Here is a 1150236-nt window from a genome sequence, read left to right on the forward strand (position 1 = left end):
TAATAATGAATAGAGATCAGCTTAGTATGTTAAAGCCCATAGCTGTGAAGCAGAAAGTGAACATTGAGAGATTTAGCTAAGGAGGTTCACCAAAGACAGCAGTCTGATGATTTCCCAGCTTCTATAATACAAACTGATGGGAGATGGTGGCTCTTTTTGTGAGACCAGCTCTTTGTTTTATTTATAGCATATTGATGAAATGTTTTTTCTTGTTGATCATTCTTTTCTTTTTCTAGACCGACAGTTTACAAATGCAAACATGACAAAAATGTTTTAAACAATGTCGACCAATTATTTCCCCCTCCAACAATTAAGGTTTACATGTACCGTTGCCTATAAAGTGTATACATTGCTTTGGACATTTTGTGCCGTGTGGTTTTTGTCAAGTCCAACAATAAATGGGGATGCAAACGTGGCATTTTTTATTATATTCAATCAAAATTCATTTATCAAAAACTGGCATGAAAGTCAGCAATGGCAGCATTTTGTCATCCTCTGTACTGAACAATGGGGTGTTGAAATGCTCTTCGTTCGAACTGCCATTCACCATGCTAACATTGCTAAGAGAGAAGAAAAGTACATTAAGAGTTCAACCAGATGCTCGTCTGTATATCACTGTGATTACAGGGGTCTGCATGTCTGAACAAGGGGAATGGAGGAGTTGACCATGCTTGTCTCCATTTAGAAATACTAGTTTCTTTTAGTTTTTGACAAATGCATTTTTCTAGCTTTTCATTGCAGATTCATATTTGTGAAGACATTGCTTAGATCTGTATAACTGCACATTTGGTAAAGAAAGGTTTCCCATCTTTGCTTAAGACCCCAGTGATCCTACACAAACACACCTGAGGATGATCATGCCAGACTTAAGGGATGCAGTAACAGCTTCTCATGGTCACACTGGTCCCACGGTGGTACACGGCCCACAACTCCTGACCCCCTCTCCCCTGAATGATCTGTCGTCCTGGGGGGGGGGGTCCTCAAAGGGGGGTGGAGAGACACCTGTAGAGCCGCCCACCTCCTGACTAGGTGCCTCATCTGGGGGACATTTTACATACTGGACCCTGGGTGGTGAACGTTGCTCATGATCATACAGTCAAGTGCAGAGGCGTGATGTCATGTTCTTGCCTGGGGGAGGACACAGAGACACGGTTAGGTCACTTCCTGATCAGGACAGAAGCACCACCTGTGGATCCCTAAGGGAGGCCTAAGCAGGCCCTGTGGGAATGAATGGTCTTTTCAGCATATCCTCTTAAGTTATGGAATGACCCAAGACCCCTCTATGTTCCTTTTTTTTTTTTACTTTCGGCCGTAAGCAGCCATATTACACTGGAATTAAGGGCAGCCAATCGCCACGCTCTGCATAACCCCAATCAGAAACTATTAGCCACACAAATCACAATGAGTCTGTGTGTGGCTGCATAACGGCCACAGGAGGGAGGGAGGGGCTCAGGGTACTCCCTGCCTCATTGCTTTGGGCAGGGAAAGGAGAAGGGCAGAACCAGCTATTTGTGTCTGTGTGTGTGTGTGTGTGTGTGTGCGTGCACGGGGCATGCGTCTTCAAGTTGTGGTATTACCTTTGGATTGCACACCAGTGCTGGTCACAAGCAACTTTGGAACTTGTTTTGAAAGCAATGCTGTTTGCTGTTTGCATCTGCATCTGTTTGCCTCTGAGCCCAGGATTAGCTCTCTGGGTCCAGCCAGACCGGGCAGCTTCCATCCGCTGGTCGCAGTTCCCGCACGGACGTCCCCTCTGGATGGGTGGGGCCGCAGAGTGGGAGCGGCATCGTCCGCCTGGAAAAGCAAGAACCAGCTGTCAGAACTGCTACTGCACGGGCCCCACAAATCTCACACGTCATATCAAAGGGTCTTAATACGGGTGCACGGCAACTTAGGTTTTATTTTACTGCTTTAAATCTTTTTTTTATTTAAAAAAAAAATCATTTTAATCATCATCCACATGTGTAATATTGCATGAGGGCTTACTTGGGGTGTTCTGCGGGCCTTCCTGCTGCATGGCGGTCTGGGTCTTGTGTGTTGCGGTTACTCTCCGCCGGGGCACGCAATGCCACGGGGCGCCCGCAATGCCACGGGGCGCCCGCCGCAGAGGCGGGGCCCTATACTGTGATTGATTGGGGGGGGTGCAGGCTTGGGGTGGGGGAGAGGGAGGAGGTGGGGGATAAAATGGGGTTAAAGCAGACTGCGACATATCCATGTGTTGGTGCCAAACCGAAAGTTGAACAGCAAAAGAGATTTTTTGAGCTGTTCAGTTTCAGTTTGGCACCAACACATGGATATGTCGCAGTCTGCCCCAACGTTATTTTATCAACCCCGTGGGGAGATTTGGCCCATGGTCCTGGAGGGCAACGGCGAGGCCTGGTTGCCCATCGCATTGGTCATATCCTGGGATTCTGCAGCAAAAAAAAAAGGTTAGTGGCAAACTACAGGATGTCACTCCATTATAAACATGATCCATCTGCTCCCCATGTATCTAAACATCACACTGAACTGAAACACCAGCGTGCTTATTTCTTGAGTCACGAGTCATGCTTTTCCTATGTTGTGCATAGTAGCTTAGTGTAGGGTGTTGCTGCTGTAACTGTAATCATTAATTGTAATCAGTATATCTAGGCAGGAATGCACAATTGGTCCAATCGGGACCCAGTGATGTTAAAACTAACGCTACTACCCAGCAGAGGTAACAATGTCTGAGGGAAACTCACGGTCTGGCCCCATGCCCTCTGTAGCCCAGCTCGCGATGCTTCTGTGGTTGGCAGGCTGGGAGGCAGCGGGATTCTGGGCCTGAGGAAGACCGCAAAAACAGCCTGGTTCACACAGAGTGGTGCCCTGACCACACTTTGAATGCACAGACCCTTTTTGCTTTGTCTCCTGCCTATTTTCTGCTATTCTGTACAGCGTCTTTGTGACAGTTTTCTGTAAATAGCGCTGTACAAATAAAATTGATTTGAAGTCACACCTGTGCAGTGACAGCTGTGGCATGGCCAGAGGGGTGAGAACAGGCCCTGCTGGGCCTGGCCGGGACACTCCTCGTCCTCTCTCTGCTCCAGTTGCGGAGGCGGCCATTCGGCTCCTCTTCTCAAACGGCCGTGGTCTGGAGGTGCACGATCACCAGGCACAGGGAGGCCACGTTCTTTCAGGCCCTCTCCTTCACTGCCTTGGCTTTCTCCTCCACCACAGCGTAGCATAAGAGGCTGAAGCTGTTGCTGCAGCCTCCTTCCGTCTTCATCTGGGGGAACACATGCCTAATTAGACCCGACAGCACTGCAGCTGCCCTACTATCTCCTTACAGGCTGCTCTAATACAAGCAACACTAAACGGAGGGCCACAGGTCATTTAGGGTTCAGGGCATAGCAGTGGTGTATTTCTCACTTCGTGAAACCTGTGAGATTACACAGGTCAACAGTCTAGCCTGGATTTCCATGTGCTTTAGCTGTACATCTGTACCAGTGGAGCCCAATACCTTCTCATGGGAAAAGTTACTGTGAACCTAACCTTTTCGAGGTCGCTTTGCAGGCTTGGCACTGCTGCAGGGGAGCAGAATATCTCCCAGCACCACTGCCTGCTGTTCACATGCCATCTTCCTCTTCCGCATTCCTGGGGCTGAAAGAGATCAAATACGAGGGGGATGCTGTTTGAAACATCCAGTGTTTCAAACAAGAGTCAGTCACAACTATAGTCACCCAGCGCAATGAGGGATATCTTCCACAGGGTCAACTGTGTACTAGTTTCTAACTCCATTTGATAGAAAATGCTACTAACCGTTTTTGGGGCACTTTGCTGGAATGGGAGAGTTGGAGCAGCCCAGTATCTCCGTGGGCATGCTCTTCTCCTCTCCATCTTCCTGGCACTCTCTCTTCATGACTGCAGGAATGAGAGAGTTGCAGAGGTCCAGCTTGGACTCCTGCATGCTCTTCTCCTCTCCATCTTCCTGGCACTCTCTCTCACTTGCCATGATGACACGTGGACTGAGAGAGATGGAGGAGCCCAGTTTCTCCTCTTGCAGGTCCTTCAGCTCTTCATCTTCCTGGCAGTCCCTCTCCTCCTCCTCCACGATTCCCACTGAAAGAGATTATCAGTGTCAGGTCACATGGTGCTGTAAAAAGCTTGGCTGCCCATGAGCTTTAGCAGTATGGCTGCTGCACTGGACTGCATAGAAAAGAATGGCTCTTTATGCAGATCTTTTTGGTCAATATCATAGGCAGGAAAAAAAGACAAAGATTCCGCAGTGGGTGAGTCAAAACACCCCCTTAGCTTAGAATCTAATGTGAGTTTTGAGATCCCTTCTGATGTCCAAAGAGGTTACCTTCATCTGTACCAGTGGAGCCCAATTCCTTCTCATGGGAAAAGTTACTGTGAACCTAACCTTTTCGAGGTCGCTTTGCAGGCTTGGCACTGCTGCAGGGGAGCAGAATATCTCCCAGCACCACTGCCTGCTGTTCACATGCCATCTTCCTCTTCCACATTCCTGGGGCTGAAAGAGATCAAACATGAGGGGGATGCTGTTTGAAACATCCAGTGTTTCAAACAAGAGTCAGTCACAACTATAGTCACCCAGCGCAATGAGGGATATCTTCCACAGGGTCAACTGTGTACTAGTTTCTAACTCCATTTGATAGAGAATGATACTAACTGTTTTTGGGGCACTTTGCTGGAATGGGAGAGTTGGAGCAGCCCAGTATCTCCATGTGCATGCTCTTCTCCTCTCCATCTTCCTGGCACTCTCTCTTCATGACTGCAGGAATGAGAGAGTTGCAGAGGTCCAGCTTCGACTCCTGCATGCTCTTCTCCTCTCCATCTTCCTGGCACTCTCTCTCACTTTTCATGATGACACGTGGACTGAGAGAGATGGAGGAGCCCAGTTTCTCCTCTTGCAGGTCCTTCAGCTCTTCATCTTCCTGGCAGTCCCTCTCCTCCTCCTCCACGATTCCCACTGAAAGAGATTATCAGTGTCAGGTCACATGGTGCTGTAAAAAGCTTGGCTGCCCATGAGCTTTAGCAGTATGGCTGCTGCACTAGACTGCACAGAAAAGAATGGCTCTTTATGCAGATCTTTTTGGTCAATATCATAGGCAGGAAAAAAAGACAAAGATCCCGCAGTGGGTGAGTCAAAACACCCCCTTAGCTTAGAATCTAAGGTGAGTTTTGAGATCCCTTCTGATGTCCAAAGAGGTTACCTTCATCTGTACCAGTGGAGCCCAATTCCTTCTCATGGGAAAAGTTACTGTGAACCTAACCTTTTCGAGGTCGCTTTGCAGGCTTGGCACTGCTGCAGGGGAGCAGAATATCTCCCAGCACCACTGCCTGCTGTTCACATGCCATCTTCCTCTTCCACATTCCTGGGGCTGAAAGAGATCAAACATGAGGGGGATGCTGTTTGAAACATCCAGTGTTTCAAACAAGAGTCAGTCACAACTATAGTCACCCAGCGCAATGAGGGATATCTTCCACAGGGTCAACTGTGTACTAGTTTCTAACTCCATTTGATAGAGAATGCTACTAACCGTTTTTGGGGCACTTTGCTGGAATGGGAGAGTTGGAGCAGCCCAGTATCTCCGTGTGCATGCTCTTCTCCTCTCCATCTTCCTGGCACTCTCTCTTCATGACTGCAGGAATGAGAGAGTTGCAGAGGTCCAGCTTGGACTCATGCATGCTCTTCTCCTCTCCATCTTCCTGGCACTCTCTCTCACTTTCCATGATGACACGTGGACTGAAAGAGATGGAGGAGCCCAGTTTCTCCTCTTGCAGGTCCTTCAGCTCTTCATCTTCCTGGCAGTCCCTCTCCTCCTCCTCCACGATTCCCACTGAAAGAGATTATCAGTGTCAGGTCACATGGTGCTGTAAAAAGCTTGGCTGCCCATGAGCTTTAGCAGTATGGCTGCTGCACTGGACTGCATAGAAAAGAATGGCTCTTTATGCAGATCTTTTTGGTCAATATCATAGGCTGGAAAAAAAAGACAAAGATTCCGTAGTGGGTGAGTCAAAACACTCCCTTAGCTTAGAATCTAAGGTGAGTTTTGAGATGTCCAAAGAGCTTACCTTGTTCTGGGCAGATGGGACTGAGCCAATCGTGTTCTTGGAGCTCTCCTAATGTGGCTCGGTCCTCCACCTTGGGTTCCAAGCACCAGCTGATGAAGTCCATGACCTCTGTGGATGGCAAAAAGCATGTAAGTGATTGAACCGAGGAGATAAAAGGAGTGTAAAATGTGGGAAATCACACAAGACAGCCCTGCGGACTCCTCACCAGGGGACAGCCCTTCGGGGAAATGGAGCACGCTCATGCTCCGCTCGTCGTAGCAGTTAAACGGCAAGTAGCCACAGACGAGACAGTAGAGCGTCACCCCTAAGGACCACACCGTGGCAGGGCCAGCCTGGTACAGCCCCTTCATAAACCATTCGGGAGGTGCAAATTCCTTGGTGCCTGAAAGACAGGCAGACAAAGACACAAGAGTACATACGGGCACCCTAGAGCCTGTACAACTGTTAGACACAAGTTAGACATAAGAGTAAATATACACACCCTATGCCATAGGGCCTATGGTATGGCAGTCACAATGACTCATGTAAATATGAATATTTCACACTACGGCAATAAGAAATATACCATAGAGCCTGTATAATTTGGAGCATATTGTTTGATGTGCATGCAGAATTTCACATTTATTTAACCTCACTGTTCTACAGATGTTTGTACACAGGATGTAAGTTTCTGTGTCCCATCAAAACATCGGTGTTTACTCCCATAGATCTGAACACTGATTAAAGATGCACAAACTGGTTATCTCACTGACCTGCGAAGGTGGTGTACGGTGTATCCTGCCAGAGATCCCCGCACCCAAAATCTATTAGGATGACGCGCTGGGTTTCCGTGTCGATCAGGACGTTTCCTGGTTTCAAGTCGCGATGGAAAACGCCACACTGCTGGCAGTGCAGCAGGGCCTGGAGCAGTTGGTCAGTCACAGCCCTCGCCCGCCGTTCATCCAGGAAACCGTTTTGGGACGCGCAGAGGTCGAGGAGGTCCATGCAGTTCTCAGGCCGCTCCAGCACCATGACGTAATGGTCCGCCTTGTCAAACCACTCATAGAAGTGTAAGACGTTGGGATGGCCATTCCCCTGGTCCACAAGGGTCATGAGCACCACTTCACCGGGAGTTCCGTCTTCCATTCCAGGCTGCAGAGAGAGGAAGTAAATCAATGTGGTGAGAGCGGGCATCGGCTGGCTGTGGTTGTGACAAGGTTCTATGTGGCACAACTGAATCCATTCAAAGCCATGAGAAAAAAATTCTGATCATCTCTTCAGAAAATATCTGAGAAAATTACAGGACAAGTTTATACACAGATAAATGAAGGAATGGACCATAAATACCAATATAAATAAATGTTTCATTTCATTTCTTGAATGGAATGGTGGACAGCCAACAGGTCAAAGATGTCAAAGATCAACAAATGTAATCTTTGATGTGGTACTCACCATAAGCAGTTCATCCCCTTCCCATCTCTTCACGTATTTTAGGGCAACCTGAGGAGATCGTGATTAGTTGCTCCAATACAATCTTTACACACTTAGTAAAATTTTTGTTAATGGCATAGCAGAGAAATTGGCATATTACCCGCTGTCCATCATCGATGCGGAACCCAGCTAACACTGAGCCGCATCCTCCCTCTCCAATTTGGGATCCGATCATGTAGGCGTCCTCTACATGTTCCTCCACATGTTCTACAACAGAAAGCAGACAAGACACTGGTTGCTATAGCAAATATTCCCACATTGTTTTTGTTCATGGTTGCCGTTAAAGTGAGTTCTGAGATCCAAAGTGGCTACCTTGTTCTGGGCAGATGGGACTGAGCCAATGGTGGACTTGGAGCTCTCCTAGAGTGGCTCGGGCCTCCACCTTGGGTTCCAAGCACCAGCTGATGAAGTCCATGACCTCTGTGGATGGCAAAAAGCATGTAAGTGATTGAACCGAGGAGATAAAAGGAGTGTAAAATGTGGGAAATCACACAAGACAGCCCTGCGGACTCCTCACCAGGGGACAGCCCTTCGGGGAAATGGAGCGCGCTCATGCTTCGCTCGTCGTAGCCTTTGAACGGCAGGTAGCCACAGACGAGACAGTACAGCGTCACCCCTAAGGACCACACCGTGGCAGGGCCAGCCTGGTAAAGCCCCTTCACAAACCACTCGGGAGGTGTAACTTCCTTGGTGCCTGAAAGACAGGCAGACAAAGACACAAGAGTACATACGGGCACCCTAGAGCCTGTACAACTGGGAGAGTATCATGCCGAATTTCACTTTTATCTAACCTCACTGTTCTACTAAGTTTCTGTGTCTACTGAATGTCTGTATTTACTTCCCCAAGTTCTGAACACTTAGAGCTGGTCATCTCACTGACCTGCGAAGGTGGTGTACGGTGTATCCAGCCAAAGATCCCCGCACCCAAAATCTATTAGGATAACACGCAAGGTTTCGGTGTTGATCAGGACGTTGGGCGGTTTCACGTCGCGATGGAAAACGCCGCACCGCTGGCAGTGAAGCAGGGCCTGGAGCAGTTGCTCAGTCACTGCCCTCGCCCGCTGTTCATCCAGCAAGCCATTTTGGGACTCGCAGAACTCGAGGAGGTCCACACAGGGGTCCGGACGCTCCAGCACCATAATATAGTGGTCTGGGGTGTCGAACCATTCATGCAGCCGCAAGATGTTGGGATGCCTCTCGTTCTGGTTCACTAGTTTCATGAGACCCACTTCCATGGGAATTCCAACTTCCTCACCAGGCTGTAGAGAGAGGGAAGTGAAAAGTAGTGTGGTGAGTGAGCATCAGCTGGGAGTGGTTACAATGAGGTTATAATGGTATAAAAATGAATAAATACCATAATCAGGCACCAGATTCTGCAGATTATCAATCAGAACACACATTTGAGATTATAGGATGATTTCTACAAGGAAAACTTAAAATGACTGATCCATGAATATCAACAAATATGTGGAAATATGTCATTAATTGTGGACAGCCAACAAGTCAAAAGTTCAGCAAATATAACTTGGGAGACATTTAGTACTCACCAGAAGCAGTTCATCCCCTTTCGCTTTCTGCACGTATTTTAGGGCAACCTGAGGAGATAACGTGTTGAAATACAATCTTTGCACATGTACGCTTTTACTACATAAAATCATATCAAACAACTTCAGATACCTAATAACTTACCATTTGGTAACAGCTTTGCTAATGTTAAGTGTTATGTTGGTATGTACAGTTGAATAAGAGTAGTTATGAAAACATTGGGACTAATAATACTTTCATGAATAATAATAATAATTAATAAGTATACAACAATAAATGATGAAAATATTACAAACTACAAAACCAAAGTTGGCAGTAACTTTTGGGCATATGCAAATGAGAATAAAAGACCAATATAATAAAATTTTAATGTCAGATGATACAGTCCTATCTGTTTTTGTTAAGGCAGGAAGCAGGATGTGTCAAGACTTTGTTTGTGGCAACATGGCGTAGTGTGGAAGTTGGCATCTTACCGGCAGCCCATCGGAGATGCGGATCCCAGCGTACACTGAGCCGCATCCTCCTTTTCCGAGTAGTGATCTGATTATATAGTAGTTCTCCACAGGTTCTGTAACACAAAAGCAGGCAGACATTAGTTGTTATATAATATTCCCATTTCATTTTGGTTTATTTTGTATCATCTACAACTCGCATATTTCCCAGTTCAACGTAACCTTTTTTTTTTTAAGTAATAATAAAATTTTTGCAGCACAAAATGCACTGCAAGCTCCACTTTCAGTTATGAATAACATGGCTTATGGCATGGTGACTGCTAATTCAGTAAATCTATGAGGCTTTCGTCAGTTTTGCAGTACGTAGCTACTAGGCTTCTGTAATAAGTGTTTTTAATTGGCACAGTAAGTTTTTTGTTTGCAATGGCAATGGAATGAAATTTTAAATATTTACAGAAGTTTCTCAAAAACAAAAAATTACCCTAACGGCGAAGCAGTTTTAATGGCAATACGTACATGAGTTTTACCTGTACGTTCAAATTATTGTTAAAAATAACATCTTATTACTTTCCGTAGGAACAACCTCCTATGGACGTAGGCTACTTCTTTTAGACCACCAGTCCCGATCTCATATGATTTGACCCATTTATTCTAGCGCAAGATTGGCTCGCTGAAAGTTGCAAGTTTTGCTGCCTGTCTTCAGTGGCTTCATTTTTGACACCTGGATTTGTTTAGCTAGTTAGCCACGCTTCGCGAGCTGAAAATATTCGCCACGGATATACCGCGCTGAGGCTAATGTTTGCCTGAATTACTTAAATAATCCATATATGCTCTTATCCCATATACTAGCTATCTAGCTAATATTTGGTAGAATTTAGGCATTAGCCAACTCGAGCCCTCAGCTTTGAGGAAACAGGGCTTGTACCAATACTTCCGCTTCTGTATAGGCTTAATTGACTTTTTGTAAATTAGTTTTTTTGTAACGTAGTTCCACCACAGGCAAGATTCAGGTTCATACATAGCAATGGTTCACAAGCTAAACAGAGCTAAAGTGAACGAATATTTTCCCCTAACCTTTCTCCCTACGTCTCCAGGTGTTATTGGAGGTAGGGATCCCTGTTTCGAACAGATAGTTGAATATTAGTTGCTCGTCCATTGAAGACACAATTAATGATTCCAGTCAATATTTTTTGGTTATTTATACAGTTTATGGGTGTGATGTGTGACGTAACAGAACAGATATATTCTGTAATGGCGACGTCACAAAACTGAAATTCTAAATTAGGCCAAAATCCATAGCTCCTTTTATTTCACATAAGACTATATTTGTGTACCAGTCCCTAGTGTGGTATTAATAATGCTTATGAATATATTAAATACGTCAGGTTTATTATTTATGTGGTGTTATAGTATAGTAGCTTGTACATAGTATTACTATGACCTGTTTGGGTCGCTGGGGAAGGAGAAACTTTCCCGGCCTTGAAGCAGCATATGGCTGCACAATAGGCATTTCGAGTGGGAGTCTATTCTTTCTCGGTCGTAGAAATGATTCCGTGTGAGGCGTGATCTTTGCTGTATGTTGCTTGCCTGTTTTGGCGTATAAAATATGATGATCAGCATTACAGTCATGATTAGTCTATTCCTTATCAACAATTTTACGAAGAAGGGGTAGCACATGCATTTTGGTCAGAGAAAATATTTATAACTCTTTTTTTAAGATAAGGACCGTTTGCTTGTTTGATTGCAAACCAATGCCCCCATGTGCTATGTCGTAATGCAGTCGCGACCTTGCGTCCAGTTCACCTGACGTGGCCAATCAGCGTTGGTTTGCATCGTCCTACGAAAGTTGAAAAATAAAAATTACATCTGAAATTCAGAAATAAGTAGTCCTCTGAATAATAGGCTTTATTCGGTACCAGAACCAGAGGGAAATGAAAGTCAAATTATTACAAATAAACAAATTAGACATATCTGGCCCCGTCATTTAAGAGGTTATTTGCGGTTACTGGTGGTAGGGGGCGCTGGACAAGATACTGAGTGGCACATCTTGTCATCTTGGGTTCAAGTTATTGCGGTGCATTAACTTAAGTTATTTATCGTTGTCATTAAAATAAATACATAAATAAATATACCTGTCAAGAGGCTGAGAATAGTCGACAGGATTTGCGGCTGTATTATGGTATATAGCCTAATTCCAATGCACATTGATAGCCTATTTACATGTTCAAAAACGTTTTGGTAGACTTCACCTGTGTCATACTACAACAGCACATCAAAATAACTTGGGTATGCAAAGTATATCTTTTTGTGCACCTGTAAAAAGGTTTTATTCTAACTGTGAACGTCTGCCACTAATGGTAGTGAAGAATTTAAGGTGTGAATGCACTGAGCTGCTTCGCAACATGTAAACCAATTATGTTCTCCAGTCCGTCTGAGGAGCTTGAAGGAATTTATGCGGAACAATAAACCTCCAAGACTACATTCCTACCCAGCTTTTGGTTTCTGTATTATATCTTCTGTATATTATATACAGTATACTGTATGCATTATTCCCTTGAAACTGAGGAGTACTAGTAGGCTACTGAATTCCATCTAAATGCTAGATAATGAAGCAAATCAACGGACAAAGAGTCTTTAATGAGCTTGTAGGTAAAATATACCGTTTCGTTTTTAGGTGTGATATAATGTAGGACACGCCCTAAAACTCCGATTTGCCGAATATCGTGTCAACAGGTCCACCCAGTACGACCCCTCCTCCCTCCTTGACAAAGGTGATGTGCGCAAATGTGTTCGATTCTTTGATGAACACAATCGATTTTTTCAAGCTTGCCGAGTGTGAATTGTACAAACATCGAAGGATTCAGCAGTGATGAGCAGCACGGGACGGTCATCCCCTAATACCGAAGACATCCACGAGCAAACATGTGGGGAGAGCTGGAGAACAAGACCGATCTGTGGCGCGACGGAAACGCCTCTCTAGTAAGGTGCAGGGGTGGATTTTAATGCTCGTGACGGTCGATACTTTATATTTAAGTCAACCGTTTCAAATCTTGTGTGTTTTTGTGACTTTTGCCAAATGTATGTTGCAAATTTGTCCGTTTTACCCATACTGACAATAGGCTACTCTGCACACACAGGCACCCATTTGTTCGGGTAATTCTTTAAGTAGCCTAGTCTGAAGGACGTAAACTAAAACTGCCCTTATAATCTACCTTACAATGTTTGATTTTAGTAAGAAAAGTTCAGTTTCCACTAGTGTTTTAAGGTAGGCTTTTTTCTTCCAAGGCCACACAATTTGAATGAGCGGGTTTTGCATTTTTACGCATGATCTGAGAAAATTGGCTTTTGGATATTTTACTTCTGGAGTGTAATAACTGTATCTCTCGGAGATGTTATGTCGACGATACAGTTGTTGATTATTTTCGTTCTTTTGATTTTTATCATGACATTCAGCAAATAAACAAATAATCATTCCTTGTTGATGTGTAGTGTGTAACGCTACATTTAATAGCACCGATGAGAAAGCCAAAATGTAATGGAGCCAACGCGACTCCGTGATCCTGTTCGTGTACACGTGCGCGCGTGCATGTTTTGTCTTGGGGTGGGCGCTGCAGAGGTGAGGGAATGGAATGTTTATTTGACTTTGGGCTTAAATAAGTTCGTGGGAACCTTATGAAGGTACAAAGGATCCCGTATGCTGCAATGCATGGTATAATGTGCATTTTGTATTTGGAACTGTCGTTGTATTTAATGAAATTATCAGTATTAGTATCATTAGGTAATCGAAGGGAAAACACGCCAAAATCCTTTTTAATGGCTGGTGTTCCCTGTCTTCAAGATAACGCAGTTGCACTCTCAGGTTTTGTGTATCTTGTTTGCCTTTGTTCAATATGCCTGATTTCAGGAATATTTTATAAATTTCATATTTTTTTCCAAGATGAAACACTTCAATAAAACTAAGTTGTATATCTCTCTGTTGATCTCTCTTGCACTAGGTTGTTTTTTGTTTGTTTTTTTTTTGTATCCTTGGAATTTTGCCTCCTGTTTATGTGGAAGATATTCACAACATGCTCAAACAAGCTGTTCCTCTTCCACACTGTCTGTCCCCTTCTAGGTTCACTGCACAGGAGATCTGATTTATCATGTTTGTATAGAAAATCTGAGGAAAGCTGCGCTGAGGGAAAAGCTCAGAAATTGCATTTGTTGGGAGGGCGGTCCCCCTTTGTGCCAGGGAGTGATACCTGTGCCTGTCCGCACGGATCTGTGCTTCTGTCTTTCAGAAGGTCATTTCTGAGCAGCTGTGGGTCTCTGTCACTGACACGCTGAGCAATGGTGAGTGCTTTCCTCTCTTTGAACTGCCTGCTCTCTCTCTCTCTCTCTCTCTCTCTCTCAAGCACACTCTTTAACATCCCTGTTTTTCGCAACTACATTGCAACTAGATCTTCTGAAATGATTAAATGTGTGGAAGGAACCTGAAATGCCTGTCCGTAAGTCCCTCAGCTTTATTGAGAAAGTGCTCACTTAGTGCAGTAACAGTGGTATTACCATAAGGCTGCATTGACCTGATGACCCCAGCCTTGTGCCAGTGAGATAATGTTGTGCTCTTTGAACCTTTTCACATTTCCCTCAAATTCTGTGTTGCAGCCTTCAGCAACCCCCCTCAGTCAGCTCTTTTCAACTGTTAACCAGTGAAATGAGTAAACGGACTGATTTACGGCTATGAACATGCCCCAGTCTGCTTCTGTCTCAACACTGGCGTACAAGAGGTAGATGTTGACAACAATATAAGAGCGATGCCAATTTAGGCGGTGAAAATGGGGAAGTTATCTCCAGTATCCTTTCATTGTTCCATTATGTTTTTTAAGTCATGTGTTAAGCTTACATTGGCTGCCAAAACCCGATAAGGATCAGCTTGCTCTGACACGCATCGCATTTGGCAGAGCTGCAGGCGGTGGGACACGACGGGCCTTGTGACACGCAGCAGTGAGCGAACGGAAAATGATCTCACTTCCCGTTTCGTCTCTTCACAGGCTCTACACCCAGGCCTCAAGCCCCTGGCACCGACGTTCCATCGGAAAGAGAGAGCGGAATCGTTCCAGGTGAGAGCAGGACTGAGAACGCTGAGGTTTGCCGGCCGAGCAGCCCAGCTGTGGTGCTGGATGCCAGCACAGGCAAACCGCAGGCCCGCAGGTGTCTGATTGGCCAGGGGAGTCAGTAGTGTCTAATGCAGTGGGGACTTTCCTGCTGATGGAGGGGGGGGGGTGAGGGTGCTTTGGATCTTGGGTAGCTCCTTTTGGCCTCCACACTTTGCTCTTGCCATCACTCTGATACAAGTGAGTCTTGGTCTCATTTGGCGACATAGCTCAGGAGGTAAGAGTGATTGTCTGGCAGTTGGAAGGTTGCCGGTTCGATCCCCGCCCTGGGCGTGTCGAATTGTCCTTGAGCAAGACACCTAACCCCTAACTGCTCTGGTGAATGAGAGGCATCAATTGTAAAGTGCTTTGGATAAAAGCGCTATATAAATGCAGTCCATTTACCATCTGTCCACAAGACCTTTTTCCAGAACACTGCAGGCTCTTTTAGGATTCTTCGGTACAATCAACTGTAGAGGTCTTCCTTATCCTACCAGGCCCTTTGCGATTTCTGAGCTTATCAGTGCTCTCTTTCTTCTTAATGATGTTCCAAACAATTAATTTTCGTATGCTTAAGTTTGGGGTTGGGCGGGGGGGGGACTATGTATAAAAAGTGCTATAAATTCAACATGGCAAAATAAAAATAATACAACCTGCAAATTTGCACTTTAACCACGTGTGAATTGTTCGATTGCACATATACAATTATGGAGTACAGAGCCAAATCAATAAATGTCTCTGTCCCAGATGTTGTGGAGCTCAGTGTGTATAGAAGCAGAGGTGAGATAAAGAGCTGAGCTGTGCAGATTGAGCCACTGCACACTGCCCTCTGGGCCTGGCATCCAGTCTGTCCCAGCTGTCTTTGCACTTTGTTTTCACGCTTATTTTTCTGCCCTGTCTGCTGTAGGTCAGAGGACATGGAAAGTTTCCAAATTCCAAAGTTTCCAAATTTCTTGGAGGCGCTGGCAGGACTCCTTTCTAGATAAAGCCAGACAGGGTCTTGTGGACATAGCGCAAACCGTCCAAACTGCTGTTCGACTCTTTCTGGTGCCTACTGTTGTTTTTGACACAGTTTTCCCTTCTCAGTCTTTTCACTGCTTTTAGTTTTGGTGACTTGTTAAAATGCGATTGCTCTGTTGAAAAATTGCAGTTTTGAGCCCGTCATAAGTTTAATAGATTCATGAGGCCTGAACATGGCTTGTGGATGGATCGTAGCATTCGGTCCCCTCTCGGAATGTTATGCATTCGGGAGTACTTGTGCAGACAAGTAGATGGAGAGTGACTGATGCACGTTGCTAATGTGTGTGTGTGTGTGTGTGTGTGTGTGTGTCTGCAGGTATCATAGCAGCAGCAGTGTTTATCAGCTTCCTGTTGGCCCTGTATGCTGTTCTGTGGAAATGCATGGTGGCTGCGCCTAAGAGGTAAGATTTGGAAGGCCCAAAGCCAAAATATGGAAGGTGTGTGTTTGATATCCAGTGTCGATACAATTCTCATGTGATGAGCTGTCATGTTTGCGCTCTCTGTTTAATGCAAGGGGAAGGACTCCTTTTGTTGTATGTGCTGTACATGATGTTATGCGAACCAGGCAGAAGTGAATGAACAGGTTTCCCTGGTAAAGTTTCAGGCAGGAGGAGAAGAAGAAGAGGAGAGAGAGAGCTCGTGCACAGAGGGGTCATGTGTGCTGAAGGTCAGGACCACATCAGAAGGGGCACAGTTTGGGATTTTGGGATGAGGTCACGGCGAGAGCCTGGCTGCTGGTTCGCCGTGGTGCTGGAGCTCGCCGGTTTGATGGACAGAGGCCCGGGGTGGGCGGAGCTTTGAATCCTCCTGCTCTGAAGTCTGTATGGCAGCTTAAGGCTGCTGCCTTCTGGGACAGCCTGTCCTCCAGGACACACATCCAATGAGGAGGGGGACCCTGTCCAACTGTTCACAAACTACTGGAACTTGCACAAGAGCATTTTAGCAATGTGGATTAAACGTGACATTTCCTGCAAATTTATCAAATACCATAGATGGAACAAAGGTTTGCCCACGTGCATGGCACTCATGGGAATTTGTATGTATATATGTACCTCTTTGTTGCTGAAACTTACATCTGTATTGTTGCAGGGATTTGGAAAAAAAAAACTTTTTATATAATTCCACATATGGAACAAAGATTTGCAAATGTGAATGCGTTCGTTGAAATTTTTGACTGTGGCTCAGGGATTCTGAGGAGCATGTAAAATTTTTTAAGATGCTAAGAGTGTACCTCTGTTCTAGGATGAAGGAGTTGCCAACTTTTGTATCAGAGTTTTCCCACAGGGAAGATAGGAGCAATACAAATTAGGATGTTCAAGGATAGCCAGGATATTAATATCCAGAGAATGATCTCATATGGGTTTTGTGGGGTACTCATGTTGAAAGGTTGGTTTGTTATAATGCACCTGCATTCATCCTAGAAGTTTATTTTATCATATCGTGTGGTGTGCATGCTGTTTCAGTATGAACGTGTAAATGAAACTACCAAACTTTAAGTGTAATCAGACTGCAGATTTGACTTCATGACATGCCTGATGCCAAATAAAATTGACTACTGTTTTTTTGTGTCAGTGGAGTAGCAGAAGGTTTCACCTTTTGTCTTTGGGTTCGCAAATGGTGCACATCTCCTCTCTGGAGGTTTGGAGGGTATGTGTGTTTCACAGTGACTGACCCTAACTATAAAACAGTGTCTGTGTTGCATGGATTCCAGTATCAAATTTTCTAGAGCCTGTGTTCATATAAATGCTGATGAAGTGTTAGCTGCTATCACTGTGGTTCCCTACCATTTTATAAATAACTGTACTAAATGTCTTATTCTCAGACCTGAAACTGGACTAAAAGCTACTTAAGTTTGCAAGCTCTGTAAAAAATAAATAGAAGTTTATTTTTGTTCTAGCAAATTTACAGTACAAAATCAGCCCTACAATATGTTTCAACAATACTGAAATTATAAAAAGGATCTACTGGTATACCACAAAAGAAATTACTTTTCATGTAACCTATACTTATTATTTAATTGGAGTGTTACATAATGCTTTACTGTATATCTTTGTCCCCACTTGGCATTTTAGCCAGCAGTGAAGCTTCATCAAGTAGGAGCATGCAGCATTCAGGTAGAAAATGAAATTATATACATATACACTTACACTAACCATTCATGCCGAAAAACGAGTAATTATATAATGTCCCTGCTCTTGTATTCCTAATTAAATATCGATTTTTAGAAACACCTGCACCCGCTAAATGTATTGCTGTATAAAACATCTCACCTGTCTATTGCCAACAGAACAGAAAGTAGCAGGAGTAAAGACAAGGAGGGGGAGGGTGAGCTAAAATGCAGTCATTTTGGACAGCCATTAGTCTTCTGTTGCAGCCATGTTGCATAAACCCCTCATTTCAATGATCAGCATATCCCTGTTCTTTGTTCTTGATCTTTGGCTGACACTGCGTTGAATTTTGCGCCATGGTGTGTTGTGGTTAGAGTCCCTTGAGTACTGAAGGCGTGGTCCAGGGACATGAAGTATCTCTAAAGTTACGGAGGTATGTGCTTTTGGACCAGTGCTCTTCTGTAAAGGTAGTGTGTAGGAAGTAAACTTGCGCACGTCGCAGCAGGATCCATTCCGCAAGCGACTGCTCACTTTTTTCTTTCCGGCAATGCAACGTACGTGTTGGGTTCATTGATCTCAAATCCCTCGTTTTCATATATGACTGTTTCCCCCTGAACGTCCTTCTGCTGTCTGAGCAGAACGGCCTTGTTCACATCTGGCCCTGCGAGTGAAAGAGAGGAAAAGGGGTCACGTGAATTCACGACGTCGGTTTGTAAAACAGGAAAACAGGCCGTGTGTTTTAATGCAGGCATGTTGCCTGAGCTGGATTTTTTACTTTGGAATGAAACTGATTTCATAAGGTGAAACATCCACGCCCCAAAATATGCTGAGGTATCATTTCTGCTACAAATCTGAGTCTCATATTTTCCCCTGAGGGGCGTATAATAAGATAAAAATAGAGTTGCGGAGTGAAGATCATTGCACAACACAACACGGTTCAGTAATACGCCAATTAGTGTAAAAAAATAAATAAATCATTGCGCAAATACAACCCAGTATAGTCACATTAAAATTTGTAGCATATCAAGGCTTGCCGATATCGGAATTTGCTTGCGTAATAAGAAGTTGGGAAATGGAAGAAATTGGGAAATGGCCTCTGGGATGCTACGAGCAGGAGCGTCACTCTCCAGGATCTTCAGACACTTGTGCGTACTTGTTGACATTACCCTGTGTGGTATGCGTGAGTGTGAGTGAATGTGAGCAAGTATGTATGTACGTGTGTGTGTGTGTGTGCGTGCGTGCGTGCGTGCGTGTGAATGCACATGTCTGTGTGTGCGTGCGTGTGTGTGTGTGTGGCTGTACTCACCAAAGAAGCTGAGGAGCACGGGCAGGAATACCAGGCCGTGCACCATGCCCAGCAGTGTGATGACCAGGTTCAGTCTGAAGAAGAAGATCTGGATGAGCTGTGCCTTGGCAAACGCCAGCACCACGATCCCCGGCAGATTTGTCATGGCGACTCCTGCAAACACCTTGTGGAGGTACGGTACAAAAGTGCATCTGATTACCACAGAGTCACAGCAGAAACAGAAACAGAAACACAGACATAACACAGTCCTACCCGTGCATGCTCACAGATTGTTTTCGTTTTTCAAAACCACCCTGGGTTGGAAATTCAGAAATGCAAACTAAATTCCTGACAATGCTCAACTAATGAGTCACTGTTAATCTCATCTAGTGACAAGCTGAGAATCGAGTGTTGCCATTGGTTGTGAGCTATCCTATCAGTTGTGTACTTACTGAACTGCCCATATTAGCAGTCGCCTCTTTGGCTCTCTCCACACGGGTGGGCAAGGTGCTGAGGGCGAAGGACCGCGTCAGATGGGACACAAACTCCACAGAGATTCCCACAGCCTGGGCAAAAGAAGGTACATAGCACATTGTTCCTTTTCATTGTGAATTCTGCTTGACAAAGTCCTCAATGTGCTCTTGATTAAGTCTGTGCTTGAATGCTAACTGCTAACCCTGGCCTGAGTGGCTACAAATAATAAGATGGGAAAGGTACAGTGGGTGAAGTGGCAGTTAAGCAGATATAGTATCATTTAAGCAGTAGAACCTCTTGTCTTTCCTCCATCTGCACAGAATGAACAATATCACAATGACACAGGGCTGAAATAATAGTTGGTGCGTAGAAACAGATCCCATACTTTTTAATGTTATTGTATAACAGGTTCACCATTTTCAAATCTGGCAACACTGAGTCGAGACATATAAAAATGGCAGCCGAAGTCTACACTGACCGTCACCAGGTTGATGAGGGACACGGCGTTGTAGTCGATTCCCCACAGGGTCATGACCCCCACGGTGTCCACGGTGATCATGATGATGGTGAGCAGGTTCAGCAGGCCTGAGCGCAGGTCCAGGCCCAGCAGAATGCAGCACACCACGAAGGTGGGCAGCAGGCACAGGGAGATGTTGAAGAGGCCCTCCGACACGATGGTCAGGTACTGCTCGTAAAATACGTACGGCACGCTGGGCGTGAGAGAGAGGAGAGCGGGTAATTAATGGGCGTGTACATAAAAGTACCCATGACAGCTTGCTTAGTTTGATGTGAACAGACATTGAGAGAAAGTTCGACAAAAAATCTGTTACATTATTAACTGCAGCATATAACATTTTACATTCACATTATTTCCTCCCCAGTTTCTCGTGTGGCTTATCTAGAATTGCACTTCCTGAAACACAGCCCTATCCTACATGTCTTAAAAAAAGGTCTGTGTGTGTTATTGACTGGCATTTAATGCTAGACTAATGTCTCTTTGCGGCACTGCCCTCCCTCAGGGCAGCTAGCCAATCACAAGGGTGGTTCCTCCCAGTAAAACCCCAGACGTGAGGGAGGACTAAGGGAAGAGGGGGGCTTGCGTACGTGTACGGGAAGACCTCGAAGTCGGGGGCAGTGCCGGGGATCTGCCGCATGCCGAGGGTGATGTTGGCGGCCAGCTCTCGCGCTTTCTTGAGCGCCGCGGTGAACTCCTGGGAGTTGGTGAGCGGCGTGTGGTACGCCATGAAGCGCGTTGCTGCAGCGGGGGAGGAGGGAGATGAGGGGGGGGGGAGGAATCAGGTCAACATGATGTCATGGCTAAGGGCACTTTATCTTCCTTTTGTGCTTTTCATTGAACTATTTCTAGTGAACTAGTGAAATGCACTGAAAAAAACACTGAGATGACTGATAAAGGTTTGCATTTGCATTTTTGCATTACATATACCGAGAAAAATAAGGATGCCCAGCTGAAAATATGCAACACGCTATTTCATACAGGGTATCATAGTACACCAGTGACAAATATTTACTCGCTTTCCACACATTAACCCAGGGTTGCCGGTTGAAATTCCGGAGCCGGGACAAAACTTTCTCTGTGCGTGTCATTCAATAATATTTACCACAAGTTCACAGACCACTGCACCCCCCAAGACCCCCCCCTGTATCCAGAGCCTGGGACAATGTACCCAGTTATCCCCCCCTCCCCCGATGGCAGCCCAACATTAACCAGCACAAAAGTTCCGCAAAAGTGCAAGTGTTGCTGCTGTCAGCCTGGAATGCAGTATCTTGAGTGGAGTCATTCAGATTGCCTGCTTATTTAGTTTATTAGCTTATTTCCCTCATCAAAATGACAATAACAGTCCTCACTTTATGTGATAGTTTTCTCTTACCTATTATCTCTCCGTTCGAATCTATCTTCACTGATGTGTCATAGGCTCCCAGACCACTGTCAATTTAAACAAAAGGAGAAATCATCATCTCTGTTGTACTGGGAATTAGGGGTTTTGCACAGTAAGCACAATGATATATAAAAATTATTTGTGCACTCATTAAGAGACACTCTCTCTTATTCTAGCCACAGGTGCCACAGGTGTTTCTGTGCGCGAAAGAACTATATTCATTTGCAGGTGCATGAATAACAATCAGTTTGAAAGTGTTGGTAAGAACAAAGTACACCATGTACTGCACCTCTTCATACAGCGAGGTTTGATTGACATTTAAATTAAAATCTTATGTGGATTTGGTAAATGCCATCATGCACCTGCTATCTGTGTGTAGATCCTTTGAGAAATGTGATTGTTCGTGCTAATAAGTTGGACTGACCAGCCTGCTCGGACTGGTTTAGATATGCGTGTGATCTGTGGTCTGTGACTCTGTCTGAAAGAAAATACTGGTGTAGGTTTTCCCCCCAAACCTTCGAAGTGCTTACATACCCCTTGGGGCACTGCAGGTCAGGCCTGTTACCCAGGAAGTCAGGCAGGAACCTGTTGAACTGCTGCACAGTTGGTCTTAGGACCCCAGTTAGAGGAGCAACCATACACCTCCTGTTACACGCAGTCACAGCTGCAATCACAAAAGGGGAACATACTGTTGGCAGCAGGCTTGCATGCTCAAAAACAAGGAAATAAAACGTGCCTTGTGAAACCGGTCGAATGGAATAACACAGGGAAACCCATGGTTGTTTCCAGTTTTTGTATATAATGCACTTTGGACTGTTTGTTTATAGGCTTTCACTTCTTCTGTGGCACTTGCTATAAATGCTGTGATACATTGCATTGGATATTGTTTGTCAATAAGCTGTTTAAATGTATCTATCCCTAGGACGGAGTGTGGCACAGTGGGTAAGGAACTGCGCTTGTAACCAAAAGGTCGCAGGTTCGAATCCCGGGTAAGGACACTGCCGTTGTACCCTTGAGCAAGGTACTTAACCTGTATTGCTTCAGTATATATCTATATATCCAGCTGTATAAATGGATACAATGTAAAGTGCTAAGTAAAAGTTGTGTAAGTCGCTCTGGATAAGAGCGTCTGCTAAATGCCTGTAATGTAATGTAATATCAAATAAACATTAAATAAATAAATAAATAAATAAATAAATAAATAAATAAATAAATAAATGGTACCCACTCTGATCCGCAGGACAGAAATCGCCTGTATTGGGTCCCTCTGTGTAAATCCGGCAACACTTTGACGCAGGGTTGAGCCAGTCAATGAAGTCATCAACCCAAGATGACGCTGGGATAGCCAGGTAGGATCTTAGGACGGAGATAAGGAAAGGTCAAACAGGTGGAAACATGGCCCTCGTAAGCATACTTTTATTCTGTTGTTTGAACAAAAACAGGCCTCTCTTATTTTCTCTTTTGTCTCTAAACATGCACCCATTCTGCTGAGTAATGCAAAGGAAATCAAAGCCAACTATTTGCGAGTAATGGCTTAGTAATTACCCAATGAACCTCCCGAACCTACTCTAGATAGCTGATTACGCAACCAAATTATTTAGTAACCTGTGGAAACTGTAATAAAAAAAATGGTGAGTAGCCATATTTGTAAAACAGACCTTTGTCAGTTAGTCAGAACATACGTGCAGCATTTAGATTAGTAATATATAAATCCATGCAAGAAACTATGGCAAAGATCAAGGGCAATTCACTAAGGCTGGCACACGATAAGCAATGGTGTTTCTTTGCGTACATACAGCCACTTTTCACTTCCATTTGAAATCCATTTAGAATTACTTTTAAATGATACCTTTACTTAATATATATTCTTTTCAGAGTGTGACTGTAAGTAAGACTGAAAAGTGCAGTCTGCTGTTAACTGAGGTTCATAAATTTGTGACAGGTTTTCCAACAGAAACCCCTTATTTCATCATGTTTTGTCATCCTGTCACCCCTGTGTATTGCATTTTGGTGAATAACCAACCACAAAAAAAACTCCATATTGAAGCATTGTAGTATATTTCACTTTCTGGAAGCCGTGATAATTTGTGTATATTCAGCTATATATTGTGAGGTTTTGCAGTGTCTTGATAACACATTTTATTTGAATATATTTCCATTTTCCCTCAGGTGAAGGCGAGGCACTCACAGCTCTGGGTGCTCTGTGGCGTACTGTATCTTCTGTGTGAGGGAGAAAGGATCGCAGCCCACACTGGAGCACGTGGCGTTCATGCCCTGCACCGTGGCGAAGTTAAAGCCTTTCGTGGTGATGAAGTACGTGGGCACGCCCACCTCAAAGTACTTGAACAGGTACTTGAAATACTCAAGCATGTAGGAGTCCTGTCTCGTGGAAAAGATGGGCGGGATAAGAGAGGCAGAGGATTAAAATGTAAGTTCAAAGTCTTAGAGATGTGGAAGAATGTGAGGGTGCCTGCATGGAAAGCAGTGGGGGTGGTATGTATGAATGAAGGACGCACCTGTGGCAGGGCCAGCTCCTGGTCCAGACCCACGGTCACATGGAACATCAGAAAGATGGATGCACAGAACATGAAGAGGAACAACACCATCTGGAGGGGAGAAAAATGAGTGGGAGGGGGCAGGGGCGTCACAGTGGAGGGGAACTGACTACCCAGGAGGGGGGGGGGGGGCTCAAAAGGCCTGGACTGAAAAGATTTCTTTGGTCTACAATGTTAAGGGGGCCCACAGAGACTGCACAGGGCACAAAATGTCATGCTACGCCCCTGATGATTACAGGAATTTCCCATTTTTGGTTAGTCACTGGTTACATCATTGGTTCCTTGTATATAAATAAGACCTCCTATGTACTGAAGAATACCTGCCACTTTTGCATTCATTCAGCTCACCTAAGCTTGCCCTTTACCTACAATCTAAACTGCATTACATTCATCAAGCAGATGATGTTCTCAGTGACTTACAACATGAGAGAAGATAAGCGCCTCCACCAGAGTTACATGAGCAACATTTTCAGACCTGACCACCCCAGACCAGGAAGTACATGGCCTAGCCTAATTTAGAGCGTGTAGTCCTCTAAGACCCAGAGCCGATGGCGGGCGAACGTGACAGGCGGAGCGGGAGCGTACCACCACGAGCCTGGTGGCGGGGTGCAGCAGGGCGGGGGCGTAGTAGCGCTTCATGGCGGGTTTGAGGAAGCCCTGGCTGGCGGCGCCGGGCCGCGGGCTGGACACGGTCACGCAGCAGGCCAGCTCGCAGCGGTTGGCGTCCTGCCGGCGGGCGTCCAGGGAGAGCAGGGCCACGAAGGCCGTCATCTGCAGCAGGAAGTCCATCAGCACGGCCAGAGCGGCGTACAGGGCGAAGGACTTCACGGCCGGCATGGTGCTCAGCGCCCCTGAGACAATGCAAGGGGGACGCGCGCGTTTTAGTGACCAACACAACTCTGTACTTCACACGTGACCCACATTTCTGCACATGCAGCTGTCCTTCAGCCACCTGGGTCCAATAATTATATTAAATACTATAATCTTCAAGAGTAGAGAATTAGAATAGACTGAAGTTTAAAGGGTTCAAGGCTTTGATGTACTCATATGGATTTCTGACAATTCAAAAATATACATATTCAGGACAAAACTATTCTATTGTATGTTTGTTTATTTTTGTTAGCAGCATGTCCTGTTAACAATTCTCAGGGATCTGCAGCAAGTAATTTTGCCAGCTTCCATAGCAGTGGTTCCCAACCCTGTTCCTGGAGATCTACCATCCTGTTGGTTTTCATTTCAACCCTAATTTGGCAAACCTGGCTCTACTAATTAGCAGCTCGATGAGATGTTTAGCTGTTGAATGAAGTTTGCTTTGTTAGGGCCGGAGTGAAAACCTACGGGATAGTAGATCTCCAGGAACAGGGATTGTGAATGATTGTTCTATAGTATTTTAAATGTATACTCGACTCAGGCCAGCTCTCTTCTTGTCCTGGGTGTTGTAGCTCATCCCAGTGTCACTGTGATATGCAGCAGGTGCTCACCCAGAAAGAAGCAGATGGATTCAGACATGCTGCAGAGGAGCATGCTGGGAGCGACACTGCCCAGGACTCGGCCGATCTGTTCCTCCCGCCTCTCCCCCGGCCTCCGCTCGTCCCTCTGTGTGGGTATCGTCACGTTAGCCATGTGACAAATGTCACGAGGTTCGGAGGGTAGTAGCGCTACAATGATTCATGCCCTGCTAAAAGCAAATGTACTCGCCCTCATGTGAGGAACTAAATGAGACATTGTTTTCATTGGAATACATTGCTTCCTTTTAGGCGAATGATGGGAATATGTAAATCAGGGGTGACAAATTAAATCCTTGAGGGCCACAATGCTTGCAGGTATTTAATTAGTAGCCATTTAAGGTCTTGAGTGCAAATTGTGTGGATTCTAAAACACAACTTTTGAAATATCGGAAAATGCAGCTGACCCAAAAAAATGATGGCAAAAAAATATCCCATAAGCAGTAAATCTGGTGTATAGATGAGTAAAGCGGAACAATGTCCGGACCTGATACTCCAGGACGAGGATGAATATGTTGTCAGCTCCAACAGCCAAGACCAGGAAGGGCACCACCTGCAGGATGACCAGTGAGGAGGGTATTCCCACCCAGGCGTAGAAGCCCATGGAAGCCAAGACAGAGCAAGCAACCACCAGGATCCCACCCAGGCCCACCAGGAACTTAGAGTCCACCTGCAACAGAACACCTGCAACCGTCAACCTTTGCCTATTCCATCCCACAATCCCACAAGCATAAATGGCATTACTCCCTATGGTAGAACCCAAATGGTCATGTACTGGCCTCGGCACTACGATAGAAAAAATAATAATAATTCTGTTGAATCCTGGTGCATCAGACCTTCTGGTCAGAATCCAATGCATGGCAAGGTCTACAGAGTAATGGCCACAGAATGACATCAGAATGCCATTGTCAGTAGGACCTTGCTGTTTACTTTCTGCACAACCTAAACCATGTTTGCTCTATATGACAGCCCAGATCCATTCAAGACTGCCTGGCTTTCCAGTGCTACTGTGTTTCAATCAATGACTCAGTCAAACCTGGTAGAGAAAACATTACAGGCAATTTACTGAACCAGGTGGTTACGTTCATGACAAGGAGCATGAAGCCATGGACAACAGGGTCTGAATGTTCTATAAAATGTCCGTTCGTTAATTGAATTTCAGTTCATTTGCTGAAATGACTGAACTGAAATGAAATTGGCCCCAACCCTGAATGACACAATGCCCATTTAATGTTAGCATGTTTGGCTATTGGGTTTTGTGTGCAGGTCTTCAAGGTAGAGAAGTGCTTACCAGTATCCGTTTAAAGGAAGAGTACTCCCCCAGTGCGACAGCTATATACACAAAGATTACAGCGTAGCTAATCATGAAGATGGGGATGTCCTCAGCGGTTGTCCGATTGATCTCATCTTCCAGTGATCTCTGCATGGAGAGAGGCAGAAATGGTAAGGAATGCTGATGTTTGTTTCTGCAGTACTCTGACAGACAAGCAACCTCATGGGACAACCCTGAGAGTGTTCTTACATTTTACACATGATCACTTTATAATTTGATTATTGAGTGATTAAAAGCAGCCACACCTCCGCCATGTAGGCAAAAGTGAAGTTGGTGGTGGGATCTAGTTGGTACTGTCGCATGATGGCCAGGAACATCTTCTCCCATTTCTCCACCAGGGTGAACTTGGTAGTGCCTCGCGGGTAGTTGTTCAGGGAGAAAGTCATGATCAGGGCCTCAGCGGTGGTGTACTCTTCATCTGAAATGGACGTAAATAAACAGGGTAGGGGGGTTACGACGTCACCAAGAAAATACGCCAAGGAGGTGTAAACACACAAATCACCAAGCCACGAGCCAACTTAAATGTATACATTTTTGCTTGGTTGTATTTCAAGTGCAGCTAGTTCCAGCTAGTTCTTTAGTGTAACTGTTTTGAGGTGGGTGAGGTTCTGAGTATTGGAGTAATAGGGGATGCATAACGGCGTGGTGCAGTCTTGGTGGGGAGAGAAAGGTATCGGCGTCTTACTCTCATATCCGCCCACAGCCAGGAAAGGGAAGACGGGACCGCCGAAATCTGCCATGCAGCTCAGATGCAGGTCTGTGATGTCTTTGAAAGACAGCGGGGAGCTGCAAGCAAAGAGGTGATGTTCATTTCACAAGGAAATGGCCGTGACGTACCTGAGAAAAAAACTGAAGAGCGTTGCACTTCCTTTTCCTGATGTGGCTCTAGTTATGCTCAGTGAGATCACACACACAGGTGTGTGTGTGTGTGTGTGTGTGTGTGCTTGTGTGACTGTGTGTGTGTGTGTGCATGTTTCAACTGTTTTAAATCAAAACAAATATGTCTCCATATGTAATTTCTTTTAGATCTCATTACATTTTCTGTCGAAAACACTCCTATGTGGAACATGAGCACTGTTATGTCACTACTATTTACTTTTACAGGAAAGATACCTTCACAGTAAATTTGATTTAAAGCAGACATACTTAACACAGTAGATAAGGTGGTCCCTCCAGTCCACCTCCTGGGTTACACCTAAGCTGGTCATGTTGACCTTGGCGTTCAGGTTTTTGAGACTGTTCTGGAAGTACTGTGGCAGGCTGATAACAGCACAGTCCGTCAGCGATGGGTTGTTGGGGTTCAGGGGTGCATAGCAGACGTCCTTAAGGCTGACGGTGCGGTTCAGCTCATCTGACCAGAATTCTATCGCCTGTATCCGTGACTGCAGTTCCAGCGCCTGAATGATTAGATCTTTGGAGAGGATGCCACTGAAGTTCTGCTGACCAAAAAGCAGAGAGTTGTAGGAGTGGCTCGGACGACCAGGAGCGGTCAGGATGAGCTGGTTAGTCCGGAGGAATGGATTAAAGTACTTGTCGTGGAAGTCCTTCTCTCTGCGGGCGCGGCTGTTGGGGGCAGACCAGAGCTCCACGGGGTCAGTGGTCAGCTCAATGTTGATCAGGCCTGTGGCAAACACTACCACTACTAGCAGAGAGATCAGCAGCACCTTTAAGGGGTGCCTGGCCATCAAGGTTCCCCATCTCTCAAACAGGGAGCCCAGAAAGTCCTGCGTGGCCAGGCTGGCCTTGTCTGAAAAGCTCACCTTCTTGGGGTCGATGGCCTGACACACATCGTTGCCGTTCTTGTCCTTCACCTTGTCTTTACCCTCCTCCTTGTTGCGGCCTCGCAGGAGCACCCCCAGCAGGACGTAGCCCAGGAAAGTGAGGCAGATGAGGCAGAAGATGATCAGGCATATCACCAGCACCCCGTCCGTCCCCCCGATCATGAAGGGCTTTCCTGGGAGAGGAGGGGGAGGGATGACGGGGCAAGACTGCGCGCAGTCCTGACAAGAGCACGGCTTTCCCCCAGCTTCGCTGCTCTCGTTGCAGCCCAGCACCCGTCCGGCATAGGGGACAATGCCCGGGGGCACTGGGGCGCCCTCCGGAATGAGCCGAAAGTCAATGTCCAGAGGGGCCAGGCCATTGCTGGAGTCGCCCTGGAAGTCGTACCAGCGTTGCGGAGTGCACAGCGTAGCACCATAGCGGCCGCACATGGTGGCAATGGCAAAGCCGCCGGTGGTAGGGATGCGCACGCTCCGGCAGGAGTTGAACGAGCCATCGGCGAACCTGGTGCTCACGTAGGCCTGGTAGGCCAGCACGGCCTCTTTGGTCTGGTTCTGGACGTCGACGCTGGTGGTGCGGGTGATGTTGACCGTCTGGCTCTGGTCGGGGCTGCAGGTGTTGATGCAGTGCAGGTGGGCAAAGTTCTCGGCGCAGGACGGGCATCGGATCAGCAAGGCCTTGGACATGGTCAGGCTGTTCGCAAGGGACTTGAGCTGGTTCAGCGAGCAGCAGGCGTAGGTGTTGTTCGCCCCGTTGTCCAGCATGGGGCACACCTTCTTCAGCCTCATGTAGTGCAGGCCCTCCAGTTTCCTGGCCTTGTTGTTGTCCACACAGGGAATGATTGAGGGGACCAAGCTGCCATTCACCAGTGGGTTTTTCCCACACTCTTCGTAAAATTTACAGATGCCTGGCTCAAGCTGAGCTTCAGAAACAGCCTGTGAGGACAAGACAGTGCTTATGATCGGACTCAGGAGGGCAGAGAAGCTCTTTCCTCTCACTGCTCAACAGAATCAGCACTTACAGTATAATATATGCTTTCCCGTTTGTTTTTTAAAGTTTTATTTTATTTCCATTGTGTTTACACATTTAACAAAAAGAAAAAAAACAGAAATTCAATTCTCGAGTATTTTAAATCCATAAAAAAGAAAACTGAGTGGTTCAAAAATTTGTTTTTCCATAATGTGACTGCACTTTCATAGAATTTATTGCCAATTATTCAGGTAACATCTGCTAATTGTCTGTACTGTACACGCTAGCTACAAAGAGAATAACTGTTTAAGCAGTGGAAGTCTTTACTGGGGTTTGATGCAATCCATCACATTAACTGCTAAAATTTCATTTTAAACATTTAAAAATTAATTTGAGAATTCTGAAAAGGGAAAAAGCAGTGACATGCATTTGTTATTTTAAAAATTGTTTCAAAGGCCAAATCAGATTTTCAGACCACCAGCTATATGGCACATACTCTACATTGGAGGAATACACGTCATGGACATTTTCTAGTAAATTTACATTGAAATATTATCATTAATACAGGTAAATATGCATTGATATGTGGACATAATCACTATCCCTGTGAATCATATGATTTTTACATTCTTACTAACCATTAAATTACTCATTGAGATGAGTCAGGTAAAACAATAGGCAATAGGAGGATTATTAATGGTTGTTCATTAGATAGCCTCTAGAGGAGGCTGAATTTGATTCTTGCCTCCAGAGAACTTACCTGCAAGCTATACAGTAACACCTAATCACTTGAAAATGCAGGGTTGTAATAGGAGTATATTGGAACAAATCTTTGGAACATTTGTCATACAATGAAACCACACATTATATATATATATATATATATATATACTGGCAGTCATTTATCTGATATATTTCCCCTTTGTTGAGATATTGTGTTGACAATAAAAAAGTAAGATAGCATTACTGTGTTTAGTGCTTGTTAATCTGTTTATGGGTTTTGCTTTCTTGAAGCTTAACTATTCACCACCCACTGCAAGTTTTATACGAATCAATGGCACCTCTCACAGGAGAATTCATTTCAGCAGTTATTTCATGACCCGTTCATTTCAACCTGCTGCCCATCTTTGGATGGATGATTGTTGGATATCGTGAAGGCCTTTATCGAGGCTTTTTATGTATCTTGAAGCAGAATACATGGAAAAGGTGTCTATGTGACTAATGGTGTGTCAGTTCCCCTCAACTACATCATTAACTCACCATTTGAGCCTTGAATTTTTCCATTACCAACTGCCTCAGGATTGTTCTATTATAAATCAGTATGATATGCAAAAGCGTAGTTGGCTTGTGAATTAACTGCACCATTAAGAGTGAGGATTCATGATTTAAGACAATCCAGGAGTGAAAAGACAACTTACCCAGCAGGCGAAGAGAGACAGGAAGACAAGGGCGACGGTACGCGTCATCGTGAGAGTCTCCGAGCAGCCGGTTTTGGCAGTTTACTCCAGAGGAGGGGGTCGAGGGGTAACCGGCTTGTGGGAGTGCGGACTCCAGGTGACCAGCCGGGACTTTGGGAAAGAGACCTGCCCTGTGTGTCAGGAAGTCCCGAGTGAGAGGGGCGGGGGAGGAGGGGCATAAGGCGCAGCTTCTGCTGGGCACTGCCAATGTCATTGATGGATCTGATCTCTCTTATCTGGCCTGATGTGCGGGGCGCCAATCCTGATCCACAGTAGCTGGTGACGGGTGACTGATGATTAACCTGGCGGGGGGGTGTTGACGCTGTGCTTTCGAGGCGATGGGACGTGAGGACAGAAACGATACTCCCGAGAGCGGGTTAGCCAGTGCGCCACCCACAGCGCGTCGTCATGGTTTCACCTCAGTCAGCCCCAACAAACCTCCCCTGATCAATAGAACAGTTTCCTGGTTAGTTGAATGTGTTTGCTGTATGACTGCGTGTGTTATGAATTACTTTATTGCCTTGTTATTTGACTTTCATGTTTTTTTGTTCCTTGTACAAATGTCTCAGAACCACTTTACAGATTTTCACTCCATTGTAAATTATGCCACAATTATAGTCATTTTCATTTTATATAGTCATTCATTTTCTTCTGTTTGAAAAAAATACACCTATTGATTAAGAAGAAAATGGCTGTCCTGGGTAGTACTTATTTGGAATGAATTCTAAATAATGATCTAAATGATAGTGAAAAGTGAATGTTCTTGCTGACTTGGATGCTATATTCTTGCAAAGACCTGAGCTGTATTGGGGTTAACCCAGTCTGTTTATGTCAAAACATCTAGATTCCAGCTTTTACTCACGGGGATACCAACAGTATCCCAAGGGTGACAGTATAGCCTCTAGTCCAGTGGTAACCAACCCTGTTCCTGGAGATCTACCGTCCTGTTGGATTTGACTCCAGCACTAACAAAGCACACCTCATTCAACAGTTATAGATTGCGTTGAGCTACTAATAAGCAGAATCAGGTGTGCCAAATTAGGGCTGGAGTGAAAACCTACAAAATGGTAGATCTCCAGGAAGAGGGTTACCACTGCTCTAGTCTGTCGTGCTGTGCAGCCCCTAGAGTTCTGCTCAGTGTATATACAACACAGAACATGATGCAATAAGGGAGTGTGACTGTATAATTTAGTATGGATCTTACTGTGATATAAGGATGGCTCATATTTAAGGATGGCTCATATAAGGAGTGCACTTTGCACCTTTCTGTGGCTTTCTGGCACCTGCCTGCTACCCTGTTCACAGGTGAGATTGCTGAATAAACAGCCACTGTATATCTCATACCTTTTAATCCAGTATACTAACAGTTATGGGCTTACCATACATGTGACAACTGACCTTGGAAAAATTACCTTCAGATATTATGCCCTTACACTGGAATAAAATACAGAGCACTTTAAATATGAAATCATTGCTGCCACTTCACCAGGTCAAAATTCTGATCTCTGAGCTTTTTAAGTCTAATGTGTAGTTGTTTTTCATTTCTGTTGTCAGTTTAAATATTAATGATTTCTTTTTCTAATTTTTAATTTCTGTTCCATTTACTAACCCCCCATTCTTTTTACACTAAATGTTGTTTTTTTTTTGTTGTTTTTCAAAGTCAAATTTTTCACACCTTAAGTATTTGATTTACTGTTTTAATGTCTGTAACTCAACACCATTATACACTATATGACCAAAAGTATCTGGACACCCCGTGGTCTGGTGCTGTTTTTCATGGTTTGGGCTAGACCCCTTAGTTCCAGTGAAGGCAATTCTTTGTGGCAACTTTGTGGTAACAGTTTGGGGAAGGCCCTTTTCTATTTCAGCATGACAATGCCCCTGGGCACAAAGCAAGGTCCATATAGAAATGGTTCTGTTGAGAACAATGTGAAAGAATTTGACTGGCCTGCACAGAGCCCTCCATACAACAGCTTTGCAATTAATTGGAAAGCCAACTGAGTCAGGCTTAATTGCCAAATTAGTGCCTGAATGGAAGCAACTATTAATGCCCACAATTTTGGATGAGATGTTGGATGCCAGGTGTCCACATATTTTGGCCATGTAGTGTATACGAGGATTCCTCAATGGTTTTGAGATGAAATAATAATGACCGATTGATTGATTGATTGATTGACCTCACTTGGCATACAAGAATTAAGCACTGCATTGCTGCTTGATACTGCAACATGCAGGCAGTTTGCCAATCCATTTCACTTGCCAGTTTCAATGAGTTAGCCAATAGTTCTATAGAAATGCCACCTGTAGCAAGCTTCGAATAGCAATGTTTAGAGTCGGGGGCAGATGAAGACAAAGACAACTGCCACCACTGTAGGAGTCGAAATGTAATGACAGTCTATGTAGATTTCCATTAGTCCAATTTCAACTTATAACTGCCTGTTTGTCAATGAAATGGTAATCGCTGCCGCCTGGGCATGTTTATCGTAATCTGAACCATAATTGTGTTGGTTCCGTGTAGCTATCATTATATCTCAAGGGCAAGATTGAGATACAGAAATATGATAGAGACATGGCATTGTTCATGTATTTTATTTTCTAGACAAACATCCTTATTCAGAGTACAGTTTGCAGAGTTCTATTAGGTGTTTGTATACAGCACTGAAACATTTCAGGTTCAGTACCTTGCCTGAGGATACAATGGCAGAGCTTCCCCTAGAATTTGAAACTGTGAAGGTTCCCATGAGCTTTTCTATTAACGGTGTATTTATGATTGTAAATACAATCCTAATACCTAGTTAGTGGGGAATTCCCAAAGATACTTCTGTTTTTTTAACTGAGTGAATCAGTAAAAAAAAAAGAAACATATGGAAGGCATTGTGGAGCACACCTTACCTGATTGGCATTAAAATGCAATGCTATGTGTTTTGCATAACAAATCGAGCTCCGTTGTGCTGTGGCCATTTTGGGGAGCCTGCAGAACATCTTAAATTAGCTTAAGAGAAAATCGATTTTCCCTCAGGACAAGTCCCAATCAAGCTGGTGATTTACTTGTGAAAATAAGTGGAAGGCTGTCTGTATGTCAGAGGTCAGTGAGTGTCCCTCCTGTGTCCATGGAGGATGTTACACATATGGGACAGCCCAGAAATCCAAATTAGGGAGGAAAATGAAAGAGCAAACACTTGGAGCTTTTTTCCCCCCTTTTTTTCCCTTTTGTACACATGGGCACAGCTCCATGTTTTTTAAGTATTCGATCTGGAACTGCGGACTGAATGATGCCATCCCTGTTTCAGGATCTCATTTTAATGCATTATCTCTGATTTCAAATGCACCGATGTGATTGTAACAAAATAGAACATTTTATACATAACATGTATTAGCATGTCAGTTATCTAAGAGATCCTATTGATTGACCATCAATACAAATTACACATATTCAATTGAACTAAAAAAAAATGTAAACATATATAATATAAATTAATTCTCCAAAACTCCAACCCCACCCCTCCCCCTTCTCTAACACACACACACTGAGTGGCCTTGGTAGTCTCCAAGAATTCATTGCTTTATTGAGGCATTATCTGAGAGGCTGGTTGTTGTGACCTGGCTCTCTTACAGAATATTCTGACTTGGCAAAGAACAAAAAAAAGCCACCATACAAATCACACCTGACACTCATGATGGGACATTCAATGAAGCTCATTTTGTGAGGCTGATTATCGATGCCATAAATCAAGTTATTTAATTTCTGCTGATTTTCATATACTGTATACATCCATAATTATTGCTCAGTACTTTCACCGGCACAAGGTCGTTGCTATGTGAATAGTTGCTTAGCAATAATACATAGAATGGTATACTTACTAATTATTGAAACAGTGAAGCATACACTGTCAGAAAGAAATGTGCAAAAATTGTACCTGTAGGGGTACAGTGGCTTGTCAGTGGGGTGGTACCCTTAAAGGTATAACCTTCATGCCATTTACTCTTTTAAATTAATATTCTAATGCACAAATTTGACCCTGTGAGGGGTGCTATAGAGAAGAAAATTGGGCCCCTACAGTACCCTTTTCTGACTGTGTGTGTACATCTGCACACACATTCACACAGGCACGTTCACATACACACAAGCAACAACATGCAGATCACAGAGATGAGTCTGGACCTGCACTGTTCAGTTGTTCATGGCAGCCAAATTTGTACCACTGAAAGATAAAACAGACCCCCATTCCTAAAATTCCTTCTTATAGTACTGAGCTTTCAGTGTTCAGTACTATTCACTGAGCTGTCGGTGTCCAGTACTGTTCTCTGAGCTTTCAGTGTTCAGTACTACAACAGCTGAAGTTTCTCTGCTGTGCTGTCCTGACTGTGAACACAGGCTCCCCTACTGATGGTTTTAAACTGATTTACCCAAAGAAGGAAAGTATTTTTCATGGTCTTCATTGTCTCACTGGTATCTGCGAGTTAATGCTCCAGATTTCTGCACTAGTGTACAGTTTTAGGTGCATTCTGAGCTTGAGAAGTAGGAGCATTAAACACACACTCCAAATATAACTTACATTTCATACTTACTTATATATAACCTAGTCTTATTTGTGGGCTTGCATTTTTACCAGTTATCCATTTATCCAGCTGGATATTTATTAATGCAATTCCAGTCACTTGGGCCCAAGCTACCCCCGCACCCAAAGATAAAAACTTTCACTTTGAGGCCTGTACCCTAACCACTGCAAGTCAATCAATTGACCTTAAAAAAACATTCTCAGGTCAGGTCATTAACATGCAGTTTACAGTTGGTGTTCTCTTCTCACACTGAAAAAAAAAAGTATATTATGGGAGTACAGTCCTTACACAGAACAGGAGTGACATCACTATTCACTGTGACAATGACCCCAGAAGAATGATAGAAACTGTGAAATTGGAAATAGAATAAAGGCCAACTGACAAAAACAGACTGGCCACCTGTCGGACCCTTTCCATTGGTGCAGTACCACAAGGATTTTGAACACTGGATAGAACTGATAGTGCCTGAAAATATGATTAGCCCACCAGATTATTGAGCCTAGTTAGTTTAATCTGCAACAAGTTTCACATGTAACAACTCTTGTACAGTAAGAATTCGAAGTAACTGATTGGACGTCAACACCTGATTGGTAGTCAGGTTTGAATTATTGTCCTATTCATCCACGGGAACTTTAAAACAGTATGGGCATGTTGCCACCATCAGCATTTTATAACAAGCACCTTACGGGCATGCACAAGGTGTGCGACCGCAGGTCCAGGTCAAACATCAATGAAGGTGTGCCATCATCATTATCAGTCTGATGGCTATCAGCTGACAAGACACTCCCTGTAATAATCACCGTATGCTAATGCACAGCTCCTCTTTCATTATCTAAGTTTTCTTGAGAAGTTGTGACGTTCAGCCTTCAAATTGTGGTTATTGTTGTCGCTATGTTATTCTCAAGACAGCTGGGAAGAGAGACTCATCTGATCCCATTGTATGAATTCCCCCAAAATTCCCCAGGAGGTCAAGATCTTTCAGCTCCACTGGATATTACGTGCAGTTCCATATGCTCAATAGGTGGTTAAAAGTGTGAACACTGCCAAAGAAAACCACACTCAAGGCCAATGTCAAGGTCCTTGTACAGTAAGTGAGACAAAGGGCAAGATTACCTAGGAACTAATATGAGGAAATAAAACCTGTGCCTGTTTGCTTAAAGACCAGTCTTGAATTTAAAAGTATGCAACATTTCAAACCAAGTGCTTTTCAAAATTATTAGTCTGCGTAAAATAAATGATCTTCCTAGGAAATTTGAAGTGAATTTCCAACATGAATATGTTCAATGCCCTTTACAGTATTCTGTTAAGTCCAATTCCAACTCCAGCACAACATAACATAATTTTGTATATAGTACATTGTACGGGTAGTCCAGCTGAAAGTCATGTCTTACCTTTATCAGGATATCTTAAACCTCCTTATCGTTAGAAGAATAAAATATGCATATAATTTTTCCATTTCTTTCCACGGCTGGGATAAAGCCAAGGTGGGGGTGTCCAATCTTATCTGAAAATGGACAGAGACCTGATTCTGCTTATCAAGGTCCTGATTGGAGACTGTAACAAATTAGCTGAAGCAGGGGTCGTGGGGCTCGGCCAAAACAAAAAACCTGCACCCACTCCGGCCGTCACTCTCTGCTATACAATTGGGGCATATGCCCTCAAACGGAATTTTGGGTGAAACAGGAGGTGGAATAGGGCAGGTTATAGTACTCTTACTATTTAGAATTAGTGCATAATATTGACACTAGAGGGAGCATCAGGAGCGTAGACCATAGAAGTGAACTAAAAAAAAGCAAGCAACTTTTTTTTTTTCCTCTCTGAATTGTATGTTTCATTTAATGTATGTATGTATGTACCATTTATTGTAAAACATCTTTGAGACCATGAAAAGTGCTATATAAAATAAATGTATTATTCTTATTATTATTAACTGAGCTGAGCGCTAAGCATCCAATTCCGATATGGTATGAAATGCAAAAAGGCAAGCAGGCAAGTAGTTCTGGGTTTTTGTCAGCGCAGTTATAGAACACATTAATCCTACGTTGTGAAACAGGGCCCTGGAAAGCTGCAAGTTAAACATGCAGACACTGTAACCCGCCAGAACTAGTTTGTCATACATACATAAAATTTTTATTTTTGCTATTTGTGGAAATGTTCTTTGATTTGATTTTTCGTTGGATTCTCAAAGCAAATGTCTAGCTTGCATGATGGGACCCTTGAGAAAAGTGGCTGACATGTGAAACTTCACGTTTTGAGTCCCAAATGAGTTACAGCGAGTACAGTGGAACATAAAGATAAACCAGCTGATTTTACAGCAGATACCTCTTTCATTAATATTACGCAGAACAGTGTCAGGTAATGTGTTCATGTGTTCTCTTTGGTGGAAAAACTAGCATTTATTATCGTAAATATAATAGTAAACATCTGCTTGTTTTCTTTATGTTATTTATGGTTTAATTAATGCTTGTCCAGTAAATAGCTTTCCACAACATCGTGGAAAAACGTTTTTATCTTTATTTAAAGAGATCTTTATGCTAACCGCTTCCTGAATGGTACTGCCACGGTGAGATCAGAGCATTCTGTGTTACTCAGAGCTGCCCTCTAGTGTTCTAATAAAAAAATTGACTAATGGCAGTGATGTCATGGTTAGAAAAACACCCATGTAGTTCACCTATATTAAGACAGTATTTCCTTTTCCTTTCTCTGTCTTGTATGCCTACATCACCTATACATCTGGTGTGGTATCTTTCAGCAGGTTATTTACTCTTGATTGTAGTAGTATGAGGCCCAATATACATGAAATATACAATGTTACACACAGTATGTTCTAAATAATCATTTTTGCTGCCATGAGAACAATTTTATGTTACAGAGCTCATATCTTATGGTCAGTCTCCATGTGTATGTTGTTATGATGTATGTTGTTCATTCTGATGATTTGAAGACCTACTCCTATATAAAATAAAACAGTAATTGATTTCTATTGTTTATTGTCTTTCTATTGTTTGCATTCAGCATCTTTTACGCTTATTGTGTTTCGGCTGGCATATCACAATGTCTTTGTTATTCTTCTTTACGTTAATGTATCCTTTACACGACTGCCTGGACACAAGAGGCTACAAGAATGGATGACTGAATGAATGAATAGATAAATAATGCAATGAATCAGGAGAATAACAAGAGCCAAAGTTGGGGCGACATAGCTCAGAAGGTAAGAGCAGTTGTCTGACAGTCGGAGGGTTGCCGGTTTGATCCCCGCGCTGGGCGTGTCGAGGTGTCCCTGAGCAAAACACCTAACCCCTAACCCCTAACTGCACTGGTGAATGAGAGGCATCAATTGTAAAGCGCTTTGGATAAAAGCGCTATATAAATGCAGTCCATTTACCAAAGTTCTAAATCATTGTAGATAAATAGGAGCGATTCTGTCAATCCTACATTCCAAATTTAATGATGTCACAGTTGAGCTTCTACAGTCATACCAGCGGAGAGCAGTCACAGTTATAGGCCTTTATGACCTCATGGAATTCTGTGCTTTTTTCACCCTTCTGCGATGCTTCTTGGTCAGCAGTCATGATTTTGCGCACCCTTGTGTGCCTGCTGTCTCTGGTCCTTGCTCTTCCTCTGACCAGCGCTTGTCTGCAGTGTGACCGACAGGTACGGCACTTGCACGAAGACTACTTGCTCGCTTCTTCGTACGCAAATGTGGAGGATCAGATTGAGCTGAAGAAGATCATTGACCACACCTACTTCTTGTACCAAGAGACAAGCAACCGCTTCCATGGCGTCATCGGTGTGTACTCATCCACAACAGCCATCTGCGCAAAAGCTGTTTTTGTATTTCAGTGTATCATGTTTTGAATGGTGACAAAATTGTGATACTCCAATGTCCTGCCAGAATTTATAGCAATTTGGGCTAACAGAATGACAATGTGGTACACTTAGTGCAGGCCACCATGGGTCAGATTTTATTGTTGCTGTGAGTGAAAAGCTCTTGTTCTATCTGCCCTAGATCCCACCACTCTGTACAGGGCCCGAACTGAGTACCAGAGTGAGTTCCACAAGTTCCTGAAGAGACCAAACGCAGGTGAGCTGGAGAATCTGGGTCCAGCAAGTATCCAAGATCATGACTACAATGTTTTAACCGTGATCACTGCGTGTTCCTTTGTGATCTTTGTTTCTCAGTATTAACCAAAAAAAATGTTAGTATTAACTCTTTAGGTGCCGTTTCTAAACGAAATGAACAAAAATGACTTTTGTTTTCGACATTTGTGAATATATGTTTCTTCTCAAATTGTCAGTTGTCTGAGGGACAGTTATGTACCTGGATCAGATGTGACCCGTGTTGATGCTTCTCTGTTGGTCCAGACGACATACTGTTTGAGACCATCCTGATAATGGATAAAGGCAGACAAATCCTGCAGAAACATCTGGAGGTCTTCGCCCAGACAGGTGAGGGGTGTAGCCTAATGGCCAGTTCAGACCGAAGATTCGCGACACGACCAGCTGCAACTGGCGACGCTTTGCGACATTCTAAAACTGGCCGACTGTGATCAGACAACTTCAGTCGGCTGCAGTGGCGAGCACGGGCATCAGATGTTCTGAGACGAGGGGTTCACACCGCTGCAGCTCCTCTCAGCAGCACTCAAAACGGTTTTGTTGTGTCGTGGCGAATCTTTGGTCTGAAGTAGGCTTAACAGAACCAGATAACTACAGCATAACTGTCAGTACACACAATATGCCTTAACGGTTGAGAGTTTGTATCAATATTAGTTTAACTGACTGGAGGGAACGATGTGCATGCAATGTGCCAAATAGATTCTTTGTTTCTTGTCACGCAGGTCTTTGCCCAAACAAGTGCGGTAAGAACTTTTTTTTTATTGCCCTTCCTCCTCCGGCTTTCTCTTTGCTTTCCCATCGCCCGTATGAATACCGCAGTCAGTGCTGGCGACAGTGACACGCGCTTCTCTTAAGTTATGTCATCGCGCATGTGACATCGTGCCTGAGCGTTCTCACAGCGTGACTGATTGTTTCCTGTATTATCCTGTGTGTGTGTGTGTTTGTGTGTTTGTGTGTGTGTGGGCACTGCCATTGCGTGTATAGCTCTGGTCTTGACTGCTTTGCTTTCATATGTACAAAATGGTGATAGTCTTGACTTCGTACCAAGGTTGAGGTCAATTGTCAATTCAGGAAATGAACCAAAATTGAATTTGTGAATTGACAAAAGCCCCCGGGCGGTTCCATGCGGGATGTCTCTATTCCCCGAACTGAATTTGCCGCGAGGTCGTTTCCCGAGCGGACGGAACTGAAATGAAACTGACCTCCAGCTCCGATTGGTGCCCCGCAGGGCTGTTGCATCAGCAAGTGATGGATTGCAGCACCTGTCGCTATGAGATGCGCACATGTCCATCTCCCGCCGGCCAGCGTGACTGCGGGGGTGAGGCTTTGCGTGTCACCGCCGTACACGACTGCGCGTCCGTGGCCTTTGTCTCTCTCTCTCTCTCTCTCTCTCTCTCTCTCTCTCTCCCTCTCTGTCTCTCTCCCCCTCTCTCTCTGTCTCCCTCTCTCTCTCTCCCCCTCCCCCTCTCTTTGTCTTCCTCTCTCTCTCTCTCTCCCCCCTCTCTCTCTCTCTCTCTTTGCTCCACCTGTATTTTCTCTTGTTTATCACGAGTCCGCCGCACCGAGTAATCAAGAATACAGCATCCTCTAATCTGAGACCGTAATCAGACATGAAAAAAGCAAAGCCCTTCTCTTGCCTCCTTCTCTCTCCCTGACTATCTCTTTTTCTTTCTTTTTCTCTCTCCCTCCCCTGTCCCTCTATCTTTCTCAGAATACCACTTGGGGGCGGAGGAGGGGGATCAAGTGGTGCTAAACTGTTTCCTGCCCTGGCATATTTTGGTTATGGGGCACAAAGACTACAAGTACTCCCGTGAACCAGGGCTGGTGAGACTTGAACCGTCATGTAAAAATAAAAAACACACACACACACACACACACACACACACAGTAAAAACATATGCACACACACACACACACACACACGAACATAGAGTAAAAACATATGTACACACGCAGTATACTCTCCATACAAAAGTATTGATTATACTGTGCGCTACCCTTAGACTTCGTGTCAGAGCAGTGACACTGGGGTGTTGGTGGTGACCCCTGACTCGAGGATCGTGTTGAACCAGCTGCGTCACGATGAGCAGGGTGTGTACCGCTGCCTCCTCCTGGACAATGACGGTACTGTCTTGTCCTGCATGCACTACGTCCTGACAGGTGAGATGTTACAGCAGGAAGCACAGTACCGGCCCACCATTCAGCATTCACTGCTCAGATCAGCCCTTCATCACTACTTTCCCTCACTTCTGCATCTCCTCTCTTTCTTCCTCTTGCTCGCTCTCTTTTCTCAGTCACTCCTTTGCCCCAGACCACTCCCCGACACGTCCCCACCCTCCCTACTCTTCCTCCTGGCGAGGACCACACTCCTCCTCCACAGGGGTCTCAGAGCAGTGCCCTCGTTGGAATCGTCGCCGCGGTGACAGCTCTGGGTCTAATGGCCAGCCTGGCCGTTGTAGTGGTCTTTGGGTGAGTAAGGGGAGGACCGTGGGAATAGACGAGGGAAAGAGCCAGTCAGCGTGGCTGTGAGACGGCTGATGACGGGCTACAGCACACAGGGGAAATAGACTCCTAAGCAAACCTCCTACGTGGGAGACTTCTCCCAGGGACGAGACAAGCTGAGCTGACAAAAAAGGCGGAAGCATTAACTCATCAAGAGCGCATGAAAATTTACTAAACAAACAGGGACAAGTGTCAAGGCTGATGTCACAACAGAGATGATGTTTATAGTGGAAAGTTGGTTGGAACTCTGGGTGGGGTGCCTTTTTTTTTTTTTTAAAGCTTGAGTGAGGTACCATGCCTCAGTTATAGCAAATAAGAGGTAGTTTACATAGTTTGTAAAATGAAAGCAATTTAATTTGCTCTGGATACCTGTCTGCCAAGCACATCAAAAAATGTGTGTTAAGAGCAGGGGCATCATAATGGTTACAGGAATTAGACGGATGGAGCGATGAAACAAAGAGTGATGTCATGATGCAGTAAGGAATTAATCATTCCATCATGCGCCGCGATTACTGTATCTCACACATTCTTTCACTCCGCTCACTCACATTCCCGGAAAAGGACCAAAACGATCGCCAGCGTGTTTTTCATGAAACCTACTCGGCCCGGGGCTTTTACAAAAGATGACATCATACGTAAGGAACACATCCGAAGTGAAGTGTTGATGATGGTGATGGTTGTTGATTTTTCGTTTGGTTGGGAGTATTGTGGACACAATTTTCTTCAAAATAAATAATTGTGTGTAACAGCAATTCAGGATGTGACATTTTCGTTTGTTCTGATTCAAATCCTTAAATTATCGTACATAGGCGAGGTGTGAGGGTGATGCTTCCTCATGAAAGAGTGCTGGTTCAGTCATTGCCTCATGATCTAGCGGAGGTGATCCACACAGTGCGTAATGCAGAGGGGGTGAGCCACGTTCTATATCAGGACGCGTATTCACCATCATCACCGTGGTTATTGTGTCCCCCCCCCTCCCCCACAGCGTGACTCTGAAACGGAGGGGGGAGGAGGCTCGAGGTCGGAGGCGGGGGCAGGAAGTGGAGATGACACGGGTGTCGACGTCGAGCGATTGAATGACAGACGCAAAGAAGAGATGGGGGGATGAATTAGAGTGAAGAAAGGTCAAATAAAGGCAAAATATAGGCAATAAAGTCTCTAAGCACCTTGTATTTATTCCTTCGCTGTGCTGTACGCATCATGATCTTGAATGGTACTTGGTACTTGTAAACCAGCACGGAAGAAATTACGTCTATCTGGACAGTCCAAAAGACATAGAACAGCTAGATTTACGATTTAAGAGAACAAAGTGTGACCCTTTTTTAGAAAGAGGAACTGAAAGGGCAGGCAGGTGGATGGGTGGACTTGGGGAGTTTGTATCCAGATTGCTGTTGATTTACCAGCAGAGGTTCTCTCTGAAATGATTACTAAATGACAAAAAAAAATGGCATGACATCTTTTTTTCCTTTAACTCATTGACTAAGACTCTTTTTTTTTGAATGGATGGATGTAGGCACAGACATGTGGGACGGGATGAAAGCGGTGAAATGGGTGGATTATGGTGTTTTTTTTCTTCTGGGATTAATATTCCCTGCTGTCCCTCTAATCCAAGATAATCCTCGCTGAGTGGGGACGGGGGGGACGGGGGGGACGGGGGGTGGAGAGAGGAAGGGCCAGATAAGCACCTGGAGGGAGAGAGAGGCGAAGGAAGAGAGCGAGATTAGAAGAGAACACAGATTAATCATTATGTTTTTCTTTTCAAAAAAGAGAGGGAGGATGCACAGCAGTGATGAAAATTTTTATGCTGTTTAATATATAAATTCCACTGACATTTACACCAGTTTCAGTTAAAAACAGCAGTTAAGCACTGTACTAGACACACACAATGTATATGCAGTTATTTTACAAATGCTAAATTTAATATTTGAACATGCTATGTATGAGTGGCTCTCTGGCAAAATGCATTTGCCTTACTAAATGAGTCTTGAGTTTGAGAACCATTTTCTTAAAGGATTTATCCAGTCTTAGGTGATTTTTGGCAGTAAAATTTTTTTTTTTTTTTTAACGTTGTCAATTGTCAAGTGAATGTGGTTTCCATCTGCAAAGAATTTGCATGATGTGAGAATGTTTCACAAAAGCAAGTGGTTTGTCAGCATCCTGTATCAGTGAATCAGTCTCAGGCCCAGAAAAAAAAAAATCTATGCTTCCTTCGTCATTAACACTTAACATTAACTTAACATTAGCATTTAAACATCTGCTGGTCTGGTGACAATGTGTAACAATGAACAATGAGAGCCAAACATTTCAAGAGCTTTATAGCTGAAGTTCTGTAGGAATGTATGATTTAAAACCCCCTGCTTGACCACATAAGTGACGAATGCCCTTGAAGTATTTATTTAGTGGCTACTGACAGACATAGCATTAGCCATTTTGTCTTGCTATGCAGTTTTCCATTTAAAAATAGCCATGGATTTCCTGTTTTTGTTATGTGGCCTGAAGGAGGGCAATGGATTTTTTTTTCTGCTTCTGAGGCAGCAATGTTTTTGAAATTGAAAACAAAGATTTTATCATTCCAATTGATTTTATGAACTGGTTTTTCTGGTCTTCTCTGTCGTTTCAAGGGACGTTTTTGTTTATACATTTTAAGAGACATTTCCATGTCTCTACTGTAAACAAAGGTGTTTCAGTAAATACTATGAGTAATTCCATACATCAGAGAGAGTTAGTAATGTTTGCCTCCATCAGAGATGATGACTGAATGTAAAGATTCCAATCAAACAGTTTACTAAATACTTTAGTGACGTGAGACTCCACAAGTGCCCAAAGCCTCACACTACCTGTTTTTTACATTTTCCGTGAGCTGTCACATGACTAGCACCATGCTTTGCTTTACTGTTTGCCGTTGTTCTACAAAATCAGTTAGCTGCAGCCTGTGGGTGTGTCTGTGTGTGTGTGAAAGAGGTAGTGAGCATGTCAGCCTTGTGCATGAGAGGTTCCGGTGTGCACCTGTCAGTTTACGCGCGTTTCCTCTTTCATTAGCCCCATGCCAGCTTCAAAGACCGAAAAACAGCTACATCCTGTCACCCAACCCTCAGCCTACGTTCACCCCCTACACACACACAGGCACAGCTAATGAAATTGCTGCAAAGACTACTTAGTCTTTCCCAAATGAAACGTTAATTCACCAGTGGAACTGACTGAAACTGCTGTCCACATAAGTAATGTTTAGGTTAGCCAGGACTTTAAAAAAACAGTGATAGGTAGGAATCTGGGAAGGAGGGAACCAGTGTGGTTCTGAAAGTTACTGAGTGAGTCAGTTCAGACTAAGGAATGAGGTTTGGAAGGGCAAGAAGCCAGTCAGGGATTTTTTATATATATATATTTTTTTTTTCATATTCTTTGATGAGCTCAGGTTCCAGAAGTGGAGGAGTGTGAGGGGGACTGACAAGAGTGGGAGAGGAGAGCGTAATGTTGAGGGAGAGGCAGTTCTGGGGAAAGGAAGTTGTGAGGGGGAGGCTGGTGACATTTTGCTGAGATGAGCTGAAATTAATTAAAGGAAGTAAGGGGGCAGAGAGAAAGGAGGGAGTGGGCATAGGTAAGAGAGCGGTGTTTTGAACTCTGGACTGAATTTTGGGGTAGAGTATACAAATGTTGTGCTGAAAAATATTAGTGTGTTACAGGTAGGAGTGCGATTTCTCACAGTAACAATGGTTTCATTGGCAGAAATAGTAAAGAATGTTATTTCCACTTGCTGAAGTCCAGCCAAAGAGCTGAAATTATCCTTTTCTGCCACAGATTATGGAAAATAGTTTCTGAATTCATGGTTCCATCCATAATGCATACAAATGTTTCCCAAGGTATTTCAATGGTAATTCCAAAAATGCTGAAAACGTGTTCAGTCTAGTTGCCTGAAAAGTCATTTGTTTTTTTCATACGTTTGTGCTTTCAGATTCTCTGCAACACATGAATGGAACAAGTTGCAAAAGGATATTCAGCTCTCCATGCTGGTTTCTCTGGGGCAATTTAGAACCCTTATCAAAGAAGTTTGATCCTTCTCTTGTACATGATTTAATTGAATAGCTTGTGTTCTGATAAACGGTTTTATAGTGTATTTATGGAATCGTTTTATTGTGTATTGATGGAATTGTTTATTATTTTAACGGATCTTCTTGATGCTATAATCGGGGCTCCCTTGTGAAAGAGACCCTGGTCTCAATGGGATTTTCCTGTATAAATAAAGGTTATTAGTCGATCAATCAATCAATCAATCAACCAAAACTTGACAGCCAACATCACATTTTCATATGAATAAGCATTTTTAAGACAGGGATGAAGAGGCCAGCCTAGTTATGCTCACGGTCAGTCAGATAAACCCAATAATGGTAATGACACCCAAACATCCAGAGCCTGGCACCAGGTGAAAACTGTTTTAAGATCCGTTTTATTTTGATTGTGTCACGGAACAGCTTTGCGTCAGTCTCTAACAGGCATCCGTGTGGGTCCCTTAATAGTTACTGCCTGAGTTTTTCAACCTCGCCCACGCCCACGCACTGTTGCATTCCAGTAGACTGTTTTTTCTTTTCTTCTGCAATATGAAATACTAATTTGCTGCCATCGTGCTAAATAAATGGAACATTAGCACTGATTATAAAATGTTCCTATTTGGCACAGCCATTTCAAGGTAAGATTCACTGAGCTCTGATTAATGAAATGAGAGGGAGAGACTGAGAGAGAGAGAGAGAGAGAGAGAGAGAGAAAGAGAGAGCGAGAGAGAGAGAGAGAGAACAAAAACTGGGACGAAATAGATTTTCTTTATTTGTGATTATGGTCTCAGATTAAAGGACGTTTTTCAGGATTATAATAAATAATACACCTTCATGCACTGGTATTGATATTTTGTTATGATTTATAGAAGTTTTTATAATGTAGGCTCTGGTTATACACCCCATACTTCAACCGTGAATGTTGTTTTCTAAAAGACAGGACAGTCGTGCTTTCAGCATGTATACCAAGATTCAATTTTTAATTTACACAAACTTTTAGACTACACTCTGATCAGGAAATGACTTCACTGGGGTTCCGGAGATGGAATCACATGATTCAATTATATCATACCCCTTAGTCACACATTCACTCACTGTACAGTGAAAGGATTCGGACCCTGTTGTCTCACTGAAGTTGATCGTTGACAAGGTCCTCTGAACTATCAATTTCTTTGTGTAAGTTTGGCAATGACATTTAAATACTTCAGGGGAAAGTATTTTTAAAGAGAGGACAAAGAGGAAGAGATGTGGGAGGAAGACGGGAAAAAGAGTAGTGATTACAGTAATGTAAATTATGCAAACCCAAGGAGCAATGTTCAAAAGTAATGTAAACACAGAGAGTATCACAGGGGCCAAAACATACAGGAATGAATCGGTTGTGATTCACTGGCAGCCCCGTTTGAAAGAAAAAAAGTTTTCAGGGATAAACCCACACTCAGATAACTTCAGCGTAATTGAGGTCGGGTTTTTTACGTGAAAAAACATTGCCAATTTACCCGCGGATAACGTCATAACAATACAAACACGGGGTAACCCCCGAGTACCACGTGCGAGTGGGAAAATTGGTGCGCTAGCGTCACAAGCCATATTAGGCACACCCGGCGTAGGCAGACCTCTATACATGGTAGTTCCGTCAGTGACGTTTATTCCTTTTGCGGAAAACCAGGCGGGGGCTCCTGTAAGTCATCGGCAGTAGAAAAGCCCGTGCTCCGCCCATCTTCATCACTCTACAGCTGTTAACAATAACTGAGAACTCAAAACAGACATTGACAAGGCAAGCAGTTTCAAAATATCAGAAAATAACTTTGAATAGCTTTTCAAAACTATAATGTACAATAGTCAATGACGAGAGACATTACGTTTTTCTAAATCTTTTTTATCAAGTTACTTTCAAACAAAAATATGCTCAAGGCTGCATTCAGAAACTAAAAAAAAAAAAAAACAGGGATTCACATTTAAGTATTAAGTTTGTTCGTTGTTGTCATAGTTTCAGTATGGGGATGAGTGACTTGTTCGAGATTGCCGGTGGTGAGTTGGCTCAGATTCTGCGGACTCTGCCGGAGCACTTCGCAGCTGGTGGCTCTCTCGTTTTGGACTGCAGGCCGTTCCTTGCGTATTCTCGATCACACATCTGTGGCTCCCGAAATGTGAACTGGAACTCCATGATTCGCCGTCGGTCGAAAACCTCGGTGGTTAGTTTGGAGTGGCTGGTGCCGGACAAGACACTTCTGGGTCGTCTGCGCAGCGGCGAGTTCTCGCCGGTAATTGTGCTAGATGAGGACAGTCGCTCTGTTGCTGACCTGAAAAGCGAGAGTCTTGCCAGCATGCTGCTTACTGCCCTACATGCCGAAGTTGAGCCGGGAACCACGCAGATCTGCTTCTTACAAGGTACCCTTTTTATGTGTGTTTTGAGAAAGACATGTGTAGGCTATTGAAACAAGAAAATTAAAATGATAAAAATCTATATTCTGCTGGGTCTATATATAGAATAATAAATAAAAGAGAGGAAAGTGAATTTTAAAAAAATGGTTAACTTAATTTTACACACACATTTTATAGCTACACGGCCACAATAACTACATATTTCAAGCCCCTGTATAGCAAAGTATTCGGCTTCAAAGCATTTAGGCCTATATTTTCACTCTTCCAAAAATATTTTTACAATTTGTATAATTCTTTCCACAATTAACATAATATTTTGGCGGTTATATGCCTAATTGATGTTTATTACAACACAAAATAATCAGTAATCGTTTTACGAATGTTTTTATGGCATCATCCAATGAATTAAAGACCAAACAGGGCTGATATAGAAGTCCTTATTAGAAACCGTGATGATACATGATTTCAGAAATGTTTATAGGCCTTGGTATTTGTACAAGTACTGCAATGTATGCATTATCCTGCAAACCATGTTATTTGCCGAAATAATATCTGCCAAATTGTGTTGAAGGGTTTCAGAGATTTAATATAGGATAAATCTATTGAGATCTTACTGAAATTGTTGAGCCTTGGTGTTGCCTTTCGAAAGTATAACGTATTTTATTTAACTTTTAGGTGGATTCGACGGCTTCTTCGCTTTGTATCCAGATCTGTGCGTCAACGCCCCGCCAGTGAATGGAAATCAAAGCGCCTTCCGGGACTCTGAACCGGGCATGTCAGGGAGAAATACTCCCCTCTATGATCAGGTGAGTTAAGACTTGGAAAATTGATGTAAAAATATGATAATAAATAAGAAAGTGCAAATAAAAATATCTATATTTAAATCTTGCTTTATGCTATACCGAGGTCTATTTAAAAAAATAAAATAAAATTACAATTAATTTACAATAGCCTACCCTAAACGTGAAATGGGACATAGTGTGCGAATTATTCTGCACATGAGAAGAATACTTTAAACATCAAACAGCACACGCAGAAGTAATCGACGATGGATATTATTGACCAATTAAAACTCTCAAAGTGTTTTGATGATATGGGTATTTTCACTTGTGTCTTAACGTGTCATTGTTTTGATTATCAGGGCGGTCCGGTAGAAATCCTACCCTTCCTGTTTCTGGGCAGCGCTCATCACTCGTCCAGGCGGGAGACTCTCGCAAATTGCGGCATCACCGCTGTGCTCAACGTGTCTTCGTCCTGTCCCAACCTTTTTGAGGACGAGTTTAACTACAAGACCCTACGTGTGGAAGACAGCCTCGCGACAGACCTCCGCGCACGATTCCCCGAGGCAATCGACTTTATTGGTAAGCTTACTCTGCCACTGTGTTCTTCAAAGCTCTTGGAACTTGTCATGATAGCATGATAAATGCTTGATCGCACCAGAGCAAAACAAATATAATCTATAACGATTCAGTAGTCGAGTCAAACATGTCAGGGTCTGCATACTTTATTGTCGAGGTAATTGGTAAATACAAGCTAACCCTTGCTTCCTTCTCTTCATACAGACTCAGTGAAGGGGTGCGGTGGGCGTGTACTGGTGCATTGCCAGGCTGGCATCTCGCGCTCTGCCACGATCTGCCTGGCATACCTGATCCACTCGCGCCGCGTGCGCCTGGACGAGGCCTTCGACTTTGTGAAGCAGCGACGCCGTGTCATTTCGCCAAATCTGGCCTTCATGGGCCAACTGCTGCAGTTTGAGACCGACGTGCTGTGTCACTGAAGCTGCGTTTCCAAACAATCCGCACGGAGTAGAACGAGTTTCACTAGTTCACACGAAACACAATAAGGGTCGAGAAACTTCCAAACCGAGAAATTGGAATATTTAGCCTGAAAAGCAAACGTGGAGACGCTGTACGCCACGATTGTGCATTGCAAACTCCAGGACCATTTTATTTTTATTCCTGGCTCAACGCTGCCACAGTTGACACTAACTATGTGAGCAAATTATGGAGCACCGTTTAGTACGTCATTTGTACGGCACGTTACCGGTGTGACCCAGATGAAAGCGTGAATGACTGTCTGAAACCATTTCTGATTAATTCACACTCCTTTATAAACCATTGCTATTTGCCTTTGGGATGGTTTCACAAACCAGTGTAGGTTATGATCAGTATCATGCAGAGCCATATCTTATGCAATGGCTTAGAACTGAAAGCTCCTCTTATGCCTCTTAGGTATTAGTTATATTTTGCACTAGTGATGGGAAAAAGGCCTATCCCAATTTTTTGTTTGTTTGTTTGTAGATTTTTTTAAACTGTTTTAAACATATAAATATATATTGTTTAATGACTGTGAATATGTTGAAATTGTATTCAGCACTGCACTTTTCTATTTTGAAATGTAAAAAGTTAATTGATTTGTATTACTTTCATACAGATTAAATTATTTCTAATTTATGGAAACACGTATGTCTATTTGTTTTCAGTTTCTACTTTGATAATAATCTCTCTGGAAAAGATTCTTTAATTCTTTTAAGGATTAAACAATCAACCAAAAGACCAATTCTCAAACATTTTTCTTACTTTGATTAAGGGAGTACTTTCCCATTTTTTGATAACGTACAAGGGTAAACTAATGAAAAAATGTAATTAGATTTATGTTTGCATTACATTACACTAAGAAGGGAAAAGAATGCTCGTTTTTTAATTTAATGTTTTTTTTTTGGATGGTATATCATATGACCTTCATTTCAAAATTAAAACATTTGCTTCTTCTGTCGTATCACTGGTGACAGGTATACTTTCCAGTTAAATTTGATTTTCTCTTTTACGACCGTAACAATTTTAAGACTGGGAAAATCTCAAAGGCTACAACCAGATAAGAATCTAATAACATTTAATGGACAGTTTAACAAACAAGCTTTTAATTAATGGGCTTTATTGAGCAGTTAATTAAATACTGAACTGAATTTTTCATTCACAGTTAATTATCTGTTACATGGCCTCTATAGAAGGTAATACATTATTGGAAGTGTGTTTAGCAAAGAAAGCTACAGCTAGAGGCAGTGCTTCTCTGTAGGTTGCTGATTTTGGGCCTGGAAGAATCCAGCATTAACAGCTAATTAATTGCATTTAAGACAACTCTCCGTGTTTAACATCACTCTACATGTTTGAACATCACTCATCACTGTGAAGTGCTATGAGTCCCCAGCTGGTGAGGAAAGTGCTATACAAATGTAAATAATTGAGTTATTGTGTGTCTTAAGGTTTTAAATATTTCAAACAATGATTTGATCCATTTTTGATATGCAGTGAATTCCCAGGATCAGAACTGAGGGACACTGGGCTGATGGTTACTTTTATACACTACAATATACGCTATATGACCAAATGTATCCAACCGCCCCGTAGAGTAAGGGCTGTTTTTCATGATTTGGGCTAGGCCCCTTAGTTCTAGTGAAGACTAATCTTAATGCTACAACATACAATCACATTGTAGATGATTCTGTGCTTCCCCAATAGTTTGGGGAAGCCTCTTTCCTGTTTCAGCATGACAATGCCCCCGGGAACACAGCAAGGTCCATATAAAAATGGTTTTGTTGAGAATGGTGTGGAAGAATTTGATTTAACAGAGCCCTGACCTCAATCCCATCCAACACCTTTGGGATTAATTGGAAAGCCAACTGCAAACCGGGCATAATCGCCCAATCAGTGCCCAGCCTCACAAATGCTCTTCTGGTTGAATGGAAGTAAATCCCTGCAGCAATGTTCCAATTTCTAGTATAAAGCCTTCTTATAAGAGTGCAAGTTGTTATAGCAGCAAAGAATGGACCAACTTCTTATTAATGCCCATAATTTTTGATGAGATGTTGGATGTTCTACATTTGTCAGGGAAGCCCTACTCTTATAGTCATATAGTTCTACCTTATCCCAAATTGCAGTCCATCTACAATTTTACAGGAAACACTGCAGATTCACTGTTGTCTTTATCATCTGGATGTGCCAATAGTTGACAAAACTCATTCATATCACATTGGTATAAATATTTCAGATTTGGGCACAATCTGTTCTAATATGATACTCATGAGCAGAGATGACTGTTATAAGTCAACATAGCTTGGCCTCAAGGTCTTATTTTATTACTGTCATTAAAGGGCACAGAACAGATTATGCATATTTTCATGTCTGAATAATATGCTTGTGCACAAAGAATGTACTTTGTCCTCCTCACTTACAATATGAACCAGCACATCACCATGATTTAATGTAGATGATAGCTATCTTCCCACTTGTCTGTATTTATGAAGTGTTTAACATCTGAAAGTGTGGGTTAACTACCTGTATTTTCCACAGGGTTGCCATGCATCTTGAAGGTACAGAGCCTCCCAGAGAGATTACAATAATTTCAGAACAGAATCTAATGCAGGTCATTTGTGCCAGAGATTTATGACATCAAGTATTGTGTGTATATATATAAGAGCATGATCAAAAGGAAACACAGGCACAATTTCACTTTGATATACATCTAGTATATCCTCGTCCAGATCACAGAGCCACTGTCATTACTATGGGTGGCGTATACTTTAAATTGGTCCTGTCCATCAGCTAAATGTGACTCGACAGGAAAAAAAGCTTTCTTCATTCATTTTTTTTTTAAAACTACATAAGTAAAACGGATGCTACTTTCATTGTATTTAATATCTCTCTCTCCATGATTAAGACAAACATTTAAAAGTAACCAACCAAACAAGCAAGTTGCCCTTTTGAACCCTGCAAGTAATGGATTAACGTTGCAAAGTGGGCTCAAAAAAATAAATGAATCATTAAAGGATACTTTTCCCCCAAAATGCAGGGCAAGTATATTTTACAGAGCAATGCTGATACAAACCTTTAACCATAAGTGAATATGACTATATGATATTAAATCTGACTTCAAATATATTTTTATTTGATTTGATCATCAGGCATTTCAGATGTGGTTTTATTCAAATGTTTTTCTTTACATGTATCTCAAATGTCCACAAGATGGCAGCGTTTGAATATTATTAATCTGAGGTAGTTGACATTCGTTTGATAGTTGAGGGCTCTTCGGATTGAGCAAGGCCATGTTCATTGTACCTCCTACCACCTCCCATTCTAACACATTTACTTTCCCTTAAACTCAGGGGCTCCCAACCCCTCACCCGTTATGTGACCTCACTGCTCACTCTTTTTTGTGTCAAACCAACGTTGACCGTGCTCGATTGGGGCCCTACTGATAGATATGCCGTCTGCAGGATGAGAAATTCCCAGTACTGAGTTACTGCGGTGATTAAATGTCCTGTGGCACGGGGAATCGGGGCTTTCCCCTCGTCCTGGCTGAATTCCCACAATGCCTCTTCCATCTAATCACGCCAAAGCTAATAGGCTAAATGCATCCCTCCCCCTTTACCTCATCTGATGTGATCATCCTGGCACTAATCGCTGCCATACAAGCCCCCTGTGGGTGATGAAAACGGTGGCTGGTACGATGTATGATTCTCAGAGAAGACGAAAGGCACTAGGCTGCATTAGTGCAGACCATTTAGACTCGCCTGAAATACACGAAGCGGTAAGAGACACAAAGTAGCGAATCCCCTGACGCTCACAGTTTATGACCAGGACTGTTAACCCTAGTTGGACATCGGTATCATTATGCCATTTCTCTGTCTGCCGTTTTGATTTATCGAGGTGTGCTCAGCAAAAACTTTCGCCGCAAATCAAACGCCTTCAGGGACGCTGTTGTCGAGCAGCCGCGTGCCAAGATGGGCTGTGGAGAAACGCCGGTAATGAGAGGAGCAGCCGCGTCATGAAAAGCTGAGCCCTTTCGGCTCCCGGCTTTTAACGTCCTGCCATTTGTTATCATCTCGCCCACTGGCAAGAGACACTTGGGTGTGTCAGCAAGACCTCGCCATTCCGCTGTGAGGTGTGTTAGCGCACTCTGAGGGACGCTAGTTGTCTTGGAGGTAGTGTTTTCGTAAACACGGCAGCAGCAGCGTCCACACGCAGGCACGTGCATATTACAGCCCGAAGGAGTAGTTGGGGGTATTGTGTTTCTTGTTAGATACTTCACTTGAGAGATCCTGACAAGTGTCAGTGAATGATTAATTGCTATGTTTTGAATCCACCGAACCCCCAGTGAGGATAGTCTTTATGAAGACAGACGGTGTTATTAATATAGAGGATTAATCTCCTCTCTGTCACGTTCAAAAGAGCACCAGTATATATAGAGTTCCTTATCAGTATTTATTACCTTTGGGTTCCTACAAGTCCCCCTGGGGTGGATTGTACAGAAGCACTTGCTATCCATTAACAAACAGCCAGCGTGTGCACCTGTTCTGTTGTTCTCCCTCTTCTTATCTGTAGAGGAGATAAAAAATTTTTTTTTTTTTTTTTTCTACATATCATGTGTCTCACTCTTACCCCTTATTTGTTCTTTTCCTTGGCGGTTTTAAGTGGCTTTTTACATTGTAGTCCCTGGAGGGTTGCTGCCAAGGTTGCAGAATAGAGGTGTTTCTTTGTGTTTGTAAAAGTAATTTTGAGTATACTCAAGAGTGAATGTGAGATGTGGCTATCTCATGGACTGTGAATAGATTAGGAAATAATTAGAATTAGTCTATACCCATGGACAATGATCGCCACTGATTTGAAATAATGCATAGCAATACATCATATTTGTTCATCAAGGTTGACATAGCATTGGTAATGACACCTGCAAAAATGCCAATGATTGAAATTGGCACAAGATTTTTTTTAAGACCCCGATTTAGCTTTGTACCACAAAAGTATCACATTAGAATGAAATCTGCATTGCATGAAAACAAAATTCCAATTGAACAAACCATTTTGGTTACAAAACAAAGAAGAGAGGAGATATCGAACTGAGATTAAATTGTTTACAGAGAGATCCATAGTCTGGGGACCCCACAGGATTATGAGACTGGCGCAGCTAGTCAGGCTCATCTGTAACGCTGGCTGCACGCTAAAGAGGGGAGCGATCGGAACTAAAGATTGCGGGCAGGAACAGATGGATGAAGCAGTCTTTGCCAGTGAACACTGATCTCAGGTGGTGTGAGAGAAGAAAGAAGGAGGAGAAGACAAACCGATTTTTTGCGGGAGCAGTGCGATCATGTGGTAAGTCTCAGGGTTGGGGTGTGTGTATGTGTGTGTGTGTGTGGGGTGGGGGGAGGCGGGGTAGGGGGTGGTGTTATCAGGTTTAGTGGTGGCAAAACAGGGCAAAAAGTAATGGACAGGGAAATAAAAACACAAATGAATCACTTATAATGTATGTCAACCGCAAAGGAAAACAAAGACGAAACATGTAACTTGTGTTGCCTATGACACCCATATTTAATTGTTAATGCAAGACCATGTGTTGTGCACCATTGGTACATGACATACCTAACATATACCACAGTGTTCTCAGGGGCATTGATGTGTTCATATAAGGTGTTCAGACTGCTGTATACTCCGTCAGTACCTGGAATCACCAGATAAGCCATGCACACAGTAGGCAGCTACACACAGTTCTGCATGTGCTGTAGTTATAGTTACTATACTTATGGAGCACTTGTGTGCTCACCTTTGTGTCTTGTACTGTAAAGAAATAATGTGCTTGTAATTTATCAAAAGCTGTTTGGAAAGCTATACCACGGGAGCGGTTCTAAGGGTTTGATTGAAGAAACTTACTTGGTTTATTTACCATAAAAAACATAAATGAGTATGTTTTTTTCACATATTGCAATAAACAATTTAGAATAAATGTAGAATGTTGACTGACTTTTAAACTGTACAAATAGAATAATATAAATTTTTATTTTGAACCCACCCCCGCCAAAAATAAAGAAATAAAAAATAAAAATAACAGTAATAATTCTATAGCTACTGTTTAAACAAAGGTTCTAAATGACCTTTCATAATATAATTTAATACTGGTGGCTTGATTTACTGTTAAGAACATGTAGGAAATTGTTAGTAAAGCAGATATTTTTAGGGAACACTTAGTTCACAATAGAATGAAATTCACATTTTAAATCCTGCATTTAATCCTGAAATCTAGATGTACTGTACCTGCATCAGGTGAGAGAAGAGATAGGGGTATGTAGAAGAATACATTTTTTCTCTTTCTTTCTCTCTCTCTCTCTTGCTCTCTCTTTCACAGACATGCACGCATGTGTCCACACACACACACACACACACAGTCAAGTCTTAATGTGATAAAAATGCAAATGCAGGACAATCTACAGAAGCTAGTGGAATAGTGTTGACATTGTGACATTGCTTTATTCACACCCACTGAAGAACAAAGTGTCCATTTTAATTTTACATGAAAGTGATTGGGCGTAAGAAACTCACAGGTTTTCGTGACTTGAGAAAAACTGCTGAAAATAACCAGCGGGTTCACGGAATAATTTGAATAATTCATAATTATGTTATAATGCTATCACATTTCTTGTCTGTTATATAGGAATAAATTCTTTGCAATTCAGCAAGTTGGTTAAACAAGACCAGGTCAAAACCTAGTATATGGCTGGACCTCTCCGGCCGACCCGTGGTGTAACTTCATCACTCAGTCACGCGGTCACTCAGTCATAGACATTCGCGTTTGTAGGGCTGGCTCCGCTGTTGCGGTCCAGGCAAAAAAAAAGGCAGATTGTGTCTTTATATTTGTCATAATGCATTATACAACATCTGGTATGGTGCATATGGTGTTATTTTACCAAAAATAAAACTGTCCACAAGGTGGCAGGATTTTTGTGCAGCGATGCGTTCTCTACCGCTTTTCTGAGAAGATGACTGTGCAGTGTGTGTGCATTGTACAGCATCTGTGTTAAAAGAATTAGAAATTTAAAAAAATGTGTCACATGATTACTTATGAATTAGCATAATTTTCATTTGGCGGCAGTGGTTCTCAAGACTTGCAGGTTACTGAAAATACTGAAATGACATAAACACTGTTTATATAAACCTTATGTGCTGTAAATGAAAGTTTATACAGCTGCGCCTGCAGTAAAAGTGTTGCGGCCTTTTAGCAATTTTGGATGAGCATCATAAACAGTGCTAGGCGAGAACTGTTTATCTATATGGATATTTGCATGTAGTTTGCATGTCTATGCACCTGCCTTGGCCAAACATACACAGGAAGTGGTGCTCCTGATCTTCAACCATTTGCCTGCTCAGGTCCTATCTGAGAGATGGCATAGACGATATGACAGAACTGCAGCATGGCAGAATACCTGTAAATCCAAAAGGAAAGGTTTGAAGCCCACAGGCACCGCTTCCAGCACATGTTTGACTAAGGGAGGTGTGCAGACAAGCAAACTACACGCAAATATCCATCTAGATAAATGCTTCACACGATTGTCTTCAAAGCCGAATGACCTTTTTTTAAATGGAAGTTATCAATGGGCCATTGTATGACGTCCACATGGTGTGGCCTTTAACATAGGTCAGCCTGAACCTCACACCATCCCATACTTTCTCTTCTCGTCTCTATTCACTTCCCCCTTCTCTTTTCCCCGTTCTCCTCTCTCTTTTCTCTTGTCTTCTCACTTCTTCTCTTCTCTCTTTTCTCTTCTTTTTTCTTCTCTCCGATTTTTTAAATTATTATTAATGATTATTATTTTAAACTTATTTATTTGTTTTCTTTTTCTTCAGCCACTATTAGTAAAAAGTTTCACTTAACAAATGCCATGTTGAGATTTTCCCGCATTGTGACGCTCATTGCTGGCAAGTGTCCATGTAAACATGATAAATGATGAAGTGGATTCACTTTGTTCATCATGGTTGAATTCAATAAAAAATAATTTTGAAAGAGTATTGTAAGTTTATTCATGTGTGGGGTAGCACTGCGTATGGACAACATAGTCATTGCAGAATACCAGCCTCATTTCGGGTGTAACTCAACAATACAACAAACGGTTTCTGAGCGCATAACGTACAAACACCGGGATTCACCCAGGTACCCAATATGAATCTAGCCGCGAATTTATGCACTATTGTGCCGTAATATCGGGTTAAAAAGCCAGGGGTGTGGCCCTGTGCATATGCAGCCTCTGTTGGGCCCCCTTAAAACTGTACACCAAAGCTTGGGGCCCTGGATAGTCAGTTCCACTGTTTCCCCCCACTGTGACACCCCTGAGCGAAGCTATGCAGAAATGGTGATGTGCTTCTTTTATTTGGACCATTTCGGATAATGACTACTTCTTACTATGCATCCTCTCGGGACACCTCTTCTGAGCTCAGAGGGAGCTGGAAACAGTTGGCCTACATAAAAGCCATAATCCAAGCCCACATGATTTTAGAACATTTTCTTCATGAAGCCTGATTTACGTGTGCATCTGTAGCAGGCCTATATCATGAATCGTGTAGTCCTCTGATTCTGCTTTTTTCCGTTACGCACTTACGCTACATGTATGCCAATTGTTCGCGCTACAACCGACACATCATTACAGTCCCCGAGCTATTATTAAAACAGGCCTGAATATTTTGAACTTGAGCTTAGTTTTTACTGACGTGCCATCATTCTCTTCACCCTTCACCTTGACTAACACATAAACTCTTAGTGGCGCGTGAGTAACGGATAACGCCAAACCTTTGCCTTCCATTATAAATAATGCATTCTCCCTGCGTGCTGTTTATGCCAACCTACGTTTAATTACTGTGGGGTAGATGTACATTTATTTGAGTGAGCACTGGGCACTTTAAAATGTTTTCCCCTCAGGTAGGCTGATATGAAGACAAATATAATTGATTGGTTGAACCGTAAAGGGTAAATGGCGAATTAAACGAAAGTAAATGACAAAGTATTCGCTGATCGTAATAGGCTACTGATTCTGACATCTTTTACGTTATTGACCTTCTTAAAAAATATTTGTGAACATACTGGTGTGCATATGGACATTAACTAGCCTATTTATTTAGGCTACAATCTAGGCTACTAGGGCGTGTTCATGACAGTTGATTAATGTAGCCTACATATTTATATTTGTTTGGCAGGCACTCATGTTGGATACAAACAGAATGTTGAAACACTTAATTTTATGAGTAGTTAGTCGGCCTACTTGTTTGTGAGCTGTGAGGAGTAAAATAATTCGCATCACAGTATCTGGTGAGACTAACGTGTGTCAGTTAATTAATCAGCTCATCGTGTTATCTGTAAATTAAACCTGATTGGGTATACCGTAAAGTAAATAAATCACATGCTTCGCCGAATCAATACTGTCGGCTATACGACCTTCCCTGCAAGCGTTTGCATTTCATGTGATTCGGAGATGTGTCGTACAGACTGGCGTAGAGAGAGTAGGAGGAGAGGCAGTTCGTTCTGTGACGCCCGTCCTGACATCACTCCAGCTGTTGAAGCGAGGAGGGGAAACGCGCAGATATTTAGCTGGGCTAGGTCCCGAACGCAGTAACTGTGCGAGCGACTGGTCCGAATGAGCGGGGAAGCGCGCAAGAGCCACTGAAAAACACTGAGTGCAATGATCCACAGGGCGAACTGGGGAAACGGTAAATCGAGCTGGAGTACGCGTCGGAGATAACGGTACTTGGAGATACCCAAACAGTTTGATTAAGCAGCAGTTAACAAAAATCTCAGTCTTTTTTAAGCTTCCAAGACAACCGGTAAATACTCTGGAAAATGACATCGCATTATAACGGAAATGCAGAATTATCGTATTTTCTAATCAGGAGCGGACTGGTTATTCAAATTTGATTTTTTTTTTTTTACAAAACAGCCGAAGACCCTTTTCTTCAATCAATGACACGTTTATTATTTTCCAAGATAACCGTTTAATTATTAAGCTTTAAGAAATGGAAAAGTTATTTCTTATCTAGCGGCTCTGGCAGATGAAGTGAGGGATTAAGACTGGCACTTTGCTTCGATTTAAAAGGGCGGACGAATCCTTCGAGGAATGCTATTCAGAACTAGCTAGGAACTATACTGTCAGCGAATATTTTCCCATCCATTATAATCCTTTACTCAGCCTCGATAAACGCAATTTTTTTGCAATGTAAACAGAATTTAATGAACTCCTTGCCCCTGTCTGCCCTCGTTGGAGAGTCGCGGTGCGTCCTCCGGAGAGTATCGGTGCTTGAGAACGGAGAAATAGACGCGAACTGGGAATGTGAAATCTGAGCTTGGTTTAGTCGGGAACGTGAACTATAATACAAAATATATGCTTTGTAATAGAATATAACTTTCAGCTTTGCTGAAAATACATCTTAATAATGTCAAGATGTTATACAGAAAATCGTGAATTTGTTACTTAGGTAGCCTATATACACTGATTTTGATTAACAGTTAAAAAAATGTAAATTATTTAATGTGCTGCATATATAGCAAAAAATCAACTATTTTATTAGCAGAATATCACCGGAACAACAAATATTTGCTCTTAATTAAGTAGAGGCAGGGAGTTAATCAACCGCAATTTATCCTAACTGCTTGTCAATATTACAGCATGTTTTGAAAAGACTTAAAACAGCACGAAAAAGAAAGATAACGGACTCGACTGCGACGATGTTAGTGCCGATACACTGGAAATTGACCAAATTCCAAGAAGAAAGTAGCGAGAAGAGTGCTATTTATAATCTTGTCAGTGAGAGGGTGAGTGACCGTCGGCGTGTTTTCACTTAGTTTTTCTTTTCTTTTTTTTTTTTTTTGCATTATTATTATTTTGCCGACAGCAAGCATCTCAAGGGATGCGATTTTATTTTTGAAATACATTTGATCTATTCGTGCGCGTTTTCGGTTCGAGCGCTCCGCATTCGAACATAAATCAGCTCTGTAACTGCCTCCTGCAGGGTTTCATTATGTCCGTGGCTGTCGAAAGTGCTTGCCTGGCAGGTTCTGGGCTCGGCGGCAGGAACAGCAGCACCGGTGGGGGAACGAGTGGCGCATCTCCCACGTGCAACCAGAGCGTGAAGCCCTACTCCCCGGAGGCCACCGTTGCCTTTGCCACTGCCATCACCTTGATGGTGCTCTTCACCATCGTGGGGAATATCCTGGTCATCATCGCTGTGCTGACTAGCCGCTCGCTCAGGGGCCCGCAGAACCTCTTCCTGGTCTCCCTGGCGGCCGCGGACATCTTGGTGGCCACCCTCATCATCCCCTTCTCGCTGGCCAACGAGCTGATGGGCTACTGGTACTTCCGCTCCGTGTGGTGCGAGATCTACCTGGCGCTGGACGTGCTGTTCTGCACCTCTTCCATCGTGCACCTGTGCGCCATCAGCCTGGACCGCTACCTGTCCATATCGCGGGCCGTGACCTACGGCGCCCAGCGCACGGCCAAGCGGATCAAGACCGCCATCCTCGTGGTCTGGCTCATCTCAGCCGTCATCTCCTTCCCACCGCTGCTGTCCATGAACAAGAGCCAGAGCGGCGGGGGCGGGGCGGGACTGCCGCAGTGCCAGCTCAACGACGAGCGCTGGTACATCCTGTACTCCACCATCGGCTCCTTCTTCGCCCCCTGCCTCATCATGATCCTGGTCTACATACGAATTTACCAGATCGCCAAGCAACGCAGTCGCTGCCCCCCGGGGGAGCCCAGGAAAGACGGCGGGGCCGCCAGCCCCCTCCCGCGGAAGGGCCACGGTCAGACCCAGCTGAACGGGGGCGCGGACAGCACCCCGGCCGTCCTGAAGAGAAGCGGCGCCCCGAGACCCCCCACCCTTGCCGTGCCCCCGTCTCCGTGCGCCCAGCAGGCGAAGCGGTCCGCCAACCTGCTGCAGCCCCCCTCCCCTTCGCCCGCCCCTACCCCCACTACTCCGTCCTCGCCGCCCTCCCCCTCTCTGACGCCATCCCCCTCCTCCGCTCATCACCCCAAGGTGACCCCCAAAACCAAGGAGAGCAAGAAAACGAAGCGGTTCGGAAAGAGGACGGACAACAACAACGAGGACAGCACCAGCTCCGGGTCGGACGTGGAGATGGGGGGGCCGGGCGGCCACAGGGCCTCCAGCACCGCCGGGTCTCCGGGTTTCCCGGCCTCGCCGACCTCGGTGCAGAAGTACAGGGACATGATCATCACCGCGAAGGGGGCCTCGCTGGCCGGGCGGAAGGCCAAGCCGGAGGGCACGCCCAACACGGCTCGGCGCAAGGCCATGGTGAACCGCGAGAAACGGCTGACCTTCGTGCTGGCGGTGGTGATCGGGGTTTTCGTGGTCTGCTGGTTCCCCTTCTTCTTCTCCTACAGCCTGCAGGCCATCTGCCCGGTGGCCTGTGCCCTCCCGGACCCGCTCTTCAAGTTCTTCTTCTGGATCGGCTACTGCAACAGCTGCCTGAACCCCGTCATCTACACCATCTTCAACAAGGACTTCCGCAGGGCCTTCAAGAAAATCCTCTGTAAGAACACCAAGGGCACTTTCTTTTGAAAGGGCTGGAATTTGCCACTGGACATGCCGACCTGGAATCCAGGCTCATTGCAAGGACAGGACGTGCACAGCCTGCCCAAGGAACAGCTTCAAGACTTTGTTTTCCCTCAAATTGATAACGAAGGACCTGGAGAATGTATGTGGGGAAGACAATTTGCTCAAAAACAAGCTGTACCCTGCTTTTGAAAATATACCAAGGAAACCTGCAGGAGCCTTCCTGCAAACCTCCTGGAAGACTGTGAGCAGTGGAAATGCATGGGACCAGGTCCTTCTTATCTCTTGAATTTCTTTTTTAAAATTCTGGCCTCAGGGATGTTTGGAGCATGGGACCCTACAGAGAATTGAGACACAGTGCTTTGCTTTGATGCTTTCCTCACACAAAACAGCACAAACACCCAGCTGAATCAGGTTCCTGTTGCTGATTTTTGTGAAACGGCATCGTCAAAGCCTTTGTCTGTTCGCCTTGAGCACTAAATTTTAGTAGGGCAATGTAGAAATGTAAAAAGAAATCTAAAAAAAAAAAACAAGATTTACAGATCCAAAACAACACAACAGCACAACACAAAGGTTGTTTCCTTTTTTCCTTTAGTGTCTTTTGTTCTGGATGTGCATGGGACTGCCAACCTTTACAACAAAGGAATATTCCCACATATAACGCCGGATCTGAAAGTCTGGAATCTCGCAGTGCCTCCCTGACTGACTGGATGCTGAATCTGACAATATTACCTGAATTACATTCATTGCAATGTTATTTATCCAGCCATAGCAGGACAGGCTGCCAATGAGCACAATCTTACCCTACGAGAGGAACACAGCCTTCCCAGCTCTGAAGCTACCGGGCTGTCTATAAAAACACAATCATGTAACATAATTGTGTGTGTGTGTGTGTGTGTGCACGTGTGTGAGTATATGTGTGTGTTTGTGTGTCTGTGTGTGTGTGTGTGTCTGTGTGTGTAGGTGGGCTTGCGTGCAGAATGGAGGTATTTCCTTATTTCTACACTTGCTTTGTTTTGCTTGTGTTTTGTTGGAGGTGGGAGATCATTCTGCCCTTAACACAAAGGACAGCTTTTTTTGGCACTCTCCTTAACTACAATAAGGTACGGCTGTATTTTGAATTGCTCACGTACAGACATTACTGTGAAATTAGTCAGGTGGACTTATTATGCTCTGTATCACCAGGTCATTGTTGAATTTTGCTGGCTGTTCTTTTCTCGTGCAAGGCAGTGGAGCCTAGTGAGTCGTGAATGTTTGAGCGACTGTCTTAAATTTATTCTTCCAGACCTGGCAGAACCCACAATAAGCGTGCTATTAATTAAACTGACTGGCATACCCCAAGACATTGCCAATTTCTCTGCAGTGTGCGTATGTGTGTGCGTGCGTGTTTGTGTATGTGTGTGTGTGTGTGGCTGCCATGTAGACCTCTGAGTTGGAACTAGTGGGAAGGGAAAATAGTGGGAAAGTGTGAGTCGTTATGGAATCCCTCACGCTCTAGTGAAGAAATGCTTCGTGCAGGACTGAACTGTGCAGAAGACGAAGCTCGATTCCTCCTGAGCAGCGGGATGCACTGACGTTAAAATGTTTTAATCGAGGGCTAAGGTGAACAACCTTAGCCTTTTCAGGTTTCACACTTGTTGTACCTCCCAATTTTCTCACAAAAATCTAAGCAAAGCAAAAATCAAAGGAGAGCAAACACTGGGTGATATCAAAACAAATTTGCGGAGGGAAGGGATGATTGTTAAAGAGGCGAATGTAATAGGTGAGCGTCAGCTTTTTGCTGTTTTCTGGGGGTTTTCTTGCCTTTGGTGAAGTGTTTGTGCTTACGGGGGGGGGGGGGGGTTGCAGAGTGAAAAGAGGTTCCACATTCTGACATATGCACTGCATCATCATTGCTGTTCATTTACCGTTTCCTTTCATTTGAGTGTGTAAAGCTGCTGGTTTGTTTCCACTGCTCGCAAATAAAGCAATTAATTAAACTGAACGCGGCGCGTAATCTGTAATTATTTAACATGAGCAGGAGGGGGCGTGGGAGGTGGAAGATAAAGTGAACAAAATGTGAAGATATGAATTTGTATACACTTATAGGTCTGGGAATAATCAGGAGAACAGATGGGAAAACCGCACTGGTGAAAAGAGGATGGGAGAATCTTACAGACCATATGGAATTCTACATGTAGAATTTTCATATTTCAGTGCAGCCTCTTCCAGATTTTCCACACATTTCCTGCACCAAAATGGTTTCCAATACAGTACAGTCCGATCCCTCTGCTTTAAATTGTATGCCTTGTGATTTACGCAACAGGTTTGGACTTTTGTCACATATGCTGTCATTTTCTACCTGCATTTTATTTATTCATTTCCATATTCATTCACCAGTTCTGCATATTGTATGTGTCTGGACATTGTTTTATGAGTGAAGCAAGGTGCCTGACTGACAGGAAATGACAAGTCAGAATGAGGACAGGATGTATAATTTACGGCCTGTGTTAATAGATGCGGCTCCCTGTTGCCTTGTACCAGAAAAAAATAAAACAGCACAAGGAATTTTTGCAGATGGGGGACGTCTGGCATTGCAGTCTATAAACCTCCTTTTGAAAGGGTGTATATTCCAACTGGATAAGAATCAGGTTCTATTACCCATGTCAATTTCAGGTTTGTTTTTGTGCTTTTTGTGTGTATATATTTTCACTACAATGGTTTTATTTTCTGATTCAATCGGTATCTTATTGTTTTTAAAATTACATTTTAAAAATGCTTTTACAATTTTCTGACTTTGGCAGACATTCAAAGGCAGGGATCTCAAACTAAAATCCCAGAGGGCCACACTGGCTGATGGTTTTTGGTGTCTTTCGGAACTCAGATGCAAAATTTGAGTCATTAATTGGCTGAAGATTCCATGCACCTTGTTGCCAAGCCCTAAATTGACTGCTGACTGTAAAGGAATCTCAAAAACCCGTGGACGCTGTGGCAGCGTTTGAGACTCTTTGCTATAAGGCAGAGAAAATCTGGGCAAATGAAATGCAAATGTGACCTGGCCCTGAAAATTTTTTATTTTATTCAAAATATTTGTGTGCGTGTTTGTGTGTGGGCCTGAGGCTAATCATATAAGCATTATGTAAACATTTTTGTCACCCTGCACACAAGAAAAAAAAAACAGAGACAAAAAGACACACAGATAAGTTTAGGATATTCTCATTGATATACTTCATATAAAACTTTCTTCTGGGCTGCTGCATCGTGCCAGACAAGCAGGATTATGGTGTATCATAATTGCATTTCTGAGTGATAACATGATAACACAAGGAACAAGGAACAGAAAACCCATAATTGCTATACATGTACTGCAATATTAGGTGTTTGATTGCTATACATGTACTGCAATATTAGAAATTAGATTGCTATACATGTAGCTACTGCAATATTAGATTGAAAAGATAAACACAATTTGTAAGAAAAAAAACCCTTTGCAATCTAAGCCTCCAAATTCATCATCGAAACAGGTAGAATCGAAATGCAAGTCAAAATTGGATTTAAGATTAAGTAGGATTCTTAAATAGGTTACACACAAGCCTTTGTGGTGAGAAATATATAAAGAATCACAACAAAGGAAATGCCACAAAATGAACAGGAAGAAAAGCAGTACCCCCAGTAAACACTACCTACAGCAGTCATATAAAGATACTGACCCTGATTGGATAATATTAAACCAGATCACAAGGGGAATCAGTTTCATTTAGGGCAAAAATGGGATTGGCTGAGGTCAGGCACAGTTTTTTAAATTTTCTGTTTAAGTAGACTCTTTGTTGTCAGCAGCAGTGCTAAGCAGCATGACATTACCATCAAAATTTTGATTGTGTGGGGCTCTTTTGAAAGAGAACAAGCATGAATATGTTATGGCATTGTTCAGCTTAGAAACTGAATAGCTCTTAAACAAAAATGAGAAATTTCCTCCTCTTTCCCACATGAGAAGCAAGTGATGCTTCTGAAGAATTATTCATTTGACCCTGCAGTGTCCCGCACCCCACCCCCACCCCCCCCCACCCCCACCCTCTTTAATGCGAACAGCATTGCTTCTGCATGCTCAGGCCAACCGTGACATGTGGACCTTCGCTTTCATGTAGCTCAGCCAAACTGGGAAGCCACTGCAGCCATTATTCTCGTGGGAACTAATATAAACGACTTTTCAATTGAAAGTCGTGGAGCTCTCTTTTTCTTAAATCTTATTGTCAGTTCCAGGAATATTAAAGAATTAGGGAATTCTCAGCATGTAGCAGGCCTTGAGGTGGTGTGGCCACAAACAGAAGGAGCTTAAGTTAACACAGGCACCCTCATATCCTATGAGACTTCAGTGTTCCGTTATTTTGTCAGAGAGTTAAGACACTTCTATGTGATACCGGAAACCAGGGTAGTTCTCATTTGTTGACAAAATTCATATTTTATTTTTATATTTTAAAACTACGTCTGACAGAAGCAATGACACTAGTTACATTTTATACTCTGAAACAACGTTTCATACGGGCTGAGCAATGACAGGGCGGCAAAGGTAAATAACGCAACAATGTGCAATTGGCCTACTGGATGGTAAGTCAGCAGAAATCACTTATTCATTAAAGCAAGTGAATGTATAGCAGCCCAGCTCCAGAGTTTTTTTGGTATGCCTTTACACCCACACAGATGAAGGGCACAAGTTGTCCTGGTTCACTGGCATTACTGGCTGTACCTTTAATTCGTTATCTGTGACTGACTGTGAAATTGGGTTATCGAAATTAATTTATAAATATGCAGGCATTATAATGGACGTGTTGTTCCTTTCTTTCCAGCTGGAAGTCTCGTTGTTTGTTTATTCATGTTTCCCCATTGTTCCTCTGGGTAGGATTCCAGCTCTGCGTGTTTGGCCTGTTTTCTCTAGACCTTAATACAAAATTCCTTTAAAAATACAGTGATTCTAAAGTTCTGGACCTACATATTTTCTGTTCCTATGATAATCTTATATCTTTGTAAAGCTCCAGCCTGGTGAATTGCTGACTTCATTGATTGCTTTCTACAGTTAAAGCTTATCTCTGGAGTTGCACGGTACATTATGGCCTTGTTTAATTTGTTATGGCTCTGTTTTGCTTGTTATGCTGTGTTTAAGCACCTGCCAAACAGCTACCCTGTCGTTTTCTCCCTGTCTTCTGTGGAGCTGATAAAGAAGGTGTTAGACTGGTGCCTCAGTTTATGGCAAATTATGCAAACTGTGGTGTGCCACTTGACATTGAACACATCTGGTGGGTTCTGGAAATAACAGAGAGAGTGAGGCCTGCCCTGGCTGCTTAACATTAAAGCTGATGAAATCAGCAGGAACCTCGACCCGAAGGGAAGAAGGGTCACCTCCACATTAGGACTCCTTATTCACACTGCATGCTAATCCACAACAAATAAGAAATTGTTTTCAACGCTATAGCTTGCTGCAGACGCCTGAGAATCACATTTCTATCCAAAAGGTGCAATCATACGCGAGAAGAATTTTGATCTGAATATTGATGAAGACAGATGTTCCTTTTAAAAGCCTCAATCTGGTTTTAAAAAGGGTTAAAACAAAATTGACCCGGGTCTGGTCCACAAAATAAACAATAACTCCAGTTTTTCGAGAAGGAACGATGAATTACTGCCGCTCTGTTCCGCCAAAAGATCTTTATGATGCACTCGTGTGCATCATAAAGATTCAGAACAGTTGAGTACGTGGATCAGCCCTATGCTTACAACAGCCAGCGGGGAGAGATTAACCGCAGTCCTTCAATGCCCTTCCTCGTCCCCCGAGTTCTATTTGACTGGCTGCTGGGCCTCTGCCAAAATGAGGCCTAGTGAAACTAGTGGTCCACCGCGGTAATTCACTCGATGGATCCAGTATTTTTTATGTCCTGTTCTCAGAACACAGCGCTGAGACTTGTGCACGACTGCAATGGCGCCCATGACCCAGGCCATTATCTGCAGAGTACTTACAGTTTACCCAGGGGTGGCAGTGTAGCATAATGGATAAGGAGCTGGTCTTGCAATCTGAAGGTTGCGGGTTCGATTCCCAGGTAGGACACTACCGGTGTACCCTTGAGCAAGGTGCTTAACCTGCATTGCTTCAGTATATATCCAGCTGTATAAATGGGTGCAATGTAAATGCTGTGTAAAAAGTTGTGTAAGTTGCTCTGAATAAGAGCGTCTACTGAATGCCTGTAATGTAACATTAAATGTGCCCTGGAAAGAGTAATGTTACTTAACATTCTTTTATACTTGCTGATGCTTTCAGAATGGCTGTTGATTCCACTGTAGAAATTCTCTGAATCCAAGAATCCATCCAAAAACAAAATTCCAAGATAGCTTCCAACCAAAGCTGCATTTGTTCCCATAATTGAATGGTTGTGTCTGATGGAGTTTTGGCAAAAATATGGGAACAGGATGTACTAAACATGCTTCTTGCAAGGCCAGCACATACTTCACATTTTGTTTACTTATAGACGGAAATGCATCCTCATACATGATTGATCCCAATCTCCAGGAGAGGGCGAGGGGGTGATATTGTAAACCACTTTTTCTTTTTTTTCCCAATCCAAGAGGCATCTTATTTCGTGTGACCGATCCCAAGCTCCCATTGTTACGTCAATGTCATTTTGGACTGTACAGTGGGAAAAACAAATTGTCTGATGTTGTTCAAGCCTGGAAATTTATATTTGAAAAGCTATTGCTTTTTTAAATAACATTGTTGTGGAGTGAATGATATGGAACTTTATGAGCTATAATTTAAGACTCTGCATATGGCGGACCAGTATGATTTTATGGAATATTATAGCTGCCAGTTGGCTTTTAAGTGTTTGAAAATCATTTGATTCACCTATGTGATAATGAACACACTTTTACTGCTGTCAGCTTTCTCTGTACTGTAAATATGATTGCAATAATCATGGTTTCATTGACAGCAAACACATAAAAAACATAATCACAGCTAAATAGTTTAATATTCCGTCATTGCTTATGGATTGCCCTTAAGCGTAAGATACAATATGTTAAACGAAAAGCGTCCATTGATTCCTTACTAATTGTATCAAGCTTCTCTCTGTAGCATTTCAGTTTCAACACTGGAAATAAAATGGAAGAAATAAATATTGAACATGCAGTATTTCACAAAACGTGATTCATAACCAAAAAAGAAAAAAAAAGAAAGAGAAAAAATCCATGAAAAGCCTATGCTGAGTACTATACTCAAGGATCTCAAATTAGCATCAGAATAGCACACACAAACTCAAATAAATTGTACCTTTGCTGTGAAGTAGTGCTTTAAAAATTGCTGATCAAGATGTTATCCATATGCATATTTCTGAAGCATCGTTTCACCTTATTTTAATGAAAATTTGAATATGTATAAAAGCAACAGCAGCTGAAATGTAAAATACAGATGTGTTTGGTCACGCGTTTTAGCAGTGTCGCGCAGGCAACCAGAGAGAGCGGCCTTATACAGTCCCTAAGGCTAAAGACGTGGCAGAAGCACAGATTGCGGTGATTATCTTTTACTATGGCTATTTTCCGCTTCAACAAAACATTTGGTGTGCAATAAAGCAACACAGCCAATGAATATACATTTATGTGCTCACTGTTATTGAACTCCATTAAGTTGTGTGATTAATGGAAGTGTTGACGGGCTTCGAGTCCAATGGGACTCGAAGTTTTGAAGGGTGGGAATATGAGTGTCACGAGTTACCAAATGCTAATTTCCTCGTATCATTAACGGTATTTAACTCTAAATGATTGACAGTATGCATAATGAATGTGCGGAACATGCGCAGTGCGTTGTCATTCAGTATAGCTGTGCGCGGAATGCCTGCAATAGCCGCAATGCCCTTATAATATGTGGGAAATCTAAAATGAATCCACATCCAGGAGGCAATTGAGATTCATCTTCTTATTTTATTTTATTTTATTTTTTTCTTCCAGGTTTATAAACACATTGAAAGCCAGTGAAAAGATGCTCAGTGACACATTTTCCTGTTCCACTGTTTTGCTTAAACAACCAACATTGATACACACAAATACATAGATTTTATATAATATATCATATAGAAAATTACGATGCGTTCTTTCCAGGGTTCAGAATACAAGGGAATCTATTAAAAATAATCTATTAAATTATTATTTAAATTAATATACTGTCTCTAGATAGTGGAGTTCAGTCTGAAATTAACGACAAAATGCAAACCCTTTTTTCCTCAACAGGGCAATTTCTGTTACTCGATATAAAGCTGAAAATACAAACTGAGAATCCGTTATTTTTGTGGCTTTAACTACCCAACCCTGGTCTGGGGACAATTCCTGTCTACGGTGGCTTTACTTTTTACTTTAATTTCAATATATGAAACATAAGGAGCTGTAAATTGTATTTAATCGGACACATATTTAATGTCCAATGAGAAACATTTACCCTCTTAATGCAACATAGCAGAAACAGATAACGACGTCGTCGATGATATTTCATATTCAACTGGAGGTCATTTAATCAGTCAGATCTCTTCTCGGACGAATCCTTTTGTTTTCTGTAATATGCTGTGGAAAATGTTCCATTTCATGGAGGTCACAGTTTGTATTGTGATTAATCAACTGGGCTACGGCCAAGTGAATTCACGTGGCACCTTATCATTGAAGCTAAGCTGCTTGGGGAATTTTTCAATTAATGAACTGAATTTCACTTCATTTCTTGAACGGACTGAATTGCAACGGATATGGCTGATGGATGATGGACACTTATTCCGTGCACTCAGAGTATAGTAACATAATTAGGAGAGACAGAAGAACGCATGAACTGTTTTTTTGTAATAGGAAATGCGCAATCATCAAAGAGTGATGATGTACGTAGCGCCTCTGAAAACAAACTGATAACCCGCTTCTCACTTATGAAATAACAGCAACTGTGCTGAAAAAAATGACTATGTTTTTGCAAAAACAGCTGAAGCGATATTTAGCTGCCGATAACAGCGTTACTGCTGATAAAAAGTGATAATGTGTGGGGAGATGGAGGTTTAATTTAGTCATTGGGCCTAATGAACAGGCAGTAAACTGCTTTCTCATGGGTGGGTGAAAAGTGAGCTAACTACCCAGACTGCACGTGTTTGGTTTGTTTACTGTCATCATTATGCTGTGACACTGTGCCAAGTGCTTTGTTCAAAGTTAGAACCTTCTTATACTGGTAAGGGGGTCTTCTCCAACGGATTGAAATGTCACATCGGTCACTGGGGAGTCTGAGAAAAACAGCATGAACAAGTATCAGGGGAGAACTTTTGAGGACCAGCAAGGAACAAGTAAAGACTTAGAGATTAATTTGATTTACAAAAGGCATCAGCCCTTTTCGCATAAGCACTGTGGGTAAAACAATGTTCCTTTCCTCTGAATATGGCATGTGGCACGTATTCTTCATCACACGCATAGCTATTTCTGGCTGAATGTGGCCTTAAGGGGGTAAATCCTTAAAAAGATGTTAAAAGAACCTGAGATTAATTAAGAGCTTGTTAGAATCCAGATGTCGCAATCAGGATTGGAAATTAAAAGCAGAATACATTGTGTTTCGCCTGGGCCACATTTGAAAAAAGCTCTTGCTTTAGAAATATGAATCTTTAGACAGGAATATCATTTTGCTTGTTTATTTCTTTCAGGTCGTGCCAGTATGAAAAGAGGGCTTTCGGTGGCCAAATGATGCGCAGGTAATTATTTAAATTATGCTTAATTAGTATGATTGTCGAGATCTGTGATTCATCCTGTCCAAATATATCAACCAGGACTAAAAAGTGTTCAATGTTTGGTCTTGGAACTTTCCACAAATTTTCCACAAATGGTTTGGTGAGTGTCTAGGTGTCCACACACTCAGCAGGCAGGACCCCCCAGGGTGAGATGGGAGATGTAGTCTGTAGGATGGCTGGCTCTTGAGTCATACACAAGCCTCCTGTGTAGGAAGGGGTTTGATCCCCTGCCATGCCATCCATACAGCTGTGTTCCCTTCTTTATCAGTTTTCTACCTGTCTGCGGGGGGGGGGGGTGTTGTTGGATTCTATTGAGAGAGGGGTGCTGTTGGATTCTGTCAAGCGAGGGGGTGGGGTCGCTTGGTAAAATCATTCTTACATTACATTGGTATGAAATGTTCTGTTGCCATTCCGTTTAAAATTTATACCGCTAGTTCCGCGATAGGGGATGAATAACGTAATTACAAAAATAACGTTATTTACCTTAGATAAACATTGGATTGTGTGCCCCCCCCCCCCCCCCCTGGCGCTTGTGGCCCTAAACAATCGCATAGAGCGTTTATGCCACGGCCCTGCCTGTCTGAATAGAAAACTAAAACAAAAGGTGGACAGTCTACACTCTTAAAAAAAGTAACCTCTTCGTATGCCACATAGCACATTAAAGAAAACTGCAAGAAAAAGTAAAATTCATTGACTTAAAAGTGCTGGGATGTGAATACTGTGACATTTCCATTTGTACCTTACACCCAGAATGTTTTCAGAGTGTGTCTGTTTATTCTCTCAGGACAATTCGCTATTTCTTACATAAATGTGGCTTAAATCATTCCTTAATAGTTCCACCACTGCAGCTGCTGGGTCACAGTAAAATAATGACACCCCAGACTTAGATCAACTACAGTTACATAATACAAACTGCACTCTGAACAAGAGAGTTAGCTGAGCCTGCTTGTAATTTTACAGTCAAATTTCTGAGCCTCTCAAGTGGCATTATATTATGTCACTTGGAAATTTAAGATTGGACCAGGCATCACCCAAGGAGGCATTTTTTGGAACATATTGAAAAAGACCCTCTTATTCAGTTTCAAGTTTTAATATTTTCCATGTACAAAAATACACTTAATTTATTTTTAGTAAGGCACGTAAATATTTTAACCAAAATTTGTAGAACCAACTGTAGAACCATAATAACCTAAGGTGGAACCAAAATAAATTCACTCAATATGATGTACCATTTTCAAGGATGCCCTGACGTCAATTTTGAAGACACTTCAGATCAAGATCGATCTTCACTCGTTACTGAATTCAACCGTTTAATGAACACAGAGGTGTCCTGGAGGAATTCGCTTGTCAAATACAGGTATTTTTTATTTTTACAATCTCCTGTATGTAACTTGGCTCGTTAGTTAACGTAACCATTCATAAATGTGGCTGGCTTGATCCAGCGCCATTTGGCTGTAGCTAGCCAGTTTAGCATTCAGTGCATCATGCTGCGTTACACGTCTGAGTGTTGGCTGTTGCTTTGTCGTTAAACACTTTGACGGCAGTTCGAGCTATGGAGTGTAATTATGCAGCTTGATAATGCATGTTATTGTAATGAATATGGGATATAGAAACATCTTCATCTCACAAATAGTTTTGCTGGCGTTTGCTACCAAGAGAAAGTCATTAGCTAACTTTGCCTAGCTAAACTAGGTAGGTGAGTTGCGTGTGGTCAGTGTCAGTTAAGGGCGAATGTCCGAACTACGTCTGCCTTGTTTTTCTGGGTTTTAATTAGCTAACACACTTCAAAGTATCAATTTAGATTGATGAATGGATTGATTTGACTGTTTGTAAAAAAACCAAAAAAAAAAAAAACTTTTACCTAAACATTTATATTGCAACAAGGCAATTGCTCTAGCCAGCTAATTCAGCGACCTCTTCCCCCCAATACATATTAGTAACACGTGCTGAAAAACTCAGTGGATGGGAGCTATTCTAGCTGCTACAACGTGAAAAGTTACAACTGCAACAAGTTGGAGCGCTGGAAATGACTAAACTAGCGCAATCAGATGTAGAACACGGGGAACCTTCTAAAACAGGTAAAAGAAAACGTAAACAATACGCATCAAAATATTTTAGCTGCTGTATGTTTTGGGAAAGCACAATAACAACTGTAAAACCCTTAACATCTGCAAGCTCATTTATCACCGTAGACACGGCCTACTTGGTACACATTCTTCAAAATGTAGTTTCAATCACTTGGCTTTTATTTGCAGAACCTCATATAAACATGCAACTGTTTTATTCAGCAAAAATAAGTAAAATAATAATAATAATGAAAATAAATTCATGACAATTGAGGTTGGTACGACTGAGTGCATTGTAGGTGCCTTCATGCAGTGGCAGCACTTGCAAAGCCTAGAATTTGCACACCCTTGGAGAATGACTTCAAAACCGTTTCATAATTAAGGGCCATATCTACTCCACTCCTCCAGTGGCAGTTCCTGTGCATCCCTGATTTGTGAATCTTTTAAGTCATTTGGACTTTCTGCGCTGTGGGTGCTAATGAACTGAATGTGTGATGCGTGGAAGTTCAAAGATAAAAAGTGTACTCCTCATTGTATTCCCCTTATTGTGCCATAGCCTAAACGTTTTAAAGGACACCTACCTACAGTATACAGAGACAATCCGGTTGAATATAAAATAATTACACATTGAACTTTTTTGTCCTTTTATAGTTGTATTAATTATGCTGATTTCCCCTCATTGAAAGTTAAAAATGGAACAATGAAAGAAGAAATGTTTATGGAGGTAGGAAATTATGTTTTAAGTTTATGTCTACAGTTGCATTGTCCCACCAGTGAGTCTTGTGTCACTCGCTTAGTTTTCTGCTGACAGTGTTTTTGACATTTATGAGGAGAATCGTAGTTTTGTGCCCTCTGTGAGCATTTCTGAAAGTATTTCTGTTTATGCAGCAGTTTGCGAACTTACCGACTGCTTTTAGGCTATGAGTTCCTTACAACAGGAAATACTGTTTTTGGGGTACTTAAAGTCAAGGAGTGGTCAAAAGTTCAACGGAATTGGGGTGTCTTGTCATGACTTTCTTCTGCTGAAGATGCATTATAAACATTGACACTGGGCACTTTGAGGGTGAGTGTTCAGATTCACTCCTTCGGTGGCGTTGCCGCGGAACCTAAATTGGGAAAATGGCTATTGTTATTTAATATCACAAGAACAACAACACAAAAATACTTGTTAATGATGGTGAGGAAAATTAGTTTTCCCTTCAAAGTCTATGAAGTCCCCATGGTCATTCAGTGCGACTGCAAGTGCGCGGCAACAGTGGTGTACTGTGGCTAATTTTGCCTTGGCAGTCTCAGACCCCAGTGATTAAACTGTTAGGATTTGTAATGTAGAATGGGAGCAAATCAATGAGGGGAAGAATGGGGGGGTGGTACGTTGGGTATGAAGCAGCTCCCATTGCAAATGAATGGGCTTTAAATCCATATTAATGCAAACAGTCCCATTGGTATGTTTCCTGAGCTTTAGGGGGTGGGTGATTGACAGGTAGGTGCAACGTGAGGGCTTGAGGTGACATGATTAGGGGGTAAGGGAGACTGGGGATGAGGGGAGATTGGGGGCCACCAGGCTCAGTTGGTATAATAGCTCACACTCAATTACAGACACTGCAGTGTGCGTGCCAAGATGTAGGCCTAAGTGTCGTCAGATGGGTAGAGGTATGACTGGAACATTATCTCAGACCGCTGCATTCTGTTTTTCGTCCATCCAGAGGCAAGCCCTTATGTTTAATACATTGTTTTTGTGGGAATCTTGATTCACAATCACGGTCTTGAGTGTAAAGCATTCAGTGTACTCCTTGTTTGCAAATGTATGGTAAATGGGATGGAAAATGGTGGCAGTGATGAGAGATGGTGCAGATTGACCAATTAGAATTGAGTTTAATAGTAGTCCATTGACATGTGATCTTCCTTGGTTCTTGTGGCAGCACTGCTAGATGATGAGAGAAAAAAAAGTCTGTATCAATTCTATTATTTTGGTTTGAGTGCTAATTTTGCAACTCAAGTTATCATTTGGTTTGCAATTATTTTGGATACGGTCTGAATGCATTTAAATTAGTTTTGTATATTTACCTGAGCTGTCAGTAGCACCAATATTGTTGCATATAAATGTCCAAAATAAATGTAATTACTATTAATTTACATTCACCAACAGACCTAAAATCAAATTACCTCAAATTCTGTGATTGTGAAGCACCTTTTATTTCGATAACGGGACAATATTTGCCCTTCTTACTTTAGCTATTTCATCAACAGTGTATGAAAGAACTCTTTTCCCAGTGCATAGCAACAGTCATGGGTGTTCCTTTCCATCATAGCATTTACATTTTTTAAAAAGTGGCTTAAAATTATTTTATTTACACTGCGAATGACTTTGGCCCAAATTGTGCAACTAAAAATGTTTGCATTTTGGTGTATATATTGACAATTTATGCACACCAAAGCAGTGTGTTTATGCTATATCTGTAGGGATCTGTGTATTTTTGTGTCTTTTATACTGTTTCATTCCGATATATGGCATTATCCTTGCATCTTTGTTTTTATTGTATTTTTCAATGCAGGGCATTGTACACATTACTGGATATATTGGCCTGCATTATTTATGAATGCGCTAATCAAGTTTTAATGTTTTTTTCCATCTTTAGAACATAGTTCACGTACTGAACAGATGTCAACATATTGCTTGTGTCACTGACTCGTGAATTGTGATGTGATGCCGTCTAGTTCCATCCTCATAAAAGGTTTTTTATGTGATATTGGCCTGTTTGAGCTTCCCTTGCTGGACGATTAATGTGTTGGTGTCTGTATCGGGTTAATGCTGGTTGTAAGTAAAGAAATGCATCATCAAGAAAAAGAAGGGAGTCTTTAAAGCTTCAATGAAATGCAGCCGGTTCCTGTCGCAATTTGCCGGCTTCCTGGATGAAGCGGAACAATATTAAATTGAACTGTATCGCAACCTTTCCTGGCGTCGCGTCCAGTCTTATCAGAAATAAATCTGGGTAGATTTGTGCTGCCGTAGTTTGTATATCTCGTTGTCGCTGTTCTGGAAGTCCTGGCTGGCTTCACGCGTCTTTTCCAGTACCTCTGAAGTGACTCAAACGGCTGTCTGTGGGTAGGCTATATCAGATAAACATTAAATTGGTCCTCTTCATTATTGAGTCCGAGTGACACTGGCGGGAAATGAAAACGCGCCGACCTTAACGACGTTGCGGTACCGAGCTCCACGGCGGCAGGGAGTGTAGCAGATATTTGCCTTTGTAATCGTCCGTGGAAACGGAGGACTGTGCGTGTGTGAGCGGGCACGTTTCAGCACGAGCGCACATATGGCCTTGCGCTTAAATACTCCAGGGCCATATGTCCTTACCAGGAGGTGTGAGGTGCAAATTAGATTTCAGCTCATATTTTTCACGTTCACTTGCTTTGTATATGTAGGTTTCCAAAGGGACACTGATGGCCAGTGAGTAAAATAGATTTTAGAGGAGAAGGTAGATTTATTACTGTTACAAAATTATTATTGTTATCATTAAGGAAAGAGAAACCATATCTCTCTACATTAATATTTGTAAATGTATTATTTGCCCAGAATAATAGGAATATCTTGGATAATGCAAGTTGGACACCTATACAGTGGCTCTATATTTATGGTAATATACTAGCTATTGTTAGGAAACCAATTAAAATGTTGCTTAGCTCCAAAAATCCTTACTTTTTTTTTTAGATAGAAGTATTGAACTACAGTCTGTACTGTAAGCTCGACAAGTTAGATAATGCTATTATCTGTACAGGCCTTCCTTGCAAATGGCTGGTGGAATTGCTCTTGCGGTAACAGACACCCTAGCAACATGCTGCCTTGCCATGTAGGATGTACATTCAAGTTGACAGTAATTCTTGGTGAGAAATTTGTGACCCAGCCGACTGCTCATTTACTCTGAGAGCCGCCAATCATGCATTATGAAGAGTGCAGAGCAGGGCAGAGTGAGAAAGTGAAGCTCATTAAAATAGCTTTTTGTTTTTAACTGAAACTAGAACTGAGTTTGTGATGTCTTTTTGTTGACAAAGCGAATAGCTGTTTAATTTCTTCTAATGTTCTGAACAAAACTGCTGATTAATAATTTTTTTAGCACAGTGCAATGCTCAGCAAATAAGGGATGTATTAAGTTTATTGCTTCGTTTTTTGTAGACATGGTTCAGATCTTCACATGTATATTCCGGGATACCGGTGTATTCCTGGGCTAGGCCACCTGATTTGGCTCCTTGGTATCCCAGAGGACTAGCACATGGATTTATGATGTGTCCCCTTCTGATGTAACATGTGACTTCTGAAAATTATGATGGATATGTCCTCTATCAAGGGGTTTGCCGTGTTTCTTAAAATTTCTCACTAAACCCCCCCCCACCCCCACAAAGTATTCTTTTTGATGACACCATAACAGAACCTCAGGAGGGTTCCTTCTAATGTTTTTTTTTCCTGGGAATATTGCAGGTTCCACGAGCCTGTGGGTGAATGCATTTATAAACGGCGTGCCAGCGTCCCGTACGGGCGGAGAGTTCCTCCTGCCACTGCCAAGCGCGCCGTTCATTTGTCTTCATTTGCATGCGTTTGCCGGCCAGGCGGGCTGATAATGGACCTGATTCCCAGCCTGATCCAATATCAAGGCTAACGGTGCTACTCACAATCGCTTACGGCCCGTTCTTCCGAGCCAGCGTACTCAAAACGTTGCCGCTGCGGCCGGCTGCATCGCTCACCGGCGGCCATATGGACCTGTAATGGCGGTCTCGCGGCGTCGGCTCCCGCTCCGTAAGTTCTCATTCGGAGCTTGTAAAAAAAAAAAAAGAAAGCTCGTATCTTTGCCGCTCTGTAGTAGTCTGTCCACAGGGGTGGAGTTGCAGGATGGGGATGATTGACAGGCCGCCGCGAGCTGGGTCTTTGTGTGCAGTCTTGAAGCGGACCAGAGGACCTGGGAGAGCTGCCTGAAGGATTCTGGGTGTTTACGTTGGGTTGAGGATGGGGTGGGGTGTGGGGGGGGAACCGACAGCGTGGGGAGAGTGGTGTGCGGAGGGGAAGGGGGAGATGTGTGAGCGAGTGATTGGAGAGGATTCAGATGAGATAACGGGGGGTGGAATAGCACGAAAAGGAAGAAAAGTGAGAGAGAAAAAGCAATAAGAGAAGAGAGAATGACTTGGGTGAATACAGGCAGAACACTGGGGAACATTAGTTACTGGGGAGAAGTGTCTGGAAGGCAAATAGCCCTTCGTGCCACATTGCAGTTAGCAGGAGCAAATCTATTAACTCTCCCTGTGGTTAGTCATCCACTGTGCAGTCACACCACGCAGTACGGATTCAGTGAAGCAGGAATTGCTTGGAATGGAAGCACACATTCCGAATGTTTTAGAACGCGAGTGTTTTTTCGGTTGGTTTTGCTGGCCAGCCAGGCCTGTGAGGCGCATTTGACCTCCTGAGGGGGTCTGAGAGGGTTGGGAGCTGCGGGCCTGGCTGAGAGCATTGCTTACCTGCTCTGGGTGAAGGCGGGCTGGAGACAGGGGCTCAGGCCTGTTTTTCGGGCTCTCTCTGTCTGCCTCAGAGGCCCGGCGGGGGGACCTGGCGGCGCTGCAGACAAACGCCGGGAAAGAGGTGCAGTTCAGCCTCCCCCCCCCCACCCCCCGGCCAATCGAACGCCACCGCAAACGTGCCTCTTACTCAGGGCAATTAAATGCCCGTCGAGGAACCACCAGCGCAATTTACTGTCAATTATCGCCTTGCCAGGGAAATCGGAGGCATATTTTGCTCGAGTTCAGTCGTCTCCATCCAAAATGAATCCTGCGACAGCTCTTCCACCCGATAACGCTGATGTATTTTAAAACTCAGATTATCATTTCTGCACGTTGGTCACTCTTGTGTTTCCCACATCCAGTGTTTTGGACAGGATTGAGAAGATGAACTTCTGATGAACTGTTGGGGTTGGTATGATATTTATTTAAATGTGTGTTTTGGCCGCTGTTCAGTTAATGTGCAGATGAAATGGTTAAATCACAGCAAACCACCGCCCCCCCCCCCCACCCCCCCATCTGCACTAAGTGGTGAATTATTTACAGGGAGAGTGGAGAAATGTCATCTTGATACCATTCAGTTTGCACTGGTGCTCAGAACTCTATATGTGCTGTCAGGCTTGGTTGCTACGGTATAATTTTATACTTTTTATTCCGTGTATCGTTCTGGATGCGGTCCTGCAGTTTCTGTGCACAGCCCTCTGCGCGTGATTGTGCTGTGCCGTGCAGTAAGGTTTACGTATCGCCGGCAGTTTGTTTTTACTCTGTGTTTATAAGCTGCCGTTCGCGAAGCGCTTTACTGTACAGTATGCCTCTCGTATCAGGAACGGTTTACTGCTCGAGCGGGGAGAGAGGGGGGTGCGCTGTCTCGGCCCGGCTGATCGATTTGGAACAGCCCAATTTTTTTTTTTTTTTTGTCAGCGTCGGTTTTTGAGCGAGAGAAGAATGCACATCCGCGCTTCCTGTGAGCATTCATCTGATGAGGTTCATTTTTGGAGAATGGGTTTTTGTTTTTTAAATTAAAAAGCAAAAAACATTTATTTTTTCCAACCATTGTTTCGGGATGATTTACAGGCCCGATGGCGCTGCTGTTGCTGGAGTCTTCCATTGTAATTCCCGATCCCCCGCCCCCCCCCTCCTCACCCCCCCCCCCGGCCAGCAATAGGCGGTAGTTAGCGGCCTTCATGGAAGCGGAGATGAGAGGCATCTGAGGTGGCAATCAGACTGAAAGGGCTTTGGAATGGACATGCGGGGCCTGACCGCTCAGGGTAAGCTGCAGCATAAAGTCAAGAGGGTACTGCTGCACTTGAGCTTCCAGCAGAGAGAAGGGGGAGACGGCCTGCTGGAAGGAACGCTTCACGCAGTCAGGAGGGAAGATGGATGGACTGTCCACTTCGCTGTCGTTGTTATTATTCGCACAGGGACACACACGGACATGCACACACACACACATGGACGCTCTGACACGCGCACACACACAGATTGCACATGCATTCTTGCACACGCCCATGAACTCTCAAACCCTCCCTCCTTTGGCCCTTGATGGTGACCGTGATGCTTTTCTCTGTTATATCCCGACTGTCTCTCTTTATACTCCAGCCGCAAATTGTTGACTTGTGCCACCCCCATGCAATACGCAGTTTTGAGACAGACCTGTTGTTCCGGTACTCCAGATGGGGAAAAAGTTGATGGAGCCCAAAGTGGGTCAAAGTGAGAGCGGGAGACCGCACGCTAATCTCATTCTGTGCTACGCGCACGCCGTTCCCCGAATTCCGCTGGGGACACCGCTTATCGGGGATTTAAACGCGTGCGGAAAGAGTACGTGGGAGGGGGGGAAAGGAAAGTTTGAGGGATGAAGAGTGGATGTTTTATTAAGCTTAATGAAATATGTAAACATACTTAATAAGCTTTGAGGCGTATTTTTGGTTTATTTATATTTTTTTTGCCCCAGCGGGCTTGGCTTCAGACGTAACCACGTTCTGTCTTTTGTTCTCCCGCCAAAAGGTTGTTGGGGATTTCTGCTCTTCATGTGAAATTCAGATCCCCCCCCCCCCTGTACACGGGCCCCACTGTCCCTGGCCTGAGCAGGGGCCTGACTAAGCCAGCGGGAGGGTGAGAAAAACAGACAGGCTCCTGCCCCACACGTGCCACCGAGGTGCAGCGTTATCTGTCCTCCTCTCTCTCTTTCACGAGCACAGCTGGGGACCGGCATCCTGATCCTTAACCCATAAAGTGTGTGACATCACAAACGTGTGGTTAGAATGTCCTCTTAAATGAACATTCTGATGCTGATGTCACAATAGCTGCTGGTAATTGAAAGCTGTGGCGTTCTAGAACACTGAAACGCATTCCAAAAAACCTGCTCTTCAAAGGGTTAAGCTGGCACCTGCGCCATGCATAAATGTAGCTTAAAGCACCTGCTTTAAGCAGGCACCTCCATTATGTATAAATGCTCTTGATACGGTTTCCTTATGGGGTTATTGGATGTTTTATGGAAACACACACACACACACACACGTGCGCCATCAGTTTCTTCTGATTAGCATTTTTCAGCGCAGAGCATAGCGGAGCTTTGCTTTGTTCCCGTCTTTGGGGCACCTCTGCTGTCATATTGTCCGTGTGATTTGCATTGGTCCTGACGGCCTCCTTTAAGGCTTCTGTCTCTCCTGCCAGGACCGGTCCTTATGCGTGATAATGGTGCAGATTATCTCTTTTTTAGATGCGGAATGAAGAAGATGATTCCGCGCAGGGGGCGGTGGGTGGTGGAGGAGGGAAATTGGGTATGATGTGCTAGTTAAGATGATTGTGAAGGACGTGCAAATTTCATTCGAATTCAGCGCTCAGTATTTATGATGCGTGCCGTTGCTATGGTGCTCGGAGCCATAGCAACCCCAGCCGGATGCCGCTGCTGTGGGTGCGTGAGTCTATCCTTTTGAATGAATGCAGGGGTCTGAAAAACAGGTCATTTAGGTGAATGAGGCTCTAGGTACAGAGCAGCTCATGGACTGGCAGTTTGGCCTGGCGGTGGGCTCCTGGTGAATGAGGGTATTAGGCTAGAGGATTCCTATCCGCTCCTTCACAGCGGAGAATACATTGGGTTATGTGGGTTTAATGCCCACACAAAGGGTCCTGTGCTATTACACGCATATACACACACGCACACACATATGCGCACGCACACTTGCATGTGCATGCAAGTGTGCTCACAAACACACAAAGACACGCACTAACACGCAAGCAGGCATGTGCATGCCAGCTGACAGAAGCACACACAGGCGCAAACTAATGCACTCGTGCATGTACATATGCATGCGAGCTTGCATACACATGCGCACACAAATGTACATTACATGCCTGATAACACACACACACACACACACACACTTTTGGATCAGAGAGCCAGGTCATAAGATGCTCCCACCCCAGCTCCCTGAAAGCACACACACACACACACACACACACGCACGCACACAGATCTCTGGAGAGCCTGGGGTCAGGGAGTGGCAAGTTTTTCCAGCGGCAGATGAAGCAGCACAGAACCTCTGTGTGGGGCAGTGAGTCTGAACGATCCCTTTCTTCATCCCAGAGGTGCTGAACCCGAGACGTTGGGCCGCAGGGGTAACCTACTTTTATTTATAACGGCTGAATGGCCCGTTGTGTTTTTCCAGGTCCTCATAAATTTAGGCAACGGGAGACACGAGGCTAGGCCTGGAGCGGAGGGAGCGACATCGTCGTGTCCGTCCCCCCCCCCCGTCCCCCCATCCCGGGACAGAGAGAAGGGTGTCTGTCCTCCCTCCCTCTCCTGGGACACCGTGTCTGTTCCCCCCCTCCCTCTCCTGGGACACTGTGTCTGTCCCCCCCTCCCTCTCCTGGGACACTGTGTCTGTCCCCCCTGCCTCTCCTGGGACAGAGCTGAGAATGGGTAAATCTGAACGTGCCCTGCCTCTCCCGCCCCCGTCCCGCCCCGCTCTGCCTGTGAAACGGCTGCTTACGGGGCCTTTTCGTTCCTCCATTGTTCGTCTGCTCGAAACATCTGAGGTTGCGCTCATAGGCGCGTCTCATCACTGTGACGGTCCCCGTTGATTTGGGAGCCACCACTCTTTTTCCTGTCCCGCTGCGAATGAGCCTATGGATGTGGCCGGGACGGGGGGCCCGTGAGCGCTCTGTCGTTCAGCAGAGCGGAACCCTGCCCAGCAGATCCCTCCCTCCTGGAGGGCACGGTCGCCCGGCAACCCCTCGAGGCCCCCTGCTGCCGTTGGTGCAGTTGGGGTTCGATTTGGGACTGCGGCATGCGTCCGTGCTGCAGACGCGAGTGGGTTAGGTAGTCAGTGCTCTGGTGCAGCGTGTGTGTGCTTGTGTGTGTGTTGGGCTGGGTTTCGACTGCAGAACCGATGAGTCATTCCACATCGCTTCAGATGAGTCGTTCCAGTCTCGGTCAGGGACTTGATGATGCAAGGAAGTGGAGCTTGACTGAATCTCTGAATCGCACTTCTCGGTCCCGTTCCGCACTGAATCAATAGCATCATCGGTTCTGTAGCATCTCTCTGTGCGTTTTATGTGAGTGCTTCTGGGTTTAGCCTCTGTACTGTAACTGGCTTGGTTTTTAGAAGTGACTCTGTCTTGGCAAACTAAACTTATTTGAATTATTAAAAAACAGTTAGCTCTGCTACGCTCTTAAATCTTGCACCACCATGGAGATCTGAGTCAATACCCGACCTCTCTCTCTCTCTTTCTCTCTCTCTCTCCCTCCCTCCCTCTCGCTCTCTCTCTCCTTCCCTCCCTCCCTCTCTCTCTTAATCGCTTGTATAATGCCCACCGCAGTGTTTTGTGGGCGGGAGGCCTTCCTTGAGGCCTGTTCGACTCCGTTCCCGATGTGTTCTCACATTGAGCTCTGAGCGTTAGCACTCTTCAAATGCCTTTTTTGCTTTCGCTTTCTGCCCGCAAACACACCCGTGCTCCTTCCTCTTGAGTTTGAGTCTGGCCCCTTTGTGAATCCGAGCACATTCCGGTCTCCCGCAGACACCCAATCAAAGGGAAGCGAGGCTCTTCAGTCATGCAGGGATTGCGCATAGGTTGAAACTAGACAAAAGTACATTTCTAAATTTATGCCTCGGTGCATTCGATATCCTGCGAAGTAGCTTTAAGCTTCGCATTGTGAATTAATTACATTATTGGATAATTCAACAGTGTTGATTTTTATTATTTTTTTTAAAGGTGTGTTGACAATGGACTTTTCTTTTTTGACTTTGCTGTGGTTGGCTCCACTGGGGACCCGAGTACCCATCAGGCCTTGCGTGGTGTGGAATATGCTGAGTCTGAGGGCCTGTGATTTAGAGCCTCCTGATCATTACAGGCGTTTTTCTGCAAGCGCTTCTCTGCTGTTCTGGTGGAACTTCGAGAGTCTTGAGCGAGCGTTTAGGCACGCGGACAAAACGCTGCTGGCCTGGTGAAAATCTGTGCGTTTCTGTAAGTGCCCGTGCTTTAAGGGTGTGCACTTGGACGGGGATAATTTGGGTTGTCCTGTGGAGTCGCAAAGCGCATGCCCTGCGTGCGACTGCTTCCACTTTTAAGCCTCTGTCTTTGTCCATCTCATCACTCTGAGGTAACGTTCTGAAAATGAAAGTGTGTCTGAAATGTAAAGTATTTTTGTCTTTCAGATTGGATGGACGTTGACCACATCCTTTTGCGTTTGATTAGAATCGAGTCTTCAGTCGTGATTTTGGTTCTTGTTGACGTCTTGTCAGGTGTAAGAAAAAGGGCCTAATGTTTTGCGTGGTTTCTTTCTTTCCTGTTTATCTACTTCTGCTAACTGAGCTTTTTCACAGTGGTACAGACAGAAGACCAATCAATATGATGATTTAAAAAAAAAAAAATCTAGTAGCAGTTCATTATAAATGCAATTGTTCTTCAGTTTTAATTTTTGCTGGACCTTCAGAAGCCTGAAAGATCAACACCTTCTCTACGTCTCTGGAATATTGAGGAGGTGGAAACCCGGCTGGGTCTCTGTGAAGTCTCTCTAGTGAAAAGGCTTAGTCTGGCTTTAAAGGATGCCTGCTCATAAAAATAAATTATTAATATTTTAAATCCGATCCTCAGACGCAATAATGAAACAACGGGGCACGCTTAAAACACATCGCCTTCAGCTAATTCTATTTATCTCTGTCTGTTTTACCTTTCTAATAAAGCCAATAAAAGACCTGAAATCCCTGGGAACCCCGATGAAGCCGACTGACGCTAATGACAAATCTAATAGGATTGTCTTATTGAGTTTTAATATTCATACCCTCAATCTCTGTTGAGCAGTTTAATATTTAATGGAGGAAAGCGTTGGCTCGGCTATGGCGGCGCCGTGCTGTAAGGTAAGCACAACAGTGTTCACACCGCCCCCAGTGCGCGCTAGGGCGGGAAGAGAGCGGTGTTTGGGGTGGGGAGTGAGCTCTCAAAATCCAACGTTTAACATGCTAGTACCTGCAACCTCTTATATTAACACAGGGTACGACTTGTGAAGAAAACATGGGGACCGGGCAGGTTGTTGGAACGACCAAGGGGGGTGGGGGTGTGCAGGGGGGGTAACGCTACGGAAACAATCGCAGACCGGCGAACCAATTGCTGCAGGCATGAATAACAGATGTTTTAGTGTTTCATTTTTTTTCTGATATAGCAAAAATGAGGAAATGTGTAAGGTCAAAGGTGACGTACGTAGCACCTGACTTATGAACATGGAACAACGGCCTGGATGAAACCCCCTATCCATAACTATCTATAACCATCCCTAAGTAATATATATAATAAGGAAATTAGAACCACGATGGGTTCTGCCTGGTCCTTCTGGAGTAATTTCTTAGCAGCCGTTAAGCCAGCCAATGAAAGATATCTGTTTGTGTAAACCGCATACGGTCTGCTCCTCCCACAGTAACCGGGAAGGCACTTCCTCTCCAAAAGCCCTGACAGAGATGACTGGGCATTCCCAGAACGCGCAAGAGAAACGGGGAATTCATTATGGATGTGGCTACCTTTATGATGACCTTTTATGAGTGCTAAAACAAGCCATTTGCCACGTTATCCGATAACCTGCAAACGGCTTATTTTAGAAAGGTAAATTGTCTGATTTGACCGTAAAATCCAGAAACTGCATCGGGTAGGACCTGAATAAAGCGGTTAAAGCAGGAAGTCATACTGTTTGAGGAATTGGGCTCATTCCGCTCATTTTCAGCATTCTTGGTTACTGTGCTGTTTACTTCTGAGTGGAGGTGGGCACGGCTTTGCTCGGGAGTGCTGCTATGACATCATCAGCTAATGGCGACAGTGAGAAATCTGGACTCTTTTGCACAAATCATTGCTTTGTGTCTGATGTCTCATTTTCTCGTTCTTCCGTCATAAGATTTCGACTGTTGTGCTAAGAGACCTTTCCTGGTACGTTTGCCTTTCGAGCTACCAGGGTATTTACTGGCAGAAGTTCAGTTTGATGAACAGGAGAATGTATAGCATCTCAAGCACGCACACTCATTAGTCGCTGTGAATGAGTGCAGCTGCTAGGCTATGTGTCTGAATGTAATGGTACGCCGTGTTCCTGGCTATTACGAGCGATTCTCTATTACCTGCCTCGGTGGATCACAGAAGTTAATGAAAGCATCAACCACAAAGAAACATTAACAATTAATGAAATCATTCATTTCATTTTAATGAAAACATTAGCGGTTGGCCTAATCCGGGGTGCCGATCCCTTCAGTATCAGTTTCTTTAATGAGCCCAGCGTACTACAATAAGGAGATGGAACGATTTGAAAACACAGAACATTTATTTACCATTGTTTTCACTGAAAGTGTGTAATTACACAGAAAAATTATTTCTGGAATGTAAGAAGGTATTAATTGAAGGAGGTGTTATCTGTATCGGTTAAACAAAGGCTGTTTTGTGCTGTCAGTTCAGAAGTGATATGGGCCATTATGCTTTATCTGGATGGTTTTGGAGGACAGTCTTGAGTCTCCGTTTGGCTGGTTGTTTTTGGGGGCCTCTCGGCACCATGCGGAACGGCTGGACGCTGTGTTTCGGCTGTGCCGATTCTGAGGGAGGTCTGATGAAGGGTCAGACCCTAGTCTTCCTCCGAGTCTTCAACCTGGAGGTTTTGGGAAAAGGGATAACTGGATTAGCCTTATTTCAAAGGCAGAGGACCACAGCCTTCTAAACTTCATTTGCCAGCAGTTGTAGTTCATTTGCTGAAGTGCGTAGGCCTTGCTTTCAGTGCCTGCGCTCAGAAAGGAACAGTAAGAGCACGACAAGCAAGACAGACGAAAGATTTCGATTGGAAGTTTGCTCAATAATGCACTTTGCAGATTTTTTTATTTTTTAGTTGGAACAGGAAGTCCACTCCAAGTTCAAAGGTGTCAGTCAATTGTGATGTCACACATGATTGATAGCTGTATTCTTCCTCAGTGAAACAGTAGAGGGGCTCTGCCAGGCTGTGGCTGTCATTCATCCACCCTCCTCTTCTACTGGGGGGAGGGGGGGGGGGCACACTACTTTAACATTATGCAGCAAACAATTGACTTGTTGAGGCTCCCGTAGCTGCAGGATGTTTTGGTTCGAGACGAGGCGTCCGCTGGCTTTGTTTACCTCGGGAAGTCGTTAATCTCTGTCCCTTCGTCCCGTGGCTGCTGCCGTATGACGGAAGTCTGTACTGTATAACGTAATCGCTGATGCCTTGGGCTGAGTAGAAACGCATTTAACCTCAACCCCACTTCCGTTTTGCATTTCCCAGTACAACAATTGTACAATATAAAAAAACGTGCAGACGTTATTGGAGTTGTAAGCGATAGTGTTTTGAAGTGTGGACGTGGGGCCGCAACTGCCTCCCCTGCTGTCGAATTTCCTGTGTTCTACTCGAACGGAGCGTTTTTCTTTTTTTTTTTTTTTTTAAATGAGGGAGATAATAGAGAGACGAGTCTCGGGTGATGCCTCAGAAAGATGTCAGGCTTCAGCAGGAAGGAAGCCATTACGGCTCTCCGCCTCGTTACCCGCATCACACGCCGCAGTTCACGTGAAAGTGCGTCTCCTTCACCAGCGTCATTAAAACCATCCATCTCTCTTTTTTTTTTTTTAAGTAAACGAGACCTTGATCATCTTTGGCACTTCTCTCCCGTGGTGCTTTCTCCCTGTGAAAGGCCGACGTCTCGTCTGTGGTAACGGGGGGGGGGGGGGGGGTGTATAATGGGGGTGGGGGGTGGGGTGGGGACAGCATGCCATTCTGTCTCGTGCAGTGGAGATACATGGCCACGATGAATGTGCCGCTGTGCTTCACGAGGAAACTGTCCTATAGCTTGCAAATAGCAGGCAAAATAACCACAGTCGGGTTTAGCCTTAGGGCGTCAGTGGGCAAGAAGGCAAATGTCAAACGTCGCGTGTGCACATGCTCACAAAAACAAAACAAAGCAACGACAAAATAAAGCCAAACAAAACACAGTGAGTAAGGTGAGCGACCAAGCTGCCTTTCTGAAATGGGGCTGCCCCTTCGTGCGTGTGCATGTGCGTGTGCATGTGCATGTGTATGTGTATGTGTATGTGTGTGTGATCTCGACGCACAGACAGATGTAACGCATAACAGAAAAGCACAACCCAGAAAGAACATGCAGATAACATTCCTCGACTCCACCCCCCATTAACCAACACATTATTTTCCGCCACTTCATGTTAAAATGCAACATTCATTTGCATAATGTTGAGAGGGTTTTTGAGTGTTTGTTCATGCGCGTGACTTTGTAAAAAGGCTCTTAGGTAGCGCATGGGCAGCTCCGTCTTTGCAACAAATTAACGTTTTAATGGATGTTTTTGTAATCTCCCTTCCTGTCTCCCCCGATCTCTCCCCCTCCCTCCCCATCTCCCTCTCCCCCGTCTCCCACTGCGGCTCTTCACGGCCTGGTTGTGGATGGTTTGGAGAGGAGTGTTGATGAGTTAGTTCACGCATAGTAACTTGTACTACTCCCTGCAATCACAGCCGTGTACTACTGGGAATCGGAACTCTCGCAGTGAATGTGTGTGCAGATCATTGCTTGTCTAGTTGAGCAGAATTGGGATTTGTTTATATTTATTTTTGAAATTCGGTGCCTGAGGAAATGAGTTTTCCGTTATTTATTTTTTGAAATAATTAAGAGTCGTCCCCTCGGAGTGTGGTCTGTCTCGATACTTTTTTGAGCCAAGTTTCGGAAACATTTGCAACACTATTAAATCTAGCTGTTTCAGGGCCCTTGAACAAAATTCTAAGTTATGGAAAGGGTTTTTGAAAATTACAGAATCTTCTGTTTTCTGTTGAGATCATTGTTGGCTAAATGAGCTAGGCGACCACCCCTGACGTTTGCGCATCTGTTCTGTTTTTCTGCGTAAATGTAGCATTTATGAAACGGAATTAAAAATCATTTGCTGAACATAGGTGGGCGTGATGTGAAATCCGTGTTAATTGTATAATAACGAGGACGGCTGATTACAGTCATTAATTTTTATTAATACGCTTTGCAGGGCTGGTGCTCGTGCAGCTGTTCCGTATTCCACTTAAGAGTTGAATATTGTTGCTGCGGTAGATTGTGCGGTAGGGCGGGCAATACAAATGCATTCCAGGTCCCGGCTAATGTGCAATCTGCTGTTGAGGCACGGTCTGCCTGCCGAGCTCGCCTCCCCGTTGGGGCATGCCCTCGTACACGCCGCGTGCTGCGAGCTCTCGATATGTGGCAAGCGCAATAACAGCGGCATGCAAAATTATGTAGCGTGCCGCTAAAGATCCGTCGAAAATTTCCACAAAAACGTGCGTCAAAAGATGGATGATCGACAGGCCGCGCGTGGAAGACGGGGAAGGGAAAACATTAATTTAGCGCCACCAAAATTAATCTGCCGGCAGGGCTGTCATCAGAGAGTTCTGCCATCGGTACGCTGAGCAGCAGACACACAGCATTCAGACACTGGGGGCTTTTGTTTGTCAATGTGTAAAACGCCTCCCAAATTCACTTGCAACCGAATTTTCTAACTTGGATGTATCTGCTGCATAGGACACACACACCCACACACACGTTCACACACAGACGATATGATGAAAACTGCTGTCTGGTTAGCATTTAGGGTTAGCCTATTACGTACAGGCAGCATATTGATTGATTTTAAACTTTTGGCTACATTATGAAATTATTATGATATCTAGAAAGGACCACTAATGTTGCTGGCCTGACAGTTCGATATATACTTATATAAGCTGTGTTAGTTTCTACTAAGCTGTATTAAACTAAAAGTTTTATTGTGTACTTTTAAAAAATTACAGTATTTAATGTTTACAATTTGTATTGCAAGAAATGTGAACACACTAATAAGATTGGGGCCCGATTGTGAATAGTTCTTTATTATTACCATGGAATGGATGTTGAGTACCTTGAAATTGGAGTTGAACAATTAAATCCAAAAATGTATGAAATATGTATGAAATATATTTGCTAACGTAGCCCCTTGAATTTTCATGCAATGTCAGGGGTCAGTGACCTCAAAATGCCAAGAGATTGCCCTCAGAAAATAAATTACTGGGGCAGAAATATTAATGCTTTTTCCACCCTCCGAAAAAAAGTGAACTGTTTAAGTTTGCCTTGGGGTCAGGCTCAGGTTTTGGAGTCAGAGTAGGCAGTCTGTGACGGTATAGCCTTGGTACAGGCAGGACATGATTACCACTTATGCTTGGGGCTTTTGTGGCATTGTGCACTTAACCAGGGTATGCTTATAACTGCAGCAAGCGAAGTCAGTAAGAAGCGACTGGCCGCAAGCGATCCTGTAAAGAGGAGGGTGAAATCTGATTTGCACCTATAGGGAGTTGACTATAAATCACCGATGTCAGCAACTTTGTGGGCAAGTTCATTTCAGAAGTCTTAGGAAAAAAATAAGGCTTCCAGCACACTAATCTGGTACGGTAATACATTAAAAATAATAATGTAAACAAATAATTAACTAGTAAGGTTTCTTCCTGAGTTCATGCCATCAGTTCCCATGGTGAGACTGTCAACTTAAAATATATTATTGTGATGGCAAGGTCTTGCACTATACGCTGATACTGATTTTAGAATTGCATAAATTGACATAGCCTGGGGAATGTAAAACGAAACTCCCATCTACTCTCTGAGTCATATAGCCTATATCACAGGAAGTACTTCTGTTTTTACAGAGCCATTCTCATGGAAAATCATTGCTACTTTACCTTACAGTTATTGTTAAGATGCTGTTTGTAGCTCAAAACCGTTTGTAAATCTTGTGGGAAGAGTACAAGTAATTGAAAAAAAGAGCTTAAGGAATCGGGTTGGAATTGTTTGATATATACCGAGCACACAGCAAATCAATGTTCCTTTCAAGCCTTAAAAAGCCTAAAGTGCTGTATAAATGCATTGCAGGGCATTCCAAGGTATTTCCAGGTCGTTTCTCATAGAGCTGTCCTTCTGTTGATGCTTGTGGAGAGCGGTAAATTTTGTTGAAGGTGAAATATGCAATGTTTTTGCCCTTAAACATTTTTAGCAGGGTTTCATTACGCTCTGATTAAAGGTGCAGTAGGCAACTTTCTCAACGGTCGAAATGTTGTGAAAGCAGTTTGAAAATCATACCTGTTGGCCCTGCCCACAGAGAAAGAGACACTCCTCCCCCTGCTTCTCCACACACCTTGTTGTTACATTACATTACATTACAGACATTTAGCAGACGCTCTTATCCAGAGCAACTTACACAACTTTTACATAGCATTTACATTGCATCCATTTATACAGCTGGATGTGTACTGAAGTAATGCAGGTTAAGTAACTTGCTCAAGGGTACAACGGCAGTGTCCTTCCCAGGAATTGAACCTACGACCTTTCGGTTACAAGCCCAGTTCCTTACCAGTTGACGCACGTTGTGAACGTGCATCAGTATTTCTAGCTAAGACTCCTTGGCAAATAGGAATACAGGATTACAGACTGGCGCGGCTACACCAAAAATGTGAGCTCCAAGAGGTAGCGTGCCGCACCTAGGATGATAGACGGCGCCACATCGGAGATGCTTTCATAAATATGTCAACAGGAGCAGATCAAATGGATGCCGGCGTAACGCTGTTCAGAAGCGCTAGCTTTTACCAAGGCGGTTGCACTTTGCTGCTCAGGTCCTAACTTGAGATGAGATGAGATGAGAAAAATGAGATGCTGTGTGTTGTGGGCTTTTATTGTAAAAAAAAAATCTTTCAGTACCAAAAATGGAACATCATTTCAAAACTGCCTTTTTTTGCTGGGTGAATATTACTTGTCACGTCACACCTCATGATTCACCGTAAGTTGAGTCATACAGGTTTATTTCAGGCATAAATAAGGAGAAATGGGAATGAAAGATTTCTAATCATCAGGGTTAAAGTATTGCCCTTATTTGACTTAAGTTCCCAATTGACTTCCATTAAATTTTTTTTTAAATTGCTGCTACCATTCATTTCTACATGTGTCATCGCTAATGCTAACACCTGATTAGTCTCTGCTAAAACTGGTCTCTGGTGGCACTGGGTTTATGTGACGTTAGACTGAACCAGGAATAAGCTGGCTACAGCAGGATGCTAGCTGGTTCTGGCTAATGTGATCCATCTGACAGGTAACGTTAGCTTAGCTAGCTAATTTAGGTAAACTGCCTAACCTGACCTACCACACAGATAACGTTAGCAAACATTTCGTCCGTCCAAGAACTAGGCACAGCATGAAGTTATCAATGATAGTCAGTTGGGCGGCAGTGTAGTATGATGGTCAGGGAACATGTAATCTACCGGTCGCAGGTTTGGTTCCCGGGTGCCGTTGTACCCTTGAGCAAGGTACTTGACCTGTATCGCTTCAGTGTATATCCAGCTGTATAAATGTATGCTATGTAAATGCTATGTTAAAAGAAGTTGTGTAAGTTGCTCTGGATAAGAGCATCTGCTAAATGCCTATAGTGTAAGGTAGTTACCTTGCCACTGGTGGCTAAAATCATTGAATGTACAATTGGCTACCAAGCAGGAAGTCCAGGTAAATTAGTGTTGAAATTTAGACCTACCTGTCCAGCAGAAACTATGCAGGCTCTGCATCATTCCTCATCTCACCTGCTCCTGAAGGTCTTGAAGGTCAACTTTTGAATTGTTCTCCGAAGTTTATTGTAGGTTTTGTTGCAATTTTCTTTTTTTCTGTTTGGCATTAGATAGCGCTGGCAATGCAGGAGCAGGTTGTTTGTCCTCCACTGGCAAAACACTTTCTTTTGCAATGCATATCGCTACAGGTACAACATAAACCAATCTTTTTGATTGGTTCACATCGTAAAAACCACTGCGTTTTGGAAACAAGGTTTTGGATCGCAGAATTCGAGGTATGTAGCACTTGATTTCTCTCACAGCGGTTCTATGATTGATTTATGATTGCTACCAATTAAACATGACCATTCCCCAATATCTTTACTTTAAAAAAAGTTACCTACTGCAGCTTTAATGTTTGACATGTGGCCATACAGTGTCCGAACCATACTGTGGTGGGTCAAACCAGAGCATGTGTTCCCATAGGTTTATTTTTATAGCAGCCAACTTTCACGTCAGCTGTATTTCGCTCCCAAGAGCTTGCAGTTCCATGGCAGTCCTGGGCGAAGCCTGCCATGTCATCACTGTGCCGGTCACAGGGAGAGAGTGGTGGATCAGAACCGGGAAAAAACTGTTAACACGTTAAGACGATTCCAGTAGTTCTAGAATCTGCATCTCCAGTATCACTCTGCACTTAAATAGTTATTATTATTACTATTATTATTATTGTTGTTATTATTAATATATAATATTAATATATAAATAATAGGCTTCTGGTGTTATGAAGATGTCCTTACTGCTTTTACCCCCCAACACCCCCCCCCCAAGATCTTCTTTTCTCCTAAACAAATCCAAATAGCAGCCACCTCCAGATTTCTGGTTAAATGTGTAAATTTAAACAACGATGGGGGGAAAGAAAAGCTTCAGACATCATGCCAAGTGAAATTTTTGGCATTAGTTTGTGGAGCGCAGTCTCGTAATCTTAGTAAGGCTAACAAGGGAAGTTTACCCTGTGTGTCAGTGACTGCCTCCATGGCTGTTGAGTCCCCCGTTCACTCTGGCCCGTCTGTTTATACACGGGGGGGGGGCGTGGTGACGCTCTGCCAAGTTCGTGTTTGATGTGATGTTTTACGGATTTTTGTGTATGTTCCTGCTGCTCAACTCCCAGGGCATTATTCTTGTCGCCGCCCCAGGGGTCCTGATGTTCCAGTGCTGTTCCAGGCGCCCTTCTCCATTGCTCATTTATTCAGGAACACTTAGTCTGCCTCGTTCCGCTGGAAACCCATAACCGCCCGACACTCTGAAATGTGTCTCGGACATGATAGCGGTGGCGGCTAACTCCCGCTAATTAGCTAAAGCGGGCATCTGGGCTTTGTTATTTGTCCGATTAGCTTTCGATAGTGACGCTCTCGCCCTGTGGGGTTCCCGGCATTTGTTAATGTTTTTGACCCGGACAAACACCGCTTCTTATGAGACTCCTTCTCCCTGGTCTGGAAAAATGATTATGGTTAAATGCAAATGGGGAACTGAGAATGAACTCAGAGAGAGAGACTGCAGTCCCTGACTGAAATACTTAAATACAATGAGCTTTATTTGAAGGATGACATCCGCCTGAACCCCCCTCCCCCCGTTCACCTCACCATGTATTGCACTTATACTTGCAAAAAAAGATGTCATCGAAGTGTGGCTATACTGTTGTTTTGCCTCAGTACTGTTAACCATTGGCCCAAATACTTGAATATATCTGAGCTGAAGCTTTGATGTGAACTGGAGTGAAAAGGGTGGGAGAACACTTTTGACTATAATTTAGGCCTAATAACTTTGCTCTGATCTCAGCCATCTCGTGGCACGAAGTCCTGAGCACGCCGTTGAGTCTCTGTTCTGATTTCACCCCCGCGTTCTACTCCGCACTTAATAGCTCTCAAGATTAATCGACCACACACGGGCTTCTGCTTGGGAAAAAAAAGACCGGAAAATATAAGCTCTATTGATTGAAATTCAAATGTGCTTTTTTCGCCCCTGCTTCAAAGACCAATCAAAGGGATTTTAGTCCTTTTTTTAATCCTCTGATGCATAAAAGTTGAAAAAGCGCCCGGAACGGAAATCGCATAAGAGTATTATGGACTGTCCGTGAAAAAACACAAGGCCACACCTGTGGGGATTATTCCTGTGGGAGAAAGTTTCTCCGGCAAGGACGCAGCCTGTTTTCTCCAGGTGCGATGCACGGGTGGAAGGTGAGGAGAGAAAGGGAAGATCTTTTGAAATGCATCTTCAGTTTGTCTCCCCTTGTCGGCAGCCTTTTCATCCTGCGTACATATCAATATAAACATATGCTTGGTCCTCCAGAAGATATTGAATCTTTTTGAAGTTTTCCGGATATGTGGTTACGTCCATCTGAAAGAGGCAGGCAGATGAGGTGCCGGATTTGGATATTTCATTCTTCAAAGGCTCGAGCGGAAATGTGCATGGATCTATCATGGACCGTATTATCATTTGTCTATGAAAACTTATTTTGCTAGTTTACGTCATTTTTTTTTTTTTTTTCCAAATTGAAATGGATTGCTTTGAGCGGCGGGAAGGGGGGGCGGGGGAAGCAGATAACGCAGCTCCGGGATAATACAGAACAGATATCCGAGAGAGAGAGAGAGAGAGAGAGAGAGAGAGACGCCTGTTTAGGACGGGACGGTTGAGAAGCATAAAAGGATTGAGAGCGTGGGAGTGGATTTTAGAAAAGTGAAAGAGAAAGATGGATGGAGAGAGAGAGGGAGGGAGAGAGGAATGGAATAATCCTACACAAGGGCTGATGAGATTGAATGTGAGAGAGAAATGGTTTGAAGGAAAGTTCTATGGAAGAGCAGAGAGATTGACTTGAGAGATATGGGGGAGGGATGATTGATAGACAGATTTAGTGGGTCAGAGAGCTTTTGGGGGAGGAAACGGATTGAGGTAGAGTCATGCAGTGAGAGAGAGAAAATCCAAATAAAAGGGAAAGATGGATTAGGAGTAAGGCTCAACATCCTACTTCCATTTTAGCTCCTGGAAGCGAGATGGTCACCCGTCAGGTGAAGCTGTTTAGCTGTCCCGTTTAGGCCATGTCACTGGCGGAGTTCCACCCCACAGGACAGTTGGGTTGGTCCCATGTGGGAACCTTTCCCTCTCGGGAGGAGTCCACAGTATAAAAAGCTCACACATCCTGATTCTGACCACCAAATGGGGCGATTGTGAGGACAATGAGGTCAAAAGCAAAACGGTGACTGGCTGGGCAGTCAATACACAGCATGAAATGTTTTCAGGATGGAAGATGGGGAATAGTTATCAGGTGACATGCCAGCTGTGTTATCAAACAGCACGTTGAGTAGTGATAAACGTGGCCCTTGCAGTTGTAAAGACAACAGTGGAGTGCATCAGTTTGTCCTTACTCATCCATTTCAGTAATGAAAGTCAGAGACCGGCTTGGATAATTAGTGTAATTACACAAAGGCTGATAATTACGCGAAGTGAGCCGTGTGAGGCATGACCTTTTTGAGAAGAGGATACTTGAGTAAACAGTCAGTGCTTCTGCATGAGCTGGTATATTTCTATTGGTTGCTTACCTTAGACAAGGTGCTCGTGACTCAACCAACATCTCAGCATCACTGATGGAAACAGACGCTGCGGTTGTGAGGTACTTTCGATGACTCAGACGCACGGTGTAGGGCGCTGGCGTCAGACTCCAGTCCTGGAGGGCCGCAGAGCCTGCCAGTTTTTCCGTGCGTTTCCGAACAGGTCGTTCATTTCGGTCATTGATTGGCTGAAGAATCGACGCACCTTGTTCTCAAAGGCCTCAATTGACTGCTGGTTTACAGGAAACCACCGATACCTGCAGACGCTGAAGCTCTCCAGGACTTGACGCCCCTGATATAGAGAGAGTTCCTGGCAGTCTGCCAGGCTTGCGGCAATGGCAGTGGCAGTGGCAGTGTAGAGAGAAGACCGCTGTGGAAATTCAGGACAGGGAGCTCTCTGAAGGAGGGAGATGCTGTCGGGAGGATTTAGGGCTCAGGGGGGCTTTGGGCCTTCTGCAAATCAGATTCCTCTCGCAGATGAGCCCGTTTTTACCAGGCTGGGGTTTGGGGACAGAAAAGCACCGGAATCCTTTGGGGGCAGCCTTAGGGGCCGTTCATGACCTAATTGCGTTTTTTTCCTGTTCATTTCATCTCATTACGAGTTACAGCAGAAGTGTGCTGTGTGTGTGGTGGGGGGGGGGGGTGAGCGTGGTCAACACACAGATTTTACACATTTCAATTTTTTGCGTGTGTAAATGTTGGTGTGCGTTAGCAGTGTAGGACATGGGAAAGTAGCTTTTCATTGCTGTGTCAAGTGAAACCGTCCGGTTTCCCACATATAAGTGAGAAAGAGAGAGAGAGAGAGAGACTTAGACTTTTGATGTTCTTTAATGAAACATTAGTTACAATAACAATTGATAATCAGGGCAAAGTGAGGACTGAGTCCCATTACCCTCTGTCTCTAACACTTGGGCCACACACACCGCCCACCGCCTACAACAGCCAAGACAGCCAGTGCAAAAAATACATAACTGATGACAACACAAGTAAGAGAGAGAGAGAGAAATGAGAAATGTGGGTTCAGAAAGGCAGATGCATCTCCTGATAAAGCAGATAAAATTGTGAGTAGATCTATCTGCAGTGGAGCAGCTGGCAGATATGGCAATGATGGCAGAGAGAAATCGAGAGAGAGAGAGAGCGAGTGAGAGTGGAAGGAAACAGTAGCATCTGCTTCTGGGCCCCATTTGACTGTAAGTTTGAGTCCTAGGTGAGCCACTGCTGTCGTACCCTTGAGCAAGGTTCGCAAAAACCTGCATTTCTAGTAAATATCCAGCTTTATAAGGGGCTTGCGGTTAAGTGGTAAGAAGTGTTAGTCCCTCTGGATAAGAGCGTCTCTGAGATGCCTAACACGCACATGGCTGCTCCCCTTCTCTAATGCGGAGTGTGATCTTTCCCATTCTTCATTAAGTGGCCTTAGTGAAGTTTTTTCAGAATGGGGGAGTCCAATCAGCATCGACTTTGATTAGGAACTCCCAGCACTGTGATTAAAGTGTCTGTCTTTGAAATACCAAATGAGGAGTTGACGCATTACATAGTCAGGTGGAGTGAGCAAAAGCAGTGCACAGGGCAATACAGAGATTGCTGTTACACAGTCAGAATAACAGGGATGACTTACTGACTGAACGAATGGCAGTTCATTATTTAATTAAGTTAAATACATTTTCAAAGCGTAAAAGTTCTCCATGCATGTGATTTTATTAAACAACTACTGAGTGATAATATTGAATAGCCGCCATATTTTCTTTTAATAAAAAAAGTTCTTGGGGGAAAAAAGTTCTCTCGGGCAAAGTTTTTCCAGGTGGCATTAGTGCAGAAGCAGTTCCTCATTCGCTGCATAATATGGAGCTGCTACAGTCTAAATCCCTGAACCAGACACATTTTCACCGATAGCGGTTCCCTTCCAAACCACTGATGTAGATCTGAAAATCCCCCGAAGATCTCTGTGATGTCTAGCTTGTGTCTCACAACGTTTCAGCAGTTCCAGGGCCCCCTGTGAGATCTGACGCAGAAAGAACAAAAAAATAAAATGATCAGCCCTGTTTTTAAAATAACTTTTTTGGTCACTGTCACTTAAGAAATTGTATTTAGCGACATTTTTACTGCAAGTAGACACATTCTGTGTAGTTACAGTTTGTAGAACAAGACTCTGCTTCTCTGTACTAATTGCCCGTTATGGTGTTAAAATGCAAATCTAGCCTATACTTTTCTAAGGCATAAAAATATCTTGTAGACTTTATGACATGATTGTTAATATACAGTGAGCTCGGTAATTTCTGGAGCAAAGGCATGTTTTTTTTCTGGATTTGGCTCTGTACTCCACGGTTTTAGGTTGCCTAATGAAGAGCAGTGCAACCTAGGATTTGTGCTGTTTACCGCAAATCGCCCTGAGCCCCACAGAAATGCTCGTCTCTAATTAGCATTTAGCAGGTTGTGTGAAGCGCTCGCATTCGCATCAGAGCCGTGTGCTGCGGTGCTGAGCGGAGAGGAGAGCCGTGGAGGTTAGCGCCGCAGCTGCTGCCTGCGCGTTATCCTGGCGCACAGAGCCCTGCAGGTCTGTACTCCGCCCAACTCCGTTGCATCCCCCAGTGTCCTCAGATGGAAGGAGCAGAAGCATTCTCTATGTGTGTGTGTGTATCTTAAGCCATTATTATCATCCATCCTTCGCCTATCCCAGCGTGCATTGGGTGAGAGGCAGGAATAAACCCTTGACAGGCTGCCAATCTATCACAGGGCTTATATTATAATTATTATGATTATTATTGTTATTACTATTAAGATGAAAATATACCATCCGGCTCTGATACTGAGATACAGTATTCCTTTTTTTTGGGCTTTTATACTGAAGAAACCAAAATGATTCAAAAAAACATATTTCCATATTTACTAAAGTGGCGCACCAGAGCTTTGTGCTGGTAAAAAAAAAAAAAAGAATGCGCCATCCCTAATATATAATGCATATGTATTTTAGATCCTTCTGATATTCAAGGAGAGAGAGGAAATTTATGCATAGGACCTGCTACAGCTGATTTATCATGGCCTGGTTTTACGGTCGGGCGAAAGCGGGCGCTGCCGTCTTTCCAGCACAAGTTCATCATGGCCATTCTTAAGCGGAGACATCGTCAGCATGCTAGGGTAGAGGAGAGTTGCCGTGAGTGCAACAGTTTTCAGATTTTTCGCATTTCTGACAGTAATTTGTGACATGCTTGGTAAATGTGGCCCTCAGTTCTGAATCCCACCTTGTTCAGACGTGCACAGTCTGAACACAGCTTTGAAAGGCCACATAATAAATGGATTTCCTGCTGCTGATCCTCTGCCTCTTCGTCTTCCTAGTCAACCATGTCTCCTTCCCGCACACATTCCTCCATGACAACAGTAAATAGGCCAGGTGTGATATGATGCACATTCCCCTGGAAATCTGTTTATTGGACCTGGGATGGCAGTTGGCTCAACCTGGCCACCAGTGAGCCAATTGTAGCAGAGTGAAGGTGTGAATTTGCATACTGTCACTGAGCTGGCTACATTATGCCCATTGAGTGCTGCTCAGCAGTCTGATTGGGTAGCTGCGGTTTCCGGATAATGCTAGCTAACAGATAGCTGATTTGGTTTTCTAATTTCTCACGCAATGTAAAATGGCGATCCACTCTTTTTCTCGTTAATAGGGGCCGTTCACCTTACTGCAGTGGTGTGTTCGAGAGGCAGAGCACCAAAAAACTGTTTAAAAAGTGGCCTTTTTCAAGGAGTGGAACAGCCTGTGATTCAGTGAACTCCTTAAAAAAATTGGAAAGAATTATAAAAGAAGAATGAAGGATAAAGGATAAAAGAAAGAATGCTCCTCTAGAGGGTTTGCCAGTATGCCCATGTTAAAAAACAAACACAAAAAACGCCAAAAAAAAAAAAACCCAAACATGTTGGTACAACATGGTTGCTGAATTCTTGTCATTGAAGCATATAATCTGGATTAACACCCCTAAAAGGATTTCATACTGGCCAGTGTAGGTGTTTTGTATTGGTAGGGAATCCGTAAACCCTGGGAATGCGGTGGGTTCTCGGGTGTCCAGACTATTGTAGCGCAATATGTGCACAAATCCACAGTGAACCAGGACTATCTGCCTCCCTGTCACATTCACACAATCTTATATCCTGATGTGGGCAGACACCGCTAAACACTTTCTTTACCATGGTAACCAGTATTGTAGTTTTCAGAGCCCTATGGCTGTACTGAGTACATCTTGGAGCGTGAAGAGATCTGCTGATTTCTCACTGAGAGAGGGGTGCAGGTGCTCCGAGTCGAGTCACTCACGTAGAACACTCATTTCTGTTTTGTTTAATTGGTGCAGCATAGGGTGAAGATTTAATTATAAAGGGATTTTTTGGGATTTTTTGGTTTACTGGTTTTTTTTCTCGAAATTCTGTCATGTTGCAAACTTTTAATTTGCTATTAGCTGGCAGTCGAAGATAAGAGTAATGCTGCAGTTGGTGATTATGTCTCTAATCTTGTGCTCCTATGGAGATTTTTAAAAAAATATTAAAATTTTTTGCATTGATATTGCTTTGGCACCCTTGACATTCTGGCACCTTCCATTAAAATGTAAGAGCCGTCTAAAAAAGGAACGCACGCACACCCTCTCTAAAGCACAATCCATTAACCTGTTAGCGATTGCCCATCGTCAAGCCTACTGTGGTTCAACACAAGGTTAATGGCAGCTTACATTATAAACAACAAAAACAGTATTGGTTCATGTGTCGAACATTAAATCTATCACTTAATGAGGTCTCGTAAAAAAAACTGCTTGTGTATGTAAAAACCATGCATACACCGTGGTGGGCTCTACATAGACGTAGGCCTATATGGTTGCCATCCACTGTTAAGGGTATCAAGCTCAGTAATGCATTACTGTTATAATTTTGGTAGTTCTGTTAAGCTTTGTGCTTTTCACTGCTGTTATATTTCATTAATATTGAAAGCATATCCTTTAGGTCAGATGGTATGATAGGAAGTGATTCCACAGTGATTCCACAGTACCATATATTGCTGTAAGGCCTTACAGGGCTTAAAAGGCTGCTTAGCAACTGGTCTCCTGATAGTTAACTTAATTAGACAGTAGTTTCAAGTAAGTGATCACCATTAAACATTTTATATGGTAATTGTGTGTACCAAGAGAAACCGTAGAGCTATTACTAAAAAGCACAGGAGGCTTAGGGAAACACTTAACATAGAGCAAGGCCATGATAAAATAATTACTCAAAAAGTTTTTTTTTTTTTTAAATATGGAAATGTATTTTTTCTTTTAAATGCTGAAGTGAGAAAAAAAAAGCAGTAAGCGCAGAAATGTTAAATTGGATGAAATGCGTTCTAAGGGATTACATTTGTGCCAAGAATTCGGCCTTTAGTGTTAATAAAAAGCTCCTTAACACCGAATATGAATGCGAAACTCTGAGGCTGCTGAGAGTAAAGTGGATATGACACAGCTGAAATGAATGCTCTGGGTTTAATTGGTACGAACTGAAACAAATTAGAATCACTTGAGGCAGAATAAAAGCATTAGGCCTAGATGATTTGTTTTTTTGTTCGGTGCATCCCTGCTGCAGGAACTGTACAGTGGGCTACATGTTTTCAGGACTTTTTGATCTTATCTAGGATTGGTTTAGAAACTTTCTTGTCCCCCGACGCCTGGCTCACCCGAGTCTGTGTTTCACTGAGTGAATTTATCAGCCACTGCAGAGAGTACACACTGCGGGGAATTCCTGGTAAAAATCAATTGTGCCAGAGACGGAATCGTATAGTGTTTACTGCTTCTTAAGTAGACATGGGATGTTCTACAGCGCATTGTATCAAACCCCACTTTTTTTTTTTTGTCAAATACTTACTGACTGTACTAACTGAATTAGTAGTATCAACGCTACGTGGCATTTATTCTGGTTGGCTTAAGGGATGTTGGGGTTTTGAGGTCACTGGCCCTGGCCAGATTTCAGTGGGTTCCTCAATCTGCCATGGATTCCCCACCCCCACCGTGTATTTCTCGAAAGTCCCTGCATGGGCCTCAGCGACACCGCGGCAGGCGTGATGTGTCGGGCCCGCGGCCTCAGCGACCGCGGCGGGCGCTGCTGCTGGCGGGGCGGCGCTTTCACGCGCGAGCGCCAACGCGCCCTTCATCCCGCGCTGGCGAGCAGGCGAGCGCTTTCACACGCGGAGGGGCCGCACAAACGCGCCCCTTCATCCCGCGCTGCCTCGTGGGGCTTCCGCGCGTTGGGCCACCGCGGACTCCCGGATTTTGAACACGCGCTTTGTGATGAAGGCTCCCGCCTTTCCTTAACACGCCCGGGGCCAAAGCGACGGGCCAAACTCCCATCTGGGACACGGTTTATCTGCGTTTAATGTGCCGACTGTGTGTGTGTGTGTGTGTTTGTGTGTGTGTGTGTGTGTGTGTGTGTGTGTGTGTCTTTTTAAAGCAACGTGATGCGTGTTAAGTAGACTGCGTGAACTGGACTGTGTTCTTGGCTATGAATAACTGTACGAAATGAGTACTGTACCTTATCGAACCTGGGTTTTGTACTTGTTCCAATGACCATGGTAGGCGCTTTCGTACGTCGCTTCAGATAAAAACGTCTGCTAAATAAATGTAATGTAATCTAATGCATGTCTGTTTGTGGGTGTGATATTAAATATGGCGTGTTATGTGTTAAACCAGCTGAAAAGGCTGATATTGTGCCCCCGTAGTGCTGCACACTGCATAGGATGAGCCAGCCAGCTGTTTCCAGACCTCGCTGCGTTTGGCAGCCTCTGTGCTCTTAGTGAAGGAGCTTCCTCACTTCCTCCAGGTCCTGCTTCACGCTGTTGGGTTGGAGATGAAAGGCAGGAACAAATGAGCCTCTTGGTTTTTCGTGAGTGACCTAATGGAGCAAGATGGAGGGGGAGCAGCATGGTGTGTGTGTGTGTGTATTTGTGTCACTCAAGTGAAGAACATCAGACAGCAACTGAAATACATTTGGGCCCTTATGATGTATTTTATAAGTGTGGACCTAAATAAAGAATCAAAATGTGTGTGAGAGTGTGTGTCTGTGTGTGAGAGTGTGTTTGTGTGTGTGTGTGAGTGTAGGAGTTTGTGTGTGTGTGTGTCAGTGTTTCAGTGCGACAGTGTGTGTGTGTGTGTGTGTGTGTGTGTGTGTTTTTGTTTGCATCAGTCTGTGATAATCTCTTTGTTTTTATGTGCGTGGTTTGAGGTTGGGGCTCACAGCTTAGGTAATTGTTATGCGTACAGTGTGTGTGTATTTGAGTTGGACCAGTAGAAAGTAATATGGAGCCTCTAATGGTTCAGAGTCTGGACTTGGGCTGAACTGGTTTGTGGATTTAATTAGCAATTTCTGCTCCTCTGAGAGCGTAAGCAAGGAGGCGTGTTGGAAGCCTGGGAAACGGTCAGCGCTTATCTCTGTTTGTGCCGTGTGGGCCAGCTCTGCGTGCGTCTGTGAAAAAGGGGTGACGGTCCGTTCAGCCGAACACGCCCTCGGCCCGTGTCTTTTAACGCGGAGGGGAGGCTGCGGGACGCCATTCGCTGAGCCTTCTGTGTGAGCCCGGGGCCCGGGGTCAAGCTAGCCCGCTGGGCCCCGAGTAAACACTGCAGCCATGGGAACCAGTCAGCAGCCGTACCGCGGCTGAGAATTTTGGTTGCGTGCGTGTGTGTGTTTGTTTGTGTGTACGCGTATGTGTGTGCGTGTTTGTGTGTGTGTGTCTGTGTGTACGCGTGTGTGTTTGTGTGGTGTCGGTGTGTGTGTTTGGTGTGTGTGTGTGTGTCTGTGTGTACGGTGTGTGTGTGTTGTGTGTGGGGTGTGTGCGTGTTTGTGTGCTGTGTGTACGTGTGTGTGTGTGTGTGTGTGTGTGTGTGTGTGTGTGTGTGTGTCTGTGTCTGGTTTGTCTGTGTGTACGCGTGTTTGTGTGTGTGTGTGTGTGTGTGTGTGTGTGTGTGTGTGTGTGTGTGTGTGTGTGTGTGTGTGTGTGTGTCTGTGTGTACGCGTGTGTGTGTTTGTGTGTGTGTGTACGCGTGTGTGTGTGTTTGTGTGTGTGTGTGTGTGTCTGTGTGTACGCGTGTGTGTGTTTGTGTGTGTGGTGTGTGTGTGTGTGCTGTTTGTGTGTGTGTGTCTGTGTGTACGCGTGTGTGTGTGTGTGTGTGTGTGTGTGCGTGTTGTGTGTGTGTGTGTGTGTGTGTCGTGTGTTGTGTGTGTGTGTGTGTGTGTGTGTTGTGTGTGTGTGTGTACGGTGTTGTGTGTGTGTGTGGTGTGTTGTGTGTGTGTACGTGTGTGTGTGTGTGTGTGTGGTCTGTGTGTGTGTGTTTGTGTGTGTGTGTGTGTGTTTGTGTTTGTGTGTGTGTGTGTGTGTGTGTGGTGTGTGTGTGTGTGTGTGTGTGCGTGTTTGTGTGTGTGTGTGTTTGTGTGAGAGAGCGTTTGTAGTTCATGCTTAAGTGCAGGATCGGAGCGCCAGGGACTGCTGTTGTTTACAGTTACCCCGCCCTCTTACCCCTCACACTGCCTTTCCGCCATCCCTTCTTCTCTCTCTCTCTCTCTTTCTCTGTCGCTTTCTCTCTACGCTATCAGTGCCATATCGGGACTATCTGCCAGCTGCTCCACTGCAGATAGATCTACTCACAATTTCATCTGCTTTAACAGGAGAGGCATTTGTCTTTCCGTGCCCACATTTCTCATCTCTCTCTCTCTCTCTTTCTGTCCCCCTCTCTTTCTGTCTCTCTCGTGCTCCTTTTTATTTCAGCCACATTCTGCCCATTTCTCTTCTCTCTCCATCCCGCTCAGAAGCCTTATTTTCCACTCATTCTCTGCCTAATCGATTTATCTCTCTCTCTCTCACTCTGTCTGCCCCTCTTGCTTAAAATTGCCATCTGTAAGGTTGTTTGAAGATCGTTTTTCTTTTTTGGAAAACTACCGGTGTCCGAGTCGGGAAGGGTTCGGAACACTCTTGCGTGACAGCGCACTGCGCTCCCGGTTTAGCCCACCCGCTCAACCCCATAATCTGGTCGAGGGGATATATTATGTGCTTCAGAGCTCTGCTCCGTTTTGTTCCTTTCAAAGGGCAATACAGAACCCATAAACAAAACGAGGCATTTGAGCCGGTCGTATCTCGGACAGCAGAGATCATTATCCTTCGAGTTGACGGACAGGCGTAGAAGATTCTGGAAACTTTATAAAGCGTTTCTGTCTGTCGGCTCCTCAGGCTCCACTGTTTCCCCTGCCTGCCCACCTCCTCAACACATTCTTCCCCAAAGAGTTTATGAGCCCTAGGTAGTGTCAGGAGTACTTTGAGCAGATCTGCAGCGGGTACAGGAGCTGCCGGCTCGCTGTGGACTGAACGTGTTCTCTTTTATTGAGCCGGTGGAAGCTGCTGAGCTGTCTGGAGAGTGAGGGGTTTTGGAGGGAAAAACCAGGCTGGATGCGAGGCGGCTAACTGGTCTGGGACAGGAAGTGGAGACGTCCGGGCTGAGGCCTCGGTGGAGGGGGGGTCCCATCCCAGCAGACACACCTCCCCCCTCGCCAAATCCACCCCGACGCTGAGAGTCAGACTCAGACGTCACTCGGAGCTTGGAGCTCGCACGGCGAGTCGATCGACGGGCGGGGGACAAACAGAGACGATTCGCTTAAATCCTCAGCGTCTCACTCCAGCGGCCGGGGCTGGTCCGGCGCCGCGTGGCTAATTCGCACACACGGCGAGGTCTTTCAGAGCGCCAGTGCGAATGGAAGCATTGTTTATTTAAAAAAAAAAAAAAAAAAAAGTATGCGTATTTAAAACAGATTATGGCTTTGTCGTCGTGACTTCCATTTCCGTTCCTCCTCCTCCTCCTCCTCCTCGTCCCCGGGCCTTTTTGCTCGGCGGTTTGAAAAGGCCTCTTATCGCTCCCTCCTCGAGCGTTTGTTCCTGCCTGTTGTCGTTTGCTCTGCACCCTCTGAATCGTGCGTTCTGTTAAAAAGCCCCCCGTTCTTCCTCTTTGATCTCTGCCGCATTCCGCGTTCATTGTGCTTCATTGAGAGACTTTCGAACCCCTGCCCCCGCTCACGGCGCTCGATGCCGCTTTTGCGTCGCTTTCGTCCTATAAATAGCCGCGGAAACATCCGGAACAGCCCCGCGGTGCGCTGACCTGCATGGGTGGGGGGGGGGAGGGGAGGGGAGAGGAGGGGGGGGAGAGGAGGATTACCGCACCTTCCCTGAGAAGAGCATCCCGGGAGTTCTCATCCCGTTATGCAGATGTGCTCGTTCCGACTTCTCGCGGTGAGGCGGTAATCAAGCCTGCCATTAGCCTGCTCTCACCTGCCAATTAGCCACGCTGCTCGGCTGATTTCTCTGCTGCCGTGAGATGGCACTGGTTTTTCACTGTGGGGGGGGAGCGAATGAGAAGGGCGGGGCGCTGCTACGGTTCACGGCCCGCCGAATTCGATAGCGGAAAACGGAGGCCTCTCCGCCTCTCGCTTACGAGCGCGCGGCTGAGAGGAATCGCTCCAGGCTACCGCCGGGGATCCGTGGGAGAAGCGTTTCCACGGGGACGCGCTCGCACCATCCAGCGGAGCGAAACTCCGATCACGGAATGTCAAGAGCCGGGACGCGGAGCGTCGATCTTCCGCGCGAGCGTCAGGCATTCCCGGCTGTTTCGCGCCTCTCAGGGCCTCTCGCCTCTACGCGGATTGCGGCCGGACAACTCGAACCCAAGGCGGGAAAACGCGCTGTTTCATTTATGCAGTCCCTGCCGTTTATTAAATCAACCCACACACCCAGGACTACTTACATGGCATACATCAGCGCATAATGTACTGTACACCCACTGTGATTGCGTTAAGCTAAGTTAGGCCTCACAGCCAGAGCGCACACTGACATCTCATATATGTGTAAATCTGTTTTCCGGGGGGACCGGATTTGCTGCCTGGGAAAAGGGGGTGGGGTTGAGGAGGATAATGCTCATCTTGACGGGAAGTGGTTCTGACAGCACTGCCTTGCAGGTGTGTGTTGGCGGTATTGAACGGGTCCTGCATGAGGGATATGAGGGTGACTGCAGGTATATTATTTTCAGTTTCTTTATGAGGCAGGGCACAAAGATAAGCATAATGCTTCACATTCCACTCCTGAGTCTTCATGACCTTAGCAAGTTTGTAAACCTGTATGATTCGATTTGCTTCCAGGTGACATATCAGAGATGTTTTTGTGGAGACCGGTACCGATGTAGAATGAGAATTATCCTGCCAAGGTGAAAACTGTATTTTATGTCAACTTTCCTTGGTCGACAACAGTGGGGAACCACACAGTGGACATTCTTGACCTTTTGAATTTCATGTTGGCTTCATAAAGGACGTACATCGTCATTGTTAAAACTGATTTGCTGTGGGCCCTTTTTCTCTCGTCAGAATTGATTCATTTGCTCTTATGAAGCGTTCCTCGTAGTTACTTGCCGTGGCTTAAGGCTAGCCACGTAACCCCGACCACCATGCTCTCTTTTCCAACTTTCAAAACCTACTCTTTGTTTATTGGTTTCATTTGGGTCCAGTCCCTTTGTTTGTCTGAAGATAATGGCCGACGTGCCCGTGTGTAGACCTGCTGCGTTTCCTGAGCTCTGATTGGCTCGTCGCTGTTTGTCGAGTCCCCGGCCCTGGTCGGTTTGATTACTGCAGAGTGGCGGTGAGTGAGCGGAGCAGGGTGTTGGGTTGAGTAGCACGGCTCCTCCAGAGTAATTACACCGCACCTCAGAGCCACGGGGGATCGACGGGCCGCTGAAGATGTGGCGGAGCGTAAAGTTCGCGCGGTAATTATTCCGCCCGCTACGCCCCCCAGCTTTCCTCCGTCAGCACGAAGCGCCGAGCCCCGTTCTCCGCTAAGCGGCTTTCGGGCCTCCTTCCGTTCTTCTTCTTCTTCTTCCTTGCGCGCTCCGGTTTCCCCCCGTCCGGCGGCCTTGACGTTTGCCCGTTCCGCAGACCGGGGAGCGTCTCTTTAGAAAGGCAGGAAACTGAAAAGGCGCGCGTTGGCGCGGTCGCGTGGGCCGACCCCCTCCCGCTCCGCCGGACCCGAATTTGGCGGCGGCGGCGGCGCGCTTCCCCCTCCCGTCGGCCGTCTGCGGCGCGGCGGCGGGCGCCCATTGTTCCCGCCGCCCACGGTCGGGTTTTTTTTTCCCGCCGAAAGAAAGGCGGCCGTGCCGTTGCCGGCGTTACGTCATTTCCACTCGGTCACCTCAGGAGCTCGTCTGTTCTGTTCACACACGCGCCAGGCGGCAAAATATTCTACATCCACTAATTAGCTGTTGAATTGACAAAGAGAGTTGTTTTTAGTCCAACTGAAGTGTATGTTTTTCTTTTTTCTTTTTCCCCCTCCATTGTTTGTTAGTCATGGAACACCTGGATTAATTTTTAAAAACTGACTGAAATGCTCTGGGACTTAATAATTCGACTGTCTTTCACTTATTGGGGTGCTGAAGCTGTAAACAGAGGGGGGAAAATCCAGGTGTTCTTACCGAAAATTGTGCACCTCACTCCTTAAAGTTTTTTAAGGAGCTCGTGTGCGGCTAATTTTAAACACTTAGGAACAATTTGAAACAATTAGTGGATTCAATTATTTTTTCTGGTTATCACACATCAATTTTCAGGAGCAAACGCTCCTAAAATGGGAGCACTGTACAAAACCCGGCCCACTGCGTAGGCATGAAAATACCTCTCTTTTTTTTTTCAAAAGAGAGCAGAACAGTCTGCCCTCCTTCCATTTTTAATTTTTTGCTGTATTCCGACAGGGAAAAAAAGAAGTCAGGGAGGGTAACAGATGAGATTTGCATATGACCGAGTCGCCTGTCCTGCAGTCTGCGCCACACACTTCGCCAAAATCACACATTTATTAGATTAATTTTTTAATTAGAGCCTGCTTCACTTTAGCCCTGACGCCAGTTGGCTGACCTTCCTCAAGCAGGCAGCTTTAATTACTCTGAAGATCCACGGAAGTTGTAAAAGCGTTTGTGAAATCAGCGGGCCGCTCGTGGCTTCAGCCGAAGGTGGTTTGTGGTCGGATGGGACAGTACAGTGTGAAGCGGAACGTTGACCCTCGCAACGGAACGTTTACCGTCGCGACGGAGCTTTGAGCGTCGTGACGGAGCTCTGACCCTCGTGACAGAGCATTGAGCGTCGTGACAGAGCGCTGACCCTCGCGACGGTGCGTCGACCCTCACGAAAGCGCCCCAGACCTCATGACGGAGCACTGGTTCCTGCGGCGGAGTGCGGTCCAGCGCCCCTCTTTCCTGAGCGCAGCGACATTTGGGGCGGAGCCGTGGTACGGGTCCCAGTCATGCTTTAGAACGCTGAGATCACTCGGTGCTGACGCAGAGCTGTGGCCCGGGGTCAGAGGTCAGGGGCCAGGAGCCACAGCTCTGACTCTCAGACTCCCAGACACAAACAACCAGAGATCATTACCAGAGCAGAGAGAGTGCGTGTGTGTGTGTGCGCGTGTGTGTGTGTGTGTGTGTGTGTGCTTGTGTGAGTGTGTGCGCGCGTGTGTGTTGCACTATGCTAATGAGGTACTGAATGTGGCCTTAACCCTTGTACAAATATGCATATGTAGTTGCGCACACACACACACACACACACACAGACACACACACACACAGACACACACACACACAGACACACACACACACACACAGACACACACACACACAGACACACACGCACGCACGCACGCGCACACACACACACACACACACACATAGACTCAAACAAGTTTCCTCCCTAACAGGCATTGTCTTTGAGCCCCCCCCCAAAAAGAACAGCAGATGTAAGGAGGACGTTTTGGGCACTGTCCTTGCTGCATCCGTGGAGCTGACGTGTCTGTCACTGTGTGCAAAACATATGGGAAGCTGTCTTCACTGTTCATCACGCCTGCTTAGTCAGTCGGCAGTGCTCGCATTAACGCAGGGTTCAGGATTTTTACACAAACAGAAGAGCCAAAATGCAGGGAAAAAATACACTGCATTCTGGGGACTCAGATACTCCAAGGTCTTTTGTTTACAGATCACAATGGGCGATAACCCTCACATGAACCACAACAAAATTACTCCAGTTTGTTTCAGTCAACTGTCTTTCGGTGTCCGACATTTGTGTTATTTTGTCGATCATAATATTTACACAACCATTAGGTAGCATTGTGAGATTCAAAGAGAAAGTGGTCAATTTGAATGAAAAGTGAAAAAAAAAATCGCCATGTCAGTCTTCATCTAGCTTACTCAACGCAACTAAATTAAAACAGAATTTACTCCTAGGGTTTTTTCAATATTATTAGCCTGTGTGGTAAAAATTTGCTTTGATCTGAACACCAAAACATTATTTGTAGCTTCTTTTATCCCACTAATCTCACTGTTTCATCCCACTTGTGTTACAAGTGTCATAATAAAATTATGGACGACACACATTTATTGTGTTGTTATTGTGAGTTGGCATGTTATGGTAAAAACATTCATTTATTATCAGAGCAGAAGTGAATTTGGGAAAAACGCAAATTTTTTAAATGTCCTGCGTTCCAAAGATGCGGCGTACCGCGGGCTTGCGCGACCGCTGGTGAGCGGCACGTTTTTCACAGATTGCCCTTCTCTGTGTTGTTCCCCGTTCGGTCCTGCTTATGCACATCGTGCGCCATCTGTTTCCCGTCTTCCCTTGCTCCATACCTCCATTGCGGTTCCTGACCCCCTCCGACGCAGTTCCATCGCTTTTCACATTTCCCGAAGGACACGGTCCTGTGTCAATCAATCGTCAACCCCCTCCCTGCCCGCCCCCACCGACCCCCCCGCTTAACTCTGCCACCTCGACTCCGAGGAGCCGAGATTACCTGTCCGCGCACGCAGATGACGGATTCCTGCCTGAAGCGTATTTTTACAGTACCGTTAAAATGGATTATACTGTTTGGTTCAGTGTCGCGCGTGGCGTTTTATTGGTAATAACGCATAACGTTTTCAAATAAATGTTCCGAATCAGCCTTTTATGGTTTTCTGGGGCTCAGCGCCACTTTGAATTAATTAAATGTGGCACAGAAGATTTTACAGGTGACTGCTTTGGAAAGCATTTGCGTCTGGGTTATCGCACGCTAATTTCTCCAGAATTTACTATTCCCTGCGTAAAAAAAGAAATCCAGCATATGGTGCTGTCATCACTCCAGGGCCCTGTTGATTGGCTCCTTAAATCACACCAGTCATAATGTGCAATAATGACACTGCTGTAAAAATGTTATTTCAGCTTCTCTTACGAAAACCTAATTCACAGTTAATAGCAGCACGAAGGTGTTGAAGCCCTTCGGAACAATACAAGTGATGTAAAGGTCATGTGACCAGGACTGATGCTTGCAGGGTGTTTTTTAATTTTTTTTGTTAGCTTCCTCTAAAGGTGACTCCCATAATTCCCTGTTTACCTATCACCAGCACCTCCATTAACAGTGTGGGCTTTGGATTAAGAGGTTGTTTTGCAAATTATTAGCAACGCTCTCTTCGCTCCCCCCCCCCTCCCCCCCTCCCCCCAACCCCCCCTTCCGCCACCCCCCCAAACACACTAATGCGAGCTGAGTCATACAGACTGTAACGAAGGGGGGAGGGTATGTGAGGTTTTTAACCGCTCTACATCGTTAACCCGCACACAAGCGCGCACGCCCCCCGTGGTGAGGCCGCGATCTGAACCGCCGCTCCCGCGCGGGCCCGTCAGAGTTGGACCCCGGTGCTCCGCCGGGTCGCCGCAGAGCGGACCGCGGCGGCGCGGCGCATGGTTCGGGGTGACCGCGGGCGCTGACGGGGTCGGCGCGGAGCGGAGCGGAGAGGACCGCGGCGGCGCGGCGCATGGGTCGGGGTGAGCGCGGGCGCTAGCGGGGTCGGGCGGAGGGTAATGACGCCGTGCGCGCTCGGCGCTTGTTCTCGACCGCCGCGTCGGCGAAAAGAAAACAAACAAAACACTTTTTTTTTGTTTTGTGGATGAGTGATGAACGCCGGACGAGCGTCGCTGTGGGTTCGAGTGCCCCGACGCCTCTCTCAGCTGTGAAAATTGGAGAATCCACAGCGCGGCTGAACCTGCTCATAGAAAAGCAATATGGCGGTGCGGTCTCTTCGATCAGATTTGTTTCCTGCTCTCTTGCCGTGTCGTGCTGAAGTGAAAACAGAGGAGAGGAATGACTCACTTCTCCTACCACGGTGGCAGTATAGAGTATTCATGCCTGTATTGCTTTGCACATAGTTTTTCTTTACACAGACACCTTTTTATTTCGCGGCTTTGTGAGTCCTGGGTAGAGGTTTATCAGAGCTAGCAGACTGAAGTAAGAAATTGCGTACACAAGCGTGTACTCCATTTTAAATTCTCCTTTTTGAAAGTAATTTCAGCACAAAGGATTGAGGATAGGGTTGGTTGGATGAACGTTTTCAGGGAGGTTGGTATTTGCTTGTGTCCGTTTGTGTGTGTGTGTGTGTGTGTGTGTGTGTGTGTATGAATAAATGCCCAAACCGTATCCGGGAGCGCAGACCGGCCTGTTTGTTCTGACCGGGCTCATTTCTGTGGAGGCAGACCGGCTGGGGCTGATTAACTCTGGTCAGATTGGTTACTGGGACAGGTTCCCAGAGTGTGCGGAGCCCTGATAAAGAGCCACCTCCCCTCCACACGGCCCGTGCCCAGCGACGGAATGCAAACTGTCCCAGCACGGTCGAAATGCCACGAGCCTCACACACACACACACACAGACTCACACACACGCAGACAGGTACACGCGCACACCCAGACAGACTCACGCACACACCCAGACAGACTTGCACACACACACACACACACAGCCCCTGCCAAACAAAGCTGCGTGCGGTACAGGCTGCTGCCGGGTGCCTCCATGCTGGTGTAACACACCCTGCCGAAGGCTCCCTCTGCCTGGGAACACAGGCCCCCGGCCCCCAGAGTCACTCTCATTTCCATATTTTCCAATTAGCAGACTGGGTCTTCTGAGTCGCTTTGTGTGACTCCTGGCAGCGTTAAACACGATTCTGACATTATGGTGGGCTGGACGTTGTCACCCAGATTGTTGGGCAGCAAAATGCCAGCAGCTGATATGAATTCAGATTATTAAAAAAAAATAAAATGTAAAAAGATTTTACCCACTTTTTCTCCCCAGTTTGGAATACCCAACCTTTGTTTTTGTTAGCTGTCCTCCATAGCACGTGATGTCAGCCGTTGGTGAGCCGAGCTTGCACAGACATGAATTGGAGGAAGACGCTAAATGTGCGACTTATCAGACTGACGCTGTGGCCAATCAAGGATTGCCCTGCGGGACTGCTGGCCACAGTCGGCACTGGAACGGTCCACATTTGATACAGATTGTGATGCCCGTCCGTGTCCTGGACCAGTGCCTTATAGCTGCAGGACCGGACGCAGAAGTACTGTGCGGCCATGAGTTGGCAGGCTCTGATTGGCGAGGGGCCGCTGGTCTGCTTTAGGGCCTCAATGGCCCAGCGAATCGGATGCGGAGGAGAACTAGGCTGGTGGAAAGGGGGACGGCATATCCTGACCTACTGACATACATAATGCTCATTCCGTGACTGAGAGCTTTCACACACAGTCTGCTTGGGAATAGTTTGCGGAGAGCGTAACGCTGTTTCTTTTCTCCCCTTCTTATTGGGTTCTTATCCTAATTAGGTGGAACACAGTTGCTTATTAGCGGCTTTGCGAGCTGTATTGACAGTGGGGAGCTGGAGGGAACTCAGCTCGTGCAGGTTTTTAGGAAGCAGTCGGGTTTGATTTGGCCGGGCCCGACGGCTCCGTGTTTGTTTCTCAGACTGCTCCCCGTCGGCCGCCCGCCCCGCGGAATTGTAAACGCAGGTTTTCCGCTAACGCGCAGGCGGATAACGAGCCGTCTGCCGCCGCACAGCACCGCGCCGCCGCGCCAGCTGTACCGCGCGCGGTGGGCGGCTACGCAGCCGAGCGTTTTTTTTTTTTGGCGCAATTCGGCTTTTTCCCCGCAAGGTGTGCTTCCCCAAGGGCGCTACGCACGATACGTGCGCTTTGTGAGGAATCGGCTGCTGTGAGTTACACTGAAAACGGGGGGAGAGAAAGTGAAATGAAATGCAGAGAGGTGCTCATGGGGAAGTCACTGCAGATTGGGCACGGCTTGCGAGCCATTCGGGACGGACTCCATTTTGGCTCTCGAGGTTCACGGCGTTCCCTGAATTGCGGGTGGAGCGGAGGATCTCTCAGACTTGACAGACAGACATTAGGCCAGGGCTTGCAGAGCGGTAATGCGGCTCGGTCTGGGACGAGCAGGGAGGCGGTGCTGCCGCGCCCGGGGCTGACTGCTCTAGCGTGGAATCGTGTGGAAGAGCAGAGCGCACAGAGCTGAAGACGGCTCTTATCTGCGGAGGTAGCTTTCCGTTTTGATGTGCCGGGATTGATCCACTCCACTCCGTCAGTAATTCAGGGAGAGAGGCTCAGCCAGCGTAGAGATTGCTCTGCACTCCACACACACACACACTGGTACATCACGGGAATCACGGGTGTGATGTCTTTGAAACGCGTTTTTCTCTTCTCATCTTGGTCAGTTCTTGGGATTTTCATGGAGCAGATTAAGTTCTAGTGACTTCCTGTTATTTAACCCCCCATCCCCCCCAACCCCATCCCCAACAAAATTCCGTACGAATTCTGACTTTTCTGTTTACGAAGGATATACGAAGGACTCTGTGGCTGTGGCTTTTCCTTATATTTAAAGGAGATTATTAGACGTGTTGTTCTTGAGTGCACTCGTGCTTGTGAAGTAGTGGTTTGAGGACACGCCGGTGAAAATTAAATAATCCTTAAATCAGCGCTGTGATCACACCCGCGCTGGAAACGGCTGAGAGGAGGAAACGGTTATCGATCTGCGGTGAACATCCGTAGCCGTCGTTCGCTTTCGTCTCACCTCCCCGATAAGCGGCTGATGTTCTCGTGTTCGCGTTCTCGTCAAGTGGCCGTAATGGGACGTCCTGGGGCGTCCGTCTGTCCATCCGTCCGTCCCTCTTCCCTTTTGAACGCCGTCCTTTTAGACATTTGCGGCGGTTTGAAGGATTCTTCTCAGAGCCGGCCATCTTATGTTATTTCTGGGGGGGAGAAATAAATGGGTAGTTTGACACCTCAGCAAGAGAAAGGGCAACAGAAAGGTGTGATTTTACACCTGTGCGCTCACTTCTCTCACACCTGTGGAGAACACGCTTCATCCCGCGGCAGCCTGCTGTGCGCTGGGTCCGGTCTGCGGTCTGTTCTCTTCATTGGGTCAGTTTAGCCAGGGTTTTTCAACCTTTTTTGATCCAGGGACCCCCCCACCCTGGCTCAGAGGCATCCATCATAAGCAAAACTGGCTATATTTTATAGAAAGTTCTTATATTTTGAAATATTTTCCCAAATCTATGTGTAGGCATTGCTTTTCAAATCTGACCAGGGGACCCCCTACAGTACCTTCGAGGACCCCCAGGGGTCTGCGGACCTTCTGTTAGAAAACCCAGGAAATGAGTGTCTGTCTTTCGATCAGAAAACCTACTCGCGAACGAGAAGGAAATGAGGTCACCCAAACCGGGAAGTCCTCAGCTGCTTCATCATATCCCATCACATCGGAGGCTCTGTGTCATAATAAAAGTCCCGGTTGAATCCACACATAGCATTAAAGACTCAGAATGGGGTTCTGCCTGACTTGTCACTGGTTGTATTTCCCCCATATGAAATGACCCCCCCCCCCACAAAAAAAATGCCTTGGGCAGAACATCAGAGAGTCCGGAAAGGTGTGTCGCCATTGATTGACTTGTCGTCCGCAGACAAGTCTTCAAAAGTTCCCTGCACATAAACCCTGAGGCTTTGGCTTCAAAAGCTTATAGAACGAGCCTCTTTCATTCCATTAGGGAAGATCTGCTTTTGGCTATGAGGTGGACGTAGCAAAAAAAATAATTAAGTAAATGATGAATCAGTTAAATTGCAATCAAATTAAACGTTGAATCCAATTAATTGCAATCAATTTAAATGTTGGATCAAATAAAATGCAATTAAATTAGATACTGAAGTGTTAAAACATCATCAAATTAAATAATCCCTCAGTGATATAACTTACAAATCATTTTATCGTATTTGATCGCTATCACATTTACTTAATGTCATTTATTGAGAAAACGTGGATGCATTTTTTCCCCATATGGTCTCAGTCAGTCAGCACCCTGTTATCTTTGAGGGTTTATGTTAAGAAAGTTTCCCAAGTCCAGGGGGGCCACTTGTCTTAAAGGATCGCTGGAGTCCCAGCGGTTTGTGTGCAAGCGGTGCAGCTCGGCCACGCTAATACAGGACCGCCACAGCACTTCCATTCCTGCGCAGCTTCCATCAGCACTTTCGAAAGCGGGACTGGGAACCCCTGGGTCCCCGGTGGCAAACAGCTCTGGAAGGAGAGCGGGCCTCGATCAGCGGGGCTGCAGCGGGGGGCTCTTATTAACTTCCAGGAGGATAACCCGAAACGCACAGCGGGGGGGCAGCCTGAGCGGCGCAGAGGCAGGTTCAGGCAAAGGGCCTGTTTGTTCCCCTCCTGGGGGGGGCGGGGGGGCGGCCGTATAAAGGATGGCTGGCGGCCAAAGCAATCAGTGCTCGTACGGGCGTGAGGGCCGGCGAGGTCGCGGTTTCATTTGCATTGATGTTCTGCAGCGCTCTGCTCAGAACGCGCCGCGGCAACCGCTTTCTGTAGCGCGGCGCGTTAAGCAGAGCCTGACTGACTGAGCGCCGGTGTTCGGTCGGCTTCTGCCAGGAGGGTGCGTGCGGTGATCCGGCCTGCCGGCACGCAACTCACCGACCACTGAAGACCCGGGTCCGAACAGCGTGGGGGGGGGGGGGAGCGGCAGGAGGGGCTGGGATTGAGGAAGTGAGTGGCGGCGAAGCTTCAGGGAGGGGGGAGAGAGACGGGCTGCGGGGTGAAGACAGGCCCCGCCCCCGGCTCCGCCTCCCTGATGCCTTCTGCGGGTGAAGGGCTCTCAGACCCCACATCTCCAGCCCTGACGGGGTCATGGACATGATCGCACAGTATGTGCAGGTCCCCGTTGGCCACCACGCTCATATGAGCACGCAGCCGCGCGGCCGGCAGACGGGACGGTGTCGTCTCCCGGCTCATTGTCCCCCCGGGGACTGAAATGAGCCTTTAGCTTCCCTCACCCATCTCCTGGCCTGGGGAAATGGAGCCGGGGCCATTTCGCAGCGACTCAGGCCTGCCTTTTCTTTACAGATGATGGGGGAGTAATTGGCCAGTTTCTTCCCTAATTGGCCTCAATTAGGTGTCCTGATTACCTCTCAAATGTCTGTTGCGATGCACTCAGAGGCAGCCTGTTTGCGAGTGCAGCCCTCTATGGAAAAGTGAAGGATTGATTGGTATTGTTCTGGGGGTAGCTGCATTGCTGCTGCGCCCCCTACCTTTGAGCCTGCTGCCCCTGCCTTGTGGTGGGGCGGGGCTTGGTTCAGGTTTGTCCTCTACTCGTCCTCTCTTACCTCATACCTGGGCCCCACGTGCTCCAACATGGAGGGGGCACAGGGGGCGACTGAAAAGCCATTGTTTAATTATATTATGAGGGGGTGGGGCAGTGGCAGGTTCAGGCAAGCGTCCTCCTGGTGACCTCATGGTAAAGAGGTCAAAAAAAGTGCTGCGGCAGTCAGTTGTTATGTAGCAAAAGGTCACTTGAGGTCACTGCCCTTGCTGTGACTAGCCTGTGTTGTATCAACATCGACAAACAGGACTGAGGAATTGCTTGGACGAACGGTAGATGCCCGGATAGAAGAGCAGTGGTCTAGACAGACGTCTCCAGCCCTCTGGCTACTGTAGCCGGAGACGAATCAAAAACACTGTCATTTTCACTCTGACGCTTGGTCTCGGGCCGCTGGCTGGAATTGCATTTTTTTTTCGGAGCGGGGACATTTCTCTCCGTGCTGCAATCTGTTCTTCCGGCCTCTCGGTGTCGGTGTGCACCGTAGCAAGACCGCGACGCAATACAGTAGTACAAAATATGTTCTCGGAAATTCGCATTATCATTTTTTAAAAATATTTCGATGTTGAATAATTTGAGGCGTGCACTGCGTTTTCGCTTGCCTTGAGGTGGGGGTTGACCGGCGCGTTCGTGCCCAAACCACGCCTCCAGTCCTGGCGCTTAGAATTTAGCTTTTTGGCCGCTCCTCAGAAAGGGGTAATTGCTGCTCGATTGCTGAGTTAATTGATCCAATTAATCAGTGGTTTGGCTCCCCCATCGTGGTGATTAATAGGAATTGCACTGGGCGAGAAAAAAGTCTTTCCCTTTCATTCCTGTGGAGAGAGAGAGGCCTGATGACAGTGTGGTCTCCAAGGCATTGCCTGGGGGTTGGACAGTCTGACTGGCGCACAGGAGCATTGGTGAATGCTGTGTGTGTGTGTGTGTGTGTGTCTGTGTGTGCGTGTGTGTGTGTGTGTGTGTGTGTGTGTGTGTGTGTGTGTGTGTGTGTGTGTGTGTGTGTGTGCGCCTGCTTGCTTATATGCTTGTGTGTGCTCGTTTGTCAGAGAGGCAAAGGCATGTGTTAATCACAGGTGTGTCTCAGCTCATTAGTGCCTGGTTGGAATTCTCTCGCACACACAGGCACAAGTGCACACTCACGTATATATAAACATCCGCGAGGCTGTGCACGTTGAATTGAACGTATAGCTTGACTCCGTAGCGCCGGCTGGTTCCTTCTTTAATGATTCCAGAGGCGTTTCCCAGGCTCTCAGGAGGGCCCGAGGTCGCGGAGCAGGTACAGAGCAATTAGCATTGTTAGCCGGTCGAAACCGTGAGTGGCAGGTACGGGCTGCGGAGACAGCTGCCCATAATCACTGCGCGGTTTTCCCTGGCACAGAGCGCATTACAATGCAGCTAGTCATTAGCCGCTAACATTCGCCCGGATGAACAAAAGCAAGAAATGGCCGTTAAGAAGTCAAATAGCCCTTATCGGGGGGGGGGGGGGGGGAACGTGGGCAGGCCCTTCGCGAGCACGTTCGGGTTCTCTACTTTCATTACCGTCTGACTGTTTTGACTAACGGTGCTTATTTAAATGATATTTGGCCTGGGTTCAAGTTGTTTTTTTTTTTCTTCTCCCTGTTGTGGAAGGGGAGTTGTTCTCTGGCTAGCTGCCCATTTTTCTGTTGGTATGTGGTTCGGCAGAAGGATGCCGTAGAATTAGTTTTGAGTCGGAAAAAATGCACTTACATCATACAGGGGTAAAATTGAACATCGTCTAAAACATCACCGCTTGAAAGTTGAAATGTGGCGTGGCCGAGATGGATGATTTTAATCGCACTCAAATAAAAAAAAAAGAATCTTCGCCCAGCCCTACTGAGGAATAAAGGTAGCACTTTTTGTGAATGGTCCTTAATTAGAGCTATATAACTCCTATATAAGCAGCGCATAAGACCTCTATAAGCACTACATACATAAGCTTTTATGAATGTTTAAGGAACTGCAGGTTGGCATGTGGTGTTATGTCACCAAGTGACATCACCATGACATGCCGTACACCTATTTGCAATTATTCACATAAGCATTTGTGAATGTCTATATAGTAGTTATTAATGTGCTATGTAGTGCTTATGATGGAGTTCTTGTATGAATATCTTGTATGAATGTCCAAAGAAAAGTTGATCTTGTGCCTTTTGCTTCCTAATGTTGGCTATGACTTTTCAGTAATATTACAGTTGAATGAATCCTCTTATAACTGATTAATTTGATACCCTTTCAGTCCACATGACACTCCTATATCAAATATTCAAAGAGCTGAGGTGAGAGCAGGTTGTGTGAATTTATGACCCCCCCTCCATCGATCCTTACCAAGATTTAGCGTTCCCACCACGTCTCTGTACTTTCTCTTGTTCCAAGTCCGTTCATTCATTGGAATCCTTTACTCAGGACCGGCCAACAAACAGCCAAAACAAACGACTAATCCGCTGAGCCTAACGAATGGCCAGACGTTGCTTTCACAACCTTCCGAACCCCCGCCCGGAATTAATTTATTTGGCACGCCATTGATCAGTTCACTGGGCTAGTTAACCGTGCTTTATTTCCTGGCGTGCTCTGTGGAATGCTCGGCCCGATATCTCAGATCCGCCATATTGTTTACCGTTAAGCTACACACCGCGGTCCTGTCGAGGCGTTGTTATAAATATTCCATCTCCGTCTCACCCGCCGCTCTCTGTTTCTAGAGCCGTCTGCTCTCTTCGATTTCTCCTCCTTTCAGCTCTCTTCTCCTCCGGTGCGTCTGTCCTTCAGTACCTTTGCCCGTCAGGGGAAATGGAAGGAGAGGAAGGAGGGATTTCACAGGCGAGGCCTGAAGAGGAATGTGCTGCCCGGCACCGCCACGGTGTAATTTTACATCATGTCTCTTTTTTTAAAAGTCAATAAAACAAATGTGTTTTTTTTTTTTCATTCTCAGTTCGGCGTGCCCGATTGTTGTCCGTAAGACGTGTTCCATCACAGCCGCGTACTCTGTAAACCTCAGATGACCTTACGGTACAACCAGCGCACGTCACACTGGCGCAGCGTTCGACGCCAGGCCGTAGTGGGTCTCTAAGAACCAGTGCCTTGCCAGCACTAGGCATTTGACAGCCCCACTCAATCTAAAATTGAACACATCACATGCTTAACTTTGCAGTTTACCGTAAGCATGTTGAAAACCTAGGAACTAGTTTCTTTTGGATGAATTTCCCTCAATGAAATGAGAGAGAAAATGCTCCCCGCTACCAGGAATTTGGATTCTTTTGTCCTGAAATATTGACCATCTATTATTAGCATTTTATTTGAGGCTGAGAGAGCACTGATTCACATTTGCACTACCCAGAATGCACTGGGATGCTTGTCTGCCCCCTCTCCCTGGTAGTGTATGTCTAGCAGCACACTTCTAAAATGGGGATATTCATGCAGGAACACACTAACCTCATAAGTGTAGATAGGATGGATTCTGTCTTAGTCAGTTGAAGTTTTACATTACATTAATTTAGCATACAATCTTATCCTGAGGTCTTGCAAGAGAGAGCTCTTCTTTATATGAGCAACACTTTCTGATCTGCCCAGCAACCAAGTTTATATGCAACATCACTTAAGCAGTAGTGCAAGTAAATCTACTGTACTACACTATAGTAAATATTGGTATGGTTCACTGTAGTAATGTTAGATATAAATATTTGATTTTCAATTTATATTGAAGATAGCCTTTAAGATATCTTGAAAAAGAGTTTGATTTGTGAATAAAACTTTTTTTTCCCAGCTTAAGGCAAAAGTAATAAAACAACGGGCCAGAAATAAAGGAAGAGTGCGTGTAAAAAAGAGTGTACTCTCTCAAAATGGAATTCAGTTCCCTGTCTGTTATAAACCGATATATCTCTATCAGGAGTGGGTGCTACAGCAAAGTAACATAGCTTCACCCTTCAAGGGAACCAGTCTTTTAAACTGACTGTTCCGGGAGGGGGAAAAAAACACACGCAATTTAACATTTTAAAGTAAAGCCTTTGAACTCGCAGTGACGGCGGTGTGAAGTACTGCGTTAAGCTGAGCAGTGAGCACGGGACTGAACGTCGCAGCCTCCCGTGCGTGTCGGGGGAGCGGCGCTCCCGGATCTGCAGCAGAGCGCTCCGGAGTGCTCCTGGAGATATTCCGAGAGGCCCGGCCCTCGCGAAAGCTGATGATAGAAATAAAAAGAGTTTTGGCTTAAGCGTAGCTCTGCGGCGCGGCGTGACTCACGCTAAAGTTTCTCCCCGAGTGCGTCATGCGCTTCCGCTTCGCGACGCGGCTCGCCATCGATCAGAGTTTGCCGTTTTATTATTTCTTATTATTTTATTATTTATTATTTCCCTCTGCTCGTGCAGGCTGGCCGGCAGCCGAACGGCTTCTCGCGGGAAACCGGAGCGGGCTAGGCTCGCTTAACCGCCTCTCCCGCCCGCTAATCTTTCTCCCGCCACGCGCCGAGCCGCATCACTTCCTCTCCCGCTGAGATCAGTGGCCTCGCCATGACGACGCGGCCGGGCCCGCGGCCGTTTTTTTTGAAGGGCCGCCGGGAGCAGGAAGCCGGGAGAGACGGGGGCCCTTTGAGGGGATAATGAGGCCGGATGGGTCAGCGCCGGTCGGAGGAGAGGTCCCGCGTCATCGGGAGACCCCGCGTTTCCGCCGTGACTTACTGCCCCGGCGAGGGGGGGGGGGCGACGGGAGGGCGACCAGAAATAAAGGAATAAAACGGGGCTGCTCATACCCCCCCGGTAACGAAAACTCCGCTGAATTTAACGGATTCAGTCTGCGCGCGCGGGGTCTGGGACGCTTGTCAGGTCGCGGTCGCTGGCGGTCGCTGGAGTTTTATGGTATCGATCTCTGCTTTTCTGTGCGCCGTCCAGAGAGAGCCGGAGCTGAAGGATAGCCTTGGAGCTCAAGGGGGGACCAAATGAAGTGGGGAGAGGAGGGCTCTCAGCGACAGCTCCCCGTCGGCCCCCTCCTCCCAAACCCAACCCCCTCTGCCCCCCCCGCACTCCACAGTCGAATCCCTGGGCCCGCCAACCGGCTCTCCGTAGCCATTATGCCGATAACCGCGTGGGACACGGGCCCACCCCCGCCCAGTGCCACAGCGCTCCTCCACTTCCTGCGCTGGCTGGATGCGGAGTGCTCATCCACACCGTCCTCCTGGGGGGGGCCGAGCGGTGACAGGCCGTTAGAGGCGAGCGCTGTCCCCCCCGCTGGAGTTCAGCCAGAACAGCTTCCCGCTCCGCACAGGTGCGGAATTTGCCGGACTAATGAGACCCCCGGGGAGCCGGGATAGAGGGAAAGAGGCAAATTGAATTCCGTGTGTCTATGGGGAGGAGGAGCGGGAGGCGTGGGATAGCGTGCGCTGTATCCTAAGCCCTGGGATCATTTCTGACAGGGGAGGAAACGCTGAGGTGCCCCCGATCGGCCGTCAGGGCTGGTGACGGACGGCGGGCGGGCGAGTGGCACACGCAGCGGGCGTGTTGGCGGATGTCGTCAGCGCCCGCCGTTCTCGTGTGAATGAAGCCGCGGGTTGGCGAGTGGCACCTGCAGCGGGACGGGAGGCCGTGGCGTCGCTGACCGATTACGCCCGGCCCGGCCCGGCCCGCACACAAAGTGTCACGGTCACGCCGGGCGGAGCAACGAGCCCTTACCCGCCCCGCGAAAAGCGTGCTGGCCTGGGGGAGGCGGGACAGGCTAGAACCCAACATGGGGCTTAACTGCTGAGCTGCTCTGGAATTGGGTATCTGAAGTGAAAGAGTGTTTGGGTGTGTGTGTGTGTGTGTGTGTGTGTGTGCATAAAAGTAAGAACTGGGAAGGGAGCACTGTGTTAAATCACATGAACCAACCGTAATGTGAAAAAGCGATGAAGTACTGAAGCATCATGAGATCAGTTCAGATTGAGGAAAATTATTTTCTTTTTTCGTTTGATGTTGCTTATGCGTTACAGCCGATGTTTTTCCTGCGCCTTCTGCTTCCATCAGCACTGAGCGTTACCGCGTTACTGAAAGCCCGGTGTGTATTCCCTTTCGCTCTGTAAGGATCGCTAATGAAAATTTTGGCCTTTTCCGTTAAAGCGCACCATTGATTTTCGGACATTAGTGGGAATATTGCCCGATTGCGCATTCCACTGTCACTCACCGCCTTACTCACGACGCCTCATTTTGTCCGCTAAAATAATTCAGGAAAAAAATGAAAGTGTTTTTTTGCGCATGGCGGCTTCATTACGCACAAACCCAAGCAGCATATGCTATTAGCCATTTGGCTCATTTGAAAAAAAACCTCCTGTTTTTTTTTTTTTTTTGAGTGCAAAATTTTCAAATGTATTTCATGGGGGAAAAAATCTGATTCAATCTTATAACCGGCCGATAAGCCTGGATAATTGCATTTTCCTTCTTTATTACCATCATCAGCGCGATCGTCACTGTTATTATTATCCAGTTATTCCATATTACGAGTCCCGGGAAGAGGCCCTGCTAATGCGAAAGAGATGAGGAAATAAATCAGAGCGGCGGCGTCCTGGAGGTGGGCTAACCGCAGAAAGAAATAAATGGCCTGTTTTGGAGAACTGTGCTTCCCCTCTTCTCAGGTACTGAAAGAGCACAGGTGTAATGAAAAGGGGGGAGAAAGAGTGTGTGAGAGAGAGAGAGAGAGGAGTGGGGGTGGTGTGGGGGGAGGGGGGGGGGGGAGGGGGGGGTGAAAATGAGCCAGCTCGTGAGCCCTGAGATGGAGAGCAGGGGAGAGGATGGATGCTTTTAGCTGCGTTTGAAGTTCGGGAGACCAAAGGCCCGCTCGCGTCACTCAGCTCATTACGCCCCCGCCCCCGATACGGCCCTCAGTCTGCGCTCGGAGAGAAGCCCTCCTGTTCAGCGGCAAAAAAAAAAAAACGCCATTGATTTCACTGGGTTGAGGTTTCAGGTGAGAGCCCGAATGGATGACATGTCATGAAACGTGTGCGTACACACTGTATGTTATTTTTATTTGTTACATTTTATTTTTTTGATGCCAGCATCATCAGACACTGTTGGTCTTGTTATGGTCAGTTTTGTAGCCAGGCAGCCCTGTTGAGCTGGAGCAGTAGCATGTCACGGTTGCTGTGTGTGCCATTGGGAGTAGACCGCTGTGTAATGCCATTCCGCTGTATGAACGCTCAGTTCAGCTCAACCGCTCCAACTGCCAGCTGGTACTCGGCTGTGCCTCTGTAAGGTGCGCCTTGATTCGTCGCTTTTCACTACTGCCTGTTCTCTTAAGCCAATCAGCGGGAGGTCCTCGAAAGGTTAACTGGGCCCCATTAGCCGCTAATGGACTCCCGGCTGACTTTATGCAGGAGTGAAGTGGAAATGGTTAACTTTGATCCTGATTTATGCTGGCAGTGAGAGGAACGCAGACCAGGGCTGCTTTGGTCTCACGTGCAGGGACACACAAACACGCCCGCTTGTGTGTTAGCTCATCAATTTTGAGCTATTTTTCATTTTGCCAGTTTGAATTGTATTCGCCAGTTTCAAGGTTTGACACAGCTGGCAGGTGGAACTGCAAGCTCCAATCCATCTGTTTGTTCCCGAACTGAAAGCAGACCTCTTCCTCATTTTTAGTTTGTAATATATTTGACCTTATATCTAGCAACAGAAATAAGTGAGTTCCGATTCCTCAAAGTTCAGGACAAATGGATGAGTCAGAGGCCACCCTTTTGTCAGCCACTGATGTAGAATCTGAACAGCAAACAAAAATGTCGGTCGGTTGCTTCTGTCTTTCACAAGTACTAACCCGGGGGAGTGCCGAGTGAACTTTTAGTTCACAAGTAGCATCAAATACGGCCGATTCGAGTTTCTCAAGTGATCAAACAAATTCCTTTGAAATTTAGAGACGCGGCACCTTAATGACGTTGATTAGAAGTTGTTTATGTTTGGTGAAGTGCCTTGACGTCTGTGATTTTGTTCTTCTGAAAGGCGGATGAAAGGAGAGGGAACAAGACGTCAGATTAAAGAAGATGTTCATATTTCAGATTGGGCACTTGAGCTCCACTTCATACTAGTTAAACGGTCCCCTGTATATATACGTTTCGGAGCCGAACCATAGGGGTTTACCGTCGCCTTGCCCTGCAATTACCTCCTTTCTGCTCGGGCATCTGGCAGCTTATATTACAGGCATTTACATTGCAGCCCCATTTTATCCGTAAAACGTTTTCATATTTACTGCAGCTGGCGTCCTCGGGAGAGAGACCACCACGTCGCCCCCTCTTCTCGACGAAAGACGGAGAAGCGAGATCACGGGACGGGGCTGTCGGCCACATCCGTCTCTCCCGCCCGGCGCTTTGGAGCGGCGGCCCTGACAGGGCGGTTAATTAGAAGAGAGGCGAAGGACGGAGCGGCGGGGAAGGAGGAATAGAGGGAGAGGGGGAGAGAACGCGAGCTTAGTTACATCTGCCGCGCGTTGTCTGAAGCGCTCGAGTACGTTCGGCTGCGTCTCGAGGCGACGGCGCAGTTTTTCCGCGCGCCGCGTCTTTTCCTGCTAGCCTCGGGGTCTCCGGACGGCGCTGGATAATATCAAAAAACGCAGAAGCCGGTTTGTTTATCTCATTTCGTTTGTCGGAGTGCCAGGACGCGCCGTGTTTCAGATCGTTCCTAAGTGAGGGGACTGGCTGGTGTCACGGCGGTATGAATATGAATATTGCATGGCGGGCCGCGACCGACGGCTCGGGAATGATGTGTACTGTACTCCGGTTTGATGAGTAATGGCCGGTCTCACGGGCGCGCAGATCTCGCTAATTCTCGAATTAATCATTTAAGGCGGTTTCAGTTTTTTATGTGGCGCCCTCAACGTCTGAACTAATGTCTTGTTTTGATTGAGGGGCCTAATAGCTCTGTAATGGAAGGGCAGCTTCGCGACGGTGTTCTGGGGGCAGCACATTCGACGCAGATGCTGACATTTAGTGATTGATTTAAGTTACAGAAAGTTCCTTTAACTTCCTGGCACCATGAATAAAGACCAAAAGAGTTTGTTCTGCTGACCTTATTCTGAAAGACCTGCAGTATAAGTACCTAGTAAAAACTTGGCTGTCATCTTACTATGTTTATAAATTACTTTCAGTGACCTTTTTTAACCTGAATGTTTCAGCAGTGCGAGGGCAGTGTCTTTGTGCACGTTGGCTGTAATCAGGTCCTCTGGTGACTTGGAATACCCCACCCTACCCTCCAGTTCGCCTGACTTCAAAAAAACAAAACTTGGTGAAAAACTTGGTGAAAAACCCATAAAAGTTGGCTGTAGTTGGCCAAAAAACTTGACATACTCCCCCCTTACCCTCCTCCATACCTACTCATTTTCCAAAGTGGAATCCTCATTCTCTAGCCACTGAAAATCTTTCATTTTGACTGGTAATTACTTTTAACTTGCATTGTGCAGATTATTGCTGAGCCCCCCCACCCCCACCACCACCTTGTGGTACTCTGCAATGACACAGCCGCATTTAAAGGTTTTTCATGTAATTAATTTTCCTGCACATGCGAAATAGCGGCTGTAGGAAGGCTAATTGATTTTTTTGCTTCAGGAGATCCCAAAAATGCAAGCTAGGCAACAACGGCTTCATTTGAGCGCTGCTGTTGCCAGCGACCCAAAGGCGGAGTGAGTTCAAAACTGAGAGAAGAGTGGAAAAAATGCTGATTCTTCTGAGAGTACGTGCAGTTTTGCCTACAGTGCAGTTTTAATTGTAGTATTAAACAGGCTAATTGTCCCGGGCTGGGACTGCTCGGTGGCCCATTCGGGTAAGGCGCTACACTGTGGTGCGCGCGTCAAATCTGGACCTTTCCAGTGCTCCTCAGGGCCATGAGCAATTGGCGATTGGGTCACCCTAGGTGGGCTATGGGAGGGTTCCGTCAGTTAGGGGTCCACGTTTCATCACTCTCTAGCGACCCCTGGTGGTCAGTTGTGCATCAGTGAACTGCCAGTCAAAGCCACATATGAAAGCTCTTCCTCTAGTTTCTTAGCTGTGGGCTGAAGTTTGAAAAGAAGCCGACTGGCGAGGAGAACCAAGGATGTCTTCACTCTCCCAAATCGGCAGTGGGGTTCACTCATGAACGCGGCTGTGCTTGCAGACAGATGGACATTAAATTAGGGTGCGAATGTGATATGCACAGCTGCACGTTGGGTGCCAATCTACTTTAAGAAATATGTTTAAAAAGTTAATAGAACACTAGAAATCAATTGTATTATCTGCCCAACATATTTTTTTTGGTATGATAAATTATTCAATTTTACGCCTTATTAATAGTAGCTGCACAGCAAAATGTCCAGAGTTAATTCAACTCTTAACAGTGGGTTTGAGTCCGATAGGGACCACACAGACTCTGTGAGAGTTAATTTAACACTGAACATTTTCCCGTGTAAGTACAATCCTCAGCCTTTTTAGAGCACGCGGCCGATTAGCCTTTGCCATGTACACTTTCACACATCAGCAAATAGGCTATGTTATCTGTCCAGTTAATGGCGCAGAAGTTGTTTTCATATTCCAGTCACCCCCCTCTTCTCCCCCCCACCCCCCCCACTCAGCTGACGTACTCCGCCCCCCCCCCCCCCTCGGCGTTTTCCCTCCGTGCCGCGGGGCTCCCGCGCGCTTGGCACCGCCGACACGCGCCATTATTCCGCCGTCCCTCAAAAAAAGCCGCGCGCCCCGCCGCTCCGGTGACAGCCCATAATTCCGCCGGAGATTAGCTCTGGCGGTGACTCAGGCGCCCTTCCTCGGCAACGGTTGCCGCGGCGGCGGCGCCTCCTTCGGTGAGGTAAACGCTCGAGCGCCGGCCGTGAGTCAGCTGAGCTCGGCCACCTGGACTTTTAAAAAAAAAATAAATAAATAACACTTTTGATCCCGATGTAAAAAAAAAAAAAAAAAAAATCTCCTAAATTTAAATAAATCATATGGCGCATGTTGAAAAAACGGAGGAAAACATTTCTTGGGAGATTATTAGCAGTCATGCAGGCATGAGTTATATGGGGGCTTTCACAGCTGGAAAGGCATATTGAAAGAACATTTGCAGTTGTAAAACTTTATTGAAGTGGTTTGCTCAGTATTTATCGGTTTGTCTGTAGGGCTGGACGCAAGTCCCTGAGCTGTCGAGCGCTCAAAATAGAACAAACGGCTTAAAAAAATTTTTAAAAAACGCCTCTGTTGTCGGACGCATCGCGGCAAATAAGCAGATAAATCTCCAGAAATGAACAGTTTTATTTACTGTGGCTGTGCACTCGCACAGTCTGTTACTGTGTCTTGCCAGGATGGACAATGCTGCCCTTTCATAAGACGGAACATTTCCAGCCCTCTTTCATGGATGAAAGTCTGCGCCTGGGTAAGACTGAGAATTCGTCTCAGAGGTTTTTTTCTTGCCCGGGGTGTCCGTCGATACGTCTAAACGCCCCCCATGTGACGGTCAGTCCCAGCAGGCGAAGTAGGCCAGTTTCAGGCTGTTTCGTTAAGGTGCGCTTAGCACGCAGTTCAGCAAGCCCGTCGGAAAATGAGGGTCCGAACGAACGCAAAGCAGGGGGCGTGGACACGTGTACAAAGCGCACGGAGGTGGGCGTGGTCATCTTACCGCCACCAGTGGGTTTTAACGTATTGTGGATCTTCCAGAAGCTGTGTCATAATGTCCCCTGGGAACAGGGCGTCGGGCACTGGCTATGTTACCCTGACAAACATCTTGGATTGTCCACGGGGGGGGGAAGGCCTTGGCGTTTTGGGCCGTGGGGGAAAACGTGTCACCTCGGCATGAGGCTTGATGTCATCAGGCACAGATGTCAGGGTGTTCAGCTCACATTTTTCCCACGGCGCGCAGGAACTGCCACCGTGGGCTACGCGTGGCAAATTGTGGTCGGTCGGTCACCACTCACTCAGACGAAGAGCCTGAATGGCTGCGTGTTGCGTGGTGGACGTCCTGCGCAAGGTGGTGTCAGCTGAAAATGTGTTCGTGCGCGCGTGGTTGCGCCATGGGTCGTGAGACAGTTCGTGTGTGTGCGTGAAGAGTGCTGGCTTTGTATGTAACCGCAGTGAAGTTATGCACTGTGTGTGTGTGTGTGTGTGCACGTGCATGCCTGTGTGAGTGTGTGTGTGTGTGTATGCCTGCGATTTTGCGTGTCTGTATTGCGGGACTCTTTCCGTGGTCAAATCCAAAGTAAAAATCCCCCCTTCGCCGAGAACGAAACGCAACTTTAATGAGTGGTAATGCCCCGAATGCATACTGCGCCCGTAATGAAGAATTAATGCTGAGCAGATGAGATTAAGAGCTTTGTGAGAATACCGAGTTAATCAAGCTAACCGCTGCTGCTGATTGGCTGTTCGCCGGGTTCCCTGGGCGAACGTTCGCAGCGCTGTAGCTTTCCTTCGCCGCGTCTCTCCTCGTTTCACCTGCGTGAGCTCGGCCTTCTAATGCTCACTTGGCTGTTTTTCAAAGGGGAAAATGAAGCTTATTGTATATTTAGCCTGTTTAGTGATCAGCTCCCGTCTTTATTGTAACTTCAGCAATATTCAGAATATGCTGATGAAATAGTTTTTTTTTTTTGGTCTTCTCCCCTTAAAGGGAGAGTTCACTTGATTTGAAGTTTTAGTGCCTGTTTTTGATTGGCCTGGATGGTATGAGTGCGACGTCAAGGATATTTCAGATACTTACTGAGGGTTCTTATGACCTGAAGTAGCTGTTATAGGGGCATTCCAGGATTTTTTTGTGGTTTAAAGCAAATAAATAAAAATAGAGCACACTACAAGTGACTCACGAGCAGCTTGTACAAGGACATGACACGTCCACAGCCATTCGAAAATAAAACATTGCATTTATTCACAATTATAAACCTAAATATCAATTTTTGTATTGTGCTGGTGCTTCTTTCTTTGTGTAAAGTGGTCTCATTTGCTTGTACCATAGGAAATGGTTTCAACTGAAAATAAGTTTAAGCTTAATTTTTCTTCTTTACCTAGCTAGATTATAAACAAACATCAATTGCTGATGGCATAACATGAGTTACATGAGTTGTGTTTTATTCTTTAAACCCCAAACCTGCACCAGCTATTAGGCTATTTCAAGCCAGCAGGTAATCAAAATTGTCTGTAAGTATCTAAAATTTCCTTCATTGCATACAAAAAACTGTGTGGACAAATATAAAAACATAATTAAACTGAAATAATACGAAGAAACTCCAAAAAGTGAACTACCCCTTTAGTGCATTTTCAGCCCGTGTTATTTCTGAAAGTGCAACAGAACAAAGGGTTTGACAGAACAGAAGTAGGGGCTCCAATAAAGAGGAGGAAAAGAAGTGTAGAGCTGCAGTGCCCTATGGCTGATCAGGAGGGAAAAGAATGAGCGGTCAAAAAGAGCAAAGGCAAGACACCTTTCCACTTTCGTTTCTAACTTTTTTTACCCTGAAAAACTTTAGTCCCTACGTTCTTGAAAAGCCTCGAAGGTTTGTTCCCAAGCCTGAGAGGAAGGAGACTGGGGAGATAACTTGAGGTGAACGGGGGAAGAGATTGGAGGTGAGGAGGAGGAAAGAATGAGGATAAACAAAAAGAGAGAGAGAGAGATGAGCAGGTCTCTGAGGATATGAACTGAAGAGGAGGAGGAGGAGGAGGAGGATGGAGAGACGAGTGCTTCAGATGCGGGAGATGAGCAAAATAGCTGTTAGCGGTCTGGTGTGAAGTGTTAACATCGAGTGTTTACCAGTTGAGTAGAAACATTTTTTTATCCAGTAAAGTTATTCATCATTGTTTTTTATGCCATAAAAAAGTTCTCACTGGAATTGTTTTCACACAAATAGCTACAGGTTTTCATTCCTTTTACGTACGGTCCATCTATACAGCTGGATATTTACTGAAACGACTTGGGTGAAATACCTTACTCAGGCATACCATGAGGCATACTATGATGTCCCCGCCTGTGAATTGTGCCTACAGCCTCACAGTTGCAAGCCCAGTTCACTGCTATGCAGTGTCTATTTATACAGTGCTGCAAAGTCACCTTTAATGCGTTATCACCTGCCATTTTGGATCTGGTGCTGAGGATAAGCGGAAGACAGGAAGGCATTGCTGATCTGCATGTGGAAACAGAGCTTTAGTCTTACGTGGCCCGTTCTTCCTGGGGACGGACATTAGTACTGCTGAACTAATCACTGATTTGACTTTAACTGGGGGAAATCCAAGATACTGGCTGAAATACTGACTGAATACTGGAATAATGGATGAAACCCCTAGTTCTTCACCATCGCCACTGGCCTACAGTATTTGTGCTTACACGTCTTCTTGCAAGCAGTTTTCTCTTTGTTTACGGGTCCAACCGTAGTATTTATTTGTTTACAGCAATCTTTTAGCCACACCGTGAACCAGTAGGAATTCTGCTTTGAGTAAAGTCAGTAAGTTTTTAGGCCTTATGTCTTCGCCATTTAGCCGCAGTACATCATGAAATATATCGCTTACCAATCGCCCGAAAATAAGCACCAACTCATTCCAATGAATACCTGCGATAAACTGCGAGTGTACTGTAGCACAGATTGTTGCTTATTTTCCCAAAAATACCTCGGAGCAGGATATCAGCAAATCGCTTGTGTAAATGTGATTCTGGCTTTGTCTCAGAAAGATTAGACGTTGCCGGTCGTTTGGAGGAATTGTCCTGTGTACAGAAATAGCCGGGTTCTCGTCTCGAATCGATCACGCCAGCGCTTGCTTGCTTGCACTTTCTTTTCTGTTCTCCTGACTTTCTGTGTGTCTTAACTTCCCCAGCCCCCCCCCCCCACCCCCCCAGTCCAGTCTCCCTCCTGCTCTCCTCCTTCTTTTATTTTCACTTTAACCATCTTCTTTTGTGTGCGTGTCCCTTTTTTAGCGGTGTTTTAGCGCTCTTAGCGAGCTGGGTGTTTAGCGAGGCTCTTCGGCTTTGATGGCGGCCGCTCCGCCGGGGCGCTAACGACCTTCCCCCGCCCCCTCGCCGCTGAAGACTTCATCTCTTACATCATTGGGCGGCTCAGCTGCACGTTACAGCGGCGATCATAAGACGGCGATAAATAATCTTTCGGCTCTCTCTCTCTCTTTTTTTTTTTTTTTTTTTCCAGGAAGGCGGCAAGACTCTGCGCTTGCCATCTCTCCCCCGCCGGCTCCATTTTGTGTTCATGTGTTGCGGCACCTCGGGGGGAGTCTTGTTGTTCGTTGTTTTTCGGTTCCCCCCCCCGCCCCGCTGCAGCACTTACCTCCCCGATGGACAGACCGAGGGAAGCCTGGCCCCTCGCCAGGGCTGTTGCTCTAGCTGTAGCCCAAGATTTTTTTTTATTTTAAATGTGTCAAAACGGACTGACTGGAACTAGGCTAGGTCCAGCGAAAACAAAGGCTGTTTAGTGCGTGGACTTTTAAAAGTGCGAAGGAGATGCATGTGCTCTCGAATGATACGCATGGACTGGGCCGTGCCATAGCACAGTGACAGAACCCTGTGAACCCTGGCTAAAGCAACCGATTAGTTTCGCTGCACCGAGAGTTTGCCAACTGGTCTCCCTTAGTGATGGGTGGGAGAGGGAGTTTTCGTAATGGGTGAACTTATGAACCACTGACACGTTTAAACCGAAAAGAAACACAGCAGAACACAATGATTGGTCCAAGTTAGCGTATGGAAACTCCCATTTTGTGTTTCTTGAGGCCTCACCCTCCCACCTCTGGCTTTTTTTTTTTATTTTAATTTTTTTTTTTAAGCATGCATTGACTTTTCCCAGAAAGCATAATCTTACATGAGATTGATTTGTATCACTTTTAATTTTCAGCATCTGATAAGGAGGACATTTTACTACCCAAACTACCCATAATCCTGACATTTTCCTTTGACTTCAGGCATAGTCGGGAATGTTCTGGAACAATATTGCAGTGTCAGTTTCTAGAACTAGTTTACCATTTTGACTCGTAGGCAAAGAAATCTAACTTAATTCCAAGTCATTTTTTAATCATCGTGTCAGACTTGTTAGACAGTTTTCCTTGATTAAATTTTTTGTGTTGTGAAACATGGGATTACATTTAATCAGGTCCACTAACATCCTGTTTGGCCAAGTGGTGTTTTTCATTCTCAAAACAAATGCTTGAAGCTTTGTGAGTAGTAAATGTAATTATAGCACTGCAGTCTTCATCTGTTGACTTCCGGCTGAAATTGAAATTGTACCTTTCCAATATGTCCCATGTGAAAAAACAGTAGGCTGGCGTATTCTTGAAGTTTTCTATGCTACACTGCACCTTGAAATCTTGAAGTATAATTAAAGTTTAACTGTATTAAAAGTTTGCTGAAGTGTATGTAGGCTATATTTATTTCACATCTGATGCGTCATTGGTCCCGCACATGCCCGTCATACAGCCGATTGGGTCACAGACGCTTGAAGAATGTTCTAGAATGGTGGCACAGACGGTCAGTTGTGCTCAGCAGCTTTTTTTTGGATGGCAGACATGCTGCAGGAACTAAAACTGAAAAACAGTGTTGCATTAATGAAATTATGGAAAAACCGTTTTAAGACTAAATCGAAACTGAATGTTGGCATACAGGAGAAATAACTAATCAACAGGATCCAGTAGCTGAAGGACATTTGAAAGCATCTTGTATATTAGAAAAATGCTGTGGTTCTGTTTAACTTTTATACTCTTTAGAGATTCACTGTCAAACCTCTCCTCCGTTTGTCCTTTGTTGGCCTCCGGAAGGCTGCTCATGTTTGGGCGTCTGTGCCCTCTAATGAGCAGTGTATTGCTCTTCCTCCGTCCGGTGAACTGAAGTTCTGTTGTAATGTCTGACCGCGAGCGGACGTGCTTATCGGCGTGCCGAAATGAGAATTTTACTGTTCTCCTTATTACATTACATTACATTACAGGCATTTAGCAGACGCTCTTATCCAGAGCGACGTACAACAAGTGCATAGGTTTCAAGATGTAGAGGCGCAAAAGAAACACTAGAGTGAAGTAAGGTCCCTTATCTGCGAGCCGGGTTTCTCCGGTCAACGTGACCCCATTCCATGCATCGGCGGTCCTGCGAACGCTTCTCTCCGCGCTCTCTCTCAGGAAAGTCTTGACGAGGCAGACGCCGTTTGTCGCGGACGGACCTTCATCCCCCTCTGATACCCACTATCTGTAAGCGCACCTTGGCTGTGAGCCGCGGCCGCTATCTGAATAAGGCGGAGTACTGAAGGGAGGGGGAGGGCGCCAGGATTGTGTGTACAGATAGTCATCCGCGGAAAATACACCAGGAGCCACAAGCTATGGCTTTCTCATCCTCCAAGCCTCGCTTTTGTTTCCGTGCTACTGCCCCCTTCTGCTCCGAAATTCCCTCAAAAGGCCGTGCGTTCCCAGGCTAAGGAGACGCCGGAGGGGCCTGCCCCTGACCTGAAGCGGCTCTCCAGAGCTGAGGAGACTTGTACAGGGCTGTGAATCAGCGCTTCCCTGCAGATTCTGCGCGTATCAGAGCTCTGCAGTGGAATGTAAAACACGTAGACAGTCACATGTCGTCCCCCGCGTCTGCATTTGTTTGTTTTACCCAACTTTTCTTGCTGTTTGTACAGCCCAATCGTATCCGTGCCCCAGGTTTGTACTCGCTGGCCCGTCTCGTCTCTGCAGCGCCCTCTGTTGGGCGAGTTTGGATAAGCGCACGCTCTCTTCCGAAGCCGCTACTGGCTGAGCTGCACAGTCGTTGCGTCGCAGAGGGGTCTGCGCAGGTGCATGACGCTGCTGGGAGGCCGCCCCTTCCTGGGCGGGGCTTCGACCTGTTGCTGCGTCAGTCTGGGAGGCTGCTGCCGACACCCGCCAAGATTCAGTAACTGACCGTGTGCAGCCCTGTGCTGAAACGAATGGGCCGTGGCTGCCAGGGCAGGACTATGTCTATTCTGGCGGGAGTATGTCTGTCCCAGCGGGTGTATGTCTGTCCTAGCGGGAGTATGTCTGTCCCTGGTGTGTGTACGTCTGTCCTGGCAAGAGTATTTCCCTCCTGGCGGAAGAGATTCTGTTGCTGTGATGATGGGGCTGCTGCTCTCCCCTCAGCACTGTGTGGATGACCCTCAGGTCCTCGGTGCTCTGTGGCCTGTGTGCCCTGTGCACTTGTCCCTGTGTAAGACGAGCTTGCTGCGCCTTGTGCACAGTTAATTCAGGCTGGCAGTTAATGGCGTGGGCGAAAACCAAATTACCTGGTAAATGATGAACTGCAGTCTCGGGAAGAATCATTGAATCTCATCAGACTGTCTTCCTGTTGCATAAGGCTTCTTTATAAGAAAAAAGAAATCATGCTCATATTCACACACACACAAACACGCATGTACACACAAACACACACAAACAGATACACAAAAACTCTCACTCAACGTACACATACACACAGTGCAATTTTGCCAGCAACATGCGAATTACGGGTACCCATAGTAAAGGTCGTGCTCAAGCATTATTATAAAAATGTACATCCGGTGGGGGGGGGGGGAGCTAAACGGGTTAACATAAATGAAGTGGTTGCTTGTCTTTGTTCATGAAAAATGGATGTATGGAACAGGGGGAATTGAAAACATAACCACTAATTGTTTGTATCAGAATTAGGCTATATGAAAGATGTGGATGCAGATATAGAGGGGTATTCATTAGCACTGATTGGTTGAGGGCGATCTGGAAACGGTTACCCGGTCTGTGAAGCTCTCTTCTTTGGGATTTGCGATTGCACAGAATCCAAAAGGAAACGCACATCGCTAATAATACACGCTGCTCTTGTTACACAAGAAGCTAAGGGTTCAGCCACTCCACGCATCCAGTCGGAAACATTCGCGAAACATGAAAAGGTGAGACAACAAGGGTGGGTGTTCGGCTGCATTGCATAACTGCTTGGGTCACTTCAGAGCTTCTCTGGGGAAAAGTACCTTACGAAAGCTATTTTTATTACCGGTAGGCCTGTTCAAAGTGTAGCTGTAGCCGTGGATGTTTCACAGTTCAGTATGGACATACTTTCTGAGTAAGAGGGTTATGAAAGAATAGTTTGAATGAAGCATCCTTTGCAACATTGGATGCTCTATAGCATCCTTACCCAGGTGTTTTTGAGTGTTGCCTGACCAAGCAACGGAATTGCAAATTGCAGACTGCTCCACCCATTTCAGTAGGATAAAACTCACATGCAATTAGTGCAAACGCTACATTACACTTACCGCATTTCCACAGATGTACACCACGCCCCCCTTCCCCGATCTTTGTTCTGCCGTAATGTAAAGTTACACTGTGATTAGTCTGGATTGCTTGTAATTTCAAACAGTAAGCATTTATGCGGTATTTGCCCATTTAAAAAGGCGCCTCTGGGATGTGCTGATAACTGTGCTGTAGGGTGTTTGAATCCGGGGTACGCCTTATCTTTTCTTAACATACGCTGTAAAAATTGAGCCGAGATGATTATTCGGTAAGCTGAAAGGCGAACTTCGCTGTACGTTGATGGGATTTATTTATTTATTTTCAATATTTGTTGTCGGCTTGTACCGTGACACACCCTATGACGCTTAAGTAGTTCAGACCGAGTTTAGCTGTGGTGAGCGGTCATGTGAGGTGACGGCAGTATTGGGGGTAGCGTCACCAGTGTATCGGAAGCGCGCCCCAGTCAGCTGGGGTTCCCCCAACCCCGTGGCTTTTTGGGCCTCCTCCTCCTCTGGTTGATATGGTGAGGGAACCTGGCTTTGGAACCATAGGTTGAAGGTTTGATTCCCAGGTGGGAGCACTGCTATTGTACTGTACAGTGTTGGACCCTTAAGGTAAGCACTCGGCTTAAATCGTTGCTAGTAATTAGTAGAATCAGGTGTGCCAAATTATGGTTGAAATGAAAACCTACAGGATGGTGGATCTCCAGGAACAGGATTGGTTACCACTGATATAATGAATCGATATTGCCTATATGTATAGACTATAGCTGTAGGCTATATATGCATGTTCTGTATGTGAGAAAGCAAGCAATGTAATCTGCTCTAAGCACCCTTTAAGTGTCTTAGAAAATTCTTGTAAAAATTAAGGTTGGAAATTTTCTAATCAACACACAATTTGCCTTTAATAAAAGAACGGAGATTTTGTAACACTTATGTTTTGTATAGGCCAAGGCCAAGGGATTATTTTCAGACCTGACATTTAGGGGGGGGGGGGGAGACCTTTCTGGTGTGCTCGTTTAGAAGAAAATGTCCATAAATGAGAAGTTAACGGAGTTGCAAGCATTTCCAAGCCTGTTTTTACAGTTGATTTTTTTTCCCGTTTCTTTTTTTTTTTTTTTTTTAACTGCATTTAAAGTCCAAGCACTCAAGGGGAGTGGCAGTAATTTTACAAAGTCTGAAATGTCCCTTTGTGCTCGGCCCTCGCTGATACCACTCAAATTAATAAGAGCGAAACGCTTTCATGAAAACCCGCTATGGAAAAAAAAAATACATTTGAGTCAGGGTGAACCTTATTTGTGCAACTCAGCAGGTCTGGAGTATGAAAAATTGAAATGGAATAACAGCGGTGGTGCTTCTTCCTGAGGCCGCCTTTTGCTCCAGAAACCATGAATCGGCAGAAGTAATGATCGCACTGCCTGACCGCTTTCAAGAAGCGACCAATTCCATTATCTGCGTGACAGTGTAAACAGGGTCATCTGGAAGTATGGCTCATTTACTGCCAAATTAAGAGGAAATAACTTCAGTATTAACATAAAATGTCTCTTCATAAATAAAATGCTGTACTTTATATTGCTTTGTGTAGCTGAACACGTGTAGCATTAACCGAATCAACAGTCGCAACAGTACCGGTGTATGTGAGTGCTGCTGATGGTTATTTATCACTAATTAACTAAATTGAGCTCCGGTCAGTTTCACACTGACCTTTCGTGCTTTCGTTCTGTCAAAAAAAAATTAGCTCCAGTTTTTTTTTTTAAATGTAAAATGCTCTGTATAAAATGTAATTGCATGATGTTGGTTAATGTCGTAACGTTTTATATTGTCTGACAGCTCGCAAAGGCATATGGTGATGCAGCGTTGTAGAAATTAGCCTACAGGTGTTTAGCTGAAGGAATTTTGTTTTGTATCAACCAGGACTGAAGGTTCAGTCGGGATGTAATGATATCGCTTCAAACAACTATCCGATCCAATCAATACAACGTGCAAAATCACTCCGTATGGCTATGAATCAGAGAAAAAAAAGCTTATTTAAATATTCATAATCTTATGGCCGTTTGCTCTCTAGCAACACTGGTTCCAGCTGGTTCAGTCGCTTGATTCCCATCTCACTAGTCCACATGTTCGCTAGGCTCGTCATTTTTTCGTACGGACTAGGCCTACCAGAAGTAACACCTTGCCGGAAACTCCTCCTGATGAAGGAGGATGTTAAAAACGCTGATAAGGAAACAAATTCCGGGAAAATGTAAGTAAACTGCAATCCGGCTGTAATACAGTTTATCACATTTCTCTGACAGAGAATTATGACGTTAATGATTGCATTTGTGCGCTCGTGACACGTTTGTGCACGGTTCAGCAGAACTATGCCTGCGCCACAAGCGAACTCACAAACGATTTATCAAAGCTCTGTTGTAGATACATTAGCATTACTTCCTTCTGGGGACGTTTCTTGATATAGAGGTAGCTGTTGATATTATTTTCTCCCTGACAGTTTAACAGGAAGATCTGTGGATCAAGCGAGTGTTCTGACTTCAGTCCCCACTGGTTAGCTTTGCACAGGTCTAAATACCAATGAAGAATTCGCAGTTAGGACCAAGGTAAACATAAACATGGATTCCCTTGTCGGTTGGCCAAACCCTGTTTCTTAAACCAGAGCTTGTTCTCCAGACGTGTGGTTGTGTCCTGTGCCTCTGATTAGGACATCACAAATGTAATTCGGATTAATTTAAGATCTTGAGAAAGTCACGAAGAGAACAGCTGGTTTTTTTAATTTTATTTTTTATTTCTCCTTCATTCAGCCAACATAAACACATTGAGATTGACATCTCTTTTTGTAAGTGAGCCCTGGCCAAGAAAGCAGCTTTGCAAAAAGTTTCAAATATAAGACATCATACAGAGACAAAAATAACTGCATGTACATTCTGCAATGACCTGATGCTCTAAATTTATAACATGCACACTGTTGAGTTCAATTCAATCTTTAAAACAGTCAGTTTCTATAAAAGGGCAAAGTTTTAAATCTTTGCAAAAAAAAAAAAAAAAAATCCAGGAGGATGGAGATGTATGCTTAAAATAATGCTTCCCAAATTATTTTCTTGTGTAGCGAATGTGATATAAAATATGGTTTTATGATCAGAGCTCATTATGACCATTTTGTGATTGAACAAGTGAATTGTTCTAGTAGGTTGACAGTTGACCCGCAATGGCTTTATAAACGAACAAGTAGGCTACCAGTGGAGCTGTCTTATTGAGGACAATGAAGACAGTCCCATCAGTTTGTATTGTACCCAGTAATGCGTTAGGCATGTACTATTAGGTTTGTATTGTCAGGGATTCTGAGTGCTGTACCCAGACAATCTCATTCCCTTAATTGATCCAGCATCCAGTGTTTTTCCTTTATAGCGAAACAAGGGGGGAAACGGTATTTTCCTGCCTAAGGTGTTGCCCTTTCAATCTGCATTTAGGTGGAAGAGGTTTAATTAGATGAATCATTCAAGCAATCTCGCGGTGTTAAAAGAGGCGTCCGCCTTTATCAGAAGCTTATGCAATTCACGGGTGTCATAATAGCAGCGTGACAATGGGCCTTATTCCTCTTGATGGCTCTCAGATAATGAGACAGAAATACCGTTTATTTTATCAGATTGGACACTTCAGCTAAGCCGCAGTTGGGCGATGCAGATTGCCACGATTTGCTCTATGAATAACGCGGTGAAAGTTTCCGAGCGTGCTGGCTCTTGCGAAAGGCCAAACAAACTTTTCCGTTAAAATCCCAGTGGTAGAAACGGCAGAATAACACGTACGGCACGCTGCTTGTTTTCTTAGGACTGATGCGTATGTGCAGCTATTAGCCGACTTATTTTGGAAGTCTGCGTGACACATGATGATTAACGCCTGCTCGTTAGCCACCGGGCAGCGTTCCTGCCGTCAGTTGATCTTCTGTAATTTACGACTTGGAATTGTGTCCGTTTTAGAAGCGCCGAGGAGGCGTGCGGGTGCGGATACGGGGGTGGGGGGTGGTCACGGGTCACGCAAAGCGCACGTACGCTACACGGCTTACGCACGCGTCTCAGTTTGACGTGTTCCTCTAGCCGTTGCGCTCTTCAGCCCTGGTGCCGTATAAGCCTCTGGCTGCTTTATTGACACGTTAACAGAGCTCGTTAAGAGCTGAGATGCTTCCATCGGGGATGTGTCCTAGTTTAGCTGTCTTACCAGGGGCTTCCGTTCCCACATTCATTAGACCCCCCCCCCCCCCCGGGAGGACTCCCCCATCGATCTGCGGCTCCCATGGCAATGACCCGGCTCCGGGGAGACGGGGGAAGATTAAAGGAATGACGGAATGATTGGGTAGAGGGGTGTTAACTTTGGATTAGGGATCAGGGGATGATGCTGACATTGTTTTAATGGTGCTGTTGGAGTGTTGCTGGCTGTCTTATGAAAACAGGCTCAACGCTGGCACCAGCAACTCCCGCCGTCAATCTCCACAGCCCCTGACCATTTAGTTTAGTTTAGTTTATTTGACAAAATTAAAACACATGTATCAAAAGACTTGCATGTGAAGAAATTGTCAAGGATAACACAAAAAAGTCCTGGACTTATTTCCATCGTGGTCCTTGATATTCCATCAGCCATAGCAAGATAATATCAGGCTTCAAAAGAACAACACGACAGGACCATTCAGTCCTCCCCATCATCTGTCTGCAAAGATGACCAAACGCAGCGTTTTAGGAGTTTTTTTAATGCGACTTGGGGCCAGGGTTATGTGCTCCTGCCTTTTCGTGTTCTCTCTCTCTCCCCTCTCACAGGTGTACATGGGGAAGGGGGACACAGCAATGTGGGTGGAGCTTGCCATTTAAAAGAGGGCAAAGGTGGCAGAGTTCATCTGTCTCTCTTCCTGCAGATGCGCCCGTGCAAGCTGGTTGGGTTTTCTTATCTGTTCAGCCTTCAGATTTCCCGCTGCTTTGGAATGCTGCTCAGGATTTGGCCGCATCGCTCCCTTTTTAGCGCCAAATGGAAAAATTATTTAGGAGCACATTTACAAATTGGGCTGCATCATTGCGCTCCAGAATTTTTAAACTGAGGAGCTCATGTGGAAAAAAAAAACTGTCAGCCTAGAGCCCCGCTCGTCTGGCCATTGGGCAAAATGAGACGTGGCTGAAAATTTGGCAGGATATTGCGGGAGAGGCGTCCATACCCGGGAGGCTGGGCCGGCTGATGCGGGGCTGGCCTGTGGCAGGTCTGGCTCGCTGGAGTGGTTCTCGCCGCGGTAAACAGACGCTTTGTGTTGTTGCTTAGCGTGGGCGAACGGGGGCCGGAAAAGGGTGGCGCGCTATTTTTACCGTCTGCAATTGGATCCCCTCCAACCGCTCAGCCGCCCACTCCCCTGCCCCTGCCGGGCTGCCCCGGGGTCTGCGGGCCGGTCCTCGCGCCGACACGCGATGCGCGGTCGTGCCTGTCCGACGCGGTGCTCTGCGGGCGCGCGGTCGAGCCTGTCCGCTCCGGCTCGCCCCCTGCGCGCGTGCGCGTTCTCTCGACTCTGCTAAATGCCGCAGGCGAGCATCGAAACGGCCCCACTCTGTCCCATCTGCCGCGCGCTTGACCTCTGACCCCTTAACGTGTCGCAGTCCAGGCTAAGCGTGTCTCCTGTGCGCACGCCCGCCTTCGATTCGCTTACATGTGCACTCGTGGAGCCTAATTAACTCTGAACGGAGCAGGAAATGTGCTGAAGTAGCTGATAAAGATCGCTGGAGCGAGAAACCCAAGATCACTTACGTTCTGCCTGCTGCGTGTGCACATGCATAGCATACATGTTCACTGGAGTGTGTGCACACACGTACACACGCACGCAACACATGTACGCACGAGCACACAAATATATACAAGCACACTCCGAGACACACTTTCTCATGAGCACACGCGCATACTAGCAGGCACACCCACACGCATTTGCTTGCACACGCAGACACACACACACACACACACATTCTCAGACAGATACAGACGTGTGGCATGCAATGTATGCACAGAGGTGCCCATTCTAACACTTTCGAGCATACGCGCAACCACACATGCAGTACAAACACAGACGTGTATGCATGCGCACGCGCTCAAACACGCACGCACACACACACACGGGCGACTAGTGCTGTACGCAGCAGCAACTGTTTTGCTCCAGAGTGCTTCTGTCTCTCTGCTTTCCCTAACTGATCTGTATTCATGCTCTCCACTCTTCTCCTCTCCTGCTTGAGCCCCCTCTCTTTCACTCTCACCTCTCTCCTCCACCTGTCTTTCCTGTGCCTTTCTTTCTGTTTTTCATTATTTCATGAAGCCAGTCGCTCGTGACCAATTAGCATGTTGGCCCAGGATGAACTCTGGGCCCTTTCTTTATAAAGTGGCAGCGTTCTTGAACCAGGGGAAATGCTTTATGACATTAATCTCCGGATTTCATTAGGATACGGTGGCGTGACGTGTTTTCTGATGCCGCCGTCTCCCCGTTTCAGAATGGCGTGACACGCCGCCCGTCCAATATTTTGAGCGGTGCAACTTTTTGAGTGAATTCCCGTTGCTGTCACACTCCATAAATAGTTCTTGCTTGTTTTTCTGCAGTGGAAATCCAAATTTGATTCCCCAGAGGCCGAATGGATAATGTAATCGATGTCCTCAAATTTTTGCATCGCGTGCGCAATATCGCGAGTCTGCCACCTGGACGTTCCGGGTCAAAGGAGAGCCGTTTTTTTCGGATTTAAATCATATACAGCGTTAATAATGGGCCTGATTTGTCAAACTTGATGAGTGAGAAATAACGTGCTTCATCCGCTGGCACATCAGCTCACCGTGTTTGTCAAAGAAGGGAATGGATGAAAGGACATTTTCAGGCGTATTTGTACTGCAGCAGACCGATAGTAATCGTATATATAAATAAAGGCATTTACCGTACATAAAATGTGTGTAGAAAAAAATGTCATGGAAAAGGCACGATAAGGAGGAAGTAACTCGGAACCGTGTAGGATTATCGGCCGCTCGCTGATAAAATCGCGCTGTATATGTATTTTAATAGGATTTATTTTAGGTGCCATCTGAGTTAATCAGAAGTGAATTCCTTTAGAAAAATCTGTGGATTTGTACGAACATTTACTGTTACGGAGATGTGGATGGATTATGGAGATATATCTAGCTAGTAAGTTATACGCACACGGTTTTCCAAATGCCAACACGTCATGTATGGCTTATCTTGAATCCGGGTAAAGGCAGGTACTGTGTGTCACGGTTTTGCTAGGGATGCAGAGCGCTGCTGTATGTAGTTTCTGAATTAGTACCGAGTCTCCATCGGGGTTTTACCCTGCTACCGTTCTGCGTGTTTGCACAAAAGCACTTAGCACGTTCTGTCTGCGGGGAGAAGGTCCGATTTGATGTTTTATTTACCGCGATACGAGGCACCTGATCAATCCCACCTTCATTAAAATGGCTAAACCAAACTACAAGATGAAAAGAAAGGAAAAGAAAAGAAAGGCAAATGGTGGGGGGGAGGGGGTTCGGTGTTTGGATGACGGGCATTGTCCTCACCTGGCTGTGCAGGTGAGACTGGGTCAGATTCAGCTGCTCAGGCAGACCCACGCTTTTCATTGGCCTGCATGTTCCTCCGCTTATGTTACTGATGGCTCAAGTGCTGTCATTCTATAGCTGTAACCATGGAATAATGTCCTGTGTGTTATTCCTACACTATGGGATAATGTGTTGTGTGTTATTCCTGTGCTATGGGATAATGTGTTGTGTGTTATTCCAAAACTATGGGATAATGTGTTGTGTGTTATCTCTCCCTCATTGCTTTTGAATGGTAAATGGGTGAGAAGTGGCAAGCGGGCAGAGAAACGTGGTCGGTGTATAGATGTGCATTAGCCTGGGCAAAACCACCCCCTCAGTCACTTAATTCCCCCCCCCCCCCCGTTCGCTCACGCTTCCGAGTTCTGCGCACTCCGTTTGCATCACGATGGTACAGGCAGCGTGTCGTTTGTCAACGCAACAGAGTACTGCGCATTAACCTTCACCAGGGAAATGTCACAAATATTATTCCTCTTCACCTTCGTGTTTTATTCACAGTTCACTCTGCATCAAACGCCGTTTAATTTGTATTATGTGGTAAAAATGTTTTGTGGCAAATGGCAGGAGTAACAAGATATAATATGACCGTAACGGTGTTTGACCATGTGCGGCTGGCGTTCATTAGCGTGTACGTGCAGGTTAACAAGTGCGTGTGTGCGGGTATGTCCATGCACGAGTGTGTGCATGTGTGTACGTGCCTCCATGCACACGTGAACGTATGTGTGAGCGTGCGTTTCCATTTATGCATGTGTGCACGGCTGTGTGTGCGTGTGTGTGCGAGTGTGTGTGTGTGGGCGAGAGAGTGTGTGTGTGTGTGTGTGTGTGTTTATGTGCATGTGGGCGAGAGTGTGTGTGTGTTTGTATGTTTGTGTGTGTGTGGGCGAGAGAGAGTGTGTGTGTGTGTGGGCGAGAGTGTGTGTGTTTGTATGTTTGTGTTTTTGTGTGTGGGGGCGAGAGAGTGTGTGTGTGTGTGTGTGTGTGTGTGTATGCACGTATACATCCAGCATTGGGCCAGAGACTTGATTCCTTTCCCGCCTCTCCACCCCCATGGGGATGGCTCTGGCTCGCATAAACAGCTACGCCGAGCAACAAAGCTAATGGAGACACCACTGTAGCACTGAGCACCCCCTTCCCATGATGCAACTGCAGTAACTACACTCACTTGCTGTTTACATCTTCGCATCCATTCTGATTTTTGGGGGTGGAGGGGGTGGTGTGGGGGGGGGGGGTGTTTTTCCTGTTAAAACAGTTCCTCCTTCCCTGCAAGAGAAAACGAGTGAATAAGAGGGAAAGAGAGACATTGGTGACAGAGGGGGAAGAAGAGAGAACAAATATGGACGAGGGAGAGGGTGGAGAGAGATTTGCTATAATACCACACAGGATAATTGCTCGCTCCCTTTTATTCCACAGGCTGCATCATCCACAGACTGCATCTGGTCCTTTTATAATCCCGCAGACTTTAATTATCCCTGTTCTGTGCACACTCTACTTAAGTGCACAGCACAACAGTCCTGAGCCGTGCAGCTATCGGGCGCTAACTGCACATTAGCATGTATAAGGGAACAGCCAATCAGCAGGGATTACAAGCGGGAAAATGGGACTGCCTCTTTGTCACACGCGGCCCACCCCCCCCCACCCCCCGGTGAGACGGCTCTACTTGAAGGGACCGGCTCAAATTGTCGTCCCGTCGCCTGCGATGACATTCTGAGGCAATTTGCCGGCTAGAGCGCACCCTCGCACGGCCATTTTGGGAGGGAGAAGGGGGGGAGATATCGGCATCGCGATCCGCTGAAGCCATTACCGAGAGGCGGGGAGCGCGCGGGTCACGCCGTAATTACAGATAAAAGAGACGGAGGGAAACCGAACGAGATAGAAAAGCAATACGAATTAAATAATTCATATTGAATTGTGAGGAATTAGAGGGTGATAAATGATTTGGCACTTCTGCTTTCTCTGGCTAATTTCTGCGACCCCCCCCCTCCCCCCCCCCTTTTCCTGATGTCATTTGGCTAATGTGAGAATTACGAGGTTGGAGGGCAGGTTTGCGAGCGGGTCGATAGACAGTAACCGTAGCTACGGGCTCTGGCTGATTGATGACTCAGAGGAGGAAGATTGTGGCAACAGTCCCCGGGTACTCATTGCAGAATAATGGAGTCTTTTTGGGGATTTTTTTTTCCCTTCCAGATGGGGCGGGGGGGGGGGGGGGTTTGAAGCGGATGGGGTTCTTAGGTTTTTTGAGAACCAAGCCAAGGCTGAGACTCAGCTATTTATCTCCCTGTCTTTAATAAGGATGGCGTTTCCGCTCAGATTTACCGGCAGATTTCCCCGCTAAGCGCTTTACCGCTCTTTACCCAGGTGTGCTGCCATAAGTTCAGCGACTGTCAGACTTTATTCTGTTTATCGAGTGCACGATGGCTCATCAGTTTTTTGTGTTTTTTGTTTTCGCTTTGACAGCAATGTAGTTGAAACCAGCTGATGTCACTGTACTCTGCTGCAGTCAAGTTGGGTTGGTTCCACTGTACTGAGCTGAAAATGTGCTTGATGCTCTTTGCAGTACTGTACCTGGATCTCAAATTCAGTATGTGCGACAGGTGTGTTTTTAGATACTGTGTGCGTCTGCATGCATGCCACGTGTGTGCTTGTGTGTGCATAACGTGCGCATGTGGGCATGCATGTGCACGTGTGTGTGCGTGTGCACGTGCATGTGTATGTGTGTTTGTGTGCATGTACGCGTGTGCACACTGGTGTGTGAGCGTGTATGTGTGTTTGTGTGTTTGTGTGCAATGCATGTGTGTGCATGTGTATGTATGTGTGTGTGTGTCTTTGTGCAGGTGTGTTCATACGTTTGTGAGTTCCAGTGTAATCCTCTCTCTCCCCAGCATTGGAGGAGTACGATGTTTATTTGCTCCTCTGCCCTCCCTCAGACGCTGTGATCAGATTCGCGTCTCTGTGAAACCGCGCGGTCCGGCATGCCGACCAACAGGACCACGGACATGCTGCGCGAGAGGGGTGACCTCGCGCCCGAGACCGCCGCCCCCGCGCGGCCCCGCCGCCCGGCGGTAAGGCCGCCGCGCCTCGTTCTCTTTTCGCTCCGTGTGCCTCCCCGCTGAGTTACACCTCTCCCTCTGAATCCCTCTCTCTCTCTGTGTGAGCGTTTCTGTGAAATGTATGAAACGGCCTCTGTGGAGTGGCCTTGTCCCCCCCCCCTCCCCCCCCCACCGGCGTGTGCTGTAAGAGCACAGCGATCCAGGAGGAACACGCTGCCAATGCCGTCTGCATCGGAGCGTCTGGACGAGACGCTCTGACCTCACTGCGACTCCGGCAGAACAAATATCTCAAATGTACGCGTGCGCGTCCGATATGGCCCCCTCTCCTCAGTGTCCCGTTTGCAGTTCAGACTGGCGTGTGCTGACCAAGTCAAGCATGTATCTGTTTTTAATCTTTTTGAGTCTCAAAAAAGATACAAAATGGTGGCGTTACCATGGATACTATGAGGCGTCCTCCCCTGTGTGAGATAGGTCGTTAGTTAAATTTACGGTTAATATGCCCCAAAGTACGTCTCACGTAGAATCCCTGTCTGGAGTGACACCTCACAGCCTCACCGCTGAGTTTCAGTCACAAACTTTTCTCTTTTTGTGCGTTTCCTCACCTCCAGTAATGCGGGGGAAGGTTTAGGCGGATTTTTCGATGCGCCTTTGAAGCCCGGGCCGGGAGCTCTTCCGAGCCGCGTGGCGGTAAGCAGCGCCGGGGGCTCGGCGGGGCGCGAGCGAACGCCGTCCTGGCGGGGTTTTCGGGAGCGGGCCGCCCCGCTCATTAGCATGCGGACGCACGCGCGCCGGCTGCACTAATTACCTGCGCTTCGATGACACCGAGCGTACGGAAAAATAGCCCGACGAAAAAAAACAAACGGCAGATGTTAACTGATTACAATCCACAAGTGGAATGGATGGGAAGGCGGAACTTCTTTCTTTCTTCTTCTTCTTCTTCTTGGTCATGTTTTCATTAAAACTTTTTTAATTACTTGGGCTTTTGTGAGCTCGAGCGGCGCTCAGATTAGCCAGGGAGTGACTTGATTAGAGGTAGAGGTGATTAGAGGTATTTCTTGAATACGTTTCTGAAGCCTTTCTGCTTTTTTTTCTTCTTCCCCCCCCCCCCACGGGCGCGCTCTGTCGCTCTCTTTTTACGGCCGTCTCAGCCTCCGACTTATCGATCAGCCGCTCGGAGCCCCGCTGGAAGTCTGAGCGCCGCTTCCGAGCGCTCGCCGTAATTGACCGCACGTGGGAGTGCCGTCTTTCAGCGGAGCGAAATGGCTTCAAATGTGTTTATTCAGGGAGAGCCGCGCGGAGCGGCGGCACTCAAATGGCATCACGCTCTTTCTGTAATTGAGGCTGGAGCGGTAGCCGCCGATGTAAACACGGTTGCCTGGCCTTAAAGGAAGCCCACATAAATGAACGCATCGACGTGCGCAGAGAGGACGAGGCTGCCCGTAACGCCAGCGCTTAACTCTGTCAGTTCAAAGCGTACAGCGACTCGTTATAACGCGGTTTCTGCTTTTATAATTACGTGCTGAAACCAATAAAAATCTAAACAAGAGCTCGTTCTGTCAGCTGCTCGGCACGGTTACTCAGCAGCCCGGCGAGTCGCGGCCTTGCTGTCAGTTTCTGCGGGAGAGCCAGTGTGTTGTTGTGGAGTCGGAGGAGGGAGCACGTCTGTTTAGAGCCGCTTCTCAGCGTGTAGGAACACTGCGTGCTCAGCTGCCATCTCTCTCTCTCTCTCGCTCTCTCTCTCTCTCCATCTCCACAGCTCTCTCTCTCTCTCTTTCTCTCTCTCTCTCTCCACAGCTCTCCTGGGCGATCAAGATCAAGAAGAGGCTGAAGCCCGTGACTCCGTTTCTGGGGAAATTTCGGCCCGTGGTGGGGCAGTGCTGCCACCAGTGCACCCCCAAGAGCCTGGTGAGAGAGGGAGGCGCCCAGCTTGGGTGGGAGGTGGACAGGGTGGACGGGCAGGGGTGGCAGTGCTTTAGTGAGGAGGAGGAGGCTGTCTGGCTTTGGCTCTGATGGATCCGGTCTCTCAGCGGTGCGTCTCTGTGCCTCACAGGGCTGGAAGCTGCTGAAGACCTCTCCCTCTCTGGGCTTCCAGAACCTTCTGGCCGTCAACGAGACGCACACCAGGTACGGTCACACAAAGAGTGCCGAAAATGAAGATGAAAGTCCCCGTAAAGCAGGGGTACTCAAATCTGGCCCCCGAGGTCAGTAGCACTGCTGGTTTTCATTCTTCCACTCCAATCAGGGCTGGTTTAAACCTGGGGCACCAGGTGAGTTAAATCTCTGGCAAATCAGAGGCATTAATCGGTCAATTAACTATCAGTTAGAAACGAAAACCAGCCGCGCTCCTGGCCTCGACGGGCAGATTTGAGTGTCCCTGCCATGAAGCCTTTTCACTGTAGCCCACCGCCTACCCCTCCCACCCCCACCCCCACCCCATCCTTGCCCCTCCATCCCGCTCTCGTCAGGTACCGGGGGTGGCTGGTCCGGAGAGTGTGCTGCGTGCTGTTCGTGGGGGGGTGCCGGGTGTACCCCAGCCCCGCTCCCGGCCGAGCGGACCGAGTCTGGGCCAGCAGGAGGTGAGCGAGCGAAAGAGAGGGAGAAAGAAAGAGTGGGAGGAGAGGGAGCGAGAGAGAGAGAGAGAGAGCGAGAGAGAGGAAGAATGAGGAGAGGAGAGGTGTAGCGAGAAAATTATTTCGATTATGCTTCTGCCGCTGAAGAGCTTTTTTCCCCGCAACGTTCAATTAATTAGCGGGGCGAGGAAGGCCGTCTCGGCTGAATTGGGTTCTGTGAGTGGGCGGCGGACGGGGAAATTTGCGGGAATGCAGATGGCTTTGAGATGGAGCGCTCCTCTCTGTCGGCCTCCGTCTCCCTCCCTCTCTTCTTCCCCCGGCCGTGTGTTTCTATTTCTGCTTTCCTCCCCCCAGCTCCCCCCCCCCCCGCCCCAGCCCCCCCGCCACCCATTCCATGCCTCGCCCCCTCCGGCCGTATACTTTTAGCGCCATGTGGGCCTAACCTTTGAATAACCTGTTTGTTGTACACCACAGTAAGAGTGTTATGCCAGGAAGGGAGGACAGGCCTGTTTTTGTTAGCGTTTGTGTACGTCCCTTGTTAGCGCACAATGGCGCCTTTGTTCTCTGAAGTGTTTTTTGTTTTCGTCCTGTGACTGTTATTTTTCCCCGCGCGGCAGGGTGCGGAACGCGCTAACCCTTTCGGACGGCGCGTCTGAGCAGAACGGCCGGCAGCTCCCCAGGCTGACCACCAGGGGGCAGGCTGCGCACATCCTCCCCGTCGTCGACACCTGCATCTCACCGCTGCTCCTCCGGTCCGTGTCTTTCCGTGTGTGACATGAGGCTTCTCTTGCATTTCTGCTTACCTAATTCCTCTTTTACCCAATAGCAATCTCATCACAGCCAGCAGGCTCCTTTAGCTCTTGGTACATTGTTTAATGCCATAGCTCAGTGGTCAGAAAGGGCCGGTGTGGGTGCAGGCTTTTGTTCCAACCAAGCAGTTACACACCTGATTCGACTAATCAACCTTTGGAGTCTTTACTAAGGACCTTGATTAGTAGAATCAGGTGTGTAACTGCTTGGTTGGAACAAAAGCCTGCACCCACACCGGCCCTTTCTGGCCCGAGTTGAGAACCACTGACATAGCTCTCAGTCTTTCTCTCAGATTCAGATCCAGATATGCTTTATTAGCACAACAATACATTGTATCGCATTGCCAAAGACAATTTGTTAAAATACAAGATAAAATCTCTCTCTTCTCTCTCTGCCTCTCTCTCTTTCTCTCATTCTCACGCTCTCTCTCTCTTACCCCTCTCCCTCCTCCCCTCCCCTGCCCACCCCATCTCCCTTTCTGCAGGGTGACCAGTTGGTTGTTGCTGAAGCTTCTCAGTTCTGTGTTCTGCAGTGTGCAGGTCAATCTCTCCCAGCTGACCGCCCTTCACAAAGCCTCAGAGATGGTAGAGTGTCCTCCACCCTTCCTCTCTCTCTCTCTCTCTCTCTCGCTCCCTCCTTCCTTCCCTTTCCCTCTCTCTTTCTCTCTCTCTCTCTACCACACCCGTGCACACGCCCAGCCCTAACCCCATCCAGTCCAGCAGACAGCAGCCCATTCAGCCGGTGTGGCTGCCCCAGAGGGCCAAGGAGAAGGTCACGGGCGAAGGGGACATTTTGTGCACGTTAAATTATTTCCAGTCCCCCTTTTCACTCGAGAGTCTGTTTGTCTTTCATTCGCCTTCTCCGCTAGCGTGCGCCTCGGCATCGATTTAAGTTTTGGGAACGCTGAGCTCCAAACGGTTAAGTTCTTGCGAACGCTGCGAATGAGTGAACGAACGCAGGGCGGGGCCCCGTCTGGTGCCTTCCATCACCGGAATGGTCCCAGGAGGAGCGCCTTAAAATTCCCTCTCCCAGCCAGCGTCTTAGCTGCTGCTCCTTGGGCCGCAACGCCGTTCAATAAACAATCACAGTGTCTCGGAGTCATTTGCATTATGAATGAAATATTAGCTTTTGCCTCAACTTCTGGCTCTCGCTCAGTTTGCGCACAGTCTGTCTTTCTATTTAATCCCACGGTGGCGATTACTGTTAGATCTGCATTCCGAAAGTGTGTGTTTGTGCGTTTGTGTGTGTGTGCGTGTGGGTGTGTTTGTGTGTGTGTGTGTGTGTGTGTGTGTGTTTGTGTGTGCGTGTGTGTGTGCGTGCGTGTGTGTGCGTGCGTGTGTATGTGGGTGTGTGCGTGTGTGTGTGTGTGTGTTGTGTGTGTTGGGTGTGCGCGTGTGTGTGTGTGTGTGTGCGTGTGGTTGGTGGCGCGCGTGTGTGTGTGGTTGTTGTGTGTGTGCGTGCTTGCAGGAGGCCCCCCTGGTGTTTGTGTCCGTGCCGCAGTGTGGTCTGGACTACGCGCTGGTCCCTCTGGCGCTCCTGTGTCACAACCTGAGGGTCCCCTACACAGTCTGCCCCCTGTGGATGGGCAACACCTGGCTGAGGTAAAAATATCACCCCTTACCCCTCTCCCCTCTCCCTTCTCCTCCCTTCTCTCTCCCCTCTCCCTCTCCCTTCTCCTCTCTCCTCTCTCCCCTCTCCCCTCTCCTCTCTCCTCCCTCCTCTCCCCTCTCCCTTCTCCTCTCTCCTCTCTCCCCTCACCCTTCTCCCCTCTCTTCGCTCCCCTCTCCCCTCTCCTCTCTCCCCTCGCCCCTCTCAGATCCATCCTCGCGTTCATGCCCTGCTTTAGCGGGGTCCTGTCTGAGTCATGCGTCCTGTGGGCCTTTACCCGAAACAGGTGCTCATGCTGAAAGCGCTCACCTGCGTCTCTCCGGGGGTCTGGCGCCTCGTTCCCGATGCTGTAGCACTTCCTGTTTGTCCTCACGCAGGTCTGTCCTTCGGAGACTCAGTGTGATACTACTCCCCGCTCCTTCAGCTGCAGAGCAGGACGCTGAGAGGGACAGCCTCTACGGACCCGTCATGACCTCTGTGAGTGCTTCCGCTCGCCTCATCGAGAGACTCTTTTTTTCTTTGTAGCTCTCAAGTTATATGGTGCAGACTTGAGGACAAAGGTTTTAAAAGTATTTTCTCCAGTGTTCCCTGCTACGATATCTGCACCCATAGAGAGGATAGTGCTGCTGAGTGTGGCGCACTCGCAGTGCACTGTGGTGATCTGTCACCCTGCTGGCCACACATTGCCAGCAGCCGTACCACGATATACCCTGCCCCTGCCAAATGGCTGAAGCTAAGCCGGTGTGGGCTTTGCTAGCACTTGGATGGGAGGCCTCCTGGGAAGGCTAAGGTGCTGCTGGAAGTGGTGTTGGTGGGCCTGTTGGGGGCTCTCTTCTCTCTGGTAAAATATGCCTCAGTGCACTGATGGGGACACTGTGCTGTAGGAGATGCCGTCCTTCAGATGAGATGTTAAACTGAGGTCCTGACTCACTGTGGTCATTAAAGATTCATTGATGCTTATCACTAAGAATGGGGGGTCCCCCTGTGTCCTGGCTAAATTTCCAGCCTGGCTCTCTCAACCATCTAATTATCCCCCAGTTTAATTGGCTGAAGTTTTTTCTCTCCCTCTCCATCTCAGCTGGTGTGTGGGGAGCCTTTCTGGCACAAAATGGCTGCCATGCATCACCCAAGTGGTTGGTACAAATTGGTGGTGTTTGAGGAGAGTTTCCCCCTCATCACTGTAAAGCGCTTTGAGTGTGAGAAAAGCGCAATATAAATACAAGGCATTATTAGTATTTTCAGAAATGTTCCAAAGGAAGAAACTGTCGATGAGCAGCGTCTGAATTCCCGCACTCCTCAAGTCCCTGTGTGATCTTAAAAACACCGCACGATTAGTGTGAAGGACTGAGCGTGCCCGGCTCCCCTGTCCTGGAGGTCGTAACCGTGATGTCACCGGCCGAGCGTTCGTTACCTCACAGGTGGGAGGGTTTTGACTCTCGGCGTGCGGCGGGGACGGCCGGCGGCGGCTGAGAGATCGGAGCTGAGCGCGCTCCCCGAGACAGACAGACAGCCAGACAAGTCTGCGGCCCGCTCTCACGCACCGTATGAAAGCGGCGTCTGCTTTTTCAAAGCCGGCTCTCTCTCCGCCCCTGCCGTCTGAGCTCGTCCTGAAATGAGCCAAAGCAGAAGTTGCGGAGCGGGGCGGGGTGAAAGAGAAATAGATTTGATCGTTTTATAGTAGGGAGACAGTTTATGTCTGGGTTTTTTTTATTTTTTTTATTTATTTTTTTATCTAGATACAGTTTATTCCCTGTTTGGTTTCACAGCATTGCGTAAATCTCCTGTTTATTATTTTTCCCCCCATTCATTTCTCCTTTTCTTTTGATATTTGCCAGCCTCCCTTGTCATGGCCATTGTTTCGCTGTCATTTTCTCCTTTATGTAGTTCAGTGCCCGTCCCCTGTTATATAAGCCCCCCAGAAACAGGCTCAGACTCAGTTGCATCGGTTAATTGCTCTACTCCTAAACAGTGGGTCCCCGGCACGTATCCAGATATGTATACTGACATGTACGCTTTCCCTGCTTGTCATCATTAATAGGATTCTTTGGAATCTAAGAAACGAGTCTGCAGTTGAATTAGATCTCACAGGTGGTTAGTAAGTAAACCATCTGTGAGATGTGATTCAGTCGCGTAGACAAATTTATTAGATTTGGCAAATAAAGGTTAATATCCCTGAAACCCTGTCCCGTCCTCTTATTTTCATTTTCTTTCTCTCCCATTGACAACCCTCCCCATATTTCTTTCTCTCCCTCCTTGTCTCTGTCATCTCTCTCTCTCTCTCCCTCCCTCCCATCATTCTCTCACCGCTTTCTCTCTCTTTCTCTCCCTCTCTCCCTGCTCTTCTCTCTCCTCCCTCCTCCTCTTTTCTCTGCTCTCTCTCTCCCTCCTCCCATCACTTCCCCTCTCTCTCTCCTCTTTCCTGCTCTCTCTCCCTCTTTCCCCCCCTCTCTCTCTCTCTCTCTGTAGTTGGTGGGCGAGCTCTTGCGGGACGGGCAGAGCGTGAGCGTTACTCTCTCTCCCGGAAGCGGGCGCGGCGGGCAGTGGCTGGCGCGCGTTTGGGAGGCGGTGCGGGACGGCGCCGTGCCGGACGTCAGCCTGGTCCCCGTGAGCGTCGCGTACGACCGCGCCCCCGACCCCGGCGCCCCCGGACAGGTCCGTCCCGCCGCAGTGTGGCCTACTGTCCGTTACGGGCGGCAGTGACATCATCGCGGCGCTGTTGCCACGGCGCCGTGAGTGACACTCATCAGGTGCTGTGTAAAGCGGTGTCTGCCCTGTGTTTGAGCGCTGTCGCTATGGTGATTCTCCCAGGGGAGTGTCCTGTCCTTGCTGAGGTACGTGGTGTCGATGCTGAGGGGCGGGCAGAGAGGAAGCATAAGGATCCATTTTGCGCAGGCCTTCTCTCTAAAGGTACATGCGACCCCCTGCCCTGGCCCCCTCCCTGTGTGTGACCGTTTGCCTGAGAGTGCCTCCCTCTGGGACTGCCGTTTACTGTCCGGTTATATCCACGTATGGTGTGCATTTGCGTGTACTGTACCTGCTTTGTTTCTGCTGTCTGACTCACCTGTCTCACCCACCTGTCTCATTCACCTGTCTCACCTACGTCCCACCCACCTGTCTGTCTGTCATTCTTCCCTCCCCCTTGCTGCTGCCTCAGGAGATGTTTGAGACAGGGAGGTGTCGTGTGGACGGAGGGCGCCCCCTGCAGGAACTGCTGCTCCCTGCAATATTCAAAAACAGGTTTGAAGTCTGCAGTGTGTCCAGCTCTAGTTACGTGGAGTGGGTGTTTCTCAGTTGTCTCTTTGCTTGCGGTGTGCAGTTATGCTGTTTCATAGCCTTATCTCTGGCTGTTTGTATCAGGGTTTATGTTACACACGCAGAAAGAGCGCTCTCTCTACCTCTCCCCCAGGTCCGCTGCCGTATTTGGGCAGAAGTCTGTGTCCTGGGTCCTGCCCCCCTCCTGCTGCCCCGACCTGCCCCTAGCAGAGAGGCAGTTCTGCATCGCCCTCATTGAGCACCTGCTGCACTGTGAGTGTGTGTGTGTGTGCGCACGCTGTGTGTGTCTGTGTGTGTGCTGCTCTGGTGGGAGTGACTGTACTGTGGTAAATCTTGCTGTGCTGTGGGAGTGACTGTGCTGTGTGGTAAATCTCTGTTCTGCTATGGTGGGAATGTCTGTGCTGTGTGGCAAATCTCTGTGCTGTGGTAAATCTCTGTGCTGCTTGGTGGGAGTGACTGTGCTGTGTGGTAAATATCTGTGCTGCTTGGTGGGAGTGACTGTGCTGTGTGGTAAATCTCTGTGCTGCTCTGGTGGGGTGACTGTGCTGTGGTAAATCTCTGTGCTGCTCTGATGGAAACGACTGTCCTGTGTGGTAAATCTCAGTGCTACTTGGTGGGAATGACTATGGTAAATCTCTGTGCTGTTGTAAATCTCTGTGCTGCTTGGTGGGAGTGACTGTGCTGTGGTAAATCTCTGTGCTGCTCTGATGGAAATGACTGTCCTGTGTGGTAAATCTCAGTGCTACTTGGTGGGAATGACTGTGTGGTAAATCTCTGTGCTGTGCTCTGTGCTTTCAGCCGCTGCTTCCTGCACAGCCGTGATGTCCACCGGCCTGGTTTCCGGCCTCCTGCTGCACAAGCATCGCAGGGTAACCGCCGCCACACCCCCAGCGCCTGCTCTCTCTCTCTCTCTCTCCCGCTCTCTCTGTCCCGTGCCTCGCTGACATCGTGCCCGGCGCCTCGCCTGCCCACGGTCACGTCCGGCCTCTGGCCTCGCTGCGGGCACGCGTGCGCCAGTCCGGCGCGTCTGGGACCCGGCGTTGAGGGGGGAGCGAGCGGAGGGGCGGAGGTGGGACGAGGGACGGGGGAGGGGGGGAGGGTGGGGAGGAACCAGGCAGGGAGAGGGAAGAGAGGAGAGAGGGAGAGAGAGGAGAGAGAGAGAGAGAGAGAGGAGGCAGCTGAACCTCGCAGCATGACTCGTTAATCCATTTGAACGCACAGTGGGCACTGATCGTAAAATGTAAGAGGGAATCGATATGTATGTTGAGTAGGGCTTGATTTTGGGAGCGCTGCCAAGCCCCTCTGTCTCTCCTGCCCTGGTTGTTGAGTGTAATTGGAAAGCACTTCACTGTGGTCAACAGGCTATGCTGTCTGCTGTCTACCCTGCTCTCTTTCGTCCTCCCTGTCTCTCTGATCTCTCCCTCTCCCTTCCTCCCTCCTTCTGCTCCTCTGTCTCCACCTCCCTCCCTCCTCTCTCTCCTCCTCTCTCTCTCTATCTCTCTCTCTCCAACTCTGTCTCCTCCCTCCTCCTCCCTCCCTCCCTCCCCGTCTCCCCCTCTCTCCCTCTCCCTCCCTCTCTCTCTCTCTCTCTCTCAGGGGGTGCGCCTGTCGCAGCTCTGCCGGGACGCCTCTTGGCTCCTGGAGGAGGTCCTGTTCCGGAACCGGGACGTGGGTTTCGGGGGGTCCCTGTGGGCGGTGGTGTACCACGCCCTGTCCCTGCTGCGGCCCAGCCTGGCCATGGCGCGGCTGCCCCCCGGGGGGGACCCCGTCCTGGCCCCCCGCCTCTCTCCCGCGGCCGTGCTCCGCTTGGCCCGCCACTGCGACGTCCTCACCCACGTCTTCATCCTGGAGGCCGTCGGAGGTGTGTGTCTCCCCCTTACCCTCCCAGGTGCTGTAGCTGTGACCTGCGCTCCTGCACTGCTACCTGCGCTCCTGTACTGTTACCTATGCACTTGCACTATTATCTGTGCACCTGTGCTGTTATCTGTACACATGCACTGTTATCTGTGCACCTGTGCTGTTACAGTGTTCACCTGTGCTGTTACTATGTGTGTACCTGTTCACCTGCCTCGTCTATTACCTGTTCACCTGTGCTGTTATCTGTTCACCTGTGCTGTTAACTGTGCACCTATGCGGTTAGTTGTTCACCGATGCTATTACCTGTTCCCTTTTGCTGTTACCTGCTCACCTGTGGTGTTTCCTGTTCATCTGCTTATCTTATAACCTTATATTGAGTGTAGCTTATGGCTAATTTCTTGTGTGTATGGATCGATGACCGAGTGCATGGTGTGTCAGTGGTCGCGGTAACGCATGATTCTGCAGTTGTGTTTTTTTTGCAGAAGAAAGCCCAAATGTAGGGAAAAAATAATCTGTGTTCTATTAGCACAGATATTCCATGGTCTTTCTTTACAATGATTACAAAGGGCCATGACCCAGACTTGAATCACAAAATAGTTACTCCTGTTTCTCTGAGCCAATTTTTTTTTTCGTGTCTGACATTTGTGCTGCTTATTGATCATAATATTTACACAGAAATCGCTTCTAGGATTTTCTAAGATTATTAGCCTGTGTGGCAAAAATTTGTTTTGATCAGAACGGCAAAATGTTATTTGCATCTTATTCCTTCCCGATAATCCCTCCATTTCATCCCGCTTCTGTTACAAGTGTCATAATAAAATAATCAGTGGCGTACTTTGTCGTGTTATTGTGAGTTGGTGTATTTTGGCAAGAATAATTATTTTGTCAGACTGCAAGTGGATTAGGGTAAAAAGAAGATTTTGATATGTCGTGCATTCCAAAGACACAGCATTCCATGGGCTAGGGCGACCAACGTGAGTGTACTGGTGTATGAGTCAGTGTGTGTACCCAGCGTCTGTGGCGTGTGTGACTGTGTGTGTGCATGCACGTGTGTGAGTGCATGGGTGTGTGTATCCTGTACCTGTTGAAGTGCGTGTCTTGGTCAGTATGGTGTAGAAGTGGAGGCATTAGTCTGCATGTGTATCAGCATGTGCCGTGTCAGCCATGCTGAGTGAGGTGGCCCGCTGTGGAGGAGGAGGAGGGGGAGCAGGAGCAGGAGGAGGTGGAGGAGGAGGAGGTGGGGGAGAGATGGAGTTTGATGTGGCTCTGGGCCAGGAGGAGCTGACTGAGAAAGCTCTGCAGCTCTGCTACTTACTCCCCTTAGGACACCGTGCTGTGAGTAACACACACACACTCACTCACACATACACACACACACACACACACACACTCACTCGCACATACACACACACACACACACACACACACTCACACACACACAACACACACACACACTCCACACACACTCTACGCACAACACTACACTCAGACCACACACACTCACTCGCACACACACACACACACACACACTCTCGCACACACTCTTACGCACACACACTTACACTCAGACTCACACACACTCACTCACACACACACACACACACACACACATTCACTCGCAAATACACACACACTCACTCGCACTCACACACACACACACACACACTCACTCGCACATACACACACTCACACACACACTCACTAACTTGCACTCACACACACACACACACACACACACGCGCTGACCTCTCTGCGGGGCCTTGCTCACTGACAGCTGAGCACTGTTCTCATGCTCTGTAAGTGCGTGGGGTATTCTTCACCTGAAGACTGCGCGTGTTGTCCCTCTGCTAAAGTAAAAGCAGCTTAGCCAAATAGATGGCTGCGCTGGCCCATTAAACTTCCATTGAATAAGATGCGGCAGCCAGCCCGAGTCAGTCAGTGTGCGTAAATCTACCTCAGTCAGGCACGCTGTATATCCCACCGTCTTCATAGTCTTTTAATCAAAGCCATAAATACTCACTCACCAACCCCCCGTCTCTCTCTCTCTCTCTCTCTCTCTCTCTCCCCCCCCCTTTTTCTCTCATCTGCTCTGTCTATCCCTCTCTCTTCCCCTCTCGCTCTCTCCCACCAGTCCCTTTCGCTCTCTCTTTTCCTCCCTATTGCTCTCCCTCGCTTCCCCCGGCCTCCCCCGTGCTTCATTGCCTTCCCTTCATCTTTGTCTTATTTCCATTCCCTACATGCCCGGTCTCGGGTCCCTGTCTATTTACGGGATGGAAACACATCAAGACCCGTCGGCCTGCGTCTGCCAGGAAGATAGATGTTTACTTTCTGTATCTCGCTCTTCGTTATTTACTCTGTGATTGCTCTCTCTCTCTCTCTCTCTCTCTCCCCCTCCCCCTCCTTCTCTGCTATCTCTCTGTGAGCGTGGCTGGACTGTGCGGAGTGTGTGTGGAGTTTTTATTTAATGCATTTAATTTAATTTTATTTGATAAAGTATTTTCAAGTATTTTACAATCACTCTCTCTCTCTCCCTCCCTCCTTCTTTCTTTCTGGATCTGTCTTTGGCTCTGTCTTTCTCTCTCTCTCTGTTCCACTCTCTCCTTCTCAATTCAGTTCAAATTAAATTCAAATGGAGCTTTATTGGCATGACAAATGAAATAGTGTTTGCAAAGCATAGAAAACATTTTACAAACATTAATAAAAAAACAATAAGTCACAATAATTATAACTGAAAGTTGATTCAAACAATCTATATTTTTCATCTGTATACACATATATACCTAGATGCCAATATACAATTATATACGCATACATATTCATCTACATGCACATGCACACATTCACACACCATGCACATATATGCATAAACAAACATACATGCATGTATACTGCAGTGTGCATGCACGTATATATGCACATACATACATACATACTGTACATACTAGAACACATACCATACGCAGTATGATATACATAGACAAGCACATAGGCACACATGCATTTATATGCATACTGTATATACATACATATACATGCTCACACACATTGTGTATACATACAAATACATCTACTCATATATACTACATACTGTAGGTGCACTGGTCAAACTTAATAAATCTCTCTCTCTCTCTCTCTCTCTCAGCCATGTCAGTCTCCTCTCAGCTTTGCTTTGGATGCGGTGGACAGTCTGGTGCGCTGTGGTATTCTGGTTATGGAAGAGGTGAGACAGACGGACGCTCTTCACACAGAAAAAGAGTACAGTGTGTGTCAGACAGCGTGAGTCGGACCGGCAGATAGGAAAAAACAAACATGACTGAGCATCACGACAGAGGAACGCACCCCTCACACTTTAAGCCCCAGCGTCTTAACCGCAGCCGAAACGCGATTTGTCGACGGCGCTGTCAGTCGAGGGGGGGGTGGGCGGGGCTTCGGCCGCATTGACAGGAAAGACGGGGGAGTGATTGACGCCTCGTGCGGCGGCGCACGCGGAGGGGAGGAAACGTTCTGCGCGGCGGCAGCCGAGGCGGCGAGGGCTCTTTGATCCCGCCCCCTCTGCCGATCAGGACCGCGCCTCCTCGGCGCTCCGGCGCCGCGGCTCGCCGCCGGTGGCCCGGTGTAATTATGCAGATTGTCCATCTGCTGGGCGCGGCGGCTCTGTGGAGATAGACGCCGCAGCGCTGCGGAGCCTCTCCCCACAGCCTGCAGCCTGGCAGCCAGGACCGGGCCCAGCGCGAGCCCCTTCTCAGCGGCACTGACCCCAGAGACGCAAGCTGCCCGTCTGGCACAGTCACTCAGAGATAATGTGTACTGTTTCTGTGTGTGCGTGTGTGTGTGCGCGTGTGTGTGTGTGTGTGTGTGTGTGTGTGCGCGCGTATGTGTGTGTGTGTGGTGTGTGTGTGTGTGTGTCTGTCTGTGTGTATGATTGTGTGTGTGTGTGTGTGTATGTGTGTGTGTGTCTCTGTGTGCGTGCGTGTGTGTGTGTGTGCATGTGTGTGCATGTGTGTGTGCGTGTGCGTCTCTGCGTGTGCGCGTGCGCGTGCGTGTGCATGTGTGTCTCTGTGTGTGTGTGTGCATGTGTGCGTGCGTGTGTGTGGGTGTGTGCGTGTATGGTGTGTGCGTGCGTGTGTGTGTTGTGTCTGTGTGTGTGTGCGTGCGTGCGTGCGTGCGTGCGTGCGTGTGTATGCGTGTGTGTATGTGTGCGTGTGCGTGTGTGTCTAGCTGCCCAGGGACCGCCCTGTGTGTGACTTTCTGAGGAAACAAGGCACTCTCACGTGGAGCACGATGGATGACCAGGACCACAGCGACTCCGACTGCGAGGACCAGGAAACGCGCTGCTACAAGGTAGCCCAGCTGGGGGTCGTACTGCTGCACCCCCCCCCCCCCAAATTCAGCTGAATTTATCAGCGATGCTCAGCCCCCCCTCCCTCTCTCTTTCTCTTAGCTACACACTCTGTATTCACTCTGTATGCCATTTCCTGCAGTCATGGGAAAATTGCCATCACAGCTTTTTTTATTATTAAAAACAACAATACTGTTTATTAGATTAAACTTTATTGATCACTGCAGTTCTTTAAAAGTTGACAAACTGCTGTGCTCAGAAACAACTGACCAGTACAGACAAACGGGGAATGAGGGTGGACAGACCTTGAATCGGGGACAAAAATTGGGTGGCGTGGCATGGCAGTGGAGTCAGGAGGCGCCGTGAGCGAGGTTTGACTGGGCGTAGTTCCGCGTGACGGGACCTCCGCTGCTCTGGTTTGTACAAAGGGATCTGATCGGGCAGAGAGTCTGACGCTGCAGCTGGGTTGTATGGGGGAAGCGAGAGTTCGCGGTCTGAGTCACTGTGGGGGTGATGCGGCACTGCTTTGATGCGGCACGCTACGCAGGAGTCTCATGACACAGGCTGACGCAGCGGATTGCTGTTAGCTGAGCGGCTGAGCGGGCTCGCATGCGGACGCAGGGCTCTCCTTATGCCTTGGCCCACATTTATTTTGCCTTTTTCTTTGAAAAGCAGGAAGATTTATATCTGGCAATTGCTTACTGTAAATTTCTTGTTACTGATTTAAATGGTTACAGGGATGCACATAGTGATATGTGTGGAATGTAAAAAAAAAAAGAAAAAAAAAAGAAAGCACTGCCAGACTTGCTTCGGTTTAGCTATCGTAAACACTAATAAATTGGCGCAAGACCCACAGCCAGGACAGTCCTATACAAACCGAATCATTCCAGAAAGAACTGGACCACACAGTTTAGAATATTTAACGAAGAGAAACGGTCAAGGCGAGTTTTTGAGGTCAGTGGCATCGTCCTCAGAGTCACACAAGGGTGTCGGCATTGACGTCAATACGTCGGTCTTGTCTCGCGCCGTTTTTCGTTCAATTTTGTTAAATTGCTCAAATAATTCTGTGCGCCCAGCTCTCAGTCTTTGGGTTCAAGATAAGGACTCCTTTTATGTCGGCTGTGTTGCTGTGTTGGACTCTCAGGCTGCCAGAACTGATTTTGTGTTCACGGAATGACTCCGCTATGCAAATGAGGAAAGTTTCTTACACCCTCGCCCCTGGGAGTGAGTTTCCTAATCTGGGCTTTGTTTGGTAATGCCGTCTGATGTTAGCTTTAATAGTGACAAGCTAGCGGCGAGCGTGCAGGGGTGCCTGCTGGGATACGATCCGCACGGACTCCCGCCTCTGTTCTTCCCTTCTCAGCTCAGCCAGCCCAGCCAGTGCCCGGACCTGCTCTTCTTCCTGTGCAGTCTGCTCAGCGTCCAGCTGAGGGCGCTGTCCTGGGCCATCGACGCTCTGCCGAGCATCCACACCCCTCTTCCAGGTCAGGGGTCAAAAGCGGCCGCACTTCACCAACCCCGCCCAGTCTCTCTCTCTCTCGCAGTTCCCCAGCTTCCATTGGCTTTTATCCTGGGGCTAAACGCAGAACAGGCAAACTAAAACGAGGCTGTCTCAGACTTCCATCAGGCCCACAAGTACTTGCCTCCGTTTTTATCTCCCCAACATTGACGTCAGGAGGTAACCGTAGGGATGAACGCAGTTGCGTTCCGCTCTCCGGTCGGCTGTTAGCCGCAGCGGCCGCTAGCCGGCGGCTCAGCGGAGCGACCGTCGCCACTCGAGCTGCGCTCGTCATCGCTCGCGAGCGTGCGCCCTCTTCGATCCTCCAATCAGTCGCCCTCCTGATCAGTGCCGGGCCTGTGCAGGACTGCATCGAGCGCAGAAGCAGGGAAAGACAGCCATTGATTGGGCTCCGGGCGGGGGTGTGGGGCATGGGGGGGGGGGGGGTGTCTAAGCCCGTATTCCTCATTCCGGAGAGTTCCGCGGAGCAGCGAGCTCTGCTGTCTGAACACGCTGTGATCGCCCGCGGATTTCTCTCAGGCGCTGACAGGAGAGGGAGACGGGCTGCCGGACCGGCCCGGTCTGGCCCCGCCCGCCCCCGCGGCTGCAGGTGGCATCGAGCGGCCGCACCGGGGGGGCGGGGGAGCGATTTTGGGTTGTGAGGGGAAGCAGCTGCACCCCTGTCCTGTGAACTGCAGTGTCTTTCTCTCCCCCCCCCCCCCTTTTTGCAGAGCCTGAGTGTGTGGCAGAGCTGCACGCCCACCTGTGTGACAGAGCCAGACAGGACGGACGACGTTTCGGTAAGAACCCCACCCCACCCCACCCCACCCGCCTCCCGTCCCTCAGACCCAACACACGCAACACAACCCAGCCCACCCCCGCCGCGGATCACACTGAATACTAACTCACTCACTTCAAACGATCAGCACAAAGAAAGAAGAATCAAACGCGTCTCCTCAGGAGCACCCAGAGGTCCTCAGAGCCCCGACTCCTGTCAGGCTGTGGCGGGCTTGGCGCGAAGGTGACGGTGCTTTCTGAGGAGGCTTTGGGCCTGTAAACACCGGGGTGCTACGTTTTGTTTTCGCATGGATTGCAACGCATGACAAATTCCAGTGTTACACCAGAAGCATGATCAATGGTGTCGTTGTAATAATAGTGCTGCTGCTCCAACCTCCAGAGAGGTTTCACCTCTTTCTGAAATTCCAATTGGTCCTCAAAGTGGGTTTTATTGCTGTTCTTGCATCTCGCAGTTGTGGATTAAGAACCGGTGGTTCGATAAATGTCAAAGCGAAATATTTATCCAGTTTAATGTCACAAATAAAACTCAGCCAAAGCTGTAACCTGTCCTTTTTGCGCTCTGTCTGAGAAATAATTTTGTGCAGATTGGCGAAGAGTGTTCCTTCTTTCTCAAAGAGAGTTGTTATCTGGCAAAGTTATTCATAGGAAAACTGACTCTTAAAGGTCTGTTTTAATACTACAATCATGTTCAGCACCTGACAAAAAGAAAAGTTGTGGCAAAATTAACTTGTTTTCGGTACACGAGGAACCAAAATAAAAAAATTAATGAAAACAAAATTAGCCTTAGGCCCCTTCTAAGGCAGTGATGCCTTTCTGAAAATGGAATCGACAAAAGATCGGTATGGAGTTAGGACTGTGTCAGTGGGGAGTAGTTAAAGATTGTGGAGCGAGGACAGTTAAAGGTAGAAGTTTCACTTTTTATGCATTTGAACAACAAGTCTACACACATACAAACCAAATCTGCAACATTGCTGCTCATGTTTATGCATTTACATTTCAGTCCTTTAGCAGACCTCTTATCCCGTGTGACTTACACAGCTTCCAGTGTTTTTTTTTACATAGTAACCCAGCCGTGGTTTCTGAATGCACAGCCGCATATTTACTGAAGTAATTGTGGTTAAGAGCCTTGCTGAAGGCACTGACCCTGAACCGGAGGCTTGCTGCCCCGTGGACACCAGCCCCGTTCCCTAACCAGCATGCCGCACTGCCTCTAACCAGCGTGTGAACGCACTCCAACACCGCGTGTTCCTTTACCCCACTTCCGTTTTAATTGATTTTGCGCTGATTGATTTTGCCGAGACGATGTGGAGAAAATGAAGATGTCAGTTGAGACTCCCCGCACCCCCCCCCCCCCGGCTCCCGGTGATGTTTTTCGAAAACAGTACGGTTGCGCATGGGGCCTAGCTAGCGTGCGGCTAAAGGCTTGCCAACATGAAGACTAATCCTAAACACAATATGTTGTATTGGGGGGGAGGAATGTGTTCCGCCAACACGTTCACGTAAATACACGCTGTTATGGCTGAGATTCTTAGGAGATTATGTCTATATGCGTAAGCCGGTATCGTGAAGTATTTACAATGAGATCTTGCTGTACCAGACAGATGTGCTGGACCCACGCTAAGCTACAAACGAGAGTTAGGAGTATGGAAGGAGTATTTAGTTATACCCTGAGTCACAGTTCACTGCAGTTTGCAAAGGTTAGACCAGGAAACGTTTCCTAGTCAATATCATGCAATTCCACGTATATTCAGTACAGCACCCGACAGAAAAGAAACAAACTTAGGGCTGCCACATGGACCTAATCAAATCATATTGAAAATCTGATAGAGGGAGAGGGGTGTGTGCACGCATGTGAATGCGTGTGTGTGCGCATGTGAATGCGTGTGCGTGTTTGTGTTCCCTTGCATGTGGCCATGTTGCATATTTCTCATGTAATGGATTGCTGAAATTATTAAGGTGATTGGTTCGTGACAGTTTTGTTAAACTGCCGGTACACTTAGTCACGCTTTGGAAGACACACCTGTGGGCTGTGGAGATAAAATCTAAATGAATGCAAATAAAATAAAATGTAAGAGGTGAAGTGTTCCTGGACAGTCTTTCATTTTTATGCATTCCGGGGTATTGATTGACTCCATCGACTCTTTCATTTGTCACAGAAGCTAGTGTGTAACAGTGACATTAAGGCTGGTGTTGAGCTACAGGAGGAAGAGCGTGCTGCTTAGTAGCAACACGCTGAATGCTAAACATTTATTTCAAAGGGCGTCACAGACCCCGTCCTGAACAAGCGTTCCCTTTGTCAACGAGAATGGGGGAAAAAAACGTGCGCACAGACACTCGATTCTGGCTCATCTGGTTCACCTGTCACCCCCGGGGTGGTACAGCTCAGACCACGTTTTATAAGCGTGAGGGAAGGTTCTGTTCACAGCATGCATGATCTGTCGCGACACACGTGCGTGCAAACCGACCGTGGCTGCTTTCATAACCGCCGTGGCCGTTGCGAGTCACCGGAGGCGTGTGTTAATGATGACTGATAGGAGTCAGGATGCACTGTGCCGGTTACTGATGGGCGATGGTTTTAGCATGAGAGTGGCGCGTCAAGCGTTTAATGAGTCGGTTGCCAAATCAATCGTGCGTCCCCCCCCCCCCCCCCCTTTCCTGCGAGGCCCTCCTCGCGCTTTCAAGTGGACCTCAAAGCCAGGCTGGCCTTTCGCGCGGAGAGACGGGTTAAAGGAAGTGAAAGAGAAAACAAGGGAAGGGAGAAGTGAAGGGAGAGCGAAAAGGCAGAGAAGCGATGAAACGCAGAACTTGAAAGGGTGAAGCGGAGAGCCGTTTCCTCAGATACCTAACCGAAACGCGGACAAGAAGTTCTCCCCCCCCCCCCCCCCCTTTTTTCCCCCACTGACACATTTACATAAATACAAGCTGTTACGCCGTTTCTCAGGACATTATGTCTATGTTCATATTCCATTATCATGAAGCATTTGCAGTGAGATCTCGCTGTACCAGACAGATGTGCTGGTCCCACGCTAGCCTACAAACAGTAGGAGTATGGAAGGAGTATGTAGTTATAGCCTGAGTCACAATTCACTGCAGTTCGCGGCTAGGAACCGTTTCCTGGACAGTATCATGTGCCATGCCGTGTATATTCAGTACAGCACCCCACAGAAAAGAAACCATCTTAGGGCTGCCACATGAACCTAATCAAATTCTTACTGAAAATCTGAGGGAGAGGGGTGTGTGTGTGCAGGTGTGTGCGTGTGTCAATGCGCACGTGTGTGAATGCGCACGTATGTGTGTTCCCGTGCACACCGGTGTGTTGCATATTTGGCATGTTAATCGATTGCTGAAATGATTAATGTGATTGTTTCGTGATCGTTTCGTTAAACTGACAGTAAACTTTGGAAGACACACCTTGTAGTGATAAAATCAAAATGCAATCAGAATGCAAATAAAAGAATTTAAGGGGAAAAGAGTCTTTTAATTTTTATGCATTTTGGGGCGTTGATCGTTTCCTCATGTTTGAATTAAATTTTTTATTTTTATGCATCCTGGGGTGTTGATGGACTCTTGTGTTTTTTTGTTATTAGTTTTATGCGTTGCAGGGTATTGATTGTCTCTTGATGTTTTAATCGTTTTCGTGCAGAGAGCTCGTGGGCAGCCGTGGCGAGGGAGGCCGTCCGCACGCTGACCGATCTGGGGGTGAGTGTCGCCGCGGTGACCGTCAGGGGAACGAGCCGTCGGGGCTGCAGAGACGAGCTCGCGCGTCCGCTCGATGGGACGACGCTCACGCGGCTCTCAGTGCCGAGAGGAACGCAACCTCAGAGGTCGTCCGAAATAACCTTCATCACCGAAGGACGCTCTGGAGAACGGGCCCTTCGGTGTTGGGGCTCTTTGTTTGGGCGGCGTTGAGTAAGCGATGGTGCCTTCGCAGCGGAAGTGTAGCGTAGAGCGCGTGTGTTGCTGGTGCTTCCCATTGGTCCATCTGTGTCTGCACGCGTTTGATTGGGGGAGGTGGGAATTACTGTAGCTCTGATGGGGGTCTTGGCTGGGAGGCAGTGATCTCTGTCTGTCTGTCTCTGTTGGTCTGTCTGCATGTCTGTCTGTCCCTCTTTCTCTCCCCAGCTCATGTCAGACTTCCCTCAGAATGGATATCTGCTGGGAGGCAGTAATCTCTCCCTCTGTCTGTCTGTCTGTCTGTCTGTCTGTAGCTCATGTCAGACTTCTCTCAGAATGGATATCTGCTGGGAGGCAGTAATCTCTCCCTCTGTCTGTCTGTCTGTCTGTCTGTAGCTCATGTCAGACTTCTCTCAGAATGGATATCTGCTGGGAGGCAGTGATCTTTCCCTCTGTCTGTCTGTCTGTCTGTCTGTAGCTCATGTCAGCCTTCCCTCAGAATGGGTTTGTGCAGTGAATTTCTCACAGCTCTGTAGGTCACAGGCGAGACTTGTGGAAGAAGCGAGATGAGAGAGGGAGGGAGGGAGGGAGAGGGAGGGAGAGCGAGAGAGAGAAGACAGGGGGAGGACAGGAGGTTGATAAGGTTGGCTGGAGTCGGCCTTTATGAAAGGGCTGCATGTGGATGTGGGAGCAGAGGGGGAGACGGGCCTTCTGCACTGGCTGGGGCTGCTGCTGGAGCCACTCCTGTCATACAAATAAAGTCAAGAAAATTGGATTAGAATTGAGCTGACAGGAAATAAGCGAGTAGGCAGCGGTGCCGAAGTGATGATGAGAAACAGATGAGAAAAGTCAGAGAGAGGGAGAAAGAGAGAGAGGAATGGAAGAGGGAGGAGGCCGGCGGGATGGAAGACGTGGACTGTGCGCGCATGTTCGTTTTCGCAAGGTGTTTGCAGTGCTGTTTGTGCGCGTGTCTTCAGCGCATGTGTTGTGTTTTCAGGCGCTGGAGGAGGTGGTGGAGATTGACGGCGTATACCTTGGGATCGGTCCCCTCTTCCAGCAGGCCGAGAACAGGGAAAAGCTGCACAAGTTCATCTGCCAGTTCCTCTGCACTTAGCCTGTCGCCAACACCATCTAGCTTCCCCGTGTAATTAGGCTAATCCGCTGCGTAAAAAGGACATGTTCCCGAGCTTAAAATACCCAAGCGCTGCCGCTCTTCTGTTTTAACTTGCGCAGCTCGCGTTTAATAATAGCGTGGTGACTCAGTGCCCAGTCTTTCCCCAGGAGCTGGGGCCAGTTTGCGCGTTGTGGGGTGCCAGCTGTGTTGGGGTACGAAGTGTTAAGCAGCTTCCGACGTTGCGGTACATGAGTTTTTTTTTTTTCTCTCCGCGCTCACAGTTAGCAGTGATGCGTCGTTAATCGCACACGCACGCTGTGCGTAGTTCCTCTGGGCCGCCTCGCGCCTTTCTGTTAATTGGATGGTTCTGTGCTGTTTTAAGCCTGCTTTTGATTTGCCGCGCTTTAAAGTGGCACGTTTCCTAATCAAAGGTTACTTTCTTGTAAATTAGTTTTGCGTGGGTTCCGTTTGAAAAGTGTTATCGCCAGACCGAAGAATGAAAGAAACTATATAAAGGAGTCTCTTTTGCGTTGTACTATTTTTTGTTTCAGTTAATGGAGGTTTTTTTGTGTGTGATTGTATAGCCCTCTTGTGTTTTCTCAATAAATACGACATTGCCTCACTGGAAGCCAGAGATCCATGGTGCTCAGTTTTTCAAGTGCATCGTGAATGATCTCTTATTTCCACACGTGTATTCTGAAATTGCCTATAAATAATGTGGTCGGGGTCAGTTTGTCAAGTGCACATGTAAACGTTCGCCTGCGCACGGGCTGGGGTTATAGCTGGAGCGAGCCAATCAGAGCTCCATACGCTCAGCGCATCTCTGATGAGAACGTGCGTTCCCCCCTGTAAGAACACAATCACCGAGCACGAACTGCGAAGGGAGAAAGGGTGATTATTCTGCAAAGGGGGCTAGTGAACTGGATCCCATGTGACAAAAACACAGCCTGGGAAGATGACCCCTGGTAAGATGGTGAGATGAAATCAATATGTGCTACAGGAGTGAAGAGGGTGGACTGACGTGCAGGAGTGCGATGTGTTCCTGAGCGGGGGAAATGAAAGAATTCAACTGGCTTGGCTGCTCTACATTTTCTTCCCATCCCCTGCTACGAAGTGTTATTTTTAGCGAAATATTCTCCTGACTTAGTTACTGACCTTCAGGAAAGCTGGTTGTATCCAGGGTAGTTTATCAAGTCGATGGATTACAAGTAGATGCATTTTTATTTGAGCCGGTGTTGCTTTCTTTAATTGCATGCTCATAGTTTGATAGTGTCTAAATGAATAAGGCCCAATTAGGTTAACAGATGTACACCATCACGCTTACCTTAACCCTCGGGCAAGTTCTAACATTTTTGTTTCCTTTTTTGGACATGCAGAAGTACAACTAGAAGTAGTTGAACAGCATGAACATGCCATTATACGATTGAGTAAATACATTTTTGGAGAAACGTGAAGTTCCCTTGGTGTACATTTATTCAATTTTAGGAGCAACTGCAATTACTCCAGAGAGATTAATTAAATTTAAATTGTGTCCTCAACGTCCCTGCATGTCTGCAATAACAGACAGTGGATCCTTTAGAGAATATAGTTTTCTGTTCCATGATTTATCCCCTTCGAAGCATCTGCAGTTTTACATTTTGGTCTGGATTTTAAGTGAAATTGATCTTTTAGTCACACTTGATTCTTTTATTGAAGCATTATTCTAAAGATTTCACAGTATGTTTTAACTTCTATAGGCAACAGGTACAATGCCTCTCAGGACTGGAATGAATAAAGGTACACATCACCAATGGCAGGTTTTGATCATTTATGCACTATATTTCACACAAAGAACTGTGTTCTTCTATGCATCATTTCTGCATCTGTTGTGTACCTTTGGCATGTCACTGTCTCACTGTGTATTAGTGTAGCATTAATCTACCTGCCTCTAAAACTTCTACCTTTATTTTTTTATCTGTTTATTTTAAACCACTGTGTCATGCCACTGTGGATGTTTCATGGGGGTATTTATATTCATGTGGGATAATTCTGTTAATACTCAATCAGGAAAACTCTATGCTCTTTAGTAAACTTTAAACTGAACGCGGCAAATTTAATCATCAGTACAAATTCAGGGGCATATTCCTTGTCTGCTTCAGGCACATTCCAGACACAAACCATTCTCTCCAAAGGCCTCAGCCTTTCTTTAATACAAGAATCTTTGAGATCTCAGACCTAAGAGCTGTCTTTTGGAGCAGAAGTTGGGAAACTTCAGGACTCGATCGAATCGATTTATGTATGTGGAGATGCTCGCCCAGCAGTATGTGATAATTTTTATTTATTTATTTTTTTGGAGTACCATTGGACAAAGACAAAGTAAAGTCCTCAAAGCAACAGCAAAAGTAGGATGAGAAAAATCAGATGGACGGAATCTATCGAGTGCAAACTCATTTTGAATTTTTTTAATTATTTTTTTTTAAAGAAGTAATTATGTTTCAGAAGCTCTGTTTCCAGGAATCAGTTTGAAACGTGGACTCGCGGTGCCAGCAAAACACAACCTTTATCACTCTGAGGCTGGAAATTATTTCATTGCTTGCCTGCAGTTTTGCTCCTTGTCTTCAGGCCAAAATTACGTTATTAATTATGAACTGAACATTTGGAGTTTTGGTTTTGGTTATGGGGGGGGGGGCAACCACTCTACTAAAAAAAAAAAAATATTACTGCCTCATTTCTAATGAAACAGAAAAAAGTACTAGAATAAACTGGGATTTTAATCATGCACGTAAAGTGTGGATTTATATTTTTAACCACACCTCATTTTGGCCACTGCTACCGGCTCTGGTGATAAGTCTTGATTTATTATGGTAGCTTTGCCTCTCATAATTGTGTCTAATTCAGCAGGTGCCACTATTGATGTACGTCTACGTTGCACAATCTGATGTGCTGAATGAGAGCATGTGCACAGTACATTAAGTACAGGCTGTCTGTTGGAACCTCCTAGAAAGTCCCTCCAGGCCTGACCAATGAGTCATTTTCACTCGCCCTCCGCTTCGCCCCGAGGCAAAGACGGTGCATATGCATGTGCGCTCACGTTCCGCTGATATATCCCAGGGTTCCTATTGTAATTGGCTGCTCGCCAAGTGGTGGCAAGGCACAGAGCGCATAGATTAGCCGGCTGTGACAAGAGCGAGTCCGTCCATGTCTTTTCCCCGTTGGGTCTGGTTGTGTAACGGGCAAGGGGCTAGCCGAAGGGGCTGAAACGTGACGCATTTTTGTTCTATACGCTCTCACGCACTCACAACCCACACGTGCAAGCGAAGAATTCGCTCCGTGTTCTACTTAGCTATCACTTTGCTAAAACTTACTGAATTAATTTTCTGTGTTTTGTGTGGGAGTAAAGCAGAGTTTGAAACTTTTGTGCCAACTCTATTCATTTTTCCCAGGGGTTTTAGACGTTATGGTTGTGTAAGTGTAACTAAACATAGATCGTCATAATAAATAATCATTATTGATTTTTTCCTTCCTAGCGTCTATGACTACATATGTTCAGGAAAATAAAGTTGCAATATATAGCACCTGTACACAGCAAATATAAAAATCTCTTTTCTGATTTGGCTTTCTCCTACAGACACAATTACTACAAAGCTAATACCAAATGGTAATAGAACTACATCCATACTACATCCTAATAGAAGGAAGGGTTAAAGATATTTTACTAGTAAGTATAACAGCATTATGCTTCTACAAAAAATATATTCCGAGTACACTAGTTATTATTTTCAAGTTTAGATGCATACTTTAACAGTTTCAGAACTGCTCAGGAATGTGTTGTGTACTGTATCACAGCCTGGATTATTAACTGGGGATCATGTATAAACTTAAATGAAACCGCTGAAAGTTGTCATATCGATAAAGCACAAGCTAGAGGATGAAATGTAACCGTTGTGGTATAAACATAAATGTAAAATCACCAGTGTTTGTGGAATATGCTAGTAATATGCCCCTCAGATAATTTCAGTATTTAATAGGACTCCATGGCCATGAATATCTTTAGGATAGATAAATTACAATTTTTTTTGCACCCCCAACATTCCCCACAGGTCTGCAGATTCCAACCATTCTGATTTAACTGTAGGCTATATTACAGGATAAATGGAATGAGTTGCTTCCGGGATGCCATACCCAACGAACATTTAAAAGCCACTTTAATTGCCTTTAAATTACACTGTTTTTATATGCACGCTGTACTGTTTTATATTACGATTCATTTTTGGCTCGCCTAACTGCATTTCAAACATAATTATGTCATTTGGGCCACAGAACTGTATAAAGGCTGCTGTGGGCATAATTAAATAGATAAATGAATAGTATGATTACTCTTAAATACAGCACCACTTTTAGAAGCCCTATACCAGAATGAGTATTATCTTACTGCTATTGTCCACACTTGTGTACAAAGTTTAGTTCTGTGGTTGAAAGCTGCACTTCCTTTATGGGTCACAGGGTCATATTTTAGTTCACTAATGGGAGTACTGTAGAGAGTGTACATTGGGAAAACAGTCCAAACCAAGAACTCCTAAATTCTAGTATGCAGGAAACCTTCCATCGATTATCATTTCAGATTTTGTCACAAAACTGGACATTCAAAGCTCTGGACAACCCAGCCCTCTTTATTCATTTTATTGGCACATTTCAAAGTACTTCTGCCACCTAGTGGTACAATGTGTAAAAGGCGCGCACACACAAAAAAAAAACTCAAAAGGTAACATTCCTTAGCAAGCTTACATTTCTTTAACCAAGGCAGCTGTGCCCTGTTAACTGACTTGCTACTTCAAAGTATTCTTCAACTGCCCCCAGCTCTTTCTGGAAGATACTCTGCATTTAAATGGGTTTTATTTCATAGAATCTCCAAGCTGCTATGAACAGTCTTTTTATTTTTTATTTTTCTGCTTTATTTTCAAATAAAAGAAATAAAACCTTATTGTTAGTGTGAGTTAGTCTTGGATTACTTATAAGAGAGTCATTTCAGAGCCGTTAATGTTCAAGGGCAAAATATAGACAAAGACTTGCACCATTATGTTAATTTTGTGTTCAACATCTTATGTCATCTTTAAATCTATAATGATTGCATTAGGAAATGCATTAAGGCAGCTTCCACTGTAAAAAGCATGAACTAAAATGCAGAGAAATTTGGTTCCTGATTGAAAACTGATTACATATCACTCTAGGATAAGCGGCCCCTGAAAAGGGGAGATTTCAAAGCCAAACAGACTGAAGCCTTTTTAAATGCATCTAACACAAAAGCAAGTCATTTCAAAATGATAACCACATTTGAGACGTTGTTAATGCACCATTCTCAACATTTTTGTTTGTTCCGTCTCCAGGGATCCTTTTAAAAAGGCGTGATAAAATAACCAAGAGATTTAAACCTGACAAAATTTAAAATCTGGGGGTGTCTCGTGGCGTAGCCTGTGCAGCACTGTCCGCATGCTCGTTACGAGCCGCGACGTCGGCGGTTCGAATCCTGACCGCGCGACCCTTTGTCGCACGTCTCTCCCTCTCTCTTCCCTGTTCTTCCTGTCTCTCTACACTGTTCTATCCAATAAAGCTGAAAAGTTCAAAAACATGTTAAAACAAAAAAACTGAAGAATAGTGGGGGAAAGCCAGGTCACTGGTGGAAACACGGTCAAGTTAATTCAAGGTATCAATTAAGTCGAAGAAATAGAAGCATCGGGGAGCTGGAGAAATGCATAGGTGTCACTGAAAGAGACGTGCAGTTAGGAAGCGCTGACAAGTAATGAAGGGTTGCTGTGTGCTGTCCTGTTCATCGCTAATGGGCATTAGAAGCTAATGGCAGGATAGAGGTGTCAGCTGCGTCAGAGTGGCTGATGGGTGAGCATTATAATTATAATTGCTGGAGCATGTCTGCTCGCTTTATGACTAAAAACATGCCACTCCACCAGGAATCAGCCATTTTAAAAAATTACTGTAGATTTGAACAAGTTGGAAATTAGAGTGACTGCGGCAGGCGATGCATTTGAAACACATGGTGCTGTGTTCAGGGGACAGCTGTCTGCTGTCTGTAGCCCTCCGTGAATGGCGCGGCTGTAATCCTCCCCTGTGAATCATTAACCCGTGGCTGCACTCTGCACTCAAGCGTCTTGGCGCACTACACCGCCTCTCATGTGGTCCTTCAGGTTGAGGTGGCTGTCAACCCCACACAACTTGATAAGTGAGCGAATGTGCTGACGATGCAGTCGAGGGAGAAGGTTTGGAAAAATAATCCCTGCCGCAGCGTGAAAGAAATAAAAACAATTACCCCAGCCGCTCAATGAGACAGTTGGATTTACATACAAATTCACCCGAGACATTTAGAATTCAGTACAAACTCTTGTGGGCTGGTTTTGTTGCAGCAGAAGAAGCTTGCCTCTGCACTGCCGAAATTTATATTAAATGCATTTTAAGTGGTATGACCGTGTTATAAAATAAACAAAACCTAGCAACAAAAAAAAACCCCTCACCATAATGACCCCAGTTTTGCAGGAAATGTTGAAAGGACAGAGAGGGAACAGTTGTGTTTCTGCCAGTCAGATTACTGTGTTACGAATGAGTCCAATCTCATCGATTTCGCACTCCACCACATCACCTCTCTGAAAAAAAGCACAAAATTCTTTGTTTAGGGAGAGAAAAAATACATTTTATCATCTTCAAACCCCCAACAAAACACAGAAAATGATAAATGTGTCATGTCGTTTATTTCGAAATTGCTTACTTTTTTGTTGCTTATTTTTTTACAAACACAGTAAGGCAAGTGTGCTGTGGGCTTGTTGGCTCTCCGGCTCAAAAGTTTTTGTTTGAAAGGGCATTGACACTTCACTGCATCCAATGGTGTGGTTTTCAAGGTTGCTGGTTTGCGCTGGTGGTTTGCGCTGGTGTATTCACCCGAAATGCCTCGGTTTAAATCAAAACAACGACTAAAAACCCAGATTCCTGGATAGCAAGAACAGTCAACTGCCCGTTCAAAAAAAGGAGCTTGCAGTCGGAAAGCGCATTGCTCAGTTGTGTTTATAAACAAAGGCCCCCGCATTTGAAATCTTTTTTTTTTTTAAGTCACTTTGAAACAAGAACCAAATGAGAATTTTATTTTATTCATGATCTGCATTTTTAGCTCATTTTTCCGGCTGAGGATCTCTTTAAAGACACACTATAAGCTCAACGAAATGCATTTAGTGAATTACCGTAGAATTAATTGGCTCCATTTTAAGTAGCATTGACATTTTCCATATATAGATTATCCATTTGGTAAGCTGAAGCCTTTATCCTGCGGGAGACTGAGTATACATACATCTGTACACATCCCAAAGATGGATATACATTAATGAGAAGTAATTACACGAGTCATTTGCCTAATCGCAGATTTAATTTGGCGACGAGCTCTCCGTGGTGTGAGGCTTAGAGTGCAAATACGCAGCAGCGCTCACTGACGTTGCTGGCAGCAAGCGGGCGTGCGAGAGGCTTTTTCTCTGAGAGAGGGAGCCGGGGTGTGTGTGCCGCGCTCGTGATCACCTTGAGGAAGACCGGAGGGTTCCGGAACACGCCCACCCCGGGAGGAGTCCCCGTCAGGAAGACGTCGCCCGGACACAGCGTCACGAACCTGCAGCACCACACAGGAAAAAGTGCAGTGTCAAAAACCCCATGGTAACCTCCGATATGCAGACGCACAGCCCCAGTCAAGTAGCCACACCAGTATGTAATGTAACACAGTGTTTCTTTGCAAAACGTCACAGATCAGCGTAGCACCAACCTGTAGACTGTGGCTGACAGAACCTACCATTTTTATCATCAGGTGGACAAAGTCTGAGAAACGCGTGACACAACAGGGACGCTCTGGCGCATCTGGCACTCACTGTGAGACCCAAGCCACAAGCTGCTCTGTCTTGAAGATCATCTGATTAGTGTTGCTGTCCTGGACTGTGTCTCCATTGACACGGCAACGGATCGCCAGGTTGTGCGGATCTGGAAATGAATGGGAAACGATGCCCACGCTCAGATTCCCTGTGCCTGCACCTTAGACTCTCCTGTTTGCTGCACTAATGCCCCCCCTCTCCCCTCGCCCTCTCCTGTCCCTGTACACAGGAACATCTGGAGGTGGGGCCCAACTGTAGCTCAAGCCCCTGCCACTTTGCCCTGTCAGTCCAAAAGTGCCCTTTTGAGTGGAATTTGAAAATGTTACCCCCCTAGTCTGCAATCACAGTCACAATCGCTATCACCCGCCCCCACCTCTTACCCTTAAGAGCAGCAGTAGTGACTAGGGCGGGGCCTAATGGGCAGAAGCTGTCAAATGTTTTTCCCAGCAGCCACTGCTTCCCATTACGATGCATCTGCCAGTCGCGTGCGCTGACGTCATTGGCTACTGTGAATCCTGCCACATAGGAGAGAGCCTCTTTCTCCTGGGATGAGCGTACCAAGAGACATGGCTTAGGACTGTTGGTAGCTCAGAAAGATTATGACAAGCACTCCACATCAGTACAGAATCAGCAGTACTAAGCCTGGCGTGCACTCACCTTGATGTGCTTTCCTTTCTGGCCGATCACGAACGCCAGCTCCACCTCCCAGTCAACCTCCTTTAATCAGAAGGACAGAAACGACCGTCATTCCTTTCCCATTTTTGCATTGTCTTTGTAGAACAGGGTGCATGCACAAATGTAGGGGAAAGGGTAGGGGACTTTAAAGCACTTGCTAATTGTGTACCAGTTTACAGGCCTCAACAGCATACATTTGGTTAATAGAACAAAGGGTGTAAATTATTATAGTTTGTAGTTGATATAAAAGTGACACTGAACAGTGTGTAAAAAATAGTAAACTATGCAGACTGTGAGGCCTTCAGCAAAACTGGACCTATCCCAGATCACCTTGCTCTCCTCAGGCAGCGTAATGTCATCATACGGACCGGTGATGGCGCTGGGGAACTTGCTGAAGATGATTGGCTCTTTGGGGATGGGGGCGTTCTGCTCGAGGCAGTGGTCGCGGTAGTTCATGCCCACGCACACCACCTTTTCCGGGGCTGTCACCGGCGGCAGCAGCCTCAACTCAGACAGGGAGACCACACATTGACCACTGGACAGTGCTCTGAGAAAGGACAATCACACGTTGAACATCTACGTGGGGGAAACTGCTTTTCTCCATTTATCACGGTGTTCCTGTGTCAACTCATATTGCCTAACTGGTAACAGTTAAACATAGCATTGAAAAAATCTTTTTTTTGGAGAGTAGGCTATTTCTTTGGCTTTATCAGCTCCTGTGTGTGGAAGTGAATCTAGCCAAGTCTGAGTTAATGAATGTCAGCGTGTGTCAATCTGACAATCTTAACGGCATTTCAGAGTCAGTGTGCCATCTATGTGAAGACAGATGAAATACCTGCGTGCCTGTTCCATGCCCCTATCCCCCGTCTGAAGGAATTCCCTCATGGTGTTGGGCAGCGAGGAGTCAAAGCCTCTTAGGTCAACAACACCCTGTCCCGCATCGAGCTGTACTCCAACTCTTACCGTCCCTTCTTCGCTATGACGACAGAACTGGACTAACCGCATGGTTCCGCCACTCAGGCCCCGTCTCACAATATCTGCAGGCGAGCTTTTACCAAGTCTCCAGGAGCTCACCAAGGAGCGGATTGGTAGTCTCATCTACTGAATAAGAGATTGGAGAGATTATGCAAAAAATGCATCGACGAGTAAAGCACAGACCACATGAATCTAGTAGGCGACAAATGGATGAACATTTACAGAGCCCAAATAAAACTTTTAAACAACCAGCTTCCAATTCAAGTCAAAAACTAGCATTTTAAGACATCCTTCCACAGATCATAAACATAAAATTAATTACTTTTTATTCAGTGTGCGTACACAATGAATACGAACATTAATAGTAATAAAATAGGCAACAGGATCCTAATAAAGCAGAATAAGAGTTGGCTGATAACGAGAGATAAAATAATCGCGAGCCGATAACTGGACTTTCACGCTGGCATCTTATCTAAGGGGCAGATGCTCGTGCGTAGTAAAACCACCACGTTGTTTCAACCCCGTAAATCAAGCTCAGCCAAGCTACAGTTATCAGACATCTCTACTGTATCACGACAACGAGACATAAGACTCCTAGCTAAATTATTGAATAAACTGGATAGTTACTTGTGTCATTTTAAGACAAGCGCAGTTATATCCTACCTGTTTGTGTAGCTTCGCATAATACAAGCGATCTTAAAAGAACGTTAGCTGGCCATGAAATGTACTTGTACCATTCCTCAGAATATTCATTAGCAATTATTACAAATGCTAAATTAGCTGGTGTAGAAATTAAGTAGTTCCGCTATATAGCATTTCATAGTCATGCAAAATAGTATGCTCAGCGAAATCTCCGGTTTGAGTGTACCTTGAACTAACGATTATGACACCCGATCACCTTGCAAGAAGTCGTACTTCCTGGTTTGACATTTGTAGTCCTTCTGATGTCCTCGTAGATTAATTTTTTTTTTGTGATTATCTTCATCGGTGCAATGTGTTGAGTAACGGAGTATCATTTATACATTTTTTAAAATGAAAACAAAATCGTTTGCCGAGCCATTTGAGCCTTGGTTAAAACATAATAGGCAATATCTCATTATTCTTCTAAGAAGTAAACTTCAATTCCCCAGAAGCATCGCAGCCGGGTCATGTGAACAAACGCTCGGAGCCAGGGTTATAATAGGCTGTCAGCTGACTTACTACTTGCAGAAAAGCGGCGACTCTTGGAAGAGTGCTTGGAAGACGGGTAGAGATGGAACTAGTAAGGTAAGAAGTCGACAACCAATTGGCATTGTTATGCTATAAATGGGCACATGTAAACCATTATCAATGGGTTTCTTGACTCATCCAACGACTTGAGATTAATTTTATTTAGAAGGGAATTCTTCCTAGCATGCCAGCTAACTGGATGCTGAAAAATGTCATAAACTAGTTTATTCATTTCCTGATGATGCATACAATTCAAAACGTAAATTAAACGAATTAGGGGCGACTTGCATTCAAAGAAAATCCAGTGACCTCTTTATATTCATTTATGTTTTATAATATTTACTTTTTCTATGTTTTCGTCTCTATTCACAACCTATATAATTGCACAAACAAGTACAGATTGTGGTTGGCTAATGTGAGTTTTTTCGTCGTTTTTTTGGAACGGAAAATGGGTACGTGGAAGCGAAACTAAAAAAGCAAAAACAAAAAAACACTTCGTTCCAAGTCACGACGACCCATCCTAATAATACCACCAGCGATTACATAATACATAGAAATTAGGTGGTAAATCAACTCTCGGTACATACGGGTCTTAGTACATATGGTTCCTATTGGACACCTGTACTGTGTTAGAGATGCATTAACAATGAACATTTTACTGTGTACGAGCGAAAATACTTAGAACTTGTTCGTTTATAGTTTTGTGTAATACTATCGTTAATACATGTGTTTTGTTTTTATACAGAATTTGTTTCCACACCCTGCCATAAGGCAGTAGTCGGCGTGGGGAGAGCACTACTTAAAAGCAAGACAATTTTACCATGGGTCCTATGAATTATCTCATCAATGAGCAATTTATAGAAAATGTTCACCAGTTTCAGGCGTTAGGTTTACAGTGTTGTGGAGAAACCGCAGACATTTCTCAATCCCAGAGGGACTGAGAGAAGGATAGATTCACATTTGACCATTGACTTTTATGGGTGACTTATTTCCCCAGCGTGCTTGTAAAATTGACCAGAATAACGGTAATGTTGCCTGCTTCAGTTTTATAGTTAATTCAGGGCTGCCCAAGGTTTTCCTTTCAACCCTAATTTGGCACACCTGATTCTACAAATTGGCAGCTTGACAAGATCTCTAGCTGTAGAATGAGGTGTGCTTTCTTCACGTTGGTGTGAAAACCTACAGGATGGTTTATCTCCAGGAACAGGATTGGGCACCCCTGAGTTAATGACAGAACATGTCGGAGATCTGCGAAATGATTCCATCAGTGCTGGAGGGCATGATATCCCTTAGGTCAATGTTCTCAGTGTACAGCTAATGATAAAATGAGCTGAATTTCCACGTTTTTTGTACATGCCCAGGAGGGTAGACCAATCTGAGTTATCTCACAGGAAAATGTACAAGTGGAATTAGATTAACGTGTTCATACCTGCTGTAGGTACCCATTTCCGAACAGGTTTAAAACATGCTATCATGTCCAATCCACTGATCGAGGAATTAAGATCTAGTGTTGAAAATTATGAATCTCATGTTTCAGATGGGAGATAATGTTGCACAAATGTAATATGTATGTCTACTTGATTTATTGGTTAAGAAAGACTATTAAATAACTTTTTACCAGAAAGAGCAATGCATACGTATGCATGTTAAGCAGTTAAATTTTGTAATGGGAAGTTCTGCAGGACTGAACACAGCATCGGAGAATGTGGTCCTGGATTTTAATCTGCAGTGGATGGTCTGCCATTTCTGTGTGAATTGTCTAAATGTGTAAAACCATGTTCAGTTCAGTGTGCCGGTTTAAAAACCCTGTCATGACTCCCTTCCCCTCTCCGCAGTGTCCAGCCGATTGTGCACACCACCAGCTGCAACGATGATAAGTGAGTATTTGGGGACTGGATTTTAATGTCTTTCCAGAATTTTGTCTGTTTGAACTGGTGTGGACAGTCCGTCCTGCTTTCTTTTGCTTTTCCGTCCTACTCAACACTCCGCTGAGTAACAGTCTGTGTGATTCTCTCAGCTTCGATGGCATAGTTCTGGTGGCCCCGGGTTTTGACAAGCTGCCCAGTGAGCTGGAATGTCTTCAGGCACCACTGCAGGACTACAGCTCTGTGAGTAATACTCGCTCACATGCGCATATACATTACAAATGGCATTATCAAGGTCATTGGAAGAACTACAAAACACATGTTCAATAAGGTACAATACTCATTTCGTACAGTTATTCATAGCCAAGAACACAGTCCAGTTCATGCAGTGAGCATTATTCTGACCTAGCCTTTGCTAAGTCAAACTAGGTGGGAAATACAAGCTACAACATTAGGACGAAATACTGTGTATATGTGTGAGTTCACATGCTTGTCCTGTGTTAAGTTTGTCTTTTTCTGCCCACCCTTCAACCTGTTCTTCTCTGTGACAGGTGGACAGTGCTTTCAATGAGGAGGTGGTGCTGGTGAAGGCGCCAGGCCTCCCGGGAAACCGATTGGTCTACGCCTCCACCGGGCCTGTCAATCGGGACTATGATGATGTCAGGAGGTTCAGCGACGCTGCTGGCAACGGGATCAGAAGGTCTGTCGTGTCGCACTGTGTTCTTTCTGCCTGTGTAGTTCTGCCTATGCGGTTCAGTTTTACATGTAAAAATTCTCTTTCTAGGGCATTGAAAGCTGGTATGCAGCGCCCTCTGCTGGTGTGTCCCCCTCACCGCAGCTATGAAAACGGACCCCTGGTGGCTGCTCTCGGTGCTCTGCATGCACTGTACATGGTGAGAGGACCAGGCTCCTCCTGTTCTCTTATGGCCTTTTTCCGTTGCACTGAAAGGTTCTGGAACCATCTGTTCTCGGAAATAACGGGAACCTCAGTGGTTCCTGAAATTAATTAATGTCTTGACCAAACTTCGAGACCTGGGACAAAAACAATTTGGGAGGTCATGACAAAAAAGAAAGCGCTTGTTTTAGATAGAAAGGAGAAGAGTTTTGTAGAATTTTCTTCTTTCCATTTCAGCCTCTTGAGGTTCGCGAAGCTGCGCTGAAGCCATCCCCGCACAAGGTGGCAGTGTTGGGCCTGTGGGCGAAGAAGGATGAAGAGGGGGAGAAGCTTGTCCATCTGGCCAATGCGCTTGAGGCTGGCAGGTGAGTGCGTCCGCCGAGCCCGTCCCTCCTGACGGCGACGCCGTGCGAACGTCTCCTGATCGGGGCGTCTCTCCCCGCCCTCCCTCTCCGCAGGCTGGTGTGCCGGGACATCGGCGGGTCTGACCCCGAGCGCATGGCCGCGCCCCGCGTGGCCGAATACGTGCAGGCCGTCTTCGAGGGGAGCCCCGTGCAGGTACGAACCGGAGCCGACGCCCCCGCGTGGTCTTCCCGCCTGGGTTAACGGTGACCTTGACGACGGCGCCTCTCACGCTCGCCTCCCTCTCTCAGGTCAGCGTGGTGAGTGACCTCAAGACCCTGGAGAAGGAGTACCCCTGTCTGGCCGCCGTCAACCGCTGTGCCAACGGTATGCGGGCGGGGTCCGCGTTCCTCCCCCTCGGGGCTGCCCACGCCTGCTCTGGCAGGTCTACATTCCCCTGCGTTTTCGCCTCAACCCTAACGAAGCACACATCATTCCAACCCTAAAAAAATGTGCACGTCATTCAACAGTTAGCGATGCCATTGAGCTGTTAGAGATGTCGTTGAGCTGCCATCTGGTATCATCAGGTGTGCTAAATTAGGGTTGCAATGAAAACCAACAGGAATGTAGATTTCCAGGAAGAGGGCTGGGCACCCCTGTTCTTCACGGAATGGTCAACGAAGCACACGTCGTTCAACTATGAACACGTCGACCTAACAAACGCATTCAACCGTACGAGCGTCATTCCAACCCTAACAAAGCACGCATCATTCAACAGCTAGAGATACCACTGAGCGGCTAGTTGGTAGAATCAGGTGTGCCACATTAGGGTGGCAATGAAAACCTACAGGAATGTAGATCTCCAGAAAAAGTTGGCACCCCTGGACAGGCCTATTGATTCATACATCGGTGTACAAACCTGCTGATATTGCAGAGAGTTAAAGGTTTAGGATTCAAATGGTGGTTATATTCCCTAGAAGTGACGATTGTCTTAATATTTGTTTAATTTTTTGAACCATATGATAACCATTAAATTGTAATAAACACTTTAGGATTATTGTGACCCTTTCAGCAGGCAAGGACAGGGTGGGTGTGTATCTTGCGCTCGTTAACATTCATATCTGTAAGACGATATGTAAAATATTCCTCATCGCTAGTTACGTTAGAGCTGGTTAGACCACATTATCCAATGCATTAACCTGACACAACCTGACAAAATAAAAGCACCATAAACTAGGCTTTACCATCGTATAGTCAAACCTGAGGATCATTCAATGCGTAAAAACGTGGTAACTCTGAGCTACTGTACGCTAACATTAGACTCTAGCGGTGTCAAACTCCAGACATTACACCTGAATGAAGAAAGTCTTTGATTCCACATGTCCAAGCCTGAAAGCTATTTAATCGGCGCTAGCTGACGGTAGACCTACTTACCGATCCGCCACGTTCTGCGACAAGTTTGGGCGAAAATGAGCACTGCAAATTCTAATTGTACAGATCATTGAAATATTGCAGTGCCCGTGGGCTCCAGAAATAAAACCCGTTTCTTGTAAGTCTCTTCATTTTTTTTAGGAGAAGGACGTAGGATTTAAGGTTTTTGTTACGTAACACCCAGTTAACCCCACCCACTGAACCTGCCGTTTAGCCAAGGGGGAAAGCAAGCCAATTTTGACACGGATGTTTGTTTGTTTTTTTTTTTTGTTTTTTTGTTGTTGCAAGAATCTTTTAATGATATTTCTTAACCATTTGCGAATGCAAAAAGAAGTATTAAAACAACACATCAGGGCAGGGGGGCAGGAGTTGGTGGGGTTGAGAGAGAGATGGGGTCACCAGGTATGAACATTTTCTTTTTCTTTTCTTTTTTTTGTCTTCCAGTTGTGCCTCGTCACCAGGGTAGGGTGATCAATCTGGTGTACTCTGGGGAGGGACCCATTAAGCGCACGCTGATGCTGGTGGGCAAGGTAAGCGAGATGGATGACAGACAGGCTTGGAGGCTGTCATGCCGGGTAATTCCCAAAACCGAAGAAGCCGAGGCTGCCAGCCAAATTGATTTGTCACCGATTTCACACTGATTTATGGGATTGAGCCGCCAATGCTGGCTCTCGTCCTAAAATCACGGCGACTTAATAAAAGCAAACACTTTGGCCGAAAGTGGCGAGATTGACTCTCTCCCAAGTAGAAGTAGCCATGTTTGTGTTTCCTTGGTGACTAGTTTGTCGCATGGAGCCAGTTGGCTGTGTTCTATAATGGCTTTTTACGGAGTAAATATCATCTGGGGCATTTCCTTTTATTTTGGCTGCGGTTTTGCCTTTGGCTGACAGATGATGTCAGTTTGGCTGTGGATGTCTAAGCGGCCCTGGCAACCCGTGCCTCATGCCAGCCCCGCTCCCTCCGTTCTCAGGGCATCACCTACGACACGGGTGGAGCCGACATCAAGGCCGGGGGCGTCATGGCCGGCATGCACAGGGACAAGTGCGGCGCCGCGGCCGTGGCGGGCTTCTTCCAGGTACCCGCCAACTCTTCCTCGCTCCTCTTCCTCTTTCTTTTACTAGCAGTGTTTCATGCAAGCCATACTGTATCGTGTTGACTGTGCGCAGCTACGGTGTGTACCTCATACTCAGACTTTGTGCACCAGGACGGTGTTTAAGATTCTCCCATTGGGTCTACTGCACTGTTTGGTGTAAAGGGGCATTGCTCTACCTGTAGAGTACATTTACATGTACATTTCTGTGTCAGTTGGTAAGTGACATTCAAATGGCTACATTTTCATTACAGCATTTTAAAATCTGCGGTGTTAAAGTTCATACACACGCACGTGAACGCACGCACACACACGCACACACTTTGTTAGATTAAAATATGCTCTTTATGCAACGTGCCTTTGCTGCTGATGTACAGGTCCTGGCTGAACTGCAGCCCAAGCACCTCAAGGTCATAGGTACCATGGCGATGGTGCGGAACAGCGTTGGGTCAGGTCAGTGGCATTGCTAATGCATTCTGTTGCGTCCTTTCAGAAGAACATAATGCATCATAAAATAATACAGAAACGTCAATCTGCACATCTAGCCTTGTCATTTACCAAGAGACTAGTGTCCAGCACTGCGTCAACCCTAGACCTGAACACCCCAAGAGTCACTGGCTCTGCTATATGGTCTTGCATGCAGTTCCACACATTGATATCTCACCTTAACAAAAGCACTTCCTGACATTTCCCCCGTGTATGAGGGTTGCATTGTGGGTTAAAGCGCTCTGTGTAATCTCTCTCTCTCTCTCTCTCAGACTGCTACGTGGCGGACGAGCTGGTGGTGTCACGGGCCGGGCGCCGGGTGCGAGTGGGGAACACGGACGCGGAGGGGCGTATGGTGATGACCGACCTGCTGTGCGAGATGAAGGAGAAGGTGTGCGCCAGCTCTCTCTCTCTCTCTCTCTCTCTCTCTCACCCACACTTACCCTTACGCTCCGTCTGTCACCGAATCGGCTGGAGTGCAATGAATGGGACGTTAGACCGCGATGCTTTTTGGTGGGCGCTCTCATCGAGAGAATACAAAGAGGCTGGAAGAGCAGTGCTAGACCTAGAATATCGACTGGGTCACAGACAAAACCCGAGTCAATTGCAGAGGCAAGTGCGAGAACAAGTGGTGAAAACCATCCATTTTTTGGTTTTTAAAAAATGTTATTAATATATTTATATCTAGAGCCAGCGCTTACTGGATGACACTATTCAGCAGCACCATGGGTGCTCTTTATTCCCAATTGTAATGTATTCAGTTCAGTTAGTGACTTTCAATTTCATGGCATTTTTTTCGCTCCTTTTCTGCTCGTCTGTTCCTTTTCTCAACTATCCTTCCCTCCTGGGCTCTGCGGCACTCACTCCATCCTCTGCTCCAGATAGAGGAGTGAAGCCAAATGATGTTTGTGGGGTGTTTGGTGTACAGAGACACACTGCTGGTGCTGACGTGTGTGTGTGTGTGTGTTTCAGGCAGAGAATGAGGTGTCTCCGCACCTGTTCACCATCGCCACGCTGACTGGACATGCCGTCCGAGCCATGGGCCCCAGCTACTCCGTGAGCGCAACAACACGCATACGAACAGACAAGCAAACACTCCTGAGAAACAATCATCAATAATGCCATGTTGATATGGAACCCTAATTCATACAATATGCAGTAACTAGTATTTATAGTAGTGATTCTGAAAGGTTTACAGTGGCAGTGAACAGCATTGATATTTAGTTTAGTTTAGTTTATTAGGATCCCCATTATCTGTTACAAATGGTAATAGCTACTCTTCCTGGGGTCCACATAGAACAATATACAAACAAACAAACACACACAAAGCAAAATACATGGATATGATATATGATAATAGTAGGCCCGATCTTCCTCTCACACTCCCCCGTCTCTCTCAGATCATCCTGGATAATGGACCTGCTCATCATGAGGACAACGCCCTCCAGTGGCAGAAGGGTGAGAGACGTGGAGACGTCCTGGGCAGAATCCCAAACCCTGCGTCTGTCCTGTGAAAGTGGCGCTCTCCAGTGGGGGGGTTCCTCTGCAGGGATATTGGTTTATCTGTTGGGCTTGGGACACGAATGCGCCTCTTTATGTTTTTAGCAGCGTGAATACTAACTCTGCATGGTACTGTGAAAAGAATTAAGTATTTGTGCAAAATTATGACTCAAAGTGTGTGTTAATGGCACGAACCCCACTAAGATAATTCTTCGCTTTTTTTATTCAGCTGGGGAGGAGCTGGGTGATGTGTTCGAGGTGTCCACGATTCGTCGGGAGGACTACGATTTCCACCGCGGCAAATCCGAGTACGAGGAGATCCTGCAGTGCAACAACCTGCCGTCCAGCGCGACTCCGCGCGGACACCAGACCCCCGCTGCCTTCCTCATCATGTCTTCTGGGCTGGACAAGGTACCCCAACACCGACACAGCGAATCTCCGCGTTATTTCAGCACCAACACGGCAAAACGGTGTTGTTCGAGAACCGACACGACAAAACCCTGCGTCGCTCCAGAAAGTGTACAATGCCATAATTAAGCCTGAACAAAGTTATCCAGCCCTATCGCACTGCGCAATGCATTAAACACATTATATTCCTGGACCCGACCGTATAATACAGCACAATGTGGTACTTCTCATGAAACTCCTTTTTTTTGGATGTTTTTAATCATCGCACATGCAGCGAGCGTAGCTCCGCTGGTTCGCTAGTGAAGCACGGTGACGGTGCGGTAAAGCAAAAGGTCTCATAGCAGGTTACCGTGACAACACTTTCTGGCGACGCAACCCTCAAATTAAAAAAATAACAATGTTGCCCTTGGCTAGAGGAAATTGTGGCTTTAGCTGACTGGTAACACTGACACGGTTTGTCGAAGAAAACCTTTGGACAAGTAATTCCACCTCGGACTCCGACAGATCTGTAACTCGTTCGTTACACACATTTGTGTCCTCCTGTGTACATTATACTTTCTTATCCCTCTCTCTCATTCAGCATGGTGTGGACTCTGAGGAGCCCCTGCCCTACTCCCACATTGACATCGCTGGTTCCTCCGGCCCCTTCCCTGGTGTGCCCACTGGCGCCCCCATCCTCGCCATGGTGTCCCGCTACATCCTGCCAGGCCCATGAAGGCTTCCTGCTTTCATCCACCCTCTAACAAAGTGTTTTTTTGTCAAGACAAAAAACATAAAAATAAAATGTAATCCATCCTTTTACTAATCTGTTAGTTTCTGGGTACTCCTTTCAGCTTAAACAGAACTGTGGTAAAGGGTCATGCTTTGCATGTAATGCCTCTGTATGAAAGCTTTTTTTTCTAAATGAGAACATAAAATTGATTTCCAGCATTTGCCATCAGTGTTGCTTTTTCTTTGTCAACTATGGACATAGGGCTGTGCACATCTTGTCTGAGAGAACAAATACCCTCGTCCTTACATTTTCCGGTATGTGCAATACAATACCAAGCTGTCACGTGGCTACGATTCTTGGATCTATATAAACGGCATCACTTACATCGTTCTGTTCATGACGGGTTTACTACACCGTTCACCTGCTGTAACCGATAATGCCTGATACGTGTAAAGCCAAATGTGGTACCAGTAGTATTATTATTCCATTATGCTCAATCAAAGCGGGCCAGAAATGCAGCATACACCTTGTGATACCAAAAAAGGTCTGCAAACCAAAAGGTTGCATGTTCTAATTGTGTCGAGTACTATTATTTCACAAAAAAACTGTGAAATAACCTAAATGACAGCTACATTTGCCGAATGTATATAATTTAACTCCAGTTCGGAGAATCGAGCACGTTATTATTCAGCCTCGGTGTTCCAAAACAGAACAGAACTAACGAAACATTTTTACAGGGGCTCCACAATTTTATAATTATAATAATGCAGCTAGGCTAATTAGAAAATCGATTGCTTAAGACCAAGAACTTAAACCGCTGCATACATTTCGGCGCTATTTCTAACTCCCAATCTGCTCATCCTTTTCTGTGAGTGGTGGGCAGTCCTGGAATCGTTATTAAATAAAGACCATTCTGGCTCAAAACGAACATCAGATGGATATATATGCTATGTACTGTATATATACGCTCAGTCGTGGTCAGACACATGGTCAGATGCAAGTCTTGGATCCAAAATGGCATTATGGGAGGAGTTCATGGGCTGAACGGAAATGACGGAAGATGAACGCCGGCTGATTAAAATAACTCCACAGCGCGCGCGAACAGTTTGATTTTATTCTTTCTCGGGTAGTGGAAGGGACTGCGTCAGAGTTGTTCGCTCCTTGTTCAAAAACGTTTCGCAGTAAAATCTGTCATTTTCACCATCACAGTACATTGGTGAAGACGAAATACTTGTGCCTTATAGTTTTACTACACTTGTAAAAGACCCTTCGTGCAATCATGTTCGAGGCAAGACTGGTCCAGGGTTCCATTCTTAAGAAGGTTCTTGAGGCGCTGAAGGACCTGATCACGGAGGCTTGTTGGGACGTTAGTTCTTCAGGCATTTCGCTGCAGAGCATGGATTCGTCTCACGTCTCCCTGGTACAACTCACCCTCCGCAGCGATGGATTCGATTCATACCGCTGTGACCGTAACCTCGCTCTGGGTGTCAGTTTGAATAGGTAAGAGGGTAGACTGGTGATTTAATTTTTTTGTTTGCTGACAAGTTGTGCATTTGTCATGCAATCTTTTTTCTTTTTTTTTCTTTTCTTCCAGTACTTGGCTTGAAAGTGTAATTTAGCTGATGTTAGTTTGCTTGCTACGGTAATTTTGATTGATAATATAAATGCCCGCAACCCCGCGAAAGTGTATGATATGCTTTTTCTTGATAATCTAGCTATATGACATTAGATATAATACTAATCGAATGAAATTTGATGATAATGCATGCCGCTGTTCCTACCGATTGCCCGGCCATTCATACAAAGTACGCCCTCTTTGAGACTGCGAAAACGCGCCATTAGAATTGAGCCTCTGACGTAATTTCGGCGCCAATCATACATGTACACTTGTTGGCGGGAGTTCATGTGACGTTTGGCTGTAAACTATTGCTGCTTTTTTTAAAACTCCAACTGATATGTAGCTAGATGTGATTTAGAGTTCGTTAATATGGAAAACGTAATGGGAAAAGTGTGATCCCATGGGTCCTGTGTTGAACAGGTTGAACAGTTTATTTTACTGTAGCCGTACGTGTGTATTTCACGTAATGATGGTTAATGAAAACTAACGTTATAATCAACTTTTGTGACATCGCTCGTATATCTAATCCGTGTGGAAACACTCAAATAAAATAGTTTACTAGGGAGGATTAATTTGGTTGCTGTTCCCTGTAACTAAGTGATCTGTCTGCCCACAGCATGTCAAAGATGTTGAAGTGTGCAGGTAATGAAGACATCATTACCTTGCGTGCGGAGGACAATGCAGACACACTGGCTCTTGTGTTCGAGACCCAGAGTGAGTCTTTCCTTCTCCCTCTCTCTCTCTGCCACTATTTACAGAGTATAACTAATTGTGATTAGGGTTGATCTATATATGTGAATCAGGGCTCGGGTGAAGCGAGCAGCAGCACATAAGTGCTTTGTCTTGTCTACCTTTCATAAGGACTTGGTGTCCTTTCCCATTTGCTTACGATGCTGTTTGATAAGTGTTGATCCCCCCCCCCCCCCAGACCAGGAGAAAGTGTCCGACTATGAGATGAAGCTGATGGACCTGGACGTGGAGCAGCTGGGAATCCCGGTAAGTGGCGCCGCCCACCCCTGAGCCCGTCGCCTTACCCCGCCCTGCGTTTCGGCAGCGCCCCCCGTGACCACTTTCTACCCCCCCCCCCCCCCACAGGAGCAGGAGTACAGCTGCGTGGTGAAGATGCCCTCGGGGGAGTTTGCGCGGATCTGCCGGGACCTCTCCCAGATCGGCGACGCCGTCATGATCTCCTGCGCCAAGGACGGGGTCATGTTCTCCGCCAGCGGGGAGCTGGGCACCGGCAACGTCAAGCTGTCCCAGACCAGCAACGTGGACGAAGAGGACGACGCAGTGAGTCCCGCCTGATTTCGAGTGCCGTTGGGGTGGGGGACGAGCGGTGGGTAGTGTGTACATTTAGTGGGCATCCGGTATGCTTTGATCAGTTGATACTTGCTTTTCCGTTGATTACGTTTTGTTGACTACAGTGGATTTTGAGCTTGTGGGGTTAATAACCATGTGACTCAAGTAAGGGTATTTATTTGGATTATACGTGAAGCGTGTTCAGTGAGGCATGAAAATGGCAGCTTGGTCTCAATTTAGACCAAAACTATTTCTGCTTGTGATTTTGAGTCGAGGGCAATTTCCGGGTTCTTCCTGTTCCAGGTGACCATTGAGATGAACGAGCCTGTGCAGCTCATCTTCGCTCTCAACTACCTCAATTTCTTCACCAAGGCCACGCCCCTCTCCAAGACGGTCACCCTCAGCATGTCTGCAGACATCCCCCTGGGTAAGCAGCACCGCACTGTGCTGTGCTGTGTTAGCCCCAGAGTGAACACGGTGTTGGCCAGGCCATCAGTTCCTCTAAGCTTTGATGCTGGCTTTAATAGTCCAGTGAATTTACAAGAGAAATTGGCTTTTATTGGCTTCTTTTAATGCAGTAAATTAAGTGCGAACAGATGGGTTCTAATTATATTATTTTTATTTGATTCTTTGAATGTCTTGCCTGTTCAGTTTAAGCCAAATGAGGACAATCTCTTACTTGTACCTGTAGCACTCACAAATGCACTAAGTTGAAATGTACCTGGAGGAAAAAGTTACATTCATTTAGTTTTGACAGATTTAGGCTGTGGTGACTGATTGCTGTTGAATGAGAGGACTGTACTATGCCTCCATTCAAATGCACTTTCTTTCTGTTTTCTTCACAGTGGTGGCATACAAGATAGCCGATATGGGCCACGTCAAATACTACCTGGCACCCAAGATCGATGAAGAAGCCTCATAATCGTGGGGTGGTGTGGAGAATGAGAAGAAAAGATGGAGAGATTAGGAGTGTGGTGTGGCACTTCCTTGGGAAAGGGGGGGCGGTGTTTGAAATTTGAGCTTGACTGTTTGAAGGGTTGGCTGTTAAGAATGCCACCTCTTTCTGGATTCTTCTTTTTTTTTAAATATAAAAACATTTCTTGCCTTTAACTGCCATTTTGTTCCATTTAATTGGACATAAATTGTGTGGTCTTTGGAAAGTGCTGGTGGCTGCAGTGACTGCGTTCAGCTGTTCCATATTGGCGGAGGCAGTGGTGTAGAATGAAATGTCTTTAGTGCACCCTGCAGTCAAGGGCTTGAACGTGGCTTACTGCTAAAATGGCTGGCCGCTTAAGATACTTTGGTATGGTTGGTGGGTTGAGGAGTTCAGGGGAGCATGGTTATGACTGAATAGTCGCCACATCTGGGAAATGGGTAGTGCTTGTCCAAAATTAACTTCTATTCCACCATCTTTTTTTCCTCACTTCTCACCTCCACCCTTCTGTTCAGTGGGTTAAACCACTTACCCGGGATTTGTAGATATATTAACTGTAAATATTTTGCCACCCAGTTTTGTATTCTCGAAATGCAAAGTAATAAACCATTTGAAAGTGACTTGTGACTTGTCTTAAATTCACGGAACATTGACTCTTTGAAGATTTTCAAATTGTACACACTATTCGCCAGGGCTATTGGCGTCATTTCGTGCCACAATTCAAATGACCACGTATAATTTAGAAAACTACACGCCTGAATTGGACATTTGCCATTTCACTTTGGGGTCTGGTTGGTGCCTCACACATTCCAACCCAAGAGTCCACCTCACCCATCCGGTCCATGAACGTCTAATCGTGTTGACTTGATGGAATTTTTAAAAATCCATCAAGTAGGTGGCTTCACGACGTACCGTATGGTCATTGGTCCCTGCAATACAGAATACGTTTAATAAGCGTTAAGCTATCTACAGCTATCAGCCATCTGGTTAGCAATCAGCTGTAATTTCTGTAGTGAGAGCTAACGTTAGCTAACCAGCTAGAGGTTACTAATGAAAGGCCGTTTATTGCAACTGCACGTGAGTTATCAGAATTACATGCCTTATTGCCGTTAGGTGCAGTTAAGGAAACTTTCGGAAGACAAACTTGCAAATGTGGATTGCGTCGTGATGGGAAAAGTGCAAGAAAAGTATCCCAAACTGCACGTGATTAGAATGTGGATTTCGTGGGCGAAATGGATGGGAGTGGAATCATTGATTGGCAGGTGCTACGCTTTTGAATCACCAGAAGAACTCCAAAGTGAAAAGGCAAGTGTCTAACTGAATGAAAGCATTAGTATCAACAGGAAAACCGGGTAGCAATCGCATGACAAAAAGTAGAGATTATTATTACAGATCCAAATTACTGCTAGTTGTAAATTTTAATATAGACTTAATTCGTGTGAAAGATCAGCGCTCTGGTCCTCAAGGTTATGGACGTGTAGCTAGGTGCTTCACTTGCGCTCTGTTAACGTCATAAAGTGTGTGTGCTGTGCGGAGTCAGATATAGACGTTACATCACATTTTAGCAGTTCCGCCTCGACAGGGAAAGTCTGATAAAATTTAAATCAATCTAAATGAACCTAGTTTAGGAGTAAGGTAACTAAATCAATAAACGCGACATATCTAACGAGAGAGGTAATTAAAAGTAAGCATCAGTTAAATATATAAATTATCCTCTGATGAATTAAGCACTCGTTTGGGTGAAAGGAGCCATAATATGGGAGTGAGTTTGAAACTTGCAGTAATGAATTTCTTAAACCTGACCGACCAAATTACCTTCTGTGATTTCTTGTTGCGCTGGCTTTTAACCACTAGATGGTGCTCACGTTCTTTAATATGATCTTTTTGTAATCGATGCAGGATTGCAATAGGCCTACTGAAGAACAATTGAACTATACACACGAGCCACCGTGTGTAAAAATCTGACACGTAATCCCCGCTAAGGAGAAAAATGTTGACATTTTAAAACCCTTAATTGGTATTGTAAAAGCTAGATCACAGATTGCTTTTTTAAATTTTTCATGCCAGCAGGAAGGGTTTTGACTACGTAGGCCTTCGCACTGTGTTGCTTTGCCATTGATATCAAATATAATGGTCCCAGTGGTGCTGATGGTGAAAGTATTTGCACAGCGATGAGCGGAAGTCATTCCACAAGGGTATAATCTCATTTTCGTATCTGGCAGCCGCCTCCCTCGGCCCCACCCATTTTAACTGTACACTGGGCCTTGGTATAGCACAGGCAATATCCAAAAAGGCAGACGGGGGAGGAAAAAATCCAGATTAAATAATAAATTAAATGTATGTTGATTTATTCTAATCTCAGTGCCTGCTGTCTCTTTCTCTCACTGCCCTGCAGTAGTCCAGGTCATTACACCAATGTGGCCAGATGTATTATATCTGTTCATTTTTTCCTGTGATTTCCCCCCCCCCCAGTTTATTTCTGGGAATGCACTCGGAATGTGCCACCATTATCCGCCGGTCAATTAAAAAAAAAAAAAACGACTATAAATATCGCCCTTCGATTGGAAGGGAATTACTCAGAAGTGCTGTAAACTTTGACCAGCACGGGTTGAAAACCGAGAAGCGTGATTCTCCACTAATTAAAGACTGTGAATTTAATCCTCATATAATCAAGCCACCTGAGTCAAACGAACGTGCGGAGTTGGACGAGGACCTGAGAAGCGATGTGAACTGTAATTAAGCTGTCAGCAAGCGGAATGGCTGATGGAGAATGTGACAGTTTGTCCCTCAGTGCCTGTTAGCAGACGGCTTCAATATTTAATTAGCCACTTACGGATTAAAGTGGAATTAACTGGAAATCATTTGCAAAGAGAGTTACCTGCTGGTGTAGGTATGAGTTGTTATTGCTATGATGGTCACAGATAGAGAAAGATGTGTGTGTGTGTGCGTGTGTATGGTTGTGTGTGCGTGTGTTTTTGTGTGTGTGCACGTGTGCGCTCATATGTGTGCATGCGCGTGCCTGATTTTTCTCCTCTCTCTCCTCACTTTTTGTATTACCCACGTTTGCTAGTAATGTACAGAGTCTGAGTCTTTCAGTCTGTCTTCCTCTTCATCCATCTCTCATCCCCCTTTCAGCCCTCTTTTTCCTCCTTCTGTGTGACCCTTTAATTAAATTCTGTTATAGAGGGATTGGAGGGAGACTGAGAGATAAGGGACCCGTGCAAGTTGTCCTCGCTGAAGGTGATTTGTAAAGTCCATTGCGTGTGTTTTTTTTTTTCTTAAAGGGAGATGCACACATCATAACTGATTCCCACGTTAGTGTAAATATTCTCTCTTGCCTGGTCCTGCTGCTCAGATTTGAGCAGATCCTTGCCCCAGCGCTTGGACAGAATAGGCCAGAGTGGGCCAGGCAGTGAAAAGCTCTGGTCATGGGCATGATTAGCTTTGAGGATGGGGGTGGGGGGGCGTCTATCACTGGTTTGCTGACAGTGTTCTCTAACCTTGCACACGGGTGGCCACTCTGTGTGTGTATATTAAACCTCATGTGTGCCCTGATGTCTGCACTGTCAGGTTACCAGTAGGTGTGCCTTATTCCTTTAAGGGCATTGGAATCGATGGGGTAAGCAAACAGTATATAGGGGATGGAGAGATTACGGGAGAGATGAGATAATATGGGGTGGGGCTGCTGGGTAGCTCATTCGGTAAACGCGCCGCTTGAGGTGCACGACTGAGCACCATGCTCTCGGATCTAATCCGGCCCATGCCTGGGCCTGTGCCAACTGGATGGTAGCCCCGCAGGGGTGGCGTACAGTTGGCCTTGCGTCGCCCAGTGATATGGGAGGGATACTTTCGGTGCGAGTAGCTGTGCTCATTGCTTGAGCGACTCCCGCTGGCCATCAAGGGAGCCCATGGCCCACTCTGCACATGTGTATGATTGGGTCTCCTTTGCCCCCGGTCCGTGCGTACGCGGCTTGCGGCTGCAGTGTGAAATGAAGCAGCCGGCTAGTTTGTGTTTCGGAGGAGAACTGCGAGTTGTCTTCACTCACCAGGGGCTGTATATGAGGGTGCTTGTTCTGAGTCTGCGAATAGGACATTCCAAAGTCAGAATGGGACAGGAGATGCCAAATGTTAAAAAAAAGAAAAGAACAATGTAGGGAGAGAAAACATAAGGGAAAGGGAGAGATAACGGTAGATGAATGACAAAGCAGGTTTCTGACATCACTGTGATTGATGGTACCCGCTGTATCTTAAGTGCCCTTGGAGAGATCACACTCCACGCGCAGGTGTGACCTAAAATGGCTCGGCGCTCCCCGAACTGCAGCCGGGTGCATCTGAACGAGCCGGGGCGGCGAATTCGAGTTTGCCGGTTGGAGAACGGAGGACGAGGGCGTTCGAAAAAGGAGAGACAGAGAGAAAGAGAGAGGAGAGCACACACACCAGACCAGGCAGATGAAAAGTGGGAAGGAAGGATTCAGGAGGGCAGATGGGAGGAGAATGGGAGTGGGTGGGAGGGAGAGAGAGAGCACAGTGTTCCCTTGGGGGACTGCAGCCGTGTCACTTATGTAAGTCCCTCTTGAGGAGCCCCAGGAATAATTGATATGAACTGTGAGGAACCTCTCACGTGCCTCAGAAAAAAACGGTCACGTGTGTTTTCCGTGACGCCGACGCGTACGTTTCTAAAACATGCCCTCCATGATCCAACACCCCACAGCTAGACACCCATTTTATTTCAGTTTTATCTACAGTAGGACATGGCATCTTACAAATGTCGTTATTGTTACAGCCCAGTGCTGTGGCAGAGTCGCTGAAGAAACTGAGCGTGCTGTCATAGCCAATACTTCAAACAGTGGCCTTTGCCGATCTGGTTTTCTTTTTTTAGTTTGTGCGTGCTCCATACATTTCTGCGTTTTGAAAGATCTATTTGTTTTCCATTATTTAAAAATATTTTGCCAATCACACTGCAGATCCAAGCCATGAAGGAGGAAAGATTAAAGTGGATGATGAGGAGGGGGGGTGGGGAGGAAGAGGATGACAGGGAGGTTGAGTGAGACAGACAGGGGAGGAATGTGAAAGAAAAAACTGAACAAAGATGACAGCTAAGAGGAGGAGTAACGAGCATTGAGAGGAATGTTTGCATATGCGTGCGTGCATGTGTGCGTGTGCATGTGTGAAAGCACCAGAATCTCTATCACACGTTCACACGCCGGCATGCACACACAGACACACACACACACACGTACATACCACACACATAGCACACACATGCAGAGAGAGACCCTCAATTAAGCCTTGCAGTGTTTCATTCCCTCGGGGGTTTTAGATGGCTGCTCGTGCCGAAGTGAGGTGGGATAAAAATAGCCGCGCAGGCTGCCGCGCGCGGGCGAGATAGACCGGCAGACAGAGATGCGCACGAGCACAAACCAACGGCCTCGCTCCCTCCGCAGTGTGGCCTGCCAGTCAAACGGCGCCGAAGCCAAGCCGGTGTTATGTGGGGAAATCCACCGCATTCCGCTTAATCGGTTACGGGCTTTAACCTGGTTTTTATCCGCACTTAACGCATTTATTTTTCTTGATGGTGGACGTTACATTTTGTGTCGTTCTGTCAATTTGTTTAGAGGCCTCAATTTCGGGAACGTTGATAATGGATATTTGAATCAAAGGATGTCTCATTAAGAGATGGCAAACGTGTTCGTGCTTATTAGTGCAAGGACTGTGTGAACAGATGAAACTATACAACGACAGTGTGTACTGCCTGCAGGTAAACAGACCTTAGCCTCCAGCCTTCTTTGAAGTCACAGTATGCATTATTGATCATGTTGACAAAGTCACTTCAAAAACTTTCACGTCAGTAAAGAAGCGAGGAATTTGAATGAATGCAGTGACACGTCAGCTCTGTCTTGCTCGCCCTCTGCCTCTCTCTCCCTCTCTATTTTCCACTCTGTTTTATCTAGGAGCCCAAATGCTAAACTAGAGTCTTTGATTTATACTTTTCTTTCAGTAGTCATTCTCCATACACACAAGCACACACACACACACACACGTTTCTTCTCACGTGACTAATAATTGTTCTGTCCCTCTCATGTTCCCTCCACTTATCCCTTTTGCCTCTTTACCTTTCTCCCCAACTCTCCCTTTCCCCCTTACTTTTCCACTGCTTAGACTCTTTCCTCTTCTTGCTCTGTCTCCATCCCTCTCTTTCCAAGCATCTGTCACTGCTACTTGGCAACGGTTTCCACGGCTACAAAGCCTCGTTCTCTTTCTCCTTCATCTCCCTCTCTCTCTCTCTCCCCCCCTCTCTCTCTCTCTTTCTAAGATAAGCTTCTGAGACAGTCTCTCCGTTATGTCCGATTCCTAATGCATAGTTTCACGTGGAGAGTTTTCCGTCTAGAGCTTGGTGTTAGTGTGGTTTAGCCAGCTAATGAAGCCCAGCTCAGCAGCACAGGTGCAGGTGGTGAAGGCCTCTGGATTTACATCCCATTATCCTGAACATTTTATATAATGTATACATTACTTTCAATGGTTGTAATATGACTCTGACACACAATCAACATTTGGTCAAGGCTAGATTTCAGGGCAGTAATTCCAGTTCAAATGAGATTGCCCATTCTTCCTGTACTGTATGTACTGCACAATATTAAATATCCAGAGTGGTCTAAGAAGCAGGAACCCTCAACTACTCAAAAACAAAATGCCACCGGAACAGCTTTAATCCTTTGAACAGAGGTTTCCGTTTTCTCTAAAAACAGAGGTTTTTAAACTGCTGTTAAGAATTGAATGTTAATGGTTGCGCAGGTCAGGGAGTAAATCAATAAATCAACAAATCAATGTATTTCAATATAGCTCCTTAGGCTGTGCAACACAAAGAAGGGATTTTAATGGGTGCAGAAGCTATAAAAGGGGCCTAGAGTTATTGGTTTTTAAAAATGTAAAAATCACACAAAGATAAACTAATAGAAATGAAAGAAAAGCGGAAGTCATGCATGTAAAACAGTGAGCGTCTGTAAAATAAAGCAGTTCGCTCAGTAAGTCCCAAAGCCCTTTGGGGGAAAATAAAAAGTCTTCAGTGTGGGTTTGGGAGAATGGTTGGGAAAGCTGCTTTCAGAGAATAAAAACAGAAGAAGTCTCAAGGGTGAGCAGGCGCAGTCCTCCCTCACACTGATAGCTAATACACAGTCTTGATCCCCCCCCCCCCCAGATGCTCCAGATCTGATCAAGGCCTAGAAGGAGGGCAAACAATGTCATCTAAGACACTCCCTTTAACCACTGTGGTTTTATCAGAGCATTCCCAGGTGGCAAAGTTGTATAAACTGCACATACAGACAAAATAATGAGCCTTACCAGAGCTTATATGCTTTAAAAGCTGAGTTCGGATGTTGCTAACATAGTCAAACTAAAGCTGGGCCTTTTTGAATGCGAAGTGAACGGTGGAAAAGAACGACTGTTTGATTTTTATGCTTCCGTATGAATTGCAACGGAAAAGCAAAAATAAACATTCAGAAGAAGAGAACTGCCTGTACTTCGCCGATCCCTTGCGGGGCAATTCAGCTTAGAACCAGCAGCAAACAGAAAGCCAATTAAAACGGATACATAAGCGAAGACTATTCTGAGGGTAGAGCACCCTAACTGGATTGCATGGATGACTGTATGTGCTTCACTCCACCACCTAACCAACTACTGGACCCGAGGGAACATTAAATGAATTTCCATTAATATAGGGTTCTGAATGTATTTCTTCGTTTTACTTAACGCTCATTAAATCCACCGGAATTTCTCATCGGAGGTAGATTTGAATCCCTAGTTATCTCCCAGTTTCATTTGCGCCATTAATTAAACATTTCCATGAGATCGGTTAGCCAGCAGAACTTCAAGCTCTGGCGGAGAGAGAAAGGGCTTCTGATGAACGTCTGCATACATAACCGAAAAAATCTCTGACTGGTTTTCCGTGTTTGTTTACGAAGGAGTCAGCAAATGGGTCCCCAGTGCGCTATGTGATGGAGAGACTCAGTCATATTCGTTCATGCGCTGAGGTAAAATACAGACCGCGCTGGTCTAAGCTCTGGCTCAACTGGGTGGAAAGACGGACAGATTAGCCTTCCCCCGCTTGCTATCTCACCCAGCTGCACCCAGTATCCACATCTGTCACGACATGAGTTCTGCGCTGTGTCCACACCTGTCCTTGGACCCAATTACCATTAAGTTCACAGCTCCCATTTCCTCGATGTTAGGAGATTGAATCAGACACCATGAGCATGAGAGTTTGATTAAAGAGCAAGTACTTGCTGGTCTTTGTGGAACTGATTCTGCATTGTAAAAGATAATGCTGATTAAACACATAATAAAATTATGTCCCAAATTAACTTTAGACAATAATAATAATACAGTGGCCCATATAATCAATCCTTCACATTTAATCAGACATGGTTTAGCAAGGACAAATTGCTATTGTGAATTTGCCGTCATTTCATTGAAATTCTGATCTCAGTCTGCACTAAAAGTATACAGTACCGTGTTGGAGGGTTATAACCTTCTTTCAGGCATACAAGGAGACAATACAGGTCACTGGACTTCAACGTATGTTCAGAAAAACATTCCACCATTCTGTTCAAACACACTGAGAATCGATACAAATACTTTACAGAAAGAGTTTGAGAGTTGAGAAATGTCTCCTGTTTCTATGGAGAACAATCTGGCTAATTTTAGAAGCAGAAAAAATAGACCACCCTTTGACTCAATGCTCTGTGCTGTTTTTGTTCCGAAGTTGTTCTTTATTTTTATATTTAGCTTCAATCTGTAGTGAGCTGTTAATCTAGACAGCAATTCATTTCCATCTTGAATAATCATTTTTCAGGCTATGTGTGGTGAACTTAGAATTTTATGTTGCAGATTGGCTGTTATTTTCACACCTGTTTGAGCAAGCACTGAGCCCACTGATTATCAACTGTGGTCTACTAATAAGAATTAAAGCTGGTAAGCATCTTCATTTAAACATAACAGTATGTGCAGTGGTTAGAGAGGGCGATAATGTTGACATTCTCTACCTCTCTTTCAGCTCATGATCATATCTGGACTAGTCATCGGCAATAAAATAATGGGTGAACTGCATCAAATTCTAGACACAGGGTAATGGCTTAATTCCAAACTGCAAGGCTCAGACTAAAATGCCCATTATTGCCCATATTCCTGTAAGACCTCTCAAACAAGATATCTTTAAGAGGTTCAATCCCTTCCCTCCCATTTCTGTACCACAAGGGTCAGTCTTTGGCCCCTTGCTTATCTTCATAGTACCTGTACCACAAGGGTCAGTCTTTGGCCCCTTGCTTATCTTCATAGTAGGTCATTAACTTATCATGCTGTTCTGCAGGCCACCATTAAACAGATCATACTCTGATTGCTTTTCGTGTCTGTTGCTGGCATGCAGATTCCTCACATGTTTTGAAATGGTTTGAGGAGACTGTGATTGTGATCTGTCAGTTCATGCTCAAATACTTCTGAAAAAAAACATGTGCTGAAGTTCTTTTCTCCCAGTTTGTAATGTCCAACAGAGCTCATGCTGCAGCGTTCATCTCAATCTCCATTGTTGTTGATTTGTGCGCAGTCAAGAAGGTGCTTGCCTCCAAAGCTCAAGATGTCTTCACCGTTTCTTTGCACACTGCGGTCAATGCGTTGGGCTCACACTGGTTTGAGTCTTTGAGGCAGACGGTTTGAGTGCTGCACAACCAGCAAGGGTCACTGGTGCGTGGTGAGACATTGTCATCCCGGCCAGGTGAAATCCTCCCCTCCTTACCAATCATGCATTTCTCTGTCATGGCTGGCTACCCTGACTAAGATGGCTGACCACTCTTTGTAAGATAGAGTTTTACTGGACTGGTCCACTCGACGTTACCTTCAAGTAGCTCTTCATCTGCTGATCTGCAGGCTAGACATTGCATCAGTTTCATTCTCTTGGTTTAACGTAATGATGCCGTTTTTGTGAATGATGCATTCTATTTCCACCACTTATGAACAGTACAAAGAAGAAAGAACGTGTTTTTCTCTCACTGTTACCAATAAATATATTATGTATTTGTATTCTGTGCAGTTTCTCAACCTTTTCTACCTTTATCCGCTTGAATTTGTACTGAATGTAACCAACCCTCAGATGGTTACGTTCGGTCAAACCTGCTGCTGGGGGGGGGGGGGTTAGGGTTAGGGTTGGGGGGGGGAGAGAGAGAAGAGCCCTGTATTTAACATACGCTTTACTGATGCAGAAAAAAATGTCTTTGTCCTGGACCACTGAAGTTGGCATCTCGAGGGTGTGCCGTTCACCAGTCGTGGTGCCACACTGGCCGACGAACGCAAGCTTAATGATAGTGCTCACCACTTTAACTGTGGGGTTAAAATGTACAGTTAACGCACAGCGTGTTGTTCACGGTCCTGCGATCGTAAGTGGCACAGTAATGGTTCTATAGATGCAGTTTGGTAGGCGTGCTCTTGCGCTTCTGGCCCTTTTGCTCATATAGTCACTCTTGGGCTATTTGCGATGCTAAACCATTTATTATGCAACTGGTTCTGAATGAACATGGGAGCATTTCCTCGATTATTATTCCGCCGTGCTCTCCCCTCTTCGTCTCCCTCTCTCACCCTGTGACTCCCCGCTATCACCCAAGGTCGCCCAAATTGATTCGAGTCCGCAGTGCGCTGAGGAATTTCCAGCAGGTTTTTTTAATTACATCGGTAGCATTATTTCGTAGGTCTTTCCCCACAGGCTTTCATTCCTCATTTTGGCGGACTTTAATGGCTTGCTCCAAAGTAAATGGTTTTCCGTAAAATAGAGAACAAATACCAGAATTGGCTGCTATATGTGTAAAATACTCAAATGTATATACATGTCTAACATTGTGACTTTATAAAAATAAATTTCGTGAGCGTTACATTTCAGTTTTATCGTAATCGATGCGTATAAAATTGGCAACAGCTGATTTCACGGAGAATGTAGCCAATGAACCTGTGAAGCCTTGTGAGTCGCATTCGAACAGACTCCTAATTCATTGTCGCTCATACAAGGCGAAAGCGATGCAATGATGATGATCAAGGAACACGAGAAACTCTCTCTCTCTCTCTCTCTCTCTCTCTCTCTCTCTCTCTCTCTCTCTCTCTCTCTCTCTCTCTCTCTCTCTCTCTCTCTCTCTCTCTCTCTCGCGCGCGCGCTAGTACTTGCGAGGTGAAGAAAAAGCAGGGGCATTTCATCAGGTCTCAGCTGTCGACAGAAGAGTAGCATCTACAAGGCGAAGAAATCCGAAAAAGACGTAGCCTATACATCCATCAAAGCAGCATCATTTTGGACATCATGCAGGTAATTTGAGTTCGAATCGGTTGTTGGCGCTTGGAATTTCCTTTTAGTGTACTGGTGCGCGTAAAATTCAAGTTTTATTAAACAAGATCGGCGCTGTCCACAATGTTAAACAACTCAGTTGATGTAAGAAAGTTAATATAACAAAGGGTTTAATTGGTAAACATCACTGGTAGCGCCGTCTAGCAGCCTTATTCTGTTAAGGGTGCATGCATTTCTCTCATAAAATATTCCCGGGTCAGAGATGTGATGAGCTGAGTTATATAATGGTACAGTAGCGGCACTGTCGCCTGAAACAGGAGCGCACGCTTTCCTGCTGCATGTGCAGGTCACCCGCGAGCTATGTTTGTGCATACGTGATTATATCTTATACTATCAGTCTAATCTGTTGCCTTGATGTGATTAAAGTTTTGATTCTCTTAGTGTCCATCCGAACATAACATTTCCCCCAACATAACATGGAACTGCACTCCACATGTTAATTTATTTATTTTGTAAATATAAGCAACATTAATAAGTGTAATTATTTTATTCTTAACGCAACAATGCTTGTGTTTAGTCAGGTAGGCTCTTCCAGAGACTGTAGCCAGGGTCAGGTCACCCTAGGTCGCGTGTTGTGTGATGGAAAGTGTAGCCCTACCTTGCAGACCAGTCAGTTGTCGATTTGCTTCGATTCAAGTCAAGGGGACCCTGTCATAATGTTCTGGTTTAAAACTTGGTAAATTCGAAGGGACACTTGTAGCCTATTCGATTCTGTATTTTTCTGAGATGATACATTCAAGTTAAAATAACCAGTATAGTCTATGTAATGGTTGTCAAAATTTATTCAGAAAAATCCAAAATAGGTGCAGACTCGCTCATTAGTTATGAAAAGGCTTACGTGTCAGCGTTCTCGTCCTAAACAGTTTGGGGAATTGTTTTAAAAAAATTAATAAAAAATATTATCGGAGAGGCAATTTGGTGAACAATCCAGAATCCGTTAATTTAATGTAAGTAAAAACATTTACGTGACAGTCTACACTCTTCGCATCGGCAGGCTGCACTTTAGCTGTGGTTTGATAACCAAATTATCACTTTCAAGGAAGTAGTGTGGAAGAAAATGTATTAGTGCGGTGAAACGTAGATGTGCTTGGTCATCGATACAATAACAGCAAATTGAATTTAAACCCACCAGTGATTTGGTAAAACAAGACATAAGTGCGGATATGGACATTCAATAAGATGCTACAGCGGAGCCTACTTCCGGATACTTCGCAGAAAGTTGCCTGAAGACACGGGCATCTGCGTAAACATGGCCAGCGGTCTTACTTGTGAACCTAAAAGCGCGAACATTCTCGTATTCAGTTTCCACAAATTTGAAACAGGCCGTACTGTACATTATCTGCTTAATAGTATTTTGTCATTTCAGATTACTTCATCTAAGTTGGCTCTGTGATACTCCACACCTACAACTGTTTGTGCCAGTAACTGAAGTTTTAAACATATTTGGAGACACTTTCCCATAAGCTTCATTCCATCACACAATTCAGTCTGTTACATTGGATAAAAGGTACGTTTTCTGTGTAAACTGTAGAAAACTACAGAAAGTTGAATTTACCCTGATAATTTTGCTACAGAGACTTTTTACTAATGCCCATTTTCTGGTGCATTTCACATTAGTTTCCTGTGAATCCAACAAGTTTTCCATGCAAGTGAGAATTTATGCATTGTTTGGATGTAATCATATTATTGCATTTCATCCATTTACCGGGCAATCTCAACCTGAGTGACGCGCGGAACAAATATTAATTTGGTCCGGCGAATACAAACATGTTTAAACAAGTTATTCTGAGAAAGAAGCCCAAGAAAACTGGCCTCTGACACACAATAGATGCTTTATGCCAAGACAGCAGAAAACTCTGAAAGTGCATTGTTAAATTTAACAGGAATGCACTTTAAATAGGCTTGCAGAAGATATGGAGTGGAAGAATGCAGATGTTCTAGGTTTATTAAGAAAGTTTAATATGAAGATGCTCTCGCTCACGCACTTGCTAATTCTCTCTCTCTCTCGCTAGCTATATTTTCACTCAGCATACATTTGGTGCGGCACAAGACATGACACAATGTCGTCGATGCATTAAAATACAGCACATGACAATGAACTCGTGTTCCCTCACATTTTCAGTCACTCTGATCCACTGTAATGTAATGTCATGCAAAATAAATCCCCTCTTTGCCATTTTTGAGTTAAAGGTGGACCTTTGGAAAATAAGTTATGCAGTATTATTAATCTTATATAGAAGATCCATACGGCTGCTTGGGTTGCACACACAAACTCGGCTTGGGCCAGCAGACATTACATGGAAAACAACCATAGACTATGTGCCACTCATTCATACAAACGGCCATCGGGTCAGTAATAGGTCTTGGGGGAGACAGACGGCCACTCATGAATAATTTGGCGTGTCCAGGGCTATGTGTAACCTCATCTACTGGGTGATAAGGGAAGAAACATCGAATGGAGTCTGATCTAATCATCACACATCAGACGTGAAGGAAATCACTAAGAGCTTTCCCTTGCCTCTGCTGCCATAATGCTGTTGTTATATTTAAATAAAGTTTTTATTGCTTGTTCTAGCACTTAAGATGCTGGGCTCTAAGGTGCTGGACAAGGCTTCTATAGGCACAAGCAAGATACCTTACCTAAAATCAGTAACATTTCAGCCGAATAAATGTGTAATGTTGGTAAGTTGTGTCTGCAAAAATACGTAAACTGTGCCTTGGCTCTGAACATCTAAATCAATTAATGAATTTGTTGAACAAGGTTTGAGACATTCCGCACGGTAAAATGCCCGGTGTTAATTCAACTCCAACAGTCCATATGAGTCCAGTAGGGTCTCAGAGTCCAGCGTCCATAGATACTCTGTAAGATTTGATTTGGCACTGAACATTTCACTGTACAATAACATATTATTAGTGTCCTTCGGAGGCAGGTACTTGCTGTTCCTCTCTATTGCATGATCAGTACGGAGAGCGCGGGTCAAGGATGGCCCGAGTTTCTCTGCTAACCATGTCCATGACTGTAAACTCTCCCACTGGACCCATTAAGTCTGTGCAGTGTCCTGACTGCTGGGAGAAGAGCGGACCGCATAATTGAAACTCGGCTTTTTAAAATTTATTTATTACGACGCTCGAGTGAGTGTCTCCCCGGAGTGTTACATTCCCACCCCAAGGGGGACGTGTTCATCAATATAAACACTGGCAGATGCGAAGTTATCCACATGCTAGCGCACGTTCATCAGCACGCGTGTGCAGGAATACATTACTCACAGGGCGAGCTTTGCATCTCAGTAGTCCTTGCCGCACCTCCGCCGTATGCACGGAAGTGTGTTTACACAAAGATGCCAACGCAGAACGCGCACACGCACGCGGGCGTGTACATACACACGGACCAGTTTCCTGCCCACACGCGGATGCGCCGAGAGGAACGCGGGTCTCCTCGCGGAGATGAGGGACAGCAGGAGCAGGAGTCGTGCACACAAACACGGGGCGGCACTAGGCACTAATCACTGAATCGCTCCTGGTTGTTAGCGTGGCCGTTCTGATGTATGCAGTAGAGTGCAGTTTTTTTAATGTCTTGGTCTTGCTTTCTCAGTTATCTTTCAATTAGGGGTTTTGCATGGATTGAAATGCAGTGTCTTCAATAGTAAATAATTATGCAAATATAATTCACTCAATAATTATGAAAACAACGAACAGCTATAGTAATCGCACGTCACATAGCTATGATGCTGATAATAATAGATATTTAGATTATTTCAGTATTATATAATTATTATTATTTAATAGCAGCGAAATAATAGCCCTTCGATGGATTGGCGACCTTTCCAGGATGTATTCCTGCCTCTCACGCAATGCATGCTGGGACAGGCTCCAGCCCACCCACCACCCCCTTATGACCCCAACCCCAAATCAGGAATAAGCAAGTTATATAATGAATGTATGGATGAATATAATAATAATAATAATAATAATAATAATGATAATAATATATTTAATTGACTGTTTTTTAATGCTGGCATAACTCATGGTAGTAACAGAAATATCAGATTCTTTCTTGGCCTCCCTCTTTCTGTCAAACTAATTTCAAGATGGAATGTTGAAATGAGCATGGGAATAATGAAATGTACATTAATATTTAAAACGATCACCACCAACAAGGCTTAATATTGAAGTGGTGATGTTTCATTAGTAAGTTGAGGATGTATTACTTATTTATGCACATGTTTTTATTTATTTATTCATGTTCTTAAATTATTTGATGCTTTGATGTTAGATGGAGGCTGTGTAGGCCAGCCTCTCTCTCCCACCAGGCAGTCAGCGGTGCAGTCTCTCCCCCTTGCTGTATGAGTTATCATTGCACTCCTTTCTTTGTTTTAGGGGAATTGGAGAGGTAATATTGCGATAGGTTATTTTGTAGTTTTGACGATTTGTTTGATTGAAGAAGAAGGCTGGTCTCTGTTTCCGCCTGTGTCTTGGGTCTCCCGCGTAGCGTCCATGTCACTCTGTGTTTCTTTTGTATTTCTGGTAGTTTAGACATGCCGGTTTTTTACTGCGCCGGTGGTCCAGATAAGAGGTTTTGAGTTTGTTCTATTATTTATGGGAACGTGATTTAGGCATGCTTCCACACAATATTTTGTTCATCTGGTAGATTTAAGTACAGTATAGTGTACCTGAGAGAGATAGAGGGAGGGCATTTGGTACATGTCAATCAAAGCTGGGAGTTCAGGGATTTTGGGAGATGTATGGATTCATGGGTAACTGGTTTTGGTTTTAAAGGAGAACTTTGAGATCTTTAAAGTACATAACTGAAGTTATATTTAATTAACATCCTTTAAGCTTGTAACCATACCATCAGAAAAATAATGAGGCAACCTGGACCTACTTCTGGGGAAAAAAACTTGTTTTTTTGCAAGTATCCTGAAATGCACCAGCTTGTACAGTAATTATAGTAATCTGATCTTTGTCGTAATCTCCAGATTAGTTACAGTTTCCCAGCTTTCATCTTTAACTGCCAGATTTAAGCCTGTGGGATCCTTCTGGTGTTGGTTCGTTTGTTTAATACAATATTAATGATACTTCACCTGAACTATTTGCTTTTATAATTTTTCTTTTGAAATGTGGGACCGAACTGTACTGATATTATTATTTTCATTATAATTAGTTACTTGCTGGACAACATATGTAGGATGCATACAAAGTATCAATTCATAAAACTGCTTATTGAAGGAATAGAATAGTGCAGGAATGGTTAAATTTTGAAACTTTTGTTGTGGCCTTGTGAAAGATTCAAGATCCTCTCAGAAGCATCCCTGAAGGCTTTAAACCGCAATAAATAATACCTTATTATTGAATGTTTATAGCACACTGGGATGTGTCTTGGACAGTCCAATTATTTGGAGAAACACATTGATTTTGTTTTGGTGCAGGGGGAGAGAGGGTGGGATGGCCTCTGTTGTCTGTCAGTTGATATATTAATAAAAGACGCCACTTTGTCAGGTGGAATAGTCAACTGTACTTTCTCATTAGTAATAACTCAGATTCTGGTACAGTGATAACGGTGCAAAAATAAGTAGGGGAGGCTTACTGGGGGAGGGAATACTCCAGGGGAGACCAGGTTGGTTACTGCCCTTATTTGATGTGCTATAATGTAATTGGCCAGGGCAAGTGCAAATGAACCATATTTGGTGGTACAAACAGTCTAATAAAGTATGTGCAAGGATATGTGTATGTGATTTGCTTGTTAATTGAGTCATAATACTAACTGGCATACACATATAGGGTGTGTGTGTGTGTGTGTGTGTGGTGTTCATGTGTGTGCGTGTCTGTCTGTCTGTGTTTGTGTGCAATTGTTGTGTCTATATTGCCTGTGTGTGTGTGTGTGTTTGAGTGCACATGTATGTGTGTGTAGCATGCATGTGTGTCTTCAGTGCACATATGTGTGTGCTTGTCTGTGTGTGGTGTGTGTGTGTATACGCACACAGGTGCTGATCCCTCTGCTCTTCTCCCGCATTTTCTTTCCTCTCCCTCCGGTTCTGGCTGTCTTTGGTACACTTAAATATGTCAGATGCGCTTTATTTGAAACCGTAGTCCGTGATGTTCCTTAGAGGTGCGAACGCCTGGCTCCAAGCCAAGACGAGCGTGGTGCCTGAATATAATTACAGCGCGCGCTGTTGTCCTGCGAACAAAGCACTGAATCTCACTGCTGCTCAATTAGACTCCATTCATTTCACTGCAGCAGGGATGTTGCCAAAGCACAATTACACTGTCAACAGACCTGATTTTAAATTAAAGCTAAAAAACAACTAGGAGGGGATGATCAAGTAAAACAGTTGTGCCGGTAAAACGTTTTCAGCAGCTTGTTTAATAAATCCCCAAAGTGAAGTTTGTTAGCTTGTTTGTGCGTTCCACTCACTGCATATTTTTCGCTGCCAGTACCGCAGACCTTGTTTTTTTTTTTGTCCGTCTCTGAGCTCCGTCTGTCATTCTGTGCATTTTTCCACACCTTTTCTTTCTCCGACTTTTAAGCTTTGTGCGAAATCAGGCTCGACGCATCCTCCTGATTGGACGCACCTGCAGACTGTTTGTCATTGGTCTTTTGATTTGGACATCTTGTCAGTTGGGAGGCTGGAAAGCAGGTCGCACCGTGCCTTCTCTGAGAGCGCCTGTCTCTTGATGAAAGAGCCGCCGCTTTAAGATTTGATGCGTTTTGAACTGAGCGATTGTTTCCCACCCGTCCCAATTCTTGCTGTCGGGGATGACTGATACAGAGAACTAAAGATTGCTACGTAAGGATAGGAGCTCCTCAGTGGCCCTTGTATTCATCTGAGTCTGTATCAAACAGGCATTCATGTTGCATTAGGCTGTGGACCTGTGGACCTGTGGGGGTGGGGGGGGGGGGATGATGTGACAGATTGGCAGAGATCTCCAGCGGGAGGGAGAGGTGGAGAGGACCTGGGAGTAAGAGGACTGACAGAAGGGTGGAGCAGGAAAAAGCTGGGGGGGGGGAAATGGATGGATATAAATGGAGGGTCGCAAAAGAACAGGTGCAAGTGGGAGGAAAGACGGAAAGGGAAGCAAAAACAAGAAAAGAAAGTGAGACACAAAAGAGGCAAGGAAGGAAGTGGGATGTGCGCCTTTTGTTTTGTTGTTGTCGCTCGGTTTCCTCCTGTAGCCTCTTTTGCGGCGCGCGCTTTGGGGCCGAGCGTCTGCCTGGTGCCTCGGCTTAAGCCTGTCAGAGCTAAGCAGTGCGTGGGGGCGGAGTCAGGTGGGGAGGGAATGGGGAGGGCGAGTGGCGGAGCGCGAGGTTTGGGCAGATGCATCCTGCGCCGATATGGTGGGGATTTCTGTTTTTTGTGTTTTCCTTTTTTTTTTGCAGACAGACAGACTGGAAACTGTCCAAAACGCGAGCTCGGATTAGCGAGAGAGAGAGAGAGCGAGAGTGGGACGGAGAGCGGGGGGGGGGGGGGCACAGGGCTAAAAATATCGCCCGCGTTGCTCCGTAGCGCGGCGAGGCGGGGGCTCTACGTACGATGGAGGGCCCGCTCCCGGTGAGGGATCTTAATCACGCGTGATTAATTAATGGAGGCGCCCGTCTGTGACGCGAGAGGCCCGGTTTCCATCTTCCTGCCTTTTTTTAGTGAGCGCTTTATCAATATCCAATATCTCTGGCTCAAACCGGCCCTCCTTCCACAGAGGAAAAAAAAACAACCGATTAGGGTAAATAACGATAGACAAAGTGGATATAAACTGTCCTCTTCTCTCATGGAGAAGGGAAATAATGAGGGCATCTGACGTTCATGTGTGTCGGAGGCTGGAGGAAGGCACTATAAATACATGCGTAATGAGCAATGTTGAATAATTGATTATTCAGCATACAGCTACATACCCCTGTAGCACTAAGCCCTTTTTTTTAAAAAAATTCCCTTGTGGTTGAGTCTGTTGTCAAAACAGGCTTCTGAGGAGCTGCTCGGGGCGACGTAGCAGCCGCACAGAGGAACAGAAGCGCGGGGTTAACCCGTTGTTAGGGGGGCTTTTCGGAGCCCCTTCAGGAAGAGAGCTGGCGTGCCGGCTCCCAGGCTGAGGTCAGAGAATCAGGCAAAGACACCGCCGCAGGCCGCAGGCTGTCGGGCCGCATGCTGGAGACAACTCTGACATGCACGCGTACCCACAGACACACACATACACGCACACACACACACACACACACATACATGCACATACACATACGTATATACTCACACACATACATACATGCACATACACATACGTATATACTCACATGCATATACATACACACACACACACACACACATACATACATGCACATACACATACGTATATACTCACACACATACATACACACACATACACATCTACATACACGCACATATACATACGGCACACTCACATGCATATACATACACACATACACACATGCATACACACAAGCACACGCATACACGCACAGATACATACATACAAAAACACACACACACACACAGATGTGCATATGGTCATGCATTTTCTTAGATGTGTGCAGGTACACGCAAACACACATGAAAAAATACACACGCACAGACACAAACACACACACAAGCAAGGAAAGAGGCACACACAGACAAACCACTGAGGCTCAGATTTCCAAAATTTTTGGCAGTTCACGAGAGAGTCCATACAACATAAAAGAAATCTCTGTTGATAGCGATATGCTCTGGAGCCCCTGTTCAATGTGTCCTTTGGTGTTTAAAAATGTATTGGCCTGTTCTGCCTCTTTTGTTAAACAGAGCAACCCGCTTATACTGCAAGATAAGTCACCGTTTACTGCTCTCTGGTCTGACTTGTGTGTGTGTGGTTTATTTTTCCGCTGAACACAGTCTGTTCATTAATCTGATTCACCTCACACCAGGACCAGACGGCTCAGAAAACGCAGACCCGTGAGAGAGTCGCACGCCCGTAAGAGAACAAAGCTGTCTGATGCTTTCTAAGTGTGCTCTGGGACCCCCCTGACCAGAGACCACCGGCGAGATTTACCATCGCTTTACACTCCGCCGGGCTCGAAGGCATGAGCAGAGAATTTGCAGTGAGGAAGTTGTGCTTTGTCTCGGGTAAACAAGTCATACCTGCTCAAATGGATCTGGGAGACTCAGATATGGCCAGCGAGCAGCCAATCATCTGTCAGACGCGAGCCTGGTGCCCTGGATATATTCTGACAACTCTGACGACTCCATTAGCTGCACACCTGTCTGTCTGTGCGTATCTGTGAGTGTGTGCGTGTGTGTGTGTGTTTGCGTGCGCGTGCATGTGTGTACGTTTGCGTTTGTGTGTGCGAGTGTGTTGGCGTGCTTGTGTGCGTTTGTGTGTGTATGTGTGCAGGTGTACATGAATGTTTCTGTGTGTTTGTGTATGAGTGTGTGGTTGTTTGTGCATGTGTGTTTGTGTATGTGTGTGCATTTGTATGTATGGGTGTGTGTTTGTGTGTGTGTGTGTGTCTGTTTAAGTCATGCATGTTGGATGAGGATTAATTGGAGTCCACACCACATCCTAGATTTTACTTACCAGTTACTTTGCGCCTTGGCTGCACCGGCCCCTATTAATAATGTAGCACAGTCAGGGGTCTAATCCAATCACGTTGGAGACGCTAGGCACAGGCGATGTGGCTGAAGCGACAGATCGAGGCGAGGAGGAGAGCGGGCACAGGGGCAATAAATTATGGCATGACAATCAGCAATTTGAATAACATTTGCATATGGAAAGAATTTAGGATATCATCCGAATCGCTCCCTGTGGTGTACTGTGCTCCATAATGTACGAACCGCCCGCAATATGAAAGCCATCGTTTATAATCCACTCCCTCTATTCTTCTCCGACACAAAAGGTTGAGCCTTCTTTGGCCTTTTTTTTCAAAGAAATATTTTCAGTTTTCATCGCTCCCTTTATTTGATTTCTCTAATCTGGTTTTAAAAAAAAATGATCTTTTGATTAAAGGACTTGTAGATTTATACCCAGCTTTCTCATGTGCTCATTATGTAAGGTTCTGTCTCTCTCTCTCTCTCTCTCTCTCTCTCTCACACACACACACACATCCTGTAGAATGTACAGAAATAGTTATGCAAATTTCTGCTGGGTAAAGTGGTTTTATATAATCTTCATATCTCCCGCTCCCTCTTCTTCCCCTCCGCTCCCCTCCGCTCTGTCCCTTTGCTCTGTCAAATCAACTTTCCTGGATTCATTATGATAACAGCCTCCCGTTTCGCTAAGAACCAACCCCTTCCTTTTCCTTCTAAAAAAAAAAAAGAAAGGTTTCCTTTCTATTTATAAACCGGAGGGCTGGCGTGTGCGGTCAGAGTTCCAAGGGGGTGTAGAAATTCATTTTCCATTTCACCCCATGCACTGTACCCCACTACCCCCTCCACACATCCCCTGCCCCCCCCCCCTCCCTGCCCAGCCCCCACCTTCCTCTCTCTTGTGTGATTCACAAACACAGCTACCCCATTCCGTCCATTACACCGAAACGACGAGCTGAAATGAAACCCCCCATGAATACGGCGTCCTGTCAGGATGCAGGCCGTGCGATTAGCGATGGCGGTGAAATTGGGGTCACCCGCACGTCTCCCTCCCTCATCCCTTTTCTCCATTCAAACGGCCGCTTGGAACACCCGAGTTCCGTAACACCACCTTCGGATTAAAGGGGGGGTACATTTAACACCCCCCCCGCCCTCCCCCGGGCCATTTTTCCGACTGTCCGTTGCCGGTGGTCTCCCGTGGCCCGGTTTACGCTGAAGTCCGTTGGCGGTGAAACCGAGCCCGCGCCCCTTTGTGTCTGAACGGTGCGGCTAATTGTCTCACACCTGTATTGGGTAACTGCTCCGATGCGCACCTTTTCTGTTCGGAGTGAGGATGGGGCTCGGCTGTCCACTGTTCTTGTGCCGAGCCTTCAGACATTCAACAATGGTGATGGACAGGACCCCCACTCTCCTGCCGTCTCCTTTACATCTCTTTTTGGGGTCCTTCCGTGTGGGACTGCAGGCGGGGGGGGTCTGGTAACATATGGGATTATGTGCATTGAACCCCTGGTAAGGGATATGTCTCGTGCATTCCTCTGTGAAACCCTTATACTACACAGTCGGGGGAACGATTACACATAATTGGAGTTTCTCGTTGCTATTACTCAGAGTCTCCTGTTAATAATTCAACATCATTCGGGGGAGGTTCAATTTTTTTCCTAAAGTAGTTTATTTTAGGCTGTGCAAAAGCTGGAGCGTAGAAACAGGATTCCTGCCTGTGATGTCATGGGGCCTCTCTTCTGATGCTGCCCATCCTCCACCCAGTTTGATTCTTTATTCATGCTTTTTTTTATAGGGGTTGCATTATTGAGTCCCTGTATGAAAGGTCCATATGCACATGCACACGCATTCAGGTATGCACACACACAACATGTATGTGCACACCCCAACATCACACACATATGCACACACACCATGCACACGCACATCACACATACCACACATTCATGCATGCACTCATGCAGGCACACACGCACAAGCACACATGCACACACCCATGCATGCACGCACACATGCACACATACCAACACATGTCTGTACGCATGCACTCTTACACACTCATCCATGCACACGCACACACACATTTGAGCACATGGGCACGCACACACACACATGCACACACACACATGCACATGTACACACACACCACACACACACGCACGCACACACACACACACACACACACGTTCAACAAATGGTCTGTAGTCCACAGTAGCCCTGTCTGATATGGCAGCACAGACGCTGATGTTCCAACACTGCTCTCCAGGGACCTACACTGTAAACACACCGAGGCTTCAGTGCTTGTCCAGGCTGCTTGGCTTTGCTAGTTAATGAATGAATCGCTGCACTGCTTGGACATCCAGCTCTATTATCCTTTCGCGCTTGCAGTAGTATTAACTGTGTCCTGCTGCACTCCTGCCCAGCCTGAGCTCATGCAAGGAGCCAGCCTTCTGGATGGCGTCCAGACCAGGGTTACTGGGCAGATTTCAATATCCCTAGCCAGCATGATGTAACCTGCTAAATAAGGCAAGACACCACAGAGTTACATGGTAATGACAGGAACAAGGAAAGGTAGAACACGGGCGTGTCCAGTGAAAGGAAAGAGCGGACGGGGTGAAAAGACAACAGAACCACAGGAACAAATGTGTAGCCACACCCCATTTGAATACTGATTGACGTATGAAATATTTCAAAGGCCCTCAGTGTTTTTAGAAGAACTGACTGTTTATAATACACTAATTAGTGGTATGATAGGAAGAGCCATTGCTACTTTAAGTAAAAATGTATGTTTTTGTTAAGGTGAATTAGCATGGTTTCTCTCTCTGGTCTGGAGTACGATTCCTCTCCTCAGTCTCTAGTATGGTTTATCCAATCGTGAGTATGGTTTCTCTCTGTGCTCCTGAGTATGGTGTCTCTCACTGCTCTGAAATATGGCCTCTCTGTTCTGGAGTTGTGCTGATCTCTGTAGTGTCCTGAGCTCGTCTGAAGATGTGTTTCTTCCCGGCAGTGCCGTGAACCAGACCCAGGACTGACTCCCCACCCTGTGCTCGTTGCAGTCTTTAGTAACCTCCTGCTCCCTTTGGCCAGCAGGGACCATCTCCCTCTCCCTCTCATCCATCTGTCCATTTGGCACATTTACCGCCCTTTCTCTCTGGTCTGTAGTAACTCCCCCCGCCATGTCCAGTGTGCAGTGAGCTCTTTTTACCCTTCCCACTCTTTCTATCTCTTTTCCTTTCTTTTTCTCTGGCTGTCTTTCAAATTCAAATCTAAAGCAATGGTTTACTGGCAGGATGTTTTTGAACTACTGTATTACCGAAATGTTCAGCAGTAATTCAAAATGTATGAACAAATATTAAATCATTTATCTCCCTCTCCCCCCTCCCTCCTTTCCCCTCTCTCCCCCTCCTTCTCTCTCCCTCTCTCTCTCTCCCTCATTCTATCCCTCTTTCTTTCTACATCTCTCTCTCCCTCTCTCCCCCCTCGCTCCCTCTCTCTCTCGCTCTCCCTCTTCTCTCTCTCTCTCTCCCTCTCCTCCTCTCTCTCTCTCCCTTCCTCTCTCTCCTCTCTCTCTCCCTCCTCTCTCCCCCTCCTCCCTCCTCTCTCTCTCCTCCTCTCTTCTCTCCTCCTCTCCTCCTCTCTCTCCTCCTCTCTCTCCTCTCTCTCTCTTCCGCTCTCTCTCTCCCCCTCCCTCCTCCCCTCCCTCCCTCCCCTCCCCCCCCCCCTCAGGAGGACGGGAAGGCGGTGGACGGCGATGCCAATGGGGTGGAGCCGAGCCCGCGGGGGCAGAAGGAGAGCCGGAAGTGGCAGAAGCCCAGGTTCACCCGCAAGGCGCTGATGAAGTGCTGCCTGGTCAAATGGATCATCGCCAGCACGGCGCCACAGGGGCCAGGTAGGGGGCGGGGCCTAAACCGCACGACACAAACACTCACGAACGCACTGTCCCAGGCCGGTTAGCTGTCAGTTAAGGGCCGTGGTACATGCTGTAAGCTTAAATTGGGATTGTGGAAATGTAGGCTTTTTTTGGGAACATCTGCTCAGAGTCTTTATTCCAGACTGACAGGCCAGTGGGCGTTGGGCCTGGATGGAGGAGGGCGGGGGGGGGGGTGGGGTGTGGCGGCTGTGGAGCAGAGAGAACGGCTCCAGGTCCTCGCCTCGCCTCGTTTGAATTATTGACCGCGCTCCTGATGCGCACGCGAGCCGTGTCTCACGCGTGTGCTCTCGGCTGCGGCACATGGCACACGCTTCCCCCCTCCCCCTCGCTGCGCCCCCCCCCCCCCCCCCCGACTTCATCTGAATTGTTAATGACAGCGTTCGCTCTGCAGCGGCCTGCGCCGCGACCTTTAGCCTGTTTTTCTGCTGACTCCCGTACCTCTCTGTTTACGCTGATCACTCCGACTTTGAGGAATCGAAACCCAATTTAACCCGCTGCCCGGGCCCTGTCTCTGCAGTGGCACACGCGTGTGTTTGACGACAGACATGTTCTGTGACACGTGGGGTCAGGGGCACGGCTTTTTCAAGGTTCTTTGAGCCGTCATTGGAGGGATGCACAGGAGCGCAGGCAGGTGGAGCTAGACGAGAACACACATTTTTAAATGAGAGACACCTCCATTCGCAGCCATCTCGTAAATAGGCAATGTACGGTTGTTCGAAGGCCAGTATGAAGATGCTTTTAATGTGCATCGAGGGAGATAAGTTTATCCATTTCACACATGAATGAACAAAAGAGGCTATTAATTCTGTCTTTATTTTCAAGGTCTTGCTCTCTGATGGCTTATGGGAGAGTGAAACTTAATTAGACTGCTTGGTTCTAATTATAAGGACAGGAGCATTGGTGGTCAGAGATATTGATTGCATTGATCGATCCTATTCAAGCCATAAGTATGCCCTCGAGCACACAATGTATGTACGATAACAAAGATAATGAGCTGTATGTAAGAATTATATGTTGAAATCAAACTGCTCAGTCTGTGAGCAGAGCAATAATGGCGTATTGGATTGTTGGCCATTCAGTGCCCTCTAGTGTTTTGAAAAGGAACTTTAAGGAAATTGAACCTAATTTCTTATTTATTTCTGTACGCTTATAAGGATTGCCTAATGCATGCTTGGAGTACATTACAATAGCTTTCATGTTTTGTTGTCTAAGCACTTTGTTATCTTAAGATATGGTGATTTAGTTGGTTACTCAAGAGATTTCTTAAAGTTTGAGGTGAATTGGAGAAAACAATTTGGCATTGTGCGTGTGTGCATACGTGTGTACGCGCTTGTGTGTATGTGTGTTTATGTGTGTGTGTGTGCACACACGCTTGTTCATGTGTATGTGCGTTTTTGCATGTGTTTGTGTATGGTGGGGGGTATTCAGTGGGGAAAAAATCATGTTTATCTTCAGTGGCAAACCACAGTTATGAAGAACCTGAGGAGAGAGGAGAAGCCAAATCCTAAAGCTGGACATCGATGTCCTCTCTCTCTCTCTCTCTCTCTCTCTCTCTCTGGAACTAAACCTGTAAGGGGCCGAGAGCTCCTCTCAGCCCATCCCCGCAGTGCGTATGGTCGGCCCTGTCCCGTGTCCAGCAGGTGCATTAGAGGGACCAGCAGGGACCCCGCGAGGGAAGATGGGGGCGGAGCCAAACGTGTGTATTCTGCTTTGTGGGCACACGAGCGTTCACCTGGTTATTACTCAGCAGCTATAAATAAAACCCATCTGCAGAAGGAGCGCGGTCATCATTGCATTAAGGGGAAATGAGATACAGAGATAGAGGGAGGAAGAGAGACGGAGGGATGAGTGGCAGTTACTGGGAGATGGGGCGGGGGTGGGGGGTGGGGGGGTGGTTAGAGAGTGAGCTGTGTGTGTAATAGGGGTGCAGGACAGGACTCCCCCCCCCCCCCCTTTTCAAAACCAATGAACTGCACGCCTGGCTGCTTCCTAGTTCTTTAGTAAATAACACTGTAATATATAGGCCTATGCCTATCGAACATATCAGCCTGTACAGCAAGGGGTCGTTCGGTGACTGTGGGAAGGGGGAGGGGCAGTTGGGGGTAGCTGGGAACACGTTTATTGCAGTGTGATGCACTGTAAATGCAACACGACCGGAATTTGTTTCTCTTGACGGGGCCAAAAAACACGTAAAGCTCTGCTTTTTTTTTTCAAAAGAGGCGCTGGGTTAACTTCGCAAAGCGCTGACTGTGATGTCCGGGCCACAGTGTGCGTGCACAGAGATTTGGTCCCCGGCGGTCAGGATGTAGAGCGGTTTCCTGCGCCGACAAAGGGAGATTCTTGCACTGTTTGGCGGTAATCTACTTAAAGTGATTATGCTAACTTATTTTTTGAACTTGAATTGACTAGAAGCACAAAAACCTCAGGAGTGGAATGGGAGCGTCGGGCGCATGTCAATGTAATTAGAATCGCATTTCCTGGTGTGGTCATTAGGCTCAATTTGCAGCTGATGAAGCAGAGAATGATGCTGGGGGTGGGGTGGGGGGGGTGGGGGTGGGGGGTATCCATGACAGCATGATTCCAGCGTCGTTTGCTGGTCCCAAAGCATCATCACTCCACTCAGATCCTGACGGCCTTTATAAATGAACAGATTTTTAAAAAAATATTAGAAACAGAAATAAAGACAGGATCTAGGGGCAGGGGGAGGGCAAGCACGAAGAGACAGGTAGATAATCCTTTTGAGGGAGAGCTTGAAAGGACTGAGTGAATTAGGGAAGACAATGAACTGAAGGAGAGAGAGAGAGAGAGAGAGAGGCTCAGTGAGAGAGAGAGAGAGATGAAAAGAAGGGAAAAGAAGTGAGGGACTTCAGGATCAGAAGGCAGGGCAGAGAGAAAGGTAGTCGAAGGAAGACTCCGGAAGAGTGGGAAGAGGACCACGGCGAAAGGCAGAAGTACTTATCTTTGCCACTGAAGAATTTCCATCAGCGCAGTCCTGTGAGTGCGTGTCAGCGGCTAGGCTCTGTGCGCACCAGAGTGTGAAGAGCAAGTGACCGGAACGAGCCTGCAGCCCGGAGGAGGAGGAGGAGGAGGAGGTGGGGAGGTGGGGAGGTGGGGAGGTGTGATTTTCCCCCTCAGCACAGGTGCAGTGAACTGCCCACCTTGCAGATATGCCCAGAGAAATAAATGCCTCATTTTGTTGTTACTCGGGCAGAACTCTGTGGCGCTGAGGTCTTGTGTGAGAGCGCTGCCCCGCCGTCTCCGTTGCGGTGCTGGCAAGGCCGCCGGCTGAAACTCTGCTAACTCTGCTCTCCAGCGCGCGCCGTAGGACCTCCCCCTGCTGGCACCCGCCGGCCGTTCCGTTTGACTGACACTGTGGAAGTGCGGGACCCGGGAAGAGGGGGGCAGAGAGGGAAAGAGCAGGGAGAGGGTAGATGTCCCGGGCTCTGGGCTGGGACTGAAGACGCTCAAGAGGTACCTGGGGCAGACACCCCCTTGCTTTTGGGATCCGGGCACTGTTCATTAGTGACCAGACCGAGCTGTCCTGGTCCTGGAAAACTCTGAGTTTAGTTCTGGTTGTGGTTCTTGCATCGGGAGTGGGGCCGTCCTCGTTGGGCTCCCAGAACCGCGGACCGGAGTGACCGGTGCAGGAGCTGGAGACCCCTCGGTCCGGCCGGGCGCAGGTGCACGCGAGACGCGGGTTCGGCGGGTACGGGCGCGGGCGAGCGGAGCAGAATGAGCCTCTGCAGGTCCGAGCTGCGGCGGGAACTGGGCAAAGCGCTGCGCTGCCTCTTCGGGTTCATCACGGGCACCCTGGTGCAAGGTACCGCGACCCCCCCCCACCCCCCCGACCCTGCGCGCGTATCCCCCCCTCCCCCCCCTCCGAAACAGCCCTCAGGGCTGCTCTCTTTCAATGTCACATTCTCCTCTGTGTTTCTTTTACCCTCCTCTGTCTGCTGTTCCATTCTCTTATCATAACAGTGATTGTAAGCGTTGTGTTTTACCATGTTTTTTAAAAAGGCAGTTTTAGTAGCTTTAGTTTCAGTCTCATTCTTTGTACCTCTTACTTTTGCACAGATAATATATCAAAGTGTAAACGTGTCCTGCAGCATATTACAGGGCCGTGGGGAAAATGGTAATATTCTCATACGTACTTCTGCTTTCCTGTAGCTGTCCTCTAGATTTTGTCAGATGGAGGTGTAAAAAGTTTATTGCGGTTTTGATCTTGTGGATGACACGTACATTTCTGACAACTGAAATTCTTGGAAAATACTTTTAAGAACACGTCCGTATAAATGTAAAGATAAAATGGGATTCGGGTTATGTAATTTACTTCACTTATTCAAAAGTCTGAGCTGAAAACTTTTGCTGAAGGAGTCTCAGTAGCTGTGTGCCTGCTCAGGATTTCAGCTGTCTCAGAGTGTGTGTTTATCCTGTTTGTGGTTCTGTCTGTCCCTGCATGTGTTGTTAATGAGCTATAATTATCTGAGGATCTGTGCTTTACCGTGTGATTCAGTAAGTACAGCATCTTTTTTTCTGTGTTTCTTTGTGTTCTGGCAAAGCTGATCCTCAAGTAGCCCCCCACTGTTTCTCCTTCTATATCCATCTCTCTGCATCCTGATTCGCTCTCCTCCTTTCCCCCATTCTGTCTTTAAATCTCCATCCCTTTACTATCATTTTTCTTTGTGTGTGTGTGTGTGTGTGTGTGTGCGTACATGAGTATGTGTGCGTGTGTGTGTCTGTGTGTGTGCATGCCTAGGTGTGTGTTTGTGTGTGTGTGTGTATATGTGTGTTTGTTACAAAACACACCTGAGTGTTTGTCAGTTGTCCTGAATTATTGGAAGTTGTGCAGCATGCACAAAGAGACCGTTTCCATGGAGACAGTTTTGTCCCGGGCTCACCTCTTATGACCAGTGCAGCAGGGGTCGGGACGGAACATGTCCCCGTCCAATGGCTCCATGGCAACTGTAACTAAGATATGCGTTGCGACTGTATGAGACAAACGGGTCCCTAGGAATGTGATTGGCTGGATGTACTGCGCATAAAAAAATCTGTATATTTTTGATTTGTCCTTGGAATGATCAATGAACTTTTTATTGTAGAAACTTACAGAAGACCTTGTCAGCAGGCTTCTGATAAATTTCATTTTAACCTTTTGATTTCTTAAAGATTTCCATTTTATGTTTTGAATAATACATAGCCATACTGGAATTCTGCTTTTTAATGTAATGACCATTTACGGTTGTTATGCTCAATATCCTAACATGCCTATTAGTCTGCTATATAGAATGAACGCCATAATGTTTGGGACAAAGATTTTTTTTTCTTGATTGGGCTCTGTACTCCAAAATTTTAGATTTGTAATCAAACAGTCCACATGTGGTTAAAGTGATCGTTCACTGTTTTTATTTAAGGGTATTTGCGTACACTTTGGATTCACCTCGTAGAAATTACAGCACTTTTTATCCATGACTCCCCTCGCACATCTTGGGCAGTTCCTTTCTTTCTCCACACTTTGCTCTTGCCATCACTCTGATACAAGTGAATCTTGGTCTTATCTGTCTGTAAGACTTTTTTCCAGGAGGATGTTTTAGGTGCTTCTTAGCAAACTGTCACCTGGTAATTAAGAGTCCATTTAAAGTGTATGGATAGCAATTTCAAGATGTGAATCATTGTCTGCTTGTGCCTAAGTTACTTTTAGTCCATCTCATTTTAGTGTTGACTCAAAATATAATTCTGAAAAAACGTATTTCCGAAGTATGATTAAATATGTGATTAATCACATTTAACTATGAAAATTATTAGTTCAGCTTGGTTTTGGGTACAATCACTGTAAATTGAAGTTTGAAGAGAGAAATGGCTTGCTACTGTTTACTGTACCGTTTAATTAGTAAAAACTAAAACACCAAACACAAAATTAACCAAAATGGCGGTTTACCAAATATAGGTGAGTTACTCCTCCAGACACTGGAAGAATAGGTTTAATCCTGTGAGATGTTTCGGAGACACAAACTCTCCCTGTGACCGGGTTCATTTATGATCACCCTCAGCTGTGCGTGGCCGCAGGTGAGGCTGTCCCTGTCCGTGGTCCTGAAAGCTTCCCAGTGCCCTGGTCATCTGGTGCTCCTGACTTCATGCCGTTCTTATGAAGTGATGTTGTACATGTAACCCTTGAGCTGAGATGAGTTCCCTGGAATGCGAAAATGTCCAGAAAAGACCAATTTAATACCTACGATTTCATATCGGATTAAACTGCAGTGAGCCGGGTTGCCTTTGCTGGTTATTAATGAACTCTCGCATGGCGAGTTAGACTGGATTACGCCAGAATTGAACTTTCCTGCTTCTTTTGCTTTGCTTGATCCCCTGGGAGTTTGGTAATGCAGTGCTCACTGTAATCCCCCCAAAAGACACGGTGGAGAGGTAGCACCATAATACCCAACAGATCCATTGCCCCAAACCTAATTCTGCCTTAAAATAACCTCCGCTCTGAGGACCCCTTTTACACTTACAGATTCTAAAAATTCTTTTTATTACATTTGTGAGCAGCTCACAATAGATCAGAGATAAGGGGGAGGAAGTCTAGCAGTAATGTTTTTTAATTGCACAGTTGTAGATTTATGGATTGCATTTACTGAATGAATGAGTTATTAGCATATTTATGAGCATGTGTAGTTGGGTTTGGTGGAGAGAGCTTTTTTGTGTGGAAGATGGATGAGGGGGAAAGGGTTGTGCCCCAGGGTTAAGCCAGGTTTAAAGCAAGCCCTGGATTGGGAGATTAATGGGGATCATCTGACTGTTAACTGCCACAAGGTTAAGAAACCCATGAAGTTTCAGTGAATCTGGGATCTTGAATATTTTCCCCCTCCAATTACTGGTATTCTGCCCTGTCTTATTTCAGTTCACTTTCAGACGTATTCACTCAACACAGATAGAACTGCTTTCGAATAATTCAAGGACATTATTACTGTACCTATCTGTGTGATAATTCAATGAGTAATATTAGAGGACGTTTGCTAACTGTTTCCATAGGAATTAATAATTGCTTTATATATTCTAACTTAATTTATTTGTTAATATGAGGGAACATGGAACATTAGAGTGCAAGTCAAATGACCAATGAATATGATTTTATGGAAAACAGCATTGTAGGCCATCACTGTATGTACCGTATATTTATCTTTATACCGTCAGAAGTGCCTGATAAATCCACTCAAATTTCATATCCTGTGTGCACTTCCTCATCTACTTGATTGCGATGTAATTGAGAGTACTACAGCTCAGTGACTATTTGATATAGAACTAGTGCCACCCTGTGGATAGTTGCTATCATTGGAGAGCAGTTTTGGTTTTCTTGCCGTCCCTTAAGTTTTTGCAAAATATTTTGTGGTTTCAACAACATGGGGAATTCCAAATATTTTCCTCAAGGTAGAACACAAATTGTGTCCTTGTGTCAAATAAAACAAATGTTTTCCACAAATGAAAAGCTTCCACAAACAAAACCTTCAATTCCCCAAGTACAATTCATTGAAATATATTATTTGTGTGCTGTTAAAGTAATACATATATGATTGATGATAATGTTTAATCAAACTGTGTGTATTATAGTTTCTCTTTAATAATATACTGTGAATGTGGTGTGCCATATAAACATTTTGTTGAACACAGCAGTTATATAGTCAGCTTTTATATAGTATATAGGCCAATTCATTACTTCATATCCTGTATGTGGTCAGCAGCAACCCATGCATATAATTTATACAATATTTATGTTTACATAAGTAGGTTATGGTTGGTGTTTTGCTGTAGCTCAAGGATGCAAAAGCAATGCCCTCTTCCAGATTTCAACCTGCAGTCTTAGGTCCTGCTGCTCCCTGTTGCATTGAAATCTGGGCATAAATCACATTTTCTGCATGCTGACATATGACTATGGTACAGTGACACAATGACTCTTTCCTGCTTCTCCTTTTATTTATGTTAATGCCACCATCGACTCTGTGTACATATTCCATCTTTTAGATGTGTAGAAGTCTCAGTTCTTACAACTGGGATCAATTGGTGAACGTCTTTCATGTGCTTGGATATTCACATTAACTGTATACAAAGCCTAGGGACCTACAATACATCAAGTGGCTGCAAAGTGTGAGGGGTGGGGGGAGAGGCTGGCTGTGCAGTTTCTCTGTTTGAAATCTCTGTGCTGAGTTTCCCTGGTCATGATTCAATTACCAATGGAAAAACTCAAACTGCATGACATTTGCGATGATTGTGTGCATGCAATTGCAAGTACTGTCACTAGGGGGCAGCCAAGACTGGGAGAAGATGACCGGAGGGTCCCGAGGGACAGTCAAAGCCTTTGGAGCTCTGAATGAAGCAATGGAGTGTTTGTTTGTATTACTGTACTTGGATTAAAATAAGGTTTCAGGAATATTAAGGCTACAGGCAGCCATGGCTTAAAGTGTTTGAACCCTGTGTTAGGAATTTCAAGACAGAAAGGAATAGCCTATGATATAATGAATGAAATAAAAAAACAACAGGTGGCAGGTTGTCATGGGTAACACTAGAGGAGAGTTGAAAGTTCTGGGTAAAGAGTAGGTGGGGATTGAAGAGGGGATGGATGTGGGGAGCAGAAGAAAAGGAGGCAGAAAGAAAAGAGGAGGGCTGTGATGTGCGCTGTGTTTTTGGAAAGGTCGTGTTATTTGGCGAGTGGCTTTGATGTCTTTCTCTCTAGTTCTGTCTCTGCTCTTTGGCTCAGACCCAACCCACATGCTCCAAAGAGACTGGGAAATGTGGTGTTGCACACACACACACACACACACACACACACGTATACGCACACACGCACACACACACGCACTCATACACAGACATATGCAAGTTAGGGGTCAGTAACTCTCTCTTTTGAGAAGTGATGTCTGATTCAGTAGTTGAGATCATGGTTTTGAGGGCGTTCCTATTGCTGCAGTATTATATGAATCACTATTTAACTGATTCAATTGTGCTTATTTATTATTTTATAGGGTTCATGTAATTTACACATTCCCTTGCTTGATTTTCTATGCTGCAATCTTACATAGAGTTTTTTGTTTTGTGTAAGTTTTGCATAATCTCTCTAGAGTATGATGTTTTTGGGTTAAATCTCTGAGAAACTAATTGAAAGATTAGTTTATTGTTTTTAATCATAATTTGGGGTGCTGAGATTAGAAATGGGGGGAATGATAGCCACTTTGTCTCTGGAGTCACGCCGGCGATTCTCCCGTAGAAGCTTCCTGTCTGACTGCGGACACAGCACTGCCCGCTACCACCGCTCAGGTACTGCCTGTCTGGCTGTCTGTCTGTCTCACTGTCCGCTACCACCGCTCAGGTACTGTCTGTCTGTCTGTCTGTCTGTCTCACTGCCCGCTACCACCGCTTAGGTACTGTCTGTCTGTCTGTCTGTCTGTCTGTCTGCCTGTTTGTCTCACTGCCCGCTACCATCGCTCAGGTACTGTCTGTCTGTCTGTCTGTCTGTCTCACTGCCCACTACCACTGCTCAGGTTGTGCCGTCTGCCTGTCTGTCTGTCTGTCTGTCTGTCTGTCTCACTGCCCAGTACTGTCGCTCAGGTACTGTCTGTCTGTCTGGGCCTGTCTGTCCCTGCATGATACTTACTGTCTCACCTTATGGCTGTCATTCTGTCTGTCTAGTCCATCTGTCTCACTGCCTGTAAAAAAAACACTCAGTCATGTTTGTTCGTCTTTGTCTATCTGTTGGTACATGTCGTGTCTGTCTCACTGCCCAGTACTGTCGCTCAGGTACTGTGTCTGTCTGTCTGTCTGTCTGTGTGCCTGTCTCCCTGCATTGAACAACTTACTGTTCTGACTTTATTGGCTGTCATTCTGTCTGTCTATCCATCAGTCTCCACTGGATTTAAAAAAAAAAAAAAAACTCCTGTCAATGCACGTAGTCTCGCTGATGATTAGCATAGCACTGAACAACCTAGAATAGATTATTCTTTATTGCCCACTAGAAAGAAGCGCCACCTCTATAAATATCCATTTCTCTCCATCAGATATCTTTGATCTTTCTCCTCGTCGGAGGACGCGCCTGTTTTCGGTGTAAAGGGATGGACCGGGAAATGGACTGCATATTTGTCTCTGCGTTGGCTCACCCACCATCCCTATCAGAACTGTTCTGTTCTGAGCAAACAAAAGAACATCCCCTGCTGGAGTATACTGTATCATGCCAATGTAATTTCAGACCTTTATTGGTGGTAAGATATTGCAGTTGTAAGGGTGGGAATATTTGTGGACGGGGATATTGGCTACATCTCTAGGCGGGGATTTGTGCTTTTGCTGGCGCGCGGCCATCATGTTTGTGATAACATGCAGTATTGTATTTCTAAAGTAGGAAATACTGTATTTTGTTGATGGGCATATTGCATTTAGGGGCAGGAAGGATTGTTTGTAAGTTGAGATTGCTGGATTTGTTGACGGTGGTTTTGGTTACAGGATAGTGTAGCATATTCCAAAATAAACAAGTAGGCTGAGTAGCATTTGTTTCTTTCTGTGTTCTTTTTTATGGCTTTTTTTTTTTTTTTTTTTTTTTTTTGAACAGTTGTCAGACGCAAAATAAGATCAATGAGTCCAAATGTTCCAGTTCTCACCCTCTGCTAGTATGGAGAAGGACAATGCAGCAAACAAAAATCAATTTTTCATTCATTGCAGAGCTCTGGTTCTACGTATTTGTGTGCATCGTTGGTGTGTTTGTGTGCAAGTGTGTGGGGAGACATTTATTTTCAGTAAATCATGCATTTTCACTGGAGTTGCATTGATGTACATACACAAATGTGTCTGTACATGGTAGTGATTGGGTATTCTATACTTATGATATGCGCTGGAATCTATTTGTTTTGAAGTTTGCACATTGCCCCCAAATGTTGCCCCTGACCAATCATCTCTCTCTTGTGTGCTTGAGCACCCAAGACCGAGGCAGGAATCCGCTCTTAGGATTTTTTTTTTGTTGTTGTGGTAGATGTTTCTGTTGATATGTTTATTAAAGTTGAATAAGGAAGAGCTCGAGCGCTAATGGTCTGGCTTCCCCGAGGGAACTTCTCTCTGCCGTGCTCTTTGGCTGACTTGGGGCTGCCGGTTCGTTGTGCTGAGTCAGAAGACCTCAGGGCGGCAGCGTTTATGAAACCTAAAAGGCTTCCGCGGGCGTACGAGCTTTATGATAACTGGGAAATGCGTCTGGCCTCGGGCAGGAGCTATCTGCTCATGTGGGAGACAGGAAGGCCGGAGAGAGAGAGAGAGAGAGAGAGAGAGAGGGAGGAGAGGAAAGGACAGGGAGTCCTCGCGCAGCGTGAGGAAGAAGGGAGCAGGAGACCGGGCGGAGGGATGGAGTGATTAATGCGTCCGTTGACAGAGACGGATGGAAAATGATTATGAGGAAGGAAACAGAATGTTGCTTTAATTTAGCTTGAAGTATCTTCAAATTTGTATTAATGTATCTTCTTGCTCTTGGGAGCAGAGCAGACAACTGCCTTTCACACATTTAGCCGTATGTTCATGAATAATAATTTTATGAATAATAATAATAATAAACTCAAACTGCAGTGACATTTAACAAATCAACTGTCAATAATTGCAACGAGGGAAAAGGTCAGTCAGTATCCATAGTGCTTCAGTGGAAATTCATTTGAAAATTATAATTAGATTGTGTTGATACAATACCTGTCAGGAAGACTCAAGAGCCTGATAGAGGATGTGGGCAAAATGACTCCATTCACAAACAAGGCCAGGCAGCCTTGGCAATCATGGGATAATAAGCTGACATTCTACTGAAGCAACATGGGAAGTGTAGTCTTTTATCCGAGTGCATGGCTCACTTCACTGCTGTAATTGCTTGAACGCTTTGAAAACAATGAATGGGATTATTGTCCATGTCTTCCTAGCCACCGTGGTCTCTGGTGGTAAGCATAAAGCCTTTGAGAACAGTCACAAGGACTGAACTGTCACATGTTTGTGGTGCTTGAAACACCAAAGATGATCACAGTATATGCTGTACTGTCTCAACAGAACACACACATAGAGTGTGAGTCTCAAGAGAATAGATAAGACCCTGTAAAACAACACAGAATGGGCAACATCTCGACATTTGGTTTTTGGTTCAGTTCACAATGTGTGATCACGCAGTTAGCAGCACTGAATAGAAAACATCATGTAGCTACATAACAAAACTTCAGTTTATTTCAGTAACCTAAAGGACAGCGATGGATGGGCCGGAACTCCACGGCCGAGACTCATTACCGTGTGCCGGGCTGTGCGTTGTGCATCATAATCTGCATCGTCAGACGGTAAAGATCTTGAGATCCCGGCTCCTCGAGGAAGAATGTTGTGTCAGCACAGGGTCCATCTCTTAAAAAAGCTGTAAGTGTTTTAATGTTTGTCTCAGAGGATTCGGGCTCGAGTCATTCCGCCAGCCTAAAAGCTCGAGTTAATTTCCCATATCCCGTTTTTCTCCGATGCCAGATTTTTAAATACCGTCTGTCGGAGAGAAACGTCTCCTTGTTGCGGAAATGCGTCTCCTCACATGCATGAATCTGCACTATATCAGAAAAGTTATGTCCTCAGTACTTGACAGAAGTTGTATTGACATTTTGGCAGTTAAGATATTATGTATACAGCATAATATAGAGTACAGAACCATTCAGGAAAGGCGAAAGGCAGTGAATCATACAAATTCGAGTATGAGACTTTATTGCCGACAAAGTGGAAATTTGCCGTTGTCTCCGCCATAAAAAGACAAAAAGGCAAAAGTACGAAAACCTCTAAGTATTTTAAAAGACGATTCAAACTTACTTTTTACTGTTACTGCCTGGGCTGCAGCAAAAACGCAGAGGTGTCACAACCGGTCTCTCGTTCCATTCAGGGCCCTAATAGCATCATGGGAAAATGCAACAGGAAGTGGTGCTTTTTAGTGGGTTTGCATTCTCTATTTGCTTCACCCACCCTACTCTGTCCCCAGTATGGAATGGTGGATTGTATACAGCTATTCGGTGGAGGGCAGATAAATGTTCTCTGCCCGAAAAGTGTGTGATGTCAGCCACTGCTGACGTCATCACACCCCAGTTCACTGATTGGGGCTCACAGACGTGAGTTGGAGGATGGCAGGTGCATCTCAACAGGTGGAGTTGCAGGTGCGGAGGCACTGTAGGCCCAGCCAGCTGAAACCCTCACTTCCCTGGCCGACGTTAGCGGCAGTTGTGCTTTGCCCTCTGGGGCTGCTGACCGCAGCGGGCCCTGGCTTGGTTGGGATGCGTAACCAGACCGTGGGACTAACCTGTGCACTAAAAGAGTACATGTTAGGATCAGTCATCCAGTGGCTTGGTTTGCTTATTCAACTAAAAAACTGACTGTACGTCTGTCTCTCTTACTCGTTCTCTGACTCTCTCTCTCCATCTTTTTCTTTTTGCACAGTCCATGCTGCTAATTGCCTCTCTGGCCACAACCCAGTGCCATCATGGCAGGTAGAAAAGGTGAAAGAGGGAGAGAGAGACAAAGAGAGAAAGAGAGAGAGAGAGAAAGAGAGAGGGTGTAGGAGAAAGAGTGAATGTGAGAGTTAGGAAGAGGAAGAATCACAGGGAGAAAGTGAGAGAAATGATGGAGAGAAAGGGAGAAATTTTGATTGAGAGGGTGAACGAGGAAAAAAGGAGGGAGAGAGGTGGAAAGAGGCAGAGAGGGGGAACAGAGAGAGAAAAATAGAGAGGGAGAAGAAGAGGGGAAAAGAGGTAAAGAGAAAGGGAGGGAGAGGGGAGGGGGAGAGCGAGAGGCCTTATCGATTTGTCTTGCTCTACCCCTCTCCTTTTCCTCCTCTTACCTTCTCTCCATCTCCCATCATCTCTAACACAGTGCATTAGTAAGTGCAAACTCAGCTTTCAGCTATTCTTCTCTCCACTTCCTCTTCTACTCTGGAAAACACTTATATACACTCAAACACACACTCACACACACCACACACACACACACACACACACACACACGCACACACGCAGATAATACCAGACTCACTGATCAGCTCTGACACACCTTGACAGCACCACCGTGTGTTTTGACAGTGACATTCATTGATGAGGAGTAGCTCTGGTATACGTGATCCTGCTGTATGGACAGACAGTGTACGGTGAGCCTCGCGTGTATCATGTCACCGTTTGCTCCGAGCTCCCGCGTCTGTGGCTGCTGGATCTCCCAGGATGCCCTCTGTTTTCTGCTTGTCTCATGCTTCTTCGATGACGCGTGAAACGATGAGGTCATCGCTCCCACGAACCCCAGACAGCGACAGGCAGGCCTTATCCGTGACTTCAGTTCAGAGGTCACAGGTCAGAGTGCACTAAAATGCAAGTCTTGGACCATGAAAGGTTCATCAAAGAATAGTAATAAAACTAGCTCATATTCTTAGAGATTTTGGTGGCTCCTAAAAACCCAGTGAGGTATATGTGTGCTGAAACTAGCTGGTTATGAAGATAGAGGAGAGAGGGTGTCTTCCTCTCTCTCTCTCAGTGGTGTTTTCAAGCCTGGCCTCACCTGTCTTTTCTTGGAGGTGGAGCCGTGAAGCAGCCATTGATTCACCTCTCCTCAGGTGTCCTGACAGGTGCCTAATTGCACCAAACCTACTCTAGTTCTCCGTGCGTCCCTGCAAGCACAGTGTGTAATTCTTCTGCTTTGAGGCAGTCCGCAATGACAAGCAGACACGGTCGCACCTTGCGTACATTACGCAGTGCACAAGTTGTGTGTGTGTGTGTGTGTGTGTGTTCTCTCTGGAGATGAAGCTAGCGGAATATTTGGAGCCGTGAGCTGTCTCTCTGCGCACAGGCGGTACAGGGACGGGAAACTGTGGATGCGCGACCTGTCACCACAACGCCTCCATTTTGGCTCAAGGAAATCAGCTCCGCGCACTCTGCTCTGGCGCTCTCTGGGTTATCCGAGGAGGAGAGGGAGAATCGAAGCAGGGGACGGGTGGGAGGAGATGGTGGGGGTGTCCCTGGAATTTGATCCCCTCCTTATCTCTCTCTCTCACTCCCCGGCCCAGTTGGGAAAGAATAAGAGACTTTTTCTCCCGGCATCGGGGCTGTTATCTGTCTGAGGCGGAGTGGGGCTGCGGTCGGCCAGAAGCGATAGCACGCCCGGGGTGGAAGGAAAAGAGGAGGAGAAGTGGTTTGTGGCTGGAGAGAGCGAGGGCATGAAAGCAGGAGGTGAGTGCGAAGAGAGAGAGAGAGAGAGAGAGCGAGGGGGTGGGATGGGATGGGTAGGGGAAGAAGGAGAGGAGGATAAATGGACTGAGAGGTGAGGTGGGGAGAGAGAGAGAGTGCCTAGTTCAAGCATCTTTAGCCTCTGACAGGACACTGAGGGAGAGAGAGAGGGAGGGAGGGAAGAGTATAAACTGAAAGAAGAGATGGAGAGAGAGAGAGAGCGCTGCCCTTGACGCAGACGTACGGAGAACGAAAGCGCTGGAGACGGAAGATAACTGTCGTTAAAAGGGCACGGAGCGAAGGAGAGACGGGGGGGAAAGAGAGAGGTTCTGGTCCACCAATGGGAGCGCCTCTCTGAGGAGAGGGGGCGACAGCACGGGGGAAGGCGAACACAAACTTCTTCATTTTAAGAGAGGCTGCGTTTCCATCCCCGCGAGTGCACCAGCTTGGACCGGACGCCATGAGGACCAACGACGGACGTGAAGGCACGCGCTGCAGGAGGGACGCCCGTCACTGAAGGCTGCGAAGAGGAGGGAAGGAGGAAGGACGCAGAACCGAAGCCCTCGTCGGGAAACTCCCCCGGGAGGCGAAGTGTTTGGAGGAACGCACCGGCCTCGCACGAAGGTCGAACCGAAGGGGAAGCAGAAGAAATCCTTTCTTTCGCAGTAACAAACAGTTTGCGTCTCAGATCAGGGGCTTTTTTTTACCGTCTTCTCATTGCGTTCAGAACTTGGTTGATTTCACAGGTTGCAGCTTGAGTGCAGCGTGGACTCTGGACTCTTCGTGAAGTTTGCCAGAGATTATATTCCCCATGGAGAGAGCGTGCGCGTTGCCGTATTACCCTGTGTATGTTATCGTATGGCCTTGGCCATATGGGTCAGACGCTGTGTTCTAGTTACTCTGCGCCTAATTCAGTGCGTCAGCCAATCAGGCAGAGTGTTCATGAGTCAGTACCCCGGCCAGGTGGTTAGTGTGTCACGCTGCTCCGTTTCTCTGACCCCCGCGTAGTTCTCGCTGATCATTTTGGGGAAAACGCTGCGAGGAACGCGACCCGGACGCGCTGGATTTCATGCGTTCGTGCCTTCGAAACCCACCCGTCGCCACGATTCGTCGTGGATTTTTTTTCTCCCGCTCCCGAAGCCGGGATTGTGTGATGTGATTTTTGGGGAAGGCGCAGCCCTCGGCCACGTTTGGAAGAGAGTCGCTTCCTCGTTCCCGCTGGCGCTCTGAAAACGGAGTCTCTCGCGGGCAGGCCTCGCGGCGTTATGGGAGGAGCCACGGGGCGGGCCTAAATGGCGGTTTGTGCGCGAGGCCCCACCGTTCCGCGTGCCATGTAGCGGAACCCGCTTCGCTCGCCACGTTTCCATGCCGGCCCAGAATGCTCTCCCCGCCGCTGTGACTGCCCGCCTTCTCCGATAGGCAAGGCTAGCGCACACCGCCCTCCCCAGCGCGCCCCCCCCCCCTCCCCCCTCCCCCCCCCACCCCGGCAGCCAGCCATGGGGATCCAGGGCATGGAGCTGTTCGCCATCGGCGTGGTCATCATTCTCTTCGTGGCGGTGCTCAAGCAGTTCGGCATCCTGGAGCCCATGTCCTTCGACGGTAAGGGCCGGGGAGGGGGAGGCCCCGCGTAGCCGCCGCGGTAACAGGCGGGCCGGGGAACCGGCTGAGCGTAGCGCACGCGTGCTAGGCGGGAGGAATTCCCTTGCCAGCGGAAACAAACGTGAAAGGAATGGGGAGGAAAATTGGAGAAAAAAACCAGTGCATCTGGTAAGTGTTAGCAAGTTTGAGGCTGCGAGTTTGAGACATGGCCATCGTAATGTGAGAAGCGTCCTGGAGAAAATTTGGCAAGCCACAAAAAGGAAAATTTCGATTTTTATAAGTGTTTGATTATTCCACAGTTTTTTTGTCACCTTGGACAGTCTGTCTTCTGCAGGTTGGTAACAGAGTTTGAATTATCGTTTCTTGTCAGGTTATGTTATGAGGATACAGTAATATCACGAAAAATGGTCATTGCTGAAGTCAGGTTGAAGTGACCACATGAACTATTGACCACGTGATTATTACAGTTAGTGCATTCTTAACCCTTTGAAGAGCAGATTTTTTGGAATGTTTTTTTTTTTTAATTCTATGTCAGTGTTCTAGAACTACACTACACTAATGAGAATAGTCTCATCCAATCATTTCACTGGATTGTGCCTGTCAGCTCCTGTCAGGAGAGGAGAGCCGAGTGGTTAAGTGTCCTCTGACGTCACAATCATTTTCAAAATATTCGAAAACGTGCGACAGTTCAGATGTTCCGTTTTTATGTCCTAGAAAAAGGAGTGTCATTGGAAGGTTTTCCAGGTGCTGGGGGGTTCTGTTATTCCATGACGGGCAGTTGGGTTCCAGCTTAGAAATATGGCTATACAAAATAAAGTGATATTATAACATTATGAGGAAAAGGTTATGATTAGCTATCTGGAGAGTCATAAGAACTGGCGTAACAGATTAGCACTAGCCTTTGATTTGCAATGCTCTTTCATTTTGTAATATCACGTTTTTGTTATGACCGATGTCTGATGCGGAATCGTCATTGTGTCTGTTGAAAGCCGCAGGGTGTAATGAGGGTTTATATCACATGCTGGAACACGATGGTCACAAAACATGTTTGAACACAATCTGTTGATCAGAAAACCATTTAACTTATCCAACCAGCTTGCTTTAAGAGATGTAATAATGATATGCTACTTCACTTTGCACAAGTTTTTAATGGTAAGAAATTCCCTTACTGAACTGAATTGGTATTCAGTGCCACATATAATGGGGATATTGGTAATATTATATTGAAAAAGTTGTACAGTAATCTTGTCACATTGGCAGTTATTTTGGGTGAGACTGGCGCAGTTCCGCAGAGCAGCTGATTCTCAAACCTGTATATGCCCCCCCTCCCCTTCTGGCACGGGGTTCGATTCTCGCCATGCCCCTTTCTGTGCTGTGGTCCCATCTCTATGTCTGTAACTCTCTGCCCCCCCCCCCCCCCCCAATAGATGAGAAATAAAAATACAATGGGAGGGTAGGCTGTCCACTCCCTTTTTTTAAAATGGCTGTGATTTATCATGAGTAATACTCATTAGTTTCTAGTAATTTAAGTAATTTTGTTTAGAAATTGCATCATTCAGTATGACAATGCAAAGACCTGCAGCAGTACCTGTAGCTGTACCGTTGGTTGGCTATTGCAGGTTTTCTGACACCACTGGATGAAGGCCATAGTGCTGTCCTCACTGACCCTTATAAAGCTGATTATATATTTATGTGTGCTTTGTTCGTCCTGGAAAACAAAATAACAAGTACGTCCAAAATTCAGTTCAATTCAGTTCAGTTCAATTTAAACATATTTCTGGAAATATTTCTGGGTTTCAGATGAGTTGTCAGTCTGATGAAGAGCCACGGTTGCATTTCAGCGCTCATAAATAAATAAAAAATAAAGTGAACACAGTGTGCAGATGATCCTTTTTATCCTACTTGGTTCAATTTAATTGTCTCCCAGAATTGTGATTTTATGCAGTGAGTAAGAGAATAATGCATGTAAAACCAGTGCAGGACAGAAATGAGAGATTTATGTTGTCCACTAGTTTACATATTTGAAGAGAGCAGTGAGATATTGAACTTTTCCCTATTGTGTAGAACATTGACCTGGTTGAAGTTAATCCCGTGCACAGATTGAGTCCATCTCTTGTGGCGGAGAGTGTTGATCTTGTGTCTAGAGCGGCCATTGTTAATCTCGGATTTTACCACGCTTGTTTGCACCCTCACCCGCTCCCTGCATCTCCTCAGTCCCTCCTAACCCCTGGCCTAACAATGGCCCCACCTCTCCACTCCCCCCCTCTATTTCTTTCTTTCTTTCTCTCTCTCTCTCTCTCTCTCTCTCCCAATCCATCTTCCTCAGTTCATGTATTGAGGGAGTCAGCGCCTGCACCCCAGTCTAGCATTACTTGCCATTAATTATACATGCAGTATTGAGCTGTCTTTCTTTACTGCTGGCTAAATATGGAAGCTGCAGTCTCTCGTAGAGAGTGCTGAAGGGCACTGGTCATCCCTCTGTCTCCCCCCAGGTGCTCCCCCCTTTTCTTCCTCTCTTGTTTTTTGCACCTTTATCAGCGCTACACACTCTCTATCACTCCATCTCCCTGCATCAGTTTACCAGCAACCATTGTTTTTTTTCTCCGAGCCCTCCCCTCATTCTTTATCCTCTCCTTTTTCCCGTCTTCCTCTAAACTTCTCCCTTTTTTCTGATAAAAAGATCTTTCTAGATTTCTAAATTTCTGCTTTTTAATCTCCAAGCCATTATGAATTCTATATCCACAGTCGTTCTGTGTGTTCTTGTCTCGTGTGACTGATTCTATATTCATATGCACACGCAAAGACAGGTCTACTCCCAACCAACTAATGAACACGGTAGATGATTTGGAGAAGATCTTTCTAATGAAGGCTATGTTTAATTAGTCCTAATCCATGGTCACTGACACACTGACACAAGGTCACTGACGTATTTTAGCACTTTAATTATTCATAGCCTAGCCCCTAGCTACAGGTCATTCACGGTCTACTGCATTGTAGTTCTCACTCACCTGTGTGTGTGTGTGTCCGTGTGTGTGTGTGCATGTGTATAATGAAAACATTTCATTTATGCAAGGAAATCATAAGCCTCAACACTTTTCTTATATAAGCAAATATTTTTAATGATCTTTTTAAAATGATTTGTTATTGTTTTTCGGCTAGGGGTAGCGGTGGATAGCACTGTCACCTCACAGCAAGAAGGTCCTGGGTTCGAATGCTGGGACCTTTCTGTGTGGAGTTTGCATGTTCTCCCCGTGTCCGCATGGGTTCCCTGCAGGTACTCCAGTTTCGTCCCACAGTCCACCGGCATGCTAGTTAGGCTAATTGCGGGGTCTAAATTGCCTGTAGGTGAATGGTGTGGGTGCCCTGTGATGGATTGGCGACCTGTCCAGAGTGAATTCCTGCCTCTCGCCCACTGCATGCTGGGATAGGCTCTAATGGATGGATGCATTGATGGATGGGTGTTTTCTGCTTAGTTTCAGTTGACCAGAGTTGGCAGTGTTACACAGGACATGAGTCAACAGTAGATCCCAGCCACAGTATGTGCCAGAAAGCTGTAGGGTGACAAAAAAAAGGCTGATTTGGAGACTCAAAAAGATGATTTGGAGATGTCGGGTTGAGGTATGGTGCTTATTAAGGTAATTGGGTGCAAAGAACCATGTCAAATGAAATTGGACTGAAATTAGGAGCTTGCTTGGAAAAAGACAGTTTAGTTTTATAGACTTACCTGGTATCTGATCTTCTAAAAAGTGATTAAAATAAAAAATAGTTTTTCTTGAATTCAGACTGTATATAACCTGCTAAATGATCAATATCTCAACATCATAACCCCTGTAGGGTTTACGAAGGAAATGCATAAAATGTTTAAACTAGAATATCTGTGATGTCCTTGTATCATCCGAGCCAAGTGCATCACGCATAGACGGTGACGTGAGTAAAAGTGTGACACGTAGGTTTTGTCTGAGAGTGCAGTGCGGCTGGATTTGACCGTTTGAAGGCATAATCACCATTGAGACCATCCTGTGTGTGTGTTGTGATGTCGGGCTGCGTCAAATGTTTCGAATGGGCATGGCGGCTGCTATTTCTAAATATTTTCCATGTTGGGGGACTGTGTTTATTTTTGGAGATTGGGAAGCTAAATAAAACGAATGTATGCTGCGTCAATGTAATCAGAGCTAGTGGGGCCTAATGGTTTGGGGGGGGTGGGGGGGGGGGGGGAGCGCGCGTCTGAGGGCGATCAATAAGGCCAGATTTAGTTCACTTAAACATGAAAGAGCGGGGAACTCACTTTTCCCTCCCCCAGACCCACCCTCTCCCCACCAGAAACAAGCATATACCGCCTCTTCTCTCTGCAGCACATACATCCCCCCCTCCCAATTCTTGCTTTCAAAAAAAAAAACCTTTCACACAAGAACATTGCAGTCGGCTTAGAGGACATAAAACCAAAGGCATTACTTGTTTCTCCTCTAGAGGGCAGTAGCGTCAAAGCGACCACCACTCACATTTTGCAAGTCTGATTTCGGCAATTAACGGAAATGAAGGGCAGACTCAATTTAGAGCGACAGGAAATGTACTCGTTGTTTTTCCTCTCGTCTCTACGCATCCCCTCACAGAGTTTGCCTAAATAAGCTTTGTTGGCACAATGCTGGTGAAACCACAAAATAAGCGGAGTCAGTACATTAGCGCTAAACAGCTCGACGGTCACCGACTGAGAGAGACGGGGACAGAGATGGATGAATCAGCCGGGATTTGGCCAAGTATCACAGGTCTCTGGAGAGCGGCAGTGCAGGTCCTTTTTTTGATGATGACAGGAATAAAGCCTCTAATGATTGTCGTGTTAATGAACTCAAGAGGGGGAGGGGGGAGGGGGAGGGGGGGGTGGTGGTGAACAATTATAAAGTAACTGGTACAGAAGGCGGGGGAAATGGGAATTGGGACATTTTTTTAAGCTTTCAGATCGGCATCAAATAACACTGATAATCAGAAACTGTTTTACTACTGTGCACTTCCCTACAGTTTATTTGCTACATACCAATATAATTTTACCATATCATGTATCCTTCATTGACAGCATACAATACCACAGTGTTGTATTTGTCTGATTACCATAGTAATACAAAATATTTTCTTCTTCATGTAAAAATTAGTTTTTTTTTGGATCTTGACCTGCATTTTGTTGTGAAGGTTCTGCAATCTATTATAATGTGTTGAAAATAATTAGGCCAGGATCAGGATCTTTTTTTTTTCTCTCTCTCTCTCTCTCTCTCTCCTAGACATGTTTGAACAATAGGGGCCAGAGGGAGGGAGTTAAAATCCCTGAGCAATTTCAGAAAAGTAGGAAAGTGTAAAAGGTTAAAGAGAGAGAGAGAGGTAAAAAGAGATGGAAAGAATGACAGATGAGAAGAGGGGATCCGGAGAAATTAAGTCAGTAGAAGAAAGTGGAGATAACATGAGGAAGAACAACTGGAAGAGTTTTAGAAAAATTGTATTTTAATTATGCAGTTTGATCATCCACTGGATTAAATTTCTTGTTTTTATTTTGAAGAGTGTATTGAAAGTATCGAGCAAGAACTGGTGATGGAAAGGATTCATTAGAATTTGTCCCTCTCAGAGCTAAAAGACTTTCTTTTTCTGTTTGCTTTGGGGATAAATGTTTTTACCTGGATTTACTACGAAACTTTTAAAAGGGCTTTCAACAGTTTCACATCACAGATTTGCCAAACATCCTTATTTTGCAGAATTTAAATGGTTATTTTTTCTACTTTACATCACCAGCTGTGAGTATGTTCCAGTCACTGTTACGAAATTAGGGTAGACCCATATGTTAGGGTTAGCTCATCTTTATCAATTCAGGACAAGTCTGGCAGTGACAAAAACTAGGTGGCAGAAGTGGAAGAACTTAGCGCGAGCTGGATGCGCCGTTAGTATAAGAGGATTCCGGCAGAAAAATCGGACGGTTATTACACGGAGGGAGAGGAGGGAAGACCTGGGAGAGAGAGAAGGTAAAGGCTGAACGACGGAGAGGAAGAGCGGGAGCACTGAGGATGAGTGTGAGGTGGGAAACGGAGGGTTTGCAGACGGTGGGGATTGTCTGCCTCGTTTTCATGTTCCTCAAACTGATGCACCTGCTGGGGCTCATCGATATCACCGAGACAGGTGAGAGAGAGAGTGAGAGAGAGAGAGGAAGAGAGAGAGAGGGAGAGGGGGGAGAGAGAGAGATAGGAGAGAGAAGGAGAAGGAGAAGGGGGAAAGAGAGAGGAAGAGGGGGGAGAGAGAAAGGTGAAATGGGACGATTAGTATGTTCAAAATTCATGTTCTCTGCTTCTGTGAGTCTTACCTTTTTGTAGCCCTTTTTTCCAATCATGTTCCAATGTATTAAATGGCATTTGCAGTCACTCGGGTAAATATTCCATGATTAATTCTACATGGAGCTCACTATGCGTAAAAGTACACAAATTTGGAGAGCACATCGTAAGCCTGTTAACTGTGTTATTACTGCGTGCGTGGTCACATGACATAGAACTGCATAAACCAGATTGTACCGCACTGGCACTAAATGTAAACTCTGTCTCATCTCTTATTGCCTGTCTTAACATTTTACTCCTTTCTGTATCTGTGGTCCAGTGATGCACTTGAAACTGTGGTGTTTTGAATATAACAAATATTTTTCTCTGTTTATTCTGTCACTCTTTCTATCTCTTTCTTTCCTCCTGTACCTATCCTTCCCTGTGTGTGTGTGTGTGCATGTGTGTTTGTGTGTGTGTGTGTGTGTGTGTGTGTGTGTCCTACAGATGGTAAGTAGGCATGGCATATCCCTGAACTTTCTCTTCTCCATTACTTTGCTCTCCTGCCTGCCTTGTCTTTTTCTTTCTTTTCTACTTTTCTTTCTGAATTTTCCTCTACTGTTCTTCCTTTCTCTTTTCGCCAGTTTTTTCTCAATCGCTTTCCTCCTCCTCCTCCCCCTCCTTGAAACCCCGCACCTTACCCTTGATTTTGTTGTCCCTCTCCCCATCCCTCCCCCCCTCCCTTCCCACTCACTCACCCTCTCCTCCACCCCTCCCTCTCTCCCCCTCTCTCTCCCTCTCTCTCACACAGAGAGCAGTGACAGTGACCTGGAGCTCTCCACAGTTCGGCACCAGCCTGAGGGCCTGGAGCAGCTACAGGCCCAGACCAAGTTCACCAGGAAGGAGCTGCAGTCTCTCTACAGGGGATTCAAGAATGTAAGACCTCAACACAGACCCTCCTCACCCTCACCCTCTCCCTCTCTCTCTCTCTCTCTCTCTCAGTCTCTCCCTCTCTCAGGTATGTCCACAGGTGCCACCAGGGGTCTTGGGGCCCATAAAAAGAACTCACATTGAGCCCAACCACCCCAGAAAATGCTATGTTTGAATATTTTTGGATGGCCCCTGTCAGTTAGGGCCCATGGAATCATCCTAATCCACCCCCCCCCCTTTCCATGCCCCTGTGTGTATGTACGGTATGTGTCCAGTACAAGGTCGCGCACACTTTTCCATGTGTGAATTCATACTCACGTGTACACGCATGTGTATTTGTATGTGTGAGCTTGTATGTGTCTGTGCATCTGAGTGTAGCAACAATATGTATATTTCTAGATTCTGGTTTTGGGACAGAATACCCTAAATGCTGCTGCCTTATTTTGTCAGTGAAAGTGTAAGTTTTGCATGTTCTCAGTTATAAATCAAATCAAATCAAGTTTATTTATAAAGCACATTTAAAACAACCAAGGTTGACCAATGTGCTGTACAATAAAATAACATACAAAAATAAAATAACATAACAGGTAACAGCAAAACAGCAGTAGAGATAACATAACAATATGCATACATAGTTAAATAAGTAATGGAACAGCAATCTTCATGGAGGTGCAGTTAAATGACTGTAAATTCTTAATCAACACTAAAGTTCATTCAGCAGATTTCATACAACCCACATTGTCAGTGTAGCCTCAAGCTCGTCATGTAACTGCAGTTTTGTTCTGTGCCAGTTCCCACTCGCTCCTGACCCCAGTAATGCATTTACAGTGGGGCAGGAAGGAGCAGGAAGCTAACACATGTGGCTTACATGTGGATTTTGAAGCCCTGTGGAGACGACGTCTAATATAGGAAACATTAACCAAGAAGTTCCTCGTGCACACAAACGAAACGCATACGCATCACACACACTTGCTTATCACTTCCATTCTACTTTGTAACCTGTAATGTTTATTTGTCCATATAGTTGTGAATAGCCTGCTTGTGGAGTGACAGAGATACTTCCCATGAACTGTACTCTCCTTCCAAACACTGTTCCATTAAGCAGACCGCACACTAATTTTTACTTCCTCTCCTCCTATCCCACCCCGCATCCGCCCCCCCCCCCCCACCCCCACCCCCCTTAGGAGTGTCCCAGTGGACTGGTGGATGAAGAAACATTCAAGACCATCTATTCTCAGTTCTTTCCCCAAGGAGGTGAGATGATCTTCTCGAAGTCACTGCTCTGCACTTTGCAGTCCTGTTTTCTGACAGTTAAACTGAGATTTGAGTCAAGGTTTTGACAGCACCTCACAGTTCCCAATAAGGGAACCAGAGGAAACACATGCCATTCGTTATCATTACACATGCTTGGCGTAGTAGGCACCATACCATTAACAATTTAAATATATCACTCTGTTATATCTAACAGGAGATATAGTGAAATAGTAAGTTTTTCTCTCTCCCCCTTCTCCTTCTCTCTCTCTCTCTCTCAGATGCCACTACTTATGCTCACTTCCTGTTTAATGCGTTTGACATGGACCGAAACGGCTCCATTCGCTTTGAGGTAAGACGGACAGTCGGGTATCCTTCCATTTTATACATGCCGCATGTATCTCACTGGAAGACGAGAATGCTCATTCGCATGTGCAGGCTTGTGCCATCACTGCGCTGCCAGTCCACACACTGAGCTGCGTACTCATGGCATTGGAGCACACTGTACCTGCAGCTGCCTCGGGCAGATAGTGGCAGTCCATTTTGAGGCGTGCTCGTCCCTGCACGGTGTCTTTGGCCATGCGTTGGCTCTGACTTTGGTTTTTTTTGGTTGCGGTGGTTCTTGGCAGGACTTTGTGATTGGCCTGTCTGTGCTGCTGAGGGGCTCGGTGACAGAGAAACTGAACTGGGCTTTCAACCTCTATGACATCAACAAGGATGGGTACATCACTAAAGAGGTAAGGCGTGTGCACGTGGCCTGCGCATATGGCGTGTGTGTGTGTGTGTGTGTGTGTGTGCATGAGCGTGTGCGTGTGTGTGTGTGTGTTGGTGGACTGTGGTTTTGCTAACTGACTGTGCTGAAGTGAACTGCGTGTGCATTCTGTCACAGGAGATGCTGGCGATCATGAAGTCCATCTATGACATGATGGGCAGGTACACTTACCCCTGCGTGCGGGACGACGCCCCCTTCGAACACGTGGAGAAGTTCTTCCAGGTACCCAGCACGCTCCTTCAGCTCATTTACACTTCAACTAAATAAATGACCAAATTTTCATCGTCATTATTAAATACGCAGCTGGCATTATTTCAGCAGTTTCTCGTCTTGAAATGGGATGTATTTTCAGAACTCTTGAACAACCTCGAATTAACCCTAAAATGGGAAGCTGGGTTTAACTGTTCCCTGTCTCCCTGCAGAAAATGGATCGGAACCGGGATGGAGTGGTGACCATCGATGAGTTTATTGAGACCTGTCAGAAGGTGTGGCTCTGACACGCGTGTAAACACACAGTGTGAAACGGAGAGGTGCAGCTGCAATGCAACACAAGGACACACACACGCGCTCGCACGCGCGCTCACACACACACACACACACACACACAAACATACACACGTGTTCACATACACAAACACACACACACATGCGCTCACGTGCGCGCACACACACACGCACAAACAAGTGCACATACGCACACACACAGACTCACTCACTGTGAGACACACTCTTAACACACACACACAGTACACTGTTACTCAGCAGTGGCACACATCCCCTCTAACACACATACCCAGTAACACAACACAGAAACACGTATACAGTAGAACACAATCCATCAACTCACTTACACGGAAACACAATTAGGAACATCCAAACACTGCAACACAATTCAGAAATTGTGTGATCTAGCACGACAGCCTGAACTAATCCATTTCTTGGTCTACACAATATAGTGTGACACAGATATGTACATGCTTTGCATCAAGGAGAGCACGATGGCATGTTCCACACACATGTGTGCCTTACTTTTATCATCACGAAAAAGCTGACCTCTAACTCTGAATCTCTCCCCTTTCTGTCTGTCTGCACGTTTAGGATGAGAACATCATGAGCTCCATGCAACTCTTTGAAAATGTTATCTAGAGCAAACAGAAACCCAAACCAGACGATGCCACCCTCCGCCCCAAACCCAAGACAATAATCTCCCCCCATCTTCCAGCACGAAAACACGCACCCTTCTCTAATACTTCCTTAAAGGGAAATGGAGGAAACACAAAGGACAATAGACTTTTTTATATATGTAGTCTTTAGGAGAGGTACCTGTACACGTGACCTTCCGTTGCTCAGGAGGAAAAGAGCGCTGCACTTTGACCCACTTCTTACTGTACATAGGAATGGAAACCAAAACCTTTGCCTCAAAGCTACAAGTGGAACAACGAACATTGTGATTCAATTAACCGTTACACACCTCCCTGTCTCCTGCCCTCTGGTGGACATACAGGACAATAGAAAACAAAGATATTTTTTCTTAAGTTGGATCCATAGAGAATGAAATGGGATAAGAAGGAAGTATACTGGCTGTTTTGTTTTGTTTTTTGTTTTCAGCAACAGTCCACGAGGCCTACAGCTTAACCACAGCATCCTAATTTCCTGTCCCCATTAAGGCACAAAACAGACTGGAGTATTATTTCTGAAGATTAGTGCTTCTTGGAGAGCGTGAATGCAAGAAACTTTTTGTGGCATGCCGGTGGTGATTCAGTCAGTTGTCGAAAAAGCACACACCAAAAACAGAACAAAAAAAAAAAAAGAGATTGAATGACTTTTGAAGAAACTGAAATAACTTTTGCATGTTTTTTTTGTAATTTGTGGTTTGTTGGGACTGAGATGTGAAAAACCTTGATGTTTGACCCTGAGAAGATGAGAAGACATCGACCGCACACGTTGTGGTATGAAACAGAGTAAATGTGAGCCTTTGGACATTGGATTTTGCATCCCAGTTGATAGGCTATTGTTTCATTCCTTTGGTAAGACAACATTGATGGGTTACAGAATGGCTGTAAAAATAAGCATGATCTGCTTAATATAGTTATGCAGCAAACACCCTGGAGTTGTGTATTATATAATGGTTGCTTATGGTTTGAAGAGTTTTCAATTTAATTAATGTCCTAGTTCTTCCTAAAGGCTATGTCCTATTCTGATATCATCATCGTCCTTGAAACCATGCATCTATACTTAATGTACTTAAATGACAGTAGAGCTGTCATGATGCTGGTCCTCTGTGTCTGTAGCATGTGGAAACTGCAGACTGTCCTGAAGAGCTGTTATGGTTTCAAAACATTCAAATGCACACGCCCGCCAATAAATGGGTATACAAAAGATCCCCAGGCTTCGATGACATCATTCATTCATTAAAACCCTCTTGGCGTGCCTTCACCTAGCGCTGGGTTTATTGCTGGGGGTGGTGGGCTGGATTAGCTGGATTAGGTAGTAATCTGGAGTTGGCCAGCTCTTAGCTTTAGGTAAACCCCTGAGCCAGAAGGTATGTGTGTGCTCTGTGATCACCCTAATCCCGCGGCCCTGAAGCCTGTCTGCCATGCCGCCGCCCACGTGCCATCACTACACAGAGACGCTATTAATAGACAGACACCAGTGCTCAGCTCAAAAGGCATCTTTCTTCTGATTCCTACAGTTCCAGGGCAGGACATGTAAACTGCCCCTTCCACAGCAACACGTCAGAAGATCATTACAGCATGGGTTCAGCTTTCCTTCCCTGCGTTTCCCAGTTCTCTTTCAGGTACTGCTAGCCGAGCTATTTGGCTGGAGTACCCAGTGCGGGACATTGCCTCCTGATTAAGCGACATGTTATTCCAGCAGAGCTACGACAGATCAGCCGCCGTGTTGCTAGCCATGTGGTTATCCAATGATCCAGGAGAGGGCAGCGCTAACAGCTGACATCAATACAGCTCTCAAAACACTACCTGGCCACCTACAGTATTATAAACATCCAGCACACCATTACCATTCACTGCACTCCGTGGACACTTTCGTAGGATTTATTCTCAGCGATGAAACTCATGTAAAGCTACTCCTGATTATCTGAAACGTGTAACACACATTCTGTGACTGTTAACCAAGTCTGTCACTGTTAACTTCTGCAGGTAGCACAGGCACTAAGACTACCCATATGGAAGAGTAATATGTTTTAATATATGATGGGAAATTCAAAATGTATTCAAATAAATTGTGTAATACATTTATGAAATCCATAAATGAACATGTATTCAAAGGCATACTCTGCAGGATTTTGCAGTGAAAATATTGTAAAATAACCATACTAAGGATTATCTAGGATGCATAGGTAATCTCTGTATTTGCACATTTTTGCCGAATTTGTGCACCTTTACCTGTATTTGTTATTCAATAATGTCTTCTGGACATTTTTGGGTGTGGCACTCTGTTTGCTTAATCTGGACTTCACATGTCAATGACTTGATGTCCTCTGTGAGATCTAAGGATTGTTTGTTCTGGGATTTCTATGTTCAGCCAGCAATCACAGCGCCATGTCAGCTAGCATCATCGTGTCATTGACTTCCTCTTACCCTGGGTCTGTTGGTGATGTCAAGGCTGACCTTACCTTTAGCTTCATTTACAACTCTCTACAGGTGTGGCACTCTGTAAAGAGTCAGCGGGGTTGAAGACGGAGGAGGAGAAGACTTCTTTGATTGTAAACACAGGACCGCAGTAAGACAAAAAATTTTGCATAGTGTACCTTTAAATATATATATTATATACAAGCACATACATGCATGTTTTAAATATATATAAATGCCATAAATATGCAAAAGCAGCCCATTTTGAACAGTTAAATATTTGCACAATATATTTGAAATGTATATAAATTTATGATGTAAAAATATGTGTAATAAATACACAAAAAATATAAGCACATATATTAAAATACATTTAATTCCCCTATTTTTCCTTTACCATTTTTCCATAGTAAGCAGAGTAAGTTCCTAGTTCTGTGCTTAAGTTCCGCTCTACTGCCTTACAGTTTACATTACATTACACTGAAAATAACTTTCTGTAAGCAGAAATGTACATTTGATATGCTTTATATAATGTGTAAGTATTAATGTTACACAATGTTTAAGTAGTCATGTTACATGCATGCTTATGAAATTCAAAATCACGCCGAGTCTCATTAGATAGCCAGGGCTTTTCGGTTCAGTGACTAGAGAAATGTAACTCCCATTCTGAAAAAGCTAGACTCCAAGAATAATTTCTGAAAAACCCCTTGAGAGAGCATCATTGTGGGATTGGTAGATGGTGATTATTTTAAGAAGGCATAACTTGGGGGATAACTTGCTTAGAGAGTAAATCTTTTTCTTTACTCAATTTATAAACAGTCAAACATTTAGCTCATTTAGAAACGTCATGCACTGCAAAGTCTGCTCACACTAAACCTTGCCAACACATTTGATGTGAACTGTCCTAAATGCTCTTAAGAACACGCAGTTTTATTTTTAACCAATAGGTGCCACTCAAGAGCAACTGACTGACAATTTTGTGAGCGGACAAGGAGGGCAGCAGAAATTGATCTGAATGAGACAATGAAGTATTTATAAATCCACAAAGTAAAAGTCCATTACAAATGATGCAACTCACCCATTTTTTATTTACTGTATGTAATATGTGAACTTGTATTATACAAAGAAAGTATCTAAAACTTTGTCTCTTTTGTTAGTTGTTAATAGCAACACTTCAGTGTAGTCCGTAGTAGGGCTGGGACGATAAGAAATTTGGAGGAATTAAGAAAAGTGGGACAAAATTGGGACAAAACTATATGCAGTGTGTGTGTGTGTGTGTTTGTGTGTTTAATTGAATGTGAGGGATAGAAAAGAAAGAAACGGCTGTGGTTGGGCTCCCTGCTGAATTTTTAACAACAGAAGGCCAATAAATGACAAATCCAGCTGATGGTATAAATACTAATATTTAATAACGTTAAATTTACACAGTAATATAATATTTTAAACGTACATATCATTCACGGGTGCTTAAGCAGTTTAGGTATCCACACCAACCAACGCATAATTGCGGGTCTAATTTCGGGTGTGACATCCGAGTTGGGAAAGGAAAAGAACGAAAATGTAGGTCAATTAAGTAATGATGCAATGATGGGAACAAAACGCTAGAGGGTAACGTGGAGCAGTACAAATTCAGACAGATGCGAAATATGTGAAGACGCCATCTTTAGTTTTAAAAAACGACAGGAGAAATGAAAGCACCGAGAGAAAGAGTGAGACCGGGGGAGGAGAAGAGAGCTTACAGAACAAGCATGTCCCATGCAGGGAATGAGAAGCTGATGACAAGTTTTCATCACGATAGCCGAAGCCGCTGATTGGACATAGTTTTCTTAGAGAGGCGTGGTTGGGAGGATCTTTCTGTCGGAGTTTGCGCAGTGCCGTTCACTGCGCTCACCCTATGTCAATGCGCTTTCTGTATTTGAGGGTGAATCGTAGAAGATACAGACTACATATACGGTTCAGAAGCTTTTGACCGAGCAGAAGCAGAACATTTTGCCGAAATAGTTTTGCGTATATTACTGAAATACCAGACTAAAACCACAGAAAAAGCCACGGGAAATACTGCCACGGCCAAATTTAGGCTACCTGCATACACTGACAGGTGAGCATATCCTTGATATTACCAGCAAGCTAGCTTACGAGTTAAATAGCACTGTTTTCTAATACAATGCGGTTATCCATTTGAATAGAATAAAGCTTCCTGTTCAGCTTGCCACCTACCTTTACTATCACCTTAACGGTCCAAAGTAAAATGCGGAACTGTACAGTCAGTCATGACCAGCGTGCGCAGCTGTAGCCTACCACCGCGCCAACAATGAATGGTCTGCATTTGTGTACGATTATTGACTAGTTTTTTATGGTTCAGTTATTTTAAGAGTTGTCCCGCTTATATATGTTGGTATGTCGCCTCCCCGCTTACAGTTCCGTTACACACAGGACAGGATACAGTAAAGACTTGGTATTCTTGGTAATGACCGCGTTTTCAGAGTGTTCGCCGCTGTGTCAGTTAATCACAGTGCGTGAACTTTGCGGTCTCACTGGAGAACGCGATCAAAATCCGACTGAAGAAGCGCGTGTAGCTAGCGGTTTCGCAACAAGCCCGTTTCCGCTTTTTTTACTGTAGTAATTCATTTTAATAACGTTTGTGACGTCAGCTGCCTTCGACTATATCACAAACGGAACCACAGCGAGCCCAAATGTACTCAGTAGGTCGCCTACCATATAGCCAGCTTGCAAACATAGACGATCGAACTATGCTTTCCTGACAGGTGCCCACATAGGCCATTATCAAAATCGCTATAGCACAAACTTAGCGATAATGTGTAGCCTATAGAATTCGCCAGCTGGAGTGTCGAGCAATCTGCTTTAATTTAGTGGGAGATTGTATTGTGGCGTAGGGGTAGCCTATATTTTTGTATGCATGGCCTATTGTAGGCTAATGTAAACGGAACCTATATGAAATATAAACCTCTCGTCACTCGTACTGTAGCTTATATTTTCATAAATGCGACGTCCAGAATCAAAGATGTCACAGCTTGCTAAAACACCTTACGTTTACTGTAAAACATGTGCAGACCTAATACACACAAATCATGTGCGTTAAGCTGTTATCGCATTGTTTAGGCTCGGAAATTGACCGTCAATGGTGTGGAAATCATTCCCAAAAAGCCATGTTGGATAGGCTATTTGCCATTGATCTGTATTTAACACCACTTAAAGCACTAGCTCTGTTCTTTGGCGTTATGGAGTCGTAAACTCATTAAAGACGAGTGAATTATATCAATCATTATATCAGGGCTTGGTGTTTAATTAGAACATTTGTATATTAGTGAGATACAGTAGTGAGAAACAGTCGTTATGCTTCATTATTTGTTATTTGTAGTCTACTTACAAATTCAACACAGTGGCGATATTGGACTGGTGCTTAGCCGTGAAAGTGTAGAACGCTCAACCTCTTGAAATTATTCATTACAACAATAACCATCTCAACGCGGTGAGAAATGCTATCAACGATTCCGATTAAAAATGTGGTTGAGCATGTTTTATTAACACAATACAACGTGGTGTAGTATTTCTCGCCGAATTGCACTTGACTCGCGAGGGACGGTTGGAGGCGACGGTTATTATGTTACATCGACCTGACAAGTTCATCACATACGAGTCAAACCTTGGGTCATCTATAAATTTATATTCCGTGCGTCTTGCGCAGTAATAGGCTGTCATGTCCCTAGTGTGCTTTTGCGAGCTTGTGTGGCAGGGATGGCAACCCACTGGAGGACTGCAGTTCATCATACAGTAGGCTATGGGTTATATAATGCAATCGGATAAAATAGCAAAGAAGGCTTAAGTTTCTGTGGGTCTGGTTAAATGTCCGTTATTGTTTCATACTGCACATGCATACCAGCGAGTCTTAGACTCGCAAAATGTTTGCTTAATCTGGACTTCACATGTCAATGACTTGATGTCCTCTGTGAGATCTAAGAATTGTTTGTTCTGGGATTTCTATGTTCAGCCAGCAATCACATCGCCATGTCAGCTAGCATCATCGTGTCATTGACTTCCTCTTACCCTGGGTCTGTTGGTGATGTCAAGGCTGATCTTACCTTTAGCTTCATTTACAACCTCTCATTTAGTATATTCAATAATATTTAGAATATTAATATGATTTTGTAATGCCTCTACTGTGTTCCCTCTCTCCTTTTCTCTGTCTTTTACTCCTCTCTCTATTTTTTCTCTCTCACACATGCATGCTTTGCCTCTCATTTTCTCTCCTACACACTCTCACAGCCTTGGTTTGAAACGCACTCTCCCACGGCCTTGCATATAGATGCACATTTTACAGGGGAGCACCACCTGGGATTTTTATATTGGACTCTACCACCCCATGAAATCCTGTGTTCTAATATTTTTTGAAGAACCCCTGTCAGTCAGGGCCTTTGGAATCATTCTAACCCCTTCCACCTCCGCCCCTTCCTTACAGTACCCCTGAGCGTACACATTTGTCATTTGTCATCTGTGTCACTTTTTCTGTGTACAGTGACTGTTAGGCAGTTCCATCTCTGTTTAATTTTCGAATCTCCCGAGTTTTGTAATATGTACATAGACTGTCGGGTGTCCCACCTTTGGAGCAATGACCTGTCAGTGACTGGCCCTCGCTGTAATTGATTTCGCGGCCACGTGTTTTGTCACTTTGCCTTTTCCATTACCAAGTGCTACGTGAGGAGTGGAGGGGGACATCGCGGCCCGTGTCTGTAAGCTGTGGTTAATCATCCAGGAAAAAGTCCGGTTCAGACAACCTGCTGCGCAAAGCTGACTCCATTAGTGAGTCCTCTTCAGCAGCGGTAGGCTAGTTTGAACACGGAAGCTCCCTTTTCTCCAGACAGATACTTGTCTTTCTCAATCTGTTTTATCTGTCTCTGCGGTCTAATCTTTTATTTTCCTTCTCCTTTTTTTTTTCTCTCTTCTTCCAGTACATCCCTCTCTCGCACAAACTCTAGTCACCCCGGCGCATTGTTGTGATGTTGATGCGTCTGATTTTGTTGTTGTGTAACTGCTCTCATACCAAAAGCTGGACGAGGAGCACGGGAGCTATGTAGTGTGCTTGCCAACTTCCAGAAATGGCTGCATCCTTACAGTAGTCATATTCTTTTGTACCTCCCCTTTGCGAAATATTTTTTTAACACTTTACCTTCAATGGAAATTGCAAGCCTAAAAGTGTGCCTCATGAAAAAAATTGCCAATATGAAGCCCCTTTACATCCTTGTTGAAACTGTATTCCCCCTGTAGCGCTGCAATGGGAACTTGGCACCAAATGCTCTTCTGTAATTCGACAAGAGTCTTTGTGTTTCATTGTGTTTAAACTGTACTAACTTAATTGAGGGTTGCAACGGTTTCGTTCTGGTCTGAGAGACTTAAGAATTGTTGTGAACAGGTAAATTGTTCTTGAGACTTACATGGAGTAAAAATGGCGCTCTACATTTAAAAAAAATCAAAAAGTACAGTGCCTCCACCATCATAGTGCTGTGCATACGGTTTTATCTTAGGAAAATCTGGCATAACCTGTGCCTTTAAAAGTGTCTATGTTCATTAGAATCCCAGCACTATACCTGGAGCTAATCAAACAGAATATGAAAAAAAGCCCTTGCCTTAGGTTTAACTGCAACCCAATTAAACCGAATGGCTGTCGACCCAGAAAGGGTTAATTCCACACTGGCTCTCGGTATGAAGGATCCGTTCTCCCCGGCGGGTCGTTTCGCATCTGTACACGGATGCGCCGCTGGTACACTTTGTAAAGATGGCTCCCCCGGGGCTCGTTGCGTTAAATCCTGTGTCCAGCAACATGGTGCCATTAGAGCGCCGTGGTCTGTACCGACGTATGTAGCCTGTGAGCTCACGGAGATAAGAGCCCCTCTCGTGTCTTTGACGGCTATTGGCTAGTGAGCTGAACTGAGCTGGGCAGGACTCTGAAGTGTGCTGAAGAGTGTAGTATAATGGGTAAGGAGCTGGCCCTGTAACCTAAAGGTCACAGGTTCGGTTCCCGGGTATTGTACCATTGTACCCTTGAGCAAGGTACTTAACCTGCATTGCTTCTGTATATATACAGCTGTATAAATGGATGCAATGTAAATGCTGTGTAAAAAGTTGTGTAAGTCGCTCTGGATTAGAGCGTCTGCTAAATGCCTGTAATGTAATGTAAGAGTGTGTGGGGCAGGAGTGTGTGCACGTGCCTTTTTCCAGCGAGGTTACGAGGCGACCGTCCGTTAGTCTCGTGTCACGCGGAGGGAGAGCGAAGAAGAGAATAAATATTTGCTTGAATCAGACGTGAGGAAGAGCACGGAGGTGGTGCCGGGGTGGGCGGGGGCTGGTTTCCAGGTGACGGGAATCGCACCGTTACCTGCTCGGGGAGAACCGCGTTCGTCAAACGGTAAGCCGACTGGGCGAACAGGCCGGACTGACGGTGGGTTATCCGTTTGGGAAAGGGTAACCACCGCTCGCAGGTATGCACAGTGTCATGGTTTCTCTTGTGCTGTTGGAGATGAAAGCTCGTCTGACTGTCAGGACTGATGGACAGCATTCAGAATGACGAGGGGGGGCTGGGACAAAGATCAGATCGATAGATATACAAAAGCTTTATTGATTCCCAGGGGGGAATATTTTTACTCTATAGCACGACAGTACACAGTAACAGAATCAAGAGCGTGGAAAATATAAAAGGAGGTAGAAATAGAACATTAAACGCTCTTGAGTAAGTGTAAAAATCTATACTGTGGTGGTCTGGTCAGCAGGTACCTTGTTGCATGGTGATACATAGTGTCACATTCACCAAAGTGAAGGACTGAGATGCAACTATCCCGTGGTGCCTACAGACTGGAGCAGACACTAGCGTGAATTAGCATGACGGCCTTGTTTGGGTGGAATACTCAGAGAAGGAATACGACGATACGGGCACAGTGCTGGTCGGCCTTGAAAGGCCTTCACTGAACGCTGGGCAGGGTCATCCTTATCCCCAACCTCTGTGCTGCCATTACATAAAACAAACGACATACGAGCAGTCTTTTGTCTAGTAAATCAGGTTTCCTCATTAAGGCGGTTTGAAATGCATTTAGTTATTTCTAAGCTGCCCTTTTCTTTACTAAGTGCAAGGGCTGGGTTGTGAAGTGACAGCACATTGGCTTCATCATAGGTGATGTTCCCTTCCCCTCTGAGTTGCTTGGCACATGCGTTGGCCAAATTGACATCATTGATACATTTCTGTCGGGAACGAATGACGCATTTGTCCGAAGTTGTTTTTCCCCACAGTCGCGCGTAACCGGTGCACTGGGAAGAGGACGTACGGTAATGTGCGCTGTGGGTGTGAAGCCGGGGGACTCTGTGAAGCTGACAGAGTGTGAAGCATGCCAGTGTGAAGCATGCCACAGCCACTCTGTTTACTGGGCTTGTGCAGATGCTGTGCCCGTGGCAGGATGCCAGTCTGTTTACTGGGCTTGTGCAGATGCTGTGACCGTGGCAGGATGCCACTCTGTTTACTGGGCTTGTGCAGATGCTGTGCCCGTGGCAGGATGCCACTGTTTACTGGGCTTGTGCAGATGCTGTGCCCGTGGCATGTTGCCTCATCTGGTGTCCTGGGGTACAGACGGCTGCCTTTGGGGCCCCCTCTGCTGCGTGTCTTTCGTCTGCCCTACCCCCTGGCCAATGCGCCCCCGAGCTGTGGGGGAGGCTCTCGTCCCGTTCGCCAGCACACACCCTCTTAACCCTGACCTTTGACCTCTCGCTCTTTGACCCTTTCCGATCGCCGTTGATCCCGCACTTTTTCTCTGTTCGTGGCGAGATTGCCGGTCAGGACCGACGGTGGCTTTGATCGAAAGCTTTAGCGGAAAGGAAGCTTCAGCGTTGATGCTTTTAGAAAAACTCAAACGTGAGAGTGACTGTTCTAAATTAAAACTTCATTAGATAAACAAAACAGTTTAAACTCCATTGCACAGTGTTTTACCGATGCTTAAAATGTCAGTCAAGTGGTTTTGAGTAAGTGTGCTAAACCTGATGTAGAAGATAATTCTGTTATAATACAATTACCCATTTTAGGTTATTACCACAGTCTTATTTGATGCAGCTCTGTTGACTCTCAGGTGATAGATTTCTCCAGTTTTTTTTATAGCTGTGGTTTTTCTATTTTTCCTGAAATGCTTGTGCTGAGATTTAATCACAGGACCACAGTTCAGCCTAAGTACGGCATTGCTTTGACAGGCACACAAAGCTTCATTCACATCTTCTGCCTTTGGAGCTACGTGCTAATTGGGTTTCGTCCCCAGAATAGCAGTCGCTGAATAGGACACAGTGTGCCGTCTGTAAGGGAAACCCGTTTATTGAATTAAAACATATGTGTACCCCCCCCCCCCCCCGTATCAGTTCTTTGCCTTTATGTTTTATGTAAATGCTAATTGACACTAGGAAGCCCTCATTTCGTTCAGGGGCATGATGGGTAACATGAGCTACGGCTCCTATCTGGGGCAGGGAAGGAGATGTGACGAGGACGGGCGGAACAGATCGAGGACCGAACGGATATTGAACTGGAGCCTTGAGCCGCCAGCCTCCGTCTGTCTGATACTGTCTGATTATTACACGCGCGATAACAGGAGGTGCTTTGTTAACGATCGTCTTCGGGCAAGTGAGGTTGCCATTGTGTGCCGATTATAGTCAACTGTAGGGGATGGAGGCTTGGTTGGCGCAGGGATGGGAGGCCTTGGAGAACTGTGTTGCCTCTGGAGGTTGTTGATCAGCCAATAGGGGGCGCTCTTCCTTCTGGACCAAGCAGAAAATCAAGGCTTCGGTGTTGTCAGACTGCTGTTGGAGACTGTGCCTTATCAATATTCTTTCGTTAAAACTATTGATGAGGCTGTTTTCAACACAATGTTTAACGGGGGAAAAAAACACCAAAGGGAGGCAGGGGAGTAATGGGACAAGTATACAGTTAAAGTTCCTTTTATGACATCATTACAGATGCATTGGCCTATACTTGCAGTTATAGCTTTCAGCCATTGAAAGAAAGCACTGCACATTAATAATAAATAGAAAATATGGCCGTGTAAATGTGTCGTCTGTCACGTAGATACCTTTACAAAAGGCAGAAAACTGCCCCGAGCTCTATGTTTCACAGGAAGTAATGAACGTATTGACAGACTTGGACTGAAGCCAAACTTTCATTGTTCACGGCTTGGGCGTGGCTGCCTTAAAATGACCAAGATACTATATTTTGGCTTTCGCTTGCAGGCAAGTCGTCTCGCGGATGACATCACCGGAGTGGTTTGTGTCTAGACCTGTGGTGACCATCCCTGTTCCTGGAGACCCGCAGTAACATCCTGTACGTTCCCATTTCAACCGTAATATGGCACACCTGACTACTAATTAGCCGCTCAGTGAAATCTCTAGCTGCTGAATGAGGTGTGCGTTGTTCGGGTTGGAATGCAAACCTGCAGGACGGTAGATCTCCAGGAACAGGGTTGGTTACCACTGTTCTAACGGCAGCTCAACTGCCATGCTGACAGCAAACTGGAGTCTGATCCAGCACAGAAGTGTCAGCGTGGGCCTTGGTGTTATCATTGCATTGCACCAGGATTGCAGCAATGGCCATACGAAGCAAGAAATTAATTGCCATATTAATTGTCATAAATTGGCCATCAGTCATATCTTGGCTAGCATAATTAACTGATGGCGTAATTAGCATAATTAACCGATGGCTTGCAGCGGTGCGTCGCACTTCCCCTTAAAACGGTCCTATTGTCTGCAACTGCAGTGATTTGTTTACTGCATTGGATGTGCATACATCATATCTCTCATAGCCTGTCCTTATTTTAAAGCTTTCATTGCTGTATTCCTTCATTGACATTAGCTGGCATGCTCACTAATGTAATTACAGGTAAATTAGCTAGGTAAGATTGCTAGCAATCTGCCTTTAGCACGTTTCATACTTTTGTACCTGCTGACCAGACCACCACAGTATAGATTTTTACTTACTCAAGAGCGTTTAATGTACAATTTTTGATCATTTAACGTAGTACAGAGTATGCTTGCTGAGCCCTTTTCAAACTAATACTGTCCAGTCCTTAATGAAACCACGCCTTTACTAGCTGCGGTGACTGTATTATGAACACAAAAAAGGGAAAATGGCATCCTTCATCTTATAATAAGCCTTTGAACCTGGCTGAACCTTCGTTGTGCTTTGCCTAGCATGTAGCAAATGCAGGCTGTGGACCACTATCAAAGATAAAGCAAGCTCAATAGCCAGATAAAGGTTGCTGCTGTTAAACCGTGCTCAGTGTAATCCAGTTGTCTGTGCCTTTACTTTCTCAAATTGCCACTGCATCTGATGCCTTTGAAAGAAAGCAGTTGGCATTCTGAAAGGCAGGGCCTTTTACTTAAGCATACATACAGTACTTCAGGCCTGAACATCTACAGTAGTTGTCTTGTGCCAAGCTGGAAAACTACCACAGGGAAATGTAGTGTGATAGCTTGTGGTCTGGTGGCTGAAATTTGTTAACCCTCATTTAAACGAGATAATAATTATATCCATTATAGTAATTATTGTAATTGTACAATATGCACAGGCTGTAGATTTTCCGGTCTTAACCAGCTTTAAAGCTTTCTGTATAACCAGGCATATAAGCATAACAGTTAATCCTCTGGCACGCTAGCAGGTGAACTTTCCCCCTCTTCAAATTTCACGTGGGTCAACGACAAATCTGTGAACACTGACGTTGGAACACAATAAAGATAGTGGGGCTTAACACACTGGTTAAAAGTGGCAGTAACTGTCTTCACATTTTACACGCTGGAATTTGAACATCATGGATGGACGTCATCCTTTGACAGAAACTACGCTTTTGTCATGGTGGCATCTGCACCTGAGACCTATGGGAGTTGCTGTACTAGCAGGGGAATGTTCACGAGATTGTGAAGTCAGGTTTCAGTGACGTCTTCACCGAAATGGCACATAAACACGCGCTAAGTCATTCGCACCGGAAGGCTCCGGGCTTCTGTGTCCAGGTAACGGGGTCTGGCGTGCCATCCCTGCTTTCAGCCCTAATCTCCCTCTCTCACGCCCCATTGAGAAATCACACAACAGAAAAAAACCTTTCACAGATTACTTTACATCTCCTGATGACGGACGACGTGAATTCCCTGGTGCAGGTCACTCATTTTCTTCTCTCTGCTCGACTGCGAGATTGTGTTTGAGTTGACCAGCCTACGTGACGTCAGCCTGGAGAGTTAATCGTCGAGAGTTTATTGAAATCTTTTAGCAGCGCTGCGTCCGATGTAAATGTAGCTGCGTGAGATGCGGCGCGTGTGTGTGTGTGTGTGTGTGTGTGTGTGTGACTTCAGCCAAGGCTGTGGAATAAAAGGGCTGACTGAGGTAAAAGGTGAAATGTAATTGTTTTCTGTCAGTAGAAAGGTAAACGTACAGTACTGCTGCACGTTTTGTAGGTAAACCGCCGAAAGCTCACGTGACGGTTACTGATTAACCGTCCTTAACGAGGCCTGGAGCACACTCTTCCCCGCCCCCGCCTCGGTGAAGGGAAGAGCACGGCTAGCTTCCGTTCGCCCACGGAGTGAAAAGCCTCGCGTGTCACCAGCCGGGCCTCACCCACCTGGCTGCCAGCCCGCATCCGCTGCGTAGTGAAATCACTGCTCACCTGGGTGACATGCAAAGCTGTGATTTGTGTGTAACCTTGACAACAAGCCAAATGAGGGTATCGCTCCAAATCGGGGAGGGAGGGGGACGGCAGGGAACATGTTATTGAACATGTTACTGAAAGAACTGCACTGAACTTCGCTAAATTCCATTTGCAGTGTCACTACATTATACACGGTACATTTCACATGCCAAAATGCGTGTGCTTTTACATTATCTGTGTGCTTCGCTACTGCTGAATGTTTATGTTGCTTGATACTTTAATACCAATTTTGTACGTTTAATTTATTCATGTCGAACTGAAATTGAATATCGCAAAACATACAAGCATCCCAGTCACTAAGAAAATGCAAAGACTGTATTTACACCCATTTTACACACCTTATTGACCGTGTTTATATGAACACCAGATCAGCTCAGGGCCGAGTCCATATGAGTGACCCTCGTTTCTGTTCATGGGTTGATACTTCAACATGCAAATGCGTGGGCGCATTTGAGTAGGAAAGCTTGTTTCGGATGTCGGTGAGGAGGCCAGGGCCCCATTGTAGGCTGACACCACTGTCAAAGTTTCTTCTCTAAGTTTAGCGCGTGGAGACAGACTGGTTAAACATATCCGCTCTGCTAGTCCGTATGCAAGTTGAATGGATGGAAATGGACTGTTTTTGTATAGCTCCCAAATGGAGGCCATTCTTCAAAGGTTGATGAAATGGGACAGAGAATGCTGTTTTTCAACATTTATATAACATTTTGCTTTTTTCTGTGGTGTTTTGTATTGGCATAAAGATTGTCCTCTGAGATGACTTTATGACTTAAAGAAATCTTCAAAATAGATTCCGCAGTATTTTTTTTGAATGGGTCTGGTCACATGGGAGTTGTCCTGAGCCAAATAAACCTGGTTCCAGTTTCAGGAACTGGAAAAAAAGTCAAGATTTCTTGTCATTTCTGCATGAAACTCTCAATATCCTTGAGAATTCGTAGACGTAGAGCTAATCAAGAGCTAATTACATGGTTTCAAACGGGTTGTATCTTTTACCTGTTCTTTCCTGTGAAAGAAAAATTTGGTGGACAACAGGCCTGGGGTTTGAAATTGAATTAATCAGTGTGTTTTTTTGGCTGAGTATAAACCTTCAGACACATTACAGCTCAGGCCTCTGATGCATAATGGTTGAATTTTGGATGCTAAATTAACACGTTTCGCTCCCCCTTTTTCACCCCTTCCCTGTTCCTTCCTCCTCTCATCCAACCTTAATCTATTTCCCTCTCCCCCTCTCTTTTTCTCCTTCTCCCTCTCTCTCCCTCTTCTCCCTTGTCTCCCTCCCTCCCTCTCTCTCTCTCTCTCTCTCTCTTCTCTCTCTCCTTCCTCTCTCTCCCTGTTCTCCCTTGTCTCCCTATTTCTCTTCTCTTCTCCCCCCTCTCTCTCCCTCCCTCTCTTTCTCTCTCCCTCTCTCCTTCCCTCCCTCCCTCTCTTTCTCCCTCCCTCCCTCCCTCTCTGCCCCCCCCCCATCTCCTCTCCTAGTTTACCCAGTCCAAACAGATGCACCGGGGCGCACCGCTTGGCCGGAGCGATGTGTGAACTAGGTACTTCCCGCCACTGTCCCACTTGCTCCTTTAGCCGGCCGCGGCCGCGGATACGCACGGACCGCACATCCCAGCACACACTGCTTCCATCTGCACTGCGTCAGGACGGAGACGGGGAGATTACACGGGGAGAAAATGGAGGGAAAGCGGAAAAGAACAGAGGAGATAAATCAAGAGCGGACAGGCAGATTATTAGGAGGAGGGGTTGGGGGGGCAGTGACGTGGGAGGGAGAGAGAGAGAGAGAGAGAGAGAGAGACAGACCTCAGAGCCACATGTCAAGTAAACTGGAGCTGACGTGACACCAGGAAAAACGCAGACCTCTTGAGAGAGATGAACCGACAGTCGTGCCCCCTCCTCCCCCCCCGGGCCCTTTTCTCCTCTCTTTCTTTTCCCCCTTTCCTCTCCTCTCCGCTCAACCTTCACTCCTCCCTTTGTGTCGTCTCCTGACACCTTTCGTCCTGTTCTCTCCTCTTCCCTTTCCCTACCTCCTTTACCCCCCTCCTTCTCATGATCCCTACCCTTTCTTCTGTTTCTCCGATAACTGCCCAGCAGTAACGACACTCTCCTCTCTCAAGTTCCCCAGCCTCCCCACTGCCCCGCGGTCTGGAGAGAGCTCTCGCGCTGTATCGCTATACTGTTTCGCTGTAAAGCCGTTTGTTTCACTCACCGCGTAGCAGGGCACAGCTGTCCAGACCCGGGATGTGCCAGTCCCGATCACACCCCCAAAAAATGCCAGCTGCCAGCAGGGGAGAGCCACGGGCCCGGGCGAAGGATTGACGAAAGGAGCAATCCTCTCTCCCTCTCTCTCTCTCTCTCTCTCTCTCGCTGCAGACGACCCCGCCGACCAGCGTCTGGAGCATGAGTCCGAGCTGAACGAGAGACCCGAACTTTTAGGACCGCAGACAGAGGGCGCCGCGGGGCGGGAGGGCCGGAGGGAGGCGGAGGGAGGAATGGGCGTGGGGAAGAACAGCACCTCCAAGTCCATGGATTCCGGAGGAGAGCCGGGGAGGTACGAGGAGGAGGGAAAACGTGGAGCGGACTTCTACCCCATTCCCGTAAGTGATGCACGCCGCAGTCTGCCTGTTCTACTCCAAATGTGTCTGTTCTGCCCTATTCTGTGTGTTCCACCCCATTCCTGTAAGGGCTACATGCCCCAATCTGTCTGTTCTACCCCATTCCTGTAAGGGCTACATGCCCCAATCTGTCTGTTCTACCCAAGTCTATCTGTTTTACCCCATACCTGTGATTATTTTTTGTCTTAACCTGTACCCAGGTGCCTTGTGTATTGCCATTCTCCATGTGTCTTTCTGGTCATTTAAGCTTTAAAGACATATCAATGAAAAGCATTGTTAATGATCAATCATTTATCGGATCAAGGCATATTATTTAAGGCCTTCGTCTCTTGGCCGGGGGTTCAGATCGGTGCTCTTGGAGTTGAAATTCTGCCACCAGGGAGAAGTGCAGTATCCTACAGTAACCCATCCCACAGAGACCCAGTGATCATGTCCAGCTGCTGTAACCGTGGGTGTCTGAGCGTGCGGTCGAGCCCCCCCGGAGTGATTGTAAATGCGGGGTACGGTTTTAGGACGGGGGAGAGCGGTGATCGCATCGCTCTGGGTGCCACGGCAACCGGAGAGTGCCGGCACGTTCCGTTAACCTGCTGCCGCCCACTCTCTCTCTCTCTCTCTCCCCCTCCCGGTCTCTCGTCCTCTCCTCTCCCTCGCTCTCCCGTCTTCGGCATCTCTCCGCCTCTCCGCCTCCGTCTCGTCGCCTTTGCGGCCTCCCTGTCCATCACTCCGTTCCCCTCTCTTCCCACTTCATGCCTTTCCCATCCCTCGTGGTCTGAAAGATAAAAAAAATTTTCAGCCGTCCAATCAGAATTGTTCTTTTTCCTATGACATGTGACATAATTCTATTGTTGAGTTTCAGGCCTGTCACGCATCATTTCGTGTGTCTTAGTTGGCCACAGGCGCTCAACATACCCTGTGCTCCAGGGAGGAGTCAGGTGGGGTTCATGGAGATTCCTCTGGGTTCTTTCATTCCTTTCAACAATGCACCCGGCAACCACCTTTATTTTTTCAGTGGGAGTTGTGCCACTCCTCGGCTGTGATTGGCCGTTGCTATCCTGCGTTACCGTATAGCGCGCTCATGGGCAAGCCCATTGGAGGAACGCGTACGCCCACCCGCGGCGCTCCTTGCTCAAGGTGCAGATAGCACGGGGAGAGACGTCATTCATGTATCAGAATCAGGAGGGAAAAAGCTGATTAAAAAGACTTAAAAGAATGAGGACACACATCCTTTTCAGTAATTCAGGTTTATTTCACCAACAGGTTTATTAATACTCTTCTTTCTCTCTCTTCCTTTCAACCTCCCTTTCTTCAGAACATTTTGAAGCTAAGTGAGAAACTGGCACAAAACATTATTAACTCAGTATTCTACTGGACATTTTTAACAGTCCTGCTTCTTTCATAATGTTTCCACTTATACAAATGTCCTTTTCATGCAAGGACCGCACAGTTAATTATATAAAGGGCCCCAAAGTTCTTAACAACAGGGATCTCTTTTACACCCTGTAACTGCTCAATGCCAGTGCCCTGTATTTTTCTCACAGATTATGGAATCGATTAATGGGCCAGTTTATACGAGCTCCACAAAGCAGTTATTCAGTGTCTTCTGTTTCAGAGGTTGCCCAAGATGGCTGATGCAAATTAGTTGATTTGCTCTACTTTCTGGTGTGGCCTCTAAAATGACATGCTCTCATAACTACTCTGTGTACACGGTTCAAACTCCCAATGGTAAAAGCTAACATATGGCACTTGCATCCTAGCTGATCTGCTAGGATGCAAGTTCCAAATGGTTAGCCAAAGCTTGGTTAGCCAAAGCTTGATATGTCAAAAATATGAGTGAAAACACAGCCTACTTCCGTTATGAATACTTTCCCGATGTTTTTCATCGAGAGCTGAACGCATGAAGGTTTGAGGTTACAGTCGCCGTGCCAAAGTCTTGCATGCATTACATTTGCCGTCAGATTAAGAGTGCAGTGCGCAACCCTTTATACGCAGGGTACTGACTGACACACGTGCACCCTCTGAATGGCACACAGGTGGTGGTAAACGGGGTGAGTCAGGCCGCTGCCGACCAGGACGCCGAAGACACCGAGCTCATGGCCATTTACACCAAGGAGAAGGATGGCGGAGAGAAGGTGAGAGAACCGCGCGCTGTACTGCTGCAGAAAGCCCGTGCCATCTCCACCATCTACAGTGGCTTTCCTCCTGTACATTACACTGATTACGCTGGGTTACATTACACTGGATTTGTACCCTTGGGTTACATGAAGTCACTGGTGAATGCAGCAGTCACCTTAGCAGGGAGGTCCTCCGTTTTTCCGTGTGTGGATTTCACCATTAATCCACCTTGTTTCCCCACGTATCGTATGAATGCACCGACTCAAATTTCATACACCGACACTTGCGAACCCCACAGCGCACTTCTGCCTGCTATTCAAGCAACTGCCTGTGTGTTTCTGGAACATTACTGAAGAATAAATTACATGAAAGTTCACCAATGTATTAGAATGGAGACATGTAGAACCTGTGCACTTAATACAATGCAGTCAGTTCATGTTTAAATTAAAGAACACAAGTGCGACTGCACAGGTTGTTATGGCTTTGTGACTTCTTAGGTATGTAGTGTGAAAATTCAATGTAAAAACACATTTTTGTTTTTAGAACCAGCACCCCTATAAGCTCAATGCCAAAAAAACCTAGATGATACAACACAGAACAGAATTCCTCGGTTGGACACCCAAATATAATTAAAATACAATGAATCGGAAAAAACCCAACTCAAACAAAACTGAAATGGAATTCGGCTTTAATGAACGAATGTAGTGCGTTTTGTTGTGATGGTACAGAAGGAGCAACAGTAAGGAGGATTATGTGGTCACATCTTTGAACAAACGCTACGTAAGAGGAAGGGTTGTGTTCCGTGAGGATTTTGTCTTCCTTCACAGGCATAGGTTTCTCTTCTCTTTTTTCCCTCTGTTTGATTTTTCTCTTATCTAATGCTTGTCTCCAGTTTCAAGTGGCCAAGTGTGGCCCAGAACACCTGTTTCTTTTTCTCTCTGTCTCCCTCTATCTCTCTCTCTCTCTCTTCTTTCATTCTCGCCATCCTGCTCTCCTTTTCTCTCTCCCTCGCTCTTTGTTTTCTCTTTGTCACTTTGACTCAGCACTTTCCTCCTTTCTGTTGTGAAATGCCTGCAGGGCGGCTCAGCTATTCCGCGCTCACGTTAGAGGGCTTCATACAGGCCCACACAATCGCCGGATATTGCTGTGTGATAATCTGATCTGGTGAAACGCAGAAGTGAAAGCGCTTGCTCAGTCAGCCGTGCCATAAATTGTCATGTGAGCGTCATGTTTCCTTCACCGCATTATAACACAGCTGGACAACTTTGGTCTTGGCGACCCACAGGGTGGACGTGTATCCTGCGCTCATAAACACTCATGTCCATAAGAAACGTCGTATGTAAAATGTTCCTCTTCGCTAGCTAGGTTAGACCCGGTTAGACCAGATCATCCCATGCAGTAACCTTACACTACTGGACAAAACAAAAGAAAGCAACATAAACTAGGCTTTACCATGATATAATTAATCCTTGATTCCGCATGGCTATGCTTGATAGCTATTTAATTGTCCCTAACACTAACTGTACGGGTTATTGTAATATTTCAGTGCCTGTAGGTCTCTTCATTTTTGTGAAAAGAATTAAGCGTATTGCTTTCTCCGCATCCAGAGAAGGGGCAATGTTTGGACATTTCCAACTTACCCACACAAAAGTGGCAAGTGCGTCATTTAGATAATACTTGTAGGAAACATGTCACTGGTTTTAGTTTTTTAACTAACACCCTGTTAACCCCACCCACTGAAAACCTGGCGCCTGGCCAAGGGGGAAAGCAAGCAAATTTCGGCACAGGCTTTTATACAGGTTTTTTTTCCTTTTTTTCCAAGAATCATTTAAAAATATTCCTCGAACATTTGTGAATGCAAAAAAGTATTAGAACAACACATCGGCAAAGAATTTGCAGATTTCAGGTTGCTGGACTATTATTGTGCTGTAGGGGGCATTTTATTGTCGTCTACATATCATTTGTGAATATGCGGTGTATGTATATTACTGTAATTTATTATTCTGTGCCCAAATCAAAGTGACTTGCTGTAGCCCAGTTTGTGAGGGGATCATGATCAGATTTTCAGTAGAATGTTTGTGCAGGTGTACTGGGCTCCATTTTAGAAATCTGTGATAGGCTCACACCTTGTCTCTCAGTTCTGACCAAATACACCAACTAGACTTTAGACATAGACACAGCTGCACTAGCTCTGGATTTCGTATTAACAGAGTGCGTGTAGAAGTGACTGCTTTAGCATTTTGTGCACTGAAGTGCTACTGCAGGAAATTTTGCATTGTCATGGTAGTGTGTGTGTGTGCGCACTTGTGCTCATGCTCGTGTGTGTGTGCAGAGTTCTCTGTCGGACACGGTGGACAGCGCTGACAGTGTAGACGTCAGGCGTATGGACATGATCTACACCATCGAGGACACCCCTCCCTGGTACCTGTGTATCTTCCTGGGCCTGCAGGTAACCTTACAGTACACACACGTACACACATTCACAAATATGAATATTATACATTACATTAAACATAAAACAAGTCTAAATTCTGAAACTGTACAATATTATCTAAAATAATTATATGTTTCTTTGTTATGATTGGCTAGACTCTTTGTTTGCCCTACCTGACCTGCTGTGTCTTGGTTCTGATTGGCTAGACTCTTTGTTTGCCCTACCTGACCTGCTGTGTTTTGGTTCTGATTGGCTAGACTCTTTGTTTTCCCTAGCTGACCTGCTGTGTCTTGGTTCTGATTAGCTAGACTCTTTCTTTGCCCTACCTGACCTGCTGTGTCTTGGTCCTGATTGGCTCGTCTCTGTGTGTACAGCACTACCTGACCTGCTTCAGCGGGACCATCGCCGTGCCCTTCCTGTTGGTGGAGGCCATGTGCGTGGGATTCGACCAGTGGGCCACCAGTCAGCTCATTGGCACCATCTTCTTCTGCGTAGGCATCACCACCCTGCTCCAGACTACATTCGGCTGCCGGTGCGTAGAAGGGCAGGGCACCATGCACCATGACACCGTGCGAAACATCCATAACTATGACGGACAGGTTTTCTTTAACTAACACTTATCTGCTATGTTGGGTGTATTGGACCTATGCTACTGAGTGAGGAGCTGATTTGCAGACACATAGATGAGTGTATAGCTGTCAGCAGCTCACTCTACATCCCTATTAAAATAAAATAAGAAAACTTATGGAAACATTTAATGATCCTTCAAAATGACAACTACCCATTCATGTTTTCCATTCCGTGTGATGAATCTGGGAGGTGCTTTTCTCTGGGATATAGTCTCCCAGTGTAAAGTGCTTCGTAGAAATGTGCCTCTGGGATTCAGAATTCCGGAAATTTCTAAAGCAGATGTCTCTGTGACAGAGGTAGGGGTGTGGCAGCATTATTTTCGTTGTTTCTAACAGGAATGTAATTAAGCAGACTTGGTTCAGGTGGATTAGTGGAAAAAGTGCATGCGCTTTGCGGCTGGGAAATGCCTCTAAGAATGCCTTAATTAGCATTCATTTAATTAGCATTTCCTCTGGGACGACGAGACCCTTGTGCCTTTCCCCGTGACGCACACACAGCTCTTCACGCGGTTTTGCGTAACTGGCGTGAATACATTTAAACTGGACAGGGACTTTATTCAGAGTGACTTTTAAAAATGAATTAAAAACCATTTGCAGGGAGAAATTTTATAACCTTTTCCTGTGTGTTTCATGCCAGTGGGGTGTTTTTTCAGAGTGACTGCTTTATTACTTTAATGACTCAACTTGTTGTGGATTAGCTGTGACTCTTGAAAGAGTTTCTCAACCAGCCACATGAGAACCTGTCATGACATCGCTGTTCTTGATGAGTCAGAGCTATTGTGCTGTCCACTTTGTCTTTGATCACGTGTCACACTTAACGTTATTAATGTTAACCTCCTCAACGGTGTACTTGCCACACTGGTAGAGTCATACAGTGGCAGCCTTTTCCGTTTTTCTTTGTTCTTTTCAGTTTTTATGAGGTTTCTATTTAATATATAAATTTTATTACACGGTGTAATTTTATTACAGTTTACCCCCATATATAATTAAGTGTGTCTGAGAGTAGTTCTGGTCAGTTTCAGTTGCACGATCACATTTCGTAGGATGATGGGAAAAATGGAAAGTATGAATTGAATATCAGTCTGAGCACAGACAGCAAGGCACCCCTGACTGTGTCGTCTTTAATCGGCAGTTCACTGAAAAGGTTTGGCTCGTACACCGGAAATATCCCTGGGATTTGGATGGCCTGAATAGGCGCGAGCACAAGTTCAAATAGTTGTACATCCAAAAAATGAACTCGCCACCCAAAGAAGAAAAAAAAAACACAAAATGCTTGCGAACATTTGACCTGTTGAGCAAAAGCTTGGAGCACATGGGCTAGGATATGACCAGAGTTCATAGCCAGGCAGGCTGCAACATGGATTTAAGCAAAGTGGGTCAATTTTAATTTGGCCGGTGTCGATTTGCATGTTGTGCGGCATTGAGCCACAGGCCAAGGCGAGACAGTGCACCCACAGTGTCGACTGCGCGCAGCTCCTAGTCTTAATTTTTTGGGATCGGTAATGTCTGCGCTACAGGACTGACTGGCTTTGAGGGCCTCGGGCCGTTAGATATGCCTTAAAATGGCACAGGGGCCATTTAATTTCAATCCCTTCCTGATACTGACGTCGTTCGGAAGCCGTTTTGGGGCCTGGACAGATCGTATCTTCATTCTTGTGCACGCGTCATTGTGACTCCTTTTTTCCCGCACGTATTGATAAATCGTAAGACCGTATCCAGGGTAACGTGCGGGGCAGGGGGGGGGGGGGCTGTGGATGCAGAGGCTTGTTTTATCTGGTGACTCACTGTGCCAGATGAGGTCGAGAATAGACTCCGCACACTTTTCCCTCTCTATCTCTCCCACTCTCCTGATTTCAGTTCCATTAGGGAAGACGCTTGTTTGTGCGCGCACACCTGCAAGGCAATAAACTAAAAATACAATAAATTTGTCCTCTGTAGAGATAAATATTTAGCTGATGTATGTACTGCCTCTCCGCTATATTGATTTGCCTTTATGATCCCAGTCTATGTTTAACTGCTTCATTGCTCTGTTTTGCTTATTATCGTACCTTTATCTCAGTTGCATTTGTCAATGATCCTTTGATACATTATACCCAGAAAACTCTGCTTTCATCATCTAATTCCATGTGAAGACCTCTGAGTGATAATTTTACTTTCAATTAAAAAAAGAAGACATCTGCGTGTTTGGGTTGGCAGTGGCCAGCACCTCTGCTCTAATCAGATATGTTCTCCGGTCCTCAGTCTTTGGCCATGTTCCGCTTGAGTAGCCTGTGGGGACACCTTGTGGTCAGGTGGTGGTATTGCACCATGTGAGAGCTTGGCTTGTCGGGGGTGCTGATGGGGGTCCGTCTCTCTGTTCTCCCTCCAGCCTCCCCCTCTTCCAGGCCAGTGCTTTCGCCTTTCTGGCTCCCGCCCGTGCCATCCTCTCCCTGGACAAGTGGAAGTGCAATGATACAGGTACACCCCCCATCTCTCTCCCTCTCTCTCTCACTCACTCACATGCACACAGGCACTGCACACGCACACACACACTGCACATACACACACACACACAAAAACTCACAGATCTAGCATGCATCCCACATATGCCTCCCACACACCTTTTTTTAAACACATTTTCTGGTATGACCTGCACACACTCCAGATTTGATTCGAACCAGGAGAGGTTCTCCTGAATTTCATCTGTCATGTTAAGCTGCATTTGGGCAAAAATATAGTAATAATTTTTTTTGTTTAGTTTTATATATGACAAAAGTAGACTTGCACATTGGAGAACCTGATTCAGAGTGATCACTTCAGTTCATTGTCTCCCTCCCTTTTGTCTCTTAGCCGTTCCAGTACTGAACAGTACAGAGCTGATGCACACAGAGCACATATGGCACCCTCGGATACGGGAGGTGAGAGAGAGAGTGGGTGAGAGAGTGAGAGTGTGAGATGAAGAGAGAGTGAGAGTGGGAGAGAGGGGTGGGAGGGAGAGAGTGGGAGAGGGAGGGAGGGAGAGAGAGTGGGAGACAGGAAGAGAGAGAGTGAGAGAGCGAGTGAGAGTGGGAGTGGGAGAGAGAAAGAGAGAGTGGGAGTGAGGGAGAGAAAGAGAGTAGGAGAGAGACAGAGGGAAAGAGAGAGAGAGAATGGGAGTGGGAGTGGGAGAGAGGAAGAGGGAGAGTGGGAGAGAGAGAGGGAGATGGAGAGTGGGAAAGAGATGTATTGTTGCTTTACTCTGTAATAGTTTTTCCGTTTGTTCCTCTGTGTCAGTGTGACCCCACTGATTTCATTTAAATGCCTCCTCAGCCGCTGCAGTGGATTTGTCTCAAGGTGTGTCAATAATGTTTATTGGGCATTGACCTTTCGCTGCTCATCGCTCAGCTGTTTGGGTACCGCTGCTCGTGCTAAACGCTAGCCTTCTCCAATCGAATTTGAGCTGCTTTGAAATGTAATTTGGTGACAGAGTGATGGAGAAGAACCGGGCAGCTGTGAGGTTTAGTGTCAGTTCCGGGAAGGCCATCGATCCGTAACTCCGCCCCCCTCCTCTCAGATCCAGGGGGCCATCATCGTGTCGTCGCTGATCGAGGTGTGCATCGGGGCCCTGGGGCTCCCCGGGGTCCTGCTCAAGTACATCGGGCCCCTCACCATCACCCCCACCGTGGCCCTCATCGGCCTGTCGGGCTTCCAGGCGGCCGGGGAGAGGGCAGGGAAGCACTGGGGCATCGCCATGCTGTGAGTGGGGCTGTGGGCATCTGACTATACTTTCGGGCTCCCTGTGGGTATTAGCAGGAAGTAGTATCCACCAATCATCATCATCGTTGTTCAGCTGATTGTTTCTAATGGACTTCGTAATTGGTGGAGCTCTTCTGTGTTTTTTTACTGGTAGGGTGATGTCACAGTTTTCATACCTATTATTTCATCCCTGGCTGTGAGTGTGTCAGTGATTGAGATGGGGAATGGCATTAGAGCAACACACTGAGTCAGACATCAGAATCATGGTGTAACAGACACGGACGCGTGACTGGTGTGGAACTGACGCAGGTTCTCTCTCGTTCTAGAACCATCTTCCTGGTGCTGCTGTTCTCGCAGTACGCCCGCAACGTGCAGCTGCCCCTGCCCATCTACAGGGCCAAAAAGGGCTGGACCTCGTACCGCCTGCAGCTCTTTAAGATGTTCCCGGTGCGCTCTTCCACTCTCCTTACGTTTACTTAGAGATGTTTACTGGGTTATCTGTCAGTACACTTGCATATAGAAGCCTATGGAGATGGGCGACAGAGAGAGATATTCTGACTGCATATTCTCAAGAGTATGTTGGGTTTTTGACCAAAATGCACTCTTTTTTGTGACAAAGTTTTTGTATCACTCTCACTCCCTTTATTTATTTCTCCCTCTCCCTTTATTCCTCTCTCTCTCCCTCTCCCTTTATTCCTCTCTCCTTCTCCCTCTCCCACTTCCTCTCTATCTCTCTCTCCCTCTCCCTCCCTCTCTCTCATGCACAGATCATCATGGCGATCCTGGTGTCATGGCTGCTGTGTTTCATCTTCACGGTGACGGACGTCTTCCCGCCGGAGAAGGAGAAGTACGGGTTCTACGCCCGCACGGATGCCCGGCAGGGCGTCCTGGCGGCGGCCCCCTGGTTCAAGGTGCCCTACCCCTGTGAGTTGGCCCCATGGGGACCGGGGTCTGCGGCGGCCCTGTGCTGCCCGGGGTGTGTGCGGCGCTGGGGCTGAGTGTGTCCTGTGTGGGGTGATTGACAGTAGTAATGCGCACCAGCAGTATGCAGTGCATGAGTGACAGCAACTGTGTGTTTGCCTGTGGGTGTGTGTGTGTTAATAATAGGGAACAACTGTGCCTGTGTGTGTGCGTGTGTGTGTGCGCACGCTTGTGCTTGTGTGTGTGTGTGTGTGCCTGTGTGCATGTGTGCGCGTGCGTGTGTGCTTGTGTGAATAATAGAGAGTAATGGTGTGCGTGTGTGGGCATGCCTGTGTGTGTGTCCGTGTGTGTGTGTGTGCCTGTGTGTGTGTGCTTGTGCATGTGTGTGTGTGTGTGTGTGTGTGTGTGTGTGTGGATAATGGACAGTAACGGTTAGCCTGTGTGTGTGTGCGCTTGTGTGTGTGTGTGTGTGTGTGTGTGTGTGAATAATGGACAGTAACGGTTAGCCTGTGTGTGTGTGTGTGTGTGTGTGAATAATGGACAATAACGGTTAGCCTGTGTGTGTGTGCGCTTGTGTGTGTGTGTGTGTGTGTGTGTGTGTGTGTTTGTGTGTTTGTGTATGTGTGTGTGTGTGTGTGTGTGTGTGAATAATGGACAGTAACGGTTAGCCTGTGTGTGTGTGCGCTTGTGTGTGTGTGTGTGTGTGTGTGTGTGTGTGTGTTTGTGTGTTTGTGTGTGTATATGTGTGTGTGTGTGTGTGTGTGTGTGTGTGTGAATAATGGACGTACGGTTAGCCTGTGTGTGTGTGCGCTTGTGTGTGTGTGTGTGTGTGTGTGTTTGTGTGTGTGAATAATGGACAGTAACGGTTAGCCTGTGTGTGCTCACAGTTCAGTGGGGTGTGCCCACTGTGACTGCAGCTGGGGTGATTGGCATGCTAAGCGCAGTGGTGGCCAGCATCATAGAGTCCATCGGGGATTACTACGCCTGCGCCCGCCTGTCCTGTGCCCCCCCGCCCCCCATCCACGCTATCAACAGGTACGCCAGAGACAGGGTAACTACAGTCTCACAGGTACTGCACACTGTGTGTGTCAGAGACAGGTTACCTACACACTCAACAGGTACTCCACACTTTGTCAGAGACAGGGTACCTACACACTCAACAGGTACTGCACACAGTGCCAGAGACAGGGTACCTACACACTCAACAGGTACTCCACACAGTGCCAGAGACAGGGTACCTACACACTCAACAGGTACTCCACACAGTGCCAGAGACAGGGTACCTACTCACTCAACAGGTACTCCACACAGTGCCAGAGACAGGGTACCTACACACTCAACAGGTGCTCCACACTGTGTGCGTCAGGATTGATACTGCATACATTACTCCTTTTACCTGCAATGAAGAGTGGTCAGAACTGTAATGATTGAAGTGGTGGAATTTGACCCCCTTAAAGTGGCAGTTATAACCCGCATTGGTCTGTAACTTTCTGTGTATCCACTTGCCTGTTTAAGTCACTCTCATTTTCTCTCTCACCTTCTGTCTTTCCTTCAGGGGCATCTTCATCGAGGGACTGTCCTGTGTGCTGGACGGGCTTTTTGGGACGGGGAACGGCTCCACCTCCTCCAGCCCCAACATCGGGGTGTTGGGGATCACCAAGGTGTGCCCTACCGTGATGGCCTGGAAGTCTGATTATCCCAGAGAGTGTTGGTCATGCTCATTCATCCACCTCAGTCTGTTAGAGACAGAACATCGTCATCTCCATAGAAACAGCAGTAGTCTCACATACACCAGGAGCCGGCTTGATTAGTCAGTGTCCTTGTAGTCTTTGTTACAGACCTGAGTCTTTATGACTCGATGTCTGGAAGAAATATGACTTTTCCTGGCATGGCATACTGTAGTCTGATTGGACATGCCCAATTCATTCACTGATGGACATGGCAACAAAGAAACCTTCACAGACAGTAAACCACAATGGAGGTTGTGTTCGGTTTTTTTGAAGTGGGAAATGTGTTACTGCCAAGGGTAGGCTGATGGGACTAGCTGCCTGGGGCTACTAGCTCATCAAAAGGAATCAAGCTATAGATGTTTGTTGAGTCTTTTCTTTTGGAGGGATGCAAAATTAAAAACCCTTTAAGATGTAATATCATAAATATGTGATTAGAATTTTCTAAAACATCCAAAAATATTTGTTTGGAGAAGGCAGGCACCCTGGCTTGTCAGTTGACAGGCTGCAGTAAAAGTTTTGTATCTCACTAGTTAGTTAATCTTTTTCCAATTTGACGCGCGCGCTTACCCTGCGAGACCCACTCTTCAGGCAATCCTGTGACTCATTAATCCAGCTGTCAGCTATTTCCTGGATCAGCAGTTTGCCTGTGCAGATACGGCTGGTTCAGGTTAGGCCTGTGGGCGGCTGGGTCCTCCGGTCCCCCCCGGCTGAGGGTGTGTGGTTTGGGCCCCTCCCCCAGGTGGGCAGCAGGCGGGTGATCCAGTACGGGGCGGCCCTCATGCTGGTGCTGGGCCTGGTGGGGAAGTTCAGCGCCCTCTTCGCCTCGCTCCCGGACCCCGTCCTGGGGGCGCTCTTCTGCACCCTGTTCGGCATGATCACCGCCGTGGGCCTCTCCAACCTGCAGTTCGTCGACCTCAACTCCTCGCGCAACCTCTTCGTCCTGGGCTTCTCCATCTTCTTCGGCCTGGTGCTGCCCAGCTACCTCAAGGAGAACCCCCTGGTGACGGGTAGGGAGGCCTCCTGTTCTCCTGTTACACTGCAGGCTTATCGGTGTCGCTCCAGTTTTACCTTTCAGCCGGTAAATGCATACCATTAATGGCCAAACTGGCTGTTTTCCCCAAAAATATTTGTAAAGTAACCCCGACGGGTATTTTGTTTGCACTGTTCTTTATTTGATAATGATACATCATAAAATTATTATGTTACCTACACTAATGGTATACATGTCAGAAGATCCATTCATGCACATAGTAGCTCCGGCATTCTCCTTCTTTGAAACACTCCTTTTACGTAGGATTTGATTCTTTTTTTTACGTGAACTGGGTAAAAGAATGAAAAAGTTTCTTTAAAGGAACTAGCGAAGTCACCCTCTCCTCTGCTCTGTCTCTTTCTCAGGTATTGTGGAGATTGACCAAGTGCTCAATGTTCTTCTCACGACGGCCATGTTTGTAGGGGGCTCGGTGGCATTTGTGCTGGATAACACTATTCCTGGTGGGTGTCTGTTTTTTCGTGGCATTGATCTAATCTCTTAGAATGTTTGCATGTTCACTGTCACATTTCACATAGTAAACAGAGTTTCTCTAGTACCTCCTGTACCTTATCTCCATGGACTTTCTACCTTTTACTCACTGCGGTCATTCGAAGTGCAAAGCAAACCAGACAGGCAACTGCAGATCAGTTGACCGCAAGTTGCAACCAAATTGCTAATTGCAACCCAACACCTCATTGAAAGCCAGCACCCAAGTGATCTTGCATTGCTTTTCCCACTGGCTTGTTCACTACCCGTGCCTAGTCATACGAAATATTGCCATTGCTTTTCCTTCAACCCAAACTCCAGCCCCCGCCCTAGCCATTACATTTACATTACATTACAGGCATTTAGCAGAATATCTTATCCTGAGCAACTTACACAACTTTTTACACAGCATTTACATTACATATATCCATTTATACAGCTGAATATATACTGAAGTAATGCAGGTTAAGTGCCTTGCTCAAGGGTACAACAACAGTGTCCTACCAGGGAATCGAACCCGTGACCTTTATGTTACAACTCCAGCTTCTTACCCGTTATACTACACGTTCTCCCCTGCAGGGACTCTGGAGGAGAGGGGGATCCGGAAGCTGAAGAGGGGCTCGGGCCCCAGCGCCTCGGAGCTGGAGGGGATGCGCTCCTACGACCTCCCGTTCGGCATGGACTTCCTGCGCCGCCACCGCATCTTCCAGTACCTGCCCATCAGCCCCACCTTCGCCGGGTACAACTGCGGCGCCGTCCGGACGGGCTGCCGGAGGCGGGGGGGCGGAGGGGACGGAGGGGGCGGGACAGCCGGGGGAGGGGAGAGCGGGGTATAGCAGAGATGGTGGAGGGGGGGGAAGGGAGGGGGTGGGGGGGTTGTGGACGTACGGTTGTGGGGGAAGGTTGCAGGAGAGAGATTTTTTTTCCGCGCGATGCAACATTCCGATTTTATTTTCTTAGTGTTTTTGGAATTTCTCTGTAGGGCATCTCTTAAGAACTCTGTGGTTTCGTGGTAGTAATCAGGGTTCCGCTCCGGAATTTCGGGCACGCCACTGCCACTTTGACCTCATCAGTCTGCTGTCTACAATATTACACTCAATATCACAACCGAACTGTGCTGCATTGTATCAATGGCCTCTCAATAGAATCATTCCCCTTGCCTTTTTGGGCAACTAAATGGTGGACAGTATAAATATATTATATATATATATATATATATATATATATATATATATATATATATATATACATACTGTATATTTAAAATGCTCTTTCAATGTACTTGGACTTTCACTGGATCTTACTTCATGTCGATCAATCGGAGAAAATACAGAGTAAACTGCAGATCTTTATTTTCAGCTGTGAAGCCCAAATGTTAACACCACGTTACTTAATGTAACAGACGGCTGAAAGACTGTTGACCTTTTTCACAGCTTTAAAAACAAACAGGAAATAGAAACACGAGGGGGGGAAAAAACTGGAACTATCCCTGCAGCCTTCGAGCCGTGAGATGGAGGTGCAGTACTGTCTGCCGCTCTTGCTTTTCAGAGACGGACGACAGATGGGCACCCAGGATTAGACGGAAACGTTTTTGATAGATTCTAGGGAGAATTTTCAAAGCAGAATTAAACGGCAAACGGTCAGATGTCCTTTATTTGCCAGCAAACCTGCGCCGATTGTCTTTAGGGGGTGGTGGGTAGGGGGGAAGGGGAGGGGTGGGAAGCATCGGAGAGCACGAATACGTAAACTACAAAACGAGCCTTCGCCCACTGATGCGCACGCGCACACGCGTAGGCGGTGGCACACACTAGATGCATGTAAACGGGCGAGGTCGCGCTAATGCAAGTAGCTTGTTTATTTTTGTGTAGTAACGCAAGGCGATCGCGATATTTGTTTTGCACTACTGCTGGCACTAATGGATGCAGAGAATGTCGAGCTTTACTACGTGTCGGGACACGTGCAGCAATTCCCCACCGCTTTTAAGTGTAAATGACAGCTCGGGGGCGGAGCAAACCTCGTTGGCTTAAAGATCGGTGGACGGTCAGTGCCCAGTGTTGACGCTGATGCGCTGGACAGGTCAAACCCCAGGCCTTAAAACTGAGCGTTAATTGGAACATCAATAGCTAAAGCCTCTTTCATTTACGCTAACCTACCTGACTGATTATACTGGAATGACAGTGTCAGCTGTGCCAGTAAGAAGCGGTGGGCTTTTCATTGGCGCTGGATGCACTTGGTCAGTAATTTGCGATGGCAGCATGATTCAGCCGAAATCACAGTTTATACAATTTTAGCATCCTCGTGATTTCTCAGTGTGTATAATTTGTAATTGGTGATCATTTTCTTGAAAGTACGCATTAAAGGTTACGCGAGGAACATTAGCGGATCGATACTGATGGCGGAATTATGAACGACAATCAGGAAGATAGGCTGCACGTCAGTGCGCAGTTTGCTAAAGATGGAGTACAAATGCAGTGTATTTGAAGAAATAACTCTATTGTAGACTTTATAATACTTTGAAAACTTTTGCACTCAGGCAGTTAGAGAGGAAACAAATTGATCTGTCTTTACAGTGCCCTACACGACGGTTTCTCCTTTATATAGGTGCCCGTTTTACACTGCTTTTCACTGAAGATGCGAATTTTTGTACTACCAAGACACAACAACACAAAATGCTTTATTGGGGGGCGGGAATGGGGGGCATTCTGCCTATACAGGTTAGAAGAAAAGGGGTTTTTATTTCTACTTGACTGTCAGACTTTATAATTCCACCTAGTGTACTGTATCTGTTGAATACTATTACAGTCATTTCCGTTGTTCATGTAATTGTTAATGACCTCATACTCGGGTTCTCCATTGATTGTAACCCTTCCCACAAAGTCTGTTTACTTCTCTATGCTCGATTCTGAAGACTCTCCAAAACTGTCCTCTAGATTTGTAATCGGTAGATAATGTTTTCGATACAGTTGCATTCACATAGCAATCACAGTTAAAACACAAGCAATGATATGCTGGTTGGCCCTGTTATTGTAAAAACTGGTGTTAATGATGACAGATGGCCAATGTTAACATCAGGCTTAACATGTAGATAGAGCACACGTTAGGTATAGGTTGAGGCCACTCCCATATCATGTTTCCATGGCTGCTGTGGTCTCAGTCCCAGAGGAGACGTTGGGGAGGAGACGTCGTTTGAGTCTCAGACACGCACCTTGCATTTTCCCTTCTGTTCAGATCTATACTGGATTCACGGTTGGGTTTCGAGCTGCCAGACTTAACTGTGAGACGATTGAGGCGGTTTCATGCCGTAGACCCTCACTGGTCCTGGTCCTGAGCCTGGCCTCTGAAGTCAGTGACAAGGGAGCCTCTGTCTGTACAGTGCCGCAGGCTATACCACTGTATGTAGGCTGGTGCTGTTTACACGCTCCCCCTGATTACATACTCTTACACTTCAATTTGGACTCAGTCTTGTAAACAGTGAACTGTAAAGGAGCCCTTGTTTGACTGTTAAACCTCAAAAATAAAGAAGAAACAAAATCCCAAATTGAAAGTTATGGGACTTGAGCTGTGGTAGAAGTCACTAGTTGAACAGACCGAAAGATGACTGCTGAATTCGATAAAAAGTATATGGTTAACATCTCTGATATGATTATTACCCTTGTTTATTTATTTATAGATTGCAAGAGTTGTGTACAGACTAATGAATCTTACTGGTGTCTTATGGAACCTCTTCAGAAACATTTATTTTAATAATATTTATAGAAGCATTTGTTTGGCCAGTTGCTGCCGAAATGTAGAAGTAGTCACTTTAAAGCTTATTAGTAGTTGTGAATACTAAATTAGCTTGAGCAGGGAAAAAGCCATTCATAAAAATAAAAGCGCCAATTGCTGCTTTTTGGTGATTCCATATATTTTGTCATAGCTGTTCATTCATCCATCTATTCATAGCTATTTAGCTATTTTGCCCTTTTGAATTTCAGAATTCAAGGCATGTGAATGTTTTATTGCCTATAAAGTGACTGGGCCAAAGGAGACATACGGAGATGTAATGAGAAATTTTAATACGATATCATTGTAATTAACCATTGTTGTATTTGTTGGTAGAATGGGATTTAAGGGGTAGGAGAGTCGAGGTCTAAAGTCTCCAGAACAGTAGTGTGTTTGGACTTACTCGGCCATGCTTGACCAGTGAAGGAGAGGACTTAACCAAATGTTTGGATGGAAAATGGTTCCTGCTGATGTGTTGTTTACATGGGGAGAAGAATGTAATATGTTTGCTTGTTTCTAAGGCATTGTCTGTCTTGTCACCCCAAGGGTAGGAACTGGAAATGCAACGGTACAAAGATATCTAAGGGTGCTTACAGTTCGAGGTGGGGAGAGCTGTGAAATGCCTTTAGATTAAACACACACACACACACACACACACACATGCACCTGCAAAATATTTGATGCAAAATTATGATCCAGTATTAATATACATATTTTGTCCAACTCCCCTACTTTCCAAATGCGTTCATGCATTGCAGACAATGTCTATGTTTCATGCACCTTTTTTCCTTTCTTCAAATCAGGACGTTAATATTGTTGTATGCAAGACAAACATTGGGTGCTTCATTAAACGCCCTACCACAGTTTCTCATGACTAAGACTGATAGGGACCCTGTCACTTACAGAGTCAGGCACTTTAAGTGGTTTAAGATGTCGTAGTATTCCAAAGTGCTTGGTGGCTTGTTGCTTTATTGTTAATGCAGTACTTATGACATTATATTGAACTCAACGCCAAACTATGGACCTAAAGTTGCTTAAAGAGGCACGAAGGACTGTTCAGCAAACATTGATCATCGGTTTTCAATGTGATTACTCAGAATGCATTTACAATTGGCACTTGAAATTGATTGTAATTTTTTCAGGAATAAAGTACTTGAAAATAAACCACAGTGGAAGTGTTTAACTGGATGTGCCAAGTGAACACTAAATTTGTGGCCCTCACAAAGCCAATTTAGAAAGTGCTTCGTCCTTCCAAACACTATGCACACTTTGCATTAAGTACATATTTTCATAGAGCAACCCTAGGTATTCAAGCTACTGTTCGAAGATTGCTGGTAGAACTGGTAACTGGTAGAATTCCAAACATATTTGGAGTAGGGAAAACACTGGGATAGTTTCCTGTATCTGGAATCTATGGAGGCTGGGATTCAATCAACATTTGTCTTTAACTTTAACAATTAAGAGAGAAAAAAATTACTATTGTCAGTTTGGCAAACTCAGCAGTCATTAAAACTCTTTAGAAAAACTGAATCAGTGAAGAAAAAGTCTAAGTGTTCGCATTTAATTATAAATCAAAGTTAAGGACAAATATTGATTGAATACAGGCCTGGGTCTATGTTCATATGGTAGCCATATTGTAGGTGTAGTTCTGTATTTTGGGCTCTGATCGGGACAGTGCCTAAGAGTGTGGCTGCAGGGAGTGTGACAAACAAATCCCTTTCAGTTATTTTGAAGGGGCAGATATTTGAAGAATATAATTTCTCTTTCATATCACAAGTTTTTGATTTATTTCATGTTTCTTGTTTTTTTTGTACCATTCTTATGTTTTTAGACAAAGAAATGTTTGTAAAAAAAAGAAATCGTTCATTTATTCTTTGTCATCATGCTGCAAAGCGCACCATTTTGTTACATTTTTATTTAAGAGGAAAGAAAATACTTTTTTTTTTTCTTTTTGAAATCCGTAGTTTGGTGGAATACCTTTGTTAGCTAGAATTTTTCATATTGTATTTTTCTAACATGGCTTCCTATTTCATGTTAATAATAGTACAAACTAAAAAAGATACTTTAAAACAAATGGAAATGTATCTATATGATAAATAAAACATATATGTATGTACTGTATGTATGTATTTAAACATATGTACATAGGCGTACATAAATGTGTATAACTGAGTACAGTGTGCTATAAATTCCTGGACCAGACATTGTGTATACTAATGGTAGCAACAAATGTTTTATTCCTTGTTCTTAAAACTATTTAATAAAATATGTTATAGCGTGAACAGTGTAGCCTCTTTTTTAAAATACAGCCATTACAATCTGCTGTTAATTATGGCTGTGATCTTTAATGTTTTTGCCAGATCCATTCCTCCTCTTCCTCCTTTGCAGTTCTTTGTTGCAGTTTTATTTTTCTCTCACTCCTCAATTACATAAGAGCTATATTTCTCTTTCTCTTACATAAGAGAGAATTATTGCTGCTGCCTGTTATCACAGTTCTGTTTCACTACTGGATTATTTTTGAAGGTATGGTACCATAACAACCCCCCCCCCCCAAACACACACACACACATGCACCCACACACACTCACGGACACACACACACACACACACACACACTCTTCATACAGTGTGTGACTGCATGTTGAAGGGATTATTCCGCTTACCGTTGTGTCTAGCCACACTCTCTACCAGCCACAATTAAATGACATAAGCATAAATCCCCTGACCCAGGAGAGAGAAAGGGAACTGCAGAGAACAGATGTGGCTGGGGAAAATAATTGGATTACAGAGTGTGGTGAAGGAAAATAATGTATGGCCTAATATACACTTCCAGTAAAGAATTGGACACAAGCAAAAGACAGTCACATAAAAAAGAGGGACAGAGAAGGTGCATTACTTTCATTTCAAATTCAACGTAACCACAATGCTGTGTTGGAATATCACAGGCTACAGTTCCACAGACTCACTTTTATAGCACTGAACTACTAATAGATACTGTAGGCATACAATATAACACAAAGAAGAAACTTGATTAACTAATAAATATATTAATAATCTAATAATATAACTAGTCATATTCTTCTGCAATAATTAAATCATTTTCTTAATTTTTTAAGGTAGGCGGAGAGGACTGTGTAATTTCACCTTCCTTAAAGGAAACAACAGCAACGCAAGCTACGTTGTACATTGTTGTGCTTTCATTGTTCATTGTTGCATTGTTTGCGGGGTTCCCCCCTTCTGTTCCGCATGCTGCCGTTGGAAGGCGGCACGAACAAAAGGGTGCCATCCGAAATGCTGATTGGCTGCTGTGGTGCCGAGGATCCCGCTACAGCAGATGGGGGACCCCTCGTTTACACGCCCCCGACGCTTTGACCGCTTCCGAAACCCGGCGAGGGCAAATCCGAGCCGAACCGAATCCAACTCAACTAGACCATTATAGCTCCGAATACTGAAACACGGAGAACAATTCTAGTTTGAAAGCGCGTCCCAACTTGTGGTTGCCTTGTGCAATTCGCTAAGGATCGCGAAGGTAAAAGAAGAGAAAAAAGTAAGTGTTGTCCTTTTAAAATATTACGAGTTAGCTAGCCTGGCTACTGATATAGCATGCTAAAACAAAACTAACGCTTGAGAGTCCTTCCTTTCCTGTCCTCAGTATACACGTGACTGTGTGTCCATCAATTGCTCCAGCTTCTGATAGCTGATTCGTTTTTCATCTAAAAGTGGATTTATTATTTAATTAATTACAAATGATACAATTATGTAGGGATACTTTATAAATGTACATCTAGGCTAGATTTCTGTGTGGTATATGCCAGCAGCACATTCAGAGGCTAGCTAACTGGAGTTGTATCCATTGGTTTATCAGGTTATATTGTTCAGCTGTGTTGCTAGAGATAAATAACTTTTCATTGGGCTTTGTACACGGAGGGGGTTAAGTAATAAAGTGCTGCAATGTCTAGCCTAACGTTCATTGCACTGTCTGGCCGTCTTACTTAACGTTTCCATTCGATATGTCTTCGAGTTCGGTTTTCCCTTAACGAAAATACAGCCACGACATGCTTGTGTGTATGACAGTATTGGATACGGAGTGGTAGGAAACTGGTTTACGAAACCCGATCTAACCAAGCCTGGACAAAAACAACCGAACAAAAAGCAAACAACAAAACCTAATGACATTCCTCTGTACAAAAAAAAAAAAGTAGTGAATAGTTAAGAACTACATTCTTCTCCGCATGTAAACAACCTCACGGCTAAGGATGACTTCTGTGAAATTATCCTCCTGTACGTGCTTTTAAAGTCTAGTGTGTGTTTGATAGATGGCTAATTTGTGGAAGAATGACTGATGTGGTCTCTGGTTGTATTGTGTAGCCTTCATGTAAGAGTTACACTGGACAGCAAAACAATAGCGAACGCATGCCATTGATAATTTTTGCATTTTATTTAGAGATGACTCATCACTCTCTTGAAATATATTCCATTAGTGAATTGAAACAGGGGTACATGGGGGTGGTGGTTGTCAGAGTTATACTCTTTTTTTTGGCACTGTGTGACTGAGTTGGCTCCCAGTCACTAAGTGCTTTGAGGGTATCCATGACAATAGCAACAATAGCCAGGCCAGTCTGTTTGTTAAAAGTGAGCAGTAGAAGGGGACGTAGGGGGAGTAACAGAATGCTATTTAGCTTTAAGGTAACGGGGTGGAAAGATGGAGAGAAAGAGGGAGCTACTAACAGGGCAGGAGAGAGAGAAACAGAGAGAGAGAGAGAGATTGCTGGTGTTTGTGCATGTGTGAGGGAGAGAGAGAAAGAGATTTTGTGTGCTTAAAAGAGGGAGAAAGGGAGAAGGAAGAGGGGTCAGAGCCAGGCTAGAGTCAGAGGGAGTCGTGGTCAGGATTCAAATGAAGGAGAGATGGTTTGAGCCAGCGTTTGAGTGACGGAAAGAAAATCAGGGAGAAACTGGACAAGCTAGTAAAAAGACGGTCTAAGAGTGGTGTGGATGGAGGTGGAAGACATGGTGAGGTCCAGAGAGTAAAAATAAACAGCAAGATGGAGGGTGGGGGTGAAGGAGAGGGTTGGCGAATCCTGGGTGAGCTCAGAGGCTGCGCGGAGTGCAGTCCCATAACCCTCTCTGATGTGGCTGTCGTAAATGAGGGAGAATGGGACTCCAGAGACAGCGGCTGGGTCTATTTCTGGGGCAGTTTCCCGTTAGCTGCCTTGCGTCTGTAATTTCAGTTGGAATGCTACAGCTTATTTATGCAAGGCTGCAAGTCTGCGGGTATGCAGCCAGCTACGTGCATATGCATGAGCTTTTTTTCCAAAAGCCCAAAACATATTGATAATACAGATGTGTGTGTGTGTGTGTGTGTGTTAAATAGTTTAACTGGGAGGCTTAGCTTGTGTGATATTGAGTCAGGAATATGCCACTGCACTGCGTGTGTGTGTGAGTGTGTTACAGTTTACCTGGGAATGCTTGACATGAATTTAAAATAGATTGGGGAATATGGGGCTACACTCTATGTTTTGTAAGTCTTTTATAACATAGCAGTTCTTTTGATTTTAATCTTGTTTACATACTGTTCTCTTCATAAATGCCTTTTGTGTGACCTTACTGTTTAAAAAATGAGCAGTTGCAAAATCCTCTTCTCCAGCTCCTAAAATCAAAATAATAAAGCTGAGGGAAGACTTTATCTCTTACTACCCTCCCCCCCCCCCCAAAATTTCTACTGGCATGGATGGCAAGCCATCCCGAACAGAAACAAATTCAGCCATTTCCACAGGCAGTAATAGTTCTAAAGTCACACATGTCAGATTGCTTGTCCCGTTGCAAATCTGCGGTCTTAAAAGTAGAGCTTGAACTGTTCATAACCAACGAGGCCATTTCAGAATCATGACACATGAAGGGCAGGGGGCAGTGAGGATTCAGAACCACAAGCCCGTCATTAAAGGGTTAATCATTTGAGCGTGTAGCTCAGCAGGGTTTGCGCATAACGGGACCTAATTCCAGTTGTGAAATATTCATTGTGCAGTATGGTGCAGTGGGCTGATTGGTTTTTAATATTTCATCATGTTGTGGGTCCTGTTTCTGGGTGTACTGAGTCGTGGGTGTAAACAGGGGATCGCTCTGACATTAGGACTGCTGTTGCCTTCAACAGAACCACTCACAAACCCCCTGTCCACTCACCCAACTGTGAGTTAGAGGTGGTTCATCAAAGTAGAGCAGTCAGGTAGTGTGACAGTGTTCTGTCTAAATATGTAGTCCACTCTCAGTGCACCACATATTAGAATGTGTGTGTGTGTGAACGGTACTCTTAAAGATGGGCAGGGTTGATGATTCCTCTGCCTGTGTGTGTGTGTGTGGGTGTGGGTGGGTGTGGTGGTCTTTAAAATTGGGGCAATATCAGTGTGGTGGATCTGTGTGGGTGGCGAGATGTTTCCTGTGCGCATGTGATTGTGTGTGTGTGTGTGTGTGTGTGTTTGCGCGTGCTTTCTCTGTATCTGTTGAGACTGCAGTTGAGCAGAGGAAGTCTACATGAATGTGAGAGAGCGGCGGCGTTTCCGGTGTGAGCTGTCGAAAGAGGAAGAGCGCTTCTGAGGGTAGCAGTTTAGCGTCCTCGCCGCTCCCTGCCCTGAACTCTGACAAACGGATCCTTCTTCTGGAGGGTCGGGCCTCGGACCGCATCTACTGAGCGCGCTCCTCGTTCGTAGTATCGCCCTTATTCCCCCGGCTGAGTCTGTGCCGCCGGTGCCGTGCCTCGTGGTGGTGGTGGTAGTCTGCATTTGCTGTGGCAGTCGGTCTGCAGCTGAGTATCGCTGTTTGAGTGGTAAGTGAAGTGGCAGAGCAGTTTCCTTATTCTCCTTCAGGGTCATGAGGCCCTTTTGGTAGTTTCTATCAGTGGTGTTTGAAACCGAACCGCCTGGCCTTTTCAGTACGATGTCTTAGCATTGGCTGGTGTGTATAGTTCAGTGGGGCTCTGTTAAGTAAGCTGTGTTAACAGGGGGGGCTGTGTGCAGTCAGAATGCCCTACACCTGTCTCTCTGTCTGCGGAGGCTTCCGGAAAGCTCCTCTCTGCGGGGTGGGGAGACAGCTGGCAGGGGCCCAGGTCAACTGCAGAATGGAACATCTGCGTGTGCGTGTGTGTATGTGAGCTTTAGCGTGTGTGTGTGTGTATGTGAGCTTTAGCATGCGTGTGTGTGTGTGTGTGTGTGCTATAGTGGCGCTGGTTAAACTGACCGTGTGTGCTTCCTGTGCGCTGTGTGTGCATGACTCGGCTGTTTGATGGCCCTTGCGCTTGGCCGAGTCCCTCTCCTCCCCCCGACGGTGATTTTTAGAAACTTTTCAGCGGACGCTCGCTGCCTTTTCAGCGGTCGGGGCCTCGAGGCCGCCTGCGGTTTTCTGGCCGCGGTCCGAGCGCATTTGCGCATTCAGGGAGTCATGAGGCATCATGGGACGCAGCTGTGAAATCAAGAGGGTATCTGTCTCCCTCGCCCGTGGCGAGGCGGCGTTGTTTAAGCCTGCGCCGGCTAATGAGCGTGTGTCTGTCAATCACCCTCCCTAGCCCCGCCCATGTTGTTCCGGCTGACCGAGGATGGATAACGGACAGGACTGTGTTCAGATCGGCGAGAACAAGTTCATCAGCAAGTAAGCCGTGACCAGAGGGCCCGCCCACTCACTGGATCAGCGGACCGGGTTAAGACCGGCGAAGTGTCACTCAGCCTCCCTTAGCTGCTGTAGACGGCTGAGTCTATCGATTTGATTAAAAGTGATGTCACAGCGCTTGCCGATAGCATGCTGTGCCTCTGTATTGTGCTGTGTTTCCGGTTGGGTGGATTATGGATAATTTATGATGAGTTCATGGGGCATTTCATGGGTTCTAAATTTGGACAAATCCAGCTCTGTTTCCCGTGGTCAGGAATGTCTGCTATGCTTTGAAAAAATGCATAAACAAATAAAACAAAGTAATTCAAACATGAATGTATTTTTTCATGATTAGTTAATTATTAATTCATTAATCTGTTTCATTTCGGCAGGCTTCATTCAGTGTACTGCTGATCTGATATACTGTATAAGCACATGCTATCACTTTATATTGAATTACCATGGAAATAGAGAACTGAAAAATAATCTGTGATTACACAATGAGAACAGCTTTGGGAATATGTGGGATATTGGTGGTTTCTCTTTGTGTGTGCAGGACTACCCTGCTGATGCACCTCAAGACTTACAATTTGTACTACGAGGGACAAAACCTTCAGCTCAGACACAGAGAGGTGAGCCAAAGCGCGCCCTTTGTTCCTAATTACAGTCATTAATTTATCTGAGCACATCCTGCCCTTTCCGTCTGCCCTCTCAGCTCTTTCTCCTTCTCTCCCTCCTTCCCTCCCTCTCCCCCTGTCATCCCCCTCGCTCTCTAATGTTCCTATTCTAATGTCATTAGAACAGTGCTGGCGGGATCAGGTGCTCTTTAATTTACCCCTAACTGTCTCTGTTCAATAATTCACCATCCCCCCCGGGGGGTAATAACTGTGTCTGCGTGCACGGGGTTTGGGTGCACGGAAGCGTGCCTGTGTGGGTGTGACCTCTGCAGTTTGACAAATGTGACACTCTGTGTGTGTGTGTTTGCCTTTTTTTGTGTTTCTGTGTTGAACTATTGTACTGGCCCACCTTATCCTTATGTCTTGAGTGAATAGTTAATAATAGTAGCTCCTAAATTATTTTGTAGCTGTGTGACGGTGGCGTCTTTCAAGGGGCGTTTTTTGTCTTGTTAATACAGGAGGAAGAGGAGTTGATTGTTGAAGGGTTGCTCAACATCTCCTGGGGTTTGAAGCGGCCAATCCGCTTGCAGATGCAGGATGACAATGAGCGAATCAAACCCCCGCCTTCTTCCACATCTTGGCATTCAGGCTGCAACTTGGGCACCCAAAGGTCAGAAGTCGCGCTATACACAGGATTTAGTTACACAGAGACATAGGTTAGCCTCATAAAGCCACAGAAGAAATTTGAGACTTCAGACATGTTCAGAATGATCTAGTTACCAAAGTGCTCATTTGTGGTGTAGTATCTTCTGTAGGATGAGTTGATTTGTGTAGGGCCATCAGGAAAGGCAAAAGCAAAACCTATGATGGAAAAGCCCGCTGTTTCTGGAAAAATCTTAGTGAATGTCATCAATAGTGACGTACATAACTTCTTGCTCATTAGGAAATGCACCATGAGTGGTTTTGCAACTTGGCCATGTCCTCTGGGACTGTGACACAAAGTCTTATGAAATAGTGCGATGTCGTTGAGAGCTTACTGCATAATGTACTTGTTATGCCAAACAGATGCAAGGACTGATGGAATGGAAGTATCACTGTTAGTATCACTGAAGGAATATATTGTTAGTAAACTTATGACAACAATCAGTCAGTTTTCATGGTAATAAATAACACAGTAGTAGTAACCACACTATTGTAAGTGCTATTTCTGAAATAATTAGCAATGGTGTAAAAAGACGACAGTGACCCATAGTGTACATACACTTTGTTCAATTAACAAAAATGAACTCCCTAAATATACAAAATCACACACTATAGAAGTGATGGTTCATGAGCTAGAAATAGAACAGGCTGATCTATTGCTAGCTCATGAGCCAAATCTTACCTTTAAGACGAATCTCCAAGCTCCCCTCCCCCCTTGATAAACAAGTGGACCAATTATCTGAATCGGTTGTGCTCACTGGCAGGTAATTACCTTTCTCTTAATTGTGTCTGATATTATAGGATTCCATTCCTCTTCTCCCAGTCACGTTAGATCAGTTCAATGATAAATTGATGGGACTAAAATGTTCAATTTTGTCTAAATCAATGTAACTATCTCAAGGACAAGACTATACATTTGAAGGGGTAGCCATTGCGTATTGCGCAAGCTTTGAGTTTGAAATACAACAAAGGTTAGAGAAAAGTCTCCGTTTGGAAAATCCGAGTCTTTAAATTGCAGGGTGTGTAAATCAGAGTGGATCAGTATGCTCTGGTTATGAGCTTGAAGAACAAAAGAGTAAATCTTTCCACAAGAACACGTTTTCTGGGTGTGGGCAACGCAGTGCAGTTGGGTGAGGTAAAGGAAAAGACTATCACCACAAGAAGGAGGGGAATGTGGTGCTTTCTAGTGCAGCTTATTCAAATAATTCATCATCGTCAATCACACAAAACAGCCTAAAGCAGACGAGTAATGGTCAGTTTAAATACTACATTTCTACCTTTTTTCAGCTGATAAACTAGTTGTGTTCTAACACGTTTTACTGTGAATATAGCAGATTTGCACAAACAGAGAAAGACATGCTGGAGTATATTCCTACTTGTTTTATGTTTTAACAAATAACCTGTGTATTGCTTAAAATGCAGTGTGTACACTACTCAGAGAAAAACTGGTAATTTATTTCAATTTTTTTCTTCAAATATAGGATTATGGTGGAATTCCTGGTAGCTTAGTGTTGGTAAATGTATTATTAAGGCCATTTATTTTGAGTGACCAGGTTTTGCCGTCTGTAATTGAGATTAAATCTTCTTTGTGTCTCTGTGGCTTCCCTAGTTGAAACCAAAACAGGGTAATTGGCTGTGATTAAATGGTGATGTATTTGATAAAGAGGGGCCAATCATCAGTCGCTGCTCTCCGACAAAATGACCACCTTTAACTGGCATGATTAGACTACAGAACTCAGAAAAGGGAAGAAAAAAACATTTTCTGGAACACATATGGGCAGGATTTACTGTGAGTGTATTCATGATTCATTTTTCACAAGCTGCAAGTCCTCTTCACATAATGTTAGTCTGTGGCTGAAGTGTGTTAAGCAAAGGAATAATGTGCTGTGCTTTTTTAACTGCCTGGGACATTCCTTGGGAACCTTTGTTTGTCTTTTCTCTTAATACCATGTACATTTTTGAGGATGTTCCAATCCAGTGAGAAATATTAAATATATGGCAGGAAAGCATTGATGTTATTATGAAGTGTATAAATCAGCTGTATTTTCCACTCCAGTTTCCATTTGTTTCTTCATGGGCTTATGTTTAAAATTACTTCACCAGTTTATTAATATTTTAGATTTATTAATTCCGTCAGTGCCAGTGGAAATTTTTGATTAAATATTATGATTCATTCATTATATTTATGTTATTTCATAGTGTGTCTGTTAATATTTATTTAAATGCCACAAATCACTAGCTGACAAAACATAATCCACTGCTGGTAATCACTGATTTCAGTCTTTTGAATGCAAAGTAAAGCTGATAAATGAGTGTCCAAAGTCATGGGCACTGCTCACACCATGAATCATAAAACAGTGTTATTAGTATTCAAGTGCGTAATTGGGATGATTTACTTACCACAAGGGGATGGCTGTCATTACTGCATAACAAGTACCCCCTTGAGTGATATTTTATATAGGCTGGTTGCTGAAGAAATGAGGCCAAAATTATGATGTCTTTACCTGAGGAGTATATTAGTTTTTTTCCCCTGTGTTAACAATGCACTCTTAATATAAATGTTCAAAAGCTGTGAACAAATAAAATAGCTTTAAAATGAAAGATTCCTTCTTCTTTTCTCCAGTATGGAGACTCAGCCAGTCCCGAGCACTCAGCCAGTCCCGCCTACCATTGAAGTGACAGAGTCCGAGGACCTACCAGAACAATGCTCTGAGAAGGAAGCGGAAATGGGTGAGAGATGAAGTTGAAAGCCTTTTAAATAGCATTGGTTGGTTCTCCCGTTTGTTACTTTTTTTTATCTGGAATCTTCTTTTACACAACTTGACATTTATATTTTTAGGCAAGTAGCATACTCTGGATTTAACACAGCTCACATCCTTAACATGCAGTGCATTTATACTGCTGGATATTTACTGAAGCAGCTCAGGTTATGCATCTTATGTTATCTCTCTGTCACTCTCTCCCCCCTCCCCACCTCCTTCTTTTTCTCTCTCTCTCTCTGTCTCTCAGGAGAGGAGTATGAGGGCTCTTCTCAGATCCTGAGGACCAAGAGCGACGCTGGCGTTTTGAGAAGAGGCGCCCGGCGGTCGGCGAGCGATCAGCGCAAAATCAGGCGTCACAGATTCTCCATCAACGGCCACTTCTACAACCACAAGGTGTGCCGTAGCCACGCCCACCCACCCACTGCCTTACATTTCAAAAACACTCTTTATGTGAAAGTATGTTGTCAATGTAAGTTGTGGAGAATAGATTTTTTTGCATATAACTAAAATTATTACATTTTTGTCATTGCTTATTTACTAATGTGTCACATTTCTGTCATTGCCTACTAGTATATTACCGAGGTTAAATATTTGGCATTGCTTTCTAGAGTAATGTAGGGGATATAATGAGTAAATTGACTAATCCAACCAAATGACTGAGTAACATGTAATTATTAGTGATATAATAGCTGGCATATTTAGCTTGAGTAAAAGACCTTGAGAAAGTGACGTTGGATCTTGTAGTTTTTAACCCTGCGCGTGTGTCCCTCACAGACGGCAGTCTTCACCCCGGCGTACGGCTCCGTCACTAACGTTCGCATCAACAGCTGCATGACCACGCCTCAGGTCCTGCGCGTGCTGCTCAACAAGTTCAAGATCGAGAACAGCCCGGATGACTTCGCGCTCTACCTGGTGCACACCAGTGGGGGTGAGTGTGCCCGCTGCTGCGTGTAGTCATAGCTCTGTGCTCATTGCGTGTGTGTGTAACAGTATCATGTGTATCAGTATCAGTATGTAACAATATATTGCAATTCATGTCTGAATGACAGTAATTATGCACATTTAGTGCCATTTGCTGTGTACAACAGAATCTGTGTATGTTTGTATGTTTATTATATGGTATGTGTATGGTGTGTGTGTGTGTGTCTATGGTATGTGTATGGTGCGTGTGTGTTTGTGTGTCTGTGTGTGTGGATGGTATGTGTATGGTGTGCGTGTGTGTGTGTATGGTATGTGTATGGTGCATGTGCACGTGTGTGTATGGTATGTGTATGGTGCGTGTGTGTGTATGTGTGGGCGTGTGTGTGTGTGTGTGTGTGTGTGTGTGTGTGTGTGTGCGTGGGCGTGTGTGTGTGTGTGTGTGTGTGTGTGTATGTGTGTGTGTGTGTGTGGTGTGTGTGCGTGGGTGTGTGTGTGTGTGTGTGTGTGTGTGTGTGTGCGCGCGCGTGTGTGTGTGTGTGTGTATGTATGTGTGTGTGTGTGTATGTGTGGGTGTGTGTGTGTTTTACAGAGCGTGTCCAGCTGAAGCGATCTGATCACCCCCTGGTGCTGCGGGTGCTGCAGGGTCCGTGTGAGCAGGTCAGCAGGATCTTCCTCATGGAGCAGGATCTGGCGGAGGAGGTCACCTACGATGTAAGTCCCGCCTCTTTTCCCGCCTCCTTGACAAAGTCATTCACCAATCACCACACGAAAAAGCATTGCACCAGTCTTCCAGGAAACTGAGTCACCACTGCCATGGCATTGTGAGTCATAGCCCTCATTCATCTTAGCTCCGTATATCAAGGAGATCTTTGGCCCTCCTTTCTTCCTGCTTCCTTCATGGGCTGGGTACAGGCATGCAGATCAAAATCAGCCAAGTGGTTGTGCGTGTGTGGTTTCCCAGTGTGGGTTTTCTAAAGAAACATAACATGAACAGAGCGACTGGGCAGTGTTCCAGAGTGTAATGATCCTGACTGCTTTCCACATTTCCTGTAAATGAGCCGTTTCAATTTGACAATTCTGATTCCCTCCACCAGGTGGCACAGTATATAAAGTTTGAGATGCCCGTGCTTCAGAGTTTCATCACAAAACTCAAGGAAGAGGAGGACAGGGAGGTCCAAAAACTCAGGACCAGGTACAGCCAACCAACATTATAATCATTTATCCTATGCTATTTGGATATGTGTATAAATGTGCTCCTGACAGGTAATACCTTGTTTCAGACATTATGTAACAAATTTCATGCCACATCCTGAGCTTCAATAATACAGACTGGGGGACCTTTTTGGATAAGGTCCGGTGTGGGTGCAGGTTTTTGTTTTAAATTAGCCAATCATGGTCTTCAATCAACAAGTAGAATCAGGCACCTTTGTGCTGGGCTAAAACAACCTGCATCCATATCGGACATCTTTTTCGGATAAGATTGGACACCCCTGGTCTAGACTCTCATTGCAGTTATAGCAAAGACAGTGTGTTTCTGCAGTCCCATCTCTTAGCCAATAGTTCAGCCTTCTCACAAAAACATGGTGACACAGCCTCCTTTACCATTAAATTGATTTAGGAATAATAAAATAATATCTCGTTTCAGGGCCCCTGAGGGCCCTAATGAGTTACTAGTCTACTAAAGAAGCTGTAGTACCATTGGTCTCAAGCAGACATAAATTTGGGTATCAGTTGGGCAGCTGGGCACCTTTTTTGCATTGTCCTGCTTTATGTGTAATTTCTCAGTGAGGTTGAGTGAGGTTGTTCTGAAATAAATCATATTCTCTGGTCCCCTCTCCCCCTTCTTTTCTCTCAGGTACACCTCTCTCCGTTGTTTGATTCAGAGGAAGCTACAGCGTCTTCCAGAGGGGCCTACTTGTATGTGACTCCACCCTCAGACCCCCAACGGACGCCCAGACCCCCTCTGCACTTCTTCCTACATCACTTCCTGCCATCACAATAACCTTCCCCTTCTCCGTCCAGTAGAAGACTGGTAATACCATTCCTTCCCCCTCCACCCCCCTGACCCTTCCTAACATTTCGTGAGAGGACCTACTGTAGCATTTCCTCAAAGAGCAATAATAATGATAGAGAGATCATTTGCAGACCTAACGGTTGCAAACGTATCTCTTATGGCACTTTTCCTGTGGACATACATGGTAACATGAGTCAAACCAGCCAAAACAAACTCATATGCAAATAAAACAAAGCACATTCCACAAAATGAACTTTCCAATCTAGTTTTGACTAATTGGTTGGTTTAAGAATTATAAGTGAAGAATTATATTTTTGACCCAACTCTTGACCCTTATCTTGGAAAACAGACCACTAGATTTTTTTTTCTGCTGCCATTCTGCCAATCCTGACAAGCCCCGCCCTTCTAAGAACTGCTTTGGAAACAGAAATAAGAACTGAAATCTGTCCCTGGGAATGTGGGAGATTGTGATGTCACAAATGAGAACATCCAGCATTCTCATCCCCTACTCTGAACATTGTAACGCTTGTCTTTTGAGGGGAAGCAGTGTGTTCCTGTCTAATTCTTGGTTTTAAGAACTGCCTGCTGTTTCTGAGTCCCATGTCATGTTCCTCTGGCTGAAGGTGTCAGGACGTCAAAAAGTGGAATCTGTCCATTTATGGCCCTTCCTAATTTGTAAATTGAATTTTTTTGGGAATTAGCAGTGGTGATTTATCTCTTCTGTGCCCCACAGCTAACTGCCACCACCAGTTATAAATGAAAAATAAAAAAAACATTAAGTTCTTTTCTTTTTTATTAGAAATGCCCTTTTTGCTTTTCACGTGACACAGTCCCCTAGATTCTACAAACACTTGGCTAACTAGCTATCTGTTAAATCTAATGTTGCTTTAACTACAGTGCAGTGCATTTAGTTGAAAATTGGGTGCAGAGTTATAGACGTGTAGGTAACTGCTGGATTGTTTACTGGAATTTAGGACATGCTCTTATCAATGATTTACAATGCAAACACCAGTGTTTTGACATTCTTGACATTGGTCAGTTAACCAACAAATGTAAATAATATTGGTAACGATAAATGTACACAGGATGGATTGGCGGCCTGTCCAGGGTGTATTCACAGGGCCTCTCGCCCAATGCACGCTGGGATAGGCTCCAGCGCCCCCTGTGACCCTGTCCAGGATAAGCGGGTATAGATAATGGATGGATGGAAATGTACATAGGTACACTGACACTCTTGGCAGAGCTAAGAAGTGAAATAACTAGGTATCAGACTTCTTCCCACAAACAACTCAGTAAACTATTTGGTCAGTTGAGAGATTAAAGTATGAATGAGAATTTCAATTATTTTGGAAGGGAATGGTTTCATTTTTTTTACTGTAGTTTCTTTTAATATTGAATTTATCAAGAGAATGTTTTTGATTTTTTTTTTTAAATACTTGATTAATTGAATCTTTATGTGAATAGGTTGTATTAAAACTTCCACCACTGGTACACAGAAATGGATGACTTTGACAGGGAAGCCTAAATGTTATCTGTGCTGAATTCTGCGAACTTTTTATGTTTGTGTTTCTGCTGAATTTGAAGCCTGATTTATTGGAATTTCACGAAGCTCTACCTTGTGAAGCACAGCAGCAGCAGCTGCGGGTTTTTGAAAAATCTGTAGGACAAATAAAGATTCTCTTTAAAGGAGGGATATTGCAGAGGATTGTGAAGAGAGTTGGCTACAACACATTGTTTTGTTCTTTTTTAAGGTTGCATGAGAGTGTACAGTCAGACATGTATCTGCTTGTCTTTGTGTATACCTGGCAATGTCAGAGAATGTGTGCGTGTGTGTCTGTGTGTGTGTTCATGCTATCTGACTGCAAATGTCAAGTTTATAAGTTTTGTTTTATGACAGAGAATATGTATCACGGACCATCTGTACATCTATATGTACTTCTGGTGAAGCAACACGATTTCCAGATGTGCGTGTGTGTGCGCGTGCACGCGTGTGTATGTGTGTGTGTGTGTCTGATTGTATTTTTGCTATTTGTATTACAATAGGTTGCTTTACATTGTGACTGGTTTAATGTTTCCTGTGAGAGGACCCCTTGCATTTGCTGTAGGAAAGGGCACATGTGACAGCTCTCGTAAAAGGGAAATGTTCTTGACTTTTTATGATGATTATCATTATTCAATAAAGACTTTTGTTTAAAATGTAGCTGGCAGACAATATCTATCGGTGGGAGAGTTTTATTAAGGGTGCCATTTTCTCATGAAGTAATTTTCACTCCTTGGTTTTCACTGTAGTTTGGAACATTCAGACCTTTTGCAGAAATCCTATGCAGTAACAGTGAAGCAGCATCCCATGTACCAGTGTTTACAGTGTCTAGCCAATGGGGAGGCGTGGGTGTTCAGTTTGGGGTATTATGGATCACTGAGGCTAAAACAGGACTCAAAGCATCTCAAGCTCTCACCTGATTAGGGCTCAGACCGTCCACAACCTCAGAGAGAAAACGCTTTTCAGCTCAAACGGACGGAAGACAGGTCCATCTCCCCACCACTCTCCTCCTGACACCCGTGCATCTCTGACAAAGAACAGGTAAATTCACCTCCTTCACTCATAACCGAAAAATGAAAATAATTCATCTGTCATGACTTTTCTATTCTTGACTATTCGGTCATTTTGCATGTTACATCTGGTTATTTCACTGTTATCGGTAGACACTGTAAGTACCAACTGAGATTAGCTTGTCAGACATAATTTTGCACCATCACCTATCCTTGTGGTTATTTTGACATTTAATGCTATAGTAATAATTGCTGGTCTACTCAGGAAATCTTTATAGATATTATACATTTTATGAACCTTTATCCCTGTGGCAGGAGGGTGCATAAAGCACTGAACAGAGAAATGTTTCTGAGAAATAAAATAATTGTTTTTAAAACTTCTCAGAAATTTTATTAAATAATACAGTTTTTCCATGTTTTTGAGCATAACTAATTACCTGTGTTGTTTGTTTTAATAAGATATTTTTCTATCTGTATTAAGGGTGTCAACAATCAGGGAGGTGACTGTACATACATACATTTTGGGTTAATTTCACTTTTTTTACAGTGTGTACTTGCTTTTGGTTGTCTGATGACCTGTATTAATCACATGACTCATTTGGCATGTGACATTACAGTGTGACTCAGTTACAAGAAGATGTGGTGCAAATAAGAGGGCTATTTAGTCCAACAAGCAATTAACACTGACTGCCGTTCACTGGACCACAGTCCTTTGCAGGTGTGCTGGTCTACCAGTGGTTCCAGTCTCTGTGACTTCCCTGTCACAGGTCTGTGAATGGGTGTAGGGGCAGCAAAGGGGATCCACGAGTCTCAGGATTAGTCCAGTAATAGCAGACAGGAAAGTTAATCCTCGGCTGGGTCAGAAGGCTTTGTGTGTGAGCCATGTAGAATACACCATGTACTGACATTGCTTACGTGCTCATTTACTTGTCACAGTGTTTACTGTTCCTTGGCTCTGTTCCAAGGACCATGATGTTTCGGCCACACAAGGGACATCTCTTACATTTAGTTAGAGCTCATATTCGGGGTAACTACACTTGATGTGAAACTCGGAACCTAAATCGCTTCGGATGTATCTTCATAATATATTAGTCAATATTGTATTTACGTTTCATAGTAAGTTAAACTCAGGATATGAGAAAAGTAATTGTTGTCACTCAGAGTTAAAGACAAACTTCTTTTCAATAATTTCATTACACTTAAAAACTCTTAGCTCCAGCGTTGCAAGAGGCTGTGTAAATTCATTTTTTAGTCACGGAGAGAGAATTGGTTATCAAGCTCCTGTCCGGTTTGGAGGTTGTTCCAATATCAAGGAGCACAGTACTCAACGATGACATCATAATCTGTCATGATAATTAATGAGTACACCTACTTTGCTTATGGAGATATAAACCTCCACAGTGGGAGCGACACAAAGCTGGGAGTGACTTACATAAAGCTACGTACAGGATTACGGGAACCCTTTTGGATGACTTTACTGACCTTAAGTGAATGCTGTAAGACTATTAATGAAGCAAGAGAGATCTGTGGCAGCTGCCAGTGATTAAAATACCTCCCTCAATGGGAACTCAATATGCCATGAATTACTTGGGCAGAACATATAGTTCTGAACGAGCTTTACAGGAGAGCCTGTTTCACTAGTGGGTGTGTCTCTTTGCAGGGCGCCTCTGTCATGATTGGCCAGCGTGGACTCCCCGCCCTGTGGGCGTGCCTGTTGCTGGCGGCGACGTTGTGCCCCAGCGCCGTGGTGGGGCGGGGCCGGGGCTTCGGGGGAAGGATGGGGGGCATGAGGATGGGGGCCAGAGCCCCACCCATACAGACCCACCGCTCCTCCAACACCGGGATGAAGATGGCGGGGGCGGCGGCGGCGGGGGCCCTGGGCGGGGCGGTGGTCGGGCACGGGCTGAGCTCGATGGGGCGTCCGGGATATGGCTACGGAGGTTACGGCGGCTACGGCCACGGCGGGTACGGCGGGTACCCCAGGTACGGCGGCGGATATGCCTCCGGAGGCCGCAGGTACGAAAACGGCGGCGAGTTCCGGAATGAGACTGACGGGGAGTACTACTACGATTCCAGCCCCAGCCATGACACCAGTGCTTTTGTCATCCTGGGATCCATGATATCCTTCATGATGGGTCACTGGATGGGAATTTAATCCTGTGGACTGGATCATCCTCATTTAGAATGTACAGGGCTGTGAATGAAAATTCAAGCAGCTCACAATGAGTAAGAGTGATTGCGCTGCCAACTATCTTTGCTTTAAAAGGATTCTTTGAATAAGGCTTTCTTTCCTAAGAAGATTCTAGGCAGTAATTTGTTTGGGCTATATGGATGGGGTTGCACTAAGAGTACATCATTATAGCCATGTGAGCATAAATTTTTATTTTCATGACTAACAATAGTCTTCAAAGTTATGGATGATGAAAGAAAGGGTTTGTTACCGTATTTGGTGTTCATTTGAAATTATGGTAAAAGTATATATATATATATTTATTTATTTTTTGAAAAGAGTGCTTAAGTTCAGCTCAGATCACACAGATTGCAGTAGGAGCAAATAAAGTATCTTTGTGAAGCTGATAAACTAAAATTTACCACACATTCCAGGTGGAAAATTCCGCCAGATTTTTCATCCCTTTCTACCTCTATTATAGGTTAGTCAGTTAGAATGCTGTAATACTGCCAACAATTGCCCATCCTTCGATTAAACAAAAGTAATGAACAGTCACTTCTCTATTCACATTCCACTATTTGTAAGTACTATTGATTTCAAGAATATTTTTGTAACATTGCGTTTATTTTTGTAACAATGCATTTATCATACAAGTATTGCCATGAGCAGGATTATGTAGTTTTTAAATTAATATATGCTGGTGTTTCTGTGAGAATAAAATAACTTTTCAGAGCAGTAATGCAGACTTTGATGCAGGCAGGCTAATTGTATAATGTGTTTTGATCAAGTGCACGGCTGTTGTATTTGAATAAAGGTATGAAAACCCGTTTGTGTAGATATTTTAAGTTTGTGGCTCTACACGTTCACTGTACTTTTCTCACAAGCATAATTCTGACTCAATGTAAGCTGCTTATGTGTTCACATACTCCTATACGTTCTCCTATAATACAGCTGAGTACTACGTAGGTTACATAACTGACGTCTGTGATTACAAGTGCAACTCTTCGATGTAGAACCAGCAGAATCCACTAGGGGGAGACAACATTGTAGCAGACTAAGGCATGGGTAGGCAGTTCTCCCGGATCTATTTAGAGGCAATACACAGCCTTCACTCACCACATAAGACTGGTATACCAGCTGTTGCCCGTGAAACAGGTGATGTTGTCTACTCTAAACCTGCGCACAATTTGTCTTGCAATCTGTTAAAGGATCAAATAATAAATCGCGAGTGATAGAATCAAACTCCTTTTTAAGCGAGCGGTGTTAAATGTGATTATTTATTTTACATAATCGTACATTTAAAATGTATTTGTTGGTTCGTTTAAACTTTTGATTGGTTAGTATTAGTAGTTACTTAGCATACTACTTCGTGGATTTTTAAATGAACGTTACAGGTCAGAGCCAGAGGTCAGAGCCGAACATAACGGGTCAGAAGGGAGTCAAAGTGCTGTTACCAAAATAAAATCTCCGTGGAGGGGACTCAGACCGCCAATGAGTCCTCCAAAATGAGCACTTAGGCGAGATCTGTGAATTGTGACCCTTCTCGATATTTCAGAGGACGTTTTCGTTTTCATTTCTGTCTTTTAATGAACAATGAAGACAATTGACACCCCCCACCAGCATTCATTATAGTGGAATCCTGTTAATATTGTGATCATTTTCCAGAAATCAGGCAACAAATCACGGTCTCACTGCGAAATTTGGAGAGCTTCTCTTCAGCGTGTTGCCAGTTCAAACCATTTAATATTGTCGTAGAGGAAACAAGCCAATGTTACTGACAAGTTTGAGTTTATGTCGAAAAAGAGAAACGAGAATGAAGTAAAATAAGAATAGCCAACTCGAGAGTTAGCCCTTAGCATAATAGCAGTTGGCATGACGCACCAGTCATTGCCCTGCCTGGCCGGAAGGTAGGCCCGGCTCCTTTGCTGCGGTTTATCTTGGCAACAATATGACCGTCGGCGACCACTGCCACAGTGCGAGCAGCCTGCCTGACGAACCCTTGGAATCCAACCCTTGGTTGTTCACAAAGGATGTTAATTTTGGGTGCAACGTTTGCTGTGTCAAGAACCCTCCTCTCTGCGCTCCGAAAAAGGTGTGCCTTTGTCAGATGAGTGGATATCAACTGAACTGTAAGTAGCTTATTGCTGTCGCAAAGCATTTGGCCCTGTTTAAGAAAATATCGCAAACACAGAGATAGCATTGTACACAAGCCACTGAAGTCGTTCAAATAAAGGAAAAGGAAATGCTGAAAAAATAAAGGACGTAAACTCTTGTCACCGTCAAGTCAAGAAAACCACTTCTTTTAAAACAGAAAACTTGCGATTAAAAGAGTAGCTAGCAACTCGCTTGCCCAATGCTTTGGACAGGTTTGGATGTGTAGGGAACTTGACCCTAGTGGAGGTGACAGCCCACGGACCTGTAGTACAAGGTGTCACTGCAGAACCTGTTGCCCTCTACAATAACGGTTGCCTTCCGCTTCTGGTCAGTTCTGGTCCCCTTATTGGATAAAACGCTATCACATGATTTAAACTTCAGTATATTTTGTGCATGGGCACGTACAAGTTACGGGTACTTTCGTACATAATCAGCCCTAACATTTACGCCTCTGACATTTTAGCTACATTTCTTGACAAGTGCGTGCAAGACCGCCGAAGACTGAAACGTTTTGCTGTGATACAATCTCAAAGTGAACCAGCGTTGGCCTGTAGACTACAGCCAATTGGCAAACACTAAAACATGCATACACGCTGGCCTTCCAGAACCGGAATTTCCCACCCCTGATGTAGTATCTGAGATTGTTATTGTCATGTTTTTAGGGAGGTGAAAAAAATATTATGTCACACACTTAATCACGTGTGCTTTCTTTTATATTGAACTGGTCGCATGATAAGCGCGCTTCATAGAGTATTGGTCTAGCATGCGCTCTGCATGCAAAGCATGTGATATTTTACTGAATAGCTCACGAAGGGTAAAAAGCGCGGAGCATTGGTTTCACCGCGCGGCTAGCATGCTAGATGGTAAAATGTTTCATTGGCAAATGAAATGCTTTAGAAAATACCTGGCTGTTTGATAACCATGAGTGGACTGTGTATAGGGAGTCTGGTGAGAGTTAACCTCAGCCTTTGAGTAAGGGAGTGGGCGGGCATAGAATCTTCTGGTAACGTTTAGCCGGCCGTGCTCAGCTGACGGGTTGCTGTGTTTGCGGTTCTGGTGCAAAACCTCCACAATGTAACATATGCAAAAAGGAAATGTAAACGGGAATCATCACTTCCGCATACATCCCACAAAGCAGAACAGCATGTAGAAAACTGCTGGACAGTGAACAATGGAAAAAAAATTCCACTGGCGTTGGTTTATTATAGAATATAAATGCAGAGGAGAGTGGTGATCAAATTTGTGATGGTTTATTTTATACCTAATTGTATATTCAGGCACATCTTTTCACAAACTGCACACTGATTAGCTGGGAGTAGTACAATGCAACAATATTGTAGAAAGCAAAGGAAGAAAACAGTGTTGGCATACGATGTGCATACATATACACAGTGTAGACCTACCTATTAATAACAATTTTCAAGCACTTCAATATCGTACAAGCATGCTACCTTTATCAAAAACTTTGACATCATGAAATTCCACCTGATCATATGTAAACAATGTTTTGTAAATAATCTGGAGGTTGTAAGTGTTTTATGTAGGTCAGTTTTATGGTTTATATATGCTTTTCATGAACTTTTATGAATGCAGATGGAGAGCTCTGTCTCGTCCAAGCCTGCTTTTTATTCAGGAGGAACCTACTCCACTATTCTCTGTTGCTTAGTGACACCCATTCTCCTTTCTCCCCCACCTCCCTTGGAAGAGTAACCTGTTACCTAGCAACAGCATTATTCTCAGGCCTCAGCTGGCTGAGACTCTCCACAGGCTCGATGGAAAATCTCAAGCAGTAAAGAAGAAAGGCCTCATTTAAAAGTCACTTGATAGAGACTGAAATAATGCTGGATCCCCTTTTTTTGCTTCACACTTCGCAAGCAACAACTGTTTATAAAATAATGGTAGAGGGGCCAATTCAGCTAAGCATACCCCACTGGGATCGTAAATTTGCCTATTCAGGCTTAAGAATACACTGAGTTGTTGTGGGACACATTCTAAGCCCTGCTGAACAGTCAAGTGTAGTTAGGTGATGTAAGAACTTGGCTTGTAAAAATGCTAATTTCACACTGTCGTTGTAACTGTTCTGCTGATGGATCTTATTGGCATTTTCCAGTAAAAAAGCATTGAGTGTAAATCACGACACAGTGACTTCTGCACCATAAAACATTTATTACTGACAAAATGTACTGCACTCCTATGTGGAGCGTCAAACTTCAAAAAGGTACTGTTTAATAAAAATACATAGACATCGTTCCCAAATCAACCACTAAAAGTATGTTAGATAATACAGGGAACAAAAAATGTATTACTGTTGGGTGTGGGAATTCTAGTATTGTTCAATCAAAGCTGAGATACACTAATGCATTCACTTGCTATGACTCACAGTAAAGAGGGAAATTGTATTTGTGTTTAGCTGGTGCCTGACCATACTGCTGTAGATAGCCACGGTAATTGGTAAGAGTACATTTGCCTGAAAGGGAAAATGCAGACCCAAACTAGCTCAAATTTGACCTAACCTCTCCTCTGTTTGTCTGTACTAATGTATGACCGTTAAGATTTGATCAAACCGTACCAACGCATTTCTGTAGAACACTGTTTTCCCTGAGGGAAAACGAAGCGGAACCCAGTGGGAATCCCGGTTGGATTTGATCCGCAGGGAGGAGACAGACGCGAGAGAGACAGGGTTATTGCTCTAAAATCCATAACATATTTATTTGTGTTCACAGACAGGAGAGCAGTTTACAGAGTCACAGACTGAGCAGTCGGGGTAAATTGCAAACACACACTCAGGGCCTACGGTGTGTAGAATACACGTTCAGTATGTACATATACACATTCTACTTGAATGAAAATTAAGGTGCAAGTGAAAGAACATACAATTTATCGTACATCGTTAATTTTCATAAAGATGATCGCGTTTACATTTCAACAACACGGTTAGCAGTTCAGCCACGGTTTTCTGGCTTTCAGTTAGACAAATACACGGGTAAAGTGTGATGCCACATCCCCTAGCAACTCCAGTGTTAGGCCAAAATAAGCTATAGTTAAGTTCACCGCCTGTAGGGCTACCAAAATGCAACTACTCTTGATGCACTAAGAAGCAAGACAGTTAGTCTTAGTTCACTGGAATACAACTTCAGTAGTTAATTTTTTTAAGTTGCTTTGGGTGTACAGAAGACTACATTTCAGTTCAACTTCAACTTACATGAGTTCTGCACTCATGACATACATATTTAACATTTCTGCTTTCAAAGTCATCTGTACATAATCACAAATATTATCAAATTTCTAAATTAGATTCCACTACGTTATTCAAAACCTTAACCTTACCTCAACTTTAAATTACTGTATATTTTTCATGACAAAATTAAGCCTTTTCTGGAACAATCATTTGAACTGCATTAGTTCCCCGTTAGGCTACAAAATGCAGCAGGCATTAACATCCAGTAGTGCAATATTAACCACACATTCGTGGCTTTCATTTATCGGTGAACTGCGCTGATCGCAATGACAATAAATTAGAGGTGCCGTCGACAAACTCGTTCCCAGCGCAAAATATGCTGCTGGGAACGCCTGACAGACACTTTACCACATAAGCACTATTTTGAGTACATGCGAATAATCAGCTGTTAAAGCAATTTAGACAAGCTGATGATACAATGGCCTGTATCATGTTACTCTACATTTTTATCAATACACAAGCAGAGGTTGGAAGACCCCCCTCCCCCCCTTTTGTATAAAAAGGAGTTGGAAATGCTAGTCAAATAATTTATGAGCGTCTCCTTGCCTGCCTTGTATCAGTGACTGACATTTTCTGCAAAAAACACTGCAAATACACACTTTATATACACTTAGCTACGGTATATAACTCGTAAGCCCAATGTAGGAAAAAAGGCCTTGGGCATCACAATACCCATTTATCAATAAACATGAACCAGAGGAAAGTCTCAAAAAGTAAGAGCACTTGCAATCTACTTGCAATCTACACCCTGGAATAGAGAGAGCGAGGCAAGAGAGGAAAATAACGTTGAAAGGGTTTAAGAAATAATATCATTATCCTGTTTCCTGTGGGTGCGTGCATCAGCACATGCAACTTCAAGAGTGTTAATGCAGTCTACAGTGTACATTGGAATCCATTAAGTGGTGAGTAAATAACAAAATGGAAATCCGTTAAAATGATGAAATTATAACCAAATGCACTACGAAACAACACTTTAGAAATTGAAAATATTCCTGCGGTTTCTTCTAATATGAAAGCTTTTGCAACTGTAACCGGTTCATTAAAAAAGTGTAAACTGTTGTACTGATCGTGAGCCACCACATTTAGGTTCAGACTTGCCGTGAAATGCCCTGTCCTCTTAACGTGACGGCACTAACTCACGGGCGGTGGAGGAATGTGGAACGCTGATATGGTGGAGGACTATTCTAAGTGCCTCCGATAACCTACCTTGGTGTGCTGTAACCATGGAGATGATGGAACTTTCACTCAACATCTGAACATTTGCAAATTTGGAATTGTGAGATTGCTAATCGATAACTTCAACAAAAATTAATAAAAATCCAGTTTTTGTCATCAACATTAAAGAATATAAAATTCCTTCAGAAAATAACAGCCCAGTAGCTGCTATAATCCAAAAACTATGAATGAATGGCAGTCTCACTGCAGTCAGTCTTATGCACACAAAGTAATGGAGTTTTAGACAAAGCTGGTAAAAAAAAAAAAAGTGTGGTCAGAATATTTGGATACTAGATTGCGGCTTACAAATTTACCTGGAGTGCATCTTCTCCACTTTCATTCCCAAGAATAAATGTTACACACAGAGGAGACTTCATTTTGTTTCTCCAGGATAATAATTTCCAGATTCAAAGGTAGCCAGCTGGCCTTAAGTTTAGCTTCTTGAAAGAGGGTTGATAAGGTCTTACTTAGACTAATGAAAATAAAAAGGCATAAAATATATGCAGTGCGATTCAGGCATTAATGTATTTTTTTCCATTTGCAGTGATGTAAAAACTTGCATAATGAGTATTTGTACGCATGTATACAGTGCCACTATATATTCCAGTATATTTCTCTATACATACAGGTTTAAGCATAATATATAGGTTATAGCGGTTAGCTAGGGATTGCTCTTTCATCCATTTGTCCACTAAATGTTTTTTTTCTGTACAGTATGATCAGCATCTCAGTGTAACAATGTGGTTTTGTTGTGTGCCAACAGACAGAACATTTAACCTCAGCTACACAACCTCAGTCACATTATCAACATGCAATGCAGATATTCCCACCTGTCCATATCAGTAGTACAATAAAGCTTCGTCTTTCAGTAAAAACGACACAACACAAAATATTTTCTTCCCTTACTGACAGCTCATACGACATACAGTATACACAGCACACGCATACCATAGCAGATCCAAGGTAAGGTTGCAGCTCAGGAAAAAAATACCTTCCCTCCATGGATCTATTATTAACCGTCAGAAATAAGCTGCTGAAGTGGCATTTAATCTCTAAGTCCTATGATGAGAGTATGGCATGGATATCTAAGACCAATGATATCTCAGACTCTCCACTTCCACAAACAGGAACTGGCAGTGGATTCTAGAAAATTCACTCAGTTGTAATTCACTTCAAATTAAAAGCAACGTCTATTCTGTCTAATGACGACAACTTATGCTGCTTCTACTTGCCATTGGCATCAAGGTCTTGTACATAAATTTGTTGCTGTAGAGATTTTTCAGTCACATTGGGCATGGTGCATTCTCCATTTAAAAAAAAACAACAATGTTAGTTTATTTTGCTTGATCTTGCACACGCACAACTTTCAAACACTGCAAAGAGTTCTAAAACCGGATTCCCTTTGTATACATCACACCAAACATCAGGTGAACCTGTTTTTTTTTTTTCGGTTTGATATAATTACTCCTGATCTGGTGATTATGTCATTTTAGAACTTGGCAAAGAGGTTGAAATTGTTACCTACTTCAGATATGTGGCACAAAACGTGTCGGGTCATGTGATAGCCATATTGCCCACTGCTAATATTCGCGAACGTGGTGACAATCCATTTCTCCCTGCGTGTTGGTCATAGAAGCTCCAAATTTGGCAAACGTGTTGAACTTTGTGACAGCTTTAAATCTCTGAGTTAAAGTGCTTTCTCCACTGTATTGAGCATTTCTGAGGTGCATGGGTCTTAAGTTGCCTGCAAATTAATAAATTGAGTGAGATGTGCATTTCCAATTTTTATTATTGAAAAGTGTGACCTACTTTTGTATGATGCTCACTTTTTATGTGAATCACAAGTTGTTTTCTGTAGTTGCATGAGCTTTGAAAAACTTGCCAACAAATGAAAAAGAGAAAATCTTCCAAATATCATTAGTCAACTCCAGGAAGAAAAAGATCTATACAAATTAATTTCAGAATCAGGTCTGGCCTGTACTTCCTGAAATAATAAGTACAGCATAATAGTCATGCACATGCATGAAAGTAACGTGCCTTACCGAGTGCTGTTAGGTTCAGTGCTTTGGATGAGCTGGTCACAGAGTGCTACGGTGAATCAGTAGCAGACAAGTTAATATTGTTAAAACATGACACTTCTGGGTGGGACAGCTAGACACTAAAAAAAAAAAAAAAAAACCTGAATAAAAATAAAACGTAGTGTCCTGAGCCACGTGACTTTCGTAGGGTTGAGGGAGTCCCTTACCTAGGTGTCCGTACAAGTGCCTGCACAGCTGCGTCCCATTCGCACTCACCCCTGCAGTACCCACGCCCGTATCTTACTGCAGCAAGAGCGTGCTGCTCAGGACCATGAGGGTGGTGGTGAGGAGCAGTACCAGGCCCTGACAGAGGGGGCGCTGGATCTCCCCGCTCCCAGTGGCACGGGTGCGCTCGCTGGTCTGTTTTTCCAGGTAGGCCTCAGAGTAGACCATGTAGAGTTCCACACAGCGTCGGGCCTTGAGCTGCTCGATCAGCTCCGGGTACCCGATCTCCATGATGCCTACCGTGTCGTCATCGTTTCCACCGTCAGTGCCACCGTCGCTGCCGTCCTTCTTCTCGCCGGTAGCTGTGAGCACGGGCGGCGCCGTGGTAGGGCTGAGCTGGCTGCCCACCGTGACGCTGTCGCTAGCCGTGCTGTTAGCTGTGCCATTAGCCGTACCGTTAGCCGCCGCAAGCTCTGGGGTGGTGAGGCTGCCAACGCCCTCGCCCGCATTCAGATCATCACCCTGGGGGCCATCTGTCTCCGCCGCTATCCCTTCGTCCCCCTGTATGTTTGAATGGGCCAGTGCTCCCCCTTCATCCCCCTGTATGTTTGAATGGGCCGGTGCTTTCTCTTCGTCCCCCTGTATGTTTGAATGGGCCAGTGCTCTTCCTTCGTCCCCCTGTATGTTTGAATGGGCCGGCGCGCTCTGGCTTCCCAGCAGGTCGGTCCTCTTCATGCAGGTGTCCATGTACTTGTCGTAGGACTGCGGAGGCTGCTTGAATTGGTAGTCGCGGCCGTAGTCGTTTTTGTCGGTGGAGCGCGTGCCGTAGCGGCGGTACATGTACTGGTTGTAGTATTGCTCCTCCTGGGGGTTGTGGAAGTTGAAGTGTGGGCGGGGGAAGCGGCCGAGGCCATAGCCCACCGCCATGCCTGCCACCGCCCCTATGCCCGCCGCCATGGCCGCCTGCTTTCCGAAGCCCTTGGACTTCACAGAGGGGCCGTAGCCCATGCCCTGCACGGAACGTGAGAAGGGAGAACCTCCCCTGCCGTACCCTCCGCCCCCATACCCGTACCCTCCCCCGTAACGTGGGCTCAGGATGTTGTTGTTAGGGTTCCAGTTAGGGTATCCTCCTCCCCCTCCGGGATAGCCCCCCTGCTGTCCCCATCCTGCCCCGCCTCTGTTTGGGTAACCCCCAGGATATGCTCCACCCCCATGCTGATTTGGGTAGTTACCTCCTCTGACTGGGTAGCCACCTGCCGCTGGGTAACCTGCAGCCGGATTACGTCCACCAGCTGGGTAACCTCCACCAGCTGGGTAACCTCCACCCGCTGGTTGACCTCCTGCGGCCGGATAACGTCCACCCGCTGGGTAACTTCCGCCCGCTGGGTAACCTCCACCCGCTGGGTAACCCCCTGCAGCTGGTTGACCTCCTGCGGCCGGATAACGTCCACCCGCTGGGTAACTTCCGCCCGCTGGGTAACCTCCACCAGCTGGGTAACCCCCTGCAGCTGGTTGACCTCCTGCGGCCGGATAACGTCCACCCGCTGGGTAACTTCCGCCCGCTGGGTAACCTCCACCCGCTGGGTAACCCCCTGCAGCTGGTTGACCTCCTGCAGCCGGATAACGTCCACCCGCTGGGTAACTTCCACCCGCTGGGTAACCTCCACCAGCTGGGTAGCCTCCTGCAGGGTTTTGGTTAGGATATCCCCCCGGCTTTACACCCCCTTGACCTGGATATTGGTTGGGGTATCCCCCGGCGGGCGGGTACCCTCCCCCTGCCGGGTATCCCCCCGCAGGGTTTCGATTGGGATTCTGTGGTTGCCGGGGGTAGTTACCTGCCTGGGAGTGCGTGCCCTGCCCTGGTTTACGTGACGACGATCCTCCCGAGCTTGGCCTGCTGGATGAAGAGGGCTTCTTCCCAAAGCCGAGGCTGGACTTGAACCCCCCTCCTCCTCCACGCTTGGCCAGGCCCAGGTGACCCTGCAGCAGCAGGAGGGCCAGCCACAGCAGGGCCAGGTGTGATGAGAGTCCCCTCATCGCTGCACTGCGGACAGGTAGAGAGAACCAGCGTCAAGGAAGTGCCTCCTCAGCATCACTTCCGGTCAGCTGCTACACAGCGCATGTAAATCAATCACAGGGCAGCATGAACATGAGTCGTGACCTGCTGTGCATCAAGACCCATTTGCAGTTGACCTAAAATTATTTCTACATGTATGAAAATACCACATTGTCAATCCTTGGATAAGCTATAGCCTAAATTTATTTTATTGAGAAGGTGTTGCAGCCAATTAGATTGTTTCGATGAGTTATTTGTTTAAGATTTAAGATGGTGGTGCGTTCTGTCAACTCAAACCCCTTCAGCAGGCAACACGATTTTCAGAGATGCACCTGAATGCTGTAGATCAGGGGTAACCAGCCCTGTTCCTGAAGATCTACCATCCTGTAGGCTTTTATTTTAACCATAATTTGCCATACCTAATTAACAGCTCAACAAGATCTCTAGCTGTTGAATTCGGTGCGCTTTGTAAGGGTTGAAATGAAAACCTACAGGACGGTAGATCTCCGGGAACAGGGTTGGTTACCCCTGCTGTAGATTCTCTGACACACACTTTATCTCCACGGCTACAGTAAAGTACAGCTTAGTCTTCTCTCTGGTTTAATTAAACCACTAATGGTCTGTATTTGCCCGTCTTATAAAAGTAAGTGTAGTGGTTTGTATGCAGTGTTCTCCAGAACTGCCCACGTTTTTTGATAAATCAATCAACGAGCAAAATGAAAATATGGTGATCCCTTCAGAAAGTTTAGCAGATAATGGATATTACCCAATGACACCCTCGAGCGCTCACCAAATACATGGTAATAAAGGAAGGGTAAGGGGCTGGTGGAAAATCCCCAGCGTGTGCATGTCTATTAGGGCCTAAATAATTCAAAGGCTGTGCACCTCCTTACCTTTCTCTACTTGTGTTAAGTAACTACAACCGAGTGTTGACAGGACATTGACAAATTTACACAAAACAGAAAATGCCGCATCACAACACAGTATCTCCCATAACATTAAAAAAAAGTGTTGTATTTTCAAAACTGGCAGTTCAACCGACACTTTACTCAAGACTCAATTTTCCGAACCGTCTCCACCAGCAATGCATAGCATGACATCATTGGGCATGGCAGGCTTTAGATTACAAAAGGACAGCTACATGCGTAGGCTACATCAAGACAGTCGGCGTTACAAAGGGCGTTACGTTTTCGCTGAGGAAGAATATTTGAGGCCTGATGGATTAATGGAATGTTACACTTGATTTAATATAGAAAACGAATAGAATTTAGAAAAGGTGTTGTGACAAATGTGTTTCTACGTTGTTGCAATAGCCTGCTACAGTTTTCTAGGCTAGACTTCAATTAATATTAGTAGCCTACGTCGTTTCCATTAAGCAGGCTCATACACAGTCTGTATTTACGAAACATTTAGTTCCCTTCTTCAGACAGCGCAGGTATAAACCGCTATGGAAAATACCCATCGACTCCAATCATGTCATTTTATCCATTTATGAAATCCCGAAATGATTATACGATTTTAAACGTTGCATAACGAAGCAATGGGCCAATATAATATTACTTGTGTAAACATCATTTTAAACTACAGCCTAAACAATCGAGATTAACAAGAAAATAATGAACCAACATTTTTGAATATACCAGCTCCGTTAGATCTGGGACCGCGGAATGCCCTGGTAGCCCATCGGTTTACTGATTACCTTGTTGTCAAGGTCTGTGTCTGACAGTCAAATTGTCATTTTGTACCAACATTGAATTAGATATAGCAATGCAGCATGTACGTGGAATCAATCGACCAAAGCAGCTGCGTTTTCAAAGCAGTAATCCCAAAGGCTGCAGCACATTATCCTCTTATTCCAAGCTCCCCGAAGCGAGGTCAAAAATAACACCCATCTCTGGGCTAGTTTTAAAATGGCGTTCCGTGACGGCAACCAGCAAGTTCCATATTGTTTTGAAATGAACTAAGCGTGTAATTACATATCCCTTACAAAATATCTGGTATTATGTCCTATTTTGTTGTAAAGCAAACCTATACGCTCCACCTTTGATGGTGTGTTTTCAGCTAGCATAATTTATACGTCAGTTCACCATTTGTAACGTTTACCGCCGTAGCATGTGCCACAAGAATTTTAGCTATTGGTATGAAATTGTTTCGCTATTTAGGTCGAACCATAAACACTGTTTCAAAGGATTTTCAATGAAACGGAAATCCTTTTCGGAAAAGCCGAAAAGGACTGAACTGCGATAGTAAAAAAAATCCTAGTCTATCGTTATAATTTAGATTGTAGGCAACTTGCAATGGAACAAGGTGTCAAAATCCTAAGAGAAATCCGCTTCCGATGTAGTTATAGGCGATCCATAGTAAGATAAGAAATTTAATTATATTTCAAAACCTACCTTGACTGTTTTACTGAATGCGACGCCTTCTCCGTTCGATTCGTTTGAAGTAACTCCAAGACCCTAGTCCTTCTACTGACAGAGCGAGAGCGGCTCGTAGCTATTTAAATGTTCGGGTGCGCACTGAACAGTGAACACTGAGGGAGGGGTTTTCATTGACACAATTTCCCACAATCATTGGAATTGACACCGTCCCTGATAAAAAAAAAATGTTTCCTGTTGTGATTAGACCGAGGTTTTCCCTTTTGACCGATCACCAATAAAGCTGTGAAGTAGGCTACGTGTCCAATAAGCAACATATAAAAAAGTAGTAGCCTATTATCAAACGGTTTGCTTTTTCGCATAATGAGGGTATCTTTCCAAATAGCCAAACGGAACGCCAACCTAAATTGGAGCTTTTATTTCTCGAGAGAGTAGTTTGTCCCTTAGTAGATCCCCTCCGTATCAGTGAACTGTCAAGTATATAACACAATTGCTCTGCGGTCCATGATAACAATATCACAGTCCTTCTGTCCGTGTTTGGGTTGTCATATTTTATCCAAAATACCCAAATGACTATTTTGTGCATAAAAACCAAGAAAAACAAACGCAAAAATGAGCAGATTGAATACGTAATATAAAGCTACATGCATAAAAAAATTGTGCATATAAATTATTTTGCCTTGTGCTGATGTGAGAAGATTGGGGAGAATGGCTTGGGAACGGGCATGTACGGTCTGTGTCGTCCGCCTCCGGCAATTCCGTGGAAGTGATTGCGTGAGAACCATAGTGGTACCACGCCCGTTCTCGACATCTACGCACTGTGATCTGAGACAGACAGACAAACAGACAGACAAATAGAGAGATGATGTGCCACGCGAGGTCGCGAGGCATGATAGACAGGCTGCTGTGGACGGAAAAAAGCAGGTGAAACAAGCCCAGGGGCGGGATGGAACGCTTCGCGGAGCCTATGAGATTCCACGGAGAGGGGAACGGGTTTGGTGCCATTTTGAGCACGGTTAGAATGTGCCCTCGCTGAACGCTTGCGCAATCTCCGAAGATGAATCAAATGGATTTCATGCATCTGAGGCGACTGTGTGTTGTTAGTGAGTGTTGAATGAAGTGTTCCGTGTTTTCTTTTTTTTTGTTCCCTTTATTTTCACTTTCACTTAGTTGTAGGAAAGATTGAATAAGTAGCCAACGTGGAATACACGTAGGCCTACCCCCATTATTTTATAATTGGGCAAGAAAAACTTAGATTTTCTATCAAACATTATAAGATGTTACTTATCAGTGAGTATGCAAACATTACTTTTATATCTTAAGTTTTAAAGAGGGGAGGGCAAGGATTGGGATAAATTCTGTTTATTACTTTGTGTGTTGTTCATATTACGAGAGAATTAAACAATTACGCTGCTTCTATTTTTTGGGATATTTTCTCCCTTTCATCAAGTCATTGTACACATGATATAATTGCATAATGGAATGTCTCGGTTCTCTCAGTAAGTCCTCTGTTTGGGGAAAAGAGCTGGGTTACTGGCCGCATGTTCTGCAGGCCACAAAAACATCTTGGGACTCTGTTCTCTCCATTAACAATGGCATCCTTTAGCCAAGGCCGGATAACATGACTGTGGACATTTGATGTTCTCATCACTTTAAAATGCCCTTTATTAATGAATCAAAAGGCGTCCACCAAACAAGTGTAAGATTGTGGTACCATTCAAATGGGAAGGAATTTAAGCACACAAAGACACGGCTTTATTGACAAATCATGTTGGCTGTTGAAGTGCTATCCTAGGGTTGGAGAGAAGTTCTTTTTATAAGAGCACGCCGAAGGGTAACACCGTCCCCTGTATGTCTACCAGCAGAAGAATAAAACACCTGTTTGTTTAAATGATATTTCTCAGAAATGGGGAACGCTGATGATTTGTCCGAGGCACAGTCTCTTCCCCCTTTCTCCTGACATGAAGCGTTCAGGTGCTGCAGGACCATGGACAGCAACCACTGCACCTGTTCTGCAGTCACGTGTGACAAGTTTTGAGTTCTAACAAAACCCTTATTATACTATACATACAGCCAGGCTCATATCGGCAACGCTCAGGTTAGCCCCCAAGGCACAAAAAAATTAAAAAAGTCTAATCAAAATCAAAGTAATACACTGCAAATTGTTACACAATCAACACATGACCATTCGCCATGTCATCAGCTTAATATGCTGGCAAATACTAGTTCTCCTCCCTCTAGACTACACACAGCCTCCCCATGGTACCAATTAATCTTAAAACACCCCATAGGTCCAGCATTCTACTGTAGTATTCAGTCTACGGAAACTCTTGAGCTCACAAAGCATTTATACATTTCTGTGATATTGACTGTTACCCCAATATCTACCACCTTTTTTTCTTGCTAAGGTACACAGCCATTTTAGCCTGTCCCAACAAGAAATTTAAAATACAGCCCACTTTTTAGAAACTACAGTGAATGCTAAAGACTGTGAAGACTTCCCCCAAGAGCAGGCACCTGCAAGATAACCATGTTTAAAAGAGGACCAAGCTTCAGACGGCCTTTAGAACAATGTAATATGGTCTCTCTGACACCACAAACTGGGCAGCCCCTGTCTACAGTAGGAGACAAAAGCATATAATGGCTAAATTGATAAGCTAGCCAGTGTCTTTGAACAATAGTAAACATGAATGTGGGGGGGAAAAACAAGTCATTTGTTACATTTCCAAATAATCAGATTTTTTTAAATGCCAAAAAACCCACAATTCGTGACTTCCCATTTTTATAGGCAATTCAAAAAAACAGCTCAAAATCATGTATTATAAGTGCAATTCTGGTGATACCCTGCTTAATTAGGCCGGCAGTAACTGTAAAACAGGTTTTCTCGTGTTTTAGTTCTGTTTACTTTTGTATTTCTTGGCTTTGTGCGTCATCTTGCTTTGTAAGTTTTTTCACGTGTGCTCCATTGTGTTCTTTTCCCCTTGTATTTCACATCAAAAGTCTAGTTTGTTCTATCTGCACTTCGTTTGTGTATATGTGCATTTGGAGCTGTACCCACCTGTCCCCGTATCACAACTTGATCTGACATTGCCAGCGCTGGCCCAGATTCTGTGGACTTTGCCAGAGTACTTCATCAAGAGAGAGGGACAAAGAAAGGGAGAGAGATTGAACCGAGTGAGAAACAAGGGGCCTAATAATGCCCTTGAATATGTGCTTGAAACAGTGACGGGCTTCATATCTCAGTGGGAAATGTGTGGTGGTGTTAAGGAGCTGATGTTATGGGGACTCCTCCTTGCTTCCTCAGACTTCTACGTGAGGCAGGGCAGGTGTCCTGAGGCACACCCATAAGGTGAGACAGCACATGACCTTCACGAACAGCATCTTGAGCAGCCATCAGCTCCAGGGCTAACGATTTTCTGAACAGAAACATGCGCTCAGCACGTTAGACCCATCGATATGTGATCTGCTTTCAATCAGGAACGTGAAGTCTGTGGAGGTAACTTTGTTCCCGGTCAGCAATGTTAAAGTCTTAGCATGCCTTTAACACTAATCTGCATGTCAGTCGTTTTTCTGCAGCCCTTACTATACCATTACTTTATTTATTTTAATTTTTTTTTATCTATGCACTTTTACTATCTTAATTGATCTTTTTTAAAAAATTTTCTTTAATGTATTCTCTTGTCATGTACCTTAAATGCCTCTATCTATGCATTTATTACCATCTTAATTTATCTATGTTTTTAAATTCGATCTGCTACAATGTGAAGCACTTTGGGCTGCATTTCATGCATGAAAATTGCTATACAAATAAAGTTTATTATTATTATTATTATTATTATTATTACTATACACAGCTGTTTAACACACAAAGCTACAAGCAGTTGGACATCTCTGCCTTATCTCAGACACACTATACATACATTTGGACCCTATATTTTGTTTAGCTGACTTGGCTAAGTTCCTCAACTCATTGCATGTCTGACATTGGCAGCATTTTGTAATGCATCGGGGCACTTAAAATTCTGGAACACTGCCAGCACATTGGTGGTGCCCTCCTATTTAACTAAGGAAGGAAAGCTAATAGAGGTCTGTTTATTTCAAGTGGAGACATTGATCAAAGACAAACTCACAGAATTGTAAGCTGGGGCTGCCCGGACCTGTTCCTGGAGATCTATCATCCTGTAGGCTTTCACTCCAGCCCACACAAAGCCACACCTCGTTCTACAGCTAGAAATCTTGTTGTGCTGCTAATCAGATGTGCAAAATTAGGGTTGCAATGAAAACATACAAGACAGTAGGTCTACAGGAACAGGGTACAATAACAATACAAACAAAACAAAAATGAACAAGGAAGTGTTTATTTATGAAATTGGATATCACTGTATTGCATTTCCTCTGGATGACTAAGCTGGAAAGAAATTATATATGGACATTATATGTGGAGAGCTGACGATGGAGGGCTTGAAAGGTATGAATTGCCAAATTAACAAAACAAAAATGAAATAGTTAATCACATTCAAATGCATCCAGTCTCAGAGCACATGGGCAACTTGTGTTGACATCTATTGTCGATATGTAGTAATGCATCTTTGTTGCTTTAAAGGTTCATTTTCTGGAGTTTTTTGATAGTATTTCAGTTCAGTGTATGCTTTAGACTGGCCGAGATAGTATTTGTCTGGAAATCCTTTGTTTTTTGGGGGGGGCGTGGGGGTCTTTTCCTAGAGATCTGCCATACTGATGGTTTTCATTTCCACCCCAGTTTGGCACACCTGATTCTACTAATTAGCAGCTCATTTAGTTCTCTAGCTGTAGAATGGGGTGTGCTTTATTAGGGTTGAAGAGAAAACCTACAGAATGGTAGATCTGCAGGAACAGGGCTGGGCAGCCCTGGTAATAATGCCACTCATGTCCAGCTGTGGCTCCCCCTGCTGGCCTCAGTCAGCTAGTTCAGTCCATGGCCTGGCAAAACAGCTCTGTGAATGACATCCTGGTACCCAATGGAACATTTCAGAAAGAGGGATTAAGGACCTAGATGCCAATTTTAGGAAATGTATAGAATAGTATGAAATCATGATGTTTCTTTCCTCCTTAACTTTTTAAACCTCTAAATCTCACTTCATGAAATACACCCCAGGTGCGGTATAAACAAAAATGGTTAAATGAGCCAGATGGATTCCCAGGGCCTTGAGGTACATGGCTAGGATCTATGGAAATTGTGTTCAAATGTATAAAATTGATTCAGATGGAATACTTTTTGGAGTATGTGTTTCATGCATAGTGTACAGCAATTCTCACATTATTTTGCTAAAGAATTAAGAGACAATGAGGCAGACAGTGCAAGTTTTAAGATTTGATTATTTTAATGCTGTCAATATTGAACTCTCCAGTAAGCTTTTCTGTGTACAGTGAAAAGGCAGATCATTTGAATGCATGTAAATACAACATTTCTTTCATGTGTGTAAGGTACGGTGGAATATATAAGCATGGGGTTTCATTGACCTCATCTATATCTAAAGCACCAGGCTTGACTTGCCCATCCGTACAATGCTATGGAACATCCCAGTGACTTCATCACAGGAACTGTGTTTTTCCCCCTGCGGTCACATGATGACACAGTGAAGTCAGGCCGAACGCCATTTTGTGGTGTTAAAAAGCTCAAGCACCATGCTCTGCTTAGAGCAAACCCAGCCCACAATATGAAGACTCACAATACGAACTTTCAGAGAAGTGAAGGGTTTGGGAAGGAAACGACCCTGTTCTTCTACAGCATGGAGAGTTACATAGGCCAAATGTAAATCAAAACACAATTTCCATAAAAACATAGGGCCATTCAAGAAGCTACTTTTGATGCTCCTTTGTCAAGGCTATGCCACCCTACTTATGAAAAATTACAATACCTTAAACGTTACATACAACTAAACACCTGTGGATAAAATGTCAGAGTAGAGTTACATTTTCCACATTTCCAGGTTAGTGTATGTCTAATCCCAGAATAGCAATTGTTTAACCAGGAAGGTGCCACCAAACTTCGTAAATTGCTTGGCAATTCAATTTAAAATCTCACCACAAAATATACACACCAAAAATTAAGTCTATCAGCTCTAGTCTTTGTGAGCAGAAACCTGTCTATGCTCTTGTCTAAGAGATTCGTTTCAGAATCAAAGCCAAGAGACTGCTGATTGACATTCCTGGACGAGAAAAACGTTCCACCGAACAACCATTCAACCATTTGGGGAAAACCCCAGTGCCCGGCTAACCAATATTGCACCATGTGCTCTGGGTTGAACCCTACCTTTGAAATGCCAGTGCAGCATTGCCCTCTAATCACGTGGCTCTTGTTCTCCTAGTCCTTCATCGTGTTGTCAGAAGGTCACCAGAAACGTGGAGCAGGGAAAAGGCTAGCGTGCTGACGCACGAAAGAGGCAAGTTAAGCTACTTAACTCTGACGGTAAACTGAGGGAGGGGAGGGGACATTGCGGATTGGCGTAAATTTAAAATGAACACACACATCCTGTCAATCACCCAATTTCCAGTGGTTTTCTCCCCCATCACTAAGGCAACACAAGCAAACACAGAACTACGTACATACGTACCGGGTACATCGACTTAACCCTGTGGTATTCCATCTCAGTGGCTTATTTTTGTGGGAAGATTGTATAAATGAATACAAAATCTCATTGGTGCAAAATATTGTCTTTTGTATCCATTTTTTCCTCAGTTTTGTACGCGATTTTTTTTTTAAAAACATACGATACGAGGAAAATTGCCCAATTTTGCTTTTGTGGCAAAAATATTTTCAGTGTAATTTTAGCAGAAAATCCTTCCCTAATACAATTTCAGATTTACATTTCAAAGCTAACTGGGGGGGTTTGACAATACCATTGTAACAATATATACACTGTATATTTAAATTTGTATTTATATTTAAATTATACAGACTGCGGCCCTGACAAAGACAGGGAATGGAGAGCTGCTTCAAAAGTGTAAATTTGCAATTTACAGCCGCTATTTAAAACTAAAATTACACTTCAACCTCATATTCAAATATTCTCACATATAATGCAAATAAAAATCAGGGAGCCAGAGTTCATATGACTGTACAGAGCAGCTGTAGGTAAAATCTGCCTGACACTGATAGCCATTTACAGCGCATTTACAAATATACAAATCGTGGTTCAGCTACCAGGAGCAAAACTGACAAAACAAAATAATTTGAATTTTTATTGTTTAGTAAACCTTTTTTTTCTTTTTTTTTCTTTTTTTTTAGTTTTGCTCATATACGAGAAGTCCGTTTCTGCGCTAATTTGCCTTCGGATGTGTCAATACTTGAATTGCGAACCCGAACCCGAACGGAGTGTGTGCATTTAAAAATAAACATGCGTATCTCGAGTCTCGCTCTCCCCTTCGGGCGCAGACTCGGGCCCTGGACGTTTGGAAATGGGAAAGCGGCATCTGCCCGGCAAGTCCAGCTCAAACCTTGCCGTTTCCATGGAGACGCGCTCGTCGCGGGAGGCGGGCTGGACAGCGCTGTGGCCTAACGGGGGTCCGAGGGGGAGGGGGGTGGGGTGTCACGCCCCTGGTTTTTAGCAGCACGTCCCCTCCTCTCTTAGAGAACGGGGCTCAGCTCCTTCACGTGGTCCTCAGATCCCATTGGCGCTCATCTTGCTCTTCTGGGACACCTCGGTACCTTTGGCCTGGCGAGGGAAATGTGCGCACAGTAAGGCAGCCGTCTTGCTCACAGCACATTCATACCAGGTGCTGAGGTGAGAAGTAGGATCTCTGATAATCCAAGGAGGCCGCACGCTAACCCGGCCAGACGCCATTTTGTCCCTGGGCGTTTCACCGATGTGAAGACGGCGAGCATGAAGAGCATACGCCGGCTGCTTGGATTGTTCTAGAACAGCCACGCGTCACTGCGGCGGCGTGCGGGGGCTTCAGCTAGAACTGCAGGACGTTCTATGGTGAAGTCAGGTGGACTCCACAGTCTTATTTTTATCAGCGTTTTAGACTTAAAATCATGTTTGTTTATGGCGTAAAAAAGAAAAAAGTCATAAGCAGCATACCATGTTTTAGTCAGTACATAACAGTGAAATGTGTCCTTCTACTGAAAGGCCACTATTCATGTGACTCCAGTTTACACTTACTTGTATTACTTGTCCTGCTGTTGGTTGCGTGTCTGGAACAGGCTTACCAGTTTTATCCTCCATCTCTTCCTCCTAGAAAATAGACAGAAGATCCATTACACACTGGAGATGCAAGAAAAAAAATCAGCTGCTATAAATCTCCATAGTGAAAGCTCATGGCACCAAATATAAACATCCAGAACCTCTGGAAATTATTTTCCATTACTCTTCCAGAGCTGGAAATCACAGGTCTTCAGATTACGTGACTTATCCTGGATTTCCATAACACACAGTTATGGATAAAACAGTATCCGCCGGGTTTCCCAACGTCTGAGGGACCGTTACCAGATGGTCACATGCGCACCAGCGGATTCTTAAAACGTTTAGGAAAAAAAGTGATTGGAAAAAGCAACTATCAAAAATAATAAAAACAACCCTACTCCCAGCCTGCAATCTCACCTAGGGCGATGGTTCAAAACAAGCCTTTATCTTATCAGTGTTGTCATATAGGCTAGCCTACGCTGGGAAAAAATGCTCTGTGACATCTTTACGTGCTTCTGCTGCTATAAAATGGGCTTTAGGCACAAGACTACTCAAGTAAACACAAGGACAAATCAGCTTGTTATCTGTTAGAGAAAATTGTCAACAAAAAAAAGGGCCCCGCCCCCTACTCTGAACACCAATAAGAAAGTGTCGGCTCGCCTTTCTGTCCTTTATGACGGGGGCAGAATCCACCAGCTTATCCAGAGAGGCTGACGCGGGTTTTCCTTCGGTCTCCGTGCTTTCGGCTGGAGCAGTAACTTTCTGCAACATGGAAGGACACCAACCTCACATGAGCCTGGAAGCCATTGCATAATCTCAGATAATTTATTTATTGCCCTCTGGCACACTCATCATCTTTGTGGGTCAGCATGTCTGCATATTTTTATGGTGCATGCCAGCCATTAATATGACAAAGGTCATGGTGCATGTGTATTGCAAATAACATGATTCTGTGATAGGCCTTGTGTATTGTTACTAATGACATTATATGACCGGTTTTTCCAGGTTCACCTGGGTGAATTGCAGTATCAGCAGTTTTTATGTCCATCAAAACAGCTATTTGTTTTTGGAGAACTTGAGAACACTGTCCGCACAGTCCTCAGGTTTAGAGTTTGCTACTAAGCCATGCATCTCAGAAACAGTGCCAGTAACGGGTCCCACTGTAACAAACGGCGTATGAGAGGGGACGGACAGGGACAGGTTTACGCCACGGGACCGCTGGAGCAGGCGTACCTCCAGTTTGGGCACGGGGGGGATGACGGGGGCCTTGGGTGTCACGTCAGTGAGGTACATGGCCCGGGACAGCAGCAAGAGGGACGGGGGCACGTTCTCCTTCAGATGTAGATCCAGCCACTATAACAGGAGAGGTCAAAGGTCAGCACAGCTCAAAGCACTGCACACATGCTCATACCTTTAAACACACTAAACGTAACATAAATCTTTTGGATCGTTTGATTTAACTTTATATGTCACCCTTCAACACTTGACAATCTGTCACCCTTCAACACTTAACAATCTTTACAATTAGATCGGATTTAATGGCGTAACCAAACATGCAGTGGGGTGCAGTGGGGTACAGCAGACATGCAGTGGGGTGCAGTGAGGTACAGCAGGTACCTGTTGTAACTGCTGTCGCAGCTGGTCAGTCGTCAGCCCCAGAGACCTCATACCCCGGCTCCTGCAGGCGGCCTGCAGCTCAGACACACTCATAGCAGCCACACCCTCAGTAGCTATCACCTGTACACATGCACACACACACACACACACACATACACACACACAGATACCCAGACACACAGACACGCACAGGTTATGCAACAGCAAATATCTCCACATGCACACTGCACAAGAACAATGAGAAAAGAAATCTCCCCGGCCTCTTAGATCTGCAGTTTTAGGAGTTTCCGTGCAGGTTCTACAAAAAAGGCCTCTGATGTTCTAACACTGAGGAAATCTTTTAACATATTATAAGCACTTCCCTTGCTTATAATATGTGGCAAAACAAAAATGTGGTAAATGCATTGTTTAGCAAGATCAAAAGTTGTTTTAAAATTACACACATTTAGATGTATTTATGCTTAATCGAAGACTTCTAAATGATTATATATGAATTTTTTGATAAACAAGGGTATTCATCAATTTCACAAAACAATAGGTAGATATGAAAGCTTTGCAGGCTCCGCCCCTTTCTCTGACCTCATCGTCAGACTTGATGGTCCGCAGTTGCATCATCAGCTGGAATCTGAGCAAGTTGTTGGTGCCGATGGGCTGCAGCTCCAGCAGCTTACACAGGGCCACCAGCTGGGGGCGCTCCAGGTGCTCCAGCGTCAGCTCGTCCTCAAACAGCTTGGAGAACTTGACAATGTCCTTGGTGGTGGGCTGCTCCCCCGAGTGACGTACCTGGGGGGGGGGACGGGGGGACACGTGCACGTCTGAACCCAACTCCAAACCCAAATGAGGTCATCTGCTCAGAAACCACACACTGTGCTTTCAGATGTGCCTCTTATCTGTGCTTCAGTGGAATGTAGCTACAGTCTTCTTTCTTCTGTTTCCCAATACAGAGTATGGGGGGGGGGGGTCACATGACTCTACTATGTAAACTTCCTTTGCCTTATCATTGCAGGCCGTGACCCTTGACCTTCTCAGCGAGCTTTTTCAACACATCCATTTCAGCCCCGACTCTGCAAGTTAATGACTGCCGCAGCTGGTAGATAACCCGACACCGTCCCGTCTACGCGCAAAGATACGCCGCGCGAACATAACACCGTCCATGTGTGCACGTCGCGTTCACACGGCCTCATTCAAAACAAACTGGGCGGGACGAGGGAAACGGAAAAGAGCGGGCGCAACTCAGAGAGCCTCCAGAGAATCTGCACTAGAAAAAGGGAAGCGGTGACACACTAAATGTGATGTATCATGGCAAAACAGCTAGATCTGTTTTGACTTCAACGGGGAGGGCAGAACATTTATGATTCAGCCTGGAGTGCATTTTGAGATAAATGTGGTGTGGTCTAATAGTGTGGCTGCGGGTGTCATGGCAGCAGGAGAGTGTCTGGTGAAAAGCGGCCATCGAGCACTCTGTACCTGCTGCACGTAGGTGGAGAACTTCTGCGTCTCGTTGTCGGTCTGGGCCTTGTTCCTCCGGGCCATCTCGGCGATGGTCTCCTGCAGGAACTTGGCCAGCTCCAGCTTGGCCGCCAGACCTTTCTTCTGCTTCTCCTCCTGCAGAGAGAGAGAGAGGGGGCAGGGAGGCGCGTGAGCGGCCCGATCTCGCCGCAGGAGCAGCGCCTGCACGCGTTCTCCAGCAGGGTGCGCCGCTAATGAACAAAGCTCTTAGAGCATGGGAACGTTTCAAACCACAGGCCAGTCAGACTCACTGGGCAGTGAGAGTACTGACGGAGCTTTGACTTAACATCGACCGTGCACTCACAATGTTCCGAGGGGCCCTGTCAACTAAAAGACTTGCCCTGCAGGCGACCACGAGGAAATATCGCGAAACCATTCGCCCGTCAAAAATCCGGCTCGCTGTACCGGCATGGGACATCTGAGTTTACATTTCATAATCCTTCCCACACTGGGAGAATTTTCTCCTTAAGTGGTCATTTCTGAATGCCTTCTTTGCCCAAAGGAATTTAGTTTGGGCTCATCAGTAGGAAGAGTTAGACGCAATGTCAAAGTATATCACCAGTTCCCATATTTACAATAACACACTGATCGAAGTAAATAGGCATGTTTCCACCATAATGTTGAAGTAGGGGATCTATGTTTGTATGGGGTGTTTCGCTGCAGGCTAACTGATCACTGTATCAGGATAAATTACCATGGTGAAGGCAACAAAGAGTCTAGGGTATTGATGAGAGTATGATGTTTCACAAACCCTAGAATGAGAGGAGCTTTCATTGACTTATGGCTTTGACACAAACAAGCATTTTGCAAAGGTGAGAACAGTCTTTGTATTGGTTCAAATAAGCCATTGTTGTTAGCTTAGCCTACTCTGGGGTTCACTGGGAGTCTCATTCTCCCGTTACCAGTGCAGGGTTGCTTAACTACGGTCAACACCCAGCTCGCTACCCACGCCCATTATAAAATGCTTGCATGCAAAACCTGTATATTCCAACCAAATGCACCGTTCAGCAAATGTAACTGAGACTTGCCTTCTTGCTCTCTGTTTCGAAGGTGGACGGGAGCATTTCGGGAAAGAGCTTGAGGAAAACGGGCAGCAGGAACTCCATGAATGGGACGATGATGAAGACCACGAAGGGAAGGAGCCGGAACAGGTCGGCGCAGGTCCGCATGAGCTAAAGAGGGCACAGTGTGATTAGCGTCATGCACACACGTACACCCCCCGAGGGGTGATTAGTGAACGCAGTGTTCAGGGGGCACAACATGCATTCTCCATTACAGAAACTATAATAATACAAGAGAAATGCAAGGGATGTTTCTGGGCCTTTTCACATAGTCGGCTCCCTTGCTAAAATGTTACAGATGTCACTGATAGCCTACATGAAATTGATTTTTTTCATAAGAAACAAATTTGGCTGAAATGTAACTATTAATTATGCAGAATTAGGTATGTATTAGCTTGAACAGAGAAAGCCTGAGCCAATGTAAACCAGAGGTTTTAAAATAGGGCTGACAGACTGCACAGACAGACACCTATTGTTGCCAAACTGGAAGATAGTAGCACTATGTAGGCTAAAAATATATCAGTCTGTCTTCACACTATTAAAATACCCCTGAACTAACCACCGGCCTGTGATGGAGGATGGATTTTTGCTGCCATTCCTATTGGGTATATTTATCAATTCTAAGAAATGCAGCAACCTCACAAATAAGGAGCAAGACACAGATTACAAGAGACAGACCTGACTAAAGGAGGCAGAAGCCCAAAGTCTGTTATCAAGCGACACGTGTGAACTAGTTTGCTTTCCGTCATGGCATTATATGAACACAGAACATTATGGGAACACTGCTCAATTAAAAGTTACAACAACATGCCATTGGCACACCCTTTCTCTAGAACATACCAGGGACTCAATCTTGCATCCTCTACAACCACATGGTGCACTCCAATACACTGCCAACGTTAAAAGTAGTGCTTTTACTTTATTACGGTCACCTGCCATGCCCAGTTATGGGAATGAGAACAAAGAAGGACAGATGTAAAAGACATTGAGAGAAATTAATGAAACAAACAGCTAGCTACCAAGAGTCAACACAAGAGGACCAGTTGGACTTTCAAGGATTCAAGTCAGAGTTTGGAGGAAACTAGTTAGTTTTAACCAGAGATTTGTTTTTCCACATATTTGTACATACGAACTTATATCGAGTTTAGAATTAAAGAAAGGGCACTAAAATGTGATTTAAGAGATGTTGCTGCTTCTGCATTTAGGCCATCAACGCAGATGTTTGACAGATGCAATAACTATAAATACAACTAAAGGTAAATGCACATACTGTTTTTGCTTCAATGATGTTTTTGGCTTCAATGATTCATCCTGCTTTAATTCATTTAGTATGAAGATCAGATAGCTGAAATCTATAGGCAATTGATCATTTTCCCTCAGAACTCTCATCGATAGACCATTCAGCCGCTAACCGAAAAAAATAGTTTCCATCCGAAGCCTCCTCCCCCTCTCAGTACCAAGCTGCTTGAATCTCAGCTACTGAATTTCAACACAGGGTTCAAACGCAAGTTTACATTTCTGTTTGGAACTGACGTTTCAAAAGCACTGCATCCATAACAACCTGCAATTATGCCATAAACCGGGCTGAGCAGGACTCTTCAAAGTGAACCACAGTCTGCTCCGAAGCAGACAACACAATTTGTGATGCATTCATTTGTTTGAACCACTGTCAAGAAGGTAGGAGACCACACACTCAGCCCAGGATTGGATTTGTATCCCAGTATGGGGATCACTGTATGATGTTCCAACAATGTTTAAAAAGAAGCTTGGAAAACAAAAAAGTTTAAGCATTCCTATAGCAGTGAGTATTTCAAATGCATTAAATATTCCACATCCAGTATCCTTGGTATTCTGTGCCATGGTCTTCTGAACGCTGACAGATCGCTGTCCCGGCAAAGTAAGCTAGCAGTTTCAGAGTGGTTTCAGCTTTAATCATATGTTAAATGACAGGGTTAATAATACACTTACTTTTGTCACTTACAGAAAACACTTTGAAATGAACACAAAGCAATTAAGGTTCATATTTTAAACTGAGTGAAAACCTGCAATTCAGAAACAAATTCTATACCTCTGGAATTGCCCTAAACGATGAGAGCCGGAAAAAAGTCATATGGGCACAAAATCTGAGAGAAACTGTACTCCATTCAGATTCTTGCTTGCTCTTTCACTAAGGTTCACAAATTCTCCTGAGTGTTGTATATCCAAAAATACCAGTATCCATCAAACAACACTAGCTTTTGGCAACCACAACTTTTCCAAAGAAAAAAAAAAAAAAAAACATCTAAAAAAATGGACACAGAGGCCCAGTCAATGAATGTGGGTCAGAGCCATATTTATAGGTAAGCCTACTAATCTGGGATCAGCCATCCCCTGTCCCTACCCTAACATTACCCATTAAGAGATAAAAGGCCAAACTGATCCTAGATCAATACTCCTGATATAGCATGCCCAGAGAACAATAAATAACTGTTTGAGATCTGATCACCACACAAGGCTGTGCACTGCACAAACGGTCAGTAAAGGTGCCCCACCCTTCTCCTCTCCCTCCTGGAGAGCAGCTGACCGTGCAGGAGACGCCACACCATCCGGCCAGCGATCTTGGTGTCGATCCCCAGAAGGCGAAATCCATTGTAGTAGTGTTTCAGCTCCTCTACCACCTTCTGTCCCAGCGACTTCCTGGCAACCAGTTTATCTGGTACCTTGGGAGTGGGTGCGGGGGCAGGTGGGGAAGGAGGGGATGTGGACACGACAGAGTCCCTCTTTGCGGTGTCATCTTCCACAGACTTCTCCTTTGCGTCCTGGAGCCATCTACAGGAAGCGTGCAAAGATCGCGCGGGTACGCAGCTGGACCTGACTTCTCCGATGTGCGTTAGGGCACAGTGCCTCGCGGACAGAGCAGAACGGCTAGCGATCTCTGGGTGGTAGCGGGTATACGCCGAAGACGGGAGAGAGCAGCAGCACTGTCTTTTTGAGAGCAAGTAGGATCCCCTGAAATCACAAATCAACCATACATTTCTGCAAAGCTGTCCTATAACATGAAGCATTTGGTTATCCGAAGCTTTCTATATTTAATGGGTAATCGTACAGTAAACGGTTCAAAGGTTATGCAGAATGTGACCAGTAATAAATGTGTTATAACAATAAGCTGTGTTACAAATAATTATTTTAAGTGCCTGAAGTTACACTAATTGTTTGCTCATCAATGTTCTGTATAACACTTACTTCGTGCCGTTTCGTTTCATTGTACAAACGACAAAGATAAAACTTTCATTGTAAGTGCTTGAACTAATTTACTTCATTGAAAGATTCCTAAGTTTTTCCATTTCCAACAATGAGAAGGACATTTTACCTTGATCTTGTCACTGCAAATAGCACCTGAGAACTGAAGACGGCCATGTTCATCTTCTGAAATAAGACCACCAAATAATGGAATATTAAAACACTGCAAATAGAACATGAATATATTTGCAAATAGCCAAGAGATAATTAACACTTATATTTTTGTTCGCATGCGTTTGTTTATGCGTATGTTGCCACATACTGCCTTCATTTAATCCATTTATACTGTAGCTACACAAATATCCAGTAGTTACAACTGCAATGAAAAAAAAATGCACATTGAACTAAATAACATGTCAAAATGGCCACGCATATCGCTGGACCAAATAACCTGACCACAGTGTTGTGATGAAAAACGTTTGAGGGTTGTCAGGATGCATTTATATAGTTAACCAGGTCAGTAAGCAAACTAGACTAGTTATTCAACTAGGAACCGCTAAGTATATTTAGCGCTAGCTAGCGAGTGTAAAGAGGCTCAAATCGAACGGATGATCTCAGTTACTGCATAGCCTACATTTACACAAATCCATTTGCTGCAAAGACAGCCTAGACAACTAGCTGGCTAGCTATGTCAAGTAACGCTTGCGAAGTTACCTAACATGCATGTCAGCTACCTACCATAAATAAACGAATGTAGTAAACATAACCACTACATACAGGAAGACAATGAATAAACTACCTAATTTGCAAACAACCCAGTTGACCACGATCGGTTTTGACCAACGATAGCAACATCACTGCTATTCCAGCATAGCTAATGGTAGCTAGCCAACCAAACTGCAAGTTAAGACAGCTTGTCAGTTTAATTCCCTATGTATCCACTTACAGTCGCCCACTAGCTGGCGTGAGTTAGACTACAAACTAAACTAACCACAGGGGAAAGTTATTTCGATAGTTTCTATTACTACATTAGCCACCCAAGGTAGCCAAGTAGTTAGCTAATGCCGTGCCCAGGGATCTAAACTGGGGTAGCTTCCACCTCCAATATCATCCGAATAAGACGAGTGGTAACTTTGCTTATCAAATAATGTACGTTACCTGGCGACAATTCGTTATGCTGAAAAAGCGTGTACTAATTGGCAACCTGCATTTGATTTGACGAACAGATGGGATGTCTGTTTAAAAAATAAGCTTCGTTGGATGAACAGTCTTCTCCAGTTTCCAAAGGTCCTATTTCAGCGATGCTGGGCCGTTTCTGTAGAAAAGACGATAATCCATTAAAAATGGACAGATTATCGGTTTGACTGAACCAGGGGAGCAGAAATAACGACTGTTGTGCTAATAAACCCATTTACGAAAGGTTTATTAGCTAGTTATTCATCTTCCTTTACAAGCCGACAGCCCTTGGTGGTACAGTTGGGCCCACTACTGTAATAGGGAGGTTATTGTTGGTCGAACAAGCATGACTGCGCCTGACGCGCTGATCAGGCGAGTGTGGGAACGCCTTGACTGACGAGGCTAAGCACCAATAGACACACTGACTGTGTTTACGCAATAACTGCGCTGACCAATCATATCTAAGGACATGATCTCTGGATACATGCTGCCGGTGAAGTTAGTACTACAAACATTACTCTTGCCACTAGGCCCTGTTACTTTGCATCTGTTTCATTGTCACATTTCGTCAATCGTTATGTTTTATTTTTATGCAACACACTTTCCACTAAGGTGTCCCAGCCCGCTGGTCATCTCTATTTATATTTACAGGCGGGCAACTTTGGTAGATCTAATGCATATATTGCTGTACGAATTACAATTCTAGCTGATTAAGACAATTTCTGAATACACGTGTAGTCTATATAATTGATGTTTTAGGAACTACTTATTAAATGAATACACATAATACTGCACACGATGTTTATGTGTTTCACTGAATTATCCTTTAAAAAAGAAAATATAAGAAATGAATGTGTTCATGTCATCATATGTTAGGCCCGTTATTCAGTTCATGTTTCAAATCTGCACCAACAGAGGGCATCATTTACCTGAATTTTCCATTCAGGACTTTCCCGTTTAAAGTTTCGTAGCAGTCCATTTTTCTGCACGTTACATGCATGATAACAGATACCACCCACCAGAGTCGGTTCACAAACTTTTCCTCACAACAGGAAAGACGGCCTTGTTTTAATCATAAAATGTATCCTTAATGTTTTTTTTTCCTAACGAAACGGTATTTTCCACATTCTTGTCATGCCAATACAACTTGGAGTCTCCTGTTGCTGTCTCTCAACATGATTAACAAATAAGTGTCAATGCCAGTAAAGCAGGTCATCATGAGACTGAAAAATCTGAATCAAGCAATCAGAGACAAAGCTAAAACATTGGGCGTGTCAAAATCAACCATATACATTGATAGGAAGAATGCACTGCTAAGCTCAGCAACGGTAAACAACCTGGTAGACGACACAAGACCACTGTTGTGGATGACTGAAATTGTGAAGAAAAAGCCCTTTTCAGCTCTCACAGATCAAGAACACTGTCTGGGATGTAGGCATAGATGTGTCAATAATAATAATAATAAGTTAAGTGTTTCAAATGCAAAAATGTGAGGGAACGCATAAACGCAAGACAGAGGTAAATGACGATAAAAACCAAACTAGTTAACATAATTTTCAATTGGCCTATCCAGAAATAAACGACGAGATCGCGAGCAGGTAAATATTATCTCACTTCTCCAGCTAAATCAGCATAATCGTCCTTTTCTGACGTATAACAAAATTAAACTACACATCCCGGTATGCCCTTTGAAGTCGCACCCTGGCCAATCGGGAGGTGGTGGTTTTGGCGCTGAGCAGAGAGACAGGGCCTGAAGCAGGGAGCTTTTGTTACAGCTAGAGGGAGAGAGGGAGACAGTAATATTAAAATACATAGGGAGCGAGATTTATCCAAATTCCCCTCCAACATCCCGCAAAATCCAAGGCCCTCTCTCAAATCTGCAGCTACTAAACGAGACATGGGAACCGAGAAGTGACCGTGAATCCCCCCAGTTTTCTGTAAATACATTGAGTTAGCAAGCGAAGGGGCCTGCACTTACATTTCTCCAAGCTTTTGTTGTTTCTGTTTTTTTATATATTGCACCAGGAAGCTCAAATATTGGGTGTATGTGTTTAGAATGGAACACGCTGAAGGTATTGGCATTTTTTATTTTATTCCGTTTCTCATCTCTTCTCTGTCATATCTCTCTTGCTCTGTCTGTGAAACTGCATTATTGTCTCGCTGTATTCAAGGTTGCCTGTTTTAATTGATGGGTTGATTTTTTTTTCTTTGGTGTAACGAGTGATGGAGGTGTGATCTGGCCAATTTGATTTAAAGGGGCAAAGGCAGCCATGTTGTAACTAGCTAGCTGTGTTGCTGTATTTTTTGTATTCCGCATTTTTCGTATCACTGTAAAGCTTTAAATAATGTTGCTACGCTGTCTTGCTACGCGCGTAAAAATGTTGCAGCATTTGTGGTTATCAAACAGCGCTACAGTAGCCACATACCCCTTTCAGATGATATACACTACCTTGCAGGCTAGTTAGCTATATATCGTAGCTAGCTTAGCTACTATACAACGCACATGAAGTCTGACATTATGTACAGCTTGCTACTCGTGTCAGTGTATTTCACTTCGTTGTACCCATTTATTAATATTGCATGCTTTTTTGTATTTCAGTTCAATTTTTAGCAAATTTCAGTTTCATTGGAATTGTTCGTACCGTTTATAGCTATTTTTAACTGAATTGAATTGCGATTGATGTTTTCTGTTAAAAGCCAGCCTGCTAAATGTTCAATAAGCTTTGTCTAACTTCTTTCAGTGTGCATTAACTAATAAATTGCATGATGCTTAATTGATTCCTGTGAAGTTTATTTCCTTTCTTGGGGATCGCGTGTTGTTTTTTGTGCTTCAGCGAGCCTACTGTTGACACTCCGTATGACATAACATTTACTATAACCATTTCACTATTCGACTGCTTCATTATTAATTAAATTTACCAGCAGACTTTCAGTTTTACTGTTAAACGCAAACTCTTTATTTTTTTGGAAACTGCAGGTCGAGGCCCTTTACACGATAATTGCATAGCCTGTGTTTGTGGAGCTACCCAAAGTTTGAATTGAATGACAAATTATCAAAAGGTTTATTTGCTTTAACACTTATGATGAAAATGCTGACATTGTGCTTTTTGCTGCTGTAATCACTTACAAACATTATGTTAACACCGCAAGCATTCTTATCACACATGTTTACAATGTGTATTGTTTAGGAAAATGTAGATTGTGCAGTTGCTTTTCATAGTAGCACTCTATTGAACCATTACACTGCCTCCAATAGTAGATAAGAAAACCAATGTTGTGTTTTGCAAGTGACATACTCCATGAAGTGCTGGTTTGAATAGAATGAGAACAAAAGTATTGAAGAGTCTTCTCTTCAGGTATCAATCATCATTTAACTTACTACTTTTTTACAGTTTATAACTGTCTAAATCAAGGGTTAGGGTCAACTGGAAAGGGCATAGTCTGTGCCTAGCTGTCCTAGCAGTGTACATCAGATCTTTGGCACTAATGTAACTGGCTGTTATTTATTTATTTTATTTTTTTTTGCCACCAATGACATCTGAGTTAGAAGCTGATGGCTCGCGTGGTTGGCAGTGACCTCTTGTGAGACAGTGCCTCTTTAGAACCCACGGTGGCTGTGAGCTGGCAGAGGGGTCGTCCAGCATCCTAACTACCTACGCTCCAACAAAGCACTGACAGTCCAGTTCAAGCCTTCATTCATTTCTGCCGGAAGCACTTTGCTCATTTGAAGCATCCAGCGTAGCTTCCATCCAGACCTTGTGTTGTTGCAGCCTTCTTCTTTTTTTATTTTCTTGTAAGAAGAATGCCCCCAATTTCAGAGCGGTTTGTCAACACGTTGAGACGTGGGCAAAGAGACAGGTGCCTCCCCTTAATTAGAACCTGGATCAGGGGAAGTGTCAGTGCCTAAGATTGGCCCTCGTTAAAAACGAAAGCTGCTCTTTGTCGGAAGGTGGCATGCGGGAAGGCTGTTCCCGAAGTGTGAAATGCATTTGAGTCATTTGTCTGTGCGTGCTGAATGATCGTTATTTTCATTAGGTTAACACGAACAAAAGACCCATGCTCCCATTGTGAGAGGCTTTTTTTGTGACACAGCAAAGTGGGTTTAAAAAAAAAAAAGCAGCCAGGGAAAAGAAAACACAAAATGTTCTCACAATGCTGCTGCCATGTAGTGGCAATGTTATAGCATTGACAAGACATTCCAGCAAAGTTGAGAGAACATTTTGCGTTAGCTGAAGCTTGTCGTGGGTCATTTTGGATTCCTTACATTAATCAGTCACTCCTTTCAATTTTATGTGAAACAAGGATGAATGGAACCACTATACACAAAACATCACAACTGTATGTTGTAATTGCGCAATAAATTGTACCAGCATTTCCTTGGGTATGCAGGGCAGGAAAACGGAAACATGTTTTTCGAATTCTGGACTGTCTGTTGTGAAGATGGTGTTGCCTCTTTGTTTCTGCAGACATTTAAACGGCAGTCATTTAAATTTTAGAGTCCGTGCAGAGGTTTGGCTTATCATAACTTATCAGCATGGATTGTGAAATATACTTGGGATTAGTTCTGATCGGATCAAGATATTAGGATATGTCGTCTTAAAATAAGACTGCTTTGATCCACCCCAATTCCTAGATATTTAGAGTGTAGGAGACGCTGTTGGCTAAGTCTCTAAATATGGAAATGAACAGTGATGTATTCATGAAATGGGTACTTGGAGAATTAGTGTTCAGTGGTTGGCAATGATTCTCAGTACTTGACAGTCAAAAGTGGAATCTCTTGAAAGATTTTTTTGCAGCTTTTGTTTTTTATTTTGAGCATGTTGTATATCAACACATTTCTTTGTTAGAGAAATGATTTAGCCAAAAAAATGTTTACACAGGTGCTATTTAAAAAAAAATCTGAGCAAAAACATCTTGCTAAGCTGGTATTAGAGATGCATTGGAGGGCGATTTTGAAAATAGCATTTTCTTTGCAGGGCATTGGAATTTCACAAATTTCTTACAAACCAAATCAATTAACGCACATTCTTGTGTACAAAATGAGAATTTTGTATCTCTTATACAAGAAAATGTTGCCTTACATGAGGAAAAGTATTTAATCATGAAGGACATTATACTTCCAGTTGGACTTTCCTTTCCTCTCTCAAATAGGATTCGATGTAACTGTCATTGCAAATGTAGGAACTGAAGAAGCGAACATTCTCTGTTAAGAATGGAATCCTTCCGGTGACAATCTTTATTTCTGTTTCTCCCTTTGTAGGCCCTGTAAGAGAAAGGGAAAGTTAAGGATGCTGGAGCAGAACAATGGATTTCTCCTTCTCTTTCATGCAAGGGATCATGGGAAACACAATTCAACAACCACCTCAGCTTATTGACTCGGCCAATATCCGGCAGGAGGACGTGTACGATGCAGGCAGCGATGCAGGGGACGACGGGGGTCCCTCAGCCTACGAGTCGGCCTTGGAGTCGGGCTTCTCCTACCCCCCCTCGGGCTCTGAAGACCTGCCTGGCATCACCAACGGCTACCCCTCTGTGGGGCTGTACGAGCCCCAGGCCAAATACGCCATGTACTCGCAGTTCTCCAACGGCTCGGCCAACGGCTACGGCGCCATCCGCGGCTACGGGGACCACTGCCTGTTGCCGGGGGAGGGCACGGTGCTGAGGGCCCCCGTGGTCCAGGAGAAACCCCCCTCCCCTGCTCCCCACCTCCACCACCCCCACCTCCATCACCACCACCACCACCACCACCACCCCGCTCACCCGCTCCATCCCCACAGCCCCCCGCCCCTGCACGTTCAGCACCACCCGGCCCCGCCCCACCTCATGGCCCACATGCAGCCCCCTCCCCCGCCCTTACTCCTGCCCTCCTCCCCTCCCGCCCCCTCGCCGATGGACAGCGCCCCGCCTCACCCCCCTACGCTGCCGCCCAACGCGACCGCCGCCGCCCCCAAAAAGACCAGCTCCCCCGAAATCAAGCTGAAGATCATCAAGACGTACCAGAACGGGCGGGAGCTCTTCGAGTCCTCGCTGTGCGGGGACCTGCTCCACGACTTCCAGGCCGGCGAGGCCTCCCGCCGCAGGCACGAGCGCAAGAAGGAGAAGAGGAAACTGAGCGGGGGCCGCCACGGCCCACACCACCAGCAGGATGCGCCGCTGGAGCATCCTCAGGGGGGCGCTGCTGAGCCGGGCGGAGTCGCGGGCCCTCAGGAGCCGCAGTGCGACCGTTTGGAGGATCCGCAGAGGCCCAGGCAGGAACACGGGGGCCACAAGAGCCCCAAAGCAGAGGCCAAGGAGCAAAAAGTGAGTGGGTCGGGGCCTCTATACTGTCAGAGAAAGACAGAGCACTTTGATTTAGCCTATTGACTGTTACACTAGAATGTTACAGTACTAGTACAAGAAGTAGCCTCTATCCCTGGAACTACATAGTGCTAAAACACAAATCAAAACATCCACCCTCCAATCACAAGCTGATTACACTCATTGTGTGATGCATGACCTTCTGTGTCATTCTCTGGAAATAATTGTTTCCCACTCATCTTACGAATGTGTATCATGGACCAAATAGCAGTTATGAAGGTGCTGCACAGCATTGATTTCTCTAGTGTGGATAAATGATGTTGATGCTCTGGTCTCTGGAGAGACTGTGTGATTAATCCTTTTATTGCGGCTTGTTCAGGTTCAGAAGCACTTACCCACAGTAATCACAGGCACCGGGTGCTGTAAGGCCCACGAGGTGGGGGACTTGGTGTGGGCCAAGGTGGGCACGTACCCCTGGTGGCCCTGCATGGTTTCCGGTGACCCCCAGCTGAGCGTCCACACTCGGATAAACACTCGAGGTAAGCCTGCTCCGCTCAAGGGTCTGCATGGGTCCTCCACAGCCTCCAACGTTCTTGATTTTCGGTGTGGGCATTTCAAGCCTTTGATTTAGCACTTTGTGTTTGCCGGCTCTTGATTTTGTTGGTCAGTGCGTTTGTTGGAACATCTTCCATTGGTTCCCATTACTGTTTCTATTGTAGGCTGTTCAGTGAAAATTCAAAATGTTTAGAAAATTAGAGGACTGCATTCTGTTCAATCAAAGCACACAATCTCCCGTAAAGTAAACCACCTGATTTTAGTATGTAGTTTTAGTATTTAGTAAGGGAGGATTTTCGTTTATAAAAAAAAAAAAAAAAAAAAAAAAAAGGTCCTTGAGAACTCATGAGAGTGGTCCTTGAAGGCAGTTAGAAAGGTCCTTGGGGCTCTGTGGGAACTGTGCAGAGGGCAGTCTCCCTCCGTCCTGTGGCTCACGCGCTCCCTGGCGGCCTGCTTCCTCAGGGCACAGGGAGTACCACGTGCAGTTCTTCGGGAGCGTGCCCGAGAGGGCGTGGATCCACGAGAAGAGGGTGGTGGTGTACCAGGGCGAGCACCAGTTCGACCAGCTCCAAGCCGAGACTCTGCGCAAGACCTCCAACCCAGCGGAGAGGCACAAGGTACCTGCCCACGTCTCTCTCTCTCTCTCTCGTGGTCGCTCTCCCACTCTCCCCGTCCTCCTCCTCTCTCTCTCTGGATGACTGGGATTGGTGGGGTGTGGATGGTGCAGATTCGGGGTCTGTTTGTTTTGGAAGAACTGCTGTTAAAGGTTATGTCTGTGCTGTACACAGCTGTCTGATCTGGGCAGTCAGACAAATGCCTGAATAGGATGTACAGTGTCCTGGACTGTATTCTATTCTATTGCACCCTTATGCCATCTGTTGTCCTTGTGTGTGTCTTTTATTCTGTTACGAGGAAAAGAGGAACTTCCATTTTAGGAAGTGTTTTAATGGAAACTAAATGAAAGATGTTTTTCCGTGCTGTGATCTGCAGCTGCTGAAGCCCATCCCGCAGCGGGAGCGCGCTCAGTGGGAGGTGGGCGTCGGCCACGCGGAGGACGCCTTCCTGATGACGCGGGAGGAGCGCATCGAGACCTACACCTTCATCTACGTGGACAAGGAGCCGGAGGCCCTCGCGCCCGGGGCCGGCAGGCTGGAGAGGAGGGGGGCGCGGAGGTCCCGAGGCAGCGCCGGAGGGGGGGGCCCGGCCTCCCCAGAGGGGGAGCAGCCCGCCCGCCGGCTGCAGCCCCGCCGGCAGTGCAGCCTGACGGGCGCGGAGGAGACCCCCGACCGGGCGGAGCCATGCGCCGACCGCAGCCCCTCGGCCGGGCCCCAGGGCCCCGGGGGCCCCCCCGAGCCCCAGCAGCAGGCCCCCCCGGTGAAGACCCCCTGGAAGACGGCCGCCGCCCGCAAGCTTCTGCCCCTGTCCATCACCATGAAGAAGCTCAACGTGGAGATCACCAAGTGCGACTGGCCCCTCCCCCGAGACAAGGCCCCCTCCCCCAGGAGGACAGAGGGGGAGGCCAGGCAGGCGGATCCCGGCTCCTATTCACCCAGGGTGAGCGCCTCTGGCTCCACCCTCTCTGCATACAGTCTACGCTGCTTTCCATTTTTACTGATAGCTTCTTACTGTTGAAGGTCATGAGAAATGGCTCACATTGTCTTGTGTGTGTGATTGTAATGGGAGTGGCTGCATATGCAGGGTAAATGGTAATTTCACTCAGAGTTCTCCGGTGCTTTGGTCCACAGGGCTGCGGCAGTAAGGCGGAGGCCGTCTCTAAGGAGCAGGAGAAGGCGGGTTCTGCCACAGGTCGGCGGAGTGAGCCGGGAGCAGTGCAGCATGGGTCGGCGGAGGCCCTGTCAGGTATGTCAGGCCCTAACAGTGCACAGCACACAGCACACACACTGAGGCCTAACAGTGCACAGCACACAGCACACACACTGAGGCCTACATGCGCACCGACGAGGCCTACAGGAGCACGACCACACACACTGAGACCTAACAGTGCACAGCCACACACTGAGACCTAACAGTGCACAGCACACAGCACACACACTGAGGCCTAACAGCACACAGCACACACACTGAGGCCTAACAGTGCACAGCACACAGCACACACACTGAGGCCTAACAGTGCACAGCACACACACTGAGGCCTAACAGTGCACAGCACACAGCACACACACTGAGGCCTAACAGTGCACAGCACGCAGCACACACACTGAGGCCTAACAGTGCACAGCACACACACTGAGGCCTAACAGTGCACAGCACACAGCACACACACTGAGGCCTAACAGTGCACAGCACACAGCACACACACTGAGGCCTAACAGTGCACAGCACACAGCACACACACTGAGGCCTGTGTATAAGGGCGTGGGCATGTGTGGGTGCGTGCGTGTGTGGTTTGTGTGTGTGTGTGTGTGTGTGTGTGTGTGTGGGCATGTTAAATGCGTGTTCCGCATTCCCGCAGGGTCCCTGGAGCGCAAGCAGCAGCGCAGGTCGGTGAGGAGCCGCTCCGAGTCGGACAAGTGCACCGAGACCGTCCCCAAGAAGAAGATGAAAAAGGAGCAGGTGAGAGGGTTTACTCCCCCCGCCAGCGTTTCGGGAACTTCAGAGGCCTCCGGCGCCCAGCGTCCTGCCTGTAATCGAATGGGTGTTTTGACACGGCCCTACAAGGAAAAACGCAAAGCCGGGTGGGGTGGATATCTGGGCACTTCTCTCACAGCTCTGAGCGAATGGCGGGCGGGGCGGCACGCTAGGTTAGCGGTAGCCTGGGACGGTGTCTCTGAGGGACGTTAACGGGCCCCGCGTTCAGTTCAGCGTGCTGTAGTCACGTGCTCAGGAGCGCTGCAGAGGTGTGCCACTCGTCTTCTTTCTCCCTCCGCTCTCTGCAGGCTGAGGCTGTGCCACTGACAGATCTGAAGACGGGATCGCAGAAAGGTATTTCACTGTTTATTACCCCCCCCCCCCCCCCATCCCCATCCCCATCCCCATCCCCATCATCAACCTGCTCTTCCCCGATAAGAGCAGAAGTAGAGGGAGGGGCATTACTGTGCACTGGTATCAGCGCAGCATATCACAGCATACCGTTACTGCATGATCTTATCATCGTTGGTGGTTCTTTTTTATGTGCAGTTTTTTTGCACAAGAGAAACTGGTATTGAAGTGATCCAACGTGTGCATTTTTTGGGCTGAGTTTTTAGCTTTTAGGTCTGTTTTTGGTTTTAATCCAGGAGGCTTGTCCATTTTTATCACAGAAACGGTATCAGAATGAGAATGAATGTTACGGCTATTTCAGGAATGCAGCTAAGAAAACCAAACTTTTTTTTTTTTTTTTTGCGTTCTTCTCTCTGAAGCCAGGTTATCACATTACACCCAATCTCGCAGATAGTGTCGTGTTTTTCTGTACGGGGGAGGTTGTATTGGTGCAGCTTTCAGAGGTGCAGTGATAAATGATATCTCCATGCTGTTGCCCATCCTTGTTTTGGAAACAGAGCAGACGTTTTCACCTAGTTGGCTACGGAAAGAACGTTCTGATTTGATTATCTTGAAAAAAGACTCAATGCCTAGGGAGAAAAAGTGTTTTGATGCTTTCGTTAGCTTAAGGAAATAAAAAGATGCATTATGATCAGGCGGAGGCAACTGGGACGTTCTCAGCTGAAGAACGACCATTTTGTTTCTCTGCACTGACGCCTGTGCCGATCTGTACGTGCTCAGACTGGCAGTGACTCTCCCTCTCCTCAGGAGCCAGCGAGATCTCCGACTCCTGCAAGCCGCTCAAGAAGCGCAGTCGCGCCTCCACTGACGTGGAGATGGCCAGCTCCCAGTACCGCGACACCTCCGACTCCGACTCCAGGGGCCACAGTGACCCGCAGGTGGGCCCCTCCATCTGGGCTTCAGTGCAGCTGTCCACTTGAGTTTGGGTTTTTTTAGCCCTTTTGTCACATAATGGCTCTGCCTGATTGAACTCCTTGCCCTAATTACTAGGCCTTTCAGCTTTGGTCAGTGCTGGGCTGAAGTGCCTTTGGACATCATGATTCCAGCCTGAGACGGAAGTGATGTTAAAACCAGGCTTTCTAGCGTGTCTGGTTTGTGCCCACGGGCCGGGGCACTGCCACTGCCCCCCCTGCCCGTCTCACTGCTGCTCTCCCCTGCACAGGTGGTCTTCGGGAAGTGCGCAGACAGCCCTGCAGCCGCAGACGCAGACGCCTCCGACGCGCAGTCGGTGGACTCCAGCCTGTCCAGGCAGGGAAGCAGCACGTCTAAGAAGGACACTGTCTGTCAGGTGGGTCACTCCTCAGGTAATGCACCTGTGCTGACCTGGGATCAGTTTTTACATTTTGCCTTATAATGAATATGGTTAGGAGATGGACAGGGGAAGCCTGTTCCTACATCAGTCATCTTTATGAATATGGCCTCTGTTTAGCAGGAAGTCCACAGCTTTGACTTCTTTAAAGTTCTGGGTATACAGTCTCCAAAATGAGCAAAACATGTAGTGTAGGAATTTAAAAATGCACATAGCAAAACGAGTATGTGGAGTTATTGAGGTAATATTTTACTTTTTTTTTTTTTTTTCATTTAAAAAATCATATTTTAAAAATCATTTAAAAATAAAACCTGGACTGGATTTTTATAAAAACTGGACTGGATTTTTTTTTAAAAACCAGGACTGGATTTTTATAAAAACTGGACTGGATTTAAAAAAAAACCTGGACTGGATTTTTATAAAAACTGGACTGGATTTAAAAAAAAAACCTGGACTGGATTTTTATAAAAACTGGACTGGATTTTTTCAAAACCTGGACTGGATTTTTATAAAAACTGGACTGGATTTTAAAAAAAAAACCTGGACTGGATTTTTATAAAAACTGGACTGGATTTTTTTTCAAAACCTGGACTGGATTTTTATAAAAACTGGACTGGATTTTTTTTCAAAACCTGGACTGGATTTTTATAAAAACTGGACTGGATTTTTTTAAAAAACCTGGACTGGATTTTTATAAAAACTGGACTGGATTTTTTTCAAAACCTGGACTGGATTTTTATAAAAACTGGACTGGATTTTAAAAGAAAACCTGTACTGGATTTTTATAAAAACTGGACTGGATTTTAAAAGAAAACCTGGACTGGATTTTTATAAAAACTGGACTGGATTTTTTTGGTGATCCCAGTGTCACGGGTTAGACCCTTATACTCACACTCCACAGGCCTTTCATTCTGAAGCAGGACTGAACATAAGAGTTCTGCATTAGTATGCGTGTAATTGTGTGTAATGTGTGTGTTTGCTTGTATGTGTGTTTGTATACGCGCATGTCCGTGTGTGCATTCTTGTGTTTGCAGGTATAGTAGGGATAAGGCAGGGCAGGGCGGGGCTTGCAGACACAGGGGGGCGGGGCAGAAACAGGGGGGAGGGCAGGGCACACAGGGAGGGGCGGGGCAGAAACAGGAAGGGGTGGGGCAGACGCGGCTACCTTTCAGGGACAGCAGAGTCCTCTCCAGCGAGCTGAGGGCGGCGGCCTCGTCCCGGGCACAGACCTCCCACAGGAAGGAGTCGGTGTGGTGGTTCCACAGCGAGCAGGCAAAGCTGTAGATCCCCGCCGCCAACTGCAGAGACACACACACACACACACACACACACACACAACCGCGCTCGTCAGTACATTCCCTCCCTTTAAACCCAAACCTCTCCGCCGCGCCTCTCACGGAAGAGACGCCATTTTGTTAAGACTTCCTGCGTTAGTGAAGGACCAGCGAATGAGCCCAGCCAGTGTCCGGTTAGCCTAGCGCTCACCCTTCACCAGCCAGACGCCTTTGCCTACCTCAGCAACGAGGAGGACAAACAAGGGCGACTTCCAGCCCGCCGGAACACACGGACATATTACACGGACACCGCGTACGGAGCCGAGAGACCTCCACCGTTACTCAGGGGAATGAAATTAAAGACGGAAAACTTCAGGGTCCACACCAAAGTCCCGGAACACCGCGTTCTTAACCTTAATCCAAGTAAAAACTGAACGAATGTGCTTTCAGTGCAACGGATAACTGAATAAGGCACGACGTTTGCTGTGCTTTGATTTTAGCTCGCAGGTGTGGACATGAGGTCCTAGGTTGGTCTTCAGGTAATGCTTCAAATGTCCCCACCCTTCTGCTCATCACAGTCGGATGTTTATCCGTGTTTTCCCAGATCTGCGAGTCCTTCGGAGATTCCCTGGTGAGCTGTGAAGGGGACTGCTGCAGGCTGTTCCATTTGGAGTGTTTGGGACTTTCGACCTTACCAGAGGGAAAGTTCACCTGCGTGGAATGTAGAAATGGTGAGCTTTGTTGTATTTACTTCTCCATTGTTTCATGCCTTTCAAAAAAATTTGGCATCTCCAATCCCAACCGTTTGGAATCTTCAGTTTGTGAACTGCGGCCACTGCTGCTGACTCCGGGGAGTAAAGACAACCTGTGAAACACACGGTGGCGGCCAGCTGCTTCTTTTCGCCCTGCAGCCACAAGCCACACAGGCACTGAGCGGGGGTGGAGGAGACCCAGTCATACTCATACAAGCCAAGGGCCCCCACTCGGGCAATGAATACTGCTGTCTCCGTCCACTGTATTCCTCCTTCCGTATATCCCTTGGGCAACACAAAGTCATATATAAGCCATATGTCATCACCTTGGGTGCCTAGCGCCTGCAGGGCTGCCAAGCATAGTTGGCACCGGCACCATCGCGATGACTGGCATGGGTCGATCCGAGACCATGGAGCTCACTCGTGCTGCAAGCATCTCTTTGAGCGAATGAGCTGCCCAGCAGCCCGACTATGCCCAGTTTTTAATGTGTTTTCCAGTACAGAACTGGAACTGGGGGCCTAGCCCTTTGGAACAGCAGGTTCGTCCTGTAGAGCGCATGCTGTTGCTCTTGTTTTTTTTTTTTTTAAATGTATTTTTATATTTTTTGCCTGTCTGCAGTACAGCAGCTGAGCTGCAGTGCTTATGACTGCTTCAGGCCTAGCTTAGCTGGTTTCCACAGATCACAGACACCTGCAGAAAAAAGAGATAAAAAGAGGAGGCAGAGGAAATCCTGGGTCATGCTATGCTAACTGTGCTTAGACTGTGCAGATCTCCCATTGCTCTGTGCTCTGGCATAGTTAAGACCCCTTTCTGTGGAGTGCATCAGTGCCACCACTGCGCTCAGAGCTAGCGCCTTAGCTGGATATGCTAACTGGGAGAAAAGTCATCCTTCTGTCAAGAGCAGCTGTGTTATTTTTAAGATATTATAATTAATTCTGGGGGGGAAAAACATTCCCTCAGATGGCTTGTTCTCCTTGTCTTTGATTTGTTTCAGGATGCAAAGTCTTAGATGTTTTATTTGCCCCAAAGAGGGAATGTGAAAGGGCAGTACTTGAAATACAGAGCTGGTGTACCCCCATCTTTTCTGGCAGTATGGACAGTGCTTTAAACTCGCCCCGCTCCGAATTTCAAAACCCTCTTCTAATCTCAAAGAGTCCTGTGAAATGTGATATTTGTCCTGGGTTTGATGGGTGGGGGGTGTGGGTGTTGGCGCTGCAGATTTGACATTTACAGTATAATTGCATGAATCTGTGCATTCTCAAAAGCCCAGCAACACACACTGACCCGACACGCCAAGTGTCATTAAGTGCTGATTGTCACTGGCTGACACGTCTGACACATGAAATGAAAGGTCACCCATTGATGGTGCATTTGAAGCCATGTAGCTGGAAAATCTGCTTTCGATTCATCTTGGAATAAAAGAGTATTGGTTTGCATTGAGGTTGAGGTGAATCTTAGTAAAAACCGAGGACCTACACTAGCTATGTACATGCCAGATCATATGCTATTGTTTGATTTTGCTTTGATATTGGTGACGATATACTTCACACCTTGATATTAAATTCACAATTTCTGAAACTGTCAGTGAAACTAAACTGCACTGTTGTTTCCAGACACACCTGATGCTGAATGTGTTATATGCTGTGTGATGAGTAATTACATTTACGTTTATATTATGGCTTTTGGCGTGTAACGAATGCTTTAATCTGCGATGTGGTATTTTAATGTGTGAGTCAGTCAGAGGTATAAGCTCAGTGCGATGCTGACTTTACGCTGTGTTAGCGTTTGCTAATGTTGGGAGTACCCAGCATGCTCTGCGTGGGAAGGTGTGGTAATTTTCACCCCGCCGCGTCTCCCCCTCTCCCCAGGCTCCCACTCCTGCTTCTCCTGCAAGACTCCGGGCGGGGAGGTGAAGCGCTGCTCCGTTGGCGGCTGCGGCCGCTTCTACCACGACTCCTGCGTCCGCAAGCTCCCCGGGGCCTCCACCGACTCCAAGGGCCTGCGCTGCCCCCAGCACAGCTGCGCCACCTGCTGTCTGGAGAGGGACCTGCACAAGGCCGCCAAAGGTATCGGCGTCACCGCGGCGACGTGGCCGCTTGCACCGGCTTCACCGCTAGGAGTCTTTTTAGGTCGCGCTATCGTGATGTCGGCGCGACGCCCATTTGAGGTCGCGCTCTCGCGATGTCTGCGCGGTGCTAACGCGCTCTCGCTCGTCTCCCTCGCAGGTCGCATGATGCGCTGCCTGCGCTGCCCCGTGGCCTACCACACGGGGGACGGCTGCGTGGCGGCGGGCAGCCTGGCCATCACGCCCCACGTCATTGTGTGCAGCAACCATTCCGGCTCTAAAAAGAACGGCCACGTTACCTCGCCAGTGAACGTGGGCTGGTGCTTCATCTGCGCCCGAGGTAAGCTCCGCTCCCCCAAAATCCCTCCATTTTGTTCCGAGGAGTTACCGTAGCGAAAGCTTAGCGTCCTCCCTACGTTGGTTAAATCTCATAAATGTGCGCTCTCACTTTCTTCTGTTTAACCTCACAAGTTCACAGATGCTTTGCAGGAAGAATGAAAAAGCTGACCCTGTTTTTAAATACGCAGTGCTTCCATATGAGAGCAGATTTAAAGTGACATGTGGTCTACGCCGCTGCCAGTTTGAGAGGGGAGGTGGTGTCCAGATTGAGACGCGCATCCTCGATTTCACATTCTGTTAGTGTTTGGGTACATTTTCTCTTTAATTAGTATTGAGCAAGGGCCAGGTCTCCATAGGCTGTGGGGTGAATTAGACTGAAACTAAACTAAAACTCAGGTTTCTTTTCTGTGTCTCTTAAACGTGGTCTCTGCGGTGAATGTCTCCGGACCTCTCTGACCCCAAAGCCCTTTACTTTTTTGCTCTGATAGAGATGCAGGTGCTGTCTTGGATTACTGCCCGTCTGAATTCAGGAAGTTAGCGCCACACAATTAACTCATTAGTTAAAGTCAAAGGGAATTGGCTGCAAGTAGAATCTTTGTTTTAGATATATCTTGCTGTCCCGTAAGACATCTTACATTTGCTTATGGTAATGTATTGAGTTTTAAATATGACTTGAGCTCATTGGATTCCCCCCATGTTTCAAGGTTATGGTTTAGATGACTTGAATATACGACTTGTGTTCCTGGCCACCTTTCCATTTCATTATTGATTAACTTGCCTGGCACATTTGATACTCCATCATTGACCCTGAATACAAAATCCAATCAATAAAATTGTCCCCGATTCATTTACACATTTTTAATGTGGTCATATTTTTTGTGATGCCAGTCAGGTGCAGTAACACTTCCCAAAAAAAAATACTTTCCTTGTTTTTAATATTTGTCTTTGCATGTTACCATTCATGTGAGAGTAAACTCAGGCTGATTTAAGAAATCAGGATATGAAATTGAATTGTGAGTGGTTGTCTATAGAATATTGTCTGTTCTTATTCTTTGTTTTTCTCACATTTAATAGTTTTAGTCTTTTGGTCGTTTTCTTTTTTTCTTTTGTCTTTTGGAATCATGGGTAGTTTCATTGCAGCTCATGACTTTTCCTGTCTGTTTCATGTATCGGGTTGTTAGTGCAGGACCATACTGACAGCATATTTTATTCATATCCCCATAAATTCCACTTCGTTCTGACTGAGTTATATCGTGCTGAGTTGATGAAATTACCTATGATTCCTTCTTCTTCGTCAGCTACCAAAAAGAATATTGGGAAAGGTAACGGTACCGAATTTTCTTTCGTGTGTCTTCGTGTTTGTGTTCGTGCTTGTGTGTTTATGTGCTTGTCCCTCTTGCTTTTATTTTTTCACTGCTTTGTGGCAAGTAAATGTCGCACCTAATGTGGGGAAAATGTCAAGAGGAAAATAATGCTGCTATTAATGCAAATAACAGGGCTTAAAATAACATTTCCGTAAGTACAGAAGAGTCCTTATGAGTCGGTGTAATTGCTTTCTGCAGGTTCAGAAAGCAACGAAACAACGCAGACTGTGCGCTTGAGCAAGTATATGATAGAATGAAGGTCTCATTTTACGTATCCATAAATTGTGGTCTAAAATTTGAACGCCAACATCATGCAGTTCACAAACAGTCAGCTGTGTAGTCTTGACAGGCACACCTAGACGTGTGCGCGTGCTCACGAGCAAGCGGAAAATATTAACATGAGCTTCACTGGTGGAAAGAGCCACTGTGTCCGTGAGCCAAAGACGCGGAAACGCGTTACTTTTCAGTCCAGACTTCAGACTCGTTCAGCCTCCTCACATGTCTGGATTAGACACATTCGTGGCTCTTTCAGAGGGAAAACAGGAACACAGAGAAGGGAAGCGCAGGGCGCGAACTGCACGCGAGAGAGGACACAGGCCGTGTCGCAGTTATTTTGAGCCCTGGACACGCTTGGCTTTCGGCAGAGCTTCGCAGCTGCAAGCGAAAACTGCTGCCCATTACGCTTGCGCCTCTTCCGCTCACCTTGATCTGAAATGACACTGTTTCGCTGTGTAATCGCTCACGGGTTAAATAGCAAAAATCGTCCTTTTACGCCCTTCTGATTTTTCTGCTCGTGCTGTTTATTTGACTGTGTTGTGGTGGCCACGGTCTTGCTCCGAGATCGTTGCGCAGACACAACTGGAAAAATGAACGAAATGTTACAGAATGTCTTGATTGATGGTTCATGGGAGGCGCAAAAAATTGGAAGAAACTCAATGTGAGAGAACAGCCAAAAAATGTTTAATTGTTATAAAAGCAGAACCAATGGCATTGATATATTTTATGTTCTAAGTATTGTTGCCAAAGGGCATGCTTGTGATGCGATTCCAAGGAAATCCTTGTTTGAAGATGCAATTTTCCTTTTTGGCCCATTGCATTTTATTCATGAGGAGATTTGCTGATACATTTAACGTTTTAATGCTTGAGCAAATTTCTTTTTGAAACTCCACCCATGGCTGTCTAAATCCCTTGTAATGGCATGTCACGGAGAGGTGGGAGAGATGCCATTTATTTAAGATCAATGCTGCATGCCTGCCTCTGTCACGACGCTGCCTACACTCTGCGTGTATATGCACTTCGGTCTGCCGAACGGTCGTGAACGTGGAGCCCAATGTGTCTGCATGAGACCCAGCATGTGGGAATGGAAGGGCTGTTTTCTCCAAACCTTCCCAAAAGCATTCCGTCCAAACCGGCCTCAGTACCATGGCATGGTTTGTGTGTGACCACTGATCTGGGCCAAAGTAGGCTCTGTTCAGCCAATTATGAATTAGTCAACGTTTTACAGAGGGAATGCTCAAAATAAATGCTTTCCCTCTTGTGAACCTGATATTTATTTAACATCTCTGGTAATTCTAACAGTTTTTAAAAACTTGTCCAGCATTTGCTCATCACATAAGAACTAATCCTTGTTCTAGTACGGCACACTAAACAGTCACATATGGTGGGCTTTTGGGTAAGGTTTATAGAATGGCACTTCCTGGTGTGTGAGAGTGGAAGTGCGGGTTGCGACGCTCTCCTGCTCTGTGTGTGTGTGTGTGTGAAAGGAGGAAGACTGCTCTGCTGCGAGTCGTGCCCCGCCTCCTTCCACCCCGAGTGCTTGGACATGGAGATGCCCGAGGGGAGCTGGTGCTGCAGCGAGTGCCGGCAGGGGAAGAAGCCTCATTACAAGCAGATCGTCTGGGTCAAGCTGGGCAGCTACAGGTACCCCCCTGCTGGCCTAGCAGCGTACGGCTGGAGAGATGCACTCGTTTTGTGCCGATTCGAAAACTCATCCACAGAAAGCAACTTTGACCCTGTATTTCTTTTCAAAGCTATATCTGGGGTACATTGAAGACGAGAAACAGTTTTACCTACTTGTGTATATACCACTTTTTCTGTTTTATCTATTTCAGCCATAATGGTGGTTTTCTTTTTGTTAGTTTTGATTAAGGTCATTTGATAAATGCCTAAATTGGAGCTAAAACTGCATCATAAATGTGCTGCATTTAAGGAGTTAATGTAGTAGCCCTGTTAGAATGAAATGTGCATTTGAATACAACAGAATAACATGGGAATGGATAAAAAGACATTTTGTTTCGGTACTGTTGTGTGTGATTTGAGAGTGCCTCTCCCTGTCTCACGCTAACCCCGGTCGCTTGTCCCCCTGTTTAGGTGGTGGCCTGCCGAAATCTGTAACCCCCGCCTCGTGCCCTCCAACATCCAGACCCTGAAGCACGACATCGGCGACTTCCCCGTCTTCTTCTTCGGCTCCCACGACTACTACTGGATCAACCAGGGCCGAGTCTTCCCCTACGTGGAGAGCGACAAGAACTTCGCCGAGGGCCAGATGAGTATAAACAAGACTTTCAAAAAAGGTGAGGGAGGCGACCGGGGAGGAATGGCATCAGTAAACAGGGCTGTGAGAATGTGGAGGGGGTGGGGAGGTGGGGCTTCCAAGAACTGTTCATGTGACTGTACACCACACATAGTGTTTTTATTGGAGCCTACCCTGTGGCCCTTACACTAACAGACAATCATCACATTGTCCTACTGAAGGGACGGGGTCAGGACAGTCAATTTTCTTACTCAGGAGGGTTGTCTGTCGCATTCCAGCATCAACCCAATGTTATTCTGCCTGCAGATTTTACTTATTCGTTATTCATGTTCTTGATTTTGCAGCCTTGTTCTTGTTTACTGTGCTCTTGTAATGGGCAAAATTGGAAAATTCTGATCGTGGTTACAGTATTGCTTTAATATAAGTGTTTGAGCTGAGCGATGAGCCTGCCTGTTAATGTCAGCGACCACTGCCCACCCAGTTTATGTTTTGGTTTTGAGTGACCCCCCAATTCCCCCCCCCCCCCTAGCTCTGGAAGAGGCTGCAAAGAGGTTCCAGGAGCTCAAGGCACAGAGGGAGAGCAGGGAGGCCCTGGAACAGGAGCGCAACTCTCGCAAACCCCCGCCTTACAAGTTCATCAAAGTGAGTCATCCTCACCGCCTTTGCTTAAACAACGGGGGATCAGAGAAAGGCCTGCAGCAATGTCCCTTTCATCTTTCCTCCCTAAAATAACAGGTTCATTATTTCAGATCCATTTGTTGCTGGTTTTTAATAGGCTTGTGTGGTTTCTGTAGACAAAATATTTCAGGAACACTCAGTGAGGCTTTTTAACACCCCTCTGATAAGTGTGATATTTTATAATTTTTTGTCCTTTTATTTTATGAAAATGTCCTCCAAAAATTGCAGGCATTTATTATCTATTGCCTTTTGAATATGCACATATAAATATCAGTGTTTCATATTGTTGTGTCTTAAAAACCATCTCCAAATCCAAATGCTAAGCTTGCTAATCTGCTGTTTACTGTCAGTGTTTCATGTCCCTGTGATTAATAGTTTATTCCACAAAGCATGCAACTGAAATTTAAGAAAAGTCTAATGTAGTGAAAAATTAAACAGGTTTTCTCAGTTCCTGATAAATATTTTGTACAGTGCTGACAGTATTGAGTGAGATTGTACTGAAGGCTCAGCAGAATTTAGTTCTGTCACTGTGAAGTCCTCAGTCAGTCACAGTCAGTTTTTCTGACGTGTTGTTTAGTCTCTCTGACGTGTTTATTTTCTCTGACGCGTTGTTTAGTTTCTCTGATGTGTTTAGTTTCTCTGACGCGTTTCGTTTTTCTGACACCTTGTGTTGTTTCTCTGACGCGTTGTTTAGTCTCTCTGACGCGCTGTTTTGTCTCTCCGACGCATTGCCTTGTCTCTCAGTCCAACAAGCCGGTGGGGAAGGTGCAGGTGCACGTGGCGGACCTGTCGGAGATCCCGCGCTGCGGCTGCAAGCCGGCGGACGAGAGCCCGTGCGGCCTGGACTCGCAGTGCCTGAACCGCATGCTGCAGTACGAGTGCCACCCGCAGGCGTGCCCGGCGGGCGAGCGCTGCCAGAACCAGCGCTTCTCCCGCCGCCTCTACCCCGACTCCGAGGTCTTCAAGACCCAGGGCCGCGGCTGGGGCCTCAAGACCAAGCAGGACCTGAAGAAGGTGAGGCCCCCGCCGCCGCCGTCGAACGTGGCTTAAAAGCATGAGGCCCGTCCAGTCACAACACAGACCTCTTTCACTGTCCATTTACTTACTATTCAGGGTTGAAAAGGGTTAAATAGGCTACTGTTCTGTGTTGATAATGTGTGACCGTTCATCTTTGCTTCATCACTCTCTCTGAATGTAAGCATACAGTATGTGTGTGTATGTATTTATATGTGTTCAGAAAACAGAGGGTGAGCAGCAGAGGCGTTAAGCTACAGTGCAGTTTTTCTTCATTTTGTTGTGTATGTGCTTGAATTGCTGGCTCAGACAGCGCTGCATTTGCTTAAAGCAGAGGTGTGAAACTCCAGTCCTGGAGGGCGGCGCTGTCCGGAGGTATTTGTGGTTTCTTTTTGATCTGCGGCCAGTTGAGCCCTTGAGAATGCGGTGCGTGGACTCTTTAGCCAATCAATGACTTAAATTAACCACTTGAAACAAGCTGAACACCAGCGGACACTGCGGCCCTCTAGGACCGGAGTTTGACACCCATGGCGTAAAGAAGGTTTGACGTGAATGCGTGGCTTGTTTTTGATCGTCTCCAAGGGTGATTTTGTGACCGAGTACGTCGGGGAGCTGATCGACTCAGAAGAATGCAGGCAGCGAATCAAACATGCCCACGAGAACCATGTGACCAACTTCTACATGCTGACCCTCACCAAGGTGCCATATACTGCCTGTTTTTATGTTAAAAATTTGACTTTGTAAAGGACTACTCCTGAAAGTACAATAATTGCTTGTTATTGAGATTTATTTTAATTCAGAAGACATTTATCAAATTCAGTTTTCTGGAGCTGCAATTTTCATGTGAAGTAATTTTCAATTTCATTAAAACTGTGCTAAGTTTGAAAAATGTTAACGGTGTTTAAAATGGAAAATATTAGACAATGAAACTGGTCTGCTGGAGCTACTTCCAATTACACAAATATCCTACCTCTGCATCCAGAACCAGACACTCTGAACTGAAATAAAGCTTTGTCATGCTGGTACGTTCTAGGTTAGTGTGTTATAGAGGGAACTGAATTACTGCACTGCTGTACTTCTTTTTTGGCTGCGGTTACGGTTCTCCGCGTTCTCCAGGACCGCGTAATCGACGCCGGGCCCAAGGGCAACTTCTCCCGCTTCATGAACCACAGCTGCAGCCCCAACTGCGAGACGCAGAAGTGGACGGTGAACGGGGACGTGCGGATAGGGCTCTTCACCCTGTGCGACATCGAAGCCGGTGAGAGTGACGTTCGGGCACACCTCCCGTTTCATTTCAGGGGCACTCAGTATGTTAGAGCTGTTTTCTGAAAGATTGACCGTGATTATTACGTTAAAGGAAACAGAACTGTGAACTTGTTCAGTGGTCTTTAATATGAACTGTATTCAGTCATTCTGATATTTACATCTGAAGCCGTCACTTTGAAGGTGATGATGTCAACATGCTATTCACTGCAGAGACTGAATTGACTTTCAATTACAACCTGGACTGCCTGGGGAACGGGAGGACGTCCTGCCACTGTGGAGCGGAGAACTGCAGCGGGTTCCTGGGGGTGCGGCCGAAGGTAAGACCCTGCCCAAATCCGTCCCAGGTTGTGTTACTCAGAGTTTCTTCTGCAAGTGTCTCATGGCCCCCTGCTCAACCCCCCTCCCACCCCAGAGCGCGGTGGTGATGGAGAAGGAGGAGAAGGCGCGGAATGCCAAGCTGAAGCCCAAGAAGCGCAAGCTGAAGCCCGAGAGCAAGCAGGCGCACGAGTACGTCTGCTTCTGCTGCGGCCAGGCCGGGGAGCTGGTGGTGTGCGACAGGAAGGACTGCCCCAAGGCCTACCACCTCGTGTGTCTCGACCTCAGCAAGCCGCCCTATGGTACGGCCCTGTCCCGCTGCACGCTCACACTACCTGTTTGGCTGCACGCTCACACTACCTGTTTGGCTAGAAGGAGTATACAATCAGATCCTTTTATATTTACATTTAGTTGCTTATTCTTATTGATTAGTTCGTATTATTTGTTCCGCAGACACCCTTGTCCTACACTACTTATATGCCGACTTTAGACTTGCTGTGCCCCACCTGGGATTTGACCCTGTAACCTCTATAGTCCAAGGACAAGTTCTTAACCATTACCCCGTGATGTCATAATGTCGAATCATCTAATTGTCGGGCACTATTTAGACACAGCTGGGAGAACTCTGGTCATTGTTTCTTTTTCCGGTATTTTAGCTGTAGGGTGTGAATTGAAATTGAGGAAGCTTTGGGTTTCTGCTCACTGCTGACCGTCCTGCTCTCGTGTGGTTTTTAGGGAAGTGGGAGTGCCCTTGGCACCAGTGCAGCGTGTGCCAGAGCTCCGCCTCCTCCTTCTGCGACTTCTGCCCCAGCTCCTTCTGCCGGGAGCACGAGGAGGGCTCGCTGGCGCCCTCTGCCTTGGACGACCGCCCCTGCTGCTCCAACCACGACCCCGACAGCCCCCTGGACGCGCGGCTGGACCTCGCCGAAGCTCCGGAGAAGATGGAGCCGGCCGAGCCCGTCTCGGTGGCGGGAGAGTGAGGGCGCCCCCTGCTGGCGGCAGCGAGCGCAGCCGCAGGGGGGAGAAAGGCCCCGGAAACGAGGTGTCTCGCGGTTGAAAGATTTAGACGTGTGACGTAAGTAGAGAGACCGGCCTTCTCGATGGCTGACGCACTGAGGAGAAAGCTGAGGTTCATCCACATGTGTGGAGACCTACGTCAACCTTGCAGTCAATTCCAGTTTAACAGCAGGCATGATTTAAAACAAACAACAGCAAACAACAAAAAAACACGTACGGTTACACAGCCTCTCTGCAGAGGGTTTGGAGTGCGCATTTCAGAATGTTTTTATTTGATTTTATTTTTTTACTGAGGAGAACCAGGTGTTGCAGTATTGGTTAGTGGCACTTTTAAGAACTCTTTATTCGGTTGAGGCGAGCTCTGCTCAACCCTGCTGCTTGTACTTCTTCCATTTACGCGCTGTGGACAGTGGTTGCCTGGAGCGTGAGCCAATCGGTGCGCAGCGCAGAACAGGAAACACCTTGCTGGACCGTAGAAGCAAGCTCCGCCTCCCATCCCCCCTCTAAACACACTTACATCACTCCAAAACCTTTTTGTTTACGTACCTTTTTGTTTAAGAAAATCTAATTTAAAAATGTGTGTGCAATTTTAACAGGATTACAGCACATGTCCAAACCACAAAATCATTTCACATCTTTTTCACCTTTTTCTCATCTTTTTTTTTTAAATGAGACTACAGTTCAGTTTAGATGTTAAAACCATTCCCTATTGCCCTTTCCCTGGGGAAGGATATTGTTTTCCATGTGCTTATACATGTATTTATCGTCATGTTTACAGCTTTGTCCTCCCGTTTGGTCCTGTTTAGTGGTGTCTCCTTGACTAATACTTTCTGTTTATTTTTAATCTCAGTTCAGCAGCGCCCTTGTAAATCCTGACTTGTCTTTCTATTGAGGTAAATCATACTTGTGGGATGTGTTTCAGCATGGCACCATAGCATCAGTATTATTGATGTTATTTTTCTGCCAATTTTAAATCAAATGCAGAGGCTCACTTCTGGGGAAAAAAAACTTAAATATCTTGAAGTTTTGAAAGCAAAGTGACAATTACAATAAGAATACTTCCCCCCCCCATTTTCTCCCCTCTAGCAAACTCAGCTAGTCACCTGTAATTGAATAAATGAGAAATAAATCTAGTCTTAATTCAGTTCACGTAATTTGCTAATGTGAGTGAATTGTGGGATATGTGCCTCAGTTTCAAAGTGAACAGAACTACAAATATTTGAGAAGAAATGAGTGATCTGATGCAAAATTGAATCTATAAAAAGGGCAATGAAAAATGAGTGGTCTGTTTCACAGTTAAATTGTATATTTGAAAAAGCATTAGCCCACCATTTTTCTTTGTAGATCTGTTTTTGGTTTCATAGTTTGCAGGTGAAGGAGGCAGACTTGTCTTGCGTATTTGCAGTTTGTAATATTTTTGCAGTTACACCAATAGTTATACATACCGCTGACATGAATAACTTCCCATCTAAGACTGATGTAGGACAGTTGCAATGGTTTTTTTTTTCAGACCAACATAGCAAGTTATTTGTAGTTTCGTTTTGATTTCCTGTTTGCTGAGAACCATCAGTTGACTAGCTGACTAAATTTTCTGTTGAAGGGCAGCTTGTAAGTATTATTACTGCCCTAATACAACATCTCAACAGTGGTCATAAAGGTAGGGTACCTAACTGATATTTCACAGGTTCAGTATTAGTCATGCAATCAGTCTCTGTGGAGATTCATAAAAAATATTTATATATTGAAAAACAAAATTTAATTTCCCGAGGTGTTGAATAAAATGTTGCAGAATATGTACATATAAGCACATTTTAGGGCTTAGTATTTTTGTTTACTTTATATTATGTTAAAAGCACTTTTAAGGCATATCTGTTTTATCTCTAGAAGATTCATAAGGGAAAGATATGTCATCATCTGAATGCAGTTTTTATTTCTTGCAGTTTGAAAAATATGTTATAGAACATATTTTATTGTATTGATTTGTAATGTTTTAAAATAAGAATCTTAATTTTAACGATAGAAGAAAGATGTTAATAGTGTTCTTTAACCTCTGATCAAAAATAAAATGTCTTAGTCCACATTTCTTTGTGATCTAGCTTGCATACTGTAGGCAACTACAAAACTGGTACTCTTCCAGTTTTATCTTCCAAAAAGCTAAAGCACTGCCTATAACTCATCCTGGTATCATCGACTACTGTGACCCAGCCATACTGTTGTTTACCCTAGTAGAAAGACAAAACACTAGATTCAGAAACGTCTTGATTCTTATAATTGACATTTTTTTCAATGTCACATATTCAATGCTGGGAATATGTTGTAACTGTGGCTTGTCTGTTACATTTTTGTTTTCATTGTTTTGAATTATATTCAATGCCTTCATGCTTTTTTAAAAAATCAAGCCTGTATCCCAAGAAGTTGTATATTCCTTTGTGTGGAAACACGCAAACATACAGCAGCCTTCCATGTACCATGTACAGTGTTTAATTGCACATTTGCAACATAGACTGCATCATAACTGTTGCATTTTGTTTTGTATTTGTTGTTTTAATGAAGATGTTTTCTTCCTCAACACTAATGGAAAAGTACATTTTTCTCCAAAGTAACCCGGTAAAGCACATATGTTAAAGAACAATGTGAAACTTAAGACTTGAGAGACTCTACAATTACAGCAAGCTGCAGTACCTGTTCCAACTTCCTACATTATGTGAAGGCTACACGTGGAATCACTGGCTTCAGAAACTAGCCTTTCCTGTATTGTAAAATACCGTAACGAGTCCTAACTTTGAACAGCAAGTGTCAGTTGTGGTGTGAAGTAACTTGGGCGTATTCATTGCCCTTAATAGACGTGCGCTCGCCTAATCATGTCTGAAATGGGTGCACTCACCGTAATTGTGTTTGACCTTGTGGTTTCTCATTTCCGGTACGTTATTGTGCAGTTGTGTGCATCATTTTATGAAATCGTGCATGTCAAGGGTAAATTTGCACCTGAAACTACGCACCATTTGGTAAATGCTGTAATGGTATTTAGCAGAGACTAATCAAGCCGATCTAATAGATGAAACGTCAGCGGAAACATTAGAGACATCCACATTGGTACTTTAGCCTTTATAACTTTAATGTTTACTTGAATGTTTATTTTTGCATCAATTTTTATTTTATTTTATAAAGGTTCTTTTGTACTACAGCATAATAAGTGATGTGTCCAGTTTATTTCACATTTATACCTTAATCTTATTATTTTATTATTTTTTCCCAAAAAAGAGAGAATTCTGACATAAATGTGAGGGGGAGGGAATCGCCACATCAAGGATTTAGGTATTCTGGCGTCCTTCCTCTGTCCTACACAAGGCTGTACGGTGAACAGAAGGGGGCATCAAACAGCAGAGAAAATGGTTAGGTCCCCTCCCCAAAGCTTTTGTGATCTTTTTACCTCCTCCGATAGACAACGTTACTGAGATAATTGGGCCTATCTTAAGGGATAGGCATCTGCGGGAGCTCATGTTTTGGGTATTTCTGTATTGCTGCTTTCTGTGAATTTTTTAAAGGTTCAACCCCCTGCTGCTTATTACTTTGCATATAATTTTGTATTCACATGTAATGGGTTTTTCCTCCCCCTTGTATTGAAATTGCACAAAGGTTACCTTCGCCAAAACGAATAGCCATTTTTGTGTATGTGTCTCGAGGTACACGTGTTTGTTTGAAAACAGGAGTACTTCCGTGTTCATCATTGACTTCATAGACTTTCCATTCACCACTCCCATTTTCCCTAGCTCCAGTGCAACTGTTATTATAGAAATTCTCAGTGTATTACATGGTGCATTGTGTTTTAATGCTCATGATTGGTCAGTATTCTGTAAACCTCAAATGTATATACTTTCAAGATTATGGCATTAAATATGTTTATACATGTAACCTGTATTGATCATGCCTTGTGGAGAGTATTGCATATTTATTTTTAATGGTATTGATAACAGAAGGGTTAACATCTGTACTATTTGACATTTTAAAAAAAGATGTGATTTTTAAAAGAAATAGATACACAGTTTTAAAAAGATCCTGCTCAGAACCTTGCTGATTGGCCTGTCATTTCCATGTGATCTTAACCTTTTCAGATTTGTCAGTTTTGTGTAATGTTGATCGTAATTGTTGACTGTCCATTATGAACATTGAATTTGAAGTATACACAGAATACAAATCAGATATAAATGGCTTGGCTGGAACTAATATCTTCAAGACACTTATGTAGTGAAATCTCTGTAGGAATTCTGCTGGGGTTGTATCTGTATTGATGTTGCTGTTTCTGTTTTAAAAAAGAAGAAAAAAACAAACATTAACTTTTGTTTTGTTGCTCAGCCTATATTATTGCATAGTGTAAAGAATGATGCTTGTCCAAACTTGTACATAGATGGCACAGAACTCAGTTGTTATGTAGCTGTAGTGTGTTTAGATTGCCTGTAATATTTAGCTCCTGAATGTGTGTGACCGTAGGACTGTATCATTTTTTGTACATTATAGACTGAGATGTCTTTTTTGGAAATAATTTTGGGATTCAAACGTTTTGCTTCTGCCAGAATTCATTCTGAAGGGTTTTTAAAATGACATTCCACAGATTTGATCGGTTTCAGACTTGCTTGAGGTTTGACTTCAATAAAACTGTACTGAATGTTCCCATCTCCCCGTGTCTGCCTTCTTCCTTCTTCTGTGGTTTTGGGGTTAATATTTCATATACATGGACTTTGCATTGTGTGAGCAGTCCTGTCTGGGTATTAGGATGTACAATACAATTTGGCTTACTTCACCTTTAGGTGAACTCAACATTTTGTAAGCATCTGTCATTTATGGAACCGGTTTTTATATCCTTTACCCTAATCTGAACACCACTTGGATAAAGGGCCATGACGTCTGTACTAAAAAGGAAGATATTGAGTTATGTTCTAAAGGCCTAGGATAAGGCCTGAATGTCAGGGTGTCTTTCCTTTGACCTTTGGAGTCTGCATGTTTAGACTGTGAGCTGTCAGAAGTCATAGCTGCTCTGTAAGAATGCTACACTATTTAATAACTCACTTCTGTTTTAATCTGTAAGAAAATGGTTTTGACCAGTTTTGCATCCCTACTGGGACACTGATGGACACAGTTCATCTTTACACTTCAAGAGTCATGGGTTTAAGTCCCATTTTTGAATAGTTTTGAGAACCACTACTGGAAATATCTATCATTTGTATCATTACTGTATTACTATTCAGCATGTGCATGTTTTAGGCTGCTGATTGTGATATTTAAGATAAAAAGAAACATAAAAAACAAAAAAAAAAAACGAAAAATACATCTTTTGCTAGTTGTTCGCCTTACATTATGCTCCAATTTAAGCGCTGCTGTATTTTCTGCGACCTGTAGATGTCGCACAGATAATATGACGTGGTGCACTTTTTTTTCTTACCCAGAAGCTTTCTCTCTCGCACATCCTGATCGCTGCAGGTCTCGGGAAGATCAGGTTGACGTGTAACTAAAGTGTTTATCAAGTACTACGTTTGAAACATTTGTAGTGCGCGCAGGACTGCGGACGCGGAGGACGCTGGCTGAAGTGAAAGACGTTTATGGTTTGTAGCTGGCCAGTTTGCAATCGTACAACAAAGGTGGTGAAATTGGATGCTAAATAGGGAGGCTACAGTCATGCAAAAATTAGAGGCGCGCACAGATTTTGGTGGTCTGATGTTAAAGGAAAAGGTCGCTTGTTTTAGTGAGCAGTCGTGCCACATAGACAATGGAGCAGCACGCGCCGTTTGACGAGGCGATCGGAGTAAACGACATAGGAATCATGGTTCATCTTACCTAAGTAGCTTTTGAAATATTGACCCTAAGTCATTACACATCATCAGGGCTAGCGAGCTAGCTGCGAATTCTCTGCGTCGGGCAATACGGATGGCTACAGTGGCTTTTTCGTAGTGACGTTTTCTAATTTACAGGTCTTAAAGGATACTTTGTTGCCACTGCCGTGGATTATGTGTATTTTTTGTCCGTAAAACAAATTTTAGTCTGTCCAAAAGCACATGCTTTGTGGACAGGAAGCCAGCTTTGTTCAGAGCTTTATCTGTAATGAGTGAATGACAGGTAACCATTCAAGGAACTTTTTTAGTTAGCAATTGGAGCGTACGATCTGTGCGTCCTCCATTGGCTATAAAAGCAAAGTCTCTAGCTAACTATTTCAGGTAAAATAAGTAATATTCTGCACATCTTGTTTCCTGATAAACACAGACTTCGACCACTGTCAATTAATAGCCGGTCTTCGTTTTTGGTGTAACGTTTGTAGGCCAATTTTATTGGCTACGTTTTTTAAGTGACACCTCATTTTTGCAATATAGCCTTAAACTTAAAATTGGAGCTGGTTTTGTACACAATTACGATTGTTTTCTTGATCAAATACTGTGTATTAGCATCGTCATGTATTGACGTTATGGACATCTTCCCTTTCCCGTAGTGCTGCCCAGGACTCAAATGGATCTTAATCAAATAAATATTTGATGACCAAACCGGGGTAAAAGATGAAGAAGAGTTTAGTAAATGGCTTCATCTTTGAGGCGTCAATCCGACTGCTGCTTTTGATCGTGTTCCTGTAAGTAATATGCATGGCGTGCTAACCCGTTGTCTTCCAATATCCAGGTAATGAATGATTAGCTACTGTTTATGGGGGTCATATATTTACTGAAGCTCTAGGCGTTAGTAAACATTTGGAATTGTAAGGTTAGACCTCAGTATTGCTCTTATAACCACTTCCCTCGCATTTCTCTTTCTTGTAAACTGGTGTCTCTAGCTAACATTTCTAATTTCCGGATTCAGCTACACACATAGACACGTTTGTTTCCTGCAGAGATGTTTTGTGTGCACGGATATAAATCGCGTATATCTGCATGTGTGTTTTCTGTCACCCGCAGTGTAACAGAAGAGCTCGCTCCATTTAACCGCGAGATTCAACCGGAGGAGATGTGGTTGTACAAGTATCACCACGTACAGAACGACCATGTTCCCACTTTTCTCATGTTTGTGAGTAGGCTACTTGCAGTAATATTCTGCTATGGAAATGAGCTTCACACCAAAGTCGTTTGTCCATTGTTACACCAGGTTTCATGTTGCGCAATTGCTTTACTATTTTGCCCTAAAGGACTATGTTAATTCGATTCAGTTTCGGGTGCCCCTGGTCTAATTCTTTCTCTTTAAACGGCAGAGCATCGCCTGTTTCACACCGCTGGTGGTCATCATGCTCTTTTCCTTCCTGAAGAAGGCAGAGAAGGGAGACGTGCGTGAGGCCTCTTTAGGTAGGCACATTCCTGGCACGAGGCCCTTCTGTACATGACCCCAGAGCCGCCAGACTGCATACCATTAAACTTGGCTTCTCCTTCTTTCACGTTGTTCATAATAGCTTGCTGCAGCCGGATGGACTTTCCGGTTTGGTATTCTGCCTCTGTGAAAATTGGATGAGCTCATTCTCTATTATGCTGTTTTGTGGGATGTAGTCAATAATAAGAGAGCAGGATGTAGACAGTGTAGTAAGCAGGACAATAAGCTGATTTCTGGGAGCCCCTACACCACAGATTTAAATTAAATTAAATGCCCAGTGCTGAGGTATAAAACACTTTAAAAAGTGTTACATTTGGCTAGTAATACTGAATTAATAAATATAGATAAGGATCAGTAGTATAGTCAGTGGAGCCACAGACAAGTAGAAGCCTCACTGTCTGTTTTTTCTCCCAGATAGTGCCATATAAGATGTTCATGCAGCTTATTTATTGTCTATCTGTTAAGAGGATGTCACTGTGCTTCCCAAGCCAACATTTCAATTAAAAAATTTAGTTTCTGTAGAAGTTTCCTCACTTCATTCATTCATTCATTGCTCTGTCCAGTGTGTGTAGTATCCAGTGTGTGTGGGAGTCAATGTTGCCAAAAGGCTTTATGCTTTATGCCTCAATGCTTGTTCCGTATTCCACCGAGGTCAGGGTAGGGTTCTTGGAGAAAGCAGAGAGATGCTTGAATTCCAGCCTGCCTTTGACCCTGCCTACACTTTTGTGTGATTTACTGACAAATCCAATACATGGCGCTTTTGATGATTGATATCAGACAAGGAATGGATTTCTCCAAATGCACTTTGAATTTAATCTGGAGGTAGTCTTAATTGGATTCCTCTAGTATCCTTATATTTGATTTGAATGTAAATTGTCCAGCATGTACCTTTTTTCACCAACAATCTACTGACATAAAGCATCCCATGGGTCTGTTGGGACGGTGAGCAAAATAACTACGATAAAAGCCATCCGCAGTCAGATATGCTACACGAACACGTGACCACGTGTATAAGATATACAGAAACGTCAGCAGTTTGTCAGCTGTTCTGGATATGAATGTAAATGGGACCCTTTTGTTCCCTACAGCGGTGACTCTGACCTTGGTTCTAAATGGGGTCTTCACCAACACAGTCAAGCTGATTGTCGGCAGGTAAGCACGGAGCCCAATCTCTCGATTGTTTACCTTTCCCTGAACTTCATTCCCACACGTGCTTTGAAAATGGGCTGTGTCTTTTTATTATTGGCCTTATCTGCAGGCACATGTCTGCATGGGGAAAAATACCACAGGAAAACTGACGTTTATGTTTATAACAAGGCTCCAGATTTTCAGTGTTTCTTGATAAGTTTCTTTTCTCTAGTATATATATTTTTAAAATATATGCAACAAATAATTATGGAGCAGATGTCTCCTCTTAAATGTTAAACCTCGTGCACATACATAATTTTAATTACAGCTTGTTCTTTTGTTATAAGTGTTAGACCCACATGCACCCTTTAAAACATAGTAACCATGTGTGTTCGCCTGTCTCAGACCTAGGCCGGATTTTTTCTACCGCTGCTTCCCGGATGGACAGATGAACCTGGAGATGCGCTGCAGTGGTGATCCTGATGTGGTGATGGAGGGAAGAAAGAGTTTCCCCAGCGGCCATTCATCCTGTAAGGGTTGCCTCTATCTCTATCGATGCTCCTGTATTGAGCTCATTGTGAGGTTAAACCTTTCACGGTGTGAGGTCACAAATATGTGATTAGAATGTTCTTAACTGAACATTCTATTGCTGATGTAACAATCACTGCTGGTATTCGATAGCAATGGAGTTCCAGAACACTGACGTAGAATTTTGGGGAAAGAAAAGCATTCCACAAAACCAACTCTTCAAAGGATTAAGACTGACACGCCCTGTCTCTTGTCTGCTTTCCCCCAGTTGCCTTTGCTGGGCTGGGCTTCACAGCGTTCTACCTGGGAGGCAAGCTCCACTGCTTCAGCCAAGCCGGACAGGGGAAGGCCTGGAGATTGTGTGCCTTCCTTGCTCCCCTCCTCTTCGCCATCATGATTGCGCTGTCCAGGACCTGCGACTACAAACACCACTGGCAAGGTGAATACTCAAGTCAGCCAAAATATGCCAAAACATGTTTCAATTTGCTTCAGAGTGTGCCAGTTGTTGATGGATTCAGCATATAGAGCCAGAATTTTTAATCCATCAATACTTATGAGACAATGATTCTTTTAAGTATATTATGTAAATTAAATCACAGTTGCGTGGGTATTGCTCAGCTTGGTTGAGATTTGAAATGACAGTTGAGCATTTGGGACTAATTGACCCTGAACTGCCCATTTCTTAAGGACCATTAGTGCATAATTATGATCTATATTCATGTCGACCTTCTTTTAAAATGGCAGTGCAGAAAATGTTCACTAGCTTTGAGGGACGAAGCGTTCGAAGTACAGTTTTTAGTATTTCAGAATGGAAGGTACCGTGGCCTCGATGCGCTCAGATTTCTGCCACTGTCAGTATCTCATGTTACTGCTGAATCTAAAGCCTCAGCATTTTCCCAGCAAGCACATTAACATTGATTAAGGGTTTGGTTGTCACCTCTGGGCTGCTGCATTAGTGTTTTCTCCCCCTTCTCCCACCCTCTTCCCCCCATCGTCCTCTAGATGTGCTGGTGGGATCTCTGCTGGGCCTGGTCTTCTCCTACCTGTGCTACCGGCAGCACTACCCGGCGCTGAGCGACCCAGACAGCCACAGACCCCTGCGTGACAGAGAACCCATTCCCGCCGCCCAGGAGCGCAAGCAGGCTAGCTCCGGCTACATCCTGCCCTTATAGGCACCCCGGTTCACTGTCGCAGGCCTACTTCTGGAAAGCCTTTCGGGACAGGGGTGCGGGTAGTGGTGGGGTGGGGGTAAAGGCATACCTTCCGTCCCCACCAGGTAATGGGTCCCTGCTCTCTGACGCAGGGTTTTCTGTATATCTTCTTGCTGTGAGCTGGCAGCCATGGTAAGTGTGCGCAGACCACATTAGAACATCCTTTTCTTGCGTGTTCAAGATTCGGATGGTTCCAGGGCGCGTAGCAGGGACTTCTGTTTGACTTTTACCTTTGAACGCATCAGTCTATCAGAATGCCTCTGTGACCCCCCCTTTGCTAATGTTCTGTGCTCCCATAGTTAACTAATGTATACATCATGGTTGTTCAATAGCATCTAAGAGTCACAGCTGGGAATGGCCTTGAGTTTCTCCTTGATAAACTGTGACCAGGATAGAGTACACGATCATCATTCTACACAATATTGTGAATTGTACCATTTAATTTATTGCTGGACCTCACAGCCTGCTTTTTGGCAGGGCTTTTTTGTAATGTATTGAACTATGGAGCATGGATAAGCCACTGAATTGCTTTTCAAATGTATTATGGTCAGTTTACAGAAGAGCTCTGAATATCATGTTATTGACAGGTTATTCTAGCAAAGAAGCATTGATGTGGTGCCTTTGCAATAGTTTATTTTTTTTTTACATTCCACATTACATGCAGGTAGGTAGAAATGGTATGAGACCTTGAATATACTGTACATGTGCTATACTATTGAAATAGAATAATACATGCTGTATGCTAACATGGATATTTCACAACATTGGGTAGTACAATGTACAGTAAGAATACCTCACTATCATGTCTGTTTAGTTTTTTCTCTGGCTTGGTCAAAAACATTTTTAATTAAATATTGTAATTATTGACATTTTATACAATTTAAGTCGAATGTTTTTTATGTGGTGGTTGTGGGTGTACAGGGTACACTTTGATAGCAAATTAAGAAAATAAACACATCAAGTCAATATCAATAATTATATGGGGACACAAAGATAAGTGGACCAGTATTTGGTGCATTGTTTCAGGACATCTGTTAGATAATCATGGCTTATTATGACTTGAGGTCTCTGTTGCTCCGTGTATTCTCAGTTTTGAAAAATGAAAGTTTCTCTTATGAGCCAGATTTCTTGAAGTTTATATTGTCTAAATGAAATCACTATGTTTGGTGGGTGTTGCTTGGTTTGGTTGAGATTTGAAACAACAGTTGAGTATTTGGGTCTAATTGACTTTGAACAGCCCATTTCTTGAAGACCACTTGTGCATAATTATGATCTATATTGATGTAGAATTTATTTTAAAATGATAGTACAGGAAATGCTCTCTAGCTTTCAGGGATAAAGAATTTAAACTGCAGTTCTCTAATATTTCAGTATGCAAAAACATGCAAACATGAAATGGCGTACTTTTTAAAAACAAATTTGACACTCAACACAAGTCTGTGTGCATATTCTGTTTCCATCCCAATTCAGAATGGCCAATCATCTGCAACTGCAGGGTGCAGACATAGCGTGACTTCCATCTCAGGTCTTCCTGTCTTCATATAATGTTTCGGCCTCTGTTGTTTTCAGTAGTGAGGCCTCAAACAACTTTTAAAGTATATCTTTGTTCCAGCTGTGATAAAATGGCCATTTTACAGAACAATAAATAAACTCATTAGTGACGCATTAAGAATTTTGACCGATTAATCTCAGCCAGCTCAGACATCACCCTCAGCACCAGCTGGTGATGAGTTCCGTGTATCATCAGGAAATTTGAACCATAATTGCAGAGCCTTGTGGCAAGACTTCAGTGGCCCTTCCTTCTGTGTGTTATGCAGCAGGATCCGAAAAGGATTCTTTTTGGAACTGCAGATTCTTTTTTTTTTTTTTTTTTTTTTTTGATTGTCTCTTTATTGTCACAACTAGGTATATTTTAATCTGGTTAGACTGGACTAACTTACATTTACCAACTGTCTAACTTGCATACCATTTCCTGGTTACACCTGTGATGGTGAGCTGGCAAAATTTGTGGTCTTTATTATGCAATTTGGATTAGAACTGTATGTTCCCAAGTAACTGAGGTAGAATGAAGATTGTTGTAACTGCACTGTCTTGTTTGTCATGTGGTGTACTGGAACTCAAATCTTTGATTTGCTTTTCTGTCAAATGGGAACAAATGCTGTGTAGTGGGGGACCAAAACGTCTTCTGACAAGTGCCAGTGTTTGAGGATGGGTGCACTTGCTTTCACTCCAACTGTGAGATTTGTGTGCTTTTTACTTCGGGTTTTCCCACAAATTGACATTATATTTACATTGAACCGAAGCCTATAATTCCACTTGGGCTTGAGATAAATTTTTGAGGAAAGCTAGGAGTTGTTTGGTTGGATATAGAGAACATGTTCCAGGTGGACTTTTAGGGTGAAATTGCCTTGTTGGCCACTTGCTCTTTGGAGTCAGAGGTTTCTTTCCGCCCCTTAACCAAGAAGCTGATTTTAAATGATTTTGGTGTAGGTCAACACTTGAAATGTAGATGTCCGCATTTGATCTCGGTGAAACTAACAATGTAATGTTTTTTTTTTCTTCCTCTGAAGGCAACTGGAAAATATGTTTCTAGCTATGGCATACATGAGGTGTTACATAATTGTTGGTTTATTTAATTTTGTTAATTTGGTGCATGCGGAACTCTGTATTTATTATGATTCATTGTATACCTCTTTGGACTGAAATGGTTAAGAGCTTGTTTTTAAGAGTTGCAATCTGTATATTCCATGTTTGTTAAAGAACATTCAGTTAAACTAGTGATATGATAAATACATTGTTTATAAAATACTGTTTCTGTTTGTCTGTTTTTATATTGATTGCAATGCATATTATTTTGCTTGTATTTTCTTCAAGACCTTGATGTTAACAAAGACCTTGCAAGAGACAATGTTATATTTACTGAAGGGTACTACGTCTGCACTTTCAACTAATAACATTCAGGCGCACGATACACTTGAATACGCTGATATTATTCAGTGGGATGTGTTGGTATAACACGTCTTGACATCGCAATTGTATTTTGAATTCAGTGCTCAGTTTTTTCCCCCCTTTGTTTAGTGTTAGGCAATGTCATCTATGCTTAGCCAGATGTTAAATATAACTTAACAGGTAGGCTACAATCAAGCAGAAATATAATTGCTCACACGAATTGCGAAACATGGTTCCCAGAAAAAAGTTACCTATGTATTGGGTTACTGATGCAATTGTATAGTGTTCACTTTTTTCACAATAGAATTGTTTCTCCAGTAAACATCTACTTAATTATTTCACAACAGATCATGAATATGTGTTAATCCGACCGGTGAATATCATCTGACAGAAATGATCTCATTGCATGTCTCAATGGTTGGAGATTGTCCTTTAAACTCCTGACTGATGACGTTAGCATGTGATGCCCAGCGAATGAGACGCGCAGTCGTACAGCCCTGTGACCATTGCTGCTACTCCCAGTAGCACAATATGTAGCCAGCCAACATGTTGGCTAACGAGCGAGTTTTGTCCCTGTGACAGCGATGCGCCCTGGATATAACCGAATAGATATCTGCGATTCAGTTCCTGATACAACCTTGCAGCAAGGACGGCAAATGAGACCTTACTCCATTTGGTCCTTCGTCAGGTTAGTTGAATGTTGTTGATGTCAACGTCTGTGTGCAATGTAACATTATGTCATAGACCGTTGGCTAGACCATCTAATTAAAGCACTTGGCTAACCTGTTCTAGCTATGTTCCAGGGTTTTTGTGTGGTAATGTAGCTAGCTCGGTAGCTGCTTCTACTATGCAGGATATTTTGAGCTAGTTGGCATAAATGAAAACGTTTGGAAACTGATCAACAATAAACTCGTTGAAGGTATCTCGTTAGCTAACTGGGTTACCGGATGACTAGCTGGCTACCTTGCTAATAATACGAAACTGAAAGGCCTGGAGACAGCTCCAGCATGAGCAATGTGTCAGCTCTGTACTGTTAACACCGCGCCCCCTCCGACTCACTTAATGAGCTAACAGAATGCTTAATGAAGGGTTCAGCTATTTAGCGATCTAAGTTAGCTAACGTTATATTTGCGAATGGACATTTGCTAATGTTATGTTTTGAAAATGATTAGGTGAACGTATTGGGCAATCCTAGTCCTTTGGTCAGCCAACGCACAGCAGTAAGTAAGAGAATAAGTGCGTGAGGTGTACGTTGCTTAGTGTAACTACTTATCTTAGCTAGTAACCACTGTAAAATCTGTTTCAGAAACATGGAGCAACTTCAGGGGCTCCAGTTGCTATCAGCTATTTATCTTACACTTTGCAACACAACCTGTAAAAGCGTTTGAATTAACGTTTAATCCGAGGTAGTGATTCACACAGGAATTCATGTATTTTAACCAGCGCTGTGTTTCATTATTGAAAGAATATTGCTCTTGCATGCAGTCCTGTATATTAAAGCAATACTCAGTCTTGGATCAAATGGAGGTGTGTTTTATTTAGACTGTGTACTGCCATTCAGCCCTGCTTAGGTGACGTGTTGTACAGCGCATCAGTCTTCAGGAGCCGGAGAGCTAAATTGTCCCGGGCACCTGGAGATAAAGCCCGCGTCGGATCTGAAAGCACGTCAATCTGATTACATAATGTCCCAGAGCGCAGAAGCTTCCGATGGGCCGCCCGAGCGCGCTCCCGCTCCGAAGATCACGGTGGAGGATCTCTCTAATCCGCCGGGACCGTCTCCTCCAAGCCCTCAGCCTCACACCTCTGCCTGCGCAGCCTCTGAGCAGGTGAGCTGACATCTGACCTCTGACCTCTGCACGCTTGCTTCTCTCTCTCTGTAGATATCTCTCATAGTGCAGGCAGAGACCATTGGGATGTTAAAGTTTAGGCTTGAGGCAATGCTGGATGACCTGTGTCCCAGTAGACATGTTTCCCAGAGAGGGAGCAATCGCTAAGCTTCCAGCCTACTCATTCTTCTTGTAATGAATTAGTGTCTCACATCTATGCCATAGGCCAAACACAGATAGGTAGGTTCTTTGTATGTTTCGTACCGTCTCTTCCATATTACTGTGCATATGAAATGACTGTTTGCTACAGTGTAAATAGGTATTCTGTAAAATTGGCTATATCAGGATTTCAGTTGCTGCTGGTCTGGACTTCCACAGGGCAACTGTTGAATTTTACCAAGTTGTGGTAACACAGTGATATGGTATGCTCTGTATTGCATGCGACTGTGGGGAAGTGTCAAGTATGTTTGATAAATCCTCTCGAAATGTTTGCCTTTAATTTTGTCCTGTCAAAATGATAAAGTACATTTTTTAACGTCTCACTATTTCCTTACACAGCATACAGTTTTGTTTAGGTGGCATCTAGTGTTGACAGTATCTGGGAAGTGCGCAAAAATAACATTGCTCTCTGCTTCTTTAAATGGTTCCCTTGGTGCAGTGGGACGCACAGGAAACTCACAGAAGATTAGCTAACTGTGGTGGTATTCCAGACCCTGTTGCTGAATCTGGTGGGATGAGAGGATAATGAGGAACACTTGGGCAAATCAAATAATGATGTACGCCCCAGGCTCAAACATTTCCATGTCCTGGGAAGTCTCAGCACAGCCAAATTGTCATGGGAGTTGTGCAAGCTGGAGGAGTGTTTGTAAAACACTGTGCTGTGGCTGCACATTGTATGTGATAAGGAAGTTAGCTTCTATGCTAGCAGCTCCAAAGTACATTGTAAATCTGACTCCTTAAAGAAAAGGCCAGTGTAGTTGCCCTAGCAGTTGGGTTTGGTGTTGAGCATCCAGAGGCCGTGCCACTGCAATAGGGGCAGTCATTGTACAGGGCATTAGCAAAAGAAACCTCATTGTTTGGGACAGAATAAGGCCTTGCTTTGTCAGGCTTTGGGGGGGCGGTGGGTTGTGTTTCTGTCCATCTTCTGGCTGTTGCGTCCTCAAGATCTCTCTGTGCTGCTGCTCTCCGCGACTCAGGTTGGTTTAATTATTAAAGTCGCTCGCTGACATTGACATTCTAGAATGCGCTGATTGTTCGACGGCTGCTTGACTATGTGCTGAGATGGAGGTAGGCCGTGTCTTATACTAATCCCTGCTTGTTTGCCTTTAGTCACTGGTTGATGGAGCAGGATTCTGTTCTCTTTAATTCACTAAGAAGTTTGTGGCAAGTGTATGGCTGAGTTGCTTGACTGAGCTTTGGATACTCTGCAAAGGTGAAAGAGTTTTATATCTGCTGGTCCTGTTGCTTGTGCTCGTTTTCTGTACTGTAGCCATCAGAATTCTGGAACATGTCTTAATGTGTTGTCTGAAAGTGCCAAATGACTGCGGTTCATTTGTAATGGATGACCACATGCAAGACATTGCACAGAACATAGGTTAAGTGTTAGTTGATGCTGAGCTGCAGCACAGAATGTTCATTCAACAGTTACAAGAAGTTTTAACTGCTGTAATAGTGTATTTAGTCCCTATGTAATTTTCAGGCTGATAAAAATGTATAAAAACAACTTTTTTGGGTAATAATGTCTGAGAAAAGTCAATCATTGAGATTGCACCAGTCGGTGTTACTGTAACAAGAGGCTTGTGTCTTGATAACGTGGCTAGTTTTGTTGAGATCTGTGACATTAAAAAAGCCTGTTTGGCTTTTTGTTTTCAACAGATGCTTTGCATTATAGATTATATAACAATTTGGGAAATGAAGTGCTTTGCAGCACAGGCATTTCCTTTAGTTTATTGGCCTGGAGTTGTGTTTTCGCTCTGGAAAGCTGGTGCACTCCCTTCCCAAGTGCTCAGTGTTTATGTCAACACCAAGCTCCTCCCTTTCCTGCTCTGCCTGTACAGCCAGGCAGGAAGCCCCTTTCCTCTGAACGGAGGCCCTCCAGGCCGCCTGGAGCTTCTCTCTCCAGTGGCCCTTTACGTGTGGCTTTGGGGATGGTTGGCACGACGACCGCAATTTGATTTGTCTCGCCGATGTGATTGCAGGTTGCCTCCGTGGTGGATGAAACCTCGCCGTCCTCGACCAGCTCCTTCGAGATCATCGACATGGACGCGGTCCTTCCCGCGTACGAGCCGGTCCAGCCCCACTGGTTCTACTGGCGGCGGGCGGACGGCAAGGACTCCTGGCTCCCCTTCAGCAGGGAGGACTCCCAGAAGCTGGAGGAGGCCTTCACAGCCGGTGAGTAGCTTGCGTTAGCCGCAGCGCTAAAGACTGTGTGTTACAGTTCTCCACACTTCTGGCTCCCTGTTCCCAAGCGAGGCCCGCAGTCTTGTAAGTATGCAAGACGCCGGGGCAATAAATGACCCACCTGCCATAAGATACCATAAAACCATGTTATACTCGCCGCTATAAAAGAAGTGCTAATAGGCTGGCCAACAACCTCTGACAGGGAAATGAGAATTTGCTACAGCTGCTGTGTGGTGTGATTGGTGGGTTTGTTCTGCCCAGGCTGAACTTCGACACAAATTTATTTGGGGAACTGTGGCGTTTGTCAAACTGTCAGGCACTATGACTGAGCAGGGCTTTGTCACGGTCTTCGATGCCTCATATGTGTGTTGCCTTACATAGCAGAGTGATGTTTACTTGATACTTAGCTGACACACAGCATTGACATAATCGCTGTGGGAGGGAGGAGTCTTTTTCATTATATGGGACTGATGGCTTGCAGCCAATTAGGGCAGCTGACTGCCTCTAGAATTCAGGCCAGAGAATATTACACCTATGACACACATTCGTACTCAGTTGTCTTTCTCCATTTATACATTCAAGCCTTCTGAGACTTGGATTAAAGTGTGACCTTCATACAAAGAAAGCACAAAGTAGAACTGAGTGGTGGATTTAGTATTTTGCAATTACAAATAACATTGCGAAAGAGTGAGCTAAAAACCTCTGATGAAACATGTCTGGCATTTGAAGCTCATGCACTAGCTGGCAAGATCAACATTTTTATTCTCTCATAGTGGAAAATTGGGTTAGATGCTGATGAATTGCGATTGGTTTTTGTCCAATAATAAGAAAGGGGTGCGACTGAGATGAGTAGAGTGAAGTGATTGGTTACTGAAATGAGGGCGGGATCGACGCACGGGTGCTGATTCGTCATTGGCTTGGCTGCGGTGCAGGTGGGAAGGAGGAGGTGGTTGTGGCCACGGAGGGCGAGCGGTACGACGTGAAGCTGACGGAGAGGAAGCGCTACGCTGTCTACTGGGAGCAGGCCCCCTCCGAGGTGCGCCGCTGCACCTGGTTCTTCAAGGGGGACAAGGACAGCCGCTACATGCCCTACCCTGAGGACTTCAGCGAGGCCCTGGAGGTGAGTCTGGCTGCAGGACGGGCTCTGTGAAGTTCACTCAGTTCACTTCTCCCTAAAGCACCTCAGAGCTGGGCTGCTGGTATTGGGTCCATCCACATCCTGACCTAAAGTTGATGAAATAAGATGCCGCTCAGACCCAATCACTCGTGATAAAAGTGAACTTTGTTCATGATGACTTTCGCACGCGAAGCAGGAGGTGGTTCTTGCGAGTTATTCATCGTCGCACCTTCTGCCAACGCTTGCTCGTGTCTGCGGAAGTTCACCCAAATATTTAGTGAGTCAAAATGGAATCAGAGCAAAGATTCCGGAGTGGTCTGATTCCTGGAAAAGGTGGGGTTGAAGCACTCATGAAGACAAAGACAGAGAACGACCTTTTTCTTACTCTCTGGCTCTAACCCACGGAGGAACAGGAAACTGTCTTCATCAGAGGAACTCTTTTCTTTAAAGAGCGCTCCTACTCCACCTTTTCCAGGAATCAGTCCGCTTTGGGAGTCTTTCTTGGATTCCTTCTTGTGTCTGTATTTTTCCATGGTTGTTGAGTACCCCTCATTCTCTTATTGTTTACAGTAGTATGCAGGCATATCTATTTCCTTGTCCAAATATTTACTGTTCCTCTTAATGGCATTTAACTGACAGGAGACACTGATAAACCCAGACAGGAGAAACCTTTACAGTATATAATGGAAGACATTAATGAGACAAAATGACTATTGTTATCGTATGCAACCAATAAACGCTGCCCTAAAAAGCAGCCCTTTTGTCCCTGAAAGTGGGTTAAAGCATTAATATACTAACTGGAGACCAAAAGATCTGGTGCGTAGTGGCACTGGATGTTAGGTGGTTTCATATAGGCCTATTTAAATTTGAAATGTGTCGAGCCAAAAAAGTTGGTTATTCACTAGGAGGTATTCTAGTTGAGGAGATGCTACCTGCTGTATTATAGAGGCATAAACGTGTAATTGATCTGAATCAATTTTTGTCTTTCCCCTTGGCTTATTTTTCTTTAGCACTATTTTTGTGTCCCTTGTTGGGATCTGGGACCTGTAATACTGTATCTCTGTGTTCACCTCCTGTGTTCATAGGACGCCTACATGATTGCTGTGACTCTGGATGAATGGAAGAGGAAACTAGAGTTTCCCTCCGGAGAAACCGTCATCTTGCACAACCCCAAGGTGAGACTCCCCACCACCCAAACGGGTCGACAGCCTCCGTCATCTTTCATATGAGCAAACCTCTACACCTACAACTCCACACCTCGCAGATACTAGATACACTGCTAGAACCACATTATAATCAACAAATGCTGTGTCCATTCTTGGAGGTAGAAGTACTGGGATCTTGTCCTTTGCCTTGAACTGAGGTGATTGCCCTAGATAGCTTGCTTGCAGTCCTCTGCACTGGACTACAGAGTTGTTATTGGACTTGGACGTAGAAGGTTTCTGAGTCAAATCATAGGCTTTATGGCTTTTGTCTGAAACCAACGTGATTGCCCAATAAAGTCCCCTCACAGACTGAGCCGATGAAAGGGATTTGTAGCACAGCAGCAGTTTAAATGATTGCTGCAGCACCAACAAATGGTCTTCCCCCTCTTCCCAGCTGATCATGCAGTACCAGCCAATCACCTTGCAGGACGAATGGGTGTCAGCGCCTTCAGAGCAGACCCGCCCTCGAACCGTCAAGAGGGGCATCGAGAACATCGCTGTGGAGATCCCTGACGGTGAGCACCCTCAGCTCTTTCGCCCCTTCCCAAAATGCATCAGTTTTCACAGCTGCAGTGGAGTCTTGTTGTAGAACTGTTTATGCCTCTGGGTTGGAGTACTGTGATTCAGATAACTAATGAAATCCACCCCCCCCCTCCATATTCACAATGACTTTTTAATTATTTCAGCGTTCCTCTGAATAATTTTAGATTTAAAGTGACTGATGTGTCCCCGAGAATTAAATACAGTATCTATTGAGGCAGCAGATGGAAAAGTACAGCGATGTAATGCAATATGATGAAGGCTTATCTGTAGTAACTTGCTGTTACGCTGACTGTGACTTGAATATCCAGTGGAGCATATGTATTCAATAATGCTCAGATGGAGGCAGTTCTTTTGGGTGTGAGGGTGGGGCTCCGTGCAGCTTTGAGGGTGGGGCTCTGCAGATTTGAGGGTGAGGCTCTGTGCAGTTTTGAGCACACGGACGCTCAGTGCTCTGTGTCGTGTTGTGCGTCGTCGGTCTCCAGGGGAACCGGAGACGGTGGACCACCTGGTGTTCATGGTGCACGGCATCGGGCCGGCCTGCGACCTGCGGTTCCGCAGCATCATCCAGTGTGGTGCGTACCTCTCCCCTCGCGTTTGACCTCTGAACTGCTCTTCATCTTCTGCCTCCCCTTTCAGCAGCCTGGGAGCCAGATCTCTGTTGTGCATGGCTAAGTACCTACTGGAGCTGCTAATGCCTTTTCTGAATCCTATTCAAAGCCGTTGTGAATGCCAATGATTTTTTTCACCTGGTGGATGGATTTTTCCCTGGATCTCTCACTAACAAGAAATACTAACAATTTCAAGCCCCCCCCCCATCATTATGAAAATGTGCAGTCCAATCAGCATTTAGATGTGAGCCTTTCATTGACACATACCTCAAAGCTGAAATGACCACTTAGTGCTTTAGCTATTTTGCTAGTGAAACAGCTGTAAAGGTCTGACTTTCCGGCTGTCACTGTGAATAAATAAAGAAATAAATTTTGTATATATAGCAACTTTTATGCAAAGAGCACGAATTGCTTTCCAGAACAGATAAAAGAATAAGGTACAATACTACAACACACGGGAACAATAAAAGCCGCATGAAAGAGAAGAACCTACAGCAAATAAAATAGCAATAAAGGAAAAGGCAATACTGAAACACAGAGAATAAGACAAGGCGAAGAAATAAGCACAGTAAGAGTAAGAGACAACGAGAAACAATGAAAGGAAATGATGGAACGGTAGCATTAAGTACCCAAGTACCTAACAGTACCTGTAAGTCTGTGTTTGCTTACAGTCTGTACTAGTCTGTCCTAGAGCTAGTCTGGTTTCCATGCACATGCTACAGTAAATGTCAGAATTATACTGGGGTACAAACACTGCTGTGTTGTAACAGCTGTGTCCGTTTCACGTTTACACGTGTTTGGTGTGTTGCCATAAGGTATCCTGAAAGCTGCATCTCTGGCCAGACTGGCGTGATACACTGTCCGTCCGCTCTCTCTGCAGTGAATGACTTCAGGAGTGCCTCTCTCAATCTGTTGAACACGCACTTCAAAAAGGCCCAGGATGAGCAGAGGATTGGGCGGGTGGAGTTCCTCCCAGTCAACTGGCACAGCGCCCTGCATGGCGACGCCACTGGGGTGGACGAGTAAGGACACTGCCTCCAGACTGCCTTCATACTGTGTGTACAGTTATCCACACTGTTTGTACAGTTATCCTCACTGCTTCTATAGTCATCCTTACTGCCTCTTCAGCTGTCCTCAATGCTTCTGCAGTTATCCTCACTGCTTCTACGGTTATCAACACCGTTTATACAGCTATCCTCACTGCTTCACTTATCCTTACTGCTTATGCGGTTATCCTCACTGGCTGTACTGCTGTTTTTACTGTCTCTAAAGTTATCCACATAGCATGTGTAGTTACTAACACTGCCTTGTACCACATTTTGCAGTCTGTTTGCCTACAGTAGCCATTCTGTTGAATTGTACTAGGAATACCAGCTTACAGCACATATGTGTAAACAGAGACATTGCTGGTGGTCCTGTTAAATTAGGAATTAGGAGGCCTGGGGGATATAGGAGAGGGGCTATAGCTGATTTAGGTCTGTACTTAATAAAGGCACTGTAAACTGAGCCTAACAAAATGGAGAGGGTGTAACAGTAGCTGTGCAATGTCTCTCCCTCCTTCTTTCTCCCTCTCTCTCCCTTTCTCTCCCTCCCCCTCTCCCCTCCCTTTCCCTCTCTCTCTCCCTCCCCCTCCCCCCCTCTCTCTCTCTCTTCCCCCTCCCTCCCTCTCTTTCCCTCTCCCTGTCCCTCCTCCCTCTCTCTCTCTCCTGCACCCTCTTGCTCTCTCCCTCCCTGTCCCTCCTCCCTCTCTCCCCCTCCCCCCCCTCTCTCTCCTTCTCCCCCCATCTCTCCCTCTCTCTCTCCCACCCTCTCTCTCAGGGACATCCAGAGGATCACCCTGCCCAGCATCAGTCGGCTGCGCCACTTCACCAACGACACCCTGCTGGACCTCTTCTTCTACAACAGCCCCACGTACTGCCAGACCATCGTGGACACGGTGGCCTCCGAGGTCAACCGGCTGCACCAGCTCTTCCTGCAGAGGCACCCGCGCTTCGCCGGGGCCGTGTCCGTGGCCGGCCACAGCCTCGGTCAGCCTCCCACAATGCCCTTCCCCGTACCGCTCTCTGATTGGGCCTTCTGTAGATACAGTCTGGCATGCATGCTTAAGCATCCGAGAATGAACCGACAACAGAACAGAAATTTAATCCCTTGCATAGGCTTGATCATTTTAAATATTATTTACCATTGTAAGCTAAAGCCCGAACTGAAATATTTTATGAGTACATCTTGTCTACTCGCAGGCTCTCTTATCCTGTTTGACCTCTTGACGAACCAGAAGACGAGTCCGGGTGATGCTAGCGGTCAGCAGGTAGATGTCGCATGTCTCAGGTCCTGCGTTGTGAACTGATTTTGTGAACCACATTACATTTGTAATTCCTTTTTTGATTAGGACAGTTGGGGACCTTCCTTTAACTATTAATTGTTAAATAGTATCAGTCTTTAAGTGATGTTGTACAGCAGGCAGAATTCAGTTGATGTAATGGTGCAGGCTCAGTACTGCCATCTAATGTTAGCACAGTAGCATGACAGTTTAGCTGAATAATCAGGAACTGCATTGCAATGCTTATCAGTGAAGGGCATGACTTGATTCAAATAGAATTTCAGAGGTTTGTGCAGAATTTTCAATACACAAATACACACACACTAGCACACATACACACACACTCACATGCACACTTGCACTCACTCACACTTAAACACACACACACACACACACAGAATTGCTCACACTTAGTTTGCCATTACAGCAGCATGAACCCTGAGTCAGACTAAAACAGCCTGTGACCAATCTTCCTCCGTAAACCTTGTGCTTCCTTCTCTATTAGGGCACAGTCAACGGGGCCCCAGGGCCTCCGGACTTTAAGAGTCTGGAGGAGGCTCTGCAGACGATGGGCTTGGAGGAGTACCTGGCTGTGCTGAAGGAGGAGCAGATGGACCTGGACTCTCTGGTAGGTATTTGACGTGCTCCCTCAACACCACAGGTGGGATGTCATTCTACCGAACGCCCAGAGAAGTTCGACCCCTAACTCCGAACCCCCCCCCCCTCTCCTCGCGGGACAGGCTCTGTGCTCGGAGAGCGACTTGAAGGAGCTGGGAATCCCGCTGGGGCCGCGGAAGAAGATGCTGAGTTTCACCCGGAGGAGAAGGATGCTGGAGGTCAGGAACCGTTTGTTTTTCCCCCAAACAAAAATGGCGCCCAGTCAGTCCTATTGCAGAAGCCCGCCCACGGCTTCCGAAAGCCTTGGGACAGGCTGGGTTAAAACAGGGAGATGTGCTCGCTGATACTGCCTGGTTTCCTGCCCCTGCCCCCTCCACCCACGTCCAGACAATAGGGCCTGGGGCTGGAATGTGGAAGCGGGTGGGGTCGGACGGGGCGGGGGGGTGATAAATCTCTATTGTTCTGGCTGTTATCTTAGCGCTGTCGTTTCCCCCCTAGCAGGAGTGCAGGGGGGGCGTGCCTGTCCTGGCCCCCGGCCTGCAGGCGGGCAGGGAGGAGGCGGGGCCTTCCGGATGGGCCCCCCCGTCCGTCGCCGCCGGCCACCACACCGACCTCCGCCACCTCTCCATTACCAGCGCCGTGGACTACGAGTACTTTGACGTGGGAATCGGACAGGTAAAGCCAGGCGGCTCTGCAAGGCTAGGGCGTGGCTCTCTGTCTTCTTCCAGCACAGTGCTGCTGAGTTAGTCAAGTTTGTGTGCACCGACACAGTTTAGCCTTAGAGAGGCTTGAATCTACATTTTCTTCAGAGCAGCGAACCCTATTAACGCTAATGCTTTATCTGCTTCTGCATGAGCGTCATGGTGGACCCTGCATGGCTGTCGAAGTGCCCAGAGGCCTGAAACCTGTGCTGCTGGTGCATTATGGGGATTGGTGTTTTTTCCCTTCAGAGTAGATACTCTTTATCCTCTGGGGAGTCAGTGACATGCCATTGAATTACAGATTCATTTCAGGGTCCATTTAGATGCCCAATGAAAGTACTTCTTCTTGCACACCGTCACTCTCGTTTTGTCAGCTGAAATCATTCCTTTTTATTAAATTAAGGGCTTTACATTAGTGGTTTTCATTGAAAGCTGCCACTTTATTTTTGCTTCCTGGCTTTGATTTGTGAGAGCATGTCATGGTTATCTCTTGAAGAGCAGCGTTGCTTGCATTAAATGATATTATTAGATTTTATTTTGGTGATGGAGCAGCGAGATTGGTCACTGTGTTGCTTGTGAAGCTTCACAGTGTGGCCAGGGGCTCAGGTCCCTAATGCAGACTTCCTGTTCTTGCCCCCGCCCCCACCCTTTCCCACCCCCTACCCCCCCCCCCCCCCCCCCCGCGCTTCCTGGACAGCCGACCCGGGGCATTGCCATGGGGCAGGTTGGTGCTGCTGAGTTGGGGAGGGGGGGAGACTGCTTTCTGCCCCCCTCTCTCTCACCCTCCACTCATCCCCCCCTTTTTTTGGAGTGCCACCGCTGCCCGTCGTGTTTCGCTGTGTCCTACTCCCGCTTTGCATGCTGGGTCACTGCCCCCCCCATCCCGTCTCCGCCCCTGCCCTGCTCCCACCCTGCCTCGTCTGTGCTCTCTTTGGGGTCTGTGTTCTACAGCCTGGGTTTTCAACAGGGGGGGTCCACAAATTGACTGTGAGGGGTCGGCGAAGATCAAACCCCCGGTCCATAATCTTTATAAAGCCTTTCTAACTTGTGATGGGGGGTCCCTGGGTTGCCTCTGAGCCCGGGTTGGGGGGTGGGGGGGTCCCTGGATCAAAACCAGTTGAAAACCCCTGTTTCTGCATCCATCCTCTCATTCAGACCTGCACTTCCTACAGTCTGTCACAGGCTCTCTGTCGTTCACACACCCTGGACTGTACGCTCCTCACTCCGAACATGGGCCTGTTTCTCTCTGTCTGCTCCTGAACCATCTCCCTGTGGTTTGTGTGTGTGTGTGTGTGTGTGTGTTTGGGGTGTACACAGTTGTGACCTGTGTCTGTGTGCGTGTGGTTTCAGTATATTTTTTAAATATCATTTCATGATGTTACATGGCCTTGATATGACTAAAGAGTCTGAATGGTCCGTTATCTGGGATGAATTCAGCTCAAATTATGGCTGTGTGCTTGCAGCATCTTCAAAGCTTTTTAAATAAACATGTTGTGCTATCCTCATTGAAAATTACAGAAGGTATGAGCTGGTGATGATGCCTTTGTAATTGTATTAGTGTTGATGGGATTGTAAGTGAATTCATTAGAGGACGTGACCTTCCCTGGTGAAAGGGGTTCATTTTATGCAGGTCAGGTTGTGTGTTGTTGCTACTCTTTGCGAATGCTGCCTGGTTTTCTGTACACAACACTAGTTGTGTTTTTAGGGAAGTCTGACTCTCGCTAATTTTGATTGGCTGAGGTGCAGACGTCCCTTCTCTGTAGTTGGACAGATTTACAGTCCTGCTGCCAGCAGCTGTTTAATAAACAGACACCAGTATGTACAGTGCATCTGACCGAGCCTCAACATTTTGAGGATAATTCCATAATAAATATTCTGTAATGGTGCATAGCATAAAAGCTGTATAAAATGTTGACTGTGGGAAACTGCTACTTTTTTAATGCACGGTCAGTATGCAATTATTCCATCCAATTATATATTAGCATACCGACAAAATTCAGTCATCTGGTGTCCATCCATTCAGTGCAGCTGACAGCTCAGTAAAGAGGTCCTTCTGTTTCAGGCGACCCACGGCTGCTGTTTCAGCTGTGGAACCTGCTTTATCAGAGGCCTTGTCCTGTCATGTGACCCCCAGGTGTCAATCAACTACCCCCAGCTGGCCTTCCAGCCGCAGACCTTCTTTGCGTTCGGGTCGCCCATCGGCATGTTCCTCACCGTCCGCGGTCTGAAGCGCATAGACCCCAACTACAGCTTCCCCACCTGCAAGAGCTTCTACAACATCTACCACCCGGTGAGGCTCCGCCCATCGCCGGCCCCCAAGGGGGCGGTCCCACAGCCCGTCAACCCCCTCCTCACGGTCCCCCCTGTCGCTCTCTCTCTCTCTCCCTCCTGCAGTTCGACCCGGTGGCCTACAGGATCGAGCCCATGATCGTGTCCGATGTGGAGATCGAGCCCATGCTGATCCCCCACCACAAGGGCAGGAAGAGGATGCACCTGGGTGAGGCCACGCCCACCCGAGCACTCTGTCTCCGCCTCCAGTTTCAGTGCTCTGTACTGTGTAGCTGTACCTGTAGTTTGTGCAACATGTGGGGCTTGAGAAAGTCACATGACGTCACTTTTCCCTTACAAAAGGCAATTGGATTATGAAGCCAGTTTTGAGTGTGGGTGTTTTGAAGGAAAGCCTCTCTCTCTCTGACTCCTCCTGTGTGTGTCCCCAGAGCTGAAGGACAGCCTGTCTTTCTGACTCCTCCTGTGTGTGTGTGTGTGTGTGTGTCTCCTCAGAACTGAAGAACAGCCTCTCTCTCTGACTCATCCTGTGTGTGTGTGTGTGTCTCCTCGGAACTGAAGAACAGCCTCTCTCTCTGACTCATCCTGTGTGTGCGTGTGTGTGTGTGTTCCCAGAGCTGAAGAACAGCCTCTCTCTCTGACTCATCCTGTGTGTGTGTTTGTGTATCCTCAGAGCTGAAGAACAGCCTCTCTCTCTGACTCCTCCTGTGTGTGTGTGTGTGTTTGTGTATCCTCAGAGCTGAAGAACAGCCTCTCTCTCTGACTCCTCCTGTGTGTGTGTATTGTGTGTGTGTTCCCAGAGCTGAAGAACAGCCTCTCTCTCTGACTCATCCTGTGTGTGTGTATTGTGTGTGTGTTCCCAGAGCTGAAGAACAGCCTCTCTCTCTGACTCATCCTGTGTGTGTGTGTGTGTGCCTCCTCAGAACTGAAGAACAGCCTCTCTCTCTCTGACTCATCCTGTGTGTATGTGTGTGTTTGTGTATCCTCAGAGCTGAAGAACAGCCTCTCTCTCTGACTCCTCCTGTGTGTGTGTGTGTGTTTGTGTATCCTCTGAGCTGAAGAACAGCCTCTCTCTCTGACTCCTCCTGTGTGTGTGTATTGTGTGTGTGTTCCCAGAGCTGAAGAACAGCCTCTCTCTCTGACTCATCCTGTGTGTGTGTATTGTGTGTGTGTTCCCAGAGCTGAAGAACAGCCTCTCTCTCTGACTCATCCTGTGTGTGTGTGTGTGTGTGTGTATCCTCAGAGCTGAAGGACAGCCTCTCTCTCTGACTCATCCTGTGTGTGTGTGTGTGTTTGTGTATCCTCTGAGCTGAAGAACAGCCTCTCTCTCTGACTCCTCCTGTGTGTGTGTATTGTGTGTGTGTTCCCAGAGCTGAAGAACAGCCTCTCTCTCTGACTCATCCTGTGTGTGTGTATTGTGTGTGTGTTCCCAGAGCTGAAGAACAGCCTCTCTCTCTGACTCATCCTGTGTGTGTGTGTGTGTGTGTGTATCCTCAGAGCTGAAGGACAGCCTCTCTCTCTGACTCATCCTGTGTGTGTGTGTGTGTGTGTTTATCCTCAGAGCTGAAGAACAGCCTCTCTCTCTGACTCTTCCTGTGTGTGTGTGTGTGTGTATCCTCAGAGCTGAAGGACAGCCTCTCTCTCTGACTCTTCCTGTGTGTGTGTGTGTGTTTATCCTCAGAGCTGAAGGACAGCCTGACCCGGATGAGCACCGACCTGAAGAACAATGTCCTGGGCTCCCTGCGCACGGCGTGGCTGTCCTTCTCCCGGCTGCCCATCACTGCGCTGCCCCCTGTGGGCGAGGCTGAGTGCTCAACGCCAGCAGAACCGCCTCCAGAGAACGCCGAAGGTGCGGAGCGGGAATTTCCTGCATTTCCTGTCTGGGCAGGGAACCGGCTGGGCCAGTGTCACTGGCAGCTTTTATCTGTGATATTTTCCAGCTCTGGAAAAAATTGAGAGACCACATCAAATTTTCAGTTTTACAGTTTGTGGGTATGTGTCTGTATAAAATCGAACTTTTGATGCGGGGTGGTCTCTTAATTTTGTCCAGACCTGTTCATACAAAATTAAAACTGGGTTTCGTTGATCTAACATGGATTGATCTTGATCTAGGCCTAAATTATACATTTCGTCATTAGCAAAGTTTTTCAGTTCTAGGTTATGGTTAATTGGGCTCAGTGAATGACATGAAGTTTGCAAGTAGTTTAGTTAAATCATCAGAATGATTATCTGTAACTGACAGGATCAGTAAGTTCAGAGGGATTAAAAATTTTTTTTTCCACTGTTTAAGCAGCTGCAGCCTCTGTTTGATAATGCTGAAAGGGATTGTGGGTGCTTTGGGCGGCTTGTCTCTAACCTTATCTCCTCCCCTCCTGTAATCTTTGCATGTGGTCCTCTTGTTGCTGCATTGGGGGTCCGATGGGGGCGGCTTTCTGCTCTTGCACAGCCGGGAAAGAAACAGTTAAAAGGAAAGCGTGTAAGCCCGATTTTTGGAAAAATATTCTGGAGTGGCCCAGAGTAATTAATTTGAATTACTTCCAAGGTAAGCCAGGTAACCCGTCGGACAACGTTACGTTAGCGTAAGTCACGCTTTTCCATGGGTGGCATTTTCTCCTCTGCGCACTGAAAATGCTTTATTTAAATAAAAAAAAAGTCTGCTCTTGGCAATAGAGAATGTGAACCTGCTGGCAATAAAACATGTTTTTGCCTTTTGAGTGCGGAAATGGGCTTAAGCCTCGGAAATTTCATCAGGGATTTGCCTCTGCTCTGAGCAATGTTCATTTTACCAGAAATCTGCACACGGTGTGAATTCATTGTGTTCAAATACACTAAATGAATATATTCTCACTACGATGAGCTCTCTGGGAGCTGTGAACAGTACAGAAAAATTTATTAGGAGCGCGTAGCTCATCAAATTCTTCTTGGTTACATTCAAACTGCTCGCTCAGTTGAACGAGTTCAATTTAATATGTGTGATATTGAAATGGTTTGGAAGTAAATTCTCAGGCTGAGTCTGTCAGCCATTTTGTTGCCTTAATTAAAGTGTAGTTCCATTACTCTTCGAGCGGCCATTTGATGTCAGACTGTAGCATCATTTTCTTACGGCTTGCACTTCATTACACCATTGTGTTTAATTTTCTTGTTCAGCCCCGGTTGGGGGAAGCATTTCCATTGTGTCAAACGCATTGTACATATCACAGACTGCGTACAAGGCGCTCTTGTCCTTTCCCCTTGTGTGCGGACTGTTTCTGAGTCGGCTCTTCAGTGAAAGGGAGAGCTCGGACAGAAATGTGTCCTGGTAGTAGCTGGTTGCTCTGACATCACTGGCGCCGATGCTGATTCAGGCTTTTTGCAGGTTCTTCTGGCTGCTGGCTGCTTCCTGCATGCTGTGCTTCTGGGTGAAATCGTTCGCACTGCTGTGCTGCTTATGAAGTACATACATTCAGTTAGGCTAACCTTTCTGTGATGTGGCAGGTTCTGTGTGTGGTGCTGTTCTGTGCCCGTTGTCAGTTTGTGAAACTGGCAGAGCACATTCAGTGGGCAGAGATGGCGGGGAAACCAAACAGAAACTGGCGTCCGGCTGGCTTTAAACCGGTTGTTGGCTCAACTCATGTCTGTGGTAACTTCCAGAGGTCATTTTGTACAAAGTGCGATAAACTTCGTCCTCAAAGTGCAGTTAAAATGGTGGCAAACACATTTTCACAGATGAGGTAAGGTTTGCTGAATGTATGTGGTCAGTCGTTGGCCCCGCCCCACATCCTCCTCTCCCACGTGATTGGTCTGACTGGGCCGCCCCCTCCTGGTGTCTGCAGGCGTAAAGGCGGAGGAGGCGGAGTCTCTGCAGGAGACGCAGAGGGAGGAGCAGAACATCCGGATCGGGATGCTGAACGGCGGGCGACGCATCGACTACGTGCTGCAGGAGAAGCCCATCGAGAGCTTCAATGAGTACCTGTTCGCTATCCAGAGCCATCTCTGCTACTGGTGAGGAGGGGGTGGGGGAAGGGATTCACACTCACAGCTCTGTACTGGGGCGGGGTTTAATTTAACCAATCAGCATGCAGACTGAGTACAGAGAGGTACACCCTCATGGAAAATACAGAAAATCAATTGAAATTCATATATATTTATCAAGATATTGCAACACTTCACAATATATGGGCAGATATGAAAAGTATTGTCATTTTCAAATATTGCAATATGCGGTTTATATAGATTTTAAAAATACACTGCTGTGAAAGATATTTATTGTTTTGTTTTTTATATTGCTGTATATTCCATTAGGGATTTCGTAAGGGCCGTATTGCTTTGTTCCTTACTGCTGGTTTCCTGCGTGTTGTTTTGCAGGGAATCGGAGGACACTGCTCTGCTGCTCCTGAAGGAAATTTATGAAAAACTGGGCGTGGTTTTCGAACAGTCTCAGCCGTAGGACAGAGTGAAAAGAGGCTGAACTGACCGGATGAAGGACCATAGATAGGACTGATTTCTCACTTGCGGATCACCCTGTGTCATTCAGCGTGACTGTCACTCAGTCCTCCGGCCCCCTCTGGCTGGTCAGCATCTCAGAATGGAAGCTTAACTGTCCTCACCATGGCAACACTGGGGCAGAATGGGTTCTATAGGGACTGAATGAACTTCTGAAGAGCCCAGGTCCTGAGACATTAATCACTACCACTGCAGAACACGCAATAAGACAACTTCTGGAGTTTTACATTATAGACTCTTCAGTTTTCTGGAGGGTTGCTTTAGAAAACACTCTGAGTCTTTGGGCTGTCAAACTTTTCATCTAACTATTTTGTCTCTTCTGCGACATTCTGTGACATATCCCATCGAACAAATTCTGATGCTGATCAAGTCTCTGCCATTACCTTTTTGTACAGAGCAGTAGCGCAGTTTTTGTCTCCATTTTCTTGCAATGCCGAACCCTTGTACATTTGTACTTCTGTGCTTAGCGTATACAGGCTGAGGGGAGCCTCTTTAGGTTTGTTTAGCATGAAACGCATTCTCTCAGGCACTTCCTGGAGCATGCCGGATGCAGTCGGCACTTTCCTCCCGCTTCTCTGCTGCGAAGCTTATGCATGCATGTGAGCACTTTCTCAGAAACTACATTAACCATAATACCCTGTACTTCTGGCTCTTCTTTACCGCACTCCCAGACTACACGGTATTCCATGTTCTTACCTCCTAGTCGTTTTTTGAATTTATTTCAGGGTGTAAGTGGTTCAAAAAGAAATACTAATGTTGTTTAATGAAGGAATTATTATGAGAATAGTGGATCAAAATGTCTGACGTGACTTGTGAGTCACCTCGGGGACTTGCTGTGCTAGTGTTTTCTTAGCTTTCTCGTGCCCCTCCCCTGTGGTGGGAGTCCGTATGCATCCTGTGTGGGAAAGCTGCAGTGAGACCAGTGGCCTTTCCCAGGCCCATGCAGTGGGATTCAGTTGCTGCTGCTGTGCCGATTGAAGCCCCTCCCCCACTCATTCCTTGGTGGGAACTGTGACATCGTCCTGTGTGATTTCAGGTGCTGCTTTCTTATTGCGCGTTTCTGAATTGGCCAAACGGACGCACTTTTAAAACCACAGCCAGCCTCAAGCATTTTGAGGCCTACCTTTATTCTCAGTGGTTAGATTAAATGCAGCATCGGTTGGCAAAGTTATCTTTAATGGTCACTAAATCATGACACAGCAGACAGCAGGTCAGTCCATTCCACCCTGAAGCACAACCTCAATGTGCATCTATTCTATACAGTATCTTACTGTTATGTGTACTTTCCTCTCACTTAGGATGGTGATAATGATGATGATGATGATGATGATGGTTGTGATGATGATGATGGTAAAGGTTGAGTTCCCCTACTGGCCCCAAGGGCACGACTGAGCAAGACTGTGTTTTTCAGACGAGGTCTCTCAACCCTGTAGTATATTTCACTTATAGGAAATCAGCTCTGGAACTCCTGCTGGAGCTTAGATGTTGCATCTCCACACTGACCAGACGATGCTCTGTAAGTGCTATTGTGAATGCTTTCTTTCCCTTGCTCAAAATGCGCAAGAGGTAGACCATCTTGTACTCTACATCCTTCCTGCAGTAGCAGGGATGTTTTCCCCTCGATTTGCACTTTATTTTGTGTGTTCAAACCAAAAAAAACTTTATCATGTATCATACAGTATGTTTACATATTGTGTATGCCATAATAAACCTTAACTGTACATGTCATTTTGTGCTTTTTGAATTGCTAATCATTTCAGTGAGCCTGATATTTTTCACTGCACCACAATCGCCACTATATTTGGAAAGTCAATGTTTGGAAACATTTGTAGTTCTGTGCACTTCGTCATTAAAGCATCAAATCACTTAGTATTTTCAAAGTCATAAAGGAAGCGGCTCAGCCATTCTGCCACGCCCATCTGCAGGATGAATTTAAGCCATATAATGGCATAATTATAACTAAGTAATAGGGAAGGACCCATTTAAAAGTAGAAGTTGGTATTATCCCCACAGTGAGATTACACTGTGATTAAATCATGTATCTGAAAATAAATTCTGTTCTCGTAGTACAGAGTTTACCAAATTTCACTAAGGGCACTGATAGTGAGCCAGAGGGATACAGCATGTACTTCACAGGTGCACCGATCAACACGGCCTTCTTTTAAATGGTTCTGCAGCCCTCACCGTACCTGGACACTTCGATGGCTAATAACTTGAGGGGTAGGGTTTCCTGGTTCTGAAAAAAAAGTATTAATAGCCATCGAGTACTCATTTGGAAGAACAGAATTTTTTAAAGCCTTTATTGCTGCTGATGAAAAAAGTGTAAACCTGTGGAATATTGCAGATGCGATATACACTTTCCAAAGAGTTCAGTCCTTTTAAAGGAAAACAAAAAGAGGTTTCTTTCGTTTGTGTCTAAGATACGGAAAATATTACAGAATTTTCGCTTGTTTTCAATATTATTGACTAAACCGACCGCGCTCGCCCTCCCTCTTCCTCCGCGATAATTCCGAGCTTACGTAAGGAAACGCGCTTGGGGAAGAGGGTCCGTGCCGTTCTATGAAATAGCAGGTTCCGAAGCGGTGGAAAGTTTTGGTGAACCTAAGCCACAGATTTCATTGAGTAGCTGGGTTTCGTCGCGAAAAATTAAACTAAAAAGGGTCTTATTAGTTTCTGATTAGTTTGCGGATTTCTTAGGCGACACAGGTGAAGAGAACGTTTTGGAAGTGCAGAGGTAAGGTTTGAAACACATTACACACTTGCTCAGTGGGCTAACGTATTGCATGTTTCATTATGCTGTGTGCATTGTTTTAAACGCATGTTTTGCCATTACGTTGTAGATGTGTTTGTTGGCCTGGAGCCTACAATACAGCGCCTATTCTCAAGTTTTACCGTAACGTGCCACGAGACGACCTTAGGAAGTAGTACAGCAAGGAAATCAAAAAGCATTGCAAAAGTTAGACCAATACTAAATATTGCATTAGTCTTTATTATTGAAACGTGTGAATGCATGTAATGAAAGGAGTCTGTGCATTCGATTAAATTTCCGAAACGGTTTTCTCTTTCATGTCAAGGACGTGCATCAAGTGTATTGGAGTGATCAAAGTTATTTCTGTGTGCATCACTTTAACGGCATGGAATTTGAAGTCCCGTTATAGATAGTTCACTAAACACTGTCGGGTGTGTAATGTCAGTGTGCCGGAATAGGTGTAACAACTTTAAAAATCCATTCATTGTTATGTAGAGCTCCCCAAAATAAAGTAGGTTAATTACTTTGTACTTTAGGGTTCTCCTAGAACCGTCCCGGGTATGACTTGAAGAAATTTAGAATGTCCCTTGTGGGCACCGAAGTAAACCATAAATAAATTTCTCAAGGAGATGGGGCAGTGGAGTGGTGACCCCCTGTACTCTCAAGGGGTCCAATACCATACTCAAAATCATTTTCCTGTTTAATTTTATTGAAGTGTTGAATCATTCAATTGCGAAGACTCAATGCAAACCTGAAGTGCTTCCAGCGTTTACTCTAGAAACTTAATTTAGCTGTAAACATGGTTCCAGTGTCCTTTTTTTATGTACATCTTTCCGTCAGTTAAATTTTGTTGGCAGTCTTACAAGTTCTAGCAGAGGCACTGGGATTCCTGGGGGGGTATTTCACAAAGCAGAATTACTGAGTTAGCTGGATAACTGCCCTGAGTAAAACCTGGAACAGCTCTTTTTACTTAAGTCCACTTTCCAGATTTGGGAGGGTTCCGGGTTCTGCAGTTATCCAGCTAATCCAGTTATCCTGCTTCGTGAAACAGGGCCCTGGGCTAACTTTTTAATGGTTGCTTTTTCTTTTATTAGGAAAGGGAATGTTCTGTGGCTATTTTGCAGAATACAGATTTTCAATATTTCTAAAAAGTAGTGTGGTGCTGTATATTCCATCAGGGCCTTTGACTGCTTGCAGATTAGTATGGACTAGTGTGTGCAGCCTTGTCTTTCTATGGAAAGGACAACATGTGGAAATGAATGCATTAACTTTCCTAATGACCTTACGTTGGCACAGTCATCATACAGTGTGTTTGAACAGACAGGGTTTTCTTCAGTAATGGAAACATTCAGGAGAGCGCGTTTCTCATTGGTTTGTTGGAGGAACGGCGTGTTACGGGCAGACAGATTTTTTTGGGCTCTGTGAGAGAAGCTTTGAGAGAAGGACTGAACACCATGGCGCCGCTGGACTGTGTTCAGCTGTTCAGCTCTCACATCTGGCCGGCTTCACCCCGGCCCACGGCGGAATTCTTTCCCCGTACGGAATGCCAAAACTATAATGCCGTCCTGTGGCGAATGTATAGGGGCTCGAGTCAGACGAGTACAAGGTCAGCGAACCGAAAGAATTCAAAGCAATTATGAATATCAAGCTCCAGAAATTTGTTAGCAATAATGCCTCAGGGATTTCTGTTGAGGTAATTTCCTTCATGTTTACATTGCTGAGATTGCAATGGCTGCTTAAACTGCAGATGTGGTACTGCTGATAATGTCGGGTAAGTGATCCCTTGATGGCTTGCGACCAGCCTAATCCTTACACATCTTGAACATCCTTGACAAGTTCATATTCTGTGCAAGCACAAAAGCAAAAATTCATTTGAAGAAATATCACAGTTGATTGGAGCCCTATTGATGCTCCAATTTCCCGTTTTATTGATCCTGATGTGGAAAGAGCTTATTGACAGTTTTATATAACTTGATAAATACAGAAAATTAGGCCTACAATAATGTACCCTTCACTCAAGAATAATTTCTGATAACATTTTTCTAATTAAGCAAACTGTTCGTGCTTTCAGTTGTGTATGAAAGCAAAATTGTGATAATCCATTGTGATATTAAGGGTGAAAAGTTCTTCTACTTTCGCATCCATTAAATTCCATTCCATTAAATCCAAGTCAGCTGAGACAGAGGGGACGACTTTGAAGCTCAAGGATTTTTATTTGGCCTGGATGTTAGGAAGATTGGAGGATTAGCCGTGAAAAATGTCACCAGAACCTGGTGGAATGTGTTTTTTCAGCCTGGGCTCCATTGCGGGAGTGCAAGTGCGAGAAGATTGTTGCTGGGAGGAATTTCACATTGCGTCTGTGCATTATCGTCAGCGGAACCTAATCGAATGTGACTTCTAACTAAAAACACCAGGTCTTAGCTTGGAGCTGAGCCTGAGGCTCTCACACGAGGACCATAGTGAGGAGTAGATCCTGTTATATTATTGACTTTAGTCATAGACTGCCTCTTGTGTGGGAGTGAAGCCCATGGACCTCCACGTCACATGGTCATGACCTCAGCCCTCTTTAGGGGCGTTCATAGAGGGCATGAAACACTGACCGCATCGCTAATAAATGTACCCATAAAAATGAATAACTGGAATAGCCTCACTGTCCTATGTGATATTTCAGTTTCGACTGGTATTTGGTGCAGGCTGGGTCGCCCGCTTACCTAAAACTGAAGGGGGGGTGGGGGAATGTCTGCCATGGGAGCTGTTCAGGCTGCAAGGAGTTGCGTCAAACGTGTCGGGGTCGAGTGTTAATCTGTCCGAAGGCCGTTAACGTAACAAAGACTCGTTCTACCGTTCTCTGGTGGGCAGCCGTAGTGCTGAGCTGCAGCAGTTTCCCATCCATATTTGTCATGGTCTTGTGCTTCACAAAGAGAAGTAGAAACATGGCATTAGGCAGGGAAGCCCTGCTGTTTTTAATGTGAAGTTTGAAAGGTCTGCCAGGTTTTTTTTCTCTGGTCAATGTTCTCCCAACTAATAGGAGGTTCACTACGATCTAGAACATTAGCAACACATATTTGAAGGAAAAAGTATTATTTTATTGACCTTCATTTAGGCTGGTATGGTGATGGTGAACTATATTATAATATGCAGTGAATTCCTCTTTTTGTAACACTTGCATGGCCTTGTTTTGAACTCATTCTTTTCAATAATGTTGCATGAGGTGATTTTTAGTTGAATTTTCTTTATCAGAGGGAAATGTAAGTGTTGTCAAGGTTTTAGTGACTCATATTCCTAATTCTTTGTGCAGTGAATGGATTTAATAAAAATTAAATGTGAGTTTAATTTTGAGTTTTAAGGTTGACAGAAGGAACGTGTTTCAACTGTGTGTGGAGGCAGTTGTGGATTCTGTCAAGTCTGTCTGAACTTTCACATCTTAACAAAAGCCTTTGTGGATTGAAAAGCTGCTGTGTATTGCTGCACATTAAATTATATACAAGGGAAGTCAAGAGTAGTGTATGCATGGATATGTATTTTATATAAATCTCATTATGGTTATAGGAATGTGAAGGGATATGGCATTTTTAATAAAACAATACCTGTGTTTATAAATAATTCACCATATGCAGCCAGCCATTATTAATGGTGATTAAATATTTGATTGAATGATTAAATAATAGACTGAGGTCTTCCCGAGTGCAGTGTTGAATTTTTATCAGCCTTTAAATGAATAAAGGAATTGCTCTGCATTAGTGCCCCCTAGTGGAGCAAGGCTGCCGTCTGGAAAGTCCATCTCTGTCCTCTCTTGCTCGCCTGATGTTTATCTCCCCTGAAAGACTTGAGTACCATCCATCCATTATCTATGCCTGCTTATCCTGGGCATGGTCGCGGGGTGGTGCTGGAGCCTATCCCAGCGTGCATTGGGTGAGAGGCAGGAATACACCCTGGACACACACACACCATTCACTCACGTACTCATACCTATGGGCTGTTTAGAGTCTCAAGTTAGCCTACCTGCATGTCTTTGGACTGTGGGAGGAAACTGGAGTGCCCGGAGGAAACCCATGTTGACACGGGGAGAGCATGCAAACTTATTCGGATTCGAATTCAGGACCTTCTTGCTGTGAGGCAACCATGTTATCCACCTGACTTGAGTATCAGTTTATTGCTTTTTTTTTTTTTTAAATGTGATTGCCACAGGACTCAACTATAAAAGCTCTTTGTGAAATTACTGACAACCACCACCTTTCCTGGGGGGAAGAAATTCAAAAGGGGTGCAAATATTCGCCATTCAGTATAGTAGAAGAAGGAAAGAATAGGTTTTAAACCGTGAAAAAGCAAATAAAGGATTAAAAACATCTGTTAATTTCCCAGGTTTACCAGCAGATGTCAGTGCAGACCAGGCACAGGAGGGTTCCTCTTTTCTGGCCGTGTGAGAGAATGAATTAGACACGGTCTCTCTTCTGTGACCAGAGGCTGAACTGCTGTCTGCTGACTGTAAGCATCTGTGTGGAAATTTTGACGAGCCGTGACGTGGTTTTGCTATGCCACTGAGTACTGCGCAGGGAGGGCACGAGTTTCATGCCTGTCACTCTGCGGTCCTGTGCACAAGCTAGGTCACGGAGCTGACAGAGAAACGCTGCTTCAGTCTACCTGAGTCTTTTGTGGTGAGCGTTCTGGCACAAAATGGCTGCCGTGCATCGCCCAGGTGGGTGCTACACATTGGTGGTGGGCGAGTTCCCACTCATCACTGTGAAGCACTTTGAGCGTTCGGAAAAGTGCTATATAAATGCAATTATTCATTCGTTCATTCATTCAATTGTCCGACAGTCACAGCAGAACAGGGGGCCGGCCTGTGGATATGCAGAGCTCACCTTATGTGAATCCCCATAATAAACATCAGTTTTCTTTTTTTTAAATTAAAATGCCTCAAACGTCTTTTCTCAAAGTGAGATAAGTCTTAAATCATAAAAGAGAAGCATGGATCCCACCACTCTAAACTAAGCGCTGGTTTTTCAGCCAGTTTGCCCTTTATGCTGGACACAAAGAGGTGAAGGTTGACCGTGCTTTAATGTCCCTGTGGGGTTTTTTGCCTCATGTTTTGCCTTCAGCATTCTGCCAGTCAAATTTCGCCTGGATGTTTTGCCTGGACCAGTGTGAGTTCCCTGGTCAGAATTTGAATACTAATGGCGTGATATCTGCCCGAGGAACAGAATATTTGAAAGGAGTCGTTTTGCGTGTGTGTGTTGGTTTCATTTTTCAGTTTGATGTGAACACAGTGGAGACTGAGTGGTTGAGCTGCCCTGTAGGTCACAGTGTGTCATGATGTGGTTAGTGCACCTCAGTGGACTGGCCTAGAAAGGAAGACTTGGTTGATCAGATAGTGCTGAATTTGCCTGTGTGTTGGCACAGTTTGTTTAAAGGGCAGGGTGGAAAACCTAGCTGTGGTACCGTGAGTCATATCAGAAAAAAAGGACCGATGCCATATTTCTTGGGGCTGTCATTCTTAATGGAATAAAATATAGCGGTCGTGTCACAAACGTGGTTATTCCATCCATTTTGTGCTTTATGAATTATGGCTCTGTCTCAGCTCTGAATGCACTGAACAGTGCAGTCTTTATCCCTCCCTGCTAGCGTATGACTGTCGTGTTGAACCAGTGGTGTTGGTAAGGACATCAGTCCATTTGTTTTGCTTTCAGCAGCCACTTTTTCCCTTTTCCCCTGATTTGGAATGCGCTGCTGTGATCACGGGCCCTCCCCTCGCTGCAGTGTCTTGTATTATTTATGATCTTGTCCTTATTTTTGGAGAGTGCAAACTTGAGTGAGCGCCAGATGAAAAATGACAAATGGCAACCGTGGAGCCGAAATATGAAGTTTCAATCCAACGCCTTAAAAAGCTTGACTGCTCTCGCATATGGTATACGTTGATATGATTTTCTTGATGTTTTTTAAATTTTTTTTATTTTAATCAAAGATATTTTAAAAAGGGACATTGAAACAAGCACTATAAAACAAACATCAGAATGTCTGTTATAAAAAAGTGTGTGTGCGCTCGTGTGTGTGTGTGTGTATGTGTGTGTGTGGTGACATTGTGCTGTTGTCTCACAGGGGTTGTCAGCTTACTGTAGCTTGCTGTCCCATTTTCAGTCTCGTTGCTGTTACAAAGTGCCTCCTATCTGACACACCTTACACCCGAGTCATTTTCCCAGATATTTACAACAGAGGACTGAAGAAGGCCTCATAACTTATTTAAAACAATATTTTTACTGTTTTTTATTACTTTGTTTCCTCATGCATTTTGCATTTCCCGGCATCCATGTAAATGACCTCCATCGAGTTTGAGAGTCTGAGATGTGTGCCCATGAAAGAGAAATGAAATGTGGGGAATGTTGGGCTGGTACAATGCAGCTGATTATGTGTGAGGTTCCCGTTCTATAAAGGCTCTTTTCTCCTCTCTTATTCTCCAACCTTTGTGGAATGGCCCGGGCTCTTCTGAGCAGTCCGGTTCAGCCTGGTCCCGCCCCTCCTTGTCCCCGCTCTTCAGGGAGAGGGGCGGGGAGTCACTGCGCTTTGACTTGTGTGCCCCAGCGGGGAGGTGCGGTGGGGAGGGGCTGCGGGTGCGAGTGGGGGTGGGGGGGCTGGACTCTGAACGGCGCCATGCCCCTGTGGAGGAACACAATGCCCCCCCCCCCCCCCTGCCGTGCGTTGATGCTTTTATCATGCTAATGCGCTCAGTCCTCGCTTGCACAGGGACGGTCCACGCAGCCCTCTGTGCAGTGACAGGTAGGGCAGCTTCTAGGCCAGGTGAGGTATGCGTGGGGTGGGGGGGTGACTTTCCCTGGGCTGACATCTTCCATCGTAATCCCTCCCAGGGGGCCGAAGTGACACTGAGGGCTCCAGAGAGTCGCTCTCGTTCCCCCCTCCCCTCCCGTCCCCTCCCCTTCTGAGCCTGTTGTAGAACGTTCCGGAGCACTGTCATTCCTTACGAGCGACCGCAGTCAGTGCAGAACGTGCACGTTCAGTCGCGCGACTGTGCAGGAGAAAGGAGAGGGCAGAGACGCGCACACACACACACACACACACACACACACACACAGGCAGGCGGGCACAGGGAGGGAGGGAGCGAGGGAGGGGGGCAGTGCCTCACCGAGGAGCTGGCAGGAGATCAGGAGATCAGCGTCGGTGCAGCGGACGCGGCGGCTGAGATCTCGGCGAGCGTAGGGCACGGAGACGGCATGACACGGCGCTCCGCGGCGGGACGCGGCCGGTGACACGGCCTCTGGAGACGCACTCGCTCGCTCACCTCCGCCACCTCCCCGCCATGGGGGGCTCCCTCAGCCAGCAGAGGAAGGCTAACGCTAACCGGAGCGCCAGCCCATCCAGGGACAAGACGAGCAGCGCGTAAGTGCAGAAAGTTCTCTCTGTCCACTCTCCACTCTGTTCTGACAGCTCTGATGTAGACCAGCTTCTTTCTGATCTTTAAATCTCTGACCTGGAACAGTCCACCCCCCCCAGGCAGTGGCAGCTGAGAAAAAAAGTTTTCTAACCTCGTGTCGGAGTCGAGCTGTAGTCGAGCCCGTCTCTGTGAAGCGGGTCGCTCCGGCTTGTCGGCCGCTGTTTGGGAAGCGTCTGACGGAGTTCGCGCTCGTTGGCGCGCTCATCGCTGAGCGTCTTGCTGTGATTGGCGTATCTTCTCGCACGGTGACTTTGAAGGCAGCTTAGGGCTTGACACTTTAAAAACAAGGCTCCCTCTGCAAATTGCCTGGCTGCCCAGTGATTTCAGTCCCAGCACATCTCAGCTGACTTCACTGAGAAACACTATTTCATCTTATTAAGTGTGAAGATTGTTCAGGCTCCTGTTTTTCCCCGTTGCTTTGGTTCCTGGTTTGTTCTGAATGGCGGTTCACTTTTATGCGATGCAGCGATAAAGGCATAACGTAAGCTTTATTGTGTGCTCTGCAGTGTAAACGCGTTAATAAGTGTGCTCAGTACACACCCAAAAAAAAGCAAACACGCTGACAGATAAAGCTCCACACGGCTGTGCACTGCGCATATCCTGGTTTTAAAAAGGCAGTAAATGTACAGCATGCTACCGCCTGCACGTCGATCTGCGCTTTCTGCAGGGCAAGGGAATGAGCTGGCGTTGTGAGAGTATGGGACAAGCAGGATTCACGTTGCGGGCTTCAGTGTCAGGAGACGAGGGGAGGGGAGGGGGGAGGCAGTTTGAGTTACTGCCTTTTATGTGGATGCGGGCGTGTCCCAGAATGCTCGGGGGCACCTTGGGGCCCGAGCATCGTCTGGCGCCGGCGCTGCAAACCCATCCATCGCCCGAGCCGTTACGCCACGTTGAGACGGCTCCGCAGCCTCCGCGGGTCCGTCCGTCAGCAGGACCCGCCGTCCGATTCGCTCCTCTGAAACAGAGAGGTGTTGGCCGCTGCCGAACTGCAGGTCCCTGATCGGCAGGGGGCGGGGCCTTGTGACAGACACCGCTGATTGGTTTCGTTTGCGGTGGGAGCACAGAGCACACAGCAGGTTGCTGGAACTTTCTGATGTGAATTGCTGTACAGTTCCTCCGCCTTGTGTGTGGCAGGTGCTCCAGGGTTTGCTGTTTTATTTTGTATTTAGCTGGGGAAATGTGGAGTGTAGCTTCTTTCTGGGGTGAGGGTTGGGGAAGGGGTATGGAGTGGAACTGCTTTGAAAAGAGGAACTTATTGTCATGGGTTTTTATATTGTTCTGCTGAAGGTAAGCTGTAGAAATAATGAGTGGCAGTTACACAGGGCACTTATTTGTTACTGATTTGAAAATGCCACAGCCAATAAAATGCAAACTAAAAGAAAATCTCTGGCATCAACGGGGACTGTGCACAGTTTGAATGGATTGTAAGAGACAGGTAATGACCACTGGAGGCCTGTGTATCAAAGAAAGCAGCTTTATGCATCTGCATTAAAATGGCTTTTTGTCTGTGGAAAATGATTTCTGGAGTTATTTGCATTATGGGCTGTATTGCGGTTAACCTTAAGATGGAGTGGAATGCAAACATGGTCCTCTCAGATGTGTGCTATTTTCTGAAGACAGCAGCATCTGTGTCCCTGTTCCTTCTCGGGAAGTTTTCAAGGGCAGTGTTAAAAGGGTTGTCTGATTGGGGGCGGGGGGCGGGGGTGGAGGGGGGGATGGATTTTGGTTTTCTAATGATGTCGACGTCCCTTTGGGGTGCATGTCACCGAGGATCAAAGTCTCACTAAGACCCTGACACACTCCTGTGTTCCTAGTCCCCCCCTCCCCGGCCCCCAACAGTCAATTGTAAAGAGAAGAGCCTTCTCCCCCAATCCTGCTTTTTTACCCCATAATCCCTGGCAACTGAATCTATACCCATCTCTTTTTCTACAAGATGGCAGCTTTCAATGGGCACCCGTTCTGCACAAATAAGCTCATAAGCTCCTTACTGAGCATCTATCCCCTTTCATCAAGCAGTGTGTACAGTATAGAATCAGTGATCAGGAGGCATGTTTTTCAAAATGGAGGCTGCCATTTATGCAGGAGTCATGTTCGGGTTTTTAAGAAGATGCGTTTAGAAATCAACATGGCAATCAGATGCACAGCTAGTATGAAGGTTGATTCTGATTGTGTCTTTCCAACATTAATTTCTTATTTGCTTATTTTTTTCAGGCTGATGACATCTTTCCTGAAGTTAGCATGTTACAGCATATTTGAAACTCCCGAAAATAATTGTATCTACTGAACTGTAGGCAACTCCAGAAGTCAGAACATTTGTTATTCCCCTTAAAATTGTGTGAGTGACATTTAACTTTGAGTAGGTTTTTTGGAATTTTTTTTCAGAAGTCTATGTCAGTGTTCTTGTTACATCAGCATTAGAACGTTCTAATCACACATTTGTGATCTCACTTAAACCAGGGTTAAACCGCAGTGCTGTTTTGTCTCTCAATGGTAAAATAATATTGATTGGTTTCTGAATGACACAGTCATTTTACACATACTTGTTGGTTAAAGTGGGTACATTCAGGACAGAGTGTATTGCGGCTCAGCTGAGTTTAGTGCTTGGCCTCAGACACAAAAAAAGTTTTTGTCTCTCCAGCTATTAGTTTAACAGGCGCTTTCCAGGACAGAACGACTGTGTAAATATGCCATTATAGAGGCCCTACCCTTGTTTTTGTTTCTTCTTTTGTGGGATCTATTCCCGTGTATTTTAATGGATAGTTATTGGATATCTTTCATGGTTCGGTGGGATTCAGCACAGCAGGGTAAGAAATGGGGCAGATACTTTCCTATTCTCTCCAAAAGCATCTCAAGTCTATTTTTAGCAGACAGCTTTCAGTTTTAAATGGATTCATCAGAGGAATTGGACCCGCTCTGCAAGAGTTGCATCTCCATTCAGCATAGCCTGTGTGTGAGGGAACTTCAGCTGTGCAGTGCTTTCTCCATAAACAAACTCACAGAGCAGTAGGTCTGGCCCAGTTCTCACATCCCCAGCTAGTCTACAAGCCAAAGCAGTTAAGTGTAGGAACCCCCTTGTGTAAGTCAGGCCCTCCTTACACTTAAGAGCCCTGCCCTGGCGGACACTGCCTGCTGTGATTCTGCCTGCTCTTAATTCTAAATGCCATTGCCTAGCAACTGTATGCATTATGTTTTTCAAGGTCCTTCGTTCTGATTGGCTAGGAGATGAGCATGTATTGTCACACTCTGTGGGAGATTGACTTAGGTTGGTTTTACACATGACCCCAGTAGCGTGAAGTGAAGGAGTATCTCTCTCGACTCTAGACCTTGTTCCCAGTCTCTCGTGAGAGTCTTGGCTGAAGCAGTTTAATCTCTTATTAAATAACCTGAGAAGCAGCTGTAGCTCGGCAGGGTATAAGTGTGTTTTTATCCGTTGCTTCAGATGAGAATGAGTAGGTGAACTTGCATGATAGATTCGTGAAGTCGTCTTTATGGGAACCTGTATCCTAAGGATGGCAATTAAAGCCTTTCTCTCAATTGCACCATTCCTGTGTTATCCCTCCTGAATACAAACCGTATACAGACAGCTGTCTGTCTTCTGTATGGGGCGGGGTCACATGCTCAAGTGAAAAGTGGGCGGAGACCAGCATTGATTGGTCACAGAAGTTATCATCCACTTGCAGTATGACCATCGTGCAGTCGGTTCTGCAGGAACTGTGACAGAGGCGTGGTGAGATGCTCCAGTTCCGCGTGGCCGCTATGCTAACTGAAGATCCGACGCAGCTGCTGTCCTCCTAGTCACCAGGAAAGCAACGCTATTTGCTTTCCTTTCTTTCCTTCGAACTGCACTGGAACGACACTGACCTCAATGCAAACCGAGAACACTTTGCATTGTGAGGGAAGTTCTAAAGATTCAGTTCTGTGGAATCGGTGTTCTGTGTGTTTTGTGTTTAAAGCCTTTTTTTTAAAAAGAGACACTCATGAGAAAATCTACAGTACCCATCACTGACCATAAACCGCGCTTGTTTACTTTTGAAAGAGTAAAGCTGACATAATCCTTTGTATTCACCAGGAACTCAGAGCCGCTATACATGATTATCTCTTGAGCAAATATAGGTAGAGCCCTGGGATTCCTCCTTTTCCCTAGTACTTTTTTGTGCTACAGACAGGTGTAATCTCTCCTATAGAGTGTACCACAGTTAACTGCCAGCTTTTAGACTATATACTGTAGTGGTGTAACCATCTAAGCACTGATAAGGGCTTACTTTTCTTTGTTTTTTTGGATTTTTTCTGCATCAACTGTGCTGGCAGTATATGCTTATGAGTCTGAGAAATGTATTTAGTCTTGGAAGTGATTGGCTTTCCTGAATGAAACATTGATGTTAAACACTAGATGAATTTTTGCAGTGGTTGTGGTAGCGAATCAGCATCAAGCTCCCTGTAGCACTTTCCTCTTGAAGGAGACGCCTTGTGCGCAATGCTGTTCATTCATATTAGGTTCATGCGAGCATGCGAGTGACGCAATACACTTTGGACGCCGTTCCCAAAGCGATGCTGTAACGTTCTACTGCCCTCATTAAGGCGTGCGCTCTGGGAAAGCGTTCTGTTAGACTGCGTCACTGAGGAAGAGGAGGAGAGGTAGTGAGGATGGAGGGATGGAGTTCGGGAAAGAGACGGAAGACAGATGTGTAGTGCATACGTAGCTGTGTATCCATCTGTGTACGGTATCGTTGGTGTAGCTGTATTAATTAAACAGCAGAGTAATGGCTTCTGTGCAATCAAAGAGAAGCCTAAGATCACTTATCTAATCCTGTCCCACAGTGTAGGTCTTGTAATTAACTGGAAAGCGCAGATTACATTATTTTCCAGCAGGCGCCTCTCTGTTGCAATGCTTGTGGTGCTCTGGTTAACCTTGTGAGATGTATTTTTAGCCAACGGTCCTGAGCAGTTCTGCCATTTTATTTTTTATTACATTTTAAAGCAATTTTCCATAACTGCCACTAGATGGCACAGTTCCCACTGGTTGAGACGCCATGTCATGAAGGTCAAGAGCTTGTTTTGCATGCTGAGAAAGGAGTGGTGTGTCTACAAAATCAATTCATTTTGCCTGTCTGAATATTTGCCTGAGCTGATAGCATTAGATTGGACAGTTGGACATCACTTGCATTTCAATAATTCTTGGAAAATAACCTAATTTGTGATATTAAAAATTGACTGCTGAAATTAAAGTGGAAATTTTACTGGTTTGAAATGTTGTGACGGCAAAATATGTAACAGATTGGAAACATAGCTATTCATCGTTCAAATGTAGTTCTCAGGTTCTTGTGATTAAAAGCAAATATTTATTTTAAAAAATGTGGGGAATAAGAGAATGTTTGGCATGCTATAGTATGGCTGCAGTGAGAGGGGAGACAGTTTCAGTGAATTAATTTGGGGAGGTACACTTCCCGAAAAACTTACAAAGGGAGGTGTTGGGCTTGTTAACGTGACCCACATTGGAGGGTGGTGATTGTAGGGCAGCAAGTGGGGCAATGGTGAGTTTGGGGGTTGCTGGCTGTCTGTCTAAACAAAGGCCCAAATCAATGGAGCCCACCGTGCGGGGGGGGGGGGGGGGTTCTGTGGTATATATTTTAACATGTTTTACTAGTTAGGTAGATACCTAACCCTGTGCTGGCCTGATGCTTTCTGTATTCATGGTGTGCTCTAATGCTGTTATATGGTCAAGGTTTAATTTTATCCACACTATACCTCAGGCTTTGAGTTCATGCATGTGGTACGCATGAAGAACACGGAGAGCCTGCAATGACACTGAATAGCCAGGAGAGGGAGTCTCTTCCCACCAGAAAGTTTCATTGTTGTTTTTAGAGAACTATAGCTGTAATGTCATGTGATCAAGGTAAAAATAACAATGATTATTATTACAGTAAGCATAGTTAATCCATGACAGTGTGCTCTGGTAGGATTCAGACTGACTTGTCCCCTGCTGTTTAAAAAAATACTTTTGAAGTGATGTAAAGGGTTTTTTTATATGCATTGTAATGTCTATTATCCTGGTGCCCATCTGTTCATTATAAATTATCTGCCTTTATTGAATTTAATTATACTTGCTGTTGGAAGTGAAGGCTTGCACTGTCTGGAGCTGTGAAATCCAGTAAAATTCTATACAGGAGAAAGGCCTCGGCTTCCAACTGACTCTTATGCCATATGTGCAGTGCATCAACCTTTATCCCCATAATATAAATCAAAACTGGTGTAATGGGAATGTAGGGTCTCCTGTGGGGAAGATGTATTTACAGAGCTGCTTCTGGGAGCTGTGGGACTGTGTGTGTGTGTGAGCGTGTGTGTGTCTGTGTGCCTGTGTGTGCATGTATGTGTGTGTGTGTGCGTGTTTGCGTGTGCATGTATGTGTGTGTGTGTGTGTGTGTGTGTGTGTGTGTGTGTGTGTGCGCGCGCGTGTGTGTCTGTGTGTTTGCGTGTGTGCGTGTGCGCGTGCGTGTTTGCGTGTGTGTATGTGTATGTGTGTGTGTGTAGGGGGGGTCACTGGGAGCTGAGACAGTTGAGCCCTCAGTATCTGCTGTTCTTTTCAGGCTTCTTCTCAGTCTGGTTTCGTGTTTCACTTGGAACACATCAGCGTTTCATTATAAGCAGAAAACCGCTTCTTCAGAACTTCTTTTAGCTTTGTTTGGGAAGGGGCTTGCATGGCAAATGTGGTTTGTGTGCAGCTGTTGGGAAAAAAACTCTGCCAAACCCTGCATCTTTATTTCATTTCTAGCCGAATATCCCAGAGGTTACAGCAACTGCTTATCATTCCCACCAGTGAAGGCCGATGTCTGTCCTCTTTTGTCCAAAATGCAACAAAACCCTCTGAAAAATTTCAACGGGTGGGGTGTGTCTTATTTAGAGCTTGTGCAAAGCTTGTGCACCAGGCCTGTTTTCCAAAGCAAGGTCTGGGTGCCCGGCCTGTGTTCTAGAGTGAGTCTTGTGATCTGAATGGGCTTTTTTTGAGTTAGCCCTGTGACCCGGACACAGTCTGGGGCCCTGGTCCTGTTTTGTTTTTTTTTTTTTAGCTTTTGGGCTTGCTTCCTCCAGCTCTGTATCCTGGCTGGGGCTATTCTTGGCTCGAGCGGAAAACTGTTGTTGTGTAATTTTTTCAAAAGTTTCCTTTCCCTTTTTCTTGTTTTTCTTCCCTCCTCAGTTCGTATTCTCGCGAGCCAAAAGGAACTGGCACACCGTGTCCGCCCTGCTTTGTGATCCAAGGGAAAGGTCTGTCTGTGTGAGAACCTGATGCTGGGTTAGCGACAGTCACAAGAGGCCCGTATAGGAGATGATCCTTTGCTCTCTCTCTCTCTCTCTGTCCGATCCAGTCTGGAGAACGCTGTCGGTGCAGCTGTCATATAAGCCCAATGTGCTTTTCCGTCTATTTTTAAGTTGAACGGCCTGTTTGTGTGCCGCCTCTGTGGTAGCGCTGTGAGGTGTTTTGGCCCACGCTGCTCGGTACTCTCAGCAGTCTCTCTCTCACTCTCCAGCTCCGTTTCCCAGCAGGTGTGGGGTTTATCGCACCCCCGTGAGGAGGGGGAGACGGTCACATCTCTCAGTAACTATATTCCGAGTCCGCGGGGGGGGGGGGCGAGGGAGGAGCGAGGCTGTGAGACGACCTCGCCCGTGCTGCAGCCATTAATCAGGCTGGCGGCCCGGTGACATCGCCAGCGCGTGAGAACGTGTCGAGGCTGGGGCGGCGCTCCGTGGCGTGCCGACGGCCCAACGGCCCGTTTGACGGCAGGATCGGTTACACGGCATACCCCCCCCCCCACCCCCTTGGTGGACGTTCGTCTCGCTTGCCCATGAACCCCTGGGGGGGGCCTCTGAGCCGAACATCGGTCTTGGCCTGTTTGACATTTGGTCTGCTCAGATGGCCAGAGCGGCCATGTTTGATTCTCCTGCTGTGTGATCAGCTGGGCTCTGATCTCAGGCTCCAAATACTGTTGCCTTTAGCTGGAGTGCTGTGGGTACTGGGGGCCCTGTCTTCATATTCCTCCTGTTGAAAATGGACTCGCAGGGAAGCTGCAGGGAGCTGGATATTAGGGGGTTTAGCTGTAGAGGAATGTGATTGCAGTTCAGAGATATGATCCTGGTTCAGAGATGTGATCATGGTTGAGGGATGTGATCGCGGTTCAGAGATGTGATCATGGTTGAGGGATGGGATTGTGGTTGGGGGATGTGATCATGGTTGAGGGATGTGATTTTGGTTAAGGGATGTGATCATGGTTAAGGGATGTGATCGTGGTTGAGGGATGTGATTGCGGATGAGGGATGTGATCGCGGTTGGGGGATGTGATTTCGGTTGAGGGATGTGATCGCTGCTGAGAGATGTGATCATGGCTGTGGGGAATCAAAGGCCGGAAAGTTCTTCTGAAAGGGCAGCCTTCCCCGTCAATAAATTACAGCCGGGCCGATGCCTGAAGGGTTCTTGTCCAGACCGGAATTTCTGGAATTCTCTGTGACCGCCCGGTTATTGAGCTCTTCAGTGTGCTGGAGGCGAACGGACGGGTTTGGTAGCAGGACAGGCCCGGGGAGAGGGCTGAACCGGGAGGGTCTGGGTTTTGCTTGAAGAGCACAGTGTCAGTGATTAAGAGGGACCAGTCATCTTTTGAAAACATAGTGCCCCGTCTCAGAACTATCAACTGCCTGGAATTACAGTGTAAATTATGTCTGTAGTAGAGGGGTGAAGGAAGAGTCAGGAAGAGAACAGGGGAAAGAGCAGTGAATCTCCAGTGGGAGGGGGTTCTGGTGTTACTGGTTTCTTTTCGCAGTGTTGTCCAGTGCACCGCAGTTCTATTTGCTCCGGTCATTTACTGTGTTTGCTTCAGTTGGCCGAGGCTCTCCATCTGCACTTGAAATATGAAGCCATTTTTTTTCATTCCTCCATGGTCACTCAAAGGAATGGGTGGTAAGAGACTCCCGTTTTACGGAGGTTAAGGCTCTTAAATGCTCTGAAGTCAGCAGAAGAACAATAGGATGGCTTTTGTTTTGTTTGTTTGCTGTATGCAGTAGGAGTCAAAGCAGCAGCCTCCTGCTACCAGCCTCATAGCGACTGTACCGCAGAGCTGTTAATGTCACACAGCAGCAGGCTGAGCCTGAGAGGTTTCTGTTTATGATCATGCTGAGGTGAAAGGTCAAGAGATCATACGATGAGTCACTCTTTTACTGGGATATAAAATAAGTGAGAGTATCCTGTTTTTCCTCCTTGATTTATCCCTGTTACGAATCTTGGAAAAGCATAATAAGCTTGTCTTTTATATTGTCTGACACCTCGCAAATGAGGTTGTGCCATTTTCAGTCTGTTTCTCACCTATAGACAGAACAGAGGAAAGGACTTTGGGCAGAATTACACAGACCGAGTCCCCCACAATGCATTTTTCTGAAAATCCGTTTTGTTTTGATTCTGGGTTTCTTTTCCTGAATGTCCTTCTCAGACCGTCTGTATCTGGAGCCTGTTTATTAAAAATCCCCTCTACTGCTGTGATTCCAGGTCATAACATCCTGTTCTTCGGCATCCACAGGAAATGAGCTTACAGTAGGTTTATGGGGTGGATGTAGAGCATGCCCCTATACGCTTGGGACCACGTTTAATTGGGCCTGTTGGTTCATTTATAAAATATGTGTTTTTTCATACACTTGCCAAATGAAAGGGGTTAAAAATGGGGACTCTTCACTTCTCTGAAGTGAATGTGGGGATGTACTGTTTGAAGCATAATCAGCTTAATTGTGGTTGATTTGCTGTGGAGAAGGAGGCATTTTGGCCTTGTCTGTATGCACATTTCTCTAGACTATGTGCAAACGTGCATTACGTAAGTGGTGGACAGCCACCCAAAAAAAATCACATCGAGCCTGTTGTGGTGGGAGGCAGGCAAATTCAGTCTGATTGTAGCGGGACTGCTGTAGCTGGAAGTAAATGGTCTCTCATCAAGTTATACCAACGCTCTTAGTTTTTGGACTTCCGTCACATTTTTCCTCATCTTCAGGCTAGACCAAACTGCATAGGCCTTCCTGTTTCTGTGTTCATCAGCAGAACTCTGCATTAGAAAAAGAGCATTTCACAAAACACAGCCCATTGTAGGTGAGGTCAATCTCACTGATGAATGAATCTCTGCATTAAGAAAACCACAGCTATTGAAACACACCTTTATATAAGGCCAGACAGGGCCAGCTAGGATCATTCACAGCACGCTCCATAGACATAGGGTTCCGCCATTATATGCAGTCATGTAATGACATTGGTCCAGGCACCGTGTCATTAAAACAACAAAGACGGTCTTTTCCGTGGATTAGGGTCCTGAGTTAATCATTACCTGCTGGTAGACACATATCATTACCTGCAGTTATGAGTCTAACAGGCCTTTAGTTAGTGTGGGCAGGCGATAGCCAGTCATTTTGGGGGTTCCGGTATTGCAGGTTGCCCTGCATCGTCTGGCCCTCTGGAGCCTGCTTTGAGCTGCCTCTAATGTCTGTTATTTACTGGACTTTCTCAGATTTCTAAGAATCTGGGTTTTGATGATCTCAAATAGTGCCCTTCAGTGTGAGAACAGTGAATTATGGGGAAATTAATCATCCCATAGGTCATTGTTACCATGATATATGGCAGTCATGCGTAGTAGCCAGGCTACTGGGATTTCCAGACTGAACTTCGTTGTTGAATTGATGGTGGCCACAAAATATTTATTAACATCCCTATTTTTAACATTAATTTGCCTGTATTGTACAAAATGGTCACTATGGAATTGGGATAGGCTAATTGAGTGAGTTAGGTTACTGATGATCTGATAGATGCTCTCTGGGGTGCAGTCTAATATAAATGGTTAGACCTGGGCTTGTAACTCCAAGGTCTTATTTTCAATTCCTAGGTTTTGCTATTGCTATTGTACCCTTGAGCAAGGTATGTAATCTGAATTCAACTCCGGATGTGTCCCACTATTTAAATGGGTTGTACCTGAAGAATTAATTAATAAGTCCCTCTGTACGAGAACAGACCTTGAATGTGTAATGTAATGGCTCTTTCTGAGTTTATTCAATTATTGTCATATTATATTTAAAGCCATTACACTGTATTTCATCCTTACCCCTGAGTTGGTTATTTTTAATTAAGCTATTTTGTTATCAGTTCGAGGAAGTATGAACCATTTGGCTCCAATGAGTTCAAAAGGCTGTGGTGTGTTGGAATGCCATTAGCCATTTGGTAGGGAGTGGGGAGTTGGTTCAGGTTGGTGGGTCATTGTTATCTTTGGGTGGGCCACAGGGGAGTTGAGATAAAGGTGTACACACTTCAGTGGGGCTGGGCTGGGATTTTGCATGAGTGGTTCTCTCTGCGGAACAAAGTTCATTAATTCCAGTTAAATACAGGATGTTGTCAACCATTGCTGAGAACATTGCTGATTCTCAAGTGTGTATGTGAATGTATGTGTGCGTGTGACTGTATGTGTGTGTGTGTGTGTGTGTGTGTGTGTGTGTGTGTGTGTGTGTGTGTCTATGTGTATGAGTTTGAGTGTGTGTGCACGGATGCGCGTGCATATGTCTGTGCATGCAACTGTGTGTTTTTGTATGTTTGTGCTTGTTATCGTGGGGATAACTCAATTTAGCGAACGGGCCGCGTTTCAGACAGCTGTGAGACAAACTTCAGCCGTTGGAGAGTAATGAGAACATGATGGGCAGTGCTGCTCCAGTCTGTGATTCATCACCGACTCCTGCCCCAGACTCTGCTCTTTTACTGTAGGAAACAGTCTGTTCTTCTGCTGTTTCTCTCATTTCTCTGTTTTTGCACAAGAAGTCCTGAGCTGCTGTCCTCCTCCTCTTCCTCCAGTACATCAGGAATCTACCACTCTTTCAAAACAGGGCTGAACCGGTGTATTTTTTTTATTAAGCAGAAGGTTCTTTTGAAACAGGAAACTTGCACCTCCCCCCCCCTTCTCTGACAATAGATTGGCCCTGAAACAGTGAAAGGGGGGGGGGGGGGAGCTAGGCAAACTCTCTGGCTCTCTCTGTCTCTCTCGCTCTCTCTCTCCCTCCCTCCCTCCCTCCCTCTGGAGAGTCAGCTAGCTATCTGGCAGCCAGCTGATCAGCGCTGTGGCATTCAGAGAGAGGAGAGGAGAAGGAGCAGAGTGAGCGCACACAGCTTCGCAGTTTTGAAAAGGGGAAGCAGAGAAAATAACAAAAGTCAGCGCGAGGTTTTAATCCAGGAAGGGAAGTAGCTGAGCACAATGACAGGGGCAGGGTGGAGGAAGTGAAGACTGAGCCAGAGCTGCCTGGGCTTCTGGCCCCCGCCATAAAACCCACATCCGTGCGCCTCGCTCACGGAGTCGGTACGAGAGAGAGAGAGAGAGAGAGAGCAAAACACAAGGTGTTTTTTGAATCAGCTGTCGGGAGCCTGCCGCAAAGTCTCTCTTCCCTCTCCATCTTTTGGATTTTTTTTTCCCGCGAACCCCAGACGAGGCGGGGATAGGTTCCCGCTCCGGGGCCCGAGATGTCGTATAGCCCATGGTCCATGCTTTCGCCCGTTCAGTGGGCCAAGTGGACCTGGTCGGCGGTTCGAGGCGGAGGGGAGGAGGAGCAGGAGGAAGAGGAGGGCGGCCGGTTGAAGGATGAGGAAGAGCTCTCTCGGGAGGAGGAGAAGTCCGGGGGCTGCAGGCGAGTCGGGGCGGGGATGAGTCTGCGTGCGACACGCGCGAGAGGGGAAGTGAGGAGAGGGGAAAGCACATGTGTGTGCCTGTGCGTGTGGTTGTGTATCTGTGTCTGTACTGTGTGTGTATGGTTGTTTATCTGTGTCTGTCTGTGTATCTGTGTGTGTGTGTGTGTATCTGTGTCTGTCTGTGTATCTGTGTGTGTGTTTGTTTATCTGTGTGTGTGTATGTCAAATTGTGTGTGCGTTTGTGCGCGTGCTTGTGTGTTTACATGTGTGTGTGCATGTTTATGCTTGAGTGTGTTTGTATCTGTGAGCGTGCGTGTGCACGTGTACATGTGGCAGTCTGACTCCACCTGTTGCAGTGGGCCGTTGGCTGAGGAGGGCTGCTGCTTTTCTCCTGCGTGCGCTACGCACATTGGGAGGCTGCGTGACAGGCAGAGACACACAGACACACGCGCTGAACGCAGAACCGCCGCGTCCGTTAGCTCCTCGCCCCTCGCGTCCTCTCGTTTATCTCTGGCCTGACGGCCGGGTCCGTGCGCGAAAGAACTGGGGGATCCAGTGGTTTTCTCTCAGGCTGGCCATCTGGGCTGGAGCGGTCATTTTTATCAGGTTCAATCTTCTCTGGCAGACGGCTAAAGATGCTATCTGTTCATCTGCATCCCCCGTTCACCAGCCTCGGCCTGTCATATCCCTTAGATAACACTACTAGCTCGGACCCCTGTTGAATTTGCTAATAAATCTTGAGAGAGAGAGAGAGAGAGAGGAGAACCGAGCGTGAAAATCTGTCCGCCTTGATCTGTTTTGCAAAGCAAAGTGGGGGGAAGGGAGGTTGAGGTTTTAGAAAGGCTGTGCGCATTTTTCTCTTTTTTTGTGCTAGTTTCCAAGTAACCGTCCAAGATTGGCGTGCAGAGGACCTTCTTTCTGCCCCGGCTCTTTTCAATTGTGTGTTTCTTAAAGGATTATCCGAGCGCTGACAGCGCATGCAAGTAGCTGTGTGTGTGTGTGTAAGCGTCTGTATGAGTGTGTGTGTGAGCGTATGTGAGTGTGTGTGCGTGTGAGCGTGTGTATGTGTCTGTATGTGTGTGAGTGAGAGAGAGAGAGCTTGCTTGTGTGTGTGAGTGTGCGCGTGCGTGTGTATGTGAGAGCGCACTCGCGTGTGTGTTTGTTGTGAGGGGTGTTCTCTGTGCTCTGTACCTCTGTTCTACTGCTGTTTTTCATTGGCCTCTAGACATTTTAATGTGAGTCAAAGTGTCTGGGTGGAGAGTTCACTGCAGCTGTGTGCACGTAGCCCTCCATTCTCAGTCTCCTGGCCTGTTTCAGGAGCATATTTTAGCCATGAGTCTGGGTCCTGTGTGCAGGGAGCCCAAACAGTAGGACACCCCCCCCCCCCACCCCCATCCCTCAGACTCCCACGGGACTCGGGATGTGCAGGCCTGACAGCTGAGGGAAGATGCAGACGCTCCTTATCCCTCTCACAGCCCGAACCTGCCACACCGCCAGGGTGATGCGCTGTCACAAAGCCGGGCCTTGTTTTTGGAGACCGAAGCAGGGAGCGTGAGCCTAGCCAGAAAGCGCTCCCCAGGAGCCGGCGGCGCAGGTGGCCAGAGCGCAGTGCTCATGACTCCATCCCGCGTCCTCCTCCTTGCTTACGGAAACCGTCACCGTTTCGTGTCTAATCCATAATTTCACCAGGGAAATGCCCGCATCTTATAGTAGTATTTATATACAGGTTTCTCCAAGTGTATCATACTCGGCTGCACTGTGAATGCTATCACTTTACTCGATAAGACTTAGCAACAACCAAGCAAACGGAGCCTAAACGTATCCCTCAGTCAGAGATATGACAGAGGCTGTCTGTTCTCACACTTTCAGTTTTTTCACATGAGGGCTTGGTTTGAGAGTGACTCTGGAAGCGGCCTTAACCAAACAGCAAGCAGGTGGCAAACGCAGGAAAGCGGGGGAAAGAAACTGCATCCCAGCTCATCCTGGGCGACCTGAAGCGACGGTTTACTGTTAAATCCTGTTCCTCTATTCTCTCGGACCAATAAAGGGGGGACGCGCGGTCTTCGGCTCGTGCCAAGACTGATGGAAAGGGAGCACCTGGTGCAGCGGTTAAAAGGAGTGAAAACTCCCAGACTTCCATTCACCAGGCTACTCCTGTTAGCGCCGCGCTGCTGCGTTTGGCTCCGTAATTACCTGGCTGCGGATGTGTCTGTGGAAGGTGCCCGGGAAGTTGTGGGATCAGTGTCGGTTTCCTTCGCCGTAAATCCTATCACTCCCCCCCCTCCCACACACACCCTCCCACCCACTCTTTGGAGGACAGTTTTATATTTGTGTTTTATAAGGTAATTACTCCCAGGCCTGAAAGAAAATAAGTTAGAATTCAACTCAGGAGCTTTATTTTTAACATTTTCTCTCTGGGAATTGTTCCTTCCAGATTTTGGGTCCTGTGATCCCCACCACATATTTTTCATCACGTGTGCCCTCTGAACTTGTCGTGATTCACTCAGATCCGGGTCTACGGGTCCCCGCTGAGGAATTTTGGCAGACCTCCTGGGACAGGATCTGATATTCCCCCCCTCTCTCCTCTGTTTCCCCCGCAGCTCGGACTCGGAGGGGAACTTCGAGACGCCCGAGGCTGAGACCCCTGTCCACGGGCCGCTGAAGAGCATCGGAGAGCTGGACAACCGCACGGGCAGCAGCGCAGGTGAGGCCACACCTCCAGCACGCACTGACGTGTTGGGAGGCGAGGGAGAACCGTTCCCTCCTTGCGGGAAAATGTCCAGGCGCGCTGAACCGCTGAAAAATATACATCCCTCCCCCCGCACCCCCCGCACTCTGTTCCCACGCGCTCCTTTTGCTGACAGAATGCTGGGGGTGGCATCACCGGGGTTGCCAAGGCAACAAGCTGCGAGAGTGGGCCCTAAGCAAAACAACGTGTCACTTCTCATCTGCCTGAGAGCAGAACCTGGCCTTGCTCGTTGTTTACTGGACCGTTAGCACACGTCAGACAAGCGATAAGCTTTTATCTCCAGCCCGTAGACACGCAAGGACACGGAAAGACACAAAATCATTTCCGCGGAATCGCAGAATAGCCGATCGACGAAGCGCTGCGATGCGTGGGCTTTTGAAGGCCGTCAGCCCGTTTGGATAAAAGGCCCGAAATTTGCATCGGAGACCTGGGGTGGGATGCAAATCAGTGATCCCTGTAACTGAAGGAGAGAAACAACCTGCAATTCTGTGGGTATATCAGAAAGGGGAACTGTGTGTGTCCCTGTCAGGACCTTATGCTAGGCTCCCTACTAGGGATTAATAACGAATCACTTTGTGCACTGTAGAATTTTATGGTGGTACATTGGATGGCACTGTGCTGTCAGACATTTAGATTTTTATCTGTAGAGTTCCTTCTAACTGTTGAGCTGGGAAAAGGCAAATGGGATTCTCAACAGCAGAAATAGGCAGCTTGGATCTCTCTGCTCTGCTGTCATGAATAAAAGAATCGCTACAAGATGGAATCGTTATGCAGGCTATATTTAGTCAAAAGGACCTCGGGAGACATCCTGGAGCAGTGGTCCGCAATGTGTTTACTACAGGACAGCAGGGGCGCACTGAATCCATGCAGAAATGGCTGCTGGCAAGGCTGTTATACACTGCTGTCTGTTTTGAAAATATTCAGCGTCCGTTGTTCTTGCTGAATGTGATTGTCGGTATCATATCACATGCACGATTTTATAAGGGTAGTGTTGTATGAACAACCTTGGTTATTAAATGCTCAGAAAGTGAAGCCCCTTGCGTCGTCTCCTTTGTGGTTTTTATTGATAGAAATAAACTGTGATTTTCTCCACTTTGGCATTAAAATAGATGCGCCCTAAAACACACAGAAAGATTGTAAAATATCTGCCCGTGAATTTCCCAGCCACAGAAAGCCGAGCAGCAGTGGAAATGGCTACTCTGCAATAGCATTCGGTCAGCCGAGAACTGAGCCAAACTCAGGCTAATGCAGAGGGAGCAACCATTAATCTCACACTGCAGGGTAGTGATGTGCTCCAGTGTGCTGGGAGCTCTGTGGCCCTGACTTGGGCTTGACCTAGCCCTGTCCTGGGCCTGACCTGGGCCTGACGTGGCCCTGTCCTGGGTAAATGGTCACTGCTTGGGATTTAAACTTGGGACAGTTTTTTAAAATTTTTATTATGAAGAAAATGAATCTCTTTGCCATATTTGTAAAAACAAAGGTCAGTTTTTATGCTGCCAAAACTACAGTTAACGTTCTACCCCTCCCTTTCGGACTGTTTATGGCCGTTATGGGGTGCATATTACCAAAAACAATGAGCTGTATTTACATCTTAAAAACCTTTCATTATGTATGAAAAATATAACTTTTTAAAAAGAATAGCATTCGTGCAGAGCCTTGTTCCAATGTCGTCTTTAGATATCGTATGGACTTAGATATCGTAGTTTACTCATTTGCTGGACTCAGTTGTTTACTCATTTGCTGGGGTGAGTGTGTCTTTCTGGTGCAGAAAAAAGATGGCCGTGTTTTCAGTTCCTAAGGCACCATTCTGAGCTCCCCTTCAGCCTCTGGAGGATCTTAATGTGGACGCGTTAGCGGCTGTGAGAAGCCTTTCTTGGCAGCGCGTTTGGCTTTCTTCTCTGCCTCAGTTTCCACTTAGAACATTAGCCGCATATACAGAAATAACATCAACAAAGTGTAGCGGCTTGTTTCTTTCCTTCTGAGCTGCTCGGAAGAAATTCAAACCCTGTTCAATATTATGCGTGTCAACGCTGACAAAAACGTCTTCAAGGTGGAAGAAATACAACAAAGGCCGAATGAGGACAGGTCCTTGAAGACTTTGGTGTGTTATTGTGATGTGGGATGTGATCTCTGGGAAACCTGTGCTTGGTCTGAACCCTCTGGGGCTGTGGTGAACGTTTGCCTTTCGCAGTCTCTGATGGGTCAGGTTTCTACCAGCCAGCTGTGTCATATCTGTGTCCATCCTTCCATGCAGGGGCTTCGAATCTGAATCCTGGAGAGCCGCAGCGTCTGGTGTTTTTTGTATTTCAGCACTTAATAGCTCAATTCAAGTCATTGATTGGCTAAAGATTCCATAATTTCCCAATGCCTGTATTGGTGGCTGATTGAAAAGAAACCACGCAAACCTACAGATTTCTGCCTTCTAGGGCTGAAGTTTCTGATCCCTGATTCATAAGGAAATTGAACGGGTTGTGAACTGGGTGGCTGTGTGGTGTAGTAACCCGGGATCGAATCCAGACATTTTGCAGGTTGAATTCTCTAGTACGACACATCCCTTGAGCAATGTGCGTGCAGCTTCCTGAAATGGACAATGGGAAATGTAAAATGCAAATCGCCCTTGAGTAGGGTGGCCTCCAAGCAAATGCATTATGTAAGCTGACAGTCCATGCATCAGCCGCCCATTTCTTTGTTTATCGCATGATTGCGAGATCTGTTTGGTAAAAGGATTCTGTTTGTATCTGCTCTGCCAGTATGAATCACTTGAGTGCCAGATTGAATCAGTGGCCTTACATAACCGGTTGAATGTGGGTGAACTAAGAGGCCTGTTCACTTTCATTGTTTCACTGAAGCTGGTCTTGGGTTTTGCCACGTGTGAATCAGCACTGTAAGAGAAAGGATTAGCTGTCCTCAGCCCCATTGGCCTTACAGTACAGTAAGCCATGCATGAGCTTCATCCTGCTGGACTCTTCCTGATACAGAGCTACAGGAAATGATGCGTCTCTCGTCCTGGAATAAATGTGGTGTCTCTTTCCCAGTAGAGTGGCTGAAGTCATGAAGCTGGCTTTGTGGGAAGTTGTGAGCTTCATACTAACTAGCAATTTGTTTCATTTGAGTTAGAGAACATTCTGGAAAAGGCTAAAGTCCATTTTTGTTAGCGCCGTCTTCAGTAGCAACCCAGCAGTCACCATACAATTTACTCCTTTCTGTATGACTGCCCAGCTTGATTTAATTTTTGTTCCGTTGCTTGGTGATTTATAAACTGTGTGGACAGCGATCTGACCGTAATCTCGCTGGCAAACCCCCCCGGACCAAACCGAGAACCCCACAGTATTCATTTCTGTTGTGGATCCTCAGTGCCATATATCATGAATGAATAAGTGAACTTCAGTTTAGGAGCAGTGTCAGCACGGCCCCTTCTCAGATTTCCTATTGTGCTGGGATCAGTGTGGTGTGCCACAGTGTGCCATGGTTCTATGAAACTGATCCTGCCAACGAGTCTGGGAAATGTGTGCCACCCCCCCGCCCCTGCCCCCGCCCCCCTACCCCACCCCCCCTTCAGCATGAAGCTATTCAGCCTCCTCATTCTTGGTCTTTTTCCCTCCAGGATAAAGGTCTTTCCTTCAGCTTTTTGACACTGATCTCTTTAAAATTCTGGCTCTTTGCTTTCGATAACATGTGGAAATATGCACCCGGTGCTACTTTATTCCAAACCCACTCCCTGATCGCTCACCCCTTTCCCCCCGCTTGGTGAGAAATTGTGAACTGGAGGTCGATCTTTCCCTCTTCTCCAATAAAAACAACCGACGCAGTTCAGCCGTGTGACATTATGCAAGAGGAAGAGCGATCGCTGCGGGGCCTAGCAGCAGCGCGGTGTAGCGAGCAGAACAGCGCTGTGAATTAATCACACATGGCTTTTCTGACTGTGTTTTTCCTGCCAGTCTTCCTCCTGAGTAAAAGCTCACACTAGAGGGCTCATGGGTAGGAGGCGTGGGACGGGTATCGGTCACAGTTCTGATGACAGCTCGCAATGCCGACTTCGGGCGTTTGCCTGGCGCTCTTTTGAGCCCGTGGGGCGTGAGGGCTGGGTGCTGGCCCTAGCAGTCGGGTGGGGCTCGGGTGGCAGAACACCCCCCCTCCCCACCACCCCGCCACCGCTGGCTAACCGCAGGCTGGGCCCTTCAGCGGCGGGGCGCGGATTCTTGGAGTCGGCGGACGGGCGGATCATGGTTACAGAGACAAACAAACATCAACAGAGGCATAGGCTAAGGGTGGGCCTCTCTCTCCCGACCGAGCAGGCTGTGGCCTGGCACCCCTCCATCTCCTCGACGCGCGGCTCTCTTTCCGCTCGAAACCCTTTCTCAGCCGCTTCGTCTTCATCTCACTATCTTAAAATATAACCCGCGGAGTCGCTTCGGAACCGGGAAATGGTGTTTCGACATCTGCGATGCATTTTTCAAACGATTTCAAACGAGTTTTTCATGTCAACAGCCGAATCACTTCAGCTGGTCTGGTTTGTTTTAGAGTGCATTAGCGCAGTTATCATGTGTAGGAATATAATGTGGGAGGTATTGTGGATGAATATTATGAGCGCTGAGGATGAAGTGTTGATGAGTATTATGAGTATTATGAGTATTTGATGCAGTAGTCTGCTGGTAGGTCTCCACTGTGTGTGCTGCCCTAAAGAGGCAGGTGGATTTGACAGTGTGCCAGCAGCCTGACGCGGGTCAGGTGTGCTCAGTGCTGAGTCATCGAAGGAGCACCCTGGCACATCAGAGCGCAGTGATGTAACCCTATGGAAATGATCATGCAAACACAAAAGAGCCGAACTGCGATTGAGCACCACCGGAAAGGTATCGTAGCATGCTGTTGCCGTGTGTACATCGGCTGTTCATTTTAGATTGTGGGTGGCGCTCTGTGCAGAAACAACAGGAGACTTAAAAAGAGTAGCGGTCGTTGTCCCTGTCGTAGCTGACAGTGTGAGTGATGGAGCAGGAAGTTTGTGGATGTGCTTCTCTCGGCCACTTCCTCAGGATGTCAGGGGTTTGAAGAAAGAACGGTTCGGTGACGTTCGTCCCGATCGACGCTGTGTAAACAATAGACGATTTAGCCATCGACACCGCTTGTGAAATAGGAGAATGCGGAAGCGTGCATGTCTCTCGCGTGGCTCGTAAACAAAGCTTTGCCTCTGTAAAGACATCGAGGGGTTTTTGCGTTAAGCTTTATGTCCATATCAAGATCTCAAGGGAAATAATTGCAATGCAGCCCCGTGTGTTAGGTCATAATAGAGATACTAATTTGCTGAGATACTCATTTAGTTTTTAGTTTAGCAGTACTCCCATTTTCCTCTCCTGCACTGAAGTGGGGGGCGGGTAGGAGGCAGTCAATTGGGTTGCATCACTTCAGAGCAATTTTATGGAAATAACACAGTGTGCCATTGATTATCATCACTGTGTGAATAAATGTTTCATTTATTTATTAGTCAAGTGAGTATTACCCTTTAATGTGGAAGCCCTGCGGCACCTAAACGCAGGGTGCTTTGGTCCATGCCACGCAGGGGAGTGGCAGTGCGCTGACCTCTAAAAGTGATGAGACAGAGGGGGGTGCTCTAGCTGGCGCAGGGATCTGCTTCGTCAAAGTGCGGAGGTGTCTTCGATTGGGTGGAGCCGCTGTGGTCCTCTCCAGCAAACGGGACGGGGGACAGAGGGAAACATGGTTCGTGTCCTTGCCTCAAGGCCAGCGAAAAATGCACAGACAGGCAAGGCTATAAGGGCTCACGGAGGAAGGGAAGGGGGCTGGTTTCCTGTTGAACATGGTATGACCGCGTCGATGTCGCGGGGGGCAGGTATGTGAGCTGGGTTCTTCTCTTCTCCTGTGCTGGTCTGCCTCTCTCTCATACGTGTGTCAGGTTGACGAGCATTGTCTTTGGGTTGTATGTAAAAGGAAGCAGATGGAAGATTCTGGAAAAGGCTGGTCAGTTAAGGCTGTTTTTGTCTGTTTGTAACCATGTGACATGTGAAATTAAGTGCGGGAGTAAGGTTAGATGGCTAAGCTTCCTAACCTTGTTATGAGCTTGTACTGGTGTGAAACTCCCTGTCCTGTTGCCCTGGTGGCTGTGAAGGTCTCTACTCAAGAGAGGAGCAGTCACTCCTGCTTCTCATCTGTGGCAAGGTGATGAGTTCCAGGTGCTCGGAGTGGAATACATGTGCACACGCACACGCAGGCATGCACGCAGATACACGTGTGCACATACACCTGTGTACACACACACGTGCACACACATGCACATACATGCGCACACATGTACATACATGCATGGACACATAAAGTATGGATGCATGCACAAACATACAGTCATACAATCACATCCACACCCAAACACACACACACACACCCACACACATAATTGTACTTTGAGCCGCTTTCAACATTTGAACTGTCAAGCTAGGTGAGCTGTTCTGTAATGAGGTTGTTATTAACTGGGGTTCTTCTGGAATAGGTCTGTCCTTCCTGTTAATGTACTGGAGAGTTCAATAAGAGGAAATAAGGATGTCAAGTGCTTTCGCTTTTAAGTGTTTCTAAGCAGAAAACAATAATTACGAAAAGGATGACTGGCAGTAAAGGTTTAAGGCAGACATGTCTCAGGCATCCTCATACGTGTATATTTTGCTGAGAATCTGCAACTGGGTACTTGCATATGTGTTGCATCATAACAGCTCTCTTCCTTTCTCTTCATCTCTCTCTCTCTCTTTTCCCCTGATGCACGCCTGGCTAGCTGAGGGTCACAGAATATCTCTCTCTCACTGTATTACTCTCCTTCCTGTAATGGCTGACAGATTTGTTTTCATGGCTGTTTTTAAGACTCTTGAAGCCAGCACTGAGGGCTATATAGGACATCCAGCTTAGAGACGCCATCTTTTCCTCCCATCTAGCTTTGGCTACGCTAATATACATCCCCATCTGGATTTAACTTAACAACCCATTTCAAAATCCATTACCAGGCAGTAAAAGGTGGCCCCTGGCCTTGCCGCACCCGTGTATTCAGTTGCTGGGACTTTGAAGACTGGGGAGTAGCAGAGATTTAAAGGTGTCTCTGGTAACTGGGGTGAGACGGGGAGATGGGTGCGTGTCGTGTGTGGAAGAGGCCACAGCACCTGAAGCGTGTGCCCTCTGGGTGTGCCTGTCCGAGAGACAGGAGACGGCATGCTTGCGTGTTGCTTGCTAAAGTAGGCTTTAATGCTCTGTAATTAGAGCCTGTCTCTCTTTCTTCCTCTCCCTGCCGTATGCTAGAACTGGATACACATGTGAGTGAGGGCTTTCACTACACTGGTGTGGTTTTAATTCGATATCTGTACTCTTGTGACCGTACTGTTACAGTAATTTCTCAACAGAGAAAGGTGTTTGCTGGAATAACTTATTGTTGCTACAACTAATGATAACGGTTTTTCTTTTTTTTTGTCTTCTGACCTCTCCTGTCAGTGGCATTAAATCCCACAACACTCGCCAAAGTGACCCTTCTTGGCATTTTGACAGTGCTAAAGCTCAGTTAGTTTTGTTTACCGTGCTGTAAGACAGCTTTTTGTGGACTGTTTAGCAAATGGCAGTGGAAAGACGTGTTTATCTTACTTAAATGTGACAAGAAGCACCTGGAGGATTTTCCAGCATGTACAGAAAAGGGCAGTCACGGTCACGGGCCGTCCCAGCGGTGAAAGGAAGCAATCACGCTAATTTGGGCCGGTTCAGGGAAACTGGGCCATTGTTCTGCCATCTGTTCCCACGTCCTGAGTAATTTGAACTTTCCTGCATTACAATTGTGTCATCAGACCACAAATGCTTCCTCAACGATGTGGAATGCAGCCACGAAAAATATGGACCCCCCTGCCCCCCCCCCTCTATTCATCTGATTATCCCTCAGAGTCTAGACTGGCCACCAGTTGAAGAGTTCCATCAGCTGAATCGTGCAAAATAAAAGAATGATCTTAATCGTGGCTTTCTCACAGATATTTTGCGCGATCATGGTTTTGGCTGCTGGATGTCTGAATGTGAGATCTCTGTTTTTCTAGCTGGAGGGCTTCTCTGTTTTTTTTGTAGTGTAGTGTGAAATGTTGACTCCTCTTTCTCTGCAGATTTACTCGAGGATGACAAGCATCTGATCTACAATGCAGCAGGTCTGCACGGCTCTCTCCTGGATAAGAACTCCAACCAGAATGAGGTCCCCTTGACTGTCCACGTCCGGGAGGAGGAGCTGGGTGTGTCCGGCCCGCGGGACGCCGTGGACGCTCTGAACAACCTGACGGGCGCGGCCCAGATGCTGGCGGGCCTGACGATCTCCGGGGACCTGCAGGCGGACCCGAATCTGAACCTGAACCTCCGGGCAGAGCTCAACAAGGCCAGGCCCCCGTCTCTCAAGATGAAAGGGCCTCTGAACGGGCCGGACCCGAGCGAGGTGGACGATGGGTTTGACCCGGACCAGTACAATGACAACGTCAACCCGCTCACCGGTGGAGGTTCCAGGCTGCAGGACTTGGCACCGCCAGCAGAGGTCACCGAGGGCACGGCTCGAGACGCCCAGTCAATCAGGATGGAGTTTGGCCTGGCAGGTGATTCTGAAACCGGGGAGGTGAAGAAAGCTTCGCCCAAGAAGCAGGGGAAGAAGGCTGGTGGCAGACATGCCCACAAGAAAGCCACGTCCAAACTGGCAGAACTCGACACAGCCGACCTTGGAAGCTCCCCGGTCCTTTCCAAGGGCTCCTACAGCTTTGACCCCGATGCTTATGATGACTCTGTGGACCCCTTTAAGCCCTCTAAGACCTTAGCTGGGGAGGACTCGCTGAAGACTGCTCCCTCTGCAGACACTCTGGGAGAAGGGCCACTCAGGCTAATCACGTGAGTGTACATGCATGTATACTGTACATACATGCACATGCACACTGTACGGTGCATGCACATGAATGCACACACACACACATGAATACACACACGTACGCGCACACACACATGAAGATACACACACACACACGTTTGTTGATCACTTGTTTTGTGATACCTCTGGACTCAATTGCAGCTGCATACTGTCTAAAAAATTACATCATGCATCGCACATTCTCCACTGAATTTGCTGGAGTTAGGTCATGCTGTTTAGACTGTTAGCTATAGGGTACGGGTCATGCTCTTTAGACCTGTTATCTGTGGGGTGCAGGTCATGCTCCTTAGGGCCTGTTAGCTGTGGGGTGCAGGTCATGCTCTACACTGTTAGCTGCGAGGTGCAGGTCATGCTCTACACTGTTAGCTGCGAAGTGCAGGTCATGCTCTACACTGTTATCTGTGGGGTGCAGGTCATGCTCCTTAGGGCCTGTTAGCTGTGTGGTGCAGGTCATGCTCTACACTGTTAGCTGCGAGGTGCAGGTCATGCTCTACACTGTTAGCTGCGAAGTGCAGGTCATGCTCTACACTGTTATCTGTGGGGTGCAGGTCATGCTCCTTAGGGCCTGTTAGCTGTGTGGTGCAGGTCATGCTGTCTACACTGTTAGCCATGGGGTGCAGGTCATGCTCACTCTACTCTGTTATCAATGGGGTGCAGGTCATGCTCTTTAGACATGTCCTCTGTGTGGTGCTGGGCAGTCTGGCACTTATAAGCAGCATTAGAGCTGCTCCTGTCCCACCAGTGAGCCTCCCAATGACCGTAATCCCTTTAGCCGCTTCAGTCCAGTACTGTAACAGGCAGGGCCAGCTGAAACCAGACACTGATACAGTGTAACTGGCTTTAATGGAAAAACAAGGCCTGGATGTTGAGCCCTCCTATTACTGGATAATATTCTCCAGTCATCACTGATAGCATGAATGCAGACGCACTGACAAGAACTGCCCCTGGGTCTAACTAACATTTCCAAAAATAGACTATGAGTAATGAATAATAATCCATTTCTTTCATGCTGCTCTGTCCCCTTCTTGCTGTGCATATAAAATGCTTTGATGTAGTCATAAGATATTTATAATATTTCTAGCCCCCTTTGTTCTGCCTACCCAGCGAAAATTTTCAGGATTTAAAAAACAAATGACTGCAATAGCATGGACATTTCGAGAGAATCTGAGCACAAAAGTGTTTTAGTATTTAGTTGTCATAATTCCTGTTCACTTTTCACAAGTGACCCCCTCCCCCCAAGGCTAAACCCTTCTTACTTTGGCACTTCAGTCTCTCTCTACTTAGCAAAGTACACATACACTCATCTTTTCTTCTTTCTCTCTTTCTCCATCCTTTTTCACTGTCCAACTACCCTACGCCTTTCCTCCATCCATGACATACGTGTCTCTGTGTACCCCACCCGTGTTTTTTGCCTCAGGACAGCTGAGCAAGTGCGGTTTCTCTGTTTAATGTTGTAAGTAGGTACTCTTTCTCTCCATTCCCCTCTCTCTGTGGTCTGGCCGGCCCCCTCCCTCCCTGCTCCGCCCCTCCTCTCTCTCTCTCGTGCCCCTCCCCGCTTTCTTTCGTGCCCCTCCCCTCCCTTTCGTGCCCATTAAGTGTATCTCTTTGCATGGTCTAGAGCTCAGGTATGTGTGGTGCTGTGCCAAGCACTAAGCTGAGTGCTTGTGTAGACACCAGAGCTCTGTGTTGGCTGAGCTTACCCCCCACCACACCCTGACCATTCCATCTCTGCTGTGTGGCACTCCTGCTGTACTGTACTGTTGCTTGTCTTGGTCTTACTCAACAGTACATGCACACCATTTAAAAGAGATGTGTGCTTTATTGTTGAGTTTCTGCTTCCGATGTTGAGACCCTGCACCAAACGTGTTTACCATACATCCTTAATTCATGAACAGATTCATTAAATGTGTAGGAGAACACTGAATTGTTAAATAGGGATCTTCACTGGGGGGAAAAGCATTAACTCAAATTAAGAGAATGGGAAGATAAAAATATCTCTACTTCAAAGGGAAACTTTGGTGGCAGGGCCAACAATCCCATAGTGCATAGCTCCATTGTATTTATAAACAAAGGCCTTCAACGTTTTAAACCCGAATATTTTCCAAAAGGGATCAAAGAAGAGAGAGATGATTCACCATCCTCTGCGTTTTTAGATGATGTTTTATTTTAGTACTGGTTTCCATTATGGGTATATTAATTGCTTTGACTGCACATGCTCAGTGAGAAGAGTTCCCTTTAGGTACTCCGAGGTCATTTATAAGGCATGTCTGCAAGATAAACTGTCTGTTGCACAGACTCAGCTCTTTGATTATAAAGATCTTACCAAAATGTCTGAGCTTAAATGTAGTATTACAACAACAACAACAACGAATGCCACATGCAAGTTTGCGTCTCACCGCTTTACCTTATGAAATCATGAAACCTATGACCATATGGGTGTACCTCTCTTTATGGGAAAGTGAGATGACACGTGACATCACTTGCATGCAGTTAGTGCGGTATTGAAGCTGATGTCACATTTGTTGGGTGTGTGTTTGTGTGTTTATGGGCAGCCTGTATTACTTTCTGGACTTGGTGTTAGTGAACTGACCAGCTGAAAGCACATTTCTCCCTGCGATCCCCTTTCAAGAGGCGGATGTTGGCATTTGGGTGTCACGTATCCGAGTGCATTGATCACGTAGACCACACCCGCGGCTTCATTCGCTTTCTAAAATCATGTACGGCTTTGTTTACGTCCTGTATGGTTCAAATGGCTTTTGTCGTTTTATAAGACCCGGAAAATTAAAAGGTCAGCTTTTGATAAAACCTTGGAAGAATGCAGAATACGTATTGGCTTAGGCCTGCACTGCATGCCTGTTTGAAAATCTCTGACTATTTCATCGGCCTCAGTATCTGTTAGCAGTGAAACAGAGAGAGGTTCAGACCTTGTGAACCCTCCTGTCTGTGACTGCTGACAGGAATTAATAATATACCCCGACAGGACTACAGCATGATCAGATGGGTTGCTATTGATCCCTTCAGCATTAGTGGGGCATATCAATTAACTTGCCTCAGTTGACTCTTTGTTTCGTAGGTCACATTGTCGCCAGGGTTTTTCAAAGGAGTGAATAGTTAACTGTGACTAAAACGTTGCACTCGCATTCCTGGTTCAGTAATTGCTGCTAATGCTTTCATCTTCCCTCATTGCAGTGAACAAACATTTTAGGCCCAGCGCACATTTCTGCTTGTGTATACTGCAGTAGCTTCATGACTGCCCCAATTATTTTTTATTGGGCGAGTTTATTGCTTTTTTTGCTTTTAAACTCAATTTGTGTGTGACTGAATGCACGGAAATGGCATCGGTGTGTTTACAAAGCTGGCTTTCTCTCAGTGCAATAATGACTTCAGTGTGACGTTCCTGTAAAGATGTGTTCTCTGTGCAGCTGCCCAAAGTGAATAGCTATGACATGTTCAAGCGCCGTGTCCATATGTGATGTCCAGCGTTTCTTTTTCTGACCTCCGCCCCGTTTCTTTGTAGGAATGCGTGCAAAGTGAAGAAATATGAAAATCAGTCTCTGGTTCTGGACGTCTGTGGTCAGGTAAGGTTATAAAGCATGAACTCAGAGTGCAGTGTTCATGTCAATGTCTGCACTATAGTGATGATACAGAATTGTTACTGAAATGTGGAGAAAGCAGGGAACTAAACAAGGGCACAAATGGCAAATCATCACAGTATACACACCCACACACCCACACACACAATGGCTTTTTCTCAAGTCACAGAGGGCTCACCCAGATCTAGAGTGTGCCTAGAACTCTCAGGCCCGAATATAGTCACGCACAGGCACAGAGCCATCCTGGTATCAAACGGGCACCATGTCTGTGGTGCACCCTTTCCCACACTGGCTCCTGCTTTTCAAGAGCGCCCTCTGTAGGTCTGCGGACACATTTCTCTCCTGATGATCAATCTGTCCTCGTCGATGCGGCACTGCCTTGGCACGCTGACAAACGCATGAGTCATCAACCGCCTCTCCTGTGCACCAGTCTTCAGACGCAGGCAGCGAATAAAAGCAGAGAGATTACAGACTGGGGCAGTTCTGGGGAGGTGCAGAGACAACACTATCTGTACCTTTATCTGCTCAACTGACAAAATTATCTGTATGCCAGCAGCCATAACCTAAAAACTGTTCTTAAACTAAAAACTGTTCTTAAAATATAGCCTGATAGCTGTTCTTAAACTACAGCCTGAAAACTGTTTTTAAACTAGCGCCTGAAAACCATTCTTAGCCTTGGGCCTGAAAATTGTTGTTTAACTAGGGCCTGAAAACTGTTCTTCATCTAGGGCCTGAAAACTGTTCTTAAGCTAGAGGCTGAAAACCATTCTTAACCTAGTTCCTGGAAACTGCTCTTAAAGTAGTGCCTGAAATCTGCTGTACTCACCAGGCTGACTGATCTGATCCGTATTGGCTCACTATACTCAAGTCTATCTGTCCCTCCACGTGTCTGCTGTCCAAAGGACGATGAAGCTGTGGAGCCCCCGGTCCCCGACATCGCTCACCGCCAGGCCCACGCCACCGACGAGGAGAAGCTGGCCTCCACCGTTACCGGGCAGAAAGCGGGCAAAGCCGAGCAGGAGGACGAGCCCTCCGACTGCGGCGGCAAGGCGCTGGACGGAGAGGGTGAGCGAATCGCCGGTCGCCCGGGTCACTTCCTGTGCGTAGGCCCATGTGGCCCAAGCTCCTCTCCTGACCAGCACACAGCCTTTCCTTCAACTAAAGGACATGTTTTTCTCCACATTTCTCCATATTCTGTTTCCTCAAGGCCTTTGAATAGCAATAAACATGAGCTCACCCTGTGCACTGTCCCCTGGGCGCTTTTCCATGCAATGTCATGTGTTACTGAAGATGTAATTCTTCTCCTGACAGCCTCCCTCTCTCTCTCTCTCTTTCCCTCTCACTCTCTGTCACTGTCACGATTTGTTTTGCTGTCCTCTGTTTTGCCTTTTCCTCTCTCCACCTTTCACTGTTCTCTCTTTTGTTTTGCTCTTTATTTCTCACTATTTGTTTCGCTCTCTCCCTTCCTTTTCTGTTTTGCTCCCCCCGTCGTTCTCTCTCCTCCGAACTGCTTTCATTCTGTCACTCTGTTTCTGTTTTTCTTGTGCGCACACACCTAGCTGAGCATAAATAACATATCCTTGGTTATTTTCCTTGACGTGTAAAGGCTAGCTTGAACCTAGGTGCTATATGATTCTTCTTGGCTAAAGCTTATTCCAGTCTGTCATCTTACTCATTGTGCAAACACAGGAGAATACTTTTTAGGTGGAAAGTCTTATAGCATTTCAGTCATTATTCCGTCTAACATTGCATTACTATGACTATAAGTGGCCGTACTGGGCACTGGGAACCGTAATTGTGGAACTGTGTGTGACTGAATCTATTCACAATGCTCCCTCTCTACATAAAAACCCCACTTAATCTCTGTAGCTTTCTTAAATGAATCATTCAATTAAACTGCTAACTTCCTGTGTGTCATTTTAAAGGGGCTGGTAACCAGAGTGAAATCAATAAAATAAATGTCAGCGTAGAGAAGGGCCAGCCGTTCAACAAAGACTCATTAAACCCCTTCCACCTACCCGCTCATCCATATGCCTAGCGGTATTGCTAACTCAACTCCCAGACTCCCTGAAGTGAAGCTGTAAAAAAAAGACCTTCGTAGAAGAGAACTTGTGTCTTGGCACACAGCACGCTAACTTTGTCTACTGACTGCTGTGTTTTTCATAACACCATCACAGTGCATGCTGGGAAATGCACCTCAGAGCTCTCTAGCTCCAAATCCTCCTCCCTGTGTGGTAGTTGATGAAAGCTTGGATGACAGAGACTCCCCAAAGATAGAAATATGTATTTTATGTTATCTTAGGCTGCCATCCCTGTTGGCTGCTTGTGGTTGTACTGGGCAACTCCCAGGTGTGAATATGTATGAGTGTGAAGCAGGGCATTGCTGCAAAAGAGCGTCCGTGCTCAGCGAACCTACCCTGGGTAAATAAAGGTTAAATAAATAAAAAAATTAAATAAAATGAATCTACCCTTGAAAAACATTGTGAGATTAATATCTAAAGATAAACCTTCATATTATACTCTGAGGAATATTCTATTCATGACGATGTGATCATTTGGTCTGAATTCCCATTTGTACTTTTCAGTGTTGTAATTATTTATTATGGGTAATATTTGGAGACTGTTTTAGCTCCTGCTTTTGGTCTGTTTTGTAATGTAACTGACGGATTGATAGGAAATCTGAGAGTGCCCATGGCTACTTGGCAGTGCTTGCTCATGAAAGGTTTATGTAATATAGATTTGCTCAGTGATGTGGACTGTTCTATGTGACTATGCTCCTAGGTTGGAGAAAGACTATTTTATAATGTATTGCGTAATACTGCGAATCAATGCTATAATGCTCGAGAGGGGTTCTACCAAATTATTTGATGATCAAGACTGCTATTTCACCTGACGATGCACTCCTGGGGCTTATTATATAGGTTTCTGTTAGTGTTACATTGGGCAGGTCTCATTCCAGTGGTATATGCTGCCACCTATTGGTAATGTAAGCAACTGTCATTCAAACTTGACAATTTTTATTTGTAATTTCCCAATACTGCATAGTATCTTTCCACAAAATGTTTTTGATCACATTAATTATGTATATGAACTGTGATCTCCTGTGCCCTACAGGGAAAGAAGTGAAGATCACAGAAAATCAAGAGGAGAAGGATCCTTGCTTTCCAGTGAGTACACACTCATGTTTGTATCAGGTTTTATGCAAGACTGTGGAACAGATGAACAGAGAACATCAGTGCGATGCATTTTAAGATTACACTACGGGCATTTAGCAGATAAAAAATCAAAATAACTGCTTCATAGAGTACATTGAAGTGGTACTGATGATGTTTCTGCATGGTTGTGTTTGAACTGCTTTTGGTGACCACTAGGTGGTAGTAAGATGCAAGTTAATTCCTCCAGCTGAATTCTTCTGAACTGAATTCAAAATGTGTTTGCAATGATGACATAACACTCAAACATTATAACTGACATTGAATTGCAATTTGTACAATATTGGTTAGTTTACATTTTTTGAGCAAATGAAATATTCAAAGCCAGGTTAATAGGGAATAATGAGTAGCTACCACAGTAAAGTGTTATGTGTTGTACCTTCCTCTTGTGGAAAAAAATGATATGTTCTGTAACTATTAGCCCTGTAATGTAACAACAAGATGGCTGACGTAATTGCTGTTATAGCTTGAATCTGAATATGAGTCCATTTACTGTAGAGATTGCTGTATAGCATAATAGCCTGGCATTAATACACTGGTGGAAACAGCCTATATTACTGATAAATGCAAAGCAACAGTAATGGGGACAGTAAAATGGTGGTGTTCAGCATGTGATCTGTTTCTAAATTATGGTTTATAATTGGAGCAACTGTAACAATATCACGGTGACCTACATAAGCACATATACCAGACTGAGAGACTGAGAGAGGTCTGGCTTTAACAAAGGGGAAATTAGGTTACAAATATGCATTTGTGCTGCAGTGCTGCAATGCTTCTAGGCAGTGACCAACACTGGAGAGCATTCATACAGCAAAATGCATAGTGCTCTCTTGCTTAATCTTCTTTCAGTTCGTGTAGACCATCTGTGGAAATAGCTTTTGTTTTATGTATACCCTCATCAGCACTTAGACTCTGGGGACATCCAAGTCAGCGCTTTAGTCTGTGAATTATGTGTGTATGAGCCATCTTTAAACTCTTTAAACATTTATGCCATTAAACTTAAACATTGGTTGGTAATACATGTCAGCACGTAGTCCAAAAGGGGTTCACTTGAGGCACGCTTCCCAATCACTAAACTTTCATTGATAAATTTTCAGTTTTTGGAATGTCTTAGAAAAACAAAATGGTGGCAGTGAGCCAACGTAGCCTTTTCTCTATTGGTTGTACAATCTATGAGACTGTTGCCTGTCGCACAGAAAACCTGATGATCTTTCTGAAGAAATAGCTAAATGGGTACGATTGCATCATACAGTGTGCATTTCCACGCCTACGTATGCCCCAGCTGCGATGGAGATAAGGACGCTCTGATGAAGGGGATTAGGGTTTAAACGGTGTCATAGTCTGCAAAAGGGCAATCAGAGAGCAAGCGCTTGGGTCTTAATCAAATGAGGATATGCCTTGTTGGAAGAAGAGGAACTTGGACCTTCCTCACATGATTAATACTGAATCAAAAAGTGTAATTTGAAACTTGTGGGAGTGCGTTTTCTCTTGTCTGTCTGGACAAAGCGAGCATCAGGTGATGCATTTCTGCTTTGTTGCTTTCACAGTGCACAGGTTGATAATTCTAAGGACCTAAATTGTGATTAGCAATGATGAAATGTACCAAATATTAAAGTTCTGTTTGCAAAACTGGGAAATGTAATCACATTTTTGAAATTTTAGTTGGTTAGGGAAAGTTATGTAATAATACCTCCAGGATCCATTTAAATATGTTCACAGCTGCAGCCTGATACTGAATCTGCACTATGTGTGTAAGTGTGGGGGAGGGAAGAGGGTCTAATGTAGATCCCAGACGTTCCTTGAAGTCACGACATTGGCCCTGGCGTCCCTGTGCTCCTCTCCGCAGTACGAAGACCCTTCAAAAGCCAAGAGCGCAAAGCTGACAGGAAGTGAGAGTCACGACAAAGGAAGTCCAGTTCTAGACACCATCTGCATCAGCGAGGCGGACAAAGCAGCAGTTCTCACGCTGATTAGAGAAGAGGTGACTGTCGGCTCTCATGCTACTTCACTGACGCACGCGCTTTTTAGGTCCTACTTCTATTTTCTATGCAATTTTGTTTTTTTATTTTTATAGAAACAGTCCTCTTTAATTTACTTGAAGAGGACTGTAGTTTGGGTTAACGCCGCAATCCCAAGTCCAGGTGCATTGTGGTCCCCCTCACCTCAGTCTCATGTTTCGGTGAAAAGTTCTTGGAAGTTTGCATTAATATATACCATCAGAATGTATACTGTATCTGTCACTAGTTTCAATTGGAGAAAAATCTCTTCTGCCGTAGATCATAACGAAAGAAATAGAGGTGAACGACTGGAAAAAGAAGTACACAGACAGCAGACAGGAGGTCATGGAAATGAGGTAGGCTCCTCCAGTGGTCTTCCCATCTACTGAGGTTTCAAAAAATGAAATGCTGAGCCGCAGTGAACCTTCCCATTGAAACCCATTTGTTTGTTCATAGGAAGATCGTGGCAGAATATGAGAAGACGATTGCACAGATGATTGGTGAGTGACAGCATCCTGCATTTAGCCATTTGCCCTTATTTAGGAGTACTGATCTAGGATCAGGTTCCCACTGTCTGTATCCGAATGTTATCCATTATGAGCTAAAAGGCTAAACTGATCCTAGATCAGTACTCCTACTCTGAGACACTCTGAATGTGGGTCCTGTACTCAGACTTAAGTTTTTGCACTTCCCTACCTTGCTGGAGATGTATACAAAGAAAAGGATGCTAAGTAAACAATGTATTTCTGAAAGGGGTTGATGGGGGAGGCTGGCTGCGGTTATAAGCAAATAATGATGATCAGCATGCGATCAGCGTATGATCAGTGTGTGATCAGCGTCCCCACCCCCGCAGAGGATGAGCAGCGCACCACCATGAGCTCCCAGAAGGGCGTGCAGCAGCTGACCGCGGAGAAGGAGCAGGCTCTGGCCGACCTCAACTCCGTCGAACGCTCCCTCTCTGACCTGTTCCGGCGCTACGAGAACATGAAGACCGTCCTGGAGGGGTTCAAGAAGGTACCGCACGCACACTTCTGTAATAGTGGCTCTCAGCACCCAGTGCCTACAAACTGTTGGAGCTGCAGTGTCGATGTACAACTGATCACATTTAAATAAACATTTGGGCTGTGGGAGGATATTTGGTAATTAATGAAATATTGATTAGAGGTACTTTCTAGAAATCTACATTTATTCCTTCCGCGTCCTCATTATAAGTGCATGCTTGTGTGTGTACAGTATCTCTTCTACTAGTCCATTTAAGCTGTGTCCATTCTAGTCCATTCTGCAGTTAATAATTAATTATGCGCTGTTAGACCCAGTGACTTTCCTGAGGAGTTTACTGAGGCATTTCCCTTCCAGAATGAAGAGGTGCTGAAGAAGTGTGCGCAGGAGTACCTGGCCAGGGTGAAGCAGGAAGAGCAGCGCTACCAGACCCTCAAGATCCATGCAGAGGAGAAACTGGACAAGTAAGAGCAGGAACCTGCTCTCCTGGTGCCTGACACAAACACCGCAGCCAGCGATAAGGCAATGAGGGGAAACTGCAGAGCTCGCCAGAGAACGCTGGCCAAGTTAGTGCAAAGCCAGCAGCGCTGGGAGAGGCAGGCCCCACAGCGTAACTTAGCACCATGGCCATTTGTGGGAAACATTTATTGATCAGTCCATTAATCACAGCTGGTAACTGTTCTTGTGTCCCTGAACAAAATGTCCAGTTTGAGTGAATTAGCATTGATATATGTAGCTGATTGGCTAATCTAATCTCTCTCACTCTCTCTCTCTCTCTCTCTCTCCCTCCCTCACCCACCTTCCCCTCCCTGTCAGGGCCAATGAGGAAATAGCTCAGGTCCGCTCTAAGGCCACGTCGGAGAGCCTTGCTCTCAATGCCAGCCTGCGGATGGAGCAAATGAAAGTGGAGTCTTTAGAGAGAGCTCTCCAGCAGAAGGTATGGGCCAGAGCCATGGCAGAGCAGTGCCTCCACCCATCACTGTGTGCTGTCATTGTATGTGTGTGTGTGTGTGTGTGTGTGTAGGTGCTGAAGCGCGCGCACTGTGTACATAAACCCCATTAAATGCTAACACAGCATGTTCCAGAATGTTGAACAAGTTCAGAATGTTCCCCAAACAGCTATTTTATTTCTCCGAGCAAGTTCTGTCACTGAAAAGAACATTCTGTGTCGCATACACACTTTCTGGCAGCATCCCATGATGATTATCATTTAGCTATGAAAAAACCTCACAGAGGGTAATGGGTCAAATACATTTTTATAAATGTTCCAAGCAAAAGCACTGAAGTGGAAGATTTGTTTAACAATGCTGAAACATTCCTGATGAAATTCACATGAATGACCACCCAGATTTCAAATCTTGAGTAACAAACTAAAAAAAATTGTTTGCACTGTCCCTCGTGACAAATGAAGTTCAAATGACATCCAGTGAACTAGACAGACAAACATGCTAGGAACATTGCTTTTGTCATCCCTAATGTTCCAGGAATGTGCGGAGAACCAAAAATTGTTAGCTCAGGAGCTCCCTGACATTTCAGTTCTGTGAAGGCTTACCAAACCTTTCATTTTATTCATTCCAGAATCAGGAGATTGAAGAACTCACCAAGATCTGTGATGAACTGATTGCTAAGATGGGCAAAACAGACTAAAATCTCCCTAGAGACTTAGACCGGATCCTTCTGTCTACAATGCCTTCTTTCAGCCCCGCCTACTTCTCCTCTACTCTGTGCATGCGACTGCGGATGCCACCCCAGCGCTACCCAGCGATTGGCCAGCGCCTCTAGAATGCCTCGCTACGCCGACAGATTAGGTATTGCGTCTACACGGTCCTACTGTTTCCAGCATGAAGACGCTCACCGCGCTAATGTGCACTCCTAGAGCCAGGCAGCAGTCCCAGGCTAACATCCGGCTGGGGAATACCTAGCAGCTGAGGATGGATCAAAACTGCAGTCCAAGTACATAGATGTATGGAGGCTATTTTTGAACAAGTTTACTGACGTTAATGGTTCCTTTTTGTTTAAATGCTTGTGTGGATATTGCGCGCACGTATGCGATTGTCAAATTAGTAATTTGTGGTTAGCAAAAGTAAGGTGCTTTCATTTGAATATGCGCTTTTCGTTCTTCAAAATCTGTGTCTTTTTGTCGGTTTCGTTTGAATTTGTTTTTTTTAAAAAATGCGTCCATGTCAGGTAAAATTCCTGACAGGATTTGGAGAGTGGTTTTGGGGCAGATGTATTACTTTAGAGCGAGAGTAGAGAGGGTGGGGGACATTTTACACAGGAAATGAGTCATAAATTACCAGCGAAAAGAGCCTCAGATGCACTTGCTCCCCGACACACAGCGAGGACCTAATCTTAAGAGGCAGAAAAAGTCTCACCTTCATTCTTTGTGAATACAAAGTGTACACAAGAGGACATTGGTTGCATTTTATTTTCCCTTTGTCGACTGACAGCATTGGATTGCTTCTGAATTGGCAATCCATTCCTGCGGATGGGAATTTAAGCCTTAGGGCTCTGTCACCATCAGGTTTTTGACTAGGCTTGTCCATCCTGAATTAGTTGTATGCACTAAAGGCTGCACAAGTATGGTGGGTGACATTATGACCTGCAGTTGAACTCATGATGAATTCCCCTCCTTCAATTGAGCTTTTGCTTCATCACCAGTAGATCACAACTAGCAATGCTGGTGGATTTTGTTATACTGGCAGTGCCATTGCTTCATTAGGAAAAGGTACACATGCATGCACATGCACATGAAAATTAATACAGCTGCATTGTATGTGCTAGCCCATTTCACTGTGTCATGCTTTATCTTTCATGAATCGTTTTTCTAGATAAATTCTGTGTTCCCTAAGAAAGCTGAGTGACTCTATACCACATCAGATTTAGAAACCCTCATGACCTCATGTCCAGTTATGAAGAAGTGCTTTTGTCATGCCAAATTGGCTTCATGGGTACAAAATGGAGTACTGTAATGGAATGTTGTGAAAAGAATATTGACGGATATGTTTAATAAGTTGGAAGACTATTTGAAAGCAAGAATATTTACCTTCAAGTGTATGTACAATAATTCTGTCTCTTTGCAGATTATCATTTATGTAATGATCTTTTTTTTTAGGCACTTAGCCTCCAAAAAATCAAATTAAGTGCACCTGTAAAGTCTTTTTTTTTGTTTATTTAAACTAAAATGTAGATGAAATGGTAAGTTGTGATAATAATGATTTCACCTCCTCATAAAAACAGGCAGTTTTTTTGTTGTTTCATTTAGTTCACATTTTCCCCCCATTTTAAATGTGGGCCTTAGTGATTTGAGAGAGGAGAGGCAGCCTGAGAAGTATGGGGGCCGTCCTGCCGTTGGCCGTTGTTTTTGTATGTCCAGTCTAGAGTTGTGCTGAGACTGAAGAAGAGCCTTTTACCCTGAGAGGTAATGTGTCAACATCAACATCATAGCAACTGTACCCTAATCTCTACACACACCCACACATGGTCATACACATATGCAAACACACAAACACACACACACACACACCCTCAGTCAGCTATATTAGCACTCAACTGACGATATACAATGATTTCCTTGTGCCAAATGGAGTCAAATTTTTAGTTTTCTAATTAAGTTTGAATTCGAAAAAACTGCCAGTTATATTGCCCCAACTAACACATCTTTTATTTCTTTTTGGATTTCAAGTTATGTTCGATCACAGCTTTTTGTATGGAAATGACAAATAACCATTTTCCCCTGTTTCCCTCATTAATATTTGCAAAGTGGAAAAAAAACTAGTGAAATGACAACATTTACTAATATATATTTTGTCCAAATCTCATTGCCTGAATAAAAATGACTGTAATTATCCTTTTTATGCTGCCATTTCTCTCAGGAGCAGACATTTTTAATACAATACTTAAAAAAAAAAAAAAAAATTTGAGTATAAAAGCCTTTTAAGATGTACACTGTCATTTCCATGAGGGTCTTGACACAAAACACACTTGTGCGTCATCCTTGCACAGAAGAATGGAAAAACACGACTGTTCAAAAGCTTCCTTTTACCGTAAATGCGTGTGGGGCCTTAATTGCCTGTCCAGGTTTCAACTTCATGTGTGCGTATGTTTGTGAGTCAGCAATAGCAGACTCTTATAGTAAACCTCTTACACTCAACTGTAATGGCCTCTGACAGCCGATCAATCCAAAGAGGATGATGGTTATTAATGTTCAGAGATGCAAACTTTGCCCTTGCGATTAAGGGCAACAGCAGGACGATCACATTCAGTTCTGTACTGAAGGTGTTGTCCTTTAGAAAGCCCTGAAGGAAAGACATTACTCAAAAGACTTCACCACAGAAATAAATTGTTAGCATTAACACTGTGAAACACAAAGTGATTTACACACATTAAAGGATGTATTAAGTAAGCATTTAATTGACTTTTTGGAGAAAAACTAGCTCTCATTACACACAAATCAAATGTTGGATAAATTAAGATTTTTAATGATGTATTTTCACATCCTCAAGAGACTTAATTTTACATTATTGTCTTCTGCAGGTTAGTTAAAACATGACCGTCATGTCCTGTGCCAAATTTCAAAATGTAGCTTCAAAATCTTTAAAGAAGGGGGATATAATACAAATAAAGAAATTGAGAACGTTGGGGAATCAGGCAAATTTTCAAAAGACAAAAGATGAAGCTGGAGGGCTGTGGGAAAAGGAAAGATAAAAATCCGCGTGAGAAAAGCCTTCAGCCGCTGGAGGCTCTGAAGTGTGGCAGTTGTGATTGGACGCGCCGCAGCTTGACACCGGTAACCGCGTCGCCACGAACCCGCGGCCAGGCGCCGGCGCGTCACGCAACGCGCTCCTCCGCGGGCCCTGCCGGCGGTTAGCGCCAATGCGTTATTATGGCCACTGCGAATGCGGCTCGGCCGAGGGGGCCGCCACCTGACCAGAGGGAGCGGTTAAAACGAGCTTCGCTAAGTCCATTATCCACAGGTGCTGCGTGTGCTGACCGCAGAGGGAGATTAGCGGTAAGATCTTAATGCTCCTCAGTGCTGTCCCGTCTCCCCCCGAATCGCCTCATTTACAGTAGGCTACTGATCCGTCCCACCGCTGCACCATGAAGACTCTCCTGGCCTGGCTGCTGCTCGCTGCCCTGGCTGTTCACAGTGAGTGCGCCAAGCTTTCCTTCCACAGGAAATCAGGGGAGGAGGTCTTAGGTCATTGGCCACACTTGATTTAATTTGCCAAATGTTTTGGAGGAAGTATGGGGGGGGCGGGGGGTTGTGATGGTGTGGGGGGTTGCCAGAAGTAAAGGCACTGCTCCATTGCTTGGTGCTACATTTATTATTAGCAATTTAATACAACCCGTATCAGTAGCCTGATAAGGGAAAATTGGCTCGCGCCGGAAGGGCCATTACGGGCTCTTGGGCTGAGCTGTTACTGTCGCGTTCCCGGTGATATGGAGCTATATTTATGGCTCCCCTGTGTGGGTATAGTGGGGTGACGTCTGGTCGCTGCAGTGTGCTGGGTCGGCGAAGCGATGTTCTGAGCCTTTGGTGAGTTGTCGTCTTATTGTTCTGCTATGTGAAGGCGAGGCGTTGAAGTGCTACACGTGCGTGGCGTCCAACGAGGACGAATGCAACCGACAGGGCTCCTCCGACTGCCCGCAGTACGCAGACGCCTGCTCCACCATCACAGGACCCAGTAAGTACACCACAGGACCCACTCGGTACAATATCTACTGGGTACAGGTACTATACACAGCAGCTACAGCACCCATTATGTACAAGCCCTTCACACAATCATTGTCTACATGACCCACTGGGTACAGGCACTTCACACGGACAGTTGCTATGGGATACAATGAGTACACCCTTCACATTGTGATGTCACAAGAGTTCAGACATCGAACAGACCCACAGTTTACTTTGGAACCAGTGGTTGGCACCAGATCTAAATTGTTTTTAATGGGAAATTTAGCATGTGTGTTATGTAGTTCTCAGAGCAACTAGTAATATAATATGATGCGTATAATATAATAACAGTATGTAATGAGGAGCAATGTTCTGCTATTTAACGGGAAATGCTAATTAAATGGTGTAATTCATAGCCCCAGTGATCAAAGCTGATGGGTCAGAGGAGGGCAGTGTAGTCTTCACTGGTCTCAAGGTCAAACTGTTGAAAAGACTTCTCTTTGCGTCCCAAATCCAAACTGCCACAAGATGGCACTGTAATACTGAATGCATCATTGAACCCCTGGTTGCTATCAGAATAACAGACAAGCTGCTGAATCATGAAAGACCACATAAATGCCACAGCCAGCACATTTGTGATTATTACCAAATAATATAAAGCGAATTTCCTTACATCAATAGTATTTTATTCTGTGTGGTTTCATTATATTTCGTGCGAAAAGCATGAATCCTCTGGAGTTTTTAATAAACACAGATGCCAGAAATTGCACTGTGCAGGTCTGCCATACAGTAGTTGTATTGAACTTGACAGAATAACTCACGGGGTTTGCATAAATGTAAGAGATATGGCTTGATGGACTTGGAATATTTTCCATTTATTGCTTGAATGTTTATGCTTATGTGCTTATGTTGGTTCAGACACACACACACACAGATTTTTCTTGAACTAAAATGTAGATTTCAACTGATTGCAATGCAGAGTAACAGTGTAATTGCAAAGAAGTTCAGCTTTTGTGTTCTGCTATGTACATCATGCTTCTGATGGGAGCATTTTAGGGGCAAGGAAACCTATTGCAAATATATTTTCTTCATTTTTTTTGTCAGTAAGGAAAGTGGTGATTTAAGTGCAACCGGAGCTCGAGCCCTACCCCCTATAATGACAGCGTGCGCCTGTTGCTCGTTGCTGGTTGCTGGTGGAGGCCCAGACTTCAGCCTGTTCTCATCACTCTGGCACGAGCACCAAAGCCCCACTGGGTACATTTATTAACAACATCCATCTCTGCCTGTGATATGGTTGGAGAGTGCACAGAAGGCTGCTGAAGACTGCTGCAGTCTGGGTTTTAATTTGGGCAGTCACCAGCTCCACCCACAGGACCTGGCGAGCAAAAACAACGACAAAAAAAAAAACACCTGACTAATCAAAATTTCACAGTTGCCACAATTCTTTTAATAGCTCTGACCAGATCTGGCCTCTGACTGAGGGCAAGACTTACTGGGAAATAGTGATTCAGCAGTGCCTCACGCTGAATTGAGGTTGCATTACTAAACCCCCCCCACTAACCCCCTCCACACGTGCGCCGGGGCTGAATGTGCTGAGGCAGCGCTTTGAGGGAAGAGAAAGCCACATGGCGTCGAGCCTCCCGCAGTTCAGAGGGCAGGAGTCACCCGCGTCTTGGAGGAAGAAGAGGAGGAGGAGGAGGAGGAGGGAGTTAAGGGGCAGGGCTCCCATCTGGGTTAACTCCTTCGCGTGGCGGCTGTCGTTTCCGAACAGAAAATCAGACCTGCCTGATGAACCGCAGTCTGTGGTTGTTGGTTCTGAACTTGGCCCAAGCGGTTTCCACAAAACACGTCTCAAAACATTTATGTACAGTTATTATTAGCCCTCAGAAGACGTGTCTTCGCGTCCCACAGAAGTTATCACTACAGCTAAGACTCTTTTTTAAGCTAAGGCTATGGCCAATTGCCATTTTCCAAGCTGTATCGTCTGAATGAGTGACAGACAAATGTTTTTTTTTTTCAGTTCCTGTGTTACAGCCCCAGTTCCTGTGTTACAGCCCCTAATAGTTGACATAAGTATGTCTCCATTTAATGTAAAGACTGCCTCGCACTTCAACCTGAGTATAATAAGCACAGTTTCAAAAGTCTCTTCATTTCAGCTCTGATCATGCACCATTTCACCCCTGCCCCACCACCCCCCTTCCCCCACAGACACCGTCATGAAGTCCTGCTCCTATAAGCCCTTCTGCGACAAGGCAAACAACGGAAACTCGGGAGCCAAGATGGAGTGCTGCTTCTCCGACGACTGCAATGGACCTCACAAGGGCCGCAGCCACGGCGGCCACCCCAGCGCCACGGGGGCCCTGGTGTCCTGCCCCGCCCTGCTGCTGGGGGCCCTGACGGTCCGGCTGATTGTCGGCTAGGTCTGGCTAGCGTGCCCTCCCAGCCAGGCGCAGGCCTGTGTGCTGCAGGCCTCTTATGTGCTAATGTGGTAAGACTAAGACCATTCAAATGGCCTGCAAGTGGAACAGCCCCAGTATTAAGGGGAACATCCAGAGGGGCGTTGCCATTGAGTGCAGCATCATGGCTGGTTAGTCATTAGAGATAATTCCTGCTACGTAATTCTATTTTTAATAATGTAGGATGAAATTATTTTTGATGTGGCATGAGTTCTAAACATATGCTCATTGGTCTTTATTCTGGACTGCATTTAACCTCAAAAATCAAGTTTAGTTATATTTTCACTTTAATTTATACCATTATCAAATCCAGCCCCTATTAGAGGGGTAGACATTTAAGAGTGGCCAATAATAATGATCATTTCAGAAGAATATGAAGAGTATGTGAATTTCCAGAATGAATAATAAGTGAGTGACAGAACAAGACTGGGAGTTTGCAGTTTACATATGTTAATTTAACCCCAGGGTGCACAATATTCTTTTAAGTTAGTTCTATGTTCATAGATGTTGTAATGTTTAATTTAATATTTATATTCACAACGAGAGTAGGTGGTTCTATGCATTTTAAAGGTCATAAGCTTTTAACAGGCACTGCAAAGAGCAAATTTGATTGTTTTCAGAATCTAAATAGTATTGTGCAATTACATTTCAACCAGAGAAATGTATTTGGTTGCATTTAGGCAAATTGTATGTACGGCTGCACAATTTTGTCATAGCTGTTATTGTGCTTCTGGGCTAATTGCTAAATAAAATTAGCTTTATTTGCACCCAAATAATCAATATGCTATTATATTTGTCTCAAGGATACAAAGATCTATAAATGTCAGTTTTTGGGTGGACCGCAACAGCGGGGCCAGCCCTACAACTGCAAATGTCTGTGACTGGGTGACTGAGTGAGTGATGAAGTTACACCATTGGTCGGCCGAGTTTTGAAGTCACACCTTTGGTCGGCCGGTCCAGCCATATATTAGGGTTTGACCTGGTCTTGTTTCTTTCTCGGTTGCATTGCTCGAAACTACATGTTTCGGGTTAGTGTGACAAATAAGAACATGTTTTTAAAGTATGTCCCAACAACAACAAAGATACCACAGTGTTATGACAGCTTTTCTCACAGCGGGTGCCTCCACTTGGCAGTCACAACAGAGCGAGGAGACGGAAGATTCCAGATTCCCCTCGCCACCAAACTAAGCTGTGAGAACGTTTGGAGTGTCGAGGGTTCTCGCAAGGTTCAGGGTCACAGCTGATAAAAAGGCACATTTTTTTCTTCTTCAGTGGAAAGCGAGAAAGAGGCCTTCCAAACACAAATGCTGTCAGTGCACAAGACAAATATGAAACAATAACTTTGCCTGTTCCATGTTGAACCATTTCGGAAATGGTTGGTGCATCCAATATTCCCCGCCACCGATTGAATGCTGGTAGTGCAATAGACACCAGCTTGCCATTTATCGAATTTGAACTATTCATGCTTCTGGCTTCGTGAACATAAGGCTGACAGCACACTATGCCAGACTGCTGGCTCGTACTTTTTAATTTACCAGTTATACTGTGTATTGTTACACTCCTGGGTGAGGATCTCTAGATATGCCTGTAAATAGTAATACAGTAAAATACATGTGACTTTTAAACCTCAAGAATATCATGAAATATTTTATTATAAATGAATAGAAAAGCAATTGTCCTTATGTGGTTCAATTGCTTCCTTAGTGAAGGTATAAGAGAGCATTCAGTAGTTCAGTACCTTTGGAGTCTGTTATTAGCATTTGTCAGTTAGAAGAGCAGAGTTCTGCCATCCCCATCTGTCCAACAGATCAGAAACACTCTTCTGGAGGTAGTCCTGAATGTGCAAGTGCCCTAAGACTTAACAAACAGATCTGCAGAGGCTACACTGCAAGATGCAAACCACTAGTTAGCCACAAAAACAGGGTGACGCCTAAAAGAGCCCACAGAGTTCAGGAAAAAGGTCTTGTGGACAGATGAGACCAAGATTAACTTGTATCAGAGTGATGGAAAACGCAAATGGCCGAGGCCAAAAGGAACTGGCCTAGATCTGCACTACCCCCTGCCCCGCCCCTCATCTGTGAAACATGGTGGAGGGGGGTGTTATGTTTTGGCCATGTATGGCTGCCACAGATACTGGCTCACTTGTTTTCATTGATGATGTAACTGCTGATAAGATGCTTCTGTACTCTTCAGAATTCTATCTGCTCACGTTCAAGCAAATGTCTTCAAATTCATGCCTTGGACGGTGCATTCCACAGCAAGACAATGATCTCTAACATGCTGCAACAGTTTTTCAGAGCTAAAAACTGGAAAGTTCCAGACTAGCCAAGTTATCCACCTGATCTGAAATTCAGCAGACACTATATTACCATGTTACATGATTATTAATTTATAAGATTCATGACACATGATCTGTGATTTATTGAGACATAAAAGCAGCCAGAGTGTTTGGACTCCACTGTATGTGTCCTGATAGTAAAATGAATGATGTGCAGCACAGACTGTACTGAATATTTTGGCCACTACTTACAGGTGTGTGTGCTCACCTTCCCCTCTCCGGCTCCATGAATGCCATTTCTCAGGTTCATATTATGCAAAGAATTAAAAACTTACGCAAATAGGAAAGCTGCAAGAACAGATTCGGCAAAGCATATACTCTCTGTGCCAATATTTAAGTCAGTTTATTACAGCATATATTTTTTAAAATGTATCCATGATATGGCCAATCATATATTCAAAAGTATTCAGTGAAGAAAAAAGTGATAGAGAAAGATAAGGATGGTACAGATCTTACAGATCTGAGGTGAATGCATTGGCAATAATATTATAAATAGGAAACACTGCTTTTTTTAAACACTGCTTAAAAAGAACGTGTTCAGAACAAATATCCTGTTTCGCGTGCAGGGTGTCACTGGTGTAACGTGTTTGATGTGCGGGAGAATCTGAGTGGGTGGAATTTAGCGGACCCGACAGAGATGGAAACTGAGTTTTTCTCTCTCTCTATCTCTCTTCGTAACCTCTGAATAAATGAAAACCACAGGAAGTCACAGGCAGCAACAGGTGAAATGTCACTGAAAAATACAAACCTTGGTGATTTTGCAGCGAAGGTCAAACGGAGTTGGCAAAAGGTTGGAACATTTGTCAGACCTGACTCGGTCTCTGCAATAGCAAACTCCTGAATCCAAAGAGCTGTTTCTGGTTTCTTTATAGCCAGAATGGGTTTTGTCCTCACACACACCTGAGCTCGAATGAAAATAATGGCCCTGTCCTGTGACCAAACTTCAGTGATAATGAAACCAATGCAGTTTTCAGAGTAAACCTTTGAAATTCCATTCTGTTCTCCCCAGTACCTTAAAGATCACACAAATGGCATACTGACCTCAGTGATTTATGTATTCGTGTTACTGTATCCTCTGCTCTGCGGAGGAGAATGCAGCCAGAGAACGGGCCTGCCAGCGAAGCCTCGTGGTGAATCTTGTCAGCTGAGCCGCTCCAGCAAAGAGGCATTTGTGATACCATGATGAATCATATGATTTAACTTTAACCTAGTTCCCATGAAAATGCTCTTGGATGAAGAAGAAGGGAGAAAGGAGGAAAAAGATGAATGTGGGGACATAGCATCCCTATTCAGGAGCAACGCGTTAGAAGTTAATCTCTGAACATACACGGAATATATATATATATTTTAAAATTTGGTTGATGGCAATATTTAGCCCATACCATCAATAACAAAATTGTCATTACACACAAGGACAGTATGTTACAGCTAGCCCCTTCAGTGATATCCGAAATCAATGGATAATTACCGTACTGCTAAACTCAGAGTGATGTCACACGTTAAATTGGAGATGGAGTCACAGTGATGTTAGGTTCTGCATTTTCACGATTTCCCTCAAAGGTAAACTTCTAGAACAGCCTGTTGGCTACATCTTCATAAAGTTGCACTTATTTTCAGTAAACAAGGGACGCTCTGTACCAGAAAGCATACTGATTATAGTTGTTTATAATGTCTTATAATTTGTTGCTCATTTACAAATGTATGTGAGGCAGAGGGCTAGGTTCTTCCCAATATCAGCCTTGGTCATTCATAATCATTACATCTTTTTTGTGCTGTTGGGCAAGTACAGCGTTAACCTTCAAATCACTCACTTATAATAAAACGTGAATAACCATATATAAGGGGAAGGCATAATATAGATTACATAAAGATTAACTGATAAAAAAGTGTAATACAAAAGGCTCTATAATAACGTTTCATCGGCTGTCACGCCCCAAATATGTTTCCAGTTTTCGCACAAATGCAGGTAGGGATCCTCAGTTTACCTAACGCGAAACTTGCAGGAGAGTTCAGTAGACTTCAGGAACTGATGACTACTGTTACATAACAAATGTATGTTTTTCTACGTTTTCTATAAACGAAACGGACACCAAGAAAGCACGTCAACCTTTTAGTTCCCACTTTTTAAACAAAAAGAGAGAGCAAGAGAGAGAGACTACTAGATCATATCCGGGGCTGGTTTATTCTAATCTCTATCGCTTTTACCCGGAAAAAACTCAGCCTGAGCGGTCACAGACACACAGACAACACAAATGCGTGCACAGCATGTGAGATACATTCAACAAGTCGTTTTTTGTTTTCCAGAAACATGGGACGCTAACTTGTTTTGTTGTTTGAATACGTTTGGAGTCGTTTAAGCTGCTACGTTTGGACAACGCCTTCCCCAGAGAATAGCCTACAGTTGTATTCGGGTAAGTTTGCAGTTGCCTGCTTGCTGTTGCTGAGGGCTGTTTTAGAAGGTGTGGCAGGTCAAAGTGCTGCTCAGTATCTAGGTGACATGAAGCCAGGGAAACTTCGCATCAGACTGAAACCTGTTCGTTAAGCGGCAAATGCTCCGAGTTCCAACCCATTCGCTCCATTTTAACGTTTTAATGGCATGGCGCAACTCGGCTGATTTTCCCGTGTGACATACAATTGTTTGAATGTCATCTTTTCAAAATAGGTTGAACTGCTTTTCCAACGAGTCGCTATAGCGTCAGATTAGGAGTTGCCGGTTTATTTCAGTTTGTTCCAGCGGGCATATCCTTTTGAAATGACAGAATGGCGTGATTTAATTAAGAGTATTTACAAATCTGCGGCATGGTAATATGGATGATGACAGTAAGATAAGTTATTAAGCACAGTTACGTGTTTTTTTAACGTTAGTCTTGGGGACTAATATATGAAATAGTTGCTCACAATGACACAATTGAGTTGATGCGGTAATTATGCTTTATGCAACAAGGCAGAGTAATTCCAGGATTGTGTGAAATCGAATCCGTTGGCAGGCACCGGTTTGTGTGGTTTCAACATTTAATTAGCCTACTGAATTTGAGATCTTTTGATAGCTTAATAACAAGTACTAGTGCATGCACCTGAACTGGTTCTCAGTGATAACGTTCTCTTTCCTGATTGGGGAATTGTATTCAAAATGATATAAGTTGTGCTACGGCGCATTGACAGATTTATGTTATGAACTTAATGTACTTCTAAAGCTACACAGTACGTATAGTTATGCTTAGAAACATACTTATTGTATGTATTTACTTATAAATAATATGTATTTATTTAAATAAATGTATTTATTATCTTTTCAGACATCATGTCTATATTGACAAGTGACTTTATATTGAATTTACATAATGCATATCTTGACAAGTGAAATGCCATACGAAATAAAGGTTTTTTTCCCTCCCCAAATTCTAAAAATATCGCAAAACTGCTTTTTCAAGCTGTATTTTTGGTTTATATTAATAAGAGGGCCACTGCAGTAATCTGCAACTTCATGGTCTTGTAAAGGCTGAAAACTATTTTTGGAGTTTGAGTAACCAGTTATGTTAACGTATAATTATGGGCTTGGGGACTGCAGTGCTTAATTCCTAAAACAGACGGTGTCTGATGCAAAGAAGTACAACGGTTTTCTTACCAAAGGTGTCCTTTGAAATATGGCAAATGCATACAGTGCCAAGATCATGGCAGATAGTGTGCGTGCCGTCAGGCTGTGGCATAAGCGACCGATCCTTACAGCCACAGATTCCCAATTACACATTTCGACTGTCATTATCTTGTTACATTTATTTCATAGCTGTTGAATGAACTATGAGAACTCAGATATTTCGGTTTTTTTTTTCAAATGGCCGCCGGGTCATGCATTGTTTTGTATAGCGTACATGTATGTTTAATGGCTGTTGAACACCTGGTCTGGTACTGCTAAAAGGAAAGAAGATTAAAATATAGTTAACGAAGTAGAATGCAAGCATTTCTGTTTCACTGGGCCTTTTTGGAAAACCATTTATTTAAATAAAACTTTAAAATTAGTTGATATAATCTATCTTGGCCAAGACTAGAGTGATCAAGTTACTATGAAGCTATGTGAACTGCATAAGAAGCTTGGTTTCTTTTCAAGATTCAGAGGCCACACTAAGGAGAAAAGACAAAGGTCTATTCACAACTTATGTTCTTGGAAGATTCCTGTAACCGTGTTAAAATACCATGCGAGCAACTCAAGGGACTGTAAGGACTAATATAATTGAAAATAAATGATCCAACGCATATTTTATTGTTAAATGACGGGTAATCACATGCTTACTCTTTTTATGATAGAAATATGTTTTACTGACTGGCAGACCGGAACCAATATTTAGGCAAAATGTTAACTCGTTTATGACATGCATATTTTAATGATGTCTGAACTGCTGGATTTGCATAAGAGTTGATATGTATCTGTCAGTCACTGGATTCCTAATCTGACTGAAATGCATGACATTCTAGCTGTACAATAGTCCAGTCATTATGCTCATTGATGTGCAGAGCAACCTTGACTAAGGCCACATCTCAAAGTAAAAAAAAAAAGATCCCAACAATGGCTAGCTATTTGGTTAACCCAGTTGGCCGTCGTGTTGTCAGCTTCCAGGAAGTAATATGCAGCATGTCCACAAAGAGCACTTTATTAGATAGGGGTGTTTACACAAGCCCGGTTCTGCGGCGCTGATAAGTTGAATGAGTGATGTGTTCCTGGTGGCGTGACGTCGGCCCCTGCGGACTGCCGAGATGCGCACTGTAAAGATGCGTGGCGCGGTGCGACTGCAGTCACGCGGGGACTCGGGGCCGGTCGGCTCGCGCAGCGGTCGCGACAGGCCGCCGAGACGTGCGAGCTCCCGCTTTGGCTCAGCGAAGGCTGTGGCCTGAAACTCTCCGTTGCACAAAAGACCGGCAGGCAGGAGTGAGGTCACAGCCCAGTTGTTGAGATTCTGTTGCAGTTCCGAGTCTTTCGTCGTCACTCCGAGATTTTTCCCAGCGGGCCTCGGTGACCTGGAGTGCTCCTGAGGCCCTTTGTGGAAGGGAGAGGATTTTGTAATTTTGCTGGGGTGACTTCTTGCCCGTCCCCTAAGTGCCAGTGACTCAACTTCTAAATGTGCCAGTCTCTTCAGTGTGAATGCTTAGCTGAACACGAAGTCAGAGGACCAGCATAAGAGGCTACAACACTTTGTCTGACTCCAGGGACTTGCATGGGTCCTTGACTGTGGAGCACTGTCGCATACCCATTTAACATTGTCATTGTTTGTTAAGTAACTATAGATTCCACTTGCGTCAGCGAGGGCTTTCTGTGGTACTTTTCCAGTTGTTGGTAATGTCAAAAAATGTGGACCGTAGAGGTCTGCATTCTGGGCAGTCTTTCGTGCCCCTCACAGTTAACCATTAAAGACTTGCTAATGTGACTGGATCCCGGGAAAGAGGCTATTTATAATTGTGTGTGTTTGTGTGTGCGTGCGTGTGTGCATGTGTGTGCGTGTGGATGTGTGCGTATGTGTTTGTGTTAGTGTGTGTGTGCACGCTTCTGTGCTTGCACGCGCGTGTGGGTGTGCGCCACTAACTCTGAACATATGAACCTCATGTACTGAACTACAGGGTCAGCTCGTGTCAGGCAAGGCTGCAAGCTCATTCTTTATCACTGTTACTGGAAGAGCTGAGAGCGGTTATTTTTTATGCATACTTTCGAGGCGGTAAGCTGTTCTTCATGTGCCACAGGGCCGTTTGCAACGGCTGAATGTTTTGCAGCTGCGTCGTCTTCTTGGGGCACAGGGCAGGTTTGCTTATCGAGGAACCGTGTCTTGGGCATTGAGTTGCATCTGGAATCCCCATCTGATGTTCTCCTTTTCTTTCTCGTAGCAGATGATGGATGTAGTTTCTTTGGTGATTTGCTGCACGCTCACTTGAGGGAGCTTGACGCCTCCAATGACAGTGCAGGTGGAGGAGCTCTCAGCACATCCTGTATTCTCATTACAAATCTGTCTTTCCGTTTATCTGAGGCCGTGTGTTTGGCCAAAAAAAAAAAAAAAACCATAAGCCACTATTCAATTACACTAGTATAAATACCATTAGGATAAATGTTGTGATTAGTATGCTAGTTTGTTGGTTGAGGCAATTGTTAAAGTGAAGCCCAGGTCTCTGTTTGCCCTTTGGCTTCAGTGGAGCCCCCATGTACAGTATGGTGTTTACATGTCTGAAGGGCTCTTGTCTGCTGCAGGAATTATCTTGGACAAGAATTCTCTGTTATGCAATACATTGTTGGTTTACTTACAAGGGCTAATCTCTCTGGGGCTGCGGGATTTTTCTGAGCTCGCCGTTGGTTGGGGGGTGGCTTCACATTGAAACGACACAGGCCAAGTGGAGCACCAGCACTTCCTTGTTAACTAGTGAGCCTGGAGCACACTGGCGTTCTGAGAAGTACTAAAGACCTTTCTCGAAGTTCTTCACAGGGTTAAGTAGAACAATTTAGTTTTAATTTTAGCCTGTGTTGCGTCATCTGCAGACACCTCAGTTGTCAAAAACAAGGTGTGAATTATTCAGCTCTAATTCCACAGGGATTGCGGGATGTCATCCATTCTATTTTTACAATTGCATTTGCATTTTACATTGTAGGCATTTCGCGGATGCCCTTATTCAGAGCGACTTGCCATTAGTGCACAAAGAAAAGGCCTAGATTATTAAATCGCCAACATTCCAAGTAGCAATTAATGAGAGTGTAGTGGTCGGGCCATAACACACCGGCTAGGTAATCCTTAGTCACAACAATTAAAATGTAGAATTATTGTATCTTCTGTTCCTTGCTTACATGTAAGACTTCCTCCTTTGTTGGATGGCCTGTTCAACAAGCTGAATCATTAGGTGTTGAATAAGCCCTCTATATGGATGAATTTGCTGTGCTTTTAAGCAGCGATAACATTGTTCCTTTTTTACGCAACCTGACAGAGCTCAATGAGGCCTTGTGTTCTGTCCCAGGCCACGCGATGGGGAGCGTGTAGCGAGTCATCAGCGCTGGCTGCCTCAGCCTCGCTGGTCTGACACTGTGAGGAGAGGCTCCCTGTACTCCTCACCAAACAGCTGCTGACCAAACAGGCTTCCGGTCTAATAATCAATGGCCGTTTGCGCAACCTGGGGCGAGAGGAACTCTCTCACCCGCCCCCCCCCCCTTATTCCGGATACACATTCTCATTCTCAGAGGAATCCCAGTGCGATGCGAGCTGAAGTGCTTGGTGCGGGGGGCGGACTGAATTTGGGTTAAAGTTAAAAGACGGGCCCCGTTTTTCGTTGTGTGAACGTGCTGTATTTGGCGTGGGCTGCTGGGGGGGGTGTGGGGGGGGGTGGTCGGTGGGAAGAGAGCACATGCCGCTCTCCGCTGCGTGGCGTGAGGTGTGGGGCTTCGCCCCGCCCTTGCCATGTGGCGAGCCTTCTAATCGTTTCCTGATTGACAGGTACCGGCGCTGTATCTCCCAAACCCCTCGCACGCGTCCAGATTGCGGCCAGGGCTATGGAGATCCCTGCTGTGGACGTGGCTGGGTTTGCGTTATGCATCTGGCCAGCTGAAATGTGCTCGTATGCAGATCTGGCCTCCGTGAGAAGTGGTCTCGAGACTCAGGGCTGTAATTTTCCTCCTGCCCGTCTCATGGAATCATTTGAGTATGCATTAGAGTTTTAGACGTTAGATAATGCCTTCTCGTCTACAGTTACTGGGCAGGCTGCTTCGTTTAACCTTGCCTTCTGTCTGTGCATGCGTGTGTGTGTGCGTGTGTGCGTGTGTGTGTGTGTGTGTGTGTGTGTGTCTGCATGTGGACAGGCTGCTAAGTTTAGCCTTGCCTTCTGTGTGCGTGTGTGTGTGTGTGTGTGTGCGCGTGTGTATGTGCATGTCTGTACGCATGTGATGCATTCGTAACACCACAAAATGTTTTGCGTTTCCTTCTCAAGGGTAATGTGAGAGAGCTCCAGGAATGCCTTATGTCGATCGTCAGAATCGTATCTGTGGCTTCTTGGACATCGAGGAAAATGAGAACAGTAACAAGTTCCAGAGGAGGTACTTCATCCTGGACACTCAGGGCAACTTCCTGCTGTGGTACATGGACAACCCACAGGTAAGCTGTACGCCCCTCTCTGTCCCTCTGCTGTGGGTTTTCTTCTGTTTGATGACCTGTGAGTAAATTATGTTGAATCGTAGATGAGTAACTTTGCGTGTGTTTCAGGCTGGTATATGAAGGTGAGGTAATAGTCTATTTATAATCACACCTTAGGCTACAGGAACGGATACTGTCGTCTGAGATGTATGCAAAAATGGCTGCGCTGCAGGGTTTCACTGCTGGCTAGAAGCTTTGTTGCAGTTGCTAGTGCTTTGTCTTCCTGTCGGGCATAAATCTTTTTAGTTACTGAATTTGCAAAAGGACACGTCAGGCACACAGACGATCCGAGTAGTAAGGTATCGCGCCGCAGAAGGCCCTCCGACTCTTGAAGAGGAAGTGAGATAAAAATAGACGGAATAAAAGTTCATAGCCCTGCCCTTTTTTCCTGCCTGTGGCGGCGCGCTGATTGTGGAGCTCGCGCATAACGACGCCGCGTCATTCGTGTAACGTGCCGCCGCGACACGGCTCAGACACGTCGCGCTGCGCTCCAACAACATGACCAAACGGCTTCCTTCCCCCTTGCATTGATTTCACAACCTGCCTGCTCTACATGCTCTACGACGTGTGTTCGGCCTAATGGAAATTAAAAAGGGGTGGATCCTACTACATCCACCGCAAAAAAATCCACTAATAACAAGATTTTTAAACTTCTGTACTAGCCAATATGCTATTTTAGTTTATGTTAGAATACTGGGGAAGAAGAAAATGTAAAAATATAATAATTATATATAATTAATGCTAATATAAAATAAGGAAACGGCAAGATAAAGAATATTTAATTGGATTAAAAACTGGAGTTATATGCCAGAAGTGAAAAACAATGAAACTTCATTGAAACCCAATAAAACACTCAAAAAGTCAAAACAGTAAGTCTGTAAAAAAAAAAAAAAAAGAATAATAGAAACACTTAAATAAAAATCAGAAAGAAAAGATGATCGGTGAAATGGAATCTTTAAAAAAGTAAGTTTTGCTGACATAATTGTGGTGTAGTTGCGGGAAACTTACGGCTGGGATTTTCATGCACTGTATGTTGGGCCTGCTTGCAGAATTTACCCAGTGGAACAGACGCGGTGGGGAGTCTGCAGCTGACGTACATCTCCAAAGTAAGGGTTCCTTCCCCCGTCCGTGTGCTCTGTAACACTAGTACAAAAGCCACACTGTAAGGCTGACTTCTCTGTGTTCATTAAGCATTTCCATTTCTGAAAGGTACAGTATCTGCAAATATCGCAGAATATCCAAAAAGGTGTTCAGTAAATGAAGGACACAGTGAATCGCCGCAATTTAACGCAGAAAAAAATGTTGTCTTTGGCTGTTGTGGTGCATCTGGCTGTGCTGAGCATTTGGACCCAGCTGATTGGTGCTGATCCAGAATCTCTGGGAACTTAGAAATGGGTGTTAAGTGTCTGAAAAAATGTCAAGTTAAAGAATTTCTCTGCTATCAGTCTCTTATTTCCTTTCTGTTTCTCCCCGTTGTGGTTGTCTCTATCAGGTCAACGAGGCCACAGTCAAACAGAAACCCAAGACTGAATTCTGCTTCGGTGGGTCTGAGCGGCGTTGTCTCTGGAGTGGGTTGCAGAGGGCACGGTTCAGATTGGTCTGGGTGTGCCTATATATGGCAGTGTCTGCTGTGTGTGTGTGTGTGTGTGTGTGTGTATGACTGGGTGAGCTGGTGCAGCAATAGCTGCTGCCGCAGTAACAGCATATCACCACTAGAGGCATTAGTGGGGAAAAAACTGTGTCACACCAGTCAGCCAGGGCCAGCAGTGTCCTTGCAGGCTTTGCATTCATTTCCTTTTCTAAATGATCCACTCACTGCAATAGATAACGCATTACAGTTACGAGACCCATCATTTGTATGTGTTCCCTGTTTGTATGCGCAAGAAGACAGATCTTTAATGTTATATAACACTTTACAACTCCTCTTGAATACTATTTTACTTCGCTTCACTGTCACTTTAACAAAAAATAGGATGAGGGCTAACTAAGTAAGAATGGCTACCAATCATAGAATCTTTGAGAGATTTAAAAAAATTGCCTTTCTTTGATGTTGCTCGTGATGATTCCTCATGTGTCACTGCCTGGCATCATGCCAAGCAGGCGAAAGCCATCAGCCGTCACCTTCTATGATTGTACCCCTCTGCCTGTTTGGATAAACGCGTGTAATAAAAGTGCTAACACAATGATTATTTTCCTAAACAGTTATCAACGCCTTGTCACGACGGTATTTTCTCCAAGCCAACGATCCTGTTGATCTGAAGGAGTGGGTGATTGCCTTGAATAATGCCACCAAAATCACAGTAAGTCTGACGTTCGCAAGAGGCACTGCATTTGCGAAGCGCCCTTGTTCTCGAGCATCGCAATCAATATTCAACAGATTTCCTCATAAATCACTTCTGTGTTTTTCTGAGCATGGCCGTGTTTTGTGCTAGCGAATGGCTTAAGGGCTTATCTGGGCAGGCTATGTACAGCGTGTAAATTGAATTGCAGCTGATGCCAGTGACCACGTGAATTTCATTGTTTTCATATTAAATAACAGTATTAATAGTTGTGGTAATAATAAAAGTTTATATGTGTACGCCACCATCAGGCTAAACACATCTTGAAAAGTAATGACTGCAATACCATGAAATTTGTTGTGCACATTCATGTTCCCAAGAGAAAGAAACCTATTGATTTTGGTGACCCTATGACCTTTCCTTTAGTGCCACCATCAGGCCAAACATGTCTCGAAAATTAGTGACTGATTTCTCAGCTCAGATTTCTCTCAAAGCCATTTGGCTTCAACATACTCATACTGAGGTTACTTCAATGGGGACAATCGACATTGCCAGACAATCGGTCTTACCTCCTGAGCTGTCGGAGGGTTGCCGGTTCAAACCCCGCCCTGGGCATGTCGAAGTGTCCTTGAGCAAGACACCTAACCCCTAACCCCTAACTGCTCTGGCGAATGAGAGGCATCAATTGTAAAGCGCTTTGGATAAAAGCGCTATATAAATGCAGTCCATTTACCATTACCATTTACAATCAAGACTCTTTTTGTGACCACGTGTTCTACTAGTGATGGGTCATTCGAGAACGAATGGCTCTTTTTGAATGGCTTACTTTGGCGAACCAATTGTTTTCTGTGAACAATGCATTTAGTTTATTGCCTCCTTTTAACATTGCAACCAGGCAGGCAGTGATGTTGGGACAGCTGCATTAATGTTACACACAAACACAACTTAGCAAGTTCAGCGGTTGAGCAGCCTAAACAAAGTCGACCTATGGAAACATTTCACAATCCGTTAATAAACATCTCTCACCTTAATCATTTGCACACATTCTATAAAAAAACAATACAAAATAAGATAATCAAGTAATGCTAGCTCCAGTGGTGAGTTCGTAACAAATCATTTTATCCAAAACTTGTGCGCATCAAAACAAAAATGTTGCTTCCTAGTGATGGTGCGTTCACTACCACTAGTTCTTGATTAACACTCTTTGGTGAACGTAAGGAACATATTTGTTTCTGTCAACGACCCATTTAGTTTATTGGCTCATAAACAAAACATTTCATTATAACCAGATTGCCGAGACGTTTGCCGTGCGCATTCATGCAAGGGGAGATTGTTGTGCCTTGGTGGGGGTCTGTGCTCTACTGAGTGCATTTTTTATAATTGCAATATACACTACATGGCCGAAAGTATGTGGACACCTGACATCCAACATCTCATCCAAAATTATGAGCGTTAATATGGAGTGGGTCCACCCTTTGCTGCTATAAGAACCTTCACTCTTCTGGGAAGGCTTTATACTGGATGATGGAGCATTGCTGCAGGGATTTGCTTCCATTCAGCCAGAAGAGCATTAGTGAGGTTGGGCACTGAGCAGGTGATTAGGCCTGGCTTGCAGTTGGCTTTCCAATTAATTCCAAATGTTTTGGATGGGGTTGGGGTCATGGCTCTGTACAGGCCAGACAAGTTCTTCCTCACTGTTCTTGACAAAACCATTTCTGTATGGACCTTGCTGTGTGCCTGGGGACATTGTCTTGCTGTGGCATGAAGATTTGCCCTCACTGGAACTGAGGGGCATAGCCAAAATCATGAAAAACAGCCACAGATCTAGGGATGTCTAGATACTTTTAGTCATATAGTATAGTTTTACTCATTTCCTGACTGGGAATAAGTTTAAAATTAAATGATGCATAATGTTATCAGTGTAACCCTGGTAATGTAATTAGTCTTTTACTTTGCCCTTGTGGACAGGGCTATATGGGTCAGACAAGGCCACTAAAGGCACGCATAACTGAGTAAAGGTTCAGTTAAGGAGAAGACTTGAATTTGCCTGTTGCAAGACACTTCTTGGAACATGCACTGAAAACTTTAAAATGCACTGGCGTAGAAAATTGTTTAAATGGGCAGAAATAAACTGAAAAGGGAAATGTATTGGCAGTTTACTTGGGGGTTGAATGAGGATTTTGAAATTTTGTTTTCAATATTTTTGGATGATTTATATGCGAGAACTTAACCAAGAGAGTTTACTTCAATGGTGTTATTTGTCAATTACACTCTCGTATAATTGAGAGTTATGATGTACTTTGGGTTGAACTTGTCACCACAGACCTCTTTTAAAACTTTCTGTGTTGCCAAAATGTTTAATATTTACATATTTTCTATTACATATTTTCTATTTCTAATGTACTGTGGCTGTGGAAATATAATTCTTTCTGGCCTCTGTCTCCCTTGTGTTGTGAAAATAAAGATGAAATAAAAACACAATAAAAAAGACACACACACACAACCGGATAAATCTATTAGTTGCTGTAGTCTTTCCAAAGGGCTATTTCTGTGCACAGTCTGAACAGGACAAGCTTCGGTTCAAGTGTGGTCAAGGTCATTTGTAATGACCGAACTGGGAGTTGTGGTGTCATTAATGGCTTTGTGGCTCAGTTGTGAATTCATAGCTGGAAGTTACAGAGACCGTCCTAGGCTCCTGGAATGTCACCAGCGGTAGCTCATTGCCAAAAGTGTCCAGTGCTTTATTCACTCATACAGGTGTGTCTAGGTCAGTGCTTATTGCCTAATTGTAGGTATTAACTTTGGTAAAATGAATTATAGGTAAAATGGCCTCAACAAGTACGTTCAAAAACTCAGGCTCAGGTTGGTGGTCTAGTTGATATTGCCTATTTCAGTGTGTATGTGGGTAGTTCACCTTTAAATCTGGGTATATTTGAAAGTCTGTGCTGTTCATCGCCTTCTATCCTTCTCCTTTTACTCTTCTGTCTGTTTTACTTTTGAGGCAGTTTGCTGCTTTGTAGAGAGATAAATTTGATTGATGAGGTTTTGTTGATGAAAACTGGTTCACTCTAGCCTCACTCTAGCCTGAAACCTGTTGGCTTGTACTGGACTGTATTCTCCAGTTGCATTTAAATCGCCCGAAACTGAAGCAACCAAAATTAAATTAAATGTGTGATGTTGTTACAGAAACTGTTTACCCAAAATTGGTTTGTGATTTTCTGGGTGAAACGCATCACGCGCACCAACTGAGGATGTGCAGCTCGCAGCAGTTGACAGGAGAGGCATAAATGCAATGTGTCAATATTTATTTCTTCTCGTAGTGTCACAAGACATATCCGTGTGTGGATCAGCCCTGTGTGTGTGGCAAGAGGGCTCGCTGGCCCTGGGCATTGAGCAATCCAGCAGCGCGTTTGATAGATTGCTTACTCATGTCGTAAGGGATATAAATGGTTTCGGGTGCGCTCTCCGTGTCCCCTGTGCCTCGGATGCCTTGGCAGAAGCCGCGTGTCCTGGGGTATGAGCTGATAGCGCGGCGTCTGATAAAGCGCGCGGTGGTTCCTCCTCTTGGAGCGGAAACCGGCTGCGGCTGCTCATGACTGCCTGCCACCACGCGCTGAGAGTGTGGCACACAGGAAGTGACATCACAGGGAGCCTGGCCGGACTGCACGAGAAATGCAGTGCTAGCGCATAAGAGGAAATCTGTGTAGGGGGTCAGCGTGGGGCATTGGAAATGTGGGGGGCACAGTGTTGTTGGGTACAGTTAGTGGACAGATTCCCACATTTGAAATACAAAAATACAGGGGCTCTGATCCTTTTTGAGTTCAATATATGTCCTTAATATATAAACTAAGCTTCATTATGTTCTAAAAAATAAACAAATTATAGTAATTTGGCAGAATAGCAAGGCGCTGTCAACTCCAAAAAAATGGATTACCTTATTTTTAAATGTACTGTGGCTGTGGAAATATAATTCTTTCAATGGCTGTGATCTAATCTTTTCCAGTCATTCCAGCTTTCGTTTTTTCTTAACATTTCTGCTTGTTGCATTTATATGGGGTTCAATTTGACATACTTACTAACGTTTTTTTAAATTTTATTGGCAATATGCAAACAGAACCAACATTGGGAACCTTCTATATCTGCCTCACAGTATTGAATTAGCAAGTATAACTGCCATAAATATGAAATATATAATATAGTATAATTTGGACATTTAGTCGCCGATGTCCTTATTTCCTTATTTAAATCAAAATGTCACCATGTGCTATCAGATTCTTATGTATGGTGTCTCCTTCTTGAGGAACTGTACAGTTTCATACAGTTTATTTCAAGTGCAGTATTTCATGCATACATATGAGCTATTATTCATGAAAGTTCCCCAAAATGTATTTAGGCTGGCATGAGCTGTTATTTCAAGGCTTATTTTCAATGCCTGCCAGACGCCATAATCATATTGCATTCGTTTTACCCTCAAACAACCCACTCATTGAACACTGAAGTACGATTTTGCTCACGAGAAAAGTCACAAGCCTGTGTCTTATCCTTATCCAAACTTCTATGTGCCAACCCTGGTGTCAACAAGAGAGGCCTGTAACTGTCAGGGGTTGTCAGAGCACTGAAAACTGAGAGACCTTTTGGGTGTTGGAGGAATTCTTGGGGGAAAAGTGTTGGTCCTTTGCAGAAACACAAAATGCAAGTTGAAATGAATGAGCAGAGTGTGTCAAAAAGGGGTTATTTCAAGGGTCAGGCATGCCTTCCATTTTTGATGCCTTCACCAGTAAACTTAATTTTAAGCTTATATCTGCAAAGTCCAGCCCTCTCTGTCAAACATGTTTTATAAAGCATGCCTTGCTTTTTCAGGTTTGGCTATATTTAAATGACAGTGACCTGGCAGAGATGAGACCTATTGCATTTTTCTGTTTCCACACAGTAGTGCTGTACTGCACCTTGTGATTTGAGGAAGCTGGTGGTTTACAGAATAGTAAATTACTGTTTAACTACGTTCGCCTGTTTAACAACATCGGGCTGCATGTTAACACACTGACCCACTTCCCCTTTCTTCTAAATAGAATACTTGTCTGCCTGGAATATTCCTAAAACAGCATCAAAAATTGAAAGTTTTTAAACTTATCTGTTCAGAATCTTTATTTTTTTGTCCCATTGTGTCAAAATGCTTGGCTCACAAATGCCCACTCTGTCTGCTTCCATTTCTGTCTAGTAAACTATGAGACCATTGTCAGATCGGGTAATGATGTGCCTCTCACTTCAGGGCATGTTGATGTCCTGCTTTTTTTTGGTTGAACGCCATGCTAGGCTCATGAGATCCTGGTGTACGCTGCAGGCTACTACTGGTTAGTGGTTACTTCAGTGCTGTGAGAGGCCACAGAGGTGTCTGTCCCACAGAAAACCACAGTGATGTCAGTGCTGCACTTGCAATTTGCATCCTGCAGCCTGCAGTGTTCTGACAGCGCCCCCCCCCCCCCCCACCCCCCCTCCACCTGTCGTTGGCCCCTCACTGGGTGCTGTAATGGCGGTGACCTCAGTGAGTCAGCGAAGGCAGGGTGGGTTGGGCCTGCACTGTGGAAAGGGGGGGGGGGGAGGAAGCCACATACACAACTCTTGCAAGTTCCACCCGTGACCATCTCTGCAAGTTCAGCCCTTGACAGCGTAAATGATTTATCGCCACTGTGGTTCGGGCCCACCTGCGTATCTGTCTCGGCAGTCGGTTGTCAATCTCATTCCTTGATGGAACATCGCTTGTGTTTCCTCTAGTGCTGTACTTGTACTTTCCCTAACCCTGGGTGACGCTACCACCAGTTGTGCTTCGTCCTGGGGGGCTGCCGGCCACGGTTGGCATTGGCACGGCTGGGATTCAGTCCCAGACCATGGGGCCCATCCATGTGACCAGAACAGTGCCTTAACAGGATGAGCCACCCCGCAGCTCCATTGATATCACATACTTAACAGCGCATGGTCGTATTCATATGCTTGTGTTGTACTCAGTGTTACATAGGAGTGTTCCACACTTTAACTTGCAGATGGTTTAGATTGTAGGTGGTGTAGATTGTAGATAGTGAAGACTAGATGCTTTGGTCTTATTAAACCTGTATTTCTTCAAGCAGACAGCCTGAGTGAGTTATTTTCCCGCCTGTGCTGAGACAGGAAGTGCTACTGTGTGTGCTGTCTTGTACTTCCCCTTATTTTTAAGGTTCCTGGAGGCCACGCTTAAATGTAGATATTCACCTCTCCTGAATATCTTCATGAACATCTTATTCTTCTGATGCCACTTTGGGTTCAATTAACACAGAAAATGTGCTTTGCATTTATTCTGGGATGTACCCAGCTTATAAGCAATTTACTGCCATGTGTTTGAAGTGGTACAGTACAAAAATGTGACCAAAAACTTGAAGTGGCAATTTGTAGGTTCACTGATCAGAACTTATTTTGGCTTGCTGTGCTTTGCAGGTTCCAAAAGTAAGCAACATCCAACAGAACTCAGAAATCACCAAGGTGACATCGGAACCCCAGGGGAAGAAGCAGCAGGCCTACAAGACTGAGATTATTGGGGGAGTGGTAGTGCACACCCCTATTCACCAGGTACAGTGGGCTAGTCCATGTGTGTGTTACATCAGCTAGCTCCAATCCCTCAGTTGCAAGAACATAAGATGAAATAAAAATGTTTCATTATGAAAACAGGCCCACTCAGCCCATCATCATTTGGTCCTATGTGTAATAGTAAAGCCATCCTTATTTCTCCATAATAGGTGGTTTAAATGTTTGGTTAGGATTTTTAAAAACACAGGTTTGTTTTTTGCAGTTGTATGTCGATGAGAATTACCTTTAGCCTGAAACTGTGGTGTGATATTCTGTACCTTTTGAACCTGCCAAGAGATGTTTTCATAGTTCTCGTTTGGGTATAACAAAAAATTTACAGAAGACATGTTGAGGCATTAATTTACTTAAGAAAGAGAGAAAGAAAGAAACGAAGAGAGAGCGAGAGAGAGAGAAAGAGTGTGAATAAGATAGATGGGTAAATTGGGTGGGTCTGCGCCATGCTGATCGAGCTGTGGTCTGAAGATTAAAATCTGGCTTTGGTTTAGAATGTCAATCAGGCTACAGCACCGCAGTCCCAGCACACCTGACTGTGAGCAGAGCTGAGCTGAGGTGTCAGCACACTGCATTTTCTCAGCCCTAGTATCACTTCCTGGCTAACTCATCCGTGTTCTTTGCATGGCTGTGGTCCGCTCACACGCTGCAGCTTACAGTACATCCTGTGAAAGGGTCTCATTCGACTGCTTTAAGTCATTCTGCGCTAAGCTGTACCTGCTTGCTTGTATCAGTCTTGTTTAGCCATAAGTTTCAGGGCGTAGTCCTGCACACCACGATTTTTCAGCTTAGTGCAAGCAGGACAAATGTGTTTGTGTTTTTTAATCCTGAAAATTACTGGGTGTGTGGTTAAGTTTGTTTCATTTTTGAATGCATTGTACAAGATGTTCAATGGATAACTTCCTCAGTATGAACCCTGCTAATATAAAAGCAGGGAAGCTCCTGTACCTGATCTCACCTTTTGTCTGAACTGCTGAGTCCCTGATGAGCTTCATATGAACATCAGGTCAGGCTTGAAAGAGGCTGAGGAAGGGTTCTGGAAAATTCTATAAATGAAAAATTAGAATCCAAACCTCAAATGAGTGCAATGAATTACAGCAACCATGCAGTCTGAACATCAGGGATTCTGTAATCTGTGGTGGCTGGAGTTCAGCCCACTGAATGCTTTGAAGTACTCAGTGGTGTATGTGTGTGTGAGTGTGTGTGTTGGCACGTGCTTCATTGTGTCTCGTGTGTTGTGTGTGTGTGAGTGTGTGTGTGTATGTGTGTACAGTGCCGTGAAAAATTATTTTCCCCTGTTTCTCTTGTGCCTGTCTGTGTGCGTGTGACGATGTGGGCGTCTCTCTGCAGAATGACGGGGAGGAGATGGAGGTGGCCGAGCTTGGACCCCACGCCGGTGGCCGGAGGCTGCCCAGCACGTCGGCGGGCGTCAGGCCAGGCGTGACGCGGTGCGGCTTCTGCGTCAAACAGGGAAATGTGGTGAGTGTGCGGAGCTCGTCTCCCGCCCGCTCACCAAACCCACAGGAAGTGAAGGGAAGATCAATCCCAAACACCTCGCAGGTCCAAAACCCTCAGCAGAATTGTTTATATTCCTTCATAAGAAGGGAAATATATGAATGTGAATATTACTTTGATTAACTACTATCTTTGAACCATTTCTTACAAACAACATAGTATGTGAGGAGGGTCACAGTACCTACTATAACCGCAGGCAGGAAATGCTTTGTCATCGTGAAGTAACCACTACTAGAGTCCAACAGTCACTTCATTAACGCCATTCATTCATTGCAAGCAGATGGTTAAAAATGGTGCTCAATTTGACTTTCAGAGGAAAAACTGGAAGAGGAGGTTCTTCACTCTCGATGACAATTCCGTCAGTTACTACAAATGTGAAACGGTGAGATATTACTGTTAGCATGGTCATTTTTTCAACCCCCTCGTACTGTAAGCCACGTAAGGCTCCCCCTGTTTCTGGTGACAGCGATGAAGGAAAGCTTCACACTGCAGACCAGTGTAGGTGTGCTATGCTACCGGCACAGTGCGCAGCCATCTTGAGTTGGCTTGTAAAACATGTTTACTAAAACCCGCCTCTGGCCTGCTGCTTTGTGTTGCATTTCCTGCATCTGTTTGTTGAAGCGGTGGTGGATGAGGGGCTGCTTTGGTCAAATCCTCCGCATTCAAATTGTGGTTTTTGCCTTTTTGGCATCTGTTGCAGCAACTTTTGCCACAGGGCTTGAGCAACAACGACAATTTGTAGTTGCCATGGAGAACCTCCGGTTGTATGGACTCCTGAGACACGTGGCTTGCTAGTTTGTTCGCGTCTGCATGTGAAAGTCTGCAGAGCACGGAAGGTGCATTTGTACAGTTTAACCTTGACATTGTCCATAGCCACGCCTGCTTCTCACGCACATTTACCCGACCGTGCTGTCTGCCCACCCACTCTCTGCAGCATCCCCATCAAAGCAGATCTGAAGGTCTTGTGGGCCTTCTAGCAACCTGTGAGCCCGTTGGTGACAGCAGTGGGGTGTAGCATCATGGCTGTATGCATTTGCTGACACTACCCCACCCACTCGTAAAACATTAAAAGAGCATGTTTGTATTCATGCTTTCAGACTGTGGTTATCTTTGCTGTGTATGTGGAATTTGAAATATGATATAGTAAAATGGGAAAGGGAATATTATGGATATTGTGCTTGAACTGAACTGAGCATAGCCTAATAAGGCAGTTTAATTGCTGGAGTAAGAAACATTAATTATTATAACAGGTGAAACAGCATGTGTGTAATGTCTTTCTCAGGACAAGGAGCCTCTTAGGGCTATCTTGCTAAAAGACATACTGAAGGTCCACGAATGCCTGGTCAAATCAGGGTAAGAGCTCATTTCCATATTTGTTACTTTTATTATTTTTTATCCACCTTTACCTTTAAAAAAAGTGACTTTCTAACAATTTAACCTGCAGTCTCCCCTGATATCAAGTTCCATTTTCCATTGGATGAATCCAGCAAGTTATTTAACACTGAGTCTCTGGGGTCCTTTCAGGGACTTACTAATGAGGGACAACCTGTTTGAGATCATCACCAGCTCCCGAGTCTTCTACATACAGGTAAGCCATTATATTTATCATTGCTGGTCCTGATGCCATTTGTTCAACAGTTGAGATTCCTTGTTGCAGGAGGAAGCTCACCAGGATAGCTTACCCCTTAATGTGTCTTTTTTGTTGCCTTCCTTTAGTCAGTCTCCGCCAATTGCTGGAAATTGTGACTCAGATTTGCAAAGGCTGTCTTTAAAAAGGATGGCAACGCCGCAAGCAATCTTCTTATTAAACTGAGGGCAATTGGTATGAATGCATTCTACATGTTGATGAGCATCTGATGAGCAGTTTGAGCTTAACATGAAAAACTCCCAAGAATGAATCAGCTTTATTGGATGTCACAGAATCCACAATCATTTTACTGGATTGGGCTTGTTTTTTCTATTCTATTTGATTGAGTCTGATTTTACATTCTGCTGAAAGAGAAAGAAACCCCTGGCATAAGGATTACGTTCATTAAATGCGTAACTTGAAAGCTTTTGGAGCCGTACGTATATATTTTTCATAAATTGTGTTTTCTGCGTGATGACAGGCTGTCCTCCTCCATGCCCCCTACTCTCCTGCACTGGAATTCTTTAGTAATACGCCTGTTATGTGCAGTATTGTACCAATGACACTTGTATTGATGATCAAGATGTAAAAAAACAGAAATAAAAAGAAGTAGCCTCAGAATTGCAATGAAAGAACAGTAATGACTAGTACCTGCACTCAGGTCAGGTGCACTTGTTGCATTTCACAGAAAGGTGTGAGGAATTGTGGGGAAATTTTCATAAAAGCCAGACTGCCTGTAGTGACCATGAGTGATGTACCGAAGGTGTCAGCAAATGGAGGCGTTTCAAGTACAACAAAAAAAGTAGCTAGATTCAATCAACATTTGTCCTTAACTTTGACTTAAAAATCAATCTGAGTTGCTGCTTCTCTTCACATAAACAGTCTATCAGGTTAATTTAGGTGATTTCTGAACTTGCAAAACGGAAAACATGGCCGACGTGTTTTTTGAATCGGGGAGGCGCTGTCTGTTAAGACGTTGTGAATAAATGAAGAGGGACCCTGGGGGACACGCTCTGTTCCTCTTGAGCGGTCATGCCGCTCCTCCATTGGGGCATGCTCTCTACCCCGCACCTGTGTTTACACTTGGGACCATTGAGAATCGAGATGGCAACGGTCTTCAGGCCCTGTTTACATCCAGAACGCTTTCCTCCATCTGTGTTTACAGCACGAGGCGCTTATTTTCTTCAGTGCGCTTCGTCGCCCACGTGTGCAGTTGATTACCTTTTTTTTTTTATTTTCAGAAAACGGACGTTTGTTTTTCTCTCCGAATTGGAAAAATAACATGAAAACACAACATCCTGAGCGTACCCTTGGGTACTGGGCGGTTGATTGAGAAGGTTTCTTGGCTGACAGTTTGTAGGCCTGTGGTGATGGCCTGTGATAACAGAGACGGTGCACAGTAGAACTGGGAGCCAGGCTAGGTCTGCAATGTATGCTTATCAATCTAAGCATTAAGGCACACCACAGGGGGTGGAGTGTTCTTGAATTTAAAGAATGAAGAGGTTCTTCGGTATATATGCCCATCTTTTATTTGTTGTTTGTATATAACATCTATTTTTTTTTGTTGAGTTTTTCAGGATATAATTTTTAATTGAGTACTTGATTTAATTGTGTTCAGGATGCCCTGAATTTTCATCAGTGCCTTTTCAAAATGTTTTTGTGAATTTCCGTTCATGCACTCTTTTTAAAAAAATTATCCACAGGCAAGGCAATACTTTATCAACATTTTCACATTTTTTTTGGTTTGAGGTTTCAGGGGCTTTTGGGACTAATGTTAAAAAGATAGATTATTTATTAGAAATTAGTAATAAATTAACATGCGTGCAGGTCTCACACAGCCTTCTCTATCCAATATCGCCATCTAGATGTCAAAGGTGTATTGCAGTGTGCAGTGTAGGTGACTTTTTTTGTATAAAAGCAGCCATCCAGCTGAAATAAACATGTGAATGGTCATTCGTGATTTTTCAGGCCAAAAAAAGTTATTCAAATGATTTGTGTCCATCGCCTCAACTAATTCCTTTCACATTTACTGTGTGTCCTCGAGGAAGACTTGTTGGGTTCATTTGATATGTTTACAAATGGCAGGAGTCATTAACTGACTTGCTTGTGGGGCCTTGTTCAGGAAGGGGGTTGGAATTTAGACTCTCTGTTTGGTGCTTGGTCTGAAAGCAGTGCTGTTGTGTTGCAGACAGACACTCCAGGGGATATGCAGGGCTGGATCAAGGCCATCTCCGGGAAAGTTCAGGATCTACGGGGGCCTATAAAGGTAAAGTACTAAGTCCTGGGAAAAACAGTTGCATATTTGGCTTTTTACAGGTGTGAAAGCAGCCTTGTGATGTCACCAGTCTCAATTAAATGTCAACTAATCCATAAAGAGCAACAATGAAACAATCGCTCAGACAACTTCCCCCCAATGTCCTCAAATGGTGGGGAAAACCTAAAATTTGTTGCCTTTACCTCTTTTAAAACAAATTAGATGTACTTTCTAAAGTACAGAAGCTAAATTCAGTTAAGTCAATGTGCTGCCTAAGAGAAATCTGGTGGAAACTACTTATGCCATTTGTAATCAATTTAGTTTGGAAAATGGCAAGCATTGTTGGGCTAAATGGTCTGTTCTCGTCATTATGTTATGCTATGCTAATCACTACCTGCTTCAGTGTTAATAACCTGTCCTTTGTGCATCACAGCATGCAGATATAAAGCGTCTGTCACTCTGTGCTTCCCTCCCTCAGGACGGGTTTGCGCGTGCCTCGTCTCTGTATCGCTATGGCAACAAGCAGCCAGCCTCGGAGGCTCGAGGTCGGCCGACGAGCGGCGAGCCGAGGAAGAGCCTCCTGGCCAAGTCCTGCTCCGTGGCCCCGTCGTGGCAGCCCTGGACCCCGGTGCCCAGCGCAGGGGCGGGGTTTCGGGAGATGGAGCAGGGGGAGGGTCAGTTCAGCTCCTTACCCACCCTGACCGGGGGAGCGGAGGAGGCGGAGGACGAGACGGCCGGTCGGCGCCGTCACAGGTCCCAGCCGCAGCCGCCCAGCGACAAGGTCTTCCCGTTCAACGTCGACGACGACGGCATCCGCACCACTGATGTGTAGATGGGATGGGGGGGCCGGCCCTGGGCTTGAGCTGAGAACCCCAGCATTCCTTCTGCAGAATTCCCTCTGCACTGCTGTCACTCTCTGTTGTCAGTTTCCTGTTGTTCCATTCCCACTAAAAGTGACCACACCGTAAGCAGAGGCTTACTGGTTAAGCTCTGCAGGGTCCAGTTATAGAGCATATTCACTCCCTTGTGGTGAGTTGTAGTACTGCACATCTGTTAGACGAAGTGACAGTGCCTTCTGACTAGATAGATAGATAGCTTTGTGAGGAAAGTGTCAAGTTATAGTCATAGTTCACTCTATGGGGTTTGTCGGTATTAATTCAATTTTAGTGTAAGTGATTGATTAGCTTTGATTGGCCAGGACAGTTTTTGTGCAATTAAGGATATTTACAGCACATACAGGAGTTTCTGAGGACCAGCTGGTTTTAACAATGGCAGGTACAATGGGAGCATTCGGCAATAATGAACTCCAAAAAGCAGCTTGTACAGCCATGTTTCATTTCTAGAAGTTGTACCTTTGAATAGATTAATATTATAACACGTATTCACGATTAAAAATGTAAATATCAAATTTTAAAATCACGCTGGTACTTGTTTCCTTCTCGGTGGCACAAGTTCTTCGCTCCCAAGGATCTGGATATGTTGATATAGGAAGCTGCACCACAATTTCCTTGACTGTAGTGATCTCAGGTTGCATGTGCCATAAGAAAGAGTTCCAACCAAAAATTGAGAATTATCAGGTAGTGTACACACATACAATCTCTGGAGGCATAACTTTGCTGTACAAAGTGTTTCTGAGTTACGTGAAATGTATTTTCTCATCAGAAACTTAAACTGTAGGTGAATATATAAAATATCATACAATGCACACTCAAACTTCCTGAGCCTATCAAATCAATACACTATAACTGAATTAATATTTTGAAAACCCCAGAAAGTGAGGTCTTGCTTTAAAATTGAAATATTTCAGGTGTACCACTGTACATTTTAACAAAAGTGGTTGTAATGGTACGTAAATGAAGGATGGATGTAGGAGAAAGTATTTGCTGTGCTAGGCCGACTCAGAAAAAATCCCCACATTATTTACCCAGCAGCATCCGCAGTCTATGAAAGAGCATTCTTTATTTTACTCAAATCTTCTGAGAAGAGATATTTTATCTTATACTTTAGTGTAGCTAGTTTTTAAGGTACTGTTTCTGCCAAACCTTTTTGTAGATAATCCTGCTTTTGACACTTGAAAATGTTTGTGGATAGGCATGTTGGACTTTGGGATGGTAAACACAATTTAGAACGGTTTTCTTTATACATACGATGTCATCGCTACACCATGATTGTGAATTTCCAATTTGCCATTATATTGAGACCTGAACTTGAAGGAGAATGCATATGTTCAAATCCCCCCCCCAATGTAAACACTGTAACAAACAAACATTTCTGAAGTTAAATAGGCAAACCAGAGCAAAACAGCAGGTTTTAGCCTTCCTTGTGTTTAGTGTTTTTTTTTATTACTTTGGCCTGCATGAGTTCTACTGTCCAGATATGCTAAACAATAATGTTAATTACATTTCAGTTAGTTATTTGATGTACACTGCCTGTAACAAGCCATATTGATTATGCACATTTTTGTTTCAGGAAACTGACACATTTTTGCTTTTCTTTGTTTGACACAGAAAACTTGCCATTTTTCACTCATTTTCTTTACAGGGGTTTATTTTCATCAACAATATAATGTAACATGTAATTATCATTCAGAAGCAGTTACAGTTTGAAAATGACTTTTATTGTAGCTGAATTCCGTGTATTGCAAAGCAGTTTTTGCATCTTTCTGGCATTACCACAGGGATAACCGAGTCCAGAATGATATTCTCGATATCTGCACATTGTGTACCTCTTTGGTTGGCTGCATTTTCTCACAAAGCATTATAAATCTTATCAGGTGTGTGCAAATATAATTCAAGCAATTTTATTATTCACTGCCCATAAAAATGTATTTGTGAGATAGCAAGCGCAGGACCAAAGATCATCTTCCCTAATATAGCTACAGGAAATTTGGAAGTAATGCTTTCATTTGGCATCATTCTTCCATATACCATCCATTGAAAACATTTTGGTTTTAAGTAACATGATTTGTCATGAAAATGATCTTCTAACTGAATTGAGTTCAATGTACAGGCTTGTTTGAGTTTTGTGTTTGGTGGTTAGAACATGGAAAAGCCGCCTTATTTACCTACACATCTAATCATAATATGTCTTGGAAGCTCAAGAGGTAATGTTGAACAGTTGCATTTTTGAAAGATAATATAATACATTTATACAATTGGGAAAATTCATTTCAAATTGAAAAAAGAACATTTTTTACAATTCATAATAATTTACCTTAATTAACCAGATGAAGTAAAGCAAATAAGTGATATCAATTTAAACTGGTTAATATGTAATTTAGAGGACATATCACACACAAACTGAATGTATGAATAGTCTTCCTTCCATTGAGTAAATTTTCCCTTTTCACGTTAGGCTTCACCTAGCTGAGGTAAAAATGTGTGTGTTTTCTAAGCACAATTTAAATCTTTTTATATTTGAATATCTTCTTATTTAGAATGTTCTGATACAGAGACATCAGTCAATATTGTTTTTCTGAGCAGTCAAACTTGCAAGCTTTTAAATGCTGAAAGATTATTACAATTATTCAAAAAGAAATGCAATGTTAGAGTGAACTCAAACAAGGATACAAACTGATTATTTTACTTTGTGGTACCTCTTGAATGTATCTGGTGATAACCTTGAATTATGATGCCAATTTTGTGCAAAGCCATAATTAACAACTATATTTGCATGGCATTATGCCCTATACTGAAAATAATATTCAAACTTTCTGCAATGTGAAATAATAAAGATGTGTTTGTTCTTATGGTGCCTGGTCTTTTGGTTCATTTAAGTATGACAAGCTATGTACAGGGGTAAAGAGTAAAAAACATTGAAAACAGTAGGCCTACTGCATCCTCAAAACTTCAATATATATAAAGCATTAGTAAACTGTTTTAATGTATTCATTTCAAGAGTTCATATGCTATGATTGTATTTTTGTATGAATTAATATGTAAAACATGTTCACGTTTAAAAATCGTAGGCTACAAAAATCGTAAATGTATCGGTAAAAGGAATAGGACATTTTATCGTAGATCATTATATTAACCGGAGCATTAACAAATGAAATCATTTGAAGACTGCATAACACCAGTTAGTCCCCACGTGACTGTAAGGGGACGCGACTCCTTCCCGTTTCCACCTAGTGACGTCATATCCGCTGCTCTATCCAAAATGGGCGACATAGATGATAAAATATTTTTGCATTGCTTACGAACGCGGTAGAAATCGTAAGAGATTACTTTATATATTAGCGCCTCGGATCTTAAAGAACAGATTGTGCGTAATGTAACATACAATATGCGAGAGATGTAGCAACAAGCTGATACGTTGGTGGAAATGTCCACACCATTCTTCCTGTCTAGCACGGGACACAAACTAGGTTAGCTAGCTAGCTTGATAGCAGTCTAAATCAAATAGATTTAATATTACAGATCTCTGCACCATTAATATGTAGTCACGTTTAGCGAAGTGTAGCTAGCCTAACTTTAGAGTTTAACCAGTTGCCATCATCCGTCAAAGTGAAGATGTTCCGGGTTTCTGTGAGCTACATTCTACTATGCGGCCAGATTCTGCTTCTTCTGACCGTGTTGTTGCTGCAATGTTTGGAAGGGACTCATTCTCACAACGCGTCGACAACACCTGGAAACCGTGGTACAACCGCTGCATTTGGAGACCAAGAAAACGGGACATTTCGTACCACACCAGCTGACCATGCGAATGAGTCCCACCAAAACGTCTGGGAATACAGGCCCCCATCGCCGGTTGTCCTTTGTAGCTATCTGTACGTATTTTCTGGTTAGCTAGCAAGCTAGCTATCTATGTTTGCTCTATTTCTTTTTAACACCACGGACGACTATTCTTAAACAATATGTCGTGATTACCCATTACGCTACTAGGTAACAGCATTTGTTAAGCTTCCGATTTGGTATGATTGTTGACTTCATTTGAAAGCTTCTAAACTTGACGCCAGACGCTCTATCAGATTGTTTAAGTGTGTTCTTTTCACTGGCACTTTTTTAGACAACCACGTAGCCATGCCCGCCTTCCGATGAATCCTGGTAAATGTGTATGTAACTGTGTAGAAACCGTGTCTAAAATGTGATATGTATTTTTCTTATGATCAAAGGCCGGAGGAGTTTATATATTGTCAACCACCTGTCGACCACACAGGGAATACGACTGCTTTAGCGGAAATGGGCCATGGTTGTGCGAAGGTAAGCAGTTTGACGGGCCACCAAATATTTGCGCAACACACTATCAATTAGTGTTTTTGTCAAAGTGTTGTGACTGAATTGTAATGAATGTGGTATTTTGAGCAGGCAAGAATTTACTTGATGTAATGTGTGAATGGAACCCAAGATTCTCAGTCCACAATACTTGTCATTGGTACGCCATCCTGTGAAGCTATTCCTATGTCACTATGTCAGACAGCCCTTGTGAAAATTGCAGCTGGTCAAGATGGTTTAAGCTGTGCATTTTCAGCTAAGTGACATGCTGTTTACCAGCTGACCAGCCCATTTAGTGCTGTCCGGCCTTTGGCAGCCATCAAGCATGGACCGTACTGAATGAACAGGATCTTGGTGTGAGCCGGACAGTTTGTTCTTGACTCCGCAGATTTGCAGGCTGAGTTGCATTGGGTATTTGAGGGTATCAGCTAGCCCCTAAGCCTTTGCTAATTTTTGATAATTTTGTCTCTTAACTGGTGCCTGAACGGCCAGCGGGGGGCCTTGATGAGTGGTGAAATCCTGTCATCCTGGCTAATTGAAACCTTCCCATCCTTGGGTGACATTAAAGCCAACTGTGCACTAACCAGTGGGGCCTCTCCATGCAGTAGAACAGTGCCTTAACAGTATGCGCCACGCTTTTACTTCTAACCAAACAATACACAGCACCAGACGTGGGTCAAATACGTATTTGTTTTGGATTCATACTTTTCTACGCTTTACTGATCTTCTGACAATCAAACCTCATTGGCTGTGGTTTAGCCCCTCCTCTCACAGCCGAGTATAATAAAACATTCACAGTCGCACATCTATGTAAAAGCCTGAACTCTCATTAGCATGTCATGTTCCAGTATTGCTTTTTCAGGGACTGTTCATTTGAGTCCATGTTCTCAGCACTATGCCTCTGTGTTGTTCCAGTTTGGAGGCCAGGCATATAAAGATGTGAACCACACACGGGTGATGTGCATGGCGCTGGATGGCATCGAGTGTGCCCCTCCGCGAGAGTTTCTGAGAGGGCACGAGCCCTGCATTAAGTAAGTCACACATCAAGCAGACCTCACGCTTTCATGCATCGTTTCTCCTTAGTAGTGTCCAGAAATGGCCCTCACGCCTGTCTGCACTGCGGGTAGAAATGCGCACGCACGCACGCGCACGCACACACACACACACACACACACACACATAGTCTGCATTAAGATACACAAAAAAATTCATTTAAAAAGCTTAACTGTATCTCTGAACAGTTGATACGAATCATTTGTTTAAAAAGTAAAGTAATATTCAGTAGCTTATGTTGCATGATTTATAATGGCATGGATTTCGAAAGCGTGCTGATTTGCAAAATGTGGAATGGGGAAACATATTGACCAGGGGTATCAAATACTTTTACATATTTTTTTTTGCTGACACATGGTGTGAGTGTACATACACTTAATCAAAATTCTCTTAGCCCAGATGGCAGTGCAATAGCAGCCAATAAGTTTGTGGGTGTAACATTCCGGAAACTAAAGAAGCAAAACTAGTGAAAAATAAGAACTCCAGGATCATGCCGTAACAGCAAAAACAAAACAAACTGACTTTGTTGAATTATTCAAATGATTTAAAATCTGTAGTGGTTAAAATACTTTATTATAATATTTTAAAATTTAAAATTCTAAAACATTGCATGACCACTAGAGGGCAATATTGACAAATGTACACATGGACGCAGCAGAATTAGCCTTCTTACAATGTGCATAGATTTTTTGTTTATTGTCTTCCTCTTTTTGCTGTTTGTCTTGTATTAAAGCTATTGTTCTTTAACGTATATAACCATGATTATTTGAAAAGTACACTACATGGCCAAAAGTATATGGACACCTGACATCCAACACCATCTCATCCAAAATTATGGCCATTAATATGGAGTTGGTCCACAACCTACACTCTTCTATCCTAGATGTTGGAGCATTGCTCCAGGGAAACCAAACTTGTTTTTGTTATTTTTTTAATGTTAAAAATGAAAGGATTATAATATTTCTGGACCCTCACCTTTCTCGAATTCATACTGAGCAGGTAGAGCTGACACATTGCTTCCTGCATCTGTTCATATCTGTAACATCACACCTTCAAGGTGTGGTTCGTTATTTACACCGAAGTGATGTTTATACAGCACTAGGCAGAAAAACATCTGTTCTAGTCGATCGTGGGAGCCAAAAAAGTCTGAATATCAAATGCATAAGGATTAATCTCCTTAATCTGATTGACCAATGGACTATATTATATTATAGTAAATGGTCAGGGAAACACTTGCTTAAATAAACTTGTTACCCAAAGTTAATTGATAAGACCACGCAGGTAAAGCTGGCTCATTGGCATGTGATGAAATGGGTGCCCCTCCCCATAGACTCCCACCGCTCCCCCAGCTTCGGGGTCCCGGCGTTCCGTTATCGCACTCGCGTTTCCCCGGTAACCCTGTCCGTCGCTCTCTCTCACCGGCCCGCTGTGCGCTGCGGTTTCAGGTACACGGGGCACTACTTCATAACCACCCTGCTCTACTCCTTCTTCCTGGGCTGCTTCGGGGTGGACCGCTTCTGCCTGGGCCACACCGGCACGGCGGTGGGGAAGCTGCTCACGCTCGGGGGGCTGGGCATCTGGTGGTTCGTGGACCTGATCCTGCTCATCACCGGCGGCCTGATGCCCAGCGACGGCAGCAACTGGTGCACTTTCTACTGAGGGAGCGGAGGGAGAGACAGAGGGATGGAGGGATGGGGGAGTGGGGAGGAGGGGCTGGGCAACGTTCATGCGGTTCAGGGCAGCTGGGCTTTTATTTCACTCTGACCACAATGTACCTTCTTAACTTAGATAAATGACTTTAAGAAAGCGTTACTTTCTCTTTTTTTCTTCTTTTTTTTTTTTACTCGTCCTGTTGTAACATCTTTGATTAATGTGACTTTGTGATGAGATCGAACACTGGATTATTTCTGTGTTCAACCGTGAGGTCTCAAATTGATTGCTTGGATCGGTTTTCACATGCTTGTTAATTAGCCAAGAATGAAGTTTTAATATTTCTCATCAATATTCATGAAGGCGAGCCTAAGACCTGGGCATAAAATAATCGAAAATTCGCTTATTAACTTTCCCTCCTGAAAATGTAAGTGAAGACCGATATTCAGCGGGTCATTATTTACACAAAAATTTTGTTTATACAGCACTAGGCAGGAAAACATCAGCTTCAATTGATCTTAGGAGCCAACAAAAGTATAAATATCAAATATTCAAAAATTAATCTCTTTAACCTGACGGACTCATTGTAGTAAATTGCGGGGGAAGTGCTTGCTTAAATAACCTTGTCCCCCAAAGTTAACTGTAAACGAAAAAGCCATTTGCAGTTTAGGAAGAGTCAATGGTCCCATTGCTCAACAGGTAAATTGTTAAGCGAGGATGCCGTGCAGTGTTTGTATTGGCGCAGCTTTTTAAACATTGTGCGAAGCTTCTGCGCCACCAGAAACGCACGGCCCCTTGAACATTCCTGAGATGTAGATTTTTATGTAATGGGTTGCCAACAGCATCAGGAAGCAGGCGGACGCGTGCAGGCGCCAGCATGTTTTGATTGATAACTGTATGTCTGATGAAGATGTGGAGTTTAAGTCTGTGGGGGACATGAAGTTGGCACTCGTTGTTTGTTTTTCGTGAGTTTTATCTTCGGTGTCATGTTCGTTCGTGTTTCTGAAATCTGTGCGATATAGAATTCACACTCGTGAAATGCACATCTTTTCAAGCTGATATTTTGCGTAATTAACACTTGGTACACCCGAAGCCCCAATGTTGCACCCGTACACTTTTCTCCTTTGTCAAATTAGTGACTCTCAACCGACGGTTTGTACCAGCCGCGCTGACGGAGAAAGATGAAGCGAATCCGGCGTAGTGTCGGAGAGCTCTCCGAGGAATCGCTCGGCTCGTCTTCTTTAATCTCGCTCCAGCGCTCCCCCCCCGCGCCTTCAGCACTTGTAGCGTCGGTCTTTCTCGCGCTCATCTGAATTCACAATACCGTCTGACCTATTGTGAGGAAAGACGTGCTTGTGTACACGCTGGTTAAATTGAACTGTATTGAACATGTTTTTTATTGAATCGTGCACTGTATACAACATGCCAAACAGTAGCAAACAAAACCATTGAACCCACGCTGTAGAAGAGACGCCAGTATGGATCTTGTGACCTTGTGTTTTGCCGACCCTTTAACCCGAGCAGTATAGTGGTCTTCCCATATGTTTCTGAAATGACCTTGCCTTGCATACAGTACAGCTTGGGAGAACTTTGAAAACTTCCTGATTCATTTAGTTTCAGGTTTCAAGTCTGTTGGTGCAGATCTGTGCAGTATCTCTAATTCTGCCTCTTTTCCCCAAACTGACCTGTGCTGTTACTTTATGGTTTAATGACTGATGGGTTATATACACTGATACAAAGTCCACACGAAGGTAATTACATTTTTGGATTGTTTAATGGAATTATTATGTACAGGTGTATTATTTTGTAAAAAGATTCTCAGTTTAAATTATGTTCACTGTAGCACACGGAGACATAGTACTTTGATACTGTCCATTCAAAACGTTTTTGTTATTTCACAGTTTGTTGCTTTTTAGCTTCAATAAAAATGGAAGTTTCTTTGCAGATTGATTTGCAGTTGCTTTTTGAATTCGCCATATGTATGAATAAATGCAAGAAGGAACACACATTGGAATACACTGGGATATTAACAAACTGTGTTTTTCCATTTATTAATGATATTTTTCTTTTGCTCCTTGGCATGCTAATCTAATCAGAGTTGCCAAACACAAACAATTAATAGACTGACATATTGGTCCATTGACAGAGTGCCAGCTCTACCCCACACTACCCAGCACAGTAGTGTGAGGTTGTATTCAGTGCATAAAGTAAGTGTAGAGGTGGCACAGGGTTTAATATCGAAGTCGTCGATATTTGGAAGCCTCATCCGTCTCTCATTGTCTATTCTTCTCAGGGTTGTGCCTGAAATTCCTAATCCCACTGGGGTTTAGTTGACAGGATTTATTAGTGTGTGCGCAAGTGACAATGACTAATTAATAATTCATAAAGGGGTTGCAAGGTGGCTCTTCCTGTTCAAATTCTGGGTTTTTTTGTGTGTGTAAGACGCTCCTAACAGTCTGGCACTAAATCCTGGCCCTGCCAGTACTAACTGTGCTACGCGGCATTGCTGTGTGGTGCATAATTGTTGCAGTTTGTTAAAGACCCTGCACAATGGAAATCAGACATTTTTAATAGTTATGCACAGATCACCATAGAATAACTTTTTTCAGATAAAATTTTTTTTCCCATCTTGCAACTTTATATTGCCCAATCGAGGAAGATTTGGTATTGCTCATTTGGAGAATCTTTATTGTCTAACTAACTTGGCATTTTACTTTATAGCCAATCAATGGTGCAACCATTCATTGAGCTGCCAGAAGTGGACTTCAAGGGAATATCTATATAGAACTGACATACCATGCCAACTGACATTTGGATAGTGATAGTTTTTTGCTCTGTACTCCAGTGCATTGGATTTATAATGAAACGGTGAATATGAGGTTAAAGTGCAGACTGTCAGCTTTAATTTGTGAGCGTTTACATCCATATTGGGTCATCTGTGTAGGAATTTCAGCAGTTGCCTCGCATTACAGTTTGAGTTTAAGGAATAATATGTACTTCTTTTTGGCTGGACCGCAACAGCGGGGCCAACCCTACAAACGCGAATGTCTGTGACTGAGTGAGTTATGAAGCTACACCATTGGTCGGTCGGTCCAGCCAAGACCTGGTCTTGTTTTACTGCAGCTAATGTTCTAAATGAAAACTGCAGGTACTCCCTGCTCCTTGTCTCCTCCTGCCATGTGTGTCCTGCATGATTTAAGTAGTCTCGGGTGATGCCTTTTCTCATGCTGGGACATGCAGGGTTGCGTTGAGTTTTTAAAATTTTTTTATTGCGTGACCAGTCAAAGGGCCTAGAAGCGAAGAACATTGCTTTTATTGAACTGCAGGCCCGTAAAGTTTAATTACATTTTGACGCAGCACATCAAGTACTGCTACTGCAGTGTTAATTGGATTTATCGGAGACCATTTTAAGACGCCAAACTTCAATCAAGGCTAATCAATGCACTTTATTCACTGTCACAAAAAGCAGGCTGTTGGATCCAAAATTAATTCAACATTTTTTTTTATTATAAATGATTAAAAAATTAAGTTCTCATCTTCAAAAAAAATCCTGTTCATTATGAATCCCTACTATGAACAGAACTCCTGTGATGGGTTGCCCTTGCAGTTGTCACGATAATACCTATTTATTTTCCTTATCCTCTGACTTTTGGTCATATGTGGACCAGAAATGGGCAAAGTCAGTGCTCAATGTAGAAAGAAAGGACAAAAAAAGTACGGAATATGAGTACGTACATACACTGATAATATATACAGTATATAAATATGTGCGTTTTCTTGCATTTTGTGTAAGAAACATTCGTATTCTTATATTGCTTGGTGTGGTAACATAGGGTGGTGAGGTCCATGCTGAATAATAGAGAACCTCCTAGACTTTATTTTATGGAGGAAGTGCAGCTCAGTCTACGTCCTCTGGGACCACTTTGAGGACCACGTCCTCGTTGGCCCGGCGCACCACCACCGCCAGGGCGCTGCTGGAGTGGACCGCGTTGCTCACGTCCTCCGTGGTCCGGACGGCCCGCCCGTTGATGCTGATGATGACGTCTTGGTTCTGCAGCCCGGAACTAAAGGAGCAAAAGTAACCAGTGGCATATTTCAGAAACTTTCTTCCTGTCTTCCTTTTTACATTTTGTTCTCTTTGATGGTTAGCCAAACACCCTAGGTCAACCCCTCCCCCACACGCACCCCTTTTCTTTAATGGGAAGACCAGAGGGCTGAAATATTTGGCCTCCGGACAGGGTTGAGATGTTTCTCTTGATCCAAGGCCCAGATTGAGACCTAAGTACTTGGTGGAAGGCTTCTCATCTGCAAGAGTCTGTCATGTTTTTTTTGTTGTTGTCCTGGCTTAAATCAATTTCCATTCTGTGTATCTGCAATGCAAATACCAGAAAGGCAACATGCAGCCTTCCACAAGCACCTTCCAAAGCACTTAGTCTGTGCGGGATTAGTTTACATGCTGGGCCTGCACGCCAGAGCTTTGGAAGCAGCCTGTCGTCGATCTGACTGAGGAAGAGAAGGAACCGAAGCTGGAGGGATTTTCGATACCTACCCTCCCTTTCCACCTGGGGAGTGGGGGGGGGGGCAGGGTGTAAAGGAGAAGTAAAGGAGAACAGGAGTAAAGGAGAACAGGAGATTGCAGATCTACAGCTTTGAGAAGGACCCCAGTGAGGTTCACGTTCCTTCCCAGTGAAAGTCTCGCCCGGCCTGGTCACAGTATTACCTCAGCACTGCCAAAACCATTTGGCAAAGAGCAAGGAACTGGACAATGAATCAGCATCCTCTTGTGGAACATTCTAGTAGATTTCAGGCTGTGGACCTAACTCCCAATGGCCAATACAGTCTATTGAATGGTCTGCCTCTGATTATCTGATTAGCTTATTTTTGAAGGTATTAGACCTTGCCAAATGATCAGGATTTTAATATATTACTTTTCTGTTTAGTCCAGACCAGGTTGTTTTAGAATGAATTTAGAATGAAAGATGTGCGATAAAATGCTAGTACCCTAGTCAGATCAGTATGTTTGCATATTGAAAGAAAGAAAGCTGGAAGAAAGCGTGGGGAGTCATGGTTGGGTACACGTGTGTGGGAGGAGGCGTGTGTAGCCCGCGTGTGTGGGAAGAGTCTGGACCTGTCTCATACCTCGATGCAGCGGTCCCAGGGATCACCTCGTACACGTACACGCCCGAGGTCACATCCGGGAAAGCTTTGTCGCGGTCCTTCAGGTCTCTGATCATTCTAAGATCACAAGAAGCGGATTTGTCAGCGAGTCAAAGCAGGCGTATTAGTGCCATTCTGGATGCAGAAAATGACCTTAAATTGCTGTAGATGAAGCAGGTTTCAGCACGCGTGGATTCCCACAATCACAACAAAAGGCAGAGATCCAGATCTGTTGGGTGGCTGAGGTGTAGGGCTAGTTCCACAAAGCAAGTTGTCAACTTACGCTGCTGAAAGCTGGAACATTCTCACCCCCATGTACTTCTTTTTAGGAAGTGTCTTTCCTGTGTTCAGAATAGGATTTCAGTTACATAATGCACAGCCTGGTTAAAATACAATTCCATGCATCCAATCCTCACTGTACCTCCTAATTAATTCAGGGTGAAACAGATTGCCATGCAGCTGTGTTAACAATATTTTCTTGCACTGAATAATAACGGCACCTACCTTTTATTTGTCTGTCGTAGGAGTCGGTGAGGAACTGGCGTATTTTGTCTGAAGGAATCGCAAAAGATATCCCTGCTGTAACCTTCAAAGTGTTAATTCCGATGACCTCTCCATCCTTGAGAACAAAAAAAATAGGGGAAAAAATAAATTCAGAAAATGAATTAGTTCAAAAATGTATTAGTTGGGATGCAATTAGTAAAGAATACATGAATGTGAACAACATTCTGGTCAACATATAGGCAACAGAAAAATTTGCACTGCAACATTTTTGTACCCCTAAAGACAAATACTGAAATATGATAGCAATACAACTGTTTTTAAAGATACAAGGCCTTCCGCCTTCGGCATTTTTTTCCCATTGCTTTTGTGCAAGGGTGAAACTGTACGTCGAAAACGGTAAAGCACTTATGAAAGCGACTCCCATAAGACACGACAGGGCATTCCTAGAAGATGCCCAGTGAATGCCAAAAATGTGCCAATGCTGGCAGTGCAAAATTGTGGCTGTGCTGCCGCAAATGTATTGTAGATGAGGGTACAATGAAATTTTAAACTGACAGTAAAGATGCAAATGTGCCCTGCGTGCAAATGTAATCCAGTGAGATGAACATGGTTTGAGAAATAAAATAAAATAACTAATAGCCACAGCGTAAATGCACTTGACCGTATCCTCTCCCTCTGATGCATGTTTTTAAGGAGAACAGACTACCAGGTTATTACCTGAACTGCACGTGTGTGTCGGTCTACATCATAGCACGGCTTTTTATACGAAATGCACTAAACAGCCAGCCGCTACTAGGCAGCTCCGGACTAGATCGCCCTCTGAGGCATTTATTGCTGGTGCAGCGAAGCTCCCCACAGCCCACATCCAATCCTGACCGCGGCAGTGCCGACTGGAGCCGGGGAGTCCGGCGGAGCTCGGCACAGCCGGCCGCGGTGTCGCCCCCCGAGAGGAGGCGTTCGGCTCAGAGTGCCCCGCCCCGTCGCACGTCAGCGACTCCTCCGGCCGCCCCGACGCCCACAGTGTCGACCGCCGGCGGCCGATTTCGATGCGCGATTTTGGCGCGCGGCTGTGCTAAGGTGCTCCCTCCTCCTCCATTTTCACAGGGTGGGGCGCGCTCGTAAAAAACTGGATACTTCGAGTAACGCGCAAAAAAATGTTAAAAAATGTAAAAAAAGAAAAATTAACAAGCATTCCTCAGTGAGTCATGAAATGAGCAACAGTTTGCATTCGGAGCGGAAAAAAAAACTGTTCGGCTTGAGCGATGCCCCTGGGTAAGCATCAGGAATGTGAGTTGGCATGCACAGGCAGCTGTAGCCTGACTGCTGCAGAAACACACACTGACTTGACACTGCCCTCGTGGATAGTCTGTACGTTCTCCATACGCTGCGGCAGGACCTGTAGTGGGTTATGCTGCATGCAGTACGTTCCCTGTTTTTTATAAACCCAAAGCCTTAAAATCTTCAAATAAAAGAAAATAAAATCAGAAATAGTAAATATTAAACGCATATCACCCTTTAGAAGCTTTAATAAGGAAAACCAAACTGTATAGATTAACAGTGAGAAGTTTTAGTGGGACATGATTTGGAGGTTGTTTGCTTTGTTTCCTTCCAGCAGAAACCAGTAATAAATATGAGCATGACCAATGTGCATCTGAGATGAATAGCCTCACGCATCACATTGTGTGTTCTGCTTGTGAAGAAGGTATTCCATGCAAAATGCAATAATCGGCTTCTAATGCTCAGTAATAGCATCACTTACCAAGTTAACCAGTGGGCCCCCTGAGTTGCCGTACTGTAGAAGAACATAAAAAAGAAACAATTTTTATTTATCATTTAAAGGTGGTACAGATCTGTACAGATTTATGGCAGAAGCAGGGGCAGCTGAGATTGCATGTTGCTGATGTCAGCAGAGGAGACGTCCGGCCGTGACTCACGTTGATGATGGCGTCGGTCTGGATGTACTCCATGTCCGAGTCCTTGAGCCCCAGCTCGTGGCCGCCCCGTTGCGTGGTGCTGACGATGCCGGTGGTGACGGTGTTCTGCAGGGAGAAGGGGCTGCCCACGGCCACCACGAACTCCCCCGGGCGCAGGTCCGACGAGCGGCCCAGCATCAGCACGGGCAGGTGGTTCTGGAAACGGACAGACGCACGCGGGACCCGCCGATAAGCCTTCTGTTTACGTGCACAGCGATGCACTGGGTTTACACGGGGGGGGGGGGGAAGAGCGCTGCCTCGGGAGGCCCGCGTTGGTCCGAAGGCAGCGAAGACGCCGGCGGACGCGGCCGACCGCACGTGTCCGCCGCGGAGGTCCGCGGGCGACGAAGGGACCCCTCTTCCCTTCGGTGCGGTGCCGCCTCCGCCTGTCGGCGCACGTCTCCTCTCGCCGCGGTGGAATGCTGTTCTTTCGCCGGGAGCCCCAATCGCACGCTCGCGGTTTATTACCCCCGCCCGGGGCGGGAAGTCACGCTCCATCGCTGCCTCTCTGTACGAGCCTCTCTGCACTAGCCTCTCTGTACGAGCCTCTCTGTATGAGCCTCTCTGTGTGAGCCTCTCTCTCTTGTGAGCCTCTCTGTACGAGCCTCTCTGTAGAGCCTCTCTGCACGAGTCTCTCTCTGTACGAGCCTCTCTGTACGAGCCTCTCTGTACGAGCCTCTCTCTGTACGAGCCTCTCTCTGTACGAGCCTCTCTCTGTACGAGCCTCTCTGCACGAGCCTCTCTGTACGAGCCTCTCTCTGTACGAGCCTCTCTGTGTGAGCCTCTCTGTGTGAGTCTCTCTGTATGAGTCTCTCTGTACGAGCCTCTCAGTACGAGCCTCTCTGTACGAGCCTCTCTGTACGAGCCTCTCTGTACGAGCCTCTCTGTACGAGCCTCTCTGTACGAGCCTCTCTGTACGAGCCTCTCTGTACGAGCCTCTCTGCACAAGCCTCCCAGTACAAACCTCTCTGTACGAGCCTCTCTGTACGAGCCTCTCTCTGTATGAGCCTCTCTGCACTAGCCTCTCTGTACGAGCCTCTCTGTACGAGCCTCTCTGACAGCCTCCCAGTACAAGCCTCTCTGTACGAGCCTCTCTGTCGAGCCTCTCTGTGTGAGCCTCTCTGCACGAGCCTCTCTGTACGAGCCTCTCTGTACGAGCCTCTCTGTACGAGCCTCTCTGTACGAGCCTCTCTGCACGAGCCTCTCTGTACGAGCCTCTCTGTACGAGCCTCTCTGTACGAGCCTCTCTGTACGAGCCTCTCTGTACGAGCCTCTCTGTGTGAGCCTCTCTGTACGAGCCTCTCTGTTCGAGCCTCTCTGTGTGAGCCTCTCTGTACGAGCCTCTCTGCACGAGCCTCTCTGCACGAGCCTCTCTGTACGAGCCTCTCTGCGAGCCTCTCTGTACGAGCCTGTCTGTAGAGCCTCTCTGTCGAGCCTCTCTGCACGAGCCTCTCTGTGAGCCTCTCTGTCACGAGCCTCTCTGCGCGAGCCTCTCTGTCACGAGCCTCTCTGTACGAGCCTCTCTGACGAGCCTCTCTGACGAGCCTCTCGTACGAGCCTCTCTGTACGAGCCTCTCTGTACGAGCCTCTCTCTGTACGAGCCTCTCTGCACGAGCCTCTCTGTACGAGCCTCTCTGTGTGAGTCTCTCTGTACGAGCCTCTCTGCACGAGCCTCTCTGTATGAGCCTCTCTGTGTGAGCCTCTCTGCACGACCCTCTCTGTGTGAGCCTCTCTGTGTGAGCCTCTCTGCACGACCCTCTCTGTTGAGCCTCTCTGTGTGAGCCTCTCTGCACGAGCCTCTCTGTTGAGCCTCTGTGTAGAGCCTCTGTGGCCATCTCGCACGAGTCCTGTAGAGCCTCTGTAGGAGCCGTCATCTGCCAGAGCTCTCTACGAGCCTCTCTCCCTCCTCTGTGCAAGGCTCTGGTCCGCTGCTCTGTGCCTCTCTGTATGAGCCCTCTGTATCCGCAGCCTAAACGTGTGAGCCTCTCTGTATGAGCCTCTCTGTGTGAGCCTCTCTGTATGAGCCTCTCTGTGTGAGCCTCTCTGTATGAGCCTCTCTGTACGAGCCTCTCTGTGCGAGCCTCTCTGTGTGAGCCTCTCTGTACGAGCCTCTCTGTGTGAGCCTCTCTGCACGAGCCTCTCTGTACGAGCCTCTCTGTACCAGCCTCTCTGCACGAGCCTCTCTGTACGAGCCTCTCTGTACGAGCCTCCCAGTACGAGCCTCTCTGTACGAGCCTCTCTGTAGGAGCCTCTCTGTAGGAGCCTCTCTGCACGAGCCTCTCTGTGTGAGCCTCTCTGCACGAGCCTCTCTGTACGAGCCTCTCTGTACGAGCCTCTCTGTGTGAGCCTCTCTGTACGAGCCTCTCTGTAGGAGCCTCTCTGTACGAGCCTCTCTGTGTGAGCCTCTCTGCACGAGCCTCTCTGTACGAGCCTCTCTGTACGAGCCTCTCTGTGTGAGCCTCTCTGTACGAGTCTCTCTGTACGAGCCTCTCTGTGTGAGCCTCTCTGTGTGAGCCTCTCTGTGTGAGTCTCTCTGTACGAGCCTCTCTGTACGAGCCTCTCTGTACGAGTCTCTCTGTACGAGCCTCTGGTGCCATCTCTGCACGGCAGCTGAAGGGACTGAGAGCCGTCATCGCCAGGCAGCTTCATTAAGCCTTCCCCCTGCCATTGTGCAATGGCTGCGGTCCGCTGCTCTCTGCCTCTTATTTATCCCGTAGCGTAAGTTATCCGCAGCACTAAAGACGTTCACCCTTAACCTGTTACATAATGTGCTGCGCTGCAAGAATCGGCCCCGCTGTTACCTGAGTCTCAGGAACATGACACGAAGCGCCTTGAAAAACCCTGTGGATAGGAGCTTTCCTTCCCAACGCCCACTTTGGGAAATAGGTGTGGTTGTGCTGTTCATTCAGCCCTTATCTGTATATAGTTTCACTATGCTTTCACTATGACATTTCATTTAGCATCTAGCTAATTAGCCACTAAATTAAATTCTATATTAATCTGATTTAATACAGGGCACAAAAAATGCTCAATTAATTGGAAGACTGTTTTTAATCAGACTTCTTATCCACACAATCACCCCCTCAATACCATGTTTCAGGTAACAAGCTGTTGAGGGATGTCAGATCAAGATCTGTATTCAATTAATGGCTCAATCAAACCTAATTAACAAAGAGATTTTCTGGAAGGGAAACCAGCATATAGTATGTAGCACACAGCAGGTCCCAAAGACCTATTTTAAGAAAAGATTTGTACAGTTTACTATCAACGAGAAGCCTGTTGGCTCATAGTCCAGTACAGTACTGTCTACTGTACTAGTTATCAGATATTTTGTTCCACAGTGAGGACCTGGGATGTAGGATTTGATGAATAAATCGGCTGTCTTTTTTTGCCCAGGGATCTCTTAATACTGTACAGAGGAGCTATTTAGAGGATTGTCTGTCAGAAAGGAAACAAATGCTTAGCGTCCTCGCACCTGCGAATACTGAAACGAGCTGGGACTGTGAATTCCTACCACCAGAAGCGACACCCCTAGAGAGTGAAAACTGACTGTGTCAAGTAGCGGAATCTAATTTTAGTCTGCAAAGGCCCTTTTTTTTTGGCATGCTCTGGGTACATCTGTTGGACTGTTTCCCTGGGACTAATTCACTTGCAGCCTCTTTGATGCTAGTTATTCACGACAAGCCAATGGGACTGGACTGATGTAAACGGCAAAACAAAACAAACACGAAACGCAAACAAAAAAATCGCTGCCAGCACATTTAAAGTTGTAAAGCGTTCGCTGCAAGGCCTCGAAGCGGTGTGTGTGTGTGTGTGTGTGTGTGTGTGGGGGAGGGAGGGTGGGAGGGGTACTCACATCTGACTCGATTTTAATGAGCGCGATGTCTAGTTTCTGGTCCACATCCTTGACGGTGGCGTCATACTGTGCCCCACTCTTCAGCTCGACTTTAATGCGCTGCTTGTTGGACAGAACGTGCGCGTTGGTGACAATCCAGCCTTCCTCTGACACGATGAACCCTGAGCCAGTGGACACCGGCACCTCCTTCTGGGAGAACGGCAATCTGAGACAAAAAAAGTAAACTGAGGTACTATGTTCCTCTGGAGTTACTGTATTTGTATAGTTTACACTTGTGCCTGCAACCATGGACACTGGCTAGAATCGCCCAGGACAAATCACAGGGTGGAATTAACCAATTGGACCACATTAATTAATATTAATTTCCTGAGACTCAAAAATTAACTTCATATCTCAAGCTTGAAAAAGTTTTCTTTACTTTTTTTCACGCGAATGACATTTCGTTTTTTTGACGAAGCTCAATCAGCAGCAGAAGTGCATTTTGGCGGTTTAATTAAGACTGCGCACGGCGACAAAGCTCGCGTGCGTCCCAGCTCGAGCGCAGCATCCGTCCCTGCCATCTCCAATCTCGTCAATCGTCACGGCGATTCACCTGCGGAAAAGCTCCAGATGGACCACGGCGGGCGCGATTTTGTCCACCACGTCGGCGATGAAGTTGAATTTGTAGCGCATGCTGCCAGGATTAAGGGACCCTGAAATCACAGATGTGGGGGCAGAGTAATTTTCCACCGTACATCCTCCAGAACTGCTAAAGTAACCAGACAAATCAATCTGGCTGCCATTTTTTTTTGGCAGTTTCCAGTGAGCAGATACACCAAAAACTTGAGTAACTTGAAACATTACTTGCACATTATTATCAATCTCTTTTCAACTTTATACAACCTTCATTTATCTACTTATTCTTTTGTTTGACATGTCTGACAGAGCAGACTAATCAATCTTTCCCGTTAAGATGGAGACATCCAGCCACAGGGGGCGCTACCACTACACCCTGAAAACCAGTGATTTAACAAGATGTCACCTGATGGTGCCCTTCATATGTATTTTAAACACAACAGCAGGTGTGAACAGCCCTTAGGGAAATTGAACATACTGCAATATGTTGTAAATGTATAAACGTTTTGAAAATATAATGAGGCAATATTTCACAGCAGAGTATTTTTGAAAAATATAATAGTAACAGGTCTTAGTGGTGATGTTGAATATTTTAATACCGATTTTATCTACAGCAAATCTGCCAGCTGAAAAGGAATGAGTAAAACTGAGTATGAAAAAAATAAATCACAAAGCTTCCCCTGAGGTGGGTACTGGCAAGTGGGACAAACTTTATAGTGAGCACGCTTTCGTAATTATTTATGACTTTCTGCCGAGGGTGCAAGTGGTTGAGGATCAGAATATACACCCTGGATGTTATGCTTTATTACTTCGTTCAGGGCTGCATTTGTTTTTGAATGCACAATCTCTGTTTAGTTCCTGTCCAACGTGCTTTCATTGAACAATCTCAAAAAAAAAAAAGAAAAACCCTTCCAAAGTTCAAAAGCCTTTGCAAAGGCACTAAAGTACTGACTTAAAGCTAATGACAAAAGAAAAATGGTTGCTATCCCAGACTGGATTGGAAACTAGCTTCAGGATACACAGAGAAGCCACAACCCTTTCTATAAGACTGTGGGATGTCCCTCAGGGATCCATGCAGGGACCCCTGCTCACCAATTACATAAATGACATTCCTAAAGACAGGAGCAACAAAATGGTTCACAGATGACATGGTCTTGATTTTTTAACAGTTTTGAAGCTACTAAAATAGTTTTAAATGGAGATGGAGATTGAACAAAGATCTAACAAAGTAGTCAAGATCAAAGTTAGACATGTGAACAGTGCCAATTTAGGAGAAGATTATTATGGTGACAGCTTAATTAGGATTGACCAAAGTGTGTCTAGATAGAGATGTGCCACTGTAAGCGACTAACAGGTTCCTGTGGATACAGGCTAGCAAACAGAATTGAGGTTGTATTCATATTGTTAAATAATAGCAGTATCCAATGTAATTTACATGTAGAATGCTGAGTCCAGTTTTAGGCATCACATAATGAGAAGGATATATTAGAAGGTACAAAAAAAGGACAACAAAACAGATGTCAAGCTTACTGTAACTTACAAAGAACAGCATATGACCCTTCATCTTTCTAGGGTCAGTGAAAGAAGAATGCACTCATTTTACTGAGGTTTTTGATGTTAGAAAAAGTAAAATTAATAAAAAGGATGACGTCCTGTTTCCGTTTTTTGTCAGCAGAACAAGATGACAAAAGTAGAGATAAATAAAAGATACTTAAATTATTGTTTTTTTTTTTTTTTTTTTTTTACAAAAAAGTTTTGTTTCCACGTTTTGCATAGAATGCTTAGAATAGGTTACCAGGGCTCATAATAGGGAGAGGCCCTATTATGTATTCAAGACCAGGCTTGATAAAGTGGCTGGTACTATGAGACATGATGAACTTGAGTACCTTGTTCTTGTCCAAAAATGTTGTGCTATTGTCACATGAGCCCTTCTGTTCAGTCAATTGACTCCTACGTTTCGTGCTGTAACTCGAATTAGCTTTTTGAAGCTGAAGGCTTGTGTGTCATTGTATGCAAAACAGGAGTGCCACAATTGTAGGAAAGCCTACCTGTGTGGGGGAAAAAATACACCATTCCCTTTGCATTTGTTCTAAGAACCATATATTGTAGCATTCTCACTACGGAACACTATTGTTAGAAACATGTTGGTTCCTGCCAGTGCTGAGTTTATATGCCCTTCAGTACAGTATCTCTCTCTCTCTCTTGTCAAGTTGAGATGTCTCAGAGGGAAGAGGGGAGTGGTTCACACTTCGCCTCCACTCATAATATTTCTTGAGACTCTCAAATCAAGTCAAGTCAAGTCAGTGAAACCAATGTGCTACATGTAGTATTCAAACCCCCCCCCCCCCCCACCCCCTGCTTATTTAAAGTTTTCGGTTTGGGATATTCCACACGTACAAAACCCAGGCAGATGTATAAAACTCTGAACGAAATGGCCAGAAAGAAGTTGTGCAGGACATTCTTAAGTAGATGATTAACCTAGGAGAACTAAATGGACTGTTTTTGTCATCGTATATTATGTTCTAATGTACTTTTCGCAGGGAAACATGGCATACTTAACTGTGCCACTGCCAGGTGACATGCTTTCACAGAAAGAGTTTAGGTACAGTACAAACCACTAAATATTGTACACACAAACACTGTATTTCAGAGGGCTTATAGCAAATTGTGCCTCATGCCTTGGTACTGAACCAAAAATCGCGGTTTCAAAATGCACCAACTGCCTGATCCTCAATTTTTAAATCTCTTCCGAATACACTAACACATTCTTTCAATGCGGATGGCAGGTATTTGGCTCTGACTATGGCTGTTGTGTATTGTAAAGAGGGAAAATCAAATGATTTGTTTATAGGTTATCTATCATTAATCTCAACTCTGGGGCTTTTCAAACCCTCATAATAGAATTTTTACCATAAACCATAAATCAAAATATAAAACAAGGGCAGGTCCTTCATAACTCAGCAGCATGTGTAAACAGTGTGTCAGAGATTCCAGTTGTTGGTGATGAATACTGTGTATGATCTGGCTGACAAATAATACAGTATGTACTCCTTTGGGAAGGTCCCTGCCAACAAAAAACTTATTTTTTAAACTTCATACCTTCTCTTGAAGCTAACTACTGTTCAATCAAGTACTCCAGTAAAATAGATCAGGGGCATAATATAAAATAAGATTTTAAGTCTTGACAGAAGACTCAAATATTTGTTAAGATTACCTTATTTTTTGGTTTTTGCAATACAAAATTTTATTCAACTCCTGCTCCATCTGCTCCATAACCCCCCTGACAACAGCTACATAGGAGAAAGGGCTCTGCGATGTACATCAAAACCCCCCACGCTCCCATGAAGCAAAACTCACGGGATGGACTGCAGTAAATGCAAATATTTAATTGGTCCATTTCTCTCTCTCCCTCTCCCTTCCTCTATTTACTTCAAGGCCCTTGCAAACTTTACTGTGCCAATGTGATTAATCGCACCAATCACCTCATTGTACAAGTCCGTTACCAATTAAGTGGCACCCCAAAGCTCGGAGTAATTGGAAACCATGTGGTGCGCACACCTGCTCTTCTGGAAAGCAGAAGGAGGCCCCAAGACATGATACATTTTACCTGCCTGCAGAGAGGACATGTGACAGGCAGCTGCTTGTCGGGAGTGACAGGGAACATATCATTATAAAAGCTCACTTTCAGAGAAATCTAGTTCTACTAAGTGACTCATTAAGCGAACGCGTTAAGTAAACACGGATTAACAACTGCAGCCAACTTCCCCAAAACTCCCCCACACAATTGCACATCAGTAGGAACACAGGAGTAGGTATGTCTAGGTGAGAAGATTCTATTCTTGTGGTTCCGCTGCGTATGTTATTCATAGCGGCACAGCAGGGTTGGTTCCAGCTAGCAGCGGTGTATCTGAAACTGCAGACAGGGTACACCAGCCATCATCCAGCACTCATGTCCATATCTATGCTCTTCAATCCCTGAAGTTTCCCCAGTTAGGCCTAAACCAGCAAACACTCATTCTACACCCTTCGCCCCATAGAGTTCAATTAACTGCACACACACACACACACACACACACATTCGCACTGCTATACTTGTGAAGACTTCCCATTGACTTACATTCATTCCGTAACCTCTAACCCTAACCCTAACCCTAACCACTACATGCCTAACCTTAACTCTAACCGTAACCTAATTGTAACCCTAACCCTAACCCTAAAACAGCCTCTTGAACTTGTGGGGACCAGCAAAAGCCCCCATCTTGTGTAATTTTCCTCATCTTTCTATCCTTGTGGGGACATTTGATTCTCACAAAGATAGTAATACATGCACGCACACACACACACACACACACACACAGCACTAACACCTCCGGGTGTGTCGGATGTGTTTATTCAGATCACACTTTGAATCCTGTAGCTTGCAAACATTGCACCTTTTGTAAAGTATCTTCTGAAACTGTAGACATCTGAATTAGAAATGTTTAAAAATATGTGCTTGGAGGTTTTTTTTTCTTCTCCATTTGAACTTTTTTTACGTTTTAGGTAACAGTCACAATGTTACCTCTTTATTGTTGCATTACAACCTGAAATACAAATAACAACATTAATGTTTTCTTTATTAGGCCTATATGTCTTTCAGCAACAGATCTGAATATGTACACTTCATTTTCAGATCTGTTTGTCCCAGGTTAATGTACTGTTTCCTTCATAAGTGCTAAAAATAAACTATCCCTGCTGCTAAAGAAGTGAAATATTTCCGAAAACACGATAAACCACTATAACATTTAGTTTAGAAGTAATTTTTTGCTCATGCATGCACACGTGCAATAGAATTAATCACAGTACAGTACTACAGATAATTATCAAATCATATGAATCATTACAAATTTGTTAATTAGATTGTTATGATCAATTTATTAATGTGACCGAAGTAGTATATATAGTAAAAATATTTTTCCCACAATCAAAATTTCTGTAGTGGCCTACACAAACAAATGAAGTGTAAAATGTGTTAAATGGTCTGAATCGCCCTGTGGCATTAAATATACGACTGTTGAGGACATAACCTTGACAAATTTATTTGAACACAATCCATCATTTTTGTGACCTGATATACAGCTGAGGTACAGTAACTGCTGTTGCTTTTACAATCGTTTCTATGATTTACAAATAGCCAATTAAATGTAATGCAGCGTAGTATATTAATTGGAATGAAAGTTTCTTAAAGACTTTTTACTTTTATAGCCTAATCCCCACTACAATATAGGTTCATTTATAATAATAATAATAATAATAATAATTATTATTATTATTATTATTATTATTTTACAAATCTCGTACGAGTTGGTTTATACCCATTGTATTAATTAATTTTCGGGAAAATACTGAGTGAAACTCACCTGAGTCACAGCGGCCCCTCTGAATCAAGATGACCGGAGGCGTCCCGCTGATCTCAGCTCTCCTGTTCTCCGCTCTCAAGCGGCATAGGGTAGGGTAAGTCCTTCCATCACTCCCGCACACGGGCTCGTTCGAGGAACACACGCAAGAGCCCTGGTGCCTGTGGTTTCCTGGCGCGTAGTCACACACCATACCCTCACCACAAGTGCCTGTTCCATGCTCGCCACAAATGTCGCCCTCTCCGGAGGCGCAAATTACGCAGCAACCGCAGTTATCCTTTACAACTCCATAATAGCACGATTCTGATGCAGGACAGTGGGACACATCACACACCTCTGGGCACGGAGCTTGTCTCTTTCGGAGAAGCCGCGAATGCACTACAGAGGCAAATAAAATACACGCCATTAATTTGAACATAGTCACAGGTTAGGCTGCAAAATTAATTCCACGCGTCTTGTATAGCTGTATAAACTAAATACTGAAAGCAGTACTGTGCTATGAGGTCCGTCCCAAATGAATTTTGCTTTGCTAAAATGATGTACCAATATCGTTTTCCATGGGAAACATTGTTGTCTTCAATATAAGAAACGCGGTACCGCACGCTTAAGATATGCTTAAACGCCTGGTAGTCATACAGTAAAGACGATACATACGAAACATACGATACATGATCTCTCCACAAAGCCTACGTTCTAATGTCCCGAGGAAAGTTTCCCTGGAATGTTGAGCAGTCGAACGCGTGCTTTCTTAATTCATGGCGTTTACGCGTCTGTACTGAAACTATAAAAGAGGAGGGCCCGTCCATACAACTCCCCACTCCCAAACAGGCCAACGGTAATAAAGCTAACAGGTACACATTACACCCCCAGAACAGTAGGCCTATAGTAAAAAAACTTACTAAGCCATTTTGTTGCTTTGTTTTTAAGAATGGCTGCTTCTCCTAGACGAACTGTGATTAATCAGCTAACAAGTTTAACAGATTAACATATCTGATCTTTTGTTTTGTAAACATAATATAGTTTAAGTCAAGTTAGCTCTCTCTATATATAACGATAAATTGGAAATTGGAATTTGATGAAAATATGAAATGCAATTGTATGACTTGACTGAAGGAACATTTTGGCTGCAAAAAAAAAAAAAAAAAAAACCCACAACAACAACAAATGCTTTGTCACTAGTTACAAATATATTTGACATAAAATTGCTGAATAAGATAACTTAAGTGTCATCACTGACAAATAAATTAAAATAAACTTTATTAGGGTATCCAGTCTTGCTAGAGAGAAAAATAAACATACAGACTATGCATGCCAGAATTCCATCTGGATATATAAGTGCTTGGTTATGCATTTCTGTGAGTCCTTGTTAGTGGTGGCTTTATGTTAAACAAAGGGCTTTTACAGAGTAAATGTTCATATGACTATCATAAGTCTGTTCAGGGACTGGTAAGCAGGAAGGACATGGCAGTGATGAAAGCCATGACTATGCGTAAAGAATTAAGGCTGGGTAGCCTGATTATGTTAGAAAGCATTTGATCAGGATGGCTCACATTGGTGGGAAGCCTTACTGGATATACTGTTTGTGGTAGTTGCTAGGTAGCAGGAAGGTATACAGTTAGAAAGGGAACGTATGGGAGTATAGCAAAGCAGCACAAACACCATAAATGTTGCAGCTGTCAATTTTTCACACTGTGAGTCAATGCGTGGAGCAGCTTGTCAGGCAATGTTGTAGAAGCAGAGACCTCTGGGGTGTTCAAGACCATACTTGACATATTGCTAGATTCTCTCTAGACAGGAGAAAAAATAACATGCCAGGATGGGTTGGATTGCCTGTTCCTGCCATCACAGATCCTCGTGTTCTTATCTGAACCAATCAGAACATTGAATTCTCTGCAACAGATCAACTTGATTGGTTCATTTTAGCCTGTGATTCATCCAACCCTCTTGTGGTTCAGGAAGACCTCAGCAGCTGGTATAGTAGGGGACGGAGAACTAGAGGGCAGTGCATTTAAAATTTGCATTCTTTCAGAAGCTGAAATGCAGGTTTTCCATTCCCTGAATCCCTGTTTTCAGTGTACCAGTGACAAGTCAGACAAATTGTAGTCCCCTCCAGCATCACCAGCTGCAACTGCAGGAACACTAAGCAGCCGCAGAAAAAAAAACTGTGCGAATTCAGTTTATTCATCTTTCGTACCGCGTCCCACTTTGGCAGTCGTGGAAAAGGACAAATGCCCCTGTGTAAATCCATTTGTTTGCCGGCAGTGCGGGCAGTCAAGCGGGCGATGCCGCAGGTGATCGGGTGCTGTTTCGCAGACTAAATCCGTTCAGGAGAACGCAAGGGGCTTCCGTGTGAAGCTCAGGGACAGAACTGCGTGATGCCACGGTGGATATATCGCTGCACCAAACAAGTCTGCCTCATACCTGCTGAGGAGGACTCTCTGTGCGCTCACTGACCTTTCCACGTTCCCTGTTGCAGTTCCTAATAACACGTCTCTTAGGGACTGATAAAAGGCTTGCGTTCTGGTTGTGCAGATATCTTCAGCAGATATGCACAGCTAGCTGAGCTTCTCTTCCTTCGTACTGCTCCTGACTCCTTTTGATGCCTGACATTAACTTTTTAGCAGCTGTTCTGCTGGTGAAGATGAATTGTGAAGGCCCTATTGTGTAAAAAAAAAAAAAATCAAGACCTATATTCTGTAATTGGCTTGTGAAATCTGGAGGGAGGTTGAAGCAAAGTGTGAAACAAACCAGGTGTATTTATGCTATGTAATTACATAAACAGATGGATGAGGAATAATATGTATTTCTTGGTCAGAAAAAAGTTCAGCGTTTGTGTGTGTGTGTGTGTGTGTGCATGTGCCATGACTGTTAATGAGGACGGAAGTGTTTGTAAACACAACTGTTACTTTTTAGTTGTGTGTATCTTGTCTGAAGTCTCACTGTGAATATTTTTCATGTTTTTGTTTTATTGCAGTCCCCAATGTACTAGATTATTAATTATTTAGTACATAAAATAGCATTGGGCGATCTAGTTTAATGGTTAAGGAACTGGGCTTGTATCTCAATGGGTGAGGGTTTTATTCCCAGTCGGGGTACTGCTGTTGTACCCTTGAGCAAGGTACTTAACCTGAATTTCTTCAGTAAAATATCCGACTATATGAATACTGCCTCACTGTTTGTTAAGAATTCAAAATGAATTCCTTCAACCGAAATCTTTCTCTGCAACCACAACCTTCTTCAGCCGCTTCATCTCGATCTTCACCTTATCTCTGAGATAAAGGGAGACTGGTATCAGGATAGCATTGTCTCTGATCTTCTTGTTATGATACATTTCAATTCAGTGCTACTGTAACATCGTCACACTCTCAGTTGTTGGCGACATAGCTCAGGAGATAAGAGCGGTTGTCTGGCAGTCGGAGGGTTGCCGGTTCAATTCCCCACCCTGGGCATGTCGAAGTGTCCCTGAGCAAGACACCTAACCCCTAATTGCTCCCAACGAGCTGATTGGTACCTTGCATGGCAGCCTTTCACAGTTGGTGTGTGAGTGTGTGTGTGAATGGGCGAATGAGAGGCATCAATTGTAAAGCGCTTTGGATAAAAGCACTATATAAATGCAGTCCATTTACCATTTCGCTCTGCAGAATACGAGTTTCAAAGAGCCTCTAAGACTGAGTTTTGACATGATATCAAGTGCCTAATGAAGACAGATCATCATGTAGACAATTTTAGAGGAAGAACTCGAGTGATTTAGAGTCTATTGAGTCATTCTGTGGGGGGAAACTTTCCAGTCTGTCCACAATGGCAGTTTGTGTTGCAGTTTTGCTTATTCTGTCAAAAAAGTCAAGCTTCCTGCAGCATGTTCCTTCTACTGTTAGATCCGTTGCTGGGGGAATAAAGGCTAGTTCTCATTGAGGCTTCAAATTTAAATCACACTGTGGCAATTCAAAACAAGCTTAGAGAATATGTCTTCTTGCAGGCTTATATTGCAACCTTACCAGTCACAAAGAAGGACAAAAAAAAAAAAAAAAACATGGCACCAATACATTTTTTAAATGTTGTTCTGGCTGAGAGGAAGAGTGATTTATCATAAGACCGATGCAAATGGTCTTTCAGGTAATCTGTCAACATTTGACAGCGTTGCTTATTTAATATACACATGATGTTTTTGACATTTACATTTTTTTCTCTCTGGAGGAATGGAGAGTGGGAATGGATCGGAGGTAGCTATCAGCATATATGTGTATCATAAAAACCTATGTTTCTTTTCATGCCTGAGTGCTTCAATTTATGAGCACATATATTTTTACATATTCAGGAATAAGCACGCAGAAGCTGAAGCTTTTTTTGAACATTAATCTAATATATTATTCACATTGAGCTCTCTGCCTTGGAATTGCATTATATGCTTCCCTATAAAGAAAAACTTCATCAACTAATGAACTGTGACAAATAACTCTTAGACTGGGAAATTCTCTTATATCCCAAATTTAGATCCCTGTCATGGGCAGCGTTCACTGATAAAGCGTACACTTTGAATAATGAGTATGCATAGTTCATACGAGGTCAGATTTATGGGGATTGCAATGTTTATAGCGAAGTGATCGTGTTTTCCTCTAGTGAATTGACCTTCACAGGCCCATGTGCGCATGCACACACACACACACACACACACACACACACACACACAGTCACATGCATAATGAAAGGTGAATTGCAGTCAGCAATAGATAAAATGGCCAGGTCTTGTCCTTGGCCCAGGGTTGTCGTGTTGAGTGCAAGGAGTCAGGGTGTGGTAGTTTATTTTCATAATGTCTGAAACAATGCTGGCACTGTGCTGCATGAAGGCTAACGTTCTCAGCAGGTAAAGTCACAGCAGTAATGAATTAATGTTTTTTCCCATTTTTAATTCAATAGCTGTTCAGAGGTTGTGATGTTGGTGGGAGGGGCATTTTAGGTAAGTGTCAAATGAAGGTATTCCTAGATTTACAGCAACAACCATAAGAACTTTCCTTGGTATGTGTTCCGTGGCAACGTTGCCGTGGCACCCCAAGAGCTGAAAAGAAAATTGAGTCCTGTTACTACATTATCTGTGAAATTATATTTGATGATGTCATCGAATTTCTCGATTTGGCCTGAGGTATGCTGCTTTATCTAATAGTGTACATTTGTCCAGGCCTTGATGTATTCATTTTCACACGAAGCTAATACATTTACATCAGTAGTGCCAGTCTATATACACATAAATTCAGCTGGAGGGAGACTGCATGATATGTACCACTTCCTGCGCAATATTTCCCCTCGCATGACAGGGATTGCATCATCTGATTGTTTCCTTGCTTGGTTCAATTTCACTTTCGTAGCTCGAAGCCCAGCTGACCTCACTGTGCTTCAGAACCTCAAGGACAGTCACGCTCCCTTGCAAAGCACACACTCTCCATGCAGGTGCCATGCAATTACAGCCAGCCAAACAGAGATGTCCCTACCAGGCTAATTCACACAAAGCTTGCGATTAATAAAGTGATAATTTAAAATATGCGAAAGCATCTCTACCCTTTTACACCGCCCGGATCCTATTGCTTCTTAATAAGGTAATATGATTACGAAGCCTAATCCCCCCTCCCCCCCCATCGTCCACCATTGTCCCCGACCAGACACTGCTGGGACTATTCAGGGCACCGTAGCATTGATATGCAAAACCCTGTATCTTAACGACACGTCTGTGACATTCTCTAAAATCCTCGCCCGCCTTTGCGGCGCAGCTTTGGCCGAACAAGGGGAGGCTGCGCAGCTCCACGCGCGCTTTGTGACTTTATTGAGCATTTCCCAAAGAAAACGCAGACCGTTACCCACTCAGGCAAGCCCTATTCTCATTGAAGGCCTTTGCTTATTTTGTCAATGTGTCACGATGACAAGGTCGGTTTTGTCAACGATGCTGTACCGCAGCATTCTAGCTGCTGATTCTCGCTGTTATCATTTGTGCGTTATTAAGACGCTCCTTCGAGAAATACCTTCAGCTGGAGGAAAACGCGCGCCTTCTTCATTTTAATGGGATCGGTCAGAGGAGCAATTGCATCCGTCGGGTAAAGACTTGACATTCGTTTGATTCATTCTTTGTCTCTTTTTTTGAAGGTAATAAGCAGCTAATGCAGACTGACAAAGCCTAATTACTTTTGAGGCGCTTGACAAAAAAAAGAAGAAGAAAAGGAAAAGCAGCCAAAACCTGATCTGAAGACGTTTGATCACATCGCCTTGATTGTTAAAAAGGCGGAAACATCAGAAGCAGGAGCCTTGAAAAGATTCCATCGTTCTGAAAGAAAGGATCAAGCAATTTTAATAGGAAACTGTCATAACGGCATTCGAGTTCACTCTACCGCAACGTTTCGGAAACATCAAACCTGTCGCCTACGCTATTAAGGCAGTCAACTTTGCTTAAATGAAAGGAGTCATTCTTTAGAACTGCAGAATAGAATCACTCATGTCAGTTAAAGATTTCTATACATCCAAATCTGTGGTTGAAACTGTTTTTATTTGCACCCATAGGCAGAAAAGGAACTTCTTAAAGGGATTTTGACTCTGTTTTCAAGGATGACATCTTTGGTATGCTACATGTCGGTCTGAACCAGCCTGAGAGAGCAGAAAACTGTAGGCAGTAATGTGGACAAGTACAGGCCTACTGCAAGCTGTTGGGAAGGTAGATGCAGCAGGCAATGCTGAGTCTAGCCACGTGCAGGAGATGCATCTGTATTACGCTCACACGTGAACCAGCTCTGAACTCTCTTGGAAAGGAGTCAAAGATGAACTGGATTACATCAATAAGATGTCTGAGACAATGATCAATGAATTACAAGTGGAATCAAATACAATCTGCTTTTAACTCTGATACACAGCTAAAGTGAGCAGATACATCCATTTTACAAGTGTTGGAGAGAGGGGCAACATACCCTTATTCAAATTTCAAATTCAAAGTCCTTTATTGGCATGAAAAATACAGGCACATGCAATGCAAAATTATTATTAATTAAACAAATTATTCACTGCCAATTACCCTTTAAAAACTGGGTAAAGCACATGCACATTGTCCAACATATTGGGGTTTGTTCAGAAATTGCACAAGTGGTCTGTGGTTTTTGAGGTGTTTGCTGAGATCTGCTGGCTAATTTTCAAGTATTTGCCAGCTCCCAAGGGGATCTGATATAATTTATAGTACATCTAATATCGAATAAGATCTGATACCAGCGCAAAAATGTGGATAGTAGATATTAACCTCATATATTATTGCAGAGTGCGTGAGAGTACAAACAGGGGAAGAAAGGCTTCGATGGGAATGCATGCATCAATGTATTAAATGCAGGATTTGTATTCACCCAGTAATGGTATTATCACCCATTCCCTCAGATGCTTTCTCACCAAGGGTCTGGGATTGGTTTAGGGTTACTATAGAAACAAATGCGTTGTGCTGCACGTACCTGCGAAAACCACAGCGCCTACAGTGATGAAATAATGCCGTTGCTTTATAAACTGGCTTATGTTGTATTGCAGATTTGATTGAATAATGACTTTAATGAGAGTGACTGAAAGTACGCTGATGGAATGACGTTAATGTTGTGATTATTATTATGCTCATGATGAAGTGTGTGTCTGAACTACCAAACTGTTATTGCTCACACGTAAGGGTAAAGCAATTCTGCGACTGCAAAAAAATTATTATTTTTTTGGACATTTCCATAATTGGTAAGTATAACTGTAGAAGTCATTTTTTATTTCCGAACCACTGTCAACTCTTTCCGCATACAAATCCATTTATTTCCCCAGAAATGCTCATAATTCATAAGCTCATTACATAGGCCGCGAATGAGAAGGCGCTAATCGGCCTTGGTGCAATTTCCTGATCAGAAGTGGCCTACTTTTGAAAGTCATGTGCAGTTTGAAATGAGTTTTTCTTTCTTGCCTGAAGTGCCCTGGTTCTTCGCCGCCGCCGCCGACTTTTGTGTTGTCCTGAAAAGCTCCCCATTGGCCAGAAAAGATCAAATCATCTGCCCACACCTCTGCATCTATCACCAAGGCCTGGTTTGTGATGCCTCGTACTGCAACATGTGATCACTAGGGGGCAGCACCAGTTCAGATTTACTGGAGCTCTCTGCCCCGAGCAGCGTGCGCTTGAGAGATGGAGTTAGGGCGTAGCGGAGCAGGTGCCGTCGGCCTGTCCTCGCAGACCAGCGGAGGAACAGGCGCAGGAGACGTTAGGCTGGCGCTGTCCTGATCCGCCATCTGGGGACTCCTCTGCTCTGGGGATGCGGCAGGGGACCAGGACAGATCTGTCAGGTGTTGCCGTGACACCTGAAACTCGCACGGTGAGATGGGATGCTGATTGGAGCTGACAGCCGTCTGTTGCTTCCTCGCTCCATAAAGGTCCCATGCGACTGTCAGATTTGGACAGGCAAAAATAGAACTCAAAAAAACCCTTCTTTGATTAGACTCCGGTACTCCTGTACGCAATGCGAGGGGGGAGGGGGTGCGCTACGAATTTTGTCAGATCTCAAAGTCGTTTGCTGCTGTTACAAAAAAAATGAAATCGCGTCAGACATCCCCCGAGATGTGGGGTGCGCATCGGGCGTACTTTCTGAGTGCGGTAAAGTTACCCCGCAGATACGAGTTCTCGAGGTTTGTGCGACGGAGGATCCTTTGATTTTCCCAACAAAGGGATTCTAAAGCATCGCCAACGAGAGCGAGAAAACAACCAAAGGAATTCTAAAAAACAAAACAAAACAACAACAAACAAAAAAAAAACACCACAGAACGCAAGTGTTCCCCAGAGGAACCCTCAAACAGCCTCTCAATGAAAGAGCGTATCCGGAAGGACTACCCCCCCCTCCCCCGCTATCACTCGCTAATGGATTGGCTTGATTTGGAGTGTTGAAGCGCTTCATTCCGCTCATCCCCCCCTCGATACGTCTTTTAATTAAGCGGGCTCGGGGAGCCTCCGTTTATTTCCGTGCGGCTCCTCCCGGAGAGGAGATGTATGAAGTCAATATTGCCTTTGCCAGGAGTTGATGTGTGTAGGCTGTAAAAAAAAAAAATACGGGATGAATTACTCGCGGGTTTCCTCTGTAAATTTACAGGAACAACCTTGATCAATCCTGATCTTCGCCGAGCAAGTGATGGGGAAGATTCATCCCCGTTGTTGGAGGGCTTATTGGATTTCACTGTATTTTTGTGCCAAAGGCCCGGGGAGCAGCCATTGCTTTCCGGGCCTCCGGTGCTGTCCGATACGGAACGGCGCCGGTAATCCCCGGCACCGCACGGCCGCCGCTGCACTCTGGGAGTCTGGGCGCCGCGGGAAGGCTGCGAAAAGAAAGGACAAGGGCGTCCTTTTTCGGCGCGACGCCCTCAACGACTGACAACGCGCCGCTCCTGCGGCGGCAGCTTGCTGGTTGCCAGGCGCCCTGCTCTGCTCTGCCGGTGCCGGTCGCACTCCTTCGCCTGTCAGAACACCTACGTCGAAATTGCCTCATCGGCTCCCCGTGGAGATCCAGCCGAACGCATCGCGACGCTCTTAATAGCGTGCGTTTCGACGACCAATTAAAACTTTTGTACATGACTGTGCGTCGCAGCGCTCTAATTGCACCAGATTTTCTCCCAACCCTTCATAAATATGAATGAAGTTGTAAACAGGCCTATTTACAAAACGGAGCGGTTAAGGCATATGCACAACATCTGCAATAGAAGGAGGAAATCTGCTAGTCCTGCGTATTTCGAGCCTGTAAAGATCTGTTTTTCCGTTATTTTACTCTGTCCTTTATCAGTCGAAGGCTTGTACAGCAATCTGGCTGCTAACCAGAGTCTGCTATAATGACTGGCTTTGTGACTGTCGCTTAATTGGCACGTTTGTAAACTGGTAGAGGTGGGGGGAGAGGGGGAGGGGTAGATGAATTCTAAATACCTGAGGAAAATCTGTCTGCACCATTGTGGAAACAGTTCAAAGGAGCACACCATGATTCTGTACATTACCGGACTTTAAATGCCAGAGAACCACTGGGCTGCTGGCGAGCTGGAGTTTGGTTAGGGCCCTCCTAGGACCTTGTGTAACAGAAGTACGGAGGCCTCGCTCGCCAAAGTATCACAGAGCGCTTATAGTCGGGATCTGCCCATAATGCCGCCTGCATGAATATTTAACGCCTCCCAACAGCCGACAGGATTGAGCCGATGGGGCCTGCTGGTCGCACCTCCCCAAACTGCAAGGCTCACAGAGGCCGTATGGAGCGAAGTGGAGCAAAGCTAAGGGTTAGCATTGCAGAAGCAGAACACCCCAACACCCCTAACACCCCGCCCCCCCCCCACCCCTTCCCAAAGGAAATACAGAAGTAGCGGCGAAATGTGATCGCGGTCTGACTCATCTGGCACCGGGGACGTTAGCCCCCCACGGAACTGAAGGCCACAGAAAGCACGGCCTGGAGATTTTCACCCTGACATTCTCTTCCCGGTTCGTTCTGGCTTCCCCCCCTTGCAAAGTCTGGTGGCGAGCGCGGCCGTAATGTAGTCAAAACCAGCTCCGCACGCCTGCCCCCGGCCTTCACAAATCGCTGTCGAAGGGCTGATGGAGTGGACGGGGCCGCACGCTGTGCTCCGTGAGTACCGAGGAGCGTTACCCAGACGCTCCTCGAAGATATTTACATCTCTGAAATTCAGGGTGGAATTCGAAAATGGCAATACTTCACAGCCTTCGCCAGCGGTTCAGACAGGATTTCTGCGTGTCCCGACAAGCTTTCCTGTCACAAACTTTGAAAATGTCCATTTTTGAGAATGTGCAGGTGATGCCAAATATTTTACCGTTCAACATGCTATATATTCACTCAAGTAGAAGCTTACAGTACAGTTTGTAAGTATTCGGATCGGCCAGGTTATAGTTTGCTAAAAAGTAGATAAAAAAACTGTAGAGTTGAATAACTGGATATGGATGTACCCTTACATTAAAACTGACAGTATCCATTTTAACCTAATTTTCATTGTTTCATTTCAAATCCAATGTGCTGGAGTATAGAGCCAGAGTAAGAAAAATTGTGTCACTGAACAAATACTTACGGACTGCACTGTATATATCAGTTTATAATACCTATATAAGATCACATATATGAAATACGGAACCTCTACAAGTTGCCTCATGGAGAAAAACAATACATAGTATTAAAGTAAAATTGCCTTATATTACATTTTGTCTAAAGATCTGAAACCATTCAATATGACAAATATGCAGTAATAGAGGAAATCAGTAAGGGGGAAAATACTATTTCATGGCACTGCATGTACATTGCATGTGCTGCTTGACCTATGCCTGGCCAGCAGGGTTTTCCACCTGAACTTATGAACCAGGTCCTGGCTATCAGACTAATTAGTGGCTGCTGGTTCTGGGGGGCAGACGAGGGTCAACAGCCCCCTCTCATTAGACAGAGATGTAGGACTCCTGTGTGCTCCTGGGGTCACCCCACATCCTCCCCTGTCTCCCCTATCTTAGTCTCCAGCTCCAGCTCCGCAAGCGGCTGACCGGTCACTGAAAAAAAAAGGCTCCTTCTTCACTGCCTCCTGTTCTTGAGGGCCTGCTGGCCTTGCACATACAGTGGGCTCGACAGAGGAAAAAGACCGGGTGACAACCTGAAGGATGCTAAAATAAAGTAGCACAGCTCTGTCACGTATATGCCGGTCCGGGCACATGAGCGCGTAGGCTGCATTGGCGGGCTATTTGCCTGGCGTGACCCGTTAATAAAGCACCATCTTGCCGAGATTATTTTTAGCCCAGTGTAATGGGCTAATGTGTGAGAGGGACAGCGCGAGACACGTCCATGAACCAGATTGATGGGTGCGGCGTCTGCAGGGGGCGGGGGCGAACGGGGTGCAATGGCACTGACACAACTCGAACAGATGGGGGGTGATTAAGAGATGTAGCCTCTCCCAGGATAGGTTAATTGGACGGATGAGCGGAAATGTGTTGGGTTTGGCACCGCGGGCCCCCCCCCCCCGATCGCCCGACTTTCGCGGTGGTGAGTTTGCCGCCGATCGTCAGTGTCCTCCCCTCTCTTATGAAATCGTCTGCTTCTATTTATGCAGAACCTCTGACCACAAGATGTCAAGAAAATGAGAGAATCTGCTGTGAGGTATGGCCATGGATTCCCACATTTCAGCTTTTCATGCCAAGGCTCGAAAAGCATGGGGGCCATTGAGATGAATGGCTTGGAGTGTGAAGGCATTCGACTGAAGTGTCAATAATTTCCAGTTAAAGAATGAACGAAACCTTCTCCACATCAGGCGCAATGTTACTTCGGTTTATTTCTGTGTGAACTGCGCTCACCGCAACGTTCTCTGGTCAGAGACCAAAGCCACGTTAAATATCTCCGACGGCAGTGTCCACCCCTGTAGGAGTTTTTTTTTTTTTTTTTTTTTAAGTCCTCTGGCTGTTAGCTGGAGACGCCTCTTGGTTTTTAGCTCACTCTCTCTGTAGGAATTGGCAAATGAATAGCAGCTTTGTGTTACCAAGAAATCAATATCCAACCACAGTGACACACATAGCAAAAAAAAAAGCGAGGGCTGCTTATTTTCCATTAAGCTGTGGAATCTTCATGGAGTGTCCCGTGCATGACTGTTTGACTCCACTCTGAAAACATGGCTGTGCGCTTGTATGGGGTGTATGAATTATATAAAAGATGAGAAGTGCAAACATATACTGGGGCAAATGCACACACTCACACAAGCCCGAAGCAATACTGTATTGCCCCCAGGGGCAGTGACATGTTTACATCACCAAATTAAAGCTGAGATTGATTTGAGCCTTTTCTCTCCTCTCCTTTCTCTCATTTTTCACTTCTATTGGATGAGAGGGTCACATGTCCCCTAGACCTTTTGGTAAACACTTTTTTTTCTCCCTGAAACTGCCAGTTGCCTCAGGAGTGAGGTATTGCTTTTCTTATACACTCAATACCACATATACTGCCTGTTGGCTTGAAACATGTCTTCAGCAGTTTATTTGCAAATGAAGTTTTCCACAGTGTTGCGGAGGTATTGTATTGGGAATTCTTTACCTTCCTGCAGGTTATACATATAACTCTGCACTGCACCCATGTACTTCCTTTGTAACACCATATATATATATATATACATATATATATATATATATATATATATATATATATAGTATTCATTACAATTTAAAGCTGCAGCGGTACATTTACTGTACATTGCATTTCACATTAGGTATTTAGCTGAGGCTACTGCCCAGAATAAGAAATGAAATGAAGGCCCAGATTCATAAATCACCTACATCCCCAGTACTGATTAATGAGAGTGTAATGGTCGGGCCATAACATCCTGGCGATAGGTTATCCGTTTGTCCCTTGAATCAACATGTGGAAAGGAGGGTAAAGAAAGGATTCTCTTCCTTGTTTTGGGGGATGGGGACTACAGGGTTGATAGAGGAGGATGATGTAGAAAAGGAGAAATAGGAATCGAGATGGGGAAGGGGGGAGTAGAACTGAGAGTACCGAGCAGTAGCCAGGCTCAGATAAATTATGCAAACAAGGCTTAGAGGCTTGTGCTTTTTCATAGTTATTACGGCTTAAAATGTGTATTAATGCCGGCAAACACAGAAGAAATGATCTGTCAGAACAGATTAGACGGTTAATACAAAAGTGAGATGTTGTGCTGTGCTGTGGTATTATGTATAAGGTCATTTTCGTGCCTCTCTTTCAATGGCGCATGGATCACGGGGGTGTGTAGGAGAGAAATATTACATCTCATTTTATTGTGAAACAAAAGCATTCATTTCTTTTTTCCCTTTATCGTTGTTGTGCAGACACAGAAACCTGCACTTTTATAGAGGTTTTTGCTTGTCACAAGAAGTTCATTTCTAAGCCCCATATTTAATTGCTGAAAACTTCTGGAAAAAACAAAAAGCAAACAAACATTGAAACAGCAATTCTTTAACTAAGAACTAAAAATTTCATAAAATCGCAAAGTTTACCATTAATGTATTAACGGATTTTAAATATGCTTTTCTTATGAAACCAAGTCAAAGCAAATAACATTTTATTCTACATTCTCTGTATATTCTGTTTATATTAGAAAAGCGTCAATGGTTGCAATCTTTGGTCTGTCAGAGGCCACTAAAATATTTCCATGTTTTCACAGAGCACGCAGTTTTAAAGAGCAATATATCATTCCTGTAAACTGTTTTGCAATACTATTTAACATGATGTCAGGTCACTTGCATGTGGCAGTGGGATTGGACATGTGGGTTTATGGGATACGCTGAGCAGTCTTCAGGTGGGCAGGGCCTTTGTTTTCCTTTAACGCGGAAAAAAAGCAGCAGTTTAGGAGTAATGAAAGAGACGCCCTGGATGGGAAGTGAGCTGTGGTATCCTGGGATACCAATAAATGAAGAGGTCTTGGTTAGGAATTGTACCCTGTGGCATTACATAAACAGCATGTACAATTAAAACAATAATTGTGTAAAAAAAAAAAAAATCCACACACACACACACAAAAAAAAAAAAAACTGATGGGAAGAGGAAGGTGTCGGGAAGCTGCCACGGATTGCCGTCGCGTAAGTGCAGCCGCACCTGTGGTCCCGGAGGGAACGGGCGGTGTGGATTAGCGCGGGGCCTCGGCGAAAATGAACTGCAAATTCTCCATTCGCCGGGCTGTCAGTCACGTGCGCCGGGGAAGCTCGGCGCGTCCCGCGTGCGCTCACACCCCCGGCTCGCCTCATTTGCAGGCGGGAGCTCCTTCTCCACCTCCCCCCCACCCCTCCCCCCTCCCCCGAAAATGAGAGAGAAGAGAGGGAGTTCGGTCGGGGCAACTTGTTTCTGAGCGAGAGCCGGTAGCTCTCCGTGGACCGGCATTGTTTGAGCGGAGGCTTCTTTCCTCGAGCTCACCCACTGAGCACAATCAATCGGCCGGGAGAACTAGCGGGGAAATGGAAATGAAAGTGGAAATGAAAGCATTGTAATCCCGGTGCATGGCTTCTGGCTTCCTCCTTTTCTGCTGCCGCTACCGGCCTAGCTTCGGCTGTTGATGGAACAGCTCCTCTACAGGTTCAAACGGTTAAGGGGCATAATAGATGTGTTAGCTCTGATGTTAGGTGTTGACAAGTAGGTCCTGCTGAGTGTGTTGAAATACGGACTGATTTAGGGTAAAAATTTGGGCTATTTATGATTCATTAAATGCAGGAATTCAACCTGTGCTTGTTTACATGTACACAGTCCAACAGTATGTATTTTCAGTGTAGCAGTTGCTTTATAAAGGAAGAAATTGGAATAAAGCACTGGTTATTATTGATACAATGCATTGCATTTGCTCAGTAAATTGTGTTGTAGATTTGTGTTGTTGCATCTCATACATATATATATATAAAACACTGGTGATTGAAATGATCAGTGGCAAACCATGTCCAATAATTACTCATTTAACCTCACAGCACATTCACATATACACACAAATTCACTCACACACATGTGCACATGTGCGTACGCACACACACATGCATTATTCAGGCACCTTCTCAGGTAATTAATCCCTTGGTCTCCCGGATTTCAAAGGTCTTTCTGCTAGCTATTCAATAATTAAACTATGGAGATCCTGAGGCAGGAGGTTTCAAGAAAAGCCCATTTATATAATTTGAACCCAGAAACATGCAGCAGCACAGTTGAGGCGTCTGCTTTTCATTTGATTAATTTCATTTCTTTTCAGCCTCAGTGTGATCTGCACGCTTCATATGTTTGCATGTAATGCACATTGGCCATGTTATGCACACTTTTCATTTAGTTTGGATCCATAGCAAGTACGGTCACCATGGTGTTTGTCGTAAGTGTGCTGTGAACTGAAAGTATGCAAACATCAAGATAGCTGGAATGACCAAGTTGCGATTGATGCCAGCAACCGATAAAGTACTAGTACTAATACTTTTGTTTTTCCTGTTAGGCCAAAGGTAGTCTATGATGATGTCGTCAAATGTATTCAAGATATCATAAAAGTGAAGCTGTCCTGCACTCTGGCAGTAGGAAGTACATTCGACACACCTCTCTACACAATGTGTACATTGTGTACACTGTGGCAGCATATGCCCCTTCACGCTGTTCTTTGCTTTTTTCTTTGATTTGCTGAAAGGCTTTATTGTCAGCGGGGTGCCGGACTCTGCCTCTTTTTAAGACAGCTTCACATTCACTTTGCAATCTAGTTTCCCGCCCTTGTAAATGATTAAAACCCAGGCTTTTGAAGAAGGACTTCTGACATGATTCACTGATGCATTAGGTGCACATATACTGCAGTATGCACATATAAATAGAATACAATTAAGGTGTCTTTGCACATACCAACTGGGGACTGTGCATCCCAGGAAATTATGGGACATGGCAATAGTTGCCTTGATATTGTGCTCAATTGTTCGACTTCAAAGGAAAAATTGCAGCCTCAATGCAGCCTCAAGCCATGCACTTATACTTCTTCTAAGTCTTTCACCTAAAAACACGTGTTTGACCAAGATTGAACATGAAGGCTTTGGCAGTTCATCTTTGTTGAAGGGTAAAGCAAGCATCCTTCCATCAAATTTTAATCCCGGCCTTCGTCAAGGTTCCTCCAGCGTGCAAGCTTTCTCCTAATCAGAGTGATCCAAGCATAATATAAGCCAGCGACCCGCCGTCTCGTGATGGCGGATATGATATTCTTAGGCCCGGGCCGTGGATCAATAGCGGCAGCCGATGAATCTTCTTAGGCGAATCAGCCGCGCTGCTGGAAGTATTACCTGCTCAGCGTGACGGACTCGGCGCTGATGAATAACGCGGGTGCACCGGCCAACTCGTTCCCCGGCTCCCCAGATGCCCGGACTCTTCCCCCTTGGCTGGAGGCGCAGTGTTTCACATCAGAGATAACCTCAGTGGTTTAAGAGGCCGTGTTTAATCTTGTCACGGTCTCTTTTTATTATGTGTCGCGTTGGAAAAGCGAGGGGAAAAAAAAGCCTGACTCGCCCTCCTGGCGCAGATTCCAAGGCCGGTATTGATGGCGGCTTTTTTTTTGTTTTTTTTCCAGCGTAACGGGGTGTTGGTTACTCCAGATAGGGCTGTGCATCAAGTGCAAGAGTAAATTGTAGAAACAGGTATTTGTCACTCTTGTCAAGTGAGCACAGGGCTCCACTGTGTTCAATGACTTCCAAAAATACCTGCAAGTGTGCGTGCCTTGGGAACTGGATCAGTTCCTGCCTTAAAAATCGTCCTTTCAGTCCTTCAAACCTGCTATGATAGATATAATTCTCATTTGTGCAGTGCTGCTTAAAATAAATACAATACATTTAAATGTACCTTTAAAATCAATACATTTAAAATCAATACATTAAATTTAATATTAATATTTTTCTTTTGGGAAAATTGAACTATCACTATTTTATATGTATACTCTTTGGATACAAATGGTATAATTAGAGCTCGAACATGCCATCTATTGATCAAGCTGTTTATTGGTTCAATTAGTTATTGATTTATAAATTATTTGATGGATGTAGACTACAATAACGAGAGGAAACTGTCTCTAATGGGATTGTTTAGGGCATTAGCATAATAAAGCAGTGCCTGTGGTCTCACATTAGGTCTGAAGAACGCTTTAAGTCGATATTTATTGCATTATGCTAGTCCCCTTTGGCGTTCCCAATCCAGCCTCATCCTTGCTAGCCTAGCACCGTCTCTTCCAAGACAAAATGGCTGGCCCTGGATGCTTTTCTGAGCAGCGCCAGAACCAGAAGCCAGTTTCCTTTTCTGGTTCTTGGGCATCTCTGGCTCATTTCAGATGCCTAGCAAACCTCCAGCTGAGCCCCAGTGTCTGCAGTGCCTACTTATTCCTGCTGCAGATCTCTCTCTATTCCGTCTGTTTCCACTGTCTTGACAGATATTCCCTAGTTATGCCATATTGATTGCTGTTTTAACATCTAAAGGACCGACTCCTCTTCCCTGTCCCGAATGCTCAATATTTTGTTGCCGGCTTACAATTCACATTTAATTAACCTGCTCACCCTAGACATAAATCGATATGTAGATCAAGAAAACTGTTGCTGTTTGGCTGATGAATACAAATAAAAAAGGAAAAAACTCAGCAACTTCTGTCTATAAATAGTTCAGCAATTGAAAGATTTGGTTTTCAGGAGTAGAGAAGCAATCAAAATGGAGGCGTAAATCAAGTGTCTGGTTTGTTATCCTGAAAATGTAAAACAATCATTGAAATTTTCTACTGTGGGGTATTTGAATTAAATAAAGACAAACCATATCCACAATATTGAAATTTCAGTGGAAGTATGTCATTTTTTGAAATACTGTTCTTGAAGCACAGGACCAAAAATATTGCTGCTCTTGTTCCCTGTGAAGGATGACTTATTATTAATTCGAGATTCACACCTATGTACTCAGTTGAACTGAACTGAACCACTTAATTTAAAATTCGCTGTTTATGCATCATTTTTAAATATTAATTGCCTCATTAAATCATAGCAGGTTTTAGTGTTGTTAACAAAGATATAACTTTGTAAATAGCAGAAATATTTTAAAAAGCTGCAGTGAATGGTGATCCTCAAATCTCATTAACACTCCAGATTCTGAAGAGTAGCTGGAAGCTGTTGTAGCTATTTCTGTAAAATAAACCTTTCTGTCATGATTGAGTTCTTGAGTGTTGTGGGTTGACAGGTAACCCGGCCTCCTCTGAGTGAATAATTGTGCCTTTTTGACAGATTTTAACTGAGGACCTACCTTTTATAGACCATGCGCTGCATGTTCTCTCCACATCCAAAATGCTGAATCCCAATCTTCAATTTTCCTGCAAATATAAAATCAACTTTGCCACTGGCACTTCACTCTTCACTCTGGCAAAAAAAAATCTTCCATCCAATTTAAGCTGATTATGTTCAGATAACCTGTAAAAAACACCACGGACCTCCTGTCCATGAACTGTTGATAGGTGATCTATTTTGTGAGCATCCTGCTTCTGAAAACGAGCTTGTTAAAGATATCTGGGACTCCTTGGGCTCTATGTACTTGCTCTAAGTGTGTCTCTTACATTGCCAAGTGTTTTCCTCATTCGTGTATCCTTGATGGAAGTTATCTGATACACATCACCGAGATGAAGAATGAGCTCAATGTTAAAATCGATATGAATATTGCAGTGTAAAATGATGTGACTTGGTTTTAAATCTGAGCTTCCAAAGGGAAGGGTACAGCTCCACAAGTGCCTAATAAATGTAATTAAACTCTTGAATTTAAATCAGTCAGTGAGGTGTGACTTTTAAATTATGTGGAATGCAGTCCTAGGCTGTTCAAAGTACACTGAAAGAATGATAAAAGACCTTCTGAAGCCATGCTAACTTACTACACAACATAAACTAATTCATTGGATATCGGTCACAGAATCTATGGAGAGATTTAGATTCAGTAGACATAACCTATATCAGTTTATTGATACCAGAAAGCACACATATATGACCCTAATGTCATACTGTTACCTGTCCTCCAGGCACAAGTTGTACTAAGGTATTTTAGCCTCTGGTGTTATTCAAATTGAATTTTTTATAATAAAGTAACCCATGGTGTGAATGTGAATACCGTATACAAATATATATGACCAACGATATCTGGACACCCCTCGATCTGGGGCTGTGTTCATGGTTTGGGCTAGGCCCCTTAGTTCCATGGAAGGCAAATCTTAGTGCTACAGCATACAATCACATTCTAGATGATTCTGTGCTTCCCCAACAGTTTATGGAAGGCCCTTTCCTGTTTTAGCATGACAATGCCCCCGGGCACACAGCGAGGTCCATTTACAAATGGTTTTGTCAAGAATGGTGAGGAAGAACTTGAATGGCCTGCAAAGAGGCCTGACCTCCACCCTATGCAACATCTTTCGGATCAATTGGAAAGCCAACTGAGAGCAAGGCCTAATCACCCAATCAGTGCCCAACCTCACTAATGCTCTTCTGGCTGAATGGAAGTAAGTCCATGCAGCAATGCTCCAACATCTAGTCTAAAACCTCCCCTGAAGAGTGAAGGATGTTATAGCAGCAAAGGGTGGACCAACTCCATATTCATTTTTGTAGAGATGTTGGATGTCAGGTATCCACATACTGTTGGCTATGTACTGTACTTGACAGCAATTCAGAATATTGGCTTTGCAGTCTTTCAAACTAGGATTTAATTTATATAAGCACTCATCCACCATCACAGTCTGAGTTTATGCTAACAATATTTAATAAAATTGACATTGACTCTGTAAAACATCTGGCAGCACTGTGTTACAATTGGTACGTGCTATTATTTTATCATTATCAGATTCTGCATTTAAATAATTAAAGAGGGCTCCTCTGTGAACACTAAACACAAAGCATACATTATATGAGTGGGTGGCATCACTGTTAATATATTGAGAGTTTATTCATTAATTTATTTTATTCATTTAGCCATTTTAATTAGCAATTTGCCACTTTAAAATACATAGTTTTTATCTATTTATTTTTGGACTTTGTACTTACTATTTTACATCAAAGACGTGGACAACAATGCCATGCAGTTACTTCTGCATGAGGAAAAGCATCTACTTTATTTACAATTACATATAACCTTTCAGGTTTTATATAACTTTTTTTATATAACATTTTATATCCATCATAGCCTTCTCTGCTTACAAAGCTCTTACTTTTGTTTTTGGTACCACAGATTCAAAATGTACTATTATTTAAGCTCAACAAGTGATCCTTGGATTAATTTTTGACATTTGTTCTTATCTTCAATTTTGAAATAAACTGTTTTTCTTAAGATATGATAGTTCAGTGACTTCAGCGATAACAAAAATGAAAAAAAAAGATTTAATTTTGCTCACATTTCTTTTTTTTGTCAAAGATTTTTCCTATAAATGCTGAGTTAGTTCAGGAGTGAGCGTTGAGCTGAGTTGTGTGTTTTGTAAAGTAAAGCCCATGCTTGTAAGGGGTTAAATCCTTTGAAATTGAGCAAAAGCATCTTTTTTTCCCCCTGGATGATCTCATTGTTGTCTGGCAAATGATGTTAATTTCCTTGTTTTGGACTGTAATGTGGCAGCCCCTGAGATTTAGAATGTAACACATGGGAACGAGAGGAGGAAGGAGCTCAATCAACACATTTAGAGAGATTGAGCAAGGAGGATTTCCCAATGCAGAATTATATGTGAAGATGGAGATTATCCCCTTGGTTTTATTTCATTCATAACATGTAAAGATGTTCAAGAGGTTGGAATGCTCCTTGTATCTAATTCATGCCCTGTGCTCCAACTTTCACAAAGGCAAGTATAATTTTTTTTTTTTTTTTAATTCAGGAGGTATTTTACATGGAGTCTCTGTAATGTATAAAATATGAGAGCATACTTGGTCCTTTAGGAAACACTAGTGAATAAATGCAAAAAGTGGAGGGCGGAGAGATGAAAATGGAGAGCTTTTGCTTGACACGTCAGTCCACTCTCTCTGATGTGCATTTGAGTTTTGAAAACTTTATTTCTAGAACTGTGTAAGCTCAGCATTTTGATTTGATGTCTTGCATTCACCAGTTGGTGTAGTGTATGAATTTCACAAATAGGGAGAACAAGACAACTATGGGTTCATCTCACTTTATTCAATTTATTTCTATTATGTTCATAAAATATACAGTATGTTTAAATTCAAACATGAGCACATAAGCCCTTAACATAATTATTTCAGTTCTCAATCCACCGAACCAAAAATATTTAAAATATATTTCTCAAATCTGATACTACTTCTGTCATGAGGAGATCCAAGAAACATAATTTAAGCTAATTCAAGCCAAGGTTAATTTGTATGCTGTATTCGAATGTCTACTGCAACTATGAAAATGGAAATTTCGCATATTATATCATGCCCTTTTATGACAAGACAGATTATGAAACAGAGCCAAGTTTATGTATTTGCTTATGTTGCTTCTGTTTTCTTGGTATTCATAGGATGCATATTTTAATATTTATTGATGATTAAATTGAAAGTGTGTACAATAAGACAGGCATGTGACTGCATTATTGTTATGATGGGTTCAGAATCCCTATCTTGTGACGCCACCTTTTGTTCAGTAGTCATTCACTCAGTCATTCATACATGGATAAAAAGATTAAATGAGAGAGCTAGCAGATGTCTCACAAGAGTCCAGTGTTCTGTGAACTCTTTAGATTAATGTGACACAGACATTTTGGAAAGCGGCTCAGTGACACTGTTTGCAGATGCACAGAAAAGTCACACCCCCAGGTATCAATGGGCATCTCTGACCTGTGGCATGGGGCATTGGCGGCTGAGCTGTTTTGTTAAAGCCGAGAGAAGGAGAGAGCCTCATTTATAACCCCCATGGGGGGGGGGGGGGGGGGGGGGGGCTCTGGTCACCCCCCCGGGCATCCACAGACCAGAGGAGTCATTCGCATTTTGCCATCTTCCCATTATTCAAAAACGAAGGAACGTTCGCCCGGGTCACACAACCCGGAAAATTCTCTTCATTTAATCTGTATTAAGCAGAACCAATTATTCCAAAGAGCCCCTTAGCCATGCAGCTGGGAATTCTCTTTAAAAGGCCCGACTATGCTCGTGCATGCCCTCCTTCAAATTAGGGAGCAGAGACTGAATAGATAAATAAACGAGTTGGGGTGTCAGTGCATGAAAGAGAACTAGCATGTCTGTATGGATGGAGATATATTTATATAAGACCCATCAGCAGGGGATCCCGATATTTCTACTTCTGAAGATACAAAGCCAGTCCGGCATGTCTGACCCACTTCATCACTGAATGTGATCAAATGTTAAAACATAAAACTATAATAGAGAAGCTAGCTGTCTGCTCATGGAAAAATCAAGGAAAAATCCACCCTCTCTTTTGCAATGCATGAGAAGATCAGAGGTCGTGGATGTATAGTTCAGGAACGTAGGCACACATGAACATGTATGTATTTGGAAGGCCTCTGATAAATGTGACATGTATTCCCAAACTTCTCAGAGACAAGGACCAGGATCACAATACCGTATTCCCAAACATGTCCCTGATCACCGTTCATGCCCATTTAAAAAAGGCTGACACTGACTCGTACATTATCATTTTGAGGGAAAATAATGTTAGATTTTCTACCGCTATTTGAATGACTGTTTTCATTGCTGCTGCTGGAAAATGAATCATGACTTGTGAGTCATTTGGTCACAGAACACTCAGGGCCATGTATCTCTGCATTGTTTCAACACTGTTTTTATCACTTCTTATAATGGGACACATGCTATGGCTGTAGGGAGTACAAATAAATGCTTTTTGCCATATGACCTTGAAGCCTCCTCCATGACCTATTCAGTCATCATGAACCATTCTTATGCACGGTGAGCTACTAGCCGTAAATTCAGTTTTCATTGTGTTTTGCTGAACATAAACATGTGAAGGTAGCATTGCTGAATGACTCATTGAGTGCAATATTAAAAGCAATGCTACTGGAAATGGTGTATTGTCCTCGCTCCCTGTTGCTTTTAATTTCACTGACAAACAGTTGTTTTTTTCTCTTGAGCATAACAAAGCACTTTCCTGCCCACATCTTGTATTCTGTTTCTGTCCGGCCATTTTACGGATGCCGACAGTGAATGGTGAACACGTCACCAGGTATCAAAAATACAACTGCTATTTCCTCAACACAGATTTTTTTCTACTAATACTATATACTGTTTGTGTTGTGGAAGTGGAACACAGCACCAGACAAGAGTCCAAAGGGATTCTGGAGGATACAATATCAGTTAAATCCCCTCAGAGCTTGAACCAGAAATGATTTTCCTTCACCAGGCAGTCCTGCCCTGACATCAGCATGTGACATTCTCCCTTCATCGATGCATGTAGGATGAATTGGTGCTTTATTTCTAATTACCTGTCAGAGGTTCTTCATCCTCAACCAATTAGGCAGTTTATGTTCTTTCGGCCAGTGAATGCCGGGTCAAAGATTTATGAAAATTAAAGTGACACACAATAAAATAAAAACCACTATTTCAAATAACAAGTATTTACTATGTACACCCTAGCTACACAAATAGAGGTTGTGCATTTAGAATCTCAAGATAATTTTCTAAAAATTAGTACAGCCTGACTTAGCAGTGTAATTGGCATAGAGAGGTGGAGCAATGGATTCTAGGTATTTTATAAATTTAATGCTGCATGAATTTGAATGAAGGACCATTAAATGATTTATAAATGAACTGCTTTTGCTTCCCATTAAACCATTTTTTCAGTGTAATTAATGACTATGGTGAAGATTGGGAATTTGAACATGTGGTTCCTTGTCCTTTCACACATTTTCAGATTTCGAACAGCCCTGATGGGTGTGGCACTCAAAGGATTGGATAGTTTTAAATTGTACAGTCGACAGTATTTATTTATTTATTTTTTTGCTTGGACAGAACCTGATACTTCTGGCTTGGAGGAAATTGATTTTAAGAAACATTTTTAGATGGACACAGCTGGTGTTGGGAGATCAGGTGACATTTTCAACCAATTCTCACCCATCTCTTTCCACAAGGGCAGTACTTGCTGGCAGAACTGTGATCTTTCAGCAAGATAGGTTTTTGAAATGTCACCTGCAATGAAAAATAGCTCAACAGTTTCCAGATTAAATGAAAAGGTGTTCCGATTCTCAGGTCTTAGGTGAAGCTTGCTATGGACAGCAAATTAAATGAGAAGGTGGCAAAGCAAGGATATGGCCTGCGTCAAAGTGCTTTGAAGTAAGGTCAGATTGTCATACTTGTTCTGAATGCTCTCTGTCGTAAATAGTTTATTTAATTAAAAAAAAAAAAATCACAATTAAATGCCAAAGCATTTCCAAGCTTCATTTGGAATAGACATTAGATTGAATATGTCTTTTTTCAATTCTTAGGTGAACTTCAACCTTAAATTGAAAACTGGCATTTTAAATGCCCAAAATAAACATACTGTAAATGGTTTATGTGTCTCATCCAAATTATGCACCCTTCTGCTTGAGACCATTAACCCAGCTGTGCAGCCAAACTGCGCCCCCTTGGTCTGGTCTGCGTGCTTAACCAATAAGCACATTGCTGCAAGCGGAGAAAATATTTGAGCAAAGCAATGAAAGCAATTTGATCAAAAGAACAAATTACACGTACAAGTGGACTCCACGGAGGAAAGCCATTTGCAGTGCAGTGGCAAGCAAATGTCTTACTGTGTATGTTCAGTGGTATGACGTCATTGACGTTTATTATGAATTAATCCACTTATATTGCATGCATATTTTGAAAGTATCTTTTATCTTTATAACCAACATGTACTGTACAGAGTTTAGAAAAATGAGCACAGCCAGGTAGCTTTAGGATTTAGTTGATTCACTTAGTAATAGCCTTGTTACTGCTAAATTGAAATTTTATTATTGAATTGCCATTTTATTATCCTTTTTATTAAAGCATAACTGTTTTCTGGAAAAGTACTGAATGTCAAAGGGAAATAAAGCTAATTGTACAGCTGATTATTTAGTGGAATACTAATTGATTTCTTGACAAGTGATCAATGACTATTTGTCTATAGTAATGGCATTAAGTGAAACATCTTGTATTTTCCTCCACACAATAAAACGTCAAGCTTCAACTCATTGGGAATACCATTACTAATTCAAATATTTAATTATGTAAATGTATTGCCACTGATTTGTACACACAGAGGAAGTAAACGTTTAATGAATAAGTTAAATTTTCTTTTTTCATTTTCATTTTTCAATACATAAATGACATTAGCAAATGCATCTTAGTCAAAATATATAGAGCCTTATTATGACTAATGAAGGTTATTTTTATGATCCTCCACAATTATACAGTAATAAACCTTATTTTGACAACAGCGTGCAATTGCAAATTTATTATTATTATTATTATTATTATTATTATCATTATTGTATATTAATACAGTAAGGCTTGTATAAATATATAATTAACATTATACCTAAAATGCTGTGATCGGAGAGCTATGATGATAGGCTTTCAGACGAGACACACACACACGTACATATACACACACGCACACACACAATTGCACATGCCCTCATACACACAAATACACACACACACACAGCTGTTGTGACTGTTTAGTTTCGAACAGGAGAAGAATGCAGTTTCTGACCCACTTCCTGTGGCCTGCATGAGTTTACCATAAACAATACGACAGAGTATTAGGAAAGCAATCTCTTAAAGAAGGAAGTGGCCGATAACAGATATTCCATTGGAAATCTGGGGGGATTTTTTCCAGACGGCTTTACAGAGAGAGAGCCAAGGCAGCCATTTAGGCTATTAAAGCGATGGTAATGGGATTCCGATGCTACTGCTGCAGACCACTGCTTATGAAAAGCACTGCAGTTCATTACAGATTTGGGCCGAGATCTTTTAATGCCTCCATTCTGAGTGCGGTTAATGCTGGGTAGCCACATCCAACCGCCATGCCGATTCGTGTTTGAAATGCAGTGGAGATTTTTGGGTGAATTTAGCAAAAGGCTGCTTCTGCTCCTAAAAAAAATGGAGAAAATGAAGTGAAGAAAACATGAAGAAAAAAAAAGGAAAAACGGCAAATCGGCCAGTACCCATCAGCAGACGCTGGAGGGCCGATCATCCCGAAGAGATGCGCCTTACTGCCCAGTCTCTTCATTTCCGTAATCCTTATTTACCAAGGGCTCAGTTCGCGTGGCTCGAACCTTCTCCCCTTTTGCTGTTTAACGCAAGGCTTGGCTATGCATTCAAGGTCACCGCTTCTGTGAGAGGCCATCTAATCCCTCTCAGCTCTTTGACAGAGAGGAACAGCCCGGTTGAACGTGAGCGCTACAACGTCTCGTGGCTCGCCGCGATCTTTGGTTATTTATTTGTACGCTCTGCTAATAGCGGAGCAGACAACAGCCATTTGGCCATCTTCAGGCTTATGTTAAACCCCCCCCCCCCCCACTTCCCTGCCCCTGCCTCGGTGGATACACTTCCATTGTTTCAGCTGGATCTCTCTTTAAACATGGTCTGAGAACCCTCATCTTCATTTTATTAATGTACTGCTGTTACACTGCATTCCTGAGTTTTAAAAAAATGAATAATTAATACACTGAATTCCTGATCTTTTGCCATCCTGCTGTGATACACTCTGCAACTGTCCAGCCCTTTGTAAATTTCACTGCCAATTTTTCTCATGTATTCCTATATTCAATTTCAGAACTTTTAAGCATTAAACTGGAACCAGAAAAGGCTAAATCTTGCCACATATTATAAGACGGACTTGTCTGATTCGGCTGGAGTAATCCTTAATGAAGACATGCTTTCTGCCTCTTATTGGATGTGGCTGTGTCATGTAAGACAGTGTTTCACACTGCAACAAGGACAGCTTGCTGTATGAACATAGATAATCTTTTTTTACTGTGTTCCATTCTCCCCCTTCTTCCCCTCAGTTACAGTAGCAGCTCAGCCTTTCAACACACCCAAAAGCACAGACTAAATTATTAAGCAGATATTTTATTAATCTTTTTTTCATAAGGGCCTAAAGCTAATCTCAAACTAGTTTTATTGAAGTGAGAAATATGGCTCCTGTTGAATTGCTTCCTTCGACGAGTTAGGTGTAGAGAAATCTTCTTTGATTTTAATGATGTTTTATAACCAAATATAAGGATGACACTCTCATAGAAACCCTCTTTTAATTTCTGCAGTTCTGCTTTATGATGAAATGCGTTAAGACAGTGTTTGAAACATTCATTTTTAAATACAAATGCCGGGGGGTTTTGTTCCCAAACATTTTGTTGGTAAGCATTCTGTAGTCAATAAATGTACATTTCAAATATGAGTTACATATCCCTGGTGTGTTTGTTTAACCAAGGTCAATCTTGTAATATTAGTAATTGAGTTTTATTAACTCAGAAATGTCTAATGAATGCATTCTAGCTGTACTGTAACTACTTTGAACCATTTTAGATCAACAGGGAATGCTGATCTGACTTGTATATTACCAATGACGAAGTCATCTCTTGCTCCCTGCTACCCAATTTATCTTGATGTTAGGTCCCAGGTTTTTAGGTGCTTTGTGTTTCATTGTTGCTGTGTTTCCTTCTGTCTCCCCGACAGGTGGAAGTGAGGATGTCAGGGTCCTGATGCGGAGTTCCTGGTCGGAACGTTGGAGAAGAGACACATGCCGTTGCCTGGCATCCCTCTTCAGGAGACTCAAGGAGCCGGAGGAGAAATGATTCCTATTCAAATGATCATAAGGCGTTGGGTACAGTAAATATTTTTTTATGTGGTGTAATTTGCAATAGTAGCAGACACGGTTGCTGTGGTACTTGAGTCATTTCAATAATTTTCCAGGATTGCATGACAACTGGCATTAATGGAAGTCTGATTCAGTCAGGCAAACAAATTTGTAGAGTGAGTTCTATGGATTTGTATTTATATGCAAACTTTAATCCTTGGTAACTGCAAATGAGTTGTAGGTACAGCACCTCAGCAGACGTACAATATTCACCCCTCAGCTCATTTTATTTCTCTGTAAATGTACCTCACGTCAAAATGACAAGGCGTCTTTTTTTTATATAAGGAATACAGATGCGTTGACGTGTGTCCGAGAGGCTCAAAGGAAAAGCTCCCCATTTCAATTGGAAATAGTGTGTAAGTGGCACAGTCGTTATTTTATGAAAAGAAAGCGCGACGGGGCGTAATGCAGTGCCCACACGCGGCTTGCGATCGGAATGCTTAGCCCGCTACGCGTTTTCTCTCCCTCTGATTTCCGAGACTGTCTGGAGCCCGCGTGCCAATCAGGCAGCATCTAGCTCCCGGCTTGACCACAGACCAATTGAATTTTCCGCTTCATGCTCCAAATGTTGGTTTTAAAATACCATCATTTTTTCAGAGGGGGAAAAAAAAATCTTCCAACCTAAGAGTGTGGTTACAGCCATCTGCTATAAAGTGATTTAATTCATGGCTAAAAATCACATCAGGCCTCCAGATTGGATTTCCTCTAACTCTCAAGTGACACATGCTAATGTAGAGGTAATTATTCATATAACTAGCTTTACTTGTGGTATGGACTCTCTGAACTTGGTCAATGGTCAGCCACCACAAAAGGCTGAAGATACTAATTGATCTGTGACAGTGTTCTTTCAGGGAGGCAGGAAGTTTTATTTTGTTTTAGCCTTCCAATTACGTCAACCAAAGAAACGTGTTTACAATAAATTGAACAAAGCTAAAATAGAAATTACTTTAAAACATCCAATGAAGAGGAATTTTGGTGGAAGGGAGACATTGAATTTCTCTGCACACAACTAAGAGCTGTTTTCCAGGGTCAAGTAGAGCAATAACGATTTTTAAAGGTAGTCAAGGTTAGCCCCTCTCTGCTTGTCCTGCTTCACCCACAGGTTATAAAAATGCAATTGAGGCATTAATAAGCACAGAACATAAATAACCTGCCTTTACAGAGATATTTATTACCTTCATTGAACTTGCTGTACTACCCATTCTTAGTTTCAAGTGATTCTGGGGAAGAGATTAATAACAAAGCCCTAATATTAAATGCATTGCTGCCCTCAGTTTCAGGACTATCAAGACCAATGCTAAATTATAATTACTTTAATAAAAAGACAAGTATGCTCCACATCATGAATAGTGCTTGCACAGAATTTAAGTGCTGTTTCTATTTAGGATATTTTCATTTATAATTTAAAATGCTTTCATATTTGCAATTCATTTTTCTTCTCCCTTTATATTCAATGAAATAATGAGTATTTTGGCAAGCTACCAGTTATTTGTGCACACACACACACATGCATACACACACACACACACACACACAAGTGCAACAAATTAAAAATAGGAACTCAAAAAGTTACTGAATTTACAATGGCATATCTATTATTTTGAAAAGTAACAACAGATATGATGTCAAACAAACAATGATGTCTTAATGCATAATGGCTCTACACTGCAGAATTTCAATTTACTAAAATTATATCTGGTCACTGAAGAGAATGATACAACAGAGCATCAAAATGATCACTGCTGACCATTATATTCTTCCAGACTTAATGTAGCTGTGCAATAAAATTGGAAACCATAGATTCCTTGATTGTGATTATTGAGTTTTGAACTGAATTAGACAATTTTTATTGATGAAAAAATAAAGAGTCATTCAATTCTCTTCCTTGGTGGCATGGTGGTGCAGTCATTAGTGCTGTTGCCATGCAACAAGAATGCACCAAGTTTGAATCCTGGCCGAGTGCCTTCCTGTGTGGAGCTAACATGCTCTTTCTGTGTTCATGTGGGTGTTCTCCAAGTACTCCGGTTTCCTCCCACAGCGATGATTTGGTGGCCTGACCTGTCCAGGGTTTATTCCTGCCTTTTACCCAATGCATGCTGGGATAGGCTCTGAATAGGCCATAATCACTACTCAGTGTCTAATACGTGATCATCAGAACGAATTTGAAATGCTCCCATTAAACTCAAATTGCTGCAATTTGCATGCTAATTGCTTTAACACATGGAGCTGCTCTGGGTAGTAAAGTTTTCATTAATGTGTCTGTACAGGTGAAAATGCCCAGACACGCAGAGTAAGACAGAAAATAGCAGCCCCAGGACTGGAGGGGCCTCTGGGGGCCCCTTTCACAGTCCTGCTCATCAGTAGGTTAGCCTTGGGGGCCCAGGAGATATCAGAAAGACCAGGCGTGGGGTTAAAAGTTGATACAAACCCAACTCTCTATTTTGCGTTCCTTTCGACCGCCTATATTCTGACTGACAATTTTTGGGCCTAAATAATAGGGTTCAGGCTCTGCCACGGGGCAGAAAATCTCCAATGAGTCTGATACAATTTGCGGGTGAACAAGTTCCGGGCCTGTACCTCCAGTTGGGAAGGCAGAGGCTTAAAATTGGTATTCAAAACGGCATATAGCCTCAGCACGGGAGCGTCGGGTTCAGGGATTGATCTGCTTTTTTTTGGGGGGGGGGGGGGGTGAGAAGGGGAGTGCGCACTTGTCGCTGGCTGTTCTCAGGCTAAACTGACTGCGGCTGTGTCTCCCTGCAGATGAAACTGTGTTTGCTAATCCAGTCCTCCTCCGGGAACTGTCTCCTCTCATCACTGCGTGCGGAAGGGTCCATTCCCATCAGAGAAACTTTTCCCTCAAAATAATGGTGAGAGAAAGGGAGAGTGTGAGGGAAAGGACAGGCAGAAGGCACACTGCGGAGGTTGTAATCTAGGTGGAAATCATTAACTAGAGTGCAGATCTAGAGGGCAAAAAAACTTAACTTTCACTTTGAAATGAAATTCATTTGAAGTTAAATTCACTTTGTAGAGATGGAATGGAGGCTTTACACTGTCTCTTCCTAATCACATAAATGCTCTACGGTCAGATTCCCACACCATGACTATTTTCTGCAAGTTTGACCCAAAGTAATAAGGATGTTCCTCAATTAAATTGGTTTGACTCTACCCCATTCAAATGGTAAATGGACTGCATTTATATAGCGCTTTTATCCAAAGCGCTTTACAATTGATGCCTCTCATTCGCCAGAGCAGTTCGGGGTGAGGGGTTAGGTGTCTTGCTCAAGGACACTTCGACATGCCCAGGGCGGGGTTTGAACCGACAACCCTCCGACTGCCAGACAATCGGTCTTACCTCCTGAGCTCTGTCACCCCCATTCAGCTCTACTAATGTGAAATGGCATGATGGCACTTCAGAGCATTTACATTGGTCTGGCAATTCTGATTATGTTATTACAATTTTGTCAGTTTGTGATTCATTGTTTGCCACAAAATTAAATGAACCCTAACCCTAAACTTAGCACTAACCCTACCCCTAAACATAATTGCAATCCTAACCTGAGCAATAAAACTAACCCCAGCACTAATCCAAACTCTAATCCTGGTGTCATGAACCCTGCCTCTACAACTCTCACCAAAAAGCAGACTTTGCTTCCCCTGGGTCCCACTACTTGAGTACATAAATTGAATTGAAATGTAACTTTTATAATTTGCAGATAAATTAAAAATCCATACTATAAACCAAAAACACACAGCCACATAACAAAAAAGAAAAACAACAAAGTCTGGTTGACCTTTCTTGCCGCTGAACAAAAACATAAAGATATAAAGACCAAATGAGCAAATGAAATGAAAAAGAACAAAACAAGCAGACAAAAAATCCCCAAACTTTGGTAAATGGTAGGTCTCCAATCAGAATCATCGTCAACCTCCAACCTCTATTGCCTCTGGACCTATACCAATGCCGACACATTTGTGGGGAGACAGAGAGAGATCGACCCGAAGAACATGTGAAATATACGCTTGCTTGTCAGGTATCTCAGTGCGAAAAACTAATCTACTCTTGTTGTTCTCCCACAGCACCACCTTGATCCTGTGCAGTAATGTCCGTTTTTACACCACAGCTGTCTTTTTTTTGTGTGTTTCCTTCTTCATATTTGCTGACCTGGGGGCCACTATCCCTGACCTAGCATATAGGTTTGTACAGCTGTGATAAAACAGTCAAAGCTTCCCTGAGTGCCACCCCCCCCCCCCCACTGACTCGCAAAACAGGCTTTTAAAATACCAAGGTTCAATCACCAAAATCCTTGGCCTCAAATTTACCCCAGGGTTAGTTTACCATCGAGAAGCAGCTGCAGGCAATTAAGACACTGAGACACATAAAGGAATTCCCAAGGGAACAACATGAGAACACAAAGAAACGCACAACAGCAATTAGACAACCTGAGATGGCAAGTGACAGAAAAACACACCCAATGCAGAGCACAACGCATTCATCAAACCCTTGATGAAGCTAGTTCTCACAAAAAATGATTTCAGGTTTGAGGGGGAGTTCTTTTTACACCCGAATGGCCCCCAGCTATGCCAACTTATATCTGGAGTATATTGCGAAATTCAGTATCTTAACAGACTACAATCCATATCGTAAACATTTGTAACACATTACAAGCATTTCATTGCTGACATTTTTATTGTTTATAAGAGTGATTTATTATTTATAAGATTAATGAAAACAGGCTTTAATACAGACTTTTTAAAAACTAATACAGATAGGAATAATTATCTCCATGCACACAGAAACCATCCGTCTTCTCTCTAAAAAGTTTGCCGAGCAGTCACCTACACAAGAGTTAAAAGTATATGTTCGAGGGAATCAGACTATTCGAAAAAAGAAGATGAACTTTTAAATAGTTTGAGAGCAAGGCTATTGAGAGACTTGGCTCAACAAAGCACAAGGCAGACTTAAAAATAATACACAGAATGTTCCTTGGTTCAGTTCATAACAAATTACACACCGCAGAGTCCAGAACTTCTCACTATCATTCAAAGACATATGCATATTTTAAATGTAGATCCTACCCTACCCTTATCGCCATATTCCAGCATTCTCCTACAATTACTTATCGTAGGGATAAAAATGTTAAAGACCAGCTGGTCAAAAATGATGCATATTGTCTGGTGAACAATGTGTCCTAACCTATCCCCACAGGTAGCTACAGGTGCACCAATTGTACTCAGTGTAGATATACTAAACATATGAAGCAGTTTTTCCATTCAAGGCTAGGCTAGGCTATTGACATTAAACGCACAATCAAGTGTAATTCAAAAAATGTTATTTTGCTTTGAAATGACCATGTGACCTCTTATAAGTGGGTTTTATAAGTAAAATCAAAACATTTTGACAGAGAGCAGGAGTTGCACCTGTTCATTGTTTTGTCCCGCTTGAAACTGAACCACATTGAAAAATGTCCCTTTCCATAAGACCATCTGCCAAAAGATGAAAATATAAAATTGATTATTTTGTCAAACTCAAATACTGTATATTAATATTTCATTTTTGGAATGTTAATTTTCTGAATGTTTCAGTTTTGTCTGTCTTAACAACATATCCTCATTGGCTTGCCCACGGTTTTGCTATTGTGTTTTATCACCAATCTGTTCTCTGATTTTGGAAGGTAGGCTTATAGGTCCTTACCTTTCAAGATGCTCATCTGATATATTAATCTTTGTCTGGCCTGTCCTCCTTTAATGCTACAGCCAGCATCTCCTTGCCTACGTCTCAGTGACCTTACTCAAGTGTTGGAAGCAGGGGTTTCCAGTCAATTATGCAAACATGTAGCCAGTTTAGAATATAAGAGGTTTTTTTTTTAGAAACAATCCTATCCTATACTCACTCTAGGTAGCTTCTGAAGCTAGTTTGTATTCAGCAACTCATAAATAGGCAATGGAATTTCTGATATCTGCCAAATTGTTGACCCACATCATCATATATATGAACCATTTGTGTATAAAAATTTGTGTAAAAAAATAACCATTCGCCCCAGGTGAGCAGGTTTAATTTCAGGAACAAATCGATATAAGGATTTTTCTCTGCAGGACAGGTGAGATTTGATTGGACAGAGTGGATTGTGTTGGTTAGTGTGATAATGTTAGCCTCTCTCCCTTTCAATCCGCAGTGAATGGATATTGACCCGAGTGGCACCATGTCTTGCCTGTGGGGGCTGGAGAGCAGCTGTTTGGGGTCAGGTCATGGCTGTTCTGTTATATGAACATACAGATCCTGCAGAGGTTTCTGTGCCTGTCCTGCATATGGCTCTGTTATTCTCTAGCCTGCACACTACACAACTTTATTTAGTATTGTTTCAATAATTAACCACACTTTCCTTAGTGGATTGAATTAACAACACCTTCCATTTTTGAAACTCGGTTTATTCAACAAACCCTCAGTTCCTCCTTCCTCCTTTAGGCCTTTAATGGATGAACCTACTGACAATTGGCAACCTATAACTTGGGTAAGGCCCTCATGCATCACCTGATATCAGGCCTCGAAAGTGACTATGATATTTTACACATTATGAGCATGCTCTGCTTTCCTTTCTTCATTCTTGTTCATTCTCTTCTGATTTTGGCCCAGCTTTTCATTTGTTGTCCATTCTGTAGCTGCTGTTCCGAATCCGTTCTGTCCCAGATGACATCTCTGTTCTGACCCCTGCTGTTGTCATGGCATCAACCTCTCGTTTCTTGTTTTGCCTTTTGATCTCTTCTGCATTGCTGCAGTCTGTATTGCCTCCATCTCATTGGCTGCCTCCTCTCTGCCGGATTTGCCTGTCCTCTTGCTCAGAAGGACCTCTTTCGATGCTAACGTTAATGCTTGGGCTCCAGGGTGCTGAACTCCCTCTGCTTGTAGACTTTGTGCTTCAGCTCCGTCCTGTCACTGTCCTGTTTGCAGCGATTATCTCCCTCTTTAGGTCTCGAGAGTATTTTTTTTCCCTCAAGTCAGCACATCAGCATTACGAGAACCCCAGGGGACATGTATCTCTGGCAGATCTGCTCTTAAAGGGGACTTACTCCCCCCAAAAAAATTATAACTAATTCCATGTTGTTTCTTACTTCAAGATTAGCTTGAGAAAGTTCTTCTCATGTGACAAATCCAGTGCTATTGGGTATAAATAAAATATGTCACAGGGATTACTTGTGTATCACAAGCCCTTCTGGTTTATTGTTGTGGTGAAAGAGACTTGGCTCTTTCCTGACAGTGGAAAAATCATAAGAAATGTTGAGAGCCTCAGATGATTCAACGACCTACTTAAGTACTAATGCAATTGAATATGAAGCAATATCGCATCACGTCCCCATGTCTCCAACACTTCGACAGTGCAGCTCTCCTTTTTTAAATGTCTGAACTACAACTGAACTTAGTTCCACAGAGCAGTTATTAAAATTCCATGCGTGACATTTTCTGGGGGTTAGACCAAGCTAAGTGGTAGCAAGTGAAGTGAGACTGAAAGTCGCTTTGGTGGGGAGAAAGAGCTGCACGTGCTCATGCACATGCACATAAACTTTATTTATTTTCACTCCCTATGTTAAAAGATACGCAGAACTTCTGGGTATGGTGAAGTTGCTCGCAAGTCGAGACGTAGCTCTCGCTGTAAAAACCTCTTTCAATGCACTCTGTGTATGTTAGGGCAAAGAACAAGGAAAGGGGTAAATACTGAGAACCAAAACAACAATGGGCTGAAGCAGGGGTCCCATGGGTAAGACCGTGTGCTTTAATTTTTACACCAGTAGCTTTTCTCCCTGCCCCTCCCCTCCCCCTTCGTTTCATTCAAGTTGGTATGAAGGAGCCACATTTGGAGGAGAAGAGGAGATGAAGATTTTATAAAGTCATATGCTGGATGCCGCCACGGAGTATGTTTTATTTATCCTCCACGTGGCCACTGGATTCCTGCTCGGATTTCACTTTTCCATATTCTTTTATTCATGAGGGCAGTGCTCTTGATGCTTTGCCAACCTCCCCCTGTTTTAAATTGTCAGGTTTTTCTCCAAGGCATCAAAACACACAAGGCGGCTCAACTTGTTCAAACCTGAGACCTCTCCCCACTCGCTCCGTGGAGCTGAATTTCTCAATTCACATGAGCTCGGTATCTCAGTACATAAATATAACATTTCAGTGGCCATGTAGGGCATGTATACTCATTAAATTTTCAAAAGTTTAATAGGAATTTAGAGAAATCAAAAGCTGTGGGCTTGGTATAGTGCAGCACCCATTTTACTGACTGACATAGTAAGGGTATAAATATTTTTTTTCCATTTATCACACTAATAAAGTGTCTGTAAATATAGACTATTTGCGTCTTTGTTCATGATTCAGCTTTGCAGTTGCCTTGTTCATGAACCCAAATACAGTGCGTGCAATTCCAAATCGGACGAAAAGTCAATGAACAGCTGTGTGTGACGCAGAGGGCGGAGCATCACAGTGCAATGTACCTTCGAGCTCTTCAGCCTCGTGCTATCCAGCTTGTTTCAGGTTGGCAAGGCGTTGCCAGGAGATTCGTCTGTTAACATAATCAGCTGTGCAGTGCCATCAACGGAGCTGAGCCCCTGCTTACGCAGACTGCCTGTCGAGGAGACGCTTGCCAAAACATTACCCGGTCTTAGCGCTACCAAATGGTGTGTTGCTATCAGAGGGACTGCATCCTTGTTGCGTACTTCACAGACAGCTTTCAGGAGACCTAAAGCAGCCCACTACAGTGTTAGAGACTATGCCCGGTGATAAGCATGGTGCCCAATGAAAAGCACTATTGCAGCCTTTTCATATCACTGTCATAAAAAAAGGTCTTCAAAACATAAATACATAATTCTCATCAGAGAATTTTATCAGCAAATTTGGATGTGACATGCCTGGAATATTTTTTTCTGTGAAAACTCTTACTTTTTTTATTTGATAGAATACACTAGCTCGCAGACAATTTTTGAATCTTTTTATCACAGAATTATTTCCATACTAAAAATAAAAACTTGTCATAGTACCTCCAGGAAATGTTGACTTATTTATCTATTTACAGAACAATGCACAAATACTGGTTATGCAAACATTTACACAAGTTGGTTTACAATTGACAAAATACACTTAATCATCAACTTTAATATCATAGTCTTTAATTAAATAAAAAATAAAGAAATTAAAGGTATTACCAAATCCTCATTAATAAATAATTTTATTTTTAAGCATCATACTTTTCATCCACATTCAAAAATACTACTGCTGATAACAAAATAGTACTAGCAGTAATATAAATATAGTACTGGGTAGTATGTACTACGTAGTGTGTACTAGGTAGAATGTATCAAGTAGGAGGTGCTACATAGTATAAGTAGTTAGTAGTTAGTTGGTAGAAGTGGGGGAAACAAATACTTTGAGTTTTATCGCACAAAGCATATAGACAAGCCAGTTATATAGCTTGACACTCTTAATATTGAAAGTGTATGGATGATATCCTGTCCTTGGGCATATCTTTTTGTAGTCATTTTATATATTTTTAGGTGTGATTTGGATTTTATCACATTCTCTGAGGAAAATAAAAGCAAAATAACCCAAGTTTGGGGTTTGTGTTCACCTGAAACCTATGAACCCTGTCTGGATTTGCCTTTGAACAGAAAATGCTATAGAAAGGCAGAAATATTGCTATGTTGACTTTCTGTTAACCTCCCGCTGAAAAAAGTGTGTACTTCAGATGACCCATGTTTGTTTGACTCAAGTAGGATACATATAACAGCTGAACGACTTTGGTTTGTCTGTGTATGATACCAAGTCTGAATGACAAATCTGAGTCTTGGCAATGTTCAGTAGACTTTGGCACCGAGTCTGAATGATGAATGCTTATCTGACTCATGCTTGTCTGACTTTGACACAACTTGATACACCACGCATGTATCACGGTGTCCTAAAATGCACACCGTACTGTGGGGAGAAAGGGAGCATATTTCAGCGGAGTGTGCATGTCTGTCTGCTCTCTGGCAAATTTACCAAGGAGGATGTGGGTTTGTAATACAATATTATACAATAGGAGGACAAAAAAGCATTTATTACTACTTATATTTAAAAAAACTCAAATTATTGTATTGATATAATATTACCTGCTTTGTGATTGACAAAAATAATTTAAAAAAAAAAATGTAATCAAGGAAATTCTACCATTTGTCCTCACTAAATTTTTACTATTAATATTTGATTGACAAAATAGTTTTGTAAGTGTTTGTTTTTAAAATGTTTGAGACATGAGAACTTTGCCCTCTGAAAGTTATCCTAAATTACCATACCTCTTTTCCGCACTCCATATTTTACTCAATGCTTAACTGTTTATATATGCTTTTATGTTTCATTTATTGAGAACATCAGTGCTAATTTCACGAATACAAAAAAAAAGATTTATGCAATATATGGAAAAAAGGCCTAAACGGCAGCTGGATTTTCACACCCTTGTGTCAGCAGGAATCCAGTGACACCCTGGCTAATTTGGCTGAAGGAAAAACAGTTGGCAACCCTCTAACTACACACCACAATCACAGGGGCTCAATAGGTGTGCCTTGTGTTAACTGCAATATGATCATGCCGATAATTACCAATGGCTGTCGGCAATTAAAGCAAATGAGAGGGGGAAAAGACAGAGCAATCAGAGGAGCAAAGCAAGTGTGACAGGGTCCACAATGACACATTATTTTGCTCCGCGTGTTTCAGTCATTTTCAGCCTCATTAATGATGTCTGATCCCAAGAAATCTATTGGGGCAGAGGAACAAATGGATTTATTGCTACATTTATCTACCTTTTGCTGAAGGTTATGATTACTGAAGTATCGCTTTAAAAAAAACCAAAAAACAATCCAACATTTATGGCTCATAAAGACTGTGAAAGCACTAATTCTGAAATACAGTAATCCAGGCTGGCCTTGGCATAGAGAAACAACTGAAGCCCTGGAGGGATGCAGCATCTGCAGGCCTTTTTGTGGTTTAATTTCAATCAGCAGCTTGTTCAGACCATGGCAGCAAGGTGTGTGGAATCTGAAGTCAATCAATGGCTTAAAATGAAGCGCTTAAGTACTGAAACATGGCGGAAAACCTGCAGACACTGTGGCTTGGTTACTCATCTTCCCTCTGGACCAAGCTGAAGGAAATATTGTATCTTGGGGTGCCTCAGTATTTTCCCGGGCTCTCTGTTTTAATGAATGAAGCCCAAGTTTGAATACATTTTTCTGCCCACAAGCAATTGATGATTTGTATGACATTGGTTCAAAATGGCTGCCATGCAGCAGTAATGGTTGAGCTGAGGTGTTGTCACCCCCCCCCCCAGCATTTTAACTTTTTAAACAGATATTTTAACTGTAATGAAAGTTACAAAGGACTATAACATTTAAACAATTCAACAGATCTATGGATTACCCCCCCCCCCAACCTGTGTATATTTTACCTAAGAGTAAAATCTCTCTCCTAAGCCAACCCCTCATTTGCAGTTATGTGTTTCTCAACGGGACCTCTTGGGTGATTTAAGGATAGAGTCAACCTTTTGCAAATAGTGGAAAAAAGAAGAGGAAAAACAGCTACAGTCACATCTGACAATTTTTACTGTTGTTTTCACAACCTGTTTAAATAAGGCCTTGGGGCTATTCATATTTGGCGCAGGTAGATAGTGTAGTGTAATCAAAACCGTTCTTATATTCTGGTTTTTATTATACCTCAGCGCCAGAAACCAAGTTTTTTATAGCGCAATGCTTTGATTCATTTACATTTATTTTCACCTATCTATATTGTATGGATGCGGACAAGTGCAGAGAATTGAATGCGTTTCAGTCTGGTTCAGCAGAAGATACATTTACCTCAACCCGCATGTCCTTTATGAACATCTTTATAAACTTTATAAAGGTCAGAAAAATTTACTCCCACTGAAATATAAAAAATAAGACTTCTTTTTTGTTTTTTTTATATTGGCATCAAAAATGCTGTAATTTGCACACTTTAATTGTTGTTTATTTGTGCTTCATTGCCTACATTCCCTGTGGTGCTAGAGAGATGAGAAAGTCTTGCATAGAAATTAAACTCAACTGAAAGTTTTTATTTTTTAATTGTTTGGACTTTTTGACTTTTAATTCTGTATTTTCCTCAGATAAAATGTTCCTTTACATTTAAATGCAAGCACTACCAAATTATTAATAGAATGATTAAAATAAATAACAGGTGCAGACAAATATCAAATCGACTCTGAATTTAGAAGAGTCAGGTGGGGCCAAGCACTCAAACTAATTACAAAATAATTCACAATCTCATCATATTTAATCAGAGCCATAGGTAACTTTCCTTCCATGCTAAATTATTACTCCTTATTCACCAACCACTTATCATTCAGTGTATTCGCACGGAGTTATGTAGAGCGTAATTACACGTGACAGCCAAGTCACGAATGTGCACTGATGTGAAATGTGTGAAATACTGGCATTTAAATGCATGGCCTCACACGCAGCAAAGCAGCCAGAAGCCTTTATGCTTTTTTCCCTTTATGTTAGCAGCTGGAATAATGTCTGATACACGGACAGGGTGTCACAGACTGGCATGCAGGCTGCAGTCAATGCAGAATGAGAATTTGTCAGAGGATGAGCGAAGGGAGAATGGAACGCATGGTAATAATGAGTGTGGCATAACCAGTGCTAATAAGCAAGCCTGACGGTGTAACACAATGTCATGACTGTCCCTGTTTACGTGGGCACATTCTGATTATGCTGTTTACATGTGCTATTAAAGGAATAAGGCAATCTTATACATGTTATTCCTGTATACATGTTTAGATGAATATTTCATTGGGGTCCTTCGGTCAGAAATAAAGCATGGTGTCCTAGTAATCCTTTCACGTGCATGACATGTTTAAAATTCATTGGGTTTGAAAGACTGGTATTGCTTTGTTTCTTTCCCTTAAAAAGGTAGCTTGTCAAAATTGATGTGTTAACTTATGTGATCAATCTTTAATGTTTAACGCATTAAAACTTTTTTAATGCCACAAATCACCTTTTCTTATTTTGGCCTCGGCAGTCCAGGGCAGGTCTATGACCAAATTTCCCATCTACCATCCTATCTATGACCACATTTCCCATCTACCATCCTATCTATGGCCAGATTTCCCATCTTCCATCCTAGCTTTAACCACTGTGATTAATAATTGTAATTAAAATTAATTGCATGAGTTAAGGCGATAATTTTGACAGCCCTACAAAATGCCTTGCTTTCGGGGTCTTCGTCCTGTGTCTAATTTGTACTCTGCTTTGACTGAACTGAACACTCTTCGTTTAGTCTCCTACAGCATTGAACAAATTACTGTGTCAGTGTTCTCTGCCATCCATGTATTTCACAATGTTTACTTGAATACAGAAATTAAAACCTCGGTCTCCTCATCGGTCCGGAGCTGAGGGCTTCTTGCGTGCTGTAATATTTTGTTTTTACAGAAAACTAGCTGGCTGAATCCAACACCAAAGGCACATTACATATCTGCATATGCGCAGTGGTTAAGAGCTGTGAATGGAATAAGGTGTTTACATGCTTTTTATTTTATGATTCTTAGAGGCATATGCAACCTGTCCTAATTGGATTTCACATATTCGGAAAAAGCTTCTTAAAATGTTTTGCTTTTTTTCTGGAATCACATCAGTCCCATTTTCTGTGACTTCCACTGTCTCCCAATAAAACAACGGATCGACCACAAAATCCTCCTGCTAACTTTCAAAACCCTACACAATCTTTCCCCACGCTACCTTTCTGAGCTCCTCCATCCCTACCAACCTAATCACTCCCTCAGGTGCTCTGCTGCAAATCTCCTTTCCACCCCATCATCCAGCCTCCATAGCTCTGGTGACAGAGCCTTCTCTCATATTGCAACCAGACTCTGGAACTCATGTCCCCCATTCGTCCAAAACTCAGACTCACTCCCCCTTTTCACCTCCCGTCTCGAAACCCATCTATTCAGAATCGCATATCAACAATCCCCCCATATCTCCTTGGCCAGCCCCCCCCCCCAACACATGCACCCCCTGCGCCTTCCACAGACCCTCACCTATCTTTCTCTCCCTGCCATCTTACGTCCATCACTATCATCCTTCACCGTATTCTACTGCTGTCTTACTGTTGCACTTGTACTTTCTGTTCTCTTGTTTTTAAAAATATATAACAAAGCGTCTTTGGATTGACGAAGGCATTATTTAAGTGAAATAAATTATTATTATTATTATTATTATTGGAATAAGGCATTTACATCAACTGTGTTGTAACTGGAATACTTTAGTTTTCCAAATAATATTGGAATAATTATGTAGATTAAAACATAGCCAATGATTCACTGGTGATTTTTTCAAGTGTGTAAGGAGAGGGTACAAACCCGGCGACTTCAGAAGGTGCTGGCTGACAGTGGTCAGATTATTAAAAAGAAAAGGAATGGCGCACACTTTATGCTCTCAAATACCATTTATTTGCCAAATATATGATGAAACATTGGTAAATATTTGTCACATAAGTGATATTTTAGGGCATAAAGAGTATGAGCCTTTCTTTTCTTTTTAAAAAGGTTGGAATTACCTCCCAGTCTATTACTGAAATGACTTTGATTTGTGATTTTATACAGACGGAGGAGGATGGGTTCCTAATGAACTAATGGAAAATAAAAACAATTAAGATGTACTGTAAGTTATACCTAAATTATAAACACTTTTTAGCCTTTTGCCTGCTCTAAAGGGGACACATTTCCTTATTTTATGAAGGATCTTACTTGATCTCCAGATGTTGCTTTATTCATCTAGGGAAATATAACATTTTTCCATATGGAGCAGGCTCCACTCTGGAAATTTAATTCACAGTTATAATTATATATAACATGGATTCATCCAACCTCTGTTTATGCTCAAACACATTAAGCCTTAAATGGCTTAGAAATTACAGTTGTGTTATTGAAGCTATAAATGACTTTATACAGTAAGGTAAGCTTCTTATGCATTATGTACACTCTTCCTGAAATCCACACTGAAAATGGTTTGGAAAACACTAATTCCTTCATTCTCTCAACAACCTATTAGTGAATTTAATTGTATAAGATCAAATGCTAATTTCCAACATCCTCTTAAGACCTGGCAATTATTTTTGTCCCCTGTAGGAGACAATAGACTCTAGTCTTAATCTCAAGTGACTATACTATTCTACTATACTGAAACCTACAATGGACCTACTGCAAGGGACATTTAATAAAAAATAAATCATATTTTTTTCAAAACATTTTCACTGAAACATATTTTTGTTATCCAAGACACTTTTATTATGCCAAAAAATGAAGACATTCAGAATTTTTTTCTCTTTTGGGTCCCTGGAGGACATAATGTATGACAGATGGTGTTATGATATTCTTTAGATTTTCAGCACACTTATAAAAGTGTATTGCACTTTATGAACGTAGCTGATTAGCTAGAGTTAGGTAAAAAAATAAACTCATTCTTATTTAATTTTTAAACAAGCAACAGTATAAAATAACATGACATGACATGGCATGCCATAACGATGAGAACAGGCCATTCAGCCCACAATTGCTGGCCATTTCCCTCCCATTAGAGGGTACCTAGTGCTTGTGCTAGTAATACATTTTCAGAAATAATCAATAAAATAAACGCAGTTGGGTTTATGGAATTCATTGGTAAAGGCCATATAAAAAGAAGTCTCTTCTCTGTAAACACCAGTGATCACTTAGGGCCACACCAACAGAGCTGCTTTTTAAATGGCTTCATTTCACAAATGGACTCGACACAAAACACAGTCTAATTAAAGTATGCATTGCACTGTGTAATCTAGCACCGACAAGTGCCATTGTAAATCATTCCAAATCACACAGAAAAGCGCATTAGTGGATATGAGGGAAAAAAAAGGTAGGAGTGAAAGAGAGAGAGAGAGAGACAGAGAGAGAGATAGAGGGAGAGAGAGAGAGATTTCCGTTTTTGCATAACAAAAAAGTCCCTTCAATCAAATATCCGAAAACAATATCTCCGGTGTCAACCCAGAGAATTTCACCATACTCAATTATGTTAGAGGCAGAGATCCAACTTTAGTGCACTGCTCTTTGGGGTGGGCGGAGTGTGTGGGAGAGGCTAACTGCTGTGGTGTGCCTTTGCAAAGAGGACAGTTGGCAAGACAGCCTTATCTCTGACTGATTGTAGAGAAAAGATACGGGATGTATCTGTCTGCGGCAGAGTTTTACGATTTCATTGACCTGCGAGCAGTCGGTGTGATTCATTATTTACAACTTATTTCTACATAATTTATTGTCCCCATATTTTCTCGGTTTATAAGAATGGCAGTGCACAATTCACTTTATTACAAGGCTACAAAACCATCAATATGAATGCCTTGCAGTAAATAAAATACAGTGAGCTCAGCTGCCAAAACCTTCAACTAATAAATATCAGAGATGCCATGATGAGTATTCATTTAGCGTAGCTCTCAGCCATTCCTGTGTCTATACAAAGATGAGAACTATCCGGAAAGAAAAGCATTTAATTGCCTTCTCTGAAAAATGTTAAGCTCTTGTCCTATCGGTGAGCAGCACCGCCATCAGCGAGAGACTGCTAGCACTTTGTTTCTTTTCACGCATCTGAGTTAATGTTCCTTTATGTTTGTGAACCCGGTTGGATTCGAGAGCGGAATGGGTGGTTTATCCAGACGTTAAAAAAATAGACTTTCGAAAGTACGGCTGAGTCATTGAAAATTGGCTACAGGTGCTTTGACATAACCGTGTTGCTTTTCAGAGACGGAAATAATCCACTTCCACCTACTTTCGTGTTTACTTTGTGCTCACAGAATGGCTCTAGAGTACAGTTATTGTGAGAAAATGGACAACTGATTGGTAGCTTTAAAGCTTAGGAAATTGCTCTGTACCGCCACATCCAACACCGCTATACAGAATTGCCTGGGATATACATTTTGTTCTCTGTTTTGGTACTTACAAACTTTTCAGGAAAACCTCTTTTTACACGTTTTGCCGGTAGAACCCCATGAGGAGAAAGCACTGGTTCTTGTAGTTTGTTGTGAATGATTTAAATGATTGAACCAAAGTGTTATAAAAAATATAGATTCTACTATTGGCATTTGTGTAATATTTTATATATTTACTCATAGCAGGATGGGGTTTTCAATAGATAGTTATCAGTTGAAGAATAAATAAATATCTATAAATTCAAAACTTCATAGGTAATGGAATATGTGCATAAAACATCTATCTGGCCAAATAAATAGTATTTAATATTCTAGTTGCAAATATTCAAGAGAGGTAAACTACAGCACCCAATGACACCATACATGTAAATTACATACCTGTCAGTACACAATATATAAAACTAGTGCCAATGACCCTACGCTACTAGCGATGGTGAAGTTGAAGGAAGGGAAATTGAAGAGCAGTAGCAGATGTTGTTTTGTTTTAGGAGTCAGGAGAACACACAGCAATTCTCACGTTCCCTGGTGCTTCATATTCGTTTTCATGGGAGGTTATTTCAAATGTGCAATCGTCTTGACATTTCTTCTCTCCCGTTACACAACACTCTCAACCTGCTTCAGAACAGACACTGTCAGGTGCACCCGGTAATAGTGTCAGCATATTTTTGCATCTACAGTATCAAACTACCTTTAACATTACAGTGTCATGAGACAATGTAATATGTTTTCAGTCACATCGGTTGCTTTCACAATGTTTTTTTTACATTTTATCTCACTATTTCAAGCAACACAGCACTTTTTTAAAAGTGTCTGAGGAGTTTCCTGCTAGCTGTGTGGTTGGTTGTTGCAGACTTTGCGTCCAGTTGGCACTTAGCCCCTGGACTGCACTGTTCCTGGGTTCGGTGACATGAGATGCTGCCCCCCCCCACCCCCAAACTCCAGCACATTTCTGTGCCTCACCCGTCCTCCTTATGCATCACAGGAAACAAGCTTGTCAGTGCTAAAACTCAAAGCAATCAATCAATCAATCAATCAAATTCTGTTTAGCACCCTCCATTACTGAATTATTGCACCGCACTGTGCGTCACTCAGCGAAGGTTTCAGAAGTGTTACGCTTCAAATATGATCGCAAGCAAGTTGTACGGCACCTAGGTTAATAAGTTAATGTTGCAAAGTCAGGGCACCAGCACCTGTACCTGTACCTACAGTACATTGAGAATGATGAATATATAAAAAGAGTGGTTGCAGCCCTATGGTGTGCCATTGATTTGGGTGTTTCAGAACATTTTGGGGGAATCTCCCTCGAGAGAAAGCAGAGAACAGCCATCTTTCCCCCGTCATAATGACCAGAATTTGCGATTAGGAAATGAGCATTTTCTTTTCAGAAATCTAGATTGGATCACCTTGATTGGAAAAGAGGCGGTTCATATTAATCATGCACATGGAATCGCAGATGGATTTTCCTCTGAGCCCTCGGACTTATGCTTAGGGTAATGCTTGATTTTCTCAAGGTTTCCTGTTGCCAGGACAACTGCTCAGGGTGCTACCGCTCATCATATGTGAAAAGCAAAATTATGCCATACTACAATGGATCAGAGGCAGCTGTGATTATTGCATAATTTTAGTTAAATTGCCCATAACAATTTTTGTCTAAATTTCAGATCTAAAACATAATGAGAAAAATTTGGAAGAGTGCTCTTAAGGGTGTTATGTTATTTTCAGTTATAAAAAAAAATGAAAGGCCCTTTCACCCCAGCAGCCTCAGAAAGAGCACAAATAAATACCCTCCACTTCAGGAGCTACAAGACTCACGGAAGTCTACTCTCTTACAGGGCAGCCCCCACCATATGTGCGGAGGCCAAACTTCACAGGTTCATCCGCACTACTTTACTGCTCCAGAGGAAGAATTCTTCTCTCATTTTATTACAATTATCATTTCTTTTCTCAGCAGATGCCCCATTCCAGGTGGACTCACATACTGTGGCTCGCCATTACAGCGGGATATTTGCTGAAGCGATTCAGGTTAAGCACCTGCAACCTTCTGGTTACCAGCCCTGTGAATCTCCCACCGTGTCGTTTGCTTCAAAGAGCAAATTGATATTTTACCGTCTGTAAATGGCCACTGGTCTGGCTTCCATTACCTAATTCTCTCTCCCCCGTGAATAGCGTGCGGACGTGACTCCATTAGCTATGCGACGTATCTAACTCGCCGCGGCGTGTTTTAATCAATACCAGCATCTGTGACAGGGGGAGAAGGGGAGCTGCTTTCGGGTCAGAACGGGGTCAGTGCACAGAGGGAGGCACAGCGAAAGAAAAAAAAAAAAGGATGGAGTTTTGCACTTTAATTGGGGTAAAGGACCAACACTGTGCTATCTTTGAACAGCCCTGCAGTAAGTGATAGTTCACAAACGAAAAAGGGTACGTCTTCAGGGGGGTTCTTTCCCATGACACAGCTGCTGCCTGCTCTTTCACGCCATGTGATAATCCGTTTGGTGGTGGGCACGCCGCATTTGAGGCATATTCCTCCGAAGCTATGGAGAACACAAAGAGAGTGGAGAGAGAGAGAAAGGGAGGGAGTAAGAGAGAGAGAGAGAGTGAGAGATGTCAAACTCTTCAAACTTTTCTGCATGGAATGCTGTCCCTCTCATATAGCTGGAAGGCACTGTATTTATTTATTACCAGAGTTCCTGTCTGTGCAGGTATGAAGGGATCAGATTGTTGGCCAATAGGAGGAGTGCTAACGCACGTGCCGCAGCACCCTAATGGAACCCATCATTCCTTCAGCGTAACGTAAAACGGTACTGCTTACTTACCGCACTGTCATGTCAATGCGTGAGCTGCATGAATAAATCAAGGCACCATGTTCTGTAAATGAGAAACTGCATAAGATGCTAAGCACGTAACACGTAGCATTAACCTTCATCTGAGCCCCCCTTAATGAAATGTATATTTAAGTGCCTAGTTCGATAAACAGTTGACTGTAGCTGCACTCCCACAGGCTCCTACTGGCTTTGATACACCTTAACGTTGACAGCAATAATTAAATAAACATAAACATAATAATAATAATAATAATAATAATAATAATAAACACATAAGATATGTCTTAAGACATCATTTGGATTCTGAGTCGAATATTAGAAAGATGAAATTAATGCATGGAATCATCACTGTCACTTCATGCCTTTTCACAGAAGACACTCAAGGGTTAGAGTTGCAATTCTTACACCGTCTCTGTCAAATAGTTAGAGTGCTAAGTCTTGGAAGTTGTATTACCCAGAGGAGTACTAACAAACAGACAAGCGTTTGTTTACCCAAAATACGATTGTAATTCGCTTAAACAAAAGATGCTATCAACCTTTCAAGGAAATGGCAAAAGCAATTAGTAGTAGGTTTGCCCCCCCCCCCCCCCCAAGGCAATACGGTCTTGTCAAACTAGGATTCAGTATTAGAGTTAATCACTAGGTCAGAGGAGCTCTCTCTGTGTGTGTGCCCCCTGGGTGCCATGTCTATGAATTCGATTGCAGAGCCTTCCATAGCTGCTGGTCCTACAGTGAAGGAGAATTGATGCGCTGAGGTTGAATGGTCCAAACGTCCAATCAAATTCTGCGCAGTAATTGGTCCGTATGTCCTTTCAAGAAGCGCACGCAATAATCTCTCTGCTCTGTGGCGTCATCTGGTTTTTCGCCGTCAAAAAGGTCGCCACATTTCCCTCGGTGACGCCAAGTGCCGTGCCGCCGCTTCGTCTCTGTCCCAAGAAGCCCTTCACGGCGATCGGCGTCATTCAGCCTCACTTTGACGAATCAGAGCCATCTCCGATGATTAAACTGTCTGATGGTAATCTTCGGAGGAGCAGCGGATGTAGCCTTGGAGAGCGAGCCGATTCCTTCGCCGCTCCCTGGCAACATCGCGCCTGAGAGTGTCCCCGATGAAAGGATAAGGCCGCACATAGCCCTTTCAAGGTAAAGTGCAGCCCCCCCTCCCCACCCTCCCGCCCCGGCACCCGGAATTATTTTTGCATTAGAATGCTGCACTTCAAACGGAATCCAGAGAGCGAGCTGACAGACTAGATAAGACCTGAACGGAGATTAAACCAGCCTGAGGACGCCCAGGTGGTGTCAGTGCTGCACTGTGTAATTGCTTTCATGGGCAGGTAGCCCATCTGTTGGCTTAGATGGCGGGAGACCGGCAGAGCTACAGTAATGGTAGTGGTGGTGGTGGTGATAGCGATGGTGGGAGGGCTGAGGGAGGGAAGCAGAGGTCAAGGTTAACATAATCAGAGGGTCCCTCCAAAAGCGGTCAAGGTTACCTGGGTCATTCTATCTGGTGCAGTTCCTCTGAGGAGCCTTTACAGGCCTTGATGGCCTCTCTTGGGCTATGAATCCCATTGTATGGTCTGTCAGAATGGATGTGGCTTAGAAAATGTACACTGATGATGACACACTACACATGGCATGCAATGCATTCTGGTCTTCTCTACCTGTCATCCCGGCTTTTCAGGTGGGAAATTCCTCCACCTACCACTCCACCTGCTGCACCCAGGCAGGAACATCTACTTACCGTACTACAAAAGACAAATTATACAACAGCATAGTCAAAGTAAGGTCCACTGATGGCAACTGGCAACTTGCTGGTGCTTTACTCTAATACTTCCGAATGGAAACCTGGGTGAGTTCCCACCCAAACTTGCTGGGACAAAGCCAGCTTAATTTGACCATCATAGATGGATAACGGCCCAGACTGTACAATATCTGGCCTATAAGCCATACTCCACACTTCGAGTGTGTTTCAGACTGAATGCATCTTGACCACCATCAGTTGCAAATTTGCTCTTAAAAAAATGTAGTTATGTAGAACACAGTCCATTTTGTAACTGAATTGGACCACACTCTACCAAACAAATGTTCTCAAAACCCAGGAGGACTGTAAAATATTGTTTTACCCCCCAAAATGAAGAGATCCATAAATGATGAGAAAGTTGGGGGGGGGGGGGGATGCGGGGGGAGAGAGAAAAGGAGAAAGAGGAGGAGTTGGATGAAGGTGCATGGCTAATGTGCCCTGGTTGTGTTTATTCATGAATCCCTGTTGGGTCTCTTTAGCGTTGCAGTGCTGACAGGGAAGGCTGTGATCTCGGTGTTGTTGTTCTGTTTCTGTGAGATGGTGCTTGGCCCCCTGCTGCTCCCAGCACAGCTGTAATTATTTGGCTGCTTGACTGGAATGCTGCTTGACATTTTTTATTCCCTTGTAAGCTGAGGAAATTGGAACAAAAGCATGCATTATTGCTCACCCTGTACCGGGCTTATGGTTTTGGATGTATGTGCCTTGGTTCTAGAGAGCACTCTGTGCGCACTGGGAACATTTTTGTGACCGTTACTTTGGAATATATAAATAGAAAATCACCTGCGTTGTACGTGTTTGTTTTTCATATGCTTTTGTCCAGCAGGGTCCAAAATCAGAATTTATTCACTCTTGAGGCATGTTTCCATAGCCATCCTTTTCCTTCTGCTAGTTTTATGTACTCAGGGCACTTGGATATTTAATGAAGGTTACTTATTTTTAGATGTGATTTATAAAAAATTAAAAAAAACCTAATATGGAATATACTGTATGTATACAGTGTGTGACACTTCACTTTACTGGTGCATGTATGTCAATACAAGCAGAAGTAGATGCCTATTAATACACTATAATGTAGTCTGGCACACTTGCCACAGCAGCTAAGAATCCCCAGCAAAATCTCCTACTATTCAACGATAGTGAAAAATGTGACTCTTCCACCTGTACTAAACCACAGGCTGAACTCTTGAACCCTTTTGTTCTCTGTTGCTATCAAAGCTAGTAAAATATTAAATCAGTGAATAGTTTATGATATATGTTTCACTGGTTAATGTATCACATCAACATCATGTTGCAAAACCATATTTAGAGTTTCATCATTTAAAGTACAAAGGGACTGACGCTACAACTTTAAGCCAAGAAGAAAAGAGTATTAAGAAATATTTCATTTCTTATTTTTTGATGGAGATTGTTTGAATTAGTCTCCTGTGTATGCTCTGTTTCAGACTGCAAGTAATTGAAAGGAAAATGTGAGTTACAGCTCAGCTTTTCTGGGAAAGGAGAGACTGCTCAGTACAAAAATGAGGTATTGGATTGCAAATTCAAGACTTGTTTTTTATGTGTTGATGCCACATTACATCACTGTTTTTTTCCTGTTACTTTTCCCCCTTTGTTTCAACACTAGTTTGAAAAAGTTATTTGATTTACTTATACTGTGCGGGCCCTGCATAGGCTGCCGGTCTGTGTCCAGGCTTCCTGATGATTAATTCATCAGAGGGCCTTTACTGGAAGTGGGCCGAGACGAAACGTGCCTTTGAAGCTGTGCCCCCCGGGTGTGGTGTGACGGGCAGAGTGGCTCCTGATAAGATCCAGAGGCCCTGTGCCCCCCCACCCCCCCCCATCCAAGCAGGAGGACACACACTGACACCTGACATTGATATCGATGCATCAGATGCCAAAATCTGAGTCCAGTGTCAGAGTAATGTTACCCTACTATGTTACTGTACATGTTATCATTTTATAGATTTTTTTTCCCCCAGCTGATTTGCTTTGTTAAAATAGCCTCTATTAATTTTCAAGGGACAGGCATGCATTAATACATAACTTGCTTGAAGGTGATTTTACCTTGGCATTGTAAAGCTAAAAGTTCTTTATTAATCCTTTTTTGTACATAGCTTAGGATGGGGGTTCACTGGATGCTTTTGAGCCTAGGTGGGGGTCCCCGGATAAGAAACTGTTGAAACTCTGTTTTAAGTAAACAGAAATTCTGAACAGCACCGGTAAACCTCTGGTTACATCTGCGCCAACACTTTCCTAGCAATTCATCAAATACATGCCTTTCAAATGGCAATGATAAGCTTACAAAGGCCTTCATAAAAAACACAACCTAAAGCACAGCAAAAATAAATGAAAGGAGTACTCTTTGCCTCAACTCACAGGCAGTGCCCATGACCTCATTTCCCTTTATTTATTCTGAAACACCTTCATTTTTTTATTCCTCTTTGTCCCGATTATCAAAGTTCTTGGGCCCGAATTAGCATCTGCCAGCTGCAGTGAAGCTTTTCTTCACCAGTCATTCTGGCACCGGGGCATTTTGTTTCTGTGGTTATCAGACGTGAAACAGGGAGCAGGGCTTTGGAAACATCAATGCACTCACATACATTAACAAAAGTCAGAGTTAGAAAAAGTATTAAAAAGAACGACTGCTCTTCCATTTGGCTGTGGAGGAAACAAAAAAAAATCAATAATTAAAACCGTATGTTTTTTGTATACCATTGTCTCTAATGCATTTCACAGAATTATTACTACAAATTAGTTTCAATACAAAAAAATTAATAAAAATGTATTCCAAATAATTGTAATTCCTTGAGATTCTGTCTCTCATATTTATGATCCACTCCTTCGCTGAATTTGAATTGACAAAATAGTTTGCCTTCTTTCTCAGATGCATGATTTTTCAGAGACAGGTTAACTACATGCCAGTCTCACGTGTTGCTTTGACGAACATCACTTTGATTCACTGAGCAGAGACGTGGTGCTGAAAGTTAGGGTTGAAATCAAAAAGAGATGAATCTTCTTAGGCCTACATGAATCAGACCTTCCCAGTTACTGGGACACCCGGTCCTTCTCAGATCCTAGGATGCACTACCAACACTGAGCTTCTTGGCTTTAAAAGAGCTGTGTTTGTCTGTGATCTCTAACTTTATCCCACAGAGGCTGCTTGCGAGATGCAAAGTGCAACACTCAAAAACAACTTCCGCCAACCCAGATCCTTGGAGGTGAAGCCAAGTGCCTGCAGCAGCAACCTTAAGGTAATGAGGCATGAACGGTGTCTCCAGAAAGCAGGGTATTCATTTAAAAGCACAATATGCTCAGGGATCACATCTCACTTCGATGGACTCTTGGCTGTTTCAGTTGATTCACTGGGCACTTGCATCTGCCGTTAAAAATGTAGCCGAACTGTGGCTATCACAAAAATAATAATTTACAACAGAATGACAGGAATTCCAAGGCCAAGTCTTCTATTTCCATTTTTCTCATTTCAAGGGTGCAACCTCAATTGGGTGGAAAATAAAGGAAAAAAAGTGTGCCGTATGAATCTCAAACTGAAATCCTGTTAGCTTTAATGATAGGTGCCTCAGTAAATTAAATACAATTGAAATAAAAGTACTCACATATCTCAGAACACAGGTTTTCACTGCAAATGGGAATTGTTTTCACCTGGTTAAAAGAAGGTGAAGTAAATAATTAAAGCAACATTGTAATTACTGACTTAACCTGCTGCCACTTCGTCCTCATTTAGTAGAATAACAGCTGATAATTTTAACAGTGTGAATTGTGCATGCACAAATAAAAGAAAATGATCTTAATTGAGGTAAAAGCATTGTGGTAAAATGATCCCAATTAATGTTTGACCTACTCTAGTAAACAGTAATGAAATGAAAGTTGTCAGAAAAGAAAAAGAATGTTGCCAAATTAGTCACTAAAACATCTCTGGATGCCACAGGAGTTACTATCGGGTCGTTAGCCCCTATTTTCTGGAATTACACCTCACAAGACGTATGCATTGTACCCTGGGTTCATACACATGTATACAGTGAAGTGGAACTGCTATTTTGTGATGATGAGGGAAGTAGTCTATAGCATGAAATTGTTCTTCCTGGGATAGCGCTAGAGCCAATCACGTACTGCCCTGCCAGCATTTGATTCCAAGATGTGGGCTGCATCAATGGATTTGCTTCACTGGATGGGCCTCTTGAAAGCCCACCTTTGGGACTGTCAGTGATGGGGTGTCATACAGTTTTAAATGTACATTCATCAGACCCAAGTGAATCGTTTATGGTGAAACAAGGTAAGGAATCAGTCTTCATGCCAGACAGACATAATAATTAAATACGGCAGGAGGTTGGAGAAATATTCAGATTACCATCGGTCCGTCCAGTGAATACATAACGTGTGATTGCTTAATTTATAAGTAGTGTAAGGAAAACTAGGTCCCAACTTCAAAGCTAATTAGAAACCTGACAAGAGGAGAGATTTATTATTGAAAGTTAATTGGAAACGTAGCACTAAATGGATTCATAAGTCACCACAGTACGGTTCAACATTACGCTTTAATTTCTGTTGACTTAAATGTTTGGTGGAAAAAAAAAGTCAGACGTGCACTAGAAACAATCCGAACATATTGTAATTCTCCATTTTGACGCATCACCCCTCAAACTCTGACAGGCAGCTTCAGTATTGCGCCGCGTGAGGACGACTGAACATTGTCAAGCAGTTCCGGTGTTAAAAAAAACAGAACAAAACAAGAATACAATCTCAAATCATATGCTGGCGATTCAATTCCGCAGACCAATTAAATGCTATAAATAACCTGGCTAATAGGCCGGACTGGGGAAGCACTAGCTCTAATTACAGTAAATGAGACAGTGGGAGTAATGAGTCTGGCCCGTTCCGATGTGCTAAAGTGGAAAGCGGATACTCGTCGGTCCCGGGGCTCCCGTAGGAACGGCAGTTACTGTCACGGCTGGGCGGAACCTCCGCCCGTCCGTCTTCGTTCTCGCCGCGCGGGACTCGGTCAGGCGTGAGAGTCGCCAGCCAGCCAGGCGGGCGCGGTCGCCACAGCGCGCTCGACAGACGAGGCGTCGAGAGATTCCCGGGCGAGAATACGGTATCGCTGCTTTCGTCCGCGGCGCGGCGTGGCGCAGCGCAGCGCAGCGCGAGTGAAACTCTGGTAGACCATGAATATTTCAGCAGGCGTTCGCTCCCAGGGTAGGGGCCATTAGTCGCAGAGGCAGGGGATAACCACAGCGACCTTGTCTTTTACAAGCCAGTGTTTTCTGGACACCTCCCACTCAGAAAACATCAGCCCGTCGTAATGGGAGATTTAGTGCACTTCTTTGCCAGTCTGGGAGGGGGGTCAGCACCGGGTCATATGAGAACTAAGGTCATATCTCTTTTTTGTCCTGTTTCTCAAATGGCTGATGAAATGAATTTTATTTTACCTTATCCCTTATTGTCTCGATATTTTATTTTCACGACTAGTACTCTGTTTAAAAGATGCCTTTTTTTGTTATAGAATATGAAAATTACATCCCAGATGAAACAGAGGACTGAAAATGTAATAAACTAGCAGACTTTTAACCCCTCAAAGGAGGCATAAGGAATTTCATGTGCCTCTTTCCTTTCTTGGGTAAAATCAATATGATCCATTGCTTGCTCTTTAACAGCAGCTAGTGCTCAGTTCCAGACACCCACCAACTCATCTGCACAGAGAAACCATTCCCATGACTGAAATGAACAGTCTGGTTTCCAGACACAAATCTGTACGAGCCCTGAAGTTGCGATCCACTCAGGCTTAAAGTATGGCAGTATCGCAAGAATGAATCGAACTTCACGTATATAAAAATTAAACACTGCAGAGACTGTTCAGTTACGCTATGCTGGACTTTCATTCTTCCCCCACGCTCTTTAACCATTTGAAGAGTAGGTTTTTTGGAATTTTTTTTGTTGTTGTTGGAAATTCTCAGTCAGTGTTCTAGAACTCCATCGCTTTCGTTACATCAGTAGCGATTGTTACATCAGCATTAGAATGTTCAGTTAAGAACTAAACTTGGCTAAACTTGCTTTAAGGTTGCGAAGGAATTTTTAGAGAGAGGTTTCTGTTAGTGTAACTTTCTTATTAAAATGAAGTACCATTACTGATACACTAATATGCATGCTGATGCTTGAGGGCATGTGCCTGCTTAATTGAATGACCTTTATAATTATAGTATATCATTGAGGTAATGGCGAAAATGAAATTAATGCATGCATTGTGCATAGTCTGCCATGTCCTCGTATTTCTTTAGAGCTGCCTTGCTTTCAGAGGGGTGAGAAAAGTCTCGACGAAAACAACGGAAGGTCTTGTTTGCAGTCTAACACATGATCACACGTGTGAGCTCTTATTCTGGATACAGCTTACAGCAAAATTAATGTAAATGAGAGTTTATTTATTTTCGAGGCAGTGGAAAGGCCTTGTTCTTAAAGCAACATACTACAGTCTGGTGACAGAAATGTTAGAGAGCACAATCTATGATTGCCATTTCTGTGCAGTTTGAAAATGCTTTTTCCTTTGGACAACAAGCATTCAAACAGTTCAGTGCTTTCCAACAGCAAGGGAAACAACACGCTCAGCCTAAATCGCTAAATTGTATTCAGTCCCTTAATCCATAAATCCCCTGGCCCTTAATTATGCAGTTCCTCCTGTCATATGGATCCAACATGGGAAAGCACCATAGCCGCCCTTTGTCATTTACAATATACTTGACAACCATTTCAACATAAAATGCTTATCATAGTGTTTATGTTAATAAATCGCATCAATGTAAAGTTAAGATATTTATATAACATTATTGGTTACCATGGATAAGTTTAATGGAAAACCTGGACACACGTGGCATGTCTGAGCATATTTGAGTTGGCATTGTTCTAAAATACATAATTATTCTACAATGAAAATATTTAGTGATTATAGTCATGCCTAAAGCAAAACGCCTATAAGCACAGTGATATATAGATACAGTATGTGAAAAGGTATTTGACAGAAGACAGATGTCTAAGGACTAGCCATGCAGAATAATCACATCAGATTTATCTTTGTGCAGTGCGGCATAGTTATCCTTGACTTCAGCTTGTTATCAGGACTAATCTCTTCACTAAAATGTATACCTTTTCATTGCCATACCATTTCATTTTCTACACCAGTTGCTGTTCACATTCACTTAATCACTTCATGCATCCCAGCACTATTGACACCAAAAGACAATTTCAAAGAGAAATGAAACTTGTACTCTTTCATTATGTTCTCACCTGTACATAAACTTTTGATAGGATATGAGTTTTTTCACCAGGGCCCCGAAGAGGTTCGACATGCAGGTCAAAACAAGCAGTGCGGCGGCGGCGGCGGCGGCTAATTCTGTTAGCATACTCGGATTTCATACTTCCTGTTTGTTCTGTAGTCACGGCGCCATATGGTCAGCACCTGCGGCACGCCACCCCTCGGAGCAGAAAGTTTTTAAAGGTGACCTGTCATTGGGCAGTCAGCGAGGCAGACCCGAGGGGCGTGCATAACAAGGTCTGCCTGCGGGCGGGAGGCGACACCACCCGGGTGGGGCACGACCGTGTTTGTTTTTACCTGCTCACATTTACGGGGGACTTGCACAGAATTATATTACTTTCACCATCGGCAGGTACTGAAAACCTTAATTCAGGACTTCGTATTTAGATGAGAATGAGGTCAACAGCCTGTCAATATTTGGTGAGGGCCGTCAGTGAATTATTTTGCTTCTAAATATCTCAAAAAATATTTTTATGTCCCCTCTCATTTTAGTTCTGAGTTAAATTATGCAGAATCTTTCCTTTGATAGTGCAGTGCAACAATTCTTCTCAGTGAAAGGCCTAACATTAGGTAACATTGCAATAGGGAAGTTCCTTTATTGTTCAAGGCAATGATCTGTAAACAAAACTTAAGTTTTGATGCAGGAAAAAATATTCAGTGAGGACATTGGGGGGAAAAATATTAAATGCACTGCAGAGCTTTTACCATTCCGTGATATAAAAGGGTACACTCAAATGGAGGGTTAAACTTTATTGTACGAAACATAAGTATGTAGTCTCATTCAAAGTACGGGGAGAGACTGGCTGAAAACGTGTGTTTTGTTTGCCAAAGGGTCAGCCTTTTATTATTCTTGTAGGTCTTATGGAACAGAAAAGGCAGACAGCACAGCACCATTCGTTTTCCACATTTCTTTCATTCCATTCTTACTTAAGTAATATTAGGTCTGCGCCACAAAGAACTAAGTAATTATGTTGCTAGGTTACAGTAGAATTTCTATTAAAAAATAAATAAAAAAACTGTATACAAACACTCAGGAGCACAATATTTTCCATCTGCATGGATAACATCAGACCTTTATTTTGAAAGGTGCGGCTCGGAACGGTGCGTAGGAGTGGCGTGCCGTGTGCGGAGGGTCTAAGCCCGCCGTGTGTGTGCCGGTGCCTGTGGCAGCTGGACCCCGTGCGCACTCTCAAGCGCGGTATCACCGTAGCAGTCACGGTCAGGGAGGCACGTTGACACCCGGGGGGGGGGAAGACGAGTGGCACGGCCAGGCAGGAGCAGCTGCTGCTCTTGGCAGGCTCTGTCTGGAGAGGCCAGGGCCCCTGGTGATCATGTGACCTGTTATTACAGCTGAATACCCAACAGCAGATGCTTGTCCAACATCAATATGTTATTTTACCTGTCAATAATGTGATACTGTAAGACAAATGTTCGAGTCTTGAATACGCATGCTGAAACAAATTGCATCACCGAGCTCAAATCTATATAGATATTCTGGTAAGCCTATACTAACGATAACTATATGGTATTGTTGTACGACAACAGAATTTGTACTAATGTTATAAAAATTTGGACCAGGAGGGGCTCAGTCAAATTTTGTGCCGACTGTGTGTTCTGTGCGGTCAGACCAATCCCTCAGAGATGGGAATAGAAAACATAGCCTGGAAAGATGAACTGATCGAGGGCCAGGCACTGATGGCCCTCTCCACGCTGCAACAAGCCTCCCGTTATCTATGGTGCACAAGACTGTGGCCAACACATATGCCTCCTAACAGTCTTCCAGCTCTGTTGGAGCACTGTGCTGTTCCATGGTGAAAGTCACTGGTGGATATTTATAGGATGTTGTGTTTCTATATGCAAATACAAACTGCACAACTCTTTGTGCTGGCTTTAGGGCAGAAGCTTCTTGAGTCATACCATGACATATTTGGGCATTATTGCTTCTGAAGTACGAACATGTTGTATGCATTATTTATCGCATTATAATTTTTTGCAATATTACATGTTGTGAGGTTTTTGAAAGTTTTGAATAGAGGTAAATAGTGAAGAGCAGCCTGTCCAATGATCCTCACTTGCTTTCATGGTGGATAATGGTCACATTTACCACTGGATTGGAGTTAGGGATGCTCAAAAAAGTTTCATACTATACACAACCAATTTGTCTATTCCGATTTCAGTTACTTTTTCTTGTCTACTTCCGGCCAATGACGACGTATTCAGTTTGAATTTAATTTCCTCACCGATAGCTGAGAGGAAATAAAATCATTGGCAAGGATAAACTAAATTAAAACAATGAAATAGAGAGAAAAATGTTTGCTCTAGTCCGCTTTTAATGGAATCCCTAAATCCTTCAGTACCTTGACTTGTTTCAACACAAAGATCTTTGGACAAGTTTGGGCATATAACAGACAGAGAGAGACAGAGAGAGTGAAATTAGAGAATGGAACAAGGCTGTTGATAATTCAGATAGTGGGAGTGGAGATTGGCAAAAGTGTTCTGGACAAATTTGCATTTTTATTATGTTCACTCTTGTCCTCTAACTGGCACACTGTACAAATAAATTCATATTGAAAATACAATTTTAAATGAATGTGTGCTTTAAAAAAAAAAAAAAGAACAGTACAGAATACTAAATGTCAATCTAAATAGAACAAAAGTTTTAGATGTATCCACATAGTCTGTTAAACAACATGAGTAATCCTTGAAACTAAACAAATGTTTTGCATTCTGAAAGATCTATGTGATCATTAAATATTCTACACTTGATTACTTTTCCTTCACAAATTAGAGCTCATTACACAGTCAAAATAAGAACATTAAAAATTAATACCGTAGGATTTGAATAGGGAAACAAATATTCATAATGCACCACCTTAATGTCTGGTTGCACCTTTAGCACCTTTCCGTGGTTTTATATCAAGAGCTGATGAGTGTTAAAGTACTTCATACCCAAACATTAACTGCTAATAATCCGTGGCTGACATCCAAATAGTAGACCAATGACAAATAGGATTCATCAAATAACACAATATTATCAGACTCTGCTTAGACATGTACTAAAAGATTGTGGAGGAATTTTGTCCCTGCAAAACCACTATTGACTGATAGTAGCACGTGGGGATATTTAACAAATAAGCGCAATGGCATTTTTATGTATTAAACATCATTAACTCAACACTGGATGACTTCTTTCCCATAATTCCTCAGTCCTCACATAATGCATATCTGGGTGCTGGGACACAGTGGGTGTATATGTCTGTCTGTTTCCTGTTCCCATATAATGATGTTCAGGCTAGTATATTTTACATCATAAATATTTTTGTGACTGAGTTTGATTTCAAGCTTCAGCATCTGAAATTTGGATATGAAATTTCAACAGACACACAGCAGGTCCTCTTCAAAAGGAAAGATACACAGTAAAATGTCCACTGTTAATTTAATGCCAACAGATTACATATGAGTCCATTAGAGCCCCAATAGGGACCTCCCCAAGCCCCACTTCGAAAACCTCTTCCACCTGAAGGGCAGTCCTTTTACCGCTCCCAACAGTGGTCTTCCCCAGTGTAATTCACATGGGAATCTTTTACAGATAAGACTCAATTTACTGCAGCATTCCGAAACACAAGCATTCCCCCACTTTAACTGAAGCAGGGATGGCCTGCAGAGGTCATCTCACCTCATGGAAAGGGGGGTTGTAGGACAGAGGTGAAGGGGATGGAACTATTTTCAGGTAAAATGAGACTGAAAATGGAAAAATACCCTGTGAACACCTTCATTTAAAAATCATAGTGGTGCTAAATTGAACCCAAGATTTCAGTATTTTAAAATATTCCCCAAATTATGGTTGGAAAAGTCACGCATAAAAAAGTTGTACTGTCCTCAAATCACAAAATGACAAAAACTGGCTTTTATGGTATGCTGATAAGATTCACATAAAAAACACAGAAACTTGCACATGCTATAGATGTCATTAAAAACATAATACATGGGCTTAGCACCTCTGTTCTTGGTACTACTCAACAGCTGTGAAGGCCAGTTATCCCACTTATAGCATTTTATGCTGTGCATAGGCTGTAGAACAGAACATTTACCTCCCTGAAGATGATAGAACTTTCTACTGGTACACAGCATGTACATGCAAGATCATCAGAATTGATGCTAGTACCCGATTGGAAAATCACAGATACATACTGTATATCGGCAGGCAGTATATATGTATATCACCCAACTTCTCTTATATCAAATTCATTGCTTTGGTCTCTGTGGTCAGGGTACTTTTTGGATACACCTTAGAATTGCATTTTCAAAAACTCATTGAAACCAAGATGAAATATCTCATAATGGTCTCTGATCAGGCGAAGGGTTAGATATCATTTTCCCTAACTTAGTAAAGCAGGGACAGGCACAGTGAGAAACAATACTTCCACCATAAAGCTATTTTCTCTCCGACTGCAGTGCAAACACATATTGAGGCAATACAAGCCTGCAGCCAACTGGTAATACATTTTGCATTAACCCTACTCCTCAGAGTATAAATTTGTATTAATTCCACCATCCTTCCCGACTCATGAAATATGAAGTATTCGACCACAACCTGTCCTCTTTGTTCCAAAGCTCAATAATGCTGTTAGAGCATTTTATGTTATTTGTATTTTGATTCATGGGTGAAGATGTTCCAAAGATTACAGCAGCAAAAGCTGCAATATCGGGTTTTTCCCCCCCCCTTGCAATGCTTCTCTTCTCAAAGGTTAAAAACATCCAAGGTCAGGAGGTTTTTTTTCTTAGACAGCAGTGTGTCTCCAAATAAACAAAACAAACTGGAACCCCCCCCCCCTCCCCCCGCAAATTCAATTAAAAGAAGTTGGCTGCATTATTGTTTCGCATTGTTTGTCTGCAGTGACACATCGCTCTACGTGAAACCATTGAGCTCAGAAACATTCAATTAAACAGGCTGAAATTCCTTTCCAACTGACATTATTTAGAAGGCGTGCAATTGAAGTACCTGAATGAAAATCCATTACCTTTATGTCAATCAAAAATATTTTGCTTTTCATGAGTGGCATTTCACAGATTTCCCTTTGAGAAAAGTTAATAATCCTTTGTTATGTTCTCTGATAATTTATTTAGGTGATTATTTATCTATTCAAAAGTGACTCCATAAAGCATCAAGAGGAATAATACAATTCAATCACTCAGTCAATCAACAAACAAACGTACAAAAAATATATTACAAATCAAGCTTAGCCGTATTCAGTTAACAGGCATGCTCATTCATGCACATGTGTAAGCCTTGCACTCCTAAGGGCTCTAAATTCAAGAAAAAGGAAAAATTTGGGGCTAATATCAGGGGCTGGCTAAAAGGGAAGGGGGGATTTTTTGCGCTCTATTTTTGTTTGCATGGAAATAAAAGTTTTATGTTCAAAGAATTGTTAGCTTTTCTTTAAAATCCCCTATGTTTAACCTTGTAAAATAGTCTCACAAAAAATAAAATAGCAAGAGTACTTTGATGATCAGTGAGTCGAAGAATGAAGAATTGAAGAATATCATGTCACGCTTGGTCAATGAAGCATAATATATTACAAAGAATTAAGCGTTTAGTGCATGTCATTTCCCCCCACATTTGTCATCCGTATCTCTGCTATGAAAGACCAGAAATGGGCTTAGTTCTCTCTACTGCTGTGGCAGTAGGCTGTCAGCTGTCACAATGTCCTCACTGTGTGCAGCAAAGCTGACAGGAAACATGAGAACCAGAGTCCACACAGGTTTATCAGGGAACGAGCAGTATTCACTGTACTTCCAGCACCACGGAAATAAGAGAACTTTCACAAAGGACGGTGTGCTCAGAGAAACGGACGAACGAGCTGCGGCGCGCCAGCTGGACTGTGCAGTTGTTGCTCGGGGTGGAGCGCGAGCCGTGCGAAGACGAAGCAGGCCGCGGGACGGCAGGGAGCGCGTCACTGGACCCGAACCCCGGGCCTTCAGCGGGAGGAGCCGCCCGAAGAGCGAGCGGCTTCATCCGACTCGCGCAGACGAGCTCCGGCAGAGCGGACGAGGTGGAAAAGCGAGCGAGCGAAACGAGACGCGCGCTCCAGCCAAACGGGCCGGCAGCCACAGAGGCTGTTATGTGATGTCATGCCATTTAACTTCACTTATCTTGCAATGGTACTGGAAAATTGCATTATTTTTGCTGCCAGGCTTACTGGAATTTCACCAGAACAACACAATACCTGCATCTTATTGTTGGGTGTGTGGATTTGTCTGCATAATGGTACAAAAATAGACAACTACTAAACATCAAAAGACAGAATTACTCTTTTCCTTGAAATTACTTGGCAGTTTTGATTGCATACAGGGGTTATATTTTATTCCATGTAGTCATTTGTTCATACATATGACTGTTGATCTGTCAAAGCACTTTGAGCTACATACTCTGTATGAAAGGTGCTATATAAATAAATAATAATAATACTAATAATAATAATTATTATTATTACATGGACAATGTTAATCAGGGAAACTAGTCGGGAAACAGAAGCTTGGAAACATAACTGGTCTTAAAACCCACTGAGATAGAATCATCTTAATCCCCACCCAGCTTTTGTAAGAAGAGCTGTACAATTAATTGTAGTAGGCCGTGGTTATTTACTGGGGGTGATAATTAGGAGGGAGGTATGAGTGGCTTATGTGGAGCGTTTGCACACACCCGCCCACTCCAGTCAGGCTGTGGAGCACAGCGGTGCTCTCCATTGTCAAATCACTGAAAGCAGCTCTGACTCATGTAGCTCAAAATTAATTTTCAAGTGTTCATCAAACCGCTTGCTTTTCCGAAAACATCACTCTTCTCTAATTTAGTAAAATGGGTGTTATTTATTTAGCAACTGATTATTTTTGCCTTATTATTTTTTTTTTGAAAAGGCCTATTTATGCCTTGTTTCTCCATTTTTTTTTTTTAAACAAAATGTTCTTCCGAATGTGCATAGAGAAAATGGCTGGTAGTTCATACTGAGTGGGCTGGCCTTTGTGCCACAGAGTGGGAGGACGCCAGCATGCAAATCTCTTGAGTAAATAAGTTTCGCCCTGCTTGTGTCACCTATTCAGCTGCACACCATATGCTGTCCAAGTCCCGGTACATGGCACATAGATGTTATGCAGAATGTTCTGGCCACTGTACTGCAGTTAAAGGTGCAGCTACCATGGATGTTCAAGAGTATGATTATGAATGTGAATAGAAAGTGGACAGAGTGAATTAATTTCTTTGCCGTGGTCAAATGGAAAGTGAGCCTTGCCTGTTGAGATTCTTTGTGGCGAGTAGTACAATGGTCACATACCAGTATGGATCTCACTGTAAGGTCAAACAAATTCCAGACTGAAAAGAATGAGCCAAGGTATTTGATACAGTACAATGTCTTCTATTTTTCTCATTTCTGAATTATGGTTTCTTTCTTCAACTGCAAGAACAACCCTTGAGTTGACAGCATTGAGTTGAAGTTTTAGCCACAGACCACAGTTTCATAGATCATGGATTCAACCTGGATTGAATAGAACTTCCTCCACGACTTCTTGCAGGCGAAGCCATGCAAGGGATTTGCAGTAGCGCACAGCTGAAACTCCAGTGCTACACTGATTATAATGCTAATCTGGCCCAGCTTAATGTCTTCACAGACACATTTTATGAGACCACACGTTGCCGTGGCTGCACTTGAATCAATCTCACACCAGGAAGTGTGATAAAACAAATCCTTCCCTCAGTCCAAAGAACACAATTATATAGTGGGGGGAGTTTAGGGCAACTTTCTCTTATTTCTCACATATTGTTTGCTATCTGTTGTGTGATGAAGAAGGTGAAGGAGTGATATATTGCTGTCAAATGTTTTATTTACAGAGCAGTGAAAAATGACACCAGGTTCAAGCACAGCACAATATTACACTCTGGATTCAGGTTAGTTGGCCTTTCGATATTGGAGGTGAGATCAAATGTAGCTGTGGGAATTAGTCGACCGTGAGGTGTACCAGGCCTACTGGTGTTGCTGCTTAGGTGGCTACATAAGGTGGTTGTTTAAAAAGTTCTTATTTTTTTATTTTTATTTTTTACATTGCAATTGAATTGTACCATTCCAAGTTGCCAAGTTTGATCAAAGTTCAAGTGATACATGTAAGTGTTCACTGTTTTGTCCTCACAAATGGTAGCTTCATATGTTAAAAAACACAGTTGAGAGCTGAAGACAATACAAAATTTTTGGCTCGTCCAAAATCAAAAAAGAACCAATGTCCTAACCTTTCTTTAACCTGCTGAACACAGCCGTTAATTTGCCTCGAACCTCAGACTTATCGTTTTCATAACCCTAACCCTAAGTAGAGCCCTAAAACGTAATTGAAGCCATAGGAACTTTTGAAAACATGTGATTACTCATTTAAAATTGTGGAAAAACTGAGTCAAGACTGTGAATTCCATAGTACAAATGCTAAAAAATATATTTGAGGCCTTAAAAAAAAAAATGTTTTCCTTGAAAAAATATGTATATATTCCATATCTTGTTATGGTCATAGGTACCTATACTAGTATATACAAAATTCGTCCAAAATCAAAAAAGAACCAATGTCCTAAGCTTTCTTTAACCTGCTGAACACAGCCGTAAACTTGCCTCGACCCTCAGACTTATCGTTTTCATAACCCTAACCCTAAGTTGAGCCCTAAAACGTAATTGAAGCCATAGGAACGTTTGAAAACACGTGATTACTCATTTAAAATTGTGGAAAAACTAAGTCAAGACTGTGAATTCCATAGTACAAATGCTAAAAAATATATTTGAGGCCTTAAAAAAAAAAATGTTTTCCCTGAAAAAATATGTACATATTCCATATCTTGTTATGGTCATAGGTACCTATACTAGTATATGCAAAATTTTTGGCTCGTCCAAAATCAAAAAAGAACCAATGTCCCCACCTTTCTTTAACCTGCTGAACGCAGCCGTAAACTTGCCTCGACCCTCAGACTTATCGTTTTCCTAACCCTAACCCTAAGTTGAGCCCTAAAACGTAATTGAAGCCATAGGAACGTTTGAAAACATGTGATTACTCATTTGAAATTGTGGAAAAACTAAGTCAAGACTGTGAATTCCATAGTACAAATGCTAAAAAATATATTTGAGGCCTTAAAAAAAAAAATGTTTTCCCTGAAAAAATATGTATATATTCCATATCTTGTTATGGTCATAGGTACCTATACTAGTATATACAAAATTTTTGGCTCATCCAAAATCAAAAAAGAACCAATGTCCTAAGCTTTCTTTAACCTGCTGAACACAGCCGTAAACTTGCCTCGACCCTCAGACTTATCGTTTTCATAACCCTAACCCTAAGTTGAGCCCTAAAACGTAATTGAAGCCATAGGAACTTTTGAAAACACGTGATTACTCATTTAAAATTGTGGAAAAACTAAGTCAAGACTGTGAATTCCATAGTACAAATGCTAAAAATATATTTGAGGCCTTAAAAAAAAAATGTTTTCCCTGAAAAAATATGTATATATTCCATATCTTGTTATGGTCATAGGTACCTATACTAGTATATACAAAATTTTTGGATCGTCCAAAATCAAAAAAGAACCAATGTCCCAACCTTTCTTTAACCTGCTGAACACAGCCGTAAACTTGCCTCGACCCTCAGACTTATGGTTTTCCTAACCCTAACCCTAAGTTGAGCCCTAAAACGTAATTGAAGCCACAGGAACTTTTGAAAACACGTGATTACTCATTTAAAATTGTGGAAAAACTAAGTCAAGACTGTGAATTCCATAGTACAAATGCTAAAAAATATATTTGAGGCCTTAAAAAAAAAATGTTTTCCCTGAAAAAAATATGTATATATTCCATATCTTGTTATGGTCATAGGTACCTATACTAGTATATACAAAATTTTTGGATCGTCCAAAATCAAAAAAGAACCAATGTCCCGAATTTTATTTAACCTGCTGAACACAGCCGTAAACTTGCCTCGACCCTCAGACTTATGGTTTCCTAACCCTAACCCTAAGTTGAGCCCTAAAACGTAATTGAAGCCACAGGAACTTTTGAAAACACGTGATTACTCATTTAAAATTGTGGAAAAACTAAGTCAAGACTGTGAATTCCATAGTACAAATGCTAAAAAATATATTTGAGGCCTTAAAAAAAAAATGTTTTCCCTGAAAAAATATGCAGATATTCCATATCTTGTTATGGTCATAGGTACTATACTAGTTATACAAAAATTTTTGGATCCAAAAAATCAAAGAACCAATGTCCCAACCTTTCTTTAACCTGCTAACACAGCCGTAAACTTGCCTCGACCTCAGACTTATGGTTTTCCAACCCTACCTAAGTTGAGCCTAAAACGAATTGAAGCCACAGAACTTTTGAAAAACGTGATTACTCATTTAAAATTGTGGAAAAACAATTAAGACTTAATTCCATAGTACAAATGTAAAAAAATATATTTGAGGCCTTAAAAAAAAATGTTTTCCCTGAAAAAAATATGAATATTCATATCTTGTTAGCATTCATAATACCTATACTAGTATACAAAATTTTTGGATTGAAAAATCAAAAAAGAACCAATTCCCAATTTTCTTAACTAAACACCGTAGCTTGCCTGCCCTCAGACTTATGGTTTCCTAACCCTAACCTAAGTTGAGCCCTAAAAACGTAATTGAAGCCAAGAACTTTTGAAAACAGTGATTCTCATTTAAAATGTGAGAACTAAGTCAAGACTGAATTCCATAGTACAAATGCTAAAATATATTTGAGGCTTAAAAAAAATGTTTTCCTGAAAAAATATGTATATATTCCATATCTTGTTATGGTCTAGGTACCTATACTAGTATATACAAAATTTTTGGATCGTCCAAAATCAAAAAGAACCAATGTCCCAACCCTTAAATGAACAGCAAACACCAAAACGCTCACCCAGACTTATGGTTTCCTAACCCCTAACCTAAGTTAGGCCCTAAAACGTCAATTGAAGCCACAGGAACTTTTGAAAACGTGATTACTCATTTAAAATTGTGGAAAACTAATTAAGACTGTGAAATTCCATAGTCAAAATGCTAAAAAATATGGAGCCTTAAAAAAAATGTTTCCCTGAAAAATATAATATTCCATATCTTATTATAGTCATAATACCTATCTAGTATATACAAAATTTTTGGATGTCCAAAATCAAAAAAGACCAATGTCCCAACCTTTCTTTAACCTTGTGAACACGGCCCGAAACGCCTCGACCCTCAGACTTATGGTTTTCCTAACCCTAACCTAAGTTGGCCCAAACGTAATTGAAGCCACGGAACTTTTGAAAACCTGATTACTCATTTAAAATTGTGGAAAAAGTCAAGACTGTGATTCCATAGTACAAATGCTAAAAATATATTTGAGGCCTTAAAAAAAATGTTTTCCCTGAAAATTGCAGATATTCCATATCTTGTTTAGTCATAGGTACCTATACTAGTATATACAAAATTTTTGGATCATCCAAAATCAAAAAAAGAACCAATGTCCCAACCTTTCTTAACCTGCTGAACACGCCGTAAACTTGCCTCGACCCAGACTTATGGTTTCTAACCCTAACCCTAAGTTGAGCCCTAAAACGTAATTGAAGCCAAGGAACTTTTGAAAACAGTGATTACTCATTTAAATTGTGGAAAAACTAAGTCAAGACTTGAATTCATAAGTACAAATCTAAAAATATTTGAGGCCTTTAAAAAAATGTTTTCCCTGAAAAAATATGAATATTCCATATCTTGTTATGGTATAGGTACCTATACTAGTATATACAAAATTTTTGGATTGTCAAAATCAAAAAGAACCAATGTCCCAACCTTTTCTTTAACACTGCTGAACACAGCCGTAAACTTATCGACCTCAGACTTATGGTTTTCCTAACCCTAACCCTAAGTTGAGCCCTAAAACGTAATTGAACACAGGAACTTTTGAAAACCGTGATTACTCATTTAAAATTGTGGAAAAACTAAGTAAGACTGTGAATTCCATAGTACAAATGCTAAAAATATATTTGGAAGGCTAAAAAAAATGTTTCCTGAAAAATATGTAATATTCATACTTTTATGGTCATAATCCTATACTAAAATAATTCAAATTTTGGATCGTCCAAAAACAAAAAAACCAATGTCCCCACTTTCTTTAACCCTTTCTGAAACAGCCGTAAACTTTCCTCGACCCTCAGACTTATGGTTTTCCTAACCCTAACCTAAGTTGAGCCCTAAACTAATGTTGAAGCCACAGGAACTTTTGAAAACACGTGATTACTCATTTAAAATTGTGAAAACTAAGTCAAGACTGTGAATTCCTATAGTACAAATGCTAAAAATATATTTGAGGCCTTTAAAAAAATGTTTTCTGAAAAAATATGTATATATTCCATATCTTGTTATGGTCATAGGTACCTATACTAGTATATACAAAATTTTGGATCGTCCAAAATCAAAAAGAACCAATGACCCAACCTTTACTTGCTGAACACAGGTAAACTTGCCTCGACCCTCAGACTTATGGTTCCCCCCCTAACCTGTTGACCCCAAAACGAAAGTCAAGACTGTGAATTCCATATACAAATGTAAAAAATATATTTGAGGCCTTAAAAAAAAAATGTTTTCCCTGAAAAAATATGTAATATTCCATATCTTGTTTAGGTCATAGGTACCTATACTAGTATATACAAAATTTTTGGATCGTCCAAAATCAAAAAAACCAATGTCCCAACCTTTCTTTAACCTGCTGAACACAGCCGTAAACTTGCCTCGACCCTCAGACTTATGGTTTTCCTAACCTAACCCTAAGTTGAGCCCTAAAACGTAATTGAAGCCCAGAACTTTTGAAAACACTGATTACTCATTTTAAAATGTGGAAAAACTAAAGTCAAGACTGTGAATTCCATAGTACAAATGCTAAAAAAATATATTTGAGGCCTTAAAAAAAATGTTTTCCCTGAAAAAAATATTATATATTCCATATCTTGTTATGGTCATAGGTACCTATACTAGTATATACAAAATTTTTTGGATCGTCCAAAATCAAAAAAGAACCAATGTCCCAACCTTTCTTTAACCTGCCGAACACAGCCGTAACTTCCTCGACCCTCAGACTTATGGTTTTCTAACCCTAACCCTAAGTTGAGCCCTAAAACGTAATTGAAAGCCACAGGAACTTTTGAAAACCGTGATTACTCATTTAAATGTGGAAAAACTAAAGTCAGGACTTGAATTCCATGGTACAAATGTAAAAAAATATTTGAGGCCTTAAAAAAAAATGTTTTCCCTGAAAAAAATATGCAATATTCCATATCTTTTGTTATGGTCATAGTACCTATCTAGTATAACAAAATTTTTGGATCGTCAAAATCAAAAAAAAAACCAATGTCCCAACCTTTCTTTAACCTGCTGAAAACAAGCCTAAACTTGCCCTCGACCCTCAGACTTATGGTTTTCCTAACCCTAACCCTAAGTTGAGCCCTAAAACGTAATTGAAGCCACAGGAACTTTTAAAACACGTGATTACTCATTTAAAATTGTGGAAAAAACAAAGTCAAGACTGTGAATTCCATAGTACAAATGCTAAAAAAATTTGGGCCTTAAAAAAAAATGTTTTCCCTGAAAAATAATGATGATATTCCATATCTTGTTATTAGAGGTACCTATATATAGTTTATACAAATTTTTGGTTGTCCAAATCAAAAAAAATTTAAAGTCCCAACCTTTTCTTTTTAAACCCGCTGAACAGCCTAAACTTCCCGGCCCTCAGACTTATGGTTTTCCTAACCCCTAACCCCAAGTTGAGCCCTAAAACTAATTGAAGCCACAGGAACTTTTGAAAACAAATGGTTACTCATTTTAAAATTTGGAAAAACTAAGTCAAGACTGGAATTCCATAGTACAAAACAAAAAAATATATTTGAGGCCTTAAAAAAAAATGTTTTCCTGAAAAATATGCAGATATTCCATATCTTGTTATGGTCATAGACCTATACTGGTATATACAAAATTTTTGGATCGTCAAAATCAAAAAAAAAACCCAAAGTCCCAACCTTTCTTTAACCTGCTGAAACAGCCGTAAACTTCCTCGACCCTCAGACTTTGGTTTTCCTAACCCCAACCCCAAGTTGAGCCCCAAAACGTAATTGAAGCCACAGGAATTTTGAAAACGTGATTACTCATTTAAAATTGTGGAAAAACTAAGTCAGACTGTGAATTCCATAGTACAAATGCTAAAAAAATATTTGAGGCCTTAAAAAAAGTTTTCCCCGAAAAATATGTATATATTCCATATCTGTTATGGTCATAAGTCCTATACTAGTATATACAAAAAATTTTTGGGTCGTCCAAAATCAAAAAAAACCAATTCCCCCAACCTTTTTTAACCTGCTGAACGCCTAAACCCTCGACCCTCAGACCCATGGTTTTCCTAACCCCAACCCTAAGTTGAGCCCTAAAAGATTAACACAGGAACTTTTGAAAACATGATTACTCATTTAAATTTGGAAAAACTAAGTCAAGACTGTGAATTCCATAGTACAAATGCTAAAAATATATTTGAGGCCTAAAAAAAAATGTTTTCCCGAAAAAATATGAATATTCCTATCTTGTTATGGTCATGTACCTATACTAGTATATACAAAATTTTGGATCGTCCCAAAAACAAAAAGAACCAATGTCCCAACCTTTCTTAAACCTCTGACACAGCCGTAAACTTGCCTACCCCAGACTTATGGTTTTCCTAACCTAACCCTAAGTTGGGCTAACTATTAAGCCACAGGAACTTTTAAACAGGTTACTCATTTAAAATTGTGGAAAAACTAAGTAAGACTGTGAAATTTCCCTAGTACAAATGCTAAAAAATATATTTAGGCCTTTTAAAAAAAAAAGTTTTCCCGAAAAAATATGTTTAAAATTCCATATCTTGTTATGTCATTAAATACTATACTAGTATTTTACAAAATTTTGGATGTCAAAATCAAAAAAAAAACCAATGCCAACCTTTCTTTAACCTGCTAACACCTGAGCATCAAGTAGTGTAGTGGGCAAGTAGCGTTCTACTCGAATTGAACAAGTGTGTCTTCTCTAACGAGACATTTAAAAGAAAGGCTCTTTTGCCAATGAAATTGTCACTTGTCTGAACATATAAATAAATGAAAGCCACTGAAGCATAACTTTCATTCTTAAGAATGAAATGAGGTTAAAATAAGACACATTAATTTCAGGTTTCGGTCGAGTGAATTGCACCTAGTGTGCTTGAAAGTCTCATTTACTAAAACATCGGAAACTGTTGCTCACTGTAGAGTAATATAATAATGTATTAAATAAAAATCTGTCCTTAAAATTCATTTTAATGCACTCTGCTTCTGAATATACCACTTGGAAGAATAAAACCCTCTGAGACAGGTGCTGCAGGTGGGGTTTGTTGCATGTCTATATATAGTAGTATTCAGTCACAGGGTGTGGCAGCTTTGAATCCAGGTCAGTCTACTATTAATTATTCAATTTTAATAAGTTGCCACTCTGAAAGATAGCCCAAGGGAAGACGCAACAGACTGCTACTATAAATGACATGCATGCATTAAAATAGTATACAATGTAAATGATTAAATAATAATCCCAGTTTCAATCTATTAAACAATTGGTAGACAAATCAAACAGTAAACTGATTGAAAAAGTCAAAACCATCTATTTAAGATTAAATGCATGTATTAAACAGACAAACAAGCAAATATAAACACAAACATATATCCTACACTCATTAGTGTATTTAGGCTCACTACGTATAATTAACTATAAAATAAATTAAACCAGACCTAAAATGAAAAGGTAGACAGAGATCTACCTCCCAGCTTCAGCATGACAGGAATCAAATAAATTAAGGCAGAAAGCTGTGAATGACTATCCACACACCCAAGAAACCATAAAAAAGGAGAAAGAAACCTTTTCTCTGCTCCAAAACTTAAAACTCGTTTCCCCCTCAGCAGTTATAAATATTTCACCGGATATTGAGGAATTGAGGGTGCCGTCCCCCTGACTGGGTGATGGTGAGGTCAGTGAGGGCAGTCAAGTTCTTATGAAAAAAGACTGATGAAAGTTTTGAAAAAATTAATTATTGTAAAAAGAAGCTCTAAATCATGAAATAATACTTCCTAAGAGATTCACTGTTTTAGCTTCTTCTAAAGGAGACCTTTATAATATAAGATACTTTAGTTTAGCTACTGAATACTGCCATTTATTGTTTTGACAAGTGTTAGCACTTGTAGGAGAGTATATAAATACAACGTCACTGTTGTATGTGACAGCTTGAAAGTTTGATCAGAAAAGTGTTGAAAGCAATCATGGTTATGTCTCATTTATGAGTAATGATTCAATTGTCACACCGTCTAATTAAGTATTAAGACAAAAACACAAAAAATACCTTCAACAAAAATGCAAAGTTCTCCTGCCTTCAGTTAAAGAGAAGATACATAATAATAATTGCTAAGATTCATTGAAACCTCAATTTTCAGGCAAAGAATATCACCGCTAGGTGACCAGGCCAAAATTGACATGCGGACCTTCACTTGTACTATATGTAGTGCATCCAAAAAAATCCAATCTGGAAAACCTTAACCTATACTTACCTGGGAATTAAGATGTTCCCTTGATATATTCAATTGAATGTCACAGATTACGGAGGGCAAATGGCACTAATAAGCCTGTGGTGTTGCGTCGCCACACTGGCACCTCCTTATCTGATTACTTTTTGTCATGGTGCTTCTTCAGAGCCGTGATAAAACCTCCCAGTCACGGTGATAACCGGGACGCCCTATATCTGTTCAACTACAAGGGTCTCAGCATGTCTTTTAATGGCGAAGGAAATCCCTTTGATGTCTGGGGCAGGGAGAGAGAGAAACAGGCAATGGGCTTATGATCAGGTCCATCAGAACAGGCATTTATGTTTGTAACACGAGCAAATAATCAGCATGAAAGCATATTTTCTCTCTCATATACCATATTGTAGAAGCTACATGTCTGACTAGGTATACTCAAATACATATATATATATATATATATATATATATATATATCAAAACCTACAAGGTGTGTTGCAAATACAATGCGTGACTGATTAATAGGTCTGGGTAATATATACGAAAATAACAAATAATCAATAATTTTGTCACCCTTTCTTATACATAAATTTGCAAAGCAGCTCAAGTTCAGTGACCTTTGGATCAGCAAGTCTGATGAAAGCCACCGTGGCATTTGCACGTGCATTCATTTTACGCCTAAAGATCTGTTGCACGGATGGGAAATGATAAAGGCGGTAGATTGGGTTGCTGAGAGACCTTTCTATGGTGCTGCTAATTAATTACTGCATGACTGTCTCCATGTGATCAGAGGAATGTAGTTGGCATGTGAAATCATCCCTATGGAGCCATCGAAAGGCGTAGTCATCATTTGACTGAGAATGTCAATCTTCTGAGGTAATTTCAGAGTCTCAGAAGCTGCATGTGGACCCAAAATAAAGTTTGAACCCAGAACTTCACCTCGTTAAATTTTGCATTAAGCTTTGAAGTATCAGTTATATTTCTTGGCTGCTTAATCAAGCCTAAAAGACCTGTGCTGTCAGCACTTATTTTAAACCTCTCCTGTAGAAACTGCCATTGTAGAAAGGTGCCATCATGTAAAAATAATGCGCAATGAAGTGCATTATAAAATGACCACATCTCCGTGTCAGAAAGCAGCCGTCTGCCACAGATATTCCAAGGCTTTTCCTAGCATCTATTGCTAATAATGTTGGTGTGTTTTCAACATGTCCATACTAATCAAAAGCTATCACATAATGTTACACCCCCATATTATTTGTGGGAGTACATCAACAGGTAAGGTGACATCCTGTTGATGTACAAAAAATATCTACATTGTACAGAGATGAGTAGAATGTACCTGGCAGGCTTTGAATTGTTCTAAGAAAAGATTTCTCATATTGCATGTTATCCAAACTCCTATTGCTTGATCATTCTTTTGTGATTCTCTTGTATGTGTTCCTGTGTATTTTAGGGTGCCTTTAACAATATAATTCATAATCTTAAATTCCATGTGAATCAATACTCTAGCTTTAAACATTCTGAATAATTTGGTGTATAAAACAACTAGTTCATAACTTACTATCATTGAATGGGGCCTAATTAAGAAGTTCTCTGTTTCTGTGTCAAACAAACCCCACAGTGACAATTTCATTAAGTAATTACCTGTAAAGCCTTCATATGTAGTATGTGTAACTATTTTATTACTATTAGCGTTACCAGTTACCTTTACAGTATATAACAATAATGTGCATGAATTTTGGTGAGGAGGTTATCCTTTAGTTAAGTTATATTCTGTGCAGTCACATTTGAAATGAACTTTTAACATCAAGACTTCAGCGCAATATACTTTGTGTAAAGTGTAAGTACTTTCCTAAGTAAAGGCAAAAATTGAAATCTCTTGAAGATATAATTTCATTCCTTTTATTCATAGACCAATAAAATGGTTCACATCCTGGTGACCTGAATCTAATACACAATCTAATGCATATTAAATGATCTCATTTAGCAGCTTTTGATTCATTGGCTTTGGTAGTGAATCGAAAGGTTGGCACACAGACCAGAATACTTTTTTGAACATGTCTCTCACATTGGTTAAATATATGTTCATGCAGCTCATAATATTTATTATGAGCTCAAAAAGGAAAAATTCCACAAAATAGTCGAGAAGCAACTCTGTGGGACCCCATGGTCCATTACACAGAAATAAAGGGCTACCTTTACATCACTAATGCTTAATTCCTAGTATCTCCACCTCACACTGCATCTCCTAAGATTTCCCGCCTGTTAACTGGAACGAAAGGCTGATAACGTTCACAAGTGCTCACTAGCAGACTTTGATAGAAAAAAGCGTGAAAGTGGGTGAAACCTGTTTTCCTGATAGTGTGAGATTATTTCACCACCAACTGTGTGCATGTGTGCAATCCTGTTTTTTCCCCCCCTCTCCCTGTGTGTGGTGCAAGACATGTGTGACTCATGGGCAGAACCAATCTCCAGTCTTCTCAGTGCCTTCCTGTCTCCATTCATGGATGGACTGGTTTTACTCCAACACTTCCAGGTTTTTTTTTTCTTTCCACCAAAGAGTGCTGACGATTGGCTGTTCTTGCTCATTCTGAGAAATATTTATTTACAAGTTTTGCTTCTTCTGTAAGGGGTTGCAAGATTTCTTACAATGTTTTTATTTTTTTATGATAAGTTACACATTATGTTGATATTGCAAACACAAGGAGTGAAAAAGTATCATGCGATGACCAAGAATATAATTTGCTTCTGTACACTGCGAAAGGTTAACCATAGGAAACCTTGAGTACAAAAAGGGAAAGCATGCATTAATAATGAAGTGTTGAAAATGTTATCACAGTCACATTAAAAGAGACAATTGGGATTTGGAGGGCAGGAATGCCTCTCTCTCCCCCTTCTCTCTCTCTCTCTCTCTCTCTCTCACCCCCCCCCCCCTCTGGTTGGTCATATCACGCATGCTTTCAGCTGCATCGAAATAGCAATACGCTGACAATTACCATGATCACACCTCATTTTAAGACCAACTCGCACACATGGGCACAAGGTCTTTTGCTATTTTAATAGCATAAGTGCTGGGTGGGAAAATGACGACTGCGTCTGTCTAAAACTAGCACGGACACCTGCGTTCGGGTTACCTCTGCATTGCGCCGAGTCCACGATGGAGTCCTTTGTCTCAAAACGAGCACAATTCTCCAAACTCCACACTGAGAAACCACCTGCAGGAGGAGAAGGTCACATGGCTAATGTGAATCTATAAATATATCTGCCAAATAAATGTAATGCAATGTAATGTATATATATATATATATATATATAATCATTCAAACATTTTTACATTTGGTTCCTCACACTTTCACACACAATGTCGTCGCTGCACACCAGCAGCAAAAAAAGAGCCTAAATTCATCTGTGAAATGGATCGTTTGCACTGTAAATGATCTGAATTGGTTATATATTGTGAGTAAATTATGTTCCTGCCTGAGTCAATCACAGGCAATAAAATGAAGAGGCATAAAGAGATCCAAGAGCTGCACAGGCACATAACAATTAAGCATCACTTGTCTGTGGCAGAGTTTTCTGTCAGAGTGCCAGAATTAGTGCTTCAACTAAACAATCAGCCTCATTTGTGCTGGGAATTAAAATGTGGGTGCGCATGTGCCTTACAACTTTATGTAGACTTGATGAATTTGAATCAACACATTACATGCTTAAAAAGTTTTAAGTCAAGTCAACTTCAAGTCCCAGAGGATAAAAAAAGTTTTTATTACCTGTGGCCCATATCACATATGAAATATGCATATGGTGATACTATGGGTTGTCTTGGCTACACACTCTCATTACACCAGCCACACTACAAGTAGACAAATAGATATGGGACTCTCTCCATACAATTGCAAACTGAAAACTGTGAGTTACATACTGGCATCGACCATGCAAAATAAACCACCCAAAATAGGTTCAAATGCATTCTCATAGTAGGCTTACAATGTGCATAGGACCAGTCAGCATTACCTTTTTTTAATTTTTTGTTACAAAACTTCTCCCACCTCCCCTGAGCACCCAAGCTGAACCAGACGCACAGCAGCTACAGTTCTGCCATGGAGAATATAAACATTGATAACTGCACAGGAGGTAATTACTGCATGCACATAAAGCGGATTTGCATTTGCAAAGCTAATTGCAGGAAGTCATTTGAACATAAACAATAAGGATACTAAGTTACTGGCACCGCTAAGATCACACACACTCTTCCTCTTCCTAAATTTATGAAAGCTAAATGGAGGAAAAGCATGATGAACTGTAAACAAAACTCAACTAAAACTATGCCTAATTATGGTTTTTTGTGGGCCTACCTGTATTCCTTCCTTTGAAAAGAATCTCAATCCATATATCTAATCTTCCACGAAGCTCCTTAGAATTTTAGGAGAAATAGGTGCAAATTCAACACTGCTAATGTTGTAATGAGTGTCTAAGAGTTTTCTCAGATGATGCATGCTTGCTTGGATATGACACCGATTAGTTAGGTTCTGTTTCAAGGGTAGGCACTACAACCAAACATGCTTGGATTCCTACTGTATATTGGAATGGCATTTGCTAAAAAAAATGTAGGAGCAACTAGTGGTATTCTAGCACTTTAATGTTGAGTAGGGGTATTTCAGAATTTCTCAACCGGAAACTTTGACACTGCTTCAACTAAATATTTCAGATATTTCAGATGCTCAGATAAGTGCAGAACCATTTCCTCTCATTTAGAATGGTATTTTAATCATTCATAGATTCATAAGATCAACTATCGTGATGTGATGCGATGCTTCTTTGAGTGGCAGAATTTAGTATTTTGGGATTTATCGAAAGCAATTACCATAAATTTCAATCAGTGAACTTATTTCAATCTTTGTCCTTGTTGTACTTTTTGGTGATGATTGTATGGAAGAGTGGTTTTAAGAGGTCAGGGTTGCAATACTGAATAAATCATGGCACATTTTACCGAGAGAACCTGAGGCAGGTGGATGAATTTTACTGCAGGTTTTTGTGAAATTGCAGAATGAATGTGGTTGCTCTCACCCTCTAGGACTAGGTAAATGAAAGGACCTGAAATCATTTCTGAGATTGATGGACTTATTTTATGTCAGTCTCTATCATATTATGGATATTATATAACCCAACATTATGAATGCCAAAGGACACAGGAACTTGATTTTTAACAGAAATGCCTGTGTCTTGAAAGAGATTGTGAAATGAAGTCCACCAAACAAGTTCCTCTCTGTAAGATGTTTATTCTCCTTCAAGTACTTTGTGATTTGACTTCCTCTCTGTATAGCAATATATTATAATAAATGCATATTTATACAACATTCATAATTTGTCTAAGCCCGTTTTTTATTCCTTTCCTAAATTATATTTTAAAGAATAGCATAGAATATACATGTTTTTTTAAACACATAGCTCAAAGCCCATTTGTACCTTTTGCTGAAGTAAATGTACGTCTACAGTGTTCAAATTACTCATTGTCCATCACCCACCAAGCACGTTCCCCTTGTTGTTTCACAAAGTTGAACTTGAAAACATGGAAGGTAAACTGTGATGTATAGCTCCCAGCTTTAGAATGCTGTCTGATGTTTACCCACTCTGAGAAATTGCCTATGTAACAAGAGTCCAACAGTAAAAAGACGGGGGGGGGGGGGGAGCAGTCTTTTCCTTAAGGCCTGGGAGCAATGCCTTTTATTGAATCCCGTGATTAGGTAATGGGCAACAGCTACCCCAACTGGCAATAAGTTCCAGCTGCCTCCCTACCTTGAATGGGACGGGTGCTGTCCAAGGTCCTGAAACATCCAGAGGTGCTGAACAGACAATGCACCCGATACAGGTGCAAAGAGAGGACGCTGCTCCTGTTACCCTCCCTAGCATCGCTATATATACACACGCACACACTGTCAGTCCCTTCCTGTTGCATCACAATTCATCAGACTGTTCAGAGACCTTATCAATCACATCCTGTCTGCCATCTCTGGGGTTGTGTGACATGCCAATCTATGTCAAGAGCCATCTGCTCTCGGGTTATCGCAGCAGAGCTCAGTAATATTTCATTCCTCTGCTGCGCTCTATTACACTGCCACCAACAAGATTAAAGTCATTAGGACAAATTGTAAAGACGTATCAACCTCCCAAACACAGATGACTTCCCTGTGTCCTGACAGTTTGCCCTTGGAATGTCTTACAAATATCAAGATGCCTGCACACGAGATCATGTTGTAGTGTGTTTTTGCTGAAAAGTAGTGACTTGTCAGGTGTTTTGAATGTCTATTCAGCCCTTTCTCATCTGGACTGAAGTCATAACTTATTATTATTCATTTCTGGAAGCTTTGATCTTAATGATCTTGAGTCACAAGGTATAAATTGAAAATACATGCAATTAATAGAGAATACATAGAAGCAATTGTTATTTAAAATAATACATGTGCTTCAAAATGTCTGACTTGTGCTTACAGATGGATGATCCAATGATTACTCAACTTCTTAAAGCATGTTCTCCCATTATGCAGAACTGTGAAAATGTTAGCGAAAAATCATTCTTAAGGATGATATAACTGTTTAGCTGCTTGTAAGCACAAAATCTGATATTCATAATGTTTAAAAAATATTTATTTCTGACAGGAAAGTGTTTATACTGTATTCAATTTTAATAGGGTGTAAAATGTAGGGTTTGTGATTTTACAAGACGGTAGGAGGTGTCATTTTGCACTGCACAGTGTAGTCAGGGAATCGAGAACCCAATATGTGTCACAGTTAATAAGGAAAATATTATCAGAAACAGCTACAGCTGTTTGCCACTTTAAGCCCAGCATGGTTATCTCTGTAATGCACATGTTCCATCACACTGGTGGGTGGCCCCACGAGGTGCCAAGAGTTAATGCCCCTACCGTTAGCCAAATGGATATCGGTCCTTGGTTACCATGCAGAACAACAGTGGTGATGAGGGAGCAGCCTCACCATTCTGCACATAGCCAAACCCATCCAAGTTTATTGATAAAAGCCTACTATATATATATATCAGCACAAAAATGGTCCATTACATAAATATATGTAATGGACCATTTTTGTGCCGATGGGTCACAGACCATTAAACAGACATGACAAATAACAAATGGTCTACGTGTCACCTTTAACATTTATTTATTGGGTTACCCCACCTCCCTTCCATCACATCTGCAGAGTAAATGCATGAAAAATTAGTAGTCTATACTTAGCTAAAGTTAGTCTGTCTTCCTAACTGTGACAGTCCATACAGAAAGCAAATTGTAATCATGATGACTGGCCACAGCTTCACTGTGTGTTAGGATTGATAATGTTATGAGTGTGTGGCATCACTACCAATGCACCACAGAGGTCGATTTCATTCATAGAATTTCAAAGTCAGAGACTAATTACACAATAAGCAGGAAAGGAGAACACTTTATCTTGCCCGTACTTGTAAAAAAGTTGCGATTGTGGACCAGCGAGGGGGTGGGAGCGGAATAGTGGAATTTCACTTGTTCCCATCTACTGCCTTAGCCTGCTGATCTAGCTGTAGCCTGCTGATCGGAGCACTGCTTATATCCATCCATCATCTATACCCGCTTATCCTGGTCAGGGTCAGCCTATCCCAGCATGCATTGGCCCAGGCCGAGATTCGACCCCAGGACCTTCTTGCAGTGAGGCGACAGTGCCACCCACTGCACCACCGTGCCACTCCCCTCCTTATACATATTACTATATAACATGTAGCTGTTATTGCTGTATAATATAAAAGCTGTTCTTGCCAGTCTTGGCTTTGAAAGTCAGCAGAAAACAGGAAGCTGCAGGGAAAAGAGACAAACAAGATGAATAAATAAAGGAGCGCTTCCCTCCTGGTTTTTAATTTGCCCCAGAGATAGCGCATCAGGCTTCTAACCGCTGATAAAAAGCAGCCTGTTTTCTCCGCTAATACAATGCGTCGAGCGGGAGGCAGTAATGTCTTAATTATGCAGCCCTCAGATATCTTAAAGCTCATTACATTCTGTTTTATGGGCCCAAATAAAGCACTTATGCAAACAAATGATATGTGCAATGTTAAAGCAAGGTGAAACATATTTTCCATGCCCAGCTGATAAATTGCTGAACGTTAATATTTTGTCTACTGCATACAGCACATGCTCTTCATGGGGAATGAAATGCATTAAACATGTAGTGATGGCGGAACACACCTGATAAATAAAAGGTAAGCATTATGAAGGTTGCTTAAGAGTTTTACAAGCTAAGACTAGGGAAAGGTTTAGTCTGAAATAGCTGTACATGCTTTAGGTTTCCTATCATCACTGTATAGTCTCTTCCCCTTCTTTACTTTGCAATTGATTATACCTTGTGGCTCCAGGATAACCAATGACTATTTGCAGTAATAATTTCCTGTAAACACAGATGGAATGAATAGAGTCCTGATTCTTTATTCTCAGCAAGACTATGGATACACAGTAATCAGATGTTTGGCACCCTGGCAGGACACTGTGTGGAATGGCCATGGAAAGATGCATCTAGCTAATTTACAGCATAGTTCAACAATAAGAATACAGTGTATTATAAAGGAGGAAAAAGAAAAATAGAAGAATTCTCCACATAACATTTGTCTATTTGGAACATTTTTACAGGTTTCTACAAGTGTTTATTTAGATAGGAAGCAATTCATTTCAGGGAAGTGGCTGAAATGTCTAGTGCAGCACAGTTAATACAATTCCTGTCAACTGAAATCAATATAATATAAACTGGCAAGCACTCACAGTAGAAGTTATTATTTAATGGGAAAAAGAACATAAAGCATATTATCAGATAAAAAACACATTCAATAAAAGGACAGTTGGTTGCTGAATCTAAGTTCAGCATTGTAAATGCACAACATTTTCATGCTTAGATTGATCATTATTCATTTCACTTTTTCCATTCATTATGAGAACAAACATGAGATCCAGAATATTTACATAAATTTGTACATTTAGCCCTTTGTAATGAATTGCTTATCTTCATGTTCAAATATTGCTGTGTGAATCTACTGTCTGTTTATCTGAACGCATTCATATTAATTTAAAGTACAGAGCATTTTCAATAAATTTTTATTTAGATTTGACTGCAATATGGATGATAAATGGATAAAGTAATAGAATATAATATCATGCGTAGTGGCCATTTTAAAGATAGTTTAACTTTATTCTACTCACATGTATTTGTTGAAGGAAAATACATTTTAATTGGTCTCATATTTAGCTTGTTTACAGCAAGAGAAATGTATCCATGAGTAAATTAGAAGTACTGACAATTTTTGGCAATTATTTCAAATGTGAAACGAGGGTAAACACAAGCCTATAATTCGCTGACCTGATAGCAAGTATTAGAATATTACCCTTGTTCTTTCCTGTTTACTGTATGTGCACATCATCTTAAAAAGGTCAAGAACTTTGTTTATGTAAAGCTGTTTTATTATATACACACACACACACACCCTTCTGTGGTCCTCACAATGTTAGACAACAGAAACAGACTCCAACAGACTCCATTCTTGTGAATGATGCAACTATGCACAGCTTGCCAAGAAACAGCCGAGCAGCCAATTGCCCACTTAATTTTGGTCCCCTAAAATGGGGGAAGATGGTTTATAGAATGGCAAAAAATAGATCATTCTTCTGGATTTAAGACAGAGTTTTTACTCTGGAGGGAATTCCACTTCTTACTTTGTGTTTCAAATAGCCATGCACAGCCGCAAGGCCAGAGAAGAGCCTTTTGCTGCACTTTATCCTGGGAAGCACAGTTATTCTGTAACTACATATTTTATTTAGCATTTATTTAGCATTAAATATTATCAGTTCTTCACTCAGACTGACTTCGGGTTTTGACTGCTCTATCGCCAGGTATACATTCTGAGTTTTCAGTCTTTCTTTACCTGTCCCCATGCATTTCCCTTGGCAGACAGTAGCTCCTGTGCAGCTGCTAATGCTTCCTGGGGAAGAGGGAAATGGCAGGAGAGTAAGCAAGGATGGAGCTTTTTTGCCGTCAGCAACTGGTAGCTAATTACCACCCGCTCCTTGTGTACAGACCCTGGCATGAGGAATAAAAAATGTTCATCTCCTTGTGAGAATATTGCGAAATGAGACCAACACATCAAGAGGACAGGAAAGCCGTTTACCCACGTCCGCAATTCGGCAGGCAAGCGATTCCTAAAATGCCTTTGGGACTCCTCAAATGGGATGATTGCTATCTAATTCACGGCCTTATTTTATTTTCCTGCAAATTGGATTCTTGGAAAATTTGTCATTAATTGTAATTCAGCGCAGAATTCAGGCCGTTAAACTTGTTTGTGAGAGATCCCGCCGATTGTGCTAATTGTAAAAACAGAGCATTTAATAACGGCGGTACGCAAGCGGTCCAAAGTGAGTAAATTAGCTGGCCCTTGGGAGGGCTCTCTGGCAGAGGAGCGGCGTTAGGGAGCGCGTGTGGAACTGGCGTGATGACATCGATGAGCGAGGGGAGCGCACAGGGGGGAACCCCACGACTGCGCGACCCAGCGGCCACGCGATTGGTTCTTGGTGATCTTCCATCGGATCCATCGCGGAGACGCGGACAATGGCTTTCGTTTCCAATGAACAACTCTGTCCGAGCAGGCTGAGGGCGGTGGGCAGGGAGGTGAACGTCGATGGCGACGGGGAAGGACTGTCCCAGCCCGTCGGGACCTGCCCGGTGATGAAAGCAGTAAATTAAACCTCGTCCTGTCCCGTCCCGTGCCAGAAGGATCGAGCCCGTTCCCATTTCCAGGTGGCATTTGCCTATGACGTACCCCACGGCCTCGGGGGGGTAAATCAAAATGGTTTGCAATTTCTCTGGTACCAGACAAGATCTAGTGCGGTGATGTGTTGTTATGATTCATTGAATACTGTTTGCTGTTGGCGCTGTTTGAATTGATTTGACGCCATTTGTTTCTGGAGTTTTGAGACCATTTTTAGAACCTCTCTGGACATTTTGCTACACGTCTACAAAAATGATTACCAGATTGTGCATATGAAATAATTGCATGCATTAAAGAAGTTAGTCTGTGGGAGCTACTGACATTGCGGCGCAGTTGTTTTGAAATATTCATTCTAATGAAAACAATTCCCAACCTTCAATGGCAGCATATCTAACTTATTGAGACTATGTAAGACTTCTTCATCCATGGGATAACAAATCACAAGTGTGGGTTCAAGCACAAAGCAATTTATTTAAAAATGATTGGTTAGCAGTCATGCAAACTACTCTCAAAGGAGTAAAGAGGCACTGTGGTTGATGAGAGTATTTTAGTGCAGGGGATTGAAACAGAATTTACATTTGTTTGTTCTGAACGAAGCCACTTATTACAAGAAATGAAAACCTCAACATTGCATATATTGCTGCAAATTCTCTCTTTAAAGGGCAGTTAGATTGTTAAGCGATGTGATGTTGTTTGCCAGATGAATATTACTGCGTTGTCACCAACATTCCATCGCTCATCTTTGATATTGAATATTGTCATTCATTAAATGCACAACTACATAAACAGTAATAGAATGCATCGCTGACGTGGAGCCACATGCACTTAGCAATAAAGCTAATTTATTTTTTGGAAAAAAATGATCTAAAATATTGTCAAGAGAACTGAGCTAGCAAAGGGCTCAAAGTTCGATAGAATTTAAGTTTTAGAAATGGGTACAGCTGTAATGGTGGTGATGACACTAGTATAAACCAAAAGTTGTTGTGACCCACCATAAATGTGATAATCACCAGTGGAAAGGATCACACATCACACAAGCAAGTTCAGTTTCTGACATGGCTCACCATGTCTCAGGTTTTAAAGTCACAGGATTTACCTATGTCACTATGGGCCAGTTTAACAGACACAGATTAAGCCTAGTCCTAGACTAAATTCAATTTTTAATGGAGATCTTCCATACAAACCCTTATTTAGTCCAGGACTAAGCTTAATCTGTGTCTGTTAAACTGGCCCTATGTCTTTAAATTTAATTGATCTCTGATTTTATGGTGGTATAAATGGCAAAGCCAAGAAATTCATTAGAAATATATAATATATTTGACATTAGCCATAATCATAATTCATTGGTTCTTGGTTGATATTGTTTCAGTGATTCACTCTCCACTACATCTCCATCTCTGCTTTTCTAAATAGGATTTTCCTGTTCTCTGTCAAGGCGTTGCTCCAGCAACCATGAAAAGGCAAGTGCCATATTCTACAGGGTACTCGCTTCCTTTCTTCCTCAAGTCGAGTGTTTTTGCTAAAGTTTACAGAGAGAAAGGTGAAAATTTCACACTCTCAGAAAGCCCCTTTAACCTGCTATATTTCATGTGAGACCAGAATGGATTTAATTTTGTCAGCCAGCTTATTTGGCCAAGGAGTGGGATCGTTAAAATATTGATGCTGCCTGCACAGAGCGAAGGAAGCAGATGCTTCCCCTAACAGCTTGCTTTCTGGGGCAGGGGATACAACTTAACCGCACTTCTCGTCTACTTCTGGCTAGCTGCATTGACCGTAGCAGGTGAACGGTTCCTTCGACCGCCGGAAACCTGCAACCACTGTGCATTCCCCACTGCAGCAAATGCCCCTCTCTGATCCATATGAGGCTCCTTTATCTTTTAAAAAATAACAACTTGATCTTTAACAGTTTCTCTGTGACCTGCTGTCCGTTTCTGGTAAAAAAAAAAATTAATTGAAATGCTAGTGCTTGATAAACTTAAGGGGCTGACTGCTTAAACTGAAAAAAAAGTTTTGTTTTTAATACAATAACAACTTCTTAAAATGAACACCTGCTCACCTCTGCATTATGGTAGTAAAAAGAAAGCACTATCATCATTAATACATTACATTACCTTACATGATTGCATTACAGTTCACTTGAACATTGTTATAAAGTTCATATGTCCTGTATAAGACCACCATGCTCTATCTCATTAGAGTAAATAGCTGATTTATTTAACACAAATGTATACTTGAAATACATGCTGACACAGCACGTTAGTTCCTCTGGAGGTGCCAGCAAGACGGGCGATAAGACTGACTATAAGAACCAAAATAATGTAAATAAGCACTATTTCTTAGGTAGCACAACAGGATAACATCAGTGAAAATGTACCTCGAATCCTAGAGAAAAGTAAATGGTGAAAAGAAAGTAAATTCCAGGTGGATTCATTTTATTTGCCTATACATAATGTACAGTAAATTTAATTCACTCCTACATAGACATTCATAGACAGCTGCTCTATGTGTTTTAACTCTCCTGTTGGCACCTTTTAAAAGCAGCATGATAGCACACTTATTACAGCTATGATGGATAATTCAATTAAAAAGTACAGGAATTGTTCCTCCTTTTTGGCAACCTCTGCTCACCATATGGCGCTCATTGTAGCAAAGCCACAGCAGTAGCAGGGGGTGGCAAGAGAGATTCAGTATTCAGCTGAAGCAGAAGCTAAAGCTCTTTCGACTTTTCTCATAAACATCCCTCATTTTTCTGAGGGTCATCTGTGTTGTGGGAGGGTTTGAAAGCTGACTTTAAAGTCAACTGCACTTTAAAATGTCCATGTACATGATGGATGCTACCGTTTTCAGGATATGAATCCATAACTACGCTTACATTTTTTACGTGTACCTGACAATAAATGTCATTTATTTGACTGTTTCTTAAATGCAACATAATAATACGTTAGAAGCAAATCCTTCGCATTAATAAAATACATTTTATTTCTACTGTCAGCTTGGGGTGAACATTAACTCTTGCACAAGAGTATCCCTTTAGACCAGGGGTAGGCAATTCTGGTCATGGAGGGCCAGTATATCTGCATGTTTGTGTTTTCACCAATTACCCTGGCTACATAAGCTAATGTGCCCTATATGCCAGCACTGGTTCTCTCGTAGATTACATCACTGTAAAACATTTCATATAGCGACACAAGAACAGTCTTCGGCTGTGTGGGGAAGTGTTGCTTGTCTGCTAATGGTGAGTGACTACAGCAATGGTGTTCCAAGAAAGGCTGTTACAAAATGTAAAATACGTACAGTATGTGAAGACGATTCAAATCTTCATGCTGCTCTTAGCAGGTTAGTTTAGATTTTGGTGATGAAGCAGCAATGCTTGAAGTAGCCCAATATGAATAATTCTATTAATAGTCTGACATTTATTTTTTGTTACAGTGTCGTTATTTGTGCATTTTCAAACGAGATAATCGTTTTTGGGAACATCTCCAATGCATAATATATTTACAACTAATTTTCGCTCTTAACCTTTACCTTTCTCCACACCAATCTTCGGAGTGATGGAGGACAGATTGAATTAACATCCCATTTCTTACGCTCAATACATTTTCAAGTACATTTTCAAGTGTACACAGAGAAAGGTTCAACTTTAACGGAGGGATGTGGACAGTATCATTAAAACAGCAATCCTCAATCCTAGACCTGGAGAACCACAGCGACTACTAGGTTTTGTTTTTGCCTTAAGGTCAGAAACCAATTCAGACCCAAGAAGCCAGGAGAGCTGAGTTACAGTAGCTGTGTAATCAACTGCTTTAACTCATCAACTGCTGTGCTACTCGTGTGCTGAGTAAAAGCCAGCAGACCCTGTGGATTTCCAGGACCAGGACTGAGGAAAACTGTATTAAATCCTAGCTTTGTGACACAGTATCTGAGTTTGGTCTTCAGGGCAGCAACACTATTTCTCTGATAGACATTTGCTGTCCGCTCAGATTAGCTGTAAATAAAAATTGCTTTGTGGGCTGGCACAGTACATTTCTGAGCACTGGAATATCTGTACTATATGCTCTTCACTGCATGTGTAATTAACAAAGGATTTGCCCATATATGCATGCTTCCATGTAGGGGCGATATAGCTCAGGAGGTAAGACCGATTGTCTGGCAGCCGGAGGGTTGCCGGTTCAAACCCCGCCCTGGGCATGTCGAAGTGTCCTTGAGCAAGACACCTAACCCCTAACCTCTAACTGCTCTGGTGAATGAGAGGCATCAATTGTAAAGCGCTATATAAATGCAGTCCATTTACCATTTAAATATTAAAGCGCAGACATGACATGTACAATTGAAAATGTGTGTGTTTGTAAGTGTGCATGTTTATGTAATTACTGTACGTGCATGTATGGGGGGAGGTCTATGAGCGTGTGCGGTAAGTTGCTGAGTAGTTCAGCTCAATCAGGCCTCGGGACTGATGACCTGATAGAGTGTAGCACTCAGTTAAGCCCTCAAAATGGCGTCCAGAGGCCAGTTCAAGTGCTTATCTGAGTCCAACACGTGGCACACCAAATACGATATTTGAAGACCAGATTTTTGAAGGTTAGCACGGCCACGGTCCTAAGAGGCCTGGTGGAAAGAATAAGCGCCGTGCATTATAAAAATCAACACCGAACGAACACACAGTTCCCGAGCTCGAGGAAAATTGGATGGGGATTTGGGAATTTATGTCCGCGAAGGAAACTGGTTATTAAACGAAACTGATGGCAAACATGAGTCATTACACTAGTTAAGAATAGATATGTTGTTAATTCACATTAGTTTCATGGTGCTGATAATTAATACACTGTACCCCGTTCTTCAACTACACTTGTCAATAAGTCCTTACAAATAAGTCTTTGTTGTGTTCATTTTTTAGGACTCAGAATAGATTGGTTGCATGCCCTTATGAATACTACTGTGCATGCAATTTGTTATTGCCGTCCTAACAAGTTTCGCACATAAATAATGAACCTCCCTCTGCGTGCCTTTAGGGCAGGGTGCTGGCAGTTGAAAGGTTAGGCGTCCTGGGATGCTGGTTGGAAATAATGTGAAAGCAATTAAAATTTGTGTCAGGGTATCCTTGATGTAGAAAAAAAAAAAAAAAAAAAAAAACTGCTGATAAAGTTTTGTTACTGATGCATGTGGTAGCATTAAAGACGGGATGTAGAGAGGACATTCTCAAGAGTAAAAGGTTAAATGGAATTTTACATTGATAAATACCAAATATAACAAGCACTAAAGTGGAAACAAACATTGCAACATGCCGGTAGTTAAGAAAAGATGTGATTACAGCATTTGGAGTCAGTTAATGAACGTCCTTGCAGCTCTGTACATAAAGACACCTGATACAACTCCTGTGTGACATAGAAATGGACTTTACTGGTGACAATGCATTTGTAGCTGTGCCTTATGTGGCTGCTAATCTGATCTGGTTAAAAGTAACTTGACTGGAGAATTGGCTGATACTGTGCGGAGCCTGCTGCCAAATTAGAATTCTAAATGTAATTCTCATTGCCTTCCACGGTCTTTGACAATTGCTCTCTCTCTCTCTTTATTGAATCTGTGGGCGTGATGAATTTACAAAGCACAATCTTTATTGTTTCGAGCGAGTTGACACATTCCACTTGGGGTTTTTTTTATACATTACCAAAGATTGACATGCACCAAATGGCCGCCTTGCCCTGAACAGGCAGATAACCTGTTGATATAAATCCCCGCGGACAAGTCCCAACTCGCCGAACACTGGTCAATGAATCAGAAGCTTTTGTCACGATGGCATTGGGTGCACAGTGGGATTTCCCCCCCCTCCTCTGTGAATGAATAGGGAGCACATTTTCCCATTTCTTCTGCAAATACTGTAGGTAGGAGAATTCTGCCCCATTTATCAGATATAGTGCTGCTTTGACACTATATTTGTTCTGCGACAAATACCCGGGCTAAAGGGTTATGAGGTCATTCATTTCATTATATTAATAAACCAATTTTTGTTCTGCTGAGTGCGGCAGAACAAGTTTTGCCACAGGAGGTGAGATAGAGGAGGGCGCTGAAAGGAATCTTTCACAATGCAGAAAGAGGAAAACAAAGGGAACGCTGGAACGTCACACAGCGAGCAACCGTTCTGTTAAACAGTTCGCTTTTTTATGTTGATTTAGCTGATGAGGTTTGACGGAAAGCCTTTCTGCGAGCAAATAACCCATTTTGTATTGTCTTTGAAAAAGGGATGTGATTATCCATTCAGAAACACACTCACGCACACACACACACACACACACACACACACACAAAGAAATAATACAGAAAACAAAAACAGTTTGAAGAGGATTGAATATAATCAAGTTTGGAGCTAAAAGAACAATAAACAAATAAAAGCTTAATGTTTGGTATCAAACAAAACCAGAAGTTGCACAACACCAGCAGTGTTTATTCATGAATAGATTAACCTCCATAGATATGGTTTTAATTAATTGGCTTCTGTACATAATGGGCAACATTTTTTATTGCCTTTCTTTATAGTTGTTTACATATCATGTAAGTATTTAAATGGGACATTGAGCAAGCAAGCAGTGTATTTGATGGGTAGCTTTATAATTAAATTATTTTGTACATTTTATGCATGGGTAGATATAATGTGGAAATATAAATTTAAAATGTATTTTTAACTACTTTTAAAAAGTGATATTCTCTTTGGATTTCCTCCCCTCTTGACCACTATTCTGAAATATTAACCACGAGATGACATTTATTGACTGTTTGTATTCATAAGAGACGCATCTGTTTCATTAAGTTGTACTCATGAATATTAAGCAATCTCAAACGTGTAGACTAACAACTGAAATATTAATAAAGGTTACCATAGCTTGGAAGATACTTGTTCATTTATCTGGGTTCAGCGAATTGAAAATGAATTTGACAGCTAACTAGGGCCTGGAATTGCTTACTCTTTTCCGTCTTGTGAATTATTTATTACGTCAGCTGCCTTCAATTCAGGTGTTAGTCATGTGGAATAAATTCATTTATTCATTAGTGCTTTTTGCAAATAGAATTTGGAGGTATTTTACCGAACTATAAACATTATTAAGTTGATAGTTCAATCCGAACAAGTGGCTGTTTAGACACTCTTCCTACAGGACCTGTACAATGAAGAAAAAAAATGTTCATTTCCAGGGCTTTGAAATACTGTACACTGTCAATTTGGCTATTACAGTAAGACGTTCGTAAGTGTGTTCACTGTGGTAAACATACAAATTTGCTTGTTACGTTTGGCTCAGTTAAACTTGCTGACAAACGTGGCGCATACAAATTAATGTCCTCCTTGAGCTCATGTTTTAAAATTACCACCAGGCAGAACCCGAACTGAACTAAAAGAAAGCAAGGACTCAAGCATCATCAATTCAAAGTATGTACAAAAAAAAAGACCCAGTGAAGGCCATCAGGATCCTAATGCATATGAACCCTGTGGTTAAAACTAATTAGACGTGTAATGTGTTTTTGAAGGCTAACAGAAAAGAAAAAAACCATACATGCCATACAGCTCCTGCCATCTCATTTTATTATGCCAGAAATCTATCTATCACAGCTTGACAGCCAATTGTTTAAGAAAATCTTTTAAAAAGCGTATAAATGGGGGTAACAACTGAAATTAATTAAAATTTTATACCTATTTTCAACTGCAACAATAGACAGTTTAATATCCATAATGGAAATAGTAATTGTCATACTGCTTCTTCCACTGCCACTTCAAGCCACCCTCCAGACATAGGCTGCATGTGTTAAGGGATGCTAATGGACTCAATTACTCAATGGCGTGTCAGTGTTTACTGTAACATATAAGGGCAATGCAATGCAGTGTGCCTTTCTGTTCTTTTATTTTTCCACACTGGAAGAAAATGTGCATTTTTGCCCCCATTCCACTTCTGGTTGGGGGCAAAAACGTTGCACATTCCCGACACACCGTTTTGGATATTTCAAGCAATGCTGGAAAGCAAAGTTTTGCAATCTGTGAAGAAGTCTCAGGTGTCAGCAGCAATTTGAGACAATTGATGAGAACCTGTCAGTGCCATGACAACGCATCTTCATGCTTGGCTGCACACAGTTTTCAGAAAAAACCCTCATTTTTTTCATTCATTCTTCAAGTCAGTTGTTGTCTGCATTCACTTTTAGTTAAAGGGCTGTCAGACACTGGACTTGTGAAACTACTGTTCTCTTTTTAGTTTTAAATGAATTATACAGTGCTGTGAAAAGTATCTGCCCCTTCGTGATTTTCTCTAATACTGCATATTTGTCTCACTGTATGGTTTCAGATCTTTAGACAAAATGGAATGATAAACATGAAATGTCTGATGGAAGGGGCAGGAGTGGATGCAGGTTTTGAGTAAAACCCAGAACAGCTTTTTACCTCAGTCCATGTTTCAGATTTTGGGAAAGTTCCGGGTTTTTATGCTTTTACCGAGCAATTATCTAGCTTACTCAGTAATCCTACATTGTGAAGCATGGCCCAGATTCAAGTAATTCATTAATCATGGTTATCAATCAAGACCTTGATTAGTAGAATCAGGAGTCTTAATGCTAGGCTAAAGCAAAAACCTGACCTCATGCAAGCCATTTTCAGATAAGACTGGATAATGACAGTAACTGACCTTGTGGTGGTGCTATAGAGCGTTCCAAAAAGATTTTTAACTTTGAAAAGTCATAACTTTTGAACTGTTTGACTTAGGCCACTTTGACTTTGACTTGCATCCCTCTATAGTTTTGGGTTCCTCCCAAGATTTTTTCCCATTGGTGAGTTTATTTCTTGCCACCATTTCAGGGTTTTTCTCCCCACTGGGGAGTTTACTCTTGCATCTTCATCCAGCACTTATATTGCTCTTGTATTGTCATCTTGCCAGTTTTCTGTAAAAAAGCACAACACAAATAATTGATTTGGTTTTGATTTAGATGGACATGGTTGACTTGCAGCAAGGCAAAACTTGATCAGTGTTGACTTCTTTAAAAACATGGCTTAACACAGAACTTCCCCTCATGAAACATGTCGGGTCGCATGACATGTGGCTCATGAACTTTTTGTTCAATGAGTGTGGACATTGCTGATTGCAGCGTCATGCTGCTCTAGCTGCTTGGACCTCATAATTGCTGCTTTGCAGCCATATTTGAGGCATTTTTGTGTTTAAAAAAAACAAATCTGCTGTGCGGTAACTTAGTATTCTGGTGGCACTTGATGTGCCATGGTGCTATTCATTGAGCCAATACACAAGTGTATGCCCAATGTGTGCTGAAATGACTCATTCATTAGCAGTTCATGAAGTTCAATCACTACAGAAAGGAACATTTAATTTTTTCTGATTATAGAACTCAAACTGAATTTGTGCAGAAAATAACAAGTACTTGCTTTTTTGTCACTGTGCAATCACAGTCAAGGACAATTGTCGATTGAATAGTCAGGAACATTCAGGTTAAATGTAGAATAATACCAGTATGTTCCAAACACTTCCCAGCATCAGGTAGGCACTTTATTCCATATCTCTGGTAAGTATTAAAGCAACAAAGCTCGCAACCAAATCTGATTTCATTGATTGTTTGGCTGAGTGCTTCCTATAGTTACGGGTCAGCTAGCCATGCTAGCTACCCACACACAATCTGTTAAATCTAGAAAGTCTTGTAAGGTCGCACATTCATACTTTCCTCAAATAGTGTAATCTTTCCAAGTTTTTTTGTTTTTAATGAGGAAGTAAACAGAAGTTATCATTTTTGTATATTGTATGCATGCTGCATTACTTCAAATAACTATATTGTTTTATTTGAAATTCTCACAAGCTTTGCAGAATTTTGTCTTGACAAATGTGCCTATACTTAAGCCCTATGACAATCTAATAGGGTGCACATACATGTTTAATGAGGTGATAATACCAAATCGAATGGAGCTTGAAGACTGTATTATTTTTCATGAAAGTTAATTGACTTGGTTACAAACATACTGATATTTTCTACTGTATAACATATATTCCACGGCCCTGGGTGTAATATGTTGACAAAAACCTGGTTTTGAGAATAAGGCAATATTTTGCAAGTAGTTATTTTCTCTGACAATATTTACCAATGTGCCCATTTTGTATATAACTATATTGCAGTACTGCTTCACTGTATATTCAAATTAATGAAATCATCCCCCCCGAAAACAAAACAAAAAAACAAAACAAACAAAAATAAAACATTTTATGAATAATCAATATGGCCACAAGGTTAAATTCAATTGAGCAAACATAATCTATGAGTCTGGAAATGTGTGTTAAATCATGAGATACAGTGAGTATAATTTGCAAAGCATAGTGTGTGTGAGTGTGTGTGTGTAATTGTAGTTATGTTCAGTAAAATACATACCATTACATTACAGCAGCTGCAATATATTATTGGATGAATACTGTTTTAAAACCACAGTTTAACACTCCTTTTAAGTGTATTATACGAGCTACAATAACTATAGATTTTATTTTTGCGATTAGTTCTCATGGCCAATCCCATCTTTATGCTTTCAGTCACTTACTCAGGGTTTCTAAAAGGTTTTTTTTCCTCCACTGATTGGCCCGTTATTTTCCTCCTTAATGTTTAACTCTGTGTCTTTCAGACTTTAATTAACCTTGGTGAAAATGGTATATATTCGTTGAAGTACGTTCAAAAACCTTGCCGGAACGAAGTCTTGCTGTGTCAGTCGCCCCACTTCATACCTATTATTGAAGCTGATGCCTGTGCCGGTTCTTGTTAACAGGTTGAAATGTTACAATAGATGTGGGTCATTATATTTTCATTACAAGGTGCTCATAAAAATGAGTGACTACCTACGTGTTCTCATAAATTCAGGGGAAGCTGAAGCTGGAAGTTAAGAGGGAATATTTAAATGCATTGAAAAGAGGTGCTCAACGGATCTGAACATACCCTTTGGTCCATTTGAGAACGATATGGCTGGCACAGAAAATGTATCTCAGGCAGATTATATGCATATATGCAGATAAGGATGTGCAGCAAAGTCTGACCAGAAAAAAATTATGCTTTTGTCATAGTCATATCCCAAGGCCAATTTTTTTTTTTTTACATATTGTTAAAGGAGACCACAGTTAGATGTTAAACTATTTTATAAGGTTTAGTGGAATATTATAGGCTCACTTCAGCTTAAAGCTTAGTGTTTTTATCTGACCTTGGAAAAAAATAAATATATATACATATTTGTGATATACCAGGATGCTTTCCCAGGATCACCTTTATGTTACACATGCAATTTAACCTATTTTGTTGCAAATAAATGTGCAATGACACCTCTGTCAAAGATGAGAGTTTCTGTTGGTGCCACATAATACCATGGCTATCACTGCCACCTCTATGCTGCGGTTGAGTGGTCCCTCTACCTGCACATTTTACATGTCCACATAGTATCAGACTCTACAAAAAAAAATTTTTATATGTCAGGTCAATGAGAAAATCATCCACTCCATCTTGTGAGGGGAACATCTCCTTCTCAAAGTGAGCTGATTGGGGTTCTCCTCTCTCCTGAGTACTATAGAGAAAACTTTATCTCAGCCCCTGTATCATGTTAATGATGACCACTTGATGATGAGATGTACCACTGTTACCCCTGTTTAAACCAAACCCACAACAGAAAGGACCGCCGAAGATCCTGGTGCCTTCCTGTTGTCATGTTCTCAAATTTCTACCACAACAAATACCAGAGTAAACTTCTAGAACATAATGTCATTATCACAATGAATATCAAAATATTTCACCCCCTCCCAATAAATAAATAAATAAACAAATAAAATCCTACAGTAAACATAGTGTTGGCATATATTGCCGAGAAGTACAAGGATTCAGGATGAGCTTTTTTTGTAGCTGGCTTTTGTATTAAACCCAGGATCATTAGTAAATGACAAGTAAGCTTTCTCTGTGTGATAAATGCACTCCATGAAAAGCCTGGATGGTGCTCCATGTGGTGATGTTATTAAATTGTTGCCTTAATAAACAAGAATTTGTATTCATGAATCTCTAAGGATGCAGCTTCTGCCTCAAAACTGATTTCATGTAGAAATGCACAACTTTGTTTTGGAAGATCCCTGTAATAAAAAAAATAAATGAAAAAATACAATTATGCATATTTGTTGGGGTATAGAAAAAAAAAAAAATAATAATTATAATAATTATAATAATAATAATAATAATAATAATAATAATAATAATAATAATAATTATTATTATTATTATTAAATAAATAAAATTAAATCTGTTTTTGCTTGTTTGCTTGAAATTTGTTCTAAGATGTCACTTTGTTCCAGACTTTCAGAAGAAATGAAGAGGTTCTCAGTCTTAATCTTTTTTCATGCATTGGGTGAAAGATAAATGAATCATATACAACTGGGCCTGACCACCAGTTCCTCCATTTTAGTCATTAACATAGGTCATGCTCACATCTCAAAGTCCTATTACCACTCATTCAGAGCCAAGTCAAGTTAAAAATTATTGCTCCATCTTTAGGAAGAAAAATGTGATGGTCTTACACTATATTCTGAATGGTCTGTAATAAATTCATAATCCTAGAACTCATTTTCATTTGGTATTGTGATTGCCACCATGATATATTGGTGCAGGTTTTTTTTCTCTCTCCCTCATCTCATTTTTTTTTTTTTGTAAATGTCCTTTCATCGTCTGTTCTCCATTGTCTTCTCTTAACGTGACATTCTGGATTTGTCACATTGAATTGTAAAATTGCTCCACGGTGTAAAGATGTTTTAAACCACATTTCTCTGCTCTCCTTCACTCACTGTAAATTTCTGGGAATAAACAAACGATAACCTTCTGTGTAGATTGATTTTATTGCTCTGAGGTTTTGCAGTTTACTATTCTATTTTGTTAAGGGAAAGCAAATAACAATTGTGTGGAAAATAGTTTACTACATCTTAGAATTATTTGTATATCATAAACTGGATGAATTGACATATTGTGTGCTTATCAGTTCCATAATGACGTTCTTATATTAGACAGGGGTACATTGAGGGGATCCAATTGTAAGCCTGTATTTTACAATTCAAAGAAAATGAATCATCTTTCTTTAGCTTCTGTTCGTGATTATCCAGAATTGATTTTGAGTGTATTATTATTTATTATGAATTGGTTGATTTCATCACTGGTTGTGAAAACCAATACTTTTCCACTCACAGTCCAAGCAAAACTTGTCAGTTAAAAGCCTTAGGTGATGTTGTATTTGTTCAGTATCAATTTATTTTACATAGAATCATTAGTCCTGTCAGCATTTGGTCTTCTGAAGCCTAAAGGCTCTATGACCAAAGTTTTTTTCAGGTTCATGGGAGCAACGACCTAGCTAATGCCTTTTTTACACAACCTGCATTGGCTAAATCAATATACTCTGTCCACTTGTACTGTTAATCACATTGCGGTTTTGTGGTAGTGCACAAAAAACTTTTGATCTCAAAAAAGCTCCCAAAGATAAAGTGAAATATTAACAGATCTTTATCTCCTAAATTAGATGAAAACCAGATACCGACTTTTTCAGGCAAATATGGCATTCAGACTATGCACCTTATGATGGCAATGGACCTTTTGATAGCAAGAAGTGCACAGGGAGCTCAACAGTTGACCATGTGGTTTAGAATTTTGTGGGAGAGGACAAGTAGGCTTTAAATGAAGCTTGTTTTTAATAAGGAGAAATGCATTTTGTTATGCAACTTGCTGTAAAATCACTTACTTCTCCAAAGCTACAATCTGTTTTCCAGATATCGCAGCAGTTAATTAGGGCACAGCAGTTCTAATAAGACTAGCATTTAAACTATCAACAACACACCACTATGGTAAATCACTTTAAAAGAAAAATGTTTTTATGGTTTTCCCCATCATCCGAAATGTTCAAACATGTTCATGCTCATTGCTGCAAGCTCCGCCATCATTTAGGGAGAGTGTAGACAAGAACGTATCCTCCTTAGAAACGTGTTATGGCATACTGCAAGTTTCAAATGAGGTGAGACATCAGCTGGAGGAAGACACTTCATGGGCACCTCAATAGGTGGGTGTGAGAATGTCTGATCAACCGGGAGGGGGGGGGGGGCGGGGGGGGGTTGGGGGGGGGGCGGCGGGTGCTGGCACACACTGAGGCGCTATTAGCCTGGTTGACTAAACCCTCCCATCCCTGTTTCTATGCCAGACAATGGGGACCATCCATGCACAGGAAAAGTGCCTTAACAGGATGAATCACCCAGCATCCTGCTTGAAATCGCTTTAAAAAAAATTATATTTACATTTTCAGCTCATATCTTAGGTTATACGTCAAATGAGACGTATAACCTAATTAAGGCCATCTAGACCATAATAAAGTAATCTTCCAGTTATAGGTTAGTTAGTAGTATAAAACAAAACAACTGTTAAACCTAAATTCTGGTCCTTGAGAACCACATGCTCTGCTGGTTTTTGTCATTACTCTGTATTTAATTAATCAAGTACAGCAGTGGATTGCACAGTTAACTCACTTCTCCTGGTTTCTTGGGTCTGAATTTGGTGCAGATTTTAAGGTGAAAACAAAAACCAGGAGAGCTTGTGGCTCTCCAGGGTCAGGATTGCAGATACCTGTCCTAAATTATCAAAATCCTAAATGTATGAATCAACCATGCTGGATATTGAACACAAAAAACAAACAAACAAACAAACAAAAAAACAAAATAACAACTGAATTACATTTTTGTGTTTTCATCTGAATTGACATGCTTTCTTGACCATTGACCAATGCCATATTCTTCAATCATGACTCACTAAGCAATGGACATTACTGGAGCTGAAAGATCGTAACCTTTAAAGCACTGATGTCTTCTTTTGGTGGTGTCAAGGTTGTCCTTTTATATATATTGCTGCTGCATTGTCACAATCCCAATCGATACAGAGAGTGCACAAAAATGACTATCTCTCCATTTGCGGTGCGTAAATTGACACGTTCTGGGAAAGGGGACCATCTTGAGTCATGATCATTTTTCTTTTTGCCCTGTGGATTCCAGCTGTGATCACAACAATCATTTTTGAACTCATCACCAGAACAGAACCCACACACTATCACTCATAAAGTTTGAATAATAAGTTCTTGCCAGTTCAAGTCTAAGGACACACCAGAAAATGCATCATATACAGCAGATCAACTTTATTCCCAGTGGTTCATGTACTCTAACATTGTACAGTTTTTAATATGTATTGTTTTCAGTTAGCCCCAAAGCTCTGTAATTATCAGTCAATAAATAAATAAATAAACAAATGCATGTATTCTTAGTTTTATCCCTGGTTACTAGGCCCAATGGAACTATAATAATGTCTGAGTTTCAATATATTGGAAAAAAATATTAAATTAAAAAAATGCTCCTTAAATGTAACCATAAATGAAACATTTTTCCACTCTGAAGGAGTAGTAAAAGGTGTTATCTACTCAATAATAAATGTGTAAAGGGATGTTGGATAAAGATTAACGTTAAATAATAACCCAAGTATTTTAAAGACGATTAGTAACCCATTGTTCTTGTTTCATTAAATGAAGCCTTAATGATAAAGATTGGAAACACTGGGTGGTTAAATGATTAAGATCTCCATGGGCCCAAGATAGAAGCTGTATGCTAATGTTCACATCAGGAATCTCCATATGAAACACACACACCCCCATCATTCCTTTAAAGACAGCGCCTACCACCAAGGGCAGTCTTTCTAATGAGATTAACAGTAACTGTCACTACTGCTTAATGGCTTTTGCTGAGGAAATTCAATCAGAGGCAGCTCTTATCACCGTAAAATCAAACAGAAAACAGGTGTTTGCTAATTAAAGCTCCAGATTAAATGAATGACCTGTAACTTTTTTTTCTCCTCTCTAACGACTTAATGCAGCACAGGCATCTGCTACATCATGGGGTTCCAAATAAGCCCTCAAACCCCTCCCCCTCACTTTAAAGAAGTTGCTATGAAATTGTTATTACACAAAGGAATGGCAATTTCCTGGCTCTCCTTGGATCTAATGGTCAACCTAATGTTCTTCCTGGAGACTGGCTTTTTTGAAGAAACCACCTTGACATCAGTGCTACAAAGAACCCCCTCCCACGAACCCCCCCCCCCCCCCCTTACAAAATGGCATGATCAGAAGAAAAGTAGGCAACCGAAATGAAATATGTACCTGTACAAAGAAGGCATGCTGTACCAGTAATGGTTTCAACGTGAATTTGACACCTCAATGTCCTCTCATTAAATACATGTGTTTTACTATTATGAAATATGACATGTCTATGAATACCCAGCAAATTGATACCAAACAAAGAAACATCAAAGAAGAAATGCAAACATCTGCCTGAAGCAGCAGGAGGACAAGTGACATGCTGGAGACTTCAGTCTCTGCCTCAACCCCATTTGAATGTGAATATGTTTCATATACATTTTTGGTAGAAAATATTCAAACTGGCTTCTGTTAGTATTTGTTGATTCGTAATTTTGTAATTTACTAGCATTCTTTATACTAGATGAAGCCATTTAAAATTAATAAATATTTGCTGTGAACCAAGGCGCAGTGCACTTATTGCTCAATATTTAATGTTTGTGGTCCCAGGAAATATTGAAAATAAGTGTGTATATAAGGAAAGTGAATGGGTTCAAGTGTTATGATAATGTCATATATCCTGAAAAAAATATGAGGATGGTCAGGATAGTGAGGGTTAAGTCAACTATTTATGTTCTTAACTTGCACTCTGACAACCGAACACAAGTGTATCAACAGTTAAAACTTCTCACTTATCCAACAAATAAAATATATTTATTTGATTTAATTTGGTAATTATTATTAAATATATTAATGATCAATTGCCAAATTTGTCGATGGCATAGCAAAAATGAAAAACTCACAACAAGATTAAAATTAAGAAATGTATTATGTTATTTTGTTAAGTCTAATCTAAAGATAAAGGTTCAATCTACTTTAGACAACAGCATCTTTCTTCTGACTGAACTGATAAAATGACCCCATGGGCCTCATTACCTCAACCTACCAGTCAGCAGTCAAAGGTAATAGGGTTTGTCAAAGGCAATAAAGGATTCATTCACGATTTGGATCAGATAGTTTTCTATTCCTTGCATTACTGTCTACAGACCCTTCAAAAATCAATTTCAGAAACAGCAGTGAATTGCTAGGATGCTCAGAAAAACATTATCCTCATTGCCACCCAATATAAAAATTACAGGTATTACAGATCTATTGAAACACTCACATTTCTGAAACACTGAAGATAAGACTGAATTCAAATAACTTGCATTTCTACACAACAATAATGTTACAGTATAATATATAGACCTGATAACGCTGAAATTCACTTAATATCTATTTTACTCGCATTCTTACCCGACATATTTGTGTGCGTGCATGCATGCATGTTTATAATTACTTGTCAGCCTAATACTAATAGTTTTCACGTACCACAGACTAGCACACAAAAGTCTTGAATTTTGTCCCAGCACACAACTTTTACAGTGTGTTTCATTCCTTCAAGCACTTAGACAGCGGGAGTAATGACATGAACTCCAGGGAGGAGCCCCAGATGTTTGTAACATAGAGAAAGGAAGATTAGAGGTGTTGGTTGACATCTCTCGTCTGTTGTTTGATAGACTTACAAACCACTTTAGGGAGGTGCATAAATCCACATTAGCCTGAATATGAGGACTGACAGGAGAGACAGACTGGAAGTGATCGGTGGGCGTGACCGAGGCGTGCTGCAGTCCCGCAGTCACAGGAGCCCCATGGAAATCGCTTCACAGTCAGTGCACACGGTGCGCTCTCTGTTCTGAGCCGAGCTGTGCACGGAAGACAGGAAATAAACATCCACTTCCTCTTTGGTCTCAAATATGCACCTCATCAAATCGCTGCTCTTGTTATTGTGGTTATTTATGTGGCGTCTACGTGATTGCTAATTAAAATCCATACCCTTAATGAGTTTTCAGGCCCCTTACTAGTTAACATGATTACATAAGATAAGAACCGTAAATTGACTTCCGTTTAATTAAGTGCAAGATTTACTCTCCTTTATTTGAAGTTAAGAGCGTTCTACCATCCTTCCATTGCAGTCTATAGTTGAATAGTATAACCATTGTGACATGGTAGAGTCTACAGAGCAAAAAAAAAACCATCAGGTAAACACACAATGACCTATAAGTATTGACTGTTCATATATGTATGTATATATATATATATATGTGGGATCAATTTATGTAAATTCATTGAATTTAATATGAGATACTAAATGCAATAAATAGAAATTGTCATGGTTGGCTTGTTGCTAAATTATAGCAAAGACAATGATTGTGATTCCTAATTTTTCAATCATTTTCGTGAAATAAAATCATTCATGGGAAGCACTTTCTGATTTTTTTTTTCTCCATAGTAGAAACAAGTGAATGCTTTCTTCCTCCATGTTAAGCGTATTTACCACTAGATACAATATAAAACTGGCAGGTTATCTTAGGGGAAAGCCACAACAATAATAAATATGTTCTATCAAATTATTTTCCCCTCACTGGTTTTGATTGAATCTAGAGGTCATTATAATGTTCTGTTATAATGTGAAGCCAGGTTAATCTATCTTTTTTTTTTCTTTTCAAAAATGTATTAAAATCCAGATGCCTTTCCATGAAGACTTTAAATTAGCAAAAACTTCTTCACAATGACTATGCAAAAGACAGAATTTATTTAAAGCAAGCTTGGTAAAACGCAATGCAGTATATATCTAAGCTACTGTATGATGTACCCATGATAATGCAATGAAATTAACATTACTTGTTAAAAGTAGAGCTCTAAAGATATCTACCATACCATTTTTCTTCATGTGTTATATACTGTATCGATACAGATGTGCTTACATATATGAAATTAAGGAAGCAACTGAAAAAAATGAAAAAACATCAGATAATATGTTGCAAGTAGAGTGAAATGGGACATTTATTACAGCCCTGGCTGTATTCAAACATATTTCCAGAAAGCACAAAGCCTAAAATTCCTATGTGAAACTGACCTTTAATTAGTTGGTCTCAAAAGGCCATAGAGCTTCAGCGTGAGCAGTTTTGGGATTTTCTGTACGTCTGACTAATTACTTAGACATGAGACTGTATTATAGGCGGCCTTTGACCAGAGTCAGTCTTGATCAGCAGATCCCCATCCAACATCCAATTTATTTCACTGTATTAAGTGAAGTTTGACATTATGACCTAAGTCAGTATTCACAAAAATGCATCACTTTCAAAAACTGCATGAATTGGTAAATGCAAACTCCAGAGAATTTCAGAAGTGGGAATTTCTAATTTGTTGAAAGAATTACAATTCTTTGCAATGTTTTTTGAGAGAGGCTACTGTAACTGCATACGGATAGCGCAATTAACACCATTTCGAAGAAACAAACACCCATTAAACAATTGTCAAAATTAAACCATTTCTTTAATTAATGCATGAACTTGCTTTCAGGACTATACAGGTGCACAGTGTATAAAACGATGCAGATTGCATTTCAAGTGCAATTGACCTTTAGAAACAGAAACATAAAACATAGATTGGAGTAGTAAACAGTTGTCTTACCCTGCAAGAAAGTGACAACAGTGGTTCAAATCCTTCAGTTTTAACTCAAAAGGACAAGCTGGTAGTCCAGAAGAGAGCTGTACAGTTCCTTAGTGATTTGCGATGTAACATGTTCCAGCATGTGCTGTTCTCTCTTTTGGGGTTTCAAGAGATTGAAAATGGGATTCAGCACATCAATAAGCTGTTTGAAACCCAGGATGTCCTGAAACTGCTTTGATACAGTAGCTCTGTCAACCATACATACCAAATTCTAAAATTCAAAAGTAAAATAAAATAGTATATATATCACACGTTTTTTTGGCAAGGCTTCATAGAACATATTCACATCTTTAATCTAAAACCTTAATGCACTTCTTTTGGTGTTTTGAGAAGAAAAACTGTCCTGGATCTTATTTCTTTAGACCTAGTATTGGCAGTGCTTCTGTAAGACAAAAAAAAGGATGTACATTGTATCTAAACATATCACTATGAGCAAAGCCATGCTTGGACTGTAAAATTCCACTGCTCTAAGGTCGGTAAGGTGGACCTACTGTCCAAGCTGGGGGATAATTGCTTTTCTCCAGTGTCATTACCCATGGTGTTTGGCTGGAGTGCTGTTTGTCCTGGGGACCAAAGGTGGATACATTTGTAGCGTAACCAGGTCTCTTGGTTGCTGTAATGTTGTGACACCGAGCTGATTGTCTCACTCAGATTTAGTACCCAAGAGGCTAATGTGGGAAGGATGGCTGAATATTCTGTGTGAATTTCTGGTCTGTCGAGGAGAAAATGGTCAGTTAGTGTTTGTTTATTTATTTATTTATTTATTTATTTATTTATTTATTTATTTATTTATTTATTTATTTATTTATTTATTTATTATTTTATTATTAAAGCAGATTTCCATCCAAAGAAACCTTTCCCTAGCCTATTTTGTTATTTCTAAATATTTCTTTTGCTCTATGGCTTTACTAATTATATTATCCTCCGATATATCCTCTCTCTGTATTTTCTTCTGTTTAGCTTTCCATTTGTATTACTTTAGTAACCATTGGAATGACTTTGAGCACCAAATCCAAAGTGATATTAAAATGCTTTTATTCCTCAAATCTTTATCATCTCTGGCATCACCTCATACTTAAAATAAATATTTTGTAACATTGATGTTCTTTACAAAACGTTTGTTTGCTCTGCTGAGGAAACAATGACATTAAAATTGTATATGGGCTGTGTGCCAATTAGCAGTTAAATTTTAGAGGCAGAAATAATATTTTTACACACTGGTTAGGAGCTTGACCATTAGTAGGGGAAATATGTTCTCACTTGAAAATCTTTCTTTTCCATGTTATTCAAGGCCCAGAAAAGGATTCTTCAAAGATCCCTGTGGTCATATGAACAGTATATAGGTACAAAGGTTTTACTCATATGATTGAAAAACTTGATTGAAAAATCTAAGTGGAAATTTTGGAAACTGTAGAGAGACTTATAAAAACAGCTATAACATTTTTCAAAAAACTTTGTTAGAAAATTTTCCAACAGTAACAGCTGTTATATTTATGAAGCCAGGCTAAAAACTAGAGCTTATATAATTATTGCCATTAAATCTGAACTTCATACAAAATATAATAACCATTGTCAAAGCAACACCATTTACAAACTTTACTTATAATCCACATCCACTAATCAGACTTTTAACAGGATGCACAAATGATCAATAAACAATATATGTTAACCTTATAGGCCTTACTGTAAGAAAAATCACAATTTCACAGATTCATTTCACATTTTCGTATGTTAATTAAAATATTCCCCTGTGTAAAGAAAATAGGTCACGTAAAGAAATTTCTCTCTTCACCTTTTGAAATGCGAACTAAAATTTTCACATGTGAAAACAAAACATGTGACTTGATATACTTTTTCACTCATCTTAGTGAGAGTGGGATTATTTTTATCGTTCATGTGTGTACTATTCACACATTCAGTGTTCACATGTGGTTTTTAGACACATGATTTTTTTTTGTAAGGGAGTACGTGTTTTGCAAATGCAAACGAGAGGCACAATGAGGTTTGCAGTGAATGAATAAACTTTGTTCAAACATTTTGCTTTACTGTAGCCATACAGATTGCAAACTTTTAAACTGACTTGCCTGGTTACATATGATAAAAGAGTACGATTGCTATTGGTTTTCTGTCACATACTTGTCCAAGTGAAATAGTATGGGTTGCCAATCTAATCAACAGACAGACAACATATTCATATGAAATAAAATGCATCTTATAAATAATAGAGGAAAAAATACAGTGTTCAATGTTATGCACAAACAATTCTAAATGAGATATCATTTCTGCTTTTCCATTTCCAGTTCTGGCTTCTGTAATTTAACTGACAAGTGTTACATGGACTGTGTGGCATTGCGAAATGAGAAATCTTGTTTTTGGCCACAGCAGCGAGCATCTAAATGTTTTTATTTTTTTATTTTTTTATTTTTTATGCAGCAGTGCATGATAACCTTGGTATGATGGGCTGTAGACTGTAGAACCATGAATGAATACATCATTTTCACAAAGTGAAGCCCTCAGTTTTGTTATAAGCAATTTCAATGTGTTCTTTTGTTACATTTGTGAAGAAGCTTTTACATCTTTTAACTGAACATTGCAGTTTTCATGAAAGAAAGGAATTTCGCTTTTAAACTGCATCCAGTTCTATGATAAATAAAGAGAGGATTCGGACAGCACTCACAAAAGTAATCGTGTTTGTAGAATGTTTCAGAACGTTCTGTTCCAATCACAGAACAGCACACACATATTCTAAGAAACATTTTAAAGGAAAGTAAATAATGCATTTCATGTCAAATCTTCTTTCAAAATATAAAGTGGCACTATTCATTAAGTCAATCAATTTTGTCCTTCCTAATTCATTTTTTCAGTTTCCTGTTATTTACTGTTATTTTGTTTTATATTACATTACAGTTATTATACGTATGTATGCATACACTTGGGGAAAAAATGTTATAGGTGTCAGCTGCTCAACAATATGTAAGACTAAGGTCAGGCAAAACATGAGGTGTGCAGAAGGCCACTGGATGAAATGTATGTCTGCATACCACAATGGGTTCAAGTAACTGTACCAATGGATTGTTTGTTCATTGCTGATCTGTTTGGAAAGTTAGCTGCACATTCTGTCATGCTTAGCATCATGTAAGCATAAAAATGCATCCTTGTTTCACCAAATGTAGGTTTGCATAATTTTTGTAAAAAATATTATACCTCTTTTGTTGGCAAATGCCCATAATAGGTTTGTGGTATCAGGGGGGTTGGTGGTGATTGCAAACCAGAGTGGAGGGGGATGAAGGTATTTTATTTTATTTTTGCCCAACAATGATACATTTCCTTTGTTTGCCCTTCCTGTGTGGAGTTTGCGTCTTCTTCCCGTGTCTGTGTGGGCTTCCTCCAGGCACTCACAATCCAAAGACATACAGGCTAGGCCACTTGGGGGGTAATTAACAGGGCATTGCCGTAAATGAGCATGTGTGTTCAGTCATTTATGTATACCTATCATGTATAAATAAAGGTTAAAAAATAAAATTAATAGAGGTGCCTAGCATTGTATATAAGGAGTCTTGTACTTGTAGTGTACAGTATGGGCTTGATTACAGAACAGAAGTTTTGTTCTCGTTCTTATTCCCAGGGAGGAACCGTGCAGAAGAATTTTCTTTTCTCCTGACTCTTACTTGTACCATAAACCACCTTTATTTTTCAACAAAACTGGTAGGAAACAGAAAATGTAATTATTAAAACACACAAAAGAAAATTGAAAATCTTTTTTGAACACCACCCCCACTTACAGTCAGATTACGATTAATCACTTGAAATCCATCATGTGTAAATATTAAATTCTTCAAATCGTTCTTGATTTTTTTGTTGTTGTTTTGTTTAAATCAGCCTTATGTTGATAAAGCATTTAATTCATAATGCAAATTTACGTTTCCTCTGAGAAATAAGACCTGCTGTACAACACTGTTGCTTTAGTCAGAGACTGGCTGCTAGAACAAAGCCAGCGGTGTATGATTGATACGCCCCATGTCCATAAGTGACATGGCACTGGAGGCTATTGCCTTCTTTGCTGGCTTAGCAAATGGCCAAAAGGGGAAAAGATGGTCTTCCTGTGTGACCTCTGTGTGTTCTCACTGTTTGACTCATTTCTCAGTCGTGCCTGCCAGCATTGGCCTGAGAGGACGCTTAAGGTGAGTTGCATTTTTTTGACTGAAGGCTTATAGTGAGCTTGCATTTTGATTGGGTGAAAATTCACGTTTATATCAGACTTTATTAACAGGTTCTTTAATTTCAAGTTCAAGTAATTTCAGTTAAGTTCTGGACAGTTGAAATGTATTATTTATTTATTGTCAGTGTTTGGGGTAAATTAGCAATTTCTCCATGTTTGCTTCTTCATAATGGACCATGCCAAATTTTTGATATACTTACATAATGCAACACTTTTAAAGGTCTGGTATGATTATAAATCTTTAATTTATTCATTATACATTGAACACTAGTTTTATTTGAATGGCACCAAATTTGTTCACACAATGACTGGTAAAGTTATTCACCATCAAGAGGTGAACTGAAAATTTGAGGTAAATTTGCTGGAGTATATTCTTGTTATCAATCTGTCATTTTGTGATAATAAATGCAGGATTGCAAAATTACTTGGGCCAGTCTGAATAATTTTTTATTGCTCCTGTGCTGCACCCTCGACTATTCAAGCATGATTCATTTAAAAGAACTGCAGTTGGCTTAAAAATAGACCACTGCCTTGAGAAATGACTTGAGTGAATTTAGCAGAAAAAGAAATGAGTGCCTTTCCTAAAGAAATGATAAACTCTATTCTATTATATTTTGTGTTTAATTTTAGTATACGCAGTAAACAAAGCGAAATCTACTGTTTAATATTATGCGGCTCCCCGTCTCCCCAATTTGTAACCCAAATTTGTTTGTCCAATGAAGGCTTATGACAGTCTGGGGTGGAACCTAGAGCATCTAGGACAGTCGTTAAGCAAGAACAGGCATAAGACATGAAGGGTACACAATGTCCTGTGGGCCTTTAATTTGCCCAAAATACAGTGAAGGACAAAAATAGACCAAAAAATGAATCAGCATATACAAATTAAAAACAAAAGCCAATGATTTTGTTGCAGAGGCTGAGATTCTGTCCTATTATAGCAAGCCTGATGAAGGCAATGAGCAACACAGCAGGCAATTATTAAACAGCCTCATGTTAAGCAAGCCAATGTGTGAACCAATCACTGTCCAAGCCTCTGCAAGCCTCCCCCAGCCTTTCTGAGGTAACAAGAGCAGATGAAAGTGACTAATGAGGATAACCCGCCTGTGTGCATACTGCTACCCCCAGACAAACCCTGTGCATTTTCTCACTGCCACCTGTCGAATAAGGTACAGAATGGAGCCCCCCATAAAAAATGCTTTTAATATGAAAGATATTAATTATCAAAATGATCAACAATATAAGAAGTATTCAAGTTACAACCCTGAGACCAAATAGGGTTGCAGAGAAGGAAAATAAATGGAGATCTCACTCAGGAAAAGCCTTTCATTGTAAAAAAAAAAAAAAGCAAGTGAAAGTGGAGTCAAAGAGTTTTATTTAGATTTCATTCCATTGTCATGGGTCATGGGTAGATGTGGTCATAATGCTTAAGGACACAAGGGATGGTTTAACCCATATTTCAACAGAGAACACCCCAGAGTACGGGAAAATGCTGTCCTTTGATCTATACGTTGAGGAATCGCCGGGGTAATGCAACCTGACTGCTACGGCGAGACTCTCTGTGCGTTTTCCTCTTAGAGCTTGACGCCCCGATTTTCCTTCTGCCCGACCTGAAAAGTGTTTCTTTGTGTACTGTGAACGGCCGTGCCTTGACGGACATTTCATGTCTGCCCAACCCATTTTATTCTGACATTTGTATCGGGCCGCGCTCCTACACCACACTCCCCATTGTAAATAACCCCGCTGCCTTGCTGACATTTTCTATCCTCGGTGTAGCCAGTTCCTGACCTTTCCATTGACTCGTTCCCTGGGCTTTTTATAGTTATGGCCCCCGAAATACGACCGAAGGATGAAAACCCTACACATCCCGACCCTTCGTGGCTGTGCAGAATTTGGTAATAATGTAGAATACAGTGCAGCTATTATTATTAGATATTATCAAAGGATTCCTGGTTTTAAGCCCTTTATAAAAAGATCAACCATGACTATGTTAGGATGTAATCCAGCTCAGCCATCAGAAAATGAATAGGGTCATTAAGCACTTGGTATGCATTTATAACTGTTTCATAATCAAAATGTTATTCCAAATATTATAAACAAAAAAAGAGAAATGGATCAAAAACTTGTGGGCTGAATTCAGTCTGAATAAGTCATTTCTACCACTCAATGAGATACTTTCTGTGTGTTCACTTAAAACAATCAAACAAACAACACAAACTAATTATTATATACCTGAATAATAAAAAAGATTCAAATAATATTTGTTAGTGTACCATTTAAACACACTACAAACTATATGCAGTTGCATCAGAGATGACTCATCAAGTACTTAATGGTCATTAATGAAATTCTATTTGAAATCTATTTAAGGCTTTTAACTCATGGAAACGCTAAAAAGGGTTTGACTCTAAGTGGGGGAAACATATGATACCTTCCAGCTGCATTCTAGCAGTGTCTGACATATAGCCGTTTTTTAATTTAAAAAAAAGACTTACAGACATTCAACTTGAACTATTATTTTGATGAAGAAACTCCCAGAACAATTACAGTTTGTTTACTTCGTATGATATTTGAATGCTAAGGACAATCCTTCACAGCTCTACTCATTTAACATTATCAGCTCTTATCTTTAATGAGAATGGACAAAAGGTTAATTAGCGTACTTATGGGAAAATCTTTAACACTACAGCAGCTTTGCCATGACCTTGACATTAAAAGATTATTAATACAGGATTGATCTGACTAATTGTGTCCATCCTGACCCTCACGTGCTTGATGATAAAATGAATTCACCTGAAAAACCAGTTCACACTGAATAACACGTCAAGAGGGGAAATAGAAGTTATTTTTCACCTTCAGGGAGTACTTTACTCTTGTTTTCTTAGCTGAGGAATAAGGACTTGGAATTGCTATGCTCACTGATATTGATATCAGCCAGTCGAAATACAACATTAATTTCCAGACTTGACCTCACACTCCATGCGTTATGTGAGCTTAGTTGATGCTCTCACAGGAGACATTACAGTGCTTACAATCTTGAACATTGCAAATTCTGTAAGTCCCCACTGTACTGCTAGATTTTACAGGAGTAATTAAGTTGAAGCAGTGTACCGTCTTCAAGTGCTTCCTATGGGATGTTGAACAACGGCCCTCAGATCAAGTCCAGTGAAGCAAAGGCATAATAAATGATTCAAGGCGATTTAATTTTTTTCTGTTTCTATGGTGTCCATGCTAGGATATACAGCCTCTAAATGTTTGACATCATGTTTTTCATACTTACATTGCTACAGGTCAAATAAGTCACTTAAGGTGCAAAACTCTTCCAGACACCTGGAGCTTAATATGCGGACCTGCAGGTGACCAGTTGACCAGCAGGGGGTTTCTAGAAAACAATGAGACACAGATCCCTACAGAGGGAATGACACATAATTGCTGGGCTGTGGGGCTCATCCATGCACGAGAATGAGAAGGACGCCTTATCTGGATAGGCCACCTCATTTATTTTTATATTGTTCTCATTGGCTTCATAACATGTCAATCTGCTTGGGCTGGAGTAACCAAATGCATGGGCCTCGGTTCTCCTTATCTGGATTGGCCACCTCATTTGTTTTTATATTGTTCTCATTGGCTTCATAACATGTCAGTCTGTTCAGGCTGGAGTAATCAATGGGACACATTTCTCTTTTTCTCTATATTACTTGACGTGGCACTTACTGTATTCAAATCAGGATGGCTAAATAAGGCGAGGTGTTGAGTTCAATAACTGCAGCAAGCAGTGCACTGGTGCACTGGCCTGTTAGCAGCTAACAATCAGCTGCTAGCTGTTTGCTAGATATATAATATCAAATAGCAAACAAATATATTCACATAGCTCACACAAATATATAAATATAAAATCTAGCTGATTCTAAAATATATAATACAATATAGGTAATTCCTTGAAGAAATTTTCTGACATAATATGTTTTGCTTTTTAGGTTGATTTTGGTTTGATTTTCATTCTGTATACTCACATACATTTTAAACACAATGTTAACACCCTCAAATAAAAATGGAAAAATCGGAGAAGCATTGAAACAACAATGTACAATCAATTGCCGTTGGAAATGAAAACCATCCGCTGCAATAAAATGTATTCTGTTCTACTCTGAACTTTGCTGAACTCTATCAGTTCTCATGGAGAACAACACTGAACAGAGTAAATGAGAGATGAATGAGCCATCTGTAAAAGAGAAGCTGAAAAGTGAAATGAGCGCAATTAATACTTAAAATGAAAACTACTGAAAAGGGCAATAAGATTTCACCCATCATAGTTCTTAAAAATGGCTTTTGGATTACATTATTCATCAAAGCTCAGTTTTTTTTCACTCAGTACTTCAGCACAAATGGTCCAACTAATTCTGTGCAAATCATTTGAATCATTTGAATGAATGAAATAATTCAGAGACAGACTGTTTGGCCCTGGGCCATTGTCCAGTGTCCATATTACACCTTCCAACAAAGTCAAATTTGTAACTTGTGATTAATGTCTTTGGATGTGTTGGAGGCCAGACTACTGCATAATTGTGTCTTTAAATCGATATACAGTATACTAAATACTTTCGTCCTTAATAATTAAAGTTAACTTAAGTTGTGCCTCCCATACTTGACATGAGTTTCAGATGACTAAAGTCAGATGCCCTCTCACATTTCTAAGTCTTACATGAATCTTTCAGTGCCCTCATCAAGCTGTACTGAGACTGAACTGAGACTGAAGTGATTTCTCTCCAAATTTGCAACCAAAATTTTTTTTTTAAATCACAGCAAATATCGTGTAGTGTATAGTAGGCTAAATTAATTATGGATTTGAAATTCTAAGATGTTACCAGAACTGAAATGCTATTTACAAACCCTTCAAACAGGTGCCCATTTGCAGAGACATCAAGGTAGTAGACCTTTCATTTTAAATGAAAAAGCAAGATACAGGGTCAAATTGTGCTTGTTAAAAAATGGCAACTGGATGAAAATGCACATGAGGCGAGTTTCAATATGGATTCATGATTCCTGTTCTGAGTTCTCTGTTAAAAACTGGTATGGCAATTATTATGAGGTACTGTATAAGGTAATTGTAATATGCATCCCGGATGGATGGACAGCTTTGCAATTTCAGAATTCCCATGCTGTACTAATACTCCTAGATTACTATTCACCATATCTGATTGGTTTGAGACTTATTCTAATGTTTTAGCCTGAACATTTTTATGCAGTCTGTCTGAAACTATCAACAGATGGTATTGCTACCTGTATACAGACATTCTTGCCAATACCGGACAGTTGACCCATTCCAAGATAAGAGCAATCAATAAAAAATAAATCGAGAATGGTCAAGAAATGTCAAATAGTTAGCAGCCCGTGAACTTTTCAGCCTTCAGCGTTGTCATTTATTCCAATTCCAATTCTGCAATTACAGCAAGCACAAAACGACAACTTCTAACTTACGCCAATTCAAGTAAATGCCAAGCAGTCAAAACAATCATTCATATTCACTATTATGTACAGCGGATTCTTGGTTATTGAAGTTACATGGGTAAGTGTCCTTGAGTCTCCCCTCACAAACGCATTTCATTCTTCAATTCTGATTCCCCGCAACAAATTATGCAGAGTTTTCTGTTCTTGTCAGCTGAGTGATTTTCTGTCCACATTGAGTACTGAAGATCAGGCTTAAATTACACCCTTTAGAACCGAACAGTGAACTGAATGTGTTGCGTTTTAATCCATCATTCAGATTGATGATGCATACACATGCAAACATCACACCTGGGAAGCAGTGATGCTCATGGGTTTGGAGGAACATTAAGGATATCCACACCTCTGAGGTATCAATTGTAAAGCGCTTTGGATAAAAGCGCTATATAAATGCAGTCCATTTACCATTTACCATTACCTCTCTACAATCCTTAATTTTCTTTTTCATTTTAGACTCATGTGGCATTGATTCTGTTGAATTGTTCCCTTCAGGTTAGACCCAAAAAAGCTTCAAATTCACCCAATGATCATATTACAGAGAACACAGAATAAAACATTTTCATGCAGTCATTCAGTGAGAAGTTTCGCCTCTGAAATAACACACCGTCCCTAGAAAAGTCGTTAGTTTTATTGATTTCTCTCTCTTTCCCAGAGCAAGCAAGTTCACTGCCACCATTTTGGCAAATGCAAGGTTAACTGCTTTAAGTTCAGTATGTGGCAGACTGGTCAATTGCACTGGTCAGTCCTGTGTCCAGATGATTTATTGAAATGTCTAAGTCAGGTGTTGGGCATTTCCCCCAGTGCATTCCTAACCTTAAATGTCTATCCATAACAGCTGAATTTTTAGGTCCTTGAGAATGTTATTTTATAGATTTTACGTCTCCCATTTGACCTTAATGAGCAGGAAATAAAGTTTATACGTTGTTTTATAGATCTTGTTTATTACAGATTTTACTCTGCACTCAGATGACAATAAAAAAACATTTTCCCTTTTGTGTTTATCATATTAAAGAAGATATGCTAGAAATTAATGATAAGGTTTATACATGATGTGAAATGTATAAGAACATTTATGTCACGTGTAAACCCTTAACTTCAATTCCTGACACCAACATCACCACCACTACTACGCATGTGCACATGCACATGCACACGCCTACGCACATGCACACACAGTCCTGAACTGCTATACATCTGGCCAACCTCAGAGGAAAAAATAAACACAATGCTTCAGAGATACACAAAAGCCTTTTGTAAGAAGCAGTGTACATACAGTACTTAAATACGGAAATGCCGGTGTGCAAAATAATTCATAATTATGACCACTATCATAACAGACAATAAACAGAAAAACAGAAGAAGGAAATTCCAAAATGAATGATCAAAGTCTTTCAGAAATTAATATATGTGCAACCAACCGCAGTGTCAGTGTGTTTAACCGATCACACAATAATTGCATGACTAGAAAGTACTTTGATGGTGTTAGATATTATGGCAGCTAACAGCAAATAATTAATTCCTTGCACATTCCGCTGCAGCTGCAGTTCTTTTGTGCTTTAATCTTAAAGCTTGAAATCTAATTTAGTGTTGAAGCCCAAATCGTTAGATGTTGGAAATATTTCTATTTGTAAAACATGACATTTGCTTGGTCCTTGATTAACCTTTAGCGACTGATAGTTCTGTAGTTCATTTGGTATAACTACTGGGCTTAGTGACAGATTGTGAAGCATGTTCTCTACGATTCACATATTCCAAGTATCTGGAAATTTGCTCCTTTTGTGTAATGCTTCAGTACGATCTGCTCCAATTTCAATGAAATGTAAATCTCAAAAGCAGTGTAAAACACCGAAGATATGAAACCATAAATTAAAATTGCCAGAAGCCTTCCTGGGCACACTGCTTGTTGGGTCGGGAAAATCAGTTCAATAATTCAGACATTGCTTCAAGGTCGTCGTCGTCGGCCCCCAACAACATCTTGGTGAGATTTTTTTTTTTGCCATATTCGATTAAGATTTACTGTAATGCAGTCTTCAGGTTTACTTTTGATTAGACCTATATTCTTTCCAGGGTAATTGGGTGTGCTAGATTTCTAGCCCGGGTAGTCAGACAACATTGCTGTCTGTAGAATATTCCTGTTATTAAGCCACATATAGTATCAAGAGTGTATGTGTGGAACAAGTCCAGCACAGAATTGGTCATGAGAGCCTTCATACCAATCTTGAGAGCAATTCAACACAGAATGTGGATGGGTTTTTAAAAACTTTTTTTCAAAAACAAACCAAGACATTATGGCTGTTCCTTACAAGAAACCAAGAGGAATATTCTATAATGGCATTCCGTGGAGAGAGAAAGAAAGGTCATTTTACCCTCAAACCAAGAACATAAAATTCTCTGGTATGCTTATGCTGCCTCTAACTGAAGGGATGATATGGCTCATAAAATCCTCATTTGAAAATGACCCTGCCAGATATGCATAAAGGGAGAACCGAATGGGAGACGGTTGATATGAAAGCTTTAGCGTGTGAGGTTATTTATTCTCCCCCAGTAATGTTAGTAAATAAATCCTTTTGGTTAGAGCATCCACTTTCGCTATTATTACCCACTATTAATATTACTTTGATAGTCTCATTCTAAAAAACATGGCAGTGCTGACTTGTGAGTCCATAAGGACATGTCATTTTAGTCTCATTTAGCAGATCGTGAAATGTGAAAAAGTATAGAAGAAGAAGAACAACGATTGAAATGCTTTAGGCAATGAAATAAACAATTCAGGTAAATTATTCCGCTCCTGAAATAATATCAAGAGAAATCCTGGAAGAGATCTTTGACATATATATATATATTTTTAAAAATCTTCTTTTCGCCTTTTTGACAACAGTACCATGTGATACTCACTAAAACGATGGGTGCAGATATATGCTTCAACAACACTATGACATCTTGAAGGGATTTGTCTCTTAATAACAGGATGTCCAGGGAGAACAGGCCTATGGGATGTGGTGGGCCTGTTTTTTTCTGTTTGTGCTTAGTTTTGGTATGTCTCAGGAAGGAACAAACAGACTTCCACTTGCACCCACACCCACACCCCACCCCCACACACTTGCTTGCAAAACGCACAGTATATGCAAAACGGTTGGGCATATGCTGCTATCTGAATTGTTTAACAGTGAATAAAAGTGTACATTGGATGCTTTACTGCCCACTCTGGCCTTTTCCCCACAAACAATGGAAAAGCCAACAAACCTCTTTATTCCTGATTTGCATATAATTTGCATGTGCCACCCAGTAGCACATCTTTATATAAACTATTCATATTTCAGAATTCAGCTTTTACCTGGTAATGGCAAAATGTTATCGTGCAAAGGCATGATACTGGGCTTTTATTCACTTGATGCAATAAATACCCGTTGCCATAGTATATTTGTATTCAGATCCAACACACCCGGATGGCTTGTCTTGGAGAGTAATGCAATGAGGGAACATCTGTCTGTCTGCTGCGCCTACAGTATGTATGGCATGTATTCCCATTGGAATATTTTTCAGGAATTTAGCACTATATGAACATGATTATGAATAAATAATAACTACTGTGCTCATTAATTTAGGTAGTTTTCATTTTTTAAGCCTGTGGCCTTTTTTTTCTTAGCACAATTTGACACTGAATTGAAACTTGGTATAGCTGCTTGTCACAATGTTTTCCTCTCAGTGTAAGTAAGTAACTTTTATTTATATAGCACCTCTCACAGACAGAGTCACAAAGTGCTTCACAATTAAATCTAATTAAAAGATTAAAATTGAATACAATTAAATTTCAAGAAAACAGTAAAAAGTATCACACACCTTAAAAGATTACACATCCTAGACAGTACTTATTGAAACAAAGGCCTGTTTAAATAAATAGGTCTTCAGCATCCTTCTGAAAATTTCAACAGAGACCGCAGAACGTATGTCTGAAGGAAGAGCGTTCCACAGTGTCGGAGCCACAAGATCACCTTTAGTTTTACGACAAGAGCGAGGGATAGCCAGTAAGCCCTGTTCAGAGGATCTAAGTGATCTACTGGCGATGTAAGCACGGAGCAGGTCACAGACATACACAGGTGCCTGACCATGCATGGCTCTATATGTGAACACTAGGACCGTAAAATGAATCCTAAATTTGATTGGGAGCCAATGTAAGGATGATAATATGGGTGTGATGTGAGTTGTCCTGCTGGACCTGGTCAACAGCCTTGCAGCAGCGTTCTGGATCAATTGTAGATGATCCAGTGACGACTTGCTGAGGCAGGTGAAAAGGGAATTACAGTAGTCTAGCCGGAATGATATAAATGCGTGAATGGTCTGTTCAAGCTCAGGTTGTGATACAATAGACCTGAGTTTGGCAATATTACGCAAATGGAAGAAGGATGTTCGGGTCAACCCTTTAATGTGTTGGTCAAAGGACATAGCCTGATCAGTGATGGGAAGAACCTGGCAACACTTTATTTGACAGTGGTCATCATGACCTACACAGAAAAGAATATACATTCATGACAAGGTGTTTTTGCATGAAGTATCAACATTTGGCAGGCTGGCACAGTGACATAGCCTTCAACTAATAACTGACAGAGTCTGAAATGTCACGGTGGATCAGTGGTATGCCACCCCTGTTATAGCGAGCCTATATGCAGGTCGTTATGTTAGTTGTGTTATTACAGAAACTGCAGATCGTGTCACAACAATGGCATGTAATAGTTATGCATGGGCATGACACTTCAGGACAGGTATTATGTCACGGTAATGACACTAATTTCTATAGCATGACAACCATAAAATGTTACCAAGGACCTTATGGTAAATGGTAGACTTCACAACATCATCCCCATTGAGCATTTAGGAATTAAACTTTCCTTTGATTGCACTTAATTAAAAAAAAAAAGTTGCTATCCTGACATTAACATCCATGCAATTTTCAGTAATTTTTAGCATGTTTCCTAAGGTGGTATCATTCCTCTACTCAGGCACACTGGGAATATAATTTTTCTGTATAAAAGTCAGCCCTTTGTTAACAAGTTTATGTAAAATGCTGGCCTATAAAGTAGAATCACATGGGTCATATTGGGATGCGATAAAGTCCATTTAATATCTCCATATATATTTTTTAGGCTGTGGGCCTTACATTTGGCAACTGAATACTGTCCTACGAGACATTCTGCATAGACATTCTGCACCTATTTGTATGACTACTGCTGAAAAGAAAATGTACCAGCTGTTTTTTCTTGTCACACCATTTTCTGAAGCTTTTTGTTATTTCTTTGTTGTTTCTGTTGAATTGTATCAAGGCCGTTCACTAGTAAGAGCAAAAAATGTGTCTGATAACTGACATTGAATAAAAATACACAAATAAGCACATCCACCCACAGACAGGAGGGTTGAACAGAAATCAGAGATATTTTGCCATCATGCATATTGTAATGTCCCCAAAATGTGCCTGGATATAACATATCCAGATTGTCGTGCTCAGAAATGCACAGCTTTCAATATGACTGCCTCCTTGCTGCCTCATTCGAATTACAGGTGTTGCAACTTCTGTGAGGTATAAATGAATTGGAGGGATGCCAATTAATTGAGCTGAACATCACAAACACCAATGGCCTTTATCTGGAAGCAGATTCTTGATTTCGGTTTTTACTTATTTTTTTTGCCTTGGATTGTAAACAAGAAATAAGTTTACTCAAATAAATCGAATCTTCGGCCGGCGGCCGTCCGGGCTCATCAGCGATGCCGATGCATTGCAAAGTAATCCTTCCGAACCGCGTATTAGCAAACCGTCGGGACTTTCGTGGATAAATCCTGAGCAGTGATTGATCCCTGTGCTATTGAACTGAACAGAGAGGTGGAACGGGGAGCACTCTGTGCAGCACCCTCCTGAAGCCTACAGAAGGCATTGCAACACAGCTGTTTCACTCTCTCAGACTCTCTGTTTCCTCAGCTGCCCATTGCAGATGCAGGCATTGATTTGTTCTGGCCATTGCTTCTGACTGTTTGCTACTTTTCTCAGCCTGTGCCTGAAATGAATTCCTACCTCTCTCAATGAGCTTGCCCTCCACAACCATACCCTTAGACCAGATGTTTTAAGATTAATCAAAGCCTATCACGAACATACGTACACACGTGCACATGCACAACCCTGGATCACGTTTTGGATTGTATTTTTTTTCGATTTGAAAATATTTATAGTATCACAGATTCACAATGATCGCAAGATATGATCACAATATTTGACATTATACTTCAACAAATGACACTGATTGTTCAGATGTTTTCATTCTCAGAGGAACTCAAACCATAAATGTCACTAACTGACTATTTCAATTGTGTGTTAAATCCTTCTATGTTTATATTGGCCCATATTGTAAACCAAAATTATGAGCCATTTAGTTCAGTCTTTTAATGTCAAGCCATTAGTTTTAAATAACCCATCTGGCATAAATGTGCACACATTACAAGTATTTATGTGTCTTTGCATCTGTCCATTTGTTCATTGTTTGTTCTTCCAGTTTGGAAGCTAAAGCTGTATCGTCATAACGTGATCCTAATTTCTGATGAACAAATGCACTCCAAACTTTCCTTTTCATCTCAGTTTTAATTGTTATTGAAAGGGAAAACCTTTTTAGAGAAGCAATTCAGTTAATGCGGGTGAATTCACAGAGAATCGCTAGAGACAAAATCAGGTTATCATTATATACAGTTTTTAAACCAGTAGCTGTTTCAATCCTTTTCTTTGTAAAATATTAATATGTCTCTAAATATGGACTGAAGGTTCAGCCATTTAGTTATTCATGGCATATGAGGTGTGAGTTCAGGGTCTATTGAATTGGAAATTCCATTATTTTAAAAGTAAGTGTGTACCTAAAAGGTTTCAATTGAGAAATATTCTTCTGTTGATTTGACCTTGTTATGCATCAAATGTTCAGTGTCTCTAGACAATTAAATCAGATACTTTGTATTTTCACACCTCAAGTGTGTTTATTGTCATACATAAAACATAAAAACAACATGGAGCACACTGAGCACAGGGTACATCTTTATTTACTATTTTATGAACCGAATACTTTAAGGTTAATAGAATATTCACCTGTTTATATTTCTCTTTGATTTACTAATATGTGTCATGAATGCAGCATTCTTAATGCACATTGATGCAGTCTTTCATTAAAGGCATGCACAGTAAAAAATGCAGATCAATTGAGACCACATTAAACATTATATATAGTATATTAACAGAATTTCTATCCAAATAAATAATTAAGCACAAAAGTCAAGCATTTTACCATTTTAAGCAAGAAGAATGACATGGTCTATTAATTTAAATCTCTGTAAAAGCAGTACTGTACCTGCAAGATTAATTAGAGAATGGAAAACACACTGATTTTATGCACAATTAAACTATTTCGTATTTCATTTTCCTTTACCTGAGCAATTTTTTTTGTTGCAGTATCAGTGATATGTTGTGCAGATTTCTAAAGTATTGTCAGGTTCCTGTGAATTCACTGTGCAGACAGGATGCTGGATTTTTGGAAATGTCATCCGTGATTGTTGTAATTTTGATGTGAAATCAATTTGGGGCATTATGAATTCTGACTCATTAGGTGAAGGCCTGCATTGCAGTCTAGCTGCATTGTGCAAGCTAATGCTTGACCCACAACCAGGCCTTGGATTTGTGTCAATGTACATTTTAACAAAAGGACACAATTCAACCGGACGTCTTTATATGTGTAGAAGGCTGGGCTGGAACAGGGATACACGAGTAAAAACAATCACACAATGTCATTCAGATGTTTTTCCATGGCATAGACAACATGGTGTGCTATCTTTGCATGTGCAGCCCTACATCTCATGGCCAGGATTAATTAATCAAAAGTAATTTTGCAATGATATCCAATGCATAGGTGTAAAGTGCAATAGCGTTTCTGCAATAAGCATCAGTTTGGAGACAGGGCCATTTATTGCACATGGTGGAATGAGTAAATCGGGTCTTACATCCAATTACTGTATCTCTACTGCTGTTTTTCCTTATTCAGTACGGATGGCTGAGTTAGAGCTCTAAAATACCTTTCGCCGAAACAATTATGGCTTTTAGTTGAAGTAGGATGAGTCACCTGATGCTGCAGAGAACAAGAGGTTTTTAATTTGCCAGAATGTCATTGCATTCTTCTGTTTGATGCTGTTATGCAGTCGCTATTATAGCTTTCACCGTGAAGGAATTCAGAGTTGAAATAGCTTTTTCTGCAGAGCATGAATCAGTATAAATCTTTTTAAAAGATCTTACTTTCTCCTTGGAGGAAACTTTCTGTCAAATTTTTTTTCCTCGTAATAATGCAACCACAGTCTTTCATTCTCGGAACGTGAAATATAAAACACCTGACAAGACTGCAACCAACCTCCATTGGCCTAAAAATTGTATAGTTTGCACGCACCGTTGCCTGCTCCTTCTCAGATACACTTTTGTAGATTAAGCTAAAAGATGCAGAAGCCTGTCCTTGTACACAAAGCGACAAATCCCTCAGCGTGAGTAAGCAAGTTCTAATCTACTCCACTTCGATAATAGGAGAAGACTTCCAGAGATAAGACCCGGTACAAACAGGCAGATTGTGTCCATCCCCCTGCGGTACTGCCGGGTGACTGTATGGCCAGGAAGTGGAGACTGCAGGGGGGCGATTACTCACTCTCGTTTGCCCTTCCCAGCTGTGACCTTGGCACCGGGGGTTTTGTATAACAGTAAACGCTTCTTCCTCCACTTGGGTGAGCATTGACTTTCAGCTGACAGGACACCTTCCCCAAACAGCTGCTTCCGCACCCTCTGGACAGCCCAGCCAAGCAGGTCATGATAAAGGCTCCCTCGCCAGTGCCCCAATTATCCCACCGCCACCAACAGATGTGACTGAAGATAGTTCTGCCTGGGCCCGTGCTGTGGTAAAGCGGTCTTTGAAATTCACACACATAGACACAGTAGTAGTAGCAGTAGTAGCAGCAGCAGTAGTAGCAGTGTGATAGTAGCAGTAGTAGTGGTAGTAGTTGTAGCAGTAGTAAGACTAGGAGGAGGAGTAGGGGTAATAGGAATAGTAGTACTTCCACACACTTAGTTTTGATTTCTCAGGCAGTAATGCCTCCTATGGCCCAGACTGCATCGGGACCTTGCCAATGCTGACTGCAGTTGGTAGTTCTGTGGTGCAATGCATAATTAGCCTGTGTCTCCCAGGGAAGAGAGTTCCCGTTGGCAGGGTTACCCCACCACATTGCTCCCTAGGGACTCCGATCCGGTTGGTCGGATGAATCAGCTGCCTCAGCTGCATAGTTTGTTGCAGTAGCTGATCCAGGGGATTGCAGAGTGGATGGCTGACTGCATAAAAGTAGAAGGATGTGCAAGATGTGCCCTTTGGAACTGACATTGCAGCCATGGGGACAGGCCTAAAATTTACCACTGGGAATTCTAAATTGGAGTGAAAAATCTGGATTTTTAAAAGAGGTTGACATTTACAATTTCATGCTTATTTAACATGAATTCAACCTTGAGTTAGGACTTGGTTTTGAACATGCATACTTGGATCAGAAGGTACCTGATTTTAAGTCAATATCGGTATTGAAATTTTAATCACAGGCTTACAGTAAAAATGCAAGGATGAGTTGCAAGCAGAGGTGTGTAACATAGATTTAAAGCAAGGGTAAAAAGTCAGCTTGGGAAACTCATTAGGCTTATCTATCTCCCCATCTTCCTGCGGAAATTATGGAGCAGAAATTTGATCAGCTTTAGAGAGACTTGAACTTATTGCATTGCAAAGCAAAACAGAGAATTACATTACTGCCAAGTTATCTATATGCTGAGCTTTCCCAATTATTTTAGTTTTAAGTTGGCCTGTACTCTCCCTGTTTATTTAAAAAAAAAAAAAAAAGATATTATCTGTTTTCCCCATTTTTCACCATGGTACCCATGGAGAACTTCAGATTTTTTTACCATTGGATTTAAAGATTTTCGCATGTAGTAATGAGTGAAAATTGTGGTGGTCGTTTGGAGGACAAACACAAAGTAGTTAAAGCAGTATTTTGAAACAGCATCTAAAGCACTGTGAAAAAATATGTCCAAAAAGCAGTATTTTGAAACAGCATCTGAAGCACTGTGAAAAAATAAATCACAATAGCAAATGAGTAGCTCATCTGATGACTCACACCAGTGTAGTCAGTTTTTTAGGTTACAATGTGCAACCACAGGACAGGCAGCCATCAGGCGCGGAGGACAAATGTACCCCCCCAAAAAAAAAAAAAAGAAGTTAAATATACATAAGATTAATTTGCAAACTTAAATTCAGGATATGTGCACTGTGCTAGAGGCAATAAAATCTACCGCACTCGACCCACACCCCTCACATACCAATCATTCTACATCCACTAACAACCGAAAATCGCAATCTGGAGATTGTTAGTCTAGACAAGTTAGTCTAGACGCACGGATGAATGTATTTGAGGAAGTTTCCATCCGCGCTCGCTTCAGCGGAACACAGACCTGACTTGAAAGCATACGGGTGTCGAACGGTGAATAAAATAGGACGTTTAAAGTCGGCAAATCCCACCTGCAGACTCCTTGCTGCTAGGTAGCCGCCCCAGGAGTACCCGACCGCAGAGAAGGTGGAAAAACAAGATAACTAAACAGCGCAAGACAAACGAAACGGCGTGTATCACGACACGTGTATAAAGAGCTTTGTCTGAGCCCACCCTGCAGCCATGCCCTCTGGGGTACCGGAATAAAGCGCGGGGCACGACCAATGGGCCGTCTCCAGCCAGGCCGTCGTTCTTACCACAGCGTGCGCCAATGAAGCCGACCCCCGAAGCTTGCGGGGGGGATTATGAGCTCCCTACAGGCACCGGGTGTCTTCATTGTGCTTCACAGTGACCACGACTGGCGCCTGGCTCTGTCCCAAGCCTCTCGTTGTTCCCTCATTGTACTCACACGCGTCCCCACACCACCTATACACCCTCGTCCCACCAACTGTCTTTCACTGGCCCACGCACCCACGACGGTTACCTGTTTCTCTCTGCCTTGGCTCCGCTCAACTGAAATCACCCTGACTGCAGGTACAGTCATCTGGGATTTTAAAAAAGAGCAGGCGGGCTGCTGTCTACACGCGGACTTCAGAAATGGCAATCTGTGAAACAGAAATCGGGCCTGCATTTTTAAATTTTATTTTGTTTTATCATCTCTTATTATTGGGGGTGAATGGAAATGACTGTATGCCAAAGTTAGCTCCACTGACAAAAGAATAACTGTTTATTTCCAGTAGTTCACAGACTTGCAAATCAACCTCTCTCTCTGCTAATGCAGAACCTGTCATGCTCTGATAACCTTGCATTAGAAATCATTGTGGCTGTTCAGCCAGCCTTTTGAGTCATAGTATTCAGGAAGGATAACTCTACATGTTTTTTTTAACTGCCCGGCATTCTCTTGGCACAGGGGTTTAGTGGAATGGGATCCAGTACTGCAACCAGCACATTGCGGGTTTGAATCCAAGCTGCAGTAAAGCTTTTGTACCCTTGAGGCAAGTACTTAGCTTGGATGGCTTAATATACAGCAGATGAAGCAAAAATATATATTTTTATGTTTTACAATAACAATAAAAGGCAACCAATTTATCTAGCTTTTTTCTGATGTTTTCTGTTCATTCGGTTGCACAAGTTTGTATAGTGAGTTGATATATGTCCCTACATTTTTTTGTCCAGGAATAGCGACAATGAATCAAGCATTAAATGAGAAATGTTCTCAAATAAAGCACCCTGACAGCAGCCCCTAGATTGAATAAAAGGGAAGGTTTAAATACTCTTTGTACTAGTGCCCGTTCCCAGAATGTGCACACACACACACACGCGCACACACACACACACTTAATGATGTTCCAAACAGTTGATTTTGGTAAGTCTAAGGTTTGGCCTATGTCTCTGATGGTTTTTTCTTATTTCTCAGCCTGATAATGACTTCCTATACATACACATATTTATTTACATTCAAACACTTTACTCCAGCACATTGAATGAAACAATGATAATGGGTTTAAAGTGCAGTATGTCTACTTTAATTAGAGAGTGTTTATATCGGGTGACCCGTGTAGGAATTACAGACTTTTTTTTTTCTTTACATAAATACACACATACATCTGTGCACACAAATATGGCAGACAAGTGTGAATAATTCCTTAAAAAAACCCTTCACCTTTTACCAACAAAACATATTTCAAACATAGAATAATGATAGTCAAGACATTGCATATAGCTCATATTTTCATCTTGCACCTCTCATAAGGTCTTCATTATATAAATCTTTATCACGTCACAAAAGATTTCTGCAAAAACAACCAGGGGAAACGGCCAAGTAATCTCGCTATGTGATGGTGCTTTCATATTGTCACACGAGGTAAAAAAATAAAAACCAGCAGCAGCAGCAGCGCGAGGGATAATCTGATGATCCCGCTCTGCCAGCTGTTACGGCGAAAGCTGAGAACAGTCAGCGGGTTTTGGTCTCCTCAATCTAAGCAATTCTGGATGCGCTCCGCTCCCCGGAGAAAGCTGGCTCCTCCAGAATTAGCAAGATCATCTATTCAGCTGCAGCGAGCGGGAAAAAAATGTTATAAAGCAAGCCTGCGTGGGATCCAGTTGTGTTGCCAGTGGTCTGAAGCAAACATTCAGCCATCGGAGAGGGGCCGTTAAAGCATCTCCATATCTGCTTTGACACCGAACCGTACTTTTTCAGATTTGCATTGTGATTCACGTGACTTTCCGGGCAACCCCCAGTAAATGATGCGAGCAGGACTCAGCTTCGCGTCAGCTATATGATGTGAGATCTCAGGCTAAATATCAGAATATACATGCCTCGAATGCCTCCCAGTACTGTAAAACAGAATGATAAAGGGGCAAAGATTACTTAGGTTTCCATGTAGTTTATATAGGGCCACCATTTTGTCTCTACCATGTGACCTGCAGGGATTTAAACTTGTAGTTCAATGGTTATCCTCCAGGGGTCCCCATAGGCACTCCAACAGCAAAGTTAAGGGACTAATTGTACAAGTGAGTTACTAATTGAGACATTTCTAAAAACAATTAGTTAATCTAATATGGGGAGTCTCAGGAAGGAGAGTGAACATGGATGGAAGTTTAAATGCTATGAAAAGGATAGCATTGAGCCAGTGGTCCTCTCTCCTGGTCTTGGAGAGCCTTAGAGTCAAGTTACCAGTCAATCTATCGTTCTATCATAGCTAACGTTAGTCTAAATGCATACTGAACAACATCGCACCACACACAACTTGCCCACATGAGAGAGAGCATGTCATCCCCAATTTTAGTAGCTAATGCATTGCTACAATATTACAAAGTTACTATATAAATATATTATTCTTTACTTGTCCAATGTCAGACTCATTGCTTGACATTTTGAATTCTACAATAGCCATCTTCCCGTCACTCTACGTTCAGCACTGCACCATCTTCGCCCCCATAAGTAGTTGCCAGGTTCGCTGTGAGACAACCTGGCAACCACTCACGGGGGCGGAATTTCAATATAGAGCAACTAACAAGGCGGTGTCATGATTCGGGTTGGAATTGCAGTTCTCCCTTTGGGATGCTATGTGTGGTTTCAAATAACCTATTGATCCCTTAAAGTTCATTAAAAATGCTTTCAAAATATAGACTTCAGTTAATATAGTAAATATCAGCCTTTAGTTATACCAAGCTAATATTGAATATAAACAAAATTGTTTTGTTACTTTTAATTCAAATTTCGTTAGGACAAACACACTGAAAATAATCTCACTTAATGAAGGTAACTGCAGGGTGAAGCCAAGCCAATCCCAAGATTTTATTCAATAAAAGGCTCAATCAAACCTAATTAACAAGGAGCAGTTGGAACAAAAACAAGTGTTCACAGTATGTCCCCAGGGCCTGGACTGAGAATCACTTCAGTAAGAACATCAGTCACACCCTTATTTTACCATCTTTTAGTAAGGATCCACTAAATAACTGCCAATAAAGGAGGCATTCTGGACACTGTTGGTGTTAGAGTAAATACAAAAAAAGTCACTGGAACAAGCCATGCTACATAAAATACCAGGGGGAAAAAAACACCATCTTTGCAAACCAAGCAAGATTTATGGTAGAGGAACTGTATAAAGTGCAACAGTTTATCTCAGACCTAACACCATGAAACTCATAGGTGACTACCATTTTTCTTTCCGGAAGTTTCATAGCACTCATTTTGTATTCACTCGGCAAATGCATTATAAATTCAGGGTTGGTTGTGGAGGGAAACATTCTCCCTCTTCTCTGTGTGCTGTACTGTACATTTGTCCTCTTTATTGGCGACCGGGGTGCTGCTCGTCTCTGTGTGTTTTGGCTGTCATTTTGAAAGCTTGACAAATTCACAAACAGAAGCACCACTCCAGGTTTGATTCACTACTTTTTCAAGGCCGTTCCACTCCACTATAAAGAGACCAGTCCAAATCAATTTCTCCTCATTCATTCCAATAGCTGGGAAAATAGCATGTCTTTGCTCTATTCAAGCACTAACTCATGTATTTCATGAGAACGGTACATTTTGAGAAACCATGTTGTCGATGTTTTTTTTTTTTTTTTTTTTTTAGCTTTTTTTGTTCCAAAGCTCTTTTTTTCCCTCTCTCTCTCTCCAGGATACCTTTATTCAAACTTCAAAACCATTAAAGCATTATAGCTGAGCGAGCAGGGCTTTTATGGTGGTACTGCTGTCGCTGTATTACAGGGAAGGGTAGGAGGCAGTCGTGTAATAGCCCTGAAAAATTCACTACACCCTTTCACAACCCACCGTGGGAGTAGCTCATGAATGGCGAGCTGTCACTCATCATGTCATGCACGTCTCGTTTTATGAATCTCTCTGTTTATTTTCACACTTTAGGACTGAATAAATCCCTTTTGAAGCAGAAACAACAACGCAAGAGTACAAGTTCATTTATAAACAAGTCAGGTGAACAAACTGAAAATCCATTCGCCCTGAAAAATAAACACCGGAAGACACAATCCCCCTTGGTACCTTTATTTATGGCAAGCCTAAGTAACAATTAACCTCAATTAACCTAACCGGACAGAAGCCATGCTTGATTAATCCTTGGATTCTTATAGCACTGCTGAAAGAAAGCGACGTTCCTAGCCGTTATTAATCTGTTGGTTCCTCAAGCTAAATTCAAAGCGTTCTGTTTGGCAAATGCTATCAAAAGAAAATAGGCATGATATCAGAACTAATTAACTTGTATTGTGCAAAGCAGTATATTCCCTTTTGTTCCGTGTGAGGTGTTTTAGCAGTGCTGACAAAGCTTAACGCTGTCAAAGGAATTCAATTCTGAACACATTCAAGTGTTTTCCCTTAGAATGGACAAAGGGTATTCCTTTCAACAAATCTGAAATTAAAATTACCAACATGAATGGGGAAAAAAACATGATGTCAAAAAAAATAAAATCAAACTTTTTTAAAAACTTTGATAGTAAATCATAATTTCTCACTGGTTTCATTGGAAATACAATTTACTTGTGAACTAGTGTGATAAAGCAGCATTTTCATGTTCCATTTCACATTTCATAACTTGCTGAGAAAACACAAATCGCACTCAATAGGCGGTGCAGCATAAATACTTGTGTTATTGGACGTTGAAGGCGCATTAAGCAGTCTCTGGTGGTTGCTGTAGAATACTCTAGCTGGTTCTGCTGTCTGAAGAGTCCCGTTACCACCCCTGGAAGTCTGGGAAGGATTCGTTTTTTTGCATTAGTTTCCCATTGCCGGCAACTGGGTGCCAGAAATTGCCCTATAGTGCTACAGCACATTTCACCGTAAAGATGAATCAAGGGCTGTTCTTCTGCACACTTAGCGGGGCGAACACCTGCGGTGACTTTACCGCTGCAAGGTGGCGGGGAACTGCAGGAGCAGCACTCCGCGAAAATGTGAAAAATGGGAGAAGCCTTTCAGGGGGTGGGCGAAAAAAAGGCGCTTAAGTGCCTTAGATAGCGGGAAAAACACAGTAATGAAAACAGATGGAAAGATAACAATAGCTGCCCAGAGCCCAACAATGGGTTCAATGTTGCTTGGATGTTTTGAATGTGTGTTACATCATTTACAACAAAACATCAGAAACATTGGACGGAGTGTAGCACAGTGGGTAAGGAACTGGGCTTGTAACCGAAAGGTCGCAGGTTCGATTCCTGGGTAGGACACTGCCGTTGTACCCTTGAGCAAGGTACTTAACCGAAATTGCTTCAGTATATATCCAGCTGTATAACTGGATACAATTTAAAAGTTGTGTAAGTCGCACTGGATAAGAGCGTCTGCTAAATGCTTGTAATGTAATGGAAGAGTACGGACAATTCTGAACCTGTGAGTCATTGTTTAACTTTTAGGGATTACCTACACTCTGCGACCCTGTTAACACTTTATTTATTCATCTTTACGTTGAAGAAATGACTACACACAATTTACAAGCCATAAGTACTTTCTGTTGCAGAGTGATGAATCATTCCATTCTGACTACACATTATCGAAGGAACTAGTGGCATCCACCGGATCAAAATATCAAAACTAAATAAATAAATAAATAAATAATCATTCAAGCATAAAAACAAATAAAGAATTTGACCATTTGCTTATATAAGCAAATATATTTTGCTGATTGAAAAACTGAATTAATTGTGTTCAAAGAATTCAAATGAGTTGCCAGTCACAATGGTAACAAGACATTTTCCACGGGCAAACAAAATGACTTCTGATGGCAAACGTCTTCAAAGTGCCACACATTCTGATGTTTAAAATGGTGCCACCCAGAGCCCTGCGGTAACACCTCTGTGCATATCATGTTTAATTTGACTTGCGGGAGACACAACACAGAATATAGCCGAAGCCACAGGGTTACCGTCCATACCACAGGTAGAATAGAAGGTTCTCTCTCTCCCTTGCTTTCTCTTTCTCTTACTCTCTTTTGCTCTTTCTTTCTTTCTCTCTCACACAGACACACAACAAAATTAGGTCAACATGATAGACAACGCTCCTGAGCCTTAAAAACCACCCTTCTATGATGAAAATATCTATGGACCCGGAACAAAGGCTGATGTGAATCCATTCAAATGGGAACTTAATGGTGCAGGGGACACCGATTTATCTGATAATTTACATCCCTACCCGCCAACTTGAAGTCACTTTTCTCCCAATATGATGGGAATCAAAAGGCCCAGGATGGTGGCAGGAAAACAAAAGAGAAAACAAATCAATGTATGAAGGTAGGACTTTAATATGCAGAAATGTAATGAATGATGAACACATGAATATGTACATAAAAAGGACAAATTGTGCAGTTGTGCTCAAAGCGGTCAGTCTACAAATACATCTGAACAACAAAAAAAACTTAACATAAGAGGTAAGTGGGTCTTATTTCACAGAAAGTGCTAAAAAAACAACGAAACAAAATAGTGCCAGTGAAGCAAGCTGCTACATGCAACGGAAGCATTGCCACAAATGTGATCGATCCCCAGTTAGGACACTGCTTTCATACCCCTTACCAAGTTCCTTAACCTGAATTGCTTCAGTAAAACATCCAGCTATATTGGATTGTACGTATTTAATGTAATGGCAGTCACTCTGGATAAGGGTGCCCGCAATAATGCTAAAAATGTAATGCAAATGTGATCTTTTAAAAACAATGGAAAGTGTTCTTCTGAATTGGCAGTTGCTGCAAGAGGGTAATGAGCATGACTTGGGTGGCTGTAATTTTGACTGGAAGGGCTTTACCATTCATTTGGCAGTATGTGCCATTATAGGATTTAAAAAAATAAAACATGCATTTGAATTTAAGATGGTTTTAGTGGAAGGTATTTCGATGCGCATGTAGCTGTTCATTCACCTGAAATCCAGATAATTGCAGAGACATTATTTGTAAAAAAAAAAAAAAAGCAATGTTTTTTAAATTTTATTTTGTAGTTAAGTAGAAACATTATCTAGCTTCACAATTTAACACTTGGGTCTTTGGGGTCACAAGCATTGAAGACAAATCTTTATATTATAACTGAATAACATTTTCTCTTGACTTCACTCAGATTTTGACTCAAAAATGGATAAATACATGCAAATGATACATACATACATGCATATGTTACTATACATTCTGTTAAAATCTTTAAATTGAAGCATTTTAGTGCCAGCTTTCACCATCGCAGAGTGCCTCATTGTTAGATAGCACCTCTCAAGGTTAAGCAAAAAGTAAACATTCAAACCATTTCCATTTCCTTTTTGGCAAAGTTCGCTAAAGTGCAAGCAAGATAAATATTTTCAAAAGAAGCCAACATGCCGGAGTGGATTTGTCATCCGTATGCGGCAAGGGCACATTTAGACTCATTTCCCACAATGCATCCCTTCTCCCCAGAGGTTCTTAAAATAGTTGGATCACCCATCGCCTTAGGTACCTGTTTAACCTCCAAACCACCTTTCTATGGGATGTGTTTGGCCTGCCACCTGACAGATAACCCTCCCTTTTCAGGCACATTACCAGGCCGAGTGGGACTCCCCGGATATCTTAGACTGAATTGTCCCTCCGACGCGTGCGCGCGCGGTCACCGTAAAACAGGTCAGTTGCAGTGGACGGGAGATCCATCTCTCCGTTGGAGGGCAGAGAATTAGAACGGGGCTAGTGACCATCAATTCAGCCTTTTTAATCAGCCCCTGTGTGTCAGGAAGAGAAATAAAATCGGGCCCATGTGCAACAAGGAAATGACCCTTCATAATAATAAAATAAAGCCTCTCTGGCTTGCTGTTATTTCCTTCTTTGTGGGGAAAAACAAAACACATTTATTAATTCCAATTCTGTACTGCCAGAAGAGATCACTTTTGATGTTAGAGCTCACAGTTTCTTCAATATCTAACTATAGTGCAATATAAGTGATGTGCTGTACATCACTGGCTTAGAGGCTGTTGTTAAATGACAGTAGAACTGCTGACTCAGTTAAATCATGTCCTACTCTCATTCACAAAAAAATCAAATTAATAATGCCTACAGTGCTGGCCCCTGCCAAGAACATGGCAGTCACGGGGATGGGGGGAAAGGGGGGGGACTCCCAGTTCAGTACCTCTTGTTTAAAAAGACAGTGAAAGGTCCATCACTCAGGTCAACACTTGATGGATTCGATTTTCAAAACCAGCCGGTCTAATTCCACCTTTTTCAGCTGGCCTCACCAAATCTCATCCAGCACACTTCTTTCTCTGAGTGCTCCTGTGGTCAGAGACGTATGTTGCAACCCCAATATGGCTTATTGGATTTCCAGCCACCAGGCTCTTGCTGTTGGCAAGAGTTGCCAGAGACAGGCTGCATGTCTGTTGATATATCACCTCTCCTGCACTCCAGAGAGAGAGCCAAACCTCAAAATGCAAACATTCACTGTCATTACCCAAGAGTGCTTTTCACCAACTGGACGGGGAAGAAACACAATCTTTTGGCATGGCATTCCTTTTGTAAATTTATTTTCATGGGACAAGCGTGTGCTCTCAGAATTTTGCTAATTGAAAAAAAAGGTCTTCACAAAAATGTACAGAAAAGGAATACCCATATGTTATAGTTCTATAAAACCCAATTAGTTTGCCATTGTATATATCAATACTGGGCAGGCTGCAAGTTCTCTTGAGAAAAAGCCAATGGTTGCAAACCATCCCAGCAGCATATCCATAGAAATGAACCATCTGAAGTGGTTTATACTGCTTGAACAAGACCACTCATCACAAACATTTATGCCTGAGAAAATAAGAATATCATCACATTCATAACAATTACACAACACAGTCATACATTTATAGATTAGTTTTCCTTTGCATTTATGGAAACTTGAATGGAAATTGAATATGAATAACAAAATACAATTATATTAATGAAACCTATGGGTATGTGAACCTATGGGTTTGCAACATGGATTTCATAGCTGTGTACATGCTGGGCAGTCACTAAACCATACCATGAGGTTGCCCACCAATGGCCTCAGGCAGGTCTGTATTTGGTATGAAGTGGACAGCATCAGCTTGAATATATCGCAGAGGGGCATCTCTTTCTGTTCTCATCTCTACCAGAGATGGCTGGCAATGCAATGAGTGCACAAATAATAATAAATAAAAATTACTGACAGAGCAAAAGCAAGATGACATGCGTTTTTTTAAATATCAGAAGTGTATAATTACCCATTCAAAACATTTTGGAAAAGTGGAATCAGTGCTTCGATTGCAGACAGCATCTGCAAATGGTGAAATAAGCTGGCAGTCAGTGTTTCAAATTTAATGATGCAATAATGACTGGCATATAAATGACCAATAAAAAAAAATCAGTTTCAAGATGTATTACATTTCATTGCAAAGAAAGGCTGTGGACAATACTTTGTATGGCTGCTGTGTGTCAGCCAGGGCAGATGTGCATCAACATGGCCTGCTCTTGCCTGCTGCAAGGTTTCAGATTATTCATTTATCCCCTTTAATGGGAGCCAGGTCACCGGTGAGGGCTGAGAAGATGGATGCCGGACTACCGCCTACCTATCATTCAGCTTCCCACCTTCATGTGCTGATTCATCACTTTTCCACTTATGAGCACCATCAACAAGCTGAGACCAGCTCTAATTTTACGGTTATCCTCCACGTTGTTTCAAGTCAGTATTGCACCAGAAAAGTACAGGCTGTCCGAATATTATCAGATTCATGGTCTCAGGCATGTTGAGAAACAGGATTCAGCTACTGTATGAGTTTAACCAGAGCAGAATTGGCCTGCCTCTAACAGCAGTCTGGTGTGCCTTAAAAGGCAAAAAAAACATTACAAAACATTTTCACTTCTGAGAAGTATGGTTTAAAAATTAAATAATAAATAATAGAAGAAAGGGATTTAAAATGACATTGTGGGTAATAGTAATCCATCTTTCATTTCTATTAAACTTTAGAATTTATTTAGTTTTTCTACATTTAGTTTGCGAGTCTGGATTTATGTAGGTATGCCACTGGAAAAAAATAAAAAAAATAAATAAATCATTCAAATGCAAATTCCTCCTCCATATTAAGACAGCAGTTATCTCTCAGACATAAGGTACTGAAAATGAAACTTAATGAGTAGAATATAGAATAATGACTAATAACACATCAGAAATCAAGAGAACACGTGCTGTTATAATAGTCATGGGGATAAGATTTAAATTAAAAAGCCATACTGGAAATAACAGCTTTGAAATTACAGTTACTTTCTTATTTTAATTATTTAATACAAACAAAATTTAAACCCCAGAGGCATTTGGATAATAGAGGGCAGAATATGTGTTAATTAAGAAGGAAATAAACAAGATAAAAATCATCTTGTTACTTTCCATGTCCTGCTTTGGATGATGTTCTTTTGTAAAGCTACAATGGAATACCATTTCACATAAATGAGCAAAGCCTAGATTAACTCTACTCTCCTCTAAGCACTGGTCTGACGTCTACAGGAAAGCATGCTTTGGTTAGCCAATTTAAGCTTGTATCATTTGTACTATGGCATATCTCCTATTAACCAATGATGTATTAGGACAGTACAATGTTTGAAATTATTTCTTTGAGATATGCACACTTACTGTAAATGAGAAGAGCAATTTAAACTCAGTTTTCTTCTTATAATATTCTTATAATGCACATTCAATAATGCAAGTCCCTCAGACACAGATTCGGCCAGTCCATTTTATGTTCCAGCTCCGAGAACACTTCCTTAGGTCGCCGAGAGTTCATTGCGCCAGCTGCCTCTCCCACTGTTTCTCTCTTCATTTGGAACGATTTTACACACAATTAAATACAGCCTCCTCGTGAGCCCAACGAAAAGGGGCTAGAGCTAGTGTGGAAGGGGCACATTGAAGCAATTGCGGAATGATGTTACGTGTGTGAGCACGTTTGCGCTTGTTTTTATTCTTTCTGGCTAAGATTCTTGGATGAGAAGGTGCCTCATTTTCCCACTCACTCCTCAATGGATCCCGTCGATTAGGTCTTATTGCTGCTGATGTTTTTAAACCCTTTTGTAGTGTACCGCTTTTTAAATACGCACACTGTACTCATGGCATGTATGTAATGGCTAAACCGACAATAATGATAATTCCTTCGCAGAGTTGTTAAGCAAACATTCTATCGATGTTTCCCCAAATTAGCACGTTTTGAAGACAAAAGCTACTATGGAGTTTGCTGGACCCTTGCCATGATAACAATACTGACGTTACCTTGATTCGTGTCATCTGTAGATTTCTAAGATGCACAGAAGGTGAGAACCTCCCAGCCCGTTTGGCCTCCCCACGTTACAAAATAAGAAAATGTTGTCGCTAAAACACTGGCATAACAGTTTGTAAAGATAGAACAGAGTTGTAAAATAATTTATAGAGAGCTCTGACACTTTTGTGTGACCACATTGACAAAATTTCACTGTAAAAAAAAAAGAAAAAAAAGAATGAAGGCTAATAAACCGGCCAAAATGCGGGCCAGTGAGACTTAAGGAGTTAACACGCTTTATGTGAGATCTTAAATCAATGACACTGTTCAAATATCCTGTTTTCTTTATTTATTGTGTCATCTCCAAACGGGAGGAAATAGCCAATTTGATTACCAGATCAATCAGTGCCCTACCACCTTCCTTTTGCTGGCAGCATGCTGAGAACTTGTTCTCATTGACCGGTTGAGTGCAATAATTGAAACATGCACTGGGGTCATCATTGCCTCCCACAGACCAAGCTTGTTCTGTGTTTTTCAGTTTAGTCAAAAATATCAGCAAATACCACTGATGTCTGTACTCTACAAGGAATATCACGTTTTCAGTTTTCGTTTAAAACCAATCGAACCGTGTTCACAGCACGTACGTAATGGCCCTCAATATCTCTGTCACATTTGCTTTACACAACCAGTTTCCTGGATCTACACAGCCCATTTCATAGATGTTTCAGTGATGCTGCAGTTTGCAAACGAACAATTTCTTTTTAAACATAATGTTTCAAGTTGAGTTAATCTGAGTCATTGATTCTAAAAGATTCATTCCTTTGTATCAACAGTGTGGGTGGTGCATGCTGCTCGTGGAAACTAGGGGTGAGATTTACCAACTCTTTTGCAACTAGTTTCCAGTGCAGATATGAAGCATTCTGCCCCAGAAACAATCACACAGGTGAATGGGCTGGAAGCACAGTGTATGTAACATAAATGCAAGGTGTGCTTCTGTCCTTAATGCATATGTATTTATGCACAGTATCTATTTTACAATCAATATTTATTTCTGCATTTAGTAAAATTTATACTTGAAATGTCCTTTCTGGAGTTTTCATCAGCTGTTTAAAACATTAATTGAAATAATGGCTTCTTACATAAGGCAATTTTCATTATTTGACACTCTGATGAGACACAACATTTGAACAAACACATTCTCTTCAGAAGGTAAGATGAAAAATACAGGGCCAAGCTATGCCCACTAGCCTACACTGTCTCTGATTCAACGACAGGCTATTTATGTGAGGTCTAGCAGGAGAAAGGCAGCTCAAAGCTTCAAAATTATCACAAAAGGAACAGACACCACATAACCAAATATATCCGGACACCATTTGGAGCAGTTTGTCATGGTTTGGCCTAGGCTGCGGAGACATACAAACTTGTACCACTACTTTGGCATTGTTGATACCAAAAAATTAGAGAAAAGTAGAGCATTCTTTTACTGTAACTGAGAAGACACTAAATTTAATTTGTGGCAAATTAAATTATTGCCTGTGTACTGGAAAGTTTATAAACTCCACAAAATGACCACAAGAATTGAACATTAGCACATGGAATGCAATATTCAAATCTGTGTAACACTTTCTGAAATATGCCATTGAGAACCCATTCTCTAGCATGCCACTTCACCAGTTTTCACAGCAGAAGCGTGGATATTGCAACAGTTTGCTCAAGCGTTCTTTCAAAATCACATGAATAAGAAAGAATCCAAGGTGCCTTTTGTGCCTAAAAGCTCCTGTTCAGTGCCACTCTTGGCCATGTATTAATTTTCTCTTCAGGAGATTTCCATTGAAAATCTACTCCTTTGTTCAATAAAAAATGTCAAGAGAGAAAACATTGCCCCACAATTAAAGAGCGCAGTATTTTAAAGTCACAAACAAGTCAACCACAACAAAGTTACGTGCATTGTCCATTTCTTTGCACTGGACTTAGTCGCTGTTGTGATCCATTCAGTAACAAAAATAAAAAAATCTAAGAGGAAAAAGCAGTTAACTCACTGTGTTCCCTCAGCCTGACAGCAAAAAAAAGCTTACAATTAGTCTGGTCAGTGTGAATGCTCAGCTGTGGTCTCTTTCCACCGGTTTGTAAATCAGGTTTCACGCTGGCCTACCCGTGCCCCAAAAGGATACACACTGATCCATTCAGCTTCCTCAGTTCAGATGTTTGTCAATGCACACAGCTCTGAAACAAATAAACAGTTGTTTCCGTGCCCAGCAATGGGACTGGGGACAGTTATAATTAGTTTCCATCAATGTTGAGACTTGACTTCCCCGAAGCACTGTGTTCAAAGAGGAAGAACAGCTCTGAAATGTTTCTCTCATCTAACATGATTTTCTTTATCTCCCGAATTTGGATCACACAATGATAATTGTAAATCTGTCCCATCGCCGCAACATCCTCTAAATTCAAGAGGGCTATCGCAAGCTTACATGCCCCCTGAAACAATAGCAGCCATTTTATTTATTTATTTTTTTGTACGTGCCGCAGTCCTCCGGCTGAGCTGTGCAGTAATGTGCCAGAAGACTGAATGTGCCTGCCGGAGAGAAGGACTTTACATTGAGCAATGAGGACAAGGATACTCGCTCAATTCAAGCACTCCCTCCCTGGGTGACCGTATGGCCAATTATCCATCACCTTGCAGGACTTCTGGCCACAATTGTCATTGGCAAGGTCTAGACACAATCCTGCACTAGGAAACAAACACCTCACCAGAGGATACACTTACTGTCTGTTTGAGATGGGTTTGGGTTTAGAATTTTCACTGTGGATAGCGCTTACTGTACTCTCAAGCACCCGTTTAACACTGGAGAAGGGAGGAGAGATGATTCACAGTTCCTGTCTCTTTCATCTATCAATTCTGATCATTTTCAATGTCATATTTCACTGGCTGGAGGTGGGATGGTGATGGTAATGAGCGTAGCCAGGTCAGAGCTGCTTGTAGGAGTTAATGAGAAAAGGAATTTTTAATAACGGCCTTTTAAAGTGGAGGCCCCCGTACAGAATGGACGTGGGACTCACTTTGTCGGCTGTGAGGCATCAGTAATTCAGGACATTCTCTTTTTCGATATGCTGCTGGATTCAGCACCGTAGACAATGCACAATACCTATTCCTGCGAACACTGAGGCATTCAATGGGATAACCGCTGATCTCCATTAGCACGTTGAACAGAGGTCCCCATTTAGCTTATGAGTGGCACTGCAGAGTGGCATTGCCATAGTGAAGCTTACTGCACACCCCTATAAATAATTTGTGATTAATGGTGCAGTCACACAAGCAATAATCTGGAATCAAATCCATGGGGCCCATGGGGCATTGTGTAATTGCCCATAAAGTTTTTGCCTTCACATCATACAAGAGGGACTTCCTCTGCCCAGCAGAATATGCCTGGGTTCTGCCGTTACCAGGCACTCTCTTTCTATATATATTTTAATTCCCAAACCTCCCCCTGGGAAAATACACTTATTCTACTCTATTTGCTGCTGAAATCTGTGTATACGTTAATGAATGCGTGCTTCAGTGCAGCTAATATTGCAAATGCATAAATAAACTGTGCACAGAACATCTTAAAATGAAATTACTGTACAAGTTAGCTGGTGGACCGAAAGCATGAAAGCATAAAGAGTAGTGGGGTGGGCTGGCAGAATGCATTTGGGGAGGACAGGAATGCTTGTCTACACTCTCTCAATTTGATGGCGGATATTGCCATGAAGGATGGGACTTGGCTACAAGTTATAACAATGCATTTCAAATGGAGGTATGATGAAATATTGTTTGACAGTGTTAAAGTACACTTAATCTGTAGAAATATTCTTTTAAATAGCACAAAATATGTGATGCTAATGTGCCTCAGAAGGTGATTTGTGACATTGCTATCAGATGCTGAGCCTCAGCCCAGAAGGTAAATGGAGATCATTCAGCATAACCACTCTTCCCAACGTCTGGCTCCGGGGCCCTCTCCACATTTCAACACGAATGCAGAGTTTTGCCACTAGCTGATGTCATGCATGTGTCAGAGAAATTTCACAGTACCATTTTATTTTCAGATGATTGCATGTTAATTAATGGGGCAGAAAACCTCCCACAGGGAACTCTGAGAGGCTTTAACAGTTAAACACGTGGAAATGTTATAAGTATACCAAACAGCATTTAAAGGTTAAATAAGTGAAAAAGCAGCAGTCACTAATGATTGGAATGCACTGTGAGGTGTTGACACGATGTGTATGTTAGGAATGAATTTGCATTAATTATGAATTAATTATGCCTTCCGTTATACGGGACTTCAAATGTTCATAAGGGAAGCTAGAGTGCCAGGCAATACAGCATGCTTTTGGCACCCTTGTATCAAATCATATATCACGTAATTTCCTGCCTGTCCAATAAGCAGACATTTTTGCATCAGCATATGTAGGTAGCTCTGTCAAGTTACCCTGTTCACACTGACACAGACGCACAGGAACGACTATATGCAGTGCAGTGAAAAATAATTTGCTCCTTTCCTGATTTCCTTTTCTTTTTGCATATGTGTCTCACTGAATGGTTAAATATCTTTAGACAAAATGCTATTAGAGTCAAAGGGAACCTGAGTAAACAACACATTTCATTTATTTCATGAAAAAAGTTGAAACAAACATCCATATGCAAAAGGAATTGCCCCCTTAAATTAATAACTGGCTGCACCACCTTTAGCAGCAATACCTGAAAGCAAATGCTTCCTATAATTTGATATCAATCTTTCACATTGCTGTAGAGGACGTTTAGCCCACTCTTCTTTGAACTGCTTTAATTCAGACAAATCGGTAGGTATTGTCCAAAAAGTTCCACTTTTGACTTGTTTCTCCATATAACATTATCCCAAAAGGCTTGGGGATCATCCAGGTGCATTTTCGAGAATGTTTCTCTTGGTTAGCAGTGGTTTCAGCCTTGCTACTCTCCCATGAATCCCATTTTTGCAGTCTCGTTCTTATTGTGGAGTCATGAACATTGATCTTAGCTGAGGCTACAGAGGCCTGCAGTTCTTTAGATATTCTTCTGGGACCTTTTGTGACTTCCTGGATGAGTTGTCTCTGTGCCTTTGGAGAAATTTTGGCAGGGAAGATACATCACTGTTCCTGGTGTTCTCCATTTGGAGATAATGGCTCTCACTGTGGGTTGGTGATGTCATAGAGCCATAAATGACTTTGTAACTTTTTCCACATATTTCAACAGCTTTTTTCAACATCTCTTTTGGAATTTACTTAGATCGTGACATTATGTGTTTTCTATGAACTTTGTGCTGATGACTTCCCTCTGATGGTAAGGTTCAATATGAGCGAGGATTAGATTCAACAGGGCTGGCTGCAATAAAGCCTGGCTGTGTTCAGTCAGCTGAATCTGGTTGACTGAGTAACTAAGGGTCAATTAATTTTTCACATGGGTGATATGAGTATATGATAACCTTTTTCATTAAATAAATGAAATAATTTTTAAAATGTGTTTTGCGTTTACTTAGGTTCCCTTTATCTAATATTACATTTTGTTTAAAGATCTGAAACCATTCAGCTTGACAAATATGCAGTGATAGAGGAACTCAGGAAAGGGACATATACTACTTCACGGCACTGTTACCTCTACTCCAGGCTGAAAAACAAAAATATCTCTATGTTTCAGTATTCCTGTTCTTGCTACTACAGTATGCAGCACATTGAACCAAGCCACTTTCATCTGTCCGATCGGCTTTGGCTCACTCAGTGTTCGGTAGTTGGCAAAACCCAAAAGGACAAAAAGCTGGGGGGGAGGGACTCGAAATGCAACAAAAAATTACGTAAGTATCAACTTCCATCCCCTAGCTGCTGTAGATTTTTTTTTCACCCTGTCCTAAATGGAACTACGGTGCTGTAAAGAGCTGAAAGTGCTCTGTACCTAATGCAAGCTTCTACCAAATTAAGCTCTTTCACTTCAGACAGAAAATGTGAAGTTCACATTTTGAGAGTTTATGACATTTCCCTTTGCTTTCACAGCGAGCGGCCCTCCTGCTTTATTTCACATGTACTCTCTTTTCTCATGACAAAATTGCCTTTCTGACATTCATACTGGCGAGGAAAATGGAGGTCTGGCACAGATTCCATTTCATTATTTTTTGTTTGCTTCATCATCGCCGGCAACAACAACAACAGCAATGCAAAGCAATGCATTCATTTCCATCCTCCGCCAGTGTCCTTTGACTCTCCCAGAACTATTTGAATGACAATCCGCCTCGATGTTCTTCTATTCATGCCACAAACGCTTCCCACAATGACCCGACCCGAGAACCCAGATTATTTTCCGCTCCTGGAAACGCCTCGGGAGTGACAGGCACCCGGGCAATCACTTGACTTGCAAAGGAATTGTTTATTTTTTGACATTTTCAAAAAAAAGAAAGGAAGCTGGCAGAAAGATTCTCCGCCTTTGATGTTCGGCTGATTGTTCATTTTGTGGCGGCTCGGGGGCCACCTGAGCAGCCTGCGGATGGCCCGTAATGGCAGACGGGGGCTCCGTCTGAATTTATCGGGGGAGCAAAAAGGGAAGCGTGTCACTCCTAATGAATGATCCGTGCTGGCCCCCGGCTTTCCGCGGAGAGAGCGCCGCGCGACGCGGTCGATGCCCGGTGCGCCCCGCGATCCGGGGGGTCCCGGCCGAGGTCGCGCCCGCGGCCTGCTTCGAGGGATGTCATGCCGTCTGCTCCAATCTGCTTTTTCAAGCCAGACTGTAAAGCATCAGATGGCACCCGTTGCTTCACTGTCCTAAACGTGCTGAACAGAACATAGGAATTGCAAGGGGCTTTTTATATTCATGATGGTGTTTGTTTGTTTTGTTTCCCCTGACATCGTGAAGCTCACCTGGGCCCACTGCTAATTTATTTTCATAGTTTGCACGGAGTGTGCCGGTACCATGTAGCCTTGTGTCAGGGCAACCCATAGGCCAGAGCTTTGGGTATTTATGTTCTCTTTGGAATGCGTGTTGAACTCCTTGGAAAAATTTGCTTCAAGACTCTAGAAAGTGATTCAGAACACCTACTGCTGACTTTACCGCTATAGAACAATATGCTTTTTTTTAAAATACCTTGTTTTATTCCTCTTTTTCAGCTATGTTCACAGCCCCAAGCATCAGAAACATCAATGCAGCCTTTTGTCTGCCTAGGTACATGCTTTCCCATCCCTGTAGGTAATTTATTTGATCTTGGCTGACATGTTCCAGGAACAGACTCTTTGCGCTAGGAACTCGGGCCATTACAATTCAATGAGGTGCAGGAGTACCCAATAGTTGTCTTCTCTCTCCCTCATTTTTGCAAATAATAAGGAAGTCTAATCCATGTTCTCCTTGGTTTTGCTGATCAATCTCCTTCAAACATCTAAACTGTACAGTTCATGAGAATCATACAGGAGCTTGTTATGCAATCTAGTCATCAGTTTGTGATTAACTGTTGCATGATTCCCCAGGCAATTATGGCTGTGTGGAACTAAGTTTGAAAAAGTAGAAATGGTATTATTTCAGGTACATTCTGCATTCATGCTCAGTATAAATAGAAACGGAGGTTAATTGTTTAGTCATATCTTAATATTGAACTCATTTAATGTGTAAAATGTGGACATTTTTGGTTCATATACAGCACATAGATGACAACATTATAACTACAATTTGTGAATAAGGTGCCAACTAGCATAAAGACTATTGTAAATGACTAATTATTGCCTTTGTCTACATTTAAAGGATACCAAAATTGTTTGAGGAAAATAACCTTGGACCATTTGAATATGGTAGCTAAATCTTAAACAGTTGTCTCCAGGTATCATTTAAGTTTCAAGTTTGAGTGACTGCTCAATGCAATTAGTTAAATTGCATTTAGGGATTTAAGTGGAGGAAAATAAAATGGTGACTCAAACTACAGCAAATCTCACAACCCCATTCCCTTGATTTTCTCTATAAAAATATGAAGACTGAAAACATTTTCTTTTTTTACAGAAAAGGTCATTTTGGATGCTCTGAATAGGTCCAAAAGAACAGAAGTCCATTTTAGCCTTCAATAAAACACTTATTTTTCTATCAAACACTAACCTTTCATGCTTCCCTTTTTTGATGTTAATGTTAGTGTTCTTTTTTTTTTTTTTTGCTTTAGTGCCAGATAGCCAAGAAAACCATGTCATTATACCCCACTTCTCAAAGCACCATAAAACTCAAAATCTTATCTTTTTTGTGTGCCTTTATTATTTTCATGGCTTGACATCAGCTTTTGATTTGACTGTGGAACTGAATAGGTTTATTTCCCTGTCCTTCATAATGGAGGCCAGAGAAGAATAGTGGATTTTTATAATAGTTTTTGTTGTTTTATTTGTCATGTTATTATAATTATTACAGAGCTACAATGCTTTGCATCAAGTATAATAAGGTTATCATATGGCTGGCATCAGCTATGATAAAATACAGTATAAACATCTGCAGTTCACCATGCATGAAATTAGCTGATTTTCTGCTGTCAATGCCATCAAACATGCAAAGTGAATAAAGATATGACACATTTCATATTCTTGCAAATAATAACCAAGCAACAGGGATAATAACAGAAAAGATCTGTTATGCTGTCCACACAAATCAGGAGACGCTCATGCCAATTGACTTCCGAGGGCTTTTTTTAAAACATGAATTTCATTCGTCACAGAGCTCTGGGTATTTGATGCCTGCATGTGACCTTTTCTCCATCTCTGTTATTCCATCTTTAATCTTTCTGGAACACACACACAAACACACATTCAGAAATGTGCTCTGCAGTGGGAATTAAAATGTTGAATTAAAAATGCCACACATATGTTTTCCTGTATAATATGCATTGAGTTCAAGGGCTGATGTAATTGTTTTAATCAACAATCTGATATTCATAATGAATAAAAACATTTCATCTTGACAGTTACATGTTACATTTTATGGAAATTGTGCCCAAATTCAATATTTTTTGTTTGCATGAATCAGGAAATACACTGTTCTGTGAAGCTAGCCTGTCAAAAAGAAGTAAACTTCCCAAAAGACCTTTCTAAGAGGACTTACCTATCAGCCTTATTGCTTTTTAGAGGCTTACAGTCACATGAACAATTAGTTATACACCTTTCACAACACCAAAACAACACCACAACAAAACAACACCAACAACAGACATATATGGAATTATATATACCATTTAAATGTGCCTTCTGCAGTCAGGTCACCTCTCAACCTTCTTAAATATTTTCATACATACCAATGCCATGAATGGAATCAATATCCATCCTACATAAAACAGCAGCTAGCTTCCTTTGGTGCCTTTTTTTTATTGCTAACACAATGTGCATCTAAAATATTGTCTGGGAGAATAGGTCTACTGCGGGAAAACTGCAGTTTTTTTTTTAAACAGACTCCAGCAACAAGAATCGAGTGAACTGCCTTGACTTACGACGGTTTTCAGAAGCTGCTGGTTGGACCATCTTTAAAAATAAATTGCAATTAGCACTTTTCTACCAGGTGTCCACTCAAGTGTGAACTAGTGGGATGTGAGTGTACCATGTTATATATCTGCCTGCACAAGCGATGAAACATAACTAGCGGATGTCATATGGGCCCAACTTTATAATGGATGGTTTCATGATAAGGGAATTGAGTGTTTGTGTTACAGAAGGGGCCATCTTACCTCCCAGGGAAAGGGAGACTGCAGAGCCACAATCTGACCCCAGGAAGCTGATTTACTGCTTTCAACTGCACACTGAAACTGTAAAGAGGGTCACCCAATTTCCAACAATTCCTGTTCATCCAAGTCATATTGTTCCCATTACTGTACATTACACCGTCACCAACAGAGGCAATACAACAGGAGACACAATTCATTAGCATTTAAGAGAACTTCAGCTTCATGGTGAATACAGTCTCCCTTCCTCCAGCCTTCCATATTCATGAGATAAAAGGGCTTTGCAATGAAGGACTTAAATGAAATCCTTGTTTGTGGTCATACTTATTTGAAAACTACAGCGTCAGTTGATCATTTGAGATTGAGAATTTAAGAACTGCAGAATGACAAAGACTGAGAAGCTCTCAGATTTAAGGCCATTTCAGTTTTGCATTTCCTTTCGATCTCCCCTCCCCGCGCTCTTCATTTAGCATTTTGTCCGTTTTCTTGGAGCAGCCAGGTGGAACAGAGATGGAAAGGTTATCGCAGTGACTTATCAAGCGGAAAGATTATCTGTTCCCTCAGCTGGCATATGTTTACAAACATTCATTAGTGAGTCACGGCAGAATAATGTCACATGCAAGGGGAATAGTCCCTTCCATTTGACGCAAGAGTGAATTTTTAAGCAGGTCATAACAGGCTTGACACAATACCATTTGTCAATGTGTCGTACGGGATGGGACTTGGACGGCTGAATCAGATGTTGTTTCAGGAAGAATTAAAGCAAGCCAAAATGAGGCCCTTTGTGTCTTCATAGCTTTCTGACAACAAGCACTTACACGGAGACGTACTACAAAACGCGATGGATTGTTTTGTCAGTCTCTGAAACTGGCCTTGAGCTTAAATGGGGATTTGGGGGTGGGGGTGGGGGATACTTTGATAATAAAAGCATGTGACATCATAACTCAATCAGATTCTATTTATTCTCTCCTATGTCAAAGCCTACAGCATCAGAACCAAGAACACTCCAATAGAAATGTTCCAATGAAACTGAGTACAGGTAAAGCTGACATGCATTACTTAGGTTGCGATAAGGTATTAGGGAATCATACAGATGGGCCACTTTCAACATATGAAATTGACTTAAGTGACTCAAGTCAGTATTGCTTCTGCTAAATCAGGGCCTTACCACATTATTCAGGAAAAAGAACAGAACACTGCATTTTCATTTTGTGAGCCATGAGAGAATGATATTGGCATGTCAGTTATCTCTTCCCATTACCTGGCCCCATCTACATTTTTATTGCTTCTGCGCTCTCAATTACAATATATTAGTTTGAGGCAGGAATATTTGGTTGGTGGTAAATGGGCAGATAATAAAGTATGGTTTTCCCCAGCTTCCCTTTTTCTGTAGGGGCCAAGTCTCATGGAATTTACACAAAAGTTAATCGATTGCGGAACACCCATTTCCCCGATGCTGTCTGGGATAGCGAAGGAAGCTTTTTGTTTTCTCTCAAAATGACATTGTTGTGAAATGTGTTTTCACTGAGGACTGACTGGCAAAGCTGCAGCCTCTTACACATAGAATTCCTTTTTGGAGATCACACACTCCAACCAATGTTATGAAACTACAGGTCTCATTTTCAACACATATCTGAGATCATGCCAGTTGACACAAAGACACTTGGAACCATGAGAAGTAGGATATGAAGAGACAATTATAACATTTTTATTTTTATTACATGTATAGGCATGGCAAAGTTGTATTGGAGACCCCCTCCCCCCTTCCTCCAGCAATAATGTATCATTAACTTGTCAAACTGTTTAACCTGTCAGTCGTTACATTTATTTTTATTTCAAAGTTAATGGAAAATGTCGAGTTCTGTCTCTGAAGAAGAAAATATCAGCCACTAACATTCACCTTTTCTGAATTTTATTTATATAAATTTGAGGTGCACAAAATGTATGAAAAATACAGACAAATGCCACTATAGGTCTAAAAATGCTGTATGTGGAATGGTTGAAGTGCTCCAATTGAATAAGACAAAATAATGTTACATTACAGTGGGTTAGCTATATGGGGGAATTATCTATCATTCTGTTTTGGTAAATGGAAAAAATATTGGATTGTCAATGTTTCAGTTAGAATGAATGACTAATTAAGCAATGTCTAACTAAAGCAGAAAGATACAGTAGATAACTTGACTGATGTAGGATGAATGTTATGTTTTCCAAAAAGATTAGTCAATTGGGTTGAGCCAAGCGGAAGAGAATAATTGGCTGAAATATTTTGCACTTCCCTATCCAGTCTACTTGACTGTTTGATTGGAACAGAAGTGTGATTTGGCTTGTTTGTCACAAATGCTAATGAAACCACTTAGAGTGAACTAATCACACTGTGATGAAAATCAAAACAATAGACCAGATACCACCAGAGAGGAGAGTTCTTGGACCACTTAGATTCAACAAGACTGTTGCGATTCTTGATGGGTATAAATCATTTGAATCGGTGTCACTTTATTATGCCTTTGTGTGTGAAAATCCAGATTTTAGTGCATGGTTAGGGTGCCTTATGAATGAAGGGAAGAGACAGTGGGCATCCTGGCCTCTCGTGGTTTGAGATACGGGTGAGATATGCAGTCAGGCCGTCTAGATATCTAGATACAGTTGGATGTTCTCCCTTGCCAAGGACACATCATTGCAAAAGCCAATGAAGAAAACTTAAACAGGCTTGAGTCGCCCTTAGGGCAGAGGCTTAAGCATCTGAGGCCAGAGCCAGAAACACTTATCACGTCCCTTTGGGACTGAGAGTCTAGGGCAAAGAGGATGGTCTTTAGAAAGGATCCTGGGATTGTTTTCATATATGCTCAGAGGCCTACAAGCTCCTTTACTTCTGCCCTCCTCGCCCCCCCCAAGCTACAAGGGGTGTTTCACACTCCAGTGTTCTTCACTCATAAAAAGAATGGGTGGACATTTGGATCTTCCTATTCAAGGAAGCAAACAGGGATATGTGTGTGCAGAGCCCTTTAAAGGAGTCAAGCCTGGCAAAATACAGAAATGAGGCTGAGATTGAAATAACTGTTTCTCTTTGTTATGTGGCTCAGTGTCAGTCTCTCACAGAGAATCCATTTGGCTTTTAATTCTGAATTCTGAGAAATGAGCCTCTAGAATAAAATATACATTTTCAGTTTATTCACAAAACGGGACGTTTTTGTCTTCTTAGCTGCTAAATCCCACAGATGACTACTTTCAGAGAGAGACACAGTTATGGAAAGTATTTATAACTGCAAGTCTTGAAATGCAGTGGGGGAAGATGCTACCTTTACAAGTTTTTTTAATGACTTGCCTCCAGCATGTGTGAAATTGAAACATCACACTGTTATGCAGACTAAATTAGTTACTTAGTGGGGTCTCTGAATTGGTGCATTGGTGAGGGTTAATGTTGCTTTCTCAATTGTTTATAAGATCCACATATAATGTGCCAATACTATATTATCTGATTATATTCTGCATGAATGTGTTGAGAATGTGAAAGGCAACTAAATGTGCTCCAGCTATCAAGTCTTAAAGTGGAGAGGACTTAAACATCTCATTGATGTTACTGATGACACCAGCAACGCCTACTGGTTAATCGGGCACTTGCTAGTCTTCTTGTTGAGCCGCGCATGAAGAGCCTTCCTCCAGCTCATGTCTGTATGAACCTGGCTAGTGATGTCTAGTGAAATGTGGTGTGATAAAAACTGGCAGCTGACAATGTAAATTAGGTGGACACACCTGGTGCCATGCATCTTAAAATGTATCTCAAAAATGTTGCATTTAATTTAAGATGATCAGAGTACCGCGTAGCTGAAGACAGGACTATTTTTAATGATCTTCAATTAAGTTTATGAGGCAAAATAGACTGCCAAAGTTATGTGAGTTAATAAAATATGCACATAATCTTACCAGAAAATTCAATCTTAAATATACAATTTAATTCATACACAAAATGCAAATGAACCCAGACAGGTTTTTACTAAACTACAATATGTGAGAGACAATTAACAGCATCTCAGCTGTTTGTGGATGCAGATTTCATTATGAGTAATTTAATGACTGACTTATTGAATAGTCACTTAAAATCAAAGGAATGCAATAAGAAATAAACACCAAACAATGAGACTGTGATAAGTTCATTGTTAGGCTGTGCTCAGATGTGGTTGATAAAAGCTCTGTAAACATTGGAGTAATGTGCTTGAGAAGCTATTTCAGGTGATGACTAAGGTGTGTTGAATGGCTGGCAAACTGAAAGATTTGGTTTCTTGATTCCATTCACAGCTCCATTCACAGTAGCAGCTTAGCAGCGACAGGTCCCTAACCACATAAGAAATGGTGTAAAAATGCTATAGTTTCACTTCGTTACCTGCAACCATTTTAGAAATGGGTGGGCCATTGCCACTTAAATAGTATCATGGCCCACATATATTTTTTGGTTGAATCATTAAACCCAATTGTAGAATCCCACTTACTGTATATAGTTCTGGCCCATCTAGTCCTTTGCAGGCCTAACTATATTAAGATCTATGGCTACACTGCTGATTATGTGTTATTGTTCTGCAAACATGGTCAGATGTTCAGTGTATGTATGGCAAGGTTTGTATTTCAGATCATATAACAAACCTGGAGATTTGCATGAGTAATATATAAACCAACTACTGTGTGCACTAAAGTAAAATGGCCCTCATAAACGCCCGTAGGGATATAACAAATCATCTCTTACTTGAACGAAAGAGCTCTTAGCATTATTGTATATCAGAAGGTTTAACATTCACTTAATGTTGCCATTCTATTTGCATCTAATCCCAATTACTTTTCAGGCATTTGATATACAATTCAATATTTCAACAGGCAGAACCAAGAGCAGCAGTATCTGCTAGGATTTAAAGATAAAGAGGAGTGCAATCAAAATGGCAGCTAAGTCAATGTATTTCTGCCTCTTCCCTGTATGTTAGGCTATCTACAGTTAGCCAGTCTACCTCTGTATAAAAGCCTTGGCAGACACATTTGTCATATTTTACCATGCAGTCACCAGCTTCAGGTTATACTTTTTCAAAAATAATTTTCTGTTCCATTGTTTTACCCTCCAGGCAGGATTATAAATTTTACTATGCATTTTTGAGACCCTGAAAACTGCGCGTCACTTGGAAAGATGATTTATCTTCCTAAATACACATGAGGCCCAGTGGGAAACAAGCCCCCTAATGTTTATCACCGAAACACAGGTAACCATGAAACCCTTCCATGCCTGCCACTAGTTGACACACTTGTGACATTTTTATCCACAATGAAGTCAACCATCTATTAAACATGTTAATATTTTAGCACTGATTTAGCCTTTTAAATAGGTCTTACAAGTTTGCAAAGTCTGTCTTGGTTTTCAGGCAGTGTGTCACGTCCTGCATGCAATAATAATTGCTTGCATTGTGTACTGTAGTTAAACAAATGACAAGATCATTTATTAAGTTTTTTATTTCTATCCAGAGAATTTGAGTCAAATATTTCCCCCAAACTTTTATAATTCATACTGGTGCATACATTTGTCAAAATGACAAGCCATCTCTTCTTGCCGTGTGTACAGTATGTCCACAAGAAACACTCCAAAACATCCACTCACAAAACATAAGCAAAACGGACACAAATATGAGTGCCATTTTTGACAGAATCAATCTTAGACACGAGTATATCCATCTGTATGCATATCAAAATAATAATTTAAAAATATAATAATTGAAGAATGGTATTAAACAGAGGAGCTGGGAGTACTACATGCAGTACAATCATGTGACTTTGATAACTGATATTCATGGGGTGCATTAGCCAGTCAAATGTGAGTGGTGGTGGGTGTCTTGATTGATTACTGCTATAAACAGGAAGCATCAGGCAGCAAGAGCTCGCTCAATTTAGGGAGTTTCTCTTTAAACCACGGTACTGTGTCACATTAACATTCTAATGCTGCCTTGGGTGCAATAGAACTGTAGGCCACTACTTTCTGACCTCACAGTTTAACTTTAAATGTACATGCTACCGTGGTTGTCTTGGCTGTTTTCCACTTGCAGCAGGCATATAAAAAATGTTGGTTGCCATTTTGCTCAACAGTACACTCAAATTACACTGAAATAAGTTATTTATTTTTTTTAATTTGTAATTCATTATATTAATCATATTCCTTTAGTTATATTTTTAGAAATGTTCAAAGAGCAGAAGAGGAATCTGGAGAAAACTGTTGAGAGATTAACTGAAGTTAATTTCATTGTCCAATAATTGCATACGTCTCTAATTATTCTGACATTATCCAGTGTTGTGGACAATTGGATTATTCACATGCTTCCCCGATATATCTCGCCCACTGGATGTGGAATATGTCTATAGTTACACACACATTTTGTTGAGCATGTTCATGGTACTTAGAGTTATAAATTAAAATTCCGAAGATTCTCAGTCAATACGTTTTGCAGAATCACACCCACCCATCTTTGAACACTGAAAGCAATTCATTTGCTAATTAACTTCTTAAAATATGATCATTATGACAGGGAATACTTGAATTCTTGATAGTTCAATTTAAATTAAATTAAGTTTAAATTAATGGCAACACTGACACCATAGTCACTATCACGGTGATTCCAGCTCATGTCATTTGACTACTGAGCAAACAACCTCTCTCAAACATTTGTTATGGTGCAAGACATCGGCTAACCTCATTGCAGGCTACACTACACCATGAAATTGTTAGCAATAAATAATTTTTAGTTACATGCTTCAATATAATGATGCAAATCACAGACAACATCAGTTGATCATGAAACAGGTGCACGTTAGGTGACATTTCCACAGGTGACAATCACTCTTGACACAGCTGAATGAGCAGAGGATGCGAGTGTGAACCAGTTCTGCTGCTGACAGCAGAGTCATTGACAAGGGAACCACCATAAACAAACCTGTCCACCCTTATTTGTACAACTAGCTAGCCTGCAACTGCAAATAAGCTCAAAGTTTTAGTCAAACATCTTTGCTAACCCGAGCCAAACACACCATGAACCCACAATAACAATTTCGCAGATAAGCGAAACAAAGCTGTTTAGTATATGTCCAGGGCTAAGCTTATCAGCCCTCTGTCTTATGCATTTATAAATATGAACCTCAATATTGTAAAAATAAACACAATTTAAACATGCACACATGCACTCCTCAATGAACACTGCACTCTTCACTGAGGTCTTAACGTGCTTGAAATGTATTTTTAATGTATGGGAAAACATATTTTGAGAAATTCAAGGCATAGAATAGAATACTAAGTAGCTCTTCTTACAGCATCATACACTACCTTTCCTGAAGTATGTGTGTGTGTACCAAACTACCTCTGGATACAAAGGCTCTTGTGGCCGAATGGAAGCAAATCCAAAATCTACTGGAAAGCCTTCCCAGAAGAGTGGAGGCTGTTATGAGAGGGGGGTCCAACTACAAATTAATGGCCACGGTTTTTGATTTAGATGTTCAGCATGTATAAAAATGCTGAGGTTTTTCTGTATTTGGCCCTTTTTCTTTGGTGTAGACACATTGACTGTACTTCAGCAGGAGGTTGTGGGAGGGCAAGAAACTGATAATGGGAGAAGTGCCTCTTCTCCCAGTTAAAAAAAAAAAATCCATGGCTTTCTCTTGGGCCGGCTGACTCAGCAAAAATACCCTGGTTGTTAAATGGTGTTTATGCATCCTTTAGGATATAAAAGAATATAAACTAAACTCAGCACAGTGCACCGTGATTACAGTGGCATGTGCATCACCAAAATCAATGAAGTCAACAGTGCAGCAATGCTCTGCCCACACTGTGGGGGTCGGACTGGTGAACTTTGACGCTCCGTGGGCAGATGCTGTTTTACAACATAGAGTGCATTTTAATATTTTTTGAACATCACTCTTCAGTTCTGTAATTTATGATTCCCAGTTGTATTAGTAATTTCACAACTGAGGGAAACGCACGAGCCGATTTTCTGAAAACTAAAATTATCCCAGCAAATTGGTTTAATCCAACCCGATATCTTCCCCAGCAATGGTGTGATATCGTGCAACTGAATGCATCAACAGAAAAGATTCTCAGTACCAAATTTAGTAACCTGAACTTTGCAACGAATGAAAAGTTGTTCTCAGCACAATAGGAAAGAAAGGGGTTTGGGGGGTTGGGGTATCAGTCAACCATATCCTGATTCTCCAATTTTCACTGCCACGCTGTTTGAGAAAAGCTGATTGGGAAGCGTTTAAAGAATCAGGCTTGTAGCATTAACGGAACAAAGTGACATGTGCAAGGGAAGGGTCTGGACACTGTCCCCTATTAACCTGATAATTGAGCTTATTGCCCCTGATATGGCCCTGGAACCATTTCATGTTCCACCTCAAGTTTTTGCTTTTTTGTTCTGCACTTGTGCTCAGCCAAAGCCACAGAATATCTTCTGCACCACTACTCTTTTGGTTTAAAAAAATAAAAATAAAGGAAAAATTGGGAGAAGGGAAGTAAAGAGCCCAAATGCAGACAGTATGAAGACATGTCGTGTAACTTATTTATTTATTTTTTGTTGATGGAACACAAGCTTCAAAAAGAGCGGCTGCAGATGTAGCTTGGATCTCGAATGAACACCCTGGGTGCAAGTGCTCTTTTCGTGCGAGATTGCCAATCTCTACCTTTTTTGAGAGGGAACCGAAAAGGAAGAGAGGGGTGTACTCGGCTGTCAGGGCATCGAATCAGAACAGGAATCCAAGCACCAACGGGAGAGAGAGAGAGAGAGAAAGAGGGAGAGGGAGAGGGAGAGAAAGAGAGAGAGAGCCACTACAGAGCAAACAACAGTGTTTTTTCCCCTAATGGCTGCACAGGCGAGAGCGAGTCTGGGATGAAAGCATAAATCCCGTCATTACGTAGCCAAATAAATATGGACGCCCTGCTGGCACCATCAGTCAGGATGATGATACTACTCAGATGAAGAATAGGGGAAGGCCGGTTGGTGGGGAATCAGACAGCTTTCATCAGCCGTCACTTTAATTGGTTAGGGAAATTCAACCACGAGAACGCCATTGAAAACATAAAGGTTTGATCTCACCAGGTCAACTGCTTCCATTATAAATCACATACAGTAGCTCTTGGTGTATTGCTTATTCCTGGTTTGACTTTAGCACCAGTAAAATACCCGACTGTCTATATAACCTTAAACTACAGACTATTATAACAACACTAAAACTTATGATAAACAAATGTTATGTTTATTACAGTCAACTGCAATTTGGTTGTAAGGAACGAGTATTGTTTTTTGGGCAAAGAACAGAAACAAAAACACATTACATTCTTGTTGATCCATATGATTTTAAAGATGAGATTCATTCATACGGTAATATCCAGTGAAATGGTGATCGTAATGAAATGTATCAACTCCTATACGTTGTCCTCTTTGGAGGTCACCCCTGAACAGCGCTGTCATCCCGAACCATCTACTGCGTCCCACTGGAGGGGATTACCTGTGTGGGGAGCATCTTCGGGCTCAGGACAAACCTCAGCTGATGGATCCTCTTTTGAAAAAACTGGCCTGATCATGATGAATGACTGGGTCCCGGAGCCATTTTTCAGCTGTTTCCACCAGCTGTGCTACCTGTGGTAATGGCCTCCGAAGGACATTGCAGAGCTGCAATTTTTCTTTTTAAGTACACAGAAAGCTGTCACATTTAAGCCCTCCTTGGCATTGACAGTAATTAGAGGAATTTATCACAATTGCCAATCAAGAAATTCTGAGGAGAGTTGTACTTCGTATAAGACACCATTTTTCTCTAAGTACAGAAGTATAGTTCCTTGTAAGGAAATTAATTTCAGCAGAAAATTCTGTGATTCATAGGCAGTATACAAATACTCACAACAAAACTAGAGTGACTTGATTTGATATAATACATTAGATACTAAGAAATTTGGAATTTTGAGAATCGCTACCAAAAGTGGGAAAAATCTTGAATATTGCTCATTAAACAACCAAAATAAACTATGCAAAATGACTGAATATACGTACTGAAAAAGTATTATTTTTTAAATATTTAATGGAATGCGCTTCCCAACAAACTATGTCCTTATTCCTGCATTCCCCTTTGCACCCTTCATTAGAATGCTATGACATTAAAAAGCACAGCATTCAAAGGACTGCACTGGCATCAGACCTTAATTAAAGGACTGGTAGCCATTCATGTGTTAAAATGCACAAACGGACGGGAATGAATTCCTCAGAAGCCAAGCGTGATACAGTCTTTCCTTTTTAGCATCAAGATTATCTTTGAACTTTACTTGAAAGGTGTGCTTCCCTCATAGACCTCTTTCTCAAACATGCTGCCAACCAGCCAGAGAAATACTTTGCCCAACTGAATTGAACTGTTCATATTCAAGGAGGGAAATTGCTGACAAATAGTTGACAGTTGGATTGGCAAATCAGAAAAGGATAGGCAGGTTTTCAAATGGGAAAATATAAGATCCATCCCCCCCCCTCTCTCTCCCCTCCCCCCTAAACTGGGAGCACAATGAAACTTTTCCTACAACCAGTTAGACATTGTTACCCAACTTTAGATAACCATCTAATTTTGGTCCTAAGTGATTATACAATGACTGTATATTTTTGTGCATCCTTGTTATCACTTGATGTGACTTCTGATATTTAACTAGACACAATGCTAGCTAGACACAAAAGTAAAGCTAATTCTCTGTAGAGACATAACTACATTCTGATGATTAATATAAGATAATCATGATATAAGCATTGTAATGAGCAGTCATTCTTTGAGTATGTCAAAATGCATGTCATTGCTACATAGCATTAAATTTGAGTATCAAGCTTAGTGCTATGGCAAACTCCTATAAGCTCCCAACCTTCAAGCAACACAACCATAGTCACTGCTTAAATTGGTACCTCCACGAATACAGCCATCTAAAGACCACTGAATCACTGTCCCACATGCTTTTGGAACCATACATCCCAAGACAAATAATAAAGCGTTCCATTGTTCTCAAGCCTTCGAGGATTGATTCCCATTCACGTCTGACAACTGAAGTGTGGATCAAATTCAAAATTGGTCAAGCACCAATGTCTTCGTCTCTAGGCCCTGCCTTTAAAAGCATTGCTAGAGAGTAGCATCCAGTCAATAATGGGGGGGAAATTAAGATATGTGCACGCTCTCTGAGCTCCACCGAGAGTGGCACTCATTGTTTAATTGAGTTCACTGGGATCATTTTGCAAATATTACAAACCAGTAAATACAATCAAGCGCAGGAGTCAGACACCATCAAATTAGAGAGAACTGCAGTTCATCGTTTTAAAAAAAAGGCCACAGAGATTTGCTCTGTTTGCAGAACTTGTGAGCATATTGACTAAGGCTTTGAGTCAATGACAAATCCGGGGCCTTAATGAAAAAGTCAAATGAGAAGACCAAAAAGATGACCTATGAGGGACTGCCTAATTTTAAGGCATGCAAATAATCTTCTATGCTCAACTCATCTCAGTGAAGAAAAAGAATTGCTTTCCTTTTCCTGGCTTCAGCGCCATTAACTCCCAGTCAGGATGAATCACAGCAGCACGCACAATTCTTTTTTCAAATGTGATAATGAACAATGCTGCTACACCTTTGGTCAACCGGCCAACAGCATCACTGAAAGCAACTGACACATTCATTATAATTACTCAATTGGTAATGAATCTGGAGACTAAAGAAAACAATTTTTTCAAACGTACCCTGGCAGTTTCAGTGAATGCAGTTCAAGTAATGAATTCATTAGTGCACACACATTCTGAAGAATTATATTAATCATCGTTCTAAAATACTCAGGAAGACATACAGTATGGGGCATGAATAATAATAATTTAGCGGTGGATAAGGTTAGGGCTGTTTTGTTCCTTCTTTGCAAGTTGGATGGCATCTCAAAAAGCCTAGTATGGTATTTATTTATTTATTTATTTGAGGGGCACAGCAGAGGAATGGAAGTATGCATTCTACTTTTTGCTTTACACAACCAATTGTTTTTTTTTCTAATTGCGATTGGACGGCTTTGATAGATTAAGGAGTGATGTGTGCTTATCCTTCACCACGATAAATAAATTGGTGCATACATTTATCTTGCTTCTCTGCATGCTTTTTCTCTTTGGCTCATTGGTTCAACAGAGCAATTCACCAGAATGACAGACTGAGTCATTTATACTAGTGTACATTCCAAGAATATGGCCTTGACTTCTAAGATTTACAATATGAAACTGATGCTGTGTGCTTCCCATGTGATTCAATCTCAATCTAGCACTAGAACAATGTTTAATTTGGAAGTTCTTTGGACATGGTGCCTGTGGCATGCTTTCTAGAATTCTATATTTAGTGCTTGTTTTATTAGTATTGAAACTCACCTGGTTCTTATTGAGTGAAAACAATGTCCCACAATTGTTAACTTGTAACATTGTGAATTGATTTATTTCCTATTTAATTAGGAAAACCCCATTGAGTTCAAAACCTATTCTACAAGAGATACATTGCTAATGACAAGGTTATCAGGCTTATCCTGCAGAAGATGACATTTTTAAGGCATACTATACTGGACCTTATATGCACTTAGTTGCAGTTTCTCTTGACACTCAGACATGTAAAAAAAAAAAAAAGAATTTACAGAACCTTAATGAAATTAGTATTTAGCAAGTTTATCGATGTTCCCCAGTTTCAAAGCACAGAGTTATGGCAGGAGAACAGCACCAGGATGTTTGAGCAGAAGGCTTTCCTGATATCCTTAGAGTATTGTTTTGTGTGTATCATATGGGAGAACTATTATCAACTCTAGTGAGATTATCCACTCAAGTCTCAAACACTAGTACATCAACCATGACTGCCACCCGGATAGTTTCTGTCAACTTAGCACAAGGGCAATTCAGGTTATAAGCATAAATGACAACTCGTCGCCACCGATCTCCATTGTACTCAATTATAGATTAGCAGCCGGGAGTGGATGATCAAAGAACTATTCCAGACAAGGAGACTTGATTAACAATACAACAGACTTTCCTGACAAGGCCAGAGGCTAATCAAATCACATTATGTTGAATATACATTTCTGTTTCCCGCCTCAGAAAACAATGTATGAAAAAAGGTATTTAAAAACATTCAGTCCAAAGAACGAGGCTCAGACGAACTCCGCTGAATCCAGAATATGTTTCATGTAATTCTGACAACTGTCGTTGCTGTAAATAAACATCGTTCTTCATCAAGTCTGAGAGACCTTCCTTTGTCTTCTTACAATATTCATCTCATATTTACCTTAAACCAGGTAAATCATCAAAATGGCAGTTTTTCATATTTTGGCAGGTGAAAAAGTTTGATGCATAATTTTAAGTTTTTCAAGTGTTAGCACACTGTAGATGAAAGAAAGTACAGAAATATTCTTTCAAAATCTGAGATGTCTTAGAGGTAGCCTTTAATTTATCAGCCTAGAGCTTATCTCCAAAAACTATGGAGAAGAGAAGTCCTGTGTCGCTGGAGAATGATAGCTTGATTTAACAGTTATGCAGTCAGAGGGACCGAGCTTGTGCTCAAATCCTGAAGATGTCACAGAGTGACAAGCTTGTCCAGACACGGATTTTCTCACCACAAACCACAGGGATCAGTCTCTACCCCCTGCTGCAGCCTACTTAAACCCACTTCCCTCATGGTGTCTGAATGTTAATTTATTTGCAGAACATTTATTTTAAGCAAAAAAATAAAATAAAAATAAAAACTCATTTTACATGCAGATAATTTGCAGCAGACTTGTGTTATATGAACTTTATTGTTTTTGTGATTAACTGTATGACTGATTCATTAAATGACTTGTTAAGCAACTGGAGTCAACTGAAAGTGCTTTGAAAATACACTGGTTATAATTAGCAAAGGCAGCCCTATAAATAGTGAATGAAAGCATCATGTGCTTCATGTTACCAGGAGATAAAAAAAATACAGACACTACAGAGCAAAGCTTAAACAAAAATCTGCATGGAAAAGAACAGATATTCAGTGTTAATCTGAAGTATTAGTTCATCAGGTATTTCTGTGCAAATTCATTAATTAAATTCCAGATGTGAGTGGAGGAAATCAATCACACGGAATATTAATGATTTGAGAGCAATACTATTATCAATGGGATATGTAAAGAAATATGGTGTGATGTCAAAAGCAGCATTGGAAGAAAAGCTTTGGAGGCCACCTGAGGAACAGCCACTGCAATAGTAGCTGCAGGCTAAAGGGATTATAGGAGAGGATGGCATAGAAATGCCCAAGTTTGTAATGTTTAATAGCTATTTTTCTGGTCTGCCGGAAAGAAAAAAAAACTATTGTCCGATATATTGTCTTTCTGGGTCTCTAAGTCAAAGGTATGCTAGTCCATTCATTTTACATAGGCCACCAGCTTTGAAATGCATCAACCACAGCTTATACTTTTGGTTAATACTTCTATGTAATTGATGCCAGTAACTGTAATTAATACAAATACTATGTGATTAATGAAAATCTCATTCTCATCATCTCCTTGTATGCATCAACATCACAGAAAGCCATGTGCATATGGGGAAAATTACATATGCGTCAATATTAAGTCATGTATTTTCAATCCTTAAATGTATGAATTTGTGAAAGCAAATGCTTTGTCAATTCTTTTTCAGGTGTTTGCATGCATTTTAACATTCCACAGATAATGCTTCATTGTCATAAGTATCATGATGGCAGTTAAACCAAAAGTAGTATTAAAAACCACTTTTACATGTTGAATATAGTTCAACATCAACACTAGCACTTGAAACATAATTTTACATTCATTATTAAGAGGAAAATTCAGCCACAAGAGACATCACATGAAAATGTACCTAAACCAGCACAGTGAATGTTAATTTGAGCTTCTTACCCTTAATTTTTCTGTTGGTGGTTTTTGACCTTGGCATTTTGCAGGTCTCTGAATATAAGTATATTGTTTCTATTTGCCTTGGGATTCTTTCTTTTTAAATTTTACTTGCATGTCCTTCTGTCTGCACCTCGCTAAAACAAAGTGATTATGCTCTCGTGAACATATTGATAAGCTCATAAGATGAATGAGCCTTGAAATGCATAGCAGATTGGCACAATGGAGTGAATGCAAAAATAGTTGAATCCCAAAAATCTAGCCATTTTACAGCACTACTTTAAATTAAAAAAAATTGTATCATATGTATGTCAGTGTAATGAACTGTGTTGTGCAGTTCAGTGACTTGAACTACCATAGACTTGTAGCATTATGGAATGTGTTAAATTGGTATAGCTGGTATAACTTACGTAAGGCTGGTATGTTGTATGTTACTGGATCGTCGGATTATGCATGACTTCAGGCTTCATTCAACCAAATATTGCAAAATATGTGATTGGCGATATAGTGCAATGGATGTAAAATAATCTAATTAGAGTTCAGCGTTAGAAACCATCTGAGAACAAATTTAAAACAGATTGTAGACTACAAAATTGGTGTGGAGTTTGATTTAATATGCAGCTTAAGCGGTAGGCATTTCCAAGAACATTGAACCTCTTCTATCGCCTCAGCGAGAGAGGACATCTGCTTATTTTGAAACATTCAGTTACTTTCTCCTATAATGGTGACAACAGTTCAATGTTAGTCTTGGTTCTTTGTGCCAAAGCTACGGGGCCATCCCACAGTTTGTCAGCTTGTCAGATTGTGCGATTTCTTGTCTCAGTTAAAGGGGACACAGATGGATTGCTAATCAAAAGCTGGAATGCCAAAGCCGCTAACCTTCCAACAACATTTGATCTTGTGGAGCTGTCAGCAGGTCCATCTTGTGTGGGTGGTCTGTTAACTTTTATTCTGAAATTATGTTCATCAGTTTCAGAGGCCTTTAAAAAAAAAAAAAAACAACAATGCCGCAAAATATACCATGAAAATAAGCATTATATTGCCAACCCTTATGAATCAGAGATTTTCTGAATAGGCCATAAGTTGGAATTTAACATTAAAATAGAAGACGGCAAATATAAGCCTGTCGTTTATATTCTATGGCCAGATTAAATCTTCACTTAATCAGCTTACTCTTTAAAAGCACACCCCTGCCTCCACCAACATATTTTAAACAGTGATTATAACTGTAATTATTGGCATTTTATGTTTGCTAATTTTATTGCTTTGAATAATGTAAACAGCTCGATATCAAAATGGTCTTCATTGAACACAACTCCATAAAATTGAAAGTGTTATATATTTTTTTATTTATTGTATACTAGAAGAAGTTTTTCCCTGTATACTAGAGGAAGTTCTGTTCTGGTGAGAATGTACAAGCAAACATGACAGGATGGGGGAATTTGTCCCCCCCCCCCCCGTGTAGACTTGTGATTTCACCTGCGTGGGCCTCCATGCCCTTGCCTGCAGTCCTCATCACCCTCTTTTTCCGGAGAGGTGCTGTGAAGTGATTAGCCCTTCTCCCGCACGCTGACTGATCGGTCTCAGACAGCTCCGTAATCAAAGCCTACCCGTGCACCTGAGCGGTGTCAGCGGCGCAGACGCCACCAGGTGGTGGCGAGAGATGCTAATTGGACTTTGAGTGAGAACTCGCTGGCAGAACTCGCTGGCAGACAACCCTCCCAGCCCCTCCCACATTGTCATTGTCCAGCGTTATTGCTAATGTCAAGTGAAATGAACAGTGACCCAGGGAAGCTGGCATGAGATTTATAAATGCCAAGTGATTGCAGACATCGAAAACTCTCCATCGGTGTCAATCCAGCCTCTCGTGGATCTCTGCGTCAACTTCTTAGCTGAAGAATCTCTCGGGTGGAGATGCTGTTGCTCCTAAGATTTGAGCCTCCTAAAGGGCCATCTCACGCAGGTGCTAGCATGACCAATGTGCTAATGAACTGGTTTAATAGTAAATAACATGTATTGCTAATGTGCGACAATTGGTGTGGATTCCAACAATGAAAGGCCTGGAAGAAATATTTTTTTCCCTCACCTCTCAGTTCAAGAACATAAATGTTACTGTGGTTTGAAGGGCATTTCTTTGGTTTCTGAATTACCCTGCAAATATTAGTCAGATGCATCTCCTGATAGGACTGCGTTTTTGTGATCAAATGACACACCGGTGCAGTCTCGGCCTTGTTCTAGTTGTCTCAATTTAGGATTGAAGGGAGGGTATCCAACATCAGCCTTTTTGACTCTGTCAGCAGGCTGAGAATGCAGAAGAGCGCCTGTCGTCGTTTTAAATGCAGCGGGCGCTGCCGGTGTTCTGTTATCATACAGCTGATCCCTTCTACCTCCTATGCAAGGCTCACACTATATCACTTAGACAACCTCAGAAACTAAAGTACTAGTGGTGGCCTGTGGACCATGAGTCATGTGAAGGACTTGTCACTTAATAATAAAAAAAAAACAAACTGATAAATGGAAGCCAGTGCAAAGATTTTTGTGTCCCCCCTATATTTTTGCAGTGTGAGCGAGACTGGAAAGGACACCTTTCCAAAACACAAAAAAATTGAATATTCAGGTTGTGCAACCTAGTGACATACATTGCCAGATTGGACAGTCAAATACAAGCTTTTTTAAACAAGTCAGAAAGGGTATACTACGTACAATTGTTGAATTTTCTGAGATTTTTTTTTTTTAAAAGGAGTAGGCACCGGTCATAATTTCTGTTGCTGTGACTTTTATATGACCCTCTTATAACTTATCTCCAAGGTGGGTTGCATACTAAACATAACCCCACCCCTAAGGGCTTAAAAAAAATAATAAGTCAAACCACAGTCTCTGTATGAACCAAAATGATATTTTCTATGATTTTAATACCTGTGCTATTGTACATTGTAGTTTCTGGAAGCTGAACCTTCCTTTGCTTTGAAAGGTCCTGGGTGAGCTGTGATGGCATGTAGTTCAGCCATGGCTAACAGCCACAGTTGCATGAACATAATAGCTGTCGCTGCAGCCACAGGACCGTGTATACCCGCTCTCTTGGTCCAGGACCTGTGTCCCATTAAGGCCGAATAAGAACAAAAATAAAAGTGCAAATGGCGTTTGTGCGCCGTCCCATCTTCCCGAGTCAGTCTCTCACCGTGTCTGATGACACCTATTGCCTGCTTCCTGCAGGTGTAATTTTCCACAGTCTCGCTTTACTATCCGAGTGCCTCCGGTCATGTGATGTTTTTAAAAAGATGTAAAGGAAAAGAAGCAGCTCATTTTCTGCACACATTCAACTTAGAATAATGATGAATCATTTTTAATACAATCAATTGAATTTAATTTAATCAACTGCATACATAATTATGCAGTTGATTAATTTATATATATATATATATATATTTAAAGATGCAAATTTGGCATCTTTAAATATATATTATTACGAAGGAAGTCAGGCTGGCTGGATTGAGGAAATTCAAAGCCATGTTACAAAACATGCACTGTAAGCTGGTGAGGAAATAACATGCCAATAGCTTTAACATGCACACTATAAAAAGCTTTAACTGCATAGCCCAGATCTAAAATGTGGCTGGGACAAACATGGAGACTGAAAACTATTGATGAAAGCAATGCATGCTGGGACACAGGAGCACACATTTACACAGATGTATCGTCTTTAGCAGTCTGGGTGAATATGATCGGGATGCACAGATTGGAATGCCCTAAGTAAACAATTTAGATGGATGCGTGACGGCATTAATGAGGAATGCGGATTACATACTGTCCATATAACTCGCTTCCAGCCATCCCTCAGCGAAACAGATAGAGGTAAACCCAATCCCCAGATCTGTTTTCTTAAAGGATCTGAAAATGAAAATACAGCCAGTGAGATGAAACCTCCATTAAGGGACTACAGGAATCTTTTCACTGCGCATAAACTGCTTTATAAATCACTTGACTTCACCCGTGCAACAGTGGGGACCACAAAATTGCATTGCAAAGGCAGTTTGTCTTTGATTAAAGTACATTCTAGCCTATGTATAGCCCGGCTAAGGGAAATTACATCTGCAAGGGACTCAAAAAGAAAAAATGGGGGGGGGGGAACGACTCCCCATTACATCCTGCCCTGTAGGTGCATGTGAACTATGGGAAATAAATAAATCATACACATATATCCAGGACCCTTTTCCTTTAAAACCAATTCCTCAATTTTCTCTTTGCCATGGTAAAATATTTATCATTAAACGATTCAGGGGGATCTAAATTAATAATAACGCGTTGACATCATTTAGGTGCCAGTCCAAAAGGCGATAGCCATGAGAGGGAAGCAAAGTTTTCTGGCCTGTGCAGTAATGACACATTCGTTTTTGTGCAGCTACTTTTTCCAGTGCTAGACAGAGCTTTCATTTATTTGGTATTGAAAAAAAAAAAGTATAGTTAGTGCAAGTTCAGATACAATAATTTTATATAGAGCTGTAGAGTTATCATTTTAATTGAATATTGTAAATATAATGAATGAATTTTACACCGTGACTGTTTTTGTGCCACAATTTTGAACAAAAATTGAATATATAACACCTTAACTTTTTTAACAGAAGAGAATCACACACAGAGATGTTAGTATTTCAACCAAATGGTAGGTATTCACCAGAATTTTACTTTTAAACACAACTCAAACCAGACTTCTACCTTCACCCAATGTCTTGGACTGCACAGTGAATCGATCAGACAATCACCCAACCAAATAATCTCTCCATTATTCAATTCAAATACTGAAATTTATCCCGAGATGAATATGTTGACAAAATATACTGATTTATGCCATGAGGAAGAAACTGAAAGGCGTACATTTTTATAGCAGGTAATCACTATCCACAGACAATATAAACTTCCTCAGCCCTAACTTGAATAAGCCTCCCAGCTGGCCTGTGAGGACCCACACTCCCCAGTTTCTTTCAAATTATAAATTCACCCCCTCCCCCCCTTCCCTCCTCCACAAAGCCCTGGACCAAAAATACTGAAAGAAATATTGCCCATGTCCACATCATCCATCATCTGCCCTGCCCAGCCTATGAAATACAGGCTGGGCCGGGCCCCTCCGACAATGAGTTTTATCTTTTAGGCGAGACCTCTCGCTTGTGTATTTATCACCTAACCAGCCCCACAATGTGTGATTCATTGAACAGTCCTGCTGATACAACATGCTGACTGCATTTCTAGGCTGTTTGCCGACCCCGACCAATCCCCCCTCCCCCAACTCCCCCCATCCCCTCAACCACCAACACCAACACCCCTTTCCCCTCAGCACATTAGCCACCACTCTTCCATCCCCTGACCGCTGGTTTTTGTCCTGCCCTTTCCCTCTGGACTCCCACCATCAGCAGCTAATGTGGGTTCTGATTTCATCTGAATTCTCTCTCACTGAGGTGAGGCGCATGTAGCGTGTGCCCTTCTCTTGCGTCTGGGGGCTAGTCGGTCTTTGCATGTACACAAGCCCGAAGCAGCCCAGAGATGGGGGATGGCGGTGGAGGGTTGGGGGGGGGGGATAGAAAACCGCCTCAGGCACAGCCTCCAGGCTTGGGCAGCAGTCTCTCAACCAGGTCGGGGAGCCTGATACGTCAGATGTAATCCCCAGACTGGAACCTGTGGCTGTGGGGAATGGGCCAAGACAGCCAGAAAACAGGACTCCATTTGTGATATTCTCCTTCCTGCTCCCCCCCCCCCCCCCAAGATACATTGGAAGGGCACAAATCCCACCTCATTGGCCATTTCAAACACAAATAGTCATGCAGCAGTTGTTAAAACAAAACTACTATGACAAAAATGGTATGTTTCTCTCTTCACCATCACTGCATTGGATAGAAGCTAACATTTCTAAACAAAGCCATAGAGACAGATGCTGTTGCCATGGTTGCTTTCCAGTAGCCGGCTCTTCGCGCAGTTCCACTAATAGTGCCATTACGACTATCTTTTTTGGCCTGCTTTGGCTACTTTCCTCAAGAGTTCATTATCCAGACAATCCGTGACAGACTACATTAGTTCCGCGCACTGTACAGCTGCCGTCCTCTGTAATCTGTGGCTAATGTATAAATTCTTTCTGTCAGACCAATAAAGCCCAGATTAGTTTCCCGGCAAAGGTATACTGATGCAGCAGTTGATGGACATGTGGAGGATGCATTAGCATCTCATTTGTATTGGCTCTGAGGGGTGAAATGCAGATTCACTCTCTTCCTCTGCCTTTAGTTCCCGGTACTCGATGATACCCGTGACTCAATTTATTTGTTTAGCTCCCTCCACAGCCATTTATGATATGATCTATGCTCTGAGATTTACATCCGGAGGAAACAGAATTGGCTTGTTTTCACTGGAGCATTATAACGGAGACAAAGCACAGGCTTCTGTCTGACACAGTGCACATTCGCTCTCCTCTTGGAGCAGGTCTGGCATGTTGGCATCCACAGGCAGTGTTTGTGCATATTCGACATTTGAATGATAAGCTTTTGCTGCCTCAAAAAAGTAATATTCTACTTTATTTCCCTGCTTAAACTGTCTCCATTTTTGGATACATCAAAATATTTGGTCTACATTTTCACAGTAATACCTTACATGCACTGTATCAGACATTAGCGTTGTCTTGTGATCATGCAATCAGGTGAGCCAGTAGCAAGTGTACATTTTACCTGAATTGTTTTAAGTGTGGTAGCGGTTGTGGTGAAAGGTGGATTTTTAGTCTGGGTTGTATTAGCTTCTATTCAATCCTTTGCAAATGCGCAATTAGCAGTTCATTGGTCCTTGTGTATCTGTATACGCTTTATTGTTAAATCATTTGATGATTATTGCTTGTTAAAAGGAGGCATTACTGCCCTTTTCAGGTATTGATATGGTAGCAAAAATAACATACTGGGTGTCTTGAAACTACCCTTTTCCATGAAGCTTGTTCTAGTCATAAGAAATAGTAAGATAAATAGGTTTTGCAACAAGACTCTTCTCGAATTCCTGAAAATGTATGTGGATAGCAATTTTTATCTGCAATTTCTGGAGAATGTTTACTTTGTTTGAAAATCTGCACATCTCACTCATTTTTTTCTCTTCTGTTTCCAGTATTCCCCTGTCGAACACCTGGCTACTGTACTTTCTCTCAAATTCTCATGGCAGTTTCCTGTCAGCCGACTCAAAGTATTTTCCTGTGTTGCTATACCTTTAAATCTGATAGCTGCTTATTGCGCTTTGAAAACAATAAAATATCATTACTGTGGGTGGATGATGTGATAAAGTCACAAGCAAAATAATCCAAACCCATCATCACAATGAAGCTGTCAGGAATTTGGAGCAGAGTGTATATGTGTTGTTCCATTATTCATGAGAAAACGGTACCAATATTACTTTTTGAAATATTGCAGCGAGATGTGAAGTTTTTAAGCCGAGAATCTACCTGCTAATTTTATTACGCAGCCGATGAGATATTTCCTACTTTTTTGTTTTGCATTAATAATGTCAAGGAAAGAAGAAACTCTTTAGAAACATCAAAATGAACTCAGACTAGAAACATCTTTATTGAAGTGTCACACCTACAGAATTCAGAAGCATAAAATGTGCGTCCATTGTATTTCATTAAAATGACAAAATTAGATACATTTATTGACTTCAATTTCTTATATTCTTTTAGATTGTTTTGATGAAGAGAATAATCATTTAAAAGTAACAATGTAATTATGAAAGGTATCCCTAGGGATTGAGCGACAATAGGGTTTTTAGTGATGATACAATTCAAGAAAAATAAAAAATAAATCACTGATTGGCTGTATCAAATTGGCAACACTTCACACTAATACATTCCTACAGTTCAGCGGTATATGAAAAAGTAAACAACTGGATACGCTTCATTATCTTGTTAGAATAATTTATATAATGGAATAATATGTATGGTATTGTAGCCAAAGAGAAATATATTAATCAACTTACAAAAAGCAGGAAACTTTGACATTATTTTACAAAGGTTTGTGAAATAGAGGGCATGCTGAAATGTTTGGCATAAACAAAACATTTTGTAACTTTTTGGCCCCAAAATAATCAGGTGCACACAAAGGCATATAGTCATAGATGGAACTGATATTTATATTATAAAAGAACTGCACTGTGAACATGCAGGGTCAGCAGTGTGTGTGTGTGTGTGTGCGTGTGCGTGTGTGTGCATGTGTGCATGTGTGCATTTATATTCAGCCTAGAGTCACCTTGATAAGAGTAGAGGCTCGCTGATGTTTGCATAGCCAATAAACAGTTTTTTTTTTTTAAAGGTCTCCCATTTCTACTTTCCATTTATTAAATGCCTAGCCTCGAGGCCTGCTCTATATTCATGACATAAATGCTGCTCATACCTAATATTTGTGAATAGTTCCCATCTTGCTCTTGTAAACAGAGTCTGCCCCCTGGAAGGAAGAGCAGGCCAGAACCTTTATTGATCTCCTTGCAATAAAGGTGCGGAGAGGCACCTCCTGAAATCTGATTTTCATGCCACAGGAATATGCTGAGTCAAATTGTATTAGGTGTATACCTTCATAAGATTTTTGTAGTCAAGTTAAAAATTTAATCACAGGCCTGGGGCCTTCGGAATGTGCTTTTAAAAATCATACGCGCCATGTCGTTACCAACAATACATTTTTGCGTCAATAGGGAATTGTGTACAGAAAAAAGAGACTTCATTTGCAAATAAATTGTTAGCAAAACATTCCATTTTCTTTTTTTTAAATAAAAGCTTTGTTTCAAGATATAATTTATGATCGTTATGATAATAACAATTTGCATTATTACTGTGAATGTGTGTGACACAATAAGTACGAGCTGTCATTTGTGGCAATGTAGGAGAAAATGTGTTCATAAATTGTGCTTAAAGTTCAAACGGGCTTGTCCCTGGGGCCCTCTACCAGCAGTGTGGTGCAGGGGAATGATATATCAGCTCTTATAATGGTGTGAATGTGCATTAATCAAAGATATTCAGCAGACGTGGTCAGCACTGTTGGTTAGCACTGTTGCCTCGCAAGAAGGAGGTTCCGGCATCCTCTCAACGTGGAGTTTGCATGTTCTCTCCACGTTCATGTGTGGGTTTCCTCAGGTTAGGCCTACTCCGATTTTCGACCACACCAATAGACATGCATGTCAGGTTAGGTATACTCCTGCCATTGTCCTTGGAAGGAAGGCACTGGCCTCAGAACTGGATTTGGTCCCCGGGTGCTGCACTAGGTACCGAAGTACCTAGGACGTGTTAACTGCAGAGAACAAATTACCCCACAGGGTTCAATAAAGTATAATCTCTTATTCACAATCACATAACTGTATATTAAATTATGAATACTAGGTAATTGACTGATAACTGACAAGCAAAGAGGAAATAAAAAATAAATTAAAAGAAAGGTTGAGTCATAAAGGCTTGTCAAACTATAAAGCTTCAGCTCAGGAGGAGGTTTGACTTGTTTGTGACTACAGCACTGACTTAAATGTGTTTTGTTTTAGAGGCTCAAGTCTGAAAATAAATCAGTTCCACAGTTCTGCGCTGGTTTTCCATTATCTTCAGAGTTTGATCTGGTGGGAGCAATTTGTCAAAGAAAGGGGGAAAAATGATCCTTTAGTGGAGAACTATTTGAAGAAAAAAAAAATTAAAAGGAAGAACGGTGTGGCTTTTGCAAAGGGCCGGGTGGCCATGTGACCCGTGTGATCAAGCTACCTGATAGATGACAGAGCTGGGTATCTGCCAGAATGAAATGATCTAGTGTCCTTCCAAACAGAGCATGCAAACACCATTTACATTCACCTCCTATGGGGACAGGAATACTGTAGGAAACCAGGAACATGACTTTACATACAAAAATTAGATTGAGACCTGGATTTCCTCAGAATTGTCTGTTGAGGATGACATATAAATTAATGCAAGTGTTAATTTTCTCCTTAAAAGTTAAAAAATTTAAGGTAATTGCAAAACACCAAAAACTTGAATTAAACATCATTCATAAATTCAATCAAGTCCAAATATTGAATTAAATCAAGGCCAATATCTGTTCTTATTCAAAATGTGTTTCTTTGACATATCAAGCGCAAGTTACATAGCTGTTTTAATAAAGATCTCTTTTATGTGCTTTATTGACATGATGCCAATCATGCCAAAAAAAAAAAAGTGGAGTTGTGCCTGGCTGGAAACAGCTTAGATGGTGAGAAATAACATTGAATGAGACCAGCCTCCCACATGCGTCCTGGTGATTGAACAAAGTTATTGTTGTATTGATCAATCTGACATATTGGTCCCTTTCTGTTTTTTTAATTTCTTGTTTCATCTGGCTTGACATTCATTAGATTAAATCATCTCATCACCTTTCAGACTAATGGGTTGAGGTGCTCCTACAACAGTCAAACAGGCACACACACATTACAGTCAATAATGAATGATAAATGACTGATGCCAGAAACATTTAATTCATATCTAAACTACAACTCATTTTGAACATGAGTATTACAACCAGAAATTGGGTTGACTAATTTCAAACCCCTTCATGAACAACATTTACTTCAAAATCATACCCAGCTCTTTGCCAGCATAATCTTAACACTACATATTTGTCATTGTGATTTTTGAACACCAGACAGTTTGAGGTCTGTATATTTCCTTTGAAATAAAGCAATCCCCTATCATGTGCAATATTGAGAAACAAAGGACAAATCGGCAATTTGTTCTGAATTTTTTTTACCTGGCGCTGGAAAATTAAAGGTACCTCAATATCAAGAGGGGCTTTTGAGCTCCAGTCAAATTGCAAACACTCTTTTGTCCCTGCCTTTTACAGTCCAGTACTTCATTTAACTGATCTGCTCCTCAGATAGATTGCATCCTTGAAATAGAGACTGGTAAGTGGCATTTGCCCAGCTCCTCTTCCATTCAGCTTGAGAAAATGGCTTGAAATTGAGACTGTGCACTTGGAAATTGTATAATGCAGCATACGTATTATTTAGTGAAAAGCTGGGGAGGACAGATTTAGTTTGACGATGCTGTTTTTACTAAATGCTAGTATTTGACGCAAACTCCTCCGTCTAACCTCTCTGCTTAACCACAATTTCAAGCCATTTTTTCCTCTTACCACTCACAGGTTCACATGAGAAAAGTCATGGTATCCCAGGGCAACCAACCCATTAAGGGTAAAGATTCATTCAATTAACTTATCAAACTGGACTAATGCTCAAGCAGTCAGTTCTTAACCTTTGAACAACCTTGTTGAAAAGAAATAAAAAAATAAAAAAATAAATAGTTTCCCCCACTGACCAGGTGTAGCGAGAGAAAAAATAAAACTGACCTTGGAGCAAAATGCTAATCTCAGCCTTGAAATATCGACCCTCAAATGAATTAAGTTCAGGATGCAAGTGACTCATAGGAGAACAGGTAAGCATGAAGGTCAGTCTGTAGTTAATGGATCCTCACCATGTTTCTGTAAGTTGAAGTCTAGTTTACACTAGCTGTTCTGATGACCTCAGCATAAATGTCCAGGAATGGCACAGCATCATGCCAAACGTTGAGCAATAGCAAAGCACACTCAGGCCTCAACTAGGAACTATTTTTAGACTCCAGTAATGGTGTCCATATTTTACAATACAGTATAATCGAATCTGAGGCAATCTTTTCTCATGGTATCGATTCACTGTGTGAGCTCTTAATTCTAGATCTTTTTAGACTGCACTTTTTCATGTTCATCTGAATAAGCAGATTGATGCTCCGTTAAATTTAGCCAACGAATTATCAGAATATCCAAAGGACAGCCAATCTGTGAATGCACTGAGATTGGATACTTGTCTTGTACACTAACACTAATGCTAATGCTAACACTATATGAACACAATGAGTTTTGGATGTCTTTTTGTATAAGCACAGGGCATGCCCTTTGCTCACCTTTTTATTTTTTTTTAAATAACCACAGCACCATTTGCCCCTCACTAAAATATAAACTCCAAACTTCCAAGTTAACTGTATGCAAATTGTACAAGGAAAAGTGTGAGACGTTTAAGCTGGAATACAATGATATAAAATGTAGCAATTAAAAACAAACCAGGCATGCATTTCTATTCACGTTTGTTTAAAAGATACCTATATTCTACCAAATGAGAAAATCGTCTTTATGCTTAAAGGAGACGATACCTTGCAAATGAATTCGATACAATTCCATTTATTCATTTTGCTGTTGCCTTTACTCCTCAAACTGGGTGGTTTGATTAAAAGACTGAGTGCAGGCATTTAACTAAATCAATGGATGGAATCCAGGAGATAGTGTTATTTTACCACTAAACCAAGGCCATGTATCCTAATGAGAAATGCCAATTTTGTTTAAATGTGACACTACAGACAGCTTTCTGTTAAAGCAGCTGTGACAGCATTAATTTAGCGTGTTACATATTTTATATTTTCTCCTGTTTGAATTCACTGCATACTCTGTTGAAGGTACACACTGTACTGTATTCAGAGAGCTTAGAGTCCGCTCCCATGACTTGCTGTTTGGTTTATGGGATGCTCTGTGTTTAGTAGTTATGTGCATTATAGATGTACTTTTAAAAGTACTGAATTGATTCCTGGAACTGAAGAGACCTGAGACTCAGACTCCATAAGAGTAAGTCTCCATACTGTATTAAAAACTTGATTTAGGTTGCAATCCATCCCTCGGCATTGTCTGAACAGCGTGTCACTTAAACGGAGGAGATTTATGTCTAGCTTTATCTCTTCAGAGTGAACCATTCATCAATACAGGGGAATTAATTAAAAGAACATTAGGCCTTTTGGTTTCCCCGTAGTTGGCTTAAAGAAGTGCTCTGGTGACATTTAAATAGCTGTAAGGAACTTGCATAGGGTATATAGGAGTCCAGCAGACAAATGAAGAAAGGGAGAGAGCAATAGATGTATAAATTTAGTGTTTATGACTGTACATTGAGTATTAAGTCGTGTGTAGGCACTTTCCATGCCTATTCCATGTGTGCCTTTTCCCCAGTTTTTCAGTTTTTCAAGCTAAATTGAACACTCATGGACCTTTGCAAAATCAAAAAAGCTGACATGCTTCAAATTTAGAGAAACGGCGGCTTTGTTTATATGGCATGCATCATTTTTCCAATACGGCACAGCGTAATAATGAAAAATATGGATTAAAATGGAAATGCATGACTTAGCTGACCTTCAGTCGCAGCATTTGTAAGGTCACATATCTATAAACATAACCAACAATTTGGTAATCCATCCTGGGAAATGAGGACATCAATACAGGCTCTTATTTTGTGGCCTAAATAACCCAAAATCAATGTGTGGAACCGGACTGTGTTCTACTCTTTCATAGAGACTCAAGGAGGTGACATGTCCTGGATCTCAGGGGTCTTTTTCAGCTAGACCTCACAGTAATGATTTACGTTCTGAAGTAATGAGGTGCTGGTTCTCCCTTAAAACACAACCAAACTCACCCATTATGAAATGTATTACAGATGTGATTCACAGGTAAACTATAAATTTAAAAATGACTACCACAGTCAGACAGTAGAGTACAAGCTGTACAACCCCTCACCACCACCTAACCTATAGCAAATTTGATTTAAATAAACACTTAAATTACATTGCAATGCAACTGATAACCCGATTATGTAGAATACATATCCAATACCATGTTTCAGTCCAGGAAATTGTTTGAGATTACTTATACAGTTAAGTCTGCACATACTGCTTTGCTTGGCATCTTATCAGCAATTCTAGAATGTCTTCTTCAGTTTGGGGGGAGGGGTAAAATGGGAAATGAAATTTGATTTGAAATCACCAGCGGTTTTGACATAATGTCCAATTTTCCTCATTATGTCAGTGCCATTGTCTTTTAGATGTTGGATGGAGGAAAAAAAAAGCACAGATCTAATTTCAGGATGAAGACCTGTGGGCAGAGAGCAGAGGATGGATGTTTTTCAATTCGACAGAATTTCACAGGGTGAAGATTGCATCATTATCAATGCCAGTGAAAATGGAACAGAAAGGATCTATTGTCATTTCCCCCCCAAGATTGCTTTCATCATAAATGTTGCCAAATTCAGCATCACACCTGCCCTCCACTGCCCACATTATGAATGTTTGCAGGGAATGCTAGCTCACCTCTCTCAACAGAGTGCTGTCAATACAACTGAGGGTATGAAGGCATTTGTGTGCTTCATTTTTGAATACTAAGACTCGTTCCCCTATAATGTCTAGGTCATATTTAGTTATGAATCCACTTTTAGCATGTGGTGCTAATTCGCTCCATAACAGAGGATCCATTGTTCTCTCTGTGCTGGTGAACACACACGACTAGACACACCCGCAGAATGTTCTAGGCCCCTTTTAACACTTTTAACATTCTAGGCCCCTTTTAACTCTTTTATTTAGCCTTCAATGATTGTAGTTTATATGTTCGTTTTAATACATTTTAATTAAACCTTGTTATCGGTCTGATTATTATTCTGATAAATGGTTGAGCATACCACCTCAAAGAACGTTACATCATTGGTTATTGTTTTAATATATTATTATGAAATTCATAATAATGACTTAATTTTATGAGACTGATTATACTTTTGCACCATTTTATCACCACAAGATAAATATATTATCTCCTGCATTCCGTGGTGTCTACCTGTGAGGATTGTTAAATCGGACACGTTTTAATTATTTATCCTCATTATTCGTAGAGGTGTTTCTCTCCCACACAAGCTACTGCACAAGCACATAGGTTAGTCAGGTGTTATGTCAAGCATTGGACAGAATGGTGTAGTCTTTATGATGAAGTGTGACACACAATTCATTATTCAGCAAACTCCAGGGTCTATCTTGTCAGAACAACCCATATTTTTGACTCAATTATTTATTTATTTATTTATTTTTTTTAAAAAAGAGTACACATTTCAAAATCCATAGTTCGTGCAAGTGCACACAACTCTGCAGAATCTGAATATGCATGAAAGTGACAGGTAGCAGAGCAGACGTGCCGGTTCCAGAAAATTCCTCACCTCCCCTTGGAATAGAAATATCTGCATTCACTCAGACTTGGTGCACACCGGATTAGTTGCCTTTGAGGTGAGTGTGACTGGCAGGGGTGCACCTACTGTCAGCTTGTGATTGAACGCATATTTTTGCACATCTGAGGCCGGTCCCCCTTGACAGGTCAGTGCTTTGATAAATGTTTCAATGTATTCATTTGGCCAGATGAATTCAGAAGACAAACCTGTTGGCTTTCTTTTTAATCAATGCAAGGGAGAACAAATTCCTAAAATGTCTGTAAAAAAAATTCATAAAATAAAAATGAATTACATTATGCACTACAATTGTGGAATTACATTATGCATTACAATTACGCCATTATGCATTACAATTACATAAGTGTGCTCATACAACATTTAATCTGGTAAATTATGAGCACCTCGGTTTCTATGGCCCCTTTGCCATAAGATTGACCAAGTGATTTGACGTAGCTAAATTCAGCATTCCAGACACATTTAGTTCTTTGTCCAGTCTTTGCTCAGTGCCCATGTAGTTTGGTGAATTTCCTTTTGCTCCTGTTATTCCTCCACAATCATCACATTGTGCAAAAATAATTGGTTATGGAGGGGGTGAATTTAGTTTGAGATTAAGCATAGGATTGACAGCTTTAATGCAAATATGTTTAATAAATCCAAAAAACAAATTCAAGTAATTTGCCTCAAAGCGAAATGTCCTACTTCAGCTCTGAGTAATGTAATGTGTTACTGCTGACAAACTGATCTCACTAAGCAGTCAGGATTGTTTTGAGTAACTATTAGAATGCCAAGCTTCACTTCAGTGTATATATTTTTTCCTTCATAATGATCTTCAATTATTTCAGGAATTTCCTTAGAAGACATGGAACATATGGCCTAGGGCCCATCTATAGATCTTTGCTGCTTTTCTCTTATTTTTTATAAAGTTGTTTCCACAATGGTGAAGTTATCCCCTTTTGAAGACATAAAATCATGAAATAGGCCATACATTTTTTATTTAAATGCAAATTGTTGTTATTGTGCAATACCTAACATCTACATATACACACCATTTTCAAACAGCCAGTCTTAGAGCAAGATTCAAAGCTTGGAATATCTAAATGGAAAGAGATAGCAGCAATATTTCAAGGGCATCAATTCTAGGGCTGCCATGACATGGCTATAATTTAAAAAAAAAAAGGCCATAGCAATTGTACTGGATAGTGGAATAGGTATTTGTTTTTCAAATTTATAAACAGCACTCAACAGAATGCACATTTCAGTTGAAAATTCTTAAAACATGTCCCAAACCTCTGGGGAGAAGGGGAAAAAAAACCTTAAAATATTAAAATCTGCCTCAAGAAACCCATCTCTACATCTAGGATAACAGCCAACATCGGGTCACATTTGAAAGGAAAGTTTATAGTTGAAAAAAAAATTGTATGCCTGATTTTTGAGTGGGTATCACAAACCATAATTTGACAATATTGTCTGGAGACCAAACGTCTTCTGTGTCAGTTAATTATAAATAGGATGCAAAGTGACTGAGCTTGAACAATTTACAGGATTGCTGCATAAGAACAGAACAAAATGTCAGCCTGTTTTGTTGCAGATATGTATTTAATTAATCCTACTTTTTTAAATTGAATGAATTTTTAAATGCCATTTTTTAAGAAAAAAAAAAAAAAAAGCCAGAAGAGTATTGCGCTGCTTTACTTTTAGAAAAAAAAGACACTTTATATTTGTGGTAAACTATGACCCAGAACAATGTTTAAAAAAAAAAAAAAATGAAGCACTAACAATCCTAAGAAATATCTTGTGCTTAATTAGAAATTCCACATGATGTGGGCTTTGAGATGAGCTGGCAATGCTGGTCCACAGCTATGGGCCAAAGGCAGCCCTGCAGGCTGTGAAGTGATCCTGAGGCTGGAGGCAGAATCTCGCCGGAGCACAGCGATCTGGGTCAGTCTGTGCCACATTCCTCATTCATTCTTTCAGACGCACGTCTGCTTGCTTTTGGATAATTCATGCTGCTTCTTAGTCTCCTCTCATAATAGTCGGTATACGACAATTTATAACCATGGTTTGTTATCTCAACAGGTGTATACAAAAGAAAAAAAACAAAAACAAACCCCAGCCCTAGCTAACGTTATAGCACACCTTTGAATTTTTAATCCATTTCCAATATTTAAATTAGCAGCCAAACACTCACTGTGGGTGTTATGGTTTAGATAATGGCATAATTTTTACACATAGGCAACTTTCCACTCTTCTGGGAAAATCACACAATTGAACCAGAAGTATGTACTGCAGAAAGCTACGAAAAAGATGGTGAGATTTTTTAAATACATGCCTCGGTGGCAGGCCAAGACACTTGCACAGAAATACAATTTTCATGTAGCTACGAATGTTAGCATTAATCATTTATGCAGTAATTGGCAGACTCCTTCTACCGAGCAATCCCAGCCACACCTTTACAGAGTGGCTCAAATGAGTCAAGAGATACTACTTGCATCAAAACGTTAAATCTCTTCTGGGACCACCTTTGGAAGATGTGAACTTTTGGCTATTACAAATTTTCTCACTGCGGCTATGGTGTCATACACAGGATGAAAACATTTAAAATGTCTGGGCAAAGTACACTATATGACCACAAATATGTGGACACCCCTTAGTCTGGGGCTGTTTTTCATGATGTGGGTTAGGCCCCAGGAGTTAGGAGTGAAGGAAAATCTTAATGCAATGACATTCTAGATGGTTCTGTGCAACTTTATGGCAACAATTTGGGGAAGGCCCTTTCCTGTTTCAGCATGACAATGCCCTCAGACACACAGCGTGGTCCATTTACAAATGGTTTTGTCAAGATCGCTGTGAAAGAACTTGACTGGCCCATCCTCAGTAATGCTCTTTGGGCTGAATTGAAGCAAATACCCGAAGCAATGCTCCAACATCTAGTATAAAGCTTTCACAGAAGAGTAGAGATTGTTATAGCAGCAAAGGGTGGACCAACTCCATATTAATACCCATAATTTTGGATGAGATGTTGGATGTCAGGTGTCCAGAAACTTTCGGCCTTATAGTGTATTTAGGCTATACCATGCCATCATGCATACCGTGCTAATATTAATTTCAATGTTTGAATCAGAGAAACTGCATGTATGTGGAACTTGTGTGTAATGTGGTGTTTTTGCCCCAGTGTTACAGTGGTCCGAAGGAAGGCAATTGTGCGATTACTTTGCGCCTTGTGTCAGATGACCGATTTCAAAGTAGACAGCTGCTCTCTTTCCCCCTGAACAACAAAATGTCCTTATTCCATCTGTTTTTATTGCGTGATTGACAATCTACAATCCCTTGTCCCTTTTTGTGCCAAAGCTAGCCTGACGGGTATAGCTGCTGTCAGATGTGAACATTTTTAACAAACAGTTTATACAAGATTTTTAAAAAAATTTCATGCAGTTTCCCTTTAAGCATGCTTGTAATGTGCTTTGATCTCTCTCTGATGTCCTTTGCATTAGATCAGACCAAATAGTTGAGGTAAAATTAAGGCAATTCAAAATTTAATCATTGGATGAGCGAAGCATGCAGCATATACAAGGGCATTACCACACTATAATACACTTTGCAGCATGCATGTAGCCCTGGTATGAAGATGGCTGAACAAGGAATGCCAACAGCCAAAATCGTGCATTTGATATTTTTCCAGTGATCCCTGCTTTTTACGTAGCTTCAACAAATCTGGAAGATTTTGATCACAAATCAGTCACAGAAAAGAGACAGACAAGCTGGTCTGTACAGGTGTACAATGGGAAACAATTGTCTAAATATGAAGTGTCATTCAAGCGGACTTGAAAAATGGTTTAAGTGATCTGAATCTCAGTTCTGACAGTAGATATCCTCAAACAAGACAGTTTCCCCTCATGAGTGAAATGAGGAATGAATTGAATGAATGATAAGCAAGTATACTGAAATGCAGGAAATGTTGAATTGAGTTACTATTACAAGGAACACGATACATATCCATCATAGTTCCTAATATGGTCCCTCTTTCTTGTTACACGTACAGTTTAGAAATATTTTGATGAAAATAGTGCATTTAAATTGTGGGTGGCAACTGTGGAAAAGGGATCTTGTCAAATTGACAATAATTTACAGCAAATAATTGAAAATAAATAAATGCCAGTTTTTTGTACCTCTGGGAGGAGGGCGGGGGTGGTAAATAATAATTTTATTACATAATTTGCAAATGGCTATACACACATGCATTTATATCTTCCGGCCCTTTGATGATTAGCTTCCTTCTTGTCTGATTGCAGTAGACTACTGAAATTAGTAGCGATAAATGAATTTTTGCCTAGTGCAGAGTCAACATGAGGACACACCTGCCACTGCCATGACAACCCAACCAGACGAACAGGTGCATGGGTGCCAAACGGTGTAATGGACTTGGAACAACAGGGTGTCAGAGCACAAGACACTGCAGCACAGGAAGTGAAAGTAAAGGGAAAATAATAAAATTTAAAAGCAGTGAAACTAATGTTCTATTTTTTTTTATTATGCCTCCACACACCAGAGAGCACAGGTCCTGCACTGGTACTCCAGTCACTATGAAGAAAGAAAGAGGAGGGGGAAAAAAAAAAAACCTTAATATTGTGCCATAAATGTGTTGTGGTCCACTGAAATATCAGCCACCCAGTGAATATGATGGATGGCCAGTCTGAATTAAAGGACTTGGTCAACAGAAATACCTCACCCCCCTAGGCTCCGGAGGTCATTTATAGAGACGGAGCCAAATATTAGCGTGAGGGGCACAGGATTAGAACATTCATGGTACTTTTAATTGATTAAAGTTTCTGCTAAAGAAGGGTTAAGGCGATCGCTTAACTGGTTGGCCTTTTGAGTTGACACCATGCCACCCACCGCCTGTGCATGGAGTAGTGCTCCAGGAGATGCATGCATTCCTCCTCTGCATTTAACCTCTTCATAAAGCAAAAAAGGAGTGTGTTGATTGGAGGAGCGGCACAACTCATTAATTGTGACTGGGAACTTGTGGTCTATTGACATGATGCTGGGAGGAATACCACAGAAACCTCTAAAACATTGATACTGAATTGATACTGAGTTGAATCTAAATCCAGCCCTGGTTTTCTTTTCCCCCCAGTTAATTAACTGAACAATTAGTGCTACTGATTGGCTGGACTGTATTCTTGGGAGGGTGGAAAACCAGCAGTTTTTTGGATTGCAATGGCTGTGACTTCAGTAACAAGGCTCTAGAGCATAAGACAAAGAATATAGCAAAAGCTAACAACCCCATGAAAGGCTGCATTATTCTTTCTAAAGCATGACTAGCTGCATTATACTTCCTTTCATAATGCCTCTATTGATTAATACAAGATTTTACAGGTGAGCCGGGTTTTCAGATTGACAATATGTGCACACTGGCATATTTGGCAGTGCAGTGTAATATTACAAGTGAGGTTCTCAATCTGGCCACCTCAAAACACATTCACAACCATTGACTAACCACGAACACACATTTCAATGATACGTAACAGTTCTGACTAACTGCATTAAAGTAAATGTGTTAGTAATATATCAACACCTCTGATTCTGTGAAGGCAGGGTGCCTGTATCACTGAATACAACCTTCAAAACACACAATATAAACAGGTACACTATGTAGGTTTATAAAGATGAATGTTTCCAAGAAAAATAAAAAGTTAAAATCTGCAAGTTGATTTCTCCCCTCTCCTCCACTTTATGCTATGAAAAGACTCATATAATATTAAATATAGTGTTAGAGATCACATTACAAATTCGGCACATATTTCATTGCACTTGAGTTTTGAAAATGGTAAAAGAATTTAATTAGATTTTTTTAAACAGAATATAAAACCTTTCATGATAAAACATCTCCACTCAGTGATGCTCATTCAGTCACGGAGTGAAGGAGAGACATTCTTGGATTGATCCCTGTGGGTACTGCCTAAAAACAACAATGTTTAACAAAAAAGCAGGCCAGATGTCCAAATGTCATCATAGTGGTTACCAGTACATTTTAAAGTCCTTAGGTGATGCCAGAGGATCATCTAACATAGCTAGGAGACGCTTTCTGTTTGTCTAGGTTCCCAAGAAGCATCCGACCAGACCTACTAAATGGAATTTATTGCCCTTTACTACAAACCATGTCTTGGGAGGAGTTGTTGGCCGGGCTAGAATTACTGTACCCCATAAGATCCCAGGATATCGTTTAGATGTATGAACTGTCAAGCCTCTCTTGCTGCAACAAAATAGATATCGGTAAAATAGTGTCTCATCCTCTCTCGAAAGCTAGTTCCCGTTTTATTAAGTGTGAAATAAAGCAAAGCAAATGTAAGAGGATATCTGTGAACACCCCATGTATGAAAAGGGGCCAGATATTAATAAACATGGACGAAGCCTTTAAGCGGCACAGTGGTTGGTTAGATACCATCAGGAGAATCTGCCATAGAGGAAGCTAAACCCACATGTTTAGAGAAAACAAATTCCTGTGCGACTGTGCATGCTCAACTATAAGAAGCAAAGAAAGTTAAAAATGTACAGATTAGGGAATATTTCAAGCGAGCGAGAAAGCAAATCGGTTTTATTTTCACTTATTTTTCCAAAGGGTCCTCTGTCCTCCTTCATTTCATGGTGGTTTATGGCCTCCTGTCCGGGTGTCAATCCTGTTAAGCAAGGCCTTAGCTATTTTCATCAGATGGTAGGTCCTGCACAGCTGCCAGCTTGGTTAATGCATTAAGATGGAAACCACGCAGCAATCGCATTCCAGCTCTCAGACTCAATTAAATTTAGTCAATTTGATTCAACTATTTAATCGCAGCGCAGCCTTATTAGGATACATAATGTCCACCCTTTTTTTGGTCTGTATCTCTCCATCACAGCTAACTTGAGGGGTAATGGTGAATAACGGGCCATTAAAACGGTCAAAGAATATAACGCTGTACGGAAGTGTTGGATCTCTCACGTTTGGAGGGTGCATAGAGCTGAGGTTCAGGGTAGTGTGAGGTTGGTAACTATGTTTGACAGCTTTTTCCTGCGGTCTTATCATGACCAGTAAAAAAAAAAATGCACAACCCTCAGCTTCCCTAGAGAACAGCCATTTAACATCACCACCTATATGCTCAATGTCTTCACTGAAATGTAAAAATATCTATAATCCCTTCCCATCCCCAGATCACAGTATTGGCTAATACTATTCCATAAATAGGCCCTCCACATTGTAGATCCTTTAACAGAACAGTAATTTTTAAATGATAAATGTGCTGAGTTTGTATAGCTACATAGTTAAACGCACAATTTCACTACATTACGCTTCAGTGTAACAAGGTTTAAGTGATTTTGTCCCAAAGCCTTCTGCCTTCCCACAACCCTAATCTCAATCCAGTCAAAGTTCCCCCAAATAAAAGGAGGGAAAAAACAGGGAAAAAATGTGGAATAAACTGGAAACCATTTCACACAAATTATAATTTTTTCCCCCTACAAACATACATTTCATAAATGCATAACCACAGTATTCCTTCCGAGATAACCCACACATTGGTACAATGATATACATATATATATAGTTTTTTTGTTTTTTTTTGCGTTATGTGCAATTCGGTCCCATAAATCAGACGCTACATATGAATTGTCATATGAAATAAAGCACAGCTGCCCAGTACAAAGAGGAATACCCATTGAAGGTGAAAGATAAATGGTGTGGCTTCCTGGATGTTAGTCCCTCACAGAGCACCTACACAGCACGCCATTGAGGTTGCCATGGGCAGGGACCCATCTCTGCACAGCTCTCCTCCCTACTTAAGCTTTTGAGTAAACCCATTAAAATAGGCATGGAAAATAACTACAATTTCAGGATCACTGAGCTCAGCAATATTAGCTACATTCAAATAATAATTTATCGGCTTTGAGCGTATTACTCAAAAAGCGATTCTGAAAGTATAAACACTTCAATTCAAAGCCTTTTATCTATGTTTTTCTAATGGTGTTCAGAGGCTCTTTGTAAAATGGCATCATTTTTCAACTTGGCCATTCTGTTCACATAGAAATTGGGTTTCCCAAACCATATGTGTGTTGGGAAGTCCTTTGGCAAATTTACTGGCAGCCAGAAAATTAAAAAGCAAATAAAGTTGGCATCACAAGTTTTTACATGACTTGCTCACCATGCTTTTTTGACACAGATCAAGCCAATCAGATTGCGTTGCATGAGTGTTTTGGGGCAAGTGATGAATAATAAAAATTTAAAACAATGCACAGTTTGCATGTAAAGCCCATTAGTGACAAATCATGTCTTATTATTTATATCAAATGCTCACTGCGAGCTGTAGAATGTTTTCTTGTTTTAAAAAAACCCAAGGAAGGGCCTTGTGGATTCCGAAATAAAAACCGGGTATTAATTGAACCACATCTTATGAGGAGAATTCAAAGGCTCCAATAAACACTCTTTACAGAAATGGTACTCTTTAAAATTCATGATGGGATTACATTTCACTTTAATTAAATGATACATGCATGATAGCACACTGCATTTGTAGGGCTGTGATACTCCTACGATGGAAGCAAATAGCTCTGCACAGGATAATATACAAAATAGTGTTTATGATCTTCAAAGGCTTGTACCCATTCCTAGGCCTTAGAAGGAATCATAATTCCCTGAAAATAGAATTCCCCCTCCCATGGACTGTGAGAGTGCACTGTGTTCGGATGTCCAAGGAAAGAAAATATTTACGTATGATTTATCCAATGTATACATCATTTGCCACATTTGCAGTTGAAATGTCACAGAAAATGCACCTTGGAGAGCATCAAACTATTTCTTTAACTTACGTGCAAAACAGCTACCAAGACAAAGATTTCCAAATAGCTTTTTTTCCAGTAATTCCATTATATAACTACAACTAGCTTCTGATGGTGCTGTCGGTAATCTCGTCCAAGAATGGTTAAATTTTAAATACCAGGGTAAGTACAGGGTATTTCGAGCCTTTTGAAACTGGCTTTAAAAAATTCAGTCAAGAATTGTTAGTTCAGTCAGGACAGGTCATGTATTTACGTTAAATATATGAATTAATATGCATTGCCATTTTTTTGGTTTGGCACTGAATGGATGTACTTTAGGTACTTCTGTGCCTGCACCACTGTTTAGTTGCCTAGCAAACAGGGAGCACAATACATCTCCCTTACTAGTAGGAGACGTCAAAAATCCCCAAACAGCAGATCATCCAAGACCAAACGCTAAAACTATGTGCATAGCACAGCAAGCACCAAGCTGTGATCCTGGCTCAGATGGGAACCATATTAACATTATGTGATAGTGATAAAAAAAAACTATGGGCTCATTCCAAATGCTCATTTTGTCCGTCCTCCTTTCCTCGGTCCTTGCCTGATCCGGATATCGACTGAGGTGCACCACCTTCAAGGACATTTAAACTTGTTCAATGCTCATTGAAGGGGCTAGAAGGCTCCTGAAGGATGCTTGAGCAAGGAAATGCGCGTTCCTTTTTAAGGAACTGTTGTTTCGATTGACCTGTGGATCCACCTCTCCCCATCTGCCACGTCCATAATTTCAAATGAAACACTAGAATGTCTATGCTTTTGCGCAACATGATCATTAAGTGCATATTTAAATTCCAAACACACTTCATAACTGTATAATTAACATAAATCAAATCAAGAGTAAAAATATATACTGTATCACCCTTCATTCTTTTACTGTCCATTGTTACAAGAAATTCATATGGTAGTGTGCTATGGTATGAGCAAAAAGGAATGCTTTACAACCCTGTGTGCTGGCCTCAGTGCCAGGTGGAAAGATACAAAGTATTCAGTGTATTTTCTCCCAGACAGAACCGCCATTTCCCATCTCTCCTAGCTTTTGTCAGAAAGTCTAAAGAGCAGTATGAATCACTTGCTGTGCTCCTGAAGGTGAGCAGTGCACTTTTGGCCCGGGGAGAGAATTTTTCCAAAGAGTATCAGGGAGATTTAGTAGTTTATTTGACAGGGACAATGCACATTAATAACATTTCTGTAGATGTATTAGAGTTAGACAGGAAAGCTAATTTCCATCTGTGGTCCCCGGGCTATGTGTTTTGGCTGTGGGAGGAAACCCACGCAAGCATGGGGCTGAACATGCAAACTCCATGCAGAGAGGACACAGCCCAGCAGGGATTCGAACCCAGCAGCTCCTTCCTGCCAGGTGACAGGGATGACCCCTGCACCACCATGCCACCTTTATCCCCTTAGATGCGCTTGGGGGATCCCAGTCAGCTGTGTCAAGGCCCATTAATGAAATTCTGGATGTGTAGAGATGAGTGCAGGAGAAGTTTTCACTTTTACTCACCATAATCCCCAACCCATGACAGGTTCAACACAGCCAATGGTGCCGCCACAATGTGATTGGCAAATGCAAAGTGTTATAAAATCACTTTGAATCAGGAATGAATGAACACATGACAATTTCATTGGCTAATGTTAAGAAATGGAGGGCTTACAATGAAGGAAGCTTTAATTTCAAATATGACAAGACAACATTGTAATAAAATTAGGTGTGCCTCAAGTTGCTGAATCAATGATGTATTACGCTATGGCAGGTATAGAAACAGCACTAATATAATAATAGGGCTGTCATTATTGGGGCACATTACTAGGGACTTACACCAAAATCAAACAACATTCATATAGTCACAGATTTCAGCTCAAATAAATACAAATCGAAAGCCTAGGCAAGATCCACAGGGAAATGCACACAACTTCAAATCCGAATCAAGTTCCTTGAGGCCAGGACAGGAATGAAGAACAGACATAGTAACGGCTGCCTTATTCAACCCCTTTGGTTTATATAATCAAAGTGGTGAGGGAGGTATAGGCTTCTCTATCAAGGGGCAAGAAGTACAGTCCATATAGAGAGCAGACAAGCAGCCATTTGCAGGAAATTGCCATCTGCTGCGCTTGACATTTATTGCACGAGTAGCACTCTAAACAAATGAACAGTGAACAAACAATGCCTAGCTTTTTGGATTCAGTGTGGTACTACAACAGCACACGGGCATCTCCAGGCAATGACTGCATTTACAAACACGTCCGTTTGCTACAACAACCACAAAAAGCTAGCCATTATTATTTGCTAGATTATTTTTGTCCATCAGCTTGAAGTGCTTACACAAAATCATACGCCTTATTTAACAAAGAGATGAGAATTTCATTCATGCAAAGGTCGCTTGCCTCTTCTCTTAGTTCAAACATACACAGGCTAGGGAGAAACTAAAACATATTGTAGAAAGCTGGGAAAATGTCTTAAGCATTGTATCATGCCAGGGAAAGGATGCGTGACAAGGTGATTTTTGGAGTTTTGTGATTTGGAGTCTCCCTGTACCTCCAATAAGGCCCATGGGCTTTGCCCATTTGATGATTTTGCATCTGAGCACCCAGATTGAGCATTACATTTTACTAGTGCTTAGTGAAAAGGCATTGTTGGTTGTGCTGGGGTTTGTCCAAGTCAAGGATACAGAACAAACTCAGATATAAATGTGTGAATAGTTCTGGATTTAGAAAAAAAAAATCATTTTGCATATTAAAATACCTTTTGCTCCTTGCAATTCAAGTGTGTACATGGCTGTGAGGGAGGGAAAAAAGCTCTCCTCTCCTAACATTGTAGTTGGCTGAAATTACCCACAAAAGTGATTAGCTTCAAAACGAGTTAATGGCCCTTACACAGCAGATTTTATGTGTGAGTATATCTCCCACCTCTTCCCCTTAGAGAGCTATACAGGTACCATTTGAGAGAACACTTGAACAAAAAGTCAAAAAAGGCAAGTTCAAATAAGCACCAAAGCACTTAATGTTCCGTCATTGCTTTACATAATAAAGCATACTTGTGTGAGACAACCACCTCTCTTGTTTTAATAAAACTGCTGCTTCAAAATGAAATAATTGAAATGAATAAAATTTTAAAAAAGAACATCATTCAAAGTGTAAAGTGTAAAAGGCTCAAGCGACCATTTGAATGAAGAAACTTGCTCCCTAAAAAAAATCCAGGCGTGGTCCAGGCGTGGGGAATTAGCAAGAACTGAAATAAAGCAAAAAGGGTGTCAAACAGTTGTGAAAATCACCCATAGAAAGACAGAAAATGCTGAGAAATTTTCTTGTTGACACACCAATGTCACATCAGTCTTAGGTGCTAGGTACGCTTACTAGCGAGCTGTCTAGCTTTAATTTAGCTATAGGTGTATATAAAATGTATATAAAATTGACAAACAGGAACACCACACAAAGAAATTATCTAGTTAATGTTTTGCTTGCAACAGACAAAGCTTTCAATCTTTTGTTTATCTCTTGCATAATCCTGCATATTTGAAATGGTTCATTTTCTTTTAAATGTTAGGTAAGGGATAGAAGTTAACTACCTTATGCGGCAAAATATAACATAATATACACAGTAAAATGTTCAGTGTTAAACTATCAGAGTACGTGGGAGTTCAGAGTTGATTTAACACCGAACATTTTACTGTGTACCTTAAGGTAATTTCTTCCTGTTCACTGTTCATTTTGTGTTTCCCGCATAGCAACCATAAAAAAGGAAGGCATGGCCACATATATAGCTGTCTATATGTCTGTTCTAGTTTGGTCTTTAGGAAGTAATTGAGAATGACAAATCAGTTAAACCAAGCCACATATACTAAATATGCACCTGCAACAAAGCTCTGCCATACCCTTTCTTTTAAACATGAAATTCAACACAAGAGGTAGACAGTGATCTTTATCAAAGCGCTCTTGCAGGTTTGCGGGCAATAAAGCACATTTTCAATGTCTGCAGTGCAGAAGGAGCCCGTGTTTGGCCATGTTCTGCCTCGGGCACAAATCAATGAGTAACACCAATTCACAGTTGTTGTGTAACCAAAGGGTTAAAAGGGCATTCCAACCTCTAAAAGACACAATTGAACATAAAACAAATAACATCACACTTTTCATATGCTTCAAAAAGGTTCTTTTGAGATCTGAAGTAGATGCACAAAATTATATTGTGCTTCTTCTCAGCTTTTGAATAATGATTTCATATTAAAATCAGCATCTCAAATTTCAATTAGGACCTCATTCTCGCGGTCCAAGCAGAGAGGAAGAAGCAGATAAGTAGATTAATTAAGTGGGAATTAGAAAAAAGACTTTAGAACCACAGACAGTTTATTACAGAGATGGGTTCTCATCCTTGAGAGAAACACCTCAGTTTCCAGAAAATGCATTTCTTTACAGGTAAAGGCTTCCTTTGACACATTTGTCTGGCATCATGAGTTGATATACAGACTGCACATGGCATACACTAGGCAGGAAAAAACAGCAAGTTTGGCCTTTAATGGCTTTCAGATGGAATCCAGAATTGTAATACATTTGTGCACGGACTGCATTAATGTACCTTGAGACGTTGCATCACAATTCAAACAGTCACACGTGTGAGACAGAGGCCAATAGGTCATGAGGGCAGGAGTGAAGAGTCACAGAATTAGAAATGGATAGTAAAAGCTTCCATTTATGAAAGCTGCTTTCCTCTAATGAAATTCTCGACCAAAAAGAAATCTTTTCTTTATTGTTTTTCCCGAGTACAGGCTGTTGCTTGTAGACTTTCTGAAAGTTATTCCAAAGAACTCAAAGCCTTAAATGATTTCTCAACTGAACATTATGTACAGAAGGGAGTGAGCATCATTACAGCTGACAGGCTCCACCCACTGCACAGCTGCTGCAGTGCTATCCCATCACTTGCAGTGCCATCACCCTCAGTGTTAAACAGCTCACTTTAAGAGGTGTTTTGTGGCGCATGCCAGAAAGCTGCCAAATATTTTGGTTCTGCTGTCTCTACTAAATGTGCCTTGTCTTCCATTTTAGGTTTTAGTAGTTAATGTTGTATGTAAATCTATTTTTTTAAATTGTTTTTGCCAATGTCAATGAGCTGTGGAGACAGATTTCCTAATTTTAGGACCATACATCTAAATCTAAACTTCTGAGGCCCCCTGAAATTATAAAGGCGGATAAGTTGAGTTCATTTTGTTTTTTTCAGAATTTCTCTGTGTTAAAAACAAAGTAGTTATTTTGCGGGATTGTAATTTTGGTGTACTTTATAAAACTCATCATATCACTCTGCACATATTTAACTACAGTTTTGCAAGGTGAAAATCAATCTTCAGTTTGAGTCGACAAGAGAACACTCAGCCGTTTCATCTCCTGAATGAACCAGAACAAAAGCAACTCATTACCAATGCAGCAGTACGTTAAATCAATTCTACCTGTCATCGAGTAAACTTTCACCTGCTTTTTTAAGATTAGAGTAGTCCCAGAACCTTCCCATTATGAACTGAAGAGAAAAGATGAAATAAAAAGGTTGTAATTATGGTGTCACACTTCAGTTCCTGCAATTTTTCCAGGCTTGTCTAATCCAAAAGCCAGAGTACCTACATTAGTCAGAGTGGATGGGTCTATAGAAGCTATAAATAGGCTCCACACATAAAATAGGTGCATGTCTCAAGATTCATCCTGCCAATTCAATCAATTAAAATTCATATTTTCCTGTAGTAATATAGACAAAAAATCCAGTATTTTATTTGAAACAGAGCTTTAAATGAAACACTTTCGAAAGCATTGTCCCACTTGAAAGGAAAAGTGTTTTCGCTTCACAACTGATGTAAGAAATTAGCCTTAAGTTTTGTATTTACAATGACCTTACAGAGTCTAGGAGTGCAAGAACTTAACATTTTTCCCCAAAATATGGGTGTATTCAGGTAAAAAACCAGACAGCAATAAAAGCAAACTGAAAATCACAGTTTCTTGAAATCATTTCACTTCCAGAAAACAAGTACGAGACAGAATAAGAGATCATCAATTGCTTTTTTCCAGGCCCTTGACCTTAGATTATCCCTTCATATGCTTTAAATGAAGAAAAGGCTCTGTTGTGAAGGACAGGGATGGCTGTGCCCATGAAATATTAAAACTGTCCCCCCGCGGTGTTCGGTCCAGTGGTTTTAAGGCGCAGTAAAACAACAAAAATTTGATGGGATTTTTAGATGGGGGGACAGGGTGAGGTTTTTGTTGGGTGAAGTGTTTAAGCAGAGATGTACTGCTCAGCTTGGGAGGGCTGCGATACCTTATTTTAAAAAAAGAAAGAATTTTCTGCAGGTAAAGTTTCAGAATGCATGGGTTCAGTTATTAAAACGGAGAGAAAAATAGTGTCCTAACCTTTGAGAAACGTCCAGATGCCTGCTTTTTTTAAACCCCCTGTGGGTCAGATTCCATTTTCAAATATTTATGTTTTGATGGGACCTGGCTCAATTACTGAGGATTCGTCGCAGACTGGCAACAATTTTGTGGTTTTAGAAAAATGATTCCCAGGGATGTTCTATTCCATTTTATTCATAATAGGTAGGCTGAGTGAGATTTGCAAATCTTCATGAAGACTCGATTAATTGTCCAATGTGAACCTGAATAAGTAACTGCCCCAAATGTGTTAAAGGGCCAAACAAGCAATAAGGTTAAACAACCAACCTTGTCTTTACATTAGCATGAGCAACCCAAATGCACTAGTCTTTCACAATTAATTTCAGCCAGATTACACCTAGATAAGGAATCAAACAGAGATCAGTATTGAATTAACAGCTCAATGAAGTCAAATTACCTGAGAACTCAGCTGGAATGAAAACCAGCATACACAGTTCACCCAGTGGACCAGGGTTTAGGGTACACTGAAAACACTTTCACTTCCCAAAAATAAATCAAATACTGTATATCCGCAACACCTTGCTCAGCACAGCGTGAACATGATTCTCAGAGCAGAGGGATTTAGTTTGGGCAGATCAGTACATGGCCACCTAGCCACCTTTGGGATGGGGGACTGTATAGAGCTGTACAGTAGACTACTCACTCAGCTTTTCTAAACATACGCCAGCAACTGTAAACCAATCAGGTTCAACCTACTATGGAAACGGAAGGGTACAGGTTGATAAAATTGACTGGTCGCTGGTATAATAGGATAGTCACACCAGGAAGCAGTTTAGAAAAAAATGTAGAAAAAGTTTAAAAGCAGGAAATAAATGATAACGTGCATATGGCAGAGGTGGGAGAAGCAGAAGTGTGTGGGTGGGTGGGACAATTCATATCAACAAGGCACACCTGTCACTGTTTGTGTTGTCTGTGCGACGGTGGGTAGAATGCAAATCGACCCTAGCCAGCGATTGGTTGGCTAGGGCCTACCTGCTGTTTTTAAATCCCAGATGACTGTACCTGCAGACAGGATGCCTTCATTTGAGTGGAGCCAGAGCAGAAAGCACAGGGAGGTACTGCACCACAGTAGCATGGGCCAGCGAATGAGGTGGGGACAGAGGGCAAGCGAACTATAGAGGTGATGAAACTTTGCAGGGAAATGCAGGAGCACAGAGGGAAGGACTAGAGGCTGAGAGAGCAGGTGGTCAACAGACGCTAAAGCAGGGTCACTTGTGCTAAAGGTACCTGGTACCTGCGCTGGAGGATGCTTACAATGAGCTAAGAGCTAGTTTTACAACTGATGCAAACTGTGTTGTGAATGACAACCTACAGCAGCTATGCGCTGTGTCTGCTGTTGGCAATGTGGGAAGGTAACTTGCCAAGAAACTCAGGGGTGTCAAGGAAGCACAAGCTTTGGGGCAGAACAAACCATTTCACTTTGTATGTTTTATGCTTGCAAAGTGCACCAAATGGAATATATGAGAATGCATGTTTTATTTATTTTTTGTTCATGGTGTGTCTACATAGTGGGAAATACTTTGAAAACATGAACATATGCAAAGTAGGCTGTCCTTGGGGTAGTTGTGTGGGGTGCCAAATGTAAAGTAAAACACATCACATTTTTCCTGTATTTGTTTCTCTCAGATTTAGCCTAAATATGGCACATATGAGGCTAAATCTGAGATAAATAAAATAAGGCTAAATAAGGCTACATATGAGTCTTTTTCTCTCTCTCAGATTTAACAGACATGCAAAATAAACCTTTTAGCGCATATTTTCTGATTTAATTGACAAATCTTAAAATATACAGGCTAAATATAAATAATACGTCTAATAGTTCATTCACTTGCTAAATACATTATTATTTTAAGATTTATTTATTTATTTATTTGTGGAGGCCAATATATTTCTGAAACCCTGTACCTAAATAAATAAAGATCAGTGGCCAATCTAGAAATATAGAATTCACTGGAGATCCTCAAGACAGTTTTACAAATATGGCCTTAATGACTGAAATGAGTTTGAGCCATCAATGTGATGTGGCCACAATAAGCACCATTTGTTCCAGGTACCAATCAGCTGCTGGATGAATGGCTTCTCTGGCACAATGCATGGGGTGTATTGGAACAGAAGGGCTGCATAAAGTCTTTGGCAATATATTTAACAAGCAGCAATGGTAGTTGGAGGGGGAGAACCAAATCCGAGGGTATACAGAGTGAGACAGTCACAGGGGATTTCACAAACAAGAAATGAGCAAACCAATGAGTGGTGCTGTGGGGCCAGGAAGGTCACGCATTTTTGTCTGGTGTGTCCGACGTGCTTCCCATAGAGGGCAGAAAGCAAGTGGTTCTTCTGGGACATGCCTCTACCTGTAGAGCTGAGGGATCATCAGGTACAATAGCAAATATCACTGCACTTTGCTCATTTAAATGGTGAATCAGCTTTGTATGGTTAATTCTCCAATGTGATTGATACAACTTGTTCACTGCCCATAATGTTCATCAGAAATGTTTTTGCAAGCTTCTTTGAGCACCACTTCCTGCCGTTATTGGTAAGATGAATTGGCAAAGTAGCGCATTAAATATCTATTGTAAATTATTTACTATTTAAATATCTACTTCTTTACATCATTACAACCCCGCCACCCCCCACCAAAAAAAAAAAAAATAATTTAAAAAGTTGTCATCTTGCATGGTTGTGATAACATTCATTTTCAATGTGTGACATCTCACCGATGAACATGCTTCAAGGAGGTTCTACACTACCAGTCACAAAACAACCACTCAGCAGAGTGAGCACCAGTGGGAGGAAATGAATAACAGTGAAATATGGTGGAAATCTTCACACCTACAGTATGCAATATACATATGCAAGAATAGACCCATGTGTATTTGAGGTTGAAAATATTTTCATCAGCAGACATCATTAATGGATATTTGTCTTTCTACTGTGAAAATGCATTATTCACTAAGTATTCATGTAAGTATAGTATTACAAAGACAGTGTGCGGAAATGAAAAAAGGACTGAAGTGAATACACGTATTCCCTTTAACATATTTTCAAATATCTTGTATTAAATAACATCTTTCTATGACATTGTCGTTTAAATAGGACATCGTAAATGTTTAACTATTGCTGAATACACAATGTCATTTGTCTCCTTTTCCCCACAGTTCCAAAACTTAGCATAAAGATACCATATGTATTTCACACAGATTTTCCTGTCATCTTTGATGTTTTTTTTTCATTCATGCAGTGGGTGGTTAACAGAGACGTCCAGTTAGCTGGTAATAATATCAGACCAGTAAATATGCCTCTGTCTTGTCAACAGGGTTGTTAAGTAGGTTATGCAGCATATGGAATTGTTCCCATGAGCAAATTTTTAAAACTTTATTTTTAAAACTTGAGAACATATCTTCACCAGAACATGTTATTCCTCTAGCGTCCTGGCCTTCATACTCAGAAAGATTACTTAAAAAAGGTTCAGCGGCAACACAACAAAGCACTGAAAATTGGTATAGTAATGCCCGTACTGAATTACCACTGATTATGTTCTTTTCTGCATTATAATAATGTTAGTGCATTAAATATCATTGTTCCTTCAGTGCTGGTCTTTAAAAACAGATTCAAACTGGACACTGCATTCCAAGTTTCTTCAGTCTTAGTCTTTAAAAATATATTTAAAAATTCATTCAATTCCAAGTTTCTTGCATTTCTAGTTTCTTCAGTCCTAGTCTTAAACTACACATCCAGCATTTACCAAGTTCTTGGTGGTGGTACACTGCAGTGTTTCCCTGGTCTTCATCGGAGTACAAGAATGGCATAAATGTCAATAATGTCAGCTTTGCCATCTATATATCATTGCTGCTATAATATCCCTCTCTGTGCAGGTGTAGACAGACTGTTCTTGCTGACAGTCTGATCACACCCTGCATTGACATTCTCAATCACCTGAGGAAGAGTTTGCCTTGTTTTTCGTTACATATCGCACTAATGAATCATGGTCATTGAATGTACGCTTTCAACCACAATTTACAACCCTATTTACTGATGTCTTTCCCATGCATCTAAATGCAGATGTCACTTTAGTCAGTGTTTCTATTGAAACCCTAGCCAATTGAGCAGTCTTTGTGACAGAAGCTCCAGCCATCTGCACCCCAATAATGACCCCTCTTTCAAAGTTACGTAGATCTTTGCCTTTCGCCATCTTGATTCAAAATCAAGGTCACCTGGACCTGCTCAGCATTTTTATACATGCCACAGAGCATGATAGGATGTTAATTGCTTAATTGTATCATGCAGTACACCTGGATGGAAGCATCTGCAGTCATTATGTTTTGTCACTCATTCATTTAAGTTTTCCCTTTAATTTGTCATTTTAACTGATTTCAGTTTTTAAATACTTTTAGAGGGTTAAATTACCAAGAGCATGCCAATGTTTCTACCTGCCAGCTGCACAGCAGGTGCACTTAATGTTGACATTAGGTCATTACCTTGTTTGCCAATTATGAACCCTGTTTCCCTTTCCCATGCCTGGGGCCTGTTTGTCAGCATGCACATTCCTGGATTGTTGGGAGTGATTTATAGCCTGGCAGGGCTCTTTAAGAAACATATGTCTCATTATTATATTTTCTACTATTGCCAAGAGTTCCTTTGCCTAGGTTCTGCTGTTGATGGTACCTGTCACAAAGTAGGAATGAAGTACACGCTTTCAGGGAGTGATCACTATTCATAACCCAGTTCCAAACCATTACATACCATTAAAGCCCTTTTGCCTTCACGTGGAAATATATATTCCCTTCCTCTCCTCACTGTGAGAGATTACCAGAGCTGATCATTTTGTGGAATGGTTAGATTGGTCAGGATAATAAAATGAACCCCAGAGAATGCTATATTCATGGCAGTATTAAGATACATTTTTATTTGTGCAGGGGAATGATGGTCAACCCCTGTGGAGCTGGGAGTGAAAGCAAAGTAAAACAGAAAGCTTGCTAGTGCCTCAGAGTTTTACCCAGATTAACATGCATGGGTTTTTATATTCTCAGTTCAGAAATCCTGTTGGGCCTTTGATCGTAAAATTCTCCATCTTGTCTGCATTAAGTTTGTATCAATCTCATTGGCAGTGCACGGCTGACATAGGCAGTTGTAACATGGACTTTGTGTATTTGAATTCTCAATGTTATGTTTTACACTGTACTGTTAATTACATTTTAGATCCAAACAAGATCCGCCATTTAGACTCATTAGCCTCCACTGGCAGTGCCGTCCCATTTAAAATTGTTATCTTCTCAGAACAGAAACCGGTCTGTGACATTTTCCAAATCTTGAAATTTAACTGAGATGTACAAAAAAAACTTGTCAAAATCTAAATGTGGATTATCCCGGTAAATTTTAATTAAAATCATCTTATTTTCAAAGTATTCTGGAAATAAATGTGTTTTCTTTTGAAAGCGTAACAGATTTTCTAATTTCATACATGACGTGCTGTTTATATTTCATTGTCTTGGTGTGCAGTTATTTTTCAGCGGATTAACTACACATAAATGAAAGGTAAAGGTGATTCTAGGCAACCTGGATGCATGGTTGAAGGAGCAGCTTCACTGCAATGACAAGAAACAAAGAAAACTATTTTCTGTTCAGCCATGGGGCCTACACATACTGCTTCACACGAATAATCCACATATTCCCATCTCATAATTGCAGAGAATCAAGCAATCAAAGCAGCAGCTCAAAAACTTAATATTTTTGAAATTAAAAAGTTAGTTATGATTTTAAGTTAAGGATACCAAACCTCACAATCACAACCTGAAAGGACCATATCCAACAGAGTTAATTTGTTCATTGATTAAGCTATTTTTTTTCCATTTGTTAATTCAAGTGGAACTTTGAAGGCCAACCCAGGACATCTAGGCTGGCTGTTTATAATCGAAAGTCACCCTGCAGTCTACCCTTAGGCCATACAAATTTAAGTGATGGCTGACCCCTTGTAAAATATGGATTTAGATAGCTGGCAACCCCGAGGCTCCTCCATATCAATGCATCTTTCCTTGAACTCGTACGGAGTACATATTGCGCATTCTCCATAGCTAACTTACCTCAAATTTATGCTGTTTTAATAATGGGTTATGAAAATAGCAATGGCAGCTAGAAAATTAGCCTGTAGATTTCCTGGCATGCCAGCTGCCTGTATTGTTTTTACAATTTAATAAGCTGCTCATTACCTAGTTTGCTATTTAACGACAATGGTTCACAAAGATGGCTAGTGCATAATATGTGGTGAGATGCTGCATCAAATAATTGTTTCAAATAAAGTATATTTAAGAAATGTCCTAGTGAAATGAATAATTGATTGTGGCTTTTACCTTGGAGCACCTAGAGCAGTGCTGTCCTTGGGGCTATCTCCCCGCCTCAGGCTATTTTCACAATGCGTAGCAGGGGACTGCCAGCTCTCCTTTTGTGCACCGTAAGCAGTCTGGGTAACCAGATACTAGCTCCAATGCTATCTTTGCGACTAGACACCATGGATAAAGAAATATACTTGCCACAGAGTATATTTGGAATCATTCAATGTAAACTGACAGTTCTAGATTGGCAATTCAAAACTAAATTTAGCCTCATCGCTAACATCACTCTCCATCTAGCCTGGAGCAGCTACACGGCTACCTTGCACAACGTTGAATTACTGCTGCAGGCCATTCTCTAGGCAGCAGTTCTTTTGCTCACAACAAAAATAAAGTGTACTGGCTCTCACATTTTTGCTGTGCTGCATGTAATCTTTCAAGATAGCTTAATTATGCTTAGTCATAGTACTTGTGCTACTACATGTATCTGAATGTATATCTGGCTAGTTTACAATTTTTTATTTATTTTAAGATTATATTGGAAGTCATTTTTGAATAGGTTAGTTAACTTAGAAATGCTGTCGTACACATAGGCGTGGCTGACCCCATTATGGTCATAATATCCCACAGTAAGATACCTTTGAGGTATAACTCAAAATAATAATTTGCAATCATTGTTAGCTAACAAAATTGGCTGCCTGTTTTGCTAGCTAGTGAGGATGAACATCAAAAATATTGGGGAAAAGCAAAACCAATTTAGGGACAGATCACAGAGTGGACCTTAGCACCTTGTTTTACATTGGGAGTTACCACACCGCTATTAGCCCAAGTGGTTAAGCTAGTCCAGTGATATTTTGATGAATAGCTGCCAGGCATAATTCTGCATATAGATAGATCAAACAAATAATTGCAATTACACATGAAAACACTTAATAAACCAAGATGGAGACACAGTGTAAAATGTAAGTTGTAAAGGTCATCTTGAACATAAATACATACTGTAGGCCTGCACTCTTAAAATCAGAGGTGTGCATATTTATAAACTGTTGTTTTGCAATGATTGTAGTCATTAGTTACAAATGATTGCAAAATGCAATTTACCTTTGCAGATATTTTTGGTGAATACACATATTTCTACAGTAGTTCTACTCCTTAAGGATGGCCCAGAGCTTCTCTGTGTGCACCATGAGAATCATAGAAATGCTGCAGACAATTTTGAACTATGTAGAAAAGCAAACTGGCTGAGCACCAAGACCAGAAGGGGGCAATTAATCTAACAATTAAGCAAGTTAATCTAGCCAATTCATACACAGTAGATTTCATTAATCTCAGTGACCAATGGTTTTGCGATAGTATGTCAGAAATGGAAAATGTTGCATCCCATAAAGTATCATTAACTGCATATTTAAGAACAATATGCAGTTAATGATACCGCCTCTGCCTCTGCCTCATAAGTGATGAACATTTCCAACATAAGCTCAAGAACAAAGGATTAAATATTTGTGGCATTCTATTGTATTGCTTGTATTCATTTTTTAAACTTGTGCTAATTCGTAATATCAAATTGTGACAAAGAATAATTCATTTAATTCCGTTTAATTGGTCTATACATAGCATTAGTATATAGACATATATGGTACGGTACAACATATTATGATAAAAAACAAAAACATAGTCCAAAGATGCAGATACATCATTCATTACATTTGACATCATGGTGTCCCAAATGTACAGGAACTTTTTTGATGTTTTTACACCACTAAAGATGGATGAAGAAGAGCACAATAATGAAACTTGAAGTTGTATCCACACAAAGAATGCATTTAGATTTTTCTTCTTATATTCACCTGTATGTAGTGTGTGAGTCAGATTTTCTTTTTCAGAAGCAACTTTGGCAAGAGAGTGGCATAAGGGGTTGATTTATCAGTATATTTTATGTATGATCTGTATGCTGAACTCGCATTGCTTATAAATACCGGCCGTTTTTAAAATGATCATTATTCGAGTAAGCCATAATGACATTGCATATGCAAATTGAAATTTGCAATTAAGCTGTCATGGAAAACATTTAAAAATAGAAGCTGGATGGGTTTCCTGGCAACTCTTCTCTTAAAACTAATTTAACTTCAGCTTTAAAAAACTTATAATTTGTTACTCATTTTCCTTTGATACTAATTCAAGGGTTTCCTACAGTGTTTTGTACAAGCAGAGTTAATGCTACAAGGCTTTGAGTCATATACACCTGTGAGGCTACTATTACTGTTACAAGCATGGTTTCATGGTTTCATGGTTTCTAGATGCACAATAAAAATCATGCTAAGATAAACATTGCACTAATCACTGGTAAAAAGCTATAATCACACAGTCATTAAAGTGAAAATGACATATCAAAAATATGTTTTCATATAAAAAAGTTCCATATGAAAAAAGGATGCTCTTTCCTTTAACGAGAACATTTCTCATATCAGTGTTTCTTCCAAAAACTGGCCACTGTATTTTTAGTAGCATTCATTGCTTAACACTTAAAAGGTGCCTGGTAACAATGTGTGTACATTCCGATGGGCCATTACTTGCTTTTATGATGGACACGTAGATCTGCATTTAACATTTGTACTTAATTTTCATGTTAAATGAATACTTATTTGTTTTTATAGTATAGTTAGCTATCAAAGATTCAACCTTTAGAGGTGATGGTACCAAATGGGTAGTACATGTTAGAGGATAATAGAAGGATAGTTATTCTCCTTACCTGGGGAAAACTATGTTCAAAGTTCGAAGATTGCCACTATGACAGTTTTTGTGAAGAAAAGAGTAATATTGACGTTTATTTGGAAGTACAATTCAAGGACATGTTCATGAAATCTGGCCATAGAATTGTGTGAATAATCCATTCTATTACTCATGACATTGTTACAGTCTATTTACATCTGCAGTTAACTCAGCAGTAGGGTGTGGAAGTTTAAATTTCCATACCTGGATATAATAATGATTATTAATTCAGTAAGGACTTTGCAGCGTTTTTTATGTGTAAAAAAATAAACATGCACTCACAATGACATTTTTTTCTCTCTCCTATTAAATGTTAAAGTGATTATATATCGAATCCTTGTTTTGTCAAGCATAGAGTGGAAAATTTATCTTATTTCCCAGTAAAGCTAGCCTGATCCTCTTCTTAATTAATACACTTTCTTGTGCTTCATTTTTAAATCTTTATCGCACTGACTGTAATTGACACAGATATAATTTCTGCATAAAAATGACCTAACACTACTGTGTGACATACTGAAACGTGGGTTAGTGCAGGGATTTTGAGATTTATATTTCCATGGTATATGATTGGTGATATATGTAGCAATTTGTGTGATTCATGACTCACTATGCAAGGCTTGACTCGGAAATGAACCATCAAGGTATAATTTGCAAAAGAATAGCATTAACATACACATGGAAATGGAAGAATATTGAAACAGTATCTAGGTAGTCTGAATGAAGAGTGATTTCTCCTGGGTGAAATCCATAATAATTCTGAAGTGTCTCAATGTCTCTACAATTCTTTATTGGATATTGTGGTTTATGACAGCAGTCAGCTGTTGATCCGCGTGGCTATTTTCACCAGTATTACTCTGTTTGTGCAGCAGTACATTCTCTGACAGGATATGGCCTCTGAAACAGAATCATATATCTTTCCATATGGACCCCCCCACCACCCCCCCACCCCCATCCTGCACAAGCATGCACACACACACAGACACACACGCATGCGCACACACACACAAACATTAACTCCTTCATTCAACATTTGGTTGCTCACACCATTACCTCTCAGGTCAGAGGAATAATTTATATTTGTGGGATACAAAATGTAAGCATAGCACATTTTTGAGAGCTCTGGTGCCATTATCATACTGTCACACTGGCTTTGAGCATGTGGACTTTAATAATCTTGATGATCAATACCTACAACTACACTTTAGGGATAATAAATTAATCCTGAGCAGCACCCAGGGACTCTTCCTGCCGCTACCTATTTGCATTTTATGTTCTGTGGGGTTGGCATTATAAGTATCTGCAGCTGAAGCATTTGGCTGGCAGTCTTTCTGTTTATTAGTAGGAGAGGTGGTAAAGTAGTGAGAGAGAGTGAGAGATCGGGAGCTGGGCATTTATTCAAAATCATAATCAAAATCATAATAATAGTAATAATACTGGTTATACTGCATTGTGCCAGTAATAATAATCACATGCCAATTAGCTGGTCAAATCAGATTAACCCAATTAATTTATGGTAAATGCCAGATGTTATTAAAAGTTATGACAAAAGGGTACATCCATCAGACTGTGGGAGTTGTGGGGGGGGAGTTAAGAGCTGGTGGGTACAGTGCTGCATTTTGAGACAGTGGGATCAAATCATAACACTTTTTCAATGTGGATAACTGGATTCACTAATTTCAGTTTCAGTTTTGTTTCAGTTCTGGCTCTTCCCCTTTTTTAAGCTTTGCTGTCAAACACTGAAGTACCAAATGCAGATTCCTGCATTGCACAGGACCCCCAAAGCCTCGGCACCATAAGTCAGGGGATGGCTGATGCTCCTGACAGACAGGGAATCGGTCTCACGCCCTCAGTGCGACACCTGCCTTGGATGGTTGCCCGGGGCGATAGAACCTCAGTGCACATCAGAGGTCCAATCAGGAGGTGCCAGGCTTGCACGACTGCAGACGTCGTCATGGCGCTCAATAAGCACATCTGACCTCACACTCCATGCCAGCTTTCAGCAGATTACTCAGAATGAGCAGGATGAGCAGCATTGTGTCTGTCATTGTGTCTGTGTGTATGTGAATATAATAATAATAATAATAATAATAATAGTAATAATAATAATAATAATAAATATTATTATTATTATTATTTAAAATAGATACTGCAGACGGATTGATAGATAGAATACTTCATTATCCTTTCTTAAATCTTACTGGCAACATATAACATTCACATTTACAGACTTTTATACCAAGAAACATACAATGACTTTACTCTATAGAAAGAGAGGGGTCGGATGAGTGAATAAATACAGATAGAAATGACAAATATGTAGGCTTATTAAATACATATTGAGTATTACAGATTGATCCAGACATGAGCTTGCCCCATTACTATGCTGTAACTTTGTGGGTCAGATCAAGTTAATCTACAATAAATACAATAGGATCATTCATTTTACTATGTAAAATAAGTTACATGAAGTTATTTAGGGAACATTTGGTAGCATTGCTTTGGGATAGATCTTGTTTAATTTGTCTGAGCAAAGACAGCCAATATTATTTGTTGAAACTTGGCCTCATTTTGATGTCAATATTTTTAACAGCAGGCCTAGATTTGGAAGTTTTAATGACTTATAGACAGTGCTTTGTATGTGTGATTAACTTGGAATCCTTATACACTGAAAACGTGTTTTTGTTGAGATCGAACATACATCTACAAAGGCATCCTCTTGGCACACTTTCATATAGGCATACAATTCATCTGAATGTATAATAATAATAAAAAATGCAGTGAGAAAATGTTTTAATATAATATGAATGCAGAGATCATTAAAACAAGATAATTGATCTCAATGAAGCTCCAGCACACTCAAAATCATTCCAGGGTATTGATTCAGAAGGCACTGAAAATCCTTCAAGCTGGAAAAAGGGTAAAAGATATTTAGACTTTTCATTCATTATGAGGTGCTTAGTACAGGTATAATCAGCTTGATATTTATTTTCAGTGTCTTAAAATAAAATTGAGATTATCTCATTGTAATCATTGGTAACAAGTTAATCATTAATTTAAAAAAAAATACAGCTACGTTTCAACAAGCTATCCCTGATTTTTTCAGTCAAGAAAAATCTGACTGTGCATTTATGTTACAGACGAACATTTTATAAAATGGCTGAAAGAGACACATCAGAAGTACATTGGAAAGATCTGAGAAAATTAGCTGATGAATTGCTTAGATCACCCAGTGAACATTTTTGTGGTGAAAAGTCGGTGCAAAGACGATGGAGCACCATCTAGGCATTCTGGAGAAAACCTGGCTATATTTTGTTTAAAAGTTTTCTGGTCAACCAGGACATGGCCTGGTTATATCCGGGCATAACTATATTGGTGTTAACCTAGTCCATTAACATCACTCATCTACACTCACCTTTAGGAAAATCCACATTCTTGACTTGGAGTTCCCATGATTTGGCTTTCTCCTAACATTGTAAAGCTGAATTGCATTGAAATTTTATTTTATTGAATATGTAACACAGTAAGGGGTGGCACAGTAGTGCAGTGGGAAGCACTGTTACACAAATCCTGGGGCCTTGGTTTGAATCCAGGGTCTTTTAATAGTTTTAAGGGCATAGTGTATATTACTATACAATTGCAGATTTCTACGGGCTTTGTAGTTGAACAAGAAGTGCTAGGACTACGCCTTTGAAACCTATGGCATCAATACAGTTTAACTACAGTAAACCTATTGAGGCTTTTCATCATAAAGCAGAACAGATCAAGAAGGCTGGTCACATATTTATTGGTTCATTTGAATTTTCCAACCCAAGCCAAGAACACTCCCCCCATCTCTCTTTTTTCTTTGGCATCATCTATGAAGATATACATGATTAAACAATGGGGGGGGGATCATGGCAGATGTAGCCCTTCAGAAAGCTGATTTAGGACTGCTCTTCCAAGCCCATTTGAATGTGAGGCACAGAGACCCATGCCAGTCTGTCAGCGTGTTAAACCTTATCACTGCACACCTTGTCATGTCCATACTAATGAAACAACTGCAGCTTCGAGCTCGAACCCTGTTATGCAGCTGTGAGGACGTGGTACAAAATACGAAAGCAGGCTTTAACTGTTGTGACATTATATGTGTTGGGGGTCTATCACCTCAGAGTTTTCTTTGAGGAGTCAGTTATTCAAATGACCAGCCAGCTCCCTTGGGGAGTTCTGTATTGCTGATTTTCTTATGCCATCAATCAGCCCCAGCTGTGCATAGATTATGATACGTGGTGGTCCTCCAATAGACTCACACAGACTCCACCCTTTGCTTACACTGGGTCTGGCTACTCCTTGTTACATTGTCATTTATACTGCACCAGATCACCTGCTGTTTGTATTTTAGTTTTGCTTGGCCTGCTATTTATTTATCTGGAATGGCTTTGGAAATAAGTTTCAATTTACTGAAGCTCTGTGCTCACCACACACTGTTGTCTCATGACCCTTGAAGTATGGTACCATCCCTTCATTTATTATAAAACCAAGGTAAAGCATTACCTTGAGCTGATAGAAGGACAATCATGTCTCCACAATACTGGCAATTGTGCCTGGCAGCTTTAAAAACAACAATATTCATGGCACAAATTAATTATAACAAGTGATGGAGAGCACAGATGACAGTGCAGTCTTTCTTAATGCCTGAGTAACAGTGTTTTTTTTTTTTTTGCACCATGCATTTAACAGATGGTTACACAGCAGCAATATGGTAAGACATTTTAAACAAGTAGGAAATCTGCCTGTTTATTCTTGACATTTTAATATAACAAATATTCATTTTTGAAGTTTTATTTGTGAGTGTGTGTGTGTGTGCGCGTGCGTGTGTGTGTGTGTGTGTGTGTGATTGTGTGTATGTGCATGTGCATATGTGTAAGCATGTGTGCATTTATTTTGTTTTAAAATGTAAATATTTTTGTAAAAATTTTGTCTCCACTATCACCAATGATTTATTAGTTGGTCGAGTGATGCCTGCACCCACAAAGCAGAAAGGGGTCGATACCAAACAGGACACAGGGCAACAAAACAAAGAAGAGAATCATGTTGATAAGACTGACTTTGTTCAGGGAGTTATTGCAACTGTCCTCTGCATTACAAAGGCAATATTAAAGTAATACATTAAATATTAAGCAAAGGTACATTCATTAGGCAAGCTTTCTCTTGCCAAGATCATGATCTTGCCTCACCTCAAATGTGCAAGAATCTCTGGAGGCATTTGTTCAGCCTTCTTGTACTTCCTTCTGCAGTAGAACATATTCTGCCAATTGCATATCCCTTGTCCTTATTTATTTATGGGCTACCAGACAAAGTGTTACAATAAGATTGTGATCCATGTTGGTGAAACCTCTAGGCAAGCAATTGTGGCTGTTCTTCAGTTTTTGAGAAATGAGATTTAAATTCTGGAATGAGATTTATTGTCTTGGAGAATCCGAGGTGGACGTACAGTGTGAATTATGAAAATGATACAGCCCCATGTTAGTTTGTTCCATTCATTCTCTCCTGATGTGAATTTTCAACCACCCAAACACAACAGTTCTTGCAGTATATACTGTCGGTCTGTGCTGGTCTTATACTTTTTTGTTTGTTTGTTTGTTTCTGGAAATCTAAAGGAAAATTTAATTTACGATCTTGCAGCTACATTGCTTATTCCCCCCCCCCCCCCCCAAACTGTATTTTTGAAGGAAAATAAACGCCCTTAAAAAGACATTGTTATGCATTGTTTTTATGCACGGGGGAAAAACACACACATACAGTAAAGATTCTCATTAACCTCCAGCTGATGCTTGTAGGAGTACGAGCTGCGGAGGCTATGGGAGTCGTGAGCAGAGGTGTTGCATTCGGAGGGCCGCTTTGATTCTATTTGGCCAAACGGATGCATCATCCGGAGCCCTGTTAGAAAAATAGCTGCGGGCCACAGGCTGAGTGCAAATGCGAGGCAGCTTTTATTTCTCATCTTCCTGACCTTTGCTAACATTACCATGGCAAAGATGTTGACGTTGAGAGATTGTGCAAAGGGAAGAGAAGGCAGGGACACGTCCTAGCACCTTCATTACAGCTGAACATAATCCATATTTTATCCTGTGTGTGTGTGTGTGTGTGTGTGTGTGTGTGTGTTTTTTTGGTCCAGGTGTCATGTGCAGTGCATTGCAAAGTCCAGGCTAGAAGGTGGGTCTTCTACAATGCAACTCCGCCTTGACTATCCTTGCTTTTCCAAAGGTTAATAAGGGAAAGAAGATCAAAGGCTGAACAGTCACGCTCCAGGGTCAGACGGCTCTTGTATTCAAACACAGCAGTAGCCGAAGGAACTTTCTGATGCAGGACAGAGCACATCAGTCTATATGACAGTCCTTGGCGATTGAAGATTTATTTGATTTTTTCCCGAATCTGACATGAAGAGCATCTACTTCTTCCACCTACATTGAATGGACTACTCTCTTAGGCTGTATGATTTCTGTTACAAAGCATGTTTTGGAGACATGAACTCTGCTGCAGAGCAACATGGCAACCAATGAGTGAAGCACCTCTGTATAAGCTGTGCAGCGCTCACACTGATAATGAAATATGAATAGTATCACCACAGGGTATGTGAATTAAACCTAATTAGTCAAGACAATTTCAGCGATGTGATTATTGAGCGAGAATGTTGATTTTACATGCTCAGAGGGACCTTGTGCTCTCTTCTGGGTTCCCCTTGGCTGTCTCCGCACAATCTCGGCTGCAGAATCATCGCCCAAGATCAGTCAACTGACGACAGAACAAATTAAGGAAGTGCAACCCAGGAAAAAAATTATTAGCATGAGTAAAGTGCCGATCTTTGGCAAATCAGTCATTTCCTGCATCTGATTAATTCAGTTACGCTTTTGACAGGCTTGAAACATACTACTAAATGCATCAGCAGCATTTTGGATTGATATTCTGATTACATATCTACGGTATGTAGTCTGTATTGCATTACAGGGGTTGGATATACTTGATTTACGTTGTGACAGGAATTGACACTACGAACAATGCATAACAATCATCACAGGAAAAAAGAAACACTGCTTTTTTTCTTGGGCAAAACTCTAGCCAAATAGTTCTCGGGGGAAAATTTATCCACAACTGTTTATTTTATTCTGTGGGGAAAAAATGATGAATCCTAAATTTGATGAAAGAAAAAGGAAAAATTGTCAGTGAAACAGGAAATGGGTGACAAAAGAAGTCTGTATGCAAAGATATTTCCTGGCTCTGCATTTTACATGGCAAGGTTGGTGAATTTTAAATAACCCAAGATAATTTTTCTTCTCAAACTATATTAAATATTTATTGTTATGTATTATTAATTGTTGAGAAGAGTTAGAAAATTTACACAGAATTTAGTTTTTTTTTTTTTATACGCGCATTACATCTGTAATTACCTCTCGGTCAATAAAAGTCTTACATTTACCTGTGCCTGACTAGTTTATGTCTAAATGATATTGACTTTTTGTGTTGACCTGTATAGAAAAAATAAATATATATTTATTCACTCAATTTAGTAAACATTCATTTTTCTACTTTCAATATTTTCTATTCTATTTAGTTTCATAAGGGTTACTCTCAATACTGACTGAATATTTGGTGCTGTGGAAACTGTCAGACCAATGATTCTCCATGGCTTTATCAGTAATTCCTCTTGCCAATATGCAGCTGGGGGAAGTGATTGAGGAACTTATCCATGGTGTGGTTGATGTTTTCTGCTTTTTTCCTGCACCATATATTTTGAAGTGGCCCTTTTTTGCTTTTCCTTATTCTTCCTTTTCATCTTTCTTGTGGAGTGTAGTGAGTGTGTGTGTGTGTGTGTGTGTATGGGCGTGTGTGCGTGCTTGTGTGTGTGATTCCTGGTGATGACGTCTTTTCATTGCTTTGATTGGAAAGTTATCATTCCTGATAGAAGTGTGTGACCAATCAGAAGCCAGAGTATACTGCACAGGTGAGTGTTTTGAATTGGGTCATCACCTGTATGATTCCATTTCCATATGCCCATTCATAACAGAAAATCACATGTACGTAATATTGCAGTATGTTCAGTTGTTGTTGTGCATATTCACATTTTGTATGGTAAAATTGCTGATTCTTAATCTTTAAAAAATGATGTTGCCATTTTGTTAGGGTTTTTTGTTATTTCCACTCTGCACTCTTGTGGTCAGAAATAAAGGCGCATCGATTAATTTGTGAAACAAAAGAATTTCAATCATAACAACACTTAACACCTGTTGTAGACTCTCTTCATTGACTTCCCATCAATCAGACCTAAAGAACATTAAATTGGCTGGAAATATCCCCGCAGAGTGACCTCATTAGGTTGTGTAATCTGGTTGACCCTTTCAACTGGGAGTCTAAAATGGTGGCTGGTCAGTTTGGTCATAGGATCGGAAGTTTTTTCTAATATCTTCAATGTCTGAATTAATAATGAATAATAATGAGCTAATATTTGACAATTTCAGTAGAACATAATCACCAATAACCAGAAATGTAATAAATGTAAGCTGTATAAAGAATCAGCTTCCACATAATAGTGTATAGGCATATCATTCTACATTATCAAGCCATTGAATTATCTTTCTGCATGGAGGCTGCAGCTTTCTTCAGCTCTTTTAAAGAGATAAAGGAATCTAGGAAAGCTTTGCGTAAGCAGCAGATAGAGACAGATTCTGTGCATTCAGGAATGAATTCACTTCTTTACCAGCTGTTGTTTCTGACCTTTATAGTTCAGAGCACTCCAGGACGAATAAAGGGATTATTCAGCCACTTAAACTGCAGGGTAGATGTAAATCTGCAGATAGTCTGAGCCAGTGTGACAATGTGATGAAGACATTCGAGAACTTCCTACATTTTGCAAGTAACATTGGATATGTAATGGCCACAGCACAACTATCATACAGTCATACAATATATGCATTTCATTTAGCTTATGTTGTACTTGAAAAATGGACTAGCTGATGAACTAGTAGCTAACAGAGAATACATATATTAGATAATTACATTTGGCCAGGGATCTTTATGAATTTGCTTGCTAGTTTCCTGTCATTGCCTCAAATGAACAGAGTCATGACACTGTCAGCCCCCTAACTGACCAGCTGTTTGTACAGGAGACAACACTTGCTAATGGTTCCATAGTGTTAATCACATCACTTTTATTGGGCTTTGATAGTCAGACGTTCTCCAACGTTTTTTTGGCTGTTTTGTTTCCCCCAACACAAATTAAGTTGCATTGGCAGTTGTCAAAGAGATACATTTTTCCTCCAGTGATTCTGTAATTTAAAAATATAAAATATTAAAATATATTTACTTGTAAAATTACATTTTAAATTTATGTTGTATTCTCAGACATACTTCAGAACATTCTGGATTCTTTAAAAATCAATTTTTATATTTTAGATGTCAATAGATTGATGATTTTGTCCCCTCTCTAGGTAATGAAATTTTTTTGTTGTAAAAAAAAAAAAAACCAAAATATTCCTTACTTCATTACATTAACCTTCAAATGAAGCAAGCACTAACTAATACATTGTCTATTAAATTAGAAAAAAATCTAAGATACACAGTTAAAATTGAGCACATTCATCAGTCCAGTTTAATCACATTGTTTTTATTCACGTTGCTGGGATAACATTGCCCTGTGTAAACATTCAGTCCATGATTAATATTCAAATTAATTACAGGCTACAGCTTATCTAATGCAAAGCTGCTTCGCACAACTCACTGCACGCACGAGTCCGTTTCTGAGACATGCACAAACCACACGTTTCCTCCACACCCTCTGCAGTTTACCATTACCCACCTGTAGTTTTTTTTATGCCTTTTCGCCATTTTCCTCCCCAGTTTTGGAAATCATGCTCATGCTGCCATGCTCATCCTTACTTCATGTTTACTATGGGCCTGTTTTAATTTCCCATTAAACCTGTAGCTAAATAGCTTAACTCATTGAACCCAGATGACACCTATTGGCATCATAAAACACTATGCACAGTATGATCTTTTGAACCAATAGCATTTTGTCCCGTACATATTGCAGATATTAATGATGTATGCGGCTATTTTTCCTTGTTACAATTGTATTGCACCTCTGCTACAACTGTCCCACACATACTTTGCAGATGTAAGATCGGACGAAAATACCATTTTGCCATTGCGACAGCTCGCAACGGCGCCATGCACCGGCTGGAAAACAGGGCCTATCGTCTCCTCCCTCCCTCCCTGGGCGGGACTAGCACCAATATTGTGTGGCCCTGTGAGTCTGCTGGTCAGAGTTGACAGTAGCACAGTCCAGATTCAATACCAAACTGTGAAGAACCAGTGACTATCTTTTCGAACCTCGAGACAAGCAGCTTATCTCTGGTCTTGGTCTGGAGTGTCCCACTAAAAACTGCTGTCTGCCTTCTAGGGGATGTGGGAAACTCTGACCTTGAGCTGTGCAAAAACAAGCTGTGGCTCATTTCCTTTGTAATTAAGGAATATTAACTCCAAAATATGTTACCATTAACAAAGGTGTCCTACTAAGATGGGGCTGTGGTGTTGGGCCAATAAAATTAATTAATACGTTCAAAAGAAATTATAAAACAGATTTCTAAGTTTAAGTCTTGCTTACAAGATACTGAGTCTGGATGGAAGACATCATTGCCTGGTGATGGTCCTTTCTGTCACCGGTGCCTGTTGTATAGCTACAGTAGCAGTCATAAAAGATTAACAGGAGGTGAAACAAAGCACACAAAAGGCCATCCTGACTGCCGACAGGAGAACCGGTGTACCAGAAGCCCGTGTGATAACATGAAACCAGTAGTCGTACGCTTTCTGTGGCGATAAGGTTATTCTCTCCTCTCATCCATCATTTATGTATGGCCCTCCTTTACAGTTTCATTTGAATGGCAGGATCGTATGTCCCCCTTTTGAACACAAAAGGTCAGTGATTAAATAACCTAGTTTCTTCCTGAACGGAGCCCAATCACATCAGTCTGTAGGTTATACGAAAAGGGAATGTCTTTCTGTCCTGTGTTTGATAAGCATACACTGGACAGTAGGGAGATATTACACTAAGACAATACTACACACAACAGATCCACATAAATCAGCCAAGCCCACACAATTATGCGGCAAATGAGTTTACCGTCTGCAGTTTTCTGGTCTTAAGACACTCTTTGGAGTGGAGAGGTGAACAAACAAGTGTGTGGGAGCGTGAAGCGTGGTTGTCGGCTGGGGTCCAGCTTTTTCTGCCTACACAAAGTCTGTGTGCCACTGTTGTCTGAAGGGCATTAGCCTGAATTCAATAAACATCTGTCTCGTAATTTTAAATACAATTGTCTTCTCCAGCACATTTGGTGAGTTCAGCAATCAAGAAATTTACTCAACAAACTGTTTGTGAAAGAAAAAAAGTGAAACTTGCATTTATACTTATTTTATAATTAATGGTGTGTTGATGGAATGCAGGCTTGAGGCTTATAGCAGGTGTGTGTGTGTGCATGCATGTGTCTGTGTGTGTGTGTGTGTGTGCACGCGTGTGTGTCTGTGTGTCTGTGTGTCTGTGTGTGTGTGTGTGTCTGTGTGTGCGCGCGTGTGTGCATGCGAGTGTGCATGTGCATGTGTGCGTTGCGTGGTGTGTGTGTGTGTGTGTGTGTGTGTGCGAGTGTGTGCATTTTTTGTGCCCAGGTTATCTTCGCAAATCAATGGGAATTGTGCCATTTCCCAGATTAATGTGTCACTCTGTACGAGGTGAAGATAAGGCTGCCCCACTTTCAGATGCTGAGCATCGATTAGGCTCTCAGAGATTTTCCTACTTCAGGCGGTCTGCAGTCTGATCTATACCTCCACCCTAATTAATACCCACCCATGTGTGATCAATTAGCCAACATGAATATTTCAATGCATTATTTAAGCCATATCCCTGAACCTGGATGCATTGATCCTGAACTGTCTTTGGAATGGACTCCAGGAAATGCACACTGAGCACTTATTTTATTTGATCAGTGCCACACAGTAGGACATACATTTACTTATGGAAATATTAGGAATGCATAAAGTACCCTACAGTAGAGTGACCACATATTATTCGATTGCAAAAAAAGACGACAGGGGCAGGTGGATATTATGAACGTAATTCTAGGCTATTTTTTAATGTACAGCCTATAGAATGAGCAAAACCAAACTGGACATTTTTAGGAATTTGGAAATCCCGCCTGTACGGATATATTCAGTCCCAAAAAAGGAGAAATGTCCAAGAAAAAGGGGACATCTGGTCATCTTAGAATACTGAATATCTGATGAGATTATTTTATCTATTCATATTTTGTCACTGTTATCTTCACATCATTTTCAGCTTCAACAAACTGGACAGATATTCTTGCACCAATTTATAACAATATCAGCAATATTAAAAATATATGGACAGTGACACATTTAGTTTAATTTTCCCTCATTGGCGAGGTAACATATTCATAACAAGAAATGGTGAAAGAAGCCAGGAATTGTTACCATGGAAATGAACTTGTCTGTTCATTAATTTGTTTGCTGAGACCGAATTTTCCGGAACAATCTGCCGCTGAAGCGATCTGTGGCCTTAAGAGTTGTGTCAGCAAAGCTGATGCAGCCACGAGCAACTTCATATCAACTTTCTGCTTCCAAATTCCCAGAATAAATCAAAGGAAACATTTAATGCACCACTCACATTGAGCTTTCTTTGCTCCTGAGGTAATGTTATTAATGCTGTTCTTGAATATAAAATAGATTTTAAGAACTGTGTTTTTACATGTATAAGCATGCTATGCATATGTAGCTGTTTTATGTTGAAAATGTGAGCTTGGTTACCTTGTAGTCATACTGGCTGTCACAGCCACAAAACAATTTATGATGCTGGATTTCCATGTAAAATTTTGAAAACATATCTCAAAAAGAAAATGTATTTTTAAGTGAGCTAGCTTCAAGTGAGCTATTGCTCCTGGGATGTGCATTCCCCATACCTTTCTATATTGCCAATAGATGAATGAGAACACCTTTCAAGTAAAAAAAGAAACGCTTCCTCTTTTTGTCAGCTGTAACACAAATTTGTATTGAAATGAGTTCTGATTTTATATCCATGCACCTGGAGTGCCTTCCTTTTCTCTTCACATCAGTGGATATCAGCTCAGCTATTTTGAAATCACTCAGATGAAAGCAAGGAGTTATTCTCTCTCAGAAGACAATGCATGCGAACCAATGAACAATCAAGAACATTATGTTAAAATAGCGGGGAAAAGAATTCCGCTTGGGAATCAAACCACAGTGCTCAGTATTAATCAGCCTGGGACAGCTTTAAACTTCTTACATTAAGGGATTGCAAATTAGATTTTATTTGTTACCATATTACCAAATCAATCATCTCAGCACTGACAGGATTTTCAAATTAGCATCTGTAAACTAGATCTTAACCGTGCACAATTGCATTGTCTGCATTGTATAACCAAATTAGTAGGGGTTTAACTGCCACACAGCACTGGATAATTTAAAAGAATTCTTCTTCACCTAAACCCAGAACTCTTATCTATTATTCATGGGGCTTGGATGAGGATAAGTGGAGTCTATGGTGTGAGGGAACTCTGAGAGGACTGCGATGACATGAGATGCTTTTTTCACCTCATGCATGAAATCGCTGAATTTAGGGACTCACAGAAATCCCAGGGTTTGCGTATCAGTGATCACATCACATCCTTAAGATTATAATCTGTAAACGGATACAGCTGAATTACTTTTCAACTGCGATTCAGTGGAGCTGTGTGTGTATGTTTTTGTATGTATCTTGTTTCAGTAAAAAAACACGTAGGTTTTTCACAAAAATATAACCAAAAAAAGGAAGGAAAATGAAGTGTTAGGTAGGACAGAACAGTTACTCAAATGTTTTCATGTAAAATATATATTTATTTTCATTTGGAAAAAGAGTCTATAAGAAAGAATGAAATTATATGACATAGGTTTTTACAGTAAAGGACAGTATGCTGTTTTTATGGACTACCATGGGCTGGTCTCCATCATTTATCAGTGCATGCCTCAGAGGTGCCTTTTTGATGGATACCAAAACAGCAATGTGAACACAGACTTAAAGAATAAGTAAACTCACCATTCTTGTCATTCAATTCTTTAATACAATGTATACTGATCTTTAAAAAAAAAAAAAAAGCATCATCTTTGTCATTCATTCAGCAAAGCTTTATTGGAGTAGATGGGAGTCATTGCAATGAAATCCACCTTTATGTTTGCCACATTGATCTTGTTGCTAATATTAGAAACGACAGATTTCTGCAATGTGCTCCTTTTTTGAAGTTTGCGTCCTTCAAAGACATCTAAGCAGTGTGTCCCTCGCATCCTACAGATGTTGTTATTCGGTTCTGCTTTGCACGCACCCCCTCTAGCTGCGCGGGTTCCATCCTCTCCGATGGCCAGCTGTTGATCGCACGGAATAAACCTCATCATGACGGCAATCCCGCGTTTACGCGCACCTGGCGAGCCAGCCAGGGCCGTGAGCTTCCAATCAATTTGGGTTCCCTGTCGTCATGCGCACCGACCGCACAGTTTGAGGGGAGAGGGGATTCGGTTGGGAACGTGCTGTTGCTTCCGTCCCTCCAGATGGACCGAGCGGAACGGTTGGGTTTTCTCAAACAAGTGCCAGAGTCAATTAGTGGTAAGGAACAGTCGCACTTGAAGGATCCTTGGCACGGCCTTCCATATCTGGTTATGAAAGTAAACAAGGATGAATTTTGTATGATTTCCGCATCTGTTGTCGGGTCTTTAGTCCTGTTGCCTCCATTCATTCTAATCTTGGTTGCAGTTTAAATCGATTAACTTCTCCGTTTTTCTCCAGCTCAATATTGCACACGCATTTCGTTTTTAAGTTGACGTAGGTGATAATCTTTGACGTACAAACAAAGACAGACCTCGAGACTGAGATAGAGAGAGAGAGAGAGAGAGAGAGAGAGAGAGAGAGAGAGAGAGGGAGACCACATCATAAATATTCACTTCTGAGGGTCTTCATTTATTTAAAGCTCACTATCGAAACCTATTCCTTCTATTTTAAAGGAACATATTTCTTCTATTTTAAAGGACAGAAATAGCTGCAGTGTGACAAAGGGAAATTATGTGTATACCCAATGCTTGCATAACATGAAAACTGTTGGTACTGTATAGCACTCATGTGTGGGGAGAAACAGCAGTCCTTCAGCTTAGAAGCTTGACAGCAAAGTTCACCTGGACCTTAATGTCCTATTACACTGGTGTAGACACAGGCTGATGGACTGTTGTCTCACCAACAGTCCATCTGGTAGATGCCACCAATCTCTCTCTCTCTCTCTCTCTCTCTCACTCTCACTCTCACTCATTCTCTCTCTCTCTCCTCCTCCCTCCCTATCTCTCTCCAACATTCAGTCAGGCAACAGTCCACCTGGAACTTAATGACCTATTACACAAGCTGAGATACTTAATCGCAGGATAACAAGGTCTTTTTTCGTGAGGCCTTGAGAACCAATAGAACTTTTGTTTTGGCCTCTGCAGTCCAGATAAAAATAATCATCTTTCAGTTCAACTTAATTAATGACTTTCCCGAGGCAGAACACAAATCACTGGTAATGAAAATTTTTTTCTTTGTTTTTCGTGTGTATGAGAGGATCGGGGGGTCGTAGTGGGAGTGCTCAAAACAATTCAACTTTATTATTTATTGAATTGGCCTTCTGAGCTAATAATTAAGGAAATGAAAGTACCCCAGTGGGTGACTCTTGAGAATTGCTGGAATGAATAATGCTGAATAATGCTCTTGTGTAACAAATAAAAGGGATGCATTGAGTGTCTGGGTTGGCTGCTTGTGTTTCAGATATCCTTAATGCTGCATTTGCAGGGCCAAAAAAGATACGAAAGAGCGACAGTACAGAGGAAATCTGCATTCTAGTGAAACGTAATGCTTCGCCCGCCGGTACGCTCCCGTGCCCAGAAACCGATAATGCACATTTGAAAGAGACTAATTCTTCCCGATACCCGAGTAAGTTTTGATTTAGGGTGGCAAAAGCATATTATCTGTAGCCAATTTGTGCCTGCACATCTGCCCTGCACTGGCAATTATTTAAGCTGAAAAATGTCGCGGCATTCCCCCACAGCCTGGATGCAAGGCTTATCAATCGATGTTGGTGGACCGATAAGAGAGGGGGGAAGTGGGAGGGGTGGTGTATCTTCACTATTCGACAGTGTTAGGATTAACCATCCCGGAGACCTTTTTATAAATCAAAATCAAAATAAATGAACTGTGCTTTTTCGCTCCTCCGTGATACAGTGGCTATAGCCCGTCAGAGCAGTAATTGAGATCACAATGGATGCATGACATGATATTAATGCTTGTCATGTGACCGTGAGGAGCCTATTGTGAGGTATTGATAGAAAAAAAATCATCTGAAAAAAAATATGAACAACTACGGTGGCAATTCAGTGCGTGGTTTTTCATCTTGTTGTTAGAATCTATTGGGCAGTGATGGATGCGTTTGTCTTCTGACGGGATGCCTGATGTCTCTTCATCCATCAAATGTGCACTTTTCTAAGGCAGAAAAACTGGTTGTGGATAAGGGAGAGAAGGGCTTTATTCAATGTTCACAACATTGGTGTCCTAGGGCTCCCGATCAATGCTGTTTTGTGTTCGGCGATGATGAATGAGAAGAGCACTCATAATTGCGGTCTAATTGGAATGAAAAGCAGCTCCGCACTTTGAAACTGAGTGGCCTGAAATAAATGGTGGGTGGCTGAGCAACTTAACCTTCAAACAAGGCAGATTTACCGAGGCTGAAGAAAGGACTTTAGTTTAATCCTGACTCATAAATGCGGGCTTATAAAGACGAATACTTACAATGTCGGCTGTTTTTATGCAGCTTAGTGCCCTTGCCGTGTGCTTTACCCTGATCCCTCTTCTAAGGTCGGGGCCGGGTCAAGAATTTTATTTGTACCTGGGTTATGTATGCGTTGGCAGGCAATATAACGTAGAAAAAAGATCAGAGATCTGCCCTATGGGAAAAAACACACACACTCTCACACACACATGCAAACACATGCACACACACATTAACATTAAATTAGATGGAACAGGTTCAAAGGAATTAGCCTCAGAATCAGGTTTTTGCCAAAAGACGTGTGCAGCAACCTTGGAAAACAAGAAAGGGCATGCTGCCAACTGTCATCCAGAAATGCCTCCCAGTGAAGCTGTGATCTGTGATCTCCCAGTCATGTCTGGATTCAGACGCACTTCAGGCAGGCCCGCACAGCTGTACATTCGACGGCTGGCACAGCGGGAGGCCTCAGATCCGCCCAGAGAGGGTTGGCGGCCGGTCATGTAGGTTTCCCTTTTTCACTATTCAGCATCACCGGTTGCTCGTCTTTCAAGTGACCCAATAGTGTGGAAACATTCATGCTCGACTGACGATGGATGGGTCTCTGTCGGATCTTTAGTATCAGTTTTGACATGAATAGGAGATGATTATTTTTTTATTTATTCCTTTTTATAAACCGTTTGCCTTTCAGAGTTTCTTCATTATTACAATTTTAGGCAATGTATTTACTAAATACTATATTTAAAAAATGCATTTAACTGATGGCTTTACAATGACATCAATAATAATACAGTGACAACAAGTAATTTCTCTTTTAAAGCTGTATTTAACACAACAATGACTTATATGTTTTATAGCCATAATAGACATTTATAACACTGAGATAAACAAACCGTCAAATCAGTTTCAAATATAGGCAAAATCAAAACATAGTTACCCATCCTTACTCTGAACTGCTTAGTACGAATTGCATGAACCCCACCGCCACCCCTACCTGAGGGACACTGAAGTCAATTATAAACTGAAAAAATGCTTTTATAATAAAAGAAAAATAGTTCCTCATCTTCCTTATGAACTACTGCATACAATAAACCCCTAATGAAATTTTAAAAACTACAGAATGTAAATTCTGTTGTTTTTTATTTGTTCTTACTTTTTCTTCTCTCTTTGTTGAAGCCCTACTTTACCTGTACTGCATGTTCGATTTGCATAAGCAAAACTAAATTAAAGAATAAAATAGAAACGCCTCCCAGGGTGGAATACATCTTCAGCTATTATACTTTACTCAAACTTCCCCAAGTTGTATTTTGTAAAGACAAGCTCCTGCACATGAGCTGGAAGCAGTCTCGAGCGATGGGGAGACACAACATCCGTTGCTATACTGAAAAGTTGCTTGAAATACTTGTTCAGAGGCAGGTCAGATGTTTTGGAGCCACATGAACTTGTGCTGGCAGAGTCATTAACCAGCAACCTGTGTCTGTACTGTTTAAACTTAAGAACACATTTTTTAAAAAATTATTATTTCTTTTATTTAATGAAAAAGGTTGTCAAAGGCTCATATCACACGCAGGCAGTTGGAAGTGGGAAGACAGGCTATTCCTAAGCATACAATATTTCAATATTTCTTTCAATATTGGAAAACCAGTTTCAATGTTTTAGATAATTTTCTCTAGATGTAAAAAAAAAAAAAGTTACATGTGAAAACGGTATTTTTTACATCGTGATACTAAATGTGTGAGAATTGAGCAGGATTACAGTATGTGAAATATTTTACAAAGACCACCCAATATTTAAGATACAATTACTGTATATACAGTATATTACAATGGCGTTGTCTGATGTAATCCAGACTGTTTGTGGCAGTAAATACAAACTTCAATTCATAAAATTGTCATACAAATGTCACTGATTCGTATTAACTGAATAAACGTGGATGCCATGGCAGCTTGTCTCCTTCAACGAAGTATTAGCCCATCCATTTCTTCATTGCTATGGGTGGCGTTGTTGTTTTGTCGTAAACGGTTTTAAATTCAGCAGACTGTGCGAGAAAACGAACCATCAATCACAGGCAGCAGTCAGTGGTGCGTTGCCATGCCAGGCTAATTATTTCCAAAGATGTATTTATTCTATCAGGCCCACCAGGTGCACGGTGCCGCTGTTTCGCCAACCCCTGTCAGCGGAGACGAAGTGTTGTTTGAAGCCGCAGTGTTTCCTCCTTGTATTTGCCTCTTTAATCCCATCAAAGGGTCTTCCTGTTCTTTGGTATTCACAGCCCTCAGCCACCCATGCTGCTTGTTTACCTCCCTCCAGGATTGGCATCTAGGACACGTTGCTTGGCTGTTTCGCCGGCGATTACTCACGGAACAGACTAACATCTGGGAGCATAAACACACATAATCCCTCCTCAGCTCCAGACCAGAAACCCTTTCAAAAATAATTGTCTAGCAAAATGGGAGGGGGGAAAAAAAGCACAACTGGAAGTAACCTATCATGGTTGCTTTGCTTTGGACATTTTCGGTGTTACTGAACATTGCTGAGGGACAATTGCTGCTGTGTCATTTATAACACAAGGCATATGACATGCGTATATGCTGAGATTAGGAAAATACACATATACCATATACTGTACAGTACGTACAGTGCAGTTTATAAGTATTTGGACAGTGACACATTATTTTTGTTGTTTTGGTTCTATACTCTATACTCTTTGGTTCTATACTCCAGCACATTTGATTTGGAATGAAGCTACCCCCCGTCATTTTAGGGGATCACATAATTTAGGATTTACATAGTCCTAAATAAAGGCATCACAGTTAGTACTTGGTTGCAAATCCTTAGAATTCGATGACTGCCTGAAGTGTGCGGACACCAGACATCACCAGATGCTGAGTGTCTTCCTTGCTGATGGTCTGCCAGGCCTGTACTGTAGCCATCTTTAGTTCCTTCAGTTTGTTTTAGGGTTTTTTTGCCTTCAATCTTGTCTTCAGCCAGTGAAATGCATGTTCAGTTGAATTCAAGTCTGGTGATTGACTTGGCCAGCCACAAACATTCAGCTTTTTGGCCCTGAAAAACTCCTTGGTTGTTTTAGCAGAATCTGTGGGCTTATCTGTTTGCTGTGCAGATAAGATAAGTTTCTTTACGCTTAAGAATTCACCCTGCTGCTGGAGTCCACATCATCAACAAAGACAAGTGAGCCAGTTCCAGTGGTAGCCATACATGCCCAAGCCTCCACCATGCTTCACAGATGAGGTGATATGCTTTGGATAACGAGCAGTGCCTTTCCTTCTCCACACTTCCCTCTTTCTATCACTTTGGTACAGGTTATTGTCCATTTCATCCGTGCAGAACTCTATAGTTTTTTAATGTGCTATTTTTTGCACACTCTAACCTGGGCATTCTGTTCTTTAGGCTTACCAGTGGTTTACATCTTGCGGTCAACCCTCTGAGGTTATGCTGGTGTAGTCTTTATGGTTGTCTTTGCCACAGTTATGCCTATATCCTAGAGAGTGTTCTTGATCTTTTGAAAAGGAGTTTTTCTTTGAAATTTGAAAACACTTGATTTTCACACACTCAATGTTCTGGCAATGTCGATTTATTTCGATTTTTCAGCCTCATGATAGTCTACTTTACTAGCATTTACACATCTTGACAACTAGAACAGATTTTAAGTGCAAATCCCACACCTAGAATCAACTCAAGACCTTTTGTTAGCTTTCTTCTGCATGAACTAATAATGTAACAACACATCTGGTCTTTTTACTTTTTGCCCCTTAAATTGGAGGGGGGGGGTGTTATGTATTAAAAGGACTGTAGTTCCTACACGGATGACCCAATAGGGGTGTGTGTACGCTCAGATTAAAGCTAAGATGACAGTGTGCACTTTAACATCATATGCATTGTTTTGTTTCAAATCCCATGTGCTGGAGTACAGAGCCAAAAAAATTAATGAATTGTGTCATTGTCCAAATAATCACAGATTATTTGTACATATATGCATACACATGGGTAATATACAATGTACGTGCACTTTCATTTAAGCAATTTCCAGTGTTGTATTGATATGAGTATAATTAATTAAGAACTCAATAAAAATGAAGAAAAACAAGTAAGTCTGGTATAATATAGGTTTTGTATTGAAGAGAAGGCCAAATTGGCCATTGCAATGTTAAGCGTTTGACCTTGGCTGATGAAGTCATGGCTCATTTGGCTACCACAGGATCCAGTGTCATAATGATGCAATGCAGTCATTTCAACCAAAAGCTTCATACTGATCATAAACAGAAGACCTCCTTTGTGGCTTCTGGTTGACTGCGGATTTTCCGAGCACGGTTAATGTTTGTGCTGTGAGGTATTTTGGAAAATGCGAAGACGTCATTACTCATAAACAATAGATAATGCTTCTTCATCAAGCTGAGACATATCAAAGAATTAGCTGTCACTAGTCAAACAAATGAGCCAATCAAACAATCAAAGCCTACTTGATATGCATAGTAGGGAAGACCAGAGTTGGTTGGCACAAGGGTTGGTTGGCACATCTATTTTCTGGTCCTTTGAAGGTTGCAGACACAAACATGTGGAGACCAGGGTTGATTGGCACAATTAACAAACCAACTGTACAAACCAACTCCAATATTGACATGTAGTTATCAATGTGATAACACAAAATATACATAATTAAATGTAAATGAACATAATTCTATACAAAGGTGTGAGGGGGGCTTCACAACCATTACTGTGGTTATTGTCCCAGTGGCACACACAGACTCAAAATAACACACGCACGCAGGCACACACACTCCAAAGGCCTGATCCACACAAACACACACACACACACAAAGATAAAGATTAAAGAACGATAAAAGGAGAGAATAGTAGGCCTGTAAGTACATGGCATTTCTACTGATGAACTGGTTAAAATCGTTTGGTTTGTTCATACACACACACAATCATAGTTAAATAGGTGAATGTGTCTACATACTGAAGAGCATTTTTCAGTCTGTATTTTGTACATGTTAATATAAATGCTGCCATGTATACCCAATGAAAAGGTTCTTATTATGTGTAAAGCTAGAGGATTTAATACAAATGTCTTTGTTTTGCTTAACAGCTGTCATATACTTCTTTGCTTAAAGAAATCTTAAGAATTATAATCACTGAAAGACATAAATTCTTTTGATTCCAGAATTGTATTTACTTCTTTATATAACCAACAATTCAAACTGTGATTAGTATGCATTTTAGATGTGCTGGCAGCTTCTTTTTTTTGTTGTTGAAAATTTTAAGCAACATTTCAGCTGAGAAAATAAAGTCCCACTGGCTCCAGTGTGCATGATATCATTGCTCTTGAAGCCAGTCTTCTTGGTGCAGGTGTAATATATAAGGTGGATGAATTTGCAGGTAGAATGGGGAATGTAATTTTCAGTGAATGCAACAGTACACCAGACATTTCCTGGCTGTATGAACATGAACTCACATAAAAGCAAAAAGAGATCGTGTACGCCTTTATGGTTTTGTGTTCCGGGCTGAAGAGTCATGGGTGAAAAGTTTGCCGCATGCACCAAACAAAAAGACCATTTCTCTGAGATTACCAAAGGCCTTGATCCTACAGAAAATAAATTAATTGACTGGAGAGAAGTCTCCCGGTCCCGGTTGCAACTACCAGCTGAAATCCGAAAAAAGTAAGAAAATAAAAATTGTGAGGTCAACTTATTTCTTACAATTAGCTGGAAATTCAACAAATATTTGTAGCGCATAATTATTTTTAAAAGGTAACCAGTTCCTTTGATTGCCTTTTAGCAGCACAGACATGGAGTCAGAATGGCTGGTAGACCTGGATATACAGCTCAGGAGTTAATATGGCTCAAGGACATCTGGCGATGTTTTGTGATACTTGTATGCACTACAAACCTTCAAATGCCCCTTATATTCATATCAACTGACAAAAGTGAGATAAAGTGCTTTAAAAAGTAAGGGAACAACTCTGTGCCCTTGAAATGGATTCATCAAATGCTTTGTGCTGTCATTAAAGGAATGCAGGAAAGTAATAGCTTCTTTTGTCTCAAAAGAAAAAAAAAAGATAATATTAAATAATAGGGCCTTAAGTTCATTAATAAAATGGCCTCAGGCCTAATGAATCTATTCCTACTATCTTATCGCTTTCTTCACCACTAGCTTTAAGATTTTGATATCGTATACCCTACTGGGATATACCTATGTCATTATTGCTTTAAAAAGTAAGTGCTTTTAAAATTTTCTGTTTATTTAATTTTTTAAATGACATTTTTTTGTAATAGACGAGTATAATTAACAAACCTAGTGGTAGGCTTGCCATTGCTTTACAGAAGATTTTATCCCATTTGCTCCTGAGCCTTCCTTGAACACAACAGTCTTTTCATCTTCCTTTTCCATTGTCAACGAACAGACCATTACAGCATCCCAAAACTTGCGTCTCCTGGTCACTTCCAAGTAACAATGCTTTCAGGTCATTTGATGGTGATTAATGGCCAAACATTTTCACATCCTTTTGTGCCTGACAATAAAACATGCCTAACAGAACCTCACAGAACTGGTAAAGACACACACACACACACACACCCCTTTCATAATCCTTCATACCCCTGGGAAATTCTCAACACCGGATATGTCTGGACGTTTCCATGAGCCCAGCATTAACGAATCAACTGGACCTCCCTAGGCTGATGGCTGTCTTGATCCGAGTGAACAGCATTAAATTTTCAAGAATGTCTGAAAATATAAAGACAACCCTCATAGTGAGTCCGCTCTCTGTTTTTCTAAGCGAGCACCACATTTGCGATTTTAGTTTTTTTTTTTCTTCCACTTTTTTCCTTTTTACTAAGAAAAAAAAAAATAATATGAAGGTTATTTTAACCTCAGGCTAAAAAAAAAACCTAGGTCCAAACAACAGTTGCAACACATCAAGCGAGTAATCAAGCTGAGATCACAGAGCAAGACAACCTGATGTGGGAGGGAGAGTAACTGGGCTCGATGCTGATTAGATGGTGCGGAACACTGGTAGAGAAGAGGTCATGGGTAGGGCGCCTTTGCCTGAAACTAACAAAACTTTCAGCAGAACAAAAAGAGTTGGTGGAGAAAGGCCACGAGGCACAGGAGATGATGACAGACAAGCTAGGCCAGATTCAGAGTACCTCAGTGGGTTCGCTAAAATCCTGCTTGAGTTCCTACTGAGGAAATGTATTTTGAATGTTGATTTTGATGCAACAGACCAGAGTGCCTATTTATTTATTTATGTATTTGTTTATTTATTTATACATGCTTTGGTGGTCTCTTCAGTTGCATACATTATACACATATGCTTATGCGTGGTTATATTATCCAATTACATATTATCCGATTACAATATCTGTTTATGCTATAAAGTATCTGAGTATTTTGTCTGTGCACACATTTACTATACAGTATGTCTCTTGATAACTGGGTGGATCTTGCTTGTGACATAAAAGGGTAGAAAGTGGGCAGTGGAACTAGGGTCCCACTTTGCTCAAATATAGTGGCAGACAGGTCAAGATTTAATTTTTTTTAAATGTTGTTTATCATGCACGGCATATTAAAATGTTTTTCTTGAACAGAGAGTTCAGCTCAAAAATATTAAATTGATATTTTCTGGTGGTATAGTACTCAATAACGATGTTTCAGGCTGCATATAAAAATGAATGGAGGAACACAGGTAATAACTGGATCATTTAATACCTTTGGACATATGATGTGACAGCAAGTGCCCAGCTGTCAGTCTTTGAATTAACATAGCCCTCCATTAATTTCCATTCTAATGCGCCAATTAAACATTGCTTAATATAACTTTGCCACCCTTCAGATCTCTCGTTCGTGCATTGTAGCTCATATCTGCAATTTCCCGAGGTGGCAAAAGGCCAGCTCTTGTGCTGTGGCCCACTTGTTTTATTAAATGTGTTCTTAGTCATTGACATCATTAATTTTTGTAGCTAAAAGCCGAGTCTGCGATAAGTAGAGACACTCAAAATAAGAATATAAGAATGCTTTTTGGAAGAATGGGCTTTTTGTAAAAGCTAGGCCACTTAAAGCATGGAGGATCCCAGATGAACTTCTTGGCAAGGAAACCTGGGTATGTCTGTTTTATCCTCGGAACTACGAGTCCATTGAAGCTTGCGTTCGCTTCTGGTGCATAATTGATGTCTTCACATTAGGATTCATTAGGATTCAAAGCAAAAAAGATTTCTAGGGCACAAGGTCTAAGTCCCACTGGGACGTTGGTGGTAGGATGGTTCGGAAGGAGATAAGATCCATACGGTTCAAAAGGTCTTGAAACCAGATACAAATTTGTCCTTATCTGACTATGGCGGGGGGCTGTGTTGCCCTCCTGTTCATTCTAATGGCACAGGATCAGTACCGCTGAGATCACTGGCAGAGGAGAGGCTTTCAGCATGCCCGTATTTGCATGTTCCCTCCCTCTCGGCGTCCCTGGTGAGGTGCCATCTTCCGCTGTCCCTCAGCGGGCTGGATTTAGTGCTAACTACAGATTGCCACTGAAAAGCAGCACGATGAGGAGACAGAAAGGATGCTATTTAATGTCATGACGATATCGGCGAGGATCTCTCAGCCAGAGCAAAAGATAATTTTCAGTCACAGCGGCTGAGCCGGCGGTTCTCTTATTAATTTCTCTTTGGTAATGAATTTATTTTGGAAGAGATGTCCGGGGAGAGGTCGGCATCCGGTAATACGATGGCCAGGAAATTAATCCTATGAAGGGAAAATGTTTATTTTTAACAGTTCCTGGAATGCTACATTAAATTCATAAAATATTGAGGCCTTTATGGAGAAATACAGTCACAGAAAATATCATTGTAAACCATAATATAAAACATATTATGATGATGATGATGATAATGATGAAAAATCATACTAGCGGGAGAAGCAGAGCAGCAGCAATTGGCCTAGTAGAAGTAGCAACAGTAGCCGTAGTGGTAGGAAGAGGATCAACAGCAGCTGTGAAATTACACTGAGCGCGGTAGCATTGAACAGCTCTCCCATGTAAAACAGTGATTTTTGAACATCGATAGAAGCCTGATATTACCTTGCTATGGCTGATGGAACATCAAGGACCACGATGGAAATAAGTCCAAGACGTTTCGTGTTATCCTTGAAAATTTCTTCACAATGCAAGTCTTTTGATACATGTGTTTAATTTTGTCAAATAAACTAAACTAAAGATATCTCTGCCATTTCAAAACCTCAATGCCTCGAAACCTCAAAGACTCTTTCAGAGAAGATTTGAATCTTAGGCAATCTGCCCAGTGGTGAGTACATGTTGTTTCTGTGGAAGTTGTCAAAGATCTGTGCTGATACACCTTGGTGGAGAGCAGGCTGATGTTAGCGTTAGGGCTGATCAATTTAATTTCCTGTCTTTTGAGGCCTGTCGTAAAACGTAATTTTTTGTGATTAATTAGCTATGTCATTAGCCAACAAGTGCCCTATTTTCATTTAGATGGCAAGTTTTGAGGGCTAATGTGGGTAGAACTGCAGATGAAATCTGAACAGGCGAAGCTTTTCTGAACCAAAACAAATGCAAATCTGAGGGATTTGCTGTGATTTAGACAGCAGTAAATATAAATAAATCACATACTATTTCAGACACTGTGGAGAAGACTGGATTCTGAATCCATTCTCAACAACGAGGGACACGGAATGCATTATACCAAGGTGGTATCATTGTTTGGAACAGTGTTCTGTCATTTTCTTTGTTGTGGCCTAACATATTACCTGCAGCACCTTAGAAAAGAGATACATTATTTTAAAAAATTGAGAACCAACATATTAAATAATTATTCTTGGTAGGAGTGTCCCTTAAATATTGAACTAATTCGTTTTCCATAGCTATTATCAAAAGCTATTATTTTAAACTTCATTGTTAATTGTAATTTATGCAGTTTAAGTTAGATCAAAGCAGGGCTTAGTGTGGAATGCAAATAAGTAGCAGATGAGGAGTCCTCGTGCTCTACACTAGTCTGCGCTCTCTGGAACAGAAAAAGGATGCATTTTACAGCAATGGGATGGGCTTAATGGGGCATACCAGGGACAATATGGGATAAATAGTTGCACATACAATCAGGGTACATTTATTTTTGAAGAATTGTAGTTTTTCAAAAGAACTTCACACTTCATACTTACACTTCATTGTAATAAACCGCAAAAGTGAATTGCAGAGACTCAGCTTCTAAATATGCTTTTGTTAATAATTTTAAGACATTCAAGGTTGAAAGCCATTGTCATGACAAGAATCTCCAGAAGCACATAGTTTCAGGCTATTTGGCAAACTGTCAGACGTAGCCATGCATGATAATTAGGGTTGGAAATATGTGAGGTTTCATTGAGCAGTAAACCCATTCTGAAAATGTAAGTGGCTTCAGCAGGGCTTCAGTGTGAAGGTCGGAGCACTGAACTGGAAGGTCATAGGTTTGATTCCTTTACCTTAGCTGCTCCAGTAATATAACACATCATGTAGCATCTTAACATTGTAATGTCAGGATTAAAAACATTGCAGGATTAAAAAAAAGATACTAAATGTTGCATAACTTAACCCACAACCACATGAAGTTGCAAACCTATATTTTACACCCCATATTTTACAAGTGAGTGCACAAATGAATGTACAGAAAAAATTTGGACAATAAATTACAGTAAATATGAGCATATCTAAATTCAACTAATCTTTTAATTTGCGATAGTCACCATTGATATTCACATGCCAATTAAAAGTATTGAAATAATAGTAAATATTCCATGACTATTCATAACTCAGATTACAAAAAGCCATAGTTAATGTCTTTCAGAAGTGGGAAAATGACCATTGCAACCAAAAAGAACTAGTTCAGCACAGGTCAGGATCCTGTCACAAGTCAAGTCAATTTATATCCAACTTCGCAGGACTAAATTGTCTTTCCCACAGCCGTATTGACATTTCAAAAGATTAGTAATAGATCACAGTGAAGCAGATCATTTCCTAAATAGCAGCCTTCTCCTTCCAGCTCATCTAACCACAGAGACAAATGACTACCAACTGGAAACACACAGAGGAAGAACTTGCTTGAACAGTTTTCAGAGCTTCTTAGGAAAACATCTATTGTATGAAACCCCAATTCACTGTTTTTTTTAGTTTTTTTTTGCAGTGTATGCATTTATACTGTATCTGCTTACTCACTTTCGACATTGTTCAGAGGCACTGTTAATTTGGTATTTGTATATGTAATACCAGAATGCTAATGGCTGTGTTTTCAGATGCAAAATGATGCTGATGCCAGGATTGGTATTTTCATACTTGCATCTTTGTTGTTTGCCCTGGATAGGTGGACAAGTGTCTGGGTAGGTTTTTTGGGGTCACAGATTTATGTAAGCCCTGTGCAGTGCCATTTTAGATTTAAAGGGTCTGAAATTTCTTCTGAAAGAAACCCGGTCTTGGCACAAAAGAATCGGCAATACAATAGGAGGTGATTGTGAAAACAAGAAATTTTTGTTGAATGTTATGGAGGAAACCACTGCATCAACAGGTGCTATTACATCAACAATATCATATTTTTTTCTGCAAAGAAAAGTCATTTCAGAAAACATACATGTGAAAAACAGAGCACAGGAACTGAGAATGAAAATAATTTATTCACTTTAGAATTACATTTGTGTCGACAGAAGTGGCAAATCATTTTCAGAGTAGAGAGTCAACTGTGCAGTCAGTCCAAAGAGCACGACATACAACTAATCAAAATCAGAGATATTTCACACATCCACTCATTTAAAGAGAATGTTGAAAGAGTCTTGATTGGCCAGAGCAGTCATGGCTTTGATGCACCTTCAACTGATTATGAACTGAGATGCCACCTCGATGCACCCTGTGCCTGTGTGCATAGCATGAATGGAGATAGCAAGGCAGATTTGAACATGCCGCTTCAGATCTGCCCTAGCGCTCATCGTAGCTTTTTCCAACTGCCTTGGCATTCTCAGTGTATAGTAGCTAGAATAAATAAAAATAATCTGGGAGTGGAACTATTTTAATTATGTAGGTTTCAGAAGTTTGTATATTTAATCGCATTTGTTAATCTTCATAGTTTAAGAACCAAAAAGTAAAAATAAAAATGGTGCCTCAGTGGCAAAAGGAGTTGCTCCATGTATAGCATGGACGTCCACTAACTGGAGAAAATTACAAAAGCCAAGAGACAATTTCTCTGAGCTTGTTGCTATTGGCTGAATCCTTTCACACTGTTTTGTCATACTTTATTATCCTTTTGCTGCATTTTGCTCTTGAGTGATGTGCTTATTCCAAGATATTTCTAAAAGAAATTGAAATGCCAGTTTTCGCCCATGATGAAATTTCGCCTTGGTTGTGGCCCACAAGTCGTTGAATGCTGACAGGCACGATATGTCAAATTTCTCCTTAGTCTGCTCTGTTAAAGGCCCTCAATTCACACTACAGGGAAATATACATTGACCAGGAATAATAAAACACATTGCTATTAATGAAGAATTTGTAATTGCTCTATCGATCTGCAATTTGTGCGCTCAAAATGAAATATCGGGACAGATCTTTATGAACATAATATTACATTATTCTTTTTTTTTATAAAAAGCCTGGGGCAAATTATATATAATATATATATTTTTAGCATGTTAGGCATTCACAGGGCCACATATTTCTAAAAGCAGATCAATAAATCTGATGCTTTTGTGAACTTTCATGCTTAAGTGTCCAATGTTGTCAAGTGATTGATTTGGATGACACATGTCAGGCAAATCAATAAATGACATTCCTTATGCTTCTCTATAAAAATGCACGCACACACACACACACACACGCATGTTTGTACACACACACACACACACACACATACATAAGTTATACAGTAGCTGTCCAGATGTAAACACAGATTTATAAGCACAGAATAAAGTATGCGGACACCTGACATCCAACATCTCATCCATCTCAAATTATGGGCATTAATATGGAGTTGGTCCACTATCTCGGAACGAACTAGACTGCAATTCGAGGAACATCAAACAAGTTCACACTTCCTGTCTGAGTGCATGGTACGGAAATGCCATGCTCTACTTCCCTTTCAGGCAAAACATCTCAGATCCCTGAATTAAGAACAGTAAGTTTCCTCAACTGGAGCTTTTCAGATTGTGGACTCCCGGAAGATTTGCGCCTGAACTACAAACACTATCACATTATCAAATGATGTACAGGTGGTTTTTCAATCAACACCATGTGCTTTCAGGGTCAGGTTTTTAATTATTTGTGTTTATGATATTTTCATAGCAATGTAAGATTAGAGAAGATCATTGCCTGGCAACTTTCTGGAAATTAAGCCTTTTCATTCTTGATTATTACTTCATAAATAGAATACATACAGTATATATATACTGTACATATTTCTCTATACTATATATTGCCAAAGTATTGAAACTGTCTCCCATCACAAAGGTCATTAAAAGCAAAGACTGAACTTTAATACATTGGGAGGCTGGGTATGGAGGTACGTAGATCCCAGGGTTTCAAACCTTTGTTTATTTCAATGACTGGAAAAAAATAATGAACTGGCGTTCAAGCCATATGGTGAAAATGGTGAATCTCTAGGGCAGGTTTTATCCTAAGCTGTTTGAAACAACCTTTAAGCTGAATGGTATTAGGGTACGTGCATTGCTTAGATTCCTCAAGGGCATTAAAGTCACGCTTGAGTTCTCCTTCCTGTACGAGTGTGTCTAATTCTATCCGACCATACACGGGCGACCGCAGTACAGTGATTCTGCAGGGACTGCGATCATAACTGTCAATCGGGAGACCCTCTGTCATCTTGTTAACAACCCAGTAACAGCCAGAGAATGGATTTGTGATGATTGAAAGGAGAGCCCTGGCTCGAACACCTTAAACAAGCATCTCATTGGCTCGGCCGCATGTTCCCCGGCCAGTTTATACCCTGAGCACCTTTATTTACTGCCCTGAATTATTCATTCCTCCTGCTCTTTCCCTCAGTAGCTCTTTATATGACATGTGTTCTCTCTCTCTCTCTCTCTCTCTCTTTCTCTAAACTGATGCTGCTTATGTTTTTTTCTGTGTTTTTCTGTCTGGGGGAAAAAAGAGAAAACATGACAGACACTTGAATTAGGGCACAGTGGAGGTTTTGTCTAGTTGCTTCGAATGGTATCTAGTTTTTTTTTTTGCTCCCCCTTCTCCACTTGGCCCTCTCAATTTTTGTATTTTTTTACCTTTCCACTTCATCTAACTCAATTGGATTTGTTTCATCCCTGCAGTTAATGATCATCCATCTTGAGGCCGACATCACGGATGGTGTTGCATTGTGTTTGTCTTTGAATGCCATGAGAGAGACAGCGGGCCAGAAGGTCATCGAGAATTATGCCCCCGCCCCGTAAGATTAATTTGTCTAAATCAAGGACGAGGCTACCCTGAGGGGCCAGAGTTTTATGCATCTCAGCCATCAATCTGGGCCCTTTCTCCTGCGCTAAATTAATCAATGAATCAATGGGATTCAGGGAAAGAGGAGCTCCAAGTGATGAGGTAACAGGGTGTAGCAGGTGCCTGCTTGTGTCCTGTCGCCTTCTGATAAGTGGGTCCCAGCGTGTGGTGCTTTGCGAGAGGACATTATTATCCATCAGGAGACACGACACATTCACTATTGGCTGTGGCCCAGTTTCTGAACGCTACGAACATGCATGACTGCCAGCTCACACCGAAGATCAGAGGTGGGCAATGAGGGCTGTATCGGTTTCTGGTTTTCATGCCAACTTCTAGCCTTAATTACTTAATTATCCATAACATATTAATTGTTTGACATTTTACCTACATTTCTTGATAAGTCCATGAATGACGGCTGATGACTGTTCTTCTGTCCCAATGTAGTGTTGGTTTTATTGTGATCTAGTCAACAATGTTGTTGTGTACACCAAATTAGCTCATTTAGACTGAGTAATTGGTGCAAACAAAGACCTGCATGCACTGGCCCTCCAGGACTTGAATATCCCACCCCTTCCCTAGATTGATATTTGCATTCAAATGAGTTTTGCCTTGCATTTCAAACCAAGGCATGAATATCATGGTCAAAGCATATATGCTTTCAACGACCTTTGACCTAGTCTTTCCCTCAGACTTCAATACCAACATCACCTTAGTCACTGTTGCTTATGGCTCATCAGCAGGTTCAATAGTCTCATTCGCTGAAACTCCTGCCCAGTGTACCCCAACAACCCCCCTCTTTCAGAATATGAGAGATTTCTTCTTCTAGCAATGGTGGCTAAAATAATAACTATTCAATTTCTGTGCATTAATTTGATGAGCTGTCTATCATTTAACTTTTATATTTTACTTTTTCATTTTTTATAGAATATATAGAAATATAAGCATCCATGGCAACATCCTGCTCTTAAACACCTTTTAAAATTAAAATTAACGAGCTGATACTCACAGTGATGCAGATTTGGCTGTCTACAATGAAATAAACCATTTATAACTGCATTGTAAGTATCAAAGAATAATTGAACTGATTAGCTTAACGTCAACAATTCCTTTTAATGGTTAAGGATAAAGTTAAGAGTGCCAAATTAACAGATGGCTTCCTTAATTCAACAGGCGGAGGAGAGCTAAGCTTTAAAATATGGCATTTACAATGGTCCCTGTGTATGCAAGCATGATACTCATTACAAAACATGTAAAATGTAACATTTTGCCCAGAATACTCCTCATACAATGAAGCCCAACAGTAGGATGTCAGTACAGATATGGCTAATATGCCCACAGATTGTCAGATCCATTTTATTTTGTGGACATAAGTCAGACAACCGTACATTTCTATCGCGGCCCTGGGTTCTATGCAATTCTCTTGCATCTTTATTTTGCAATCCTCCCTGAAATCCTGGATGGGCAAATAATTGGCCCCATGTTCTGTGAAGTCCCAGTGGCAGCTGGTATCTTTTTTTTTTAGATGTCATAACAATGGCTTATTATGTGTGTGCATTGTACTGATGAAATCACTCAAGAAAAGAAAAAGGCTTTGTGATAATTTTATCGGAAGTAGGCATGGATTAATATGCAGAGGAGCTCTATTGATCCCAGAGTTTATTATGAACCTGACCATGACAGTGTGCTATTATTTTAGCATTTCTGTATTACCCTTTCCCCTCCCCGACACAAAAAGCTGAGTAGTATATTACTGGCTAATCTGCCAGCTGTGAAGTTCATAGTTCTTGCACGCCTTTTTGCTAAATTTTATTAATTGCAACCTCTGGGTTTGACTCATCACATCTTTATAAAGGTGGTCTTTATAACCAAAGATGCATGGTCAGAAAGAGTAATAAACACAGACCTACACACTTGCACACTCAAACACATATGTGAACATGTATACACACATCAAACATTCACGAAGGCACACACACACATGCACGCACGCACACACACACACACACACACACGCACACACACACACACATTTCCTAAGTGGACTCTCCACTGCAAGGTAAGATTTCAGATCAGGTTTAAGGTGTGCCTGAAAATAAAAATTGACAGTGTTTTCAGAAATGCAGCACTCTAGCCAGTGATGGCAAACAAAAATGTGCACCATCAGTTGAGCCTGTCACTACGCTGCAGCACAATATGGAGCAGCACTGTGCTCTGCCAATACTGATGATGGACTGATGGGTCAGCTTGACATAACCCAACAGATAATAAACAACTGAGTGGCAATGGGTTGTACGGCAGCTATGGAGCAAATCTTAGCAATTTAAAACATTCAGGGGGTAGATAGAGGTAGATAGATTTAATGTATTATGCATAAAATAGTCCACCTGTGTTTCCTCATTCTTGTACACAGTTGTGGACCCTTGTAGAGACTTTACAGACAAGGTTTATCCATACTGTCATGTGCTCTCTCCTTGTAACTGTTACACAAGAACAATATGGCATGTAACAAGTTCCCTGATGTAACATGAAGAAAAAAGACTTGACTTTCAATGTGACTGAAATTTACAGATTCAAATTACAGTAACCTCCCTACCCACTCCCCCTTCTCCCCACCCCCAAACACATTAATGGCAGGCTCAGATTTCAATACAGGTGGTTTAAATTTCTCATTTACACAGGTGATGGTAATTGCCATATGGATGATTATCCACTGCTATGCTGATAGTATCAGTCCTGTTGAAGCTTATTTGCTCAGTTGTAAATTGATGGTCGCAGTTTCGTAACTAAGCATTTGGATAAGACTTTCATGTCACAATCTGCTCAGGACTATTGCCATGGTTTCAACATGTTCTGAGAATGGACAAGGAACTCTCAAGTACTGACTGGCATCTTTTGAATATGGTGTCTGGATATTCGCCGACATGGACACATGCACACGTATAAAAATATTTATTGCTAATTTGTGGACACATTGTTAAAACACAGCCATATGAGGGATGCAGTAAAAACATAGAAAAGCAGCGTTGTGCAGTGTTCCTTTCATCTGTGAAGGGTGGCTGTTGGGTAAGAAAGGGAAGATATCAAATATATTCTATGAACTATGAATAAAATTAAAACACCCAAGGAGAAATTTATACTCTCTTTGCAACTGCTTTAGATTTTAATTTTCCATTAAAGACCTAAATGTGAAAGAATTCTGCAGAGGCTTTTCGCATACACAGGATTATATTGCAGAGGAAAGGCCTAGAAGGTCAGATCTTATTAAATAGAAGCTCATACATTTTCTTTTTATCAAGTGATTATCTGAGATTTTTACTTCTAAATGGGCAATGTAATCACAAGGCTTGCCACCCCGTGAAAAGATTGTGTCGGAGGGGTAACTGTCTGCAGTTTCTGGTCGGACAGAAATTGGAATATATTGTCACAGAATAGGACTTGGAGAGAGTTTAAAATTGGTCACTAATCTTCTGTGCACCATTGGGACATCATCATATCATATAATTCCCCTTGATCTGTGATTGTCTGCAAGCTTCTCATCCCCAACTTGCTTTATCTGTGCAGTATCATTCACAGACATGTTCCGCTCACATTCACAAGCCATCTTAACTATTGTAGCCTCACACTGACAGGGTTCTCATCAAATCCCATTATGTGTTGACAGAAAGAGAGAAGAGTAAACTCCGCAAATATGGAATGAAAGCATCAATAAAGCAATCTTCTAGTGCTGATTTTATTTATCTTCTTATGCTGATGCTGAAAAAAAACAAGACAAATAGCCTTCAAAAGAGCAGTGTATGTTTAACATAATAATCTCCCCTGAACTCCATCATGTGTGAGTTTTGGGCAACAGTGTATTATGATGGGTAAGGAGTTGGTCTTGTAACCTGAAGGTCACAGGTTCGATTCCGCAGTAGGACACTGCCGTTGTACCCTTGAGCATTGCTTCAGTATATATCCAGCTGTATAACTGGATACAATGTAAATGCTACGTAAAAAAGTTGTGTAAGTCGGTCTGGATAGGAGCGTCTGCTAAATGCCTGTAATGTAAAATCTCCAAAGCAATCCAGTGTACTTGGACCTGGATGTTTGGTATGTGCATAGTGGATCTTTGGTGTGGGATTGGAACCCTTTGAAGGTGTGGAGCTGTCATAATGACAGCTGCTTGGCCAGGGTGCAAGACATCTCCACCTCCCTTTTATCTATTTGTGACACACCACCTGCCCTTATCACTGCTCAGGCAATGAGCCATTGTCCATTAATTGCTGCTACAAGGAATCCAATGAGCGCTGAATCACAAATGCACATTCAAACCCGGAACTTTCTGAGGCTTCATGGAGCAGTAAATGTCCACGGAGTGCTTTTGTGGTTCATGTATTGAAACAATTCATGAAAACTGGTTCCTCTTTTTGACTGAACTGCCCTTTATGCACAATCCATTACACAAGCTGGACCCTCCTGACCCTTAAAACCCATTTTTACTGTTAATGAAACTACCTTCTTTATTTTTGTGTACTATGGATGGCTACATGGAAACCGGTGGAATGCAATGTACTGAGTGATTTTATTCAACAATGAGGGCGTCTTGAAAATGTTCATACCTCGATAAAACGCCATAGTTCTCTATTGTGTCTCATCCTAATAGCGCTATGAAGATAAACCAAGTTTGAATGCTACCCAGTTGTTGATATTTCATTTAGTTAACTGAACGTAATTCATTTTAAACAAAAAAAATAATGATATGCGCAAATCGTTTTGAACAGCTCTGATTAAACTGTTGTGTTCACACTCCTGTCTGCTAAATTATAAAAGACCAATGTTTAAAAAAAAAAAAAATAGTTCATATGTCATGCATATTGTTCATAAATTGAAACTGAATTGGAGATGGTTTTGTTTCTCAGTGCTTTGTTTAGGAAAGTAAGAGTGACGGTAGTATTGTGCGGAATAATGTCTGGACGGTACCTATCAATGTGTTGTGACAAGATTTGATCATCCTATTTTACCACTGGATGCAAGCTTCAAAGAAAAGAAAAGACCCTGCCAAGCTTGAATAATGCATGGAAAAACCTCCTTCAGATGGGTGTTAACTTAGTGTTGATTGCTCGCATGCAGAATATGAAGAGTCTAATGATGTATGCAGAGTTCATATTTATTCTGTATCCTGCCCATTAATCACATTGTTATTAAGCTTCTCGATACAAATTGCTAACTGGAGGAAGAATAATCCATTTTCATGAAGAGAACTGTGTCAAAGTCGCAAATATGCTTCATCTTCCAAACGCATTTTAGAGGTTATGATGTTTTAGATTAAAGACTTCTATCCAGAATCTTTGCAAGGACGTAAGATAATATCCGTTATCATATAGATATCACTTGGCAGCGATGCCAATGAGGTTTTCTTTTCTACTGTCCAAAAATAATTTTATATATGCTTGTACAGCACTAAAATGGAGACAAATCAACCCTGCAGCGAATTATTTGCTTTCCTGTCGCTACATCAAAGAAAAAAGAGAAAGGAAAAAAGACACTTTGTGCTCAATTCAGACGTACATTACTGCTTTCACCTTTCATTCCCTCGGCTCCTGCCTTAAAAGATATGATCAAGGGTGCTGTGAATCTACAAAAACGTAAAGATAGCATTTTTATTGGTCACCTTTCACACATCATACAGTTTCACCCCCAATATGTCATTTTATATTCTTTTTTTTTATTTTGGAATTACATTGTTGTCTTTTAACACCCTCATCATCTGCTGTGTCCTTGGTGAATCCTTTTTCTGTGATCCTCTTAAAAAGAGCTCCAAGGCAAGTTGTGTGGCAAGGGTATTGTATTAAGTAAATCGATTGGCTTATTGAGTGACTTGGATAGTGTGGTGGATATAACGAATGAAAACTCCAAACCGCAGTGACATAGTAAGATCAAGGCGATCATCAATTATCTTCCTCCAATGGCATAAAAGGCATTGCCTGTAACAATGAAATTCTTATCTATTGCATAGTTTCCCTGTATTTAGTTCGTCTTTAACTTGTACTCAGTACATGTGTTTGTATTTTTCCTGCACAGACTCAGTTTGGTAACTTCAGCAAAGATCTAAAGGATCCTCTCTGTTGTGAACAAAAAAAAAAAAATAAGGGAACATTTTTGGTTTAATCCTGTTTGTTGACTTTAATATCAATGTAGCTATTGATTGAATTGCTGCAATTTGTCCTCTCAAGTGAGTTACTGTAAATTTAACTGTTGTAAATATAGGCTATTTTTTTTCCTTTGGTGCACACAAATCAATAGAAAGCATTTCTTTTTTGTCTTTTATTTGAGCAATGAGAATGGCTGATTTAATGTGTCTGCAATGATCCTTATACTCAAGCAAGAAATATGAATTCAAAAGGGTGAGAGAAAACCACTTGTGCCCAAACTGAAAATATACGACAGGGATGTTCTGGAGGAATGATTGTTGACTGTCAGTGTACCCGAGAAAGTTGAAAGACAACTGCAGCTGAGCATAGCCTGCTTCTAGCTGCAGTAATGTTAGGTGGCCTCTTTCAAAGTTTGGCCAAAGAATGTCTGGTCTGAGAAGGAAAAACTGAAACAGATGCTGTGTCTGTGAACCTAATCAGATGACGAGGGTCTCCGTGCCAGTCTTGGAGATACCTCGGAATAAAATCCAGTTAATTTATAGCCTTCCCCAGAAAAGAAACAGGGCTGACATTGTTCTTCATACTGATTGATTGTCATCCCTGAACACCTGTACACTGCCTGACAGACCCTGATGGACTGATTTATTGTTAGAGCGCGGTGTTTTTCGAAACAGCGCTGCCAAATTGAATTCTGTATATTGATGTGACAGACTTGGTTGCTCGAGTCAGCTCCACTGCACTGTCTACTGGAGACCATTGTCTGATATGCGGATGGTTCATTTGCACTTATCAATGGTTATTTCCAATTTAAACAACAGCCAATACTGCCTTATATACTTTGCTCATTCTGAAAAAAGCATTCTCATACACTTAATTCACGGCCGTTCTTAACCCGTTCTCTGCATTACTGTCTATGACATTAAAAACGTAACTTTTCCTGAGCAGAAATAGGTATTCAGTATATATACATAGGTTGTGTATATATATCCATTTATGATATATATATATATATATATATATATATATATATATATATATTAAATGGATTTGAACAGCATACCCTGAAGCCATAAAGGTAAGATTGATGTGAATGCATTGGTGCAGAATGGTGACGCACATTGCAGGGAGCGGCATCGTCAGGGCCTGGTGAAAATGCAATGATATCGACTGGTGTTTTCTACATCTCTGCTGCTGATGACATTATTTTTACCATGGAGGACACTTGTCTCATACTGAGGGGGGGGGGGGGGGGATGCACAGAAATACCCTCAGACCTATTCTCACGTGTTCTATCTTCATTCGCACTTGCTTTGCCTCCTGCAGAGTATCATGCGATTGTCAATTCCGACAGCATTGGGAACCTTTATCAATCTCATCTCTACGAATAGCAGCCCCATCATAAAAGAGAGAGAGTGCATATTGTCTGGATGCATGGGTATAATGATGCACGACAGGACACCTGACGATCCGGCAATGCATGTCACTATGGGATTTTTCAAATTACACTTCTGAATCCGGAAGACGTATACAGACCATAGGAGAGCAAACATGGTGCCATCAAAAATACTGTACAAAATCACAGTAGTAGAATGTTTCTCCCCTGCAAACCCCAGCAGGGGGGATGACTACTCTACATGGCTGGTGGATATCTTCCCCTTTTTTCACAGTTAATGTATGCATTCAAAATTCCTGTCACTTTTCTTTTTACACCGACAAGGACCAGTGCGCGTGTCCAAGGCTGATAGCCAGATGAATCGGACGTCCCCTGCTGAAAGAAACCTACCCTACCTGCCACAGTCCTCTCAACGAGCAATCCATCAATGCCAGCGTTGTAAAAGGGAAGTTCCTTTATAATGTCCACAATTATAAGCACCATTTAAACCAAAGCCATCTCTCTTGAGGTGTCTAATGGGGACCCGTATTGCCATCGATCACACGGAGGTTATAGTCCCAGGTGAAAGTTCAAAAAAAGGGAAAAAACCGGGCTGAAGTTCAACAAAGTTATCGACAGCATTCAGTGTCATTTCTCCATCTTGTTAATATTGTCAATCTCTTGCATGGGTTTTTGAGACTGACTCTTGTTTCGCAGATATGTGGAAAGTCATTTTTCCCCCTCTCTGGTAAAAGAGGATTTTTGGTAATAAAAGAGTGAACAGTTTCTGCCTTGATGATTATTGCAAATACACTGTGAAGATAAAGGCCTTTTCACTGTGAATTTGTTTAATGACTGAAATGGTTTTAAATGTCACGAGGAACATGTCTTCTGTTTAACACGTATAATTTCAGTTTACCTGGAAGTACTAATAACACTAATAGTAACTAATAGTCTCAGAATCTGTCACCAGTTAAGGCCAGTTGCTCACTGGCGATTGCAACTGACGCAAATTACAAGCAGGTATGTAAGGAGCCAAAGGGAGGCTATTTTGTAAGAAGTACGGTTGAAATTTCTTCTGTGAAAAATCGTGCCTTTGCATTAAAAATACCTCTTCGTGATACTCCCGTTTTACTGATAAAAAAAAACAAAAAAAAAAAAAAAAACGATTCTGTAAGGCAAAGTAGCGGCCAGTAATTTTTTTGCTGTCTCCCTAGTGGACGTGCTCAGTGTGTACCCTTCTCTTGTTACGTGACACAGACACAATGTTATTACTAAACTGTTTCCCTGTGCAATATCTGTGATTTCACCAGAGGCATATACAAACTGCAGTCTAATTAATTAATTTTATATGTTTAGTTTTTTTTTCCAACTTGGACTTTAATGCTATCCAAGATCAGAACGGAATATAGCAAACAGTTTATAATATTGATGTTTTTCCTCTGGGCGCTGAATTAATTAGAATAAATGTCCCTATTCTGACTGCCTTGTAACTACTTGCCTATTATCTATGGGCTGGTGTCTGTGTCTAAAATGTTTCTTCCACTCTCTTATCAAATTTGCGTTTCTACATTTCACTTAATATTTTCTTAACCTCTCATCTTTCATCCTCCACAAATCAGTTGGACTAAAAATGTATCCCAAAGGCATAAAGTTAAAGCACGTCTATATGAAATAGATATTTCTATTTACCGCAGAATAAAATTGTTGTTACGTTTGTGTAAACACATATAAATCCAAAAGCATGCATAAAACCATGCATACACGAACATACTGCTAAGCACACCGATGACACATGGTTGATTTGAATTTCTTTCTGCACACACAGCCTTTGAACCCAAACTTTTATTCTGCAGATGCAACATAAATGACCCTATTTAAAATAATCTGAATAGTCGCTGCTGAACCAGCCCATCAGCAAATATCCACCGTGAAAAAAAAGAGTGAAATACAGTAATGAAATTAAACTCATGACAATGAAGATGTGCTGAACCTTGACTGGTCGTCTATCTCCATTTAAGGAAAGATAAGAAAATCGAACTACAGTATGTGCATCGCAATATCATAGCTCTTGCAACAGTAATCCACTGAATCAGATATCTGCATCAATATTTACTTGTGCGTCCTGCAGCAGACACATGTGTCAAATGATTTATTTCAACAATTGATAGTTTCTGTTATGCAGCCTGTCCAGTATTCATATTCACATTCACATACGCATTCACATGCCAGCTTTGTGTCTGCGCAACATCTAAATAAACAACCTTTCTCTCCATTGCCGCCACGCCATGCGCATAACATTGAAGAGGGCATGCTAGAGAAAGTACTATGAATGTGCAATGCAGAATGTTGTCCTTTTTGTGTGGAAGCGAATGTAATCTTTACATCCAGACCATGTGTATGAATAGCTGATAAATATATCAGCCCCATTCTTTTGAAGCGTATGAATACCTTTAGTATTGTGTAACATTCAAATATTCTGTTTTAATGGACTAGAGAGCAGGCTCAAAAAACATACATTAACTGACATATATTCGCTTCAATCTTGCATATCTAACACATCTGGAGCGTGACTGAACTGTCATGTAGTGATAAATGCGCTGGAAATTCACATTCGCCTAATATTAAGATAGAATGTACTCAGTGATATTTTTAGAGGAGTTTCAGAAAACATTTGTCTGGTTTAGAATTATTCTTCATGTAATATTTCTATATATATTATATATGTTAGTGACAGAAGAGTGAGCCATTGTGGACCTTCAATGAATGTCATTTACAGTCAATAATTTTTATGAACCAATTAACACTTAGCTGGTCAGTGACTCACAGGCAATGTGTGATAGCTCCACCCATTTACAGTAAGGGCTCATGAAGCCATTTCCATCACTTATTCTAAAGCTTTGAACAAGTGATATAACAGACAGAAATACTGCTGGTTAAACTGTCACTGTATTTATTTGTTTTTGTATTTATCCAGGCTCCACTGACATAAAATGGGATTGCAACACAAAGCATAAAATACAGTTCAGTACTATACAAAAGCAGCAACCATAAAATAGAAAGTATTAATGAACGTACAGGTCAATAGCACCTTATCTGTCATAACAACAATATATCTTGGTCCATATGGTTTATGACAGACTCTTAAAATCAAACAAAGAGATGAATTACTGAAGTTCAGTTTGTTTCTAGACAAGGTCAAACACCACAGAGCAGTATAAATTATGTGTTGATAAATTCTTGATACATCTGAGTCTAACTTTTATCCTCGGGTTGAGGTAGTGGTACATGTGGAATTTATCAACTATTTACAAATTGTTAAAATATTTATATGGAACATCCCAAGCATCTGGATAACACATTCACGTTTTTGAGTATAAAGAAGAGCCCAATAACTGTTGAGTCAGTCATTTGTGCACAGTCAATTAGTAATCGAATTATTACAATGTATGTGAGTTTTCATTTCCAACTCATTCCAAAATGTAGCAAAATGCATATTACTGTAAATCTGCAATGGATGTTGGACAATAAAATGTGATTAAAATATCCATTGGAGGGCCAAATAATGCAGTCAAGATCATGTTTGATATTTTTGCCCCTTAGATTTCCCATGAACTATGTTACCTTGGCATGATAAACCCCTGTGCTTGATGACCTTATAACAGTACTCTTCTCGGATTTATGATTACATCTCCAGTACCAGCTTTAAAATTAGCTGCTGTAGTGAATATTATCATGTTCAAACTTTAGTAATAAACCACACATATGGTAGCAAGTGCGATCCATTAATATGAAACTTTTAAAATATCTCAGAGAATCTCCAGTCTTGAGCTCGTTTTGTCATGCAAATTAACAGAATCCATTTGCAGTTTGTTAAGCTGAATTAAGCACAATTTTTGTTGGATTCCTTTGCTCATATTTAACATATATTTGAGCCTTTTCAAGCTTCATAAACTTTTCCAAATTTATGCATTTCACAGCATGCCATTTTTACAAGGTTTGACTTTGTTTACTTAGACCTTTATTTTAAAGACCTCTATTTAAGGTGCATTTAAATTCTACATACACAAAACTGAATGACAAGTCAAAATAAAATAACCAAATCACAGAATAAATCAAATTGGTTACAAATCCCTGTGCAATTGAAAGGCTGAAAGGAGTTGGTTGGAAACGTTGCTCATGCAAGGAGGGAATGAAGTTACAGCTGAGATAGCGAGCCCAGCAGACACAGCCCGAAGTGAGGAGACTCATTGAGAGTTTACCGATATTCTTCACCTCTGAGCTGGCCCGGTGGAGGTACCGGTCGATTAAGGGGTGAAAGGGGAGCTGAGTCTGTGCATCAATCCGTGCCTCCATTGTGTCAGAAATGCCCGAATATCAATAGTAAAAATGGCTTCTCCGGTCCGGCTCCCCTGTGTCTCATTACCCATCTGAGGCCTTGTCACAGAGAGGCAAGGGTATGAATGCCTAAACCTCTGTAGACAACCCCCCCCCCCCTTCCCCCCTTCCCCAAATAGCAGAGGAAGTAGCGGAACACCTCCTTGCTTTGTGACAGCGTAATAACAGCTAGCGGCCAGAGCAATGAAGATTGGATTACATTGCCTCAGCAAAATAACTGGTGCTGTCCATAAACAATGCCCGTTCGTGACACCTTCTCTGAGCGGCATGACAAGTTCATAACAGCCTAAAAGAGAGCGCCGGCTAATCGGTTGACTTTTCTCTTGATGGCTGACAGATATGTTTTTGACGCAGCTTTGAAAGAGACAGGCTACAGCACAGCCTTAGGGCACTGCTTTCTTTCGCCCGAGGCCCTGGTTTTTGAAGATACAAGCTGTCAACAAGTTTATGCGACTAATCCAAGTTTTGATGGAATAAAGACAGAAAATATCATTCAGGGAACTAATGTTGGTTGAAGTCAATCCTTCAGGAGCAATGAGATTTCACCTGCATAAACATTGATACAAACAGTCATACTCCTGGCAACAGACTGAATTAATGTGTTCAAAATCCTGTTCAAATATTGACACTTTTTTATAATGACAAATTTGCTTGTTATCCAAAATAATCTCAGGAGGTAGTTCATTTTAAAATGAGTATTCCAGGGAGAGGCAGTCTGTACCCAGAAACTCCTGACAATTCTATGGCACCTGCCACACGCCCCTCTTTGCCCTCTGGACTTCCTAAACTGAACCAAACTGAATATTTTAGCTTTATGAAGTATCCTAAATTTGGATGCTAATTGGAGGACAGAGGATGCTAAGCAAGACCATTCATGGTCTTGTGTTGTTTTGGCTTTGTCGATATAGAGTAGTTTGTCCTCCAGACTGCTTAAAAATCTATTTAAAAAAAAAAAAAAAATCTTCTGGAATGTTCTCCTCCTCCAGTCAATCAGTGAAACCTAGCAGCAGGGAGCTGGCAGAAAACTGTACGACAGTGTGTCTGTGTGCAGCCTGCATGGTCAAAACATAAAAGCCCTTTCTCATTTGACCTATTGGAAACAGGAAATGCCAGTAAGTCAACTCTTTCAAGGAGATAAGTGACCTCACTAAGAAATCTCCATATGAAATCAAATTGAAGGCATTTCAAGACACAGTATTTCAGAAATACACTAAATATTAGTCAAATAAGATAATTTTTATAACAACCACGTAGAAACTAGGGTTTTAGCCCCAGCCATACTACACATGAACCTAGACCTTACACTTTGAGTAACAGAATTTTTATGCTCAACTATGACCCAAGTTTGTGAAATCTGGGTGCATTAGGGAAATGCTATTCACATTTAGAAAAATGTAATCTTAAAAATGTATAAAGAGACCCAACACATTTTTACTGTTCCAATGTAGGGACACAGTGACTCTCAACGATTGAATATTTAAATCATTGAAGGAGAATTAAATATTAATGAGTTGCAAGTAACATCAAGTTATGTTTATTGTTGGAGCCTCTAACAGCTACAGCAAATTAAATGAGTCTGGTAGGCCTGTAAGTGTATAGTACAACAAGCCAAGGCAAGGTAGCATGACTATCTCTTGATATTTAGTAGCCTTTGACTCTCTAATTTCTCACTTGAACCAAACTGACCTCGTTTCAATTCACATTTAATGAATTATGCAATGCAGTGAAACACACCAACAAGAACAATTAAGATTTCTATTACAAGAAAGAGCCTGTCAGCTATTTCAGAAGCTTTATGAATACCCTTATAGAATGAAATCTGACCATGAGCTCAGCTATCTCATCACTGTAGTCTTTCCCAAATGCACAGGGGTAGAAAAGGTGCTACTGTAGCATTAATTTTTGTTTTCCCAAATTCCTTGTACTGTTTTACTGCAGCTAGGATTATGAATAAACACAGAAAGTGATGACTGCTGTTGGGTAAACAGGTCCTATTGACATTCAGTGCAGAGAATCACCTCAGGGGCTAGTGGTGATCTCAGGCAATGGGGAATGACAGGCTAAACGGCCATGGGGAACTTCAAAAAGGCCCCAAGCCCAGAGGGGAATGGGGACCGCACTCCTCAGGCTGTGGAAAGGGTAGAGCAGAACTCAATCAGGAGAGCAGCAGAACCCTTGGAAGACAACACCTTGCCTGTGGCTTTCAAAATGCCTGCAGGAAAGACCCCGGTACTGCGTTCACTGTCTAAGGCCAAAATACAGAACACTGACTCAGTTCAGCCATAGAGGGGTGGTGAACTGCTTCGACTCCATTGTTTGTGAGCATATAAAGAGGTCAGTGAAGAGTCATTAAGAGATCAGGGTCAAGAATGATAGATGGTAAGTATATTGGCCAAAATCTAATATATCCCAAGTCAGACAAATATGATGTGTGAACATGTCAAGCTACTCTACCATTCATAGGAAAATAAGGGATGTGTCTTCAAAACAAGTTTGTGTTCGGTGCTCCAGCAGTAATATTATCCTGTGTGCATTAGCCACCCCAGAAGGTCACCGGCGCACTTCGCTTTAAGCACTCTGAAACTTTGTTCGAATGTCTGCAAACGACCCCATCGGTGAGACTTTAAATGGAAGGCCATATTGACGTCTCCTAAGATTACAGATAAACGCTCTCAGTCGGGGCGGTGTCCGTTGCTCCGAGACTCGACGGATTGACCGAAAACCGCAGCTGGTTTGCGCTGCCGCACCAGACAGTCGATGCGCTCCTTTAACTCATGAGGGCATCGCGATCGCGATGGACCCCAGGCCTTCAGGCCGGGCCCGGCCTCGCCAGCCAGCCAGCCGGATTGTTCTTGCGGTACCACGCAGGGACAGCTGTGCGACACAGAACAATGAGATCCAGGCCTATGCATAAATGCATGATCCGACTCTGATATGCAGTATTGTTTTTAGAGAGAGCCCTTTTCTCTGTGTAATGCAATATGAGTGACGCGCCGTGCCCTGTAGGGCTCTGCCAGATGCCAGTGTGAAACTGTATATGATCAGCGCTCTCGAAATTCTCCTTGGACCTCCCCTTCTAGGTCTCACTTTATTCACCGAAGGTACAGGAATCGTTCCCGAGAACACAGTGCCTCAGAGAATTATGTAGTAATTCAGATGTACTTGTTAAATGAGCACAGAATGATTTTTTTCCCCCTATAAAACTCACTGCAGCTTTCAACTTTCATCTAGGAACATATTTGATCTTTCAAGTTTAGCAAAAAAAAAGATTTTTAAAATGATTTTTGAAGAGAATGCTAGGAATTCTTAGATGTTTAAAAGAAGCCAGGCACAGAGTATATCAAAGTGGATGTGCTCACATCAACTCTACAATTTTATTTTTATTTGACACAATTAAGAGACTCATTCACATATTGATCACAGAATCATTACATGTAAAATAGTTTGTTTCTGTTTTTTAGCATGAGTTAATGTTTTCATGTGTGTGCTACTAATAATAATTATGTAAATAAAGAGGCCCAAACTGCCAGTTGAAATCTTGTCATGTGAGCTTCCATCCGTCACCTAATAATAATTTAAAACGACACATAGGAAACATTGTGTGCCCAATGGAAAAGGGCAGAACACAGCTGAAAGTCCTTTAGAGGAGAATTTGTTGTATTGGGAAACAGCAAAACTCTGCCCACTTCATATAAGAAATTGTGGTTGATCAAGCAAGTAAATTGCTGGTCTGAACTGCAGCCAAGTCGAAGAGTAGGGATATAATTCCAAACAAAGTATGTTTTTATCATTAAATAATCGGCACCATTTTAAAATCCTCATTAAAGCTACACAAACAAATATAATGCAAATGTCCATATTGATTATTTAATCTAGAAGAAGACTCCAAATTGCAATGAACAATGCCAATACAGACACAGGCTGCCTGATATTTTAGTTATTTAATTTTGAGAATGGTTTGCCTATTTTATCATTGTCTTATGGTTTCATATGGCTTAAAAGTGACTTATTATGTTTGCCTGCAATACCATTGGGATCACCAAATTGAACTGTGCTGTAGAATAGGCCATTTCATACAAGAATAAATTGCTATAAATAACATTCAGTCAGATGTACAGCTAACAGCTCTGTTCCTCACTTATTGTTTCTCACATTCTGATCAAAAAGTTATATTCTTACCCAGGGCACTTAGAGAGAGCAGAAAACCAGCTGTAAACCTTAGTTATGTTTCCATCAGTGGGAGCACGAGTAACTTTTGAATTACCAGTGTTGTGCAACTTTACAAGTGGATGCAAGCATGCATTGTTTTCCACATGAAATACAAGTTGAGTTTACAAGATACTTTAGTATTTTTTAATACAATTTTCTGTAATACAGACATTTCCTTTTCCTTCACTCCACTTTTCTTTTTCTAAGTAGCTGACATAGTTTCGAGAACTTTTGTCATATCGTCAAAGGAGATTATTGGAGATTGAATCCATATGATTAGCATGGATTGGGTTCTCTTTTTTTAACAAATGATCAGATACAGATGACTAATGAGTGTTTATGGTTCAGATTTCTTACTTTTCCATCGAAGAGGAAGAAAATAAATGAATTATAATGGGACAAAGCGTTTCTCCTTGCCCATTGATCCTTGTTGACTGTTGTTGTTGATGCTGTGTGTGTGTGTGTGCGTGCGCACGTGTGTGTCTTTGTATTGTAGATGTAAATGTAGAGATCCGGATTTGTATATTTGTTATATATTTAGTTATGTCAATACTCCAGTCTAGGACCCCATTGAAAATGAACCAGCTATTGCTGGCTTAATGGGTAATCCTTGCACTCAATACTTTACTAATTTCATTTTAACATCTCACTTTTTACAATAGTCCTCCTTGTATTGTTTTAAGTAAGTGTATTTGTTCCATTTTGTAATTTTTATATGATGAGTGCAAATAAATCAAATCAAATCAAATCCTTTCTTGGAACGAGTGGTCTTTCCATCGCTGATGAATTCAACCCCGAGAGCAGGAATGCTCATATCTGGTCCACGATGCCAGCAGTATTTCTGGTTTTATTCTTCCCCACAAATCAGGACAGATTTAAACTTGGGACACCCTGGTAAGTTGAACCACCAACCAATCAGTGACGTTAAATGATCAATTAACTATTGGGCAGAAGAGAAAACCAACAGTAAGACTGGCCTCGTCAGCTAGATTTGAGTATCCCTGCTTTGGAGGATCAGCATGCTCACTAACAGTAAATCACACATCCTGAAGAGATCTGACAATACCAATGTTCTGTACTGTCCTGGAAACTGAACCACTGTCTTCTGTGATTAGGAAATAGAGAGGGGGAGAAAGAACGCTTGAGCTCACCACCAGATTTGTAGAATCGGCGTGTAAACTCCCCTTTGTCCGTCTTAAAATAATGTCTTGATCTTCCACTAAAGGTATGAATTTATGAAGGAGGAGCATGGTTTCCATTTGCCGCGTCACTGCTCGAAGTTGAGCGTGTTAAATGTCACCCGGCGCTTTCTTTTCCCCTTCACTTTGAGGTCTGGAGATCAGCGAGAGTGAACTGGCGGTCATGCAAAATTAAAGCAAAGTTGTTTGTGCCATAGCATTTATCAGTGGCCTCCGCTCCTCTACTCCTCCCTCAACCCAGGCAGAAATATTACGAGATCTGTATCGGCATACGAATAAAAGAAGGTGCACTGGAATAATTCATGCTTTATTTTTACATAGACGCACCCACGTGGTAGCTCATGTCTGACTTTCGTTGGGAAGAATCCGCAGGTTATGAGCTATCAGTTCCTTTCAAGATTATCTTTCATCAGGCTTCCATCTGTCATTTGTCAGCTTTGACGTGTTCACTTGAGAACCCTCTTTTAAATTAACACGGCATTCTCATTTAAGGCTCTTTCTTGGGGTCTGTGCACAATCACAGGGTAGCCGAAATGTGAAATTGAATGTGGACAGTCCCCTGTATCCTTCCCTTGTTTCAAATGGCTGGCTTGCTATAACGTAAAGCCTTGCGAATAACTATGGAGCATCACAGATATACTCTGGTGATAGGAAGAAATATATGATTTACATTTAAAATGTAAACTTGTAGAACCAAATCACAGCAACTATTTTGTGTATAACAGATTGCATTTGCTTCACAATTTAATAATAAAATATCTGTAACTGGCTGGCAGACAGACAGACAGACAGACAGACTGAAAAACTGGACTTTTACGAGGCATGCATCAATGGTTATTCTTCTGGGTCTATTTTTATATGATACATATTTGTGGAGGTTATGGGGTCATTTGTAGTCTTTTAAGATGGGCTTTTAGGATGATCTAAGACTTCATGAGATTCCCTGATGACAAATTGGCAAAGAGATGACTATTGAATTGCTCATTGTGCAACCTCTAACACTGTTCTTCATATGTTGCAAAATTTTTAGCCATTATAATAACAAATAACAAAGATATATCATTTTTCTGTAGGCTTACTGTACATTGAATTTCTTCTAGAATAACATTTCTTGAATTTCTTTGCGTGCCACCTCTGCCAAGGGGCAGTTACTTGCTTGCTTCCCTTTACTGCAGCCAAAACTTTGCAACATCCTCTGATTTGAAATTCCTTGGGAGACTGTTATTCCTCTCTTTTAATTTGATTAACTGCATATTCCAAAGACACAGCAAGAACAGTTAAATTTGGCACCTTACATAATTATTCCTTTTTCAAAGACTTTCTGCATTCACACTTTTTTTTTCTGTCACTCACACTGCATCAAGTGTCTAGGTTAAATTAACAAAATAAATGCTATTTATGCCTGATAAAAAGAAATGTTACTTAGACACCATTGGCCCCAACCATACTATCTACTTTCACACTTACAACAAAAATGGAAATACTGATAGCAGATCAGTTGATAGGTAAATGAACAAGTTTTCTGTAAAGTGCTAAACTTTTCAATTTTCTCCTTTTGGACTATGTTAATGAACCTGGATCTCTGTGGTTGGTAGAATGTATTCAGACAAGACTGCTAAGAATTATATTAAATTCAATTTGTACCTACAGTATCTGTAGGAGAACAAAAGCTGAGAGGGGGGAATTAATTTGACTTTGATTAGTGCACCGAGCTTGCCACACAGAATGTGTCTGAATAGGCCTGTATTTAAGACCAGGACCTGAAGGTTTCCAGTGTACACAAAGCATTAATAGTTCCTACTGCTTTATCCTCTGCAGAACCCCAAGGTTTTCATTTCATAATGAAAGAACTGAGGCTACTTGACATATCAAGGACTCATACTGTTCTATGGTACTCCTGACTTCTTAGATGACCGCATTAATACAAAATTAATACAGCAGATTTTATAGATCCGTCTGTTTCATTTCTAGACATCGGGGCTATCAGCAGGGGATCAAATGGCTCCCTTGAAGTGAATTGGGGAAATTAAATCTGGAGACAGGAAAGTAGCTCTACCTCTCTAGAATTAGAAACAGGTGTGAGGAGGTGCTCTATCCTTTCAGTCCCGAAGCCTTATTTGTATAGTTCCATCCCTGTGAGACTCAGTGTTGCAAAAATGCTAAATTTCTTTTCAGGCACACTAGGGACACCATTTTGTTGTGTGCCAAATATCAGTTTAGAACAACATACCCCAGTTCCTTAGGCCCTATGCTATATTTCAGCAACATATTTGGGGTGAGGCATTTTCAACTGTTACACAGAGAGTGTCTAGAGTACACACAACATAGGCAGGTCCTCAAGCTGATCCATCTCTCATAACATCTCGATTTTCCACCACTTGAAGTAAATAAATTACCTCCAATATATTTTATTGGGATGCCAAATGTGTGTAGCACTCCCCTTCAAAATACATGAATGATAGTATAAGCCCTCCATTTTACATGAGTTGTAGTGTATTTGATGCTTGAGTCATTATTTTGTTAGGTAGTTGCTCGTCCCTCGCCACCTGCCCACCCCCACTGCTACTGCCCCAGTTGGTGCGTGACCAGGCACTAGACCCCCCTTCCCTCTAAAATCCCCCCCCACAATCAAGTTATAGCCCTATAGCCCTGCATTCCCCATGTGATCCAAGGAATATCTTACGATTGTGTCACCATTCTATGTTGAGAACAATAGCATTACCTGTGTAGACTCGTGCAGGCATGCATGCATGCACGCAAGGCAACTTAGAAAATCTAACAACAGGCCAAACACTGCACATTGAAGACAACATGAGGATAATGCAAACATTGCAATTCTGGAAATACAAATAATAACTACTGTCTGCCTCTGCTTCCTTCTGTATCACACTGAACAGGGAGACATGGACACATGAATACAAGTGATATGGTTTTTTGTTTAAGAGTTAAAGACTAAAATAAGAATAAAAGTCATCACAACAGAACTATCAAGTTTGAATTTTGAAACTGGCACAATTGTGTCTTTGCATATTCTTACTGGGAAGCATAATGACTCTTTCTGCAACCACTCGAGCTCAACGTTTTTTTTCAATTACATCACTGTCTGGGATATATAATGTGCATACTTGATCCCCGGTAAAATAAAGAGCTTTGTTCAATATGATTAAGTTTTAAAGTGAGGCTAGTATAAATCTAAGTACCTCAGAAACTTAGTGTGCTCCAAACAATATTTCAGTGGAGCGATGAATTGTACAGAAGCTGTATTTCCATTGTCAATTTTATTTCCCCCATAATTTTGCATCTAGGGCAGATAATGAATGTGCTGTACAGTATGTCTAATATCACCCATAGAAATGCCTTCATACTTCCTCCCTCTCTTCAACAAAATAATATCGGGTTAGAATGTCTCATTTCAATCAACAACACTTTGTTCTGCCTTATGTTCTCATGCAAATTCTTTAGGAATAAGGCACCAGTCATGATAACCGATGTCCCGTTTCATTAAAAAGCGATTATTCCCTTATGAATGAGCTCACCCAGCCTCACCCAGTACCATTTGATTTCCGAATACGGTGTATTCTAATTAAAGCTCGAAATGTTTCAGAAAAGTTTGTGAGAGAATTAAAGTAAAATGGGTCAGAGTGAGGATTTAAGCAGAATTTCAGAAGCAGTGAATTTAATTAAACATTATGGTGTATAATTCAAATTAAAATCAGTTTCTAACAGGAGTTTGGTGAATTTTCATTAAAAATATGGTCATGAGTCTTAATGGAATGTAAAAGTTTTTAAATAAATAGCTTTGCAAGATAACTAGTGTCAGAATAAAGTGGTCATTCTCACCCAGCCATAATGGTCATGGAGCCATCTCAGCCCAGAGTAAAAAAAACCATCTGATTCTTGAATCATTTTCCAGTCCCTCAGCTTTTGAAGGTACTCAGCTTATTAAAGTTCAAGCACTCTCTGTGCTCTTTCTCTCTCTCAGACACACACACACATGCTCGCCCATGCACACACACACACAAACAATGCTGATCCATGAAAGATATACACAAATTACCTATAATTTTACAGTTAATGGTTGAATGAACCCCATTGCACATGGGAGCAGGGCCATTGATAATAACATACTTCTCAGGACTAGGTCCTATAGCCATCCGAAGCATAGCTGCGCTACATCTTGACAGCTATTTTTTGTTGTCATGGTGTGGATGAAAATGAGCCCAATAATACACATGATAAGACTGTATGTTTCCTCTTTATTGTTTTAGTATATTTTTATTCACAGAGATACAATATCTGGTTTAGTCACATCTGGGTTGCATTATGACTATATGGTCATGACTATCCCTGACTGAGTGAAGCATTCTTGATGCACCCACAAGCATAACACAAGCATTACATTATGTTCTGCACACACAACACATTTACAATAAATTCAGTACACCAAAACATCTCATTTAACAGTCATGTTAAGTGTTAATGTCTCTTTAATTATTAATTACTTATTAGTTGTAGAATGATATGCTGCAGTATAGGCGCTATGCATTTGACAATGAAACGTATATATGCCTTATTCACTATTCAGAATTAATCCAGAAGAAGACCACATGTATGTTCCCCTTTCGATTGTGAAGTTCCATCTGACTTTGGTCATGCTTACCTTATCTCAGAACATTTGAAAAAAACTTGCCCTTTAAGTGCCAGGAGTATTTCCGTGGAAAGCAGTGCCTATCAACAAAACCTTTGTTTTTTTTCAAAGCAGTACACAACAATGCTGCTTGAGGTACATTCAGCCGAAAAGCTTTTAAAATGGTGTATTTAAACCTGCCTTGCCAATAGCATGTTTTAATGGAGTCTGAAGTGGAGCAATAAAACCCTTGCTAAATTGTGGTCGGTGGTCTGACGGTTCACATAGAACGGTGCGGTGACAGGGGGGTATTGGAGACAGCCAAACAAAGACAAAAATCTGCAGTCTTCACATTAAGAGGCTTAGGGGTGATTCATTGTCTGCACAGCAGCCCAACAAATGGAATCATTTATTTTTTAAGCCGTCCAGAGTAACCCAGATGGCTGAAATGTTCTACCGTTTCCTTATACTGTATATACACAACAGTGACACACAACATATGCCTATTTGACGTTACTGACATATGCGTTTATGAATGTCTACATAGTGCTTATGAAGTATACCATGTATGCAATCTACCATGTAGTCGTTTGAAGGACCATTCTAATATAATGACCATTTTAATTCAATAAATCAGCCAATGAAAGACATGTCTGTTCTCTGATTGGCGCCAACACTCCTGTGGCCTGTGTAACTTTCACGGGTGCGAATGGCACAGTGGTGACTGGAGATGCAAAACGTACTATTTCCATATTTGGAAGAAAAAAGAAAAGTGTCTGAAAGTGAGTCATTGCCGTCCTTCTGTTCAGGCATGCCTCAGTGTTATTGAAATGGGATGCTGCAGAGGAAAAAAAACAGCTCTTGAGGAAATGTGGAAAGACACCAGCGTTGGTTTTTTTTTCACTGTGCATTAACTTTCTGAGTTTCATTTTTGCTTATTGTGTGCTTCCCGCAGTTCACACAGCTGATGGATCATTTGTTCCCTTGTTTTCTTTGACCTATTTTTACTGTCAAGTGAGTTTAGGCTGAGGCACTCCTGAAATAGGATCAGATTTTCAAATCTGTCTCCAACCATGTTTTATGGTGAGTTGGTATCTTTGATCCAGAAAAAAATGGAATAGAGCATTATGGACTTACTTGCAGTCTGGAGAATGAATATATTCATTATGTATGCGGTGCATTCTGCGCATAGTTAACACATTGGGGAAAAAAATGAGTGGAAATTTGTCTCACGTGATTGGCCCAGAACAGATTTTTAATTTAAAATTCTTTAAATGTGTACAGAATGTGCACAATATGTACAAGACTTTTAATATGTGTAGAATTCTCCTGTGAAACAGCTACTATCTAGTTCAACCAGATTTGCATGTAGGCCTTAATCAGTTTTAAAACTAGAAAAGGTCTCTTAAATTGCAAACATCTTTAGCTGTCCTCCATGAGGTGCAAAAGGATAACAAAATGGTATTTTAACTAAGTTTACTTGTTCACTTTTTGACCTCAAACCACTGAAAAGACCAACTCTGTGATATTTAGGGACCATTGTTGACAATTCCAGATCATATGTCACGCTAATCTCTCCTCATCATCCCTTGGTGACCTCACCCTGAGAACTCATTCTCTCAAAAAAAAAACAGCAAAGTATTAAAACATTAGCTCATTTGACGAGAAGAACCTCCCACGCCAACTTGAAGGCTGCTTGATAAAGACAAAATTAATTGTTCTCACTCTTCCTCTGCTTCCAGTCACTGCAGACTTTAGCGATGAGACGAATGATGCAGTCACTTAACGCTGCCAGTTGTGGCTGACATCTTATCAATCCGGCGCCACTTGATGTGGGCTGTTTAAATGACTCTTTCTTCCTGCCGTTGCGTGTCAGCGAGGGAGGCTACACATCACACTGTGATTAATCTTGCTTATTCACACTGTTACTGCACTGTCTGTGAAATGTTATCGATTTCCTATGTTTAGATTATGTGTGGCATGGCAAAAAGCTAGCATTTTGCCAGGCTTAAAATAAGTATTTGCAACAGTCAGGCCATGGCTAAATGTCCCAGCAGTGGTAATAGGGTCATATCTGAATTTTAAATCAGAGAAAGGTGATATTTGGAGGTTATCATACTGAAGAAACGTTCAAGGTAAAAGCAAATGCGCAATGAGGATCAAGGTCTAGACACTTATTCAGTTACAGTTTTCTGGTCCTAAACCACAGGAAAGTCCATCACTTTTCTTGTGAAATGTATTGCATTCTCAATGATCACATACTGGGCAATAGCACCAAAACTGCCATTGTGGTAGAGGACCCACACCTTCTGAACATTGTATACAAGTGAGACATCTATCAGTCCACTTCAAGGATCTCTCTCTCTCTCTCTCTGTATGTGTGGTTGTGTGTGTGATATGAGTTTTATCTTAAGTTTGCTGTTACTATTTTTCTGACATGACAGCTCAGAAAGACTGCATTCAATTCAAGCCAATACATTCTATTCCCTGACAGAGTGTAATACTCGCTGTCATCTGGTCTTTGCAAAAGGGTTTAGTCACTGATTATGGTGAATACTGCAATTTATCCATTTATGAATATTCATTTTTAAAAACAAGATTGGGATGTATTTTGTTTGTGTTGTGTTAATTGAAAATTTATCAAAATTATATTCAATCAAAATTTATGTTCAGCTCTTGCTATGACAGTGAAATGCATAAATAATAATGGGAGAACTGATTTGTGTTTGTTTTGTCAAATCCATTGAGATCACATAAGTCGATGTGAGAGCATATTTTATTAGAGAAAAAAATATTATAGAAAAATATAGATTTTTAATAACTTCTCAGTGTATTAAAGTCTTTCATTCTGTGGTACTTTTTGACACCCATCACTGATGCATTGGACAAATGATATACAAATCAGTGGAAGTTCTATTAAAGAGTTTGTGTTAATCAATCACGTTGCTAGAAAAATTTAACAATCAGGAGAACTGACTGAGAGGGCTACGAAAAGGCTGAACTGATTATAGCAGCTGTCAGCAATGTGTATTAATTGGGAAATGCAATTTAATTGTATTTAGTGGATGTAGTAATTAAAATCCTGGCAGGAAGAAATTATATAAAACTTGTAAAAAATTTCTGCACAACAGCCGAAATACATCTAATTGTTGCTTAATTATCATGAAACACTTCCCTTTCATGGCGTGGAGTGGAGAGACAATCTAACCATAGACTGATGGAGATCATCTGAAGTCTTTTGTATGAAAAACAACGGTGACTGGTCTTGACTACAAAGCAGCATTTAAACAGTCATTTGTTTCTAGATTATCTTTCAGAACCCACAGGTGAGAACGCACAAAAAGACAAGAATGTATCCATCCTAAAATGATACATATTTAAAATATGCCCACCACCATCCTTCCCACACATGCAAATGAAGCAGTCTTTTGCATCTGTGTGAAGTGCATAGGCTGATTATTCTGAAACAGACTCTCCAATCTGGAGACCGCACGCTGTGTTGCCAGATTGTCTTGGGAATCCAAAAAGAGTAAGGACAGCATTAGCAATGAACGCTCTGTTTGAAATGGATTATACGTAGGCGCAAAAGTACCAGTTTACCCCTTTTTTTCCGCAGTGGGAAAAATAACCCTGTCTAGTTCACAATTTATTGTTGCAACTCTTCACCCTGATTTTCACTTCACTTCAATTTTTATCTGGGTTTTCATCCAAGATTTATTCAAGCCAGCGTGTTGATTAGTCCATTGAATTATGGATTTGTTTTTGTACACAACCTTTTTGTGTTTTACAAGTTTGGCAGTAACTGCAATTTTCATGTGAAAATGTAGGGATAGACTATATTTGGAGATTTTATCCTAGCTTTAGTCTGTTATTGTGACATCCTCTCAATTTATTTTCATTTTATTTATTTCATTACTTATTTCAGCCTTTTTTTGAAGCATCTTTACTTTATTATCTTTTATTGCAAAATCAGGTCAAATTTAGGTCATTTCAATTCAAAATATAAGAATATATACATTTAAAATGACTTTTACTGGAATAAGTATGGATTGCAATATCAAGAAGTAAGTTCTTGGTTATCCAAGGGCAATACTTTAAGAAATGTTTCATGAAACATTATTGATATAATTTATGAATAATTTATATCAAGGTACATGGTGTGCATTAAGTGCTGTATTTACAATGGGGCCAGACAGTTATTAAAATACAAACTAGATTTTGGTGCGGCTGAACAAAGTTTGAGAAAAACTGTTCTTAGACAAAAACAATTCTGTCTATAATGATGATATATGGAGCTATATCGCATTTATAATTTGAGCCTTACATTTTCATACATTTGTTACCCCCTTTTTCATGTATCTGTGTAGATAAATCTTTATTATCCCAAGGACATGTCCTGTACATATAACATCATAATAAACCTTATTTCTGAAGTCATAGTTTTCATATTTGTCTTGTATATACATCAAACCATGTCCCTATAATTATATTACACATAGCACTTGTAACTTTGCCCATCTGCTGTAGAAGACATTTATATGCCAAAAATGTCAATTTAGCTAAAACTAGGATGAGTGACATTCTCCTTCTCTCTACTCAATTAAATCTATCATTTATTGTCAATTCAAATTACATCAAGGAGAATTGTGCAGTTTTCTGTTGGATATCTAGTTTTTAAATCATCACCTTTGAGAGAGAGACAGTTTAATTCGATCTGGTAAACTTGCTTATAGCCCACATTGTGACTGAGTAGCTCGCTCTGCTTGATTGTAGCAATGCTCTCTCTCTCTGTCCCTGTTCTCCCCTCCACAAACACTAAAGGAAACATCCTTGGGGCAATTAAAAGTCAGACTGCAGGTCTTATCTCTGTACATGAACCTGGGTACCCTGGAGTTCTCTTCTCAAAAGTTTTATTGCTTTCTGGAGAAACATAGAACATCCAAACTATTTGGGGGTCAGAGACCCAGTGTGGCCACAGAATGCCACAAGGATCACGATTATTCTGATTTTGATTTTGCATGCAATCTGTGACATTTAATTGAAATCATTCATTGAAAATAGACAATGATTGTTAATGCCTGTCAGTAGGATTTTACATTTTTAGAAGCAGTTCCAGTTTTGAGTGAAAACTACCATGGAGTCATTTTGTTTTTGTTACATGGAAAGTATTTTGCCTGAAAGTGGAGATTATTACTGGCTGTCCCCTCTGTTTTGAGAAGCAGACGTAAACTTCCATTTTTGTAGATGTGTCCAATTCCTGAGCTGGATTACCTCCCGACATATTAATGTTTGGTCGTGTTAGAAAGATATTAAAACCATGAATCTCTTGATAATAATATCAGAATGTTTAGCCCTGCTTCCAACAACATTCAACAACTTTAATACTTAAATTTGTCAGCTTTAAGATAAGCCAGTCCGTGTCTGACCCCTCTACCCCACCTCCACCCTTCCACCCAACCATCTTCCCCTGATCATTCGTTAAGTATGCATGGGCCAGGAAAAAAGTGGGTGCCCCCCTTGCAACTACATAAAATGTAGGTCGTTCTTTTACTTTTAATTGACAACTTTTGGGAGGTTATCATCAGCCAGTTAACATCTGTTGCAGTGGACATCAGGGGTTGACTTCTGCTGTTGGCATCTGGGGAATCTGAACCTTGCCCTGGTATTTATTGGTGTTTGGTGTGTGCAGGGTCTGACATTCTTGATCTCACAGCTGATTTCACCATTTTTAGATTTTTATTCGGGGATTTTTGGAATAGCCTTCTGGTTTTCTAACTTTGATCTTGGTTTTCTCGGGACTAGAGAAACAAGATGCTATTTGGTATTTTCTTACATTCCTTTGTCAATGTGACCTCTCCATGTTTGTTACATTTGTTGTTTAAGGTAGCTGAACTTTGTCTTTAGATTAGATGTTGAATAATTGTAACTTTCTTCATTTTAATCTGGTTGTGAGTTGTAGATTTTGATAAACTCTAAACTTTAATCTCCATCAAATAACTCTCTTGTTTCTGAATGTAGGATCATTTTCTTTTTTTCTGTTATGCAGTGGAGACTTGTGATTTTCAACTATGCCAAATTGACCCACAGTAAATCCAGAGCTGTGTTCAAAAAGCATGCATACATTTTGGCAGTTTTGTCACCAGCAGTAGTATCTGTTGAGAACACACTCAGAGAAGGGGATGCTGTATTGGAGTGTAATACTTCAGAAACATGCCTTCAAAAAATGGTATCATTAGGAGGGGCACTTCAAGCCATACTTCATTCTATTGATGAAGATGATGGTTCAGGAGGTGAAAATGAAGGTGATGAGGATTTTTATTTCCATGCAATGAGGATGATGTGAATCCAAAATGAATGCCGTTATTATGTGTTGTCTTTACTGGTTAGAATACAAATGTTACAAGCTATGTATATATTCTACTGCTGTATTTAGTATTATACCTGTTGGAATATAACCATTGTTTTACAGGCAATCTCATCTTGGAGTCTTATCCTACAAGGGATTATATACTATATATACACAACAATTACTTTTATTTGTAAACATTTTTACCAGCAGAAATCTAAAATTCCTCTGATAGGGGCGATGTACTGCATGCCTAAAAGTTAAGGCCCCTGTTGTTTTATTACGTCAATACATGACAGCTAAAAAGCTTCCTCATCCCATCAAAGTGTTGGGACAGGAGCCCAAAAAAACATAGCATACTCAAAGCAAGACATCAGTGAAATGTGTATTTGTGTTCCTTCTGGGGAGGAAGAGATAACGGGTGGGTGGTGGATGGGGATGACAGAGAAGTTATCACAGACTGAGGATTTAATTGCATTTTCCTGGAAGGAAATACAACCAATTAAATATCTCATCATAGTCTGCGCTCTGACCACTGGGTGTGGAACTAAGCTCATGAGTTGCTTTCGTCGCTAATCCGGTTAAAGCCTGACAGCAGAGTCAGTTTCAAGCTTTGGAAATAATAAAAAACAACATTTAGAAATAATAAATAAATAAATAAATAAAAGAACACATGATATGAAATGATGTTAACATCAGCCTGCCCAGGGACAACAGATGGAAATTAGCGATCTAGGTAAATCTGGTACATTCACATCACATAATAGTGATGTTGATCAATGTGTATTGTCCCTGTCAGATAAATAAATAAATAAATAAATAAATATAGTCACATGCTTTAAAAATAATAAGTGCTGGGGACTTGATTCTACATGAAAAACTGGAACTGGAAGCTCAAGCCGAAGCTTACATGCTAATTATGAAACAGATTTGTGTTTTTTTTCCTACTCTCTGTGGAACTAGTTCACAATGTACACTTCTCAAAGAGTCTTGCATTTATTTACATGTTAAAGTGATTTGTACTGCTTTGTATGGATACTGGGGTCTACATTTCAAAGGGGAGTTCTTTTTTAATATTAATGTATAACAGGCCAATATAAAATTTAGCTGGTGATCTAAAATGTAGTTGGCAATGGCTAATTTGATATTGTATTAAAACAGTTTTTATTCAGACAAAATTATTTTGCTTCAGAATTCAAATGTAAGCTCGATATATGAAAATGTTTACATAATACTGTGACTTTTTTCTACTGCTAGTACTAATTAAACTTTCAAATAATACTAAACAGTTAAACTGTGCATGAACCTACATATGGAGTTAGGCTATGCTATTGTCCGGTCAAGTGATTTACATCGGAATGGACACACTGCTTGTAGCACAGACCTTAAGAATCTTTCCTGCATGTTTGAAAATGACCAACGTGCGTGCACATAAGCGTGCGCACCGGCGAGTGAAGGAAACATAATCTTTTATTGTTCCGAGGGAGAGAAAAAAATCGCTCGTAAAATGTAATGTGCTTAATTAGGCTCTACGTGCTACGGTTCCTTTTTCGTTCAGAGACGCTCCGCTGCAGGGCTAAATCGCAGAAAAGATTACACAATCTGAAGAGCTATATTTGTGAACCCAAGTGTTGTGGGTCAGTTTCTATCCTTTTTATTTTCTTAGCCAATACTGTTGAGTACACCTTTAAGTCTCTCTGGAAATCATCACTGGCCCTCAGCTTTTGCATGCCTCTGTGCATCACCTTGTACCGTACTTGTACTTATTCAGAGCATAGAAAGACAGTGAAGTGCTTTGGCATTGAATTCAGATCGCCATTACGATCTGCCTATGAATTAGCATGCTATCCATCCGAGACATTAGCTTGAAAGGACAGAACAAACACAAAGTCCAGATGCCTGCTGTATTAATCAGACAGCCTCCTCTCCTTGGATGTAGTCAAAGCATAGCTCAGGATTATGATGAATGATTTTCTCTTTTATAAAAAAATAAAAAGGCTGCAATGAAACTGTCCTTCTCTAAAGAAGACTAATGCACCAGTTCACCCACAGCACCTCGCAGATTGAACACCAGTAGTTAAAATCCAGGCATCTGGTTTCGACTGGGAAAATTCATCCAGATTTAGCTTGTCGTAACAAGAATCAATGGCTTTCCAATGTCTTTTGACATGTTGCATGCCGCCGGTTAAGGACCAGCGCTGTTCCTCTTCTGCTCGCCAAAATAAGTAACTGGAACCAACGTTTTCCAATTAGAAAAGGTGGGGAAATGCAAGAGTACTGTTTAAGGTTTCAAAGGGGAGATAATTGTTCCAGTGCTCAGCTGCCATTTTCCCAGGTGGATCAGCAACAGGTCCCAGGAGCCAAAGGACCGGCGTTCCTTAGACTGCTCTGCTTCCTGTAATCGCTCCACGGCGCAGTCCCTCCTTGCCACCGCTGAGTTACCACTTGCCCTAAAGCACCCTGTTTGCAGTCATTCTCAGCTTCATTGGCTCTCTACTTTGGTAGGATTTAGGGCAGAGGCACTGTCAGCGGGCAGACGCTCCGCGCCTCCTCTCTGTCAGTTAAGCCACGCTGCGGCTAGGTGGGGTGAGCCGAGGTAGCCTGTGAGAAATTCTCTTACCCAGAAAAGAACGAGCATGTGAATCTCTTTAGAATTAAATACTGAGGAAATGGAATAAAGATGCTTCCTGTGACATACCTGGCAAGGGTTACACCCAGACTACTTAAAGGCTATTAAATATTAGTGAAGCACTGCGACATTTGTATGTTATGGCCATGCAGTCAGAGGAGAACCGCACCTCCTATATCCACAAAAAATCTGACTTCCATCTGTTTGGTAATGATTTCCTTTTCTTGTTCGGCTTCTCTCCATATAAAAGTTCTTCACGCCTCAGTGCCCCTAACTGCAAGGTGGATCAAGGAGATTTCGAAGGGATCTCTGCTGGTGCTGCGACTTGAGCTAGGCTCAGTTTGTGCTCCAGTGTTGGCTACTTTATTTAAAGAATCTCAAAGGCCATCTCAGTCCCAATAGAAAATGTAATGTGCACAGTGTTTATATATTTAAAAAATCCTTGGAACAACAGAGCTGGAGCGAATTTGTGAGAAAGTGGTTTGTCAATACATGCTTATACTTTGCAATTCATCATGCATTTCAATTGTATTTGCTACACTTTTCTGAAATAAGATTGAACTGTTTACCCTTGTGAGACATGGTGCTGAGTCAGGTCATCAGTTTCATGGTTTTTAGGTGAAGAAAAACAAGCAGAAAACTGAAAGAAAAAAACTGATTTCAGTACAAAAGATTCTGAGTTATAAATCGAGGGTATGGAGTTACAAATTTCACACATCTCTTTCGTCCCCCAACCATTAATCCCCTAAAAGGCCAAAGCAGGTTCTGATTCAATTTATCAGACCTGACAATGAGCCACATGAACTGGCTGTTGATAGTCCTTGCTTGGTGTGTAAGCCTGTATGTGGAGTGTCGCTGTCCATGGTCCTGTAGGCCTCCCTCACTTTGGGAGCTAATACAAAAAGTTGACTGCACCCAACCCTCTGTCCTCCTTTCAGACCTCACATGACATCACACCTACTACTTTGTACAAACAGGCTTGCACGGCCTCAGAAATGGTAGGCATAATCTGTACCATCTTACAGAAGAAAAAATCTCCCGTTTTATCGCCTCCACTCTGAAAGATGAAACTTTTAGGCCCAGTATGACAAACTTTTTCAGGCCTATTGCGACAAGAAGACAAATTGTAGTTTAAACAGTAATCGGATAAAATATGAGATTTTCAGCGTAATTCAACTTTTGCTTTACTTTATAGGTCAGGCTTATATGAGGATAGTCAGTGTAAAATGTAACAGTTTTATAGGTTAAAGCACTGTGCAGAGCAAGAGGAAATTGAGATACGGTTGGAAAATTGCAAACTGCATAATAAGATGAAGTAATATAAAGAAGGAACACAGCAATAAACTCACTGAGTTGCAGGGTGACAAAAGACAAATGAATTGCCGCAATGCTGCAAAGAACTCATGGACGATTTTATTTGGAATCGGTTCATTTTAAGGTTATTTTGAGACAAGAATGAGGACCATTCCATTTCCTGTGCAATTTGGGTTTTATTCTTTATCATTTAAAGATAGCTTTGGATCAGCAGACCTTTAAATAATAATGTGGTGTAGAGGAAATCCAAGCATCATTGTACATTTACAGAATATATTTCTTGTTTTTTTAGCACCTTCACTAGCCATATAATAGACTGGCTAATGAGGACCATATGCCTTTAAATCAGATAAACAGTACTTTTTTCATTTTGTGCATTTTTGTATTGGTGTATTTATGGTGCAGATCAACACTTAAATATTGTTATAATATATATTAACATAAATGCCATAATGTGGCTTGTCCTCCCCCATCACAGCAGCATCTGCCATCCAATTAAAGAGGGCTCAGAACAACAAAAGCCTGCAAAGTCTCCTCACCACTTTCTCCATATCCGACTGTTGGGTATTGTTTTGCTAGCTGATAGTTGTTCCGGAAATTTAGTGTTTGTCAGTTGAAAGAAAGGTCAGCTATCTGGCAGAAATTCAAGAGTCAAGTTTTAGGTACAAAAAAAAAAGTGCTGACAAAGGCAACAATGGCATCTGTGATCTCAAATGTGATCATTATTATATTTCAGCCCTGCAGCTTATGCCGTCTAAAGCAAGGCTTTTTGGACAGCGCCATATATTCTGGAACCACTGCAACGAGAGCAAATGTATGAGTCAGTGAGATGGTGAATCATAACCCAATAATCATAATCTATCATAACAGTGAAGTAAAACCTTTGACTGCACCAACTACAATTTTGAAATACAGGACCCCCTCAAAGAGAAATTCTACTTTAAAGATGGATTCTTTTGGCAGACAGGAGAAATTCTGGACAACACTTACTTTGTTATTGCAGCCCATCGTGAATGTAACTAGGTCTCATTTGCATCTGTGCATGTTTAACAGTGAACAGATCTACTAAAGGCATCTGCACTCACCCACATTACCTGCTGCTGTGCTTATCGCTCTAACAGAGTTCTCACCCGCTGGCCCCCTCTTCTGCTTCTGCAGGCATTTCTTGGCTTTTCCTAGCACGGGGAACCCGATGCCATCCCCCTGCACTTATTTAGACACAGGCAATGTTAAGCTTAGTGCTATGATTCTGATGGCTGGAGTTCTCTGATACGGTTCCCAGAGGAACTGTGTATAGCGCACCATTGGACATGGCAAGGCCACCGAGTGTGTTCCCCACCTGAAGGGCATTGTAAGACTGTGGGTACGTTGTCCCTTCCTGCAGTTGTTCTGTAACACGGTTAGGTGTTTTAAAGCAACCAGCTGACACCAGCATTCAGCCTCACACTTCTATTCCTTGGACAAATGTATGGACACTGCTTTAACGCACAGCTATCAACTGACTTGAAGGCTAGCTATATAAAATAACACCCGCCAATATGTTCTGCTCACACACACATCCTATTTTCCTCATTACTGCACCATAACTCTCCTCTCTCGCCCACTACCTCTCCTTCAATTCTTAACTTACAGAGACTCTCCGAGTATATGTAGCGCTAGCAGTATCTCCTGTTATATCCTTGCTGTTGAAAACAATAGGTACACAGCTTCAACATCACATCTTCCAGTAGCACAGGAGTGGCAGATAATCTTCATCTCTGCACACAGTAGATGGCCCATGGACAGCTGTGCTAGTCACTGAGTGGGTGTATGAGTTTTTGTGTAGGAATGACATGATGTAATATGTGCTGTTACAGAAGAAACATTTCCAACAACAAAAAAGGAAAATACAATATTTGTTTCATTTTCACTTATTATTTAGTTTGATATGAAAAAGACATCTACTTCCGCTTCATTCATCTTGACTGTAGGCCACCCTACTGTGAAAGGCAGGCCTGTCATCCTGAGTCAGTATGCTGACAAATACAGCTGGTTTTCCTCAGGTGCAGTTGACCTATAGCTAAGGTGGGCCAATAGAAGCACTGCTCAGAGGCTTCAAATTGAAATGGTTTTTTATTGTGCAGACGGGTAGCATGCTGGTCGCATGCAAAACATGATTTGGGTTTAAATTGGGTTTAAAAAAAAAAAAAATAGTAAAAGATAAGTCTCCTTCCTGTTTCAAACCAGCATGGCTGATTTACACTAGTATATTTGATAAGATCAATCAAGATATTTGGATATCCCAGGTAATTATTGCGTCTGAATATCCAGTGTAGCTGAAGTGTAAGGGGCTACATGAGTTAGCCAGATTCTAAATATGCAGTCGTGATTAACAGTGCTGCAGTGCTAATGAGGCTGGACTTATTGAGACTCTAGATCATCCCTGTAGCACGCCAAGAGCCCGCAATCTATAGGCGACATGGGGAAGTAACCGCAGCTTTATAGCACGTTAGCGTCAGACTCGGTCATCGCACCATGTCGCTCTACGAGGAAGGGCTCGGCGACCCCCAGTCTCTGAGGCTCAATGCTGGAGAAGCAGATGGGGGCAGAAATAACACTGCAGCAGGCCTCCAAAGGCACCCCTCACACCGTCCGCACGTGCCAACTGCCAGTAAAATAAAGAGTCGCAGTCTGAGGAGACCACATCTGCACATTTATCAGCTTCACAACAAAACAGAGAGGATGACGACGCAGTCACTTAAACCGTTACTACTCTGGTCATATTACGAAATTTCATTCTACATGAAATACATCAGCATTTACACTGTACATCCTGCAAGATTACATATGCTTGCATTAATACAGTAAAATATATATAGTGTACTGCTCATGTACTACATAAAAGATGATCTTTATATCAGTACATATGGACTGTGTGTATATATCTGCAGAACTGTGATTTCTCATATATCACAGACTCAAATATTTATGGCAGAGGTGATCTTGCCAATGGGAGGACCTCTGTTTTTGCTTTTGGGGGTCTATGTAATGTGGTGGCATAGAATCTGTCCTCCTGCAGGGCTGTAGGTGAGAGATATCCTTCCCACCTAGTCCTGACTGCACTGTCAAAAGGTCAGCATTGATCTCATTGATCTGCAGTACGTATGGGCAAGATCAGTGTGCGCTAACTGCTTCTTTTTTCCTGAAGAAGATAAAGCACCTTCTGATTTGAGATAACGGTTACAGTACAACAAGGACTTCAAAGGCAGAACTGCGAGATGTCAGAGAATACTGCAGGGATGACGAGGAGTGAATCTCCTACAGGTTGTGATATACTGCTAGAGCTTTTGATGATAATTTAGATAAGAGGTTCAAAATTGTATTCACGTCCAAGAACGTTACATTTTTAGAGTATACTTCAGTTATCCTTATACTGACTTGTCTTGCTGAATGATTATCTGTACATAGCAAACAGATTCATATATTATATTACAACCCCTCAACAAAAAAAGGTGCTAAATTATTTAAAATGGCATCGCAGACTATTACTTTTAAATTAACGATAAGCTGTGAAGCTGCCTTGAGTAGCTGCCAGAGAGCCGAAAAAAAGATTTTGACGAGTGTTTACACCTTGAATCAGGTGCCTTGTGTTACTACTGCTTCCAGAGTCATCTCCAGCTCAAGCGGCAATCAACCAAGGAGCGCAGCCCCGCGCCGTTTAAATATAACCCTGAGAATACTGCCAGAAGGCGGTTGCGGCATTGGAGAGAATGGAAAAAATTAGTTCCCCAGTCCTTTGGAGTTCGTGAAAATCTGTTCAAGGAAAGATTCTGGGCAAAGGCCTGGGGCCTAACCTGGCAATCATCCATAAAAAAAAGAAAAGAAAATGCGCACCGATATAGCAACATCTGAATCACAGGAGGAAGAGAGCCTGATTCTAATACCACAGTGCTCAGAACTCGCTCATCATTCCTGCCGTCAAATGCTATATAGCCTGACCTTTAGCACAATAAAGCAAATGCATCAAGACCTTTTGTTGCTCTGCCGTAATAAACAACTGCAGGCATTCATTACACAACTGGCTTGTAAACACCAAAGAGGGTGGCGAATGCCGTACATTATGCCCCCCGATGTCTTTTGGAGTCAATCAAGTAACCCCTCGCGCTTATAAAGCCCAGAGTACATTAATGTTTTATAATGAAATGCTACAGAAAGTGACTCAGGGCAAAAAAACTCTTCGGTTCTTCTGTGGGGCATCTGGTGCATTTTGTGAATTGTGTGTTGGCCTGAAGATAGCAGTTTCATCGCATACCTGTAGCATTTTGCCATCTTTGCTGGTAATGTAGTCTGTTTTACCTGGCATGTATCCTGTGACCTGACCATAAACAATGCAGGATGACATTTTTTTTCTGATAGCTGTCATTCATTCTTTGTAAATTCATATGTTTGCGAAGAGGTGTCATACAAAAAAAAAAATCATTTTCTGTTTTGAACATACAGTATTCTAAATATGATAATAATACATTAAAACCCACATATTTAAATTAATGAGCAGCTGTTGTTATTAGCTATGCTGAAAGCATCAATATTTTTTCCTCTCGTGAGTTATTATTCACAGGAAAAATATAAAGAATTCATTCAAATTGTTTAGAATGTTCAGACTTTCCGTATTAACCAATCATCAAATGTACTTTTTTTTTGACACCGCCACAACTGCCACATCTCTCAGATATTTTAAGAAACAGATATCTGATCAGCTTGTTGATTGGTTTGCTTACTGTGAGTGCCTTTACCCCAGCCCTCTCCTGTTCCCAGGTACTTGACCTGTAACTTTTCTAGATTTGGATAAAAATCCACCTGTCAAAAGGCCCCTCCGTATAAATCTCTTAGTGGAATGTTTTTACTCGACCTGTTGCAAACAATGAGCCAAAGAACTATCAACCGGCAGAACAGGATGTAAGTACTGGTACAAAAACATACATAAAGGAAAGTTTTAAGATGGACAGTAACAGCACCTGCTGTAGGCGGCAGCCCTAATTGGCAGGCTGGGCTTTTAGCTGTCAGAGAGGGACCTCCGTGTACCTTTGTTCCGTGGTACTTTGTAAGTTGCTTGTATTCCAGGCTGAACAGGATGTTTCTTTTGCGCTCCTGTTTGTCCTTCAGTTTTTATCCTTACCCTCACTGCAATGGGAGCATAATTCTCCTTAAAAAAATGCCATGGAAAGCTAAGCAGGGGAAAATATATCAAAGACAGAATCTTCATTTTGAGGCAAGGTCATAGGTCATGCGGACGTATTGTCATTAAGGCCAGTTTCATTATCAGCCCTTATTGTTTTTTATTATTTTATTGCTGTTTTTCATAAATTGAATAAAAACTTTGTTCATACAGAACTACACAGACTTGCCTAAATAAAACTTTAACTGTCTCGGACAGCTTATTTCAAATATTGCATCTAAACTGAATATTTGATAGAAACAGCATAACACGTTATTTTTCATGATGTATACTGTGATGTAATTTTGCGATACTGGAGTTCCTATGTAAGCAAAACAATGGTTTCCGAATTTAACATTATATTAAACTTTAATATTATTTTCTGCATATGTGAAACCCTAGCGTGCATAACTTCTGTCCAATGCATTTTAGTTTTTTAAAGTTTACTTTTAAAGTTAGCCTGTCTTTTGACATTTGAATTCCATGCCAAATGTAAAATCTTCAGAAAGGTCATGTGGACTTGAACTACTGATGTTTTAACAATAACCTTGTGGAGAGTAGTCTGGTGTGTGCATGTGTGGGAGTATTTATATATTTGTTCATGATATGTTTTGGGGGGATTTATTTCCCAGCACTGTGTTAAAAATAACCAAAAACAAACAAACAAAGCCATTAGATTACCCAACTGCTCTTAACGCGCTCTGTATATAGTATTGCTGACTTGCAGTCAAGCATGCAAAGTATACCGCTCAAAATAACTCTCAGCAAAACAAAGGTATAAGACCATTTGATGGCCAATTGTATTAAATGAGGCTTTCTTTAGAACTGTGTACTTTTTATACGCATGACGCTCATTGTAAATTGCTGAACTTACAGTAGTGTCATATCTGTATGCAAAAGGATGCTGTCTCATCTGTTACACGTTTCCATGGGGATCTGCAGTACTCTTCTGATGGACAAAGGCCTCAGGCAGCCCAGTGATCACAAACTCACTGCTGGTTTGCTTATGGATTTCCTTCACGTGCCTATAAAAAAAATTAGCGTTCATCTCTATGGGAGGCGTATATTATGGTCTGTTCAACAGCTTTTGGTATGCCTGTGACAGTGATTCAGACCGGGGTTTTCAGGCCATCCTTAAGGATGACGTGGCTGGTTTTTTTTGTGGTCCAGAAGTCACCCAAAGGATGAATTGACCTATTTGTACCCAGAGCAATAAGCTAACCCGAAAAGAGGTTGTGAAAATAACTGCACAGGGTTTGATAAGGATCAGGACCTCAGGGCACCTGACAGTGTGGGGGCCGTGGGCTGCAAATCTTTCACAGTAAAACTAAGGACACCGAGGCATGGCTGTAACATTAGCTTTGTTTTAGAGGGTTGCCAAAGCATTAAACTGGCAGTTCTGTTTCATTCAAGCATTTCAAAACAGGGAGCACAACTAATCTGTCAAAAAGCTAATGGGTCACGTGTGTATGCTGTCAAAGATTATTGTATTATAAGAACAGCCTTCTGACAATGGCCAGTTACTTTGCTCCAGGCACAAAGGACATTAAAGCGTAAATAATTTTTTTTTTCACCTCCAGCATGGAAGATGCTGTTAAGTACTTAACCCTATGTGCCAGTCTGATCTCAGCCTAGATGCAACTTAAAACTCCTAATCTTTACGAGGTCTGTAATTGTGTTGAAAAGGGTTATGCAAACATGATTTACTTAGAATAATACTGAGGCTAATATTCACTGGAAAGCACTGCAGTTGCAGCATAATAGTAATCCTTCCTCCTGTGACCGATGCTCTACCCAACCACAGACCTGTGAGTCTTAACTGGTCGCAGAAAATATCCGCATGGACACGTGCACGTGCACACGCACTGGCATTCACACTTCTTTGGCATTGGCACTCGCGAATAAAAAGCAACAGTCCAGCCAAGGTTTGTTTACTAACGCTGTAACTCACCAGCTACACAACGCTGATTACCTTAAATAACTGGCTGGTATTGGACTTTGTCAAAAGCAAGCAGGTCATTGGAGATTAGAAAATGCATGGGTAAAGTTAGTGAGACATTATAATATTTAAATTACCCCTCGGTTAATATATATATTTTTTAACTTGCATTTCTGTCATCCTCTCCCAAACGTGATGGGCCTATTATTTTGCTGCGTTTGCTTTTCCCAGCTCATCTTGCTTAAGGATGTATTTCCATTTCTGATGGATATTACATGAATATTCATTTTCTGCGAGTGCCAATGCAAACACTTGTGCGACCAATTAAGACACACAACTGCAATCGCATTCCCGAAAGCACAGGCAGGCTACACAACATTGGACCGGCGCCCCCTTGAGTGGGTCTAAACGGAGTGGAAGTTAGGGTCGCTCCCCAGTGGTGCTGTAGCCTACTTTAAATTCAAGTTTATTTATTTATTTAAGATTTGCTGCAAGGCCAACTCCTCTCTGTCACACTGGTCGTGTTCTTAACTTTTTGCCTGAACGCGTTGTTCTTTAAGTCCCCCACCCCCCAAATAACAGGTATACGGGCAAGAACCAAACCCCAATATTGGGCTAGCCATTAGGCCCGACTACACCTGGCTCCACAGAGGAAATCGCGGTCTCGGAAGGAAAGCCTGGGGAATTCTATTTTTAAAATGGTCTCCCCCTCCCCTGACTGAGAAAAGGGTTCATAACACCCCCTAATTCACGTATTTTCTCGTAAATTGTCTTTATGCCAATGTCTAAAAAAGATGAACGATGCAAATAAAATATAACGGAATTAACTCTAGTCCCAAAGGGTTAGGAAGTCATGATGCTATGCAACTGTAGTCTGCCACTACCTTAGTCTGCATTCATCTGTGCATACATTAAGGAACATTTAAACAGACTGGTGAGCGCAATGTTTTTATTCCGGCTGCAGGCTTGCTTTTTTTGTTACTGAAAAGAGAGGAAACAGCAATTTCCCTCCAGGCAGTATAAGCAAAACATACATTTTTGTACACTTGGACAGGAAACAAGGCTTCTTACTACCTTTTTGAGTTGTTAAAGTTGTAATTAAAATGTTTTCATTAATGAGAGCATTAGAACAGGCCATTTTTGTAATTCGTGCCTGGACAATCATTTTATAAACATAAATGCTATTATGCAGTCATACATGAACCAAATAGGCTATCGGCGACCAGTTAACTCGTTTTAAATATTCTTTAAAACATTCCAAGCAAGCAATGAGCATACACTCCTTTATTAAAAGATTGACACTCAGGTGTTTTAGAAAATTATAGCCTACTGCAAATAAAAGGAACAGAAAACAACGCTCAGTCAGATATACATTTCGTTTCACTAGCACTCTCATACTTAAACCTTGGGTGTCATATTCCCCTCTTGAACGGAAGAGATTAAATTGGTATAACCGCAGCGCAAGCATGTATCCAGATGAGGTAGCGTGCCAGGCGGATATGCAGCGCTTGATCTTAGTTCCGGGCGACAGAGCAACTCCACACCCTCCTGCCCTCTCGCCAAGTGCAACGGGGCGATTTTGTACTTTGGGGAAATTTCTATTAAGAATATCAGAGTCAATTGTAATACGACTTATCTATAGGCTGTATGGTTTCCACAAATGCATATAGTCTCAAACGTCGAAAATACAGAACGAAAGCATTTTCTTTCTCTGTGAACTCAAGCAATGGTCGGCTACTATAAAACTGAATTTTCGCTATCTTCACGCGGCACTGTCTTATGAAATTATATGTCGGCGCTGTATCTGCAGCGGAGGTCGAGACGATTGCATTTTAAATAAGGATATTAGTTGCACACTTTTACCATTATAAAATATGTGTGTATTCACACAAGCACACATCATTCTGAGGCTCGCCTTCTTCCACGGAACACCTTGGCTCTAGGAACTGTCACTGGTGCTGTAGATACTGTCGCCTCCCCGCCCATCGCGGTGTGCCATTGGCTAGCAGCGCTGGTTAATTTATTTCAGTCTGTAGTAGTGTAGCATTGGGGTGGTAATACAGGTTAGAATTAGGAATTGCAAGATGCTGCTTCGAAGAGCTAGCTACACTGGACAGATTTTTAACTGGTCTCGATTCAGTGGCAGGTTTATCTAAGACACCGAGAGAGCCAGTCCCATGCAGATAACTACGGAGGAACCTGTTACTGTCACGCTGCCTCCGATGGCATCAGCTTGAATACGGGGGAAAGTCTCCCCGTTTTCGGTGCAGACGGAAAGAGAAGCAATGGGACCGTTTTCGAAGGGACGCTACTTCTGTTTGGGCATCTTCTTGTTCCTCGTTTTCTTCACTACTTGCACGACAACTAAAGGTAGGGCGAACAGAAAATGATGTCTCGTTGTTCGAACGCACGTGCGGGTTTTTAATACAATGAAAAATGATTTCTTGTCCTGCACAGGAGCTTCCAGTGGGATAGCGGTCTGTCTCGTTGAATTCAGCTACGCAGGAAAAGCGGCACGCTGCCACCTACCCAAAGCTGTTGTTTAACTGACTGATTGTTTGTTCTCAGAAGTTGCTGCAGTGCGTGTATGTTGAGGAAGAATGTGTTTTTTACGGGGATGTAAGGTAATAGTTGTCTTCAGCATCAGCATAATTTAGCGCTTGTCCTGCTGAACTGCATAGCAGCGTTGGGTTGTTGAATGTATAATGTTAGTAACTGATGAACTTATTTATCAGTTTACTCAGTTTACTAAGAACATATGTGGTCTGTGTGGTCTAGCCACATATTCTCCGTTGTTTATGTAGTGTAGCCTGTTCCTTTGTTCATTTACTGCGGTAACCTACTCGGGGCATGTGGAGTTTCCGTGTCACTTTGGTATTTCTGCGTATTGGGATTGAACAGTTTTTCATATTCCAGATATATAATATTATTTTTGTGTTTGCGCAGCCAGATGTTACTGTGAGAGGTAGTGTGGCATAATTTCATTGTATGCTTACTTTGAAAAAAATAATGTAAAAATGCAACAGGCAGGCGCACGAGCTGTGCACTCGTTAAGCAATCATGGTCTACGCGTACATTTTAATTTCGCTGCATGCAAGGCCAAACCCTTGTATTCCTTTCTGGATACGTTTGAAGTGAGACGGGGTGGTTTGCCTTTTACTGGAAACTCTTGCCTTACGAATTTTCAAATTTCAAAAGACGGCGTGTAGCCTAACCAACAGAGCACTTCGCTTGACTGGGAATCCTTTTCGCATTTTATGTATATTGAATACAACTTCAGTGATAGGCTACTGACTGTACCATTTAAAACACACCTTTGTACCGATAGAAGTACTGGAGTGCATTTAGGCTATGTGCGGTAGGATAGAAAAGAAACAGCTAGGACGTTTGAAACGCGTCGTGATCGTCCCATGGATCATTAACGAAGTCATATTCCAGTTAAGGACTTTAGTTTAATTTCATTTATCTTTTGGGGATTTCCTCCGACGTGGTGACTTCAAGCGAGCTTGACCTGTTACTGACATTGAATGCGCGTAGAGATGATTTCCTTGCGCAGGTGACCGGTGAACTCGGGCAAATATCGAGCTGAAATAAAAATATCGTGAATGATTTAGCGGCTAGATTCATCACTTGATGCAAATATTTGTTGTTTGGAAGTAATTTGATATGCTGTAGTGCACAAGCATACGAAGTGAAAATGTATACAGTGTGTTGCATACAATTTATCTTGCTAGATATTTGTTACGCGTCCTATCAAAACGTTAAATATTTAACGTGCGTTACAGGCTTTTGCCCTGTTTTCATGTAATATCACTGCATGCTGCAGCAAAGAAATCTGTTACTGGAAAGTGTCACATTACAGATCACAGCTGAATATTGTAAAACGTTTGTATTGATCAATGTGGAGTATTGCATTGCAGCAGTATTGCAGTCTGAGGCGATGTTTCTGAATCATTGTTACAAAAGGTGCTTAAAGCAGAAATAAACAGGACACCTACAGACAGTGACAACAGCCGCCTGTTTGTATTTGCTGTAAAATGGCCTCAACACTGAAGCAGATTTCCTTTCTGACGGTTTGACCCACGACTAGGCACTGCTTTTGTTTGATCACCGCCTAATTATTTGATGAACTCATTAAGCGTGTAAACAAAGGCCATCCTTGTTCTGCCCAATCATCAACAATGAGTCATGCTTATTTTTCGACTGAACATAGAGCTCTTAAGAAATAATTTGCATAGTGAGCTGAAACAACTCTGAAATTAATGAAAGCCAAACATTTTAAGCATTGCCATTAAAACGGGCACCTGGGAATATTTTCTGCAAACTTTTTCACATTAATATTTCATGTAATAGCTGTAAACTGCACTTTTGGATTTGTAAGTACGTCGCCATGGTTGGTTTGTAAATGGACGTTGTATCTGTTGCGCTTGCTGATAGACCAGCGGATGCTGAGCTGACATGCTTGTAAAACATAGACACGTCTAAAATTTTGGCGTCTATATGTATGTACTGTGCAGATTGAGGTTGTATTTATTTGGAAATCCAAAATTATAAATAATAAAATCATTTAAAAAAATAAATAAAGAGGTAATATGTTGTCCAATTTTTTAAAGCGGTATTGGCTTTAATAGTTGAATCTAATTCAAATGAGTGATAGACTGAACCTCTTTCTTTCATAGTTCATTTACTACTGTCTAATGAATCATAATGATTTTTGTATATTTTTGGGGGGCAGAGAGAATCACAGAAAGTTTTCCATTTTATTTTTTGTTAACTTACAGGGACTTTAAAATCCACTGTAACCTCAGGAAGACTAACTTGTCTTCCTGAGGTTACTGTGGATTTTCCTTTATATAAAAATAATGATACAAAGATAAATAATTCAGCTTGGACTGGCGATGTGGCAATGGACGGAATGCAAAACGAAGATGGATTATTGCATTTTATCCCACATGTCTCTAAAGTATGATCTGAGGAACAGAAGTGGTGTACGGATATCACCCAAAAGGCTTTGTGTTTTTATCATCGTCAAGCTGTCGCCTTGTGCGTGTGACACCTCCTCCTCACACGACAATGGCATTTTAACGCTGGTGTTGCACGACCTGGCCGTCACGGGCCCGGACTTAGCATTCGCAGAGCTTCACGAGTAGAGTGCCTTCTGTGGCGTGGGGAGCATCCCTTGCCGCTGCTCGACGGATTTAAGTGATGGGAGATCAATAGGGATGTGCGCGGTCAAAAACGCAGAGCGTGAAATCACGCAAGGGGTCAGGCTCGGAGGGTTCCGCTGTGTAATACTGCTTTTAGCAGACCTAGTGGGGCCCTAGGGGAAGTCTAAAAGGGTTTTCATTGTGCTCCCATCAGTAGTTGTGTGCGTGCGTGTGTGTGTGTTTCCCAGTCCAGGGCTGCGTTATCACTGCACGCAAGGCATCTCTTCGCCTTTTCTGTCTGAGGCTCAGAAGACTGTTATTCGACTCGCTTTGTGAGGCTTACTCTGTTTAATTACATTAACTGGCTTCCAGCCTGCGATACTGTACCCGTGCTCACGGGAAGGCGATTCTAGTCGAGCAACAGTGGTCTTTTAATGAATGGAGTCTGGTTGTGTATATGTTTAGTTTTTAAATGTGTGCTTCCACTTCATGTTTCGGCCCACTAATGTGAAAAGTGTGGTCCAAAATTTAAATTCATTGATTAACCATGAAGCCAAGATGTCAGACAATGCAAAATAATCCCGGATCTTTGGGAAGTTTTTAATCACATTTCACGCGCATATAGATCCTAAATAGCCAAAATTGATATGCATTCAAATTAATGTTTAATTAGATCTAACCATCATGTGATTTCATAATTAGATAGTTCAGCTTTGAACGATACATCAGCCAATATTGAAAGGCAAAGTCTTAATCATGATCCCTCCTATTCACTAGAGTCCACAAAACAGCATGAGAACTAGTTGGTGCCTGTGAATACACATGGACTTGTCCTCGAAACAAAGATATTATTTATAAAGAATCATTCGATCTAAATCATAGATATCAAACAGATAAGGATTAGTGCTGATGGTTCACTGGGTCTCTGTGGTCTTCTATCAGTGCCTGAACCACAGACCTAAAGTATTTGTGGTCATAGTCACACAGTGTCAAACTGTTATCCTTTAAAAAATCCTGAAAAAGGATGATAAGTGCGATCGTGCAACTGTTACAGTACAGCAGCTGTTTAAGTCTGTTTTTAGGACATTAGCATTTGAAAATTTGAATGCTTTGTATGAAAGTTGGCTTGACATTGAGAAATAAATTCAGTGGCAGTATAATCATTTTTGCATAACCTAACCACCATTCATAGACTTTATCATGAGGAAATCTGTGCATGATGCCTTAGTCTGATTCTGGTGCGTAGTTCATTACTGGGTTGAGAAACTGCTCCAGCATAGTTTGCCCATGTCAACAGCATTGTATAACTCAATGCGCATTAAATGACTTAATATAGGGAAAAGAGAATAATTCAGCACACAGCCATATGGAATTAGACTTTCATGATCATTTCATGTCCTTAATCCAAGTGTTTGATTGATCAGATCCTAGTGAACATCTTATGATTCACCATCCATGCAAATAAAAATTGAGTCTTTTTGTTGCATTATTTTCCAAAAACAATAATTTTTGTGGGATTCTTACCAGCGTTTTGGAGCACCCGGAGAACTACATTTGAAAGAAATAACGGCTTTGCCAAATACAAAGGAAAACGGGATATCATTCTGCCTACATTTTTTCCTAATTGTAGTAATGGCTCAACTGCATATACCAGTTCTTAAAACTATGCCCAGTCCTCCCTCATTACTGCTTAGAAGGCAAGAGCTTTCTTCTCCTTGTGTCACTGGAGGAATGGTGAAATTAATCTGCCCCATGTTTTGGTAATCCATTTGCTTGGCATCCAGTTTTTGACATTACATGTCAGCGGCTGTTGAGGTTTTTTTTAGCAGTGGCAGGTTATGTGGACAATGAATACCATTGGTCTAAAATTTTTGCCCTTCTTCCCTGGCAGTGGATTTGTGAAAATGAGTATCATTATAGTTCTAGTTAGTTTTCCAGAACTGTGACCATGTTTGTCAATAGTAATGAACATCCGTCATCTTGTCCTGACAAACGGATTTCACAGTAATCAAAAATGAATAAATATTTGATGACGCAGGCGGCTGTAAAAAACTGTAATTGCCGTACATTTTTTGGGGCGATTTTCCAACAGCGATCCAGACATGAGCACATGCGAAGAACCCAGCCGTGGCAGAAAATACCCATGTAAGGCTTTATTTCAGTGCAGAGCCTCCATTAATCAACACATGGACCATATGGCTCGGACAGCCTCCTGCTGTGTATAGGTGTTCATGGAAATGAAGCAACAAAGCTACAAAGAGCTCACAGTCTTTTCATACCTGTTTCCAAATGAGTTCTGCAGAGTAGATTTCCTTGCCCACCTTCCTGATACACTTGAGCATCTTACCAGTTTGATGCAAACCATCGTTTAACCAATCCTCCTTAATGTTGGCTCCCCGCAGGATATGGCAATAGGTGAGCTTTGCATGGCTCTGCTTATGCTCATGTAAGTAAATATAGTATATGCCATCAACAACATCAACTTGCACCTTAGCACTGCAATTAGCAGTTCTTTCTGTTATGTTAATGTGGATTGCTAGAGGGGTGTAATTGGGTGAAAAAACAGTTGTCTATGAGAAAATGCAAATGTTCAATTCAAGGTGAAAGTTTAGAGGCAGTTGAATACCCAGTATGTCCTTATTTGGAATATTGAGAGAACTTAACATAAGCCTGAATGTACACACTTTTTATAGTCAATTTGATAACCTCAAATACATATTGACCTCGGTACCATGTGAAAATATATAGACGGGTGACATGGAGTGATTAAAATAGATATCGGTTTATTTGCTATTCTCATTTTTTTGACAGATTATAAAGCTAGCCTGATTACTGTTATATGGCTTTTAATAGGCTAGATGGAGCCTATTCTTTTTTCAGAGTTTTATTAAAATCTGCACATATATTAATGATGGGCAGTCAATTTTCCAAACTGGTTGCACCTGAATTGTGTTTAACTGGGTATGTTCTTTGGTGTACCAGTAGGTTTAAAATCATGTAAAGCTGTTCTTCCTCTTGATGCTCATCTGAAATGTCCTCTTAGATTTTTTGCATTTTTGCGAGTCTTTATGACAGTATTGTGCTCTAGTCATTCTCAGTAGTCCATTCTGCTGCAGAAACCTGTATTTATAAAGGAACAAGGACAATGAAGAGCATGCCGCCTGATAAGCCTCATATTCTCTGTTTATTTTACAGTGACATGTATGCGTGTACTTTTGGCCTCATGAATGCACACTATTTTATTTATTTGTTTACTGCTGCATCTCCAACAGACTACCACATCAATCACAAGCTCTCTACTTTCCCACATCCACATGGAGAATCCTGCTAAACCTCCTTTTTTCTTTCAAGTGTGCTCTGACACTCAGAGGAGTGCAATTCAGACGCGGGTTTGTGCGAGTAGCTGACGTTTCTACACAATGACTCTACTCTTGCAAAGTTACTAAGCTTTGGACATGGTGAAAATGAGCGTCTGGACCCTGCTGAGCAGTCGAAGGTCAAAGCGGTTGTTTTCAGCCAGAGGATGGTAGGGGGGCTCTTATTTGCCCTACTGTTATGGAATGAATCACTGGATTTAGGCTGCTGAGCATGCAACGTAATGTAGTCTCGCGACCCAATTTACATTTAAATGAAACAAAACGCCTATACATTGGAAAATGAAATACTGTAATGATGATGGTAATAAAAGCAAGGACCCCTTGTTTTGCGAAGGCCTCTTGGCTGAAATTGCTGTCATTTTTCCATCTATAATGGTACTTTGCATGTAATTTATGAGGAAAAAGACTGTTTATCTTGTATATTATAAATATAAATTCAATGCACACACATGCTACATGTGTACTGATAGAGGACATGGGCAAGAGTCTAAACCAGGGATACTGAAATATGACCCTCGAGGCCAGTATTACTGCTGGTTCTTTTATACCTGACAGTTAATTGATTGATTAATGCCACTTATTGGGCAGAGATTTAACTCACCTGGTGCTCTAGGTTTAAATCAGAGACTTAAGACTAAAACCAGCAGTACTGCCAGCCAGTTTTAAGTATCCCTGGTCTAAACTGATGAAGTGGACTTGAACCCATTATCTGAAATGCACACTTGTGTCCTGTGAGTGGTTTGTTGCTGCTGTCCCAAGTTTTCATTATAAAGAAAGTAATGAAAATACGATCGGGAATGAAGCCTTGAAATCAAGGTTTTCAAAGCAGTCCACATGCCCTTCCACTATTTCGAGTATAAACCTTTGCCTCCGGCAAATTCACCTGCGGGTTGGCGGTGTAGTTGGCAGTAAGGGCCAGAAGTGTACAGTGATAGTTTTTAAATGTACTTTACAGTCAATGCAATACCAGTTATCCCCTCTTATGAGCATGGTCACTACTTAGAAGGAGGAAAAAAAAACAACATTATTTTGAATTTCATTAGCCAAGGCCAGGGATGTGATAGGCCAATCCATCTACAATGCATGCTGGGATTTTCATTAACTTCCTCCAAGAAGGGTGCAATCAGGACACACTGAAGTGCCCTCCTCAGTCACAGCACTAAATTACATACAATGCACACTACCTGAGGCTATTCATCTCAGTCCATGGATTCAATCAGGGAGCTCTTACAGTAGCACTTCTTTATTCCTGGCCTTTGCTCATCCGAGAGTCCAGGGGCTTACTGGAGTGCACTGACAATGCAGTTTGTCGCCTTAGCCTGCCCCTGTTTTAAGCCAGCGTGGAGAGGCTATGTCACCCTTTGCCATTCACAAGAGCAGAGCAGGGAGTAAAATTGTGATGGGAACCGTCACAGCAAGAACAGATTAGCACGTTTATTTTAGATCGACATCGTGGGAAATACCTTAAAAAAAATCCTAAAACCTACATAAAAAATACAAAATAATTGTTGTATGTTTTGACCCATGTGTCAAAAACACAGGGATGTTGGAAGTCACTGCTACCATTTATTTTGCAGTATTTGTATGTCAACAAAGCCATAAATTGCACTTAGAAAGTATCATGCGGAATCTTAGCATCTTGGTTTATGTAAATTCAGTCCATTTTGTATTTTCCATCCTGTCTCAAATGAGGAACTGCAGTGTCTGCTCTGCACCCCAACAGCATTACGGTTGAACAGATTTAGCTGGACTGAAATGAAAACCCACCCTTCCCAGCTAAGCCAGCTCTTCTCTTAGACCAGGCCCTCCAGCTTCTCTGCTGAAATCCCACTGGGGAAAAACAACACGGATGGGCCTCAGACTGCGGAATAAGAAGAGCTAGCTTATTCAGGCTCTGCTCATAACTCCTCCAGGTGCCAAAGAATCTGCTCCAGGTGACGGCGTAAAATTACATGTACCGCAGTTAGCTTTGCTAAACGTGATCTCAGTAAGTAAGCAGATTTTCAACAGCAACACCGGAGTGACTTTACATCAGTCAAAAAAAGAACTGTTATTGTTGTGTGCAGAAGCAGAGCATTTCAAAGAGACTGCAATATTGTCAAAGGAAAGATAACCTGTACAAAGTTTAATGCTCCCAAGGGAATTTTATTGCCTGCCTGACAAAGGTAATGTTTTGATCAGACTAGGGCTCGTCAGGTGAAGTGCAAGCATGAACTGTGACTGGGACAGACAGGTCATTCAGTGGTATCAAAGCAGTACCAAAGAGTTTCATAAAACATAGGTCAGTACATGTTTTGTAGTTCTCAAGCACAATGATGAAGTCTGGGATCTGGTGTGTATTGTGAGTATATGCTGATGAACAAATATCAGAACAACACATTATGAATTAAGCAAATGAAAAAACATAGGTATTACATATTGTGATTGTATAGTGCACACACTGTTCTTCTACAGGACTGCCCAACCCTGTTTCAGGAGATCTACCCTCCTGTTTTCATTTCAGCCATAACAAAGCGCATCTTCAACAGCTAGAGATCTTGTTCAGCTGCAAATTGGTAAAATCAGGTGTGGCAAATTAGGGTTGAAATGAAAACCTGAACTGTATGAGACAGTATATTTTCAAGAACAGGGTTGGGCAGTCCTGCCTTACTACTGTGTATAGCAACACCTAGACAGTATTACCACATGGTAGTAATCCAAACTGTAGGGTCTGATATGTAGCCAATCATGAAAATTAGCATAGACCATTAGCATATGGTCATGTGAATGTCATTGCCATATAATAGTGCAAATTTAAGCCTGTCCTGCTAAAGCAGCTTGTGCTGTGGTGTGCGGCTAAAGCATTAATCATAGATGCAGTGGTGCACCCTCTGCAATACAGTCTTGGCCGTGTGGATGCTAACTGGCCCAGAGTCCAGCAGGGCAATGCCCGGTCGGCCCCAGCCTCACCCAGGGAGGGAAGATTTTGTTCGGCAGCACTTTTTCCACCTCGCATCACAACGTTGGCCGGTGCAAGCTGTCTGTTTACTGCCTGCTGCACTAGAAGTGTAGACCCCAGGTGCAATAGCTGAGCAACTCAGCTCATGGGGTGTAGAGTGGGGGAAAAATACCAGGAGCTGGCTGCATGAGGCTGCCTGGGGTTTGGAGGATTCAGGTGCCAGTTTGCACTCTTCCAAACTAATGTAGGGTATTGCACTGGAAAGTTTGATTTGGCATTCCGAATTCCGAAAAAATTGCGAAAACTTCTTGTTATAACTTGATGACCAAAATAAAAAATATGTATTTTCAGAAAGATCGTATTTAAGCACTAAAAGGAATGTTCACATGCCAATTAAATGTGGTGGAACAATGTATAATGCAAACGCATATGTACAATTTTAAGTAATGCGGACGTTAAGGCAAGATGGCCCTAATTGGCATTGAGAAAGTTTTCACTTCAAATGAATATTGAACTACTTTTCATGAGCCTTCTGTATAGCAGATCCAATGCTAAAATTCACACATTGCCCTGTTAGTACAACCATATGCATTTGTTATCTGATATTTTGTTTTTATCTCATTTTGTATTTTAATTTGCACATCGCAGAGAAACATTATGCATGACAGAAAAAAATATGCAAATGATCCTTCATCCTTTAACATTTATATTGTCACAAGTCTTCTGCATATTCTATCAGTTTAATCAAGAAAGCTGCCATGAATAATTTAGCACAAAATATGCATAGATTCAAGGGAGATTTGGCTTGTCAGAAGTTGTCACCACAATGGAGAAATGAAGGATTTCAAGCCATGGTTGGGATTAATTTGTTAACTTTAAGCTAGTTAACGGTTTGACTAAAATTACCATATGGTCGTCTTTGGAATATAAGTGCTGTGTTTGTGTGAAGATTTTGCCATTTTTTTAATAGACTGACAGCTCGCATATTGAAATGGGCCAGATCAGACTCGTTTAAAAGCGGCACCAACCAAGCCTTATATTCTCACATCTGCTTGCCTGTATTAACCAGCTAAATTGCATACCGCAGACTTCAAATAGCCTGATGTGTCAGTGCATATCCAATTTATGGCACAGTGACGTCTAAGATGTGATCCATGGTGTGGCTTCTGAGGCTGAGTTTATCCCAGATGCAAATTATGAATGATTTTGCACGCTTTGCTTAAAAATAGCCATTAAACACGCTTTAAACTATAAACAGTGCAGTTATTTCAGACGAGGGAGGGGTTGAAATGAATTCTTCCTACCTTGGGACGCACTGTTTGTTTATTCATGAGCAATGCATGGCAGAACATGACTCAATTAGAACATCGAGGAGATGGCGTTTATTTGCCAGTAACCGTTGTCACGATCAACAACCCTTGGCTTGACAGACTGCCTACAGTACCTCCCCATTCTGCATTTTAAAAATAAACATGTCTCTGTGAAATCAGGGATACAACACTGACGGGGATGAAGGGCATTTATCTGGGCTCAGGCTGGCCGCCCTCCTTTTGTTTTCACTTTATCTCCACTTGTTCGGTTTAACCAAAGACTGTCGAAACCGATTGCAATCTTTAGAAGAGAAAAGCTAATTGAGTGTGAAAATCGATCATGAAAACTATGAGGGGTGTCATACAGTAGAGGACACTGGGGAGCCTCTGCTCTGGCAATCTTCCTTCAAAGCTTGAGGGGTTTTTGTTCACTGTGGGGGCTAATTATACCCGGACCGGAACCAGTGCGGCTTGTAACCTTGCGCAAGCAGCGATCCTTTGCCCCAAAGCAGCACAATGCAGCTAGTACCACAGTGTATAGATGTGTTCTTTATATTGCCTTTTACTCTGCAGTGAGTTTTTTTGTGAGTAAAATGTGCATTTGTAAAAAAATGTGCTTAAGTCAGAGTCTGATTGCACTTATTACAGAATTCTGTGAGTGACACCTTTGAGCTCTACCACACGTGCGTATCTATACCTCTTCAGGGGGCGACATAGCTCAGGAGGTAAGAGCGGTTGTTTGGCAGTCAGAGGGTTGTCGGTTCGATCCCCTGCCCTGGGCGTGTCAAAGTGTCCCTGAGCAAGACTCCTAGCTCCCTAATTGCTCTGGTGAATGTGAGGCATCAATTGTAAAGCGCTTTGGATAAAAGCGCTATATAAATGCAGTCCATGTACCATTCTTCAGTACAGAACTCTACAGAAACTGCCAAAAGTATGCAATTTTAAAATTAAGTTGATTGCAATCTCAAGTCTGAATAGGCTCCTACTTGAGCATTACATGAACCTATAATTAATAAAGAATTGTACCTATGAGCATGCATGTCCCGAGTAAATAATTGGTGAGTAGATCAGAGGGTGTGGAGAATGGTCTTACAATATGTTCTCCCAGTACCCACAGTTAATAGAGTCCCAGGTCTCCTAATTGTGTAATGAGTTAATGGGCATGTGGTGGCACATGGTGGTTTTTTAAGCACGAATGGCATGCCATACATCCTTAAGTAAGCAATTATTCACAGACTAGATCTGCTGATGGGAGGGATGGAGGAGGGATGGAAACAGCTGCGGTGGGGATACATGCTGGCTTTTTCACCAGACGAGTCGTGTTTGTGTGTGTGTGTGTGAGAGAGGGAGAGAGACCTAGAGAGAGAGAGACAGTACGTGTTTATGTGTGCGTGCATGCATTTGTGCGTGTGTGTGCGTGTGTGCGTGCACGTGTAAGCTTCTGAATGTTTGGCTGAACTGGAAGGCTGTTATTCCTTATTTATTGTCCCAGATTTTGCAAGCTTTTGGGCTCAGTGCTCCAAAGAAAAATGGTTACAATTACAGCAAAGTACAGTTATCTTAAGGGCCATCTGGGAATGGCTTCTTATTCTGCCATCAGCTGTTGATGTGAAACCAATGTTCTCTTCTGCGGGGTGTTCTGATCCAGACGTGTGCGGTGTGCATACTGTATGTGTCTGTGCCTGATGCTAATGCAATGGTTCGGATGGATGCTATGAGAGGGGGAAAGGTCACGCCCCTTTGTCTGTTCAGGGCCGGTCGACTTCATCGAGAGCAAGGCGAGGCCCTGGGTTAATGAGATGTATGGATCTCATCCACAATGAACAGGTTATCGCCAGATTCACTCCCGTCACCGTGCGGAAAACCGCTGACCTTCACTTGTCAGGGTTTGATTTAGGCCAGTGGTTAATGGAATCATCTCATTTGATTTCATATGAAGGCCTTGTGTTTATTAGAAATGATAGCAAATAGGAAAGATAGCAGCGGGGTGAAATTACCGCCTTGGTGGGCTGCACATTCAGTTATCGCAAACAGTGGCTAACCAAACATTAATTTGATTGCACGCCTCTGTTGCCATCCTTGCTGCTTGATGTGCTGTAAGTATGAAATCTTAGCTTGCGAATAGGCAAATATATGTTTGTGTACTTATCTGGCGCATCAGTTTCAGAACAAATTTTTTTTTGTTTGCCTAAGAGACATTCTCTAGATTTATTGGTATTTTATGTCTTCATTGATGGATGTTTGTTCATTTGAATTATTTTCAGCAAATATTGAGTCTCCTGACTGTTTACAAAGGCTCAGCAAACATTTTAAATATGGGTGTTTACTGATGGTACATACCAGATGAGATTTTTACAGGCCGCAGGTTTATGACAACAGCCTCTTTAGCAAAGTGCTCATAAGCCTTCCTGGATTTTCCCAGATTTGTGCCATGTAGTAATATTTATTGTATTTATTGCACTGTGTGTGTGTGTGTGTGGGGGGGGGGGGGGCTCAGCTGCAGTAAGTAATTTTATGTATAATAAAAATAGGATGCAGGGCTTTATGGCAGCATACTTTTTTTTGTATTGAGGCCTTTCAGAACCTCACCATAAAAACTTCATTGTGCTCCCATCTGGCAACCGAAGTGCCTCATATTGCAGGATGTTAGTGCTGTTAAAAGCTATCTTTAGCACCAAAGCAAACATCTGGGATTTTCCTTGACCCTTGGCAGACAAATTTCAGTCACCTGCAGCAGAATGATATTGCCCACAGGGAGTTATCTATAACTCTATTTTTTTGGTATGTTTATAAAGTTTTATATTGTCATTATTGAAACTAATTTTTTGTCACATTGGTTTATAGTCGCTTGACAGAAATCTGTGGCTGTCTGTTAACCTGAAGGGATTTTGACTGAACATGGCTGCTCAGTAAACCTCAGCAGCAGGCCACCCTGCTCTTCATAGCCTTCTGCTATCCGTGTCAGATTGGCACATGTTTGGCAGTCAGTATAGACTCCATTTCTGAATTGAAGAAATGCTCCAATAGAGTATGCCCAAGATGTCTCTTGGTAATTTAATCCACTTTCACAGACAAAATTACTTTTCATGAAGTTCAAATATGAGAGTTAGAACATGGTTCTGCAGTAATGTACTCTCATGCATCGATTTCTTCCCTCATCTGCTAGTGTACACTTGCCCTGGTTTCAACTGTCCAGAGGCTTCTGTGAAAATAAAATTAGCTAATTGAGTTTCCAGTAGGCAAGAGCAAGGTTAAGAAAGTGTTACATATTTAGAAGGCACCATGTCTATGTCTTTAACTGCCACAAAAATCTAATTAAGAACAAGTCTATGTTTTAAGCGAACCTTATACTTCCATCGTCTTGTAACTATGCCTTCTCAGTTTTGAAATAGGGAGTAGCTGGACACTTGCCGAAATCATTGCTTGCACCTACGCACACTACCTCTTCCTTCCTCTTCAGATATGGGTCTCGAGGGACTTTCGACCATGATTCTGAATTCAGAATTGGACTCCGCTGAATCCCAGGCCAGTGAATTCATCCAATTTCAAGAGGTGGAATGTTCTGGAGAGGCTAGACTATGTTTTTCGTGCCACGAGCTACAAAGAGAAGGAGACGGGGTCTTTACATACCCCCCAGCTAATCGCTCCCTTTTGTCTTTCAGTGTTTATTTGAACATGCTTTACCAGGAGCCTGCTTAAAGATCCAATTCTGTGCAGGACTGCGCAGCACACATTACCGTCTTACAAACAGGACAGCAGCAAAGTAAGGGTAATCAAGCTTCAAATACCTTTGGCGTACAAGCACAATTAAGATTAACAGCCCCAGAAGAATCTCTGGGTCTCCGGCTCCTTTATTATAGATGGATGAATCGCCCTACTGTGAAAAGAGAGTGGTCACAGCTAATTCCTAATGCCTGAAAATTTCTTACATTAAGAGAGTGATTAGTGTAGTATATTAAGACCATATCCTAGCTGGAAACCTTTAATTCCTGGTGTTGTCTTTTTTTTTTAGATGTAATACTTTAATCCAGGAGTTGTTCCTGTTTCATTTGGCACATGGCAGGAGCTCCAAGACATTTGGTCCCCCGTCTTTAGGGGCAGTATTAACTCTAACTTCCGCGTCTCAGACAAGCGCCCTTTGACTGCGCTTAGACAGATTCTTTTGCAGTCTGCACGGAGGTAATTGCCTTTTGCGCACAAATGATCTGAGCAGGTGTGTGTGTCGCCTTTCAATTTGTGACCTACACAAACACCGATCCGAATCTCTACCCCCTCCCCCCCCCCCATCCTTTCACCGGGAGCAGAGAGGGTTCTGCATTCATGGGTGTCCTGCAGAGTGCCTTTATTCACACATCCGTCTGAGAAAGTGCCAGAGGTTGCTTATGCCAGCTGAAAAATTGGAACAGGATCCAAAGATTAAGACTGCCCTGATTTTCTTGCAAGCCATGAACCTTTTTTTTTTTTTTATTTGGAAGGTTGAACTTCCCATGTTGATGTTGGGGGCAAAAAATAAATCATGTTCCCTATCTGCTTCTCCCCTCTGATTTGATGACAAAACTGGGTCACTGTCTGATGTGTCCCTCTGATCTTGTTGGGGAAGGACATAATTTGTTATGAAGTCTTTAAGCTTTGCTCTAACTCACACCGGTGATGAATAAATTCTTAAACCACCTGTTAGGTTTGCGAAAATCATCCCATGCCTGTTATTTACTATTTAATCTTATCCAGGTGGTTAGCAGTGTGTTCATTTCAGTGTCTGGGCCTAGCTTTGCAGAATGTTCCACGGAGGTAATGACCTTAAAGCAAGGGAAGATGCTGTCTATTTATTGACGCCTCTGTTTACATTTGCACACCGGTGCATGTTCAGTAAAAGGTGTACAAAAGGTTAAACAGTATGACATTTGCTGGGGCCTGTGGGGAGTTCTGCATCCGCGGATGCAGCCGAAAGAGGAGAAAGCGAGACTCCAGTCCTGTGGCGATGAGACGGAGCTGTAACCATGGCGAAGGCTCTTTTGAGAAGGCGATGAATTGGCTTCGGCTGCGGAGCCATCACACTCGCACAATCCCATTCGAGTCCCACAAGAGCGTATGTTTAATTTACCCGCTACAGATCCAACAGCCACAGCAGGTCCATCCGTCCGTCCCCCCCCCCATCCCCCCAAGCTTTCGGTTAGCCTTGTGCTTTGTCCTTCATGGTGTTATGTCACGCCTGTGGGGTGGATGGGGGGGGGGCGGGTGGGGGGGGGGGGGGACAGCACTGAAGGGCAGGCTGTGAAAAATGGACTTTGTTGTCCAAGTTTTTGCACACTGTGCTGCAGGGACTTGCTGAGCATGCTTTCGGTCTGCGGCAGATGCTATCATAGGTAGAGCAGAAATGTTTGGCCCTTCTTTGGTCTTTTATTGATGAATCGAGGGCGTGCGGTTTTTAAGATCCCTCTTAGAAGTTAAAATCGTACCTATACTGTCATAAGTGCAGTACTAAATCTTTGAGATTAGCTTCAAACCATTTGAGAAAACATTAGTCTTGAGATAAAGAAAAAGGTCCACTCAATGAAAAAGGGTTATTAGTGTAGAAGAGAAGAATCCAGGGGTTTGTTCCAATTGCTTATTTTGACTCCTTGCATTTCTTCCTTTCCTCACTCTTTAGCTCCACCAAATGGCAGACGTAAGGAAGAGATGCAAAGTTGAGATACGAGGAAGGAGGAAATGAGGAAACGTATTTCACAAATGGAATGTCCTTGCTCATTCAAGTGTCAGTTGGAAGCGACGTCAATTATAGATGAGGTAGATGTGGAGAGGTGGATCCACAGGTGGATCATTTATATGTCACGAATAAAGATGCCTGGGAGCTCCTTCTCTAGGAACCTCGCTCCTCCAACGGACTGGATTGGAATGTCCTTAAAGACGGCGGACCTCGATTGATTTTAGGGTCACGTGAGGACTGAGGAGATGAGGATGGATAAAATAAGGGACTGGAACGAACCCCAGGATTATGTGTAAATGAATGCCTTGTTCAAGCAGTGAGTGAATGCCATTTTCCTTAGTGGGCTATCGTGCTAGATTTACCATAATAGCCACAGGCCAGGTCCCAGTGACACATTGTGTATTGAATAGTTGATGTTTAGCACTGTAGCACTGGTGCATTAAAATTGTACTTTATATTCTGTTTATGTAGAGTCCCTGTAGACATTCTGTCAGTTGTGTTGGCTCCAGTTGTTTGCAGCATTTTGTTGTTTTGTGAACATGAGGGATGCATATTGAGTTACCATAGTTACCAGTTATAGTATATTCCTAGCTGAATTCTTGACTATCACGTTTTAACGCATTAGCAGTATTGGTTAAATCAGTTTAATTATGCGTCATTTTGTAAGCATTGATTATTATAGAGTGCTTTTAATCTAGTTCATTTACTGAAAGTGCAGAAGTTCAGAAGGAAGTGTATGGTATGAGGAAGATGGAAGGAAGTTTCTTGCATCACACCAATGGTTTGGGACAAAACATTTCCTTGTGCATATCAGTTACATCTGCTAGATCAGATTTATGTGCGTGTTGGCAGAATTATCTATTTATACAGCTGGATGTTTTCTGAAACAGAATGTTTATATTCAGTACTTTTTATATATAGCAGACAACAATCATTTTATATTATATTTTTAAAAAAAGATAGTGTTACCCTTGAAGAAAAACAGCATCCTCACTTTTTCTTGTTTCTTGGCACTGTATAATATGCTTTTCAACTGTAGATTTTTATACTAGCTGCAGATCTTTTCGAGACACTGAAGATTAACGTCAGCAGCAGTGTAAGATTTTTTGGGGACTGAAAATCTCTTCTGGGTGGCAGACTGCTCCCATTTTCAATGGCAGTGTACAACAGATAACTTTTTCATACCCCACTACACACACACATGCACACACACATGCGTGCACAGACACACACACACGCACACACACACCTCACTATCATATAATAAAACTTGGTAAGACTGAGCTGGAACCAAATTGATTAATGGTACACAGTGGGCCTCATGGGTGCTGGCTGCAGTGAAATGGAGAGCATATGAAAACGCATTTAAAAACTGTCAGGGGCAGAAAAGAATGCCTGCCATGGCGTACGGAGAAGACAATCTTCAGCAGATGTCAAGACTTCAGGAGACAAGGCTTCGGAAGAGATGTTGAAGAGCATTCGCGCAATTCGAAGACCCTCGAGGGTGGCTGTTCACCTCTAAGAATGTCTCCGGAACGGGACAGTGTCAGGCCACCCTGAACCGTGAGCCTTGACACTTAAGCCTCTGTTTTCCAGCCTGGCATATTGTGACTCACGCACTGGCCAAGTGGCCTTTTCAACATGGATTTTGACGTGACTGATTCGGACTAATTTGGTGACTCGCCGCTCACCCGGGTGGGTGGAGATGCACTGGTGGGGGGTGTGTCAGTGAAGGTCAAGCTCTGCAATGCAATTTTGATGTAGCGCATTGCAATTTTTGTATCAGGGTAGTCTGTGATTCATGCCTGCCTGCTCAGACCTGGTATATGGCGCAGGTCACAGCTCAGCATATGGCAAGTTTCAAATTTTGGAGCTTTCCCAAGCAATGCATGCTTGATCATATCTTATTCAAATTCATATGCTGTCCAATTTGACTTTGATATATATCCCCCAGTCATTTATTGTTCATTATCTTTTATTGTGTTTTAAACTGTTTATGGCCTTTCTTATACTGCACTATGGTCTCGGCCAGGTCAGACATGCAGCAACCATTTGGATTTCAAAAAATGCGTTTCGGATGTCTGGGCTGGTCGGGTGAAGCATTACGATATAGTTCTCAGGGAGTTAACGCATTCTTTGTGGCATGTTGTGTTCTACACAACATTGCCATGCGTTACGGATGTCATGTTGACATCCATAACTTAGAGGGGACATTAGACGGTGAGAGGCAGAAATGCATGGGCTGTTTGAAGCCAAAGAGGCAGTGAGGAGCAGGGAGTGGAGGGTCCTGTTGGCTGCACAGCTGTGTCTGATTTTGGTTTATTCTAATTGAAATCTTTGAAAATTAAATGCAACATAGGCTAAGTGTGCAAAGTAAAGGTCAATCCACAGTGTCACCGCTTTCATAAATAGAGCCCTTAGAATGAAATTCATAAATTCTTTCATTTGCTTTTGAGGGTCACAAAGTTTTCCATCAGGATAATTTACCGTACCTTTGGGAAGCCATCCGTCTTAGTTCGGTCAAATGTTTTTCTATTTTGCGTATCTGTGGAAGACGGTAAGGGATGTGGGAGCAGGTGGTGGTTGTGCTGGGGGAGGTGGGGCATCGGACTCTGGAGTTCACAGAAAAAGCTGGCCCTGCAGGGAGGTGCTACGCTTTGATCAACTGTGGTGGCACACATCGATTGGGTTCTGACTCGAGAGGTCCTCGAGGTGCCACGGCGGGTCGCCCGCCACGGAATTCATCAGCGGCAGCGCCGGTCTCACTTCTCCTCCTCACGGCTTCTGTTTTCTGCCTGGTGACCCCACCCGTTTTCGAGTATCCCGGAGGCATGTTCCTGCGCCTCCCGCTCGCTTTCCATTTTTCCTCGGTTCTCTTCGCTTTCGGATCTGAACCCGTGTCAAAGTTCTTCCGAGGCAGACCCCCCCCCCCCTCCCCGTGGCTCCCGGCAGCTCTTTATTCAGATCTCGTTTTTCATCTCCGTCTCTCCGACTTGCAAGGCGCCTCTTTGTTGATTTCTCACACACCTACGCAGCAGGTCAAGCTAATTCTTGCTGTTTGAAGCCTCGCTTTGAGAGTCATGGAGTTGAAAAATGAAAAAGAAAAAAATAGGAGGGGAAAAAGATGGTTTCAAATGCTCTTTTTACTGTCACAACGATGGTATGAAAGCACGGCAGCACAACATATTCACTCTGATGTTGCTCTAACAAAGTGTGAAAGCTAAAGTTGACCTGTATACATTGTTTTGTGTAATAACCTGATAAAATGTGCCATTTCATATACGCCGAAGACTCTGCAGCCTTTAGACCTATAAAATGATGTAGTCGATGAACAAAAAAAAAAAAAAACGATTTTCTCTACTATCAGAGTTATTAACATCATATCCTTTACTGTATTTTTTGGACAATCACAAATCAGACAGACAGTGCAGAATATATGCAGCAAAAGTCAGCTGAAATTATTTTATGATATAAGGAAAGAACATAGTGGTGAAACAGAATTTGTTTTATACGAACATAAACTGTGGTTATGTTGACTTAAATACTGCCTGTTGGAGGAGTTGCAATTAAAGTATCCACCACAAATGGGAATCGTATAGTTTATGTTGTTCAGTGGGACTTCCTGTATCGGACGAAAACGGAAATAATTTGAATACTCAATAAATATTAGACGTTCCAACACACAGAGTTGGTAAGCACCTCAAGATTATGGTTCTATTAAATTTGGTTCATACTAGTGTTTTAGTGTACTGTTTTTTTCCCATCGTTTCTTTCTTAGTATCAACAGGAAGTGTTTTCATCCCTGAACAACAGTGTGCAGCAAACCATTCACCTGGGGCGATTGACCTATGTTACAGACCAGCCCTGGAGCAGATTGTTTGCCCTCTGGTGAAAATTGTATCCTTTTGAGAGTGTAAAAGAAGAAAAATGTGTATGTACTGCCAACATACAGTGCAGGCAACTCGAGACTTCCCAGTGGGTCATCTCCTTCTGTAAAATAATGAATGTTTTCTCTCAAAAATGCTAACCACACCCCGCCTAGCCTTTCTATGTGCATATTTCAGCCACTCAGGGTGGATCAGGAGGTTAAACTAATGGCAATTAAACAAAACAACTCCAGAAGCACAATTAAAACTGATTGCTGAAGGATAAAATTGCCAGAGCCACTAGTGCTGCATGAACACGTAAGGCAATTAAACGGGGAGGGGAAGAAAAGCCTAAGCTGTGAGCCTGTGCCCCGATTGGTTTTTAAAAAGTAACACATGCCCAGCTGATCTAAAAAAAAAAAAAAAAAAACCTCCAGTTTTTCCCCCAGATTGCGGTGTGTAGAACATGTAATCCTTGTGTGTCGGAGCAGAGGGGGTAATGCAAGGTCATGGCACATTACGTTTCTTTCGCGGGCACTTTCCTCGAGTAGTCGCCTTCGTCTTCGCGAGCGCAGATGGGAGCGCCCGACTGAAAGCAATAAAGGGCAGCTGGAGAGCCGCAGTCAGATGGTGGGGAAGTGATTCTGTTTGTTGTATGGCATTTTGTTAAATGCTAAAACGAAATGACCCCAGTCGCAGGCCCCCTTACACAAACAAAGAACAATCTATTAAGCTCGGGCCCACTCATGCTCGCTTCTCAGCCGTGCGTGGAATTACGCATCCGCGGGAATCGATGATGAATCACAAGCCCTGGCAGCTTGTTGAGAGTGGAACTCACTGAGGGCTTCAGTTTGAATGGGGTATCCTCATATGGACTTTTCTTGCCTTTGAAATTCGGTACAATGACGAGCATAACCTGTGTGTGCAGGACTTGTTTAAGTTGCTCCTGCTGTAACCCAATCAGTCCTTTTTCAGATTTTTTTTGTTGTTGTTGCATATGCTGCACTAAAAATGCTTTTGCGTGCCCAGAATACTGCCACTCAACAGGCAACATTAATCCATGTTTACCTGGATTTTAAATGATAGGATGCACTGTAATTAGACATGATTCAGTTCTGATATATGTGCATTCTTCTACATTGAAATAACTTGTATGGTTATATTCACTCACCAAGAGTCCATTTCCTTGCCAGATCCAGAGACATACCGGTGATATAGGCCTGATTTATGTCCTGAACCAGGTTTTATTTTTAAAGTGCAGGCTAATATTCTTGCTTGCTTATTGATAGCAGCTAGGTGGGGAGAGAAATTGTGGTTATATCCACTCAGCTGTATGTTCAGCTTGTAATTTGCAGGTATTAGGTAGCTAAGCACAGTTGTATTTATTGTACTGTAGCCATCTGCAGTTAAGCCCTGTAAGGTGCTATTAGGATGACAACTGCAATAACAAGATGACCATTAGGTTCTGATTTACCGAGTAGGCAAGAATGGTTTCTGTGTGTACTGGTGTGTTTCTGTGTGTATTAGCCGGTCTGTTTTCTACTGTTGCCTGTACTTGGTTCTTAAAGCATAACAATGCAGCTTTTCCCTACTTGCCACTATACAGTCTGTCACATACACAGTACTTCAATCATATACACACAGAACATGCTTAAAGTTATACTTGGAAAACCTGGTTACCTGCTAGCTTGGTACAATTTTACATTTAATAACATCAGAGGTCACCTGCTGCCTTCTATTTTAAGTTACAAAGGTCACCTGCTGCATTCTATATTAGTGGAAAAACAGTTTTAATTTACCGCCAACTCAACATGTTCCACCTTCTAGAGATGACAAGACCATGAAAGTGGCATGGGCACTTCTTCTGATCAACTTGTAGGCCTATATTAAGCTTCCAATTGGAAGAATACATCAGGTCACTTGAGTCAATCAAGATGTCATTAGGACTATCTGTACGGGAATTTTGATTGGCTACGAGACAGTGCTCATCCATCATGGCGTCTCCCTTATAATCCCATCTATTTAGGGCTGAGAGTCGAATATCTCAGGGTAGGAAGCACTATTTCAGATTGAAACCATACTGCTGGCTTTTATGTTGTCTTCCATATCTAGTTTTAGGTTTGTCCTTAGCTGTGAGTAAACTGTTTAACATTTCTTACAGATCATTAAAATTAATATCTGTGACTGTTGAAAACTTCATGATGTATGAATTAAAAAGCGAGGATAAACTACTGTAGATTTGAGATAATCCTTACGCAAGCCTAGGAGTCAGCATTAAGTAATCACAAATGTGCAGAATTCCCATGGTGGGATTTTTATTTGTATTACAATATGTTCACTATTAAAGCAGGTATGGGTATTTTGGAGTGTGATTTATTCGGTCATTTTCCTGATTTATGAGGAAATACGGATTTTTATCATCCCATATGCCCTGATGTCAACTGTGAGAATGCAAAAAAAAAGCTCTTGGTGTGCATGCTTTTGACACACCCTAGTCTGCTGCGTTTGACAATCATTATTTCCTGATTAAATCAGGATAAATCCTATTCCTATTGTTTGGTAGTTTTATAGCCTTCATTGTGTTGCCAGAGAGCCTTTTGAAACCATGAATAAGGGGGAGCCGGGGAACGAGGGAGATTTACAATTTGAAGCTTATGCAGTCTGCCGGGGGTTTTCCACACACATGTTAAACTCCAGAGAAGGTCTTGGCATTTTAAAACCCTTTAGGCCTGCCATGCTTTGGTCAGGAGTAGATTTCAAATCTTACATTTTAAGTGATGAAAACACACAGATTTTATACCCAACAGGCAAGTTTCATCGCTGAGATGCTGCTAGTTGCAGTGTACAAATGATTACACTACCTGTCCAATAAGAAAGCACCTTAGGCACAGCATCAGTAACGGCAGACGTAGAGTTATGCCTTGCATTATTTTATTGGATGAATACATTTGAGCTGTTATTTCTTGAGCTAGCGTTTAGGGCTTCCCAGCTGCCTGGCATTTTAATTATTAATGAGGAATTGTGTTTTTGCAGTCAGTTTCTTTTTTTGTGTGACTGAATATCTGATATGTAAGAGAGCCTGAAACTCTTTGCAGTGTTGTTTTCGGTTCTCTTCTCACCAGTATGTCATGATGTTGTGATAATGGGTAGCACTTTACAATAAGGTCACATTAATTGGAACTAACTAATACAGTTTTTAACATTAATTAATGATGTTCAAATACTTTAAGCATGAAATTAACTTTTCATCAGTTAGTTGTTAATAAATACATGAACTAATGTATTAGTTACATGATTATTTATACATTAGCAAAACAGCAAATCATATTTTTATTCCAATATGAACTGGCTAATGTGGACTAATGTGGTTGTTAAGATGAATTAATAATGTACAAATGCATTAACAAAACTGTACAGTTAATCAGATTTTTTGCAACCTTGACAATGACTTTATGGTGTGTACTTATACTTTCATGGTTTTTTTTTTTCATAGGCTCTCACTAAATAAAGTTTACATCTCATAGGATAACTGTAAGAAACTGATTATCCTTTTTCAAAAGATAATCCCTTGTTGGCAAAAGGCAACATGCCACAATGTCCCAATCTTGTCTACCATTTGAACCTTTGACAGCAATTATAATGCAGCTTTTTTAAAAAGGAACTTGGACAAAGACAAATGGAACGACTTTAATGGACCACTCGTTTTCATTGTCGATCAATGTATTGTATGTCTATCACTGTTATATACCTGTCAGAGTCACTGCACTTCATACAACTGGTCATACTTGCATGAAACTGGGAAAAAAGTACAGGGATGTAAGCTGGTCTGATTACTCCCCATTTCCCCTGTCATAGGTCAGCTACACCTTGTCCGATCTTATTCTCTTTCTTAGTTAAAAAAAAAAAAAAAAATCTTTACTTGGAAATGGTCATTATTTTATGATCTGCATACAAACACGTTGTCTGTGTGCTTCATTAGGGCGACTGATAACTGTCTGTGCCTATTAGTAAATTGCCTGAGTGTAATCAGCATTACAGCAGAAGTATCATATGCGCGATACAGTGAGCACACAATTCGCCGCTACTTGTTATGGATAGTTTATTCTAATTGGCTTGCCCAGTGATGTTATGCGTTTATGTTATGCCTAAGAGCTGAAATAAATCATTCATTATGCTCTGCCTAGTTGTCCGCAGTCCCCTTGAGTGATACCTTTAGCACATGTGAAACGTATTGGCTAAGTGTCCTGCGGTTATCCACAAGTCAGGGTTGGGCAGCATCCAAGCAACACGCTGATTCAATGTCAGGCGTTCGGCTGAAGGACGAGCAGCGCAATAGGAGTCGTCTGTTTGGTTTGGCTGTGGCGTTTTTGCCCTTTTCTTCCCTAGCCTCCTGCACACGTCGAAAAAACACGGCTCCTATGAAAGCATGCCAGCCTTTATGGAGTGGCAGAAACTACCTCTGAACAGTAAAAAGCTTTTAACGTTCTTCACCTTCGGGCACGTTATGGTTCTCTGGGCAAAAAAAAAAAAAAAAACTTGGCATAAGGATCACTAGCTTGCAGATGGAACAAGGTAGTGCCATATTATTTAGGGAAGACCAGGCGTTGCATCAATAATGCAGGCATGATTAATAGGCAATGCAAATTGTTGTGCAAATATATCAATAAATGGGCATGCACACATTAGTCTTGGATAAAGCATGATTAATGCAAATGCATTGATTGCCCGCTCTGAATTCAAATAATTGATGGGTGGCTTTGAAAAATTCATACAGCCTGAATTAACAGGTTTGCGGAATGCAACGAGTATCAGGCTGATAAAAAGTAAATTGGAGTCATTTATGAAATATTAAAAAGGATATGAATATGAATGCATGTTTTTTTTAAAGATGAAGGAAGAGGAGCAATAACAAGCAGAATGAAAAGTAATATTCCTCCACCTATTTCACCGGCACAATGGCTTGCAGGGACAAAAATAGAAGCGATTGTGAAGCATAAAAGAGGAAAGAACAAAATTACATGCAAGTGCTTCTCTCTGCACTTCAGAAAGTGCTCATAGTTTCCCCAATATGTGGAAAGCAGCCATGGTTTTTCAGCATTAAGAGCAGCCAAAGAGGAAATTAAAGATTGGGCCTTGATAAAGCAGGAAGCTGATTAGAGACATTATTAATTGCTAGATGCATCTATGTAGTTTTATTTCTTGTGGATGTAATATATAATTTATTTATTTTTTATTTTTTTACTGCAGAACCGATAATATTGGTTTCCCACTGGAGTAACCAGGAGTGACTGCAGCAACCAGTGGGACATTTTGGACGGGTACAGGGCAAAACTGTAGGAAAATTGTATCTTTGACAGATTTATTGTGCCTTCCCCTTTGCCTTATTAATGGACAGAACCTCAATCTGTTATCATGTTCGAGTAATTTCACACTTACAGGAAGGCAGTGCAGAGATCACCATGGTTTTCTGGGCTAGAGTCCCAACCTGTCACCACCTCATTGTGCAACCCCTGCAATGAGCAGTAATGAACAGTAACAAACTTTTACTAAATCAGTGGTATGAAACAAATTCTCAAAGTGGATTCATTTTTGCTTTTATTCACACTCATAATTGATTTATTTTAATTTTTTGTTACTAGTTCTGTCACGTTCGAGAAGGCGCAAGTATTTTATAAATTCATGCCCAAGAAAAAAATATCCCACATTTTATTTTTGTTTAAATATTTCTGACTCTTGCGATGCATGCACATGTTTATGATGGGAAGCCCACAGATTTCATTTCTGAAAGAAAATTAAAATATTGATTGTTGAATCACTTGAATGGGGAGACTGTACACAGTGTGGTTACAATTGATATTCCATCACCTTGGATTTGGTAACAATGCTTTCAAATGGTATCAAATGTATGCTAGCCCATATTGGCGCATACCAAAATAAAATACAACAATGAAGAAAATATTTGCACATTACCAGCAAAGTTTTGAACATCAATTGCCTCGTGGTGGTCATGTTTTCTTTAAAAATGGTGATATAGTGATTATGATGGCTGAGAATCCAAATCTGGCATGCAGCATGGTTCATTGAAATCAGGGTTGCGGTTTTTGAGAAGATATGATTTTCTCAAATGGTGAAAAGTTCAACATGTGCACCTCGAAAATCTTGATTGCACTTGTTCAGCATGAAGAGATTCACCTGTGTGTAAATCTTCAGGTTTTAAAGCCCTACAGACAACTGGCCAAAAATCTGTTGCAATAGTGCCCCTCATGGGACTGCGTTAATTATAATTACAAAAGAAAAATTACACTGAAAAATGATAATTGAGAAATAATGAAAAATATGTAATCAGACCAATCAACATTCTTTGTTCTCTGAGAGTATTGTGTGTGTGATTAAGTACTCAATGCAACTGCACCTTTAAAAAGTGCTGAAGTAGGGGGCTCTTGATCGTAATGAAATGCAGCTCTTACCAAGTGTGTTTTAATATGCTTGAAGCCCTTGACATCAGTGGAAACCAGCGCACCTTAACATGCTGAAGTATTCACGGCATCAAGAGAAAGAGAGTGCTCGTTGTGTCCGTAAGCACTTTCGCAGTTGCACGTTTCCTCTGGAGCTATGTGATAATTTTGCTATAAGGCTGTTTTCAACGAGTCTCATGGACGTACGGAATCACAGGGGAATGAAGAAAGAACATTTGCTTGCCTGTTTTAAAGGTAAAGCACAACACATATCAAATCGTCATTTTAAATGGAGTGCTTTCGGGGTTCGAAAAATTCCCATGATATTGATGACACTTTTCAGTGGAGATGAGTGCTGTTGAACAGTGTCATGGCTAAGAGCTAGTTGAGCACAGCTGATAATTAGAAGAATCAACCAGCAATCATCTCCCGCAGATGGGGATGCAGTCTGAGCATGACAGCTCTCTAAAAATGAGTTTGTGAACTCCGATGTGAAAATTTTCATGAACGCGTGCAAAGACTTGCCAGGAAAGGTGTGGAAAGTTTTTTTTTTCCTGCTGAAAGCAAACACTGATAACATATTTGGCAACAAATTCAATATTTAACTGTTCTTCATTCAGTGATACTGGGAATACATTCTCCCGCAAACATGTAAAGAAACATCATTGAAATGTGTTTTATAAGGCTACAACCTGTACAGCTATAAGACCATGGGGTAAAAAGACAATGGGGGGCAGAGAAACTTATCTGAACATATGTTCCTTATTCATAAGTTCTTCTGATACAGTGGTGAACCTAGATGCCAGGTTATAAATCAGTAATCCTTCTTTATTGATGTAGGTCCCCATGTAACCCATGTGTCAGGAGGAAAGTAAGTGCTGTTGGGTTTTTTTTGTCTCTTTTTTATTATAGGCCTCTCTTTCTTTACAAAAACTTGAGTGACTTATTTGTGGGTGGCCCTCACAAGGTGTCAAGGCTGCTAATAAAAACCTATAGAAGCTCAGTGGGGAGAAAGGTGGGAGGGAGCCTAGAGAGAGATTGAGGGAGGGGTGTGTGTGCTGCTTCCAGTACTCTCACACCAGGGTAGTCCTGTGTGAGGAACGCAGGCCCTACACTCGATCGATATGATAATACAAGGATAGTCTAACCCCCATGGCCATCTGCTTTAAAATAGACCTGCATCAGACCTGCATTCTGCTGGGAAATGTTTTTAAAAACCAAGAACTGTAGTTATCGGTTGCAGACAATCATAAATAGCCCTGGGCTCAAACAAATGTTCATTGACAGCTGCAACAGCTAGTACCTTTGCGATTGCTAGTACCAAACTATTAATTATGGAATGGGCCACTCAGCTTGTAGGCAATGCGCAGAAAACATAAGCCTGCAAAACAGCCTGACGTGAGACCAAGGAACTGTGGTCTTTCTTGAGAACGGCGAGAGATACTCCAAGCTCCAGATTTATAGTCATCACAAAGACTGTGCCTGCTAAATAAGCCTAAGAGAGAAATGGTGAAATTTGTTTTTCTGCTTAACCGCATTATGGATTTCCAAGGAAAGGAAAATCGCAAACGGTTCCATTTACGATATTAAACGTAATCTATCTCTGCCTGTTCCTCAAGCCCTCAAGAATCACACAAGGGATGTTTGTGCTTTTCCCCTCATGCATCTTCTGATTTTCTATTACCTGGAGGCTATAGTGCATCCTTAAGCTCCCTCATATCGTGACCATTACTGTCAAGGGAAGACTGGGTGAAGTGACAGGCCTGTTCTCTGAACAGTAAATGTCCAACAATAATAACAATAATGTTCCTCAGTCGGTGTATCACAGTGACACATGCTGGAACAGGGAAGTGTGGTTCAGTGACGTCTGCACTTCCTCCCGGCCTTCAAAGAAGCTGAATACGATTTTATGTTAATCACTGCTGTAATATGCGGTGATGAGGAATAGGTGAACTTAAATTAACAGAGGCCGGTTTATTAATTCTTAAATGATTAGTTTAAGGCATTTGGAATGTGCTTTGCTGTGTGAATACTCCTCTATACATATCATGAAATGTAGCAAAGTGTCTACCAGGTTTGTGTGTGTGTGTGTGTGTGTGTGTGTGTATGTGTGTAGACATGCCAGTGTTAGAAATGAAGTCAATTGGAAGTGATATTTTCCTTGAGATGTTATGCATATTTAAAGTGAGTGCACACCTCGGGATTATAAACACAACACATAGAACCATTAAGTTTGTCAAAAATATAAAAGAAAACTGAAAAATACAACATTTTCGCATGGAAAATAACTTTTTTTTCCAGTTTGACTGGCGCAAAAAAAAAAGTCTGCAGTGTTTAATCGCCTTGTGAGTAATTCACACCGTAACTACGCCCGTCAGTTATCCACCGGGGAGAAAAAATGAGAGGCGCGACTCACCGAAGAACAAAAATGAAACGAGGCACTGAGAAGCATAAGTCTGCTCCGGCAATTTATTTGTCTTTTTAGCCCCAATTTTTATTGCGCCGCTCCGGCTTATTGTATTCCCATTATGTCAGATGGAGCCAGCGGAAGGAGTGAGATTCCGTAACGGTTGAGAACAGATAGGCCGCTAATTAAATCGCTGCCTCACGAGGTGGAGTGTAGCGTAAGCGCTTAGCGCTCCCAGGTTCTCTGCTCGTCCGCAGCTCACGTCCTCACAGATTGATCAGCTTAAGAGATCCGAAGCAGAGGGCTGTGGGGGGATTGAGGGGTGGGGGGTGGGTAGCTCTGGAGTTTCCTGTCACCTGATGTCGTTATGGCTGTGATTATTAGGTAGAGCTGTGCAGTCATGGCGGCAATTAGTTGACTTTTGTCGGCAAATTGTAATGAAGAATCTTCCTTCTCTGGCACAGGGAATACAGTCACTGACATTATGAAATTAGATTTCGATTTTAGAGAATTGTCTGTAATATTTGTCACAGAGAAACAGCCACACTTTGTATTGTTCAACCTTGCAGTTTTTTGTATACAAACAGACCCCTTTCTGCTCAGCTTTAAAAAAAAGCCCTCCATCACAATCAGCACAGCTCCTAAAACTCCACATCCAATGGGATTGTTCTCCAAATCAGAATTGCAGCCTTGATTCATTTTCCTGAGTTGGACACTGTAGAGAGAGAACCAGGTTTCCTGGAAACTTCGAGGACCTGTAATCTTTGGCCCTCGCAGATAAGAATGGGCTGGTCAGATTTTATACTCTCAGCTAGTCGGCATGACATTGCTGTTACTGTAACAACTGGTATACTCTCTCATAGAGCTGCCTTGGACTCCCTGCTTTTCCTTCTCAGTTAAATATCAAAGGTTTCTCAAAAGGTAATTTTTGCCTTCTGTCTGTACTTTGTCATTTATCAAGAATAGATAAAATGCATGAAAATGTCATTTTTTAAAGGTGGTTTATTTCTTCCTGTAAATGCAGATTCATGTCTAGTACCTTATGGAAATTGCATGTATTTGAAGAAATGTATTGAAATAAATATTTGAATATATTGCATGTCAAATTAAATAGCCAAATATGCCAGTTAGTAGTGTCTTGATATATTGCAGCATGCTATACTTTGGTGAAATATTTGTATTATATATATATTTAAAACATATTGCAATATATATCCTTTTTCCATAAGGGATCAGCCCTGCTGATTGTCTACGGTAAAATAAGGTCTCCATGACCCCTCCTCTCCACCCCATGTCCTTAGCCTGGGTCTTTATGCAGGTTGTTTGCAAAGACATGAAGTGGCTCCATCTAATATTTTTGGGGGCTCTTTTAACCCTGAGACCTTCAAGATTGGAAAATTCTGGCCCATAACTAATTGCTTTGGCTGTCTTCCGAACGTGACGCCGAGGCTGAGGTTATTCGGCGCAGCCTATATTGGGAGCGAGCCCCTCTTTATCTTGGAGCTGAGGTCCCTGAACGGGCCCACCATCAGCGGTTGTACACCGTTAGCTCTGCAGCGACACGGAAGAGCAAAGTAATTGAATCTCCAGCGGAGCCCGACTAAATCAATTGGAAAGCAGGGTGTTTAAGAGTCTGCTCGTAATGATATGGGCACCTTCTCGCCGGGTACGTCCGCTGAGCGGCGAGAGGAGAGCGGGGCCGGCTCAATTTTAGCGGGAGGAGGCGAGCCGTAAAAAGCCGCCGTGAGCACACAATGGGTTTATATTTGAACGTCGATGTGAAGCTACCGTTACTCGTCGGGGAAAAAAAAAAAAAAAAAAAAAAACAGTTTGAGCTTTTCCTCAAAAAACTTGCCTATTGATTGGCAGGATAGTGTGCTGCACGAATCCGACATCTCCCGCAGCTGCGTTACACATTTCCGAAATCAAAACTACAGCTGCTCAGCCGTAGCATTTCGGGGGAAATACTTGAGGTTGATTAACGTTAGATTAATTATAAAGTAAACAGTTTTTGTTCTGGCGAGAATTTCCATGGGCATGTAATTATGTTTACAAATTAAGAACCTGTTGTTTTTTGCCGTCTGCACCGAACACCTAGGTTAAATTCAGAATAATAATTGTGTTCAGCGACGAGAAAATGTGTTGTCTTAATTGGGCTCAAATGCCCGCAGACTCACTATGTTACCTTTGTTATGTTTGTGACTGGAAAGCAGACAGTATCACTAAGAAATCCTAAGACCCCTCTGAATGCATATAATCTACCGGTGAGGCTCTTGGTATGAAATTGAATTGGCAGGAAATGTTTTAACCTTCTAAAATCAGGGAATATTCCTGCCGTAAACACTCAGACGTCTGTTGATAGGACCTCAGAAATATTTTCCATTTCCTTCGACACATTTTTATGTCATGAAAAATTGACTTTTGCGTTTAGTACATCTACATTATGTATGAATCTGTTTAACATCTGCTATCAACTGGAATTCATGAAATATTTCCCGATATATATAAAAAATGCAGCACAGTTATTTCTGTGACCCGAACACGAGAGGTTGTACCCTGTTAACCATCCCCCTAATGCTTAAGGACTTGTGAAGCTTAAACCCTGCACTTTATATGGCTATCCTTACACATCATTACATCAGTGGCATACACATGCTCATTTCCTAATCCATTGAGTGAGAAGAACTGTGAGCTCAAACCCATCTGAACTCAATGCCATTCCATAGATGCACATTTCTGCTGGTGCCATGTGTAATACCAAGCAACATGTGAAAATGGGTTTTTACCCTGATTGCGTGCCAGCTCGACAACTTTATTCTTGTTTTTTTCGCCTAGCTGCTGAAATGCGTAATGGCCACGAGGGACTATGAAAGTTTATCTGCCAGCTCTCGCCAGAGTTTCACGGGTTTTTGCAAGTCAGGGAGATGAGAGATATATTGTCGGTCCCAGTTGGTATTTGTGTCTGGTAGCATGCTTTTAAAGTGTGTCCTTGCAAGGCAGGCGATATCTGGCCTTGCAACACCATGCATGCCCATTCAGACACTCTTCTCAGCTCTCAGCTAACGAAAAAAATTCTGCGCCGAAAAGAACCTCCATCTTCTCTGTCTGCCCAGACCACATGAAGGAATTTCTACTTCATTCTTCTTTTTCTGCTCCTGTCCTCAGTGACATTTTTTTCTCTTTCTCTCCATCACATATACGTGGTAGCATAAAACTGGATGCCTTCACACCCTGTCCATCCAATTTGGTATTTGCATAAAGCAGTGGTTCCCAACCTTGTTCCTGGAGATCTGCTGTCCTGTAGGCTTTTGTTTCAACCCTAATTTGGTAAATTTGATTCTACTAATCAGTAGCTCAATTATATTTCTAGCTGTTGACGCTTTGTTTGGGTTGCAGTTAAAACCTACAGGATGACAGATCTTCAATAAAATTGTTTGGAATTGCAGGCATTAAAGATATAAAGATATCCATTACAAAAGGACATTGGTCTAGATTGAGAAGGTAGAGGGTTACAATCAATGTAAATGACACAAATTAAATTATGAAGACTTGCACACTTGTATATTTTCAATATAATCATTCAAAGAAACAAAAATTGGGATGGCAGGTATTCCATCTTGCCAAGTTACGTCTTGGTAGGGCGGCATGCCCCATACCTATGCAGCACAGAGAATCTGGCACTTTTCAGTTAAACAAGCTCTATTCCAAAGCAATGCTGCTCAATTATTTAATGTAACTAGGCCCTGTGTTTTTTCATTTTACCATCTGAAGAGAATGTGGCCATTGTGATATCAATACTTTTAATGGCAGGCCTACATTTAGCATGTTTTAACTAATGGCTTATAGACAGTGCTTTGCATGTGTGACTAACTTGCTGAAAACATGTATTGTGGAGATTATAAATACGCTAAACAATGACCTTATTGCTGTGTACTTTTTAACTATGATTTCGGCTAAAATTACCACGATAGTGCGCGAAAGTTGTAGTCATTCTGGCATTTCTAACTGGATTTTGTTGCTTTTGTTACTTCATGTAAAACTGACGCGGACTGTTTGCGTGCATTTTCATTAGATGCAGTACTTTCTTCCCACAACTGGCAGACCAATTAATTTTTTTTTCATCGCTCAATTTCAGAGTGATGGACTGCAGTGATGTTGGTTTCTCCATACCTCTGAGCTTATGTACGCAGCCTAACAAGTCAGCTGGGATCAATAACCTTTTGCACTTGGATGATGATGTTTTTGTAGTTAAAAGTTAAGCCTGGAAAAAGTGACAGATTAATTGTAGTTGTCTTTTGAAGTGAGCAGTTGTGCTCGTATTTGATGAATGACATTTCCTGCTGCCATTGCATCCCTGGCATTAGACTTTGATAAATGTGACTTTGTTTAAGTTGTCTTCAGTCAAAGGCCTGTTTTAAAGGCCAAGTTTGTCATAATCGGCTCATCCTGTTTTGATCAGCCTCTACTTAATATAGTTATGATGGGAGGGGGGGAAACATTAGGGCCTTCTGTAAATGTCAGCATTGGAGGCATATGCATCATCTACAGTTTCATAATCAGGGCTCACGTATCTTTGAAAGAATGCAGCTCTAAGTTGTGATTGCTTTTTAGTGTTGTGGATGACTGTGGACCCAGAGCTGCTAGGAGCAAGTGTAAATGCAACCAAATGAGATTCTGATCTTGGGCTGAGAGATGGAGTCGATGGGTGGGGGGTTGGGGTGGAAGGGGGTGGGGGGGCAGTGGTGGTAATAATAATAAGAAGTGATATCGCAAGGGAGAGCAAAGTGTGGTGATTACATTTATTTCCACTGGCCTATTACAGGAGCGCTGGGGAGAAACGAACGCTGAGCTTTCTCTTTCTTCAGCTGGCCCTCTTTATTCACAGCGCATTGGAAAAACAGGCCGCTCCGCTGCCATCCTCTGGGATTTTTTTCGGCTCTTTCTGCTGAATTCATTTGTGTGGTACTTTTTTTCTTTTTTTTTTTTTCTTCCCTCACTCTGCCCGTGTTTGAATTGCGAAGTCGGAAAGGGAAATTAATAATGAAGCAATCAGTCGTTAGATGGTGCCGCGCTTCTAATGTTGGCAAGACAAATACTTCAAAGCTGGCTGAGATGGAGTCGGCTCCCCCGCCCCCGTGGGTTTCGCGGTTTCGAACTAACTGATGTCTGCTGTGGTGGGGTGTTCACGTCGTCTGTAAACGAGCTGCTCCCTTTTGCTGTTGGGCTTTCTGAGCGCTCTGATGTTTTCAGTTCAGGAGGAATGTGTGCTTTATACAGTAGTAATGGAGTGGAGTTTCGGTGCCAGGCTCTATAGGGACACCTGCATGCAGGAGGAGCTACGGCTTCAAGTGCAGCTGTTTGGGCCCGTTTGTCTAGGCCACAAAGCTGGAACGAAGCAGCCCCTAATTAATTGTTTTCCCGTTTCTGATGAGCGTCTGACGGCTCGTGTTAAAATTAATTGTTTCATAATGGTCTGACTCGAGATCATTCTGCAAGGTTAAACAACTGATTAGTGGCGCTAGGTTCTGTGGTGAGTAACAGAAAGATGGACATGTTGTCAAATGGAGCAGGCTATTTCTTTGAAGGCTGTTGTTTTGGACATCGGACTGCTAACTTTCTCCGCTCAGGGTCAAATCTACAGATGAGGATAAGGGGAATCTCCCGTGTTGCTGTATGGTTCTGATGATGAGTAGGAACCATAACAGTGGGAGGCGGCTTCCTGTGGTATTGTGACACCCCTTCCCCTTACCGTACAGTGGCCTGTACTGGCATCAGGCCTATGGCCTATTCTTTTGGGTTGGGACACTTGTCTAATTTGTCAGTGAAAAGGGTGAAAGGGAGGTCAGAGACTAGCGTTGCGAGATGATGTGTGGGGGAGGGTGACAGGGCTACAGTAGAAGAGTTTGTGTCTTTTATAGGTCATGTCTTCCTCTGATTTAAGTATTTCCTGACCTGCTGTTTGACTGGTCCTTTCTTTGATTTATAGTGACCTCATCTGTATTGAGTCAAGGGAGACAGAGATACTTAGAGACTGTGTCTGACTGCAGCAGTGACAACAGTATCACAATTTCTGATAACTTAAGGTTCTTTCTTGTTCTGTTTAAGGTTGCCAAAAAATTTTGAACAGGGGGATTGAGCACATTTTTAATGATGGCTTATTCCTAATAAGTTTATTCCCGCTGCTTAGTGTCACCTTTTTAGTTTAAAGTACAGCCTAAACCTAATGCCACATAAAATTACACTGAGATTACACCACATTATGAGTTATAGTGTGGGGGTAGAAGGTGCCAGATGGTACATGAATCAGTTCACATCCTGTGGAAGTAGTGCTTTCCCTATCTAAACCTGTACTTTCTGACAGAATTTACGTGATCATAGAGCATAGACCTTTACAGTCTGTGTACCCTGTACCCTTTAACTGTGACAGTTGGTAAACATTTAAAGCTTCCCTTTTAATGAGGTCATCTGTCAACAGAATGTTGCGATGCATAGTTAAATTATCAGCCATTTTTAGTAATTCACAGTGTAGTACTTTACCTTATTGTTACTGGCCTGTTCTCAAACCAGCCACTGAACCAGCCTTCAGAAAGAAACTGACTTGCTCTTGGTTGCTACAGCAATATTTCCCATAATCATCAGGAAAAAATTGATTGCAAGAAGTAATATTGGCATTTAGTTACAGCTGAGAGTATTAATAATGCATTTTAATAATCAGATCATGCCTCACAAACTCCAGCTAGTTAAAGATTTGTCTGCTGACAAATTAATTTTGGAAGCTCTAGATGAAACACTTAAAGGGTCATTGTCTCTCTTTTATGCAGGGTTAAATTTAAGAGAATATTTATTCTGTCTAAATATTAGTCTATACTGAGACATTGTTCTACAAAAAGAGAGTAATTCATCAAGTTGAACAGTAATGGCCAGTTTTATGTTACCTGTTAAATCTATGTATCTGTATTATACAAGTGCGTTGTGAATAGGTATAGTGCACAAAATATTTAGCTGACAGAAGGAACTCGGATAACTGGCTTGGCCAAATATCAATGAATGAAACAAGGTTTCCTGTAAATTGATTTTTCATGACCACCACCACTTTTGATCTCAGTGGTGACAGAAGTCTGTGTTTGTGTACGGTTGCATAGTTGTGTATGGTTAATTGAGAGAGGTCACTGGTTAGGTGTACTTAGATTTTTGCTCAAGCCAGACTACAGATTTTCAGTTAGTCCTTTTGAAAACTGCTTAGTTTTTTTTTTTTTTAAATACGCAGCCGCACAGTTTCTCTGATCCTGTCTTCTATGCCTTGCTGGGCTCTGAAATGAGCTGGAGGCTCAGGCTACTTGCAGTTACCCGTAGTTTCTCTGATGTTTTCCCTGTCCTTCCTCGATGGCAGCACTGGAGGAGACTAGAGGCGGTGGTCTTGGGTGGCTGTGATTTGACAGGCGGGCAAGATGGATACCGCTCCATTATCAGGGCGCAGTTCTCCGGCGCCGCATCCTGCGGGACGTGCGTGCGTGACATTTATTAATCGCCCACAGATAATTCCTAATATAACCGCAGAAGTGCCACGTTTGCAGTGCTGAGATCGCGCGGGAACGGCGCCCGCTGCCTGTGGCCCGGGACATGATGCATTACCTCACTGGGCCACGCTCACGACTTAAAACTAATCAGCGCTCTAGTCTCTCGCTCAGATAAAACACTCACACGCTTGCTCACACATTCACCCTGGCTCACATTCACGCACACAGGCTCACACACAAGCTCACACACACACACACACACACAGACATGCGTAGACTCTCACACGTACACTCACACACACACACGCTCACACAGTAAATGTGTATAACTTGACACTTGGGCACTTTGATTAGTTTTGTCATGTACTAAGAGGTTGAATGCTTTAGGAAGTTCATCTGAGCAGACCTTCTGAAGCTTTGCCATGTGTCTATGATTAGGTTTTCCATGATCCGGGAAAAGGAAAACCTTTAGTAAGTAAACCTAATGGCTATGTCTGAGAATATGCTTAAAGTCCCAATTTTCTCTCCCTGCAGCCAAAAACCTATTTTGATTTCACTTTCTCCCTTCTCGCTCATCTCCTGCACTAACTCTAACTTGGAAATAGGAAATGAAATGGAAATTGCAATCTGTCTCCATGGCAGCCTACGGTCCCCACCGCCTGATTGGATGAAGCAGGTGCACTCCCAGAACCCCAACCTGTCCCAACTTGAAGCCCCATCGCCGCTGCCCACCGCAGCTGTGGCAGAACCATTCCAGCTAGGCCTTTCTCAGCTGCCCCCCCCCCCAACCACCCGCCCCCTCCCCAGCTGCAGCATCACTCTCCAACCTACAGCTTTCAACCAGCGCGAGAGTCACTCTGCATTCATACTATCTGACTAATGGTCCACGTGGACTCTCTTCCAAATACCCAAATACATTGGAGCTCTTTTAACTTCCAACAATCTGGATGCCCCTGTCTCTCCAGCCATGCAGCGTCCCAGACAGGGACTGTATAGCGGTGTTAGGTGGAGGATTTCGGTCGGTGGAAGATGCCACTGATGTTGTCGGTAAGCTCGCGGGACTGCTATTCTGAAGCTCGGTCTATTTCAGGAATGGCTGAGAGATCAGAATCTGCCCTCTCAGTTCCGGCTACAATGGTGTGTAAAGTTTACTGCACTCTGATCCACTCTGCTCCAAGTCCTTCAATAATAAATGGATGTGTGTGGAGTGATTTATTGTTTTATGTAACTAGTGCATAACGTGTATTGCCTTTACACCTATGAGTGAGCTTTAAACTTGGACTAAATGGCAAATAAATAATATTGACTATTTAGCTATGTTCAAAGCCTCTCATCAAGATTAACTGGAGTTAACAGCAGCCACAATAGCGTGTTTTTATTGTTTGGCAATTCAGTTCCATTTCAAATACCCGTGCTGAGAGATGGGGGAGCCGTAGACGGGCCAGCTGCCAAGCCGGGAGAGTGCTTTTCATTAGTCTAATATTACTCCAGAGCATTCCACAGTCTATTATCAGAAATTCTCCCATAGCACAGAGAGAGGGAGCCACCCCACTGACCTCAGACCTAAATGATTAAAAATATGCCCAAAGCCGACATGGTGACAAACGAATCGCACGTCCTCTCGCTGGTGTTTATTGTTCAAAGGGAAAAGGACTTCATTAAAAACGTTATTTCTATTGGGCAACTCCATTTCCTCGGGCAAATGCACTTGTGAGAAAATTATGATTTGAAAATATGAGAGCTGCAGAGCTGGTGAAAGGTTAGGAAACTTGGCCGTCTACCGGACTAATAGTGGCCGCCAATTAACTTGCGGTGATTTGGAAGAAAATTATTGTCTGTATCGTTGCTCACCAGTAAAGCAGTAGAGACAGGAACAAATGGGGTCCACTGTATCTGTGAAACCTCAAGTGTGGGCTATTTTTCAAGTTTCACTGACAACGTTTAATCTATATTTCTCTCAGAAGATAGAAATACTGGGCTAATAAAAACAAGACAGAAATACAGCACTAATGCTCTGATTAAAAATGGTTCATTGCAAGCTGCTACATTGATACCAATGCATTATCGCTACAGTACTACCTAACTTATTTGTCAAGCAGGTGTCCTTATTCGTATTTACAGTTTCACATTTAACCATTTACCCACTTGAGTGTGCTGAAGCAGTCCTAGTTAAGGATTATAAAAACAGCGCACTCACCTGATATTTGAACCTAGAATCTTGTGAATGTGCTTAAACAATACTTGTCCGCTTAAGTACTACACTCACTAACCCAAGGCACACACAGGAAACGCATATGACAGTTACTTCAGCTTTTGTTTTTGCATTTGGAACTAATTGGATTTCATTTCAGCTTCATCGTAATTTGAAGTGGGCGTTGAACAAAGGAGAGCAGAGGCTTGCTGTAGCGTTTAGCGTTGACTCATTTACATCCACTTGCCAAGTGTGGCCTTAACACACGTCCCAGTCTTTGAAATTCACGCTTGCCAATCATCGCCGTAAAGTCCTTTATATTAACGTTTACTTTATTTTTTGACCTACGCAAAGCCTGCTTTTAAAAGCCAGGGAACACATTTAAATGTGATTATGGGCTTGATGGCAGGACAGCTTTTCTGTCTTAAGTTGGCTCATCAATGGATAGAGTTTATGCACGTTTTCTTGTATTTTTGGCTCCGGTGAGTCCCTTGGTTTTATTGCTAATCCACCTACAGTTATTTCTCTAATTAAATCCATCAGCAATCTTTCTGTGGGTGCAGCTTCTGTGTGTGTGTGTGTGCTGCTATTAGGTGAACATGGAATCAAAGCCAAAAATCAATCATAGGGAGGTTGGACGTTACTGAAGCCAAAAAGTTTGTAGAGAAGCCTATAGTAAAATGAACTGCGATTAAGATCAAAGTTGCACCTATCTGCTATAATTGGGTGCCTATGAAATCATAAAGTTTTACTCCTATGGATTAACTCAAGTCAGTTATTGACCTTTTTAATCCCTTATGAAAGGATAGTGCTATAATATGAGATCTATTTTCTTGGTTCATTTGAACAGCCTTTTAACAGCATAAATATATGTCCCTATCTGTGGAAGAAAATTACATGGCGTGCTAAAACAGGGAAATTTTATAGGACTTTGCAGACAAAATCTTGTCTTGTTATAATAGAACATTTTAAATACAAATATAGGAATGATGAAATAACACCATTTTAACACAAGTTCTTAACACCCATCATAAATGGTCAATTCATAGAACGTTGGTAAGAAATGAGAGTTGGACAGAAACATCGGATTTGGTCTTTAAATAGTATATGTTGACGATACTGGAAAAAATAATCCTTTATCCTTTAAATTGTCTGGGGTTCTTCAAGTTACCTAGTAGTATGCTTATTGTCTACTATGCATTTAATTATAAATTAGTTATACTTGTGTGCATTTGGCATCCCATATTGCATACAAACATGCAGATAATGTACCACTGGCTTTACAAGCAATTAGTAGTGGTCTCTCTCACTTCTGATGGAAGTAGGATCCTTCAGATAGCGCTAGTTACCTAATCACTGCCTCCTGAAGTATATCGGTTTCCATCTGTCCTTGTGTTCCATTTCGACATTGCAAGCGAGAGGGAAATTTTCTGAAACGCCCCTTGTCTGCAGGGGTGTTTCTCCTATAACTACATTTTAAAAGTGACGCTCGCCAGATGGTGTGTGGCCCCATACAAGCAGAGTGATTTTCAGCTGTGCATTAACTTGTGAGAGGGTTTCGGAGTTTGCCATCCGTGTAATGCCAGTTAGTGTTGGTTTCAGCGGCGGCCTGATTGTGCATTCGCTGGGTACCTCCTGCCAAGGCAGAGACAAGCGGACAAAATTTCAGAGTGTGTTTGTGTGTGTGTGTGTGTGTGTGTATGTGTGGGAGGAAGGGGGTGTCAGAGTCTCCAAGCAGTGAGCAGGTTGCCATGTCATTTCTTAGAATAATGGGAGAGACATCCCAGCAAAAGAATGGCAGTGTAGATTTATGGAAGGGTACTTTTCTTGTATTTTCGGGGCTGAAAAGGGTTGAAAACGTGTCCTCCTCTGGTACCTCTGCGAACAGTGACCCTGGCGTTCTGGCACCCTCTCACTCTCCATCTCTCTCGTCCTTCCCACCCCCTTTTCAGCCTTCGGCTGCTCAGTCCCCTGCTGAGTTAAGTGCACGGGCTACATTTCCACACCATCTTCTTAGTCATCATTTTTTTCACCCGTGAAGGGAGCAACTCGAAAACTGCTGGGGATTGGATGTTTTTTTGGGGGGTTGTTTGGGCTCTTTTGGGGAAGCAGGGAGTAGGGTTCTTAATAAGTGTGCCTCAGTGTGCCTCCTTCTTCTGTCTTCCTTCACAAGGCCATGCCGTCATTAAGAGTCTGTAAGCTCCCCTTGTGAGGAATTTTAGTCAGTGGGATTCGTAGCATCCTTAATTATTTATTTCCTGTTAATCCCTCTCTCATACAAAGGCATCATCCACAATCCTTGGTAAGCGGTATGTCTGTCTGAATGTGTGTCTATACTCCACTGGTCTCCTTTTCACTTCGATGAACACCATAGAATGTTCTGCTGCAGAGCCAGAAACCATGCAAAATCTTGGTTAAATTTCAGTTAGGTAATGCGGTCTTATAGACGGTATGTGCTGTGATGTTGGGAAGGCTCAAGCCCACAGTCCCAGAAAGCTTCCTCTTTGAAAGAGGACACTCATTCGAACAAATGCGGATTTGTCAAAGCTCATAATGCCACCTGCTGTTGCCGTTTGTAATTACACAACCAGCTGGAAGAGAGCGAGGCGAGGACAGAGGCCGGGATAAAAGACAGGACGTAGGGGAGCGAGGGGCGAATTTTGATCCGTTTATCGACTGCGGTACATATTTTCATTTCACGCTCCATGTTTTCACAGGAAGTGTGCGGGAGACCAGCGTGTTTCATAACAATCATTATACCCCCGGTTACCTTGGTCATGTGGTGGCCTTTTGCACCACAACTGTGCATTCTATTGGACGGGTTTGGCAGAGGATGTGTCGAGACGCTAACAGTTTGGGCGTTTCATGGTTTGTTCTCCCCCCTGTGCTGTTGGCACCGGACATTCAGTCTGGTGCTGTGCCATTGTGCTGAGCAGAGGTAAAGAGGAGCACAAGAAGGATCCATATGTATGGCAGTGGATCAGGGGCAATAGAGAATGTGTGTGTGTGTGTGTGTGTGTGTGTTAGTTATTCACTAATATGTGTGTGTGCATGTGTGTGTGTTTGTGTTTGTGGGCACAAATCCTATTCTGGCAGTGAATACTAATTTTTTTTGCATTCTCTGCCAGAATAGGAACCACTGAATAGAATCCAGCAGTTAGCCGACTCTTTATTACAGAACATATTGGTCTATGACCTTGTTGTTTTGGAATTTTTTTTCCTTCTAACCTTCCATGATATTAGGAACTGGTGACATTTGTACCATATGTTGCTGTATATCTTCATATGTAAGTGTGTGTCTGTGTGTGTGTGTGTGTGTGTGTGTGCGTGCAAACATGTCACTGTGTGCTAGGTTTATTTTACTGATCTGCAGTCACCATTGTTATTGAACTACTCTTTTGCATAATTCCCAAGTGTCCTACTTTAGCGTCACAATGTATACTGGATAGCCTTTACCTTCGGTGTCTTTGTTTTGCTTTTTTTGTTCTGCAACCCTCTTGCCTTCTTGTAAGCCAAGACGTTCCAACACATTTGCAATGTTTTAATGTGTGGTGAATTTTAGAGTTCTTGCCTTTAGTCAGGCTTGCTAGAATTTATGTGAAAGACTCATATCCACTTAGACAAAGAAAAAATCAAGGACAAGAAAGAAAAGAGATTCTAGTGCTGTTAGCTTTCATCAGTTCATCGTTTAACTGAACGAGGTAGCAAATTTTCCATGTAAGTACTGCATTACAGCATTGATTCGCTGAAGACTGGCTATTGTTTTCTAATATCAGCTGAAGGTAGCTACCAAACCATGTCCATGTTTGTCCCGTTTGTGCGACTGTATCCAATCAAAAATACACTTAACAAAATGTAGCATTGATTAGTATGGCATAAATCTTTTGCTAGAAATATAAATATTTATGTAAATGGTAAAAGCACTTTGAAAAATAGGACTGGCCTGACAGCATTGCTTGTATAAAGAAAACATTTTTATACTCTTTCTTGCGGTTTTTCTTGTGGTTTTGATGTTATGTAAATGTCCAGCCGAACCAGATGGGAAATAAAAACGGGAACCCGATGCATTAATCGCCTAAATGCCCTGCTTATTAAAGCAGGTGGGCTGCTCATCTTGCATCTGTAATTGCATCTGGCAGCAGTTGTTCAATTGTGAAGGTGCCTTGTATAGATTTCAATAATAAGATTTATGAACAATCATGAAAAATACCGGTCGTGTCTATTTCATACCAACAGTTCTAAGCCCATTTCAAAATGAAAATATAGTTTAATGCTAATGGCATGCATGTTATTCTATAAAAATAAAAAAAAACCTGTATCACTAACTCTAAATCGAATAAGCATTTCATTATTATAGAGGCAGTCATTCCACTGGGTTGCTGGATAATGAGCTTCTTATTCCCAATGGCCAACAGTCAGACATTCAATAAGAAATCCCATAAACAATTTGTGTCTATTTCTGAGGACCTTCCACGTCTCTCACACTAAGAGTCCAAGAGGTGAGAAACATAGGTCAAGTGGAGCCAATTCACATTGCATATATGCTTGTATGGTATGTCCTTGGTAAATAATAAATCCATGGTATGGTATCTTTTTTTATAAAGATTGTGCCTTTTTGCATTTTTGGGTCATGCTATTCAATTTCTTCATCTATTCCATCAAATTCCTCTGCAACATGGATTTCTTAGGACTACTGTATAGCAATTTTAAATGGTTGTTAAATGGAATCTGTTTAGCGATTGTTGTAGGTTATCTGGATAATGTGACAATTCAAATTTTTCCCTGTCCGGAGACATGTAGGTAATGAATGGTATTTCTGCTCTGATCTAGGCTAGGTATTCACATCAAGGTATTCAAAGGTATTCACATCAAACCTTTATAGGAGGTGAAAAGATTATAAAGCTGCCATATAAGCGCTTCGCTGAAAAGCGTTTGTCTTTCTGTTCGAAATGCAGTTTGATGACATAAATCACAGCAGGTGCCCATTACCTCCAAGAAGAGAGCGCAGCCTTGTTGTGAGATTGGTGTCATCATCGTTGGACCAAAAGGGTCATAAGGAGAAATCTAATCCAGGATCTTTGAGATAAAAGGCAACCGCGCGTCCGATGGGGAAACTCAAACTCGGCTGGACGGGGTGGTAATCCGAGGACGTTCTTTTTTTCTCCCTCTGCATTAGTTACCGTCATCACCCTGTTGCCAAGCGCCGTGCCATGCCACACGGTGCCATGCCAGCATGGCAACGGAGCACAGGGGATAATTTCCCAGCTTTCAGAAACAAGAGCGGGTTGTGAGCGTAGGAGATAATAGGTGTGTGTCTGCTGGACTACTTAAAGGTAAATAATACGTGCGCATATGCTAAAAGAAAATGACTGGTTTTCTTTTTTCTCTGTTTCAGAGATGCGATTCATTACGTGAAGGTTACAAAATATACCTGAGCTGTATGTCTGGTTGTGTGTGATAGAGGGCAGTAGAGATGGGTCAGCGTGGCCTTATCTTTTTGTCGAACGGTGGACGTTTCAGACGCGAGGCTGCTCTTGAACGTTGTGTTCCGAAGCCCAGCCTCCCCATCCCTCTCGTGCTTGTGGCCTCATAGAGGAATCCTCAAATGTAAATAGGTTTTTCTAATCTGAAATTGATAGCCTCCCAAGCTATGAAGTTAGACAGTGTGAAATTCAGCTTCTGCGCCCGGCTGACATTAATGCCTGCCTCCCCCGTTTTTTCCCCCTTGTTTGTCGGCAGATCCCTCGGATGAAAAAGTAGTGAGTCGAGACCCAAGAGCCCGGGGTTGTGTTTTAACAGCCCTGTGATAAGCTCAGGTTGAGCGTAGGGGGTGGGGTGGGTTGGGGGGGGAGGGGTATATTATACAACTGAAAGAATATTGTAGTTATTACTGCAAAATTTATTTGCTTGGTAGCCTTGTCCAAGGAGATTTGAATGATTATGTGTGAAAATGCATGAATATGTGAACGTACACACGTGCCTCAAATGTCATTAAAATCACACTGAATCCATGGCAACTACATCCCTGCATTAAAGTTGCTTACTAACGGAAGACCAAAACACACGGAGAAGGGGTAAAACACCTGAGGTAAGGACCTCTATATTTGATTAAAAAAGGAAATGGAATTAAATAAGCAAACACATTTCATGCAAGTCCAAACAATGTCATTTTGCATGCCATTAAAGCTCTTCTAAAGTTGTGTCGTTGAATGGGAACTGCCGTTGCATTGCAGTTTGGAGAGAAAAAAAAGATTGATTTTTAATTATAGCCAAACCTGTTTTTCCTTGCATTTAATTTGCTGGGTCTTTACCCCAGCCTGCCAACCATAATTGAAAGGTATGTGCCCATTCACATATTCAGGCTTGCTCATACTGAATTCATCCCTCTCTCTTCTGTAAGGTAATGGAGCTGGACAGCAGGACAAGTCCTGTCTTTTCTTTTTAACAAAAAAAAAAAAAAGTCTGGCTGTAATGGCATTTTTAATCAATGTTTAATTAAAGGATGATTTAATTTTGATGACACCGCTTCCTACTGTGTTTAGTAGGGAAAGGTAAAACGGATATCGCAAGTGCTCAGCAGGGAGAAGGCGATTATGCACTTGGAGGCTAGACCAGGGGGGCTGTGCTACAGACGGTTGTAATCAACCGAAAGCTTAGTGCGGGTGCAAAAAAAGCGCCTGTCAATCTTAGCCTTTGTCGTTTGGCAAAATGTACTTAATCGGCTTGCTTTCCGCTCCTTGCACCCTTTTAACATGCTAAACCGCGTGCGTTTAGCACAGAAGCACCGCTGCAGTGGCTGTTCCACCAGACCTGGCGAACCATTAATCAAAGATTGCACTGACTCCAGTATTTTTATTTCCTTCCTGCGAACGCTAGGTATGCCATTTTTCCACCGGGTTCTTTTGCTCGGAGACATCACGTGTTCACGAGGGCCCTCTAAGTTTTCCAGCTCAGTGATGTAACCTGGGTCCAGGGACACGGCATGGGAAAGAGGAGGACATGAATAAATAAAGCGGAGCTCATTTAACATACGGGCACGTGACTGGGAAGCGCATTAACATGACCAGGACCATTAGCCATGAACAGCCTTGTTAATGGATTGGTGTGGCATGCGGTGTGAGCGGGCTGGTGTTTATACCGCGGCCATGGCGGTAAGGAAGGGGCATGCCCCGCGTGTGGCTGTTCACCTGATGGCTTTTCCCTGTATGCTTTGCATTTATCCCTCCCTCATCTCACTGAAATACATCCACAGTGCACATCACATCGCTTTCCGTTCTTAACTGATTTTTGTGTCTGGTGGTTAAGAACAGGTAATACATTATCGTCATGTCTGCTTGGATAAAGGGGAATTTCTCATCGCTCAATATGAGCTATAAATAGCCATCTGTTCGCTCTTTATTTCAAAAGGACATATTGCTGGTAATCATAGAGGGGGTTCCTGTTACTCTCTCGTACATTACAATTTGTCAAAAGCGGTACGAATTTGCGATGAGAAATTCTCCTCTAAACATAGATGAATGAGTTTTGGCCCTTGCATAGGTCCTGAGAGTGAACGGTCTTGTCTTGTCATTGAGCAAAATGACAAAATCCACACAAAGTAATTGCCAAATAACAGCAGAGTGAAGCAGCTGGAACAGGAAATTTGATTTATGTTACATAGAAAAGAAAAAGACCGAGACATGGTTTTTAATGTACTATACCGCAGCCCCAATACTAATGTCTTTTTCCGACAACATTTAAACTTGAATAAATCACTCTTGCATATTTGTAGGACTTTAGAAATATTTTTCAAGGCATTGAAATTCAAGTTGGGCAGATTCATATTTGGAGTACATTTTTTAGTATTTTGTCTCAGCTGAAATTCTTCTAGTGTTACTGGATTGATTGCGAACGTAATGGTGTTGGATCTATTGACTTGGCTCCTGAATCGCCACAATACCAAAGCTTTCATCAGCCAAAATAAATTGAGATAACCTCTTGAACCGAAATTAATTGTACCCTGTTAGCACGCTGCTTTTGAGATTACCATCAACTTCAGGGTTCCCACGAGTTGTAGATTACAAATCTTTTGTTTCAGAGGCAAGGGCAGGAGCATTTGAATAATGAAATGCTAGTAAGCGTATTAATAAAATATGCATCCCATGCTTTTCATTATCACAATTCAAAAAAAAATTATTGGAGTATTAATTATTTGTAGCATTGATGTTGATTCAGTCAACATGAACATGTCCTGTTTCTGAACTGCCTGCATCAGCTTTAAATGAATGAAATCTTCTTGGCTGTAAATGGATACAAGAGGCTTTTTGCATGCCTGAAGGCCAGAAACACAATCTGTTCATGCAAAACCGTGTATACTTTTCTTAAATACCTTTGCCTGGGCGCATTGCACGAAAAACAAACTTTTGCTTTTGCAACAGATGCAAGCTGAAATTCATACATAACTGTCTTTTTCAACAGCTGTTGGGTCTCCCGTATTATGAAAGCAGAAATGTTGCGCGTGCGAGTATCAATAAAGACTTAAGTAGCTGAACACAGCTTCGTTTTTTCCCCTAGCACTGCATTTAGAGCCTCATTTTCAGTGCATGGTACAGTGTACAGTCAGCTGACAGCTTTATTTGGCTCAGCAAAGGCTTTCATTGGCAGCGGTGCGTTCGGCAATTACGTTTCAAAGTGAACGGATTAATGCAACTTTTAATTACGAAGGGAGGAAAAGTAATGTTTCCAAATGTAAAACACTGATTATTTTTAAGCATTCTAAGTAGCGCCATTTGGTCTAAGTCCACTGTTTTAACACAGAGACAGATTAAAGCAAGGAGCTGATAAAGGGGAAGAAATTAACCCTTGGGGCTTAATTAACATTTCTCAGATTAGCATAATTCTCTCTATTGGGGTGTCACTTCCTCTTTTACTTCCCTCGCATGGAACATCAAAGGTGCTTTAGCTGCGAGACATCCCCCAGTTTCCCAATTTAGCACCGTGGATGCAGACCCCACGGAAACACCACGGGTGAATGTGGGTAATAATGTACTAGTTTCACTTGACAGGTAAAGCTCTTGAGAATAGCTAACCTAAGATAAATTATGATTGTGAGTTTAAAAATACAATAAGTGACTTTTTTTAAGGTTATGGTCACTACTGTTTCAGGTTTTTTTTTTGAGTAACTGAGAGCATGTTCACCAAACCCTGTAATTTTTCCATTCTTCTCTAGGAAACCTTGTTTTTCTCAGAATTGACGAACCAAAAGCGATTGGCTTTGTTTGAGTGACTGTAATTGAGGTTGTGCCTGTTTCAAATGCACATTTGCATAATTGGCCATGGCATCGCCCAGGGAGGGAGGGATTCATTTGGTTGGTTTGTCTTTTTCTCATTATCTCACCAGTGACCTCCTCTGGTCATTTCGAAGCCTGTGATTTGGCTGTACCTGTTGAACAAGAACTTTTCCCTTCTAATGCAGTGGCATCATCACATTATTGCTGATGGATTGCGGACTGTAAACAAAAGCACTGGCAAAACAGCTGCAGTCACTTGACAGATATAGAAAAACAAGTCGACATTAAGGCTTGTTAAAATTTTGCATTAAAAACTGGTATGGATCATTCAAGTAATTCTCTTTAAACTGGCACCTGCTGCTTCCATAATAAGCCTTTTATATATCCACAAAACTCTGAAAAATGCTAAGAAATATTGCTCACATTCATTGAAAGAAGGGTGGCACCTTTGAATAGATCAATGTTAGAAGCTGCTCTTAAGAATTCTATTAACTGCAAAAACTGCTGACGTACGGTTGTGCCATGCTCACTATTCTCAGTAAACATGAGAAAGTAAACCTCCGAATAAGTCATGCCTCTGTGTAAGGCTTTTGAGAGGACTGAATAAACCCATTAGGTGGAAATGACCTGCAAGACAAACATCATTTTTTGTAAGCCAAAATTCAGTTTTTATTTTGATTTATTTATTTGGTTATTTATTTTTGCACCATTCCTAAGAGGATTTGTGTTCAGGCTAAGCCTCTTCTAAGCAGTGGGCCTCACAAATTGACATTTGCGGCGCACAAGACGTAGGTGTCAGGACTGTCTGAAAGATTTAGAGGCGCTCGAAAGGGAAACAGTGAGCGGTTACGAACTGCTCCTCCAGTCTGATTTATGGAGCTTTGTTATGGCGGACCGATTGCGGGGAAAATGTAGGCACCCAGCGCGATGAAAAGCCAAGAGGCTCTTTGGCTGCTTGTAAAAAGCAACCTGCTGCTATTTTTTTAACCGTCGTCTTCAACGTCAATGCTTTGATCGCCTGCTTTAAAAAAATATATAAAAATCTGAGGCGCAGTCAATTGTTCGGCGGGGGGAAAAAAAGAGAAGCGTTTATCTCACCATTAAAAGTAAGACTTGAGAGCTGTCTGAAAAGGCTGAGCTGAAGGCTTGTAACTGAAGGGAGCCTTGCCTTGAAAGCTCCAGTACCTGTTCTAAGTGGAAGTGATCTTTCTGGAGGTGGCCATGCTGAAAAGTGGATAACTCTGCTCCAGTCCTAATGGGGCTAGAGAGAAGAGAGGAGCCCATTATCTCTGATGTCTGAAACAAAGCACAGCCAGAGTGTGCCCTTCAAGATTAAAGTAGGTGCGTGAAAACCTAAATCATCTATGCAAATTATATTCCATTGGACGGATGCGCTAGATAAGAGCTGTAGTGGCTTAATCATTCGTTGGAGTTTAATTCAGTGGTATCTTTCATGAATTAAACCGAAAATCGTCTATTTTTGTGTAGTGGTTATTTTCTTTAGCCCCCCAAAAATAACAATAACATAAGAGTTAGGTTGCCAAATTATTTTGCAGTCATTATTGTATTGTGCTTCAAGAGGAACACAACAGTGCTTGAATAAGTCAGTTGATCTTTTTGAGAGTTAAGTGGAATCATGTTTTGGAACTCCAGAAAAACAATGGTAATTTCCTACAATTCAACTAGAGAATACCAGATTTTCTATTGAAAGACAGCTATTCATTTAGAACAATTATATTCTCTCTCCAACCATTATTCTTTTATACAGTACTCAAACATACCAGTTGAACTCCTGTCATTTGTTTTGAGTGGGTCCACAGCTGCTTTGAACAAAAGAGAGTGAAATGTCCATTTTTGATGGTAAAAGCTTAGCGGTTTTCAAAAACCTAAAATAAGCTGTAAACAGTGGGTTTGTAAATGAAAACAATTATGACAAGATGTGAACCCATTTTAAATGAAACGGCAAACATTATTTTAATTGCAGTGACTGCATTCATTTGTTTTTCGTTCAAGCTCTGGAAAATGTCCACTTCTTTCACTCGAATGAAGAAATGGTGTTCTTGTTCTTCAGCAAGCATTCCTCTGGCATTTAAATAAAGCTTCTCTGGCTCAGCGTTGTGCTGTTGAATGTTCCCATCTCGTTCCTTTTGCCCATTCTTTAGTTATGCATTTATTTATTAATTTGCAGACAGGAAAACATTCAAAGTTCATTGAATTTCCCGGGAGACGCTGCAGCTGTATCCCCTAATTTGGCCGAAACCACAGATGGCGGAATCAGGCAGCCAGCAGCTCTGCCAATGAGACTGCTTATAAATTATATTCTCGGGGTCCATTGTTTCTGGGTACAATAAGCCATTTGATTAGCAGTAATTAGATTTCCCCGTTTGGTCGGTCTGTCGCCGGTACGGCACGAGCGTTTAAGCCACTTTTATTTTAGAGGACGGGATTGCGGTTTCCTCAGATTCCTGCGCTTATCGGGACAGCTTAGTCCCACACTTTTGACCGTTTGCCAGAACGAGCCTTCGTGAGCCGCATTGTACTCGGGACATTTAATCAGCGAGATGCCAATCAACAGATAAAACGACTTAATCCGGAGTAAGTTTCTAAGCGTGTGACTTGAATACCAAAGGGGCAGAACTCATTTTTGAACGTATTGATCTTCATCCGTCTTTTTTATGTGTCCCAAAAAATTTGACAGTAAAACCTGCATTAATTGCTAATGGGTGTACGAGAGCATGTTCCGGTAAGAGTTAGGTCAGGACACGGTGATTCTGATTCACGGTAAATCATCTTGACTACCCCCCCGCCCCCACCCCTCCTCACCCACGGCTCCAAAATGTTGATATCCTGTCATTTTTATGTTTAAATTTCCTTGGGCCAGAATTGCACCTGGTACCGTTTCTGCTGACTTAAGATGAGGAAGGGGGGGGGGGGGTGGGGGGTGGCGGGGGAGCTCTAATCTGTTCTGGCCCTCAGCCGGCCCCCGCAGTCACAGCACACACTCAACACTGGAGCCAGTGACGAGGCAGAGAGGCCCGGCGTCCCTGCCGCCTCCTTCTTTAAGGCACGCTGACGTCGTTCATCTGGGGGGGCGGGGGGGGGGCGAGAGACGGCCTCCTCGCGGAGTCAAGGTCGGAGCGCGGCGGCGTGATGGAAGACTGCGGCTGCCGCAGCGCCCGTCGGCCCCTCCCCCTCCCCCTCAGCCTCGCCCGCTGAGATCGATAGGAGCCCGCGCCGCGTTTCTTGTCGACTCGAGCGGCGGAGACGCGGCTCAATCTTTCAGAGCTCGCCGTCGGAGGCGCTCTCATCGCCAGGCCCGCGGGGGGTCTGGCTCGTCGCTCGCTCGGCCCTCCTCGCCGATCGATCCGGGTCAATGCCGATCCCCGGTCTCGTCCGCCAAGGTCTCCTCCCCATCTCCAATCCTGCAGAGGGGGTCTCCAGGATGTGACTATGAAGAAATTGCTGAAATTCTTCCGCAACAATGGGCCCTTTAACATTAAAGCTGGCCACTTCATCTTATCACCTGTAGCATCTGCAGGAATTATGGGAAACAACATTTTCCTTGACATCACAAGTTTGATATTAGGTCTTTAGCAGCCATTGCAGTTTGGTGTTATAATTACTCTCTGTAATGACTTAATGCATTTAAGTCTGCGCTTAATGCAGAAGTAATGCATTTCCATATTACTTGAAGTGCATTTACTGTTCCCTCCCCCGTATGTACCTTTGATAAACATCTTTCGACTTGTTGATGTAATGCCGGAACTTTACTTGGCTTCCTGACATTTTATGTGGCAGAAGGTCATGGGGGAGACTGCGTAAGCGGTGGGGTATGTGTGCTTCTGGACCGTAGGTGAACAGAAACAGACAGAAACTGCCTCTTCCACATCTGTGGGAGTAATTTGATGAGTTGTCGCATTTTCCTCTATCTGCAGCCCCACATTAATGCTGTCATGTAAGGTTTTCTTGAGTGCTGCTTGCCATGACTAATTGACACTTCCTGCAGGCTTAAGCGATAGTGAAAGCTTTCATATTTCTTTTTTGTGTTGCTGTCAGAAAACTACAGAGATCAGGAAGAGTGCTGCATTTTTCAGAGCTCTGAAGGCTGAAAGGGTGTTAATACCCCCATCATCACAAAAACATGCATTAATGCCCCCATTGTAGCGTAGATGCAAATGCATTCTTATCCCTTTGATCAGATATCCAAGTTATCATTCTGAACCATTAGCTATCTGAATCCATCTCCCTCCAGTATATCATCCAGCGATAGATTTGTGCCCACCCCCCCCAGGGTATTATCAAAATAATGTAAAGAGCAAATGCATCCATCAGAAATTTAGTAGATCGCAATACAATGATGCACAGGAGATTTTTTTCCCCCTGCACATAACAGCCCTCAGAATGAGTTGTTCTCACTTAAATGTAATCGTCTTTAATTTTGTGTCATTGACTCTGGCAGCTGGGTTTTTTTTTTCTTTCCCCGTTCAGTTTTGACGTTCAGTTGTCTTAACAGCCTATCTTGGCCAGGCACCTGCGCATCAAATTTCGTTTAACTGCGGCGATATGTTCGAATTTGTCTTGAGTGGGCAGGGAGCAAGGTCTCTTTGTCTCTGGGGGGCCCCGCGGGTTGCTTGCCAATAAGCCCTTGCGTATGTGAATTGCAACACCGACTGAGCGATCTTAAAGGTTTTAATGCACTCCCCTTGTCATCTATCATTAGCGGACCGCTGTGAGTGGAGTGGAAAGCTGTCAGCAGTCCGTTTATAATTGCCTCGTGTTCTCTGAAAGCGGTGTAATGGTGGCAGGTGAAGAAAGGAAAGCTGAAAATGCACAGTGATAGCTCATGTGAGGCTTTGTCCCGTTTTTGGGACCTTTGTCCGTTGCTCGTTTTTTCGCTCGTTTGAATTGCAAGCCTTTTCATTCGGCCTAACCTTCTTGTCATTAATTGTAATTACCAATAACGCTGTGTGTGTGTGTGCGTGTGTGGCGTGCGAGAGAGAGAGAGAGAGAGAGGCATGGGAGAGAGCGAGGAAAAGAGACAGAGGGAGAGAGATTTGTACATGGCAGGATTGGCACAGGATTGTGGGTGATTTACCAGCCTCATGTGGCCTGCATACCACCTGCTGGGGTATCTTTCTCTTGCATAGTTGATGAGTGGTATTGTAGTTCATAGATAGTAAGCAGATGGGTGGGGGCAGGGAATGGAGGAAATGAGTAGGAACCCCCCCCCCCGCCCCCCCTCCCCGGGAGCCCAGCTTTTGACTGATGTGGCACCTTGATGGATTGACAGGTTAATTGAAACAAAGCTGTTCTCTGTCCTCTACCAGATGAAGCATTGCAAATGAAATGTAACGGCCTGCCTGGCAGCGGAACAAGCGAGGCGACCAGCCTTCTAATGTGGGCTAAAGAAGCTGCCATTTTCAGAAGGTCATCAGAGCCATTGTGTAGTTTGTTTCATTTTTTTTTTTTTTTTGCTCTATGAATTTTGTAAAACATGGAGGGAATTTTAAAAAGCTGTTTTTTTCCCCCAGTCTACGGTCTCAAATCTGCCTAAAATTTGTTTGAGTGAAATGTTGTGTTTGATGTGACTTTTGTTCCATAATTGTGTAAACTTATGAATTCAGTGTGCTACATAGGAAAACTACTCGTCAGAAAGTAATCACCAATTACTGAAATGCCATACTCTGACAAATGTACCATGCTTTTTATTAGACAATACATTCATTATTTTTTAACTACTGAAAGCGACTGCCAAAAAAATCAATCCCAATTCTCCAGACTATGGAACAAGCTTGTCATAAATCATATTGGATTTCTGTTTACATTTACATGAAGAACAGCGATGGACAGAGAACCCATAATTATACATACATATATAATAGTTTATCCAAGACAAGATGGGGACTTTAAATACCATCACAGCAGCCAGCAGTTAGATTGGAATAATAGCCTTTTATATTTTAAAGTGCTTCTATTTCTTCCATTTCTGCAAGCAATCAAGTCAATTTCCACAACAGACTGGGTATAAATGTACTGACAAACATCCTGAGAGGTAGGGGTTCACTCTGACTGTTGACTACTGACTTGTTAGATTACTGTTCTAATCTACTGTTCTAGTCTGTCTCAGTCAAGATAACATGCCAACTCGGAATAAATGACATACTGTAGCACACACAAGCCCAAAATAAATATAAATATAGGTATATTGCTCTCCTACAGTTCTCGGCCCTGCGATTGGAACCTCATGACCTTGCATCATGATTTTTAGTAGATATTGCCTCGGTGTTCCTCCATCCTGTCATACAGGAAGTAGATGCTAAATACTGCTATCAGGCAGTGACGCATGCAGGACTCTCTCCCGTGGTACGCAGACGCGATCAAAGAAAGCGTGAAATCGGATGCAATAGAAGATCATGCAATTAAATGTAGCCACTTGAGTCATTTTTATTTGAAATTCTGTTGCATTTCTTGTGTGCTTTCCCGTCTAATTTGTAATTTAATAAAATAAAAAAGAGAGAGCAAAACCTTGAGGCCATAGGGGTAGTCACGGTGTGTAATCTGCATACAGGTGTGCCCCTTGAAAGAGAACTCTGCAGGTGCCAATGCTATAAAGTCTTCCACAGGAAGAGGAATGTGCTTTGCTGGATGCATCTTGTACTGAGTGAACAGTAATTTGACCTGGACCGTGACACTAATTCCTAATTCAAGTAGGTCTGTTGAATTGTAGTATATTGAGACAGTCTCTAAATGCCCAGTGCTGACGTATGTAAAGAACATCAGGGTGCCTGTTAGTCACCTGAGGCATCACAGGTTATTCAGGGTCTGCCTTTGGACAATGGTATCTCATTAACTGGCCTGGCGCTCTGTAATAATGTCACCTCTCATCGTCCCTACGGTGCGAGTCTCAGCTCAAGCAGCGGGGAGATTAAATTAGTGTGGTAAATGTGGTCAACCGTTTGAAATATGTGGGGCGTCAAATAAAAAGTGGCTTGTCTTTTATACTTGAGGTGTTCATTCGTTAAATCCAGGCGACAGTGCGCTGTATATCTTCTGCCGATGCTGTCGAATTGCTGGGCATCTGAGAGAAGTGAAATATCACCCCGCACAAGGACCCACTGCGTACTAAAAGCTCTCTGTTACCACACCCTATAAAAGAAGTTTTAGTAACAGATCAGAGCTCACCAGTATTCCTCTTTGACTGGTACATTTCGGCCGAGCCGAATTTGACCCGTACAGTTTTGGTGGGCATGGCTTGAATTTGCATTACGTTTTGTTTGGAAAGGGCATTTCATTGCAGATACCACTGGCCTTTTATGCTGGGATGAGCGGACTTTTAATCTCTGATGCAGCGGTTTAATTTTTTCCTTCAAAAAGAAACATATACTTTTGGCACACAGCCATGCAGCATTGGTGGATGTAGACACCGACCGAGGCACTTGGCGTGCCAGACAAAAGGATGTGAGATGTTTTACTTGCTTTGTTTAGTAATATTTGTATTGCATATCTTAACTATGTAAATATAACTTTGCGTAGTAAATAATAAATTCAGTTCAAGATTGATTGGGTTAAGTATTGCCTTCATTAGAAAAAATGGTTTTAATCATTACCAAGGGATCTCTTTCGGTGTTTTCTTGTTGTCACGGTACTGTTATTTATTTTTCTGCATGCCAGTAGGCCGTTTGTTCACTGGCCTGCCTGCGGTTTTCCCTTCTGCGGTTTAGAGGCGCAATTATTTAGTGGCAAAATTTTGAAGCGATCATTGTTGATGTAGCCGCTAGCTCCCAGCTGGATTATAATATGTAAGCTCTGAAACTGAGCCAGCGCAGGTCCGACAGGCAGCTCAAATGTGCTGCCGCACAAGGGACCTGAGTGTGTGTGGCTGGGCCAAGGTGGGGAAGGGTAAAACAGACGCTCCTCCATTCATCTGTGACTGCGCGCTTTTCAACGAGAGCAGGTCAAAATGTCAACCAACGGGCCACTTAGCTCATAAGCGCGCTCTTTTTATTGTATTCCAGGTATGCCCTGGGGGCCGGTTACTTTCATGTGAGCTAAATCCAGATCTATGAAACGGAATGACTGCAGGAAGCAGTTTCATTGCAGGTCACTGTTCATGCATTCAACAGAATACCAATGAAGCTTGATGACTACAAATAATTCCGAATACAGGATCACATGCAACATTGTGGCAAGAACTCTATACTCTTGTCCTCAAGGTCATGTGACACTGCTAATTTTTCTAGAAACAACGTAGCATCCTATATTGTTTCTGGACCCTACCTTCTAATCTGTAGGGTGGTAGGGTGCGTATTTCTATACATTGTTTGTCACCCAGGATCAGGGTTTTGGCTTGAAAAAACAACTAAATGGCAGTTTAATTATTGACTCTGAAATGGTCTTTGAATAATAAACTCACTACACCACATACTGATTCACATCATTAGTTTAGGTAGAGTAGTATATATTTGAGAAATATTTAACATCTGCAATAATATCATTCAGTTGTTCTTTTCATATATTTCCAATCCATGTCAAGTGTCTGTCAGTGGAACTGTGTAATTCACCTGCAGAAAGTATTCTCATTTTTTATTAGAGATTTTGCTTGCCACTTCTATTTTTGAGCTTGTCACCAATTTACCCAGTCTCTCAAGCAGAATGTATTGGACGTAGTCAGCACAAAACAGAACAAAGTGTCCTAAATAAGGATGGCTGTCAGTGAGCATCTTCTAATCCTTATGGTGGTTGGAGGATTATCTCCTTGATTGGACCCTGAGGATCCTAATTTATGTACATTCTTGGGGAATCGGAGGCTGGCACGAGATACGGCTTCTGCCGAGCGTGTGAGAAGCTTTTCGCCAGGCTCTCCAGGAGCATGCTCTTTCACAAGGCAACAAATAGATAATACCATTCCTGAAAATAAGGCTCACAGAGATTCAGTCTATTTCACGATCACGGGACGAATCCCAAGGTAAATTTTCTGATGTCTGTGTTGTGGGCTGCTGGAAACAGCATATGGATGTACTTTTCTTTCCCTTTCAGTTTCCAGGGACTTGCTGAAAAATTCTCTTTCAGGTTCAGCAGAGTTAATCCGCTACCCCGGACTGTTTGCTCTGATAGCAGGAAGGGAAGTTAGCGCTAAGACTTCTGTGCTCAGCATGAAACTGCCTGTGCTTTTCTTAATCAGGCTCTCCGACTGGCCCGGGCCCTGCAACTTGCGCGACAAGGGAAAGCTCATTATGGTCCATCACTGCATGTTTCGAGCAGTGAGCAGTCTCAGATTCCACCGCTGTCTCCAATAGGTCTTCAGCCTGGTGCTAACCCGAAGTTCGGGTAAACAAACGCAGGCAGAGTTTCACTGCTGGTGGCAAGCTCTTCATTTTCATGAATGATGACCTTTTTTCTGGTTGCCTCAGACAAGCTTTCATTGCATTGAGCTGCATGTCAATGTAGGAAACACAAATTACATGAGTAACATGGAACATTTTCTAGAAGAGGGATACTTCGTTTTTTAAGTTAGTGTTTTTGTATATGCAAGAGGGTGTTCTATTAACATGTAGACACGTGTCAAGGCCTTATATAAATGAGAACAAATGAGACTGAGAATGAGGAGATGACTTTTCCACTGTAAGATGTCTGAGAGTTTGCACAATGTGGCCTAGTTTACCAATAATTACCCTGAATAAATAATATGGCCTACCTGCCTACCATACATTATGATTTGAATGAGAGCTTCAAAGAAACACAAATATTGTTCAAAAAAAGAACGGATTGCTATCATGTCACCACTTTGTATGAAGTGCCTTATTTGTGAAATGTTTTCAGCCTTGTAAAAGTGCAAGTGATGGTAACAAAGCATATTATTCAGAGAGAGTGTCTGAGAGAGGATGAAAGTGATGGACAGCTCCTCAGGTGTATAAAAGGAATAAAAGTGTGAAGGAGAGGCATCCCTTGGTTGGTAAGAGAGTCCAGCGAGGATTGCTTCTCAGCATGTTGATGGTGAAGCTGGCAGTTCATTAATCCCGGCAAATCCCTCCAAAGTTACTGAGGTGTGGATTCCATTTTCAAATTTCTCATTAGATCCTCTTTATGGATTAAATGCTAGTGTTCACAAGCGAATGCACACACAGTGCCCTGGCCTGATGGATGTAATTGGGTTGTAATGGATTTCGGTTTCCTTTGCCATCCTGATCCAGATAGATTTGAAAAGGCCTGCATTGGATCCCCTATTTTTATTTAAACATTCTGTAGACTCTGCCACTTGCTTGTCCTTTATATGCACTGCTGTTATTTTATGTCCATCTATCTTACATATACACAGTGCGCCAAAGATGATAAGAATGTTTTAGATTAAAGCAACAACTGCAATAAAACCATTGGGTATTTGCCACAGAGCTTTATAGGCTGTTCATGGTGATACTGTGTAGTGCTTTCCAGTCTCAAAACCATTTTGGTAAGGTTTATCTTTGTTATTTTTATATTTCCAGAGCTTGTGTTCTTGTGGAAGGGCCTATAATCTTACCTTTATTTAATTTAGATAAATGTCTGTATAGCATGCTAGACTACTTGAATGTCCAGTCCACTGATTTCCCAGAGAGCTCTCTGGGGATTTCTTTGAAGGCGCCAGCAAAAGCGAAATGGATGGTATCCTAAAAGCCATCAGAGTGAAACAGAAATCTGTTGCAAAAGGTACCCATGTAAACCATCCTGCTCAATTTACAATATTTAAATGGAAGTGGACTATAATGTATGGCTTCCAATTTTGTCATGTTGACATATGTAGTTAATGCTCATTCATGCAGGTTCACTGCCCTGTCTCCAATTCTTCTGCCACATAATTCATTGTTAAGATGATTTTTTTCCTGTGACATTCTGTTTTAGGGCCAACAACAGGTGCCTTTTATAATACAGCCAAAGTTGTTAATTTGTGCAGGGAGTAAAAAAATAAATGTTCTCCACGAGGGTAGCCTGGATATCTAACAATATTTGAAAATAACCATTGCGCCTCACCATCATTGACATTGAAGGCTCTGCCCTGTAACCTGGAGTGAAAACTGCTTACCCGACACCAAGAACACAGAGCACAGCAGGGGTGCTGTCCGCTGCAGTGCCTTGACTGTGCCGTAATGCCACAACAGGCCGACATCACGGGCCCTAACCAGTTCTGACTAATGGCTCTACGCAAATGGGCTAATGAAAATGCAGCATGATACCTCTTTTCCTACCTCTGAAGCCGATTGCCCATAGCTAATTATCACAAGGCTAATGAACAAGTAAATTAGGAAAAAGAGAATGTGGACACTTGTTTATGCTCATTTAGAAGCCGCCTGTGCGGACTGCATGCATAAAGAGATGATGGGAAGAGGCTCAGCGGAGACGCCACAAACAAGAGTTCGTCAGGAGGGACCGCTGCTCTGGGGTCCGACGCATTTCTCAGTTTCGTCGTTGCTCAGCTTGACGAAAGAACGCAGAGGCGACCTTGATGTCAGCGGGGGCATTCAGGGGGTGGGGTAACACACCCCCGGTGCTCACTTCACGGGACCTCCCCAAATATGGTTGGCTATATCTCAGAGCGCAGGCCCCGTCTGTGCCTACGCCACTGAACCGTGGCTCGGTAACCATATTGGATATGTGTTACAGGGCAGGCTTGATCCCAAGAGCAACACAACAGTTTGTTTATGGTCGCAGTCCTATTTTCAGGCACATTGATCCAGCACTGAACCAATATGGACAGCCTCCAACAGCCGCCAAATGTTTTCTTTTACTTAACGGCTTTCTCTGAGTCCATTGTTCAGGACCAGGAAGGGTTCCGCACCAGCACACCAACAACAGAAACTTTTCTTTTCATTTGAACGAAATCTACTTCTCTCATCTGAGAAATGTGCCTAATAGGTATTTGCCACTGATGTCAAAAGTTTGAAAAAATGACAGGTTGAGATATTCAACTGTACGCCTCTATGGTCCCAGCTATAGCATACAGTGCTGTGAAAAAGTATTTCCCCCCTTCCTGATTTCCTCTATTATTACATATCTGTCACACTGAATGGATTTAAATGTTTCAGGAGTTTTAGTCCACTCTTCTTTGCAGAACTGCTTTAATTCTGACAAATTGGTAGGTTTTCAAGCATGGGCTGCTCGTTTCAGGTCCTGCCACATCATCTCTGTAGGGTTCAGATCAGGACTTGACTAGGCCACTCCAAACCTAATTTTTGTTATCAGTGGATTCCATTTTGCTGTTCTCACATGAATCCCATTTTTTCCCGGTCTCTTTTGTATTGTGGAGTTATCAACACTGACCTTAGCTGAAGCTAGAGAGACCTGTAATTCTTTGGATGTTCTTTTGGGGTCTTTTGTAACTTTCTGGATGAGTTGTTGCTGTGCCTTTGGAGAAATTTTGGCAGGCCGGCCACTCCTGGGAAGGTTCACCACTGTTCCAAGTGATCTCCTTTTGGAGATAATGGCTCTCACTGTGGTTTGGTGGAGTCCCAGAGGCTGAAAAATGGCTTTATAACCCATTCCAGACTGATGTATTTCAACAACTTTTTTTTTTTTTCATCTGGAATTCCCTTTGATCATGGTGTAATGTGTTTGTAGAAACTTTGTGGTGACTACTTCACTCTGATGGTAAGGTTAAAATTGAGTGAGGTTTAGATTCAACAGGGCTGGCTGCAGTCAAGCCTGGCTGAGTTCAAACAGCTGAATCTAATTATCAATTATATTTGGTTAATTAGGTAACTAAAGGGGCAATCATTTTTCACATGGGTGATATGGGTGTTTTAGAACTTTTTAAATTAAATACAGGAAATAACAATTTGAAGAATGTGTTTTGTGTTAACTCAGTTTGTCTCCTTTGTCTAATGAAACCATTTAGTGTGACACATATGCAATAATATAGGAAATCAGGAAGGGGGAAAGTACATCCACAGCACTGTACATAGTCCTTTTGTCAGTCTCTCTGGTCTAGTGTAGGTTCAGTCCCTCATTCTATTATCATATCTGAAATCAGATGCAAAATATGGAGATAGATCCAAAAGTGCTGAGGAGAATTAGCATTCCTGTAACATGCAGTGACATCTTATCCTTCCCGGTTTGCTTTCTTAATAAAGGTGGCAGCTAATGGCTACGAGTGAGACAACAGAATTTTAATGTGCCTCAATGTCATTTTCATGGGTTCCTTGATCTACATTTAATTTAACAGTCTTTTACCTTCATAACATAAGCCTGCACGAACAACTAAATCCCCCCCCTGGAAAAACAGTGATGCTAAACATTGGCCTAGTGCGTATCATAAATACATTAATTTTCTTCTGGTGTTCCTTGGCTGAGCCAGGCATGCCATTTTTGTTTTGAATTTGGTTACTTTTGTAGATTTTAAGATTTTGGATGCTTGGATGTGTCCATTTCTTTTCCATACAACGAACAGATCATTTTGCATCTAGAGTCTGGAAAACAAATGAGGTGTGGTGTACAGTTGATACAATTCACATAGGTCATGCTGTAGAAATTCATAATGGGTGAATGTCAGTTTAAATATGGCTTAATGGATTTTTCATTCCACTTTTATTAGCCTACATACTGGGAAGGATTGGTTGGGGCAAATTAGCCGAATGTGATCCATTTCACTAAGCATTTTGTTCTTTGTGCCCTCTGTTGATGAGGGTAAATCATTAATTGAAGAAAAAAATTTAACTAATTAGGCTTTTGGCATCGTCTTGGTCACCTTTAATTATGGAAAGTGTCACTGTATATAGTCAAAAAGTTTTTTAAATAATTTCTTCTGAAAATTAGCACGTAACATCGAAGCGACATCTGTCAAATACTTCTTTTTCAGAATCATCAATCTTAACTTCCTTAAAATGCTGTTCCTTCTCTCAGAAAAATTGTGCACAAATGAAGAGACAAAATTATGATTAATGAACTGTTTTGCAGCAGCCACATTAAAGCAACATTAGCTATCCCTGCGTTGTCGGCTGGCGCCACTCGTTATTTATTATTTGTTATCATTATTGTTGCTCGGTCTTAATTTTCTTCATTAATCACTCTTGGAATTTGGGCTTTGTACCATCCTTCCCACTGTTAGAAAATAGTGAAGAAATTAAAATAAATAAGATTATTAGTCTTCTCTTTTCATCTGAACATGTTGATTAGCATATGATAATTAGTTATGGGCAATTGGTCTCCTAGATGGTTTCATTAAAACGTATCAGGTTGGGACCTCATTAACAAACTAATGTAAGGGTATCTGTCAGACCTGGTTAGCCCTAGTGAATTAGAATTCAAGCTCTGCAACATTACGAAGGCCTCACACTTTATAGCACTCTGTAGCTTTAGAGAACACAGTGTGTGCATTTATTCAAAATCTATTTTTTCCTCTGCTTTGGGATTTCAGGACCGGGCCTGTACCTGCAGCACAGCCACTGTTATTGCCATGCAATCGTTCAGTAGCTTTTGTGAATCTGTTGGTATTTGTTTGCTGACAGAAGCATCCATCATCAGAATGGAGTTGAATTTGCCTGTCGATAAAGTTGCTGACTCCTGCCCATTCCACCAATCAATATCTGTTTATTTGCTGCAATAATACATTGACCTTTTTTTAAACAAATGCACTATACCCATATTCGATTGAGGCCTATATATGCAAGAATGACTCCCTTACCGTGCTGGCATTTATTATATTGGATGGGTTTGTGCAAATTTGACGTGCACATTCACGGCACCTTCAGAAATTAATAAAGGGTTCTAATTCAAGAGTGGTCCCATGCTTCTAGTAAATGTCTTACCTGCTTTTTTTCTGTCTGAAATGGGAAAAAAAATGGCCACTTACTCCCTCCTGAAAAGTCTTGTGTCAGGCCACAAATCTCTTTGGGCTCGGTCACAGCACCACATCTAGCTCAGCGTTCTGGTTCCCTCTACCTCTGATAGCCTGAGGCTGTTCAGCTATAAAGGAGGGACATTCGGGGGCAATGCGCGAGGACAAAGGGACTTTCCCAACTTTGGAATTTGTAGTTAGAGAGAGACGGGTTTATTCTAGGGCCCAGAGGAAAGTCCTAGTCCCCAGACCGAGTTCTCACTATGAACTGGGTGCCATAAGCCTTGTGAAAGCCCTTCTGTGCTGAGAAATAAGTGACAGGCAGATTGATTTAAATGAACTCCCCTTTGCCCACAGAAGACGGAACTGTGGAGAAGAAAGAAATGGTGTGCTGAGACATTCCTGTCAGTTTGCTAACAAGATTTCTTTCATAATAGAAAAGGGAATTTAGCAGCTGAATGAATTATTGATACTGGCTTGATAAGGGCTGATGAATGGCAAGGGCACAATCTTCATTTGAACAAATCTGTGCCTGCTCACCAATGGGATTATCCCAGCAGCTTTAGAAGATATATGGGGTTCTTTCTCTCTTACCTCGTTTTTTCCGTTTGTTGTTTTGTACTTGATATAAGCCACATTGAAAATCTAATGGGTTGAAATTTGCCCAACAGGAACTCTACCATCCCACCCACGTCCACCCCACCACCAAAGTCTACCTTGGATATTTATACCGAAGCGGCTCCTAGATCCAAGGTCAGGTTTATGAAATCGCAGCTGAATATATTTGGCCCAGTATGAAATATGACATCAAATATCCGGATCCTTGATCTAATAAGCTTTTCATTCTGTAAGTGCCTGAAATTAAAATCTTCTGATCAATAATTTTGATACTCTATCAGCATGCACAACAGCATGTAAATTTACTCCTCTTGGTTTTTCAGCCCTCATGTAATGAAAACGCCGTTCTTATTACCCCTGGTGTCTGGGCAATTGAATATCTCGTATGTCAGGGAAAGCAGTGTTGACAGCAAATAACATTGCGATTGCACCTTATTTATGCGTTTTCATCACTTTCCACACGGAACCCACGGTGTATTAAAGCCTTGTAGCAACGACGTCAGTGTCACACCAGCTTGGGAAGTATGTTTACTTTTGAAAATAGCACCCTTGGCTGGTAATCATCCAGTTTTTCACAAAACATCGACGGCAGATTGGTGAACAGGTTCCACTTACTGTAGATCCAACAGAATTGCGTGTTCATTGCTGGCTCGAAGCCATTCTAGGACTGGAATGGGAGAAAAGTGTAGAATCAAAGAAACGTAAGAAAGCAACACATTAGCTTCTTTATTAAGTTGCCAAGGCATCAGTTTGAAACCATTTCCTGCCCTTAATTGTTCTTTTGTACTGTGCCTTTGTCTTGATGAAGGCTCTCGAGTGGAAATATGCTCGTAGACCGCTGGTTCTTACAGAAACGGTGACTGACGGGCCCCCCATTCATGACACTAATGACCGTGCAGGAACAAAAGCACATTTCCTGACTCCTTATAATGAAGTCCACAAATAAAGCTCATATTTATGTGTAGGACTGAAAACAAAGGAAGATATGGCATGATATGGTGATGTGGCCTGTGGTGATTTCCTGTGTTTCATAATGGACTGCTCTTGCCTGATGGTCTAAAATAAGAGTAAGCCTGCAGGACTGAAGTCATGCCTGCTGCACATACCTGCTTTTGCCATTTACAGTTGATGCCAAATCTGAATCTCTAATTTGGATGAGAAATGGTGTAGTATCTTTGTCAAACCATTTGTGTTCATTTCTGGATGTTATTCTGAAATATTATTCTGGTCAATAATGGGAATCGGCCAAGGGGTAACAGGAGTAAACGTGAAGCCTTATATAATAACTTACATGATTAAAAAAAAGTCTTTCTGTGCATAGTCTTTTCTGCTTCTGGATTTTAATCTTTGTGGTCGTCAGGTTCAACCTTTGGTTTTAAGGTTGTAATGGATTAATAGCCTAATTGATAAAGACAGAACAGTTCTATGGATATGCTCACTGCAGATTGATAGTTATTGCATGCATTTAAATGAGTGTTAGGCATGATTGATGTGTCACAATCAATGTTTCCTACAATGCTTTTTTCTCTCTTGGACACCCACCTCAGTCTAAGACTCTTCCTTGACATTGCTTTGAGCTTCCTATACCACACAATCAAGCCTGAGAAGATGTACTGTTGAACATGAACCCCTATTAACCTCTGTCTCGATGGGGGGGGGGGGGGACTTGGCATGCTTTTTAAAGCAGGGAAGGTAGGGAACCATCAACATAATTAAAGCTTCATTCTGACCAGTCATTCATCCTGTTCATGATGAGGTTCAGAGGGAAAGCTTCATGGAGAGCTGTAGAAGCCATTATAATCGACTTTTCCTGCTCAGCCTTTGCCGAGGTTTACAAACCCTAAGAAGACCGAGATACTTCTCTGAAATGTTCAAGCAAATCCTGTTTCCACATAGTTATTTTTAAATGCTTGTATAATAAAATAAAATAAAAAAAAATAACTGCATTTTATGGCAGTGTTTTAAAGCTTTGATTCCCCTGCTACTCTGCATGTTAGCTGTGAACAGCAGCAATTGGTGTGCCGAAAATCCAGAGGCTGAAAAGTTCCCCTTAAATTGATTATGCCACCTGTTTTCAATCATTTTCCTTGATTATCAATTCAGCGATTAAATAGCAAAGTACTCAATGCTTACTCAGATATAGCCAGCTCTCCTCAATTAGGCCATTTAGTGAATAATACAAGTTATTTTTTTGTTCTTACATATTTTATCCACATTATTTGTGGATGCAAGTAGACCTCTCCCTTCTCTGCACTCACGCTTGAACAATGTTCTTGGTAAAGATTTGCAATTTGCAGATTGAAGTGCAGGTTTTGTGATTGCTGGTTATGCTGAATGTTAATGGATATCTTTTTTCGTTAAGTGTACTTAGTGATTAAAGCAGATTTTTATAAATTGAATTATTTATCATTTAATCTCCCTAACATGGTGTGAAGGAGCTATGGGTTACTTACCAATTGATTACTCAAATTGTTGGCATGCTTGTTAATCAAGGAAGATGAATGAAAACAGGTTGAGAGCAATGATCAGTTTAATGGAAGGTTTTTTTGGCCCTACCAGTTTTTAGCTCACCAACTGCCGCTGGGTGTGACCACACTTGAGTTCAACTTTGCACCTTAGAAAAGTAGAAAAAAATGCAGTAAAATGTAGATGTTTAAATGTGTTACTCTGTTTTGTTCCATGTTTTCAGGTCTGGCAAAGCAAAAATGTATTGGTTGTCTAAAGTCGTTGCTGTTCTTTAATTTAATTTTTTTTTTTTACAATGGTTTCTTTTTAACAAAATAAACAGTTTTGTTTTGTACTGATGGTTTTCAATTCCGCACCACCATTTTCAGGCTGAAATAGGTTCTCGTTGCGGGGGTTTTAATAGGCCTTTCTTATTTCTTTCATTTTGTATAATGCTGTACATTCCATTTCATGTGTCGTTGGAAAGAGTACTTTAAGTGTATCTGAAATTGAACTCTTGAAACCATGTCAGCTTCCCTTAGAACCGTTCACCCACATATTTATCAACATCCAGTGCCCTTTTCTTAAAGCCGTCTGAGATTATTACAATCGCAGGATGGGCATCCTAGCCGTATGGCCAGTGTGATAGACAATTACACTATTAAGAATGGTGAATTTTGCTATCTCACAATAACCTTTGCTGTAAATGTCAGGCAAAGAAAGGCTCAATGAATTCCCTTGGGGAGACAAGACTGTATCCTGCTGGAGCTTGAGACAGGCTCACACGTCTGCCTCGCTCATTTCACTGAAAGCTGTCCCGTTTATTTCACTGAAAGCCGTCCCATTTATTTCACTGAAAGCTGTCCCACTTATATCACTGTAAGCTGCCGAGGAGAGTCGAAAATGACTGCATTGCAAAACACCCACACGGAAACAGATTTTCATAATGGATAATGACTTTTAATTTTGTCTGGGATAATTTTGTTATCAACCGAAGGATCCAACGCAGATTGTTAATTGAGGAGGGCGGTTCAAGAAAAGATTCTGTATAGTCGGCGTAGTGTTTTACCAAATCAGTATCACGTTCCAGTTGTTCCACATATTATATTAACTAGAACACAGCCATTGAGGGCAAGAGGTTGAGACACCATTATTGCTTAGGTTTATACAATTTAGATTTTTTTCCTGGGTCACAGATTTGTTTAATTTATAAATGTTCGTTTTGCTGCCAAACTGATTGCTAATTTCATGGAACAAAGAACCGACCACTTCCCCTTGTGAAGGTTTTTGGAAAGCTTTCAGCGCTTGTTAGCCACCTTTCTTTAACATGCTGTTCAATGATTCAATCTCCATCATAAATACATGCACACAGGATGTGGATTACAAAAGCATGGTAAATCAGGCTATGACCTACTGAGAGTACATGAGTATTGATTTAGACATAGAAACCCATGATTTATACCACAGAATGGGTCAGGAAAGGATACTGTTCACATTGTTGGCGCAAACCTCAAAATGGTGCATATTCTTTCTCCGCAAACCTGGCTTGCTATTGTTCCTGTCTAGATTTTCCTGTTAGAGGTGTTGAGTTTTCTGATGGTAATGTTTCTACAGGAAGGAAATTACCTTGAAATATTTGGAGCACATTGTGCCGGAAGGGGGCTGAGTGCTAACAAACTTGCTGTGTTTTCTGTGAATTCCTTGTAGAGGTGTTGTTTTGGGTTTTGCACCATGTGTGCTCTGTTTAATTATTGCATCGAGCAGTCTCAATTTTGGCCGATCATTTCTCATTGTGAAAACCTGTTGTACTTGAAAACACTCAGGATTTCCTCTCTGCATATTTTAAAACAGAGCATCACTGACTGACTGCTGTTCGAATGCCTGTCCTAAGACAAACCATCTGCTTCCTGGTCACCATTCAGCCATACAGGAATTGTTCCAAGCTGTACTGGTTTCCCTTTGTATGGTAACATGGCAAGTCAAATCAGGCTGGTTTGTGCGAAGCCTCGTCCACCATAGAATGCAGACAAGGCATAAAATCAGGAATCAAACCTATGTCCCCATTTAAGCAAAAAGTGAATGCTCCTGTAAGGGTATGTGTGTTCTCATGGAAATGAAAGCAGGAATGGCTGGCAGCCCTTGAATGCATTCTGATAGACTCTGCACTGTGTCGCAGGACTGCAATGCATCTATATTGTTTGTGATTTCCTGAAAGCTTGCAGGGGCGTTTCTCCAGCGCGGGGACGGCAGCCGCGCTGATCCGTGGCATATTTTCCATGATTGACCAGATGTTCGGACGTCAGAGGCAATGAATAGCTAATGAAGCCGAGAATATGCTCCCCCTCGCCCGCTGAAAAGCAGAAAATGAGTGTTTGTCGCTGCTGTATGATTACGCTTGCGATGTCCCAGGTCACGCTGCTTGTCAACAGCTCAAAGCTTTGCATAGAATAACTGATTTCTACACTGATGCACTGCTGGCATCTGCTTTGCATTACAATTTTCTTTTCTTTTTTCCTGGTACTTTCGCCTAAATTATATGCCATGTATCTGTTTCTGTTATATATACAGTATATAATAGTATATTATAGTAAATATTATGCATTTGTTTGCTGTGCATTAATGCTTCAAGTCATTTTCAAGCTCAGATGTGTATACCCTCCACTTCCAACATTTATGGAAGGGCAAAAAGGGTCACTTATCTTAAATGTGCTTGTTAATTATATGTTACTAATTTAACCACCAGCCATATTGTGATTAATTCTGTGAAACGAGTTGCAGAAGCAAAATACAGAAAAAAAGATTCTCACCCTGTTTGGTCCTCAGACTGCCCACTGGATATTCTTAACCATCAAAACTGCACTGATCCTTTAAGACACATGGACGAGGAATGTCCATAATATGGGTTGGACACACAGCCTTTATGCAAATGGGCCAGAATTAGCAATGTAGTTCACAGGATAATTAATTCCTTCACATCCCCAAATAGTGTGCCTTGGCACTTCTGCCAGGCCAAAATTAATAATGACAACCGCATAAAAGTAAGGATGTTTAAATAATTGAGGAACCCATGTGAACGCCTCTCGAATGATGGATCGTAGACCTGAACTGCCATGTGTGGTGACTGAGTAATGTGGACTGAACAGCTGCGGTTGTTTGAAGCGGCACATCTTTTTACAGTTCCACGGCCGGGCTCAGAACATTCTTTCTGCATTGTCTCTACCTGCACATACGCCTTACATTTACTAAAGCTCCACTTAGATATTCAAATGAATGTCTCAAAGATTCAGCCAATGTAAGAATTATCCTTTAATCCCCGTTGCTTCTTAGAACAACAAAAGATCATTTTTTTGGAATTGCATTTTAACAACCGAAAAATTGAAAATAAAGGGCCCCCCGTTTCTCACAAAGCAGTTAAAAGCTGTTTTACATTTTGCCTTGAAAATTTTTTTTTCTATTTTTTGTGAGCTTCTGAAATAGCATTGCACAAATTATGTTTCTCCTTCTAAAAGCTGTTTTGTGCCAACCGTTTTTGGTTGTACTGATGCAGTTTTACTAGTTAAAAAGAACATTTTCTTCAGTCAGGGCCATGCCATAGTATCAGAAATAGATTGTTGTCATGGCACTATTTTACCTGTTCTTTCATAAGACACATAAGCAGTATTAGTGCGAAAGCAAAGCCAGTTGTAAATCAATACGAAATCACGACTGTAGAGAGAATTAAAAAATCCAGGGAGAACTGGAGTGATTAAGATGGCATACTTAGCAATGAGACTACCAATTTAATCAAATTTCATTATGCAGTTAAAAACAGCAGCTGTCTTTGAGATCCCCAGCTTTTATAATTGCAAGTACAGTGTTTTCTCCTGTGCCATCATGGTTGTTCCTTGGTCATTGTATCTATGAATCTACAGCACTCATACTGCATGTCAATAATAATATGAGTACATATTTAAAAAATTATATTTGAAGATGAAGGAGTGTGTGAGAGAGTGCCAAGTGGAACCGTGATGTGGAGAATGAGCGATCACAGACATGCACAAAAGTCAGATTGCAATCTGTTGTTGAGGCAAAAACCAATGCAGAAATAAATCTGGGAATGACCTTGACTGTACAACATTTGATAAGAATAATTAAAAATAAAATGGACTGGAGGGCATGCAAGCTACCCATGTTATTGCCCCACACCCCCTCCACTCCCTCCACCCCCTCCATCCTACCCCCTGGATGTTCACAACAAGCTATGCTTTTTAAGTTGTGTGAAGAAGATAAGGAGAGACACCTGGACTATACTAATTACTAAACATCCTTAGCTATTCATGCTTGTGGTTGAGATTGCCACTGTTTATGGTCCTGCAGGCCTGCCTGGGTCTTAAAGGAAGCATAATTACCTGACAGCAGCCCACAGGGTCCTGATATTAATTGCACACTGGACTAGCAAATGCTCAGGTCTCCATCTCTTCAGACGTGGACAGGAAAACAGTCATAATTAATAGCTGCAGCAGAGAAGAGAGACATGGAAGGATAGACTTTCAAACGGTGGTCTATCTCTCATCAAGGTAAATGGATGAGACCCTGTCTATTGTTTCATCTGAGTTTCTGGGTTGGGGGAAGCACTGCGCTAAAATATTGAAAGGGTTTCTGTCGAAAAGTGCTGCTTTCCTGGGAACTGGGTTGCACGTCTGCAATCTTCAGCCTTTAGGGTGCAGAAGAAAGGATGAAAAACACATTAGGTGTCTTGACATATTCTTGCTTCTGGAGATACAGGATCTGAGTGGTGTTTCAGGGTTTGAAGGTATGGAAAACAAATCAGACGCATTAAAAAACACTGGGCTATGGCTTTAGTGCTTTCTATAAATCAGCATGGCTGAATCCCCTCAAGCTAAGGTCAGTCATTCTGATAGGCTTTGGAGAGCTGGTTAGACAGATAATCTTTTTGATAAATCAAGTAACTTGGTAACTTCTAATGGATTTTGCATGGTCGATAAATTTTCAAAATAAAATTGACCAACCGAGTCTGGGCGTTTGAACATCTGAAAGTATCAGATGGAGTGGTATTTTGCGCCATTGAACCCGTTGGGCGATTTGTGTGTTTGTGTGTGTGTGTGTGTGTGTGTGTGTGTTCAGTGTATTTGTGTGTGTGTGTGCTGCGTATTTGTGTGTGAGAGTGTGAGTGAGTGTGACTAGGTGGTGGTAAGACCCAGCGACTGTTACAGCATTGCCGTCTCGCTTCATCACTGGTGTCAAATACGAACAGAAGGCTGACGGGTGTAAAGTAGCAGGCAGCGGAAGCTCCCCCTGACTGGATTTGGCGGTCGTGAGAATGTTCTGTTCCTCGGGGCAACGGTGGAGTGGAGAGAGTAGACGATCACGTGCCTCTCTGTGTCCCACTGAACGGAACGCCCCGCCACGTGACCGCCAAATGGAGGTCAGACCGGCGACGTCCGCTTCTCCTCCGCTCGTAACCGCGGCGTCCCCGGCGCTGCCGACCACGCCGCCCGCGTGATCGACACAGTGCGCCGCGGCATACCAGGTCCCTGGAGACCGGAGCCTAAGCCAGGCTAAAGGGGCTAATTAAATGTTTCTGCTTGGTTATTTGTGTACGGCAGACAGTGCAGTCATTGCCCTTCTGGGTTTCTCTGCCCACTCCCTTGACATTACTTCAGATGATGTGTGTAAGATGTCCCCACCCCCCCCCCCACCGGGACTAGTCGAGTAGGAGTGACTGGCTGACTTGCTGTGCAGTCACTGCTGTTGTCTTGTGGTGCTTTGAAAGACAGGAGGCCCATTGAACTCGTGGTAAAGGCCCTTTTAAGATTAATTACCCTTGCTGTCATTAGAAACAGGAAGTGCGGTCTGAAGCCACATGTTTGCAGCCGTTGGATGACATGCACAGCAAAGCAGACACAATGGACTGTCTGGTTATGTTTATTATATCAGACCGGAGAGATTTGTGAACATAAGCAATTAAAACTGCCCTGGTCAGACATTATGCTTTATCTTGCTTGTCAAGCTTCTGGTTTCCTAGCTTGCAGTGACTATTGTTCACTTAGCGGTATGCAAAGTGCTGTACCATTAAACAAAAATGGAAAACGTGTGGCATCAAGCTTCAAACGGTAGTCTTAATTGAATTACATTTTCTACTCGCAATTCCATGTCAACCTTTTGCCTTGGTTGTCTTTTGTTTTCATGTCCATGTCTGTCATCTTTCCCCTTCCTTATCTGTGGATGCAGAAGTGGATTTAAATACACTTTTACACTCAAGAATGTCAAGGAACTATGCAAAACCTGTTTGTAGTTTCAGCAAAACAAAATTATTGATTGCTATTTAATCTAGGATGTTATCTAATGGAGCAGATGACCTATTGGCTAATAGCTTTTCAAGAACAGGAGATTGAGGTGAACTGTGAGTTGGTTTCTTTGGTAGTACTGATTTGTTTTGTCATTAAGCACTTTCCTTTGGTGTTATTCTTATGAATCTAAGTAAAAAACCATTCCCTTCTGTGATTACATTGTCAATAACAAGAGCAAGGTTGTAGACAATTTTAATTAGGTGCTGATTGCTTATATCTGTGAAAAAGAACATTCTTATTGTAAATGTGAGGTGAACAAAAGCAAGCGCTGAGCATTTCTATCTGGTAAATGTTTAGTGTGATCATTGATTCAAATAACAAGAACTGTGCAAGAATGTTTGAGAAAATCGCAAAATAACGATTGCTACTACTTGCAAGTGGAGATGGAGAATTTTTAAATGACAGTGGAACAACAATGCACAAATGATCTGGCTTGGTTGCAGTTCCAGTATTCATGAACTGAAGATGATTTATTTGGACCACATGCTAATTCTCACACAAACCAATTTTTATTATTATTATCATTATTATTATTATTGGTATCATCATCATCATTAGTAGTAGTAGTAGTTGTTGTATTGTTGTTTTGACCTTTTAAACCAAAATTAAGTCGTTCATTTCTAAAGTTGAGCAGTCACAAGCTGAGCTGAACTGGTCAACCAGCTTTCGACTTTAAATCCATGCGGGTCATGTTGCTGGTGTTTGTAATTGAACACTGAGCTTCTTTTTTCTCTCCTGATGGGGTCTGTTGCTGGGGGTTTGACCGTGCGCTTTTTAATCCTTTTAAAGCGGGCTGTTTGGTCATTTCTCCTGTGGAAGCAAGGTGAGGCATTATCTCTTGTACATCTTCTGCAAATCGAGCAAAGCCACCTTGTGCTCCCTCGCGTGTCTCGGGGGCATTCTCTATAACAGAGCTAATCTTTAAGGAGATACTGGGAACAGTGGTAAATGACAAACCCTCTCCTCGCCTCCCTTTGTAATTGCCTGCTTTCAGTAGTGAGCCTGGCTTTTTTTTTTTCTCTTTTTTTTCCTGCAACGCTGATCCCGCATGGTTTGGAAGCAGCGGAGACATGGTGTTACTGAACTTTATTGCCTCCAATTGGAAGGAGAGTTTGCCCTTTTCAATTCAGTGGATCTGATATGGGCGGGAGATATGGGGGAGCTCCTGTGTGTGTGTGTCACTCCAGCATCATGTCTTTTATTTTAATGTCTGTTTTGGGTGAAATGATCTCAGCATGAATTTTGAACCTAATGTACCCAGCTTAAGGATTCATCTGATTCAGCTTTCAAGCTTATGCTATGCCCTAGCTGATGGTGTTACAGCTGCATATGTTCATTCATATGGTCAGTGTATATGAAACAAATTTTATATAGGCTGTACATGAAAGCCTATATAAAATGTATGTTTCCCAACCAAACTATGAATGTGGTATTTCTTAGGAAAATGAGGTGTGTAAAATATATACTTTACTTTTCCTAAGAAATACCACATTCATATTTTGGTTGCAGCAGGAGTAGAGGTAGCTACAGTAAGGCGGCTGTAACATAATGTAAGGGAGTGGAGAAATGGGCCTGCTTTCATCTGCTGTAGCTACCTTTCTAATGCAGAACATTTTTACCCAAATTGATCAGCCCTGGGATTTTTCCTAATGGCCGAGGCACTTAACGAAATCTGTTTTAAAAGGCACCGGGTCTCCTCTGGATCGACTGTGCGGAATGACCCAGCTGCGCTTTGCCCTGGAACCGGTCGCAGCCTTATTAATACTGTCTTCCTATACACACAGGCAGTAATTAGGCTACCCCAAAGGACAAGCCTTCTCTTACCTTGCTGATCCGTTTTTGCGGAGAACAGAACGGCCCCCAGAGCGGGGATGAAATTTGGCCCTGCTTCGGCGCAGGGCGGCCGAGAACGAACACGACCGAAATCCCCCGCGGCGGCATGTGGGGACCGTCCGCGTTTGCGCGGGCGCCAGACGTCCCCGCGGACCGCGCATCACGCCCGCGTGCCATTTAGCGCAAATCCCTGGTGCTCGCGGTCCAGAGCCCGAGGAGGGCCGCCCCGGGGGGGGGGGGGGATAACAGCGCAGATATTTCAAATTGCGGTGGGACCGGTGGATCTAGTTACCTAATGAGACATGTGTCTGTTTTTAGTGCTTCATTTTGTACCTGGGACAAAGTTGAACGTGAAGTGTGTCAAGTGAAAAACGAAATGGAGGATTGCTCATTAAAAGTGAATTCGGCTGAAGGAACACAACGATACATAACTAATTCAGCCGAGCTTAATAGGCCACTTGATCATGCGGGCTTGGGCATTTATGCCATTCATTTTGCAGGCCTGCTTTCAACTTCTATTGAACTGTGATGGTTATGTAACGGGGGAAAGAAATAACAAAGCGTGATCCTAATGGGGTCTATGAATACACAATGAAGAGCTTCGCAAACAGTGACGTGCGTGCTCTCTGCCTCGACGGCCTACTCCACCTCCTCCTCCTCCTCCTCCTCCTCCTCGGTGAGTGAGTGAGTGAGTTCTGCTTGGATCGTGGCCCAGTGGGTAGACACACAGGAGAGGTAATTACTTGGAGCAGGAGAGGGTGGAGTAGCTTGCTCGCTCGCGATAGGTCTGGCACAGTTGTTTAGCCTCGCCGCGCGGAAACCCGCTGACACCACACCCGAGCGTCTGCCCCCAACCCTGTCCGTCTCTCGCATGGCATCTCGCAGAAGAAAAATTTCTTCACATTATGCAAGCTGGAAGAAAGCCCGTGAGTGGAATAAGATCAGAGAGCAAGAGGAGCTGACTGTACAAGCCAGGTGAGGAGAGAGAGAGTGAGCTAGAAGGGAAACTTTGGCAGAATTCAGGGTGAAGAACTCCAGATTGTATCATGAAATAATTCATTTCCATGAGGAATTATGCACAATAGATACTAGTTTTAAAAAAAATATTATGCCCAGTCAACTGATTGTCATTGTTTATTTACAATCTTTGCCAGGAAAACTTTAGCTACATACAGTTTTTGCTTCCATTTCTAAACTTTCAGCGATTACTGGAACTTTCTTTGCTAAATCAGCTTACGGGAACATTCAGGCACTGATGTTACAGCATAGCAATACGGGTAGGCTTATCACATAAAAAAAAATATTTAAGATGCCTGTGTAATGAACAACTGTTGCTACCTACTACCTACGCCAGTTTTTTTCACTGTTTTACAGAGGTGATCCCTGGACTAGCTTGTACAATACAGTTGAATTGGCTAAACAGTTTACTGAGCTAGCTAGGTAGAGGATAAGAACTGATGAAATATGTAGGCCGTATTATTGATTGAGAGTTTCTGAGCATCAACTAATCATCTATATTTAAAACAGGAATACACGCTAATGTCCCTTTACATTTTATACTTTTCTGCCATGTAAACCACATCACACACATACACACATATGCTTGGTGACATGCGTACGTGCACAAATAAACAATGGTTTTCTATCTTGTTCTATCTACTAGGCACTTCAGCAGATAGAACTCCTTCAGTAGATAGAAAACATTGAACAGGACTAGATGTCACAGGTTTGATTCAGAAAGAGCTATCAGGGCAGAGAAATGTCTATTCCCTGCTGGTCATAAAAAGTCCCACACAAGCTGGCAGAATGCTTGTTTGAACATACTGTACAGCATGTAGTGTTGCTACCTTATGGATTGAGAATCCTCAATCTCTTTTTTTGGGGACACCAAGCTATTTGACCACAACTGATATTTTCAACACACCACTATTTGTATTGGGCTTTTTATGTTGAAAACCTATTATACTTGTTGTATTGAAAACCTGAATTTTTCTACAACTGTCATTGGTTTTTAACCTTGAAAGGATTTTTCAATAGCTTCCAGTTACAATTGTTTTCTCGCACTGTATGTGGTCCACAACATTTTAAATATTTTTTTCCTTGAGCCAGAGGGGCTATTTTTAATTCCAGTCATGGATGGATAGAGGGACGTTGATCAGTGCTGAGAGGAGAGGGAGAAAAACAGGACCTCATACATCATTGTGTCACTAAACACAACTGTCCAATAGCCCTCGGGGAAACTGCTGACATCGCTGCCCTCTGTTGAAGTCATGGTCATACCCAAACCTTAAGTCTCTTTTAGTCCAGTAGGCCTACCATAAATCTCACCTCCTTGTCTATTTTTCCTTTTACACTGTGGACTTATGTTATATAAATGTACGCACTGTTGGGAATGTGGATACTACAGTAGATTGACATTGTTGTTGTTGCTTTATTTATTTTTTTCTGTTGCGGAGGTTTTGTCTAGTGAGATTACCATCAACCTTGGTTCTGCTTGTTTTTTTTAGGAGCTTTCCAGGAAAATGTCTCTGCTGCAGATGGTTAGAGGAAACCATGTGGGGATAGAAAGGGAAACGTTGTCAAACAGACGCTAGCCTTTTGAAAACGTGACATTTCTTGAAAGGCAAGGCTGTTAGCAATTGTACGTGGTCTCACACTTTTTGACAGGGGTTGATTGAGCGGGTGCCATTATCCTGACAGGTGGGGCTTTGCCATTGATCCTCATACGGGTGAAACAGCCTAATTGGGACATTCCAGCCGAGTTGTAAAAAAACCTGGAGCAAAGATCCAGAGTTTCTGGTGGTGCCATGACAAGGGTACAAATGGTAACAGGGCCAATCAGAGAGGTTGCTCTAAAATGTTTTTTTAGATGCCAGTTGAATGCAGCCTACTTTAGGAGCCATCTAAAGGAGATAGACCACAGCAACCACCCACTACGCACTCAAACACTCGGGTTTGACCAAAAATGTGTAACACTGTGCCATGTTCACAATGTTGTGTCACAAAACCACTATTTCTGAGGCACTTGGTCCCAAACTACCATAATTCCTGCTTAGATGTATTCGAGTAAAGGCCATGACTATATGCAGTCTCTTAAGCTCATGGTTCTATTTTAAGATTCCCTTCCAGCAATCATTTTCTCTCTTTTTTTGTTTAATAGATCATTACTCAGTTTAATCAAATAATTAAGCTTTCGATTTTAAGGCAATCCCCACTGTGGAATTAATTGATGAGGTGGTGTGTACACCCAAGCAGTACATCCGAGATGTCTTACCCAAAGCTGATTGGCGTCACATGCCTTCATGGCTGAATTTGTATGTAGCGTGTCAAAAAAGCAATTACTTTTAAATTGGTTAATGTATTCCCTTGTGTGATGAGTGTTACATTACTAAAACATACTTATGCATAATTTGCATCTGGATCATTTTTAATAATTTGAAATGCCACTCAGCCGCAGGTCTGCAGACAGTTTCTCAGCAAAGAAAGATATAAATAGTTAAGGTGCTCAGAGCCGAGATCTCTTCCCACAGCCCTCTCTTTCTGCTTTCCCCTTTAACATGTTGTTTCAACAGAGAACGCACACGCAACTACAATATATTGGTGTAAGATGTGTCTGTTAAGTCTGTGTTTCTCTTGTTACAGAATTGTACTGACAGTTTTGAGAAACTGCAGATGTCAGCTATGAAACTCAAAAGAAAATTAATTGCAAATGAGGTACTAATGTCTCTCTCTCTCTCTCTCTCCATCTCTCTCTCATTTTCTTCATGTGCGTGGACCTTCGCTGCCACTTAACTAGGTAAGTTTCCTTTTTGGTACCCGGACAAACTCCTGACAAAGATTTGTGTAGTCCACAGATAGGTCAGCTTCAGATGTATACATTCGGTAAAATTGTCATCATGTTTTAGATGTGTAGAGTTTAGGAATACTTTCTGTATTTCTCAGTTTGTCTGGTCAGTTCTTATTGGTTAACTGCATAAAACACAAAATTATGGAGGTCCCATTGATTCTGATGAAGACTGTTGGTGGTGGAGTTAATGGCAGGCATAGGAGTGGGCTGTGAGAATGGCAGTGGCGTACGGATGATCAGATTTGTCATAAACGCACTGTGTGCGAGCAGCTAGGTCACGCTTCTTCTTCAAAGCCTGGTGGATTTTTTCAGTCCTATTGTTTTCAATATATTCAATACCCTAATATGTATTTTTATTGTTAAATTTACGTTTTGGAATATTAATGTTAGCAGTTGAAAATAGTCTCTCATTTCTTGTGCCTGTTTATTTTAATGTGATATCAAAAACAAGCTGAATGGTGCTGGCTCATATGAGTTCGTCATGCACAGGATCTCAGTTTGCCATTTGTTGAGCAACCACGTAAAGGTTTGGGCTCTGAAGTGCTAGAAGGCCTCGCCATTTCACAACCAGTTGTTCCCTGTTGTCCCATCAGCTTCTTGGGATCAATTTAGCAAATCCGGCCACGATGCACTTCAGGCGTGTTTTATTTCTGCCTCTCTCCCATATGTATTGCACACAAGCTTATAAAGGGCAGACATAAAAGGTTCCCACAGCCATGCTAAAACCTGCCGTTGACAATGACATATCGTACAAATAGTGTGTGTGTGTGTGTGTGTGTGTGTGTGTGTTTTAGCTTTATGGGGTCTGGGCAGCAACATCCCATGATCTGTTTGAGCGGAGCCTCAGGGGTTTCTAGCGGTGTTTTATGACACGTGGCGACTGTGCCGCATTGTTTGGACGGCCGATGGCATGCCGTGCTGGGCGGGTGCCATCTTGAAGGCTCTTCAGCTCGAAGATTGGGCTACAGGGACCTGGACCTCGTGTCCACATTAAGTTAATCTGAAATGTAACGAGAAAAGGGAGTCGGAGCAAACGTGTCATAAATGAACCTGGTGGCAGGAATATGCCAAACGATGTATAATGAAAAGCACTGGGCTTTTGGTTTTTTTAAACGTTCTATGTTAACGAAGTGAGCTTCGTTCGCTGCAAGGTGGACTTTGCCTTTTTGTGCACCTGTAAGTAATATTTTGAAAAACATTTTTTTTTGGAATTAAATGCATAACGCATAAATGGCAGAAAAACAAACCTCCCCGCTAGCTATTTTCTCTGACCCGTTGCCATCATCAGTTAAGAGAGTCGTCTGAACATGCTTTCCACCCACTTGAAGCCCACGATTACCATGTCCTGAATGCCACATTTAATTGCAGAGATGAGCACAGCCAGTTCAGAATGTGAGTGAACTGGACAGCTGCCTGTAACGGTTAAATTATTTGGCCGGAGCCTTGCGAACACGCATATTATGCGAAAAATGAGCGCGCTTTGAAAGCTCACCTCGGACGCATCCGTAAGCAGAGTGCGATTAGCATACTCTTCAGAGGCACTGTCAGTCCAGACTGATCAAGTCAGCTAGTTGGCCTGTTAGAGCACTGTATTCTAGCTATAAGCCTGAGAAAAATCGTATTTAAATTGCAGATGAGATATTTTGACTAATTTATGTAAAACATCACAAAATGTACATGGCGGTGTTATTCATATCATTGCCTGGAAGCTACAGTCACAATAATAATCTTTGAAGACTGCCTCTGGAATGACAACCATTTTCTATAATCTTTCATCACGCTTGGCTTTAGCAGAACATCCCATTCATAGTCCAAATTAATCTGAGTATGAACTTCAGTTCAGTTGAAACTCATGGCACGTCATGGCAATGACCTCTTGCATAATAAACCCCGGCTTCCAGAAATAGACAGGGAGGAAGTGGAATGTCACCATACCACTTTTAGTTATGTACTGATATTTCAGTGCAGTTTCAGTGTAATTAATTGTAATTAATTATGATTGAACAAAGTTATATCAGTTTGCATTCATAAAATGAAAGGGACTTTATGTCAGTTCAAATTTTATGATTTTAAAAGACAGTGTTCTAGATTTGATGATGATTTGCCAAATTTCAGCAGTAAGAACAGCTTCAAAACTTTTCAGTTCAGTTAAGCATCCAGTAAACATAACGTCACTATTTACGGATTTAAATCACCTTTATCCTGGCCTCGCTTCAGTCCGATAGATCCGAATGTGCGGGACTTGCTCCAAAATCCTGAATATATTGCTATTTAATCCCGTGTTTATGGTTTAAAGGTTAGCCCAATTTCTCAAAAATGCAGAAAGGTTGGTTCAACCACATTGGAGATTTCTGAGAGAGCCTGGTAAAATCTATTTTGAAATATCATGTTATTACAAAAGGTCCTCCTGAACGAGGGATTATTGGAAGTGGTAAAGTCTCTTTCCGTCAACGAGCATAAAAAAATAGCGATAGAATTATACTATGGATCGCAAGGGGATTATGCCTGACCTTTTACTCTGATTAATTGAGTTGCTCTCACAACCTGTCAGTCATTACCACATGTTCTGGACTTATTGAGAATAATCCTAAACGGGATTATGGTCTTTAAAAGTTATGCACATTTGCATTAAAGTTGTTTCATCAATACTATAATTCTTCAAAACAAAAAAAAAACAATACTACTGAATTTCTTGAAACTGCTTTTATTCCCTCTAAGACTCCTCATTGGCTGCTTCCCCTGGTCTCTTGTTGCCATGTCGCATGGAGTACAGCCAGCCATCAACAGAAGGGCATGATCAAGTGGAAGTCACTGTGCCTTCGTAATAGAAAAAGTTGTTTTCCCCACAACATGCCTTTGTGCCCTGTTGTTCATTTACCAACAAGCAGCTTTTTTTTAATGAGGTGGCCCCACTGAGCTTTACTTCAGATAATAAATGTTTGAGTTCTTCTAAGTTTATCTCTTTTATCTCTGTTTTTTTTTTCTTATTCTTTAATTTGTTTGCATTAGTGGGAAAAAACGATTCAACCACACAAAAAAGAAAATAGAGCCTCTGTACTTTGACTGTGAACGGTAGATTACGGTTTACCGTGCCGTTTTGCCTGAATAATTTTCACGTTTATTTCATCGGTTGTATTTTCCAAACTGAAACTTTTTTTTTTACATTTCTGTTTCAATTTCCGGCGTAATTTTGAGCAGCACTGAAGGAAATGGCTCATAACTAATATCCTGCTGACTGACATGGTGCAAACAATGTTCTGCCCTGGGTCGTGTAGGGTATCTCTGTGTGCTACACCCTCATCAGTCTACACTGTAGATCATGATCATGGCCACGGGCTCATATTAATGCTCGTGTTTCTATTTATTTTCTGAATGATCATTTCCTTTCTATATTCAAATGGGCTGAGCAGACCATATTTATTTTGGCAGAAAACCACACTTTGATAGATTTCATTATGCGTGTAACAGGGTATGGACATTTACATGGTTTGACTTTTTTTTCATACACCTTCATGCAACAGCTCTCACTGAGCTCCCATATGCACTATGGCAAACATTATAGTACTGGGGCAGATGGTCGCAGCAGAGTCCACCTGGCTCTTCTACCCTGGACACAGTGCCAATGTACCTGTGCACCTCCGTAGAAGAGAGACCATGGCTCTATTTTTAGGGGGCAGACACAGTCTGTAAAGGTGACGCAATCTGTAAAGGTTAACAAAAGTCTCGGCTGCCATTAGTGAAAGTGAGCTGTGTTGGTGTCAGTTCCTGGAATTTTAATGATGCACACGCACGCTGCGCAGAGAGCCAAGAGGTTGGATTTGTCCCTGGGACAAGATGAAGGCGTGAGCAAGGTGTAATTATGCACTGGCTTCCATTCTGGGTCTTTACTTTGGCAGTTGCATCATGTGTCAGTATTATTTGATGACACCGTGCACGTATTGATCTTACTACCACTCTTTTCTCTCATGTTTGACTGCCCATTCAAATTAATTAATTAACTTTTTTGATGATACACTGAATGTCTAGGATACTGAATTTAATGATGCTCTGATACAAATACGTCTAGCATGTGACACTGCTTGCAGCCGCTGTGGTTGCACTAGTCCTAAGCTTTTTGCATCATCAAAATCATCTTAACTTGAATTTTTAAAAGCCCTGCCAGAGAAACGGCAGCGCTGTGTGCAGATGGTTCAGTGAGATAATAAAGATACATACTATATATTCTACCTCCCATTTCAAACCTGTTCTCATTTTTTTTTCTTTCATCTCCATTTAGGATAACTGCTCTTTACTTGACAAGGCTATTTCGAAATCGCGTCTGTTCTCCTTGAGCACCAGTTTGAACAGGGTCTATCTTATGCAGCTGGGGACTATTGCAATTGAGGAAACGGCCTTATACGCTAATTTCAGGTACCATCTCCATGAAATATGAAGTGAAATGATAGGTTTCACTTTGGCTTTTAACTGATACTGAACTCTCAGGCTCATTTTGCGTTATTCATCTTGAACGGGATGTGGTGTTTTCGTACGGGAAAATAACCAGGGCGTTGGAAAAAACCTAGCATTTGCAAATACGCCTTGTTTGGGTGTTTATATGGTTCGCGTGAGCTCGCTAAAGAGATAAATGTTTATTGATTTTTGCAATGTAAACAAATGAATACTTTTCAGAGAATAGCGCAGCCGGTGGGATTTTTAACAGCATATTTACAGTGCTGTGGAGGTGGATGGGTGAGGAGCAGGTACAGCAAGTGTTTAATGTGCACCAACAAATGTAATACATTTCAGCCTTTCCCCTCAAGTTTTCCTCTGACAACTCATTTGCTGCAGAAATATAATACGCACAGCGCTAAATTGAATTGAACCATACCATAAGTCACTGCTCAGGAGTCATATTCATTAAATGTACTGTTGAAAATGCGTTTATATGTGTTTTTATTTTTAAGGGTGAAACTTTATGGTGAATAAAAAAAACTTTTCATTACTCTTTTAAAAATAATGTAATGAAATCAATGAGTACACAAGTCAGTATGGCACATGGACCTTTCCTTCTGTAAAACTGTGGAATTAATGTGCATTATTCATGATTCATTAATATTTGAATAAAGTACCTGCAACATTTTTTTTACGGCGTCTACTAAAATATTTACCGTTATGTCTTTACACAGTCCAGAAAGGAACATAAGGAAGATGGAACACCCACATTCCAGTCTTTGAAAGAAAGCAGAACAATTTAAAGGAAAATGTTCAAGATCTAAGGAGCAACATCTTCTAAAAATAAAATCGAAAATGAAAAGAGAGTCATTATGGACTGTGAAGCTTCCCTCTTTGTTTCCAAACCATAGTGCCGTGTGAATGAAGACTATTTCACTTATAGAGAGCTGATATTGGTTCTTAGATTTCGGTAAATTATCTAGGTGAAAGCATTTCTCTTCAGGCGTCTTGAATTTCTTTGCTGTCATGACATTATCAGGAGAGACAGGCATCGTGGTGACTCACTGCTTTAAAATGTCTTTGACCTTCCTCCGTAAGTAGATTCTTATCGCCGCGATATCACTTAAATCTTGTCACAGGAAGTGCAGAGGTCGCATGGTCGGTCAGTCAGTCCCCCTGAGCTAATGTTCTTGCAATTTCTGTCCATGTTGCCACGGCAGCACACTTTGTGGCAATGTGTGGACAAGATGACTCTGCATACCAAGTTGCACTTTGCTGCTTCCCCCTTGTGCATTCAGAGAACACTGAGAATGTAAAGTTACAGTCCAGCCTATGCACATGATGGTGTGTAATTTTTTTCTTTGAAATAGTCTAGAGATGGCATTTCTACAGTAAAGTTTAAAATGCTCTGTATTGCCCTTCAGCTCAAAATAGACTCACTGTCCAGAATGGTAGGTGTCCAGCCAAAAAACAAGGAAAGTAATGTAGCAAAAAAACTTGTAGCAAAGCTCTTTGTTTCCTATCAAAAGGCTGAAAATATTTATTATTATTATTATTATTATTATTATTATTATTATTATTATTATTATTGAATGAGGATGTGAAGTGACTTTGGTGCCTCATCTTTGTCATTGCCTTGCTAATCCATCCATTCATTATCTATACCCACTTATCCTGGTCAAGGTCACGGGAGGTAATGCCTATCCCAGTGTGCATTGGTTGAGAAGCAGGAATACACCCTGGACAGGTCGCCAATCTATCGCAGGGCACACACACACTATTCGCTCACACCTATGGGCAATTTAGAGTCTTCAATGAGCCTACCTACATGTCCTTTGACTGTGGGAGGAAACTGAAATACCCGGGGGAAACCCACACAGACATGGGGAGAACATGAAAACTCATGCAAACTCCACAGGTCGGGATTTGAACCGAGGACCTTCTTGCTGTGAGGCGACAGTGCTACCCACTGTGCCTCCCCGGACCTTGCTAATGCTGAGCATTAATTAATTGACATGCGCTTGGAATGGGGAATCCACATCCAGTCTTGTTGTGTTCATTTGTCATTGTTGTTCTTAATGCTAGTAATTTAATTGAACTGTCTATGGGAAATGTGTCTCCTTCCTCCCTTTGTAGACTAACGATTCCTTATGTGACATAGAGGGTGGGGATTTCATTTAAGCTGCGATATTCAATATTATCAACAAAGTTCTTATTCATTAGTTAAGTGTGATAAAGCAGTGTTGTTTTACATAGTGCCAGCTGATGTTTAAGCACAGGATTACATGTGTCGGTTTATTTCATTGTGTAGCTGTTCTCTGCTCATCATATGGAGCCCCGAGCGAAGATGGTGTTACAGGAAATCTGAGAAGGGGAATTAAACTTTTAATGATCGTTCTGTTTACTTATTTACTGCATGATATAGCAGGTTATTCATTACTTATAGCAGAGCTACCTTCCTTTCCACTGGCATCTATTGATTGACAAACATTTTGATGAAAGTGCTTTGAGATTTATTTTAGGCATTGTTTTCAGACAGATTCTGTAAATCGATGGCATTTCCTTTGTGTGCCTTCTGTGGCAAGATTCGTAAATGTTTGATTAATACATTTATGTATTAATTTGTGTCAAAATGCTGTAGATGTGGACAAATGAATGTATCCCCCTGCATGTAATGGAAAACACTGTAGACTGCATAATGGCTTTATTATAGTTTAATGTCAACGGGCCCATCTTCTGGTTCAATCTTTTTGCTTTTGATTTGTATTCCGCGCGTCTTCCGTCTCATCAATAATGGCTGAGGGTGAAAGAAGTAAACGGAGGGGTTCAGGAGCGAGCTGCATCCCCGCTCCCTCGTGGAACTCTGGGAAGGCTCGGCGCGCGGGCGGCAGCTCGCCTGCTCCTTGTTGTCTCTCGGCTAATGAGGCAGATGTCAGGTAGGCCGTAGGAGCCTCTCCGCAGTGGACAGGGTAAGAGTAGGGGGTGGGTGGGGTGTGGGGCTGGGGGTAGCGGGGTACTCGGCCTGCCAATATAATTGGCACCTGATTTGTCAGGCGAGGTGCGCTGACATTCATTACACATAACAATGCACCTCCGGCTGACGGACTTTCCTCTCTGTAGCCATACCTCTGGAAGATTGCCTTAGACCTCAGACCTGTTGCGCCACCATTCCTGTTGACCACGTATTTGGCAGTGCTACATAACGATGTTGCAGAACCGGACACTTGCCTGGGCGAATATGCGATCCTGTGTAAGTCGTGTGGCAGGATTGTTCTGGACTGATGCTGAGCATCTGGTGAAAATTGCTGCATCAGTGAAACCTTCTTGGCGCTCGCTATGATCTTCAGATTAGCATCCATCTGCGTTTCCTGGATCTGTTAAACTAAGTTATCCTCGCTGTGCGAGCGCTGAGCTTCCCGGAGCGCTGCTGCTGTTTTTTTGGCTCCGGGTTTGCTCCACGGTTTGGCCCGCTCGAGTAATTTGCGGAGGGCTCGAGCGGGATTCCCCAGCGGAGGACGAGAAGGTGCTCGCGCTCAGTTTAACTGGCGTCTGGCTGTCCAGGTGGGCTGGACGCCTCTCGTCAGCACTAATCTAGCTGCGCAGCGCGATCCTCGGCCTCCCCGGACGTACCTCTCCGCGCCAGCGCGCGAGCCGCACTGCCTTGGCTGCCAGTCCGGGCCCCTCGAAGGCAGCGGTCTGGTGTCCTAGCCCGGCTGCCTGTTCTCGCTTCCCCGTCAGACAGTCCCAGGGCCGCATTTGCTAGCCTGTCCCCTCCAATCAGGGCCAAAGTGCTGTGTGCGCAGGGTTTGTGACTGTGGAACCCAGAGTGAGGGCCCTGGGATCTGTTCTTGCACAGTCTCCGGTTTTGTCTCCTGCAATCATCTCTGTGGCTCTGTCACTCGCGTTACTGTATTTATCCATGCTCTGTCACTCGCCTTACTGTATTTATCCATGCGGATACAATGCATGTACCTTTAAGATGCAGAGCATGCTAACCATGCATGCTTATTACGATTAACATGGCAAGGTTATACAAGGTGTGTTTTTTAAGCGTTTTGTTTATTAAGCATGTTTTTTTACCCCCCCCCCCCTCCCTTCACCCCAAAACAAATGGATATATTCCTTGAAACTAGCACTTGCCTAGCAGTACCTGTCCCATTGTATCCTGCTGAAGTTTTCATTAGGCCTGATATGACTGACTGTGTCAGTCTATTAACTAACTGTAGGATGAGAGCTCACACGCAAAATCGGTTTGCATGAGACGATATCACTAGTTTATTCAACCTGAACGTTATATGAAATTCACAGCTATTTCCCAGGGATTCTGCTTCCCATTTTTACTGCTTTTGTGCTGCGTACAACAAGCTAAACTGAACTACTGTTTTGTCTGTAATTATGGTGTTCCCAAAATGAAATTATTCTAATTGCACCCTAACAACATTATACTTTCATGAACAGCAATTAAGAGAATTTGTTCAGTGTTGTTCTCTGCAAGCAGTGGAAAGAAAGAGTGTGTGCTTGCTTGTGTACGTACAGTATGTACGTATACGTATACATTCATATGTATATAACGTGCAGTCTGTATTTATTTGGACAGTGACACACTTTTTTGTTGTTTTGGCTCTGTACTCCAGCACATTGGATTTGAAGCATTTAAGCAAGGAATGTGAGGTTGAAGTGCAGACCGTCTGATTTAATTTACAGGTATTCACATCCATATCAGGTGACCCATGTAGGAATTGCAGCCCTTTTCTAGACAAATTTTGGGTGACAAAATTAATTGGACAGCTCAGTTGTTTCTTAGCCAGTGGTGTGTTTTTGCCATAGCCATAGCCATAGCCCACAACCTGGTAGACCTCTGAAGACTGCTGCAGTGGATGACCGAAGAAAACTTTCAAAAGAAAAAACCCCCTTTTCAACTGTCGAACATAAAAAGAACACTCTCCAGGAGGTAGGCATAGATGTGTCAAAGACTAAAATAAAGAGAGGATTGCACCTTCATAACCTCAGAGGGTTCACTGCAAGATGCAAACCACTGGTAAGCCTCAAGAACAGAACAGTCAGGTTAGAGTTTGCTAAAAAAAACTGTGTTTCAGAAAACTGCTGAAACAGACTCTTATGGACAGTTGAGATAAGTATTAAGCTATACCAAAGTAATGGAAAAAGAAAGGTACAGAGAAAGAAAGGAACTGCTCATGATCCAAAACATACCACCTTATTTATGAAGTATGGCGTGTTATGGCTTGGGTCATGTATACCTTCCACTGGAACTGGGTCACTTTTCTTTATTGATGATGTGACTGCTGATGGCAGCAGCATGGTAAATTCTAAAGTGTAAAGAATGATTGTATTTGCTCAGGTCCAGCCAAATGCCTCAAAACCCATTGTACGGTACTTCGCCTTGCAGCAGGACGATGACCCCAAACACACTGCCAAAGCAACCAGGGAGTTTTTGGGGCTCAAAAGTGGAAAGTTCTTAACTGGTAAAGTCAATCACCTGACCTGAATCCAATTGAACATGTGCTTCACTTGCCGAAGACAAGACTGAAGGTAAAAATCCTTCAAAATAAACAGAAACTGAAAATGGCTGCAGTACAGGCTTGGCAGAACATCACCTGAGAAGGTACCAAGCATCTGGTAATGTCTACGAGTCACATACTTCAAGCAACCTTTGAATGCAAAGGATTTGCAAGCAAGTACTAAATATGACAATTTTATTGCAGATTATGTTAATTTGTCCAATTACTTTTGGTCTCGTAGAATGGTGGGGCTGTGTATGTAATTCCTACATGGTTCACTGGATATGGATGTATATACTCTAATGTTAAAGCTGACAGTCTGCACTGTATCCCCATATTCAATGTTTCATTCCAAATCTAATGTACTGGAGTACCCGGACTGCACTGTATGTGTGTATATGTTACACAATAAAGAATTTGCTGTGTTCTCTCCCTTATGATTGCTTTTTATTTTGCTGCTGGTTTTGATGTTACTTCTCTTCTGCTACTGGTTAATTTTCTTCCCACATATCCAGGCAACAGTAAAGGCCTTTGATTATGTGGTGTGCATTTCCTAATCACCAAGGAGACTTGAGGGAGACAGTAACTTTCTGTACCGGGAATAATCAACCTTCAAACCAATGGAAACTGGAGGCTTCTGGGATGGCAACAAGGAGGCGGAGCAACCTTGGCCATCAGTCTACATGTGCCGACCATTTGCGTTTCATTGTGTTTGATATGTTTCACCGGATGCAGCAACAATTCATAATTTCTCTCAAAAGCACATGGTGTGTTATTAAAGGGGGGGAATACTGGATGCCAGTTAATGGAAGCCTACCAGAAATATCATGTGGTTTCACAGCAGTGCCTGGAACAGATTTCATTGTTATGCAGATCAAGCTGTAACTGAATCGGTGTGAGAGCAGGCATGGATGGTCTGTCTGTTTGAGCAATGTTACTCAAAGCTGAGGTTGTAATAAGTCGGCCCCATTTATTTTCCGTCTGCAGTTTCTGAAAATTTACGTTGCGAACCTTCTCCTTTCGCATATTTGTTATGTGTTATTTATTCATTAGCGTATGGAGGGATCAGTCGTGAAAAATGGATTAAATTAAAATGTTTCCCGAACGCTGCTGTGGGAGTTTTCAGCACAGAAAAGCCTGTTTTTTTGTTGCTAATACCGAAGCTGCAAATGAAACAGTCAGCACAATCACAGGAAAGTGGGACGCCTTTCGCGGAGGGGAAATGAGAGTCGGAGATAATGCTTGTTTCTGTATTCATCATCGGTGATGCTGACCATCAATTGTTTATGTTTATTTCATTGTGTTGTAATGGGAGCGGTAAACTGGAAAAGAGCGGCTATGTAATGAATCCCCCTCTGACTGGCTGCGCGGGGCCTCGGACGTGAGGAGAAAAAAAAGGCCGCGAGCACGCAGTGGGTGGGACCGAGAAAAAGAGAGCGCGGTGCTTTTTCGGGCCGCGAATTGGACGAACGAGCCGAAAATGTTATTGCCCGTCTCGGTCTAAATTAGAAGAAGTTCTTTGTAGACAGTGTAACAATCACAAGGCCTACAGGGGTGCTAAAAAGGGTTGTTGATGCTTTCATCCCAGTTTGCAGCCAAGGCACCCTAAAATAAGAGTGAGTGTGGTAATTGGGATGAACAGGAGCTGGAATGATCAAATAGTCTGGCTAAGATAGCACTTTTTTGTGCACCCCCCCCCCCCCCCCAAAAAAAAAGAAAAAAAATGTTTTTAAAATATACATGCTGCCTCAACAGTAACCTTTATTGCCGTGATCACACATCAAACAGGATGTGTGCTACAAAGCAGAGGCAGAGCTTTGGGATGGAGCCTCAGGCAGGCCTTAGTGAGAAACTTGTGGTTTTATTTATTTATTTTTTCTGGTCCAAGGAGAGAAATTGCAGTTTTGATGAAATTGGGGGGGGGGGGGGGGATGAAAAGGCCTTCTGCTGTGACAAAATGGGCCTGCCGCTGTTGCACCGTCCTCCCTGCCTGGATCTCCGTCTGAGGAGTCGGGCCGTAATGAGGAAGGCCCGAGACGAGCTGAGGGGAGGGGCGGAGTCTGGCGCTGCTCGCTGAGCCGGTGTCAAACTTCAGGCGAGACCCCGGCAGCACACCCAGCGGTCCCGTCTGCGCGAGCGGATTACTTTCAGGAAAAGACAAGGCCGTCTTGTTCTCCGAAGAGCTTGACTGCTAACATCTTAGTTCTGTCACAGACGAGAAATCTGGCGCCACGGTTTCTGACTAAAAGAGGGCTTTTGAAGTCAGCTTCGAGGTCAATGCGCTCATCACAGTGAATCTGCAAGTCGCCGTAAAAGTGTGAGTTTTAACTGGTATGAAGGTCAGAGGTGGGAGTGCTCTGGAGTTTAATCAGAAGCATCCCGAGGTATCTTAGTGGAAACAGGCATCTCACGGCAGGCTAGTTTCTCTCAGTGTGTTGGTTTTTAAGTATGAAGAAAAGACTCGCGCTGTACAGTATCCGGAGAGAGGGATAGGTTCACCTATTGGGCTTATTGTGAATTAAAAGGATACAGAGGATTATATCACTGCCAATACTTAGCAAGGGGGAATTGCCTACGAAAGAAGACCTATCAGTCTGCCTGTGAGCTGTGTTTCATCCAAGGCCTACAAAGAATAGTGTGATTTCTCACAGATGGCTCATTGAGTAATGTATCATTTGGGATGTCACAGGGGAATCACACAATTTCTATAGCCATCACTTGTCCATGTTCATGGATATTGACTGCTGGTCATTCTTCAGAACTGATTTTTGTTGTGTAGCTGTATGAGATGTAACTGTATGTTCACTCAGGCATATGTTCTTTGCTTCAGTATTTCATTAGTGATTAGATAGTGGCTATTTCAGCACCACTCACTGAAACACTTGGATGGTGCAAATGTTGCATTTGGGTTAAGACGAATATCATTTTCCTCCACTTTTAGAGTGATGACCTCATGGTCTATGCTTTTTTAAATTGGAATAAATACATTAGAGAGCCAGTGGCATTTCAAAGATCAACTTTTCTGTTTGACCAAAGTTAGAAATCAGCCTTACCAGTTTTAATAGTTTTCATTTCTCTGTCTTCCAATACTGTACTTATTATGGCACAGACCCTCAGATGGTAGTTTAATGAACAGACATGGTGTCTGTGCAGCATTGTTCTTGGTAACCATAGTGATGCTCATCATAAACCTGGACTCATATCATAAGATTTGGACTCATTAGTTCACGGCTGTGCTTTGATTAGCAAACTCTAGCCTTGAAGCCCTGGTCGACATTGAAACATTCATGTACCTGTTCAGTCCTCCAGCTCACCCTCCTCCCATCCCAAAATTATGGTGCTGCGAAGGCCCTGCTCTTTTCCAGTTCAAAAGCAATCTCCCCAATTATTTCTGAGTAGATCGGGAGTTTTACATATTTGGAAGGTGGAAGGTTTTTTTAAAAATTATTTTTAATTCATTCATTCATTCATTCATTCATTCATTCATTCATTCATTTTGCAGATTTCAGTGTTTTCTCTATGGGAGCCTACAGCAGCTGGCCTAGTTTGAGCGCATGCATTTGAATCTGTGGCCAGCATGCACAGGTTGTGTCGATGCACACCAGCCTGGCCCCCGGGCCTGTGGTTGATGGGTGAGGGTCATAAATACAGGGAGAGGCTGAGTCTTAACACACGCGCTGCCACCTGCAGCCCTGATTAGCTCTAATCACCTTCTGCCTCATTGATGCTGTGGGCTGCCAATCATCAATGCCGACGATTGCACTCCTCTTCCTCCAGGGAAGGTGAGTGAGTTCACAGTGTCGCAAGATTCAGGGAAAATCTTGTTTTATTTTATTTTTTTATTTTGGTGGTCACCAGGATCATGCCTCCCCCCCCCCCCCCCCCCCCAATCACTTGAAAGCTGTAGCTTGTGAGTAAACAAGAATAAGTATAAGGCGGTTTTTTTCATAAATTTAGACACAACTTGTCCCTGAGCTGGTTATGCTCTCCTGCATTGGAACAACTTTTGTCCTCTGAAAAAGGCAACATGAATACATATATTACATTTCAGCAGAACGCCCTAAAACTAGTCTGTTGCTGTGTTCTGTTGAATCCAAAATGATTTCTTTATTTGTTTCCAGACATTGTGAAATAAGATTTCACGCTAGGAGCCAGATGCTGTCACACTGATTTACTCGGAGGCTTTTGTGAACATCTGCGCACAATTTTTGTTTCAGTATTCTTTCTCATTGTTTCATTCAGATTGGGTGCATGCAGCACTTCTGACAAAAAAAAAGAAGAAAAAAAAAGAACTCAGCTAAGTCTGTAAAAAGACCCTGAAGGAGGTTGAAAATTAAAAAATCTCTTCTTGGCATCCCAAGATAGATTTCTCACAGTGCCCTGTCCATTACGTCAGTCATTTTGCCTTTTTAGTTTTAATTAAAGCCCTGACCAAGTTCAATTCAGATCACCAACTCCCAGTTGGAATCAATGGGAGGAAAGTGTAAAAATATTGAAGCCATTCAATAGACGCATTCCCACTGAGCTTTGAGTCCTTCACTCTTGGGCTGGGAGTCCACTACATTCCGTTGAAGGAAAGGACTCAGTGCCTGCCCAGTCATTACCATTGCTAACCCTGCAGCAATAGCAGTGCTTTTTAGCTGGCCCAACACCAGGGCACCATTTCAGCAGTTGCCATACCTTGCACATCTGGCTACACAATGCAGCTTTGTTATACCATATAATTATAAAATAAAATAGATAAAATTCCATCTGTTACCCACCTGAGTGTGACCCGTACGGACTGTAAGTCACGGTATTTCATGTGTGGGTTTTGTGTTGAGGCAGTGCATTCAGGAAAAAAGTGCCGTGACATTTTCAGCATATAAAACCGAGCTTTGGCTCTTCAAAGTTCAGCACAGCACTGGCACGCTGATGCACACTGAGACAAATCTAGTTTCACTCATTGTGAGTTTTGTGCAGCTAATGAACACCTTTGTCCAGAGTGGGTGGCAAGTGTTTTCACAAAATACAGAGCTTCTGCTGCAAAGATCTCTGTCTTGTTTAAGGCATTGCATTACTCACTCACACGTTCCCACCGAAATGCATCACTACACCTTTTTAATTCACTTTCCTTCTCGTTCATATACTTTCCTCCTGAAAAAAATGTATTCTAATTCTATTCTAATGTATTCCTATTTATAACCGTACGCGCTAAGTGTTTTGTTATGATGGAATCCACTTGGTACGCAGTTCAAATGTGTAGACAACAGCTGAGCGGTCCGTCAGTCTCGTAACTGTAGTGTAGAGTCCTTACATTCAAGTTCTCCTAGCCCGACTGAGGTGCCAGTCTGTGTTTCTTACTGTATTGTCATATAAATGCTTGTGGAGCTTTCTGCCTCCCGGTTCTACAGTCGAGGTCTTTAAACGGTCCAGAGGGAGTTCAGATGCGGCTTACACACTCATGGCCGATTTTCATTAAACACCCAGTGCGTCTTCTTTCTCGGTCCTCTTCCTGGTATGAATAAAACGATAAATACAGTATCTGAAGTGTATTCCACTCGGTATGCTAAAGAATGGAAATAGCTGTTACGTGTGGTATGATTTGGAGAAGTACCGGACCTGAGTTTCGAGAGCGCTAATGCATTTCTCGGTGCACACGCGGTTTGGTTGGCTGCCAGCTTTGGGCCTGTTAGCCCCGGCCTCAGGACAGCGCTGTGAGAGTGTTGTCACTGCCTTTTTTTTAATGAGATCACGGGGGACTCGCCGCTCCGACTTGTGATTCTCGGTCTCTCGCCGTGTCCAGAGAGCTCGAAGAAAAAATTCACGGTCGCATCTGGAGTGAGGTCGGGAGTGAAACGTTAGCGTTGGAGCTGTAGCACTTTTAATCCCTGAAATATGTTAGCATTGGAGCTGTAGCACTTTTAATCCCTGAAATGAAATCAATGTGCACCACGGATTTGGTGAAAGATTAAAAACGAGCACTTGATACATAACGGCGCCCTGGACCATATTCATTAAAGGGGTACCTTCTGATCTTTCTCCCCTTTCCTTTATCTGATATATATATATATATATATATATATATATATATATATATATATATATCATCTTCTGAAATCAAAGGGGGAGTCCATTTTCAGATCTCTGCAGACTCATTAAGGAAACATCAAAAAGTCACCTGTGATAAATAGAGAATGAGAAATATCCATCAGCATCCTCCAAACTGAAGAGTAATTTGAGGAAGAAATTAAAATTTCTGGCAGAAAAATGATAAATATATGAAAATGAGCCTTGTGTTTGAGTGCACATTGCCTGGGGTTTTTTATTTTATTTTTATTTTTTACAGAACAACCCCAGGTCACTGAGAACATATCATTGGGTGGCAGTCTGTTATATAACGGCTAGGGAACTGGGCTTGGAACTCTAAGGTTGTTAATTCAATTCCCAGTTGGAGTGTTGCCAATGTACCCTTGAATAAGGTATTTAACCTGAATTCCTTCGGTAAAAATATCCAGCCATATAACTGGATTGTATGGCTCAGAGTAAGTGTGCCTGCTAAATGTTGAAGTGTAATGTATCTTCACTTACAGCAATGTAGGGTTTATTTATGGACTCATTCATTGGTTTGTACCTGACAAGTTGTTTATACTTGTGGGCAAGTAGTACAATATGGGCTTTTAAGAGGCATTTCTCTGAAACCTCAGGAAGTCTTTTAAGAGGCATTTCTCAGAGGAATGGTTCACTTTTTTTGCCTTTTGGCCAGGTCCCCTGCATGTGACAAAGTGTAGCCAGGTGTTCCGTCAATTAAATTGGGAACCTTGTCACCAGACTGACTTCATTTAATTGTATTGTGCTTGAATAGATTTACAATAGCTGGGGAGCGTGTGCTCGGGTTGCTGAAACGCTTTGGTGTTTTTACCGTCTTCGCAGAGCTTCCTGGCGTTCTGCTCACAGCCCAGTCAACATCAGGATACTCTGCCTTATTATTCCTCCCATGGTGATGTCAGAAGTGACAACAGGGCCCAGCTATGGAGCATGGGAAAACCATTTAGCTGCATTGCTTCATGTTGTCCTGTAGACAATGCGAGAGTTTTGTGGGAGGTTGGTCAAAAAAGCAAAAGTATAATACATGTTAAGGTATTTTCAAAAGGAATGCAATTCCTTACGAGCGAAAGTGGTTTTGTCTCCCACAGTCATAGACCTCTGAGTGTATTTTTTATAGTTGTACGCTTTTCAAGCTGTCAACGGTCAAATGGTTTACATCAAAGGATAGAAAGGAGTAAATATTTTTTCTGCATTATACATAAGTGAAGCCTTGCTGCTTCGGGTGCGGTTCCCACACAAAAGATAAGTCTGTTCAGACTGACAACTTTTGTATCTGAAAAATGGTCTTATACTCGGTAATTCAATGCCGTGTGGTGATGAACCTATCCTTTGGGGTTCCCCGCCTGCAACATTTTACCAGGCCAAGAAACCGGACAAGATAGCTGGAGGAGTGGGTGAAATAAGGTGATAGGAAGATGCAATGCAGCAAAACAATTTTCAGCAACAAAACGAAGTAGCAGGGGTTTCAGTATTGGAACTATGGTTTATATGTGCTTGATTTTACATGAATTAGACAATTATAGGAAACAAAGTTAATTTGAGTGTCACAGCAAAGTGCTTCTTGTGCCTTGTTAAATTAAATATATCTGCCAATTTATTTAACCTGAAATAAGAGTATTGTGATTTTACCCATGAATAGAAGCGACACTTTGACTGCATACGGTAATTACTCATCAGAGTTAATAAAAGTTACATTGCTAATGCATCTCCTATACCCAGTATAAAAATTGACTGTGCTGAAAATGTGCTTTCAGAATTTTGTAGAATTCCACAGTATATGGGTAACTCTACAAATTATTGCAATTTTTAGATACTGTTAATTTAAAAAAATAGTCCTACCCTGAAATACATCACTCACTGTGTTTTCAATTTTTTAAGCGGCAGTTCCAAAATGTGCATATATTACAAATGATCATATTTGTCAGACATTACTGGACCATTTGTCATCTACCTTGGAATTTGCAATGTTCTGCATTTGCAATATTAACTCGGTTAATGTCATGCCTTCCAAGCCGTTTTGATCAAACAGGAAGGTTCGGTTGCCGGTAACAGCAGTGAAATGGTGCTTAATTAGGGAAGCTTTTTCACCTGACAAATTAGTTCATTGTACAGCCGGGCTTGCCACTATCAAGGCTGTAAGTGCTCAGGATTTGTCTGGCAATTCTAGTAGCTAAAACTGCAATTTGAACTTGTTGAGGCTGGCTTAGCACTCTGCAGCAGGGGTATTAAATAAGATTTATCAGTGAGGGCCCCAACTGTGGTTTATAGGCCATTTCCCCCAGATCTCACTCCAGCCCCTCAATATCCCCCCCCCCCCTCCCCCCCATCAGCCACCCTGTAAATAAATCAGACACAACGGCAAGGTTTCAGTCTTTGGAGATTTAATTTACCTCGCGCTCAGTGAGCCAGCGCGGGTTATTTTCGCACCAGCAGCGCGGGATGGAGGGAGCGGTGAAAGTGCGATGAAAGGCGCAGAAGAGAAGAGGGGGCCGAGGCCGGGGCCGTCCGCGGTGACATCTCTTTGTCCGCCCGCCCCTGGAAGAGGGGCTACGGAATGGAGGCTCCGTCGGACCGTGGCAATTATCCATGTGTTGCCGGGTCTCCATTTAAGCGTGTCCGTATAAAATTGAAAGCCCCTTTGGTGATACAAGAAGTTAATCTCGGTCCCGATGGATCGATATTTCGGAAGGGCCGAAAGAGGGCCCTCCTCAATCAGCTGCGGACAGCCCCGGAGGGGACGGGGGGACGGGGACGCCAGAAAGGTGTTTCTGAGACGCTCGTGATGTTTGACGCGGGATTCTGAAACGACCGAGGCAGACCAAAAATCCAAATCGAGACAATCCATGTTGCTGAGGGCTTTCTCTTTTCAGAGTTATCTGCATCTCCTGGAACAAAAAAAATCCATTCACGGGCTTGAAGCCTGATGAGTTCTGATTGATTTAGGGGAATGGCGAGGATTAGGGTGGAAGTGTCCTGATGTTTATTTATGGGACGGAAATAGGGTTACCGATGGTCAGAGATTGTGCATGATTGAAGGCAATTTCATTGAGAGTCTCTCTTTCATTTTCCATGCCTAACAATTGTCATTTAATCTTATTTAATCGTGTTTTTTTTTGTATACCATCAAGGACCAATAATTGTCTTTGTATCTGATAGTCAGTATTTCTTTCATGGATGTTGTCCCATGAATAAACATGTCTTTGAAATTCACTCTCGTGCAGGCTCGTGTTTTCCTCTAGTCTTTCCTTGACCTTGCACACGTCTGCCCTTATTTGTCATGGCGACGAGAATTCTCAGATAGCAATATCAGTAATGTGAGTTATTGAACAACTGAAGCCTTTTATTATTATGTTGTCATTTTCTATTTTCCTTATATGGAAATGACTTGCCCTTTGTGCTTCTTCTCTTATATATGGAGCTCGAACAGAGGCCTCGTCTTATCCCTAGCGCATGCTAAGCAGCCTCATCACCAACAGCTACTGTGGGAGGCCCCGGTCTACTTTGTCAACAGAGGTGGCAGGGAAACTAATGAACACTTCATTGCTTATGAAAGTGGGAGTTGCTCGCCGCTCTAAGTCCCTAACCTTCCCGTTAAGTCAATTAAAAGCCATTAGCGAGGAACGGCGTGGCCCGGCGCGCGCCGCCACGGCCTCCATAACTCAAGTGGCACCGCGCGGGGGGCGTCTGATGTCTCGTATCGACTGCTCGCGCCCCGCTCCCCTCCCCTCCCCTCCCCCGCGCCGCGCTTCGATCTTCTGGGTCGCGGAAGGCACGTGCTGCGGTGGGCACGGTCCCCCCCTCGGGCGCTTAATTTCAGAGCTCGCTATCCCGCGCGTCGCGCAGGTGTTCCCTCTTAAAAAAGCAAGCTGGGTTTGGATGACTGATTTCCTGCAGGGGATTGGCTGGGAGGGCGTCTACTCCATTTTAAGTTGGAGTGGATGTGAGAGAGCTGCAGAGACTAAGATTTTCCAACTACAGAAGCAAAAATGGCCACCTAATATGAGATTTTTTTTAAATTCTCGTATGAAAAAGGGTTCCCTAAATTCAATTTTCTGTAATTGGCACAAAACTGTATTCACCTCTTCAAAAGCACGTATGTGTCAAATCCAGCCAAAGCTGATTGCTTTAAGTGGGTATTGTGGGTGATGGCGCTCAATTATGTGAATATTCATGAAATTGGATGTGTGGTTCAGGCCCTAGCTAGGGAGCCTGGCAGTGATATATTGTTTACAGTTTTTCTGTGAACAGTTTGGCAACACAGTAAATGAACTTATTCGCAGAACTCATTTTGAAAACCAACTTTGAAAATGCCCATGTTCTGGATATCCAGCTTTTCTTCAGCTCCTTGGTGTGAGCATTTGTTGAAATGCATGGTTTCTTTAAATCCTGTTGTTCCATAGTATGTTGTTACTGTGTTAGATGAGCATTGAAAACCACTGCAATACACCATCTTCAGTGTGTCTGATAAGCAGAAATCAGCGCAATGGCATGGGCACAATCATTCTTCCGGAGGCAATGATGGGGATGTGATGCTGAATTTTGAATGGGGATCTTAAAACCATCTGACCCATCGTATTTGAGTTCATCAGCTGTTTAACATGTGACTCTCATCTTTTAGGTTAAGCCTAAAGAGCCTGACAAGCCCTATGGAGAATCCTGTGTGTTTATTCATTTATTCTCGTTTCACATAAATTATTCTAACACTGCTTGGCAGTCTGAGGGGAAATGAGGAAGGTCTGACGAGATAAACCGCTCCACTGTCCGCAGGCTCTTCCTCCCCTGGTGCTGGGGATGAATGTGGCCATAGGGGTGTTGTCAGTCTATCTGCAGCGTGATTCGTGCGTACCATTGGCCGGTGAATTTAAGCCAGTCACCTCTTTTGGTTATTTTCAGTCGTGTTGTGTACCTAATGGGAACGAGCGCCTGAGTAAACGCGGGACTCAAAACAAGGGCAAACAGCAGTGGCTTTAATGCCCGAGAGCTGTATCAACAAACATGAGTCAGTGCGAGAACAGAAATTCCTTTCCGGCAAAAACCTCGGTGACCTGGCCCTGTCTTGCCAGGGAACATCTTAAAATATGACTTTGGCTCGCGGCCCTTGTCTTCATCACACGTTTGTTTTATTCACCGGGACACTTCTTCTCCAAATAGCTCTCCAGTGTGATTCTGTCCGTGGCCTCTTAGCTCATTACAAGGGATTTAAAATTCATAGTGGCAATCCATCGCGGGTAGGTGGACCAGAAGGTAGACTGTGCCTCAGGAGATTCCGGTTAGCCATGCTTTTCGTTTTATTTTAGATTTCTTCACGCTGAGAGAGAAGTGTCTAATTCCCGTTCAGTGATTTGTTGACACAAATGAAGACTGAGGCCAGAATTAATCCAGCTTTTGTTCTTGGTAACTTGCAATCGTAGGTTTTTTTTTTTCTTCGCTGACCCAAATTGAACTCCCGGCTGAAAAAGAAAGAAAAAAGAAAGAAAGACAGAAAAAAAAGCATCCCTTGCATTTACTCTTAAGTCAAAGTTAAGGACAAACATTGGCTGAATCCTGGTCCTGGCCACGCCCCTTTCCCGCCGGATTGGCTGGTGTTGTAAGTGTTCTGGAAGAAGCGAATGTGGCAGGTTTACACGCCACACCAGGCAGTGCGCCGGGCGAGCGTCCGCTCAGCCCCAGCAGGTGATGTGAAGACCGCAGTCGGCGATAAGAAGCGATGGCACGGCTAATGGCTGCTGACGAATTCCTAGGGCCGCGCGTCCCTTCGCCGACGTTAGGGATCAGATCGGCGAGGCGGAGATATCGGTTTGCAGAGTTAGCGATCGGGAGGAATTTCCGGGCCTAACACTCCATGCTCATCCAAGGGCTTTACCTCCTGTAGCATTTAGTGTAAGCCATACATATTCATGAAGCAAGGGAGGGAGGGGGAGGGGGAAAAGTCTTAAGCAGTCTGCGGAGATGGATTGTTTGAAGGACAGCAGTACAGAGCTCACTGCTGGCAGTATCTGATGGAAGAATTTCCATCCACACCTTCAGGGATCAGCACTGAGGTAGTCCATCAATAACTGACAAATCCCACATCTGTCAATCACGCCAATGTAGCTGCCTACAGCCCCCCGGCGTAAAGAAGAATACTCGAGCGCAAAACCCGTAACTGACAAGGCACTTGATCTGTGATGTATAATTATTCCAGAACCATCTCTCAGAGTGTTGCTTTATGGGTAGTTGAGTGTTTGCACATCCACCATGTAATTGCTTTTCATCAAGGTAAATGGGGAAGCCAGGTGACAGATTTTCAATTTTACAGATGGTCTCACTTTTGTCAGCTGATTACAGTCGCGCTGGAAATTGTTTTTCAAAAGTATATCTCTGGCATTCATCGACAATGATGATGACGATGATGTATAAATAGGCGTGCCGCGCTTGCAAACAAATCAAATATTTTCAACACAGATGTGCTCGAATATATCCAAATCCTCTTTGACATTGTGAAAAGATTTATTTGTATGTTTTTCTGTCAGCTTTTATATCAATGCCGTTCTTTGACTGAGGACCAATGGTTTCCACAATTTGGTCGTCTGATTTTTTTTTTTCTTGACATATCAGCTGTGTGTCAGTTCTTTATCGGCTTGTCGTACGACAAGACAGGTGCTCTTAGAAGCATCAGCCAATGCCTTATTACTCCTGTATTGCCACTTTAATGAAGTCCCAGGGTGGTTGGAAAAAAGCTCCGCTGTGTTGGAAAAACTGGGGTTTATTTTATTTTGCTTCTGTTCTTTTTTATTACAACTATTTAATGCATCGGTCCTCTGTGCATCTGTATTCTCGATAAATGAGTTTTGCTGGGAACATTGTCAATTACAGATTACAGATATTACAGATCAAGTATTAATGCTTGATATTTTTCATATACTGAGGAAATTTGTGCAGAATGAAAAATGAATAATATTAATGCATTTACATCTGTTTCAAGGTAGCTGAACTATCTTATACTTTTCCATATTGATTTTTTTTTTAATGACAAGATGAGTGTGTCTATGATCTAGTCTCCTAAACCTATTTCAGTTTCATATAGTGGTTTAATATATGAATTAAATTGCCATTCTTCTGCCAAATGAAAACACTGTATTAGTTTTATATACAGCATTTATTAATGCACTGTATGTTATGCTCTGTCAAAGCGATATGACAAGTACTCTCTAAAGTATTGTGTCAATAATGTGCCTCAATGCAAAAATCACTGTTGCAGGCTTGGAATAGGTCACAGTGAGGCACATGTTGAGAATCTGTCTTATCCCCTACCCCCTGCAGGGTAGCCTCAGCCAATATTGTCTGATTGAGTTGATGTCTGACTTTGTACTGGCTTATTGACAAACCGTCAAAAGTGGCACAGCCAGGAGCAGACCCATCAGTGAGTCTGTTTTCTTGCTTACATCCCTTAACCCTGAATGCCATGTTCCATTCTATCTACCCTCCTCCAAAGTACTCTCTCTGTACTTTGTTCCAGCCAATGCAGACATAATAATCCTGTTGTACTAATGTGTTGGTGGGTTAGTTATATTATGAGATTCAGCTGTGAGATGAGATTCTGAGGTTTCTACGGAGATGAAGCTCATATTAACATTTTGCTCATCAGCAGTATGGTTTGATTTCTCTCTGGATGCAGCTGAAACAAACGAGATGCGCAGGGATAAACATGGCAGAACTGCCTCAACTATGGGATTACGGGTTTGAATCCTTCATGTGGAATTCAAGTGGAATGCGTTTCAACGAGGCTCCTCACTATAAAACATGCTGTTACACTAAGCGTTTTCCGGTTTAAACTCTAGTACTAGAGTTTTGAATTGGAGCCTTGTCTGTTTTGTGCATATGTGCGTGTGTGCATATGTGTATGCATGTATGTATACAGTATGTGATTCACACTGTGTGTTTGTGTGTGTGTATGTGTAACTGTTTGCAAGTGCATGTAATTGTGTGTGTGTGTGTGTGGGTAACTGTTTGCAAGTGCATTTAATTGTGTGTGTGTGCATGTGTGTGTGTGTGTGTGTGTGTGTGTCATTGTTTGCAAGTGCATGTGAGTTCACACAGAGGTCTGGCGGCTGAGAGAGGCAAAGTGCTGACGGGGCCCTGGCCCCTCTTACCCCTCTCAGCTGCTCTCCCCTCCCCTCGGCTCCGGGGATTAGCCCGACACTCTCTGACACTCCCGCTCTCGAACAAAGCCCGGGCCCGTCCAAATCCGAGGAGGCCCTCGCTGCGAAAAGCATACACCGAAGTCGGTTTCATGATTCCGGCGGATTTCTGTCTCTCTCTCTCTCTCTCTCTCTCTTAGCTCCTGTTAAAAAATCCATGAAAAGCCCCCAGAGGTTTGCTCCTGGCGTAGGAATAAAGCGCCCGGTGTAAAGGGCTGTGAGTTTAGTGTGGCTGTGAAATGGTAATGCTGGTTTGCTGGAGAGGAGCACTGTTGGGTGAAAGGGAGGAAGGAGCTTTGTCAGTTTGAGATCCAGGTAACCCACTTTTCTGGCTGTCCATTTCTCTTTGATTGCAGAGAGCTGATGAAGCAAAAGCACCGACAGAGGAAGGGGAGGAAAGCTATTAAGACACTCACACACAAAAAAATAAGCCGTACATGGAAATTCAGCCATTTCCAAACGCAGCCCCATGGTTCAAATTAAGTAGATGACCAAACATATAGCTTAGAGAAATAGGAGTCCTTCTTCATTCCTCTAACCGGGCTGCTGAGAGGAAAGGAAATGTATAATATATCGACATGTGGGAGAGGGAGAGCGAGAGAGAGAGGGAGAAGGTTTGGTTTAATCTCTAGTCCTTTAGCCATTTCCACCAATCGCACATTTATTGTCTTAACTCGTTGCCTGGCGATGCTCTTATTGGAATTGATCTCCGTTACCCAGCACTCCGAGCATTGCCTGTTGATCTGCGAGCACAGCAGCGGGTCCACCTTCATCCCCATGAGTCGTCCCGATGGGGAGGGCCGTCCGCGCTCACCCGGTCACGTGACCCTCGCCCGCAGACGCGCGCTTATTCATCCGCCGCGTTCCTGTGGGTGGCCGCTGCTCCGGGGGGGGGGGGAGGTGCCATCTGGCAGCGGATAGGCCGAACGCTAAGCGCCTGTGTAAAAATTAACGGGCGTAATGAGGAAATAAGTGACTTATTGGCCGCGCGCTCATTGCCTTCGTTAAAGCGGATATTTACGAGCGTCTATCAGAGGAGGTGCGGAGGGGAACAGCGTGCGGTTTATGGACCGTGAATTGTCACCTTGTTCCAATTATCCGTTACCTTTCACCACCGCAAGTGTGGAGGCATTAAGAAAAAGACGAGACTCATAATTAGGCATTTTAAGTGGGAAGTAAATGTGTGAACTCTGACTTAATCAATAGCGTCGCTCTGTTTTAGAACCATGTGCATTAATACGCCCTCTTTAGTATATCCGGATGCTTTATTGGGAAAATGATCCCATTCGAGTGATGCGTTCAAAGACTAGCAGAGATTTAATACCATTTTGTCGAAAGGCTTTTTAACAGACCAATTTAGTCTGATGATTTCCGATTGACTGATGAGGTGTAAATGGTAGTGAAAGGCCATTATTACAAACACATTATACTGTGACAGTTTCCTGAAATGTTCATTGTGACTGAATAATAAGTCAACAAGGGAAACGTCAGTTTAAATGCACTTTTGACTCATTTACCTTTTCATAAATGCTAAAATGTTAAAACGATGCAAAATGACCATGGAAATTTTTTTTTAATCTTCTAAAAGGAGCATTGTCAGTTGGCATTTAACATTTCTTTTAAAACTGGCGTATGTTTTCTTTTATCTTTCATGTTCTTTGATTAAATTTAGACTTGCTTTGTTCATCTGTATTTGAATGTTTATTTAATGTTTTATCCTTTAGATAAATGTGAAAAATATGTGCATCATATTCTACAATGACACAATTCCCACTGAATTTATTTATTTGTTTGTTTTGTTAAGACCATCATCACGAATATACTGTATAGGCCCAATGGATAATCTGAAAGGATTTTTGAGTTTGGTGTCCTGCCTTCCATTTCAGGGTGAATTGAGAGGCGTAATTAACATGCTGGCCATGCTGTTAACTAACAAGAAGCCTGATCTACCAAGTTCACCGTCCAGTCCTATATCAATCTGATCTTGTTAAACTTTCAGTCAGATCCTCCCTGCCAAAAATGCTAATTCAGTGTCAGAAAGGTAATTACGAGACTTCGCCAAAGTTCACCATTTTTAATAAACCTGCTTCTGGGCTGACATTTAGAGGTACAGTTTCATGCAGAGGAAGAAAGGCATGTTTTATTCATGCCGAAGAGCTCAGCTGAACGTTCCCCTCGGAGGAAATGGAGGGCCGCGCCGTTCAAAGTCATAACGGGTTACTTCTTCACAGTTCCGTGTTTATCCGCCGATGACAGAAGCTAAATACATGGGTGCGAGAGGAGGAGGCATTCTAATCTGGCCTCTGCTCTTCTCATTGTGCGGGAAAGAGTGTTGAAATCAAGCAGATTGTTTCACTCCGAGAGAATCACGGGCGAGGGAAATCAAAGCCGGCACCCTGGATATTTCTCTTTAGCGGAAAGGACGGGTCCTTCAGCGCGTTCTGTTTCGACGCTGCCAGGCTTTATTGCCGACCGCAGATCATTCAGGACGCGGTTGAGCAAAGGTGAGCGGAAGAGAATGGCTTATGTGAACCTGACCGTGGTCATTCCAAAGAAAATGAACCGAAAGCTCTATTCTTTTTCAAGCCTTTGGTGTGGTAAGATACTTAAGTATCCTTCAGAAGAAGGAAGCACATTCAGGTTTTCATAGTTTTTTTAAGGAGATGAGTTTATTTCAGTGTGGCACAGACTCAAGTAAATTGGGGGATTGTGGCTGTGAGGGGGTGCAGGAGTTCCAAAAAAGGACCATGTTTGCCTTTTATTGCCATTCAGCTTTCTGCTAATAAGATGATGGCACTTGTACGCAGTTGGCATAGTTCGTAGGGAGGAAAAACTTGCCTGGTGCATCTTTGTCAACTTCTCAACTTCTTTCTGCAACCAAACGAGCTTCACAGTGTTTATTTTTGTCCTCACACTTTTTGTACTCGTTTTGTTCTCACACTTGGAAAACAGGAAAGGGGAATTTCATACAGAAAAAGATTCTTCAGTGCCATAAAATGCTATCATTAATGTACTTAAATGTAAATGTACTGTACTAGTAGGTTTGAATAATATCTTTTGAGATTATGAGATTGAGAAGGCTGCTCTTCCTCAAAAGCGCTTCAATAGCAGCCAAGTTTCTCGTATTGTAGAAGACTTAATCGGAGACTAGCACATAGCATCCCATAATTCAAAACAATTCATCAAAACTGTTTTATTTAAATGAGATTATGCCTACTCAGACCCCAGTAAAGAATCTCCAACACTATTAACTGTATAGCCATTTTTGTTGTCAATCATTATTTTGAGGCTTTGTTTTTAAATTTTTGAGTGCTGGTTTCTTAGCTTTCAGAAGCGATATTGGGGTAATTATGCAATTCCTATTAGAAGCTGACATTTTAACATCTTCACGTTATTATTTGTGATGCTATTTTTTTAAAGAATGACACAAATGCCATTGTTCTTAAATCCAGAACTGTGCATCATGTTGGAAATACTGTACACTTGGCGATACCGAATTTAATGTACTAAAACAAATGTAGTAATTTAATGAATTTTATATGCAAAAAAAGAAGTATTCGCATGCACAAATATATACACTGGCTTCCTCAGGGCTGTTGTCGAACTGGGAGATGTGCAAAGGCGTCAGTCGCGGCGAAATTAAGGAATCCGTCAGGAATCAATTCCTGTGAGGCAGCATCAGCATTACCCACAGTTCGCTCGCTGGATCATACTTAATGAATTATTTCCGCAGGTTGTATGTATGGCCTTACCATACAGCTCCTGCTGCAGAGAGTGGCTGTGAGGAAGGAAACTCATCTTACCCAGCATGTGAAACAATTTTCTACCTGTCACTCAGTGATGTGGGAAAGAGTGCTCTACAAGAGGCTTCCTCTTTTCTTTCTCCATCCGTCCTTACCGTCTGTTGATTCGCCTTCTTAGTGTAATCATCTCAGGTTTACAGCCCTCTGCAGATTGTGCTTATCTCTATACAAGGCTCTTGCCGGAACAAATAAATACACTCACGCGTATTTGCATTCTTTCCAAATGCTTTACAAACACAGAATTTCACACTGAAGCCATGTGATTTTTTTTTTTACATCTTCGCAGAATCAAAAGACTGAAATAATAGGTAATTTGCTTTCAAATAAACAGCCCTTCAACGTAGGTTAGTTGGCCGTTCATTCCTTGGCTTAGTGGCGTAGGTACCATGCATGGTTTACTGTATATGAATATATGGTATCAAAACACCAACCAATATATATTACTGAGCTAGGAGTGGCATACACAGATTACATTGTTTTATGTACAATTATTTTTGCAACTGGATATTTACTAAAGCATTTTGGGGCTAAGTATCATGCAGTGGACAAGGGCAGTGTCCCATCTGGAATCAAAATGGCACCCTTAGTTGCAACACAATTATCTTTCACTACTTCATCTCCCATTCCACACTTATCCGTGAAGAGAAAATGAAAGTGCGAGTTCAGTATATAATTTCTGTTTAAATATACATAGAATTCTCTTTACCACTGTCTTCGCAATGCAGTCATCAAAGAACGTATATAATATTATTCGAGTATTTCTGTAGTGGTACAGAAGTGCTTCCGTGCTTTTAATTAGCACTTTAATGATCTGCTGATTTTTCCATTGCTGGGTTGATGATTACCCTTTAGAATTTCTATAGTTACGTACTCCATGTCATAATCTCTTTTTGCAAATGTGCGGCTTATTATTGAACTCAATTTATTCATTTAAAATTGTCTCACTGATTTCTCAATGAATTGGTTGGTAATTTATTGTTGAAATTCTGTACTCTGTTAGTAGTAGCTCTCACAGGAAATTCAGTTTTATTGGAGAGTGAAGTCAGTACTGTGGTTCAGAAGCAGCTTAATTTTTGGTCCTTTGGAATAAAACCCAGGTTCAATCCAAGCTGGTGCCAATGGTCAGGTTTTTATTGTACCAGATATTGCGCAAGATCACAATTCACTGATGCTGCTTACTGGTGCTATGCTACTTACATAACAGTGCTGCTTGCTACTTAAATGCTATGTGCTGGCTATGATCATAGGGGGCATATAAAATTAGGTACCAACTACTATGGCAAGTGTAAATGTGATTTGATATTTTGTTTTTAAAAAACATCTGTGACTCCTCAGATGATACAAAACACATACTGTAGAGTATGGTGTCATCTTTATGTCAACGTGTGTCAGCATAAAGGGATTCACAAATGCTCAAAATCACCTCTTGTGCTAGAGCAAACAGCAGTCCTTTCTTAAGAGCTGAATTATTCAGGTATTTCTGTACAAATTATACACTGTACAATCATATTACATCTCAATCATATTTAACGTGCAGGCAGAATGTTTGCTCGTTTCATGTTCTGCTTCACAGTTCATTACCTCTGCCCTTGCGAGGCATTCAGAACAACATACATGCAGGTTTTCCTTGAGAGAGCCAATATTAAAATATTAACTCTGACACAAATTGTATTTGTTGCTGTAATTAGGTTCCATGATAGCTTAGACATTGAACTATGAAATTATTGTTTTGTTTTGACATCCATTAAACGAACAAGTTTGGAGTGCCAGTTATATTTACTTTTTTAATCGCTGGCCAGGTGCTTTGCGCTCGAAAATGGCAGGAGCACACCAAGGCTAAATGCTCGATGATAATACCTCTCCTTTTTACAGCCACCTGGCAGTCTGCACATATAATTCTATTAGTGTGTGTTAGCCATTCAGCCATTTGTGGTTAAAAAACATTCATCAGATGGCAATAAACCCTCTCGCTCCTTCAAGACATTTACATGGAGACGTTATACGTCCCATTTTTCTTTCTTCGTTAGACGCGAGGCGGTGCGTATTAAACATCCCATGCCGCACCACGGATAATGAAATCGTAGATCATATCGGATCAGATCAGTCCGGTAACTCATGTGGGAAGGAAGTCAGAGGTGGCACATCGGGACGCGGGACGAGACAACAAAAGGGACGGATCATTCTTTTAATAACGACTTAATCGAACGATCGCTCAGCGACCGGTGACAGTCGGAGCCCGTGTCCGGGGCCCGAGAAGACGCGTGCGTCTCGGGCCCGTGCGAGACGTGTCAGCGGGCTGAAATATCGGCGCCTCCCGCGCGGTGGGCCCGACGCCGGTTTGGATTGAGTATCGTGTCATCTCCGCCCCGTCCTAGCTCTACCGGAGATAAACAGATGGCACCTGTTCACGACCATGTAAATGAAATATAAACGGCGGGCACACCCTGAGCCGACGCGAAGGGAAACAAATGAAGCCGGAGCCTCTCCGTCTGTCCATGCTGAAATCCGGGGGTGGGGTGGGGGGGGTTTGACGACAGACGTGCGCCTTTACTGCACGGGCTGTTCCTGTGGGTCGGGGGCACTGCCGGTTGATTGATGTTTGCTTGATTCGGATGTGAAGTCACCGGGGGACAAGGCACAGTAATGAATAAGCCGCAGGTTGCAAAAGGCATTTGTGCAAAAAGGCGCCACAAATCATAATTTATGGTGGTGGGGGCGTGTGGGGGTTGGGGAAGGGGGGTAGGGGGGGGAGGAGGAGGGGGTTTGCTGTAGATGAAATGCCGGTCTCAGGAGATCAAAGTTTATTTGATATTATTTGATATTGGAAAACCCCAACTGCTCCCTCATCCCTTTGGAGTGGTCTCCTACTTAAATCGGTCAAGGACAAAAGCCCAGTTAGGACTTTAAGGAAAAGACTCTGCTAAACTCTGATTTTTAAAATAATAAAATGGACATAGAGTACCTTACTCTATCTTTCTTTCTTTCACTGATTTCTGTTTAAATAGGAAACATGGGCTGGGAACAGATTTTTTTTAAAAGATCAAGATGAGCAAAGAACTTGGAAGAACCATCACAGAGTGAACTGATGTTATATACAGTAAGAGACCGCAACAGTCACATCGTTGGAAATGTAGGGTTGCTATTTAGCAGAATGACCTACCTCAATACTGGCACTGTTGTCATGCTGTCTAAGTTTGTGGGTGACAAAGCTGTTATTGGCTGTTTGGTAGTCAGCTGTCAGAACCGTGTCGTTTTTATCAATTGAACAATTACAATCAGCCTCCTGTCAGTTAGATTGGATGACTCTATGATTTTGCAGTGATGATGATTCAATTTAGAATGATGGCGATGGAGATATTTAGCTCTTTTGCTGAAACTTTCAGCAAAATCATGAAAGTGCTGATTTGTGCACATGTTTGTGCATATGCGTGTGCGTGTGTGTATGCCGGTGTGTGTGTGTTTTCTGTACTGTCCTTTATTTGTGGATTCTCCCTAATTCGAAAGGTACGGGCGAGGGGCTAAGCAGAGCCGGCACACAAAATGAGATTTATTGGTGGGACACGCCGCCATTCACCACTGAATGTCTCGGCTACATCAGAGGGATTACGGGGAATCTTTATGGGATTGGGCGGTTATTACAGCACGAATCCTGGCAGTGACACGGATGCGCCCGTCGCGTTCTCCATTGTTCCGACCCCAGCAGAAATTGGATTCCCTTCAGCCCTGAAGAGGGGAGCCTTCTGTTGAAGGCTCCAGATCTTTTTTTGGGATAGAAATTGCCCCTTCCAGTCATCAAAACAAACCGGCTTGAGACCGCGGGGTTCGGTTTGCATCTTCAACCAGTTTTGTTCCGCTCGCGAAAATTGTTTTGGCTTCGCACAATGGAGAGCCGAACCGCGGGAGGTGCTGAAGTAATGAACACAGGAAATGATGTGGTGTGAGTGTGTTGTGTTTGTGCAGAGAGATTAGAGCCGGAATGGCTGCAGCACAGCCAGTCATGTGGCTCAGATAAGATGCATTCAAAACTCCACAGCCACAGTCCTGGCAATCGCTCCCGTCCCATTGCTTCTGGTCCTGGACAAAAAAATTGTTGTATGCTGTATGCCAAACAATGTTGACCGAACAAGCGCAGGATTGTTTTAAGCACTCTCTTGTTATTGTATGGTTGTTTTCTTGTGATGTTGACATGGGAAGAATAAGCATGAAATAAATTTTCTTGACCGGTTTTCTTCCTCTTTAACGCTTTATCCCATGTACTGTGTCTCAGAACATCCTTGGTGTCAGTCCTACATCTGCTCTAATGCGTGCATGTGTGTGTTCAAATAGCTATTTGCACATGCGTACATGTGTATGTACTGTACACGTATGCGTCTTGAGTTCCCACCAAGGTGTGTGCATGTGTGTTTGTCTGTGTTTTATAGAAGACTTAAAATGGTCTCCTCCTTTGACCTTTACAGGAACCGGCAGCGATGCCCTCCCGGACTCCTTGCCGTCCGTCCCGGGCACGCTCCCGCACTTCCTGCAGGAGCCCGAGGACGCCTACATCATCAAGAGCAACCCCATCAAGCTTCGGTGCCGGGCCGCGCCCGCTCTGCAGATCTTCTTCAAGTGCAACGGGGAGTGGGTGCACCAAAACGAGCATGTGTCCCGCGAGTACCTGGACGAGGACACAGGTAGGAGCTCCCGTACCTCCCGATGAGCTGGCCTGTAACAGATCACTTATGAAAGACCATTGTGCCTTCTTTGGTGAAAGTAGGTCTTATTTCCAACAGTGGTTTAACATTATGAATATTATTATTACCTTTGTTGCCAGTCATCATTTTTTTCAAAGGGCCCTGCTATACATAATTGAAGGGTGAGCTAAAATTCTAGTTTTAAAAGTGCAGAACTGCAGTGGAAAATATTATATATTGAAAGGCACAGTCACATTGTAGAAGTGCAATCTTTAGTGAACAGGCCCTCCAGTAAGGTCTTGGGGTGACCTGTTGGAACTAGGACTTCTAGGTTAAAAATATCCTAGGCTTAAAATAGACTTATTTCTGGATGCTCTTGTACTTTTCATTGCTTCCAGTTGAACCGATGGAGATAATGTCATGCACAATGAAAATTGTAGTTATGCTGTCTAGCAAAGAATGACAGCCAGAGAAGAGTGTGCCTTGGGAGTGCTATAACAGTAGTGTCCTGAGACCCAGCAGAACTGTTTTTTTTTGACATAATGCAAGTGTATGGGATGACAACAAACATTCAATGAAAATATTTTTTAAATATATTATTTATTTTTATTGAAAGTCCCATGTAGTGTAGGTTTCAGCATATTTGAATACATGGTTCTTAAGATTAAGTACAGACTCATGACCCCCACTGCGGAAGAAAATGAAATACTGGGTCTTAGGTGTATCTTTTGGGTCTTTGAAAGCCTATAATAGTGGGTTTGGTGTCACACATTTGCAACTTGACTACAGTTCACCCAATGGGATCTACAGATATTTCACGGTGAAAGAGCTCACTAAGCCAAATAGAAGAGAGGAAAGAAGACACACATACTTAACATTCACATAGGTTGGCTTGCTATCATGAGACAAAAAGTCAGTGATGGAAGGGGAAAAAAAACTCACAAAAGCATGGGACTGCATTAAAGGAAGTGAAGCTACAAGCTGAAAAGAGGGAATGGAGCTTGCTCTCGAACCTCACATGGGACCACTGCTGAACCACTGCGACATCAAGGAATGAAATCAATGCAATATATGCATACTGCAGACATTAAGAGAGCGCCAGAAAGTCAAACAGAACGATGGTGCATTCCATCACCTGTAAAATACGATTCGGAGATGGTTACACCAGAAGCACCTGTGTGGAAGTTATTTCATTCTTACAGATTTATCGCATTCATTTATCATATTTATTAATAAAACAAGACCAGGTCAAAACCTACTATATGGCTGGACTGGCCGACCAATGGTGTGACGTCATAACTCGGCCAACCAATGGTGTAACTTCATCACTCAGTCAGTCACGGACATCCGCGTTTGTAGGGCTGGCCCCGCTGTTGCGGTCCAGCCAAAAATAAAGCTTGAGAGCCCATAATGTCTTTAAAAAAGGCCAATTCACAACCAAGTGGCTAAATGCGTTTGTAATGAACAGTCCCTTTAATGTGATTTGAAGTGTGTTGACCAACAGTGAAATTAGAGCCCAAAGCTTGAGATGCTAATATTGGGGACACCATCCCCGGGTGCTGAATTACATTGTTCACTGTTTAGTTGAGGACATCTAAGTAACGCAGCTTGCCATAGTATCAGTGGTGCATGATTTAGTGAGTTACATCAATGGAATTTTACACTCAAAATTAAACAGGCTATTTGTTTGACTATATATTAGCGTTGTTTCATTTACTCGAATGCCATCCCCCCTTCAATAGAACCTTCCCATCACAGAACCCCACCTTCCCCTCCTTGGGGCATGGACTGCCTTTAAATTTAGCTCTAGATTGCGCACGTCTAGATTAAAGTTAGTCAAAGCTCCGTGATATGTGTCTAGCTCCGCCTCTGGATATAAAGAGCTTGTCTTGTGGGGGAGGAGTTGTCCAAATTAGTCCCTTTAAAAAAAGCAGGTGTATGAGAATCCACGGAGCAGCTGTTGCTGATGAGATCCTCATTTTTATTTCCTGAAGGGTTTTTCCGGGGGAACAGAGTTGACGTGACGCCCCTTTTGAAATATGCTCTGATTAGTCTGTTCGAAAAGAAGTGTGTCTTGTGTTCGCAGAGGCCCCTCCGCAGGATAGGGCGTCTAATTGCTTCTGGAAGTTCATTATTGCGTGATTGCTGTGCTGTGAAATTGTTGTGTGACTGATAATGGGGAAATGAAAGCCGCCATCTTGGTTCTTTTAGTGTCGTGTGACAAAAAAAGAAGGAAATGGAACAAGGAAATTCATTTTTATTTTTCTTGCAATAACTCCCTTTTTTCCATACTACCATTTTGTAAAAAGAATGATAATGATAAGAAATGAAATGAATACAAACAGCATAAACAGGGCAAAAATAAGCCCTTATCTGATCGTTTCTATATTGCCTCGCACATTACTACATGATCACGGAGAGGGACAGGATTGTGCGAGTCTAGAGGATTGATGGGAGATGAGCGAAGAAAGATGACACAAAAATAGAGCAGCACCATTTTTGTTTTTTTCAATGCCACATGCTTATTGCAAACTCATAAATCTCTTCCCAACCGAATTTGAAGAAGTGCTTGGATGTGCATCTTAGCACCCGTTGGCGTTTCATGGACATATCGTCCCGTGTAGCTGACTTCCTAAAGATTGTGCTGTTGCTTATTAAAGATGCCAAACTGTGGACCAGTTTGAAAAATTATTTTTCCAGTGTACTGTATTGGCAAAGGCTTCCATTTTTTCCAAATCAACAGCATTTGAAAAAAGTTAGATTTAGGTTTTATTTAAAAGTGCTCTATCTCTGAGTCAGACTCAGACTAGTGCTTGGCTTAGTAGTGAAATCAGTAAATTGCTTTTTGCTCCGAAGTAAAATTAAGTCGGGGGAGGCTGTCTGCCACCTCTCGTGTTCTGCTGATGAAAGATTTGTCAGGATCAATTTCTGGATTAACCTTCACTTTTTGCATTCTATTGGTAGGCTTTTTCTAGACATTTTCAGACTGATTTTTTTAAATTCTTTTTCTTTTGGGGTTGGGGGGAAGTGCTGAAAATGTCTAGTGAACACTTTTTTAAAGCAAAAAACAAAGATTAACCAGAATTTGCAGTTCAACAGCATATGTCTACTTTGTTTTCCCAGGTGTATTGTTCTTCCCAGCATATCTAATTGTGTGACTCAATGTTCTGTCTCAAGGCATTTGCCCTTCCGGTTTTAAATCCCCTGTGCCATTAAGAAGCACACAGTGCCCTCCAAAAGTATGTTAATGCTAGAGTGATATTTGTTATGTTTGCTATACTTAAGACATATACCTTCTCCATATTTCACAGATTAGGTAGTATGCTTTGGATCATGGGCTGTTCCTTCCTTTCTCCACACCTCTGGCTTTCTATTGCATGGTAAAGGATTATTTTGGTCTCATCTGTCCATAAAATTTTGTTCCAGATGCAGTACTACAGTTGATATTGCTTCAACAAATAGTGCTTAGCCTAAAGCATAATTAGCATTTATCGCATTTTTATATATTTTGATAGGAAGTTATCATCTTGTTGATCCTGTTAATTTGTTAGCCCCCCTCCAACATGGACCTAAAGAGGGATATTTCACCACTGTGAAGAGGCTTTCTTGTTCCGTTTCTTCTCCCTTTTCCAAACTTCTCCCGCTGCAGTGAGGCCCGCCCCAAGTGGTCTGCAATTAAAAGGACCTCAGAGCAGCCCTGCCCTTGCTGGTCACACACACACACACACACACCAGCTTCATATCAGCATTAAACTCATAACCGCCAATGACGACATCCTTTCACAGAGCCGCGGCGGCGGCCCAGTAATAGCCGACAAAATTGCGCTATGGATTAAGCGAGCTAATCAGGCCGGCAGATCTGCGATGAATTGGGTTTTATTGATTAGGACATGGGCCCCTCAATGCCGTCCCGCGGGACTGATAGGATCTCTCATTTTCCAGTCAGGCAGATGAATCGCCGCCCCGCCGATAAGCGCGACAATGCCCTTGAGTTCGGCGTCTCCGAGGACCCCCGTCCCCCCGCGCGCCGAAGAAGGACGTTAAGCGCGGTGGCGGTTAAGTGGCAAATCCCTGGAACCGAGCGGAGCTTACCGGAGGTGAACTTGTCCCCTTAAGAGGGGCATCAAGTCGTTTTGTAAGACACAGAGGCTGGGATTTTTGGGAGCTGTTTTTTTTTTTTTTTCTTTTTTTGCTGACACAACCTGTGGGTTTTGAATTAACTTTGAAATGGCTACGGTATATAAACCGTGCGCCTGGACTGTTTTAGTGCAGCACCACATCACAAGATGGGAAGGATATAAACTGCTTTTCTCTCGGTCCCGTGTGGAGCGTTACACTCCGTTTGAGTTGGTCTTTTTATGGTTTATTGAGTATCGTGTTCTCCAGTTTGTTGCTGTTAAGGTATAAATATCGAAAACTGAGGAGAAGTGGACATCGATACAACTGTAGCATTACTGCCCTGACTGTGGGCTGAGCGGTATGTTGCTCTAATGTGACATCAGCGTTGCACCCACCATGTAAATGATAGAACCCGCCTCCCTTTATGGCTGGGAGGCTCCCGCTTTAACACCTTTGTGCTCATTTGGAAGTCCCAGATCAACAGTAAGAGCGCGGATGTGTTGATTCTTTTCGTTTTTTTGACAAAGGCTATTCGTCATCGAATGCTCAGGTCAGATTTTAGTGTTCTCTTCTAATACACTCCTGTCTGCTGCGTGAAATGTGTTAAATCTCAGGTCCGGGACCAAGGAGATGCTGGAGCAGGTGAGGCAGACGCTCCCAGAGGTTCCCTGTGAAGAGCTCGCCTAGGTTTTCTCGCCCAATAGACTACCTCTTCCCCAGTACCCGGCGAGCGGATGGCGCTAGATGAACAGGATGCGGGGCGAGGCACGTTTTCAGGCTCCGAGGCGGCCGGGTTGTTAGTGGCGGCTCATCAATGCTGGAGAGCCATCGAAGGCTGCCTGTCTGGCGTAGCGGCCGCACTTTCGGATGGAAGGGAATCATTCCTCATTCCGATAGCAGATGCTTACCCGGCTGAGTCTGGAAACTCGATGCGTTTTAAGTGGGGTTGTTGTGGATGATGGGCAGATTAGCAGAATGCTGTAGGAATGAGCTTCTTTGGCTCCCTTTGTCTGTGTAACAAAACCAAAAATGCACTTGTGGTATATGTATGACACTGCCCAGTAATCTGCTAATGGTACACTCCATTATTGCTATTACCTAATTAAAAATGGCATCCCCAGTCTTGCCATTGCAGGGATGGTAGGCAGATATGACAAGGCGAGCTCTGATCTCTGCACTCTTAGCAATGTAACTGAAGGATGGTCATGTATAAATGATGCAACCCCAGTAACAATGCCCCGCTAGCAAAGCATGAAAGAGGGTGGAAATTTTTATGTGTAGAGTCATGAAGAACCCTATGAAGAGCTCCATAATCTATGCTCCAGCACAGCAGTGATGGTAGCCATTATCATATGAATGTGGAGCATTATCATTTTTCTGCATTGTATATGAGTTTTCATGCAGTGATATTACAAATTACAGTCATTGTAAAAATTTCAGTAACATGTCATATATAGATGTGGCAGATGAATCTTTTTCCCCTTTTAAAAAGTAATAGTCTGGCTCTGTCATGCTTCTGTTTTACTTCAATGATTTAAAAGAATTCTAGAAAAATGGTTTGTTGTTTTGTTTTTTTATTTATTTATTTTGATAGGGCAAATTAAGTATTTGATAAACCTCCCAATATACTTATAATATACTTTGTATAACTGAATGATGGTCCCAGAGTCTCTGTATGATATTTTGTCATAATTTAGCTTCGTATTGTTTGCTTTACCCCTTTACTTTGTTGGATTTAAAAGGTAAATGAGTGAAAAATATATTTAGAAATTACTACATAAAAATAAATTAAGGAAAATATGTTCAGTTCTAAATCTATTTACAGTACAAGGTATGACACTTTTAATCTCATTTCTTTCTTAAAGCACATTCGTGACCTAGCATCGACTTTTGATGTAGGTCTAGCAAAACCATAACAAATGTTACCTGGAAGGCAGGTATGCGTGAATGTATGCAAAACATTATTTGTAATTAAAATGGCGGCCTGTGCATCCCCCATGTTTCCCAAGTTAAGTGCCGCTGAGACCTTCATAGCGCCACGCATGGTGGTGAGCGGCGGGCTCTCTCTGTTTCCGTGGAGACCGCCCGACTGCCCGTCTCCGTCACCCCGTGGGTTAAACCGATCACAGCTGGCACCAGTCCGACAGCGGCCTGATCTCTCTACTGGAGGACCACTGGCGGGGTAACCTTCCAAATCTGTCAGGGATTAGCGAAGCGCCGTGTGTGATGAAGGTCCCGGGCTCTTTGGATCCGGTTCAGTGAGAGAGGACTGAACTGAGGTGGAGTGCAACTGAGAATCAAGTTCTGAAAGCAGCCGTTTGCACTCCTTTCTGTAAAACTGATGCGGAGCCAGTTTATTTGTTGTGTCCAAATGTATGTTTGAAACACCGGTTTCTCTTCATGCATTTAAACCATGCCTTTTTATGCCTAATTTTCCTCCTGCCTGCCCCTAGTCTCAAAGGATCAGTGCCCTGATCTGAGCAAGGCCACACTCTGTGTATATCAGAGGTGTGATTCTCTTTAGCGAGGACTGATTTGAAAGGAATGGCGTACAATGTGAGGGAATAGTGTTTTATGTTGGTTAGTTCACCGGGCCATTGAAGGAACAACTTTTTATAATGTTGCTTCTGTACTGTGGAAAAAAAAAAAAAAAGATTAAAAAAAAAAAAACGGCTGGGCTTGCCATGGGTCGGTAACCGCGTGGGTCAGTATCGATGGCGTTCGGTGCGATGAATGTTATCGCCGGCGAGCAGCTTGCAGATTGGTGCGCCGGGGCCTCGGTGCTCTGCGTGCAGATTATAGACAGATGGAGATTGGCAGGTCCAGGCAGGCTGGGCCCGGCAGGGGAGCCCGATGCTGACCGGCACAGATAAACACCCACAGCTCCAGCGCCGCCCGAGCGAGCCGCGAGCGGGAAAAAAACCCGCCGCTGACACCGGCTGCCCTTCGGTGGAGCCGCCTGTCCTCTCGCCCTCCCGATTTCGCCACATCCAGTCCACAACAAGCTTTTTCCACTCTTAACAGCTGTTACAGTAAGATTTGTGTTTTTGCCTGGCTGATGTTACATAGAGAATGTGAACCATAGCACCGTAGAACCCGATTAAATTCTAGTTAAAACATGATTAGTCGGTGCGTTTACAAATGGTGGCAAAAAAAATGGTGGGTTCGCTCTCCAAGAAATTTCACACTGAAGAAAACTTTGCAGCTGAAATGTCTGTATTACTTCTTCTCCTGCTGTACACTGAAAAAGCACACTGAAATTGCAGGGAGACTCTTTAAAAACTTTTTCTTGCAGTGCAAACCTCACTATTTTTTGCCGTTGGCTAAAATTACCCCTGGAAAGCTGTTAATAGCTTTTTAAGCAAACCTGGCAGGCAGACAGCCATGCTAACTTGTTAACATGCTAACTGTCGACAGCTGCAACCGCGTACACAAGGCACCTTATTTTCATAATTTCTGTCGCAATTAGATTCATGTGGAGCGTAATGAAGGAGCAGGCCTCCTGGTGGAGGGAGTCTTGATGATTTCCCTTTTCATGACCCAACTGTTGTGTTTCCAAGGTGACGTGATTTATAGTGGGTCCCTGCACCGTCTTCCCGAAGGCCAAGAGCAGTCAGAATTGACTGAGCACATCGGCGCCCATTTGACGTCTCTTTCTGCATCTATTTATTTTTCCATTTTGCGGGCGTTTTTGGGAGCGTGCCGCAACCTACATCTGCAGGGCCTGAGGCCAGGCCGCACTCCGACTGCCAAGCGCGTCGCGGCGTCAAGGATCAAACGCGTCGCGTCAGGGACGGCTTCGACATGTGTCAGTGCCGGCTCCGTGGGAATGATGTCGACATCTGTTGCCGGTGCTCACCCTGCGAAATCCATTTTTCCAAGTTCCTGAGAGCTGGAATGCAGCGAGCGTTGGCTGCTGGATAAGGTGATCGGCGTATGTAGCTTGCGCAACGTAATGGGACGTCCTGGTTTCATAGCCTCCTGCACTGCAAGTGACTGACCGCTTCGCAGAGTGGGCAAAAGCAGGATTGTTGTCAGAGCACAGTTTTCACAAGATTTAGTTGCTCGCAGGTAACAAATAGACCTGATACCACTTCAAGGCTATCTGAAACCCACCTCCTCCTCACTTCCCCCATTTTGTATTCATTGAGTTTCATTATGAAATATCCATGAAAAGCACATAAATATCCATGGACGATTTTGACTCAGGAACAGTAAACAAACATCTCATATCCCTCCAGTTTAACATCAGCAGCTTCCTCATCATTAAGCCAAGTCTGAGATACCCCAGTTACTGTACACTGAACCTCTTATTGAATTGACTCAGGAAAGCTTTGATTTTTAAAAAGTTACTATTGAGACTTCTGCTGATGAAACTTATTATTGACATTGCGCCATTTGTATTCAAATTCATGCTCAACTGTTCGTCTGTTTGGTACTCACAGTTGTTGTTGTTGATGATGATGTCGTCTCATTCTCAATCCCATACCTTTTGTGCTCTGCGTAGTGAAATGTTTTAAAGTTCCACATTTCACATTTCCTATTTAATCCCTCCACCCCACTGATTGTTCATTTCTAAAAATTCCTCAGCATTGATGTCTCCAAACGGAAATAAATAACAATCACTGTCAAGTCCCGTCATTCATGCGCTGGCATTGAAGGCTACATCCACTTTATGTGATGACCGCGATCCTATTCCGTGGCATCGAAATAAGTAGGTACACATATATAATCATCTGAATTGTTCCAGGTTTTTAAGACCACCACTTTTGCCTCTTCAATTGTTCTGCTCCATCGTATCCGCACTTCGCTGTTCTTCGTCCATGTTGCTTGATTTTGTTTTGTTATGCGTGCCTCTCTGGCAATGTCAGCTAATCTTAGTGAGATGCTTATTCAAGTGCACCTCCAGTCTCCTTCAGCTTTCTGGCTTGCTTCGATAATTTGATCTTGTGCTTTCTATTCACAAAACAAATTATGATGGCTGGCTTCGATTGACTATCCTTCCTAGGCTAGTATGGTAGGCTTTAAAGGAAGGATTTGAAGTAATTCTTTGAAGGAACTTCAGACTGACTGAAAGGAATTGAGTGACCTGTTGTTCCAAAAAGTTATTTGTTTGGTGGGGCCTTTTCTCCTGACGTAACCCTGGCATATGTTTGATGACTGGTTCCTAGGCCGCTTGTTGTCAGATTGTCTATGCGAGACTATTGTTCCAGATCATTAACTAGCCGCTCCACATCTGAAATCCTACTATGCTTCTTTTTTACTGGGGTCTTTAGCACACCAACCTCTCGCGTTACATCAAGAAGTTTTGTTTGCCTATTAGCATGCTGCTTTACAAACTTTACAAACTACTGGCAAACACAGCGATGCAAACAATCTGCCATTTTGATCCGTGTGTGTGCAAAACAATCTACACAATAATGCAAAATGTGAGCATCTGCCCACATCCAGTGTCCTTACTTAGACACCTTCAAGCAAATGGCTAACATTTATCCTATCCAATGTGCTCAGTTAAAAAAAAAACCTATAGTACCTATATTAAAGAGTACCCCTTTACAAAACATCAGTTGTTGTTTGGTCAGCTGAGGTTTGACTTTTTCATTAATGTCCAAATTTTCTTTAAACAAAAATACAACAGACAAGGCGAATTAGGAAAGAGGTAAGAAGCTTCAGTGAACTCCTATAAATTATTTAATGCAACCATATCCCCAATCTTGTGTCTCTAAGTTTCAATTATCTGCTTTAATTGCAGACACCTCTAAACCCCTTTCAAGAAGTGGAGATAAATCTAATTCCAAACATCTCTCAAGCTTTAGTCAGTAGTGAGACTCAAGTAGCGGCAGTCCAGAGTGAAATTAATACCGGAGATGCTGAGGCTGTCTAGAATTAGAGTGCACCTCTTTTCCCAGTCCCTCGTGAAACGAACCTATCAAGGGCACAAACAAGGTAGTGATCGCTTTTCTCGATTTTTGTCTCGGGCCTTTGAAAAGCATTAGATTCTGGTTTTTGTAGCCATTATCACGGATGTCATTTTGTTTTAAGGAGAAATGTTTGCTCCCTGCTCGCGACGGGCTTCCAATTACATGCTTTAGCAGTGGGCGTGTAGCCTAATGGAGGCTGCTGATAACACTGATTTGCATTGATCTCTCTGCACTGAAAAATAAAAAGTGTGTGATCGTATAACGGTCCCAAACACCGTAATGGAATCATTATGTACAAGGAGGAAAAGTGTGTGTGCGTGCGTGTGTGTGTGTGCGTGCATGCATGTGTGTGTGCTCGCGGATGTGTGAGCGTGAGAGTGTCTGTGAGTGTGTGAGAGGGAGAGAGAGAAGAGTTTCTGTGCATGTGTGAAAAAGAGGTGTTCCTCCGTGTGCGTGCATGTGTGCGCCTGCTTGCAGAGGTGTGCTAGTATGTTTGTGTGTGAGTATGCATGCGTACACGTGCGCTCGCGTGAATGAGGAGAGCGGTGTCTTATTGCTGAATGCATCTTGAATGAACATTTCACATGCTCAATATGTCGTGTTTAATAGCGCTACCGTATTTGGATGCTTTTTTTTTACGATGAGCATTATTTCGTTTCGTATTGCGTGTGGGGCTCCTCCGTGGAAGGCTGGGCTGGAAAAGGGAGAGCTTAATCGAGTGTGACATTAATGTGCCAACACTGTGTTTTTTTCCTTCGCTGAGAGCAAAGTGTTGTGCTCTGAAGGGAAGGTTTGAACCCTTAACCCCATCTTCATCTTCATGTTTAAGTTCACGTGTTAGAGGACTTTTATACGTGGGCCTTGGAAAAATATTTTTAAAAGACAAGCAGGTAGGGATGCACTGAGAAAGTCACTGTCCACATTTTCCAAAAATAACATGCTGTTGGCCAGTTTTCCGTGATTCACTGTGAACTTCCTTTGAACTATACTAGGTGCCGTCAGTATATTTGATGGCAAAGCTGTAGGCTCAAGCATTAGGGTCATAGACTTGCTGCAGTTATTTCATTTAAGGGCTATGCAACCAAATAGTAGGCTTTATTGCTTTAATTTAATTTGGGGGGACTCAACACACAAAAAGTTGTTCCTGTAAAATGGTAAAACATATACTGTGATGCATGCAATGAAATAAAAGATGATTATCTGTTCTTTTGTCACATATTCATCTTTTTAATCTCAAATCCAAATGTCTTAATTACATAGCAAAAATAACAAAATTCACTCTACCCTTAACATACCCTTTTGGAGCACATTGCATATTTAATATACCGTACACAAACAGAAGAATAAGAATACGAACACTAGGTTGCAATCTTAATGCACTTTGCAGCAAAGGCTGGAAGCTCACTTAGGCTGCCATTAATGCATACCACTCAGCTACAGTTAGCTGATGACAAGAGTTGAGCAGTTGTAAATATACTGCTTGAAACTGCCTAAAAGCATGTTTTTGGGATTCTGATGTCTTTCCCTTTGTAGTATAGAGTGCTTTTCTTGAGCGTGGCTGAGATATCAGTGTAGTCATTGCTTATAAGCATTGCCTCCCTGTAGAGAGCAAAGCATCGTGGGTGTGGTAAACACAGGTACATGGCATTTGCATGCTAACAGAAGCTAAGAGAACTCTGTCGGTGGTCCCTGAACACATGCATAGTTCATGTAGCGTGAAAGAGAAGCAAGGATGCTCTGTGGAGAGTTTGGAGTGTCAGCTAGGTCAGCGGCTAATATACCACAATGAGCCAGCCCAGTGGAAGAGAGACACTTGCCCATTGCAACAGAATGACCCCCCCTTGCTTTTCTCCATAGGAGAGATAGCACTATACTGTGAATTTGAAAACAGTTGTGGAATATCATATGTCCAACCCCCCCCCTTCAGTTATAGCCTCAAGCCATGGGCTGTTCTGGTCTCATCAATATCAACCTGCTGTACACATGTCGCTCCTCTGGACACAGCACAAGCAAAATACATATGGCAGACATAAAACATATGTGCTGAGCCTGCCAGTTTCAGAACCTAGTTTTACATGATCATTGCAGCTACAGCGCAGAATGTACGTATTGACTGATCTGAGTGCAGCACTGTTAAATGTGTTCACATAAATGTCAGCTGTTGACGCGGGAGTTTAATCAAAGTAGGTTTTAGAACTTTCGGTTGAAAAATCGGGGGGGGGGATCTGGAAAGAAAAATTAGTTTGAGCTCTGTAGCATATGTTTGCCAAGCGGCATAAAGCGCAAATAATTTAAAACAATTCTGATAATCGCCCTTTGTTATGGGTCCGCTGGAGTCTGCCAAGAATCACATTTGGCGATCACTGGCATGAGCTACAGCTGGAATACCCGTTTGTTAAGGGATCAGAAGGCGGATCCAGTCAGGGCGAGCCCCGTTCCTCGCGGTCCTCGTTCCGTACGAGCCAGCGAGCCGAGCCAACGCGAAACAAAACAGGCGAGGGCCGCGGGGAGGTGAGATTAGCATCGCAGTCCCTCCCACTTGGCTCTGAGAGGCACGACCCCCCCCTCATTTTTAATCCTGTTTTTTAAGCAGATAACCGCCCGTTCCTCCTCCGGGTTTCCCAGCCCTTCGGGAAGGCGCTGTCGAGCATCTTGGCGCGCCGCGTAAACGGCGGAGAAGGCACGTAAGGAATCAAGAGGTTCAGCTTAACGACGGCCGTCGAACGCCGCTCCGGCTCGAGAGACGCGCCGGTGACGGATGACAAGGCAGCAGCGCTCCAAACCTGCCTCCCCGGCCGCACCGCCTGTCGCCAACAGCTCGTCCTCCAGGAAACCAGCCTTTCAGCGGGGAGAAAAGGGCCCGCTCGCATTAGCATATTACTCAGGGTTTCTTTTTGGGGAGAATTACACGCAGTCATTAGTCATGATTTTCTCCCCCTGCCTCTCTTCCCGTGTGTGCACTCACCGCCGTGTCTCCGACGGGGAATTGTGAATTGCCAGAGCTGGATTGCCTTCCCCCTGTGTCTCTGCGAAACACTGGGTACACTGGTGCTTCGCATGGTTCTGCGCAACGGCTTAGTTCTCCAGTCTCCCCTCCGGGAATCAGAGCCACGATGCTTCTCGTTTGTTAAAAAAAAAGAAGAAGAAAAACTCAATCTGTGTGCTCCTCTGAGAGGCCAGTGCCTTTTGTGAGAAAATAAGTAAAGTTTGCTCGCTCGTTAACACGGCTTTTACCGCATGCAAATGTCTGTTAGATTCTGGCTTTTCATACTGCATTTCCTGGTGTGCAACAACAATAAGTGTGAGATGGATGAACTCTCGCAGTCTCAGATCAAATCTGGAACGTTCCAGTCTGTGTCCGGTAGCTCCATAGGCTGATTTCATCACCCAGGGCATGGGAGTGTTCAGTTGGTTAAGGGTCCGTGTTGAATTGCCCTCTAGCAACCCTTGCTGGTCTTTTGGGTGCCTGTGGACTGCTTACCAAAGCTGCTTATAAAAGGTCTTTCTTCAGCACAATTCTGTACAAGCTTGGCTGTGGACTGCAGTGTGAAAAGAAGCAGGATGGCTGTTTTTGAGTGAGCTGTGGAAGTCTACACTCTCCCTAATTGGCAGTGGGGTTCAACTCCGTAATGTTTGGGACAAAGGCATGTTTGTTCAAGTTTTTTATTTGGCTCTGTACACAATTTTAGATTTGTAATTAAACAATGGCCAGCCCTGCAGTATAAGTGTGTGAGTGAATGGTGAGTGTGCTCTGCAATGGACTGGCAAACTTGTCCCAGGTTTATTCCTGCCTCTCGCCCAATGCATGCTGGGATAGGCTCCAGCACCTCCTGTGACCCTGACCGGTAATAAATGGGCATAGATAGTGGATGGTTAATTAAGCAATTCACATGTGGTTAACATACAAATTACCAGCTTTTATTAAGGGGCATTTTTATACATTTTGATATCACCATTTACAAATTACATCCCTTTTTAGGCATAGTCCCCCCCATGTCAATGTGTATTTACAAAAACTGGAGTTTGTTGAGACAAATAAATTGGTCTTTTTCCATCCTTGGAGCCTAACGTCTTTTCTCTGATCCAGTATTTGTGCAGCCTGCAGATTGTGGAGTTTGGGAATCAAGTAGAGAAAGCACACATGACAAGTCTTAAGCCAGTGACTCAGAATAAAAATGGGAAGCTTTACTGATCTAGAACTATACTTTAGAGATGCTAAGACTTTAAGACTGAGTTTTTGCGCTCCTGCTCTAAAAAGATATGGAGGTGAGGCCTTCCTTTTTACTGTCAAGCAGTAGGAACCAGAATAGCAGTTTGTGCGACGCGAAGATTATCTCCAAAGTGAAGTTCTGTCATATGGGACTGTCTCTTCTGGCCCCATTTTAATTGACTTACGGAGCAGTGGCAACCCATTTCTGTACTGTCAGTGCATTTTGTGATAGGATATGAAAATTTGAGTCTCCTAGAAAGAGATTCATTCCATTTGGAGCTACTGAGTGTTTATCCAGACTCAGCATAAATTCGGATGCCTCTTTCCTTGTTTTCCTGTGACCTAAATATATAAACCTTTGAAAAGTTTACTTTATCTCATTTTTCAACACATAATCTTAAATTATGCCATTTCATTTTATACATCAAATTGCTTATTAGAATAGTAAAATGTGGTTTCACAGAGAAAATACTTTACAGTAACAATATTAGAGAGCACAGTGTTGTCATATTCCTTTATGGCTTATGTGCTGAATAAGCTCTCCAAAGGCACTTTGAAGCACAGATCCTATCATTTGTTAATAAAATTCCTACTGGTTGGCCAGTATGAGCTGGGCTTCAAAATGAAAAACATGCTTTGTGGATCTGGCATTCAGAATAATTGATCAAGCATTCCCTTTCTCACTGTGACAGCTCATTGGCCAGTCATGTTTTCAAAGGCATAAAAAGGCCTTGTGTTTTTTTTTTCTCCTGTACAGAAACACAGAAACACTGTATAGATCCTTTGAATAATTCAAGGTTGCTGTACATCCATTGGTGGACATTTTGCAGGAAACATGGAAGTTTACAGAATCCTTATATAAAATATGTGTCATTCTGAAAAAAATATATTCAGGCATAAAGGCTGTTTCCTCACAGATGTTGTATGTAGGCACATTGGAATTTGAATGAACCCCACATAACTGATAAGAGGTCAGAGTAGGCAATGTTGAATATGTTGAGTGCTAATATCCAATCTCATTTGATATTTTGTTGCAGTTGATTAAATCAGATGACGCATACAGAGAAACAGTAAATAAAATCTATTGAATCATCAACGTTGGTTCCAAGATTTGCTTGGGGATTGTAATTCTCCATAACCACCTGAGACCCGGCAGAAAAAAATTTAAGCTTTAACATTTTTGACATAGTGTCTTGGATGCAAACATATTTTCAAGTATATTATTTAGTTTGTTTTTATTGAATGTCCCTTGTAGTGTATTTTTCAGCATATTAGAATATATGGTTATTCAGATCAAGTCCAGACGTTCATGTCCCATATGGGGAACAAAAATGAATTTCAAGGAGGATATTAATTTATTTCTGATAGTGCTTATGAACTGAGGACTGGTGGACTGTGTAAATGAATGGCAGTTTTTTAAGGGATTCTGTCTTTCCTTTGGCAGGGCTGAAGATCCGAGAGGTGATGATCAATGTTTCCCGGCAACAAGTGGAGGACTTTCATGGCCCGGAGGACTACTGGTGTCTCTGTGTCGCCTGGAGCCACCTGGGCACTTCAAAAAGCCGCAAAGCAACCGTCCGAATCGCATGTGAGTACTATTCCCGCGGACGAAAAGAACAATGGCTGACTTCGCTGCCCTGAACTGATTCCTGCTCTCACTGCAGTGGTGGTTCTCTTTTGGGGCCCAATGAAGACAAAGGTCACCCATCTGATTTGACTTTCTAATCTACCCTACCCTAAGCGTAAGTTTGCCTCAATAGCCGATTAGCTTGCCGGGAGAAAGGACCCATTTTATTCTTCACGGTCTTTCCGGGATACCTTGATGGAAATCAAAGGGGCGGGGGGAGTAAGCACGGTACATGGTGTTAGAGATGGGAAAGGGGAGAGAGTGCGCAAGGCACTGGCTAGCCACGGACTGACGCTTGCTTCTTATCTCCCCAAACAGACCTGCGGAAGAACTTTGAGCAGGACCCCCAGGGGAAGGAGGTGCCAATCAAGGGCATGATCGTGCTGCACTGCCGCCCCCCAGAGGGAGTCCCGGTGGCTGGGGTAAGACCTGCGTTCCTGCCCCCGCTGACATTACTGTCCAAGAGGCCTGTTCGCCTGTGGATTTACTCCCCTGACGCAGCGAAATTAATTTGTCTTCTTTCCCCGGAACCATGTCAAGAAAACGTTATCCCCTATCATTAATAGTGTGGGTGCAACCTGAGGAGGTGTTTTTGGATCAGATTCGGTCTTCGGTTAGTGGGACCTGTTCTCATAGGTTAACTAGTAAATGATAATGTTTGACCACTGAATTTAGTCTGCGTGCCAAGTCAATTAACATCGAATGAAAACAATTACCGTTTGAATAATATAACAATGCATTGTGATTGCAGTCATATGACCCAATCTAATGTAGGGTAATGTGCAGTTAGCTTTGCTACAGTGCCGTGAAAAAGTATCTGCCCCCTTCCTGATTGCCTCTATTATTACGCATCTGTCACACTGAATGGTTTCAGGTCTTTAGACAAAATGCACTATTAACCACAGGGAAACTGAGTAAACACAGAAAACATTTTAAAATTATTATTTCATTTATTCGCCCATGTCACCCCTGTCTGAGCTTATTTTGAAAGACTTGTTTTGTTCACTGTACATTATCCCTTATACTTAAACTTGCCAGTTAAGGCATATTTTACAAGTAACATTTTCAGAACATCAATGAAACTCAATGTACTCAGTTTCCTCGATTTGTTAACTGTTTTGTAATTTGAATTCTGCAGCATGAGTAATCGGTCAAGTAGTACATTTGATTTGCCTAATCCCTCATTTCTTATGAGTCCTTATCTTTCGTATGATTGAGCATGTGTCTGGTGCTGTTCTATTAAAATGCTACCCGTACGTTACAGGGTTTGTATTTAGCTTTGGCCGCCATTTTCTCATGAAGAGAATGGAACTACTTTTCTTTCCGTCTGGTCAAGACATTTTGGAAAGCCATCCAAAACAGTATTCAGGAAAAAAAAATGTATTATTGTTTTGCATTAAGTAATTAAAATAATCACATCATCAGTGCAGCCTAATGTCAAGGGTTGCGTAACAATGAATTGCACAGAGACAGAGCTGCTCATGGTGCTCATCTAATGTTAATTAGTCAGAACTATATTTCTTTGGTACACGTAATTTTAGAGGGTATTTGCTGTGCAGAGAATGATGCGGCATCAGAATGGAAGGCCGATTTCGGAAAAAAGATCTCCTTGACTGCATCCTGATCATCGAAGCAGGAAATTCCAGGGGAAAAAAACCCGTATGTTTAAAGACAGGAGTTTCCCTCAAATCCTTTGTCAACATGAATGAGCCCAGTAAAAGAGACGGAGTAAATAATGTAGAGTGTGCAGCAGGCGTTCGCAGCCCAGTCGATGTTAGCTTACCTCTTGCATGAAATATTGAACTTTTAGCTGTGAGCACGCCAAACTTTCACAGAATTGTTCTTATTTTTAACTAGGCTCCGGGGTAAATGCCCGCTCCCCATGCCTTTTCGCCATGTCTGCTGGCGGGGGTCGACGCCCCATCAACGTTCTCCGCGGGTGTCCGGGGTGGACGCGACCCTCGTTAGCAATTAAACGCACTTTGTTCGGAGCTCGATCGACTGTGCGTCGCTGGGGTCGGACCGAGTTTACGGCGACCCGTGCCAATCGCCGCGCGAGTGCCGCAGCCCTATCCTCCGGGAACGAATTAGCGTGGAGAGAATGTGGGGACAGCGTCGCTGCTGTCTTCTCCGTCAGCCCGCTTTAAACAGGATCGCAGGCAGGCGCATCTAAAACAATGTCTCCACTGGGCCTTCCCTGAACCGGTGAGTGATTCCGGCAATAAGTTCCTGTAAGCTGCGGTATAAATAATTAACGTCCGCATGCGCCGAGCGGCGTCCTCGTAGTTTAGATACGTGCATGCACGCGCGTCTCTGTAGAATTAGTCTTAAAAAGAACATCCAAACGGCGTATAAATAAACGTGATTTCTTTTCAGCCTTTTGCAGGCTTTCGGTATTGTCACTCGGTAAAACACACGTCGTGACGGTTTGTTCCCCTTCCTGAAATCCTGAGAGAAATCTCCCATCAGATCCGCACGTATCCCCAGCTCACTCGCTCAGGTGTTGCGATGTTATTTCCGTCTGTCTGACTCGGGGGAATCGGTGACGGAACTCGCGGCGACTTACTGGCGGGATTTTGCGCATCAGAAGATGCACTTCATGGCTGCTTCCAGGCTGAGAGTAAAACTTGTCCAAAGTTAGCCGCGGAGCAGGAGAGGCTGCCAGTGGAAGTAGCCCCGTTGCTATTGGGGGGGGGGGGGGAATAGCGGTGCCAGAGGAACCGTGGTGGTAGCCTCAGCCCTGTGGCACTGGCGGGAACGCAATGCATCTCCCAGGGCTTTCATTTCGGCCTCCGTCTGGCAGAGGGCCTCCGGGGCAGACCAGTCCTCAGTTTGTTGTGGGCCGGGCGGACGGGCCTCCACCTCCAGAGGGGGACTGGAAGCCTCTTCCCCCCATCTTCTTCCGCCCTAGTCAGGGGCTTTCTCAGCTTCCTCAGTTCTTATCCTGGAGACCTTCTTCCTCAGGGGTACCTTCCTACACCCCACTGCACAGGCCAAAGCTCCGATACCGAACCAGGAGAGTGACTGAAAGCTCTGCATGGTTCCCTCAGGCTGATGTGAGAACAATCGTCAGAGGCAATTATGCATGCTGAATGACCAATATAGATAAACGGGGACATCTGTGGGCTGGCAACAGCTGGGGCGTATAAATCATTGCTACTTTAATTTCTCACTGTATAGTGATCACCTCATTTTCTGTACTGTACATGTTCAGTGTCAGAAATCTGTGAATGATATTCAGACATCATTGGTGCAAATGACCAATTCAGAAACCCCTTTGAAACCAGTGTGGTATCAGAACCACCAGTGCTGCTGGTGGTTCAGTGCCATCTTTGAAAACAGCGGTGGTGCTTTCATAGCCAAGACCAGAGTCAAATTTCAAAATGGGCATCTCTCATTAAAAAAACATCCCATTGACAAGATTAGTCGAAGAAATTAGTTTCATTCCAGTAAAAAATAAACAAGGAGAAAGGTAGGACAAAAAACTACTGCAGTTTGGTATAATACTAACAATGTAGTATTCTAGTGAGTTTCCTGCCTACAGAAAGTTGGACACAAAATGATGTACTTTATTAAAATAATAGCACTGACTGAAAGCTTCATTGCCGGTCAGGTTTATTATTTTATCTATGTCTGAAACCTCAGTAGTATTCTGAGGTTCTCTTTATGTTAGCGTCGTTTCGTATACTGATGTATCATGTTCTCATGGCTATATGAAGCAGGGTGAGAAAACAGATGAATCAGAATTTATCTCTTTCTCCATCAACCATCTAATAATTTATCTCTTCAATTGCATAAGCTACATGTTCTATACTTTTTAAATAGAATAATAGAATTATTGGGAATATTTGCATATTTATACAAATATTTCAAGTTGAAGGAACACTCAAGAACCTTGCATAATGTATTCTATTGATGCATATGCAAAAAAGAGAGCATGAAATTAGCAGTCAAAGTACAGATCATATTATTGCGGCACTGGAATATGCTCAGTGCTCAAGTTAACAGCCTTTGAATAACTTAAAAAAATAAGACCTCGCACCATTAGGCAAACATTAACCAGCAATTGCTTTGTGTAGCGCAATTATTCAATGTGTCTGGTGATTCAAAGTCATTTGAAGTGCTTGAAATATAATTATTCACTGATAAACATTATTGGAGGCATTGTGGTCACGAAGGGTGGACAGTGAAGGATCGGTGCCAGGTCTGAAATGTCACTGTCAGATTCCAGAGCAGTTTTCTATAATGTGATTTCTTGAAAGCCATTATTGCCTCTGAAAACGACGCGGCCGAGGTGAAACAGCCGAGACATTAATGAAAGTCCAAGTTAATTTCATTGGATAAAACAAAACTGGGATATTGGACTTCAGTTGTAATTGCCTTCCTGTCACATTCATTTCTTTAGAAGCTGAATGCAAATTATACTTACGCCTTTGTTTCAAAGTTCCGATGTAATAAGGTATTGTACATGATTGCAATTGATTGAAATAACCTCCACAATTATTTCTTTGGCCGTGTAGCAAGACTGCAAGAGTTAGGCTATGCAAAGCTATATCAATGCATTACATCTGCAGTTTGGAAGTAATATCAGTGTTATCTGTGAACATGGGGCCCTCAACAATAGAAAGATCATATACATGGGCTGGTGTTTATGTTGAACTTGGTTCTTGTGTAATACACTGCATTGTATACATGGCTATATAACATTGACTATACATATTTCCCCTGGTATTTTTTTTTTCTGTTTCACTGCGGTCAAAGCAGGTCTCCAAGAGAGCAAATGATGAGCTTCATTATCAAGCCAAGCAATTACAGTCCCCAGCCAGGGCAGCACAACCAGCTCCCTCTATTTATTTCTCTGTGATAAGACCGATCTGAATGGAATAGTAATGGACCGCCGTGGTGCTCGGGGGGGGGGGTTTGTAGAGGTGGCATTTGGGAAGGTCCGACACAACCCGCGTCGTGTTCTGATATTTTTCCCATTAACCTCCAGAGTGGATAACGCAGCAGCAGGCGGGCAGCGGGGTCTCTGTGAGGCGGGCGGGGGGCTTGGGGGATCCAGCCCAGCCCCTCCTGGTGTATAGAGGGGGATCAGCCTCAATGAGATATGAACACGCAGAGGCATGCAGAGTTCAAACTCATTGACGTGTGCATGTGTGTGTTTGTGTGTGTGTGCGTGTGTAAGGGGGGGAGGGGGCATACTGTAAGTGTGTGTATTGAGGAGCCTCTCGGTGGATTAGTGTCGCACTTGGCGATGGGTCTCATCAGTGCATTGTGAGGATGCCGCCGTTGTTACCACCGGTCCTCAGGGGACGCGTGTCAGAGCTGGTTAATCCCTGTAATTACACTGATGAGGCATGCAGTGATCTGAGCCCCCCCACACAGAGGCTGTGCCATGGGGGGGGGGGGGGCACCACAGACCCCCAGGGCGCTACTTCTGTCTGCTTGCAGGTAGAGTGAAAGAAAGGGATCAAATTAAAATGGCGATTGATGCAAAGCCCATCCCGTTTTCTTTCCAAGAGGTGGAGGCACAACAGCGTCTCTTCTTCATGCAGCGCCTTCAGGCTGAAGTCTAGCCGAAACGCATTAGCGTGCGTCGACGCCCGCCGAATAAAACCGTTAAGAACGAGGTGATGTGTTTACATCTTCTGATAACTTTGTCGAGCGCGGCGGCCAGTCCTACCTCTCCCTTTGAATCGGGTGAAATGGAGAGATAGCGGCGTGACACGGGCCTTTGTTCCGCGGCCTTTAAGCATCGCATTTAAGCGTCCGATAGCGGTGAAGAAAGAACAATGCGCCATATAGGGTAGGTCATCCTGTGATGAAAGCAACAGAGGGACGAGGAGAGATTGCCGGACCAATTTCCCTATGAAACAACACCCGATAACAACATCGTCTCTGATTGTAAAACGGAACATGGCCTCACATTTTGAATTTTCAAGTTGCAGGTGAAAATGTACAAAGTGAAGAGGGAAAAGAGGCTTCACACACACACACACGTACACACACACACTCACACACAAGCATACTGCCAGGTTCTGCAAAGCTAGGCTAGTCTCTCTCTTATAACTCTCTCCAAGCAGCATATACTGCCGGCTTTTGGCGTGTTTGCAGACACGTTATGTTACTTAAGCCTTGTGCCTCGTGGAGTCACCAGATTCGCATAGATCCTCCACATCGTCTTCAAGCGGGGATGCGGGCAGAAGGAGATCAGAAGACCTTGCCAGTAGACACGGTTAGGGGGAGCGACCTTCATATCGCAGGAATGTTACAGTAATGAAATTAGAGGACCTCATTTGCGCATGAAAACCCTCCGTCAAGCCTGACGCTGATGACCGGACTCTAATTGAAACAAATGTGCCAATTAGGCAAATTCATTTCTCACATCCTCTGCCACACACTTACCAGACTAATTTGTATCTGTCCCCGCATTTTTTTTTTCTTCTTTTTTTTTTTCTCCCCCGCGCTGCGAATCTTTTCATCATTACCCTACGGCTGCCCACCGCGACGGCTCCGGAATTCAGAACAGGCCTGGAGGAACAAACGCGGAGGGCTGATTGCCGCATCCGCTAATTGCCGCTTTGGACGTCCAAATTTCCCGGTTGAGATTAAAATAAATACATAAAGAGAGGGGTGCTGTCACCGTCGCATTACCAGATCAGTGAAAATCCAACGGAAGGCCGTTTGCGATCGTGAAATAACAATGCAAAAAGCGAGCCTTTTGTTTCTCTTCTCTTAGCCCTGTGTGATGCTTGTGATGAGACTTACTAAAGAGCTTACCTACCTTTTTATATCCAGTCAGCTCCCCCCCGCCCCCTTCCCCACTTTGCATCGACTCTGGCAGAGTGAGTCATTTCCTTACGTTTGAATGCCAACCAGTCAAACTTGGTTTTTCGAGCAGATGTTGATGAAAGCGGCATAAATTAATAATGTTTCGTTAAAAGAAATAATGTTTTTTTTTTTGTTAAACAAGCAGATAAATAAATGGTAAGGCATCTCACTGTAAAACACCAGGAAGCCAGGAATGCTGGAGTCAGCTCTGCCACAAGGTTGTGAAACAAAGCAACAGAGCAGATTAAATTAAAAGCACGTGGATGAGTGTGTTCTCTACCATCAGAAATCTGATGACAGCTTGACGCTTGAATCATTGATTTCCCAACACCCATTATTCCTTTTGGGGCAGAAAGCAAAGCAAAGAAGCAAAGAAATTTGACACCGTGGCTTGGCGGTTACGCTATTTTCGAGTGGGTTGTATGCATACAGCCCTCCACTGTGTGTGTGTCTGTGTGTGTGTGTGTGCCTGTGTCTGCGTCTGTGCAGTGTGTGTGTGTGTGTGTGTGTGTGCGTCTGTGTCTGTGCATTGTGTGTGTGTGTGTGTGTGATGTTGTTTTTGTTGTTGCTGTTTCTAATTCACCACAACCCTTTTATGAATTAGTCATCCCACAGACAAATTCAAAGCATTGGCCCACCAGAAAATCATTGCAATTTTCTAAACCAGCCATGCAGCTTTCTTACCCGTGTAGGGAGCAGTAAACCGTCACTAAGTTTGTAATTCTCTCTCTCTCCCTTTCTCTCTCTCTGTGCACATCGGCAGGTGGAGTGGCTGAAGAACGAGGAGCTGGTGAATTCCGTCACCGACGACAACATTGACACCCGAGCCGACCACAACCTCATCATCAACGAGGCCCGGCTGTCCGATTCGGGGAACTACACCTGCCTGGCTACCAACATAGTTGCCAAGAGACGGAGCGCCACGGCAACCGTCGTGGTGTTCGGTGAGGACCAAAGAGTTCGCAGGCAGCGCAGCTGCACAGTGAAACTAACCTGCAGAACAGTGTGTGTGAAAGTGACATACTGTACTGTGTGATTGTATTTGAAAAATATCAGTGCGCTTCTGGCTGGACAACATTCTCTCTGAAGTAATGGATTTTAACGAAAGGCTCAATTTACAGCTTCCCATTAAAATATAATGTTGGCTTTTTAAAAAGGCATGAGCCAATGTATGGTCATCCCCATTTAAGAATGGTGTTATTTATTTCTGCTATTATCTTTGCCATTACCGTTATTAATTATTCATTCGGCTGAAGCCATAGTGCAAGGTAACGGGGGCAAAGCTTTTAAAGTATTCAAATACGATTTAAAGACATTAACTGCGTAGCCTTGCCCGCCCTTTTGTGATTCATAAGTATGATGCACTCATCCCACATGTACAGATAAATTGTTAACAGAAGACTGTGACCACAAAGTGGGGGCAGACTCAATTAGGGCCAAACGCCGAGGCTTTGACGTGCGCTATCCAAACAGTTGGGCGTTCCGCAGCCCGAGGGAACCGAGCGCACGGTCCATCTGCGCCGCGGTTTGCGTGGGCCGCGGAACATGACACAAACAGAGGACCGCAACCGCATTTTTTTCTTTAAAAACAAGCGCACCAGGGAAACGCAATATGTGCCAGAGCCGACGCAACGAGCGGTCTGCTAACGAGGACTGCTTGGAGAGCTTTCAGCCGGTGCTACAGCATCGCTGAAATACTGCTCATGGCTCCAAACAGAAAGGGCTAGTGATGTTTTTATCCACATGAGCTATATCACATCTCTCCTTCTCTTTCCCCCATTCTGTAACGCTCATTCTCTCTCTGTCCATATCTCTTTATTAATCTGCCTTTTCCTTTCTGTCTCTAGTGAATGGTGGCTGGTCATTGTGGACAGAGTGGTCTTCTTGTAACGTGCGGTGTGGGAGGGGTGTTCAGAAACGCTCGCGCACGTGTACCAACCCCGCGCCTCTCAACGGGGGTGCTTTCTGTGAAGGCATGTCCATGCAGAAGATTACCTGCAACGCTGTCTGTCCAGGTAAGCTTCGGATCCTTTCGCCCATGTTGATTGACTTATGGTGCCAGATCCAAACTTCTTCCTGTGAAAATGTATGAAGTAGCCCAGCATGTATTATATTGCTATCATTCAACAATTAATTTTGAAGTTTCACAAGGTGAGTTGTGATCTCAGGCACATTGTTTGCTCCAAGGAAAAAGGTAACAAGTGTGAGAAAAAGAATGATGTCATGGACTTATATTCTTAGAGAGAAAATTGATTTGAAAGAACACATTTTTCTTAAATACAGGCAATCTGAAGAAAATTACAGCTTCAAATTAAGTGAAGCCCTGGGGGGGTACTCGGTACTGATTTTCTGATTTCAGTTAACCACAATTTCTGTTCATTCCTGCATATCAGTTATTGACTCCACCAGGGCTCTCACAAGGGAGGACTTGGAAGCCTCAGAAATGCAATTGTTTTTTTCTGCATTGTCACCGAAATTTTAAATAACAGAAAAGAAAGTGCATAGCCTTTTAATTTAATTTTAAAAAAAGAAACCTGATTAATAAAACGCATAACGTGGCCAACCGTTTAGAAGCTGAAGGCTTTGTGTTGTATTACAGTTTATCGCAGAACTGTATGTGCATTGCTGTGATTTTGACTATTTTCCAAATTACAGAACACTTACCATATAGGATATAGTGCCCTCCCTGCATTTATTTTGAGCTCCTTTACTGACTGAATCCATTGTGATTCCATCCACGTATCATTTTTTCCATATTCCAGTTTAAGTCACTTTTTATTTTATAGTCTCAAACAAAGGCAGTTGGTGATGAGAAGCAAAAATGCTGACTAATGCCTCATTATGGGGACTGCATTTAATTGAATGTACACATTAATGAAATGAGGGGTAAATGCGCATAACATCATTCAGTAATGAAAAAAAAAACACTCAGACGTGTTCAAAATTGAAATCATAAATAATAGGCCAGTATGAATCCTGTGAATGTAAGAATGTGAATGTCAATCATACGGGTGAGAAAAAGAGGGGAAATTATTTGCTGCTCATTATGACTTGCTTATTGTTGAAGTGAGTTGAATTCCCATCTCCGGCTGCCTACAGTGTATTGATGAATGAAAGGTAGTGGTTATAGAGTAGGCGCCTAAGAACCTATTTGCTGGGTGAGGGTGATGAACAAACACACCGAACGAATAGGGCACACTTACGTTGCCATGGATACATCCGTTTTACATTTATTGGGGTATCAACAATGTTACAACTAATGGTGGAGTATATATATGAATAGGTAAAGAAACCTGAAACTGCTGTTATAAAAATGAGGTGCTGATTTTCACCTGAAAGGCCATGAGTGATACGGCCACTGACAATTAAACAGTATGTTCTTGCACTTACTTTTTATGGTTAATCCTTTATACTGTATTGGAGAGGTGCGCTTTTATCATTTGCTACTGAGACGACCCAAAGGTTGGAGCAAAATGAACAAGTTACACAATACGCGCTTGAGTAGGCAGCCCATTTCCCACTAACATAGCATTGAAGCAATTTATTGTAAACGCTTCTCTTAAAATTTCCTCGGACTTCGTCTGATTAATCCGCGGCGTTTCTCTGAACAAAGACTTTCGGCGTTCGGTGTCACGGAACGAGCGCTGACTGTTTGCTCGACTAATGGATAGCCCTGCTTCGGAAGCAGCCGAAAGGTTTTGCCTCGCTTGCTATTGTACAATACAAGGTAACAAAACAAGCATTCATTGTTTTATGGGGCACACTTTAATTAGCTGCCCACAGGTTTCTATGTTACTGTGTATTTTACGAGAACTAATGTGAGGCCGCTTTTCTAATGGAGTGTACACATGCATTTCAGATTCAGTAACAGTTAGTAGTCACTTTTTTATGTTTTATTGTTTCCATTTTAGGTATTTTGAGATAACAGGTTTAACTTTGTGACTGCAGGTTTTATAGCATTAGATCCTTTAACTGTTATTAATTAATTCAAATCCACTTCATTTTAACAATCACATAAAATCTTTGAATAATGTATCAGGTTTGGGTTTTGTTGATGATTGTGCTCAAGTTAGCGTTAAAGATGAGTTTTTCAGATACTGTTTATAATAATATAAACTGCTAATAAATATACCTCATATGGTACTTTGTAACAGTATGTAGTTCCGCAGCTAGGAAAGAAAAGCTGAGCAGAAATTTTGAGCAAGTTCACGCCGACAGCCTCATGCCAAACATTGAGACGGCTGGCCCGGCCTGGTTTGAAGTCTGCCGTGAAGCCTCAGTCGTGCCAAAATCACCCGACACCTGACAGTTCCTCCTCGGTGTTCACATCATATTTCTGTTGAAAATGTCCACATCCTGCTAACAAGCTGGTTATGATAACCTCGTGCCTGACCGTACCACTTTACTCCTACTGGCCTAATGAGGGCCGAGAGAACCCGAAGGGCCAAAAGAGCGACTTGGGCTTGAGGCACCAAGGATGTGGAGCCGAACAATAGAGAAATCCCAGAAGCGGCTGTGAAAATCAATATGCACTCGCATGCACATTCAGCTTTAGCACAGCTATAGAAACGTGGCTGTTCATTGGTTAAAAAAGCAAAACTTTTTGTTGGGGAAAACTTTTGTTTGTAATGTAAGTCTTATATCATATACACATTAAAATATAGATTATTTTTCTGTACTTTAGTTTAATCAAGCGTATGTGAGTACAACATTGTATTTTTCATATACGTACGTGTTTGTGTCTAAATTACTTTTTCAGGTAGTACCTGAAAGCTAATGCAGCTTTCTTTATGAGAGGAAGAATTCACTCTGACCCAACCTTAAAAGTATCGCTGTTTAAGTGTGCGTCTATATTGACAAATTTATGGTTTTGCTGCCAAAGTCAATCACCAGGGGAAGCGCTTAGCCTATTAGAAAAAAGTTATCTAGAGAGAACAATACACTCCCAGCGACCTAATCAACTTCCCCAAAGCTCTCCACGTCCGCTGCAAAGTGTAAACATGTCATTTGCATTTAAATTAGTGGGGAAGGAACCATGAAAAACTGGAGTGGTTACAGCCTTGACAAAACAAAACCAAAGAAATGGCCTTTGTGGAACTTGCGCACAAGGGAGGTTTTCTTAGCTCACACTGGCAATAAATACTGGGGACTCCTCCAGCACTGCATCCTGTATCTGCAGGATTTGAGCTGAGCAACCTGGGTTCCCTCTTGATGAAGTAGACAATGCAGCCGAAGGATAAGCCACTAAGATGGTCAAGATCTCGGGCCTATAATTCCTATCTCATGGATAGATCAGAGAAGTCATTTGGAAAGCCATCTTCTTTTTATTTAGAAAGCTTTGGACGACAGAGCACAGAATTTTAAGGTCCGACGGTCCTGTGTGATTAAGGACCACTATTTTAGCAGGGCACATCCTTGAGTGATGATAGCAATGGTGAAGGTCCTGTGCCTTAATTTGTTTTATACATTTAGCAGATGCTCTTATCCAGAGTGAATGCAGGGATAAATTCTTTTTTTTTTTTTTTTTTTTGGTCTATACAGTCTATTTAGACAGCCGGATATTTACTGGAGCAATTCAGGTTAATTACCTTGCTCAAGGGTACAACGGCACAGCGCCCCACCTTGGAATCAAACCTTCGACTTCTGAGTTACAGGCTGGGTTCTCTAACTGTCACTGCCGCCCCCCGCCCCACCCGCCTTGTGTTCTGCAGTGGACGGCGGCTGGGAGGAGTGGAGCGAGTGGACCGTGTGCAGCCCGGACTGCGAGCGGCAGCGGCGGAGGGAGTGCCTGGCGCCGGCGCCCAGGCACGGCGGCAAGCTCTGCGAGGGGGCCGGCCAGGCCGCCGAGAACTGCACCGGGGGACTCTGCACCCAGAGTAAGTCCCTTGCGTCTCCCCTTAGCGCAATGGTTACCGCAACCGCATCCACCCAGTGAGTCCCTCGCATCTCCCGTTAGCGCAGTGGCTACCGCAAACGTATCCACCCAGAGTAAGTCCCTCACACCTCTGTTAGCCTAATGGCCACCGCAAACGCATCCATCATCGCTGCCATCGCCTTTCACGTTTCCATCGTTATCATCATCATCGTCGTCAGCCATCCACTGCCTTCCCCAAGCCGCGCCTGGGTACTGAAACTAACGAGCACAATCGATGCTGTCGTTGGACAAGACAAGGGAAGTAAATCATGGCAAGCAATCAAATGTCCATGGACCATGTTGATGGCTTGGTTTATTGTGCCATTTCCGTGGTTGTGGTGTCTTTTTCTTGTCTCCCTCCATATTTCTTTTATTGCAAACAGCATCGTGATCAATAATCTTTCAGTATCTCCTGATTAAGGAGAAAGACAATGAGGCCAGGAGTGCCCAGCGGATCTGTTCGCTAGTCCCTCCCTAATCAAATCGTTGCATAACACTGGTAATGATGGCGCACATCATTATCTTAGATGTGTCTGTTGGTGCTATAGGAGACACTGTAGCATTGTCTGATTTTCGCAACGCGCAATGGCTTCGCACAGGAACGGAGTTTAATTGCCTCTCTCATTCTCTCTCTGTCTTTGCAGATCGAAAGCTGCTACACGATGTAGAGCCTCAAAGTGAGTCTTTCTTTCCTGTTTTACGTATGTCATATTCCCCCTTGCCTCACTCACAAAAAAAACTAACTAAAATTTGGATTTCACTTACTGAACCACATCCCTCTGTAGAATGAGTCTACCATGCGCGTTGTCCTGTAATATTTTTTTTATATAACTTCAGGGTCCCTTGAAATAGGAGGCTAAATCAGCAGCCATTGTTTGGAGGACCATTTCTTACTGTTTCAAATGCAGCTTTGCATTTTTGACATAATGGGATGCCCATGCAGATGTACTGCAGTGGAGATTGATTGAGTTTGGAAAACGTCCCCAAGAGTTTTCGAGGAAGGTTCCCATCATGCCATTCAGTTTCATAGACCATCTCTCATCTGGCAGTGTTCATCAAACAAAGTAAGACTGGTTGTAAGAAACCTGATTGTTTCATCTTCAGCCTTGAAACTTTGCCAAAGTATTATAAAAATGTAACATATGTACAAGCAAGCCTCAATGCCCAGCAACTCACGCCTTTTCAGTTTGGCGTTCTGTCTGCAAGAAGTTTGTGCAATCTGAGACTGAAGACTGAATGTGGTCTGCAAATATGTTCATGTGAAGAGCTGAAGAACTGAAAGCAGCCTCAGAAAGGAACATTGAGAATAGAAACTCTAATACAGTCTTTTGGATAGCATTAATCTAGCGCTCAAGATGAAACACTCACCGTTCTGAAAATTAAGAGCTGGTCCACTGACTCACCCCCATTTGATTGATCAGCTTTTGCCCATCTCATCAGCCCGTCAGTTGAGAGAACTTTCCAATTGTTTTTCCACAGCCCAACCCTGCTTTCTCCTTTCTGGGTGACAGTGCTCTTCCAGGACTGAATGGAGCGACTGATCATTAGTGGCAACTGAACATGTGCTGTATTGAAGGGAATTAATGGAGTGTAATTATTGCAAATGGGCTAATTTATTGCATAGCAGTATGCGTCCTCACAATCCCCAGCGGAAATCAGGGGGTCCTCGGTTGCATAGCCCAGACACCTTTTAAATGATTGTCAGGTGGTGCGGCGACGGTGGTACAATCACATTCATTTAGAGAGACTTCATTAGCATGGCGTACTCTCATAACAAGTGCATGGTGGCGGCCTAACCGTAAACAAAGAGCCGCAGTGATTGAGAGCAGAGTGCTCCGAAGGGACACCAAGCATCTGGCGAAGAAGCTAGCTAGGCTTTGATCTCAGGGCTGCTATCTTTAGCATTGTATCTGTCCCCAGTCTCTGACCTTTGACCTTTCTTAGAATGTGTAGTACTATGTGTGCCATTTTCTCACTCCAGCTATTTATAACTGTTTATCTGTCCGTTGGTCTACCTGTTTGTCTCATCGTAGCATATCAGCTATGGCTGTCTATTAATCTGCACTAAGTAGCTGACCAAGGGGCATTCAAAAGAAAGAAGGCTCAAGAGGAAATGTGTGGTTTGATTAAACTGTTCATTACAAACAATGGAGGATGATGAGGCCGTATTATAGTTTTAAATTAAGCTCACTAAGGGGCAGTTTCACTAAGAACATATTGCCCAATTCTTTTCAGTAATCAGCAAGTGAAAATTATTGTAATCAACGTGTCATGCATCCCACAGTCCAGATCCATCCTCTACCCCCTAAACAGAGTGAAAATGGAGAAAATGGAGATGCAAATCCATGAAATCTTAAATTAAATGGACATTACACCTCACCTGGTAAAAGGAATCACCTATGGATTTAGAAAAAGTAGGCAAATGAAAGAACTGCATGTCAGAGAATTTGAAGTTTATATTAAATTAGTCTCAACTCCAGTCTCACTCTAGTTTACTTAGCTTTTATTTGTAGTTTGTTTTACGTGATATATTACTCAAGTAAAAATGAAAATGCTGCATATGGGAGACTATGAAGTCCTATTTCTTTTTACGATCTTGCCTAGTGAAAACAAACAAAAAGACTGATTCAATGTCATTTTGTTATTTTCTAGTAAGGTCTACCCAGTGTTATGTTATTTGTCACTTCTTGAATTGGCTTGAATAGCCAGCATCAGATCCCATTATTTATATATAGCATTATTTTCCTGATGTAACTGCCCGTTGGCTCATTAGCAAAGCATACACCCAGAAATTAGGGGACAGGTCTTGCATCAGAGCATCAACCTAGACAAGCTCCCAGTACCGTAAAGTTTTGATGAACCAGAAGCAGATAAAAATATATACATATTTTCTTGTGCAGAGGATGAATCACCTGAAAAGCTACAGCCAAAGTAGCAAGTTCATTCATCGCTGCCAGCTTTAGGGGAGTGGATGGCACAGTTGGCTATGTCTGTGAAGTTTAATAATTTATCAGTGAGCTGGAAAAGCAAAGCGATTGCTGGAAATATCCAGTCTCGGTCTGTTTTGCAGATGATGTTTTGTTTTGAAGAATTTAAAGCAGCCACAGTAAATAGTTTGCATGTCTCCACATTGCATCAGCATGATATAGGCAACTAACTTTGCACTGCATCACAAATGGCTTTTTTAGGAGTTTTTCTTGTTATTGTTGTTGGTATTGTTGTTGCCGGTGAATAGCACTAATATGATTATTTATAGTTAATATCAATCATATCAGGGACATCTGTGAATTAGCTGGAACCCATAAATGAACCCATCTGCTCCTCATATTTCTGTGCAAACCTGTAAGAAATCTATGTGGCGACTGAATAAAATGACATAATCACTGTGGCACACACAATGGCACTGTGTTGCTATAGGTGGAGAATCATGGCCCGTTGCAAGTGTATTGTAAAACCCACATTACACGTCTTGGGTTTTTGCAACCTTTTACAGTCATGAAATCATCTCGTGAGTCACACAGTCCTTTAGTGAGCCCTTCCCTGAGCGGTTTGTGAGCACGCTGATGTCAGTCTCTGGTTGCCAGGCCTCCCAGAGGTGTCTGCTACCCCCTGAGGCTGTGCGACAGCTCAGCTCCTGGCTCTCAGAACTGCTGTTTGTTTGGGAATGCCCTCCGTGCCCCGTAGCACGCGGCAGAATCATTTCCATCTGCAGTTTGTCTCACAGGGGGAAAGGGAGGGAGGAGGCCAAGGGGGAGGCAGGATCCAGCCAAACAGGTGTCCTGTACCTGTGTGGAAATCTGGAGTGCCAAGGCGTCGGCGATTAAAGAAGTGAGCGGAGAATGCGTGCTAGCATTCACAACCACACTGTGGTGCCACGTTAGCCACCAATCGCCAAACGGGTCAGGGCAAATTAACATGAAGGACCCTTCAGTGCCGACCAACATATTGAAATGTGTTTGAATGATAGAATGACTGTTTAATCTGTGAAATCCCCCCCCCTTCCTGCCCCCAGAGAAAAGTGTTCAGGTGGTAATACACAGACAGCTTTAATACTGTTCAAACTTTTCAGTAGAAAAGTAAAACCTTCGAGAGACTTGGGAAGGCCAGGAGAATTTTAATCAAATTTGAAGGAAAGACAAATTGGGACTGGGATGCAAAAATAACTACAATGGAATTAGTGTCTTTATTCATAAACAAGATGTCCAGCCGGTGCTTAAAATTAATTTCCCTTGATTTCAGTGTGCAAAGGGTAGCAAATCTCTGTCATTGCTCAAAGTCATGTAGCATGTGTTGGTCTCCTTAGCAGGGCTGTATTACATTTGTTTCTATAGATATAAGATTCTACATGTGGTCTTCTTCCCTCATTCTCTCCCTATGTTATTTTGCTGTGGGTCTGTGAGGAGCTCACTCTCCCTTGCAATAGTGTCATATTGGCTTAATGTGCATCAGACCTTGATGGAATCAGTGGGCTGTTTCTGCATTCTCAGCACTGGGTAATGGAGTAAAGTTCTTTCAAGGTTAAATAGGTTTGTCCTAGTCTTGACTATCCCCGAGATCTCCATTGATCATAACGCGTTGGCACATTTTCCAATGGCTGTCAAAAACAAAGCAAGTTCAATCCAGTTATTGGGTTGTCAGTGTAATGGAGAGATCCATTGACAGGGTATTTTCTGCTTTCATTGAGTTAGTGTGGAACTGCCCTGCATGTTGCATACCGACTGGGGGGGGTGGGGGGAGGGAAGCGCTTTCATGTCAGTATGACCTTCGTCAAGACAAGCCTGACAACTTCCCGCCGACTGACCTTCTCCATCAAGTGCCTCCTCTGCCGTTTCTAATTCTGTCCTGGCTGGGTTGAAATCCTTTCAGCGTATTTGCTGTTGACGCAAGCATTTGAGGATGACCCTTAGAGTGACGCTCCCCCCACCCCCTTTCTCTCTGTGTGTGTCCTAGGTATGGAGGGCACTAACGACGTGGCCCTTTACTCTGGCTTGGCGGCAGGGGTCATCGCTGTGGCCGTCCTCGTGGTGGCTGTCACTTTGTACCGGAAAAACCAGAGCGACTACGGGGTGGACGTTATCGACTCCTCTGCGCTGACGGGAGGCTTTCAGTCCTTCAACTTCAAGACCACCAGACAAGGTGAGCGCAAAGGATTTCGGGAAGGAGCCCAGTGACAAATATGACCAAATAGGCTCACCGTGTTAGTGGGCATTGTCCTAATTACTACCATGCTTGATGAATGTTTATGTTTGCACAGATTTTGTATATCCATGGTATGTGCTTAATAAATCCCTTCATAAACAGCCTACAGTTCCAGTATCTGCTTCTATTGTCTGTTGGCAGACTGGGCTCTGTGTTGTTTATTGTTTACTTCTGTAGTTTATCCTTAATGGGCAGATTCTCCAGTTCTTCACTGACCACACATCAAAACGTGTGGGACCACCTCTTCTCCACCCATAACTGATGGATAAATGCGAAGAGAATGGAACGGTGAACATCAGTTCCATTTTCGCGGCATGCCGTAATAACTCCTGTTTACCTTCCGCGTCTGTGGCCTCGTGTCCCAGACTGCCGCGGTACGGGCGTCCATATTTCTGCCCGCTGACACTTCTGGGTTAGCAGAAGTGATGGCCATCTCAGCGGAGGGTGATAAATTTCCAGATCGTTTCCTGCGGCGTCGCGGAAAGGCTGGGGGCCGGCTGAAGCCCGTCCGCGCCTCCCTTCTCCCCCCTTTCCCGGGGCCGGGGAGCTCACTCATGCCTCGCGCCTCACCCTGCTGGGGGGAAGGGGGGGGGCAGGGAAACTGGCCGAGCCAAGCCACATCCTTCGGGCCATCAATTCTGTTTAAGTAGGCCGGCTTTTTAGAGCCACCCTCCCTGCTTTCCACTGGCCAGAATCTGAGTCTCAGTTAAAGCAAGAATTTGCAAGAACCCCATGGCGATACAAGGACTGATCTCTTGCACTGATTAGGATAAACCGTTAATAGCGGTTTGATCAGTGGAAATTCATGTTGCAGTATATCTAGTATGCTTTATGATCTGAATTATGTTACATGTCTAGCATGAGTGATGGGATGTCAAATAAGTTATGTGAACATTGTATGAGAAATGTCACAATTTAGTATTTTATGCTGCTGTTCAGATTTAAATATCCACGTGTAATGAGAGCAAGTGTCATAAAGAAATGTAATAAATTGTTTCTAACATCATAAAAAATAATTCTGAAAAACACCAAATCCTCAAAACTTTCATAGGCTTTTTCAATGTTTCAAACATTCAAAATGTTTAATAATATAGACATGGACTCCGCTATGTAAGATACAGCTTCTTTCATTGAATATTGCATGTAAATAGGCATTGGTTTAGCTGCTGATAATTTCACTTCTGCCACTAGCAGAAATAACATTGCAGACATGTTCGAGGATGTCTGCATGATAACCTCAGACCATTTTTTTTTTTAAATGAGCGTTTGCAAGCGTAAAATAGCACCAAACGGTTTAATCTCTCCAATAACATTTTCTTGCATGTTTCTTGCAAGAATAAGCAGCAGCGTTGCTTTTTTTGATGCCAACCATTTTCACTTTCCGCAGCTGTTTCTCGTTAAAAGGATTATACCACATTTGTCATCCTCTGTGCAAATATTTACAAATATGACTACTTTGCCAAATAAGGAAATTCCATGCCAGTGAATAGCGGTTGTTCTACATCAGGTAACTTGCTTAGTCGATGTCTGACTTCAAGGGACTAATTTACCAACCAAATTATAGAGGGAAAAGCGTTTCCTTTATGGAGATGCATAAATGCGGGAGTCGGCAGCACTTCAAGCCATGTAATTGCTTTAAGGGGGGAGGGAAAAAAAAAACCTCTTGGAAGGTATGACTTCAGCTGTGTGTGCGTGGGACTCTCGGTGTGCACCAGGATAGAGAATCAGTTTTCAGCCATTTTTCCCCTGTCTTTCCGCTTTAGCGATGCCTGTGAAATCCAACCCTCCGAGTGATTTTTAATCAGAGTTCCTATTCCCCCAAGTTATGAAACGTGAGGCCCATTTCATTAGCTCCCTGCTTCTCGATCTCACATTTCCATATGGCGCCACCTTTTTAGAGATACGCGGTTAACAGTTTGTCAGATTTTCCTCAAGAGAGGAATTAACGTTCGATGTTTCTCTTTGTTAGTTTCAGAAATGCACGGGAAAATGTATTTTCGTTTAGCGGTTCTCTCCAATCTGCTGGAAAAGTATTGTGGGTTTTGATTCACTAAGAGTACAGAGTACACTAAGAGTCACATTTGTAACATGTCTTGGTGTTCTAATCATTGCTCATTCTTCATAATGGCTGTTTTTCTAATATTAGTTTCAAATTACCACTCTCAAAACGCAGTTTCAACAGGCAGTAAGCTTGCTATCTTGTATCATAATCGCCGTGAATGCTGATAATTAAAAACATTTGCCTCATTATTTCTTATTGTGGTCTTAATGTATTGTGGGATTTATTGTTTCTTTACTCATTAGATATCAAAATACAACTGAGAAATTACAAGATGATTACCCTCTACTGTAGGAAACCATTTATGCATATATAATTAGAATGTAATTCTACTTAACTGTCTCTTATACGATATTCAAATATCCTGATCATCAGTGATACATCCCCCCACTACATACACACACACACACACACACGCAAGTAATTAACCAGTAATTCCCCTAAATATAAAACATCATTAGCCTCCGATCTCCAACCCCTCGCTAGGCAACAGCTGGGCAGCCTGGTCTGCTCGACGCCAGCGTTACCTTGGAAAGACAGGTCCCGGGGCTCCGCGGGCACAGCTCTGCCAGACGGGCAGGGCGGGTGCTCTGCTGGTCCCGGTCGAGGACCTCCCTCCAAGGTCCTCTTGAGCTTGTGCCAGGAACCATGGAGCTGGGCGCTTCATTCACACAAAGGTCACCGAATGCCCTTTGCCCCGCTGGATGCTGGGAAAAAGACATCTTTTATTCCTGATCTTTAATTTGTGTTTGCCGGGTGAAACTGTGCCATCCGAGAGGCCAGAGGTGACGCTGGCCTCAAGCATAATCAAAGGGAACTTGGAACAGAGCGGTTTTATTCATGGTTGCCTGCTCTCTTTGATCACTGGCTGAGGTTCATTTTTTGGGTTGCTTTGGAAGGACAGAGACTGAATTCATTATTATTGTGTTCGTTGTTTAATTCACTGCTGACTTATTCATATATTTGAATGTATCACTGCCACCGCCGGTTTTTTACATGCAAGGCCCCAGTATAGTGTTACTGATGCTGCATTTTCTGGGACGGTATTGTGTTTCAGATGGACCCATCCTCAGGTCCTTCACAGTGACGTAACTGCTCAGTTACCAGGGTCTTGAGTTCAGGCTCAAACATCGCATGGGTGATGAGGCTGCCATGTTGGCTCTCCTCTCTCTTTCTCTCTGCAGGAAATCCGCTTCTTCTCAACTCCTCCATCCAGCCGGACCTGACGGGGGGCCGCACCTACAGCAGCCCCATTTGTTTCCAGGACTCCATGGACAAGGAGCTGTTTGACCCCCTGCCTGACATCAAGGTCAAAGTTCAGAGTACCTTCATGGTGTCACTGGGGGTGGCGGACCGGGCGGAGTACCACGTCAAAGGCCACCCAGAGACCTTCCCCAGGGGGCTGCAGCGAGACTACAGCACCGTGGAGAGCCGCAAGAAGAACCTGCTCACCCCCACCGCCCCTGTCACGCCCTCTAAAGCGGAACTGAGGACTGTGGGCATATTCGGGAATCTGGGCGGACGGTTGGTGGTGCCTAACACAGGTGCGCTATGTACAAGCCAGAGAGAGAGAGAGAGAGCGAGAGAGATGGGGTTACCGACAGTTACATCTTTATTTATGTGTGTGTGTGTGTGTGCCGCGCAGCACAGAAAGGCTTTGTTATGAAAGGCTCTGCTGTTGCCTTGCAGAACTGCAGGAAAATGTGTCCCAGGGTGAAATGGTACCATGCTGAGCATATACATAAACATATGAACCATTTCGACAACAGGCATTCTGTCCCATCATCCTCAATCAAAGGTTTTAGAGGGAGAAAAAAAATACACACACTGTGCATTTTACAGACCTGACAGGCAGCAACATTCTATGTGCAGGGAAAGGGATGTCAGACAGTGCCTCCGTGCAGCCCCGTCTTCTGAGAAACGCACTGACAGGGCTGGGGAGGAAGGTAAACAGCCTGGCGGTTTTTCCAACCGCCAGAGATCGGCGGCGTTCTCCAGACGGCCCTAGCACCCTCCGATATCCTTTTTCGTGAGGTTAAAAGCAGACGCAATCGGCGGGAGAGTTTTGCGCGGGCCGTAACTGCCGCCGGGGTCAATAGTCCATCAGTGTCGCTCGACTGCATAACTCTCCAAGGTTCTCGCGAGTGAAGCACTCTCAGAAGCACTCGAGAGGTGGGCAGAAAGCGGGCTTCTCCAGCTTGATGAAAGGGGACTGAGTGGGAGAACACCGCTGCAGAAGTGGTCCGCTCTTACCGCCCGAGTTGCCGGAGTCATTAGCGCACCTAGTTACATTTTTTTTGGGGTAGCGCAGGTTCATCCAGTTGAGCAACCCGATCTTGCGTTTTCTAATGGAGGTACAGTCAAAGCACGCTCAGTCGAGACGCACACAGCACATGCATCGACAGACATGCGAACACACACACACTCACTCGCGCGCGCGCACGTAATCAGGTACACTCCTCCCCCGTGGCACAGCTTGCTTTGGCAGGCTGGATTGGCACCGGGCTGAGTAATTGTTCGGGGCAGCATTACAGTCTGTGCCACAGCGATGATTTAAGAGCTCCTGAAGGGCTGCTCCCGCTGCCATCTCCAATAAAAAGCCTGACAGGGTAGCAGGTGTTTGTTTGATGAAAGCTAACTGGTGGAGTGGCAAGTTTTAAGGGGGAAAAGACATGAACTCCACACTCAAGTTTTTTTTTTTTTTTTTTCACTCTTCTCATGTGGAGACATAACCAGCACATTTATTAGTGTTAGTATCTGCTTTATTATCCTCCCTCCAGCCTTGTTTGTTACCTAAGGCCTGTCAATACACTGTTACGTGAAGGAGTGGGCTTTTGCGTTGGAATGTTGAAATAATTATTGCTGCGTCTTCTGTGCTGTCTGGGGGAAAACATATTTCATAATAAACAATTAACATCACCTGATTTGGTCGCTAAAGGGAAAACTACCAGAAGGTTTAAATGTCGAGCGGCCGCACCCTTTGGAAGTGAATGCAGGGGTCACTGGTGCAGTAGTGCCGTGTTAATGGACCTCAACCACTGCCTCTTTGTCTCAGACTTAGTGACCAGCCCCCGTAATCATATTTCAACACTAGAGGCACTGGAGAGTGCTCACAGTGAATATGCGCAGTACTCTACCCGTAATCGTAAACACAGACGCACATCTTAAGTGTTGCCCACGGCGGTGTTCAGCGAATATAAACAAAGAAGATGACAGCTTACAGCAGAGGGGTGTGACCCTCCTTCCCCCGGGGGTCTACCTATTACCCCTGCTGCCCTTGTCTCCGCCCAAAAGTTTTCTGTGCATTTTTTGCAGGAGTCAGCCTGCTGGTGCCGCATGGGGCGATTGCAGAGGACACTTCCTGGGAAATGTATATGATCATCAATCAAGAGGAAAACAGGTAAGGCTTGCCCCTCCCCCCCACCAGTCCCTCACACCCACCACGCTGCAATCTCTCTCCCCCACTCCCTGGGAGATCAAATCACATTTCTTCTAGGCCTAGTACTCCTACAGCCACTTTAAAAGTATAACGTGCCCAAACTGCACATGTCCTGCATTTTATTTTATTTTTTTTATTATTTGAATGCAGCAAAGTTACTGGCTGACTGGTTAAGCACATTAAGAGGCCAGACCTTTTGGCAGTGTGATAATGCCCCTTTAGTGTGGAGTGGGAATGTTTTGGTCCCTAGCTCAGGCAAAATAAGCTCTTCACTTCCTTCAACACACCTGCTCCCTGCGTAAATACAAGAACATGTCCTGTTCCTGCTGATAATGATCAGAACAGAATTGATTGGTTCCTGAAATACACTCAATCCATACGCCGCATGTGGCACCACGAGTAAGGTTTGGTGAAGTAAACAGCGGAGAAGTATCTGAGAATGATATGATTTATTTTTTTTCCACGGGCGGATGAGGGTTTACCGAGATGCAGAAGGCCGCAATATACTCGACTTCCAGCTGAGGTTCCACCCTTTCTACTTTCACCTTCCTGTCACCCTCCTACTTTCTCTCTCCTCTCTCTTTTCTTCTCTCCCTCCGCCTCTCAGTCCCTGACAGAAGGAGCCCAGCAGGCTTCCTAGCCTCATCTTGCACTCTCCACAGGAGGAATCTTTGAGGTGTCATGATTGGGATGACCATTTCCCAGGTAGCATTGCAGGAGGTCACTCGGCCCAGAACGTGCACTGCACTGCAGAAAGTTACTCTTCGCCAGAATAGGCCATCTGAATCCTGAAGCAGTGTACGCTAGACTGACTACTGATGGGGCAGGTGAAAAAATTTGGCAATTATGTGGACGGCCACACAAATACAAGCCATTTTTTGCACTGCGTTTCAAGACTCCGTGCAGAGCCGCATAGTTTACTTTTATAATTTTTGAGAGAGATCTCAAAATCCAGTGAGGTTTTAAACATGACCCTCCTGCGTGTAATGTAAAATTCTGTTTGCCTATAGAATTATGGCAAAGACTCACTGCCACTCCACCTGACATTCAGCTTCATATGTCTCTATTTTGCAAGGTAATATCCCTTTGATGGACTGGTGCCGTCTTTGGGAAAGAGGGGTTGAATTCTTCAAGTATTTCTACTTTGCTGAAGTTCCACTTTACCTCCGTCTCTTACGGGGGTCAAAGTTCAGTCCCCATTAGTTACCAATGCGGGAATAAAAACACCGCACATGCACACACAAGTCCCCAGCTGCTCTCATTTATTTTCAAAGCAGGATTTTTTCACTCCTCATGCAGCCGTCTGAGTTAACCTGCAGAGTGACTGACTGCCAGGTTATATAAACAAACGATGTGCCAAAAAAACGCACGGAGGGCATAAACATTAATAATGTCAGTCTTTGGCAAAAACAAACCAAACAATTGAATTTCGTCCTGAAACGGTTCTGCGGTGTCAAACCGAGACGGCCCGAGCCCCAGTCATTTTTTACTCCTGCCGCTCCCGCGGTCGACGGAGATCTGAGGTAACGCGGGAGAAGCTTAGCGGGCTGAGGAATGGACGGCGCCTGTGATGTCCAATCTGTCTCGGCGGGTCCCTCGGAAGCGCTAGCGCGTCTCGATAAGCGAGAGGCTGTTTACCCCAGACTCCCATGTTGTGGGCCTCTCCGGCTGTCAACCTGAGAGCTGTCACTCACGATCCATCTCTGACAGCCAATGGGGTCTGCAGAGAATTGAATCCTTTCTTCTCCTCTCATCCTAACCATCTGCACTGAAGCGTCTTCTCCGCAGCAGAATAGAAATCTATTAAAGATTGAACACAATGGGTAAGACCAACACCCTCAAGCACTCTAGGAGGTTTATGATATGTGCTAAAAGCTTGCCTGCATCTCCCAACCCCATTAGTTGCCTTAGAGAGATAACTGGAGGATATTATTGGAAAGTATTTTCTCTATTGACAACCCTTTGGCCTGAATTTTCATTAATTATTTGGCAACCTAGAAAGGTTTGTCACCAAGGGGATCGGCTAAACCTGTTGTTCTCCGCAGAAGCTAAAATCCCCTTGCTTTGCATGTTTGTTCAATGATGTGCTTGTTTGGGGATTTTATTTATTTATTTATTGGTCATTAAGCCAGACATTTAAAACACGGGGGCCAAACACAATGTTTAGCTCTGTGGTGTGCACGCCTCTGTAGGTTTGTCCTCCTCAAACCCGGGCTTGCCAGCGTACCATTTGAAGAGCGCTCTTGTTCAAGGAGGCTCTGTGGACAGAAATGACCAGGGGAGGTGCTCTGAGTGGCAGGAGGCCATGTTGATGTAGCAGGTGTTTCCCTCAGTGCTTTGCTCAGGGTAGTTCTAAGTTTAAAGTAGTCCTCTCCTCCAGGGCTGGCACGGTGTCCCAAAAGGAACACCTTCTAGGAAGCCATGATGAGGATAACGGGGCAACCTCTAGGACTATCCGTGAGCAAGAAAGAGTCCTGTGGATTATTCCCTGGCTTTATCCTAGCCTTAAATACCCCCATGCCTTAGTTCTAAGTGTAGAGAAATGAAGCAGGACGAATCATGAAAAGCAATGTTTCCTGCTCACACATTAATTTCTTCAATCAAGGCCCTTTGACGTCTTTACCCTGCCCTCAGACAGGAATCCAGTGAACTTGTCTGTTTCGTAAAGGACTTTTCTGCTGATTTGAGATTGACAACAACGCATTACGACAAGCAAACACATTTCCTACTAATGGTGCATGTAAATGCTACTTTCTATTAAGTGGAGCGACCTCTCTCCTTGCCTGAACATGCCATTTGCACTGCCAACAAGTCCTGGGATGCGGAGGGGTGGGGGGGCTCGGGTGGTGAGTCAGCATCAAGCAGCTTTGAATAATGCATCACATTGAAAGCCATGAAGCTAGCGGAACAAGGCCCTCAATGGCAGTCAGCACAAGGACCGGGACAGGAAAGTTACATGATGGCAGTCTGCAAATGGGAGATGTGGGGGATAAAAGCCAGTGCTTTTTTTATTGGACTGGTTGCACTTTTTTTGAAAGCATTTATTAATCAATCTTTTAAAATACCAGCTAGTCTGTTTTATGACTTTTCATTTATTTATTTATTTATTTTTAATTTTTTTTTTTTTTTTCCGGTCTTGGTTTAGACTCCAGAGGATTCAGTAACTAGAGGGCAATATTAAGTATTTTGACACGAGGCACAAGAGAAAAGCAATTTGGCACTCTCCCAGGGTGTGAGGTGTGCATTCTCTGGATCTGAAGGAAGAAAGATTGCTTGTTTGGAAGAAATGAGAAACGGGGGCAGACTCTCAGCCATTAGCCTCAATAGCCCTCAAAAGCAGTTATTATCCGCTGTTAACGCAGTGAGGTTATGCAGTGCCTTTTAGTGTCCACTCTTACAGGGTGCAAGAAGAGAGTTTGAGGAGAACCCCGTGGAGGTGGTGGCAGATCAGTCATCCAGTCAGCCAATGAGAGGACACCACAGGTTGCGCACAATTCAAGAAACCTCGCTTCTGCCGTCAAGGTGTCAGGGCTTTCGTTCAGGGCTAATTTCGAGACATTTTGAGAAGGTTAATCCAAAGACCACATCGCTGGACATAACAGCCAAGCCTGTCAACATACCGTCTGCTTTACTGGATCATTGTGGCTGCTTTTCACCGCTCAAGAGCCGGAAGACGCTGCAAGGCATTTTTCAGATTGCAGCCTCTCTGTCAGAATGATTATACCATCCTCGGGATTAACTCTGACAGGGGAAAGGAGGTTGTCCTTACTCTCCCCTCCCTTTCCCATGTACTTTTCTGAGGCTTACCCATGAATCGCCCATACTCTCTTTGGGGGAAATGCCCAAGTTATCATGCTATAGTTTCCTTGTTCAGTGTGCAAGAAAGTACTGTGGTGATGTCATGAGCAGTAAAATGTGCCAAGGGGTCATGATTGGGTTAAATATGTTGGTAGCTGAGATCTCTCATGCTTGGATTTCCACATAGAGCTTTAAGTGTCCTTAGACATTGTAATGTGGGCAGATTGGTCCTGTACTTGGATGATTGGAGAGTCAGAGTAAAACCCCACAAAGCTGTCATGATTGGTCTCTGAGCAGATAAAAGTTGAGGAAGAACCCTTTAAACAAAATACTCAGAGTTCATGTTCGTGAAGCACTTTAATCAGAGAAACTACTTGATTCTAATTGTGTAGGCCTATATCTGGACAGGGATAACACTTTTGCCAACTCCAACCTTTGAGGGGAGACATTTTGACTGTTGTAATGTGATTAACAAGTGACAGAGGAATCCTGTGAACCATGAATAACCGAGGCATCTTGCTTAGGGGACCGATATAATACTTGGCTCTTGACTCTTTGATTTAATTATATTTTCAAATATATTCAGAATATCATTGATTAATTTCAGGTATAAAAACAAAACCACGTGCAAAGCATTATTTGTGCATTTCCTAATACAATATTGTGTCCAGATACATCACTACTGTTCAGCCTTTCCCCGTCATTGCCAGACAAGCTGCTAAGTTGGACCTTATGAGGAGGTTTTGTTCTGTGCTAAAAAAAAATGTGTGATGACTGATCCGATAATCAGCATCTGCCGTAAATAAGCTGTGACATTTAAGCAGTGACACATTAAAATATTAATCTCAGTAAGGGTCAGTTTTGCATTCTCAGCCATTTGCTTGTCATTTGCTTTAATATCATTCATTTTCATCACAGAATTTCCACTCAATTTCCCAGTACCAATAACCATAATTCATGACTCATACCTGAGGTGAAGCCATGAATTTTATATAAAACTCCTATGCCTCCTGTCAGTATAGAAGCAACTTGGCTTTTTTTTCTACCCCAGAGATTTCTTTCACAATCTTCACCACATCGCAACTTTAAGATTACAGATCACTGATCTGTGCTGAGAAAGCTCAGAGATGGTCTTAGTACAGAATGTCTGGATGTTTTTCAGTGCCTGCCAGCTACGGTGGTATTTCCGTGGAAACGTTCAGCTTCTGTTTATTTTTTTTTTTTTTTTTTTAATGAACACAATACAATTTTCAGGTAAACTTCTCTGGCACTGAAATGACAGCAGGGGGGAAAAAAACAGCCGTTTTTGCTACTTGGATTTTTTTGGTGTGCAGACCACCGCCCGACTTAATTTTTGCACGCTAATTACTTTTAATTCGTGGCGCACCACCACAAGGAGAGATAGATAGGACAGATAATGGCGTGAAGATAAGCAAAAAATGTGATCAGTTTGATAGATATGCAAAGTAAATAAGACCAGCAGTTGGATTCCTCTGAAGGCACATTAGTGTCAAACCTTATTAAAAATGCTTGGTCCTCTTCAGAGTGAAAACCATTGTCCCTTTAAGCGGTGCCTTTTTTTTAATATGCAGCTTGAAAGAGGCAAAAAAAAAAAACAATTATGATCTTCAAAGCCTGATAAGGAAATTAAAATTTGAGGGGTTGGGAGTTTCTTGTGCAAATGAAGTTCATTTGCTTTGTGTTTGAAATCCTTCTGTCAGTGTGAGATTCGGATTGAATTGTGCTAATTGTAGCAAGTCTGACCCGGTAAGAGGACTTTAAAAGGTGTTTTGCAATGACAATCAGTGCATGAAGAAGCACTGGCTGTGATAAACAGCACAGCTTGTCTGCGATTGTATTGATTGGCCTCACACAATGGAAGGGATTTAATCTGTTAAAATGTTCGGAGGAAAACACTTCAAATAAGGTTTTACCCCAAATGTAAAGGTTTCTAAACGATTGTGACCTGCATGTTTTTTTTGCCATCCGTTGCATTGCCTGGCCCTTTCCTGACTGGAATACGTTGTGTCCTTCAGTGCCCACACGGACGAGGGCTGTGAAATACTACTGGGGCCAGAGGTCACGTACGGCCCCCCAGGGCTCAGCCTGTCCTGTCCCGTCGCCATGACGATAGCCCACTGCGCCGAGGTGAACGGGGAAAACTGGAACATTCGACTCAAGAGGAAAAGGCATGATAACAAGTGGGAGGTAAGAGTCACGCCAGCCCCCCCATGACTTCCACCTTCGCCAAGGCCAAACCTGCATGTCCGCCCCACTCACAGGGCCGGGTTTCCGGAGTCAAACCTTCGGGGGGAATTGTATAGCTGTAACACAAGTGTTTTCCACAAATGGACTGGGGAATTCTTTCTTCTGCTGCGTCCACCCCACTCATAGGGCCGGGTTTCCGGAGTCAAACCTTCGAGGGGAATTGTATAACTGTGACCCGCGAATGTTTTCCACAAAAGGACTGGGGAATTCTTTCTTCTGCTATGTCCACCCCATTCATAGGGCCGGGCTTCCGGAGTCAAACCTTCGAGGGGAATTTTATAGCTGTGACACGTGAGTGTTTTCCACAAATGGACTGGGGAGTTCTTTCTTCTGCTGTGTCCTGTTTGTTACGGCCCATCCCAGCTGTTTGTTTGTACCTGAACTGCATTGTTATGTAGCTGTCCTGACACTGGATCAAGTGACATGTATCCATCTCCTGGGCCATCGCTTCTGTCTGGAGACAGTGTCTTTATGAACATTGTTTTGGTTGTGTCACCTGTGCTGAACCCCACAAGCTCAGGGCGGCTCAGGAGGGGGAGTGGGGGGGTGGGGGTGATTGGTGGCTGACAGAGGGGGGACATATCTAATCCCACCACGCTGAGGGGGATAACACTACAGGGGGGTGGGGTGATGGGTAGCGTAGGGTCTGAGGGAAGCGTACTGACTCCGTTAGTGGAAAAAAAAAAAACGCTCTGCGTGGAAGCAAGAATGACACACAGCTGGTGTCAGTCAGAAGGGGGTAACGACAGAGCGAGAGAGGCCCTCAGACATCGGAGGTATCGATCCGGCAGTGTCTGGACAGACAAGCCGGAATGGGGGCCCGACAAAAGGCAATCAGGGGAAGAATTATGGGAATGGCTTCCCTCCAGCCTAAGCCCTTCAGCCCAGAAGTCCCTGTAAGTGTCTGAAACGCTGGTTATTCAGAGGACGCTTAACAGAAGGACAACTTGAGTCAGAGCTCAGGCTGGCTGTCCAGAGGAAATTGAATGAATACGGTATTGATGCCTCAGATCGGAGGTCTCTGACTGATTTAGAAGCGTCTACTGTCTAGACTTCTGCTTGTAGCGTAACTACTAAGCGGCTCTCGGGCTCTTAAGTCACGTTCAATAAAAGTATTACCTTGGCTGCCAAATGCTATCACTTTCCCATTTGCGGCATTTAGCTCTACCCTTCAGCACTGCAAACTGAAAGCGAACGCGCGGCTGAACTGTCATGCGGGAGCCGAATCTACGTTAGATATCGTTCCGCAAGTACCGAGGAACGCGACGTAGCAGAGTCGGTGTCGCTCAACGTCATGTCCGTCTCCCACGGTCGTTCTTAGAGGTCATGGCCGCCACTCAGAAGAGGTGGCGGGATTTTTTTCCCCCTCCTCAGGCCGCTCTGTTGTATGTCCCGGATAATCTTGTTACAAGCAATTGAGCTGCAGCGCAGGTTCGGGGTAAGGTAATTATACCTGGAGTGCAGCGGTCTGTCCGTGTAGCACTAGTTTACCGCGGGCAAAGAGGCAGAAGGGAGTCTGTGGCTCGCGCTCCTATCTGGTTTAAATGCATCAGCTCTGCCCCCGCCACATATAAACGCAGCATTACCGGACCCCCCGGTTCATTTCTCTCTCTAATCTCTCCCCATAATCTCTCCGAGCGCCGCCTTGGTCCGTAAACCCTACGAGCTCTGCTGGGACCAGTCGATAAAAGATTTCTTTTCCTTTTAAACCTGTGTTTTTCCAAGCGAATCTTTGTCAATTATACAAGAGGTGGTAGTGTCTCAGACCATAAGCAAATAAAAAGGCGGGGTGGGGTGGGGGGGTAGGGATGGACAAAGACCAATAGGAGTCAGTGTATTTTAGCCACTTACTGTATCTGCCTCTGTGTTTGCCTGAGCCCCATAAAGTCGTTTATGCCGGGCCTACTTTTAAGTGCACAATATCCAAACTTTTTGACACAGCTGACATTTGCACAAGAACCTATTTGCCCCAAACAGAAAGCACGCCACAAAAGAACCATCAAGCATGAGTCACCACTGAATGCCGACGGCCCTGATGTCTCTTCCGGGCACCTGCTATGAAAAGCCAGCATGACTCCTGAAGGCAGTTTGAAATGACAAGCCCTTTCGGAGAGACAAAGGCGGAGGGGAGGACAACAGGCCAGTTTTCCTCAGAATAAAACCAAAAAATGAGAGAGCACATTACCATTTAAAGAAATTAAGTACCATGTTTTTTTTTTTTTTTGCCACAGATTGTCTGGCCAGTCTTTTGACTCTGTTCGCTAACGTCAGCCGCTAGAGTGCAGAACAGAAGCTAAATCTGTCATGTCCCCCGTGTTAATCAGTCTGATGCTGCCACTTGGTTCCAAATGAGGTGTCCCAGTTTTGCATCTCATTAGCTCAGTGAGACAGAGCCACATGGACTTCATTCTGGTATATGACAGGGTCTCTACCTTCAGTTGTTCTTTAATCATTTTTAGGCACCATCTTTCAGAACATTACACTGGTGTGCATTATTCATTCCTTAATAGGCCACTGAGCCCAAGCAGACACACAAGGTATAAAATCCATATCCATTATTTTACTGTGGATGTTTGGCTAGAGAAGAGTGTGTTACCTTGTATAGGTATGATACCATGTATAATATCTCTTATGGGATTCAAGCCAATAACCTCCCAAATGCAGCCCTGTTTTCTTCAGCACACACAAATAAATGCCTCTCTTTTTTACCGAACAGGTATGACCATTACATTACAATGTCTAATAACATGCTCACTTTTGTTGAACAATATTGGCTCCTATTCTGACATTCAGACACCTTTCAGTCCACTTCAGCCTGTGTGGCTGTTTTGCAGGAAGTGATGTCGGTGGAGGACGAGACGACTTCCTGTTACTGCCTGATGGACTCTCACAGCTGCCACCTGCTGCTGGACCAGCCCGGCTCGTACGCCCTGGTGGGCGAGCCCCTCACAGAGGTGGCCGTCAAGAGGCTGAAGCTGGCCGCGTTCGGCAGCATGGGCGCCAGTTTCATGGAGTACAGCCTCAGGGTGTACTGCGTGGATGACACGCCCCATGCTTTCCAGGTGAGCAACGATGAGAGGCCCTGCACCGCACACCTTCTTGCGGTTAGATATTCCAGGCACAGCGGTTCAGGAGACAAAGAGTCCTTAGCCACTGGGCACTTTTTGTAGGTGGAGCTCATAACTGCAGATGGGAGGAAATGAAGCCCCCCCTTAAAAGAAGCCTTGAGAGCAGCATTTATGCTTTATGTATGTGTACATGTTTGCATGTCTTGTGGGGTGATGATTTGATATCTATGTTTTATAACAATTTTTTTTGTTCTAAAACATAGATGTCGAATCATCACCCCACAAGAACCGAACACAGTTCAGTAGATATGCTGATATATTGTAATATTATGCTGGCAGTTTTCTGGGCATGCATGTTCTTTTGATTGAGATGAATAAAGTTGATTAATTGAGCTGTTCGGAGGTGCTTGGAACACTGTGTGAAAGTGTTTGTGGTGTATAGAGGCCAGGGCTGAGACAGAGTGAGCTCCCTTACTGGGTAAATTGAAATTCCAAGACCTTGATGGCATATAAAGGTTTGAAGCGGCTCTGTTTCCTTGGATTAAGCAGCGGCTCAGTTGAAAATGTCTCGCTCTCTCTGGTGTTGTTTTTGCATGCCCAGCTGGTGGGTTTGTGCTGAGGAAAGCACTCTGCGTTCCCCGTGTGTGAACTGGCTGCCAATGATCTCTCTCCGCCTCTCTCTCCGACACCATGGCCTTTCTGTGCCATTCACAACAGCATTGTATCTCTGACTTCTGCACATACATACATATACACACACACACACACACACACACACACACACACACATTCACACACACACACACTTACATGCACATAATTCTATTGGATTGTATTAATGTTGGCCAATAAAGGTACTGTAACAACAAAGATGTCTTAATTCTGTCACAACGACATACGTTAATTTTTAAAAAATGTACATTTGTTCATGGATATGCTGACACCTCACAAGGCTAAGGGCATCCGCAAAATAAATCAATAATGATGATCGTAATCGCTGCCGATGCCTCTTTGTTGTTTGACGGCTTTTAAACTTGAAGGGAGGCTGTCTGTTGAGGGGTTGTCATGTGCGCTGAAGGACAGTAGCGGCAGCCCAGTGACATCTGAGATAGCAGCATGTAGCATAGCACTAGCGGAAAAGTGTTGAGCAGAAAGAACACTATGAGCGCAATGGCAGACGCCGCGAGATCCGCCCAGCGGGTTATCTGTCGCCTTTGTTCTCTGTGATGCAGATGACAGTTACATATACACCCACACCCACACACACACACACACACACACATACACAAGCACACATGCACGCACGCACACACACCCACACACATGCACACACACACGCACGTACACGCACACAATCACACACACACACATGCACACACACACGCACACACGCCCACACACACACGCACACACACACACCCACACACATGCACACACACACGCACGTACACGCACACAATCACACACGCACACACGCCCACACACACACACTCATGCACGCACACACACACCCACACACATGCACGCACACGCACACACACACTTCCTCCTGCGCCTCTTTTGTGATTGAGATGGCAAAGAAAAGCAAGCTGTTGCATTTAAACCTCCCAGAGGAGCACAGAGCGTGATGATATACCTGAGGCCTTTCATCAATATAAATTCAATGTGGGGGACGGGTGGATGGGTGCATTTTTTTCTGAAGCTTTCAGCCCCATGCATGTGCGTCTAACGCAGTAGATTGAAACTGCAATCTATTGTGTAATGGTTCCTAATTTAATACTTGAGAGAGGCCATGGTTTTATTCGTTGTTGGGATTTTTACCTTCTCCTCTTATCTTACGCAGATTAAGATGGATAGGTGTCTAATGCAATACAGTCAATGTTTGTGATGTTTTTCTATTGTGTCCTTGCAATTTCATCTCCTCGCATCAACTGCCCCGTCCAATCACGAAAACAAAAACCGGTATCATTTGTTATTCGGCCAGGCAATCAAGCCCCGCCCGCGCAAACCTTTGGAATCGATGTGGGTGCGTCCATTTTGAACCTCTCTCTCTTCCTTTCGCAGGAGGTGGTGGCCACAGAGACAGGCAAGGGTGGGCAGCTGCTTGAAGAGCCAAAAACCCTGCTCTTCAAAGGAACCACCTTCAGCCTACAGGTGTCAATCCAGGACGTCCCGCAGTTTTTGTGGAACATCAAGCCCTTCACCACCTGTCAGGTAGTGGATAGAACCTCCTCTATGTTTCTGTACAGACTAGCACCTCTGCTTTTGTACTGTCTAATGAGAAGAATTTTTGCGCAAAGGTCAGTCCACATACACAACTATTATAATTATTATTTTTTTTACTGTGCTGAGCTCCAGTGATTTAATGAGGCCGGGGAGTGGTGATTTCAACCGTGCAGTAAAACACAAGGAGTGTCTCTCATAATTCTCCTGGCAATATTTCATTATTTTAATTGACAGAACAGGGCTAGTGGATATTAGCCTCTCCTCCGATCCTCCTGACTGTGGATAGACAATGGGGTTTAACAGGGCCAGGCTGATTCAACAAAAGAAGGCTCCGATTTCTCTCAGACACAGTCGCACAAAAAAGCCACATCTAAATATTAGCCTTCCTTGTTTCTAAGACGTGTGTCAGTATTGGCCGTAAAAACAAAACAAAACAAAAAATCAAACGGGCCACAATGTTATCAGTCTCTGTCCACTGTGGCCCGGTATTTATTAGCAACCCACATATCTCGTCGGTGGAGGGAGAAGGGGGGGGCAAGGAAGGTGGCCAGAGAGCTGCCTTATTTATAAGGATCCTTGAAAGGAGATGGGCCTTTCAGAAAGCACTCCCAGAGTAATGGCTGCTGCCCACTCCATGCATCAAGTCAGCTTTCAGCCCTAAAGAGCACCTTGCTACCCGTGTCCATAATTTTCCCAACAGCTCCATTATCTGTGGCATCTGATTCGGGTGTGGGGGGCAGGATCAAAGCCACGGGGTTAAGTCCCCCGTCGGCACTCCCGGCGGGGCCTTTTCCCACCCCGGGCGTCCCTCCGTCCTCCACCGCGTCCTTCGCCCGGTCGCGTTCGCACACGGAGAGAACTGCGAGGAAACGAGGTCAAGGGCGGACTCAAGGACCGGACTCCTCCAGATGTGCGGGCGGCGGAAATTAATTATACATCAAAGGCGGTCGCCTCGCCTCTCCCCCTCCCCCCCGTCAGCCACGCGAAGGCCGAGCCTGCAGGCGACTTCCATTACTGGAATTAACTGGGATTTGGGATGTTTTTCGAGGGCCTCTTGAAGGCGCTGCTCAAAAGTTAAATGAATCTTGAGGAGAGGTAGATTGCGGTGCCATGTGTCATGGTGGGCGAAGATGCTCTCATCTTCTCCCGGGTGCATTACAACTTCAAAGGCCCGACACCGCTTCTGTGTACGTGCGTATATGTGTGTATATGTGTATGTGTGCGTGAGCGTATGGGCATGTGTGTGTGTGTGTGTGTGTGTGTGTGCGTGTGTGCATGCTATACAACAAGCGTGCCTCATATCTAGGACAGAGAGAGCATTATCCTGACAGAAAGGCTTAAGAGTCTCTGGCTGGCTCATACAGGCTTGCTGTCTGCTCCTCTCTCTTAGGAATTCTCCTTCTCCCAAGTGTGGTGCAGCAATCAGCAGCCTCTGCACTGTGCCTTCACCCTGGAGAGATACAGCCCCGCCACCACCCAGCTCTCCTGCAAGATCAGCGTGCGGCAGGTTAAAGGTCACGAGCAGATCCTCCAGGTGTACACGTCCGTGGCGGAGGTGAAGCCTTTTGCGCATAGTCTGCCGCGAAGGGCGTGCCCGTTTGTCTGTCTGTTTATCTGTGTGTGTCTGTCTGTGCGCGTGTGTGTGCGTGTGTATAAGAGCATCGGTGAATCATTTTTCCTGTCACCTGACTCCTGCACTACTGAAAATTCCTGCTCTTTTTTCATTTGAGTTCCTTCCTCAAACATGTTTGGTTTCAGACGGCGCTCTCAGTTCTGTACCTTGACGCGTGCATACAATATTGTTATTGTCGTCGCACTCTTAAGAGACTAAAGATGAATAAAGAATGAAATGAGCTGTGTTACGCTTTGTTATGTTAAGCTTTATTTGCTCACGCTGTGCCACACTGAGTGGGGCTGCAGTGGTGACCTCATCTTCCCCGTCTGTCTGCTTCCCTAGAGTGAAAAGGAGAGCATCCCATTCTTCACTCAGGCGGACTGCACTGTCACATCTCAGATGGGGCCCAAGGCCTTCAAAATCCCTTTCTCCATTCGCCAGAGGATCTGTGCCACCTTCGACACTGCCAACGCCAAGGGCAAAGACTGGCAGCTCTTAGCTCAGAAGCTTCACATCGAGAGGTCAGAGCCCAACTTCTAGTTTTGGTTTGGTTGTTTCCCAGGCAACTGCTTCGTTTAAAAAAAAACAAAAAAAAACACTCATTTCTTATTTTTTGGAAACCCCTCACTGCGAGGCACACTGCTGTATGAAAAAGCTGTGCGAGATTAATTTAGTTCCTATTCGCATGTGATACAAACAGCGTTGGTCAGCACTCAGTTAACTGTTTAGCAGTCAAGACTTAAGGAAACAGGAAATTGCTTATACATAAACATGCCCTCACCCCCTCAGTCAGCAATTTTGTGGCAGTAAGTGACTTCTTGAAATCCAGTCAAATTCAAAAGCGGCCCGTTCGAAAGCGTCATTAGCCTGTTTTTTTTTTTTTCTCCCCGTCGTTGTTGTGATTTTTGCTGAAAGCAATATGTTGAGGCTTCAGTTTCTCATTCGAGCAAAGGGGTGGTTAGTCAGTCTGCTGCAGTAAATTTCTCTTTGTCTGAGGAGGATATCGGAATCAGGGCTGTCATCTAAGGGAGGAAAAACACCCACTAACTATTAGATGGGATTGAAACGTGGCTCTGAAAGATAGCATTTTAAATCTGCGGGTGTAACCCAGACTCGTACTTACCTCGTATTTCAATCAGTCTAATAGCATTCGAAAATTCTAGGCGAAGGGGATTCCGCAGACCTGTAGATATGCTGTTTAATGGCTCCATTTTATCACGTTTGAGAGGGAAAATGTTACCTCCGTTCTACAGTCATGCGGTGCAGTGGACTGGTGGCTGTCTGAGCACCAGCTGCTTGCCTCACTCATTATGATAGTTCTAGGCTGTTGTTTTTGCTTTTGTTTTTCTCTTATGTTCCACTCCAGAATAAGACTCCAAATCTCTGGCTCAGCAGGAGGGGAAGCAATGAGAGCCTCTTTAATCTGGGTTAGCGCAGTGCCAAAGTTATCTCCCATCAACCCTCCCTGTTACTTATCCCTCCACGGCTATCACGTGCTGATAGGCCGCTTGGAGATACAGTGGAGATTTAATTATAGATCTGTAAAAACACAGAATGGGCGGTAGATTATGATTAATATGTTAAAAGTCCAGGGCTACTGCTCTCTTCGATTCATGTCTTTTCCCTGACCAATTCTACATTTTGGGAACTAGCCTACTAGGATATTTTTACTGATCATTAACTGGTAGCACCCTTTGAGTGGGAAGCTAGCAAAACAGACAACAGTCTCTCTTTTTTTTTCTGAATGCACATCTGATTCTCAGTTTAATCGTGACATGAAATTTATGATTCATACCATAGCCTTGTTAAGGTTTTTGAGAATTCTGTCACCCCTCTAGGTATTGAAGAGTGGCCTATTCACTGAATCAGTTTATGCGTGTGCTGGAAAACAAGAAACGGTAATTTAGCGATTTGGGGGAATTTTAGAATCGTCTCGGACACTCCTGCTGTCTGCACAAAATGAGAATATCTGAACCTTTATTGGGCTGATTTTAAATTAATTTACTTAGATCTGAGGACGCTTCAACTGCAGAATCGAAAAAGGAAGCACGTGCCATGTTGAGGTTATCGTTTTATTGTGGTGAAACACTGCCCTCCATTGGAAAACTTAGGAATAGCAGTTTTGTTTAAGACTGACTTCAACATCATGTGACAAACCAAGGTATTTTCTGAGTATGAAATGGAAGAGATGCTATGTGTGCTATTTCTTAATTACCATGCACAGCTATGTCTACAGCTTCAATTTATATAGAAAGGCAACAGTATCTAAGGCAAAATAGTCAAAAGAACTGTGCAACAGTGGCATTGTTCAGATGTGAAATGCAGCATATTCTGAGCACTTCAGCATCTTTGCCAGAACAATGCTCTTTGCTCTGGTAATCAATGGCTTATTGTGTGCTCCATGTGTCGACCTGCAGGAATCTGTCCTATTTTGCCAAGCAGCGGAGCCCTTCTGCAGTCATACTCAATCTGTGGGAGGCACAGCATCAGGACAACGGTGACCTGGACTCTCTAGCCAGTGCCCTGGAAGAAATTGGCAGAATCCACTCTAAAAGCCCCACAAAGAGCCCAGAGGAACCAAACTCAGACTTTGCATAAGAGAGGCCAGGATCACCCAGGAACTGAGATGTCACTGGTACAGTGGGCACCCCAAGCTACACTTCAAACTGCTCACGGGACACACACTTCCTGCAATATCGTGGTCAATATCACTGATAAACCGGGGTCAGAAAACACGTCATGAGAAGCCTACTTATTTATGTACAAAATTTAAGAAAAGAATAATAAAAACTAATCAGTTTATTAGTGGCACATCAAAAGGAATAAGATGGCATGGTTGTGAAGGGGATGTAGTGCCACAGGGCAAAAGGAAGGGGGCGCTGTTAAGCAAACGCTGTGGACGCAAACCTCTTTTTTCTGTTGGACCCATTTCTTCTGGTCTCGCATTATCAAGCTGCCAGGACACTTCGCTCTGTGTGACGTAAATGTGTTTTCTTTTGTTTGCTTTTCCGCCCTGTTTTCTGTTATTTTTCAGTTCATTCTGAAGTGGAGTCGCACCACGTGAACACACTCTTAACCAAGAACAGAACCCGAATTTCCCTTTACGGATTCCTGTGGCTGTAGATATTGGGTCCTCTTGTTCGTTGCCATTTCCGTCCCTCACCAAGCCGCCCGTTTGTCACGAGGTCTGAGTTATACATTCAGCTAGCGTTTCCAACTGAACTCTCAAGATGCTGGTGCCATTTTAAAAATGGCTAGGTATGCACACTTTTGACTGAAATATGGGAAAGGCATCTCGCAGCAGCCCAACACTGTAAAGGCTAGCGGAGCAGTAATGTTTTTTTTTGTTTGTTTGTTTTTTTTTTCCCAAGCAAAAGTACCCGAGTGCTTTTGCGGAAGGACTATTTTTGAAGGTGGAAACTCTAATGGAAGCCTGTTTATTTCAGACTACTAGTCGCACACTTTAACGAGCGATATTGGGCTTAGAGCAACGCGACTGTCAGAAACCCCGGTCATGCGTAACGCTGTACCTCATAATCACATTTAAAAACATTAATATTTACCGTGGCAGTTCTTGAGATGTCCCGAGACGCCACTTCGGACCCCTCCGTTGAAATCCTACGCACAACATCTGCATAAAATGCTTGAGGAAACGGTTGAGGCTTGTGTGCGGGGTGCTATGTTGTTCCACGAAAAGCACGATGACAGTGAGTGGCTGCAGCAATGCGCCGCTGACGTAGCTGCTCAGGCCTACTGCTGAAGCTAGCAGAGAGATAGCAACCGATGGGTTTAGAGTCTTTCATCAGACGCATTCAAACCCGGCGGATTAGGAAACGGCGTCGTGAATATCAGGTGCTACAAATGGATTAAGGTATATTTCCAGTTGTATTTCACTGGCAGAGGCCCTGCAACTATATAGTTTATAATAAAAGGTTACTTTAAACTACCTAGAAAATATAATGTTTCTACGTTTAGGCCTATGGCCTATCGGGGTACAAACAAGGAAAAATACCTCTCTGCAATCCGGTTTGACTAGCATCAGGCAATTGCAGCAATTTTTCAGACCATACCATCCCCATATTTTAAAAGTTAAAACAAAGAAAACTTTTACCTGATGCTGAAAAGTCTGCAATCGTTGGAGAAAGTCTACAGTCCACTCGTATTCGCGCTGGGGGGACGGAAACTGGCGGTCAGGACCAGATGTAATTAACGACAGCACAAAGCCAAAAAAGCAGTTTGACAGTCTCCGTAAAATGCTGCGGGGACCTGGCGGGGAAGTTAAACAAAGGAGCCGCCTAATTAATTACGTTTATTTGCGCCGGGTGTGCATGTGAGAGAGCGGCAAACAGAGTCAGGAGTTCCGGTGGCTTGCGTGATAGGCTAAGTTCTGAGAAAAAGTCGATAAATCCAGGAGACAGGCAGGCTTGATAGCGGTAATTCATTGCAAACTTAGCAAAGAACTCATTAGCGCTGATAGACGTTCCCCTATCGCGGTTTGCATTGTGAGAGCAGTTTCCACTCGTACTTCAGCAGTGAATGGTGGAACGTGGAAGATGGTCAGGGTTCGTTTTAGCCTCCTCTGATTCTAGTCGGCCAGTCGACCTAATTTTTATTCGGTGGGAAATTCATTCAGCCTTACCCACAGTGTTATGACATTCACAGTTACGCACATCCTTATAGCCTTGTTTATACATATGCTGCTCTATCAAGGCAGTGGTGTCCGAAAGACAGATTATGCGACTACTAATTTCTTTCTCTGACCGTGGATTATTTTACAGGTACATCCATAATGAATGCCTATTAGTCACACATTTCAGAGCACTAAGGAAAGTCCCTCTGATTAGCAAAACCTTTGATTTATATTGGCTTGCTGTATATCATATGCAGATGTGTTAACATCCATAATTATGAAAACTTGCCATTTTGCTTTGGTTATGTTTTTTTCATGATTCTGAAGCTGTGATTGTTTACACGATGAATACTGTTAGCCTAAATGTTTTGCTTATTTAAACTGACAATATGCATTGCTTGGCTCATTGTCTATCCCCCACTTATTTTGTTCCAAACTATAGGTTATGGAACAGTTCCAACAGTATGTGGTAAATGAGGTGCTGCAAAAGTAGGGTGCTGTATAAAAAAAAGAAAAGAAAAAAGAACCTAAAGGCTATAAAATATGGTGTGTGATTTGCTTTTGGAGTTCTTTTGTGTCTTTTGTAAAAGCCAGCTAAGTAATGGTATTTAAGAGGTTATATATCTATGATGTGTATCACTAGCTACTATCTCTAAATAAATATTATTTTGCAAAAGAAGAGCCATACCGATTTGAGTCAAATGTCATCCATTTGACAAGACGTTGCATATGGAATCATTTTGCATTCTTTACATTCATAGAATTATCATCTTCCAGCCTGGAGTATTTCCTGTGTGTTTCTTTTCTCCGTTGCTGTTTTGCAGTGTACCTGAGATTACATCCCTTTGTTCAATGGTGCAGACAACCACAGTGCCACACAAACAGCAAGAAATCAAGTCGGAAGACATTTTCCAAACAGTTCTACTTACTGTTTATGTCGAACGCAACAAATTACATGTCTCTGTTCCTTGTCTTAAAACCTTTCTCTTTCAAAACGAAAGGTCCTTTCTGTTGAGAAGTGGTTCTCTGCCCTACCTGTGAACATGGTCTTTAAGTTCTAACAATATTACACTCTCGTTTCATGTCAGAATTTCACGCTGGCTGCTACGAAACCAATTGTCACAGTGGAAACGATGCTATAACATTTGTTCTTTATGACTTCATAGCAAACATAGATGTTACATTCTTTGTGGGAGTGATTTATATTTTAAAACACCGGTAATGCATTTGCAAAATATGAACCTAGATGTTTTTAAATATTGTTGAACATAATATATATGGTCCCTTTGAAACCAGAGGTACTTAGTATTTACATTTTGGAGCTGTATGAATGGTATTAATCAGGTTCTCTAAGAGCTCATCGTCAAGATGAAAACCTCATATTCAGGCTTACTTTTGATTGGAAAGAGATTCCCTGGGTTTGATTGGAGAAGAGAGACACTACACATTTTAATTTCTGGGATGTTTGCTTGAACTTAACTCATTCAAATGCTATAAATAAATCCTCTTATCTTATTTAACATTCAGCTGAATACGATGATGAGATTCCATATTCAGTTTAATGTGCTTTATGACTCACCAAAATAGGCAAAGGGCATTATGCCTAGTTTGAATGCAGGCATACGTGTGTGGAAGTCACCAGTAAATTGACCAGATAATCAGACAATGCATTTAATTTGTTATTTCTTACTTGTTGCATTGAAACCATGAAAAAGAACCAATTACCTTGGGTTGCACCCATTTTTAAAACAATGGTTTGGATTTGAACAGAATATTGGTCTTATGGTTAAAACCTGGTTATGGTTAAGTAAAGGTCTCCATTAGTGTTTTAAGCAAATGCATATATAAGTGTCTACTCATGTTACAAACAATTGCTACATCATCATGCTACAAATTATCCTACCTTGGGAGGTGGTACTCTTATGCCTGTGCTGTGTCTTTAAATAGCATCCTTAATGTTTATTAACAAGATTTAATTTTTGTTCATTGATTGAAGGACATGCTCATTTTTATTCATGTAATTGCTGAACATGTTAATTGCAAAAATAACAAAAAACTGGCACCTGCTTATTATTCAGTCATTGAGCACAGGACAGAATTACAAAGCAAGACAACTGAACAAGAACAAATGTGTTTATTTCTTTTCAGCTTGTTAGATTACAAATGGGCCACATGATTGAGATTGGATAAAAGCAAACAAGAGTTGTTTTCCACATTAAATAACCAGAATAAATGCATAATTCCTGAAATAAGCAGGGGATATTTACAGTTGAGTGCAAGGTGACTAATGCTTAAAAATCCAGGAGAAAGACTGGCTTTGTTCTGAAAAACATTAACAAAACACAAATCTCTTTGGTAGTAGTGGATTCTGAATGCACTCATCAAACTGGTCACTAGGGGGCAGTTGCACCATCTACAGCAGGTGCGTAAAACTTGCATCCTGGTGGATCAGTGTTGAAGTTTTTGTGTATTACTCAAAAGTATTACACACAAGCTATAGTATGTGTTTGTAAGAAAGCATGACAACAACACAGATGGGTCTGCTGAATAAAAAGGCTGCTAAAATTTAAATTTCAATAGGAATTTAACAAATCTTTAAAAAAAAAAACATCCCACATACCTCTCATGCATCAGTTAATATTTTCAGAATATAAGCTCAATGTGTATTTGAAGTGAAAGAGTGAGAAATGGAATGACCGGATTTTTTGAAACTGATCTCCATGTTAACTTTCCAAATTCTTCAATTTTTCCAGCAGGTGGCACTGTTTACCGCAGTGTCATCTGCTTTTTTTCAATCATTAGGTTTTTCCTGGAATATTTTGTATTCTTTCACTACAGGATTCAGTTTAAATTAGTTTTAAAAATCAGTGGATTAAATTAATTCCTGAAATGTTCATATAATATGTTCAAAAGAAAAATATGGGTCTTAAATAGACTATCAAAATACAGCAACATATAGATGGTGTGTGTGTGTGTGTTTACCCATATATATGTATGCATAATTATCATATTTGTCTTCACTGAATTTGCACAGATTCATAGAATACCCTTGACCTTTTGGTTTCAGTATCTGAGCTGGTAATAAATTTCAGACTCCCACTGCTCATGGGTAATCATTGCTCAAGTTTCTCTTCACAATACGCATGGTCTTGGCTTCAAATCACAATTATTGTGCCTTGTATAACTACTGTAAATGGTGAATGTTGTACAGTACAGACTCAGTTAAAAAATAAATTTAAAAAAGTGATAAAGAGAATATAAATTTTTAGGCTGCAAGAGCTTTCTAGTACTGAACATACATGTTTGGTATTGCCAGGGCAGCTGTGTGGTATATTGTATTTAAAAATATGAAGATTTTGGATGTTTTCTGTACAGTAGGTTTGCAGCTGTATATGCAGTCTTTCAGAAATAAATGTACAGTTGAAAAAGTTGATTTGCTTGCCTCACAATTTCAGTATGTGCGGGTTATTTTCAGGAAAGGTAATGTTTTCATTGGTTCACGTTTGAGGAAGAACTGCTTATAAAGTTGATACCAGGTGCTGGTAAGTTTGTTTCTTTCCATTTCCCCCTAGAAACAGTGCATTGAGTCCAATTAGGGTTGTCAAATTAAAATGGTCATGAAGGCATTTCTACCAACAGTAATACTGGGTTACAGAGCAAGTTCTGATATTTAAGCCACTTTTATTTACATTTGTTCTCACACGCAGAATGTGTCTCCATACCGATAGTTAACTCATTGGGTCAGCAGGGAGCAGCAAATGTTTTTAATGGTTGAAAAAAATATGAATGACATATCAGTCAATCATTCTTTATTTGTATAACTCATTTCATACAACGGAATGCAATGCAATGTGCTATGAAAAGCACGTCTTTGAGCTAGTGGTCCTCACATCTGGTCCTGGAGAACCGCAGGGTTTCCTGGCTTTTTGCCACAGCGCGCAGGACTGCCTGCCACCGTGGGCTATGCGTGGCAAATTGTTGTCACTCATTCACTCATGGACGACCTGAGAGGGACGTTTGGTAGGACGCATGCGCAGGTGGTGCTTCATTTTGTTTTAAGCACAGCTTTATCGCCTAACGTTACTTTAGCTAACCCTAACATGTTAGCATTTTACCTACTTTAGTTAACCTAGTTAGCGCATAGCACCGATACAGATGTATGGACACACGGAAGACAACAAATAATGTTACAGAGGTGAGGACATGCCATAGCTAGCTAGCTATATAGTTAGCCAAGTTTTACTCATGACACTTTGTACAGGTGCGCCGTGGGTCTACACAGTATCGTGCTTGTTTTGTTACTCAGCACTTGAGTAGCACAGCAGTTGATCAGTTAAAGTAGTTGATAAAACGGTTAACTCTGTTCACTTGGTTTCTTGGGTCTGAATTGGTCGCTGTTCTTGAGGAAAAAACAAAAACCAGCAGACTATGACTCCCCAGGTCCAAGATTGAAAATCACTGTAGTAATGAGAAAAATGCATACATATAAAGCAGGGGTTCCCCAATTTTAACCAAAAAGGACTGGTGTGGGTGCAGGTTTTTGTTTTAGCCCAGCACTAAGACACCTAATTCTACTTAAGGTCATGATTGAATATCATGATTAGTTAATTAGTAAAATAATGAATTTATTATTTTTATTTAACTTTTTTGTGCAAGTTAAATGTAATATAACTGTTTTCATTTTTTATCAGGACATTCCCCAATGCATGCTGGGATGGTCTCCAGCACCTCCCATGACCCTGACCAGGAATAAGCGGGTAAAGATAATGGATGGATGCTCAAACCTGTTCCTGGAGATCTATCTTCCTGTAGGTGTTCATTTCCACACTAATATAGCACGCATGATTATACTAATTAGCCGCTCAACAAGATCTCTATCTGTTGAATGAGGTGTGCTTTGTTAGGTTTCAAGAGAAAACCTACAGGATGGTAGATATCCGGGAACAAGGTTGGGTACCCCCAATCTAGAGCAGCGATGGAGAATTCTGGTCTGGGAGGGCCGGTGTGTATTCAAGTTATTGTTTACACAAATTACCCTGGCTAACAGCACATACTCCCCACATGACTCATTGCTGGCCTCTGCAGCTTGCCACACCCTCCCATGACTTCCTGTGTGTCCTGGTTTTGAGTGGTATGCAAGCAGTGGGTGGCTGGCAAAGTCTTTCATCCGTTACACAACTGGAACAATGACAAGCTCCAGATTGCTTGGCAACAGGGCAGGAATGCACTCTGCCTGCACAGGATAGCATAAGATTGACAGTGCAGGCTCTTTTATTTTTCTGACCCTGCTGTTTCATCTATTCAAAATACAACAATTATCTGAGTGCAAAGCCCCATTTCATCTGTTAAAAGTGATCTGATTGCAAATAATACATATAAATCCATGTCCCAAATCGCAGGTCTCACATTCCAGTCCTGGATGGCCACCATGCCTGCTGGGTTTCAAGGTGTATTTGGCATTAGTGGTTCACGTAAGTCATTGATTGGCTAAGGAACACCACACACCTTGTTCTCAAGGCCTTAATTAGCAGTTGATTGAATGGAAACAAAAAAAACCCCTACCCCAAATCATTAGTATCAATCCATGTCCCTTTCGATCAGAGGTAGGCAAGGAGGGCCGTATCCATTTCTGGCCTTAATTATTTGATTAGTTCTAAAGTTCATGCCATCTGACATTTGAGGCGCATACCTCAATGTCAAGTGTGTAAAATGACAGCCGAATACTGTTCTTGTGTCACTGTATGAAACATTTTACTGTGATCTAATGTACAAGTGAACCAGTGTTGCTGTATACAACCAATTAGCTCAGTGAGTAGGACTATCAGCATTGGCCAAAATGACATTTGAATATTCCATTAAAATTTTTTTTTTTTAAAACATGTTTAAATATATTCAAATACGCATACAGGTGACAAATTAAAGAAAAAACCAACAGAAAGTGTCTTAGTAAGATGCTGGGCCACCACGAGCCACCAGAACAACATTGGAGATGGGTTCTACTATCTACGTACAGTACAGTTTCATAATCCGGTGCTGACGTAAGTGGTAGGAGAGGATGCATGCCAAATTTATGTCATAACGGAAAAAAGCAATACAGTTCGCAATTGGGTTGAGTATGCCCTACAGATTGTCCCACACTGTTTCCCAAGTCAGTTAATTTTTTTTAACATACATGCATTTAATGTGTGATACTGTCAATGATTAAGCACTGCAACTGCATATAATGAAGGAAGTCAGCTCTTGATTTATTGAATTATGAATGAAAAGTTACAATCATTAATTTGTTCACTGTTTATTTAGTTACACTGAAAATACAATGCAATACAGAAAACAAAAGTTGAATATTAGCATTCGTATTGGTCTTTGTTCATATTCCTATTATTGTCACCACCGCTTTTAAATTAAGAATTTTTTAAAAAGGGAAGTTGCGGCAGGGCAAAATAGCCGTAATTCCTTCTTGTCAAGTCAGTTTACAGTTGGCTGTGTAAACAGGTCAATGAACTGTAGGGGAGAAAGGGAGTCATGTGACCAAGTGAACTTTGGTCAAAGACATGTGACTGCTGACACTCCCAGATATGCGCTCGGGCACAGACAATGCAGGACACGTTTCTGCATGTGTACATCTTATTATAGGTGTAAAATCAGACCATGTGGCATGGTTTTATGGGAGCACGTTTTGTCTTCAGAGATGAAATGATATGGAATCATACTGTAGAACCATAGAGCAGCCTTTCACTAACTTGCCAATAGTTCAAGAACTTGCTGTACATATAGTAGACAAGGGTAGACAATTAAGCCACTTGACCAGGGATGCAACCTTGTGCAACAATATTATCCTTTTAAAAAAAAAAAAAGCCTCTTACAGTACCTACAACCAACCTTCTCCAAATTCAATTCTACAGACTCTAGTATGAATCATATGAGATCTGTGTGTGCACCACTATGCTACTTTGCGGCACAGGCCTCTTGGCAATATAATTTAATTATAAATAATATGAATACATGGCAGTACTTTATATACCAACATTTGGTCATATTATTCACTTATGCCCACTTTTGCATCAGTGGGCATTGCAGTATGCACTTTTGAGGAGGCTTTCCAGAATCCACAAGCTTATAATTAGTAATATTTGGCACTCCTAATGGGGCAAACTGATCAAAATTATGATACAATTGAATTCTATAGGGTAGGAAACATGCTAGGGGTGTGACTCTGGACAATTTGAAGGCTTGCTGGACATTTATAGGAACCAATTAAAATGCAAACCAGCAAGTCCTTTGTACTTCACTTTTAAATGTACAATACCACCTATCAATGTCAACAAGTGACAGGTTATCATTATAACTATGATGAAGTCAGCACACACCTAGTAGCCTACGTATTGGCCTATTTAGGCTGTTGTGTTGGTGTAGGCATTCATTAAATGCGATTGGGATTTGAATACCTGAGGTTGTTTTTTTCTTTTCGGGAACTGTAATCTTTACAATAGGGAGGCTCTGCTCTTTTTCCAAAAGAAGTTGAATGAATTTAAGGAATGCACTGCATCGGAATTTACCAGTTGTGTTTTAGGGTGTGTGCTTTACACATACCTTTGTTGCTTGGAAACGCAGATATACACTGACCTTGAATCATTCTTATTAGTTTCAAACAAGGCTACTACACAGCATTGGATACTAAATGTAAGCACAGTTATTTCAAAGTTTATGTAAAACACTATTAGTGCTGTTTTATCCACTTGCCTGACCATACAATCCACGTACATTTTTGTTCAAATTGATTTTCTAAATTAAGCTGCAAAAATATTTATAATAATCATGTAATTATTTTTTAAACAAACTACTGCATTTTAAATTAAAGTGTGGCATTTTCAACTCTCACGTTTTTATTTCATATACTTGTATTTTGTGTCTAGAGCAAGCGACAAGCGTCATGCTAATTGCATGTTAATTGCTGAGCAGTTTTTTTTTTCCTTTTGTTTTGCAAAGTAGTATGTCTAGGTAAAGGAATATATTATGTTGAAGAAGTGATAATCCATGAACTGTATATTAGATGATGCTATATGTTCTGTAATTTAAATAACTAACAATTCTACTCAGTATAATAACATTACCCAAAGTCCAAGGAACAGACTAACAAGCAGTCCAGTGTGAAATTCACACTTATCCTTCAAATACACTCAATGTTGTTTTTTTTGGAAGGGGGGGGGGGGGGGAGTGGAGCAACAACTGGGAGCTATGTTTTTGTTGGGACTGCAACCGGGAACTATGTTTAATCATCTAAAATGTCTGCCCTTTTTAGCTCCTGGGCCCAGGTGCAGAAGCTGTGTCAGGATAAGGGCCAATGTCATAGAAATTGGTTAGCCTGTGCCTCTTAAAATCAGATGTTTTTCCCCTTTCCCCCACTGAGATCATCACAGTGAAGTCCTGAAGTTAAGGTTGTCCGTTTATCTATCTCTAAACTGAGGTCAGTACACTTCCAGTATAGTTTTGTCTGCTGTGTGTACCCACTGATAAGGCCTTGGCTGGAACAGTAAATATAATATTGCAGTAATGCTAGTGAGTGTCTAGCAGTGCTCTTTTAAATATAGACTTTGTAATTAAAATGCAATTATGCTCAATAGTGTTGAGCTATCTCCTTTCTTTAATTTTATTCCGTTACATTTGACCTGTGTTTTGAATAGCATTGCTGACAGCTCTTTTACACATTGCTGAGACCTTGAGGAGTGGTGCAAGGCAAAGATCAAACAGAGCCAGTGGATTGAATAACCATGTATGGCAAAGTGGATCAGGAGTGTGAAATTCCTCTCCACCTGATCATGAGCCTAAGTCAAATAGAGCCTCTGGAACTTCAGAAAACCGTCCAAAGTGGAGCTTGTACAATTGTTCATCTGATTTTACTTAGAGAAGTTGTTTGTCAGATTAGCAGTTTTTCTCTTTGTAGGGTGCAGGCATCAATCATAGGGTGCATAATGTTGCAGAGTGTCAAGGGTAAGTGGATCACTAAGAGGATAAATGGTAAATGGACTGCATTTATATAGCGCTTTTATCCAAAGCGCTTTACAATTGATGCCTCTCATTCACGAGCACACACACGCACACACCACACACACACACACACACACCAACGGTAAAAGGCTGCCATGCAAGGTACCAATCAGCTCGTTGGGAGCAATTAGGGGTTAGGTGTCTTGCTCAGGGACACTTCGACACACCCAGTGAGGGGGATCGAACCGGCAACCCTCCGACTGCCAGACAACTGCTCTTAACTCCTGAGCTATGTCGCCCCTTTACACTAGGACTTTTTTACACTAAAATTCAGTTTAGTGTAATGTACTGTGGAGCTCAGAGTTTGTACTACCCATAGCTCTACTCATAAACCTTCAATAACAACCGGCATTGTATATATAAGCAATAACTCAATACAGGCCATGCTATATTGTGATTATATCACAGCTAAAGGGCGTTGTTTGGCTCAAAATACAGAGGAGGTTAAGTTGCCTTAACTATTTCTTCCTCGTCAACACAACCTCAAAGTAGCTGCCACAGCCACAGACTAGTCAGTTATACAATACATAATTTTGCATTGTATTGGAGTACAACCTCTACCATTTATTTATTTATTTATTTTTTATGGCTACTCTGGTGTGTCAGATTTGACAAGAGCTCTATACGTTTAAACTGCCAGTTAACAGTTCCCTTCCTGTTTCAAAACTGTTACTCAACTGTAACATAGCCCTGGATATCGCAGTGGTGCAGGCAACTACTTTTCCAGATAGCAGAAAACCACGCAGGATGTGTAGTCACTGATGCAATGGTCAATGTTCTTGTGTAAATAAAAGTGTCTTCCTCCCGGAACTTTTTCTTTCTGTTCAGTAGGCATATGCATGTTTCACTAGATGTATGTCTTATTAGTTATTAAAATTAAAATTTCAGTTGCTTTACTTTGCAATCCCTGCAAGCAAGGAAACAATGACTTTTTTTTTTCAATTAAGTCAGTTTGTCTGTTTCCTAGTCTGTGTGCTTATTAATTAATTTATTTTTCATTTACCATTTATTCATCTGCCAATGCATTTTGTTGCAAGCCCGTTTAGTACATACCAGTAAGTGGTATAAAACATACAAAACATACATTTATCTGTAATTTATTTCAGATGGTGTTCCACTGGGTCAGTCTGCAGGCAGAAATTCAACTTAATTGGAGACCTCAAGGACATGTTAACTGCAATACTAATAATAAATTTTAAAAAAGAGAAGAAACCTCAATAAATATGTTACATACACACAACATAATGTCCGTTCAAAAAGATTAAACACAGCAAGACCTCAGCCTCTTTATATAATTAACCACTAAACATCCAGAATCTGCTCATTTCATTGGAAAATGCCAAACCATGGTGCCATACAAGGGTACAGGTGTCATGCAGACGGTAGCTATAAAGAGTAGCCAAAGTTTGAGTCCATTTGTGTGATAAGCACTGAGTAAGTAATTAAAGTAATGATAGTCAGAAAGTTACAATGTTTACCCAGTAAATTATTACACCCAACTACAGATTTAACATATACATAAGAGCTCACACTGGTTTATTCCTGACTGCTTTGCCAAATAAATTGAATTCCTGTGAGACACCAGCTGAAAGTAACCGATAATGGCATCGGCTTATGACTGTATATGGTTTGTTCAAATAGTCTTCCTTCCCGCCCACAAATGACGCACCCAGCCTGCGCAGGTGAGGTACGCGAATAGGTGATTGCACAATCCTTTCATTTGATCATGCGATCGAAGGTATGCGAGCAAAGTCGCTCTCTTAAAAAACATGCTGTTGGAATTCCCCGAGAATTTTTTTTTTTAAAGCGTTTACTGGTTGAGCGTTAGCCCAGTGTTATGCTGTCAGCCCCATAACTTTTTCACAAATTAAGAATACTCTTCAGGCATTTGCAAAAATGAATTATTGCTTGATTAAATTAGAGCAAATGTATAACTGCCCAGGTAAGGTTTGGTAATTTAGCAAGGATTTATTAACAAATTACGTCTGAAACATCATATGTGAACGGCTACTTTACCATTACATAGTAGGCCAATAAACAATGTAAAGTTGTTTCAATAATTATAATTTCAGAAGCAAAAGGAAACTAAGTAGCTATTAAGGTTGGAAGCCAATATTATTGAACAAAAAAAATTAGGAAGGCTGATCATGCTCAAACTGAGTCCATTGGCTGTGGATCAGCTCTCTTTTTCTCGTGGTACTAACGACATACGGATAAGTCGCCATACCTGATCCTGGTTCAGCAACTTGGCCCATATATACCCGGCGCGTTTGCATCATACTAAACTTCCGCCGAGAGCTGGGGGCGTGACGCTTTCAAGAACTTGCCCAAACAAAACTTTTTCGCATTATCTCTTAGTCAGTAAGATCGCGAGTATCTTTCGATGAGCAGCAGTTAAAATATATGAATATAACGGGTATCGTGAAAACGTTGGGATTACTGGAATTATATGCATTACTAAGTTAGCGTTATTATACAGGAAGTATGCTATGAAACAGTGTTGGAATTATTATTTTCAATTCAGAATGAGCGTTCTAAAATCGGTAAGTAGGCTCACTTAATGGGGATGCATCTTTCAGTTTTACATTACATTCTTTTTATGTTTTGTTGTTGACACATCGTGATCTGTCCGTAAGTAACCAAAACAAGTTCGTTTCATGTTGTCTAATGCAATGCAATATATACTAGCGTTGTAGAACAAACGTTATACATTACCTGGCGTAAAGTAAAATGTACAAAACTAAATTACAAAACCAAATGTCAGAATTAAAACGATTAGAATAGACCGCCTGTTCAAAATACGAAATTCAATATCTCAGCCGATAAGGGTATCAGTTTATGCAGTCTGACTTTAAATAACATTCCAAAAGTTCTGACGGGTTAAACGAGAAACGGCATTGATCGGCGAAAAAACCTAGTCGAGGCTGTATTGCAGGAGAAAACCGGTTGGGCTACCTCGTACCACCTAACTAATGACGTATGTAATATACATTTGATTGTGTTGAAGGCCACAACTGCGTCATAGTGGTTTCGCGAGTCTACTGTTGCCGTATGCATAGGTAAGCCTCGAATGTAAGTCACGTTGTTAATGGTTTGTGCATTGCGCTGCCTTTAACTTCCCCTGCCTCAGTAATAGTTTCATTAAAAGTTGCAATCGTTTTACACAATAGTAGACTCGTGATATGTGATGTGTTAAATATAGACTAGGCCTACTGAGATTCGTCGAACGATATTTGTCAGGATCCAAATAGGGGAATAATGACGATTGATACGGATTTATTTGAAATAAGCGGTACCCTGCTTGTTTATGTAATGTATTTGAGCTGTTTTATACTGCCTGTATGACGTATGAAACCCTGGAAATGGAATTAAAAATATCAAAAATGCAACCAGCCAATTAGTATGTGGCTACTTTCGAAAATACTCTAGAGCAGTATACATTAAAATGGGACTAGGGAGGTACACAAATTGATGTATACCCTGAATCAGGCCAGTGTGACTTTCTTAGAATTTCAGCTATCTTTTCCCCAATTCACATCACTTTTTAAGGTGGTCTATTTTTAATTTAAGACCCTTGTCATGGACAAACTACAGGCCATGGCAGGGGTTTGGCCTCTGCCATAGTACGGACATCCCTGCTTTAGAATGACCTGCTCATTGTGTGCACTTGTTCCCATGCTTGTGATTGTTATTTTTTTACATGCAAGACAAACATCAGTCCATGCTGTGTGTATGCACACATTTAACATGACTGTGGTGTCGATTGGTACTGAATCGTTGTATGTATTGATATGGTTAAAATTGTGCTTTCTGCTCTGTGTGTGGATTGGTATGACACTACAGGTCATGTAATAACCATTCAGGTTGCTGTTCAACATTTTGATTCCAATTGTTGCTGTATCCGGATTTGTAATTGTTGGACACCATTAGCCAACCCTTAGCATATTAGTCCTTCAGGTAATGAAGTTTTTTTCTTTATTTTTTAGACAAAACCTGAGACTTTCTTCTGGCTTCCTGTTTGTTTAAAGTTGTGTGTTTGCTCTCCTAGATTTAGGCTACTTCTTTCTTTCTTTGTTTGTGGAATCACAATACCATGTAAACATATTAGCTTATGGAGGGAATGTATGGCCATGGAGACATTATGTGTTATGTGCAAGGGTGGGGAAAAAAGCTGCTTCCGGTGGGTGTACGGCACTGTAGAATATGAAAATACAGTGCATTTAGTAATATCAGTTTAAGTTTACAAATATTTTTGTTATTTGTTGATGTATAGGCATACTAATGGCTGTTATGCACTCGAACGGGGATCTCAGTTGGATCCTTGTTTCACCTAGGTGCTTAATTTAAGTCATTGATTGGCTATAGAGTTGCACACCTTGTTTGCTAGGCCTAAATTAAATTCTGACTGAAAAAAGACCTGCAGACACTCACTGCTGTCCTCCAGGACTGCACTTTGAGACCCATGCTCTGGAGACTGCATGACACATTTGTGCTGTGCTGTTTGTGCTTCAGGGGCTTCTGCCCGGTGCGTTGTGTGTGTGAAATACAGGCACACCAGATTTGAGTACAAGCTGTTTTACACTACAGGTGGCCTGTCCCTGTTCCATAGGGGGCAGGAGCTGTTTTTGGTCTTTGGACCAAATCAGCATTAATAAATCCGATATATGTTCACTGACTCAAATAGCAAATAGAGGAAGTAAGGCTGTTTTAGAATAGTGAAGTGCGCCTTTTTTTTGGCAATTGTAGTGTGTAGACAATTCCGGTGATAACACATTCCACACCATTTAGGCCACACAAATCTACCACAGCAAAGGCCAATATATTGACAGTTTGCCGTTTTTAGTAGGCCTAAATGGTAAATGGACTGCATTTATATAGCGCTTTTATCCAAAGCGCTTTACAATTGATGCCTCTCATTCGCCAGAGCAGTTAGGTGTTAGGGGTTAGGTGTCTTGCTCAAGGACACTTCGACATGCCCAGGGCGGGGTTTGAACCGGCAACCCTCCGACTGCCAGACAATCGGTCTTACCTCCTGAGCTATATCGCCCCCTGCCCCTGCCTTCCATCCATTAGATGTGATTGTCCATGGCTACCCATGAATATTCTATGGAAATCTAGAGGCAAATGCACAGAGCCAAGCGTGTCTCTTTAGACTACAAAAATCCATGGGTGGATGTGTCTTTTAAAGAATATTGTGCTAACTAGAGAACATGGAAGCAACAGGTTGCTGTATCTTTGAACCGCTGGTCATATGTGAAAAAGGGTAAATCTGAAAACGATAAACTGTTTTAAGTCAAATTATTTACAGTATCTCAGTGTACACTGAGAGGCAATGCATATGGTTTAGATGGATTCAATAAAAGTTGGTTAATCTTATCAAAAATAGAGGATGGCTAGTAGATTTTTGATTTGTATGACAGATAATCTAAGATTGATGTTTAAATAGTGTGGTGTATGGATTCGCCCACAGTGTTTTTAAACGGAAATCAAACTGTGTGAGCCTCTCTTTGAAAACAAGCCTGAGCATAATCAGTTTGTTTTATTTTTTCTCTTTGTTTTTGCCTAGAATTTTAAGTCATGTATAGGCTGTGTCATATGTGTGTCATTGTGATTGTGGATTAAGCAAACACTCTACTGAACTAATGGTGCAAAATCGGGTCGATGCTTAGGTTTGACAGTGCAACCTCCCCCTCTGACTCCCCATTATTACATTTAATATGCAGATATTATCCTGATGAGAACAAATTAAATTGTATAAATCTTCATCTTTTTCATAAAGCTGGTGCTGGTTGTCTGCTAATGTTAAACTGTGATACTGGTAGGCCTATACTGTGGTTATGAGGAGTAGGCTACAACCTGTTCTGGGTTCTGGGTTCTGGGTTCATGTGGATAAGACAAAAAAAAGCAAAAAGCAGTGAATAACCCAAGTACACATTATAAAAAAATATTTGTCCCATTCCTTGTGGAGACCTCTTCTTAGTTTGTATAGCCTACATATTCCACGCAGAGCTTCACACAGCTGACAAAGCAGGCTTGGAGAATGGGTGGATGGCCTACATTTTCTAAGATGTGACAATGGATATGAAACCAGATGCCATATGATATCAAATAGTCTTTTGCTATTGTTAAGACCCTTGGATTAAATTGGCGGTGTATATTACCTTTTTTCTTCTAAGACGTATTGTCTGTTTTAAAGGGTTATTAATCTCACATGCAGTGCCTTTGGGCTATGCAAACCATGAAATGAGGCTTGTGTTACTGTATGTTCTCACAAAATGTATGACAAGATAAAGGTGAACCTGTAGCCTAGGTTTTGTAGCTTCCTGTTGAGGTCATTAATGTGTAGTCTAATCTTAAAGAAGATTAGCCTAGTTTTTAATGCTGTGTTTTGTACGTGGTGAATAAGGCAATATTAACAGGAAGACCTGGTTAGTGTTTACCTAAAAAGAAAAATAAGGTTCTCAAATGATAAATACATTCACAAACATGGTTAGAGCATTCCTCTTGGGACTTTCATTGTTTTCCAGTTTCCTGTTTTCTACAGAGATGTAGACTTAGATATTCACTGTGCAATACTAAAGTGGCTTACGTGTAGGCCTATGCGCTAACATTTTAAGCGGCTTTCTGTTGTGGGATTTCTTTGAAGGCTGTTACAACTGTTTTGAAGGAAAGTTATGTTGTTTATATTCGCCTGTTATGTATTTGGCAGATGCTATTAATAGGAGCATATAACAGCAAGGCTGGATCATACGGTTGTTGTGTCCTCATACTACATATTTTGTGTGGATAGATAGAAGGTTAGTAAAATTCTGTTGATTTCCTCTGAAGATTTCTGCCACATATCAACTGAGTAATCTGTGGAAATGCAAAAGGATCTTTTTTTTCAGGGTTGCCTTGATATCCGATAATTTAAAAAAATTAAAAGAAGTTTCAGATTTATGTTTTTGAGATTTAATTGGAAAAACAAAAAATGCTTTAAAAAAAGAGAGAGGACTGTCCACCATCCTTTTGTATATATATATATATATATATATATATATATATATATATATATATTTTTTTTTTTTTTTTACTTCATATAGATGGGTGGGAAAGCAGATAGAGAAGAGGTGGGGTTCACAGTACAGAAAGTGCCAGAGACCCATGGCTGTTGTGTAGATTTAATACTATAGTAAGAAAATAAGGTCACACTTTATAATCAATAAAACAATCTCTTTCTTCGGTTTGACAAATGTTTATTTAATATTTTGATTTCATTTTGAGTATGTTTCAAGAGATTGTATTGCAAAAATTGCTTTAAAACGAATGGCCATTTGTACACTACAGATTTTAAGTCATGAACTCAATTCATGACTCAAATGCGGCGCTGTAGCCTACTTTTGGTTATAGCCTGTCAACGTCTTGGAATTATAACGTGTGCTCTTCTGTTCTTTTCTTGCTTTAGTAGGCTATTCGTTTTATAAAATGCTAAGCATTCGTGCTGGGACAGCATATTACGTAGGCTACCAAAACATTCAAACGGATTAATTCGGTTGCTGAATATTTTCTTCCGGATTTTCTTTGTTAGCCCGTTGTAATTGACTCAAAACGTTTGATACAGTTATGTGAGGTATGCAATAGTTCTGCATAATTAACATTGGTGATACAGTACAAGCAAACTGGAAATCACCTTCCGCACTTTTTATCCGGGTAAAATAACAGGTTAATTCTAGTAATCTTCCCTTTAGCTTTTTCAGACTGCCGTAATTTTACTCAATTTTACTGCCATTTTTCAATTCCACGAAAAGACCAGGAAGACTATGGACTCATTTATGGTGCATGGTTCGCATCTGGAGGGCACACTTCGCTGCTCGGCTAGCAGTAACTTGGAAGGAAAGCAAACGGTGGCTGTACCACTACTAATTTACATTTTCACGCAAGTCCGAGTTTTCGTTCTATTCTTGTCATTTTGCGATTAGCCTATATGGAATTGACGACGAGAAAGTAATAAAACAGCAAATTGTTTACAACGTGTGCATGTTTTCTGCTGTTAATGAATGTGTTTGAGAGGATATATGAAAATCAATAAATACAAAAGTAACCATATATAGTCATTGTTGGTAACCCGTTGTAGGCTATATAGGCTAAGTGGAATAAACCCCTCCGGGCTGTCCCGGTTATTAGAAAATAATGTAGGCTACTTCGGTGGTAGTATGGGGTTACAGAAGAAATCATATGACAGATGGACCGACGACAACGTCAGTGGGCTAATTTGCCTAATCTTCGCGGTACTTTAGACCCCGGTGGAAACGCAGACAACCATTGGCTGAAGGAACCTTTTAGTTCCTGGTAAAGTAGTTCCTGGGACTGAAAGTTCCGGGTAATTTTGGTGGAAACGCGCCTCAAGTTTGATTTGAAGTTATTATGAAAATAAATTGGTTTGCCGCTGCATATTTTCAAACATGGCGGGTAATGGCGGAAAATAAATACAACACAAATGCTACGAGTACTCGACCAATCAGAAATGTTCAGCGCTGCAAGCTCCACCCAAAAGGTTCCTGTACTTTCGGAAAGTACTACCCCCCGAGCAGGAACGTTTTGGGGGGTAAAACAAAGCCCCCAGAACTAAATTTAGACCCTAGTTCCTGCGGTGGAAACGCACTGAGTTCCTCAAAAGGTTCCTAGTTCCGGGGTATAGTTCCTGCGGTGGAAACGCGGCTTAAGGCACTTCACGGTTCCATTCTGTGGGTGACCCACTTGTTTGTATGTGCTATGCGTGGATAACATGCAAACATCACAATACATGTATTGTAATGGTTAAATGTAGGAAAATAATATACTTCTGTCATAAAAGGGCTTCATAAAAGCCTTCTGTGTGAATTTATGTGAAGAGTCGTATTGAAGGGAAAAAAATACTATTGTTTGTCTTTGTTTGTTTGTTATTTGTTTAGTGTTGTACTTGGTTATTGTTAAAGCTGAGTCTCATTTGTCAAAATCCCTTTCATGGAAAAAAATACTGTAATTGTTTATTTTTCATTGTTAAACGATGACTTTCCCTCTGCTGTGCATGTAAAACCTGATGGGGAAAGTGGCATTTCTGAATTGGGAGTGTCACGTGGTCTAATGAGTGAGAAGCAGTGAAATGTGATAAGAGCGGAAATGATATCAGATTACTGTGCTTGTTTATTTCTTGAACAGACCACACCTAGGTATAAAATAAACAATGGTACGGCATTATCTGTAACTGCAAGTGGGCAGCACTAATGAAAAAGACACAGGCCTTAAGGATGGAAGCTTTTCATTCGGACTTAGCCTACACATTGTGACATGTTAAAAATGATACTGTATAATCTATACTGTACTATAACTAACTACAGTAATGCAATTTATACCTGGAGATGTTGATGTGAATTTCTCTTGTGAGAAAACTGCACAGTTGGTGGACTAACTAGTGGTTATAATGAAGAACCCACAATGAATCAGGCTTAAATTAATTCAGATTAAAAGTAAACAAATTAAAAATTAGTGTATTAAATATAACACGAAGGATGGATAAATCTGTAGTGCTACCTTCAAAAGAATCTTTAAAACAAAATCATTAAATTTATGTAGCCTAAATACAATACTCTGCCTATTTATGCCTTTGGAATAAGATCACATTGCATTTCATTACACACTGCCTTATAGGCTACTAATTAACCTATGGGGCAATATTTCAGAGGTTTAATTTTCATTTTTTCTGATAGCTTCCCGGTTCCTTACCTCTTATACAATTCTTATTTTGGATCTGTTTACTGTCTTCATCAGAGCTGGACATGTTAATAATTGCCTTCAACATAAGCCTAAATTTAGAAGTCATCCACTCCTTGCCTGTGCTGTGTGAACTTGTTTGGATAAATCTGAATGGTGTGACTGTGCCTGAAATTTCATTGGCTCAATTATTCAAACACGCTGTGTCTGGAAAGTATGACATCTGCCTTAAGCCTACCTCCATAGTACAGGAAACTCCCTCCATGTCGCAACACATGGCCGTTTTCCAGAGTCCGCCATTGGAGGCGCGGCGGCAAATGTTGTAAAAGTCCTATTTGGAACACCTAGCCTGAGAAATAAATCATTGTTAAAGCTTGTTTTATTCTAGCATATGTCCTGAGGGTGAGAAACAGTATTTGGTGTGTATATATATACACTCACTGGCCACCTTTTCAACTACTCGTTAACAGGTGTACCAAATATATGTGGCAGCAACTCAATGCATTTAGCCATGTAGACATGGTCAAGACGATCTGCTGAAGTTCAAACCAAGCATCAGAATGGGGAAGAGAGGTGATTTAAGTGACTTTGAACGTGGCAAGGTTGTTGGTGCCAGAATACTGGTTTGAGTATTTCAGAAACTGCTGATCTACTGGGATTTTCACGCGCAACCATATCTAGGGTTTACAGAGAATGGTCCGAAAAAGGGAAAATATCTAGTGAGCGGCAGTTCTCTGTGTAAAAATGCCTTGTTGATGGCAGAGGTCAGAGGATAATGGCCAGACTAGTTCAAGCTGATCGAAAGGCAACAGTAACTCAAATAACCACTCGTTACAACCGAGGTATGCAGAAGAGCATCTCTGAATGCACAACACGTCGAACCTTGAAGCAGATGGGCTACAGCAGCAGAAGCCAACCCGGTGTACCTAATAAAGTGGCCGGTGTGTGTATATTGATTGTTTTTAGCAACTGTGGCATCAAACGCCAGCAGATGCCCCTCGTTATGGTTGCTCTCCATCATATTTTTACTGTTTGCTTCCTTGCAGATGTTTACATCAGCTGTTTCAAGTTAAGTGTTAAGGGTTGCAGTTGCAAGCACACTGCTTGTCATGAGGAAGCTGGGCTCCGTCTGTGCACTGTGTAATTGGGGATGAATTTGTTTTTATTCTAGGTTTCCTTTTTCATCTGTGCCCTCTCCCTTGCGGTGGCTGTGAAACCAAATGTGAGAACCTTAAGATCTACGGACAGGAACAGGCTAACCCGGGAGATATATTGCAGCGAGAATCTGGAGTACCCACACAAGAGCTTGTGCTGTCTGAACTGTCCTGCTGGTAAGAGAATGACGATCTGCCTCACCCCGTGAATATGTGCCGTTCCGTTCGTTGATGCAAGAAGAAATTAAAGCAATATATTAAATGCAGTATATATATATGGCCTAATTTCATGGATCTCGTATAATACTGTATATTTTACCTTCTGTCAAAGAAAGGCCACGGACCCAACTGTGGCAGAACTTGATGTATTTTAATAGAGTTCTGAAGCAATGTTTTTTTTTTTTTTTTTTTTTTTTTTTTGATAGGTCAGCATGTTAAAAGTTCTTGTGAAAGAGCTGGAGAGAGGGGGAGATGTTCGCCCTGTGAATATGGCACATTCACAGAGCACCCGAACGGACTAGACCGATGCTTCCTGTGTACAAAATGCCGTAAAGGTAATGCCCTGTCTTTCACTCCATGAATAAAAACATGTACCATAACCCTGCAAGTACTAAGCCACCTCATCATGGGAAATGTCATCTCACCTTGTGGGGAACATTGAAAAGTGAGATTGGAAAATAAAAAAGTACTATATGTATGTGCAGTGCAATTTAACTTGCTGCATCTCACTGTAATTACCTCTGAATCACTGGTGTATTGGCTTGCGCATTGATTCCACTGTTGACAGATAGACCACTGTGTATTTGCGCTCTCCACAGACCAGGAAGTGACTGGAGTTTGCACCAGCACCAAGGACACGGAGTGCCGGTGTAAAGCCGGCACGTTCTGTGGGACTGAACAAGCCTGTGAAGTGTGCAAGAAGTGCACTAAGTAAGTAATAAAGTGCCCTGTCTGGTTACCTAAATAATCCTTGATCGAAATAGAGACCTACCCCAACGTCATTTACTTCACATAAACATTGAGGGTTCATTCTATTATTATTATTATTATTTGTGTGTACATTTTGGAGTATTGTAAATAAAACCCTTTAGATGCATATTTATATGTCTCAGTGGTTTATTGTGCTACCCCCTTTGATGTGTCATGTGAAAAGATCTGCGAAAGGAAATATCAATGGCAGGGGCTGGATTGCATTTTGAAAGCGCACCTCTCTCTTTGTTACGGTTCGCGAGCGAACCCAATTGAAAATGCAATCAAGGTGCTCTTGTGTTGGCCCTGGCCCAGCGTGAGACCGCCAGATAACGCTGTGGCTTTTCACTGTGTCGCAGATGTAAAGAGGACGAGGAAGTGGTGAGAAACTGCACCACCACATCCAATTCCGTCTGCCAGAAAAAGCCGCCCTCCAGCAACTCGGGTAGCACATCTCCAGGTACAGCGGAAGACTGCTTGCATAACCTGTTGTTTCCTGTCAGAATGAATGAACTGCTTGTGTGCTTTAATACAGTTCTGTGAAAGGATAACACTACTGAACAGGTCTTATATGGCTTTTATGGCTTCAGTGAATATATATATATATATATCTATATATGTGTGTACATATATGTTGTTTTAAAAATAAGGCCTTCAGCCATATTTTGTGGTTAGTGCACTATTCAGTCAAGATCCATTAAAAAAAAACGACATTTGCTGGAGCCAGATGAGACCGAAATTGAACATTTTGGCCAAGTAAACCAAGTGGTGAGTTGGAAAGGGTGCTTATCCTGAAAAGGCCATCGAGGCAAGCAAACACCAAGACATTTGGCCACACACCTGTTATCCCCCCCCACCAGATAACACTTGGCTGCAAATGGATCTTTTAGCAAGACTGTAACTGTAATCACAGCATTTCTCAAAATCAAACTTACTCTTGTGCAATGGCCATCACATCCTCCAGGCTTGGGAAAGTCCTGATTGAAAATTAGTGGGTTGATTTGAATTGAATTGCAGTCCAGACCGAAAGGATTTTTAAAGATACTGTATGGTGAAAGATCCCCCCGACAGTATCTCCCCCAAAACATGTTCCCAAATCTCATAAAACTTCTTAGAAGACGACTCTGTAGCGTTATCCATATGCGTGTATGTTGTATGTTATATACAAAGGAAGGATGTTCAAAACACTTAATATGGGAATGTTCTTGGGATCTTGGGTATCTCTTTGGGAAATAAAATTTACTTTGAGCTATTTTTTAGTTGTTACTCTGAGCAACTTTATTAGAAAGAAAGTTTTCCCATATTTGAGTATATATACTAGAGAATATAGCTCATTCCCTGTGTTTTTATGCAGCCTTTTTTTGCCAATCTTTATCAAGGTTGCCAACAATCTTTTATTCTGTTCCTTTACTATAGAAGTATTTTATACTTCTGTAATATAGGAAGGTATTGTCATACTGCTGGATGTTGGAATGATTTTCTTTTTCCCTTTTTTGCATTAAGTTCTATGTCGAAGTTGTTTTGTTTAGATCTGTTTGTATTTCATGCAGTGGTTGCTTCTGTGATCGTGCCTCTTCTGCTGTTTGTCTTGTTGGTCATCGCTGTGGCCATTGGTTTGCTCTGTCAGAAGCGAGCATTAAAAAAACCAACAGGTGAGACAAGGCGAAGTCGATGTTGTTAAAATAAATATCACTTTGACATTACTGAACATTACACGGGGCGACATAGCTCAGGAGGTAAGACCGATTGTCTGGCAGTCGGAGGGTTGCCGGTTCAAACCCCGCCCTGGGCGTGTCGAAGTGTCCTTGAGCAAGACACCAAACCCCTAACTGCTCTGGCGAATGAGAGGCATCAATTGTAAAGCGCTTTGGATAAAAGCGCTATATAAATGCAGTCCATTTACCAATGTGTATGTGAAATGTAATTTAAGGCCATTTCACTTTAACATAATGCTGTATCTTCCATTTCTATTGTATTAAACATTTCAATGAAGCTGGAATTGAGTGCTCAAAGGAATTAGTGACTTGAATGAAACGATTAGTATTTCAACTATATCATTGTGATTTTGTGACACAACTTCAGGTTCTTTCCCTAAAGGATAAGGCCGGCCTGATTTAATATTTTTCTAATCCTATGAAAAGACTAAAACCTACAATGAATTTATCCTCTCATGATCATTTCCCCCCTTCATGAGATTTGGAATTGGAATTATTTTTTACATTGGAATTGACCCTAACCCTGGAGCAAACGGTAACGAGGACCACCTGGTAATATCTGTACTCTTTTGCACTTACCCTAACAGAGAACCGCAGCCACCCTGATGAAGAGGTGAACATTCACGTGGTATGTTTTCCAGACTTTTCCCATTAGTTTACTTAATTCTGCACCAATATATTAAGATGGCAAGAATAACAAAATCATTTATAGCAGCTATTTCAGGCTTTTCCACACTGACCTGGCATCATTGGCAATTAATTGCTCTTTCGGGTTTTTTTGTATGGTTAGACTTGGCTTTTCTTATTGCTGAGTGTAATTCATCTTAATCACTGGTGAAGAATGCAGAGTTCTTTTTCCTGCACAGTTAGGCAAGTTCTTTAGAGAACAAGGGTTTGCTGTTGCCGTGTGATGTCACAGATTTTGCAGGGACGCCATTAGCAGGTCAGAAACAAAGGTGCCGGGGAAGGGCAGTGGAAAGGAATGGTTTTTGATTGGATAGTCATTTTTGACTGGCATCTCGCAGGATGAAGACTGTGAGAGGACGATGGAGGAGCAGCAGAACAGACAGAACGCAGGACGGGAGGAGCCCGAGCAGCAGCCCTTCCTGCAGGGGATTATGTTGGTGGGTGCACAGCCTTCTGCCACGGACGAGGAGGACAAGGGCCTGGGCGACAGCCTCCCCAACACCACCAGCTCTTCCCAAACGAGTCTGAGCACTCAGCCCACAGCCCTGCCCTCCAAGTCCCCCAACCCCAGCCCCAAGACACAGAGGCAGCCTATCATTAGGGTGAGAACAGCTCACAGTACACAGAAATTCTCACTTCATCTGCCATTGCCTGTCCCCTCTCTATATACAAATACAGTGAGCTCCACTCACTTCTTGATTTGGCTCTGTACTCTGCAATTTTTGATTTGTCAAATTTTTTATCAAAGGGTATTTTTTTGGTTTCACCAGAAATTACAGCACTTTTTTTATCGATAGCCCCCCCTTCTCCATTTCAGAGCACCATAACATTTGGGACAAATGGCTTCACCAGTGTTTCTGATCAGTGATGAGTGTTCTTTCTTAGAGCAGGTCTTAGAGAGCTTTGAGTAGCTAGTTTTGATTCTTGGCCTTTGTTTTAGGGAGTGATGACATTTACAGTAATTTCATTTCATTCAACTCCGCAGTTTGTTTTAGATGTCCTTTTTGATCACCGCTGAGATAATTTCTCTTCATTTAAAAGTGGGCTGACTTAGTTAGTAAAAGCAAGTGACATCCTTTGTTGCTATATGTTTTGAACATGATAGCCACTCATTGACTGCGGGGGTGTGCATTATGCCAATGCTTGTGCTATGTCCCATTATTTTACTTTTGAACTGAGTATATTTGTATTTTGTCATGTAGTATCTTATTCCTTTGTGTCTATCTTCAACAGGAGAATGGCTGTTGTAGAAGACTTATTCCTGTCAATGGTAAGCAAACTGAATTGGATATCAAATGTGGGCTGCATCTACCATTTTAATGGAGTGCCAGAATGTATTGCATGCAAGGAACCTTGTGTAAAACTTGTATAAGAGCCATTTATAGTGTAATAGTGTTATTTACAAAAATACATGCATTTATAGCTCGAGGAAATCTTACCACAAATGTTTTTCTTTTTGTCCTTGAGTACTAAATTCAGTAAGGGTACATTTTCCCCCAGATAAGATGATAGGCTATGGCATATGCTCAAATAAATCCACTTGCTTAAATGTTTACTCAAATTGCAGTGTACTGTAAAGTGCATTGAATACATTTCTAATATACCATCTTTTTCCTGCAGGGGAAGATTCTTTGTTGAAAGCCTTTGACATTATTGAGAAGAATCTGAACTGCATCTACCGCAACAGGTTCTTCAGACTTATCGGACTGAGCGACAACACCATAAACAATCCAGAATTTAGCTTTTCTGGAGATAGAGTGTATAAACTCCTGAAATCCTGGATGGAAAAGGAGGGCCTTAAAGCTGATATAAATGATCTCATTCAGGCACTGCTGCAGCTAGATCAAAAGTATTCTGCTGAAATTGTTATTCAAGAAGTCATTGATCATGGATATTTTAGATTTCAGGATGAGAGTTGATGATGTGCCTTTAACATCAATGGAAAATAATATAAATAATGAATAATGGGCAATACATTAAAAAAAAAAAATAAAGCCTTTCTGGAGTAGGGCTTCAACCCTGGGTATATGCTCTCGGTGAAAGAAGGGAAGTATATTGGCCTTTCAGAAGGTCTCAGACTCTGTAGGCCAGTACTGTGTGATTTGAGCCTAAACATCTCTGTACTGAACATACTTGATTTCCCTGTGTGTCAACACTCCGGGAATCTGAAGATAAAGGAGGCGTACGTGGTTTTTTAAAATCACTGTTGGTGTGGCCTTGAACAAAGTTTCATATGCCTCTGTGTTTGTGACCTCTCTGTTCTGGAGAGAGCGATGGCGGGAGGCATATTCGTACCACTCTGGATAGTACCTTCTGTTTTTCCAGGGCCATGAGTTTATTAGTGAATGTTGTATTTATTATGAATAGTACCCCATTTTCCTTGAATTTAAGGGCATGCACAACTTGTGAATGGGTTTTTTGTAATGTTGAGGGTCTGCAGACTGGCTTTTTCATGCAGTATTTAAACAAACGAGAACAGAAGCCAGATTGTAACTGGCACAGAAACTGACCCCTGTCCTCTGGCTGAGGTAGTTTACTCCTCCCCGTGGAGAGATCTCTGAAAAGGAACTGTGGAGATAGTGTGTCCTCGTTTGCAAAGTTTCTTTGACTGATAGTGGGTATCGGATTCTTTGTGCCCCCTCATTCAATGCTAACAAGGACAAACCTATTTTTCCCCCGTGACCATTGAGAGAGAAACATGAAAGTGCTTTATGACGACTTGGCAGAACGTCAGTCTGTACAGCACTAGATTGTATTATGAAAATAATAGATTTTTTTAAATTTGGTAAAAGTAGGTCATTTTTTTCCCTCATTTTTCTTTTTTATTGTACCATCAGACATTCTGCAACACTGGCCTGCATTTAATTAAATGCTGGCAGTGTTATGCATTTTCATAGATTAGCACATGAAAGACCCAGTGTGTGTTACTCAGGTACTTGGAATGTTGAATGTGTCTGTCACTTTGCTTTTATATCTGCTTAAAATGTGCTTGAAAAAATGAATAAGGTTGGATGGCTATTTTCCCAATGCCAGTCAGAATTGTTCAGGTCATTTTTTCTCCCCTGTATACTCCTTGCTAGTATTTTCAAACAACATTACACTGGTATCTATAAAGTGCACAATTGCTCAGTTTACATATGAATATTCAACTTCTTGTTCCTTTTCAGTAAAATGTAACCGCAAAGACAAGAAGAAACAACTGTTCTGTAACTGTTTTGTAATCTGCGATTGTTGCACTTTGACCCAACATGCAATTCTAAAAGCATGCTTGTAAATGTTACAGACCAGCTCATTAATAGGTTGTCACGGTCAAGCTAGCTGTTGGACATGCAGTTGGCTAACAGACATCATAAATATTGACAGGCTGTCAGGTGTTATATATGCACAGATGTGATTGTAAACATGAAAGGCTGTTTTAAGGGGGAATGGGGCCTATGAACACTGTAAGCAATGTAAATGATGTCCGTTCGCAGCTGTTTTCATTTTTGTATTTATTTAGCTCCAAGTCTGACTGTGTAGATAGGGGCAAGCATGGGAAACTGAATGGGCTGAGCATTGTAGAAAATGGCTGAACAGCGTGCTATCCAGTGTTGTGCTCATGGAAGTGTTTTATTTATTTTCAGAACCAGCTTGTACATATTTCTGTGAATGTATTTGCACCTCACTACACAATTTATGTTGATAGTTTGCCATATGTGTGAGGTTTTTTTTCCTATGGAATTTGTCCTTATTTTTGTACTACTTTTCAATTAATTGATTAATTATTGAAATGGATATTCACTTGTTTTTTTACTTTTTCATACAAATATTTATGTAAATTGTATTAAATTATAGTATTTATTGTTTCTGAGTAGATAAGGGAATATCCATGTAACATGTTTGAAAATAAAGGTGTTAGTCTTTACACAGTTATTTCTGCTTGATCATTCTACCTGTACACTAAAGTATAAAAGAAAGTAGGGAATTAGCCTGTACTGAATGTCTGATTATGTAAAATTTAACAAGACCATTATAAGTAAGTACATCCATGTATGCTTTGGGAAAACCAATCAGGCAATAGATGCAAAGGGCTTTCAGGGACTTTTCTACTTTGAGATTACAAATAACATTTTACATGGCTATGGTTCCATTGTTGCACTGCAGTTATTAATATAATTTAATTATTAATTTATATGGAAAGCTTCAAGAGCTTTCACTGAAATGGTTGTTATAACACAAAGAATATAATATTTGCATACTTTCCCTAGTCATTAGTAGATACCGTGATTCACATTGTACACTGAACATGTGGTGCTACCGACCAGGCCTGTTAATCCAACAGGAGCTGAAGCCTCTATATTCTATATTCTCTCAAAGACTTTTTCAATGAGGGTTCATGTTCCTGAATAGTAATGACAAATAAAGTTTTCAAAATAAACACCAAAATAAATTTCTTTCAGCAACTAAAAATTGAATCCTCAGTGCATTTTAGCACAGTAATGCAAACCATTTAAATGAGCTTATTCTACAACACATGGTAGGTTTACCACAAACCAAAACAGACACTGTACATTGGTTTACTTGCTTGCATTTACATTTACCACATATCTGATAAAATGCATATACACAGTGCTTGAAATACAACGTGCCTTCTTGCCAATTCCAAAGAGCAATGAAAACTCCCTAAACTCTAAAGAGATGCAACTCTATCACGATAATCTTGTTAACTTCTGATTTGACTTCCATTATATAAATGCTTGTCAGCAAAGCACCGATTTTTTTCCCCTCAAGAATAATGCCCATTGATCAATTAAAAAAATATTTAAACACCCAAACACATACACGTAATTACAGTGTTTTAAAAAAAAATTATTATTAAAATTTGGCCCTCAAGATTGGGCTGAACATGTCCAATTCCCACCCTAACTTGTAACACACAACTGATTTTTGTAGCCATGTTCAGGTGCAATCTCCGCTGCCAATTCAGCAGCATGAAGACATCGCGGTTCTCCTCCGGAAAACGATGGCGTGTCACCAGCCTCCTGCTTTTCACACCACAGACTGCTTCCAAGCTCGGAGGCGCACATTTCATACGCGGCTTTGGCATGCAGTCCGCGGGTGCCTGATCGGCCTGTGGGGGTTGCCAGAGAGCGATAAAACGCATCCCTACTGTACCCTGGGAGATGGCAACCGCACATCACCCTATGCAGCTACCGGCCACAGTCGGCACCTAGCAGGGGTAGGAGTGTGTTGGTGCTTACGAGCGGGAGGTGCTAACGGGGAGGGGGTCAGTGACACTGAGCAGCAGCGGGCTGCTGGTCTTTTTGGTGGCCACCCTGAAGAGGTGACTTTGAGGGAAGGTGCGTGAAGTGGTGGGCTCCGCCTCCCAGGCCACCCTGCTCCACTGGCGCGCCCCCCTGTTGGTGTCCCGCTCCGCACACTTCCTGAGACAGGGCGGCTCATTGGCCGAGACACCCACCCGAACCTTCCGCCTCAGCTGCCGGGGCGGGCACCAGCCCTTCCCCCTGCCCCGCCTCAGCAAGCCCACCAGGTCCTTCTTGAAGTTGTTGTTGAGGGCTGCGTACACCAGCGGGTTGCACACGGAGTTGCTGAATCCCAAAATCTGGACCGTGCTGAACACCATGAACTCATGATCTGAGTTCAAGTTCAGCATTCCTTTTTGAAAGAGAGAAAAAAAATTGTTTCACTTTCTTTCAAAATTCTTACTAAACAGGTCAGTGCAGTAGATACAATCATGGTCAGTCAGATAACATTGGCGTTTTCCTTCTAGGTCCTAGATTACCTGTGGTCTAGCTATGGTCCAATTTGCTAATCACTCACTCATTTGGTGGCAAAAAAATCAAACAGGGGCTGCTGGGTGGCAAGACACTACACTACTGTATAGACAGGGTACACAGTCTGGAACCGAATCTGGACTATGCCAGAACAAACTGCGACTGGCAGCTTCAGAAGAGCGATGTATAACTGGCGCTAGCATCACCCAGTGCTGAGAATGAATTGCCTCATGTCTACAAGAGCCTGACATGTCAACCAGTGTACAAAGAAATGGCAGTGACATCACATGCTTCAGAGGAGAACAATTACTTGTCAGCACTCTTTGAAACTGAGAACGGGGACAATGGAGATCCTTGAAGTGTGAGCATGTATGACAATTCCAAAAAGAGGTGGAAAAAGATTAAGCAGAAAATCTAATTAATTTGGAATTCTGAACAAAATCTAATCAATTGGCTAATGGAATACTAAGCTACATCAAAAGACTTGCTTGTCTATTTATGTACATTTTCTTTCAAGCATTGCGCACAATTGTAATTCAACAAGTAGTGTGTGTAGCAGAAGGAAAGATTTCAATTAAAGTCAATATTATTCATAGTATCAACCAAAACAAATGTTTGAAATGTTATTCACTGTTGTTACGGAAGGCAGATTTCACAAATATGGCAGTTCACGATGGATTGCACATGTCATTTTTTTACACAAACTTTCATCTCATTATTCCCTCCCTCTCTGCCTCAGTTGTATGATGAACACTGTGGCACAAAATGGCTGCCAGGCACCACCCAGGTGGGTGCTACACGGTGGTGGCTTTCGTGCCTTTCCCTATTTCACAGTAAAATGCTTTGATATCATGAGATGAAAATCACTATGCGCATGTAATCCATTACAATCTGAAAGCACATACCATAATGCAATTGCAACTGCAATAGACAATTGCCTGAAGTAACCGATGAGTGAACCAGGCATTTGGCAGAATTTGGTGATCAGTCATCATCTACTCACATGTACGCAATCTGAGTGTTACATCTCCAAAAAGGTCTGGAAAGGGTATAGATCAGGGGTGTCCAATCTTATCTGAAAAGGGCCGGTGTAGGTCCAGGTTTTTGTTTAAACCCAGCACTAAGAGACCTCATTATACTTATTATTGTCTAGATTGAAGACCATGAACAGTCAATTAGCTGAATCAGGTGTCATAGTGCTGGGCAAAAACATGCACCCACACCGCCCTTTCTAGATAAGATTGGACATCCCTGGAATAGATAAATTAATGTTGTGGATACATCTTATCAGACTTAATGCAATACCATGCAACTGGTGTGCAACTATTTTTGGTCTAGAAACCAGGTAACTTTTTCAGTGAGTCAGGAGATTTGTCATGGTCACTTGTAGTATACGGGAATACAAAGACCACATTCAATCACTTTGCCTGGAATTTTGTTGGTAAGATTGAGTCGTGGATTTCAGAAAAACTTGTAACTTAATGTGCAACCATAACCATCATTATCTACAGATGGTCTGACTGGCTGAGCGCTTATTGCACAGTTATGCGTCATGTCTAGCTCCCCCGATGATAAACAGATGGCATAGCTGTTTCACCTGACACAGGATGCTCGTCTCTCATTTAATGGTTTTATTGAAATGGAAATTGTAAAAGATACTGAAACTTATCATCTCTAAATTTAAATCCATCTCTAAATTTTTGTGGCAATGGTTTGAAATCTCTGTAACATGCCCCTAACATAATATCTTCAGTATCTGCTTCATTTTTGTAAAATTTCATATTGGTTAGATTTTTAAAATAGTTTATTAAAAGTACTGTAATGCAAACCTACTTAATCGCATCCATACTTTCTCCCATCAAAACCTCCTCTTCCATAGAGTAGTAATCACGGAAGAATCATGAACAAACACACTCCTCGCTAGCTGTTAGCTGCAGTTCACAAGCCATTTTCCTTGCTCCATGGCCTAACTGTTACCTACGAGAACTGTTACCTATGAGAACACAATTTTTATATCTCTATGAGCGCCTTGCTTCCAACTAAACTATTTATAAGAATAACCCCCTGTATCTAATTGCAAAGTTGTTTTTTTTTAGCATGATTAGAGTGCAGTGTCTTTTGATGTGTTAAAATTACCGTAGTCAGAGAGAAGGGAGACTAACTGAAAAGGAGCCCAGCAGATGGCAAACAGGAGAACCACAGTGGCCATCATCTTCACAGCATGTCTTCTCTTTCTGTGCCGGAGAACAGGATGTTTACACCTCATTCAAACCTTCCCCTCTTCCAAACTAAAACTTCAGCAATTTGACACAATAGCACCCCTGTCTGTGGCCGTGAAATGGAACTCCGGGCACAATTTTTATATCTCTGTGTGTCCCTGTGCATGCAAGTGCAAAATTCCACCAGTACTGATTATATAGGAAATGCAACTACACAAAGGCACAGAATTTGACTGGTTGCAAAGACATATGACACGCCAAAAACGAGGGTGTTTTTGTAAAATTCACATTTACATTAATGAGGTAATGGGATGATGATGTAAAGCATTCACAAAATCTGAGGGACAGTCATGTTGTATGTTTAACTGCATTAGCTCCCCTCAAATACTCTCCTCACAGATGAACAGTGATTGTTGATAACTGGTCTGTGGTACTGTGGCCTGCAATGACAAATGTTGTCATTAGCTTATGAATGTGCGCTTTGGAGCACACACCAGCTGTAGCTGTGGTTATTCTTGTGTCGGTGGAACAGTTTTTAAGAGACTTGAAAGGCACAACTGGTGATTCCAAATTGATGAGCAAAAAAGGAGGGAAGCCATTCTATAAAAATATATGTGTGAGCAATTCATTAGATTACATTTAGTCATTTTCTATGTAATGTACCTACATGTCTGTACTCTGTGAAACTGGGGGTAGGCGGTGGTGGGGACAGGAGCTAATTTACCATTTGCCTCTTAATGTTGTAAAGATCATCTAAAAGCTACTCTTAAATCTGTTTACTCTGCTGAACATTACTTTGACCAGATTAATAACATGCTCTTATGTGCAATTTTTACTTGAAACACAATTCTTGGCAGCATTTTTGAGAAAATATGACAAATATGATGCCACGTGATTTTCCTTAAATACATTTGCCTGGCTTATGAAAGACCACCAGGATGTTGTTGCGCTTTGCCCTAAGAAAACACAAATTAGGCCACACTCCAGTAATCTAACCTGGTGATCTTCTTGATCTCTGACCCCGGGAGAGCCTGAAACATGACATCGTGGACTCTGTGTTTACCCCACAGTTCTGCCATTATCCTCCCGTACAGCACAGCCATGATCAGCATGGGGACCAGAAAGACGAGGACTGAGAGGACAGTGGTATAGGTCTGCCTCTGCTTCGGGTGGGGCCACACTTCTTGGCAGCACGTGTAATGCACGTCATACAGGAAGTCATATTTCACCTGAGGGACACACAAAATACATTTTGTAAGTGGTACACAAGTGCACGTGACTAGCTTTACCCCGAATACGTCCCCACTGAGGAATGAAATCCTGTCAGCTGCACCTGCGATCGGTCTGGGATCTCTGCGTGTAGACGAGCACGTACTCTCCTCCAAAGCACAGGATATTGCCAGATGCTTCTTTTCACACCGCAGCCCACAAGCCAAACCCGCACAGACATGAGTCAGAAGAAGACACTTTGTGTGAACCTTTCGCAAGCCAGCTGCAGGTACCGGATCAGTCAGCGGGGGTAGAAAATATGAGATGCAGACCCTGGCATCCTCAACCCTCCCTAGAACTGCCAATTATGCATTGCAGTTGGCACTGGCACAACTGGGATTCCATCTTGGGCCATGGGGCCCATCCATACAGTAGAACACTGCTTTAATTGGCTAAGCCAGCCAGCAGCCCCATATGCAGCTTCTTTATAATCAATATAAATTTAATCCAACATTTCCAACTGGACCAGAAAAACTCTAAATCATCACAAAGCCCAGTAAAATCTGAACATTTTTTCCTGAGTAAAGCTTTGATTATGACGGTAATAACAATTTTGATTAGAATAATACTGAGCTATAATGGAACCCCACTACTCTTCCAATATGACAAATTCCAACTGAAGATATCCCTAATTTTTACTGAATACTCTGAACAGCACCACCCACGTAAGTATGCTGTAAAGACTTAGCTTGACAGCCATGTGAATGCATTGTGTTTGAAATCAGCTAACAATGATCAATCAATTAATTGGGGACACATGCTAATGCTAACCTGGCAAAAGTATTTATGGAGCTATAATGATTATGGCTTTATTACAAAATAAAAATTAATTTACCTCCACTTTGTGTGCATACCACATTGGGCCTGCAACTGCCAGAGCAATCAACCACACGGCGACTGGAAGAAATGGAAATAGCTGTTCAGCTGAACCGGATGGAATGATGAAGACCATGTGACCTCGAAACGTAAGAACACGGCAATAAATAACATTTAGTACAAGGGAGCTTTGTGCAGTGTGTAGATTTTTCTTTTGTTTTCTGATCTTTTATCAAGGAATGAAATTTAATTGCATTGAAAGCCACATTAGAAAAGCAAACCCCTTTGAGTTGACATGCTTTAAATCTCAGGACATGCTTTAAATTTCTCATGAAACATGGTAATGGCATGCATTGTCACACTGTAAACAGCTTAATGTACAGTAATTAACTGATCATCAAATAGATATAAATGATTCACTACTGCGAGATGAGACATTTTAGTTACATCTACAAACCACTCAAAGCACGCTTCAATGAGTTTATGGAGTCAATAATGGAGTCCATTAAAAACTATTTGAAAGGGTTTGGACGAACTGGTTCAGTTTGTTCCTCACCAAGCATCTTCATGGCATGACATGGGGAATAGCCACTCTGTAGCTTCAGTGGGTACAGAATTCCTTTAAATCGTTCCACGGCGATGCAAGTCATTGTGAGAATGCTGGTTGCTATGGCAGTCACCTGCAGAAATGGTATTAACTTGCACAGGAAATCGCCTGTAAGACGAGACAGATAAACGAATAAATTGTGTAAAGGTCCGTACGTCACCACTCAGAATTGCTTGTATTCTTTTCTGAGTATCTTAATTAGAAACTATATAGACTCATGTGCCAAATACATCAGCATGCATTTACATTAATGATAGCCTCGCTAAGTTAAAATGTTCCCGCAACAAGAAAACATTAAATATTCTATTTCTGCTTTTCCTACAGATTGAAAAGGCATGAATTCAGTCGCTTAGCAATCAAATAGTGGATGTATAAAAGTTTTCATTACGCAATCTCACGTAAATGCAGACTTCAGGTTCACATCTGGAAAGTGATAAGACGAAGGCATATGGAACATTGTCGTTCTCAATAAACTCCTGGCTACAAATGAACTTTTCGGGGCGGGGGGGGGGGGGGGGGGGGGGGGGTTGGGGGGTTGTCTGATGATCAGAAGGTGGCTGTCCCCTTAGCAACCCAGGAAGGTTAGAGCGAGCAGTTATGGTTTGCCTGGAGAGGATGCTGTGCAAGCCAGGCAAGTTGCAGCGTTCTAGATGAGTATTCCTCATCTATAGATGAGGCCAGATGGCAGAGGCAGAACAGCCAGCAAGGAAAGGGTTGCAATGGTCAAGGCATAATCACTTGAGATATCTGAATCCAAATAAAATTTAAAGAGGCAAACAGACATAAGATGATAATTCAGTTTGGGATGATGGTAAACATAGCAATTATGTTGTGCACAATTTTAATATGCCATTTTAAATTGGTATAATGGTATTGAGTGTAACTGTGTGTTTTTGGCTATAGCTGTAGCTAGCAAACATATTAAATGGATGCTTTGAAAGGTGGTGCTATGTACGCAGAGGAGCTGTTCAAAAAATGCTGTCTACCATTTACAAAAAAGTGACAGTTAAAAACCAAAATTGCCACCAATATAAATTTGCGAAGCTTGATCAGACATGGATGAAAAATGATCTTGGGAAAAGTAATAGGAAAGGAAGCAACTGTGAATAAGGCAAAAAGAATAAGTGAACCAGGCGTGGCATATCAGGTCATGAAATTGGTATGTTAATATCCACACTGTATATTTGAACTGTATGTTGCATCAACGGATGTGCTTAACAGGTTCAATCAAAGCCTCACATGGGAACAATACAACGGAAGCAAAAAAAAAAGAAAATAGATAACTGTTCAGACCTATGAATCGGATTTTGATTGATAGAGAACTGCGAGTACTCACTCCCTCGTACATAAAAGTGACGAAAAGCTCACAAAAAGCTCCTCTATTTGTCAGAGGATTATTAGATTTGATTTGATGGGCCTCAATTTCTGCCCTGCATTTGAACACAACTGTACTGCCCTAAATGACCGTATGGAGGGCTGTAGCCCTGCAAACCAAATGGACATTGAAGCATAAGAGAATTAAGATACAGAGTGAGCTCCATAATGTTTGGGGAAAAGACATTCTTTCTTGATTTGGCTCTGTAGTCCACAATTTTAGGTTTGTAATAAAACAATTCACACGAGGTTAAAGTGCAGATTCTCTGCTTTCATTAAAGGGTATTTTAAATACATTTTCACCATGTAGAAATAACATCACCTTTTATACGTAGTCGCCCATTTCAAGGCACCATAATATTTGTGAGAAATGACTGGGAGGTGTTTCTGATAAGTCAACACAGTGTTGAATTGTTTTCTTAGTACACATATAAGAGGGCTTTCAGTATCTAGTCTTGATTCTATGTTTTTGATTGCCTTTGGAGTCTGTTATTGGCCTCAACATGGGGACCAGAGTTGTGCCAATGAATGTAAAAGAAGCCATTATGAGGCTGAGAAATAATTTAAAAATAGAGACATAATAGTGGGTCGCATGGTGGTGCAGTGGGTAGCACTGTCACCTCACAGCAAGAAGTTTGTGGGTTTGGGGCCTTTTGGTGTGGAGTTTGCATGTTCTCCCCGTGTCCGCGTGGATTTCGGGGAGAACATGCAAACCCTGGACTGTGCCAGTGCCGACTGTGATAGTAGCTCCATAGGGACGACATGCAATTGGTGGCTATGGTGCCCAGGGAACGGGACGGTTTGGTGGGTAAGGGGTCCACGTACACGACCCTCTGTGGTTGATTGCACGCCTGTAGGCAGCATGTTAAAGCAATAATATTGTTTGTATGATCATAGGCCGCGAAAATACACCTTTGCATGAATGACCATGAATGATTAGGTATATGGAACATGTGCACATATAGCAACAACTTTCAACACGCAAAACCGAATGACATCACTGAAAATCTAAAGAAAGTAACATTAGCTGTAGCCGAGAGGAAACGATAGATTAGCTCCCCTCCGCAACTAAGCAAGCTAAAAGGGTTCATACCTGCCAACCAGTTTGTGAAGAAATGCTGGAGCAATGTGGCAGGCATGCAGAAGATGGAGATCAGAAGATCACTCAACGCCAATGAGCAGATAAAGAAGGTGCTGGGTGACTGCAGGGCTTTCCTCCGACACAGCAGAATGAGCACGGTTGTGTTGCCAACCAGAGCCAGGATGAAGATCAGCACATAGACGAGGCCAAAGATGGGTTGCAGTGCAGTGGGCAGCCGTGGGATGTACACCAGGGGCGGTGGACCATATTCCTGGATGAACTGCCTCCTGGAGAAGTTTGAGGCTTCCAGCAAGAGATCCAAGAGCTGCGGCGTTAAGTTCATTCTTGAGCAACCAGACAAAGCAGAAAAGAAATGAGAAAAGAATTGACTCCTTAGGCCTAACGCATATCTCCTATAAGATTAGGAAGGTAATCAATTGTGTATATAATTTAGGGAAGAGTAGAGTATTGTGAGGAGAGTGAATTTCTCATCATCAATCCACCTTGATACTGGGCATTGTGGCCAAGACGCTCAAAACAGCACTGCAGGCTCATAAAGCTGACACCAAGTGCTTGTTTGTATAAAGCAAATGCCATTAACATAAATAAATCTCACCGCCTCAAATTAGGACAACATGGCACCAGTCAGAATTGTGCCAGGGATCATATCTGACATCCTGTGTTCAGAATAGAGGTTGTTACTCCTAAACAATCTACAGTGAGATCTGAGCTGCAGCAGGGATGGACCACATTGCAATAGCTTCAATAGCTTGCCAATGGAAGACCCTATTAAATCCTTTTAGGAGACAAGTGATATATATAGAAATCAAATGAAAATGAAATGTATCACTAGACCATAAAGGTCAAATTTAACCTAGAATTAAGGAGCAGTGATTTACAAATATTTGACTAAAAAAGGTAACTCATCATCGTTTGGCACCATTACTATACCAGGTATAGATGCAATAGATTAACCCAAAAAAATAGTAACATAATTGTAAAATTGTATTATGATTGCCAATTCAAGTGCTAGAAGAATAAGAGAAAAACTGCAGCACCTGTACAGGATTATTATGGAGAAACAATGTGTAATGTCTGCGTATTTGTTGACGAAACTAGATTAACCCATTAAGGTGTAAGATCACAAATATGTGATTAAAATATTCATCACTGAACATTCTAAATACTGATGTAACAATCACAATCACAATGGAGTTCTAGAACACTGCCTTAAACTTTAAAAACATTCCAAAAAAACCTACTCTTCAAAGGGTTAATTGATAATAAGGACTTTAGCTTGTGAGTTGCTATGGCAACATAGGAACACAGTATTCCTGTTCTTATCACACTTTCAATCTTACATCAATGATTTGTGTATATTATCAGTTATTAAATGTAAGGTTTTGTTACCCTGGCAAGATATTGACAGCAACTTACATACTTAAGACTTAAACGTGCAATGCATTAACAATAAAAGTCAAATCTCAACCTGGGACATGTGCTTTGGTTGGCCATACAGGCACATAGCATCTCTCACTTCACTGTGTCACTGCTTTTGCCTACTTCAATATGAATTGTTATGTTTTTCATTTTCAATGACAAGGTTGTGTCATAGAGGGCGAGAAAAATTACATGTGAAATGCACTTTGCATTAAATTTTCAAATTGTCAGATAAAATGCATACATTAACATAAAAATAAAAACGGAAAGTGGGCTTTTGCATTTAAATTTTAATTATGTCGTGATTTTTTACTGCCAATTTGCATTTTAATTTGGAATATGACCAGTTTTTTTGCTTCCATAATGTAGTGCACCAAAAATATTAATGCATGTGTGCCACTAGAAAAAAATGGCATGGCACAGAAAAAGAAGATGAAAGGATAGAACAGTGCTGTCAGATCCATATATCTCATTGTATGTTACCAAAACCATGTACACACAGTAGATATTGTCTTGTGGAAATATCACACAGCATTTAATGATTTCATAATATTTTTGGGGGGATTTTCAATAGGTAGGCAGTGCCCTCCATGCCTACCCTGACCACACATGAACTCTCAACACTAGTGAGCAGGTTTTATTTTTAAAAATCTATAAAGGTATTAATGATAGTGTTCAGGCTGGCATAGGTTTGGGTGAAATCTTAGCACTGAAAGATGCTGCTAAATTTGAAGATGGAGCATGAACCCATGCACCCACCTTAAACACCAGCATATGTAGCTGAATATTTCCATATTTCGTATTTTTAGTTCAAAGAACACAGAAATTGTGGGAAGTCATTGTAATTTCGCCGCAATAAACAGGTGAGGCTCAACCTTTCAGTTTAACCGTGCGTATGCAAAAGCAGTTGTGTACTCCAGTAATACATCAGATACATGTGTAAGACTGTCATCCAGTAGATTTTCGTGTGTTCATTAAATTTTAAATAGTCTATGGTTTGATGTTTCACTGTATATCAAACAGTGAACACACTTATGAATCGAAGTAGCATGAATTAAATAGTCTCAAACGATACAATGAAGAGACAAAAAACTTTATTTTGATACCGTTACATTTCAGTGTGTCAATCGATTATTATAGCCTATTTCTTGCTGATGCACAACTGATTTCACGTTTGTTTCCTTGTTTAATTTCGCGCTAATTCGTATTACAATCACCACTATAATACACACATCTATAGAGTATATCCATGCACGGCAGGAATCGTTTTCGTTGTAATCACCGTAGGATCCTGCTCATCCCAGTTTAAAGTTCAGTAAACAAACATCTATCGTACATTGTAATCATATAACTGTTGTGAACGTAGTAGGAGCGATACATCCTTTTTATTTTTGGAGTATAGCATAGGATACAGCTTTCAAACTAGTATACAAATTTCACTGTGCGAGTTCTTTCAGTTAAATACTCACCTAGTTTTCTTCGTTTAAAATATGACGACGTATGTCTCCACAGTAGATATAGGCTATATAGAAGAAGACCGATTTGTGTAAGGTTCTTTCTTGTGTTAAATATGTGCATGGACTATTGTGAATGCCACTTCTGTTGGAAGTTAAAACTCCAGATTTCGACTACATTGCACAATCTACAAGCGGACTGTAACCTGGCAGAACAGGCAGCCAGTCTGTGCTTATATATGCCCCCACCCCCTGCTCTCCTGTTTATTAGGGGGCCAAGCACCAGCGCGTAGAACACCGATTGTTTTTGCTGGGATTCTTCTTCATATTCTTTAGGGGACCCTATTGATTTTCCTAAGTTGTTGTTGTTGTTGTTGTTGTTGTTGTTGTTCTTCTTCTTCTTCTTCTTCTTCTTCTTCTTCTTCTTCTTCTTCTTCTTCTTCTTCTTCTTCTTCTTCTTCTTCTTATTATTATTATTATTATGCCTCTCAGCATAATTATTATAAACCTTTATTCTAATTTTTTGAAACATGCATATTGAAGAGGCACCTTTGTAGGTCACATTTATCAAATTCCATGCCACCCTAGGGGGTGCTACAGCAACACTTCAACACTACAAATAAATATTACAGATGTATCCTTAAATCCATTACACACCAAAGTTGGTATGGATGGTATTTGGAATAGGTTTGCAGTCCATGACAAAATACCCCCCCAACATGCTACAGCTCACCCATAATGCCTGGCCCCTGACATCGCTGCTTGCAGCTATATTATGAAAACTGAATTTCTTGGTCTTCTGCAGCCTCTAAAAGGTTCTGAACAAGCAATATATGAAGGACATTTCAATGGAATAAGGAATGTCTAATTAGTTGCATCTGCACCTAGGGCCTCAATTAATTAATTAATTTATTTATTTATTTGTTTGTTTGTTTGTTTGTTGTATTTTTCTGTGTTATACTTGAACCTTAAACAAAGTCAGCCTCCAAAAGAGCCATCACATCACAGACAGAACGGCATCAGCAAACAGTTCCACATCAGCAGATCAGTTTCACCCAATGACCATATTTGAGTGTCATTTTTTAATTACAAATATTTAATTACGCTGTTAATTGACCTGTTTTTTTTTTCTTTTAGTAAACCAACAGAGCAAAAAAGAAATGAAAGAAAATGTTTTGATCAATGACTTTTTGATCAGAAAATGGTTTGAATCAAGGAATTTTAATTTACAGAGCTGCTAAGTATCATAATTTCAAAACATTTTCAAATGCAGAAGATCCCAATATATTATAAAATAACTGGAACACAAAGATTCTAAATAGTTTTCTTTCAGAAAGTTCCAATGGAACAGATGGATTTGGGCTTTAAAGTGGCAGTTTTTTTTTCTGGTGAATACAGTAACACACTTATTTACCAGGTTCTTTACGCAAGCTCTTATTCTAATCCTTTCACTTTAATCAGGTAAAACATCAGGTAAATACCTCAATGATTCAGTTTCAAGAATTTCTACTGCAAATTAAACCATGGGTTGGCAATAAAATGGTGTTGTAACACAAAACATTTTTTTTCTTTCCTTCATATGAGAATTAATACATTTTTCTTTTTCCATACTAAAGTGTGTTAACATCTTTCTCTGACTGGCACCAGCAGTATCAGTGATTATTTTCAGCATGCACTGTTAGTAATTTATTGGGTAAAGCCAGCTTTAGTCAATGTTTTCTGAAGACAAATGCAAAATATCATCATCCTGCATTGAATATGAACAGACGAAATACCACATATAATTTCAATTGTTGTATACAGTATATATCTTGCAGGGTGAAATAACCTTCAGGTCAGTTACTTCTGAGTGGCAGGTGCCACAATATGCATACATATAAATGCTGCACCATAAATAGCTAATCGGCTCCTGCTGTGGGATTGGAGCTTTGGCAGACCGTGCCTGCAGGCTAAAGGGCTGGAACCCAGCTGAGCAGGGCTTTCAATGGAATCAGTTTCCTTCCGTTGAGTGACTGTGTTTTGTTATTATTATTGTTATTTGTTGTTTTGCTTGAAGCACAACCTGCGTAAATCACACAATAGGGAGCCACAGTATATTAAAGTTTAGCTTAAGAAATTTGGAACAGTCAGTGAATGGTAGCTCCTTCAACTTGTCTGAAGGTCACTGCCATTCTCCAGATTGTTCTGGAAAAAAAAAAATGCATATATGCCAGTGGATCTCCATCAGCTTTCATATCCCTTTTTTTGGATTAACTGCATTAATTAGCAGAGGTTTTTAGCCAGGTTTTTTCCTCTCCTTCTGTTTCACTACACATCGTTTAGAGACTGTACGACTTGAATAGCAAGTCCTCTGCAAATTCGAAAACCATCCATAAGTAGTGGCCTGCCAAGACTGTGTATAAGGATGTGTTTACTGTGTAATGTTGGTTTTGGGATTATATTAGCGTTATAGCAGACAGTGTCCTTTGGTATGTGTTGCTCTTTGCTATCTGAATCTGTACTGTCTGTGTGTGCTTGCAAGTGTATGGCAGCATATCCATAATTGTGATCAAAGGGTTCATTCATGTGGGATCTCACGCCTCATTTTTTCCACTGAATCTTTTGTATTAGGCATGGATTTTTGTTCCTCATTATGCAACTCCATTCCTACACAATCCTGTTGAACTTCATATTGCTCTGAAGGTCCATTTTGTGGCACCCCTTCAACACACTCGTCTCACTCTTGCCGATGTTTTCCCACTTCACGTTCCAATTCTTCTAGAGTTTTTGCTTCATTCGGATTCTCTTGTTGTGGGATCTCAGAATCACTGTCTGAATCTCAAGGTCAATTTTGTGGTACTCCTTGCTCCATTTTCTTCTCAGAGTTTCACTTGTCTCTCTCCTTTTATTTATTATTGAAGTTGTCAAGGTCACTTGGTCCTTTTGGTTCTGCTTTTTTGCCTAGCTCTACATCACGCTCCATTCCGACACAATCATCTTGAATGTCATGTTGGTCTGACGGTTCATTTTGTGGCACCACTGGATTCATACTTTGGTGTGACTCATGCTGATGTCTTTCCTCTTCTGCAGTCAGTGTGGACAGGGTCCTTTGGTACATGTTGTTCTTCACCGTAATCTGATTTATTTTCTGAATGTTCATCCCGCTCCTTTGTTGATGGAGTCGTAATACCATTTCCATCATAACCACCCTTATTTATGTTATTATCATTACTTGGTGGATGTGCTTTGATTTCTTCAGTGTGTGTATTATAGGTCAGCTGAACTGTTTCCACCTCAGTGTTTGAATTACTATTACCTATTCTCTTGATTTTTCCATTAAAGCGGTGCAAATTCAGATCTTTCTCATCTGCAGAGATACAGTGTTCAATGTTCTTTCGTATGAGCTGCGCTATGCTGTCTGAGACTGCGTGTTCAGTTTGCGTTCCCTCTTTAGCAGGTGTATTCTGTGCTGCAGATCCTGGGGCAAATCTTTCACCATTATGGGGATGTGAAGATCTACTCTGTTATACTTCCTGCTTCACCCTTTCCACTGAACCATCTGGATAATGTGTGGATCTAAATTTCTCATTAGATGCTTCTTTTCCCATACAATCCTCTTGATCCACAAATTCGTCTGAAGGTCCAATTTGTGGTACTCCTTGTTCCATTTTATTCTCAAAGTTTTGCTCATCTATCTCCTTTCCTTTATTATTTAAATTGTCAAATTCTTTTAGTCCATTTATCACTGCACTGTCTTCTGCTTTGTTTTCTAGCTCTGCATTGTGCTCCATTCCGACACAATCATCTTGAACGTCATGTTGGTCTGACAGTTCATTTTGTGGCACCACTGGATTCGTACTTTGGTGTGACTCCTGCTGATGTCTCACCTCATCTGCAGAGTCCGTGTGGACAAGGTCCTTTGTCACATGTACCTCTTCACTGTAATCTGATTTATTTTCTGAATGTTCATCCGTCTCCTCTGTTGATGGAGGTATTGTTGCACTTCCTTCTTGACCTTCTTCATCAATGCTATTTTCTGCAGTCAGGGGCTCTGTGTCGGTTTTTTCAGGATGTGTATAAACAGGTATATTATTTACTGATTTTTCATGTTCTGGTTCTTCTATTGAACCACCAGTTTCGGCTATATTCTGACTCTCTTGTTCTGGGCTATTTTCATCACAGGCTGAATCTGTATTGGCTTCTTCGGTGTGCATATTAGCCAGGGGCATATTTCTTCCTTTCTCATTTAATCGATTGCTGTCAACTCTCTTAATTTTTCCATTGAAATAATAAAAATGCTGATTTTTCTCATCTTCTGCAGAGTTAGAGTGGACTGTCTCTTTTGGCCTATCCTTATCTTTGTTGCATTCAACTTCATTTTCTTGGTCCTCAGCACAGTTTTCTTTCGATGGAGACAGAATTGTAGTTGACTCATAATTCTCATTTTCTGAATTGCGTTGGTTAAATTCTTCCCTCTCAGGTCTGACATTAATTCTCACTCTTTTAAATTTTCCATTCAAATAATAAAAATGGCTATTTTTTTCCTTTTCACTCTTGTCTGCAGACTTATAGAGTTTGGTGTCCTTTGTAAAGTCTTGCTCTCCACTGTCTGAATCTATGTGTTCAGTTTGTGCTCCTTCTTTAACAGGTTTATTCTGTTCTTCTGATGCTGGGTGGAAATTTCCAGTACTGTGTTGATATGAAGATCCATCCCACGGTGCTGGTTCCTTCATCCTATCCACTTTTTCAGAATGCATATGACCAGGTGCTTTATCTTTAACTTCTACCTTTTCTTTTTCTTTGTTTTTATTTTCTGCTACTGGGCTCTCATTTGTCAGTTCATCCTCATTTTCTTGTTTTGAGCTTTCTTCCTCCCTTCTCAAATCTGTAATTATTTCTTCACCTTCACTCACATCTATTGGGCATTCTGTTGCTTCTTCATCTGGAGTATAATTTTGGGAAGTTTCATCCCCTCTTGGTAGGTCTTCATGATGTCCATCCTTTTCATCAGCTCCTTTGTCTTCTGCTGCTACCTCTTCTATTGCTTCAATTTTATTGTCTCCTGTTTGATTTTCCTTGGCCATGTTTTCCTGATTTTCCTGTTGTGAATGTTCTACCCCACCTCCGGAATTTACCAGAACTTCTTCAGGATGCATTTGATCAGGTCCTTCATCTTTAACTTCTACCTCCCCATTTTGTTCATCGTCAATGTCTTCTTTTGGGTTTGCATTTACAAAGACATCTGTGTTGTCATTTTGTGAAAATTTTTCCCAACTTCCCAAATGTGCATGTACTCTTTTTTCTTCATTTTTATTTTGTATATCATGTTCAACTGCCTGTTTGTACTCACTTATGTCATTGCCTATTGCTTGAGCATCGTTTTCTGTTGGACATTCTGTTAGCAGTTCTTCTTGACTGTAAAATTGAGAGCTTTCTTTTGTGCCCCCTGGAATTGTGTTGCCATTTTCAAAGTCTGTACTGACCAGTTCCTCGTTCTCTGCTTTCTGCTCACTTGAATTTTCATTTTGTCTTTTGAACCGTTTCTTATTACCTTCTTGTATTTGAGATCCTTCCTCGTGAGGGACAGACTGTCTTGCATATTTCATTGTGCCTGTGTGTGCAATCAGACCTGACACACGAGTCTGCTCCATTTCTATGTCTTTAAATGTATTTTTGTCGCGTTGATCTTCCCTGTATTGTTTACATCTTTCCACCATTTTGGAAAGTTTTGTTTCAGCAAATTTAAGCTTCCATACTATTTTGTCTCTCTCTTTATTCCTCAAAAGGCACCGATGTGTTTTTAATTTTGGCAATGCGAAATTATTATTTTTTGTATCCTTATTTTTATACAACATGTTCTTCATTTTGTAATATAAATCAATGCCCTCGACCCAAGCAACAGTCCCTGTAGGCTTGTGAATGGGCTGCACTTTACCAATTTCTGGATATCTCTCCAAAATGTTTACTCGTGCGGCAGCCTTAAATGTCTCAGTAAGAATTTTTTCAATTTGTTCTAGGTCTACCTGCATGCAGTTCCTCACTTTGTGGTCTGTTTGAAAGATTGTTCTTTCAAATGTTTTGATGCCACTCGTGTGATGAGATGCACACAAGGACACATGGTGCACATTAGCCTGGTTTCCAATGAAATCAATGCTCCACTTGCTCTCATCAGAAGGAATGGCACGACATACTATGTAAGTGACTGCTGGCACTTGGTTGGCGGTTCCTCTCCTTAACCATATTCTTTTGACGGTGAAGTTTATTTCCTTCCTTGTGATTGTGTTGGTCACCTATAAAAATGAGATGAAATCATGTATAAATGTACAAAATAAATACAACATATTTTTACTTTAAAACATGGATATGTATGCCACCATATTCATTTAAAAAATATACACATTCAGAATTAATATTAATCCAGGCAGTTTTCATCAAAATTATAACTGCATCAATAATAAGGCCAATGCACTTCATATTTGGATAATTAGCTTGAATAATCATTTTGGATCAAAACATTTCTCAACCACGCATTGATAGTAAATGAACATTGAATTCTGGCTACTGTGTATTCAATGTGTATTCTCCAATGGCACCATCTCAGGGTTGGATACTGAGAAGAACTTTACACTACTAACAATGTCAGAGAAGGCCAGCAGAGATGTATTTGCATAACTTATGTCAGATTGGTACAAGATCTGTTAAGCAAATTATATCATAAAAATATATTTCAGCTTAACCCCTTAAAGATATTACATACATACTACAACAAATGAAGTATGCTTTTAGTATATTTTGTCAAAGGACAATACATTTAAGATGTACTTCAGCAGCAAACATTTCATTTCCCTAAATTTAAAGCATGCTATGCTCTGCTTTGTTATCAAACTTGCAAACATCAGCATAACCGGTGTGACTTTTGACAAACTGTTCATTTATAATACATTAAGAATGGAGGCTATTGAAAGATATCCTAAAGCACTGCTAATATGCTGAAAGGGAAGCGTTAGATGGCCAGTAAGCAAATAAAATCCTCTTACCCCCACGTCACTGAACCAGCTGCTAATCCTGTTTACTAAGTCCTTAATAGAGAAATCGAAAAACCACCCCTCTTCCGTTCCATACGCCAGGTATATTGATATGCCCCTCTGTATTTGAAGCACAGCCACAAAGAAACATTTACTCCCAAAGCAGTTGCAAATGTGATCCATCTCAGTCGATGTTTTCTCAAAGCCATCTGGTTCTCGACCAGTGAAGAAGGGTGATCTGCAAGGACCCTTGTCCGTCAAGTCCTTTACCACTTGTCCTACTGTGCCATGTAATGGCAGGGGGGAAAGGATGGCCAAATAGACAGTTACCCACCACAGCCTCATAGCTCATGGGCAGGCGAAAACACCTACAGCAGGGAAACAGAGGCACACAGAGTCCTTATCTTAGCTCAATACTCACCCTGATATTTTGAATATTGAAATCCTGGGCAACAGCAGAGTATTCTTTAGGTGCAACCGTTCTTCAGCCAGACGTTTCAAGCGACACGAACCAACAGGGCAGCTCCTTTACCTTTAGCACTACAGCTTTACATCTGTGACGTACACAGTGTTTGTGTATCTGTAATGTGCCCTCATAACAGTAGTACATGCTGACAGCAGCACATGTCATGCTAAGCGGTGGCTCTTAGCTTGTGTCACGCTAACACAGCTGCTCTTTGTGTGTACAGACACGAAGGAGTGGCCCTGCATCTAAGACATAGCAATTACACATCTGTAACACACCCACAGTGCAGCTTTACACCTGAAATTCAGATTTATTTTCTGAATTCATAATGAAGACTCATGCAATGACATAACTAAAATATGAACACTTGATTTTTTTTCTTTTTTTTCTTAATTTTCAGGAAATGTTCTCCTTCAAACACGTTCTGCTTTTTCTTCACCTTGCTTTTTTAAAACTATTGTACGTAATTATTTGAAATTTTTTGAAGTGTTGCTGTAGTGCCCCCTAGGGTTGTAGTGGCACAAAATTGACACATTTCAAACAGTACAACAACCAAACTGAGTAACTTAAGAGCTCTTATCTAGCTCAACTCAATTTGCATCAAAGTTATTTCATTTGTCTCAGATAAACGTGGACTAAATTATTTTACTTTCAAATGGCATTGAGTGAAAACCATGCAATAAACTAGTGTAAGAAGGCAACAGTACTGTTGCCTTTTGAATTCCTTGAGTTTCAAACAGATTGTCGCATGGAAACTATGTTTTTTGAGTAGTGCCTTTTGTATTGTCTCTTGAAATAACTGCGCTTCCATGAAGACTATTGGTTTATGATATGCTTCCAGTAGATAAAGTGGAATTATACAGCATGTGCAGTACCAATGTATAGCCTATCTATTATTTAATAGTTCATGGCTGAATAGCCTACTCTGTAGGTGCTGCTTAACATAAAAAGGCTTCGTTCAGATTACAGTCTAAAGTGGCTCAAATCCGATTTATTTATTTATTTATTTATTTATTTATTTATTTACTTACTTACTTACTTACTTACTTACTTATTTGCCTACATGTTACACAACATCTATTTTCTTCTAAGCAGTCAATGCAGAACGATCGCATCCGAACAAAAAATCGAAATTGAACATTGAGGCCTGTCATTTGGATTTAGACTAAACGTTCTACACGTATGGTCATTCATAATATAACATTGCAGTCAGCAGAGGGCGATGTTGTATAAAAAGCCTGGATTTCCCCACAACACTGCCCATCGTATGTTTTGAACCGGTTCTGAACGATACATGCATTGTTTCTTATTAAGAAAGTTATATAACAGCATAATATGCTTATACGAAACAATGCCCGGACTACAGAGATCGTACGTACAGGTGGACTTTGGACTACATTATCCGTCGCACATTGCGAAAAGACGAGTTGGGCTAACTTCAAAGTAGCCATCAATATAGTTGACGACAGTTGAATATTTCTCAAGCTTGATATCCGTACTTAACACTCTGTAATTAATATGAAGACATATGCTAAAATTACTCGTTGAACGTGAGTATCAGTGTTGTTTTTCGTTTTGTTTTTGCGTATGTCATGTTTTTACCGTCTTGAGTTGCTGTGTTCATTGCTGTAATTTACCATAAGGGCTGCCAGGTTTCTCTTGGTCAGCCACGATGGAAAAGTGTGAGGTGTAGGAATGAAACTGAATTTCTTCAAATTTACCCACATAGGCTATTCTTTAAACCTGTGCAAACCACAAAAGGGAACCAGATAATTTCGCTTTTTTGCTGTATGCGTCACAAGTTTGGCTGCTTCCTTTATACACAGCCGTCACGCGGCTTTTTTTATTCAGGCTGGCAACCCAGCGAGCTACCTACATGGGCTACAACTTTCCTAGGAAGGTCGCAATCAAGGTAAAGCATAACATTTACAAACTAAAACGTTTGGCATGATTCTCCATAGTGATAGTCATTAAACCGGATGTCTTGTAAAACGTTGCTTGTATGCGAGATACTTTAGCTGTAAAAACAAAGTGCTGGGGAGTGGCACGGTGTTCAAAGCGAATTAAAATGCCCATATCTAATTTGTAGCTTTACAAGAAGTCGGCTGTTCAAAGGGTTCCTACAAAACTAACAAAACCGGTTGGTCTACAGGAGAGAACTACGATATTGGATGTAATCCAAATTCTGCTTCATCGTGCCATTCTTGGACGCAAACTTCCTGTTTAAAAAGATATTCCACCGAAAATTCACATTTTCTCAACCTGAATAGCCCACTGTTAGTTTACTGATATTAAATAATTCTAATGGATTGTTTTCACACTATCTCAACCGACTATTTATTGCATGTCATTCCTGAGGTCTGGCAATGGTTATCTGATTTGAGCGGGGCCGGGGAGGGTTATGCGTAACGAAAAGGGGTTAACTGAGGTAATAGGCTATAGTTCTGCCATTAAGTTCTCATAATCATACACAGTAATGTGTTTCAGTTATTGGTGCTATTGATTCATGCGCTATTCAAGTAGTATAGCTAAAATTTCAGGGTACGTAAATGATTGTGCTTATTGATTAATTAATAAGCTATGTTAACATGAATCCCAGAAAACAATGAATTCCAAAAAAAGAAGAAAAAAAAATGTCAGATAAGCTAATAGTTTCATGGAAAAATTTCTGAATTAACCCAATACTGCATCTCATGGCCAATATATTCCAGGAAAGGTCGTCATGTGTAATCTGACAGTATGTCAAGCTTTGGGGATGCTTGTGGGTGTTTTCCAAACAGTCAATATGTCTTAGGTCTTGCACAAGTCACCTAAAGCTTGGTCTGGAAAGCCCCTGCCTACATTGAACTTGCTTTAGTGCCCACCAAGCACGATCTTAGTAACGACCCTGCCTCCAGCCCAGTCTGACTACACACAATCAGGCGGTCACTCCCACACACAGCTGTTAGCAAGAGGGGAAGTGGATCCTCCTGATATAGTCCCGATACACACAACGGACTGACTGATGTTTCCTGTTTCTCATGATAAACTTGAGCATACATGAAATGCACCTGTCAGTGTAGTTGTCTGCAGTGGCTTGTACTCGCTCTAGTCAAATTGCTGGATGGGAACTGGCCGTGGACATCAAAGAAATTCAGGAAGTATTCAGCAGAATTCAGCAGAAAAGGTATAATACTTATGATATCGTCACAGACTTTTCTGTGCATTTTGCATTTCAATCTTATATTTCCTGTTCTAAAACTGATTAAGTAATCCATTTCATATATCAAAACTGATAGAACTTGTAGAAAACTGATAAAACTTTGGTCCCTGGAAAGAGTGCTCAAACATGAAGATGGAATGAAATGTGTTAAAAATGCAGGCCAATATGGAATGTCATAATTTGTCAAAATGTATCATTACTATTGCAGAAGAGAAGCCAATTTCAGCACAATTCATCAAAATGAAATATGAAGTTGTGTACTCTTGAAACAACATTTTGACTGTATGCAGCATATGTATAATTTGCAATAAACTAACAGAAGTAACAAACTTCAGTGAAAATTGTTTTCTCTCTGACTGTTCTACACAGTACACCATGTGTATTTTTTATTGATTGCATGTGGGTTTATTTTTAGCTGCTAGTCTAATACTCAGTTACATAACATGGAGTTTGAGACTAACTTAATTCTATATCTAAGACTGGCTGATGAGTTGGATATTTTTTGTGTATGTGTGTGATAAGTGTATGTTTATTCAGGATGATTCAGAATTTCCATAACTTTACACAACAAACGTGTGCCTCCTACACACTCAAGTAGCTGATTTAGCTGATCGGAAGAGCAGCACCGCCTGTCCCCTAACATCCCTCCCTGGCCCTCTTTCAGAGTGTCCTAAAATGAACTCCGTGTTGCTCTTCTACGTGTCCTACCTGCTGTGCCTGTGCTTGGGCTTCCTCTGCGTGGTCTTCGTGTCCTACTGGAACTCCGCGTGGCGCGGGGGCTTCGCGTGGGATGGCACGGCGCTCCAGTTCAATTGGCATCCTGTCCTAATGGTGACCGGGCTGGTGGTGCTGTATGGGAACGGTAAGAGAAGGGCTCTGTAATTAGTCCTATTTTTGGATTGGCAGTATAAAAATATAAAAAAAACAATATATAAACAAGCAGGCTTCTTCAGCCTTTTTTTAAAGTGCACAATAAAAAGAAATGAAAAAGTAAATGGAAAAAATCCTATGGCAGCCAGTACTGGCTAAACCTAATATTTGCCATAGTTCATGTATGAAAAACTCGCATTTATCTGGACCTTTCCAAGCTGAGTTTATATTTTGTAAATTTGACTCGGATATCTATGAATTTAAGTGTACGTTCCAGGATTGACTTGGCTTCCTTTTGCCAGATTTTGATTGAAACTATCATGTATTCAACACTAAGTTAGAAGTGCCAGTGGAAACCAAATATCACACTACAGGAAATTGCATTTGCTTCACAGAATTTGCAGACATTTACAGTGAAGTACATATTCTTCCAAATGACATCCCTCGTTCACCCTCTGCTAGCATGATTGCCGTAGTTACCTCGGCTGGTGGTTTTGAAATTGATCTGTATGCTTTACTCTGTTGAATAAACGTGTGCCTCCTCTCCGCCTGTCCTCATCAGCGGCAGTAGTGTACCGCATCCCGCTCACCTGGGGTCAGAACAAGCTGCGCTGGAAGCTGGTGCACGCCAGCATGCTCTTCCTGGCTCTGCTCCTGACCGTCCTGGGCCTGTGCGCTGTTTTCAGTTTCCACAACGCCAATGGCACCCCTAATCTCTACTCACTGCACAGCTGGCTGGGTATCTGCACAGCAGCCCTCTTTGCAGCACAGGTAAAGCCGTCATGGCAACCACCCCCAATGCATGATCCCTGTCACACAACCCCGACCTGTAAGGCCATGATACACGTGATGTGTTTTGTAGCAGCTGCTGACAGCAACCATGAGAAGTAGAAGCAACCACACATGGCTAGGCTACCCCAAAAAATAACTGCCTGCCTTTTTAATAAATTCTCTTATATAAAAGCATTTCAAGTAATTGCATCACCAGCATTTTATATATTGATAACCCATGTGTAATATGCTGTAATATTTGGTTTCAGTTAGCTTGTACAGAAGAACTCAGATTCGGACTCAGTCAGACGAACCAAGTGTGAAAACGCCCTCAACACTATTGGAGAACTTCAGTGCAATACACAGATAAAAGATAAAAGTTCCTCATTTTCAGGGTTTTAGATAGATAAAGCACTTCCATAAAACAGCTTTGGCAGTTTTGTAGAAAAGTGGACTGGGGAGAACCCTGCTCAGTATCTCGCTGTTACATTTCCTGGTTGTCCAGATAAGGATCTTCTGCCGTAGCTTTAAGAATCATATTCGCACACTCGGAGGCAGGGCGGATGGTTATCGCCTTGTCTGTGTCTGTGTGGTTAGTGGGCGCTGGGCCTGGCTGCCTTCCTCCTCCCCTGTTCCCCGATGGCGTTCCGCAGGCTGGTGAAGCCCCTCCACGTGTGGATGGGCGGCTTCATCTTCACCCTCAGCATCGCAGCCTGCATATCCGGCATCAACGAGAAGCTGTTTTTTGTACTGTAAGTGTCCGATAAAACCCAGTAAGGCCCCGCGCAATTTCTTAGTTCCTGGAAGTGTTCATTAAGCCATAAGGATGTACACGTATGTTTTTTCAAAATTTCTGAATGGGAAAATAAAATTTCCTTGATGTAAAGTTTGCCATTTCTAAACATGAGGGCAGGAGCTGAGATAATGTTGTCTGTTCTGTAGTGGGTATTCACTTCAAGTTCACTTCTGATTGGCAGCCCACTAAAGAAATGTGCCCCATATTGGTTAAAATGTAAATTTCCATATTGCTTATTAAGCAAAAAAAGACCAATTCCAAATCCTTCTGTACTGGCAGAATAAGAACTTTGTTCTGTCTTAACTGTCTTGTTCAAAATGTTTTAATTATTCCTTTAATTTTTGTCATGCATTGTAAGGCCACCTGCAAAGTGACTTAAATCCTGTGACACCCAAATTGATTAAAAGTCCATAGTTTAAAATTAGCAGTGTGTTTGCTGCAATAGCCTAGATGAGTATTTCCCCAGTCAACATTAACTATTGGCTCTCTCCCCAGGAAGGGAAGCACCAATGGGACACAGCCATATTCCATGCTGCCCCCAGAGGCTGTGTTTGCAAACTCATTAGGTGTCCTTATCATAGCATTTGGATTGGTTGTCCTGAAAATCTTGTCCAATCAGACGTGGCAACGGCCAGAAGCGGTGCATGAGGAATTGTCTAAAGTAAGTATTACAGAGATACATCCAGCAAAGCATGAATGACTTCATTGTGTTGATAAAACCAAATAATAAACCCAAATGTTTTATAACTGTGGTAATTTAGTATGTGATTTTAAATACAAACCAACATGCAGAGAGGGATGTGTATGTTGTATGACAGGATGACTATTGCGGGACATAAATACACAGATAATTACATCATTTACAGTAATCTTATATTATGCTTAATTACGCTGTCTTTGTTGAATACGTTTTTCATCTGTATTTGCAGAAGAATTTATTTAATCCCTGCCTTTACACATAACAGTGAACCAGATGCATAGTTACTGTCAGTTAACCTTATAGAAAGACTTTCCTAACATTTTCTATAATTGTTTGCCATTATTTTCAGCCATTGCTTGGAGAGGACAGCTGATGAGAGAGCACACACCCTTCTCTAATGAGGACTTTGTTTTTCCTGCTTTTTAAATAAACTATTCCTAAATCGTTCAACAAAAACAATATACCTCCTCCCATATCCCTTGTTGAAGACCAGGATTTTTTTCACATTCTGTTCTCTATTTTGAAGACACTCCCGGAAACACCACATTTTCTCGTCTCCTGCAAAAATGAGTATTGTGAGCTTGTACATGCCAAGAAACAATGAGAACGATAAATATAAATGGCTGAATAAACTACTCTTTTAGATTATATTTCGCTAATAGTGGCTGCGTTTTCAAAAGGAATTAAAGTTGCGTTCTGCTCAAAATTTCATCAGGACTTGCATTTAAGTGTCAATACAAATAAAAAATGGTAAATGCATTTTTATATATGTATGTCTATGTGTAATACATTAACATATGAATCAGTATATACGATTCAATTATGCACGTTATTTTCCAATCATGTATAGTCATACATATCTCCAGCCTTTTTTCCTTTGTTAAAAAATCCGGTTGAAACTGGAAACTGAACGGGGAGGTAAGTAGTCACAGTCGAGACCACGTGATGTTGAAAGTATATGGTACAATTCGCTACCATATGATTCCCATACACCTATCAGAAAAGACCATTACGAAAGTCCAACAAAATATTTCGAAATTAACCAATGACTGACGAATGAAGGCATATGTTGGGTCACTAGCCAATAGGAAAACATGCCACCATCCAGTCACTTATTTGCATACAAGCGTTATAAATACTAGGAAGCAATTTACAGCATAACTCAGTTGAGTACTTCAACCTGAAGGAGGAACAAAAGGAAAAATGCCTGAACCGTCTAAAGCCGCGCCGAAGAAAGGCTCGAAGAAAGCGGTCACAAAGACCGCCGGAAAAGGAGGCAAAAAACGCAGAAAGTCTAGGAAGGAGAGTTATGCGATTTACGTGTATAAAGTGCTGAAGCAAGTGCATCCTGACACTGGCATATCATCTAAGGCGATGGGTATCATGAATTCGTTCGTCAATGACATCTTTGAACGAATTGCTGGTGAGTCGTCCCGTTTGGCTCACTACAACAAGCGCTCAACAATCACTTCCAGGGAGATTCAGACGGCTGTACGCCTTTTATTGCCTGGAGAGCTTGCCAAACACGCAGTGTCTGAAGGTACCAAGGCTGTCACCAAGTACACGAGCTCCAAGTGAAAACGCCTCTTCCTTTTAACCAACCCAAAGGCTCTTCTAAGAGCCACCCAAAACTAAATAAAAGAAGCTGTTCCATTTGTGTCAAGTGTACGTGTGTGGCTGTTATCGGAACCCTGTAGATGTTGGGTGATCTTCTGTAGTGCGTTAAACGCTCTTTAGTAGGCTACAACATGTAACGACATGAATCAGAATTATTTCAAACAATCGTTCCGCGCATGTTTAAGAGTCAATTTTTTCTGTTTTTCTTCACGATAGAAAGGGATTGCAAGGGTTAATTATGCAGCAGTTGAGTCAACCAATCATTTCCTCTTTATGGGTTTCACTGCATGGTAGTTTTCAAATAGGTCCGCTCTTCATCTATAATAAGGCCTTGCAAAGCGATCAGTATTTCACATTGAGAAGCGACTGAAGAAAATCAGCAGGGATGTCTGGAAGGGGAAAAGGAGGTAAAGGTCTCGGGAAAGGTGGCGCAAAACGACATCGTAAGGTGCTTCGTGATAACATTCAGGGTATCACTAAACCAGCTATTCGCCGCCTCGCTCGTCGTGGTGGTGTGAAACGTATATCTGGTCTTATCTACGAAGAAACCAGAGGAGTCCTCAAAGTGTTCTTGGAGAACGTCATTCGCGATGCAGTCACATACACCGAGCACGCGAAACGAAAAACTGTTACGGCGATGGACGTTGTGTATGCCCTAAAACGTCAGGGGCGCACATTGTATGGTTTCGGAGGTTAGGTTGACCCGTATCAATAGTAAATCAAAGGCTCTTTTAAGAGCCGCCCATAAAATCTGTGAAAGAGTGCATTTCCATTGATGCATGTTACTTGTTAGCTAGCAGAACTATTATTAATGGGATAAAACGTAAAAATTGTTTGACTACGTCCATATCAGATCTTCGGGCATAAACCCGGCTGAACGGGTTTTTTTTTTTTTTACTGTTCCTGCCTCTAGACGTAATAAATGAAAGTTGTGTACACGCATCAAAGTGTATAACTGGTCGATTGTATTACTGAATAAGCAGACTTTCTACTCACAAAGCTTACAAGATACACGTATAATATAATGGCCATTCAGTGCCATAGTTTAAGAACAGTAACATGCAGCCACACTACTGTCGCTGAGATTTTACTCCTAACGCCATATGGGTAAAGACCGCCGATCTATTAGGCATTTACTCATTTGAACACAATAGCCGTAACAGCCAAGAATTTGAGACGGTGCATGTCGATAATGCCATTTGTCTGAGCAAATTGTCATGTTTGTCAAGTAACTCTACTATAGGCCTATGTAGGAATTATGTTAAGTGGACAACTATTTTACCAAAGGTATCAAACTATGACAAATTTAACGTGGAGGTTCGCACTTCCGCATACATATAATATAGCTTCAGTTACTCTGTTCAGGGAATTGTTGAATCTTATTTAGGAACAAAGTGACCACCATTTCGAAACCATATCACTAACGGTACGACGTGAATCTATTTGTATAAAGGGAATCAAATATTATCCAAGAAAAGGGCCGATGTGGCTGCAGGCTTTTTGTTTTAGTCCAGGTTTTAGACACCTGATTATATCAAGGTCTTGATTGAAGCCCATGATTAGTTAATTAGTCGAATCAGGTGTATCGCTGGAATAAAATAAAAATCTGCACCCACATCGGCCTTTTTCGGATAAGATTTGACACTTCTGACACAATTGGACACTATTTTGCTCAATTAAAATGGCTGAACACGTGTCATTTCCTAATATTTTCCTGAAACATTTTAACACAATGGCGGATCATCATTTGCTTTGTCTTTTATTTCTTTAGTATGAAGCAAATTCATTTCAGTGGCCATTTGTCCATACTTATACCAGTCAGGAGCCAATTGAGTCGCCTCAGTCTTCAGTTTGATTTGTTAAAAATTGTTATTTCTCTTTATGTAGCCTATTAGTTTGCAATACACGTAGCCCAATGTGAATTGGCATATAGGACTTTCGTTATTCACATCATCCATAGCTGTTACTGACATGCTGCTCTTAAGAGTAAATCATCCATCAAAACGTAAAAAGCTTAATTAAGAAAAAATATCAGCTTATTAAAATTCCGGTAGGCTACTACAATTGTGGTTGGAAGGAAATTCTGCATACATATGGGTCTCGCAGGACCGAGTTTTAGAAACACTGGCCTAATATCACAAACTGATCAAATGTCAGGACAATATACATCTGCATGTGTAACAATAGCAAGCGCTCACGCGAAAGTATCCGAAAAAAATATTGAATGGCAGGTTTCAGCACATCTGTTATATCAGTCCCAAAAGAAACGAAAGAATACCCTAAAATTAAACGTGAAGTGAAATAAAATCACTAAATAAAAATGATCAAACAAGGAATGCTCCATGCCGATTAGGAAGGAATGAAAGGGCGACCAATGATGAGCTGTGTTAACTACGCCTTAGATAAAGTGTTTGAATTTCTACATGTTTAACAGTTTAACTTTAAAACTGCTACTAAAATGCAAAGTAGAATCTTTTCTTTGGCGTCGAATTGTTATTTAGAATTTTAGGTGGAACGTTAATGATATTATTTCTGAAACAATGGAAGAAGTGGAGTCGGAGCAGGATAGTTTCCCGGCGATGTTCAGAATCTTTTCGTGTTTCTAGAGAAACTCTAGAGGCGATATATGTTTAACCTTCTGGCACCTAAAGCATACCGATGTTTAATATTGGTGCACATGTTTTATTTAGCTTACATGTACTTATTTGACTCAGAAATTTGAAGTTTTCTTTGAGAAGAAAACACAACCCAAGAGTATTTTCTTGTACTCGGAGCCGCTGTACAGATAGTTGAGTCTACAGGGTTCTCATCTTGCATTTAAGTTCCGCCCTTTGCTGTATGTCGTGAATACAGCGTCTGACTGACATTCGGTCCAGGAGAGAAAAAAAACACTTCTACACTTCAGGGATGGCAGAAACCGCTCCAGCACCCCCCGCAGCTTCTGCGAAGAGTCCTAAGAAGAAATCTGCTGTCAGAAAAAAGAAAAGTGGTACTAGCTTGTCCGATCTTATTTTGAAAGCAGTTTCTGAATCAACGGAACGTAAAGGGTTATCTGTTCCTGCCATAAAGAAGATTTTGACAAGTTATAATTTCGATGTAGAGAAAAATAAAAGCCGTTTCAGAACTACATTGAAGACCCTGGTGGATAAAGAGGCTTTAGTGCAGGTAAAGGGAACTGGCGCTTCAGGGTCCTTCAGAGTTGGCAAGAAGTTGCAGGCAAAGAAGACTACGCAGAAAAAGCCCCCTCCTAAAATTAAGAAGCCGGCAGCAAAGAAGCCAGTGCCCAAGAAAACGAAGAAACCGGCAGCCAAGAAACCCGTGGCTAAAAAAACTACAAAGGCTGTAAAGAAGCAGGTAGTAACTAAGAAGACAAAGAGTCCGATTAAGAAAGCCAAAAAGACTGTTGTGAAGAAAGTATCTCAATCCCCCAAGAAGGCCAAGACGGCTAAGAAAAAACCGATAAAGAAGACCAAACCGAAGAAGACAGCCTCCAAAAAGAAGTAAACGGCCAGTTGATACAATTTTAAAAAACCAAAGGCTCTTATAAGAGCCACCACAATTTCCAAAAAGTAGACTATCCATTTGTTTGTGAATTGTGTTCTCTTTTCAATGTTTATGAGACATGTAGGCCTATGTTATTGTTCAACTCTGCATAAACAGTTTAATTTGTTTAATTTAAAATTTAAACCCTATCTAGGCCTACTGTCGAATATGCAGAGGCTTTTACATATATCAACAGTTCTAAAATTAGTTGGATAAAAGAGAACACCTGACATGGAGTCCCATATAACATAGACTACTACTGAATTCAAGACTGGCCCATTGCCCATAAATTATCGGTATTGCATGACCTAACCTGGACCTAACCCTAAGAGGGCTAACTTTAAGTCGCCTTCACAAGTAGATAAGTCTGATTTCTTCAAAATATGGGCAGACACGGAATAGGACAGTGCTTAAAGACAATTGAAATGTGATAACACATGCAGGCTGTTTTTTCTATTTCTTTTCAATTAGATTCCGTATTAATGCATTTTTTTTACAGGGAATCTAGAGCGGGAATAACGTTATAGGCTAGTCTACACTGCATGACAAGCTTCCTATTTGAAAAATGTGCCATGTTGACACATCCAGAAACTAGAGTGGAACAAAATGTTGCAATCGGTCGGCCGTTAAATTCAAGTTACTGCACGCCGCCGGTAGACGATTATTACGCGCCCATAGGGTTTCACACATTTCTACCAACGCCTAAAAGGATTGACTTCATTGGTTGGAAAAGGTGCGAACCACATCATTGGGATGGGGAGGGTTTTTTTTTCACTAGCCAATGATTTTTCGTTTAAGCGTGCTTCTTGGATGTGCTACCGTTTATGGAAACGTCACGTTCCCAAGACATTTGAGTAAGGGTCAGTTAACGGCTGGACCTTTGCAGAATCATGAGGAAAACCCATATGGTTTAAAATAGGAAATATAACGTATTTCTCTATAGCCTGATAGTGTCCTGTAACATAGTGTCCTGTAGCATTATGCTACTGGGTCTTAGGGAGACTGGCATTTCCCTGACATTTTCATCTACACCATGGGAAATCTGTACATTTTGAGTCAATTTTTACCAACTTGTGGGATATCCTTGTCATGGCTGAATGGTGAATGGAATGGAACAATCGTTGTAAAACATACCTGTCACCTCATACTGCGGCAGCTAATATACCCATTACTGCCATCATGGAAATAAATGTGAATTGTAATTTGTACTGGATTTTTTTTATTGAATAAATGTTCATACTGAATGCTATTAAAAAATAACTGATTGATCACTGGCATCAGTTAAGCACAAATGCTGCTTCACTGATATTATTTGGCGTGTTTACAATGCAGATAGTATTCACACACTAATGCACAATATTTGTTTAATTTATTAGGCCTATATTTAATATAAGGTGCATCTATTGCTAAGTGAAAATGCAATAAATTCTTATTAAATTAAACATACTTTTGGTTGCCACATTGTGATAGTGCAAACAAAGTAGGATCTATTGAGATAACATGCTGAATTAATCCAGAGAGTATGACTGAATTGCATGAGTCTGAGTATCTGATTAAGAACATCAGTTTCATTAATCACTTGGAGCATCCAAATATTATATATCCAGTAACCTTATACCATCTGGTTATATGCTTATAGCAAATGTACTTTTTACTATGATTTTGATTCATTTACAAAGTATATCTCTCAAGTCACATTTACACATTCATGACCTTCTTAAACGCCTGTGGCAATCTCCCTGTTTTACCCATATTGTTTTCTTCCTCTTCACAGGTCATTCCTCTCCAGTACCTTTCCATTGTTCACCTTCAGTTACATACATAGTTTTGTTATAAACACATTAAAATGCATTTTAGATAGTATTATCATTAGCGAGCTAAATTTATATCACACAGGGCAATAACAAAGCGTCACTTCTGAAGCCCTTGAAGTACCTGAGCTCTTGCTGAAAACAAGTGTCCACTGCAGTCTCTCTCTTGGTTCAATTCCTATTAAAATCTTTTCTTTGACAGTCTTTATTTATTTATTTATTTATTGATTAATTTATTTTTATGTACAGTAGGCTATACGCCATTGTAGTCAAAGTCAAAATGAAGGCAGATCTCTGCCATTTTTTTTTTCTAGGCGACTAGCTAGCCATAGTATAATTTCTGCAGAATCTCTGCTCTGACAGATCTGTGAACGCACGGCATGATTGAGAGGCAGAGAGTTGTCCTGACCGGACTTCTTGCAGAGAGGTGTCTTGATTGGTTATTAACATTCAGGCAAGGAGAATTTTAGAGAAGGCTGATTTCAGAGCCAAGGGTCAGAGAAAGTTAGATTATTATTATTTAAAAAATAATAATTTATTGATATCTGTCAGGATGTGAAGGAAATTTCGCCAAATATGAACAAAGGTGTTCTAAAAACTATACTGCACCATTATGACAAAACGTCCTGTACTGTAGACTACGTTTGGCCTAAATTCTTGAAACGTTGATTTGTTTCGTACACTGTAATTAATGCAAACTACGCCAGATGGCAGTATATCATTGAATAGGTTTCTAGGTAGCACAACTGAGTGTTTGGTGAACAGAATTAAGAAAACGCATGAAGTTGCTGGTACAGTCAAGTTATCTGTCGACTTCATTTAGTAGTAAACTATGCCACATAATTCAAGATTGTATTCTATCGTAATGTTCTACTATGTTAATTTTGACCACAGAGGCAAGGAAACGTAATACGAGAAAAACAAGGAATCATATGATTTTATTTTGGGAGATGATTTAGTAACAGCAATGACAATGTCAGCAATAGAAGTCCTTCAATTGAAAGTATCGCTCTTCAATGTTGTAGACCAAAATGTCTGTAAAAAAACTGTAATCGAACGGTGCATCCTGTGCACCCTGTGAACGTACTCCCAAATTTCAAGCCTTGTTCTCATACTGTGAAATTGTGGCCTGTGCTTTTAATTAACGGTTTGGTGATAGGGTTCAACAAAAGAGAAATATAACCAGAAATACGGTTCTAGGGATCAACTTGCATCCACAAGTAAAGCACGTAGACCGTACCGATGACGTTGCTATTCCTGTGAGATGGAGCATCGTGCCATTGCCTGATAATTTTTTGGCTACTTTTCCTGTTGAAAAGTTATTTGGGATAACGATGAGGTCATTACTGACGTGGGCGTAACGGGGCAGTTGCGCGAGGCGTGACTTGGTCTGCAACTCCACTGATAATCCTGGATGTAGTGAAGGTCTTGTCGAGAAAGTCCACTGAAGAAAAAAAGGAAGAAAACTTCGGAAGACCTGCAGATACCGGGTCAGGAATACCGCTCGCTGACCACTGCATCAGCGATACAAAGTGATATCCGAAGTCCCTTTTTTGCTGGTTTTTCGTCTCCAAATTTCAAATTACGTAAGTGTTCATTTTTTTAAATGTTCTGGTATTTGATTAAATCGGTGGTTTGCTTAATCGAGGATGAGAGAAAAGCTCGAGTCGTCGTTGGACATTTTCCTCATCTTTCCTCCGTTACACTTTTGCTCGTATTGCTCATCTGCGTTCTAGACGAAAGTGAAAGCATAGGCTTTAGCACGTTTAATAGCTGTATCGGAGGTGATTCCCTGACTTGATTGTTTTACTTTTTCAAAAACATGGTTGAATGGTTTTATTGTTTCCACAGATGGCATTGTGCAAATTTAAGCGTGAAAGTTGATTAGTTCTCTTTAGTACATATTCACGGCGGGATGCATTGAACTACCGAAATGCATGATTTAGGCTACCGGCGTTTAATTCTAGGGTTGCGCAGGTTTAGCGTCTTGCACTGATGTTTCCAATGCCGTTTTATTTTTATTTTTCTAACGGCATTATGTCAGAAACTATCATCCTGTTATTTAACAGCACGCAGAGTTTATTAGATGTTTAAGGTGTTTGCTATGGTGACATATTCACTGTGGAGCAATCTCAGCTCATTTTAAGAAAAGTTCTTCTGCATTTTACTGGAAGTGGGGAGAAAGAATGGCAGGGTTATGAAATGGGAGTGCTGACGAAATTAAATATCCTAAACTCCCCCCAGGGCAGTGGCCCTTCGTGGGCTTATCAGTATTCTTTGGACAAAGTTGCAATGCACCATTGTTGTGAGTTAGGGCTGTTGTTGAGTGCTTAAATATTGAGATGCGTGCCTTGGAGAGAAGAAAATGCGTGTCCATATAGCCTATATGTTTCTCTGTTTATCTCAATATCCTAAGTAGTGACTAAAGGGTAGGAAAAAAGACAAAAAGATATTACTAATCTGGAGGGTTGTGTGCTATATAATGTGCCAAAAACCACATTTTCAAAATGAATGTATTTGTTGTAGGAGCAGACACTGCAGTAAGGAAGTTCCAAATCAGTTTACTGATAGAAATGTTCCACCTAATATCTAATAGAGTGTCTCTTTATTTTGTTACCAAAGAAGAAAATCCATGCATTACACATCAAAGATCTCAAAGCACTTTCTGGTTGGGTAGGGACTAGGGAGAGTAAAACTACATCAGCTGACATGGAATAATGTAAAGAATTATTTTGCCCGTTAAACTGGAAGGTGATTAAATTGATTTAGAGAGACCCTTTGGGAATTTGGCCTGCACATCGAGGAACCCCCATTTTACTTTTAAGTGTCAGGATTCAGAGTGATCCCGCTGAGTCAGGAACGTCAGCGTGATTGTCCTGTAAAACCTGAGACAGCAACTCTTGCTGCACAATGCCCCTATCACTACAGTGGGTTTCTGCTGGGCACAGAGGAAAGACTGCCCCCTTTTGGCTCTCCAACGAACACTTCCAGCAGCATCCTGATTTTTCCTTCCCAAAAACTATTTCTAGTTTTAGCCATTACTCAATAGAACGTTTCAGGGTGATATGGCAGCTGGAGACTAGAGACAAAAGCTGTCCAGTTTTACAAAAACATGATAAGAAGCTGTAAAGAAATGCACGGGTCAGCTCCTCAGACAGGAAAACAGCTTGTAGTTACTAGAGGAGGCCATAAACAGAAAATGAGGCATTTTAGATTTCTGCCTGGATCCCTGTCTTTGTTTGATTGGCTCATTCTAGGTGACTGTCGTTAGAGCCCTTTGCTTTCCAGTTCTCATCATCTTTTTTTAGCACACATTTACTGAACTATACTCTATCCTTAGTATCATAAAGTAGTTCAGAATAATGTTGCAAGAGCAATATAAAATTTATTTATTTATTTATTTATTTATTTATTTATTTATTTATTTATTTATTTATTTTACAGCTAAACTGTACGAAACACTTTGATGGGAAAATGTATCTGCATGCATTCCTAGCAAAGAAAGTTACAGCTTCAACACCATCACCTTCAGGGATGCATTCCCCTGGTATCCCACTCCTGTTGTGAGGCTGACTTCCCCGAGGACTCACTTGTGGGCACTTTCATAGCACAACTCACAGAAGTCTTGGAAAGCAAAACATTCCTCATGTACAGCCCAACAACCCCCACAGGAACAGGGAGTCTGAGCATGTTGGAGATAAAATGCAAAGATGGGAAAGTAGATAGAAAGTCAGCATGATCCCACATGTACCAGTTATTAATATGACATGTAGCATACGTTAAGTTCAGCATAGGTGCTCACCAAGAATACATTCAGTGAAAAAAAGCTCAAACACGTAGCTTCATCTTGGTTTTGTAGCCGCCTTTGGCTTTGTAATGCGGAACCACGGCCACATTATGTCAGGGAAAGAGGGAGGCCTGAGAAATGGAAAATTTTCAAATAGTTGTGGAGTATTTCAACTTTCTTTGTCAGAGGACAGTTTTTAATTATGTGTTTTCAATATTAGGGCCTAGTACATTGCAGAATGTACCTAGGGAAGAAGTGAGGACACAATGCTAATTTAGATGGTTCATTGCAGAAATATAATCCTTTTTTTTGCTAATGGCATGCTGTGATCACTGCTTGTGCACTTTAAGCTTCACTGCTTACTAGTTCAACACCAAATTGATTTAAGCTGCTACTACTAATCTAAAAAAACACTCTATGGTTTTACACATGGCTGCCTCACCAATGTTCTTCAGTACCTATATGTCTTCTTGCACCCTCAAATTAAGTATAAATTTTTAATATTGTAGAGATCTAACCAGGCTCTTGAATGATGGATTATGTTGCAATGCCAACAATGCTGAGCTTTGTGGTTTCCTTCACTGTATGGAAACTAACAATGCTTGTGTGTCCATTGATATGGATGTTCTTCAAGTGTTGTGTGGTGCCCTGCTTCACTTCCCCAAAAAGAAGTACTGTAGTTGGTTTGTGAGTCAACGGCATCTTTATTCTTGAACTCACAAATACAGCGCTTTGAAGACAGTTTGTGGTTTTTCCTTTGCTCAGACAAGGAGAAAATAATTTAGACTACAGCGGACAAATGTCCTGTTTGATGAAACAACTGGAAACCATGCAGTATAGGGATTTGAGTGGGAGGAAATCTTGATAATTTCCTCTAGGTTTTATAGTATTCTCGGCCTTTTCCTGTCTTAACCCTGACTGGTGCTTAAAGTTGAACTTAAGGTTGATCTTGAATCGATAAGATGCTTCAGTACACTTCAGAATTAATTCTGCCGCTGCTATCAGCAGTTACATCAATGAATAAAAGTCAGCCAGTATCTGTGGCAACCATATATGCCCAAACCAAAACACCTACCACCACCATTGTTTCACAGATGGGGGGGAGTCTTTGGATCTTAGCCAGTTCCTTTTGGCCTTGCAGTATAGCCTTTGTAATTCTGTTCGTGGAGCCTTCTGCGTACAGTAGTCACTGACAAATCCACACCTGCCGCCTGAAGAGTGTTTCTGACCAGTCAGAGAGGTGCATGATGGTTTTTCTTCATTATGGTGAGAATTATTCAGTCATTTAATGTAGAGGTCTTCCTTGGCCTACCACTACTACTTAGGCTGCACTGATAAAGGATGTGTATGCTCTTCATTTTTTAAAACCTTTTTGATCCTCTAATTGAAAAATTATTTTTTGGTTTCTTAAAGACAGCTCAGTTGAAAGGCTCTGCTGCAAGTTGCATCGTATGTTTTTCATCAGCTTGTCTGAGAAATGTTAGGTCACGAGAAACCCCCACCTCCTTTCAGATCTACAGTTTCATGTTTTGTTTTGTAGGGGAGTCTTTAAGGTAGTGAAATCAAACAGTATCTTTGTTTCAGGTTTTGTGCAGTAGACAAGTAAAGACACAAAGAGGAGACAACTACTTTTGAAATAAGCTGTCTAATTTTCTTTGAAAATGAATTTGAGGAACTGTATATGACACATCAATTGCATATTTATCATGCATTAAGAAACAAATCTTTCAGGAAGATATAAAATGAAGAAAGCGACATTAATTACACGGCCTTGAAGCTTTGTACAGAAGCTCTCTTCACTCTTACTTATTTTTATTTTTGCTTATTTGATTTGCAGTCCACATGGACTTCATTGGCTCTCAGATATTTTCTCTAATTCCACACACACAGGATCAGTTGGTCAAATGAAATGTCATGAGCTGGATCCGAATGCTTTGAAGCTTCTTCTCTGTATCATTTTTGTGCAAAAACTCTCTGCTATGCGAAACGTTTGTGTAAGTCGCTCTGGATAAGAGCGTCTGCTAAATGCCTGTGATGCAATGTAATGTAATGTAAACCATCTTTTTGTCCCAACATTTCTCCAAAGGCACAAAGTGCAGAAGAGCACTGACGTGTGATGTTCTCTCTTGTCTTTATGCACCAGGTAACTGCTGAGTCTCTGAGTAGCCGCAGCTATGCGAGCCCCCTGTTCTCTTACCTGCTGTGTGACCGCCCTCCTGAGCCTGTGGGCCCTGTGCCAGGCTCAGTATGACCAATGGGGATACCCGCAGGGCTACGCCGAGCCCGCGGAGGAGCACTACAAGGTCCCGGAGCTGCCCCCGGACACGCCCAGGATCCAGCTGCGTCTGGCCGGGGAGAAGCGCAAGCACAACGAGGGCCGCGTGGAAGTGTTCTACGAGGGGGAGTGGGGCACCGTCTGCGACGACGACTTCTCCATACACGGCGCCCAGGTGGTGTGCAAAGAGCTGGGCTACCTGGAAGCCATCTCCTGGTCACCGGGCTCCAAATACGGCAGAGGAGAAGGTGAGGGGGGGCAAGGGGCCTGGTCCAGATGCCGTTGTGAAAGGACGCAATGCAGGGATGCACATCTCCATTCTGGGATTGCCAGTGTGTTTGTGGAACCATAATTCAAATTTTTTCTAAACAAGTGTATGTACCAGAGCTGGTTCACTCCTGTGTAGGACCACAGTGAAACATTTTCCAAAAGGATACATGTGTCTGTAGGAGTAGCTCATGCTTTCATATTACATAATAATTTGGCTACTTAAAGAATTAAGAAACAGATCTCTCATTGTGAATCACTTGTATATATTTCTTATTTTCCTAAACAAACCATATCCATATCTGACATAATGAAACAGTATTCTCTTGAGCACTTATCCAATCACATAATAGTCAGTTTTTATGTTTTCATTGGTTTTCAACAATTTCTATGGAATGCTTCATCTTGTAAGTTTTCCTCTCACTTGGTTTGTCTCCAGCTTAGCATGTTGTATGGATGTAATTGAAAGTGGAGCTCATACCACAGAAATCAAATGTAATTTGGGGAAATATTTAGGGGGGAAATGTATGGAATATTGAGATAAATGGTCAGAGAAACCTATAATCTCATCCTCAATTTTATAAACTGGTTAGAAAATGATGAGTTGCTCAACTCTGCAAATTCAGCTGGAGGCCACAAATGCAACACTCAGACTGTAGTGCCCTGAAACAGTTACTAATCAAACCCAGATGAGTCTGATTGCTGCAATTAACTTGCTGAGGACTCATATGTTCCAGTAAAGAAGGTTCAATTCCTGCTGTAAATAAGATGAATAAGATTCAGCCCATCTCTTGAGCTTTGCTGTGGTGGACCGTTAGGAACAGAATCTGCACACCACAATTAGGCAACATTTACTCAAATTCATAAGTCATTTAAAGCATGCGTGTACAGTATCTATGCACATATGTATGATGTTTAGAGTTATGCAACATTTTGTAAACCCACTTTATAAAATGTTGCATTCCTTTAAACATCATAAACATCATCACAATGATCTGTGGTTTTAGTTTTAGAGAGGTGATTTTCTGAAATACATCTGTGGAAAGGGTTAGTGACAAAATACCTTCTGTATTGAAATACACAGCGCATTCCAAATTTCCTGCTGTCCTTGGTTTAACAAATTATTGATAATTAACTTTAATGAACAACATCAACAGCATTGAAACAATAATATTTTGGCTGAAGCATTCAGCTACCTTATTCAAACAACTGACCTTGTTGAGTCTTATTCAGAGTAATGCACTGCGCATCTTTAAAAAAAAAAAATTCTGAAAAAAGCCTTTAAAGATCATCTCAGGCTCCAGTATAAAACATGAACTATTATGTACCTGTTGTTATCTGCCATTGGATTTGTGTATATCCATATTAAGTTTGAAATAAGCACAGTTTTTCTTCAAAAAAAGAAGAACATTTCTAAAAGAAATAAAGTCATGGATTTCATTAAACATAACTATGTCCAACTATCCACTGCCCCCAGGTCATATTTGCTCATAAAATAGCAAAAAGTGGCTTTTTGAAAATAAATTCATGGGTGAAGTTGCACACTTTTATTATTCAGACTTTGCCTGCTGAGAGAACCTGAAGATAGAGTGATAATTTGTTTATCTTTTCCCAAAGGTTTTCAAATGTGTCTTTATTTATTTATTCATATTTAGTATGGGGTGGAGGGATTCAACCAGTTGACCTCTGCAGGGGTGGGGTTTGCCACATCTGGCTCCATTGTCCTCTGTTATAATTCACCCTTTGCTTCTCAGGCCGTATCTGGTTTGACAATGTCCACTGTACGGGGAAGGAGAAGACCCTGGCCCTGTGCTCCTCCAATGGCATCGGGGTCTCCGACTGCAAGCACACGGAGGACGTGGGGGTGTTGTGCAGTGACAAGAGGATTCCAGGCTTCAAGTTCGTCAACACCCTCACCAACAGCGTGGAGGTAGATAGTCTCCTCAGTCTTTCCGACTTGAGCAGTCGAACGAAACGTCTGTTTAAATCCATGGTGCTGCTGTTATTTCCCTTTCTGCTTTTGGTTTTCCACTGGCAGCCGCCCCTGTTCTCCAGACTGTTTGCAGAGATAGTCTACGTGCAGGAGCGTATATGACTAATTTTTTTTTTCTCAATATGAAACAGATGGGGGAAAACGCTGAGCTTGAACTGATAACCTGTTATCAGAATGAGGGTGTTTATTAGATCACTGCGTGGTGATTGGCTGGCAGTGTTTCAAAGTGATGAGGAAGCTGAAAAGTTGCAGGTCTGAATGAAAGTTTGGCCATTATTGCTCTAGCCTTGATGAAGTTCTTAATAAACTTGGCTTAGTAAGGTGCAGTGCAGTGTGTAAGTATTTGGACAGTGACACAATTTCCGCTGTTTTGACTCCAGCACATTGAATTGGAAATTAATTCTACTTTTCAGTTGCGGGTTTACTTTCTTGTCGTGCTCTGACCAACAAAACTGAAACTAAACAAAATGAAAATCAAAACTTGCTGCCTTGGTGTATGTGTTCCCAGTCTCGGCCCAGAACTGTGGAGAGAAATACACCTTTAAGCACCTGGGCTGATTAGTTAATGTAACCCAGGTGCGTGTGCTCTCTCCACCAGCTGGCGTTGCCGATAACAATCTGCTTCTCCAGCGGACCGAATGCCACAGTAAGCTATGTAACTCACCCTGGAAACTTCTAGGAGAATGAATCTTAAGAAGTAAAGAAATAGGAATATTATTGCTGTGAGCATAATAACTATGACTATATTACAAAGAGACAAGTGATGGGCACATCCCACATGCTTTATTGTAACATATGCTTTCCTTTTAGAAACAGCTGTGTTCACGTTAAGTAAGCACGCGTTGTTGGTAGTAAAATACATGACGTTGTATGGCAGGCTGTCATTTCCTGCTCTAAGTGTTATATTTGAAGTCCTACAGAGAAAGTGGCCCTAATTGGTGAGTGAAAGGTGTCTTGCGTTTAAAAAGGCAAGCTGGCTCATAACTTGCAATGTGTTCACAGTGGGGTCTGGGAGCTCCGAATTGTGTGAGGTCATGCGTGACTTAACGCAACGCAACGTGCAGTGGTTTTTCATACACCCTGTAGGCCTCTTCAGTGGGGCCTCGTGTTGAACCTGCGACTATAAAACCGCACACTATCTGGCCACGAGTTTTCGCCTTCTGTGAGCAAGATGCTTATGTCAGCATGTTGGACCCCAGTCTATGAAACCAAATTTTATCTGGACACAAGACAGGCCATCTGTGAGTAAGAAACTTAGCGGAAACTGTTTGTGTGGAAGAAATGGCCTGCATGGCTTCTGGACTACCTCATATTGCTTTTCTAAAACCAGGCCTGAAGAGAAGAAAAACACTTCAGGAGAAAAGTCCAGAGGATGGATTTACCAATGTGTTGTGATCGACCGCCTTCCTCCACATTTTCTGGGTGGAGTATTGTTTTTCTGGGCTTTTAACTTTCTTAAGTAGTGTCCAGTGATGGGTTGGCGTGGCTCTCATCTGGTTCAAGCCTAAGCATTATGTGTTCTTTTATTAGAGGTGGAGACCTTTGTAGAGTTCCCATTGTTCATACTGCCCTTGCATTAATCAAGACCAGATGAATGAATGAAGTATGCATCAGTTTACTCTGTCCTGAGTTGCCCCTGCAGAGGTCACTTTGACCACAGTTGTATTTAGAATTGATGGGGAAAAGATTCAGAGTAAAATGACTGAGGAAGTAATCCAAAGGAATACTGCCATGTGAAAATGATACATGGAGGTTCCCAAGCGACTTACCCAGCTGAGGAACTTAATCTTATTTCAGTCAGGTCCTGTTTGAAATGGAATCCAGACTTTGTTAAGCTGATTGTGATTTAATGTTTGAGAAGGAGGTGAGACACATTTGGCCACAGCAGCCAATCTGCAGGGTTCTCCCTGCCTCGGTGCTGAAGAGCAGCAGGTCGATCATGTGCCTGCTATCTGCCTCTACTAGCTGCCCCGGTTGTGCCATCCCCTGGCACGGTGACTGCTCAGCCCAGTTGGCAGCTTGCAGAGTGAAAAGAATCCACTACTGGTGTCACAGGATTTCTAAGGATTTACTTCCTAGTTTGTGTCCTCCTGAAATGAGAGCAGACAGTGCAGCAACGGGGCAGGACAGGTTAGGGTCTAACCAACAGCTCTATATTCCATTTAGGGGGAGAAAAGGAAAAAAACGGGGGGTTTAAAACTTTCTTCCTGAAGCGATTCGAATAAAGGAGCAGGTACAGGGGTTTAGGAGACACAGGGGAGCAGGCCAGGAGACGTCTAGACGGAGCCAGCCTCCGTCTTCTTCGGCCGAGGTGTACGCGGAAGAATGAGACTCAGCTTTTCCATCGCTGGGAGCGTACGTGGGTCTCTGCGTGACCCTGTAAACACAGCAAGTTCACTCCCAGTCCCGCGCAAGCCGGACCCGCTAGCTTCCTCCGAGAATGTTAATAAGGTGATTCACTGCAGTTGGTCTTGCTTCAAAACCGGGAGGAATGACGACATGCCGGTGTGGTTTTGTGTGGAAGGTTGGGGGCTGGGGGTTTGGGGGGCAAAGAGATGAGAACACTTCACCCTTTATGGGAAGATGCCGTAGGGGGCTTTTGATAGGGCACATAGGAACAATTCATCAACTTGTTTGTCAGCCGCTAAGGAGGCAAATGTTGAAGGAATGAAACGAGAGTGACGTATCGCTTACAGCTAGCATGCATGCGATGCTGACCTTTGCCTGATGAAGGCAATTTCTGCAAATGTAAAATAATGAAGTCAAACTTTGTTATTACAGGCCAGTAGTAGCTTTTTAAATAGAGCTTTCTCATGCAAGTGGGCAGGATGTTTGAACTATGAACCTCTGATGCTATGATGATTTTAACGTTAATATTTATTCCTCCGAAATGCTGTTTAAGTTAGCGGATGTTTCCTTGCAAATATTTTCCCGGATTAACCCAGAGCTTTCAACTTACAGGGGAGAAGAGTGGTATGGTTTGAGTTTTTGTGTGGTTTGACCTGTGACAGAGCACATACATAGGATTCTTCTTCTAACCAATTTAAACTCTGCTACAAGAATAACAAGAGGCCTTCTCTTCTCTATATTTATGAAACTTTTTTGGCTCAGTATACTTCCCTGAATCCAAACCAGGTAGCACCCAGATGTATAAATGCAAGTCTTTATATTGACATTCCTTCCACAAATTCTGACTTAGTTACGTGTTAATACCATAGTCTATTTGACATTTTGTATTTAAGCCCTAAGATGCAAAAAAAAAGCAACTTCTTAAAGAGAAAAAATAATAATTTAATTCTGGGCATCTCTTTCATTTTTTTTTTGCATCGAACCCAAATTTCACGGTCATGGAAATGCACAAAAAATGATGAATCTGCATCAGTTTTCTGAATTGAGCTTTAGTGGGTGGAGATGATTTGTTTATTTTATGTACAATATTGTTCCCTGGGTGGAGCAATGGCACATTCCTTTTTTTCCTGACCCCTCTAAATTACAGTGAACCCCTGGTGGTGCAGGTCCCACATTCTGACACATGCAGCACATTATTTTGAAGAGCATGATTTCGCATAGTCCAGATGATAGATTTTTCCAATGGCTTCTTGGATTTTGTTGAAAAGATACAGTCTAACTTAATTGCTTTATTAAAGCAAAGGCAAATCTGTGACAACTCAGAACCCGAACACATACATTTTGCCGTACAGCACAAAGTAGATATGTATTATTTCTAGTGATACCAGCTGTATCAATTTGACAGCTTCTGTATCTGAGTTATATTGTAATACCTGTTTACTTTATATGTAGGTTTGAACCATCCCATTGTGATACACTTTATCACTGGAGATCCAATTTGAAATGTATGCCTTGAAAACACATGGAAAACGGCAAATATATCTTCATTTAAGTAATTATTCAAATCCAACCATTTTTGTTGATGCCAAGGGTAGAGGGTTAAAGAGGTGGAGCAGAGGTAACATGTAAGCTGTTATGTAACAAAGATTTATTTGCATCTAGGCCATTATTTACACCCCTTTACATTCTGTACACATTGCACACACGTGTGCATGCACACAGACATAGGCAGCTGAGATGCATGTTCCTTGTCATAGTGGGGGATAACTCATGATTAGACATGGGGAAGGTGGTGCCTGATGCCCTTTGGCAGCTAAGGTCCTGTGCTTGTACACTCACCAGGGATAATACTGTTTTTATAACCTCTCAGCAGTAGGGAAGCATGCACTCGCGTGACTGTTGAGTGACCTGTATGAGCGTTATAGCACAAATCAGTAATGCTACCTATGACTAATGCGCATTCCGTTTAATTTTGACACTTTGCTCTATCCATGACACGTGCCTGATGTGCATTTCAATGAAGTAGTATCGCAGTGTCTGCTTTGGCAAGAGAGTATATGAGAATGTGTATTATTCCAAAGAGAATGTTTGGGATTCAGCTGTTAAACTCCTGAAGCCTGTGCGGGCGCCCGCAAAATGCACTGATTTTATGTGTATGGTGGGCAATTATATGATTGACAGGTCATTTATCCACCACAGTGCCTTCGGTAAGGTCAATAATCAATACTTTCTTTCCTTCATTTTCTTTCTCATACAATTATTGCGAACTTTGCCAGATTTTCCTCAAACATATTAAACTTATAAAACAAAACCCATAGGCATGGATATTTTTTTTTGTCCTTGGTCCAACACCAGACCCAGTATGGCCACCAAATGTGTTTTTCAGAGTTAGCAATGCAATTTCACAGCGTTCAGTGATTCGTCTCTCATTTGTGACTTTTCAGTCATATTCTAGCTCTGTCTAGCATAGTGATAGCTCCAGCTCCCAAGACCTTGAGACATTTTTATTCTGCATAAAATATTTTTGTTACCCTATTCCATAGGCCCTGTTCAGTATTTCTCAAACATGTAACTTCACAGAACATACTGTTGACCATTTGCAAGCATTCTTTCATTCCTCAAACGTTTGTGTCATATCTTGAGCATAATCAGCAGCTGCATCCTTAGCCATAACAACATATCACCAACTATTTGGTTGAAAGGCTTGTGGTTGTCTACCACTTTTAATCTGGTTTTTCCATATAGCACAAGAAGCATACCCTGTAGTTTGACGTCCACATATCTTAGGGTATGTTCCCACAGCCCGACTGCATACTCATGAAGGAGGAGCACCTTGAGGAATTACAGCTTTACATCTGTAAATTTTAGCACTGGGCCACAAAAGGTGCCACATGTGGCATATTGATTCCTCTGGAAGGAAGTGGCTCTCACCAGCACTCTGTGTGTGAGTACATGGTTTAAATTAGGTTGGTTGCTATATTTCTTTGAGTACAACGTGATATCACAGTTTGGCAATACCTGCTGTGGTTTTGTTCTCCTCAAAAGCAATTTTGTTCTGCTAACGTAAACAGTGATTTGTGGGGCGTCACCCTCCTTACCTCTGCATTTGGGATAAGAATGGCTTGATGACTGAATTAACGTGAAATATATCTGCTTATGCAGGATAATTTTCTCTGTTCACTGAAGAAAGGAAAAAAATGTTTTTGAACTGTTTTCTGGATCAGAGGTATCAAGGGTCAATTGCAATTATATAGATGTAGTTAGGCAATGCTGTGGTTGTTCTGTAGGTACAGTAACCATGTCCAACATTATAATCTCAATTGTGCCCATTATCTGAAATAGAATCAAAGATGTTTATGATTTCATATGTCAAGAATCAGATATTGAACACATAATATCTATCTAGGTACAGTAACTGCTTATTTTCATACTGTCTCCTTTGTATGGTACCCTTTTTTGTCTGTTTTTGCTCCAACTTTAATTCCTTTTTTCAATTTGCTTTAGTTTGAGACAGTGCAGTGCATTCTTAGCCAAGAAGCCCAGAACGATTCTGCTTTTCGGTAGATGCCAAATTGTTTGTTCCTAATTTGTTCATTGGTATCCAGTCATGTGTAACTCGGTTCCAAGTTATGTCTTTTTAAATAAACTGGCATTAAAGCAAAATCACATCAGCCTTTAAGAGGTACAGTACACTCAATGCATTTCAGTATATGACATGTTTATTCAGTGGTATCTTTAGAGATATTTTTAAAACAGAAATTCTAAATGAGGACTTGTCTTGGGTTCAAGTTGTTCATGAATATTACCAGACTAAATAAGGCTTCAGAAAAACATGTTTTGAGCAAAACTATCAAGATGTTTGCAATTTTACCTCAATCCCTTCCATACTCTGGCTCCTCCTATGGTTTCAGGGTTAAGTCATGGTTGGCTACGCCTTTAATTTTCTGTGACAGCAGTGATCTGCATTACCACAATGCAGCTATACTGCATGCTGAAGCGATCTCCATTGGAAAGTCTGTTGGTTTACCACTTGTGCCTATGGCTCCTTCTAGAGCTGTCTTGGTGGTGGGTGGGAAGGTTTTGTTGGGGGCGGGGAGGAGGGGGAGGGGGGGTGCTGTTAGTTTCCCCTCTGCCTCTGTTCCCTGAGTGAGCTGCATCTACATGAATCGATATTCCAGCTGCAGCACTTTCCTCCCCCCACTTTGGAACCACCACCCCCCCCCCCCCCCGCCTGTGAGGAGAGAAACACGGCACAGATGTTGGAAGAATCTCTTCACTTCTGTTCCTCTGCCACAGAATCGTACCTTCGTCAACGCGCTGGTTTTCCGCTTGTTTTTGAAACAGGCGCGTGAATCCCTAACGTGAACCCCAAAGGGACAATTAGGAGCAAAGAAGTTCCCCGTAGCCTTGAAGAAAGAACACGTAATGTCTCCCCAGCTTTCCCTCATATTCACACGCAAATAAATTAAGATAAACAATTCAGAGCTGTTGTGTTTTAATTTCTGATTCAGTTCGGTGAAACTGGAAACACTTTGTGTTAAAACTGTGTAAACTTTGTGTTACTGTCATTTCTGACTTCAGCATAATGAAAAGGTAAGTTTTAGTCTAACACAGGAATTCTGAAGCTGAGCCAAATGTGGTGTTGTTATCGTCTGCTGCGCTGTTTCCATTTTCTTTCTCACAGCTTGTACTTTCTTCGTTGTTATGTGTTGTTCTAAAGTGGTTCTTTTGATTATTTTTTCAATTTAACGTAACTGAAACTGTTTCCTCACTTCATTTACCCTTTCCATTAAACTGGGAATGAAGTTCCCGTTCTGGTTAAAGAAACGGGGGTCAAATCCTTCATGACACTTTATAATGAGAATGTGACTTGTAATATGTTCAGCTGTTACATTCATAGCTATTTTAAAACTGATTATATTACTCTATGTAGTCTTCAGGCTTCTGTACCAGCAGAGCACATGCTTAACACATTAAATCCTTGACGCTAAGCATGACATGCTGAAAGGATAATAAAGACTGAAATTGTGTTCTCATTAAACACTGATGAAATGTTTATCGTCAAAATAAACAGGAAGAAGAGTATAGCGCTTCACAGTAAAAGCTTGTTTGGCTCGTTCAAAGGAATGCAGCCACAGATATAGCGAAATAGCGCTCTGAAAAACAAAATTAAATAGCACAACTGAGAATTAGAATAAAGTAAACACTAGTCAGTTGTTTGTAGCAGGGAGCCTGTCTGAGTCTGTTTAAGCGTAACTGGTTCCCCTGGCTGTTAATCTGTCACTCTTTTCATTCAGGGGTTGTGGTCTTAAGTATTTAAAAAATAGGAGAGGTTTGCTTCTCTGCATGTAGTCTTGAACCCACTGCCCATTTGGGCTTACGCGATCAGAAAACAAGTCACACTCTCAGTCTAATACGTTTTTTAGGTTTGGTCTAAGTCATATCCGTGGTGCAGATTGAGTTCTGTCCTCTATAAATACATTTTGCTCAAGCAGGTGGGAAAAGCAATGTGTTACAACCGGTTGTGTGTGCCCAACACAAATGACTGCAATCTCCTTTGGCATCTTGCACTGAGGTCTATTTCCTCAAGTATATTGGCCTGCAGTTGAAAAAACATCCCACAGTTGTCAAGAGAATATTGCAATGCAACCAATAGTAATAATGTTTTTACACCATGTTTCTGGATTCAAAATGATCATTAATACACTTTGTGTTAATACTATTACTGCAATTTCTGACTTCAGGATAATGAAAAGTTAAGTCTTAGTGTAACACAGGAATTCTAAAGCTGAGCCAGATATTGTGTTGATGATCATCTGCAGGGTTTTTATAGCTGCTGGTGTTTCTAATTTCTTCCTCACATCTTCTGTTTTCATCATTGTTATATATTGTTCTGAAGTGGTTCATTTATTACTTTTCATATTGACATAACTGAAACGTATCCTTGCTTTATTAAAATACAACTAGCATCAATCAAAATGTTCCCTAATTCACAATGATTATTCATGTAATCAGTGTTAGTATTATTAATGTGATTTTTTTTTTCAGCTTATGTCTTGTCTCACAGAGCACGTGCTCTTGAATTGTTAGGCTTTCTAAACATTCTGTAGGCCCCGCATGAGATGTTTGCTTTACATCAGACTGTTTGTCCTTTCACACTAGTCACAGTGATGGGGTCTTTCAGGATGGTCTGAGCATTGTAAATGCAGTGCATCTGATTGTCCTGATAGCAATGTCAAGCTGCCAAGGCATGGGAAAACCCCCCTCCATTTGCTGCATTAGTTCATATAGGTTCTTTGCCTGTCAGTGCCTGTCTGCTTTTAGTTTGAGATAAAGCTTTCAGGCCCCAAGGTACCAGCTGTCTGCACACTTCTCAGCTCACTGGATACAAAACTGACACCCAAGAAGAATGAGTTATTTGCTTCAGTAGTGGCTTTGGGGCAGTGCTAAGTGGGAATGGTTTGGTTTTACTCACTGCTAAAGGGATGGTTTTCTGCCAGCGTAGCTTGTAAGTGGGTTAGTCATGCCCTTATAGATTAGCTATTTGGAGCTGTTTGGCTTTTGGAGCCAAACCACTTACTGTGCTATGGCCATCAAAGGTCATTTAGGGGCCTTGTTTCAGTGTACTTGTAGATTTGCCAATGTCTTTCATATCTAGAATATTTAATAATTTTTTTTTTTTAAGTATGCTGGATAGCCATGAAACATATGTGAAACATCTTCAGTGACTACATGGTAATTTGGAAAACCAGTCCCTACTGGTTCTGTTGACTTTCAGAATTTTGTTTTAATTAAAGTCACATGGGTTTATCCCATCTGTTTGGAATCGAATAGAACTGAATGATTTAGACTCATCCTTGTTCTGTGATCTATTTTTTGAGGTCATTAGAGACTGTTCATCGCAGCGCTGCTGCTTTTGGCATGGCGGAATCTGTGCATTCTGTCGGACTGATGCTATTTCATGAAACCCCATTTCCGTTGATGAAGTCATGCTATGCTACTTTGGGTTAGCTTTTTGTCTTGGGTGGGTGCGCCAAGCCTTGATAGAAGAAGTGCTTGGGCCAGCTCCACAGCTTGGCTGAGCAGTTGGAAGCCCATGTACAGTGATCTTCTCCGGTTGTGACCTGAACTGTCACATAACGCTGGAATGGGGGTGTTTTTGTGTGTGTTATTGCAAGTAAAGCTGCTGGAAGAGAGGTTTGTGGGCGGAGACTGATCATGTAAAAACCTGAATCATAAGAGAGTGAGTGGGTGTTCCCTGTCGTCACTAATAGTTTTTTCTGTGAATGCTGGCTATATAATGTGTATAATGTAAAATGGGCACTCAGAGGTCCAGCAAATTAGTATGAATCTGACACCCTGAAGAATCTTCTGTGAGTTGATGAAAGGGTATTTTGGCTGCCTGCCTAATAATAAAATCATAGATTGTTGTTTGTTATCCTTGCTAAACTTCTAAAATCTTTTTTCACTTATCAATGTTATCATATATGTAACCTACAAATAACTGGAAAACAGTCATTGAGATGTCAGTTTAGGAAGGGTTTGACCACTTTAATGTGCTAAATGATACATGATAACAGTGGGATTTGTTTTTTGTCCCTCCAGAGTCTGAACCTCCAGGTTGAGGACGTGCGAATCCGAGCCATACTGGGAACCTACCGCAAGCGCATCCCCGTGACCGAGGGGTATGTGGAGGTCAAGGACGGGGGCAAATGGAAACAGATCTGCGACGAGCACTGGACACTGATGGACAGCCGGGTCGTCTGCGGCATGTTCGGCTTCCCTGGGGAGAGGAAGTACAATGCTAGAGTCTACAAGTGAGTCGGGGTAGGGGGGGGGAGGGGGACACAACCATATGGAGGACAACAGCCATGTGTAGGAAACCAGTGGTGGTGCGATGCTATCTTGAAAATTCCTTTTGTGATTTCTATGAAACTTCCACTCGCGCTGGCTTACTAGATTGTTTTGGAACTTGCGGCAGGGTGCAGTGCAAATTCGAGACCACCTGGATGTTGTGCTAGTTCTAAGCTCTTTTCAAAGTCTGCTAGATAAATAATCATTTTGGAAAGGTGAGGGCAATGGGTGTCATATACAGAACCTTTTGTTAACACCCATGTGGTGCTCCCCGTTGCCTTTGAAGAGCCCCATTCAGTTCAAAGATTGACCTCTGCCTGGTAGTGATAAGGAACGGGGAAGGACAGTTTCATTTGCAGTCATGAATTAAGACTCAGGAAAGATCAGTTGTTCTGAAAATGACTCGAACTATGGGGGGAACATGTATGTTCCTTCAATCCAATGACAACATCCACAGCTGTGAGATACTGGCTGCTCTGCACTGCATGATGTTCTTAATTAATGAAAGATGTGTTGTTTTGACACAAGCAGCATTGCTTTGTTCTGATGAAGGGGTAAACTAACTCTCTTTAGCTTATATTAATAAAAAATAGATGCATTACTAAGTATATATATATATATATTAATGTTAAATGTGGGTCTTTATTCAAGCTGTCAAGGATTTAACCATTTTAGTATTTACTGTCTGGAGGAAAGGTTTTTTTCATCTTTTTTTTGCACGGCATGGGCCTCACAAGCTCACACTGGAGGAATTCCAAAGACATTTCTTCTGCAGAGGGAAAAAATAAAATTCTGAAAAATGTTTGTAAAGAAGCAGCTCATGTTTCAGCTTTCATGTCTTTTAATGTGACCTTGAAGGGAATTCATTTTATTTTATTCATGGGCTTACTGTTCAGTTTTTAATAGATCAAACCAGTACATTCCATCCAACATTTGTAATGGTGGACCAAGCGAGATAAATGTGGAATCCTTCACAATTTACTGGTGAAAACCTATGCTGAAATTCTGCTACCAGTAGAGTTTCTCTCTAAGTTGTTCGGGAATTAATCAAAGATGATAGAGAATCAGAAATTCTGTAGACACCTTTTGTCTTTATGTTTGGCTCAGCGTGTGCTTAAGTTAACCCAAAGATGCTGCCTTCCGCTGCAGAAAGGTTCGCTGCTCGGACCTTCATTAAAGTCGATCGGTCATGAAGAAAAGCATATTTCTTTTGGCCCCCGGGTTGCGGATGTGTAAACAGGGCTCAGGCACGGGGGGAGTGCAGTCACGGGGCAGGGCGTTAAACCGAGCGAGCTACGTGCTCGCTCGCACTGCTTGGAACGCAGTGTCTGCTTTCGTGGCCTGGCTCTCATAGCAGGCAGGCCGCAGAGCCAGGGATTTCTCTTCTTTTAATAACGTCTGCGCTAAAGCTGCTGGTGCCCCTTGTTTGAGGGCCAATTAGAGGGGCAGAGCATGGGAAGTATGAGAGTTATGCAGCTAGAAAGAAGAAATTTGTAGTAGCAATGTTTTTTTTAGATTTTTCTCTCTAGTGCAGTTAGTCACATTCAAAGCTGCTGCCTATCATGGGAGTTTCTAACAGTTCAACAGTAATACAGCTGCGGTTTAAATCAAACAAAGGACTCAAGTTGTTCTTGTTTTTCTCTTTTATCATGCCTGAAAAAAATCTCAGTACCCCCATCACATATTGGATCTATATCCTTATATGTTGGACGCCAGTTTGGAAAAAATTCCATAAAGGCAGGTTCCAGATTAAAAACCAACCAACCAACCCCTCTTCTGCCTCACTATGGGAAAGGAATCGGCTTACATACCTTATAACGCCAAATGAAATTCAGCAGAACAAATCTCAGGGCAGCAGTGATTGACAGTTTGTCTTCTTGGTAAAACTAGCTAACAGTTGTACCCTGTGTTACTAATGAGGGCCTTGTAACTTTAACTGACTTCAGAACAATATTGCCTTTTCCAGCACTGTAATGAATAAATAGATAATATCCATACTTACGCAACCCAGTGGTTGGGAACAGGAAACCAAGCTGAAATGGTGTGGAACGGTTTGAAAGGCAGATGATTGTGCAACACAGCGGGTTCTTCAAAGATGTTCATGTATTTGTGACACCACCACTTTTGTGTTCTTTTCTTAGGATGTTTGCCCGCAGAAGAAAACACAACTACTGGGACTACTCTGTGAACTGCACCGGGACCGAGGCCCACCTGTCGAGCTGTAAGCTGGGGCAGGCTCTGCTGGAGAAGGGCAACGGGAGCTGTGGCCAGGGCATGCCTGTGGTAGTGAGCTGCGTCCCTGGGCGCGCCTTTGCCCCGACCTCTATGGCAGGCTTCAGGAAGGCCTTCAGGCAAGAGGTAGCTATCTTCAGCTAATGTTAGCTTTATTATACACATACTCACTGAAATATGGCTGTGCCCAATGTTGTTCACCTGTAGCAGTAAGTGTACTAACAGCATTCTCTCTCTCTCTCTCTCTCTCTCTCTCTCTCTCTCTCTGTCTTCTTCTCTCTCTCTCTCTCTCTCTCTCTCTGCAGTTTGAAGGGTTTAAAGGTAACAGGGTCATGGGTAAATGCTGCATTTAGCTATACTGGCCATGTATGTTTTTTCAAATTTTGATCCATATCCCTTAAAGTATCTACAAAAAAAATTCCCTCATTAAAAGTAAAAAAAATATGATTTTTATTATTATTATTTATTATTCTAATTCTTGAAAAGCTTTTCAATTTTTCTTAAGTTATGCTATTTGAACATTTAATTTCCATGATATTCCCAGATGTTTTCATTATTTCTTGACACCCAGTAATAGTGAACTACTTTTTTCCTATCCTCTATCACGTTCATTTTCTGCTGTCTTACTATGTGCTTTTGGAAACAGTTGTCGTAACATTTGTCTTGAGCACCACCGATTCATCTCGGTGGAGCCAATGACACATGCTTTCGTGTGTTTATGATTTTGTGATTACTCATCACCTTTAGAACAGTGGCACATTGTGATGCGGTCTCCTCAAAAGTGATCTCATCCTCGCCTCTCACACTCCATTAAGCCCTAGTGCACGGTCACGTTCCTCAGGCCAGTTTTCCAAATTGGCAAAAGTCTTCCCCTTCCCCCCTTTAAAAAATGCGCCACGCATCCTGTCATTAAGACGACATCTTGACATGCCAGATTTCTGCTCTTTTGATGAATGAAGCAAAGTCTGCTCCTTCCATATGCAGTAATGTATGACAAAATATGTAGTCGACATATTGTACTTGCCAGCGCCCTAAAACTTTAACTCATGCACATTTTTGCTCTCTTCGATTCATTACATAACTCCTTCAGAAGAGCTCAGATTGATTGCAAAATCTATGTCTGTCATTCTTAGCCAAGGGTATGAATCCATGTTTATTTGGTCTTTAAAACCATTGCTCCCGCCTGCCAAGATCAGTCACGTGGAATAAATGGTGTTGGGCCACGTTGAGTGAACGGCCTCCAGATTTATCGCTTTGCCTCTCAGATGGATTACATAAGGTGAATGTATACATCAGCTCTGTCTGAACGGCCATGTGCTTCTGATGGCCTTCCAGCTGTATGGTTCTGTTGTGCTGGTGTGACCCCAAAAGCTTCAGACTGAACTACATTTTAAAAGGAAAACAGTCAATTCATAGTGAACTGGAATTCTACCTGATTCTTCACTTACACTAAGAGCCAAAATAAAGGTTAACAAAATAAAGTTAAATACAATTTATATACTTTTACTTGCTCATTAGATTTCCTATGTGATGACCACCTTTGCAAAGTACAAGCAGATACTTTCAACCAATAAGGACGTAGGCCATGTTCTCTGAAGTTCTCAGTTTATCTCCCTCTCCATGAGATTCAGTTTTTACTGTCTTTGCCATGAGGTCAGATTCCTGCTATGTGTTTTATCTGCAGTTCAAAACCTAGGCAAAGTTTTGTATTTCTGCCAGATGGCTTTGACTTTCAGAACTCAAAAATATTATGCCTAGACACACCTCCACTTTCTTCGGTAATCATGATGTAAGGTTTCCTTTTATTGTTTACATAGTCGATTGTTCTGAAAAATAGCGGTTTTAAACAGGGCCTCAACTCAGAAATATGAGAATACGTTTTGCTCCTAGCAAAGGGTAGAATGTTAACAGGCTTTAATGGGTCTTGTTTTTTTAACCCCTGACTGTATGTCATTATTCCATGTGAAAGAATGCACTTCCATGCATAGTAGTGTAAACTGAGACTTCTGTGACTCATGGTCACAGATGGCGAATGTGTTTGTTTCTTTAGAAAAGAGTGGAAAAGGCCTCTTGCAGAACTGAGTTGGTTTAATGCTGACGCCTAAGTTTCTCCTCCCACCTTGGGGCCGGAGAAGTGTTTTTCTTTTGAATAATTTTTTTTCTTTTGATCTTATGTATTCTCCTATGTTTTGCTTAATTTCATGTCTGGAATGGCTACGCTTGCTATCTGGTTTACCCGAAACAACAAGATTAAGGGGTTTGGGTATATAGATCCCAGTGCAGGAGCTCACAGGACTAGTAGGTGCTCAAGCATGCATACTGCAAGCTATTAATAACTTGGAGGCTTTTAGCCACATCTGAGCTGTTTGGAGGGGTGGGGGGTGCTGTGTGTAGGACAGGAAAGTGGAGATATGATTTTTTCGTGTTTTGTATGTATGTATTATAAAGTGATATTTGTAGTGGTGGCAGTAGTTTATCAGTAGTTTAAAAAAAAATCAAATTCCTCCCATTTTGTTTCTGCAGCAGCCGCTGGTGCGCCTGAGGGGCGGGGCCATCGTGGGTGAGGGCCGGGTGGAGGTCCTGAAGAACGGCGAGTGGGGCACCATCTGCGACGATAAATGGAACCTTCTCTCCGCCACCGTAGTGTGCCGAGAGCTGGGCTTTGGCACCGCTAAGGAAGCCCTGTCTGGTGGACAGCTGGGGCAAGGTGGGCCACACCCTTCACTCTCCATTTGCCTAGCCTTTAAGAACTGATCTACATCGTCAGACCGTATGCTTCAAAATGTCTGCATTTTTAACGCATTCTACATTTTCACGAATGACTCCGGAGGAATTTCTTGGGTTTCCTGCATAATTTGCTCTGGGCTGTCCATCAAGTAGGCCATTGTGGTGATTTCTGCTTTGCAGGGCTTTGTGAAATTTTACAGAGAATTGTCAAATGATAACGAGGGGTGCCGGCATCTTACAAGTGGACAGGCACGGCTGTCCATAGAAAACATTGACAAGTTGGTCCAAAGCATCCTAAAGGCTTTTCCGCCTCCATCTGTAGTTTACTGAGCACAAACTGTGAACGGTTTCCATGGAGCTTTATGACAACAAACAATAGAACCGTGTCGTTTGTTGCAGGCTTCCAGAACCAATACAATGCGTGGTAGCGGCACAATTGTTCATTTGATTTGAAGCACATTGTCTCCGGCTTGTTGAATATGAACAGATCCCAGTGTTCCTTCACTCAAGGGGCCCCAGCATGTGAAGGAGAGGAAATGACCATGCAAAGGTCTTCTGTGCTCAACAGCTGTAGAGAGACACCTAATCGGTCTAGAAGGTTCTTGGTGGGTAAATGAGTCAAGCTCTGAACAGGAAAAAAAGAAAAACCCAGCAAACATTCACCCAGCTAATTCAGCTACACATCCAGACATCTGCTGGCCAAATGGTGGAGAAGGAGACGTCCAGAAAGTGTATGTTTTCCCATTTTTTGCAGGATATGCCTGCAACTCTTGCACTGATATGTTGGGCTTTTCCTGAACTTGAAATGAGCAATGCTCAACAAGACGTTCGGGATCTGACTGAAAAATTCTTAACGGGAGCCAAGGACTTTTTCAGAGCACTTCTCTAACATTGCTCTGAATTGGAATCGCAGCTTTGTTTGTGGTTTCAGGACCTTTCATTTAAGAACAAGTTTAAGAACCTTGTGGGTGGTTTCAGTTGTACCATGTTTTAATGGATCGGGACATATTGTCTATGATCATATATCTTTACTATACTGGCTGGTAATTGTTAGGCTCCCTCCTGTTTGACAGGGTGTAATGGATTGTTGGCTTCAATTTCCCTTTGAGCCAGATGCCTGCTGGGATATTTGTAGTTTTACAGCTGTACTACAGCACTAAAGTAAGGACGTATGGCATAACCTATAACTGAGAAGTGAGTAGGACTTCTTTTCATATTCTCGCTGACCTTCTTTGTAACCACGCTGTCAGCAGATTTAAGAAGGAAAGTGACCCAGATCCTCAATGCCTCACCTGGTTTCATCTGTGCTTGTCACACCTGAGTAAATTGTATGTTTCTATGGCTTAAGGTCATATTTCTGTGTTTTTTTTCCCCAACAAAACCGTGTGCCATTAACAGGAGTAACAAGCATACTTTTTGTCTGTTTTCCGAGTACCGTCACAATAATTACCGTGGAAACCGTAGCTGTCACTCTATCCCTGAGCCAGAAAAGTGGCAGTAAATTCCACAATAATGGTACACTGAACTCGGAAACAGCAGGAACCGGGAAATCTTCGGGAAAGCCATTTTTCAAAAGATTTACACTCATTTAAAAATGGGAGAAGACAATGACTGCTATACCAAATGTTACCACTCAAAGCCAAGTTGGAAATTTTCCATAAAGTGGGGGAAAAGACAACATAACATCCTGTGGCTCCACTCTACCCAGACAAAAACAAGCCAACAGGACAAATTGCAAAATAATCAGTGTGTTTATTGAGGGTTGTAATACATGTTTCCTCACTCTTTTTAACAATTATGTTAACTGCCTGTGTTGTTTGCTTGCTGCTGAACTTGTGTTTAGTCTTTGTGAAGTGTTTCTGAATGATATCATCAGTCTTTCTGAATGATAAAAAAGAATGTATAAACTAATACTGACAATGATAAGTATGAACATAAAGCATTAGTCTAGATATGCACGTAGTCAAATCTGACAAACAGCTCCCATCCAGTTATCCAGATTTTAACCCCTTGATAACAATAGAGATGTTGTTAGTTGTTATACGTTCTTGGTTTGCTAAATGAACAAATGGTCCAACAGAAAACTAAGCATTGAAAGCCCTGAGCTAACCTGGTCGTCTTTGTTTTTTGTTGTTGTTTTTTTGGCCAGGAATGGGCTCGGTCCATATGAACGAAGTGGGATGCTCTGGATTCGAGAAGTCGATCACAGAGTGCTCCTTCAACAAGGAGTCGCTGGGCTGCAGCCACGAGGAGGATGCGGGAGTGAGGTGCAACGTTCCCGCCATGGGCTTCGAGCAGAGGGTGAGAGCCACGTTCGCTCGTTCTACAGGGCCGAGAACCATTCAGAGAAATAGACTGCAGTGCGGTTTCAGCCAAAGGGCATATACATTATAGCAAATGGCAGCCGTGACAGTTTTATTCTATTTATTCTCTGAGTGATCTCTCAACACCAGGCTGTCAATAATGAAAATAATACGTTAGCCATGAGCAAAATTATGTCGTAAAATTATTGGAGAAACAAAAAAAATGTTACACGCCTTTAAATTGCAAATAAAATTTTGAGACAAAGCGCATTGTGACTGGATTGGGGCCTATGTTGTGCAATGGTTTCTTTTCATGAACCTTGCTGAAAACAGCTGAAATGTGCCCACAGTTTTCCGTGAACTTGGACTTTTTTGGAGTTGTTTTCTCTTTAAGTTCTCAGAAATCTGAAATCAAATAATATGACATATCCCACAGCGTGGTCTTAATAATAAGGCTCTTCAATAAGGGTCACGTCGTCACCAAAAGCAGCTGCTTTTGATCAAATTAACAGCACACTGTGTGCTTAACTTTTCCCTCAGCTCCTTAAAGCTAATCAGACATTAGTTAAGTGCCTGGAACCTGCAAGATGTTAAATTGTTTTTCAAAATGTTTCCCTGTCTGTGAACTGTGGTCAGGAAGTGTTTATTCTCAAAGAGAGATTGCTGTGTACTGTGGTGGTTTGAAACACAACTGCATAGCTTGTATGACTGTTGTCTTGAGAGTGACACTCATTATATGTTATATGTCTCACTGATCATTTTAGCATATAGCTTATAAAGTGTTTTTTTACTCTGATGCATTGATTTACTTTATAATGCACGGTGGCTTTCCTCTTACATTTGTTCAGCTTGCTCTAACGAGATCTTTAATGCAAGTTTGAATGTTTGAGTGTTTACTCTTGCAGTTCAAATATTTTCCTGTCTGTGACTGTGTGGTCAGGAAGTGTTTATTTTCCATGCTAGGTTGTTGTGTGCTCTACTGTGGTGGTTTGGAACACACATGCGTGTCTGTAATGATCATTGTCTATATGTTACACGTTTCACTGTCAATTTAAGCAAACAGCTTACAAAAATTATGATTTACTCTGATGTATTGATTTACTTTACAGTGCAAGGTTGAATGAATGCCAGCTGTTTACATGTTACTGTGATGATATCCTTTTAAATGATGCATTCTATGTAATTAATGGTATCAGATTGCACGTGTAGATTAGGTCCCTAAACTCTGGATCTGCTTAACTCTGGTCCTTGAGGGCATTGCCTGCATTCCAGGAAATGAAGGATCCAAGGCAGTCCAGCACCTCTACTCTAGAGGAAGCTGAAATTGTACTGTATGGGTTATGCCACATGAGGAGCAGTATTAGGGGCTACGGTAAATGGAAAAATGTGGATAGCAAAGCCACATTTTTGAGTTGTTATTCACGGGTGTTGAAAAGGAAAAGGTGGTGTTTGTGGCTTTCGGGAGTTATGAGGTGTCCTTTTCTCCCGCCCGTGTCGTCTGCAGCTGCGTCTCAGCGGTGGGCGGACCCCGTTCGAGGGCCGCGTGGAGGTGCTGGCGGAGAAGAACGGGTCCCTGGTGTGGGGCACGGTGTGCAGCGAGGGCTGGGGCACCATGGAGGCCATGGTGGTGTGCAGACAGCTGGGCCTGGGATTCGCCAGCCACGCCTTTAAGGTGAGCCGCTCCTGCGCGCACACACACACGCACACACGCACACACACAGACGACACAGGACGCGGCCCTGCGGCTATCCCTTCTGCTTCCTGCGCGCTTTTATCTTACCCGCACAATCTAACCCGCACACCAGCGATAGCCTTTTCCCCCCACTAAGTCGCAGTTTCTTTCACACTTGCTGCCTCCCTTGCTTTTCTTCTTGTCCTTTGATGCTGGATTGGATTGCAAAACCCTTTAATCTTTCCAAATTGGCTTTCTCTTTCAGAGGCGAGTGCCACGTAGCTCATTCCCTCATTAGCTTCTGAGCTGTTGAGGAGTCACATCGCGTTACTCAGTGGAATGCAGAATGCGTTGATGCAGTGGTGGTAATTTGTCTTAATTCAGACATGAGGACCCTCCTTTGTTTGGCGGTGTTCCAGCTATGGGTCTCTTTGTCTTGCAATTTTCATTAGGACATGAAGTGACACGCAGGACAGGGACAGGCCAAGGTCTTGCTTTTTCCGCACGCTCAGTCCGTCAACACAAGCTGGCAGATTGATGAATTGGACAAATGGTGAAGCCCTGCCAAGGTCTGATAACTGTGTGAAGCCAATTTGCTTGCTTCAGTGATCCTGCATGCTAAGAATTCCTTGGCATGAGTGGTGTTTATGTAGTTTAATTGATCTAGTACCTATTATACAAGCCTGAGGTTCTTCTCAGGGTCATGTTATAGCCTCTTTTTGAATCACTGGGAATGGCATTAACTGATCCTCTCTAGAGTAGCGTCTCTGGATGTGTTTTCGTCGTACATCTTGTTTTTCAAATATTTCTTTGCTTGAGCAATGAGATTTCTATACGATACAGTCTCCATATTTTATTAGTGCAGTCATGCGGATACATCTGTATGTTATTGCACTGATAATGTGCACTGGATGCACACTGTTTAATAAGCCTACGGAACCATTTGTTTAAAAGAGTGGTTTAACATACATCCTCAAATATTATTCTTACACTCTGTTTTCAAATTACATGGATACATACAGTAAAAGTGAACACCTGGGATTATCCATGGAGCTGTTCTGCACAGTTCTGAGAAAAATATATATTAGATATCAATAGTCTTTAACAAGCTGTTTGATAAGATCAGCAGTGGTGAAGACTCTTGGCTCAAACGCCTGGAAAATACCCTGCAAATCATGGAACCGATGAGAGGTTTTATGGAGATGAGTTTTACAAGTGGAAATTGTAATAATGGCTCAAGTACAATTTTGGGATGTGAGTCAGAAGGATGGAGGTTAAGCTGTTGTCAACTCCAGCGGCCATATTTCAGACATATTTTGGCAACTGTGGTATTCGCTGTTCATGCTACTCCAGAAAATGGGACATAGATAGCTTTCCTGCTGTGAGGTGCACTGCAGACACCCTTGCCCGTTTTGTATGTTGGGTATCTGGTACTTCTCATTGACTGTACAATGATCATGCACTACTGTGAAATTATACCAGGCACCTGCAGCTGTAGAGTCCATGTGTTGACAAATGCCACTCTGAAACCCGTTACACTAATTAAGTATGTTCACTAACTTGCATATGGTCATTTTGTATCCTGTGTCAGTATTTATGCATTGTTGGAATGAACAGAGCACACCAGCACCTCTATTTCCCCCAAATTTAACCGATGGCACTGTACCAGATTGTGGAGCACGCATGCATACTTTAAAGTTACCTGAAAGCTCAGTTGTGGTCTCTTGTCCACCCTCAACTAAGTGCTTCTGCAGGCACTGGAATACTGAACATGGAAAATATGACACTTAAAGTCTGCAATCTCCCAGAAGGGGAAGGGTGCAAACTACCAACAGATGGGGACTTGGCAAGGGGCCATCAACACATCACACAACACAGAGCCATTTGTTATTGTGGGAAAAAACCTTTCGTTCCTATGTTTGCAGAAATGACAAACGGACAAGTTCAGCTGTCTGCATGCTAAACTGCATGAATCACTTATTCAAGTGCTTCTCGTTTCATAATACCATCCTTGTTAGAGTGCACCACTTATGATAAAAAACATAACTTATTTGGTTCAATGTTGGTATTAGATTTTAGGTATTTTGCTATTAATTTTATTTACATTCAATTACCTTTCTACCTCACCTTAATTATTAGTCTAAACCCTGCATGCAAGGCAGCATAGAAAATCCAGGAACAGGCCAGACACTGCCCAGTGAAGACAATGGGCCTATTCACGAAACATGTGTACAATCACTTTTGATCATAAACTGTGTATAAGAAGGTTTCAGAAATATTTAAATTATTCCACTAAAAATAATATTTTTTTCATTTGCATCAATGATGACTGGGTCTCACAGGGTTAACTGATTTGTATTGCCATGGTGAAAATATGATAAAAAATCACTAGACATGTTTTTCTGTGAAACAATGGCCCCAGCCTTAGTCCTGTTATTCAGTATAAATGCATGGACAGCGCCCTCTTGTGGCTGAGTATTTCCACAATTTATTGTCCATGAGCTATGTGTTGGCCTGGCCAGTTTTAATGGCAGAACATCTGCATTGCTAAGTGTGTTTACCTTTAAAAGTCAATTAGTGTTTTGAGTTTAATCTACCATGTGAACATGTTTATTCTGGATCTGTATTTCCCTCCCATCTTCCAGTCTAACTGTGTTCAGATGAATATACATAACCATATGAAGTCTATACTTTGTTTTGCGAGCCAGCAGTTGTTTGCAATGAAATATGTTCACAGATTGATGACTTACTGAATAACAAGGAGACATCAAAGCTGTGAAATTCTGAGCTGATCCATTCCTCTGGCATGTGGTGTAGCTGTTGTGCATTTGGTCCCCCTTGCAGGAGACTTGGTACTGGCAAGGAGCGGTGAACGCGGATGATGTGGTGATGAGTGGAGTGAGGTGTTCTGGGACAGAGATGTCCCTGGCACATTGCCTGCACCACGGAGCACACCTCGACTGCCCAAAAGGAGGGGCCCGCTTTGCAGCTGGAGTATCCTGCTCAGAAAGTAAAAACGATTCTGTCCCCTCCCTCCCCATGATTTTCCAACACTTGGACTGTCCCAACCGGGTGGAAATTTCAAATCGTTGCCAAGGGATCTGTTTAACAGCAGCGGATGGAATGTTATCAGGAAACATATTCAGGATTTTTTCATTAGCAGATTTGCAGAGTTGAAATTCATCATTTTCATGCTTGCATTGAGCTCCTCAATTTGTGACCTTTTCAGCACTAGTTCATTCTGTTTCAACGATTGCGTACAGACACAGGTAACATACAGAGACCAAATTAACACTTATTCTCAGCTATGAAGGTAGAAGGTATACAAATGATCATGGTACTACTTAGGCAAATATACAGGCACATATCATTTAGCTCACTAATGCATGTGATAACTGTATGCCAGTAATAAGCAGAAATGGCATACAGTATCACATGCATTAGTGTGCTAATTTATATGTGTCTGTATATTTGCATCATGCCCAATTGTATAATCACCACGTCGTGGATCAGTGTTTCAGCATCAGTGATTGGAGAGGATTAGGGCAAAAGCAGGAAGCTTGCACTGTGATAGTGCTTTGTGTCCAGGGTGAACTCACACCCCACCCCCCCCCCCTGCAGCGGCCCCCGATCTGGTGTTGAACCCTCAGGCGGTGGAGCAGACCACCTACCTGGAGGACCGGCCCATGCTGATGCTGCAGTGCGCCTACGAGGAGAACTGCCTGTCCACCACCGCCAGCCAGGCCCCCGCCAACTCCTACCGCCGCCTGCTGCGCTTCTCCTCCCAGATCCACAACAACGGCCAGGCCGACTTCCGCCCCAAAGCCGGCCGCCACACCTGGATCTGGCACGACTGCCACAGGTTGATACCCCTCGATCATTAAAAAACCCCAGGGTGACAGAAAGGTTTTAGTCATCGTTAGTATCACTAACGTATATACTTTGTATACTTTATATATTTTGTATATACGTAAGTATATACAAAATGCCGTTATGTTCTTTGATTGTTCATTCATGGTTATGGCTTGATGCTGCGGTCCATGCAAATGAAAGTACTGTTGAAAATTCCACACCCTCTTCTTATGATTGCATGAGGGGAATGGTTCTATTACATGGTAGTAATGCCATTTTCCAGTCCATCAGCACCGTTCCTTGTAATCTAGCGTGTATTTATATCGAGACTATATGCACTCATTGACTCTCAGCTGTTAGTGGTCATGACGCCATCTGAGCAGCTCAGCCCTGGCGGTTCAATACAGGCAGACAGACAGGAAACACGCTCTCATCGCTGTCACGGCCTGGCAGCATGCAGTAAAAACCCGCTTTGGGTTCCCTAGGGATTATTATCATTTAGCAATGCTAAATATATGTAATTTGGGATTACGTGTTCATTTTCTTTGGCTTTGGTGTCTGAGTGGTGCTGTACCCCTCGGTTTCAAATGCAAGCTTCCCATCAAAGTCAGGAACAGGAAGTTGGTCGGATTTGATATATGATATTGAAAAGGATTCGTATAGTGAAGCAGGAATATGCCATTTCCTGTCACAAGAGAAGGCGTAAGATCACAAACGTGATTAGAATGTTCTTAGCTGAACATTCTAATGCTGATGTAACAGTCACTACTGGTCATTGAAAGCAGTGGAGTTCTAGAACACCAACTTCGAATTTTGAATGAAATATTCCAAAAAGCCTACCCCTCAAAGGGTTAAATCCATTGGTGTCCCAGAGGATCCGACTGAAGCGGAGTAGTGTGGGGGGAGGGGGACAATACGAAAGTGGAAACTTTCCACAGTGGGGATTCACTTTCATAATCGGAGACCATTTGGGCTGCAGTCTGCTGTATTCAAGCCAGAATGGGCTAAACATTACTGTCTGTATTTAAAAAGCAGGCTCATATTTGAGTTTAATAGCAGTTTAAAGTGAAAAATACCCGGTAGTTAACGTTTGTGACCCGCAATTCCCTAAGCTCATATTATCACAGTATACAGTAAACTCGCATTTTTAAAGTAGCCTTAATTGAGACACATATACTGGCGCCAAACGTCTGTAACATGGTCCAGTGGGCCCCTTGTCCAAAGCTGGTAGACCAGATTCCAGAGCTAAGGCATCCTTCGGTTTCAGTGCCCTAGAATGGCTGAAATAGCAGACATCACCCTAACCAGTGCAACAGGACAAAAAAGAACAGAACGCAAGTAAAATTGAGGCTAGCATGGCTAGGCGAGTTGTGGTGGCAGCTTATTTTCTAATGGCAAGACAGCAGTTAACACCCCCAGGTCTGGCCTCCCTCCCTAGGCACTACCACAGCATGGAGGTGTTCACGCACTATGACCTGCTCAGCCTCAACGGCACCAAGGTGGCGGAGGGACAGAAAGCCAGCTTTTGTCTGGAGGACACCGAGTGCGATGAGGGTGAGTGAGGCCACGCCCACCTCTGCATTCCCCCGCACAGACACACCGCAGCCCTCCAGAGATGTTCACTTGGCAGCCTATGCACACAGAACAGCCTGCAGAACACCGTGATCCTTTTTAGAACAATGCCCTCCGGGGCTTCGCCCCCTGCTGGTCGTGCAGGGAGTTAACATGGTGCTTTCTGTCAGCTTTCATTTAAATGCATGCAGGTATGAAACACTGTGATAGACGTTTGAACTTAAAACTTCTTAAAAAATAGAGACCATACAATCTGAGAAAACTTCACGTTTTATTTGTATATCAAAATATGAATATTTTGGTACCAGTGTGTCTTTGTCAAGGGTGATCAGTGTGACAGATGCAAAAAAAAAAAAAAAAAAGATACATACAAAATTTTTTATTTTTGTTAGAAATTGTAGGTGCCACCAGTTTCTCGAAATGTATGCTGCTCACTTTAATAGGCAGTCAGAAAAGAATATAATTTCACATATCATTTAAATGGTGAAAATAAAGGCCTCGTTTTCAAGTATTTCAAGGATTTAGTGTCAGTCAACCAAAGTTTTTGCTCTGTTGTGAACTGGCCAGGCATTGAGAAGAAGTACGAGTGCGCCAACTTCGGTGAGCAGGGAATCACCTTGGGCTGCTGGGATACGTACCGCCATGACATCGACTGCCAGTGGGTGGACATCACAGACGTGAAGCCTGGGGATTACCTCTTCCAGGTGATTATTTTCTCATTTGCTTTGCTTTTCTTTATGGTAGGTTTATGTCAGAGTTTTATAAAAGCTAACCTGGGATCTGCATTAACCTCATCTCCCGCAGATCATAATCAACCCAAACTATGAAGTGGCGGAGACAGATTTCACCAACAACGTGGTGAAGTGCATGTGTCGATACGATGGTCACAGAGTATGGATGTACAACTGCCATATAGGTGAGACTCTGATACTGCTATTGTCTCATCAGTACACAACAGATTTCAGAGGCTAGGAGAAGGCACTACCAATATGAATTCATGTTTTATGAATGACTGGAAAGTAGTAACTAATTTGGCTAGCCTGAAAAATTTGATTTCAAGTTATAAAGAAACAAGTAAGTTATTTGGTACAAAGCAGCAGTTCAACCAATTCTGTGACAACACATATTGTTCAAAAATTGTTTATTTCTGATAGCCAAGAACATCACAACCATAAATTATTTATGTCAGGAACAGGTACAAGTTGCTGTAAAATAAGCGTTTTATCAGTTTAAATAGCTCTAAATAAAAACATTTACTAGTTACAGAGACAACAGGTCTTATACAACATTTTTTGTGCATCTTGAAGAATGACATGAAAAGGTGAAAATAAAAACAAAACCACAATTACTTTTCCTCTGTTTAGCCCTTATAGAAGGAAACGTGTATGTTGGAAAAAATGTTGAAACTAAATAAACATGCATAAACTAAAAATCTAAACATATCAAAGAAAACATTCTCACAATCCTTTCAAAAGTAAATGTATGTAAAGCATAGATAATGAAAATTCTCCAAAATATAATTTAACTCTTGTGCAATAAATTAGCTACCTAGTACTTTCTTATATAATCACAATACCAAATTCATATGATTCATTGTCATTTTGAATAATGGCATGTGCCAAACTACTATGTTACAACACATGGTACACTCTGTCATGTGATCAAATGCCACCAGTGCAAAACTACCTCACACTTAGATAGAGGTCATTAAAATACTGAATGTCACATTCAATAGCTACTCACTGAAAGTTTCACTGTGTGCTAACAATTGAAAATTTACTACCCGCACTGAAATGAGTTGGGTTTTAAGATTACGGTAGTATCCACAAAGAATAATCTAAACGGATTTACTTGTAAATGCTTTTGTAATATGATGACTTACTGAACAAGGTTTTTAGTGGAACTGGTAATATAACCCAGAACAAATATCCTGGTGTGTAAACTCACATTACCCCATCTAATCTTTGCAATATGTTGAACTTGCACTAGTATAACACTTGCATGGGCAGATACAATTTAACTAGCCGCTCACTGCCCCCTGGTGACAGATGGTAGGAAATGCAGGTGGACCATCATTTCAATCACAGCTGACTGGCCAGCCCTTGATGTTTCTGTCAAAATGATAGAACAAACATAGGATGAATGAGAAGGGACATTGGTTTGGGCTTAGACATACAATCCACCTCTAAATGAAAGCTGTTTCATGTTTTATATATGGAACGGGCAAAAAAAAAAAAAGGTCTCTTTAAAAGATACAGTTGTGTGTAAGATGTATGGAAATAAATTTCCAATAATGTGTGGCCTGGAATGAATCTTTCCCAATCACACAGCTGATTCTTTACTCCGTTTTGCTTTTTAAGGTGGCTCGGTCGGTTCTGAGACTGAGGACATGTTCCCCGGGCTCCTGAACAACCAGGTGACACACAGGTAAAAGGACACAGAGGGAGAGAGCACAGGAACTTGACTTACATCCCGGACAACATCCAACAAGACTGCCAGCCCCATTCGCCCCCAAACAACAGACCTCTCCATTCCCTTGCTCTAAGTGCTGGAAGAATGACTTTCTTATGAACCATACAGTGAGCACCAGAAAGCAGTCAACCTCTTCACCCTTCACCACTCTCTTTAGCGTCAACATTGGAAGCAAGCTCTCTATGTAGGATTCTAATCCCAATCAGGACTCCAATTCAAATTAGAGGCAGCCATTTTAGACCGCTTTCTTGCCCCATAAGGAGGCCAGTGGGCCCTTTCACCCTTGAGTTTGAAACCTTGTGCAAATTAGCAGAGCAAAGCCCTTTTCTTTTTAAAATTCAATATTAGTATTGCCATGGGTCTTCTCTGAAGTAAGCTCACTTTACTATGTAAAAAGGAATTCTAACGCACTTTTGAGCTTGTGGTACACACAATCCACATGCTGATTTCTTTTGAGCATCTGTGAATCTAGGGGGAACATTCTTCATGTATAGAAACCAAATTCATGTTTTATTATTCAATTCGACAATATTTAAGTGCATTCATGACAGCCTAGCTGTACGAAACCATAATTATGCCAACAACGTTTTTACAGAGGTACTTCTGCAAATTATGTGGGTACCACACAGGGGGCATTAACTAGGTTGGAAGGTGTTTTTGTAGTCGAACGCAATCACCGGAAATTTGGGGGGAAATAGTTGGATCTGCTATTCCCCCAAGGATCTGAAGGGGTCTGAAATATTTGGAAAGGTTTATAAAGGTTTGTAGCAAGATGGCTGGTAGATGGCTAAAGTGCTGGTATTCAGTATGTCATGTGCCAGAGTCAGTGTTGCTACGTTGCTAGCTAGATAGATGGAATTTCCTTGAGTTTGTTTATTTCAGGTACCACAGCTATGTAGATTATATATTCATAAATAATTCAAGATAAGTTACACATTCAGAGAAGTAAAGTTATGTTTTTAATGGCCATATTGGCAGCAGTTATGGGATGGGAGCCAGCATTAGCTTAATGCAAATACAGTAGCTACTTACATAGCTGTCAGTGATAAATTGGAACATGCATTTCCACTGATCCTTTAAGAACAGAAATGAACAAGATATAGGGTAACACATTGTATGTCAACAGAGAAAGGTGGTTGCCTGTGCAAGATGGATTGAACCAAATCACACCATATTGTAAAAGGGAAGTGATTCTTGCACCGTTCCAGAGAGCCCGCATTTGTAATTTTTTTGTCAATGAAAAAGATTTCCTCAGATTTGAAGCCATATTAAAACACCTGACTGGACCGAATGAAAAACACTTGGATGTGTTCTGCATTTAGTACTGCTGGGTACACTTTATGTTGGGGTCATTCAGACGGACCCTATGAGGGAACCTTGGAAAAGTAACAATGCAAAAGTGGGCTTCACTTATACACATAACATCTTTGAATATTTTGGAAATGTGTACCTCGTAAAAGTCCAGTGGGAATAAGATCAATGCCAGTTTTCCAGCTTCAAAAATATGTATAAATCTCACAGACTTAATTTATAATGGAAATGCCTCAGCACGGAATTGTAAATAAGGTCACAAGAAGCAAAGAGCAACAGTGACAGGCTAGATATAACCACATTTTTACAAAAAAATAAATTAATAATTCAGTGATAATATATTTCCCATGAACATAACTCTCAGGCACAAATGAACAACATTAATGACCCAATATCATGTGTAAATGTGTACCACTTCACCAGGGGGAACCTGGGCTTGGAATATTCTGGTGTTTATTTTTGGTATTCACTTGGGCACGTGAAGCCGATGATAAATTGGGCATATAAATAATCACATTTTTAAAAAGGGCTGTCCAATTAGAACACACAGAGCTATGCATCAGCCAACGTACAGGAATAAAGTCAGTATGTGTGCACAGCCATAACACACTGAGGAAAGACACTACACATTTTAAAAAGCTGCAACATAATCAAAATCATCTAGGCTTTACCGAGAAATTAAGGATCTTGTCTTAAAACAGAAATGTGCAATTCTGTTTTTTCTTCCGATCATTGCGTTTGTCTCCTATTGTCTTGATGAACCATGTCATTTTTTTTCCAGCAAGCTTCTTAAGTAAATTATTGTTGCAAATGTCAGGGATTCCAAACGGAATGAGTTATTTTCAGTTTGTTTAGAATAACCAAAGTCTCAGCTTGAGTGTGAGAATGTCTTCATTATTGGATAATTTTCTTTTTTTTTCTTTTATAATGGTGCTACCAAACTGTGATCCTCTGTTTTATGAGGGTACACATTTCCAGCTGAATGGTTATGTACGCTTATACTTGAATGGACAATAAAAATCCATATTGTGCTTTTTGTCTGCCGTAATAAAAGGATGAATTACTGAGTGAAGCACCGTTGGCTGATCGCTACTATTATTGCTTTGCAAAGTACATCTGGCTTTCGATCAAGTCCATCAGTAAAGTAACACGTGCTGAATCAAAGTCACAGAGTGTAAGACTCACGTGAATATGAACCTGAATTAGTAGAAACACACCAGCAGTGCTGTACGTGGAGGTCCAGCGCTTTGGAGGCTTTGGGGTCAGTTTGCGCTTCCTCGTTCACGGGCCTGGGGTCAGTTTGCGCCTCCTCATTCACAGGCCTGAGGAGCTCTAGGAGAGCATAGGGATTACAGCATCAGTAAGCTCTGCTAGCCTGCCCTGCCAACATGCTCTCAGACACTGTTATTATTATTGTTATTATTATTATTATTGCTGAAGGCTGTCTGCAAAAATCTTCTCACAATCATTTCTAAAAAGAAAAATTGTGAAAAAAGTACAATTAGGCAGTCTTTGTTTCAGGAAGAAATAATGTTATTACAGCCTTTCTGTCATTCAACCTCACTTGTGAATTTCTGCATTATTAGTTAAAGACGGCTTCATACTATACCTGAAAGCCTCAGAGCTTTCCCTTTCGATTTCTTTGTTCCACTGGACAGCTTCCGTGCTCTTATCAATGGGTGTTTTATGGAAAGGGCCTGCAGTGCTACAAGAGTACAGTAATGATCCGTTTCTGGAAACCTTGCCTCTGGGTTAACCCAATGTTCACATCATCAAGATAATGGTACTTTAATTGTCAGAGTGAGTCTTTGACAGTTCCGGATTAAACATGTGCACGTCGTGCTCCGAGGGCATACCTGCTGCCTTGCAAGAGAAAACCGCCAGGGCATGCGTGCCATCCACCCAGTGGATCTCCAGACCTCTCGCGCTATCAAAGCAACACAGTCAGATATGTGGTTAAGTCAGAGAATAGACACATTTAACTGCCAAACTTTCTGTGAGATCCATTCCCAGGTTCCGGTAAGTTCCAGACGGCTGCGTGCAGAGAATCACCTGAAGCCTGCGAAGGCGTCCAGCAGATCCTCGGTTCTGAACATGGGGGAGATGTTGTGTATTTCCAGAATGTGGCCGAAGGCTTCAGCGTCGACCCGCACGTTCTCATAGCACGAGTAGTCATTCCGGGCGCTCAGAATCACAACATCCTGCTCTTTAAGATTGGTGGTTATCTGCCAGGCGGGAAAACACAGAATGAACAAACCGAAGGTCACAGGTTCACATTCGATAATTACTGGGGCATTCAACAGGCAAACACAACGCTGTACGTGCATTGACGCATGCACTGCAACTTCCTAAAGTGCTAGCACAGACAGAGGCATCTAAAATAAGCACTAAATTCCGCCCATAACTTTCACCCCCAGCTCTTCCCTTATTGTACACGATACTGCACCTCACTGATATAATCTTCGTTCATTTGTGGTGCTGGGGCAGGTAGGGCTGTGTTGTCGCAGGCATCTCCAGGTGAGTAATCCCAGGACATGGCCTTGAAGTAAGAAACAGACTGGTCCCAAGATGGAGGCCAGGGTCCCAGACCGGACCTGTCCAGGTTCACAAACGCATCGTGCTCGCGGGTCACGTGATCTGAACCGTCAGACTGTGCGTCCTGATTGGCTGCGAGGGACTCCTCTGTGGTATCAGAGCAGGACTCCTCCGAGACGCTCAAACTGCTTATGGCACGTGTGGCACTGTCCATCTCCCACAAGGCCCCAGGACTGAAGATGGCCTTGTCTGGCTCTCTCTGGTCTCTGCTGTTCATTTGTATAGTCCTGGGCCTGGGGTAGTGCTTGTCCTTCCAATATTGATTCCCTGTTACCAGTCCCAAGGGCTGTTTGTACCTTCTACCACCTTCATCACCATCATCCTCTGAGGATATTCTGGGAAGGAAACAAAAAAACACCAATTTCAACAGCAATAACTGCACTGGAAGAAAACAGTGGAACTGTGGAACAGTATCCACATCTCTCACAAAAAAAAAACTGGATTTGGTTTGATCGAAATTAATAGTGCAGTATGAATTATGGTTTTTCCTGTATGGATTACACTGGTGTAAGGCTTAAATGTAATGGCATATATCCATGAAATATATATTGGGTACAACTGCGAATGTAAACGGTGCAGGCACAGTGGTTTTGTGGTGTTTGGCGCCCCTTAGTGGCCAAAAAGCGTCAATGGGATCATTGGGTAACAAAAATATTTTAACATGATGTCAGAAATGCTGATTGTGGAACTGTACCTTAGATCAGAGTGGCAAACTACCATTCTACGGCTCCGGCCCTCTCCCACAGAAAAGGTGCACAGGGATGAGTAGTTTTCGATAGTTTTCTGAATCAGGTCGCAAAGTCGGCTCGGTAAAGGAGGGAATATCAACACGCTGGAAGAAGAAATATATTGGACACTGCGGCCCTGAATTTCATGTTATGTACATCTGTACGTGCTTAGGTTGTTGAATATTGTGGCAAACTAACTGTGTTTCTCAAGTAATAACAATGAAAAAAACATTACACTTTTTTACGCAGCACATACAAACCAACCTCTTCTTGCTTGTCACAAATTCAACATTTGGCAAAAACTGAGGTGTGATTTAAGCATTTACTAGCATACTATGAATTTCATTCTGACAGGTTTAAAAAAAGTTTAAAATATGTATGAAAGTTGTGTGTGGTTGTTCAGAGTGTTCAGAGTGACTGTTGTGGAGTCATTTGTTAGCTAACACAAGCTCCAACCCTAATCATCCCGTAGACATTTACGCACACCTGAGATCATGACCGTACCTATTTTGTGCGTCTCTTTGTAAAAGGATTTCCAAGTCTTCGAAGATTTTGTGAATGAACTCATTTTCTTGTTTCGGGAGGTAACACACATCAGAAGGAAACGCCAGGGTCACAGTAGAAAATGCACTGTTTGAGCAAGAGAAAGGTGAAAACACTTAATGGAGAGAATACTGCAAGTCCAATCATATACCGGCAATTTAACTAATTTAAAGTTACTTTATGAATCAGAACACCTTCTAGGAAACGAATCATTATAAATGATACCTACTTAGCCAGCCAATTGAGCTAGTTATATTAACATTTGGTCTCTGAAAACCATGTGGATGGCTAAAACGTAAAATGTCACAACATCCACCAACTAACCAACCACCCTGCGTACGCTTAACCTAACGTGATTTACGTTAACCACGTCAGAACTAGTAGGCTACCATAACACACGGCACAAAGGTAAGACCTGGCCTTAGTGAATAAGTAAACTTACTTTTCGATGCCACATGGTTGAATGTCAAATCAGGATAGTTAAAGCAAGCAAATGAAATTAGCCAATGTAAGTTACCTTACCTTACAACTTGCTACCTAAAGTCAGCAGAGCTACGACGGATTGTGTAACGTTATGAACGTTAGAACTAGCTTGGTTTACGTTAGATTTAAGTTACGATTGGTTAATTTAGCAAGCATCCAACATACTCCAGCCAACCAATCTCTCGGGTAGCATAGGTTTTTATGTTTTCAGAATGCTTGTTTTGTCTCACCTCACGCGTTGCTGCATATTATTTTTAAAACTAGATTTATAATTATCCAACAGCTAGCTTTAAAAGTAGTGTGTTAACGTCAACTTGCTAGTGTTGCCTACACTTGAGAAGATGTCCTGACTACCAGCTAGTCTACCAAAAGGCGCATCGTTTTAGAGACAGCTTTATAGGAGATATATTGAAAGGGAGATGTTGTACTTCTTACCCAGCTAAGAAGTTCCGGTCCGTAGCGTTTAAGATCCTGCAGTGAACATTTGGAAAAAGTAAAACAAATTTGTCTTCGATACTAATAATTATTATAGTAAATTTTAATTCCATGTGTTCTTCATGCATATTAGAAACATATTTGCTCATAGGCAATACGTGATGTGCTATCCGTGAAAAAATATCACACAGATTTTTCAGGTTTTCATCCAAAAAAAAAGCCAATTCAGTTAGCCATACATTTTTGAAAGGTAAATATAATTCCCAATGACAAATGTATGATTTCATTACATGATTTTAGTATAATCTTGTAATCTAGTACAATCCAGTCTGACTCGAGTTCAAGTCATGTGACTCGCGTCCACATCTGTGGCCAGTGGTTCTCATCTGCAATACCTATGCCTCACTAAATACTCTTCAGACATGGCTGATGTATGAAGATAAAACTTTGGCAAAGTCCTGCACATACATACATTGCAGAGTAGTCTAAAGAGTAAAGAAAGGTCTTGGATTTCTCTCACTCATTCTGACACCAAGGGCTTAATTCTCTGATGAAACGGGATTCACAGATGTCCAGTTGGCCCTCTAAATTGCAGAAATATGCAGGTCTAGCTGAGGGAAGTGCCACAGAGCAGGGAGTTATCTGCTCACTGGTGTGCCAATTGCACAGAATCACCAATGGTCCTGTGAAACTAGAGAGTAGCTTGGGTAACCTATTTATCTCTCCTACAGTGAATCTGAATGAGAGAAATTACATTCTTGTGCAAGATGAGTGCATTTGGGGAACCACAAGATCCTTCAGGGTCATATTACACTGAGATGTATACATGCTATACATGCCATTTGTTTGATTCTGAGTTATACATTTAAAATTTCAGTATCTTTAGCTTTGTTGCCCTTGGATATATAACTTGATACTCAAACTACTTAAAAAAGTAGACTTAAAAGGCTGTCATAACCTGCAGCTTTACGAGATCAAGTAATGGCCCAAATATCTGTGTTTCTAAACGTGTTGCTAAACTCAGAGTCAAAATGCAGCTGTGGACACAAGGATGTGAGATGAGAGACTGGTTTTCAGCCAGAGTCTGAATCTGTCCCCCAGCCTCCTCTTGATAGATCATCATGTTGTCAAGAAATATTCTCCAGCTCCGAAGAGATGCTGGATAATGGCTTTTCCAGGGTTCTTCAGTTCCTTTGCTCCTTTAAATCATATGCAGACTGTGCTTCCCAAGCCATTTACTTGGACACCAGTTCTAAACGACAACAGAAATAGACCTGCACAACTCTACTAAATGATAAAACTTGGTCACTGCAATGCCCAAGTTTGTTCAATTTCTGTTATAATATGAAACAGCTGAACCAGGTGTTAGACTACAGTTCAGTTGAGTGATCCAAATCCCGTATGCACTTTTAAAATTACCTATCCAGTTTGTTTTTGCTTCATTTCGGTCAGGAAAAATTCAAGCAAACTGCAAAGTTCAAGTTCATTGGTTTAGTCCACCTGTGCAACATGTAGTCTACAACTGTGTTGGCTTCATGCTGTGACTTCAGCTGCTTTTTGCAGTGAATATTCTCTAGGATTAATTTATGATGGAGAACACTACCAGTGACTACCGATGCTGTCCCTTGGGAAAGTAGTTAGGAGTAGTAATGGAGAACAAGGTAACTGAATGCAAAAAGAGTCACTTTGCAAGAAATCACATCCATAGTCAAATGCTAATTTTTCAGTTATTTGTTTCCAGTTGATCCTGAATGTGTTTGCATTTACAGTACACGTTTTTGATGTAACAAATTCAAATTAAAGCAGCCACTCCTCTCCAGCAGCCTGGATGAACAAATTGCGACCAGTGCTATTTCCCTCAATATGCATTTCAAACATACAATTAGAACAAAAATGTGCTTTTACGTAGTCATCACCCATTCATTTTCATGCTCACAATGCTTGGTTCGTTTAGGCACACTGCACAAAATTTGAAATCGAAATGCTGCACACTTTCCCCAGAATAATATTCTTTAATTTACTCGTTCTGTAATGCATATTCCAAACAGATGTCTCTTCCATTCTTGTAATTACGGTTTTGTAAGCTGGATCCTTGTATGTGTCTGAACCATTACTCAATTTAGAACTGTGCCTTTTACCTATTAGTCCTTTGAAGTGAATCACATTGCAGCTGCATTAAAGAGCATAAACAATTTGAGCAGGGACATCAAAATGCAATATTAAGATCAGTAAATTGCAGTAAAATCAGTAAAAAAAATATCAGTAAATGCACAGGGCAACAAATTAAAGAAAAGACACATACAGTTTATTATGCTACAATACACCGGATAAGAAAAGAATTTACATTTGAAAGCTTAAAAAACAGGCTTTGCTTTTTTGGAGTCAGAAGAGATTTCAGACACTTCCAGTACTGCCAAACAGCTTTTAAGGTTTCTGCGGTAGTTATGGTTACTGATTAGTTTTTTATTCCCCAAATGACCACATTCAGCTTTGCCGAGTTGCCTATGCAATAAATAATGGTTATTTTGGTCAACTTTCAGCTCCAATAGCCAGCTTTTCTAATTTACAACATCATCTGCAATGTAATATATCTTTCAAAGACTAGATGTATTAGGGAATATTCAGTCATTCATTAACAGTTCAATCCAAGACGTAATTTTTAAACACATCTTACTAATATAATGATACAGGGCATTTGAAAACAAATGTATATACAGGAGGATGCTTGCCCTATAATACCCTGTTATTAGTAGTAATGCAATAAAATCATGAGTCATCAGTACAGGTTATAGGAATGACATTATTTTAACACTGTCAAAAGAACCCAGGGATACATAGCATGTTTCTCTGCACAGCGTCCACACGATACAGGACACACTTACCTGACGCAACCGACTTCACAATAAACCAAAGTACACATAAAACAGCGCACTTTAGCCTCATCTTTCTGTTGAAAACACAGATACACACAAGAGATAAAGCGTAATGCCGACGAGAATAATCACTGAAACATGGCACAGTTTAAATGTACATACTGATGATTAATGTTGACAGTGAATGATCATTGTACAAGTAATTATTTGAATCAAGATGAAGCAGTTTCTTCTTTTTTTTTTCTTTACATACGATGCATAATCTTACCTCCTAGTGCAGCTGAATAAATAAAACAATAAAACAGGATTAAAAATGAATGTGAGAGGAAATTGTGCATTAACCACATACAGTAATCAGAAGGATAGGAGTGATTGTAGAGACGCAGTTGGTTGGGAGGGTTTTCCAGTGTGGCTGGAGGAGGTGGAGGGGTCGGACTGGGCTTGGCTTTTCAGGGCAATCCTGGGATGAACCGGGCACACTGGCTCAGTCCTCAGGCACGGGTCGGGTGGGAGGGAGGGTCCATTTCACGAGACAGAAGATGCAGACTCCAGCGGCCATGCAGACTGCCACTGTCTCGCACAGGGAGCTGCCAGATGACGTAAAGTGACCGTTACTCTCTGTGGGCTGCGCTCTGGAACACAACCCCACCTATCTTTCACATCTGCAGCTCTGCAGAGTGCAGCTCATTTAAAATGCATTACACATCAAACCTCAAATCTCTTACGTCCCTTGACATAATCTACAAAGCAGAGATCCTCACGGAAAACCTTGTTGAAGGAATGCCAGCAAACAAATTTCAGTTGTCAACCGATTTTGCAGCAATAGCACGTGTGAAGTATCCTGGGGAGGGAGGGCCGTTCTGGGATGGTTTGACAGCCAGAACCCTGCCACCCATAGGAAGGTGGGATACGATGGGCACCATTTTTCGAGGGGTACCCCACCGCACGAGTTTCAGCTGGGCGGACTTGACACCGGCAACCTCGTCATGACTCATTTCCCAGCCATTACTGTAAACGGGCCGTGTTCCCCTGCCGCAAACTTAGGTCTGCAGCAATTACACGAGAGACTGATCCATCACACACTTCAACCTCAACCGTTAAGTTTCTGGCCTGGCGAACAGCGAGCGCAAGGCTGTGTGTTCAGCCGTTTAAGGAAGAAAGTGAGGAGGACAGGCAGCACAGAGAAGCCTGTGTGAATGCAAGTGTATATTTGTCTTTTCTATATGTGTATATGCATCCTACTTTATTTTATGTATTCCTTTATTGTAAAGTGTTTTGAGACCTACATTGGTGATAACGCACTTTAAATAAACTTAACTTGACATTATGGCACTTAGCACATTACACAGGATTGCTGCTGCCAAAACAGTAATGTTTTTCTCCGTTTTAGACTGAATTACTCATGGAACAAGCTGGCCCCAATATTTACGCTAAAGAGCTGTGCTGGAACAAGGCAACATTAATCCCGGAACAATTAATTTCACGGGACACTCTGTGTTTCTCATATGCTCATAAGGATAACTGAAAATGAGGCTGAAGATTTTGTAAAGCACAGCTGGGTACTATTGCACATGTCACAAATTGTAATTGAATTGGCTTTATGTCATCAACCGGTCCATAAAAAAACAAGTCTGAGTTGCCTGCTAGTTTTAATATCACTTTTTTAATAATGGAATAAATGTAAATAAGCAGGCAATTTATAAATGTATTAACACAAGCTGGATTAGTCCATGTAAAATTAATCATGTGGGTTACTGGAGAGATACAAGGCCACAGTCCATCTCTGGTGACTGCATGGCTAACAGTCTCTACGAGACTCCAGGCCACAGCAGCAAACGGCACTCTGAGAGTTTGATTCCAAACAGGCGGCATTAGCTGAACCAATCTGCGCTGAATAAGTGGATGTAAGCGCAGAAGCAAACATTAGTGAGACCAGCTCCATGCCCTTATTGGTATGACAGCATTAAAAGCTGTTTAGTATCGTCATCCGTTTGTAATGACGCAGTCAGCGTTTTTAGACGTGCACTCTGCGGCCTCTTTCCCCCTAAAGCATAAGAGCCAGAGCTCCCTGGGGAATACTGTCGGCACTGAGACATTTCCCCTAATGTTTGCATATGGCAAAGGTCCAACTCCCAATTCGGTCTGCAGATACTTTCTGCAAACCGTTTACATTCCACAGTTACCACGTGAACCTGTATGCGTAAGGGACAGGAATTCTGTAAGGAGAATACGTACGTGTGTTCCTTCATGGCCAGAAACCTGACAAAGAAAGAGAACTTTCTCCACAAGATTTATTGTGAATGTCAGTGTCGCTGTGTGCATAACATTTAAGGGGTCATTTTTGGCTCAGAAATCTTTTGAAAAATAGAACTTGGAGGAGTTTCTGTGCTGGTGAAATTTTTCCATCACCTCTGCTTGACACTTAAACCACAAGAGAAAATGTTTAAAGGCAATTTGATACCTAATTAGAAAATTATGTTTCTTTACAGCTCAAATGTTAAATCTATACAGCAAGATGTGATTGACTGGTATGGACAGATTTAAAATAAAAAAAAGAATGGCATTGTGTTACCCTTACAAAGCTTGGGAAAAAAGCTATTTTCTGTTGAGAAACAATATTTAATGTCAAAATTGCATTCCTTGGTGTTTGCCAGAACAATGAATTGGGAGATGTTAGTGATCCAAAAGTAGTGTTTATGACAGGTCAGGTTTCGATTCACATTCACAATCATCACCGCAGGAGTCAAAAATGTATTTTTACCCGAGACACTGGCAAGATCCTGAAGAGTGACTGCATGTTCAGACAACTCCAATGCAGGGAACTTATGAGAACAAATATGTCATTTATATTCAGGTTCATATTCGATTTTTATAAGAAACTCAATCTTTTAATAAACATATGTTAATATCCTTGTGCAACACTTCAAACTTGATTTATGATTTATATACAAGTGAAAATTCTCCTTGGGTCCCACATAATGTTAACTGAATTTCTCTAACTCAATTATCCATCTCCATGCAAAAAGTCTGATGCAATCCAAAGAATAGACTGGCATCTCCTATCAGGGATATGCTTTTAGTGTGGCAAAATTACCCTTAGGCAATCTTTAGCAGCAGACAAAACTGTATAGGGCCCTTTCTGAACACCAGGAACAAAAAAAAGAGGAACGTGGGATGTGGGATGCAACTCTGAAACCAGAAGTCTGGGTGCTTAAGTGTCTGGATTACAATGCTCACCTTCAGAGTGTTTTATCTTCCGGACCCCGTGCTTCTGTCTTCAAATATGGTGATTTCAACCTGGGAGATGTATGATTAAGGCAAATCTGTTGAGTCGTAAAGACTAAGACCCAGAAACTCTGTGGATGGCACAAGGGATACTGTGGTATCTGAGGTGGAACATAAACCAGGTCCAGTGTCCTCTCCAGCCTCCTCTCTCTCCTGCTCCTAAGCCAAGGTTCGCAGCTTAACGGAGATGTGCTGGAGAAATGACCCAGGTCACCACGCAGTTGATACAATCACACAGGGTGGAGGGAAGCTTGGGGGACGCGGTAGCAGCTGCAAGCAATTTCTTGAATGTTCTGCGGCCGAGGCCTTTGCTGCGATACTTTCGGATGTTAGGCCTGCCACGCACTCAGAGAACCGTGAAGTTGAAGAGCCCTCTCAGATTTTATGCAGATGAAGTGGATTGATACTGCTTTCCTTCTATTATCGAAGGGTGTCCTTCCTCACCTTCCCCCCTCCACTCCAACCCCCACCAATTCCACACAGACAGGTGAGAGGGTGTTGGCTGCTGCTTCGCTTTATGCCCTCCTCACAGCACACAGCTGGGCACCAGACTCGGAGAACACCACCGTGGTTCTGTCGCCCACCAGGCAGCTCTTAAAGCTCAGCAAGGTCCCAGCATCCCCCTGGGGAGCGGTCCCACACACCTCTGCTCTTATGGGCAGTGTACTCCTGCTAGTGTGTAAGTGCAGTCACCCCCATCTGAAATTCTGTGAAACTTCAGCAAAAAATGTATTGACAGCTTCAAAAGCGGGCCTGGTATTTTTAATGTTTATTCGAATGTGCACTTGCTAACATCAGCAATGTAACTGTGGGTTCTGCGGTTTATTGGTGAGCTGATGACTCGAATAAATCATAGTGACTGATGACAACTCATCTGCCCCATATCTCGATATTGTTTTCTAAATATATCAATCTCTAAGGGAGTGTTGAAAAAGTTGCACAATTGTGCAATATGCTAAACTCGCAACAGATGGCTTTCGTGTGCATCGTAATTACATGCAGTCAGTGAACTACTGACCTCATCGCTCAGAATTTCAACAAAATATTTAGTCGTGTGAGAGAAACTACTAAAATGAACTATGTACCTGAATGAGGTAGTCAAATGGTGGTCAAAGGTGACCCATTTGGAAAGATTCCCTGACCACGATGGGTGAAAGTTTTCAACCATGAAGACTTACTCGCTTAATCTACTGATGTTTGTGACTGTCTCATCCTGGAGATTGACACACCCCAGGTCATACGGGCTGGAATGGTGCCCTGTTCCAACGGGAAAGGATACAACTCTCAGCCCTCTCTCGATTGGATCCGTGAGAAGCAGCCCTCGCGGTGCGTAGATCTTATCATTCTGCTCCTGGATGTACTTGCCGATCTTCTTCAAGACCTGACGGCATTGGGGGAGGAGGGGGTAGTTCAGCTGGAAAAAACACTTTCCGGAACGCACGTTGCTCCATCAAAGCAGATGTGGGAGGTCTACTTTGGGAACATTTTAACATTTTTCCTAAGCACTGGTTTATTTAAACTCCATGCTGCAGAAGAAAACGATTACTCATCCTATGTAATTAATTGCTCGCCAAGAGCACTTCAACTCACCACTTAAGTGGGTCTCAAAGGACATGAGTTTCTCCCTTTTCTCCATTTCATCACAGTTTCATTTCATTTTTAAAAAATCTGGGTTTCAAGTTAACAAAAAACATAATTTGACTGGATCAGTAATAATTAGTGGGGGTCAGCTCCCATAAGAAATACATTTAAAAACCAAATCTAACATCTGTGTGGGTTGCAGGAAATGTATCAGCTGAGCTTGCTTTGAGCTACACTAGATTTAGTGGCTAGTCCCTGCAAGCGATGTTGCACTCCAGTACTCACAGGCAATGTGATAGGAAGTCGGCCTCTGTCAGGTAACCAATTGCTAAGTAGACATTCTACTCGTGGTATGACTGGTTTTAAATAAACAACCTCAGTCAGGGTACCGCAGCAGTTCTTATGCCAGCAACCCTTTCCCTCCTCTATTCATAACTGTATTTATAACATATGGGCAAATACAACTACTTTACCATTTTGGAAACAATAGAGGAACCATGTACATAACTCAATAAATGTACACAACGTCTTCAGGTGCAAGGATGAGAAACTTTGTTCCTGAGAATTATCAGCAATTTTCACTTGTATGAAGCTATGCGTTCGTGGTTGGCAAAGACTTTAAATAATATATTTGGCTGTTTGACACATGTTCACTGATGTGTGATGGCCCTTCAGTGCACGAGTATGGGCTGAGGTGCTCAAACCTTCTCGTAGTGGGTCTCCATACAGAGGAAGATTGTGTAGGCCGTAAGACAAGCCAGACAGCCTTCCAGGTACGACTGGCCTCCCAGTTTCTCCGCTTCAGCATATAGGTTATTCAGTGTCCGCACCGTCTCCTCAAACTGCTGCTTGTCAATCTGCAGTAGACAAAACATTTACCTTCAATATTCTCAGACCCTTCAGAAGACGTCCAGCAGGCAAGACAATGTACAACTCACAATACTTGGCAAGCCAAATAATAGAAAGCACAACTGTACTCCAGTGTTTTTCCATTGGAGTACAGTAATTTTACAATTGGCCCAAATGGCAGCCTTCAACCCTTCAGTACTTGGCACAGACCTGCTTACAAACAATTCAGAATAGAAAAGACCTCTGTCTCTTCCTCAACTATATGGAAAATTTTCCACAAACAATCGAGATGCCTTTACACTCTGTTCAATGCATGTTTTCATTTCATACACTGTATTTGCCAAAGCCAGAGAAAAGGGAGAGAGGACCTCATTCGTACATCAATGTTCTCGCAAAGGGTAAGACAGTAATTTCCTAGGGTCATTATCAATAATGTTAACTGGCTTAGTGAAACTGATTTGATAGGTGTACCACAGCTCTAATGGCGTGATACCTGAAATTATGCTGTCCCTTCCACGCAAGGGAAATCACAGAGGGCCAGTTAATGAAAACCAGCAACTTCCAAAGCTCTTCAAATCAGGCCAGCTCTGTGGCAGGGAGGCTGGTGGGAGGGCAGATGAACCGTGGGGTGTGTTTTGACTGAGTCTCGACCGAAGTCTCCGCTCTTGTTTTGAACCGGCCGTCTCCGCGGAGATATGAAAGGGTGGACTTGGAACCTGCGGACCAGACGGCTAAGCCAGCCCTCCTGGGCCTCCGAAAGAGATCCAAAGCTACGCTTCTCTGTGCCCCAGGAATTTCAAAACAAGTTCCAGCAGATCAGTGGTCTTACACGCGCACCGTGCCCGTCGTGAGAAGGGTCTGTTCTCCCCCTAATCTAGCTTCAGGAGCCTTTTTTTAGCATTTGCATCTTTCCATTACGTCGACTCCACTGATGAGTGCTTACTGGCCGAAGAGTCTGGAACCTCTCCCTGTAAGGCCTTTTTACAGGGTCTGTTTTGTACGATTGCAAAATAAAATGTTTATACTAATGAGCGCAAAATCAGCCATATAACGGTAAGTGAGTTCCAAAAACAAGCGCTACCCATCCCAAACCGCTGGTAAACAACAAGCACTTTGGCTTCATGAATATCTGCCTAAGGGCAACTGTACGAGGAATTCTGATCGCCGCTATTGAGTTGTGTATGTAGGGAACTGTAATGCGATATTCTGTTTCTCATTCAATGGCTCTGCGTAGGGGGAATCTGTGACCAATATGTGTACAGCACGAGACAGAGGTAATGGCAGATCATTCTCCATCCCATTTCCCAAGCTGTTTGGCGGGAGCCCAGCCATATGCTTTCAGCTCAAGGATTCATAGTCAGCTTTTGAGTAACGCCCAGCTCTAATAGATCAAATGAGGAAAGGACATTAAAGATGGACACCAAAAAAAGCAGAAGCAATAGATACTCCTTTTCTTACTCCATGAATCTGCTGGCTCTGCTGGCCTGGAACCCATTCCAGCTCAGCCGTCCCAAGGCCAAGCAAGCTCTAGACTTGCCAAAGGTGAACTGCTCCTCGCAGTACATAAATGAAAAAGACTAATATATCAAAAGAATGATTACATATGTCATCCCTGGGATTTGGAAATCATGTCTAAGTTAAAGAAGTTTGGCTGTTCATGACAAATGAAGCCCATTTCAGGCCACGAGGTGTGCACTGTGTGCATGACGTAAAATCATATAATGATTTTGATGTGTGGAAGGAGTATCATACCAACTTGTTTAATGTGTTCACATGTCAATTTTGTGTCCTGTACAGCACTTGAGACCATTCGTACTAGCAGATGTTAGGATAGTGTACGTTCATCCACTTCACAGGTGTTCAGTATAAATTCTCTGAACAATGACATGCCTCTGAAGGACTACCCAAGTCTGGTGGGCAGGGTCGTCTGCCACTGTTTTGCTGTGAAGTCGATCGTTGTTCTGCGGCAATCACAAAACACAGGGAGAACCAAGTTCTGTCCTTGGAATTCTGGATCCACAGGCACTTCCATGTGACAGCATGGCAGCCGGCCACAGAGCTTGACTTGAGTCTCTGGAAAAGTGTTGTTTTGAAAAGAAGGGGAAAAAAAAAAAAAAAAAAAACTTGCATTCTCAAGGCATGAGAGTTCAATCAGGGACAATGACCCCATCAACTGAAGGCATACAAGCCTGCAGGGTAGTGTACTGCATGGTACAATTCAAAAAGCACACAAAAATAGACTTTCACACTTAAAGGGGTGCTCCACCAAAAATAAATAGATAGTTTGATACACTTACCCTTACCTTTTCAAAGACTGTTTGTTTTTATGAGTCTTGAATCAAAGCAGTTATCTGCAAATTAATCATATCACTGAATGGCAATACCAGACACACAACACTGCATCAAGATTTCATACTTTCATCCTTCCTTACCTTTAAGAGCTTTTCACCGACATACACCATTACCATGGCAACCCAATCTGGGGCGCTGGGTAATATCAATGTGTTCCAGCTCATTAAGAAACAAGGGCTACTATGAAATCCACTGCCGTTTCAGATGGGTTATCTTTCTCTAATGAGGCAAATGTGCTCCTGTGTATTTTACGTACCCTGGTCTCTAGTTCAGAGGGGAACTTGGTCTGAAACTGGCACACAGTTCCATTGGTGTAGTCTCTCTGGATGAACACCTTGGCAGCGATGGCCGCTTGCTGTCTGATGTCCTGCAAGCTGTGGGTCTGGAACGTGAAAAACAGCAGGTAGCGTTTGAGCGCAAGAGCCAAGGGTGTGTCAGTCCATGAGGTGCTATAACTTTAAACCAAGCCCCAGAACAAATTTCCCATCGCCAGGATTTTCTACTTTGATTAGGACAAATCGCATCTGCTTCTCAGCTGTGGATTATGCTGCACTAAACAACTGAAAAAAAACTGAAGAAAGAGCCGGCCAACTTTCTCACATGAACAACAGATGCAAAAGCTCAGGAATACAGTCAACATGATCCATTTTCCAAAAGACCACCATAAGACCTTTAACATCTCTCTATTTGACAAAGCAAAATCTTGGCCAAGAAACCCTTGAGATCCAATTATTGCAACATCTTCAAGAAATACAACCTGCTTAGCCATGGCAATTTCATAAAATACTCTAATCTCATCTTAATTTTTAAAGTGTCAATCCTTAATTTTTTCATATTAAAAAAATGCCTTATTTGATATCTTTTCATGATGGCCTTTTTGTAGCAATATCGATGTCTTCGCGTTCTGTAATTGCTTGTCTAAATGCTATTTTCCACTGGTGGTGTTGAAGCGGTCAGTCAAGACTAAACACTACAATATACAGTCCCTCAGCCTTGTAGGTTGACAAAAAAATGCTGTTGATTATTTGTACATGGCAGAAAAACAAGAACGATGCAGCCTTTGGGATGAAAAACAGAGACAGATCCTTCACAAATTTCACCAGACAAGCATTACATACTGTCTCACTACTGTGCTTGTTTTACAAGAGCAGGACAGACAAAAAGGAGGGTGGGGGGGGGCAAGCATTTAAATAACCCTGCGAGTGTGCTCACTGCTGAAGTCTTATAAACATTTACAGTCAGCCGTGCTATTGTCAAACAGGCACTTTTCGGGCTAGCTCTGTAGTAATCTTCTGAAGGAGCTGCAGCACCGCCCAAACAGCAGCCACTCTGCCAGGTGTAATTAACACCAGGCTTCCTCTGCCAGTCCCCACAATGCCCCAGGGCTCCAGGCTCATGTAAACGGTGCCATTCCTATCAGAGCCCTTTTCCTTCCCTTCAACTGAAGAACAGCACAAACGCCTCACATCGCTTTTCAGTTGTGTGGCTAAACCCTCCACAGCTTTGAGCACACACCCACCAAGCCCTTGGCGTGTGTTTTAGCTCTATGGTACTTGTCAAATTGAAGCAGGGTTATCAAATATCAAAATGCCTACAATGAGGAAATTAACCATGCCTCACAGCTGAGCGGGCCATTAGACAAAACCCTTCAATTGCTTAATACAATCATTTGCTCAATTGTCTATCATTGTCATAAAAGCTTGTTTTCCTTCTATGAAAACTCACAGCTGTACAACAGGTGTGGAAATACCTATACATCCTGCAGAGCACATTGGATATGTTTGTACTAATTCCATGTGACATAATATTCAGAACACAGAGATGATGAATTATTTAGCTGCATAACTGGCCAAAGATTGATACATATTTGGGTTTAAGTGGGATGGTGTAGTGGTTAATCTCCAACACACAGGTACATACTACTCAGCCCAATAGTCCATGAGTCATTTGCCAACCATTAAAAAATTAATAGTAATACACAACTGGCATTTTCCAGCCAGATGTAGTGCCTTCCTCGCAATGACATAACAAGCACTCAAGGTTATCAGCAGTCCACAGTGGAGACATGTTTCTCGTCCCACTGCAAGTCCACCTGTAGAACAGTGTAGCCGAAACGGTAATTGTCCTTTCCACAATAATAGGCGATTTAAAACTGGGAGGAAACAAAGTGGGGGAATGGGTTTGGTCGTTAAGGGCGCCACACAGCGGCGAGACGCGTCAGGTTCAGCTGTGAAAAAAGAAAACGAGTTGCACCTGCGGCCGCGCAATCAACTTACCTACAATCCGCGATCACAGACGCTTTCAGCGAGGTAATTTCAAAACAAACAAATGCTCTCTGCACATTAACTTTTACATGCAATGAAAACCTGGTAGTGACCCATAAACTGCAAGCTACTATTTGCCTGGTATTCATAATCTCAATTCAAATTTATGTAGTTTTAATTGGCCAATATGTGAAACCGTAATGTTGGTGTACTTGCTAACATTATTGGCTTGATACCAATAATACCCAATACATTATTGAAAAGCTAACTAAATAAGTAGTCTAAATCTAACTTTAAATTTAGACGAGCTATATCTAGCTACAGAAGGTAGGTTGCGTCCGTAGTGCGTGGATAGCAGCTGGCTACCAAATACAACAAGAACACTTTGGAAACACAGAGAGCCAGGATAGCCACCACGCTGAATCTATTGATTAGACTAGCTAGCTAACGTTAGTTAACGTTAAGTAGCTATCTAGCGTGTTTAGTAGGTATAAATAAGTCAGCACGGTAACTGTTAGCAAATAATTGCACGGAATGACGTGTTTAGCGTCTGTATTGTAAATGTGTTGCTTAGGCAGCTTGCTTGGCAGCACTGCAGTTTAGCTAAGTACAGTAATGAGCCAGCTGGATGTATGAATAACTGCTAAACAAGTCAATTCCGGCAAATTGTAATCTTAAACAGACAGTCAAGCTTTTCTGCGTTACCTGAACGGTGTAGTGAGTACGTCCATATTTTGAATATAGACTAGCTATATAACTTTAGACTTGAACATTATACATAGCAAAGGTTCCAAATAATTAACTGTGCTAATACCTATTTTTTAACTAAACACTGTTAAAAATATATATATGTATATATACATGTATGTATTGAGCAAGATATTGGGCATTGAGGTGTGATTTTCCCTTACCTCCGCCATGTTGAAAGCAGTGGCTAGCTGCTTGCTATCTTCTTGTTCACGAACATGACTTCAGATGAGCAGCAGCCTAGATCAACGAGCATTATGTCGGTGGGGTGGGCCAACAGCCGCACAGTGTTATGGCATTAGTCTATCCTTGTGCCATACAAAGTAGTGGATATGCGCAGCGCCTGCTGACTAAACTGATATTCGTAAATAATTTTTGTTTGGGTTGTAAGCGCACAAGGTAAGATGTTGAAATGACTTCTTCATTGTGGTTCCATCCAGCAATGCACACCCTTGCATTACTAAAATAATGTAATAAAAAACAGCGACAGTGACGTCAACAATGCCAGTGGGCCAAACGTTTCTCAATTTCTCTTATTTTTGTTTCTGTTTACCTGACAATGACTGTGGTACTATATAATCATAAATATTATTGTTAGATATTGTCAATTTCAAATTCGTAAATGTTTTATATTTTTACACTGCATTTAAAAGCGGAGACATTTTTTTAGCCACAATAATTATGGTCACCTTGCAGACAAATTGCAAGGGATTGCTGGCCGTTGCAGTTTAACATGAACCTAAGCATAATCACAGTCCTCTGTTGCAGCTGAAAGCCACTGCACGAAGTGATTGTGGTCCATACGAATATGTTTCAAAGCTGCAAATCACTGCTAATGATTGCAGCTCAACATTATCCCTGCTAAAATGAATTGCCAAGGTTTCTTCATTGTTTGTATTAGACACTGTGGAGCCGTATACTTGGCTAACATCGTTTTTCTTTTTTCTGCGATCTGTTTTTATTGAGATTTGCCCATTTGTCTTGTTTGACAGTGATAAAAAATGATTGCTGTACATCATAAGGTCCTGTGCACTCACCCTCTTTGGGTGCATTAAATGGTAAAACATTTCTATCACATTTCTGGCTGTTGGAATCGCTCTCTACAGTATGTGTATACATCTTGGACTGACCTCATCACCTCTCATTCATGTAAACTGTTTGACTTAACACGATAATAATTATATTAACTTGAGTAATGGCGCAATGACAGGGATGAATTTGTGTATTGAACTTTAAAGTGTTTCTATTTCCATTAGCTCTAAAGGCTGTGTATTTTTAAATAGCTAGAAATTTTAAATGAATGAAATAACTCATGGCTTAGTCTGTGAACTATCACAACTATCGCAAGTTAAACATTTACTTTTCTTTCTGGTTAATCAATGAACGCTGCTGTTGATATTTGTGGTGATTTGCTAGTTTGAAAATGGAACAGCCAAATGAGGAAAAAGAAGACAAAGCTTGAAGACAAAAGCTTATAGAATCATATTCCATTGGTGTAATTTATCTGACTGTAAGCATTTAAAGCAATGCTATGATTCTGGTCAAGTCACATTCATAATAAGATGTTTGTATTAATGTCCTTTTGGAACCTTCCTGATCAAAGCACTTGAGTTTGTGTTCTAAGTCACTCTGGATAAGCATCTGCCAAATGGCGGTAATGCAATGTCAAGTGTTTGAAAATAACGTTTTTAAGAACACATATGCTGGTTTCTCAGAGCCAATATTCAGGCATGTGTGGCTTCCTTGAGTAAATGCATGCATGTAAATCCGTTTCATTAGGGTGGTGTAAATGGCATGGTCTGAAGCACTTTCACTCAATCAAATCCTCTTGGAGCAAATGTTTTGAAAGCCCCGGAGAGATCATATATCACAAGTTCACTCGCCTTTGGAACATTTTGATTTTTATTGTGATCCTGCAAAAGTCCAAACATAATTGTGAAATATATAGGTTCCAAACATGATGATATAGGTCACAGGTGCTTTAAGGGCTACTGAAGTAATATTTCACTAAATTTCAAGGGAAACCCGTTTGGTTTCGTTCACAATTTTTGTGCAAAAAGGCCAACCATTCTATACCTTTGGGACATTTCAGTTAACATTTTCAAAAATGATATTAGGTTCAAGAGGCAGCAGGATCTGTGCTAGAAAGTAGATAAATGAAGTGCGACAATGGAGGTTAAAACATGATCAATGGGTGGGTTGCCGAGCGTCTTTGCCATAGATCACATTGTTATTCTTCATTCTCCTGAGCATCAGGCCTTGAAAATGAGGGCTGCTCTTCACTTATGACCCTTTATTGTTTTCCCTACTAATCGCATAACTTATGATTTCTGAGTGCTTTGCAGTGAAGGTGATGTAATGCGGGTGAAGTTATGGAACGTGGAAAGTAAAAATGTTCTGCCAGATCAGGGCTGCTGGAGCATTTAGCTAATATATTTGAAATATAAAGGGTGAATATTTTGCACGTTATTTCAGTTATCCATGAAATCTTTTGCATTTAAGATTTTGTTATGACTTACGACCACAGTCTATATGTGATGTATGAATATAGGAATGCGAGAACTAAAGTACAATTAGAGGAATATGTCACGCTAATCTACAGGTTAGCAGCTCATTGCATCAAAATTGATTCTGTATGCTGACCTGCTATGCTTAAAAAAGTGTAAAAAGGCTTTTTCATATTTTAAATTTTGCTTTTGGTACAATAGAAAGACTGAGCAACTTGAAATATGGAAAGGAGACAGGACACTAGCATAGTTCCTGGAAGTAGTTTAATTTTTTTTTAGCTCTCTTCTCTGTAGAGCTATCACTCCTCTTCTGTCCTCCTTGTAGCTTTTCTGAGAAGTTTATATCCCATTGTATTTCTCCCAGTCCCTTATAGACAGCCAAGTCACGGCAACTATCCAAGCCTTAATTTATTACACAAGAACATTAAACTTTTATTTTAGCGTTCAAAGGCGCAAACGCTATTCAACACTGCATTCTCCTGGGAGCCTCAACGGCTGCCACAGGGGAAAATTCCTCAAAGTAGTCCCCCATGCAGAGGAGGGCCAGGACTACCTGAACAGGAAGCTCCCTGAACATGCTGGCCTTCTGCGACCATGGGGAAATTCCTCAATGTGGACACGGGCTACCCAAGATTAATCCACGATGCGTGGGCCCTGAGGCTGTCGGATATCTGTGTCCACTGGAAGTATTCACCACAGGGCTGGTTCCTGATCAGTCATGATGGATATTCCTGCACCCAGGACCCCATCACCCTCATCATCCCCTACCGGGTGCCAGTCCGAGGCTACATCGCCCGGCTGTCGAGGGCCTGGGGTCTAGTGGAGCGGGCCTTCGTGGTCATGATGACGAGGTGGCATTCGATCTTCTTGAAAGCCCTGGAGGTCCAGATTCTCTTCACCGTCGAGCTCACTGCTGTGCTGTTCTGCACAACCTGTGCATCAGCAACAATGACCTGGTGGACGCTGATGACTCTGACGACGATGATAATAATGAGGATGATGATTCTAATTCTTATGGGGATCCTGGCCAGCACAGACGTGCCTGACGGTACCAGTGGCAGCTAGAGCCTCAGCACCCACGGCCAGTAGTCTGCAATGATCTTGTGCTCTTGACAATAAGAAATTCATCATAGATAATATGCATCTCCAGTTATTTGAGAAACTACTTCGTACTGTTGTACTATTTTTGTAAGCAAGTTTATGAAGAACATTAGAAAAACACCCAATACCAATTGAAAAATAAATATATTGCATATATCACAAATATAACACATCGTTGAAAAGTGATTTATTAAAATAAACGGTAATGTCAACAGAATATAGCCCAAATACAAAAGATGAAATTATGTATGTAGAACTAAATGGACTGAACAAAGGAAAGCTCACTTCTTAACTAAAAAGTCCATCAAAGCCAAAAAGCGCTCCTCTCTAGCAGCCGCCTCCTTAGCCTGCCTGTCTTCACGCTCCCTATTTTCTGCAATAAGGCGCTCCTCTCTCTCCCTCAACTCTCGATCCCTCCTCTCCTCTCTCTCCTTCATCTCTTGGTCTCGCCTCTCCTCTCTCTCCATCATCTCTCGGTCCCTTCTCTTCTCTCTTTCCATCATCGCCCTCTCCCACTCAGCCTGCCGGGCATCCCGGGCCTCCTCCCTCCTCTCCAGCTCCTTGATGGCCAGGAGCCATTCGGGCTCCTTCTTGGCCCTCTTGGGGGCGGGGCTGGTGGTTGGGGGCTCAGGAGCGGTGGAGCTAAAAGAGGGACTGGAGATGGCGGTGGAGGTAAAGCAGGAGACTGAGGTGGCGGTGGACCTAGTGCAAGAGCTGGAAGCAGTCGTAGAGCTAAAACAGGAGCTGGAGGCAGCGGTGGAGCTCAAGCTGGAGTTGGAGGCAGCGGTGGAGTTCAAGCAGGAGCTGGAGGCAGCAGCTTTCCCCTCAGAGGGAACGGAGAAGACTGTGCCATCTGCGGCGGATGAGGAGCCAACAGTCAGACAGGTGATGCTGTGGCTGAACTCCAGTGCCTCGTCCATGGCCCTATACCACTTCCAAGTGTCAGCGGTCACTCCTCCCTGTGTGATCCCCCCATTGGATGGGTTTTTTAATTCCTGAAAATGAAAGAAAGGCTACCATTAGTGTGCTGTACATAACAGTATTAGATATTTTGTCCCCGAGGGGCAATTTAATGGAAGACCATGGTGAGTGGAGATCCATGCAAACTGGAGTCTTTTGGGGCAATAAGTAAGGTTCAGTCGTCTGAAGAAGTCCCTTTTTCTTGTCGAAAAAGTTTACTGCGGTTTCTTGCGGGTTCCACGCTAGGTTCCACGTTGGTTGAAGTACTTGGTGTAAGCAAGCGAAATCGGCAGCACCCTTTCGCTGGAGCAAACTCCTAAAACTCTTTCTATGAAGATAAGCTGTTCTGTGAGCCCTGGAATTGAGTAGCTCTAAAGGGTTGTGAGAACTCTTTAACTACGCCTAAGAAAGCTCCACAGTATGTGGGCGCTCCCAAGGACAATGTCCGCGCCTGACCTAAGAGGTCAGAAAAAGAGGTCAAAAGAGAGAAAGGCCAAGAGAGAGAGAGCAGACGATAGACACTCCATTTTATTACTTCGGTTTTAATTTTTATGGCCCGTTACATGTTTCTGAGTTACAGGACTGAAGGACTGTTATGATATTTCATCACAGACCACTGTGATAACGGCCTTGACTGATACCTATATGGCAACCCAGACTAACAGATGGATACAGGTACAGACAAAATGGATGCATACCTTGTATTTCTGTTTAAGGTTTTCCCACTTTTTCTTCACTGATGCTACCGTCACCTTCCCCTCCAACTCCATCTCTTTGATAAACACCCTGTGAAGACATTCACAAATTGGTAAGAATTCCAGGAAACATTAAGTGAACCAGTGAAAATGCTGTGAACTAGCTGCATTGTAGACATGGATGTACTTTAAATTTAGTGTGTAGACTAGCTTATCACTTTCAAAAGTACAGATGGTGGTTGACAAAGTATTGACTTACTGAAACCCCTTCCGTGCAGCGTTTCGCTTTCCAGTGAAGAGGTTCTTGTTAGCGACTCTCCATAAGATAAGCTGCTCTATTAATTCGTCTGTCCCTGCATTGCCAATAAAAACAGCAACATGTTACAAAGCTATCAAGAGGCTTCTATAAAGTTACATCAAATCAAATCCTTCTGAAACCTGTAACTAGACTAGCTGGTGTCAGCAGCAGATTGTGCTACTAATGTTGGGCTACTATTAAGTTAGCCAGAACATAATGTTACATGCAAGTGGAGCTACCCAATAAACTATTGAATTCATTAGCACTGACACTAAACAAGGCTATGCTGTAAACAATGTGAAATCATTTTTAAGAATGGAACATAAAAAGTAAACCACATACATTTAAGCACATATCCGGTTGCGATGGGTTGTAAGTCTTGCACAGCTATGGGTGCGTTTACTTGTTCATACTGTTGAAGGAAAACAAGATCGGAGGAGCCGGAAGCGGTGGTGGGGCTAAAGCAGGAGTTGGAGGTGGCGGTGGAGTTCAAGCAGGATTTGGAGGCGGCGGTGGAGTTCAAGCAGGAGTTGGAGGTGGCGGTGGAGTTCAAGCAGGATTTGGAGGTGGCGGTGGAGTTCAAGCAGGAGCTGGAGGTAGCAGCTTTCCCCTCAGAGGGAACGGAGAAGACTGTGTCATCTGCAGCAGATGAGGAGCCAACGGTCACACAGGTGATGCTGTGGCTGAACTCCAATGCCTCGTCCATGGCCCTATACCACGTCCACGTGTCAGCGGTCACCCCACCGTGTGTGCTCCCCCCATTGGGTTGGTTTTTTAACTCCTGAAAATGAAAGAAAGGCTACCGTAAGTGTACTGTACATAGTAATAAATATTTGATATCCCCGAGGGGCAATTTAATTGAAGAGCACAGTGAGCGTCAAATCCCTGCAGCAGAAAGAATACCGCAGTCACCAGCGTATTTTCTGGTGCTCCTGTTTGGTCACTAAATCCTACAGCTGTATGTGTACAGGATGTAGAGCAGTGGGAAGAGGATGCAGCTCTGAAGTGGACCCAGTAGTAGAGAGCTGCTTATCGCAGTACACCAGTGTCTAAACGTCTGAGACCAGTTGGTAAGGAAGTCCAAGAGCCACCATTCAGACCCAAGGTCCAGCTCTAAATAAGAGACCAGTCACTCTGCAATACAAATGTGAAGGAAAAGTACACAAAAAATAAAACAGGCTTGGGTTCCCTCTAGATGTTTAGAGATGAGGTTCAGAAGAGTAGCATCCTCTACAATGCTAGCTGTTTTCTTGTATGCAAATTACTTGAAATCTAACAGCTGTGTAGATTTAATAATTTTTTCATAATGTTCTAATACACTATTTGACATTACTTGTTAATTACACATTATACGGCAATACATTCAAATGTACTGCTTGCCAACACATCCTCTAATCTTTACACAGTTTTTAGGGGCCTCTATGTACAAAGTGAGTTTGGAATGCTGTTGCAGTGTTCAACGTTGTAATATGTTACAGCCAAACACGAGAAAGATTGTTGTGCTGTGTGCTCTGTGGAACATTTCTACAGCAGTTTTATCACAAGGCATCGGGATAACAACCTTGACTGATACCTATATGGCAACCCAGACAAAAAGATAGATACATACATATACGTACCTTATATTTCTGTTTAAGGTTCTCCCACTTTTTCTTCACAGACGCCACCGACACCTTCCCCTCCAACCCCATCTGTTTAATAAACACCCTGTGAAGACATACAAAAATTGGCAACAATCTGAGACAGCATCAAGTTAGCCAGTGAAGATGCTGTGAACTACTAGAGCAAACAAAATACATTTTAGTTGATGTACAGTAAATAGTGTGTAGACTCGCTTATCACTTTAAATGGTACGGACAGTGATTGCACTGGACAAACTATTAACTTACTCAAACCCTTTCCGTGCAGCGTTTCGCTTTCCAGTGAAGAGGTTCTTGTTAGCGACTCTCCACAAGATAAGCTGCTGTGTTAATTCCCTTGTCCCTGCAGCAGCCGCAGCAATAACAAAAACAACAGTAACATGTTACACAGCTAGATATCTAGTAACCTAGCATGTTAAGTCAAAGCAACACAACATTCTGGTTTTACTGTACTGCACCACTGACACTGTCCTGTCAATGCAAGCTGATGTAGCTAAGATAAAGTTACATATTTGTTGTATTGTAGCTAGTGCCACTGACCTATATAGCCACCACACATTATAGGAACATACATGTGTGCCACGAGAGGCTTCTGTAAAGTAGCATCAAATCAAATCCTTCTGAAACCTATAACTAGACTTCGCTGGTGTTAGCAGATTGTGCTAGTAACGTTGGGCAACTGTCAAGTTAACCAGAACTTCAGCCTACATTCATTTTGAGCTACCCAAATAAACTATTGAATACATTAGCATCGGTATTAAACACGGGTATTCTGTATATAGTGTGAGAGTATTTTAAATAATGGAACATAAAACGTAAACAAACCGCATACATATGAACGCATATCCGGCTGCAATGGCTTTGAAATCCTGTGCGGCCATGTGCACATGTCGTTGTTTATTGTTGAGGGAAAACGTCGGCGAATCCAAGTCTGAATCAGCGCATTTGCCTACTACTGGGTGTTTTTAGTTAATTATACTTTTTAAACGGATACATTCGCGAAATATCGGGAAATTGGCTGATTTTCAAACTGTATACTTGTGTTCTCATGTTCTTGTACGAACACACTTCCACAGGTACACTTAAGAGAATACACTGTTGACTGTAAGAACGCTTAAAATCCGTTCGATTTGAAATGTAATTGTACTTAACGTCGCCACTACTGACCTCTAAGCAACGAATACATCGACACTACAAACATCCATAAATAAAATATACTTACATCTGTACACGAAATCCCCCTGCAGTCTGTCGTCCATTTTCTTGGCTGGGAAAATCCTCCCTCATTTACAGAACAGAAAACGTAGTGGTTACTGGAAAGGGGAAAGTGTTCTTCGAAGCGTACTTTATTTTTTAGTCCTCCCAAGATCACGACGAGAACTTCCGGTAAAATCTCGTGTCTTTGCCTTGCTGCGTTCTTGAGTATGGGACGCACTTGATCACATGACCGTTTTACTTCCGTACCCGATATACGCTCTACATAGCATACAGTTAACAACACGGCCACTATCTCCGTCCTACAGTTTTTATACTAACATACAGAATGCATACCATAGTATTCTACTGTATGGGCAGATGTATGCTATTCAAAATCTGTAGTTCATTAATTATTAGCAATTGAAGATGCAAAAATTGCCTGTGTAAATGAATTGAGCCCATTCATTTACTATGGAAACATTCCTTCCCAATCAGGATGGATATGATACAAACAGTGCAAATGACAGACTGGACTGAATAGAAAATTCAGATGAGCTGATAAAATTGCACTGCATCATGCTATATTGACTGACACACCCCTAGCAGTGGCTCCCCTTCCACTTTGGCATACGGCAAGTCAAGAAATGATCAAACTGCTCAGGCGCATCGAAATATATTGCGAAAATGCCATTTCGCCAGTACAATGGCTCGCAATATTCCTTGTGCCGGCCAGAAAATAGAGCCCTCAGTATAAAATGAATAGCACCTTCTGGCCAACATATTAAACATGGGGAAATCTAATTTTCGAAAAGGAAAACATTTTGACAGCTGTGAACAGAATTATCAATATCAAATGCATTCCAGCAAGTTAAGGTAAACTTGGGACAACAGTACTCCAGTCCAGGGATAGGTTATTTAAATGTTCACATGCTTCCAAAAATAATGTATTATAAACTATAATTTCTTTGCTAACAGATATTATTGTATATCTGTGAACTCTGTTAAATGTCTTCAATTCTCTATAAATTCTGTTAACTTCAAAATGAACATAAATTATTGAGTTATATGTCATATATTGGCTTGTGTTTTATTTTTTCTCTCACTGCTTACCAAAAAACCAGATGCACAGACATGAAGAGAATAGTTTTTCCATGTGGCAACGATAAGGTGCTTGGGGGGGAAAAAAACATTTAGATTATATTTTTGGGGTGTTTGACTGCACAAAATACATTTGGTGTTTAATCTCTAAATTCAAAAGCTTTTGTGTATTTTCGGTTTAGTTCTGGAATTCTGATGTAAATGGAATGAGTGTGATTAGTTCTGTGGTGGAAGGTTACTGGAAATGGGCGTTTATCAGTTCTCTGAAACATGTTTTTTGCCAGGACCAAAGTTTAGGGGCTGTTTTTGACACAGTAAGTCTTAGGCTTTCCCCACATTTGCAACCCGAAGCCAATCAGCAGATTTAACTAGCTTTACATGATTGGCATTTTTAAATTATGGATATGGCATGACTATTTACTGTGGGTGCCACTCCACAAATGCTTGCTACTGTCATGCATTAATGGCATAATACATGAATCTATGATCCCACAGAAATCACGCGCCAGAGTTTTTAAGTTTTTATTTTTTTTAGCTTATTGTTTGTTTATTTTTTTCAGTTGCCCACGCTTATTTTTCGAGTTGATGTTGTTGTGTGTTATTTGTTCCTCTGCAACAAAGGTCCAACATATGTTTCATTCTGTCTTTTTGTCAACGGTCGAACTGTTATGGCTTGAAGGGCATTTCACTTCTGTGACACACAACAGCCTCGTGTGAACAGCTCTGGCTGTCAACTTTTAGCTCTTAATATTGAGTATGTCAGTGTATAGGCTGTGGAGGATCATTTTAATTCCCACATGGACATTTGTTTTACTGCATCTCTATCACGATGTGCAACATTACCAGTACCCTGTTATTTTGTTTTCCCCATTTAGTTGATTTCAGAACCATTTTGAACACTTGGTTGAGCCTGGACAATGCAACAACTGGTGATTATCGGAGGATAAGTTTCTAAGATGCAAATAAAATTGGTTACAGTTGTTTCTCAAGGCTGCAGTGACCAGTTGCTTGGATGCTGTTCTAAAGCACATTGTCCGTGAGTGAATCCAGGCTTTGCGCAACAAATGCACATCAGTCATTATCTGATAACTCTCTTCGGTCTCTGACCAGAGTTTTAAAATTGCTCCACGTGAACTTATTTCTGAAATAGCTCTTTTTTCAACTTGTGAATCTGTTCCTTTCTTATCCAGTGATGGACAATACTCGACTTGGTAATCTAACATTGTCAGTAGACATCTGTCTGATTAATGATTTACTTTACTGACTATAGAGAGGGCTTATTTCTGTGTTTGGTGGTGAGATAGTCCTTAAAAACTTTCACTGCACTGCACAAAGCTAATGTTGGCCCTTACAGCTGAGTGGCATGCACAGACATGAACGGCAGACCTTCACGTTAATTTCACGATGGGTAACTGCCTGGCACATGGCTTTGTACTCTTGACCCCCTTGTATGACAATAAGTGTCTGATTCTCTTTTTAACCAGTTCAGCGCCCATTGTCTATCTCAGAAAGGAACAAACAGGCCATATCCTGAGGGATGACCCCCTAAAGGAGGGCCTTTCTGTGCAGGACAGCCGTAGGCAGCAAGCATAAATCAGTCCTACACTGGTTGGCCTGTGAAGATGTATACTGTTTTCATTAGGGACCTCTCACTGTTGTATTATGGTAGTGGACTGCAGTAAAAACTGAGGTCCTGAGTCATTAACCAGCATGTGTTCATAATGAGGGGCCCAAATGGTGCTCATTAGCAGTCGCTTAAGCTTCGGTCACCAGAACCAATAGGGCTCCAAAGTCAGCCTGCTGCGTTGTGGCGGGGGGGGGTGTCAGGGGCAGAGACGGCAGACCCCCACCCCCATGAAGGAATGACAGAGGAATTTCTACGACCACATGAATCCCTGCTAATTAACGGCACAGGACATGATCTGGCCCTGAGAGTGTGCGACTATGATTCATCACAGGAGTGGGTCCACACACAAATAAGGCAGACTATGTGTGAGACGCCCGCTCTCTTCCAATCTGCTTGGCTCATTTTTTTTTTGCTTTCTGTCCCCACTGAGAGTAGAAACTCAGAAAGTCACCCTTGGTATTTACAACTGAGGATTTGATTTTTAATTTTTTTAATTCTATTTACTTTTCTCACTTTGGTAGCCAAGGAGGAGGTTTTGCATGAGAGGATGTTTTAGTCACAAGTGTGGCGGAAGGTTATGGAGTGAAGGCCAGACGAAATGCATCTGAAACCACATCCCTCTAAAAGTCTGAATGGCTTCAGGTGGTGCATTTATATTACTTCATTTCCCTTGCCTCTTGATGCAATCAAATCCAGCCAATACAACAGCATTCCCTGAGAGGCACATCAAAAAACACTAAACAGTCAACTACTTCATTTTATTTTTCCAGGAAATGATAATGTAAGAATTTCTGAATTAGGCCTTAGGCCTCACAGCATCTAGTCAAAAATGCACTCATTCTAAATAATGCAAACAGCTGAAATTATGATATACTCAGCTGACTATTGGTCAGGATTAATAATACAGTTCTTTCAATATAATGAAAGAGTTAAAATACAGTGAAGGGGATATACAATTTTAGATCTGGGTTTGTAATAAATAACAGCATAACATTATTCATTAGGTTCTATGAAATAAGGCATCTGAAATATGTTTCATAGTATGTACTGGGGAAATAAAACAGTTGTGTCTGTCTGATGGGTTATGGCTGAGCATAGCCAGGACTGCAGGAAGTGCTGGCAGGGTGTGATGCTTTAGACATCTTTGTCAGAACTTGAAATTAGATTGTCTTTGATCACAGACTCTTTCCAGTGGGGGTGGATGTGATCCTGGCAGCTTGCACTTGAAATTACAAGAAATGGATGGAAAAGAAAATAATCACTGTTTTCATTCCTTCTAAACAAAAACTGGAGCTCATTGACTTACCAAAGGAAAACACAGGGAAATAATTTCCTGCTCATCATAAAACTGTCTTAGAAAAAAAATAGTGAATTAAGATAATGTTGTCTTACATGAGACACAGCCAGACGTTAGTTTGTATGTTTATCATTTGAAAGCATTTCCTTGCGAAATGTGTTAATGAAAGATAATGTTGACCGTCAGCTTTAAGTGCTGTACCTTAGCGACTGGGAGGGCCAAAATGCCACCAACTGCTGCATGTGAGCCAATTGAGTTAGTGTCAGATTTGCCTGAGGGCAGAGTTTGCAAAGTCTGTTCAGTTGGGCTCTGGGTGTACTGTTGACAGTAGTCTCTGGGGGCCTGGTGTCTGTTGAGTTATGATGAATGTGACAATGGCCTGTGCACATGTCTTCTGACACATATCCATCCACAACATGTGGAACACTAGGCTATCCAACTGTTGAAATCACATTTATATTAAATTAGGTCCATATAATGCAGTGATGCTTCAGTAAACAGGGAAAATCTCTATTTTGAAAAGTAAATCATGATTAAATTAAGTTAATGTATAGATAAAATAGTGACTATGACATGTTCATTTTGTGGAGCCAAATTTTGGCAATACATAATATGAGAAATGATGGTATTCATGGGATCTCTGTTTATGAATGACTGAGTTACTATTATGATGGACAAAAATAACTTTTTTGTATTTTAAATGAAGACCAGTTTCTTTTCTTAGTCTTCATGTGAAAAGCAGGCTTGATTTCTTCACTTGGATAAAATTGTACGTGTACTGGCCAATAGTATGAAATGAACTATTAAAAACAAGTACCAAAAGCAGACTGTGTTAGCAGGTGTGTCATTGCAATATTTGGACAGGCCCAAATCTGTTACTGGACAAACTGAAAAATCATTACCTATTATATAAAACCTGCCAGAAATTGCACTATTTGCAGCTATTTTATTTTAGATCTGAAGGTTTATTCCTTTTCAGTTATGTACTGAATAATATGGACAGGCTAGTGGAAAAACGTGTTACCTGTAACTGTCAAGTTGCTGTTCCTTAAAATTACCAAGGGTGGCAGTAGCAGCCATCTAAATATATCACTTAATCAAGTATTGGCAAAAACTATTGAACTGCAATTGAAAACCAGTGAAACTACATAGCTTATGCGACTATGATTAGCTTGTCTTGTGAAATCAGGATAAATTATGTGACGACTAAAAATAGCATGGTGATTTCTCTTTGATCTTTAATAATGACAAAGAATGGCAACTAAGCATGTTAATTTGCTATTCTTAGCTGTGGGAAATAACTGTAGGCCGGAAATGCAATCAAACACTTTTCAATGGAGCCTTATTAAAAGACTCTCAATGGAAGGAAATAATGTGCTATACATTGGCTGCAGAGAGAGCAATTGGAGCTTATAGTGTTTTAAGTACATAGTGCTGTTAAAAGTTCATTAAACAAACTTAAAAAGACAACAACAAAAAAACAATGACCACTGAAACCCCAAAGTTTGATTCTCCATCCCATGTCTTCTCAGGATTTACCAGAAAGAGGCCATTGCTTTGTTTAGCAGTGAATAACAAAGGGTTACTGGTGGGCATGGAGGAGAAACAATGGGGAACAGATGTGCCTTCAGTCCAGTGAGCATTTGAAAAGGGAGAGTGTAGGGCCCCCTCTTATACAGCTCCTGGCACCGCTCCAAGATCAGAGTGTGATATTGGTAAGAACGGCCTGAAATCGCTGCGCACAAGAAGGAGATTGGCTCTGATACAAAATGACCGCTCGCTAACCACTTACTCTGAAATGTCTCACTCATTTCTTGCACAGAAATGGTCAGAATTGGTGACATTTAACTTCACTTGCACAACTGTTAAAAGTTGTACTTTGTAGTTGTACTTTCATCTGACATAGTTCATTTTCTTGTTGCTAATCACATGCTTGCATATATATTGTGAAAAGAGATGCCATGACAAGCAGTTTTATTTTTTTTTATGGTGAATTATTGTATTAGTATGAGGAGAATGTGAACCCTATATTTCTGTGAACATGACTGCAGTATCGCATGCTGAATTGGAAGAAAGTAAATCTGCAGTTGAACATATTGCAGTGGAATCTTTTAATTCAATTGCATTTTTTTAGATAGACAAAGGGGCTTTAAAAACAACACAAATCTTTAAAAGAAAAACAGATCAATATAGGGACACAATTGTAAACACAATACCTGAATATCTGTTATATTCCTTTGAGCATGCTCAAGTTGATAATTAGCTAGTGGAAGGTAAATCATGTCAGCCAGATACTGCCTAAATTTGACACTCCAATCTGTGCAGCTTGGCAAGGCTGAAAGCAAACAGGGAAGACATGGATGACTTTGAAATGGGTACAAACCCAGCTTAGAAAATATGTTCTCACAATGTTACCGGAATGTTTTGTCAAAGTTATAAAATTGCCACAACATGGCAATAACATTGTGAGAATGTTTTGTGTTTGCTGGGAAGTTCAATGGCTGAATTGTTCAGTGGGAGAAATTGTCAAGGAGCCAACAGTGGTTTATTCAGTCGACAATACTGGACTGTATGAAAGTGGCAAGAGATGATGAGACCCAAAAGATTTTATATGTATACACTGTATATTTATATAAACCAAAAGTATCTGGACATGCCTTGGCCTGGGGGTGTTTTTCATGGTTTAGGCTGGGCCCCTTGGTTTCAGTGAAGGGAAATCTTAATGCCACAGCATGCAAGCAATACACTCTTGACAATGCCATGCTTTGCCAACAGTTTGGGGAAGGCCCTTTCCTGTTTCAGCATGACAATGCCCCCGGGCACACAGGGAGGTCCATATAGAAAGGGTTTTGTTGAGAACAGAGTGGAAGAACTTGACTGGCCTGCACAGAGCCCTGACCGCAACCCCATCCAGCACCTTTGAGATCAGTTGGAAAGCCAACTGCGAGCCAGGCCTAAAGCTGGGATGAAAATTCATCTTTGGCCTGGATAGTTACCTAAAAGGTAATGCTTTACTAAATGGCATGCTTTAAGGACTGAATCCGTTCCTCAGTGTTTTTTTGGGTCACTGAGGAAAGAATGTCCCATGATCAAAACAGATCTGTGCCTAAATCCCATTCTTGCTAGTGACCCATGAGGCAAGCTTGGATATTTTTAAAATGAGATTTATGGCGATAAGACTAACTTGCCAAAACAAACAACTGGAATATATTTTTGTTGTGCAAATCCACAACTGTTTCCAAAAATTGTGGAAATCTCAGAATGTCACCTTCTCTGCTAACATTTGTAGAACGCTTGCCTTGTGTAGTGTTGCCCAAGGCTGCATAGCACGTTACATGCCCCCTGTAGATACTACCCTGAGATTAGTGACAAGTACAGGTAATAGATGGTTAAATTGAGTTCTGAATTTTTGCTTTTAAATTTATGGACAGTGAAAATGATTGTATTTCTACTAATGTATGTAAATTCAGAGATATATTTGCTTGGTTAAGAATGTCCCTTGTCAAATTGCCAGCAATAATTCATATATCATTATATAAAAATATATATATTTTTACTATATATTTTGGCTGTTATATGCAGCTGTATTGCCTTATAACTGGAATAGCTACACACAGAAATGGCTTCACACAGGAGGCCGTGAAAGCGTTTTAGCACAAGCATTTAGTTCATGTGGTTTCTCCTTGTAGTCATTAAATGAAACAACAATAACAATGCCAAATGGCCTTTTGGACATTAAGACAATTAAAGATATGAGTGCAAACTCAGGTGTGCGGCTGTCTCCCCATTCTTCATGTTACTATCTGGAACTGCTAGCCCAGTAAAGGAGCTTTTTTATAACTTTTTTATTTCTCTCTGTTAAATGACCATATCCAAACCTGGCTGGTGAAGGCCCTCATCAGAGTGTGGTAAAGATCAGGCCATTGAGAAGCAACAGGAGGGCAGAAGGGCAAATTACACGAGCAGACACCAAGGAATGTGAACCTTGGGTGACCATTTAGAAAGGCAGACACTTAAAATGGAAGTAAGCTGCCCTTCTCTCCCCAATATCTAACTGTTATACCATTCACATTTTCCCATTATTTGAGTAAGGTATCACTTGCCCAGCCTGGCTGCTCTTTACTCTGAGGTCATCGTGCCCATTTGAATCTGGATGGTCAGGGCACTGTGGGACACAACTGGAAGAATTTTGGGTGAAATAGAAAAAGTGTGATGTTTATACTAAATTATTCATTATGAATAATTAATATGCAAACATGATAGCATAGTAATGCACACCTTCCATGTGGATGATTAATGGCTGTATTCCATCCATTTCAGTGTGATCTCAGGAATAAATCTGGACCCAGTGCATTGACTGTGCCAGGGCTTTATGGATTCATCAGGTTACGCCAACATGCTGGCATATCATTCATGTCCAACTAAAGGTGCAGTCATTCCCTCTCATTTTTCACTCCTGACCAGGATTGTTTTATTAATCTGCAGGTCATCAGAGAAACAAAGTTGCCTTCTAAATCATATGCCCGATGCTTCCTGCAATTTTATTTCTAGGCTGGTTTGCCTGTGAACATGCAAACAACCACTAGAGGTGCTGTTTTTTCATATTAGGCTAGCCTATGATGTAAAAGAATACACTTTCCTATTTAAACTTGGTTATCAATTGCTTTTCATGTGAAAAGAAAATTTCATTAAATATATATATGGGGCTCAGAAGATGTCATGGGGGTGACGGAACACCTGCCTCGAGAGACAGCCACCGTATGGCCTGTGCCTCACTTTATATTTTTCATAATGTTTTTTTATTTTATTTTATTTAACTTAAGAATGATAATTCAGATAAGCACTAATGGTCACAGATGCTGACAGTTTAATGAGCTTGCAGCTATGCAAATGTTGTTTATCCTGTTATCCCAAATTAAACCACTCATTAACCAGGAAAAAAAGGAAAATCTCACACCTAGTTGTGAATTACTGCATGTTATATATGGTGTACGCAGCTTTCCTACAACACCCTTTAAAACCTCAATTAATTTCCTCAAGCAGTCTGGTTACATTTAACATGTGAAGAGTTAGATTATATTCCAATAAATGTTTATTAGCTGTTTAATATCCTGTTTAGAGTGCCTTTAATCTGTTTTTATTTTGCATTTCAGCTCCTTGCTTGAGTTATTTTTCATGACAACCAATTACAGTCCCCTCCCTTGTCCCCACCCCTTCCCTGAGTTAGTTCATTAATTCACTAAGATTGTGTCAGTGTAATTACCCTATATCACATATTATGCTTCTGATGTTACGGCTCATGAATTTCAAGCACTGTATCTTGTCTCTGTATGGATAGAACGCTTCAAAACTGTTGTAGCTGCTGTTTATGAATGGCTGTTTAAGCCTTCATTCTTTAAAATTTTGCCCAGTTTGAAAATTTATCCACTGTTCACCATTATCTCTTTACACAAGCCATGTGGTAACGGTCACACAATTAACTTTTCATGATGTAATTTTACAGCAAATAACAGAGGTAATGACCTCTGATTTTTAGAAGTTACTTACTTCCTAAGCTTGCCTCCCCAAGTGTAACCTTTTCAGTTAACTGGTAGATAAAGCAGTCATGTCTTTCAAACATTATTGCTGTAGGATTCACCAGGCTCAATTGTGCATGTGGCACATTCACTAAGAAAATAAAATGGAGAAGATGGTAGAACAACTAAAGTAATGGCTGTCGTAATGGCATGGTTTGTTGAAATAAAGAGGTGTAACCTCTATAGCCTCACTGGGCTGAAAACAAAGACTTTAGCTCAGCTCACATGAAAAGCTGCCGTGAGCTATTCAGTTTTTTTCCGCTCCTTTTGATGAACATCAACTTTCATCTTGTGGCTAGGAACACAGGGTTTACTGGAAATCTTTCATTTGTATTTCAAGATGAAGTCATACGATGGGGGAAGGAGGACATTTTAGGGTTTAGCAACTTAAAAAAAGTGGCAACTTGGTTCGGTGCTCACAGCTGAGATTTTCTGGTAAAGCACACTCTCTCATCTCAGGCATGTGTGCGGTGTTTGTTTATTGTCAGCCTGACAGTGGAGCACGGTGTTGTGTTTTGTCTCACGGACTGCCGGAGGCGATGCGGATGCAGTGAGTCAGAGGGGAGGTGAAGGAGGGTAGCGAAGTGGGAGAACTGTGTATGTCACAGTGGTGTGGAGGAAAGAGCAAGTTTGTTCCTTTGAGAACCACTTCATAATGCACTATATTTAGCAGCAAGAGTGGGACTTTGAAGACCTTGGAAGCCTGGATCATAAAACTATTTTTAGTACTGAAATTTGAGGTGACCTTCTTGGACAGCTTTGAGTTTGAACGTCTGCCCCCGTTTTACAACATAATGTCCTAACTAACAAATTGTAAATGTTTCGAAATCATTGTTTGTCTGTGTCCTGCATTTGGAATCAAAATCTTTCCTAACAGTTCTTTTTTTTCCCCTATTTTTCTGTCCATTCCCATTTGTGTGAGAGCGTGTACGTGTGTGTTTGATTTTGAGAAATGGCCAGACAGATAGTGCTTCGAAACTGCATGTGGGCTGCTTATATTCACAGCTGGAAATAATGGATGTTGTTTCAAAGTATGACCATTTGGAAAAACATTTACCATAGGTGCTGGTATTGCAGTTTCCCCCTGTGTAGGGAAGGATCGTGCATTTCCGACTTTGAGGGACCAGACGACCTCAAACATTCTTCAAACAGTCTGAGCTGAGGAGGGTGGTGATAAATCTTCCGAAGAAATGGAGACAGTTTTATGGCTCAATGAAGCTGGGAGCATTGTGAGTTTTTTGAGCCGCAGAACTCCACAGCGCACAAAAGGGTTATTTACTCAAATATCAAACTTTGGAGATTTCTTGCCCCCTTGTAAAGTTTTATGGTTGCATGTCCAGAGGAGGGAGGGCACTGATCTCAGCGATGGACTGGAGGGCAAGCACGGCTGGGGGAAACACTGTGGATGTGCTGAGGCTGGAGAGAAAAACCTTTGAAGTTAGTAAGGAATTGTGTTCCAATTCTTGGTTCCAGCTCTACCCCAACCCAACCTTGAAAACTGTGACTTCTGATTTCACAGACCATCTATTCAGCCGCATCTCTCCTGAGGTTACGGTGAACCGTGTTATGAAAACATTACAAAAGTACAGTGAGTGAATGTGAAGAAGGTAATCTGGGATTAAGCTAAAAGTGATTTCATGAGAGGTTTTTGCACTGAGATGCAACTGCACCATTAAGCATGACATGGCCTGTCAAGTTGAGAAGTCATTAATACGAAACCATACAGTCATTGTAAAAAATTTTCGAATGAGATTAGTCATGGAAATAGTGACGACAAACTGCCTTAAATATGTGGAGGTGAAGGTGGGAAGGAATAAAAAGCCGAACTGCAATGGTTAAAATCTGCTAAATGTTCAATGTCAAATTTCCGAGTGTCTGCATCATTGAACAGATATGCTAATTAATAGTTTTTGGTCTGAAAATGTGATGAAGCTCTGCTGAAATGTGGAGTATCTCAGGTCATTTCCTTGCAGCAACGTCAGTGATGTATGAGGGAGGGTCATTTTATTTCTGGCAGCATTCTGTGATTGGGCCCAGTACATCAGACTTGTTAACGGATGGGCTACATTGCTCATTGTGAGGCCAATCAACTGTCCCTCTGTCCAAATTGGACTGATGAAAACCAAATGCGTGTAATTACATGCACCCTCCTTCTGCACATTATCATAATTTTTGAGAGTGGGCAATGAAAATGAATGGATCACACAAACCAAATGGAGTGGAATAATGATTATGTTTATTCCCCTTAACCACCTAAAATTAAACAGTTCAAATCTGAAACATCTTTCCTGTCCTCTGGCTTTCATTATGGAATCCATCAAGATGGTGCTATTTTAAGGCTTTTTGCAAGCAAATACGGGATACTTTTTAATCCCATGCTAGATTCATTATCGTCAAACCTCAGTCCTGCAAGTAACTTGTGTCTGTGTTTAGGATGCTTGCGGATCCCACAAGATAATGAAACCCTAAGGGGAACTGGCTGACCCAGTGGAGACACAGACCACCATCCCCCTGAGCTGGAATGTCCTAAGAGTAGCTAACCACCTGCTCCTGAAGGATATCTGGAGCCATTCAGTAAGATATCCTTATTTGTGTATAAATATTTACCTTATTGTGTATGCTTCCAGAATTGGAGGGTGGGGTGGGGTGGGGGGGGGGCGAGTGTGGGAGTGGTCAGGGAAAACCTACAGCCATTGCTCTCCAGCACTGTTAAAGCAACTGGCTACTGGTAGCAGCCAGATCGCTGGTAGCACGATTTAAAATTAGCTGGGAAAGTGGTTTTTGCGGCTCAGGAATGTGCTAAGTGATGAAACCCTAACCCAAGGTGTCTGGATGAAAGAACACCAGGAATGGAGGCACAAAGATCACTCAAATAAGCGCTCTGACAAGGCTGCTCTGGTGTGAAAAAGTCTCAATTTTTTTATCCTTTTGTATTGCGCCAGCCCCCAAGGTGAAAAGCTATACGTTTCTCTTTAAGCAAAGGTTCGATTTACAAGGCCAGCAATTTTCAAAGTCACCTCGATACCCTTTTCAAACCAAATGAATGAGCTGTCATATTGTGAGTGTCCAGCTACTTCTGTGCCATATCTGTGTCAGCGAGACAGGGAGATTACTGACAGGGAGTCAATCAGTCGTGTGTCAGTCTCCCTGGCCTGGGGCAAACATGGGCAGAGATGTAATGTGTTAAGGAGGCAGGAGGCCTGTTAATGAAGGTAAAAGATACCTTTTCAGAGTTTATGAAGAGGTAGGCTCTACTTTGATCTTGTAACTTATATTATGGTGCATATTTGATGGTTATATGCTGGATATATTTGAAGGGAACTATTTTTTCAATGGTATTTCTACAGATGTCTCAGGAACTTGCAGGGGCTATGTGAAAAAGTTTCTCCTTTTCTAACTTTCCAGATTTTTCGAACCAATTTATCTCAGTAAGAACTAAATGAATGGTGTTCTGGAAAGCGTATGTCACCTGAACAATTTCAAATGGTTGAAGATGTGCTCTTTTGGCTGGTGAGGAAAGCAAGTTGGAAAGAGAACGGTCTGTGCACCTGATTCAGAGGCTATTCATTATTCCATCCATTCGTATAAATCATTGTCCACCTGATACACTCAACTATATATGTCAGCAATAGAAACACAAGCAAAATCTTGACATATGGCAATAATAAAGAAAATATTTTATTGTGATTTTTATATTTAAGGATACAGATCTTTACATGTGTCAATCACTGATATTTTATGATCCATGCACTGGTGCTTCATTTGAATTTGAATGTTCAGCTCATTAAAGGCCCAATAAGTACTCTGTCCTTACACAAAACAGAAGAGAACCATAAATCCATCTGTCATATTTTGCTCAGACTCGAGTCATTGTAACATTCTTCTTGGATTATTTTTCTTTTTCCATTTCCAAGAAGTGAAGATGGCATGAAAACAGACCAACCCCCCCACCTCCCCCCAATAAAAAATTGTAAAAGGAAAAGAAAGAAAACAAAGACAGTCTGTGACTTTTACTCGACCCAGATTTTGCCATGCCATTCCCAGCATCCATGACTGCCATTTCCACTCTGACCAAATGATCTGACGTTTAAGATTAATCACCCGGTAAAGACAAGGTGCTTTATTCTAGTACCATTTCATTTTAAATTAGATGACATGTTAATGCACTGTGAATTCTTTCTCGATTTGGCCAGGCTCATGTAAAACGCATAATCATGTTTGCATGGTTCTGTTGTCAAAACGGTTGCCAAAATTGTCGTCAATTATGTTTGCTTGTAACCACACTAGAGGACAAAAATGGCATGTGAATGTCATACAAAACTCATTTTCCCATTGCTGTTTTAAGTTCAGATGGGAATTCATGGTCAATTGGTAAGAGTTCTTCTTTTAGCCATGACATGAGTTTGGAAATAATTGACAAACCGGTAATACAGATGAAAATTAAATGTTTAAAATTGTGGTAGCATACAGCCATTTCCCCCACTATCAGAATATGATCTGGTATCCCTAAAGGCATAATATTCTGGTTTGGCCAAAGTACCACAGCAACCAATGAAAAATATTTTTGCTCAAAATTTGAAAGATCATTGAACATGCAGTCCATTGACCTCATCCTGAGCATTGCGGGATCAATAAAACACTCTGCACCAGCCTCGGGAAAACTAAAGCAATACATTATTCAGAACATGTGTTTCCTCCTTCCTGAAAAAGAACATATGACTGACAATAGGACAATTGGTGGCAGCCTATGCCATCTTAAAGTTGTTTTTTAAGGTGGCAATTATATACTTAATAATTGTTCTCCCCGTTATAATATTCTATCTACTCTTTGCCATGATTCACCATGATGGCTATATGAAGCTTTTTACTGCTACTTCCCTACTAAAATGTTTTTTTTTGGACAGCAAGTAGGAGAATCAGAGAACATTCTAAGTTCATTGGTTGAAAAGGAATACCGTCCTCACAAATGTGTCCACGGGTCCTGAAAATGGTTTACAAATGAGCCTTCAGCATTCTGCCTTGCTAGTTGGGGGAAAATAAATAGGAAAGCTAAATTAATACGTTTGGCCATGGAAAACCAATTCACAGTGACCCTAAGACCAAGCCTTTCCAGGATTCCAATGAATCCATCAAGAGAATAAGACTGAACATTGAGAGATGGAGTGAGGCAAGAGTAAGGGGTGGGGGGTGAGGATGGGGGTGGTGACTTTCGTGTGAAACCGGGGCTAACAAAGACAGCCTTTTTCTGGGGGTCTAACATGACCAGACAGCCCCCACTTTGCTAGCAAGATAAATAAATAAATATAAATGGAAAATGAACCCATGCACGCCCACTGAAAAGGACCAGCAGTGAGTGACTGACAGACAATTGAAAAGACAAATTGTTACATTGTCTTTGACTGGGGGTGGCAGGGGGGTTGCTGCGTGGAGGTAATTACGGAAAGACGTGAACTAAAGGACCAGAGGTCAGACAGTGTGTCTGACCCAAGGTTTTGGGCAACCCTGAGAAAAGGGGAGCTTGAATTGGGCCAGGCCCAAGTTCCTCGCTGACCCCTTGTCTGTCACTAATGCCGGTAGCCTGGTGACGCGGAATGCCCTACTTTTTGTTTAAGGGTTCTCCTTCTCCCTCCTTCTTTCTCTGGCCCTTCTTGAGAAAACACACTGGCCTTTCTCTGCCACCGCTGAGAAATGCTGACGAGGCGTTTGTCCGTCAGCCACTCACCCATGTTTGATTTAATTGCTTTTCTAGCCCGTGGTGCTGTGACTTGCAGCAATTGGGTCACAGAGACAATGCTCGGGACCCATGGGCGAGATTGTGTTATTTTTGGCTGTCAGATGAAGAGACAGAACTGACATGCTCCATGTTCAGTGTGCAGCAAGTTTCCCATGATGCCCATGGGCTGTGACTAACCTTTCTGTCTTCCCATGCTCTGTAAAATCTGTTTGTGGAGGTTGATCCAGGCATGAAGGTGCTGTGAAAAACCAGAGTGAATAACAGTCGACCCGCCATCTGCATTCTTCATTCAGATCCAGTGGTAAAAAAAAATAATCTTGAGGACCACCTTTCAGACTGAGGCACTTGGCCAGTGCCTCAGGGGGGGATGAGGCCATGTCTTTTGTTCCTCCTGCCAGTTCCCCCTTCAATGCCATAATGAAAATGGTAATTACTGTAATTGTTTAACAGTTTTTGTGAAGGATATTCTAAGGTTTAAAGTATGCTCAGAATCACATATAGTATGATTTTTAACTTAATACATCTTAAGAGCACATTTTATGGCATTTGGGACAAAATACACAGGTATGAATAATACATTAGACATCACAGATAAAATCCAGGGTGTTAAATAAATGAGACCATCTAGAAAATGAAAAAGAAAATTGAAAATGTACTTTTCATTTAATATGGCTTCGAACCCTCTACCGTATGACAAGTGGAAAAAGCAGAACATTAAATTCACGAACACCCTCATGAAGCTGTCAACTGGGCCTGTATAATCTTATAATCTTTATTCACAATACAATCATGCATATGTTTTTGTATTCTCTAATATAGGTATACGTGTTAATAGAAAGAATTAGTTTACAAGTTGGGCATTATTCCTTTTCTTTCACAGAGGTGGCCCAAGTGATTTAGCATATTTGTTATCAAACCAGCTTCAACGAAATGTATCTTTATCAGATCCATTTTGTTGAATGATCTCTATGTTTAGGAATACAAGGGCTGCATGCAGTGTTGAAGGACATGTATATTGGAGCACTGAAAGAGAGAACTCTGAGGGCGTAACATTTTTAAGAAAAATAAACAGAATTGTCTTCTGATCCCCAGCAGCAAAGGCAAGTTTAATCACCAGCACAGACTCATCTCAACGAGAGCAGATCACGTCCTGAGCAAAGACTGCCTTCAGTGCTGTGAGGACAAGGGAAGCAAGGGGTGGGATGGTTAAAATAGAGAAGGGAGAAAGGGTCAGAAATATTCAGTGGTTGGGATGACTAAATGCGAGGTAACATGCCTTCTTCATTAACTGCAATGAGTTCCTGATGAAACCACATCGGGGTGGATTTGTTTTGAAAAAAAAAAAGTTATTGGAAAGGTGCCATTTTCTTCCCGCAAATACCAGAAGCAGGCACATTCTCTTCGGCACCTCAGCCTACCAGCAGTCCAATCCCGTGGCATAAATGGTGATTCGATGTGTGCTGTCAGACAGCATCTTTGACCGGCTGCTACTGCTGCTAAGATCCTGTCAACTGGGTTGCTAGGTGTCCAGGTTAATGAGGTTCTTAAAGCTACCTGATGCAATACTGCCTTCTTAAAATCCAGTTGTTTTTCAGCAGGTCCTGTTCGTTAATTGATGGTTACAAAAATATATTGAATGGGTCCTGTTGACGGAAGTCCAACACTGAAGGGAAATGTAAGCCCCAAGGTGATTACCCCAGGGCCAAGGCCATGTCAGACAGCCTTTTAACAAAGCTGTGCATGGGCCAGACCTTGTTCATAAGATATGCTACAAAGTTTACACAGTGAAAGTAATAACTTTGGCCTGGCTGGCCTTCCTTGTGTGATCTGGCAGAGGTTTTGTCGTGGAAGAGTAAGAAGAAAAAGTTATTGGGTGAGTAATCTTTGGTGAGATGCATTGCCTTAGCTCAGGTCAGAGGCACGTATTCTCAGAATAGTTGAACTCCCTGTACGTGGCCTAGGATGAGAAACAGATTTTTTTCTGTTAATGTGCTTACCTCAGATTCCCCATGCATTCACACTGAACCTATTTTCCCTTTCAGTGTTAAAGATCACCAGTTCGTTTTATGGAGCAATGGGACTGTATGCCTGGTCATGGCTGTACATGAGATTACTTGCAGAAATTCTATATAGAGTTTCATCGCTGTTTTTCTGGCGCTTCAAGACTCTGTTTTCAAGGCCACAACCTTGATTATTTGTGTTGATACTAAAATCAACAGTAACCTGCCATTGTTTTTTTGCAGTATTTAAATTTATTTTAAAAGGAAGAAGAATGGTTAATGAAAAATGAAAATGTCCCTCCCAAAAAACCCTGTTATGAGTTCATGAAAAATATGTACAACAGCTATACAGACATAATGTGTTTCTGTTGGAATGTAACAAATTAAATGTTATTTGTGAGGAATTTCTGAAAATCCAAATTGCAGATAAATGGTTTATTGGAGTCTGGATTTTATCATGGCAAAGACACTGGAATGTCGAGCAAAAGCAATTGTTGGTCTAAAACAGTGAATTTAGGAACATTTCCAATGATGCAGTAAACATGCAACTATGAAAAGAAGAGCAGAGCTTCTAGGTGTCTTTTTTTAACATAAAAATTTCCTCACTTTAGTTTACCTCTATACACTTGTCTTAGAATCCTCTGAGCTGTACTCCCATACACTACTTGTTTTATTGATGAACAAATCTGAACTGACAGCAGCTCAACTCAGCAAGGGGTGCCTCCACAAAGAGCAAGAATGATTTAGCCCTAGCCCTGAGTGTATGGTACATACATGCTGCTACAAGAGAGGCCTTTACTGTGTCATTGTCCATTTAGACTGTCATTGGAGACTCTCTTAGCGGCAGTATAAAACCGCCAGCTTCAGGTCCCCTCAACTACCAGCAAGACCAGAGCGAGCAATGGTATCTATGTCAAGGTCTTCCACTTTTAAAAGATCATTACAGTTATGGCACCCACTTCTCAGCCAGAGTCACACTGATAAGACTTTAATGTAGAAACCCTACTGAAGATAATACCTACTGAGAGTGTAATTTTGGAAGGCATGACTCACAGCCAAGTCATAAACCTTCCGCATAATACAATGGCATTGTGCGTGTGTGTGTATGTGTGTGTGTGTGTGTGTGTGCACGTGGCCGTGTGAGGCCACCGTCATTTGTAGGTTTATCATTTATAGCTGGTGAGTGGGTCAAACCTTGACCTTGAAGTTAATGCTTCATTCAAATCTACCTCTGGCCATGCTTAGCATGGAGACATCAGTCACCATCAAGGGAATTTATGTCTCTTTGCAGCTGTGTATATATAGTGCTCATAGTTTATCAACCTAACATAGAGAAGATTTAACCTTAGACCTTGCCCATGTGAAACATATACAATGCTTACATTTGTAAGACTTTGTTTATGTGGATAGATTGACAGGAAAATGAAATTTATCCCAACGCAGCAACCTCTGTCATCAGGTAGCATACATTCTAAAGATTGAAAAACTGAACATTACTGATAAACAATGTCAGTGATATGCTACATGTAAAAACCAGATGCATTTAGATAACATAGGAAGAAGAGTAGAAAAGTAGGGTTGTTTGTAGCAGGGGTTAATAATTATATTGGGTTTATTTGTTTTTTGGGTTTATTTATTTATGTATTTATTTAACCATGAAATAAAGGATAAATATTAAGTTTGAGATTCTGCAGGCAAATCTTCTGATGCCTTTGCTTGCCTAATGGGGCTAAATCTCCATTAAAGAAACTGGGTAATTGGGCGAGATTAGTAGGTATGGTAGCGGCAGGCAGGTTAGTCATACTGCAGGAATTAACTTGTGGTTAACTTGTGTGCTTGTGGTTTTCCAGCCAGTTCTTCACAATGAGCACAGTGCAGGAAGTGTCTTCCAGGTTGAGACCTGAGATGGCAGGTGAAGGCTTTCTCTACTGAAGTGAAAGGGATAGGGATGGACGTGAGCGGGGTTCTGTGTGTAATCTGCAGTAGTGTGGCTAAACTATTGTTACATTGAGACAGAGACAGGAGACAGGAGTTAAATGAAAGTTACCAGTTTTTTTGTTAGTTGCTTGAGCACATGCTGAAATCATGGGAATGTATTCCAGTCATAGTTTCTAACAAAGTTTATCTGCGTATATAGCCATGAAACACATCATTGTCTGCCCAAAACCCAGCTGTCTTTGTATTCAGTAAGGCTCAAATCCTTTGTATCTTATTTTGATAGTAAAATGAAAAGCATTCAAAAACCACTGGAAAAAATTTGGGAACACCAATGCTTGTGAGTGAAGATTGATTACAGCTATGCTGTAGCTTACTGTTGTAGCTTACTGTCATTCAATGTATATACCTCACATAAAGACATAAAGTATTAAAATCATTACTACACAACATACATTTCCAGCATTTTGATGGAAGCTGCAAGTTCACTGTTGGGATCAAACTGAGAACTTGCCACTGAAATTTTCCATGGATGAGCATATATTGTGATGGGCTGCAATCTGCAGACACACCATTGGCCCAAATTTTAGCATGGGGTTGACAGCAAATGGTGTGCAAATGTCTCTGTGAAACATTCTCAGACAATTGTGGAAAAAACCTGGCGTTATTCTGCTTTTTCAAAAATCGTGCTTGTTTTTTAACCTTAATGTGTTTTGTCTTGGCTTGGCTGCAGCTTCTACTGCACTTTCAAAGGCACAAATGAACTGTGTGCAGTAGCAATCAGGCAACTGTGCTAATATATACACACGTCCCACAACAACACTGGAATCTTAAAAATCCTTCATCTAATATAAACTTTCCATTGTCCACATAAGAATTCAAAGCAAAAAAATTTGAAGCCCTGCACATTTTACGGTCCAGTGGCAATTTTTCATTGTCTGCTTGTTTCGGGTTACGTTCCTGATTAACATGTGGTTGACAAATCCATGCTTAGCAATGGCTTGGGTATGTGATGCATTGGGAGAGCGTCAGGACAATTGACAGTCCTACATTCTTACATATGCAGAACATTTTAAAAGAACCACTCCTAACAAAGAAGGTTTTACTAGTATGTCTCACTAAAAAACTGAAACGAAGACTTGCATTCCATAGTTAACCATTTAATAAGAATTTAAAAACAAATGATTAAAAACTTTTTTCGTAATGACATAGATCCCAAGTTTGTTAATTATACCAGAGACATTGGTTTTTAACAGAAGCTGCGCTGATCCATTGTTTTTTGTCCTGTCTAGATATCTGGCCTTGGTTGATATTTCACACAAACAACATTTCCACATCCACATTTAAAAAAAAATTAGTGGATTTGTTCAGCACCTGCTGCCAAAGAATAAGCTGTCAGCTCTTAAATTTAAACAACTACAAACTCCAGTCTGTAGTCTACTACAAACTTCCAAAATTTAATAATAACATAACTTTGTTTATTCAACAAAGCCAATCCTATCAAACTACTTAATCAATCATATTGCATAGCACTTTTGGATGGCGTGATAAGACAACATTGGACTTTCATTCAACACATAACAGCGGACAACACCACTTCTATGAGGATTTGCTATCATCATGGAATTTTCTCCTGTCAGAGTCTATATATACAGTTAACCATTACTTGCTGGAGGATGTTCTGCTGCAGTATGACCACACGAAGACATGGAGTGGAAAGAGGGTAATCCCACTCACTGTAGAATGCATTGCTACCATCCTCTGGGAATAAAGTTCTAATTTTATGACAAGGAGGTAATGCACTAAGTAGATCTTGCAAATTAGGAGGCCCAAAATCCTGAGAAAGCTTGTGTGTAGCAGATCTATCAAACGCAACTCCCTCAAGGAGCTAAAAGAGCATATAAACTCTATATTTGTTTCTTGGTCAGTTGGGCCTTCTGAAGCAAATTAATTGCCCGGCCAGAAACATCATCCCAACAAGGATGAAACTTGAACTCAGTTATATATATTTGAAGGAATTATTATGCCACCAGGGGGCTGGTCATCAGAATAACAAATGTAAATTTTTTACACCAAGTCCTTTGGCCTACATGGAGGGCCTTTCACATCTGAACAGATGCTGCAGTAAATATATTTGGTCTACCAATCATTTGCAATACCCTATCCTGAAAATATGGTGGTTTACAGCACAAACAAGATAAGCTATCTGGACGATCTTTGGATAATCGAGACATTCCAGAGGTTTTCCTGATAATCAGTGGTGAGTAGTGCATGTTGACAGAGAGGGTGGTGTGTTACCTGAGACACACCATTGGCTCGAGAGAATTTAATCCACAGGTGCTCCCCAGTCCTGCCCAGCTCTGGCAACATGAAAAGCTTTGGATTCTTTGGATTAGTCATAAGCCATCACAGGTTTATTGGGCAAGTTCCCTAGGAGAGAGTCATCTAAGCCCTGAGAATGCCAGAGGTTCTACTGGACACTGCTGCATGAGTGACTCGAAAGTGAAGCATGTGCAGTGAACCTATAGAACCCAGAGCTCACAAAGCCCCTTCCTGAACAGATACCCTATTGTATGGTTATAGCTCTGGCCCAGGATGTGCCTGGGTAAAAGAAACCCATTTTGCTCCATGTAGCCCAGGGAGACCTGATATTGTAGCGTTGAAAGAAGTGTTTACCTGTCAAATGGGCTAAAAGGCCAAAAATATTAACTGCTGAGGTTAAATTTCACTTTAGAGACTGATTACAGAAACCGAAAGGGCCTGGCACTGAAAGACAGAAATCTCCACTTGGTCCCTTTAATTCTGGCCTGTTCCATTCTCAGTGGCCTGCTTTTCATGAGCAACGAGGCAGCTGAATTCCTCTCACACTTCCCTTGTATTGGGAGATGTTAAAAGTGGTCTGGAAAAAGGGATTTCCAAATGGCTATGTGGCTGTATGGCAATGGCTAAGGAAAAGTGATATGATACAGGACATTTTGGTGCATGCTTTGTGGAATTATATTTGACCTGAATGTATTAGCAATAGTGTAACTTTACTACTAGAGTAATACGATAATTAGGTATTACTGTAAAAAAATATGGAACCTGCCTTTATTACAACCCAGCAGTCATATGAGAGTACATACTGTACAGCATGGGAAAACACAGTATGGTCAATAAAACAAGCTCATCATCTACATATCTGCACTTCAGCTGTCTTATAGGCGTATGTGTAAATCAGATAATTTCCCTGAAACTGTGGGATTTTTTTTATTTATTGTTGTACTTTTTGTTTCTGACATTTTTATTTTGAAGTTGTTTCATTTGGAATTAATTTTCTCATTGTTCAGTTTTTCTTCTGCCCTTGGAGATTTTCCTGGTGATGCACTTTTATAGTATATTTTGAATAAACTGGGCTACATCCCACTTCTGAAGGCAGGGAGGTGCCTGTCAGCAGTACAGCAAAGCTGGTTCTACCACTGCTGTCCCAAAAAACCAGAAAGGTGAAATTTTGCTTTTTGTTAACCCTTTCCCTATTAATGTACCTGCTCACTTCTGGTAGGTTTTCCTGCAACTGTTTTGGTTTATATTTCTCACCTCCCATGCCTGTTAGCAAACATATTTTCTAATCTAATTGTAGTGAGGCAATTATAGAACAGACCTCACTTGTATCTGGAGGTATGATCTATAATTTCACAATATGAAAAGTTGCAGTCTGAAAACAAGTTTTGTTTGTGTTTGTGTGCTTGGCATCAACACATGGTGTTAAATTCTGAAGCGCACACATTTGCTTTTTTAACATTTGACTCGAGATAAAATGGATTACAATGTCAATTGCATGTGTCGTTTAAGGCATTAACACTGACTCCACTACTGTGAGAGAAACGAGGTCGGGCTCCTCTCTCATTCGGCACCCTGCCGTGAAACATTAAAAATCAGGAACCATGGCTTTCAGCATGCCGACTGGCCCGGCGGCAGACGGATACTCTGTGCTTTACTTGGCCGCGAGCGGAGAAAGGAAAGCAAGAGCTTGTTTGTTTTGCTGTTTTTTCCCTCCCTGTACAAATCAAGCTGACACTTCTGGGCAAGGTTAGACAACACACTGCACGCGGGTCTACAGGGAGCTTTGGGAACCTGGCCCTGGTTTTGGAAAGCCCCGAGACGCACGCTGTGCAGTGTGTTTGACAGGTTCTCCATCTCTTTTAAGCCAGATTTGCAAAGATGTGCAATAAATTAGGCTTTTTAGCAAAAAAAGGTTAAAATGCCATGATGTACCTTCTTTAGGCAGAGCGGTGGCTTGAAATACAACCATCCACATTGGAACCCATATTTACAGACGTAACAGCTGTCCTATTCCTAAAAATACAAAAGTGCAAACTTAGGACTGACTCATGTTTAACACAGTGAATTCGGTGATTGATACAATGTTATTTGGAGTTGTCTGCTATTTAAAATGTGATGGTAGTTGACCTAATTTCTCTAGCATGCTCCCAGGGGCAAAAACAGAGATTAATCTTTGATGGGCAGTACAAAAAGTAATATACTATGCACATACTTTTTTTATTTTGTTCAAGGCATCTTTTGAATTTTTCTTTTAGTATTGCCAGTCAGTGTACAGCCATTATAGTAATTAGTGGTGTTTTCTTAAAGAACATTAATCAGGATGTAAGAAGAGTACCTGAAAGGTTTTGGTGTATGGAATTTTAACCTGTCATGATGTATGACCTCTGGGTATGGATCAAAGACAGAAAATGAATGTGTGCATGATTAAAATTTTTCCTTCAGAGAAATAAGACTTGTTCAGCAGGGTCTAATTGAGTGCATCATTTTGCTTAGAAGGATACTAAACACACGTTAAAACTATATTCTTCCAGTGGTTTAACTGCAGGATGGGGGGATTTTATAAGTGCTAAAACCTTTCATTTTTCTCCTCTACTGCGCATCTTAACAGTGAAAGAAAACATGTCTGAGGATCTTCAGTATGCTATGCAAAACTGGCAATCCCTTATTGGAAGACCAGGTTACTTTTAAGAGAACCCTCAAATACAAGCAGACATGGACCTTGTATCTTGAATACTGGAAAATGGTGAGAATCACACTGTACTTATAACTGATGCTTGGCTCAGACAAGGCAAAATAGAGAGAGCAAAAGATACACAAGGATACATATCACAGCATGTTCTTTGTGATGCTAAGATCAAGCTAGACATTTGGCCTGCCAAGTCCATAGTATTTCAGACATAACCCTAAGAGCAGCTTCCAATCCCTTAGGAAAACAGGCTTGGTTGTGATATGTTTGTTAAGCGTCGCTTCAGTCCTCTCATGCATAGAGGACATGAGAAAGGAACAACCAAAACTGTGAAAAGATCACCTGCACCCATGATCTTTGTGATGTGGTAAAGATAGTGAGATGTGCATAGTTGGGCCTTCAGTGCTAATTGGGCTAGTGCAACTCTGCAGGTAAGCTATGTGCTCTTCTCCTCATTGTAATCCTGCACAGTAAGATTCAGTGTTAAGTCAACTTCAACAGTTCATATGAGTCCTGTAGGGATCATGCGTACTCAGCAAAATGTTGATTTAACACTGAACATTTTGCTGTGTGGAGCCTGAACATGAGTTATGAGTTATGCGTTATGTGAAAAGTATTTTTTTCCCCCTGATCTCCAGGAGCATCAGCAGACTGGGCTAACCGAAGCAGGCTTTCTTGTCTCTGCATCTGAATTTCACAAATTACCTGAATTAGTCATGGGCACGACTGTGCATCCAGGCAAGCCAATACAGGCTTGGGCACACTGCAAACCAGCGTCTTGTGAAATTCCCTCGAGGGCTCACACAATGTCTCCTTTGATTGGAAGATTTTTATCACTTCTTCAGGAAAACTGTACGGCTGCGCAGGTACCGTACTTCTGCAAAGTTCTCCGTTTTAAATAATGATTAAGCGGGAATTTTTGTTTTATGCAAACTAATGTTGAATAATTCAGCAAGGTCATGCATGTTTCATGTAACTCATAGGCTCCACGATAATGTATTGGACATTGTTATGATGTGCTCCAATTAATTTTACCATCTCACAGAGTACTATAATTGCTTGCCATGCCTTTTAAAAATCAACGCAAGTGATATTAGACATCTAATTTACAGGTATTGCTCAAGTCCTTACTATGTGAATTTGCTAAGAAGTGTAATACATTAACTTACAACAAATACAGATTTACTGTTTTACAGGAGTTATTTCTTTTTTATATAATGTTAACTCAGTTTATTTAAATGAGTCTCAGTTAATTCATGACTAGGCCACTGCATGCCTCCTTCTCAAGCCGAAAAGATGTCTTTTGGGGGGGAAGCAGAAACACTATTCTGATTATGTCAGAGATAACCTCCAATCTTTCCTTTTGAATTCGTGCCAAGCACTAGTTCTTATCTGAGTGACAACTATGCTTGCTATCATATATACTGAAATCTTTACTTAAATGCGCATGTTTTGATAGGGATCTGCACCATCCTTTACACAATAGGCCTCCATTAAAGCCAATGGGCCACCAACATAGACCGCTCCAGCTCAGCTTTGTTGATTCAAATGTCATGTTAAGCGGCCCACAGTGAGATTCTAAATGCTCTTCCCCTCATGATTAGTCAATTTCACAAGGTGAGGGAATCATGCAGTGCGACATAAGCCTAATCAGGCCCATTCTACTCAATGCCTCAAGCCAAAACTCACAAAGACTGTTAATTACGCCTGTGAAGCAGCACTTGACTCTCAGCTCCAGGAAACCTAGGCTAAAGCTCTTCCACATACAAGAAGGTTCTTCTTCTTCTTCTTCTTTTTTTTTTTTTTTTTTTACAAAAGTCAAAAGTCTTCAATAAGTGTTGCTTCAATAATTTCCCCTTCATACAAATAAGATCTACAAATTGAGCTTTCTCCATCTTTCCATTTCTCACCTCTATCTAATGTTATACTCTTACACACAGATTATGCTGACAAGGGGCTACAGTGCTTCGCTAAAAGCGGATAAAGCACAGCCACACGTGACAGATGTTTGCATACGCTCGAGAGCTGTCATAGCAGATGCCCGGCCCTGGGGATTTATGCGCAGGCATGCAAGTGTAAGTATTTATACATCTCTGGACACTGATGGAGCCCCGTTAAACTCTAATGATGCCTCCCTTCATTTAACAGCACTCTATCCAAATGTTTAGTCTTCCTCTATTGTTGAAACACGGCCATAAGTCACCAAAGTGCTCCTGGTTTAAAAGTCAACTTTAAAAAGAAAATGTACAGATGTACCTCACTGCTATAAGTTGACAACATTAGATAGCAGACTCTAATGAGAGGTGCAGGTTCTAAGAGAGGGTCTCTGCCTTCAGAATTTGTTTGGGTTAAACAGAATTTCCATTCGTCTGTCTACAGCTGGACTTTATTTGATATATTGGTCGTTATTTTTATGCATTATATAAAATGTATGCATCCTTGAACAAACAGCTCTATATATTTTCTGTGGTATAGTTAAGGTTGGTTCACAATATAGACCTATTTATCATCTTTGCTATGTGCTCTTTTTTTAAAAGAAACATTTGGCATATAATCATGCCCACACTGTTGTATATAACAAGTTATATCACATTTTCTTAGTGGTTAAAGTGTGCAGAGGCCTTGTCATAGGTATTTATACACTAGTAGGTTTTTCAGATCATATGCCCCGATTCTACCCTGACATATCAACAAAGAATGTATAGACCACTTTCCTAATCTGCTTATTGTCCAAAACGTTTGCTGTTGGATTGCTTAAGCATCATCATAACCCTCATTTTGTTGAGAACCAGGCCTGACTCATCTTCAATGGTGGAGGTTCAATCTCCCTAACACTGAGCTTTTTTTTTTGTTAGCTTGTCCTTCCTGGATCAAGGAAGAACATCACAGTTGCAGAATATTTTGAACTACAGGTTTCAAACACCAAGACAGGGAGAGCTGTCATTCATTCAAGTCAAGAAAAAATGAGACCTTTGAAACATGCTCCACTCACGTCCTTTCTCTTCCCCACCCTATGAGTGAGGTTTTGTTTTAGCAACCATCTTTGTTCAAACTGCTCATTGCTATCACTTCATAAAGCTGTCGAATTTGCAAGCTTGTTAGACCCCTGCTCACATGTTCTATAAACAATATTCTGCGAAATCGGTCTGCATGACTCCGGCCTTACATTCAAACTGTTGCACTAAATTTTCACAGCTTTCACCCCATTACTTAAATTTAAGATCCCTGTTTGCTGAAATAGTTATGCTTTGTTATTGCTAAGGAGTGTGTGTGAACTTTTTTTTTGCCCATTTAATGAAATAACGCAGTGTGGCTGACGAGTTAGAAAATAAAATGCTATGGAACTGATAGTGTTTTAGTAGCTGGTTTCTGCAGATAATTAAATGTACTTCCTGATTTAAAAAAAATATTATTATTATTATTATTATTATTATGTCAAATGCTGGGCAGTCATGTATGTGGAAGATTAGTGAATATGACAATCGCTATAGTATTTCCCTGGATTTTACCCTTGTATTTGGTCAATGGAACCACTTTTCAGTTATAGGAGTTCATGTCAAATCTCAGGACTGCATCAAAATATGTATTTTTAATCCAAAACTTTTTTTTTTTAACAGAAACGAAGAGGTTAATCATAACTAGCCTATTTTATGAGACGCTACATCAGATGCTCCTGTTAACATCAATACAAACCTGTTAATTGTAGCTACATTTGTATGTGATCAAATTGTTGCCCTTTTACTCTTTACAATGTTTTAAAGAGAATGATCTGCAAGATCTGTAAATTCAATAGCGGATTCACATTCTAACGTTTTAGCATTAGAGGCCTAAATTAATTAAAAGCGTTGTTACATATGGTAGGCTTAAACACGCATTCGCTTAAATAAAATGACACAATTCTGTGTATAATACAGAATAAATGGCATGGCGTGCGTAATTCAAGAATGCCATACATATGTAGCCTTTACCAATCGTTTCCATGCAAAAAAAGAAAATAAAAAAAAGGCAAAGTGGTGATCATATAACATTATAAACCAGTAGCCTATAATACTATTTAACTAACCAAAAGACTAACATTTAGGATTTCATCACTTCAAGTACTTGTTATGGCACTTGTTATGTGGTGTAGGTGCACAATTAATTTCGGAAGGACATTTTAAAAAAATATTTAATGTTCGAAGCAAAAACCCACTGCTAGTTGTTAAATTTGAGCACTACAAAAAGCTTGCGTTTTAAAACATGGTCTCAGGTTGTCGCGGTAAACTACAAAGTAGATTATTTGCTTTCGAATTTAGAGCGTCATTAGGTTCACAAAGTTAATTTGCAAAACAATGGTCCGCAAATGAATGCAAATTCAGGATGGCAAAGTTTGCGCTCCTTCTTCGTTAAAACGGAAAATGAGGGAAATTAAGTTGCAATTTCAATTGTTGACTGTCACTAGATCAAATTAGTTAAGCCTAATTTAATCGACATAATTAAGATAGGGGTTTTAAGCATCCCTCAATGAAAGATTATGGTATAATTTGCCGTGAACAGATGACTTCTAACCACCTCCTTTTCGGCATACTTGACAACCCCCGCTGCTTTTCAGATTAGAGCCCAAATTCTACATTTTAAAACTGTGGGGGTTGCAGTAATCTTATCATTTTATCAGCTGTGGCTGCCACTATGGCTCCCATAACAGAATGACCACTGGCCTGAAACCGTTTTAATTAGCCTATCGGATGCGGTGAGACAAATGATTAAATTTATACAAGCCAAACTAAAACGACGAATAACGTGTCATGTAGGCTACAAATAGCTGGGCTACAACTATAAAATCGACGTGAGACAAATTAGAGAAATGCAAGCTATCCATGTAATTACGCGAACACAGTTTTTAAGTGTGATTTTCCAAGGACGGGAACATTTAGGTTCTTCTGTAGGCTACCTGCCTTTCCAAGTAGTTGCGAAGTCGTTTCCTTTTAGTTTGCAACATACCGGTTGAAATAAATCATAAATGTTTAATTCGAGCTTTTAAAAAACTCCCGGGCGCTCCTATCACTAGTTAATACAACCTGTAGTTCTGAGACATTTGGATAAAATATCGCTTAATACAATGACGCGGAGAGCGCAATGGGGTGACTTCACTTTTTTGCTAGTAGCTTAGAATTAACTGTGTTCATTCTTCATTACGTGTTCAATTTTCCCTGAAGCGATTTAAAAGATTAGGGAACGCACGAACCAGGAACACGTGTGTAAGAAATAAGCAGTGCTTCGTTCAGTTAGGTTTTAGTTTCGTTTGTAATTATTTTAACATGTACCGGGAAACTTTCTTCGCACATTTTATTATCTTTGAATAAATAATCTAAACTCGCATACATGGCTATTGCATAGCTGTGTATAATAGCACGTCTTCTCTCGACATTGCTTCAGATAAAAGTGAACAAGTAGCCAAGTCATATTTCAGTTATTCGCCGAAGAAATAAAAACCGTGTCCATTTTATTCTTTTTTTTAAATACACTAAACGCTTACGACTCCCGTTGGTACAGTCGGGTAGCTTTTTAGGAAGGGAGGAGGAATGAAGGGTGGTGAGGGAGTGAAGCCTCGTATTACCGATTGGGTAATTGAGCACTTTGATTGACATCTGAGTGCCAAAAGGCATAGGCGCCTTCCGATTGGACAGGGTGCACTTCACAATCCTCTCTTGTTCTTCGGTAGCGTGTAGTCTCAGCAATGTTACCTTGGCAGTCGGTAGTGTGAGTCAGTTGCGGCAGAGGAGTCCAGTATAGCAGCAACAGCGACACTTATACAGCAACAAACCCGTAACTGGTGCTGTTGCAGCTTCAACCTTTATGCAGGAAGCCTTGTCGTCTCAGCAGTCTGGCTTAGCAGTTTTTCAACCTACAAGAAATAATTATCTACATAGGCTGCATAGAAAAAAACTGTTTCTTCCTACACTGACCTGTAGCTACTAAGAATGAAGTGCTTTTCCCCCTTGCACTTCTGGCGGCTGATGCCCCTGGCTTTGACTGTGGTGCTGGCTCCTGCAAGCCAGGCTTCAGAATATGAATACATGAGCTGGAAGTCGGACCTCTACAATGGCGGCCGCATCTATGGCAAGCCCCCACAGTGCGTGGACATACCGGACGACCTGAAGCTCTGCCACAGCGTGGGTTACAGCCAGATGCTACTGCCCAACCTGCTGGAGCACGAGACCCTGGCCGAGGTCAAGCAGCAGGCGGGCAGCTGGGTGCCTCTGGTGCTGAAGAACTGCCACGAGGGCACGCAGGTCTTCCTCTGCTCCCTCTTTGCCCCCGTCTGCCTGGAGCGCCCCATCTACCCTTGCCGCTGGCTGTGCGAGGCAGTCCGCGACAGCTGCACCCCCATCATGGAGGCGTTCGGCTTCCCCTGGCCCGAGATGCTCACCTGCGACAAGTTCCCCCAGGACGACGTGTGCATCGCCATGAGTTCTGCCAACGCCACCGTGGCCACCAAGCCCACAGGTAAGAGCGGCTCCTTCCTCCTCTTCCTCTCCTGTGCCAGTCATGGAACAGGATCAAATCCTCCCTGGCATCTGTGATTTGCTGGCACATTCCAGAAGTGTACATGTCTGGATTAGCTCTTGATAGTAGTTTCAGCCGAGTCATAGTTACTCTCTCTTAATTTGTGTTTTGTAAATGGCTATGTGGGATGTAATGATTAATATTTTAATAACAATATATATTGTTCTCCCCATTCCTGGTAATTCATTTTGTGGTTTCAGAAACTCAAGTGAACTGGTATGCTTTAAGTCATATTAAATGTGATTTAAATCTTGATGACTGTAGTTTGATGGAGAAGCTGTCCTAATAAAAACACCCATTTTTTTGGGTCAAATTGCCATTTCATTTATATTTTGATATTACTTATTATATTATTTATTAAAATATTCTTAATCATATATTCATCTAAAATGCGTGTATTGCATGATAAGAAATACCACTGTCTGTGGGGGGTGGGGGAGAAAGTTGGGAGCTTTATTTTTCCTTTATGTCAATCTTGTATTGTCAGTAATTAATTATTACTGTGAACTTTGGTTTGATAAATGATATCTGTTGAAAAGTGCCTAGTATGCTTAGTGTAGTTTCAAATTAGCTGTAAGTACTGGTTGACATTACTTCCCACTACAAACATCCAATGCCCTGCTGTTGTGTAAGTTTTAACACCTCGGCTTTCCAACAGAAGGCAGAATGTTATCTTAACCGCAACAGGCTGTTTGCCTGTATATTACAGGCATTGTGACAATAAGGAAAGAGAGCCTTTTGGAACAAGCTGTCCTATTGTTAAAAGACAGACGATCTCATTTCTGGCACATTGCTAGTGTGCTTGTTTTTCAGTTGGGATTGGACATTGAGGTCCAATCTTTGGTCCTTTTGGCCCAACTTTAATGAAAATATAATCCCGTTAAATTAGTCATCTCCTGAGTGTAGTTGATTATCGTGGATTCATTTTAAAATAAAGTGTGTTGCCTGTCAACAGTTTTGTTCTATGTTTAATCAGAAAAGAACATGGAAATATATCTTGCAGTGCTTTTTCTTAAGAGATAACTTTAGTCAGAAACTAGTATTAGAATGCTTGTATCTAGAAAACAGCTGGTAGCCATTCATTTGAAGGTGTTTGGTTTGGCTGTTGGGATTTTGTCCAAGTACAAAAATCTTTATCTCTTAATTTCTTTTTACAACCCATTATTTTGATACTAGCCATATTGCTGTCTTGTTACAAGCAGAACCAGATGGCAAAAAGTTGAAAAGAAAAGAAAATATTTTTAATTAATTTCAGTGGAGAAAAATTCTTAGCAGGCATTAAGAACAACAATGCTTTTGGACATGCAAAAAAGCTCCAGCTTTGCTGCATTGCTGAAGTTTTGGCTTTGCCAGGTCTGTAAATGTACTGTATTCTGTTTCAAGGCTACAAAAGTAACTCCCTACACAAAGCAGAGCAAACTCTGCTGAGTTTCTCCTATATCTGATATGTCCTGCATAAACATATCTCTTGAGTTGTAGTCAAGCGGTCTTAGCTGAATTGCTTCTCTCTTCTGTCTCCCCCTCCCCATGGATGTCCCTTGTGACTAAAAGTTTAGGTGTTTAGGGAGCATGTGTCTTTATCTCTGTGTGTATGACTGTAACCATCCGCTCAATTTTAAAATTGTGTCATGTCTTTGAGTGCGGTGAAAGGATGCTTTAAAAATCCTCCTATGATGGCAAAGGAATCCTGTTTTGTATCTCATTTCCTGGGCTGTTTTTCATTTTGGAGTCTGCAGACCTGGCACATGTAAGTACTTCTTAAGGAAAGTGCTGCAGTTTTATGAAAGGATACCCAAAGCTCTGTAGGGAAAGTACAAGTTGATTTTGATCACTCATAAAGAAAGGGGGAATTTCCACCTCCAAATCCTTGTGACTTCGGTCTAAATTCCTAGCAACATACTTAAAAGAATAAACCTAAACCCATGCGTTTTATTGCAACACTGTTGTGGAAACCTGGCATTACATTACTTACTGTTGGCATTACTGAGAGTATGCCTTGGAGGGAAGTGATTGAGAGGATAAGAATTTGTAACCTGACATGAAATAATTTTAAACCACCTGTAGAATTAGGTACATGGCTTTAAATTTCTTAATGTAACTGCCAAAATTTTCAGCAGCCTTTTATTTTGGGTGAGTTTCTCTTAGAATAGGAGCTTCTTTGACAGTTAATATATAGAATGAATAGGCTTTTCAGTCACATGAAATGGCAATAAATCCTTGTTTATTAAGCGATTAACCTTTTTTTTTTCTCCCATTCAGTGTTGATTTAATGGCTTTCTGCAATGTGGCAAAAATGAGAAAATTAGACTGGTGAAGGTCCAAAATGCAGGCATCTTGAGAGTCAGCATATTGGCAGAACACTGCTTCATTAATGCCCGCGGCTCTCCCTCTCTCGTACCGAGCGGCTGGGCGGTGTGTCCGGCGTCCCTCCCGAGATGGAGGCAGCTGCTTGAGACAGACTCCTCTTGAAGAGTCCGGGACCACACAGGGTCCTGCTGGCTCCAGTTGACACCTGTTATCGCGCGGTGTCAGAAAAAGAAATAAGCCAGCCCGATATGCATAGACCACAGTGCGAGCCAGGCCCTGGAACAGTAAGCCTTTTTTATCACTAAGTATAAGTGGCGTGCTTAGCAGCTTTCCCAGTCTGTATATGATCCCTTTTTTCCCCATGTGGTGATTTGAACGACATTCCCTCTGACATTTTATCAGAAATCAGTAATATTTGAGGTGGGCTGGAAGCTTTTCTACAGTACATGACAAGGGCTGACAGTACATTATTCAGCCCCAGATGTGTTGGGAAGTTTGCTATGTGCACAGTCAAATGGATGTGGCTGCATTTGAGTGTTTAAAATACTAGAGTGAGGCAGTGTTTTTATGTTTGCTCCCAGGAAAGACTGTTTACATGAGGAAAAAATATGAATATAATCTACATTGTTTGCTATAATTTTATGTATGCTTGGTTCAACAGACCAATGGCCAGCAGAATCTATTAGGGTTATACTTGTTAGGCCTCTTTCTACTGTCTGTAGACAATGAATGATAAATTGTATTTGAAAAGGCCCTACACACTGACATGGATGTTGATTTTAATTAAAACAAATGGAACCTTTAACAAAATGGTTACTGCTTATTGGAATCTAATCACCACAAAATGGATGATCTCAACTCTTTACTTTGAGGTTTGAGGTATCTTAACTCATACAAGTCATTTGTGAAAGAATACATTGTCAGTCCTTGCTGAGAAGTAATGAGTGGGTGATAATTTATGCTAAGTAGAAAGAGAGGTGAATTGGAAAATGGTGTCCTTTTGAATTCTTCTGTTGCACCTGTTTATGAAAGTTTTTTTCACCTGGGTGTAATTCCCACAGGGACTTGTTAATCACATCCAACAGTCATTTCAGGAGCAATGCAAACAAACATGGTTAGGTAGAAATAACAAGCATTAATTGTTGTCTTTAAGAGTGCAAATAAAAAGGCATTATACTTGTAAGCACACACTGATAAGTGTGGATATGTTAAAAGCATGTCTCGTAAAATTAATAGTCTTTTTAAGGCTTTATTTTTACAATTTGTCAAGGAGAAGCAAGATAAAAATCTGTCTGAATCCACTGTAGATTGAAACTGGTACAAAAAAAAGGAAAAGCACTGAATTTCCTTCAATTAGTTAGATTTTACAGACTTCATTAAACTCCCTGGTTTCCGTGGTGACTGGGGCCTCCTCGACACACAGTAGTGACTGCCCTCATTATGACTGTCTGAGGGTTTCAGCCTGGGCCTCTTCGCTGATCTTCTTTACAATGGATACACCCCCATTCTACCACTGAGTGACATTTCTGCTGAGTCCAATGTATTGTGGCAATCTAAAACTTTCATAGTCAATGAAACGCACGGTCAGTGGAAAGTTTCATTATTTTCAGACAGAAATAAAACATTTCACTGGCGTCCCTAGAAGTTGACTGCATTTTAAAAATATCGAATCGGGCTAGGGTGTACTAGCTGATTTGAATTGAGAATTCAGTTAAGTTTCAGTTGCTCTGTCTGATGTGCTACGGCTGCACAACCCACACCAGTATAGGGAGCACTGCAACACTATTAATACAATAACCTGTTTGTCAGTTGCGGTTATACGCACTGCGAGCCACACGATGAGCTACTGGGTAACTGGTGCCAATCAGAGGAGGGGCATATCTCTTGCTAAATACAGGTGGGAACTTGCAGGAGCTCACAGCATAGCTTGAAGGAGCTCGTGCAATGGCAATTTGAGGAACACTGGCTGGCTCGTGTGTACCCTACCCTGGCAGGTAGAGGGGTTCAGCCACTGCACACTCTCAGGCATATTTGGCTAATGGCAGCCCACATTTAATTTGACCTTACAATTAAAATGGCTATTTCAAATACAATTATATTTCAGCTCATCAGTGTCACTGATCATTTGGCACATAGTTTGTTTTGGACAAAATCAGAACCGGGTCTTGCATGTTCCAAATGCTATTCATTTGTGTAGAGAAATGAGATGTTATTCCATTTATGTTTCTGAGAGTTAATCTGGGTTCATATGACTTGTAAGTCTGTACAAAGGCATTCACTGGAGGGTTTATACAATACCATAGAAGTCTTCTCAATAGCACAGTGTTTTTTCAATTTGAATCAGACGGTGATTAATGACTCCTGTTCAAATATATCAGCTACCAGCAAACAAATCTGTGTGTCTGTGTGCATTCTTGCTGTAATCTTACATGTCCATTGCATTATTGATACAGTCTATGGAACTACAAAACTGTACTAATGTAAACTAATATTATTTTAATATGTTTGAATAATTATGATCAGCATATTTATATAAAGGTTAGGTTAACTGTCAGATTTGTGGCTTGTTTTTGAACATTTTGAAACGTGAAAGAACTTGAAGACAACTTTTTAATATCTTTGTTTTTACACAAACATAATTAAAATTGATTATAGAAATCATGCAGTGGTTCTTTCCCTGTGTAAGCATGCGGTTTTGCACACTGCCTTGAGGTGTAAGGCAGTTGGCAGCCCTTATAATTTATTTCACCGCTCATGTTCTTATGTCTTGCTCGGGAAGTCAAGCCCCCAGGGACGTTTGGGCAAAACACTTGGTTCATTTTGTGCGATACAGTGTAGCACCCAAGCAATTTGTTTTTGCATGCATCTGGCAAGCGAATCAGAGAACTTCTACTGCCGCAACTACCTGTGTGTGTTTTCATGGAAAGCAGTTTTACCATTCTATAGGGACACCGACCTGTTAGGTTTTACACAGTTGAAGGATTAAATGAGCCATTTGCTTTTGTAAAGCGCAAACACTGACCACCACCCCCCTCCCCAACTGATGTAGATTTGAAGAGGACCTTTAAGAGCCTCATGCAATGATGAGTTTATTGGCCTGTTGACAATGCCCTGCAGCTCCTCCTACAAAGCTGACAGAGCCCCCCTACTGAAGGCGGCCTAGTTTAGTGCCGTTTCAGAAATCCCTCCCTCTGGGACTATGGGAAGCTCTGTGGGAGGGAGCAGGTACAGAGAGGGAAGAGGCCCCTTCCCTGATGGGACATGCATACTTTAGAATCCTGGAGAGAGAGGAAACGCTAATGGTGTGGTGGAGGCAGATGTTTTTTCACTTAAATCTTGGCTTCCCTTGGAGTTTTGTCACTCCAGTGAGTTTGCTATATTGGCCAACATAAAATTTCTTCAACTCTGGTCACCTGCATAGGGTTGGTTGATTTGCATCAAGTTGCTACACATCAGTGGGATTCTAATGGGTCTTTCCCCCCCTTTTTTAAGTAAAACGACAAGCGAATCTCTGCTTTTAATGTTCTGGCACTTTTGTGGTTTTGTTTTGGCATCAATAAAGGTTCCGGAAAACTGGGTTTTTTAATCATCTCCACATCCTTTGTTTAGCTTCTGGAAAGGTCTAGCATGCAGATGTTACACATGAATTATTTTCTTGACAGCTCTTCTGGTAGGCAGAGGAGCGTTGATCGACTGTTATGATAATCATATATCGGTTAGTTTAACTAATGGATAAAAACTGAATATAAACAGTCTGATTTAGAACAGATTATAAGTGTTATTCATTTTATAATTTTTACATTTCTTTAAAATCATTTTGACTGTACGGCATCCATTAGCTGGCCTGTCTATGGGGATTTGAGCACTGGCCCAGTTATGTTCAGTGAATTCTGCCCACCAGTAATGTAGCCATAAAAGATATTAAGGGTTTTATGGATTGAACACAGAGCTTTAAGATCCTAAAATGATCGTTATTGTTCAATATACAGTCATTTGCTTCCATCAACCATTAATTCTGCTATTTAATGCAAAAGGACATTGACTGACAGCTTTAAAAATCAAAGAGCACCACAGACCTCTCTGCTCTTTCGGATTTGTGCAAATAATTTGTCCATTTGGAGTGCACTTAATTGCCTTGAACGTTGTCAAGAAGTTCAAGAAATCGGCAATCTGCAAGTAAGACTGGCCAATGTAAACCTTTCCTGCAATTCTTTTGGAACGGCGCTGGGGCCATGCTGCAGACAGTGCTTGTATGATTTACGGTCAAAGAATGGGGCATGAGGAGTGGAGAGATAAAGCTAATTCTCTATACCCCTTGGTTAATCTAGCAAGTCGCATTGTTTTACTCCAGGCCATGATGTTAATCATGACCTGGCATAAAAGTATAGAGGGTAGGATGAACATTCCTGTACGAGGTCAGGCCACGTAAGATCACTGACTAGAGATAAGAGGTGACTTTATTACTGTCCAAGATTTTCATTAAAAAGGAAAATCGCTGAGATTTAAATGTCATAGTCCACACAGTGTATCATAAAAGTGCAACATATTCTACTACAGTGTCAGGCATTTTTATTTAGCAACTATGACTGTTTATGAACGACTGTTAATGGAATTACTTGGTGCAGTATAGTGCTCATGATGGCACTAATTCCATTAACTCTCTCCCTAAAGTGCTCTGTGCTGCGCATGTTTGAACACTGCATTTACTTGTGTTTTAATGGGAAATGTTTTCAATAACTTCATGAGCAATAATAATTCCATTAGCTTATAGGTACAAGAGGTTCGGTATTATGAGGCAAACAGTTCCAGGAAAGAGCTCTCCCATTCCTGGCCTCATCGGACTCTATGTACCTCATAGTAATTGTTGCTGTGATACTGTAACCATGTCTGCTTTTTTTAGACTGCAATGTTTTGTTATGTCTTTAAATTATTAAAGGATGTTTCATCTGCATTCTACCTCAATTGTCATCATTTTTATATTATATTATTTCTTTTTAAGTTAAAAGTTACTTAAAAGTAGCAAATGAGCAATTCCAGGCAAATGAATAGTTTCAAGCTGGGTTGGAACTCATTCAAATTTCACAGCCATTTTAATGTAATGCTCTTTCAAACAAAAGTTTGTTTCATTGGCAACTTTAATTGAAGGCGTTTGACTGAATTTTCATTGTGAGCAGAGTTATGACCTTTTTAATCCATGGAGAATGTCTTTTCTGTTTATTGTATTCAACAGGTGCTGTTATGAATTTCACAGAGTAATAATACTGCAAGTGAATTTTAGCTTGAAGTTATAAGCTTTTTGATCTTTGTCTCCCTCTGCAAGAAGCTAGTACCGTATTGTCTGTAATATGTGCCAAAACCAACAAACCTGGAATCGTGAAGTGGACCAGTGTGAATTGTTATACTTTTTGTTTTCCAGTGCAAAGGGCCCTTTTACAGGAGCTACAGTTTTAGCTTTCAATGAGCTATTCATTTTTTTATTCACACATTTGGAAGCTAAAAATATATTTTCAAGGGAAAGGATTGAGTTGGTTTTGTGTGTTCCCATAATTGAAACCAATGTCCCCGCTGCTGAAATCGACATCTTTTCTAACAATGTCCTCCTCTCTTACAGGCTACTCCCCCATCTGCCCGCCATGTGACAACGAAATGAAAACAGACGCCATCCTGGAGCACATGTGTGCCAGCGAGTTCGGTAAGGCACTCTGCCCTCCCCCCACCCCACCCCCCCATAAATCTACTGTTTCACCCCAGGGAACCGCTCCTTTACATTGTGCCTGTTCAGTAAGTAGCTGGCGTTGCCTTTTGCCTCCCACAGACATCGTTTCCACATCTCAGTTTGACAAACGCGGGGCCAAACCACACAGCCCCTTCATTCAGCTCACTCCAAGACAAACTTTGCACACCATAGCATGAGGAGAACCGCTGAACTCCTCATCACTCTTAACACAAATGTCATATAAAGACAGAAATGAAAAATGAAAACGTCTTTAATTTTTTTCTTGAACATTTCATAGTTTTATACTCGGCTGCATAAATGTGTTATTTAGACTTCTGCCATCTATGTATTTTTTCTTTGCATTTTTAGTGATGGCTATGTCTTGTCTGCCCCATAGTATTTCATGTAGAATCATCATCACTTTGTACAAATGTATAAGGGGTGTTTTGGGGGGGGGGGGGGTCTTACTTTAGAATATACCCTGGTGGTCCCACTATTAGACTAAGAATAAGCACAGCTATAAGCTGCTTACTTAAACAAGCTTTGATATGTTAAAATGACACCTTTACCACACAGAAGGTTTATGTACATTCTTCAGCTTTTTGCTGTTACAGTCTCTATAATGAGCTTGCTGCTTTATCCGTTTGCATTTGCTGATACTTGTAAGGTGCATAACAGAAAGGTCCTTTGATAATTGACAGTTTTTGTTAATCAGTCCATTTGAAACCACCTTCCCTCCCTTGCCCAGTGAAAATCTAGCAGGATTAAAAGTGATTCCAAAGTCCTAATGAACCAGTTCCTTTCAGAACAACAACAGATTAAATCCAAGTCACATGGATTCAATACATCTGACATTTTAGCAGGCTGGTGTCCCAGTGTGGATGGGCATGAAAAACCCCAAAAGGATAGAAAAGGAAGACATTTGGGTGTGTATCTCCAAATGAACAGGCGTCTACTGCTTGATTAGACAGGTGAAGGTTCTTTTGTTCTTTGGAAATGCTAATATTGACATTGAATGGATTTGCTGCAGACAGTTAGCTAAATAAGACTAGTCCTGTTTCTTCGGGTTTCCAATCATTGGGTTCTACCTGGCTAGGTAGTTTGTGTTCTCAGAAAGAGGGAGGGATTTAGACATACTTGGTTTTTTTATCGTATATTTACATTGATTGAAACTGACTGCTGGTGTATGATAGGGAAAACCCAACAGAACGTTAGTTCATAACGTCTTAAAAACACATGTTATTGTGGATATAATGCTAGCCTACAAGTCAAAATATTTTATATTCCAGGAACTGCATGGATCAGTGTACTGCTTTGGTGAAGAACCTATTATTTTAAGACATCGTCATGGGCTAAACATGATGTGGGAATACAAAGGTCTGTCTTTGATTATGTGAGAACACGTAAGGCTCTGACGAGATCCAAACACAGCATTTATCATGTCTGCCTTTACACAGTGCATATCACAAGAGTTTTGTCATCTGAAGAAAAAGTAACAATCCTATCTGGCAGTATTTGTGAAAGGGAAAGAGGTTACATATGTGTTCAGAAATTCCTTTTCAGGGTAAAATCATAAATCATCAAACTGAAAGATGTTATTGGATTGCTTTTTGGTTTTTGGTTGTAAAATATGTAAAAGGCCAATGCAAGAAATACTCAAAGGAATCCTACAACGGAGAATCTGATTCGGAATCTAATAAATGGCAGTAGAGATGCTTGGAACCAGATCCATTTCATTATCTAGCCCCAAGGGTAGTCTAACACTAGCTTGATAAATTGATGCATATTAGTGCGTTTGCCGTGTAGAATTTGAAAACCTGCCAATTCCATATGAATTGTTGTATTTTCTTAACAGACTGGTCTTCTGCAAGTGGAGATAGCCTTGTAAAGATTCCTAACCCCAGATCTTTGCAATCTTGTTGTGGCTGAAGCCCCCAATTGTCAAAGTTGCACTTCTTCAAATGTATGCTCTATGACTTGTTTGTTGGATTGTGAGTTGTAATAGTAGAGCTTTCCTCCATTTGTCTGTCTGTTTATGGTCTGTTTGCACAAGCCTTGCTATGACATGCAATGAAATCCTATATACTGACATTATACTTGATTTCTGCTGTAACTGGTTTATTAGCAATTGGTACAATTGACCAAGGCACATCAGCCATTTTTGTAGTTTTATTTTTTACTTCTAGTGGTCATCGTATTGGTTGGGTAGTTATAAATAAATGAAGATTCTGTGGCTTGGTTATGAGGGCACTGTGTAGAGACACATTCTTCCTGTGGAAAAAAAATCCAGAATGCACTAAACTGCATGACTATGGTAAACAGAACAATGCTTTTTTTCAAAATGAATGAACACAGGATGCAGAGCATAGTCATTTTTAATCTTGTTTTTGCAGCTGCCCGTGTCTGCCAGTGATGGCGGTTTTCAGAATCGACTCAAATGGCCTGACCTCAGGAAGACAGATTTTATTCATTATAAACACACTGGCTTTGTTTTTGTTTTTCTTAGTCAGACAAGCTGTTTGTCTTTTGACGTGAAGCCGTGTTGTGCGTTTGCGTCATTTTTTAGTGTTGTGCTCCACCACAGTGTCTCCAGCAGCTGTTCCAGGGTGTGCTCGGTAGGGACACTTGAGCATTAGCATCATCTGCTAATCAGGACAGATGCTGGCTTTGATTCCTTTTCATAATCTCTGCAATGCCTGAGAGCTCAGGTAATACAGGCACCTTGAGTGTGGCCACTGGCAATGAAGGTTACTGGAGGCTGTTACTGCCACCATCCAACCCGACGAAAGAGGAACCCTTTGATGGTAGCTAACACGTTATTCTGCTTCCTTGGAAAAAGAGAGACTGTTTACATTTGCAGAAGGCCATGCGGTCATGCCTCGGTGGGGGTGTGGGTTTTAAAGGTTTGTAGGTCACCAGCACTGGCAGCATTAAAATGTTAACAAACACTGTTGTTGAAACCCACTGATCTTAGTGGCTAGATCTGTCGTACTGTAGTTCAGTGCATTGTAGCAATGGCCAGTCCTCTATGCAAAACCTTCAAATGTATGATGATGTTTTTTTCCCCCAAAATGACAACAGAGCAATGGTTACTGTTGTGGATTTTTAAACATAAAAGCATGGAGGGATTTTTGATAAATAAGGCCCCAAAGAATTTCCCTCATCTGTCCAAAGGTATTGCACATTCTAGGAGCTGACTGCTTAAAGCAGGATAATCACTGTGTGCATGACTGGATGTAATCTCTATTTGTTGAGGTTATATGAGTCAGTTCTGTCTACTGCTGTTGCAACACTTGTTAAATAAACCTAGTTAAGAAGGTCATTTAGAATACCAACAAAAGCGATCAGTTTGGAAGTAAGTTTAGTTTGTAGCCAAACCGCAGTTATTTAACATTTGCCTTAAAACATGTCATTTCACGTTTGCATTAAAATGGGCATAAACAAGCTTCTGTAGAACCAGGCATGCCCAGTTACGTATGCTTGCCACATAGAAAGGAATGAGGAAAAATAATTTGTGCCTGGACCTTTATTATCCCTGAAAACCAGGCTGTTTACATCTATTGCATCTAACACCCAAAGTGTAAACTTTTGGTGTTTTACGTGTGTGCTAAAATGATGTACCTGACATGATACATTTGAGTTGAAGAAAATATGCTGCAGTGCATCTGTGCAGGGGTCACAAAAGGGGAAAAATGGGGCTTGGGTATGTTCAGTGCACACTGTAAAAGCAATGAATGGTGAAAGCAATTATGACGTGATTTGGTCCCTGAGATCCAGCTGTACCAGAGCACAGCGTCTGTTTTTCATTGGCCCAGGTTCCCCCCTCTAATCAATTAAGCTTTCATTACGCAAGGTATTTTTAATCAAACAGTATTAGATCTTGAATTAGCAAGGGACCTTTGCAGGCATACAAATGGTAGAGTACATACAAGCAAAAGATTAATTCAAGGTAATAGCCTTTATCCCGTAATATGCTTTAAATTATCGGCCAAAGGTTACATCACCAATATCAATGGATGGATGCCCCAATGGATTCTGAAGTATTTAATTGCAGCCTACCTGTTTTTGCACAGCCAACCAGGAATGTCATGGGCCAGTCATGCAATATAATGATTTAGAAAAGCTTAAAGGTTTTACCACCACGAATGCGGTTTTCTCGTGTCTTACTGTCTGCAAAATGAGGTAACGCCTTGTCAAAGCTTGGTTTCTCTGGGCCCAGACGCATAATACTGTGATGACTCACCACCTGAGCTCGTCCCTTAGACTGGCTTTCTGTCGTACAGGTGAGTCTAACCTGGTATTGCGTACTAGCGCATGTGTGTGTGAAGCCAATGGAAACAAACAAAAAAATAAAGAAACCCTCAGGCACTTGTGTGGTGTGGCAGTCCCGAACCCATAGAGGGGTAGGCAACACCCAGTTTCCTTCCTCGGGCAGTTTCCTATGGCATGTAACATACGGTCTTTAGGCCTTGGAGCGAGGCTGGTGTATCTTGAAGACCTTTCAGAAGCAAAAATAAAAAAGCAATATATATGTGTATATCCAAAACAAAGCAGCCTGACAGTGGCTTGTGGAAATGGGTTTGGTATAAGGATTTTCCACAGTGGCACCCCTATGCATTCAAAATGCCCTACTATTTGACTTCTCCACACCGACATTTCCCAGGTCACAAGTTGACTTTGAACCCTGGGAAAGGGACTGCCCCAGCTGCATCACTGGACAAAAATGACAATCTGTCCAGGCCTGATAAATGTAAAAAAGTGAAGTAAAAAAACAAAAAGAAAACAATCAACAAAGAAGCTGGAGCTAATCCATGGATTATGTTTCGCAGATGTGAGATATGAGGCTCGACTACAAGGCTAATTAGAGATGTGGCAAGGCTCATAGGCTGTGGTGACTGACAGCTCGTTTACATTGCTGATGTTGCCTGTCAGTTCCAGTGTCTGCGGAAGCGTGTTGAAAGACACCTTTCCCGCAAGTTGGCATAAAAGGTGGAGTGCTGATGGTACACTGCCAGGCTGCATTAGAGTGCCTGAGTGTGCCCTCCATGGCACTGCATTGGCACGCTCTTGACTCATGGAGCGGTTAGCAGTTGAGGGACCTGACTTTAACACGCCCCTCTCCTCCCCCTCCAACCACAAACTGCCAGCACCGCTGTCTTTAAGGAGGGCACCGGGTTGTCAGCTTCAGTTACAAGACTGGCAGGATTAAAGTTTAAGACTCGGTTACATCTGCTTTGTGATATGTGATGCTCCTTTCAGCATACAAACCCCTAAATTAAATTCAGGGCCTACCAATGTCATGCCCATTGTTTTTGTTTTGGTGTGGGTCCAGCGGTGCTGAGTGAGGTTGTTGTTAAATCCGAATCTGTTCAGCAGCCTGAATCCCAGTCATCAATTGCATACCGTCTGATGCACCAAGGCATCCAACTCAAACCAGTTCTAGGCTCAGTGCAGCACTGCTTGTGTAGACGTCCGTCAGAGTTGAGTATTGGCCGGTTGAACCTCTAAGTGGTTCTGAAATCCATAGTGTAGAGTGGTTCCTCCACACCAACATTAAAGTTGTAGATTTTCCATAGAACATTTGTGTATGTCCGATGCCATTCACAATTGGCTGGAAGAAAGGAATTGGCAGATGAAAGTGTCATTACCGCAAGCAAAAATATGTTGACATAATCATTAATGGACATCAGTGCTAGCCTGAGCTTAAAACCTCCTATGGAGACATAACTATTGGCAAAGTTTGAACTAAGTAAATAAAATTGCGGTGAAATGCCCTGACATGCCCAACCACCCCCCAGAGTCTCCCTCTGTTTGAAGGCACCTATCCGTTTCCTGTTATTTGAATAGCTCTTTCTCTAACCATTTGGTAGTGTCCTTACATTGGAAGACCCCCGATATCAAACAATTTTCTTCTTCAGTTAGGTCCATATTATACCTAATGAAGTAATATCTTTTCATAGTCAAAACACTGGGGTCACTGTACTTTGCACACAATGGTGGTGAAACATACAGTAGCTGTAAGGGACATTGTCTTAGTCTGCAGGTTTTGTTGTGAGCACTTTTGTTGTGTCCTTGATCTGTGCTCACCCCAAACTGCCTTTGTAAAATGCCCAGCTGAAAAATGAGAAAACATGTACGTTGCACAGTAAAAGGGTGTCTGCCTAATGAATAAATGTTAATGATGATGATTAACAGCAAAACACGTGGCCTGAGTTTGGCCTCAGTGGAGCTGCAGCAACAAGCAATCACACCGTTTCATTAGAGGTGTGTCGCAGAAGGAAGCAGTAGGAAGCTTAATGGTGAGAAATGAAGGACTTTCTCTGGACTTCCAGATGCTAGCAGACGGTTTGGTAAATAAACAAGATTTAGAGGCCAACGAGCAGCTGTTAAAAGAGCATGACCGGAGTTTGAACAGGAGGGTGGGCAGGGCTCGACAAAGGTAATGAATATTGCCTTTCTCAACCCCCCCCTTCAACTCAGCTGTCACTGACTGCCATGTCCCTCCCCCACCATTGGCCCTATAGGTGAGAATGACAGCTGCCTGTTTTATTTATTTATTTGTTTACCTGATTTTTGGTGCTTCTCTTTCAGACAGGAAGGGCAGGGAATAGGTCATGTCTTAACTAGAAAGCACTGAGATGGAGTATTGAAATCAGCTGAAATGCCACATTCTTCTGAACATCAGTCTTGTTTTGTTTTTTCACTCCATAGAATTAAATTGTTGTAATACCATAAAACTGGATATATTAAACAGGAGTTATGAAATGTGAGCCATCTTTCACCTAGAAATTCCCAACTGTGGGATTTATTGCACAACTGATGGAGTGGCTTTTTCATAGACATGGAAATAAAATGCTTCTCAAGTAAGGGGAAATATGATTACATACTGGCACAAACATTACAGAAATATTGTTGCACACTGCAACAGATTACATTCTTCACTCTGAAGTTTCAAAAACAGGGATGACTTATATAAACTTAAATCTTAGTCTGTCTCTCTGAACTTTCTTTAAATGTTCCTGAAATATCTCTGCCTAAATACCTTCCACCTTCGTATGGTCTGACTTGTCAGATGAACAGTCATCTCTTACTTTCTAGTGGGCTCAAAAGCAGTGTCCAGTGTCTACCAACCCTACAAATGGTCTTCTTTAGTACATGACGATTTTATTCACCCACATCCTATGACATAAATATGACCAGTAATAAGTAACAAAGGATGTTCAAAACAAACTTGAATAACTGGAATAGTTTTCTTTAAATCCTCATGATCTTAGGTCAGTTTAAAGTCCCGGACAATGCTCTTATTTCTTACTGTAGCTTTTTCATAATGTAAGTAATGGTTAGACTCACTCAATGTAGTAAATTTGGTGATTGCTGCCATTACCAAAAAGACATATTTCCTACAGCATGAAATTAAAGGACAAATTGAATCACAGTTAAATTGAATGTGAAGTTGCACTTTTTAGTTCTATTACTCATGGTTGTAATTGCAGATAAATAATTAAGAGACATTTTCTGCTCGGGATGTACTGTATGAGGGTGAGCTGTACAGCATGGTCTCTGTGTCACTGGCTACCTTTCCATTTTATGTACTAGAGCTGATGGGGATAAACCCAACAAAGCAAGACGATACAATTTAATGCTGAGTGTGTTGACATGTATAGTCCTATACTTTGAGATTGATTATAAAGTAAGTGTCCAGATTGGTACATTGGCATGGCTGTATGCGCAGTTAATGATTGGAGAAACAGCCACTATGCTAGTGCTTGATAGTGCTATCATTCCGGTCGGCTTAGCACTAGCAGTCATAGCAAAAACATCTCATGATCTGTCTTTTATTAATAAAACAACAGAACATCCTGCTTTGCATGAGAAGTCAGGGAAGGCATCCTTTACTTCGGATTTGTCTACTTTGTAGCATGAAACTGAGATGTGGAAAAACTTACAAGTATTTTCTGTTGTTTTGAACTTATGAATAATTGTTTCCTCCCAGTCATTTTTGTCGTGAATTTTCCCAGGCACATTCATCTTGATAAAATACATAGGCATATTTCCTCAAAGCAAGACAGCTGTTGATTTATTGCAGTTAAATAAAGCAAACTGGCACAAGAACAAATACATATTTGACCTTTTTAAAGTACATTGGTTCTTAGCAACAATAATTTTCAATGTTGGAATGTGAATGAATTAAAAAAAAAAAAACATGTTTCTCTTTATATGCATTTACAAAGAACAACAGTGCATTTAATAATCCTATTTTCAAAATATGTTCCATCACCTTCGTGCTGGCATTAATTTAATTTGGGTTAGGCAATCCACATAAACCTAAATCTCACCTAAATTGTGGCATTTTGTGCATATCTTGTATGTAATGCATAAGCGATAAACTAAGGGTACTTTACAGTAGCTTCATCAATGCAGAGCTCTGGGTACCTGGAATGAAAGCATATGTAATTTCTATAAATAGTTAATGGACAGTTTAAGAGCAAAGTGGCTGAGGTAAATACATTTTGTCTGCATGTGTATGTTTGTTGAGGTAGAACTACAATAACCGTGATTGGTTTGGTTTTGGATACAACTACTCTTCTTCCAGCCCTGAGGATGGCTTTAGGGTTTGCCATTTGTGGGCCCAGAGAAGAAAATGGCTGCAATAACGCTGGAGGAATGTGATGATGGAAGAATATTACAGATATGGCGAGCGATTGCTGACATCCTTCACTGACTCATTGCTCTCTGGAAGGACAGCTTAAGGTTCATCATACTTAAAACTTCATGCCGCCATCATGTATGAGAACATTTTCATGCATCGTTTTGGGTTCATTATCCTGCAGTTACATAAGGTGTGAGCCCCTCCACTGGATGCCTTCAGTTGGCTGACACTCTCGCAATCAAGAGCGAATGCCAAATATTTCATTGCTAAACAAAAGTGCCGCCCTGTTCTAGACTGTGTTTTCCTAGCCGCGATGGGTCATCCTGGCAGACAAGCTTAATGTTGGTTAATGGTTCCAGCAAACCCCTCCTGCTGTGTTTACGGTGGAGTCTGCGTTGGTCGAAGTTCTGTCTCGCATTCTTAAATGTGAGAGGAAAAACAGGTCGTGGGGTCTGGGTCAAAGGTCAAAACCTAGCTGTCCACAAGCTTAATGGCGGTCAGAAGTGGAAGTGATGCCGTGATATGCGAACCCCACTGACATAAATGGAAGCCTCCTTGGTCTGTTTACATGAAATCTGCAGTCCCCTGGACTCACTCTGAATTCAGTGACCGTTATGCAATAAGCAACCAGAAATATGTTTTTTTTTTTAGCCAATGAGCACATACCATTAATGTACATGAAACATGAAGAAACCTTTGTCAGCATTGATTTAAGAGGGCAGTAATAAACCAAGAATGAAAGGGTTACAGAGTACAGAACAGCATGTGGACTAACCAAATATTTACAGGAGCTGTCTGGAGTGATGAAATGGCCTAATTTCTGGAAAGTGAGGCCCATTTTGTGCCTGCTCATTTGGGTGTTCTGATTTTATCTGCACTTTGCTTCTCATTTACGCATCCCTAGCACTCAATAATAATAATAATAATAATTTCTATTGTATTCATCCTGGTGAATTCTGGTTGCTAAATAGCCGTGTGTGTCAAGCTGTTGCAGGTTTGAATTAGGCTTATCTGCGGATTCATCTAGTTCAAAATGGTCAAGGCTGATGTAGAATTGAATGTTTCTTTACTGAATCTGATAAGAAAATGTCTCTTTCACCAGAGAATTGTATTGGGAATATTATGTTTGACCTCTATCTGCACAATTCAGCAACTCTCCCATGACATGGACTGGTTTACTTGAGCCATTTGTGCCAAGACATCAGTTCAAATGAAAAAGAAAAAGGATATGAATTGGTGTTTAATACAAAATTCAATGCATAGCACCACCAAGACCACAAAAAGAATGTGTATGCAACAGGTCTCTATTTGATCAAGTATTTGAATTAGTTTGAAGTTAAATAGTGTAGGAAAATAAATTTAGGGAAAGAAGTTCTGGGTTTCAATCTCAATAGCAGTTGTTTTTCTCTGTAGGAGATGAATGCTTATGCAGTGTTGCTTCAGCTGTTATGTGGCCTGGGAGGCTCAGAGTGATTTGTGTGGCTACTAATTAAATATGAACTTTGATATTATCTCAGTGCTCTCAGCCTCTATTGTAAAGACTTCATATGTACTCTGAAACCTGCACTTTGCCGTTGTACATGCTTAAGCCTGAGAGTTTGAGTCTGACCATTTGTTTGGTAAAGAACAAACCTTTAATCTGTCAAACATTGACATTGTGTAGGTTATTAGATTTCTTATAACTCTCATTCATTCCACCTGGCTAGATAGACCAAGAATTATGGCTCTTTGCTTTTTTCCAGCTGTAATGACATTCTGCCCTACATTAGCCGAAGAGCTTTGACAACTGTAGTAGACACCAGTAGGCTGTGATTAAGTGGCACAAATTAAAAGCAATTAAACTATAATATGCCGTAATTGTGACTGCCATATTAATTTGTCAGAGGTCTAATTTAGTAGAAATATAGAGAGCTGCCTTGTTCTCAGCTGAGCAATGTATAGATGTGGTGTTCTTGAGATGGTGCTGAGCAATGCTTGGGGGATTATGAGGCAGGCCTTAGTATAATCATTCCCCCAGTCACGGGTGAGAAATACATCAAAATTATTATTATAGTATTATTATTGGCATCAGAAGCAGAACCATCTCAGCATTTGCTATAGTTTCTGAGGCCCACTTGGTGTAATGCACTCCTTCACTCCGTGAAGGGATTACACTCACTAACACAACCTTTTTGCAAGGAGAGCTCAGGGCATTGTTAAAACTGGCCTTAACAACGCTTAAACTTTTAACAAGATGAAGGCGCTGTGGAGATTGGCTGGAGACACCATGACACGTTCATTAGAAAAACTGCTCGTTTTGATTCCATTTAACGGTAAGCGGATTCCACCCAGGGAGTCGTGGAGAAGGATAAAAGCCCTAATCCCTGCCATGTGCACAGCTAATGCCTAAAAAACTTTGGCTGTTTTCTGCCCATTTAATTAGCATGTGTGAAGAAGGTGGTGCGAGAAACAAGAGCGCTTGGCTTGAAGCTGGACCTTAGCAAAAGGCTTGGGTGGTGGACCGTGTTTGCATTTCCAATAGCCTCATTAATTCAAAGGATCAGCAGGCCTTTTGACAGTTCCTTTGACCCCTCCCATGTGCCATACTAGCAAACAATGGCACAGAACATGTTATTAAACCAGTTGTTTTATCTAAAGGTGTCAAGCTAGTTTTCCAGTTTTAAGGATCCAAATAACCTGGACTAATCATTTAGAAGGCCTGTGGTCACCACACAACAAACAAAATTTAAATATATAGCGCGTAAAGGCTTCAACTGACTGAGGTCCACCAAAAATGTGGGAATACTTCAGTGTGTAGATCCTTTAATTATTGAATTTCAAGACAATGGAAAACTACCATACTTTCACAGGAACAAAGAAAAGTTGACAACAAAGCTATTTTAACAAGTGAGAATGGAGTGAAACTGGATTACAGTTTTCATATAAATGAAAAAAATGGATTCTATGGATTTCTGTTTTTTGCCGTCCCAGTACCACAGAGATTATTAGGAAAAGTTCACTGGGTCATGGGAAGGATTTGGTTGCACTGTGGTTGGCTTGCTGATGGTTTCTGTAGCCTGTTCAAGCTTAATAAGGATGATTAGCACTAAATCTGATTTCCAGTGCCTATCTGTTTCCAGGCACTTTTGTAATCGAGGAATTAATTGGAGCAAGATTCCTTAAAAGGTGACAAATGCCTCTAGTTCACAGGAGGGTCAGTGAACTAGGCATAGATGTGTTGGAAGTGATAAAGAGTAAAAGCAAAACATTTTCCCCCTTTTCACTGTATGTTTTTGTCTCTCATTATGAGAGAGAGCATACTTTTCTGCAGGGGTTTAGGCTTGTAGGGTCGACTCACACCTATTTTGTGAAGGAAGGGACATGAACCAGGAGATTAGGAGGTTAAATAGAGTTTAGTGAAAGATCAGGCAGATTAATACAAATCAGAGGGAGAGAGAGGGTAAGTTTTGGACAGAGATCAAAGAAGGAGATGGAGAGATCGGTAAGAGGTTTGGCATGGGGGATATGCTGGACCACATATTGAGCGACAATTAAATGACAACACCTTCACACTTACAGTCTTAAGCGTGAAGGCACTGACCTATGAATATGAGGAAGATGTAACGTGGAATGGCTCCCCCATCAGTAATTTAAAACCACGATTTTGTCCCATTTTCCATCAGTCAGTTTGGAACAGCTACCAATATGCATCAATCCCTAACCCAGTTGACACTGGCAAGTGATAAAGGGGGATTCGGAGATGAGCATTTGGGTCTGATTATCTCTGACAGCCAACACTGTGCTGACGGAATGAAATTAGGACATTCTTGGTTTATAAAAAGAGTGTTGAAGGTGGCCAGATTGGTTTTCCAAGGAAAGGCTCTGCATCTAGAGCGGTCTCCACTCCCCCATACTCCCGTCAGTATGTGCAACAACAGAGCCCTATGTCATGAGGATTAGAACAGGACCTGAGAGAGTGAAGCTGATACTAAATGCTCAGACTCCCTCTTTTTCTCTTGCCTTCCCCCCCAGTCTAATCTTTCCACAGACCTTTGTGGAGCTGTCCGCGTGGGCCTCACCACTGATACCCCTGCAATCGAACTCCTTTGCCATTCCATCTGACAAACACTGGCTTTTGCCTCATAGGATTATGTGACTTAATTGTGTTCTAATTAGAGAATACCTCAGGGTAACCTTACTACACTGACTGACAGACTGCACTGTCAATTTGAAGCCAAACGGAACCCGGAGTAGTTTATCATCTTTAGCATACACGGTGTAACCTTATAACTGCTTCATTAAATCTAATGCAAGCGTTTATCCAAGAACTTGAAAGGTGAAATCACAGCAAAGGTGACCTTTAACGATTTGTCATGTTTCCTCCATTTGTCTTCAGTAAGGAACAAAAAAAAAAGAGTGGTTGGTTTTTATTTTAGTTGAGTTTGACAGCATGCAACATCATGTTCTTTGCCGAGAACAGCAAATAACAAACACTCTCTAGGATGGTTATCTTATTTCAGATAGACTAATACTACATCAGGAAATGATAAAATTGCAAGGACAAGTCAACTATTTATTTACACGCCTGCAGTCAATATTGTAATAGGTCAGGAAAAACTATTTGGAGGTTGCCCTTTGGCAGTGTATAAAAATTTAATGTAATTTAAACTGCATAGTTACAATTAAATTGGCTTATTTCAAACATGAGTGAATATGGTCTATGTTGTGGAGAAGTGAGGCAGCCACATTGATCTGATACAAAATAGAAACGCCGCGGGAGAAGTTGTATTTATTTAGTTTTTATTTGTCATGAAATTCCTGCTAAATCAATGCAAGTCATTTCATTCTTAAGCATTTGGAGTGGTCTTAGCCATTTGAATCTCAATCTTGTTTTATTGGGTCAACAAAATAAAATGCTAATTGCCAAGTTATCATCTGCATTTCACTGGTGAATGTCTTGAATTGGTATTTTCACAGCACAACACCATTTTCCTATTTGTTACGTTGTATGCAGTTGTATTGATAATGGCTGCAAGTTGGCAACAAGGACCCTGAAATGATTAAAAGCGTCTAGTTTTCAAGACAGACGAGTGTCTGTAGGCTTTGTAGGATCTCTCATCTGATTTCTCCCATATGTAAACATTCCCAGACCATTTGGAGGATCTCTTTTTGTTTTGTTTTACCCTCCAGGTCTCTTAGATGGCTCCATGCTTGTGGCCCTATCTTCTTACCAGCACAATGAGTCATCTGGCAAGTGAGCTTGTCAGCTTTGCTCAGTAGAAAACTGCTACAATGGGCAGTTTTCTCTTACTCGTTTAAGATTTTTTATTTTCTTTTTTTGTACCAAAACAGGGTTTTCAGGGACTTTGGGACAGTTTTTTTCATTCTTAATGGATAATTTCTATGAATGCATAGACTATTTTTACCTTTAGAATTAGGTAGTTTACTTTACTGAACCCTGCAATGTACTGCACTAATACATGTTGTATTAGTTTTGTAGGTACAGCAGCACAGGGGTAGACAAAAGAGAGTTTCATATTTTCAAATGGCTGAAAAGAGTTGTTGAAATTCTCAAATTTGACCCGAAACTTCACATTTCCGCACCGCATACAATGATTCTTTTTCCACTAACTGACTGTTTTCAATTATAATTCCATGTTCTTTCTGTCTGCTCTGCCTAAGAAAATATCTATCAAAATATATGCAGTCCTCCTCGGGACATGGTGTCAGGTCCAAAATTATCTGAACCTCACACCTGGCCTTGATTATTCAATGATATATTCAACATTGAAGGCTGCTTTTCCAGTGAAAAAAGACTGGCGGCAATCGGTCAGTCAAGTATATTTCTATCAGTCAAGTAAAACTGTGTGACATAAGAAAGCAAAACAGCCTAGTGCCCATGCAAAACCTGAGTGTAGACATTTACTTGACTTGGGTACGTTTTTACCTGACGGCGGGAACACCTTGTTGTACACCTATAGAAAACCATCTTGACAACCGACTTAGGGGGCTCACTGTACCTTTCCCTTGTGATCCAGCAGCTAACATTCCTTCTCTGTCATTCTTTTTTTCTCAGCCATCAAGACAAAGATCAAGGATGTGCGGATAGAGAACTCTGACCGCAAGGTGATACTGCAGAAGAAGAAGAAGACCTTGAAGTTGGGGAACCTGAAGAAGAAGGACCTGAAGAAGCTGGTGCTTTACCTGAAGAACGGAGCCGACTGCCCCTGCCAGCAGCTGGATAACCTGGGAAACGCCTACCTGATCATGGGGCGCAAGGTGGACAAGCAGTATCTCCTGACTGGAATCCACAAGTGGGACAAGTCCAGCAAGGAGTTCAAAAAGGCCGTGAAGAAACTTAGGAGCCACAAGTGCCCAGCGTTTGAGCCTGTCTTTAAATAATCAGCTCTTCTTACATCTCAAGATACTTAAGAACTTGCACAACCAAACAACCCAAAACTGTCCTTATTGTCATGTTTTATATATAAAAAAATATATACAAATTTACCCTTTGTAGTGAATGGCCCTAATTGTCTTATTTTAATTTCGTTCTTTTCCTTATGAGTGGCAGTATCTATCTACTTTATGTATGCTTGTATGTGACAGTGTTTGTACTGAAGTGCCCTTGTCTCTCAAAAATTTGTGGTTGAAACAGAACCATGATGAGAGCAAACCTGTCCAGTTTGTGCACGTGTAGTAAACTTGCAGTTGTAGAACAATCAAACCATAAAACACCAAATTCAGCTTTATTTGATTAATAGATCACTTCTTGCTTTCACCATAAGTCTATGATCTTAGAATTTTGGTTTCAACCTTAGAACCAGAAATTGTTGAATGTCAGTGGCATGGCCATTGGTCACAGTTCTATTATTTTTTTAACTGAAATTTTCAGAGAAGACTGAACATTGAGTATTCCACACTTACCTGTGTTCAGAAAGGACACTGGCACACAATGATGAATCAATCATTAATTTTTATGTTTATGATTGCCAATTTTATAGTAACACAACACATTTTTTATAATTTGTTAAAATTTTAAGGCTATTTGATGTAATGTATGAAAAATATCACACAATTTTGTACACCCACATTTAAACTATTGGAATTATTTTATCAAAATGGTACATATGGTACAACATTGGCACATCTCATTGTCTGTATAATTTTTAGCTTTAAAAGCCTTGCTACAACGAGAGCTATAGGTGTAGCCATTTATTAACTTGCTGTCCATACTTATGATAAATTACAAAATTACATTTTGCTTTCACATGATTACATTGCTGCACTAACTTTTTAGACTAAGTTTTGTTACAGCAGACATTTCGCTTTTTTCTTTATTTGTTGTCATTTTGGCCTATCCATTTGTACGTCTGTTTTAAATTGCTTGGTAATACTGTGAAACACTGTTAAACCTTTTAGCTGCATCAAAATATATTATGTGCCTAATTGTTTACTTCAAACATTTCCCATCGGTAGCATGACAATGTTAGAAATTTCTTGTTCTAATACAAACAGTTACTTTTGGGGGAAATACCTTTATTCTTTTTGTACATAAAATATTTTGTCTGTAACAATCATTGGTATACTCAAAAAGCAAAGGCAACAAATTGGAACCAAAAACATCCATGTGTTTCTGACATCCATGTGATTCATTAAGAAGCTGATGGGTAGATCTCTCTAATACTCAATCCAAGATCAGTTTAGTAGTTTGTAATATTGTAGAAATTGCTCTAACACTAGCAGCACTATAATGAGACATGTTAAAGGATAGAGGGTCCACAGTTTACCTATTCACTATAAATCTGGGCTATTTACATCAGCCTACATGTCTAGGTTGTTTGTAATGTGCAAGTTATTGCATAAAGGCCAGTTCACACACTACTATGTGCTAGAATGTAGGTACTTACTAATAACTGGTGCAGCTGGACCCTGGGCCCCTTATAGTTTTTCACATCTCAAGACCAGAAATTTACAATGCACCTGTTATATCACACAATGTGTCACACTGAATTCAATCAGTGACTGCTTATAGTAAGCTACTGGCCATGTTCTCCAAGAGCTTTAGGTGTAGTTCATGTTAAAGATTGTCATTTAAAACTTGTTATCCTGACAGCTGAAATGGGTAGCTGTATGACTTCACATTTTTGTTTTATAGTTACATCGATTTTGTCATTTGAGTATTGATTATGTGATTTTAATAGGCATTGGCTTTCTGATATACAAAGATGTACAATGTGCCAAATGTTGACATTGTATTTTATTTCATGTCCTTATGGAATAGTGGATTGGACTGAAAGGTATTTCCATGGATTTGTGTATTACTGCATTTGACCAAAGTTTTCTTGACTTCATTGTGGGGTCAGATCTAAGGTTTCAATGTTCATTGAATTTTTGGAGACGGACACCCCATTTCATTGTAAGACTAAAAATGCTTAATGATTAATGTATAATATTTTGTTTATAATTATATTGGCTTATCAGAGCACTATCAGGTTAAATTGACAGTGAATTTGAACATTTTCGCCAGCTGTTATGTACATAAAATTTAACACAAGTATAAAAGAAAAAATGACCAAAAAAATGTCTGGAATTTTTATTTCCCCGCACCATCATTCCCAACTGACTTGTTGATAAAATTTATAGTAGGTATGGGTTATTTATCTGTTCATATCCACATTAATAAGCCAAACCAGTCAGTTAAGCAATCCACATTAAATTACTGTTTTTATTAGGCCTTGATTTAAAAAATCAATCTGAACCCTTTTGGCAATATTACGATATGGCTATATAGATATGACTGAATTCATAATTATGCTTTTTAGTCATACGGTCTAAACCAATTTTACAATTAGCAAACATCACCATAAAGGAGTGGATAGGTTCCTTGCACTCATGGGACTTGCCCTAGAGTATTTTAGGGATAATGTGCATAATGCATAATGGCATTTTGGGCTAAGGCAGTGGTTTTGATGTCAACTTAGCCATTTCTCAAAGAAGGGGACATCTAAGGACCAATCAGAGTTGGTTAGTTCACAGCATGTCTCTTTCCATCATATGTCCACTGCATGCCATCTATAAACCATATGTTATGTCACTGTATCAGCTTCCATAATACTTAGGCTAGTACGGTGAAATACACTGTAAAAATACAGTGTCAGCTGCTGCAACCAATGTACTTCTGCTAAATAATATGACAATATTGTCCAGCAAATTTTATCATTTGTATGCTGATTACACTCTACAGTCGCAATAAAAATTACCATATTTCCCTGATCACATTGGCTTTGAATTAACCTTTTCAGTAGCCTAATGATCTCTTAAAGTTCAAACTTAGTCATTCAAAGTTAAAGATGTATAAAAGATAAAGTGTATACTAAAGAGTTAATATATACTTTACATTCATATTTTTATTTTTAAATACAGAAAAAGTAATTAAAAATAAGATCTGCTTATAAAATCTAAGCAGATTTTTTTTTTTTTTAATTTCTTTTTTTTAATTACTTTTTTTTTTTTTTTTTTACCAGAAGGTGGATCAGCAAGTATCGTTATCTACACAGAATAAGTAGGTACTGAGCTGGAATCCTGGCTGACGGCCTACCTATGTGGAGTTTGCGTGTTTTTCTTGGGTCCATCATGTGGGGTTCATCCGGGTATTCTGGCTTCAGCTCACCGTCGAAGCTATGCAGGTTAGGTCTAAATTTTCCATGAGGTAAAAATGTGTGAGAAAATGGTGTGTGGGCCCTGTGATGGATTGGTAGCGGTCCTAGGCTTGGGCATTCTTAGCAATTAAAAATATGTAGAATACCCGCACACTAGCAAATGCTGTCTTATGGTTTTGTTTTGTTTTTACTGCCAGTTGGCTAGAGCAGCAACTTGCTAAGCAAAGCACTCACGGCCTGCGCTCCTCATTCGGCGAGCCAGTGCGCCCACTAACTATTCAATCCATACTCCTGACGTGTGTTTTAGAAGTTAAAAAAAAAACAAAAAAACATTTTCTTTGATATTTTGCAGTATGTATCTTCTCTTAAGTTGCAGCACGTTTCCGGTTTCCGTTGTGACGTTTGATTTAGCTTTTTGTGTGTCTTGAAAGTTTTCGTTTCTTGATTTGAAGCGCGTTTCCCTTGAGGTTTGCGCTTTCGCTTTTGAAGCATGATTGTCCTTGCGAGCACAAACAACGGCCAAGAGCCTAGATTGAATGTGTGCCTAGATCGAAATGAGAAAGTTAATTCTGCATCCACTTGAAGATGTCAAATCCATCTGGTGCCAAATTTAGGAAGAAAAAAGAGCAAGAGGAGTAGCGTGCAACAGACAATTGTATTCCGTTATCATTATTTTATAGGAAATAGTTATCGATGTGATTTTCAGGTTCAGGTAGCCTAAGCTGTAACTAGCTGTTCACTAGCTAGCTTGGTGTATGCCGGACGGGCACAGCGCTGCTTAACAGCCTAAACACTGACAGTAGAAGGTTAGCATTGTTTTAGGTTAATTTAGTTATATTGCATGGTCAGGATTGTGCCATGTTCCTGCCTTTTCACCCAATGTATGCTGGGATAGGCTCCAGCCCCCTTGTGACCCTGACCAGGAGTAAGCAGTTTTGAATATGGGTGTCTGGATGGATTATTGGAATGCATTTTGCATTACATAAATGTAAGTAATTCAGATTTTGCCATTGAACTTCAGTTATAGACCATCTTAAAAAACAATATTTTTCCCTTGTGAAATGTTTGTTGTGCTTCAGGACCATGAGGGGAAACTATAATCACAGATCATCCCTTAATATGGTAAAGCTGTACCCTGATTCTGTGTCGTTTTTTTTTTTTTTTTTGAAGATGACTGTACTACTGATCAGAGAGCAGAATCCACATCTGTAATGTATTTTGTGATACCCAGCCTATTATTAAAAACATGTGAGTAGGGACTGGGTTTGCTTAATATTCCTGGATTTTTCACAAGACCTTTTTATTAAACGCACACCAAAAATGGTCTATTAAGCTCTTATAATTGCCAGCAAAAAGTCCTCAAAAGGTTTAGAGGAAGTGCTGCATCAATGCAATGTAATTCTGCGGCTTTTGACTCCGAGGCAATATTTAGCCCGTTGCATGGCTGTAAATGTTTCTTCTGAAGAAATATTTGGTGTTCATAAGAAATAATCAATTGCACCTGCTTGCACTGACAGGCCGTATAAGAAAGGATTAAGCAAGCCCAGCCCTGCGGTTCTCATGATATGTATGCACGCCTGGGGTGCCATTGTGACTTTCCGCCTCGTGCCTTTCCCACCGCCAGAAGTTTATGTATTAGGCTATATGTAGGCTATATCATGAGAACCGCACGGCTCGGAGTTTGTTTTGCTTATACCACGGCACTTACCGTTAATGAATATTAAATTGCGAGTGCGTAAAAAATAAAATTGTTATCAAGTAGAAATAATCACATTTTTGTTTGTGTATATCCCCCGAGAATTTGAATGTAATGCTCAGCTGACAACGAAAAAAAATGAATAGCACCAATGTCAAAAAAAAAAAAAACGTTAAAATGACGTTGATCTCGGAATAAGATAAACTATGGGCCTAATGATTAGCAGTTAATAACCGTTATTCAATGCTATCTCATTATAGTCAACATAAAGTCAGAAGTTAATAATAAATATTAATGTAAAAATATTCATATTAAAGTCATTTGCTTGAGATAGCTAGCTGGCTGACATTGTTAGTGATGCATAGTTCCAGAGTAAACACAAGCTATAGTTAAATTTAAGGTTCAGATGCTTGTTGAGCAGCAGTGTTCATGATTCCTGGTGGCACAGTTTGAAATGGCATGCGGAATACAGGCTGGATAAATTATAAATAAAATAATTTCATATGCATAGTTATAAGTACGAAAGAGAACCATACAATGTATGGAACCCTTATCATTCAAAGGGGCGACATAGCTCAGGAGGTAAGACCGATTGTCTGGCAGTCGGAGGGTTGCCGGTTCAAACCCCGCCCTGGGCATGTCGAAGTGTCCTTGAGCAAGACACCTAACCCCTAACTGCTCTGGCAAATAAGAGGCATCAATTGTAAAGCGCTTTGGATAAAAGCGCTATATAAATGCAGTCCATTTACCATTTACCATTCTTACCCTGGGATCAGATGAAGCACGTTTCTCTCTGTGTAAATCGCAGTGCGGGGCTGAGGAAGTTCGTGTGTCTGCATTTTGCATATACTGTCTGGCATCGCGAAGTAGCGGTGCACAGCCCGTGTGTTTTTCGAGGACAGCTGCCAACGGGATAGCATGACTCTTTACCCAGAGTGTCCAAAAGCCACATTCGGTGTCAACAGCTCCTTGAAGAGGCCTGGATATGCCTGGGGGCCACATTATACGATAAGCACATAATGTGCTCCCCGGTTTGGGAGATGTACTGTGTGCGCGGTTTATGTGAAGGGGTTGCGTCCTCTGTTTATTTGTCTTCTGCTCATAGGGTGCAATTCCCGGGGTTTGTTTTGGAAAATGGGATGGGGACAGAGAAAAACTTTTCCCTCATCAGCTGGAGGAATTGATTCCAGTAGACTGTGGATCACCTGGTTGGTGAATTTTTGTGGAGGAATCCTCCTCCGGTAAAACTAGTGGATAAAAACCACACACACTTTTTCAAATTAATACATGCATCCTGTAATGTGTGTGCGTGTGCGTGTGGGTGGGTGTGTGCGCATGTGTGAACTGCAGCAATAGCCCTTGAGTCCTGACATTTTCTGAAAACACTGGCTGTCTTTGCAGTGGGAATGCTATGATGTGATGTTTTAAAAGCCTTGATGGCTACTAAAACCTGACAAAGTTGGGCAAAGACATAATTTTACTCCCCCTTTTCCATAAATCACAGTATTTCAAGGATTAGAGATTAAATGGGATGAATTCTGCAGAATTAAAATAAAAAACTCCATGAACAGATAATTAACCGTGGTTATGTAATAGCATGGAAGGGGACAATGGGTTCATAATTATTTAACTTTTCAGTGCAGCCTCTAAAAAGCTCTGGTCTCCCCAGGGTTCTTTGTATTTTTGGCTTAAAGGATTGAATTCTCTTTACCTATCCATGTAATTTATACCCCTGAGTCCAGTGTTGGCATAATTGCTCTTCACTAGACTCCTGTACAATGCGCTTTTTGTGCGGTGGAGACCAAACCCGTAAACTCACTGTGCTAAGCGATGTCCCACAAGAACATTAAATAGTTTCAGCATAGACTAACTTTGATTTACTGCAAAAACCTCAATGATTCATTGGCCTGCTCAGAGTAGCTTTCCAGGCATTGTGTTAAATAATTTACAGTGAAATATCCATGCGCAAGCACATAATTTGGACTCTGTCAAACAAATGTGTTTTGGTGTTCCTGTGTGTGTGTGTGTGTGCGTATGTGTGCGTGCGTGTGCGCGTGTATGTGTGCGTCTGCGTGTGCATGTGCGTGCGCATCTGTCAGTGCATTAGATAGCTTCTATCATGATGACAACAACATATTTTTCTAATTTCCGCTGTTGCATGGTAACAGATCATATCAAGAAGCTGTCTGTACACATTTCCAGGAGCAATGACTCTTTTCTTGGGTGATGCCTCAGAGAAGGCTTTTCTTAAAACATTTGTTCAATTCCTCTAAGCCAGTATAATTAAAGAATACCAGTGCTTTTTGATCTTTCTTCCTTTAGTGTGTTGTAAATAAAGTATTTTAACATGCCAATGATAGTTAATGGGGCTTATCCAACTTGAGCACTCCTGCTAAATCTTTTTCACTTGGTCCATCCACTTTCATATGTTCTTGGTTACCCTTGTTCTCACCTTGGCTGGGAAGGGGCAATTTCTCATAAGCAACCAGAACATATGTCTCTTCTGTAAATCCCCCAGAATGCATTACACTGCTTTGAGTGCTGGGAGGTGGTGAAGACAAATTGACCTGATTTGGCCGATGCGGTCTGTCACATTGTCAGTGTTGTGTTAATTTCCTCTCATGAAGCATTCAGACCTGACCCCCAAGACCTAGTGAGATCTCTAGCTGAGAGGATGAACAGAGCTTTGCTGGTTTTCAGCTGAGCTGTCAATCTCATTTTCATTTCTAAGTTATATTCATGCCTCTTCAGTTGGTACCTTATGTAGGCTAAGCCTTGTGGTTCACTTGAAGCTCGGTATGAAATGGTGAATGTCACTGCTGTGCCGCACTGCACAAATATCTATCATCAATGGAAGTACAGACCTGTACTGACAGAGATACTAAAGGGTAAAGTGCTCCTGATATTGTGTATTGATATGTTAATTTAATAAATAGTGAGGGTCAAAATGTGTACTCACACAGGCCTATATAGAGGCTCTTTGAATCAAAAGCTCATCAATACTGAAGATGATGCCCTGCTGGGTTGTTGCTGTTGTACCCATGAACTATGCACTTAACCTGCATTTTGTTTCATTAAATTATCCGCTCTATAAATGGATTGAATGTAAAGAATGTGAGGTGTGTAAGCCCCTCTGGATAATACCATCTTCCTATGAATTGCCTTTGTAATGAAATGAAATACAATCCATGTATTGCACCTGCAAAGGCCCATCTTCCTTCTCCCAGAGGAGTTTAACACCACAGCTGTATTCTCAACTTAACTGGATACTGTCGGCAGACTTAGAAGGGCATTCTGGATGCCAGGAGCTTTGGATGATGCACCCAGGTCATTATTCTAATGCTATGGCTGTTGAGTGGCTCATTCAGTTAAGGCACCACAGTGTGGTGCATGGATGAGCCCCACAGCCACAGTGCAGACTATGGCCAATAGCTTTAAAGATTGGCATGCAATTGCCAATTTAATCTCACAGGGTACAGCCAGGTTTAGTCTGTTAGGGGTCTGCACTTCATTGCTCTCTGGTGACCCCTGCTGGGCAATCAGATGCCTATGGACTGCATGCCAAAGTCACATATGAAATACTGTATCTTCCTCATATGTCACAAGTATAGTGGATGGTTCTTCAAAGTGGACATTTCTTTACCTGCGCATAGACAATCCAAGAAGAATATTCTTATATTGTTGCTTACAGATTCTCTTTTTCAAACCTATCTTTAAAAGATTTGGTCTTTACGAAGCATATGCAAAGTCAGTTTTCCTCTAATCATCAGCACAGCTGTAGTAAAGATGCTCATTAATCTGCTTTAGAAAATGTCAACATGCATATAAACCGTAGTGTTGGTCAGTGTGTTCCAGGGCTTGGTGTTATGTGATCTGACCACATGGAGTTACTGCTTGGAGAGTTAATGAAGGGATGTGTTATTACAGTCCAGCTCCCTCCTGCTTGCGGCTAACCAGCGCTGTTTTAATACCTTCTGACTCGATTTTCTGCCTGGGTGAGAACGCTGACAAACACCTCGGTCCTCATAAACAGACACTTGTCTGCCTTGTGGTAGGAGATTCAATAAACGGCTGAACTTTCTGAATGAATTCATTTCAAGGGATCGGCACCACCATGTCGTAAATACGGCTTTCCTGCAGTGAAGGGCTCACAAACTCTATAAAACGCAGCTCAGTACAAACCTTGGCAGAAGCAGGCGGTGGTGTACGGAACATCCACTCCCGCTCGTTCCTGTCAGAGCTTCCTCTGCGTCTGCGTGTGCCTTCCTGCAAGCTGAGAGCAAATGGGCCGTATTAATCGCGTGCACGAAGCCAGCCATTTCCCCTGCTCCTTTCCCCTGACCAGCCAAGTGACGTCCATTTTATAGCGTCAACGGGCAATATCTGGCAGGAGGTAGAGAACAGATCCGAACATTTGGAGGTTACCGAGTAATTGCGGCAGACATTACGATGTGTACATTTGCATAGACAAGAAGTTGAAACAGGCCCTCAGTTGCTGGTTGTATTCTTTCACCTGGAACTGCTTAGCGGATAGCACTGTAAAATGGGTGAACCTCATTCCACATTTGCCTTCTGTGCTCTCAAAAAGCCAAAACAGAATCTGCCACTGCTGCAAGACTGACATTTTATCCAAATAACAAGTAAAACCTGCTTCCCGCAGCAAGTCACCTGTAGCTTATTGTCAGAAATCAAGAAAACTAGCATAAACTAGTATTAACTCTTCAGGGGGGCCTTCCTATAACTGATTTACATCAGATGGGGTTTCAGCTTAAAAAAATAGCTATTGTTGGAGAGCTTTAATGTGTTTATACTGGTTTCTGAAAACCACTAATAATACATTGCCTAATTTATATATGTCAGATCAAGATGAAAGATATATAGGCCTATAAAGATGTAGCCTACTGGCCATACTGAATTTGAGTGCTGGCACTAACGTATATATGGTTGCACTATTAGTAGTGTCTGGCAGAATTTAGAAAGGTAAGAGCAGATGAAGTGAGTGATAGGAGTTGTTAAAACACAGGTGCTGGGAAGAAGAACATTGGGGCACGCTTGGATGCATGACGAGTGAAGGGAACTGAGCTCTCTCTCTCTCTCTCTCTCTCTCTCTCCCTCTCTCCCTCTCTCTCTCTCTCTCCCTCTCCCTCTCTCTCTCTCTCTCTCCCTCTCTCCCTCTCTCCCTCTCTCCTCTCTCTCTCTCTCTCTCCCTCTCTCCCTCCCTCCCTCCCCTCTCTCTCTCTCTCTCTCCACCTTTCAGCAGACAGTAGAAATGGAATGTCTGACCTCAAAAACCTGACAGCTGCACTGGCTGAAGTAAATGTTTCATTCGTTCTTCGATTTTCTAGATCCTACCTGAAGTTGAATCCACGTGATGTTTCCCAGTGCCTACAACAGAAGACTTTCTTTTATGCATTGTGTGTCAACACATTGAGTAGAGTTAGTGGGCTGAAATGTTTACTGTTGTCAGTTTTAAATCACAATGAGCTCTTTTTTTCTACCATTACCATGCAATTTCTTATAAAAGGGAAATGTGTGGGTAGAAAACAGTTTTCCTGGTAGCTAGAAACACGTGAATGGGTATTATGCGTGTACACATTCACGTGTTTGTCTCATGCGAGTTGACTTGGAAGCAGATCATTTATGCGCAGTTGTGTGCTGCAGAAGTTTCTTGGGACACTGTCTGGGTTACAGCTGTTCAATCAACTGCTGCTTTGCCATCAGGTTGGAGCTGAGTAGGGGCACAATATATCAACATATGTGAACACAAGTATAGTGATCAGAACTTCAGGCTGGTTGATGATGCATATGTGACACCGTGTAAATACAACCCTGGCCATGGACGACTGACATACTGATTTATCATTCATTTTCTCTTTATAAGAACATGCAATTCAAGCATGATGTTTGGTTGAGAGTGAAGAATGATTATTATTATTCATATTATTAGTTCTACTGTGTATGGATTGCAGTGTGTGGCAGGTGTACATTTAACATAGCTAGCCTAGCACCCTTAATTATTAAAAGCTTACTAGTGCAGTTATTTCATGTGAAATCCAAACAGTGTTTCCCCAGAATCCTTCTGATTAGTCGTTAGTAAGGTACTGCCTGTCGCTGTGTTGATATTTGGATGCTTAAACTTTCATTTGGATGCTTTTCAACTTTCATTACACAACAGTGCTGCTCAAAGTGATGTGCCAATGGCATCAGATGGGAACTCGTTAAAACATGCATAGCCTTCTGTGGTTTACTGCGAGGGTCAGGTGCATTTTGTGCAGTGGCATTCCTTATTCCTGGAATGGCAGTGCACCACTGTTTTATTTTTTAAAGGAGAGCAGGCAGTCTGACATCCTTATGAATTTCTTCACTTTATTCAGATGGGAGGAAAGCAGAAAGGGGTACAGGAAATGCCGTGGCAAGGAATCGAACCCTCGCACACACAAGGTATTTATACATGGAATGTATGTTGGTCACCTGACGGATTGCCCCATGGCCTCCAATGTCACTTTGTTTAACGTATAGGGAATTGCTCTTTAAGATTATTCTGAAAGATGATGCATATCTTTTTCTCTTTTTCATGTACATATTTGAAAGGTTGGCAGGAATAAACCCTGGACAGGTCACCAATCCACAGCAGGGCACACACACCATTCACTCACACATTCATACCTATGGGCAATTTAGAGTCTCTAATTGACCTACTGCATGTCTTTGGACTGTAGGAGGAAACCAGATACCTGGAAGAAATCCCTGTGGACAAAACAGTTCTTTAAAATAAATGTCTACTGTACATTGAGGAAGGATAAGCTAGCTGTGTGTCCGACTCTATTTGGATCTACATCTGTGTATGCCTGAGAAAAGTATTATCCACGAACTCCATGTTTTCCAAAATTCTTCAGCAAAGAATGCCAGCAAGGGTCACAGTTGGACTGCATCTGTTTATTGTTCCGTTATACCAACAAGTCTTAACGTGACAGTGCAGCATAATCATTTTAACTAAAATTGAGCTGTGTAAAATGGATTGCATGAAAAAATAAGCTACGTGCTAAGCTGTGTAAGTTATGTCACTATGTATTGGGTGATTGTTATGTGACAGGTAGCAGTGAGAGTCTCCCTATTTATTTATTTATTTATTTATTTATTACTGAGGCAAGTGAAAACTACCCCTGACCTTTACAGGGTGGCTTTGAGAAAGCTTAATGACTTTGATTAGGGGCTTTTCCCCCCTCATTCCAACCTGTAGTCAAGCAGAAATTCTCACTGGAAAAGGATTATATGACTTCCTTTGATGGGCAGTGTTTCTGTTTTTACAGCTCAGGTCATTGAGGGTTTACAAGTAAAACTGGATCTCATTAATTCTGACCCAGACAAGGGATTTCACAGTCCAGGACTAAATGCTGTCAAAACCGGTTCCTTATGCTTTAAATCACCAAAGTGAGGCTGCCTTTGGCAGTTCTTCAGACGTCCAGACTATTTTATTTGATATCAATATTTATTGGAAGGTTTTTCTAAATGTTAAAGTCAATTTTTGTCAATATAAAATCAGTCTGCAAAGAACCATGCTGTAGAATCATCGATAAAGACATTAAGTTGTTTTTATAAAAATTCAAAATGATACCACATTTACCATAGGGAAAAGTGCATTTGTTTCACAGTGAATAACAATTTAGCTTTAAACAGATGCTCTTTTGCAGACACAGCTGACTTGAAATATTTTTTTATGGAAATACTTTTTTAATCATTATAGCATATATTAGAAAGAATTCATTGCTGCTTTGAGGCATATTGCGACAATTTCTTTTGACAGTTGCACTGTGTGGACAAAAATGCAAGGAAAAACTGCATGTAGGAAAAAGCCTTAGATGGAGTATTCAACACAATACAGCAGAACATTCATTTTTTTGACACCCCCCCCCTTTTTTTTTTACACCTTATATGGAATGTCAAATTATTTACCGACATTCAAAACTGGACCCTCTGCTATTGATCAAGAAAGAGAATGATGCTATACACAGATGAACCACTCAGCAGCCTAGCAGTATGCAATACAATGCGAAGGCACCTTGACTAACCTCGAACTTGGATTTTGACATGGATTTTTAGCACCGATGTATGAGTAAGGGGTGTGCAGCAGAAGCTATAGCCTTCAGAAGTAAAGGTTAATAATGATAAATAATGTCTAGATAACATGATCTGGCATGGCAGTCTGCTGCCATGTTGTCAGTTGGCGGCTTTTCCCAGCAGCCCTCTGAAACCTATGGTCACGGTATGTTTGGGTATCGATTGACGATTACACGGATAAAAGATCACATCAGGGTTTGCGTTTCAAGCAGAGCAGAACTTTCCTGTCAGGGCAGGCTTTCATTCTGATAAGACCCCTTAGGAGTTTACACTTCTATCCAGAGCGACTTGCTCGAGTTTTGAATTTTTACATTGTATCCAGCTAGATATACACTGAAGCAATTTAGGTTTAAGTTTAAGGGAATTGAACCTGCAACCTTTAGGTTACAAGCTGAGTTCCTTCACACTGCTGACCTTACAGTCACACGACTGAGCTTTTCCTTACATAAGAATTGAATCAAAACCCATGAGTGCAGTAGGTCAAAGGTATGGTAAACCTTTCTTAATGTAGTTTTTGTCAACACTGGTCAGAAAATTGTTTGTTACAGGCAGAGATCTGTGGCAAAAGGCAGCAAACATTCACTATAAAAGTTCAAATTAAAAAAAATTTGTTTTTTTAGCAAATAGAAGTGGGTTGTGGTGTGACTGTTTTCCCATTTTTTGAATATTGTCTGGCCTGCCCTGCTGCCAACCAATAAAGCCAGTGTGTGGAAAAGAGCAGCTCCTCCATTGTTCAGATGAAAATGTCACACTCTATTTGAAGTTTCAAGGTTGTGTTCCAGAGGGACTGTGCTGAGTTCTTAGTTAAAAATGTCTTTGTTTTGCATGTTGAGAGCTTTTATTTGTGCTGCTTTCTGAGTCTGTTCTCTTTCCTGTTTGGAGGTTGATCGTTGGTCTGGTTTTATTTAGTAATCTGCGCTGTTCCTCCATGACCTGCTGAATCCCCATCTCCTTGTAGAATATGTTGATTGCAAGCATATGCAGACTCGCAAAGTTATTCAGAAATGTTTCATGGCAAAGTGATAGGAACGCATTATTCCGGAGAAAGGTTGAAAACAGGTTTATTGGTCGCTCTAAGCTATGCACATTGCTCACCGACCTGGAAAATGGCTTCATTTCATTTTTCTGGGGTAGAGATGCAGGAGAGAGATTCATTTAATTTAGATAAATGAATAAATATATTACAGCGATTCATTGATGTTCATTCTATTAAATCTCCCCCTTCTTTCTTGTGGAGCATATACCATTTCTGACAGAAACCAGGAGGACCACTGGGAAAAACTATTAAATTGCCTAGCAACACTTAATTTGAACCAACTAGAGCCCATCTTAGGTCTCAGATCCTGGTCCGAGGTCATTCTGATCAGATCTTGCACACCAGTTTGTGATTTTACGTACAAAAGAGTGTTGTTGTTGTCGGCTATTGTATTACTCTCTATCCTCCTGGAGGTTAACTCGAAACACCTTAAATGCGTGAATAATCTAAACTGGCACATTGTATACTTTGGCAAGCATAAGCTCTTCACATCACTGAAATGTACTCAGTATTTGCACGGTCCAAATTTGTGTCTTGCGTGTTCTGCCTCCACGGCCAAATGCGACCCATCAGCAGAGCGGGGTGGGGCGCGGGTAGGGGTGCGGTGGGGGGAGGGGAGGTTAGAGCTGCTGACTTGATTAACATAATCGTCCAGGAATCTCAGACATGGTTGCTTACATCTGGCTGCTGTCCTTTGCTGTTCAAACCGGTACAATAAATGGTGCTTTGACAGCTCATATGGGCTCGCACAGTCTGCTTATGAAAGGACAAATCCAATGGCCCAGCATTAAACAATAAACAAGTCTTTATCAGCGGTTAGTGGTCCGTCCCAGTCTAAATATTTCTGTCAGTCTACCTGATGTTGACATTGGCGACTCTTCTGTTTACATACTGGTGTGATAAAGCATTACTAACTGATATCATCAAGATAATGACAATACTGTTGACAGTGCGAAGGCAAACATTTCACTGTGTGGCAAGGACGCCGAGGCATTAAGTTCATAAATGCAATAGCTGCATTTTAAATGGGGAAAAGTTGAGAAATTAAAATCTGGATGTTAATGACAGATGAATTGGTCTTTACTACAGATTTGTCCCAAATCATTGTCACTATTTTTGTTGTGTTCCTGGAAGTAGCCTCCTTACTTTGAACAAATCCAGGCTTTCAAGCACAAAACAAAGGAGATTTTTTAGATGCTATTTCAGTGAAGAAAAAGAATCGGTTCAGGCTGCCTTGCTGTGCTATTACTGCTTGCTTGACTGAAATGTATCTTGAAGGACAGCCAGATTACACATTCAGCTATTATTTTAACGACCTCTCAGGTTATAGGTGCTTCACTAGCCTTTGCTGTATTAATCTTTATACATGTATACTTTGGTGGCTGTATGTTTTGGTTTAATATCTCTATTCGCAAATACCGCAGAATCACTTTAAACATCGTACTTCACACCGAAAGGTCCCCATGGCAACACCAAACCATACCCTGCTCAGATTAATATCAGATCCATATGTGTTCGGTGGACGGCCTACGTGTGATTTCAGCAAATTTGAATCCCGTGGAACAGAAGGAATGTTTTAATCCATGGGTAAAGTCATGCGCTTATGTATTCTGTGGTGGCGTGATTGTTAAATCAGGCCTGCTTGGATTGATTATTAGTTCCATCTGTTGGCTTCACTGTAGATCTTTTCTGGCTCTGGTGAACATGATAACTCACTTTTCCACCTTTAGCATTAGCTCAGAACATGCATGCTGTGGGAAGCCTTCACTCTCTGAGGACATGAACTGTAAAAGTGTTGTTTTAGTTTGTGTAGCTCTATGGATGTTGTTTATTTCAGTAGTACAAACTACTGTATGTGGTATGTTCTATAGTTTATGTAGTTTACTGATTTTTCATTGAATTATGCGACAAATAGAAACTGGTGAGCTAGAAAGGGACAGGCTTGATCTGAATGCTAAATGCGAGTAAAGTTGACTAAATTAGTCAATGCAAGTAAGCTTTACTTGCATTTGGTGTGTGTGTGTGAGTGTGTGTGCACGCACAAAACTTTATGCCATAAGCTATAAAACCACTATCCTTGTTTGGATTAAAGAAAATGAATGTTTAAAAATGCATTGGAAAATGAATAGTAAAAACTTGCTGCGCTGGTTATTTTAAAGGTTATCCTTATGTGTTTTGAAGTTCTAATAATTAGAGAAAAGCTACACTAAGTCATTCTCTGGTTATCGTCACATAACACATGCATTAGAGAGCAGGCAAGCCTCAAGGACAGTATATATTTGTTTTGCGGTACAAGGAACTGCTTGATTGTTTCACAGGATTTGGAGATTCCAGAAACCTTTGTTTTTTAAGATTACTGACAACATGCTGGCTCAGTGACTGCAATGCAAGCTTCACAAGAGCCTGGTTTTGGAGTTCCTGAAGTATAGTCAGTTTGGCAAATCATGGACATGAACTGTAATAGTTTTGGCTCTTGCAAGGCATTTTTGCTCTTTCATTTCATTCCTCTGGGCTTAGAGGATAGCTTTTCCATTCAAGCAGATGCATCCATTCTATTCAAGCCTCTAAACTAACATGGAGAGCATTCCCAGACCTGTAACAAGGTGATGGGTCAAATCTGGAAGTGATGTGAAAGTAATGGTGTAATGACAGAGTGACAAGCTGTTCTGAACAAAAAAACTCATCTGTTCAAGACTTCATGATCTTCACTGATTGTAAGCAGTGCTGAATCAGCTAGCACTGAAAATTATGCTAATGTGTGTGACTGTTTAAGGGAAAGTGCCTCTGAGTGTCACTTGGTTCTCATGCAACCTTGTTTAATCAAGCTTGAGATGTCCGTAAAGCCCATGAGTGGCTTGGGTCTCTGACACTGTTACACGGTTACACATCTGTAAAATTAGGTATTAATATTACATTTGAGATGTGAAATGTGAAAATGTGGTTTAATTATATAGAGCTCCTGTGTCATTCAATACTTTTCGCCATGGGGGTATTACATCCTTATATAATGTCCACAAACAGGAAAGATTATATATGCTTAGTCATTATGAAACAAACTTTAGCCTATGGTCTTTGTCCCTTCAGTCTGGGCTTACATGGACCTCCCAGGTTACAAATAGTATAAACATGTTGCCCATATGTTTTTCCTGAACTGGCCTTCACTGATCTTCTCCCACAGTTTCATAATTTCCATTTCCCTCGGAGGTTCAACTTCCTAGTCTCAATTTACTATATCTGATTTTTGGCTAATGCTGGCTCAGAATTGTTCTTACAGAGACATGGAAAAAAAACTTGGAGCTTGTCCACTGCTATATGCTCTTCATATGTTCAGCATATGTACTGCATAATTTTACATTAGTACCAGAAAATAAGATGTGTTACTAACTGAAATGTTTACGAATCCTTTGTTGTCTGACATGCCTTGTAGCCAACTCTATGACCAGCTCTAATCAAGAAGAGATATTGGAATGGTCTTAACCAGATTTTGACTACAAGGTTGCCAGAACATGTCAATTAATCTCCATCTCTCAATTTCACTCTCCAGATGGTTTTTACAATATAGGTAAGGGACATGCCCCACCAAGCCGCAACTTGGCAGATGGCATACCTGCTATCCCAATATTGATTCAGCAAGAGTTGAGAGATAATTTGTACCTCTCAGCTGTTTTACCTTTGGCTGTTGGCAGGTTGGCTGTTGTTGGTGTGTTGATGTACATTATGCTTGGAATATCCACAACATATCGGAGCTATTTTTTGCAGTTATCCACTCAATGAAAAAGTAGGAAATAGCCAGATAGAATGAATTAATGACGTGCTTACTGTTATGTCACAATAGCTCCCATCTCTCTCAGACACTAAATAAAACTTTCAACGCTTTCATTAAACTTTCTTTATGTCTCCCTTGTCACCCCAGACCACGGTTACATGCTGTTAACTGGCTGCAATGGGTGCAAGTAAATGTAGGTGGTCTTGAATTGACATCCTTGATGAATAGGAACAATGCCAAACTTTCAGACCCGCATTTCCGCACATGTAAACAAAATGCAGACTTGAACTTAAAACTACGGAAGGAAATAGCGTATGGCATGTAACAATGCCAAAGGATTTTCAAGTTAAAACTGTTTATGTACAAGTCTGCTATGAAAAGTTTGCATATAAACACACTCAGAAATGTGTTTCCAATACAGTTACCCACATTCCTAAGGTTAGTTTTCTTATGAAGGGAAAGAAAAAAATGGTTAAATCACTGTATGAAGGGGCCTGTTACACCCCTGCTGGTAGATGCAGAACCACATGTTTGATGGGAATGTTTCATTCATTATTCATTGCACAGTTAAGATGCTTGCTCTTCTATTAGCGATGATTCAGGTGTGAGGAGATAGCTGCGTCCAAATTAGCCACCAGATAACATTGTTTCTCTTTGCACTAATATTTAATGTCTGTTATGCATGTCCTTTAAGATCTGGGTATTGATTTTGATCTTGTCTCGTCACATTTTTGAGTAAACGAGATTAACAGTAGTAAAGTGTCACCTGTTTCAGCTTCATTTCTGTTGATTGTTCTGTCGAGAACCCAGTTGAATGCCTGTTGCATTCATCAGCCTAAAGTTTTTGGAACACGAGTTAAAGGAACCTCACCTCTTTGGTAAATATATGCATGGATTATATGCCCAATTCTTTCCTCTGTTGTCTGTTTCAATGCAGTGAAGTGACACCAAAAATTACATCATGTCTAAACCTGAATGTCATACTATGGCAGTAATTTTTTGTAGTTTTTTTTTTTTTTTTTTGTAGGTCCTAAACGTTTGTGCTTAGATGGCTGTCCAGTTGCTTTTTTCCCCTTCAGATGCTGCACCAATAAACAACTTTTTGTGTTGCGTGTTGAAATCTTTACGTGCTTTATGATCCATTTGAGAAAAAGTACGAATGGACATACAGGCCTTCCGGGTTCACTCGGAACAGTAAATTGTCTCCAGAAAGCCGACCCTCCTGTGTGACCACAGCAAAAGCTTAGTGATTGCTCAATCTCAAGCGGCGGCGTCACACACCGATGGTTAAACAGGCACTTCCCTCCCTGTCCTCCAGCCGAAAAGCTCAAACAGCTGCTGATTTATGGCGTACGCGGTGTTATTTCCTACATTATTTATTGCTCCTGAATAAAAAGCAAAAAAGGAGGGAGAAGAGAAAGTTTTGCGTCATGTTTTCGGCAAGGCCTGCCAGGTGTAGACGCCCACCGGTCGGCATGATTTGCCGTAACTCGAATGCTGTTCTTCCCCCCTGAGTCCTGCAATGAGCTTATTGCAGCACTGGGAGAGCAGAGGATAGATCTGATTTGGTTGCATAGTCGAATTTGAGAGTAAGGAGAAGAGGGAATGCTCACTTTGCAGCCTAAAACCGTTGCGATATCAGCAACAGAAACCACACTTTTGAGCTGATTTCAGCTCTGTTTATGTATAAATATTCTATATGAATGTATACCTTTTTAAATTTTTGAATTCAAGGTCACAGAGCATGATTGAATTTAAAAGTAAAAGTATAATGCAATGCACAAGAGGCAATTTAAATTAAAAAATATGAGAACCAAGAAGTGTTGAGACAGTAGTAGTTGAGACAGAAGTAAATGTTCTCCTGCCATGAACTATAATTAATAACTCAAAAAATATAATCCAATCTGTTCAATTTATATATCCAAACATGCAATCTTTTTTGCAATAAAAAGTTTAACATTTTTTTGCTGGTTGAATGAGATCAATTTTTCATTCACAATACTGTGGCCAATAGACTTGCAAATAAGACAGGAGGCAATATAGTAAAAGATGTGTCATGTGGACCAGTTCTCATGAAGACAAACTGCAGGATAAAGTGTTTTATATATGAGCTGAAATAGGAAATTTAAGAGAATGTGCAGCATGTAGAGCAGTAATTCTCAGCAGTGGAGTGGTTTTAGTTGGGGCCAAGTCAATTTCCCACTTGATCTTGTTATAAACAGGAGGAACAATACGAGTTCTCTGGAATGAGAAAAAATCTGAGAAAAATAATCAAATCTGGCCAAATCCATCTCTGAATGTCCGGACATTTAGGACAATGGCATGAGGACAGATGATAGTACATTTCTACAAAAATATTGTTTAATCTATAAGCTTCTATAATTTCTGTGAAATATGAAATGAAGTCCCTTGAATATGCATGCATATTTATTTTGTCAGCTCTCCAGAAGCTTTTGCCAAAACTTGAGACAATGTTGAAGTATATACTAGCAATGTACACCACCCTTGGCCTTGGTATTTTTAAGTTTACCTTTATGTGACAAGGCTGTATCACCCATTAAGTACCTATTTTTAACCTTACTTTTCAACAAGTAGGAGGATGCAGTTGGAGGAGAGAGTGATTGACTGCCTAAATGTTTACATTTCCTCAATCGTCAAAAAATCCCTTTGAACTTCATATATTATCTTGATATTTACACTCAAAAAGACAGTTTTATAGATTTTGTTCTCCTCCAAAATGAATGTTCACTTGCAACAGCCTACACTTTTTTTCCCAGTGCAGCCTTTGGAAAAAAGGCAAACGTATTAGGTGGTCTCTAAAAAAGATTCCAGAAATACTGGGTTGTAATCATGACCATGCTTGCCAAATTTCCACACAGACAATGAGGTACTGTAATAAACTCACGGAGGAGTGTAGTTTGATTTCTGATTTTGGGTCTTGGGAGGTCAACCTTATTTTCAACATGTCTTTTTGTAAATAATTCTTCAGGATATGTATTACTCACTGATACTGACATAGAAACTACTACTCAAAACTGTGAATGTATCTGTACCGCACTAAAACACTGAATGTAAATGTTTTCCAAAATAGTGTATAGTACTGTGAATGCTTTGGTCACAGTGGAACTGAATGAATGTTAGAATTTATCATAATTCAGTCTTTGACACTGTCCAATTCCCATTGACACATTCGCCTCACCAATTAAGCCACTTAGTAGTCATCAATCTTTTCCTGTTGCTTCTTGTAGTCTGGACCTTTGTGAATATTCATTTGGCCATTTTAGTCATTCATAATCTTCTTTCATCTTGTTCATGACTCATTCCGCTGTCTGTTTTCCTATGTATCCTGAAACCCTAATTAGAGGTGGCACTGCTGAAATAAAGCCAAAGCTACATATGTACATAAAAGGACTCAATGCTATTCAATTTATCTTTTTTCCGGCACTAATTTTTAAAACTACGTTTCCCATCTTTACCACAACCTGGAACTTGCCTGCGAGCCAGTTCAGCACTTTTCCACACTTCAAGGTACACAGTTCTACACAAGCTAGTGCTGATCGTATGACAGGTGTGCAGTATCTTTCTGACTGAAAGCATGTGGAACCATTACCAACTTTAACCCAGCCTACTATACCCATTTGTGTCTTTCTCCCAATTAGAGCCAAATAATGACATAACCGAAGTCAAATGTCTCAGCTATGCAATGGCCCACTGCCCTGGGAAGATGCTTGTGTGTGAGTATGTTCTGATAGGTGGCACATATTGCTTGCCTGCACACAGATGTTGTTTTTCAGTTCAGTAATGTTATACGATTGTGCTGAAGCTCTTGGAATCTTGTGTGCTCCTTAATAGTTCTCCCTAAATAAAACAAGTCCTCGGAAAGCCTGCCTGATCATTTCTGACATGATTATTTAATCAATATGCTTTCTTCATTCTATGAGAGTAATTTGGTCTCTGTAGTTGAACACAATGGGCTTGCAGTCTCAACCTTTCTGTCTATTTGGACAAGACTGATCATTTTACTGCTCATTTTGCCATTCTGTCATCCTATCAACATCTTTAAACAAATAATAATACAAAATTACTGCTGGCAAAAAAAGTTCTTAAATTAAAGACACATTTGGGCAATACAAGAGTATTTTCAGAGTGACTGCTGTGCGTTGAAGTGTATTTCATAGCACAAGTGAATTTCCTTGTAACTTTGGCCCAAGGGGCAATGCCATTCACTGTAACTGTTGGCAAGGTCCTGTTGGGTTTTAAACCCCTGCAAATGGAACATATCTATAATCATAATTTACAGCCAAACATTCTTTTTTCACTTCCAAAATCCAAAAAGGATATTGAGAGGAGGTGGCTTTCGCTAAATAAGTCATAAACATTGCATATGATAATGGAGTGTTTATTGCACTCGGAAATAAAAATAATTACTGGGACTCTCTAGAAGTAAAAATAAAAAATACAGTGTAAGATATGATTTTTTGAAAAACACAAGCATCAACTAAATTGACTGTAAATTAAGCTGTGGTACCCTCTAAATAATATTTGTTGTATTGGTCAAAGCAAACTTTTCCTGTACCCAGATTTAGTTAAAGACAATAGATCCAGCCCATGCCTTTGTTTCTTTAGTCGCTCAGTATTTTTTTATTTCTTTAAACTGGACATAAAGAAGAAAGGACAGTAAGAATATTATTTGAATGGTTAATGGAAACCAGACTCATTCTGCTTTGGGTTGTTTATCTAACATTTAACTTATATTCTATTGTATTTGTATTGTACTGATTCACTGACTGCTCTATTTTTCCACTGCAGTTTTTTTCTTCTGTATATGAAATTCAGTGTTTTGGGACAAATTAAATTTAGCTTTTGAATTTAATTGAATAATATATGTGTGGAAGAGAAACTGGAACTGAATGTTTTGAATTTAGGAAAACTGAAAACCAACTCCTGCACAACCATTTCATCCCCCACAATACTTTCATCCCTCACAAGCATTCTGATCAACGTATGTGAAAGTATTTTTTTTTTTTGCTCCTCCTAAGGGCTGTATTTCAAATGAGATTGAAAATACCACTCTGTGATTTTTCTGTTGACATCTTAGCTGTTTGAGGTTTGATCTGAAATTTATAAAGTGAACAATAATTTATACTTATGCTCTTACCTAAAAGTATATAACAAAAGAGGCAGCATATAATATCTTATGAAGGGGAGTTCCCAGTCTTTACTATTTATGTCACACACATTTCTTACTTTTCTTCAGGGAGCCATTCTAGGTATGTACGCACACAATGATATGAGAGTGCAATTGGAGTTCAGAGCTGTTTACCATTCATAAGATTTTATACGTACACTGCTTCATAATTGCAGCATAGCCCTGGTCCCTACACCAATCACCTGACTAATGATGTTAAATATTTACATCATGATCATAACATGGCATTTTAAAATGTTCAATGTGTTTAATGCATTTTAAACCCTATGTCAGTCTGCTAGTGCACCTCTGTTAAGCCAGGCATTGTTTGTGTATCTGGCTATATTGCAGTGTCTTGCTGCATGATACCTTTCAGATTCACCGGAAACTTTGCAAAAAGCACTTTTCTGCTGTTTATTGCTTTTGGTTTGTTTGTTTGATTTTTGGTGTCATTCAATTTTTCAGGTCATACAAGTTCAACCTTGTTTATACCTTCCACATTATTACATATACCCCTATTAACATGGCAGTTATGCATACTATTAAATTACCCAGGCTTTGTAGTAGTGGTTTTGTACAGATCTGTTCTGTTGGTGGTTTGTACTATGAATTTGGGCACAGCAATATGTTCAATACCCCATGTCAATTGTTACTATATGTGCTGAAGAATTGAAATGATGGAAAATCATAAGACTGAATGACTTTATGGGATGTTTCTTGGAACAAATCCCTGAAATTCATAGCTGTGCATATAGCCGACCAGATTATACAGTGTTGTAAACACAGACACATTGACTTTGTACACTTTTAATTAATGAGCCATTGTTGCATTGCCTATAAGCTACTGTACATCTCTGCATGAAGAAACATAACAGGATCAAAGCAGGTGAGAGTGTGGAGCAGTGGTTGGGGAGAGTTGGTGTTTATTCAGTGGGATACTGCTGCTGTCTCCTTGAGCAAAAGGCTTGAATTTCTTCTGTGAATGTCACGTTGTCTGAATGGATTGCGCATAAGATGTAAGATATGAGCAGTAGATCTGTTGCATGAAGGCGTCTTCTTACCAAATGGAAAAAGCAGCAAAACTTTCCTTTTGTCACAGTGGTCAGTAACTTGTGATGTAGTCAAATTTTCTAACCAATCTCTTCAAACTTTGTACTGGAAAAAAAAGTGTGTGTTTGGACTTGGGAGTGTTATTATCGTATTACTATCAAACTGACTGGTACAGGTCAGATTTGATCCAAGACCATGATGCTCATGCTGCAAGTGGACCTTTTACTGAGTGAGATACCCACCAGCCCTGAGTATTGCTGTTCTAAAGCAAGTAGAATTAATTTGAAAATGTTTGCTCCCATGCTCACGAGTATTTATTTAAATTTGGTGTTCCATTGCGTGTGTGTGTGTGTGTGTTTATGTGTGTATGCATGCATGCGTATGCCCGCATCAAAGGGATGCAGTTATGCCATTTGGACGCTATGGTCGAAGATATGTCAATGGAACATGGCTCAGCAATCTGTAATGGAGCTTGTTTTCCTTTCTTAAAACACTTTTTCTTGCCACTGACCTAAGGGAACTTGGCAGAGTGTTTCAGTGGACTGAAGACTAATCCAATACTGGTAATAGTGTCATGACTCGCTGATCATATTTCACAGAACTGAATGGGAAATTGAGCTCTCATTTGATGATGCCTGTAGGAGGCACACAGAGCCAGACAGTTTTCTGCTGCTCGGGCAGTATCAGGTAATGGGTTAGCTGCATAATGGTGAGAGTGATTAGAGCAAGAGCCCGTTGCTGAAAAGGCATCGGTGAGCTATTGCTCTGCTGTTTGTTCACTGAGGTCGGTATAGATTTCCTGTTTGTTTATATGGATCACAAATCCTTTTCGGCTGTATGTCAAGAGAACTGGAAAAGGAGTCTGCCCTCGTTTTTTACGAATCATCCTTTACATGTCCCATCCAGTAAAGACTGGTTATTAATGCAGGTCTAATGGTCATTCAAAAAAAAAAAAAAAAAATCCCGCTTGTCTATCCAAACCCCTTCTCCCTCCCCCCCCCCCTAACCAAATCCTGAGACAGTCCTCCTTTGTGCAGTGGAAATATCATCTATCTAAATGCCCATGGCTTTTGGCAAGACAAGTAAAACATACAGGCAGTGAGGGTGTGTTGAAGAACTGAAAGAAGAGACTTGATATGTGATATTGGGACATTTTCAGAGTTTGTACTGCGAGGTTTTGTCGGTGGGGAGGTGGTGGAGGGTATGGGTAGCTTCTTGGAGAAAGGTGTCATTCATTAGGATACTTTTTCGGACGTTTAGGCCAAGCCCTGCATGCGCCAGTTTCCTGTGAAGTGTGGATTGTCTCCCTCTGCTGGTAGAACTGCCTCTCTACATGTAACGCAGCTTCCATGCGTTCTCACATACGGTTACACAAATGCGTAAATGTAATCAATTAACAGTTGATACCTGCCAGCCTTTCTTTGTTGAAATGCAGTGATCTGTTCTCTTAAAATTGATACAGTCTGGAGGCTATTTCTTGTGTATGGCCAAAAAGATGAGCAAGAATGAAATATAATTGATGATGAGGGCAAGAGTTTTTTTTAAAATGACAAAGTGGACAAAGACAAGGAAAATGCATGTCAAATCAGAAAATTGATTATATTGTTTGTTGAACCAGAAGTTCCTTATCAAACATTTCAATTCGCTCTCACTTTTGTGTGTATGACTGTTCTATTTTACATTCACACCTATACACATATATACAGTAAGAACTTACTAGTACATGTATGTGTATATATCTACATACACATGTGTGCCTAGAGAAATTATATTCTATATATGTATAAAAAAGTTGTTGTGCTTGTCACAATCATTGAAAATGAGTACAAAATCCTTAACTCTAAAGAAGGCATCTTAAAGCTATAATAAAAAGAAGCCTTCTAGTGCAAGTGATGATGTAACTTCGTGATATTTTGAAATTGCGTGGACTGGAAGCAGTGATGTAGACAAAATGCAATAAATTTTGGTGTTGAGCTGTTGGACAGAGCCTTAGCTCCAACTTTTGTTCTCCCTCTTCTTCAGAATTCATTGTCAATGCTTCATCTCTCACCCTATGATTCTCATTTTATTACCTCTGAGAGGATGACAGGCTATTGACATTGATATGGCTATACAATTTAAGTTTCTTTAAAACTCTTTATAAACTATATCTGGACCAGTTCTGAATTCTGTGGCCATGGAAAAACCATTAAGCTTTTATTGTTTCTGTGAGGCGGTGTAGTTGTTGATCGATAGACATGAATTGGGCTCTTTAATGAGCAATTTACGGTACAGTGCGTGCAGGGCTGCATGCAAGATGGCCGAATTGGCAAAGAAAGTGAATTTGATTGATTCTGGCAGCCTCAACAGTTTTTAATGTCTGTCACAGAGCAATCATGTACTAAAACAACGCTCAAGTCGCGTGCCTGCCGCTTCCCTCCATTCTGAATATGAACAATGTGAGGGGGAGGGGGGGCAGGGGTATTGCGAACCATCTGTTGGCATTTTAGCAGTGCCTGTAAAAAGTCATTTCCTTCTCCGGTGAGATAGGATACACTGCAGTTGCTTTATATATCAAAATATCCCTGTAAACCTCTGCAGCTCCTGCCTTGTGAAAGTGGATTTGCATGCTCACTGGTGGCTGTACGACTGTTATAGTCCCTCTCCTTTACTGCCTTGTGAAAGTAACATTCCGCTGTGTGCAATGTTTTTAGCCTATTAAAAAAAGAGTAGTTTTTGAAATGTACATTTTTGGTGACTTTTATAAGACACAAAATATGAAATCAAACGTTTTTAAGTTTCAGTTAGCTATAAACTCAAGATGGCGCCGGTAGGCAGCCTGGCTATTGGCAGGTTACAAATGCAAATGCCAACAGATTGAAGGAGAACCATAATTTTACATAATCATCATTGTTCACAGAATGAAAAGATAATTTATAAAAATTTGTATGTATGCTGCCCATTGCAGACTGTAACTAATAAGAAATGATCTGCAGAAAGCTATATTGGTAAAGACTGTTTCTTTAATGCCTGTAACAACCAAAGACATGAAACACTGAGTGAAAACACATTTCTTCATTGTGTGGAATACGAGAACTGGGGCAACATGTCCAACTTCCATTAAAAAAGAACTTCTGGAGACTCAGAGAAATATTCTTGTACAAAAACATGGAGCTTATGGAGTATTGTGGCCTGAGGTGTGGTTTGGAACTGGTGGCAACAGTGGCCTGGAAATTCTAACTATTATTTTCTTTCCAATTATTTTAGAGGCCGGCGAGCAGTTATAAACCTATCACCACATTCACTGTACTACGTTCAGTGAATCCACATGTTGAACAAGCTAATGACTTCTGCAAATGACCTCCATTAGCTATTTACAACACTTGAAACATACATGCCTTGCTGTTGAGGTATCCATATATGTATATAGGACAATTGTAGACTCATGAGTGTTTTATAAATATTGATACAAATACATTTTTCATAGAAGTAAAGCATCTATGAACATGGCTAGTCATAACTAGCTGACTAATAGATAAAGTGGTAATATTGCGATCATTTGCAAATTCTTGCTGAAATGCCAGGGCATCTTGTGCACAGTTTAGCACATTTTTAATGCATGCCAATTCATCATTCTGAACATTTCTTCCTCATTTTATGTTAAAATTAGTTTCAAGCTCATTAAACAAAGCATTCCACTCAAGATACTGGGAAATTGGTTCCACGCATAAAAATGACTTACAAGTCAAATTGATGACTTCTCTTGAATACTTGCTGGATACCGTATATGAGTGAGAAATAGGAATCAGCGTACAGATAGAGCAGAGAAAAATAATGCTTCATTTCCTTCTGGTTTTGTTAAACAGGTGCAGTACTTTTTAATATTATCAGCAACCTTCTCTTCCCATACTAACCTATTCAGCATATAACCTGTTGTAGCATTTTATGTGACCATTTTTTAAAAAGTCACATAAAAAAACACACATATGTTAATATGTTAATGTTAGTACAATACAGTGCTGCTATGCAGCTGTTTCAATGTAGAAGCTGCAGTGACACCCCACTAGGGGGTGCTGTGTCACAGAACATGGAAAAAGAGGCATTGAAATACCCATGAATCATTCCTGCCAATATATTATAATTGATGAAAGAATTTTGGACACATTTTCTTGAAATTTTGCCACTTGGACAAGGCCATGTTGGCTTCAACCCTCACATCAAGGAGCTACGAGCTATAGATGATTGAATATGCAGCTATAGATTATGACGTGATTAGTTGTAGCACTTTTGTATACATAATCAAACTTTTAAGCTTTTCCCTGTCCGTGTAAGTTAATGTTGTTCACTGCTTGTGAAGTCTATGTTTTGTATGGTTGTCATATACATGTGGATTCTATTGCTGTACACAAAATTACCTTTTGGAACAATAAAGATGAACTGAAACTCAACACTGGGTAATTCTGCCCCATTTTAATATTGAACACTTTGACACACAAATCTGTTATTTGTCATTATCATGGGTTATATTGTGTAATTAAAACATCCCAACAATGAATTAAGTGTAAATCTTTAGAAAAAAAAAATATATCTAACAAAAAAAAAAAAAAACTGTTTTGCTGCTTGGCATGTTGTGAAAAATGTTACTACTTTGCTCTCAAGCTGGAGCAAAGCAGCTTAGCAATACTGGCTACTGCAACAGGAGAAAGTGGTTTATTCTACTTCTGCAAGCAGGTCCCAAACAACTGGTCCCTAGTGAGTGCTTGATGGATGAAATGTTTTGACTAGACGTTATTGATCGCTTCCAGAATGCCGGACACTGTAGCAAAGACTACAGCTGCAAAGTAACACCCCCTCATCATTTTTTTCTCACTCTAATTGTAAGGCCAGTTTCTGTTAGGGGATCAGCATATTTATGTTATCTGCATTTTAATCGAATGTTACGGAACGATATTATGAGGGAGAAAAGAAGTGTTGTTCTGTGATCACTGGGTGTGAGCGTGTAGCTTAAATGTGTTACTGTATTCCTAAACGGAGAGTGTTTGCCAAAAGGCAATTGCATTAGCGTTGTGACGGTGAGTGACACCGCTAATATTGAGATTTCTACTTCTATTACGACTTGCGTAACAGTTTTAAAATCAGATTACGCAGCACAGAGTGATATCATACGCACCATCAATATTTGAATAGCCAGAAAGCTGAGTGCAGACTGCATTACTGATGCTAGTTCGTAAGCAGAGAGAATCCGAGACATTCAAATTCTGTCCCTCGCTTTCAGTGGACTTGTAACTTAATTATGTGACAAACCGATTCAAGACTTACTGAAGTCAGCTGTTCTCTGGCAAGTGAAGAGTTCTTTGTGTGTGTGATCCACACACAAAGCCATGCACTACCAAGACTTAACATTCATAACGATCTTCTGTTGTCTGTTTAAAAAGTGAACTTCACATCCAGGCGAAGAATAGCCGGCGGTGTATTGGAGAGATCTTTTCCTATGCAGAAACAGAGGCATGGTATGCATCGTGTGACTCAGTGTGTTATTGAGAATGGACGCAATACCATGATGAGAACGTATGATGGGGTCATATACTGTTGTGTATGAAACTGCAGGTCATTGCTATGTACTGCTGTACAGAACGTGTGAAAGTGCAAGTGAGAAATGTTTCTCTGCATTCTATTAAAATTGAATAACTGCTGACTTCAAGGGTTCCACATAGGTCTTTCTTTCGTCTATTGTCAAACACCTCATCATACAGAATGTGTTTTATTGCAGCTGCCAAAGATTATACTATTCACATACATATTTCATAGCCTCCAGACATACTATTATATTATCCACATACGCGTGCTACAGCCTCTGAACATAAAACATTATTATTCAATCCTACTGTTGGCCCAAAACACATCATAGCATCTGAACGCATAGGCTACTATAGCTCCCAAACATACTACATTATCTAGATAGATTCTACAGAGCAAGTTCAATGACATCTGCAGGAGCTAAATCATGGAATTACTGGAACCACTGTTGAGCTGCAATTGTGCTGGCTTGCAGTTGTGCTGGTCACAAGGTTCTTGGGATTCTGTGATCTCTTTTTTCATGCTTGACCAAAGTCAGTTCAGACAGCTGGAATTCCTTCCCAAAAGCTAGTTTAGTGCGAAATGCTTGCTACATTGCTGTTGCATTGGTACTGACAAAACATGGGAGCAGGGCAGCTGCTCTGTTGGTGGTCTCTGCAGAAGTAACATGTCCAGTTTTTCGCTGGACCGCAACAGTGGGGCCAGCACTACAAACGCGAATGTCTGTGACTGAGTGACTGAGTGATGAAGGTACACCATTGTCAGCCGAGTTATGAAGTTACACCATTGGTCGGCCGGATCACGTGTGTTAGGTCCAGCCATATACTAGGTTTCCTAGTTTTGTTTAAGGAATTTTTTTAACAGCAGAGAAAGACCAGGCAGTCATCTAGAACTGGGCAGATGCCACCAATCCATGTGATGTTTGCAGTTCAAGTTGTGGGTAATACAGGACAATGGAAAAGCAGCCATTCCTTCCAGGGTTTGTCAGCTGGGCTCAAGCTCTTGCTAGTCCGCTAAGGTGGACAATGTGGTGCTGGCTGCGGAATGCTTCATCAATGGAACATCAATTTCAGGTCTAAATATGTTTGGTGATTTAGTAGCCTGAACTTTAAGGTGAAACCCCTCCTTACAACGTTGGCTTTAGCTCTCCTGCTCAAGAAACATCAGATTTTCCTAATATAGTCAAGAGTGACTTACTAAATTATCATTGCAGTGTCCAATATGATATTCAAATAAACACAGAAGTCTGTAAATATTCTACATTGTTCATGCATGTTAACAACAACATACTCCCTAGGCCCAATACACCTTGCTGTGTCAAAAATGCAATGCTACTGCACATGACTTGGTCTCTTATGCTTGTTTCCTCGGTATCATATTCAGTATCCATTGCATTTATGTATGATGATCTGTGCTGGTAGGTATTTCCCCTCTCATCACATCTGTGATGTCTGTGATTGACAAATATGATTATCGTATGAATACAATTGACAATTGCAACTTTTTATGCCCCTACAATCGGGCCATAGAACGAGTTAGTACATGAAATCATCCACAGTCCATGTCTTCCAAAGCTGACAGTTCATGTCTTTTTTGAGTATATCAAGAGGTTATGAATATGTAACGCAACGTCAGAATGGATTCCAAGCACTTGTTCTTACCGCTCGTAGCGCAATTAAATTCAAATGAATTGCTGTTGATTTGTATGTATTTATTCTTTGCAAAGGGTTGTGGGAGAGAGCATTATTAAAGGAAATCAACTCACACCAAGAGCTCTCAGCAATTCAGATTTAAATGAAGATTACAGTTGCAGAGATAAAAGGTGCCATTTCTAAAATTCATGTTCCGGAAACTTGTAATCAACTTATTCACAAATGCTGCGTAAAGACTGCTTTACAAAGCAACACAATAGCACAGACAAAGGGGGCTTCAGAGACGTTGGAACAGGCTGTTGTTGTGTTTGTGGTATAATGATATTTAGAACAGGGTTGTTTGTTTATATGAGCATAGGGATTTTATTTAGGTTGGCATTTATTCATTTTAACGAAGCTAAATCTATTTGCAAATGCAAATGCAAAAAAAAAAAAAAGAAAAAACATGGAACACCTGAAAAATCTTGTATTTTAATGACCCAGAAACACGGAATGCTCCAACAAAATGTCACCAGTATTAATGAGTTAGAAATGTAATAGCTAACTCAGCGTTGTATGCCAACAACATGACTACCATTTTAGAGTCTCCTGTTGCTCTGTGAAGAGATGCCATCTACTACCAGCTGAATGTCTTTTTTCAATTCTCTGAATGTATGTGCGTTTATGCTGGCCAATCAAAATATCATTTCTGATTTGAAGCAGGCATCAAAATGCATTTCCGCTTAATTTCAATAGTCTGTTATTCTACTATTGTCGACCACTTTCAGTAATGTACTGCTTATTGTATAAGAATACATTGCTTTCAGGAGTAGAAAGGAGCACTTTGCTGAATTGTGGCTGGTTACCTCTTCCCATTTGTAGAATTATGACATGGGATATATCAGTTCGGATGCACCCTCTGCCCATCCTCCCTCGTTTTCATAGTCCGTAGTTATTGCATAAATTTAATTACATTTTTTATGTCGTGTTTTGTTTCATTTCATATATGGTACATCAGGGTACAAAGGAAGCATTTTAAAGGCTGCAGGCAAAAAAAAAAAAAAAAAACTGTCCCTACATGAAAACACAACATGCCCATTTATGATCACACTACTCTGCATTACATGCACTCGCAAACATTCAGTCTTAATTAGAAGAGGAAGAATAAAAGAAGGAAATTATACTCTGGGAATTTTATTAGAAATACATTGTTGTCTGACTCTTCTCCTTCCTCTCCATTTATCTGACCTCTACTGTTCCATTATTCTCCAACACATTTTAGCCATGTCTTCTTTTATTCATCCTGAAGCACTGACAGGTAATTGTACAATAATGTTAAGCAATATGGGTTTGTACAGGTGATATGTGATAGTTGTCAAAAATACAGTCTTCATGTGAACACAACGTTTTATAATGAAATTTTTGTAGAATGTTGAGGTATGGGTAAAGTCTTTTTTTGAAACATGAATCAAAATTTCAATGGGAATGAAAAAAATATATATATATGCTTGGTGTAATCAAGTTGGTGATGTAGTACTTGTCATAAAATAGCAATACTTCAAATAAAATAAATATTTATTGAATAAATGTCATTGCAATCAATCAATGTTAGCATTTGAGGAAAGAGATAGTGAATTAGTGGAAGATATGTCCTTGCATTTAATAAATGAGTTAATTTAAGTGTGCCTGTGACATGTGCTCATGAGTTATTGAGCAAAGTATTTATTTTGCTGTTGAGAGCTTTGCGAAGTTTCACATTTGAAAGTTAACTTGGAGAAATGAACAAATCCCACAAATTTCTTAATAGCGGTTTCCACAGATAATACATACATCTGCGCCCACAATCTTGCAGAAAGCTCTAGAATTCCTGTGGATCACAAAGCAAACAGTTGGGTAGCTGTCCCCTTATTTTTGGGCAATTCAAGTGATGGACGAGGCATTTCTACAGCTTTCTGTTTACCTCTGCATGCTGGTATGAATATGAGAGACTGTCCTCATATTCCTTCAGTCCATTTACGATTATTAATAGAAAAGTTCTGTCTCACCATCTGGGCAAACTTAAATATCTCCGTTAGAGGAGAACCTCTTTTCTCATTATCCAAGTCTGGCAGGTCTCTAAATCTGTCATTCTCAGCCATATTTCTTTTCACTGTCACCACACTAAGTGAGAAGCCGAAAGCACAAAACTTGAAACGAAAATGAAGAAGAATGTAAATATCATAAAATGTTCTGTTCTGCTCTATCCAAAATATAAAACAAAATTTATCAATGATATTTTTTATTTATTTCTGTTCTACAGGTCATTGGAAATGATGTGTTGGTATTTATCTATACAGTAATCCTGTCTATGACTTTTATTACCTTTTTAGAGCAGCATCGTGGGGTATTAGGAAGTCCAGTGTCGGTCTGAATTTACACACTCTGCATTTTCTGCCTTCTGTCAGTTTGTGCATTACCGTCATGCACATAAATCTCTGCAGATTCCTGCAAATGATATATTGTGCACTTTCCTTAAGGTACACCTGTAGAAATGAAAGAAAAAATGCAAACTACTATTGTGCTAGCCCAGTACATTGCCATTTATAGCATAAATTGGCAAGTGAGAACACAGGATTAAAACCTGGGCTCTTATACACATATATTTTATACATTGCATTTCCTACAGCATTAACAGAATAAATACTCTGAATACATTGGCAGACCCAGCTTTTATTTAGCCACTGTAGAAGAGCTGTGTACCAACAGCTTTTATGGAGAGGTGTGAAAAACAGGCACTAACAGTACAGGATCTGTTACTTTGGGGTCAGCTACTGTCCAAGGCCAGGCTTTCTGTGAGCCGGCTTCTCTCGGGATGTCAGACTTACTCCTCTGAAAAGTGTTATTCCAGCTCAAAGGGCCTATTGAGCCCTTCTGTCCTCCTTGAGGATGAGCAAACTCAGGCTATAAAAGCAGCAAGCGATTAAGCCTCACTTCCATTTGACTCTTCTGCAGAGCAATTATGGAAATCTACCACGTGTTAGAGAGCAGTAAAATAAGAAAGAAGGCTGTGGTTTGCTAAGACAGGCTAGCAAGAATGTGGTAGACTTCCCTCTGCACCCAAGAGATCCTAGAGGAATGTGGAAAAACACCAATCAATGCTTTGATTTGTAATTTAAGTTAAATTAATGATCAATTCTGTTAGTTGGCTAATCTCAGATTGATTATTCCAGCCCGAGTGAATTTTAGCTCCACACACAAATGTGCACGCAAGTGATATGCACATATAAAACAGGTTCTGTGCTAACACTAGGTCAAAAAACAGAAAGTGTCATAGCTAAGTGTTGGGCCAAGCCACCAAACAGCTTCAATGCACCTTGGCATAGATTCTACAAGTCTCTGGAACTGTACTAGAGGGATGGAACATGTAATGTTTTGATGATGGTGATGGAGAGCGCTGTCGCTAACACGCTAACACGTTGGTCCAAAATCTCCCATAGGTTGTTGACACAGTCTGATCACGTCCTACACTGACATTCTCAGTCACCTGAGGAAGAGTTGCTCTTCTGTTTTCCCTTATACATCGCACTAACACACAAGACATCACAGTCATCAAATGTGTGCTTTCGAGCACAATTTCCGACCCTATTAATTGATGTCTTTCTCATCGATCTAAATGCAGATGTCACTTTAGTCAGTCTTCCTATTGAAACACTAGCCAGTTGAATATACTTTGTCACTGAAGCCCCCTCTGTTTCTCTCTGTTTTATCTATTTTCTTCAGGAGAAAAAAATACCTTGTGCTTCATTTGTGTTCATTTTCGATAGAGTGCCTTGCAGGGCAAGATTAGGTGGAACCTATCAACTTTTCCATTTCAGATGTTGTTGTGGTATTAAATTGTGCAAGATATTTGCTCCCTTTAGTAAAATATGTAGTAATTTTCAATTTGAGGGATAGCCTCATGATGTATAGTGCCGAAAACACTGGTGTTTTTTTGCAAATTGAAAAATGGTAGGCATAATGGTGCATTGCTGATTGAAACCCCTTGGGCAATTAAATTAATATTTATTATAAATAAATATAAATGTAATTATATTATAAATGGAATAGTGTAATATATATGTAATTGAAATGTATATAGAAATGTGCAACAGAGTTCCTACTGTATTGCATTTTATGCATTTAAATTGAATATGCTTTCGGTGATCATTCTGGATCATTCTGGTGATAAATTTTGGATTGGTAAATGTTTTATTAGAAACAAGCTTGGTCCTTTGTGATGGTATGGAAAAAAATACATGCTTCACATGCACAACAGATGCTCCTTATGGAGATGAACCCTCCCCCCACCAAGCATGACATTGAGGACCGCTGCTACTGTATGCGACATTCACAGCATGATCAAACATAGAAGGGCGGATCCTTGGCCCAGCTTGCTTCCCTTCTCCCAAAGATTTAAACATGCGCGTCACGTGGGACCTCTCCTCTGCAGACCCCAGTTTCACAGGGACCTGCCTTGTCCATATGCTGACTGGAAAATAAGACACGTGGGGCAATTTCAACAGAGCACACGGTTTCTGCTGACAGACATATCAAAGCATGCTTATTTATTTCTTGGTTAATTGCTCTTTGATGGATTTTCAATAAATGTGACGAAACAAACGTATGTATTTCTGCTCCGAAGAGCAGATACAAATATAAAAATAAAGAATTAAAAACACTAGGGTAATGCAGCTACTAGCATGGTGTTGGATCAGAAGTGGCGGTTTGTGCAGTGCAGCGCTTGCACATTGAACTGACAGCCTCTTTTAATTTTACCCTTATTGTCCCTCTCTGCGGAATTTTGCACTCTGAGAACACCTTGCTCGACCACAGAGTCTCTGTTGATAATTGAGTCTCTATTCTTAAGGGTAAACAGGTCTTTCTAACCCTGAGTTGCTTCTCTGTACATCTCCTTAGTAATCAGACCCGCTTGTTTCAGCACACCTCCAAAATGAGCTTTCTGTGACTCCAGGCCCACCTGGCCCTCACCTTCCTGTGTGGGACATGGCAGCCTCCTCACAATGCCCAGCAGCTTGCAGCATTTAATATTAAACCAGCCGTGAGGTATTTACCTCTCGGTGCCATTGCCTCTGGGGTGGAGGGAAATAGCACGCTATCAAAAAAACAACAAAAAATTTCAAGGATATAAACCTCTTTCTCGGGTTGAATAATATTTAGAAGAAATAATGTTGGAATTGAGTGGAACGATGCCGCCATCCATCCGTGAAATTTGCGGTTGTTGTTTTTTTCACCGTCTGGAGGGAAAGGTACCTGTATTGTACATACTGCGATGCATTTGGTTGAGCACCCCTGCTCAAGTTTCAGTGAAGCACAGCCTTACCCTTTTTCACCAGAAAAACAAGGCACACAAAGTGCACTTTAATGCTTTCTGGCTGGATATTTAGCAGGCCATTTATTTCTATGTTTAGTTTATTTTTTTTTTTCATTATAGGGAATTTCACTTTGGTCGTAATGCGAAGATAAGTGGTAATGGTTGGCCAAGCTTCCATCTACTTACTGAACGGCCTTGCTTCGACCTTCAGGTGTTTTGTCAGTCTGTCAACATATGGCCACTGCTCCGCAATTTTGCGCCACAAAGCAACTTAATTAATGATATAGTGGCTCTCTCTTGGCAGTGGATGGAGACACAGTCCTTGAGATTCTCACTGAAAGATGTCGGTATACTAATTTCACAGCCGTTCGTACAAAGATAAATATTTTGTTATCGTTGTCACCGCATGCTTCGCATGGTGTGTCACAACTGCGCCTGTCTCTAGCATCCAGGAATGTAGCACGCTGCAGCGAGCAGCACGCATTGACTGAGCGGGTATCAGTGTTAGAGTGCCTCTGAACTATGCCCAGAACTTACAGAGAGCTGGTGCCTAAACCTAAAACGTCCTGTTGTACAGCCACCTCTGTCATTTATCATCCTTTGAAAGGTAACTGAAAGAGGAGACATATATCATATCAATACATATTCATATATTAAGTGTCAGGATGCATTACTGATACACTGCATGCTTCCCGCTGGATATTCCCAAAAGACTAATGGTTGTTAGTCATGTTGTTTCATCACCTATTTATTTCTGCTCATGATCAAAATGGTGTACTTTCAATAAGAGCCGATATTGAGGGTGGGTTTGGGGTCTGCTTTGATAGGGTTGAGGTGTATGTAACTTTGAGGTGTTCAACCTTGGTGTGTGTGTGTGTGTGTGTGTGTGTGTGCACGTGTGCGCCCGAGTGGGTGTGTGCATGTGCGTGTGAGTGTGTGTGTGTGCTTGTGTACCTTGCAGCTCACTGGCTGTATGCTTGATGGTACTCCAGCCGAAAAAAGTATTCCTGCTTCAGACCCTCCAGCGACCTCTCTGCATCGCTTCCACAAATAGGCAATGAAATACGCACTTGAGTGCATGCATCGCGTCGCTGTATGGCAGAAGAGAGCTCAGTGTAATTTATTCCCCCAATTATGCAAAATGTCAGACCCCAGCCAGCAGCTTAAGCCCCACAACTGTGAGATTTACGTACCTGCATTTCTCCTTCTAATGGGTTTCTGCAACTGCGCTGGTCTTTTTTTTTACTTTGGGGGGAGGGATCACCTGGCCTGTGGCCTTTAAAATCATCGCAAAAATAACTTTCACGTGTGTGTGTGCAGGTATGTGTGTGTGCGTGTGTGTGTCCTTTTGTTTGTGTATGTGTATGCATGAGAGTGGGAGAGAAGCTTTGACCTTTTCCTACTGCACTCTACTTTAAGAAGCCGCCCCCTCATCCCATCCTACTTTTTTATGCACAAACACATGCATGCCCAAGGATAGCACTTTGGCTGCTTTTGCAACCCATCCTCTCCTATAGCGAATTTAACAACAAGTGTGCTGCAAAGTCTCAACGCAGGCTCAGTTGATCGAGGATATCTCCCCTTGTAGTGCCTCTTATGATGCAGATTCCTGCTTCTGTGCAGACAGTACACTGCAGTGAATAGAGCAAACACAGGAACAGAGGGCTGAGCTCTTTCGCAGACAGAGAGACTGTGCAAATGAAAGAGGGTTTGGAGTGATCTGGGGTACGGGCCCGGGGGGAGGCTGTGCACTGTGTATGAGAGCGTGTAGCCGTGTCAGCGGCAGGTCTTCTGGCGGCTTTTCTGCAGAGCTGGGGTGGGTTGGGGGGGGGGGGTGGGCCTGCGGCGACAGGCCCTCCGTAGAGACCTGGAGCGCGGTGGCGGATTTCCCGTCACACGTGCCAGATTGCGCCTCACAGAAGACCTGGGGGGGGAGAGGGACCGGGAGCGGTCACGGGGGAGAACCGCGTTAGACCGGGCAGCCACGGGCCAGCCCGAGCCACGCAGAGACAGGCTGCACGGCAGTCATGTACAGTACAGAAAGCACGGTCACAAAGCACACAGGTCTCTACGGGGACAGCAGGCTTTTTTACTGCTCACGCAGGCCTGTCTGTGCATGCGTGTGTGCATCTTTGCGTGCTCTCTTATGTGTGTGCATGCTTTCATGCGTTTTTGCTTTTGTGCATGCATGTCTTTTTGTTTGTGTGTATATGCGTGTGTACTTTGTGTGAAAATATGTGAGAATTTTATACTATTTTCATGGGTGCCTCTGTGTACGGTATGTGTGAGCATGTATGTGAGTTTGTGCATGACCATATACAGTATATGTGCTGAATTAATACATTTTTTCTAGGTGTTTAAATACTTTACAGTTCATCCTGCTAATCCTGACCCCTCTTCCAATTGTCCCTTTTTTGTTTTGCTTCATACACATTTTATGTGTTATGCTTAGCACATTAACTGAGCTTTCAGTTTATCGCTGAACGGGTCTACATCAAATAACCCTGCTTATCATTAACCCAGTCCTCTGTATTGATCAGGCTTTCATTTAACTCCCCCACTATCAATAATAATCCAGCGACATAATGTATATTGGCCAGGTTATACAGACAGTTACTTTTAGTTGTGTGTCAAAAGCCCATTAGAATGAGTTACAGTTGTCTATTTAACACTCATTGCCTGGGCAGAACCAGTCATCTCTGTCTTTTAACTGGAGTGCCCATTTAGCGAAGAGACACGATATGAATTTAAATTAGCCGTCTTTCGCACACATCAACTGGTGAAGAGGCAAAAGTAAATGGCTGAGGAGAGAAGGCGCGACTTTTGGAGTTCTGAGAGTGATCTGCTCCGGCCTGGGGTACATCAGTCTAACGCGAGAGATGACATCACGCATTTCGCCCTGGTATCCTGGGAGCACCTGCTGTTTTATTGACGAGTCCACAAACACAGCCCAACAGCAGCACAAGGGAGAGGAACGTCCCCAGGTTGGTACGGTCGGTACACTGATACTGTATCCCATAGCTACTCAGTGAGTCAATAATGGCTAATTTGATGCAATTTGCCTTTACCGCTCGCATTAATGAGTTTTTGTCGAGAGGATTTGCCAGAGTGAAGGACATTTTTCTGCTGTTTAATGGCATTTCTCAGCTATTCCTTTCCTTTTATTTTTTTTTTCTGCTCCTCACACGAAGGTTAAAACATTGACCAGGCCATTGAAATAAAGCAAGTGGCCAATCGAACATCTATCAACAGCTTATTTATATCGGCCGATTCTTCGCTCGTCTCCTGAAGGTCAAACGCGTCGTACGAGAGACGCGCGCGCGACTTGAAGTGATTGCGGTTCTTCGCTCGGCAGAGGCCCGGGTTTGAGGAATGAAGTCACGAGTTTAGCGTCTCTCCGAACTCCCCGGGCTGAATTTTCCGCTGCCTTCACCCACCCCGGCGCAGCTCATATCTTACCTGTCAGGCCCTGTCATTCACGTCAGCCATCACGCTGTCCCCCTGGACCTGCGTCGTTTTTGGGTGAGTCAGTCAGCCCCCGCCTGACGCCGCCTTCTTTTGATCAGCCGTGTCATTTCTGAATAGCGCGTCGGCTCGGGGAATTTACGCTGGGGAGTAATACCGTATAATTAGCCGGATCTCGCCTCCGGTGTAACGCAATAAAAAAGAAGCTAAATAGATCCCCGATGTGAAGTTGTGGGAGGAAGAAGCATGAAAGATGAAAATAAACACCGTCTGTGAAATATCATTACTTTCCCGTATCCATTTAAGAAGGCACTACTGTATATAAACAATTTCCACCCTACATTCTGTTTCTACTGTCAGTTCTTCTCTTTTTGGTTGCTGTCCTTATAATAAATGGGCCCACCTTGCGTTGAATGGTGGGCCGGTGAGGTTGGAGGGACCTTCACAAAGACTCACGTCTGCCCTTCAGTGTGCTCGTGATGTCAGGAGCACGCCCCCTTCCCCCCACCCCCCGGGGGCCCAAATGCGGGCAGCACATCAGTGGGAGCACCCACGCCAGGGCAGGAACACCTATCTCCGGCAACTGGGGGGAAACGTTTCCGCATCAAAGGCGCAACACTGGCTGACAGCTCGCTGCACCCAGCTTCCCGCTCTGTGGATACTTAATTTCTCCTGACAATGGTTCGGAGGTACAGAGGTACAACCCTCCTTCTGACATTTGGCGATGATATTTGCTTCCTACACGTGTGAGGGTCTTCATGAAAAACAAAGCGGGACGTACTGTGTATGTACCAGCACACACGGAACCGCATAGTCGAACCGAGGTGCGTTGAAAAGGAAATTTGGGGGGAAAAGAGCTGGGCGGGGATGGGGGAGGGGGGAGGGGCGTGGGCGCAGCAGACTGACGCCAATGCGATCAATTTTAATCTCTCTCGCTCTCTGTGCCATTCATCAACACGGGTCTTAATTGTGTTTGTTGCTGACCGCCAGCCTCCTTGCTTCGCCCTCCTGAATGTGGCACGGTGACAACTAGGTTAAAACATCAACTGAAATTATAACAGCCCCCCCCCGCCCCCCCACAAAAGAAAAGAAAAAAAATGTCGGTCTACTAATCAATGTGGAACAGAACCCTATCCCACATTTTTATTTATTTCCCTTGTGATCACTGTAAGTGTGTCACGCATAACAGAGTATAAGAGTAGTACATAAATTGTCAGCTGTGTGATTGACAGAAGTGGGCGGACGTGTCCGTAATCTCTGTTGGCAATGAACATCTTACAGGCTGGCCGCTGGGGAATAAGAAGCAATTTATTTAGCAGTGGTGGCTGGACTTTGATTAATGGTGCATAAGTTTAATTATATTTAAGTGATTTTCATATATTAATGGCGTCTGCAACTGCCAGTATTACTAGCGGCAGGACGGAAAATTGCATAACCTTTATAATGTGACTTAAAATGCTATTTAGTTCTCGTAATAGGGCAAAAGTGCAATCATAGTACTTTTAATAAGCCTGGTGATTGATGATCTTGACTCAACTTTCAAACTGAATTTAATATTCCCTAGAGGTTTTTTGTTTTAATTGTACTTTTCATTCCTGTTGTTTGATGATGATTTTGATAACAGCGAATCACAACCCGTACTACTTACTACTTCTGCAGAAATTGAAAATTCGCTTTGCTATCAATTTAAATGACAACAGTGTTAAAGTTGTATTTATAGTCATTCCTCTCATTACAGATGGGTGTAAGAAAAATAACACAGTACACCAGGGGCCACAATGCAATGTAAGAACAGCCATCAGCAATTAAAAATAGAAAATAAATACAGGAATTAATATAACAAAAAAAAACAATGAACGATAAATGCAAAGTATGCATTTTTCTGCTTCTAGGATTTATATCAAAGTCAAATTGGACAGCATGTGATCCACGAATACCGTTTGAATAGACTGTGATCATATGCATTGTTGAGTACAGGTATATGCTGTTATGTGATAAAAAGCCACTGAGGGGTTCTTGGCAACAGAAAAAAATTTTTTGGAATGACATACACTGTCTTGGGACATAAATTAATCTGACTTTTTAATACACTCCTATCTGTCCTCCAGTTCAAATCAAGTCAGAGGTAAGGTCACTTAGCTTACTTTCTCTTGGCTGAAGTTGCTGGGCAGAATAACTTCTGCTGGACTGTATGAAGGAGGCCGGAGGCTGGGTAATTATGGAAAGGGAACCACATCAGATTTGAGATCACATTTTTTGTTCAGCTCTGACTCAAAACCATCTCAGCACAATCACGCCAACCCAGAATATCCCATTGCCACAGCCTGCCAAATTCCTGCAGGTGCAGAATAATGATTTCTTAAAAAAATATTTAAAAAATGACATTGACTGTTCCTTCACAGGAAGCCTATACAATTTAAAACCAAGTCTCCAATAATTCAAAAATTAAAACGAAGATTTATAAAGAGATATATTTTTGTGGATTTTCCATACGCTTTGTAAATAAAATAAAAATTCTGTGTCCTGGTATTACTGGCTTATTTAATAATGCAACACATTTGCAGGACTAATGATGCTCTGTGTGTGCTGTGGGTTGCTCTAGCCTCTGGCACATTTTCAGACTAATCCCTACAATAATCTTAATATTACTGTTTCATGATGTGATTGAGTGTCCACATAAAGCACACGATTATGTGAAGACCCAAGGGAACCTTAACTGAGGACCTTAACAGAAGTTTTAGCACAGAGAGCAAGGTCCAAGCCGGAATGCTGTGTGCTAGCCCTGTGTTTATTGTGTATTAGTCACGTGTGTTTGTGGACATGTATTACTATCTTTGTGAGAACCAAATGTCCCCACATGGATAGAAAGATGAGGAAAATTACACAAGGTGGGGACCTTTTTCTGGTCCCCACAGGTTCAAGAGGCTGTTTTAGGGTTAGGACTTAGAGTTAGGGTTAGGGTTACAAATAGGCTAAGGTTAGGGTTAAGGTTAGGCATGTAGTGGTTGGGGTTAGGGTTAGGGTTAGAGGTTACGGAATGAATGTAAGTCAATGGGAAGTCGTCACAAGTATAGCAATACAAACGTGTGTGTGTGTGTGTGTGTGTGTGTGTGTGTGTCAGTGAGGTGGGGTGGGGGGCTTCAGAGAAGATTCTGTATGTGCACGAGGGTTTTAAACCTTTTCATGTTACTTTGAAAGTGGTTGTTAGACCTATAACACTACCCTAATAGCATATGCTTTGAAAAACCATTCAATCGGTTGTGGCAGCTTAATAAAATGCTGCCCCTTCTACTGGTCAAGTCTTATAATGCAAACTGAGCAAAGACCTAACAACTTGGCTTCGTGAACAGCGGACAGACACCAGTTAAGATAGACGTGACGTGGGTGTGCAGCATCGCCTATGCGGCACGGACTGCGATCTGTATTCCACAAGTGGCACGCTCTGCTTGTAAAACATTCATGAAAGCTGGCAGTGCATCTAAGCCTGGCGTGGGTTTGGCCGTAACCTTCAGAAAAGGTGTCGCGAGGTTAGCTCAACCACAAGCATACTTTAAAGGTAGTGGTAATGATTGTGAGATAGTTGTAATGCGGATTGATTACGGTCAAACGCGTTAGATCACAACCTACCCTTTTGTTCAGTCTCACTGGAATCTCAAAGAGCAGTGTGCTGCACATTCACCCAATAATCTAATGTCAGGTCATTACGCATGCATCCGGAAGTTTCCTTTTTTTTAAAAAAAAAGACAAAAGCTCACTGGGACGTAAGAAGTGAAAGCAAATTTTTGTTCTCCTTTTTTGTAGTAGTGTGCTCTTAAATAATATTTGTTGGTGGCAGTGGAATAAATCCACGAAAGTTGTTTGCGCTTCATTCATTTATTTTAAGCTCTGCATGGTCTCTGCATTTTGACAAACACAGCAATGATTTAGCTTGTTTCGAGTCACTCTTTGGATTTGGTCCCCCTTAAAATGTTCTGTGCACTTATATCTTATACCCCACAGTATTTCCTCTATATCTTGGCTAAATTTGTCTGCCAAGGGGGGAGGGGTATTGCATGGCACCCCAGAATTTACAGAGCTGAAGATGTCATGGGAACAATTGGGTAATACTTCATGCTTTATGGGTTTCCAAGTTATTTTTTCGGCATCCACTGCAGGCTGCTGAAATTTAATAGACCCCGACTTTGCGAAATGAATAAATCAGTAAAGTGCACTTTCCCATTACTGCTGTAATGCAATACGAGATCTAGGAAATTTCCACAACACGTCTGCCTTGATTTGACAAGCCACAGAAATTAAAGTATTCATAAGAGCGTAAAATGCTCAGTGTGACACTGTTTCTGTGGAAAACGTGTGAGAAAAATGGCCATGTGGCCCTTTCACTACTGTCTTATGGAGCATTTTTGAGGCTGAGCACTAGTTGGCGATGTTCTATACGTTTGTTTAC

At 42.5% G+C, this 1150236-nt stretch overlaps 35 protein-coding genes and 6 long non-coding RNA genes across 84 annotated transcripts; 30 read left to right on the forward strand and 11 right to left on the reverse strand.

Annotated features, from left to right (window-relative positions):
- Nucleotides 1–219: 219 nt before the first annotated feature.
- On the reverse strand, nt 220–10721 carry LOC135264874 (uncharacterized). Of its 2 annotated transcripts, none has more exons than XM_064353840.1 (23): nt 10599–10721; nt 9546–9640; nt 9075–9122; nt 8408–8786; nt 8045–8221; nt 7840–7947; nt 7628–7734; nt 7489–7536; nt 6810–7188; nt 6263–6439; nt 6058–6165; nt 5523–5822; nt 5256–5363; nt 4652–4951; nt 4385–4492; nt 3781–4080; nt 3514–3621; nt 2978–3247; nt 2724–2802; nt 1987–2411; nt 1578–1794; nt 846–1128; nt 220–560 (listed from the first exon to the last, which is right to left on the reverse strand). In XM_064353840.1, the coding sequence occupies exons 1-20, from the start codon at nt 10678–10680 to the stop codon at nt 2318–2320; spliced, it is 3375 nt and encodes a 1124-aa protein (XP_064209910.1). In that variant the 5' UTR covers nt 10681–10721; the 3' UTR covers nt 220–560; nt 846–1128; nt 1578–1794; nt 1987–2317. The 2 variants fall into 2 exon arrangements, with proteins under 2 accessions (XP_064209910.1, XP_064209911.1); XM_064353841.1 differs by lacking the exon at nt 10599–10721 and adding an exon at nt 10041–10439.
- Nucleotides 10722–12254: 1533 nt separating this feature from the next.
- On the forward strand, nt 12255–17236 carry LOC135264885 (uncharacterized). Its single transcript, XR_010332814.1, has 5 exons — nt 12255–12503; nt 13805–13856; nt 14555–14623; nt 15993–16077; nt 16275–17236. It is a non-coding gene; the product is annotated as an uncharacterized LOC135264885 (long non-coding RNA).
- Nucleotides 17237–17540: 304 nt separating this feature from the next.
- On the reverse strand, nt 17541–31205 carry npc1l1 (NPC1-like 1). Its single transcript, XM_064353839.1, has 18 exons — nt 31001–31205; nt 27981–29548; nt 27520–27620; nt 27080–27252; nt 26793–26921; nt 25989–26171; nt 25478–25592; nt 24582–24847; nt 23958–24047; nt 23630–23820; nt 22670–22797; nt 21976–22105; nt 21433–21488; nt 20648–20798; nt 20022–20253; nt 19522–19635; nt 19091–19253; nt 17541–18445 (listed from the first exon to the last, which is right to left on the reverse strand). Exons 1-18 carry the CDS (start codon nt 31046–31048, stop codon nt 18312–18314), a joined length of 3972 nt encoding a protein of 1323 aa, XP_064209909.1. The 5' UTR covers nt 31049–31205; the 3' UTR covers nt 17541–18311.
- A 100-nt stretch (nt 31206–31305) lies between these two features.
- On the forward strand, nt 31306–43293 carry LOC135233712 (izumo sperm-egg fusion protein 1). The gene is made up of 10 exons (XM_064297512.1): nt 31306–32344; nt 39242–39389; nt 39609–39683; nt 39965–40048; nt 40438–40458; nt 40944–41033; nt 41427–41539; nt 41719–41875; nt 42010–42184; nt 43203–43293. Exons 1-10 carry the CDS (start codon nt 32273–32275, stop codon nt 43291–43293), a joined length of 1026 nt encoding a protein of 341 aa, XP_064153582.1. The 5' UTR covers nt 31306–32272.
- A 4682-nt stretch (nt 43294–47975) lies between these two features.
- Nucleotides 47976–51420, forward strand: dusp2 (dual specificity phosphatase 2). Its single transcript, XM_064353873.1, has 4 exons — nt 47976–48648; nt 49318–49448; nt 49784–50003; nt 50205–51420. The coding sequence occupies exons 1-4, from the start codon at nt 48255–48257 to the stop codon at nt 50417–50419; spliced, it is 960 nt and encodes a 319-aa protein (XP_064209943.1). The 5' UTR covers nt 47976–48254; the 3' UTR covers nt 50420–51420.
- An 8546-nt stretch (nt 51421–59966) lies between these two features.
- On the forward strand, nt 59967–65004 carry adra2b (adrenoceptor alpha 2B). The gene is made up of 2 exons (XM_064353874.1): nt 59967–61263; nt 61461–65004. Exons 1-2 carry the CDS (start codon nt 61177–61179, stop codon nt 63024–63026), a joined length of 1653 nt encoding a protein of 550 aa, XP_064209944.1. The 5' UTR covers nt 59967–61176; the 3' UTR covers nt 63027–65004.
- Nucleotides 65005–72194: 7190 nt separating this feature from the next.
- Nucleotides 72195–171703, forward strand: gpat2 (glycerol-3-phosphate acyltransferase 2, mitochondrial). 5 transcript variants are annotated; one of them, XM_064353876.1, is made up of 24 exons: nt 72195–72340; nt 72692–72739; nt 74015–74132; nt 149192–149326; nt 151109–151219; nt 151365–151438; nt 151780–151890; nt 152502–152636; nt 153179–153278; nt 154162–154295; nt 154680–154779; nt 156769–156954; nt 157111–157209; nt 157457–157539; nt 157709–157827; nt 158374–158444; nt 159172–159436; nt 160580–160767; nt 162575–162652; nt 163651–163773; nt 165135–165255; nt 166001–166069; nt 169711–169766; nt 170959–171703. In XM_064353876.1, the coding sequence occupies exons 4-24, from the start codon at nt 149237–149239 to the stop codon at nt 171073–171075; spliced, it is 2430 nt and encodes an 809-aa protein (XP_064209946.1). In that variant the 5' UTR covers nt 72195–72340; nt 72692–72739; nt 74015–74132; nt 149192–149236; the 3' UTR covers nt 171076–171703. The 5 variants fall into 5 exon arrangements, with proteins under 5 accessions (XP_064209946.1, XP_064209945.1, XP_064209947.1 ...); XM_064353875.1 differs by lacking the exon at nt 72195–72340 and having other exon boundaries at nt 72590–72739; XM_064353877.1 differs by lacking the exons at nt 72195–72340; nt 72692–72739; nt 74015–74132 and adding an exon at nt 74690–74853.
- Nucleotides 171704–175718: 4015 nt separating this feature from the next.
- fahd2a (fumarylacetoacetate hydrolase domain containing 2A) lies at nt 175719–181609 on the reverse strand. 4 transcript variants are annotated; one of them, XM_064353884.1, is made up of 8 exons: nt 181480–181609; nt 180472–180734; nt 179967–180183; nt 179619–179678; nt 179342–179504; nt 178962–179070; nt 178621–178708; nt 175719–177704 (listed from the first exon to the last, which is right to left on the reverse strand). In XM_064353884.1, exons 2-8 carry the CDS (start codon nt 180732–180734, stop codon nt 177642–177644), a joined length of 963 nt encoding a protein of 320 aa, XP_064209954.1. In that variant the 5' UTR covers nt 181480–181609; the 3' UTR covers nt 175719–177641. The 4 variants fall into 4 exon arrangements, with proteins under 4 accessions (XP_064209954.1, XP_064209953.1, XP_064209952.1 ...); XM_064353883.1 differs by having other exon boundaries at nt 181275–181515; XM_064353882.1 differs by having other exon boundaries at nt 180472–180737; nt 181275–181515.
- A 137-nt stretch (nt 181610–181746) lies between these two features.
- zgc:152830 (uncharacterized protein LOC767682 homolog) lies at nt 181747–190772 on the forward strand. Its single transcript, XM_064353881.1, has 16 exons — nt 181747–181877; nt 183656–183697; nt 183838–183928; nt 184237–184385; nt 184470–184578; nt 184818–184945; nt 185039–185138; nt 185234–185309; nt 186798–186883; nt 187324–187428; nt 187821–187896; nt 188202–188320; nt 188902–188985; nt 189330–189387; nt 189659–189840; nt 190418–190772. Exons 1-16 carry the CDS (start codon nt 181864–181866, stop codon nt 190550–190552), a joined length of 1554 nt encoding a protein of 517 aa, XP_064209951.1. The 5' UTR covers nt 181747–181863; the 3' UTR covers nt 190553–190772.
- Nucleotides 190773–191638: 866 nt separating this feature from the next.
- LOC135264893 (proliferating cell nuclear antigen) lies at nt 191639–195020 on the forward strand. The gene is made up of 6 exons (XM_064353886.1): nt 191639–192049; nt 192784–192881; nt 193096–193163; nt 193263–193457; nt 193770–193893; nt 194312–195020. The coding sequence occupies exons 1-6, from the start codon at nt 191829–191831 to the stop codon at nt 194386–194388; spliced, it is 783 nt and encodes a 260-aa protein (XP_064209956.1). The 5' UTR covers nt 191639–191828; the 3' UTR covers nt 194389–195020.
- Nucleotides 195021–203281: 8261 nt separating this feature from the next.
- On the forward strand, nt 203282–247694 carry LOC135264894 (calsenilin-like). Of its 5 annotated transcripts, XM_064353887.1 has the most exons (11): nt 203282–203367; nt 203450–203520; nt 205591–205732; nt 219061–219223; nt 243172–243296; nt 244475–244544; nt 244823–244893; nt 245171–245278; nt 245431–245535; nt 245736–245798; nt 246412–247694. In XM_064353887.1, the coding sequence occupies exons 3-11, from the start codon at nt 205727–205729 to the stop codon at nt 246457–246459; spliced, it is 759 nt and encodes a 252-aa protein (XP_064209957.1). In that variant the 5' UTR covers nt 203282–203367; nt 203450–203520; nt 205591–205726; the 3' UTR covers nt 246460–247694. The 5 variants fall into 5 exon arrangements, with proteins under 5 accessions (XP_064209957.1, XP_064209959.1, XP_064209962.1 ...); XM_064353889.1 differs by lacking the exon at nt 203450–203520; XM_064353892.1 differs by lacking the exons at nt 203282–203367; nt 203450–203520; nt 205591–205732; nt 219061–219223 and adding an exon at nt 235951–236079.
- A 3085-nt stretch (nt 247695–250779) lies between these two features.
- On the forward strand, nt 250780–277133 carry slc23a2 (solute carrier family 23 member 2). Its single transcript, XM_064297513.1, has 16 exons — nt 250780–251004; nt 262106–262167; nt 263000–263223; nt 265272–265370; nt 267686–267802; nt 268162–268319; nt 270785–270873; nt 271246–271313; nt 271949–272130; nt 272457–272577; nt 272898–273054; nt 273939–274086; nt 274607–274712; nt 275521–275788; nt 276177–276272; nt 276877–277133. The coding sequence occupies exons 2-16, from the start codon at nt 262155–262157 to the stop codon at nt 277131–277133; spliced, it is 2103 nt and encodes a 700-aa protein (XP_064153583.1). The 5' UTR covers nt 250780–251004; nt 262106–262154.
- Nucleotides 277134–283322: 6189 nt separating this feature from the next.
- On the forward strand, nt 283323–296907 carry LOC135264898 (ras association domain-containing protein 2-like). Of its 3 annotated transcripts, none has more exons than XM_064353901.1 (10): nt 283323–283606; nt 287612–287694; nt 288248–288323; nt 288827–288978; nt 291634–291740; nt 292020–292165; nt 292547–292700; nt 293283–293404; nt 293788–293885; nt 294549–296907. In XM_064353901.1, exons 2-10 carry the CDS (start codon nt 287642–287644, stop codon nt 294616–294618), a joined length of 978 nt encoding a protein of 325 aa, XP_064209971.1. In that variant the 5' UTR covers nt 283323–283606; nt 287612–287641; the 3' UTR covers nt 294619–296907. The 3 variants fall into 3 exon arrangements, with proteins under 3 accessions (XP_064209971.1, XP_064209972.1, XP_064209970.1); XM_064353902.1 differs by lacking the exon at nt 283323–283606 and adding an exon at nt 286557–286876 and having other exon boundaries at nt 292023–292165; XM_064353900.1 differs by lacking the exon at nt 283323–283606 and adding an exon at nt 286559–286876.
- A 149-nt stretch (nt 296908–297056) lies between these two features.
- prnpa (prion protein a (Kanno blood group)) lies at nt 297057–300253 on the forward strand. Its single transcript, XM_064353903.1, has 2 exons — nt 297057–297288; nt 298918–300253. The coding sequence occupies exon 2, from the start codon at nt 298930–298932 to the stop codon at nt 299410–299412; it is 483 nt and encodes a 160-aa protein (XP_064209973.1). The 5' UTR covers nt 297057–297288; nt 298918–298929; the 3' UTR covers nt 299413–300253.
- Nucleotides 300254–304262: 4009 nt separating this feature from the next.
- LOC135264896 (uncharacterized) lies at nt 304263–313239 on the reverse strand. Of its 2 annotated transcripts, XM_064353896.1 has the most exons (3): nt 312730–313239; nt 309669–310321; nt 304263–309596 (listed from the first exon to the last, which is right to left on the reverse strand). In XM_064353896.1, the coding sequence occupies exons 2-3, from the start codon at nt 310312–310314 to the stop codon at nt 308353–308355; spliced, it is 1890 nt and encodes a 629-aa protein (XP_064209966.1). In that variant the 5' UTR covers nt 310315–310321; nt 312730–313239; the 3' UTR covers nt 304263–308352. The 2 variants fall into 2 exon arrangements, with proteins under 2 accessions (XP_064209966.1, XP_064209965.1); XM_064353895.1 differs by having other exon boundaries at nt 304263–310321; nt 312730–313235.
- Nucleotides 313240–318048: 4809 nt separating this feature from the next.
- On the reverse strand, nt 318049–329802 carry LOC135264897 (LETM1 domain-containing protein LETM2, mitochondrial-like). 2 transcript variants are annotated; one of them, XM_064353898.1, is made up of 11 exons: nt 329441–329802; nt 328413–328468; nt 327595–328051; nt 325031–325174; nt 323961–324098; nt 323073–323276; nt 322494–322613; nt 322110–322229; nt 321537–321638; nt 320856–320927; nt 318049–320405 (listed from the first exon to the last, which is right to left on the reverse strand). In XM_064353898.1, exons 2-11 carry the CDS (start codon nt 328463–328465, stop codon nt 320352–320354), a joined length of 1464 nt encoding a protein of 487 aa, XP_064209968.1. In that variant the 5' UTR covers nt 328466–328468; nt 329441–329802; the 3' UTR covers nt 318049–320351. The 2 variants fall into 2 exon arrangements, with proteins under 2 accessions (XP_064209968.1, XP_064209969.1); XM_064353899.1 differs by lacking the exon at nt 329441–329802 and adding an exon at nt 329082–329368.
- A 1154-nt stretch (nt 329803–330956) lies between these two features.
- LOC135264895 (histone-lysine N-methyltransferase NSD3-like) lies at nt 330957–357910 on the forward strand. Of its 2 annotated transcripts, XM_064353893.1 has the most exons (23): nt 330957–331530; nt 334719–335758; nt 336135–336294; nt 336773–336927; nt 337301–337864; nt 338056–338170; nt 338784–338884; nt 339208–339253; nt 340058–340188; nt 340473–340598; nt 342498–342624; nt 344515–344712; nt 344872–345051; nt 346349–346372; nt 348178–348334; nt 348785–348987; nt 349477–349589; nt 350370–350639; nt 351222–351338; nt 351756–351897; nt 352116–352222; nt 352318–352522; nt 352956–357910. In XM_064353893.1, the coding sequence occupies exons 2-23, from the start codon at nt 334763–334765 to the stop codon at nt 353198–353200; spliced, it is 4482 nt and encodes a 1493-aa protein (XP_064209963.1). In that variant the 5' UTR covers nt 330957–331530; nt 334719–334762; the 3' UTR covers nt 353201–357910. The 2 variants fall into 2 exon arrangements, with proteins under 2 accessions (XP_064209963.1, XP_064209964.1); XM_064353894.1 differs by lacking the exon at nt 346349–346372.
- Nucleotides 357911–358673: 763 nt separating this feature from the next.
- plpp5 (phospholipid phosphatase 5) lies at nt 358674–366244 on the forward strand. 3 transcript variants are annotated; one of them, XM_064353904.1, is made up of 8 exons: nt 358674–358834; nt 359713–359847; nt 360167–360275; nt 360457–360547; nt 361658–361721; nt 362103–362227; nt 362494–362664; nt 363228–366244. In XM_064353904.1, the coding sequence occupies exons 2-8, from the start codon at nt 359777–359779 to the stop codon at nt 363395–363397; spliced, it is 801 nt and encodes a 266-aa protein (XP_064209974.1). In that variant the 5' UTR covers nt 358674–358834; nt 359713–359776; the 3' UTR covers nt 363398–366244. The 3 variants fall into 3 exon arrangements, with proteins under 3 accessions (XP_064209974.1, XP_064209975.1, XP_064209976.1); XM_064353905.1 differs by lacking the exon at nt 358674–358834 and adding an exon at nt 358905–359443; XM_064353906.1 differs by lacking the exon at nt 358674–358834 and adding an exon at nt 358905–359345.
- Nucleotides 366245–366848: 604 nt separating this feature from the next.
- Nucleotides 366849–386219, forward strand: LOC135264901 (phospholipase DDHD2-like). 3 transcript variants are annotated; one of them, XM_064353908.1, is made up of 19 exons: nt 366849–367073; nt 367947–368211; nt 370410–370602; nt 371544–371731; nt 372814–372903; nt 373328–373448; nt 373959–374048; nt 374965–375106; nt 375903–376111; nt 376325–376392; nt 376910–377032; nt 377145–377240; nt 377521–377697; nt 379858–380013; nt 380118–380220; nt 381691–381858; nt 382456–382551; nt 383822–383990; nt 384354–386219. In XM_064353908.1, the coding sequence occupies exons 2-19, from the start codon at nt 368068–368070 to the stop codon at nt 384433–384435; spliced, it is 2415 nt and encodes an 804-aa protein (XP_064209978.1). In that variant the 5' UTR covers nt 366849–367073; nt 367947–368067; the 3' UTR covers nt 384436–386219. The 3 variants fall into 3 exon arrangements, with proteins under 3 accessions (XP_064209978.1, XP_064209979.1, XP_064209980.1); XM_064353909.1 differs by having other exon boundaries at nt 366850–367073; nt 377524–377697; XM_064353910.1 differs by lacking the exon at nt 382456–382551 and having other exon boundaries at nt 366850–367073.
- An 8213-nt stretch (nt 386220–394432) lies between these two features.
- On the forward strand, nt 394433–785018 carry tacc1 (transforming, acidic coiled-coil containing protein 1). Of its 3 annotated transcripts, none has more exons than XM_064353919.1 (13): nt 394433–394629; nt 409961–410064; nt 418233–418992; nt 422547–422607; nt 423525–423687; nt 425737–425789; nt 427681–427815; nt 428111–428187; nt 428288–428331; nt 428685–428845; nt 429188–429294; nt 429647–429767; nt 430409–432678. In XM_064353919.1, the coding sequence occupies exons 1-13, from the start codon at nt 394550–394552 to the stop codon at nt 430475–430477; spliced, it is 1935 nt and encodes a 644-aa protein (XP_064209989.1). In that variant the 5' UTR covers nt 394433–394549; the 3' UTR covers nt 430478–432678. The 3 variants fall into 3 exon arrangements, with proteins under 3 accessions (XP_064209989.1, XP_064209988.1, XP_064209987.1); XM_064353917.1 differs by lacking the exon at nt 394433–394629 and adding an exon at nt 406757–407359; XM_064353918.1 differs by lacking the exons at nt 394433–394629; nt 428685–428845; nt 429188–429294; nt 429647–429767; nt 430409–432678 and adding exons at nt 406750–407359; nt 784858–785018.
- si:ch211-113d22.2 (uncharacterized) lies at nt 433819–437739 on the forward strand. Its single transcript, XM_064353920.1, has 3 exons — nt 433819–433979; nt 434404–434517; nt 436716–437739. Exons 1-3 carry the CDS (start codon nt 433931–433933, stop codon nt 436925–436927), a joined length of 375 nt encoding a protein of 124 aa, XP_064209990.1. The 5' UTR covers nt 433819–433930; the 3' UTR covers nt 436928–437739.
- Nucleotides 441333–465477, forward strand: plekha2 (pleckstrin homology domain containing A2). Its single transcript, XM_064353912.1, has 12 exons — nt 441333–441712; nt 447246–447409; nt 448498–448554; nt 448941–448989; nt 449651–449748; nt 456193–456324; nt 457684–457812; nt 458162–458230; nt 459131–459201; nt 459373–459436; nt 461664–461741; nt 462208–465477. The coding sequence occupies exons 2-12, from the start codon at nt 447269–447271 to the stop codon at nt 462559–462561; spliced, it is 1242 nt and encodes a 413-aa protein (XP_064209982.1). The 5' UTR covers nt 441333–441712; nt 447246–447268; the 3' UTR covers nt 462562–465477.
- Nucleotides 465841–471589, forward strand: tm2d2 (TM2 domain containing 2). Its single transcript, XM_064353913.1, has 4 exons — nt 465841–466497; nt 466843–466930; nt 467858–467973; nt 469441–471589. The coding sequence occupies exons 1-4, from the start codon at nt 466241–466243 to the stop codon at nt 469652–469654; spliced, it is 675 nt and encodes a 224-aa protein (XP_064209983.1). The 5' UTR covers nt 465841–466240; the 3' UTR covers nt 469655–471589.
- htra4 (HtrA serine peptidase 4) lies at nt 473131–487932 on the reverse strand. The gene is made up of 9 exons (XM_064353911.1): nt 487150–487932; nt 481728–481827; nt 481136–481340; nt 477241–477435; nt 477066–477098; nt 475307–475421; nt 475086–475143; nt 474785–474880; nt 473131–473709 (listed from the first exon to the last, which is right to left on the reverse strand). The coding sequence occupies exons 1-9, from the start codon at nt 487562–487564 to the stop codon at nt 473544–473546; spliced, it is 1383 nt and encodes a 460-aa protein (XP_064209981.1). The 5' UTR covers nt 487565–487932; the 3' UTR covers nt 473131–473543.
- On the forward strand, nt 759997–926339 carry LOC135264906 (netrin receptor UNC5D-like). Of its 2 annotated transcripts, XM_064353915.1 has the most exons (17): nt 759999–760568; nt 870753–870968; nt 886663–886806; nt 887164–887267; nt 894440–894620; nt 895524–895691; nt 899388–899552; nt 900235–900267; nt 904541–904726; nt 908033–908392; nt 910164–910248; nt 916122–916293; nt 919188–919415; nt 921486–921635; nt 923038–923202; nt 923605–923783; nt 925680–926339. In XM_064353915.1, exons 1-17 carry the CDS (start codon nt 760484–760486, stop codon nt 925858–925860), a joined length of 2802 nt encoding a protein of 933 aa, XP_064209985.1. In that variant the 5' UTR covers nt 759999–760483; the 3' UTR covers nt 925861–926339. The 2 variants fall into 2 exon arrangements, with proteins under 2 accessions (XP_064209986.1, XP_064209985.1); XM_064353916.1 differs by lacking the exon at nt 900235–900267 and having other exon boundaries at nt 759997–760568.
- On the forward strand, nt 810454–814267 carry LOC135264905 (uncharacterized). Its single transcript, XR_010332818.1, has 2 exons — nt 810454–810974; nt 813707–814267. It is a non-coding gene; the product is annotated as an uncharacterized LOC135264905 (long non-coding RNA).
- On the reverse strand, nt 923512–927513 carry LOC135264909 (uncharacterized). 4 transcript variants are annotated; one of them, XR_010332822.1, is made up of 5 exons: nt 927374–927513; nt 926826–927024; nt 925058–925143; nt 924386–924801; nt 923838–924284 (listed from the first exon to the last, which is right to left on the reverse strand). It is a non-coding gene; the product is annotated as an uncharacterized LOC135264909 (long non-coding RNA). The 4 variants fall into 4 exon arrangements; XR_010332821.1 differs by lacking the exons at nt 923838–924284; nt 924386–924801; nt 925058–925143 and adding an exon at nt 923512–923600; XR_010332820.1 differs by lacking the exons at nt 923838–924284; nt 924386–924801; nt 925058–925143 and adding an exon at nt 923512–923828.
- An 11711-nt stretch (nt 927514–939224) lies between these two features.
- On the forward strand, nt 939225–955103 carry hdr (hematopoietic death receptor). 2 transcript variants are annotated; one of them, XM_064353942.1, is made up of 10 exons: nt 939225–939480; nt 947838–947997; nt 948246–948374; nt 948639–948750; nt 949149–949249; nt 950340–950441; nt 951092–951132; nt 951530–951628; nt 952425–952461; nt 952812–955103. In XM_064353942.1, exons 1-10 carry the CDS (start codon nt 939427–939429, stop codon nt 953108–953110), a joined length of 1134 nt encoding a protein of 377 aa, XP_064210012.1. In that variant the 5' UTR covers nt 939225–939426; the 3' UTR covers nt 953111–955103. The 2 variants fall into 2 exon arrangements, with proteins under 2 accessions (XP_064210012.1, XP_064210011.1); XM_064353941.1 differs by having other exon boundaries at nt 939226–939480; nt 951530–951793.
- A 639-nt stretch (nt 955104–955742) lies between these two features.
- LOC135264915 (pyroglutamylated RF-amide peptide receptor) lies at nt 955743–967679 on the reverse strand. Of its 3 annotated transcripts, none has more exons than XM_064353933.1 (7): nt 967241–967679; nt 964344–964675; nt 961826–961984; nt 961289–961410; nt 960181–960413; nt 959102–959199; nt 955743–956846 (listed from the first exon to the last, which is right to left on the reverse strand). In XM_064353933.1, the coding sequence occupies exons 2-7, from the start codon at nt 964672–964674 to the stop codon at nt 956428–956430; spliced, it is 1362 nt and encodes a 453-aa protein (XP_064210003.1). In that variant the 5' UTR covers nt 964675; nt 967241–967679; the 3' UTR covers nt 955743–956427. The 3 variants fall into 3 exon arrangements, with proteins under 3 accessions (XP_064210003.1, XP_064210004.1, XP_064210005.1); XM_064353934.1 differs by having other exon boundaries at nt 961289–961350; nt 967241–967678; XM_064353935.1 differs by lacking the exon at nt 964344–964675 and having other exon boundaries at nt 967241–967676.
- An 8263-nt stretch (nt 967680–975942) lies between these two features.
- LOC135264910 (lysosomal membrane ascorbate-dependent ferrireductase CYB561A3) lies at nt 975943–981799 on the forward strand. Of its 4 annotated transcripts, none has more exons than XM_064353922.1 (7): nt 975943–976245; nt 977787–977861; nt 978562–978759; nt 979330–979538; nt 980136–980290; nt 980830–980995; nt 981384–981799. In XM_064353922.1, the coding sequence occupies exons 1-7, from the start codon at nt 976224–976226 to the stop codon at nt 981405–981407; spliced, it is 849 nt and encodes a 282-aa protein (XP_064209992.1). In that variant the 5' UTR covers nt 975943–976223; the 3' UTR covers nt 981408–981799. The 4 variants fall into 4 exon arrangements, with proteins under 4 accessions (XP_064209992.1, XP_064209993.1, XP_064209995.1 ...); XM_064353925.1 differs by lacking the exon at nt 977787–977861 and adding an exon at nt 976547–976607 and having other exon boundaries at nt 975946–976245; XM_064353923.1 differs by lacking the exon at nt 977787–977861 and having other exon boundaries at nt 975945–976245.
- Nucleotides 981800–982183: 384 nt separating this feature from the next.
- Nucleotides 982184–982691, forward strand: LOC135264912 (histone H2B-like). Its single transcript, XM_064353927.1, has one exon. It carries the CDS (start codon nt 982238–982240, stop codon nt 982610–982612), a length of 375 nt encoding a protein of 124 aa, XP_064209997.1. The 5' UTR covers nt 982184–982237; the 3' UTR covers nt 982613–982691.
- Nucleotides 982692–982806: 115 nt separating this feature from the next.
- On the forward strand, nt 982807–983457 carry LOC135264913 (histone H4). The gene has a single exon (XM_064353928.1). It carries the CDS (start codon nt 983037–983039, stop codon nt 983346–983348), a length of 312 nt encoding a protein of 103 aa, XP_064209998.1. The 5' UTR covers nt 982807–983036; the 3' UTR covers nt 983349–983457.
- Nucleotides 983458–985480: 2023 nt separating this feature from the next.
- LOC135264911 (histone H1-like) lies at nt 985481–987402 on the forward strand. The gene has a single exon (XM_064353926.1). The coding sequence runs from the start codon at nt 985559–985561 to the stop codon at nt 986153–986155; it is 597 nt and encodes a 198-aa protein (XP_064209996.1). The 5' UTR covers nt 985481–985558; the 3' UTR covers nt 986156–987402.
- A 1944-nt stretch (nt 987403–989346) lies between these two features.
- LOC135264914 (lysyl oxidase homolog 2B-like) lies at nt 989347–1025743 on the forward strand. 3 transcript variants are annotated; one of them, XM_064353931.1, is made up of 14 exons: nt 989347–989591; nt 993936–994315; nt 996089–996264; nt 1006282–1006493; nt 1008672–1008888; nt 1011289–1011469; nt 1013639–1013790; nt 1015297–1015464; nt 1018309–1018474; nt 1019086–1019326; nt 1020755–1020870; nt 1021456–1021592; nt 1021693–1021804; nt 1023249–1025743. In XM_064353931.1, the coding sequence occupies exons 2-14, from the start codon at nt 993967–993969 to the stop codon at nt 1023317–1023319; spliced, it is 2298 nt and encodes a 765-aa protein (XP_064210001.1). In that variant the 5' UTR covers nt 989347–989591; nt 993936–993966; the 3' UTR covers nt 1023320–1025743. The 3 variants fall into 3 exon arrangements, with proteins under 3 accessions (XP_064210001.1, XP_064209999.1, XP_064210002.1); XM_064353929.1 differs by having other exon boundaries at nt 989349–989591; nt 1011286–1011469; XM_064353932.1 differs by lacking the exons at nt 989347–989591; nt 993936–994315; nt 996089–996264 and adding an exon at nt 997077–997265 and having other exon boundaries at nt 1011286–1011469.
- Nucleotides 1022013–1029411, reverse strand: LOC135264916 (R3H and coiled-coil domain-containing protein 1-like). Of its 4 annotated transcripts, none has more exons than XM_064353937.1 (9): nt 1029251–1029411; nt 1028499–1028624; nt 1027961–1028098; nt 1027118–1027601; nt 1026724–1026896; nt 1026528–1026598; nt 1026281–1026376; nt 1025889–1026003; nt 1022013–1022999 (listed from the first exon to the last, which is right to left on the reverse strand). In XM_064353937.1, coding segments are annotated over exons 1-9 (1221 nt in total). In that variant the 5' UTR covers nt 1029268–1029411; the 3' UTR covers nt 1022013–1022998. The 4 variants fall into 4 exon arrangements, with proteins under 4 accessions (XP_064210007.1, XP_064210006.1, XP_064210008.1 ...); XM_064353936.1 differs by having other exon boundaries at nt 1025857–1026003; XM_064353938.1 differs by having other exon boundaries at nt 1025857–1026003; nt 1029060–1029403.
- Nucleotides 1029412–1031738: 2327 nt separating this feature from the next.
- On the reverse strand, nt 1031739–1043734 carry LOC135264920 (golgin subfamily A member 7). 3 transcript variants are annotated; one of them, XM_064353947.1, is made up of 7 exons: nt 1043571–1043733; nt 1040652–1040777; nt 1039934–1040116; nt 1037899–1038051; nt 1036893–1036994; nt 1035566–1035625; nt 1031739–1032915 (listed from the first exon to the last, which is right to left on the reverse strand). In XM_064353947.1, exons 1-6 carry the CDS (start codon nt 1043577–1043579, stop codon nt 1035578–1035580), a joined length of 621 nt encoding a protein of 206 aa, XP_064210017.1. In that variant the 5' UTR covers nt 1043580–1043733; the 3' UTR covers nt 1031739–1032915; nt 1035566–1035577. The 3 variants fall into 3 exon arrangements, with proteins under 3 accessions (XP_064210017.1, XP_064210019.1, XP_064210018.1); XM_064353948.1 differs by having other exon boundaries at nt 1032845–1034218; nt 1043571–1043734; XM_064353949.1 differs by lacking the exon at nt 1039934–1040116 and having other exon boundaries at nt 1043571–1043732.
- A 3452-nt stretch (nt 1043735–1047186) lies between these two features.
- LOC135264918 (uncharacterized) lies at nt 1047187–1052021 on the reverse strand. 4 transcript variants are annotated; one of them, XM_064353945.1, is made up of 8 exons: nt 1051440–1051696; nt 1050857–1050950; nt 1050587–1050674; nt 1049534–1049748; nt 1049310–1049503; nt 1048929–1049022; nt 1048673–1048760; nt 1047187–1048009 (listed from the first exon to the last, which is right to left on the reverse strand). In XM_064353945.1, exons 1-8 carry the CDS (start codon nt 1051486–1051488, stop codon nt 1047296–1047298), a joined length of 1536 nt encoding a protein of 511 aa, XP_064210015.1. In that variant the 5' UTR covers nt 1051489–1051696; the 3' UTR covers nt 1047187–1047295. The 4 variants fall into 4 exon arrangements, with proteins under 4 accessions (XP_064210015.1, XP_064210016.1, XP_064210014.1 ...); XM_064353946.1 differs by having other exon boundaries at nt 1047187–1047764; nt 1047795–1048009; nt 1049310–1049748; nt 1051440–1051695; XM_064353944.1 differs by lacking the exon at nt 1051440–1051696 and adding an exon at nt 1051830–1052021 and having other exon boundaries at nt 1049310–1049748.
- LOC135264921 (uncharacterized) lies at nt 1048597–1049830 on the forward strand. The gene is made up of 2 exons (XR_010332823.1): nt 1048597–1048782; nt 1049389–1049830. It is a non-coding gene; the product is annotated as an uncharacterized LOC135264921 (long non-coding RNA).
- Nucleotides 1052022–1080734: 28713 nt separating the features above from the next.
- On the forward strand, nt 1080735–1105784 carry LOC135264922 (secreted frizzled-related protein 1-like). The gene is made up of 3 exons (XM_064353951.1): nt 1080735–1082565; nt 1090544–1090624; nt 1105354–1105784. Exons 1-3 carry the CDS (start codon nt 1082040–1082042, stop codon nt 1105677–1105679), a joined length of 933 nt encoding a protein of 310 aa, XP_064210021.1. The 5' UTR covers nt 1080735–1082039; the 3' UTR covers nt 1105680–1105784.
- LOC135264923 (uncharacterized) lies at nt 1090656–1095442 on the forward strand. Its single transcript, XR_010332824.1, has 2 exons — nt 1090656–1091619; nt 1091938–1095442. It is a non-coding gene; the product is annotated as an uncharacterized LOC135264923 (long non-coding RNA).
- Nucleotides 1105785–1108813: 3029 nt separating the features above from the next.
- Nucleotides 1108814–1119083, forward strand: LOC135233816 (uncharacterized). The gene is made up of 4 exons (XR_010323950.1): nt 1108814–1108986; nt 1109832–1109924; nt 1117007–1117073; nt 1117224–1119083. It is a non-coding gene; the product is annotated as an uncharacterized LOC135233816 (long non-coding RNA).
- Nucleotides 1119084–1150236: the final 31153 nt, after the last annotated feature.

This window comes from Anguilla rostrata, chromosome 10 (assembly GCF_018555375.3).
Source record: "Anguilla rostrata isolate EN2019 chromosome 10, ASM1855537v3, whole genome shotgun sequence".
Taxonomy (NCBI): Eukaryota; Metazoa; Chordata; class Actinopteri; order Anguilliformes; family Anguillidae; genus Anguilla; species Anguilla rostrata.

What these genes read in the sequence shown, in the direction of transcription:
- plpp5 (XM_064353904.1), top strand. Translation starts at nt 359,777, where the DNA reads ATGAAGAAGAGTTTAGTAAATGGCTTCATCTTTGAGGCGTCAATCCGA. An exon ending in CCCCAGCGGCCATTCATCCT is followed by an intron (nt 362,228 to 362,493) that starts GTAAGGGTTGCC and finishes GCTTTCCCCCAG; the next exon opens with TTGCCTTTGCTGGGCTGGGC. An exon ending in CTACAAACACCACTGGCAAG is followed by an intron (nt 362,665 to 363,227) that starts GTGAATACTCAA and finishes ATCGTCCTCTAG; the next exon opens with ATGTGCTGGTGGGATCTCTG.
- adra2b (XM_064353874.1), top strand. Translation starts at nt 61,177, where the DNA reads ATGTTAGTGCCGATACACTGGAAATTGACCAAATTCCAAGAAGAAAGT. An exon ending in ATAATCTTGTCAGTGAGAGG is followed by an intron (nt 61,264 to 61,460) that starts GTGAGTGACCGT and finishes TGCCTCCTGCAG; the next exon opens with GGTTTCATTATGTCCGTGGC.
- htra4 (XM_064353911.1), bottom strand. Translation starts at nt 487,564, where the DNA reads ATGTTCAAATTAATGGCGTGTATTTTATTTGCCTCTGTAGTGCATTCG. An exon ending in CATCTGGAGCTTTTCCGCAG is followed by an intron (nt 481,341 to 481,727) that starts GTGAATCGCCGT and finishes TTTTTGTCTCAG; the next exon opens with ATTGCCGTTCTCCCAGAAGG. An exon ending in CCTGGGACCGCTGCATCGAG is followed by an intron (nt 473,710 to 474,784) that starts GTATGAGACAGG and finishes TTGCTCCTTTAG; the next exon opens with TTCCGGGCTGCAGAACCAAG.
- LOC135264914 (XM_064353929.1), top strand. Translation starts at nt 993,967, where the DNA reads ATGCGAGCCCCCTGTTCTCTTACCTGCTGTGTGACCGCCCTCCTGAGC. An exon ending in GGACACCGAGTGCGATGAGG is followed by an intron (nt 1,020,871 to 1,021,455) that starts GTGAGTGAGGCC and finishes TGAACTGGCCAG; the next exon opens with GCATTGAGAAGAAGTACGAG. An exon ending in CTGGGGATTACCTCTTCCAG is followed by an intron (nt 1,021,593 to 1,021,692) that starts GTGATTATTTTC and finishes CATCTCCCGCAG; the next exon opens with ATCATAATCAACCCAAACTA.
- LOC135264910 (XM_064353922.1), top strand. Translation starts at nt 976,224, where the DNA reads ATGCTAAAATTACTCGTTGAAC. An exon ending in GGTGGTGCTGTATGGGAACG is followed by an intron (nt 978,760 to 979,329) that starts GTAAGAGAAGGG and finishes TGTCCTCATCAG; the next exon opens with CGGCAGTAGTGTACCGCATC. An exon ending in GAGAAGCTGTTTTTTGTACT is followed by an intron (nt 980,291 to 980,829) that starts GTAAGTGTCCGA and finishes CTCTCTCCCCAG; the next exon opens with GAAGGGAAGCACCAATGGGA.
- LOC135264874 (XM_064353840.1), bottom strand. Translation starts at nt 10,680, where the DNA reads ATGGACGAGCAACTAATATTCAACTATCTGTTCGAAACAGGGATCCCT. An exon ending in AAGGGGATGAACTGCTTATG is followed by an intron (nt 7,189 to 7,488) that starts GTGAGTACCACA and finishes CTCTCTCTGCAG; the next exon opens with CCTGGAATGGAAGACGGAAC. An exon ending in TGCAAAGCGACCTCGAAAAG is followed by an intron (nt 4,081 to 4,384) that starts GTTAGGTTCACA and finishes AATCTCTTTCAG; the next exon opens with TGGGAATCGTGGAGGAGGAG.
- LOC135264897 (XM_064353898.1), bottom strand. Translation starts at nt 328,465, where the DNA reads ATGAACATGGCCGTCTTCAGTTCTCAGGTGCTATTTGCAGTGACAAGA. An exon ending in TGCGACAGCAGTTACAACAG is followed by an intron (nt 322,230 to 322,493) that starts GTACCTGCTGTA and finishes CTCCTGTTATAG; the next exon opens with TGGCTGGATCTACATCTGAA. An exon ending in CCGTCATAAAGGACAGAAAG is followed by an intron (nt 320,928 to 321,536) that starts GCGAGCCGACAC and finishes TCTATTTTCTAG; the next exon opens with GAGGAAGAGATGGAGGATAA.
- hdr (XM_064353941.1), top strand. Translation starts at nt 939,427, where the DNA reads ATGAAACAGTGTTGGAATTATTATTTTCAATTCAGAATGAGCGTTCTA. An exon ending in CTGTCTGAACTGTCCTGCTG is followed by an intron (nt 947,998 to 948,245) that starts GTAAGAGAATGA and finishes TTTTTTTGATAG; the next exon opens with GTCAGCATGTTAAAAGTTCT. An exon ending in GTGTGCAAGAAGTGCACTAA is followed by an intron (nt 948,751 to 949,148) that starts GTAAGTAATAAA and finishes ACTGTGTCGCAG; the next exon opens with ATGTAAAGAGGACGAGGAAG.
- LOC135264915 (XM_064353933.1), bottom strand. Translation starts at nt 964,674, where the DNA reads ATGAACTTAACGCCGCAGCTCTTGGATCTCTTGCTGGAAGCCTCAAAC. An exon ending in GGTATGCACACAAAGTGGAG is followed by an intron (nt 960,414 to 961,288) that starts GTAAATTAATTT and finishes TGTGTCCCTCAG; the next exon opens with GTGAAATATGACTTCCTGTA. An exon ending in GAGATCAAGAAGATCACCAG is followed by an intron (nt 959,200 to 960,180) that starts GTTAGATTACTG and finishes TCTCCGGCACAG; the next exon opens with AAAGAGAAGACATGCTGTGA.
- LOC135264920 (XM_064353947.1), bottom strand. An exon ending in TGGAGACCCACTACGAGAAG is followed by an intron (nt 1,036,995 to 1,037,898) that starts GTTTGAGCACCT and finishes CAATGCCGTCAG; the next exon opens with GTCTTGAAGAAGATCGGCAA. An exon ending in TCGAGAGAGGGCTGAGAGTT is followed by an intron (nt 1,035,626 to 1,036,892) that starts GTATCCTTTCCC and finishes TACATCTCCCAG; the next exon opens with GTTGAAATCACCATATTTGA.
- LOC135264894 (XM_064353887.1), top strand. An exon ending in CACGGCGCCACAGGGGCCAG is followed by an intron (nt 219,224 to 243,171) that starts GTAGGGGGCGGG and finishes TCTCTCACACAG; the next exon opens with AGAGCAGTGACAGTGACCTG. An exon ending in TCTACAGGGGATTCAAGAAT is followed by an intron (nt 243,297 to 244,474) that starts GTAAGACCTCAA and finishes CACCCCCCTTAG; the next exon opens with GAGTGTCCCAGTGGACTGGT.
- LOC135264896 (XM_064353895.1), bottom strand. Translation starts at nt 310,314, where the DNA reads ATGAGGGGACTCTCATCACACCTGGCCCTGCTGTGGCTGGCCCTCCTG.
- LOC135264898 (XM_064353901.1), top strand. Translation starts at nt 287,642, where the DNA reads ATGGATAACGGACAGGACTGTGTTCAGATCGGCGAGAACAAGTTCATC. An exon ending in CGGAGGAGGTCACCTACGAT is followed by an intron (nt 293,405 to 293,787) that starts GTAAGTCCCGCC and finishes TCCCTCCACCAG; the next exon opens with GTGGCACAGTATATAAAGTT. An exon ending in GTCCAAAAACTCAGGACCAG is followed by an intron (nt 293,886 to 294,548) that starts GTACAGCCAACC and finishes CTTTTCTCTCAG; the next exon opens with GTACACCTCTCTCCGTTGTT.
- dusp2 (XM_064353873.1), top strand. Translation starts at nt 48,255, where the DNA reads ATGGGGATGAGTGACTTGTTCGAGATTGCCGGTGGTGAGTTGGCTCAG. An exon ending in GCAGATCTGCTTCTTACAAG is followed by an intron (nt 48,649 to 49,317) that starts GTACCCTTTTTA and finishes TTTAACTTTTAG; the next exon opens with GTGGATTCGACGGCTTCTTC. An exon ending in CGAGGCAATCGACTTTATTG is followed by an intron (nt 50,004 to 50,204) that starts GTAAGCTTACTC and finishes CTCTTCATACAG; the next exon opens with ACTCAGTGAAGGGGTGCGGT.
- LOC135264895 (XM_064353893.1), top strand. Translation starts at nt 334,763, where the DNA reads ATGGATTTCTCCTTCTCTTTCATGCAAGGGATCATGGGAAACACAATT. An exon ending in ACCCAGCGGAGAGGCACAAG is followed by an intron (nt 336,928 to 337,300) that starts GTACCTGCCCAC and finishes TGTGATCTGCAG; the next exon opens with CTGCTGAAGCCCATCCCGCA. An exon ending in AGAAGATGAAAAAGGAGCAG is followed by an intron (nt 338,885 to 339,207) that starts GTGAGAGGGTTT and finishes CGCTCTCTGCAG; the next exon opens with GCTGAGGCTGTGCCACTGAC.
- tacc1 (XM_064353917.1), top strand. Translation starts at nt 407,196, where the DNA reads ATGTCGTATAGCCCATGGTCCATGCTTTCGCCCGTTCAGTGGGCCAAG. An exon ending in CAAGGCGCTGGACGGAGAGG is followed by an intron (nt 423,688 to 425,736) that starts GTGAGCGAATCG and finishes TGTGCCCTACAG; the next exon opens with GGAAAGAAGTGAAGATCACA. An exon ending in TCACGCTGATTAGAGAAGAG is followed by an intron (nt 427,816 to 428,110) that starts GTGACTGTCGGC and finishes CTTCTGCCGTAG; the next exon opens with ATCATAACGAAAGAAATAGA.
- prnpa (XM_064353903.1), top strand. Translation starts at nt 298,930, where the DNA reads ATGATTGGCCAGCGTGGACTCCCCGCCCTGTGGGCGTGCCTGTTGCTG.
- LOC135264901 (XM_064353908.1), top strand. Translation starts at nt 368,068, where the DNA reads ATGTCCCAGAGCGCAGAAGCTTCCGATGGGCCGCCCGAGCGCGCTCCC. An exon ending in TTGACGTGGGAATCGGACAG is followed by an intron (nt 377,698 to 379,857) that starts GTAAAGCCAGGC and finishes TGTGACCCCCAG; the next exon opens with GTGTCAATCAACTACCCCCA. An exon ending in TAATTTGAATTACTTCCAAG is followed by an intron (nt 382,552 to 383,821) that starts GTAAGCCAGGTA and finishes TGGTGTCTGCAG; the next exon opens with GCGTAAAGGCGGAGGAGGCG.
- plekha2 (XM_064353912.1), top strand. Translation starts at nt 447,269, where the DNA reads ATGCCTTATGTCGATCGTCAGAATCGTATCTGTGGCTTCTTGGACATC. An exon ending in CAAGACTGAATTCTGCTTCG is followed by an intron (nt 448,990 to 449,650) that starts GTGGGTCTGAGC and finishes TTTCCTAAACAG; the next exon opens with TTATCAACGCCTTGTCACGA. An exon ending in GCGTCAAACAGGGAAATGTG is followed by an intron (nt 457,813 to 458,161) that starts GTGAGTGTGCGG and finishes TTTGACTTTCAG; the next exon opens with AGGAAAAACTGGAAGAGGAG.
- zgc:152830 (XM_064353881.1), top strand. An exon ending in AATGCGCTTGAGGCTGGCAG is followed by an intron (nt 184,946 to 185,038) that starts GTGAGTGCGTCC and finishes CCCTCTCCGCAG; the next exon opens with GCTGGTGTGCCGGGACATCG. An exon ending in TGTCTTCTGGGCTGGACAAG is followed by an intron (nt 189,841 to 190,417) that starts GTACCCCAACAC and finishes TCTCTCATTCAG; the next exon opens with CATGGTGTGGACTCTGAGGA.
- LOC135264911 (XM_064353926.1), top strand. Translation starts at nt 985,559, where the DNA reads ATGGCAGAAACCGCTCCAGCACCCCCCGCAGCTTCTGCGAAGAGTCCT.
- LOC135264893 (XM_064353886.1), top strand. Translation starts at nt 191,829, where the DNA reads ATGTTCGAGGCAAGACTGGTCCAGGGTTCCATTCTTAAGAAGGTTCTT. An exon ending in TCTTGTGTTCGAGACCCAGA is followed by an intron (nt 192,882 to 193,095) that starts GTGAGTCTTTCC and finishes CCCCCCCCCCAG; the next exon opens with ACCAGGAGAAAGTGTCCGAC. An exon ending in TGGACGAAGAGGACGACGCA is followed by an intron (nt 193,458 to 193,769) that starts GTGAGTCCCGCC and finishes TTCCTGTTCCAG; the next exon opens with GTGACCATTGAGATGAACGA.
- slc23a2 (XM_064297513.1), top strand. An exon ending in GTTCAAGGTGCCCTACCCCT is followed by an intron (nt 273,055 to 273,938) that starts GTGAGTTGGCCC and finishes GTGTGCTCACAG; the next exon opens with TTCAGTGGGGTGTGCCCACT. An exon ending in GGGTGTTGGGGATCACCAAG is followed by an intron (nt 274,713 to 275,520) that starts GTGTGCCCTACC and finishes CCCCTCCCCCAG; the next exon opens with GTGGGCAGCAGGCGGGTGAT.
- tm2d2 (XM_064353913.1), top strand. Translation starts at nt 466,241, where the DNA reads ATGTTCCGGGTTTCTGTGAGCTACATTCTACTATGCGGCCAGATTCTG. An exon ending in GTTGTCCTTTGTAGCTATCT is followed by an intron (nt 466,498 to 466,842) that starts GTACGTATTTTC and finishes TTATGATCAAAG; the next exon opens with GCCGGAGGAGTTTATATATT. An exon ending in GGGCACGAGCCCTGCATTAA is followed by an intron (nt 467,974 to 469,440) that starts GTAAGTCACACA and finishes CTGCGGTTTCAG; the next exon opens with GTACACGGGGCACTACTTCA.
- LOC135264922 (XM_064353951.1), top strand. Translation starts at nt 1,082,040, where the DNA reads ATGAAGTGCTTTTCCCCCTTGCACTTCTGGCGGCTGATGCCCCTGGCT. An exon ending in CGTGGCCACCAAGCCCACAG is followed by an intron (nt 1,082,566 to 1,090,543) that starts GTAAGAGCGGCT and finishes CCTCTCTTACAG; the next exon opens with GCTACTCCCCCATCTGCCCG. An exon ending in CATGTGTGCCAGCGAGTTCG is followed by an intron (nt 1,090,625 to 1,105,353) that starts GTAAGGCACTCT and finishes TTTTTTTCTCAG; the next exon opens with CCATCAAGACAAAGATCAAG.
- LOC135233712 (XM_064297512.1), top strand. Translation starts at nt 32,273, where the DNA reads ATGGCTCATATAAGGAGTGCACTTTGCACCTTTCTGTGGCTTTCTGGC. An exon ending in ACTCCCGTGAACCAGGGCTG is followed by an intron (nt 41,540 to 41,718) that starts GTGAGACTTGAA and finishes CGCTACCCTTAG; the next exon opens with ACTTCGTGTCAGAGCAGTGA. An exon ending in CATGCACTACGTCCTGACAG is followed by an intron (nt 41,876 to 42,009) that starts GTGAGATGTTAC and finishes CTCTTTTCTCAG; the next exon opens with TCACTCCTTTGCCCCAGACC.
- gpat2 (XM_064353876.1), top strand. Translation starts at nt 149,237, where the DNA reads ATGCCGACCAACAGGACCACGGACATGCTGCGCGAGAGGGGTGACCTC. An exon ending in ATGGGCAACACCTGGCTGAG is followed by an intron (nt 154,296 to 154,679) that starts GTAAAAATATCA and finishes GTCCTCACGCAG; the next exon opens with GTCTGTCCTTCGGAGACTCA. An exon ending in CGCAGGCCTTCTCTCTAAAG is followed by an intron (nt 157,210 to 157,456) that starts GTACATGCGACC and finishes CTGCTGCCTCAG; the next exon opens with GAGATGTTTGAGACAGGGAG.
- LOC135264912 (XM_064353927.1), top strand. Translation starts at nt 982,238, where the DNA reads ATGCCTGAACCGTCTAAAGCCGCGCCGAAGAAAGGCTCGAAGAAAGCG.
- npc1l1 (XM_064353839.1), bottom strand. Translation starts at nt 31,048, where the DNA reads ATGACGCGTACCGTCGCCCTTGTCTTCCTGTCTCTCTTCGCCTGCTGG. An exon ending in CTTCCTTTAAACGGATACTG is followed by an intron (nt 26,172 to 26,792) that starts GTAAGCACTTCT and finishes GTTCTGTTGCAG; the next exon opens with GTGGACTCTAAGTTCCTGGT. An exon ending in GCCACAGAGCACCCAGAGCT is followed by an intron (nt 22,798 to 23,629) that starts GTGAGTGCCTCG and finishes CTCCGTCCTAAG; the next exon opens with ATCCTACCTGGCTATCCCAG.
- fahd2a (XM_064353884.1), bottom strand. Translation starts at nt 180,734, where the DNA reads ATGAGACTACCAATCCGCTCCTTGGTGAGCTCCTGGAGACTTGGTAAA. An exon ending in CGCTGCCTGAGGAGAGCAAG is followed by an intron (nt 179,679 to 179,966) that starts GTGATCTGGGAT and finishes TTCTGATTAAAG; the next exon opens with GAGGTTGACTGGGAGGTGGA. An exon ending in CTTGTGGCTTGGGTCTCACA is followed by an intron (nt 178,709 to 178,961) that starts GTGAGTGCCAGA and finishes GTGGTGCTGCAG; the next exon opens with GTTCGTGACGCTGTGTCCGG.
- LOC135264906 (XM_064353915.1), top strand. Translation starts at nt 760,484, where the DNA reads ATGGGACCGTTTTCGAAGGGACGCTACTTCTGTTTGGGCATCTTCTTG. An exon ending in ACACGATGTAGAGCCTCAAA is followed by an intron (nt 900,268 to 904,540) that starts GTGAGTCTTTCT and finishes TGTGTGTCCTAG; the next exon opens with GTATGGAGGGCACTAACGAC. An exon ending in CAGAAGCTTCACATCGAGAG is followed by an intron (nt 923,784 to 925,679) that starts GTCAGAGCCCAA and finishes GTCGACCTGCAG; the next exon opens with GAATCTGTCCTATTTTGCCA.
- LOC135264913 (XM_064353928.1), top strand. Translation starts at nt 983,037, where the DNA reads ATGTCTGGAAGGGGAAAAGGAGGTAAAGGTCTCGGGAAAGGTGGCGCA.
- LOC135264918 (XM_064353943.1), bottom strand. Translation starts at nt 1,051,488, where the DNA reads ATGGCCGCACAGGATTTCAAAGCCATTGCAGCCGGATATGCGTTCATA. An exon ending in GCTGCACGGAAAGGGTTTGA is followed by an intron (nt 1,050,675 to 1,050,856) that starts GTAAGTTAATAG and finishes ATGTCTTCACAG; the next exon opens with GGTGTTTATTAAACAGATGG. An exon ending in GCTGCACGGAAGGGGTTTCA is followed by an intron (nt 1,048,761 to 1,048,928) that starts GTAAGTCAATAC and finishes ATGTCTTCACAG; the next exon opens with GGTGTTTATCAAAGAGATGG.
- si:ch211-113d22.2 (XM_064353920.1), top strand. Translation starts at nt 433,931, where the DNA reads ATGAAGACTCTCCTGGCCTGGCTGCTGCTCGCTGCCCTGGCTGTTCAC. An exon ending in CGCTGCCCTGGCTGTTCACA is followed by an intron (nt 433,980 to 434,403) that starts GTGAGTGCGCCA and finishes TGCTATGTGAAG; the next exon opens with GCGAGGCGTTGAAGTGCTAC. An exon ending in CTCCACCATCACAGGACCCA is followed by an intron (nt 434,518 to 436,715) that starts GTAAGTACACCA and finishes CTTCCCCCACAG; the next exon opens with ACACCGTCATGAAGTCCTGC.
- LOC135264916 (XM_064353936.1), bottom strand. An exon ending in GACGCCTTCGCAGGCTTCAG is followed by an intron (nt 1,026,599 to 1,026,723) that starts GTGATTCTCTGC and finishes TTGCTTTGATAG; the next exon opens with CGCGAGAGGTCTGGAGATCC. An exon ending in TTTCTCTTGCAAGGCAGCAG is followed by an intron (nt 1,026,377 to 1,026,527) that starts GTATGCCCTCGG and finishes GTACTCTTGTAG; the next exon opens with CACTGCAGGCCCTTTCCATA.